This window comes from Triturus cristatus, chromosome 7 (assembly GCF_964204655.1).
Source record: "Triturus cristatus chromosome 7, aTriCri1.1, whole genome shotgun sequence".
NCBI lineage: Eukaryota > Metazoa > Chordata > Amphibia > Caudata > Salamandridae > Triturus > Triturus cristatus.
Window position 1 is genome coordinate 1,589,304,506 of NC_140590.1, and position 1,036,142 is coordinate 1,590,340,647.

Genomic DNA, 1,036,142 nt, shown 5'->3' on the forward strand with positions numbered 1-1,036,142 from the left:
ATGTTCGCCTCCCATTCTGCTGGACACTTACTGGAGTTACAGCTTGCTCTTATTTGTCCTCTGTAGAACCCTTAACTAAATCCTCCACCTCTTTGCAGAAAGAAGGTGAACCTTGTAGACTGATGGCTAAACTGTCTCTTGTAGCTACAATAGAACAGGACCTGTTTTTGATTGTGAAATGACCGGCAGAAATAGACTGTTTTTCTACCAGTCCAGGCAAAAGCATGTTGTTTGAACATTTTCCTGTAAGAAATTTGAGCCTCATCAATTGATTTAAAGGAATTTAAGTATGGGGATATTTCATTGACAAAAACTTCACCAAATAAAAGACCTTGTGCTGCAGGACCTGCATATGATGACGCTTACTCTGTGAGGTTAGGGTCTGTTTTGATGAGTAAGCTCTTATATTGCTTATGACTGACTGCAATGTTGGCATAGCTGATGAAACAGATGACTCGTTTAAGCAACTTGAAGGCTCTTCGGGATCAATTGAAATTGACTCCTGTTAAGCTTGTTGGGCAGTTCTAAAGATATCCGAAACTGGCCCCTTGACATTGAGAAATGTATTCTAACTAGAGGCCCACACTTGATCTATGCTGGTTTTTGTTCTTTTCTATATTTTGATCAATGTTCAGAGTTGACAGGATCTGATATCGGTGGTCTGGGGCATTCTCACTACAACTTGTTCCTGACTGGATACGCTAAAGAAGACCTGTTCCTTGCACTTATATATGCATTAACATGTGGCAAAGTGCTCCAGTCTGAGGACAAAGGATGAGATCATAAATCATGGTCATACAAAGATTCTCCAGCCCCACCTATGTGGCACCTCTGGCTTGGCTGACGTCACAGCAAACGAAAGTCATGAAGCCAAAGCCTTTGACAAGCAGACAGATGGGAGACAGTCTGTTGATTAGCTAGAAGAGCGAGAGATCCCTCTGATTGGAAATAACACCTGGCTGTAAGACAATTTTTGGGCCTTTCCCCATAAAGCGTAATCTTGGCTTTACCAGGGTTAGCCGACAGATGGTCCTTTCCATTGTACTTATCGAGCTGTTTCTGAGCTGAGTCTGGTTAATTATGATGGGTCATCCACGTTTTGAATGATCTGCATTTAGTTTATGTCTAGTTTTGATGGACTAGTCTGTGTGTTTGATAGTTGTGCTCCAATATCTGCTGTGTAGAAGTGGAGGTGCCATTTACACCCATTATTCAGCCCTTTCAGTAACCATCATATTGGAAATGAGCTGTCCCTGGACAAGCTTGAATTGTAACCATCTTCCTTCATAGAGTGATTGTACTGATTTTAACTGACTGGGTGCGAAGCCCCAAGCTGGCACCTTTGCCCAAAGCAGTCATCGATTCATTCCATCAAAGACAGAACTGTAGTCAACAGAACAGCCATAAAGATATCCCTGCGCTGTGGGCCACATGGTTACTTAGCAGTGACATTGCCATGGTGCTACATTGGGCTCTAGACCCTGTTTGATAGAACGGTATTTGTGCTGTGTCCCTCATCCACAACCAAAGTTAACTCAGTAATATTTTTGCATATACCATTAATTGATCATAAAAGACGGGTCACCCTTCTTGTATAGTGGATGCAATATCGATCCCTCCCATGAATCTGGGTTCAGGGTGAATTGAAAAACTGCGGAATAGACCCGCATCAAAATCCTTGCCGACTATGTAATAGTATATTTGAAAAAAGCTGTTCTGTAAAAACTTCTCCAGATGTGAGTTATGTCCTTGTAGTATAGCACTGCTTGCTGGCCTTGTAGGAAGAAATTCACTCTCTCCCCGTCTCATGTTGTTCTTGAACAACATGTTTATATATGCAGTCCTTTTGTTTTTCCAACTTTATTTGAATGACCAGTGTGTTAACCCAACCTCGATTACTAATGAACGTCCAAACGCACCTTAGGTTGCGTGTTTTGCTTATTAAGTGTACCTTCTTCCATTGTTCCTCTTTGTGATGATTCTTTGCTTTCCACACTAGTTTGCGATAAGCCTTTTTTTGTTTATAAACTTCTATCTGGGGCCAGGTCTCACATGTCAAGGGTTCTTTTCCTAATCATCTGACTTGGAGTCTCATTGCTTTACATTTGCATCTAAGGTCCCATCAATACAGGGGTGATTTTTATTATGAGTCCTGGCCTTATTGAAACGAGGAACTCTGCTACGAGATGAAGTTGGCTGTATAGATGCAACAGTCTTTTACCACTTCACTTCTGGGCAAATCCAACCCCATCCAAGGTTTTGCAGGACACGACCAGGTCGATTTGTCAACCCCATCACCATTTAAAATAACCTTCTTCGACCTCCATTTCATTTGGGCAAACCATTACAAATACCCTACAGCTATCAAGTCATCTAGTTTATTAGAAGTATGGTTGAAAAGGATTACCTGTGGGAAGTGATCACTTTACAGCTTTTTCTCAATTACAAAATCACCACTTTGCCTATATAAAGGCAACAGAATAAAATAATAATCCAAAACCGCCTGCCTGATATTAGAGATGCGCACCTATTGGCAGTGGGTTTCTGAATTGGTGCGTCCATTTAAAGACCTTATGTTATACCCTTTCAAGAGCTCCAATTGTCTTCCACCTTCACTGTCAAGGCTTTGAAATGATGGTAAGCTGTGTGGGATGTTTCATTGCAGATCAATTTTGTTCTAAGTGTCTATCCTCTATTTGAGACGCCATCAAATTCAGGTTTAAATCTCCGGTGATGGTCATGTCCAAATGACAGTTCGTCAGCAGAAGAGTCATTTATCAATAAGAATTAAACTGGACAATTATGGATGTATTCGTATAAATCAATAGCCCATCAGCAGGCTGGCCATAATTGCTGAAACTTTTGGTGGGAATTGCAAAACCTGAAACTCCATAAATAGCAGGGATTCTAGGATTTAAGTGATTATGGTGGCGAATTAACCCTGCAATGAACGTTCCATGAAAATATCTTGTGTAGTTTGCTCCCCACTTTAGCTTTTCTGCTCTCCTGGGCCCACCTCTATTATTCGGCAAAGCTTCAGCTACTCAGGCCCAATATTTTATCCTGTCTTTGTATCCAAGAGTCATTACTTGTTGCTTAGCACGAACTAAATCACTAGAAATGTCCATTCCAGAAGCCAGGCAGCTATTTTGCCTTGAGCTCTTGTGTTCTGCGTTCAGGATAGATGGATAGTTTTTTCTTCTACTCCATTCTCGTGTTCTTTGATGAAGAAGCCATGTTGAGGGTTATTTCTTCCTCCATGTTTTTTCAATGACAATTCTTCAATCTTAAAAGATTTTGCGACCATTATCTATAACATCTGCAATTTCTTCTGTGACCCACTCCACTTCTGTTTGCTATGGGATGGAGCTCTTATCTACTGGTTTAACTTCTATTGAAACAATATCCCTGCTTGATAAGTGTGCTGTTTCTCCAACTGATTATATCAGACAAATGAAATACCTCGTTTATTATATTCCCAGCCTTCTTGAGCTGTGCTCGTGCATGGAAAGTAGTTTATTCCCCTGTTGCCCCTGTGCAATGCCATCCTCTTCAAAACTGAATACTCTTCTAAGAACCATCCTTGTTCCTTGCACAGTGAGTTGTAGGTTGAACTTAATACTACTACACTCTGCATTTCTAGGGACTGTTGTATCGCATAACATTGTCTTTGTCTGCAGAGATGGATCACTTTATTTAGCATATATAGTGCACTGTCCTTGTGAAACCCCATGTCCAGGTTTGAAACCAGGGATTCATTATCCTCCAGTGCTTGCTGTTTTTGGTATCAGTTTTTGGGTTGGTATTTGAACACCAAAGGGGACATTGTAGAGTGTATAATTGGTTTTTTTTTTTTTTTTAAAGAAACCTTTATTACACAATAAAATACATACAAGGGCCTACAACCACCAAGGCCGGCCGCTACAGAGCCCGAGGGCCCGCAATGCAACGCCACATATTCAAATGAACCAGAAGCGTAGCTCCCGGTAGTTCGTGAGCACATGCAACAGGCCGTGGCCATAGGCCAAGAGCAATCGGAGAAAACAGTTTCATTTTCTATTAAATGCAAAACACACTCAAGGCAATGAGAGTCGAAATAGCAGCGTGCGCTTCCCAGGACGGGGGACAACGTACAGTATCAGAAGCAGTTCTTGACAGGAAGTGGCAGCGGGGGGCAATGGGAAGACAAAACATGGAACACACTTCACACAATCCCGCAGAATGCGTGGCTAGGGGGACAAAGCAATATCGACCTCTAACGGCAGAGGCGGGGTGCAGATATGTCCACGATATGAATTCCATGGACCCCATACCTTCGTCCTCTTCCCAGGCTTGCCTCTCGCCACATACACCGTCTTTTCCCTAAACATACACCAGTCCATATTCTCCTTCCATACCGCGATCGTGGGCGGCCTCGGGGAGCCCCACAGCTGTGCTATGTTACGCTTAGCCACCATGTACCCCAGAGTCACCCACTGCGTCTGTGCCACATTATAGTCATTCGGTTCCCAGACATTCAACAAACACCTCCTAGCCTCTGGCAACAGAGCAACGTGCGTAACCTCCTCCATTACGGCGTGGATATCGTTCCAAAATCGCACAACCTCCAAACATTCCCATATGATATGAAGAAAGGTGCCCGACAGGCCACATCCACGCTTACACATTCCATCCCTCAAGTAACCCATACCTAGCAAACCGGGCCCCGTGACATACACTCTATGGAGGATCTTCAGCTGTACAAATCGTAAGCGGGCCGGGATCGCCACCTCTTTCGGGGAGGCCACCGCCGATACCCAGTCCTCATCGTCCAGTTCCAAGCCGTCGCCCGTCCATGCCTCCCGGAGACGGATCAGCAAGTCCGCGCGATCATTAATAAGTTATTTGTAGATCAGAGAGATAGTGCTGTCAGGCACATAGCCATCCAACACTCTATCCTCCAGCGGGGAATATTCGGGGATAGCAGCAGCGTCTGGGAAGACGGAACACAGCGCATGGTAGACTTGTGCATACCGGAAGTACTCTCTATCATTTAATTTGTATTCGGTTTTAAGCATTTCAAACGTTTTGAAAGACCCCTTTGCCCAAAGATCACCCACCTTACATATACCAATCATATCCCATTTCTCAAAGCCTTTCGTTTTCCACAAACAACCCAGCCGCCCGGAGGCATACAACGGCGTCGCCCGAGTCAAGCGATCCCTCCACCCCATCGCAGCACTCGCCGCATGCCACACACGTACCGCGACCTGCGTGGGTCCTGTCAACCGCGCATCCGGGGTTACCGAATACAGCGCCCTATTATAATCCCCACCCGGGAGCAGTAATTTATCCATCTCGAAGGCCGGATTTAAGTAAGGACCGTATATCCCGTGGTTCACCGCCGCCAATTGAGACGCCCAATAGTATCTTTTAATATCGGGGAGGGCGACCCCCCCCATCGTACCAAGGGAGCGTCAACTTGGCGAGAGCGATCCGCGGCCGCCCGTCCCAAAACAGTTGGCGCTGAAGACCCTCCACCTCACGAAAATAACGGGCTGGCACGACATCTAGAGTGTTTTGCAAAGCGTACAATAAGCGAGGTAGCGACATCATTTTAAACAATGCCGCCCGTCCGAGCGGCGAGAGCGGCAGTCGTCGCCACCTTGCGACATCGGCCTTCAATCGCTGGAGGGGAGGGAGAAGGTTTCGCTCATAGCGGACCGCGGGATCCAGAGAGATAAAGATTCCCAAATATTTGAACCCCAGTGTAGCGATCTGGATAGGGCAATCCCGCGGCAGGAGGGGGGCCTCGCCCGAGAGGACGTAAACACATGACTTGGCCCAGTTGATAACCAGGCCAGAGTTGCGACCAAAGGAATTCAATACATCCACCAATACAATTAGCGACTGTCGGGGAGAGGTAAGATACAGAAGGATGTCATCCGCGTAAAGGGAGACACGGTCCTCAAACTCCGGCGTCCATCTAATACCCCGCAGCGACGGCTCCCAACGCAACCAAGCGGCGAGAGGCTCCAAAGAAAGTGCAAAAAGAAGGGGTGATAACGGACAACCCTGCCGCGTACCTCTCCCCAGTGCGAAGGGAGCCGACACCCTACCATTCACCACAACCTGAGCCAATGGGTCAGCATACAGTAATTTTACCCAACCAATAAACTCAGGGCCGAACCCGAATTTCGCCAACACGGCCCAAATATACGGCCACTCCAAAGTGTCGAACGCCATAGTAGCATCTAAAGATGCCAAGATGGCCGGCTCACGTATAAACTCCGCTCTAGCAAGCACGCCGTGCAACCGCCTCAAATTCAGGGCGGTATTCCGATGGGGTATAAAACCGGACTGATCCTGATGAATCAGGTCGCCCACGACCCGAACCAGCCGATTAGCCAATACCTTAGCCAGGATTTTGGGTTCTGCATTCAACAGCGAAATGGGCCTATAGGAGGCGCAGCGATCTCGCGGCTTCCCCTCTTTGTGTATCACAACTATGGTGGCGAGACGTTGGTCAGGGGGAAGGAAACCCGCCGCACGTGCCGCGAAAAACATGTCCCGAAGATACGGCGCTATCTTATCGGGACGCAACTTATATAGTTCAATGGGAAGACCATTAGGACCCACAGCCTTACCAGACGCGATCGAGCGAGTGGCCAAAGCGATCTCATCTGACGACAACTTCGCCTCCATCAGTATTGCATCAGCCTCCGATAGGGTTGGCAGTGCGATGTCTCTAAGCAACAGATGAGAATCCTCCTCCGAACGCACAGAAACCGGAGAGTTTACCCCGCGGAAATAATCCGCGAAGCAGTCAACAATCTCCACGGGGTCAGTCACACGCACTCCATCCATTCTCTCCACCACGGGCACCACCCTGCTCGCTCTCTCCTTATCCAACCAAGCAATCAACTTTCCGGCCTTATCCCCCACATCATACAGTCGTCCTTGCTGCTCTCTACTCATCCCTTTAGCGGCATCCGTGACTAATGATCTATAATCTGATTGTTTGAGGCTGAGAACGTGCAATTTCTCTTCAGTGACCCCCCGCGCCAAGTCCTCCTCCATTTCAGCTATTTCAGTTTCCAGGCGAACCACCTCTGCTCTCCTGCACTTCTTAACATGGGAGATAAGTGACAAGGCCTGCCCCCTGACCACCACTTTATACCCCTCCCATAGGGAGACTGCCGACGACACCGACCCCACATTATCGTTGAAGTAGTGATCGGTGGACTTGACCATCTCCTCGCGGATCTTAGGGTTACGTAAATACCAGGGGTTAATGGGCACTACTCTCCCCTCTGCCTCAGGGACAACCTTCAATTGCAACCATATAGGGGAATGGTCAGAAATACCTCGGGCCAAATGACGCACCTCCCCAATCATCCCAGCTTGGATCGCCGGCATAAGCATGTAATCGAGTCTCGAGAGACTCCCATGGGCCCCCGAGTGAAAGGTGTACTGCGCCTGTCCCGGGTGCATCAATCTCCAGCAATCTACAAGCCCCAAAGTGTCCAGAAAGCCACCCAACCAGGCCCGAGCCCTAGGGAGATCCCTGGGGGGGCGACGGTCCTCCAACCCGGATACAACAGCGTTAAAGTCACCCCCCAACACCAGAACCCCACCAGGGAGTCCCAGGACCAGACGCCCCAAATCAGCAAATGTAGCCGTCTGTAACCCCGGAGGCACATAAACAGCAACGAGCGAAACAGTCCTACCCTCCCATCTCCCCACCAGTGCCACATAACGCCCCCTATCATCGTGAAGCACCTTGTCAACCTCCAGTGGGAGAGAGGCCCTAACCAAAATGCCCACTCCCCTCGAGCCAGAAGTGAAACCAGAGTGAGCAGCAAGGCGATAGCCCCTCCTATTTAGGGCATGGAAGGAGTTCCCAATCAAATGTGTCTCCTGCAGGAAAACAATGTCGGGCGAAATCCGTTTCAAAAACTGCAACACCACCCCGCGCTTGATCCTGTCCCCCAATCCATTCACATTCCACGAAAGGATTCTCAATCCCCTACCCCCCACCCCACTCCCGTGCATGATACCCAAATCCCGGAAAGCACAACCCGGACAAGTCAGCAGAGAACTTCACATTGCCTTGCGAAACAAACAAACAAACAGTCCCCAACAACCCCCCTACCCCACAATCCCCAAACCACAACTCCCCCCTCCCTGCACCCCTGCTTGAGCCCAAACAGCCCCCCCAACTCGCAGTGTGCCTGTCGCCCTAACATATACCATGAAAAGAACCCCAGAAGGAGGAAAGGGCCCCAATAAGCTCCCCACAACCTCCAGGCATTTGAAGGGCATATTGTGTCAAACTAGTGTCCAGTTGAGCCAAGGTACAAAACGCCACCAGTCTAGTCCATCACCAGGAACCAAGTTCTAGTCCTGCTCCACCAAATCCTCTCCGCTCTCCGCCATCCGAGTGTCTCGATCCTGTCCCCGAGGCAGGGCATCCAACCAGTCTCCAACCGCCTATTAGCCGATTAGCCAATACCTTAGCCAGGATTTTGGGTTCTGCGTTCAACAGCGAAATGGGCCTATAGGAGGCGCAGCGATCTCGCGGCTTCCCCTCTTTGTGTATCACAACTATGGTGGCGAGACGTTGGTCAGGGGGAAGGAAACCCGCTGCACGTGCCGCGAAAAACATGTCCCGAAGATACGGCGCTATCTTATCGGGACGCAACTTATATAGTTCAATGGGAAGACCATTAGGACCCACAGCCTTACCAGACGCGATCGAGCGAGTGGCCAAAGCGATCTCATCTGACGACAACTTCGCCTCCATCAGTATTGCATCAGCCTCCGATAGGGTTGGCAGTGCGATGTCTCTAAGCAACAGATGAGAATCCTCCTCCGAACGCACAGAAACCGGAGAGTATACCCCGCGGAAATAATCCGCGAAGCAGTCAACAATCTCCACGGGGTCAGTCACACGCACTCCATCCATTCTCTCCACCACGGGCACCACCCTGCTCGCTCTCTCCTTCTTATCCAACCAAGCAATCAACTTTCCGGCCTTATCCCCCACATCATACAGTCGTCCTTGCTGCTCTCTACTCATCCCTTTAGCGGCATCCGTGACTAATGCTCTATAATCTGATTGTTTGAGGCTGAGAACGTGCAATTTCTCTTCAGTGACCCCCCGCGCCAAGTCCTCCTCCATTTCAGCTATTTCAGTTTCCAGGCGAACCACCTCTGCTCTCCCGCACTTCTTAACATGGGAGATAAGTGACAAGGCCTGCCCCCTGACCACCACTTTATACCCCTCCCATAGGGAGACTGCCGACGACACCGACCCCACATTATCGTTGAAGTAGTGATCGGTGGACTTGACCATCTCCTCGCGGATCTTAGGGTTACGTAAATACCAGGGGTTAATGGGCACTACTCTCCCCTCTGCCTCAGGGACAACCTTCAATTGCAACCATATAGGGGAATGGTCAGAAATACCTCGGGCCAAATGACGCACCTCCCCAATCATCCCAGCTTGGATCGCCGGCATAAGCATGTAATCGAGTCTCGAGAGACTCCCATGGGCCCCCGAGTGAAAGGTGTACTGCGCCTGTCCCGGGTGCATCAATCTCCAGCAATCTACAAGCCCCAAAGTGTCCAGAAAGCCACCCAACCAGGCCTGAGCCCTAGGGAGATCCCTGGGGGGGCGACGGTCCTCCAACCCGGATACAACAGCGTTAAAGTCACCCCCCAACACCAGAACCCCACCAGGGAGTCCCAGGACCAGACGCCCCAAATCAGCAAATGTAGCCGTCTGTAACCCCGGAGGCACATAAACAGCAACGAGCGAAACAGTCCTACCCTCCCATCTCCCCACCAGTGCCACATAACGCCCCCTATCATCGTGAAGCACCTCGTCAACCTCCAGTGGGAGAGAGGCCCTAACCAAAATGCCCACTCCCCTCGAGCCAGAAGTGAAACCAGAGTGAGCAGCAAGGCGATAGCCCCTCCTATTTAGGGCATGGAAGGAGTTCCCAATCAAATGTGTCTCCTGCAGGAAAACAATGTCGGGCGAAATCCGTTTCAAAAACTGCATCACCACCCCGCGCTTGATCCTGTCCCCCAATCCATTCACATTCCACGAAAGGATTCTCAATCCCCTACCCCCCACCCCACTCCCGTGCATGATACCCAAATCCCGGAAAGCACAACCCGGTCAAGTCAGCAGAGAACTTCACATTGCCTTGCGAAACAAACAAACAGTCCCCAACAACCCCCCTACCCCACAATCCCCAAACCACAACTCCCCCCTCCCTGCACCCCTGCTTGAGCCCAAACAGCCCCCCCAACTCGCAGTGTGCCTGTCGCCCTAACATATACCACGAAAAGAACCCCAGAAGGAGGAAAGGGCCCCAATAAGCTCCCCACAACCTCCAGGCATTTGAAGGGCATATTGTGTCAAACTAGTGTCCAGTTGAGCCAAGGTACAAAACGTCACCAGTCTAGTCCATCACCAGGAACCAAGTTCTAGTCCTGCTCCACCAAATCCTCTCCGCTCTCCGCCATCCGAGTGTCTCGATCCTGTCCCCGAGGCAGGGCATCCAACCAGTCTCCAACCGCCTCCGGCCGGTCGAAGAAGTGTGAGCGACCCCGGAACTCAACCCGCAGCCTAGCCGGGAATAACATTGCGTATTTCAGCTCCATGTCCCTCAAGCGCCGTTTGACGCCCAAAAATCCCAGCCGTTGTTTTTGGACCGCTTGCGTGAAGTCCGGGTAAAAGCTGACATTAGAGTTCTCAAACTTCAGCGGCCCGGCCACCCTCGACGCCTGAAGGATAGCATCCCTATCCCGAAAGTTAAAGAGTCGGGCGATTATAGGCCGCGGGGGAACACCCACTTTGGGCGCACCACCCGGAATCCTGTGGGCCCGCTCCACCGCAAAGAACTTGCTCAGTCCCTTGGGCGCGAGACGATTGATCACCAGATCCTCCACAAAAAGATCAGCAGCAGATTCCTCCGATCTTTCCGGCACTCCAATGATACGGACATTGTTCCGTCTAGCCCTGCTTTCGGAGTCCTCAAATCGACGATCCGTCAGGTCACTGGCTAGCCGCAATCGACGGACCTCCGTCTGCAGGGCGGCCACATCCACAGTTAGGCTCGACGCCGCTTGAGTCAAGGAGTCGATCCGCTCGTTAGTTTTGGACAGGTCTGCCCTGACCAAATTCACATCGATCAGGACCGCATCCAATTTATGAGCCAGGGTATCAAACCGCTGACCCACAGCAGCCTTATTCTCCTCAATGGCGCCCATGACGTCCTGCAAGGTCAATTCTGACGATGGGCCCGAGACCTCTTTGGACCTCTCAGGCGATTTATGCGAGCCACTAGGGGATCCCTTTGTCTGCGCATAATGATCCATGTTGTTGACCTGAGTGTAGGCACCCCTCCGGTTTGACTTAGGTTTGGACTTGTCTCCGTCTAATCTCGCCGCCATCGTCCGGAGGCCACCAAGGTTGGCACCCGCCAGCACCAGGGACAAGGACCAGGTAGCTAATTCAATGGAACACAGCAGTCGCAGACAGGAAGCCCGTGTATAGTCCGAAAGTCAGGCCAGACACTCCGCCATCCGCGCTCCTCTGAAACACCAAAGTCCCTCAGCCGGTATCAGAAAACAAACTTGAAAACGAAAGTGAAAGTGCGGGGTACGTGGCAGGTCAAGCCCATCATGCCGCTGTTGTTCACTTCGTACCCGGGCACCTCACCAACTCGAGATCGGGACCAAGGCAAGAGCAGGCCGCAAACTACGGAGCGCAACCATTCGGGTTCCTGGCGTCTGATCTGAATTTGGAAAACGGGTGGCACCTCAGCGCAAGTTCATCAGCAAAAGCCCGTCAAATTAACCAGGATTTAATCAGGATAGACGTGGGAGGTTGCGGAGGCCCTCGAGAGCCGTAAGCCTACGCGGCCATCTTGGTTGCGCGCTAGGCTCCTCCCCCGTAGAGTGTATAATTGACTCTACAGCAATGCTTCCTCCATGTGTGTGGTGATAACCTTAGTACTGTTATCACATCTCTTTGCATTAAAATGACTTTACAAGAGAAATCCATGGAGGATTTACTGTTAAAAAACTGTCGCTATTGATTTTCACTCATTGCTTGAAAGCTCAATTTTTTATCTTAAGCGGCCAGTACAATATTGTGGTTTTTATTCCTTTTAAAATCATGTTTAATTTGTCTAAATGAATTTGTATAATGTTATGTATGTGCAACGGTTTTTATAAACCATGCATAATAAACGTACTTACTGTTATCATTAAAAGGGGGAACATTTAGCAGGCCTCTTGTAATGATGTTTATCCCAATACTAAAGAATACAAGCATTTGCAATGCAATAGGTCTCGCATTTCCATGAGTTTAAGCTATTGGCATTGTAAATGACTGCCTTTTATTTATGTTTTAAAAACGAATAAAAACATGTAAGATTGTTATGTGCAATGTCAATAGCTCAAACTCGCTTAAATGCGAGACCTAGTGCATTGCAAATGCTTGTTTTAAGCAATATTCAAAGAGCAGTCAGACAGTCAAGCATTATGAAATGCAGCTAACCTCTTAAATACTAGGTCGACTTAAACCATTTATAACAGAGACTTTGCCAAACGGTGACACAGATGACAAAGACAACAAGGTGAACACAAGAGAAACAGAGCTAGAAGGGGAAATATACACATGCACAGAAAGCGAAATAATACAGCGAAACAGAGACGCACAGGTGTCAAAGAAAACAAAATGGTGAAACATGACACAGAGAGAAGGAAGAGGAAAAGCAGAGAGACAAAAGGGAAAATACAGGTAAACAGAAAACACGGGTGAAAAAGAACATGAAATATTAAAAAAGGAGAGAAAGAGTGAGAACGAAGGGGAAAGACAGGGTGGAACAAACAGGAAAAACACAGCGAAACAAAAAACGCAGGGGGCAGAGATAAAGAAGGATAAGTACGCGTTTAAAGTAAGGGAGAGGTACAAAGTGAGATAGAAATAAATAAATACACGCAGCGAAACAGAAACACACAGGTGGCAGTAATAACAACGAGAAAGAAGATAAACACGAACATGAAACACTTAACAAAAACTCACAGTGATACAGCCGGAAATACAAATATAGAAAACACACAGCAAAATCGACACACGTGACAGAAATAAGCATAAGAACGAGGATGCTATCCATTTTTATCACAAAAGTAGAGGCGGGAGAAGGAAAAGGAGAGACATCGAGCTAGATTGAGAAAGAAAAAACGCAGCAAAAAGACACAGACGTAACAGACAGCAACGAGAAGGCGGAGGAACACAAAAGGGAGGACAAAACACACTGAAAGGAGAAATACACTCAGCGAGACAGCCAAATACTAAATCGGAGAGCCGAGCAGAAACACACTGGTGATAGGTTCCCAACAAACGGAAAGGGGTGTGCAGAGAAAAAACATAGAAAGAAGACAGACAGTGCAAGTGTGTTAGCTAAACTCATCTAAACCGAAAGAATGAGGAAAAGGGAATACTGGTGCGGCAGAGACCACAGCAATACAGAGGAAAGACAGAGGAGGTGGGGAGAAAACCAGGGAAACAGACGCACAGGTGACAGACATGAACATTGGTAAATGGGGGGAGTTCGGGACAAACAAGCTTCTCGGGCTAAATAATAACAAGCAAGCAGAGAGAAAAGGAGCAGTGAAATAAGGGAAAAAGGAGGCACACTTAACTTTGGGTTTTGGCAACGCGGCCGCGACGAAAGTGAAAGTGATCGCAATCGCGATTACGATCGCATGCAACGGAGGGCGCGCGTGCACGTTCACGTGCACTGTAGCTTTAGGCCACGGCAGCACTTTGAAAAAGCCTCTTTACAAAATGTCTCAGCCAGATCAGCGCAAGCGCTGAATCAGGCGAGACCTAAAAACGGGGTGCTCTGTCTGACTCAGGCAGTTGCTTGCACTACTGCTTGTTGACCTTTGATAGCGGTGTGACGGTAGCGCCATTGGTAGTCCTTCATTCTTCCCCTTCTGCCTGGTTATTTTTGTTCATTTTAGAAATTGACTGAGTCGGCGAGTGAGTGCTCAGATGTGCTCTGGCCAGGCTTTGCCCTATCCTTGCTGGAGGGGGCGGATAGTGGCCGCTTGTGTGCTCTGAAGTAGCTGTAAGCCTCCCTCGCAGTGCCTAACTGTGTTACCCATTTGTTGGCCACTGATTATTAATTTAGGATTCTTCATAACCTTCAACATTGATGGCTGCATTATGTATAATAAAAGACACACAATTGATGGACCAGATCTCTGTACTGGGGGGGAATGTATGACATTGTTCTGCATTCTGTCCATCAGTAGTTCTTTTTGCATTATGTATAATGGGCATCGTTTCGCTACCGTGGGGGACAGGCACACATATTTGTAGTTTTTATTAAAATACATTCAGAAAATAGTTCAAACAAGCTGTCAGTGTTTGGGTCCATCATTGCAACAGAAGAGCAGGAGATTGTAATAAATACAGGGCTTTTATAGCTGAAGTTAGTGAGTTGAAAATTGGCGCGTGAGCGGCCTCGGTCTGATAGATGTTTTATTTGGATCGTAAGAGTATTAAACGTTGTCCTCCGCCCTGTGTGCTGCTATTAACCGACATTTATTCTAGTATCAAGGAGATTCAGATGTTGTGTGTCCTTTGTTTTGTCTGTAGAATCTTGCACTTCCTAATCACTGATTGAGCTCGGGGGTTTGATGCGGCAGTCAATGCCGAGGTGCAACTGCCACCTAGTGGTGGATTGATGCAACAGTTGTCATCAGAGGTGATGGTTGATTTTCTTGTTTTTTAAACAGGCATTTTGCCCTCCACACCTGTCACTCCGTTCATGGCATAGTATCCGCCCTTGTGCGTTCCTGCAGTTTGCTGTCGGCACCTGCCTGGCATGTTATTCGTGGTATTTGAGTCAATCTTGTGTACTCCTCAGTTAGTACGAACTCCTGGCCGTAAAGAGTTGAAGAATTCCGGTATTTTGGTCTTGTCTATTACTGGAGCAGATTTAAACCTAGGGAGACTTTGTCTCTTTCGCATCTGCCCTATTTATCCAGCTGTGGATTATTCTGATGCAGATTCTCGTAGAATCACAACAATTACTGGCAGCCAAGGTCCCATGTAACATAGCCACGGATCGCAGTAGCACGCGGATGAGCAGGTAGATCGAAGCAAAAGGTCTGCACATCTTTAAGATGGAGTGTCCGAGCAGGTGTCTGCTTACACTACAGGCTCGTCATTCACACACCTTAATCTCATGGCTGCTGCGTATGTTGTGTGAACAAGCTTTGCGGTCAAGCTCTCCTCAGCCAATGTCAGTCGTAGAGATAATCAGCGAAGGTTAACATCAGTGCTTGTAGTTAAAAAGAAAGATGTAGTAAGGAGGACACTCGTCGTCAGCCTCCGTCTTCCGCCTGTGCTTTCCACTTGACCAGCGTTGCTAGGTTGGCACCAGTGAAGTATTGATAATGCATGGGGAAAGCTCTAAGCAAAGTAGCTTACCTCCGTGTATTGCTTCCTTCCATCTTTTATTTATTTATTATTTATTTATTTTCGGGTTAAGTGATAGCAAACTTTTAACAAAAGGCTGGTGACGGTGCGTTTTGTAGAGAGAATGACAGAGTTATATCGAACCATATTAAATCATATTGCAGTAATAATAATATATAATGTTATTGAATTGTTGGGGCAAGCAGCACCACCTGGTGCCAGTGAGGCGGTACTGCTTAAAAATGTCCAAATCCAGGCTAGCATTTGGGAGATGGTGCATCTTTAAAGGATCCATTGTATTCCTCAAAATGAACGTTACCGAAGATGTGTGACTTCTTCATATATGCAGAGAGCTCCCTGCTTACCAACACCATCGCAGACTACATCGCGCCCCACGCCCTCACCTCTGCAGACTACGTACTGCTCGGAGACCCGAATTTCCACCTTGACAACCTCTACGACCCCTAACTCCACCGCCCTCCTAGAGAACCTTACCAACATCGGACTGCAGTAACTTATCACCACCCCCACCCGCACGGTGGGCCACACTCTCGACCCCATCTTCGCGGAGGAAACAACATTTGCTTGACTCACACCGCGCAAGCTCTCTGGATGGACCACCACTGCGTCCACTTTTCCTTCTCGAAACACACCGCACACAAGCCTTCCCCATGCCTCTCATGCAGAAACTGGAGCAAGATCACCAAAGAGCACTTCACCTCCGCCCTCAGCCGCACTCCTCCCCCACCATAGCTGACACCAACTCTGCAGCCAAAGACCTCCACCAATGGATCGCTGACTGTGCAAACACGCTTGCCCCCTCCAGAACTCCGACAAACGGCACAACACAAAAGCCACCTGTTTCACCACGAACCTCCAAGAATCCAATCGCTCATGCAGACGACTGTAGAAAGCATGGAGGAAAAGCAAAACCCTGGAAGAACGCACCGCCTACAAGGCCACCACAACGGCACACCACCAACTCATCAGATCTACGAAGAGAAACTTCATTCAGGACAGAATCCTCTCCTACTCCCACAACTCCAAAGAACTCTTCACCATCATACAATAATTAACCAGACCCTACAGCGAAACCTCTGACATCCCTCCCTCCCAGGACCTGTGCAACAAACTCAGCTCCTTCTTCCACCACAAGATCAGGACACTCTACGACAACTTCAACAACCTAGACAAAGGCACCGACCCAACACCATCTACCAGCAACGCCACCCAGCCGACCCTCCTCACCTGGACCCCTGTCACCACAGAAGACACCTTAAAGACTATGAGGAGCATCCACTCCGGAGCACCCACTGACCCCTGCCTGCCACACATTTTCTACAGGGACACCTCCGTCATCACACCAGAACTACGACGGACAATCAACTGCACCCTTGAAACAGGCACGTTCCCCGACAACTGAAAAATGCGCCAAAGTCAAACCGCTCCTCAAGAAGCCCTTCACAGACCCGACGGACCTCAAGAACTACAGGCCCATTTCTTTCCTCCCCTTCGCCGCCAAAGTCACAGAGAAAATCGTCAACACCCAACTACGCACTTCATAGAATCCAACAACATCCTCGACTCATCTCAATCTGGATTCCGCAGCAACCACAGCACCAAGATTGCCTTCCTATCTGCCATGGACGACATCCGCACCCTCCTCGATCAAGGCCACACTGCAGCCCTCATTCTACTAGACCTCTCAGCAGCCTTCGTCAACGTCTCCCACTGCACACTAGCCACCAGACTCCATGACGCTGGCATACAGGGAACTGCCTTAGACTGGATCCGCCCTTTCCTCTCCGGTAGAACACAAAGAATAAGACTCAGATGTGGAGTACCCTAAGGATCCTCCCTCAGCCCTACGCTCTTCAAGATTTACATGGCCCCCCTTGCAACCATTGTCAGAAAGCATGGACTCAGCATAGTATCCTATGCCGACGACACCCAGCTCATCCTCTCCCACTCACCAAGGAAGGACACAACACCAGGCACAGTTTCCAGGAAGGAATGAAGGACGTTACACCCTGGATGGGCAGCAGCTGCCTGAAGCTCAACTCAGAGAAAACGGAAGTCCTCATCCTCAGATCCACCCCCGCCACATGGGATGATACCTGGTGGCCCCCCGCCCTCGGCAACCCTACCTCCACGGAACACGCCCACAACCTTGGCATCATATTCAACTCCTTTTTCACCATGAACTGACAGATCAACGCTGTATTCTCCACATGCTTCAACATCCTCCACATGCTTCAACACCCTCCACATACTCCGCAAGACCTTTCCCCGCCCTCGGCAACCCTCCCACCTCCACGGAACACACCCACAACCATGGCATCATATTCAACTCCTTTCTCACCATGAACTGACAGATCAACGCTGTATTCTCCACATGCTTCAACACCCTCCACATACTCCGCAAGACCTTCAAATGGATCCTCCCAAATCCAGGAAGACCGTCACCCACACTCTCATCCCCAGCAGGCTGGACTACTGAAACGCTCTCTACACCGGAATCAACAAATCTCTACTTCACAAACTCCAGACCGTCTAGAACGCTGCAGCCAGACTCTTCCTCCACATCACACGACATAACCACATCACCCAGCACCTCAGAAACCTCCACTGACTCTCCGTCAAAAAAGAGCGACCATCAAGCTGCTCACACACGCCTACAAAGTCGTCCACAACACCGGACCCCCATACCCTTAACAAAAGAATCCCCTTCCACTCTCCGCCGACTTAGCCCTGGCCAAAATCCCCTGCATCCCCTACATCGCAGCCAAGACCTGTAACGAACCCCCCCCCCCCCAGCATCAGACAAAGCCCTACACTGCAAGACCTGGCTCTTCGGATGACCTCAGAGCTGCCCGAACCCCCTCCCCCCAGCGCCTTGAGACCCTGACGGTTGAGTACTGTGCCCTTTAAATTCTCTGATTGATTGATTGAGAGCTGAGTGTGAATGTCGGTGTGTCTCTGGTTCATTGTATTGTGTTTGCACAGTGAAATATAAATGACTTTAATCCAAAGAAAGAATACCTTAGTAACAAGTTCAAGTTTATTCAAGTGTTCAGTCTTTTAAAACCATTACACTAAAACAACATACATAGAGGACTATAGTCACTTATTTCACAATTTATTTTTTAAGTGAACATGTAAATATAGACAAAAAGTGCATTCTTTTTTAAAGTGCATAATGTCCCAGGTTTCTCTTACTCCTTCCTTATTCGAGGATCACATTTGCTTGAATAAACCATCATAATAAAATCCATTGATCAACCTGATTGCAGCTGTTCAGGTAGTCTGATCCTGTGTTGTGTAGGGCTTTGTATGTGTGTGTGAGAAGTTTGATTGACTGTGCTTTTGAATGGGAAGCCAGTGAAGCTTCTTGAGGTGCGGTGTGATGTTGGTGTGGCATGGGAGATCAAGTATGAGTCTTGCAGCGGTGTACTGGATAGTCTGGAGCTTTGTAGTAGTTGTTTGGAGATTCTGGCATAGAGAGTATTACCATAGTTCAGCCTGCTGATGATGAGTGCTTGCATGATTTTCCATCTGGTGTTCTGAGGGAACCATTTGAAGATCTTTCTCAGCATGCGTTGGATGTGGAATCAGGAGGTGCACATGTGTTGACTTGAGCCGTCATGTTGAGCTTGTCATCTAGGACGATACCTGGATTTCTTGCGTGGTCTGTGGGTGTGGGCATTGGTGCTAGCTCCAACAGCTAGCAGGTGGGGTTCCATGGGGAGATCTTGGGATATGATCCAACATATTATTGGAATTGGGCTTCAGGACGTTGGTTGGTGTGTGACTTTTGCTAAGTACATTGTGGTAGATGCTAAAGAACAGACACTAATTCCCTGAGTAGACCAGCCTCTCCCCTATGCTACACTAATGAATGCCATTAGTTTGCAGCATGCAAGTGGGCTTAAACACTAAACCATTGTGAGGCCCCCACTAAGGAAGGTGTTTACTTTGCAGTGGTTGTATACAGGCTGCAGGGAACTTGGGTTCGTGGACTCTAAGGCTAAATTATTGATGGAAATTCTCCAACCTGAACCATCTATGTCTGAGCCCTTGTTTCCATTTAATGCATTGACTGCCTTTTGCGACATGGTGCAAAACCTTGTTCTGGATCCCTAGTGAGCTGCACAATTAAAAGGCGCCATAGGCGTGCTTCTGGATGTCCCACTCACCACCTGAGTTGGGAAAGCCTCGTGGTTCAGGCTCCCACTAGCAAGGTTAATCTGAATGCCTTTGCCACCGCTGCTCTGGGCAGGGAGTCCAAATGGATTAATTCTTTGAGCATGCATGTCTTTTCATCTGTCTGTCTGACCCTCTGGTCGCTGAATGCATTGTGCCTCTTGGGTGGTTTACACTCATGCTTTTTGGGACATGGTGAATGAGATTTTACCTTCCCTTCCTGAGGATTTCAGGAATTTATTTGCAAAGATGGCGCACACCATCCAGGATGCGGCTAAATGTACTTCGGACCAGCATATAAACCACAGGTTGTGTTGTTTGCTCCCTGGGCATTATCATGGTTTTTCATAATCATGCCAGTATGTGTGCCTCAAGCTCTCTTTAAAGACAGCATGCCTACGGCACACTCTCTGGTGCTGCAGTCCTCCTATAGTCCGTTCTCCCAGAAGTTCCAGAGCTATTTTAGAGTCCTTGCCTATAGACCGATGCAGCCCCCTCAACTTGTATAGCCTTTTCGGCGCTCAAAAGGAAGAGTTGGTGGCAGAAGTAAGCCCAGCATTCCTCTTTCTTCACTTCGCCTCCTGTGGCTCCCACCAAGCCACTTTAGTTCCCCTCCAGTGTTCATTTGGGACCAGTAGAGAGCAGAAGCAGGTTTTCTGTGGCCAACTGGCATGCAGTTACTTCAAACTGGTGGGATCATTCATGTTGTTCAAGATTGTTGCTCCCTTCTTTTTATGTCTGCCCCACCTCACATCCTCTGTTTGTTACTCAAGCATCGGTGGTCCATACTGCCATACTGTCTAGGGAAGTTCTGTCTCTGCTTCCAAAGGGTGCGATTGAAAAGGTTCACAAGGGGGTAGAGTAGCACAAGATGTTACTCCCGGATGCTTCCTGGTTCCCAAGAAGGATGGGGAGTTGGACTGATCGTGGACCTCTAAATTCTGAACACATGTTCAAGGAAGGTCAAATTCAAAATGCTAATGCTGGCTCAGGTTCTGTTAGCCTTGTGTCCCGACTAATTAGTGTCATTGAGCTTGTAGAATGTACACTTTCATGTGCTTATCCTGGTAGTCCCACAGGTGTTACTTCCAGATCGTGGTGTAGATGATGCGTTACCTGTTCACTATCTGTCATGATTTGGACCTACCCCAAACTCCTCTCCACCCCACCCTACCTGGGGGTTAGTGGTCACGGCCCATCTTCCCTGATTTGGTATACATGTATTCCTACACTTTGATGACTGGTTCCTGAAAGCAACATCACCTCAGGTAATTTCAGATCATCTGCTGACAGCGGTTTCATTGCTTTCCACTACCATTAGCGAACTAACAGATTCCCTTTATTGGGGCCATCCTGGGCATTATGTCTTTGAAGGACTTCCCCCCCCCCCCCCCCACAATGAGTCTGTGACATTCAGACCATGAATCCACAAGCCTTTGGTCTGGCATGCAAGCTTATGAGGCTTTAGGTGCCCTGGTATTGTGCCTCATGTTTTGGCACATGCGGGCTATGAAGTGGAAACCTTTGGCTCCTTGAACCCAGCACCGGATTTGCCTGTTGGTCACCATCTGTGCCTCGAATGAGGTGGGTCAAGCTTTCAGTGGTAAATGATGGATGCCATTCGGATATGTGGTCTACTGTTCTTAACCAATGCATTGCTTATGGTTGTGACTGATGCATTGACACTGGGCTAGGTTGGCCACATGGATGACACAGAAATCAAAGGACACTGGTCTCCAGTGTTACAGTGACATTGATTGTCTTCTGGAGCTGCATACCAGCAAGCTGTTCCTCAAGGTCTTCCTGCCTTTCTTCAAAGGAATGTCAGTCCAGGTCCTGATGGACAACAAGATCGTACTGCAGGAAATTACGTGGTGGGGAGTCTCGCTCCCTCTGCCCGGAAGCTCTGGAGCTCTGGTGGTGACTGGTTCTGCTTGGTTCTGCTTGGAGTTTTATGGTGTAGAGTCACCAAGCTGGCTCACTCAAGATAAGAGTGAGTGCACTTAGAAGTGCTAAAGTAGCATATGACGCTGTGACATCATCACGTTAGATCATGCTGTAGATAGGAAAGAAGGCATGAGGTAGAGAAAGCAAGCTTCAGTCGACTCTAAGTGCAAACGATTATAAAAATTGATATTATGATGTAGGGCTTATAATCAGGTTAAGCACACATAAATAAGTGCAATGTACCGTAGTTTATCAGTAAAAAAAACTAGTTAGCAATTGAAGTAAATAAACATTTTAATATGGCGGCCATAGACGACAATAATAACACGTAAATGAGTATGTGGCGCTATTACGTCATTACGTGAGATCAGGTTACGAAAGAATACTTAAACCGGAAGAGATAACAGCAAGCCTTGCTAGACGGAAAAGCAGGTCGGAGGCAGGTAGAAGAAACGCCATACCCTGGGTGAGTCGCCATCAAGTAAATTAGTTTGCGGAATAGTGATTTTTGCTAACAGCTTCATGCGGCTAATCAACGTGAAATCGCTTTGTTTCAAATATAATGAGCGCATTATTTTTAACTACATCAGTTGAAGGCACCGTGTTTGAGATGTTTGAGATATGGTTTGTATTAGCAATAATATAGGTCTGCAGACATCTGATACATAACCAGTATACCATAAGCACAATTCTTCCCTGTAAGTCGATTTATGGAGCAAACAAAATGAAAGGTGTGCTCTTATATTTTGAGGGCACTTTTTAAGAATTGCATCATATGAGAGTTGTTGCACTTTAGTATAAAGATTTCGGTTGATTTTATCTGTGCGGTGAAATAGACTTATAACCCTTTACAGCTTCGTGACCATGAGTAGGTATATCTGACATGCCTTGAAATTAAGAACTATGCAGCGCTTGGCACGATATCGACCTAACAAAATGACATGTAATGTCATGTGGAGAGATAAGAAGATGCTATATAAAAGCATATAGATAAAAGTATGATTGGCTCTTATTGGTGAGCGACTCACAATTTGGGTTAATTATCCTCTTTTTTCTTATACAACTTTTGTTCACAGTGGCCTTGAAATAATAAAAAAAATAGACTTACTGGAGGTCTGAACGCTGATTAGATATCACAAACTAAGTACCCAAAGAAGAATGAAACGGCTGCACATGAAACTCTAGGTGAATGCATATTTTATTTTTATTTTATTTGTGGATATTGTAATGAAAGTAGTGCAGAGCTAGATATAAAATTAATTAGGTATGACCAAAGGTTTTTTATAAATGTTCTCTATCTGTATATATAGGATCCTATAACTTGCGCCACACAGATCGACTCATCTGGGGGACAATGAAAATAGTAATCATGTTATAGTGGAAATGTTCCTGCATAGGCTAGGTTGGTATATATGAATTAGTATAATATTTATGGATTTATTTAAATAAACCATAAAGATTAAAAATGAGAAGATTAATTATCAATTTATTAATATTTCAGAAGAGATATATACATAGATTCAACATACCTGCGACATCTAGAATTAGACAAGATATAGAAGACAATTGATGGGGGAAATAAAAAGCATCATAAAGTAAGTAATAAAGAATAATAGTGGTAGCACTTACAGTGTGGTAGCTTTACTTCCTTATATAAAGAATTTTATAGATTATATCCTATATTTTTTAGATAGAACAAACACGTAGGATTTACCCTTGTATTCCAAACAACATCGAAAATATAGAAGAAATATCTACGTCTAGATACAGGTACCCTATAACATGCGATTATATGGAAATATAGAGACTTATATCCAACAACAATATTAGATAGTACTGAAATGCTGACAATGCGTTGTTATTTCATTCACATTGGCAGCTCACAGTGCTGTTCGGTTTCAATTATCTCAGACCTCATTTCAGAATTTTTAGTTATGCACTATATGTATTTATATATTATGAGTATTTTGAATTGGCGCTAAAAAACTCTAGATGACAACTGTAATTTGTATTTAATTTTTATTTTTATTTCTAGTATTCACTGGTAAAGAAAATCCTGAAGCAGGCATTTGCCGAAACGCGTTGGTGGTATTCCTCAAATCACTACCAGTGTTTTATTTATATGAGTTTAATTTTATTGCAAATTGTGTTTTGATAAAGTATGTGAATAATATAGTATGCTGCTAAATTGTTTACCACATATCATATTGTGATCAAATTTGTGCAATACAAGTTGTAATGTAAATTTATTTATACTCTGAAAAGGATTATATTTGAATTGAATCTGTTTAACCCCTTCCATGCTGCGCAAATTCCGCCGCTGTGCTGACGGAATCTTGCGCGGGCGTGGTCATGACGGAACGGTTCCGTCATGAGCACAGCTCAACCGTGGCTCATGACGGAACCGTTCCGTCATGAGCACCGAAGGGGTTAAACATATATTTGTTTATTGATGGGAAGAGGGAAACAAAATCATAAAAAGATCAATATACATTTTTTCAAAATAAAAAAAATAATCTTCTTATATTGTGTGTCATTTTGTGTATTATGTGGTTGTATGTCTAGAGCTGCGCCATCTCTTTGTTATTGTTATTGTTAATCGGCACTGAGCCCGGTGCAACTACTTTTTCTTAATAGTCTAGTTCCCTGTTAGGGTTTATCCAATTTTTCAGGGGCACCATGTGTTTTCAAAAAGTGATTATCTCGCAGCCTGTCTGTGAGGGGTTATATAGTTATCGTGTATAGTTGTTTTTTTTAGCTTATTATATCAATTTCTGAAAGGTCTGGGATCTTGAACTTGAATAATCACTGTTTGTGTAGTCATTGTGTTTGATGGTGTATGTCCGAACACTTGGTGACGGTAAATAGGTACTATATAGTTGTAAGTTCCAGCTGTGTAAATGTATAATTCATACACATATCTCCTCAAGAAACGAACCATGTCCAATTTACCCACATTCGGGTTTACGGACGAACAATTTGCCAATATGGAGGAAAGTACTACTACTTTTGGAGGCAATCAAACATCTACTGATTCAGATAAAAATGAAGATGCCATAACGCTACTGGCATTAAAAAAGAACATGAAATGGATATAGTTACACGGACAATATATGCTTGAATACCTGAAAGCAGGAGTAATACCTCAAGGGTTGCGTGTTAGGAATATTTCTGGGCTTTTTATTCAAATTAAAGAATTGCTAGAACGATGGGCCATGATATCCAACCGTTGCTCACGTGACTACATGATGCTAATTGTCGAAACAGCTAAAGAGGTCCTAGAACAATTGGCAGCAGAGATTTAGGACCTACTAAACAAAATCAAAAGCTCAGGCATAGTGGAAGATACTAAAAAAAAGCTAGAAGAGATAGAAAAAGATCTTCATTCTTATACAGAATACCTAACTAAACGCAAAATGGAAAAGCTAAAAAAAGATGTAAGGATTTTTAGTAAAGAAGCTACCTACCCCTATTTGAAAGAACAATATTATAACCAACCTGAAGGGGGTCAATATGATCAATTTATGAATAAACAATATAACTATGGTAAAAAAGTTATTACATTCTCTGATTCCTCAGACTCCGACAATGAAGGCCAATATACAAGTAATGGATATCAGGGCTTTAGAAGCAATAGTAGACAACGTGGTACGCAGCCTTTTTTAGGGAGGCGTTTTACCAGACGGGTAAATTGGAGACCGCAGTACCAACCGAGGTTCCAAGCCAACCTGCAAATGGACTTCAACCAATTCCAGGCCAATCCACCAATGGGTTTCAATCAATATCTAGAAACACGGAACAAAAGATATTGGAGGGAGTAGAGACTATACCCATTTTCAACCTTAGTGGTTCCCAGTTATCTCCAACAATCATGACAGTCTTATCTAAAGGCCTTACCTTTGCACCCCATTCAGGTCTTAATAAATTTGAATTATTTAGAGACCTTCAAGCATTTCTAAGAAAAATCAGGTTAAAAGTGTTTTTTTCTGAGTATGAAGATCAAAGTGATAACATAAATCTATCGGGCCTTGCACCAAAATCGATTTTTATGCCTACATTGGAGCAGCTACCACCAGAGGTGGCTATATTTGAGCAAGTATTGTACAATAAATGTATCAACATTACTAAATATATACAGAAACCCCCCTTTAATTTGAACAGAGATGAATATCAAGCTTCGGAGGATCTAAAAGACAGTAGAGATAAGATCATTAAAGCATGTGATAAAGGGGGAGGAATTGTTGTATTTGATACCCCCACTTATGTAACAAAAATGGAGAACATGTTGGGCGACAAGCACTTCTATACACCAATTAAAAGAGACCCTACATTGCACACAGTCAATAAGATACGTAAACTTACTAGTCAAGCATTGAAAAATTGAGAAATTTGTGAAAAGGAATGGGCCTTTTTAAATGTAGAGAAACCTCAAATGGCCAGTATATATGGCATACCTAAGGTACACAAAAATGTAATGGATCCGCCATTAAGACCTATAGTAACCACGATAGGTTCAGCTACAGAGCCTTTAGCCAAGTATATTGATGCCATCTTATGTCCCCATGTATCTTGGACACCAGCCTTTGTGCAAGATACAAGACATATCATCAATCTTGTGGAAAACATCACGTTTTGCCCAGATACTCAATTTTTGGTGACAATGGACATAGAGGCCCTCTATAGTAATATCCCCATTGATGGAGCAATAGCAGCAGTACACTGGTTTATCCAAATTTTTAAGATCAAGTTTCCATCTTTGTTTCTTCTGGAGTGTTTAAAAATAGTGTTGGGAGATAACATCTTTGAATTTAATAATCAGTTATATAAACAAAAACAGGGTGTCAGTATGGGGGCATCATGTGCACCAACTGTAGCCAATATCTACATGTCATAATTTGAGAAGAAATATGTCTTTAATGAGATAGCTCCGTTCTATGAATCTGTGACCAAATGGTCGTGATTTATAGATGACGTCTTCTTCATTTGGAATGATACTCATAATAATTTACAACAATTCCTAGAGTGGCTAAATCTGTGTGATGCTAACATACATTTTACGAACCACATTAGCACAGAACAGGTTGAGTATCTAGATGTGCTGATAAAACATCAGGCAGGTGTTTTGGTTGTGGATTTATTCGTTAAACCTACCGCCAGAAACACTTTATTACATAATGATAGCTATCACCCAACAATACAGAAAAATAGCATTCCGTTTGTTGAATTTTTACGTCTCCGACGTAATTGTACTAACATCCAGGATTTTGATACTAAGGCTGAGACAATGAAAAGGAAGTTCCTGGCTAGGGGCTATCCTAAAATGATTATAAGAGATTCTTGCAAAAGAGCTCGTTTTTATGATTGACAGCATTTGCTGTCGACCACTAAACGGAAAAAGGATCCAACTCTAGTCTTTGTTACCAGGCATTCCATGTTAAATGAGAGAATTAGACAGGCAATATGTGCTAGTTGGCATATACTGAATGTGAATGCATCCAAAGCAGAGAAAATCCCCAAACCAATGTTTGCGTACAGGCGAAACAAATCTATAAAAGATCATGTGGTACACTCACGCATGAGGGAAATGAATGCGTGTCAACAAATGGGTATTATTGATGATAAACCAATAGTAGGGACATATAAATGTATGAGCTGTAAATCTTGTGCTACTGCTATAGAAGCATCAACATTGCATTTTAATGATCAAGTAATCTTCCCTAAAAATCTCAATAATTGCAAAACATCAAATGTAATTTATTTGATAATATGTCCTTGCAGACTGGGCTATGTAGGGGAGACAGGTAGAACGTTAAATGTGAGATTAACAGAGCATAGGTCAGCGATTAAAACTAAGAAGACTGCAGCACCAATGGTTAACCACTACATTGAAAAGAATCATGCTCCGGAAGATATGCAGTGGTATATTGTAGAAAGAATTAGTCAGAGAGAAGGGCTAAATTTAGATAAAACTAGAAAACTCAGAGAAGTCTATTGGATTTTTGTCTTGGGAACCTCTACCAAAGGTCTTAATCTTGAGATACCCTGGGATCAGGCAATCAAATAGAGATTGACCAAATAGGGGTTTCCAAAATAATCATTATCTAAATAAGGTGAAAGTCCCCTTAAAACACTGAGTATTATCCCATTGTTGGATAGAGGATGTTACCTTAGAGCACACCATTACAAACTAATTAAATGAATATGCATGATCCACCATAGTTTCACATTAAACATTAAATCTATCATATATAGAACAGAATAGTAAGATAGTTGGTAGTAGTTGTACTGTCTACAAATATTGTAGATAGGAAAGAAGGTATGAGGTAGGGAAATTAAGCTTCAGTAGATTCTAAGTGTAAACGACTGTTAGAATTGATACTATTATGTAGGGCTTATAATTAGATCAACACACATAAAAAAGCGCAATGCACCATAGTGTATTAGTAAAAAATAAGCTAGCACTTTAAGTAAATAAACATCTTAATATGGCGGTCATAGATGACAAAAATAACACGTAAAGTTGCATATGATGCTGTGACGTCATCACGTTAGATCATGCTGTAGATAGGAAAGAAGGCATGAGGTAGAGAAAGCAAGCTTCAGTCGACTCTAAGTGCAAACGGTTATTAAAAATGATATTACGATGTAGGGCTTATAATCAGGTTAAGCGCACATAAATAAGTGCAATGTACCGTAGTTTATCAGTAAAAAAACTAGTTAGCAATTGAAGTAAATAAACATTTTAATATGGCGGCCATAAACGACAATAATAACACGTAAATGAGTATGTGACGCTATTACGTCATTACGTGAGATCAGGTTACGAAAGAATACTTAAACCGGAAGAGATAACAGCAAGCCTTGCTAGATGGAAAAGCAGGTCGAAGGCAGGTAGAAGAAACGCCATACCCTAGGTGAGTCGCCATCAAGTAAATTAGTTTACGAATAGTGATTTTTGCTAACAGCTTCATGCGGCTAATCAACGTGAAAACGCTTTGTTTAAAATATAATGAGCGCATTATTTTTAACTACATCAGTTGAAAGCCACCGTGTTTGAGATGTTTGAGATATGTTTTGTATTAGCAATAATATAGGTCCGCAGACATCCAATAAATAACCAGTGTACCATAAGCACAATTCTTCCCTGTAAGTCGATTTATGGAGCAAACAAAATGAAAGGTGTGCGCTTATATTTTGAGGGCACTTTTTAAGAATTGCATCATATGAGAGTTGTTGCACTTTAGTATAAAGATTTCGGTTGATTTTATCTGTGCGGTGAAATAGACTTATAACCCTTTACAGCTACGTGACCATAAGTAGGTATATCTGACGTGCCTTGAAATTAAGAACTATGCAGCGCTTGGCACGATATCGACCAAACAAAATTACATGTAATGTCATGTGGAGAGATAAGGCGTTGCTATAAAAAAGCATATAGATAAAAGTATGGTTGGCTCTTATTGGTGAGCGACTCACAATTTGGGTTAATTTTCCTCTTTTTTCTTATACAACTTTTGTTCACAGTGGCCTTGAAATAATAAAAAAATAGACTTATGGGAGGTCTGAACGCTGATTAGATATCACAAACTAAGTACCCAAAGAAGAAAGAAACGGCTGCACATGAAACTCTAGGTGAATGCATATTTTATTTTAATTTTATTTGTGGTTATTGTAATGAAAGTAGTGCAGAGCTAGATATAAAATTAATTAGGTATGACCAAAGTTTTTTTTTATAAATGTTCTCTATCTGTATATATAGGATCCTATAACTTTCGCCACACAGATCGACTCATCTGGGGGACAATGAAAATAATAATCATGTTATAGTGGAAATGTTCCTGCAAAGGCTAGGTTGGTATATATGAATTAGTATAATATTTATGGATTTCCATAAAGATTAAAAATGAGAAGATTAATTATCAATGTATTATTATTTCAGAAGAGATATATACATAGATTCAACATACCTGCGACATCTAGAATTAGACAAGATATAGAAGACAATAGATGGGGGAAATAAAAAGCGTCATAAAGTAAGTAATAAAGAATAATAGTGGTAGCACTTACAAACAGTGTGGTAGCTTTACTTCCTTAGATAAAGAATTTTATAGATTATATCCTATATTTTTTAGATAGAACAAACACGTTGGATTTACCCTTGTATCCCAAACAACATCGAAAATATAGAAGAAATATCTACGTCTAGATACAGGTACCCTATAACATGCGAATATATGGAAATATAGAGACTTATATCCAACAACAATATTAGATAGTACTGAAATGCTGACAATACAAATAAGAAGTGTTTTGTGTTTTAGAATCAAATAGAGTTGCCAGCTTACAGTCTATAATTAGATAATTAGTTGGATAAACACCTAAAATAACATTGAGGATACTAGTGACATGAATTTAGCAAGTTATTCAATTTTTGCCTCTCTGACTGTTGTTTCATATTTGTTCCAAAAATGTTTATGACAGAATATATAACATTAGAAATCTCTTTAAGAGACAATGCGTTATTTCATTCACATTGGCAGCTCACAGTGCTGTTCGGTTTCAATTATCTCGGACCTCATTTCAGAATGTTTTGTTATGCACTATATGTATATATATATTATAAGTATTTTGAATTGGCGCTAAAAAACTCTAGATGACAACTGTTATTTGTATTTAATTTTTATTTTTATTTCTAGTACTCACTGGTAAAGAAAATCCTGAAGAAGGCATTTGCCGAAACGCGTTGGTGGTATTCCTCAAATCACTACCAGTGTTTTATTTATATGAGTTTAATTTTATTGCAAATTGTGTTTTGATAACAAAGTATGTGAATAATATAGTATGCTGCTAAATTGTTTACCACATATCATATTGTGATCAAATTTGTGCAATACAAGTTGTAATGTAAATTTATTTATACTCTGTAAAGGATTATATTCGAATTGAATCTGTTTAAACATATATTTGTTTATTGATGGGAAGAGCGAAACAAAATCATAAAAAGATCAATATACTTTTTTTTTTAAATAAAAATAAATAATCTTCTTATATTTTGTGTCATATTGTCTATTATGTGGTTGTATGTCTAGAGCTGCGCCATCTCTTTGTTATTGTTAATCGGCACTGGGCCCGGTGCAACTACTTTTTCTAAATAGTCAACTTGTGGACCATAAATGCCATCTGCCTAGGGTGGTGGCACAGGGTCACGACTGATTTGCATATGGCTGGGTTCAAACTGGAATGGCATGGTGAGCAAAAAACGATGGATTTAGGCCCAGATCTCTGTACTGGGGTGAATGTATGACATTGTTCTGCATTCTGTCCATAAATTGTTGTTTTTGTATTTGTCACCCGAGTGGGACGGGTATGCCCAGACGTGGGTCTCGTGCTCTCCATGCCACTGGAATCAAGCTATCCTGGCTGAAGAGGGGTGAAACCCCGACATCGGTTCCAGGATGCTTTTTCCCAGTCCAGGGAGAACCTGGCTTGGCAGTTCGGGCTGGACTGTTCCCATGAGGCACAGGGTCAAGACTGATTTGCATATGACTGGGTTCAAACTGGAATGGCATGGTGAGCAAAAAAAACGATGGATTTAGGCCCAGATCTCTGTACTGGGGTGAAAGTGTGACATTGTTCTGCATTCTGTCCATCAACTGTTGTTTTTGCATTAGGGTGGTGGAAGGGCGTCTGCTGGAGCAGGGTTTTCTGTTGAAAATTTATTGGGTTTTAAGCTCCAGTTTTGTCTATGAATTGTGACTAAAATCACTAATCTATAATCGATAATTATTGGTCTTGTGTGAAAACTTTGACTAACCAACGAACTAACTAGAGGAAAACTACACGTGGGAATGCATATATGTTGCTTAATAATAATGTGCAGGTTTAATTAAATGAATGTTGCTAAGTGCTGTTTGTTTAAAAGAACAAAACGCTTTTGAAATAACGTGTAATAATGCTTTACTGTGTTGCAAAAGGCTAGATAATTACATACACATAAGGGTATTAGTGGGGTTAACACTGTTTAATCACTATGCTGTGGTAACGTTGTTTTTGTCTCTTTTAATTAAGATGGTCTGTTTTGGCCTGTGATAAAATGGCTGCCGTTTAAAGCCTGTGCTCGAGTGAAAATGAGATGACGAGAGGCCTTGTTGAAAGTCACCTGACTATGGCTTCTGCTGGAGTTTTGAAAGTTTCCGTGATGACAGTGACTCCAGGCAAGCGTCCAAGTAACCTTGGAGGACAAGAGAGCCACAATGAACTTTGTGATTACAGTGGTGGTTCCGAGGAAATGTGTACGCGAAAGAAACATTTGCAAAACTCGAGCTTCCTTCTTCCGTCTTTTCATTTTTGTGATTTTTCTGAGCGGAGATTTTCCAAATGTAGCGATGCGATATCCTTTCCTGCTCGGTCTGCTCAGCGGTTCAGCGGATATTCAGAACATTTTATGTTGCTTTAATTTGTAAGATTTGCTATAAAAATTGTTAGACTAGAGAGGGTCTAAGGCCACTTCTTCCCAAACCTGCGTTGGTGAGGATCGATGCTGTGAGGACGGCGACTCGGGAGACTTCTACTGAGAGACCTGTCCTGACCCATTCATGACATTTAGCTAGAATAGGTAATTATGAGAATAATGATTTGCTTTGATTGAATTTCTTCAACTAATTTTAGATAAAGTACCATTATTTTTAAATACAGTGTTGGTGGTTATTTCTTGTCGTTTATTGAATACTTTATTGTGATTATTGTTGTTTATATCATGACTCAGGGCAGAATCAATTCGGTCGCATTGGCCTCACTGTAGATACAGGGTGTGATAGGAGTTTTCTCTCTTCACAGGTTCAGTACTGATAGAGTAATCGAGCGTATGTTAGTAAAATGGGCCCAAGTGTGTGATGGGTGTGTGTGTGTGTATCTGTGAAATTACTCTATCCGTGGAAGTAGGGAGAATTTGTATGCCCTGATCTGCAACAATTTCCTGGTAGCAGAATTTGATGGTTTTGATTATTGTCTTGATCTGATTAGATTGCTTGTACATTGGCTTTTTGATTTATTGATTATTGATTGATGTTGGTATATGTACTAATACTATATGTTGAAGTCGTCGTATTGAGTTATGTGTAGTGCTTCTGGAACTTGGGAGCTGATAACAGTTCCGTAGTAGGGCAGAGGGAAGTATATACTGCTCTCGGGAAAGACGGGATTGTTGGTCCTGTACGTATGCAGGAGAAACGTGTGACAATTGAAGTTGCACGTCACATTGTCTGAGTTCGGAATCAGTGACATCGTCGTGTGTTACTATTAGGGATATATTTCTGGTATAAAAGAAGTGTGTATGGTAGCAAAGGTTATCTGTGAAACTCTGGTCTTAAGTCCCAGGGATCCGTAAGGTTCGCCGTTAAAGCTTATCGCGGGAGAAGTAATAGGTATTCTCTGAGCTTGTTTGAAGGACTGGGCAGAGGTATACACTGCTTGGTTAACGTGTGTTATAATTCTGTAGTAGGACAGATCGTATGCTGTTCTCGGAAAAAGCAGGATTCTGTGTGTATGTACTACATTTTCTTGTATGAATGTGCGTGAATGTATGAGCATTTAGTTGATTGTAAAACTCTTTGGAGCAGTCCTAGAGGAAACAGTTAATGAATGCATGATAGAAGGGCAGAGTAGAGGGATGTGCTACTGTGTCAACGAGAGTATTAATTCCATAGTGGAACAGAAGTGAGTGCTGTTTCAGGGAAAGACGGAATTCTTGTGAAATAGATTTCCTTTACTATTCTGTGGTTAGCGAAGCAGACAATGGAGATGTTTATATGTTGTAACTAATAGATTTTGTAGAATTTGACACGAAGTCTACTGAGAAGTTTTGTAAAGGAGGGGTAGACGGGTGACAGGAGACAGGAGCAGGAGGGACTGCAGCGACTGCTGACGTCAAACAGACCGCGCTCTGATTGGATATTGAATCAGAACAGTGTTCGCGCTGGGATTGGTGCGTTGGTGTGAGCCGCGCAAGGATTGGAAGGGGTACAGGGTGACGTAGACGCTCCAGGATTGGTGCGTTGGTGTAAGTCGCGCTGTTATTGGATGAAATATCGTACTGTACAGTTGTATTACGGAAGGGATTAGAAAGTTTTGGTAAACGCAAAAATGTATTACCAAGAAGAGAAAAAAAAGAAATCCTTGTTCGGAAAAATAAAAAGATGGTTTGACAAGGATAAAGATGTTAAAACAAGAGAAGGTGAATTGTTACCTCCAACGAAAACGCCTGCATCCTTCATGGCTGCGAGATATGGGTATCATACCTGTATATGGTTGGAGAATTGGGTTAGGTATACTAAGGAAGATGGTGTCCTAGCATTCCCAGAACATGGTTCATTTAATCTGGCCGTGTTGAGAAATTTACGGGAGAAAATGATGAGTCTAGAGCCTAGACCAAGGCCAACACAGTTTGAGGCTTTGGTGGAATGGGAAGAGGAAGTACATGAGCGAGAAAAACAGAGGTCTGGAGGCAACTATAGGTACATGTTCGGGAGGAAATATGATCGTGAAACTCATCATGATCGAATGAGGAGATGGCGAGATGCTAGTATGTCAGAGGGATTATATCCTATGAGAACAGTTGACGAGAAGGAAGAAAGGAAGGGTACGGAAAGGGTTCCTGAGGCAGAAGTGAAAAGATATAGAGTTAGTGATTATGAGGATGAGGTCTTGGATGACATGATTTACAAGAGACCACCTCCATATAGACCAGAACCAGAAGAGAGCACACCAGTTGTTTCCCCGATAAGAGATACATTGCGTATCATCGAGACAGAAGTTGTGACACCTGATTTAAGAAGTGGTAATCCTTTCAGGGAAAAAGAGAGAGAGAATCGATGTGGTAACGAGAATACGAGAGAATTAGCCAGAACTACATCGGAACTGACTGAAAAGATTAGAGAGCTGACAAAGAATCTAGAAGCTGTTACGGTGCCTGTAACCATAGGTCCGGTTATGCCTATTTTTGATAAGCAGAGGACGGGTGAAAATGGTTTGGTGGTTATATATGTTGGGAATAAAATACCAAGTTTGGCTGGTCCCTCAGGAGACTCAGGAAAAAGGACAGAAAATAGTGATTTGAGACAATCCAGACATGACACATGTAGTGGAGGATTAGAGGTACAGTCTAATTCAAGATTGGATACTAGTGATACTAGTTGTCCAGGGATGCCAATTTTAGAACCACAGAGGATGCCAGAAAAAGTGGTTCCAGTGAGAAAAACTACTGAAATAACAGCTGAAGATTTGAATGATTGGATAAGAGTCCTTCAAAAGAGGGATAAAGATTCACAGGCAATTGATGTGGCCAGGTTACGCATAGAATTAGAGGAGCTTGTTGCAGGGACAATTCCTACAGACATTCTAAAAAACCATCATGATGGAGAATTATTATTTATGTGTAAAAACATTACCTGGAGAGCTAAAAATACACATGACAGGTTAAGAGCAAGGAGTTGACATTGATAAGGTGAAAGCCTTGCAGAAGTCTTACAGGATGGATTTCACGGACAAAGATATTGAGAATCTGAATGGTGCTGGTAGAACAGGACAGATTAAGGAAATGATTGCATTGTTGCGGAAATGGGGTGATGTAGAGAAGTGGAAGGATAGGTGGTACAAGAAAAGGGAAGAATCAGTGGACAGGACTTATTCAGCATTTCCTGTGAGAGAAAAAGAGAAAACAGTGGATGCTTATCCTATGAGAGAAATACCTGGAGGAGGATATGTACATGTTCCATGGACCAGACAGGATATTTTATCATTTACGAATGATTTCCCTCGACTAAGAGAAAAGCCTGTCGAGTGGTATAGGCAGGTAGACAGGTTTGTGAAATTGTCAAAAGTGCTGTGGATTGACCTGAATAGTCTGTTTGATATAATTGTTCCAGCAGACTTGTGGGCTGAGTGTAAAATAGTTGTAAGTTGGCCTACTGAGGAATATCCAAGAGATCAGAGAACAGGAGCACCAGATCCAGAGGTAATGAGGAAGTATGATCAGGTGATTGTATACCTGAAAAGTAAAGTACCTCCAAAAGAGACAGATTGGGTTAAGATAGATCGAACACATCAGGAAGCAAAAGAATCAGTTCATGCTTTTTATGAGAGGCTGATACTGGCTTTTAAACAATTCAGTGGGGATGAGCACCTGGGTGACAAGGATTTGAGTCATTTTGTATATAGATTTGTATATGGCCTGAGACCTGAGATTAGTGAGAGAATTCGAGAGCGTACAGTGGACTGGCAGAGTAAGAAAATAGATGAGATTCTGAGACATGCAAAGTACTTCAGTGATGAAATTGAAGCAAAACAGAGAAAGCTGAAAGAAAAGGCAATGTGGGCACAAGTGAAGGTTGCGGAAAGACAAGAAGCACAGTTGGTGGAACAGGCAAATAATCCAGGGAATAGGCCCAGATATGCAGGGAAAGGAAAGGGGAATCTTGAGGAAGCCAAGAAAAAGTTTCCTTGTCACAACTGTGGTCAACTGGGACATTGGAGATCCGAGTGTACCAATCCACCATTAGTGAGTAATGAAAATAAATCATTAAATCAACAGGTGCAGAACGAGGGGTGTAATCAACAGCAGCAACAGCAGAAGGGTGTTAAACAGCAGAGTCAAGAGCCAAGACCGCCCTTGCCGCAGAATAGAGGGTCCCAAAAGTACAATCAGGATTCAGGATTCTACCATGATGAGCAGGTAAACAAACCAAGGCGTTCTAACCAGGTACAACAGTATTTGTTAAAGAATGAAGGGAGTGAGTCTGAAGGTGATTATTGACGGTGCCGAGGAGAGGAGGAAGAGTGCATACTTGGTGCAACTCTAGAAATAGACCAGGCAGGACCATTTGTAGATGGGAAAATAAATGAAGAAAGTGTTACTTTTTAGTAGACACAGGTGCGACAAGATCAACTGTCAGGTCAGCAGATATTAGAAATCTTCCTCTCTCGGATGAAGCAATCCAAGTAGTTGGTGTAGCCAATACACAAATCAAGACACGTCTTACTGAACCAGTAAGGGTAAGAATAGGGAAATTTTCAGACATGCACAGATTTGTGGTCTGTGACACTAGTCCAGTGAACTTGTTAGGCAGGGACCTGCTATGCAAGATGAATTGTACAATTTTTTGTACTCCGGATGGAATAGCTTTTGAAACACAAGATGAGGATGTTTTGTACCGAATGACTCTAGATAATAGAGAAAGTGAGATGGTTGGTGCATATGCTGTGTTTAATCCGGAGGATTTGCCTCAAGAGCTGAGAGACACAGTGAAAAAGACAGTTTGGGATTTTACTGGAGAGGATGTGGGATTGATGAATAATGTAGATCCTGTGAAAATCTCAGTGAAAGAGGGAATTACTTATCCTAATATCCCTCAGTATAAAATGACACCAGAAATAATTGAAGGAATAACTCCTATAATTGAGAAAATGATTCAGCAAGGAGTTTTGAGAGAACTACTGAGTAGCCCGTGTAACTCGCCGATAATGGGGCTAAAGAAACCTAATGGGAAGTTCAGGATTGTACAAGATTTGAGAAAAGTTAACAAAATTGTGGTGGCATGTTGTCCCATTGTGCCAAATCCGTCAGTGATTTTGTATCAGATTCCACATGATGCTGAGTGGTACACAGTGATTGATTTCTGTCATGCTTTCTTCTCGATACCATTGCATTATGACAGCCAGCCAATTTTTGCATTTAGATTTGGCCAGCGTATTTTAGCATGGTGTTGAATCCCACAGGGGTACACAGAGAGTCCTTCGATATTCAATCAGTTATTGAAAAAATCATTGGAGAGTTTGATCATGCCTGAAAGCTCAGTACTAGTGCAGTATATTGATGACCTACTTGTGGCATCAAAGACACGTGAAGCTTGTGAAGTAGATACCATAGCTTTACTGAATCATCTGGCAGATGGAGGGTTAAAAGTATCTCCAGCCAAATTACAATTTTGCAAGAAAGAGGTGCATTATCTTGGACACAATATTGAAAAGGGTCTGAGGAAGGTGACTGATGACAGGATCAAAATTATAAGGGGAATGAAGGCCCCAAGGACCCAGAGGGAAGTGAGGATGTTTCTGGGGATGGTGGGTTATTGTCGTCAGTGGATTAGTAACTTCTCCCTGATAGCAAGACCACTGATTAAGCTGACAAAGAGTGAGGTAAAAGACCCATTGGAACTAGATGGAGAACAGATGGCAGCATTTGAGGAATTGAAGAGCAGAATGTGTGAAGCCCCTGCTTTGGGTATGCCAGACTATGAAAAAGAGTTTGAGTTGTACTGCAGTGAGAGAAATGGATGTGCACTTTCAGTGTTAATCCAGAAGCATGGACAACTGAGGAGGCCTATTGCGTACTTCTCATCGACACTTGACCCTGTAGCTGTAGGTTTACCAGGTTGTTTAAAATCTGTAGCTGCAACATGCAGAAGTCTGGAACAGAGTGAGGGAATCATAATGGGATATCCTGTAAGGGTATTCGTACCTCATAATGTGGCAATTCTTTTGACAAGAAGCAGAACTCAGTACATGTCACATAGTCGGCTGACTAAATATGAGAAAGTCATTCTGGGAGCATCAAATGTGACTCTTGAAAGATGTGTGAATGTGAATCCAGCAACATTATTGCCAGACACTGAAAATGTGGGTGTGAAGACAGAAGATGATCACAATTGTTTAGATGTGCTTGATTACTGTACAAAACCGAGACCAGACATAAGAGATCTTCCATTGCCTGAGAGTGATCATGTGCTGTTTGTGGATGGATCATGTCTGAGGAATGATGAGGGCGTGTTGAGTGCAGCATATGCAGTGTGCAAGGTTTCAGAAGTTATGGAAGCATCACCATTGAAAGGAGTGAAATCTGCACAAGTTGCTGAATTGATGGCATTGACGAAAGCTTGCAAAATTGGGAAAGATCTGAGAGTGACTGTGATGACTGATAGTCAGTATGGATTTGGAGTTGTGCATGATTTTGGTCAGCTTTGGCTACAGAGAGGTTTCTTGACGTCGAGTGGGACTCCAATAAAGAATGCTGAAGTGATTGGAAAATTACTTGAGGCGATACAGCTGCCTAAAGAATTAGCAGTTGTAAAATGTGCTGCTCATGGACAAGGAGATGATTTTGTAACTCTTGGAAATCGTTTCGCATACGATATAGCACAATATTGTGCGAAAAATAATCACTCGATTAATAGGGAACGAGAAGGGGAAATGTCTTTTTGTTCTGTGATGTTTACTAATGTTCTAGAGACGTGGGATGAGGTGAAACAGTTGCAGGATGAGGCAGGAAAGGAAGAAAAGAAAGACTGGATCAAGGCAGGTTGTGCCCCAAGAGAAACAGATCATGTCTGGGTCTATAGAGATGGTAGACCAGTCATGCCTAACTCTATGTTGTCAACAATGGCAAGGATGTATCATGGCCAGGGACATTTGGGAAGGGATGCGATGATCAGGTCTTTTAAACAGACTTGGTACAATGCAAAGTTCAGGACGATTGCAGAAAGCATCTGTCAAAGATGTTTGATTTGCCAGCAATTTAACACTGGGAAAAAGACAGTGGTGAGTCTGGGAACGATAGGCAGAGAAGGTGGTCCTTTTACGAGAATGCAGATTGATTTCATTGAAATGCCCCAAGTGAATAGATTGAGGTATGTTCTAGTTGTAGTCTGTTTGTTCTCGAGGTGGGTGGAGGCCTATCCGACTAGGAGAAATGATGGAATAACAGTGGCAAAGTTACTGTTAAGAGAGTTGATTCCTAGGTACGGGTTTCCAGTAACGATTGAGTCTGATAGAGGTGGACACTTCTATAATGAGCTCATGAGTTTGATTTGTGAAGCATTGAGCATACAGCAGAAGCTACATTGTGCTTACAGACCAGAGGCTTCTGGTGTTGTTGAGCAGATGAACGGCACGATCAAGAACAGGATTGGTAAGATGTGTTTAGCCACTGGAATGAAATGGCCTGATATCTTGCCTCTAGTGCTAATGACTATTAGATCTACTCCAGATAGAACTACTGGTTTAAGTCCACATGAGATTTTGATGGGACGTGCAATGCGTCATGCATTTGTGCCTGTCAATAAGTTGATGACAATAACTGATGACATGATTTTGGATTACTGTAAAGGCCTGGCTGATGCAGTTCATTCTGTGTTTCACCAGGTTGGAGGAGACGCTACCACACTTGAGAAGAAGCAAGCCCATGATCTGAGTCCAGGGGACTGGGTGAGGATTAAAGTGCACAGAAGAAGAAATTGCTTGGTCCCAAGGTGGGGAAGGCCAAGACAAGTCATTCTGACTACGACAACTGCAGTGAAGTGTGCTGGTGTGAAAAACTGGGTACATGCAAGTCATACTCTGAGAGTTCCAAACCCAAAAGATGGGACTGGTAAGGAGTATTTTGAAGAGTCAGATTCCAGTGATGATGAAGAAACAGAACCAGTGAGAAAGAATTGGAATTTTGAAAGAACAGAAGGAGAAAGAGAATCAGGTGATTCTTTCTTTCCAGGAGACACTTCAAGAGAAACATTGAGAGTTTCAGAAGGAAGATCAGATTCTGTAAGAGAGCCTGAAGTTCTGACAAGCAGTGGAGAAGAAAGAAGAGAAAAGAGCAGTTCCACAGAGACTACTCCTGAATCAGATGAAGAAGTTGAAAATCCACTTGAGATTATACCTGAAGAAGCAGGGTCAGAAGAAGATAGAGAGGGACAGATTGCGGAAGACCCCCGAGGAGGTGTAGGGAACATTCCTGATAAGTTAGGTGAAGGGACAAGTAGACAGCAAGAAGATTGCGTGTCGGAGACCCGAGGAGGGAAAGAGTTAGGGAAATCTCAAACGGTGGTTGGGAAAACTGTGGTGCTAAAGAAAACTGCTGAAGAACAAGAGGCATTTGAAACAGAATCAGATGAACGTGAGAATGAGAAATCAGAGGGTCGAGTTCTGAGAAAGAGAACTTGGATTGGAGAAAGGAATAATAAAGAAGTAAGACCAAAAAAGGTTGTGAGAGGAGATCTTTGGCCTAACAACAGAATACAGAGGCTGAGATACAGACTGATACGAGCAAATACCTCGAAAGCTGAACAAGTGAATGAGGTGTCGAGTCAGAATCCAGCAAAAGGTGAAAAAAGAAAAGAGTCGAAAGAACCAGAGGAGATCAAAAGAATAAGAAAACCTAACCAGAAGTATAGGTCGCCGGAATGGACGTACGTGGCACTGTCTGAAGGTGAAGAGGCAGAAAGTCAAAGAAATCCAGAGGAGACCGTACGAGAAGTGGTTGAGGAAGATACAGGTGAAATCCTGAAGGTTATCTTGACTGACATTGAAGAAAAGTCGGATACTGAGGATGTTGTTGAAGATCTAATACAATTTGATGTTGAAGAAAATGAAGTAAAGAGTGATGAGTATCCAAATTGAGTGAAACAGAAGAAATCACTTGGAGAAAAGTGAAAAGAAGAAAGACTGAAAATTAGTTGTTTGAAATAATCCAGAGTTCTAAGTTTTAAAAGTTCCAGTAGTGGAGTAGTAGAGGCTAAGTCAAAAGACACGGTCAAAGTAGTAAAATGGCTAACATAGAAAATAATCAAAGTAGATGTGCCTTCTTAAAAAGATGGTGTAGAATGTGCTGCTGCTGTACTGGATTGTTAATGCTATCATGGGGTGTACTAGCTTTATTAGTTACTTTTAGAGTTACCATAGGTACATTTGAGATACACACTGAGAATGTGACTAATGCAGAGAAGAATTCGCATAAGGTAGTTCCAACTAGAATTAGTAATACTTATATACATAAAGATAGGTCAATTAATGATTTTTCTAGCAATGTTTTTTCAAAGCTGTTGTACGAATACGTGAAGACAATGGAAGTAAGGGATTGCTACATATGTATGCAGTTACCTGCATCCGTTTCAGAGGGTGTTACTTATCACCATTTACCAGCTACGTATGGAATTTCTTGTAGTGTGTTAAGTAGTGTTTTTTATTTGCTAGGGAAAATAGATTACGAGATGTCTAACAAAGATAACATTTTTGGGCAATTGCCTATGAACGAAAGGCTGAATCCAGCTAAAGAAGCTAATATTTTTGGAGAGATTTTTATTGAAAAAGAAGAATTAACATTAGATTACATTTTTAAGAACAATTTAACTTGCAGTTTGAAAGAAGAGGAGAAGGCTTTCCTAAATATGGTGGAGGAAAGGAGGATGAGCATGCATGAAAAGGCAGGGAAATATGAAGTGAGTGAGACAATTTGGGACATTGAGATGGGGAAAGAATTGAGAAATGGGGCTAGTCCAACTTTAGCTCTAGATGCACCACAGAAGGGTAAGCTATGCATTACAAGAAAGAAATCCCAATATGATACATATTTTGTTGGGACTAGTGAGTGTCATGATACATACTTCATTGCAACAGGATGGGGTTTCAAGGGAGGAGAAGATCCAATTTTCCCAGGAGTATATTATGTTTGTGGGAACAAGGCTTATTACAGGTTGCCTGACCATTGGTTTGGCACGTGTTATGTGGGCCTGGTCTTTCCAAAGATCTTTCATATAGATAGAATAGAAGAGGTAGAACATATTAATTTACTAACACGTTTTAAGAGAGAAACTTGGTCAGAAATTGTAGGTGATATTTTTGGAGCTTTAATTCCAGCAGTGGGAATTTCTTTGAATGCATATGGGATTCGGAAACTGTCAACAGTGGTGGATCGCTTATCGACAAGTACCGCTGGAGGGTTTCTTTTGGTGAATATGGAGATGATTGCCGTACGTGCCATGTCTATGCAAAATCGACTTGCCCTTGATATTTTATTGGCCAAGGAGGGTGGGGTTTGTGGAATGCTGAAAGTTCAACATTGTTGCACTTACATTCCTGATGAAAGCAAAGACCTGAAGGTCTATATCAAAAATATTACTGATTTGCATGAAGAATTAGTACCACTGGAAGCTGAAAGTATCTGGACTAAATTAGCTAATAAGGTGCTAGCTGTTAAGAGTTTTATTGCAAAAATAGGTAGTACTATTATAGGTAAGATATTGTTTCCTTTGACTTGTATAATTGTTGCTTTATTGATACTGAGATTGGTGTGTTTATCTTGTAAAAACAGGGGAGGGAAAAAGAAATTAATCAAAAGAAATATTGAAAAGAGAAATAAAAGGTCAAAAAGAGATCCACAAGAAATAGAATTAGAAGAATTGAGGGAAAGTGTTTACTTGGAGACGAAGAGGGATGATGAAAGGGAGTCTGGTGTGTAGTGTTGTGAAAAGAGAAAAAAAGACATTTCCAATTTCTCCTAAAATGGGACTAAATTTTTTTTTTGGGTTGTTTATTTGGTGATGATATCACCAAAGGGGGGATTGCTAGAGCAGGGTTTTCTGTTGAAAATTTATTGGGTTTTAAGCTCCAGTTTTGTCTATGAATTGTGACTAAAATCACTAATCTATAATCGATAATTATTGGTCTTGTGTGAAAACTTTGACTAACCAACGAACTAACTAGAGGAAAACTACACGTGGGAATGCATATATGTTGCTTAATAATAATGTGCAGGTTTAATTAAATGAATGTTGCTAAGTGCTGTTTGTTTAAAAGCACAAAACGCTTTTGAAATAACGTGTAATAATGCTTTACTGTGTTGCAAAAGGCTAGATAATTACATACACATAAGGGTATTAGTGGGGTTAACACTGTTTAATCACTATGCTGTGGTAACGTTGTTTTTGTCTCTTTTAATTAAGATGGTCTGTTTTGGCCTGTGATAAAATGGCTGCCGTTTAAAGCCTGTACTCGAGTGAAAATGAGATGACGAGAGGCCTTGTTGAAAGTCACCTGACTATGGCTTCTGCTGGAGTTTTGAAAGTTTCCGTGATGACAGTGACTCCAGGCAAGCGTCCAAGTAACCTTGGAGGACAAGAGAGCCACAATGAACTTTGTGATTACAGTGGTGGTTCCGAGGAAATGTGTACGCGAAAGAAACATTTGCAAAACTCGAGCTTCCTTCTTCCGTCTTTTTATTTTTGTGATTTTTCTGAGCGGAGCTTTTCCAAATGTAGCGATGCTACATCCTTTCCTGCTCGCTCTGCTCAGCGATTCAGCGGATATTCAGAACATTTTATGTTGCTTTAATTTGTAAGATTTGCTATAAAAATTGTTAGACTAGAGAGGGTCTAAGGCCACTTCTTCCCAAACCTGCGTTGGTGAGGATCGATGCTGTGAGGACGGCGACTCGGGAGACTTCTACTGAGAGACCTGTCCTGACCCATTCATGACATTTAGCTAGAATAGGTAATTATGAGAATAATGATTTGCTTTGATTGAATTTCTTCAACTAATTTTAGATAAAGTACCATTATTTTTAAATACAGTGTTGGTGGTTATTTCTTGTCGTTTATTGAATACTTTATTGTGATTATTGTTGTTTATATCATGACTCAGGGCAGAATCAATTCGGTCGCATTGGCCTCACTGTAGATACAGGGTGTGATAGGAGTTTTCTCTCTCCACAGGTTCAGTACTGATAGAGTAATCGAGCGTATGTTAGTAAAATGGGCCCAAGTGTGTGATGGGTGTGTGTGTGTGTATCTGTGAAATTACTCTATCCGTGGAAGTCGGGAGAATTTGTATGCCCTGATCTGCAACACGTCTTCATCCATTGGGACAAGCCTCTGATAGATCTTGTTGCTTTCTCCTTGAATGTGCAATATCAAACCCTTTCACACATTGGCGTTGCCCCCTCAAGATTCCCTAGGAGACTCCTCTTGCGAGGCTCGAGCCTGCTTTATGAGTTTTCACCACTACTGCTAATCCAGCAGCACCTGAGAAAGGTCAAGAGGGAGTGAGCACTGCTCATCCTTCTAGCTCCAGAATGGGGCAAGGGAGGCGGTACTCCGATATGATGAATCTGAGCATATGTCCTCCATATTGTTTACCTCTTCAGGAGGCACCTGCACCTAAACCTCCATAATCTCTATGCGTGCAAGTTGAGTGGCACCAGTTGAGTTGTTTCCATCTACTATCGTAGGTGTTGGATTTTATCCTTGCCGTCCATCCACAACAGTCTGTTTATGATGGCCATTAGGCTAAATTTGTGGCCCTGTGTGAGGGTGGACAAATGGACCTTCTTCATGCCAATTTGTGTGATGTCCTTTTGCCCGCTTTATCTCAGGTCCTACAATGCTTTGGGCACTGTTAAATGTTCACGTATCGGCCATGTTATCCTTTCCATGTTTACCTGATTATCTCTCCTCATTCAAATTACCAGGGCTAATGTATAAGTTGTCAACAAAGTAAGGGACAAGTGGGTAAGTTTAAAGAGGTCCAGTGTACATACCCTAACGACTAGTAATACAAAAAGAGTACAAAGTTCCTCTGGCCAGAGAAAAAATATAAAGGTGGGGAAGGTTATATTATCAGTAGGATTGTCATGTGTCACGGGGGGGGGGGAAACCCTTTGTTGGAACTAGGGCTCTCACACACCCAGCAAGCTAGGTGTCATGCTTCATCATTTGAGCCTGCCCCTCGTCAGGTCGGCGCTGCAATTCCTGACGGGCTCCCAGTAATGGGGCTCTTTAGCGGGGATCTTCTGTTCCTGCCGAAGGGTGCTGTGGGGGTAAGGGGCCCTAGAATGTGTAGATGTGGTGAAAGAATTAAAATAGGTACTGTTTGTCCACGGAAAAATATTTATTAAAGTGGTAAACAGCCTAATTAAAATAAGTGAAAAATGAGGTGGGTATAGCCACTAGTAGTTATGTTGCTAGTTATGTATGCCCTACGCTCAAGAAGATCAACATGTTTCATGCCTAAATAGCCAACAAATGGTCACGGCAATTCATCAGGATCAGAAAAATAAGAACTATCTACAGCAAAGGTGTGTGGATTCTACATACCTAATAGGTGCTCAGAAGTAACCTAAGATAAAAAGAATGGAAAAAAGAAGAACACATGACAATATAGCACATAATAAATTGTACACACAAAACAAAGTAAGCTAAGATCATCAAGAGACTGGTGGGAACATACTCCCAAATGGGTAGTGAATAGTCACTTGTGAGGAGGCAAAACCAGAGACAGGACTGTGGGAAGAGAAAGGGGAAAAGGTGAAGAACTCACCTATTGTACTGACAAGGCAATCTTGCAGCAGTGACCGGCGGATAAAAGGACTCCAACGTGGGTCCTGAGGTAGAAACCGGGAAGGGGGATATTAAAAGTCATGAAACTCAAAACCCGTGCGTGACGTAGTCATCCCATGACCCCAAAGGGGTGAGTAAAGTTCCGGCAGGTAAAGGCAGCCTAATACCTCATAATGTACTCCCATGGGCGGTCTGGTGTGCAGCCATGGTGGCCCTCATGCCCAGGGGCTCAGGCGTGTCATCGCCCAAATGGTTAGAGGGCTGAATTTCCATAACATAATGGAATCCTCGTAGACATTGCGGGGACCGCCGTAGCCCCTGGTAGCGGATGGGTCAGTGCAAGGACGGTGGCGCCCATGGTGTCATAGAAGTTAGAGAGGCGCCAAAAGACCCCTCCGTAGAAGGAGACTCACCTCGGAAGGTATGCGGATGTCGGGAAAGTAAAGAACACGCTCCAATCACCTGCGTCGGTTGACGCTTGTGCTCAAAGACCTACCCCTGCCGCCGGACCTGGGATGGGTAACGGAGTAAACAAATGTGGGCCAGATAAGGACCCCGGAAGTCGCGGGTGGCGTCACGTGACCCCGGGTGCCCAACCCCATTGGCGGAGGAATTGTCCTCAGTGTGGCCATTTTGGAACAGGCAGGGAATCCAACTATCAATATCCGGGTCCAACCCGTGACCGCGGGAGCAGTTTCCCATAGGTGGAGGTTTATACGGAACGGGTAGCCATGATAGAACGGGGTAATGGAGTGAAAAGTATGCGGGAAGTGGTGAATTACAACCAACAACCCTGGTGGAATCGAGATGGAGACTGGGTTAAAAGAAGCAGTCACGGGGGCCATGATACAGTGTGAAGGTAACGTGTGACCTTAGGGGATATCACCCGTGAATGGAAGTAAGAAACCAAAACGGTAATAATCCGCTTGGAGAAACAGCCAAACAACGAAGAATAAAAGTAACAAATTAAAATAAATAAAATTCAGTTGTTACAGCAGGGGGTGCAAGTGAACATACCTATGCAATACAGGCGGATAGAAGTACCAGAAGAATCTATATAGCATCTGGTCTGCTTCTAAGAGGTGCACCAATGTCACCAAAACCAAGAAGGAGTGGTCAGGGGCAAAGGTCACATGACCTAGCTGGACGATAGTGTGGGATGTCAATCACATACAGTTATAGAGAAGGCTCAAGCAGTATCAGGGAGGATCTCATCCAATGAGTGCAGACCATGGGATATCATCATTCAAGCCAGTCAAATGTGAAGATAACATAAGGACCCATCTTTGTTCTAGTTTGAACAATGCATTCTGAGAGATCTGAGGGTGTGCTTCTAAAACTACCCAGCTGATAGCGTCAGTCTGATGTTGCATTTCTTTGAAGTGAGTGTAAAGTTTAGTAGTCACTCTCTGGCAACGTATGTTGCTCTTGTGTTCCGTTATCCTAGTCTTAACCATGCGGGTAGTCATGCCTATGTAAACCAACTCGCAGGGACATCTGATCATATAGATGCAGTTTTTAGTATTGCAATTGGTATGTCTGTTCAATGTCCAGTGGAAATCATTCTTAAAAGTGATGTCCTTACAGGTGATAGTCAATTTGCACACTACACAGGAGCCACAAGGGAAGTGGCCTCTGGCTGGGGGTAACTCCCATATTGTCCTTTGTGAACCGATGGTATTCAATCTAGGTCTAGTGTGAACCAGTAGGTCCTTGATATTCTGTGTGCGTTTGTAGGCAAATCTAGGTTTGGATATGTTGAGATTGCCCGTGTCTAGAATCCCCCAGTTACTCAAGATGATCTTCCTAATCCTAGTGGAATCAGATGTGAAGGAAGTGACACAGGTCAAGATGTCAGTTTCAGGTTTGGTGTGTGTTTCTAGGAGTGCCTCACGTGGGTTGTTCTTAGCCCTTTTCATAGAGTTGTGGACACATCTAGTGGGATAGCCCCTGGCCATCAGGTTAGTTGATAGTATCCTAGCCTCTGTGTTGTAGTCAGATACCCTAGTGCAATTGCGTCTAATGCGTAGGAATTGCCCGAAGGGCAAATTATCCCTCAATGTTTTGGGATGGTGGCTGTCGTAACGCAGTAGACTATTGCGGTCAGTGGGTTTTTTGTCCAGTGTGGTGGTGAGGGTGCCATTGAGTAGTGTGATGTTCAAGTCCAAAAACGGTATTGAGTGCTCTGATATTGTGTGAGAGAATCTGAGGAACTCATTTTGCTCATTAATCCATTGTATGAAACTCACACAATCAGTGTGTGTACCGTGCCAAAAGACGAGTATATCGTCTATAAATCGTTTCCAAAGGGAGATGTTGTCATGGAATGGATTTGAAGTATTCAAGATCACATTTTTCTCAAAATCTGCCATGTATAGACACGCTACACTGGGAGCAAAGGTACTACCCATAGATGTGCCTTGGCTTTGATGGTACAGTTGTCTGTTGAATTCAAAAAAAATTTCAGTTAAAGCCAAGGTAGCACAATCAACAATAAATGTGACTGGTGTGGGTGATGACCAATCGAGTGCCCGTAGTGTTGACTCAATAACTGCCAAGGTCGCCCTCTGGGGGATGTTCGCATAGAGGGCCTCCACGTCCAAGGTAACAAGATAGTCAATAACACCAGTGTCTGGGAAGTCATCAATGATTTTGAGGACGTCAGTGGTGTCTTTGATAAATGAAGGTGTGTCTCGTACCAAAGGTTGTAAAAAGTGATTGCAGAACTTAGACAATGGTTCGAGAAGCGAGCCAATGCCAGACACGATTGGTCGTCCTGGGACCGGGGTCGTCCCCTTGTGGATCTTCGGAAGGGTGTAGAAGAAGGGGACCCTAGGTTCACGAGTCACCAGAAACTCTGCCTCTTTATGGGTAATCCAACCATTGGCTTCAGCTTCATGAACCAGGGTGGAAATGGTGGTCTTGAGACGGGGGGTCGGATCAGACGCTATGGGAGTGTAATATCTCTCGTTGGTGAGTTGGCGTCTGCATTCAGTCTCATAATCCGTGGTAGACTGGATCACGATAGCCCCACCCTTGTCTGCCTGTTTGATGGTAATAGAAGTGTCCTCAGAGAGGTTCTTCAAAAGCAGGGTTTCGTGTTTAGTCAAGTTATGGAAAGGTGCCTCCCTGTGAGGTAAGTTCAGTTCTTTCATGACCGCTTTTTCAAAAGTGAGAATCTCCACAGGAACCATGTTATTCTGTGGAGTGAATGTGGAGGGGTTTCTCAATCCAGAATCACTTTCCTCATTATGAGGTTGGTCCTGGAAAAAGGATTTGAGACGTATTTTGCGAAACAGGTTGTGAATTTCACAATGATCCCTGAACCTGTCGACCCTTGGAGTGGGGACAAAGCCTAGACCTTTTTGTAGCAGTGATTTTTCGGGGGCTGTGAGGATCCTGTGTGAAAGATTCACTACTAGTTCCTCTTGTCCTTCGTTCTGCTCCTGGTGTCCATGCCGCTGGTCGGTGGTTCCTGCCAGTGGACCTGTTTCTGTGCGCCTCTTCTGTTGCGCCCTCTTCCTCTGCCCCAGCCTCTGCCTAAAAAAGGTTGGTTATTACCATTAAAGAACTGAGGGGGGCAATGTTGATATTGGGGAAATTGCCAGAATGGTAGTGGTGGTGGTGGGCCTTGGAACATGGGGGGGGCCATGGAAGGGAGGACCATTGTAGAACCTGTTGTTCCGTTGGTTCTTCCTAGAGTTGTTACTCCCCCAACTATTGGTGCTGGAGTTACTATCGCTAGAGTCTCTCCTATCTGAAGTATTATCAGAGGAGTAGCTCGTTTTGTCAGAGGTGTAGTCGGCTTTCAAGTATGGGTAAACCCTTTCCTTGTCGAATTTCTGTATGTCTTTCTGCAATTTAGTTATTTTCTGTTTCATTAGATAGTCTTTGTTATCGGCAATTTCGGCATTGATCTCGGCCAGTTTGGTTTTGTAAGCCGTTATCTGTATAGCTGTTTTTAGTGCCCCTTCAGCAATTTGAATTCTCACGAGGATGGCATCAGCCAATCTTCTCGCGGTATTGATAATCAAGACTAGCCAGTCCCTAGTGCATTTCCACGCAACTAGGGACCATTCCTTCTTAAAGGTGGCATCCTCTAGAAATAATCTGGGAAAGTTGTTGACAATTAGACCTGCGGGTGCGATGTTAGCCCGCAGGTATTCTGTCATGAGTGCCCCATGCAAAGTAATCTTGAGCCATTCCCTCTTCAAGTGTGTTAAAGCCGTCCAGTCATCAGACTGTAAACCCGTTGCCGCATTGCCATCAGCCCCTAGTAAAGAAGGCGTCCTGTCTAAAATATCCATTACTGCATCATCGCCAAAGCTCAAACCCTGATGGGAGTCCATCCTGGGTCAGTGTGGTATTACGAATGATACAAAGTAATAGAGGGGAGAGAAGAACCTGAATAAGGTGTGGGCCAGCGGCGATAACAAAATATTGTAATCAGCTGGTAACCTCAAAATCCCACGGGTATAAGCCCGTGCAAATATGTCAACAAAGTAAGGGACAAGTGGGTAAGTTTAAAGAGGTCCAGTGTACATACCCTAACGACTAGTAATACAAAAAGAGTACAAAGTTCCTCTGGCCAGAGAAAAAATATAAAGGTGGGGAAGGTTATATTATCAGTAGGATTGTCATGTGTCACGGGGGGGGGGAAACCCTTTGTTGGAACTAGGGCTCTCACACACCCAGCAAGCTAGGTGTCATGCTTCATCATTTGAGCCTGCCCCTCGTCAGGTCGGCGCTGCAATTCCTGACGGGCTCCCAGTAATGGGGCTCTTTAGCGGGGATCTTCTGTTCCTGCCGAAGGGTGCTGTGGGGGTAAGGGGCCCTAGAATGTGTAGATGTGGTGAAAGAATTAAAATAGGTACTGTTTGTCCACGGAAAAATATTTATTAAAGTGGTAAACAGCCTAATTAAAATAAGTGAAAAATGAGGTGGGTATAGCCACTAGTAGTTATGTTGCTAGTTATGTATGCCCTACGCTCAAGAAGATCAACATGTTTCATGCCTAAATAGCCAACAAATGGTCACGGCAATTCATCAGGATCAGAAAAATAAGAACTATCTACAGCAAAGGTGTGTGGATTCTACATACCTAATAGGTGCTCAGAAGTAACCTAAGATAAAAAGAATGGAAAAAAGAAGAACACATGACAATATAGCACATAATAAATTGTACACACAAAACAAAGTAAGCTAAGATCATCAAGAGACTGGTGGGAACATACTCCCAAATGGGTAGTGAATAGTCACTTGTGAGGAGGCAAAACCAGAGACAGGACTGTGGGAAGAGAAAGGGGAAAAGGTGAAGAACTCACCTATTGTACTGACAAGGCAATCTTGCAGCAGTGACCGGCGGATAAAAGGACTCCAACGTGGGTCCTGAGGTAGAAACCGGGAAGGGGGATATTAAAAGTCATGAAACTCAAAACCCGTGCGTGACGTAGTCATCCCATGACCCCAAAGGGGTGAGTAAAGTTCCGGCAGGTAAAGGCAGCCTAATACCTCATAATGTACTCCCATGGGCGGTCTGGTGTGCAGCCATGGTGGCCCTCATGCCCAGGGGCTCAGGCGTGTCATCGCCCAAATGGTTAGAGGGCTGAATTTCCATAACATAATGGAATCCTCGTAGACATTGCGGGGACCGCCGTAGCCCCTGGTAGCGGATGGGTCAGTGCAAGGACGGTGGCGCCCATGGTGTCATAGAAGTTAGAGAGGCGCCAAAATACCCCTCCGTAGAAGGAGACTCACCTCGGAAGGTATGTATAAGTTGCCACCTTCAACTTTTATTACATATTATCCGTTTATTGGGTATCCACCAGAAAGAGTGTTACCAAACTTGTTTTTCAGAGCAAATAGGGCTTGCTTATAGAGATCCTGAAACCATTTTGTGAATTACCATGTGAAACGTACTTTTGCAGATTTCTGCAGATTTCTTTTTTGTGTACCTATGACACAATTAGATTAACGAAAAAGTGTGTGAATCAGGCTACAATGTGTTCTTTCACATGCCCTTTAAATGTTTCCATCCTGGTTAGCTTTAGTTTGACATCTGTCATAAACCACCATGTTAGAGCGATAGAAAATCTCTCTAGGGATCTTGCTGCTATTGTGTTTACTTATCCCATTGTATACCATTGCCTTTTGTATTTATTTTTATTGTTATCATATATCTCTATTAACAGTCTATGTATCGCATGTTATTGTGCGTACTCTGTAAACCGCTCTCATACCTTCGGGTCAAGTTTGCGCAATATGAAACTCACAAATAAATAAATAGTACCTAATAATGAATCCATGTGATTTACCTTTCCTAACAACAATTCACCCGTAAAAAGTGAAAGTCCAGGACTTGCTGAGGCTCCGTTTCACACAGAATGAGTATTTAATGGTATTTACTGCTATTTAACCATTTCTGTACTGTAGCTAGCCGAAGCGTGATTTCACTACCCGTGTGCTATTTCGTGCAGCATGACACTTGCAGAACATATTTTTGTGTAAAGTCATGCAGTACAAAAATAGTTGTGCTGACAGGTTCTTCTGTAGACGAATGGTGGCTTCTATTTTTTCTGGTCATGTTGTGTTGTTTAGGGTGGTTAGAAAGCTCGCAACACTGTGAATAATGCTTGGGCTCCAAGCTTACCTTGTTTTCTCACTCCTGGTTTTAGGAAGTGCTTAAATTCGTGTGTTCTTTCCCACAATTTCATCTGGGAAAATGCTTCATGGGCCATTCTCACTTTTAGACTGTAACTTTTTGTAGTGGGGCTGAGCCCGAAGTCCCCCATCTCTAAAACTCACTTATGCCTGCTGCGTTCGTATCCTGTTCGGGTGCTTGGCAATAATGTGCATTTCTTGTTAGAGGTCGGGATTCAGTCAGGCACCATTTTGAAAGCACATCTCTGATATTTTGTCTGTTGTTTTTCATCCTTCTGGGTGGTTGGTCTTCTGTACCTGGTGTAATACTTCAGATCTTACCTCATTATTTATTTATTTGGAATGTTTAAGTAGCATGGCCCAGGTTCACCCAATTATAGCAGAGCTGTACATGAAGCAATATGAGATGCAGGGATACCAACATGGATAATTAATGTTCATGAGGAAAAATCATTAAGAATAAAGAAACATTATTTAAATCTGAAAAGTACACGCAATCATCACACTTTATACTATTTCATTATTTATCTTCGATAAGCGTATACAGAAGGAAATTATTTTTTTACTATTTTTTTTCCTCAGCATTGGCAAATTTAGGCTTTAATGTGCTAAACAGCATTTGGGCACACAACAGATACATACAATTTTTGTGTATGGCTGTGTTTACTTACATGTGTTGGCATGTTAAAGCCAGAACTATTGTCTTTGCTAGTGCTTATTTCTACTGTCTGCCTTTTAATCTACACCAATAGTTCCTCTCAGCCAGTTGTGCCTTGTTTTTTAGTCACTCTGAGTTTGCGAAATTGATGACAGCAAGCTCAATGGAGAACTGGGCTCAGGCTGGTCTTTTTGAAGTCATTTATTTCACACTTTGCAGTTACATATTCTTATAGATGCTGACAGAAAAGCTCTATTAGGAACAGAAAAACCTCCCTGGATAGTACAAAATCTTCAAATCTGAAATAAGATATTGACTACTTCCTTTTCTCACATTACATTAACTTTACCCCTATTTTCTTCTGCCGATCATTCTCCCGGATATGATCTTGCCGGATGGGTCCTCACCCTGTAGATAGCCTTCGTGGGTGAAAGGGCTCGGAAGGTTTAACTGAAGTCTCGTTGGATACCATGCATCTCCCTGCTTTCATCGGTTTCTCCGATCATCCAGCCGAAACATCATTTGGATGTGGCAAAAATAAACCGGGTTGAACTGGGACGGAAAATTGGCCCACATTAGTTAATTAGATAGTAGAAAAGTGGCTCATGTTTGCAAATTGGACCAGTTTTGAACTTGTAAAGGCACTCTATTTAAGTTTTTTGCAAGGCATTGAAGACTGTATGGATTTGAGCTACTGAAGGCAATGTTGGTTTTATTTTCAGAGAAATCAACAGTAAAGACCAGCCCTGTAGACCAGAAAGCAGGCCCACCAGCAGCCAAAAACCCGCCCCAAACATTGACCTTTCAGATCCACCTTTCGGGCTCTGCGTGATCGCCCCATAATCCAGACCGACCTTGGAAATAAATGGTATTGTGAGAGCAAACAGCCTCAGATGCCACTGCACGGTAATCTCACGGAACGGAAACAGGCTTTCTTCATGATTATTCCATTCGTTTCTCCATGTCTGAGGGATGGTTAGCAGGTTTATATTCCCAATCCACCTCCTAACATTCCAATTTCCACTGGAAAGACCTCAAGCCATTCTGACATGCTTTAAATCCTCCGCCACCAAGCCTCTTTGTAGAATACTGACTTTACCGCCCATATACTGTAAGGTTGACTTCTTTGGGCATAAGTGTTCATGTCTTTAATGGCCCCCGCAGCCTCATCAACCCTCAAACCTGAATGAAACCTTGTTTCACAAACAGAATCCTCAACTATGTTGCTTTCTGCATAGAAGTATATCCCTTAAACCTTCTATGTGATGAGCGCTGGTCACTTATAGACTGTTTGCCTTTTTACGTCATTGGTTCTATGGAATCCACACTTCTGTGGCCTTCACCTTCTATTTCGAAACCATCCTTGCTTCTTCGTATGGATCCAGGACTCTCAGATATGCCTGGACTCAATTCAATTCCAAAACTTTATTCAAACACGAATTGTATCCACAGAAGTACAACAAACAAATGATGGACGGAATGCTGACAATGCAGACATTCTCCCCCAGTCAAGAGATCTGGGTTAAATCCATCGTTCTTTTGCCCACTACGCCACCCCAGTTCAGACATGGCCATATGCAAATCAGTCTTGACCCTGTGCCTCATGGGAACAGTCCAACCCGAACTGCCAAGCCATGTCTTCCCTGGACCGGAAACAAGCATCCTAGGACCGGTTTCTGGCTATCAGCCGTCATCAGCCAGGATAGCTTGACTCCAGTGGCACAGTGAGCACCACAGAAGTACAATACAGTGCGAAAAGTACATATAATAGAAATAAAATAATTTAAAACACAGTGCATAAAAACAAACGGACACTTAAAAGCACCTGCCTGAACTCACTTTGTAGAGTAAAAAATGCAGCGCATTCCCGTGCCTAAAAGACTCGGCCTGTACGTCTCTCCCGCTGTTTCACTCGAGCAGCCCCGCGGTGAATGCAGCCTGTGAGCCGCGATGAGAGGACAGATTCACCCGCATCGGTGCCCCGGTGCACTGAAGGGGTTCTGTCCTCGTCCAACAGGGCCGCATTGTTTGCGAGATAAGAAGATTAGCAGGTTACTCAAGAGGGCATTTAAAGTTTCATTTTAGCTGCTGACGACCGGGTGCCCAATACAGAGACTTATGTCGGTACCTCTACATTTTAATTTAATTTCCATGCTTAAACAAACGTTGTTGCTGTTATGTAAAATAAAAACAAAGAAAGGAATTGTCTGTGAATGTTTGAGAACCCAAACGTTGGTCGCTTTCTGTTTTCCTCGGATCTTTGTGCCGCAGAACAGTGTACCTTTGGCCTTTGACTCTTTTACTCGAGATGCGTAGTGCATGTTAGGTGTTTTCCATTCCGCATCCCGGAGCGGAGGAATGTTAGTCTAGTGCCTGGACCGGTGGCACACATCGCCGGGCTTGTTAATTGATCTAAGTGAAATATTTTCAGACATGAAATATTTTCAGACGTTGCTGCCTAATTCTTGCCGTAGTTGCGAGACACGATGAGGAGTGACAGCTGTGTAATTGTGCATGACCGTGAAGCACAGGCGGATGTGGCCGTGGTGGTGGGGGGTGGGATGGGGGGAGAGGGTAATGCTGCGGCCCCTTGCCTGCAGCCACCTCCAGAAATGGCGCCAGTCACCCTTGGAAGACATCTGTCTGTCTGATTATGCAATGTGCATACGCGTTTTTACTTTACCCTTGTGTTTCCAACCCTGCCCACAAAACGCCAAGCTGCCGAGTCTGTGTTTTAATGGAGTCCATCTTTAATAATGTTGACAAAGCTGGCCTTCAGATGCAAGCGTATGTTTGGTAAGGTCAGGGAATGAAATCCGCTTTTTTTTTTTTTATCTTAGAAAGACTTTCTGATCCCAAAATAAATATAATGTGCGCATGTGATGCAAATTATGAAAAATTTAATGACACATAGTTGTAATCTTTCCTCCTCTTTTCCCCCACCTTCCTCCCTTCGTACGTTCCCCTTTTCCCCCCTCCCTCCTTGGATCGTTCCGCTGGAGTTTGCCTTAGAATGTTGGCACTCCTCTGGCAGTTAAGGAGAGTGAATGACAGAATAAAGACGTTTGTACTCACATCTGCCTCAGAGTACTTCTTTTCAACACACATGAAAATAGCATATCACACCGATAATCTATTTTAGCTAGGAGTAAGTCTAAGCGGACACTATTGTGACTTTTTATTGTTTTCCTGAATAAAATTGTTATTGTACTGTAGGTATGCTTATAAAGCACTATGTTCGCCTGTTGATGCTAGGCAAGTGTACAAAGTCTACAATAGGTGTAAATCCATAAGAGGGATAATCCTGTGTGTGAGTGTATATATAATACAATATTAAATTTAGATATTCAAGCTTATCATCCAGGTAACCTAACTGGTCACTGCGCTTTGAAAAGCATTATATTTCACATATCTTTATTTACTGCTTTGTGTTTATATAATGCCGCTTGGCCACTTACAAGTTTTCGTCAAAGAAGGTTCCAAGTGACAAAATAATAAAATAGCAGTGTAACTGTCAATATTCAGGATCCTCAAAAGGTTGTAAGGTACCAGAGCATTCCGAGCCATCGGTTTTCTGTATAGTTCCGTCTCTAGGCCTCTGCCCGATGGCAAGATGAGTATGTCTCGGAAGGGTAGACTAGTTTTACTGTATTCCAAAGTGAACCTGAGAATATTGTTCTGGTTATTCAGCCACTGATGAAAGATGTGTCGGCTTCTCCATGCAAGATGACTAAAATATCATCAATATATCGTTTCCACATAATTATGTGGGACCTGAAGGGATTGTTCGGTGACAGCACCTCTCCGTCTTCAAAGGAATGCGTATACAGGTTAGCCAGGCTCGGTGCAAACGTGCTAACTATCGATGTACCTGATATTTGGAGGTACAAGGTGTCCTCAAAGTGAAAAAAGTTTTCTTTCATCGCTATGCGTGCACAGTCCATTATACATTGGACTGGGGTAATGGTATTCAGGTCTCTCTCTTGCAATAGGGTCTCGATGATATTTGATTTTCGACAAATGTTGTACCATAAACAGCAGGCAGTGCGAGCCTCTGTTGGCTTGCTAATCTGGTTAAAAATGGAGATGTTTGCCAAAATTAAATTAATTTCAACTGATTGTAAAGACATACTGGGCATAGTTACTTCCACAGGTAGTTCACGTGAGTTTAGGCATATTTGCCATTATAAACCTCGATATACGCTCCCTCCCTGGTAATTCACCCTTTCTGATATTATTTGCCGACTTTTTGATATGATTGACCAGCTGCATTATAACTCTCCCAATATAATCACAGGTAATTGTATCACACGGTTGGGCTGCGGACTTTACTCTTAGCCCTGACTGATGAGGGATATGAATTCCATGGGATGTCCTCCACTGTCGCCAATTCAGGCCACAGGCAAACAAAGGTTGTTGACCGTATAATTTCACATGGGCTGAGTGGATTGAATGGTTGCATTGCTACTATTTTTTCCCCCTGTCCTACTTTTAAAAGAGGCTTGTATGCAAGGTACATCAATTACATCTTTTTTAGATATCAAACTTTGGCCTCATATGGTCAACATGGAGGTGGTCCCTAGAATGAACAGTGACCATGAAGCGCTCTGTGCTCAAATTTAAGCTGGACCCTTTATGAATACACGCTCTATGTGTAACATTCCTTCAAGCTTGGCCACTATTACGAACAACAGAAGGAATGTTAAATGGGGTTCGATCTCAGAAAATGCCCTAAACCTGGCCCAAACCTAACAATCGCTTGTATGTATGTATGTATAGATGTATGTATAGATATACTTGTATAGCGCAATGACTGTCACCCAAAGGGCATCCTGGCGCTTAGACTGATGGAGAAAGAAGCCTGCATGAAAAGAAACGATCCACTGTATAAGAAAAAATTACGCCGCTCTTGGAAAAAGGTGAGTTTTCAGGGCTTTTTTGAAGGAGGGGAAATCGCCCGTACTCCTCAGTGCAAACGGCTGAGAGTTCCACAGCCTTGCTGCTGTGAATCGAAAGGACCTGCCTCCCAAACGAGTCCTTAAGATTTTTGGAACTACAACCAGACATGCCGTGGCGGAGCGGAGAGACCTACGCGGGACATACCACGAGAACATTTTCTGTAAGGGAAAAGGGCCTTGTTCATGAAGAGCTTTAAACACCAAGCAGAGGGCTTTAAATTCAATCCGCTGAGGGACAGGTAACCAATGGAGGTCCCTGAGCGCAGTAGTGGAGGAGTCCGCGCGCTGGCGTGACAGAGCCAGTTTAGCCGCCAGATTCTGCACGCGTTGAAGTTTACCCACCAGGGTCACCGGGGCTCCCAGAAGTAGTGCGTTACAGTAGTCAAGTCTACTTAGGATGGTACTCCGCACTACCTCTGGTCTTGCCTGCGCTGGGAGAAAAGGCAAGATTTTCCTTAACGTGCGAAGCAAGGCCATGCATGTGGCCACTGTTTTATTAACAGAAACATCCAGTTGAAGGTTGGAGCCAAAATAGACTCCCAAGTTCCGCACACAATTCGTTGGTAAACTGGTGCCCTGGAAGGATGAAGGCCAGAAGTTCGATGGAAAAGGCCTCAGGGTGCTGCCAGATGGGCAGTATAGGACCTCAGTTTTAGAGCTATTAAATTGCAGAGAGTTGTGGCACAGCCAGTCTGCCGTAGAGGTCATGCAGCGATGGAAGGTCTCTTGTGACACCGCCTCCTTACCCTCAAACGAGAAGATAAGTTGGGTGTCATCCGCATAGTTAGTAACTGCAATGCCGAAAGATTTTATCAGCTTAATCAGGGGGCGAAGGTAAAGATTAAAAAGGATAGGGCTAATGGCTGACCCTTGAGGCACACCCTGACCAACGCTTCTGATGGCTGATTTGAACGGAGGAAGGGCCACTACCTGGTGTCTATTATCCAAATAAGACGTCAGCCAGTCCAGGGCCAAGCCAGTCACCCCCACTTCCTCCAGCCTCCTGAGTAAGATCACATGGCTGACCGTATCGAACGCGGCCGACATATCTAGCAGCACTAAAAAGGCTGCCCGACCTTGGTCGGCACGCGTCCTGAGGTCATCGAGCACGGTCACTAATGCTGACTCTGTCCCATGGGCTGGTCTAAATCCAAATTGAGCCACATCCAGACAGGCATTACTCTCCAGAAAGCAGGAAAGATGTTTTGTGGCCCATTTCTCCAAGATTTTGATTGGAAAAGGGAGAAGGGAAATGGGCCTATAATTGGCAGGGCAGGAAGGATCCAAGGTTTCCTTTTTGAGGAGAGGAGACACCACTGCCAACTTCCAGCAATCCGGTACTCGCGCAGACCTGAGGGATTGGCAGCAGGTCGCGAATAATGGCAAGAAGAGTTCTGTCCGGAATAGCTTCCAAAATTTATGAGGAAGTGGATCAAGGGGAGAGCCAGAAGAGACGCTGGCGGCCAGAGCACTAAATTCCTCAAAGCATGGTACCGGGAAACAATTAAGGCGTGCTGAGCCAGCATCACCCTCCCTATCCGATGTCAAGGTAGAGGTGAGCAAAGGCTGAGTGCCAGAGCTTGATGAAGTAACAAGATTGCTTAGGATGGTGGCAATCTTCTGCTCAAAAGCCTGTGCCAATGAGTCGCATAAAAATTGAGATGCAGGGACAACATTAGCGACACAGGTAGGGTGTGAGAGATCTTTAACAATTTTGAACAGCGCCTGGGATTTATTTGCTGCCGACAATAGGGAATCCTCTAGGAATTTAGCTTTGGCACGTCTGATCTGTGCTTTATAAGTTGCCAAAGTTCGCTTATAGCAAGCTCTGTCTGAATCCCGGTACTGTTTCCTCCAAGCACGCTCCGTCCTCTTGCACTGGAGTTTAGATTGGAGCAGTTCCTCTGAGAACCAAGGCATTGCACGAGTGGGTCTATCTCTGATTTTGCGAAAAGGAGCTAGTGAATCTAATGAAGCCACAATTTGCTGGCTAAGCATCTCATAGCTAGCTTCCACGTTGTCTCCTAACGAGAAGCCCGACGGCAGCAAGGCCGGCAGGGGGGACTGCTTCACAAGCTTGGACCACTGTCTACCCACCCTGGTAGTGCCTAGGCTACCTTTCTTCATGGAGTCGGCGGAAAGAGAAAGGGTAAAGTGGACCGATGCGTGATCTGTCCAGCATTGGGGTAGGATTTTCCGAAGAGCTACATTCTCTGTATCCGCAAAAATCATATCTAAGGTATGACCTTTTGAGTGAGTTGGCAGGGTAACTAGCTGTTTCAGCTGTACATTACTACAGGCCTGCTCCAAATCTTTGAAAGCAGAATCCATTGGACCATCTGGCCATAGGTTGAAGTCTCCCAATACCAAGAGTCTGTTATGGGAGTTGGATAGGTCATAGATCAGGTCGATGAGCTCTGTTACCTCTGATAAGGAGCCAGCCGGGGGTCTATAGCACAGCAATCCAGAATATAAAGCTCCTCCTGGACTGTTTAGGGAAAAACCCAGTAGTTCATGCCCCGAGATGGCCTTGACGTCAATCTGAGAGAGACATAAAGTGTCTCTAAAGATAATGCCAACTCCACCTCCCCTGGCTCCCACCCGGGGTTTGTGTTTGATTTTATATCCTGAAGGACAGGCTAGGCCCAGATCCACTGAGCTATCAGCTCTGGTCCATGTCTCAGTCATAAAGAGTATGTCAATATGTTCTGACTCAATGAGAAGCACAATTTCCTCATGGTGTTTGCACAGTGATCTGACATTTAGTAGGCCACATGACAATGTTTCTGGGCATCTACTAATGTTGTGTAGCCCAGGTGAGGGTAAAGTCGTAGCGCTGGGTTGTAAACTTAGGAGTTCCTCACGGGAATAGCTTACCACACCCATGGGCACAGGGGCAGCGGTTTCCGCGTCCGTCGCGTTCCGTGCGCGAACGGGCGCAAACGGGCTTACCTCTGGCGCACCTCCGGCGCGACGCTGCGCGCGTACGCTGCGCGCGACCATAATGGCCGTTAAGTAACGTGTGGTGGGCGGTGCTCGTATCAACTAGAGCGCAGCCCCGGAACGTCTTGGGCGTCTCAGCCCTACTCCCAAAATGGCGATCGGGATCGAGATCGCGAAGGGGAGCAAACGAAGCAAACACCCAAATGGTGAGTGGTGTAATTAATTTTTAAATGCAGGCAATGCGGTCAGTGGGGTGAGCAGGCAGAGGGATTAAATGACAATTCAAAAAAGACAGTTTAAAATACACTTTACACACATTAATTCTAGCAGCATCAGTAATTTTAAAAGCACAGCGTAGCGTTCGCGCAGCGGTCAGTCTATTGACCGCCTGCAGACCAACTGGCCCCTAAATACCGTTTGCCGGGCGGTGCTCGTATCAACTAGAGCGCAGCCCCGGAACGTCTTGGGCGTCTCAGCCCTACTCCCAAAATGGCGATCGGGATCGAGATCGCGAAGGGGAGCAAACGAAGCAAACACCCAAATGGTGAGTGGTGTAATTAATTTTTAAATGCAGGCAATGCGGTCAGTGGGGTGAGCAGGCAGAGGGATTAAATGACAATTCAAAAAAGACAGTTTAAAATACACTTTACACACATTAATTCTAGCAGCATCAGTAATTTTAAAAGCACAGCGTAGCGTTCGCGCAGCGGTCAGTCTATTGACCGCCTGCAGACCAACTGGCCCCTAAATACCGTTTGCCGGGCGGTGCTCGTATCAACTAGAGCGCAGCCCCGGAACGTCTTGGGCGTCTCAGCCCTACTCCCAAAATGGCGATCGGGATCGAGATCGCGAAGGGGAGCAAACGAAGCAAACACCCAAATGGTGAGTGGTGTAATTAATTTTTAAATGCAGGCAATGCGGTCAGTGGGGTGAGCAGGCAGAGGGATTAAATGACAATTCAAAAAAGACAGTTTAAAATACACTTTACACACACTTGTGGAAATTCTGGGCCCATACGAGCCAACTGATAAAATATTTATCAACTTTGTAAGTCTTCACTGCAAAATTATGGACCAACTAAAACATTATTTCACTAATGAAGGGCGGAGGGGTCAACTGTCAGGTTATCGCCCTGGGTGGAATATTGGCGAATGTAGATCTGGCAAAGCAGTGAATTAGTAGCGGTCAAGAAAGGAGAATGCAAGGAGATAACTGACGTGAGAAGATGATCTAGGGCAATCATGGTCAAGTGTAGAAGCAGATGGGAGGCAGCACAGTGGGATGACCTTACAGAATCTCTTCAAAATAGGAAAACTAAGGTATTCTGGAAAATAATAGCCGATGGGAGCCGTACTATAGATAATCCCCTCTTGCGGTTCTAGAGCCAGAATTATTGGTCCCTCATTTCTCAGAGCTATGCATTCAGAGGGCTACTGACCCACTTTTTTGTGATGGTGATCACACAAAAGATTATACAGAGTCTAATGATGAAATTGAGGAGAGGGGCATTGTAGAATTTGATTTGGCAGAAACGGCTTAGGCATTACACCAAATGAAGAAGGAGAAAGCGCCCGGCCTGATGGTATCCATGGAGATTTGCATCTATCTCAACCTGCAATATGGCTCCCCTACTTAAACACCTTGAATAGCACCATTATGAAAGGGGAGGACATCCCACCCTCTTGGCAAAGAGTATCCATCATCCCCATCTGTAATAAGGGGAGGCGGTATACCCCCGCCAATTATAGACCAATTAGTTTGACCAATAATAGCCAGCACATTTTCTGCATACAGGTTCTGCTTAAACGTCTGTCATGGATAACAGATCAACATACTCTCTGACTGCCAAGCAGGATTTAGGAGCAAGGTCAGCACCATGACCATGTGTTCCGCTTTAAGATGATGTGTTGGAAATTTTATATGTGGGCTTCATGGATTTGAGGGCTGCCTGTGACCTGGTCCCTAGGGAAAATCTATGGAGGGTGCTACGAAATTACGGCATTACTGGTGACATTTTACAGAATCTTGAAATCCTGCATTCGGAGACCTTTGCTCAGGTCAGGTGTAATATGGGTGGGAATTTTACAACCAGAATACCGATAAACTATAGCATAAGACAGGGATGTGTACTCGCCCATTCACTATTTAGTGTATATATTAATGGCGTAGTTGAGTGGCTGGCAAATTGCAATGATGATGTGCCAAAATCTTCAGGTATCAGTACACCTGCCCTCGTGTTGCTGCTCTCCAGAACCCTGTTAGGTCTCCAGTCTCTCCTGGACTATTTTTCCTCTTTTTGTATATCTAGGGACCTCTTGATAAATCCTGCAAAATAAAAATTTATGGCACTGAATCCCCATTGTCCCTTTAGAGACAGCATGCTGGTGGAGGGGCACCCTTGGAACAAGTGATATTTTTATTACTATCTTGGCATCAGATTAGCTGCCAGTTTGTCTTGGGCTCCCCAGATAGAAACAAAGCCATATTACACCATAGAGCAGCAGTTGTAGTCAGGAAATACAAGGCCACTTTTAGCAGAACGGTCTCCCCAGTTCTCAAAGTCAATAGGGCCACTGTTTTGTCTGGGACTACCTATAGTCTTGTTTTATTCAGATAAATATTGGTTATTTTTCTAAACTTGTGTGATGTCTTTTTGTAGTGTGTGTTTTTGTACAAATGCTTTACACATAGCCTGACTGCTCGTGCCAAGCTACCAAGGGGTCGAGCAGGGGTTACCTTAGCTGTGTAATCCCCTTACCCTAACTAGAGTAAGGGACCCTACTTGGACAGGGTGCAAACCACTGACAACTAGAGACCCCATTTATAACAACTGAGAATTGATTTGTATGTAACAATGTTTTTACTTTTATGGTTTCTATAAGGCAAATAAAGTAAATATTGATTGATTTGTTTCCCTGCCTCAGGTTGATCATCAAGCGAAATCCCACATTTTTTGACAAATGGTTGTAGCTTCTATTCCTCCAAACCCCTCCTTTTCTCTTGTTGATCTGGTGGGTTATTCGGACAGATTATTTTTCAAACGTATGACTGAATAAATGACCATAGATGTTTTTGACACACTGAGCTCTTGGGAGTTAATCTTATTATTTTAAAAATGTGATTCAGTAATTGCAAATTTCATTGGCACGCTGTCAGTTTGGGCATGTCAACCTTACGCTGCGTCTGTCCTTCTACTTTACTTCTTACACGAATATTTATTTGCACTTCACTCAAAACGTCTTTAACAAATGTGTATTTCGGGCCCTGAAAAATAGTTGAAATTGTTGCTACACAATTACATTCACACCACCAGACATTCTAAAAGATGTTCTCATTGCAATCACTTACTGCAAGACTTTGTGGTGACAACGTTTAGTGCGTGATGTGCTAGTAACCTAACTTGGTCCGACTTGTGCACAACTTGAGGAAACGACTCAGTCTCTTTTACCTGGGAACTAAAATGGAAATGTACCTGTAATCGTCAAAAGTAAAAGGGTGAGGCCGTCAGTGCTTCAGTTTGAGTCACCATGTTATCTCTTATATACATTTGAATTGCAAATGTATACCAAAAACACTTTCTCCTTTAATTTTTAATGCAATATGAATCCAATATGGTATCCAAAATGTCTGATTCATATAAATGTATTGTACACATTTAATATGAATACAATTATGGTTAAGCATTGTATATTTTGCATGTTGAGAAAGAATCCATAGTAAGGTGCTAGAAATATTTTCAAAACTCTAATACTAGTTGAAGGGTTCTAGCAGAGTAATAAAATAAAAAAGTTTTCTCGAGTCCCTAGTATGTGCAAAGTGCAATCAGGTAAGTATTTTCAATAAAGATTTCTATTGTAAATCGTATGAGGCGTTCCATTTCTCAATATATGTGACTACATACAGAATCAGTGTCAAATAAAGCCACAATCTGTTTATTTCCTGCATCAGTAAATATTTGCCAGATAATTCATATGGTACTTTTCTGCTATTCTCATTGTAACATGTGATTTAAAGTATGCAAGTGAGTAGCAGATTGTGGGCTGATGGTGTTAATTATCCTTGTATCACAAAAGCCTACCTACCAATCTCTGCCTATCTACCTACCAATCTCTGCCTATCTACCTACCAATCTCTGCCTACCTACCAATCTCTGCCTTCCTACCAATCTCTGCCTATCTACCTACCAATCCCTGCCTACCTACCATTCCCTGCCTACCTACCAATCTCTGCCTTCCTACCAATCTCTGCCTACCTACCAATCCCTGCCTACCTACCAATCCCTGCCTACCTACCAATCTCTGCCTATCTACCTACCAATCTCTGCCTACCTACCGATCTCTGCCTTCCTACCAATCTCTGCCTATCTACCTACCAATCTCTGCCTACCTACCAATCTCTGCCTATCTACCTACCAATCTCTGCCTACCTACCAATCTCTGCCTACCTACCAATCTCTGCCTACCTACCAATCTCTGCCTTCCTACCAATCTGTGCCTATCTACCTACCAATCCCTGCCTACCTACCAATCCCTGCCTACCTACCAATCTCTGCCTATCTACCTACCAATCTCTGCCTACCTACCAATCTCTGCCTTCCTACCAATCTCTGCCTATCTACCTACCAATCTCTGCCTACCTACCAATCTCTGCCTACCTACCAATCTCTGCCTACCTACCAAGCTGCTCCAGAAGAACTCTAGTACAAGCCCTGGTAGTGTGCCGACTAGATTACGGCAATGCTCTACTGGCGGCAGTAAACGAGACGCTGGTAGCTAAACTACAGGTAGTCCAAAACATGTTAGCCAGGCATGTTCTTAATCTTCCACCTGGCACTCCGTCAGCCCCTTCGCTAAAGTCTCTACATTGGTTGACAATAAGAACAAGCATTTGCAATGCAATAGGTCTCTCATTCACGCGAGTTTGAGCTATTGGCATTGTAAATGACAATGCCTTTTATTTAAGTTTTGGGTTTTAAAACATAAATGAAGGACATTGTCATTGACAAAAATAATAGCTTAAACTCTTGCAAATGCGAGACCTATTGCATTGCAATAAAGGGCCTTCTCGACCTCTTGTTAGATTGTACATATCAGAGGAAGAGACCGGCCTGCGACGTTTTCAAAGTAGTGATAAATAGTGCAGTGAAGAAGATGTGTAATGTTGTAAATTACACAGACACAAAGTGTGAATTGTGATTACACTGTCGCGGTTCAAAAGGAAGAGCATGGTGGGCTATTTCCTACCCTCTCCGTGAATTGAGTGTGCAGTGTGGCATTGCGTAATGTCATTGCTATCTTTGGCCTAATAAAAACACTTCCGCTGTAGTAGAGCCCTGGCTTCACCTCCTGGTACAGGGCGGGCTGTGCTTTATGGCAGGCATGGAGGGAGGGAGGGAGGGAGGGATGGTCTCGGCTGCAGCTACAGCCTCGTACATTGCCCCTGCTATTACTAGTGAGGGAGAGACACTGCCGTGGTGGTATTGGTATTGGTGGTGGTGGTATTGGTGGTGCTGGTATTGATGGCGCTGGTATTGGTGATGCTGGTATTGGTGGTGGTGGTATTGGTGGTGGTATTGGTGGTGGTGGTAGCATTGGTGGTATTGGTGGCGGTATTGGTATTAGTGGCGGTATTGGTGGTGGTATTCGTGGTGGTGGTATTGGTGATGGTGGTATTGATGGTATTGGTAGTGGTATTCGTCGCGGTGGTGGGGGTATTGGTGGGGGTATTGGTGGTGGTGGTATTGGAGGAGGTGGTAGTACTGGTGGTATTGGCGGTGGTTGTACTGGTATTGGTATTTGACAAATCGTTGTAGCTTCTATTCCTCCAAACCCCTCCTTTTCTCTTGTCGATCTGGTGCGTTATGTGGACAGATTATTTTTCAAACGCATGACTGAATAAATGACCATAGTTTTTTTGACACACTGAGTTCCTGGGAGTTAATCTGATTATTCTAAAATGTGATTCAGTAATTGCAAATTTCATTGGCACGCTGTCAGTTTGGGCATGTCAACCTTCCGCTGCGTCTGTTTTTCCACTTTACTTCTTACACGAATATTTATTTGCACTTCACTCAAAATGTCTTTAACAAATGTGTATTTCGGGCCCTGAAAAATAGTTGAAATTGTTGCTACACAATTACATTCACACCACTAGACATTCTAAAAGATGTTCTCAGTGCAATCACTTACTGCAAGACTTTGTGGTGACAACGTTTAGTGCGTGATGTGCTAGTAACCTAACTTGGTCCGACTTGTGCACAACTTGAGGAAACGACTCAGTCTCTTTTACCTGGGAACTAAAATGGAAATGTACCTGTAATCGTCAAAAGTAAAAGGGTGAGGCCGTCAGTGCTTCAGTTTGAGTCACCATGTTATCTCTTATATACATTTGAATTGCAAATTTATATCAAAAACACTTTCTCCTTTAATTTTGAATGCAATATGAATCCAATATGGTATCCAAAATGTCTGATTCATATAAATGTATTGTATACATTTAATATGAATACAATTATAGTTAAGCATTGTATATTTTGCATGTTGAGAAAGAATCCATAGTAAGGTGCTAGAAATATTTTCAAAACTCTAATACTAGTTGAAGGGTTCTAGCAGTGTAACAAAATAAAAAAAGTTTTCTCGAGTCCCTAGTATGCGCAAAGTGCAATCAGGTAAGTATTTTCAATAAAGATTTCTATTGTAAATCGTATGAGGCGTTCCATTTCTCAATATATGTGACTACATACAGAATCAGTGTCAAATAAAGCCACAATCTGTTTATTTCCTGCATCAGTAAATATTTGCCAGATAATTCATATGGTACTTTTCTGCTATTCTCATTGTACCATGTGATTTAAAGTATGCAAGTGAGTAGCAGACTGTGGGCTGATGGTGTTAATTATCCTTGTATCACAAAAGCCTACCTACCAATCTCTGCCTATCTACCTACCAATCTCTGCCTATCTACCTACAAATCTCTGCCTACCTACCAATCTCTGCCTACCTACCAATCTCTGCCTTCCTACCAATCTCTGCCTATCTACCTACCAATCCCTGCCTACCTACCAATCTCTGCCTACCTACCAATCTCTGCCTTCCTACCAATCTGTGCCTATCTACCTACCAATCCCTGCCTACCTACCAATCCCTGCCTACCTACCAATCTCTGCCTATCTACCTACCAATCTCTGCCTACCTACCAATCTCTGCCTTCCTACCAATCTCTGCCTATCTACCTACCAATCTCTGCCTACCTACCAATCTCTGCCTACCTACCAAGCTGCTCCAGAAGAACTCTAGTACAAGCCCTGGTAGTGTGCCGACTAGATTACGGCAATGCTCTACTGGCGGCAGTAAACGAGACGCTGGTAGCTAAACTACAGGTAGTCCAAAACATGTCAGCCAGGCATGTTCTTAATCTTCCACCTGGCACTCCGCCAGCCCCTTCGCTAAAGTCTCTACATTGGTTGACAATAAGAACAAGCATTTGCAATGCAATAGGTCTCTCATTCATGCAAGTTTGAGCTATTGGCATTGTAAATGACAATGCCTTTTATTTATGTTTTGGGTTTTAAAACATAAATGAAGAACATTGTCATTTACAATAATAATAGCTTAAACTCTTGCAAATGCGAGACCTATTGCATTGCAATAAAGGGCCTTCTCGACCTCCTGTTAGATTGTACATATCAGAGGAAGAGACCGGCCTGCGACGTTTTCAAAGTAGTGATAAATAGTGCAGTGAAGAAGATGTGTAATGTTGTAAATTACACAGACACAAAGTGTGAATTGTGATTACACTGTCGCGGTTCAAAAGGAAGAGCATGGTGGGCTATTTCCTACCCTCTCCGTGAATTGAGTGTGCAGTGTGGCATTGCGTAATGTCATTGCTATCTTTGGCCTAATAAAAACACTTCCGCTGTAGTAGAGCCCTGGCTTCACCTCCTGGTACAGGGCGGGCTGTGCTTTATGGCAGGCATGGAGGGAGGGAGGGAGGGAGGGATGGTCTCGGCTGCAGCTACAGCCTCGTACATTGCCCCTGCTATTACTAGTGAGGGAGAGACACTGCCGTGGTGGTATTGGCATTGGTGGTGCTGGTATTGGTGGTGCTGGTATTGATGGCGCTGGTATTGGTGGTGCTGGTATTGGTGGTGCTGGTATTGATGGCGCTGGTATTGGTGGTGCTGGTATTGATGGCGCTGGTATTGGTGGTGCTGGTATTGGTGGTGCTGGTATTGATGGCGCTGGTATTGGTGGTGCTGGTATTGGTGGTGGTGGTATTGGTGGTGGTGGTAGCATTGGTGGTTTTGGTGGTATTGGTGGCGATATTGGTATTAGTGGTGGTATTGGTGGCGATATTGGTGGTGGTATTTGTGGTAGTGGTATTGGTGATGGTGGTATTGATGGTATTGGTGGTGGTATTGGTAGCGGTGGTGGTATTGGTGGTGGGGGTATTGGTGGGGGTATTGGTAGTGGTGGTATTGGTGGAGGTGGTAGTATTGGTGGTATTGGTGGTGGTGGTACTGGTATTGGTGGTGGTGGTATTGGTGGTGGTAGTATTGGTGGTGGTATTGGTGGCGATGGTATTGGTGGTGGTATTGGTGGTGGTGGGATTGGTGGTGGTGGTATTCGTTGTGGTGGTATTGGTGATTGTGGTATTGATGTTATTGGTGGTGATATTGGCAGTGGTGGTATTGGTAGTGGTATTGGTATTGGTGGGGGTATTGGTGGTGATGGTATTGGTGGAAGTGGTAGTATTGGTGGTATTGGTGGTGGTATTGGTGGTGGTTGTACTGGTAGTGGTATTGGTGATGGTATTGGTGGTGGTGGTGGTATTGGTGGTGGTATTAGTGGTGGTGGTATTGGTGATGGTATTAGTGGTAGTGTTGGTGGTGGTATTGGTGGTGGTGGTATTGGCGATGGTATTGGCGGTGGTGGTGGTATTGGATTGTGGTGGTGGTATTGGTGGTGGTGGTATTTGTGTTGGTGGTGATGGTGGTGGGATTGGTGTTGGTGGTATTGGTGATGGGATATTGTGGTGGTATTGGTAAGGATGTTGGTGATGGTGGTATTGATGGTGGTGGTGGTATTGGTGGTGGTGGTATTGGTGGTGGTGGTGGTGATATTGGTGCTGGTGATATTGGTAATCGTATTGATGGTATTGGTATTGTGGTGGTGATATTACTGGATGTATTGGTGGTAGTGGTGGTATTGGTGGTTTTGGTATTGGTGGTGGTATCTGTGGTATTGGTGGTGGTGGTATTGATATTGGCTGTGGTATTGGCGTGGTATTGGATTGGTGGTGGTGGTAGTGGTATTGGTGGTGGTATTTGTGGTGGCAGTATTGGTGGTGGTGGTGGTATTGGTGGTGGTGGAGGTATTGATGGTGATGCTATTGGTGATGGAATTGGTGGTAGTATTGGTGGTGGCGGTGGTATTGGTGGTGGTGGTGTTGCTGTTGCTAATAAAACAGGCTTTTGAAAACAACCTGTCAGGTGGCTTTAGTGCAGATAACATGTAACACAGATGTGCTGTTGTCAGCTTCAGCTCGTTAGCAGTGGCACACGATTATATGCTACCTGGAATTCGCAAATCATTTCTAAATCCATTTTACTTGGGGGCGGGGGTTGAAACAGACACGAGATAATGGCAAGTTAAAGTGATTGAAAGCGGGCGCCCGTGTTACGGGGCGGCCTTCCTGCTTAAAAAAACACATGCAGTTTCAGCTGAAGCAGCGCATGTCGTGCCTGCAGTACGAGAAACTTATTAAAGTAAATAGTGCTTACAGACTAAATAACTGGTCACCGGTAACAACCGAAATAAAGTGGCCACTATCCATGGGAGGTTACAAATGAAGACAAGGCCATACTAAGGAGGGACTAACAAGCCTATTAACGAATCTGAAGGCAGCATTTACCAAAGACAATGACACAAGCCAATGAAAAATATGGGCGGAGAGTGGGCGTGGCTTCTCTCTCATACACTACCACAGTAGTCTCGCAGAGCATGTGCACTGCCGCTAGGCTCGAGCTAAAAAGGAGCATTTTTAAGATCTGCTGTCTCACTCAAAATGCCTTAAGGAGCAGAGGCCCCAGCTATCTTCAACAGAAATTCAAATCGTATGTACCCATCAGAAGCTTAAGATCCAATGATAAATGCCTGGTGTGTGTACCCCGCGTCCGTATGACTAGATGCGGGGGGGGGGAGCCTTCACTTACCTGGCCCCTTCCTTTTAGAATAAGCTGCCACTGCATATTCGCTATTGCACAAACTATTGTCAATTTAAGAAATTGTTGAAAGCTTACCTATTTTAAAGTGACCAATCTTTGTGGATACTTGCTTGCATCTGTAGACAGCGCCGAGATACCCATGGGTGATTCGTGCACTAAATGTTTAATCAAAATTATCAACAGAATCAAAAAGGTAGTGGGGGAAAATGACGAATACATTTCTGGTCCTCGCGCTGATACAGTGTCATTCATGTTAACTTATTTTCTGTAAGCGACGATGCACGCGCTTCGGTGTTCTGAGAGACACGGTGCAATCAATTATTCCACCAATTCACTGAACAAGCTGTACCCTCTATTACAAGGCAAAACCGCACCAGCAAAATATGTGAAAGACTCTGGAAATGTGGTTCAGGAGCAGTGGTCGAAGTGGGCGAGTTCGGAAGGGCACAGCGTGCCACTACTGCTTAAAATGTAGGCAATCCGTCCCCCTACTTTTCTGTTTTTAGAAATGGGTCCCAGGACGGCAGCAATAGCAAAAGCTTGCAGATAACTTTCGGCCATTCATGGCCGGGCGGGTGGGCATAGAAGGAAAAGGACTCTGTCTCTCTTCCTTCTTGTCCAGGGAAGACAAGGACAGTGTCCGCTTCCACTCTGCCGCTGGCAGCTGCCCCCATATCTCTCAGGTCTTCCCCTTATTGTCTCTCTTTCTGTGCGGCTCCTTCTCTGTTGCTGAAAAACGTGACTTTTACTCTCTCTTCCCTTTATTTCTTCCCCTGTGAAATGGATCCAAAAAAGAAAGAAGCCTGTAATGTATTGAAGACTCTGCTCATAAAAAATTTGGCAGCTCTTTATTTGTAGGCTGATGATAAACTGCGGGTACCAAGGACCCAGGAGCAGGAAGACCTGTAGAATTCAAACAGGCACAACAGAGTTCCAAACTAGAACATGAAGGGATCCAATAGCCTTACTAATACCAATTTACATAAAAATAGACCTAACAGAGAGGAAATAGTGACATAACATGCCACAATGTCTTTTTCTGACATTTTTCTATTCCAGAGGGCAGCCTCAGGGCGGAGAGAAAAAAATGGTTCAAAATACTAAAAATAACTAAATAAAGCAAGTCAGAGTGGTCGCAAAGTGGCCAGATTGGTTTTATTCACAACAAAACAGATTGGGGCCCCTTTACAGAGTTTGCCAGAGAAGCGCCACTTTTGTTTTGCCATCTTTCTTAAACAACGGGGCATATTTACAAAGAAGTGACAGAGCGCAGCGTTAGCCTTCTTGGCTTAACACCGCGCTCCGCCACTTCTGAAATGCAGGGCTGCACCGTATTTACAACAATACGGTGCAGCCCTGCGTTTCCCCCCTGCGCTGGTGATAATTTCAGCTTCCTATCACCAACGCAGTCTCCCTTGCACCATAGTGAAAGGATGCCTGCATTGCGGCGGAATGATTATGTGCAGGAAGGTGTCCCTTCCTGCACATAAAAAATCCTAAATGGCGATTTGTAACTCTATTTGTGCTGCTTTATGCAGCACAAATAGAAGTTGCTACTCGTCATTTTTTAAATGACTGTTTATGTGCAGGAAGGCACACGTTATTGTACATAAACAATCATGCCTGGGGTTTTACTGTTTTCATGTGTGCTGCACAATGCAGCACACATGAAAACAGCAAAAACAAGGAGAAATAAAGCATTTCTCCTCATTGCGTCCTGTTAAGACCACGTTGTTTCTGCTTACATTACACATGTTTTACTTAATCTTGCATTCCCTATGAGTAATTGATTTTCCCAAGATGTTATTACTTTTTTTCAGGCAGCATATTACTTGTCTAGTGCATAATTTGAATTGAGTCACATCCAGGTGTTTATAGCGAAGCAGAACTGGGTTATAGCTGAAGACAGTGCGAGTTTCTCTCAGTGTGGCGGTATGGTGTTCAGGGTGGGAGAGGATGTGGCACTATAGCCAGAGCTGCCGAATTTGGATCTGGGGAACCAAGTTCAGCCTTCATGACCACTCCACCAAACCACTCTCCAGAGGGAGCACATTCCCATGCTAGACCTTAGAAGGCACTGCTAGACTGTAGAAGCCTGGGTGTCTTAGCACCAGAAGGTGGGCCCTAGCAGTGAAAAGTATGGGTTATCCTTGAAGGCCTGTCCACCACAATCCATGCTGAAGTTCACCTCCAGCCTTGCGGGCAGGCTTACGAAGCAACACACCCCAGAGTGACAGTGACTTGGTCACTGAGGTCACAGGACCCTTGAAGTCAGACTGCCTTACCCACTGGTACCTCAATTGGCCTTGTTTCAGCAATAGTAGTGCAACTCACCAGGGATCGGCAATGCACGATTTGCACGCACACCAAACTAAGTTCGCAAACTTCACAGCCCCTCTGCTCCATGCACAAGCACTTTCAACATGTGCTGCCTGCTTTGGGGCCAGTAGAATTATGCAGCAAGAGAGAACAAAATTATGCCACAGTGTTGACTAAATTATGCAGCAAACAAAAAGTCTGCAGCATAATGCGGTATATTTTCTGATTCTTTATTATTTTTACATTTTTATACATACTAAAAGTCTCTGCAAACATTTTGCATCATTTGTACCAGTGTAACAGTCAAATGCAGCCGTGAGAAAGGTTGCGCAGCAACACAAGTCACATTTTTTTAAAACATTTGATCCATTTGAGCTACAAACAATTTATTAGTTAAAATCATCAGATTGTGCAGCAGATGGTGTATTATGTGGCAAATATGGCAGAGCCATAATTAGGTGGAAAACATTTGCAAACTGGGATATTTGGTCATTCATGTTTGAACTGCTCTTGTGGAAAAAGGGAGAAGTGCTGATGACAGAAACTACATGGCTCGGAGACAAATGGCTTGTACTTCCACTTTTAAGGATATTTGGGACATTCTGTGACTGGAAACGTATCCCACTTTGTGAATACATTTTAATGCCATTAACTCATATTCAACCTTTAATAAACATGTGTATCCCTTGGTTGAATTAAATAATGTAATAAGTTGTAAATGGTCAGTGAAATACCAAACAAATACAACAGATTGGGATGTTTTGCTCTTTCTGGCCACACCTCTGACTCCGCCCACAGACCCAGTTCATAGGTTATTCCCGCCCTCTGATTCTCCACCCACAGTTCCCCTACTGTTTTTCCCCCACTTCGACCACTGTTCAGGAGACTCGGCATCCTTGTTTTTCAATGTCTGCACTCCCTCTGTAGTTCTGCGGGGCGTGGAGTTGGTAGACTTGGATTTTTAAGATAGCACTTTCTGCATAAGCACAGCTATGACAAACTGAAGTGTGTCAAAAAGCGTTCTTGTTAAGGTGGCGAGAGGAGCTGACCCGTGTCAAGAGTGCAGAAAACGTCAGTGTGGTGTAACACGCGGGAAAAACAGATGATGTGAAAATGTTAAACAATTTGTTTATGTTTTGCAAATGGACAGTAGGAATGTGTGTCTAAAGTAACTGGAAGAATTAAAAGAAAATACATGTGCATCGCAAGGGAAAATGGGGACCAAAGAACCAGTGCCTCCAAGTTGGGAGCAGCTGTTTGTGTTTCAAGGTCACTGGGCAGATTGAAAGATGTTCCTTCATGTCTTAGCCTAGTGATTTGCTGTTTGTTTTATCCTATGCATTGATGTCTCTTGTCGTTGGTTTTGTTTGTTCATGGCGTTTATTATTGTTATATCACGTTCTAGGAGTTATGTTCTGCCTCTGCTTACAGGAGAGATATGCGTTAAATCCTAGCTTTCTTTATTCTGTACGTTTGTCCTTTCTTTTTCAGTAATGGGATGCGCACTCCAATGTTCTGGAATTTGCGTATTTAAGTTGCGGATTCAGTTAAACGACGGTTGTAGCCGAGTTGGGATTCGCCATCCTCAGGGTTCTAATAAAATTTCAAGTCTCCGCCGCAGTGGTGCATTCAATAAACTACTTATTAAAATATTGGCAGTATAAACAGTCACTAAGATGTGTACGGTGCTGGGGGGGATTGTCATCAGAGAATAAAACATGGGTAAGTGCTGATCACACGCGATCAGACTTGGTTTAAAAATATACTTCGAATTTATGAAGGTTGATTAGGGAGCGTTGAACTGGAAAAAAAAACTTAAAACAGGATACAGTTTAAGACGAGGCAAAGACATGGTTAAAATTGATAGGCTGGCTGGTCTCGACTGGGCTTTATGCGAACTTTCTGCGTATAGAACGATTATGGCATTACCCAGATATTTCAATTTAATTAGCATCCCTGCCATTTAATCTGTTTAAAAAGAAAGATTAAAAATTAATTTCTTGTTTCAGTAAAAGGGAAGGGCTGCATGTCAGAGCGCTCGGATGTCTTCTGCTTTCCAATAATTTTACACATGGCTGCACGCACGCTTCATTCATATTTGGCTCCAGGCTACAACAGATGGAGATATTAGAAATGATGGAATCCTGAGTTGAAATTGTTTGGCTTTATGGTGCTTTAGTGCCACCTTGTGGACATTTTATGAGTTGCAGGCTTTCAACTTTCCTGGATTTTTGCCCTGCCTGCTTCAATTTGCAGTCTATTGCTCCTTTTCTATCATGCCTTTGGAAGACTTTCTCTTGCATTCTAAGGACCTTAAGCTCCTACAGAGCTGCAACATTTTCATGGGTGTGACATGTTTATGTTTTCTCAGTGCTCATGTGTGAAATCTCAATGCCCCATTTCTAACACCTACAGTGACAATTTATTGTGAGAAGAACAAAGCTGTGCAATGCTATTATTTTCATTATTTCTTATTATTTCAGTGCTATTGTTTTCAGAAATTAACCCATTGTGGGCAATATAATCTCCAGTGCTTAAAAAAGCCATTACCAATTTCCCTTTTCTCACATAATCTTTGTGGAAACATTTGTAATGTTATAATAATCAATATAGAAATAAAGATAATTAATTGGCAGTACTCCAACTTTTTAAAGAGTTATGATGTAAACGAGCAAGGCTAACCGACCAGTCCAACGTGGAGTCAACATTCAACTTTCATCCCATTGAAGGATAGCAAAAACCGCAAACACCCCCTTGTCTGGACAGTGGTTCAACCCAGATTCAACATCAGTCAGTAACCAATAGTGACTGGCAGGGACAACACAAAGTTGAAGACCGCCCCAATCAAGGACTTATTTAGGCGGCGTAGTGGGTTACTGTTGCAAATGTCATCCTCATTCCAGTTTTAGAAATACGTGTAATGAAGGGAACTTGCAGTTATGTTTCGTGGAACAAAACGTGCAGTTTTGCTCAAGAAATGAGTGTGTGTGTGTGTGTGTGTGTGTGTGTGTGTGTATGTGTGTGTGTATATATATATATATATATATATATATATCTTCATCCATTGGTCTGTCAGTATGCTATTCATATTTTTGTTTTGTCCACCACAGCAACCGAGAGAAGGGACAGCCCTCTTCAATCATTGGCTTACATTTCTGGGAGTGATGGCATTTTACTCTTACACAGTGTGCATTTACACATAAAAAGAAGTCCCCTCGTATAGTTTACAAAAAACATTCAAAAATGTTGGTGGCAGACAATGGCAGGCCCTGTGGCTTTGCCAATCCTTGATATTTTGGGTTTTTTGAGAACTTACATGATAAATTGTCTTGAGCTGGGAGTATAGTACGATATAATGAAAAAACGACCTTGAGCAGAGTTGAAACGGCCTCCTAATCTATTGTATCAAGATAAAGTAGTCAGAAATAGGAATATTACAATTGTATCTTAAAGTTCGTGGGAGGGGACTTGCGCTTATGAAAACTATCTCCTTGAATTGCGCTCTCTGCCTGTTATCCCATAGAACTCTGGGGCCCTCATTATGAGTTAGGAGTAGTGGTATTTACCACATGCCATGGTAAATAGTGCATTACTTTAACAAATAAGTTGGTTATTATGAGTTATATATCACATGTGGTGTTTGACGCATGTGCTAAATACTGGATGTAGTCCACATCCACTAATTAATGCATGTACTATTTACTGCATGTGATATTTACCACATGGGTTATTTTTCAATTTTCAATTATAAGTTTCAGAGATCATTAAAAACCAGTGGAAATATCACCTTAAAATACCTAAAGTCAAAGCAGGGGGTAAATATCCTGAAAGTGTAGGTAATGAAAGCAGGCCTTGAGAAATCTAGTTGCCCACTCACTATGTCGAGTCAGATTTTATCAGAGCGAGCTATTTTTAGAGACCACTGGCCTGTTCTGACGAGCTGACAAAGAACAGGTGTTTTGTTCACTCAAAGTGAATGAGCAAGAAAGATGCTTTTAAAATTCTTTTTTATCTTGTCACATTTGCTCTGTGTTCAGGGAGAGGTCATATGTCAGCCTATGTCCTCTTACAGTCTGATGCTTATTTTATTCTGGAGGTTGGTGTTTACTTTTCATTCTTTGACTGCAAAGTTAGAGGATTCTGTAAAGTGAACTGTGCTTTACAGCCAGCCTGAAATGTAATGCTGTAGGATTTCAGGTTTTTGTTTCTAACACACAATATTTAAATAGCATGTAAATTTACTGTAATCCATTTAAAAATAAATTTCAGTGGTTAGGAAAGCACATGTTTTTGTTATTCTGTGTGATAGAAACAAAGATTGCAATAGGATGAAAACAAATCAGAACACTTTACTTGGTGATGTGCAAATGACAACAATATTTTAGCTCAAACCCAATTTCCACACCTTGTTGTTGAAATGCTATATAGTTTTATCAGTAAACTGCTTTTTAGTAGGAAGGTTTGTGGCCATTTCAATGGAATATGTGCTGTCTGTAAATTACAGTGCAGTATCACATCATGCTTTCGTAATATACTTATTAAAAGTGAGTTTGTAAATATTCCTGCCCCTGTTCTGATAACAATGCTATTAGAGAACTAAGCGACAAGTCAGGGGTCATGTGTACCGTATATCTGTGGTTTAGATTATTATTGTGCATGGAGCAAAATTTTAGTCTATTAAATCAAACAAAATAGTTTTTTGTAAAGCAGAAATGCTGAACTCAAGAATTGGAAGATACTCTTGTGTGTGATAATGAAGAAAAAGGTGACTGTAAAGTAAACTATTTGTCTTGGATCACATAATTTGAGACCAGTTTATGTGTCAAGTAGATTACTGATACACCGAGTAGATCATTAAAGTCATGAGACGTGCAGGTCCGGTAACATTTTTATAATGTTTCCATGCCTGGAAAGAAAAGCTGTAAAACTATACCAAAAAACAAGACCAATACAATAATTCGAGAAAACACAGTACATGCACTGTTTGTGCTGAACAAATAAAATCTAATGCACACCTGCACACAGGGCCAGACCTACATAAACATCCAAGGACAGGTGAAGCTCTCTCATGGTGAATGCAGCTGCTCACAGTTTCATTCTGCTTTACACCACCATGGACGCAGCATGGGCGATTTCACCCTGCGACGGTCACAAGTAAGGAGGGGGCTGGCCGCCGCTACCGTAACTCATGCCGCCTGGGGTGGAATGCCCCTCCTGCTATGCCACCGACTGCTAGGCCACTATTTCATGCTATCCAAGATCCATGTTTTGCTATAACAAACTATGCAGCATAAGGATGAAAACCATGCCACCAATCAATGACCCAAATGGTGCTGCAATGCAGAACGAGCCAGGATTGACAAGAGTAAGGCTGAAGCCCATAAACATGAGTCAGCTTGTGATCCAGAGGATACACATGCTCGATATAGACCCACCACAAAAAATATTTCCATCTTTACGAATACCCTGGAGCCCAACATAGGGATACACTGGCATCCCCCTTCCTGAAAATGCTAGCAGTGCTAGAATTCTTTGCAGCAAGTACCACACACCTCCAAAAGTAGGAACAGTGTGCAACTTTTCTCAGTCAGCCTTTAGGGAAATACGCTCCTAACTGATGGATGTTTTTTTTTTGGAGGGCTTTACTGATTTTATGGATTTTAAGGTACTGATGGATGTTTTGTAGAGAGTGAGTCCACCTTGACACTCACACAGTTAATGTCAGCTAAGCAAACATATATGCTGGAGCAGGGTCAATTGACTGCACTCATGTACACCTGGTGACCTCAAATAGACAGGATTAAGTGTCCTGAAACTGTAAATTGAAGCACACTATTTGAGAGCATGTGCTGTGTGATCTGGGTCACTGAATGCTGAACTGCTGTGTTAGGGGATTTTGACGGAACCACAATATCATGATCCCAACGAGAAGCAACATTACTGATACTGTGGTAGCACAACACCCGTAAGGAACCGGGCAGAAAAATAAACCCTTCATCATTAAGATAGCAATGCATTATGATTGTTGCAGTCCAATATCAACACATGTCAGCTGTATCATTAGAGAGTTGTTAGCCCTATGACATTACATACATTGATCAATGTGAATATGTGTGACAAATTTTATTGGTCACTCTTCGAAATGATGATGCTTCTCAGCCAAGTCAACTTTTTAACAACAACACCTACTTCCATTACAGCTCTCATGTTTCATACCTAGGATTCTTCCGACCTCGAGACCTTCTTTCAAGTCTTCCACTCCCGGCATGTTGAGGATGGTCATAACTTTTTCTTCCCACAGATTGAGGTATACTACCACCAGATGCCCTTTCTTTAGTGATTGTGATTGATAACTTGCTTAAGTACCTAGAATTTCAAGGATTGGCATGTGTTTTTTAATGCTCTCAGTATCATGCAGATATGTAGATTCAGTATTGATTTTGTCTAATATCTCCTCCCACTGTTTTCTTTTGGTGGCATTGTCAGCATGAGATGGCACATTAGACAGTCATGGTGCCTACCACCTTCCTAGCAGGACCTCCAGCTCAGGATCCATAAACTTGCTTTCCTTTCCCTTCCTGGGTCCATGATGGAAGATTCTGACATGTTACTGCTTGGGAAGACTGAGTGATATCAGGGGCAGTGGATTGTGTTAGTGTTGTTTCAAAGTGCTTTGTTCACACAAAATGAATACTTGCACACTCCTGCACAGGAAGGATTTGCTTGTGTACTTTCGGCGGCCTTTTTGTGTGTTGCCCTGGCTGCTTTTTTTCTCTAAGGATTCATTTTCTCTCCTGAGGAACTTCTAATGTCTGAAAATGGGCACTTTCGGATTTGATTTGCATGTGCTATTTGTTGGGTGTAATATTTACCACATGTGCAATATAACATACATTTGGTATTTAAATCATGCACTAATTAGCAATTCGGAGGTACATGGTAAAAATTACTAATCCGTGTTATTTAACACGTTATTTACTGACCCCGTAAAATCGGTATTTACCTTATGTGCAAGTTTGGTGGTTTCTTCCAGCAAACTCATAATTGAGGCCTGGGTGTTTCTGCCTTTTGAAGATAGCAAGCAGAGCCTATCACCAGTGGTGTAACGAAACTGGAGGGGGCCACCCTGCAAAGTACATAGAGGAGCCACCCTGTGGACTTACTCATAATCGCTCAGCCCAGGGTACTGTGCTCAGGGCCAGACTGGCCATAGCGGGCACTGGGCGTTTTCCTGGTGGGCCGCCAGGGTGGGGGCCGGTTATGGACCCCTGGGGGCAGTTTCTGGTACCGCAGGCTGGTTTTGCAGCATAGCTGCAATATCGGCCCCTGTAAAAAAAAAAAGCTGCTGCAGTGTTTTCCACGTGCGAACCTCCCTTCCCCCCCCCCCCCCCCCCCCCACCCCCCTGCAGCCGTTCAGACTCGATTGCTAGGGCTGGTTTGCGTTCCCAGTCCGGCCTTGACTGTGGTGAAGGGCCCCCCTGAAGCTCAAGGGGCTTCCCACACCACTGGGGCTGCGGGGGCCTTTGTTAGGGAACTGCCTGTCACCACCGCAGCGCTCTAAGTGGCAGATGCCACGTGCCCAATCTAATTTTTGAGGCAAGTGAAAATTCAGAACACAGCACACCTTTTCAAACCCTGTTAAAGAACAGTATGTGCTTAACGTTACTTTATAGACAAAACATTGTCTACACTTTCAAGGCAGGGTGCCATTTTCCAAGTAGTATTTTAAAAACAGCCAAACAAAACTTCCTATTTTGACATAAGATTGTGATATTTTCTTAACAGAAGCCAACCTTCAACAAGTTAAACCCTCAGAGGCTCAATTTTGCCTCAAACATTATATAACTGCCAAAGCTTCCAAAAACCTTTTGTGGGCCCCTGATACAACTGAAGGAATTATTGCTGTGTTCTTTTCTGAAAATGCAGATCGGTGCCGCACCTTACACTGTACTCAATGGTGTGATTTAACCACAATCACAAGGGTAGCAGAAGTGACATCATACACCTTTCAACTCCGATAATTTCACAGGATAAACCTCAACAGACAGTAGGTCCCAGTGCGTCGGCCATCTTGTTTATGCGCTCAAGCCTGCTGCATGATTATCACAAAGCAATGCACTTATATGGTAGCAAAGAATTTCAAAGGGAATGTCTGATTAGCATATTATTATTACTCAAAATTATGTGACAGAAATTTCTGAACACATAAGGAGGGAACGCTGTCTTGCAGCGATTGAAAATCGTATAATACAGATTACAACAGATGTCAGTGCAGAAAGTTAACTCACTGAGCCATCCTTTTAACACGAGTAGCGCTTCCTAGCAGTTAGTTTCCTAAAATAATCGAGCTGACAAGAAATGAAGGGGCATATTATCAAGGGCGGGCGATAACATTATCGCCGCTTTAGCGTCCGTTTTCGGGCGAAAAGCGGCGATAATTTTACCGCTTTATTGACAAGTTCCTATCGCCTCGCCTCGCATCGCTAATGAGATGCAAGGTAGGCATGCCCCTTACAACTACACTATAAAATATTGCTAATGGTGCTTCGCTGTATTTACAACGAAGCCCCGTCTGGTTTAGCGCTGATTTTTTTCGCGCTAACTGGGCGTTAACTCTGGAATTTAACATCTGTTAAATTCCAGACTAAGGCATACCTAACATTGGAGGTGGATTGTGTGACTAAGACCACAGGCCCTATCATCAAGGATATCGCTGTTTTCCATGGAACATCGCTGGAAAACCAGCGTTGTTCCATGGAAAACGGCGATATCCCCGCTATCGCTGGAATATTTATCGCCATAGTGCTAAGCGTTGTTAATACAGTGCTAACATGGCGAGAAGGTCCAGAGATAGCCGGCGATATGAAAATGCGTGCTAAGCGCGGTCAGTGATAATTATCGCTGCCGCTTTATAATATGCCCCGAAGTTGTCAACACAGAAAGTAAGAAGTGGGGCTATCAGTGGAGAAGCACCTGGGCCCAGAGGCTTGGGCCGACTGACTCCAAATATTACTGTAATTTGCTATTCCACCGTCAGCCATGGAGGCCGGGGTGGAGTTTCCTTTCTCAGACTGGGGCTCACAAATTGGAGGGATGCATGAACCATAATTTACAGCAGTTTTCATCTCCACTGAACCCATTCATTAAATGATTCGGTGAAAAGACCTCTCTACACATCCAAAAATGTAATTGTACAAATCTGTAAAAATAACTTCCTCTCCCCTACACTCAGGGCTTTAAGTGGGCCGGGTCTCACCGGGTCTGAGCACCGGCAGTTTTTTTAAGGGGACCTCTAAACGAGTCTCTATCGGGCTCTCTTTTGTGCCCTGGTATAGGCGGTCAGTTTTTTTCCGGACTGCAGTGACAGCAGGCACCTCGATGTGCACGTGCTCACTTCTCACAAGTGGAGAAGTTACGTCATGCCAGGTGAGCGTTGTAGGGGAAGGGAAATCCTTTAAAGAGAGTCATTTTCTCTCTGGATTCCTCTTCTCTTTTTGAAACTCAGGAGCAGCAACATTGTTGTGGTGTCACCAGGGCTTTAAGTTGAAGTTTTTTCAATATTCTATACAAGCCATAGTTGCTGCTTATTTATCTTATGCAATTAGCAACCATTGACAAAGCCAATAGTCCTGACTTGTAGGTATGATGTGACTTGTATCATATATCTGGCCGCAATGACTGGAGCAGCCAAATGCAATTCGGGCGCCACACTGTGCTAAACACAGATTTTTAGCTTCGGTGTTTTTAAGCCACGCCCTTAATTACATTGACCACGCCCCCTGAGAGACCTCCCAGTTTTTTCATCCCACTTAAAGCCCTGCCTACACTCGAACTGTATCCATTCCCGAAATGTCATCTACTTCTGTAAACTACAAATATTCCTCGAGTTTATATTGTAAAACCCTCTAACATCCCCCTGGATTATGATTTTATAATTTATGACCTCATTATACAAAAATCTAAGAAAATCTACATAGAAACGAAGAGTGATTGAAGGTAGCGCGTGCCAGGCCTACGTAGGAGGCCACGTGACACTTTTCACATGTTATTCGAGGTACGCACTATGCACCGTTTACGGAGATGCTACTTTTATTGTTTAGAGATTTCCTTTTATGAATCATTGCTTTCAGGTGTGTTGGTCCAAATTGTAAAATTTAACAGAAAGAATCCTATGATTTCCAGACTGCACTGATTGTTAACTGAAATTCCAGTAGTCATTTGGTAACTAAGCCCAGGCGAAATTTCCATTAAACTGTAGTAATCTTGTGCTGTTTTGGTAATCTGGCGTTACAATTTCTGAAATTACAATAACACGCCACACATGCACCGTTCGCAGCAAACAAATTGTACCAGCACACGGAATGATGCGCATGACCAATAGGCGAGCAGCTGCTGTTTGGGCCACTTGTGTTTTTGTGCTATATTTTCCCAAAATGGATGCAAGGACACATTTCCGGCTAAAATACAGCGCCAAATGCCGGTTTTGCATTTTACACAATTTTCCCTTAAATTTTGTGCAATTATGCAAATGCAAATTTCGCACACCCATACTACTCCCTATAGACTGCGGTTTGTGTTTTTTGCTTCTGTAGATAAGACCTTCAAAACAGGAGGACATCATTCTTCAGAAAAGGCATCACCAGTGATGAGTTCCGTAGCAAAAATACCCATCAATATTCTGGTTGCTGTAACACTCCTCATGGCCCAATCAATTCCTCTGATTCTCCAGATGGTGAGACACCTGAGGTCACTGGGCTTTAGCTCTCACCTCCCACTCTAGTCTGCTAGTGGGGATTGATGGGATCTAGCTGTCTATTTGTATCTGGCTGCATTGAAGCTTAGTCGCCAACTCTCTTTCCACCATTCCTAAGCTCTGGTGAGTCCCCTGTCGGATGGTGCAGGTGTGCTGTGTTGGAAATGGAAACCAGAGGATTTCCCTTTCATTAAGGGGGTGCACCCAAGGGAAGGTGATCTTTGGGTTTAAGATGGTGCCTTGGGGCACAGGGATAAAGGGAGCCTCAGGGATGTTCCAAAGACTTCTTAGGTCAATAGTCGGGGTGGGCCCCATCCTATCCCACTGCATTCTTCCGCCCAACCAGGTCACGTAAAATCAGGTGGCAAAAACCTCCACAGCATGATTATATGTTGAGTCTTTGTGAACCGCTGCCTGCGGCGGAGGCATGGCTCCCACCATATGTTTGGCGCTAATCCTGCCATCTGGGTGGCAGTAGCAAGGCCTCCCTTTGCCAAGTTATAAATCGAGGTTTAGTGCCTTTCTGCACAGGACCGTCTAAAATGAATTTGACTCATGCATAGGTCTGAAAAGTACCTCATCTGGATTGGTCGACCCTTCACATGGATTTATTTTTTAGTCCAAGAGGTTGTTGAGATCTTTCTAAGATATGCATCCACTATCACTAATTTATCACAGGATGTTCAATCCAGAGCAACATGTTCCGGTCAGGGATCCTTAACTACAACTTAGTTGAGAGCAATGCGAGTGACTAGCACTTGCTGAGTTTCCTGACGCCTGCCTTTTTTGCTTTACAACTAGTTGCTTATAGAAGCAAGCAACACTCTTAAACCACAAATAGTAAGGGATATCGGCAGTGCTTAATTTGAGCCGGCAGTTTCCAGTGCTCGGCACCAGAAGTTAATTGTCAACACCGGTGCTTGTGACAATCTGCCACAATGTGGCGCTGTCTGATTAATTTAAAGAAAACCACAACAACAGTAAATTATTAATTCAAGATACATATCAAAAAATACTATTACCTGCCACCCAAGCCATTCTTATAGCTTTGGGGGCCTGGAATAGTCTGTACTGTCACACTTGTAGGAGTGTGATGGTTAGTAGCTGTGTTTTTACTATCATTGGCAGCATGGCAGGGACAATGTGTGGTGCAAACTGCAGTGGCCACATGACTAGAGCCCTGGCACTTCTTTTGATACAAAACTGGATATTGGAAATCTGTGCAGGGCTCTGACCAGGGGGAGAACAGCTGTACACTTTGAATCCTCACTTCTTCTGGTACTGTGGGACATCAAGTGTAGTTACTGGGCCTGCCTTCCCTACTATACTTTGAAATGAAATTAAGTAAACATTTAGAAGCGCACGAATACCCAAAGGTGTCAAGGCACTAAAGACAGTGCTAGACCAGATGATAGGAGCAGACTCTGGTCCAATGACCTCCTAGGCCTGCATTTCATACAGTGAAGAGCCAAGTTTTCAGGACTTTCCTAAATCCATGTGGCTTCTCAGACACATACTTTGGGATTTATTTACCGAGTACCATAACATGGATAGGTGGGGCCTTCTTTTGGGGTGCACTTTTATGCTCCCTACAATATACAGATAGTCTCCAAATTGCAAGCATCTACTCACCGGGTGAACAACTATGCTTTATTTTACATCGAGTCAAATTAGAAACAGGCAACATTGGAGTCTCCAGGACAAGGGGCCATATGTATCATTCCAAATTGCGCAAACACCGAAATTCGCAGAATTTCAGCGTTTGTGATCGCAATTGGGCTCAGTGGTATGTATGAAAGAAAAACTGCCTCGCAAAATAAGGAATCGCAAAATTTGTGATTCCCTATTTTGCGATTGCATTTAAGGAATCACAAATTGCTATTCCTTAAATGCAATGTAAGAAGCACAGAAAAAAGTGCAATTTGGCCATAAGGAATCGCAAATTACCACCAACTTCAAGTTGGTGGTAATTTGCGATTTCTCTGAAAAATGCACTTTTTTGCATTTTTCAAAGTGCCATGTGGCACACATACATGCCCTTAGGGCACGTATGTGTGCCACATGTGCACACATGCACATTTCAGGGGTGCAACAGGGTGTCCTTTTGACACCCTGGCACCCTTGAAATTGCATTCTCAATTTGTGATTCTCTAATTGAGAATCGCAAATTGAGAATGTCTTCCCATTCATTCCTATGGGCCTCTAGGCCCATAGGAATGAATGGTGAGGTATTCCTTAATTGTGAATCGCAATTTGCAATTCGCTATTAAGGAATATGTAGGATTAGCAAAAATATTTGCAAATCTTACATACATAGCGTTTTGCGATTCTCAAATAGCGATTCTCAAAAAATCACAATTTGAGAATCGCAAAATCAGAGTTTGATACATATGGCCCAAGATCTTTACGCATTCCATGTGCTGCCTGAGGAGGTAGATAGGCTTTACCTCATTTTGGAGAAAATCCATAATGAGGAACACTAGTCTGACAAGCTCTGGCTGCTGAAACTCCACTTCGAAGAATTTCCAAAATGATGAGAACCCTTTCCATAAAATAAATGTGAATGATTGTGACAATATAACACCTGGCAAAGTGGACCTGAGAGACAAGAACTAACAAAGAGAAACAGGTAGGCAGGGAAATGGGCAACATTCGTGGAAGGTGGGCGTGAAAGAGATATTAGGGTATAGGTAACAGTAGACATCATACGATATACAGGTTGTAGAGATCCCAATGCACAAGTAAAAGTAACTGTGTAGGTGGCATGTTCTAGACAAGGACAAAGGTGCAAGGATGTAGGTAGGTGCACAGGTACGCTCGTACAGCCAGGGATTGCGAGGATGGAGTATAGGTAGTGGTAGATGTTCTAGGGTATGGACAGTGGCAGAGGAGTTAGTCTGTAGGTAAATTAGAAGAATGAAGGTACAAGTAGTGGATGTACAGGGTACAGGTAGTTGTTAAGGTACAGCAGTGTTGGCAAGCAGTGAGATACTGGGGTATAGTTAGTGGAGACAACTAGGATATATTTGGTTGGATGGGTATTGAAACAGAGTTTATAATAAAATGCACAATATTATTAGCACAATATGATTACTATTTAGTTGAAACAAAGACATGCTGAGGAAATTGCACTTATTCTAACATTGGTCAATGTACGCCTCGATTTAAAAAATTTTGGTGCGTCTTGCAGCTATCTTTCAACAAGTAGTCATGTTTTCCCTTTTCTCTCACCCTGTGCACAGACAATTCGTGCACTCACCTATTGAGACCACAGTCTGATTTTTCATGAGAACATTTGTTATTTATTAATTAACAGCATTCATATTTGTATCTAAAGGGCACCATGGCTGGGAGCAGCACTATGTAAATCTTTGGGATAATGTTCAGCATGTCAGCTCAGAAAAGTGTATTGTTTCCTTTTAATGTGACTAGCCAAACTGTGTGACTCTTGAACAATTGAATGAAATGTATGATGTATGAAAGTCAGATCTGCTTCTATGGTTACCCCCACTTTTTGCTTGATGTGATGCTGTTTTTGACTAGTCTGACTGGGATCCTGCTAATCAGGACCCCAGTCTATCTGCTTTCTCCTTAAACTGTTGTCTTCTGTACTTAGGTCAATCAATCAATCAGGGGTTTGTTAAAGCGCAACTACTCACCAGTAAGGGTCTCTAGGCACTGGGGGTAGGGGGATGCAGGTTCCATTCCATCAAGGAGGGGATCTGTTGAAGAGCAAGGTTTTGAGGTTTCTTGCGAAGATGGGGAGCGATGTTGTCTGTCTGAGGTGGAGCAGAAGGGCGTTTCATGCCTTGGCCGCGGGGAAGGACAAGGAGCGGCCTCCCGATCTGGTCTTTCTGCTGCGGGGGACCATGGCGTAGGAGAGCTGGGCTGATCATAGGGTCCTTTGGGGTGCGTGGAATTTGAGTCGGCTGTTCAGGTATGCTGGTCCGGTGCTGTGGTGGACCTTGTGTGCGTGGGTGAGTATCTTGAAGGTGATTCTTGCCTCAACGGGGAGTCAGTGGAGTGTGCGCAGATGCTGGGAGATGTAGCAGTGTTTTGGCAGGTTGAGGACCAGTCTTGCAGCAGCGTTCTGGATGTTCTGTAGCTTGCGGGTGAGTTTTTTGTTTATTCCGGAGTAGAGTGCGTTGGTGTAGTCGAGTCTGCTGGTGACCAGGGTGTGAGTGACGGTCTTTCTGTGTTCGAGGGATATCCATTTGAAGGTCTTACGAAGGAGGCGGAGGGTGTGGAAGTAGGAAGACGAGACAGAGTTGATCTGGCAATCCATTTTGAGCTCGGAGTCCAGGATGATTTCCAGTTTGTGTGTGTGGTCCTTGGGGGTTGGCGGGTTTCCGAGGGCGGGGGGCCACCAGGTGTCGCTCCAGGCATCGGGGTTTGGGCCCATGATGAGTACTTCTGTTTTGTTGGTGTTTAGTTGTAGACAGCTGTTTTTCATCCATTTGGCAACAGCTTCCATGCCTTCTCGAAAGTTGTGTCTGGCGGTGTTGGGTTCGTTGGATAGGGAGAGGATGAGTTGGGTGTCGTCTGCGTATGACACAATGTTGAGTCTGTAGGTTCTGACGATGGGGGCGAGTGGAGCCATGTAGACATTGAAGAGCGTCGGGCTGAGGGAGGAGCCCTAGGGGACTCCACCAGTGGTAGGTGTAGGGTCCGAGAGGAAAGGGGGGAGTCTGACCCGCTGCGTTCTGCCGAAGAGAAAGGCAGTATATAGAGAAATGGTCCCAGCATAGTTATGTTTTGAAATGCAATATCAAAAGCAAGATCAATAAACAATAAACAATTAAATAGTGCTAAAGTGTTGTTTAATCACACGAAGCACATGATAACTTTTGAATTAGACCAACAATTTTCGAACAATATTATAATAAAAAGTTGGGGTGCCCAACTGGGTGAGGGGAGGGGAGGAGGGTGATTTGAGTGAGGTAGTGAGGCAGGTGATATTTAACATTCAGCAGTATCACAATTAAATTGTTAGGCATGTTGCTCAATGCCACATAATCACAATGAAATTCTTCAATTGGTATACAGTCATTTGAAAAGCCGTGTACAATAGAACAAACACAGTGCACATTGCACTATTGGTGGTACTGGCGTGTATGGTATGTCGACGTTTTGACCCCTTAACCCATGTAGGTTGGTTTAGGTCCTTACTGACGGGGTCTTTCTCAGGACAAGGGTGAAGGTGTAGCGAGAGGGGCACCTAAAAATAAAATGAGTATTTCATCAGGTTCAAAGAAGGGGAATTTCATGGACGAGAACACATATAGGGAAAGATCACTATATTTACCGTGTTCGGCTTGAGAACCTAGTAGGTACAAACTTTGCGTCAAGGATGATAGGGCTCCAGGGCTCCAGAATGGCGTGGGTGGGAGTGATGGACACCTGTAAATATAAGGTGTCAGTAAATAGGTGGTTGAAAGTGGGGCTCACTCGGTTGCTAGATTGGAAGCTCTAGTCAAAATGAAGTAAACTTACTTAAACGGGAAGAAAATGAATTCTCACAAAGTTCCCATGGCAGTAATTAATGCTGCGTAGACAACCGTGGTCAAGCCATCGGTAGGTGTGGTGAAGTTAATCACAAACAGTTTCCTGGATAGACTCTATGTACGAAAAAGGGGTAAATGACGGAGGACAATCAGTGCGAGGGTCAAAAAGCAAATGTCTAAAATCAGTACAATAATTATAACAGACTCAATGGTAAAATGCACGCTGCATGTGGCAAGGCCTGGGGAGAAAACGGCCGACTCACTTTCAGGAGAGAGGAGTCAAAAAAGGAAAGCTCTTAGCGATCAAGAGAACTAGTGAAAAGTGATATGAATTAATAATAACATATGCATGCAAATAAATGCCGCTTACGTGCGTTATTCAAAAGGTGAAGGTGAGCCAGTTATAGAAGAACTCAGCGCTGCCCAATCAAGCTCGAAAAACCGTGTTGGATATGTCAAGATCGGCCGCGGGGTAAGGGTAAACTCACAGTGATATTTATCGTGGTAGCTTGATGTAAAAACGGAGACCGCCGAGGTCAAAATGATGCGCGGCTCCAGCCCAAGTAATGGCAGGGAGGACGGTGCCCGATTGGTGCACGCAAGACAATAAACAAAGGATCAGAATAACCGCGTTCGTGCAAAAAAGCCCAGCGCAGTGGTCATATGTGCATTCAGAGAAACGGCACAAGCTCGTGTAAGGATAGTGGAAAGGGCATAACCCCCAGTTATGTCGAGATCAAATGTACTAACTATTGTCCTGGGGTAGCTCTTACCGTTAGTTAGTCCGGCGTTCCTCTATGAAATGAGAGAGCGAGCTGCTCCAGCCTAGGTCCTCGATTTATGCCTTGCGCGAGGACGCTATTCGCCGCATGACGTCCCGCGTGTGGCAGCAGCTAGATGCTTGCCGTGTCTAAAGTATATTAGTGTATTGGAAGAAAGACCCCGGGGTAAAAAGGCAATGAAGTAATTTAGATGTTTAAATGAAAATAATCACATTAAAGGATGAGGCACGTCATGTTTGTGTAGGCAATAAAACAAATGTACAAATCAGAAAAGAGGAGAAACGGACATCTGAATAAGTCAAAACGTAATAAAGACATGGTTAGCAAAGTTAATATGACCCAGTCGGTGAGGGTGAGGGTCTCAAACCTCACCAAGTAAAGAAATACATAATTCAGATAGTGGCATAGACATCAATGTAAAATCAATGCAGGTGACATTTTTGACAAAAAAATAAAATACAAAAACTCGGCGTAGCAATATCGTCATGAGGTTGAATATCATGGTGCAACACATATGTCAGGCATGTACAAGTTACAAAGACATATAGTGGAAACTGGGTTGACATACATAATGGTGTGTATTTCTATATAAGGAGTGCAGTGTATATAGATATAATGGACCTCCCAACGGATGGTAGAGAGGTCAGAATTGTGCACTTAGAATACACCTCCTTAGGTGCTGAGACAAGCCAATTGGGCATTACTGGGGTCTTGTTCATTCAGACCGCTGTTGATAGTGTCCAAACATATCATCCATTTGGATTCTCTTATGGTAAGGATTGAAGCCATGTTTCCCCCTCTTGGGCCCAGCTCTGTTTTTTCAATCGCCAACCATTGCATTTGATCAGGGCTATGCCCCCTCTGACTGAAGTGTTCAACTAGGGGTGCTCCCGCAACAGAGCATCTGATCCTACTTTGGTGTTGCAATATCCTAGCCTTGATTTTCTGTTGTGTCTGGCCAACATATAAGAAACCACATGGGCAGATTATCCCATAGATCACGTTGGTGGAATTACAGTTGGTAAAGGAATGTAACACAATTGTATGGTGCTTGTAGATGAAACTTTTAGTTTGTATCGTAGTAAGGCATGCTTTGCAAGATCCACATTTGTAGTGTCCTTTTACAGGTGGTAAATTCCAGAGTGATTGGATGGTTGGTTCTACCGGGTTCTCCAGAAAAGAGTGTACCACATGATCCTTAACACTCATAGCCTTTTTGAAAGAGTGCATGGGTGGGTTGGGTTGGTCAATCTCGGCTGACACTAGGTTCCAATGTTTGTTTATAATCTTTTTCACAGCGTTACTCCGGGTGGAAAATGTTGTGACACAGATCATTCTTTTAGACACGGAGTCATCCTTGTCTTTAACCATTAGTAGGGTTTCCCTTGGATTAAATCAGGCCCTCTTTTGAGCTCTTTTGACCAATCGTTTGGGATAGCCTCTTGAAATCAGTCGGGTACTAAGATCTTCAGACTCTGCCATGTAGTCTACCCTCTTCGTCCAGTTTCTGCGGATTCGTAGAAATTGTCCAACCGGAAGGCCGCGTGGGTGATAGCTGCTGTACCTTAGAAGAGAGTTGCGTTCAGCAGGTTTTCTGTAAAGAGTAGTGAATAATTTGTTCTCCTCACTACAAATTTTTAAATCCAGGAAAGCTATCTCATGGGCATCCGACTGGATAGTGAACTGTATATCTTGATCGCATAGGTTCAGCCACTCGTGAAAGCGGTTGAGTTCAACTATGTCGCCATTCCAGACAAGTAATATATCGTCAATATAACGTTTCCAGGAATCCACATGCTGGTAAAAGGGGTTGTTGTTGAAAACATACAGTTTTTCAAAGTTGTCCACATAAATGATGGCTAGATCCGGGGCGAAGGCAGCCTCCATTGCTACGCCCTTTGTCTGTATATAGTAGCTTCCTTGGAAGAAAAATACATTTTTCTTCATAGCAATAGTCAGGAGGGCTATGATAAATTCCGTGGGCACCCTCATCGGAGCATGTCGTTGGTTGAGAAGGTCTCACATTACACCCAATGCTGGCTCTTGTGGGATGCTTGTGTACAATGAGACAATGTCACAGGTGACAAGTAATTGTTCTTTAGGGTTGAAGGGTTTTTGATCCACCAAGGTGATTACTTGCATAGTATCTCTCAGATATGATTCAGTTTTTTCCGCAATAGGTTTCAAAAAGAAATCTATGTATTTACATAGTGGTTCCAATAGTGAACCACAACCAGATACGATGGGGCGTCCAGGTGGTTTGAGCAAGTCTTTGTGTATCTTGGGCAAAGTATAGATGGTAGGCAGTCGTGGGTGTTTCTGGTTCAAATAGTCAAATTCTAGTTTACTTAAAAAACCTGAATCCAGCGCTTCACAAGTGATTTGATGGATTTCATCAGCCAAATCTTTGGTAGGGTCTGATCTCAGCAGGGAATAGCTGACGCTATCTTGTAGTTGCCTCATGATTTCTGATTTATATGCAATCGTGTCCTGTACCACTATAGCTCCGCCCTTGTCCGCGGACTTGATAACAATGTCCTTATTATTCTTAAGGGTAGGGAGAGCAGCTCTTTCAGGTTGGCTGGTGTTGGGTATGGTATGTTTATATGTTGATAGTAGAGTATTGACGTCATTCAGTACCATACTTTCATATGCCAGGATCCTATTGCTCATAGCATTGATGGGGGGAACGAAGGTAGAAGGGACCCTTAATCCTGTGAGAGATTTTGATGGATTGTCCTCAGAGTCCTTAAAGAAATATCTGAGGCGGATTTTTCAAAAAAATCCATGCAATTCTGTCCTAAGATTGAAGGTGTTTGGATGAGCGGTGGGTACACGACAGGCCTTTAGAGAGAACTTCTTGTTCTTCTTTGTTCAAAGTGTAGGATGAGATATTCACCACTGGATTATTGTTATGCTCTACCATCTGTATACTTTGCGTCTCGTGGAAATCTCCCTGTGGTTCTCCGGTTGGAAGCGGACCTGCTTGGGGATAGCGCCCCTGCCTCTGTCCCAGTTCGTATTGGGCGGCTGCTGCTGGCCTCTCGGTGGGCCTCTTGCCCAATTCCCACCTCGTCCTCGTGGGGGTCTCCATTGGCCTTCCCCTAAAAAAGGAAAGTAACCTTGGTGAGGGAACCAATTGTCCCGGTAGCTGTAATGAGAGCTAGGGCCTGGTGTTTCCTGGTCACTATCCAAGCTCTCCGAGGAGTCAGAGAAAGTGGTGTAGTTCCTCCTTCCCCTATAGCCACCTCTGCCTCTACCTGTGAAACGGCCCAGATTATCTTGTTTGTAATGGTCATCGTTCAAGTAGGGATAAGTGTTTTTCTTCTCATAAAACCGAGGAAGGAGCGGATCCAGTCGAGCGCCTTGTCTTGGATTCCTGTGTCATAGAGTCTGCGTATTAGGATGCGGTGAGAGACTGTTTAAACACCGCTGAGAAGTCGAGGAGGATGAGGGCTACTGTTTCTCCTTTGTCCAGTAGGGTGCGGATGTCGTCTGTTGCGGCGAGGAGGGCAGTTTCCGTACTGTGTTTTTTTCTGAAGACAGATTGGGAGGAGTCGTAGATGTTATGTTCTTCGATGAATGTGGCGAGTTGGCTCTTGATGGCTTTCTCGATGACTTTAGCTGGAAACGGGAGCAGGGAGATGGGTCTGTAGTTCTTGAGGTCGGTGGGGTCCGCTGAGGGTTTCTTCAGGAAGGGGTTCACCTCGGCGTGTTTCCAGTCGTTGGAGAACAAGGCGGTCGCCAGGGAGCAGTTGATGGTGTGGCGGAGTATGGGTGTGATGGTGTCGGCGGTTCTGTGGAAGATGTGGTGGGGGCCCCTGAGTGGATTGACTTCATTTATCTTCAGTGTGTCTTCGGTGGTGAGGGCTGTCCAGTTGTCAATCTCTGGTTTCTGGGTGTCGGGGCGGTTGGTGAGGCTTCAGTGTGTTGGTTGTCTTCGTCGAAGTTGTCGTAGATGCTCTTGATTTTGTGGTGGAAAAAGATGCTGATTTTGCCGCAGAGGTCTTGTGAGGGAGCGATGTCAGTTGACCTCGGACTAAAACAGCTCGTCACGATGCCGACCCACATCGGCGGCCACACGCTAGATGCCATCTTCTCCTCAAGCCCTCATGTCACCTTCAGCCACGCCACCGAACTCACCTGGACAGGCCACCACTGCATCCACGTCTCCTTCCGGAAACCTCTCACACACCACCGCACCCTACAGACCCCCCCGCCACTGCTGGAGCAAAGTCTCCCAAGAACAACTACAGACAAATCTCGCACTCAACCCTCCGACGAACCCCAACAACCCTGATGAAGGCGCACTCACCCTCGAACGCTGGATGAACGACTGCGCCAACACCGTTGCCCCACTGAAAAACCCCACCAGCAGAGACACCAGCAGAAGAGTCAGCTGGTTCACCCCGGAACTCCTCGACTCAAAACGCACCTGCCGGAAACTGGAAAACATATGGCACAGCGATAAGACGCCAGACAGCCGCGCTGCCCACAAAGACGCCATCCGCAACCACCACCACCTCATCAGGACCGCCAAAAGGACCTCCTTCTCAGACCGCCTTGACAACAATGCACACAACAGCAAGGAGCTCTTCAACATCGTGAAGGAACTCTCCAACCCCAGCTCCAACGCCAATGACATCCCACCCTCACAAGCCCTGTGCGACTTTCTCGCTGCCTTCTTCCACCGGAAAATCACCGACATCCATGACAGCTTCAGATCCCGGACGGCCCCTGTTGACCACACCGTACCGAACCCACCGCACCCCACCATCCACGACACCCTGACAACCTGGGCCAACGTGAGCCACGAGGACACAATCAAGACCATGGGAACTATCCACTCCGGATCCCCGTCCGACCCTCTCCCGAACCACATTCTCAACAAAGTCAGCAATTCCATCGCACCCCACCTGAACAAAATCATCAATCTCTCCTTCGAAACTGCCACCTTCCCTGAGAACTGGAAGCTCGCAGAGATCAACGCTCTACTGAAGAAACCCAAGGCGGATCCGAGCGACCTCAAGAACTTCCGGCCCATCTCCCTGCTTCCGTTCCCAGCAAAGGTCATCGAGAAGATAGTAAACACCCAGCTCACCCATCACCTCGAAAACAACAACATCCTGGACCCCTCCCAATCAGGATTCCGCAGCAACCACAGCACCGCGACCTCCCTCATCGCCGCCTTCGACGACATCAGGATCCTGCTAGACAACAGCGAGACGGCAGCCCTCATCCTCCTGGACCTCTCCACCGCCTTCGACACCGTCTGCCACCGGACTCTACGCACACGCCTCCACGACGCCGGGATCCAAGAGAAGGCCCTGGACTGGACCTCCTCCTTCCTCTCCGGCAGAACTCAGAGAGTCCGCCTCCCCCCGTTCCGATCCAGTGCCTCCAAGATCATCTACGGTGTCCTTCAAGGATCCTTCCTCAGCCCGACGCTGTTCAACGTCTACATGGCCCCACTAGCACGCAGCGCCCGACAACACGACCTCAACATAATCTCCTACGCCGATGACACTCAGCTGATCCTCTCCCTCACCAAGGACCCCTTCACCGCCAAATCCAACCTCCACCTGGGAATGAAGGCCGTCGAAGACTGGATGGAGGACAGCTGCCTCAAACTGAACACAGACAAGACGGAAATCCTCATCCTCGGGTCCAACCCCTCCGCTTGGGACGACTCCTGGTGACCCACGTCACTGGGATCCCCCCGGCACCCACCGACCACGCACGCAACCTGGGAGTCATCCCCGACTCGAAACTCTCCATGACCAAACAAGTCAACGCAGTCTCCTCCACCTGCTTCAACACCCTCCGCATGCTCCGCAAGATCTACAGATGGATCCCGACAAACACGAGGAAAACAGTCACCCAGGCCCTAGTCAGCAGCAGACTCGACTACGGAAATGTCCTCTACGCCGGAGCCTCATCCAAGCTCATCAACAGACAAAACAGAGAATCCAGAACGCCTTCGCACGCCTGATCCTCGACGTCCCGTGCCACAACCACATCACCCCCCACCTGAGGAACCTGCACTGGCTCCCAATCGACAAAAGAATCTCCTTCAAGCTCCTGATCCATGCACACAAGGCTCTCCACAAAACCGGCCCAGCCTATCTCAACAGTCGGCTCTCCTTCGCTCCGCTGACCACGCCCTGGCCACGGTCCCACGCATCCGGAGAACTACGACCGGTTGCAGATCCTTCTCCCACCAAGCCGCCAGGACCTGGAACACCCTCCCCCTCTACCTGCGACAGACCAAAGACTTGCTGACCTTCAGGAGACAACTCGAGACCTGGCTCTTCGACCAATAGCAGCAGCATCCCTCCCCCCAGCGCCTTGAAACCCTCACGGGTATATAGTGCGCTTTACAAATTATTGATTGATTGATTGACTCGCTGGTTGGTTGGACGAACTCCTTGGTGATGCTGAAGAGTTCCTTGCTGTTGTGCGCATGGGTGGAGATTCTGTCTTCAATCGCTTTTTTTCTTGTTTCTCTGATGAGTTGGTGGTGGGCATTGGTGGCGGCTTTGAAGTTGTAGTGGGCTTCTGTGGATTTGGTCTTCCTCCAGGCCTTTTTGAGGTGGCAGCAAGTGAGTCTAGACTCTCAAAGTTTGGTGGTAAATCATCTGGCTTTCTTGGCGCGGGTATTGTTGTTTTACTTGAGGGGAGCTATGGTGTTGGCACTGTCCGAGATCCATCTATGCAGGGTTCTGGCTGCGGTGTTGGGGTCGTTGTTTTCCACAATGGTTATGGTGGAATTGTTGAGTGAGGAGGTGAGCTGGTCATTGGTGATTTTGGTCCAGTTTCTACATGGGAGCAGGTGCTGGTGTCTGTGGATGGTGGGTGTTCTGAAGGTGAAGTAGATGCAATGATGGTCGGTCCATGGGAGTTTGGTGGTGTGGCTGAAGGGGATGGAGTTTCCTGTAGTGAAGAAGGGGTCAAGGGTGTGTCCTGCTGAGTGCGTGGGCTCGGTCACAATCTGGCCAATATTGTGGAGGTTGTCCAGAAGAGATGTGGTGTTGGGGTCCAGTTGGTTGTCGAGGTGTAAGTTGAGGTCTCCCAGCAGGGTGTAGTTGGTGGATGCGATGGCCTGCGTGGCGATGATGTGCGTGATGGAGTTCGTGAAGGGCCCGCGGGGTCCAGGGGGTCGGTAGATGAGGGTTCCTCGGAGGGTGGCAGTGGGGCTGGCCAGTATCTTGAAGTGAAGGTGTTCCATCAGGTCTGTGGACCTGTCGGGGAGTGTGCTCAGGAGGAGGGTGGATTTGTGGACGATGGTGATTCCTCCTCCCGGGAGGCTGGGACAGGCCTTCCCGGAGATCTTGTATCCTTAGGGGATGTCGATGTCTGGTCCCGAGGTGGTGTTGGTCCAGGTTTCGGTGAAGAACGCTACGTCCGGTGTGGTGCTGTTGAGGAGGTCCCAGACTTTGGTGGCGTGTTTGTGGAGGGATCTGACATTGAGGAGGATGCATTGCAGGGTCTTCGGTTCAGTTTTGTTCTTGTGGGCTGGTTGTGCTGGATCCGTGTTCATGGCGTTGCTGCAGGTGTGCCGGCAGCGGTGACAACACAAGGGTCCGTGGGTGTCGGCTGGTGATGCTAGGTTGCAGTTGTTGTTGCGGCCTGGGTTGAGTGTGTGGAATGCTGCTGGGTCATAGCATTGGTGGGGTGGAGGTCCAGGGTTCCTGGCGCTGGTTTCGGTCGGGTTGCGGACGGGCGCAGACGGGCTTGACTTTGGCGCGCCAGCGGTGCGCCCGCTGCACGCGGCTGCGCAGTGGCCGCCATTAAGTAGGGGTCGGGGAGGGCTGGACAGCTGGGAGGCGGTGTGGGGAGGGGAGCTGGATTAGTCGCGCTAGTCGTGCTGGGGGAGGGGCTGCGGGGGCAGCAGCGGCGGGGAAAAAATGGGCAGGAAAGGAGGAAAAGTAGGAATAAAGGGAAAAAGAGAAAACAAGCAGAAAGCAGAAAAGTACAGAGAAATAGATTAGGAAAGAGGGTGAAAACGAGTGAAAAAACGGAGCTGGAAGCGGGAGACAGAGGTCCACTGGACCACCAGGGATAAAGGGAAAAAGAGAAGGGAGCCAAGGGTGTGTCCTGCTGGGTGTGTGGGCTCGGTCACGATCTGGCGGAGTCCAATGTTGTGGAGGTTGTCCATGAGGGATGTGGTGCTGGGGTCGAGTTGGTTGTCGAGGTGGAAGTTGAGGTCTCCCAGCAGGGTGTAGTTGGTGGATGTGATGGCCTGCGGGGCGATGACGTCCGTGATGGAGTTGGTGAAGGGCCCGTGGGGTCCAGGGGGTCGGTAGATGAGGGTTCCTCAGAGAGTGGTGGTGGGGCTGGCCAGTATCTTGGAGTGAAGGTGTTCTATCAGGTCTGTGGGCTTAGGCGGACGGTGGATTTGTGGATGATGGCAAGGGAGGGTGGGGCGGTCCTTCCCGGAAATCTTGTATTCTTGGGGGATAGCGATGTCCAGTCCCGAGGTGGTGTTGGTCCAGGTTTTGGTGAAGAACTCTACGTACGGTGTGGTGCTGTTGAGCAGGTCCCAGATTTCGGTGGAGGGATCTGACGTTGAGGAGGATGCATTGCAGGGTCTTCGGTTCGGTTGTGTTCTTGTTGGCTGGTTGTGCTGGATCCGTGTTCATGGCGGTGCTGCAGGTGTGCCGGCAGCGGTGACAGCTGAACGGTCTGTGGGTGTCGGCTGGTGATGCTAGGTTGCAGTTTTTGTTGCGGCCTGGGTTGTGTGGAATGCTGCTGGGTCGTAGCGTTGGCGGGGCAGAGGTCCAGGGTTCCTTGCGCTGGTTGCGATCGGTCGCGGACGGGCACAGACGGGCTTACCTTTGGCACACCAGCGGCGCGCCCATTGCACACGGCCGCACAGCAGCCGCCATTAAGTAGGGGTCGGGAAGGGATGGACAGCTGGGAGGAGGGGGCGGGGAGGGGAGCTGAATTGGTTGCGCTGGTCGTGCTGGAGGGGAAGGGCTACGGGGGCAGCAGCAGCGGTGCAAAAAATGGTCAGGAAAGGAGGAAAAGTAGGAATAAAGGGAAAATGAGAAAAAAAGCAGAAAGCAAAAAAGTGCAGACAAATAGATTATGAAAGAGGGTGAAAACGAGTGAAAGAACAGAGCGGAAAGCAGGAGACAGAGGTCCACTGGAACACCAGGGATAAGGCACAGATGAACCTGCTGCTGGAGGAGGGTCTCAGAAACTCACACTAGAGAGTGCAGGGGCTGGGGGAGGCCTCACTCAATGGTGGAGCTGCGAGGGTGGGAGAGCAATTTCACTGAAAATAGTCAGTGGTCTTGCTCGCCTGTCCCCGCAGTAGCTGCCATTAAGTAGGGGTCGGGGAGGGCTGGACAGCTGGGAGGCGGGAGGGGAGCTGAATTGGGCACGCTGGTCGTGCTGGGGGGCCACGGGGGCAAAAACGGACGGGAAAGGAGGAAAAGTAGGAATAAAGGGAATAAGAGAAAACAAGCAGAAAAGTGCAGAAAAATTGATTAGGAAAGCGGGTGAAAACGAGGAAAAATGCGAGTGATAAAACGGAGAAGAAAGCGGGAGACAGAAGTCCAATGGACCACCAGGGATAAAGGGAAAAAGAGAAAACAAGCAGAAAGCAGAAAAATGCAGGATAATAGATTAGGAAAGATGTTAAAAACAAGTGAAAAAATTAGTGAAAACAAGTGAAAAAACGGAACGGAAAGCGGAAGACAGAGGTCCACTGGACCACCAGGGATGAGGCACAGGTGAACCTGTGGGTGGAGGAGGGCCTCAGACACTCACACTAGAGAGTGCAGGGGTTTGGGGAGGCCTCACTCAATGGTGGAGCTGCGAGGGTGGGAGAGCAATTTCACTGACAAAGAGTCAGTGGTCTTGCTCAGATTGGATACTGGTGTACCATTGTCATTACCTAGTATATGGTACCCATGTACCCAGGGCATAGGTAACCTAGAGGTCTCCCATGCGCTGAAGCATGCATTATGCCACCCATGAGAGACCATTCAAAATTGAACTACAGGCCTGCCATTGCAGCCTGTGTAAGTTGGTGCATGCACCACTTGCTAAAGATATAGGTTTACTATATCTAAGGGTCACAGCACTTAAAACCTATAAGTCACCCCTCTTGCAGGCCTTTACAATCCTGAAGGCAGGGTGATTGGTTCTAAATGAGAGAGTGCCCCTGCATGAGCAGGACACCCCTGCAGCCTACGGAGTCCATTCTCCCGGGTTGTCAGTGAAGCAGCCATATACTACATAGAGGGGCACTACGTAATTACATGATAACCATCTCGAAAACAGCTGCAACAAATCGTATCATGTTTGGTATCAAACATATTGGAATCATACCCCCCCACCATAAACGAAGTGGGAAGTATTATTCCAATCACTGGGAGAACCATCGGTTATGCTCTCAGTGTTCTCGGTACCAGCCTTCAAGACCCGGACAGCACAAAATGGTTGCTGCCGACCACAGACACATTTCTGCCCACCTTCTGCTGAGCCAAGCTCAAGCAGAGGAAGGTAGAACAATAGGCCACCTGTCACTGGGAGGTGTGACCACCTCCCAGACAGGATCTAGTGTATTAGGGCTGGGTGGGTGCGCTTGCCGCCGCCGGAAAGTCTGCATGAGGGGCACCTTTGGTGTCCCTGTGCAAAGTCCAGTTCAAACCAGTCCTGGGAGCTGTTGGCTCCCGATCTGGTGCGAAACTGGATGAAGGACATGGGGAGTAACCTCCCAACATCCATACCCTCCCCAGGGAGGGTTCCCTGAATCTTCCCAACCATTTCCCTAGGGTACTTAAGGGCTTACCTGGGTGTAGGTCCCTAGATTCATCAAAGGGATAAGAGTCAGATCAGACACCACTGCACGTCTACTGTCTGGGAACTCTAGACTTCGCTGGACTTCGTTTGGGCCTGACTTTGTCTCCCTTTCAGTATGCTGTATTGTCTGTGCCTGTTCATCAAACAGGAACCTGCCAAGGCCAGTGAAGCATCAAAGACACCTGAAGAAATCTCCCTTGGAGTGAAGGAGTCACTTTCATGCATTTGCAGGCACAACAATAGTTGACGGGTCTGTAGATCCTGAGCTCCTCCGGACTCCGTGGGCTCTGCAACACAGGTGGTAGTTTTCCACAGCTCCTTAGGCCTGCCCTGCCCTCTCACCAAGTTTGAGGTCATTATCCCTCATGGGGGTTGCAATAACTGAACCCCTGTGCACCACGTCCAACTTGCAGTTGCAGAGGCTTGTTGGCTTCCTTCCAAGAAGATCTTTGGGCTTCATGTAGCCCCAACTTTGAGCATTTTCTGTGACCAGAATCTTCAGCCACACCGCATCGTGTGCATCGTGGCCGGCATCTTTTGGTGAGCTGCTTGAGGTCCTCTCGCGACTCCGGTGCCTCTGGCCTGTAGGTCCATTTGAGGGTCACACTTGTTTTCTTTGGGCTCTCCTGATTTCTCAGGGCCTTCCCTGATTCCCCTGCTTGTGGTGAGTCCCCTGGACGTTGATGGTCCCAACCTTGCACCTTCTAGACTTCCTGCGTGGGTTGCATTCGCCAAGGCTTGTTGGTGCTCCCACCGGACCCTGACCCTTCAGCACTCAACATCCTTCATGGGACAGCTCGTATCCAGGTCCTGGTCTTCCTGTGCATCACCTGGTCCTCACAGCTGCAAAGTCAAGGTCATCATCATCTTCCCTGAATCACCCCATATTGAAAGGCATTCGTCTTCCAAAATCCAAGTCACTCCTAAGTGACATAGACTCTGTCCTCTCTGCTTTCAGGTACTTCTCTTCAAGAATCCACATTTGGATTCCCACAGACACTTTAGCATCTTCCAGCAGCGGCACTTTACTGAAGTCCTCCATTGGATTCGACGGCGGTTTCCGACACCACTTCACAAGTATGCACCCGGCTTCCCAGGTGTAGGTAATGTGGGTACTTGGGTATCCATGGGTGGGGTGGCTCTCCAACCTTTTATCTTCCAAGGGATTCCTCCAGGGTCCACTGGGAAGGGTCCTTAATCTTTAAAAATCCAACCGCGACTTGCACATAGACATTGTACGGAGCACATGGTTGTGTTCACACACTGCACACGCTCTCCGTGGGGTCCCTCTGGACTTACCTTGGGTGGTTGTGAGTCTCAAGCAATTCAGAGTCCTCTCAAAATTGTCCTGACTCGAGTCGTGGTTCTTATACCACTTTCTTAATATATGATTTGGTCCCCCCGGGGCCCTCTGAGTATTTTGTGCTATTTACTGTAATACCTGCTAAAGTATTGTGTGCATTGTGTTTATCTCCTTGTGGGAGATACTAGAAATACATATTTTTATAAATACTTGGCATGGTTCTTTTTCACTTAATCTATACTATAAGATTGCTTTCTGGTAAAACAAGCTGATTTACACTCTTCTGAACTAAGCCTGAAGGCTGCTCTCCACAACTACCTCTTAGAGAGCTTTAAACATTGTCTAAGACCTCTTAAATCACCATAAGGGTTCTCTGGACTGGTGCAAAGTGCCCACTTACATAAGTGGACATCATATACCAGGCCAGTTTCTCACATATGATTTCCATTGCTTCAATCAATCAGGATTTATAAAGCATGGCTAATCACCTGATAGGGTATCCGGGTGCTTACAGGTCCCAGAGACTTATTTGACCAGCCAGCTTTTGAGGGCCAGTTGGAATTCCAGAAGTGAGGTGATGGTCCGGAATTACTTGGACAGACTGTTCCATGTCTTTGCTGCGATGTGGGAGAAGGAGCGTCCTCCACTTCTGCTTCGGTCGATACAAGGAGAATGGGCAAGTGAGAGGGAGGCAAAGCGTAGACTTCTCGACGGTTGGTGGAAGTTCAGGCGGTGGTTCATGTAGGCAGGTCCTTGGTTGTGAGAGCCATGGGTGCGTAGATCAGCAGCTTAAATTGGCATCTCTTCTGTACATGAGCCAGTGGAGTGGGGTGTGATGCAGGCTCATCGGGGAAGGCTGAGGATGAGTCTAGCTGTGGCGTTCTGTAAGGTAGAGGGTGTTGCCGTAGTCCAGTCAGCTGGCGATGACGGCCTGTATCACGGTTCCTTTTATGTGTAGGGGTAGCCACTTGATGATCTTAGGTAGCATGCGCAGAGCGAGTAAGCAGGTAGAGGAGAGGGCATTGATCTGTGATTTTATGGTGAGCTTGTTGTCAATGATGATTCCTAAGTTTCTGGCGTAGCCGGAGGGAGTGGGTGCGAGACCTAGGTTTGATGGCCAACAGGAGTCGTTCCATGTGTTGCTGCTGTTCTTGCCAAAGATCAGTGCTTCCGTCTTATCTTTGTTCAGCTGTAGGTAGTTGTTTTTCATCCAGTTGATTATGCTTGTCATGCACATTATACAAGAAGCCCATTCTTAGAGGTGTTGGGCTTAACCTTTTTTCCCTGAGCTTAAGGAGTCCGCACAACACTAGTCTGACTTCTGATTTCTGGTTTATTCACTAGAACTAATCATAATTGAATCTGCTTTAGTATAAACCTTCATGGTTTTAATTTACTAAGTGCTACATTTTCATTGTAAAGCCTAATGTCCTTTATAGCTTGCATTATACATTTTGCTTACTAGATCCAGTTGAGGAGCAAACAAATTCTTGGAGGATTAACATCACTCCCGGTCCTTCAGACATGCTTGAATTTTACATGTAAGAAAATGCACCATCAGATGTGGAAGCAGAGGTGTGTTTGAAACTTGATCTGGACGGTTTGAGACTGGATCTAGATGGCTAGACAGTGGACAGTTTGAAACCGCATCTCAATGCAACAGCTGACTAGATCCACAGAATACATTGCATTCCAGAATTCCAATGGTCCTGTATGGATTTGGGGCAGTGTTTCAGTGTTCCTGAAGCTGGTGTTTTGAATTAATAAAAAGTGAGTATAGATGGTGTGCTGCTGGCTGTGTGTTCCATTGAGAGCCTAATATCATATGTTGAACAGTTCATTGGTGGATTTGTAGTTTGGGTTTCCAGTATCATATAAAAATGGTGCAGGTGTAAGCGCTTTGGTTTCATGGCTATGATTTGTGGAATAATGGGAGTTTTGATTATTGCAATTTTGGTGACTTTCTCTCATTTTAAGTTGAATTGTCAGTGTTTACTAACTGAGTTTTTCGCTGATTTTGTTGTCGCTATTCGTGGGTCATTTATGTTTATAAATACGCTGTTGAATTGTTGTTTTTGAATGACTTTTGTTTTAGGGTTTGGTGCTTGGATTTCATCTAAAAAATCCAAGATCTTGACGTATAACTTGAAATTTGTCTGCTTAAGTTTGGGTGTGTCTTGTGAGGTGCCACATTCACACCATAATTGTAACTTAGTAAGGTTGAGTTCTCAATGTGTATTAATCCAGGTTGGTGACTGGTTATTCTTTGGTTTACAGGAGTAAGCACACAGATGAAGAGTAGGTTACCTCTGACAGAATTTAGGTAATTTCTTTTAGAAGAGATTTGATTTCCCTTTTTTTAATTTTAGGGTAAAGCAGACAATGATTGTTCAAGTTCAAAGAATCTTTATTCGAATTGTAACAACTCATAAAAGCACATCTTATAATACATGAGAGAAGTCAAATTTCCCAATTAAAAAACATGCAGATTAAAACACATCATTATTTACATTTCCATCGTTCTGCGCGCATGGACAGCAATCTTTAAAAAACTACAAACACGTAAAATTATTTCCTCATTTCCAAGTGTTAACAGTGCCTGATAAGATTTGACCAAACTACATTTTTTAAAATAGGAAATTAAAAACCGTTTTGTGTACATTGAATAAAAATTGCAGAGAAAAAAGAAGTGCAAATCACTTTGTTTGCTTTGCCCGTTGCAGGGACAGCTCATCATAGTCGCACTTTCCTGATAGCCCAGAGGGAAATTTAACAGATACCTAATAGTTCCAGCCCTCAAACGACATAAAAGACTTCTTTCCCAATTTGTCAGTTTTAGTGTTAAATATAATGCGAGGGGGTATCTGGGTACTGCTATATCCATGTACCTCGTAACTGTAGGTTTCTCTAATTCCCTCCTGAGTCGCTTTTGGGAGTACAGTACACTTAATGCCTCTTTTAATTCGGATTTCTTAATTTTGCTGGCATGGGTGGGATTAATAAAAATATTGTCATGCCTATTTCTCGCAAATTTGTGTGTATATAAGAAATCCACGGGATCTTCAGCCCCCTATCACAGCTTAGACAATCGGTTAATATCTCTTGCGTAAGTGACGCTGATTTGTTCATCCAGACCGAGTGCCAAAATAGTACTGGTCGGGAACTGACAAAATCTGAGATAAAATTTAAGTTTAATTCATAATATGTAATAAAATTAGATGTAAAGATTGACACATTTAATAGTCTCCTACAAAACCGATTCTCTACTCATTGAATAGAGATGCTGTTCCCAATGCTCCAAACTTCTGCTCCATAAGTTGCCACTGGGACACATTGAAGTTTAAAAAACTTAGCAATCGCCTTAATGACTCCGGATCTCTTTAGTTTAGGAATACTTAAAATCGAGTTTGTGGCCTTTGAGAATTTGCTCGTGGCCTGGGCCAAATGCCCAGACCACGAGCCATTCGCAGCAAAGGTCACGCCCAGGTACGGAAAGGTATTGGTTGCGATAAGTTTTTCTCCCCCGACCTGTATGGGATTCAGTCGTTGTTTGCCGGGACCACATGCCATTATAAAGGATTTTTTGAAATTGACTCGTAAGTCCAGGTCATCCATAAATGTAGTAAAATTGAGAACCAAAGAACGGAGCGAGTTAGGCGTGCGGCCCATTAGCACCGCATCGTCTGCGTACAGAAGAGTGGGTATGGGCTTACCATTTATTACATGTGGTCCACTTGGGTCTTCCTATAGGACAGCGCCAAGTATACAATCCTCCTCCTCTCCCTGGCAATGGCATTGCGATTGGTTAGGGCCAAGTCCAGTGGGACTTTCAACAGTTACGTACAACTGTGGAAAAATATGTGGAAAAATATAATTGATAATTAAAGGGTTCTGCTGAAATCTAGGATTTTGTTGAACATTAATTGTGAGTTGTGATTTAGGAGAGGACCCATGACTGACGTTCTTCCTCCTCAGATAAAAATATCATAGACTATTCCAACTTGTCTTTTCATCAGTTTGTTATACTCTTTGTTGAGATGGTTGTAAACAGGAGGATGTGCTAGAGAACCTCCTACTCTTTCTCTGCCCTTTTGTAGTAAGTACTTGATAAATGCCGTAAAACTGTGTATCAACGTAAGAGTTTTTTTGTTGCAACAAAAAAAAATGTTTCACCTCTATTTGGCACTTGTGAAAATCACCAAGCTTTGTTTTTCTTTTAGGTAGAAGGTTCTAGAGATGAGGAATGCAACAAGCTGGGTTCTAATGTATGCTTGCAGAGTGCTACATCATCTCAGATTAATGGAAGGAAATTCAAGCTTAATCCTAGTATCAAACGTACTTTTGTGGGGCAAGGAATATATTTTAAATTATATCAATAAATGGACTTATTGAACATATGATGAAAAGCTCTGGCAGTTGTGGGAGATAATGATGGCCAAAACATGATTCCAAAGAACTCAAAACTTTCTTCTATACCAACCTCTGATTTGGGGACTCTAGGTATGGCAAATTTAGCCAACATGACTGAGAGGAGCAGAAAAACGGTTTAATCAGATATGTAAAACATTCCATATCTATATGAAATGGGAATGCTTTAGAACTGATTGCTTTATGTATAGTTCATCTAATTCTGTATCCTCCACTCTCCTTTTGTGGATCTTGAACTTCTTAATTTTCCTCTATTTAATGAGTTGTGTCTATGGGAATGGGATTTTGTTGTGAATATTCTATTGGTGACCACAACACTTGTTATTTGATAGAAATGGCCTATACAAGGCTCTTAATTTTAATATTAATTTATGTAAACAGGACTTGGTAAAATAGTTCTGGTATACTCATGAATACTATACAAATGCAAAATAAAACACAATACAATAGTATTAGAGCATGCAAAACTTTTATAATAGATTCATTGATATTGATTTTATTTTCAATTTATGGTCATTTTCTGAATTTAATAACATTGTTTATGTTGAAAAGAAAGTAACCGATTTAAATTGCAACCTCTTTAATTATTTACGTGTGGCTTGAGTCATAAGTAGAGGACAAGACATTTTTGATAATATTGTGTACACTACCTTTGTAGGAAACCTGCTAGTGTTTAAAACATGCTTTAAGAGGTGACTAATTTTCTCTTTTATATTTAGTGTTGGGTAGTATGATGAAACATGCAGGCATAAGTACAACAATTATTTGTAGGGAAACTATATGGAGGATTGGGAGAAAACCAACTTATGTTCCAGAGGACTTGGTATGTTTCAACAATAACAGACAGACATCCACTGGTTGTACATGATTTTGGAAAAATGCATTCAAGTAGCCATTCTGGAGAAACTTTCTCCACAAATCATTTCCTTGCATTTTCCAGACAGATGTTTTTCTCGTATGTTGAATCCATCCTGGTAAATGCCCTTCATGTCTATTTTTATAGGATCACTTGTTTCCATTGTACAAGAGGAATGCTTCATTCTTGGGTCATCTTCCTCTTCACAATCGCTGTGGGGGGCCTCACCAGTATGAGCGCTCTCATCAGAGTCGTCTTGGTTGGGACGGAACAAAAAGATTATAAAATAATATTGTGTATATTAAAGATTAAGGATGTGGTTAAGCATGCTAAAGTTTTGACGCAAAGCTGGTAAAAAATAAATTTCAATGTAGTCGTAATCACTTGGGAACAGAGTACAGATTACCCTTTGCAAAGAAAAATGAGACCATATTAACAAATATATATCACAGTTTAAGGTGTTCTTGACACACCAAAACTACAAAAAGAGATGAAAAAATTCTCACCCTATACAACTTATCCATGTGTCACTGATGACCAGTCTAAACAACAAGGACCAGAACAACCTATAAAAGTAAGACTCAACATACATTCACACAAAATTGGTCCTCTAGTTCAAATTACTGGAGTAGTGGAGATGAGTTCTATTTTAGAGGCCAAGATCAAAACAGGGCTCCTTTCCTTGTATTGTCTCCTTCACCACTAGGCCACTATAATATTTGGCCTAATATGTATGGTCCCCCACTACCCAGAATATCCTTCCTATACAATGCACAACCTTTTTAATTGGAAGGCAGGGGTTGCAGAAGAGAAAATAAAAAAAGAGAAACAGGATCTCAAGGTTGAATGAGAAGATACAACCCAGTGAGTAACCAGGGGTATGACAAAGGAATCACAACTGAAAATGAGAAGCACAACAGCTTAGTTGTTAATCTTAGGACTTTCTGATGCCCAATGGAGTATCTTGAAAAATGGCTTGGAAGTTGTTCCAACCACAAAAGGTTCATATGTTTTCTCTACGGTGTGATCTGGCTGAGTTCTTATGTAAAATTAGACTCAATTTTATTTTTCCGAGAAGGACATTGAGCCTTAAACCTCTCATGATTTCATGAATACAGAATTACACAATACATACTACTTTTAGCCACCTCCACAAATGATTGTTTCTTTAACATGTTGGATGCCTTGATTGAATGTATGATTAAGTTCCTATGTTTGTGTTTCTTTAGGTAATTCCCACTAATGGGAAGAACTCAACATAACTCAAATATGACTTTTACTATCCCCTTACACCTACACTAAATCATACATGAAATTATGGTAAAGTGGAGTTTATAGGGATCGCAAGTCCTAACAACCACTTGGCCTATTAGGGCTCAAATGATGGCTGAAAAATGTTGACCTGTTGGATAGAAGAATAATTAGGATTCCATACATCCTACTTTAATTTGTAACATTATCATGGGACTCATAAATAAATCCTAGAGACCCACAAGATGATTTTACAATATTTTTATTCCCATTCCAACTAAGACAAATATGATAAGATCTCTCATTTTGGTGTGTCACCTCACATCCATTGTGAGTTGTGAGGGAGTAGAGCACCCATTGGTGAAGTATGCCACGGTGGTGGATGATGGTCCTGCTTGCTCAGATAAGAGTATTCCAGACATTCCAATTTGTCTTCTCGTTTGTCATTGTTGAGAAAGTAACCATTCAATATTATTAGCAATTAATGTTAATGTTAACGGGATTTGTAAAGCGCACGAATACCTGGGGGTGTCTTGGCGCTGAGAACACAGTAAGCCCGATCAAGCGTCTAATTCTGGAATAGCCAGGTTTTTAGTCCTTTCCGGAAGATGGTGAGGGAGCTAGCGCTTCTGAGCTAACTCGGAAGAGTGTTCCAGAGTTTAGAGATGCCATAGTGAAAGCTGCGGCCACCCCAGTGAGATGTTCGGCCCCTTAAATTCAGCTTACGATTCATGTTCCTTTTTGGTCAACAGTTATAGATTATAAATACTAGAAATTGACATGTATCAGAACAAGCAATGTCTATGCCAGTTCTTTTGCAAAATGTATTAAAACTTATACTTCTAGAATCTTCATTCACCTTTTGAAGGCTGTTCGCAAGTGCTCAAATATTCTATGGTTATTCATTTGGTAAGCCATACTCCAATTACAGACCTAAAAATGAGACAAACGGCAGCGCACAGACTACTTGGTTTATAGAGATCCCATTATACTTTATCCACTCATTCAATCCTCATTTTTTCTAATAAATTTGAATCTAGCAAAGTTCAATATGCCCATTCATAGAGATGCACCAGTTGCCATTTTGGAACGGGTTTTCTCAAACAAAAAGCCATCCAGGATAGCCTCATTTAACTGTGTATGTTTCATCAGGCAAATAGTGGCCAATTTGATTTTGTTTAGCTTTTTTTTTTTTTTTTTTTTTTTTGAAACCGTTTATTACAAAACTCAAAAAAATATACAAAGATGGGCCTACAACCGTCCGGCCGGCCGCTAGCAACCAAAAGGAGCATATGATACACATTATAGAGCGCGTGTTGCGGCTGAGGAAGATGCACAGGAGTTAGCAGCGTTGATAGCCACACCATCCGGACCCCACTGTACGGTTTCATTTTAAACTGAAATAACAACCAGAAAAACAAAACCACAAGGCAATCTACAATCAGAAATAGCAGCATGTGCTCCCCTAAGAGGGGGACCCTACCAATCCATAGGAGTATCAAGAAGGGGAAGAGATCAGGACTAAGGCTGGGTAAACTCAATGCCCGGAACAGGGAAGATGGGTCGGCTAAGGGGATGGGGCAGGCGACGGATCGGGCAATAACGGCGGAGTACAGATTCCCCCGCGGTAGGCGTTCCAGGGGCCCCAGACCTTCACCCATGTCCCAGGCTTACCTCTCGCAACATACACCACCTTTTCCCGAAACATGCACCAATCCATATGTTCCTTCCAGGCCGAGACAGTCGGGGACCTCTGGGATCCCCACAGTTGAGCAATATCACGCTTGGCCACCATATATCCCAGAGTCACCCACCACGTCTGTGGCGCCGAGTAGTCGGTAGGTTCCCACACATTCAACAGGCATCTCCTTGCTTCGGGCAGCAGCACCACATGCGTAACCACACGCAGGACCTCATGCACACCACGCCAGAATCGCTCCACCTCCGGGCATTCCCACAATATATGCAGAAAGGTCCCCAAAATGCCACACCCACGCTTACACAACCCGTCCACAGCATAGCCCATACGCAGAAGCCTCGGCCCCGTCATGTAGACTCTGTGGAGTATCTTGAGCTGGACGAAGCGAAGGCGGGCCGGTATGGCCACCTCTTTCGGGGAGGCCACCGCAAGGGTCTAGTCCTCGTCGTCCAGCTCCAGTCCATCGGCAACCCAAGCCTCACGAAGGGCAGTCAGCAATCCCGAGCAGTCATTGATCAGTTTTTTGTAGATCAGTGAGATCGTGCTGTCCGGAACGTGTCCATCCAGCACTCTATCCTCCAGGGGGGAATACTCCGGGATGGATGCGACGTCCGGGAAGACGGAGCCTAGTGCATGACGGATCTGCAAATACCGAAAGTACTCCCTGCCATGCAAGTGGAATTCCGTCTGCAGCATCTCGAACGTTTTAAATCCTCCCCTCGTCCAGAGATCCCCCACTTTGCTAATGCCTATCATGTCCCACTTCTCGAAGCCCTTCGAGGTCCACAGGGAACCCAACTGCTCGGACGCGTATAGTGGTGACGCCCGGGTCAGACGATCCTTCCACCCCATCGCCACATTAGCCGCGTGCCACACTCGCACCATGACACGCGTGGGGCCAGTCAGCCGAGCGTCGGGCGTGCTGGAGTAGAGCGCTCGATTATAGTCCCCACCCGGGAGTAGCATCTTATCCATTTCGAATGCCGGGTTTAAAGCGGGCCCGTACAGGCCGTGATTAATCGCAGCCAGCTGGGAGGCCCAATAGTATCGTTTGATATCCGGGAGGGCAATCCCTCCGTCATACCATGGGAGCGTCAGCTTCGCCAGGGCGATACGCGGCCTCCCGTCCCAGAACAGGCGGCGCTGCAAACCCTCCACCTCACGGAAGTAGCGCGCTGGGACGAGGTCCATAGTATTCTGCAAAGCGTAGAGGAAGCGCGGCAGAGACATCATCTTAAACAATGCCGCCCGGCCGAGCGGCGAGAGCGGCAAGCGCCGCCAGCGCGTGACATCTTCCTTCAGGCGCTGGAGGGGGGGAAGCAAGTTCCGATCATACCGGGCCTCCGGGTCCAGAGTAATGAAGACACCCAGGTACCGAAATCCCTGTGGGGCGATCTGGATCAGACAGCCCCGCGGGAGAATAGGCGCCTCCCCAGAGAGAACATACACGCACGATTTAGCCCAGTTGATGACAAGGCCGGAGTTACGACCAAATGAATGCAAAACATCAACCAGTACTATCAGTGATTTACGTGGGGAAGCTAGGTACAAGAGGATGTCATCAGCGTATAGGGATACGCGGTCCTCATACTCGGGGGTCCAACGGAGACCACGGATGGAAGGCTCCCACCGCAGCCACTCCGCCAGGGGCTCCAAGGCAAGCGCAAAAAGGAGTGGCGATAAGGGGCAGTCCTGCCGCGTGCCCCGGCCCAGCTCGAACGGAGCCGATACTCTACCGTTCACCACCACCTGCGCCAATGGGCCCGAGTACAGCAATTTGACCCAACTGATGAACCCTGCGCCAAAGCCAAACTTCGCAAGCATCGCCCAGATGTATGGCCATTCAAGCGTATCAAACGCCATGGTGGCGTCCAAGGACGCCAAAATGGCCGGCTCCCGTATGTACTGAACACGTGCGAGCACCCAATGCAAACGCCGCAAGTTGAGAGCCGTGTTACGATGGGGAATAAAGCCGGACTGATCCCGGTGAACCAGTTCGCCCACCACGCCGACCAGCCGATTGGCCAGGACCTTGGCGAGAATTTTGGGCTCCGCGTTCAGTAGCGAAATGGGCCGATAGGATGTAACCCGGTCCCGAGGTCTCCCCTCCTTGTGGATAACCACGATTGTAGCCAGACGCTGGTCCAGCGGGAGGGAGCCCACCGAATGGGCCTCCAGGAACATCGAACGGAGATGTGGTGCCAGCGTATCCGGTCTCAATTTGTACAGCTCGATGGGGAGACCATTAGGACCCATGGCCTTGCCGGAAGCGACCGAACGTATGGCGAGGGCGATTTCGTCGGAGGTTGGAGCGGCGTCCAACGACACTCTGTCCTCCTCCGAAAGGGAAGGCAGTGCGATATCCCTGAGCAGGGTACGGGAATCCTCTTCAGAGCAGGAAGACACCGGGGAATACACCCCACGGAAATAATCCGCGAAGCAGGAGACAATTTCTTCCGGCTCAGTAACACACAGACCGTCTGTTTTCTCAATCAGCGGGACTACACGACTCTCTCTCTCCTTTTTGTCCAGCCACGCAATCAATTTACCAGCCTTATCACCCACATCATACAATCTCCCTGTTGCTCTCTACTGAGGCCCCTGGCCGCCTCCGTGACGAGGGCCCTATAGGCCGCTTGCTTGAGTTGGAGGACATGTAATACGGCATCCGTCACCCCACTTTCTAGATTACCCTCCAACTCGGCTATCTCAGCTTCCACCCGGGTCACCTCCTCCCGCTCGCGCCTCCGGGTGTGGGAAATGAGGGACAGGGCCTCTCCTCGTAGTACTGCCTTGAATGCCTCCCACAGTGAGACAGCCGAAGGCACGGACCCCACATTCTCGTCAAAGTAGCGCTGGAGGGACTTAATCAATGCAGCGTGAATGGTGGGGTCGCGCAAGTACCAGGGATTGATCGGGACCACCCTACCCTCACCCCTCGGAAAAAGGTCCAGGTGTAACAGGAGCGGGGAATGGTCCGAGATACCCCGCGCCAAATGGCGCACCTCTCCCACCCTCCCAACATAGGCCGCCGGAACCAGGACATAATCTAGTCGTGAGAGACTACCATGGGCCCCCGAATGGAAGGTATACTGTAACTGCGTGGGATGTTTTAAACGCCAGCAATCCACCAATCCCAAAGTGTCCAATAGACCAGATAGCCACGCTTGGGCCCGGGGGAGGTCCCTAGGGGGGTGACGATCCACAGTCCCGGAAACCACTGCATTGAAATCCCCCCCCCACCACCAGAATCCCCCCCGGAAGGCCAAGGAGGAGGCGCCCCAAGTCCGCAAAGGTAGTCGACTGCAGCCCCGGTGGGACGTATACTGACACAAAAACAACCACTTTGCCCTCCATCCTTCCCACCAAGACCGCGTAACGTCCCCTGTCGTCATGGAGCACCTCATCAATCTCCAGCGGAAGCGAGTTCTTAACCATGATGCCCACACCCCTTGAGCCCGACGTAAAGCCCGAATGGGCCACTAGGCGATAGCCACGCCGATTCATGGCGCAGAAGGAGTTGCCAATGAGGTGTGTCTCCTGCAGAAAAACTACATCGGGCGAGATTCGCTTCAAGAACTGCAGGACCACCCCACGTTTAATCCTGTCCCCCAGTCCATTCACGTTCCAGGACAGCAGAGTTAGTTCCCTACCCCCCATCATAGACAGAAGCCACCATTCGTCCCCCCGAGAGCACTATAGAGCTAGCACAATGATACTTTTGCCTTGTGGTAAAAACGAACAACACCCCCCCATCCCTGCCCACCCACCCCAACAAAACTCCCCCCTCCCTGCACCCCTGCATGAGCCCGAACAGCCCCCCCAACGTGCAGTGTGCCTGTCGCCCCATATATATAGTAAAAACTAGCTAAGCCCCCTAGAGGAGGAGGGAGAGCCCCCAATAGACCCCGCACAACCTCCATAGGAGGGGAAATTATACAGACAGACGCTTAATCGAGAGTGGCATCATTTTTGTCCAGAGTGAAGCCCAATATTACCCCCTCAGTCCCGATCCAGTGTGCCGTCTCCCCCCGCCGCCCCCCCCCGCCCCCCAGATCACGATCCCCAGACAGAGCGTCCAGCCAGTCTCCGGCCGCTTCGGGGCGATCAAAAAAGTGCGTGCGACCCTCTACCTCCACTCGCAGCTTGGCTGGGAAGAGCATTGCGTATTTAAGGTTCAAGTCCCGAAGACGGCGCTTGACGCCTTGGAAGCTCAGTCTCTGCTTCTGGACCGCTGGGGTGAAATCCGGGTAAAAGTTCACCTCCATGTTGTCAAGCTTAACCGGCCCCAACAGTCTGGAGGCTTGCAGGATAGCGTCTCTGTCCCGAAAATTGAAAATCCGGGCAATGAGGGGCCGCGGAGGGGCTCCGACCTTCGGCCTTCCCCCGGGAACCCTGTGGGCCCGCTCCACCGCGAAGAATTTACTCAGTCCCCGTGGCTGGAGATGGGTAGCGATCAGGTCCTCCACAAATAGGTCCGCCGCGGCTTCCTCCCGCCCCTCGGGTACTCCGATGATGCGGATGTTGTTTCTCCGGGCCCGACTCTCGGAGTCCTCCAGGCGCCGATCCATAAGCGCGCTCGCCTGACTAAGCCGGCGCACCTCCGTTTGTAGCGCCGCCACATCAGTAGTAAGGCCCGATGCGGTGTGGGCCAAAGAATCAACTCGGTCGTTGGTCTTGGAAAGATCGGCCCTCACCAGGCCAACATCCACGAGGACCGAGTCGATCTTCTGTGCCAGTGTGTCGAACCGCTGGCCTACCGAGGCCTTCATCTCGGCAATGGCGCCCATGACATCCCGCAGAGTCAGATCCGTGGGCAGGTCCGGGGCATCAGGAGGGTCCTCAGGGGATTTGTGCGGTCCGCCGGGAGATCCCTTCTGGAGGGTATAGCGGTCCATACTGTTGGCCTGATGGGTGGCGCCACGCCGGGTCGGCTTGGTCTTTGCCCGGTCTCCATCTTGTTTGGTGGCCATGGCCACTAGTCTCCGGTCGCACCAGTCACGTCGTGAAGGGCAGGCAATCAGGGCCACCCCAGATCGGCGGGGTGGGTCACAGCCGGCGGGCAGGCCGAGTCTCCCAGCGAGACCACACCAACCCAAAGAGCCCCGCGACCCAACCCGGCAAGGGGGTGCGAAAGCGAAAGCGCGGGGTAGGCGACTCGCCAGGCCCGGCCCGCCGCTGTTGTTCACTTTGTCACTGGGTCACCCCTCAGCGCAAATCCGGGGTCTGGCGAGGAGAAGGCCGCAGACTTCAATCGGTGCTCACTCCGGTGTCCGAGGTCCGATTTGACAACGGGAAACGGGTGCCACCTCAGCTCAGGCTCACCAACACATTCCCCTCATCCGAGACAGGATAAATTCAGGATAGTCGTGGGAGGTTGCGGAGGTCCTCGGGAGCCTCGCACCTACGCGGCCATCTTGGTTGCGCGCTAGCTGTTTAGCTTTTTTTAACCATGCTTTACAAACAACCACTGGCAAAGGCAATGACTCGTGGCCTAAAGATGAGACTATGAGCTTTGCCAATGCTTGTTTTTGTTTCCTCATGTCATTCAAAATGATTAGCATTCCCTTTTCTGGAGTGTTAGCTAATCTCATCCCAGATGAAAGATTATTTTTTTTAACTCACATGAAGTTACAAATGTAATTTCAATTTATAGATCAGTAGCTCATTTCTTGACGTTTATAATCTCAAGCGGTACATATTGAAAGATGAAAAATGGATCATTTACATATTGCAGCCACAGTTAAAATTGTTTGTTTTTCTGAAAATCTGAGAACCTGTATTAAAACATGTCTATTAGTAATCTATTTTATTTTACCAATACCATGCACCCACAACATGAAAATATCTAGCCTAAAATTCTTGTATTACTTTCAATATTTAATTATTTTGAGGCACTATGCTATCAAAAGGAGGCTTTTGGCCCATGATTTGGCAGTATCTTAAGTAACTTTCATATATGTTCAATAGCTGTCTCTTAGTCACTCCTTACACGACTCACGCCTTACACGGTCCTCATTTCTAAACTTCCCATCTAGGCTGACCAACCATCCGTAAATTTCACAGACTGCCCGTTATTTGGGCCCCTTGCCATTGTCCGTGAGCATTTCTTTCACGGACGCCTTTTGTCCGTAATTTTAGGGATGGCAGCCAGTTGTGCTGTTCCCCTGTGACATGTGGAGCCAGCTTGCACTTCTCTGAGGCTGCAGCAACCCCTCCCCGACCTCGCTCAGTCTTTGTACGGGCCCATTGTCACCCTGATGTGGCTGATTATCACCTAAAGAATGACAATGGGCCAAAGGTGTAGGGAAGCACCAGATGCAGCAAAGTGTTTCATGGCCCTTCCTAACTTTGATCTGTGACTGCAGAGCAGCACAGGACAGAATAACAAACAAATAAATGAAGCAAGAAAAATCACTGTGATGCAGCTGTGTGTGTGTGGGGAGGGGGGGCAGAGGGTGCTGAAGTAGCCAAAAGCAGCGACAGAAAGAAATTCTGATAATGGTAAATCAAAAAGAAGCACAAGGCAAATGTAGTGAGAAAGTGAAGGAAGAATAGAATGCAAATAATGAAAGAAAGCTGGGAAGATAGAAAAAGATTTAGATTTAACAATGGAAAGAAGGACAAGATGATGATCAAATGGAAAACAATCTACACAAATGAATGTTAATGTGGAATATGGAAAGAATAGAGAGAGAATGAGAGACGAAATGAAGGAATGCACAGACAGAAAGATGGAAAGAAAAATAAATGGAGGATGTAAAGAAGTAGAGAACAAAGGTGGATAGAAAGAAGGACATAAGTAAAGAAAGAAAATGAAAAGACAGAAAGAATAAAAGACAAACGTCAAAATAGGTAAATGCAGTTTTTGATCAAGTTTCTTTCCTGCTGGAAAAAGCATAATTGTGCATTATTTTTGCAAATTTTCATCAGGGGAGCAATTTTCACAGACTTCAAAAGGAAAGACCAGGATAGCTCACTTTGCTCCTTTATTTAGTGCCATATAAAGCGGGTGGTATTTTATTTTTCTGGCTACTCCCTTGCAATAGGCCCTTGTGGGGTGCCGTCCTCTGCATAGGCCTAGGGCACAGCATGCTGCTTTTGTGGAGAAGCCGTGCTGGAGGACTAAGCTACATTTTGAAATATCCGACAGGATGAAAGGCAAAGACTTCTGAGTTCTTTGCACGCCTGCAATTTGTGGGCCATAACAAAAATTTATATTTTAACTCTGGTGATTAATATATCTCTTGGATAATCTGAGTTTTCACTAATCCTGGTTTTGACTCAACATAACGGAGCATAGAGGCTTAATGCACCTCTTGTAAAGCACAAAGTGTAACATGCAGAGCAAAGTATTAATTTGCATAATAATTGTAAAGACAACCCCAACCACTATGTTATGTTTTATAGCCTTAGTGTGGATTTCGGGGTCACTGGAATTATGCGATTGTGCGGCGTCAGCAGTTTTCGCATGAATATAGATTTGCCGCATGTGCCACATAATCCATCATTAGTTGAATATATCTGAAGATTCTAATTTAAAAACAGTTTCTATCTCAAATGGTTGAAAAATAACTAAAAAGGCAGTGTTGCAAAGGCCCTTTGTAAAGGTTGACTGGTCACCTTCCTTATATTATATATTACTATATTTGGGTGTTATACAGGTACTATCGGGGTGCAACCAATGACCAGAAAGTGTTAAAATGTGCAAAAATGAGAAAATATTATGGTAATATTATGACAAAATGTGCAGCATTACGCTGCATAAATTCCCTTATCTTGTCAAATTATTTAGTCAACACTGCAGCATAATTTGGCCTTCCCTGCTGCATAATTACAGTGGCCCTGCATATAGTACCTACCAGTATGGATGCCATGTGACTCCTACACCTTGTAGCCCTCCTTGTCTTAAGTAACATTTCCTATATATTGATTTACTTACTTATATGAGTCATTGTCTCTGAACAATAAGTGTGTGAGCTAAAGCACTCAACACCCTACATTGGACTGAGCAGCACTGTAAAATAAATGACATACACATGAGCGAGGGACTATATAGAGATGAGGGGCACCATGGAATGTTGATAGTGAGGGAATCTGTGCAGAGGGAGGTCTTTGGTGAAGGGGTGTTATGAAGGCTGAAGGCCTCTGCATCCCCTGCAGTGCGGGTTGGACAACACTTCAAGGGAACCCCCAACTGTAAACAAAATATCATAGGAAATACCACAAAAAAACCTGCACAGTTGCTCAAAGTTGTGCACATACCAAAACGGTGAGGTGCACGATTCTCTCAATTTAATAAAATCTTATTTTGACATGTACTTATGTTGGTTGTCTATTTACTTACTTATACATTATTGTACGACCTCCTCTGATGTATCTGAAAATGTACCTATTGTCCCAAATGTCTGCCTTCAGTTTTGACCTTCTGTCCTGAATTTTGACCCTTTGTCCTGAATATTTGCACTCACTGTCCTGAATTCGCACCTATGCCAGTTGGTCACCCTATTTCCATCATGTTTTTAGCCACTGGAAGTTTTGGCTTACAAAATAATTCACTTTCCTTTGGAAGGGCATCTGTTCTGGTTCTTGGCTTTGCTGGAGGTCAGCCAGTATTGTATTGGTAGAGAAGATTTTCAAGTTTATTTCAAGTTCTTGGTCCCATGGGAGAGAGTTCAATGCCTAGGCGGCCATCCCTGTCACAGATGGATCCAGAATCACAGGTTGTTAGTTTTGTATGTAATAGGGGAGGGAATGGTGCTGTATATATAGGAATTCTGTGATTTTGGTATTTGTTTGACACAAAGTGGGCTGGGCATGGCATGGACACTGGGTGAAAGGCCCTTTAACATTAGCCAGTGCACAATATATTCTGGCTGAAGGAGAGACTTATGTAAGCCAGGCAGAGGTTATAAAGTCTGGAAAGATCACTGCGAAAGATCATTTGAAGTGGCTGCAGTTCGAGCTTTTTGATTGGCTGCTGAACATAAAGTCATAGGAGCTAAGCTACTAAGCAGTCTACTGAAAGATGGAAGCTGACTGGAGAAGAAGCCAGATATAACGTGGTGAATCCATTTGCTTTGAAGTTTATTCATTGCATACATGGAAAAGGTCCTTCGTCATGGTGCCCTATGGCTGAAGCATGTCTCCACCCTGAAGGGGAACTATATGTGGATGTGAAGTTGCAAACCATGCCCTTGCAGGCTTAGAGTCCTTAATAACTTATACAAATAGGAAATAGGAAACTTAGGGTAGCTCCCCTTTATCTAGAGTGCGTCCACAACACCTCTAACTCTAAAACCTGCTCACCTCTGTTTCTCTATCAGCATTTGTACGCATAGGATATAAGCCAGTTGCCATCCATGCCAAGCTAGAAAAGTGACATAGATGCCAAGTTGACTCTGAGGTGTCACGGTCACATTTGGGGTCCATGATTCTTCTTCCTTTTAAACAAATGCATTGTGGTTTCAAACTCCTCTGTTGCCAGATGAAAGAGGACTTTTAAAAGAGTGATGAATGAGTAGATGATGGTTTTAGAGAATCTAGGTTGAGTGCTTGAGAAGGCATGTGAATTCCAGCCATGTGGATTCCATCATGGATAGCACATGCTAGGCATGTTGTCACATGATCGGCCTCCACCTGCTATGCCACCTACTCTGCATCGCTGTCCATCCATTCTGGATACCAGTCATGTGACTGACTCCCCAACTCTACTGGCCTTTCAGAGGTAATATTCAGGGTTTTAAGTGGGCCGGGTCCCTCCAGGTCCAAGTCTTGTAGTAATTAAAACGCGACATTCAAACGTGTCCCTGTCAGGCCCTATGTTCATGCCTTTAACTTTGCAGGCAATAACACTGGTAAAAACACCTTAGCTTATGTTAAAACCCCCTAGATATTCACTGAAAAAACACAGGCTAAAGGGACGTTATACTCGGGTGTTGAAGAGAGATAAGTAATAACGTTTAAAACCCAAAAGAATTGTGAAAGTCTCCATTTATAATATAGTGAACTATCTACAACGTTCGACCTCATCATGCACTGCATATGTCCTCACACATAACATCACTCAAAACATATTAAATGACATCATTGATGACATCATCATTGATGACATCTCAAATGACTTCATCCTTGATACTGCTATTCACACTACTCCATAAGCCCTTGCATTATTTAAAAAAAAAAAGAAAGTTGTAAGTAAAGCTACTATAGTAATATACAGCAGTGTTTCCCAAACAGTGTGTCTCGACCCAGCGGTGGGTCGCCAGCCGATTTTTGATGGGTCTCAAAAGTTCAAGAAATAAATAAAGAAGCCTCTAAATTATGTATTCGTCTAGTCACATTTGTTATGCTTCTTTGCTGTTTTTCTTTTTCCCATTGCATATTTTCTTTATGATAAAATGCTCTTTTTGGACTAATATATGATAGTTATTCAATGTTTTCATATTTTTGAGAACAAACATTTTAATAAAGAAATGTGAAACAAAGACGGTCAAATGCTATGTCTTCTGCTGGCTATTTTTTAACATGAGAATTGATGTTTACAAATTCCTATCACTTTGCAGTCAGATAAAAAAAAGTACAAAGTGAACTATGTGACAATCTTGCTGGGGTACAGGAGAGTGAAAGGAACGGTTTTAAGATGTAGTTTTTCAGTAAAACACAACAACATATAAATACCTGTAAAATGTGAACTGTACATGCTCAGCAGTTAAGAAAACAAAAATTAAGCAATTTTTTGTAATTCTAAAGTGTGATGGAAAAAAAGATTTTAATAGGATCAAAACAAATCAAGATACTTTACTTGATGACCTGCAAATGATAAATCTTCACTGAAATCCGATATCAACACATTATTTACGTGCATTATAGGTTTATCATTAAAGGTGTATGTGTCTGCAAATATATATGTATGTCTGTAAGAGACAGTGAGCTACTACATGATGCTTTAGTTAAATTAAAAAATCGCCCGCCTTATGTCCATGAAAGCTAGGTGGGCCACAAATGTTAGTCATTCTAAAAATTGGGTTCTGGTTTTAAAAAGTTTGGTAAGTACTGATTTATAGCATGTGGGTCCTGTTTGTATACGAGTGGGTTCAGAGAATGGAAATAGCGTATGCCTTGGAGGCAGGAATGATTGTGCATGTTGAATCTTATATGGTGCACCCTTTACAAACCAGTAAAGTTTGGGGTGCAAGTAATACTCCATGTTAAGCAAAGTAAAGGCTGCAGGCACCGAATGCAGGTTACAAAGGCATGTTTTAAAGTATATTGTGCCTTAAAACCAGAGCCCATTGCCAAAAAGCTGTGGAAATATCCAATGGTTCTGTTGATAGTAGATTATCTGTGAGTGAATGCCTGGTCGCGTGCCTGTGTTAAATAGTTGTACTGCAGTGCTATAGACAAATCCTATGAAACAAGGACATTTCTAAGGTGTGGATGTTTATTTTCAAAACTTTGCGGCATTGCAGACAGTTAAATAATATAGAATGTAAGGGTGACCCACTGAGAGATGGTTTAAGGTTGTATACCATTGTACTGATCTCAGGAATGTGTGTAGTGTATATTGCCAAACTGCAGAGGGTTGTCCATATGGCCTGGCAGAAGGTGGTCCATCAGTGTTCTATCAGTGGCCAATGTATACCTATCAACCTTGTGACCTAAAATTGGGGTTCATGCAAAGACAAAGTAGTATGAACTCTTTTTTGGAGGGTGGTCAAGGTTTAAAATGGGGTTGACCCCATTAAAGTGTATCCAGGCATTTTGTTTGTTAGGTTGGTGAATAGCAGTAAATAAAGTGTAGCATCCACCAAATGTGGGAGATCTGACTGATGAGCCTGTGATCAAAGGTTATGTCCATTATCACTTGATTGGTGATATAAAAGTGTAGCCTGTTGACTTACTTCAAGTCCACAAACCCTATAGGAAGCTGTGAGATTGACTGCAAGATGCCATCAGTGATGTCATTGTGTAGTTTGAGATGTCATCAATGTTATATCAATTATGTAATTTAGCATATCAAGAGCGTCATAATATTTGTGTTCGTAAGCAATGCTTGATGGAGGAGCAAGTTATAGTTAGGTCACTAAACTATGGCGAATTTGAGTGGTTTTTAAACATTATTTCTTATCTCATTTCAACACCCTTAGTTTTACTGTGAATATATATGCATACACATATATAGACACACACACCGCGTCATGGCGGTGTGTGGCATTCCTATGGAATAAAGAATACTTTGCACAACAGACTGGGTCCGTCTTCGTCCTTCCTGACAAACTGGATGCATGAGGCGGAGTTCTTTGGATATAAATGTATATATATATATATATATATATAAATATATAAATAATTACTCCTTACAGATTGCGCTCCTTCTGTCTCCCCTAGCCAAGGGCAGTTAGATCGCTCGGTGCCGGCGGATCCAGCCGAACATAAATTATTCCAAAAACCTCCAATAAAGCGATCACTCGGAGGATGTTAATACCATCAGTTGGTTTATTTCAGTAAGCCAATTGATGGTGTTACAATTCTCCAAGTGATCACTTTATTGGAGGTTTTTGGAATATATATATATATATATATTATCTACTGGCGCTCGCCAGTAGATAGTTATAGTTAGGACCGAGTTTCCATAGGAAATCTGAAAATTCTATTTTGAATAACTTTGGCGCCGGTTGACGAATCCTCGCGAAATTTTCAAAACTAATGGGGCCCTCCGTTCAGCTCCTACCCTGAAAGTCTCGGGGTGATTCGTCAAGCGGGGGCCGAGAAAAAAGGGGGGTCTCAAAACGCGTTTTCCCCATGCATTTTTCCATAGGACCTTTAGTCGAAGGTGCAGCCCGAACGGCTGAACAGAATTACTTGAAATTTGGCAGAGAGGTAGTCCTCAGGTCAGGGAAGTGCCTTTTGCAGGTCTGGTGTCAATCTGTTCAGTAGTTCCTGAGAAAATAGCATTTAAAAGCATATACATATCTATAAGCACGCACCGTGCGCGCCCCGTGCGCGCACCGTGCGAGCACCCTAACGTGTACGCGAGCGTAATTCTGATTGGTGGTTACATGTTAGTCAACGTTCGAATCGATCGAAATCAGGAAGTGTCGGCCGCCATTTTGTTTGTTTTCAGTGCGAGAGTGAAAAACGAAGGTGGCGAACGTGAAAAGGGGGCAGGGTAGAGAGTTCCTGACCCCCTAGCCTTTGTCAGGGGGTCCCTGAAGGACCCCGAAGGCAGAACATTTTTTAATTTTTTTTTTTTTTAAATCGCCGGGGTGCGCGCACCGTGCGTGCATGGTGAAAAAAAAAAAAAAAAGAATAATTTTTAATACGTAGTTTATTGTAAAATAAATACATAAAAAAGTAATAATACATAAATAAATTAGCATTTAAAAAAACGTACAAATTCACTGAAAAAACCATAGGTTTCACACACGTTATAGTTAGGAATTAGCATTTAAAAAACCTTGCAAATTCACTTAAAAAGCCATAGGTTTCACACATGTTATAGTTAGGTGGATATTTCACTCGTAAAAAACCAATGAAATTCCCCCGTTATAGTTAGTTCAGATAACTATAACTCGCGCGACCGCCACTCTATCACAAGGATGATGTCATCAGTGATGTCATGAGTGATGCCACTGACCATGTCATGAGTGATGTAATATGTGACGTCATGAGCAGTGGATTGCGGGCACGCGAGTTATAGTTATCTGAACTAACTATAACGGGGGAATTTCATTGGTTTTTTACGAGTGAAATATCCACCTAACTATAACATGTGTGAAACCTATGGTTTTTAAGTGAATATATATATATATATATATATATATATATATATATATATATTTATATTTATATTCAAACACATCTGCGGTAAAACTGGCGTGCTGCCAGGTCGCTGGTGGTGCACAGGAATTAGCGCTAGTGCTCGAAATGTAGAAAAATTCTCTCAAACCTTCTTCTGATTAAGGAGCCTGCACTCATTGTTACGGGGGTTTCTCCCGTTTATTGCACCATTATTTTTACCCAATTGCAGTTTAGTAGAGTGTATCTTCTATTTTTAATTGTGTAAGGGCTTTAAGAGAAGCACCAATATGGTACATTTTAGGTCGAGAAAGGCAGTGTGACTGCTGAAACGCATCCCTCTTGTGCTCTAGCATGTGTCTGATGCAAATGATGCAATAAACGGGAGAAACCCCCATAACAACGAGTGCAGGCTCCTTAATCAGAAGAAGGTTTGGGAGAATTTTTATATATATCTATATATATATGCAAAAGACTCCGCCTGTGATTCCCAAATTAACCCTGGAAAGACGAACACGGACCCAAGAGTTTAGTGCAGGGTTCTTTACTGTATCCAAACACCACGCACCACTGCCATATATATATATATAACCTACTGGCGGTCGCCCATAGGTCGTTATAGTTAGAACCTTATTTCTATTCAAAAAGCATTTTTTCTTTTGCCAACATCTTTGGCACCGGTTGACGAAGCTTTGCAAAATTTTCAAAACTAATGGCCCACTCAGGTCATTACCTGTCTTGAAAAGTTTCGGGGTGATTCATCAAGTGGGGGCCGAGAAAAAAGGGGGTTCCGAAAACGTGTTTTCTCCATGTTAATTTCCTTAGGAAAGTTTAGACACGGCTACAACCTGAACTGCTGAACAGAATTACATTTGGCAAAAAGGTAGCTTTTGTTCCAGAATGCACGCTTTTTTTTAAATGGTGTAAATCCGTTCGGTAGTTTTTGAGATATTTAAAGATTTACGGATATCGATTTTTGAGAATTGTGAGATCTGAATGGCTGAACCCTCCTGATCCAGAGCTTGTTTCTGATTGGCTGCCAAAATTTAAAACCAGGAAGTGTTGGTAGCCATTTTAGGGACTTGGTAGAACCGAGTCACAAGCAAAAAGGTAAAAAAATAACATAAGGAGGCAGGGTAGAAACACAATGACCCCCGAGGCCTGGTTAGGGGGGTTCAACAGGGCCCCCCAGGGACAAATAAAAAAATATTTGTGAAAATATTTTCAGTGGGATTCACGAATCCCGCTGAAAAAAAACTAAAGCGCGGTGTCCCGCGCTTCGTATAATAAGTCCTCGGGTGGACCAGGTTCCGGGGGCAATGTGACATCAGTGATGTAATTTGAGATGTCATCAATTATGTCACGGACCATGTCATGAGTGATGTAATATGTGATGTCATCAGCAGTGCCTTGGGGGGCCACGAGTTATAGTTAGCTCAACTAACTATAACGGCCGAATTTCTCTCGTTTGTACGAGTGAAATGTCAAACTTACTCAAACGTCCCTGAAACCTGTGGTTTTTTCAGTGAATTTCCAAAGTTTTGTGACTGCTAATTTTTAACTATAGTGTCACTGACACCTGTGTTTTTTTCAGTGGACAAATATATATATATAGATATTCTGCTCCAAGGTTGTCCATCTGTAAGTAGCACTCGACCAGCAGCTTGATTTATGTGTAGGTAGGGACGGGGATCCGCTTGTAGGAGCCGCTCCGTAGTGGATTTGCCTGATGCGTTTCGAAGCTCCATATGCTTCTCTTCAGAGGCTTTAACGGAAACGGTGTGCACAACCGCTAACCCACTTCGCCATTTAACATATGACACACCCACCAATGGGAGGCTCAAATGAGACTGTGCATTATGGGAAGTGTGGTGCGGAAAGCACATAATCAAGTCCTGTATGGACCCTGCAAGTGGGCCCGTCCTCGATCCTATATACGGCTGCTGTTCCACTTTCGTGGCCCCCAAGGTTTCCGGGGTGGTGCATACTCCGCGGCTGGACGGCCGCGTGTTATATTCTGCTCCAAGGTTGTCCACCTGTAAGTAGCACTCGACCAGCAGCTTGATTTATGTGTAGGTAGGGACGGGGATCCGCTTGTAGGAGCCGCTCCGTAGTGGATTTGCCTGACGCGTTTCGAAACTCCATATGCTTCTCTTCAGAGGCTTTAACGGAAACGGTGTGCACAACCGCTAACCCACTTCGCCATTTAACATATGACACACCCACCAATGGGAGGCTCAAATGAGACTGTGCATTATGGGAAGTGTGGTGCGGAAAGCACATAATCAAGTCCTGTATGGACCCTGCAAGTGGGCCCGTCCTCGATCCTATATACGGCTGCTGTTCCACTTTCGTGGCCCCCAAGGTTTCCGGGGTGGTGCATACTCCGCGGCTGGACGGCCGCGTGTTATATTCTGCTCCAAGGTTGTCCACCTGTAAGTAGCACTCGACCAGCAGCTTGATTTATGTGTAGGTTGGGACGGGGATCCGCTTGTAGGAGCCGCTCTGTAGTGGATTTGCCTGACGCGTTTCGAAGCTCCATATGCTTCTCTTCAGAGGCTTTAACGGAAACGGTGTGCACAACCGCTAACCCACTTCGCCATTTAACATATGACACACCCACCAATGGGAGGCTCAAATGAGACTGTGCATTATGGGAAGTGTGGTGCGGAAAGCACATAATCAAGTCCTGTATGGACCCTGCAAGTGGGCCCGTCCTCGATCCTATATACGGCTGCTGTTCCACTTTCGTGGCCCCCAAGGTTTCCGGGGTGGTGCATACTCCGCGGCTGGACGGCCGCGTGTTATATTCTGCTCCAAGGTTGTCCACCTGTAAGTAGCACTCGACCAGCAGCTTGATTTATGTGTAGGTAGGGACGGGGATCCGCTTGTAGGAGCCGCTCCGTAGTGGATTTGCCTGACGCGTTTCGAAGCTCCATATGCTTCTCTTAAGAGGCTTTAACGGAAATGGTGTGCACAACCGCTAACCCACTTCGCCATTTAACATATGACACACCCACCAATGGGAGGCTCAAATGAGACTGTGCATTATGGGAAGTGTGGTGCGGAAAGCACATAATCAAGTCCTGTATGGACCCTGCAAGTGGGCCCGTCCTCGATCCTATATACGGCTGCTGTTCCACTTTCGTGGCCCCCAAGGTTTCCGGGGTGGTGCATACTCCGCGGCTGGACGGCCGCGTGTTATATTCTGCTCCAAGGTTGTCCACCTGTAAGTAGCACTCGACCAGCAGCTTGATTTATGTGTAGGTAGGGACGGGGATCCGCTTGTAGGAACCGCTCCGTAGTGGATTTGCCTGACGCGTTTCGAAGCTCCATATGCTTCTCTTCAGAGGCTTTAACGGAAACGGTGTGCACAACCGCTAACCCACTTCGCCATTTAACATATGACACACCCACCAATGGGAGGCTCAAATGAGACTGTGCATTATGGGAAGTGTGGTGCGGAAAGCACATAATCAAGTCCTGTATGGACCCTGCAAGTGGGCCCGTCCTCGATCCTATATACGGCTGCTGTTCCACTTTCGTGGCCCCCAAGGTTTCCGGGGTGGTGCATACTCCGCGGCTGGACGGCCGCGTGTTATATTCTGCTCCAAGGTTGTCCACCTGTAAGTAGCACTCGACCAGCAGCTTGATTTATGTGTAGGTAGGGACGGGAATCCGCTTGTAGGAGCCGCTCCGTAGTGGATTTGCCTGACGCGTTTCGAAGCTCCATATGCTTCTCTTCAGAGGCTTTAACGGAAACGGTGTGCACAACCGCTAACCCACTTCGCCATTTAACATATGACACACCCACCAATGGGAGGCTCAAATGAGACTGTGCATTATGGGAAGTGTGGTGCGGAAAGCACATAATCAAGTCCTGTATGGACCCTGCAAGTGGGCCCGTCCTCGATCCTATATACGGCTGCTGTTCCACTTTCGTGGCCCCCAAGGTTTCCGGGGTGGTGCATACTCCGCGGCTTGACGGCCGCGTGTTATATTCTGCTCCAAGGTTGTCCACCTGTAAGTAGCACTCGACCAGCAGCTTGATTTATGTGTAGGTAGGGACGGGGATCCGCTTGTAGGAGCCGCTCTGTAGTGGATTTGCCTGACGCGTTTCGAAGCTCCATATGCTTCTCTTCAGAGGCTTTAACGGAAACGGTGTGCACAACCGCTAACCCACTTCGCCATTTAACATATGACACACCCACCAATGGGAGGCTCAAATGAGACTGTGCATTATGGGAAGTGTGGTGCGGAAAGCACATAATCAAGTCCTGTATGGACCCTGCAAGTGGGCCCGTCCTCGATCCTATATACGGCTGCTGTTCCACTTTCGTGGCCCCCAAGGTTTCCGGGGTGGTGCATACTCCGCGGCTGGACGGCCGCGTGTTATATTCTGCTCCAAGGTTGTCCACCTGTAAGTAGCACTCGACCAGCAGCTTGATTTATGTGTAGGTAGGGACGGGGATCCGCTTGTAGGAGCCGCTCCGTAGTGGATTTGCCTGACGCGTTTCGAAGCTCCATATGCTTCTCTTCAGAGGCTTTAACGGAAATGGTGTGCACAACCGCTAACCCACTTCGCCATTTAACATATGACACACCCACCAATGGGAGGCTCAAATGAGACTGTGCATTATGGGAAGTGTGGTGCGGAAAGCACATAATCAAGTCCTGTATGGACCCTGCAAGTGGGCCCGTCCTCGATCCTATATACGGCTGCTGTTCCACTTTCGTGGCCCCCAAGGTTTCCGGGGTGGTGCATACTCCGCGGCTGGACGGCCGCGTGTTATATTCTGCTCCAAGGTTGTCCACCTGTAAGTAGCACTCGACCAGCAGCTTGATTTATGTGTAGGTAGGGACGGGGATCCGCTTGTAGGAGCCGCTCCGTAGTGGATTTGCCTGACGCGTTTCGAAGCTCCATATGCTTCTCTTCAGAGGCTTTAACGGAAACGGTGTGCACAACCGCTAACCCACTTCGCCATTTAACATATGACACACCCACCAATGGGAGGCTCAAATGAGACTGTGCATTATGGGAAGTGTGGTGCGGAAAGCACATAATCAAGTCCTGTATGGACCCTGCAAGTGGGCCCGTCCTCGATCCTATATACGGCTGCTGTTCCACTTTCGTGGCCCCCAAGGTTTCCGGGGTGGTGCATACTCCGCGGCTGGACGGCCGCGTGTTATATTCTGCTCCAAGGTTGTCCACCTGTAAGTAGCACTCGACCAGCAGCTTGATTTATGTGTAGGTAGGGACGGGGATCCGCTTGTAGGAGCCGCTCCGTAGTGGATTTGCCTGACGCGTTTCGAAGCTCCATATGCTTCTCTTCAGAGGCTTTAACGGAAACGGTGTGCACAACCGCTAACCCACTTCGCCATTTAACATATGACACACCCACCAATGGGAGGCTCAAATGAGACTGTGCATTATGGGAAGTGTGGTGCGGAAAGCACATAATCAAGTCCTGTATGGACCCTGCAAGTGGGCCCGTCCTCGATCCTATATACGGCTGCTGTTCCACTTTCGTGGCCCCCAAGGTTTCCGGGGTGGTGCATACTCCGCGGCTGGACGGCCGCGTGTTATATTCTGCTCCAAGGTTGTCCACCTGTAAGTAGCACTCGACCAGCAGCTTGATTTATGTGTAGGTAGGGACGGGGATCCGCTTGTACGAGCCGCTCCGTAGTGGATTTGCCTGACGCGTTTCGAAGCTCCATATGCTTCTCTTCAGAGGCTTTAACGGAAACGGTGTGCACAACCGCTAACCCACTTCGCCATTTAACATATGACACACCCACCAATGGGAGGCTCAAATGAGACTGTGCATTATGGGAAGTGTGGTGCGGAAAGCACATAATCAAGTCCTGTATGGACCCTGCAAGTGGGCCTCGTCCTCGATGCTTTCCGCACTACACTTCCCATAATGCACAGTCTCATTTGAGCCTCCCATTGGTGGGTGTGTCATATGTTAAATGGCGAAGTGGGTTAGCGGTTGTGCACACCGTTTCCGTTAAAGCCTCTGAAGAGAAGCATATGGAGCTTCGAAACGCGTCAGGCAAATCCACTACGGAGCGGCTCCTACAAGCGGATCCCCGTCCCTACCTTCACATAAATCAAGCTGCTGGTCGAGTGCTACTTACAGGTGGACAACTTTGGAGCAGAATATAACACGCGGCCGTCCAGCCGCGGAGTATGCACCACCCCGGAAGTCTTGGGGGCCACGAAAGTGGAACAGCAGCCGTACATAGGATCGAGGACGGGCCCACTTGCAGGGTCCATATAGGACTTGATTATGTGCTTTCCGCACTACACTTCCCATAATGCACAGTCTCATTTGAGCCTCCCATTGGTGGGTGTGTCGTATGTTAAATGGCGAAGTGGGTTAGCGGTTGTGCACACCGTTTCTGTTAAAGCCTCTGAAGAGAAGCATATGGAGCTTCGAAACGCGTCAGGCAAATCCACAACGGAGCGGCTCCTACAAGCGGATCCCTGTCCCTACCTACACATAAATCAAGCTGCTGGTCGAGTGCTACTTACAGGTGGACAACTTTGGAGCAGAATATAACACGCGGCCGTCCAGCCGCGGAGTATGCACCACCCCGGAAGTCTTGGGAGCCACGAAAGTGGAACAGCAGCCGTACATAGGATCGAGGACGGGCCCACTTGCAGGGTCCATATAGGACTTGATTATGTGCTTTCCGCACTACACTTCCCATAATGCACAGTCTCATTTGAGCCTCCCATTGGTGGGTGTGTCATATGTTAAATGGCGAAGTGGGTTAGCGGTTGTGCACACCGTTTCCGTTAAAGCCTCTGAAGAGAAGCATATGGAGCTTCGAAACGCGTCAGGCAAATCCACTACGGAGCGGCTCCTACAAGCGGATCCCCGTCCCTACCTACACATAAATCAAGCTGCTGGTCGAGTGCTACTTACAGGTGGACAACTTTGGAGCAGAATATAACACGCGGCCGTCCAGCCGCGGAGTATGCACCACCCCGGAAGTCTTGGGGGCCACGAAAGTGGAACAGCAGCCGTACATAGGATCGAGGACGGGCCCACTTGCAGGGTCCATATAGGACTTGATTATGTGCTTTCCGCACTACACTTCCCATAATGCACAGTCTCATTTGAGCCTACCATTGGTGGGTGTGTCATATCTTAAATGGCGAAGTGGTTTAGCGGTTGTGCACACCGTTTCCGTTAAAGCCTCTGAAGAGAAGCATATGGAGCTTCGAAACGCGTCAGGCAAATCCACTACGGAGCGGCTCCTACAAGCGGATCCCCGTCCCTACCTACACATAAATCAAGCTGCTGGTTGAGTGCTACTTACAGGTGGACAACTTTGGAGCAGAATATAACACGCGGCCGTCCAGCCGCGGAGTATGCACCACCCCGGAAGTCTTGGGGGCCACGAAAGTGGAACAGCAGCCGTACATAGGATCGAGGACGGGCCCACTTGCAGGGTCCATATAGGACTTGATTATGTGCTTTCCGCACTACACTTCCCATAATGCACAGTCTCATTTGAGCCTCCCATTGGTGGGTGTGTCATATGTTAAATGGCGAAGTGGGTTAGCGGTTGTGCACACCGTTTCCGTTAAAGCCTCTGAAGAGAAGCATATGGAGCTTCGAAACGCGTCAGGCAAATCCACTACGGAGCGGCTCCTACAAGCGGATCCCCGTCCCTACCTACACATAAATCAAGCTGCTGGTCGAGTGCTACTTACAGGTGGACAACTTTGGAGCAGAATATAACACGCGGCCGTCCAGCCGCGGAGTATGCACCACCCCGGAAACCTTGGGGGCCACGAAAGTGGAACAGCAGCCGTATATAGGATCGAGGACGGGCCCACTTGCAGGGTCCATACAGGACTTGATTATGTGCTTTCCGCACCACACTTCCCATAATGCACAGTCTCATTTGAGCCTCCCATTGGTGGGTGTGTCATATGTTAAATGGCGAAGTGGGTTAGCGGTTGTGCACACCGTTTCCGTTAAAGCCTCTGAAGAGAAGCATATGGAGCTTCGAAACGCGTCAGGCAAATCCACTACGGAGCGGCTCCTACAAGCGGATCCCCGTCCCTACCTACACATAAATCAAGCCGCTGGTCGAGTGCTACTTACAGGTGGACAACTTTGGAGCAGAATATATATATATATATATATATATATATATATATATATATATTACCTACTGGCGGTCGCCAGTAGGTAGTTATAGTTAGGACCACGTTTCCATAGGAAAACCTCAACATTCTATTTTGAATAACTTTGGCGCCGGTCGACGAATCCTCGCGAATTTCTCAAAATAGGTGGGGCGCTACGCTCCGCTCCTACCCTGAAAGTCTCGGGGGGATTCGTCAAGCGGGGGCTGAGATAAAAGGGGGGTCCCAAAACGCGTTTTTCCCATGCATTTTTCCATAGGACCTTTAGAACGAGCTACAGCCCGAACGGCTGAACAGAATTACTAGAAATTTGGCAGAGAGGTAGTCCCTAGGTCAAGGAAGTGCCTTTTGTAGGTTTGGTGTAAATCTGTTCAGTAGATTCTGAGAAAATAGCCTTTAAATCAATATATATATCTGAGCCCGCTTACGGTACGCTTACCGTACGCTTACGGTAAGCGTACGGTGGCGTGCGCGAGCGCGATTCTGATTGGCTCTTAGATCTTAGTAAACATTCGAATCGGCAGAAACCAGGAAGCGGCGTCCGCCATTTTGTCTACCGCACTGAGTGTTATGTATCAAACATGATGGCCAAAAACATGTTACGGGGATGTTTTGACAACTCCCTCTCACATAGTCATGTTGAGGGAGTCCCCAAACATCCCCCAAGAGCAAAAACGGCATTATTTTTTTTTCGGCAATTTCGCGGGGTACGCTTACCGTACGCTTACCGTAAGCGTACGGTAAAAAAATTAAAATAAAAAAAACACTTTCCACACTTTCTCCACCCCTTGTGCAAATGGTGGCCGAAGGCCACCATTTCTGCATGGCTTATCAGAGCACAGAAATTTCCCAAAAAATTTCAACAGATTACCTATCACAAGGAAGCGCATAATATGTCCTCCATGTGCGCACGGTGCGCGAAGCGCATCGTGCGTACATGGCCCATCTAGCGTAACGTGGGCACGGCACTAACTGCGTAAAGTGGGTGCGCGGTGCGCGAAGCGCACCGCGTGCTCACTGTGCGCGCACGGTGCGCGAAGCGCACCGTGCGCGCACGGAACGAACTGCGTTAAGTGGGCGCGCACGCCACGAATGGCGTAAAGTCACTTAGCATTTAAAAAACCGTACAAATTCACTGAAAAAACCATAGGTTTCACACACGTTATAGTTAGGAATTAGCATTTAAAAAACCTTGCAAATTCACTGAAAAAACCATAGGTTTCACACATGTTATAGTTAGCGGAAATTTTACTGATAAAAAACCAATGAAATTGCCCCGTTATAGTTAGTGCTGGCAACTATAACTCACGCGACCGCAATCTTCTGCTGATGACATATGTGTCTTTATGAAAAAAAAATATTTGTAATATATGTATAGCTAAAAATGTATGGAAGAAGACATGGGCAAATAAGTGTCTAAATACAGTATTAGCATCAGCAGAGGATTGCGGTCGCGTGAGTTATAGTTGCCAGCACTAACTATAACGGGGCAATTTCATTGGTTTTTTATCAGTAAAATTTCCGCTAACTATAACATGTGTGAAACCTATGGTTTTTTCAGTGAATATATATATATATATATATTTCGCCCTGTATCTACCTTTCTCCCACTTATGCCCAAAGATGCAGTTGATGTCTTCAGCGACAGAGTCATCACTGAGTTGAAATCGCTAAACAAAACTGCGTCATTTCAATCGCGACAGAAAGATTTTAGGAACAATCAATACCACTTGTTAATCACCAAACTTCAACATAATCAAGATCTTATTATCAATAAATCTGATAAAGGTGATAACACAGTTTTATGGTCACGCAAGGACTATTTATCAGAATCTGAACGTCACCTTTCTGACACTTCTTGCTATAAACATTCCACCAAATTTGAAATGAGAGCAACAGAAGATACAACTCGCAAAAAAATCCACCAATGGAAAAGAAATGAGCTATTGACTAAACAGGAAATTAATTTTCTGATTGTAGAACATCCAGTCACTCCCATATTGTATTTTTTGCCTAAAATCCACAAGAAGGTCACTCCTGTCCCAGGCTACCCGATTATTTCAGCCCAAGGAAGCATGAATGAGAACTTATCAAAGTAAGTTGATTTTTTTCTGCAGCCGCATGTGATCAGTCTGCCATCATACATCAAAGATACTACAGATTTTCTAAATGAGATCAAATATGTAAATTGGTGTTCTGATTATTTGCTGGTAGTCATGGACATTGAATCCCTTTATACGAGTATTAATCACTGCCATAGCATTAACGCCACTAAACATTTCTTGGATAACAGGAACATCAACATGAGAGATCATAATATCATGCTGTTGGAAATAAATGAGTTGTGTCCTACGACCAACTTTTTTATGTTCCACAATAACATTTACCAACAAGTGCGCGGTGTGGCAACGGGGGCATGCTTCTCCCCCAGTTACTCATGTTTACATGTGGGCTGGTGGGAGAGTCATGTCCTCAGAACCATGCACGCACATTGGTGGAATCACATTGTTCACTATTGGCGATATATAGATGATATTTGTTTGATCTGGAACGGGTCTAGGGAAGATGCTTTGAAGTTCGTAGGAGAGATCAATTCCAATGATTTAAATTTAAGATTTACTGCTTCTATCGATAGCTCCAAGGTCGAATTTCTTGATGTTTTGCTGTGTGTTGATGAAGGTATTTTACAAACTAAGTTACACAGAAAGTCAACCGCTGGTAACTCGATCCTTCACGCAGATAGTGCCCACCCTCGCCACCTCATCAATAGCATCCCCTATGGTGAATTCATCCGTATCCAGAGAATTTGTAGTTCCGATTCAGTTTCCATGGCGTGTCAAATGGCAAATGGTTAATAACTACGTTTAGTGCACAAGAACAGGTAATACGCAAGATTATTTATTCTGAATGTCCCATTATCTTGACTGATAATATCCTTGGTCCTATTCTACCCAGCTTACCAGTCATCACCTTCAGAAGGGCACCCTCTATGAGGGATGCCCTTGTTAAATCCATGCCTGAGGTGAAATCTAAAAATACTTGGCTCTTCACTACACAACAGCCTTCAGTGAGAAAGAGATAGCTATTAATGAACATCTTGCATGTCATACCGAATGTGCTATTTACAAACTGAAGTGCTCCTGTAATCTTGACTACATTGGTAGTACGAAGCTCCCGGGTCATAAACGCATTCTTCAGCATGTTAGGGCAATTGTTAATTCTGACCACAATTACCCGGTGGCCAGGCATTTCAAATCTATTCATGACAATAAAATAAAAGATTTGGAATACACAGTTTTAGGGTCAGTTCCCAACCCCGGATGGGGGGGTAATCGAGAGAAATTACTGAGACAACGAGAATCCCATTTTATTTTAGCTCTCGATACAAGAGTCCCTAATGGTCTTAACATAAATGAAGATTTGCACAATTTTTTATGAATCATTTTTCTGGTGTTTATCTATCAAGATGGTATTGTATGATGATAATCATTTGCTTTCATTGAATCTGCGTTACATCTGTCTAGTTGAACATATATTGGTTTGTTCTGTGATTTTATTATTATCCTTGCACTTTAGGACCGTTTAGACTTAAGCGATTCAGGGTTTTTCAATTGCTGCTAAGTGTTAGAGGAATTTTTTGCACTGCACTATTTTGCACTCTTTGTAATTTGTATCTTGTTGTTTACACAGACTTTTTTTTTAACCATTTGGCATTTTCTTTGTATATACATCTGCATTTTTTAGCTTGCAATTTCGATATTTATTGATTTTAATACATTCTTGTCCTTCTTTTAGTATTGGATCTCTTTAGATTTGATCAGCTACCTCTTCAATATTGCACTTGCACTTTATTGATGAATTTGCTGCTATTTATCAGACCGATATGGAATGGACTATTTTGTATTTATAGTTACTGATCGATTTGCACGATAGGTTATACAATTATATGATGCCTCTTGGTTTTTGCTTGGCTTGATTTACATCTGGTCTTTTAAATTATTTTGTATTTGAGAGAAATATAGTTGGAAACTGTGTATTCAGGGCACTTGCTGAATATTGCTTCCAAAGTATAACATCAACCTCCATTTTTAGGTTACGCATTTGCAATTACAGTATTTATTTATGCACTTTGTATTTATTTGTCTTATATTACTGTAATTTGTCCAAATATTATTATATTATATATTTCTCTCTGAATTACAATTAATTTATATCGTACTGAAATTTGAATCCTCCCAATGTTCATAGTGGAGTGTTATCGTCAGTAGTTGACCATATACTGACCACAGTCTGTTTTCTATACTGATTAACAACAACAGTTTGTTTTTATAGTCGATTGTGCACATCTTTCACCTTTTAAAAAAAAGTCACAGTGTGGAGACGCATCATGTGATCAAGCTCCCCCCGAGGAGCGAAACGCGTCATGGCAGGCACTGCACCTGTGATACTTTTTCTCTAATAAAACTGCTACTGCTTCATCCACTTATGGTTTGTGGAAGTCCGTGATTTGTCCCTGGAGTTTGGAGGTTCATGCCTGGGGTTCCGCCTATAGTGAATCAGCGCGGACAGGACGTCTTCGTATATATATCCACAAGGTTCCTGGAGTTGCTACTTGTATGTGCTCAAAAGGAAAGCCATTCTGATGTTGTGTAAACATATTAGTTAATTTTAGCTTGGCTGACACGTTTGGACCAAAAAGTCTTTCTCAAAGTCCTTCTGGTTGAAATGCGTCAGCCAAGCTAAGGTCCTATGGACAACCACCATTGAGAAAGGCCAGGCCCTGTAGCCAATCCCAGTATGCATGACCAATCACGGAGTGTGGGATAGAGGGCAGGTGGTCCTGTGAGCAACCCTCCCTGCGCATGGACGAAGGCATTGCACAGTGGAGGTTAGTTGCAGAGCCGACCAGAGGACAGGCCCTGCGGCCACTCCATTCTGAGTGCGGCAAACCAGCTGTCAAGGGTTGGGAACAGGGCAACTGTGTGCAGTGAGCATTGGCTGCCCCTGGTGGGATGCGTACATGGCAAACACAAGAAGATGATGGACGGAGCGCTGAAACCTTTCAGACACTCACCCCCCAGTCACAGATCTTTGTTGAATCCATCATCATTTTTTAGCTCACTTCGTAACCCCAGTTCAGACACAGCTATAAGCAAATCAGTCTTGACCCTGTGCCTCTTGGGAACAGTCCAGCCCGAACTGCCAAGTCATGTCTACCCTGGACTGGAAACAAGCATCCAGGGACCGGTTTCAGGCTCACAGCCCTCATCAGCCAGGCTAGCTTGAATCCAATGGCAAAGTGAGCAAGGGACCAACATCTGGGCATACCCTGCCAACTTAGGCCGAACAAAGCAAACACAAGGAGAAGGTGGACGGAGCGCTGAAACTTTTCAGACACTCTTCCCAGTCACAGATCTGGGTTGAATCCATCATCGTTCTTTAGCTCACTTCGCCACCCAAGTTCAGACACAGCTATATACAAATCAGTCTTGACCCCGTGCCTCATGGTAACAGTCCAGCCCGAACTGCCAAGCCATGTCTTCCCTGGACCAGAAACAAGCCTCATGGGACTGGTTTCGGGCTAATAGCCCTCATCAGCCAGGCTAGCTTGAATCCAGTGGCAAAGTGAGCAAGGGACCTACGTCTGGGCATACCCTTACAACTTAAGGTGAACAAAGCAAACACACGAGATGACGGCTGGAGTGCTGAATCTTTTCAGACACTCACCCCCAGTCACAGATCTGGGTTGAATCCATCATGTTTCTTTAGCTCACTTTGCCACCCCAGTTCAGACACAGCTATATGCAACTCAGTCTTGACCCTGTGCCTCATGGGAACAGTCCAGCCCGAACTGCCAAGTCATGTCTACCCTTGACTGGAAACAAGCATCCTGGGACTGGTTTTGGGCTAATAGCCCTCAACAGCCAGGCTAGCTGGAATCCAGTGGCAAAGTGAGCAAGAGACCCACGTCTGGGCATACCCTTACAACTTAAGGTGAACAAAGCAAACACACGAGAGTACGAATGGATGGCTGAAACTTTTCAGACACTCACCCCCAGTCACAGATCTGGATTGAATCCATCATGTTTCTTTAGCTCACTTTGCCACCCCAGTTCAGACAGAGCTATATGTAACTCAGTCTTGACCCTGTGCCTCACGGGCACAGTCCAGCCCGAACTGCCAAGTCATGTCTACCCTGGACTGGAAACAAGCATCCAGGGACCGGTTTCAGGCTCACAGCCCTCATCAGCCAGGCCAGCTTGAATCCAATGGCAAAGTGAGCAAGGGACCAACATCTGGGCATACCCTGCCAACTTAGGCCGAACAAAGCAAACACAAGGAGATGGTGGACGGAGCGCTGAAACTTTTCAGACACTCACCCCCAGTCACAGATCTGGGTTGAATCCATCATCGTTCTTTGGCTCACTTCGCCAACCCAGTTCAGACACAGCTATATGCATATCAGTCTTGACCCTGTGCCTCATGGGAACAATCCAGCCCGAACTGCCAAGCCATGTCTTCCCTGAATCGGAAACAAGCATCCTGGGACCGGTTTAGGGCTAACAGCCCTCATCAGCCAGGCTAGCTTGAATCCAGTCGCAAAGTGAGCAAGGGACAGACGTCTGGGCATACCCTGCCACCTTAGGGCGAACAAAGCAAACAAAAGGAGATGATGGACGGAGCGCTGAAACTTTTCAGACACCCACCCCAGTCACAGATCTGGGTTGAATCCATCATCGTTCTTTAGCTCTTTTTGCCACCCCAGTTCAGACACAGCTATATGAAAATCAGTCTTGACCCCATGCCTCATGGTAACAGTCCAGGCAGAACTGCCAAGCCATGTCTTGCCTGAACCGGAAACAAGCATCCTGTGACCGGTTTTGGGCTAACAGCCCTCATCAGCCAGGCTAGCTTGAATCCAGTCGCAAAGTGAGCAAGGGACCGACGTCTGGGCATACCCTGCCACCTTAGGGCGAACAAAACAAACACAAGGAGATGATGGAAGGAGCGCTGAAACTTTTCAGACACTCACCCCAGTCACAGCTGGGTTGAATCTATCATCGTTCTTTAGCTCTTTTCACCATCCCAGTTCAGACACAGCTAAATGCAAATCAGTCTTGACCCCGTGCCTCATGGTAACAGTCCAGCCCGACTTGCCAAGCCATGTCTTCCCTTGACCAGAAACAAGCATCTTGGGACTGGTTTCGGGCTAACAGCCCTCATCAGCCAGGCTAGCTTGAATCCAGTGGCAAAGTGAGCAAGGGACCCACCTCTGGGCATACCCTGCCAACTTAGGGCGAACAAAGCCAACACAAGGAGATGATGGACAGAGTGCTGAAACTTTTCAGACACTCAACCCCAGTCACAGATCTGGGTTGAATCCATTATCATTCTTTAGCTCACTTCGCCACCCCAGTTCAGACACAGCTATAATCAAATCAGTTTTGACCCTGTGCCTCATGGGAAGAGTCCAGCCCGCACTGCCAAGCCATGTCTTCCCTGGACCGGAAACAAGCATCCTGGGACCGGTTTTGGGCTAACAGCCCTCATCAGCCAGGCTAGCTTGAATCCAGTGGCAAATTGAGCAAGGGACCAACATCTGGGCATACCCTGCCAACTTAGGCCGAACAAAGCAAACACAAGGAGATGGTGGACGGAGCGCTGAAACTTTTCAGACACTCACCCCCAGTCACAGATCTGGGTTGAATCCATCATCGTTCTTTGGCTCACTTCGCCAACGCAGTTCAGACACAGCTATATGCATATCAGTCTTGACCCTGTGCCACATGGGAACAATCCAGCCCGAACTGCCAAGCCATGTCTTCCCTGAACCGGAAACAAGCATCCTGGGACCGGTTTCGGGCTAACAGCCCTCATCAGCCAGGCTAGCTTGAATCCAGTCGCAAAGTGAGCAAGGGACCGACGTCTAGGCATACCCTGCCACCTTAGGGCGAACAAAGCAAACACAAGGAGATGATGGACGGAGCGCTGAAACTTTTCAGACACCCACCCCAGTCACAGATCTGGGTTGAATCCATCATCGTTCTTTAGCTCTTTTTGCCACCCCAGTTCAGACACAGCTATATGAAAATAAGTCTTGACCCCATGCCTCATGGTAACAGTCCAGCCAGAACTGCCAAGCCATGTCTTCCCTGAACCGGAAACAAGCATGCTGTGACCGGTTTTGGGCTAACAGCCCTCATCAGCCAGGCTAGCTTGAATCCAGTCGCAAAGTGAGCAAGGGACCGATGTCTGGGCATACCCTGCCACCTTAGGGCGAACAAAGCAAACACAAGGAGATGATGGAAGGAGCGCTGAAACTTTTCAGACACTCACCCCCAGTCACAGATCTGGGTGAAATCCATTATCATTCTTTAGCTCACTTCACCACTCCAGTTCAGACACAGCTATATGCAAATCAGTCTTTACCCTGTGCCTCATGGGAACAGTCCAGCCTGAACTGCGAAGCCGTGTCTTCCCTGGACCGGAAACAAGCATCCTGGGACCTGTTTTGGGCTAACAGCCCTCATCAGCCAGGCTAGCTTGAATCCAGTGGCAAATTGAGCAAGGGACCCACGTCTGGGCATACCTTGCCAACTTAGGGCGAACAAAGCAAACACAAGGAGATGATGGACGGAGCGCTGAAACTTTTCAGACACTCACCCCCAGTTACAGATCTGGGTTGAATCCATCATCGTTCTTTAGCTCACTTCGCCACCCCAGTTCAGACACAGCTATATGCAAATTAATCTTGACCCTGTGCCACAAGGAAACAGTCCAGCCCGAACTGCCAAGCGATGTCTTTCCTGGACTGGAAACAAGCATCCTGGAACCAGTTTTGGGCTAACAGCCCTCATCAGCCATGCTAGCTTCAATCCATTGGCAAAGTGAGCAAGGGTCCTATGTCTGGGCATACCCTGCCAACTTAGGCGAACAAAGCAAACACAAGGAGATTATGGACGGAGCGCTGAAACTTTCAGACACTCACCCCCAGTCACAGATCTGGGTTGAATCCATCATCGTTCTTTAGCTCTTTTTGCCAGCCCAGTTCAGACACAGCTATATGAAAATCAGTCTTGACCCCGTGCCTCAAAGTAACAGTCCAGCCTGAACTGCCAAGCCATGTCTTCCCTGAACCGGAAACAAGCATCCTGAGACTGGTTTTGGGCTAACAGCCCTCATCAGCCAGGCTAGCTTGAATCCAGTCGCAAAGTGAGCAAGGGACCGAAGTATGGGCATACCCTGCCACCTTAGGGCGAACAAACCAAACACAAGGAGATGATAGACGGAGCGCTGAAACTTTTCACTCACCCCAGTCACAGATCTGGGTTGAATCCATCATCGTTCTTTAGCTCTTTTTGCCACCCCAGTTCAGACACAGCTATATGCAAATCAGTCTTGACCCCGTGCCTCATGGTAACAGTCCAGCCCAAATTGTTCAGACACAGCTATATGGATGTGTACATGGTCTGTCAGCGGTGAGGCTTGGCGTCCAACTCTTTCTGTGAACGTCTCAAGGGTGCTGCCAGGGTCTTTGCCAGGGGCAGGCAGCCCGAGGACTTGCAAAGTGGGAGTTGGCAGCAGTGGTGGTTTGGATGCAGCGCCTGACTGGAGGAGGCACTGTGCAGAGTCAAATGTCATGTGCGCTGGAGATGGCCACCTGGGGTGGGTTGAGCACAAGCCCTGGTCAATACACGCTATGCACTGCCAAAGGCTTTCTCACCCATTCTTTCCACCTCTACTTCCAAGTATATCCCTTATCTTCTTCTGCCACACTCCACATTTGAAATCAACATGTCGCCTTTATCTTCTTCTCTCACTCTTTGTATCTTTATGCCACTTTGTTTCCCTTGTCTTCTTTGCCCACTCTCCCTCTCTTTACTTCCACACATCTCCCTAAGTCCTTTGTCTTTTTCTCCCACTTTTTACATTTTTAGTTATAAACATCGCCTTTATCTTCTTCTTCGTTTCTCCCCATCCTCTCCCTGACGGACATGATAAACCCCACCAGAACCAACTTCACCAACTGTGTGACCATGGTAGCAGACTGTATAAGAACCAACTGCTCAACTCCAACAAGGTGGAAGTACTGGTCTTTGGCAACAAAACCTCCCCATGAGACTTCACCTGGTGGTTGTCAGAGCTAAGACTAACACCCACAACCACTGACCACGCTAGAAATGTTAATGTTATGTTAGTCGGGATTTATAGAGCGCACGTATGCCGATTGGCTTCATGGCGCTAAGGCTCAGAAGGTTGACAGAAAAGACAGAAGCTATCCCTGTGTGAATAACCATGTTTTCAGGGATTTCCTGAATTGGAGAAGGTCGGTGCAAGATCGAATTTCAAGTGGAAAGGAATTACATAATTTGGGGGTGACAGTAGCGAATCTGCGACCTCCTTGACGTACCCGTTTAAAGCCCGGGATAGCAAGAAGTGAAAGATGAGCAGACCTTAAATCACGTGTAGGAGAGTGCCTGAGTATCCAGCTATTAATGAACTCAGGACTGGTGCAATGCAGAGATTTAAAGATGAGGCAACCAGTCTTGAAGGCGCAGCGCTGTGATATTGGAAGCCAATGTAGTTGCCTCAACAGCGGGGTAGCAGTGTACCATTTAGGTTGACGATAAATCAGTCGTGCTGCCTGATTCTGAAGTATCTGCAGGCGCTTAAACAAGTAGTGGGGCATACCCAAGTAAACAGAATTGGAATAATCTAGATGGGATAGGACCGTAGAAATCATGGCTTGATTCAGGGCGTCATGAGTGAGGAAACGGTGGATTTTACTGATTTTGCGCATTTGGAAAAAGCACTTAGACACCACAGCTCCAACCTGAGTTTTCAAGGAGAGGTCACTGTCCACAAGTACTCCTAAAGTTTTAGCTGACGTGGTCGGGATGGGAGGAGAGCCGAGCTCTGAGGGCCAATAATGAGGGCCCCCGTGCTTATGGCTGTCACCAGTAAGGACTTTCTCTGTTTTACCAGGATTCAGTTTAAGATGGTTAAGATCCATCCAACTTTGGATATATAACATAGTATCCTGGAATTCAGTGATGGAGTTGTAGGAACTATCAACCCTAAGAAAAAGCTGAAGGTCATCAGCGTAGTTGAGGACCAGTACATTCCTGTCTTTAAGAGACTGGATCAGGGGTGCCATATAGATGTTAAATAGGTGGAGAGAAAGAGCCGAACCCTGAGGAACCCCACAGGTGGTATTATGTGGAGGTGATAGAAACTGACCCAGGCGAACAGCCTGAGAGCGATCCTCCAGGAAGGAGGTAAGCCAACGAGCCGCAGTCCCCTGAACACCAGCCCTCCTTACACGGTCGACCAATATACTATGGTCGACCGTGTCGAAGGCCGCAGAAAGATCCAGCAAGACCAGGGCCCGGGGACAGCCTCTATCAGCATTATCCCGCAGGATGTCCACAACCGTCAGAATCACAGCTTCGGTGGAATGGGCAGGTCGAAAGCCAGCCTGATGAGGGTCCAGGTATTTTGATGACTCTAGAAATCTAGGGATCATCCTGGGTGACAAGCTCAACATGACGGCTTGAGTTAACACAGTGTGCACCTCCTGCTTTCACATCCTACGCATGCTGTGAAAGATCTTCAAATGGTTGTCTCAGAACGCCAGACGGATTGTCACATAAGCACTCATCATCAGCAGGCTGGACTACAGCAACACTGTCTACACTGGAATCTCCAAACAACTCCTACCCAGACTCCAGACCATCCAGAGTACAGCCACATGACTCCTACTCAATCTCACATGCTGCACCCACATCACACTACACCTAAGGAAGCTTCACTGGCTCCCTATTCACAAGTGCAGCCAATTCAAACTCCTCGCACACATATACGAAGCCCTACACAACACAGGACCAGAATCGCTGCACACACTTTTACCAACCCACCAGAAACCTACGCTCTGCCTCACTCTCACTGGTACAAACACATCCGCAAAAGCAAAACTGGAGGTCACTCATTCTCTTACATCGCACCCAAGACATGGAACAACCTCCCTCAACACATCAGAGCCTCCTCCTCACTTATTGAGTTCCGCACGAAGCTGAAGACCTAGCTCTTCACATAAGCACCTTAGGACCACACACCTTTACACCATGCCCAAGTGCCCGGTAGCCTCTCAGGTGATTAGTGCCCTATACGTATCGAAATAACACAACATAACATCTTTACTTTCACACGCCTACCTTATTGCCTTCTTCCACTACTGGATCTTTACTTGCACACGTCTCCCTTATATTATCCCATTGTTCACATTTTTACTTCCACATATCTCCATTACCTTCTTCCCCCACTCTCCTCATCTTTGCTATCACATCTTCTTTATTTTCCTCTCCTGCTCTTTCCATCTTTACTCCCACAGATCTCCCACTCTTCAGACCTTCACTTTCACATGCCTTTCTCAATTTATTCCACTGTGCACAATTTTACTTCCACCTTTCCTTTACCTTCTTCTTTCACTCTTCCCATCTTTACTTCCACTTGTTACCCTGATTTTCTGCTCTTACTCTCCAGTTTCACTTCTACACAGCTCCTTTATCTTCTCGCAGTCTCTGCATCATTACTTCGACATGTCTCCCTTATCTTCTTCTCCTTCTCCCACTCTCACTGTACACATTTTTAGGTGCACATAAATCCGCAAATTCTTTTCCAACTCTCCCCATCTTTATTTCCTCTTGTCTCCCTTACTTCTTTGACCCTTTCTCCCCTTCTTCATTTCTACGCATTTCACATCACTTCTTGATGTCTGTATCTTTATTTCCACACATCTCCATTATGTTCGAAACACATTTTATATGCACCCTTTCAGTGCAATATTTTGAAAACCTAATTACATTTACTGAAGCAGAAAATATAAGTGCGAGTAAAGCTGAACTCATTTTGGAGAACATCAGTTATCTTTTGATATCATTAATGCAGGTAGAGGACAAAAAAAGCATGCTGTGTGAACCAGATGAGGAACTTTATTAATTAAAAAAACGACAGCCATGGTAATGAGCAATTTCCAAACCACTGCACCTGTAAATTATAATCTGTGGTATTCATCCGCCCTTGCAGTAACTGCTGAATCTTTTACTAGTGGCACATTGACTGCTTTTCAATGAAACTCATTTATGGCTTTATCATATTCCTTAATCCCATTGGAGGTTCATCCCTTAAGAATATTATTACCATCTCTCCCTTGGCATCATGGTCTTTGGTCAACATCTTCGGAATATTGGTTTTCTTGGCCAGAGGGCAGTATTATGTCTACATCGCACTGTAGGAAGACATCAACGTAGGGTCTCAACCAAGGTGGCTTTCCATTCCCTGTTAGAGTCTTAAACAAAGTCTGGTGGTAGTGAGTTCACAGTAACATTTGCAGTTTCTACTCCAGACCTGGTCCTTGCAGTTACCACTATGAGTTGCAAATGTTTTCTCAGAGCTGGTTGGGAATCGCCATTGGCAGGTGGAACAGGAAGGATTTGCTTGGAAGCGTCTTCCGACTCTTGGGCTATATTGCAGCATCGAGGATACCTACTATAGCATTCAAATGTGTCGGTGCAGTTCCTGCATGACCCATGCCGGTCAACGAAGCTGCCGGAGAGCGCTGCAGTGATCCTTACCTCCTTCGGTCTGCATGGCTCCAGTTGCACGGAAGCCGTGCAGCCTCCGCACATCATGCCGCAGACAGCCTGGAACACGGATAAGTCTTGTAATAGGACCTGTTGGAAGTTTGGCTTAAAGAGGAGGTATATCAAGGGATTGTACAGTGTAGATGACTTCGCACAAAGCGCACAGATGGCGAATGCATAAGAGGGAACTTGTTCAGCATCTCCAAGTGCTGCCCACATTGCTACAACGGCATAAGGGGTCCAGGCCAACAGGAATCCAATGCATACTGCAACGCTAAGCTGTAAGAACAGAAAAAAAGAGTCACTGTGTTAGCCATTAAAGCAAGGAGCAGCAAATAGGAAATCAAGTATGGATTATGATGCAGTCTTCTCTAGGCTTGATGCAAAGCGATAGTTTGGGCAACAGACCATTTGTCTAACACAACAAAGACCTGGGTATCAGAAGGTATTTTGAGCCATACAGGTTGGTTCCAACCTTGTGGGTCTTTGGTAACGCCCCAAGTCAGAAGATCTTTTATGGGGTAGTTGCCAACTAGTTGGCTACCTTCACTTTCTTAAAAACCAGAAAAAGATGAATGGTTTTACTCTCAGCAGTCTCTCCGATGATCGTAAAGGTGTCTAAACTTAAATGTGGTACACCTAGGGTTTCTCAATACAGTAAACTCATGAGTAAACCGTGAGAACACATAAATGTGAAAAAATGTGGAAGAGACGTGATGGCACCTCACGTGCGCAACCCCAATTGAGCTTGCTGGCTGGTACTCGTCAGCATTGCCCACTCTTCTCATCATCGGCAGCCATCACGCTCAAAAATAATAATAAAGAAGAAGTGTCCAGAAAGAAAAACAAATTGTGTGACTAAATAGTGAGAGTTAAAAAGTGAAATAGGTCCACCCACTACAGGTTCAAACTTTATTCCTCCTTAGGAGTGCACCTACTTCAATGTTTAAAAAGGTTGCTAAAAATGCATACCCTCCTTAGATGCCAACATGTTTCATCGCCTGAATTCTTTAAGGCGATTTCGTCAGGGCAACGACAGTTGCTTGGCACACGATAAGGACACTTCTTAAAATCACGTACGGAGACTGCCAAAAGTAAAAGACATACACACATAACACTTAACTATGGTGTTCAACCCTGCTTCTTAGAAACACCCGTGTTCTATCAGGTATGTCTCGTGAATGCATCATTCCCTTACCCTCGTGGAACCTTGGCCTCGCGTACCAGCTCTATGAATGAGGTATCCAATAGGCTCCCTATGTGAGTCCTCGGGGTTCTGTGTGGCATTCCCCCGTAATGCCAACCTGTTGATAGTTTTCAACAATAATACAAAGTTATTTTATATTCCATTTCAACCTATTGTGTGGTCACCCTCGCCATACTAGTATCGCACTGTCTACAGCTTTTCAGAAAGGCTTTAAAAATCAAAGGGTGCTGCTAATGTACCATCGCTGTTTCAGACATCCTCTCTTAACGGAAGGCACAAACCAATTTATCCTCGCTACAAAAGTAGTGTTATAACTAAAGCAGAGCCCAGTTTTTCATGCAATCAAGGGGTGGTTTCTAGACCTCAAAGACTGACTTCGATATAACATATACTGCAGCCCTCCCCTCTTCCATCACACCTCCTTACCACCTAAAGCCTCACGGAGCTCCTTCTCTCCGCCGGTCACGAGTGTTTTGATCCTGCGGCCCATTTATGCTAACGCCCCTTACGTATTCCGTTCGGCGCGACGCTAGGCTAGACGCCATCTTTAAATGGGGTAATGTTTCTATTGCTCCAAGTAAGCGCTTAGATAGCCCGGACCTAGGAATTAGTGTCTCTCTCCCAGTCTCTCACTACCATTAAAATCTCGCCCTGATTTCTCAATACAGGCCTAGAAGGAGTTAATGTGGTGTGAACCCACAATCACTATAAACCTCCTCGTAACGAGGTAAAAGCAAGCGCCATGATGGATTGGGGGCACTGGTGGGTAACTAACATCCGACCATGTGACAACAAATTTCTTTAATTGAGCACAGACTGCTCAGGGGTAGTGTCCTAGTGTAATCTCCAATCCCCATACACAATATTGTGACTTCGGTGAATTTAGGTGTGGGAGGGGTTGGATGGCATATCCCCTGCTCGGACCCTCCTCTTCACGATGTGAATGCAGTCGCCATCTTGGAGTGGCCGGACTCGCATGTGTTTACAGAGTTACTATGTGTATTTAATTTAGATTACACAGGGGTGGTGTCTTAGTGTTATCTCCAACCCACCACTAATGATGTTAATATAAACATCAGTGAGTTTCGACAAGGGGGGGAAAAAACACAGGTGAAAAAACACAACAGACCATTTGGCCAAACAAAATACGTCATTATGAGTTGCCTGGGTGATTGTCCTTTGACTGCAAATGCCTCACTTTGGAAACATTAAAGGTCATATGTAGGAACACATTTTCCCATAGACACAGAGTGGGTAAAACCCTTTGATACATTTGGCCCCAGGCCCGGTTTCATTGGGTGCAGATGTACACCTGGGTATCCATGGGCGGCTGCGTTGGGTACAGGCAGAGCCTAGCCCCATCGGCAACACAGGGCAGTTTACAACAGTCTCCTCATCATTGCCCTGCCTTGCCAAGCCCTTCCGTCACCCCCCACCCTCCTGCAACTGATCTGCATAATTCCCCCTGCTGCCATTTACTACCAGCACAATGCAGGTGGTAAACAGCAGTGGGAAATGGCCCTTTATCCTGGAAAGGAAATATTTCATTCAAAAAATGGCACAATAGTTTCAGATCTACAAGTTATCCCCCATTCTGGGTGGAATAACTTGGGCTGCCTCTTATTTGGTGCAGGGACCCTGGTTGGAATCAGAGATTCTGACCTCAATATCCCAGCAGCCAATAGCAGGCAGCTCGTAATGAGGTCAAAAGAGTAAGTGCCATGTGAAGTTGGGTACGAGCAGGCAATACTTCCAACGTTGCTTAACTGTTGCTAACAACACAGTGCAGATATAAAGCTTTAAACATATCAGGAAACAGAGACATACAGAAAACTAAACCTAGAGATAACCCAAAGCTCCAGAATAAAAATGAATGAACAACCCAGAGGCAGAGCCTGTGATGAAAAAGATCACCCTGCCTGCAGACCAACCTTCACCTACAATTTTGGGGAAAAAATAATTTCAGTTGATAAGCAATGTAAAAACAGGCATGAACACCAGCTAAAGCTCCCTATTTTCTGATCTGCTGCGAAAAAGACAAATATTTACAGCATTTTATAACTTCCATGCACCGGAATCTAGAATGGAATCTAGATCTAGAATCTAGAATTGGAATTCACACTCTAGAATTAGAATAATGAAGGGGTGAGGGAGGTGAAGAAGCCACGGCTTGAAGGTTCATGAGAAGAGTAGGGCTTGAATCTTCCAATGAAGCTTGCCCAGGGCTTTCACAAGGAGGGGTTAGCTGGCCTGCCTACTACAGGCCCAGCACTTTATTGGAACCAACGCTTCTATTACAACATGTATTTAAAAAATAAATTAAAAACCTGGTCTGACTTGTTCCTTCATGATGCAGCTAATGCAACAAAACCACGGTGGGGGCTAAGAATGTATTTTGACTTTATGCAGTATAAGATTTCCATATGTCGAGCTGCTCCTTAGATCAGAAACCAAAGAGAGGCCGCGCAGAAGTAGTTGGCCCTCGGACCCAGAAAAACATGACATGCCTGAGGATGTCCACCCCATTCCCTTACCCACCCAAAAGCCTAAAAACGCATAAATATTTGCCATGCAAGGGGAGTGGCTGGCTGAAGCCCGTCATGGCAGGAGCCAAGCCCAGGCCCCACTTATGCATAGCAGTGCAGGACCATATTCCACAGACTTTATACATCATATGCATCTTACCAAGGATTTAACAACACTTTGGTATACTAGAACTTTGCTCACTTGTAGAGAAGTAGTAGTAATGTCACTAAACTTTGACCAATGAAGGCTGCATCTATAGCAGACTCTCAGGGGCACCACTCGCTATGTACATGATTCCCATCTAGATTTATTATATGTCACCTAATCCTATGTAGATACTCTGCAAACATTGCAGACATTCGTCCAACATTGGGTGGCCATTGAGAAGGATTTGGCCTCAGTGATGGACATCAAGGAATACCTGCTCCTCTCATTTCACTGCCTCATACGGTGCTACAGATGCTGGAGCTCTCGTGCTGAGCATAAAGGAGATGGACCATGAAAGACGAATAACTGGAGATGATACACTGAAGAAAATCGATTCATTGGTTGACTATTTATTAAGGCCCCACTTGTCTGATCCTGCATGGACTCTCTGGACGTTCACACAGGTTTCTCCCCAACGCTAGAATAGTGCGCTCCTTCCTGTTATGGATGAGCCCATTCCTGCTCACTTGTGTTCTTTGGTGGGACTGGTGCGGTCACGGCTGCCATGGTGGTGTGCTCAAGGGGTGCATGTCTTTGTCTTTTACGTGCCAGGGGAAACTGTGGCTAAACATTTACTGGACTCTTTCAGCTAGACAAGTGGTGCCCAGCAGTCCATCCTGCTTGCCTTTGGTCTGTTCAGGTGCTCGCAGGGTCACACGAGATCTCAGGCAACTCTCAAAAGAGTTTGCAAGAATTTAGAAGCCGGCAGCCCTCTTGGACAGAGCTTCACTATAAAGGAGGCCTCTCCTAAGATCAGCTGCCAGTTATTGTGAAGACTACCTTGCGGTAGGATCTTAGAGGTGCACTCATCTTTGAAGAAGAGGACATGCTTGGAATTGGACATCTTTCCTTGGATGGCTCAGAGATTTGGTTCTTGTTCCCGCGTGCTCAGAATTCAGCGGTAAAGATTTTGATTCAGATTGGATGATTAGGTTTCGGCCCCAGCCCCTGACTTGAGTGGCCTGTTGTTATAGGTTTGAAGGGCAGAGTTTGATCTTTTCTGGCTAATCCATGGAATCTGAGTTGTCGTAAAGGTCAAACTTCCAAATCACTCAAGAAGGAAGATTGGGTGTGAGGTTTCTTTCAGCAGTTTTGACATTGTGGCGAACAGTGAGGGAACTGATTTTTGCAGGCCTCAGGAGAAAGCTTTACTGGACTTTAGTCACAATGACTAGTATAATTCCAGCATGTATAAGACTGAAGAAACACACATTTATAAGTGTACCTTGATGCTGGTATTTGTTTGATGTCTTCATAAGCTGCTTTCTGATGTGTGGTGATGTTCTCCCTTTGCAGGATCTCAGCTCAGTGCCTAACCCTCCTCCACTCGCTTGTCCGATCCCAGCACACACAGGGAGTACCACGTTACTGCCACCTTTTGGTAGGTCCTGGAACCCTAAGGCTTCGGGGAAGGAGTCGTCCACTTACCTTCACATACTAGTTAATAATCTAAAGGCAGTCGTGTCACATTATTGAGTCTAACCTCTTTTCAACACTGGTAGGATCAACTCGTCCGTGTCACCGGTTCAACTCCTCAGTGTCCCTTTCCCAACCCCCTCCCCTTTCATCTCGTCATGGTTTGCCATGGTTCAGTCATGCCTTCCACATAAAGGCAAGGGTGGCAAAGGATGCCATTCAGTCCAACGTAAGTCTGCCAGTTCCGTCAGATCCTGACAATGAAAGACCAAGGTGATAAATTCTGGCACAATCCCATTCAGCCTCCAGAGTTAGGGGCTTATTTAACATTTGGCAGGTGTCCTGCTGTCCACCAGTGTGGCAGAGTTCATGACCTCTGTCACTATAGTTAGAGATCTGTGTTCCTGGCAAAGATCTCAGTAGCTTTAGAGGTGACTCTGCCACGGTTGGTCTTCTGAAAAGACTGTAACTTTGCTGATTACCTATTAGGTTTAATGTGCCTGCCTAACAAACTTTTTTGTTTTTCAATAACAAATCTCCAACACAGGATTTTATTTTTGAAAGACAGAATGGTAATGGCCATGGCACCCTGGTAGTTTTCCTCCAGAGTGTGTGTGTCATTTAAATTTTTTTCTCTTATGGACCACCAGCCTTTTCCTGGTGGGTCTGAACATGAACAAGTATGCCAAAATATCCACCCAAAATAGGATGGATGGTCTGAGCTAGATCAACAGTCTTGGTACTTAGGCCAACAGCAAGATATCTGTAGGGATGTCAGTCAAAGGTTTCTGCTGACGAAGACAGCAGTACTCTACTAATGGAAACATGACAGGTTGCCTGACCCCAAGTAGAGCGGACAAACTGACAGTTTGGCAGACAGGGTCCTCACTCCTTCTTGTTCGAGGAGGAGCATCCTCTCTGCCAAACTTTGAAGAAGGCTGCTAGCTCCCTGTCATAAATTGATAGAGTAATATACAGCGATTGGGTTATGAAGAACCACTTCTTCAAGAAGAGAACAAAAAGCCAATCATTCAGCTTATCAGGGATATTTATATAAAAGGTGGATTTGACCTAATAAGGCATGCAGTGCTCTACTCAGTAACAGTAGTATTAGCTAAGCCAATGTATTTTCATTTGCTTGACAGCAGGGATGCCATTTTGTTCCATGTTGGCAGAACATGCGTCTCCTCTTCTGGGTTTTCATTTTATGAATGAATGTATTCTGGGATTTGTAGTCTTTGTTTACTTCAGTTGAACCTCTTGGAGTAAAGAACTGGAAACGAACAATTTATTCAAAGAAAGACCAGGACTGGAGAGTGAGATGAGACTCTTCAACCCAGAGGTCACCAGACCTGTCTTGCCTTGTGTTACGTGCATTGTGAGGGATTTCTAGTATTTTTTTGTTGTGGGGTGGTGTGGTCTTAAGGAGACCAGCTTTACAGGGTTGAAGGATTACACAAGCCCTCAAGGGTGAGAGCGAGCAATTAAAACACTGCTCTTTTCCTAGTGGAAATTTGGTGAAAATATTTGCTAAATTATAGAGATAGCTAGGTGAGCCACTAACCTGGCTAAAAACGTTGTTGTGGCCATACACCAAAATAAGGTGTTTAGACATAGACGTATTATGTTCCATTGCCACAACCCAAATGATTTCATGTTTGTGACTGGTGAAAAGGAGAAGTTTGATTCTACATAGGATTCTCACAATCGTAGAGTCAATGGTGGAAATGGGGTTTGTCTGAGACTGATGGTTGCCAAGGAACAGCTACAGACTTTCACATTCTTATGTGGTGCTGAGGAAAGTGGGTGTCCAGAAACCCATTAGTATTGGAAGACAGACAATGGAGATAGTCAAGAGGTACCAGGAGATCCGCCTCCATTCGGAGAAAAGAAACAAGATGCACAGCATCTGCTTGATGAATTCAGGGTGATAACAAACAATTGAGGAAAAATTACAATATAAGCTCCACAAACAGGGGATATGGACAAACAATAAAACTGCAAAGAAAAGGCACAAATAGGGGCAGAAGTATTGGAGATGGGAAAACAAATCGATAGCAGGGTATAGGTAGAGGTATTACATTATATACGTAATGAGGTAATAAGGTATATCCAGAAGTAAGGGTACGAGGATATCAGTAGAGGTGGAGGAAAGAAGGCTTAGTTGTACAGCTTTAGGGGTTTAGGTGGAGGTAGATGTCCTAGGCTGAAGGTAGAGCTGGGGATGCCAGGGTATATTTAGGGATAGACATTAGAGGAGGCAGGGTTTTGTGCCAGGGGGGTGAAGATGCTCTGCAAGAGATACCATAATCAGTTATGGCTGTCAAACTTTCAAGATGGAGGGTGTAAAAAAATAGTTGGACGGAAGACTAGTGAAGCCTGGGCCATAAGTATACAGTGTGAATTGCACAGCGGGTAAAGTGTGCAAGCTGTAATCCCTTTGAATTTATTTTGTAAAAATTGGGAAAATAGTGAATTTAGAGTAATTTATTTCCAACGTGGGAGCAAACTGCATTTTAAGGGGTGCCTTGATCAGTTGCAGCTGCTGAATATTCAACACTAGGGTGCAAAAGGACAAACATGAAATGTGGGGAAAGATGGCATCCGACAATGGTGAGATGTAAAGACCAAGGACAAATTGTACAGGAAGTGAGCAAAGTGAGATATAACTGTTCAAAAGCATCAAAAAAGCAAATGTTTTTGTCCTGAAATCCACACTTTTATTTTTAGCAACGTCATGCATGTCTATCACCATTATATGTAAAGAATTTCTTACAAGCTAAGTATTACCTAGCCTGCTATATGAAGGATTCACACTAACATGACATGGATGCTCTTGATATACCAACAATACCCATCACTTTGGGGCACTATAATGCCAAGTGTGAGCGTCATCTTGCCACTTGTGGGCCCCATCATGGCAGGGATCGCATTTTACCAGGTGCGGGGAACACTGTTACACATTTCAGGGACGCCCACAATATGTCCAGAGTTACAAATATTGTGCCACGGGTGGCATGATGCCGTGTGTGTTCACCATAATTCCATGGATTTTCAAATATGCCAAGAATTAAACCCATTATGGCATAGGCAGCATTATAACAGGAGTTGGTACCAAAGTGTTTTGGATGCCCACATTATGCCAAGAATTGCCACCATTATGCACAAGACTGCATTAAATCAGGGGTTGACACTTGAAGTGTCATGGATGCCAACAATGTGCCAATAATTATCACCATTATGCCAAGGCAAGCATTAGGCTCTTTAGAATCCACCATTAATACACTCCCAAGCAACAGGGAAGCGAGCCTCATCTATGTACTGGTTACTGGAATGCAGGGTAACTGCTATTTTTTTGATTGATAAAGAACAACCGAATGCAATTGCAACCTCTGAAGTCTCCTTATGTGAGTTTCTGGTTGTCGACGCACAGTAAATGTGGTGCCTTATGGTGTGAGTTGATTTGTAGGTGTTGAGGCATTCTGTGTGAGTTTATTGCTGCAGAGCATAGACAAGTGTCACCTGCATGGCCACTGGCACTGTGTTGGTTGCAGGAGAATGTGGTACTGGTGTGTCAAGGGCTCTGTTGTATTGGTTGTGTTGAGATGTTGGGCACATTACTGTTAAGTCAACTGGTTCATTACATGCCCATATAGATGTAAAAGTGATACATTACATTATGGGGTGTTAAGACATTACAGGCTAAAAGGTCAGAAGATTACAGCAGGTCTTTTCAGACAGCTCGCGCCCTTCCCAGGGTACTTTGTAAATGGAGCTTAAGTATCTGGTGACCATACCCAAAACAACCGGCCAACCTGCCGCTTTATAAAGAAACACTGACGGTATCTGTTCCACGTCAGCTTCATAGTTCTTACTGGGGCTCAGTGAAATTACTTTTCTCGTCCCGCATTATGTGGGAGTGGATCGCAGCATGGATATGTAAATCCAGTATTTGTAAAGCGCACAGCTACCCGGAGGCATCCCGGCGCTGGGGGCCGTCGGGAAGATTAAGCGAGCTATTGCCCAGAGTCACATGGTGCTGGGCTAATCTGCCGCCGGGGATCGAACCGTGCTCCCCAGATTCCGGAGTCAGTCGCCTGGCCGCGGCGCCACACCTCTTCCCTTATGTGAAATTTAGCTTGTCTGCTTCCGCTTACCATGGATGGAAAACAAGAATAAAAGGTGGTTGGAAATCAAATGTGGGAATTGTGAGCGGCCTGATTCACAGGGAGTTTGTGGAGTTTGTGCAGCCCACCATTTCTCGGTTCACCTGTGAAGCAGATATGGTCATTTTTTATATCCAAAGTCACCCTACAACAGGAATTAAAACAAGCATTTACAATGCAATAGGTCTCGCATTTTCAAAACTTTGACCTATTGGTATTGTAAATGACAATACCTTTTATTATTGCAGGTTTTTTAAACATAAATAAAAGGCATTGTCATTTACAATGCCAATAGCTCAAAATATCACAAATGCGAGACCTTATGCATTGCAAATGCTTGTTATAAGAGGTGGGGGGAAATGAGCAGCAGTAAGCCACTCTGTAATGGGCCATCCCTAGCTGTTTTGTCATTTATATCCTAGCAGCGGAAAATGTTAACACAATTTAACTGCAATGTTTAAATATGTCTTGTGTTTAAATAAGTCGAGACAAATTTAAACATAGTTAAATAGAATAATTCTGAAAAATATGAGGGGGTGATGCATTTTTATTACTTTACTGGGGGGTTTAACATATTTTGCGGGCACTTTTGTAAAAATCGCGTTTAGTACCGATTTCGCAATTTTTTTGCAAATCGCAAAATCCGGGAGGGTCTGCGATAGGTTAAACACTGAATATGGAGGTGCACCCTTTATTGAGAAGCTCGAATATATTGCGGCTTTTAATGTACACACGTTTTGAGAGAAGGTAATTCATGCCCCCTTGTGTTGATCTGCTCTTATACTCTTAAGCATTGACATCTTCAGCTTGTGTAATTATGTTCCTTACGCAATGATCCATATATATTGTAAAGCACTCTAGCACCTTCAGGTTATTTCCGCGCTATATAGAAATGGATGGATGGATGGATGGATGAATAAACACATAAATAAATCGTGTTAAAGATTTTTGGTTTGGGTAGCCCCAGGCCGACACAGAGACGAGCAGTTGACCAAACCAGTTTTCCCTCTGCCGTACTAAAGCGTGGTCTCTTTATGTGATAATTACGCTGGAAACCACGGCATAAATAAAGAAAACATAAAATCCCAGGAAGGCTCCTGCGACGAGCTACATGGGAAAGAACGAATCATAAATAAGGCTCCCTGTTTTCCGTTTTTACTGATTTTTACAGATAAATACAGACAGACAACATTCATTTTCTTGTCTGTATTTATTTTTAAATGTGGATAAATACGGAAATTGGGTTGCTTTTTGAGTAATTCTAAATAATGTCTGCCATGACTGCCAGGCCAATAAATGTGTGGCTTAATAGATAAGGGTGTTTAAAAAAAATAAAGAGGCTTTAACAGCAGTAGATATGCACAAGGTTGATACTGAAATTTGCATACTTTCATATAAGTGCACCGATTTATCTTCTGCGGGTGTTCACAGCACTGAAACCTGGCAGATATTCACGTATGGGTGCATATTTATCGGTTAAATAAATGTGTAAATATACTAATTTCAGCTTAATTTTTCCATAGAATTCAAAATAAATATGGATAAATACAGAAAAAATTAGCAAAAAATAAATATGGATAAACACAGACCGAAATGGCAAAAAAATAAATACCATAAAACCGGGAGCCCTAATCATAAAGCATCAGGTGCCCATGGCAGCTGAGAGCAGAGCTTAAACTGGGAGCGAGGTAGCCGAGCGCCACCCAGAGGCATACCCGGGAAGTGCGGCTGATGCTCAGATCGCTCTCCATCTGTAATACAGGGGGCTCTCTATCGGTTTATCGGGAAGCTTTCAAATGGTGCCACAGTGCACTCCGCTCTGTTATTTTTTCAATGGAACTCTGTGATATACTCAAGCGCTTGCGCTAATGTATAAGTGGACACACAAATACATTGACAGTCGGCAGAACACAATTTCTTGCACTTCTATCACTTTAATACATACCGCAATGATGAAATAATTTACCGCCGAGGGTAAAACATATCTATGCCTGGCATAACAAGTTATACATTCCGCAGCAGGTACAGGGCCCTGTAGAGGAAAGTGCACTTACATTATGTCTTCAGTGTTATGGAACAGAACAGGCATTTCCAACTTTTCACGCTGTTCGCATTCCGTTTTTTTGTGCTTTTTGCCTTTTTTTATAGTGCGATCTCGACGTAAGGTATTCAAGCGCTTTACATGAGCACCAGTTACATTACACAGTCATTTTTTTAAGGAACGGGGAGATTACAGGATTTACCCAGAATCACGGGGTATTGACCCAACGAATCTCTAACTCGGTTCCCCAGTTCCAAAGTGGGCAGCTCTGGCCATGGCACAATCAGTAAACATATGTCATACATGACGGCACACCTTCCGCAAATCTGATTTTATGCAGAAACATCCATGAAATGGTGGGTAAGGGTGAGGGTCTGATCATACTCCCATGACCACCTCTCGAAGTACTGCCCGGCAAACTCATCGGCAGACCCTCTCCAAAAGTGTTTCTTAAGTCTTTGTTATTCAATAGAACCACAAAAAAATTAAGTGCTTGTCTTCGAAATAGTATTCAAAAGACGGAACAAACAACAAGTATGTCAACACGGTAGGTCTAAACATCCTCAAGTTGCAGAGTGGCTTTTTACCTTGAGTAGCGGTGTTGTGCAGATACCTGGTTCCTGCTCTACTGCGTTAGGGTTGGAGTACACTGCTTGTGAGCTTATGCAAGGAGGGTTGTAGTGCGTGGTATGCTGTGCGTGTATGGAAGTATGCAAGGGAGCCTGGGGTACACTGCACACTGCGTGGGTAGGGGTATGCAAGAAGGGTTGTGGTACACGTACCTTGTGCGTCTGTGGTGGCATGCAAGGTAGGCTGGGGTACACACTGCGTATGTAGGTGTATGCAAGGAGGGTTGTGGTACACGTATCTTGTGTGTGTGGGGGGGTATGCAAAGGATGCTGGGGAAAACACTGCGTGTGTAGAGGTATGCAGGAGGGTTGTGGTGCACATACCTTGTGCGTGTGTGGGGGTATGAGAGAAGGGTTGGGGTACGCTCCATGTGTGAGGAATGCAAATGGTTGGGGTACACTGTTCGTGTGGAGGTTTACAAAGAAGGTTGAGGGAATATTGTGTGATGGGGTATGAGAGGAGGTTTTCATACACTGTGCATAAATGGGGTATTCGAGGAATGTTGGGGTACATATACACTCCATGTGTTGGGTATGCAAGATGGGTTGGGGTGCACTGCGTTTGTGGGAGTGTGCAAGGATGGTTGGGTATCAAGTGTGGGAGGTATGAGAGGAGGGTATGGGTACACTCTGTCTGGGGTATGCTAGGTGGGTTTGGGTACACTGCATGTGTGAGAGTATGAGAAGAGGTTTGGGGTGCACTCCATGTGAAGGGTATGCAAGGAGGGTTGGGGGTACAGCACGTGTGTGGGAGTGTGCAAGGATTTTTGGGTATAAAGTGCATGTGTGGGGGTACGATGAGAGAAGGGTTCTGTGCATAAGGGGGTATGCAAGAAGGTTTGGGGTATGCTAGGTGTGGGGGTGTATGCAAGGATCTTTGGGGTACACTGTGCCTGTGTTAGGGTAGTGGTGGCAACGGGGCTATACGAGAGCAGTTGAGGTAAAGCTGTGGGCTAGAGGTAAAGGTAGTGGTACTGCGTGCAGGTGGGGTGAGGTTCTGTATGCTGTGGTGGAGCGATGGGGGAGCAGCGGGTGGGTGGAGAGGGGGCTCAATCACCCATGAATAATCATCACGCAAGGAGGGCCCGGTCTTCCTGAACCATGGACATTCTCCAAGTGGGACTAGAAGACAAGTTGTAAGTGCCCTGCATTCGTTTACTCGCGGTGCTGTGTCTCTCAAGACTCCTGAGATCGGGTGTTTTATGGCAGTGCGCTTGCTGTCTGTTTTTACAGCCCCCCATATGCCGTTCCTACGGTGGATGCAGTGCCGTGTGCGGCTTCAGTGCAATGCAGGCTGGGAAGCAGCGTTGTGAAGTGCACAGGTTGTGCAGATGCGTGGCCTGCGCACGGAGCAGAATTGCAGCTGCGGAAGGGTAGTTGCAGCGTACCTCAGCACAGACAGGTTGCAAGCACTGTGCTCTTTTCAGGGCAAATATATTCCCTTCGTTCAGTCAAAACAAACGAGGCTGCATATAAATTCCTCTTCTGTTTAAACAAGGGCGCGCACCTTGCGCTGAAAGAAAAAAATAAAAGTTTGGAGAGGAGGAGGCAGCAGGGGGAGGGGAGAGAGGAGGGGGCCTGCGCCTGTTTCCCTTGCGGGAGCGAGCAGGAACCATCTGTTACTTACAAGCAGATGGTTACCAATCTCGCTCCCGCAAGGGAATCGCCAAACGTGCACGCGTTGCCATTAAAAGCAATGCAACGCATGCACACTTTTGGGCCAAAAACTGGATCGATTCCTAAAGGTCTCCTCCTAAGCAGCACATGCGTGCTGCTTAGGCGAGACCTAAAAAGGTGGAGGAGGGGATCTTACCTATTTAGCAACCTGGTAAATTTTGACACCCGTCATCAGTTTATACAACAGTCACTTGATTGATGTAAAGAAGGAAATCAACCCCCCCTGCAGAGGTTACCCTGATGCAAATGTAACATGCAAACTCTTGGTTTATTCCACAATTCATTCTTACAGAGTCTGTGTTATGTCCTTTAAACATGGATTTACATGACACAGTTAACTCCAGCTTGTTGGATTAGCATACATGGAAAGGGTCGGAGTTTCAGGATCTTGGGAGATGGTTCTGCGAGTTAAGCACACAGGCCTCATTTATGAAAACTGTTGCATCGCTGCGATAAAACATCAATGCAATAGTTTTCACTGCTCCCTCTTTGCGACACGATGGATGCACCGTATTTAATGAACGGTGCTCCATGTCACAAATAATGACAGCTACGTCAGGAGAATTTTGACGTATCTGTGGGTGCAAAAGTCACGCATTGCTTGAGTTGTTGCAAGCATAACGCAACTCCAGCAATGCATGGGGTAGGCCTATTCCCATTACACTGTGACACCCTTACATCTGGTATAAAGCAGGCGTAAGTTTTTGATGCTGTGGAGTCCTAGAAGTGTCACAGTAAATTCTCATAGATTTCACTGCAACACTTTTACAACCCTTTACGTGGGAACGCCCACCCTGCATACATTATTCCTGACGCAGGTAAGCAGGGCTTTACAAGGTGACACATCTGCCTAGATGCGTCAACTTGTAAATATGGCGGATTGTGGAGCATTGTTTATGCTGCCGCTGCGTCACAAAATGTGACGCAACAGCAGTGCAAAAGTGTTGCAAGGCCTTCATAAATAAGGCCCACAGTCATGATACCTGAGCATTGCCTGCAGGTTGAGATTTTTCAATAACAGCGTGAACAACCCAACCTTTCTGGGGTCAATGCATGAGCATCATTGAATTAGGTAGATGCGTTGATGATGTGCAGTGTAGATATATTTGTATGAATGTGGTATTTATACGGTGCGAACGTAGCCGAAAGGAAGGGAAGCATTGTACGAGGCACAGTCAGCACAGTCAATGTGTCATTGGAGGCATAAGACCACAAGTGGACTGTTACTTCATCATGATGCAGTGTCCTTTAAAAAGCTGTGTCCTCCTGGGTTGATGTAATTCCTGGGTGCAAAGACAGAGAAGGCATGTTGGCTTGTTTTTCTTTGTTGCCCTTCTTCGTTTCTTTATGCAAAGCTGTGTCATAAAAAATAAGTTATCTTTTGATTGTATAATTAGAGTTATTAGGGGATCAGCTACAAGATGTTGCAACATCAAGCATTTTACTAGGTGGATTTTGTCATTTGAATGTAGACTTTAAAACCCTTAGCTATCTTTTCATATCTCTAAAACCTCTAGACACTGCCTGGTAGCAGGGGTTTGGGATGGCGTCTATTTGAAGGGGATGTCTCATGCCAGGCATCTTTGTGCGCCTGCGTCAGCCTTCAGACAGAGCCTGTTGCTGCTGAACAGAAGGAGCCCAGCATTTTTAGGTCGAGCCTAGGCAGTGCGCATGCGCTGTCTGCAAGACCTGGAGTACTTGAAAAATAACTTGGCTCCCGCCTGCTGGTTTCCCATTGGTACACTGCACTGTTGCTCTTTAATCTGCGTCCTAGATGGCTCTGATAACGTAACGTCACTTTTGGGTTCTGGCACAGCAGCACCGCTCAACTACAGTTCTCTTCCACTTCAAATTGCTTTTCTAGAATTCCGGAGAACTCTTTTCTTTTATTACAGTGCAGGCATATTTTGTTTTGCACAAAGTGCTTTTCGCACACCTCCATTCACTTACCTGTGCGATGAATGGGATCCGCTGCATGTGTTTATCTGTTTGGCTTCTGTCAACAGATGCCAGTGTCTCGGGATGCCTGCAATTCACTGCCATGCTGGAGTTTGGCAGCAGTTGCCCAGTGTAGAGGCTCCTGTGCTCGTACCACACTATGGCCGAGGTAGGCAGAGCCAGAACAAGTCTGCCTGCAGTAGCATCGCTGGCATTCTCGTTGCTTAGCTGCCATGTTTTTGTTTACGCTGAGTGACGTGGGGAGGGGGAGGGGCAGGGTGGGGGGTAGTAAACTATGGATTACGGAGGTTTACAGGTAAGTTAACGTATAAATTAATAAAACGAATTTCGTTGCGTGCACTGCATCGCATTTGGGGATGCAGTGCACGCAACGAAATTCGTTTTATTAATTTATATGTTAACTTACCTGTAAACCTCCGTAATCCATAGTTTACTACCCCCCACCCTGCCCCTCCCCCTCCCCACATCACCGCCCTGCAGTTACTCCTACTACCGATCGCGGCCGATATGGAAGGTTAGTGTAAGAGGGTGCACTGTACAGTAAAGACACAGCCCGCATGGCTGAAGCATCCCGTTTGCATGGGTGTAGAAAAAGCCTTCTAACCTTATGGTGGAGAAAGCCATAATTTGCCAAGAGAGAAGATATTCACAATGTGCTCTGCGCAGAACTGAGTTGCAAGCCTCCCTCTGTTTGTTCCACCCCCTCTCCGGCCTCTCTCCCGCCCTGCTTACATGCCGAGCTCATCCAGAACAGTAAGTGCCTCGCAAGCGCGTCACTGCTTTTTAAAGCCCCTTGTCAAAGGAGGGGGGGAGTGGGAGTTAAGTTTGTTTTCAATGTAAGCTCTCATTATAAGCAGCGTCTATGCCTTCACCCCTGCGATGCCGTAAAAACGTACAACTAAAGCTTCATACTTAATTTACGCAAATGAGCAGAACAATCACGAGATAGGCAGCGCATAACAAAGCAGAGAACCTTATTTGTTTGCACGTTATTTCTATTTTTGAATCTGCTTCCTTTCTTTGCCCACAGTTGTTGCAGGATTAACACGTCCACAATAATTAGTACCTCATCAGAGTAGTATTTGTCAGACAGCAGCATGTTGCACCAAAACCCCCATTAACAAGACATCCATTTACCAGAAGCAGTGTGTGTTTCACCGCACCTCTTGCAGGTTTTCAAAACACCTAAATAAAAGGCATTGTCATTTACAAAGCCAATAGCTCAAACTCTCGCAAATGCGAGACCTATTGCATTGCAAATGCTTGTTTCTTTTGTTATAGCAAGAGTGAATAGTCTATTATTATTCATTCTTGGCAGAACAAAAACAAATACAAATGGGACAGAAATCGAATGGGGCACAGCCCCTTAGCCCATTGAAAGGAACCGCCACTGCAAGTCACTATAACAGGCCTCCTTGCCACGAAACCCCCAGTTCCTTAACATTCCTCATTTCAGTGTTGACTCACTGCTGTCTGTCCACATTTTCAAAGCAACTTAAATCAAAATACTTTTGACCTCTTCTGCAGACCTGCCAACTTAAAACCAACCACCTTGTGGGGAGGGAGTGGGGCTTCGTGCCGTGAACTGCCTGAAAGGTGTTTCTGCCACCCAGACTCCACCAGGTTCTCCACTTTAAAAAAACATGCTTGCTGAGGCTGACACCGGTGTCCTGAGGTATGCTCATACCGCTTAGAGGGCATGAACTGCTTCAAGCCCTCAAAGATGAGCTGGGAACCCACTCAGTGCAATTGGTACATGTCAGTGGCCGGCCTGCCTCTATGAAGAACTGACCTTTCTTTTCACCCACATCTTGTGAAGCATTTTCTACTGTGTCTTGGCGAGCAGCACCTGAGGCCAGGAGCAGGGTGCACGCGCACACACACGCACAAGCTTTGAACACGCTTTGGAGTCTCCAACATAAAAAAAATACAAAACAACCTTCTAAAATGGCAGAGGAGTCAAGCATGGGTGCACTCACCACACACTGCACACATGTTGATAAAATTGTTTTAAAAAAACCAACCTTCCTGAGGAGAAATCCCTCAGTGTGGGGAAGATTCTGCAGGTACAGAAACACACCAGGAAAGAAAATGAAGCCGGGGGTGCCCACCACCCTGGCTCCCCTATTACCTCCTCTTTTGGGGTAATAGGGGAGCCTAAGAACAAGGATGTAGGCAGGAGTGTAGATAGAGTATAAATAGAGATATTAAGGTATATGTGGGGTTAGAGTTGGAACAGTGTATGACGTGTGATGGTATTAGGGTATATGCAAGGGTAGAGGAACAAGTTAAAGATTGGAGTAGAAGTACAGGCCATAAATAGGTGCAGAGGTAGGAGCACATAGGCACGGGTAACGTTACTAGGGTAAAGGTAGGGGCACTAGTTCATAGCACAGGTATGCCAAGAGGTGCTACAGCATATGTAGGTGTGGAGATACAAGGTACAATTAGAGCTAGCGGTACAAGGTTATAGATAGGGGTAGAAGTACTAGGATGAAGGCAGGGAGAGAAATACTAGGGCATAAATACAAGTAGAAGTACTAGGGTATCAGCAGTAGTATGGATATTAGGGCATAGGTAGGGGACAGAGGGACATATTTACAAGGGGATATCACCATCAGAACGAAACTTTTAGTGATTTTCTGGTGGCGATATCCCCTTCTCCGTATTTACAAAGCTTCGTTAAGCCACTTAACATAGCTTCACGCCGCCTTGTAAATGAGGCCCCTTTTCATGCTTCACTTAGTGTGTAAGGGGCTTGCATTGGATGCTGCAGTGGGAGTTCCACTGCAACATCCATTGCTTTTTGACACTGCCCCAAACTTACAATACTGGGGAAGTGCTAAAAGCTAAGACCAGGGAACATCTGGTCTTAGCCTGGCGATACGAGGAGAATTCTGCAGCACACATAGAAAGAGCAAATCGCCTTACATGATTGTTTATGTGCAGGAAGGTGTCCCTACGCAAGTTGTTACAACGACTTGCTTTAGGGGGCGCAATGGTGGAGGGGTGTTGGAATTAAAGTCAATAACCATCCCTACTGGAGTTGGAATAATAAATTAAACTATTCCAATATCCAGCACCCCCCCAAACCAAGTCGTTAAAATGACTTGCGTGCAGAACAAATGCGTGCTAAAGATGCATTTGTTCAAATGACGGAGTTCCTAAGGCATGCGTGAAAAACACATGCGGAATTCCATCATACATTCCTTTACAACTGCTAACCAGAGGTACAGTACTTGTGCTCTCTCCCTAGAACATGGTACAATTGGCATATACCTGATTGGTATATGTTATTTACTTGTATGTCCCTAGCAAATGGTAGTACTTGTACCCAGGGCCTATAAATTAAATACTACTATACGGCCTGCAGCACTCACTGTGCTACCCACTAAAGTAGCCTTTTGTAAAACATATCTTAGGCCTGCCACTGCAGACTTTAGTGCAGTTGTATACTGCTGTTTGAACCTGGCAAAATGAAGCTTCTGCCAGGTCTAAAACCTCAGTTTTAATACATATAAATCACTCCTAAGATAGACCCTAAAGGCTCATAGGGCAGAGTGCATTTTATTTAAAAAGTAGAAATTGTCTGTTTAAGTTTTACATGTCCTAACAGTGAAAAACTCCCAAAGTTGTTTGTCACGGTTGCAAGACCAATCTCTCCTATTGACTGACACTGGGTTACCCTGTTACATTTAATAAGTGCTAACTTCGACTTGTGAGAGCAGATAGAGATATGTAGTTTATACTCAAATTAACTGTAATTTGAAGTCCTCTTTAATGGTAAAGTTGGGTTTTAGATCGCAACTTTAAAAATGCCACTTTCTTGCCACAATCATTTGTTCTTTCTGCCACTGTCCTGGGCCACATGACTGTGAATGGCTTCGCTGTTGGGGTTTGTGTATTGCTTCCAGACAGTAACACAAAGGGGGTTTACGTATGGACAGGATAAACCATCCTGACAGAATGACTGGAGAGGAGCTGTGCCTGGCCTCACTGTCAAAGAGCTTTACCTCCTACACACTAAAAGGTATCTGACACCATGCATGCCTACCCTTTGTCGCCCCTAGACAATCTGGAGCCTTGACATAGGAAAGGAAAGAATGTTCAAGAACCAGATGTGGTGGTAGGACTTGGAGTCCAAGTATAAATAGTGGCCATCCAGAGCCATTCTTCAAACAAGCATTGGCATAGCCAATAGGTCTCGCCTTTGGGACCTTATAAGTGTTTAGCCATGCAACAGTTGCATAACTAAATACTTATAAGGTCCCAAAAGCGAGACCTATTGGCTATGCGAAAGTGAAAGTAATCGCGGTGCACGCGCCCGCGCACATGCACTGTAGCTCTAGGCTGGCCTGGTAGCACTTTTTGGAGCCCTCTCAATCAGTCTCGCCAGACCAGCGCATGCGCTGGGTCAGGCGAGACCTAAAAAGCACTGCCCTGCTACCAGATGACTACTCTGCTGCTTAAGGACTGCTGTGCTGTCTGAGAAAGAAGATTGGTCCTGCTTACCTTCTTCCCAGGCTACCAAGAGTTACTTCAATGGGCCATTGACTGACCTCCTCTATGAGCTACAAAGACACAATAAGCTTCAGAGGCCTCCCTTCAACTGCCGAGATTACCTGTTGTAACTGGACTTGCAATTAGGCCTGCCTAAGCCCTGGTTGTCTCTGCTCGAGTGAGTCTCTGATCCCCAAAATATGCCTCCCCAGGTCTTGGACCCTTGGCTGGCATCAGAGTGTACTTCTCCTACAAGAAAAGGTGAAAATGCTGACGTTTTAAGCTCCTTCCAACTGCAAACAGGTTTGTTCGCACCAAGACTCGGATGCCCACGATGACCGCCAAAGCAAAGCTCCGGTGAGACCTGTTCCTAATGCGACAGCAACTGGCGGCAACAACTGGCAACACGAGAACCACATATGGTGCTACAGCAACGACAGCCCGCGGTGACTGCCAGCACGGAGCTACAGCAATGACTGTCCATGACGCCTGACCTGCTCTTCGCTCTACAGCAGCAACAGCCTGTGATGCCTGACCTGCTCTTCGCATTTCAGCAATAACCATTCGTGAAGCTCTACTTGCTCCTCGTAGCTGCTTCCACTGCGAATGGAAATTTTCACACCAGACTCAGAAGGTTACTTTTCAGCAGGAGTAATATGGTCCCTATATCCAACCTCAGCCTCATCATGGTTAACCTGAACGTGTGACTTTCCTGTTCTAGTGCGACCAGATGACTGAGAGTAGTGCTTTGTGCTTTTGGGCACTATTTTTACATAAAACCTTAAAATCTAATATCTCTGGTTCTTCTGATCGGCTTTGTGTCGGTTTGGTATCATTTTATGTGTTTAAAATAAACTCTATTTTTCTAAATTGGTTTGAGATTTTTCTTCAGTTGTCCCGTCATTTGGTTACTGTTTTTGTGCTTCATAAATGCTTTACACATTGCCTTTAAATTAAGCCGGATGGCTTTGTTCCAAGCTAGCAGAGGGTTAAAACAGGTTAATTTAGTGAATGATTGTGGTTCAACTTGACAAGGAATGTGGTTGTTGCTTTAGTGGGGCTTCCACCCCCCTCAACCGGTAACCCAATTTCTAACACTATGGGGTAAGAGTTTTCTATTCTTGGTTCATATTCTTTTATTTCTTTTCATAGAAAGTGTGACACTTTCTTCAGATATGCGTAGAAATGTTGTCTGCTCACTGTGTAAGCTGACATGTTGTATTGTTTATAGTTATGCATATGAGCTAATGCATATGCCGGCATGATGTTTTGTCTTATTGTTCCTTAGGTGTCTCCTAGACCATTATTGTTTTCAAAATATAAGATAACATCAATGATTAGATATTACATTCACCCAGGTATCCAACCTAAGCTAAAAGTGTACTTCACACGGGCGATTGAGATCCGGATGGGCATGGCTTTAGATTCCATCTTAATCAAAAAAGGCTCCCACAAAAATACTGTGAGGGTCTGGCTTCACAAATTGGTGCCAGGGCTGTGTTTGCTTTCGAACAGACATGCTGTCCTTGCCCTGGTGCACAGAATAGCAGGCATGCTATTCCAGGCAGTATTTAGACAAAATATCAGATAAAAATATTACATGGACAAAATATTGTGTCATGAGACACAAATATTGTGAAGGTAAGTTTCTATATGTGAGCAAAGATTTACTATATATAACTCCACATAAATGTACCTTGACAATATGTATAGCTTCAAGGTACGTAGATGTGGGGTTAAGAATTATAAATCTATACTTACCTATCTGCACTTACCTTCTCGATATTTTGGTCCTCGATATTTTTTACATGATTTTCTGTCCACAGGTTATTTTTGGTTCTGATATTCAGTCAGTGAGCCATTCCAGGCAACATCCCTTGTTCCCCAACCCAAATAGGTGCACCCCCTTTGAAACATGATGAATAGGCTCATTATTTACTGTTTCTGCTAGAAGTAGCATAGTGCCTAGAAATAGCACAGTGAGGGTGTGTGGGCTACAAAATGTAATGACCTTGTTACAATTGTTTCCAGTTGTTTTCAATGTTCATAAACAACTGCTTCAATTTTTAGCTTCAGGAATGTTATCATCCATATTGTATGCACTAGATTTGGAATTTTAAAATAAGTATTTTAAAATGCATATTCCATTTCTAGTGGTCCTCAAGCGTGTGATTCATAAACAAAATAGGGTTTGGAGTTCCTAAGGATCTCTGAACCGATCCCGTGGGACTGATTGTTACCAGGAAATACTTCCTACGTAGTATTGCTCAGTGGGTTGTGTCTGGGTTGCAGTCCAACTGGATTTCTTATTTTTTTTTTGTATTTTTTTTTTTGGATAATTTTATTGGCCACTTGCACAGAGAAAGAGGAAATAAAAAAATAAAAAAGAACATTCAGAGCACAGACGGGAAATATACATGTCATCATCACAGACAATAATTACAGATAGATATAAACACTTAATACAAATAATATAGTAAGTAATAAAATACAAAAGTAGATACTGCTAATCCCACTGAAGGCTGGACCAGACTCTCCCTAATTTTACCTTAGATCGCAATCCCCTTGCTTTGACGAGTGCCAGTTCCATTTCATAAACCCCCCTCAGTAACAACTGGATTTCTTATCCGTATTGATGCACTAAAGGAGAGGATGTGGCCTTACTGCTAGAGCGGTCGACCTTGACGCTGGGGATCCGAGTTCGAGTCTCGGCAGGGGCGCTCAACATCCTGTGATTCTCGGCAAATCACTTAATCTCCTTGTGCCTAACAAAAAATTAATGTGTCCGTCTGTAACGCAACTGATGCTCATGTAAAGCGCCCTGATACCTTCGGGTCAAGTTTGTGCTATATAAAACTCAGAAGAAAAAAAAAAGGCCAGATGTAGAAAATGCGATTTCTAAATTGCGATTCTTACCGAATCGCAATCTGGAAATTGCAATTCCTAATGTAAGAAAACTGACAATATGTAAGTAGCGATTCCTAGTGGGTTGCAAACCGACCTATCCCATGAACATTTATGAGGTAGGTTGTAGTTTGTGACCATTAGGAATGATAGCCATCACAGGGATGATGGCCTGATGGGGTCAGCAGAGCACCATGTCTGTGACTGCTTTCCAATAAATATATATATATTTTTTTTATGTGTCCCGTTTTCCTTAATGGAAGTTTCATTTTGTAAGAGAAGGCAGTGGTCTGTAGGACCACTGCCTCTCTTAAAAATATTTTTGTTTACATTCCCAAAGGCGTAGGGATGCCTTGCGAACTCCTTCCAAATTGTGAATGGGTTACTACCTCCTTCAGTTGTTGGTAAAGCATGAATGTTTTGCGACCATAATTCGGTTGCAAAACGTTAATACATACCACTGCGAATTGCTATTTGGAAAGGACGCCCTAAACATGTCCCTTCCAAATACCGATTTTTAAAGTCTAATTGTGATTCAGTAACAAGTTACCAAATCACAATTTGGTGCATGTAACTCTAAGTCCGTTGTAGTTTATTGTTTCCCAGAAATGCCAGGGACAGTTGGCAGGCGGCACAGAGAAGGCTTTAGAGCCTGAAATCCACAGGTCGCTACCAGAACCAGACATACAGCATACACCTCACACCACGCACTTTAAATAGAAACACCAGATCCACACGGAGAGGCGTCTGGAATCACTGGAAGCCCAGACCGTGGCATTTAGGCAGAGCAAAATATAGACATAAAAAAGTTCCTTTCCAGGCAGTGTTTCCACGTCCCAGAAAGGGGTGGTCACATGAGCACCCAGCTGCAGCTCCCACATACTTCTATGTCCAACAACGCTCAATTTTGTTGCTTCAGCTAGAGCTCATTCCAACTTCTAGATCTATGTCACACCAGTCGCGGCCGGTATGACTTGTGGGTGGGGAGGTGGCAGGCGCGCGCGAGGAGGGGTCGTGGGGCGGGGGCGGGGGAGGTTTATTTTTTTTTTAAAGTTACGTTAACTTACCTTTGCCAGCGCGGTACCGCGTGGTCGGTCCGCCTCATCCTCTCTACAACAGGAAGCAGCCGCAGGCAGCCTCCCTCTCCTCATCTAAGCCAATCACATCGCTGCAATGACAGCGTTGTGATTGACTGGGACGCCGACCACACAGGTGTCTATGGGTAGGCCATTTTTTACATGTAGGCTGCATGCAGCCTACATGGACAAAAGGGAGAGTGCGTATTACTAGTTTGGTTGGCATGGGGCTGACCAAACAGTCCGCATCCACAACAGTGGGCAAGCCACTACTCCCCTGCCCTGCAGCAGAACTGCCTACCCGCCTGACCCCAACCAAACCCTTCAGATTTCTCGCAGTGTGAGAAGAAGAAACATAAAATGATATTTATAGTACCATTTTATGTTTCTGCTTCTTGCACTGCGAGAAAGCAGTAGGGCGACGGTCCTCCGCCCACATGGAGTAGTCGCCCCTGTGTCCCACCACTTTTCTTATTTGCCCTGTCTATGCCAGAATACCCTCGCAGGTGATAGTGCGCTTTACAAATACACAAACATAACATATTGTTCCCTCTCAGTTCTACTCCTTTTGCCTGCGTCTACTGTTGTTATTATGTCTGTTTTTTTGTATTTTATCCTTCTGGGGGTATGGCTGCTATTCTGGTAAATTCCTACTTCGTTGCCTGTTGGTGGCTGGTGCGTGGTATCCTGGTCGATATCATCACATTTCAGCCACTCGCACTTAGTGGACTGGTAAGCCTACTTCCTCTTTCCTGTTTTGTTCCACACCATAAATCTTCTATCTAATCTGATGGTACCTCAAATTAATCCATTCTAATGCATTTTCAAAACTTAACTAGAAGTCCCATTTCAGTACTGCCTGTAAGACATACCTCAGTTCAGCCGGGTTGGAATTACATCCTCTTATGCTTCAAGGTGGCGCGCTTCTATTCAATTGTTAGCAGCTATTTTGAAAATTCTAAGCCTAGTTATGAACCTCTTGTGAAGACCAAATATACTTGCTAAATCAGTATTTGACCTTCAATGTTGAAAACTCTCAGTTAATCAGGTTTGTATTTCTGAATGAATTTGTTGGAAACTTTCGGGCAGGACCACAAGATGCACTGACACCTGAGTTGCTGTTAGTCAGTATGTCTGTTTTTCAGGGGTGTAGCTAGGCCAGTGAAACTGGAGGAGGTGTGAGCTTCAATTTTTTTACAATCCCAATGCCCTTATCGTGTTATTAGTTTTTGGAGAAGCAGTGCATGAGGAGGGCTTAAGTGCCAGGGGAAAGGATTGTGAGTGGTACTTAAAGAGTTTTAATGAGGAACACACAAGCATTTATCACAGCACAATCAATGCAGTGGGTATTTGAGCAGAAAGGAATGATTGCATTTTTATGCAGTGACTCTCTTTCTATGAAAGAATGCGCATTATTAGTTCATACCACACTAAAACGACCAGTCTTACCAACAATGGTTCTAGTCTGTGGAGCATGCAGTAAGAGGGCTCCCACAAAGGAAAGATGTCCAGGGCGTTCTACATACTTGATAAAGGGGTGTGACCGACAGCAATAGACTCAGACGTGCTTGCCTCTCAGGAGGACAGCCACTCTTTGGAGTTGAGGCATACTGCCGTGGTCTGAGGTGAACAGTCAAATCCTATCCATTTCATACTATTGCTGTTTTTAGGTGTCGCCTGAGCCAGCGCATGCGCTGCTCTTGCGAGACATTTAGTGAGTTGGCTTTAAAAAGCCGACCGCAGCTTTTTGGGTGGCATAGAGCGTGTGGTTATGCGTACAATGACGAGCAGAGGCGCCATCTGGCTTTCTGCTCTTTTCATGGTGCGCGTGTGATCACTTTCACTTTTGCTGCTGCACGCACCACTTGCATTTTTTTATGTCCTTTTTGCGCGCACGCACAAAACTTCCGGGCTTGTTTCCCTTGTAATCATAAAGGTTTGCATTTGTTGTGTAACATTCTCTTCTCATTTGCTTAGTCATTTAACTGTTTCTTTGATTGACTTTGTGAAGTGCCTGTTTTAAAATGTATTGTCAGTGGATTTTATGTTTAACTCGTTGTGTGACTTGTTGTTGGCTGAAGCTCTAACCATCGCAGCATGCAAATGATGCCCCACAGCAGTGTGCTGCGGATGTCAATATGTTGGGAGAGCTCTTTGCCTAATTTTATTGTTTGCTTCTGGCGCTGTGTGCCAAGCTGCAGCCTCCCCCCACCCCTCAACTGGTATTCTGGTGTTTTGCCTTTGCCAGGGCTTGCTTCTTCATCTGTTTGAGACACTCGAGACAAGGGGCGTTTGTTGTAGAGAAAAGGGAGTGGTTCTCGTTGACATAGCTTTGGAATTACACGTTAGTCCCATTCTGCGAGCGGACTGCTGTGCTTCTCGAGGCCCGTGATGGGATCTAAACATGTGATGCTCCAAGGGAGGCTTCTTGCCTGCAGGTGAAGCCGCCGTGACTCACTAGGGTTTTTAGAGCGATTATGGCATCTGCCGTTCAAATCGCAGCCTTCACACTTGCTTCAGCCTTCTGACAGAGACACATAACCACTCAGAGAGAGAGAGACCATCCTACACGTTTTTCGTCCGTGCATCTTTTTCTCAGTTTAATGAATTAGCTGCGTGTCTATGGCTGTCCATACATCTCGTCTCTAAGCACATCACATTTCACGTTCCCAGTGTGCCGTCATTTGGATGTTCATAATGCACATCACATACGTCTCCTACATGAATTCGTTGCCATTATGAATGCTTTGTTAAATTGGGCCTAACACAACCTTTTAAAGGATGCTTCTAGCATTTGAAGTAGTCCTGCTTTACAGGGACGAGCGCATGCGGAAATGAACCCATGCCAAAAATACATTTCAGAAAATACCAGAGAACACCTATAGGACAAGACCTTTACCAAATGGTGCGACATGGCCTATAGGGAAAGAGTCTGATTGCTGAAATCGGCATCACCATGGATTCTGTGTGTTCTGTAATTATATATGAGTGTATTAGTTAGGGGGGCGGTTTTTATTGGGAGTGAGTGGGATTTGGAGATTGTTGTTGGTATAGTTATTACATTGATCAACTTTAAGTTGGATCCATCTAGCGCTTGTGGAAACTAAAACATAAACTAACAGAGTTCGCAGTCAAGGTGTTTTTAGCGATTCAATGGCATGTTATGTGAGCTAACAGTATGCGTCATGTGTACAGTCGCATGTACACTAATTACGTGTGGCTGTGTAAACTTGTGCACTGTAGTTCCAGCGTGTTACTAGTTTTTAAATATTTTTGTTGACATTTTATAGCCAGTGTGTAGTTTTGTTAAGGCTAAGTTAATTCAAAATGAGAAATGATCCAAAAGTACGCACATCAAATAAATGCTTACATTTTTAACGTCTTAAACCTGGATAGCTCAATAGCTGACTGTCCCACTTCACATTATTTTCCCTTGCCATATTTAGTTTCTGAACCTTTGTACTTGCACCTGCCTTATTGTTTCAGTATAATATTGGTCACCTCCAGATGCCTGTTGCTCTCACATAACTCAAGTTCAGGGCTCAGTCAGCACCTCGCTCTCGAGTACCAATTCTGTTTTACCCCATCTAGGTATTATTCAACATGGCACATATTGTCAGTTTATTGTGAGGTCCATTCCACCACTTAGAGGCCTCCTCTAGGAAAGTGCATTATTAATGCTTTCTGCGCCTGTTGCTTACTCAGATTGTGTTTATTCTTGGCTACTCTTTCTTCTTTTCCACTGGCAGTCTACAACCCTAAGTGTTGCATGTGACCTTCATCCAGAGTGCAGCAATTTGCATGATATTTTCGACTTTTATTTTCTTTAAGCCTCTGAAATGACATAATACGTAATTTATAATATCCTGCGATCTTCAGAAATGCAAAGCTCTTCGATTGGTTTTGTGGCAGCATAGCTTCTTGCCAGATGAACACATTGGGCCCGATTCACAGAACTAACTTAAGACAAAATCCTAAACTTACTACTTTTGGTATTCACAGAAGTTAGGATTTTGTCTTAAGACAAACTTAAGACAGACTTAAGACAGACTTAAGACAGACTTAAGACAGACTTAAGTTAGGATTTTGTCTTAAGTTTTTCTTAAGTCTGTCTTAAGTCTGTCTTAAGACAAACTTAAGACAAAATCCTAACTTCTGTGAATACAAAAAGTAGTAAGTTTAGGATTTTGTCTTAAGTTAGTTCTGTGAATCTGCCCCTGCCTCCTTACACACTTTGACATAAGAAAGTGCCGGCTTGTATAGTTGGCTATGGTGTTTTCGACGGTGCTGGGTTGGGTGACACACAGGCATGATATCCGTTCGCTCCAGGACTCGCTGTTACAGCTCATTTAATTTGTACCCATAATCTGTTTTTTGCATTCTCTTTTTGATGTGTTCAAACGCAGTGTAATGTATTAGGCTGTCCTCAAATTTGCATACAATTTTACTGCGATTAGGCTTTGTATCAGCTTGTGCGTGGTCTGCGGAGCTTATCATGCACTGTGTACCACGCAGACAGTTAACGTTGACCTTATTAGCTCTTCTCGCATGCCTGTCGTTTAAATAGTTTGTCAGCCTCTCCCTCCCCTCCGTAACTTATTCCTCTATGAGACACAGAGATGTAAAATTCCCATTTAGTTACTCTTCAGGCAACCCTTAGGAGCAGAGTCACTGCCGCCCTCTTTGAAACAGTGAGCACTACTGAAAAACAAGCATTGGCATAGCCAATAGGTCCTGCCTTTGGGACCTTATAAGGTTTAGCCATGCAACAGTTGATGTTGTTGCACCAAGGATATTGTGCTGCATAACTAAATATTTATAAGGTCCCAAAAGCGAGTCCTATTGGCTATGTCAATGCTTGTTATTTGTTGCCACGTGACACCTGCACTGAGTCACCCTCACACAGACTACTCAGTTGCCTCCGCAGAACTTTCGAGAAATCCCTGCACTTGAGTGTTAAAGAAACACTGCGATGACGCACTTCCCCACAGGGGCGTAACACAGGCCCCCGCAGCCCCCGCGGTGCGGGGGGGCCCCCACGCTCCAGGGGCCCCCTCACTCTAAGGGAGGGAGACGGCTGCGCCTGCAAGCAAGCCTCTTCAGCCTCCCCAAGTCCCCATAAATTAAACTGTCCGCGCACACCACGGTGACAGCATCTAAGCCTCCGAGTCTTTCCTCTCATTCTGTCTCGCTCCTCAGTTAGTGAAAACCGAGACTTCAAGAAACGGGTATTACCCTCTCTTTCCTCCTTTCGTTTATTTGCTCCCCTGTGAAATGGATCCAAAAAAGAATAACATTTTTGCTGGAAACGTTGTCTTTTTCTGACACAAGTTCAGCCTCCAGGTGGCGAGAAATAAAACATTCCAAATGTGAAAAATAAATAACTAATTAAAGCAAGACAGAGTGGTTGTAAGGTGTCCAGATTGATTTATTTACACCTAAACACATTAGCGCCACTTTACAGTGTTTGCCAGTGAAGGGATACTTTTGTTTACACCTCTAACTTTGAACAACATTGTTTTCCCTGTGTGGGAAAGCGCACCTTGCCTGGAGGTACTGAAATACCTGCTTGATGGGTGAATAGGAAAACAACATGTGTACAGCGACTGTGTGTTTACGAATGTGGTCTTTTTATACCATACTGCCTATGTTTTGAAAGAATATAAGCAATGGGCACTGAAACGGGTCACTTCCGGGCCCTGTAGTCATGGCCTTACCTTTTCATGCAAAAGCACTCACTAATTTCTGAATAATGAGTGCAAAAGGAAAAAGGTAACCATGTTGTTCCTGCTTACATTTCATATGCTTTACTTAATCTTGCATTCCCTATGAGTGTTTGCTTTTTCTAGGATGTTAATTTTTTTTAGGCAGCATATTGCTCTTGTCTAGTGCGTAATTAGAATTGAGTCACATCCAGCTGTTTATAGCGGGTCAGTGCAGTGCAAGTTTCTGTAAGTGGGGCAGTATGGTGTTCAGTGGGGGACAGGGTGTGGCGCTATGGTCAGAGCTGCTGAAGTGGAACTGGTGAACCAGGTTCAGCCTTAATGACCAGGCTCCCAGTCCACTCTCCTGAGGGAGCACATTTCTGTGCTACACCTTAGAAGGCGCCGCAAGATCTTAAAATCCCTGGTGTCTTAGCACCAGCAGGTGGACCTTAGCGGTGGCAAGTGTAGATTAACCTTGAAGGCCTGTCCACCACTATCCATGAAGTTCACCTCCAGTCTTGGGGACAGACCTATGAAGCAGCACACAATAGAGTGGCAGTGACTCTGTCACTGAGGTCACAGGACCCTTGAGCAGGGTGGCTCTAGGGCAGTGCGACCGCACCGGGCGCTAACTTCAGGTGGGGGCGTTGTGTTTGTAAGTATATTATGGTTTTAAAAGCACTTGCTGCCTCCTTCCTGGCCTCCAACATTTTTGGGCAACAATAAAAATGTCTTGATAACTCCAGTGATTAATGTTCTTAGTAGAGAGAGATGGTGTTTTGTCTAGTGGAAGGTTTGACTCATGAAAAGGAATGGCAGAGGTGTAATGTGCATGCTGCTAAGAACATGTGCCATGCATATCACAAAGTGCACATAATGTGAATAGGTCAGTGGGTTACTGCTTTTGTCAGAGTGACCCTATTGTTACTTACAGTTAATAAGTTAAAATCCTAACATAGAACAGTGAGCTATTAACTGTCATGTAAGAGCTGCATGCAAACTCCAAGGTATAAATTAGAGCGTTATGTTTTTTTCCCCAGTCTTCGATTATCCTAATGTTGCAAAAAAGGGTTCATTTGGGTAGAAATCAATTCTGATTATTAAAGAGAACCCCTAACCATGGTATTATGTTTTTAATTCTGAGTTTGTGTTTCTGCAGACCAATCACTATTAAACTATGCTGCCTACTAGTATGGTTGTCATGTGACTCCTACACCTTATAGTCCTTTGTCTTATGTAACATTTCTTACACAGTGATTTACACACATATGAATGATTGTTTCTGTGTAATATGTGTGATGTAAACTGCTCTGATACCCTACACTGGTATTAGTGGTGCTGTACATTTTCTGATACTTTATTATTTTGAAAGTTGTACACATGCTAACAGTCTCTGCAAAGATTTTTCCTTATTAGTACTAGTGGAACATACAACTGCAGCAATGAGAAAGGTGACCAGTCAACCTTTGCAAAGGGCCTTCCACTTCACAGCAGCACCAGTCACATTTTTTAGTAACTTTTGATGTGTTTGAGCTATTAACAATTTATTAGTTAAAATCGTCAGATTATGCAGCAGATGATGTATTATGTGGCCAATATGGCAAAGCCATAGTTATGTGGAAAACATTTGCAAACTAGGATATTTTGCCATTCATGTTTGAACTCTCTCTCTAGGCATCTTGAAGCTGGAAAACTCCTGCATCCATCCCAAACTGGGTTTCGCCCCTCTCAAGGGACTGAAACAGCCTTACTGGCAGTCGCGGAAGACTCTAGAAGGATTCTTGATGTAGGTGGTTCTCTAGCCGTGATATTGTTAGATCTCAGCGCGGCATTTGATACGGTTAATCACCGTATCCTAATTCATTGACTCAAAGATCTGGGTGTGACAGGAACAGCCCTGAATTGACTGTGCTCTTTCCTCGGGGGTAGATCCTTCCAGGTCTTCGAGGGCGAGGCCATTTCAAGCCCTAGGCCCCTTTATTGTGGAGTGCCTCAGGGGTCGTGCCTGAGTCCCACTCTCTTTATGGTTTACATGGCTTCTCTCGCAGACATTGTCCTACCCTTTGGGGTGCATATAATTACATATGACGACGACACTCAATTAGTGGTGGCATTTAACTACAAAAGCAGTTCCCCTACTTGTCTTGGCCCATGCCTCAAGGAGGTGATGAGGTGGATGTGCCATTCCCATCTAAAACTGAACGGTGATAAGACCGATCTTAGCTTTTAAACCCAAGCAAGGAAAGTTGTTGCCTCCTACTTCAGTATTTTAAGACTGCTGCGTAATGTGTTGCCTTTGCTACCCCCTCAAGCAAGAAAGCTCGTGGTCCAGGCACTTGTCTTATCCTGCCTGGAATATGGCAACGCTCTTTATCTTGGTGCTCCCTGTGCGGTCTTTAAGAAACTTCAAATCATGCAAAATTGTGCCGCAAGGATTCTTGAGGGTACTCCAAGCCGCCAGTCAGCCAAAGCTGCACTTAGGTCTTTACATTGGCTTTCCATTCAGGGAAGAGTCCACTTTAAAGCCCTCTGCACCACCCATAAGATGCTAGGGGCCGGGGTGTGGGACCGGCTATCATTTCTTCCTTTGTCCAACCCTACCAAGCCAACAGGCGGTTACGTTCAAATGACCTCCACCTGGCGTCTGTTCCCAGAATCAAGAGGTCCAGAAGTGGTGGCCGGCTCTTCTCTTACAACGCCGCTAAACTCTGGAACTCCTTACCGCTTCAGCTACGTAAAGAGCCACACCACACCGTCTTCTGCAGGAGGCTCAACACCTGGCTTTTCCCTAATTGATTGCCACAGCTTAGTGCGGTTTCTGCCCTAGCGCTGGGATGCCTTTGGGTAACCATGCGCTTTATAAATGCTATTTCATTTCATTTATTTCATTTCAACTGCTCTTGTGAAAAAAGGGAGAAGTGCTGATGACAGAAACTCCATGGCTGGGAGAGAAATGGCTTGAGATACCACTTTTAAGGATATTTGGGACATTCTGTGATTGGAAATGTATCCCACTTTGTGAATGTATTTTAATGTCAATAACACATGTTTAACCTTAAATAAACATGTGTATCTATTGGTTAAATTAAATAATGTAATAAGCTGTAACCGGTTAGTGAAATGGGAAACGAATACTAAAAATTGGGATATTTTGCTCTTTTTGCCACACCTCTCACTCCGCCCACTGACCCAATCCATTGGTTATTCCCGCCCTCTGATTCTCCTCCCACCGTTCCCCTACTTTTTTTCCCCCACTTCGACCACTGCCTGGCACTAACATGCATTAGAGACAACTGTGGGCTTTTACCACTGGGTCTCTTAGAGAATGACACCTCATGTCCATACACGGGGGCTAAACACAGCATGTTTCTGGGTTCTCCGCACAACGTGTTTGCTATTTGACGACAGACTTCTGCAGCTTGTGTTGAGGAAATTAAACATCCCCTTGTGCTTGAATAAAACATAGCTGCCAAGTGGCATTGGCACCATGTTGTGTCCATTCGTAGCTTTTATCCAACAACCCTTTGCATGCTGGAATGTTTAACCCCTTACTTAGATGGTCACAGCACAACTCCCAGAATGCAAGGCACTGTTGGCTTAAAATCCAGGCCTGGCTGGCGGTGTCACATGTGACGATAGAGCCATTTGGAGGCAATGGTGAATCTGTAATTTAGCAGGCATGCCTATACTCTTAGTAAATTGTAAATACCACCAGTGTTGACACACTGAGTGTTAGAAAAGGTAGATGGACCGGGAGGGTCGGCCGGGGTCAAGAGGAGAGGTCTCCGGGGAGAGCCGTCTCCAGCGATCGTACAGACAAGTAACTTTCCCCCCCCACAGACAGATATCACACACGGATAAGGTTCAGTGTCCTTTATAAGCACTTATTTAAGGTACGGTTGAATGGTACAAGGAGGTCTGGACTCAGGGGTCCCCTCGAGTAGAGTCTCGCAAGGTAGGGAAGGGGGTAGCGGGACAGTCTAGTTACCAATCAGGTAGTTCGGATGAGATGATGATGAGCTCACAATCCTCGAGCTTGGTGGTTAGGTGGTATGGGCCGCGGCAGCGCCAGCAGGTCCCGGTGTGGATGGTTGATACAACGGGCCGCGGCAGCGCCAGCAGGTCCCCGGAAGATATACGGTCCGCGGCAGCGCCAGCAGGTCCCGGTGAGGATGGTCGTTACAACGGGCCGCGGCAGCGCCAGCAGGTCCCAGGAAGATGAAGGTTGCAGAAGGCCGCGGCAGCGCCAGCAGGCAGGACGATGGTTCACAAGAGCGGGCTACGGCAGCGCCAGTAGACCGTCAGGGTTGAGTTCACTCGGTGTCTCTCGACTCCAGGATACAACTGCCTTCCTGCTCCGGAGCTGCCTCAGTTATAGGGCTGGTGCCCTTTGATGTCCGGACCCTCGCACTTGGAGGTCGGAGGGTCCGGGATGAAGGTGTCCAGACACCCAGCAGGGGGTGGAGCCAGTGCCTGGGGGAGCTGGAGGCGATCGGCACCTGGCGGGGGAGAGCCCTTGACACTTCGTTCTCCCATTGACCTGCCAAGTGGTCCGCTCACCTCCTGGGTGGATGGTGGTGCCGGGATGTCGGGGCCGGCCAGGCCCGGGGTTAGGGTCGAGGGGAGGCCATGCGGCCGCGTGGTGCAGGGCCCAAGATGGCGGCTTGACCCGGCCGGGAAAGCCGGTGGGGCTGGACCCCGTGATGAGTAGGGGTCCGAGGGCAGAGGGTCCGTTGGGAGACAGAGTACAGGTGCTTGTTGCGGGGATATGCCAGGTGGGCCGGAGTTCGGGCCCTGTCGAGCGGGGAGGGAGCAAGCCGTCTGTGAGGCCTGTCCAACATGCGTCCCCCCCAGCTGAAGGCGGGGAGAGTCACCCATCTCCTTGGGGACTCTCTTCGTCGAGGCGGAAGAAACGGGACAGGCCATCTGCGTTGGCGTGGTCTTGGCCTGGTCGGTGCTCCACGGTGAAGTCCATTCCCTGCAGGGAAATGGACCAGCGCAAGAGTTTTGGGTTCTCCCCCCGCATCTGCATCAGCCATTGCAGGGGTCGATGGTCGGTTTGTACCCGGAAGTGGGTACCGAAGAGATAGGGTCGGAGCTTTTTGAGGGCCCACACTACTGCAAATGCCTCCCTCTCGATGGTGCTCCAACGCTGTTCTCGGGCCAGGAGACGTCGGCTGATGAAGGCCACCGGCTGGTCATGACCTTCGGGGTTCAACTGAGAGAGGACGGCCCCGATGCCGTGGTCGGAGGCGTCGGTCTGCACCACAAATTCCTGGCTGTAATCGGGGGCCTGGAGCACCGGGGCGGTGCACAGGGCGGCCTTCAGCTCCTCGAAGGCCGCTTGACAATCAGGAGTCCAGTTGACCCGCTTCGGCTGGTTCTTGGATGTGAGACCCGTGAGGGGCCCCACGATGCTGCCGTAGTCCTTCACGAACCGCCGGTAGTAGCCGGTGAGCCCCAAGAAGGCTCGGACCTCGGTCTGGGTGACGGGGGGCTGCCAGGACTGGATGGCAGCAATCTTAAGTTGTAGTGGGGCCACCAGCCCGCTCCCCACTTGGTGCCCAAGGTAGGTCACAGACCCTTGGCCAATCTGGCACTTGCCGGCCTTAATGGTGAGGCCGGCCCGCTGGAGGGCTTGTAGGACCTCTTGGAGGTGACGGAGGTGGTCGGACCAGTGGCGGCTGTATACAGCGATATCGTCCAGGTAGGCAGCGCTGAATTCTTCAAGCCCTGCCAAGACCTGGTTCACAAGGCGTTGGAACGTGGCGGGGGCATTCTTCATGCCAAAGGGCATGACCTTAAATTGATAGTGGCCATCGGGGGTAGAGAAGGCTGACCGTTCCTGAGCCCTGGGTGTGAGGCCGATCTGCCAGTAGCCCGCCGTTAGGTCGAAGATACTAAGGTAGCGGGCGGCCCCCAGCCGGTCGACCAGCTCGTCTGCTCGGGGGATGGGATGAGCGTCGGTCCGGGTGACAGCGTTCAAGCCCCGGTAGTCGACGCAGAATCTCAGTTCAGGGGCGGAGCCGGGGGCAGCGGCCTTGGGAACTAATACGACCGGACTGGCCCAGGGACTGTCCGAGGGCTCGATGACCCCGATCGTGAGCATCTTGGCCACTTCCTCCTGTATGCAGGCCCGTACCCGATCTGGTACGCGGTAGGCCCGGTGCCGGACAGGGGGACTGTCCCCGGTGTCTACGTCGTGCAAACACCAGGGGGTGACCCCGGGGGTGAGGGAGAACAGAGCAGCGAACTGCAGCAGGAGGTTCCGGCAGTCCTGGCGTTGCTCCGAAGTGAGGGCGCCAGAGAGCCGGACCCCGTCCACGGAGCCGTCCTTCTCCTGAGTCTTCAGGAGATCCGGGAGGGGCTCGGAGTCTTCTTCTGTGCCACTGTCTGTAGCCATCAAGAGGCTTAGTTCGGAGCGCACAAAGTGCGGTTTGAGCCGGTTGGTGTGGAGGACCCGAAGGGGGTTCCGGGAGGACCCCATGTCGATGAGGTAAGTGACGGGGCTTTTGCGCTCGACCACTTTGAAGGGCCCCGTCCACTTATCTTGCAGGGCACATGGTTCGGTGGGGGACATCACCCATACTTGCTGCCCAGGCTCGAATTCAACGGAGGAGGCATTGTGATCATACCACCTCTTCATGTCCTCCTGGCTGGCCTCGAGGTTCGCCTTGGCCATCTCCCTGAAGCGCCGGGTCTGGTTTCGTAAGGCCAGGATGTATTTGAAGACGTCTGGAGGGGTCGTTAGGGGGGCCATCTCCCAACCTTCCTTGACTAGGCTGAGGGGCCCTCGCACAGGGTGTCCGTATAGGAGTTCAAAGGGGCTAAAACCGAGGGACTTCTGGGGAACTTCCCGGTAGGCGAAGAGGAGGCACGGGAGCAGTACATCCCACTGGCGACGGAGAGGTTCTTCCAATCCCCCAATCATCCCTTTGAGAGTGCGGTTAAAACGCTCCACTAGTCCGTTCCCTTGGGGGTGATAGGGGGTCGTGAATCTGTAGGTGACCCCGCATTGTTGCCAGAGGGACTTCATGTATTTTGATATGAAATTCGTGCCTCGGTCGCTGACGACTTCTCGGGGGAAGCCTACCCGGGAGAAGATCCCCATCAGGGCCCGGCCAACCACTGGAGCGGTCACTGTCCGTAGGGGCACCGCCTCGGGGTAGCGGGTGGCATGGTCCACTAGTACCAAGATGAACCTGTGTCCTTGTGCCGTGCGGGGGTCCAGAGGTCCCACAATGTCTATCCCCACCCTCTCGAACGGGGTGGTGACCACCGGGAAGGGTTGTAGAGGGGCCTTCAGCTTCCGGCCACTCTTCCCGCTGGCTTGGCATGTGGGGCACGATCGGCAGTGGTTCAGGACGTCATTCCTCATTTTCGGCCAAAAAAAATGGGTCACCAGGCGACTGTACGTTTTGTCCTGGCCCAGGTGTCCAGCCAGGGGGACATCGTGGGCTAGGTTGAGCAGAAAGTCTCGGAAGCGGAGCGGTACCACCAGAACTCGACCGGCCCCCAGCTCGGCGATTCTTTGCTCGCTGTAGAGCAGGTCGTTATCCCAGTAGACCCAGTGGGTTCCGGTGGTGTCCCCGGCGGTTTGGGTGCTGGCTTGTTGGCGGAGTCCCTCGAGGGAGGGACAGGTCTTTTGTTCCTGGCGGAACTGTTCTTGGGTGGGCCCCCCTTCTTGCCGCCACTGAGCCAGATCCGGAAGGTCCTGGGGTTGCGCGTCTTTTTCGGTAGTCGGGTCCGGGAGGTCGGACTCGCCGTTGTCCTCTACGGGGGCAACCGGGGGCGGAGGTGCTGGCCATTCGGTTTCTTCGGATCGGGGGGCGGCACGGGCGGCCATGGATCGGGTGGTTATGCAGGCCCAGTCCGGGAGGCCCAGCATCCCCAAGTGCTCTCTCCTCTCGACGGTGGCCCACGGGGAACTCTCGAGGTCATTCCCCAGGAGGCAGTCCACGGGGGCATCGTCCCGGACCGTCACCTTCAGTAGGCCGGAGACCCCTCCCCATTCAAACGGGACGCAGGCCATCTTACACATGCTCTCAGAGTTATCTGCCGAGCGGACGGGGCAGAGAATGTTCGGCAGGATCTGCTCGGGCTTCACCAGGTGACAGCGGACGGCCGTCACGCTGGCGCCGGTGTCACGCAAGGCCTCGGCTCTCTGTCCATTAATGGTCACCCACTGACCGTATTTTCTGGTGTTGGCGGGTAGGGGAGCCCGCGGAACCATGTCCCTTCCCCCTAAGCAGGCCAGGACCATGGCGGCCGGTTCCCACCCTTGCTGGTCCGGCTCGTACTCCTCGGGTCCCTCCGATGATTGCTCTTCCCCCAGGGCAGCGGCAGCTACCTGGCGGGGCTTGGGTGGTTGGTTTAGCGGGCAGTTCGGATCGTTGGCGTAGTGGCCTAGTCGCTGGCACCGGTGGCACGTGACGTTGGCTCGGTACCCAGGCCGCAACGGGGGGTTGCCCCGGCCGGCCGGAGGTGGGGTGCTGGCCACGGGTGTTGCTGGTAAGGCGTCTCTCCCTCGCCCCTGGCCCCCTCCTCCTCCCCGAGGACGGTGCTGGCCTTGGTTGCTTCTGTTCTGGTCGTGTGGCCCTTTCCGGCCCACTCGGGTGCTTTCCCACCGGTCAGCTTCGGCGGCGAGCTGCCGGGGGTCAGTCAGCTTACTGTCGAGTAGGTGCTGCCTGAGCTCGACGAAACAGTTGTTTGACAGGTGCTCCCATACCATAAGGTTGAAGAGTTGTTCGTAGGTGGTGACCTGATTTCCCTTGATCCAACCCTCGAAGGCCCGGCTGAAATAGTTCACGTATTCCACCCAAGTTGTACCTGGGATCCGGGTGCAATCTCTGAACCTCTGGCGGTACATCTCGGGCGTGAGGCCGTAGCGGGTGAGGAGGGCAGCCTTCATGTGGTCGTAGGACGACATTTGGTGATCGGGGAGCTGCAGCAGGGCATCGCGACCCTCGTTGATGAATCTCCCCCAAAGTCCGGCTCCCCAATCACTCCGGTCGATCCGGTGGGAGGTCATTGCGATCTCATAGGCTTTAAACCACTGTTGTATGTCGTCTTCTCGGACATACTCGCGGACCACATCCTTGGGGATGTGAACTTTTTTCTCAATAGGCCCCGGGGTGTGTGGTCGCTCAGGCACCCCCAGTTCCTTATTCTGTTTGCGCAGTTCTATTTCCGCCAGTCGGCGCTCGTGCTCGAGCGTTATTTTTTTCTCTTCCAGCTCTCTTTGTCTCTGCTTTTCTTCTCGTTCCTCTCGAAGCCGCATATGCTCGAGGTTGATTTTCTGTTCAGCTAACTTAAGTTCCCCATCCATCTTGAGTCGTGCCATCTCTAATTCGTGTAATCTGACTCTGTCTCTTTCTCGTATCTCCTCCTGTGAGAGGCCCGTTCCCCGCTCCTCGGGAGCCGTGGCGTTCCCCTCTGGTGTGATGCTGTTTTGGTCTGGTGTGACGCTGCTTTGGTCGGAGGGTCCTGCGACCCCAGTTTCTGTCCATGACTCAAGAGCGCGCTTTAGATCATCCTTGGTACTCAGGCCGGTGGTAGCAATGCCAAGTTCTATGCAAAATTGTCTCAGTTCGCGGTGGTTGTATTCTTCTAATTTCTCCATTTGGAACTTCTCGGTGGAGCTGCTATCTTTGGTCGACATCGTGCTTTGTCGTGGGGTGAGCTACTCTCTGTACGATTACGCGTTGATTCGGATCGCGCCGCTGGCCACCAATGTTAGAAAAGGTAGATGGACCGGGAGGGTCGGCCGGGGTCAAGAGGAGAGGTCTCCGGGGAGAGCCGTCTCCAGCGATCGTACAGACAAGTAACTTTCCCCCCCCACAGACAGATATCACACACGGATAAGGTTCAGTGTCCTTTATAAGCACTTATTTAAGGTACGGTTGAATGGTACAAGGAGGTCTGGACTCAGGGGTCCCCTCGAGTAGAGTCTCGCAAGGTAGGGAAGGGGGTAGCGGGACAGTCTAGTTACCAATCAGGTAGTTCGGATGAGATGATGATGAGCTCACAATCCTCGAGCTTGGTGGTTAGGTGGTATGGGCCGCGGCAGCGCCAGCAGGTCCCGGTGTGGATGGTTGATACAACGGGCCGCGGCAGCGCCAGCAGGTCCCCGGAAGATATACGGTCCGCGGCAGCGCCAGCAGGTCCCGGTGAGGATGGTCGTTACAACGGGCCGCGGCAGCGCCAGCAGGTCCCAGGAAGATGAAGGTTGCAGAAGGCCGCGGCAGCGCCAGCAGGCAGGACGATGGTTCACAAGAGCGGGCTACGGCAGCGCCAGTAGACCGTCAGGGTTGAGTTCACTCGGTGTCTCTCGACTCCAGGATACAACTGCCTTCCTGCTCCGGAGCTGCCTCAGTTATAGGGCTGGTGCCCTTTGATGTCCGGACCCTCGCACTTGGAGGTCGGAGGGTCCGGGATGAAGGTGTCCAGACACCCAGCAGGGGGTGGAGCCAGTGCCTGGGGGAGCTGGAGGCGATCGGCACCTGGCGGGGGAGAGCCCTTGACACTTCGTTCTCCCATTGACCTGCCAAGTGGTCCGCTCACCTCCTGGGTGGATGGTGGTGCCGGGATGTCGGGGCCGGCCAGGCCCGGGGTTAGGGTCGAGGGGAGGCCATGCGGCCGCGTGGTGCAGGGCCCAAGATGGCGGCTTGACCCGGCCGGGAAAGCCGGTGGGGCTGGACCCCGTGATGAGTAGGGGTCCGAGGGCAGAGGGTCCGTTGGGAGACAGAGTACAGGTGCTTGTTGCGGGGATATGCCAGGTGGGCCGGAGTTCGGGCCCTGTCGAGCGGGGAGGGAGCAAGCCGTCTGTGAGGCCTGTCCAACACTGAGGTCTGAGGCCTCTGTTTGCTATGAACTAAGGCTCAGTCTGGTGGTTCAGATCAGTCCTTGTGAGGGTAGCTGCTGGACTTGTTTTTACCATGCCCTTTGAAAGTATTTTCACCTTGATGCAAGAAGAAAGTTGGATTGTTTTACAAAACATGCTTAATTTTTGTATATTGCTGGACTGGTGATTGCTTTATTTTGCACTTTGAAAGTATTTGCACTTTTTCTTTTGCTTTACTAACTACAGTTTGTATAGATTGTCATTAGGTACTTGCTGATATGTTTTTTTTTTATTCTACATGCAATGTTATTTATGGTGTTGCCTGTAATACGTGTACCTTAAATCTTGTATTTAGCATTGTTTACATTACAGAAATGATATATTAAAATAGACAAACATCTGCATCAATGTTCTGAAGCATCCAAACAGTTTTCTTCCTCACCCTTGTTTGCCTGCCTGTTTTGCAGTGCTTGCTAATAAAGACATTATAATTGAAATTGCTTCCTCAGTTCACGTTATTATCATGCACAACCCTTGACAGTCGCTAGTGTGTGGCATGCAGATAATTCACCAGTCTATTTCTCTTGACGTTCGCAGGATACTGAGTTTTAGCTTGTGTACTTCTCATGTATATTGTCAGTCGAGTTTTTATCGAATAGCAGGTTTGGGTTGGTCTTTCAAAGTTTCAAGGTATTGGCAATTCTATTTCAGACCCTTCATAGTTGTTCTTTGTTCTTCAGCCATAGGCAGTTCCCTAAACAATAGGACCGCTCCTTGGCATTGTTCTGATTGCTGCCTCAGTTAAATAATCTGCTTTTGACAGTATTGTTACAAATGGCATAGCTTGTATGTTAAGAGTGTTTCCCACTTTCTCATTAGAACTTAGAGAACGACAATATAGAGGCATTTCATTTAAATGTTGGAGGTTTCAAATCAAAATATGCTAGATTTCTGGGTGGTAGGGCAAAGTGGTAGATGGAGGGCCGTGCCGCCGGGAGAGGGGGGCCCCCCTCCACGTGCTTTGCAGGGGGGACCCCTCAAGTTTCGTTACGCCACTGCTTCCCCACTGTGCGTCATAACAAGCAAGTAGTCCAAAGTAATCTGCCTGGTAACATACAAGGCATGTTCTACTGAACGAAGCCTTTATTTGCAGGCTGGTATAGTTTCGTGCAGCAGTTTTATTAATATCTTGTTTCTATGCATTGCCACGTACCAAATGTCTACCATTTTTAAAGCTTTGCAAATAACAGGCTGATAGCGACCTGAGGTATTCGTACTAAAGTTATTATTGACCTTATAAGGTTGTAAGTGTAACCAGGGTGTAGTGGGATTTGAATTCCTAACCTGCTATTGCGAAGTATTTCAGCTCAAGCGTGCCTTTCACTGAGCCAGCCACCACCGGCAGGTTTACAGGGCCATTTCCTGCAGGTTTACAGGGCTATTTCCTGGGAAAACTGAGGAGGTTGTTATTTCAAAGTACCATAACAAATACGAGCAAAATCCTCTCCACAATTATTTAAATTTATTAGGCTAAACTATGTCCATGATGTACAAAATGCCATGCATCCGGCCAATGGTTTTTAAAGTTTATTTTATCCAAAGTACAAAAATATATATTAAATGATTCTTCATCTTTTAAAAAAAATATATATTTGCATCACTATCCTCACCTCACCTATTAAATACATAGGATCATTCTATTGTATGTACTATGTTATTTTTATTTTTATATGCAAATGATGATGCAAATATATTTAAAAAAAAGATGACGAGTCATTTAATATATATTTTTGTACGTTGGATAAAATAAACTTTAAAAACCATTGGTCGGGTGCATGGCATTTTGTTCATCATGGACATTGTGTAGCCTAATATATTTAAAATGTTTTAGAGAAGTTTTTGTTCATATTTGCTATTGTGATTTCCCTGCTCCCTTCTCCAAACTTTCTAGTTAAGTCAGGGACCATCTCTGTTCTTCTGAAAGTTATTTCAAAGCACCTTCATCAGTTCCCGTCTTACCTTCTTAAATCATATTGGCAGATGTCAGTCAGCCCAAATGGATACTCTAGCGTCTTCCCCAGCCCGGGTACCCACCAATGACTAGGCCACACACAGCGGTTAGTATTACACGTCTTTATTCTTCTGTGTGTAACTGTGAACTCAGCATTCTAAATCAGCTTTCATTGCATTCTGCTCTAAAACGTATGTCACTGCACTAAGGAGTCCATCAGGAGCCAAAAGGGTTTAATCATTGGTTACTCAGAAGGCACTGCCGGCCTCATTTGTGAGTCCCTACCTGCACTTTTGAGCCACCGGAACATTAACTTTTTTGACGTCTCAGTGGCGCAATGTGCCACAGCATATTTATAAGGTCACATAAATCCACTTTTCGTGGCTATTCATGGCCTTATAAATATGTGCCCCTTTCACACAGAAAACTGTGTGAAAGTGGCTTTCCATGGGTGTTGCTGTGGGTGTTCCAACACCACACCCATGGACCCTGACACATTTCCAGATTTACGAGAAATCGTAAACCTGGGAATGTGCCAGAACCTAACGCCACCCCAGGGGTGGGGTTAGGGAGGCGGGCGCAATGAAGAGAAATGTTTTAATTTCTCCTCGTGCTTTCCTTTTTCTGTGTGCTGCATTCTGAAGCTCATATAGAAAAAGGAAATCGCCTGAATTGATTGATTTTGTGCAGGAAGGTATTCCTTCCTGCACAAAATAAATCAGCCCCGCAACGCAGGCACCCTTGCCCCATGGTGCGAGGGTGACTGCGTTGGCAAACAGCAGCCCATTGTGCACTGGCACTGGGGGAAAGGATAGAAATGCGCAGTATCACATAGGAACAGTGCATTCCTGCCCTTTTGTTTTGACATAGGGCAGCACAGCAAGATTCCTTGCGGGGCTGCCCTTTGTCAAATTCTCATAAATTAAAATTAACATTTTTACAAAATATGTGTATACTATTAAATCTCTTCAATAAAAAGTTTTGTTGGTTTAATTGTTTGAACTGATCTTCTAATTGTTAACTGGGAACTGTCACGATCAATGTTCAGGATCAGCGTTGATGGTGGAGAGGCAACAGCAGTCACTAGTGCGCCAGAACCAATTTCTCCTTCGCAATGTAGATCTGATGAACTAGGAGTTAAATGCCGAAAGAGAGAAGATTCTCTGGTAATAGAGTTTCCAGGGCACTGGGCAGTCACCATTTGTCCCTTGGAAGACACCACTTGAAAATGTTCTGCATCAAATGGGGTATCACATTTTTTTGACCGCATCTGGCGTACAAGCGCTCGATCGCCTCACTTAAAATGATGGTATTTGCATATCGTCTTTTGTCAACATACTCTTTCATCTTTTGTTTATGAACCAAGTCCTTCTCTGGAATTGTATTCTTGTCTTTCTCTCTCTGGTTGGTCCACTGAGGTATCTTGGTTGTCATTGCTGTCCCGAACATCAATGTCGGAGGACTTTCACCTGTGGTCGAGTGAGGTATTGAACAATAACAACTGAGCTTATAATTTAACACAGTTTTTAGATCGAACTTCTCAAGAGTAGCACGCTGCACTGTTTTCTTTAGCATACTCAAAAAGCACTCAACAAGTCTGTTGGTCCGCGGCCACAGAGGTGTGCTCTTCTGATGCTTTATTTTCAGATGCTCTGAGAAATCTTTGAACTCTCAATTGATTAAAAGGCACGGCATGGACAGATTTCAATCTGGCTGGAACACCCCATGTCACAAAGAGGCCATCTAATCTCTCAATTACTCAGTCTTGAGTGGTAGATGAAATATCTTCATTTAATAGAAATCTTGAGTATTTATCCACATCAGGTGATGTCCATTGTCAAGTGGACTGAAAAAATCAATGGCTACTCTCTCCCAAGCATGCTTTGGGAGTCCTGACATGTTTATGGTGCGTTGAGTTACTTTTGTTGAAAGGCAATTACATAGATGACAGGCCTTTACTTCCTTTTCTACCCTCTCATATTGCCCATCTGCTACACAGCCCCAATAGGCTTGCCTCCCAGTAATCGCCATATTACGCTGAAGCCTGGCTTGACGATTGTACCTAAGCCTGTGACTGAGGGTGCAACTCAGCGCTTGTGCCATTCAGTGCCTCCAGCATGTTCATCCATATCGGCCCCAATTTTGAACTGGACATCGCCAGTGGCAATCACCTCTAATGACGGGGCATCTTCATGTCTTAAGCAGCACCAGTACCTAGGAACCATCGCAGCCGGGTCTAACATAATGACTGACGGAAGGTCAGGTGGGATAAACTTTGGGGCATCCAGTAACTCCAACCAGAGTCCTTGCTCCTACACCTGCCACCTGAGTCAACTCCACTTGTAGTGGTTTTAGCCATCGTCCCTCGACTTGCCCTGGGTGCAAAGGAAGATTTTGGCCAACTGAAGAATACCAACATTGCCATAGACCTACGTGTAGACAGTCATATCATTATGCTCCGTAGAACATCATGGGTGGGAAAAGTTAAGAAAAACTGGGCTGGGGACTGTGTTACCATCAATTTTAATAGCCACTACGTGGCAAACAGCATCTTAAGCATGGCCTCTCAATCTCACCCTAGGGGTTGTGACTCGGTCATTGTAGCGCTCCCACTGGGCTATTTCTATAGACCTTTGACCCACCCACCGTTTCTACCTGGAAGAAACCAGTGGCAGTCATTGGATGTGGGCCAGGGAAACCAGCAGGTGGCTATTTCAGGCATAGCCACATCTAACAGGTTTGCACTCCTGAGTTCATTAGAATGCATCGATTGACTGTGTGTAGTCTCTCCTAAGATATTTGCCCCTTCAATTGGAAGGGATGTGTAACACAGATCTCAAAGGGTGTAATTTTATCTCCTGGAAAACAGCAGGACTGGCGAGAAAGTTCGATGATCCAGATTGGGTGCGCTTTTTAAAAGGTTTTGATGTAATCTTCCTCCAGGAGACATGGACTATGAAAATAGATATAAACTGGAAGGTTCTAAAACCTTATTTGTGCCAGTCACTCCCTCTACTGCAGTAAGGGCCAAGGGGGGTCTGGTCAGCTATGTCTCTCTAACAGTCCTAGGTAGTGCTCTGTGTTACTCCATACCTCCCCCACTTTACAGGTGTTGTCACTATCCAGCGAAACAAGCAAGCTATTGCTTTTAAAGTTTTACAATGCAGTAGCTGCCTCGCCAGATGCATGCAATATCACATGGTTGGGCTCTTTATTGAGAAATCTGTCCCAGAGAGAGCAGACTTAGTTTAACATTCTCCTTGCTGGAGATTTTAATGTCCATATGTGTGGGGATCCCAGACTTAGGGGGATCAAAGATATGGGATGTGCACGCCTTTCTGGTTTGCATATGGAACACCCCCATTAGGGTTCCTTACTCAACACATTTAGTCTGATTTTGACCTTATGTCTGCTATGAATAAGTTGCCTCCGGACAAAACAGACGTTGCTCCACCCTTCACCGGGAGAGGGTGTGAGTCCTCTATTGATTTTATTTTTGTTTCCACTCCTTTTTTTGTATTTATTTGGGACTTCACCATTAGGGAAAGCATGTACAGCGATCACAACCCGGTGTGTGTTTTGACCGGATGGACCCAGGTAGTAAAGCCAATTAAGGACAGAGCACTGGTGCACTTTACAGCTGTGGAAGAGGGGAGGAGGCTCAGGTGGGGTCAGATTATACTGGACCGGTTCTATGAGTTCCTGTTAACTCAGTGTAACAGGGAGTTTGCCACCTGGTTAGACATTGTGGCAAAGCCGTCTGACCTCTTGGTGGCTTTTGGGAGCATCCCTGGAGTTATAGCCAATTTATTACAGGCCCCGGGTGGCCGTTCTTCTCATTTAGGCCCAAGATGGTTTGACACCGAGTACTCTTGCGCCTCCAGGAGACTGAAGGAGGTTTTGAGCGCCACACCAAGAAACACCCTTGCAGTCAAGAGATTTCATAGAAAATATATGGCCGCATTGGCAAAGCGCAGGTCGGTCTTGAAGGAGGAGGCCTGGTCAGAGCTGGTAGAGTCCAGCACCCTGGAAAATAGCTCCAAGTTTTGGATCATTATTAATAGCCCCTTCTTGGCAGGAGATTGTGGCAATTTATTGGATGCCCATATCTCTGAGGATGATGGGGTAAGCCATTTCAGTGAGACTCCATCTCGAGGAAAGCCCAGGATATTGCTGTGGCTAAATCCGAGGCCATATTCTCAGTACAGGAAGTGAGAGCAGGTATTATGGGATTGTCTAAAAACAAGGCCCCTGGCCCTGACGGAATTCTCCCAGATCTCTATATTTCAGACCTGGATATTTAGGCGCCTGTACTTACTTCAGTCATTAATACCTCAGTACAGATCGGACACCCGACTACTTGGGCTTTATCCACCATTGTCTCTGTCTTCAAAAAGGGAGACTGCTGCAGGCCCATCGCCCTCTTGGACTCTGTGGTAAAGGTGGTGGGTCATATGGTATTAGATAGGCTAGCGAGTTGGACAGATGATAACTTTCTGGCTAAGGTCCAATATGGCTTTCGCCCCGGATGCTCAATGGTGTTTGAATTTGTATATGGTTTTGAATAAGTACACCGTTGCCTGAAACAGTTCCATTCAACTAGCTTTTATGGATATGTCCTCCACATTTGATCCCCTCAACAGATCTAAGCTCTGGTAGATGATGCTTTCAATTGGCATTGCCAAAGACATTGTCTTGTTTTTAAGGGATCTCCACAGTGATACTAAAGTCGTAGTCCCTTACTCTGAAGACCTTAACGTGACACGCGAGTTCCCCATCCGGAGGGAGGTGTGTCAAGGGTGTATTTTGGCCCCTTTCTTTTTAATTTGTATATTCATAATTTGAAACAGGTCCTCCTGAACTGATTGTCCTCAGGTGAGCAAGCGCAGTTTGCCGGTTCTCTTGTTTGCTGATGACGCTGTCCTCATGGCGAGGAAGCGAAGGGCTTACAACTTCTGTTGAACTCCTCTGTACACTTTATGGAGGGTCTGTATTTGTTGGTTAATCACAGAAAATCATTTGTAATGCAGGTGGTTCCTAAAGCAGCCAAGTCCTATACCTTCATGATAGGTGCCGATCCCTAAGACTGACGTTTTTTCCTATCTGGGGATCGTGTTTGATGTGACTCTGAAGTGGCGCCCTTTGATAAGTCGAAAGAAAGGAGATTTGGCCAGCACGACTGCTGCTGTTTTTAACTTTGCTACTGGACTAGGAAGCAGACAGACTGGGGCACTCCTGCAGATCTACAGATATGGGGCTATTCCGAGCAGGGTACATTACAACTTGTAGAAAATACTTTCCTGAGACGGATACTCTGTCTACCGCAGGGCATTCCATCCTTTGTAGTGCACGAAGAACTAGGCACAAGCAATGTACAAAAGGTACCCCCCATAGATCATTTGTAGGTCTGGGAGAAGGGGGGAAAAACAACAAATAAATCTACAAGAGCACTCCCACTTGACCTATGTCTTATTCAATAGTGGCTAGAAAAGCTCTCAGGGCTGCCCCTTTGCTCAATTACCACAGTGAATACAACAATGCTTTATTCAAATATATATTCATTTACTAAATTCATTTCTTATCAAAATCTAAAAAAGATGTTTACATGCACAAATCATTACTTTGTTGTCATTCTGTACAATCATTTTCATATTACTGTACATGATAGATATTAATTAAACAAGATCCCCATACTAAAATCAACCTCATACCACACGTGCCTCACAACATATCACAACCTTGCATACCATGCTCCTTCATACATACTAACACCCATTCCATACCCAGCTGCAAAGGCATACATAATGCGAAACATGGAGAGAGCCCTTCATTTAGTGTCCATGTTAATGATGCCCAGCTGGGGGTCCAATAGATCTTAGGTCAACGTACGTTAGGGTGGGTACAAATTAATTACATCCACCTTCTTCAGGACCACTCCTTATAGGCAAATCCGCAACCGGAGGGGAATGGGGAATCCAGAAACAGATGTCCTGTATACGTGGGCACAGAATATAGGGCTAATATGTGGTTGGAAAGAGCCCTTTCCACCAAACTTGCGATTTCGTCGCCCTTTCAAAGATTAAGTGATTGTGTTAACATAACTTCTAAGTTAGAATATATTCATAGGTACGTCTGTACTTCAAGGGAACCCAGTGCTCCTGAGAGTTTAATCCACACTGCCACCTGACGGCATGGTGATATTTTCTGTTAATTTTCAACTTTCTCTTATATGTATTTTCAAGATTTATGTCTTGATTCAAATAGTCCGATATCACCGCTAGCGTCCCTGTCAGATGGTTGGCCTTTCTCTCTGATGTGTTGGCTTTTTGTCCCATTTCACTGTGGATGAAAATTTGGATCAAGAAGAAAACTGCCCTTAGTATGGAAATTTGAAGAGACTGTCTTTCCCTTGATCATACTAACAGCATCTGTCGGCTCAAGTACATCAGAGAATGTTTTATCATTCTGGGTAGGGTAGACCTATTTTAGTGCCCAGAGGACATTTGCTGTAGGGATTTGATCTGCGTGAAGGCAAATGTTTTTAAAAACCGTACGTGGGCCAGAGAAGAAGTGGCGTTGAGGAAGTGTAGTCTGCTTAGGTGCCTTTTATTGAAAACTGTGTTATCAACGGAACCTTATCTCGTTCTGTTTAAAAGTATTCGTGATTGTTTTTCATTGACAAGATTTTTATTGGACCTCTTTCACTATCTTTTCACCCATCCTGGCATTGCACATATCGGACAGTGTCTCCCACCTTGTGGTTGCGATGGAAAATCTCTACAGGACGTGATGCACTTTTTAATATCTTGTAGCATTTATGAGGCACCTAGAAAGTCTTTCATCATCCCTATTCTTGAAAAAGCAGGTTTAGGCAGGCTAGACTTACTTTTATCTTTTTACAACAGCTTTCAAGCTATTCAGTATTGCATGTTCTTAGCTTTTTAAGGGTTGCCATAAGGCTCAGATCTAGCTGTGATCAGCCTTTATGGATAATTACTTGTTACTGTGATACCATGAATTTGGTTTTAACATAATCTGTACCTTGAAGCACATGGATGGGTGCTGGCACCTTCCTTTTCTTGTGTTTCATCATCGCTACAAATTAACCTTGACTTTCTAAAGGAGTAGCTGCAGCCAATGTGAACACTTTGGCTTTCAGTGGCTTAAGTTGCGGTAATGGAGACAATTCATTATATTTCTCCTTAGGCATAATGTTAATGAAAGCACCACTGTTGATGATGAAAGGTATTAAACAATCATTTACTTTCAGTGTAATCTTCGGGCAATGTTTGAATGACTTTGGTGCTTTAGCTTGTCGATTTTTCTTTGACTAACATTTTTCTTCACTTGAGGCCAGTGCAACATGGACACGCTTTTTTGAAGTAAACACCGACATGGCAAAAAACCATCCTCACTTTCACTTCGTACTGATATAGAACTGTTTGACGATGATGAAGATGACAATTGACTTCATTCAGTGTTGATTTATCTTAACTGATGTTGTCGCTTGGCCTTGTTGGTACACATCGAGTTTTGCTTCTGGAACGTTCTGGTGGCCGTTTTGTCTTTGCACCTCTATGCACTTGCCTTTTCCTTGGCTTTGCAAACTGCCACAAAATGGTTGTCCTTCCCACCACCTTTACATATCTATCCAATAGCGGGATATTTACCTTCGTGTGGGAACAGAAATCTACATCTAAAACACAAATTCTTTTTATGTGTAGACATCACCTTGTGTCCTTCAGGCTTGGGCTCTGGCTAACTTTTCACACTCATGACTGCTTCATTCTGGGCACATCCAGTCTCCATGTCAACAGCGTGTCTATTGGCACGCTCTTCAGCTCTGGCAGCCATTAACACTTGCTCCAGACTAAGAGTTTCTCTTAGCTTTCATTGTCTGTATGAATCTGACAAGCATCCATCAATTACTCTGAAATGTATAGCTTCTTTGTCATTACATTTATTGAACTTACAATGTTTGGTGAGTGTGTTGAGTCTCTCCACAAATTCATTCATGGTTTCACCAACTTTCTGTCATTCTTGACAGTGTAAATGTATCTTTTGTATTCTACACTGGGCATTGGATTGAACTTGAGATTCAAAGTTTCTTTACTCTGAAGTTATGTGATTTCTTCATCAGTTTGCTGCCTCTTCCTTACGACCTCTTTTACACCATGACCATCAAGACTTCTGAGGTATTTGATAATCAATCTCTCCAAGGCATCAATAAAATCTTCAAATGTCTCTAGCCAAACAATCCATCTATCACCAATATTTAGCTTTTTTGCAGTATCGAAAGGTGGTGGTGGTTTCAGGAAGGCGGCAGCGTTGTAGCTATTTATGAGAGTGGCTGACATTGATAGTGGAGCTCTGTCCGTGATTGTCGGCAATCCAATAGGACCTGCGTCATCTGCATCATCTCTGAGGCCCTGCAATGGAATGGCCTCCTGACCGTCCTGGGCAGTCTGTGGTATGGGGACCTCTTTCTTAGTCTCTATCAGAGCCCTTCACTTCTGGAGACCTCTGGAGTTGTTCTGAGCCCCCACCTCGCAGTTGTGGTGGTGTGCCACTTCAGGTATTCGACAGCTCAGTAAGCAGTAAGCACAACCCTCATGCTTCTTCTTGGGTCTCCTCGCCTGGTGCTGCAGTAGTAGAGCTCCACCTATCGAGACTCTGGTAAGTACAATGGCTGTTTGCTTTCTGGTTAATTGTTTCATCAGCCTGCGCCTTATGTATTTTGCTCGTATTTCACTACTGCATTCTTTAGCACTTCTTTTCTGTATCTATGCATTCCAGCCTTTGACAGTAACGCTCCATACAATGTATGACTTTATCTTGCAGGGCAGCGTGGTAGCTTTATGTATGGCCTGACCAACAGGCTCTCGATTAACGACGTGTAGATTGTCTGCCATACTTTGGTTGTCTTCAACTGCTTCACAACGGCTGGAGTTGTATTTTGCCTCCACGTGCATTAAGAGTTGATTCGGTACTTTGATGATGACACACATGGCACCCACAAGAAGTTTTCTTGGACCGATGCAAATGCTCTGGGAGACAACTGTCGATCTTCACGTTACTTATCCCCTAGCTTGTCGCCAAGTCCAGCCTGGGTACCCGCCACTGACTACAGAATAAGTCTGTGAAACCATTTAGAGAATTCTTTCCCTTGATCATAAAACTTGAGCTGTACCATTTGGGTGGTTTTATTGCCCAGGTAATGTTTTTTGGTATAGATTCAGGGCCAACAGCAGGAATTAAGGATTTGGACACTAACACACTAGGGAAGTTCCCCTGCCCAGTAGTCTGCTTGGCATAGGGATCTACGTGGCACCGTGTGATCTAGCATCAGCTTTGGTGTGCCTCAGCGTATCTTGTACTTCAGCAACACTGGATTCATGAGACTGAGCTATCCTCTGGGAGCACTTTGCCAGTCCTGAAGGGTGGAAATTGAATATGGGCGCAAACAGCAGCACATTGCAAGAGACGGTAAAGATTTGATAGTCAAATTCACAGGACTCAATAGAAGACCCTTCAAGCACTTCTTAAGGAAGAGTTCACCACCAAACTGGCACCAGATTGCTGTTGGCATGGAAGCAATTCCAATCCATGGCTACATCATTTGGCTGCATCATCTTTAAATCTAGTGGACAAATGCCACTGTACCCTAACCATGTAAATTGTATGGCTAGTAGTTGCAGGGCATTCTTTCTAGGGTCCAAGGAATCTGAACTACAAGTATCTTAAAAACTTTAGTAAACTAACAGAAAACAATTCATAGATTCTTACAAGAACCACAGTCCCAGAGTATCTTCAGCATCCAAATAAATCCCCATTGAGAAAACTCAGCTCCCAATAAAATCTCAGTTTGAGGTAATTATTCCCAGTCTATTTATTGACAGTTTTGCATTGGACATGTTGTTTCTTAAACTCCATAAAAATCAGCAGGGCTGAGTCTTAAACTAAACACAGTTACAAAAAGAAGAGGCAAGAGTACCTCAGAGATCCTAGTGACTCACACGTGTTTGTAAATTGATGAGTTCAAGTGTTGTACAAACTTGGGAGGGCTCAATGGCACTGATACACTGATCCGCTTGTGCATGTAAGGCTGACTCGCATGAGCAAATGTCTCGATTTATGAGGGTAAGTCTCTGACAGAAGGCAACCTTATACTCATAAAATCTATTGCTACTCACCTTGAAGATATGCATCTCACCAAGCTATGTAAATGTGGAGTTGAGAATAGTGAACCATTTCTTACTTATATGTAATTACCTTCAGAAAAGTGCACTGGACATTATTTTGTGCTATGATTTGTAGCACAATTTTTAAATATAATATCCCGATAGTACCGTCTCAGCACTGGACAAACTAAAGTGTACATACAACACACCTGCAACAAGATTCATTCGTTTGTGGCCCCAAAACTTACTCCACACAGAAGCACCATCCATTTGGAATAACACATCACCTGTTTTTGCCACACCAAACATAGCCAATGGGGCACTGGAAACCAATGCACCTGACCTTTGCCGAAACAGAATGCCATAACTTTTTTTTTCTCCAAGAACACATTTTATTGGTAGTACAACACAGCCTAAAAGGCCCACATGTACAAATATAATAGACATTGCGCAATTCTGAGTAATACCAAAGTTACATAACTTAAAGAACCAGACCTAGACCGAATACCACTCCAAGAACCCCACAGCATAACAGTCCACATTGTTGGAGTGATTAAAGCTGCGGGCTACTGTTGTGTCCAGGTCTACATGACCGTACCTCCATCTCTGTGAGGAATTCGGAGGGTTGTACAGAGGGCAAGTCAATACCCCTATATTCTGCCCACCACTTCCAGATTTTGTTATGTTTCTGGGGGCATCCTCTTGCCTGGAAGACTGCCATTTCCATCCCCATACATCTGTCAGTGGCACGCTTCCACCCACCCACCGAGGTCGGGAAGACTGCTTTCCAATGTTGGGAAATATCCCGCTTAGCTAACGTCAATCCCAAAAACAAAAGGTGTTGTTTGTATCTGTTGCCAGCTATCGCTTCTGTCCTATGAAGGAGGACTAACTTGGGTTTGAGGGGGATCTGCCAGGACAGCACTTGAGCCAGACAAGAGGTCACCTTGCACCAGAAGGTCAGCTGTGCGGTACAGCTCCATATTGTGTGGATAAAGGTCTCCTCCTTCCCGCCGCAGTGGAGACATGTGGGGGAGGATATGACCCCCATCCACCATAGGTAGTTCCTTGTGTAGTATGCTCAATGCAGGTATTTAACCTGGATTAGGCGGTGACGTGATGAAATGGTGGCGCCGTGGGCACCCGCCAGGGCCTCTGTTCAATCATCTTCATTTAAGTCCTCAATGTCTCCCTCCGAGGTTGCCCGCAATGCTCTCAGGGTGGTGTGGCTATGTGTAATCAGGCTTGGTATAATTGACTAATCTTATGAGCACCTATGTCCCCCATCAACAGCCTGCCTTCTAATGGATTAAACTCCAGTAGATCTGTCAAGTCCTTAATAAATGCTGTTAGAGCGTGTCTGAGTTGTAAATACATATAGAATTAGCCATGATCAAGCTGATACTCATCTTGCAGCTGTTGGAAGCATTTGAGCACTGTCCCCTTCATAATGTCGCCCAGTGTGGACAAGCTGATAAGGTCCCATGCGTGGAACCAAGGCAGCGCCGTTACCTGCCGAATGAAGATTCCATGCTACAGTGGGGACTCCGGAATCAACCTCACCCAACAACCCAGCCGTCGGACCGTCCACTGCCATAATTGAATGACCCCTTGGCCGCTGGGGGCTGGGGGTCTATTCCCATGTGACTATAGAGGAAGTCCAACATTGATCGGCTTCCCATCGCTCATCTCTCTATGGCATATGCCGGATCTGTCTGCTCACCATACCACCATTCGTTGACGTTGAGTAGGTGGGAGGCGGAGTAATAATCATACACATCGGCAGCGGCTATTCTTCCACAATAGGTGGACTGGACACAGGTTCGGAGGAATACTCTAACTGCGCCCCCGACCCCCCCACAGGAAATTATTGAGTACTGCATTGGCTGGACAGCAAGCGCAAACAATAGGGGGATAGATGGGCACCCCTGTCTATTGCACCTAAGTATGTGGAATGGGTCTGACAGCACCCCAGCTACGCGCACAGATGCACACGGGGGCATATCAACAAGGCGGCCGAAAGCAAGGTCACGCTATCGCGTGAATCCTTGCCTTAGCGCCCTTTCCCGTAACGCCCACCTTTGCATCTCTAATGAGATGCAAAGTGGGCGTTCCAGCTCAAAATAACTGGAGAAATGTTGCTAACCGACATTTCTCCAATTATCAAAGGGCACGCTAACAAGCATAGCGATAAGAAAAGTAGCGCTAACCTTGGTTATCGCTACTTTCCTTACGCCTGCTTTTAGTGTGACTTAGCCATGATATCCAATGGAAGGTGGATATCATGGCTGAGTCTGCCCTGCCCTATCAGCAAGCTATCACCAAACGTTGTGCGATTATCGCTGTATTTCCAGCGATAATCGCACAATTGGCAGCTTGCACCTGGAATTTTATCGCTTTTGAAATAAGCGTTGCTAATAGCACGCTATCTCAGCGATAAAATTCGGCGATAGCCGGCGATAATTATCCTAGCGCTAAATGCGCTTAGCGATAATTATCGCCGGTTATTGATGATATGCCCCACAGGTTTGTGTAGAGTAGGCAGATGTAAGTCAAAAACCTTGGGCTAAAGTTAAGAGCCTGCAAGAGAATGAATGAATAGTCCCAGCTGATCAAATCGAATGCTTATCTATGCCTGCAACTACGATGGCTGCCGGTTGGCCAAGTTCTGGCGCCTTTGTTAGAGTGTTATGAACCCGCCTGATGTTGTTATGGTGCACGGATAGCTGCGGCATAAAACCTGCCTGGTCGGGATGGACGAGGTTCGAGACGTGCGGGAGGAGATGATCAGCTAGGATCTTACACAACAGTTTGGCTTTTATATTCAATAATGAAATTGGTCGGTATGAGGAGGGTTATTCAGAGGGACACCCTGGTTTGTGGAATACTACGATTTCTGCATGTCACCAGTCTGGTGGGAGGATCTGCAACTTGGAGGCCTCCTGTAGTGCCTTTAATAGAGGTGTTCCCAACTGGGGCATATGTATTTTCAGGAACTCGCTTGGGAACCCATTCGGTCCTGGGCCTTGACCAGGGTGCTGGTTTGTCAATGCTTTAGTGAGTTTCTCTTCAGTGATCGACATGTCAAGCTGCGTGCATGCGCTATCTGAGACTGATTTTGCCGGTATGTCGCTTATAAACTCTACAATCTGATCACAAGTTAGGGCCTCTCGCCTGGCATAAGAGTCCGCCTAATATTCTGCGAAGGCCTGAGCGACTTCGCGGTAATTGGAACGCAATCTGCCACCGGTGTCCCGCAGCACAGGCACTACTGCCGGTGCCTGCACCACTTGACACAGATGATGTAGCAATCTGCTCAATTTGTCGCCTTACTGATGTATCCTACACTGGGCTGCCTGCCATGCTATCTGGGCCTCATTCCTAAGTAATTGATACAGTTGTTGTTGTGACAGAAGCAAACTACGTCGGTCCCGTGCTCCCCCGCCTTCTCTAATATCGGCCTCGAGAGCCCGCTGCTGGGTTTCTAGTTCCACTGCCTGCTCATTGCGGCAGCCCTGATCCCTTGTACAGAAGCTGATGTCTACTCCCCGTAGCGTGGGCTTCAGGGCTTTCCACAAAGCTATGTCGGAGGGGGCTGTTTCGACATTGAATGCTAGGTATGCCATGATTGCTTGGTGGAGCTTGGATTTATAAGATGGATTTTGCAACTGCCAAGTCGACATTCGCCACCGAACAAGAGTTCTGGGACCCAATATGTAATGTAAGGGCCACTGGAGAGTGGGGAGATAGCCCTCGTGGCAGGATCGTTACCGCTGAAACCCTATGTACCTGGGGGTCTGGGAGGAATTGATAGTCTAACCTGGAGAAGGACCTTTGGACCGCAGAAAAGAAGGTATAACCGGGTACTTCTGGAAGGTATGCTTTCCCATATGTCTGACCACCCCAAGGAGGATGCCAGGAAGCGCAACATTGAATCACCCGTGCTATGACCAGGCCCTTTTGCGCGCCATCTGTCCTCTAGCGCCAATGTGTCATTCCAGTCTCCCCCCATCACTGATAGACCATCCGGAAATTCCCCCCAGAGGAGTAGAACCCTGTCTACGAAAGCTTGACCCAGTGGAGGGGGAGCATATAAGCTACCCAACATCAATATTTCACCACATAGTGTCCCCGTCACTAGAGTGTACCTCCGACCCAAGTCTTCCCAAATTCTGGTGGGTCTGTAGTGAACTCTGTGATGAACCAGAATTTCTGTGCCGCTTGAACCGCGGACAAACCCAGAATGGAAGATCTGATCGAACCTATATTGTGCTAAGCACGGTGCCCTCGTTCCCATCATGTGGGTTTCTTTTAATAACAATATGTCAGTCTCTAGCCTTTTGCCCTGTTTCAGGATCGCCCCTCATTTAATTTTATTGAGGATACCCCTTACAGTCAATGTCATGACTTGGATCCTTCCAAGCCGGTCTCTGGACATATAGGCGGTCATCTATATTCAAGGAGGATATTATTTGTGGTCTGGATGTTCGTAGGTGACAGTACCCCTGTGTCTGTGCAGTAAGAATATTAAAACTTTAACAACAAACTTCAACACTCCCCCCTCCCCCCACCCCTATACCTCAACAAACATGAAGTAACTATCACGACAGGGGTACCCTCTGACCCTAATGGGAGCTCAGGGAGATCCCACGCCAATGTATCCCCAATCTCCTAACTCCCTCAACCATGAGTCTTTGGAACCTTCACATGTGGCTCTATGGGGGCCTATCAGGCCTGGGACCCCCACAAGAGAGGGCCGACCGGGGTCAACATCAGGGCTCAATATGCAAGGTTTGGTCTGGCCGCCCCTGGGATGGCACCTCCGCCCAGTCATGAGTCTTCACCCTGCATCTGGGAGCGCCAGTTGGAGCGTGATCTGTGCCGTCATTTTGACGTGGATTTCTTCCAACGGTTCCACCTGTTTCCCTGGGATGAATTGGATTCCAGTGGAGGTGGTGTGTGTGGCCTGAGGTGCACCGCCTCATCAGTCCAGGTAAAAATCGCCTCTGGCCTGTCAAAGAACAGGGACAGTGACTTGTATATGACCCCCATCCGTGTGGGGTAGAGCAACTTGAAATGAATATAGAGTTTCTCGTAGTCTGCGCTTGGCCCCCACAAAAGATTAACATTGTTGTTGGACTATTTTAGTATAATCTGGGAATATTATAATGGCCTGAGAATCATGTGTGAGATTGTCTTTGTGGCCCAGGCAAATTTAAGAATATCGTCTCTGTCCAGGTAGTTCAGCAGTTTGGTGACCATGGGACGGGGCCTTGCTCCTGAGGGGGTTTCTTTGTGAGGGCCCTGTGAGCCCGCTGAAAGCAAACCCTTTGGAATGAGGGATCATGCCACCATGACAGGAAAGCTTCCACTGAGGTGCCTTCGCACCCCTCCGGGAATCCCACAAAGTGCAGGTTGTTCAAACGGGCGCAGCCCTCCGCATCCTCCACCCATGCGGCTAGTTCTTGGGTCACCTTAGTCAATTTGTTGACTTTTAGTTGGAGGGATGTCACAGTGTCTTCCAACGTTGGCATTCTGGTTTCCGCTTCTGTGATATGGTCAACCGCTTTCATGAGATCCTGTCGGAGAAGTGAGAACTCTGATTCGAATGCACAATCTTGGCATCCAGCATGTCGCGTGACGGGGCGAGTAGGGCAGCATTGTTTGGGGTAGACCCAGCACTGTCCAATATCCCCGCGGCCCCCGCATTTGCTGTAGTGTTTTGATCCAGGGTGCTTTGTTCCGTTGAAGGGGCCAGGGATTTGTCCTTCATCATGACAGATTTAGGAGACCCTGCCTAGGCTAAGCGGAAACACAGTGCAGTGTATCTCTGTGTGGGGGTGGGGTCCCATGGGTTCTTCGCACTTTTACTTCCAGGCCACCCCGTGCACTTGTCCCCCAAGTCCGGGTCTGGGCGTCACTGGCTGGGCCTCATGGAGACAGCCAGGACTTGGCTGCAAGCTGCACCTGGCCTGGCTCAGCCGCTTCTCCTGCCCCAGGGACCAACCGCAATGCGGACCCACAAATGGGATCACACGTGTCACACCACCAGCCCGCAACGTCCCACCCAAACAATATCGGGGCCTCCCCAATGCTGGAACCATTCAAGGCCTGCCTCACACGGTTTGGGCCCTAGGTGCAGTCTGTAGCCAGTATATGGCCAGTGTATGGCCCAGTGCAGTGAGGGAGCAAGCCCAGGCCCAGCGTGAATGGGGCCTGGGCTGTTCAAATTGAGGCGGTCCCGCTCCCCCAGCAGCGCATCGACGTGGTCCGGCAAAGCAGGCTTACCTTCCCAGGTCAGGTCCAGGGACTCTGGGTGTGTACGGCCTTTGGCTGCCAGGCGTTGGGCTCCACGGAGCAGCCCCGGTGCGCCACGGGTGCTGCCCTCAAAGCACTGCGGCACTCAGCTCCACCATGGTGAGCCCCCCCGCCAGGTACTCCGTCGGTGCCTCTGCCAGCCCCGCCAGCCCCCAGGGTCATGGCAAGGCCGCCAGGCCGCAGACTCTTCCGAAGTTGTGGGAGATATGGATCGTTGGAGGGCAAGACTGATGCGGAGCTCAGCCCAGCTTGAACATGTCTCAGGGCCATGTGCTCGTTTGATGTCCTACATGGCCCCCAGGCAGCCGGTGTCTTCTGCAGGCGAGCCCCCACCGGCCCCAGGCTCAGTCAGGTCCGCACTCAGGGGGAATCAATAATCGGAGACTTAGCCCAGATGGTCCGGAGCGCTCTTAGTTAGCATCCGCCATGATGGCACATCAGGCCACGCCCCCAGCATGTCATAACTTAACCATACCTTACTGAACTTATCCACATTCACTGCAGGGCTGAATCCTGCACTATAGGAGATAATTCAAGCAAAAATCCGTCATTTTGTTTCTAACCCCTCAAGTAGGCCCTTGAAATACCATCACCATTAGTCAATGACGTTCTTTTGTTTTTGTCTTCGATGTGAAACATATCTTTACCCATGGTGGAGCAACAATCCTTCCCCACCACATATTCTGTAAAGGGTTGTAATCCAGTCCTTTGCACAATAAAATCAAAGAGCATTTCCTGGGTGAGATGGGGTTGGCGGGGAGTCTCAATTCCGGGCGCTCTCTAACATTCCATTGAAATGGAAATTGAAAAGCCCTGTCGACGCCTCTAGAGAGGGTTTTACTCATGTTCTAAAGTACACCATTGTGTGATTGATATTGTGGAAGTCGTTATTCTGGCTGCATTATTTTTACAGTAAGGTATTTTTGTAGCACAATACTTTTCTACATGTTTTTCTGACAAACAACCGTTGAGTTTGGGTACATTTTACATTTCTCATAACCTTGCAGCGCGAGACCCCACAAGCAGTCCGCTAGCTCGTCTACTTCTTTCCTGAGACTGGGATCCTGTCTCAAGCTATGCAATCCCTACTTTTTTTATTTCTACCTTTAGTGTCACCTATTCTGCCTGTTGATGTCTCCTTTCTTCCTGAGGCGTCCTGTAGGCCACTTGTGTGTGTCCTCCTGGCTCTGCACCTGAACCACTCTGTCTCTGATGCCAGAAAAGGCAGCTGGCAAGAGTGAAATCATCTGGTTTGCAGCAGCGGCCCATGCAGGCAAGAGCAGTGGGGTAGTGAGGCCGGGTGGGAGGGAGTATTTCGACAGACCAGGACAAGGGAAAATTAATTATTTATTTAATTTTCCCTCCTGGTTGTCTTTAGATCTCTTCCCCCCCCCCCCCCCCAACTGGCCCCATTGCCCCACCACTCTTACCCGAAGGGGCCACTCCTGCTGGTTTGCCCTAGCAGAGCCACTGATTCTACAATGTCAAAGTATGATAGAGAGAGATGGAGAGAGACATGATTCCTGTCCCAGGGCTGCAAGTATGGGGAGAAAACATGGGACAATGCAAAAGCTTGGGTTTTATTACAATAGAGCAGTGGTGGTGTAACTCAAATTATGAGCCCACCCTGTAGAATGTGTTGAGGGCCCCTGAGACTCCCATATCTCACAGATATTCAGATTCATCAGCCCGAATGGGGCCCTCCTGAAGGGTGGGGGACCCCAATTACCTCAGGGGCTGCAGAGGTCTGTATAACGCCCAAGCTATGGAGCTTAACTGGGTAGGCCCTACTGAGGGAAGCGTATATCTGAGTTCATAGGTGCCGAAGTGCAATATATGATTTTTAAAAATGAGAATCACAGAAAATGACCTCATCTTTAAACCCTTAATTTGCACAGGTGATCTGATTCTTTAGCATGTTTTTTATTGCAGGGTGTCTATCAGATTCTGCACCCAGTAATGCCCACAAATGTTTCTTTTGGCATAAATAAAGCATTTCAAACCACTGTATGAGAACAAGCCGCCAACATCACTGCCACTCACTATATTAGAGCATGTCCGATGCATTACCAATTATTAAATAAGTGCAAGTCCAGTCCTGAACAACTCACTACATGAGCTCCTCGGAAGCTAACTTTCTTAAGCCGCTGCAAACCAATATTTGAGCAGTTCCAAGCAAATGCAACAAGAGAAAAAAAATAACCCAGGCTCTCTGCTCTGAATACCACAGACGGTACACCTACACCAAAGGCAAAAAATCTGTTAGGCCGTCGATGTAAGGTTTTACCTCCAATAAATTAATCAATCAATCAATCTGGGGTTTATATAGCGCGCGACTCACCCGTGAGGGTCTCAAGGCGCTAACCTCCAGAGCTAGGGCGGGCAAAGCCTGCAGAAACTTGATCATCTGCCTAACTAAACATAGATAGTAAACTTGGAGGAGAGCGGCACTCTGTCCACCAAACTACAAACCAGGTTCACATCAGAAAGTGGGGCTGGAGGTGCTACTTACTGTTAACTCTGGTCCCAGTGCAAGGAAACAGTACCTTGAAGCCATCCACTCTGAGTGTCTTTAAGTGAAGGAAAGTGCTGGTGCTGATTATATACTGGCTGGCTGGCCAGGCATGGATAACGCACTGCACAGGGGGGCACCAGGTGTGAATTACATTTCCCAATAAGCCACAAACTCTTACATGTTAAGAAACACGGCAGCCATCTTGAATCTTCAGGTATAACTATCCTTATGGTGCATGGTGTCGTTGTTAGGCAATCATGTTGCAATGTTGCTGCAGCCAAGGGCTTACTGCATGGATTGTGTATATATTCCACTGCCAAGTCTTGAGTGTGCTCTCAAGATATCAGGCACAACACCAAAACTCAACGTTAATAGCTTGGGTACTAGCAACAACTTTCTCCAATCCAAGCACTACAGATTAAGTGATCACTAACCTGACAACTCAAGAAAGCACTTTAGTGCCTGGACAAGAGATAGGAAAGTGCCATTGAAATTCTACAGTACAATGCACTACAAAAGGTACATTCCCAGGCGCATGGGACAAAGGAGAAAAAAAGAATTAAGGGTGCCGATTACCATGGTGGTGTAAACCGGCACCGTCCACCATGCATGCGGCGGTCCCGCACACCCGATTATGATGGGTCCGCCACCACAGCGGTCGGATTCCGCACCTTTAACATTGCGGCGGTGGCTGCTGACAGCAGCACTGCCGCGAAGTTACAAGCAACTTTGACCACTGAAGTGGTTGGGTGTATTTATTTCACCTTTTTATTTTTCATTCAATTGTTCAATCCATTGACCATTTAAGTCATATCATACAGAAAGACAATACATTTTTTGTGACATTCAACATTGTATCAAACAGTAATCACAGCACATATGTTATTCAGCACATAAATAACAAAAAGTAAACACATTACAAATACTAACAAACAACAAGATTGACCGGTCCTATACTTAAGAAAAGAATAATGGCGGCGCTGGTTATTTGTGTATTCACTGTCTAACAGCCTGCCATACACAGTTAGCTGGTACAACAAATACAGCAGGCAGATTGCCTTGTTTGTACACTGCGTTAATCAGGAGGGTGATGGAGATTGCAGCTAGCTGGGGGGGTCAACGCGTTTCGGAACCCTGCTTTATTTATTACACTGAAATATTACAAAATGAGAGACATGCATCAGCTAGAAGTCCCTGTATTCCAATGACCCTGAACCCTACGGTTGTAAAGGTGTTCTATTCTTACCATTCAGGGGTATTGATCCCGGGTGCTGTATTTGACCATGTATAATGTACGGGGTTGGTTGATGTGGAGAGATTATAAAAACTTGTATTTTTTCCTCAAAGACTTCCTAAAAGATGTCAAATCGTATCTGAGAGATACAGCAGATTTTATCAATAAAATCGAAGGCTTCCATTTTGATCCAAACAGCCAGATACTAGTCACCTTGGATGTCGTGTCTTTGTACACCCAAATCCTACAGGAAGAGGCAGTGGATGTCCTTGAGTCGTATTTGGAAAGTAGGGAACGCCCTCACCAGATTCCAACACAATTTATTGTTGGCCTTGCCGATCTAGCACTGAAGCGCAATTACTTCAAGTTTGAAAACGACTTCTTTCTCCAGGTGAAAGGTACCGCCATGGGCTGTCCCTTTGTGCCGGAGATGGCGGTCCTCTACATGGCGAGATACGAAGAACGGCACGTTTATAACAACAACCCCTATGGCGCATATGTGGCCCAATGGTACTGATACATCGACGATGTGTGATGTATCTGGACCGGAACGGAAGAACAACTCCTTAACTTCCATGTGTGGTTGAACGATCGAAATCCAGACATCCAATTCAGTTTGACTCGTAGCACAACCAGCATCACATTTCTGGATGTGGAGGTAAGACCTACTGGTGATGGATTGATCACAACCCTATATACGAAAGCCATGGATAAGAATACAGCACTACACTTTCAAAGCCATCATCCGAAAAGTCTTAAGGATAATCTGCCGTATGGCCAGTACTTGCGCGTGTGGCGCAATTGTACACGTAAAGAAGACTATGAGAGTCATTCAAAAGTTTTGACAGAGAAACTAAAGGAGAAGGGGTACCCAACAAAACTACTGAAACATTCATGCAAAAGAGCGTGGTTCACGCCACGTGAAGTACTTTATGAAAAACAACCCAAAAAACCAATGACACGCCTTGTATGCGTTTCCACGTTTGGCCTATACACCAATTCATTTAAGAAAATCATTCGCCAGAACTGGCACCTGGTAAAGGACATGGTCACAAACCTTCAAGTCCCTTTGTTCGCCCTGAAAAAGAACACGAGCATCGGACAACGAATCATACGGGCAGCGGACGAACCTCTAAAGAAATCAGGGACACTACGCCCCTTCTTGAACTTACAGCCAGTAGTTGGACACCATAAATGTGGTACATGCCAAGCATGTAACTTAACGATTGAAGGGGAGGAATTTGTGAATGGAACAGTCAGGTGGAAACATACTGAATTCTCAAATTGCAAGACCAAGAATGTGGTCTATACCATCGTGTGTCCCTGCCCGTTAATTTACATCGGGAAAACCACACTAGAGATCAGGCAGCGAATAACACAACACCGATCAAGGATTAAAAAGAATGTACCCAATGCACCTCTTGTCACTCACTTCCAAGAATTGCGGCACACGGAAAAAGATCTTAAATGGACAGTACTGATTGTGATCAAACTTAATCACAGAGATGATGACACGGAATGGACACTCCTCCAACGAGAAGCTTATCTAATCATGCGTATTAATACAGCTTGCTCAGGACTTAATGAGATGTCCAAAATGAATAGACTGTAGAAAATTACAGCCTGCAACACTTTGCTACCAGGCTTCTCAGGTATCACACTGAGAATTGCCAAAATGTTATTCTCCTGGGCACTTAACCACAAGTTCCATCATTCCTGGCATGCAAGCGCCACAGAAAAATTAAGCAGGTCACTCTGTGAGCGATATCCACCACTGAACTGTTATGCACTTGAAGCAAGAGGTCCGAACTACATAGCCGGTAATACATTCAAACACAAGCACACTGTGTGATATTATGAGAATCATCATAATAGTTTACTCTTGTGCACTATCTCACCAGTCAAACTTCAAGTACCAGCACCACTAGCGCCTTTGCGTGACACCACATGATTAAATAGGTCATCTTGGGAGCGGTTTCCACTTCCGCTTTACTGAATCGCCGCCGATAGGAGAGAGACGCTCACCGGGAGCAACGTTACAAAATTAGGCAAGTTCCTTTATTAAATGTGTGGTCCTCAACAAGCATTCTTATTGAATCCACTCGAGAATTGAGGCACTTACATGCATTTTTACTGCTTGGTTTTCTAGAACTACTTTTAAGATCGCGTCCTCAACGTGGCCATACGGAATCGAGCACAAAGAACACAGTGAGTTATTGTGTTGCCCGTCATTTATGGTTTAAATGGTTATGTCTGTGCGGCCAGCGATCTACAGACGCACTCACAGTGTTGTGTACATTTCACATTATAGGTGGAACTTGAAGAATAGATGAGGGTTCCGCCCACACCCAAATCGTTCCCAGTGAGGTATGTCCCTGCTATTATTAAAACACTGCACACAGTGGATCTCTGATTTTCACAGTTTAATCACAGCGTATGTGAATTGTTTATGTCTTATAGGCGGCCCTGAATGCGTGACTCCACACAACAATTAACATAAAATTGGTATCGGAACCGTCATTTGGCAATTCTCCAGTTATACAAAAGGTAAGTCAAACAATAATTGTGGCACTCATTGCAGCCACGAGCACTTTATCACCAGTGATGCTTTAATGCAGTGGACCTACAAAAAGGACAGTTGGTTGATAGTTTGGTTAAACGCTACAACTTTTCTCTATTTTTTAGAATCTCTCCACATCAACCGACCCCGTACATTATACATGGTCAAATACAGCACCCGGGATCAATACCCCTGAATGGTAAGAATAAAACACCTTTACAACCGTAGGGTTCTGGGTCATTGGAATACAGGGACTTCTAGCTGATGCAAATCTCTCATTTTGTACAATTTCAGTGTCCGACCTGTCCTGGTCCTGAGGAGAACCCGGAAATAAAGCAGGGTTCCGAAACGCGTCGACCGCCCAGCTAGCTGCAATCTCCATCACCCTACTGATTAACGCAGTGTACAAACAAGGCAATCTGCGTGCTGTATTTGTTGTACCAGCTATGGCAGGCTGTTAGACAGTGAATACGCAAATAACCCGCGCCACCATTATTCATTTCTTAAATATAGGACCGGTCAATCTTGTTGTTTGTTAGTATTTGTAATGTGTTTACTTTTTGTTATTTATGTGCTGAAGAACATAGGTGCTGTGATTACTGTTTGATACAATGTTGAATGTCACTAAAAATGTATTGTCGCGATGTTAAAAAGAGCATGTTGTGCATTTCACTGCACTACGTGGCAGGCACTACACTGTGCCTGCCACTTGGTGCAGTGAAATGTAGGGGGCCAGTGCACCCACACCTCCCAGCACAACGCAACAGGCACCGCCACCATTTTATAAATGCAGACAGCTCCGCCAGGCAATCGATTGCCTGTGGCGGTTCTGTGGTGGACGGGCTTTGCTTCCACCACGGTCGCTGTCTGGATCCCACCGCCATTGTAATCTAGCGGTGAGAGAATCGCGGTCCGCAGGGCTGGCGAACCTCACCGCCGGGCCGGCGGTGGCGGTCCTTCCGCTATCGTAATCAGCCCCTAAGTCTTTTGTATGAAGGCTAAAATATAATAATTTAGGCTTTTGTGCTCCAGGATATGATTCTCCCATCTGGTGTGGATGGCTTGGTGGAGAGACATGCTTTTTTGGTTTGGGGAATTTCCAAATGTAGAGCAGATTTGGTGCTTGTGATCCTTTTGCCTCCCGAAGTTTGTCTTTTAGGTAGAAGAGGGTAGTAGGATGGTCCAGAATGTATTCAGAAGACGCTTACCATGTTTTATGTTTCACGTTTAGACTGAAAATGCCATACTGTTTTTATGATGAAATGTAAAATAAAGGGTTATATTGATTTGAGGATCCTAATTTTAATGTATTTAAACAAAGGATGGGCTTATTTACATCTTTAATTTTTACTCTATGGTATGTAAAGTACAAGATAAATGCTTCAGTAACCTAATTAGATAGTACCTGAATGAGTCAATAATCATGGACAACATCTAGAGCTTGTTCTGGGTGTGTCTGTTCCTCTGGTGACAGGCTATATTAGTGTCAGCCTGAAGAATGACATAACACCATCTGGCACCTTGTGGGGCATTACCAGAAACGTATTTTTGTCCTTTAAGTAAACCCAGTTAAAGAAACTTGCGAGAAACTTATCCTTCAATATTTTCCAGGCAGCTATCTTATAAGAATATTAAATCTTTTGTGCCTTTCAGCTTAAGCATGGTGTCATTGCTCCATTTAAAACCTATTTTGCATAAAGTTATTATTGCTCTGTGAAAGCAGTTTCAATCACTTATGATCTGGGACCAGGGCCAGCATTTTTTAGTCAAAGAATTCATTTTATGGTGCAGCTTTGTATTGCCAGAAAACTGAGTCAGTTCGCCTTTAGTTCAATGTCAAGCAGGGCCTATTAAAGATATTACTTCTATACGTCATCTCTTCTTTTTCTGGGCCAGGATACATGGCATCGTCCCAGAACAAGAAGGCCCATTGAAGGACACTGCAGAGAGAAAGCCCTTGAGATGTCTTGGAATCAGCATGTTTAAACATCTTAACTTTTCTGTGGTCACATTTTCATATGCCAATTTATAAAATGTAACTTATGCTTTGGGGGATTTGTACTGAATGTATATTGAAAGATTTACATGTGAATCTTACATTTTGTTTTATTTGAGGTTGTTGGACCTGCCATCCTTGGCGTGGTATTCCTGAAACCTACCTTTTTTTGCTAAATTTGCTTTGTTTCTGTTGCCTTTAGGACTCTAGTACCAGTACAATAGTGCTTGTGCGCTCCGCTTCAAACATGGTAAAACTGGACTACACTGAATTGGTATATTTGATTTACTTGGAAGCCCCTAGTACATAGTTCTACATTAACCCAGGGCTTGTGAATATCAGGCCTGCCATTGCAGCCTGTAATGCAGTTTAAACTGCCCAAAACCATTTTCGACATGGCAATATAAACCTTATGTCAGGCCTAAACCTTCCTTTTAGTACTTATAAGGTATCCATATGTTAGGCCTTAAAGGCTCACATGGCAGGGTGCATTGTATTTAAAAAGTAGGACATGTGCACTTAAGTCTATCTCTCCCATTGACTTACACTGGGTTACCTTATTACATTTAATTAGTGCTAACTTTAGATTGGGAGAAGAAAGAGTTATGCTGTTTACACTCAAATGAATTGTAACTCAAATTCCTCTTTAATGATAAAGGTGGATTTTAAGTTGCAATTCTGAAAATTGCACTTTTAGGAAGTTGGCATTTACTTGTCCCAACCATCTCATCTGTGCATTCTACCAGTGTCTTGGGGCACATGACTGTGATTGGATTTGCTTTTGAGGTTTGTGAGTTACTTCTAAATAGTGATACAAAGACGTCTTACATGTGGATAGGATAGACCATCCTGACAGAATGACTATGGAGAGGTTGTACCTAGCCCTACTTACACTTCAAATTCCATTGCCTCTTCCACACACAAAGGAACCTGACACCAGGCCTGACCTGCATTTTGTCACCCCCAGCCAGTTTGGAGCCTTGACAGAGGAAGGGGAAACACTTTTCAGAACCAGATGTGGTGGTGGGACAGGGAGTCCCTACACTAAGGCAGGCACCAGGTAAAATATTGGACTCCCAGTGCCACTCATCAGAACTCTACTGGACCTGTGGAAGTTACAGAAGAAGGAATGCCCAGCTGCAAGAGGTCTCCCCTGCTGCTGGAGGACTGTCTTGCTGCCCGAGGAAGAGACTGGACCTGCTTGCTTTCATGCCAGGCTACCCAGAGTGACTCCGAGGGTCAGTTGGCTGGCCTCCTGTGTGAGCTACAGGGACACAACAAGCTTCAGAGGCCTCCCTGCAACTGCCCAGCTGACCTTCTGCAATTGGACTTACCTGCATCTGCCCAAGCCCTGCTAACCTCTGCTGGAGTGTGTCCTGATCCCTAAGAGGAGCCCCATAAGGTTCTGGACCATTGGCTGGCATAAGACAGGCCTTCTCTTTGACTAACTGAAGGGTCCGTCAGATCTGTTGCAACGTGATGCCCTGCCCAACAGTGCAGCTCTGAAGTGAAGGCTTCCTCAGAACCAACATTGAGCGATGCACAACCTCACAGGGCCATACCTAACCAATCCAATCTGAAAACTGCACTGGTTCCAATGCAGAATGACGCAAAGCCCTGCAAAGCCTCACTGCACAGCTGAAAGCTTCATCAGAACCGGCGCTGAGTGGTGCAAAGCCTTGTCATCCAGCTGAAAGCTTCATCAGAACTGATGGCAGTGACGCCAAGCCTCTCAAAGCCTTGATGCCCAGCTAAAAGCTTCCTCAGAACTGATGCTAAATGACACAAAGCACTGTAAAGCCTTGCCACACAGCTGAAACCTTCCTCTGACCCAATGCAGAGTGACACAAAGCCTGACAATGCCACGCAGACCTCGAATCAAAGACATATGGTACAACTTCCAGAGGACCAAGCTTGGTCCTGTGCCCGGCCTCCGCTTCATTGCAGCAGGCCTGAACTTGTGACTTTGTCCTGGTCTAGTCAGACCAGATGCCCACTGTTCGTGCTTTGTGCTAATTGGCGCTATTTTTGCTAAAAGGTTTCAAATTCAATATCTCCGGTTCTACTGACTACTAATTTTCAGATTGGTATGGAATTTTTATTGTGTTGTGGTTTCACTTTATTACTTTTTGAGCTCTGCATAAATACTTTACACTTTGCCTCTAAGTTAAGTCTGACTGCTTTTGTGCCAAGCTACCATAGGGTTAAGTACAGGTTCATTTAGTGGCTTTTGTGGTTCACCCCGACAAGGACTGTGGTTGCTGCCAGAGTGGTGCTTCCACTCCCTCAAACAATACCCAATTTCTTACAGAGGGTTTATGATGTAGGTCCTCTGTTGTGTTATGCTCAAGACTATGAGGAAGGATGTACAGTGACAGATGCAAACATGACTTTACACTTCTACACCTTGCACCAGTCTCCAGGTAGTAGGATGCTCCCGAGTGTGGCCTGCCTCTTCAATAAAGCAACTACCATACCTTGGCTTTATGGATGAGCAGGCCCTGCCTTGGCTGAATTATCTTAAGAGACTAGTAGTGTAAAGCAACTCTACGAATATCAGACAGCTTAAATGCTTGGAAAGAGCACAAAAATGAGTATCCACTACCAAAGAGCATATCATGAAAAATTAGGTTTTATTTCAGACGTGAAGCTTGTTGAGAAACTCAAAAACCTAATTTAAAAGAGCGGTTGCTGTTGGATTTGCCAAAGATAAAAAAGAAGAAAGCAATAATGTTGAGCGACAACTATAAGTGCCCTCCCTCCAAATGCTACTTTATATTAATTTTAAAGAGAAGGCAATGTATTATGGTCAGTACTAGCAACCTCGACTGATAATAATACTGTTTAATGTATGCATCTGTCTGGGAACTGTGCCCGGTTCCTACTACTCTTGGGATCTTAAAGATGGAGGATCCCATTTATAGAGTTTGGTAGGGTGGCGGTACTGTCGCCGGAGTGGCGGCTCCCATGCCGTATTTAGAGAACGGGAAACCATATGGTTTTTGCTCCTGGAGCTTAACCTAGCTGTGCCGGAAAAAACCCTTGAGCTGACAGCCCCTCATGCATCGTCCCACCAGGTCACAACGATGGTAGCCCCATACTGCTCCTCAGACCACCCTGCTATGCTTGCTGGACATGGGATATGATGTGAAAATGTCATGGTGGGCGGAGAGATATATTCCTGTGTATTAGGGACTTTATTCTATTACTTTTCAGCTGTAAACCCCTGTTTTGTATGATGCTGAAAATCAAAGAATGTTGTAGGACTAAATAAACGTGACAACCACCATGGCATTTACCAGTGATTAAAGTGCAGAGAGCAATTCTCCCCTTGTGATTGGTCAAGCACAGGATTTTAAAGAGATAACTAGTCTGTAGTCGATAATCAATTAAAGCAAATCACACTAAACTTATCCTAGTTTCAAGTATTCAATACTTGACTACTTGTATCCTAGTTCCCCCCGATTGAGTTGTGCGTGTGGTGAATTATATTACTACCATTCTTTTAAAACGTTTTTATTCATGTTTTAACCAGCCTACAGCATTGTTGCACTAACCTTTTTTTAAACGCATTCCTTGTTTTTAAAAATCTGTTTGCTGCTACACTGTGTCACTTTCGGGGGCGATAGCTTGTGGTCTGAAGTGTTTGGCGGGTCGCAGTCCTCGGTCCGTCACGGCATAATAGTGCCGATTGCTACGGAGGGACAGACGCGACTCCGCCCACTTTCCACACTACTTCCGGATCGGGTGGTATATGTTGGAGGAGACTCGCCTGCCGCGCAGCGGATGTGCGCAGCGGGTGCGCCTAAGGCAAGCACGTCTCCGCCCGTCCGCGTCCGGAGCGCGTCCAACGCCAGCTATGATGCTGGGATCGTTAGAATGACCCACTTAAGGTGGCCACGAGAGTTACTCCTAAACCTTCAGGGTGCGGTTTGTGGGAGGGCGCATCAGCTCAACTTGGCCAACTCCCCACTGCCACACTGCTGTAGAGAATGCGGGCAGGTGCTGCTTCAAAGTAAGGTGGATAGGGAGGTCCAGGCTCCCCAGGGCTCCGTGCCTGATCAGAAGTCCTTAATTAGTCTAGGCTTAGTTAATTGTAGATCGCTACCTAAACATGACGAGGAGATTTGGTCAACTCTAATTGAAGATAATTGGGATGCCCTGTTCCTCACAGAAACTTGGCTGAGTGCTGACGCAATGACCTCGATTTCATTAGCTACCCCGCCAGGATTTAAAATGTGTTTTGCTAATCGTGTAGGGGGAAAAAGAGGTGGGGGGGTGGCTATTATTTTTAGAGATTCCTGGGTGCTTACGTCCTCCGCCTCGATGCTTTTGCATGACATTGAAGGCTTACATTTTTGTTTCCAGATTAACCCCACATTTGCCTTAGCTGGCATTCTTATTTATAGACCGCCAGCCTGTGCAGCGTCTGCTTTACAGCTGTTATGTGATCTGATTGCCCAAAAGTCAGTGGTTTATTCTAATTTTTTGGTTTTGGGTGATTTTAATTTACACGTAGATGATCCAGATTGCGTACAAGCGTCGCAACTTGTGTCATCCCTAGAGGGGGTTAACCTTTTACAAGGGGTGCTCTTTCCGACACACACTGCGGGTCATACCTCAGACCTTATTTTTTCCAATATTAAAAATACTGAAATTGGGTCTCCACTTCCACTTATCTGGTCGGACCACTCCCTAGTTCACTTTTTAATTTCCCTCCCGACCGCTAAGTTATTAAAAAGCACCCAGCTGGTACCTAAAAGAGACTGGAAGAAATTGTCTGTGGAATCCCTTAGCCTCATATTGAGGGAGAGTCAGCCTCAGCTGTCTCAGGACCCCAACTTGGGCACAGTTATCCTGCACCAATGGATTGCGAATGCAGTGGAGACTGTTGCACCAATTAGATTGGGGAAACCCGCAAGATGCTCACCCTCGGCTCCATGGTTCTCCACTTCCCTGAAAGAACAAAAAAGCAAATGTAAAAAACTGGAACGTCAATGGAGATCAGCTTATTGTGATTCAGCCAAAGTGGTTTATAAAAAAGCTACAAAAAAACTTCACAAGGCTTTAAAAGCTGCCAGACGGGATTACCTTGTAGCTCGCATCCAGAATGCGGTCCATTCCGGCACAGAAGTTTTTAAAGTAGTCCAATCCTTTTTTAAACCTAAGGCTAGTGAGTTGGAGGTTACCGCCTCTGTCGGACGATGTGAAAAAATAGCTTCCTATTTTGATGATAAAATTTCTAAAGTTTATGATTCCTTTACTTCCCCCGAGGCCACTGCGAAACTGGAAACATCAGCAGTTGGTGGGGAGAGGGCAATACTCTTACATTTTATCCAGATTACGTACCAGGAGGCGTTAGCAGAAACTCTGAAATGTAGGTCTGGCGCACCAGATGATCCCTGCCCTCCAAAGTTTTGGAAAATGTTAGCTCCATCGCTGACCGAGGGCCTGCGCCATATTTGGAATACCTCTTTAGAGACAGGCATTTTTCCCGACTCCTGGAAACATGCAACTCTCCTCCCCCTGAGGAAGAAAGTGAACGGCGACCCAGGCGACCTTAGTAACCTAAGGCCCATTTCCCTGCTCCCTGCCCCGGGCAAGATGTTGGAGAAAATGGTCCAACGCCAACTGACCTCTTTTTTAGAGCGGAATCGGGCTTTACACGACACTCAATCGGGCTTTCGAGCAGGTTTCAGTACTGAGACCGCTCTTCTGGAGGTGGCAGAGTCGATAAAATGGTCATTGGATTCAGGAGCATCGGCTTTGCTGGTGCTCCTGGACCTATCCGCGGCCTTTGATACCATAGACCATGTCATCTTGGTCCGGAGATTACAAGATGCGGGTCTTGGAGGGACGGTGCTAGCTTGGGTACAATCTTATCTTAGTGGGCGCTCCCAGAAAGTGGCTCTACAATCTTATGCCTCCAGACCTAAGCAAATTAAACGGGGCGTCCCTCAGGGCTCAGCCCTTAGCCCCCTGCTGTTTAATGTCTACTTAGCTCCGCTCTTTACTCTGATCGCCAATTGGGGTGTCAAGGCGATTTCCTACGCTGATGACACCCAGCTGGTTTTTCCATTTAAGGAGAGGTCGGCAGACACTTTTAAGAACTTTAAGGGCTGCCTACAAGATATAGCGCGCTGGATATATGCTAATAAATGAAAGCTTAATGCCGAAAAAAAACGAAGTTTTGTTTTTCGGCAGCGGCTTAGCTCCAGATCCAGTATTGTGGTGGCCATCAGAGATGGGATCACCACCAATACCGGGTTCATGCGCCAGGAATCTGGGTGTGAAATGGGAAGCAAATCTCTCCTTCTCTGCTCAAATTAAGCAGGTTTCGTCTGGCTGTTTTAGCATAATGAAAAATCTACGGAGAATCCTCCATTTTCTACCTGAGGATTGCCGGAAATCCATAGTACATGCTACAGTCACGTCCAGGCTGGACTATGCCAATAGTCTATATCTTGGCCTCCCCAAATATGCTATAGGACGTCTCCAAATGATTCAGAATGCGGCTGCGAGACTGGTGCTACGAATACCTTTCAAACACCATGTCTCTCCGTATTTGAAGAAGCTCCACTGGTTGAAGGTGGAGAAGCAAATCCAATTCAAGGCCATGATTCTGGCGTATCGAGCCTTAAAAGGAAACTGTCCTAATTACCTTAAGCAAAGACTGAGCAAAATCGGGTGCTACGATCTAATTCTCAGACTCTTCTACAGGCCCCTCGCTTTGTGAGGGCCCGTTTGGGAGGGAGGACTTTCACAGTGGGTGCAGCATTACTGTGGAACACCCTTCCAGAACCCCTGCGGAAGGCAAACATTGAATCTAGTTTTAGAAAAACTTTGAAAACATGGCTTTTTTAGTTCTTTAGTTCCGTTGGTTGCAACTCAGCTGCTTTCAGCGCCAGGACACCCCTATTTGGGGTAGCCGTGCGCTCTATAAACTGTATTAATAATAATAATAATAATAACACTACCAGTAGTGTGTCTCCATTCCTGTTTAAGAAATATATTTTTCTGTATCAGCAATCCCAGAATCTTTTTTACTACAAAACTACAAAAATCCCCGAAATGTCAATTCTGATTTGCTTTATTTCCTTTCACTGTCTTTGCTTGTGTCCTCCCAAACAAGGAGTTTTTCTAATTAAGGATAAAAGAAAGTCTCCACCCCACTAGGTCTCAGCTGCTGTACATGGCTCCATTTGTCTGAAGGGGGGGGCGTGGCTTAACACGCAACGAGAGCGGACATGCCCGGGTAGAGCTCCCGCCTGAGCCTCCCTACCCCGGGTCGTTTCTCCGCTGAAAACTCCTTTCCGCGGCCCGCCACTGCCGGCGGACCTGTTCCGACACCTGCTGACTGCCCTGGCTGAATTTGGGGTGCATCGGAGGTAGAGTGCAGCACCGGCACCGACGGCGAGCCTGGAGCCGTGCTGGTGGGCCCGCACTTGGGGACGACGCTTACGCGAGCCCGCGGCTCTGGGCGACTCACCAGGCCTTGATCTGCGGCCTACGAGGAGGCCCGCGGCCGTTGCAGAGGAGCCTCCGCGAGACGGGCATCGTGACCGGGGGCACCTGGAGGCCCCCCCTCCCCCCGGGGAGCCGTCTGACGACGATGGTGGGCTGGGAACGGCCTGGAGCAGCCACACGGACGCCATCTGGGACACCCGGCACATGAGTGAGTTGGCGGACGGGGGCCCGGGGAACGGCGGGGTGGAACCAGAGAGACGACGGGACCTGACACACAACTCTTGCTTATAAGCAGCTGCCCCTAAACTACTGCGGGATTGCGATGCCATTAGGGAGGAGCAGGAATCCACGGAGGCGATAGGGATCCTTGGAACTGCGACGGGACGCAGAGGCTTCGCCTCCCCCTCCCCCCGCTCCGGCCTAGCCACTGCTGCACTACGGTCCGGCTTCTCTCCTACTGGTTTCCCACCAGCCTTTAGACTCTGAGAGTGAAATCGCCCTGGATGGGGGATGCAACACTGTTGGACTCAGCTGCACATGCCACCGCTCCTTGAGGACACAGAGAGTGCTACCGGGGCACCGGCCTGGATCCCACAGACCAGCGAAGCATACCACCTGCGGCTCTGTCCGCTGCGGCGAAGCTACGCGAACCCGGAGCGGATAGGAGCCACAAGCGCGCCCTGACCCTTTGGGGGGAGCCATCTGCCCTGCGCTGCTCGGAGCCTCTGGATCTGCGACGGCCGGGACGCGCTGCGTGCGGCCCGACGGCTTGGAGCGGCGAGACGACGCGGGACCCGCAACGGCGACCCCGGAGGCACTGGGGTGACCTACCACGAGCGACGGGCCCCTGCCCCACAACGTCGGGAGACGCTACCTTGCGCGCGCCACCAGCTCCATGCCTGGAGGGGCGCGAACGCGTACTGGATCGGGACCTGCAGCGACGAAGGGGAAGCAAACGAAAGCGGCACTCAGGATGGATACCGACCACGTGGCGGCGAAACTGGACAGTGTCTTGGCGGTCATGGAACGGATGGAAGAATCGCTACAACAGACGCACACCTCTCTGGAGACCAGAATCGATGGCATGGCGATAGATTTGACCCACCTCCGAGCTGATCACAAGAAGTTGCAAGATCGCACTAAGACCCTGGAAGATAAGGTGGCGGTGATTGAACCACTGACGGTACAGACGGACAAAAAGGTGCAAGATCTCCTAAACAGAATGGAACTCTTAGAGGGCAGGGCCGAGGATGCGGAGGGACGGGCACGGAGGAACAACATCCGCCTCGTGGGCATCCCGGAGAAATGGGAAGGAGTGGATCCCGCCCGTAAGGCTGAGGACTGGTTGCGAGACCTGCTGCCGGACGGCACGCTTTCCCCCTACTTTGTGGTGGAGAGAGCCAACCGTGTGCCCACGCGGCCGCTCCCCCCGGGCTCTAACCCCAGACCATTCCTCCTTCGAGTGCTCAACTACCGCGACCGGGACACAATACTGCGCGAAGCCAGGAACCTAGGGGAAGTCACCATAGACAACGCTGCGGTGATGTTCTTTCCGGACTACACTGCAAGAGTGCAGAGACAGAGGCATTCCTTCCTGGCTGTAAAAAGAAGGCTGCGCGAAGCGGACCTCAAGTACTCGCTACTTTTCCCTGCCAAATTACGAGTAGTGGTGCGTGACAAAACACACTTCTTCATGAGCCCTGGGGAGGCGGAGGCCTGGTTGGATGGAGGAATGCCTGACGCGCCGCGAAGGGCGCCGGGAACTACCACGATGGAGAGGTCCAGAGGTTCGGGGAGGCGACGTCGCCGAGGATCGCCCACGCCGCCGCTGCTCGGGGAGGCAGTGAGCCGCTCCCCGCCGGCGGCCCTAGTTCATCAGGAACAGCAAGATGCCTTGCGCAAGGTGGCGGCAATCAGCAATTCCCCGGCGCCGTCGCTCCACCCGGGCGCCAGCCCGGCAGCGTCTTCAACGGACGATGAGGCGATTTATGGACTCCCGGACACGCAGAGCTCTGGGGGACCCCCGGAGGTCACGCCGCAGACGGTGGATCTCTTTGGTTGACGGAGTTTGGGAGCGGACTGCTATCTACCGCATGGCATGGACCCGCCCGGGCTCCTGCCTGGCTACCCCGCCTAACCCTAGAGCTGCCCCGGGCCTACCGACGCTCACACTGTCGCTGCCCTGGGGGACTTGAGCACAGAGCTGGCCACTGTAAGTACATTTTCTACTTATCCACATGCGACTCCTGCACCTAATTTGCAGAAACACGGGTGTGCCCCGCAGCGTTTCACTGCCAGCCTGCTGCGACTTGGCCTGGTTGGGGGGGACTTGCCCCCCCCTGGCACTTTTGCCCGCCCTTGACTGAAATCTGGGCGCACAGCTGCCACGGCATGGAACAAGAGACACTAGACGTCCGCTGGCCAGCGGGGGCTTGCACACCACACCCGGGAGAGATACCGGGCACATCCAAGGCTGCACTGTTTTGATTACTATTAGAATATAAACCACAAGCACCCCCTTAGACTGTATAGTTTGCGAGCTCACTTGAGTGTTTGGACGGCGACCTGTTGTGCGGCCGACCTTTTGGTATTTTGGACTTTGTTGCCATGTTAAGGCCTTTTGTATTCCCCTTTTTCCCTATCCCACTACCCTGCTGGAGATCATGGTACTGCGTACACGACACTCACGATGGCTGCACGGCAGAAGCGGACTGCTGGGGCTGGGGGGCCCTTAGGCGGGGGGCCGCGCCTTGGGGGGGGGGGAGGCGCACACACACACATAACTGCTATGGCTAATATACAAATATGCACCTGGAACGTCAGAGGAATGCACACGCCAGCCAGACGCTATCATATATACTCATACCTAAAGTGACATAAAATCAACATAGCGCTACTCCAAGAAACCCATTTGAACGGAGCCGAGGTGCAGGCATTGCGCCGTAGATGGCGAGGGCAGCTGTATGCTACGGAGTATTCCTCCTACGCTCGCGGAACACTGATATGGGTCCGCCCTGGGACTACTTGGGAAACCACGGAGGTGGTAGTGGACCGGGAGGGTAGATATGCGGCTGCACAGGGCAGACTAGATGGCCAGCCTCTCACACTGGTATCCCTCTATTCCCCCAATGTAGACCAGGGTAGCTTCCTGGCGCGGCTCTCAACGATCATGGCACCTTGGCACGCAACATCGTGGATAATAGGGGGCGACTATAATTGCACTCTAGATACGACACTGGACCGCTCCTTCCCGCCCCCAGCTAATGCCTCTACACGGGGAGCCACAAAAGCACTACTGGAATGGGCCGCACAATGGGACCTACACGATGTTTGGCGACAGCGCAACCCAGGGACGCGGACGTATTCCTACTACTCTGGCGCTCACGACTTACATGTCCGACTGGACCGGTTCATGGCCTCCACTGACCTCCTACCCCACGTGACGGACACGCAATACAGGGGCCGCACGCACTCGGACCACAACCCACACTTCATGTCAATAGCCTGGGCACGCCCGCACCCTCCTGTACCCACTTGGCGCCTGCAGCCTGCGCTGCTACTAGACGCGGCTTTCCGGGATAACTTACTTACACGCGCCGCGCAATACTTCGAGGATAATGCTGGCACGGCGTCCACTCCACAGGTGGAGTGGGACGCCTTCAAGGTGGTGCTCCGGGGACACTGCTTACATGCGCAGGGACACATGAGGCATCAATTGGAGAGGGACTTAACTAGATTAGAGTCGGACTTACTGCTGCGGGAGGAGGGGGCTGTGGCTGGCGACGAGGGCCCGCTACACGAGGCCCGCACGGAACATGCACGCCTTTTAGAGCGACTCCGCAACGTAAATTATGCCGCGCATTCGGCGAGAACGCATCACCTTGGCGACAGACCTGGCAAGCTTTTAGCGTGGCTGATCTCTCAGGAGGCCCGCTCGACCCCGGTGGCGGCTGTGCGGACGGGGGGGGGGAACTGGTATACACGCAGCTTGGTATCCACGATGCCTTCACGGCTCATTATGACGAGCTGTATCGCTCCCGCTTGGCAGTCCCTCCTCCGGCTATAGCTGACTACCTCTCCCCCCTGCAAATGCCGCAACTGACTATTGCGCAGCAGGACGAGCTGGGAGCCCCACTGGAGCCAGACGAGCTCCGAGAAGCCATCTTTAATTTGTCAAATGGCAAAACACCGGGCCCGGATGGGCTGCCGGCGGAGCTGTACAAGGCCGGCTCGGATGTTCTCATTCCGGAGCTGCTGAGAATGTACACCGCGGCAGCGGAAGATGCCGCTTTACCCCCAACATTGAATGAGGCCATGCTAGTATCTATTCTTAAACCGGGCAAGGATAGTACACAGGTGGGCTCTTACCGCCCGTTGGCGCTACTAAACACAGTCTATAAAATCCTGGCTTCTACTTTGGCCAGAAGACTGGCCCCCATGTACCCACCCTAGTGCACCGAGACCAAAATGGGTTTGTCCCCACACGCCACACTTCCTACAACATTCGCCGCCTCTTCCGGGTACAGGAATACGCTACGCAGCAGTGGCCGAGAGCGGGATGCCTGATATTGGATCTGGAGAAAGCTTTCGATTCAGTGGAGTGGCCGTACCTGCGGGCGGTTACAGAGAAGTATCAACTGGGGGGGGATACAGGGCCATGATTGATCTGCTTTATGGCAGACCGACAGTCCGAGTCCGCACGGGCCGCCTCCTCTCAGCTACCATCCGAGTCCGCAGAGGCACCCGCCAGGGCTGCCCATTGTCGCCATTGCTGTTCTCACTGGCCATGGAGCCACTGGCCACGACTCTCAGAATGCACGGGCTGGAGTGGGGAATCCCGTTGGCGGATGGCTTGCACGCGGTGTCACTGTATGCAGACGACTTGCTGCTGTACGTCAGGGACATAACTGCCATCCCCGCCTCCCTTGCTGACATCTTCCGCAACTTTGAGGGAATGTCGGGCCTGAGAGTTAATTGGGCCAAGTCGGGGGCATACCCCTTTAGCCCGGACATACCTGAATGCGACATCCGGCTGGGAGGGGACAGACTGCAATGGCATCCCACCACTTTCCGATACCTAGGGATACGGATATATAGAACACCGGCAGATATCCTGGAAGGGAACCTCTGCCGAGCAATCGCTTCTGTCCGAGCGCAGATTGGCTTCTGGAACACCCTACCCCTTAACGTGCCCAGCCGCGTGGCACTGACCAAAATGATTGTGCTGCCTCGCCTACTCTATTATTTTGCGAATATGCCTCTGTATGTGCCCGTCAAGCTATTTCGTGACCTAGAGGTGCTGCTGCGTTCCCTCATCTGGAACAGGGGGAGGCCGCGAGTGGCGCTGGCTAAATTATATATGCCCACAGATTCGGGGGGCTTGGCGGTTCCTAACCTGGAATTGTACTATCTCGCGGCACAGATGCAATGGGTGGCGGGATGGCTGAGCGGCAAGCAGCTCGAGGACACTGCCACGCATGCGGCTACATGGACTCAAACGCAAATTAATGCGCTGTTTCACCCGATAACCCGCACACCCTGCCCTTCCCAGATCTACTTGGCAGTGGCGCGCAGATGCTTTCTGAGGAGCCTTCGTCTCACGCGTGCTACTAAGCCTTATGCCCCGAGCTTGCCGCTCTTGGGTATGCCTGGCCCGACGGGGCCGCTCACGGAGGCCCACTTGGCTGGCTGGGATCGGGCGGGGGTGGACACACTGAGCGATCTATATGCGGATGGCGAATTGCTCACGTTCGCCAACTTGGCTGAAGACACGACTCTCCCGGCGGGACAGTTCCTCCTGCACGCCTCCCTCTTGCACACACTCACTGCTTCCTGGGGCGACATAGCAGTGGAGCCTCCGGTGCATGCCTTCATGCAATACCTACATGTTATGGGCCATGGCGCGCACATCGTACACTGGCTGGCGCAGGCACTACAGGCGCACTCGCAGCCATCCACATTAACGCTGAGGGAGCGCTGGGCGACAGATAGGGGAAGAGACTGGACGGACAAAGAATAGGCACTGATACTGACCGGTCCGACGAACATCCCACGCAATCCCCGCTTTAAAATTATACAATACTACATACTACAGCGCGCATACCTCACGCCCGAAAAAATTAACAGGTACTTTGCGAGGGCAGATGCAGCCTGCCCACGGTGCTTACTACCGGGAGCGGACCTCTTACATATGCTATGGCACTGCCCAGAGGTACAGGCATACTGGGACGCCGTACTGACACTGCTCGCGCGCGGCGCTGATGGACGACTCCCGCACACATGGGAAGCATGCATACTAGGGCTCTATCGGCGCACAAAAGACAATAAAGTACAGGCACGCTTTTGGGACATGGGTCTTATAACGGCCAAACGCTTGCTCACCAAGCATTGGAAGGCAACCGCCCCCCCACACATTCGACATTGGAGAGCCTCATTTGTTAATTGGGCACAGGCAGAGAGCGCAGTGCTTCTTCGCGAGGAAACTGCAGGGCTCCGGAAGTTCCCCATCGCCCAACTTTGGGATAATCTCCTCGCGACATTCCAGAGGGCTTGCCAGGACAGGGGGATAACCTGAATCCCTGGGGTTTGTCGCTCCCCTGCTGACGGGGCAGCGGCAGCCCCGGGACTGCTAAAGGGATGGCTCTTGCCCCCCCCCTGCTTACTCCTGATGCCCCACACTGCCGCCCTGCATGGGACCGCCGCTGGGAGGTACTCGCTACGCAGCTATACCACACACACGGAGTTCGCTGCTGCCGCGACCTGTGGGGGCGCTCGTACTGTCCGGATGGGGGGTCGGACGGGGGGGGCATAACCACTCTGCCCTGCCGGGCCGCTCCCTCTCTGGCGCGGGGGAGCGCCCTACACACGGGGTGGGCGGGTGCGGCCATGGACGCCGGGGAATTCCAGCCTTCTTGACGGCCCTCTTTCTTTTTCCCCCTCCCCTGGCCCGCGGCTTCCCGCGCACGCTACGCAGTCCCGCTGTGCCCAGCTTGGCGGATGATGACCCCCCTGCTCTACCGCAGAATGATCTCCCCCTCCCTTCTTCCCCCTTCCCCTTGACCCTACTTGGGTTCACGACCCTAACCTTGACACATACTATTGCCATACATACACGGGATAGATATGGACTGCGACGCTGCATACTAGACTCGCCGGATCTATGCGCTGCCATATAGGTCGCTGTGAGCTATACTGCAACATCCTTGTTGCGCTTCAGCCCACACTCTGAGTATGATGCTGGCGCTCGGCTGCCCGGAGGCCTTTACACTTTGGGGTAACAGCGGCGTCCAATAGGTCTCCGGATCGGGGCCTGGGTGACAGCCGGCGCAGCCGTGGAGTGGGCTGCATCACAGCGCCATCCTCTGTCGCCGACAACACGCACCTGGGACACCACAAAAAATCAAAAATGCATAAACAGCACCACACACCTACTCTCTTCACAACACACGCACCTCCCTTCTGTACGCATGCTACCCTGTACAACGCCGCCGGACCCCCGGGTTGTCGGCTGAATGGCTGTGTCCTAACATCTGGAAGCGTACGCTTTGTTTAACTGCTTGTAAGATGATGCAACTGTACACAATAAAGGTTTTTAAAAAAAAAAAAAAACAAAAAAAATGGCTCCATTTGTCTGAAGAAGGGTGATCGACAGGGAAAACATGCTTTGTGGCTTCCTTTTGCAAGGGAATATGACCAGCATGTGTGATCAAAGTGTTTTATGGCAACCTTGTCTTTAATCTGGTCTTTGAAGTCATCCAGGTGACCACGGTAGCCCTCAGGGGGGATATGGTGTGAAAGTGGACAATGTGTTTTCAACCACAGTGAATTCAGTCAGAGAGCGTTCCTGACGCTATCTTACTATAGCCTTAGAGCCCTCCATAGCGGGCTCTACCGGCCATTAAAGGCCCCCTCCAGCATTAAAGAACCGAGCCGAAGGCAAGGACCTTTAATAAGGGAGCGGGTCTTTAATGGTCGGTGGAGCCTGCAATGGAGGGCTCTAAGCCTATCAGAACATTCCGTCCCTAGAGGGCAGAATTTTCTTATTTGTAAAACAAAGGCCTCACTGAGCCCGAGGGGGTTCAATTCCCCTCTGGCTCCACGAGGCCTTTGTTCACAGCAGCTGTGAACAAACATTGGAATGTTGGAGCTCCGGGCTACAGCACTCCATTGTTTTCAATGGCGCTCCCAACATCCCAATGTTCTAATAATCTGTAGATTGTTGTCTACATCAGAATTCTAGCTCCTGCTCTCCAAGTTGATACTGTGAGGAGAAAAGGGGTCAGCTACTGAAGTTCCATTTGACAGGGCGTACATGTATGTTCCTGCTCCAGTTTTCTACTTTAGGCACTCAGCATAGCTACTCTGCGCTTAGTGCCTTGCCCCCAACCAGGGCTGTTCTGGAAACCAAAAGCAGCCCAGGTGAACAGCCATGCTCACACTACCTTGCCTCCTTCCTCATTTCCCGGATATATTTCAACATTGATTGCAGTTTTCTGTAAAAATTAATAAAGAACTGACAAATCTACAAAGAAGGTCTTGCAATGCAGAAAAGCAGGGTTTGAAATAGTTAAACGTATACACTCTTGGGTTTACTCGTTTGTTTTGGTTAGATTTCTGACTTTTTTGAGTCACAAATAATCTTAGAAATCTACGACCGAGGTAGATTTGTATCAATACTCCTAAAGGGCAAAATTTACTCCTATAGATTTTCCATCATGTGCAAAAATCTTCTTTAGTGAATCAGGTGGAAATACGCATTTACACATGTAATGTATTTTTGATTGTAGAGAAACTCTTTCATTTATATCTAATGAAATATGGGAATCTTCCTCACAAATCCCCATCCAGGAAAGGCACTTGCTTCAGACTTTCACAGACATTTTTTCTCAGGGTGGGAAACTGTGTAAAAGGAAAGAGAATACTGAAGACTACCCTTGTGTTAATAATGCCTTTTACACTGCCTTAGTTGGGCAATCTACCACCTGGGTTGAATTTTCAGTCATACCTGCAATTTTCAATCAGGAGTTACACCAGTGACGCTGCCTGCACCGTACGTAGGGCGAAAATTTTGCAGGCAGCAGCTTAGCACAGCATTCCCATGACAGGCTGTATATCCCTCTTATCTGCATTAACCCCGTCAGGTCTTGGTGGGTGGGTGGAGGTGGAGTGTTTTCACCTGGGGAGGTAGGCCTTCCCCAGGGCCGGACTGGGAACAGAAACCGGCCCTGGCAAACTGCTCAGCAGACCCCCCCTGGGGTGAGGGGGAGTGCAGCCGAGCAGTTTGCCAGGGCCGGTTCTGGGCGATTTTGTTACCGGGGTCCGATATTGCTGACCCCCGGTAACAAAAACGGCCCCCAGGGAGCCAAAACCGGCCGCCACCCTAGCAGCCTACCGGGGAAACGCCCGGTGCCCACTATGGCCAGTCCGGCCCTGGCCTTTCCCCTCTCAGTGAAGTCACTTCCGCGGCAGGATCCTCCTTATGTACTTGATTGCTCCCGGGGTCGTTTTCCTTGGGCAAGTCTGCACAATGTAAACCACTTCTACTTCTTACCCTTATTGACTTGTCTGTGATTAATGCTGTAATGCAAGTGTTGTGATGTTTTATTTTCTCTTTCTCGGTATTGCAGGTGGAGTTACAGTGTAATCCAAAGGAATATGCTGTGAAAGGCCACCACAATAAAGAGCCACAGGGTCTTTATGACAATACCTCAAGAGTCCTTACCGCAGGGCCCTGGGATAAAAGCAACGGTGCCCCATTATTCCTACGGGCAGTTGTAAGTCTGAAGAACCTGTGGCCTGCCTGGGAAGTTCTTTTCCCAGTCTATGGAGTTCAGATGTGGGGTGAACCTGACAAATGACAAATCATAGTGATCACTACCGTGTTGTAAATACCCAAGTATTTCCCCGCACAACCTGCTATCCGCTACACATTGCACAATGATCCTCAACATAAATATCGCATGGGATTCTGTGACTCACGATGAGGACTCAAACAGTATCTCTGAAACAACCTTCTGTATAAACACTTTATTCCTATTAGACAACACGTACAGATATCATCACAAAGATTTGCCATTTATACTTGCTATGTAACCAGCGGCGTGTTCGAACTTACCTTGCAGACCTTACTGTATATATAAAGAATTGCCATGTTGCATGTTTCTCGTCATGTACTCTGGGTATGAAAAAACCCCCATTGTTTTTAAAATAAGAATCTCTTGAAATATTTTCACTATCATTTGTTATTCGTCCTCCTTCTTCACCATAGGTACTAAACCTTCTAATAGGAAAATATTCCGAACTCCTCACCCTTAAAGTGGACAACATCCTTCTTTAAGACAACACCCCCTTGTCCTGATGAAAGCTCACCTGACCCTCCTGGGCACGTAAAGAGCTGAAACATGTCGACCCACTCATTGGACTGACTGTACAGCGGACACATTATCTGTCCGAGCTGCACAATCTCCTCTATTTTTATTCTTTTTCCACGCACCAGACAACAATAAAGTCTAAAGTCCAGGTAGCATGAGAAAACATCCCCCTTTTTAACTTTCACTGTTTCACGACACATGAGCACCTTGTCCTTTTTTGATTTCTGATCGCTACTGTAATATCCAGTGGTTTTCCTCCAGGTGGAGGTAGCACAACACTAAACCCGATGATGATGCAATCACGTTACAAAGGCGGAGAACCAAGATATACCGCCATATAATCCACCTAAAAACGTGAATGAGGGTTTTTTAAGGAACGGTCGGATAACCACCAAACCCTGGATAACAGGTTCAAGTAATCATTCAGGCAACCAGCTTCAGTTTCACCATCACTGGCTAATCCTGGATCGCCCGTAAGTTAACTCATTACAGCACCAAATAAATCAGCATCATAGCTTTCTCCAGACTGGTGTGGTCTCAGTCATTTACTTGTGGACTTTTCCTTTGCATGCATTTGTTTGGGGAAATTTAGGGGCATATTTACAAGAAATGGTGCTCTGCTGTTCTCCAGCAGTGGGGCGTAATTTTTTACAGCTGCCTTAAGCCAAATTCTAATCCCATGCTAGCACCCTATTTACAATATGGCGCTATGTGCCATTAGGAAAAGCCAGCAGGCGAAAAAAATTATGGTAACGCAGCATCAAGTCATAACAAAACAAGCATTTGCAATGCATTAGGTCTCGCATTTACGCGAGTTTGAGTTATTGACATTGCAAATAACAATGCCTATTGGCATTGTCCTTTACAATGCCAATAGCTTTAACTCGTGTAACTGCGAGACCTCTTGAAAAGGAGCAACAAGGAGCTGGCAGAAAAGGAAGTGAAGCGGAGAGAAAGAAAAGACGCAGGGATAGGAAAGGAGATAAGTGGAAGTGGGATAAGGGAGGGGAGATCTGGCATCGAGTCCGCTTCGTGATACATGCGTGCGAACGGTTCAAAGGGTGACCCACGAGTGTGCATTAAAGTGATAACTAATGCACGATATTAAACCTAAGCATACATTGCAAATTTGCTGTGTGGCGCTGATCACAGTTCGTTAAAGCAAAAGGCAGCTCAGTGTTCCGATTATTGGAATGAGGTAATGACCTTCATTATTCTGCGTGCGGTATCAAGCTTTGATGACTAACCGGGAGGTACTGTTCAAGAGTTTGTGAGAGTGGCAAAAGTACGCCAACTCGTAAATGGTAGCGTAAACATGCATCGTTGTGATATCGCGTACAAGTGCATTTAATAGAGATGCCGTATGACAGTAGTCAGAGGAGGTTCAAGCCCCCAAGCCGGCAAAGTGAAAGTGACCGCGTACGTTTAAAAAAACAGTCGGGGTGAATGGCCGATGAGTTAAATTGATCTACTATCTATAGCTGGTTGCGGGGACAAACGCCGATCACGCTGTGAAGGAAAGGGGTGGCCGTCTTCAGCCAACGGCTGAAATGCCAGAAACCGGTCCTAGGAAGCTTGTTTCCGGTCCAGGGAAGGCATGGCTTGGCAGTTCGGGCTGGACTGTTACCATGAGGCACAGGGTCAGACTGATTTGCATATGGCCATGTCTGAACTGGGGTGGCAGAGTGGGCTAAAGAACGGTGATGGATCAAACCCAGATCTGTTGACTGGGTGTGAGTGTTTGATTGGTTCTGATGCTCCGTCCATCACCACCCCCTTTTGTACCGCTTTGTTCGCCATAAGTTGGCAGGGTATGCTCAGACGTGAGTCCCTTGCTCACTTTGCCACTGGATTCAAGCAAGCCTGGCTGAAGACGGCTTAAATGCCAGAAACCGGTCCTAGGAAGCTTGTTTCCGGTCCAGGAAAGGCATGGCTTGGCAGTTCGGGCTGGACTGTTCCCATGAGGCACAGGGTCAGACTGATTTGCATATGGCCATGTCTGAACTGGGGTGGCAGAGTGGGCTAAAGAACGGTGATGGATCAAACCCAGATCTGTTGACTGGGTGTGAGTGTTTGATTGGTTCTGAAGCTCCGTCCATCACCACCCCCTTTTGTACTGCTTTGTTCGCCATAAGTCCTTGCTCACTTTGCCACTGGATTCAAGCAAGCCTGGCTGAAGACGGCTGAAATGCCAGAAACCGGTCCTAGGAAGCTTGTTTCCGGTCCAGAGAAGGCATGGCTTGGCAGTTCGGGCTGGACTGTTCCCATGAGGCACAGGGTCAGACTGATTTGCATATGGCCATGTCTGAACTGGGGTGGCAGAGTGGGCTAAAGAACGGTGATGGGTCAAAACCAGATCTGTTGACTGGGTGTGAGTGTTTGATTGGTTCTGATGCTCCGTCCATCACCACCCCCTTTGGTACCGCTTTGTTCGCCATAAGTTGGCAGGGTATGCTCAGACGTGAGTCCCTTGCTCACTTTGCCACTGGATTCAAGCAAGCCTGGCTGAAGACGGCTGAAATGCCAGAAACCGGTCCTAGGAAGCTTGTTTCCGGTCCAGAGAAGGCATGGCTTGGCAGTTCGGGCTGGACTGTTCCCATGAGGCACAGGGTCAGACTGATTTGCATATGGCCATGTCTGAACTGGGGTGGCAGAGTGGGCTAAAGAACGGTGATGGATCAAACCCAGATCTGTTGACTGGGTGTGAGTGTTTGATTGGTTCTGGTGCTCCGTCCATCACCACCCCCTTTTTTACCGCTTTGTTCGCCATACGTTGGCAGGGTATGCTCAGACGTGAGACCCTTGCTCACTTTGCCACTGGATTCAAGCAAGCCTGGCTGAAGACGGCTGAAATGCCAGAAACCGGTCCTAGGAAGCTTGTTTCCGGTCCAGAGAAGGCATGGCTTGGCAGTTCGGGCTGGACTGTTCCCATGAGGCACAGGGTCAGACTGATTTGCATATGGCCATGTATGAACTGGGGTGGCAGAGTGAGCTAAAGAACGGTGATGGATCAAACCCAGATCTGTTGACTGGGTGTGAGTGTTTGATTGGTTCTGATGCTCCGTCCATCACCACCCCCTTTTGTACCGCTTTGTTCGCCATAAGTTGGCAGGGTATGCTCAGACGTGAGTCCCTTGCTCACTTTGCCACTGGATTCAAGCAAGCCTGGCTGAAGACGGCTGAAATGCCAGAAACCGGTCCTAGGAAGCTTGTTTCCGGTCCAGAGAAGGCATGTCTTGGCAGTTCGGGCTGGACTGTTCCCATGAGGCACAGGGTCAGACTGATTTGCATATGGCCATGTCTGAACTGGGGTGGCAGAGTGGGCTAAAGAACGGTGATGGATCAAACCCAGATCTGTTGACTGGGTGTGAGTGTTTGATTGGTTCTGATGCTCCGTCCATCACCACCCCATTTTGTACCGCTTTGTTCGCCATAAGTTGGCAGGGTATGCTCAGACGTGAGTCCCTTGCTCACTTTGCCACTGGATTCAAGCAAGCCTGGCTGAAGACGGCTGAAATGCCAGAAACCGGTCTTAGGAAGCTTGTTTCCGGTCCAGAGAAGGCATGTCTTGGCAGTTCGGGCTGAACTGCTCCCATGAGGCACAGGGTCAGACTGATTTGCATATGTCCATGTCTCAACTGGGGTGGTAGAGTGGGCTAAAGAACGGTGATGGATCAAACTCAGATCTGTTGACTGGGTGTGAGTGTTTGATTGGTTCTGATGCTCCGTCCATTACCACCCCCTTTTGGACATTTGTGGACTGCCAATGTGGCCTATCCTTACCAATCACACTGCAGTCATCCTCCTGACTGATGCATTCCATATCCTCAACATGTCCCACGACATGTTCCCCACAAAGACTCTGTCTGGACATCCACTGGCTTCTATCATCGTTTGGGGGTGTCATCCTGTGACCTGTACCTGCATGAGCAAATAACAATTGCACATGGAAATAAATGCACCATAAATCACTGGCTGTGTGCTGTCTTTCAATATGAGTCAGGACAAGGGTGACCATTCACTAATCAGTGTGGCCACTACATCAAATATTGTGAACATCGACATCATTATGTCAGCAGAGTCTGGGACAATGCTAGGCAGTGAGAGTTTGACAAATGTTGGAAGCACCTTTTGTGTGATTAGCATTGAGTGCATACTCAAGGTGGCCACAAGAATGTGCAACTGGTGGCATGCAGTCAATGTGAAAGGTAATAACAGTCAACCCACAAGTGTCATGTCCATCCATGGTTACTAGTGAAATATATGAAATTGCTGAATTCTAGGGCAACTCAAACATGGTTAATTACACGACAATAATTCATAACTGGCACATGAAAGGACAAAAAATTATTAATCAGATACAAAAATAGCTTTTATTGAGGCAAGACAATAAAAATGATTAATAAGAACATACTCTGGGAGTCTAAATGAGACCTATGCACCTTAGATCACTTTTTCAGATAGACTCACACTCACGACGTGGATAGGTGAGTGTTGATGAATGTTCAGTGACGGCACCACTTGACCTGGTAGCGCACTCCGCAATTTATATGCACCGCTTTTATCTTTTTTCACCTAAAGGATAGGTGGTATCTTTTGGGGCTTTCCTAATCTTATTTTCTTTATAATTAATTTGTGGTCCTTTTACATTAACAGATTACAGATACGAAGCAATCAAATTAATTTCTTTTTAATCTGCTACCCTAAGTGTTGGAGGGATGACCTACACCAGAGGTCTTCGAACTTTTGATGGTCGAGCCCCCCATCTAAACCTTTTTACACGTCGAGCCCCCCCCACCACCACCTGATAAAAAAGTTCCGGAAGCTGGTACTCTGCATCATTGATGGCCATTCCCTCCTGCAGAGCCCAGGTTGTATAGGGCAAATAATATTAAATAAAGTAAGAGTGTTTAGTAAACTGATGTTTTTGTAGTACATTTGCTTATTCTATAGTTCAAATAAAAAGAAAACAATGAGCACAAAAAATTTCATTGGTGCTTTATTTTTCACATAAAACACAAAATTTAGGATAGATTAGCCAAAACACTCCCAAAACTCAGGTGTGGGAGTGCATGTTTTTCTCCACAGAGACAATGTGTGGATGGATTCTTGCTTCTGCCATCCTTAGGTTGTGCTCCACTTCCAGTCTTGAGCAGTGCCTGGAAACGGGAGTGCTCACAAAATGTTGTAATATATTTTTTTCAGTTTTATAGAGCGTGAACATGACCCAAATGTATTGGAGCGCTTTGCAGGAGCATCTTTTACATTACAGAAGCACACATTCATTTTTTGTAAGCACAGGGAGATTTAGTGATTTGCCCAGAATCACAGGATGTTGAGCAGACATCAAGAATTGAACCTGGCTTCCCAGCTCCACAGTCTTCAGCTCTGGCTGTTGCGCCACATCCTTTCCCCTATACAAGATATCAGAAAAAGAAGTTCCACAAAACATGCTTTCTGACACAATTAAAAAATCCATGATTATGTGGAGTATGGTCAGGTGTTGCCATGTCAGTAGGAGGCCAGCCACAGTTTTCCAAGAAGGCCTAGGGGACATTTACATCATACACATGTGATATAAGTGATTCAAAAGGATATATACATCTTTATTCTCTAGCGGCATCAAGAGTCAATTTGTTAGCATAGTTGGCTTATAAAGATGATCGCCTTCCAAAGCTTCAGAAATAGCTGCACAAGAAAGCATTTAAATTTGGTCTATGAAAGAAGCGAGGACAGATGGTAGGCATACTTGTCAATATTTGTTATATTAGCCTTGTGGACTCCGCATAGGGATTGGAACATGTTAATCAAGCACCAGTGACTTTAATCAAGGTCAAATTCATTTTTCGTAAGTCACTGGTAAATTAAGTGATTTTGCCCAGGATCACAAGATGTTGACCCGATACCAGGACTCGAACCCAGGTCCCCAGAACCAAAGTAAGCACCTATGGCATTAATGCCAAATCCGCTCCTCCTTGAAACATCCAACGTTCCCACTAGTATTGGGACGAAGGGGAGAGGAGCAAGGCTTTAAAAAAATAATACAAAAAGCTCTTCACTCTTACCTGCCAGAGAATGGAATCTTCAGGAAGGTTCAAAAGCAGTAGCCAACTGACCTATTTACATTATGTGCACTTTGTGATCTGCATGGTACATGTTCTTTGCAGCAGGCACATTAACCCTCTGTACTACCTATCCATGAGTCAAAACTTCCACTAGACAAAACTCTGATCTCTCTCTAGGAAGAACATTAAACACCAGAGTCATCATGACATTTTTATTGTTGCCGAAAAATTGCTGGAGGCCAGGAAGGAGGCAGCAATCACTTTTAAAAGCTTAATATACTTGCAAACATAATGCCTCCACCCAAAGTCAGCGCCCGGTCACACCGGTTGCACTGCCCTAGAGCTGGCCATTCTCAAGGGTCCTGTGACCTCAGTGACAGAGTCACTGTTGTTCTTGGCTGTGCTGCTTCATAGGCCTGCCCGCAAGACTGGAGGTGAACTTCAGTATGGATTGTGGTGGACAAACCTTGAAGGTTAACCCAGACTTGCCAGTGCTAGGTTCCACCTGCTGGTGCTAAGACATCAGCGCTTCTAAGGTCTTGCGAAGCCTTCTAAGGTCTAGCATGGGATTGTGCTCTCTCAGGAGAGTGGTCTGGTGGACTGGTTATTAAGGCTGAACCTGGTTCCCCAGTTCCAAATTCAGCAGCTCTGGCCATAGTGCCACATCCTCTCCCCCACTGAACACCATACTGCACCACTGAGAAAAACTCACACTGCCTTCAACTACAACCCAATTGCTGCCAACTATAAACACCTGGATGCGGCTCAATTTAAATGACGCAATAGACAAGAGCAATATACGGCCTACAAAAAAAGTAACAACATCCTGGAAAAAGCAAACACTCATAGGGAATGCAAAATTTAGCAAGCCATGTGACATTTAAGCAGGAACAACATGGTTACCTTAACGCTTTTACAGTCACTATTCAGAAATCAGTGAGTTCTTTTGCCTCAAAAGTTAAAGACAAGACTACAGGGCCCTGAATGGACCCATTTCAAACTCCATTGCTAATATCCTTACAAAACGTAAGCAGTATGGTAAAAAGACCACATCCCTGGACACAGAGCCGCAGTACACATTTTGTTTTCCAATCCACACTTTGCAGTACCTCCAGGACTGGTGCACTAGTTGCAAGCCCAGGGAAAACAAAGACAAGAAAACAAAAATAGCGCTTCACCGGCAAACTCTAAAAGTGACGCTAATGTGCTTAGGTGTGAATAAAATCAATCTGGCCAGTTTGCTACCACTCTGTCTCACTTTATTTAGTTATTTTTCATATTTTTAACCTTTTGTTCCAGATGCTGCACTTTGGAATTAAAATACGACATTTCCAGCAAAAATGATTTTCTTTTTTGGATCCATTTCACAGGGGAGCAAATAAAAGAAAGGAGAGGAAAGAGAGTTGTTAGAACCCAATCTTGAAGTCACGTTTTCAGTAAGAGAAGAACTGCTAGACAGAAAGAGAGTGAAGAATGAAAGAGTGTGGGGGGGGGCAGCTGAAGCGACAGAGCAGAAGAGGACACTGTATTTTTCTTCTCTGAGCAAGAAGGAACAGACAGAGTCCTGTTACTTCTCTGCCACCCGTCCTCGAACGCCAGGAAAGGCTGAGCTTTATTTAAAGGTGATGGTGATTTCTTGTCCTGGGACGCATTTTCAGAATAAAAAAGTAGGCGAACAGAATCCTAGGAATTGAAGCAGGAGGGGTACACTGTGCCCTTCTGCTCCCGCCCACTTTGACCACTGGGCTTCTGACTAAGACCTGGGGATACAATTGCCTTCACATCAGGTGCGCAACGCCCATAGGACTAAAGGGCTTCAGCGCCCTCACCCCCCCTGGCCCCCAAACCCACCCGTAGTGTGTGTCAGCCCCGGCTGAGACAGCTTCCTGGGCAAACACACACAGACAGTTTTGGTGCTGCCAACCGCACCTGTACTTCACAGGTCTTTAAAAGACCATTTACTCGTTAATGAGGCTTTGTGTTTTTCACCCCTTCTTAGAGCCCCTGCATCTCCACTCTTCCTATTGCTGGAAAAATTAGCCCCCTTCCACTCCCCACCACCTCCGAAATCGTTGCGTCTCTGGCCTTTAAAGACCTGTGACTCCAGACACTCTCAGCCGAGCCCCCAGCAGCTGGAGCTGCAGCGGCCTGGGCTGAGTTACAGGACTGGCGCCTGACAGCAACAATAGAAGGTGAAGTGCGCGCCCCCCCCTGGAGGGATGCTGCGCCCCCCCAGGGGGGCGCGCCCCACAGTTTGAAGACCTATGACCTACACATATATTCTGTTTACATCCACAGGCCTTTTCATCCTGTCTTTTGTGGCTTTTTCCTGATGAAGGCACTGCTGTGCCAAAACACGCGTAGATACCACCTGGGTTGCAACCACTAACTGTTGATGGCACAGCTTGCAGATTACTCATCAGATCGAACTATGGTCTAAAATATTCGTTTCCAATCTTTATTTCGACCGTTTGGTCATAAAAGATACACATGCATAAAAATCACATTTGATAAAACATCAGTGCATAGTTTAAAAATCCACTTCAAACATTATTAACAGTGTTAAAAATAGAGCAATCTACAGACTACCCAGCATTTTTTAAAAGACGATTACGCGTATGCCATACATTTGTAAAAAATTTGGCAAGCGCAAAAACAATTGGGCCGGAAACATCACATTTTAAAATCCTGTACATAGGTATATATTCCCTGCCACCCAAGTTCTTAATCAGAGGCAGCAGCCAGTACTTTCTGGCTGCCTTATATGCTGGGCAGAAAAAGATCACATGTAAGTCATTTTCCTCTTTGTCAGCGCAAAGGGGGCAATACTTAGTGGAAGGGGCTTGCGACCAGGTGCTAGAAAAGGAGCGCAAAGGCAATGTACCGTATCTCCACTGAAGAAATAACTTTCTAGTGAGTACGGGATATATGGGATCAAAAACCTTTTCAAGTGCATAAACATCATTATTTTGCAGGAATTTAGCAGAAAGGGACCCCTCTGTCTGGGTAGCTAAAGCCCTTACCCTTTTGTGTTCATGATACAGATTCACCAAAAATCTCTTGAAGATTCTAGGTGCTGTATCTGCTGGTTTAGTCCACAATTCGGGGAGCCCCAGATCTGTGCAGGTTGACTGGATATTTTGGACCCAGGGGATACTGAGCGCCTTGGGGTGTTTTAATAGTTCGACCAGTTCCGCCCTATAGTCGGCGAGATCGTCGCTGCTCCAAAGCCTGCGCCAGAAGGCAATGGGTCTTAGACTTATCTCGTCGGCGAGAGGCCGTAGCCCTAGATCAAGCCTCAAAGGGAGAAGTGGGGTACTAGAAGGAAGTGCGGTAATTTGTCTTAAGAATCTGTTTTCCGTGGATGACAGATTCTGACATGGAGTGTAGCCCCACAGTTCAGCCCCATAGAGGATCGCCCCCCTGGCCTGTGCTTTATATATCTGAATTAGGGCCCCCAATGGGCGATAGGTCGAACCGGTCATCATCCGGGAAATACCCCCGGTAGTTTGTACTAGTTTAAGGTTAGCCCTGGTTTGATGGGTCCCCCAGGTCATATTTTCGTTGAGTGTCACGCCGAGATATTCAAACGTGGCTACTCTTTCCAGCCGTGCTGCTCCCAGCAGGGGATTCGGGCGCTGTTTGGGGCTTGTATTCAATACCATATATTTGGTTTTTGTGGCATTGATTTCCAGTCCTCTGTCCTGACAGAAGGCCACAAAGGCATCAAGTATCCTTTGGATGCCCATAGGAGTTTTGGATACCAACAGTGTGTCGTCCGCAAACATTATTGCGGGCACACTGTTGCCATTTAGTTTGGGGGCATCTGTGTAGTCGGTGGCATTCAGATGAGCGATTACCCCGTTGACAAAGAGGCAAAACAGGGTCGGCGCCAGCACACAGCCCTGTCTTACCCCTCTGCCCACGGGGAATCTGTCAGTCAGCTCCCCCGACCTCCCACACCTCACCTGGGCATAGTTGTTATGGTGCAGCCTCTGCAAGGTCAATAAGATGTCAGGTGGTACGCCCATCCCTGCCAGAATGACCCAGAGTTTTCCCCTGGGCACGAGGTCGAAGGCGGCTCTTAGGTCCACGAAAATCGTGTACAAACTGCCACCCTCGAACCTCACTGTCTTCCAATACACCAGGTTCAATCTGAAGACCTGGTCCACAGTCGATACCCCTTTCCTAAAGCCTGCCTGGTATGGACTGAGGGCGCCTGCCTCCTCGATCCATTCCTGAAGCCTGTTCAGGAGAACCCTGCCGAACAACTTCTGCGCTACATCTATCAGGCTGATCGGTCTGTAGTTGGCTGGGAGGAGGGGGGATCCCTTTTTGAAAATCGGGACCACCTCAGCCCCCAGCCAAGTACTAGGGATTTCCATCCCACCGAGGATACCATTAAAAAGAGCAGCGAGGTAGGGCGCCCAGACGGTGGGCTCCTGCTTGTACAGGTCTCCCGGTAGCCCATCCAGCCCAGGGGCCTTCCCCGAAGCCAGGCCTGAAATAGCAGCAGTGACCTCGCTCAATGTTATTTGGTCCACCTGAGAGCCCTGCCTTTCTGGTTCAATTGACACAGGAAGTTCTCCAAGCTCGGCGCTATATAAGGACTGGAAGTGGGCCTGCCACACTCCAGGAGCTATGTTAGGCTCCACTGCCGAATGTAAACTCCCTGATCCCCCGTTCACCATTCTCCAGAACAAGCGTTGATCTTGCACTGCTAGAGCCTTAGTGAGTTCTTCCCACTGGTTTTCCTCCCATTCTATTTTAGCCTGGGCGAGAAGTTTCTTATAGGCTTGCCTATATTGCTTAAGGCGTTCCCCTCCTTTACCCTCCTTTATTACGCCGAGGAGTTCTGTTTTGGCCCGCCTACAGGCCACATTGTACCATTGGGTTTTGCCTTGGCACCTCTCTCTTGACTTCCGTACCTTACATGTGAAGTGGGGTGCCGCAACTTTTATAAGTTCCTTGTGGGCATCAGACAATTTGCTCCTTATGTCTATTTTTCTTGCTACACTCCCCAACAAATTCCAGGATAGGGGTAATCTCTGCATAAAGCAGTGGGAGTTTGTCCTTTTTTGTGACCAAATGCTCCCACCTAATTCTTCTCCTACTGTTGTCTATAAGGAGCGTGGGGTGGTTCCCTTCTTCCTGGGTCACTAAGCCCTGCGGTGCTGGATGAACAAGATCTAACTCAAGGGCATTATGGTCACTATCCAACCTATCTATTACCCTAAAATCCTGTATAGTTGACCACCTCGCTAGTTGGACCAGAATGTAGTCCAAGTGTGACTCTCTTCCCCGGCGGTTGTAGGTATTTTTGCCTGGTGTGTCCGATTTAACTCTCCCATTACACGCTCTAAGACCATACCTTAAGGTAAGGGCAGTGATTTGCAACGCTAATGGGGTCCAAGCTTTCGTAGATGGAACATCAACCCCTGGTACTGCCCACCTAGCTTCTTCATCTGATAAAAACCCTTCCTGAAGACCGGGGAGTGGCTCAAAGTGAGAATTAAAATCCCCACCCACCACATAGTATGAATCAGTCGACAGTTCAGATAAAAAGTTCGAGAGCTCGTTAAAAGTCGGTGATTCTTTTGCCTTTCCCATCGGCCTGGAATAGATGTTAACCAACAAGAGGTTTACTTTGTTTGGCCATGTTAGTAAGACCACCAGAATGTCATCAGAGTTACATGGAAGCCGTGATGCCACACAGCCCAGATGGACAGCAACCCATATCACAAGGCCCCCTGAAGGGCGGCCTTTGCCTTCCCACCTAGCTGGAATAGAGAATGATGTGAAGCCTTGGTGTCCATGGTCCTCTCTAGCCCAGGTTTCCTGGAACATGCATATGTCGCCAGATTCTATATACTTTTCCCAAGTTGGCTCTTCCAATTTGTTTGATAGTCCCGCGATGTTCCAGGAGATTATCCTCAGATGTTCAGAAGTGGGAGGTGTCAAAACACAAGGGTTGGAAGAGGTAGGTCCTGGCACCTCTCGTGTTGCAAAGCCTGGAGCGTGGGCAGCATAGGTTTCATATGGCACCATGGCTCCCCTCTCCCCCTCGCCAACAGGGAGGGGATCCAAAGTTATCCCCTCGGCAGCAACTACTCCATCAGTGGCTTGGTGAAAGAATTCGTTTCTGCCATGATCTATGGTAGGTGGGTCATTCAATAGGCCAAAACTTGGGCCGGAGGACAAAGTGAAATGCTCCAAGGACCCACAAGAACCCCAAACCCCTGGCGCTGTCTTACAGGCGGTAAGTCAGTCGACCCCATCCAGACAGTTGAAGCGATTGAAATCGCAAAAAGGTGTATCTGGTGGTTGAAAATACAGGGGTTGTACAGAGCCTTTATGCTTGCGTCTATGTTCTACCCTTGTCCAGTCATCGTATATTGGGGCCTGACGCTTAAGAATCGGGGGAAAGAAGAAAGATACTGGGAGGGTCTGTATGGTGGAATCCAGGGAACGGTTCATTCCTCTGCAAATATGTCGGACCGTGCCTGGATCCTTAAAAGTTACCATGATACAGTCCCCCACTATAGTTTTCCTAGTCTTCCCTAGCCATGGGACCCTTCTCACCATGATGATTTCATTATTATACTGGGGAGGCAAAGGTCGGTTCCAATTGAGCCATTTGATTACCTTTTTCTTAAGTGACTGGTAATCCTCGTTTTCCCCTGATCTTAAGTGAGGGTCACCCGCTAGAACCACCATTAATCTGTTGGCCTCAGGTGGAAGGTCTGGCCTCCGAGGTCTGGGTGTTGGACAAACGGGCGTGAGTGGGGGAACATTGACCTGGCCTTGATGCATTCTAGAGGACTCTATTTGTGGGCTATGTGGAATTAAAGCCGCATTATAAGTAGGTCTGGGGCTTTGGTTGTTGTGCCGTGCCTGAATTTGAGTGGCCATGAGGGGTTGCAGAGGGGGAGCAGATGGCATACTTCTGGGGGGGGCTCTAGTGGCATTAATTGCGGCATCTTCTTTGGAAGGTTCCTCAGCCGGGGGAGGGATTTCCACTAATTTTGTCTGCTTACTTACTAGAGTGCTCAAGGTGGTAAGAGAAGTTTCTAGTAAAGTAAGCCTAATCTCGACCTTTTTTAAGCTGTCGGAGATGGGCTGTAGAAGGGAGCGGAGTAGGAATTCAATGTTCCCCTTAGCAGAGAGTGGATTATTTGGCTTTGACGTAGTGCCCTCTTGTTCATTGGTGGTGGCAGTAATTCCGATGTTTGAGAGCTTAGAAGGAGGCACTATCTCCGTGTGCTTCCCCGGTAGAGCAATATTTGGCCGTTTCATGCCAAAGTCCAGATGGGATATTTTGGATTTCCCCCGCCCCCCCATTGATTTCCGGGCACGTTTACCGGGTGGGGGCCTATGTAACTCCACCACTACGTTTATTTTGGGCTTACTCTTATTGGCCACTTGGATAGGTGGAATTTGGGTTACCAGGTTGACGGGGGAATGAGAGGTCTCAGGGGGGACTGGCTCTATGTTTTGTAAAAGCGCTATCCCTGGGGTGGGGGGGATTTCCCTTAATAGGACAGGGAAGTCCTCTAGTGTCGAAATGTTTAGACTGCTGGATAGCACACCTCCCTCTTGAGTGATGGGGGAGGGGCTGATGTCGATCAAGGGCCTATTTTTTATGGATTCAATGGAGCGCCTGCGGTCCGCCCTGCGTTTCTCTAGTGAACCCTCCATGTCCGCCTCACCTTTATTGGGTTTGAAGTAGTTATCCAAAGTCCCGGAGCTGGAGGCTCCTTCCCTAGAGGGGGTTTCCCGGTGTATAGGCGAGGGCATTTCCTTAGTTATTGCGTGGGACGGAATCAAGAGAGAGGGCCCAGCCCGGCCTCCTTCGGCCACTGACGGCCTAGGACGGTCCCGCCCTTGTCCCGGGCTTCGCCCGGGCTGCGATCCGCGCTGCGGATCAGTGTGTGCTGGGAAATATTGTGACGTCAAGGGGCGGGTCCGGAGGAAGAGGCAGGCAGCAGCAGCAGGAAGCGGAGGGCTGCTGGGCCTCGCAGTCCTCAGAGCGCTGTTTCCCCGTGCAGGAGGTCAGTCTTTCACCACGAGCGGCACCCGCGAAGCGGGGGCCGCGAGGTTTAAATCAATGTCCAGGTGTCCAGGTGTCCAGGGGCGGGTCCGGAGGAAGAGGCAGGCAGCAGCAGCAGGAAGCGGAGGGCTGCTGGGCCTCGCAGTCCTCAGAGCGCTGTTTCCCCGTGCAGGAGGTCAGTCTTTCACCACGAGCGGCACCCGCGAAGCGGGGGCCGCGAGGTTTAAATGAATGTCCAGGTGTCCAGGGGCGGGTCCGGAGGAAGAGGCAGGCAGCAGCAGCAGGAAGCGGAGGGCTGCTGGGCCTCGCAGTCCTCAGAGCGCTGTTTCCCCGTGCAGGAGGTCAGTCTTTCACCACGAGCGGCACCCACGAAGCGGGGGCCGCGAGGTTTAAATCAATGTCCAGGTGTCCAGGGGCGGGTCCGGAGGAAGAGGCAGGCAGCAGCAGCAGGAAGCGGAGGGCTGCTGGGCCTCGCAGTCCTCAGAGCGCTGTTTCCCCGTGCAGGAGGTCAGTCTTTCACCACGAGCGGCACCCACGAAGCGGGGGCCGCGAGGTTTAAATCAATGTCCAGGTGTCCAGGGGCGGGTCCGGAGGAAGAGGCAGGCAGCAGCAGCAGGAAGCGGAGGGCTGCTGGGCCTCGCAGTCCTCAGAGCGCTGTTTCCCCGTGCAGGAGGTCAGTCTTTCACCACGAGCGGCACCCGCGAAGCGGGGGCTGCGAGGTTTAAATCAATGTCCAGGTGTCCAGGGGCGGGTCCGGAGGAAGAGGCAGGCAGCAGCAGCAGGAAGCGGAGGGCTGCTGGGCCTCGCAGTCCTCAGAGCGCTGTTTCCCCGTGCAGGAGGTCAGTCTTTCACCACGAGCGGCAGTTTCATGTCATTCATGACAACATCATATGTTTTGGATATCGATACGACTGAATACCACTATCAATGAGAACTCAATAGGCAATTTTTCTCTGATATTATCTAGTACACAATTTTTGTTTGTCCTCATTGCACAGTGTGATGTTAGAGTGAATGTGGATTGACTGAGTTTGTCAGTGGAATGTTTTATTGTTCTTATAAATCATATTTATTGTCTTGCTAAAAACTATTTCTGTATCTGATTAATAATTTTTGTCGCGTAATTAACCATGTTGCCCTTGGATTTTGCAATTTCATTTTTTCCATGCCTAGAGGAACTCCTTATAAGTAGCAGGGGGCCCTTTCTTATTTACATTTTACTAGTGAAATATACCACATTCAGTTGACAAGAATATGTAGAAAGTGCAAGAGGCTATGAGCCAGCGATCAGTACATCAGTCCACATACCAACTATATGTGCAGAAGTCATAGGGCACAACATCCCTCCAAAACATGTTGAATTTGAAACACACATTGATCTCGTATTTGACTACAAACTGAGCACTCTGTCATCATGCATTGAGAAAAGCCACATCCCCTGGTCAACAATGTCTGCATGTCAGATCATGTGAATTAATGGGCAGCATAACAGATCATAAAACCACTCACACAAGCTAAGACTAGTGTAAGTATACAGCTTTCAGCTGAGCACAATAAATCACTGATACACAGTAAACCATTACATACACCTTTATGTTTCAAAGTAGCATATTTATTTTAAACATAAAGTAACTAGATCTATGCCTATCTAACCTATGCTAAAACATATCATAACCTATACTACACTACCTCATTCTGTCTTCACATAGCACTACCTTAACATAGCTTATCTTAACCTACACATTTAACACAGCATTTTAAACATCAAGCCCCCACCCCCTTAAGTCACTTCTTAAGACAGGACAAATCTAACTATACCTAAACATAAACTGCCTAAATATTTAACATAAGCAAATATAATTTATTTTGTATTTTTCAGAATATGATTTGTTTTTGCTATTTTTTTTACATGAAACACACGTCAAACCTCCACCCCTGAACAACCCAAGTAATCCCATATAACACCCACCCTTATGAAACCCCTATGTACACTATCTTAACACTAAACGAAACCCACTCTAACCTAACCTATCTTACCCACTACATCAATAACAAGGGTGCAGCCAAGCAGGCTGAAATAGATGGATGGGACATGGTGTGTCCTAACGTTTGTCAGGCCCCACTGATTCCTTGATTTCGTGTAGCAGGTACAGGGCCTGGGCCATCCACCACTGCTATCCGTAGTTTAATGTCTGATAATTCTTTGTGCATGTCTGGCTCAAAATGTGCCTGCCCTCCTGTGGGCGCCATTGTGTGCGAAGGTCCACTCTGAGATGTGCTGGGAGTTGGTGCCTGTGATAGTCCTGCAGTCAGTTGTGAATGGCTAGCCACACTTCCTCTGCTGGTTGTTGGTGGCCCCTGGGGAACAAAAGACCACTGCCCCTGGGCCTTTTTGGTCTGACAACGATGCTTCATGGCTCTGTACGATTTCGCAACCCAATGGATGTGCTGGTAGCACACATTTCGCTTCTGGAAATTACTCTGTTCCTCTGGGGTCATGTTGTCTGTGGAAAAAGTTTATGTCAAATACATATAACATCACAAGGAACTCTCATATTTTTTATTACAGCTAAGTCAGTTGCCCCAACAGCCACCATACACCTTGCTGCTTTGAGTGACTACACACATACCTACATCTAGCATATCTGATATAGATGGGCCTATTTGCAAAGGTAACAGATTTGATCGACTGTGCTATACCAACACCATAGGCAGAAGTAATAATGACCATCTCCACAGGGTATGTTTGGAAACATACTTGTTTGAGGACCCATGGATTTGTTACGCAATTTCACATTGACTGTGCATTGGTGTACTTAGGGCTTCCTGTTATGGTCATCATGCCATAGGCATTTGACACTTTCATCTGTGTCATGTCTTGAAAGCACATTACTTGTGCCACAATGTTTTGGAATTGATGGGACAAGTAGCCATTTCAGGACACATTTTTACCCATACAGGTGACCTTGTAAGCATGACGTGTTACAATGGATGCAGGAAATGTACACCACATCATACAATGGCATGTGAACATTTTCATATTTGACATGATGCCACTCTACGGTCGACCATGCCACCACTGAATACATGTACACATTTAATTGCCATGTGCAGAAGACATGCATACTGTAGCAATCATACCCTAATCATGATATATTGTTCTTCCATCACCACATACATTGGCATTGTCAGACACTTGGAAAATGGCACAACTCACACACAACTTTCATGTTGTCATTCCAAGATAGGCAGCTTGTGTTAATCAACACTTGTCAGATACTGATACACTTGAAACATGTTACCACATCTATCCATTACCTATTCCACCTCTTCAAAAAGTCAAATTGTCAGTAGGATGCACAATAAATCAGGCAATTCCCTACACATCTGATGTGACACTCCTCGCAACACACTTATTACACAGACGAGGGCAATCACCAGTGAAGTTTGGGTTGCTGAAGTTGGCCATCTCAGCGTCTGTGTAAAGGGGTGGTCCAGCTACAAGACATAACAAATACTGAACATTATTAAACTGTTTTACACATATATGAGAAGCAAGCTCACAACAGTAATATGCTAGACTATTGGTCCGGTGGCCTATCAGGTCGTAAGTGTTCAGATGACACAGTTGACATGCTTGGGTGAAACACATTGGTTAGGATGGCTGTCATACATCCAAGTGCAGATCGGCACCACTACCTAACTACACACATGTAGCTGACTTGGATTATGCTGTGCACCTACACAGTTCACATACATACTCAGGTAATGGCATCTGGAGGCCCTCTGTAAGCAAACACTATTAAATAGCCTACATACATCTTATACGTACTGGTCCACAAAGTAACTTGTGTAGTTTACCTGTCAGTGCTGCTGAGTGCATGTCATTGTATAATATTGTTTCCATGCATCACTAAGCCTAGTACAACAGATAACGAATAGGGATTAGCTAACAGAGTAAGACATGGCAGACATCAAAGATGCTAGCCAACTCAGAGGAGATATGCCAAGGAGCATCAAAGGCACATCACTGTGGTACACCTGCGCAGACCCAGGATACCATGGTACACTTGCACAGCCCCAGGATACCTTGACACATTGTAAGAAAGGAAATGACAGCTGTGCATGGGCCTTGTACAACCGTCCCTTTATGAACGAAATTGGTACTGTAATGCGCAATCAAAACTGGAAATGACACATGCCTTCAGCAGAAATAGCTTATTTGGAGCACATGTGCAGTACCAGCCATGTAATCACATGAAGTTTCAGGAAATGCATGGACATGCATATCAACTCCATGCTTACCAGGGACGCATTTCTCTCACCTATGGCAATAGTGACAATAGTGATGGTCACACTGCATCACAGAAACCACTGGTGCTTCTATTGTTGCTGCACTATAGGCATGGGACTTGTCCATTTTGCAAGTGTGCAAGACAATTTTGCACTAAACATCACAGCGACCCATACTTGGATGCTACATTTTACAATGGTAACATGAGACAAATGACATAGCAGAAACAATACATGTACTTACATGTTGGTCCACCAAGTGCAATGCCCACATACGGCAGCAGGTCGGCATCCCTGCCCAAAACATCTGCCCAGCGATGTTTAGGTTGGGGGGGTCTCTCATTCCACACCATGTACCCACAGCATCTGCTGCCTGATGTTCTCCCATCTCATCATGTGGGCCTTCACTGGATACCTCGTCCCCCATGTTGCAGCATATTTGGCAGGTAGTGCGCCACCAGCCAGAGAAAAGTGCCTAGATCTTGGGAGTTCTTGGGCCTACAATGCTTCTGGACCGGCATTATCCCACCCACTTATCATTATACTAATCCTAACTAAACCCCAGAAAACACAATAAAAGCCCAAGTACAAAACTACCCCAAAAGACAAACACCCAAGACTTAACAGTACAGTTGACTATTAAATACACAATATAGAAACACTAATTGACAAAAGACACAGAACAGGGACAGCAGACACAACACACAAACTCCACAAAACTCCAAAGTACACTCTCCTGCTCCAAACACACCACCATTCCCAAGCACAGATAAACTGTTACTGATTGTGAATGTGAAAGTAATTTTACAGTTCCTGGTTTCCAGCACGCAATATCTATTGCATCACTTCCCTTGCTCCATTACTTCATTCTCTGGGCAGATGCAGGACGTTTTCAGGCTATGCGTGGTATTTTTTTATGCTAGCCCACATTACCTCTATTTCACTAGATGTCATGCTATGGTTAACACAGTAGATATTGCGCGTATGCGAAAGCGCGTCATTTTTTGTGTATGTGGTGTGGAAAACGTTCCCGCTGATTGTTCTAGCATAATTATTTTAAGCGCAAGAGTAAACATTTTGTTTTTCATATGATGTGCATTTCATGTTCCAATTGACAGTGAGTGTTGTTTTTTGTGTGATGTGTGTTGCTGTTCTGTTGCCACTGTTAGCTCATGTGTTTAATGTGTGTAAATAATTCTACATGTGTAGCATCATCCATGTCATGGTTCTAAATGTGAATCATGCACAGACACGATGGTAACACATTGGCTTACTTACCCATGGGTGCTAGGTGTGGCAATTAAATTATGCCTACCAATGGTAATGTATGTGCTTCTACCCATGATGCAAGAGTCAACCTCTTCAATGGGGTCACTGTGATACATACACGACTACTTTGTGCAAGTGCAAATAGCCCTATGTAGCCCAGTGGAGCCCTCTGGTTGTAGACTTGATTTGTAAGTGTGAAACTATTGCAAGGGGGTGTATGGATTGAACTATGTGATTCATTGCATGAGTAACAAATGCATCCAAGGCCATATCCCACATGAGAGTGACACTTTTAACATTTGTGTCCACTATGACCATTTTTAATGGTGATTGTGGTATGGTTTATCACCATGGATGCCTAGGTATATATTCCAAAATTTTGATGACAGTACGTCGGTATCTACAGTATGCAACAAGACAGTGTAGCTTGTGCATTGCTGTGGGAGTACAGGTGCAACACGGTGTCACCGGCAACGTTTGATAGTTAGCATTAGTCTATGTTAATGGAGGTCAATTTCTGATTGTGACATGTAGGTATGTTTTCATTAATGGCATATGTAGACTGCAGTTGTAGGAGTGTGTTCCCATGCACATCCTATGTGGAATACTGCAATGTACTCCTATAACAAGTGGCCGCTACTGGTAACCACAAGTATGAGGCCTAACACATGGCGAGCATCATGAGAGGCACACACAGTTGGTGACCACCATCTACGTGACCACAACAAGATCATAGTGGCTACCAATGGTGACCCATCTGCATCTGGTAGTTGACATGCACAACATTTATTTTGTACCAGATGGTGTTCTAGTGTGTTTCATAGACTGTGCTAGATGACCGACATCTGCAGAGCAACTATTGTATGCCAGAAGTGTTGTGTGAATTTAGGATACAGATGCTTACAAGGTGTTAGTGTTCAGAATGTTTATTCATCGACAGAGGCACATATGTCACTGTACAACATTTTTTAAGATGATTCATGTAAAAAAATTGGTGAAGAAATGTATTGTCCTTCCACCTTGTTGATGCTACTGATGTTCCAGGTTGCATAGGCTCCTCACCTCCTTCCTCTCCATCGTCTGGCATTTACTGTCCCACATTGTCCTCTGGCAATGCCACATTGGTCCTGACACATATGTTATACAAGACACAGAAGACCAAAATGATCTTACAGACCATGGGTGGGGAGTATAGTAATCTACCCCCAGATGCATCAAGGCAGCGGAACTGTGAGTTGAAGCCTCCAAACGTCCGCTCAACAATAGACCAGGTGGGGCTAGAGCTTGGTTGTATGTCATCTGTGCTTGGTTTAGCGGAAACTTCGCCTGTATCATGACCCACGGCATCAGTGCATACCCTTGGCCAGCTGAAAAAAAGTGTTGCATTAGTCAGCACTCATAATGAGGGTGTGTACAACATGCATCTCCATTGTGGTCGGTGCCCAGATTTCTATGTTCACCTTGTACACTGTCCTGTACATGAAATGACAATGTGTCACTTACAAACAAGTTAGTATTGGTAATGGCAGACACAGAAAATTACTGACAAGTGTGATGTCCTCTGTGATGCCTCCATTAATTTACATTCAGCTCCGTGGTAATGCGTTGTAGGTGATGATTAGTCACCAATGACAATAGTTTCTTTGACATTGATTAGGCAATTGTCTGACAAGAATTTATTGTGTTAATGTATGGGTCCCATGCCAAATCCTAAACCATTATCTTTCTGATTGGGTGAAAAATGACAGTAGCTGGTAAAGTATCTTCTTTCTGGCACCCATCTTTTGTACTTTTTGATTGCATCTACATGTTTCTATGTGCCAGACATGGAAATGAAAGTGGATGTATGTGAATATGTGACATGTAAATCTATACATGACAGTGCACAGAGTACACTGTGGGGACAGTATACAGAAGTTAGCAGAGGTGTCGTGATGTTGCACAGTACAGTTGAACAAGTAGACTGCGCACACTGCAATGCAACACATTTTGGGGGCAGTGTAGGCCATGGCTTTGACATGAATCAGTATCCATTTATTGTGTGTCTGCGCAGGCAGAAGCAGTTCAGCTTTTCTCACTGACAGCCATGATATGTCCATGGAAACGTAGTTGTTGGCTGTCATGGGGGATATAGTTTGTGCATTAGGGGGCACCTTGCTGCACAGTCTTGGACCTTGGCTGACAGCTGTAGTGATTTTCACTGAACACATTCTTACATGTTGTGCATATTGGGTGTGATGTGTGTCTATGATTTGTGATGTGATGCTGCATTTTCTATGGTAACCATTGCAGCGTATATGTATGGCCATGTTTTTCAGTCTCAAAGAAGTGTGATATATCTTCTCTCCTCTTGCCCATGTGATTGACTTGTACTGTACAGACTTCACACATGGAATGCCTTGCCTCTGCAATGTTTATGTGATGTGTGCCTAAGCATAAGGATTTATTCTTTGTGAGTGTCTCTACAAAATTGGATGGGCTCATAGGTCCTTATGTGGTTTTTATGCCTGTACAACGATGAGTGTGGAAAAGGCTGAGCTATCCTGCATCCAAACCAAAGTGGTGCAATGTGCATATCCATGGTGTTCTACTTTCAACTCATGACATAATGGTGTGTAATTGCAATCCCACCCTCCACCCTTGCACCATGTTACATGTGTCAGCTTGTTGTCCAGACATGATGTAATGTTTTGAGTAACAGATTCCAAAACAATTATCATAGTATCTGTGCTGTTCCCTCTTACAATGTGTGGTGCAAATTCCTGGACAAAATAATAATGGAAATGAGAATGAGACATTTGCTTATGTATCCTCTTTTCTGTTCCCCTAGGGTGGCACACCACTTGCCCACTGTCACATGGTCCCTGTAAGTAGGATGTGTGTAAGAATGTTGTGCTCTACATTGGTTTTCGATGGGAAGGAGCACCACATTGTCCATGGTATACATTCTTGACATAAGAAGAATGAAAGATGTACTTTGTAGTGGCCTGCCATACTTCAAACCTCTTAGGCCTTGCAATGTTATGCAGACATGTTTCCCATTGCCACATTGACATGATATTTGCATGTGCTCCACCATAGCATTATAATAGATGACAGTCCCTCATCCCATTGTACTTGTTTATGTGGGCCACACTGGCTTAGTCAGTATCAACATGTGTGACCTTTTAGCTTTGTGTGCATATTTGCCATTTTATATGGGGAAAGTATATGGGGCCAGGCCACACCAACAATGTATGCACAGTGGAATTCAACACAGGATTAATTTGTCAATGTTTTCCTACATAGTCGAGTGCCTTGTGGTCTGTGGTGTAGTTGAGTTGTACTTACCAACAAGCAGGCCATTCCCATAGGTCCCATTCTGGAAATGTTGATTGATGGAAGATTGCCGTAAGATGTAGGAGTCATGAGCACTACCAGGGTACTTTGCAAGTACATTTATCAAGAGGCCTAGATGATCCACGATTGCCTGAACATTAATTGAATAAGTGTGCTTCCTGTTGAAATACATGTGTGATGATTCCACAGGAGGCACAACTCCAGCAATGCCATAACAGCCTTGCTTGTGTCATTCTGGCTGTGGTGGATTGAACATTTTCTAACGCTAGCATGTGCAGAACAGCAAGTAGCTTGGCATGTGGAGGGATGTTGGTGTAGCGCTGGGATGTGGGCTGCAGCCTTGGCACAATCTGTTGCAGGAGGCGGGCAATGGAACCCCTCTTGAGCCTGTAATGAGCTATGACCTCCTCCTCCCTGAGGTCAATGAGGGTGATCCTCTGGCGGTATGTCTGCTCACTGCTCTTGTGCAACCACTGTGGTGGTGGTCTCCTTGGTGCCTCTGGCTGCAATAGCAATAGATCCACGGCATAGTTGTGCTGGCCAAGGTGATTTAGTTCTGTTCTACTTTTATATAAGTGTGTTAGCATAATTTTTAAGACAAGCTTTTCCCTAGCTGTAAAAAACTGATGCTAATGGGACCTAGCAGCAGTTGTTTCTTTAGAGGCGTCTAGCGTCACTTTGTAAATAAGGCAATAAAAATAAAAAAATGACGCTACGGCGGCGTTAAGTCCTTGTATATATGCCCCTTAATGTGTGTGCCTGGCTATGGGATATCTGAACTATGATGATTCTGTGAATCAGTATTTGAAATTTATTACCACTGTTTTATATTGTGTGCAACTTAAGGTGCAAAAATCTTTTTTAATAGAGCTTAAAGTGGAAAATTACAGTCTGTCTAAGCAAAAATATCTCAGTGTAACGAACGTATACATTGTGCACACTCAAAGTGAAAAATGAATTTACCACATTTTAAAAATGACTGATATGTTAACATGTGGCGGGTCATGTGAAGAAATTTGACAAGCCGGCTGTGCTTCATCACACCCATAGAACCCTGATGGGTAGCATTATGCTCCCTGTTCTTGCTGCAAAAAAGGTTATTTTTCCTATGGTGATATTTCCTGGCAGGGTGGACACCCTGGTGTTGATTAAAAACTTCATTGTGTTCCAATCTTGTGAAAAAAATATCTTCACTTATACATTTTAATCAAATGAGCATCTGCACTCAAGGGTCATCAGTCATACTCAACTTCTTATTAGAAGCTTAAAGAATTTAGCATTAAGGATAGAATAAAGGAGCATTCTATTCACATTCATTTGTAGTGCAAAAATTAAATAATTGAAAGACAATTGTTGGGCCATCTAAAATCTGCAGCTGACATTTGCACCCTAAATTCTGCCTAAAACAAAACATTTTGGGCCATATGTAGGTAAGACGTGTTTTGCGAGTCTCAAATTGCTATTTTTAGGGAATCGGATTTAGAGAATCGCAAAACGCAATGTAGGTAGGATTAGCAAAATATTTTGCGATTCCCACCTAGTCCTTATTTGCGAATCGCAAATAGAGATTCGCAAATAAGGAATACCTTGCCATTCATTCCTATGGGCTACAAGGCCCATAGGAATGAATAGGAAGACATTCTCAATTTGCGATTCTCAATTAGAGAATCGCAAATTGAGAATGCAATTTCAAGGTTGCAAGGGTGTCAATAGGACACCCTTTTGCACCCCTGAAATAAACATGTGTGCACATGTGGTGCACATGCATGCGTGAAGGGCATGTATGTGCGCCACATGGCACTTTTTGAAAAATGCAAAAAAGTGCATTTTTCAAAGAAATCGCAAATTACCACCATCCTGAAGTTGATGGTAATTTGCGATTCCTTCAGCCAAAATCGCACAACTTGGGTGCTTCCTACATTGCATTTAAGGAATCGCAATTTAGGATTCCTTAAATGCATTTGCAAAATAAGGAATTGCAGATTTTGTGATTCCTTATTTTGCGTGTGGGTTTTTGTGTGCTACATAGCACACTGCCCAAATTGCGATCGCAAACGCTGAAATTCTGCGAATTTCAGCATTTGCGAGCGCAATTTGGCTTCCTACATATGGCCCTTTGTGTATATATTTGTTGTCAAGTAATTTGCGAATTAAAAACAAGGGGAAGAACAACAGGGTTCCTAGCATGGACCTAATTTAGGGGTTGCTAGGGGTCGCTGCTGTGACCACTGGCATGCCCCTCGTGACCCCTGGCTCTGCCTTTGCGACCCCTAGCATCAGCAGTGACAAAATGAGTGGAAGGAACAAAAGCAGCTCATCCTTATGGACATCGCTGGGGTCTTCACTCACCTCGTTTTTGTCAATTTGTTAATATACTGATAATGAAAAATATAACATTATTCGCTATTAGTTTAATAAAAAAATTGAGTACAAATAGCTGGAATATGACTTTCCCTGGCAGATGAGGTAAATAAAAAAATGCTTTTAAAAGTATGTATGTTGTGTGCGTGCTTGCAGTTTTGAGTGTGTTTATGTAAGAGTGTGTGTATGTGTGAATGTGTGTGCATGTGTATGCAGAGTGTTTGTGTGTGTGTGTGTGTGTGAATGCGTGTGTATGTATAAGCATATGAATGTGTGAGTGAAAGAGAAGGTCAAGGGGCATGTGAAGTTATTTCCACTACCCCAGGCATTTTGGTGAATTAGCGTCCATGGCTCATAGAACAGTTTTTTAAGCAGTGTAAAAGATACCATTGAAAAGTGGAATTGGTAAAAATAATAAAAAATATAATTTGTATTCATAAATACATTTTTTCAGTTATTTCCAGATCTACTGGAATTATGCGACAGTGGAAAACCAAATTATGTGGTAGGGTTGAAAAAATTAATGTATGACGTTACAACGCAAACATTTACAACACATGCCTTTACAACACAGTTTTTACATCGCAACATCCATTACAACGCATGATTTTACATTGCATGCCATCACAACGCATTTTTAGAAACTACATTTACAACCCATTCCATTACTACGCAGACCATTACAACATGTACCATTACAACGCATATTACTTTTAGGGCAACAGTAGGGTAAGTGTTGGATAGTGTAGGGGTAAAAATTACTATTCCCACTCCAGTGAGTGCAACAGTAGGGTAAGTGTTGAATAGTGTAGGTGTAAAAATTACTATTGCCACTCCAGTGAGTGCAACAGTAGAGTAAGTGTTGGATAGTGTAGGGATAAAAATTACTATTTCCCATTACTTATGTAATATTGCATTGTAATGGCATGCATTGTAGTGACATGTTGTAATGACATTTGTTGTAGTGACATGCGATGTAATGACTGTGTTGTAATTGCATGCAATGTAAAGGATGTTGCGTTGTAATGACTGCGTTGTAAAGGTAGTGCAATGTAATGACTGCGTTGTAAAGGTTGTTTTCCAGTAAGAATAGGCAATATGTGTCATAAAAAGCAGCACATTCTGGGGCACTACTGTTTCGCTTTTTTGTAATTTTGACATATATTAATACTACCTGGCCAAATATTGTAATTAATTTATACTGGTTTAATTCCTGAATGGGGCAATCAGCATCTGAAGGATGACAAATTAACCTTTGCAATGGGGCTGCTGCCGTGTGTCACTTTTTCATGGATCGATTTAAGCTGGAAACAGTAGTTTTGTAATTGTAATTTGTAATTGCTTTTATATAGCGCTTACTACCCCTGATGAGGCTTCGAAGCGATTTTTCAGTGAGTAGCATGCTACTCCGGAACCCACAAAGGATTAGTGGTGAATAGTGAAATATGAAATTAATTTTAGTGGTGGATATGTTAGTCAGTTATTTGGATTGAGAAGGATAGTAGAGGGGTAGAAGAGGGAAAAAAGGTTTGAATTTATACAGCGCTTGCTACCCCTAATGGGGTGTTGAAGCGCTTTTTCAGCGAGTAGCATGCTACTCCGGAACTCATAAAGGATTAGTGGTGAATGAAAGTAATATGAGTGGTGGATATGTTAGTCAGTTATTTGGATTGAGAAGAATAGTGGAGGGATAGAAGAGAGAAAAAGGTTTGCATTTATATAGCGCTTGCTATCCCTGGTAAGGTGTTGAAGTGCTTTACTGGTGAGTAGCACGCTACTCCGGAAACCATAAATGATTAGTGGTGAATTAGTATAGTCAAAATATGTAAGTAATTTGAGTGGTGGATATGTTAGTCTGTTATTTGGATTGAAATGAATAGTGGAAGGGTAGAAGAGGGAAGGATTTAGATTTTTTTTTGGAGCTCATAGCAGTAGGAGGAGGCTTGGGCTGAGTAAAAGGTAGGTGGGGAAGAGTCAGAGGGAAGGGTTTAGAAAGCTTGCTTGGGAGATCTGAATAGTAAAGAGGTATGAGATGATGCAAGGAGGGGTTGAGTAAGAAAGTGTCTAGAAAGGGTTATTTGGGGGATTATAGTAGTGGTATGGGGTGAATGAGAGATGGGAGTTAGAGGATATATTGATAGAGGTATAGGGTGAGAAATAGGGTAGTGCATAGGAAAGAGAAGTAGAATGAGGTTTGAGATGAGTCAGAGACTTGAGGTAGAGGACATAGTGAGACCGAACTGAGGTAGAGGATATAGTGAGACTGATATAGGGTGAGAAATAGGGTTGTGCATTGGATATGCTGAGTTAGAAGAAAAGTAATACATATATAGATGCATAAGTACATGGAAGGTACATATATGCACAAGGAGGGTAGTATATGTAGATTAAAGATGCATTTAATAAACTCCGGCTTTCAAGTATTGTTGTACTTTAATTTTTCTTTTTTTTGTAAGTCAATAATGAAGCAATTGTAGATAAATAGTTATGATAAAAGATGTACTTATTTATGCAGTCACTTATATACATGTTAAAAACATAGACTAATGTAACTAACAGTAATAAATTTGTTAAGCAGAACTAATGAACATCTATATTTTAAAAAACATAGTTAGTATACATGTTTATACACAGCAATAGACATACCTACATATCTATAGTGCAAATAAATGCTTATATAAAGAGGTATATGCTGTGTTTTTCTGTTTGCGTATGGTGGTTATGTGGGGAAGAGCCAATTCTTGAGTAGTTTTCTGAAAATAAGGTGGTTATCAGTGGATCTTATGTCAGGGTAAAGAGTTCCATAGTTTGGCTTCTTGAACAGAGAAGGATGTGCCACCCATGGCTATTTTCTTGTATATTGCGATTGTGTTGATAGCTGCAAATTATCTGGCAGATGGTGGATTATGTGGCATGTATGGGCAATCCATATTTGTGCAGAAAATGGTGCATCCAAAGAACTAGATAATTATTTGGCCTCTTGGAAATACTACACAGTCGTCAGTCATTTCTTTTTGTGCTTGCATCTAGATTTTTCAGGTCGGGCATTAGCCAACACCTTGTGATATTGCTAAAATAATAACTGTTTCTAAAATAATTACTGTGAGAAAGTGGATTATTAGTTGGACTAAATGGTAGTCTACAACAAATAATAATGTCACTATTTGTTTAAGGTCCAGTAAAGGACCGGAGCTATGACTTTAACATTTTTAAATAAAAATAGTGCCAAAAAGCGTAAAGCTCCAACTGTCATGCAACTGGTCACGCTAGACCGGCACAAGTGTAAGGTTTAAGATGAACGAGATGGAGTGTACTCAGCACGGCAAGGCGTTTGGCTGGATCTGAAGACAGGCTGGTTGATGGGCAAGTTCTTGGTGAGAGTGTCATTGAAGGTGGGGAAAGCTCTGCATGGGAAAGTAGTTAACGTTGATGAGATGTTGCTCAGCTTCAGGCCGAGTGAAGCTCTCCACCTTTGGACTTCTACTCATTTCTGAAAGTTAGATTTCCTCAGCGGGGCAACGTCGCAGGCAGTAGCTGAAGAGGATTTGACGGCATAAGATGACATTCAGTGTTTGGCCCGCTGAATCAGATTTGCTTCTGTGGAAAGGAACATAGCAGGAGCTGCGACAAAGTAAGGCCCATCAGAGATGGGCTCTCAGTGGACTGGCTGGCAGGTTGGTCCCACAATGGTTCGCCATGCACAAGGCTAACAAAGGTTTCTAAGTACCAGCTTTTAGGTACAGACCGGGGTAGTACACTAAGACACTAGACAAAGGTTACAGAATGTATGAATGAATTTCAGGATTTCTAGAGAGCACAACTACTCCAAGGAGTGTCCCACCGCTAAGACAGAAAGTAAGAAGCAGAGGCAGAAAGAGTTAGAGGGTGAAATGCCATGTCTTGAGTTGCTTTCTGAAAGGCCTCTTACTTTCAATTTGTCGTAGTCGAATGGGAATTCTATTTCAGGCTTGAGGACCCAGAACAGAGAAGGACTTCAAGAACAGCACTTGTGGGTTAGGATTCACTCCAACAGAAGCCACCAGCAGGGCCAAGGGCAGGTAGAGTCGAAAAGTATAAGATGGGCTTTTCCAGGGAAGTGGGCTTTGTGTAGCTTTTGTGTCCTTGGAGCTTAGCAGATGGTCAGCCAACAGACCCTTGGAGTCCTCTGTCCAAGTGGGGCAGGTCCAGCCCTTGGCATTCTTCTCACAGGTCTCAATAGCAGGTGCAAGCCATCATCTGTCTTCTACAGGTCCGGTAGCATTTTGAAGAGGGTGCCCAGGGTCCCACATTTATGCCTCGCATTAACCTGTGGGTGGGCCGGGTTCCTGCACCCCCCGATCCATTTGGGAAAAATTCCCAGAGGTAACCCTACTCACTTCTGCAGCAATTCCTGTGTGACTTACTGCACACTATCCCATAGCGCCTGTCTGCACCTAAGCCCACGATGGCAGAACCTTTATTCCTTGTGCACAGCGCCCTGAGGTGTGGCTTTGCACATTAGCAAACCCTCTCTCAGGTCACTCTAAACCATTTCTGGGGCAGCTAGCTACTTCTCCCACTGGGTTAAGAGCTAGGTTGACTAGGAATACAAAAAGGGAGGCAGGCCCAGGTGTGAGCTACATCTGCCAGTGATATGGTAGTCAGCATTTTAAAATACGCAAGGAACTAGGCACAGCCCCCAGGCCATCCTGACACAGGAAGTTTCATCTCCCCCCACACCTAAGGCCGATTGTCTCTGCTCTGGGAGCAGGTTCACACCTCCCAAGGGGTTATTCAGCTTCTGGGTTGCAGTTGGAAGCTCATTCAAGTGGGCATCTTTAGGAAGGTTAAAGAAGACTTTAAAAAATATATTTGGTACAAATCCAACTTTACCAATGAATTGTGTTTGTAATAAATATTTTAAGAATTCCCAGAAGAATCATTTAACTGGTTCTTAGACTGAGATAACTTTATTAACGTTAATAATGTATCCCAATGCTTTCCTATAGAACAGCTAACCCTGCAAAAGTGAAATAGCTTTATGACCTTATCACTATAATGGCATATTTAACATTACACGTGTACATGTCATGCTTTTAAATACCATGTGCCCTGCCTCAGGGTCATGTAAGGCCTACTTAGGGGTGACTTATTCATGTTTAAAAGGTGGGTCTAGGCCTGTCAAAGGGAGCTATTTTGACAGGTCAAATTTGTAGTTTACAACTGCAGAGCCAGGTTACTGGTGGGAGGCCTGTAATCATGTTTTTCATTGTCAGTCACTTTACTGATAGCTCAAAGTGTCCACTGGTAACATTTAACTTACGGGCCCTGGGTACACTTTGTACTATAAACTAGGGTCTTATAGGTAGATTAAAGATGGCAATTAGGACTATAGCAAATTTTGACATGTTCTAGCGGTCAGAGTACATGACCTGGGGCCTGGTTAGCAGAGTTTAGTGCACAGAGTCAAAAACAGCAACATCAGTTCAAAACAATAGTGGTGACTATGCAAAAAGAGGTGTTCTCTTAGACTTATTTATAGGGTCTTTAAGCCTACCCTCTATATCGATTGGTTTGCTTTTGTGTCATTCACGGACTTCTGCCTATTTAACTAAAATTATATATCAAACAATTACTTAATGAGACTTTACAGCTATCCTTCTTGCTCCAATGGTTTGCTGTTGAGTCATTCACATTTTTTTCTACCCACTACAGCATACAGCATGGGGAAATAGGCGAGTCCTCTTTATTCATTGACTAACTTCACTGTACATGCTCGTTCAAAAGGAGGCCATTCACAAACAAAGTAGTTACCTTCAGTGCCAGGAACCACTAGTACAAGGTGTATTTTTGTAGACAAAAATATGTTTACTTTTTTTTTCTTTTAAACAGATTGTTATTAGGTTTTTTCTTTTGTAACTGTCATAGTACATACACCAATAAGGCAAAACTTGCAGTGTCCCAAAAATATTTTTACTTTTAACCAATGTTTTCGTTTTTAGGTCTAGCCTAGCGTTGCAGCGCATGCGCTGCTCGCTTTGCGAGGCATGCAGTATTCAGAATAGCGTGGAAGCTTTGTGGAAGCTCCGCCCACTCTCCGTCCATCTTTTTGATTGGCTTGTGTCATAAATGCTGCCTTCTGATTGGTTGTTGGCTTGTTAGTCCCTCCTTGTGACAGCCATGTCGTCATTTGTGTCCTGCCATGGCTACTGGCCCCTTTACTGCAGACTACTTTTTTTTGGTAGCACCCCCCCTCCCGCAGTCCGATGCCTTCTCCCCCACTAACCCCCCTGTTCCGTGCCTTGTTGCCCGCATGCATTCCCGTTTGCATTCGCGTAAATGCAAGCCCTATTGCATTGCCAATCCTTGTTTTGACAGATAAGAAAATCCCAAAACGCTCTGTTTATGTTAAGCTCTGGTAGGAGAGGGGCCTGGTCATGGCAGAGGGAACACTGAACCCCTGGCTGTTTGCAGTGCGATGCTGTGCTGTCCGCGCCCTCTCGCTGTACATGTGGCAGCGTGCCAGGGGGTGTCCTTCAATACACGAACAGCAGAATGTTGGGCTGTGCCATGTACAGCAGCTACCCAGACTTGGGAACACCCACACTCTCCCCTCAGAACGGAGGCAGTAGTAGGGCTCGTAGTAACACTACTATCCCAGGGCGGAGACATTCGAAGGGCTCAAGTTTTAAACCGCCACCCTGATTGCTTCAGTCCCGGGACTGTGGCACGTGATCGAGTTCTCACAGTGTACTTCTATTCTGAGCTGTACCATGCATGCGCCATTATGTCGGCATAGAGAAATGTGCAGGGAATGCAATGCTTTTCCATCCGTATTTACGTTAGTGTCATGAGGAGCCCACAGGGTCTGCGGTAGCACATCTGTCCTAATTTACACCGCCCTGTGTTCTTCAAGTAAAGAAATCGCTGCCAGGATCCTGTAATGCGTCCCTGTTTTAACCGGCTGCAGGCTCTGCCGTGGGAGCATTGCAATATCAAACACAGGGCTCGTAATACCCCTTTGGCTTGGACTATACACCTTAAACCGAGAAGAGTCCTGTGAAATTGCATGCCCTGATTATCTGAACTGCCTGTACAAATTGAGCCAATTCATATAACTGAAAAATTCACTGCCTGACTCCAAATTTTGTCAAGTTTATTGGATTTTCCCCCAGCGCTACTGGGGAGCATCAAATTTGTTTGGTCCTTATTGGAATGTTTAATGAGAGCCGTCAGAACTGTCTGTAAAATATATGGCCTTTTGAACATTTTATTTTAAAATAGAGCTATCAAGTGCCCCGCTTGGCCAAGTGCTTTAACGTATTCTAAGGAGCGCTCACCCACCCCTTATTGGACACACCAGGGTGATGTCTGTCTTGGGGGTGCTGAGTTTTGAGTCGATGAGAGGCACCAGCACTTATTTTTCCGCATAAGATGTTTCTGGAGTGCAAGAGAGGGAAAAACACGCCCATCGGGAACTAGACGTCGGTAGAAGAGAAAGACGGAAAGCACATCAAAAACGAAGCAAGCAGGAACTTTTAAGAGTGAGAAAAAGAGGCAGGTAGTCCTAGTAGTGGATTAAAGAGGCCTGAGGTGGATTATAGACTACCAACCGTGCTATGCGGCGTGCCGTCTTTAAATTGCACCGCCCGCCAGCTTCTGAGCATCGCCAGGGACGGACTGGGAACCAAAACCGGCCCTGGCAAAGTACGGGGGGTTGGGATGCGGCCGAGCTGTTCGCCATGGCCAGTTTCGGCCGCTTTCGTTACAGCGGCCGATATTGCAGCTATGCTGCAAAAACGGCTCTGTAACAAAATCAGCCCAGGGGCCCAAAACCGGCCCCCAACCCTTGCGGCCCACCGGGGAAATGCCCGGTGCCCGCTGCGGGCAGTCCAGCCGTGAGCATCGCGCTTTCTCTCCCAAATTAAGCACTGGGGATATTACCCGTCAGTCACAGCTGACGTTCTAGGAGTGCATTCCAGAAGCGGTTATTTCATTGATCAATGCATTCTGTCATTAGAACTTTTAGAATGGAAGTTGTTTAAAAATTGGACAGCTTTTTGGAATGTGGGAACTATGACTGGAAAGGCATTTGAAATCAAAGTTCTCCGGAAAGAAAGTTACATATTTATGTTGGGACTGAAGATACTCTTCAGAAAATAAACACGTACTTTTATAAAATGGTAAAAGGTTTGGGACGGAAGCGAAATTGGTTTGAAAAAATACATTTCCCTTACTGTAACCTGTGTGCTGCAGGGTTCTTTTTCAATGGTCGAAGACATTCCCTAAGTTCTACAGACGTCAGCAGGTTCATGGATGTAAGTCGGACATAAAGCTTACATTAGTGTTCTCCCTTTGTCATTCTCCTGTGCATGCGAATTTCCCCAGGCGGTCCCGATTTTGGGAGAAGTGTCCCGACACTATCCCCGAAATTAAGAAAATGTCCCGATTTTTGTGAGGTGCCCGGGTGTAGCAGAAAAATGGCCTGTTTTTTTTATTTTGTGCCTGGATTTAGCATACCATTGGAGCCCTTGTTGCAGAAGGATAATTGTAGCGCGAAGGGAAATCCATTAAAGAGACACATTTTCTCTCTGGATTTCCATTCTCTTTCTACAAAGGCTAGCCACCAGTGTGACCCTGCTCTGCACTTTAAAGGGAGCGAGCCTTGAATGTGTGCGCGCATGCGTCTGTGTGTGTGTGTATATATATATATATTCACTGAAATAACCATAGGTTTCACACATGTTATAGTTAGCTGGACATTTTACTGATAAAAAACCAATGAAATTCCCCCGTTATAGTTACTGTAGGCAACTATAACTCACGCGACCGCAATCCTCTGCTGATGCTAATACTGTATTTAGACACTTATTTGCCCATGTCTTCTTCCATTAAATTTTAGCTATACATATATTACAAATATTTTTTTTTCATAAAGACACATATGTCATCAGCAGAGGATTACGGTCGCGTGAGTTATAGTTGCCTACAGTAACTATAACGGGGGAATTTCATTGGTTTTTTATCAGTAAAATGTCCAGCTAACTATAACATGTGTGAAACCTATGGTTTTTTCAGTGAATTTGCAAGGTTTTTTAAATGCTAATTCCTAACTATAACGTGTGTGAAACCTATGGTTTTTTCAGTGAATTTGTACGGTTTTTTAACTTTACGCCATTTGTGGCGTGCGCGCCCACTTAACGCAGTTCATTCTTCGCGCACCGTGCGCGCACAGTGAGCACGCGGTGCGCTTCGCGCACCGTGTGCCCACGTTACGCTACATGGGCCATGAACGCACGATGCGCTTCGCGCACCGTGCGCACATGGAGGACATATGATGAGCATCGTTGTGACAGGTAAAATATATGTTTGAGTTAGCTCTTATAAGCCATGCACAAAAGGTGCCCTGCGGGCACGTTTTGCGCACGGGGAGGGGAGAATGTGGATATTTTTTTTTTTTTTATATTTCTTACCGTACGCGTACGGTAAGCGTAATCGGCGAAATTTTCGAAAAAATTAAATTTGCCTTTTTTCACTTGGGGGATCGTTGGGGACTACCTCAACATGGCTAGGTGCTTGGGAGCTGTCTAAACAGCCCCTTTACATGTTTTTGGACTTTGTTTTTCAACCCCCTGTCAGAGTGCGAGAGAGAAAATGGTGGACACCGCTTCCTGGTTTCGACTGATTCGAATGTTTACTAAGATCTAAGGGCCAATCAGAATCGCGCTCGCGCACGTCACCGTACGCGTACGGTAAGCGCACCGTAAGCGCACGGTAAGCGCACCGTAAGCTGCCACAGATATATATATATTGATTTAAAGGCTATTTTCCCAGGATCTACTGAACAGATTTACACCAAACCTACAAAAGGCACTTCCTTGACCTGAGGACTACCTCTCTACCAAATTTCAAGTAATTCTGTTCAGCCGTTCGGGCTGTAGCTGTGTCTAAAGGTCCTATGGAAAAATGCATGGGAAAAACACGTTTTGGGACCCCCCTTTTATCTCAGCCCCCGCTTGACGAATCCCCCCGAGACTTTCAGGGTAGGAGCGGAGCGTAGCGCCCCACCTATTTTGAAAAATTCGCGAGGATTCGTCAACCGGCGCCAAAGTTATTCAAAATAGAATGTTGCGGATTTCCTATGAAAACGTGGTCCTAACTATAACTATCTACTGGCGACCGCCAGTAGATAATATATACAGACAGTTACAAGTCTACTGTATTACTGTATATAATCACATATTTACAAGGGTACGCATAAACCGGGACAGGCCAGACAGAAGTAAGACTGAAGGCTTAAGTCCTACTTTTATTTCTAGCCTGTCCCGGTTTTTGCTCTTGAAAATCTGATCACCCTAAGTTGTGGGAAAGGCTAGATAGAGGAAGAGGTGCCTTAGTATGTAACGTTTTGTGCCTCCAGTACTGATGCAGTGCTTTAAATGGGAAAAAAAAAGTGCAGGTACTCATTAAAATGAGCTAGAGGTGTAGTGAGTGGGCGGGGCTAGGGGCGGGGCTAAGGTCAAGACATGATGATACTTAACAACTTCTATAATAGTTGCAGCACACACCAAAACACATAATAAATATGTTTATATAAACAAAGCAGGTTAACTCATTACACAAAATGAAAGAGAAATGCGATAATATGTTAACATTTCCTTTTTTTGCAATAGTTGCACCTTCTTAATGCCATACCGTTAATTGCTGCTGTTTGGCACAATACTATATATTTTTGAGCATGTGAGTAGGAAGAAACTGAAAATACCCCCACTTCGAACCAAAGCTCTTATGGCACCAAGCAAATGAAGCAAATCTTCATGACCCTCCCAAGAAGATATCTCTGGTCTCCTCCATCAATCTATCCATTCATCCTTTCATCCTACCATTTACCTGCTGATGTCCACCCTTTACCATTTACATTCTGTTGTCGATTCAGTTTTTCATCCATCATTCAGTTTTTCACCATTCCGTCGATCCACCCATCATATTCAAACATATCCATCCATCCGTCCCCATTTAAACCTATCCATTCACCCTTTCACTCATCCATCTCTTTATCCTCCCTTTCACTCATCCATCAATCCTTTTGCCCATCTATCCATCAACCCTTTCACTCCTTTATACCATCCCCCTTTCATTCCATCCACCCTTTCACTCAATCCCTCCTTTCACTCACCCATCATCCACCCATCCTCCCTCCCTTTCATTCATCCATCCAATCTTTCACATATCCACCCATCATCCACCCTTTTATCCAATCATCCACCCTCTTCACCCATCCATCCATCCATTCATCCATCCATCCATTCATCCATCTATACATCCACCCTTGCTCACTCACCCACCAACCCTCCCTACTACGTTATTTATGAACCTTACAAAAAACAGGCATGCAAATGCAAGCAAACACACAAACATAAGCAGACACACAAAAGCCTGCAGTACGTTAAAAGCCATGCTATACTCTTTTTTAATTGCCACTGCCTAGGGACTGCCATGATTCCTGTGTTTGCGCAAATGCAGAGGATAGTGTGAATGTGGTTGACAGCACAGGGCCTGAATGGACCCTGCTCTGTCAAGCACGGCGTGATGGTGAGCACCCGGACAATATTCAAATGAGCCCTGCTGAATAGCTCAGCTGGGGCTAAGATCGGGGATACAGAAGCGGCGCCTTGGCTGCCAGACACGTTCCACTCCTGCTCATTAGCAGTCTCAGCCATTTAGCCTACCTTTTCATGAGTACCGGTACTCTCCTGGGCAGTAGAGAAGTGCCGGTACTCAGAGTGATACATTTAAGAAGTGCTGGTACTCAGTACCGGTGAGTACCGGCCCATTTAAAGCACTGTACTGATGGCCACGTGTGTGTCTCCTGAGACAGGTTGAGTTGAGCCTTTTTGGGTTGTAAGATCTCTTAGTTGAAAGTTTGTCTGAAGACTTGGTCCCAGTTTCACGTCCATCTCCTCTGTAGTCTGTGATCAGGCCTTGGAAAGAGGTTTAACTTTTACTGTGCCCAGATTATGCACTCTTTTTTAAATTTGTTCCACTTCCACCTTCCTTTCTTTATCCCATGCTCAAATCCTTCAGGAATCCAGACCTACCCCTCCATGTTAAATGCAGAGTGGGCCATCTGGGTAGGAATGTAAGAGCCCGGTTCCATCTAACGCAAATGGAAGATGCAGTTGGACGTCAAGATGTGTTATATGTGAAGCTCTTATCTAGAAAAATGTTGTGCATGATGGACCAGGCACACATCTTATTTTGGAACCATTTTTGCTTGACAAACCTTTATACAACTTCTGCTCATTCGCAAAATACATGATAGTTCTCTGCTATAGTTGTAGGACTGGAAAGATCGCTTAAGATGTTATCTTTTTAAAGGAAACACAGCCCCAAATGTGAAACCACACAAATGGTAGGAGGTGCAACGGAATGTTGCACGGTTTGGAACTATGTTGTAATATTGGTAGCAGAGAAGTCATAACAGCATGATTTGATAAACGTTAAGCCAGGCATAAAAAGAGTGACACGCCCTGAAGGGGCTGAATTTAAGTGCTTCTGAGTGTTGCACTGTGTCACAGGAGTCTAGTCTGTGCCATTCGGAAGTGTGAGTTCCTGCATTGGGTGTGTTTGTGCCCATTATAGAAGTGTGCTCCATTGAGCCGGGTTCTCCAAGAGCCTCGTCTGAAGTTCGGGAAGGTATAGCCGAGGCCACTTACATCCTGGTGGCTTAAGGTATGCGAAGGTCTGACCTGCGATACACTTTGTGACCCTAAGATGTCCTTTTTCAGGAGATTAAAGAAGAGACTACTGATGATGGAGGTACCTCTTTTCTATTGGCCCCCACCTCCCCGCCATAGACCCGACCTGTCTAATGGAGCTGGACCTCTGTTGGCAGCTGCACACGAGCAGATTCATTTCAAATGCAAAGCTTGTGGGCAGGTTCAGGGACAGAGCGACCTAGCAGAGGGAGCCCTGGCGGAACCATCCCACACCCAGTTTGGGTGTATCTACCGCCCCCACCTAAATCCTAGATTACCTTTTACCCACGCTCACAGCTTCACTCGCCTCTCTTCTCACGTCTTTTCTCCTACCCCGCATTCATAGAACCTGCCTGAATTTGAAGGGGCGTGCACACATCCTTGGAAATGCTTCACAATGAAGGGCCCTTTTCTGAAACCCCTTGCACTTGGAGCTGGTCATTGCTTTCATCCCCTGAGTAAAATCGGTTAGGCCACAGCAGAACCACCCTCCCTACTCATGACAACATGTCCACGTAAAGACACCGCGTAATCTAAGGAGACATAACCCTCGCTCGCAGAAAATAACTGGTTCTGTGCAGCAATTGATAGTTCAAAACGTTTAGAAAACTTCGGGCTGTGTGACAGCCTACTATGCATCTTTTAGGAGAAATCTGAAAAGCACCGTTCGATCTTATTCAATACACTCATTTTTAAGGTCCCTTGCATGCGCCCCTTTTGTCTTTAATGCTTTCAGAACTCTAAATCGTACATATCTTCAGTGGCATTTCTGAGGGTGTATGACGTGTTTCACTGCCCACGTCATTAGCTTCCTGCTGATAATCTAGATAGGAGTACACTTACTCCATGCCCTCCCCTGTGAGGAAGGCTGGCGCGAGATGCGTAATGTTGGGTAAACAGGCGCGAGCATGGATGGAAGCAGCAACACTGACAGATCGCAGTATATTTTCTCCACAGGCTGTGCGGGGGCTGGAGAAGATGAGAAGGCAGCAGGGGGCCGGTAGCACACAGTGCTTTCCTCCGTGCTCTTTCCTTCCTGGGCAGCCCTTTATTATATATTATCAGGTGCCCAGGTTTTGGAGGTTGGAGACCAGCTGTGTTTACTGAATGTGAGGTCTGTTTATGGCGGCCACCAGAGACGCCTTAAGGCATGGGCAAAGTGGGCTCTGGCCTGGGGCCCCTACCTTTCAGGGGGCCCCCTGATAGAGCCAGCTCTGTTCTGCACAGAGGCTTAACCTGACGATAGATTGTTTGAAATACCGTTTTACATTTATTTATTTTTAATGTGGGTGATGTGTGAGTGTATTATGGACATTTTGCAGGGAAATATTATTTGTCTTGTGCAACATCCATTAAAAAAGTTTCTTTTACATTAAAACAAGACCTCGCATATGAGAAATGGGAGGGTGTCATAGAGAAGATTTGCACTAACGCTAGCCTACTGCTGTTGCATTACAATATTAAAAACACATGTCACGTTCTTTGAATATTAGATGTAAACACATTTAGTATTTGGGCCAGAGTGTCTGTGGACTGTCAGTGACCTGGCCAAAGAGGGCACGAAAGAGCTCAAATTGGATCATAAATTCAAAGCTGTTTCGAACAGGGTCCCTCCAATACATTTGGCCCAGGGCCACACAAGTCCTCAAGATGTCCCCGGTTGCCAGGGTCTGCAGCTTCGAGAAATGAGTGTGCCTTTGACACCGGCAAGCATCTGTGGAGGAGGAGAGCCAAGGACTAGAGTTTCTATGGTTCTAGTATATGCATGGCTGCTGCTTCAAAGTTCTGGAGAATAGAGAAGGGCTTGGTAAATACACAGGCACTGCTGGTGTAGAGAGCCTGGGATTAGAAGACTGGGAGGTGGGTTGTTTTTGGTACAGTTAGTGAGGCAGCGGTGCAGGAGAGCCCAGACGAGGGATGCTAGAGAAGAATGTCCTAGAACTGTAGCCAAGATGAAGAGGTGAGTCATCTCTAGACCTGCTAGTCGGCTGGGGCTGCTGGAGAACTAACAGGCACATGCATCAAAGGTTTTTGCGAGTGCAAACGGTGCGATTCTCAAAAATCGACCGTTTGCGATCGCAAATTGGCCTTTAGCGATGCATGAAAGTGTTTGGCAAGCGCAAGTTAAGAATTTGCAATTTCTTGCGAGTTCCTAAATTGCGATTGCATTTAAGGTATCGCAATTTGCAATAGGAATGAATGGGAAGCCATTCCTTAATTGCGACTCGCTATTTTAATAGCGATTTCTACATGCATAGGCTTTTGAGAGTCCCTAATTGCGATTCCTTAATAATCGCAATTAAGGACTCACAAATGCAATTCTTAATGCATGTACCCCTAAGCCTAGGACAGAAGACTACAAGCGGTGTCAGTACTTCAAGTCAGGTGTGCACTGAAAGTAAAGAGCTCAAGACATGGGAACGGACAATACTGCTTTTTGTGGTACCTGTAGAGAAGCTAAATTAAAGGTGTGGGGAAGGTGCTTCGCTTTGAGTCGGGATTCATTTTAATCTGGTGCATTGCACACACCATACCTCACTATACATGCAATTAATTTTGTATTAAAGCCCTAGGCTTTTGGGGGTTTTATGAACTAAGTGGGTGGTGTTTCATGAAGTTCATAATAAACATAATTATTTTTTTGTCTAACGTCTGCTGCCAGTCTTGTGGCTTTGTGATGAAGCAATAACATAAGTTATTACTTAACTCGAGGCGGCTTATTGTACCCACCTTTGTCAGATACTAGGCAGCGTCTTGCACACACCTATTAAAGATTAGACCTTGCATGCATTCAACTAAGGGGCAGATTTACGTTTCCTGGCGCATCCCTGCAAATCAGCAGGGATGCGCCAGGAAAGATGCGTGAAGCAAGTTTACCCGTGTGCCACCAGAGATGCGCCGCATTTACAATGCGATGCATCATGGCTCAAGGATAGACAGATGCTTGTCGCATCTGCCGTGTGTAAGGTTGGCGCAGTGCTGGAGTTGTGTCGGGGGTGCGACGCAACTCCAGCACTGTTCCAACCTGGCCTATCCTCAACATGGTGCGTCACGCCTTATGCCTGCTTCAAGCAGGCGCAAGGTTTTGACGCTGCGGCGTCTGAAAAGTGACTGACTGAAATCTTGTAGATTTAACTCAGGCCCTTTTCTGAGGCGTTCCTGCGACGGAACGCTCCCCCCTGCGCCGGAACGCGCACATGAAACCTGACGCAGGTTTCATGTGGCGCAGGGCTTTACAACGTGACACATCTCCCTAGATGCATCACGTTGTAAATAGGGCACAACGTGGCGCATGGTTTACGCCGCCACTACGTCACAGAAGTGACGCAACGGCAGCGCAAATGTTGCGCACGGGGCTCGTAAATCTGCCCCCTACCACTTGAAGCAAAAACCAAAGGAAATGATGGACGGAGTGTTGAACATTGCAAGCACTCACCCCCAGTCAACTGATCTGGGTTTAATCCATCACCGTTCTTTAGCCCACTCTGCCACCCCAGTTCAGACATGGCCATGTGCAAATCAGTCTGACCCTGTGCCTAATGGGAACAGTCCAGCCTGAACTGCCAAGCCATGTCTTCCCTGGACCGGAAACAAGCTTCCTAGGACCGGTTTCTGGCATTTCAGCCGTCTTCAGCCAGGCTTGCTTGAATCCAGTGGCAAAGTATGTGAGCACGGGACCCACGTCTGGGCATACCCCATTTTGCTATATTTTGTAGACATGATTATTTAGAGTAATGTTCACGAAACAGAGTTTCTGGATACCCAACAAGGATCAGGAAACCAAGATAATGTCACATATGTATAGGAGTGTTGCTTATATGTCTGAACAATAACGGGCTCATTTGAGCCCATGCCTATAATTATATATCGGGGTCAAGGTGTGAGCACTCTCCTGTACAAGTTAGCACCAACCAGACACATGATGGGACTGCTGTCTGGAGGATAGAGGTATGCCGCTAGAGGCTTCAGATCTCTGCTTTACGTGCATTCATTTGTTGAATGATCTCACTAGCCTGACAACTCTGCATTCAAATGTATGTGCATACATGTTTGCTGCTTGTGTAGCTGTAGCTCCTCAAAAGTAAATCCTTGCTTTTTTTGAAAAAGGCAGGGTATTGTGGAGACCACGCAATAATATGGACCGTATAAGGGTCAACATATACAGTCTCTTTCTAGTGTCTGCCCATTCACTGTCTTCGTGCTGCGACCTATGTGTATCGGCTGAACACTTCTTTCAGATTTAAAGCCAGGTTCAGCACAAATCCCAATATTCATGATTTCAGCTCTGAAAATCCTACCCTTGACGTTGAACGTCCTCAAATGTCTACGGGGTCTTTGTTTCGACTGGTCTTGAGTACAGTAAGAGTGTCCAATTATTTAGCTTTATTTGGAGGTGCCTCTGTTTTTTAGGCTGTTCCTTTCCATGGAGTCCATACCCTTTTCGAGGTTGATACCCAGAGGGAGGATGCTTTATGCAATAAGGTGTAGTCTTGTCAAGCCCAGGGTGTTGTGAGTTGTCCTCTTTTCGGATCACTGAAGCCCCGGGTGTGGTCTTAGTCCGGAGTGCCAGTGTTGTTGGTTCCATGGAAATGCTACTCTCTGGAATCTGTATCTTTATGGGATGAGGAGATAGGTCTCTGCTCCTCTTGGTCCTCAATGGTACCCGCAGATTGACCCACATCATTATCGGACTCCAAGCCCTCAATGTCCTCAACACCCATGTTAGAAGGGGAGAGTGCAGAGTCCTGGCACTCTATGTCAGTGGTTTATGCCCACCTTCCATCTCGTTGGTGTCACATAGTTTTGTTGGATCAGAATGTGCACCCAGGCTAATGTTCTGCATAGCTCAATACATATAAGGTCCCAAAGGCGAAACTGATTGCATTGCAAATGCTTGTTCTATGAGGGAGTCAAACTCAGACTTATTTGCTTTACCAATGGTAATTTGTCTATAAATAACAATATTTTAGGTGGATTTCAATATTTAGCCAGCCTGCTCCTCCTATTGTAGGAACTTCAGGGTAAGCATTACGTGGTGGTTGTTTAGTGGACAAGTGAAAAATATTAAAATATTTACATATGCACATACCACTTGAAATTGTGCATTTAATTGCCAAGTATTCACTAGCACAAACACATCTTCCCTTCATACCTGCTATTCTTGCTACAACTGTGAAAATTAAAGCTCTGCTACGAGGATTTTCACTGGTCCACTAGATAAAATCTGATATTTTTCCTTTATTCTCTTTCCCTGCCCCTTTCTTCTCCCTCCTCTTCTCTTACAATGTGAGAGATGAGAGCAGGTCAGGGACAGAAAGGTAAAAAGAACAGTAAAGCTAGAGCGATGAAGTAGATGGAGAAAGAAGGTGGAAATATAGATGAGGTGTGATAGTGAGTGGCATAAGGTACAGCGAGAACTGTACCCAGGCAGAAAGAAGGATACAGAGAAGTAGAAAGAGGTACACAGTGAAAGTGATGGATGAGGAAAGGCAAGATTTTAAAGTGAAATAGATAGATCTGGAGATTGAGAAGTAAATATCGAGAGAGGAAGAGGGGTGGAGTACATAGGGGGTGAGGGAGAGAGGTGAGGTAGATAGGCTGAAGCAAGTTAAAGAGAGAGGTGAGGTCGAGAAAGGGATAAAATGATACGTGAGCTACTGAAAGGCAGGTGAGTTAAAGAGCAGTGAGGCCGAGAGAAAGGCAGACCTAGAGGCGCACAGGGTTGAAAGAGAAAGGAGGCACACACATTAGGGAGCGGGTGGTGAGGTAGAGAATGACAGGCGAGGTTGATACAGTGGTAGAGATGACAAGTTATAGAGAGAGTGATGAGATAGATCAGAGCAGAGGCAGAGTTGTGTGTACAGAGAGAAAGGTAATTTAGGGAGGGTGAGGTGAAATGTAAAGGCTGCACAGAGAGTAATGAGAGGGGAGGTGATAAAAACAGGTAGAAGTGAGGAAGGAGTCTGGCAGTGAAGGGGTGCTGTAGAGAAAAAAAGAGGCGAAGGGAGGTATCAGACAAAAAGTGAGACACATTGAGAGGATATGCAGTGTTTGTGAGAAAGAGGATCTAATGATAGAGAAATACAGGTAAAAATGTAGTGAGAAAAGAGGTCAGTGGTTACTGAAGTGTTGTAGAGGGGGTAGATGTAGAGGCAAAGTGGAGAGGTGATGTAGTAAAAACATGGTAGGATAAACTTAGAGGTTAGGTAGTGAGAGTAGATTGATGAGGTAGGGAGTGGGATGAGAGGTAGACTAAGAAATAAACAGGGAGAGGAGGGGAAGAGAGTGATGAGGTAGAGTGAGAGAGGTAGTTAGAGGTAAGATATAGAAAGATAGTGAGAGACATGAGGTAAAGAGACAAAGGTAAAGAAAGGTCAGGCAAATGGAGGCGAAATACAGGATGGTGATATGGAGTTAGCACTGAAAAGGGAGGTAGAGAGGTAAAGATTTAGAGGAAGGCACAGAATGGTAGAGAGAGAGAGAGAGAGAGAGAGAGAGAGAGAGAGAGAGAGAGAGAGAGAGAGAGAAATGAGGTTTTAATCGAGAGGGGGAGCAATGTGTGTCTTAGAAAGGTGTAAGGTTGAGAGAGTTGAGCTAGAGAGAAAGGAAAAGTTGCATTCAGATATAGAGCTAATAAGAGGGAAAGAGAGGTGACGTAGAAGAGGTGGCGGAGAATGAAGGTAGGAGACATGAGACAAAGATATGAGAAGGAGAGATGATAGATGATAGAAGTGACATGGATTTAGTCAGAGAGCAAAGTAGAGAGAGAATAGAAGTTGGTAGAAGGGTGAGATTCAGCAATTAGTAAGGTAGATAAAGGTGAGGAAAAAGAGAAGGCAGGGTTAGAGAGAGGCAATGAATACATAGGGGGTGAGGTGAATGAATCATCAGTATTTGTAAAGCGCGGCTAGTCACCTGCGAGGGTATCCAGGCGCTGTGAGGTGTAGAGTGAATAACGGGAAGGTAAACAATCGTGGTGAGCGACAGGTAGAGAGCGCGGATGTAAAGTTAGAGAAAGAGAGAGAGGTGATACAGCAAAGAGTTAAGAGGTAACCAAAGGGAGGCAGAGAGGTAACTAGTGGTGTGGTAGGTCTAGGTAGCAAGATACAGAGTTACAGGTAGACGTAGGCTCAGAGTGTGGTACAGAATGAGGTAGAGAAAGAGTTAAAGTGTAGAAAGAAAGAGAGGTGTCACTTTACCAGGGGAGTCCCTTTGAAGGTGGGGGCCCTGATCGATTGCCCATGCCTTAAAATATCTCTTGTCCTTTGCAATTCAAAGATGCTTTTCATTGCAAAACAGCAGTGATTAATGAAAGAAAATGAAGGGGGGCCCACAGCCCACTCCTTAATTGCATCAGTTGACAGTCAGTCGGTGATGCCTTTTGTCAGGTGTGTCAAGGCAGCCATCCCCTCCCACTTCCCTCCCAACTCCACAGGCCTTAGGACACTGCCAGCAACAATCCTAGAGACAATCTATTCTGAAAGCTTTACACACGCTCTATAGAATACAAAGGACTTCACACGAAAATATATCTAGTGGTATTCAAGGAACAATAGGAGGCAGCAGCAATTGACTCCTGTGAGATATGTGGCTCTGTCTTCAAAAGAAAAATTGCAAACCTATTCAACACATTCAATGTAATGTCGCATCTGTATTATACTATTACCAACCATTTATAAGGCCCACAGTAAAGCCAGCAGGATGGCTCAGTGAAGTGAGCCCCCTTGGGTGTGCGGGAAGCAAGTCTGAATCCTGACAAGGCCAACCGAGCCTTTCATCCATCCGAGTTCGCAGAACTGAGTAGCATTCAATTGGATAATCGAATCTCCTATTATTTACAGCTCTTAGACACAGCAGTGCTCCAGGATGAAGCGCTATAAAATATAACACAAAACTGAATTACTTTACTATGTAATATTAGGTGAGAATTATTATGCACCTCAAATGTACTCATTTTATCAATATCAGAACAATGAACCTTGAAGTCAGCTCTGAAAGGATTCATCTTTATGTCTCACTGGTTACAAGCAGCTGCTTACATCAGCACATCATCTGTTGTAGGATCTTAAGACCTACAGGTTATTAGGGGCGAAGCTTAGTCAGTGAGATTCAGGGGATGTGACTCTCAAATTTCCAGGTGGGAATCCTAACACAGACATAGCAGACCCGACTCAGGACCCTAAGACCCAACTACCAAGCCAAGAATACATTTATTTGGCTGGGGGGGGGGGGGTGTCACACCCCAACCCCCCCCCCCCCACCTCCCCCCCCCCCCCCGAAGCCAAGCCCCTGTAGGTTATACAAGGAGCTTGTTAAATTGTTGAAACCCAATGTGGGATTGTATTTGGATTTGAACACTACAGGTTTCTTGAGGTGCTCTCCAGCAGGCTCATACCACCCTCTGAGATATTTTGTGATGACTCTAGCAAGTGTTCACAGCCGGGGCCTCTTTGCTACTATTATACCAATACTTCCTGGTTGCACACACATCTCTACAGCGGTGACTTAAACCTCTAACTTATATCAACAGCAGATACACCTAGTAGGTCAATTGAGTTAGTAAGATACTTCTACCGTCTCTGTTCAAAATGTGGTAACCTAAAGTTCACAGGTTTGAATCTGTTTGCTGCAACCTTAGCCTTTCTTTTGTCTAGGGTGAATAAAAAAAACACCACTGATCTGGGTAAGGGTGGTTGCTTTGAAAGGCTATTGTAGAAAGTGGTATGTGGGTGGAAGTTGGAAATATACTGTATAATGTCCTCATTATGGTCTGATCTGCACCGTAGCATCATTAGTTCTGGGATGCCATTTGTTCAGGTATTTGTGCACTTTTTCAAACTACCAAATGAAAGAAAGTCTATACGGGACAAAGCTTAGAGTCCTACCAGTACTATTGCGCCGCCGGAATGTCACTTTTTTGAAGTTGTAGTGACGCAATGTGCCACTGGCACATTTATAAGGCTACATAAAGCCAAGATAAATGGCTTTTCATGGCTTCATATATTATGTACCCCTTACACGCAGAAAACTGCGTCAAGAGGGCATTCCATGGGTCTTGCTGGGGGCGTTCCCAGCAACATCCATGGCTTTTTGACACTGCCACAAATTTACGAGAAATTGGAAGTCTGAGGCTGCCCCAAAAACGTACCCTTCCCAGGAGGCACAACGAGGAGAAATATCTTTATTCCTCCTTGTTTTTCTTCTTTCTCTGTGTGCGGCATTCTTCATCGCACATAGAAAGAAGAAAAAGCCTCTTGAGATTCTTTTTATGCAGGAAGGTTTCCCATCCTGCACAAAAATAATAATCCCCGCAATGCAGGCACCCTTGCACCATGGTGCAAAGGTGCCTGCGTCGGCGCACAGCAGCCCATTGAGCGCCGGTTCAGGGGAAAAAGACAGGAATGAGCCTTATCTAATAGATACAGCGCATTCCTGCCCTTTTCTTTTGCCGCAGGGCAGCGCAGCAGGAAGGCTGCTGCGCTGACTTACGGCAAAAAAACCCATAAATGAGGCGCCAAATTCTGTTTGTAAAGGTGGCAAACCTAGCAGCAGTTAACGGAAATCTTGCCTCAATTTCTATAGCTATGTATATATTTACAAATAGTCTGGAAGTGTTCATCTACAGCAGATGATGTGCACCCTCTACTTGTCCTTCTTTGCTCGTCGACACCTATTTCCACTTCAGAGTGAATCCCATTTATGTGAGTGGAAGAAGTAACCTGGGTTTTTTCACATGAATTTCTTTACAGCATCTGTAGCTGGCAATATTGTAATTCCAGGTCATTGATCCAGATGGTACTTCCTGTGTATTCTTTACTAAACGCCAATCAATCAATCAGGATTTATATAGCGCTGCTAATCACCTTATAGCGTATCCAGGCGCAATGTCCCACCTTATTATCATCCATTCTGATTTCAAGAAAGTACACAAGGAGTCTTTGATCAGCTGCCAGCCTGTGGAAACATTGCAGGGGATTGTGTTGCTTTGCATGCAAATGTGATGGCTGTTGTGTTTTTTACATGAGGCAAACAGTCTTTTTTCCTACAATTCCCCCCCTTGCTTTACGTACAATTGTGCACTTTATATATACTCTAAAATTCCCTGAACTGAGAACTGTGTTTAGTATTACTGTTGCACATATGTTGTCTACCTTGGGGTGGTCTTAGGCCCTCATTACTAGTGGCCTGTTACAGGAGGTACCAGGCCCACTGTAATTCCTCCATTTTGTTTTCTACACAGACATTCCGGCAGCTAAAACTGCAGAAATCTGTGCATGAAAGACCAGGGAAAACATGCAGGCATAGGCGTGAAACACTGATTTCCACACATTATTCCTTAAAAACTTGAAATTCCAGGAATTATTGGCCCTGGTAACGGTAATTCCAAGACAGGGAAAAAACCCAGCAATTTTCCCAGCGTATTCATAATCGATGAGTTAATATTACTGAAGGCGTATGTCCTCATGAACAGGACAGTGTACTGTGCCTTTGGCTCCTGTCCTCTGCTGAGTCATGTTTTTGTAGAATGAAGACTAGGGGCATATTTATAAGAAAGCGACGCAGCGTAGCCCGTCACCTTGCTGCGCTGTGAGACAGGGAAAGGACAGGAATGCACCGTATTTGAAAGACTATGGCACATTCCTGTACTGGCGCCATTTTGGCTGCCTAGCACCAGCGCAGGCACCTTTGCACCATAGTGCAAGGGTCCCGCCGTTGCATGCAGAATTGTTTTTCTGCAGGAAGGGGCACCTTCCTGCACAAAACAATCCTGAAAGGCTTTTTTCTCTTTCTCTATGTGCTGCAGAATGCATTGCACATAGAAAGAGGAAGTAATGAGGAGAAATAAAGATATTTCTCCGCATTACACCTCACCCGAGAAAGTGTATATTTTTGCCACATTCCCGGGTCTACCAGCAATAGTAAATCTGGGAATGAGTTTAAATGCATGGGAGTTGGGTGGGGAACCCACACAACGCCCATGGAACGCCTTCCTATGACAGTAACGCAATGCAGCAAATTACGTTGTTTTGCGCTACTCTGGATTTATGAAACCACTCAGGGCAGTGTAAGGTGGCCTTGTGTAACTTCATAAATCACATTTTGGGCCTGCATCGTGCAAGTTCCACATTGCGTGGTGTAAGCACGATACAAGCCCCAGTCATATATATGCCCCTAAATTTATACCATGGCAGTGAAACTAAAGGTAGCCTAATAAAAAGTTAATTGGAGCAATTGTACTAAGAATAATACATTCACACATTCATAACTAAACTGCAAAGGTCAAATTAAAGTTTAGCACTACAGTACAGCAAAAATGACACGAGAAAAACCATTGTAACTGCCTCAAACATTGCTTGTACCAATAACTTTTTTACAGGTAAACAACTTTTCTAATAGCTACAAAATCTCTTTATTGTGATTGTATTCTGCTGCACAAATTTAACCCTTTGCATCCTGGTTTTGGTTAAATACATTTGTTAAAACAAATTCAAGTGAAACGTTGCCATGGCATAAAACATACAAGCAGATAAGCAGAGAATGTAGGCCTCCTCAGTTCCTATGTGTGCTCCTTCCTGTGCACGTTCTCAGCTGTTCCAAGGTCAGGAGAGTCTCCCCTCACCCCAGCTTACAATGTCCAGTGCTCTGAGGTGCTGACACTCAAGCCCTGGCCAGATCCACCTTCTCTCATCTATTCACTTGCATCCTCCATTCTATGCTCCTTTCTGAGTGCCTCAACCTTATGCACCCTCCTGGTAACCTCTACTTGTGTAATAACTCAGCCTTTTTAACAGCCTCTCCCTGATCTGCCCCACCTCATGGCGCCGCTCATCCAGGACCGCTTGCATAGTCTCGCCCCTGTTCAGAGCCAGCCTTTTACCCCCATTTACACATTTGCACTACTCTGGTTCTTCCCTACCTTCCTGCCATGTCACTATTTACTCCCATGTTAGGACAAGTATATTTGTTACATTGCAAGTCTTTTCCTGTTTCTCCTTTCCCGCTTTGCTGTTGACTCCATCTTGACCCATGCATTCCCGAACTGTGAAGGCCACCATTAATTGCACCCTCTGTTTGCCTTTTCTGTTTCCTTTTAGCCATTTTCGGCTTCTCAGTACTCTCCTTACCCTGTGGCCAACTCACCAATGTAAGCTCTAGCTCCTGATGCTTGTAGGTCTACTCTTTTGCACACTGAAATGCTCTCCTACTTAGCAGCTCCTCACTGTAAAAACACAAGTGCCAGGGCCCTCATAAGGAGGCCACTGCAGCTTGCAGTAATCATTGCTGCTGCCAGTGCTGCTAATGACAGTACCGGCATACCTACTAACCAGCATACTCTTGCAAGTGTGACAATTCAGACTATTCCAGGCCCCCACGTTTATAAGACTGGCTTGGGCAGCAGGTTTTTTCATTTTTAAGGCATAATGAATAAATAAACAACTTTTGTTGTCCCCATCTCTAAATTAGATAGGCAGTGCCACCATGTGGCAGACTTTCATAAGTGCTGGTGTTCACAATATGTGCCCATTCTGAGCACTGGAAACTACTGGCTCAAATTAAGCATTGCTACTTGGGCACTATGATACATACATTAGCCACAGCTCTGCTTCTTCTTGCATCCTGTAGTACTCACCTGTGGGCTATTACTTCCTTGACCCCCATGCTGTCTTAACCCTTCCTTCTACCATTCTTCCCTCATATTACCTGCATTGCTACCTCCTTGCACCATGCAGGCATCACTCTTGATCCCTGCTGCTAAACCTTGCACATGTGCTGCTGGCCCTTGCACTCTGCACTGCTTCTCCTTTAACCCTATGCAGTTTCCCACTTCACCATGAACTTCTGTCCATTGCACTCTGGAGCTGATTCATCTTTGCACCCTGTGCTGCATTGTGCATTGCGCCGACCCTCACCAATAGTTGTAGAGGTGTTCCCCATTGTTTCAGAAGGATTCAGGAGCAGTGCAGTTTTCCCTAACACACAAAACAGATGGTACAGGACATCAGCAGTGTTCTCTACCACACACATAACAAGCATAGGTGCAGTGCACAATTCCCTATGTGTGAGACTAAGCGCTAAGTGTCCGCAAGCCATGTGCCGCCTCTCTTGTGTATTTGTCAAGTTTGCAAACACCCTTTCAGTACACAAAAAACAGCACAATTGTCATTATACTCACATGCTTCAGAATAACAGAATATTTATTCACAGTTGAGCATCTATGTCTGGGTGCAGACTGCTGAGTAATCCCAAAAAGATTTTGGAGAGGAAATTTCTCTGCCATTTTTGATGTGATGAAATTTAGGAACTTGAGCAAATGGACACGAATGTCTCTCACACCATCAAAAGTACGGAGACCAGAGCACCAGACATGGGCCTCCGCAAGGAGGGGGCAAGGGTGGAGTGGTTTCCCCCCCACCCCCAGATTTTTCACTTACCCTTTCATGGCTATACCCCTGGCCTTTGCACTGTCAAAAAGGGGCAGAGGATGGTGACGTTAAAATTATGCCTCCCACTAAAAACCTTTCTGCGGATGTCCATGACAGCAGATAACATCCATTCTCCTCTTATTTCTTAATTCAGTTTAGGGAAACTCACTATTGGGCTGCTTTTGGGTTTATTTGGTATTAAGTGAAGGACAGACCATTTGCGAAATGCTAATGTGTCATTTAGTGCCATATGTTAGAGCGAAATGCATCCTCGTGTCAATTTTTCACGAGGACCCATTTCACAGTAAAAAAATTGCATGAAAAACACAAGTGGTGCAAGCAACGGCTGCTCAAATGTTGGCCATTCGCGTTATTCTCACGCACTCACGATAACATTTTGCCTCTAACAACACGTAATTAAGGGGCAATGGCGTAATTTTTGCATAACAAACATAACGTCAGATTCACAAAATTGCACAAATTATGCCAGTATAATTAAAAGTTTGCCCAGGCCTACTACTAGAAGTGTGAACTGAGGCTTTCAGCATGCATATGACTCATAAGTAACACATTGAGGTTGCCTGATGTACATATCACAGTATGATAGCACTGCCTTTGTTGTAATCGACTTACCTTCATGATCAGGTTGTGCACAGTGCTCGCTTTGGTCTGTGGAGAGACGTGTTGCCTCACAGCTCTCCGCGACCCCTTCACGGTCAGAAGGATGAGGGTGTAGGAGATGAGGATAAGGGTGCAGGGAATGATGTAGCAGAACACAAATAGTGCAACGGTGTAGGATATCGCCTTATGCTCCTTGTTGGACGCTTTCCAGTCTATGCAGCAGGCGGTCCCATAGGGCTCAGGCCCATAGCTACCCCAGTCTGCCAATGGAGCGGTGGCAAACACAAAGGCATATGCCCAGACACACAGTAAGAGGATTCGGGCATGTGTTGAAGAAAATTTATTTCCTAAGAGAGGATAAAAACAGAGATGTGCACCATTATGGTATGCTTTCGAAAACATGGTGATACCCTCAATCCTTCACTAAGAAGCCTGTCCTCTCGTATTTTGCACACCTTCTTCACTGCTAACAGGTAGACCATTTGTCAGACAAGGTACAAGGTTCAAGTTTATTTTATTTATGATTTTGGAACTCCAAAGAGGTCCACATAAAATCACTAAATTACATACATGTAAATAAGCCAGATATCGTATTGCAAGATAATCGAACTCCTCTTGAGGTTAGGAGAGTTGCATGGGGTAATTCTAGGTTCTCTGGATCTTAACCTTATATTTAATTTCCTGTTTACCACTGTGTATCCTCTCTTCTCACACTGGGCACACACCCTATGTGTGGTTCGTATATATGTTTGTGTGTTTGTACATGCATGTGTCTATTTCTGTACATTCATGCATATGCATGTGTTCCTATGTGTTCGTTTTTCAGAGCCATATCAACCAATAACACAACACATCCTACTTAGGGTAAGAAATGCAAAAAGGACAGATGATGAACAGAATGTTGAACCATTAAATCATTCACCCCCAGTCAGTGATCTGAGTGAAACCATTATTTTATTTGCTTGCCGTGCCATTCCAGTTTGGACCCAGCCATATGCAAATCAGTCTTGGTCCTGCTCCCCATGGAAACAGTCCAGCTTGAACTGCCAAGCCAGGTAGTCCCTGGACCAGAAACAAGCATCCTGGGACCGGTTTTGGGGTATCACCCCTCATCAGTCAGGCTAGCCTGAACCCAGTGGCATAGCGAGCATGGGACCCATGTCTGGGCATTCCCTTCCCACATCGTGTGACAAATGCAAAAACACACATGATGGATGCCCTAAGTGGGAAGGGAATGCCCAGACATGGGTTCCGTGCTCTCTGAGCCACTGGATTCAAGCTAGCCTGGCTGATGAGGGGTGATGCCCTGGAACCAGTCCCAGGATTCTTGTTTCTGGTCCAGGGAGGACCTGGTCTGGTAGTTCAGATTGGACTGTTCCCATTGGGGGCAGTTCCAAGACTGGTTTGCATATAGCTTGGTCTAAACTAGAACGGCATGGCTAGCAACAATAACGATGGATTTAACCCAGATCAGTGACTGGGATGAATGTTTGATTTTTTTCATCATTCCGTCCTTCATCTGTTCTTATTGCATTTTCCGCCCTAAGTGGGAAGTGTATGCCCAGACGTGTGTCCTGTCCGTGCTCGCTATGCCACTGGATTCAAGCTGCCCAGATGATGAGGTGTTATACCCTGTACCTTGTCCCAGGTTGCTTGTTTCTGGTCCAGGGAGGATATAGCCTGGCAGTTCAGGAGCAAGAGCAGGGTCATGCCTGATTTGCATTTGGCTGGGTCCAAACTCGAATGACATGGCAAGCAAAAACAAATTTAATCCAGATCTGTGACTGGGGGTGAATATTTGGTTTGTTCAGCATTCTGTCCATCATCTGATCTTTTTACATATTCTCAAGGCAGCCTTATACTAGCTCCTTCCTAAAATGTGGGTTGCATTCCTAAAATGAGGGCTGCAATCCATCGCTTACACTGCTTGAAATATTTTGGGCAAAAAAGGAGCAGGTGGTCATCAGTGTCATTTCCTCTACAAGTTGGGCAATGTTTGCTACCCCCAGGGGGGCCTTCCATTAGCAGTAAAGGGAGCAAGTAGAAGGGTACCCAATTGAACCTTACATAAAGAGCTTTTTACAAAAGGGGGATCAATCCTATCCATATAGGGCTTACAGGAAGGGAAAGGCTTTATCTCTATAAGTCTAGTAGTTAGAGAACATCGGCCTGATAATTGATTCTACTTCATTTCCTCATACTCCCAGAAAAGAGACTTAATCTTTTTGATGGAAGAGGACATGATAACGGTTGGATCAGTCCAGTACTCAGACACACCCAGAATGTCTAGAGCTTGCCTCATACATTTAAGCCAGGGTAGAGTCACCATAGCCTTTTGCCTGTTCAAAATATTTATACAACCCGCCTTAAAAGGTGCCAACTTAGTGGAGGATCAGATTTTCAACCAGTACATGATGGGTTTGTAACGTGCTTTGGGGATAATAGATTCAAAGGCTAAATAGACTAATGGAGTGCTTTAGGGGAGGTTTAGAGCCGCCCTCAGGAAGTTATTTTCTGCAACCCCAAGTGTGTCAATGTTACTGAAGCCCCAAAGTTCAGCCCCATGAACTGCAGCCACCACCTCCGGAGCTTTCCAAAGAAGAGACAGGGTTGGAAAAGTATATTTGCAAATCTTAGGGTTGCAGCCGCCTTGTGGTTCAACAGGAGTGTACTTTTCCTAACCTGGCTGGCCCATGTGTTGTAGCTGGGTAAACAAATACTCAAATAGTCACAGACTAGCACTCTCTCAAGCTCCACACCCTCCAGACTTATGACCCCCCTAAATATCCTATGTGGCCGGATCACCATAAATTATATTTTACTTGTATTAATGGCCAGGCCATGGTTGGATGAAAAAAGTTTAAACCTTAACAGTGGGAACTCTATTCCTTTTGGGGTCTTAGATACGAGCAAGGTATCATCTGCAAACAGCAGAGCTAGTATTTTTGTACAACCAAGTCATTGTCGCAGTCTAAAAGGAAGTTGATGCAGCCATTGATAAATAGGAGGAACAATGTTGGAGCAAGGACGCAGCCTTGCCTAACCCCCTTGTCGACTTTGATGCGGTCAGTTGTTTCCCCAGTAAATTTGCGCAAAGTTGTTACAAAGGAGGTGTAGTATGATGTCTAAGAGGATGCTGGGGAGCCCTAGTACCTAAGGGTACACCAGAGTCTTTCTCTGTGGACCAAATCAAATGTCGCTTTAAGGTGGATGAAAGCAACATAGAGGCTGCCCCTATTGATGTAAACCACTTTCCATCTAAGAAGTTGGAATCGGAAGACCTGGCCAACAGTACTTATTTCAGAATGAAATCCTATCTAAAACTGGGACAGGATCTCATTGTTATCAATCCAGTATAAGAGACGACCCAGATTTGATTTAAAAAATATTTTTGGTGGTGGAATCAATGAGGCTAATTGGGCAGTAATTCGCTGGGTCAGAGTTGAGGCTTTTCTTAAAAATAGGACTAATCTCTGTACCTTTCCAGGCTGGTGGGATTTGGGCGCCTGCCATGATGGCATTGGGGACGCTATTTAAGTAAGGCGCCAAAATGATAGGTTCTGAGATGACTAAGTCCACAAGGATTCAGTCAGGCACCAGCAGTCTTACCCACCTTCTGCGAACAGATAGCCCTTTTTGTTTCTGCCACATTAAAGAAGCCTACATCTTTAACTAATTATGGTTCCTGCAGGCTTGGACACAGAGTTGATGGGAATGAATTTCCCAACTCCTCAGGATCTGGGTTAAACGGTAAGGAAGCTGGAGAGTCACTATAAAGTGACTCAAAGTGATGAATCCAATCTTGTGGGAGGATAATGGACACAGGTCTCATTCTGCTGGTCTTGGCACCATGAGTTATCATATGCCATAAAGCTACCTGGTTCCCAAATCAAGCGGCATTGAGAATATCATTCCAGATAGCTGCATCCCAAGTGAATTTCCCTTTCTTTTGAACTGATTTATAAGTGGTTCTAGCTGACTGGATTTCTTGATAGGAGCCACCTTTAAGGGCGTTGATTAGATGGCACTTCGCTGTCCTACAGCCCCTGTTGTACCAGATTTGGTCTGTGATTGGGGGACAAGCATCTTTTAAGGGTGGGTTTAGTGAAAAACCTATTTCTCAGATCCTTGAAGCACTTGACGTGGACGTCCATAATATTATGGGATGAGGATTCTGACTCTGCTAGAGCAAGCAGGATGGAAACCAAGCCCTGATACAATTGGGCAAGGAACACCCTCATTTTTATCAATGCTTTCCCACCTTATCTTCCTCCGATTGCTAGCAATCGTGAAGTCCCACAAGGCTAAAGGTGTTGCCAGCCCATTTTATCAAGGTTGCCCCACAGTGAAAGAAACAGAGGGAAGTAGTCACTTTCGAACCATGGCAGGACTCCCATATCAAACCATATCAATAATGTTTTATGCCTTTAAACCATCTGGTGCCAAGTCTAAAAAAAAAAAAAAACAGTAGTCCCCTTATTTAACAACATTATGCCTCCATAACCCTAGTAGCCCCCTTATTTAACAAGAAGGGTAACAAACCCAAATCCTCCAGTTGTCTTTCCCTGGACAGAAGGTCTACTAAAACAAAAGTCTTATTGATATGGCTTTTATCGATATGGCTCTAGTACAAATTCCTTCTGAATTTAGGGTGCCTCTCTACATCAGACAATGTTCTCCTGTTGCTAGCTCTCAAGTGGCAGCTCAAGCAAAGGTCCAACATCTGCAGAGCAACCTTAGAAAGGGTTGGTAAACAGGGGCCTGAGAGTTGTGGAATACTCCGCAGTTGCTCTTCCTCGCTTGCTATATCCCTTAGGAGGGCTGAAGGCTCAAACCTCACATTAAAATCCCCACCCACTTTGACAGCAATCTCCCTCACAATCTTTGAGATAATATCTCTCAGTAGATGTAGAACAGGGGACTAAACAGACTTAGTGCTCCGTTTCCTCAATAAGATTGTCTACATCTTGCAGAGTGCAGTTCTTGAAGGAAGGATCAGGAGCTTTTTTGTAGGTAGGTTCACCAGAGTGTTTTTTAAATGCCCTTACTCTTTCCCATTTCAGCTAAAAAGTTTTCACGAAGCCCCCTTGTTCTTAGAGTGAAACAGGTTGACAGGATTATACCATAGCTGAAGAACAAGTCGAGTAAACCCAAACAATAAAAATCCCTGAGCAACCAACTGTTTCAATTCTGATGGGAAACGGTGAGACGCCTTACACCCTGCTGGTAAGTGGGAGGCTAGAATGTGTCATTCAAGGTTTTTAAAGGAGTCCAGTCGAAAAAGAAGACGATATTACAAATGTATGACACCACAGCCCCACCCGACCTGCGGATAAAGCAGTAATCTGTGGACCAGGGATATAACAAGCTAGAGAAACCAATAGTTAATCAGCCTTTGACCCAAAAGACTGACAATTGGATTTCGAGACACCTAGTGCGAGTTCCGAAGAAAAGAATCAACACCCCTCCCACCACGGAAGAATTGCAAAGCACCAACAAGGGAGCAGCAACAAGATCTGGGCTGAGAGCAGTCTAGGCACACATAGCGTGCCTTTCTTTCAATGCCAGTCACAGCAAACAATGGATTCAAAAAATGCAAAGCTTTGGGTTTACAGGGCAGGCAGATGTAGGAGATCTCCAGGTGGCAGCTATACAATCCTAGGGGCTTACCAGCACAAAAATAAAAAGGCAAGAAGAAAGCCAAGGGGGGTGTCCCTGCCCTGCCTCTTCCAGGTGATGACGGGAGCAGGGCGCCCCGCCATGGGGGTAAAGAGTCAGAGCTATAAGCGCGCTGACAAGCTCCTCCCCCTCCCAGCTGCTGGTGAGTACCTTCTGGCCCGTTGGTCCTTGGGACAACAAGTCTCATTATAGTAGCAGGCAAGGTGCGGGCAAAGTACTTTTAGGGAGACCTGGACCTCAGGGAGAGAGGTAGTGCTATAAGCATGGTGAAGAGTTCCTCCCCCTCACAGCTGCTGGTGAGTACCTCCTGGTGCGCTGGTCTCTGGGACAATGAGTCTTGCTGTAGGAGAAGGCAAGGTGAGGGCAAAATGCTTTGAGGGACACTCGTGCCGCGGGAAGAGAGGCAGCGCTATAAGCACAGTGAGATGCTCCTTCGTCTCACAAGTGCTGGTCAGCACCTCCTGGTGTGCAAGTCCCTGGGACACCGAGTATCGCTGTAGGAGGAGGCACAGTGTGGGCAAGCGCTTTGAGGGAGACCAGAGCCATGGGGAGAAAGGCAGCAATATAAGTTCGGTGACGAGCTGGTCCCTGGGACAATGAGTCTCGCATTAGGAGTAAGCAAGGTGTGGGAACAGTGCTGTGAGAGACACCTGTGCTGTGGGGAGAGAGGCAGCGCTATATGGATGAGATGAACTCCTCCCCCTCACAGCTGCTGGTGAGTGCCTCCTTGCGTGCTGGTCCCTGGGACAATGAATCCCGCTGTAGGAGCAGACAAGAGATATTGTCCTCTACCCCCTTGATAGATGGACTCAAATGCTAAATCAGGCCCTAACTCCTCACTATTCTTCTCCAGTATACCTTGGTTCAACATGGGCAGATGTGTGGCTCTATACCTGGCTGTGTGCAGACATTGGGGGAACTCCTAGTACCCCAGAAGCCTATATCAGCTGATTGGCATCACCCATTATGCATCACTCACATTATTAGGAGTTTGGTGGATCCATCTTCCAAATGGCACTTCTTCCTCACCAGCTGTTTCATACTCACCAGGAAAGGCATGTAGAACCTGCCCCCTAGTGCTTAGAATTAGTCTAATCATGGCCTGACCTGCTAGTGGGTCACCATGAATCTTATCTGATCTCCTGGGAGGTTTCTTTCAAGACTAAGGCATCACAAGCGGAATGAATAACCTCTTGAAGTACAAGGCCGACACCCAGTACCCCAGATTTGCCTTGCTTCGCATCTCAACATAATTTCCTCAGATTCAGTGGAAGCATTCTTTAATCCAGCATACAAAATATTCTTACACAAGGCACATAACAAATCAGCCATCTAGAGGCACTGTCACTCACACCAGACACGTGCATACTGTGGATATCCCTCTTGCCACACAAGGAGATAGTGATGACCGCTCATTGGTCCAAGTATGGTTTGTTAGACTCAGTCATCAAGGGTTACTGAAAAACATCTAGCGGGTGCTGCTATTGCTACCCAAATATCACCATAAGTTAATTTTACCATAAAAAAGTATTTGACCTTCACGAAGAAGCATCGGAGGGATGAAGGAAATCACAGCCACTATTTGAAAAACAAGCATTGGCATAGCCAATAGGTCTCGCCTTTGGGACCTTATAAGTGTTTAGCCATGCAACAGTTGCATAACTAAATACTTATAAGGTCCCAAAAGCGAGACCTATTGGCTATGCAAAGCGGCCGTGCGGCCGCGAAAGTAAAAGTGATCGCGATCGCGATCACGTTCAAACATCAAAGCGGCCGCGAAAGTAAAAGTAATTGCGGTAAAGCGCGGCGCCCGCGCACATGCACTGTAGCTCTAGGCTGGCCTGGTAGCACTTTTTGGAGCCCTCTCAATAAGTCTCGCCAGACCAGCGCATGCGGTGGGTCAGGCGGGACCTAAAAAGAAGCAATCTCCTACATTGAAGAAGTGCCTTCTCTTGATCAGAGAATATTCAAGATTATCACTCACCTCCTGCAAGCTTAAGTTTGGATTTATGGAGCTCTGTCTGGTTTACAGCACTGAACCCCGGTCCAGCAGCACCTAGGGCCCATTCATCCTCCTTTGACCCTCACAAGGCACCTTCTCTAGGCTGGAACTTTCAACTTTAGGTTTAATCTCTTAACCCACAGTTCTTATTCCGAATCCAGCTAGACTGAATTTTTGTCTGCCTCAAAGATAAAGGGTGAAGGAAAAATCTTTGACAGTTCAACTTCCCAGCTATATAAAATAGTCCCTTGCATTGTAAACAGGGCACTGTGTTTGCTGTTGTTCCATGCTTGGATATAGGGCCATAGCAAGAGCATTATAGCCCATGGTTGGTACTACTTGTAACATGATGGATGGGATATCCTCCACATTTTGATAGAGTATCTCATCTGCCAAACTCTAAAGAACTTCTAAGGCCTTTTTTCTTTGATTTAAATGAGTATTCCACTAGTACTGTTAGCATTTGACGACCTTGGCTTTTAATATGTTGATATGTACTTTCTACTTTTCTAGATTTTGTGGGTTTTAATTGGATTGAAATTTTTAATTTTCCCCTCAAAATCTGTTGTTTTTATGACATGTTATTACCTTACACACGGCTTTTGCATCTTTGTGCTCAGAAAATCTCCCAACGTTTGAGCTTATTGAAACCTTTTATGGAAACACTGGGTTACTCCTGCATTTAGCATTTTGTGTGTGATCTTAGTCACTGCCCGCATGAAGACTGTGACCATTTATGCCCCAAGCTCCCTCGGCCTTCCAGGCAGGTTTCTCACAATGGGATAGCAAAACTTAACACAAAATATTATAACATAATGCAATATAACATCACACATCATAACAGTGTATCATTGCATTACATTCAATAGCATACAATAACAATCAAAACATAACATAGCACAGCCTGACACAAAATAATTCGATGAGCATGAGGAGATCAGTGCACTCTGTGTTTTCCTAGTACCTAGAAACCTTTCTATCATTGTGATGTTTTTAACTTTAGATTTCAAACTGGTGAAAATTATAAGTCCTATTAAACAACAATATTTGTTTTGCTCTGATTATCTTTGTTGCACTAAATTAGATGTAAAATATCAGGACCTTTTGCCAATGACAATTTACTATCACCATTTGCATAAAGATAAATTCATATACAATTCATTCAGTAATGTCACTGTAATCGATACTAAACATGCCTATGAATCATTCAAACAAAAAGTTATTTATTCGGTCGAAGAACATAAAAGAAACGTATTTGAAAAAACATTGTCAAAAGTACAATATTAATTCTATCTTCCATAACATCACAATTTAAGCTTCATTGCATAATTCATGTGCAGCCAATAATACTTCTATTAACATGGTTAATATATATTTACATTAAAACCACGTGTAAGATACAATGTAAAAATAGATTAAAATATTAATGATTATAAAAGCAATATAAAAGAGCTACAAAATTTTGAAATCAATAACAATAACAACCCCCTCGGGATGGATAACTAGTGTTATATCACGCCAATAAAGTGCAATAGTATCTTTCAGTAGCTTCCTAAGCATATTCCATCTCCCTTGTTGGGCTAGTTATCAATATACCTAACAACAATCTGCTAGCCAATGATGTTCTAGGCTGAATCAGGATTAGATGCTATTTTAATCGTGGTCTTGGTTCTGATATGCCATATAGACTTAAGGTTTTTGGCAACCGAGGGACTATGCATGATCTTGTGTCAGATGTGCAGATTCTCAAGGCCGTATTATATTGACGGACTCCTTCGCATCTTAAAAAGGGCTAATTTTAATCAGCTCCACCCAGCCCTTATTTACTTACTAATACTTTCCGGAGATATTGTACTTAATGTTCTTAGCTTATTGAAAGCTGCTGTTAGGCTCAGAAACAGCCGTGATTAATAGTCTTGGACGCATAGGTCAACCCGTGTTTCTGTAATGCCTGTTTTAGAAATTTTCTTCATGATTACATTGCTGGTTTTTTTAAATAGTTTTTTTATATTTGTTTTTATCTATTCCTAAAACAACATTTATTGTAACATTTTGAAGTCGGCTTTTTAACTGATGTATATATAATTATTTATTGCACTTTTATGTTTTTTATTTCTAATGCTGGATAAAGTTTAGATTGATTGATTGATTGATTGACAGACTCCCAGGATTTGACAGAGCAGCACAATCCATCGCCTGTGTTGTCTAGTGTACACGGGCCAGAAAAGACAAGGGATGTTTCTCTGCTTCATCTGCCTCCCTGCACACAAGGCAAAGGGCATGACCCTCTGGTAAAAAACACCTCAATTTATTGTTGAAATTTGGCAGCGGTAAGGTCCCTGGCCTTAATCTTATGTAAAGGGACCTAGTAAAGGGGGGATCAATTTAATCAAGAAACATCTCAAACATCGGTGTTGGCTTGATGTCTAAGAACCGATCCATCTTTCCTGGTGTTCCCCCTTTCATTTTCCCAGAAAGTCAACTCCACCAATTCTATAGAGGAGTTGCTAATAGAGGCATGGTCTTTCCACAAGTCTGGGTGACCCAGATTAAACAGGGTCTGCTTGACATATTTCAATTCATGATAAGTATCTTTTCTTAAGAACAACTTGCATCGGTGCAAATGAAAACGCCCAGAAGATATAATAAATTCCTGTGAAGATAGGGGGACACGTGAATTAAGTGTTTTGCAGTCGCAAACCCTTTGACTCGCAAAACTGTGTGTCTTTGCAAGCACGAACATCAAGCAAGCATTGGCAAAGCATATAGATCTGGCCTTGCATGCTGCTGTATGGCTTACATTTGTTTTTATTACAACCATATGCCACTAAAGTATAAAGAATAAGAAAAACACATGCTGTCACCTGAACATGGTGGCGCTGTGCTTACAATAAAATGTTAAGTTGGAAAAATAATTAGCCACCGCATTTAATAAAACAGTAAGGGAGCTTCTTATCATGTAGGCACTTACAAAAGGTATAGAAACTCTTTTTAGTTTTAATGTAAGATAAGATGATTCTTATTAGTGTAATGAAAAAAGTGTTATTGACCTTGAATTGCTGTTACCTGAAAACACATAAGGGCGATGAAAAACACACAAAAAAGTATGCAGAATGCAAAGAAAAATTATTGCCAAAATAAAATAATGGCCAACCACCCAACACTTCTTTTAAGGTGGATGAGTGCAGGGGACCAGGAAATGTGCATCATTTACAGTGCAATAGAGCCAGTTGATGAAGTGAGCTGGTCTGTTGTAGCATGCTGGATACTGTGGTGGGTAGAAGCAAAGTGTGAATGACAGGAGAACTGAAAAATGGATGAAGAAGGTTGTCTCAAAGCTCCTGGGTCTATGTAAATATTTTCTATTTATAAACACAATGGTCGCATGCCATTGGCAGGTTACCAACCTGTCACCGCTGATGGCATTGATTCATTAAGTGGATGCTGCTGTGAATCACAGCTGTGGGCATTGTGGGAAGCAGACAATGGTGCAGAGGGCCACTGCATTCTCTCCTTGATGTCATTGGCAGCACCGGGTCTAAAATATGAAAAGGTAGGCATTCTATGAATGCAAAGCCTGGTATGGAGGTCTGCATTGCCTCACAGGCCTCCATCTTTGCACCTGTAGCACATCTCACATGCCTTTGCATTTCAACAGATTTGTACATCAGTCGCAGTGCAAAACTGGGTCAGTCGCAAAGCAGTCACTGTGCAAAAACACTGACCACTTTGCGAGCCTTTCTTTGTCCAGTGATTAAGCATTATTGCATGTTCTTGTGGTCAGAACTACTGTTAATTATCCACCCCTGCTGTTAAGGGGCCTGGGACACAGGCAAGGAGTCTTGATGAGTGGGCAAATTACAAGTCCCCGAGTGGCTTCTGTTGTTTGATGGCTCTGCAATCTGACTTCAACAGTTCCGTGTTCCCTTTCCCACTTCCACCCAATGCCATGCTACGGATGTCAAGTGAGACAGAGAAAACCCCTGGAATCTTCCAGCTGGTGGCTTAATACCATCTAGTGTTGGTTTATCTAGCTCAAGGGTCGCTGAGGATCCTGCTTTCTTCCCTAAATTTACCCTTTTCAGGCCAGGAGAACCCCACCGACATTACACCAGGCTGTCTGCGCCTCAAACCCCCTAGGTGATACAGCCTTAGGCCTAGCAGCCCTCTTTATGCCTTACCAGTCACTCACTCTCTGCCCGATTGACTGTGTCCATGTAAATGCTGGCACTTATCCCACACTCAGCCCATGCAGTGTTTGCCCTCCGGCTCCCTCAGAGAGATACTACCCACAATCAGAGAGACCTGGGCCAGATTTCTTAAAAGGTTGCACAGTAACCAATGTTGCCATGTTTTGCTGTGCCAGGGGAAAAATCTCGCAGAGCCCGATATAGAAAAATCTACTGTTGCCATCACCACTCAACAGGCTGCCTAGTGCTACACACACACTTTTTTCCCATCTGTAAAGGTGTGTACTTGACGTCTAGCATAGGTTTTGTTATGAATGTTACTCTTTCAGTAGGAAATACTATGCTTAGACTAACTTTAAAACTGTTCCCACTTTGTTTATGTGCTGTACACTGCAGCACACATGTAAGGTGGCTAAACTCTGGAGAAATTAAAAGATTTCTCAATCTTAATGTCTGCCTCGAGGAGATATTAATTGTTTGTTCTAAACCCTGTATACTCTTGTTAGTACACAGGGCTTGAGTCGACAACCACAGGGGGTATGGTGGAGGCCCATGTTATGACCATGGGACTCCGCCTCGATGCAAGGCAGCACAAAATAACGTGTTACTTTAAGGCTACTATCCAGCAGAAACACATTTTGTGTCAGAAAGTAAATACCATGCCTACAATTTGCGCCATTTTTGTCACTTTTGTTGACTTTGCACCAATGCAAACTGGTGCTAATTCTGCTCCCTTATCTCCAAATGCATGCCATTCCCACACTGGTATGGTAAAGGTTCCTAAAGAACACATTAATTTCAGAGTAAAGAGCTTAGTACCAAAGACAACCACGTACGTTTTTCAGACATGTGCAAACATACTTAAAATAAGCAAATCTTTGGATATAGATTATGATATGAATCAATGTTTATTGATCCAAACCTAATACATTCACATGGCCGTTCAATCTTTAATTGTATTTAATTTGCATGGGGTATTAGAAAGTCTCCATATTAAAAGAATAATGTTGTTTATTTATGTTTGAGGTGCAATAGGCACTGTGTTAATTTTTGCTGCATGGTTTTTAGACTGTGCACAACATTGGTCTAATCTAAACTCCTTAACACTGATTCGTACAGTAGGCTACGCAATTTAAAAAAAGTTAAGATTTTTTAGCAATAAAAATATTTTGAACAGTTGGATTGGTTGCCATTCTGTTTTTTAAACATCAGACTGTTAATTAAAGCAAGCATAGACAAAATCAATTCCTTTTTATAGGCAAAAATATTGCATTGTTAAATCATGAGTCAGGCATGAGGTTGTGTGGATGTGTGAGTGGGTGAATGTGAAGCGAGAATAAATAATTGTAAGAGTAGATGGATCAGTGAGTACGTGGCAGGAACAGTGATTGGTGGGTGAATGGCTGATTAGGTGCATTGGATGAAAGGATGAGGGAGTGCCTGGGTTCACAAATTAGTGACAGCATGGATGGATGAGCGGAACTCGTCAGGTGCGTGTATTTAACCTGGTGCCATGCTTTGATTTCAACAGAGTAAGATGCAAAAGGACTTTGTTCCTAACCCCAAAAAATATAATTCCAGCAGCTTTCCAGAGCTTCAACTAAACATAAATGGCAATATATGTGAATGAGTGCCCAACAATATGACAGGGTTTGCAACAAATACTGTTGTACCTGTTGCGAATGTAATCATGTTGTCGATGCCAATATTATGTTAATGGTTACCACCATTACACCAGGTTCAGCAATATGACATTGGTGGGCACCCCCTTGACACAGATGCTCATCATATATTGGCAATAGATAACGTCTTTCCAAACATATTTCCAATGAAGCCTGAATTGGACCCCATTATGTCAAAGATGGATCCGGTATGTTGGAAGTACGGATCACCAGCTGCCAGGAACCCTGAGCTCCACCATTCTTTGGAGCACCACCGGCCCATGCAGGTAAGAGCGGTGAGGCCAGGTTGGGGGGGATTACGAGAGATGACCACGAGGGAAAATTAAATAAATAATTAATTTTCTCTCGTGGTCATCTGTCGAAATCCACCCCCAGGCCCCACCGCTCTTACCTGCATGGGCTGTGGCTGATTTAGAGGCCGAGGTGAGCAGCAAGCTGGCGGTTCACCAAATGCCACCTGAACTGTACCTGTGTCACTGGCTATTGCTACCCCTTCTGTCACTGCCGTCCAAGCTACCTAAAGGAAACCCTTGATGGTCAAAAATATCTTTTTACATTCCTTGAAGCAAAGTTTCTATTTGCCTAATTCTATGGAACCATTTGAACGCCACAATTCAGTCCCTTGGATTACACAAAGGAGCCGATTCACAAAGCGCCTCCGTACATGTGGCGGGTGCACGCACTCGTGGCAGGGGCTCGCACTTGTGGTGGACCTCCTTAATGGGTAACTGCAGTACGGAGGTCCCACTACTGATGCAAGACCCACGACGGCGGGGCCTCCACCACGAGTGTGGAGGGCCTTTGTGAAACAGGCACTCAATCCTTTCATGACACGCTTCAGACCACCTCATACCATGGTAAACAATAGCAAGGCATCATGTCTGGGGACATTGTTGATCTGGTCACAGACCGAGTTCTGTCTGTGACTACAACGGGTACCTCAGTAATGAGCTATTTCACTGAGATTCTGGGGTTTCCACCTTTGATTGTGAGGAGTAACACACTAAAAAGCTTCTTGATAGTGGCAGAGCTTGAAATATTGTATCAAGTGGCTTTATAAGAGCAAAATATATATATTTTTTAAATCCAATGTAACTTGTGCAAAGAATGAAAACAATAATACTTGTAATGATTGCTTTTGGCAGTTATTGATCAGTGAAACAAATGTGCTACTATCAAAGTTTAATTTACAAAAGCTGCTGAATGTTTAAGAAATCATATAGTTCTTGTATCCTGTGAAATCTCACAGAAATCTCAACAATCAGTTATCTTGCTGCTAATCCTCGCAATTTGTGGTTTCAAAAATGTCACCTTTGAATTATGTATTTTCTTGATGAACGTGTCTTTAATTTTGAAGAAATGTTTATTTTAAATCCATTATATACATTTGCCTATTCATTTTAGCAATACAGATCAAAAGAACAGTCAGCACCCATTTCACGACCGAAAGTTCCTTCCTCGGGGCTGATGTGCATGTAAAAAACATTTCACTGATTATATTTGCATTCATGTAAATTGATAAATATCAACCAGTGTCCATCAAAAGAATAACTTAAACATCTCATCAATAGCTTAACTATGTACTATTTTTGACTTAGCTCTGCAACTCTACAAAAAGTTAAAGGTGCATCGTGTTTTATGGGAGAATATGGATAGAGCATAACTGATCATCAATATTGCCATGATAATTTCAACAATAGTGGGTCCACAGATATAGCCATCTTGAAAGAATGTAGAATGTTGCAATTTACTAAATTACTTGGCATTAATTCTAGTTGATGCTAATTTAGAGCAAAAATAAAACTCACTGATGGGTTAAAAGCAGTCATGATATTCATACAAATTAAAAACTACTTTAAAATCCATCCACAACAAGTTAAGAACGTGATTCAATTGCTTTTGAATGATGTTACATAGTCATTCCAAGCACTTCATTAAATGTCTGAAAGATTATAACTACAAAAATTACAATTGTATAAAAAAAACCCGCATAGTGTTATAGATGATAGGGGTCACCAATTATAGCCTAAATGCTCAACTCAGAGCCTTTCAATATGTCTAGATAACTTAGGGATTATGAGCCCGATTCACAAAGGCAACCTGAGACAAAAGTCTAACTTTACGACTTTTGGTATTCACAAAGTTCATTTACGAGTTGTATCTTTACATCAGGAGTTGGGCCGGAATCTCCAGCTTTGGCCGCACTCTCCGGCTGGAGCCGTACTCTCTGGCTCGGGCCGGATGAAGTTTTATCAATGGGCCAGAAAGCAATGTTTACAAAAAGGAACATTAGGAACATGTGATAAATGGTAGAGGAGGTCATAAAAAGTGTGTTGACTGTAGTGTTGACACTACAGTCAACAGTGAGGGGCGTACAAATTGTGGACTGCATGTTCCATGATGCAAAGGAGAAAAGTTTTCTGAGATATGAAGTAGTGTCCGGCCACACTCTTTTCCCTGCCCAAACTGATTTTCATGACCTCCTCTTCCATTTATCACATGTTCCTAATGATAATTTTGGTAAAAATTGCATTCCGCCCCACTCATTACAGTTTATCCGGCCTGAGCCGGAGAGTACAGCCCAGGCCGGAGAGTAGGGCTCAAACCAGAGAGTACGGCCCGGGTGAGCCGAGAATGGCCAAAGCCGGAGATTCCGGCCCTGCGAATGTAAAGATATGACTCGTAAATGACCTCTGTGAATACCAAAAGTCGTAAAGTTAGACTTTTGTCTTAGATTGCCTTTGTGAATCGGGCCCACCACGTTCAAATGCCACATGCCACCTCTGTATCAGCAGTAAAATGATCTCAAGCCTTCAGTCATGCGGTATTACTCGGAAGCAAAGTGCAACCATCTTTGGTGGATGTCTGCTGTGTTTAATGTACAGAATGGTGAGATCTCAAAATATTATGGGATGATGTAATGTAAAGGGTTTTTAAATGGCCATCCTTTGGAGTATGATTTATCTGGTGTATATTTGATCTCAGCAGCCTTGAGGAAGTGGCATTCAAACCCAAAACATGTGTTGTCTGCTCTTTTCGTCTTATCACTGTATGGCTAAAGGAGATATGCAAATGGATATTATGATGCAAAATGAATATTTCTTGGGAATTACCTCCTTATATAAACACTTTCATCCGTAAAATAAATAATTCAATTATTATTTAAAATGTTTTTTGAATGTAGTGCCTACTTTTCTTAAACTAAAAATGTTGTGCAATTTGCGAATTAGGGCTTGGGGAAAAGTTTTAGAGTGGTCCTCTTCAAGCACGGCCTAGTCTTTGTTTCCTTAAAACCTATGTAGGCTGGAGACCTTCAAGACAATAGTGACATATGGAAGGGCTTTTTTTTATAATAGTACATTAAACACAGTCCTTTCTATAGGTTTGTGCATTGAAAGCATTAGAGTATGTGATAAAAGCGGAGGGTACACGTTGGAACATTTCTCTTACTGCAGTCAGCCAGAATCTTTTGGCATTTTACTGATCCATAATTTTGCTATCTATGGAACTCTCCCTACTTTACCCCTGCTAACCGGAAGGTGTTGTGGAAGACCTGAGAACAGTCTAGAACACTGGACCAACTCTCCCTCTCATTCCCAGGATAAAGAAGTAGACTCCAGGGGGCATATTATCAAGAAAGGCGTTAAAATTATCGCCGCTTTAGCGGCAAGATAATGGGCTTGATAATATGCCCTTGAGAATTCCAATAGAAGCCCATGTTCTGGTGTGAACCTGGGCTTCTATTGGAATTCCTAAGGGCATATTATCAAGCCCCGACACTTTAGCAGCATTTTCATGACGCTAAAGCAGCAATAATTTTAACGCCTTTCTTGATAATATGCCCCCAAGGGTCATAAGGCTAACCTCCTGCTCAAGCTATAGGTACACAATAAGCTACAAGAGGCGTTTCATGGAACTTCCCAGCTGACCAGTGACAACTGGACTTGGACTGGACCCTCCTATTGGCCTCAGTCTGCCACCTTGTGAGTCTTTAAGTGCATCCCCAGAGTTCCTGGGAGCTTTAGAGCTTTAGAAGTGTACTCCTATTGTGGAATGGGACCTTAAGGGTAAAATATATGACTTGGACAAACCTGGTAAGTGAATCTGACCTGCGCACCATCGCAGTCAGTGTTAAATTGCGGTTAGGTCCTGATGTACCACAACCATTGAATATGATTGGCACTTTGTGCGTCTTCTTTCTACTTAAAACTTTAAAAAAACAAATCTTCGGTTCCCCTTACTGTATTTTTGTCATTTTTTTATTTACATTTTACCCTGTATTTCAAATTTTGTTTTAAGGTTTTTATTGTTTTGCATTTCGAACGTATTAATGTTTTAGTACTGCAGAAATACTTTACACATTGCCACTCAGTTAAGCCTGCCTGCAACATGCCAAAGCTACCAGGGGAGATGAGATTGAGTTAATTTAATGACTTTGGGAGGTCACCCTGACACTGATTGTGGCTATTACCTGAGGTGGGTACCTACTCCTCTGTACTACTTACCCAGTTTCTTACATTGGATCCAGGGTTTGTGTTTTGAAGTGCCACTCAGTTATTTGTGTTAAAACCAAAAATAACTATTTATAATCTGATATCAAAATCAATTTCTGAGTTTTAACCCCTTCAATGCTCATGACAGAATGGTTCCGACATGCGCATCGGTGCCCCTGTGCTCATGACGGAACCATTCCGTCATGAGGCCAGGAGCACAAAATCCCTCTGCTGCAGACAGCAGAGGGATTTCTATTTCTCCCCTGTGACCTCGGGAGCTGGGGAAGAGCTTCCCCAGCTCCTGAGGCCCCCTCCCTGGTTTTTGTGCCATGACGATCAGTGCGTACGCCGCTCTGTCGTCATTGCACAGAAACCGAAACTGAAATGACCCTTTAGGCTCATTTCAGTTTCACTTTCTATGTGCTCAGGCGGCTATCTCAGCTCCCCGGGCACGTAGAAAGACGGGAGAGGTATCATTGGAAAGGGGAGAATCTCCCCTTTCCAATCATATCCCTCCACAGTGGATCCCTGCTTGGAGATCGCCCCAGGAGGGCGATCCCCAAGCAGGAATCCACCCACTAGACACCAGGGAGGGGGGAGCGGCCCCTTGGGTAAGGGCCTTCGCTCCCCCCATAAAGAAATGGGCACAATTCAGTCTTTCTGCCCTTCCGGGGGGCAGTAGCCCCCAATCTGTGCCCCAGGGGGCAGGAAGCCTACTAAACACCAGGGATTTCTTTTGGCGCATTTTTTTTTAGGGTGAGGGCCGCCCGAAATGGGCACGCCAATGCCCCCACCCCCGTCATCATTACAGCCTTTAAGCCCCACCCGGGGGGGCAGAAAGCCCACTAAATGCCAGGGATTTTTTTCACGCAATTTTCTTTAGGGTGGGGGCTGCCCGAAACGGGCACACCAATGCCCCCGTCACCATTACAGCCTTTCTGTCTTCCCTGGGGGGCAGATGGGGACAGTAGCCCCCACTCTGCCCCCCCCCAGGGGGGGAAAAAGCCCACTATACGCCAGGGATATTTTGGGGCAAATCTGAATTAGGGTGGGGGCTGCCCAAAATGAGCATGTCAATGACCCCACCCCTGCCCCACAAAAATTACAGCCTTTCTGCCCCCCTGGCGTCTAGTGGACTTTCAACCTCCCCTGGTGGGCATATAGGGGCATTAGCCCCCCCCAGTGGATCCCTGCTTGGGCATCGCCCCAGTAGGGCGATCTCCAAGCAGGGATCCACCCACTAGACACCAGGGAGGGGAGAGCGGCTCTTGGGCAAGGGCCTTCGCTCCCCCATAAATAAATGGGCACAATTCAGTCTTTCTGCCCCCCCCCGGGCGCAGATGGGGCAGTGGTCTCCAATCTGCCCCCATGGGGGGCAGAAAGCCCACTAAACACCAGGGATTTTTTTTGGTGCATTTATTTTAGGGTGGGGTCTGCCCGAAATGGGCATGCCAATGCCCCAACTCCCCACCACCATTACAGCCTTTAAGCCCCCCAGGGAGCAGATGGTGGCGGTAGCCCCCAATCTGCCTCCCCGGGGGGGCAGAAAGCCCACTAAACGCCAGGGATTTTTTTTTGCACCATTTTTTTAGGGTGGGGGCTGACCGAAATGGGCATACCAATGCCCGCATGCCCCCGCTACCATTACAGCCTTTCTGCCCCCCCTGGGGGGTAGATGGGGCAATAGCCCCAATCTGCCCCCCCAGGGCAGAAAGCCCACTTGACGCCAGGGATTTTTTTTTGCGCAATTTGTTTTAGGGTGGAGGCGGCCCAAAATGGGCAAGTCAATGCCCCCACCCCCCGCCACCATTACAGTTTTTCTGCCCCCCTGGGGGTCAAAAAGCCCACTAGACGCCAGGTATATTTTGGGGCAAATCTGAATTAGGGTGGGGGCATTGGCATGTCCGTTTTGGGCAGCCCCCACCCTAATTAAAATTTTCCAACACAGACCTTACTGAAAAAGGTGATTTCTTCAGCTAAATTTGAGCTTTGCAGGGATTGTGGGTAGGAAAGCTTTAGGGGATCCATGCAAGCCATACCTCGCTGGACTCCCACGGGTGTCTAGTTTCCAGAAATGTGTGGGTTCGGTAGGTTTCCCTAGATGGCCGCTGAGCCCAGGGCCAAAAACTCATGGGACCCCCCCGTGCAAAACCAGGTTGGTTTGTGATAGGTAATTTTGATGTCGCCTCAATAGGTTTTGGGCGCTTGCCTGTCATGGGTCCTTGACCCACTCACGCAAGTGAGGTACCATTTTATTCAGAAGACTTTGCGGGGTAATTTCAGAACCTTTCACCACAGAAATGTGAGGAAAATGTGCTTTTTTTGACAATTTTTTAGGTTTGCAAGGGATTCTGCGTAACAGAGCCTGGTGGGAGGCAGTCAAGTAACCCCATCCTGTATTCCCCAGGGTGTCTAGTTTCAAAAAATATATAGGTTGGCTAGTTTTCCCTAGGTGCCGGCAGAGCTAAGGTTAAAAAACGACAGGTAGGCACTTTGCCAAAAAAGGGTCATTTTTCACTGTGAAATTGTGGTGTGTCCACGTTGCGTTTTGAGCTGTTTCTTGTTGCGGGTACTAGGTCTACCCACACAAGTGAGGTACCGTTTCTCTCTGAAGACTTTGGGGATCGAGGGGTGGGTGGAAATTTGTGGATCCACGTAGGTTCCAGAACTGTCCACCACAGAAATGTGAGGAAAATGTGTTTGTTTGGACAATTTGTTAGGTTTGCAAGGGATTCTGGGTAACAGAACCTGGTGAGAGGCAGTCAAGTCACCCCACCCTGTATTTCCCTGGGTGTCTAGTTTTGAAAAATGTATAGGGTTGCTAGGTTTCTCTAGGTGCCGGCAGTGCTAGGATTAAAAACCTTCAGTTAGGCACTTTGCCAAAAAATGGTAATTTTTCACTGTGAAATTGTGGTGTGTCCATGTTGCGTTTTGTGCCGTTTCCTGTTGCGGGCACTAGGCCTACCCACACAAGTGAGGTACCGTTTTTCTCGGAAGACTGTGGAGAACGTGGGGTGGGTGGAAATTTATGGATCCACGCAGATTCCAGAACTTTCCACCACAGAAATGTGAGGAAAATGTGGTTTTTGGGACAATTTTTTAGGTTTGCAAGGGATTCTGTGTAACAGAACCTGGTGAGAGGCAGTCAAGTCACCCCATCCTGGATTTCCCTGGGTGTCTAGTTTTCAAAAATGTATAGGTTTGCTAGGTTTCCCTAGGTGCCGGCAGAGCTAGTGTTCAAAAACTACAGCTAGGCACTTTGCCAAAAAAGGGTCATTTTTTACTGTGAAATTATGGTGTGTTCAAGATGCGTTTTGTGCCGTTTTCTGTCACAGGCACTAGGCCTACCCACACAAGTGAGGTACCTTTTTTTTTGGAAAACTTTGGGGAACGTGGGGTAGGCGGAAATTTGTGGATCCACGCAGATTCCAGAACTTTCCACCACAGAAATGTGAGGAAAATGTGTTTAAAATTTTTTTTTTTAGGTTTGCAAGGGATCCTGGGTAACAGAACCTGGTGAGAGGCAGTCAAGTCCCTCCATCCTGGATTCCCCTGAGTGTCCAGTTTTCAAAAATGTATAGGCTTGCTAGGCTTCCCTAGGTGCCGGCAGAGCTAGGGTTAAAAAACTACAGATAGGCACTTTGCCAAAAAAGTGTCATTTTTCACTGTGAAATTGTGGTGTGTCCACATTGTGTTTTGCGCCATTTCCTGTCGCGGGCACTAGGCCTACCCACACAAATGAGGTACCATTTTTCTTGGAAGACTTTGGGGAACGCGGGGTCGGTGGAAATTTGTAGATCCACACAGATTCCAGAACTTTCCACCGTAGAAATGTGAGGAAAATGTGTTTTTTTAAACAATTCTTTAGGTTTGCAAGGGATTCTGGGTAACAGAACCTGGTGAGCGGCAGTCAAGTCACCCCATCCTAGATTCCCCTGGGTGTCTAGTTTTCAAGAATGTATAGGCTTGCTAGGTTTCCCTAGGTGCCGGCAGAGCTAGGGTTAAAAAACTACAGCTAGGCACTTTGCCAAAAAAGGGTCATTTTTCACTGTGAAATTGTGATGTGTCCACGTTGCGTTTTCCGCCGTTTCCTGTTGCATGTACTAGGCCTACCCACACAAGTGAGGTACTGTTTTTCTCTGAAGACTTTGGGGGTCGTGGGGTGGGTGTTAATTTGTGGATCCACATAGATTCCAGAACTTTCCACCACAGAAATGTGAGGAAAATGTGGTTTTTTGGACAATTTTTTAGGTTTGCAAGGGATTCTGGGTAACAGAACCTGGTGAGAGGCAGTCAAGTCACCCCACCCTGTATTTCCCAGGGTGTCTAGTTTTGAAAAATGTATAGGTTTGCTAGGTTTCCCTAGGTGCCGGCAGTGCTAGGATTAAAAAACTACAGCTAGGCACTTTGTCAAAAAAGGGTCATTTTTCACTGTGAAATTGTGGTGTGTCCATGTTGCGTTTTGCGCCGTTTCCTGTTGCGGGCACTAGGCCTACCCACACAAGTGAGGTACAGTTTTTCTCGGAAGACTCTGGGGAACGTAGGGTGGGTGGAAATTTGTGGATACACGCAGATTCCAGAACTTTCCACCACAGAAATGTGAGGAAAATGTGTTTGTTTGGACAATTTGTTAGGTTTCCAAGGGATTCTGGGTAACAGAACCTGGTGAGAGGCAGTCAAGTCACCCCACCCTGTATTTCCCTGGGTGTCTAGTTTTGAAAAATTTATAGGTTTGCTAGGTTTCCCTAGGTGCCGGCAGAGCTAGGGTTAAAAAACTACAGCTAGGCACTTTGCCAAAAAAGGATCATTTTTCAGTGAAATTGTGGTGTGTCCACATTGTGTTTTGCGCCATTTCCTGTCGCGGGCACTAGGCCTACCCACACAAATGAGGTACCATTTTTCTTGGAAGACTTTGGGGAACGCGGGGTCAGTGGAAATTTTTGGATCCACACAGATTCCAGAACTTTCCACCGTAGAAATGTGAGGAAAATGTGTTTTTTTAAACAATTCTTTAGGTTTGCAAGGGATTCTGGGTAACAGAACCTGGTGAGCGGCAGTCAAGTCACCCCATCCTGGATTCCCCTGGGTGTCTAGTTTTCAAGAATGTATAGGCTTGCTAGGTTTCCCTAGGTGCCGGCAGAGCTAGGGTTAAAAAACCTACAGCTAGGCACTTTGCCAAAAAAGGGTCATTTTTCACTGTGAAATTGTGGTGTGTCCACGTTGCGTTTTGCGCCGTTTCCTGTTGCATGTACTAGGCCTACCCACACAAGTGAGGTACTGTTTTTCTCTGAAGACTTTGGGGATCGTGGGGTGGGTGTAAATTTGTGGATCCACATAGATTCCAGAACTTTCCACCACAGAAATGTGAGGAAAATGTGGTTTTTGGACAATTTTTTAGGTTTGCAAGGGATTCTGGGTAACAGAACCTGGTGAGAGGCAGTCAAGTCACCCCACCCTGTATTTCCCAGGGTGGCTAGTTTTGAAAAATGTATAGGTTTGCTAGGTGTCTCTAGGTGCCGGCAGTGCTAGGATTAAAAAACTACAGCTAGGCACTTTGTCAAAAAGGGTCATTTTTCACTGTGAAATTGTGGTGTGTCCATGTTGCGTTTTGCGCCGTTTCCTGTTGCGGGCACTAGGCCTACCCACACAAGTGAGGTACCGTTTTTCTCGTAAGACTCTGGGGAACGTGGCGTGGGTGGAAATTTGTGGATACACGCAGATTCCAGAACTTTCCACCACAGAAATGTGAGGAAAATGTGTTTGTTTGGACAATTTGTTAGGTTTGCAAGGGATTCTGGGTAACAGAACCTGGTGAGAGGCAGTCAAGTCACCCCACCCTGTATTTCCCTGGGTGTCTAGTTTTGAAAAATGTATAGGTTTGCTAGGTTTCCCTAGGTGCCGGCAGAGCTAGGGTTAAAAACCTACAGCTAGGCACTTTGCCAAAAAAGGGTCATTTTTCACTGTGAAATTGTGGTGTGTCCACGTTGCGTTTTGCGCCGTTTCCTGTTGCATGTACTAGGCCTACCCACACAAGTGAGGTACTGTTTTTCTCTGAAGACTTTGGGGATCGTGGGGTGGGTGTAAATTTGTGGATCCACATAGATTCCAGAACTTTCCACCACAGAAATGTGAGGAAAATTTGGTTTTTGGACAATTTATTAGCTTTGCAAGGGATTCTGGGTAACAGAACCTGGTGAGAGGCAGTCAAGTCACCCCACCCTGTATTTCCCAGGGTGGCTAGTTTTGAAAAATGTATAGGTTTGCTAGGTTTCTCTAGGTGCCGGCAGTGCTAGGATTAAAAAACTACAGCTAGGCACTTTGTCAAAAAGGGTCATTTTTCACTGTGAAATTGTGGTGTGTCCATGTTGCGTTTTGCGCCGTTTCCTGTTGCGGGCACTAGGCCTACCCACACAAGTGAGTTACCGTTTTTCTCGTAAGACTCTGGGGAACGTGGCGTGGGTGGAAATTTGTGGATGCATGCATATTCCAGAACTTTCCACCACAAAAATGTGAGGAAAAAGTGTTTTTCTTGACAATTTTTTCAGTTCGCAAGGGATTCTGTATAACAGAACCTGGTGAGAGCCAGTCAAGTCACCCCATCCTATATTCCTCTGGGTGTCTAGTTTTCAAAAATGTATAAGTTTGCTAGGTTTCCCTAGGTGCCGGCAGAGCTAGTGTTCAAAAACTACAGCTAGGCACTTTGCCAAAAAAGGGTCATTTTTCACTGTGAAATTATGGTGTGTTCACGATGCGTTTTGTGCTGTTTTCTGTCACAGGCACTAGGCCTACCCACACAAGTAAGGTACCGTTTTTTTGGAAAACTTTGGGGAACGCGGGGTGGGTGGAAATTTGTGGATCCACTCAGATTCCAGAACTTTCCACCACAGAAATGTGAGGAGAATGTGTTTTTTTAAACAATTCTTTATGTTTGCAAGGGATTCTGGGTAACAGAACCTGGTGAGCGGCAGTCAAGTCACCCCATCCTGGATTCCCCTGGGTGTCTAGTTTTCAAGAATGTATAGGTTTGCTAGGTTTCCCTAGGTGCCGGCAGAGCTAGGGTTAAAAAACTGCAGCTAGGCACTTTGCCAAAAAAGGGTCATTTTTCACTGTGAAATTGTGGTGTGTCCACGTTGCGTTTTGCGCCGTTTCCCGTTGCGGGTACTAGGCCTACCCACACAAGTGAGGTACTGTTTTTCTCTGAAGACTTTGGGGATCGTGGGGTGGGTGTACATTTGTGGATCCACATAGATTCCAGAACTTTTCACCACAGAAATGTAAGGAAAATGTGGTTTTTTGGACAATTTTTTAGGTTTGCAAGGGATTCTGGGTAACAGAACCTGGTGGGAGGCAGTCAAGTCACCCCACCCTGTATTTCCCAGGGTGTCTAGTTTTGAAAAATGTATAGGTTTGCTAGGTTTCCCTAGGTGCCGGCAGTGCTAGGATTAAAAAACTACAGCTAGGCACTTTGTCAAAAAAGGGTCATTTTTCACTATGAAATTGTGGTGTGTCCATGTTGCGTTTTGCGCCGTTTCCTGTTGCGGGCACTAGGCCTACCCACACAAGTGAGGTACCGTTTTTCTCGGAAGACTCTGGGAAACGTGGGGTGGGTGGAAATTTGTGGATCCACATAGATTCCAGAACTTTCCACCACAGAAATGTGAGGAAAATGTGGTTTTTTGGACAATTTTTTAGGTTTGCAAGGGATTCTGGGTAACAGAACCTGGTGAGAGGCAGTCAAGTCACCCCACCCTGTATTTCCCAGGGTGTCTAGTTTTGAAAAATGTATAGGTTTGCTAGGTTTCCCTAGGTGCCGGCAGTGCTAGGATTAAAAAACTACAGCTAGGCACTTTGTCAAAAAAGGGTCATTTTTCACTATGAAATTGTGGTGTGTCCATGTTGCGTTTTGCGCCGTTTCCTGTTGCATGTACTAGGCCTACCCACACAAGTGAGGTACTGTTTTTCTCTGAAGACTTTGGGGATCGTGGGGTGGGTGTAAATTTGTGGATCCACATAGATTCCAGAACTTTCCACCAAAGAAATGTGAGGAAAATGTGGTTTTTGGACAATTTTTTAGGTTTGCAAGGGATTCTGGGTAACAGAACCTGGTGAGAGGCAGTCAAGTCACCCCACCCTGTATTTCCCAGGGTGGCTAGTTTTGAAAAATGTATAGGTTTGCTAGGTTTCTCTAGGTGCCGGCAGTCCTAGGATTAAAAAACTACAGCTAGGCACTTTGTCAAAAAAGGGTCATTTTTCACTGTGAAATTGTGGTGTGTCCACGTTGCGTTTTGCGCCGTTTCCTGTTGCGGGCACTAGGCCTACCCACAAAAGTGAGGTACCGTTTTTCTCGTAAGACTCTGGGGAACGTGGCGTGGGGGGAAATTTGTGGATACACGCAGATTCCAGAACTTTCCACCACAGAAATGTGAGGAAAATGTGTTTGTTTGGACAATTTGTTAGGTTTGCAAGGGATTCTGGGTAACAGAACCTGGTGAGAGGCAGTCAAGTCACCCCACCCTGTATTTCCCTGGGTGTCTAGTTTTGAAAAATGTATAGGTTTGCTAGGTTTCCCTAGGTGCCGGCAGAGCTAGGGTTAAAAAACTACAGCTAGGCACTTTGCCAAAAAAGGGTCATTTTTCACTGTGAAATTGTGGTGTGTCCACGTTGCGTTTTGTGCCGTTTCCTGTTGCGGGCACTAGTCTTACCCACACAAGTGAGGTACCATTTTTCTTGGAAGACTTTGGGAAATGCGGGGTGGGTGGAAATTTGTGGATGCATGCATATTCCAGAACTTTCCACCACAAAAATGTGAGGAAAAAATGTTTTTCTTGACAATTTTTTCAGTTCGCAAGGGATTCTGTATAACAGAACCTGGTGAGAGCCAGTCAAGTCACCCCATCCTATATTCCTCTGGGTGTCTAGTTTTCAAAAATGTATACGTTTGCTAGGTTTCCCTAGGTGCCGGCAGAGCTAGTGTTCAAAAACTACAGCTAGGCACTTCGCCAAAAAAGGGTCATTTTGCACTGTGAAATTATGGTGTGTTCATGATGCGTTTTGTGCCGTTTTCTGTCGCAGGCACTAGGCCTACCCACACAAGTGAGGTACCGTTTTTTTGGAAAACTTTGGGGAACGCGGGGTGGGTGGAAATTTGGGGATCCACTCAGATTCCAGAACTTTCCACCACAGAAATGTGAGGAGAATGTGTTTTTTTAAACAATTCTTTAGGTTTGCAAGGGATTCTGGGTAACAGAACCTGGTGAGCGGCAGTCAAGTCACCCCATCCTGGATTCCCCTGGGTGTCTAGTTTTCAAGAATGTATAGGTTTGCTAGGTTTCCCTAGGTGCCGGCAGAGCTAGGGTTAAAAAACTGCAGCTAGGCACTTTGCCAAAAAAGGGTCATTTTTCACTGTGAAATTGTGGTGTGTCCACGTTGCGTTTTGCGCCGTTTCCTGTTGCGGGTACTAGGCCTACCCACACAAGTGAGGTACTGTTTTTCTCTGAAGACTTTGGGGATCATGGGGTGGGTGTACATTTGTGGATCCACATAGATTCCAGAACTTTCCACCACAGAAATGTGAGGAAAATGTGGTTTTTTGGACATTTTTTTAGGTTTGCAAGGGATTCTGGGTAACAGAACCTGGTGAGAGGCAGTCAAGTCACCCCACCCTGTATTTCCCAGGGTGTCTAGTTTTGAAAAATGTATAGGTTTGCTAGGTTTCCCTAGGTGCCGGCAGTGCTAGGATTAAAAAACTACAGCTAGGCACTTTGTCAAAAAAGGGTCATTTTTCACTATGAAATTGTGGTGTGTCCATGTTGCGTTTTGCGCCGTTTCCTGTTGCGGGCACTAGGCCTACCCACACAAGTGAGGTACCGTTTTTCTCGGAAGACTCTGGGAAACGTGGGGTGGGTGGAAATTTGTGGATACACGCAGATTCCAGAACTTTCCACCACAGAAATGTGAGGAAAATGTGTTTTTTGGGGAATTTCTTTTAGGTTTGCAAGGGATTCTGGGTAACAGAACCTGGTGAGAGGCAGTCAAGTCACCCCATCCTGGATTTCCCTGGGTGTCTAGTTTAGAAAAATGTATAGGTTTGCTAGATTTCTCTAGGTGCCGGCAGAGCTAGGGTTAAAAAAATACAGCTAGGCACTTTGCCAAAAACGGGTCATTTTTCACTGTGAAATTGTGGTGTGTCCACGTTGTGTTTTGCGCCATTTCCTGTCGCGGGCACTAGGCCTACCCACACAAATGAGGTACCATTTTTCTTGGAAGACTTTGGGGAACGCGGGGTCAGTGGAAATTTGTGGATCCACACAGATTCCAGAACTTTCCACCGTAGAAATGTGAGGAAAATGTGTTTTTTTAAACAATTCTTTAGGTTTGCAAGGGATTCTGGGTAACAGAACCTGGTGAGCGGCAGTCAAGTCACCCCATCCTGGATTCCCCTGGGTGTCTAGTTTTCAAGAATGTATAGGCTTGCTAGGTTTCCCTAGGTGCCGGCAGAGCTAGGGTTAAAAAACATACAGCTAGGCACTTTGCCAAAAAAGGGTCATTTTTCACTGTGAAATTGTGGTGTGTCCACGTTGCGTTTTGCGCCGTTTCCTGTTGCATGTACTAGGCCTACCCACACAAGTGAGGTACTGTTTTTCTCTGAAGACTTTGGGGATCGTGGGGTGGGTGTAAATTTGTGGATCCACATAGATTCCAGAACTTTCCACCACAGAAATGTGAGGAAAATGTGGTTTTTGGACAATTTATTAGCTTTGCAAGGGATTCTGCGTAACAGAACCTGGTGAGAGGCAGTCAAGTCACCCCACCCTGTATTTCCCAGGGTGGCTAGTTTTGAAAAATGTATAGGTTTGCTAGGTTTCTCTAGGTGCCGGCAGTGCTAGGATTAAAAAACTACAGCTAGGCACTTTGTCAAAAAGGGTCATTTTTCACTGTGAAATTGTGGTGTGTCCATGTTGCGTTTTGCGCCGTTTCCTGTTGCGGGCACTAGGCCTACCCACACAAGTGAGGTACCATTTTTCTTGGAAGACTTTGGGAAATGCGGGGTGGGTGGAAATTTGTGGATGCATGCATATTCCAGAACTTTCCCCCACAAAAATGTGAGGAAAAAGTGTTTTTCTTGACAATTTTTTCAGTTCGCAAGGGATTCTGTATAACAGAACCTGGTGAGAGCCAGTCAAGTCACCCCATCCTATATTCCTCTGGGTGTCTAGTTTTCAAAAATGTATAAGTTTGCTAGGTTTCCCTAGGTGCCGGCAGAGCTAGTGTTCAAAAACTACAGCTAGGCACTTTGCCAAAAAAGGGTCATTTTTCACTGTGAAATTATGGTGTGTTCACGATGCGTTTTGTGCCGTTTTCTGTCGCAGGCACTAGGCCTACCCACACAAGTGAGGTACCGTTTTTTTGGAAAACTTTGGGGAACGCGGGGTGGGTGGAAATTTGTGGATCCACTCAGATTCCAGAACTTTCCACCACAGAAATGTGAGGAGAATGTGTTTTTTTAAACAATTCTTTAGGTTTTCAAGGGATTCTGGGTAACAGAACCTGGTGAGCGGCAGTCAAGTCACCTCATCCTGGATTCCCCTGGGTGTCTAGTTTTCAGGAATGTATAGGTTTGCTAGGTTTCCCTAGGTGCTGGCAGAGCTAGGGTTAAAAAACTGCAGCTAGGCACTTTGCCAAAAAAGGGTCATTTTTCACTGTGAAATTGTGGTGTGTCCACGTTTCATTTTGCGCCGTTTCCTGTTGCGGGTACTAGGCCTACCCACACAAGTGAGGTACTGTTTTTCTCTGAAGACTTTGGGGATCGTGGGGTGGGTGTACATTTGTGGATCCACATAGATTCCAGAACTTTCCACCACAGAAATGTGAGGAAAATGTGTTTTTTTGGACAATTTTTTAGGTTTGCAGGGGATTCTGGGTAACAGAACCTGGTGAGAGGCAGTCAAGTCACCCCACCCTGTATTTCCCAGGGTGTCTAGTTTTGAAAAATGTATAGGTTTGCTAGGTTTCCCTAGGTGCCGGCAGTGCTAGGATTAAAAAACTACAGCTAGGTACTTTGTCAAAAAAGGGTCATTTTTCACTATGAAATTGTGGTGTGTCCATGTTGCGTTTTGCGCCGTTTCCTGTTGCATGTACTAGGCCTACCCACACAAGTGAGGTACTGTTTTTCTCTGAAGACTTTGGGGATCGTGGGGTGGGTGTAAATTTGTGGATCCACATAGATTCCAGAACTTTCCACCACAGAAATGTGAGGAAAATGTGGTTTTTGGACAATTTTTTAGGTTTGCAAGGGATTCTGGGTAACAGAACCTGGTGAGAGGCAGTCAAGTCACCCCACCCTGTATTTCCCAGGGTGGCTAGTTTTGAAAAATGTATAGGTTTGCTAGGTTTCTCTAGGTGCCGGCAGTGCTAGGATTAAAAAACTACAGCTAGGCACTTTGTCAAAAAAGGGTCATTTTTCACTGTGAAATTGTGGTGTGTCCATGTTGCGTTTTGCGCCGTTTCCTGTTGCGGGCACTAGGCCTACCCACACAAGTGAGGTACCGTTTTTCTCGTAAGACTCTGGGGAACGTGGCGTGGGTGGAAATTTGTGGATACACGCAGATTCCAGAACTTTCCACCACAGAAATGTGAGGAAAATGTGTTTGTTTGGACAATTTGTTAGGTTTGCAAGGGATTCTGGGTAACAGAACCTGGTGAGAGGCAGTCAAGTCACCCCACCCTGTATTTCCCTGGGTGTCTAGTTTTGAAAAATGTATAGGTTTGCTAGGTTTCCCTAGGTGCCGGCAGAGCTAGGGTTAAAAAACTACAGCTAGGCACTTTGCCAAAAAAAGGTCATTTTTCACTGTGAAATTGTGGTGTGTCCACGTTGCGTTTTGTGCCGTTTCCTGTTGCGGGCACTAGTCTTACCCACACAAGTGAGGTACCATTTTTCTTGGAAGACTTTGGGAAATGCGGGGTGGGTGGAAATTTGTGGATGCATGCATATTCCAGAACTTTCCACCACAAACATGTGAGGAAAAAGTGTTTTTCTTGACAATTTTTTCAGTTCGCAAGGGATTCTGTATAACAGAACCTGGTGAGAGCCAGTCAAGTCACCCCATCCTATATTCCTCTGGGTGTCTAGTTTTCAAAAATGTATAAGTTTGCTAGGTTTCCCTAGGTGCCGGCAGAGCTAGTGTTCAAAAACTACAGCTAGGCACTTTGCCAAAAAAGGGTCATTTTTCACTGTGAAATTATGGTGTGTTCACGATGCGTTTTGTGCCGTTTTCTGTCGCAGGCACTAGGCCTACCCACACAAGTGAGGTACCGTTTTTTTGGAAAACTTTGGGGAACGCGGGGTGGGTGGAAATTTGTGGATCCACTCAGATTCCAGAACTTTCCACCACAGAAACGTGAGGAGAATGTGTTTTTTTAAACAATTCTTTAGGTTTGCAAGGGATTCTGGGTAACAGAACCTGGTGAGCGGCAGTCAAGTCACCTCATCCTGGGTTCCCCTGGGTGTCTAGTTTTCAGGAATGTATAGGTTTGCTAGGTTTCCCTAGGTGCCGGCAGAGCTAGGGTTAAAAAACTGCAGCTAGGCACTTTGCCAAAAAAGGGTCATTTTTCACTGTGAAATTGTGGTGTGTCCACGTTGCGTTTTGCGCCGTTTCCTGTTGCGGGTACTAGGCCTACCCACACAAGTGAGGTACTGTTTTTCTCTGAAGACTTTGGGGATCGTGGGGTGGGTGTACATTTGTGGATCCACATAGATTCCAGAACTTTCCACCACAGAAATGTGAGGAAAATGTGGTTTTTTGGACAATTTTTTAGGTTTGCAAGGGATTCTGGGTAACAGAACCTGGTGAGAGGCAGTCAAGTCACCCCACCCTGTATTTCCCTGGGTGTCTAGTTTTGAAAAATGTATAGGTTTGCTAGGTTTCCCTAGGTGCCGGCAGTGCTAGGATTAAAAAACTACAGCTAGGCACTTTGTCAAAAAAGGGTCATTTTTCACTATGAAATTGTGGTGTGTCCATGTTGCGTTTTGCGCCGTTTCCTGTTGCGGGCACTAGGCCTACCCACACAAGTGAGGTACCGTTTTTCTCGGAAGACTCTGGGAAACGTGGGGTGGGTGGAAATTTGTGGATACACGCAGATTCCAGAACTTTCCACCACAGAAATGTGAGGAAAATGTGTTTTTTGGGGAATTTCTTTTAGGTTTGCAAGGGATTCTGGGTAACAGAACCTGGTGAGAGGCAGTCAAGTCACCCCATCCTGGATTTCCCTGGGTGTCTAGTTTAGAAAAATGTATAGGTTTGCTAGATTTCTCTAGGTGCCGGCAGAGCTAGGGTTAAAAAAATACAGCTAGGCACTTTGCCAAAAAGGGGTCATTTTTCACTGTGAAATTGTGGTGTGTCCACGTTGCGTTTTGTGCCGTTTCCTGTCGCGGGCACTAGGCCTACCCACACAAGTGCGTTACCGATTTTCTTGGAAGACTCTGGATAACGAGGGGTGTGTGGAAATTTGTGGATCCATGCAGATTCCAGAACTTTCCACCACAGAAATGTGAGTAAAATGTGTTTTTTTGGACAATTGTTTAGGTTTGCAAGGGATTCTGGGTAACAGAACCTGGTGAGAGGCAGTCAAATCACTCCATCTTGGATTCCCCTGGGTGTCTAGTTTTCCAAAATTTATAGGTTTGCTAGGTTTCCCTAGGTGTCGGCAGAGCTGGGTTAAAAAAGTACAGCTAGGCACTTTGCCAAAAAAGGGTCATTTTTCACTGTGAAATTGTGGTTTGTCCAAGTTGCGTTTTGTGCCGTTTCCTGTCGCGGGCACTAGTCCTACCCACACAAGTGAGGTACCGTTTTTCTCGGAAGACTTTGGGGAACGTGGGGTGGGTGGAAATTTGTGGATCCACGCAGATTCCAGAACTTTCCACCACAGAAATGTGAGGAAAAGGTGTTTTAAAAAAAATATTTGTAGGTTTGCAAGGGATTCTGGGTAACAGAACCTGGTGAGCGGCAGTCAAGTCACCCCATCCTGGATTCCCCTGGGAGTCTAGTTTTCAAGAATGTATAGGTTTGTTAGGTTTCCCTAGGTGCCGGCAGAGCTAGGGTTCAAAAACTACAGCTAGGCACTTTGCCAAAAAAGGGTCATTTTTCACTATGAAATTGTGGTGTGTCCACGTTGCGTTTTGTGCCGTTTCCTGTCGCGGGCACTAGTCCTACCAACACAAGTGAGGTACCGTTTTTCTCGGAAGACTTTGGGGAACGCGGGGTGGGTGGAAATTTGTGGATCCATGCAGATTCCAGAACTTTCCACCACAGAAATGTGAGGAAAAGGTGTTTTAAAAAAAATATTTTTAGGTTTGCAAGGGAATCTGGGTAACAGAACCTGGTGAGCGGCAGTCAAGTCACCCCATCCTGGATTCCCCTGGGTGTCTAGTTTTCAAGAATGTATAGGTTTGTTAGGTTTCCATAGGTGCCGGGAGAGCTAGGGTTAAAAAACTACAGCTAGGCACTTTGCCAAAAAAAGGTCATTTTTCACTGTGAAATTGTGGTGTGTCCACGTTGCATTTTGTGCCGCTTCCTGTCGCGGGCACTAGTCCTTCCCACACAAGTGAGGTACCATTTTTCTTGGAAGACTTTGGGAAATGCGGAGTGGGTGGAAATTTGTGGATGCATGCAGATTCCAGAACTTTCCACCACAAAAATGTGAGGAAAAGGTGTTTTTCTTAACAATTTTTTCAGTTCGCAAGGGATTCTGGATAACAGAACCGGGTGAGAGCCAGTCAAGTCACCCCATCCTATATTCCCCTGGGTGTCTAGTTTTTCAAAAATTTATAGGTTTGCTAGGTTTCCCTAGGTGCCGGCAGAGCTAGGGTTAAACAACTACAGCTAGGCACTTTGCAAAAATAGGGTAATTTTTAATTGTGAAATTGTGGTGTGTTCACGTTGCGTTTTGAGACGTTTCCTGTTGTGGTCACTATGCCTTCCCACACATGTGAGGTACCATTTTTATCGGGAGACTTGGGGTAACTCAGATTTAGAAAGCAACTGTTATTACCTATTGATTTTTGATGAATTTCTGCCTTCCAAATGAAAGACAATGTGTAAAAAAGAAGTCAATTTAAAAAATGACCGATAGTTTTCATGCTAGTATGAGTATTCCCAATCTCGGAAATATGCAAATATCTACTGTTTCTAAACTCTATATTTTGTTCCCATTTTTAGAAATACATAGGTGTCTTTCATACCGATTTTTCCATGTATACATTTTCCCAGAATAATTGGCATATACCTGATACATAATAAAAAAAACATTGCAAGTCACTGCTTAGTTTTTGGCTCTGGGTTCATCGGGTTCTTGGTGAACCTACAAGTCCTGTATATCCCCACAATCAGTGAGGTCGAGCGGATGTAACGGTATATTGCTTTCAAAGAACTGTCATAATTAGAAGAAGTTACAGGTGGAAACGTTGACACAAAAGGTTGTTTTTTTCAACTAATTTTCAATTTTTCCTATATTTAACTGTTAGTTTCTATAAAGAAACCTTAAAAGATCTACACAAATGACCCCTTGCTAAATTCAGAATTTTGTCTGCTTTCCAAAAATGTATAGCTTTCCAGGATCCATTATTGATTTCATACCCATTTCTACGATTAACTGGAAGGAGGTTGAAAGCACAAAAAATAGCAAAAATAGGCTATGTCCCAGAAAAATGTCAAAACTGTGTAAAAAAGCTTGGTGTTCTGACAAAAGTTTGTAATTCCCCAAAAGCTGGTAAAATGGTGATTTCAGCCCCACAAACCCTTTTTTGATACCATATGCTGGGGAAAAAACAGACGCTTTCATTTGCAGCAGTTTTTTCCCATTTTTCCTAAAAAAAACTAAATTTTGCTGTATTTTGTCTAATTTCTCGGTCACCTCCAGGGCAATCCACAAACCCTGGGTACCTTTAGAATCCCCATGATGTTGGAAGAAAATGGCGCAAATTTGGCATGGATACCTTATGTGGTCAAAAAGTTACAGGGGCCTAAGCGCAAATTCCCCCAAATAGTCAAAAAAAGGCTTAGCACAGGGGAGGAAAAGGCCTCGTAGCGAAGGGATTACATTCTACTCTTATTTTTAATTTGGACTGGGTTGCTTATTCTTAAAATATTCCTCATATTTTGCAACTGAGTTTTTTTCTGAAAAGTTTGTGTAAGTAGAGAGGACTGAAGCTGCCCAAGGGCACCAAGAGACTAAAGTAACAGCTAGCCTTCTGAGCCTGGTAGGATTCACAGGACAACACAGGAGCAAGAGACTATGGAGGATGAATTTGAGGGCAGAGACAGAGGACAAGAGACCTGCACCCAGCAACCCTCTGCATAACACAGACAGAGTGTGTCACACTTCAGGGGGACTGTGGGTCCACATTGGAAGTCCTGGACTGTACACACTTCTCCATTTGCAAGGTGCAGACCCTGAACTGAGAGGCCAGTTTCAATACCAGCCTGAGGTGGCAGAAAGTAAAAGAGGAAGGAGGATGTCTACAGCCTGAGGGTGTAGCCCTTGCTCTGGAGAACCTAGGAGGCAAGGGAGACCCCCAGGGGCAATTGGAGACTCCTTACCAGATTATAGGCTGGTGGTGAGGTGTGCCCAAGATATCAGACAGGAACCTCCAACTGGCAGTGGATGGCCTGGTTCTTGACACTGATAACTTTCAGTGGCCTCTGTTGGTTGCTGTCATTGTGGGCAGAGGGTTTTCTAGATTAGAGACTACCCTATTTTGTAGCAGGGTCGCTGGTTGAGGCTGCGTTGGGCATTTGTCCTTTCTGCAAGCACCTCAAATTTGTTTTTGTTTTTTGCTGCAAGGTATTCTTGCTTGCTATAGAAGTCTGTGCACTTTACCCCTGTTAACCAGAGTTAAAGTGCTTGTCCTTCTCCTTTCAACATGATGACATTGGCATACCTCTGATCAGCATATTCAACCTATCTATAAGTTTCTAGTATATAGTAACCACAGGATACCAAGGGGCTATAAGTTAAATGCCACTAGTGGGCTGCAGCACTTATTGGGCCACCTACCGCAGTGAGCATTCAAACATGACTGCAGGTGTGCCACCAGTAGCCTGGCTGTGCTAGTTTGAACTGAAAATTCAAACTGTCAAAATAATCCCTTTTGATAGGCCTAAATCTCTCCTTTTAAGAATATAAGTCACCCCTGAAAAAGACTTTATGCACATTAAGGCAGAGTGCATGATATTTCAAAGAAGGACGTGCAAAGGTTTCACTTGGTGTCTGTGACATGAGAAGACTAGACATGCTCTCCGACTTGTGCCCAGGACAAAGAAGTAGACTCCAAGTGTCCTACGGCTGTTCTAGTAAAGCTGCAGGAAGACAACAAGCTAGAAGAGGTCTTTTCGTGCAACTGCTGAATTGACCAGCGGCATTGGACCCTCCTACTGGACTCTGCCTGTCACCCTTTGAGTCTCCAAGTTCCTTCTCTGAGGTCTTGAGGGCTTTAGAAGTGCACGCCTGTGGTGGACTGGGACTTAAAAGACTAAAGTAAGAAGATACACTCTTTGACCAGAATGAACCTGGTCAGTGACTATATCACAGTCATCACTAAATTGTACCTGGGCCTGGTCTACCCTAACCTTTGACTATCCTTGGCACTTTGTTCTTTTTTTGGGCACTATTACTACTTAAAATATATCTTTGGTTCCTCTAATTAGATTTTTGTCATTTTCGTGTCATTTTGAGTCCGAACAAAATACTCCATTCCCCTGGCAGAGAACCCCTTCTCCAGATCTATTCATGTCCACTGGCAAAGCAGACATCTCTTAAATTGGCAGGAACCAATGTCAAGGCATTACCTATCAATGTATTAAAGGTTTGATTGACGGCTCCATCAACATGATGGCACCGTCCGTCAAACTATTAAACAGTTATTTTTTTCAAAATCAAAACATCATTTTGTTTTCGCAAATAAATACATCTAATAACTACTTCACTATGGGAGTTATCTAACAAGCTGTAGGGCCTTTTTGAAGATTTCACTGCCCCTTACTGCCAGATTTTTATCTGACAGTGAAAACAGGCCATCTGGCTCCGAGTCTTAATCAGGCAGGCGTTCAAATGACCAAACCTTTGAGGTGTATGTCAGAGACAGAGTAGTTTTCGTCGCCAACATACTGAAGTCCAGACCACCTTTAAATGAGGAGGGCGGAACTTCAGTTGGTGAAAAGGGTATCCTTGCTGCCAAACTCTAAGCCAGGGTTTTTATTTATTAAATTTTACTTTATTTTCTAAATTAATTTTGGGAATTTTATTGTTTTGCATTTTGACTTTATTACTGTTTTAGTACTGCATAAATACTTTAGACATTACCTCCAAGTTAAGCTACCAGGGGGTTGAACTCAGGATAATTAAGTGACTTTGAGGGTTCACCTTGACAAGGATTGTGGTTATTACCAGGTGTGGGTGCCTACCCTCCAAACTATTAAACCAATTTCCTACAGCCTATTAACCAGATCTGTTTGTTCCTAAAAAAAAAGCTGTTTTAAATATGCAATTACCACAATGTGTGCTTGATTGTCATGTTTATCTGAGGCTTATGTAAACAGGCAGGAGGAGGAAAATGTTGTTCTCCAGCTGCTCTTTTATAAACACAGCAAGTGAAATGTGGATAAAAAAAGATATGACCTTGCAAGGTCTTTCTTGTAGGAAGGAGGGAGTAAAGGAGATGAAAACACCTGCTTAATTCATATATTTTGAACAAGAAGAATTTCTCAATGACCTGTGTAATGAAACAAGAGCAGAGTGTGAGTTAAGCTATCCTCACTTCATAGAGCACTCTGTTTAAGAAAGGTATGTAGGATACAGGTGTTGGGCGGGACCAGTTCAGTGGCGTAACAAAACTTGAGGGGACCCCCCCTGCAAAGTAAATGGAGGGACCCCTGGAGCTCAGTCCCCCTGCACCACAGGGGCCGCCGGGGCTTATGTTACAACACTGGACCATTCACACAGTTGCTGAAAAGACTGTGGAAAAAAAGAGATTCTACTTTCAGGCCTAATGGCAGGATGAGGTATGTGTGGAAACTTTACCTGACTTGGCATTTCAGTAACCGCAGACTAATCCAAATATGCTTTAAAACAGCTAGTTATAATTTAGGGAGTATTTAGAATAATTGCTTAGGGATGTGTGATGACACATGATAGGAACTAGCTTATTTAGCCTTCGCCCTAATGTGTTTGTAATATTTACAATCATTCTAATCCACAAAATGTGTCTGTGCATACTGATTTCGCTGATCTGGTTGGGGCCATTTATGCTGCCTGGAGACAGGATTCTCTGACAGATTTTGTGTAATGCCTCATAATCTGTCTGTACGAGCATACCTCAGTAGGGAAAGAGTGAGAAACTGCTGCCAATTTTCTCCAAAAGGGCCATGGATTCCTTTTGGGATTTAAGAAATCTACCAGGTGTTGACCCAATATTTTGGGTGTAACACAATAGAATTTCAGCAATGTAAAGATGTATATCCCATGCTAGAAGCCAATAAACAGAAGTTGCAAATATACATAATCTACATTCTGAAATAGGTAAGAGCACATACAAGTTGCTTTGAGACGCAGGAACGTTTGTAAGCATGCTAGCAACAACAACACACTATATAAAGGAAATCCTACAGCAGAGAATTAATAATAACAACATTGCATTCAGGAAACAAACTAGCAAAGTTATAGCTTAATGAAACACTACAGGAGAGGAAATACTAAAACATCAACAAAAAACAAAGAAGCAGGGAAGTTGCAACAAGACCAGCTTATAATTAGGCCTGGGCAAAAATTTCGTTCCGTTCGCGGAAATTGCGATAATTTGACATTTTTGCGTTCCGCGGAGAGCGCGAAAATGTCAAAAATTCCGGTTTCCGCAGCTTGGCGATAATTTGTTTCTTGCTCGCGCTGTAAAATAATACATTCTCGCGCGCGCGCGATCGCCTTACCTGAATCCCTGCGTTCGCCGACAAGTTTTCTTGATCCGGTCGCGTTCTCCATGAGATGTTGTATTGTTTTTAGCCATTTGCGCTGTCTCGCGACAGTTCGCGCCCGCAGTGACGTCATGCGTCGCGCGATCACGTCTTTCTTCTCGCGATCATGCACCGCGAGAACAACTCAAAACAAGATGGCCGCGCCCGCAAGCAACCACATGGGTAAGTTGGCGACCCGCAACCATGCAGAAAAATCTCGCGAACATGCCGGAAAAAAACTTCCGCATCTTCGTGATATTTCTGCTTGTTTGCGATAATTTTAAACATTCTCGCGATAATTTGCGAAGGTTAATTCCGCAAATTCCGCCCACCCCTACTTATAATTAAAGGAAACACAGTAGCAAGGAAACTGCAACAAGAACAGCCAAACCCTAGGGAAACATAGTAGCAGGGAAGCTTCAACATAGCTACAGAGGATAGTCACAGCTCCATGAAAAAGAAACTTAATGATAATCAGACCAGGTATTAAAATATCTGGCCACAAAGAATAGGGACAGATAGTAAATAAAAAATTGCACGAAGATTAAATAAATGAAAGAACCGTAATTAGGTGTTATCCAATTGTGACAATAGGGCTCCATTACCACAACATTTGATGAACCATTAGAGATCATTTCAAGGTATCTTATGTATTCTCTAGAGAATTCAAATTAATTGAACTGTCAACAAATAAACTATCACAGGAATCTACCTTATAACACTGTTCCTGAGTCAGGGTCATCACTTTACAATATACCCAGGTCATTGGCAACCTGGGTATATATTCCTTATAGTCACAATACTATGTAAAACCAGGCCGTGGTCTTGGTCAAGAGATTCTGCTTTCAGAGCATGTCTCCCTACAACTCTGAAACGCTTATAATCAACATGACTGGCATCCACTACAACAAGCAATACCAGTACTAGCCTTGCTTCAACTCCAAGCATGCCTTCTTGCTTAAGTAGAAGTATAACATGAACGTATGTTCTTCTGCTATTATGCACATCATCAAACAACAGGCAGAGAAATGGCAGAAAAGCGCAACAATTACAATAGGTACAGAGGAAAGGGATTATCACAGCATTTTCACATTTTGCTATTTGCACATGCAATTATGTCCACTGGTCAATGCAGTAAGGTAGATCATTTCATTTTTACTATAAACATACAAAACTTTTTTCCCATCTGGGACCTGCCCAAGAAAATTTTAACATCTGGGCATACCCATCTCACTTAGGCCATCGTTTTTTGCTCACTATGCCATTCCAGTTTGGACCCAGCCATATGTAAATCACTCTTGACCCTGCTCCCCATGGGAACATTCTAGCCTGAACTGCCAAGCCAGGCCCTCGCTGGACCGAATTCAAGTATCCTGGTACCGGTTTTGGTGTATCACCCCTCATCAGCCAGGCTAGCTTGACTCCAGTGGCATAAAGAGCACAGGACCCATGCCTGGGCAGCGCTGTGTCACTTAGGGTGGCAAATGGTTGTGTTCATACTGCCCCTCTGGCCTAAACATGGCAGGAATAGTAGCCTGAATTGTTTTCTTTCCGGATGCTACTGATGCAGTGGACTTCTTGAGAGCAGGCGGTGGTAGGCTCAAGGTGCTTTTCAGTGGAGCAGTCACTGTCCTCAGTTGCCTTGGTGTCTCGACATGAGTCTTGTGCCATTGCGATGTTGCTGATGTGGGCGATACTACTGCACTGCTGGGCAGAGGGCTGCTTTGTGCAATGAAGATGTCTTCCTTTTCTTCACCTTACAGCGTGATGGGATCAGATTCGGATTCCCTGCTCAGACAGCTTTCACCCCCTTCACCAACAACACTTGCAGTTTTTGGCCACTAAGGTGTGCCTCCCAACGAATCGTATGGTGTTTTTTCAAATGGGTTGTTTGGCCCCCGGTACCATAGTTTGTACCAAGCTTACCCCGACTAACACTTGCTCTGCAGAGAGAGCATATGACAATGTTCGCCTCCTTCTGGCTAACCGGAAAGAAGTCCCAAACTGGGGAGCTCAACTTTTTGATGCTGGTGCCACTGCCAATGTCAGATGAAATGGCGGTAGGTGGGCGTTTCAACATTTGGCTCTCTGTAGTACCAACTTCTACTGAGGTGGTTGTGGATGTAGGTTGCTGCCGGGACTTTACAAATATGGCATCTGGCGGTGGTTGGATCTGTGATGCCACTGGCACATATCCCCCGGGAAGTTGGGATGAGGCAACATTGGCCTCCACTGGGGCTGGGATAACATCCATGATGACTGGCTTGTTGTCATCCTCCTCTTCTACAACTGCCTCCATAACTCTAAGGCTTTCTGGATCCATCGTTTTCCCTAACCTCATCTGAGTTGTCTTGTGGCGTGTCTCACTCTCAGACTGAGGCGATATCCAAGTGGCTTCTAGATCATCAGTAGAGGGCATGAAGAAGAAGATGATGCACCACTAACCCTCCTTTTCCTAGCTGGAGATCTGGAAGGCAATGGATCTTCTGGAGCAGATTGCTCTACTTCTTCAGCATGAAGCTCAATCTCTTGAACTACTCCTACTTCGGGAGGAACTACTATTGGCAGTCGTGGCTGTTGTTCTTGTTGTTGTCCACTTCTCTGAGTTTCCTGCAACGATTGGGTACTACTTTGTGGTAGAGATAAATCAATGTCAACATCACTGCTCGTCGGCGTTGCCCTGATTAGACTATCTGCCTCTATGACAGACATGAGCTTGGGCCTAGATTAGGGTGGGTCCACAGATTTGGGGATGCTGCTCCCAGCTTGCTCCCCAGAGGCCAGGGCGGCAGGTACAGTTTTTTGTTTTCTAAAAAACATCTGGTGTGACATACAAGTGGTGGTGGTGGTAAGCTCCTTCTTCTTCTCACTGGCTACTTTCTTGGAAGGAGTTTTAGCACCTTTCTTTGGAGCCATCTTGAAGCTGTCAGTTAGCAGTGGCACTTAGCTTCACAAGTTGAAGAGATGTATGTGATGTGTGGGTCCCTCACGTGTCACGCCATGTACAGAACGTCTTTCTGGCATTACTGTGGGCGATGTATTCGCTTGCTGTCTTGTCATGCACCTAAAAGAAAAGAAGCAAGAAGGACATCAGGGAAACATGGCATTGTTTCCGTTCAATTAATAGTACAAACACAATATCATTTAGTGTTGTCACTGGTTACTCCCTTAATTAACAATACAGTGTATATCTATTCCTAAAACAGAAAACCACACCAAAATAAAGTTTCATGAATGAATGTACACTCAGGAAGGATAAGAGAGAGCAAAAACAACAACAACATGCAGATGAAGCTGTTTGCTTTATGTGCGTCACGTGACGTCACTGACGTGTGATGTGGCACTCACGGAGGTACAACTGATTAATGACAATGGAAGGAATAATCCCTAGACAATGAATGCTGTTGTGCTCCTATAGCAGACATGGGGTTGATTGATGCCAGAAGTAGTGGAAAATGGTATGAAAAAAAAGAAATATATATATATATACAATTTTAAAAAGAAAAAATATCAAATATAATTTGCCAATTAATAAAAAAAAGGGAAATATTTTAAAAAACAAATAAACATAGGTGAAGTTATGCTCAAAAATATAATAAGTTATTAAACTGCTGTCTCATTGCTCAACCATCCATGCAGGCTATGGCTAAGGGCCGCATTAGGTTGGACCCACAAAATAGCTGCCAGCCAGTGCCACATTGTCATCAACAACAACACTGAGCAGGAAGGCATTCATTGGGAACAAAGAGAAGACATCCTGGCCTACAGAGAAAGCACACAGGCTGCCTAGCCTATACCGAAAATGGTCAGGCACCGACCACATGATCACAACAAGAGAACACATCCAGGTCTATGGGAAAGGACACTGGCTGGCTAGTGGTAAACACAAAATGGCCACCAGCCACATGGTCATGGTCACAACAACAAGCAAGAAGGCATGGCCACAACAAAGATGAAATTCAGGCCTATGGCAAAAGCACACTGGCTGTATACACAAAATGGGCGCCATCCACATGGTCCCAACAAGAAGCTGGAGGCCTAGAAAAAGAATGCATGCAGACCTATGGCAAAAGCACACTGGCTGGATACACAAAATGGCTGGCAGCCACATGATCACAACAAGAAGCTGGAGGCCTGGAACCAAGAATGCATGCCGGCCCATGACAAAAGCACACTAGCTGCCTACACAAAATGCTCGCCAGCCACATGGTTACTCACAAGTCACAACAAGAGGCAGGTGGCCTGTAAAATAAACAAACAAATAGCACATGCAGGCCTAGGGATCATCCACTTACTATGCAAAATGACCCCTGGCCAGTGGCCACATGGCATCTGGAACAAAGCCAAATGATGGCCTGTGGCAAACACATACATGCACACACACACACACTGGCCAGACAAAGGAGACATGGTAAAACAGAGAAAACAGCATTAATTCAGCAATGCCAAAAATGAAAATTAACAGGGCTAAACATACATCCTTCAAAGGCAGTACACCACCTAGTCCTATACACTGTTTGCATAAAAAAACCCACAAAATACCACAAAAAAACACATTTTGTATTTCAATCCAAATCCACCCATGGCCTAAATTCTGTAAACACCACAGAAACAGCTGTTTCATGCACCCATGACTAGAACTGGGCCTACTGGCTGGAAGGCCAATTGGCAGACTAGACCACTCGGTGAATTGAATCAATATTGCAAATGTATTAAAAAAAAAAAGTAGAAAATGTAGTAAACTGCGAAACATTTTTCCTTTAAAAAGGAAGAAAAATAAAATGCAAAGAAATCAGTGATCACTAGGCCCCTACTAAAAAACAACAGGCCACCCATCACAATACATTTTTAAAAGCCATTAACAGTACAAATAAACCCAGGTGCATTGTCCCAATCAAACAAACAACCAGTTTTTCAACTTACTTGTGAAATTTCAAATACAAAAATTCCTTAAATCCAATGGGATATGCTGCAGACACAAAGAGTGATCCTTCCGGCTCCAAATCCAAATGAAAAGTGACCAGGAGATGGACAAAGCACTGGAAAGAACCTGCTGGACAGGATGAGGAAGTTAGAGACTCTGGGGGACTTCCTTCCAGTTGAAAAAAAAGTTTTAAATAAAAGAAGACATCTTGCCCAAAAAGCCCATAGTTGAATATCAGTTCGGGAAGATTTTGATGCTGCTCGAGGAGAGAATCTTCCCCAGATTGCAACCGCAGTAGATCCTGCACATTCTGGATCGCGTACAGCAAAAAACATCTGCCGGAAGTCGCTGGTGCGCCTGAATGATGTGTTGATGACTGCAAAATCTCGCACGAGCATGAGGCCGGCTAGCAAATCTCATGGGGTCCACACACGTGAAAAGACATTTTAGCATGCGGACCACAGAAAAAACTCTGCTTAGCTGCAGAGTGCAACAGTAACTCCGCGAATTACGCAAACTCCGTGAACAGAGTGGAGTTTTATGCCTGAGCTTATTCAACATAAGGAAACACTGAGCCAGCCAGTCCTTAATATCTTCGGGGCAGAGCCTCAGAAGCTGGATATCTCTAATTGACAGCATGAAACATGCAGAATTGATTAGGCCTGGGCAGTGTTCGCAGAGTTCCACGTGACCAAAAAACTGTGCCGTGCTACGCATGCTCAAGTAGATGTTCTACTCAAGTGACAGCTTCCTCAACATGAACCGAAGGTTTCTCAACGTGAACATTCGCGAATACCGTGACCGCCTACATTGAGAAATCTCATTGGTAGGTGGTCAAGTGTTGGATTTTCCTCGCTCACCAACTCAACATTGGTGCGAGCAAGCAAGAAAGTGTAGCAGAGTATTTCAGGTCTGTGCATGCTCCACTGAGTGCGGAAAACTATGTGAATGGAGCGAAGTTCACTGCCCAGGCCTAGTATTGATGCACGGAGAACTCTTTTGGTTCATCAAAACCTCCGCAGTTTCAAACTCTGATTAAACAGAAGAAGCGTAGTTGTGAAAGCTGAGGTACGCCAAAAAGGTGCTTTGTCATAATATTGAATGCAGATGTATCATGCTGCAAGAACATTGTAGCACAAATATCGGCTACAAAAATATCTTGTAGATAAATTAATATATCGGAAAGTATAGATTTATTATTCATATATTATTCTTAACCCCACATTTACGTCTCTTGAAGATATATGTGTTTGCCAGTAGTTAGTTATAGTTAGGGCCAAAGTTTCCACAGGAAAAGCATTTCTTTGTTTTGTGCATAACTTTAGTGGCACTAGTCAAATCTTCAAAAAACTTCCCCTTGTTGGTTCAGCTGCTGTGTTGAAAGTTTCTGGGGGATCTGTAAAGCAGGGGCTGAGAAAAAAAGGGGTCCCAAAACACGTTTTCCCCATGTTGTGTCTATGGAGATTTTTCGATTTTTGAACACAACTACAGGCTGGACCACAGAATGGATTTACACCAAATTTGGCAGAAAGCTCGATGTTGGTCCAGAAAGCGCACTAATTGTGATTTGGCCAGTACTTTCAGAGATATTTAAGTTTGAAACATATAGATATCTGAGGACTCGAGTCCTTGCAGTGGACTCACGGACCCTACTGAAATTGTTGCTGCCAACAGTTCATCCATGAAGTGTTGCCAGCCATTTTGGGACTCAGCTTGAAGCCGAGTCCTACAAAAGAGTAAAAAAAAATGAAAAGGGGGCAGGGTAGGACTACCCGGACCCCCCAGATAAGGTAGGGGGTCCCACAGGGACACCGATGTGGGTTAAAAGCATTTTTTTAAATGTTTTCCCCAGATGGGCCAAATCCCAGGGGCAGTGATTATTTAATATGTGGGGGGTGCCCACACGGCACACATGTGCCCCGGGAACTGCCACCTCCACGGGGCTAATGTATTAACAAAGTGGGGGCCTTGAGCTTCAAATCTGAATAATACGGGGCTGCAAGGACCCCCCGCAGGACCGGGGACCACCACCACTCCGGGGCTTTAGCTAAAATAAATGCGGGGGCTGTGCGACCACCCCCTCCCCAGGGCTTTAACTTTAATTAATAATGGGGGGCTGAGCAGACACCCCCAGCCCTTGGGACCGCCCCCTTCTAGGGGCAATTACACAGAGAAATGCGGGAGGCCAGCGCAGTGACCCCCCCACAGTCCCGGGACCGCTACTTCCCCAGGGCTCAAATAATATAATGAAGGGGTCCTTTGTGGACCCTCGGCCCCAGGGACCACCTCCTCCCCTTGGCTAAATGAAACAAAGGGGGGGTCACCCCTCCTCCTGGAGCCATCAATGGCCCTGGGGACCACCACCCCTCAGGGCCAGCTCCTGCAATGTCCTGGGGTGCCCATCCCCAGGACATAGCGGTTTGCTATGTCTTGGCAGGAGCTTTACCCCTCCCGCCAAGCCATAGCAAATGGTGCTCCACTTTGAACAAGGCAGAGCATTTTGCTCTTGCTTGCTCAAAGCTGAGCACAATTGCTTTTACACACATGTTAGCAGCTCCCTATGAGTAAAAGTAATGCCGGCTCCTGCAGAAGGTGGAGTGCCGGCAGGGACCGTGGTGGCATTGAGGCTCCCCCGCAGTTCCCAACACCAGACAAATGGGTGCCCTATGTGGGACCAGGGCACCCACAACAGAGGCTGGGCCACATAGGATGGGATCCCCAGGGCCAAAATCGGCCTGGAAGTGTGGACCACAGCAGCCCCCCTCCCATTTTTTTAATTTTTTTTTAAAGAAATGGCCAGGCCTTGTGGTATGGTGTTCCTGTGGCATAATCGGCCCGGGAAGGGGAGGGGGGGGGGGGGGGAGGGAGGATGGCGTGCAGCCCCTCTTCCATTATTATTATAATATTTTTTTTCAAATAAAAAAACAGAGTCCGGGCCATGGGGGATGGGGTCCGTGGGGCAAAAATTGTCCCAGAAAGCATGCGGCTTGGCCACCATCACTTTTTTTTTTTTTAAAGGCCAGACCCTGGGCGATGTGGTCTCCGTTACCAAAATCGGCCTGGGGAGAGGGGACACGTGACCCTTCTCCCCAATTGAAAATGGGCCTGGCACCGGGACATGGGATCCCCTTGGCCAAAATTGTACCAGGGAGGGGAGGCCATGCGCTCCCACAAATAAACAGAAATGAAAAACATTTTTAAAAAGACTGGCAAGTTGCCGGAGGCCCTGACCCCTTTTTTCACCACTCTGCAAACGCACCTCCTGGCAAACTGTTGGTTGGGGGATGAAGTACCCTTGAATGCTGAGGGTCCTTGGGGGCCAACAAGACCTTCGGTTACCTCCAATAAGCCCCACACAGTGGGATTGCTAAGAGGTCTTCAGAAGTCATGCCCCCTTTCTCTATCACTCTGCAAATGTGCCTCCTGGCGCACTGTTTGTTGGGGGATGAAGTCCCCGTGCCTCCTAAGGGTCCTTGGAGGCTAGAAACCCCTTGTGTTATCTCCAGTAAGTCCCACACAGCAGGGTTGCTGAGAGGTGGTCGGAGGCTGTGCCCACTTTTTCCACCACTCTGCAAATGTGCCTTCTGGTGCACTACTAATTGAGGGATGAAGACCCTTGAATGCTAAGGGTCTTTGGGAGCAAGCAAGCCCTCCTGTTACCTCCAGTAATTCCCAAACAGCGGGATTACTGAGTGGATGTCTGAGGCCACGGCCCCCTTTCTCCACCATGCTTCAAATGCGCCTCCTTGCGCACTGCTGGTTGGGGAATGTAGTTCCTGTGGCTCCAGAGGGTTCTTGGGGGCCAACTACCTCTCCTTTTACCTCCAGTAAGTCCCACAATGCGGGATTGCTTAGAGAACTTTGGAGGCCACACCCCCTTTCTCCACCACTCTGCAAATGCACCTCCTGGCACACTGCTAGTTGGGGATGAAGTCCCCTTGGATACCAAGGGTCCTTGGGGGCCAGGAACCCCTCCTGTTACCTCCAGAAAGTCCCAGACAGTGGGATTGCATTGAGCTGGTTGGATGCCCCGCCCACTTTCTCCACCACTCTGCAAACACAGCTACTAATTAAACAAACATTGGCAAATGCACTAGGTTTCACCTATGTGATGAATGATAATTTTTTTGCTGTTGTAAGTTTTAGCCTTGTGAGCCAACGTCAGTATATTTAGGCTGATTGAGACCAAACAAAGTTTCCCAAAGGCAGTTCCAGATAGCAAAAAACTGGACCAGAAAGAATTGCAGATCTTTACAAGAGTACCAGTTAAATCACGCAAGGAAACATTCCTTTTTTTATGTTTATGGGGAAAAAAAGCTCTACAAGTACTTAATAACATGGCTTATACAAGTGAATTTATACACTCACCCACAGGGTACCGAAGTTGTCCATTGACATTCTTTGGCAGAGCACACGGCGTAGTCTTCACTGTGTAATATAACATCTTCACATGCCACCACCTGGGATTAGCAGTACAGTGCGTGCATGGTACACCTGTACCGTTGCTTCACATATATATATACTCTGAATAACCATTACTGAATGCGGTTCTGTCTTGGGGGGGGGGGGGCGTACAGGAGTCCATATGAGTGCTTTAGAGTTGCCTATTCTGTATTAGGGGTCTTTGTGTAGAAGCTCCATCATAGCAGAGTTTGTGGCCCCTTGGACAATAGAAGTGCGTTGAGCATGCCCAGACATACTATGCAGATAGAAGTGGTAAACAGCTGTCTCCACTACAGATACTGTGGTGACCAGTGACCATCGATTATTCCCTCAGTCTGAGAAAGGTTTTTATAATCATTATTGGTGAAAGGTGCCAATTTACCACAGCAAACAAAAGGTACAACACTTACTACTAATAAGGGAGGTGGGGGTTGGAGGTTTGGGCAAGAGCACAGACTTTCAGAGGTGGGAGGGAGTCAAGAAATGTAAAGTGAAATCGCAGACTATGGTAATCTTAGTTTTGTTGGATTAAAAATGAAGACTGGTTGTAAATCACCTTTGGCGCCTGTTTATAGGCACAGTTTTGCTTACAGATTAATTTGTATAGCAGCAGACATTGGAAATGAAGTTAGCTGTGTGCAAATGGTATATTGATGAAATGAGAAGCAAACAAGTTATGCCGTGCTGTGTTATGCTGCTCCTCTTTACCTGTATTTAAAAGAAATGCTATTTTCCTGGCACCCACTACCTTACCTTCAATAATATTATATTCGTATTGACAACAAAAAGGGGAAAAAAGCAAGGTGGTAATTCCCTGAGATTCAAAAAGGTATTAAAGTAGTCAAATACAAAAGGCACTGAGGGAACATATCGCTCCATTAAAGCAGGCGTGACCAAAGCAGGTCCAGGAGGGCCAGACTGACGCCAGAGTTTTAGCTATCCACCTATGACACATCCATATACCATTAATCTTAATGAAAAGCATTCAGGCAGTGGTTATCTTGAAAAAGCTAGCAGCTATCTTGCCCTCATAAACCTATGCTGAACACCTTTGCACTAAAGCCCCATGATACGAAGGGAGAACCTTTATTAATGTGGTTGACAAACGTTTATTTTTGTGTTATATTTATTGGTAATTATTTTCATATTTATTGATTTATAAAGTACTCTGTAACTCAAAGAGCATTACGTCACTAAGGAGCTGAAGGAGTGAGATAGAGAAGGAATAATGTCACCTTAAAAAGGATCAGATGAATAGAAAGGTGCGAGCTGAGTGGCAACATAACCTCCCACGACCAGCAGAGTGAGGGATAGGTCGACCGTCGTATTACAGCACGACACTGCACTTTTCAGTGTCTACACTTGCCAGTACACATTGCCATACATTGCTGACCTTAATCGGGTGATGTTGTAGATCTACAGGTACCACTTTTTAGGGTGCTGTATGGGTGGTCACTAATTTTTCACCATTTTAGACCACCACAAAAAAGTGTAGATAGATCTTACATCGGTCCTGAAGAATTGCGGTCTACCTGACCTAAGGCAAGAAACATGTTGGCCTGATTCCAAAGCGCAATACCCTGTAACCTCAGAACATGGGTGCGCGCATTATGGTTTTTAATCAGGATAGTGGCCACGTTCATTAAAATTATTCTGAGTGGACCTCTAATTCCTGTTTTAGCCTCACATTTTTCACATCTATACTCACTAGGGCCCTCATACGCACTGCACCCAACAGCTAGGAAAAAAGATCTCCGTCAACAGGCCCCATCATGGGTGCCGATCGGGTATTGCACCGCTGACCCTACCAGGGGCAGACCCAATGATGAAGCAAGACACCTAGCTAACTGTGTGTGTGAGGGTCTTTTTCCGAAAGGAGGATACTTTTCTCATGCCCTAAGTGAGCACATCATTACTCTCTAGATATACATCTACCTGTACCACTTAATAGGAACAGCCATACCATTCGGTTTTACACTGCGTTTGGGCCTGTATGCTGGAAATTAAGTTAGCTGTCTGCAATTGGTCTATTGATGGGGTCGGGCTCAGAGCTGAAAGCGAGGCTTTGAGACCAATGCGTTTCAAGCCTCATGTGACACAGAGGATTGTTTTCGCCGAGTCCTCAAACAAACTGCTAGGAACTAGCATTCTAAAACAAGCGCTGTGCAGGCAAAATATTTTAAAACGCGCTGCGCAGGCAAGATATTACAAAAAGTTACTGGGAGAAATTAAAGAATGATGGATGTCTCTATGGCAGCACCGCTGCATTCAAAACCCGGGGGAAGGGCTGAAAGGGAGGCTTGGAGAAGGATGCTTTCCAAGCCTCATGGAAGAAAAAATGAAAGTTACAGTGTGCAGTGAATCAGAAAGAAGAGAAACAAATAAAAGACACCGGATGTGACTGGACGGCGAATGAAAACTTTTAAGCCTCCTTACAGAAATGCCAGAATTTGAAAAATGTGCAGACAAAAGCTTAAAATAAAAGTCCCACTGCGCAGATGAAAACAGTACTTTGGCACCCTGGAAACTTATAATAGAAACACACCAGGAACTCATAGGAAATTGTATGCTATAGCCAATACAAATAAAACAAAACTCAGTAAGTGGCATGCACATCAACAAATGGAAAGCAAGGGTGGAATGTTGGCCCCCTTTTAAGATTCATATGAAATACAATAGATTTAACAAGCACAGTGCAAGCGCTGTGAAGACAAACCTAAAAACCATAGAAATTCACTGGAAAAGTCAAAGGTTACAAGGAGGTGATAGTTAGGAACTAGCATTTAAAAAACCTCAGAAGGTCACTGAAAAAGCAAAGGTTACAGGGAAGTTATAGTTAGAAAATGGAATTTAAAAAAACTTTAAAATTCCCTGGAAAAAACAAGGGTTATAGGAACGTTATAGTTAGTCTCAGGTTTCACTCGTACAAAACCAGTGAAATTAAGCAGTTATAGTAAGCTGAGCTAACTATAACTTGTGCCCACACAATGCACTGCTTATGACCTCACATATTACATCACTCATGACATGGTCATTGACATCACTGATGACAACACTCATGACATCATCCAGTGACTGTGAGTTCTTTTGAAAAGTTTATGAGTGTTAAATTTATATATGCCAAGGTGCATTGGTGAATAAGTGGGTGTTAGGAGTGCCTGTATGGATGATTTAGTGGGTGCCTGACTGTATACATGAGTGATTAGGTGTCTGAGTGAATGTATGGGTGAGTGACTGGTTGTGTGCATGTCTGTAATAGTCTGTCAGTTGGTGTCCAAGTGGCTGTGTGGGTGTGTGAATGGGTATGTGAGTGGTTAGATTGAACAGGTTAATCCTGAACAACTGTTTAGCTTTGGATTGGCCCTTGAAATCCCAGGGCTTAGAAATATTAAGACCTTATATATTAAGCTAGATAGGCCCTCCTTTGTTTGACAACCTGACAACTCTAGCTTGGTTGGGAAGGTCAGAGCTTAATGACTTGAGCCTTCACATGTTTGCAGAGGAAAAATTAAAATCAAAGACCATCAATCAGTATTTAAATCTATCACCTATTAAGGGTTTAGAATTCTATTTGGCTAACATACCGGACTTGCAACTGAAGTTCCTACTCTCCAGATTTTGATTAAATATGGTTCATAGACTGGTTACATTCCCTCATTGTAACAATTGTTCCTGAACTGTGGATAATTGTCTTTGTGACAATTCTTTAACCTAATGCACTTTGCATCTTATGTTTTTATGTTGTTTTTAAGATATACTTGGGATCATTCTAATTAACGAAACTTCAGTTAGAAATTGTTTTTCTGCACTTACCTTCTTGTAGAAGTTAGTCTCAGCCGAGGTGTGTGTTACAATATCTGTGTATATCCACCACATATTAGTAAAAGCTTTGGTAATGGAAGTGGAGTATCCTGTGAGGTGGTCTCGAAGCTCTGAATTTTTTATATACAATGTTTCTTTTATTCGTTTTTTTTAATTGTGTATCGATATATATTACTTTGTGCCTAGTAATATGTTGCATCTGATTTGTGTCATACTTTTATGGTTTTAAATAATATAAAAACAAGAAAAGTGTTATTGAATTGAAGCTGTGCATTCAGTTCTGATCAATGCAAAGAGAAAAACAGCAGCAAAGCACTTTGTATGAGTCGCAGGTATTTTCCCTCACTTTTGCTTCCTGTTAACAGGATGATACCAGATGCTAGAAGGATGTGCCAGTTTTTGCACAAACTGCCCTCTGTCAGCAGGGTGAGATTATGTCCAACCCTTTGCTATATGCTCTGTTGGTCACTGAACAGATAAAACTTCAGGGCCCTGATTCAGTGTTTGTTGGAAGGAAGGTGGTATTTATGATGCCCAATAAATAACAATACCCTGGAGTATGTCATTTATCCGGTGCATAGCACCAGAGTTTAGGGAATAACTTGTGGACTTTGATGCCTATTTCACCAAAATCCACTTTGTATGGTAAAATAGGGATCACTTTTCCTCTGTTAAACTCTGATATGGTTAACCTGCTTTAATGAAGGGGGAGATATTTAATGCACGTTGTAATCTTAGTAGATTGGGCTTTGTGTCAAAACCTATGGGTGCTTATTCTGATCTGCCCAAGTTACAACCAAGTAATGCCTCCTTGATTCAAGTAGGGGTGAGGTAAAAGAGCTATTTGTGCAGGGAAAAAGAAACCTTTCCTGATCAAAAATACCTTTTGCGCTGGAAAGTAAATACCCTTGCAAAAGTGTGTGCCTCTTTCAGTCACTTTGCATGACCTTACTCCGGCAAAAATCCTTAGTAAATTTCACTCTTAGAGTGCACCACAATTAGACGGCACAAACAGGTTCACCTTATATGTAACTACTCAGGGACCTTGGGAAACAGGGGGTTATGTACCCAAATTTGGAAAAAGTGGGGACACAATACTTTGAGCGGTAGAAACTAAAGTAATTATAACAAGCATTTGCAATGCAACAGGTCTCGCATTTACGTGAGTTTGAGCTATTGGCATTGTAAATGACAATGCCTTTTCTTTATTTTTTGTTTTTGAGACATAAATAAAATGCATTGTCATTTACAATGGCAATAGTTTAAACTTGCATAAATGCTTAACCTATTGCAGGGCAAATGATGACTCCGAGTTCGTCAATACTGATCCCAGTGTGGACCTGTCCTTGCCAGTGATCAATAATACAAGACCCGCTGAGGGTTGGGGGCACTAATGACGGTTTTACAGTAGCATGCATTGGCAAGTACAATAACCCCAGCTGCCAATATTGGAGAGTGCGAACACAACCCCTCACAGGGGCCGGTGTCGGGGGGTCACCCTGGCTGCGCAGCCACCCTCTAGCACTGCAAGGCAATGCTGCTGGGATCCATTCTGGAGCCGTGTCGCTGACAGTATGATTTTAAAAAAATAATTAGGAAATATCCAAGTCCTTCGACCTCTGAGATTCTGGGAGGCGCTAGCCATAGTCCCTGCTCCTGTACATGCGGTGTTCATGTGCCCCCTCTAAAAATTAAAAAATAAAAGACGAATGGTATGGAAGAGTCTGCCATGCGGGTCATATTCTGTGAGCACTGGGCTCGGTACTGTATTTGCAGAACTGGTCTGTGGTTCAAATCAGTTTCAGCGCCTCCGACGAATCTGCGTATTTATAAGTGATTTATTTTTTATTTTGTAGCACAAACAGCAATCCATAAACTGTTGGTTCAACGCCATTGACTGTTTGATCAGTTACAGGCTATTTTTTCTTCCGTCAGTGAGGGGAGATTAAACACCTTTATTTCCAGAGCTGTGTCTGCAGCGAGGCACCGAGCTAAACGCACAATAAAAGTGTACTTAATAAATGTATACCCCCCTCTCTCGTACTGCTACTTCATTCGCGGTCCTGAAACTTATAGCAGTCTATATAAGCCCCTTAATTAGGCGAAAGCGATTTCCGAAAACATTTAGGCTGCTCTGAAAGAGACGCACATTGTTCCACCACAGAAGGCGTTTAAACCTAACCCCATTTTTTGATCAAGGTAAGTGAAACTTTGTTTATAAATACAAGGAGGGGGAGACTGACACTCGCACCGCGCGCTACACTGAGCCCAGAGGAAGCAGCACACTTTGTCAAAATTAATATGACACGAGAAGAGTTCGGAGAATACATCTGTAAAACTCATGTGCGCTTTGTTTTGTTGTTGGTAAAGGATGCACGGCGCTGAACGCTTCTACCTGAAGCGTTAAATTGCATGTTTAGCTCAGAACGTCTGGGAGAGACCTTTTTTGCTTAAACGGCACACAGACATTTGAATATGCCTCAATAAAGAATTATGCACCGCGGTGGGGAGTTAGCTGTGATGAGGCTGTCTCGGTGTCGCCTGCTTATCTTTGGGGGAAGATGCACGAGGCGAGGTAAATAATTTAATAAGCCGCTGCGTGTAATTATGTTATTTACAAGGGCTGTTAACAACAACAACAAAAAACAGCCCCAACGCTATTTTTTAAACTGGCACCACTGTTCTATGCCCGCATCCATGCAAAGCACACGAGTGTGAAAGAGAAAGAGTTAGGCAGAGATTAAGAGTGAGGGGTGGACAGAGACAGAAACAAATATATGGGAAGAGGAAACGGGCGGGGGAGCGCATTCCAGGCGGGGGAGCGGAGAGCAGGGCTGCATTGTATAAACAAGCGCGCACTGAAGTTGACGAGGAGGGAGTGGGAGGGGGGAGTGGGGGCGGGCACAGTGGTGCGGGACATCAAAGGGGCCGCGAAAGTGAAAGCAAACGAGTGCTTTCAGGCCTCCAAATGGTGCGCGCGCCCGGACGGCGCACATGCACTGTATTTGGAGGCCTGAAAAGCCACTGTTTGCACTGCCAAAACTCGCTTACTATAAGTCTCGCCAGGGCAGCGCTAAAGCGCTGTCTCAGGCGAGACCTAAAAAGGACGTGCTTAGAGGCCCTGCTGTCAGGTGAACAAGTACTATGGTGGCACACTACAAAGAACCTTTTTGATTCATTAATGAATGAAAGATACACTAACATTATGGCTTTAAGTGGACCTTCTCCTGTCAGTTCTAACACCCGACAGTAATTAACAAGCATTGGCAAATCCGATAGGTCTCGCCTTTGCAAAAGTTTCTTCTACAGTAGTTGTGTGGATAGTATGTGTAGATTGTTTGTGTCAATAAAATAGTTTTTTATGTTTTGCGGATTAAGTGATGTATGTTGAATGATTTTTCTGCCTTGGTAGACCTACTGGCTTTTCAAATGTTTTTGTTGATGTTGGCCAGCTGAAGCATTAATGCACTGCACTACCTTGGTGGCGTTGGACACAATTACTGCAGATTACAAATTTCCATTTGGCATGTGTTCAGCGAGCTATAGTGCATGCTTTTGTTGAGCCATTTTAGCACAGCACACAGAGGCATGGGGCTTTCAGTAGTGGGGTCTTCTTTTAGCCTCCATTTAGTACAGAAGTTGTATGTATAAGGTATTTATGTATAAACCTAATTGAAAGGCAGTGGATCTCTGTACATTGTCAAGGCAGAGCCATCACAACGTATGATAGAAGTAGTAGCTGGCTTGTGGAGTATTGCTTATGCTGTTGGATTTAAAAGTGTGACTCAATGTCTGTAAATCAATCACCTCTTGCAACATTGTCTCTGTGCAGGCCATCAGCGAACTTGAGTCGCAGGACGTATCGCGAAGAAGATGAAGTAGAATGCTCACACAACTGCTATCCTTGCTCCTGAACGCTAATTCTTGGAACATGCGGGGTAGCTGCAAGACTGAGCACTAACAGTTCCGTTTTATAAAATACATAGTTGTAAAGTTTTGGATTTGTAGATATGGTTATTATAATAAATGTCAATGCATTGTGCCTCTGCGTATTGATTGGTGGTCTAACATGTGTGTGTAGCTCTCCATTGGAAACAATTGTAACAAGGGGCCGGGAAGCTAAAGCGGGACCCAGAGGGGAGGAGATGGAAAGAGCGGCCAACGACAGAGGGGGCAAGCAGCGATGAGGGTGGGGGTGAGTGGGCAGGACAGCCCCCCTCGGAAAACAACAAATGTGACAAGATAAGGACAAGATTTACAGGGTTGTTTACCGAAACGGCGTTAGCAGGATCAACACTACAAAGAAACAAAAGCACGCCTTCCCAAAGCATGGGCTGACAGAAACAAAAAAACATAGAGCTCATACACGAACTGAAATAGACAAAAGTGAACGGGTCTTTTTATAAAATGCATAGTCTGTAACGTTTTGGACTTGCATATATGGTTGTGTTAATTATTGTTAATGCATTGTGCGTCTATGTGATGATTGACAGTCTTAGGTATGAATGTAGCTCTCTATTCGAAGCAGTTGTAACAAGGTGGTGGGAAGCTAAAGTGAAATCCCTAAGATTATTTGCTTTTCCCAGGTGTTTTTCTATAGTTTTTCATGCAACAAATGACTCTTGTGTAGTGCATGCGTTGAACTGAGTTGCTTCTAGGTGCCATGGTAAATTCATGTTTTGATGGGTTTCCTTGATGGGACACAATGAGTTATACAGATGTGCAGACTACATTCACATCTTGTACTTGGCTTTTCTGCAGAACACACAGAGTGATTGTCACATATGTGCAAATTGTAATTGTGGGAAACGGTGGTTGAAATATGGAAAGCATCAAAGGAAATAAATGCAGTGCTCCTTAGTACCTTAGTAACTTTTAATTCAGTCTTCACATTTTACGAATCTAAACAATTTCAGTTCTAATCATTCGCAAAAAACATTGTTGTTTCAGATCCAATCAGATCAGATAACCTTTTGTCGGTTTGGCAACATTGTTGTTTCACATTTATCTCATGTTTCGACGGCAAAGCGTGTTTTAAGCATAAGTTAGTTGTTGTGTTATATGCTTGAATGCAATTACAGAAATTCATCAAGAATACTGTTCGGGTGGCATGTGCTGTACAAAGCACAGGATTTTATTTACATGTTCTAAACTACATCTTTCATTTCATAGACCACACCCCTTTTAGTGCCACCTTCACCTTTCTCAACAAACTGAAAGCACTCAGCAACATCTTTAGTGGAATCTGATGTGCTCTCCTTTCAGATGTTCTCATGGAGGTAGCTAATACTGGCCTAACCCTGCAGATAGTATTTGACTTCAAGTTTGTAAAAAAATTCCCAGATTTGTAGTTTCACAAAGGAAGGATCTAACTGTAACAAATTGTTGCATCATTTACTGCTGGTCCTTCTCCAGTGTATATGCTCCTTGATCCTGTCTCCCTGGGAGCATAATCTAGTCAGTGTGCCATATCTTGGTCTTATGTTTGTGTCGGTCACTAGTTACATCTGTCCTAGTTTCTGGGTTGAATACCTGGATGGCTTCACCTTTGAACATACGTACCTAGAGTTATGCTTGCATGTGTCTCAATGGAAGGAACAAAGAAGTCTCTACTCACAAAGGTTTACACAAGACTCTCACATCCCTACGTTTTGGTGGCTTTTCACCAATGTGCCTTTTACTTAACAAGTCTTCTCATAGAAGTAGGACCTGATGATTCATTTAAATAAATGTCATTATTTAAAAAGAAATTAAAATTACATTTGCTTTACATTGCATTACATTTATATATACTTTAATAATTACATTTATTTCAACATGATTTCCCTATGGGATTAGAATTTTCAACAGGATTCGATATTAGGTTTCTGCCTCCATTATTTTCTATGTCGGGGTGTTGCAGTACCAATGGTTGTCCATGTGTAGCACTGGACTCTGTCCCTCGCCGAGGTGGAGTACATTTACTTTTGGTTCTTCTTTGGCTGTAGTAACATTAGAAAAGCAGTTTGTTAATAGCAATGTTCATACTCTTTTGTGGGCGGATGTCTGTCCTTCCTTAAACACCTACTTATTGATCCCTAAACCATTTCCATTTAGTAGTTAGTATTCCCCATTTTCCAGCCATTCCCCTGGGCCCCACCACATTTATTTCAAAGGGCCTGATTAAGAGTATACGTGCAATTTACTTGCACCTGATAAATAACGAGTATTTATCAAGTGTGATAAATAGCACCTATTACGAGTTTCTGGGGAATACATGAGGATTTTAGTATTTAATGCACCAAAATCCTCATGTTACAGTAAATGCCGCACACATTTCCACTGTTCTATTCCGGGAGGTTTGACCTTACCAAATTTAATGAAGCTTGAGGTATTTAATGTTTTCAATAATTATTGGATAGATTAAATACTTTCCAACTCAATATTCCAAGGGTACACTGGTGTTTATTACGCCTGGGTCGCAATTAACTGACCCACTCATTATCAGGCCCTAAGTGGTAAAATTACATGTGTGAGGATCTCCCCATAGAAAAGATAGAGGTGGAGTGGGAGATTTCTACTCATAGGTTTGTGAATTGCATTTTGTAGTAAGTAGATGATGTGTACTACAAAATGCCGGTTGTGAATCACGTCATGTGTTATCAAATAGAACACTCAGATTGTGAAATGTAGAACAGGGGTGGAACATGTGCTCATAAAGGCAGGCCCGAAAGCACTATCTCATATATTAGAGGCAATACAACTCAGCAACATTTCTGATTTGGAAGGGCTTAATTATAGGTGGTTTTGGGAAGTCCAATTCCAGAACTTTTCCAAAGCTAGCGGTAGTAGAGCTTTCTCATTGTCTTAGACGTTGCCAAAATGAAAAAGAACTTGAGTATTTTTTGCATATTAATGGAATTATATGCATACATGCCAATAGGCCCAATTAAGGCAGGAGACTCCTGATTTTTTAAGCAAAAAATTGCTTTTTTTAGCTGCCTCCCCCTGAAATTGCCTCTGCTTCAAAAGAAGTTTAGGAGAGAAATTCATTCTCCTGATTTCTTTTTTAAAATCTCCCACTTTCCTGTTCTGAAATGTTGTCATGTATGCGACATGCCTAAATCAGAAAATAAATTGGTTGAGGGAAAGTGGTAAATACTGCATATTAATGGACATATATAGAAGACCAGAGGAGCTCCCAATGGAACACACCTCACTGATGAGGTAAGCAAGCCGAATTGAACAACTTAAGATCTATCAGACAATATGGAATGGAGACACTTCAAAACAGAGCCATGAATATTGAAATCAGAACAGCGCTGGAGAAGAATCTGATCATCGACATGTCCAAAGCTATTAACAGGAAAGGATCAGGGTTTCAATGCCACCGATATCCATCACCATTTTGAGATCATCTAAATTAAAATCTCTGCGAGATTCAGCGGAGTTCCGTAAGCGGCGGAATTCTGGTCCACCATACACCACGCTCATCAACACACCCCTTCACCATTCTAATACAGAACTACAATCTCAGAGAAACACCCTTGCCTTTCACAACGATGACCATAACACCCAAAAGCCCTCACCCTATAACAACACAGGGAGCTATGGAAGCCAAAAGGATGAGCACCCACTTCCTAAAACACGTTGGGGTCTTCTGTGGTCTATCCTCGACATGAGTATTATGTTTGGGGGAAGATGCAGAGGGAGGTTGGTCAAATATGGGCAGGTACACTTATCATTGCCCAGGGAGGTGCAGAGAGGAAGCGACTGTCAGAGGGAGCAGCAGAGAGGGAGCAGTATTGGGGCAGGGAGCGGCTCCGCCTGCTGCTGCTCTGGGCTGTGTGGCAGCAGGAGAAACAAAAGACAGACTTGAGCGCTGCTGCTAAGCCACCCCCCAGTAGAACCAGCAGCAATGACCAAAGCAGAAGTGCTGAACACCCTTTTGAACACCAGGATAACCACCTGGACAGGGACAGGAATTCCGGCCCTCCACACTCACCCTGGGGTGCAATCTTTTATTTTAAAGCCTCAATTCCGACTTGCCCTCATTGTGGAGACTTTACAATGTGGTACTCCCCAGAACCCACACCATCCAACAACCCCTTGAGGACAGATGCTTTCCATTCTCATGAGCTCACCCTAGACATGTCACGGGCTGGGGTGGCCTCCCTCTTCTCATCTCTGGTGAAGATTGCCTTTGTTGTGCACTGTTAGATGCTGGTGGTAGAGCTGCACATACACGTCCTTACGCTGTTCCCCAGCTGGCAGCGCCACGCTGTTGGCCAGCAGCTTGCTCTTAAGCTTGGCTTTGGTCAGCACGGACGGGTCCTACAGGAACTCGGGCATCTAGCACCAGCTCCCTGGTTCTTGCCTGGCTGGCTCTGATCAGTCTAGAAGTGGTTCCCTATTCACAGAGCTGCAGGGTGTGCAGGCGGCGGAGGCAGCGGCAGACAAGCTAAACCAGACAAATGGAGGCGGCTGAGAAGGGTGAAGCTCACCCCGCAGCAAAGCAAGCTACCACTGGACGGCGCCAGTATGAAGCGCAGCTCTTATAAGCTGCCCCCTTGAAGACATCATGACCAGGCTTGTAGCACTGTATCAGAAACCTTCAGTCACACTAGCACAACGGAATGAAAATGCCCCGTATGAATCAAGCGGAAGGGCATGGGTGGAACGGCCTGATTGCATCCTCGTCACTCCTCTCTTCATAGTGGCTTATTACTGTGCTGCGCAATAGCATTAGAGACCAGACTATGCATGTAACCATAACATGCTAACAGTTTATTATAGGGGTGGGTACTAAACTTCGCCACGCAGCGGTTGGAGCGCGCAAAACTCTGCGAGCTCTGCCGAGGGGGCACAGTTTACCGCCCACTCCTAATCAAAATCAGAAATCACAGCTACTTCATTTCACAAGCCAGACAGAAACAAATCTGTCTCTGGTCCAGTCAGGGCAGGAGCGACCGGTGCCACCGCACCGGGTGCTGGCTTCCTGGGGGCGCCGTGTTTGCAAGTTTATTTTGTTTTTAAAGCACCCGCTGCAGCGTTCCTTTCCTCGGCAATTAACAGGCCTCACAAAATTGTCAAGATAACTCTTGAGGTTAATGTTCTTCCTGGAGAGAGATCAGAGTTTTGTATAGCTGAGGTTTTGACTTACGTGAAGTTAGTGCACCAGGTTATTGTGCCGCTGCAAAGAACGTGTACCAAGTATACTACAGAGTGTGTATAATGTAAACAGATCAGCAGGTTACTGCTTTTAAAAGAGACATCCTTTTGTCACTTGCAATGTATAACAAAGTCCAAATATAGAAGAGTGAGCTATTAACTTTCGTCATAGAACTGCATATACACCAGAAAGTATACATTAGAACATTGATTAATGTTGCAAACAGGGTCAATTTGGCTATAAATCGATTCTTATTATTAAAGAAAACTGCAACTATGCTGTTTCTTTTTCGACACTGAGCACTGTTAAACTATACTGTCTATCAGTATGGATTGCATGTGACTCCAACACTTTTAGTCCCTTGGCTTATGTAACATTTCCTATACACTTACTTGCACACGTATGATTGATTGTCTCTGTGTAATGTGTGTATGATGCAAAGTGCTTTGACACCCTACACTGGTATGTAACTAATTCAATGCATCTGAGAGAGAGTAGTTATGGAGACTTGGCCACGGTTAAAGGGTGCTAGTGCAAAAATCCTTGGTGGAGGTGGTCATTGGGGGGGGGGGGGGGGGCGCCAACACACATTGTCGCACAGGGCGCCTCCACCGCTAAAGCCAGCCCTGGGTCCAGTAGCAAGGTGCCTTTCACCTAGCACTGAAATTGCCAAGTAGTGGTTCTTCTGCTGTGTTAGCAGCAAAAGGAAACTGAGAGACACGCCCGATGCCGATCCAGACAGCAGCGCACTCGCTGAAGGTCATGAAATTTACCGTATAGCCTTAATTATGCTTCCCTCGCAATTCGGCACAGCCACACTATGGATCATCTACTATAGGTATAACCTTGATTTTGGAACATACCATACACTGTTGTTGAAAATACAGAGGATAACCATACAATTGACCAGGCAGGTCGGAATTAAAACCGGTGGAGTGCCCTGAAGAAGTCGAGGGACATTTCCCTTTGCGACGAAACACGTGTTGGCTGGATGCTCTTTATGATCAATTGAATAAAAGAAAAGAAACAATTTCCTATTGGACTTTATTGACAATTATGCTCAAATCACTTGATGAACTTTCATAGGAAAATCACTAGGTGTGCATAGGATTTTGGTTCAAAAGGGAGTGAGGACATCAGAAAAAAATAATTGGCAGGTTTTGAGGGGCATACAGATGGCTTCCTAAGAGGAGGTCTGATAACTGTATACTTAAATCTGAGGTGAGACTTCTTTTATTTTGGAATAGTACACTCACCCAAAGTGTGTAGACACTGCAATACAATTTGTTTCTTTCATCGAATACTAGCAGCTGAAAAAACCCATTCAAATCTCTTTTGAACCAATCTTGGTGAAAAAGTGAGTCAGGTGAAAGGTCATTGCAAAGACACTCTTAAAACACACTTCACTTGAATTCTTAGGTATATAAATTCATACAGACGTGTGTAGCATACACTTAGTCCCAATTTAGGGCGGTTCGAGCTATTACTGATCAGATCATGGAGTTACTCCCTTGTAGTCATACACTGAAAAAACAAGCAGGAATGGGAACAAGACAGGAGCAGACAAGGAATAACCTATGGTTACATAAATGGTATCATGGCATGAATAGTGCTGGTGACAGTCCTGATAGCGTCTGTACAGAAATATACTGTCAATCACTGTGGATGAAATTTAAGGTTAATTTAAGCTAGTCAATTCTTCGCTTTTTTGTATCTACATAGATGGACCCTCAACCACATAGGGCAGATATACACATCGGTCCACACAATATAAGTAATAAAATGTATGCCAATGGAGAGGACCCTGTGGCCTTTGACAGCGTAATGTGCTTTTCTAATTGCACTAGCTGTGGCACATTATTGAGATTGCACCATGTTACACATACAACAGTGCTGCTTCTCTTCCACTGTTATACACTGTTATATTACCACCAGACAAAGTTATGTGGTGCTATTATAAAAACTGTTGTTATTGCACCTGGTATGTAGCATGATTTTACAATTAAAATAGGCATGACAGGCATGGCAGACATGGCCTGTTATTTCTATAAGTATACCACAAATGGTTTGTTATTGAAACGGGGCCAAGCAGGAGTCGTTACTGCGATTTTACCAGGTCATGTTACTTTTGTATGGCATGCTTTGCTTGCACATATACCAATATTGCATCCAGTTATTGTAATGTTCCTGTGCCTGGCATTGCATTTTATTAATTTTTGCCAGGCTTTAGGATCTTTAGAATCAACCCTTATTGTTGTAATTACATGTCTTTAGAGTAGGGGTGGGCGGCATTTGCGACATCGACTTTCTCAAACTATCGCGAAATTGTGCAAAATCTCTGCGAGAATGCAGAACTTTCGCGAAGATGCGGAGATTGCTTTTCCCTCCCATTTGCGAAGTGTTTTTGCGTGCTCGTGGGGAAATATATCTCCAACTTGCCCATGCGGTCGCTAATGGGTGTGGCCATCTTGCACGCGATGCTTGTTATTTCCTGTTCCGGGTCGAATGACGTGTTCGTGATCGCAATGACGTGTTCGCGATCGCAAACTCTCGCGGGCTAGCGCGACCGGCTACCAACAATCCAACATCTCGTGGCGCACGCGAACGGATAGGAAAACTCGTCGGCTAACGCAGGGACCCAGTAAGTCGCGACCGTGTGCGCGAGAATGCATTTTTGAAGCGCAAACAAGAAAAATACTTCCGTTTTGCGGCAGATTGCGAAAGTTTTGACATTTTTGCGCTTTCCGCGGAATGCGCAAAATATCGCAAATTCCGCGAGCGGAACAAAATTTACCGCCCAGTCCTACTTTAGAGCATGGAATATTAGTTTCATTTTACCAGGTGTGCTATGGTACAGTACTTTTGGCAGATACGATATGCGTAATTTACCAGGTAAGAGACTTCCTCCTTGCATTTATGCCACGTTTCACATGGCTTTAGCCTATCAGATATGACAAAAAATTGTATTCAGGCCATCTGCGGCACGTTGCTGTTGTATCTGATCCTGTTTTGGTAAATATTATAACTGGTATGTGGTATGTTAGTATAACTAGCCCAGAGAAAGGGAAGGGGCCAGCTGTCACCATGTATTTGTGTTATTGTCATTACATTTAATACTGCATTACCATTGTAATTGTATCAGATATATAACTTTGTTATGAAATCACGTGGTAAGCCATGTTATTATAATCATGGCGGGTACTGCGCGTCAGTGTAATAACACCGCAGTAACAATGACAAATTGTCTATCACTCTGGTAAGAAATATATTTTTTGTGCAAGAGCTCTTTTTAGATCAAATGCTTGTGCTGTGGCGCCCTGGGAGGAATGAGGCATCGGACGACATGCGAGGTGACAGGCCCATCCTTCACCCTGTAAATTGGGAAGGACTGAAGTAGCAGCCTTGAAGATAAATGAGAAAATGAAAGTTAAAAAAGTAGCCAGAACATTTTGTACATGTACAGATTACACATGGAAGCACAATAACACAACCTCAGACTATCGAAGTGAAGAAAAGAAAACTAGGGGCCAATGAATCATGTATAATATGGGTTGGAAAACTATTTCAGTTGAGTTATTGCAATCACGAAGGAAGGACTGCTCAGCTGTCCTTTCTCTATAGGGATCAGGCAAAGAATGATATTTTGATTTTTCTCTAAAATGCTACGAGCCTGATTAATAAACTTTGTGTGCACCTAAGTTCACTTAGGGGCTGATTACGATGTCATTCGGAAAGGTATTCTGCATTGTTTGCAGAATCTGATTCTGAACCCTTGTTTCTGAATCAATCGTACACATTTCTCAACAACTGATTACTATGCCTGGAAACCTTTCGGGCAATCCGAATAGGTTCCGAAAGGCATTTGGACAGCCCGAGTCTTTCGGAGCTGAAATGTACAGCTCTATGGACACGGTTTCCGAACGAGCGATTACGATGATCGATTCAGACAGCCGTTACGATTCTGTCTACCCAACACGAAACGGCGGTTGAAATCTGTCTTTGGGGGCCCGTTGCAGGCCCCCCTTCATTCAGAGGCATCCGATTGGGGCCCGTGGGGGTACCCAAGGGACCCCTCTTCTCAACCATGAACAATGTGGCAGGCACCATGGGGTGTCCGCCACAGGGTGCAATGTTTTTCCTAACCACCCCTTTTTTCAATCGGAGCATGTGTTCTCGTTCGGAACACAGGTTCCAATTGAAGGCAATGCGAGTCCGACCGAATGATATTGGGAAGCATCCTAATTGCTTGGTCAGACTTATACAACCTGATTCGTTTGGAAACGATTCTTAGACTGATTCATTTGAAACAGTTCCTGAACAACATCGTAATTGGCCCCTTAGTGTCACCGACGCGTGCAAGTGACAAGTGTCGATTTAGAGAATCAGGATCAGGGCACTGATGCCTGGAGATGGAACCTTCAACCCTGGAAAAAACATTTGTGTGGAGGACCATGCACTTTGCAATGGTATGGGAGTTCTGGAAATCAATTATTTATGGTTCACCATTTCTGCTGGGCAAACTTTCGCAACGTAATTTGTTTTTTTAAGCAGGTTAAAAACATTTACAAAGGTTCTTATTATGAGTGGTGTGATTATTCTGAATTGGGCTCAAATGGGATTTTGACCTCAAATAAACATAAAAAGATGTGTAAAATTATAGTACAACGAAAGAAGAACCACAGCTGTTCCTCATTCTGAATGGAAATGCTCGACATGGGAAAGTAAATCCCCGTCCCCCCACAGGAAAAAAACGCAATCTGCGATATTGGTATTTCTCAAGATGTTTTAAAGTACCCATTACCATTTTACTCACAAGGAGAGCTTAAGAGTTAGCAACTCCAGAAAAAGTTTGTTCTAATTATCCTATGAACAAAAATATTTTGTTGAAAATGTCTCCACTAAAACCTTTAGCCCCCAGGCAAAGATTCATAAAGAACACAACGTCCGCAACTTTGTGAAGTGATCCCTAGACTCAGTTATGTCAAAGAGGCGAATCCTATGAGTGAGCAGCCTGATGTCTATGGTCCCTCATATACCAGAGTGTGAGGTATTTACTGTGTGTTGTGAATAGCTCCCAGTATGAGTTTGCATAGGGAAAATGGGATATCACATTTGCAATCGGTATTAACTACACCAAGATTTGCAGATATAAGATTTTTCATGTCAAATTATGACAGACGTGCTGAAACCTATCAGGGGAAAACTGTAGTGGCATTGCCGTGTTTTCAGCAAAATGAGGGGTTCCAAATGGAATTTTCCCCCACACTCATAGTTGGGGCCAATGAGACTTCAGTGTTCCGGTAACAATACACGCTATTTTATATTTTGCGTGCATATGCACATTTGACCCAAGGCAGGCTACAAACTAATCAGAATCCTAGCCCTATGAGCCAATCAGAACCCAAGGCTTAAGCTTAAGCCCTAGGTCCAATATAAACCCTAGCCCTAGGAGTCAATCAGAACTCTAGCCTTATCAGCACCCAAACCCTAAACCATAGGTTCAATGAAACCCTAGCCCTGGCAGCCAATCACAACACGGATGCAACAACCAATAAAAACATTATTTTAAACGCATGTGACCATAAACGTAAGAGGCTATGCAAGGTCAAAGGGGAGGTGGCAGGCCTGCTCAGGTGGCTGTGGCCAATCACTTAAGCAGAACTGGTGTGCAGGGGGGAAGGGAAATGCTCTTCAGCTCACAATTTCCTTGGATACAGACAGGCCCAAAACACGCTCTCCAGTTCCTGTTAATCCCTGCAGGTAAGGCCCAAACGTAAAGTCACTAAGTAATGGTTTTCTCGCATTAAAAATGAGTGCTAAATATACTTCCAAGCACAATTTAAACCACAAAGCAGATTAAGCAGTGTCTAAATACACTTAGGGATGCATTTTGCCTTTTTGAATTCCATTTGGTGGGTGGGGGAGTTGGCCTCTAGTAATGTTAGTAGAATTTTAGGGAAAACAAGGAAGTAAATGTAAACTATGACACTTAGGAGAAAACTGCAGTTTTAGAGTTAAAATTGCACAGGCATGTTTTTTTCTCCTACAAATAAAAAATATGTTCCTCAGGAGGCAATATCTGACTGTGTGGAGTGTACAATCTGTTGACATCCTGAATTCTTGTAAAACTGAATGCACAGATATGGAACAACCCAACCAGCGCACAGCTTTCAATACCCAAGAAAATTAAGAGCTGACCCGAGAATAGCCTGAGTATTATATAGGAATTTCGATTCATATGTAACCATTAAGCGGTCAGCAGTCAACTATAGCTTAATATCTCAAACTCGAGACATATGCTGTGGGTCTTGTCCATCACCGAGTTCTGTACCAGCTAATATACCAGCCATCATCAACTGCACTGAAATGGAGATATTCAAAAACTCAAGAGGCAATGGGTTGGAGAAGTTTTATGCTCACCTTCATTTAATGTATATTTTTTCGCAACAATATGATTCCAAAGGCAGATGGTTACTGCTTGATCTCAATGTTAAGGATTATCAAGTTTGTGTTATTAATGTATATTAACCTAATGTGCTAAACATGTCTTTTGTGACAATTTTTTTTCTTTTTGGACATGAATTCTAAAGTTAATTGTGCCCCAAATGCGGAGCGGAAGACCTTTAAAGAACTTTTTTTGCAGAGCTCTTTAAATGAATCCTGGATGCTACTTGACCCTGATGTAAGAGAACACAAAATTCAATCTCCAGTTCATAACCCCCATTTTAGAATCCATTAATTTCTTTTTAATGCTAAAATGGGTGCTGTTCTGATCGCTGATACCGCTCTGATCATCGATGACCTCCATATCATGCCATGGAGAGCTAAGTCAGATCAATGGAGGTAAATATAACTTATTGCATAACAGGATTAAGAAGATATCCTAGAGTGTTATATGAGATTCTTTTAACGTAACAGCCAGTGGTTTTATTATTAGTTACATTTCTACAAAATAAAAGGAGTGGTTATAAACATGGTTCTTGGTATGCATTATGCATACAGAGCCCTGCATGGCGATGGACCAGCATACATCAACAAACGAATGACCTTCCACCAACCAATCAGACACCTGCAATCCTCCTGCCTTTTTCTTGCAAACAACCGCCCCCTGGATCGCTGATCAAAGGCAGAGGGCGTTCCTTCTCTCACATGGCGGCCAAAGCCTGGAACAACCTTCCCCTACACCTCAGGAACGCTGCATCACTCCAGGAATTCAGAAAACGACTCAAGATATGGTTGTTCGAATGAACAGAGCACCACGAAGCAGCTAGCATCTCCAGCACCACGAAAGCCTCATGGGTGATTTGCCACGATTTCAATATCCTGATTGCTTGATAATATTATAAAGCTGGAACATACTTTCTACACTTCCCATAATAACAAGGAGTGTCTGGAAAAGCAGATAGAAGTGAAAATGGATTTAATAAGTTATCAGCCGACAGTGCATGAGTTGTTTTTGTTGAACGTCAATGTAAGATATTATGGTGGCCAAAAGAGGTCTGGTAAACATTTGGCCAATTTCCTAAAAATTAAGAAAGAAAATTTATATATTTAACTTTGTTGTAAATTATAAAAAAGAGACAAAGATATATTGAATTGTTTTGTGAAATAATACGAGGCCTTTATACTCCTGAAAGTTCCCCTGGCAATATTGTAGTGTAGAATTATTGTTCGAAACCAAAAAGGGACAATTCCAATACCATTAATTTGATGGCAATAGAAAAAAATATTGAGTTGAAAACAATCTACCCTTCCGTTTATAGGTTTCCCAAGTACAAGGCTCCCTGGGCTGATAGTTTCACTATAGAATTCTATTTACAGTTTTCCAAATATCTGGTCCCTAAACTGTTCTCCCTTTTTAAATATTTTCTATCGGAAGATATGCGGCCAGAGACCCATCATTTTGTGAAAATTACAGACCTATTTCAATAATTAATACTGATTGTAAATTATACGCTAAAATATTAACAATTTGTATTGAAAGTTTTATATCTGATCTTGTTGGTCATGAGTAGGCCAGGGTGAAATTTAAATTACGGCAGAGTGAATCACATCATTTCGGGAATTTCATGCTAAACTTATTACACAAAATTCCTGAAATTAAGCCATTGCGCCAGTTTGTATTATTTTGTGCCATTCATGGTAAAAAGGAAATGCGAAAAGCACGGTTAGTTGTAACACTTTACCACGAACAACAGAATGTGAGCAGCAGCTTCTTTGTATGCATTGTTTAAACGCAGCCTTCCAACAAAAATTGATGCAAGGACGCATTTCACACTAAAATGTAGTGTGAAGTTATGGATTTGCATTTCACATAATTTTACATAATTTTGATGGGTTTTCGCAAAAGCAAATGATGCAAATTTTGCACACCCCAAGTTGCGAGAAGCCCTGTTTTGTTAAGGGTTAGTTTATATCTGATAAGTCTAGAACTTTACTTAATGTGATTTATGAGGCATCACATGCTAAAGACTCAGTGGATACTATTACACTGAGTGCTGCAAATGGTTTGGGCCATGTGTTTTGGAGTTTTCTGACAAATTCATTGAGGTGGAATGGTTTCTGCGCTTGTTTTGAAAAATATATAGAAATATATGATTACATTTGCATTATATACATAACCCAGAGACATCCGGACTTGCCTTATGGAAGAATTTATACAGTTTGACTTTAGCTCTAGTATCTTTGTTGTTATCCTGAGCCAGTGCTATGATCAACCGGGTGTCATCAGCATAAGATACTGTTTTGACGCCATGGCACTCAATTAGTTCAGCTAGAGGTCACATATATAGATTAAATAGGGTCAGGCTCAAGGCTGAACCCTGAGGCATTCCCTGCTGCAATGACAGCATCTTAGAAGTTTAGGGCTGCTGGATGACCTAAAAAGTAGGACCCTGCAAAAAGTCCACAATTCAGCCCAGCACTGAGCCCCACACCCTGGAGTTCCATAGCCTTTCTAATAGCAGTCCATGTAAGACTGTATTCGAAAGCTGCACTTAAGTCAAGCATGACTAATGCAGCTGTCTTGCCATCATTCGCCGCGAGACGCATTGACTCTGAGGTGAATATGAGAGCCGATCCCGTACTGAAGAGTGGCCTGAAACCAGACTGAGACTCGTGTAGGAGTGCTTTCTCTTCCACAAAATGTATCAGCTGTTGGTTGAAACATTTTTCAGCCATTTTTGCAAAGAAAAGCAACAGAGATATGGGTCTCAGATTCTCAGGTATAGAAGAACCTAATGATGGTTTCTTCAAGAGTCGAATTGCCATGGCATGTTTCCAGTCGGAGGGAACACGACCTGACCAGAATGAAAGATTTAGCAAGTTTCTGAGCAAAGGGCACTCGCTTCCTTCCCTTGATCTAATATGGCATGGTGATCCAGATTTCACTTTGGACATTAGGCAGCAAGTCTCAGCCTCCTAAATGGTTTTCAGGTTAGAAAAAGCTCCCGGAGCAATGATTGGTGATGGGTCAGGTAAGGGGAACTGGAAATTCCTAGCACTCTCGGGAAAGGATGTATAAATGGTGTTTATCTTCTCGAAGAAGTAAAGAGCAATCTGATCACAATGGGCAGTTGAGGCCGTGCGTTCAAAGGAGGTCAGTGATTTGACTATCTGAAAAAGTTGCTTCAAGGAATTTTTAGACTGCTCAATTTGCTGGGCATGAAATTAAGCACGTGTGTGCCTCAAGTCTCAATGATAATCTTTCAGTGCATCTAGTAGATTCTTTTATTGTATGCACCATAATCTTTCCACCACATGCATTCCATCCACTGGCACATTTTCTTCTTTGCTAACATTTCCTCTGTAAACCATTCCACCAAAGGTTCTTAACACATGCTAGTAATACATTTCATGGGGGCCAAAGAATCCAGAGCCTGGTTTATCAACCCTGTTGCTTGACTGTTTGCAGTATGAGGGCAAGAGTTAAGTTCTAAAGTTTCCTGATTCAAAGCAGCCGTAAAGGCTTGCGAAGTGACGAGGGACCGTTTGCGTGCTCTAGTCTTGTGAATTAGTGCTACTGGCAGAGGGATTTCAGAATTCTGGAAATGAACCGAAACGTGATCCAACCATGCCATGGGAATAGGAAGACTCACCACAACCTGTGTGGAGTTAGTAAAGATTGGGTCCAAGATTTGACTGTGCACATGACGTGTGTAGGCACTAGTACCAGCTGCTTAAGTTGGAATAGCCCAAAGTCTTCAATCAGGCGCAGAGCTACGGGCATTTATCCTTACCCTTATGTATATTAAGGTTCCCTATTATTAGGAAGTTAGGATAGCGCGCATCATAATCAAAAGTCATGTCCATTAATGAGCTGACAAAACTGAGAGTTGGGCCGAGTGGACTATGTATTAAAAAACCTGTTAGGCAGGGGCGTAACACAGGCCCCCGCAGCCCCCGCAGTGCAGGGGGCCCCCACGCTCCAGGGCCCCCTCACTCTCAGCGGAGAGAGACTGCTGTGCCTGCAAGCAAGCCTCTTCAGTCTTCGCAAATAAAATGATGCTCCTGCACGCACCGCCTCCCCAAGTCCCCATAAATTAAACTGTGCACACATGGTGAGGGCCTCTACGCCTCTCTTAATTAATTATGGTGCGGTGCACATGCCCTGCCAGTGTTCTAACTAGATGTGCTCCCCCTACCTCAGAGGGGAGCTTAAAAATACTGCTGTAACCTAACTAGATGTGCTCCCCTGTCGGTTTGTGCTCCCCCTACGTCAGAGGGGAGTTTACAAATACAGCTGTAACCTAACTAGATGTGCTCCCCCGTCGGTTTTTGCTCCCCCTACGTCAGAGGGGAGCTTACAAATACAGCTGTAACCTAACTTGATGTGCTCCCCCGTCGGTTTGTGCTCCCCCTACGTCGGTTTGTGCTCCCCATACGTCAGAGGGGAGCTTACAAATACAGTTATAACCTAACTAGATGTGCTCCCCGTCGGTTTGTGCTCTCCCTACTCAGAGGGGAGCTTACAAATACAGCTAGAACCTAACTAGATGTGCTCCCCCTACCTCAGAGGGGAGCTTACAAATACATCTATGAGCTGCATGTTCGTGATTGGACACTGGGTGAGCTCAAAAATACCTGCATTTAGGAAAAGAGCATTACTGATAAGCATGCGCACAAATGCGGGGGTAGCACAGCCAGATGGGGAGATGGAAATGACTGAACACTTGCCTGCCTGAGCCTTTTAATTAATTATGGTGCATGGGCGTGGTGGCGCGCAGTTGTTGTCTATGCGTCTGTGTGGTGCCGCAGTCTTAAGGGTGGGGGTGGGGGCGGGGCTGTTGACTAATGCCTGCCATTGTCATGCGCATTGTAATTAAAAGTGCGAGCGCGTGACTTGTATTAGTACTGACTGAGAAGGGTGCGGCCGCCGTGCTAGGATAATTTAATTATACTAGAGTACTAGCCCCTGCCTGGTGGCTAGCCTTGCCCAGTCGCCCTGTCTTCTGCTGCCCGCACGCCTTGGAACTGCAGGCCACTCCTAAAGGTGAGTGAGTATGACCGAGGAGGCAACCCGCCTTGTGTTGTACAAAAGTGGCTCTATAAAATAACCCGTGAATGGGGTGTACAAACATACAACCTGCCCTGGGGTTTGCAACAAACGTATTACTAAACCGTTCATCCTGTGTACAAACACAACATTATACAGCCTCAAAAACAAGATGTGCACAGATGGAACCTGGTGCTGCAAACAGCGCACATGCGACTACAGTACAATATTGGCATTATAAAGCAGCGAAACGCCGGAGGCAAACTCCTGGCACCAGGGGTCGAAGTGGGCAGGATCGGCAGGCCTACTTCTCTAATTTCATAGAGTCTGTTCCCCTACTTTCTTATTTCAAACATGCCTCCCGGGGGGGGGGGGGGGGCATGTGTTCCAGCCCAGCTCAGAGGTGGGGGCCCGGAGGGCACACTTGGAAGCAATAGCAACAGCCTCCGCGGTGTTGGAGAGACGCTGAAGCGGTGGCAGTCGGGACTGCGCCTGGGGGCGGCATGGCATTGCCATGGCGCTGGTCTGGAGCAGCTGATGACAGCCTGGCCCAGGCTTCACTCGGTGCCCAGAGCAGTGTGCCTGGTGAGGGTGGGACCTGGACGCCTGTGTGGGCATCTCCGGTGCCATGGCACTGGTTTAGAGCAGCTCATGTCTGCCATGGCACAGGTTTAGAGCAGCTCATGTCCGCCATGGCACAGGTTTAGAGAAGCTGATGCCATCCTGGCACAGACTTCACTCGGTGCCCAGAGCAGTGGTGCCAGGTGAGGAGTGCACCCAGATGCCTGTGTGGGCATCGGCAGTGCCATGTCACAGGTTTAGAGCAGTTTCTGTCCGCCTGACACCAGTTTAGAGCAGCTTCTGTCTGCCTGGCACAGACTAAACTCGGTGCCCAGAGCAGTGGTGCCTGGTGAGCGTTGGACCCGGACGCCTGTGTGGGCATCTCTGGTGCCATGGCACAGGTTTAGAGCAGAATGTATAATCAAGAGGTCGAACTTGAAATCCGTGTGCACTATAGCATATCATATATTACAAACGAGACCATACCATCCACCTCCTCGTGCTAGTGCTCATGATTGAGAGCTTATATTTGATCGATGCATAATTCATCAGGGTTCATTTACATTTATGGACATTCACAAAGCTGGATTCACGCTTCATAAACGGGCTTCTGTGTATACGTCACATTCTACAACAGAGTGATGAGACGGCGCAGGCCTCCGTGCCCAAGTCCCTGCTTCAAGGCGAGTCTGTGAAAGACACTGAACAGTGCACGAGGGTTGATCTGACTTTGGTCGCAGCAGGAACTGATTGTCAACATAAAGAAACCCAGCTCTGTGAATCCCAGGCCTTGCTGGTGTTGACCTTTCATGTGTGTCCCCTCAAACCTCCTGGACAGTGCAGAGATGGTGGAAGAAAGGCCCCGCCAAAGCTCACCAACCCTTTGATCTACTGGGCGAAGGAAGAGATGCGTAAGGCGTCGATCCTACATGCAAACCCGACAAGACTAGCGGTTCAGTGCAAATAATCCCAGTGCCCCCACCCCTTGACCGCCCTACAAGAGCCCCCCTTGGTCGATTAATCCTTCCCCGCAATTCAACAAGGAATCTGCAACAACGAAATCTATTTACTGTCCCTGATGCTATATACTGTCCCATACACTGTCCCCGATGCAACATACTGTTCCATGCACCGTCCCCGATGCTACATACTGTCCCATGCACCGTCCCCGATGTTATATACTGTCCCATACTCTGTCCCTGATGCTATATACTGTCTCATATTCTGTCCCCGATGCTGTATACTGTCCAATACTCTGTCCCGATGCTATATACTGTCCCATACACCGTCCCCATTGTTATATACTGTCCCATACACCGCCCCAGATGCTATATACTGTCTCATACTTCGTCCCCGATGCTATATACTGTCCATACACAGTCCCCGATGCTATATACTGTGTCATACTCTGTCCCCGATGCTATATACTGTCCATACACCGTCCCCGATGCTATATACTGGCTCCCGGATGTTAGAAATTGCCAAGGCCGATAGTTAAGCCTCGGCTTTTGTGGGCGGGCAGAATAGGCAGAGAAGGAAAATGAGACTGTCTTTTCCTTCGTGCCCAGAGAAGACAAGGACAGTGTCCAGTTCTGCTGCCGCTGGCAGCTGCCCCCCCTTTGTTCCCCCTCTTCCCTCTTTTTCTGTCTCGCTTCTCAGTTAGTGAAAACCGAGACTTCAAGAAACGGGTAATACCCTCTCTTTCCTCCTTTCATTTTTTTGCTCCCCTGTGAAATGGATCCAAAAAAGAAAAACATTTTTGCTGGAAACCTTGTCTTTTTCTGACATTTTTCAAATTCTAAGTGCAGCCTCGGGGTGGAGAGAAATAAAACATTCTAAATGTGAAAAATAAATAACTAATTAAAGCAAGACAGAGTGGTTGCAAGGTGGCCAGATTTATTTATTTACACCTAAACACATTAGCGCCACTTTACAGTGTTTGCCAGTGAAGTGATAATTTTGTTTTCTCCTCTCGCTTTGAACAACATTGTTTTCCCTGGGTGGGAAAGTGCACCTTGCCTGGAGGTACTGAAATACCTGCTTGGCGGGTAAACTGGAAAACAAAATGTGTACAGCGACTGTGTGTTTACGAATGCGGTCTTTTTAAACTATACTGCCTATGTTTTGAAAGAATATAAGCAATGGGCACTGAAACGGGTCCCTACCGAGCCCTGTAGTCATGGCCTTACCTTTTCATGCAAAAGTACTCACTAATTTCAGAATAATGAGTGTAAAAGGAAAAAGGTAACCATGTTGTTCCTGCTTACATTTCACATGATTTACTTAAACTTGCATTCCCTATGGGTGTTTGCTTTTTCTAGGATGTTAATTTTTTTTAGGCTGCATATTGCTCTTGTCTAGTGCGTAATTAGAATTGAGTCACACCAGGTAGGTCAGTGCAGTGCAAGTTTCTCTAAGTGGGGCAGTTTGGTGTTCAGTGGGGGAGAGGATGTGGAGCTATGGTCAGAGCTTCTGAAGTGGAACTGGTGAACCAGGTTCAGCCTTAATGACCAGGCTCCCAGACCACTCTCCTGAGGGAGCACATTCCTGTGCTCCACCTTAGAAGGCGCCGCAAGATCTTAAAAGCCCTAGTGTCTTAGCATCAGCAGGTGGACCCTAGCGGTGGCAAGTGTGGATTAACCTTGAAGGCCTGTCCACCACTATCCATGAAGTTCACCTCCAGTCTTGGGGACAGACCTATGAAGCAGCACACCATAGAGTGGCAGTGACTCTGTCACTGAGGTCACAGGACCCTTGAGCAGGGTGCCTCTAGGGCAGTACGACCGCACCGGGCGCTAACTTCAGGTGGGGGCGTCGTGTTTGTGAGTATATTATGGTTTTAAAAGCACTTGCTGCCTCCTTCCTGGACTCCAACATTTTTGGGCAACAATAACAATTTCTTGATAACTACAGTGATTAATGATCTTAGTAGAGAGAGATGGTGTTTTGTCTAGTGGAAGGTTTGACTCATGAAAAGGAATGGCAGAGGTGTAATGTGCATGCTGCTAAGAACATGTGCCATGCAGATCACAAAGTGCACATAATGTGAATAGGTCAGTGGGTTACTGCTTTTGTCACAGAGACCCTATTGTTACTTGTAGGTAATAAGTTAAAATCCTAACATAGAACAGTGAGCTATTAACTGTCATGTAAGAGCTGCATGCAAACTCCAAGGTATAAATTAGAGCGTTATGTTTTTTTCCCCAGTCTTCGATTATCCTAAAGTTGCAAAAAAGGGTTCATTTGGGTAGAAATCAATTCTGATTATTAAAGAGAACCCCAAACCATGGTATTATGTTTTTAATTCTGAGTTTGTGTTTCTGCAGACCAATCACTATTAAACTATGCTGCCTACTAGTATGGTTGTCATGTGACTTCTAAACCTTGTAATCCTTTGTCTTATGTAACATTTCCTACACAGTGATTTACACACATATGAATGATTGTATCTGTGTAATATGTGTGATGTAAAGTGATCGGACACCCTACACTGGTATTAGTGGTGCTGTAAATTTTCTGATATTTTATTATTTTGAAATTTTTACACATGCTAACAGCCTCTGCAAAGATTTTTCCTTATTAGTACTAGTGGAACATACAACTGCAGCAATAAGAAATCTGACCAGTCAACCTTTGCAAAGGGCCCTCCACTTAACAGCAGCACAAGTCACATTTTTTAGTAACTTTTGATGTGTTTGAGCTATAAACAATTTATTAGTTAAAATCGTCAGATTATGCAGCAGATTATGTATTATGTGGCAAATATGGCAAAGCCATAGTTATGTGGAAAACATTTGCAAACTAGGATATTTTGCCATTCATGTTTGAACTGCTCTTGTGGAAAAAGGGAGGAGAAGTGCTGATGACTGAAACTCCATGGCTGGGAGACAAATGGCTTGCGATTCCACTTTTAAGGATATTTGGGACATTCTGTGATTGGAAACGTATCCCACTTTGTGAATGTATTTTAATGTCAATAACAGATATTTAACCTTAAATAAACATGTGTATCGATTGGTTAAATTAAATAATGTAATAAGCTGTAACTGGTTAGTGAAATGGGAAACGAATACTAAAAATTGGGAAATTTTGCTCTTTTTGACACACCTCTCACTCCGCCCACTGACCCAATTCATTGGTTATTCCCGCCCTCTGATTCTCCTCCCACAGTTCCCCTACTTTTTTCCCCCCACTTCGACCACTGCCTGGCACTAACATGCATTAGAGAAAACTGTGGGCTTTTACCACTGGGTCTCTTAGAGAATGACACCTCAGGTCCATACACGGGGGCTAAACACAGCACGTTTCTGGGTTCTCCACACAACGTGTTTGCAATTTGATGCCAGACTTCTGCAGCTTGTGTTGAGGAAATTAAACATCCCCTTGTGCTTGTATAAAACATAGCTGCAGTTAATAGTTCACTGTTCTATGTTAGTATTTTAACTTATTAACTGCAAGTAACAATAGGGTCTCTCTGACAAAAGCAGTAACCCACTGACCTATTCACATTATGTGCACTTTGTGATCTGCATGGCACATGTGCTTAGCAGCATGCACATTACACCTCTGCCATTCCTTTTCATGAGTCAAACCTTCCACTAGACAAAACACCATCTCTCTCTACTAAGAACATAAATCATTGGAGTTATCAAAACATTTTTATTGTTGCCCAAAAATGTTGGAGGCCAGGAAAGAGGCATCAAGTGCTTTTAAAACCATATTATACTTACAAACATGACGCCCCCACCTGAAGTTAGCGCCCGGTGCAGTCGCACTGCCCTAGAGCCACCCTGCTCAAGGGTCCTGTGACCTCAGTGACAGAGTCACGCCCACTCTATGGTGTGCTGCTTCATTGGTCTGTCCCCAAGACTGGAGGTGAACGTCATGGATAGTGGTGGACAGGCCTTCAAGGTTAATCCACACTTGCCACCGCTAGGGTCCACCTGCTGGTGCTAAGACACCAGGGCTTTTAAGATCTTGCGGCCAAGTGGCATTGGCAGCATGTCGTGTCCATGCGTAGCTTTTATCCAACAACACTTTGCATGCTGGAATGTTTAACCCCTTACTTAGATGGTCACAGCACAACTCCCAGAATGCAAGGCGCTGTTGGCTTAAAATCCAGGCCTGGCTGGCGGTGCCACACGTGACGATAGAGCCATTTGGAGGCAATGGTGAATCTGTAATTTAGCAGAGGTCTGAGGCCTTTGTTTGTTATGAAGTAAGTCCCAGTCTGGTGGTTCAGGTCAGTCTTTGTGAGGGAAGCTGCTGGACTTGTTTTTACCATGCACTTTGAAAGTATTTTCACCTTGATGCAAGAAGAAAGTTGGATTGTTTTACAAAACATGCTTGATTTTTGTATATTGCTGGTCTGGTGATTGCTTTATTTTGCACTTTGAAAGTATTTGCACTTTTTCTTTTGCTTTACCAACTACAGTTTGTATAGATTGTAATTAGGTACTTGCTGATATGGTTTGTTTTTATTCTACATGCAGTGTTATTTATGGTGTATTGCATGCACTTGTCTGTAATACGTGTACCTTAAATCTTGTATTTAGCATTGTTTACACTACAGAAATGATCAATTGAAACAGACAAACATCTGCATCAATGTTCTGAAGCATCCAACAGTTTTCTTCCTCAGCCTAGTTTACCTGCCTGTTTTGCAGTGCTTACTAATAAAGACATTATGATTGAAATTTCTTCCTCAGTTCACGTTATTATCATGCTCAACCCTTGACAGTCGCTAGTGTGTGGCATGCAGATAATTCCCCAGTCTATTTCTCTTTAATTTCGCACTATACTGAGTTATAGCTTGTGTACTTCTCGTGTATATTGTCAGTCGAGTTTTTATGGAATTGCAGGTTTGGGTTTGTCTTTTAAAGTTTCAAGGTATTGTCAATTCTATTTCAGACCCTTCATAGTTGTTCTTTGTTCTTCAGCCAAAGGCAGTTCCTGACACAATAGGGCCACTCCTTGGCATTGTTCTGATTGCTGCCTCAGTTAAATAATCTGCTTTTGACAGTATTGTTACAAATGGTTTAGCTTGTATGTTAAGAGTGTTTCCCACTTTCTCATTAGAACTTAAAGAAAGACAATATAGAGGCATTTCATTTAAATGTTGGAGGTTTCAAATGAAAATATGCTATATTTCTGGGTGGTAGGGCAAAGTGGTAAATGGTGGGCCGGGCCGCAGGGGGGGCCCCCTCCATGTGCTTTGCAGGGGGTCCCCCTCAAGTTTCGTTATGCCACTGCTGTTAGGATGCTGAGATTCGTAAGGGATAGACTGAAAAAGGCTGCCTCTGAGTTAGTAATATCTAACTCTGCTAGATTGCACCGCAAATGATGTTTCAAAATCACTGCAAGGCCCCCGCCTTTTCTTTTGGGAGGGTCAAGTCTTAGGATAGCATAGTCAGCAGGAACCGCCTCGAGGATGTCTGGGGTGGTAAGCCAGGTTTCAACTAAAAATAGCGCGGCAGGTTGGCGCGAAGTAATTAGGTCTGCCATTCATGCTTATGCTTAGGCAGCGAGCAGCAGTTTAGCAAGAGGCACTGAATAGGATTTAAGTCAGGCCAGGCTTCCTTACCTTGAGGTGCCTTCATAGGAAGGACTTTGAAGGAGAAATTGCACCTGCAGAGCCGCTGTTAACTGGATACTACATCGAGCGAGTGGCGACAATTGAGGGGTTTAGCGCAAGAAGTTCCATTTTAGAGTAGGTTAGTGGCCTTGGGGCAGGAGGGGCAGGGGTTCTGGCCCCTGGTACCGTCCAAGCGCAGATGAGCACAGACAGCCTTGCCTTTGGCGCTTGTTCAGCGCCAGTGGCGCATTCACACAGCTGTCATGATTTTATAGCCCGCCTTCAAAAGGGCGAGGCTATTCTTCCGTAAGATGGATGGGCAACAAAAACAGGAAACTGGAGTCCCAGCTCTCCTCTCCAATCAGAAAGGTACCCCTCACAGAATGAGCAGAACTAAAATAACAAAAGAAACCAAAGCGTGACCAAAGCGTGACCAAAGTAAACTCATAAAACCATTAAAAAAGCAACCAGAGGGGACGACCTATGATGGCCGCCAACTGGGACGGGAGCCAGGCAACTCTAAGCACCTAGTGCGCTACAAGGAAAACAACTCGTGGAATAAAAGTAAATAGAACACAAGCACTCAGAGTGGGTGTTACCGTGGTTACAGTCACATTTAGAGTTGTATACAAACAAAATTAAAGTTAATGGTAATGTGATATTTTGGAAAACTTGGATGTCTTAGGTTTTCTGACTGGTTTCTCTAGTGATGTAAGATAAGGAATTAATCTGTTTTTCTGGCTTCATGCAAGAGTATGACCTCCCTAGAAACTGTAAAGGACAATATGACAGACTTGACCAGTCCCTTAGGCAAGACACAAGCATGTTTCTGTCATTGAATATTGCTCAACTCTGTATTCAAGGTTGTGAGAGATCATATAAATGGGAGTAAATCCTCTCTCATTTATCCATTTTTTACTGTGGCTGTTAGATATAAATCAAACATTGTGTTAATATAGGAAACTGATTTGTATTATGTTTGACCAATTTTGACATGGGCTAAAATATCGTCCAAGACCCACACTATTTCTCACGCTGCCAGTACTACTCAAACTCTTTTCTTTTTCTACAGCAGAATATTTTATACTCCAGAGGGTTTATATAAAATCAAGACTTTAAAGAGTGATCAGTGCTGGCCCCGTGGCTCCAAAAAGGGAATGTCATGCACATGTTGTTTATGTCCAACGTTACAAACATGAGGTATGGCAGGAAATTACTGAGATCTGTGAAATGCTTGCACCTTTTTAAATTGCCAATATTGTTTTGGGAGATGTTCATGATATGTTGCCTAAATTTTAACTGTAAGGGAAATATATTGATATTTCACTAGCAGTTCCACTGCAGGTAGTAACAACAATCTGGGAGAATTATAATAATTGTTCTTATATTGCAATGTGCAACATGGTTTTTGCACAATAATAAGGTAGATTGAATTCATATGACACCTCTGCTTTTAGCAAAATGTGGTTGCATTTGATTAAATTCTTAACCAAATCCCTTTGCCCTTGTTAAAAAATGCTAGGGTCCTGAAACACCATCTCATGAGAATTGCTTCTTTGCATCTCCACATTACCTGTATGAGATGTTATTTTCACTATTTTTAGTTTGCTAAATAAACTCACTATTAGTACATCATTCTTGGTTTATTGCCAAGCTTCACCTGAGAACAAACTTTAAAGGTCACGTTTCAGACTGCAAGAGGTACTTCTTGAAGTGGGAAGGTCACATGGCATCTGTGGCTGCCTGGGAGATGGAGGCTGGGGAAATCAGTCATGCATGCATGTATTGGTGTCTTAACCATTCCAAGTTGGTGGAGGCTCAATGTGTATGGACTACAGATCACACATATTTAGCTCTGCCTTTGTCCTATCCAAAATGGTGGCCATGTTCCTCTTCCAGGTTAAGGTACTTAGAGCAATATAATAAGGCTGCATCTAGCAGCTGTGTGTGTTGGACGGCACACACTCTTCATTCTAATTCACAGTCAGATTCCCTTCTATTTCTCGTTTGTTTTTTTCTTGTATTGCTGAGGGTAGTTCCACTTATAGAGTAATTACGTTTGCTGTTGCTACTCACCGCTTGCTTTTCTCCACTCATCTTCATTCAGCTTGGAATCCTTGATTTCACCATGTCTGGAAAGCCAGCCCAGGTGGGGAGGTGCATTCCGAATGCTGTCATTCAACCTTCTCAAGCCTAGCTAAATGATTCATACCTGTAGAATATATTTGAATCTGAATGCGTGCTGCTTTTTGATTCCAGATGCATTCTAGTGTTTTTACATTCTTGTTCTCTTCTTCTCTGTTTCCCCTGGGCCTGATTCCAAGTGCTTCTTTCGCAATGTAGGTATTTTCCTAATTTATATTTCACCTTTCCTTATTATTTCCTCTTAAATGATGTATCTCTTTTATGGGATCACAAAAACCGAAATAAAGGGTAATATGATGATGATTATTTCCTCTTTTATGTATCCTTCAACAAAATGCTGTTTTGTATTTCCTAATTGGTTACTTAATTATGTAATACTTCTTATGAGTTGTTCTTCGTCCCTATAATATAGATGCTTTTGTGGATCTTTTTTGTTTTATCAATATTATATTCCAATTAATTCTCTTGTAATTGTAACACATGGTTGTAAAATTATCATTTGACTTAATAAAGCTTTCATCTTACAGAAAATGTAGTCATATAAAAACCTGCACACATCTGTACCCTGCGTGAATGCAATTCTTATGAATATGGTGCCTGGTGTTCAAAACAGCTTTTGTCTGTCTTTGTGGGTATATCTATTAAATGAAGACTATTTTAATGAATTATAACTTGACTATTTGCAGCATCTGCAATATTATAATTACTGAAAACCTATTAAAGTGAAACAGTGAAAGACTCATCGCAGAGTCATTGACCTTTAGTGTATATAATGTGCAAGAATCATGAATTATTTAGCAACAAAAAAAGGCGATTAATCAAGGAAGAGTTGTGTTAACAGGGTGCACTGGTGAACAGCAGGGCTCAATATAAGAAGGCCTTTCTTCACAGAAATCTAAACGTGTCAAGGGTCTGGAAATCACCAGTGTCAAAATAGAGGAAGAGAAGAAAATATTGGTAACAGAGCTGCATAGGATCACACTGGGAGACTGAGGATAATAGGGATCCAATGTGTAAGCTTTACACAAAGTAGCGAAGAAAGTCAGGGCTCACAAAGAAAAGCCAGTTGAGCATTCAGAAAAACTTACACCCTGTGGGCATATTTACAAGGCCCTAACACTACCAGAGCATGTCTTTTTCTGACACTCCGGTGGCGTTTCTCTCTACCTCATAATTTCAATGTGGCATTAAGCCACTTAACGTGGCTTAACGCCACCTTGTAAATATTCCCCTTACCGCTGTAGTCCGCTGCAGCAAAGGGGCGGGCAATGTGTGCTGCTGTGGGCGTTCCACTGCAACACCCATTGTTTTTGACGCTGCCCCATATTTACAAGGATGGGGCAATGCCAAAAAACTAAGACCAGGTAAAACCTGGCCTTAGGATGGCGATACGAGGAGAATGTATTAATTTCTCCTCGTATTTTGCTCTTTCTATGTGTGCTGCATTATGCAACACACATAGAAACAGCGAATCGCCTTTAAAGATTGTTTATGTGCAGGAAGGTGTCCCTTCCAGCACATAAACAATCATCCCTGCAGCACAGGCACCATCGCATTATGGCGCAAGGGTGCCTGCACTGGCATAAGGCTGCTTTTTTAGCACCAGCGCTAGGGGAAACAAAGGGCTGCGAAGTATTTTTGTAAATACAGCGCATCCCTGCGTTTCAAAAATGTCAGTGTGGCGTTACTCATTTTGCAGTAACACCGCACACCGACACTTTATTGTAAATATCCCCCTGAATGTGTAAGACATCCAGAAAACACCATTAATAGTAAAAATGAGGTGGGGAAAAGCACTAGGGATCTCCACATAGTGAGACTGAAACTGAGTAAATTCCTCATCCATAATCCCTAATACAGATGCTGACCGCATAATAGCCAGATACAGGATAACATGCAAATGGGGGATCTGTGGAGCCGATACTCATATAGATGTTATAAAAAGTAACGTAAAAACAGTACTCACAGTGGATGAGAAACACGGCCAGCGTTGTCAGCTGTACCCTCGAATCCTTGTGTTCACACAAGAATATGCAAGGCAGTAACAGCAAGGGCCAAGAGCTTAACACACAATCATGAAAGACTCCTGGGAGTAGCCGTGCGCTCTATAAATACCCAGTAACATTAACATTAACATGAACAAGGAACTAGAAAAAAATAGTGCTGAACAGGACAGAATGGACATGCCAATACTTGGAGGAAACCAAGTAATCATATCACACTGTGGGCTGGAGTAGCAGGGATTGGAAGGCAAGAACTGAGTAAAAGCCGGGTAACTACATCAATAGAGGAAGTTCAAGAAACAAGATATGCTAAAACGTACTAGCTCAGAAAACAAGGAAGCACGGCAAAATAGTTCGGGTTCAGGAGTCAAAGAAACACTCCAAGAAAGTGCTAGATCAAGGAGCCAGGCCAAAGTGCAAAACTGTGTAGGTTCTGGAAACCAAGAATGGCTACAGCTCAGGAATCAAGAATAATTGAAACCTGAGAGTCAGCCAAACAGGGACACCACAATGACCAACTATGCACTGAAGCAAACAGATGCTTTAAAATAGCTCACTAATGGTCACATGCCTCTGGTGGGGTCAAGCTAGGACCTGCCAGCCACAGGTGTGCTGATTACTCTACCCATCCATGGCCTACAACAGTGGAGATGAAGCAGTGAGCAGGGGATTGCAAGAATATAAGTAGTTGGCAGAAAAAGAAAACAGACTTCCACAAAACAAGGTATAGATCTGAATGTGATTCAATTCCAGGACATTTTCCAGGAAGCTGTAAATCAGTATCGGTATATGCCACAAGTTCAAGACTTCTGGGAAATGTAGTATTTGGGAGGAAAACCATCATGGCTGTAATAAATCCTGGTATGGATCCAAAATGAAGGGCAAGTTTATAATATTGTACGGGAGGATTTAAGCCAATACACAGCTGTAGCCTTAGGTCAGGCAGCTGTTCAGGCCACCAGGCTCTCCTCCCAAGTGATGGGCACAAGAGAGCTGGGAGTGAATCATGGCACATAAAAAGTACAAAAATAATAGGTTCTTTTAACATGGCCATTTATAAATAAATATTACATTTCAATCTAAATAAATGAAATCTAATGTTACATAACTTATAATCAAGATTGTAACAACTTAAATAAGAAAGTAAATGATTGTGGGTCATTTCAATTGTAAAATGTTGTTAAAAATCTTAAAAAATAAATAATCTATTTGAATTTATTTTACAAATTAATATAAAATAAATGTTAGAAACTGATTTCAATAGTTACAGGTTAGTAATATTTGTTTTAAATGATTTAAATGATTTTATGTTTTTTAATTTCACTAAATTATTTTTATTTATTCGCCACAGCTCCATTGTAAGCTAGGTTTTATGATGTTGACATTTCAACCCTATGGGCATATGTCAAAGGGTCTCATCAGGACAGACAAAGCAGCTGTCTGTCGAAGTACGTAGAGATTATTGTTCATTAGGAGTAATGGCATTGTGGACATAGGCATTCTTAATAGAATAAATGAAAACCTAATGAAAATATGGCAAAACAACCCACTCCCTCTAAGGATACTTTTTAAAGAAAATGTTATATCTTGTCCTCCGCGATACCAAAGGGGATGATGGACGGAGGATTTGAGCAAATCAAACACTCACCCCCAGTCAAATGATCTGGGTTTAATCCATCATCATTCTTTAGCTCACTCCACCACCCCAGTTCAGACATGGCCATATGCAAATCAGTCTGACCCTGTGCCGCATGGGAACAGTCCAGCCCGAACTGCCAAGCCATGACTTCCCTGGACCGGAAACAAGCATCCTGGGAACGGTTTCGGGTTCATAACCCTCCTCAGCCAGGCTATCTTGAATCCAGTGGCAAAGTGAGCAAGGGACCCACGTCTGGGCATACCCTGCCAATTTAGGGCGAGCAAAGCGATACCAAAGGGGATGATGGACGGAGCGTTTGAGCAAATCAAACACTCACCCCCAGTCAAATGATCTGGGTTTAATCCATCATCATTCTTTAGCTCACTCCACCACCCCAGTTCAGACATGGTCATATGCAAATCAGTCTGACCCTGTGCCTCATGGGAACAGTCCAGCCCGAACTACCAAGCCATGTCTTCCCTGGACCGGAAACAAGCATCCCGGGACCGGTTTCAAGTTCATAACCCTCCATGCCACTGGAATCATGCTATCCTGGCTGAAGAGGGGTGAAACCCTGAAACCGGTCCTAGGATGCTTGGTTCCAGTCCAGGGAGGACCTGGCTTGGCAGTTCGGGCTCGACTGTTCCCATGAGGCACAGGGTCAAGACTGATTGCATATGGCTGGGTTCTAACTGGAATGGCATGGTGAGCAAATAAACGATGGATTTAGGACCAGATCTCTGTACTGGGGTGAATGTATTACATTGTTCTGCATTCTGTCCATCAACTGTTGTTTTTGCTTTTGTCACCCCGAGTGGGACGGGTATGCTCAGACGTGAGTCCCGTGCTCTCCATACCACTGGAATCATGCTATCCTGGCTGAAGAGGGGTGAAACCCTGAAACCGGTCCTAGGATGCTTGGTTCCAGTCCACTGTTGTTTTTGCATATCTTGTCCTCCAGCAGGGACTGGTTGTCTTGTCGTATTTCCATTGGGCCGGCATTAGAACACTGGACTGTGACATCAGAACATTATGAGTTTGAATGATCTCTCAAGATGAGTTTAAATTATTACATAAACCACTTTGTTCTTTGATGACTCTGTTTTAATTGACTATATCTCAGCAAAGCACTGCACCGTCTACACTATTTGCACTGACTTTATTTGCTGTAATTATTGTAATAGTAATACACTGTGAACTGAAGTTACAACATCAACTGGTCCTCTGTTCTCTCATTGGAGATATCTCTTATGAATTAAAATGTATGTTAGAATTGATTGAAGATGTGAGGTGTAATCTGATGATACACTCTGTTTAAATGTATCCTATGAATCATTGAGATTGACATCATGGATGTCAGTTTGAGAGAAAAGATTGAGTGCATTGGGTATTTCTCTCTCCAGCCCTCGAACTTTATCGGGTGAGACTAAGAGATCTATGGTGTCATGGTGGGCTTCCAAAATCCTGTGACTAAAATATGTGTAAAACCTTTCGGGTAGAATGGGATTGGAGAGATTCTGGTTAACACCAGATGATCTTAGATCAGTCTCTAAAGTCGGCCTGAAGAGGGTTTTCTGGGATGCAATGGCAGTGTAAAGGGCCACTGGATACACAGGCACCCTAACCAGGGACTTTTTGGATTACAAACCCCTTCCCTATTATGAGTCCACAATTGATGATATAGTGCCGTCTCTTGCATGCAAATTGTATATGCAGTTTAGGTAAAAGTCGTTACCGACAAAGGTACGTTGCAGCAAGTTGAAGGACGCAGCTGTAAAAGATGATCTATTCCAGTCGGCGTGGGAGCAGTTGAGTGGCTTACTCATCTAATCTTATTTTGCCCCTCGTATGTTTCACAAAGAGCCATATGGAGAGCTCCTATCTATATACAAGGCACTTGGAGGCTTTTAGAATTCTTAGCATGGATGCGAACAGAGTGACAATGTTTGCCTTTGCTAAATTTCTTATGTCTGCATGGATATGAGGTACCAACTGAATCCAAGATAATGACTAGTCACTATATTTTATGAGAAAGGGCGTGGTGTTGTTACACTGCTCATTTGCCTTTCCTTGCTGGATGTAATTAATGTTAGAATTGACCCATCTATTTTATATAGGATATTTTTATACTAAGCATTTGTTTTTATACAGCTTTGTCTGTTTTTTAAACTCTCATCCATATATATAAGTATGCCATGTCTTCATTTTTATGCCTACTAGAACCTGCATCTGTCTGATCTTTGTAGAAGGAATAATGCTGGGCATAAACTCTGCACTTTACAACAATTCCATCTGTATTGACTGAATCCACCAGAAACCTAAAACGTGCTTTATGTGCTTGTTCTTATCTTTAGCTTGTAGCGGTGAATTGTTGTTATTTGTTTCAATTGTAAAGGGGTGATTTTATGTTTTTCTATGATTTAAATGATTTTATTACTGTAACATTTTTTTACTAAAAGATTATTTTATGATCCTGGTGCTCGAAATAAACAAAATGGATGCCAGTTTGGGACAGCCAATGGAAACATTGTTAAACATGGCTACATTTTTGTGTCCTGCCCTTGCTCCTCCTGGTATCAGGTGTCCTGAAGGCTTCATGATGATTACTGTAGGCTCTCAGTTTAGTTCTCCACATCGGACTTATACTCCTTCCCCTAGTGCTTCAGCTGCATGTTCGAGGCTGTTGATTGTCTAAGAGTGTGAAACTTTGTGATGTAGTTCAGGGCTGAAAGTGTGCATGAATTTGCTTATGTTACACCTTGCATTTTGGTGAATCAGTGCCCATGTGCACTATTACTCAAATCATATTTTGATCAGAAACAATGCATACAACCAATGTAACAAGGAAGAAAATCTTAAAAACACTAAGATGATGTTGTGGGGTTGATGCTTAGCAGATTACTTAAAGATGACATATTGCAACTTCGCAATGGATATAATCACAAGAAAAAATAAGCAGGCTTCACAAGGTTGATGATGGGTTAGCCTTGCCATTTTCTAACTTCCTATGCGTAGCATAACCACAGTGTAGCATTCCGACTTCCCAACCTTTAAGAGTTAGGTTCAACCTCAAATCACTCAGATAACTAATGAAATCAAATTAAGTGTATACACTTACCATAGCCTGGATAGCAGACCTTTAGACAACAGACAGAACTGAGCACTGTTAGATTAGTGAGACTGCATAAGCCAAAAAGGACTCCACAAAATGCATAGTAGTTGCAGACTATTCTATCAAATAACCACCTGAAGACATAAAAGAAAATGGAAGTTGTTAATATGCATTAGAAAAAGTGCATTAATAGAACATTGATAATCTTTTCCTAATCACAAACATGATGAGTTTTTTCATATTTGTCAAGTGCAACGTTATCTTAAATCAAATACATACCTATCTTCACATTAAAGACTAAGGTAAACGTACACATGAAGATAATACATGTAGAGCTACTTCTGCACCTGTGTAGACTTACATGTCTCCAAACCCTCGAATGAAGGAGTGGAGACTCCCATGAAAGAATTTACGAGGTGGTGGAGTTCTCTGCCATCGCAGTAGTGATCACCCTAAGATAAAGTGTAGGAAATTCAATGGTGTTATAGATATATATACCTATATATGACCTTCCTTTTTTCATACTTTTGCACTATGGTGTGATAATAAATAATTTCTTAAAACATTACCTACGTTGTGGTGCTGTGACTTTCGCTGTACGAGTGGATTGTGCAGGGAACGCGAAGGAGTCTCATATATATATATATATATATATATATATATATATATATAGCGAGAGAGAGAGAGAGAGAGAGATATATAGATATATATAGATATAGATATATATAGTTTTTTCTTTTTTAATGAAATATATTTTCGTGTGAAAAATAAATGTAAAGAAACTTAAAATAATTATTATCAACCTGTATCTAATAAAATAAATGTCACACCACATTAACTCCTCAAATTAAAGGCGTATTTAAAAAGAAATTAGCTTAAATATATGAATATTATTAAATAAAGTCAATTTTTAAACGTTAATTTACAAATTAACCACTCTCACTTACGTTTTAATTTTTCTATTTTCATTAAAAGCTATATATTTGTTTAATTCAAATGCTTTTACAGTTTTTCAAAATAAGTTAAAAAGTCTATCTTATTTTTAAATATATTATTATTATTCTATCTATGTATCTATCTATCATAGTAAATTTGAAAAAATATTTCTTTACAATAATAATAAATACAATAATAAAGCAATTTATTCGTATATATTAATAGCAGTTAACTTCCAACATTATAGTCGCTGAGAATATGCAAAACCTAAAAATGTTGTCAGTTTGCCGATAAATCAACAATCCTTTGCTAAAAAATCCTTTGCTAAAAAAACTGAATTTAACGGCCTGTTTGATAGTTCACTTCTAATGTCGTTTTTTTTAATGCATCTTTACGATTTTTTTTTTTAAATAAGATTGCAGGGCATATACAGGTTAGAAGTTCCATCAAGTCATCTTTGTATCCACAAAGTTCGGAATTTTGTGAGCACTCAGCATACCAGGCACTCTTTAATTTAAAAATTGTAATATAAAAGAGATGGAAGCAGCAGACTCCATACTGTATTCCACATGCTTATATGACTGAATGAGCAAAAGATCCTATAATTACTGTTGGTCATCAGGCTCTGCTTTATTAGCTCTTTACATTTGAGATGGGGATTTGGTGGCATTTCAGCAAGAGAGGGCAAGTTATTAGATTTGATCAGATCATCGACCTGCCTGAGACTGGAATTATTTGAGGTGCGAAGTTGGTTATCACACATTCACAGACAAAATGCATCAAGGCACCTACATATGGAGCAGATAAGGACGGTAAAGAATGTTAATGTTAATTTTAATGTTGTAGACTTGTAAAGCGCACAGCTACCCCAGCAACGGGGCGTCCCGGCGCTGTAGACCGCTGGGGAACCCGTCCTGGCTATCCCTGTGAGATGGTCCCTTTCTGGGTATCTCCAAGGTGAAACCAGGCATCCCCGGTGTCTGTGGGGGGCCGTTGTAGAGATGAGGCAAGCTTAATGCCCAGAGTTGCCGAGTGTGTTCCTGGTTAGAGTAGGTACCGAGGCAAGAATTATCGAGTCCGTTTTTGACCCTGGTCCACGACCCTGCCACGTCGGGAATTGAACCCTGGTCCATGGCCGATTCTCTGCTTACAGATCTGCCGCCTCTAACCAGTGAGCCACACCTCTCCACTGAGAACTTGAAGCTTAATTTACTGTGAGATGTAGATGGTCAAAGATTTACTAAGGTTCTAATCCTCTTCATAAAAAAATCTATTCCGAGCAGTAAATGCCTTACTATTGAAGATTACAGATACAAATAAAATGGATGAAATTATTTTGATTTTATAAACATTTAAATCCAGATCAATTGCTTGGCCACCGTAGATTTTATAAAATCTTTTTATAGAATTTACAACAATATTGGCCTGCTTCCCTTTATTTATAATGTGGTCTGTCCAGCTACTTTGTGATCCACTGTTACGCCAAAGTAATCTTCATTGCTTACTTTTTCAATAGTGTTGTTATCGATTTTACATCTATAGTGACTCTTTGGGCATCATTAGGATGGCGGGCGGACTTTGTTCGCCCGCCATCCCGACGTGAAGAGCGACATAAGGGTGGGGGTCCCGTGGGGGAAATTAGGATGCGCCCACCACAGTGGCGGGTGCATCCCGCATTTTTAACATTGCGGCGGGCGGTGCTAAATATGTATGTCGCACATTCCAATGCACAACGTGACAGGCACCGCACGGTGCCTGCCACGTTGTCTATTGAAATGCAGGGGGGTATCATAGGTACCCCCCCATGTGCACCCCCACCCCCCAGAGTCCCTGGGGGCCCACAACGGGCCACCGCAAGCAATTCCCACATGCCTTTCCATGGCGGCAATGCCTCCACGGAAAGGCATGTTTCCGCGCCCATAGTAATATTGCTGGCGTTGTCTCACAGACACCGCTACCCTATTAAACTCTTTTCCGCCCGGTTGACTTGTTGACCGGGTGGAAAAGCGGCAGACGGTCTTTCCGTCCACCGCAGTCCCCCCGCCATAGTAATATGGCGGGGGGAAATGGGTGGCGGGCAGGGAGGGATCTTGGGTGGATTGCCACCGCCATGTGGGCGGTGGCGATCCGCCCGAGATCCTGTTGGGCCTCTTAGTCTTACCAAACGACATAATCTTTGCCTTTGCCAAATTTACTTTTAAATAATTGACATTGTTAATTTCTTGTTGTGTTTTTAATTAAAACTGCAAACCTACTTGGATTAAAGAGAAAATGGCAATGCCATCTGCATATGTTATGTATGAAATGGATTTCCACCAAGATTATGAGGAATTCCCATTGCATTGTCGAGGTATAAGGACAGGTTGGAAGTATAAAGCGAAAAAAGTAAGGACGCCAGAGTGCAGTCTTGCTTACGGCCAATGAAGGTTCCTATGTGTGTTGAAAGGATTCCCTCTGTAAACTTTACTCGTAACCAAGTGTTGTCATGTTATGCCACCAAAAAGTGAAGCAATGATTGATTAAGTGCCCGTTTATTAAGTTTTTCCCTGCGTTTTGACCAAGTTTAGCCAAGATGAAGAAATTTGGCATGTCTGGAGTAATGTTTAATGAATAAAGTCTGCAACTCTTGGCTCCAGAGCTCAGTGTCAGACTTAAAGATATTCATTGGAATCCTACTGGTCCCAGGCACTCTTGAAGATCTAGACTATATGATCAGTGAGCAACTATCATCCCTGGTCACCTCCAATACCCCTTGATTATACTTTGAGACCATAAATCTGTCATCTGTATGGCTTGATCATAAAGAGTTGGTATAGGTGAACCATGTTTTAAACAGCATATGGAAGTCAGGGTTATGATTAAAACATCCCATTCCTTGCCCATCTCACCTCCAAAATTATTTCATGTCCTTGGGTTGTATGACCAGGAACAGTTGGGGCCATTCTGCTTCTTGGTGCATTATCCACAGGCCTTTTATTATTCTTTTGTGACTTTTTTCCCCAGATCAATTTTTTGTGATGTGTTTGGCATGCTCTGGAGCTTTTTCAGCTGTTGGTGATAAACCCCATTTTCTGTGTTTAACAGTTTGTCTGTGGTTTGCAGATAAAGTCGAGACAGAATTGGATGAAATATAGTTAAACACTGAATTTAGAAATTGTTACCAGCCCGGCGGCTCCAATTGAATGATAGATTAGGCTTTCACTTTTCATTATTTAGTTGTGAAGTGACTAATCTTTGATGTTTTAACAGGGAGATATTTAAATTCACAGCCATGTCTTGCTTAAGTGTTTTTGATCTATCTATCTATCTATCTATCTATCTATCTATCTATCTGTCTGTCTGTCTGTCTGTCTGTCTGTCTGTCTGTCTGTCCGTCCGTCCGTCCGTCCGTCCGTCCGTCCGTCCGTCCGTCCGTCCGTCCGTCTGTCTGTCTGTCTGTCTGTCTGTCTGTCTGTCTGCCTGTCTGCCTGTCTGCCTGTCTGCCTAGAGAGACAATTTAAATGTGGTGCTAATTTAATTATTTGTGGGTGCTAGTTTAATTTGCCTCCTCCAGTATTTTTTGCAGGATTATCTTTCATTACCAGTGGTTGCCCACAGGGCCGGCTTTAGAGCAGTGCGACTTGTGGGGCTGTGACCCCAGGGGGGCGCTGCGCTTGGCAATATCTTATGATTGGAGAGGCGAGGGGCACTTTTGCAGGTGATAGTGAGAGAATCCGAGGAGGCGGTCATGGGATGTGGGTGCCCCAAAAATGATTGTTGCACCGGGCGCCACCAGTGCAAAAGCCAGCCCTAGTTGCCCATGTGTGGTGCTTGACACACTCCAAGACTTCAGAAAAATAATGTAAATGTTTTAATATATTCAAATAAATGTTATTTATCATAAATATATATTTACTAATGTTTTCAAGTTTAATAAATATTTTTTATAATTTTCCCTATACTTTACCAAAGGAAGACTCCGCAGTGAGAGGAAAAGATCTCCTTCTGGTAAAGTATAGGGAGAACTTCCTATACTTTATCACATACAATCGCTGTAATCATCGTAAATTAAAAAATCACATGAAAAGTAAAAAAATATTTGTTTTTATGAATTAATAATTAGTAAATATTAATTAAAACAAATGTAATTAAATTTTAATAAACAATAGTATTATATTTTTTCACATTCAAAAAAGGTAATGACAATATGTTAAAATAGATTACAAATAATATTTTATTCTTACATCATTTTGTGGAATATTAAATTATATTTATTTAGATTTCTAACTATTTTAAATAATCTAATTGAAGTTAGCATTATGCCCGATGGGGTTTTATTTTAAGTCCCTAACTCAATTATTTTTTATGGAATGGTGTTACTGTATCAGTGGCTGGTCATGTGTAGTGTTGGGCTTATTACAGTTCCTTTTGGCAAGAGTAACCTTACACTAATAAATTTGGCTCCTCTCCCTTTTTCAATTGATTGGTGATATATATGTGTAGACTTTGGGGCCGATTCCGATCCGGGTCGGAAGGGCACCGAACGCGATCCGGCCGGAAAAACTACGCGCCGTACGCATGTTTTCCGCCCGACTCGTACAGCTGTACGAGCAAGCACATACGATGCGAGCTACATGAAATTCACCGACCGACTCATTTCCGGGTCCGAACCGCTCCGTACGTCTCGGTCGTAAGCTAACCGTGGCGTGCAATGGTTGCGATTCACGACCGAGCCGGGTCGGAAAGCACTCCGACCGAGCCGGATCCGGAGTGTTTTCCGACCGAGCCGGAGTCCTGCAGTCCGACCGAGCGAGTACGATGCGGCTGTATGCTGTCAGACTCGGTTCAGTCGGACTCCCATAGAAGTCAATAGGAGCCAGTCGTACGAGGCGTACATGGGCTCCCATTGACTGAATGGGTATGTCGCGGACTAGTGCGCCCCCTACAGTGAGTACGCGTCGGTGCCATCCGCACCGTACATGCCTGTGTTGGGGAGACCCATGGGTCTCCCCCTGTGTCCGAGTCATAGGGCTGCGGGTGACAGGGTGTCCGACGCGGACTCCCAAAGGCAACCACCCGGACGATTTGCGAGCTGGACACTCCGGCTCGCACAGGCTGTCCAACGCGTGCATCGTAGCTCGGTCGTGAATCGCATCCATTGCACGCCACGGTTAGCTTCCGACCGAGATGTACGGCGCGGTTCGGACCCGAAAACGAGTTGGTCGGTGAATTTCATGTAGCTCGCTTCATACTTGCTCGCTCGTACAGCTGTACGAGTCAGGCGGAAAACACGTGTACGGCGCATAGTTTTTCCGGCCGGATTGCGTTCGGTGCCCTTCCGACCCGGATCGGCCCCTTAATCTTCCATAGGAAAAAGTGCTTGTGCCTCCAGCAAAAACCTCTTCACGGATTTACTCTAAACTCTGCATGAAAGTATACCTTCACTCTGAAAACCTGCTTTCGTGGGCTTGGAGTGAATCTTTCCAGTAGCATTTGAGAGATAATTTCTTTTTAAAGTTAACACTCTTGGTCACATTCTTATATATTTTTTCTGTTTAAAATTGTGATTTGAAAATCGTGAATCCTGTCAATTACATTTGAATTTTTCTCAAATGTTATTTGATGATAAACAAGATTTCTTTTTCACGCCATCTTGAAAAACGTGATTTTGGAAAGAAATGATATTTTTGCTGTGGAGAAAGGTTTTCCACAGCATGGGTGGGGTGAGGGGGCACCGTGAGAGCTGAGTCCAACCTCATGATAGTACTTGGGGGCACTAAAAGGCATGAACAAATGATGATAAAATATCAAAATATGTTGAGTTTGCAGCAGAAAGCAGAAATGTTTTTTTTTTAAATCTCAGTTCTGCAGCTGCCAGTGTGTTCCTTTTGTAGAAAATCGTGATTTTAAGAAAATCATACATTTTAACATTGAAATTAAAAATTATTTTAAACAAGTAAGAAAAATATAATTAAAAACAAAATCCGCCCAGCCCAAGGGCTTTTGCAGTGAAGGTAGGCTGCTGGGCCGTTCCCTCTTGCAAGTTATGGTACTCCAATGCAGGAACTTGTGGTGTAAAGGCTCTTGCGATGTAATGGTACTCCAATATTGTGCCTCACAACACAGCGACTGTGACATAGTTTCTCCCAATTTAGTGGCTCCTTGCTGACATACAGATCGGTCACAGTATCAGATGAGCAACATTTCAGATGGAGGGCATCTATTAGGTAGATCATTTCCATCACTGGTTCTAGTCTTTCAATGAACTCAGACCCACCAAGTAACCATTATTTTGTAAAATGCTTTTGCCTCCTTCAAACACTCTTTTACATTCACATTTATGAATTAATATAAATACTCATAATTCCATGCATACTTCTTGCTCAATTTTGCATGGTGCTTGTACTAAGTATATATGGGGCATGCCAGTTATTCATTACCTTTACCTTGGCATATTTAAATTTATAACCCCATAAAATGGGATGGCCACATTCTTTAAAGTTTTCTACACCTTAGGGGCCAATTACGACGTTGGGTGGAAAGCCTCTCCTTGACTGTCTGAACTCCTCCGACCGACTCAGTCAGTTTACAATCTGCCCGACCGATTATGTATTCTCGGTCGGAATGTAACCTGCGGGGTCATTCCAAATTGGTTCCTACTGGGTCTCGGAGAATTTGTCTCGGAACCGCATTGTACACCTCTATGGACAGCGTTTCCGACCTTGCGATTATGATGTTGGTTTCCAACAGCCTTTCTGAGTTGGCCTGTCTGACAAGAAAAGGCTGTTGGAAAGCGACTTAGCGGGCCCCTACCAGAGCCCCCTTCATCCTGCGGCCTCCTGTCGGGCACCAAGGGGGTACATAAGGGACCCCCTTGTAAAACCCTGCACAGTGTGGCAGGCACAAAGGGGTACCCGTGATAGGGTGCAGGGTTTTCTACACACACTTCCATTTCCCCATAGGAGCCTGTTTTATTGCAGCATAATTGGTCGGGCAGAACCGCCGACTTCGAGTCAGTCAGTCCCGAATCCGATACGGTGTTGGGCGGAAGGTTTCTGCTCGAGATTGTAATCGGCCCCTAAGTTTCTCTTAGATGAGAAAAATAAACCTTTGGGAGCGTGAAGTCAGATTTCTGATTTAGATAATCAGAAATGGCAAACTTTTACCCTCCAAATTAGGATTTCTAAATGTATTAACGAGGACAGTATCATGGAACTTCTGAATTTGCGAGTCCGTGTGCGGGGAAAGATTCAGTGGAAATTCCTGGGTTGGTTCAGAGGGTAAAGTTGGAGAATATCCATATGCATATGGGTTTGTGAATATTCACCAATCTTATGTTTGTGGTTTCTCACCCTGGAAAGGGACACGGATTTACTCCACTAGAGGGAAGGAGTAAACGTATTTCCAATTATGGAATGAGGAAAGATCACTCCCAAATATTGATGCAGATGTAGCAGAAAAAATTTCTGCACAAAAACTATATTTAAAAAAAGGATATGTTGAATGTGCAAATGTACATTAGCTTTCAATTTACACACATATGACTTTATGCTGAAATATTTACAATATTCAGTGCTCATTGACTGTCATAGTTTTTCTGGACTACTCCTAGAATCCTTTTAGAATTTCCCAAGACAGGAGCAAACATATTGGCGCACATTTCCACTTAGGAACTTTAATAAACTGGACTCGTTTTGCGGGCACTTCAAAAACAATAATGTGGACCATGTTTGCATGTTTTCGCCTGCAGAGTCACATATCTCAGGCGGCAGGTAGCACAGTATTAGAAGCTCTGGACAAATCAGGTTTTTGCAACTTCCTAAAAAGGAGCTAGGAAGAAACTTGCCACTGAGTTGTTGCTTGAACTTTGCGAAGGGAACATCCCAAAATAAGCTCGAAAGAACTTCACGAGTCCCTGATCCATGCGTGAGTAGGTCATCCAGGCCGGTGATCGTCTTTGAATTCAGGGGCTTGGAGTACTGATTTTGTAATGGGTTAAACACACACTACCAATCCCAGCATGCAACGAAAAGAAACTGCCCAGCATAATCTACTTCCATGTGGGCCTGGGTAAATTGAGAGTTCTGAATCGAGTTGCAAAATGCATTTTTTTCTATATTGACACAACGTGGTACCAGGTGAACAATGAAAGGGAGAATAAACTATTGCAAAGAGCTCAAGGAACACTGCACATTTACCAAACCTCAGGCACTAAAAATCACCCCTAAACCACATTATAGGACTGCGATTGTTCTAAAACGGTGACACAATGTGTTACATTAACATTATCAGCAGCACCGAGGCGTGAGAATACACAACAGAGGCTGAAAGCAGAGGACGAGAAGTTATGAATATTACTGGTAAGTAATCGGTGCATTTCCATGCTTGCGTGTGTGATATATATAGCCCTCCCCTGATTTCTTCTATTATGTCTCTGCTGCTTCCTTCTCGTAGCCCTCGATGCACAGAATTCGACAGAATGGCTCAAAGTCCCTTCCCAAATTACAGTGGTTTATGCAACATGATTTGCAAGGAATGAACTGGTGACAGATCCCTCTTTGCTAAGATCTTTTCTAGCCCTGGGTGATATAAAGAACTAAAAGATAGAGGAATGCTCTAAACGAAGGAGACAAAGAGCAGGAACAGACATATTTCACAATTTGATTCCAGTTCCGTCAACATCTCCCAGCCGCCACCGGCTGCCTTTTTCAATAGATTGAGAAAGGGATGGAACAAAGGAAGCTAGCTTCAGATTACCACAAACCAGGCGGCAACCTGCCACCTCTGGTCGTCATGGAGTGAATTAAATTATTAAATCAAATTATGCAGACAGAAACCGGAGCTGATAAAAACTGAGATAAACACGAGCGTCCTGAATGGCTACACTCTGCTCACGTTTCCTTAAGGTAGTACAAATACTAAACTGAAAATGCATGGTGAAATGTTTCATGCTCCAGGGGAGCTCAGTCAGTTGAAAAGAAGATGCAAATTTATTTTCTTTGACATTTGCGCACATTATAGCCTAGTTCCTTTAAGAATTGCTCTTACATTTTGAAAGACCATGGCCACTCTTGCATGGACTTGACAATGATAAAACGTTGTTCACCCAAATGCAACATTGGCATAGATTGACCATATTTGAAACCCAAAAACCACAAATACCACACATTTTCCACAAACATGAAAGTGGGACTACAATTTTGCATCGACTGACTTGACATTGCTCACACGCCAAGCAAACACAGACAAAGAGCAGCTAAGGGGTAACTATATGTACTTTTTACACCCAGTATCTTCTGTGTTAATTAAACTGCTTTCTGGAATGGGCTGTGTTGGACCTGGTCCTCTCTGCAGGGCCACTCTCAAACTTTTTGCCTTCACTTTTCACTACTGTGAGAACACATTGAATAAGCTGTAATAACCAATTGGGAGTAGGTGGATATGTCATGTTTGGTTTATATGAAATTTTAATGATGAGCCACCTTTAATGGTAAAGTCGGATTTTTCATAACCATTTTGAAAATGCCACTTTTAGAAAGTTACATTAAAGAAAAGGGCAAACCAGTAACCTCATGCGAGCTTGGGTATCAAATAAAACAAGGGTAAATGGCTAACAAGGGAATCCTTGAATACATGTATTTTTCATAATCTGATAAGTATGTACTCCTGATTTTTTTTATTTTATTTAAATAATATGTTTAATTCTATTTGTCACTTTGTGCTCAAGCAATTAATTTTATTTTAATTTAAGAACATTCGGGCTGATTACGATGGCGGTCAGATCGCCATCAACCTGAATATTCCCACCTCCAAATTACGATGGTGGTGGGAATGGGAATGGTACCGCGGCGGACGGAAAGACTGTCCGCCGTGGTCCCGCAAGGCGATCCTTTTCCACCGGCCTTGCGGGACGCGGTACAATGGGGCAATGTCAGCGGTGCTGCGCTGGCACCATCGTGGGCATTATCATGCTTGTCTTTTTTGGCGGAGATCCCGCCGCAAAAAGACAGGCGGAGAATGCCTTTTGGGGCCCGTTGCGGGTCCCTTGGGGTTGGGAGGGTGGGGGGCTACCCCCCTACATTTGCATGTACAAGGTGGCAGGCACCACACGGTGCCTGTCATGTTGTACATTCAAATGCACAACATGTATTTTTACATTGCGGCGGGTGCTGCTTGCAGAACCGCTCCCAACAATGTAAAAAAACGTGATGCGCCCGCCAGTGTGGCGGGCGCATCCTAATTTGTATAGCGGGACCGCCGCACCTATTGCAGGCGGTCCCTTTTGCCAATGCGATGGCGGGCGGACTTTGCCCGCCCGCCATCTTAATCGTCCCCATTGATTTTTAAAGATTCCTTTTCTCAACCATTTAGCCTTATTGAAGTTTTAGAAAGTTGGCATTTTCCTGCACTTAGCACTTTCGTGCCTGTAGCCTGTCTTGGGTCACATGACTGGGTATAACTGAAAGTTAGGCTTTGAAAATTCATCCCAGACAGTCAAACAATAGAGTAACCCTGGGCAGAGTTTGCAGAGTTGCGCTACGCGAACCTCTGCGAAGTGGTAAAAAAAACTCCGCTGCACTATGCGGATCTCCGCGAGCGGCGGAGTTTGATAGAAAAATGCTGTTTGCTGTGATTTCACAGTGTTGGATGCTTGTCCGCACTGTGTGATCATCGCAAACGGCACCATGCACAGAGCAGGCTTTCCTTTTCTGCCGCTCAAGTAGATTTTTACTCGAGCGGCAGCTTTCTCAATGCGAACGGACAGTTTCTCAACGCGAGCGGTTGCGAGCATACGCGACCACTCGCAATGAGAAACCTGACCCCCCCATGTTGACAAATCTCGCCGGGAGGTTTATTTTCCACGCTTGCCAACTTGACGTTGATGATCACGAATGAGGAAAAATCTCGCCGGGAAGTTCATATTCCTCGCTCGCGCTCGCCAACTTGTCAATGGTGAACACGAGAGAGGAAAAAAACTCTGCTCCGCTGCGCGAGCGGAGCGGAGTTCACCGCCCAGGCCTACAATAGAGGGATTAGATGTGCCCTGATGGGCCATCTGCTGACAGGATTGGGGCAGAACTGAGCACAGCCCCACTTACAACTGAACTGCTTGTGCTCTGCTTTCACACAAAGGCCCTAATAATCCCACATTGTTACGTTAGCCAGCTTGGAGTGAGGGCAGGGAAGGCAGGGAATTCCATGCACTTCAAAGCCAATGCCTAGAAGCTTCTTCCACATTCCAGAACCAGAGCAATAGGATATAAATAGGGACCTCAGACACCCACTCTTTAGTACACTTCTGGACCTGTGGACACCCTGCCAGGAAGAAGGACTGCTGTGCTGCTGAAAGGACTGTCACTCTGCTGGACTGCTGATCTGCTGCTGTCTTGATGGATTGCTGCTTTTCTGCCTTGCTGCCCTCTTGCCTCGAGATGATAGACGACTGGGCCTGCAACTTTATCTTCAACCCAGGGCCACCAGAGTGACTCCAAGGGCTAGTATGCTGGCCTCCTTATCTGACCCTGTACTGCTCGATTTTCCCGGCCCTATTGTGTTGACGGGTGATTAGGGTGACTTCAGTCTCTTACCATTCAAGCCTAAGGGTTAGAGTAGTGAATGAAGCCTATTTACTAGGCACTTCGACATGATCCTGTGTTCTTCCCCATAGATTAGGGCTTGCACACATATCCTAGGGGATAGATTCGTTAGTATTAGGGATAACCTGCCCTGTAGTGAGGGTATTTCATGGAGCCGTGCTGAATTCAGGCCTGGTAGGCCTCAAACGGGAGAGACTCCATCTTTCTTTCTGCTCCGGCAGCTTGAGATGCTTCTAGGTTAAGGGGGATGTTTTAGTTATGAGGTGTTATTCGCTTGGAGAGAACCGGTTCAGACCGGCCCTTATCGAAGGATTGTATTTTTCTTCATGCCGAAGACACTACATCAGGCCGGCCGGCTGGGAAAGTGTCCTTGGTACGGGGAGGTACAAGAATTTGGTGGGCGGTAGGTTACGGGCCGGAATTTTCCATGAGGAAATGCACCTCTATATTAGTGAAAGTCTGAGGCAGTTACGAGGCACTTACTTCAGTCCGTAGGCGGCATCTAGCCGTTAGCAGTAAAGCTACTACTTATTCCAGGGAAGACAGATGACAAACTTGAAGGCGGAGAAAAAATGAGAGACAGATACTCTTCTAGCAGAATTGCCAGAGAGGAGAGAGTAGCCGATGAGGAAGAGGTCCCAGTGGCTCGGAGAAGGGAGAAGGGAACAGATCCGTGACTGCGGAGGTGTGACTTCCAGGCGAGCCGAGGCACAGACGAGAAGGGAACCTAGATGACCATTGAGTGCAGGCTACACACGACTAAGGTGATGTCGACCCCTTTCTTATTAGAGTGTACAACCTAATCTTTCACTTTTCTTTGCAGGTTATGTGTTACACAGTAATGTTATGTGATTGCGTATATAATGAATAATAAAGTATCCAGTTTGTAGTGAATCAACATGTGCTGCGTGTTCTTGTATAAGAGGGTAGCCTATTCTTCTAGTCAGCTGTGACTTGACATGAACGGATGTTAACCCTGATCAGGTAAGTGGTAACTGAATAAGGGAGAGAGGAGCCCCTCGAACCAGAGAACAGGTTGTGCTCAAACTGGCAGTTCTTGTGTGATCTGATAAATAGTAAAACTGATTCCCTTGTTGTATGTTATGGTAATCATAGGATGAACTTGTACTGAGGCTGCCGTCTGGGTAGGAAGTCCTGGGTCCGTCTGGGACCGCGAGGCTGCCGTCTGGGTAGGAAGTCCTGGGTCCGTCTGGGACCGCGAGGCTAAGGCTGCCGTCTGGGTAGGAAGTCCTGGGTCCGTCTGGGACCGCGAGGCTGAGGCTGCCGTCTGGGTAGGAAGTCCTGGGTCCGTCTGGGACCGCGAGGCTGAGGCTGCCGTCTGGGTAGGAAGTCCTGGGTCCGTCTGGGACCGCGAGGCTGAGGCTGCCGTCTGGGTAGGAAGTCCTGGGTCCGTCTGGGACCGTGAGGCTGAGGCTGCCGTCTGGGTAGGAAGTCCTGGGTCCGTCTGGGACCGCGAGGCTGAGACTGCCGTCTGGGTAGGAAGTCCTGGGTCCGTCTGGGACCGTGAGGCTGAGGCTGCCGTCTGGGTAGGAAGTCCTGGGTCCGTCTGGGATCGCGAGGCCGCCACTTGTATTATAAGAGGTCTAGATATATATATATATATATAGTAGGAATTCCCTGTCCTTAGGTGGTATATATCGGTGGTTACTTGTTGTGAATAGGCCCTAGGGAGAGGGTAACGTTCTGGCTGGGTTAGAGAGGCTCTGATGAGCGGGTTCTATCTGATCCGAAAACCCAAGCAGAAAATTTGGCGTCACGAACCGTTTTCGAAACCTGTGTGCGTCGTGTTGTCTCGTGTTTGCTTTCGGCGTGTGCGTGGTTTTGTTTGTATATTGTTTGTGGTATACTTGTGTGTATAGTTTTTCTTCTTCTTTCTTTTCTTTTTCTTTCTTTTCTTCTTTCTTTTTCACGATGTTTTCTAGAAAGTCAAAATCTACTTTTAAGTTGCCCGTTGATATTCCCGGATGGGATTCAACGCCTTATGAAGCCTTAGCCCGTGAGTGGGCTGATTCTACTGGTTTGAGTGAGAATTGGAATTCTTCTTTGGAGCTGGCGGAGCCGGCTAATGTGATTACTTGTTTACAGAAGGCACCCATCTCGAAGGGTGAGGAGATTCCCATTTTGGGGCGCAGAGGTTGGATTGTTCTGTCTGCGTACAGGATTCTGCATGAGAGGTTGTTGAAGCTACAGATATCTCTTAAGGATGTGGAAGCGCACTTTGTTGAGATTCAGAATTCTCATACTTTGTTGCGGTGTCAAAATAAGTTGCTTGCTGACAAACTTGAGACTTACCAAACTATTGCCGAGAGGGCGGCTGTGCGAATTGCTCGTTATAAATACAAGAATCGGCGCGGTCGGGTTTCGACGCGAAAGGTGCGTCTGGTCGTGGCGAAAGCCGGACTGGATTGGAATCCTACTGAATGGGATGGTAATATCTGGAATTCGAGTGATTCTTGTTCCTCGGGTGAGGAATCTGTCAAGCGCGAGTCCTCTCGCTCCGGCCGTGCTTGTAAATCTGCTTCTTGCGCCTCTGATGGTGCACCCCGTGATTGCGCTCGTCCTTCGAGCGGGGTTGATGCTTCTTCCACTGATTGTTCCTCTACGTGTACTGGTCGAGCTCCTTGTAATGCTCATCCCGCGGTCTCGGCGCATCCAGTTTTTCGTCGGAAGTTGCAGCAGTCTCCCGCTGCTCCGCAGGGTGTTTCTTTAGACTCTTTAGAGGACTTTACTCAACAGGAAATTAGTGATATTTTGCAGCGATTTCGGCAGCGAGCTGGTGAGACCTTGCTCACATGGATGGTGCGCCTTTATGAACTGGGCGCTGCTGGCATTATGCTAGATAATGGCGATTGTTTGAAGTTTTGTTCCTTGAGTTCGGATTCTACTGTACAGGATCATTTTCGTAACTATAATGGTGGTGGTCAAATTTCTTTACTTCAATTGGCGACTGAGGGTTGTAATCAAAAGTATCCTACTGAGTCTGATTGGCCTGTGAATGACAAACCGTGGTATACTTTGCGCGACGCTGCACAACGTCTCAAAGAGGAGGTGATGAAAACGGCAATTTTTCTGGGTACTGCTGACAGGTTGCTTGATGGTTCGTTGACATCTTCTGTGCGGAATCGTATTATTCGTTCTTCCCCTGTTGCTTATAAGCAGGTCATGATGACTTTATTGATTAATCAGACTGGTAACGTGTTATCTACGGTACTGGAATCGGTACGCCAACTCGGTGAGTTGGGTGAGTGGTTTAAACCTGAACGTCAGTCCCGGCCTGACACTCGTACTCCTGGTGACAATAAACTTACTAGACGTGATATCTTTTCTGGTCTTCTGGCCGATGGTGTGCGGAGGGAGGACATTGACGGTGAGACTACTGCTCGTTTGTGGGAGTTGTTTCGCAAACGTGGCTTGGATCGGAAGGAGGGTGCCCGGCGTGTTCGGATGACTGAGTGTGATCGTGGTGGTTCGGACGGTAGCGGTGATGACGACCGCCGTGGGCGCTCTGTTCGTCATGATGATCGACGTTATGCACGTGATATGTCCCCCCGTCGTGAGAGAGACAGAGAGAGAGAAGAGGAAAGAGAGAGGGGAAAAAATGATTATGTTTACAGCAGACGTAGAGATGATAGGGATCAATCCCCTGAGTTGAGGAGGAGAGAGGATCGTCATAGTTTGGCCGATCGAAACCAGCAGTGCAATGCAGAAGACACGAATCCATTTCGTACTGGGAATGGATATGAACAGGAGGTACCGATACCTAAGAAACGTGAGAGTCTTTATCCTGATTTATCCTGGTACACAGAATGCAGTAAGCATGACTAGGAAATAGGTCAAGCTCCAGTACACAGATGGGCTCACAGAGATAATAGACCCTATGTAGATATTGAAATTTATTGGAGACATCGTAATATCCAAAGGGCCCGAGCATTGGTAGATACAGGAGCGGAGGCCACTCTTATTCATGGAAAATCAAAGAAGTTTACAGGTCAGCCTTTTACAATTACCGGATTAGGTGGAAAGGAAACTCCTGCCGTTCAAACTTTACTTGAAATGAGAATAGGTAGAATCCCTAGAAAAGAATACTCTGTACTAGTAGTGCCACTCTTGGAATTCATAATTGGAATTGATATTTTGAAAGGGATGACTTTGCATTTAGATGATGGATGTTACCAATTTGGAACTACGCATTATATATCGTCCAGGCCTATACGGGTTGGTCGTTTACGAATGCCCCCCATAAAAGTTCCTCAGGCGACAAAAGTGGTTTGTCAGAAGCAGTATCGTATTCCAGGTGGTCATGAGGAGATTAGTACCACTATTCAGGACTTGGTGGATGCAGGTGTTATAGCCCCAGTTACTTCTGCTTGGAATAATCCTGTTTGGCCTGTACGTAAGAGTGATAATTCTTGGCGTATGACTGTTGATTATCGAGAATTGAACAAACACACACCCTCTTTGACCGTTGCAGTACCGGATGTCATTACTCTAATTGAAAGAATCCAAAAACATCCAGGTACATGGTATGCGTCCATTGATATTGCTAATGCTTTCTTTTCGATTCCGATTGCCCCTGAGTGTCAGGAACAGTTCAGTTTTACGTGGAATGGGCGTCAGATGACGTTTAGAAGTCTTCCTCAGGGCTATGTGCATAGTCCTACGATATGTCACCGGCTGGTGGCAGAGCATTTGGCTGAGGTACCGGTTCATCCACAAATTCAGATGTGTCATTATATTGATGATGTTTTGATCCAAGGCGAAACACAAGAGGAAGTTCAGACCCAATTGGACAGAGTCATTGAGTGCCTGCGTGAGAAAGGTTGGGAAATCAATCCGGATAAATTACAAGGCCCGTCCCAGGCTGTAAACTTTTTGGGTATTAATTGGCATGAAGGGCACCGTGAAGTGATCCCTCAGGTTAAACAGAAAATTCTTGATTTTGCAGTTCCGAGGAATAGGAAAGAAGCCCAAAGCTTCATTGGTTTATTTGGTTTTTGGCGTCAGCATATTCCTCATTTGAGTCAAATATTGGCCCCCTTGTACCGTGTCACTCGTAAAAAGAATGCATTTGAATGGGATAAACCACAGCAAGATGCGTTCAACCTAGCAAAAGAGGCAATTCAACATGCTTTGGATTTATGGCCCGTACGTGATGGTGAGGTGGATTTGAATGTGTCTGTACAGGGCCTTTATGCGAATTGGAGTTTGTGGCAGAAGCAAGGCAGGAGTAGAGTGCCGTTGGGTTTCTGGACCAAAAAGTTACCTGATGCTGGTGAGCGTTATACACCTTTTGAGAAACAGTTACTTGCATGTTATTGGGCTCTGGTGGATACCGAGCAACTGACTTTGGGACATGATATAGTTTTGCGACCTGAAATTCCTATCATGCAGTGGGTTATGAGTTCGCCGAAAACTCACCGAATTGGACATGCTCAAGAGGCGAGTGTGATTAAATGGAAATGGTATATACAAGACAGGGCACGTGTGGGACAGAAAGGAGTTGCATCTTTACATGAGCAGGTGGCGCGAGCGCCATCGACTGAGACTGAGAGTGAATGTTCCGTACCTTTAGTACAGGAGTCTCCTGTCAAGTGGGGTAGACCTTTTGATGATTTGTCCGCAGAGGACAGAAACCATGTCTGGTTTACGGATGGTTCAGCAAGGTTCATAGGGACGAAACGGCACTGGAAAGCGGTGTCCTATAATCCGATCACACAAAAACTGCTGAGCACAACTGGTGAAGGTAAGAGCAGTCAATTTGCTGAACTTTATGCTGTTTATCAAGTTCTGAAACAAGAGTTACCTGGCACATGTCATATTTTCACCGATTCTTGGTCTACTGCCAATGGACTGGCAGTTTGGTTACCGACTTGGCATTCCCATAATTGGGAATTGCATTCAAAACAATTGTGGGGAAAAGAATTATGGCAGGAGATTTGGGAGATGCTCCCACAGAGTACTGTTACAATCTTCCATGTGGATGCTCACACCCCGATAGATTCTCTTGACAAATTTTTTCATAACATTGCAGATGAGAAATCTAAAATTGCTGAGGCAGTGGTGGACAGGCAAGATTCTGATATTGCGGGATTGGCGAAATGGGCCCACCAGAAGGCAGGACATTTTGGAGAGAAAGCCACTAGCAGGTGGGCTGCTGATCGAGGAATTTATATTCCCCTAGATTTGATCAAGAATGTTATTTTACATTGTCCCATTTGTCAGCATATCAGACAGCGCAAAGTGCCCCAAATTGTTAAAGGTCATTTACATCGCGGGAAACTGCCCGCTCAAATTTGGCAGATTGATTACATCGGTCCACTTCCCATGAGTAGGAATTGTCAATATGTTTGCACTATTGTTGATACATACAGTGGCCTGTTGGTAGCCCTTCCCTGTAAGCAAGCTACTCAATTGAATACCATTAAAACATTGGAATTGATTATGATGTATTATGGTGTGCCATTCCAAATTCAATCTGATAATGCATCCCATTTTCGTGGAAGATTGGTACAGGAATTCTGTGTGGAAAACAATATTGACTGGGTATTTCATATCCCATACTATCCGCAGGCCTCGGGTCTTGTGGAGAGATTGAATGGTCTGCTGAAGGAGCAGCTGCGTAAATTGACAGATGACAAATATAAGAATTGGCGAGACTTTTTGCCCCAAGCGCTATTAATTTTGAATAATCGTCCTTTTCTAAATGCTGAATCTCCACTTATGCGTTTGTTTCCTCCGAATGTTAATGCTCAGCCAAATGAAATCAGAGAGACTGTGATGTACTGGGAAATTACTCCCGGAGCTTTGGCTCCATGTAGAGCGACCCCAGGGTCGGCAGGTTTAGACTTGCATGCCATGGATGACACCGTTATAAAAGGTAAAAATCGGGTCATCATCGCGACCGGTGTTGGTGTTCATATACCACCCGGGAATTTTGGATTAATCACCCCTAGATCAGGGCTGGAAGTAAAAGGCATTCAGGTGCTTGGAGGGGTCATTGACAGTGATTATCAGGGAGAGATTAAGGTGCTCCTGCTGAATAGCAGTGAGGCTGACTTGCTGATCCATCGAACTGACTGAGTGGCTCAATTACTCATAATGCCTGTCTTCAGTGGTGGGATGGTAAAAGGCACTGCCCCAACTTTGCTAACTGTACGAGGCCAGAAAGGTTTTGGCTCCACAGATAACCCTGGGGCCAAGGTTTGGGTGCAGTCGCCTAAGAATCCCCCTGAACAAGCAGAGGTCATCGCCACCGGTCATGACAACACCATTTTAGTTATGAGACCAGGGAAAGATAGCTGGGAAACGGTCCCGGCTGACAAATGTTACTTACGAGAATGAATAATGCCTGTATTTGATTCTCTTTCAGATCATTCTTTGGACTGTTGCGGCAGGATGTGTCGTCGTCGGACTATTTTCGGGTTGGTTCGACGAGAGAGGAGGGATCCCGTCAACCCGGGATGAGCTACGCACCCGAGTGTCGCGTTCCCTCGCTGCGTGGGATTCGTCATCGAACTTTTGGACCTTACTGGCGAAAAGGGTGACTGATGCCCCTCACTTTTGTTTGACGCCAATGAGATCTGTACACGACATCTTGGCGACCTGTCTGGTTGCTGTCCCTGCTTCGCTGGAAACTTTGACTCATATTTTTAACATTTCAAAGGCTCGCCCCAATGTTCTTCTGGGCGATTTTGCCACCCATGCGTATTGCCCCTTATGTACTGAACTACCAGACCAGATACCCCCCGTCCAGTCCCAAATAGTTACCTATAATATCACACAAGGAGATATGTGTTTTTTTCCTTACGTGTAATCCTAGTGCAATTTCTGAATGTCTGCGTCTAAAATTGAAAGGTGCTACTTCCTTTACCCTTCATGAGCGAACTTTGTGCTTTCAAAGGACACCGAAAACATGTGCTTCGGTCCAGAACAATATGACTTGCAAGAGTTTGGTAGTTACCCCTAGTCATTATCGCACGATGTTACTACCTGCCGGATGGCTTTTCTCATGTGGTAATACTTCCTGGCCATATGTCCCCGCAAATATTTCTGGAGGCCCTTGTGCCATTACGAGACTCAGTTTACTGATGTTCTCGTCACATCCGAATGCCAATTCTCGTGTGATTCGAGATACAGCGATGTTACAGGAGGATTGTGACTCGTCTTACATTTATATTCCAAGTCTGAATACCTTAGCCTGGCTATTTCAATTATTGGTGTTCCTGCTTTGGCGGTTTATAATGCTAAATCTATTGAGAAAATGGCCTGCTGGATGGTAAAATCCATTAATCATACTTCTACAGTCCTGTCTGACATGCTGTTAGACGCCCAGGGTGAACGCAGGGCCATCTTGCAAAATCGAGCGGCCATTGATTATCTTTTGCTTAAACATGGACACGATTGTTCTGATTTTGAGGGTCTTTGTTGTTTTAACTTGTCTGATCATACACAATCCATTCGCGCTCACATTGACAAGCTACATGACTTGACGGAGGAAGTTAGAAAACACATTGACCAGGGCTGGTTTGACTGGCTCTTTAATTGGTTACCTGATTTGTATCTGTTACGTCAAATATTAGGAGGTATTCTGATTACCATCGCTGTTTTGATTTCTATCTGTTGCTTTATTCAGTGTATTCCTTCACTACTTCAATTCTGCACATTTGGTACTAGACATAGATCAGTTAGCCTTGTTTCATATTATTCTTCCACAGATGTTAGTTCTGTTTAATGAATGTATAATAGACTGAAGTCAAGGCTGAAATGTACTGCTCGATTTTCCCGGCCCTATTGTGTTGACGGGTGATTAGGGGGACTTCAGTCTCTTACCATTCAAGCCTAAGGGTTAGAGTAGTGAATGAAGCCTATTTACTAGGCACTTCGACATGATCCTGTGTTCTTCCCCATAGATTAGGGCTTGCACACATATCCTAGGGGATAGATTCGTTAGTATTAGGGATAACCTGACCTGTAGTGAGGGTATTTCATGGAGCCGTGCTGAATTCAGGCCTGGTAGGCCTCAAACGGGAGAGACTCCATCTTTCTTTCTGCTCCGGCAGCTTGAGATGCTTCTAGGTTAAGGGGGATGTTTTAGTTATGAGGTGTTATTCGCTTGGAGAGAACCGGTTTAGACCGGCCCTTATCGAAGGATTGTATTTTTCTTCATGCCGAAGACACTACATCAGGCCGGCGGGCTGGGAAAGTGTCCTTGGTACGGGGAGGTACAAGAATTTGGTGGGCGGCAGGTTACGGGCCGGAATTTTCCATGAGGAAATGCACCTCTATATTAGTGAAAGTCTGAGGCAGTTACGAGGCACTTACTTCAGTCCGTAGGCGGCATCTAGCCGTTAGCAGTAAAGCTACTACTTATTCCAGGGAAGACAGATGACAAACTTGAAGGCGGAGAAAAACCGAGAGACAGATACTCTTCTAGCAGAATTGCCAGAGAGGAGAGAGTAGCCGATGAGGAAGAGGTCCCAGTGGCTCGGAGAAGGGAGAAGGGAACAGATCCGTGACTGCGGAGGTGTGACTTCCAGGCGAGCCGAGGCACAGACGAGAATGGAACCTAGATGACCATTGAGTGCAGGCTACACACGACTAAGGTGATGTCGACCCCTTTCTTATTAGAGTGTACAACCTAATCTTTCACTTTTCTTTGCAGGTTATGTGTTACACAGTAATGTTATGTGATTGCGTATATAATGAATAATAAAGTATCCAGTTTGTAGTGAATCAACATGTGCTGCGTGTTCTTGTATAAGAGGGTAGCCTATTCTTCTAGTCAGCTGTGACTTGACATGAACGGATGTTAACCCTGATCAGGTAAGTGGTAACTGAATAAGGGAGAGAGGAGCCCCTCGAACCAGAGAACAGGTAGTTCTTGTGTGATCTGATAAATAGTAAAACTGATTCCCTTGTTGTATGTTATGGTAATCATAGGATGAACTTGTACTGAGGCTGCCGTCTGGGTAGGAAGTCCTGGGTCCGTCTGGGACCGCGAGGCTGAGGCTGCCGTCTGGGTAGGAAGTCCTGGGTCCGTCTGGGACCGCGAGGCTAAGGCTGCCGTCTGGGTAGGAAGTCCTGGGTCCGTCTGGGACCGCGAGGCTGAGGCTGCCGTCTGGGTAGGAAGTCCTGGGTCCGTCTGGGACCGCGAGGCTGAGGCTGCCGTCTGGGTAGGAAGTCCTGGGTCCGTCTGGGACCGCGAGGCTGAGACTGCCGTCTGGGTAGGAAGTCCTGGGTCCGTCTGGGACCGTGAGGCTGAGGCTGCCGTCTGGGTAGGAAGTCCTGGGTCCGTCTGGGATCGCGAGGCCGCCACTTGTATTATAAGAGGTCTAGATATATATATATATATATATAGTAGGAATTCCCTGTCCTTAGGTGGTATATATCGGTGGTTACTTGTTGTGAATAGGCCCTAGGGAGAGGGTAACGTTCTGGCTGGGTTAGAGAGGCTCTGATGAGCGGGTTCTATCTGATCCGAAAACCCAAGCAGAACAGACCCTCAGGGACATAAAAGGCTCCCCAACATCCTGCACCTGCCCTGAATCCAGTTGAAGTGAGTTCCTGACCACCAATAGGTGCCCCGCACGTCCTGGACCCTTGGTGTGGCACAGTTAGCTGAAATCAAGCTTGTGGGCTCTTCGCAACAGTGAATGGGACAGTTCGCACAGAGATCTTGCCGCTCGCACCGTCAGCCCGACTCTTCACACTACAGCATTGACCACCATGGGGAACGCCAACGCAAAGCTCCAGCAATGTCTGTCTGCAATGCCTGGCCTGCTCTTTGCGCCATGCCGGCCGCCTCCCACAACAATATCTCTGCTCCTCGTGGCACCTCCATTCGAACAAGACTCTTACCATGGACTTTTAGAAGGTAAACTTCAGTGGGCCTAACCTGGTGACTGTGGCCAACTAAACTCCATCGTGGTTGGCCTGAAAGTGTGACTTTACTTTTTTGCACTATTTTCACTACAATCATTAAAAAATCATAACTCTCGTTCCTCTGATTGGATTTTTGTCATTTTGGTATCGAATAATTTATTAAAACCAACTCCATTTTTCTAAATTGGTTTAGGATTTTTCTTGTGTTGTGTTTTCATTTTATTACTGTTTGTGTGCCACATAACTAAATTACACATTGCCTCTAAGTTAAGCCTGACTGCTTTTCGTGTCAAGCTACCCAGGGTTAAGCACAGGTTAATTTTGTGACTTTTTGTGGTTTACCCTATAAGGGATTGTAGTTGTGACTTGACAAGGGCTCACACAGCAGTTAACAAGCAACTCAATTTCAAACAAGCTGTTAATTAATGATGCATTGGAACCCATGAACCCCCAACCCATGTTAATTGACTTTCTTTGAAAACAAGGACATGTACTAAATTTACTGAAATGTCCCTAGATATGTGATGAATAACCTGGATTGTCCGGGCAATGGTAGGATTTTTGATCAACCTACATGATTAGTAGGAACTATGGCAAAACAAATCAAGTCAATTTCTGATTATTCTAAATTTGTTGTATGGGTGATCTCAGCCATTAATACGGTTAACTGATAGAATATCGATGCTAAAAACATCGATGTAAAAAATATTTTTAAAAAATATAGAACGCAATAGTATTGATTCCCTATACTTAAACAGGTAAGTACAAAAATATTGAATCAAAAATATCGAAGTAATAAATATAGACATAAAATAATATAATATATTAAATATATTACATATTAATATTATCTTTAACAAAATTAAGTAAAAATAATATTTATTGTAACTAAATATAAAAAACACACAAACATAATAATATATACATATATGTTCTTTAAAATAATTTATTAACTATTACCTTTATTGAATTTTTAAACTTTAAAATTTTATAAAAATAAAATATGTACATCGATCAATAATTTAAAATGAAAAAAGTTCCATAATTAATTAAAATAATAAACTATTAAAAAAATTAAAACATACATTTCACAATACAATAAATGCAACAGTAGGTAAAATGATAGATAGCGAAATAATAACATTTACTATACCAACTCCAGTGAGTGCAACAGTAGGGAAAGTGTTGGATAGCACAGGGGTAAAAATTACTATTCCCACTCCAAAGAGTGCAACAGTAGGGAAAGTGCTGGATAGCGGACGGGTAAAAATTACTATTTCCACTCCAGTGAGCGCAACAGTATGGAAAGTGCTGCATAGCGGAGATGTAAAAATTACTATTCCAACTCAAGTGAGTGCAACAGTAGGGAAAGTGTTGGATAGCAGAGGGCTAAAAATTACTATTCCCACTCCAAAGAGTGCAACAGTAGGGAAAGTGCTGGATAGTGGACGGGTAAAAATTACTATTCCCACTCCAGTGAGCGCAACAGTACGGAAAGTGCTGCATAGCGGAGAGGTAAAAATTATTATTCCTACTCCAGTTAGCGCAACAGTAGGGAAAGTGCTGGATAGCGGACGGGTAAAAATTACTATTCCCACTCCAGTGAGCGCAACAGTACGGAAAGTGCTGCATAGCGGAGAGGTAAAAGTTATTATTCCCACTCCAGTTATAGCAACAGTAGGGAAAGTGCTGGATAGCGGAGGGGTAAAACTTACAATTCCCAACCCAGTGAGTGCAACAGCAGGGAAAGGGTTGGATAGCAGAGAAACAAAAATTACTAATAACATTTGAACAATTGAAAAAATTAAATATTCATAAAAATAAAAAATAATATTTTAAAAATATACGATTAAGGGGCGATTCCGGCCGCAAAACTTACCGACCAACAAGGACCCGGACCGGATACCGACTGACCGAGACCAGCGCCGTACGACCCGTGCAGTACGATGCAACGCGTGTGAATTACAACCGACACGTACGGAATACAAGCCGTACGACCGAGCCATAGGGAAAATAGTGAACCGGCCGGAAAACCGACGCGATTTTCACCGACCGACACGAACCTGGAATGAACCCAACCGACCCGTACCCGCGATGTCCGATCCACGCAGTCCGATGCAATGCGTGTAAACCCAGACCGACTCGCACGGAGACCAAGCCGCACGACTGACACGCACAGAAAACCGGGCCCACAAGTAATAGAGATCTTCGCGACCGACGCGTATGAAACACAGAAGATAGGCAGTGTGAACGAGGCGGAGAAGCCTGCACGAGCCAACATCAGTGTCCGTTTCCGTCAGAAGAACGTCTCTTTCATGCCTACAAAACCCAAAGGAAAAAAGACAAAAAAAGGACCAAACAAGCAATGACAAAGCCAATAAACATCAAATAAAAAAAACCTGGGACAAAGACACACCCACAACTCCAAATATATAGAGGACTACAATCACTACCATGATCCTTTGCAAACAGAAGACACAGCCAGCAGCAAACACCATTACACAGCAACCACAGACACACTCACAACTCACCCATCACACAACTCACACACCATCGGCACTTCATCCAAAAGCACACACACATACAGCCAGCAAAACCAACACCAACCCACCCACACTTGCACCCTCACACATACATCCCTCACCACCACCACCCATCACCATGCCCCCAAAGAAGAATCCAAAGTTCACAGATAGTGAGTTAGAAGTGCTGGTAGACGAGATCATCAGAGTAGAGCCACATTTGTTTGGTACATTGGTCCAAAGGACCCCCATGTCACAGAAAACCAAGGTGAACGCTCAAGCACCAGCAAGGCGCACAAAGGACGATATCCAGAACAGGTGGTATGACGTGCGCAGGAGGGTCAAGAAACTAATCGAAAAAGATCACGCCTCCTGCCAAACCAGTCTACTTCAGGACCTGGGAGGAGAAGGTGCGGGACATCCTACCACCAGAGAGTGTCCATGGGCTAACAGACATACCAGAGCCTGGTGAGTACACAAACAACATACCCAAGATTGTGTGGCAAGGGGACAGTGAAACCATGCACCGCAAGCAAAGCTACAGTAACCAATAGATAATCATCCCAAGATGTGTATGCCAGTCAGACAAACACAATACCTGCCATCTCATAGTGACTTGGAACTGTGTCATGACATGCACCAACCTACAAACAAATAGAGCAAGCCAGTGGCACAAAGCTAAATCGACACTGCCAGACAGTTTGCCTCCACAAACACACTACCTCACAGTGCAGCTGACTGACAGGAAGGAATAGTGGGGATGCAGGTGAAGTGAGTGTATCCTAAAGTATGATGGGGTATGTAGTCACAGATAATGCTCCCCCTCCTGATTGGCCAATCAAGACCTCTCTGAAACATACCCACATCACAGGGAGTGGAAAATGACTGACAAGATGGCTGACACTGGGTCCTGCTGTGGGGAGGACAAGGCCCTGGCAGGGCATGTGCGCATATCAGAAGCAGGACACCACTGACTGACATCCTGAAAGACAACTTGCATGCCCTCCAATGGAAGCACGTGTCATGGTGGGATGTCTGGCCGGGTGGGAAGGAGGACTGACAGCTCTGACCATACTTACCAGCATGAGGAGACACCCCCTCCCTCATCACAAACTCCACACAACTCACCGGGTAGAATGCATCGACCCACACCTCTTTGAAATATCATCAAAAGATACCCCGTACTGGGTGCTGCTGTGTGAAGCACAGGGGCTCTCTTTGGCTCTCTTTGGACTTGTAGCCAAACAAACACCAGGATTTCACAGTCAGCCATCTTGCCATTGCTGTCACACTACCTCACAGGGAAGCAGAGTCAAGAGGGAGGAAGTATGGGCATGCTGGGAAGGGGGGTGTAGCCAAGAGTATGATGGGAGTCGCAGTCACAGACAATCTACACCCACCCACATGGCCCAGCAAGCATACACTGAACCATGCTCACCTCACAGGGAGTGGGAAGGGACTGACAGATGTCTGACACTGGGCTCTGTTGTGGGGAGCACAAGGCTCTGCTGGGAAATGGGCAACAACAATATCAAACTCTGTCCGCGACAAGCTGGAAAAAAGCAGTGTACAGGCAAGCATCTGTTCGTACAGTAGAAAATGTCATGTTTGTGAACCATTGATGCCTGTAGAAACATAACTCACATTGTGTGTCTCTTCCAAACACAGGTGGTGCTGGGGATCCAGCACCAAATGAAGAGGATTCCCAGAATGACGACCAACCTGGCCCCTCCGGTGTGAGTCATCATGCAGCAGCATCAGCATCTGCACCCCCTGTACCCACGCCTCCAGCATCTGGAAACAAACAGGGTACCCCCGCCAACATGGACAGACCAAGGCCACTGAACACCCACAGCACTGGGACACAGGACCCCCCGGAAGCTACAGCAAACACCACCCAAGGGGTCCCAGTGTCACCTGTGCGTCCCACCGCTGGTCCTGCCCATGTGGCTAGGGGTGCTAGGAGGGGTGGGAGGCAGAGGGGGTGCCTTGCAGAGGGGTCCGGACTGCATGATGACCCCCAACTGGCACGCATCATAGATGCGTACCAGGATAGCACCGGAGGATTTGGCCAGGTAGTGGGGATCCTCAAGGGCATGCAACAGGAGCAGGCAGCCCACCATGCCAGCATGGAGGCCAAGTGGGATGCCCTTACTGCGGTGCATCAGGACATACTCCAATGCCTCCGCCAGATCAACACAAACCTGTCCACACCTCCTTGTGTGGCCACAACATCTGTTGCAACACCATCTGTCAGCGCCACAGGGAGGGAGGAGGACTCTGGCGGAGAGTCCCCTGCACCGCAGAGGCCTGCACCTGAGGATCCGTCCCCCCCCCAGGAAGAAGAGGGGTCATCCGAAGAAGGACATGTGAGAGGCAGATGTCCCAGCACATCCCCCAGTGCCTCTAAACCTGTTCTGGACACATGTGTGATAGACATGCCTGCAAGACATACCACCAGAGCATTGATTGATTGGAAATGTTTCCTGTTCCGGTATGCCTGCTCATGTGCCTGAGGTGGTATCAGAATAACAAAACAACAATGTCTCAACCAGTAATTACAAAGGCAATTTTAGATAAATACATAAATCATAAAGAAAGGGAAACGAGAGACCAAGATAAGAAAAATAGCATTATTATTATGCAAATAGTTGTAACAGCACTATATTACAATTGAATTGAAGTAGCCAAGAAACACACCAATTGTGTACTGACCGTGCTCAGTGCAAGTGATAAGTGCAGTGACACTAGTGATATATACAGCGTGAAGCGGCGCAAAATGGAAACAAACAATAATCATAATCAAATAACATAAATACAATAAATAATTTGTTTTAAGGTTTTAATCCTAAGGTGGCCGTAAATTACACTGGAATGTCAAAGGTTGTATCAGGGCCACATGTGTCCCATCAATAGATCCGATGACGTTCGGCATCCTCCCCAGTGTATAAAAGGCATCCTTTATTTCAGGGAGTTCAGCTGGGCTAGGGAACTTGATGTACAGGTGAAGGAAATGCAACATCCCCTCCAAGACATCGCGTAGCACCCGACTAAACATAGTTTGCGACATACCACCTGCTGTAGCCACAGTGTACTGGAAGGTACCAGTAGAAAAGAAGTGCAGGGCTGCCATCACCTTCACCTCTGGGGTCGGTGCTGTAGGGTATGTCCGGCCAGGTAGCAGATGTGACGCCAACTGCTCCGCCAACTCCTCAATTAGTGGCCTGGTGAAGCGGTACCATTGGATTCAGTCGCGTTCCTGCATGGCTGTAAGGTCTGGGAACGGTCGATGGACAGCTGGTGCCCAGCAGAACAGCGATGAACAAAGGAAGATTGTCGGTTCATCCACCCATGTGGCCATGACCAGGCTCAATATCACATGATAGATCATGACATTACACAATGTACTGAGGTGTGTGCTGTTGGGCATGGACACATATGTCACCTACATGACCATCATCTCACATCTCAATTCCACATGTCCACATGAGTCCCATGTAGTGCAATGGCCAATCATCTGGCTGTGTCACCCGGCCTATGTACTGCTGTGACGTTACAAACACACAACACAGTGACAAGTGAGGCTTGATGTCTCCCAGGCATCACAGATCTTTGCCATGCAGATACCCAGGGTCCCTGTATTGCCACATCGACACTGCCATGGACATGGCGTATCACGTACACCCCACAAGGCAAGCGTGAGCCCCACAGGTAGTGGCCACTGTTGTCCCTGCAGGCCCTACATGTACGTCTCTTAGACACACACACACCATCTAGGTAGATGCATATACCACATGGATGTGGAGACTGTCTCCCATTGGGCACATTTGATCATCCACATCTGAGACACAACATGCACACAGACTGTGGGTGCACAATAGAATTGTGGCTACAGGTCTCACTGTGACATACATGCCATCACCCCCAGGACTCAGGGTGTATGTGACATGTCCTAAACATATCCAACATGAAACTGTGTCCATGACTCATTCCCATTACTGTACATTTGCACATCACAGTGGTAATGTGCACGACACACAAAGGATTCTGCCCCCAAGTACACGTGCACAGCCTCGGAGTGGCTGAACAAAAGTGCCACCCAACAAACCAAATGTGGCCCCCCCAACACACAGGGAATGCAGCCTTACATGCCATGAGACACTGTGTGGCCAATGCTGTAGTGTGGTAGGTGTGCACAGGTGTCCCTGGCAAGTAATTGTGTGTTGAATCCGTCGAATAGTCACACCAATGAGGTCCGACGCGGGTGACAATGCGTACGCATTGCACGGTTCATGACCGAGCCGTGTGTACGCTTTGCCATTGACTGCAATGAGGTCCGACGCATGTGACAATGCGTACGCATTTCACGGTTCATGACCGAGCCGTGCGTACGGTTTGCCATTGACTGCAATGAGGTCCGACGCAGGTGACAATGCGTACGCATTGCACGGTTCATGACCGAGCCGTGCGTACGCTTTGCCATTGACTGCAATGAGGTCCGACGTGGATGACAATGCATACGCATTGCACGGTTTATGACCGAGCCATCCGTACGCTTTGCCGTTGACTGCAATGAGGTCCGACGCAGGTGACAATGCGTACGCATTGCATGGTTCATGACTGAGACATGCGTACGCTTTGCCATTGACTGCAATGAGGTCCGACACGGATGACAATGCATACGCATTGCACGGTTCATGACCGAGCCGTCCGTACGCTGTGCCATTGACTGCAATGGGGTCCGACGCGGGTGACAATGGGTACGCATTGCACGGTTCATGACCGAGCCGTGCGTACGCTTTGCCATTGACTGCAATGAGGCCCGACATGGGTGACTATCATGCATACGCGTCGGGCAGGCATGGTCCGAGACAGGCGTACGCCTTGGCCATTGAATCGTATGGAGACAGGTGCATGTGTATTTTCAAAATACCCGTTGTACAGTCAGTTGACCGAGCCGGGCGCACCCATTGGATCTGCACTGTCATGGAGATGGATGCGGATTCAAAACTTGTATGCTGGAAATTCAGTTGGATGCCTACAATAATGTTGCAATTCCTAGTGTTTCATGAAGGTGAAGATTTGAACGATGCGGAAGGTGTGTACGAGTCGTACATTTCCATGGATTGGTCAGATTCATACAATGCAACCGTGTTGGACCTATCACTTGAGACACATGGCACAGATTCTGCCTCTGCAGCACAGATATAAGGCTGGCTGGCCCCCCCAGTCAAATGTGTGATGCACCCTACTCATCTGTTCCACAGGTGTGGCCCCTACAGTCTGTTGCGTGTGTCCCTATGGCACTGTGTCCCTGCAGTCAGCTATGCTTCAGCCACCGGACAGCATCTGTTCCCGTGACTCTGTTGTGTGTTTCATGGGTGGTTCAATTATTTGCCCAATGCCTGTTATCTGACATGTGATCTGTGTGTGCCCTTGATATGTGTTCCAATTGCTGGTCTGACTCGCCACATGTGGCTGGGGTATTTCAAACAAACCCATGCAGCAGGGGACTCCAATTTGTGGGCCTCAGGAGTATGTATATCAAGTATGCTTAGCCACCTGACTACTGTCCAGGGCAAAACACTGTTTCACGTAGACCTGGGCAGTCATGCCTCCTCAAGGGCATTTAGAAACACTCTGTAATCCCACTCCTGTGTATCAACTTACAGGTTGTGCTTCGTGACATGTGCCTTCAGGTGTCTGCCTCTGTGTCATTATGGTGTGGCTTCCTGTTACGTACAACTGGGTGTCCATGATTTTGAGGGTCGGCAGGACATCTGAGATGTGACTGTGAGAGACAAGACCTGTGTGACATATAGGTGTGTAATCATCTGATAGCGCACAATGGTGTATGCAACTGTGTACTTCAGGCAGCTGGGTTACATGCACGGCAGACTGTGATGTGCTAATGTACATGGAGTTGTGTTTGCAGAGACTCATATGTCTGATTTGCATGATGTGGGGTCTTCTGGGTCCTGGATATCTTGTTTGCAGGGGATGGGCAAGTGCACTTACAGCTGCAGAGTTTGCTTTTTCCCTGAGCTATGATTGTGACACAGTGCATACTGTTGTTGTCTGGATGCCCTGCCCCTGTGACAGGAGACAGTGTTGACTGACTTTCCAGGCATGCCAGTGCCATGGCATTTAATTTGCTATGAGTGATCCTGCATTGTGTTCAAGTGCAAGTGTGCACCATGCACCCCATTGTGGCATTGACTATCAGAACATGAGAACATTATAGTGTGTGTTGCTGGCATGCATCGCAAGCATGTGAAATGAGTCTCTGCCCATCCCTTCATCCGGACACCTGTACTGAGTCAGTGGCAAGAGATGTGCTGTGTGTATAGTGACATACTCCTACATGTTCACTTGCATGCCCAGCTGATGTGTGGGTGGTGCATGTCGGGACATTGGGGTATTAGCATCCAACATGCAACAGACATATGGGTGCAAGTCAAGGAGGAATATGTGTGCCATGGTTGATGTTGAGAATGACAATTGGCTTATTCTAAACAGTGTTGGCACTTTGAGCAGTGTTCAGCTGATGATGCCAGGGCTTGCCCTGTGATGTGATGTACTCACTGTGGTGTGTGCAGTCAGTGCAGGTGACTGATGTTGTTCTTTTTCTTCCTATTCCTATCCAGATACATCCACGGCCACAGGAGGGGACAGCTCCACGGACTAGGAGGAGCCACAGAGCCTGACAGGGACAGAAGGAGAGGAGTCGGGGGGACCCAGCGGAACGGAGGGCGAGTGGAGCCACACTGAGGAGCCGTAAGCACCATCCACCCCAGCTGAGGTCCACAGCAGCTCTGAGGATGACTCCCTTGTGTAGGCGGGTGTCAGCAGCCACCAAACCCCATCTAGTGAGGCTGTCCCCGCCACCGCCCCCACCACCACCATCACCACCCTCCCATCGGCTCCCATCCCAGAGGTCCGTGGAGGCTCCCATGTTTGGGAGCATGTCTCCTTTGTGCCAGGCACCGCACCCCCTGCCCTTGTGTCCCCTGCTGCCCTGAGTGAGAAGACTGTGGACTTACTTAGACAGATCCATGTAGGGCAGACATCGATGCTGAGTGTCCTCCATGCACACACCACTCTGTTGACGCAACTGGTGTCGTTCATGGAGGGCATTTCATCGGGCATGTCTGCCCTACAGAGGACCAATGAGTCCGTGGCCTCCTCCCTGAAGGCAGTAGTGTCCCTCCTCCAACAGTCCTGCACCACTCCTACCCCTGCACCACCCACAATTCCTAGCAGCCTACCTATCCCAAGCACACGCACACCTGCACATTCTCACAAAGCCACAGACACGGGCAGCACACAAACACCCAAACCAAGGTCTAGACGTGCACACAAGCAAGCGCAGGGGACTGATACGACACTCACAGGGGATGGTTTGCAGACACACACACAGTCATCCACAACCACTCTGCAGTCCTCCGAAACCTCTCCCTCCCAGCCCCCTTCCCTTGCCTCACCTGCAACCCCATCTCCACAGAAGCTCTTCCTCTGTGACCTTGGCCTCTTCCCCACCGACCCAGCAGATCCAGATTACAAGGGGAAGAGGAAGTCCCCACACACAGAGGGGAGTGCCCTTCACACCCGGACACCCTCCCCTAGGCACAGTCAGATTGAGGCCCCCACCCGCAAGTCCCCCCGGAGCTGGAAGAGCAAGACCCCACCACTGCCACGCAGCTCCAAGGCAAAGTCTCTGTCCTCCATCCCCCAGGCCACCACTCCAGAGGTTCCCCCACCACACCCTGCCCCAGGTTCCCCCACCCACAGATACACCATCACCAAATTGCTGAGGCCCTCTCCCCCTACCACTTGCTCCTTCACACCCGGTCAGACGGTTAGTGCCACTGATGTGGGGACGGTGTCCCCCCCTCTGTCCTGCCGACCTCACCTGCACCCCATTCTGCTCATATGGATTTAGACACTGCAGTGGAGTCCACGACCACCCCGTCTGACTTGGGCACTACAGTGGGGACCCAATCCACTCCATCTGACCTGCCCACTGCAGTTGTGCCGGCACCTACCCCATCTGACTTGTGTCCCACAGTTGTGACTGCACCCACCACTTCAATTAGCTCCACTGCAGTTGCAAGTGACTCTCCTGCATCCACCACCCCTTCACTGCCTCCTTCTGCTGCGCCCTGATCCTGTCCCTGCGGTGCCTGGCCTGCCCCCATGTATGCCCCTCTGAGGTGATGTCCCATGTCCTTCCAGTGCAGGCAAGCAACGTGTGACAGTTGTCACTCAAGTTCACTCCTTGTAATTTGATGATGGACTGGCCATTGGCCTTTTGTTTGAACGGACGTTTCAATTTTCATATGCTGAATAAAGCTTTTTTCTTTATTCTTGTGAACTTGATTTAGCTGTACATTAGGTTGATGATGTTTAACATGCCCTTGCACCTGTAATGCTTGGTTTCCAATGTTGAATACTGAGGTGTTGATGTGAGGTACTCAATGTGGTCCATGAGATATGTATCCTATTCTGGTCGGTATCCATGTCATTCTCTGCAGCTAACTGTGCGTGTCATGATCAACAATTTGTGGACATCTCTGTGAACATTTAATTTGCATCGTCACATCTGTGGCTTGCACTCATGCACATATGATGTGCTTCCAATTTATATATTTCCTTGACTTTGGGTGCATCTCCACTGGACCTACAGGTGTGGGCATCGTTGGTATAGGAGCAACTGGGTCCTCTGTGTAACTTGCTGTGCATATGTGTTGAGTATTTGCAGATGACTTAGGGGAGACTCACGTACCCAGGCTGTTGTGACCAGAGCCTTCATTGTGTGGTAACTGATGGCTGACTGACCAAGTGTTCTGCTGACATGAGTGGGACGTGCTGTGACTATGTTTGGCACAGCTGGACTTACATAGGAGTTGGGTCCCCTCAGGCTATGTCACAGATGTGTTGTCCCGTGACATAGCCTGGGCCCATGGTGTGTGTTGTATGAACATGTGTGTGTGTGTCCACATCCCTTTTCATATGCAGGCAGTGTTCCCTTGATATGTTCCTGTAGTTGATGCTTGCTGAGTGGTACTGTGTTCATCCCAGGCCACTACTTTTCCAATGGGCTACCAGATGTGTGGGTGCATGACACACTACTGTTAATTGGTGGTTCATCATTGGGATTTGTCTGTTCTGAGTGGTGATGATGTGGTCAGACACAGAAGGGACACAGTCAGGGTTCCCCAAGGCACTTGTTTGTTTGCAATATCATATAGTTGTCCCTAGGTGGTACCTTTCAGTGATTGAGACATGTGTATGTGTGTGCGACTGCTCCCACTTGTCGGGTTCAGGGCTGCAATGATTGCAGGTGTCAGCATGTGTGCCTTTGTGGTTCTCCTTGGGTTCTGCATTGCCCTGGGACTGTGGCAGGTATTCGGAAGGTTACGTGAGCTTTGACGTCATGGCCATGCATCGCATACTGTGCAGTATGTCTGTCATTCACCAGGGTTGTAAACTGTTCTTGTGTGATGCGTCTATGCACTTTAGTTCCTCCCAACAGTCCTGTGTTTGTCATGGATGCATGTGCAATGTCACCTGTCCATGTGGGCTTCACAGATGCACATTGTTGCAGTTCAGGGTGTGTCGTGTTGAGGGTGAACTGATGTAAATGTTTGCATGGATGGGCCCCTATCTCCCGTTTGTCCATGGATGAAGGGCCATGCTGAGTGATTTGTGTTTGTGTAGTTGTGATGTACGTTTGTGGCACAGGACACATGTCTGGGTTTCCCAGTTTGTACGACATCTACCTTTTTCATCACAGTGGAGGTGTCATGCATGCTTGTGTCACCCCAATGTCTGGTCCCTGGGGGTAGTGCTGTTGTGTGTCAGTCTCTTGCTGTGTTAGTTTGTGTTCATTCCAGCTTGTATTACATGTGTCTGTTGTGCTGCCTCTCATCTCACAATGCCTAATTGCCCACTAAGGGTGTCCCAATGATGGTTTACTTTTGTATGGCACTGTGTCCACATCTGTGTCACTGTGGTTCTGCCCCCCTCATGTGTTGTGTAGTTGTCTGGGGATACTGACACACACACACACACATGTTGTGTCAGATGTGCAGTGTGAGGTTGCCTGTTTGTGTTTGTGCATCTGCATCAGTGCATTGGTATTGCTGTTGTGAGCCATTGTCTGGATGCTGTTTCTGTGATTTTCCCTGTTGTCCCTGTGAGTCATATCACATCATTGTGCACATTCACCCTGGTTGTTAAGGCATGGAATGGGAGTTTGTGAACTGACACCTACAGTCTACACAGGTTATTTTGATTTGTGTGTCTATTTTCGAGATGTGTGTATGCTTTGTGATGGTCACTTCTGCTCTTGTGTCATTGCTCTTGTGTCATTGTCAGCCCCCATGTGTGGTTCTTGTCTGCACATGGCCGAGAGTATGTTTTGTTTTCACAGCACTGTAAGCCTCACCACATCTCTGTGGGTATGGGACACAACCACTACTTTGCCCCAAAAGTGTTTCATGTGTTGGGACCAGAAATCATACATGTTGTTTGGCATTTGCAGCTTTGACCATGATGACACTTAACTTTTGGTCACTGTGATGATGGGGGGTTTTGACCCCATCACCACAATGCTCGACATTTGCTGCAGTTTGGAACCCCACACTTAACTTTTGTTCTACACAGTGAGGGATTGTTATTTTTACATTGACACAGTGCTATAGTGATGCTTGCCTTGTGTAGGGCACACTCATTAGTTACATTGTATGTTCAAAGTCATAATCACTGTTGTGGGCATTTGTCACAGACTACACACTGCTGTCATGATGTTATGGGGGATGTATTTTGCTGACATACCTAATGTTGGATTATGAGGAATGTGTGGCGCATCACCCATCCTATGGGTGGGGGTGGCAGTAGTGATGGGCAACATGAGCCCTATGGGTGGGGGTGGCAGTAGTGCTGGGCAACATGAGTCCTATGAGTGGGGGTGGCAGGGGTGATGGGCAACAGGTCCCCTATGAGTGGGGGTGGCAGTAGTGATGGGCAACAGGTCCCCTATGAGTGGGGGTGGCAGTAGTGATGGGCAACAGGTCCCCTATGTGTGGGGGTGGCAGTAGTGATGGGCAACATGAGCCCTATGGGTGGGGGTGACAGTAGTGCTGGGCAACATAAACCCTATGAGTGGGGGTGGCAAGGGTGATGGGCAACAGGTCCCCAATGAGTGGGGGTGGCAGTAGTGCTGGGCAACAGGTCCCCTATGAGTGGGGGTGGCAGTAGTGCTAGGCAACATAAGCCCTATGAGTGGGGGTGGCAGGGGTGATGGGCAACAGGTCCCCTATGAGTGGGGTGGCAGTAGTGATGGGCAACAGGTCCCCTATGGGTGGGGGTGGCAGGGGTGATGGGCAACAGGTCCCCTATGGGTGGGGGTGGCAGTAGTGCTGGGCAACATAAGCCCTATGAGTGGGGGTGGCAGGGGTAATGGGCAACATAAGCCCTATGAGTGGGGGTGGTAGTGGTGCTGGCCATACAACCCCTATGGTGGCCTGTTGTTAGTGGCCAGGATGTGGATCCCCTGTGTGTGTGTGCCATTTTGCGGGTATATGACGTTTGTTTGTGTGGTAGGTGTCTGACCTACCGTCTGCGCCGTCGGCGTCGGTTCCTGATCCGATCATAGATGTAGAGTACTGGTATGACATGCGCGATGGTCGAACACGCTGCTTGTTGCTCCGTCTCGTACCGGTTGCAAGCTGGTCCGTCTCGTAGCCGTGGATTGAGTTGTGGTGCGAATCGTAGCTGATATGCTTGCTTTCCGGATGCTCTGACGTGCCGTACGTGGCGACCTGTCCGGCGCATAGGAAGTACGCATCGTACTTGTCAGGGCGGAAACTACTATGGATACTGCTTCCGGGCGACTCGGTTCGGCGTTCGGGGTGACGGCTCGGACGGAGAATGGAGCTTGAATCACAGCCTACGTGTCGGTCATATTTTTGGCAGTTATGCGCATCGTACTTCATCTACAGGACGGACCGGCTACGGGTACTTGTCGGTCGCACGGTAAGGCTACGGACAGCTGTCGGAGAGCTGTCCAACCCGGATCGGAATCGACCCCTAAATATACAAAATATATAAACAAGAACACATATTATAATATTAATTACATATAACAAAAAGGCCCAAATATTATATAAAATAAATTAATAAATACATTTATAAACAATATTTATTTAAAAGGAATAAATATTAACAAACAAACAAATTATTTAAAACATAAATGTATTTATTTTATTTCCCAACCTATAACACTATACCAATAAAATCAGACTTCAACATTTTTATTGAAATGTATTTCCATAATTAACATAATTAATAATGAATTTAAAAATATTATTAATAAAACAAATAATAAACATTCATTGAGTGCACATTCTTTAACACTATAAACACCACAACACACACCTAAAATTAATTACATAATTACCATATTTAATTACGAATTAATTAATTTAAATTAATTAACAACTAATTAATATTTCATCAACAGAAAATACATTACTTCCCACCCTTCCCACCATTTACACCTATAAACACCACAACACACACCTAAAATTAAGTACACAATTACCATTATTAATTGCTAATTAATTAATTAAAATTAATTAACAACTAATTATTAATGAATTAATAAGAAATTAATTTACACATTTAACACTATAACATCTCAATTAAACAAATATTAATAAATAAAAATTATTCTATAAATATATATAATTAAATTACTTCCCACCCTTTTCCCCTATAAACCACAACCCGCTACGGAACTAAAAACACACATTTTAAATAAAAATATTAAAATAACTACTAAAAAAAATTAATACATTTTATATAATCAAATTACTTCCCACCCTATTTCCCTATAAACCCAAAACCCGCTACAGAACTAAAAACACAAAACTCAAATAATTTGTTTTATTACTACTAAAATTAAAACACAATTAATAAAAATACAAACAATTCTTTTACAAAAAAACAAACATCACACACATATAAAATATATACTAAAATACATACCAGTAAAATAAAATCGATATTTTTAACAACTATATTTGTGCAAACGATAATAAACACTTTGATATTTTTTAAATCGATATTACTTAGCTAAAATCGATATTGTTGACCACGAGAATTTTTCTGTCGATATTCCTGACCCACAATATTTTTGCCACGATATTTGTGCAATTCGATTTTTTTACTCAATATTCTGTCTCTGCACCCATTAGTGCGCGTGACTAAAAGTACTCAGTATTGAGAGGCCTCTATAGGACAAACCGTTCACCTACACTGCATTACTTGAGAATGCCGCTAAATAATTTACATCCAGAATAGAGTTTTATAAGAATGTTGCATTCAAGTAACGGATCACTATGCTTAACGCAAAAAAAGTGTGAGTGAGTAGCAACGCCTATGGGGCCCAGGTAATCATGGCTTGAAGGAAATGATCATCCAGAAGGTTTGAGACTGTGACAGGAATTCTTGCAAAGCGGAAGAAGTTTAAAAATGCAGTTTTTCTGATTTGTCCTCGTTTACTGGTGGACCGAAGCACGTGGAAACTCCTGGGATTCGAAGTTACAATGACAATTATGATGATGCCGCAATGGAAGCTGCAATGTAATTGAGAAGGCAATGACACGGAGTACTGTACAACTACAAATCCTGTCTTTGGGAAATAAAAACAAACAAAGTGGTAAACAAACTAAAATCGTAATTAAGATGTCTTAAAAGCCAGCAGGAGATTTTCTGCTGAAGCGAATGACAAATACAGATTGAGGGCCATATGTAGGTAGGGACACATTTACCACTTCATAAATACCGAATTTTACCGATTCGGTATTTATGAAGTGGTAAATGATATGTAGGTAATTGGTCGGTAAATATTACCGATTCGGAATAATTCGGTAATTACCGAATCGGTATTTACCGATTCGGTAATGAGGCATACCTTCCCATTGATGGGAAGGTATGATGGGAAGGTATGCCTCATTACCGAATCAGTAAATACCGATTCGGTAATGGGGGGAACACATGCAAGGGTGGCAGGGTGTCACATTGACACCCTGTTGCTCCCCTGAAACGGCCATGTGTGCACATGTGGCACACATACATGCCCTAAGGGCATGTATGTCTGCCACATTGCACACTTCTAAGCGCTTTAAAACGCTTAAACACATCCATTCATTATTTACCACCAACTAATAGTTGGTGGTAAATACCGACTCCAAAACACACCCACACACTCCCCCTACATCTCATTTCTGTATTCGGAATTTACCGAATCGGTAAAATTACCGATTCGGTAATTTTACCGATTCGGTAAATTACCGAATGCAGAAATGAGCCCCCTACATCTCAAAAGCCAAAATACCGGTCGGTAACGGTATAATTACCGAAAATCGGCCGTTACCGACCGGTATTCGGCTACCTACATGAGGCCCTGTGTGCCTTAACTAGAGTTTGGGGATTTGTTTTTGATAAACAAACGTTTTGGTAAAGTTCAGTGAACAGCCATCAAAATCAATTGTGGCAGTCCATTAAAAACATTTTTACCTTGGCATGAACCGCCAAGATCGAGTTTTCTATCAAGGTACAGAGATCACTACTAGGCCTGCTGTGATCTCTTAATTTGGCGGACAGTAGTCTTTCAGTGTGGTGGACTCTGATGGACTACCATCTGTCAAACGTGAAACTTTATATCTGGTTCATAATCCCTTTCAGTTTCAAGGGCTTGTAGCCAATGGGTCCCATAGAAAAACACATTAAACATTTTTAAAGTTTGTTCTAATTCTGTGAGGGCCTATGTCCTAGCAGCTTGTCACTTCTACCAGGCCCTCACCGATTATTGCAGTTAATGCGATATTACTACTTCCAAATACAATAGTCCAATGTTTCACCTATAGTATCCATGTCTCTAAATATTGCAAGAGTTTATTTACTTTGATTTTAATTCCAGATCTCTTTGATAGACTTAATAAAACTTTGACGGGGCTCTGTGAACATTTTGTCAATGATGTTAATTAGAAACCGTGCCGAGGATGGCATTAAATATCTGGAACTACCACTTTGGAATATGTGTACTAAGTAATCATTCTATATCTAAAGTCTGACTAAATAACTGTTCCATTGAAAAACATGAAAAGGATTGCATTTTTGATACTCCAATATGGTGGCCATGTTGGAGTACAGGTATTGCTGTATGGGAGATGTATTGATATATGAGAGAAGCTGTGAGAAGGAATCTTTGAATTGGGAAAATAACAGAAAGGCCAACATGTCTTAAAGATGGTCTGTTCCTAAAGCGAATCTAGGCCTAAACAAAGCCACTGGACAAGACAATGTGCGGTTTCTATGATTAAACCTAGAAAATATGTCTTCCAAATACGAATGCTCACAGAGAGACAATCTATGTAAATGAGCCATCCACGTAGGTGAGTTTAAGGTTGTGGCACGGACCCATAACACCTACAATTTCTTCAAAGTGCTGTTAGTCACTGACACTTTGAAATCACCTGCCTTCAAATTTTCTAGCTCAATTTTTGTAAAGTCCTAAAGTTTACAGGTGATCAATATGCAAAGGCTTTTAGAGATAACACAATGTACTTGGGAAAGTGATTATGCTGATTGAATATTCAGAACCTTGAGTTTTATCTGTGAACAGAAATGTAATTTTACAGTAAGAAGTGCAGATGTTAAAGCTCTCCTGTATGTTCACACTATGTTCAATTGACTAGTCCACTGTATATATGCTCTTTACCTTTTTTTTTTTTTTAAAGGAACTGCATCTCTACTGAAAATATTGGTTGCTTTGGTATTGTTTAAATAACCCCAGTACTGTTCATCCCCACCTATAAGCCCATTAGTCTCTCATTTCCCAGTTCACATTTAATTTCCAGAGAAAATGCTGATAATACGGTAAGCTGAAGATGAAAAGTAGGATCTGTGATCAAATGATCTTCCATAAAAACAAGGCAATACTTTCTCGTGGCAGTGCTACATTATATATAGAGTCATTCCTGAAGCTTGTGTACAAAGGAAGTTGCTTTACAAAATGCTGACTTCATACTCATCCTTACGATTCCCACTTTGTCGGTACCTTAAGTCTGCAATAACTAGTCATGAGAAAACATTTATTACCTGTTATTTGGTTACGATCCTCAAGTTGCACCTGCCCATTCTGTAAGGTAAAAGTGAGTGTATTAACACGTGTTTTCTCCAAGGTTCAAACAACTTCCCGACGGCCATGTACCCCATGTGCCACATGTGATCTAGCCACATCAGTTGAGTCTTCGAGAGGGTATATAAACTCCGCCAAACGCTGAATCGTGGCTTAGCCTCACTCCCTGTGGAGCAAGCTTCATCCTTCCCACTCTACTGAAGAATACTGCCGGAATTGAGAAGCGCTTGAGTCTCCTTCAAGTCAATCTGAACCAGTGGTTCCCGTGGCTTGAAAACAAATTGGATGAGAGGCAATATAGTGGCACAAATAGCTCAAATACAACACAGAACAGATCAAAAAAAGAGATGTATTATATCTTCCGTCTTTTATTGTTCTTGTTGTACTTCGTACAAAACAGTCAGCCAACGCGTTTCGCCCAAACACGGGCTTCTTCAGGGCTGAAATGGCATACAATACAAAAACGTTCTTAAAAAACAGACAAAGTAATCAAAGACAGACAATCATTCTAAAAGGCCTCACTAGCACACCACTTGCAGTCTACACCTTTCATAACTGCCCTAAAAATTCAATATCCAAAACCAGATCCATGCCATTTAATATGTGTTATCATTACATCCCCAATATGGCCTGGTGACACCAAACTTCTACAGGTTATTTATATAACGCATTGGTGATGTAGCCATGCTTATTTCAGGCTACAGGCATTCATTTGTCTCATTTTTCTCTTTCTTGGTGTATCCACGTTATCTTTGGAACTGCGTGGAACAGGGGTCACTTATGTTTTAAGTATTTTCTTTTCACGGGTGTGATACTTTTGTATATAGGGTCTCTTTCTTTTTTCTTACACATACACATTTTCTTGAAATGTGTTTTGTTTCCTTAACCACGTGGCTAAGATGGTGGTTCTTTCGCTTTTTCCTCTCAGCTTATCATTTACGGACAGTTGATATTTTAGAATGATTGTCTGTCTATGATTACTTTGTCTGTTTTTTAAGAACGTTTTTGTATTGTATGCCATTTCAGCCCTGAAGAAGCCCGTGTTTGGGCGAAACGCGTTGGCTGACTGTTTTGTACGAAGTACAACAAGAACAATAAAAGACGGAAGATATAATACATCTCTTTTTTTGATCTGTTCTGTGTTGTATTTGAGCTATTTGTGCCACTATATTGCCTCTCATCCAATTTGTTTTCAAGTATTTATTCACGTTCTACAGGCAGCAGAACGTTTGAGGTGGGCAATATTCTACATTACTAGTGACTGATTCTGGTGGTGCAGTCTTCTGTGACCCGGCTGCTTCCTCTTTCTATGTATATGGTTCCCGTGGCTCCAGCTCTCTTGACGTCTTCCTCCTGGTTCATTTCGGCACAGCTACTTCAGACCCCTGTGACTGGGCTCAATAAAATATTTCTTTGTTTTTATTTAAAACATACTTAAAAATTGATATGGGTAATCTTGAATTGTTTTTTCCTGCTAATGTCCTATGGCTGCATGGATAAGTTAAAGCCTTTACTTATTTGAATCAGTAATATTTTCTTTCACCATTCTTAAAGCTCCCCCATCTGCCCATGCCTCCTGGGAGTTCTAGTATTTGTAGGCTTCCCCTTAAAACATAGAGGAGACTGCATAGAAGTAACCTGGCATATTTCAAGGATTGAATGATTTGCCATCTAGTTACAGTCCTTAAATACTGGTGGGAATGTGTATTTTTTGAAACCTTGCCATAGAGCGATAGGGGAGATTAAGCATACAACCCTGCCTATGTGTATCGCTCATATGTGACATGCATTTGCATGAGTATGGATTGCAGTGTGGCATTGACAGATCGGTAGCATCCGAAGTTAGGAAACGCTGGCACATGGGTTTTTTTTGACAATCCTGGAGCCATTGTGAACCTGTAGAAGTTTGGTGTCACCAGGCCATATTGGGGATGTAATGATAACACATATTAAATGGCATGGATCTGGTTTTGGATATTGAATTTTTAGGGCAGTTATGAAAGGTGTAGACTGCAAGTGGTGTGCTAGTGAGGCCTTTGCCAGGACAATAACTCTTGACATACTGTTGCATGAAAGCAGGATATCTATTTACTCATGCAGCATGAGTTGGAAACCTGTGATTAGGTTTCATCTGGCAGCAAAAACAGAAAATGAACATTATTAATTTGGCATAAGATAGCCCACATAAAAACTATGGAAAATAGTATCAAATTTGCTGTTGAGAAAATCGGGTGACGCTAGCTCAGAACTCCTACATTTGGGGCCAGCATAGTTTCAAATGTCTGGTCCATTCTAAGAGATTTACACTAGTTCATGCTTCTATAAGATGTAGCTCGGAGAGGGTCAAAGGGATCCAGGGAAGCTGTTTAAGATGTTCCGATGAGATGCAATGCTGGAAATCCTGCATGGACTAAATCCAGTTTTGTAGAGTAAGCTGTCCCTGTGTTGACAGGATTACTATGGGAGAATACAATTGGAATTTTTCCTCGGTCTCTGAAGCTTTGTACTAAAGGTATAGGAAAAAGGGTTAATTTCCAGGTTGCTTCCGGGTGTAGAATGTGGTGGCATCATATGGAATGTATGCCAAGACATGGAAGAAGAATTACTTTCCATGGCATTGTTGGGGGGGCTTTCTGGCTGCACATCTTGTCTTGTATCTAATATTTCCCTACCCTGTAATCAAGGTCCAATGTTATTGTTGTAAAACGATCTGCCATTTCTCACATGCAAGTAAGAACAATCCTGAAGACAATAAGGATATGGTTAGGGATACAAGTTAGGATTTTTCTCAGTTTAGGAGTAGTAAAGCTAGGAGTCCTAACTTTACTACTCCTAAACTGAGAAAACTCCTAACTTCAAGACTTTCGGTATTCACAGAAGGCATTTAGGAGTCCTAAAGTTAGTAGTCCTAACTTTACTACTCCTAAACTGAGAAAGATTCTAACTTTAAGACTTTCGGTATTCACAGAAGGCATTTAGGAGTCCTAAAGTTAGGAGTCCTAACTTTACTACTCCTAAAGTGAGAAAAATCCTAACTTTAAGACTTTCGGTATTCACAGAAGGCATTTAGGAGTCCTAAAGTTAGGACTCCCAACTTCTGTGAATACCGAAATGAGTAAGTGCCTTCTGTGAATACCAAAATGAGTAAGTGCCTTCTGTGAATACCAAAATGGTAGTAAGCTTAGGATTTTGTCTTAAGTTAGTTCTGTGAATCGGGCCCTGGGAGTCCGATATGGACTGGTGCATGCAGGCTGAGAGAGTGGTGTATGAAAGCAGAGGTAGCCCAGGTAAATGGATGAAAATACGGGCCCCCTGGAACAAGAACAGAGGCTGGCTGTGGGCTCCTTTTGCTGACACTTCTCCATTTGCTGTCGACAATGAATCATTGTAATTATGCATCGTCTGGATTATTTGCAAACATGAACCCTTCACGTGGGCTCCACTCTGATATGTCTTTTGTAATGTCCACAGTTACTTAAGCTGACCACCTTTCATTTATTTTATTTGGGGTGTTTTTAGTATGGTTTGTTTTGTGTTTGGTTGTTTTGTGTGATGTAATATTGTTTGTTTTTACAATAAACAGAATTTATAAAAATAAAAATAAAGTGATAGCTGGTGTTGACAGTGTAACGTTTTTCCAGGACTACTACTGTGGAAAAATGCAGCTTTATGGTTCTGCAGGTGAAATTCCTGAGGCATGTTGTAGGTGGTGACAGTATAAAACCCAAAATAAAATTGTTAAAAACAATGGAAGGTGCTCCACGTCCAGTGAATATAGAACAACTAAAATCTTTTCTGGGGGGTTAGCTGAATATTATAGCAAGTTTCTAGATCATTTTGTAGAAAAGACATGTCCGATGAGAGTGTTACTAAAGAAAAGAGAGAGGTGTGTAAGGTCCAAGGAGTGTGAGTTATTGTTCATGAAGAGTATAGCTGAGGCTCCCATATTGAAATCATTCATAAGACAGTAGTCATCACAGATGTTAGTGGGTATGGTTTAAGTGCTGTCCTGTTACAAGCTGAAACAAGGGCAAGAAAGGCCCATAGTCTCCAGCACTCAGAAAGGAGTTGAGTCTATTTATTCAGTGATTGAAAAAGAGACACTGACTTGTTGTGGGACATTAAGAATTTTCAGACATATCTATATGGCATAGGATTTGAACAGAGGGTAGACCACAAGCCCTTAGTGAATGTTTTTTCCATCAATGGTGCAAGTAGAATCACTTCGTGTTTGGCAAGGTAGTCGTTTGGGCTACTCCAGTACTCCTTTGACACCAGTTTGTACCAGGCCTAAAGAACGTCTGTGTTGACTACGTTTCCAGATTACTGCTGGAAAAAATGGATGAAGTTGAAGAAGATGATTGGCTAGTTGCCACTGCTGAATGATCATCTGGAGGAGCTTTACTGAGGAGGAGAGATATGGAAGGATGAGTTGTCAAAGATTTTGAATTGATGCGTATCAAAGATAATCTTTCCAAGGTTGGAAGACGGAATTTACCAGTGATGTTGTGCTCGGTACATGTAAACTAGTGTGGTCAGAGTTCTCTGTTTTGGGTGGAGTGATTTTTAGGTCAACAGGTTAGTTTACCAAAATTATAGTGAGAAAAAGTGACAATTTTAGTACAGGAGGATCATGAAGAGAAGCTTGCCAGAAACAAATCACACATGAACTTCCGGTGCCCAGGGATGGATCACAATTTGGAGAGTTGTGTTAGAAATTCTGTAAGCTGTACGCCGTGCGACAAGTCTGAGGTGGTAAGAAAATTTCCTATGGCTATACTGAAGTTTCCTGACCAGGGAAAAAGGTTAGTGTTATTTAAGGGCCATTCAGTTTTGGAAGATTAAGAGAAATGTTATTGAGGATTATTTTTCTATTTGGCCTGCAGTAAGGATGGTGGGAAGGTGAAATCTAGGGGTGGGCGGAATTTGCGAAAGCAACTTTCGCAAATTATCGCGAAAATGTTAAAAATCTCCGCAAACACGCGGAAATATCGCGAAGATGCAGAAGTTTTTTTCCCGCCCATTCGCGGTATTTTCTGCGTGGTCGCGGCTCGCCAACTTACCCATGCGGTTGCTCGCGGGCGCGGCCATCTTGTTTTCACTCTTCTCGCGGTGCATGATCGCGAGAAGAAAGACGTGATCGCGCGACGCATGACGTTACTGCAGGCGCGAACTGTCGCGAGACAGCGCAAATGGCTACCAACAATCCAACATCTCGTGGAGAACGCGACCGGATCGGGAAAACTTGTCAGCGAACGCGGGGATTCAGGTAAGGCGATCGCGCGCGCGCGAGAATGTATTATTTTACAGCGCGAGCAAGAAACAAATTATCGCTAAGCTGTGGAATGCGGAAGTTTTGAAATTTTTTGCGCTCTCCGCGGAACGTGAAAATGTCAAATTATCGCAATTTCCGCGAGCGGAATGGAAATTTAGCCCAGGCCTGGTGAAATCTGAGCTAGTCATTTGCTTTTGGAATATTTTCGCTAGAGTACGCATTCCGGAGGAGACAATAACAGATAGCCAACCACAATTTGTTTCTGCATGTATGTCAAAAGATTTTAAGTTATCTTGGCATATCACATCACAGGGCTACTGTATACCATACCAAAGAGAACAGTCTGATTGAAAGGTTCAATAAAGTGTGTGAGCAATGTTTGCAGGTGGCTGAAAAATGTAGGCTAGATTGGAAGAATGACTAAAGGAAGATACTCTGGAGTTATGGACTCACTCCACATTCTGCAGCTGGTAAATCTCCATCTGTGTTGCTCGAGGAAGAGTTCCAGCCACTGTGGCATATCCTTTATGGATGAAAAGGTGTGGAAAGAGAGAACAAGGTTTGGAAGGAGTTATAAGTAAATTGAAGGTGAAGGAAGTGATTTACAAAACTAGACAAAATTAGAGGATGTGTTTTCCCTAACACACTGTCAAGTAAGGAGATCTAATGTGTATTTGGTCAGAGTTGTTGGGGTGATGAGGAAGTGGGAATACAAAGTCTCTCAACCTGGGAGGATTATCTGTGTCTTTGGAAAGACTGTGTTTTTGGATAGTGAGGAAAATAGAACATTGGAAAATTGGTTCATTGAAGGTAGGACAATGGTATAAGTAAAATAATTATTGTTGCTGATGATGGTATTGAACCAGTAACATGTTCAGAGAGTCTGAGGAAATTTCACTGCTGGGTGCATGATTATGTAACATAAGTGCTATTCATTGTTAGGTTTTCATAGTTAGTACATTTTCAATTTTCCTCATTTTATTTTCTAATTTGTTGATGTCAGAGTTGTTTATTTCTGAGGGATGTGCAGTCATTGGTTTTGATTTTTTTAAGTCATTCTAGAAGGAAATGTTTTACATTCGAGGTTGCCTCAGAGTGTAGAATCTAAAGGCATCTTATGGAATGTTATTCTCAGACATTTAAGAACAGTTAAAAACTATTTTGTAATCCATACCAGTGAAATGTGTTCATTATTATTGAGGAAGCTCATGGTTAGTCCCATCATCAACAAGGTAACTCGAATTAAGCATCATTTTACACTTGTATACAAAATGCAATTGTAGTGGTACTCCAGAGAAACCTTTTGTTCTAGAAGAGTGAAGAGACAGGAGAGACTGATGTGAAGACCGGGGCAGAAGTTTCATACAATCCCTTGCAAGTGTTCCTCAGACAATCCATTTGCAATGCGAACAAGCAATGGCAAAACCAATAGATGTGGCTTATATATTGAGTCCTGAATAAATAATTTACAATAAAAAGCAAGCTGCCATGAAAACACAAAAGAACAAGCAGTGACAAATCCAATAAGTCTGCCAACTTTTTACCTTTGTTTTTTGTTTTTTTTTGTTTTTTTTTTTTTTTTTAGTGAATTTCAAAGGTTTTTTTTTTTTTTTTTTTTTTTTTTTATCATGCAACAGCACAATTTATTATTTGTATAAAAATGTTGCACTACTGTGAATCTTAAAATAGAGGCAAAGTATAAAAATTATATAAAAAATAATGTCAAATATTTGAGTGTCAAAAATTTACAGAACTGCAGGACCAGACAGCCTGTCAATTACATTTTGTAAGTCCTTGAAGGCTAAATTCACAGCTATTTTGGTTAGAAGTTTTGTATTGGTGTAAGGTATCACTTTTATAAACATAATCCTTATAACGAAGTATTCTTAACATTGAGAGATTACAAGCACACAAGGGGCCATATTATCAAGAACGGCGATAACATCATCGCCGGCCTAGCGGCAGGAAACCGCCGCCAAAGCGGCAACAGGGGGCCCGACAACACGCCCCAGAGAACCCCAACAGAAGACCAGGCCCCGGTGTGGAGGACATCAAACCTAGGCCTCCACCGGAACTCCCAAGGGCACACCACCAAGCCCCCCACCGCCGCCCCAGCGGCAGTCTCCCGCCGCCAAACCGGCAACACTGCCACCGCCGTTCTTTTTTTTTTTTTTTTTTTTTTTTTGAAACCGTTTATTACACGATAAAAAAAAAAATTACAGGCATGGGCCTACAACCATCCGGCCGGCCGCTAGAGTAGCAAAAGGCATATAACATACATACAGTGAGAATCTCTTGGCGGAGCAGATTGGCAAATCAGGTGATATCAATAGCGTAGGCCGCATCACTCCTAGCCCACAATACGGTTTCCTTTTGGCAAACAGAACAACACAAAAAACCACACCCGCAAGGCAACCCGCTATCCAAGTGACAGTACATGCTCCGTAATGGGGGATCCTAACCAGCAGCAAAACTCTGAAGAGGGGAATGGGAGTATAGCAGGGACTGGGGAGCCACGTGCCCACGGCTGAGGGAGGGGGCCGGCTAAGGAGATGGGGCTGGCGAGGCTGCCGGTAGGAGTGGCGGCTCACAAATACCCCCACGGTAGGCGTTCCAGGGGCCCCAGATTTTCACCCACGCCCCAGGCTTACCCCTCGCCACATACACTACTTTTTCACGAAACATACACCAATCCATATGTTCTTTCCAGGCCAACACCGCCGGGGGCCTCTGGGATCCCCACAATTGGGCAATGTCACGCTTCGCTATCATGTATCCCAGAGTCACCCACCGCGTCTGCGGGACCGAATAATCATTTGGTTCCCACACATTCAGCAAGCATCTCCTCGCTTCAGGCAGCAGTGCAACACGCGTAACCACACGCAAAACCTCATGCACACCACGCCAGAATCGCTCCACTTTCGGGCACTCCCACAGTATATGCATGAAAGTTGCCAACGCACCACAGCCACGCTTACACAATCCGTCACCAGCAAAGCCCATACGTAGAAGCCTCGGCCCCGTGACGTAAACCCGGTGAAGGATCTTAAGCTGGACGAAACGAAGGCGAGCCGGGATGGCCACCTCCTTCGGAGAGGCCACCGCGGAGATCCAATCCTCGTCGTCCAGCTCCAGCCCATCGGCAACCCAGGCCTCGCGGAGGCCAGTCAGCAGGCACGATCTGTCATTAATCAGTTTTTTATATATAAGGGAGATCGTGCTGTCTGGTACATGGCCATCCAGCACCCTGTCCTCCAGGGGGGAAGACTCCGGAATGGACGCAACATCCGGGAAGACGGAGGCCAGCGCGTGGCGGACTTGTAAGTATCGAAAGTACTCACTGCCTTGCAGCTGAAACTCCGTCTGCAGCATCTCAAAAGTCTTGAAACCCCCCCTCGTCCAGAGATCTCCCACTGTGCTGATTCCGATCGTGTCCCACTTCTCGAAGCCCTTCGATGTCCACAGGGAGCCCAACCTCTCAGACGCATATAGCGGTGACGCCCGGGTCAAACGGTCCTTCCACCCCATAGCTGCATTAGCCGCGTGCCATACACGCACCATGACACGCGTCGGTCCCGTCAGACGGGAGTCGGGCGTGCCAGAATAGAGCGCTCGATTATAATCGCCACCGGGCAGGAGCATCCTGTCCATTTCAAATGCCGGGTTCAAGGCGGGCCCGTAGAGGCCATGATTGATTGCAGCTAGCTGGGAGGCCCAGTAATACCGTTTAATGTCCGGGAGGGCAACCCCCCCATCGTACCACGGGAGCGTCAATTTGGCCAGAGCAATACGCGGCCTCCCGTCCCAGAACAGGCGCCGCTGCAGGCCCTCCACCTCGCGGAAGTAGCGCGCTGGTACCAAGTCCATAGTGTTCTGGAGGGCGTACAGAAAGCGCGGCAAGGACATCATCTTAAACAAGGCCGCTCGGCCAAGTGGCGAGAGCGGAAGACGCCGCCAACGCGCGACATCCTCTCGCAAGCGCTGGAGGGGGGGCAACAAGTTCCGCTCATAGCGGGCCTCCGGGTCTAGGGTGATATATATACCCAGATACCGGAACCCCTGGGAGGCAATCTGGATCGGGCAGTCACGCGGTAGGGCCGGAGCCTCCCCGGAAAGCACATATACGCAGGATTTCGCCCAGTTGATGACAAGGCCTGAGTTACGCCCGAAGGAGCGCAAAACATCAACCAGGACAATCAGCGATTTGCGCGGGGAGGCGAGATACAAAAGGATATCATCGGCGTAGAGGGACACGCGGTCCTCATACTCAGGGGTCCAGCGGAGACCACGGATAGAAGGGTGCCACCGTAGCCACTCCGCCAAGGGCTCCAAGGCCAGTGCAAACAGGAGCGGCGACAAGGGGCAGCCCTGGCGCGTGCCCCGCCCCAGCTCGAATGGGGCCGAGACTCGCCCATTCACCACCACCTGTGCCAGTGGGCCCGAATACAGCAATTTGACCCAGCTAATGAACCCCGGGCCAAATCCGAATTTCGCCAGCATCGCCCAGATGTATGGCCATTCAAGCGTGTAACTTTTTACCTTTGTTAATGCTCATTTTGTCATGGTTTTCGCTAATGTTTATTTTTGGGGAAGCAACCAGGCCATCATCAATCTGAAAAATGGCTAAAATCAAAATTATTTTGGGGTCTCAAAAACACACATTGTCATAGAAGTCCCAGGCAATGATGATCTACTTTGTGTTTGGATATGCTCCTTGTGAAATGGCAGAATGCTGTCACTCACAGTGAAGTTAGCCAGTGGCAGAACTGGGCTGACCCATTGCCCAATGCTGTATGCTGTAGTGGCTGAAAGAAAAATGTGAATGAAACAGTAACAGACCAATGGAGGAAGAGGACTGGCTGAAAGCTGATGTTAAGTATATTACACATATAATTTTTAATAAAAACAGAAGGTCTTGGCTTAAGCCAAAAACTCCAAAGACCTAAAAAAAGAAAAAAATACCATCAGTATCCAATTCATCTGCGAGGAACAAAATGTAGTGTGATGATTCAGTGCACATGTAAAATAGTCCCTCATGTATCGCAATGAAATCATACACCAAAGAGTCAATAGCATGAGGCAAGAAGGAAATACTACTGTGGGCGAGCTGAAGCCCACTCATTGTAAATTTTAAGGTACTGGTAGCAATAGGTATAGCTGACAGCTCTGTTGTGAAGCCAAACCTAAAAATAAGAAAGAATAGGAAATGTGCATTCTCAGTGCAAACAAGAATGTACTGTCAACATTTCTTAATGCAGGTTTCCTAGTAACAAAGCAGATGCGTTAAAGCAAGGATTGCAATAAACAGAATACGGTGTTCTCTTCCAAAAGGCACATTTACCCAAGGGTACCCTGGCACTAGATAACAAAAGAAAACAGTGATACAGGCAGGCAATTTATTGAAAGAGGAAAGTTTTCAGTTTCCTTTGAAATTCAACAAAGTTAGAGAGACAATGGAGATCTATACGAAGTGCATTTGATAGTGGGGTATAGGGGCAGGAGGCAATTAATCTGAAGGATCTTTCACCAGTCCTACCATGATGAAAATGTGGCATCTTGAGGAAGTATTGATTTTGCAGTCTGAGCATCCTCCTTGAAGGAGATGGGGTCATGTCCAGTGGAGCAAGAGTGGAAGCAGTAGCCAGACAGGGATCCATGAGTCGACATGCCTTTACCACAATGTCCCACTGACACTGTTTTCAGTGTGGCAAAATCTCTGAGCAGGACAAACCAGGTTTTCTTACCCTTCTAGGGTGTAACCTTCCCAGGCAAGCCACTGTACCATGTCTTGGTCCTCCAGAAGTGAAAGAAATGCTATTTATCCCAGTTTTCTCCAACTGCTAGAAAGAGTTCTTTTAGGTCAGTTTGACAGCCCCTTGCTCCTCGTGGCAAGTTCTAGACATCAGGTCTCTCTCCAGCTAGGTCCCCTGCAAGGTTGAGTACTCTGTGGTCAGCTCATCCCTTTTGGAGTTAGGATTCCTGCATTTTGTGTGTCTGAGCAGGCAAAGAGGAAGCCCACCAGTTGCCCTTGAACAGCTGTTCTAGCCCCCAGATGCTAGCTGGAAGTAGGAATCTTGAATGAGTCCTCTTCTTGTAGCGGGACTTAGGAGTGAGAAGTCAGGATTCATCATCCAGCAGGGCTTTCTTCATCAGGTGGAATTTTCCCATGTCCAGGTATGTTCTGATGAGATGGTAGTTGAGGTGCCAGATTTATCATGTGCACTAGCCAGAAATTAGAGAAACTCTCAACCAATCCTAACTATTTTTTTGCAGTCTCCTACAGCCTCTTTGCCTTACTGTAACACTACCCGGTAGCCCCTGTTTCAACATGGCAGAACCCTTTTACCACAGGGAAGACTTGTCGTCAGCTCCTTATCCACATCACTATTTACACAAGATCTCATTCCATCCTAACAGGGACCAAACTGTTTCTCTCCGCCACAGGGACAAGGGCTGAAGCTGTCTAGGATGGTCATGGGAATGGGTAGAAGAACCCTGTCCTCTCTCCCGTTCACCTCGCTCCCAGTGTCCCCAAGTAAAGTGATATAGTCCTAAGGCCTTTGTTTTGCCAGCTGTTCCTGTCCACTCCTAGATATCTAATACATGCTAGGCGGTCCACAGTTAATACTACTAATTCAGGCCACTGTCTCTGAGCCAGGGTAAGTAACACTTTCAGCTAAGCATGATTATTCAAACAATGGAGGAGTGATGAGTAGCAGAACATGCTTTAATGCCTAAACGTAAGGGAGAATGAGGATTATAGTGAGCCAGCATCAGCATGACCTCGCTACTTGCAAATCAAAAAAGACTGACTATCTCTTTTATGTAAAGAATAATTATTTATTTACATTTATTCCTCTGAGATTTAGTCCTTTCCAATGATTTTTTTTTTAAAGGACACAACTCCTCACTCACACTTGGTGGCATGCTTCATCGTACAGGGTGCTCCTTATTCAGCACCACAAAAGGGGGTGGTGATGGACGGAGCATCAGAACCAATCAAACACTCACACCCAGTCAACAGATCTGGGTTTGATCCCTCACCGTTCTTTAGCCCACTCTGCCACCCCAGTTCAGACATGGCCATATGCAAATCAGTCTGACCCTGTGCCTCATGGGAACAGTCCAGCCGAACTGCCAAGCCATGTCTTCCCTGGACCGGAAACAAGCTTCCTAGGACCGGTTTCTGGCATTTCAGCCGTCTTCAGCCAGGCTTGCTTGAATCCAGTGGCAAAGTGAGCAAGGGACTCACGTCTGAGCATACCCTGCCAACTTATGGCGAACAAAGCGGTACAAAAGGGGGTGGTGATGGACGGAGCATCAGAACCAATCAAACACTCACACCCAGTCAACAGATCTGGGTTTGATCCATCACCGTTCTTTAGCCCACTCTGCCACCCCAGTTCAGACATGGCCATATGCAAATCAGTCTGACCCTGTGCCTCATGGGAACAGTCCAGCCCGAACTGCCAAGCCATGTCTTCCCTGGACCGGAAACAAGCTTCCTAGGACCGGTTTCTGGCATTTCAGCCGTCTTCAGCCAGGCTTGCTTGAATCCAGTGGCAAAGTGAGCAAGGGACTCACGTCTGAGCATACCCTGCCAACTTATGGCGAACAAAGCGGTACAAAAGGGGGTGGTGATGGACGGAGCATCAGAACCAATCAAACACTCACACCCAGTCAACAGATCTGGGTTTGATCCATCACCGTTCTTTAGCCCACTCTGCCACCCCAGTTCAGACATGGCCATATGCAAATCAGTCTGACCCTGTGCCTCATGGGAACAGTCCAGCCCGAACTGCCAAGCCATGTCTTCCCTGGACCGGAAACAAGCTTCCTAGGACCGGTTTCTGGCATTTCAGCCGTCTTCAGCCAGGCTTGCTTGAATCCAGTGGCAAAGTGAGCAAGGGACTCACGTCTGAGCATACCCTGCCAACTTATGGCGAACAAAGCGGTACAAAAGGGGGTGGTGATGGACGGAGCATCAGAACCAATCAAACACTCACACCCAGTCAACAGATCTGGGTTTGATCCATCACCGTTCTTTAGCCCACTCTGCCACCCCAGTTCAGACATGGCCATATGCAAATCAGTCTGACCCTGTGCCTCATGGGAACAGTCCAGCCCGAACTGCCAAGCCATGTCTTCCCTGGACCGGAAACAAGCTTCCTAGGACCGGTTTCTGGCATTTCAGCCGTCTTCAGCCAGGCTTGCTTGAATCCAGTGGCAAAGTGAGCAAGGGACTCACGTCTGAGCATACCCTGCCAACTTATGGCGAACAAAGCGGTACAAAAGGGGGTGGTGATGGACGGAGCATCAGAACCAATCAAACACTCACACCCAGTCAACAGATCTGGGTTTGATCCATCACCGTTCTTTAGCCCACTCTGCCACCCCAGTTCAGACATGGCCATATGCAAATCAGTCTGACCCTGTGCCTCATGGGAACAGTCCAGCCCGAACTGCCAAGCCATGTCTTCCCTGGACCGGAAACAAGCTTCCTAGGACCGGTTTCTGGCATTTCAGCCGTCTTCAGCCAGGCTTGCTTGAATCCAGTGGCAAAGTGAGCAAGGGACTCACGTCTGAGCATACCCTGCCAACTTATGGCGAACAAAGCGGTACAAAAGGGGGTGGTGATGGACGGAGCATCAGAACCAATCAAACACTCACACCCAGTCAACAGATCTGGGTTTGATCCATCACCGTTCTTTAGCCCACTCTGCCACCCCAGTTCAGACATGGCCATATGCAAATCAGTCTGACCCTGTGCCTCATGGGAACAGTCCAGCCCGAACTGCCAAGCCATGTCTTCCCTGGACCGGAAACAAGCTTCCTAGGACCGGTTTCTGGCATTTCAGCCGTCTTCAGCCAGGCTTGCTTGAATCCAGTGGCAAAGTGAGCAAGGGACTCACGTCTGAGCATACCCTGCCAACTTATGGCGAACAAAGCGGTACAAAAGGGGGTGGTGATGGACGGAGCATCAGAACCAATCAAACACTCACACCCAGTCAACAGATCTGGGTTTGATCCATCACCGTTCTTTAGCCCACTCTGCCACCCCAGTTCAGACATGGCCATATGCAAATCAGTCTGACCCTGTGCCTCATGGGAACAGTCCAGCCCGAACTGCCAAGCCATGTCTTCCCTGGACCGGAAACAAGCTTCCTAGGACCGGTTTCTGGCATTTCAGCCGTCTTCAGCCAGGCTTGCTTGAATCCAGTGGCAAAGTGAGCAAGGGACTCACGTCTGAGCATACCCTGCCAACTTATGGCGAACAAAGCGGTACAAAAGGGGGTGGTGATGGACGGAGCATCAGAACCAATCAAACACTCACACCCAGTCAACAGATCTGGGTTTGATCCATCACCGTTCTTTAGCCCACTCTGCCACCCCAGTTCAGACATGGCCATATGCAAATCAGTCTGACCCTGTGCCTCATGGGAACAGTCCAGCCCGAACTGCCAAGCCATGTCTTCCCTGGACCGGAAACAAGCTTCCTAGGACCGGTTTCTGGCATTTCAGCCGTCTTCAGCCAGGCTTGTTTGAATCCAGTGGCAAAGTGAGCAAGGGACTCACGTCTGAGCATACCCTGCCAACTTATGGCGGACTGGGTGTGAGTGTTTGATTGGTTCTGATGCTCCGTCCATCACCACCCCCTTTTGTACCGCTTTGTTCGCCATAAGTTGGCAGGGTATGCTCAGACGTGAGTCCCTTGCTCACTTTGCCACTGGATTCAAGCAAGCCTGGCTGAAGACGGCTGAAATGCCAGAAACCGGTCCTAGGAAGCTTGTTTCCGGTCCAGGGAAGACATGGCTTGGCAGTTCGGGCTGGACTGTTCCCATGAGGCACAGGGTCAGACTGATTTGCATATGGCCATGTCTGAACTGGGGTGGCAGAGTGGGCTAAAGAACGGTGATGGATCAAACCCAGATCTGTTGACTGGGTGTGAGTGTTTGATTGGTTCTGATGCTCCGTCCATCACCACCCCCTTTTGTACCGCTTTGTTCGCCATAAGTTGGCAGGGTATGCTCAGACGTGAGTCCCTTGCTCACTTTGCCACTGGATTCAAACAAGCCTGGCTGAAGACGGCTGAAATGCCAGAAACCGGTCCTAGGAAGCTTGTTTCCGGTCCAGGGAAGGCATGGCTTGGCAGTTCGGGCTGGACTGTTCCCATGAGGCACAGGGTCAGACTGATTTGCATATGGCCATGTCTGAACTGGGGTGGCAGAGTGGGCTAAAGAACAGTGATGGATCAAACCCAGATCTGTTGACTGGGTGTGAGTGTTTGATTGGTTCTGATGCTCCGTCCATCCCCACCCCCTTTTGTACCGCTTTGTTCGCCATAAGTTGGCAGGGTATGCTCAGACGTGAGTCCCTTGCTCACTTTGCCACTGGATTCAAACAAGCCTGGCTGAAGACGGCTGAAATGCCAGAAACCGGTCCTAGGAAGCTTGTTTCCGGTCCAGGGAAGGCATGGCTTGGCAGTTCGGGCTGGACTGTTCCCATGAGGCACAGGGTCAGACTGATTTGCATATGGCCATGTCTGAACTGGGGTGGCAGAGTGGGCTAAAGAACGGTGATGGATCAAACCCAGATCTGTTGACTGGGTGTGAGTGTTTGATTGGTTCTGATGCTCCGTCCATCACCACCCCCTTTTGTACCGCTTTGTTCGCCATAAGTTGGCAGGGTATGCTCAGACGTGAGTCCCTTGCTCACTTTGCCACTGGATTCAAACAAGCCTGGCTGAAGACGGCTGAAATGCCAGAAACCGGTCCTAGGAAGCTTGTTTCCGGTCCAGGGAAGGCATGGCTTGGCAGTTCGGGCTGGACTGTTCCCATGAGGCACAGGGTCAGACTGATTTGCATATGGCCATGTCTGAACTGGGGTGGCAGAGTGGGCTAAAGAACGGTGATGGATCAAACCCAGATCTGTTGACTGGGTGTGAGTGTTTGATTGGTTCTGATGCTCCGTCCATCACCACCCCCTTTTGTACCGCTTTGTTCGCCATAAGTTGGCAGGGTATGCTCAGACGTGAGTCCCTTGCTCACTTTGCCACTGGATTCAAACAAGCCTGGCTGAAGACGGCTGAAATGCCAGAAACCGGTCCTAGGAAGCTTGTTTCCGGTCCAGGGAAGGCATGGCTTGGCAGTTCGGGCTGGACTGTTCCCATGAGGCACAGGGTCAGACTGATTTGCATATGGCCATGTCTGAACTGGGGTGGCAGAGTGGGCTAAAGAACGGTGATGGATCAAACCCAGATCTGTTGACTGGGTGTGAGTGTTTGATTGGTTCTGATGCTCCGTCCATCACCACCCCCTTTTGTACCGCTTTGTTCGCCATAAGTTGGCAGGGTATGCTCAGACGTGAGTCCCTTGCTCACTTTGCCACTGGATTCAAACAAGCCTGGCTGAAGACGGCTGAAATGCCAGAAACCGGTCCTAGGAAGCTTGTTTCCGGTCCAGGGAAGGCATGGCTTGGCAGTTCGGGCTGGACTGTTCCCATGAGGCACAGGGTCAGACTGATTTGCATATGGCCATGTCTGAACTGGGGTGGCAGAGTGGGCTAAAGAACGGTGATGGATCAAACCCAGATCTGTTGACTGGGTGTGAGTGTTTGATTGGTTCTGATGCTCCGTCCATCACCACCCCCTTTTGTACCGCCTTATTCAGCACCAGCTGATGACTAGGAAGCTCATCCAGAGCTCTTAAATAAAGTTAGTCTTTTTTGCGATGTATGGTGGGACATGAATGTGATCTAATATTGTATTATGAGAAGGATGCAGATTAGGACTTTATTGAAGTTAATACCTATTTCATTTAGGATTACAAGGAAATGGAGAGTGTGGTGTGTGTGTGTGTGTGTGTGTGGTATACATTAGGATACATGTCTCACATCTAGGCAAATGGTCAACATTTTATGCCCTTTCTAGTATGTGAATAAACCACTGGACTTTCATCAGGACTTGCAGGACCATTCTCTAAAGAGTACCCTACTCTACGATCATCTTCTCAGTGGTGGAAGAACAAAAATAAGGTGACCTATCAGTCAACTTAATCCTATTTCTTGATGGTTGACCTAAATGCGGGAAATTACAACCTACATGTGACTTGACGGAGGAGTAATTTGCATACAACTTCTAAAATGGTACGGGTTCAGTACACATGTGTTTTCACATAGTTGTCACCTATCATAGTCGTCTCAATCTCTGCTTGAACCAAATGCATTTAGTTTTAAGCCAGTTCTGGCTCAAGCAGCCTAAAATAAAATTTTCTAAAGTTCCCTTTTGTTGGACATGGCCCTCTCTGCAGGGTCACCCCCAAAACTTTTTCCTTCACTCTTCCTGTTTTACTGAATTTGTTTTTGTTGGCCTTAGGACTCTGTGCACTTTACCAGTGCTAAAGTGCTTGTGCTCACTCCCTAAACATGGTAACATTGGCTTACATCTGATTGGCATTTAATGTACATAAAAGTCTCTTGTAAAGTGGTACTACATGTACCCAGGTCCTGTAAATTAAATGCTACTGAGGACCTGGCCTGACAGTTCAGGCTGGACTGTTCCCATTGGGCGCAGGGTCAAGACTGATTTGCATATGGCTGGCTCCAAACTGTAATGGCATGGTGAGCCAATAAACTATGGATTTAGGCCCAGATCTCTGTACTGGGGTGAATGTATGACATTGTTCTGCATTCGGTCCATCAATTGTTCTTTTTGCATTTGTCACTCCAAGTGGGACGGGTATGCCCAGACGTGGGTCCGGTGCTCTCCATGCCACTGGAGTCAAGCTACCCTGGCTGAAGAGGGGTGAAACCCCAAAACCAGTCCTAGGATTCTTGTTTCCAGTCCAGGGAGGACCTGGCCTGGCAGTTCAGGCGGGAATGTTCCCATTGGGCGCAGGGTCAAGACTGATTTGCATATGGCTGGGTCCAAACTGGAATGGCACGGTGAGCAAAAAAATGATGGATTTAGGCCCAGATCTCTGTATTGGGGTGAATGTATGACATTGTTCTGCACTCTGTTCATCAATTGTTCTTTTTTCATTTGTCACCCCGAGTGGGACGGGTATGCCCAGACGTGGTTCCCGTGCTCTCCATGCCACTGGAGTCAAGCTATCCTGGCTGAAGAGGGGTGAAACCCCAAAAACGGTCCTAGGGTGCTTGTTTCCAGTCCAAGGAGGACCTGGCCTGGCAGTTCGGGCTGGACTGTTCCCATTGGGTGCAGGGTCAAGACTGATTTGCATATGGCTGGGTCCAAACTGGAATGGCATGGTGAGCAAATAAACGATGGATTTAGGCCAAGATCTCTGTACTGTGGTAAATGTATGACATTGTTCTGCATTCTGTCCATCAATTGTTCTTTTTACTGTTGGGCCTGCAGCACTTATTGTGCCACTCACTTAAGTAGTCCTTTAACACATGTCTCAGGCCTGCCATTTCACCTGTGTGTCAAATTTTAAACTGACATTTTAGCTGGCAAAATCAGCCTTCTGCCAAGTTTAAACCCCCTTTGTTAATGCCTGTAGGTCACCCCTAGGGTAGGCCCTAAAGAGCCCATAGGGCTGGGTGTAGTGCATTTAAAACGTTGGACATGTACTTTTAAGTTTTACATGTCCTGGTAGTGATGTACTTTGTTTTTCTCTGTTGTGAGGCCTATCTCTCCCACAGAATAACATTGGGTTACAGTACACCAGACAGGTGTGTAGGATAACTCAGGTCAATGTGCAGGCCATCTTCCTCCCTATGGCTCTGGTGTCTGTGGAATGGGGTGGGTAAGTGATCCAGAGGAAGGTCATTGTTAGTCCTCGAATGCCCATCAACTGCATTCTGGGTAATGATTTACCACCAGTGGTAGCTGAGCTGGAGCATTAGTGCCCAGGGCGCCCTGAAAGCTCAGGTGTCTGGGTGTATCACTCATACTGGTATAGTATGGAGGTCCAGATGGAAGGGCAGGAGAATGAGACAGTTCACAGTGCAAAGGACCAGTGGATCAGGGGTTGACAGCTCGGAGAACAGAGCACCCAAAGACTGACTCTCAAGTAGCCACTTCTGACCATTTGTTTCTTCCTTCACTGTCACAGAGACAGAAGGCTGGAGACCTGCCCCAGGCAGGTCCTTGCATTACATAGACAGAGTGTGTCACCATTGAGGGGTGGTGATTCTCCCCAGATGTCCTGGCTTGCCAGGCTCTTTTTAAGTCTCAGGTTACAGACCCTGGGCTGAAAGACCAGTCTCAGGATACCACCCCTGAACAAGAGTGAAAAAGAGTGTCTAACACTTGTGTCTTCTGCCCCCCCCCACCCTTTGAGAATCCTCAGCGGTCAGAGAACCCTAGATGGCCTGGGTGGCTCTTGACATTGACATGTGTTAGTGGCCTATTTTGGTTGCTGTCTATATGGGCAACATTTTCCTTGGCTAGAAGACAAACGTCTGATCCAAAGGGCGGAATGGGCCACATCACTTCATTGGCCTTCGTGGTATTGTCTGCCTACTGGGATGCATAAAATACTGGGATGTAAGCAAATTAAAGTCGGGAGTCTCATGGATGGGTAACACAGATGAGGAGAAGGGTTCCTCATGGGTCAGTTCCGTGGCTGATAACAGTGTTGACAGAGAGATACAATTAGTTTCAAGAGGGCATAGAACCGACAAGTGCGTCTGCTATAGATGGCCATTGTCTACATTCTCTCGCCTAAGCAGGGAAGCCCATCAAGTTATTATTTAGTCTACCCTGGCTTTCGGCTGGCAGGCGTCATGTTGGACCCGGTCCTCTCTGCAGCGGCACAGCCACACTGTCTGCCTTCACCCCTCCCATTTTGCTGAATTCATATTTGCTGACCTTAAAACTGCTAATCAGTGCTAAAGTGTATGTGCCCACTTCCTAAAAAATGGTAACATTGGCTTCCAACTGATTGCATATTGAATGTGCTTATAAGTCCCTAGTAAAGTGGTAATACATGTACCATTGGCCTGTACATTGAATGCTACTAGTGGGCCTGCAGCACTTATTGTACCACCCACTTAAGGAGCCCTTTAACACATGTTTTGGCCCGCCATTGCAGCCTGTGTTTGCAGATTTATAGTGCCATTTTGACCTGGCAAATTAAACCTTTTGGCATGCCTAAACCTCCCTTTTTAATACATATTACTCACCCCTAGGATAAGAATTAAACAGCCCATAGGATTAGGTGCTGTGTATTTAAAAAGTTGGACATATATTTTCAGCCATTAGGGTTCCCCTCACAGGTCTCAACAGGAGGAGTAGTTCTTCTTGTCTTTCACATGTCCAGTAGTGTTCTGAGGAAGGTACCCGGGCCGGGTGCCACATTAATGCCTGGCCCTATCATGCGGGTGGGGGTGACTTCCAGGCCCTTACTAAACAATAGGTAAAAAGTTCATCAGAGTAACCCTACCTACCTTTGCAGCATTTCCTTTGTGCCCTACTGTAAGTACGCTCCCAGTGGGATTGGGGCCTGACTGGCTAGAAAGACAAAAACGAGAAGGACCTAGGTGTGAGCTACAGCCTCCAGTGACAGGGTAGGCATTCTTTTAAGATATGCAATGGGCTGGGCACAGCCCCAGGCCATTCTGTCAAATGAAGGTCAACTTCTCCTCACATACGATGCCTTTCATCTAATTTCCCATCTCATTAAGGAGTATCCCCGAGTGACAATTGGAAGCTCAGGCAAATGGTCTTCTAGAGGCTTTAGGCAGGTTAAATGTAACTTTTTTAAAGTACCTTTTGTAAAATATTTGTTATAAGTATGACTGTACCAAAGATTTGGATTTGTAATAAATATTTGGAAAAGTTCAAAAATTAACTTTTTATCTGATTCCTTTAGGCGATTACATTATTTACTGTTAATAATGTTTGTCAGTGCTTACCGTACTAGAGTGAACATTGCCTTTAGGGCATTGTCATTTTAAGACAATTTTAATATTAAACTTTTAGATGTCTTACTTTTAACCTGTTGAGTGCGTGCGTCGGCCAACGGCGCACGAGCGTTGGCCGACGTGGCCCCGCCCACTCAATAAAACTCCCGCACCGCGGCGGAATTTGTACAGCGGTTAAGGAGTTAAATATCATGCACTGCGACTTATGAGTATTTAAGGCCTACTTAGGAGTGACTTATTATTATTTAAAAGGAGGGTTTAGATCCGTAAAAAGGGATTATTTGGATAGGTGTAATTTTCAGTGTAAATCTGCACAGCCAAGTGACTGATGGCTGGCCTGCAGCCACATTTTGCATTGCCACTCTAATTATGGTACACTGCCTGCTGTTGTCCATTAGCGCCATTTAACCTACAGGCCCTGGGTAAACGTTGTACCTTATACTAGGGACTTTTAGATAAGTTAAGTGTGCCAATCAAGGATTTAGCCAATTTACATGTTTTAGGTGTCTGAGCACACGCAGTGGGTACTGGACAGCAGTGTTACATTGTGCGGCTCCAAACATCAACAATAAAGTATAACAAAAAATGGGGATGACAACGCAAAAGGGGGCATTTTCCTACAGCCGTCCGTCGCAGCATCCTAATTTGCTGCCCTGCATTGAGTGAAGAGGAAACCACAGCGCAGCACCTTATCAACAAACATTGGCCCGCTACTAGTGGTATTTTCTGCACAGGTAGGCAAACAGGCTTGAACGACACATAGCTTCTAGCGGAAGAGAGCATACACAATCTTACATGGGATTTTTACTGGAAGGATATCCTCTCAGTACAAATTCCTATCCGTAGACAACTGCAGAAGGGTCTTGTGCTAACAGGCTTGCATGACACACGGCCTCTCACTGTAGTGCAGAAGAGAGTGCATGCATTGACTCCCGTAGGATTTTTACTGAACACATACTTTCCAGTACATTGGCTTTGGGTGGAAATGAACCCATTTCCCCTAGTTTCTCCTGCTTCCAGTAAGTGTTTTTGTTAGATGTAAAGTCCATTCAGACTATGTAATAGGGCTTAGCATCTAAATCTATGTGTTTTTCCAGATCCGCCACCAGTAACTTCTCTTTGACACACTAAGCGGCACCAAGTGGATTTGGTGCTGTGAAAACGAAACCTGTCCAGGGCAAAACACGTTTAGCACTGGAAAGTAAATCACTGCTGATGCTTTGCATCACACTAGCACTGGTGCACAACCTTAGTAAATCTGGACCACCAAGTGTAAGGTCCAGCATGACTAAACAGGAGTACAAGTGAATTTGAAGCTAATCCTAAATCTTTGCGTGTCGTAAATAACACGGGCCGAGGATTCAGATGATGCACACGTGTTCATCATAAGCAGGTAATGCCACAGAACCAGCTACCAGCCTACATCATCTGAGTCTAAGGAACATGACTGACTTGGGAAGTCTATGAAGAAGGCAGGAGATTTCAGCAGCAGCTCTGGAGCACTCATCTGCTTGGCTTCATGATGGTTTCTGGTGCCTCCTTTCTTCCTGCTTGCACAACCGCAGGATATGCACCCAAGAAAGGGTTGCGATGTGCATGCCTTAAGCAACATGCATGCTTGCCTTATGACTCTACAGCTACATTCAACTACAGAGCAGATGTGTTCTTGAGTCTATCACAAGGATAAGTCTTTCAGGGGGTCTCATATTGTGATGGAGCAAGCTGGTAGTATTTTAGAACTGGGACAGCGAGAAGGAGGATAATGTGCAGTTTCAGAATCGATCATGTGAATATCAGATAGGGTTTTTTATTAAGGTAAGCTCTTAAACATCAGACAGTTCGCCAGGGTATCAAAGTCTGCAGGAATTTCCTTTGAGCATAGGAAAGAAACAGTAGTTGCAAGTAAGTGTGTCCTCCTCTCCTCTCTGTAATGATGGATCCAACAGTGGCGGCCGGCACTGGTGAGCGCGGTGTGGCAGGGCAGGGCGCAGCAGAGGGGGAAGTCGACAGATGACGGAATTGGTATTATTTATTCAATTAAACCTATTCCACCATCTGTCGACTTCCCTTCCGCCCACCCTGCCCCTGCCTCACCCCAACGTGTTTACCTGTGCCGGCCGTGGCTGGGATCCAGTACCATTATCTAGGAGTAGGGCTGTGGAAAAAATGAGGGGACATCTTTGTGGGAGAATTTCAAGCGAGCCAGCATCGGGTCCTCTTGAGAGAACCCCAAAGGTTTGTACTGTCCCCTCCGTTCTCCACAACCACTTTTAGAGAAATACAAAAACCAGAATGTTGATAGCGGGATGCTATAAAACAGCCTGAAAGACAGAGAGATGGATAGTTAGATAAAGCAATGGATGGATGAATGGATAAACTAATACATAGACTGACAGACAGCTAGCCCTGAATAGAACAAGACAGTGCGCAACAAAGCAGAGAACAAAACAGGAGAACATAAACAATATGGAGAAGAAAGAGAAAACAAATGCAGAAGACAGCCAGAGGTAGCAAGAGGAGAGAGGCAATGGTAGAAAGTGAAGGCAGACAGATGAAGAGCGCGGATACCATAGGAAGAGAGACAGACATATGGGGGCATATAATCAAGGACAGCGATAATTATCGCAAATCGCGCTTAGTGCGATTCACACTATCGCTGTATTACATCGCCGTGTTAGTGACGTATTATCAACGTGTTGCTAACAGGCGATGTAATTCCAGCGAATAACAGGAATAGCGCGTGAAATCCAGCGAAGATTTCACAGCGCTAAGGAGAAGCTTGCTGATAGGGAAGTGTGGACCTAACATGGCAATCCACGTCCCATTATCAGTATGCCTAACTCATTTTAAAAGCAGGCGTTACATACCTGCGATACCCGCGGTTAGCATGGTTATTTCTATCGCTTCGCGGGTCTGCTGCACGGCTTGCTAATATCGCGAAGCCATGTTAGCGAGGAATTCAAAGTTGTTTAGCTAAGGAAAGCGTACTTTGCATGTCATTAGCGATATTGATCGCTGACATGCAAAGTAGCAAGGAAACACGCGTTAGCGCTTGTTAGCGTGTCCTTGCAAATAGGGTGATAAAAAGATCACCGCTTTTTCGGCGCTATGTGCCGAAAAAGCGGCGATGTTTCCCTTAATAATATGCCCCATGGAGAGTTAGCAGGCAGATAGAAAGACATATAGGGGCATATTATCAAGACAGGCGATAAAATTATTGCCGCTTTAGTGGCAGAAAACTGCCGCTAAAACGGCGATAATGGGCTTGATAATATGCTCTATGGAATTCCAATTGAAGCTCAGGTTAGATGTCCTTCACATCAAACATGGGCTTCAATTGGAATTCCATAGTAGGGCATATTATCAAGCCCATTATCGCCGTTTTAGCGGCAGTTTTCTGCCGCTAAAGCGGCGATAATTTTATCGCCTGTCTTGATAAAATGCCCCTAAGAATGGTGGGTAGGCAGACAGACAAGCAGATATTCAGGTAGGCAGACAGAAAGGTAAACAGACTGAAAAGTAGGCAGATATATACTGAAGGCAGATGGCAGGCAGATTGAAGCTAGCTAGGTACAGGGATGGAGAGGTGGATATATTGACTCATAATGTAGAGATAATCATGCTGTCTCACAGACTTGAGTTTATTGAATAAACTTGAGTTTATTCATAAAAGAAGAGCACACCCCCATAAACGTGAAACTGATGACTGAATATGACTTAAATGCAGTACTGGAAAGTAGGGGAATCCGGCAGATATTTCTAGGCGGAATCTGGAATCCAGCCGACCTAGGACAATAAACTGATTATATCCTGGTGTCACTAAGACACAATTCAGCAGCACCTTCTCATTGCCCGCATCTCGTTCAGTGCAGCAATATGCAGGCAGCGAGGAGGTTTTCTTATTTTCACTTCCAGCCATGCAGAAACAAAAGGCTGATTTAAAGGGCCATCAGCACTTCTTTTGGTCAGGTATCACCCTGACTGGGAGCTATCTGAAACCTAATGCCTAGCTGTCAATGCAAGGGAAGGAAACAAAGCATACATCTCATTACTTCACACGTACTTTAGACAATGATAATCCCCTCTTAATCGCATGGCACCGCAAACATCTCTGCAGCAGGTGTGTTAACCCAGGAAGATATTTTAAACTGTAGCCTCTTTGTGACCAATTAAGTAAGCCAGAACAGATTTGCTGCCACATTTGTCCATGTTGCTAATTTCTCTGCGAATTAAAAAAGTTTTTATATTGGTTCACTGTCAAGCTCCACCCCTTATGACCCCACCCCCTTTCCTATATCACACCTAATTTATGGGTTCCCAGATCACACTTTTTTCGATTCCTGCGCTGCTTACCTGTGTGCAAAGAGCGATGGGATAGCCAAAGGGAAGAGCGTCACCGTCATGCCCATGTCACTGACGGACAGATTAACGATGAAGAGTTCGGCGGGTTTGAGCGCGGATCGTTTGCGGTAGGCGATCAGCAAGAGTACGGAGTTCCCACACATCGAGAGGAGGCCTGAAGAAGGCGAAACAGACTGTTAATATCCACAGGCACCTACCAAACCCCACTCCCCTTTCTAAAAGCTCTTAGGCCCCCAACTACGGCAGGCCCGATTCATTGCAAAATACGCAGTAACTCTTGTCACTGGACATGTCACAGTTACGATATGTGCGGTAAGCACTGCACTCCCTGCATATTACCACAGCACATTTTGGAGGTAAAACTTGCAGAAATTTACCTTGTAAAAAAATGCCCGACAAATATTAGTAAATGTGGATTTGGGTGCTCTAAGCACCAAAATCTGAACCATAGACCCCATTTTCTCTGACAATATTCAACAATGTATGTCATTTATCGCACTTTTCATTCCCTATACCACTGGTTTGAGAGTAAAATGCAACTATAATTGGGGTGTGGTGGGTCCCTCATACTCTTCAGTCCTGGTGCTAGCACAGCCCTGTACTGCCCCTGGGGCCTAACCAGCAGAGGAGGATTCTAGTCACGCAGGGTTATTCAGTTCAAAGAGTCCTGCTCTATAGGTTGTCTCTACCTTCCCAGGCTCCTGGGCCTTCCCGCCTCCCACAGCTCCGACCCCGCAGGTGAGCGTTTCTCATCCATTTGTTCACTGAGGGGCAGATTTACAAGCCCCTTGCGCCACTTTTGCGTCACTTTTAACATGGGAATGCTGGTGTCGAGATGTGAGTGTGGACAGCATGGTCTGGTGAAGCGCAGCCTGTGGGAATGGAGGAGGCATGCTCACCTGCTGAACTGGAGCTTCCCTGCTTCTGTTCCCCTTATGGCGGGTGTCCTGCTCCCTACTCGGCATTCTCCTAGACTCCGTTATGGCTTTCAGGTTCTGGTGCCCAGGAGAAGGGTGTGGACACTCTGTGTCATCACAAGTGTTGTCCCAGTACAGGCAACCAAATGTATTCTGGATGCTGTAGTTTTGGTGTGCTTACATTGAACTAATTAGATTAATACAAAAGTTGGAAATGATTTATGGATTAAAGTCTTGTGACTGGGAACAGTATCCTGGATGGCATGGGGAGGAATGGCCACTCTAGACCTGCCTGCTTCATTTCAGTGCTGTGTGTGTGCTGTGCAGAAATCTATTGTCCTACCTCTACACACAGGGCATTTATTTAGTGATAATGCTGATAATGGTGATAATGGTACAGGTCTGGAAGTACAGTAGGCTGGAAGTACAGTAGGCCCTATGCTCTCTTGCTTGGAGTCAGCTAAATTAAAGTTTCACAGGGAGGAGATGTGGCCTAGTAGCCAGACTTTTTGACTTTGAAACATAGGAAACCAGATTTGAATCCTGCCCCTGGCTCAGCATAAACTGTGGGCAAATCACTCACGCCCCTGTGGAGCACAGACCCCTGAACAATATGTAACATGTCCTGGCTCTTTTGTCAAGTGGTCTAATGCCTATGGGCCAGGTTCACTCGATAAAAAATCTGCAAAGCACAGATGGCCCATTGTTGAAATGAAATGCCATCCCCAGTGTTCTCAGCCTGAATGTTGAAACAAGTCTCTTTAGAAAAAGAGAGAAACAACCTTGTAATTTATTCATAGAAGGTTCTTACATAGTTCTCTACTATGAGTTAGAACAGGGGTGAAAACAATACATTAGGTTTATTTTTGAAACATGATGTCTGCATGCATGTGTGCGGATAGTTTTCCAAACTGCCTGATCAACTCATGCTGGTCACTGCAGAAAGTATACTTAAGCTATAAGACTGTATATTCTTAATGTTTGATAAGCCTAGATAGCACAGATGTAAAAACTTCTGTTATAAGTCCTGGGGTCTAATATACAAGTGCTCCAGGGGTGCAACAGGCGTTTACGCCTGCTTACCACGCTCCCGGGGCACTTTGGTATTACAGAAGGGGCCGCAAATGCTTGTGCAGCTCCGTCTGAAATACCGATAGTGCTGGCGCACATAGAGCGCAAGCGCTATCTTCACAGGGCGTTCTCTCATTTGCATGAGGGCGTGTCCCAGGCAAATGAGGGAATCCCTTTGCCTCTGCACCCTCGCCATATTACAGATGCGGACATAGAGGCAAAGAAGCTCTCACGACTCGCACTGACAGTGCACCATCTAAAAGGTAGCGCATTGTCAGAGCGTCCCCTGATGGCCTCCTCTGCAGGGGATAAATGGGGTCCTATGGACACCCCAGACATCCGGTTACAGGCAGGTGTAGTCACTGCCGGATCTCTAATACCCTTCAAAAGTGCAGACGCCTGAACTGTGAAAAACAGAGCGGCTTTAAAGCAGCTGCGCCATTTCACCTGAATGTGCTGCTTCCAGGGCAGCTCGAGTTTGCAGCTGCCCTGAGGGCCGCACATTCAATCATAATACAGCTCATTAGAAAATGCGCATTTTGTGTAATGCGGTCCCAGAAGGTCATGTGCTCAAGCAGGTTCATAATTAATTTACTACTTCTCTAATCGATAAAAGAATTGTATGGAGCACTACAATTTAAGCGGAGTGTTAATGATTACTTCTTACTTCTTACAGATGTGCGGACAGACTTCGAATACCATTGTTGCAATGCAGCTGTGCCTCCTTGGCTGTTTGCACAACCACAAAGGGTCTCATTGATTTCTGAGTGTGAATCTCAATAAGTAAAAGTTGATACTTTACATTTAAAATTATTCAGCTTTAGCCCTTATTTAAGTGCCATATACATGGGCAACGGGCTGCTTGGAGTGGCCAGAGTGCACTCTTGTTTCTCTTCTAATGAATTAAGTCAAAGTCCAGTTTGAAACTTCTCCATTTTTCTCCTGGCGGAATTTGATCACCATGATCTAGTAGGTCTGTTCAATTACAAGTATAGCTATAAATGTCAATGTTTTCAGATCTTATGTTACCTTTCTCTTCTTTTGCATACCTGCAAAAAATTGTATATGTGAAAAAAAATTGAAATTCACATGGTCAGGTCATTTGTAGGCAATGTAGCTTTTCTAAACAAATAAAAAAGTTGAATTGATGGTTGACATGGAATTTGGTTTCTTTTCAGGATTGATACAAAAGTTTTTTCACAATGACAGTGCGGCGCATTAACCACCACACACGACTTGGCTCACCCTTGCATACCCATCCTTGATGCAAACATCCATCAATGACTCCTCCTCAGTGTGTTGAAATAAACACTGGAAAAGCATAATTCTGTCAGCAAAAAAGTTAAATACACTGTCACACACAAGAATTTATTTTCCCATATCCTGTCTTGTTCATCATAGTCTATAACGTCTATGTACTAAAGAAGAAAAAGATTTTTTTGAATACATGTTTTTGTTTTCTTACAATGTTGCTTTCAATTTAAAAAAATCCTTTATAAAAATAAATATTGTTGCATGGAAACACTTTTTAAATATTAGCACATTACATATTCCCTAACAAAAAGCACGTATTTTTCTATACATTGAAAGACATACCTCAAATCTCAGACAAATAATGAATGCTAAAAATGAAACTGAGGATGATGCTCAAAATGCAGGTAGAAATCTTTCCATTTGAGCTTTCTCACTACTTCTGGTGCCTTGTGTCCTTAAAGTCAATCCTCAAGGGCCTCTTGTGACCTTTTTCTGGTTGTGTTTCACTTTCAGTACTGCCTGTTGTTCTTTCCATGCTGATAAAGTGTATGATAATTCGCCCTCATGTAGGTTACTTTTGTGTGGGGGGGCTCTTTCCTCCATTCATCACAGAGCTCTTCTATTTTCTAGCCTGGTTAGTTTTACATCCTATAAAACTCTGTGTTGAACCTCAATAGGTTCAAGTTGGCTTCTGGTAGCGTGCACACTGATTTTATTCTATGTCTTCCTTTCAAGTCTATTGTTTGGGTTATATTTCCTGTGGTATTTGAGTACTATTGTCTCCTGGGCATTCACATTCCATTGTTTATACCATTCCTGGGGTAGGGGTGAAATCAGAGTGTCTCCCCTTTGGGGTGTCCTTAAATTCTGGCCTCTGAGTGATACTCTTTTTGTCTGGACCCTTGTTGGTGGACGCCGCTTGTTGTTTCCTTGGCCCTGTGGACTTGGGCTTGGTGCTGCGGACCTGGACTTGCTGCCGTTTCTACATCTCGCCGCACCCGCTTCGCGGGTGCTGCTTTGTGCAGCTGGTGGTGACGCTGCGAGGCGACTGGGTGGCTCAAACAGGGGAGGAGCATCGCACTACAGGGACTCACTCTCCCAGGAGTCCCTGCACGGCCCCTGACACCTGGCCTGCGCACTCTGTGAGCCCCGCCCCCGGACCGGCACCTTGTTAAAGGTCCCGCCTCTCCTGACACCTGTGGGATACTCTTTTTGTCTGGACCCTTGTTGGTGGACGCCGCTTGTTGTTTCCTTGGCCCTGTGGACTTGGGCTTGGTGCTGCGGACCTGGACTTGCTGCCGTTTCCACATCTCGCCGCACCCGCTTCGCGGGTGCTGCTTTGTGCAGCTGGTGGTGACGCTGCGAGGCGGCTGGGTGGCTCAAACAGGGGAGGAGCATCGCGCTGCAGGGACTCACTCTCCCAGGAGTCCCTGCACGGCCCCTGACACCTGGCCTGCGCACTCTGTGAGCCCCGCCCCCGGTCCGCCATATCCTATACTTATTTGGTTTTACTCCACGCTTCGCGGGACGCGAGCGGGTCGCGCCAGAAGAAGCCAGGGACAAGGGCAGGACCGTCTGTGGCCATCAGGGGCCGGAAGAGGCCGGGCTGGGCCATTTCTTGAAGTCGCCCTGGCAAGGAACATTGATTTGGCCCTTCCTATCCGGTGATATTTGCTTTCCCCTGTGAGACGCACTCAGGTTTCCCCTCTACCCCTCTGGGTAGTGTGCTGGTGTAAATTTGGGCCTGTTGTCCATCCTCAAATGCCGATGGCAACTCGCTCGAATAAATTGCGTAGAGGGGGGGGGGTGACTTTGTGAGCGGCACCATGGATCAATTTTTAACGCGTGCCTTTTCCATTGTAGAGAAGGAGATTGCCCTGACGGAGCGTAGACTCTCTCGGGAATCTCTTACCAACAAACGCTCATCCCTGGGCAACCTGGCACTAGCCTCATCTCCTGTCCATGTTCCTATTTCCCTGATTGATGATCCTTCACCTCATGATGACCAACGAGTTAACAGAATTGGGGCAAGCCTGAATAGGTTGTCTCTAATTGCCCAGGGTGGTGTTAATTTAATAGACCCAGATAGTCCTCTAACACTCCAGCTACCCTGTCCCGCAGTCACAAACTTTCCTGTGCCTCAGGCCTCTAATATTCTCTCCCCTCAGCCGGATTTTCAAGCACAGGTAGTGGGGGGAGCTGCTCCAGTCAAAAGGAAACGTGTTGTCAGCCCTCGTAGGGGGAATTTGTTCAAACCCCATAATAAGCTAAGGAAGAAAAATCTTCATAAGGGGGTTGCATTCGGTAAGAGCCCAGGGGTGGGGTTAGATCCCTTAAAAAATCAGCAGGCAGTAGCAGGGGTGGATAATCTCCAGCAACAGCCGATTGTAGGATTAGATCCGGCCTCACACTTTGGTGCGCCCTCGGAGAGCCTCTTGCTCCCTAAGTTTGAGTGCTTAGTGAAATCACTGATATTTCCGGTTATAGAGAGGTTAAAAAAACTGTCAGAGCGGGTGGATGCCTTTGAACAGACTGTCCTTGACAACTTTTTCTCGGTAAAATCCTTGATCAAATTGCACTCGAAAATTAGAGAGGATAGGCAATCTTCTCACTTTTCACCTGGGCCCCCTGCAAGGAGTCCGGGTCTAACATTAGTTACAGTGGAGAAGACACAGGTTGTAACCGGGGAAAGCGTGTTGTGTAATCCCACTCTGCATCCGGGGGGTGAGGGGGAGGTACTAGGGTCCCCACCTATGGTTAATAAAACACAGCCCAAAACCATTGGTAACTCGAAAAAACCCACCAAATCTGTTATGAAGACCACAGATCATTCAAAATTCGGTGCAGTAGCTTTGGCCAAGAATACCAATACTTCATGTAGCGCTCTTGTTGGTGGGTCCTGTCCAGTACCCTCAACCTCTTCTGCCATTTTAGTATCGAAAGTGCAGGAAAGAGGGAAGAAGGGGACTATAACTGCACCACATGTTAACCTTCCCCCTGGCTGTCAACCATTTGTGGTGGTCCTCACTGGGGTCCCCCCATTAAATACAGGCAGTCAAGAGTCGTATGCTGAGCTAAAAAACAAAACAGTGTTTTGGCTCAGAGAAAATAGACCTCTACCTGGTGATGTTGATGGTCGGATTATTCATGTGAGACGGGTTGGTTGGGTCGGCAACAGGCCAAAGAACCAAAAGGGAGATTGCATCCTAGTTAATTTTAGGGACCCGAGAGTAGCTAGGTTTATTTGTAGCCAGGAGTCTGACCGTGCACTTTCTGCCATTAGTACTTGTGATCTTGGCTACTTTTATCGGCCCTTACCATCGTATTGGCCTGGTAAACAGACTAACTGGGAGGGTAGGGGCTCTTGGTACCCCCGCTATGATACTCTTGACCCCAGTCTCATGTCTCGGAACGTCGGCCCTCGCCCATATTTATTGTGGCAGGATTGCTGATGGGATGATTATGGAGTGGCCAACCCGGGTCCTCCGGGAGCCGCTGGGGCTACATGCAGTGACTTAAGCGTTTCAGTATGCTTCGAGCCCCTTTGTGTTAGTGATCCTTCCTCACTTTCCTCTTTGGCCCCTTTGCATAGCTGCCAGAATGGGGATGCTCCTATTGGATCCAGCAGTGTTGCAAATGGAATTGAGTCGGCAACAATTGATGTTGGAAGCAACCTCATCTCCTCTAGGCCGACCCATGACTCCCTCCTATCTCATGTAGTGCAAGCCCCCAGCATTGCGAACCTTAAGGTTCTCAGCTGGAATGTGGCGGGCATAAGCCGTAATATAGAGCTGCCTGATTGGAACTCTTTTATTGAGTCCTTTGACATTTGTGCATTCCAGGAGACTTGGTCTGTAGAACCGCGGCACAAAGTGGGCTTTATGACCTTGTGTGTTGCCGCAAGCACATCCACCACGGGAAGGGGGCGCCCGTTGGGTGGGCTACTCATCTGGGTGAGACTTTCTTTGGGTTTGCACGTGAGGCAGCTCAAGACTAATTCCCCCGACTTAATGAGACTGTCTGTGAGGGGCTCTCGTAGTGGCAGTCCTCTGGAGATCTTTAACATCTATACCAGAAGCTTAAAAGGAGGTTTACCATCCCCGACCTTAGTGGCCTTGGAGGACGGGCTCAGGGAGTGCAACTCGAATTCATACATTCTAGTTATGGGGGATCTTAACTGCACGTACGAGCCACTTGCAGGGGACGATATCCTGGATACCCTAGGTGAGGACACCCGAAGAGGTATTCCTCCCCTCGATATAAGTCCAATCAAGAGATGGTCTCAACGTGCATTACAATTGAATGCACTCACACTGGAGTTTGGCCTAAGGGCGACCAATGGGAGATCCATCTCTGATCAGAACGGGGCACATACTTATAATAGGGTTGGACATACATCTAGGATAGATTACATCCTCTTAGATTTTCGTCTCTGGTCTCATTTGGTAGACATGGAGGTCGTTGCATCTACGGATAGCGACCACAACCCACTTTCTTTGAGCCTAACCCCCTTATGGTGTAAAAACATCAGTCGTGAAACCCCTCCTGTCATAAGGTTGACCGGAGAAGTCTGCCCCTCGAATTGCGGGAGGCGGTTAAAATGGGACAAGTTTGTCCTTGACGAGGAGAAGGTCACGGGCATAAGGGAAATCATGTCAAACATCTTACCAAGGTTATCAGCTGTTACATTAAATGCTGTTGAGGTTTCCTCCCTATTTAGTAGCACCATCAGATTAATAGGGGATCTTTTTGTTATCCCCACTCGAGTGGACGGCGATCGGAGGGCGTCTCGCCCCAAGGGTAACCCTGGCTGGTACTCCGCCCCCTGTCGGAAAGCGAAGCGGGAATTAATTTTGGCAGTGAAGAAAGGGGACGGAGGGTTAGTGGCGGCCGCGCGGAAGAAGTACAGGTCAGCACAACAGGTCGCAAAGAGAGACTGGGAGGACAAGTTCTGGAGCGACCTGAAATCCGCAAGTGCATAGAAAAATCCTAGGGGTTTTTGGAACGTAATTAGAGCCAAACACAGGCCCATAGATTCGCTCATTACTTGTAACATCTCTGAGGAGTCCTGGTTTGAGCACTTTTCTTCTCTCTACACCGTGAACATGGAGGATGAACTAGACCCTTTTGTCCCACCTATGTTTGGTTGCCATGACCCAGGGGCGGATGTCCTCTTCACAGCTAGGGAGGTTGAACACTCTATTAAATCCCTTGTCCCGTTAAAAGCTGCAGGGCCGGATGGTTTGCCTGGGGACCTGTTCCGCCTTAATTTGGGAGAGTGGGGGGTTCTCATTGCTTCCTTGCTTAATGCATCTAGGCTAGGAGCTTCATTCCCAGAGTCATGGATGGGTGCAGAGGTCGTCCCGATCTTTAAGAAAGGGTCCCGGGATGACCCAACTAACTATCGCCCCATAAGCTTGATAGACTCATCCCAAAAAGTGGCAGGGAAAGTAATTCTGAGTAGGGTTCTTCAATGGGTAGAAGAGAATAAAATATTGTCTGACTTCCAAGCAGGCTTCAGGGCTGGCACCGGGACCCTCGAACAGTCATTTCGACTGTTGATGCTTTACTGGAAGGTGGTAGTGATAGGCAAAGGCAGTCTGTATCTGGCATTTATTGACCTGCGGACTGCCTTTGACCTGGTACCCCGGGAGCGCCTGTGGCGGGTCTTGGCAAAACTAGGCATGCCCCCGTACCTACTGTGTCTAATAATAAAACTCCATGAGAACAACCTCGCGCAGGTGAGGTGGGGAACCCAGGGACAAAGGACTGCTCGTATTAAAGTTAGCAGGGGTGTGCGCCAGGGGTGCGTCCTCGCTCCCACCCTCTTCTCACTTTATATAAATGGGGTAGTGGACCATCTCCTTAAAATCCCAGCTGATACACCATCCTTGGCAGGGAGGAAGATCCCAACCCTACTATTCGCTGATGATACCCTGCTAATTTCCAAGACCCCGGCTGGCTTACAGAGTCTCTTGGATGGCTTTGATCAATTCTGCGTTCCTTGTTTTGAACCCCCCAAAAAACTTGGACGGCCTCCAGTGCTTAATATGGCTCCTTTGGAAAAGGTCAAGGAATTTGATTATTTGGGCATACGCCTCCTTGATAATATGAAGTGGGACAGTCACCTCTACAAAATGACCTTAAGCCATAAAAGGGTGGTGGGAGCTTTTCTGAAGGAGCAGAAGGCATCCTCTATGAAACCTATCGCCCCGGTGCTCGACATTTATGCTGCTAGAGGCGTTAGTGCGACGCTCTATGGAGCGGAGCTATGGGGCGCTCAGAATATGAGCCAGTTGGTGTGCTCAGAGAATAACTTTCTGAGGGGCTTGATGTCCCTTCCTAAGAGCACTCCTACTCTTCCCCTTCTGTTGGACATGGGGTGTCGTTCCATCCGGGACCAGGCCAGGCTGCGTCCTCTCTTGCTGTGGGCTCGCCTGTGGAGGGTTCCGGAACCGGCCAGTTATGCCGAGGGGCTAAAGGAGATTTTAGGCTTGTCTGGATGGGCAAAAATAAGGTGGTTAAGGGACGTGAAAAGCTTGCTGACAGATCTCGGTCTTGAGGGGGCTTGGCACTCTCGGTCTGCCCCTCCCAAAGCAGTCTTGAAGAACTTATACTGGTCTTGGGTAACAAGTAAAAGAAATACCGATCTTAACTTGTGCCATGCCTCCAGGGATTTCCTGCTTGTAAAGGATGTGGTAGTTCGGGAACCTTACTTGGACCTTATTACAATCTCCAGGGATAGAGCCCTGTTTTTCAAGTTCAGAATTGGTGTGTTGCCGGTGAGAATATTGACCGCACGGTGGAAACCTCCGGCCCAAACCAGACCCTATTGTCCTTTCTGCCCGTCGAAGACAGAGTCGATTCCCCACTTTTTGTTTGTATGCCCTGCCTACAAAGCGCCCCGCGCTAGGTGGCTAAAGCCACTGTGCAGGGAGTTGGGTACTCGACTATGCAGCGTTGCCCTGCGAATTTTGAGCTCAGATACCCAGCCGCTGTATGTTTGTGGCTTAGCCAAATACTTAAGCTGGGCATGGCTTATCAGGGCAAAAAGGCTTTTACTAATTGCTTAATAATGGTCCCTTGATTCGACCTTTTTTAGTTACTTATTGTTTATGTTTTTATAGGTTTTAATTAACTTTGTTGTGTTTTTATTGCTGTAATGCTTTTTAAGATAGTTTTTATCGAAAATAAAGCTACTTTGATTGATTGATTGATTGATTGATACAGTTTATTGGCTTTGAAAAAACACACATTCAATTGTTCCAACGTTAATTTTTGTTTCTGGTGTAATTTGTATGGCATGTGTGATTGACTTTCGCTTTGGTACATACTCATGATAGAAAGACTGGGATGAGGAGGACAGATGAGGAGGTAATGCCACAAATACTTTCTGCTAATCTTCATTACTTTGAGTCCTAGAATTCCTCGTCACAGTCCTACAGTCCTAGATAATTGTCCTCCCTGCCTGGGTGGCTTTACCCAAAGGGCCACTGAGGTGCTTATTTTTCAGGAATTATGGTAGGTGGAGTTCCTACCGCTATGCATTATTACTACTGTGAGTGTTCCTTCTAGAATAACAGATCAAAAGAAGGAAAGGACAGTTCTTTTTTTCATTATGTAAACTGCATCTGAATTTATGCAATGGTACATGGGAGCCTGTAGCTCCAGTATAAAAACCTATCCTTAATTTCCTTATAATACACAGGAATCTTCAATGCCTTTTTGAAAACCTGTTTTTAATTTCCTTATTACAATTGAGTGTGACATCTTTGGTGACCAGTAATAAGAAAATGATGTAGGTTGTCAACTGTAATTCCTTATTGCTGTTGAGTTGTGATATCATTATGCCCGCTGACAGCAGACAAGGTAAAAGGCAGACCACACAGCAACATTTCAGCTGCGGTTTAAACAACAAAAATGACAACTGGCTTTTCATTGTTTTTCTAAAATGAACAGTGATCAGCAGGCAACAATGTTTATTGAAACATGTTGATTTTGTGCATGTTATATATAATTACAGCAAACATAGAATATTCCATTCAAGTTTCTCCACCACATCCGGATCTACTGCAGTTGTTTTAAATTTGACTTACATTAAACTGATTATCCTCTCTTGGATCAAATTACTAACTGCTTTTTGGTGTGTTTAACCTCACATTACAGATTTTGCTTTTATCCTTAGGTCCTGCAACCATACTATCCATTTCGTAAGAAAAAGATTGATACCAAGGATTTAAGCTATTTGCGGCTAGAGTAATAATGTGCCCATGTAGTATAAAGATTACATTACTCTCTTCCCCGCATTAAAAAAATAAATCACCTTCCAGTTCCATGGCCTAATAAAGGAACTTGGCCTTCTCCCCATTCCTTTATAGGGTTACAGAGCTTCTCGGTGACTTGCATAATCCTTATGATGTATGGCATTCGGTACTTTATCTAAAATATAATGCAATGGACTGCAATCAGTGTTTAAAAACCTGTCTCTAACTTCCTTATTACAGTCAGGGGTCATGTTTCTAGTCATATGCAATAATGAAATGGCGAAGCTGCACGACTGTAAAACTTTGAGTTATGAAATTATTATGCCTGCTGCCAGAGCTAGCAGCCAGGAAGGAAAGCAGGTCTTAGAAAATAATCAGAGCTGCTGCTTAAACAACAAAAATTAGCACTGGGTTTTCCCTCTTCTGACTTTCTAAATGAACAGTGATGAGCATAAAGGAAATATTTATGACAACGTGTTTATTTTTGCACCCTGTGACTCATTACCAGAATAATAGAATCTTTGTTTATGCTTCTACACATCCTTAGCCGCAGAATTTTTATAATCCAATGAATATAAAACTTTTTCTAGTGTCTTTTTGCAAAAGGGTTTTTGGTGTGTTTCATTTTGCGTTAAGAATTCTACTTTTAATCTTCATGTCTGTATACCTTTGATCTCTTTCATGTGGAAGAGCTAGGCATAAGGGATTTAAGTGGGTTGTGGGAATATTTAGGATTTGACCATGTATTATAAGGAATAAAATACCCTCTGCCATACGTTAAAAGGATCTTGCAACTTACCTCGAAGTTCTATGACCTTAGAAAGGAACTCGTCCTTCAGCCTCATTTTTAGGTTGAGCGTGAGCCAGCGCGCAAGTGCTGCTCTGCAAAGAGCTGTGGTAGTTCAGTACAGAGAGAAGCTTCGCCCACTCACCCGCCCTTATTTTTCATTGGCTTGTGTGTTTGTCCTTCGTAACTGCTGTCTTCTGATTCATTATGAGGCTTCTTAATCCCTCCCTAGTACAGCCATGTTGTCATTTATATCCTCTCATGGCTACTGGCCCCTTTACTTGGTTGTTACATGGGGCGTGTACTATTTCCTTTTGGAGCAGGAGCCCGCGGCAGGAGACGGACCAGGTAAATGTGTGTTTTGGTGCCTTCCACCCCCCTACCGTTGTTGTACCTTTTTCCCCCCTCCCCCCTCCCTCCCGTTGTCCATGCCTTCTCCTCGCCTCCCCCACACCCTCAACCGCCCACCCTCCCGTTCTCTGTTATACCAAGTTGCCAACCATTTGCAATGCAATGGGTCTTGCGTAAATTTGAGACCTATTGCATTGCAAAAGCTTGTTCTATATGGACATAGAACGCATGCATGACCCACAGTATCAAGGGGGACTTTATCCCATGTAGGATGTGCCGTAACATAATGTGAGGTTATGTAACGTACCATAACATATCAATTTAACTATTCGAACACATTTTATTTAATATCATGAAATATCATTTTTTTGATTTCATATTGGTAAAACTATGTCTTATACTGAGATGCACTGAACAGACAAAATGAAGTTGGCCAAATCAAAGTTTTTTGTTTTGTTTCAGTGCGTTTACATCACCTCTGTGTCTCTTTGTTTATGAGCCAACCCCTCTCCAGGACCTGGAGTAAGACCATCAGCCATCGCTGATTTCACCTTCTCATGAGCTACTGTAAGATGTCCAGGTCATAATCTGAGATCATTCCCCTTGGACATATTTCTCTTTATATTGCTGTGGTCCCAAGGAACTTCCAGAGCAGCTTTGCCTGAGATGAACTTTGTAGTCCTCTCCAGATGAGAATGGAAAAAGTACATTTCTGCAGTTCAAAAGGGTAATCCTAAAAATGCATTATATGAAAATCCTTTCATCTGTATTTTATTAAAGAACTGTTGGTCACTTCTCCCTTTTCTTTATAGGGCTTTTGATTTTTTAGAGTTACTGGATTAACTCCAGGATTTACATTTCATTCAAGAGGGCACATGTTTTCTTTCTAAACCTGAATGTAATTATTAGGAATCATTTGTGGTAAACATTGATAGATTTACAAGTGAGTAACATTAGTTCTTTGATTGCATTTTAGGTTTCAACTATGCCTGGGCACACTTTTTTTATTCTGCCTGCAGAATGTTGGTAATTCTGCATTACTCTTGTAACACGGAATTACTGATAAATTAAAATTCCGCCGCTCTGCCAGAGGAATTAAATATTATGCAGTGGTTTGTAAAGTTTAGAAACCACTGCATACCACTCAGCGCTCTTGTATACTCAGCAGTAAATAAAACCTTTACTGTAAGGGTGCCGAGTGGTAAAAAAAGACAGTGTATTTTCTTAGGCAAAATGCATCCTCGCATACATTTTAGAGACAGAGGTGCATTTTGTGCTAAGAAAATAAAGTGAAATGTCCACTCCATCCCGTCGCAGAAATTGGCAGAATTTTAATGTAATTCCATGTGATTCCACTTAATCAAACTCAGTGAGTTCTGTCCACCCCTAGTTTCAACATGACCGTTAACAAACCCAATCCTTGGGTGAAATATTTATAGTATTTTGCCATTAATGTTTGCTTTTTGTATAGTATGTTAGGGATGTATTGCTTTGAAGGGGGTGTATTGCTAGTCCTTAAATATCAAAGTATGTGATTTGGAACAGCATTTTACTTCTACATAGGCTCACTGCTAATTTTCAGGGAGAGGATCACAAATTGCTGTTGGGGCACAGGACTAGAGAGTTTAGGCAAAGCTTTTTCTTGATTTTTATGGGCTCAAAAGAAATACGAAATAGACTTTCTACAAAGGGAAAGTATTTTTATCAAAACAAACAATTATTCTTGATAGAGTGTTTCACAAATTATTCGTTTGAGAATTACTTCAGTTCTAAATTTCACTTATGCCAGGCAGTTGGGAGGGAGGGAGGGAAGGTCATTGCATGGATGATTGAGAAGCAGAGAAAGGTCTACCCTCTCCATACAGTGCAACCCTTGTTAAAAGGTTGGCCATCGTTAACATTTGGACACAATGCCTAAGCTTGATAAAGGACACCATGACGGATGCATGATGTCCAGAAAAACGACAGCAACAACACCCATTTTTATTTGCAGTGGTCCACAGATCTGGTCGTAATACAGAAAACAAAAATAAAGATGACCAAAGGAAAGAAGACCAGAGAAAGGAAGAATAGTCTTCATCCCTTATCACGTATCACAATATGATGCAGTCTGATTTTGCAGGCCTCCCAAAAAAGTATGATTTTTAATTGTGATTTTGATAGTATATTATTAATTAAAACCATATTAGCCTTATTATCACACCTGAGCTCCTCAAGACTTGGTAAATGCACCAGAAGTTGAATTGATGAAGAGCAGTGGTTCTTAACCTTTTGACATCTGTGGACCCCACTTAATCATTACTGGAACCAGGGGACCCCCACTGAATCATTATTGGACTCCGGGGACACACTGAGCCATTACTTGAAGCATTTTTAATGATTTGAACCTCAAAACAATACACAACAAATATAGAAACAGGCATTCATTAAACAAACATACAAATAATGAAACATTTTATTTAATTCGCCAACAAATATAAAAAAATCAACATTTTAATAGGAAGGTTGGAGTTTTTCTAAATTCAATTGAGGACACTCATTGTCCATATTATATTCTGTTTGTTGCACTTGCACTAATTCCATTGTTAATATTGATGTCGATTTACGCAATGATAGAATTGTACATAAAAAATGAACCAAATTACTATTGTCTAAATCACCTGAGACAACCTCTCTATCAACCAGTCAGAAATACGTGGTCAGACAGACCCTGAAACTTAGGCCTGAGGCTACCAATTGAGAGATCACTGGTGGGGTGGCACGTAACCAGCAGAACAAAAGCACAAACAGGAAAAACTCAGATTAGTCCCACAGATAGGCAGCAACACCACAATGGTCCGGGGAGATAGGCCCCAATAAAAAATGCTCATGGCCGGAAGGGCGGTTGTTCGCAAAACATCTGAAAGGTAGATGCTACATGAAGTTAGTAACACTTAGCCAATCAGGACACAGCACACGCAGCACATGCAGTGATCTCACGCTCCCCATGCCAGACATCTGGACACGTTATGGAGGGCAGAAAGACTGTGGCTATTTTTGGGGGGAGGTGGAGTATACCTATTCTGGGCAGACCCAACCCCTATTTTGGCTAAAGAAATACTCCCTTGTGCTTAGTGAGCTATATGCCACCCCGGTAGGGCAGATTGGGGGCTATTGCCCTATCTTCCCCCAGGGGGGAGAAAGACTGTGCCTATTTGTGTGTGGTTAAGGTATTAAAATGCCCATTCAGGGCAGCCCCCTCTTCTAAAATTTCATTTAAAAAAATCTCTGGCTCCTAGTGGGCTTTCTGCCCCCCGTTGGGGGGCAGAATGACTGTGGCTATTTGTTTTGGGCGTGGGGCATTGGCATGCCTATTCTGGAAAGCCCCACCCCTAAATGTACATAAAAATGTAATCCTTGGCTCCTAGTGGGCTTTCTGGGGGGGAAGAAACTCTGTTCCATAAGTGTTTGGTGGGGTGGGGGCATTGGCATGCCCATTTTGGGCAGCCCCAACCCCTACATATTGAAATAAAAATAATCTGTGGTGCCTTGTGTGCTTTCAGCCCCCCGGTGGGGCAGAAAGACTGAAAATTTCCAATATAATTGGGGGGAGCAAAGGCCCTTGCTCAATGGGCCGCTACCCCCTCCCTAGTATCTAGTGGTGGATCCTTAAGCAGGGATTCTCCCCTTTCCAATGACAACTCTCGCATCTGCCTAGGTGCTCGGGGGCTGAGATAGCCCTGTGAGGATGTAGGCACTGAAAGCGAGATGAGCCGATCAGATCATTTTACTTTCAGTATAATGACGTCTGAGCGCCATGCGCGCCGATTGGCATTACACAGGAAAAAAAATACCTCAGGCAGCTGGGGAAGCTCCTCCCCAGCTCCAGAGGCTGAAAAAGAAATCCCTCTGCTGTTTACAGCAGAGCTCTTTCTGACTGGTGTGCCAAGGATGTATGTCCTCAGCACACCAGCACCACAGCTGAGGACGTAACCTTTACGCCCTCGGCATGGAAAGGGTTAATACCACAGGTATCTGCATGAAAGGGCTGTGTAATGGATGTTGCTGTGGGCGTTCCAGCGCAACACCCATTGCTTTTTGACACTGCCCCAGATTTACAAGGATCTGTAAATCTGAGGCAGCACCAAAAACTAACGCCAGGCAAGAGCAGGTGTTAGAATGGCGATACGAGGAGAAACACTTTTATTTCTCCTTGTTTTTGCTTTTTATATGTGTGCTGCAGTCTACAGTACACATAGAAAGAGCAAAAACTCCATGAATGATTGTTTATGTGCTGGAAGGTGTCTCTTCCTGCAAATAAACAATCTAATATTGTTATCTAACAATATTATATAATGTTATCAATGTTATCAATGTTATCTAATATCTAACAATTTAATAATGGCAATGTGTTACTTCTGTATGTGGTACAGAATGCAGCACACATAGGAGTAGCAAATCGTCATTATTGATTGTTTATGTGCAGGATGGGACACCTTCCTGAACATAAACAATCATTCCCTGCGTTGGCGCTAGGCAGCTAATGTTAGCGCCAGCCCTAGGTTAAACACAGGGATGCGTCGTATTGTTGTAAATATGGCGCATCGCTGTGTTTTGGAAATGTCGGAGCACAGCGCTGCCATATTTGGGGCAGCTCTGCGCTCCGACAGTTCCTTGTACATGTGCCCCAAAATGCTATACCATGGCGGCTCACTTTGCATGCTTTTTGTCTAAAGTGATCCTGCCCTGTCAAAGGGAGATGTTTTGTTGAAGATGCTCCACCCCACATGCAGAAGACTTTCATTACGGTGGAACAAAATGAGAGCTGTGTTTTTGTAAATTTATTTTTTTGCACTATTAATTTTCACTACTAATTCAAGTCTAAGCCAAACGTTTGCATGAAGTGACTTTCTGGCAGAAAGTCAGGAGATTGCACTAAACATTAGTTCAGGAAGCTTTTTTGCATCAGCTTTTTAAAGTGTAGATTAGCCTTGAATAAAAGGATTTTGAGAACCATGCACTGATCTATTGACTTTGGCAGTTGTTTTTAACAATGCTCTACAGCACCCCCAATGGTGCACAGCATGGCTAAAGAGGATTTAAAAAAACAATCTATGATGCAGTCGACTGCATCATTTTATAGGCACATTTACCATCCATGCATTGCCCAACAGAATTACACAGGTGTTTTCTTAATCTTATTATTTACCTGATGCGAAGTGTTTTATTAAAAGCTGGTGAGGGATGCAACACTGAGGTTATAGGTGTGTTGTGGATCTGTGTAAGCATAGGAAAGACGCGGGTGGGCGGAATCAACACGAAAGGACCGGAAGTAACATGGAGAGCGCAGGGGATTGAAGCAACATGGAGGATGTGGGAAGAGGAAGCAACACAGAGGACGCAGGAAATCTACATGACAGGACGAGGGAGCAATGTGGATCGTGTGAGGGAAGAAGAGAAGCACCCAGGTGAGAGAGAGAAATTTGGAGCTGTGGGGGAAGCATACAGTCAAGAAAGCAATGCAAAGGAGAAACACATGAGGGCGAGTGCATCATGGATGAGGGCAGGAGAGAAGCAGTTGTGCTAGAGAAAATAACACAATGTGCAGTGTAGGGGGAAGAGAAGTACACAAGAGAGACAGCTGGAAAACACATGCATTCTCACAAAGTGCTTAAACTAGAAAAGTAGTGCTTGAAAGGTAAACAGGGGAAGGCAAATACAGTAGGTGTCGCCTAATGTGCCAAGTGAGTAACAAACTATTGGCTTTACCAATTCTTGTGTGTATAAAAGTTAAAGAAAAAACGTTTAAAATACTGGATGAACAGGAAACATATATCTTAAGGTACCTTGAAACTGAACTTTGCATACAATATTTTCAGTCATAATAAACACAATAGTTTATTTTTTTCAAATATTTTTCACACAACTCTGAAAAGAATTTAAAAGGCGTTTTGCACATGATCCAGCTTATAAAGAACACAAAGGACTAGTTGCAGGCGCTTAAAAGAACATAGCAACTGTCTGAGGTTGTGTTTAAGGAACAAATTCTCAGACCAATTGGTACAGCAGCTCAGGGAGCATATCTATGAACCTTCTAGGAGAAAAGACATCTCCAACAGAGGTGAGTATAGCAGCCCGCCCCTCCCCAGGACTATAAATGCTGTCTTTGTGTGCAAAGACATGGGCTTTCATGCAACTCAGCAGATAAAAAATTCAAGAGATAATAAAACTCAGGAGACAAAAAAAATCAACCTCATAAATCCTGATATTTAATCAAACCCTTAGAAAATATATATATTTGCAGTTGTGCTTTTACAGAATATCCTGGAGTTTGGAGCTGCATGGAGTGCTCAGAAGGCAGGGATGTGAGGGGAGATGAAGCACACATGGGAGAAAGCAGAAAAAATAAACATGCACTCCCATAGAGTGCTGAAAGAAAATATTTGAAGATTTGAGCCATAGACGAATACCAGTCATGTAATAAAAAGACTGGTAAATAAGCTATGCTCCAGGAGAAGGACAAATACCAGAAGAGGCAGGAAAGCTATTGAATAATAAGCAAGCTTGATGGATAAGATTGATAGTAAAGCCAACCAATGTAAATACTAGGCTTACTGAAAGCCACTGTAAGCATTGATATAGTCCACAGTAGGTTTTTGACAAAAGACAGCCAAAAGCTATCCGTAACCCAGACCTAAAAATGGATGGAATGGTATATGGCATTCCACCCATCACCATTTTTATTTCTAATAATACAGCAGGAGCACAACTCTTCTGTTATAACAATTATGATGAACAGTGGCGGCTCCTCCGCTATGGTCACCCCCCTCGCCTGCTTCAAAACCTGAAAAAAATGATAATAAAACAGGTTTATTATCATTTTATTTTCAAGTTCTAGTATTTGGGATGGGGCCATCGTGGGGGCAGTCAGGCAAGGGAGTGGTGGGTGATGCTATCAGTGCGCATGTGAGTTTGGCCGGCTAACTCAGGACGGCCAAACAGTCATGCGTACTAAGCTATCTCCAACCCCATCTGCAATGTTGGGTTGGAGACAGCAAGCACAGGCCCCAAGTCTCTCTCAGAACGCAACTTCATGGTGCTCAGGCCAATCCTGATGCTGCTTTCAAACATGAGAACAGCAACATGATTGGCTTTAGGGGAGTCTGGCAGCCCGTCCTGCAGCAAGGACTCAGAGCAGAAGAGTGGTGGGCCTGCGTCAGGTAAGTTTTTTTCCTTTTCTTTTCTTCTGTTTTTGTCCTCCGTCTCGCCCGCCCCTCCGCCCGCACAGCAGCCGCTACTGATGATGAAACAGTATGTGACAAAAGCTGCAGGATGGTTCAGTGAATCAAATGCTCACCACTGGGCACGGTCAACTATACCTTCCATCCTTCCGAGGCTGATGAACTGCGTGCAATTAAAAACGGGTACTAATTAATATAACAACATCTTTCCAATTGCATCCTACTATTTGAAGTGGGTCACTGTACACTCAAACGTAACCTGGTGCAAACCAATTTTGGATTTTGTAATTGTTAGACCTGTCAGCCCTTTGGGTGGTCCCTCCTCATCATTATTTATTTTGTCCCACTTTTGCCTCAAACCCTGTTAGAATTTTTCCTTTTTGGGAACCACCAGACTTTTTAGTGTTGATGCAGATTCAGGGAGCCATTTTATCTACCCCTGGAACTTCTGTCTGAGGGCCTGGAGCACAAAATGGTGGCCACCTGTGACATCACCAGCACCCACTGGAACCTACTAGCACCTTCCAGAACATTCCAGAACCCTGTGACAGTTGGAGGCGGTTTAGAATGTTGGGAAGCTAAGACAGAGAGTTGGCAGTTGGAGCTGGCAGTTGGCACCTGACTGGTGAAGAGTGAGGAGCAGAAACTTGAAGGAGGAAGGAGTGAGGCAGCAGGGGTGGAAACTTGTGCCTGGAGTGGGGTCCATAAACCCACCCTTGATACTAGTCCCTACTGACTGAGCCCAGCCTGGAGCCCTGTATGGGAAGAAGCAAGAAAAACCATCTTAAGGACCTGGACAGCAGGAACAGGCCTTAGAATCCAAGAACAGCAAGATCCTGACCTGGATACTGGTTTCCCTGGAGTCCGACGTCGAGTAGTCTGGAAACCTGGAGCCCGAGGTGGAGAAGCGGCGCTGACTGGAAAAGCAGACGTCGTACCCGGAGCCGCCAGAGGTCGAGAGAGGGCGCCGACGGAGGTCGTAGAGAGTACCAGAGGTCGAGGAGGAAGTCACCCGAGGTCGAGTGAGCGGCGTCGACGGGGGAGTGAAGTCCGCCCTCCGGAGTCGCCGGAGACCGTGGTGAAGCGTGCCGGAGGTCGGGAGTGGAGATCGCACTCCGGAGTCGCCAGAACCTGAGGAGAGGAGCACCGGAGGTCGGGAGTGAGGTCGCACTCCGGAGTCGCCAGAACCTGAGGAGAGGAGCATCGGAGGTCGGGAGTGGGGATCGCACTCCGGAGCCGCCGGAAGTCGACATCGAGCCAAGGCCGGCCGACGTCATCGAACCAGAGGTCGCCATCGGACCGGAGCCGCCCGAAGTCGACATCGAGCCAAGACTGCCCGACGCCATCGAATCGGAGGTCGAGATCGAGCCGAGGCCGCCGACATCGAACCGGAACCGCCTACCGGCGTCGTCAAGAACTGACATTGTGCCGAGGCCGCCGACATCGAACCGGAACCGCCTCACGGCGTCGACACGACTCCAGCGGCGTCGGAGCTTCAGAAAAAGGGCAGTAAGTGGAATAGAGGGCGCCAAAGGCCCTGTGGAATCCTAAGAGACTACTCTAGGGGTTAGAGAGGTGCTGGAACCAGCTGGACTGTGCCAGGTGTGAGCTGAGACTAATTCAGAGGGGTTGTGTAGAGTGAGAGAGCCAGGTCTCTAGTATTCCCCCCTTGATCTACCTCAGTTTAGGCCTCAGCCTTGTCCAAGCCAGGGAGTAGACACCCTCAAGCCATCCACATAACTACAAGCTGTGCCTGGGGCCAAATCAGCCCATAGAAATTTAAATGTGATCTGATTCTATGAGTGTCACTGTCAGCTTTTAATTATTTATTGAGGGCACTGTATTTATTGTATTTAACCTATTTATTGCTTCACTGTATTTATTGTTCCACAGTATTTATGGTCGCACAATATTTATTGGTTTACAGTATTTATTGCCTCAGAATATTTAATTGCCTGTATGTATTGCACTTATATTTATGCCTTCCTTATTTGTGATCAACCCTATTTATTGAATCATTAAGACAGTATTTATTTGACCTGCACTATTTAAAAAGCCTTGTATATTGTGATTGTGTTAATATTTATCTAATCAGCAACTAAGAGAAAAAGAAGATAAACAGAGATATTTTCATAATTTTTACGGTGTAGAGTCGTTTTTGGAACGGATGCACGCATGGTTATTGTATGGGTATGACGTATGCTTAGCACGGTGCCTGATTCCTGACCACTCGAGCCAAGCTACCACTGTATGTCCTGGACAGACCCCGTTACCACCAACCCTTTCCGGTGTGGGAGTGGAGTATTTCCAACATTAGTTGGTGTTCAGTGGTGGGATAGAGCTGTGCCTACGTATACTCGACAATAACTGTGGGTACTCCATAGGCCTACACCGGGAGTTTTCTCAAAGCGGCCTTCCTAATTGTGGGTTTTTGTTTTTTTCAAATTTACTCTGGTGGTGGGAGGAGGTATTATATAAGGTACCCCCCTGCATAGTTACTGCAAATAACTGTCCTCTGACCTGAGTGGGCAAGATGGAGTTTGTACTGGAAAATTTAGAAACGTACACTGTGGCCCAACTCAGGGAGTTTTGTCAGCGGGAGGGGGTGTATTGTCCCCCAGGAGCAAAGAAGGGTGCACTCCAAACCAGCTTAAGGGCTTGGGGGGAGGCACGACGAGAAGCAAGGCTGAGGAGGAGGACAGGGACAGAGAGCCCGACAGTGAGGGAGCTGGTTTGTACCAACCTGAGGTGGGGAACCTGTCAGCGGGGCCCAGGACACTTTCCAGGAAGGGCAGCAGTGCCTCTAGCGGTGGCTTGTCTGAAGTGGAGTTAACAGACCGGAGGGAGAAAAGACAGCTCACATGGGACTTAGCAAGGCTGGAGAAAGAGAAGGAGGAACAGAGGATGGCTCATGAGATAAGGCTGAAAGAGATAGATCTTCAGATCCTGAGAATTGGGGCACACCCTGTACCTAACGGTGGCAGCGAAGAAAGAGAGTACACCAGGGAACCCAAACCCTACCTGCCAAAGGACATAGTAGCTAGTTATGGGGCGGGTGACGATATCGCCAAGTGGCTAGCGGCCTATGAGGTCTCGTTAAGGGCCCATGGGGTTCCAGAGAAGTACTGGGGAGGGGGATTGTACAAGTACATGCCTCCAGCTGGTAGGGATGCTTTATTGGCCCTCGAAGAGGATGAGCAGACCTACTACCCCACCATGAAAGTGGCGCTCATAAGAAAGTTTGGACTAACACCCGAAAAGTACAGACAGAAGTTCAGGGGTAGTCACAAACTGGGCACACAGAATTGGGTGGACTTCCTGGACTATGCAAAGAAGGCACTAGAGGGTTGGATTCAGGGCAGTGAAGTGAGGAACTACGAGGGGTTGTTTGATCTAGTACTGAAGGAACACCTGCTCGAGAAATGTTTCCCTGAACTGCGTCAACACCTGGTGGATAGCAAGCTGACCAGTCCCCGGAAGCTTGCTGAGGAGGCGGACATTTGGGCTAGTACCCGGGTGTCCACAAGGGGGACTGGAGGGGATACTCAAAAGGCCGGACAGGGCGCCCCCCAGAAGAAAGAGGGAGGGGAAAAGAAAAAGGAGTTCTCCAAAGGCCCCCAAAATAATTTCCAAGGAAAGGGAACAGGATTCACCCCTAGGGCTAACCCACCCAGAAACCCTAATCCTGGCCAGAGTCAGCAGCCAAGGGTTGTCTATTGCTACGAGTGCGGTGGCGTTGGACACTATAAAGGAGATCCGAAGTGCCTGAAACGACCACCCCCTCCCATTGGAGGAAAGACCCCCGGAGTAGCTAGTGTAGTGCTCGGGGAGGAGATGCCCTTAACTAAGGGAAGGGAGTGGGCGGGTGTCACTTTAGTGTCCCTGGGAGAACGGGAGATGGTTCCTAAGATCCAGGTGCCCGCAAATACCGTAAAGTATGGGCAGTGGGTCACCATCAACGGCCAAAGAGGGGAGGCTCTGAGAGACACAGGAGCCAGTATGACTATGGTACGTAGTCAACTGGTGTCTCCAGAGCAGGTAATTCCCGATGTACTCCACCCAGCCGCGATGGCTGACGGCAGAACAGGCCACTACCCGGTGGCCGAGGTTCCCTTTGAATGGGGGGGGTTGCAGGTTCACTTCGAGTTGCCGTAAGCCCTGCCGTGCCAGTCGATTGTCTGCTGGGGAATGACATGGAGCACAACGCTTGGAAGGAGGTGGAATACCGGACTCATGCCGAGATGCTGGGTACACCTGACTGGGCCTGTGTGAGCACAAGGTCCGCGACTACCCGGAGAGGGAGTTCGTTTCGGCTGGAGCCTGGAACAAAGGCCCAGCCAGCTGCCAGTCAAGGGAAGAACCGAGGACAGGAGGAGCCTGCCTCGGCGTCCGCACCCCGTAGGACGGATAGGCCACCGGAGGTGGTGGACCAGGAGTCTGCGGTGGGGGATGTTACCAAACTGGAGGACCTACCCATCCCGGCCGAGTGGCACGTGGAGGGAGGCCCGTCCAGGGAGGAATTCTGCCAGGGCCAGAGGGAGTGCCCTACCCTTGATGGGCTGAGGCGACAGGCCGAAGCCCAGGCAGCAGGGAACGTTGAAGGGAACTACAGTGTTTACTGGGAGGATGGCCTCCTCTACAGTGAACCCAAGGCACCCCTACATGGATCGTCACGAGCCTTGGTAGTCCCTCAACGTTATCGAGCCTTCCTTCTGGAGTTGGCTCACGAGATCCCCTTGGCAGGACACTTGGGGCAAGACAAGACCTTCGCTCGTCTTGTCCCACACTTTTATTGGCCTCAAATGAAAGTGTCGTCCGATACCTACTGCCGGACATGTGTGTCTTGCCAAGCCAGTGGGAAAACAGGGGTGAAGCTAAAAGCTCCCCTGGAACCACTTCCTGTCGTTAGCACCCCCTTTGAAAGGGTGGGCATCGACATTGTGGGTCCGTTAGATCCACCTACTACAGCTGGTCACAGGTTTATCCTGGTTCTGGTGGATCATGCCACACGGTACCCAGAGGCAATACCTCTGAGGACCATAACAGCACCTGTTGTGGCGAGGGCCCTGATGGGAATCTTTACCCGAGTGGGTTTTCCCAAGGAAGTTGTGTCCGACAGGGGGACCAACTTCATGTCAGCATACATGCGGGCGATGTGGAAGGAGTGTGGAGTGACCTACCGGTTCACCACTCCTTACCACCCCCAGACCAATGGTCTGGTGGAGAGGTTTAACAAAACCTTGAAGGGCATGATCAGAAGTCTGCCTGAAAGCCTGCGGAGGAAATGGGACGTCCTCCTACCCTGTTTACTCTTTTCTTACAGGGAAGTGCCACAGAAGGGAGTGGGCTTCAGCCCCTTCGAGCTTTTGTATGGGCACCCTGTACGTGGACCTCTCAACCTGGTGAGAGACGGATGGGAAAGAACTCCCAGAAAGCTTCCCCAGGATGTGGTGAGCTACATGCTGGCCTTCCGGAGCCAAATGGCTAAGTTGTGGAAGCAAGCTTCTGACAACTTGGAAGCCAGCCAAGCAGTGATGAAGGCGTGGTATGACCACAATGCTCACCCGGTGGAGTTGGAGCCTGGCCAGAAGGTGTGGGTGATCGAACCAGGAGAGCTTAGCGCCCTCCAGGATCGCTGGTCAGGACCCTTTGAGGTGTTGGAGAAGAAGGGTAAGGCTACCTACTTGGTGGAGCTGAAGACCCCTCGTCAGCCCCTACGGGTGCTGCACGCCAACCGCCTCAAACCCCACCACGAGAGGCCCGAAGTCATCTTGATGATGGTGACTGACGGAGCAGAGGACGCGGAAAGCGAGCCTCTCCCCAATTTGTTTGCGTCTCAAGAAAAGGATGGGTCGGTGGAGGGAGTGATTCTCTCCCCATCTCTAACTCCTGAACAGCAGGAGGACTGCCGCCAGGTCCTGGGACAGTACTCTTCGTTGTTCTCCCTTGTCCCGGGTAGGACTCACCTGTGCGTCCATGACGTGGACACAGGAGACAGCCCACCTGTGAAGTCCAAGATCTACCGGATGTCAGACAAGGTGAAGGCCAGCATTCACAGTGAAGTCACTAAGATGCTGGAGCTAGGAGTGATCGAACCTTCTAGCAGCCCCTGGTCCAGTCCGGTGGTACTAGTACCAAAAGCTGCACCACCGGGTGCCCAACCGGAACTGAGGTTCTGTGTGGACTACCGGGGACTGAATTCAGTGACCAAAACTGATGCTCATCCGATCCCTAGGGCGGATGAATTGATTGACCGGCTGGGAGCTGCCCAATATCTGAGTACCTTTGACCTTACCTCTGGGTACTGGCAGATCTCTTTGACTGATGGAGCAAGGGAAAGGTCAGCCTTCTCCACGCCCAATGGCCACTACCAGTTCTGTGTGATGCCCTTTGGGCTCAAGAACGCACCTGCCACGTTTCAGCGCCTGGTAAACCAGATCCTCACCGCAATGGAGAGTTTCTCTGCTGCTTATCTGGATGACATAGCCGTCTTCAGTAACAGCTGGGAGGATCACTTGCGTCACCTGCAAGCTGTTCTCCAGGCCCTGAGACAAGCTGGATTGACGATCAAGGCCAGCAAGTGCCAGATCGGGCAGGGGTCGGTAGTGTACCTTGGACACTTGGTGGGTAGGGGAGCGGTGCAACCCCTCCAGGCGAAGATCGAGGCCATCATGGCCTGGGAACCCCCCAAGACACAGACTGAGGTCCGAGCTTTTCTGGGCCTCACGGGATACTACCGCCGCTTCGTGAAGGGGTACGGTACCATCGTAGCCCCCCTCACGGAGCTCACGTCCAAGAAACAACCTCGACGGGTAGTCTGGACGGAGGCTTGTCAGCAGGCCTTTGTGAGACTGAAGAAAGCCATGTGCGAGGCCCCGGTCTTAAGGGCCCCAGACTTTTCCAAGGAGTTCATTGTCCAGACAGATGCATCGGAACATGGCATTGGGGCAGTGTTATCGCAACTCAATGAAGAGGGTCTGGATCAACCCGTGGTCTTCCTATCCCGGAGACTACTTCCCAGGGAACAGAAGTGGAGTGCAATAGAGCGTGAAGCCTTTGCAGTGGTATGGGCTCTGAAGAAGTTGCGGCCATACCTGTTTGGCTCGCACTTCCTAGTTCAGACCGACCACAGACCCCTTCGTTGGCTGATGCAGATGAAGGGGGAGAATCCCAAGTTGTTGAGGTGGTCTATTTCCCTACAGGGAATGGACTTTCAGGTGGAACATCGGCCTGGAGTGGACCACGCCAATGCAGACGGTCTCTCAAGGTATTTCCGCCTTAGTGATGAGAACTCCCAAGGGGTTGGGTAGCTCTCCCCACTTTCAGCTGGGGGGGACGCGTGTTAGACCTGTCAGCCCTTTGGGTGGTCCCTCCTCATCATTATTTATTTTGTCCCACTTTTGCCTCAAACCCTGTTAGAATTTTTCATTTTTGGGAACCACCAGACTTTTTAGTGTTGATGCAGATTCAGGGAGCCATTTTATCTACCCCTGGAACTTCTGTCTGAGGGCCTGGAGCACAAAATGGTGGCCACCTGTGACATCACCAGCACCCACTGGAACCTACTAGCACCTTCCAGAACATTCCAGAACCCTGTGACAGTTGGAGGCGGTTTAGAATGTTGGGAAGCTAAGACAGAGAGTTGGCAGTTGGAGCTGGCAGTTGGCACCTGACTGGTGAAGAGTGAGGAGCAGAAACTTGAAGGAGGAAGGAGTGAGGCAGCAGGGGTGGAAACTTGTGCCTGGAGTGGGGTCCATAAACCCACCCTTGATACTAGTCCCTACTGACTGAGCCCAGCCTGGAGCCCTGTGTGGGAAGAAGCAAGAAAAACCATCTTAAGGACCTGGACAGCAGGAACAGGCCTTAGAATCCAAGAACAGCAAGATCCTGACCTGGATACTGGTTTCCCTGGAGTCCGACGTCGAGTAGTCTGGAAACATGGAGCCCGAGGTGGAGAAGCGGCGCTGACTGGAAAAGCAGACGTCGTACCCGGAGCCGCCAGAGGTCGAGAGAGGGCGCCGACGGAGGTCGTAGAGAGTACCAGAGGTCGAGGAGGAAGTCACCCGAGGTCGAGTGAGCGGCGTCGACGGGGGAGTGAAGTCCGCCCTCCGGAGTCGCCGGAGACCGAGGTGAAGCGTGCCGGAGGTCGGGAGTGGAGATCGCACTCCGGAGTCGCCGGAACCTGAGGAGAGGAGCACCGGAGGTCGGGAGTGAGGTCGCACTCCGGAGTCGACGGAACCTGAGGAGAGGAGCATCGGAGGTCGGGAGTGGGGATCGCACTCCGGAGCCGCCGGAAGTCGACATCGAGCCAAGGCCGGCCGACGTCATCAAACCAGAGGTCGCCATCGGACCGGAGCCGCCCGAAGTCGACATCGAGCCAAGACTGCCCGACGCCATCGAATCGGAGGTCGAGATCGAGCCGAGGCCGCCGACATCGAACCGGAACCGCCTACCGGCGTCGTCAAGAACTGACATTGTGCCGAGGCCGCCGACATCGAACCGGAACCGCCTCACGGCGTCGACACGACTCCAGCGGCGTCGGAGCTTCAGAAAAAGGGCAGTAAGTGGAATAGAGGGCGCCAAAGGCCCTGTGGAATCCTAAGAGACTACTCTAGGGGTTAGAGAGGTGCTGGAACCAGCTGGACTGTGCCAGGGGTGAGCTGAGACTAATTCAGAGGGGTTGTGTAGAGTGAGAGAGCCAGGTCTCTAGTATTCCCCCCTTGATCTACCTCAGTTTAGGCCTCAGCCTTGTCCAAGCCAGGGAGTAGACACCCTCAAGCCATCCACATAACTACAAGCTGTGCCTGGGGCCAAATCAGCCCATAGAAATTTAAATGTGATCTGATTCTATGAGTGTCACTGTCAGCTTTTAATTATTTATTGAGGGCACTGTATTTATTGTATTTAACCTATTTATTGCTTCACTGTATTTATTGTTCCACAGTATTTATGGTCGCACAATATTTATTGGTTTACAGTATTTATTGCCTCAGAATATTTAATTGCCTGTATGTATTGCACTTATATTTATGCCTTCCTTATTTATGATCACCCCTATTTATTGAATCATTAAGACAGTATTTATTTGACCTGCACTATTTAAAAAGCCTTGTATATTGTGATTGTGTTAATATTTATCTAATCAGCAACTAAGAGAAAAAGAAGATAAACAGAGATATTTTCATAATTTTTACGGTGTAGAGTCGTTTTTGGAACGGATGCACGCATGGTTATTGTATGGGTATGACGTATGCTTAGCACGGTGCCTGATTCCTGACCACTCGAGCCAAGCTACCACTGTATGTCCTGGAGAGACCCCGTTACCACCAACCCTTTCCGGTGTGGGAGTGGAGTATTTCCAACAGTAATTAATAGCTTGAAACAAAAAAGAATATTGTTCCTGTATTTTTTAAACTATTTTCATCAGTCGCTTCCAGTACTGGGGTGAGGAGAGGAATCACAAGCGATATGATGGGTGATGGCTGTTATATTTGAATAGAAAAGGGCCTGGGAAAGTCCCTGTAAAGCTACACTGACAAATATAGAAACATGTTAAAGTAAAGCCAAACCTTTATGAACATACAGATGTCCTCCTGTTATCAGAGAGACTGTAGTCACAAACAATTACTGACAAGAGCTGCAGGGAAGTGTCAACATGATGGTGACCTTCAGTGGGGTATAAACCAAACAAACAAAACATAAAGTTTTGGGGCGTCCAACCTACTGTCCAAATGTGGAGCACCCAGCCCTACTAAACTCTAAATGGCCTGTTCAAATAAATATACTTTTAAAAGTAAAACCAATCATGGCGGTGCCAGTAGTTCTGGCTTTAAAGGAATGTTGTATGGTAATATGAAGCGTCACAAGTAAATAAAATGGCAATAGAGAGGTATTTGTGTGGAAGCAAAGAACTGTAGGATAATATTGGTGGAGGTTAAAAGGTCATATGTCAGTTGCACTGTCCCGCCAGAATTAAATATCCATGTAGGTTAATGACTGCCCTCCTCCTATCTGTGCTGCTGGCAGAGAAAAAACCCACAAATTATCTAGTCATCTAAGATGCCTCAATAGCTTTAAAAAGTCTTGAATGTGCCTAAGAAAGTTCAAGCTCAGGCAGCTGGATAAATAACAAAATGATCACAGCTGTGTGGAGGGCAAGCACGTTTTTGTGGAAGCACACAGCTTCTGCCCAATCAAAATGTATTCCTAGCTCCCAACATATGGGGGGAGGTAAAGTCCCTCTCTAGTGATACTCACATAATTGTCTGGTGACAGCTGCGCTGCCAAGCCAGACCACAGATAGCGGTAAAGTGGAAAGAGCTACAGAAGAACTCATGTGGACTGACTTCACAACCTCGCTGCTTGCCAAGGGGTTCTCCAACAAAAAGGGGAGGGCAAAATGGCAGCTCTGAAGGATGACAAAGGGGGAAAAATAATGCTTCGCACCACCGCTTCAGTTTCTATCAGTGCAGTTAAGTGGGCAAACATAAAACACACGGTAAAAGAGGCTACCGCTGAACACAGGATGCTGAAATAAAGTGAGCACAGAAGGATCAAAAATCTCTGTACAAACATCTGAAATTCTCGAGTCTGCAATAGCTGCAAAACAATTCAAAGTAATGTGAGGGGATGCCTAACAACATAAACAATTGAGCATATATTATTTATATTATTTTCAATAGCCTAAATTGTCCAATTAAGCTAAGCAGGGCATATCCAAAGTATACCAGCATCTTAATTCTTATTAAAAAACAGATTGGATTCTGATCATTTCATGGACACTGAAGCATACTTTTGAATCTGTTACACACCAGGCACTTAAACATCCTTTGAGAATGCTTTGAGAAAACCATAGAAATGTCCATTAATCTGTAAAGCTCTGACAGCACTTATGCACAGAGTCAAGCCAAAGCAGTATTGTTGTGGTATTTTACCACAGTTAAAAAAGGCCAGTGATTTGACAGCAGCTGGAGAAAGCAGGAAAACACATACCCTCGCGTTGAGTGCTTAAGTGCATAGGTGTAGGAAGTAGGCGTACGGGGTGCGGGGATGCTGCAGAACCCCCAAAATAACCATGCTGATTTTATCTTGTCTCATTTGATGTGTTTCAAAGACAGAGGTTAAATATCAGGCTATGCCTTCTGACAAATTGCTGCTTTTCCTTTTTACATGGAGCTTGGTGTTTACTTTTCTTTCTCTGGCTGCCACATGAGGGGATTTTCTAAAGTGAACTACATGGCAATCTTGCTAGTCTAGTGGGAATGAGAAAGGACAGGAAGTAGGCTATCTATTTTTTCTGATACAAACAACAAAATTGAAAGACCTTCAAATGAACTCTTTAGATATTTCAAAATTTATCAGCAATTAGGGCAACACAATTGATGCACATTTTTGTATTTCTGAAGTGTTATGGAAAAAATGATTTTAATACAAACAAATCAAGACACTTTGGTGATGCACAAATGATAATCATTCACTGAAACCCCTCACATCAATAGTTTATGTCCTACATAATTTTATCAGTAAAACTACATGTGTGTGCAAATTTAGTAGCCATTTCAATGCAAGATATGTGGTCTATAAATGAGAGTGCCATACCGCACCATGCTTTAGTAACATAGTTGCATGATAAGCATGGTTCATTTGCTATACTGGTTCTTTATGTGATGCTTGGATCTTTCACTGTCCCTATGACTTTAGAGATGTAGGGCCATATGCATCAACACATTTTCCCATAGACACAGAATGGACAAACCCTTTGATGCATCTGGCCCATAGTATTGATGGCAGCACCCCAACTCTGAAAATTGTTTCAGTGCCACTGCTTAAGCAAAACAAAAAACAGTAGCATCCTGAAAGCGAGGAGTGAATCCACAGAAAGCCAGCTAATCAGAAAAAATAATGAGGGGCTATGCTCCACATGAGGGCCAAACACAAGATGGAGAGGCTGGGGCAATGAAAGCTAATGAATAAAAACAAGCAATTGAGAGTGACAATGAAGTCAACCAATAGTAAGCATTGGGTGGGCTTTAAGTTCCTGTAAGTCCTTGGTAAGTCCACAGTAGATCATTTGCAACCAGAGAGATTGCGCTGTTTGGTAGACTTGACCTAAAAATAAACCGACCAATGGTAAGCAAGAGCAGGCTCTAAATACACTGTAAACTGAAACTAGGGGCCTGCCATGTTGTACATTGAAATGCAGGGGGTACCTGTGTGCCCCCCACCCCCCAGAATCCCTTGTGGCTCGCCACAGGCCCCCAATGTCAAAAACCGCCTGCCTTTCGCCACCACGGAAAGGCAAGAGCAGGCTCTAAACACACTGTAAACTGAAACTAGGGGCCCCATTAGTATGGCGGGCGGACCCTCGGAAAACGGGTCCGCCCACTGAGGGTGCGGTGGTCCCGCACTCCCAATTAGCATGCACCCGCCACACTGGCGGGCACATCTGCAACCTTAAGGAGGGCGGTGCTGAGAGCACCGCCCGCCGCAATGCCACAAAGGCAGCCTGTGCCTTTCAATGCACAACGTGACAGGCACCGCGCGGTGCCTGCCACGTTGTACATTGAAATGCAGGGAGGTACCATAGGTACCCCTATGTGTGCCCCCCACCCCCCAGAATCTCTGGGGGCCCGCTACGGGCCCCCAATGTCAAAAACCGCCTGCCTTTCGCTGCAACAGAAAGGCAAGAGCAGGCTCTAAACACACTGTAAACTGAAACTAGGGGTCCCATTAGTATGGCGGGCGGACCCTCGGAAAACGGGTCCGCCCGCTGAGGGTGCGGTGGTCCCGATTAGCATGCACCCGCCACACTGGCGGGCGCATGGCGCATCTGCAACCTTGCGGAGGGCGGTGCAGAGAGCACCGCCCGCCGCAATGCCACAAAGGCAGCCTGTGCCTTTCAATGCACAACGTGACAGGCACCGTGCGGTGCCTGCCACGTTGTACATTGAAATGCAGGGGGGTACCATAGGTACCCCTATGTGTGCCCCCCACCCCCCAGAATCTCTGGGGGCCCGCTACGGGCCCCCAATGTCAAAAACCGCCTGCCTTTCGCTGCAACAGAAAGGCAAGAGCAGGCTCTAAACACACTGTAAACTGAAACTAGGGGTCCCATTAGTATGGTGGGCAGACCTTGTCCGCCCGCCATACCCTCGGGAAACGGGACTTCCCGCTGAGGGTGCGGCGGTCCCACACTCCCAATTAGCATGCGCCCGCCACACTGGCAGGCGCATGGCGCATCTGCAACGTTGCGGCGGGCGGTGTAGAGAGCACCGCCTGCCACAGTGCCACAAAGGCAGCCTGTGCCTTTCAATGCACAACGTGACAGGCACCGCGCGGTGCCTGCCACGTTGTACATTGAAATGTACCCCCCATGTGCGCCCCCCACCCCCCAGAATCCCTTGGGGCCCGCTACGGGCCCCCAATGTCAAAAACCACCTGCTTTTCGCCGCCACAGAAAGGCAGGTCCCCACCTGCATAGTAATATGGATGGCGGTGTCTACCAGACACCGCCACCATGTAAACTGCTTTTCTGCCTGGTATGCAATCGGGCGGATTGCCTACTGTCGGAAAACCGGCGGATGGTCGTCCCATCTGGCGGGGTCCCCCCCGCCATGGTAATGTGGCGGGGGGAAATTGGCAGCGAGCGGAGGTTTTTAGCGGGCGGATTGCCACCGCCATACGGGCGGTGGCGATCCGCCCGCTATACTAATGGGCCTCTAGGTCTTTTCACAAAAAGGCAACTAGTGCTGTCTGGTATGCGAGACATGAAAAGGCTCTTTTTAATTTTCTTAAGTGGTCAAAGACAAATGTGGGGCTGACATTTCTTAAGAAAAATCTGGCTCTCCTCTGAATCACCCCTGCCAAAAATGAATTATGGCATTCCTTGACAGCAGTACCTCCTGAACAACGAATCTGGAATGCGGCCAACGCCTCGGAATTCCAATTATTAGAATTGATATCAGAGAGATTTCTTCTTTCAAAATAAGGCCATTGAGTAGAAATTCCATGAGAAAACATGTTTTTATAAAATTGTAATCAGCAGGTTAAATGACAACTGAATATTGACTGTGATATAAGGAAACATATTTGATAATAGTTTGGGATGTCTCTTTCTTTTCTGAAGTCAATGCTTTTTATGTTTAGCTTTTAAATAATGTCAGTTGGAGGTATTAGTCTTAACCGTGAACCAAAAACTGTGTTATTTCTATTACCTCATTTTAAGTTCCAGAATACTCCCAAAAATACCCATAACTCTCTCTCTGTAATAGTGATAATAACATTCTTTGATAAATCGTCAGAACAATTAAAAGAGATCTCATCATCCAATCAGAAGTGATGTCAAGTAAATTTGCATTTATCACATTAAGCTATTGAATAATAATTGTTCTTCTGTCTTAGTGTCCGCATTTCCTCCAAGTCGTGGAATCCCTTGGTAACCAAACATGACGGAAATTCCCACAACCTATTCAGAACACACTTGTGAATATTTGTACATCTTGCAATAGTAGACAATCTAATCCCTTGAATTTTATAGAGATCTTTCTCTTGGCTTTGCTTTTTTATTTGTTTTGTTTGATTTATTGCTCACACTTTTGCCAATCATAGAGGTATGAAACATGTACTGTATACAGTAAAAGTAAGCATTTGTAGTATACTAAAATTATACATTTTTGCACTGTAAAGGGTAAAGATTCCCAACTTCACCGGGGCCAGTATAACTTCACTTTACTTACTCCTGACTTCCGGATATCCCGCTCACCATGTATTTGACTTCAGGCTACAGGAAAATTATGTTTCTCTGCTGCCACCTGAGTGGTGTAAGCCTCACACAGTAACTGCCACTCAGCCTGGCTGCCTCTTATCCTCAATGCAGGAAGTCCCGCCCGTGGACTTCCGGCTGCAAGGAAACCAGTTGGAGCTATGCATTACTAAAATGTAAAGATTACCAACAGGGGGGCGTGGTTTAGCGCCCGCGGAAGATGGCAGTCTGTCCGTGAGCTCCGCGAACCCGGCGCCTTGTCTAACTAATATAATGGGAGCTTCGTAGTCCTTCAAGGTGAACAGCTCGGAATACGCTGTCGGAACCTCCCGGCTTCCTGATGGTCCCTTTCATCTCCTGATACGAGCGCCCGTCTTGAGGTATTTGATGGTTGTGCTGTTTCCTCAGGTGCGGCCGCCATCTTGTCATCGCGCCTGATGCCCGTTAGCTGCTGTCTCTCACTCACGCAGCTGCAATCCCATTAAGTTTTGGATTTATTATTGCTCGTTTTGTGCAATGTACCTGTTTGTAATGCTTTTTAAGCATTACTGAAGATATTGGGCCCCTCTCTTCGCTGGACCTGCTGAGTGATGTTTTCTCTGGTAACTATTCTTCTGGCTTGCTGCGGATTATGTCTGCTATTTACAGCTTCTCTCCTCTCCACAATGGCGGCCTGTGCCCTATGATGCTGCAGGTTCCTTTCTCTACAATATTGCTCTGAACGTAATTACCTGCTCTTTCTTTACTGACTTTGGCCATTTGCGGTGGGACTTCTCTGTGGCATTTCACCTTCTTCTCAGTCATCGTATTGCTATTCCCTTCGGAGCCGGTTTGCGGTGGTCTTTATGGATATGGGAGGAGATGGTTCTTTATATGACTTTCTCTTATTTTGCAAGGGATGACGTACGTACCTGTGGCACTTGACGTGCACTTCTGAAGATCCTGGGGCAGCATGTTCTACGCTAACGGAATTTGACGACATCGAAGTGTTCCCCCGGAGTTGCCGTGCTGGATTTGCACCCACAGGCTGTTTGATGAGTCATTAATCTGCCGGAAGCTTGCCGCTCTTCAGATTGGTGCGGCACCGACTCTATAAGTTATAAGCACCCTTTTGAGTAGACTTGACCTATTGTTTCGCTCACTAATTTTCAGACTTTTCATGGGGAAACTCCGAGGTCTCAAGCTGGCTACTTCTTCTCAGCTCCCGGCGGATTCGGACTCAGATTCCCCACCTCAGGATATGGTGGACGCCACAGCACCAAAATCAGATCTATTACGAGGAGCTATTCCGAAAGCACGCGTCAAAGGAAAGTTGTCGACCTCTCTTGCTTCCTCTAAACGCCTGAAGAAAGACCCGCCTTCTCCAGAGAGTAATTCCTCACTCGCCTCCATGGATCTCATTTTGGAAGAACTCCGCGCGTTCAAACCCTTTATGGAAGCTACCACGAAGAATATGCAAGCTATGCAGGAAAAATGGTCATCTCTGGAGTCACGCGTCCAGATTTTGGAAACTTCCACAGACTCTTTACAATCCTCTTGCTCTCATATTCCGTCAATGGAGGCGGAGATTCTTCTTCTTAAGCGCCAGACAGAGGATTTAGAAAATAGAAATCGTAGAAACAACCTCCGCCTGTATGGCCTTCCAGAACTTACAGAGGGGACAAATCCCACCGTTTTCTTCCAATCCTTTCTTGCCAAGATCTTGGATGCCCCGACTTTGTCTTCTGTTAATATCCAGAGAGCTCATCGCCTCGGCCCGAAGGTCACCAGCAAGCCCAGAGGTGTTATTATGTTATTCCTACAATTTACTGACCTCCTTCAGGTCCTGTCAGCCGCCAAGCTCAAAAGACAAATTATGTGGGAAGGCCATCGCCTCTATCTTTCACAAGATGTCTCCAAGGCCACTGCGGATCGACGGAAGAAGTTCTTGGACTTGAGACCTCAACTACGGGCCCTGAATGCCCGATATGGATTACTACATCCCTGTCTCTTCAAGGTCACATACAAGGACAGAACGACCACATACGACGATCCTGCAGCCTTACAGGCATTTCTTCAACGGCATCGCCCAGACGTTATGGATGTTTCAGGACCTGGTTGACGGACGTGCTCACTCTTCCTGAAATTCTGCTGTTCATGATTCTGTTCTCTCCATTTTCCCTGATGTTGTTTATTCTCTATTGTCTCACCTTTCGATAGTCGTTTTTCACTCCATCTGTTTCTCCTATGTAGTTCACCTGTATTTTGTCTCTTTCTTCAGCTTCCAGTGACACGTTTTTCCTTTCATTTGTATATATCTCTTGTTTCTACAGATATCTCCCCCCTTCCTCTTACCTGGATGTCCCGCGTTATTGTTCCTACGCTGCGTTTTATTTGGATCCGTTGTATTTGAACTTTGTTGTCTGCTCTGGATGTCGCCGTCGTGTCTTCTGGCGCTACCACCCCATCCTGGTTCTTGAGTTTTTCGTTCGTAAGTATGTTTCTCAGTCGTTCATTTCGAACGTGTACTGTCTTTTTGATGGTTTTTGTTTCTGTCCTTTTTTTTATACTCGTTCTTTTACCTCTCGCTTTTTCCTCTCTTCTCACTTTCTTTTTCCTCCCATTTCCCTTTTTTGTCCCTTCCTCTCTTTGGACTCAATACTATCTTCACAATGATACCTCCTGCTTTTTCTTTTCCTTTTCTTCCTCTTTGCTTTTTCTCCTCCTACCCTCTCTTCTTATTCAATTCATTACAATGTTCTCAGTTCTGTTTAATTATTTTGCTGTAATGACAAGCATGTTATTATTAGATGTTTCTTTTCATTGTTCCATTCCGTATTACTTCTTGGAATGTTAAAGGTCTAAATAACCCCATTAAGAGGCAAAGGGTTTTATCGCACTTAGCAAGACTTGGGTCGGATGTTGCTCTCCTCCAGGAGACCCATCTTTCTGACACGGAGGCTCTAAAGCTTAAGCGTTGTTGGGTGGGTCATGTTTTTTGCTCTCCCACAGTATCTAAGAAAAACGGTGTTGTGATATTACTGCATAAAAAGTTAAATGTTTCATCTATTACTCATGAATGTGATGTTGATGGTAGGTGGGTTATTGTTACACTGCTTATAGATAATATTCCTATCACTCTTTTTAATGTGTATGCCCCAACTGGAATTGATAGATCATTTTGGCCCTCTATTTCAACCAAATTATCCTCCCTTTCTGAAGAGTACATACTTCTCGGGGGGGATTGTAATCAAGTTGTTGATCCCTTCCTCGACCGTCATTCCACTGTTAAATTTGTCCCCTCTAAGATGCACTCTCAATTTGTCAACACCCTTCAAAATAATGCCTTGGTGGATATTTGGCGATTGTGTAACCCTGATCTTAGGGAATACAGTTTTTACTCCCCTTCACATCATTCACAATCCCGCATTGATCACCTCTTCCTTAGCAAATCCCTTTCCCAGCACGCCATACGCTCTGACATTGGTTCTATCCTAATTTCAGATCATGCTCCGATTTACGTGGACCTTGACCTACTTCCATTTTCCCCTCTTTCTGGCAGATGGCGTTTTAACAATGCCTTACTTTTGGAACCTACTTTCTGTTCTGAATTCACTGTCTTTGCCACTGAATTTTTCCTTTTTAACCATACCCCGGACTCCGCTTTTGTCACTATTTGGGATTCTTTTAAGGCAGCCTCTAGGGGTTTTATTATCAATTTTGTAGCCCGGCGAAAGAAACTTCGAGAAACCAAGTCCAAATGCATTCTAGCCAATATTAAGACATTAGAGCTTGATTACCATGCTTCCGGATCTGAGGTCTCCCTTAAAAAACTTATCGACGCGAAAATCTCTTTCAATAGGTTTACAACTGACGCTGCCTCTAATCTTTTGCTGAAATGTAATTCCAGGTACTATGGGGGTAAGAACAAAATGGGGAAGCTTTTGGCTAACTACTTGAAGATAAGGAAGGAGCGTACAAAGATTGAATCCATCAAGACTTCCACTGGAAACTCATGCTTTAAAGATAAAGACATTCTCTCTGAGTTTGTCAAATTCTACGACAATCTTTATACTCCTGAGCATATTCCGGAGACCGCGGATCTTATCTCATATTTCCACTCACTTCCCTCCCCCACGGCTTCTCACGCTGATTTCGCCGCCCTGGACCAGGACATTTCACTTTCTGAGATTTCCCGTGCTGTCTCTAAATTACGCCACGGTAAATCTCCAGGCCCTGATGGTTTCACTATTGAATTCTACAGCCATTTTTCCTCTTTACTTCTCCCTAAACTATTACTATTATTCCAATCTTTCCTTACTGCGGGCTCTTCCAGTGGCTCCTTCCAACAGGCTTTAATCTGTTTAATTCCCAAAGAGGATAAGGATCATTCTTTATGCAAAAACTACAGACCAATCTCCCTGGTTAATACGGATTACAAAATTCTGGCAAAAATTCTAGCATTACGCATGGATCCACTTCTACCCGACCTCATTGGCCCTGAACAATCAGGTTTTGTCAGGGGTCGTCTCTCATCTGACAACTCCCGTGTTTTTCTCAATATACTTAATAAAGCTTCCTCTTTGCCGCTACCTTTCGCGGCTATTTCTTTAGACGCAGAGAAGGCTTTTGACAGGATCGGGTGGGACTTTATGTTTCAAGCCCTCCGTTGGGTGGGTTTTTCTACCAAATTCATCTCCATTATTTCTTTACTTTATTCTCATCCTCAGGCTTCTATTTTTGTTAACGGGATGACCTCGGACTATTTCTCTTTGCGTAGAGGAGTCCGTCAAGGCTGCCCACTTTCTCCCCTACTTTTTGTTCTAGCCCTGGAACCCTTCCTTACTAAAATTCGTTTGGACAATAGTATTTCAGGTTTTAAATTTGGCTCACATCAGGTCAAACTCTCGGTCTATGCTGACGATATTCTTTTTTATTGCTCTGATCCTGCTTCCTCTATTCCCTCTTTTCTCAATCAGGTATCTTCCTTTTCCTCGATCTCTGGTTATCGTCTAAATGCTGACAAGTGCGAGATTTTACCCTTAAATCCTACCTGTCAAAAGCATCTTTTTTCTCAAACTGGTTTCTCATGGCAGCCGTCTAAGATTAAATATCTGGGTGTTTGGTTCGCTCCTCTCCTGTCAGATACGCTTACATTTAATTTTGATTATGTTTTCAAAAAAATGGATACGGCTATTCAACGCTGGCACCCGCTTTTTCTATCCTGGTGGGGTAGGCTCAACTCTATTAAAATGATGCTTTCCCCTCTTCTTCTCTATACCATTTCCATGCTCCCAGTACGCATTCCAGTTTCTCTTTTTAGACGGATTGACTCTTTGTTATTAAAATTCTTATGGAATGGCAAACGACCTCGGATAGCTTTAACTTCGTTGCGCAAGGATAAGGCTCAATCTGGTGTGCGTTTTCCGGATTTCAGACAGTATCATCGAGCTTTTTCTCTGAAACAATCATCTCGCTGGTTTTCTTCTGATCTCCCGCTTTACCCTCCCCTTTGGCTAAGTATGGAAGCTTTCTTTCTATCTCCCTTTACCTTTCGCGAGTTTTTATCCTTCTCGTCTCCTCTAATCCGCTTTTGTATGCCTGTTATTTCTTACTCTCGTACTCTTCTCTTCCCTTATCTTTCATCATCTTATCCCTCACTCCTTTTCATTCACGAACAACCGATATGGCACAACTCTCTCATCAAGATCCGTAATCGCACCATATTTTGGAAGTCATGGTATTCTCGAGGATTGTGTTGGATTTCTCAACTAATTTCCCAAGATACATCCCTTTCCTTCCAAGAACTTCAATCCTCTTTCTCATTGCCCTCTTCTGCTCGATCGCAGTATAATGCTCTTCTCCCAGTCTTGATCTCATGTATCCACTCTCTAGCATTATCTACCGACTTTCCTTTAGAGTACAAAGCCACCTCTTTACTTCTGGAGGCATCTCCCTCTGCCTCTGCAATTTATAACTCCTTTCGCTACTCCATCGGCAGACCAAAATCTAGAATCGAGATTGCATGGGAATTGGATTTTTCTCAAGATTGGCCAATAACTTTTTGGGACAAAATATGGGCTAAGCTCCATAAGACCTCTAGAGCTGCTAACACTACCCAAACCTTATACTTTATTTATAACAGAACCTTGTATACTCCACATGCTCTATCCCATTTTTCATCTGACTCGTCCCCTATTTGTTGGTCATGTTCCTGTCCCACTGCGGATCTCAAACACATGTTGTTTGAATGCCCTCCCATTTCCAAATTCTGGCGCTTAGTTTGGACTCACCTACAAAAGATATTTCATTTTCAAATCCCCTTCTCTCCTGTACAAATTTTTCTAGGCTCCCTATCACCGTCCCTCCCACAATCTCCTTCCCATTTTCTATTACTTGACCTCCTAATTGCTGTAGCTCTCCATACCATTACTTCTAACTGGAAGCAGGCTGCAAATGTCTCCTACAATTCGTGGTGGAATGCAGTTTGCTTCCATCATCGCTTAGATACTAATTATGTCTCTCCCATCTCCCTAGCAGTTAAGCGTGACATGCTTTGGCTCCCTCTGGTATCCTATCTCTCCTCTTTTGCTCCAATTCATACTTCCCCAGACCCTGACACAGTTGAAGTGCGTAAGCCTCCATGATAGTCTTGTTTCGCTATTGCCTCTTTGTTACGTTTCACTATAATATATTATATAGTATTTTCATTCATATAATAATTTCTGTTCATGTAGTCCGCATGCTTGTTATCTTTCTTGTTTTTAATGAGAGTTTCCATTGAATTGCTTAATCTTTGCTTATGCTTATCATGATGTTTACATCCTGTACCCCTTTCCTTTCTCCTCCCCTTCTCTTTTCTTCAATAAACTCAAACTGAAAAAAAAAAAAAGATTACCAACAGGCTGATTAGCAGAACGCCCCCAGCCTTGCACAGAAGCAGATCGTTCCTTCTACAGAGCAGGTTGATTTTTTAACCCTAGTTGTATTTTTTTTAGTGTCACCAACTTTGTGAAGTGGTAAACTTAAATTATGCACTACATCAAAGAGAGAAGGTGTATGTGTAAGGGTCATAGCAACCAATAATGCAGCAGGTGTAGTGGAACCCGAGAGGATTCCCCTAATAACGAGCCCTCTGCACTCCAATTAGTCTGAGTTTAGTATCTAACCTTTGCACGGGGCTGATTTCCTTGTTTGCAGTAGGGCCCACAGTGATATTGCTTTGCCATTTGTATCTATGATCAGTTGCCCTGAATTCTTTGAAGGACGTATACAGCTGAATGGAAGGCTGAAATTCAATTTACTCCTGAGCAGACCCTAACTTACAACAGTGGACCACCGTTTAAATGTTGGATTACGACTCTCCAATACTCTCACGGAGCTGCAGTATGTTCCTGAGCCTGCAAAGCTTTGGTGGGTCCGAAAGTTCAAGCAACAAAGATGCCATTAAAATCTGTATTTATCTTGTCACATTTGCTGCACTTCAAAGACAGAGGTCAAATGTCAGTCTATGTCTTCTGACTACTTGCAGCTTTTTTTAACATGAGGATTGGTTTTTATAAACTCTTCTAACTGTGTAGCCAGAAAAAGAAAAGTAAGGTGAATGATGTGACAATCTTGCTGTGCTACAGGGAATGTGAAAGGGAAGGTTGACTGCTTAATTTGAGCTGGTGGTTTCTGGTGCTCCGCACCACACTTTGTCTATTAGGATGGAGGGCGGTGGCACCACTGTGGTGCCTGCAGTGGCGGAGAATGCCTTTTTCCGCACGCCAGCAGCGGGCCTCACGCCCGCCATATTAGTATGGCCAAACGCAGCCAATTTCCTGTCCGCCGCGGTGAGACGCGCACCGCCATCAAAGTGCACCCGCCACCACAATCAAAGTGCACCCGCCACCACAGCGGTGGGAGCCAATGGAGACTCACCGCCGTGCGGAATGACATCCCGTCCGCTCTACAAATCAGGATGCCACAAAAAGCCAGTCGCACCGCAGCGGAGCAACCGCTCAACTAGAGACGGGGGAAGCTCGACAGCGGAGCGCGAAACCTGATTCCTGGCCAGACCGCAATGGATCCAGCTCTTCACGTCTTTGCGGTGCTGTACCTGTTACATCACCAGCAACTCATGGACCGTCGCAGACACCGCCACAGGTACGCAACAACACAATCCCGCCCACAACACACAACTCATGGCCACACCAGACACCCTGGTGGGGACAGGAAAACATCCACAAGTGTACCCACACAGTTCCTACCTTCAACCAAGTTAACCCTCTGCAGACAGCTCACACATCACTGCGATCTCCAAGTAATGTCCCGGTCACGTTACCGCAGCGGTGTAGACAAGGGAAAACATGCGCACAATGCAGAAGGCACGGCCAGCGCCAGGCATGGGCAGGGCACAAAGTTCACAGGGTGAAACCTCCAAACTCCACACACTGCCGCACCCCAGAATGGACATGCCATGTGCATCCCCCCATGCCCGACAACAAGCTAGGTGAATCCACACCCAGCACCATACAACAAACAACTAGGGAGACAGCCACAGCAGGAGTAGCTGCAGAGCACAGGCCCAGGGCAACCCACACACCACAACACCACCACATTCATGGCAAGAAAGCTGAGTACAAGCACAAAATGAACACACACACATACAATCAACAAACATCCTACTGGACACACAGCCTGCCAAGTCACACAGACATATCCCACACTGACACACAGCCACATATACACATCACATGCCACCAGCAATGGAGCACAACATATAGGAAAGCCAAAGTGAGGTGCACACAAATGGGAGGCCAAGGAGACAACCAAAAAGCATGTGTACATCACATGCAAGACAAGGAACAGAGAACAACACCCTCACCCCATCAAATCACACATGTCTGGCACAGTGAGTGAACTCAAACCACAGTCACCTCAGTGTAACAACTCAGGGAGACAGCAAGGCAACTCATGTATAGGCACAGGGATGTAAGGAAGGCCCTAAAGGCAAACTGTGAACATGCACACATATGTACACAACAACTTCACAGGAGTATGCCAGCAGCACAACACACAGGGCACATTGACACACTCCATGACTGTCAAACACAAGTAGGATTCTACACACATCCCCCCTCACACCTGCAGCTGCAGCACACAACCCCAGTGCCAGACACACAGAAGGGTGTCAATAATGTCCAGTCAATACACAGACAATCACACTCCCTGGGGGTATCCACAAACACCACACACACACAGGGATGCCAGAACCAATGTCTGCACAAAAACAACAGCCAAACACATTACTCAACAGAAACACACACAGAACCACAACAAGACCAAACATGACCTGTGCAGCCAAACTGTGGGAAGGCAATGGGAGCACAGACACTACAGGAGTGCACAACCACATCAGTCAGGAACAATGCACAACCAACATACCACAACACACACAAGAAGTGCACCATCACAGAACAACACAGCCACATCAAACACACAACGGATGCACATGACAATAATTCACATAGGAAACACAGCAGGACATCAGGAGATGCACACCAGGCCAGGACAAGGCAATATACACCCACAGCACTGCATGCACAACAAGCAGTGTGTGCACACACAACATAACAGTCCCACACAGCCATGAGTGACACACCATGAACACCCACAAAAACAAGCAAAACAGCACCCTGACAACATCACATTCAGGAAGTCAAGCAGTACCCCAGCATACACACATACACCTAACACAACACCAACAGATGAACAAGTCTGGGACACAAAAGTGGAAACAACTTGATCAGAGGACTGGCCAGCACAGACAGTTGAACTGCACATGAGCAACCATGACTGCTGAACAGTACTACAACAACACAGATAACCAATTGGGGAAATGCCATGAGTGGCACAGTGCTCCTGGACAAAGATCTGCACCACAAAGCACAGTGTCACAAATTAAGTGATGGGGAGGCCCACACACAGGCAACACAAGGGGACAGTTGACATCAAAGTGAAGTGGTGTGCACTTCAGTAGTGGACATGGCAGGAGTGCACCATACACAAATAGAGGGAGTGCTGACTCACAATGTCAAGACATATGAAGCACAGATAGGGGATTGTATGATACCGCACACCACATGCCACACTGGAGGCAACAAAGCACCATGTGACAGCAATGCATGAGCACATCACACCCACAATGTCAGTGTGGTTGAGCAGGTATGTACAGTGAGTACAAACAGTATCAAGACACACAGCTGTGCAACAAAACAAAAGCCTGACTTGCCAGTCACACACTCTGCATACTCACAATTGGCTAAAGCAACAAGTAGGAGTCAGCCAGAACTGCAAGGAAACACCAACACACTGCACAGCGCACAACATACAACTCACACATGTGCACACAATCACAGGCCTGAACAATCACAGAAACATGCACTCTACTCCTGGGTGACACATGTGTGTAGTTGACATTGCATGGGCACACACACATCAATACTCACGACAAACACACCCCTTCACACTGCTCACTTCTTGACCACCCAAGTGCACACATTGAAAGTAACCCATGTGACTAGGATGACTGACCATCACAACATGACCATACACCTACACTGCTGCGCACACAGAAAGTAAGGACACACATACATGATGATCCTGGCCAGCCTGCTTGCAATCCAGTGGAAAGAATCACACACTGTGCTGGCAGTGCCCACAAACCTGACATCTGTACAAAGAATGATAATGATAACGGTATTTCATCGTAAACCACCATCATTGCACCCACAAGCATCAGAGTCAGGAGGAAATGAAGTCCCTATCACACCTGTAAAAACTAGAAAAAGTGAGACAAGCCATTGAAAATGTTGAAGTGGCATACAGAGCATGTGGCACAGTAAACCATATACACACAGGAAAGACTTTATTCAGTAAGGACACTGACAAAACAGACAACAGGAACAACTGTCTTTATTCACAAATTGCACAGATAGGACCCATTAGAGAAGAAAAAGGCACACAATGCAAAGCTTGTCCATGAGAAGCTGCACAGGCAGGGGGCAAACAGCAGTGAATGACAAGGCCTGTGGCCAGTCCAAGGTGCAGGGTGAGTCCATGAGAAGCTGCACAGGCAAGGGGCAAACAGCAAGGCGCCAGTGGCCAGTTCAAGGTGCAGACTGAGTCCATGAGAAGCTGCACAGGCAGGGGGCACACAGCAATGAACGACAGGGCCAGTGGGCAGGACAAAGTGCAGAGCGAGTCCATGAGAAGCTGCACAGGCAGGGGGCACACAGCAAGGCCAGTGGACAGTCCAAGGTGCAGGGTGAGTCCATGAGAAGCTGCACAGGCAAGGGGAAAACAGCAGTGAATGACAAGGCCAGTGGGCAGGACTCAGTGCAGAGTGAGTCCATGAGAAGCTGCACAGGGAATGTGTGTGACTGTACCCTGTCTTGGTCACCAACACAGTCTGGGATGTCACGATGGGCAGCACAGGCCCTGCTGTGGGAGAGACAGGTGTGTGAGGTTGATCAACATTCAGACTTGGCTGTCAGTCAGACTGGGAGCTGGCTGTGGGTCGGGCACAGTTGGAGCACTTGACTGGGGAGAGAGAGGCCCAGCTAAGGTAGAGCTATCAGTGGCTTTGGAAGCCGGAGGGCTGCTTGGACCAGGTGGTGTAGTGGCACGTGGAGGTCAAGTCATGCTGACGTGAGACACAGTGTGGGTGGGAGATTGTGGAGGGGTGCCTTTCCACTTCTTGGGGATTTTAAATGGCTTGCCTGACTTTGGATCAATGGGAAGTGGTGTGGACACAACAGGCACACGCAACACCAAGGCTGCAGCAGGTGCAGACGCTGGCCCTCCCTCTGGGGACATGCTGGATCCAGTGGGACGCTTCGCCTGGCCTTGCATCTGCCCCTCCATCCCCTGTTTACCAGGTGTTCCCCCTACAGTGCCCTCCTTTCCCTGCTTCACTGGGCTTGGAATGGGAGTTGAGGTTATGGGTGATTCTGCCTTGGAGCCCTTCTTATGTGTAGCCTTGGCAGGCACCACCTTATCAGTGGGCACGGAAACTGTCTGCTTGTCTTTGTGAGACGCTTTTGGGACAGGAGAGTCCTTGGCTGGGGATGGCTTCTTCGCTCTTTGGGCCTTGGTGTCACCTGACGGGGTTTTGTCTTTGCGCTCTGGGGTGGCTTTGGTTTTCTGTGGGAATGGTGTCTGCGCCCTGGACCGCTTGAGCTGCTGCTGTGTGCTACGTGTGCTGTATCGTGACCTTGAGGTCTGTGGAGCGTGGTCACTATCGTCAGACGTGGCTACTGGCATGGGGGTGAACAAAGGGACTGGAGCTGGACTACGAGATTGTGCCAGTTGAACGGCTGCCATCACTGCGGAGGACATTGACTGGACAGTCCAGTGCAGCCCACCCACGTCTGAATGTATGCCCTCCATGAAAGCAACCACCTGTGCCAATTTTCTGTGGTGGTCTATGAATGCATTGAGGAGAGCTGTCTGGCCTACACACAGCTGACGCAAAAGGTCCACAGACTCAGCACTGATGGCAGCAGGGGGTACAGGGGCAGGGGCAGTGGTGCCTGGGGTGAAGGACACTCTTCCCCTCTTACTGGTGCGAACACGGGCAGCACAAGAGGAAGTGGCTGCTAGGGTGGGCACTGTTCGCTGTGTGGTGGAAGATGATGCAGAGTCCCCGTTCCCTGTGCCCGCCAACATGGATGCATCACCGCTGGCATCAGATGACGTAGAACTTTGCGTCTCGGGCTGTGATTCCTCCATCAGACTCCTGTCCTTCTCCGAGGCCCTGGTCACATCTTTGTCACTGGGCTCCTGTGCAGCTGTTGTGCTTGTTTCCCCACCACTGGTGTCCGTCCCCTGTCCCTCCGTGACCACGGGAGATGCTGCATGAGAGAGAGAGATGTAGGGTCTGTTCAGTGGCAGGAACAGAACAAACATATGCAAGCAAAGCAACACTGAGGATGACTAAATCTACATGTTGCACACCAACCTGTGGAATAACATTGTGCAAACACACTTTTGTTACTGGCATAAGTGAGCCATATGATGACCACACAGCACAACATCCTGCATGTGGCTCTGTTCAAATAGTAACACAAATAGCTCAGACATGAATCCCACCGCTCAGAATGCTACTGAAATGCCCAGTACTCTAATTCCCTTAGGTAGTACAGGTAGGACAAATGCATGACAGCTGCACCCAGCACAGAGGCCATTTACAAGGCCCTGCATCACACTACCAACATCACATAGCCCAGTGCTGGCACAGACTTGGTACACATGCAACCACTCACAGCCAAAGTCACCCTTCACAGAATACTCACCCCTACTTTGCTGCTGACGCTCCTTCAATCGTGCATCCAGCTCAAGCTGTGTCACGGCAAGATGCGGCACATTAGTGGTGTCATGCTGCGCCGTACCAACCTGCCACTGCAAGGGAGCAGCCGCAGTGTCATCTCCGCAACGTTCTTTGCCAGCCGTGAAATATCATCCCACCTCTTGGGGCAGTGGGTGCGCCAGTGGTTTGAGACACCCAGAGCCCGCACCTTGGTCGCAATGGCCCTCCACACGGCCTTACGCTGGTGTACTTTGAGCTGCGGCATGGGATACAAGAGGGGGAAAACATCAGTGACATAGTGTTATGTAACAAAATCTCTCAGTACAGTAGCATGATACTGACTCTTCCCAACTCCACAGATATGTCTTGCAGAGACAGGAATGCATCTCACAGGGTACATCTGCATGTGAGAAGCACACATAAATGCATGCAGGTGTGAGGGGGGACACAGTACCTGCACATCTCATATACAAGCAGGATGCTAGCACAGAAAGCCATGTGTAGTCTGCCCACATCTACTGTCCATTACCAGGTAGAGCAAGACATATGTCACGTATCAACATGTGTTTGGGGGGAGACTCACTGTGTCCAACACTGCGCAGGCCTCAACGACCTTGTCCTATGAATAGCTCACTGGGTCATGTATGTCATATTGAGGGACATGATCTCACAAACCCACACTCTTCTCACAGGGCCAGTCGTATGCAATCTTCAGGGCTGATATGGCTCATTGATGGAGAGTCCTGCAAAAAACACACATGTAACACTGTACATTCGGTGATTTGTCCTTGTCAGATTGGGCGGTGACTGTGCAGGCCAGGTGGGCTCACACTGAGGTGGACAACAGGGACCCACACAGCCATTCACACTAGCAATCACTGTCCTGACTCCTGCATTACCAACTTTCTGCGTCGCTGTATGGCTGACAAGACAATACATGTCCCTCAAATCTTGAGGTGCAGGCAGGGAAACGTGTATAGTAGGGTACACCCCCCTTCACACTAGGAAACAGCATGTTAGGCAGTGCATGACACAACCCCACACTCTCACGCACATACTGCATCAGGCCAAATACATGTGTGCCCCCCTGCACTCTCACCCCCACTGTTTAAGACTTACCACAACATTTGGGGAACCATTTAGCCTTGGGTACTGTGTGAGCACCTCGTCCACCAGGACCTCTAGCTCCTCGCTTGTGAAGGGACTGGCACGGATCTTCTCAGTCCTTGCCATCACTGTGAACATGAGACAGCAGCGGCGGCAGTGGGTCTCAGGCAGCAGTCCCTGGAGGCAGCAGCAGGTGAGGGGTCTCAGGCAGCAGTCCCAGGAGGCAGCAGCAGGTGAGGGGTCTCAGGCAGCAGTCCCTGGAGGCAGCAGCAGGTGAGGGTTCTCAGGCAGCAGTCCCTGGAGGCAGCAGCAGGTGAGGGGTCTCAGGCAGCAGTCCCTGGAGGCAGCAGCAGCAGGTGAGGGTTCCTGGAGGCAGCAGCAGGTGGGGGGTCTCAGGCAGCAGTCCCTGGAGGCAGCAGCAGGTGAGGGGTCTCAGGCAGCAGTCCCAGGAGGCAGCAGCAGGTGAGGGGTCTCAGGCAGCAGTCCCTGGAGGCAGCAGCAGGTGAGGGGTCTCAGGCAGCAGTCCCTGGAGGCAGCAGCAGCAGGTGAGGGTTCCTGGAGGCAGCAGCAGGTGAGGGGTCTCAGGCAGCAGTCCCTGGAGGCAGCAGCGGGTGAGGGGTCTCAGGCAGCAGTCCCAGGAGGCAGCAGCAGGTGAGGGGTCTCAGGCAGCAGTACCAGGAGGCAGCAGCAGGTGAGGGGACTCAGGCAGCAGTCCCTGGAGGCAGCAGCAGGTGAGGGTTCTCAGGCAGCAGTCCCTGGAGGCAGCAGCAGGTGAGGGGTCTCAGGCAGCAGTCCCTGGAGGCAGCAGCAGCAGGTGAGGGTTCCTGGAGGCAGCAGCAGGTGAGGGGTCTCAGGCAGCAGTCCCTGGAGGCAGCAGCGGGTGAGGGGTCTCAGGCAGCAGGCTCTGTGAGCAGTGGCAATGTGGGGCTCCCTCCCACGCATATATAGGCCCCTGGTGTCGTTTCTGTGGTTCTAAGCTGCTGCAATTGGTGTTCCAGGTCAGCCTTTTTCAAATGCATCCAATGACCGGCTCCACGATAGTTTGTTTGTAGTGGGACCATGGCTTTCAAATGCTTCTGGGTGGTGTGGGGTGCTACATCCTGCTCAGGGGTGGGATAGGGGGCATGGTAGGAGTTGTAGTGCAGGCCTCCCACCCCTACACAGCCTCCATGGCAAGATGGCTGCCTACCTGTTAGTTTGTTTGTAGTGGGACCATGGCGTCCAAATGCTTCTGGGTGGTGTGGGGTGCTACGTCCTGCTCAGGGGTGGGACAGGGGGCATGGTAGGAGTTATAGTGCAGGCCTCCCACCCCCACACATCCTCCGTGGCAAGATGGCTACCTACATGTTAGTTTGTTTGTGGTGGGACCATGGCGTCCAAATGCTTCTGGGTGGTGTGGGTTGCTACATCCTGCTCAAGGGTGGGACAGGGGGGCATGGTGGGAGTTGTTGTGCTGGTTGCCTGTGCAGATGCCCCCATGATGATGTTGCAAGCTATGTTTGGGGTGGATGTGAGTGAGTGAATGTTGGATCTGTGAGACATGTGTTGGGGAGTGTGTGGTGCATATGAATGTACTTGTGCCTAGGTGGTGTAGCTTTGTAGTTGTGCAAGCCAGTACATAGCAGTGTGGTGGTAATCATTTGTTTGTACTTACCAGCCTCCAGACCCCCGGCTACTCCTGTGAGACTCTCTGGATGCAGTATGGAGAGCACCTTCTCCTCCCATGCAGTGAATGGTTTTGGTGGGATGGGAGGGCCACCGCCAGTCCTGTCAGCCGGCTCACGGTTCTTGCTCCTCTTCTGTTTGACAACCCTCTTCAGGTCATGCTACTGCTTCATGATTTCTTACTTGGAGCGCAGGGTGGTCCCTACTGCATTGACCCTTTTGACTATCCTTGCCCACATTTGGGCTCTTGTGACGAATGGTGTCTGTTGGACCAGGCTACCACACAGTTGTGGTTCCACTCTGACTATCTCATCTACCATTACCTTCAACTCACTCTCTGAGAATTTTTGCATTTTATGTGTTGCCATGGTGTATGATGTGCAAAGGGGTTGTGGGTGCAGGGGTGTGAGTGGCATAATATGTATGGTGTGTGATGTGCAGGAGGGTCAGAGGTGCAGGTGTGGAAGTCGTGGTGGTGGTGATGTGTGTGTGGTGTAATGTTTTGCCTCTCCTTTCTGTTATGGTTCAAGCCCTTCTCTTCTAGAGTGTTGCAAAGGATTGTGGTCTGGGAAGGGGCTGGTTTTATACTCATCTATGTGGGTGTGTCCAGATGGGTTATTTCTGTCAGGTGTGTTGTGTGGGTTGTCCTGGGATTTGTATTTTTGTATTTGCCATGTGGTTGTGTCATTGGGGTGTGTTCTGTGTTTTGGGGGGCATGGCTGCTTTGCTGTGTGCACTTTGTGGCCTTGTTGTGGGTTTTTTCTTTCGTCCGCCATGTTTGTCACGGAGCGTCCGCAGCGGTGGGTGTGCTGCAGCTCTTCCGCCGGCTCTCCCATTCATCACTGTTAGCGACCGTGGCGGTCGGAAACTGCAGAACGCACCGCGTGGGCATCGGGGTTATCCTAATTTTCTGTGTAATGTCTCCGCTCTCCTGGCGGCGGTTTGATTGTTTTCTGCCGCGGATGCGACCGCCGCGGATGGGTTTTGGCCATCTCCGCCCGCTACGGGCGGTTTTTCTTGGCCTCGTACCGGTGTGGTCAGTATTTTTGGGTGGTTGATCCTAATTTGGACGCCTGATTTTCCACGCTGCCGGCGGGTGGTTGATTTCCGGATCCATGGCGGTTGGGGTGGTTTGCCGCCCGCCATCCTAATAGGCCCCTTAATTGCTGGCACCGGCACTTAATAACCAGAACCTGCACTTGGGACAGCTGTCACATGGTGGCGCTGTTTGATCAATTTAAAGATGAGCAGAAACACAGTTATTTGTTAATTAAATATGCATTAATGGCAACTAATACCTGCCAATCTTAAAGCTTTGGCAGCCTCGGACAGTCTTGTCACACTTGTAGCAGTGAGATGGTTAGTAGATGTGTAAGTACAGTGGCAATGTGTGGTACAAACTGTGGTGGCCTTCCGACGAGGGCCTGGCAATTATTTTTTTTACAAGTAAGCACAGTGAACAATGTCATGTTTTGTAAGACACAACAAAATATACATATCTGTAAATAAACTGTACATATTCAGCAGTTAGGAAATCAAAAATGAAGCACAATTTTTGTAATTCTGAAGTGTGATGGAAACAAAGATTTTAATCGGATGAAAACAAATCAAGATACTTGACTTAGTGATGCACAAATGTTAAATACTCACTGAAACTCGATGTCCATACATTATCATTTGTATTCAATATCGTTTTGTCAGTAAAACTGTATCTCTGTGCACACTTAGTAGCCATTTCAATTGAAAATAGGGTATCTTTAAATGACAGTGCACTACTACACAATGCTTTAGTTACATAAACAATCGCCTGCCTCATGTCCATTAAACCTAGGTGGGTTGCGAATGTTTGTCATTCTAAAAATTGGGTTGTGGTTCTGAAAAGGTTGGGAAGCATTAAGATAGAACTCCTTAGCATAACCTCAGAGCTCCAATGAAAAAGTGCTGCTATTTTTTACTTTTCTTATGATCACTTCCAAAAAATTATCCTCATATGTGACGTTGTGTATTGGTTTGTGCCTACAATATATTCAAAGGTAGTAGTGCCCTTGGTCATGTCAAAGAGACTTTGAGCCACCCTATTTTTTTGTTGTTCCCCGTAAATATCTAGATGGCAGGTACATGCTGCTTTTAATTGAACTGTCTGAACTATGTTCAGGACAGAACTAAAGCTGCAGTGAAAGATGAGAGAACCTTCATGATAACCTGTATAAATGAGAAAGCATGCTGTTGTAATGATATTTATTGATATACCAACTTGGTTTATTTATATTTTTCACGTGTGGTAGCAAGAATATTGTTATTAGTAGTGATCATAATTATCATTATTACTTTGACTATTATTATTATTATTACTACAAGTACTTCTATTATTACTGCTAACAATAATAACACCAGTAATGTTTTAGTGTGTATTACACTCATCAGTGAGGTGTATTGGTGCAATAAGACTGGTATAGGATTTGATTGGAGCCCTAGAATAGGTTGTATTATATATGGCATAACGTACCCCCTGCTGCTTATAAGGGTATTACAAGCCACCAAGATATTCCATGACATATAGAAGAAACAAGGCTGAAGGTCGAGTTCTTTACTAAGATCATGGAATTCTAAGGTGCCTTGCAATATCTTTTTAATGTACAGCTGAAGGTATTTTATTCCTTATAATGCATGATCACATCCTCACCCTTCCCTGAAACTTCATAAATCCTTGGAGGAATATATACTCATATTTCATGCAATTCAAGGCAGCATTCAAAGTTGCTGTGCTGCGTTGCGTGAAAGGGAGTCCGCAGAAATGCCCCATATCAACTAAGAAATGACACATTTCTGCTCTCTGCATGCGCTGGTGCACTGTGTGCTGCCTAGCGCCACTGTAGGCTCCCTTGTGCTAGGGTGCCTGTATTGCAGGCAGGATTGTTTTGTGCAAAAAGAGATACCTTCCTGCACAAAAGCAGTATGTAAGGCATTTTCCTCTTTCAATGGTGTGCTGCAGAATGCAGCACACATGGACAGAGGCAGTAGGTGAGGAGAAATTAACATATTTCTCCTCCTTACACCTGGTCCATGGAGGTGTAGCATTTTGGCGCGTTCCCACTTTCCCAGAGTTGTGCCTAGTTTATTGAATATGTATTAGTTAAACACGCATAAGTGAAAACGTTTCATAAATCTGACATAATTTGATTATTATCTATGTAGGAAATTGGGTTACTGGTTGAGGGGAGGAACCCTATTTAAACAGGAACCACTATCCTTGTCAGGGTGAAGTCACAACCAATTCCTAAATTAATCTGTGCTCAGCCCTCCGGTAGATGGGTACAGAGAAGTCAGGCTTAGCTCAGAGGCAATGTGCAAAGTATTTGTGTAACACTTCAAAGTAACACAGTGAAAACACACCACACAGAGGATCCCACACCAGATTAGAAAAATAGAGTACTTTTTAGTAAATCAAACAAGATCAGAATGACAAAATCAGAACAGTAGAACTGGAGAAATGCAGGTTTAAAGATTTCAGTGAAAATAGTGCCAAAAAGCATAAAGCGCCAACTGTGGATAACTGGTTGCTGTGGACCGCATGGGCAGCTGTTTCCTTTGGGCTAAGGCCTCCGCCCACCCAGTTTCCTTTTACATTAACATGCTAATGTTCTAATTAATATTATAAAATGACATCAGTAATTAGAAAACTAGCTCTGCCTTACAGGCTGTCACACTCTAACGCTTGCTAGAGTGAGGGTGAGGCAGCCAGGCACTTTTCATGGGCACATACAACCGCAAGAGATAAGGGGGTCTGCCCAGGATCACACAGTCTGGTCACATGTGGAGGTCGCCATGATTGGACTGTAGATTTACTGTATTTGTTAAATTGAATGTCATGTCCCATTCATAATCTTCAATGAAACATTTAGTAGGTTTATTTTCTACAGATGTGGCCGGTGGTCTTAGTCGCTTTAAATCTTCTCTGAAAATGTTCAGCTTTTCAAGGGAGTATATGGACTGTGGTTGTTTTATGCAAGATATGATTGGAATAGTTTGAAAGACACCATTGTCTAAAGAAACTTATTATTGAACCTGTTTCACAGAAGAATGCATGTGCCTTTGCAGCAGGGCACGATATTTAATGCAAATTACTGATATGAATCTTAGAAGGATGAAACCTAGGGTCAGCCCTCCTGAAATTTTAGCCTACATGCCCATGTATTGTTCATACACATTCGTCAGCTAATCCTGAGCTGTGGTAGTTACTTTCAGCTCGCTCTGGCTTGTTGGATGGCAACACTAATGGGAAAGTAAAACTACATCCCAGCATGTTCAGTAAAGACATCTCCTCATATTGGTGTGGTTTGGGTAATGGAGGAAAGGTAGTTGGACAGCTATGTTTTGGAACCGGAGCTTGACTCTTTCTAAGCACTCCCAAGTTTCGGCAGATAAGGGAATCATAACTTTTAAATATTGTCTTCTATGTCATGTAGATTTGATTTAAGTGTGCTTTATTTAAAGGAATATTTACTGTATTGTATTTGTTTTTATACCTTTGGAAATGGGGTACCGTAACCACATCATGGTAATTTCTAATCAAAACCGGGAGACTCAAGTGCATTTAGGGTGGAAGATGCATAGTTTATTATTCCTTAAATAAGCAGAACTGAACCAAAAAAGGGGGATGAACCTGAGGCATAGGTAATGTTAAATGGAACTTCTAGCTATGGCTGTTTTCAGGTATTGGTTGTAAGTGGTTTTACATGGATGACATTGAGGAGCCAGGGCAGGAGAAAGCATTAGAAACTAACCACCCTATTAACATGCATGCCAGCACAGGGAGAGCAATGTGTATTAAAATGCAGATCTTCCCAGAAAAGGAAGTGCGTTTTTTTATTTTACAGAGTTTTATATAGCGCGAACTTGACCCAAATCGGATATCAGAGCGCTTTACATAGCGCCAGTTGCATTACATGAGGACACGTTAATTTTTGTTAGCCACGGGGAGATTAAATGATTTGCCCAGAATCAGAGGATGTTCAGCGTCATTGCCGAGACTTGAACCCAGTTCCGCAGATTTAAGGTCGACCGCCCTAGCCGTTAGGCCAACTCCTCTGCCTGATTGCCTTGTCTTTATTCCAGTAGCTTAAAGGTATTCAGTAAGGGCCTTGTAAGGAGGAGCTCCAGATATGGAATGATGTCAACAAAGTCAACCCCAGCAGATCTCTCTGCCATTTATTCTTTTCACCCATGCTTTCTTAGGACCATTAACTTCAAACAAAATATCTCAGAATGGACAACTCAATGCAGTAACCAGCTAAGTGGACTATGAGCATAGGAAATACCATAAAGAGACCTGCAGAGCTGTTCAAAGCTGCCAGGTTACTGAAAACCTTAAACTCTGCACTCGCCTCTCACACTTCTTCTATTAAACTACTAAGTGCTGCATCTCAATACACAATAACCACACCTTGGTGGGCCTCACACATGATGCAAAAACACAAAAACAACACATTTTCAACCACACACCCGACACCAGGTGTTTTCAACCAGTTGAACATGAGATACCAGTAGCTCCCTGACACCTTCAGAGGAGCTCACAGCTTTAAGTTAGTTTTTTAAAAAGCACAGGGTCACAATTTTCTTTTAGACTTAAGGGAAGGCTGTGCTTATTTTTCATTATTTTCATCAAGCAGTGCTCAGTCAGATTTATGACCCAGGCTGGGGCACAGAGGTGAAGCAGTGAAGCACTGAGGTATTCAACTCTTAAATAAACCTGTGTCAACTCAATATTGGAGTGTGAGAACAAAATGATGTCTGTGAATGCTTTTAAATGGTTGAAAATAAAATGAAAGGTTACCTTAATAATTAAGTGAACTCTTCATATTAATTGTATCCCATTTCAAAGTGCCTTAAGAACAGCAGGCCTCCTGCTCCCAGTGGCCAGTAGACACTATACCATATTTATAACAGAAAAATACAGTCAGCTTTTTAAATGGGAGAAATTTATAGTGAAGAAAAATATTTCTATGAAACATTGTCCTAATATTTTTCTCCACTTTCAATTAAGTCAATTACCTCATAATGTTTTATTAAGCACGTTTATTCACTTTAAATTCCTCCCATTTACACACATGGCTGTATTCTTCTATTATAAATGTGGCACCTTGTCTACAGCCACTTGGAGCAAGATGCCTGGTGTTTGGTAATGTGACCCTTGGGAACTGGATTACATTTAAATGTTGAATTTCATGGAATCCATGTAAACACAAAGTTAACTCTTCAGTGTAATTTTCTTCCATTTTAAAGTGTTGCCTTTACACACAGCATGCATCCCAGTGACTGGTAGATATATTTATAAGTGAAAAATACAGCAAATTATTTTAAGTGGGAGCAATTTAAAGCGCAGAAAAATGTTCCCTATCATGAACATTTTTGCAAGACGTTTTCTGCATTTTAAATTTCTCCCATTTAAAAAATGGTTATATGTTTATATTATACATGTAACTCTGCCACATCTGACAAAAGGTATTCCAGTGCCACAAGTACACATGACATATGCTCTCAGTCACTCATACACATTTATCTCATTCATACGCATACATGTTCATACATACCCAAATACCACACTCTCTCTGACGCACTTGACAGTCCTTTCATAGTGCCCCTAGTCAAAGTATTTTGTTCAAACCATATTGTTTGGCTCTATGGACATTAGGCTTAAAGTCGATGAAGCTGGCGTGAGGGTGTCTGGTAACAATGGGCGAGTTGCTTGGCCTTCAGTAGTTCATGATGATTTTCATTGATCAGAAGTAGCTCTCACTACAGAAAGGGTTGGATACCCCAGGCTTAGACGTTATTATGCTTTATAGAAATATATATTGGTCCTATCCGTGAGAGAAGGGACTGCTTAATTTTTTTAATTAGCATTGATGTTTCAACCACAGTGGCTAACTAGACCAAGGTCGTCCTCAGGGCTGTGTCAGGGATGCTTATAAGGTAGCAACTCACTAGGTTCAAGGTTCAACCTTCAAGGTCGATAACTGTATTATGAAAAGACTGGCATAGCAATAACAAGCCTATGTCAACGTGATTCCACTGGCTTCTCAAATGAAAGCGATACAGTGAATAACGAGTTCTTAATCCCAACAGTTAACTCGTTGTGGCAATAAACAAGCCCATGAGTAGAGTTTGTAATCCTAACGATGACTCCTTGTGGAAATACATTGCAAAAATGGAGTTTGTGATCCAAAGGAGGAACTCCTTGTGCAAACAACAAAGCGCAAGTGTGGTATGAGTGCATTACGAAAATACTTCTTGATTACAATGACGTTTTTTGTTAGCTTCTCAGAATGACTGGTTACAAGGACTCTACTCACAAGTCCACATTACAGTATCATTACTGCCTAAAAAGGACAATAGGGACCACAATGAATTTACCCTCTAGGCATTCAAGATGGCTGGCTTCATTTGCAAGTCTCACAAGAGTACTGTGGCTCCATGGGACATGTAGTCCTTTTTGAGAATACTCTAGTGTTCACCGTAACACACTTGCCCCTGAGACACAAAGCTTACACAGATGGCACTGACACTCATTGCACCTCCCCAGCTTCCTGAAGACATGCATGTTCAAGAGCGTCTGAGTTGTAGATCCCACAGGTCTGTTGCATAGAAGTAAGCACTTCCCACACAACATCCTTACAATAATACCAAATTTTTTCATCAGTCAAGCAAACATTTTCAAGAACAGCACCAAAATCTCTCAGCAGGGTTGACATGCATATTTTGGACAATGCCAACACCTTCCAGCAGGGCTGCTATAAGCCAAATAGACAGGCAGAGTATTGGTACAGTTTCTTGTTTTATCAGCCCACACCCTTTGCTTCACTCCACTTCTACCTTCTTGCTCAAGCTTCCTAAGATCCTTGAGTCTAGTTGTGAGGATTAGGCATTTACCTAGTGTTCCTTAGAAATCTATAATTATGTTACTTTGAATATCCTTCTTCAACTCAACCATATAACCTATAGGGGTCTAGCTGTTTACTACAACCATTTAGGGCTTTTAACATTTTCTGCTTTCAACCAACCAGAGCCAAGATACCTTTTAACGTCACATCTTTGCTCTACAAGAAACTTGTTCATTCCCTCATACGTTATGCCTGTTGTAGGATGTCAGCCTTAGGATGGTCTTCCCCCAAACGTTTTGCCTTCATCCTCCAGTTTTTGCGGATCTTGTTTTTGCTAGCCTTTTAACTCTGCATATTTTACCGCTGCAAACCAGCACTAAAGTGCATGTGCACACTTGTTCAAATATGGTAACATCGGCGTATCCCCAATTGTCACATTTAATTTACTTATAAGTCCCTAATAAAGTGGTTCTACACGTCCCCAGGGATTGTAAACTAAATGCTACTAGTAGGCCTGCAGCAGTTGTATCAACCACTTAAGTAGCCTTGTCAAACATGTCTCAGGCTTCCATCCCAGCCTGTATGTGCAGTTATACATTTGTTATGTTATGTTATGTTAAAAAGATTTCTATAGCGCTCTGTTACCAAGAGGTGTCCTGGCGCTGTACACTACCCACCTGAGATTAACCAGTGATTATGCTGAAGGAGGAGATTATATGAATAGCCAGGTTTTTAATTCTTTCCTAAAGGAGAAAAGCTCTGTGATATTTCTAAGCTGGAAAGGCAAACCATTCCATGCCTTAGCAGCACAATGGCAAAAACTCCTACCTCCCCAGTTAGCTTTATTAAGGCGGGGGAGGGTAACTAATTTGGCCTGAGCCGAGCATAGATATCTTCCGGGGACATACCACTGAAAGGCATGCTTCAGAAAATCAGGACCAGCTCCACTGAGTGTCTTAAAGACAATACACAGGGCTTTGAACTGAATTAGTTGTTTAACGGGCAGCCAGTGGAGTGTCCTGAGACCCAACCTTACAGAGACAAATCTAGGTGTCCCTGTAATCAGCCTGGCTGCCGCATTCTGCACGATCTGGAGTCTGACCAGGTGTCTCTCCTGGATGTTAATATAGAGACTGTTACAGTAGTCCAGTTGAGACAGAATGAGTGCTGTGACTACTGTCTTCAGGCTGTCTTCAGGGAGGAGGAATTTGATTTTCCTAAGGGTTCCTAGAATGAAGAAGCAGGAGGAAACAACCCTGCTAAATTGATCACCGAAGGAAAGTTTTCAGTCAATAATTACTCCCAAATTCTTAGCCAGAGCCACAGGTGCTGGGGGTGAGCCCATTGCTGTTGGCCACCAATCTGGAGTCCAGAGGTTAACGATATTCCCAAAGACAATCACCTCTGTTTTGTCAGCATTAAGCTTTAGGCAGTTAGATGCCATCCAGGCTGAAATCTCCTGCATACAGTTATGGCAACTGGATCCAATCTCAGCCTCAGACCCCTTTTTAATAGACAACACAATTTGTGTGTCGTCCGCATATGAAGTCAACTGGAATCCAAATGATCTAATCAGGACGGCCAGTGGTGCCACATACACATTAAACAGTGTGGGGCTGAGCGACTACCCCTGCGGAACACCACAGGGAAGAGAAAAAGGTCTTGATCTATCTGCATGTTGAACTATCAAAATAAACCTTTTGCCAGTCCTACACCTTCCTTTTTAATACATATGTCACCCTGAGGCTATTTCCTGGACAGCCCAGAGGCAGTGCACAGTGGGTTTGAAAAGTAGGAAATGCAATTTTAAGTTGTATATATCCTGGTAGTAAAAAAACTCTAGTTTCCAAATGGGAACAGATAACCAGTTCATGTTTGGTGTCTTTGGAACTGTAATGAAAAAACCACTCTCATAGTGAAGTCGGATTTTAAATAATATTTTTGAAAATTCCACTATTAGAAAGTTTGCATTTTCTAGCCTTAGCCATTTAGTGGCTGTAGCTTGTCACTGGGTCACATGACTAGGTGTATTTGACAGTTGGGCTTTGTGCATTCCTCCTAGACAGCCACACACAATACTGGCAGGATGAGAGGGCAGAGCTGGGCAACATGCCTGGGGACTTCAAAGGGAACCTCTCTAGGCTCATTGTAGTGTGATAGACAGCCATTTTTTTTATTAGTATCATTATTTTGTTCTGAATTCACTGCATTATGCACTGCGCCATTCACTTTACCTTGCACTGTAGAAACTTGTTTCTTCAGAGATGTCTTCTTAACAATACATTTAATGTGCGATTCAATTAATGAGTAACAAAGGAGTGTGCAGTTCCTAGGGAAAGGAGGGGGAAAGGGAGGTATTTTTAAGAAGTGCCCTCACACACCCTGGAGGATGTCATGCTTCATCATTGGGCCTGCCCCTCGTCGGGCCAGCGCTGCAATGTCAGACGGGCACCCACGAACGGGGCTCTTTGGCGGAGATCTTTCGATAAAGCTGTTGGGTCAGTGCGGGTGTGTGGGTTGGGTAGTGCGGGGAATTAGTGAGCTAAAATAAGTCTAGGGCAGTCCAACTGATGTGTTTATTCTTTGGGAGCGCTAGCCTACTTAAAATTAATGGGCCCCTAAATGGATATTATGGTCCTATAAGGCTAAAGTGGTGCTATGGGTCGACATGTTTCCTGCCAATTGAGCCCCTAACGGGTCTGATGGCACTTCATTAGGACCAGAAGTGTAATTAAAAACTATATTGTTTTAGCACTACCGCAGTCCTGGTTCAGTTATTCGTTACTGATAGCCAGTAGCAGTAGGTTAAATCATACAGAGGTGAAAAAGACCTAAAGCAATAATGTCAAGAACTGACGGGGGAAGCAGAGCACCTAGTTGCTCTTGTTAGCCGGGAGACAGAATAACTTGCATCCGTCCTACCCTGGCTCTGGGCCCCGTGATTCAATTAATGACAATACATCTATAACCAGATGCATGCTGTTTTTTAATGTTAGTGTTCTCTGTACTTCCTGCAAATGTCAGTTAAATACCAATTATTTTATGGCATTAAATAATTTCAATTAACTCAATTACCCTACAGTGTTGCATACTTGTACTTTCTGAGGGAACCACTGTTCTTTCCACCATGAATGGTGTAGCTGCTCTCATGGGAATTATTAGTAATGCCCATTAAAAGATGGGTAGCCCCATTGAACATCATTGCAATTATTGATAAATGTATGGATGTCCTATGGAAAATTGTTGGTTCTATCAAATAGATGTATAACTGACCTGCAGAGAAGCATTGAAGCCAAAAAGGACAGTAGTACATGTGTGAGTTGTCCAATATATGTGTAGCTGCCCTATTGAGAAATGTTGGAAATGTCCAAAAGAAAGTGTGGCCGCACAGCTCAGAAGTGTTACTACTTAGTGACACTGCCATGCTGGTACTGTTGTTGAACTTTTAGCAGGACCTTTCAGAAGTATTGGTACTAATTTTATGCTAACATGATAGATACCTGAATAAAATGTTAGCTACATGTCCTATCAGCTGCTAGATAACACATTGCCCAACCCTTAGAAAGCCCTACAGTTCCGTGCCCGGTAAAATCATGGAAAGTTAGAGTATATATTTGTGATTTCAGTTACATTGCAGAAAAGGAGCAGTCCAGCCAGTTAGGACCAATCTATGTATTTGGACAAATGATGTCAGGTAGCTCCATAATGAGCACCACCCCATGGGCATTCAAAGGTGGGGATGTATTTTTTGCCTGGATCAGGGATGGTATGTCTACCCAGTGCATAGAGATAGGAATTACAGAGCAGGAGCTTGGCCCCTAACTGTGGAACTGCAGGTCACTCCAGGGTATTAAATAAAGGATCGGCATTCTGTCTGGCTATGTCCTGTGTCCGACACGGCTACTTCCTGTGACTTAAGACAGGGATGGAACCACACCACCACAGTAGGCTCACGCCTCAAGTGAGCCCACAAATGCTGGTTACCCGACTCTCTGCTCCTCGTCAGCAAAAACCAGCTGAAACACCTCAGCAGAAACCAGGTGGAACCCATGCAGCTCTGTTTGGCCATAGTTGTTAGGGGGTGCAAGCCAGGGTACCCACAAAATTCTGAGCAGGGTATGCCTATTAAACAACTGACATTTATTTTCCCAAACTTTCTTTGAGGGCGTCTGCATTTTGCTTTAGAAAACAGAAATTTCTCGGGGGATAATCACCAACCCTGTAACATTTTCTCCATTTTTTTACCATTGTGGTGGTCCATTTATGTTAAGAATCCTAGTATTCCAAGATGCAGAATGACAACAATAATTTCAAAATGCCAAAAAGGCAATTCATTTTTAAAAAGTCTCACCATCATGTTTTTTTCAAAACTGATTGAGGTAGATGAACACTGAACTCCTCCTCCAAGATATGCTTTTATATTGCTGGTATATGGGGCATGCACCATGAAAAATACACTTCCTGACACCCTGCAGTGAAAATATCCCAGAAAAAAGACTTTGATATTTTTTAGCTACATCCAAAACACTGCAAAGAATGCCTCCAGCAGCCTGTCATGAAGCTATTGCTGCAAACACTCAACAGCGAGCCCCTGTTGTGCTTAGGCAGACTCTTGGAACTCTGTGTAGCTTAACTAAGAACATCAGCTTCTATTGGACCACTGCTAAATTTGTAGCAGAATGAGTGCTGGTGCCTAACCCTCTGCAAAGAATCCTGAACATAAGGAGATGATGGACGGAGAGCTTAAACTAAGGAACAATGGTAGATTCCACCCAGATTTGTGACTGGGGGTGAGCGTCTGAAAAGTCTCAGCGCTCCATCCATCATCTCCTTGTGTTTGCCTTGTTCGCCCTAGGTTGGCAGGGTATGCCCTGATGTGGGCCCCTTGCTCACTGCACCACTGGGTTAAAGCAAGCCTGTCTTGTGAGGTGTGTTACCCCGAAAACGGTCCCAGGATGCTTGTTTCCGGTCCAGGAAAGACCTGGCTTGGCATTTCGGGCTGGACTGTTCCCATGAGGAACAGGGTCAAGACTGCTTAGCATATGGCTGGGTCTGAACTGGGGTAGAGAAGTGAGCTAAAGAACGATGGTGGACTCAACCCAGATCTGTAACTGGGGGTGAGTGTCTGAAAAGTTTCAGCGCTTTGTCCATCATCTCCCTGTGTTTGCTTTGTTCGCCCTAGGTTGGCAGGGTATGCCCAGATGTGGGTCCCTTGCTCACTTTGCCACTGGATTCAATCTGCCTGGCTTATGAGGGGTGTTATCCCGAAACCGGTCCCAGGGTGCTTCTTTCCGGTCCAGGGAAGACCTGGCTTGACAGTTCGGGCTGGACTGTTCCCATGAGGAACAGGGTCAAGACTGCTTGGCATATGGCTGGGTTTGAACTGGGGTGACGAAGTGAGCTAAAGAACGATGGTGGATTCAACCCAGATCTGTGACTGGGGGTGAGTGTCTGAAACGTTTCAGCGCTTCGTCCATCATCTCCTTGTGGTTGCTTTGTTTGCCCTAAGTTGGCAGGGCATGCCCAGACTTGGGTCCCTTGCTCACTTTGTCACTGGATTCAAGCTAGCCTGGCTGATGAGGGGTGTTACCCCAAAACCGGTCCCAGGATGCTTGTCTCCAGTCCAGGGAAGACCTGGCTTGTCAGTTTGGGTTGGACGGTTCCCATGAGGAACAGGGTCAACACTGATTTGCCTATGGCTGGGTTTGAACTGGGGTGGTGAACTGAGCTAAAGAACGATGGTGGATTCCACCCAGATCTGTGACTGGGGGTGAGTGTCTGAAAAGTTTCAGCGCTCCGTCCATCATCTCCTTATGTTTGCTCTGTATTTAGAATATGGGCGTTAAAAGCTCCACCCATTTTCAAGGACTGCCCCTGTGACTTGTGTTGTTACTCAGAGCTTGTGAGCACTATTTCTTGCTTTAACCAGGACCACTGGAGAGCAGTGGTAGCGGTTTACAGAGCTCTGTTTTAAACAGGGCTGTAAATGTTGCTCTTATCATGCCACGTTTGCTGTGCAATTCAAAGACAGAGGTCTGTCTTGGCTTCAGCTACCTCCTACTCCTTCCTGCTTTTGAAACTCACGGCCTGGTGTCACGGTCCCTGCCATCCTGTATTCTGTGCGCCTGTGTAGCTATGCACTACATTTTTGTCTGTTTTCACATCATTAGTGAACTGGTATGCTGTCCTGAAAGGCTCACCTGTCCCTGGCATACTGAAAAATCCACCATTTAGTCTTGCTCCTAAATGCTTACAAAAATCCCCTCTGTGTCTTTGATAAAATGAAGACTTTGTCTTTATTCATTTGCTTAATCTTAAATATAAACAGAAATTACTTGTAAAAATGAAAGCAAATCGGGTTTAACATTTCTTTGCTAATTTCCATATTTGCTGTTTCGAAATAGTAGTTTATTTTCTCGTCAGAAAATCAGCAAACAGTATCATTAATGTTGCAGCTACTTTCACCTCTCTGTTGCTCATCAAACCATGACTGAGGAAATTAACCCCTTGCATTTGTATTCATTTTCTGAAATGTATTAGTATGCTGTCTTGCCGTGTGCCCTCAAGAGCTAAAAAAAATAGCAAGAGCTCTCGCCTGCTTCATGCACTGTATAACCATAATAAACAAATGTTTAAATAATAAGTCAACAGATCAATAAAAAAATTAAAATATCCAGGAATTGTTTCGTAAGCACAAAAATGCAAGCATTTGCAATGCAATAGGACTCGCATTTGCGAGAGTTTGAGCTATTGGCATTGCAAATGACAATGCCTTTTATTTATGTGTTTTGAAAATCTTTGTCATTTACAATGCAAACACACACTTTGTACTTATAGTCCTTGCTTACGAGAAGCAAGGCTGGTAGTAACTGCACCTCTTTTACTGCCAGCCTTGCTTCTCATAAGCAAGGACTGGGTGTTCACGCACCGCTAGCAGGTTTTCAAAAACATAAATATAAGGCAATGTCATTTACAATGCCAACAGTTCAAACTCTCACAAATGCGAGACCAATTGCATTGCAAATGCTTGTTTGCACTTTTTTACAGAAGACATCACATGGTGGGTGGTGGGGTTGCAGTCAGGATGATTGACAGATCAGCTGTCAGCCTCCTTGGGGTGAAGTGCAGCTGTCGGGTTGGACTGGTGCCTTGCTCTTACCAGCCTGACATGCGCACTTGAACCCTTGTCTACCTACAGAATGTGGGAGCCTGGGGGATTACATCCACAGCTCCAAAATCTCCTAAGAAGCACTGGCAGCCCCTGACCGAGCCAATCCTCATGCTGCTCTCATGCTGTTTCCTGACATAAACAACAATGCAGCGTCTACATTGGCTCAGGAGTCGCAGGGGTAGGACTGAGGGCTGAGCTGGTGGTCGCAAGTTCCATGCACACCTGGGGCAAATAAATGAGTCCGACGAGTGTTCATCCGACTGCTGGGACTGGACGGTGAGTCACTCATGTGTGTTGTGGAAGGTGTGCCTCATTATGAAATAACATTGGCACATTGATCGGAAGGTGCCTGTCAAGCGCTCCTGAAGGATTCCTTGTCCGTGCACTGCGGCCTCAACAAAGATGTATGTGTTGGCTCGCTGTGTGTTGAAGTGGCCCGTGGCCAAGCGTGCATGCAGACTATGCCCCTAATTAAGACATATAGTCTGCATCAAGGAAGCCTAAATACTGCAGTTTTAGCAGCAAGTGCGTGCTTCTGCCACATATATCTCTAGCTATCGTCCCTTCTCTTCACCTTGTTTGGCTCTATTGACCGGTCCTCCAGTCTCTAATTGATCAGATCTCAATCTCTGAGACTCAGCCCCATCCCTGCTACAAGCGGATCCTCAAGAGCTCACCCTGTCACTAACACTGTTACAGATCAAAGACTCTGGAAACCGGCTTCAGTAACTCATTGCGTGCTCTGCAGCTGACCCTGCTCAATTGAGATGTATTCCTCATCCTAAATAGGATGAACATTGAAATGCTAATTGCAGTGGTGAGGGTTTAAGCTGTCTGCTTTGATGTCCATTTGGGACCTGCAGCGCTTTGAAGCCTTTAATTAAGATTTAATTCAAACAGGAAACGTTAGGAGGAATCTTAGTACATACACTTCTAAAGTGCCACAGAAGTATTTGTACCTTCCCATGTGTTTGGACGGAAGCACAGACTATTGAGAATTGGATTTGGTTGGTTTATACCCCACAATGAGCTTTTGCTGTAGCCAGGGCCTCTGGAATTAAGCAGTTATGTCACTGCAGCTTATTTTTTTTACATAATTATGGATTTGCCACATAATTCATCATCTGCTGCATAATCTGAAGATTTTAACAGAAAAAACTATTTTGTTTCTAGATCAAACGGTTACAAAGTTATTTAAAAAGCAACAACATGTGATGGAGTGCAGTGGAAGTCTCTCTGGATAGGTTGATTGATCATCTTTCTGTTGCTTATTACTGTATTTGGGTGTCAAATTGGTACCAATGAGATGCAAACTAAGACCAGAGAGTGTTAGCAAGTGTAAAAATGTCAAAATAATGAAATAAAACTGTCACAAAAAGTTACACATGATGCTGCATAATTTGTCTTTTCTTGCAACATAATTTACTCTACCCTGCTGCATAATTTCAGTGGCCCCGGCTATAGCCGAATACATGGTTAGAAAAACACGAGGTCCTATTTGCTTCTCTGGCGATGAGGGACATTGTGTGCATTTGTCAGAATTTATCATGACCAATAAGGAAATAAAGACCATCTATTTTACATTTGAAAATTTGGAAATACATAGACGCAGTGGTAGCTAGCTTGTTTGATGGCAGTGACCCGCAATCAACAGGGTGCATTTTAAAATGTATGGACTTAGGGGCACATGCATCAAGGGATTTTACGATTATAAACAGTGCAATTCACAAAATTCAGCCGTTTGCGATCGCAAAATGGCCTTTTGCGATGCATGAAAGTTTTTGGGATGCGCAATTTAGGTAATCGCAATTTCTTGTGATTTCCTAAATTGCGATTGCATTTAAGGAATCACAATTTGCGATTCCTCAAATGCAATGCTAGAAGCACTTTGAAATAGCGATTTCGCTTTTTGGGTTCGCAAATTACCGAAAAATTAAACTGGTCGGTAATTTGCAAAAACTTTTTAAAATGCACTAAAGTGCATTTTTCAAAGTATCATGTTACACACACACATTTCCTTGTGGCATTTGTGTGCACAACATGGGTGCACATTACAATTTCAGGGGTGCAACAGGGTGTCCTTTTGGCACCCTTGCACCCTTAAGATTGCATGCGCAATATCCAAGTACCTATTTGGTACTTGCAAATTGCGCATGCAATTCCCATTCATTCATATGGCCTGAAGGCCCATAGGAATGAATGGGAAGCCATTCCTTAATTACGACTCGCAATTTGTGAGTCGCAATTAAGGAATGTTTAGGAATCGCTATTTTTTTAGCGGTTCCTACATGCATAGGCTTTTGCGAGACCTTAATTGCGATTCCTTAATAATCGCAATTAAGGAATCGCAAAAGCCTACTTTGATGCATGTGCCAGCTAGTCTTAAGAAAGCTTTTAATTGCTCTCATCAAATTTTAGCCTCATTATTCAATTTTGATTTTTTTTATTGACATTTATGTTTATGTATCATTTTAATTATTGTAAGTTAATGAAGACTTGCGTATTTCGTTCCAGTTTCTATTTACTTTTCTAGTTATGATTGCAATGGTTTTAATTAATAGTGCAGTTTAGGCAGATTTGCTACTATATCTAATGGCAGCAGCGGCTCCTCTGCAATGGCGGAGAAACGTCGCCCCACTGCTTGGCTCAGAGTCAGCAAATGAAAAATAAGACGTGACGTTCTAGCATCATTTTCTTTTTCATTTGCCGGCTCTGAGCCAGCTTGTGCAGGGAGGGGCGGTACATGGGAGGAGTACTATATGCACTCCCTAAGGGCGCATATGTGTTTGGCTGGCCGTCTTAGGCCAGCCAAACACACATCTGCACTTAGGTTTCTCCAGCCCTGCTGAATCGAGCAACCACGCGGTACAAAAGGGGGTGATGATGAATGGAGCATTCGAACCAATCAAACACTCACACCCAGTCAACAGATCTGGGTTTGATCCATCACCGTTCTTTAGCCCACTCTGCCACCCCAGTTCAGACATGGCCATATGCAAATCAGTCTGACCCTGTGCCTCATGGGAACAGTCCAGCCCGAACTGCCAAGCCATGCCTTCCCTGGACCGGAAACAAGCTTCCTAGGACCGGTTTCTGGCATTTCAGCCGTCTTCAGCCAGGCTTGCTTGAATCCAGTGGCAAAGTGAGCAAGGGACTCACGTCTGAGCATACCCTGCCAACTTATGGCGAACAAAGCGGTACAAAAGGGGGTGGTGATGGACGGAGCATTCAAACCAATCAAACACTCACACCCAGTCAACAGATCTGGGTTTGATCCATCACCGTTCTTTAGCCCACTCTGCCACCCCAGTTCAGACATGGCCATATGCAAATCAGTCTGGCCCTGTGCCTCATGGGAACAGTCCAGCCCGAACTGCCAAGCCATGCCTTCCCTGGACCGGAAACAAGCTTCCTAGGACCGGTTTCTGGCATTTCAGCCGTCTTCAGCCAGGCTTGCTTGAATCCAGTGGCAAAGTGAGCAAGGGACTCACATCTGAGCATACCCTGCCAACTTATGGCGAACAAAGCGGTACAAAAGGGGGTGGTGATGGACGGAGCATTCGAACCAATCAAACACTCACACCCAGTCAACAGATCTGGGTTTGATCCATCACCGTTCTTTAGCCCACTCTGCCACCCCAGTTCAGACATGGCCATATGCAAATCAGTCTGACCCTGTGCCTCATGGGAACAGTCCAGCCCGAACTGCCAAGCCATGCCTTCCCTGGACCGGAAACAAGCTTCCTAGGACCGGTTTCTGGCATTACAGCCGTCTTCAGCCAGGCTTGCTTGAATCCAGTGGCAAAGTGAGCAAGGGACTCACGTCTGAGCATACCCTGCCAACTTATGGCGAACAAAGCGGTACAAAAGGGGGTGGTGATGGACGGAGCATTCGAACCAATCAAACACTCACACCCAGTCAACAGATCTGGGTTTGATCCATCACCGTTCTTTAGCCCACTCTGCCACCCCAGTTCAGACATGGCTATATGCAAATCAGTCTGACCCTGTGCCTCATGGGAACAGTCCAGCCCGAACTGCCAAGCCATGCCTTCCCTGGACCGGAAACAAGCTTCCTAGGACCGATGTCTGGCATTTCAGCCGTCTTCAGCCAGGCTTGCTTGAATCCAGTGGCAAAGTGAGCAAGGGACTCACGTCTGAGCATACCCTGCCAACTTATGGCGAACAAAGCGGTACAAAAGGGGGTGGTGATGGACGGAGCATTCAAACCAATCAAACACTCACACCCAGTCAACAGATCTGGGTTTGATCCATCACCGTTCTTTAGCCCACTCTGCCACCCCAGTTCAGACATGGCCATATGCAAATCAGTCTGGCCCTGTGCCTCATGGGAACAGTCCAGCCCGAACTGCCAAGCCATGCCTTCCCTGGACCGGAAACAAGCTTCCTAGGACCGGTTTCTGGCATTTCAGCCGTCTTCAGCCAGGCTTGCTTGAATCCAGTGGCAAAGTGAGCAAGGGACTCACGTCTGAGCATACCCTGCCAACTTATGGCGAACAAAGCGGTACAAAAGGGGGTGGTGATGGACGGAGCATTCGAACCAATCAAACACTCACACCCAGTCAACAGATCTGGGTTTGATCCATCACCGTTCTTTAGCCCACTCTGCCACCCCAGTTCAGACATGGCCATATGCAAATCAGTCTGACCCTGTGCCTCATGGGAACATTCCAGCCCGAACTGCCAAGCCATGCCTTCCCTGGACCGGAAACAAGCTTCCTAGGACCGGTTTCTGGCATTACAGCCGTCTTCAGCCAGGCTTGCTTGAATCCAGTGGCAAAGTGAGCAAGGGACTCACGTCTGAGCATACCCTGCCAACTTATGGCGAACAAAGCGGTACAAAAGGGGGTGGTGATGGAAGGAGCATTCGAACCAATCAAACACTCACACCCAGTCAACAGATCTGGGCTTGATCCATCACCGTTCTTTAGCCCACTCTGCCACCCCAGTTCAGACATGGCCATATGCAAATCAGTCTGACCCTGTGCCTCATGGGAACAGTCCAGCCCGAACTGCCAAGCCATGCCTTCCCTGGACCGGAAACAAGCTTCCTAGGACCGGTTTCTGGCATTACAGCCGTCTTCAGCCAGGCTTGCTTGAATCCAGTGGCAAAGTGAGCAAGGGACTCACGTCTGAGCATACCCTGCCAACTTATGGCGAACAAAGCGGTACAAAAGGGGGTGGTGATGGACGGAGCATTCGAACCAATCAAACACTCACACCCAGTCAACAGATCTGGGTTTGATCCATCACCGTTCTTTAGCCCACTCTGCCACCCCAGTTCAGACATGGCCATCTGCAAATCAGTCTGACCCTGTGCCTCATGGGAACAGTCCAGCCCGAACTGCCAAGCCATGCCTTCCCTGGACCGGAAACAAGCTTCCTAGGACCGGTTTCTGGCATTTCAGCCGTCTTCAGCCAGGCTTGCTTGAATCCAGTGGCAAAGTGAGCAAGGGACTCACGTCTGAGCATACCCTGCCAACTGGGTGTGAGTGTTTGATTGGTTCTGATGCTCCATCCATCACCACCCCCTTTTGTAATCGAGCAACCAGGCTGGAGAAACCTCACAGACTCCCTGGCCTGAGTAAAGCATCTTTTCAGCCCAGTCAGGCCAAACCCTCTGCTGCTCTCATAGCATGAGAGCAGCACAGGGTTTGCACAGGGAGTCTGTCCCAGAGGCTGCTGGGACCAGGAAGAGCACAAGAGGTGTGACTCGATGCGATGTGGGAGGCAGCGGGCACCTTCAAGTAAGTTCTTTTTTTTGTATGATTATTATTAATACCCCCGTGATCCCTCCCCCGTGCTCCCTCCAACGGATCCACCACCCTTTGTTTATGGCGGCCGCCACTGTCTACTGGTCCTAACCAGCTGGCACTGCAGCCACATCACACAACACTTGCGTGAACTCCACTGGCTACCAGTCGACAGAAGAATAACCTTCAAGCTCCTCACCCATGCATACAAGGCCCTCCACAATGCCGGAGCAGCATACCTGAACCAGCGCCTCTCATTCCACACACCCAAAAGACACCTCTGCTCAGCCCAACTGTAACTGGTCACCGTCCCACGGTTCCACAAAACCAGAACTGGAGGAGGATCCTTCTCCTACCTCACTGCCAAGGCCTGGAACACCATGCCCCCCCATCTCAGGCAATCTCCATTGCTGTCCCAGTTCAGGAAGGACCTCAAGAACTGGCTCTTCGAATGAACTCAGCGCTCAGACGGATCTGCAGGCTACCCCAGCACCTTGAGACCCTCACAGGTGAGTAGCCGCACTGTGCAAACCCCTGATTGATTGATTGATTGACTGTATCTGCCCCACAGCAGCATCGGAGCAGACCTGAACCTCGTGTAGCCCTCGGCAGAGTGCACTCATGGAAGTCCTCTTTTACACACGCCAATATACAGCGGCCTGTGCACCCTACGCATCATATATGCCACATCGCTGAAGCTGATCTTTAAATGTGCATGATGTGTGTAAGACTGTGTATACGTATACAAACATTTGCATGGCTTTCCAGGCATTTTCGAAGGCTTGAAGAAGTTACCTTGGCTATTCCAAAGACATTTACAAAACATCGTCATACTCGTCACATGTAATACTCTAGGGTCAAGGTGCCAAGCACTGAGAAGCTTTGGGGCACTTGTCCACCCCCTTCCATGCTGAGCGTCCAAACTCTCCAGGGAGTGGGACACAGAGGCTTGGGGGGTCATACTATCAGTGGACGTAGTGGACAGGATTGGGGGGACACGATGAGCCCATACTTTTTTATTGATGGAAAACAGTTCCCCTACTTTCTGTGAACAGATAACCGTCCCAGGACAGTTAATTCTGAGAAATGAATTGCTTGAGCTGAAGTGTAAGGGAGGGAGTTTCCTGTGCTGTGAAACTGAGGCATGGGCAGACAGCTAAACAAGCCTTCTTGCCAGGGTGCCTGCTTACCTGAAAGAAATGTAAATGTGTACAACGGATCAATCTGCAAATGTAAATGGAAGTACTTCGTCTATGAAAAAACTCCTACATTGTATGCATGTGCACGTGCAAGACGTACAATGTAGGGTTTTTGCATAGAAGGACGGCGAGGAGAAGGAAGGAGAGCAGCCAGGCAGAGGAAGAGGCAGCTACGCAGGTAAGTGCCTTCTTTTGTAGTTTTTAATTAATTTGGGAGGATGTAGGGGCTGGCTAACTCCGCTCAGCCATGGAGGGGAGTTTTGCCTTAACTCCGAGTTCGCATCAGAGCGCAGAGTAGGCAAAAATCCACAAACTCGGTTGGTGGAGCGGAGTTACCTGCTCGGGGGTTAATAAACTGGCAGGTAACATTATGAGCAAAGGCTGAGGACAGTGCGAAATTTCTCACAGTGCCTGTGGGTGGGTCAAAAAGGTGTTCAGAATACTTGGTCATCCAATCATTGGCCTCTCTACTGAAAAATCAGAGAAATGGTCACTTATTCCAGTTGTAATTGTGATTCTGTGCAACTGTGTTTGAAGGATATTCAGAGTTTCCAAAATATTGAGAAGGCAAAAGTAAAACAAAATACAGGGCTTACAGGTGAGTCGGTGTGTTGTATAATTGGGGGCTGTAAAGTGAAGGAGATGTGAGGAAGTGCATTTTGGGGTCAGTGAAAGGAGGCTGCTGAAGATGATAAGATATGCAGATGGATGAGATGTGGAGAGAAAAGGGTGCACGTGTCTAACGTAGAATAAGCATAACGGGCATGATTGAGACACTCTGAAGACCACTACCCCTTCCACAGGCCTCAGTAATGTTTAATTCACAGACTCACTGCATTATCTCAAAGTCTGTTACGAAGTTCTCTGGTTATACTGAATAAACAGCTGCCTAGGTCATTATGATATGAAATATCTTTATTGATGTCATAACTACACTTTAACAATTGCTTTATTAACCTTCTTGCTTTCTCAAATTTGCTTGAAAATGCACCATTTGCCCACTCTCTTTTCATAATTTTCCTGCAGAGAGAACTCCCCCTCCCCCCCTGAACCCCATCATGACGGTCAATCACGCTTGCTAAACTCGCTTGCCACAGGGCACTCATCTCGAACATTTATGCCCCACCTCTATCAAATGACACCAGCCACCATTGCACCTCATGCCTCTTTAATCCGCTACCAGACGCCCCGTTCACCTTTATCTCACTCCTGCAGGTCCCTGCTTTTTCCCTTTGTGGTGTTTTTTTTCTTTTTCTTCCTCCATCTTTCTCCTTTGTGTATTTTTCCCTCTTTTGCTTTCAGGAAATGTCTGATGAGGAAAAATAAATGCTGTTTTCCAGAAATGAGTGTTGGTGGGTCCCGCCCCAACAACCGGCTCAAATTAAGTACTTTACTGAGCCCAAATAGGCTTTACAACTGTGAATAAATGACAGGGGAAAGTCACGGTACTGACCATTCACCCTTGCATTGATAATTGTTTCCAGAAGTTACCGTAACCAGCCTGGAATTTTGCATCTTTTTCAACTTTCTTCCACGAGAGTCTTACGACCCCCAGGTTTAGCCTGTGTGCACACAAACTCCTTTAGGCCCATTAGGTACACTTATGATCTGGACTACTGCGTGGTTACCTAAGAACTAGTGCATAATACCTCCCCCAACAATGTTAATGGTTCTCCATAGAAGTCCATATTTCTTAGCACTTCTATTGATTCTGATGTAAAAGGACTACTTTTCTCAGAATACTTTTGCCTGGGCCTTAATTTTTGTATTAACTGAAAAAGATAAGCCTGTTATGCTTGTCATGCACTACCACATGTTGGGCTAAGGTGTGCGATTCTGCTTTATAACCCAAGGGCAAAACCAGCTATGGACCCCCTAATTTAAGTAAACCAGTGCCTTGCTAGGGAAAATACAGATCAAGTGAGAAAACCTGTGTGTAACCACATGTAGTAATGGCTTAACACAGTAGGCTTTGTCATGGAGAAATGTAAGTTAACCATTCGAGCAACACCAAACTAACATTAATGAAATAAACCAAAAAAAGTATAATTCCCAAACCAAATTTGTAGAGAAGATACAGCTAGTGATTTAAAAAGAAAAATGACAAACATTGGAGGAGGGAGTATCAGGAACTTAGGAGTCCAATAAAGAGAGAAGATCCTGAAGTGTGCAAATGGTGCCCATGTAATAGTTTCAGGGTAACTAAACTCCTGCAGGATTGGGAATGGAGGTTGTCGAGGATGGGTCACTGGAATGTTGGAAACCTAGGCTGCTTACCATCGTAGGGGTGGTATTCCCTGGTTGCAATCTACTTCCGGATCAATAGACTTAAGGTTACTTAACAGCATTACTCCCTAGCCTCTTCGCCAAGTAACATCTCGTAGGTGCATTGCCTGTTAGCTTCATTAGTTAATTTACCTAACCAGGCGGCTTGCACTCTTATGGTTTTTGTCTTTTCCTGGTTCCCATACATATCCGTTCCCTGCTACCCTTGTGGCTTTTTGTGTTATACTTTGTGTTAGGAGTTTGATCATCTGCTGTTACACTGTGGTTACAGATGCCTGGGTACCTTAGTGAACATCGCCTGTATCCAGGTTGATGCCTGATCTCATGTCTACTCCATCTGCCTAGGATTCAGCTTTCTGCTACAGCCAAGAGTCCCAATAGATATTGGGTAACTTTCTCCCAGACCCACTCCTGAGCTTTTGGAGTCTTCTAGGGTCCAGTCTATAGATTAGCAATGGGAGACAGGCTCAACCTGTGACTCCAGATGGAATTCCAGCATAGTTCTTAGTGCCAATTGGGCAGAAGGCTCTTGTCCCAGGATGCCCTTTTTAAACTTCTATCACCTTCAGCCTACAGGAACAGAGCTGAACTGTACATTGAGAAGCACTTTCAGAGATAAGATATAAGTGAGACCAGATCCAGACCTCATTCCTCTTCCAGGCAGCCACAGAGAGAGGTTCTTCATCTTCTGCTCTTCCTCTAGTATAGTTGTGTTCTGATGAGCTGGCTATTGGGACGCTTTTATTAATGGAGGTGGTATTGTGTGCAAAATAACTATGAACTGGGATTCAGCCCTGAACAGTGACCAGTGGCTGAGATTCATTCTAGCATTCCATCCATCACTTTTTGTGTACTTTAGTGTATTGTCCTCAGCTGCACCTGGCTGATGACCCGAACATAGGGCAAGAACGGTCCCAGGTTGCTTTTGTTCTGATTCAGGGAGGTCCTGGTCTGGCATTTCAGGCTGGACTGTTCCCATTAGAGCAGGCTCTCATCTGATTTGCACATGGCTGGGTCCAAACTGAGGTGGCACGGTGTGCAAAATAATGATGGACTAGGAGATCAATTCAAGTATTCCAGCCATCACTCTTTTGCATACTTAAGCTTTGAATATAGGGCACCCTAACCAGTGATTGGTGGCATCTTATACTCCAATACTAAGCAAATTCTCAGGCCCAACCAATTCTACCTTTGTGTTTTTTTTTCTATTGCATTCTGGTACATAATTCCAGAAAAACTTTCCTTTCATTCTTTTAAAATGGTAGAACCCTGGAGCCAGTGTGTTGAACTTAAAATTCCCAATCACAGGTGATCCTATTCAAATGAGGTGGCATTCTTTGAAAAAACGACACTGGCAGTTTTGAGGCCAGGTTCCCTCTTACTGTCCAGCAGAGATGGGTTGGGTGAGAACAGACCACTGTCAACGGCCCTTCTCACACTAAGCTCTGATTTATAATCTACCTGCCAAATATCCAGGTCTCAGCCTGGACATTTTGATACTTGCTACTGTTCCTGTACCTCCCCCCTCTTCCTCTATGCAAGATGAGGGACAGTTGTTGACCTCTAATGAACGTCTCACCACATTCTTGTCTGGACCTAAAGTTATCAATTTCTCCTAGGAATGGTTTTAGCCCGTCATCAAAGCAATCACTGTCACTGGAGAACGGAATGGTTTGTCAGAACTGTTTAACTGTCCAGGCTTTCAAGGAGCAACAGATATGTTTATATAATCATCTTTTTAGCTGCATTCATCACAGGATTTAATTTTGGTTACACTTTATAATGGTGCATGTCTGTGGCTTTTTTCAGGACTGCCTAGATAGCGTATTTGCTGGTTTTGCAAGACATATTGAGGGCTTATGAAGAACATTCAGGGGCATGAAGCTCACACATTGCTTACAATTGGTTGACTTTCCTGTCACTCTCATTTGCATGCTTCTTAGTCAATGGTTTGTCTTGCCCATCTTGTGTTTGTCCCACCTCTGGAGCATCACCTAAATACTTGGGTCTTTCCGCTTCTCACATTTAGGGATCTTGTTTTTTCTTTTGTCTTAAACACTGCATAAGAGTGCATGAGTTTTCCAGCTGTCTGTGCGTGCTTCTTCTCCTTCTTCTGCACTTCTTGCTGCTCTGTCTCGCCAATGTACTTCTGCTCTGCCCTCTAGTTCTCCTCCCCATCCCACCCTCAGTGTTGTACCCTGCTTCGCCCTCTCCTGTATCGTCCCCGCCCGACCACTGCACAGCGTGACCTGTTGGTTGATGGTCCATGTGCTTCTTTACCTGCCAGATCTATATTGCTCTCTAACCCGTTGTTTCTCCTTACCACCCCCACCTGATGTGTTGCTTCTGCCCCAGCCCTCTTTGTTGCTCGCTCTCACTCATGCTTCAATAACAAAATGCTGTGGCCATTTTGTATGCCCTCACATGTGGGGCACTTCCCTATGAAATGATAGATGTCCACGTCTTAGCTCCGTTTTTCAGTTTATTTTCTTTAGCCACACTGCAGAGCATTGGGATGCTGTACGACATGGCTAAAATTATTGGAAAAGCCAATATGTCCCAAAGGAGATACCTATTGGCTTTGACAGTGCTTGGTTTGCCATGGCTCTGCTTGCTCTAGCAGTGCACACACAGCATTTCAGAGCTGTAGTGGTAGACCTAGGTTAATGCTTTGAAAGAGCACTTCCTGTGCCATATTACTATGACCTTACTTAAATCTTAAATATGCCATTTGGCTTTAGACAATCTTTCACTATGTTTAGGGATAGGACTTCATGTACTGGGACATGATTGGCAGGATCCCAGAGTCCATATGTGTCCCTACTTTCAGTCTAAAAGTGTAGAAAAGTATTTAAAAAAAAGAGTAAGAGAAACAGTGAATTATCTACACAAGAGATGATCCTAACAGGGCATTTTTGACTACCCTCTTTACAAACGCCTAGAAGCGGATGTTGTGTGATCAGAAAACATATTAACCTGCTAGTCACTATTTTACCTCCACCCTCTTAGGTGGTTTCTCACAACTAAGAAGTTTGTAAGAAAGATAAAAAAGGTTTAATGCACTTACCGCTCTAAAGAAGTATCAAACTCAACAGAGGAGATTTTAGCATATCCCAGAAACTGTCTAACTCAGCAACACCATTTGCAAATCATAACAGCAAGATGACATCTTGAAATTATATGAATGCCAAACTATCACCTCATTCCTTCATTGATCCACTACCTGAGCAGGCATGATTTTTATCTTTAAGTATATGAAGGAAGAAGAGGAGATGAATTAAAGCATCAAAATTGACCATGGTCGGCATTATGCATGAAGCAATTTGCCCTCAACTAAAATCATATCCATGATAAACAAGGCCGGCTTTAACATGTCTGAATTGCACCTCTTTTGAAGAAGATAAAAGTGCTCGACAGATAATAGGCAATTATTTTCCTCACTGACTCAAATATAATTTTTTAACTGTTCAGGTTCTGAAAGGATGCTCTTTCCCGAACACATGCCACTGAGTGACACTTTCAAGATCCTTAGCAAAGGACAGACTGGTTTGCTCCCTGATGGTGCCCACTTAAACCCACAAAGCTGACAATAATGTTTCTGAGGGTGCAGCAAGGCTAGCCCTAAATCTGAAACAATAGTGGGGGGTGGGGGGGGTCACATGAAACCCCAGCCAATATCAACAAAGGCAATGGTAATGTTGCAGCAAAGTGAGAGCCTGCCAGAATTAACTGATATTCAGAAAGTTACTAAAGCTGAACTGTTTAAGGAAACATTTTATTAAAAACATGTCCAATGATGGCCAAACTCACCCTAAGGAGAATAGACACAGATCAAGCTGCCCCTTTAACGTCTACTGCTGACCTTGTATCCAACCTTACCACACTTTCCCCACCCCAACAGTGAAACTAGCCTTGGTTTCTAACACTGGTCCTGTCATCTTCATCCCTTCCCATAAGTCCACCTTCTAGTGTTTTGCCTCATCCATTATGAACACCTATCTGGGTTTGCAAGCAATCTATCCTAGTCCTGAGGAGACATCTGCGGTGAACTCATGAAATAAGTAGAATGGTTGCTGGTTTGGCAGAATTGGCAACATTGGCACCAGCCAGTTGAGAGATGGCAGCTAGGATGAAAGGGTGCCAGGTGCACAGGATGAGTTGGCTGGCAATTGAAAGATGGAGCTAAAAAGGTCACTTGTTGGGCCGCTGATGCACGTGGAGATCCCGGAATGCATGACATATGATAAAACAATTGAAAAGCAGAGGGTTAAGTTCCACTTCTTCCACAAATAAGACTAAAAAGTTGATTTAGGTGCCAAAAACACATAATTGCTACTGAGTCAAACCACCAAAGGACCAGGAAGGTGGACAGTTTCTTTCCCCTCACCCTTAGTACATTCCAGCACTCTCAGTCTAGTACCTTCTGGATGTCACTATTCATTGTATGTAACTTCACTGCAAGTGCAGCCAATCCACATCACCCTTCTTCCACAACTAAAAACTGCAACAGGTCAATAAATTCATGGTATACAATACATGCTTCTTCTTGGAAGACGAAAATGTATAACATGAATATGAACACATAACAAGGAAGTTAATAAGGGAATAAATAAACACATATGGGTCAGGATACCCTTAACCGCCCCTAAAACTTTGATCTAACATTCTTCTACTCCATGAGTACCACTCACACTAGACCGCCCTAGCCCAGACATGCGCAAGTCATTGTAGGTATACTCCATCACCACATTCTTCCTCTCTTCCACGGTCTTGAACAGTCCACGAACACCTAATACTAATACTCCTTCTTCAAAAAATTTTAATTTCTTCAGCTTTACTAATGATCTGTACTCAATCTTGTACCTAAAAATGTCATTAGGACTGGTATACTTATTGGCCCAGCTTTGGTGTTTAGCAGGACACTTATTCTTAGAGCATTCCAAAATTATCAGTGTCAGCATACACAAAAGACAACTTGAAAATGGTCCAAATGCACATTTATTTGTACTTCATCCAAACAATCGTTTGTGGAGGCTATTGGAGACATGGGGATAATTATATACTTTCACAATGGGTAATATAACCCAATAAACCCAATTGCAAGCACAACTGAAATATGTTCTCTAGTGGGTCCTAGTCCTTATGATAATTACACTGATCTTTTTTTAAAGAAGTTTTATTGAGTTTTACATATCTTTCCAGGTACATTCAATGATACAGAAGTGCCATAATGCATATAGTTCAATTGGTGAATTCGCTTCTACATGAAATACAAATAAAATGACTTTGCTGCAGATAGAATCTCTCCCCCCCACACGCAATCTAATAGTCATGTACAAATCAATAATCATTTGGTGTGCATCTTATTAGTACCTTTTATCTTAAGTCAATTCTACTCTCCCAGAACTACCCCCCACCCATCCCTCCCACAAGGCGTGCCACTTATAATCAGCATGTTGATCTGCAGAATCGGTTGCTTCAAGACCCACAGGAGGCGCTGTACATTGACAGCTGTGTTCCTAGTCTGAACTAATGAGAATTACATTGATAAGTGATTTCTTTTACTTGACAATATCAACAACCGGACTTATACAACTTTTCAAAGTGCATTCAATGATCATAGTGTCCACAGCCACACACACACAACCAAATCTACTTTTCAGACTATGGTTTGTCCAATCACAGCACACTGGATTACCGGAACAGGGATATAGCAGCAAATAGAGAACTGTGTTTAAAAGAGGCAAAATGTCAGAGAGGCTTTACTCTGCTCTGAGGCAAAAACAGGAAAGTGTAGTATATAGTAGACGTGTAATGTTATGAGCAAAGGGGTTGCAATCAGAGTTTTGAATGTTAAACAGCAAATCGTGATTTTTTTTTATTGCTTCTGGCATTCCTCATTTACAAAACAGTTTATGTCTTTCTGCAAGTGACTTTTAGCATAGCTGCCTTTTGCCTTCTTTCTCTTTGATTGGCAATTAGTGTTCTTAAAAGTCTTCTAAACGTCGCAATATCTAATACATGTATTTTTAATCTACTTTTTAACTAACTTTCTCAAAACTAACAAACTCAGATCACCAGATAGAAATTCAATTAAATCCTGCTAGAGACTCCTACAACAGTTGCAGTGAGAGCGTGCACATAAATATATATAAATAATGTATTCTCAGAATAATATGTGAGTGTACTGTAGCATTTAGTTTTGTTTATATTTTTCAGGTTACCAGGATTGACTCTTTTTTTTTTCTCTCAAAATACATGATTGCTGGCTGTACCTGGTAATTACCTATTGGCTCATCTGGATGCCTATACACAGTGAGATCAATTGAGGTTCCCTTGACCATGCCTCCATTGAAATTTAGACAGAAAGTCCTGTTGCTTTGAGCAGCACCAAGCTGGACTCAGACAGCATAGTTTATGTTCTCTTGTTTTAAGTCTACAGCTTTTCTATGAACTGAATCCATGACTTATAAGATTTAAATTATGCATATACATGTATTGCTTCGTCAAGGACACCTTGGAAAACTACCACCTGCTCTACAAGGATCAGACCTGTTCCTACAGCTCAATACAAGTTCACACACACATATATTGCCCCAAAATGGAACCTGACAGGGACACAGCTTTCAACAGGGCCCATGTATTAAAAGATGAAAGAGGGACCTTGTGTGGGGATTTTGATAATGCAATGTTACTATAAAGCTAGTCTCAGCATAACTGCCTTCACTCACTACCGATCTTTCCTTTTGTGTTGACTTTTGTGGCCTTTTTAACCACACTTCTCACGCATTCAAACCACCTACAGTGGATGCGCCAGATAAATGCAACAATTAGGCAGTTTCAAGGCTCTAGAAATCCTTTTGGTCATCTCTGCACAGCTCACGGTTGTTACTTACACGCCTCTCACTTGGGGGGTGGTAGGTGAGGGGGAAGGGTGTAGGGGGGTGAGGGGGCGGTAGCAAGTTTGAATCACTGCTTCTTTTACTACTGGGGGCCAATATTGCAGCACCATTGCAAAACCAGCCCCCAGTATCAAAACCAGCCCCCACCCTTCCACCCACCCGGGGAAAAGTCCGATGCCCAGCACGGCCAGTCCAGCCCTGTCTCCACCTTCTCCTTCTCTGTGGCATGCTCACATGCCCACATAGCAGAAATAGTCTTATCAACAATATTTTAGGTAACACCATACACTAGAAATACAACTATAATACAGCACAGGTCCAAATAACACGTTGGTAAAATACAGCAGTTTGGCCTTTTTTGGGGTGACTCACTCCTGATGAATGGCCTGAAGGAGAAAAAAGTGGATGTCATATGGTAAAGTAGGACAAAGGTTCTTGCGATCACTGAATGATCTTTAGCTGGAAGCAGGTCAGATTTGCCAAGCAACATGTACAGTTGAACATGCTGAATGGGGAGCTATCAGGTTTTAGACTCCATTGGTGAAGGGAGTGCAGTCACTAACAACACATTTCATTCCAAGAAGGGCCCTGTGCTCTGCTCAAAATGTTTGTGCCCACTTAGTAAGTAAAAAAAATGTAACTTTCATTTATAAGGTCATGACTTTCCATGGCCTCTTAAAATTTCACCAAAATAGAACTATTGCACCCAATATGAATTTAGAGTTGCCCCTGTGCCCACCCAGTGACATGACAATGGTTTTCTGCTTTAAATCAGTTCCTTGATCTTGATTCAATAGCTTTCCTTCCCATTCACGTGTTTGTCCGTACAAACTGGCATTTCAGTCTCATAAGGTTTAGATTGGATGAGTGGTACCCAACTACTGCTGAAGTCACTACGCTGCACTGTGGTGCATTAAGGAGTATTTTCTCTCCCTTTGCATGTCTCTCCCTGCCCCACTTATCCTCTTTTAGGGCCTAGCTCTTATAATGAACTATTAGCCACCCAGAGCCTGCTTGCCCTCCCCATCCCGTTGTGGAATTAAAACCATTTGAAGATGGCCACCTGTGTGTGCACGTGCTAAACTGGAATTATTTTTTATACAACAAAAAAACATACCTCGATTGCTGGGTGGTTCTCCTGCACTAGCCAAGCCTGCAATCCCACAGCCCCTCAAACCACACACACAACTGTACCCAGTACATCACCCCAGGACACATCTTGCAGCCAACTCTGACATGCCTTCTCAACACACGCTTTCTTGTTAACCACACCACTGAGGTCGAGGACCTACTGCACAACCTATCTACGGACCTACTCTTCCTCACTGAGACCTAGATCAGCTGATATCAACCCAGACATCACAGTACCCAACGATATAATTCCACTAAATCAGACAGGCTTCTGTAAGAAAACAGGTACAACAACGAACATGTTGACATTATCCCTGCTCATAGACGCTACAATTTCGAAGAAAATGCAGCTGTACCTTTGTTTTATCGGTTTTAGTGCCGCCTTCGACAATGTGGACAGATCAAGACTGCCGGCGAAGCAGGCAAGCTGGGGGATCCCAAATGCTCTTTTAAAAATGATAATGCTCCTCCATACCGTTACCTGGGTACAGGTCAAACTTAGCACAGGGACGCATTTAACAAGGAAAGTAAAAACAATGAAGGGCCTCAAACAGGGCTGCGTGCTGGCACCCATGTTATTCAATTTATTCATGGCAGACCTACCGCAATTACTCAACACCAGCAATTCTCACGCACCCAGGGTGGGGGTCCCTACTCTGTCCAATCTCCTTTATGCTGACGAGTAATCTTGCTCAGCCACACAGTAGTTGGCTTGCAACATCTTCTCAACAGCATGCAGGATTACGCTGAAGCAAACAAGCTGACAATCAACTTAAAGAAAACTAGAACTATGTCAATTAACAAAAAAAGGAAGGCAGTGAGAAGCTGGCAGCTGGGCGGTAGTGTGGAAATCCTTGAAGAAATTGGTGCTGGCGGACGACAAAGCAGCTTTATCTGCAAGATTGCACGCCTGGATGACTGTGAACAATTACAAAGTCCTAGCTCCTCAAAAATATTTAAATCTGGGCTACCCGGAAACACTAAAAATGTTGCCTTGGCTTGATCCCGTGTACGCAGAACCTTCCACCATGGAAGAGAGAGCCATCTCGTACACCTTGCAGTCTGTGCAAAAACAGCCAGGGCGACATTATCCATTTGTTATGCTCCTGTAAGGAGCTGATACAGGAAATAAGACAGCTGCTAAGAGTCCCCCTAAACCAAAGGAGTATTCGCTCAAGGAGACAAGCAGTTTTGGCATGCTTTGACCCAGCAACACCACAATTAGACTATAGACTAGTGAGATTCCTAGAAGCAGCCGAGAAAAAAATGCCATTGAACAACTAAATTCCACCTAGGCTAAGGGGTAGCCGGGACTACTGTGTGCACTTTTTTAACCAAGACATGAGACTGCCTCCAATAAGGTCGACTTGGGAAGCTGCCATATAAACACTTGGACTGGACTCTCAATAACGTCCCCTCCTGGTCAACAGCACTATTCAGACAGAATAATGAAGCCGGGCAGAAAGCACAATTCACATTGAGATCTATGCGAATGAAAAACAAATAATTTTTAATTCGATAGTAAATTAACTGTTTTAAGTTTTTAATGATACAGGAATTTTGGATATGTGTACTTATTATCTCATTATGATTTTATTGTCTCATCTGAAATTCGTATTGCAATGGTTTTAACTAACTATGCAAATGTAATAAATTCAATTTAAATCACAGTAGCCAACCCCTTCACCCAAAAAATCACAAGACAGGACAGAATTCGCAAAACCAGGAAGAGGGCTCGCCATGTTCTACAAAGAAAATGTCAAATACTTCATCGCATCTGCAAACTCCAGGAGCCACCTTGAGCACTTAGCTTTCAAGTGCAGCACCTCAAGCAATGCCACCCTGGAGGGAAAGCCCATCACCTTCAGATGGACTGTCCACTTTTTCATACAATTCAGACTGGGTCTCCCCAACTAACATGGAACCACACTCACCAAGAACGCCGACACAACTAAAACAAGACTCCTGAGGGAGACTGAATGACTGAAACTCAACGCCCAAGACAACCTCACAGGTCCAGGCCTAAGTTTAAACACTTGGATCACCTCCTGTGCTCGAGTCGTGTTCAGACCCAGCTCTAAATCACAGACTAAACCACAGGCAGGCTGGTACACAGACAACATGCAGCTCGCAAACCTTCATTGCAAACAGCTAGAATGCCGATAGTGACACGCAAATAACACCAATGACAGAAACACCTACAATTCAGCCCTCTGAATCTACCAGCAGTGACTCAGATCCACCAAGCACTCATCTCTCATCGAATGGATTCAAAACAGCTCCAGCAACTCAAAAGAAATGTTCATGTCCGCGACTGCCAGATCCACAATCCTCACAGGAACTCTGCAACTAGCATTCCCAATACTTCAGCAATAATATTAGTGCCATCTACAACAACTTAGCGGCTCAACCGGACCTCTACACCCGCACCATCCTCCGGTCCTGTGAGAAGAACACATCACATAACCTGCTGGCCTACCACCCCCCCATGGAAAACCGCACTCTCCATGGGCTCCATCCACTCAGATGCCCCCTTGACCCCCTGCAATCACTTCATCTTCACCAAAGGACTTAACCCCATCTTCAAGGACCTCACTCCAGTCCTCAATGGTTCTTGCATTACAGACACCTTCTCAGCCATCTGGAAACATGCCAATACTACTTCTGAAAAAGCCTTCAGTGGACCGAAGACTCTGGTCAACTACAGGCTCATTTCCCTCCTCCTCTACCTGGCAAAAGTTTTGGAAAAACTCATCAACAAGCAACGGCTGACCACTTCAACACAAACCACCACTTCCTGGACCCCTCCCAGCCTGGTTTCAGACCTCACCACAGTTACGAGTCTGTCCTCATCACCTCCACTGACAACATCTGTCTAATCAGGAACAAGGGGGGCACAGCATCACTCATCCTACTCGACCTTTCGGTCTCTTAGTCTCCCACACCACACTCCATTGAATCAGCTAGTTCTCACAGGACACACACAATCAGTTAGCCTCGCCCCGTATTCTACCTCTGCCTCCAACCTGATCTGCAATGTCCCCCAGGCTCCTCGCTCAGCTCCACGCTCTTCAATATCTACAAGGCCTCACTCCGCAACAGCGTCCTAACCCACGGACTCAGCATCATCTCATACACAGACAACACCCAGCTCATCCTCTCCCTCTCTGAAGACAACTTCACACCGAAACAAACACCTCCACTCCGCCCACCTCCTGCTCGCACCCCTTCTCCCATATTCCTAGAGCTAGATCTGGTGGCTGCACCCTTTCTTACCTGGCTCCGAATGCCTGGAACGACCTCCCCCCACACTTCAGGTCGCCCAGCTCTAAAAGAATGATTGTATAAAAGTAGGGGGCGTGCGAAACTGAAGGTTCAAATTAGCACCAAAAATGAACATGGCACTTTTAATACAGTACAAGAAGCGAGCAAAACGTCACACCTCCACAATTCCTATAATCTAGACCTTAGTGATTTTCTTACACCTTTGTAACAGGTTTGTTTTCTAATTAGTAGACAAAAATTTGAAATTTGTACTGTGAAAACACACCGAGATGCATTTTCAGTTTGCCGCAAATCTCATCATTATTTGGATCTAATTCTATTTTAAGAAGGAGTGGAAACAAGCAGACAGGTCTCTGCTCTTCTGAGCAATATTGAATGGTAGCTGTTACAAAGGTGCCTGCTTTTAATAATAATTATTTTTTATTTGAAGGAGTTTTATAAAGCGCAAACTTGACCCGAATGTTTGTATTATCACAGCACTTTACACAAGCACCATTGAGGACACATTCATCATTTTGTTAGGCACTGGGAGATTAAGTGATTTGCCTAGAATCACAGGATGTCGCACGTCCTTGCCGAGACTCGATCCCGGGTCCCCAGAATTGAAGTCGACGCCCTAGCTGTTAGGCCAATTCAACCCCTTTTGCCAGAGGGTTTTCAAATTTATATAAGAGACAACAAAATCTTAGATGCTGGGTACATATGTGTTGCCATTTGAAACCCTGCAGTGTAAAACATGACAGCTACCATCTTCAATTTTATGTTATATTGGCCCCATACATGGTTATTATTCGAACACACTATAGTTTTTGTTAAAGGTAAAAAAAAACTTGGAAAGGATAGCCTAGCTTTTTGAAAATTAAATAAGGTGCTTTTATTTGAATTATCATGAATAGCGGCCTTTTACTGTTTAAAAGGCCATCCTTTTTATAAGATTTTATTCTAGGAGTGCTTCTTTGTCGAAATGAGAACTGAAAACAAGTATACTAAACAGTTAATAGCCATGTACTTAAACTAATTACACAACGAATCAAACCAGTTCAAACAGACTATGGAAAATATTCTAACTGCTTCCTCATCGTGTTGATCAAAAATATAATAATATTAAAACATGACATGCTCAGGACTCTTCGTTGTTTGTGCCAGATCTTATGCTGAAAAATCATTTTTTTTCACTTTGCTGCGGGCCCAGGAAGACTCACTTTGCCTTAAGGAAACAGAAGCCAGCTACAGATTTCTTCCCTTGGAGGGTTTGGGCTGTCACTGCAGTATCAAACCAGCTTGGTGTAATCAGAGCAGTGAATTCGCATAATTATGGAAGGGTAAGATGTTTTTCTCTGATGGGTTTTGAGTGACATCACATAGACAACAAGAAGCAGATTTACAAGCAGCGTAAATCATGCGCCATGTTGCGCCTCATTTACAACGTGACGCATCTAGGGAGATGCGTCACGTTGTAAAGCCCTGCGCCACATTAAACGTGCGTCAGGTTTAATGTATGCAGGGTGGGCGTTCCATCGGATAAAGCCTCGGAAAAGTGACGCAGTGAAATCTACAAGATTTCACTGAGTCACTTTTCCGACGCTGCTCCGTCAAAACCCTGCGCCTGCTTGAAGCAGGCGTAAGACGTGACGCAGCATGTTAGATATGGGCAGCCCCTGAGCATTGCCGGAGTTGCGTCGCTCTAGCGACACGACTCCAGCAATGCGCCGCCCTTACGCCATCAGATGCATCACGCATCTGTTCATCCTTGCGCCACGATGCGCCGCATTGTAAATGCGGTGCATCTGTGGTGGCGCAAGGGTAAACTTGCGTGACACATCTCACCTGGCGCATCCCTGCTGATATGCAGGGATGCGCCAGTCCTTGTAAATCTGCCCCCTCGAGCCTTGCCTTTCATGTCCGTTAGCAGGTATTGATGCCACTAAAGTAAATAACAGAACATAACACAGCAACATAACACGATTAAAACATAACAGGCACAAGATATGGATGTAACACAACTGCCACGGTAAAACATTTCATATTGCAAGAATATTGTGGTAAAGCACAGCACATAAACAACAAACACCAGCACAAAAAAATATGCACAGACATTCTTGTCACTTCACAAATTAACACCCCCAGAAATCTGTTTTCATAATACAGTGGTAAAGTTTGTTTGCACTGCCTTATTTACCACCAAGGACATGACAGCATCAGCCAATAATGCTTTGCTATTTGGCCCTGCACGTTGGTTGTACTTTCTCCGAATGACTGACTACAGCTCCACAGATAAGGGCTACCTGTAAATGTGACCTCCTGTCCTGTGCTGTGAACTTTTTGGGAGCACGTGAGTTGTACTTGCTGTAACTTGCTGTATTGAAGGTTCCTGTGCCACATACCCATGCCACGGACTGTTGGTGCTCCGCTGTGATAAGAACACCCCTGGAAAGTCACTCACATATTGTTTCTTTTTTAAACTTGTTCTTTCAAGGATATTGTGGTTACCTAGAATCAGCTCACTGTCCTGCAACAACCACTAGGATCTGTGATACTGAACTGCACCTCTTAAGGTATCGGCTGAGCTGTCCCGGAGAAACACCAAAAGAAACAAGCATTGGCAAAGCCAATAGGTTTCACCTATGCAACATCTATTGGCTTTGTCAATTTTTTTAAGACAGGTAGCACAGAAGTGCTGACTGCTCTACAAAATGGCTTAGGGAGAAAAAAGAAATATGACGTGGTCAACACTATTGATGTAATAGCAATCTCTTTACATTAAGCTATGTTGCATAGCAACGTGGTTAAAAACATTGACAAAGGCAATAGATGTCGCATAGATGAAAGCTATTGGCTGTGCTTCTTCCAACTGGATGATTGGTATTGCTTTTACTATTTTGTTGAAGAATATTTCAGGAATAGCACTCGAGTACATTGCCGTCTCGTTTTTATTAACTACTTGTTTTTTCCAATTTAAAAATATGTAGCCCTCTTTTTTTCAAGTTCACAAAATTTTTGCTGGATTTCTGCAAGCAAACTTTTGTTTTTCAGTACTCATGTGCAAGTGTCCTAGAAATAAAAATTGCTTACTCATATTTCTTTCACTAATTTGCCTGATGCGATTTAAGTATTGTCTATGAAACTGTGCGCCTCTTCTCAAACATGATGTCCCTTTCTGAAATTATAGCCAGCCTAATGAGGTCTCTTTGTGGTCAAGCCCATAGTGAGCATGTGGTTAGAGCACATCATCCATGTTTGAGTGAACACCGGTGTGCATCTTGGACAGACACAGCTGTTTTTTAAAAGCAGGTTTTCACAAATGTTATGTGGACGCTCAAACTCAGTGTATGAAGTATTCATCATGTTACGAAATATATCTACCTATAATACAACTTATATATAAGTTAATATCCAATCATGGATTTTCTGCCATTAACTCCTATGAGGCATTGCTTTTTTTACACTGTATTTAGGCCTCGATATTCTAGAGCCATACAACTATTGCACCACAGCGGGAGGTCAGATATGTGCTTCTGTTGACGTGATAGTGCTTAGAATTCCAGATCTGAAGGCCAACCCCTGTATCCTCTTGTAGAGCATCCCTCTATAAGGTCCTGATGAAACTGACATAAAAACTGCCACTATATGGAAGCTATTTTCACTATAAGGCATCTGTTTGCTTCTTTAAACTGTTTAAACGTGAGTTGTCTTTTGAGTTGCGCAACTATACTGCATATCATTTTTTACAAAATGCTGCTCTTTATGAGGCAGGGGTCTTGATGATGACCAGTATTGAGGCATGCCTTTTTATTGCACTTACTGTCGAATCATAATATATTTGCAAGGAGAAAGGAAAGGTTGTGCAGAAGCATTTAGAGGCAATGTGGGTAAAGAGTTTTAGCTGATGAGAGGTTGCCGGCAGCTGCGGGCAGGCTTACTACATAAAAGTAAAACCACTTTAATGGCAGCAGCGGAGAAAGACATGACGGAGCAGGAACAGCGGATGGAGGGCAGGGGGTTTAGGAGAGAGACCGCAGAGAGATGAACTCCAAGAGTGCATGTAAAAAGATGTTTCAGATATATTGTATTAGCGCACAGACGCAAACGCACATAGACACAAACATACTCTGGTGCACATCGACAATTAGCGCCGGCGCAGTCATCTGTAATACGGCCCTGTGCTATAGCCACTCAGTAGAGGTAAAAATCCTGAGTGCTGCAGCATTTGCAAAACCTGTACTGTGTCTATAAACAATGTCCACCACTGCTACCTATTTTGTGTTTTGCCTATGTTGCATCTTTTATGTGGGGAAGAAGTGCCATATTTATACCATACTACGGGGCTGATTTAGGATTTTGGCAGATGGATAAAGTGCTGTCGCCATGGCGGGCACTATACTCACACCATGGCGATGGTACTTTATCCACCAAATTTAGAGATCGGGGAGAGGACGTGGCCTAATGGCTAGGGCAGTCGATCTCAAATCTGGGGAACTGGGTTTGAGTCTCGGCAATGATGCTCAACATCCTGTGATTCTGGGCAAATCTCTTAATCTGCCCCTGCCTAACAATAATGAATGTGCCCTTGTGTAATGCAACTGGTGCTCATGTAAAGTGCTCTGATACCTTGTGTCAAGTTTGCGCTATATAAAACTCTGGAAAAAAAAGAGATGTCTGCTGGCCCACAGGCATCTCTTGCATTTCCAAGCACCTCCATCTTGGCGGTTACTGTAAATACATTAAAAGTTTGATGGACGGCTTCGTCAACATCTGGCGCCCTGCAGCAAACCTCATTTTTTGGGAATTTTCAAAAACAAAATCCAACATGTGAGATTTTGTTTTTTCTATGTAAAAGAAAGCAATGACCCACTTGCCAATGGTCTGGGGTCATTTTTCAGTTTTCACTGCCCCTTACTGCCAGTTTTTCCCTGGTGGTGACAGGCTGTGAAAACTTGCCTTCACCCTCTCTGCCAACCTCTAAACCAGGCCCATAAATTCCAGACAACTGGACAGGAGTGAAGAAGAGTAGGTCGGATTTCACCCCCATTCAAACGTCAGTCTTTTTTGCAGAGGCCCCTCTATATTTCACTGTTAATAATGCTTGGAGTTTCTGCAACAGCCCAATCAAAATTGTCCACTTTGCTAAGAAGTGATGGGGCTGTCAAGTTACAAGAAATAGCAGCCCTGGTGACCTGCATATATACTGTCCCTTTAAACGCACTATCCCTTTAAACCCTTGAGAGCTACTGGCTCTACTGTTAGTAAGTGTACCAGCCAACCTGAGAAAGGACCACGCTTTTTCAGGACAGAATTCCTCTAAGGAAACTCTGGCATTGCCAGATTAAATGTAGAACAATAAGATTGTGCTGCAATATTGCTGACCTTTTTAAAATATGACAATCTTCCCGAATGTTGCTTCTGTCCCATTAAATGTACAGCTTAATTTGTGAAAAGAACAGATACTTTGTCGCATTTCCTTCCTGCATGCACTGTACGTGTCCAAGAGTACACAAGGAAGCTCTTTGCTGAGACTACCAACAGATGTCAGTGCCCTCTTTCAATACACAACCTCACGCAAAACCCACCTACATTCTCATTTCACTAAAGCTTTTCACTGTAAAAGGCCAGGGGCAGATTTACATGCCCCTTGCGCCACTTTTGCGTCACTTTTAACTGATTTACAAGCCCCATGCGCCACTTTTGCGTCACTTTTAACTGATTTAAAAGCCCCATGCGCCACTTTTGCGTCACTTTTAACATGGGAAAAGCGCCACTTTTGCATCACTTTTAACAGATTTACAAGCCCCTTGCGCCACTTTTGCGTCACTTGTAACATGGGAAAAGTGACGCAAAAGTGGCGCAAGGGGCTTGTAAATCTGCCCCCAGGTGTGCTGGCTTAATTACATTTTCTAAACGGAACTTTTGCCTGTGATAACCTTTAATCCGTGCATTGGTTCAAGCTGATCCTGTGCATTTGTTAAAGTTGAAATGGTGCCCACTGGTAAAGGCATGTTGACCAGAGCTAAATTTTGAGAGATGTGTTCATATCATAGTACCCGGTATGGAAACTTTCAGCCAGTTATTTATGGAAGCCTTTTGGGACTGAAGAGATACTTGTAAACAAAGAGAAAAGCCACTTGGGAGAGGTTTGCAACGGTAGGGGGCACCAAATGACATACCCCATTGAGCTCTGTTGACCTGAAGATCTGTTCTTCATGGCAATGTGCCCTTTAAACAAGCATCCAATCAGAAATGGGCATACCTTCAAGGTGCACTTTAACCCCTTCGATGCGTGTGACGGAGCGGTTCCGTCATGCGCGTCGGTCGCGCTGTGCGCATGACAGAACCGCTCCGTCACGGCCCCGCCCGCGCAACGAACCTTCAGCACGGCGCAGTAATCCGCGCCGCGCTGAAGGGGTTAAAGGAAGTGCAGTGGGTAAGCATGGTGCACATACCCTAGTGCATGTAATAATAACTTGTGTTTAATATAGCAAATGCACACTTTAGCTGTTTCTAAGCACTGTCAAATATGTCACTAATGCTCAACTTAAAGGTTCGAAATGTAGTGACATTAGAAATATGAACCTGCCTCGTCCTGATTGGGCCCTTCAGATTACTGCAGACGTCAGCTGCGAGAGTTGCATTTCTGATCTTTCTATCTAAAACACACATTCATGCCATGACCTCTATTTACCCTGTTTGTAAATCAAGCCATTGGCATGGCATAACGTGTGTTACTAGAGGGGCAGTAAAAAATATGTAAACTATTGAGGCAATGTGTTTGTTTTTTACATATATGTTAATATTTATATATAACAATGCGTTTTACATGCAGGGCCGTCAGGAAACTATCATTGCTTCAAACAGAAACTGTGACGTCAATGCAGGCTTTAAATAAAGCACCAATAGGGCAGCTACGTTCACCATTGACAGGCTGACGTAATTGACCAAAATCTTGGCATCACAGTATTAGTGGCATAATGGTTAGCCTGCCCTTAAAAAAGTAAACTGAAAAGTTTCATTTTTATTTTTAAATGCATCCCGCTTTCCTTTAAGGAAAACAGGCAGCATTTAAAAAAAAACTGCTTTTTTGAAAAAAGCAGTAACAGACATGATGATCTGCTGACCCCAGCAGGCCATCATCCCTGGGAGCGCTAGCCATTGCCAATGGGCTTGCAAATTGCAACAGCCTCATTAATTTTCATGAGGCATGCAATTTTCGACCCCATTGAGAATCGTAAACAGTGTCTGAGATACTGTTGTACATTAAGTTTAACGAGTCACAAATTGCAAGTCGCAATTTTGTGCAATTTGCGACTCGCTAAACTTAATCGGCGTACATCTGGCCCTAGCCCCAATAACTTTTATTTATGTGTTAGTTATCAAAACAAAAGGAATGCAAGACCTATTGCATTTCAAATGCTTGTTTTTGCCTGGGCAGCTTCTGGGGCCCAGTTGGCCCTGATGAGTACAGATGCCATAGTTAGCCTGTAGGGCCCATACACAGGGATTTTAAGCTAGCACCAGTGCAAAAACTGAATCAAATATTCGTTGCAGAGACCAGGCATCCAAAACCCAGAAATTGCAAATACCTGTCCTTAAAATGCCTGGTTGTGACAGCAACAACAGGATATGTGTGTTCATCTAATAAACATACAAGTCACGAGGAAAGAATTAATTTCCATTTGCTAAGCCTACAGCATGCCTTTAAAAACTGAAGAATAATTGGTTCGCTGGAACAAAAATAGAAGAATTTGAATGTTTCCAGCTGAGAGCGCATAACTAAGAAATCCTGATCTAATTTTTTCTCATTACCAGAATGTTTCAGTTGGGAAATTAAAGTCCGTGCTTTCTTACCAAACAAAGAATACACAGTTCCCAGGATAATGTCATCTTTCTTCGATATAGTTGAAATAAATTCGGTGTAATCAGAAGCATTTCCCATCTGCAAAATATAAAAGGCATGCACGAATTAACATGGCTTTTAGAGAAATTGGTTAAATAGGGAATTCACATTTTGAAAATTAAAAAACATGAAATCATTTTTCACAGTGAAGTAGTTGTGACTGGTTAGGGTGAAGAAGGGCTCGGCCATCAGCACTCAGGGAAATTAAAAACATGTGGTCCTTGTAGAATCTGAGACCACATCATGTCTGTGCTCCTCTCACGTGCCTGGGAAGTCAATGCACTTTGTTGAGGAACTCTTCCTGAATTCTCCAAATAAACTGGTTTTCTACTTACCTACCTTCCTGAAGGACACAAAGCTGCATCTACTGACAGAGTGGTCGCAAAAGAATAGCAGCAGACACATATACATAAAAGCACCAGGCACAGCAAAGTATGGGTATTTATTTTATTGGGTTATGATTCGTGCCTGCGTGAATCCTGTTCTTTCCTTTATGCATTTCCAGGTAGGGCCATTCCCCTGATTGCTGGAACAGTCTCACAAAATGTTCAATGCTTAAAGTTGTGTTTGAGTTAAAGCTGGACGGGGCTTGACTCAGATGTCGGTGGACAGGGTCCTCTGACCCCGACATGGTGGACACACATGGAGGAGTACCTTGTCTGCCTAACTGAGGGTCCACCCACTCTACTTAGAGTCGAGCAAACGGCCATGTTTCGGACAGTGGAGACCCTGCTGGCTGGTGGAAACCCTACAGTAACCGCCCAAGTGAGTTGGGGCAGAGGCATAGGCACATCAGACCATCCACCCTACCGAGAGTAGATGGTGTGCTATGCATTTTTTTTCAGTTCATGTCTGGCAGGGTCACAAACAAAAAATAAAAACAAGCATTGGCATAGCCAATAGGTCTCGCCTTTGGAACCTTTTAAGTGTTTAGCCATGCAACAGTTGCATAACTTATAAGGTCCCAGAAGCGAGACCTATTGGCTATGCCAATGCTTGTTTTAACTGCTGCAATCTATTGAAGCCTCACGGAGAACATCAAAGCAGCCGTGCGGCCACAAAAGTGATCGCGATCAAACATCAAAGCGGCCGCGAAAGTGAAAGTAATCGCGGTAAAGTGCGACGCGCGCGCCCGCGCACATGCACTGTAGCTCTAGGCTGGCCTGGTAGCACTTTTTGGAGCCCTCACAAAATGTCTCGCCAGACCAGCGCATGCGCTGGGTCAGGCGAGACCTAATGACCCACCACGCCCTGGCTGAAAACTTCCAGGGTGTTAGTTAGGACTATTAGTTTTTTGTTTTTCAAAAACAAACTCCAACTTTCGGAGTTTGTTTTTGAAAATCCAAAAAGTTTGCCGAGCGGCTGCTTGAAACATGGAGGGAACTCAGCAAACTTTCAGTACCTTCAGAAAATCCATCGAGGCAGCAACTCCTCTGAAGGCACATATCTGCACAGGGCTGGCAGAGATCTCTAAATATGGTGGGCAGAAGTCCAGCCACGGTAGTGGATGTCATTACCTCTGCCACTCGGCCAAATATTGGTCCACCAGCCATACTCTGAAAGAGGCCATATATCTCAAACAATCTATGAACAAAATGTGATAAGTGTGAAGCTGTAGGTGATGAAATGCGGTCTTTTGGCCAAACTGAAGACCTGGGGGTTTGAACATCAGTTTCACAATAGACTCGTGTACTGCTCAAGTCTGTGTGCCACGGGTACAGTGGGCCTGTGGGCAACAATACCAATAGAAATGCACCCTCCCAAACTCACATAGGTACTCCAGTGTTTGAGTCTGCGCTGGGGAGAGTGGTAGCCTCAAACTTCTTGTTTCAATGGCCACCCCTTTTTAGGTCTCGCCTGAGCCAGCGCTTTAGCGCTGCTCTCGTGAGAGCTTTTGTAAAAGGGGGATCTGGAAGTGCAAACGAGTGCTTTCAGGCCTCCAATTACAGTGCATGTGCGCCGGCCGCGCGCACCATTTGGCAGCCTGAAAGCACTAGTTTGCACTTTCAAATCCCCCGTTTACAAAAGCTCATTTCGCGGCTGCTTTGATGTTCTCAGTGAGCCGCGCGTCCACTGAGAACATCAAAGCAGCCGCGAAAGTGCTCACCATTTGCCACCCCCTCCCTTATCCCACTTCCTGCTTGTTTCACAATCAAGTCCTTGTTTAAATCGGGATGGTTTAGGCTGCTGTCTGTTCAGTCCCAAGTTTCTAACCCCTGATCTCCGCTTTTCTTCAATTTGCTCGTTTTCTTACTCTTGAGACAACACCCCCTTCCCTTTGTCACTTCGGTTTGCCTCCAGAGCGAAAGATATTTCTTGCTAAATCTTCCCTTTCACTCCCTTGCCCGTCCTTTCCGTTATCAGGACCGCCCCTCTCGATATTCTCACTGATCTGTGTTTATGTCCCGAACACCTTTGGTTAAGTTAGTTAAAAAATGATCACTGAAAGCACTTACGCCCACTTGCTCTCTTCTGGTGGGTATTTCAAGGTCGGTGTGTGATTTATTTTTAAGGCCAACCCCCTCACTTCCTCCAAGGGGCCCTCTAAAAAGTGTTCGCTGCTCAGTGTTCTGGAGGTAGCATTTGCCGGTGTCAGAATCGACCACTGGAGGCTTTAAGCATGTGAACAGGCAGCCGAATTAGTTTCGCTTTAAGGGGCCTTTAATGTCCACTGACTCATCTTGTTCAGGGGGGAATAATTTCAGCTCCAACCGAAAAGTTCCTTAGTATTAGTCAATAGTCGGACTGGTATGAGACATGGTGTTACTGCACCTTAAAATATGCACATGACAAAACCTTCCTCGGAGCATGGAGACTTCCCACGGGTATACGTCTCACCCTCCTCACACCAACTGATGAGGATGCCTCATCCTTGCTGTAAGGCTTTTCCTGTCGCCCAGTATATACTGTTCATTATTGTACCTCAGCAGAGGATTCTTGTATTGAATTAATATTCATTTTCTCTACCAAAAAACCTTTGTGTGTTTTTTTTGTTTTGTTTATTTCAAATGCAGATTGTTAAATAGTGTGTTGCAGCATTCGACAGCTTGTTTCTGTACTCCGAAAACTGATTATGGCAGCACAGTGTTTTAATTGCATCAGGCAGTTTTCCTTCCTCTTTGAAAAATATTGCATTTGCCTGTGTAACACTGGCTACTTGCCTTGCATTTTCCTGAACTTAGTGCCACAGTAGCGCCCATGGCCGTTGCTCTGCAATAGCCCTTGCAGGCGCTTATCTTTATTGGTTTGTTTTGTGTCCTGTCCTTTCTTCTGGTACCCACTTTTTGGACATCTTTTCTCGTTCCCTTTTGGAACATCTGAATACTGCTTCTTGCAAGTCTTCTGTGATGGTTTCGACAATGTTTTTATGGTCACTTTACCCAACTTTCTAAAACTGGCATGCTTCCCTGGCCACTGAAGCCTATCCTGGCTAATTCGATTAATCTCACTCTGCGTTATACCTGAAAATGTCACTTTACCTGTTGCATTATCACTTGCTTTTTATAACGACCTTTTAGTTTCATTTTTTAAACTCCCTTTATTCACTTCTCTCAAGAAATGATCACATTTGTGACCTAGAAAATGTTCTGTAGCTGATGGCGATCTATCGAGAGCAGCATATGAGTGTATGTATACCATGAAGTACATCCTGGGCCACTGAATTTATAAGGTTGTGCGGCTGCAGTGTTTTTCACAGAATTATAGATTTGCAACATAATCCATCATCTGCTATATAATCTGCAGAGTTTAACAAAAAAAATTGTTTCCAGCTCGTACAGAATAAAAGTTCCTAAAAGCCGAGTGACGCGTGTTACTGTGTAGCAGAAGGCCCTTTGCAAAGGGTGATTGGTCACCTTTCTGTGTTGCTTATTGCTATATTTTGGTATTAAACTGGTAATGGTGTGGGGTAACCCATACTCGCTGTGTTAACAAGTTTTAAAATGGCAAACTAATGAAGTAATGCTACTGCAAAATGTGCCATATTGCACTGCATAATTTGCTTTTCATGCCGCAAAAGTTTCTCAACCCTGCCACAATAATTTGGCCCTCCCCTGCATCATAATTCCAGTGGCCCTAATTACATCTTCTGTTTTATTTATTTGCAGAGTTTTATATAGTGCTGGCTAGACCCGGAGGTATCAGAGCGCTTTACATGAGGATCAGCGAGTTACAAGTTACAAAATTACATCAGTTACAGCAGCCAAGTATAACATAGGAGAAAAACAGTGCATACACAATAACATGGGTTATTAGCGCATAGTATAGCCAAGACACACGTCAAATCAGGCATGGAAGGTAATGGGGGATTGGTTAAAAGGGGTAAGGAATGCATGTTTTGCATTCCTGCGCTTGGAAGATACTGTTGTGGGAGGGTGAGTTTGGTTGAGCTTACAGAGTAGTTGGTGTCTGCTGGTGTTTGGTCAGTGTACAATGGATTTTTTTGGGGGTACGTTCCCCAGCTATGGTTTACCATTTGGAGTGAGAGGTTTTTTTGGGCTCTAAGAGCTTGTTACCGATTGCGTTTAATTAAATGTAACGACTAGGAGCTTTTGAAATAAAAACAAGTGATTGAAATGAAGGCCTCCTATCATCCCTTTCAGCTTCACTCAGCCATTGTAACCATACTTTGGTGCCCCAATGGTGATTCAGCTCTTGGAAGAACTTTTTTTTAAACCCATTTTCTTGATACTTAGATTTTTAGGTTGGTTTTCAAAAGACCTATTGTAGGCTTATCTGAGCATATAGCCTACCCATTGCTTACCACTGGTTGGCTTGGTCACTTAAATTTCTTTGCTTCCTATTTGATACCCTTTCGTGTGGCAGCTCGACAGGACACGAACATGTAATAGCGCCTTTTTTCTTTTATTTAACAGCATCGGGAAACATTGGAAAAGGCCAAAAGGGGAGACCTATTTGGCTATGCTAATACCTGTTTAGTTCTCCTTTGGGGTAGAATTGTATTTTAGTTTTTATAAAACACAGCCTCCAGTAATGTGTGCTTGGAGCACCAAACATGTTTTCCATGGGTAGAACAAAGCTCTGTGAACGTTTTTCTGAATTGTGCAGATAAAGTAACTGAGACTGTCTGCCTTTTCTAAATGGAGACCAACTACGTAGTTTGTATAAAATTTCTTTGCCATCTTGATATTAATTACACTGTTTTCGCCTGTCATTGAGGTGAAAATAAGTAATACTGGGCTAAAGGCTGCCTAGCCAGTTTATTTAGTTGTTTGCTTACTAAGTATTTGTAGCACCTTCCCACCAAGAAGGTACCAGAGTGTTTACACTGAACAGTTTAGGAATGAGATGAGAGTAGGAATGCATGAGATCGTATTAAAGGTTGATCATTGGTGAACATGTTAGAACTCACATAATGTACTAGTAGGCAACATGAAGATTGAGACTCTATTCAAGGAATCAGGAATCAGGAAGCAGTTAAATGCAACATCTGGAAAAAAAACAGGTTCTCGGGAAAGAAATATGGTAGTGTGGTTGGTAAGAGTTGAAAAACCAGTTCAGACATGTTAACGAGTGAGAGCAATTCAGCACCTGCACATCAATCAGGCTGGTTTCTAGGGTAAACAGGTTTTAACATCTGCACACTTAATGTCAATTGCATGTACGTTTCTTGAATCTTGGTGCAATAGAATAATACCTTGCCTTAATACCTAAAGCAAAAACAGCAAGGTGATGGATGAAATGCTTGAATTAATCTCAGCCGCTGGCAGTCGCTTGGGGCCACATCCTAATCCACTGTTTTTCACCCACCATTTCACCTCAGTTTGCATCCAGCCCTATACAAATCAGCATTGTCCCTGTTCCTCATGGGAACAGCCCAGCTCGAACTGCCAAGCCATATATGTCCTCCCTGAACCGAAACACCAACAACCCAGGACGAGTTTTACCCTGGTAGTGGGCTGTTCAGCAGTAGCGTAACAAAACTTGAGGGGGGTGCCCTGCAAGGTACATGGAGAGTCCTCCTTCCAGACTCAACCAGGAGCTCTCCGGCCAGGGTATTGTGCTGAAGGGGGGGCGCCTCTGGGGGATTGCCCCCCACCCCTGCACCGCGGGGGCTGCTGGAGCCTATGTTACGCCACTACTCTTCAGCCATTTCCATTGAACATCAGTGGTGTCTCTGAAAGACGCACTACTCTAAAAGGGTCATTTTAATGTTTGCAGGTATGGCACTCCTCTGAGTTAAGGGATGGTACATTGCCAACCTTCATGGAATTGTGATCTAATCATTGTGCTATCTCATCCGGATTACATAGAGCTCTTAGAAGATCTATAAAAACCAATTTCATTTACAGCAACAATCTCAAGAAGGTTGTAAGAGATGAGTACAGTTCCCCCGTTGCAAGTGCATGCCAGGAGCTCATTTTGCTTACGTGTGCAGGATTTCGTTTTGTAAAAACAGTTGATGGACAAAATGCAGAACAATGTCATACATTCACGCCAGTACAGAGATCTGGGCCTAAATCCATTGTTATTTTGCTCACCATGCTGTTCCAGTTTGAACCCAGCCATACGCAAATCAGTCTTGACCCTGTAACTCATGAGAACAGTCCAGCCCGAACTGCCAAGCCAGGTCCTCCCTGGTCTGGAAACAAGCATCCTAGGACCGGTTTCGGGGTTTCACCCCTCTTCAGCCAGGATAGCTTGATTCCAGTGGCATGGAGAGCACCGGATCCACTTCTGGGCATACCCTTCCCACTCGGGGTGACAAATGCAAAAACAACAGTTGATGGACACTGCTGCACGGCACACACTGCTGCACACTGCTGCATTACTCACTGCTGCACACTGCTGCATTACTCACTGCTGCATGCTGCACGACACTGCTGCACGCCGCACACTGCTGCACGCCGCACACTGCTGCACGCCGCTGCAGGCCACACAGTGCTGCATGCCTCACACTGCTACACGAAACACTGCTGCACGCCTCACACTGCTGCACGCCTCACACTGCTGCACGCCTCACACTGCTGCACGCCGCACACTGCTGCACGCTGCACACTGCTGCACGCCGCACACTGCTGCACTCCACACACTGCTTTTATGTGAGTTTATGCTACTGACATTGTAAATGACAATGCCTTTTATTTGTTTTAAAACCAAAACATAAATAAAAGGCATTGTAATTTTACAATGCCAATAGCTCAAACTCTTATAAATGCGAGACCTATTGCATTGCAAATGCTTGTTTCATTACTAACTGACCAAAATGGCCTTGCATGCCCTACTGCACGCACTTGAGTGAGGTGAAGGGTTCCTGGGAGGACACTTATGCACCATTCAAATGGTGCTTTCAGGAGTTGCACCAACTCTCCACCTCTTCCATGATGGTGCATTGTCCATGTGCCTCCGGCCAGCCTGTTTCAGCCAGCCGGCGCAGCAGTAATATGCGACAGATGAAAAGGCAAGAATGCCCCATTGATATCGCCCAGGTTTTAAATAGCAACTGCGGTTTGGGTTTTACAGAAGGGGATGCACAAACATCTGCAGTATGTGTCCAAGGGGCTCAGAAAGGAGGTGCGGACACCTGTTGTGGTGCTGGCGCATTTTCCCAATCTAGTCATTGATGTTCTAAAGCCAACTTTGTCTTCTGGGAAAATCACTTTGTAAACATGTGCATCGGAAGTCAGCATGAATCCCCTTCCCGGGATTCTTTCTAATTTCGTCCCAATTACATTTGACCTCACTCTCTATCCTGGTTTCTGTGTCTTGTTTCAACCAAACCTACACAATGGGCGCTCCTCCTTTTACATGAACAGGGCAGCTTTTTATTTGTTAGTGAAAAAAGTTGTTTTTGGATGGAAGTGTATTGTGTTCTATTTGTTAGAGGGTAGTGATAGTGTTTATGGATGTCTGAATGGGTTTTTTATTTGGAGTAAAAGAGTTATTGATTAATGGTAACATTACATGACTGTCGGTGGATTCAGTTGTGTGGGTGTGGGCATGGAAGTAGGTTAGTAGATGGATACGTGTGTGTGTATAGATTAATGGAAGGGTGGATATAGAAACTAAATAGGTGGATGAATAGGTGGATGAATGGAACTATGTGAGTGGCATGGGTTGTATCGGTGGTTTAACGGGTGGTTGGCTGAAGTTACGAATTAAAAGGTGAGAGTGTTTGTGCATAGAGGGTTAATGTAGTGCAGCAGTGTGCATGACATCATGCACAGACATTAACAGACACAAAAAGACAGCTACATCGCATGTTTACTCGCTCTCAATATTGACAGACCATGCATCGACATAGCAGGGATAGTCCAACTTTGCTAAAGCCTAATAATCTAACACTTTGCTAAAGCCTAATAATCTAACACTTTTGTTCCTCCACTAAGCGCCATGGAGCTGCGTTGCAGAGTGTTGTAAAAAGGGGCGTGGCCTCTGAACACCTCTCTGCAACGCAGCTACCTGGCGCATACTGGAGGTCCCCGGTGGGATAGTTGGCCGCCAGGGGACCTCAGGATTCAAGGGGACTTAAACCCCCAACTTAAAACACGCCACGGGGCGCGTTTGCACCTGGTGAAGGTAGGGGGTGGGGCCTGAGGTGATATGTGTGCAAACACGCCCTGTGGCGCGTTTTAAGTTGGGGAAATAATTCCTCTTCAATCTAGAGGTCCCCTAGGGACCAACTAGCCCACCAGGTACCTCCAGTAAGCGCCACAAAGCTGCGTTGCAGAGTGTTGTAAAAGGGGGCATGGCCTCATTACACCTCTCTTCAACGCAGCTCCCTGGCACTTACTGGAGGTACCTGGTGGGCTAGTTGGCCCCCAGGGGACTGCAGGATTGAAGAGGAATTAATTCCCCAACTTAAAACGCGCCACAGGGCGTGTTTGCATACATCACCTCAGGCCCCGCCCCCTTCCTTCACCATTGTACAAATATTCCTCTAAAATCAGCTGAACTATTAATTCCGATTTACTCACCTGTTCTCAGGAGAGAACCCAGGGCTGCATCTTTTAGCCCAGCACTGACCCTGGAAAGTAATTCTAAGCGTACTTACCAGTAACTTGTATTTCCTTCCATAGGAGTCCATTGTGTGGTTTTCACCAGAAAAGTTTCCAAGTGTCCATTTTTGAAACGTACAAATATTCCTCTAAAATCAGTCGAACTACGAATTCTGATTTACTCACCTGTTATCAGGAGAGAACCTAGTGCTGCATCTTTTAGCCCAGCACTGACCCTGGAAAGTAATTCTAAGCTTACTTACCAGTAACTTGTATTTCCTTCCATAGGAATCCATTGTGTGGTTTTCAATAGAAAAGTTTTTGTGTCCATTTTTTAAACGTACAAATATTCCTCTAAAATCAGTAGAACTACGAATTCCGATTTACTCACCTGTTATCAGGAGAGAACCTAGTGCTGCATCTTTTAGCCCAGCACTGACCCTGAAAAGTAATTCTAAGCGTACTTACCAGTAACTTGTATTTCCTTCCATAGGAATCCATTGTGTGGTTTTCAGCAGAAAAGTTTCTAAGTGTCTATTTTCACAAACAAAAAATATTCCTAAAAAATCGTCTGTATGACTTAAACACATTCTTTCAACTGTTTACAGGAGATTCACCAGTGCTGGATCCAGGATCGACCACTGAGTAAGAAAAAGTAACGATAACACTACTTACAATAATATTCCTTAAAAATCACTACTGTAACCAAAACGCTTTTACTCAACTGTTTACAGGACATGTCCAAGGACTGAATCTAGGATCCAGTCCTGTGGTTAGAAAAGTAATCCATAAAGTAACTAATTGCATTTGACTAGAAATTCACATTGAGCTCAATATTGCATTGTGTTTGAAATTGTGTTGCCCATTGCAACAACTGTAACTACTGTACGTAAAAATCTATTGCCTATTTGCAAAGTATTTAAACTAAAGTAATTCATTCTGAGAAAGTATATTTTGAATTGTAATGTATAATGTAATTATAATGTAATTTAAAAAAATCTAAAAATAAATAGTTTAAAAAATGTAGTAAATCAGTATCAAAAAAATCAGTATAACAATTAATAAATTAAAAATTGCCATTTACAAAACCTTTGAAATTCACTGAAAAAACCAACTACTACATCTGCTGATGATGTCACATATTACATCATTCATGACATGGTCAGTGACATCACTGATGACATCTCAAATGACATCACTGATGACATCATCCACGTGACAATCAGATACACCTCATCATACACTAGTATGACCTTTCATCACTCACTGTAAAATACAGAGTGCCAGATTTAAAACCATTGACACACCAATACAAGTTTCTAAACACCCACTCAGTGATTCCTAGATCTATACACATATCTAATCACTTACCGATAGATTCACTCATACATGCTGTCAATGATCAATAGAACACTATCAAATATACTTATACACCTATATCGACATTACACACCAGCACACATCCTAATCACTTATGAAGTCACCCTACTCACTTATGCAAAAAATGGATCATACTTACTTTTACTTAGCTATACACTTATAAAAACACCACTTCATCTAGCCATATAGATAATAACTCATACTTAGTGTATTATAAAAACACTATTACAAGAATACAGTTATCCATACAGTCAGTCATACAATCACTGAGTCTTATGTATACTTATTTATATACAACAACTGACACATACACTGGCTTTTATTTTTCTAGTTTGTTGGACATGTACCATTGAGATATATATTTGCTCATCGCCACACCCATAAAGATATTCACTCACCCAAACAACTGTTATAACATGTAGTTTTAACTTCAGATACCTACTTAATCAACTATTCACACATCTTTTGGCAGTCACACACCCCCCACCGAACCACACACACATTCACTCGCCCATACAAATATTCAGTTAACTAATCAATAAATAATATAGACTTTCACGTAGCTAGTAACCAACTGGTGCAGCAGTTTACACAACAACTGACAAAGTGATACAGATATTCACACAGTTTAGTCACTATCCAATATATTTAGTGAGACACTATAAATTAGTCAAGTAAACAGTCAATCACACTGCTACTAAATCCTCCATCCTGATATTTATATTTATATATCCCCTCATTCTTCAATGCAAATTGCTATATATATAATACATATTTAAATAACGAACCAAACCACATTCACTGGATGATGTCACCAGTGATGTCATTTGAGATGTCACCAGTGATGTCACTGACCATGTCATGAATGATGTAATATGTGACATCATCAGCAGTGGATTGCGGGCGCGCAAGATGTAGTTAGTACAACTAACTATATCGGAGGAATTTCAATGGTTTTGTTTTTGCAGTGAAATGTCCAGCTAACTATAACACCCCTAAAACCTATTGTTTTTTCAGTGAATTTCTAAGATTTTTTAAATGCTAATTCCTAACTATATCAGGCCTGAAACCTATGGTTTTTTAAGTGAATTTCAAAGGTTTTTTAAATGCTAATTCCTAACTATATCAGGCCTAAAACCTATGGTTTTTTCAGTGAATATATAAATAGATAGATTCATTGAAAAAACCATAGGTTTCAGGGTCGTTATAGTTAGAAATTAGCATTTAAAAAGCCTTAGCAATTCACTGAAAAAAACATAGGTTTCAGAGACGTTATAGTTAGTTGGACATTTCACTCATACAAAACCATAGAAATTCCCCCGTTATAGTTAGTTGAGCTAACTATAACTCGCGCCCCCGCAATGCACTGCTGATGACGTCACATATTACATCATTCATGACATGGTCAGTGACATCACTGATGACATCACTGATGACATCTCAAATGACATCACTGACGACATCATCCAGTGAATGTGTATTTCTGTAAAGTTTAAATATGTTTTATATATATGCCAAGGTGTATCGAAGAATAACTAGATGTATAAGTGTCTGGATGAAGGATTTAGTAGGTGCGTGACTGACTGTCTAAGTGAGTGATTAAATGTGTCTTACTGAATGCATGGGTTAGTGACTAAACTGTCTATATGTCTGTATCACTATGTCTGTTGTTGTGTAAGCTGCTGCATGTGTTGGACAGTAGCTACATGAGTGTCTTTATGGGTTATTGATTGGTTGCCTGAGTATTTGTATGGAAGACTGAGTGTGTGTGTGGGTGAGTGGGAGGTGTGTGTCTCTGTGCATAGATATGTGAGTGGTTGATTCACTGGGTGTATGAGTTTAAGAGTGCATGTGGAAACAGCTGTATGGGCAGGTGAATGTGTGTGTGGATGTGTTGGTGAAAGGTTGGATGTCTCAGTGATACATGTCCAAGTAACTACATATGTAAAAGGCAGTGTATGTGAGAGTTGGAGTATATAAATGACTATAAGTCAGTGATTGTGAGAGTGGCTGTATGGATGAGTGTATACTTGTATTAGTGATTATATAAGAGAGTAACTATGCGTTAGTATCTGTATGAATAAATGAGGTGGTGTGTGTAAAAGTGTGTAGGTGAGTAAATGGAACTATGATTCATTCTTTCCATGACTGACTACGATGAGTGCATGAGAGAGTAGGATGAATGGTGGTGTGTCAGTGTATGTATAGCTGTATGACTGCATATGATAGTGTTGTATTGATCCGTGACTACATGTATGAATGGTTGTATGGGTGAATGAGTGCATGTGTTTGTAGACGTAGGAATCAGTGAGTGCGTTTGTAGTAACTGGTTTCGGTGGCTCTATGGTTTTGAAAATGGAACTCTGTATTTTACAGGGGGTATCAAAGGTTATATTAGGGTGTGAGGAGGTGCATCAGATTGTCACATGGATGATGTCATCAGTGATGTCATTTGAGATGTCATCAGTGATGTCATCAGTGATGTCACTGACCATGTCATGAATGATGTAATATGTGATGTCATCAGCAGTGCATTGTGGGGGCGCGAGTTATAGTTAGCTCAACTAACTATAACTGGAGAATTTCTATGGTTTTGTATGAGGGAAATGTCCAACTAACTATAACGTCCCTGAAACCTATGGTTTTTTCAGTGAATTTCTAAGGTTTTTTAAATGCTAATTTCTAACTATAACGTCCCTGAAACCTATGTTTTTTTTCAGTGAATTTCAATGGTTTTTTAAATGCTAAATTCTAATTATAATGTTCATTAAACCTTTTTTCTGTGTTTTTAAATTATCATCCCATTCTCAACATGGTGAAAACTGCAAATCTCACCACTTTTCCATCGATGCCTTCCGTCAAAAAAATCGCTTCAAATGAGAGCCACAACTAACGTTAATGATATACAGAGTAGGCGTTCTTGTGCAAAAAAACCACGAAAACACCACTTCCCCATATTTTCAACGACAAGGCAAATCTGCGATGCGATCCAAAAATCAGGCGATAAGCCGAGTTAGCAGTAAGAATTTAACATCAGCCTTTAACTGGTGTAAAGGAGGACGACTATCTACAGTGTGAATTGGAGCCCAACTCAGAGCCACATGTAAAGACCAACATGTCATAGAGCTACTGATCATGCAGCTCCGACACCCAAGAATGCTGCAACACCAACCGCCACCACCCCCAGGACCTCCCCCCTAACCACACCCCCCCGACTACCACCGAGGCAGTGCAGAACAGGACAACGGACCTTCCCAAAATGTTCATACAGTGTGACATATCAACAGTTCGCACCCAGGCTCGCAGAGGAACAGCTGCGGCCCCTGGACTCGACTTGCAGAGGGAGAACTACACGCCATCCGCTCCCAAAGGAACAGCAGCGTAGTAGCTCGAAGAAGAAGAGGCACAGCAGCGGCCTAGCATGCAAAGGTAGAGAGCTGCGAGCCGACACAGTGGCTTCTAAAAGCATAGCTGCAAACTGGTCATGTTGGGCAGAGGGAGCGTGAAGGGGGTAGCTCGCAGAAAGAGACCTGCGGTATATTTCCAGTCTTGGCTTCACAGATACAACTGCAGCTCTGAGAAGTCCCACCGGAACAGCTGTGAGACCACCAGTGGTTCGCAAAGGGAGACTTGCGGGCCCAATAAGGTTGTTGGGGGTATGTTGGTGATATAGGAACAGGGTGCGTTACCTGCTGATGTGGAAAAAGCAGCGTGAAAGGGGTATCTCGCACAGACAGACCTCCGGTTTGTTTTCAGAGTTGCCTCGGACAGATGCGAGCTGACGGACTCAATCACAAAATGGCTTTTCAATGCTCATATAGTGTGACTTATCAACAGTTCGCACCCAGTCTCGCAAAGGGACACCTGCACCCCACAGCAGCGTACTAGCTTGCAAACGTAGAGAGGTAGGAGCCGACGAACAGGCTGTTAAAGCCATAGCCGCGACCTAGTGATATATGGAGAGGCAGCGTGAAAGGTATATCTCACACAGATGCCAGTGTTGCCTCACAGAGGTAAAACTGCGGACCCGATGGCTTCTACATGGAGACATGCGAGCTGACGGAGTAAACTACAAAATGGCTGCCAACACTTCCTGGTCTCAACAGTTCACAGCCAATGAGCCGCACGCTCGTGCTTGTAACCCCTCAGCCAATCACATGTCAGAATTCTGAAATATCGATATCTGTAAAATTTGATATTTCTCAAAAACTACTGAACAGATTTACACCATTTAAACAAAAGCGTACTTTCTGGACCATCACATTTCTCCCTGCCAAGTATGCCGTAATTCCGTTCAGCAGTATCACCTATAGTCTTCTGTAAAGTTTCCTATTGAAACTACATGGAGAAAGCACGTTTTGGGACCCCCTTTTTTCTCAGCCCCTCCTACACCATTCACCCCCAAACTTTCAATATAAGAGCTAATCAAAAAAAGAGAAACTTTTTGGATAATTTCATAAAGATTCCTCAAACTGCGCCAAAGTTACAAGCACATAAAAGGGTTCAGAAGGGGGGCCGCGCAACCCCCCTCCCAAAATGAGTGAAGCCCCGGGGCTGCGCGGACCCTAGCGTACCCCCCGCAACCCATGCTATTATTTTTTAAGAAATACCCCCGGAACCTAGCCCACCCAAGGGCCTCATTAAAATGAAACGCGAGAACCCACGACCCCAGCGTGAATGTTTGCCGATTTATTAATTTTTTTAATGATTTTTTGGGCCCTGGGGGTCCTTCTGGGACCCCCTGAGCAGGCCTAGGGGGTCAGGGTTTTTCTACCCTGCCCCCTTCTCTTGTTTTATACCTTTGTTTCTCAGTTTTTGAGTGACTCGCTTCTACCGAGCCACAAGATGGCTGCCAACACTTCCTGGTTTGGACTACTAGCAGCCAATCACAGTGAAGCTCGCGCACGCAACTTAGACTCCGTGCAGATATTGAAACTTTTATTTTTATAATTTCTCAGCAACTACTCAATGGATTTACACCATTTCATAAAAAGTTGCTTTCTGACACAAGCACTACCTTTCTGCCAAATTTGGAGTAATTCCGTTCAGTAGTTTCGGCTGTAGCCTTGCACAAAGTTTCCTATGGGAAATTGATTTTGTGACTCTTATTTTTTGAATTTCTCAAAAACTACTGAACGGATTTACACCATTTAAAAAAAAGGTCACTTTCTGAACCAAGCTCTACCTTTTTGCCAAATTTGGGGTAATTCCGTTCAGCAGTTCGGGCTGTAGGTCGTCGCAAAATTTCCTATGGAAATAAACATGGAGAAAACGAGTTTTGGGACCCCAGTTTTTTCTCAGTCCCCGCTTGACGAATCACCCCAAAACTTTCAGGATAGGAGATGACCTGGATAGACTTTTTTGTGGGAGAATTTCAGGAAGATTCGTCAAACGAAGCCAAAGTTATTAGCAAATCAAAAAATGCTTTTCCTATGGAAACTAGGTTCTAACTATAACTACCTACAGGCGACAGATAGATAGATAGATAGATAGATAGATAGATAGATAGATAGATAGATAGATAGATAGATAGATAGATAGATAGATAGATAGATAGATAGATAGATCCAGAGTGAATTTATCCTCATTGATTACCATCTTGGCTGAGACTAATGCCAAAAATTTTACTAATTCCTGCCTCTTAATCAGTCCCTGCTACATATGGATTGGAACCCCAGATAAATTCTACCGGAATATCGAATTTTAAATATTGTTCTAGAATTACCCTACCCAGAATATCGACCATCACAATATTGTGAAGGCAATCCTACATGGGTATAGCTGTACTATTTGTAACTGCAGGTATAAGTACATCAACATATATATCTTGAAGGTATGTAGATGTGGAATTAAGAACAGTAAATCTATACTTACATATAAGTACTTACCTCGACAATATTCTGGTTGTCTTTTTTTTGTAGAGTAATATTTTGTACTGGATATGCTATATATGGCAACACCCATTTGCCCATACCTTGGCTAGATGTCAGTTCTCAAGTAAGGACCAAATCAATAGCTACCCTTCTGTGAAGCAGCACATTTTCTGTTTTAATTGTACCTGTGTTGGTAATGACCACCATTTGCATTAAAATACTCATGTGCGCTCTGCGGACACTCCTTCAACACTCCTCCACCAAATTACATTCTGAATATGCAAATTGGTTGTTTTCAATGCTCCATCCCTCTTTGTGCATACCTTTACATACCCCGTCACAATGACATCATCTCAATTTCTCAAATTAAACATATGAGGCATGGGGAGCACAAGACTTAGAATGCCGCAGATTCTTCCCTTTAGTTCCAGTGAGAAACACAACAAAGGTTGAAATACGTCAGTGTGATTGTTTGTGCCCAAATCTATCTATCTATCTATCTATCTATCTATCTATCTATCTATCTATCTATCTATCTATCTATCTATCTATCTATCTATCTATCTATCTATCTATCTATCTATCTATCTATCTATCTATCTATCTATCTATCTATCTATCTATCTATCTATCTATCTATCTATCTATCTAGCTATCTATCTATCCCATCGGCGGCCTCACATCTCATCACTTAGTTCATCAAGGGATTGCCCCAGCCTTTTGCCTGCATTCGCCCTCGTCCTCTCGGCTTTGGTGGAGAAATGCAGAGAGGACGCCACTCTTTAAACATTACATCCTCGCGGGCGCTGGTTCCTTCCACATCACGTGGTCCACGTGCTGGCGGATTGCGTGCACGTAGAATGACGTATCAGTCCATTGTACCATGGGTATTGTAGTCACTGTGTACCTCTATGTATATCATTGCCAAACCCCGACGGAAGTGGGTGAAAAGAGTATTTATAAAAAGAACAGCTTGGTCATTTGTGAGGCCCGCATGTGAATACATGTCAGATGTCGGGTGGATGTAATCATTATAGTGTAAAATAACTGCACTCAATAACAACGGGAATTTCAAAAGCGTTATGTGCATAGAGTTTACACTGTGGTTTTCTGATATGATACTCTGTTATATTTAAACTTACTGACTTCTCATGTTAGACCAGTCAAAGTGCATTTGTAGACTAATGGCCTGCTATAAAGGGCGTGGGTAGGCCTTGCAGGTATGTCTATGGTGGCGAATGTAGGAGTGTGGTTAGCGTGTTGTTATTACCTTGTCCTCAACAGGTTGCAGGTTGTTCAGATCACACGTATTCAAAAGAAACCAGCTTAGCTTTGGGGGCCCATTTCTAGTATCCTAGCTGGGCGCACAGGATTTCATCATTCAGACCCGTCTTGTGAGTCCCTAATTTGTACACCCAGCGCTGTTCTTTTGTCAGTAGTCTTTTAGCCACTGCCCTGTTGTCCTCTTTTTTCTCTATTATGGTCCATTTGAGGTCCATATCGGTATGTCCTTTTCCCAGAAAGTGTGTGGTTAATTTGGTAGCACCTCTCTTGCACCTGATGGTGCTCCTATGTTCCTTAATCCTGATCTTTACTTTCCTCGTCTTCATTCCGATATACCGCATGTTCCACGGGCACATGATAGTGTATATAACATTGCAGCTATTGCAGTTAGTATGACCCCTTTGTTCCCAAGGGGTGGGAAGGTTGAGACCAATAAATTTACTCTGTGTCGTGAATGCACATGCTGCGCAAGATCCACAATTGAAATGTCCTTTGACACGTGGTTGGTTCCACAGGTTCACCTGTTGTTCTTTGTGAGGTTTTTCCATATAGCTATGTACCAACATGTCCCTAATACTCCTGTTCTTACGGAAGGAGAACAAGGGAGATTTGAAAGTGAGTTTGTTGGATGTAAGTATTCTCCAATTCCTTTTTATGATTTTTTTGATTGTGTTGGAATGTGTGTTATATGCCGTAACACATATGAGGGCATCTGACTCAGGTTTTGTTGCTGTTTCCAGTAATGCTGCTCGTGGGGTGTTTCGTGCCCTTTTCTATGCTTGTTCCACCACTTTGTGTGGGTATCCTTTTTCCTTTAGTTTGCTGGATAGCTTGGTCAATTCATTTGTGAGATCTCGTAGTTCAGAGCAATGTCGCTTGATTCGTAAGAATTGCCGTATTGGGAGGTTCTCTCTTAATGACCGTGGTTGGGCACTAAGTACAGAAGACTGTTCCGGTCAGTGGGCTTGGTGTAGAGAGTGCTCTTTAGTTTTCCTTCTTTTGCCAGGATGGTTACATCCAGAAAGGGAATTTTTTCTTTGTTGCTGGTCATCGTAAACCTCAGAAAGGGGTTTTGTTGGTCAAACCATTCTTTGAAGGCTTGCATGGCGTCGTTGCTCCCGTACCAAAATATCATTATATCATTGATATACCTACGCCACAGGCGAATCTCGACTTGGTATGGGTTGTTGTTCCAGATGTGTTCCTCTTCAAACCAGCTCATGTAAAGGCAGGCTATGCGGGGGGCAAAAATGCTGTCCTTGGAAGTACCATGTTGTTGTAGGTATAGTTGATCCTCAAATTTAAAGAAGTTCTCTGTGAGGCTATGTGAGCAAGTGTCATGATCCATTCATTGGGGGCATGCCAGGACCAATCTTCATCTTGCAGGAGTCTTTGAATGACACGTATTCTTGTGTACAATGCTTCTACATCTAAGCAGATTAGGGTCTCGTCTTATGGGTTATATTCCACCTCATTGAGGATATCCAGGAGGTGTTTTGTGTCCTTGATGTTGGATCTGATCTTCGTGACTAAGGGACGGAGAAACCAGTCCGTATATTGGGAGAGAGTTTCCAACAGCGATCCTACCCCAGAGACGATAGGTCTGCCTGGTGGTGGTGTGCGTCCCTTGTGGATCTTGTCCCTAAATGATAGCGACTTTAAGATTTTAGAGAAGATGGCACCTGGCCATTTAGAACCAGACTGAGCTATTAATTTATTTCAATTACGCTACACGGCAAACCACCAGGCAAATTCTCATAGACCAGAGTTGGATTCAAATCAGTGACATGGGGCGGGGCGAACGTATCCTTGAGCAAGCAGCAAATCATTTGCTGATAGAGTTAGCAGATATAGCTCAGTGAGAGGAGCCGATGTCGCACATTTCTGCAGTTGCGGACCGGGATGTCTATGTCTGTTAAAAATGCACACATGGCAGCGTGGCAAGATGGCGCCCAAAAAACCAATGTTGATGAAGCTTTTGCATGTTGGAGAGTGTATTTGATATCTTTGCAAATGGGACCGCCATTAGAACCTAACAGCTTCAAATGTTGACATTTTAAAACTGTTAACAATTAAAAATAAATGTGTTGCACAGCTTTGTTGCTTACAAAATAATTACAACAATAGCACTTTTCCAAAGCATCTGGTACTATATTTCATTTTCCACGAACTCGGTAAACGTGGAATAACAAAAACTTCACGCATTTCGAGTGGTACTTCTCAAATATCTAAGTTAAAATCTGCTCAGGAAGAGCTCTGAGCTGAATTTGAACTATATCCAATATGTATACATTATATTTATTAAGGAGTTTTTATAGTGCTGGCATTGCCTTTAAGTTACTTCACAGCACTCGCAGCTAGGAAATACATCATGATTGTTCGAATGGGAAGTTCGAGTCCAGTCATAGTGGGTTGGTATCCCAGTCCCATATTTTCCGGGCCGCCCTAATTCCTAGTCAATCCCAAAAGAAACGTATAATAAAAAGGAAGGAAAGAAGACGTCAAGGAGCACGTGTTATAGTACAACGGACTGCCAAATATTACTTCCTGTTCGATTTTGTGTCACTGTATTTTTCCAAGCTCACTTTGCTTTTTCACAATGCTCTGGCATTTATCGATTTTCTGTAAAATGGCGTTTCATAACAAACTGGCGTGTCAGCACGTTATATTGCATTGGAGTGGAATTGTTGCAGAGCAAGCATTTTTCAACGATAGTTTAGTTTTAAGAGTGCCTCGTTGCGAGTTTTACTGGAGAGCTGAATATTCAACAAAGATCACTCAGTGCGTTGATTTCTACAAAGTGCCGGGATTTGCACCACGGTCATCAGTTTGCCTGCGGCATTGTCGATTGCGTTTTTTTTATGTCCTTGATAAAAAATTGCGAATGGCAAAGTCCCAAATCATAACGGCTTGGGCATCAATTTTGCTTTTTTATTGCTTAAGCTGGAAAAAAAAGGTCATGGGGTTCAAAGAGGCGCTGCAGGATGCCGGGGTTGCTAAACAGCACGATTGTCAAGTCTCTTGATTGTGCCTCATGCCTCTCTCTTCCAATAGCCTACAATTTCTCACTTTTTATCTCTCTCTTGCAGGTACTTTTTCATCCCTAATGTCTCTCTTTGTCAATGTTTTCCTGTCTTTCTCTACCAATCCTTCCTCGTTTTGCCTTTCTCTTTCTTGCTCTGGGTCAAAGTGTTTTGATGAAGAAGAAGTCTCAGTTCAGGGCATGGCTTGGCCGCGGATCATGGTGGGTGTGACCTAGGGAGCTACAGAGTTGGCCTGGACTCTACCTGGTCTTTCTGTGGCACAGTCGTGCCAGCCACTATCAATAGCTGCTGAGAGATAAGGGAGATGGCTAGTCAAATACCTTACATTCTTGACCCACGCATATCCCGCAACTCGCCTCAGCCGCACCATCAAAATGGCAGTGGGATTCCCTGCTTGGGATGTGCCTTCACCCCACCCCCTGGCCCTGCAGACCAGTGGTGGTCCCTGAGGCCATCGGTGGGACCCAGTGGCGCCACCATAACGATTGAAGGCATCATATGCGAGCAGACATGGTGGGGGGCAGCGGCGTTGGCGACCTTGTCTGGGAGCTCTAAGTGCCACATCAAGGTTTGGAGGAGTATGGGGCGAGGATATTGGCGCCCTGCAGAGCTGGCTCAGGCCCTGCTCAGAACAGAATAGCACTTACGCCCCTTGTGGTCTTGGCTCTCTGGCCAGTATTAAAGCGAGTGGAGGGGACCCCCAGGGATGCCCGTTTTGAGGAGGAAACACCCAGTGGACCTTGGAGACGGAGGTAACTATAGCCTGCAGCAGTTTTGGTGGACCGGCCCTTTGGCGTTGTACTTCCCTGGTGCTTTTCGGTGGCTGGTGAGTGGCATTTCACCCTCAGATCGGCTGGTCCTGCTGCACCACCCCCTCTGGAGCCCCTGGAGAAAGCTCAGGTGCATGCCGGAGGCCTTGGGGAATCCATAAGGCTTTTATTCGTAGGCCAAGACATGGTCGAACGCCTGGATACGAGAGGGGCGGCAACTTTATCATTGGGATTGCACCTCCTCTCTGCCCTGTTGCAGACGCGGCTACTGACCACTGTGGTGGAATATATGACTTTACAACGCAAACAATTACAATGCATCCCTTTACAACGTGGTTTTTACATCGCAACTACCATTACAACGCATGATTTTACAACGCATTTTTAGAAACTACCATTACAACGCATACCATTACAACACATACCATTACAACGCATACCATTACAACGCATAATACTTTTGGGGCAACAGTGGGGTAAGTGTTGGCTAGTGTAGGGGTAAAACTACTATTCCCATTCCAGTCAGTGCAACAGTAGGGTAAGTGTTGGATAGTGTAGGGATAAAAATTACTATTCCCACTCCATTGAGTGCAACAGTTGGGTAAGTGTTGGATAGTGTAGGGGTAACAATACTATTCCCATGTACCCCAAAACCCATACCCACCCTAAAACAAAAAAATCCCCGTTACTTACCTTATAATGCATTGTAATGGCATGCGTTGTAATGGCATGCGTTGTAGTGGCATGCATTGTAATGGCAATGGTTGTAATGACATGCCATGTAAAGGCAGTTGCATTGTAACATTGGCGTTGTAAAGGTAGTGCATTGTATTGACTGTGTTGTAATGGTTGTTTCCCCTGTAGTGTCCAGCAACGGCCCACTCATGAGGGATGGTGCTTCATTCATCACAGCGGGTACTTGTTGTGAGGGGAGACCAGTGCTCGGGCACCCAGAAGGAGCAGTGCTGCATTTGCCATGAGGAGGGCGAGAGGTTGCTCTGGTGCCAGGTCAGGCCTGAAGATCTTGTTAGCCACCCATTTTGGGCCTCGTTCATCTCCACTACTGGCCTCCACCATCTTTGGATCCATTGTTGGGTCCGGCTGGGGCTGATCACCGTCTAGGGACCATGGGGAACACACACCAGGGCCCTCTATCTTCCACCTCTACTGAGCCAATACACAGGTGACTCAACTGATTGGATCTTGAGACTTCAGAACTGGAGAGTGCCCCTGATGGGATCTTTGCCCTGTTGAGATCAGGGTGGACTAGCTGTGAGGGGCGAAAATCAGATGCTTAATAACTACCTCTACTCATTGCTGCTTTTCTCCAGATCTTGGCTCAGGTCCCTCTTTTGGCATTAAGGAAGGTGTCCTCATTTGTGCCTTGCTGGGACACATTCCAGCTGCTCGTGCCCCCAGAAGTTGAGCAAGGTGGGCTGGATCATTCTTTCAGGATGGGGCGTTCACAAACCCCTAAAAAACCACGGGCCCCTTACAGCTCTACTTGCTCAACCCCCTCACATATTGTCACTCCCACAACTGAGCTTGAGCCAAGGGTCTGCACCCAGCCACACTGTATAAAATCCAGGTGTCCATCATGGACACTAAGCCCACACTAGAGATGAAGGTGGATAATGTGGCCTTGGACCTTGATCACCTCAGACAGGATCAGCGCAAATTATCAAGGGTGTGGAATGCGGAAACAGCACTTTAGGAACTTCACCCACAGGCTTCGGATCTCAAGAAACAGGTTCAAAAGCTCTCCTCTTGAGTTTGCTTTCTAGAAGAATGTGCGAAAGACATTGAGAAGAGAGCCAAATGAAACCGTGTTTGCATGGTTGGATTGCCTGAGAGCACGAAGGGCTACAATCCTACTCATTATATGGAGAGCTGGCTGTCCAAGACCAGTGGCCCTCATGCACTCTCCCAGAGACATATTTTTAATGAAGCTGTCCCTTTTTTGAAAATGTGGCCAAATGGTATAGGTTCATAGATGACATTCTGTTTATTTGGGAAGGGTCAGAAGAACTCCTGGGTGAATTCCTCAAATGGCTAAACCTAGGGGATCCTAACCTCAAATTCACAGCACGATATAGCAACAGAAGTGTAAACCTTTTAGATCTTTCTATTACAGATGTGCAGGGCAATCGAGAAGTGGAACTTTTCACTAAACCAACTGATAAGAATACTTTACTCCACTATACCAGCTATCATCCCAGGGCCCAGAAAGGTAACATTTCCTATGGGCAGATCCTTCGTTTTTGGAGGAATTGCTCGCCATTGGAAGATTTTTACAAACATTCAGAGAATCGTAAATTGAAACTTAAAGATAGAGGTTACCCTAAGAAATACATTAACCATTCCTTCAAACGAGCACGATTTTATGACCGAGACAGCATGTTAACAGATACTAATAGGAGGATACAAGAGAGGAATAAGACACAAAAAATTGTGTTTGTTAGTCAATTCTCCAGTATTAGTAATAAGGTCAAAATCATCATTAACTCCAATTGAAGTATTTTGAATGATGACGAACAAAATACACTAGATCGGTCATTGTTTGCATTTAAACGTAACAATAACCTGAAAAAAGAATTGGTTCATACTCATAGGGAAACTATATCAGAACAACATACCATCGTAGGGACAAAAGCAGTAGGTAATTATAAGTGTGGTAGTTGTGTCATTTGCGATAAGTGCATAGTAGAGAAAAGTCTTTTACACAATAAACGGATTCTGACAGCTAAAGACCTGACCAATTGTAGAAACAGTAATATTGTCTATTTGCTAACATGCCCGTGTGGCCTAGGGTATGTTGGTGAGACAGCTCAAGAACTGAGAGTTTACCTCCTGGAACATAAATCTGCATAAAACAGCCTTTGACACCATCTCTCACAGAATTCTGTAGGATAGACTGCGAGAGATTGGTGATACTGGGATGGCATTAGAGTGGCTACGGAGTTTCCTATCGGATAGATCTCAATGTGTACAACTGGACACCTTTGTCTCCCAGACTACATTGGTGGATAAGGGGGTTCCTCAGGGCTCCATTTTAAGCCCCACCCTGTTCAATATTTATGTGTCGTCTCTGGCTACCATTATAAAATCTTGTGGATTCCAAACCATCTCCTATGCGGACGACACGCAGGTGATAGTCCCCATGTAGAAGGACCCCACGGTGAACAGAGACAGATTTAAGAGCTGTATGATGAAAATAGCCACATGGATGAAAAACAACTACCTGCAACTTAATTCCAACAAAACTGAGATCTTATTGTTTGGTAAAGCGAAGGATTTGTGGACAGATGAGTGGTGGCCTGCGGAACTTGGAGTACCCCCTTCCCCAAAAAAATGGGTAAAAAATCTTGGCATTTTAATGGATAATAACTTATCCATGGAAGAGCATGTTAAGACTCTATCAGGCAACTGTTTTGGAATGATGCACACTTTAAAAAAGGTCTTTCCTTGGATTCCTCTCTCTGCTAGAAGGGTTTTAATTCAGGCGCTTCTAGTCAGTAGACTAGATTACGGAAATGCTCTCCTAGTGGGGATGAGGGAGGACTTGCTCTCTAGGCTACAAGTCGTTTAAAACACGACGGCACGCCTAGCTTTAAATAAACCCCAGCGTACGCCATCTTTACCTTTACTAAGAGAGTTACATTGGCTTCCCATAAGGAAAAGAGCACTATTCAAACTTCTATGCCTAATTTTTAAAGCACTTTTTGGACAGGGACCTAAATACCTTACGAAGAAATTAGAATGGTATACCTCGGCACGACAGTTAAGATCCAGTGGCCAAAAGCTCCTTCAAACGCTGAGAATTAAAAAAGTTAAGATGGGTGGCCGAGTCTTTTCCCACCTGGCTCCCAAATACTGGAATGCGTTGCCAGTAGATCTGCGATCATGTCCCATCTTGATTATTTTTAAGAAACACCTAAAAACTTGGCTATTTAACTGAAATTCTCTGCATTTAGACGCCTGCCTCCCATGCGCCGAGAGATTCCCTTGGGGAATGCGCCATATAAATAAAAATAATAATAATAATAATTAAAGAACAATAAAGAATAAGCTTCCTTAGCGAACCATTTTAGAAGAGTGGGCCATACGCCCACTGATTTTAAATGGTTCATTATTGAGAAAATGAAAGGTGATAAGAGAGGACGTAACCTCACAATTAAACGTAAAAACAGGGAACAATGGTACATCTCGATAGTGGATACGGTAAAAAAATGGTCTGAATACTAAGGAAGAATGGATGAGATTGATTAATTAAACTGTTTTCATAAGATTTTTACAAGACTTATCAGTTTTTAGGAAGCCTTAGTTTATGTAATTTGGTGATATATATATATTTTCTTTTAAAAAGGTAGATTGCATTGCAATGGAAAGTAGGATGAATACATATGTTTTTGGGATACATCACAAACTTCTGATGAATTTTTAATAAATTATTGCTCACTGACCATTGAGGGATGATGCACTTAAGGATGACGTTGGCTTGTAGTCATCATAAAATACACTAGGGGCCATAGGTATGAAGCCAAAGTGCGATCGCAATTGTGATCGCAATTTAGGCAGTGTGCAATGCAGCACACACAAACTCACTTGCAAAAAAAGGAATCGCAAAATTTGCGATTCCCTATTTTGTAAATGCATTTAAGGAATCCCAAATTGCGATTCCTTAAATGCAATGTAGGAAGCACCCAAGTTGTGCGATTTTGGCTTAAGGAATCGCAAATGACCACCAACTTCAGGCCGGTGGTAATTTGCGATTTCTTTGAAAAATTCACTTTTTTGCATTTTCAAAGTGCCATGTGGCGCACATACATGCCCTTAGGGCATGTATGTGCACCACATGTGCACATATGCTTATTTCAGGCGTGCAACAGGGTGTCCTATTGACACCCTTGCAACCTTGAAATTGCATTCTCAATTTGCGATTCTCTAATTGGGAATCGCAAATTGAGAATGTCTTCCCATTCATTCCTATGGGTCTTCTAACCCATAGGAATTAATGGGAAGGTATTCCTTATTTGCGAATCTCAATTTGCTAATCGCAAATAAGGAATATGTAGGATTCACAAAATATTTAGCAAATTCTACATACATTGCATTTTGCAATTCTCTAATTGTGATTCCCTAAAAATCGCAATTTGTGAATCGCAAAATACTTTTTTCATACATATGGCTCTAGGTTACCGTATAAGGAGTCCCTAAAATTAATTGCATGCAAGACGAGAAAGTTTAAAATTATCAAGAGTTGTCCTATTGCATAAGATTTAGATAAATAATTTACAAACTATATTATAGCTAACTCCTATACTTAATAGCACCCTGAGTTAGTCAGTTGAACTTTTTTTCTTCCTGATGGGATAGGAGTTCTTTACCGCTCTAAGATGGCGTCCGTTTACGTTTCTACACAATAGGTAAAGAGATTTGCCATCTTTCACGACGCGTGGCGTCATTCTCTGTGACATGCACTTTGTGATGACGAGGTGTAGAACACTATGTCCATGTGTTCCTTATTAAGTGAATATCTTTAAAGGGGGATACGGATAGTTTTAATTCTTTAACCGCATTGATAATGGAACGGAAGGGTACGAGCAGCCCGTAGGAGATTCTATGGGTGAGTGATAGCTAGCAATTAGGGTATTTGGTATATTTTACCTCTAAATAGTGGAGCATATCATTAGATTATAAGAATATATGTTCTTTTTTAATGGATAATGATACTTATTCCTGGTTTATAAAAAAACAGATTGTTGATAGTCTGGTCATATACAGTTTTTATTTTGTTTTAATCTTTGGAGTCCCCGAGGTGTATGTAAGCATGATACTGATGGGGCAGACATTGCTGTAAACTGTTGGAAGCGACTGGAGGGCTTTTTAGTCCCCACTACGATATTCTAAAGATATAGGTGGGTTATATCGACTAAATGACAGAGACTTTTGTCTATAGACATAAGTAAAGATTTATATAGTTTTACAAAGGGGGCATGACTCTGGCAGTTGTCTTTTAGTTTTTCTGTACCTTCTGGGGGCCAATTACAAAACGTTCCACTAAGCACTCGCATATTAATTGGAGCAGATTGCCCTAGGTGGGTGTTTGATTATGAGAAACCCATTGGATATAAGGGTGGGATTTATCATCTATGTTCCTCATACAATTATTTCCTCTGTTTTCTTTTCACACACAGTGTTATGTTGGGTGAAAATACCACATTAAGCGGAGTGGGATACAATTGATATTCCTCAAATCATCATCACCATTATGGGTTAGGAGGAAGTCTCATTGTAGAGGAGCTCTCCGTGTCCCTTATACAGTATTTTGGTGGGTGGTAATACTGAGTAAATTATAACAGAATAATATCAGTATTTTTTTAATGGAACATGATGTTTAGATTATACAGTATTATTAATATGATTGCCAGGGGAGATAGGAGGAGGAAACCCCCCCTCCCCGAGCTTGGACTAATCCCACCCTCATAGAAGGAAGGTAGTTAGGTATCACTGGATACAGAATGGATAGTTAGATCGAATGGTAGCCATTTTTGCATTATGGAGATGGGCCCTTTAAACAATTATAAATTAATTGTACAGTTCTTGCCTTATGTATAAGAATTTCTGTGGTTTATCTGATGCTCTGTTATAAATTTACTGAGGTAACCATTTTGAGATGAGGATATATACCTTTATATAAAAAACTTTATGTTTTGTATAAGATGACAGTGTGATATATGTTTTGTTTTTATGCAGACACAGTTTATATTATTTTATCCTTGAGAGGGACATTAAGAATGTGGGTCCTGAAGAAGGTAGTTTAAAAATACATTGCCCACCGAAACGCGTCAACGCTTCATTTCTGGTTATTGTTAAATTCGAGGAACGGTGAAGTCTAGACACAACAGAATTCACAGACTTTCATAAAATTGATTCAATTGAATTAACATGTTTATGATGATATATGTTTGTCACTTGGATTGTCTCTCGTTTTAATGCTTTTTGAATCATATTTTTATGAATTTGAGATCAATTTTAGGATTGTTTTTACTTTAGAAGATTATTGTGTATATGAATTGTTCATTATATGATCATAATTGTTTTTTAATGAATGTTTCTTGATATATACAACAATTTTTTATTATTGATTGATGGGTCCTGTTTCAATAGTTCATTTGAGACATTTTAAAGTCATATAAGTGATTGGCTGTGAGATATGGTATATGAGTGAAGTTATCCAAGAGAAATTGTTTTTTGATACCTCATGCACTCGCAGACTGGCTTACAGTTGAAAAGCCTCACAGCAAAGCCTGCCAGACCTTCCCCTACTGGATCCACTCCTCGCTGATGGTGGCAAGAATCCTTAACTATAGGGTCAGAGATGTAATTATTCAGCATTCTCACTGGGGAAGTCTAAGGGGTGTATGGTCTACTTTATGCTTCTGTCATAGATTAATTGGCTCCCAAGCTAGTTGAGCTTCATAACGAGGCATTTGAACGGACACTTCTCCTCCTACAACTTGGAAGCACTTTTTATGGTCCTCCTGAAACTCAGTGAACTGCCAGAGGAGTTATCATTCTATCGCCCCCTCTCAATATGAAATGTGGACTAAAAGATACTGGCTTATGCTCTCAATATATTACTCTTTGTACAACCGCACATGTAGGTAAGAGTAAATGCGGCTCAATGGGAATGTGCTGGCCTTACCACATTAAATATCCTCCTTGAGAATTGGGCATTGATCCCTTTTGAAGAGTTACTAAATAGATCTGATCTGCCTCCTGACACGTTCCTGACTCATAGAATGCTCTTGGCTCAGATGCACACTCTTTCTCATATCATGAACACAGAACCATAACTCAACAGCTACATGCAGACTCTTTTCAACATGGACATGGGTCTCAAGCTCATTACATGGTTATATAGATAGAGGGGGCGTGGCCAACCGTCGAACATGGCAGATGCACAGTGAGAATGCTCCCGGGCCGAGCCACATAATCCTGATATCTCTGAGTGAAGTAGTGAGCATCCGCATCCACTAATGGACACCCCAGATACTATGCACACCAAATAAAACTCTGATGGAGCTTTGGGATCGTATCTGCGGCAGATCTGAGACAGTGAGACAGTGCAGCCTGGCCACACGGCGAGGTGAGCAGCTGGATCGTGGGTGTTGCTGGCGGGCAGTGACGCAAATTGGAAAGACACAACAACACACTGAATGACTCAAACACATCTCCAGACCAGTGTGGCGGCAGGACTGGGGAACTGGTCCCATAATTGCTGTAAACAAGGAAACGGGCCACTAGGCGAGGTGGAGCCTCAGCACGGCGAAAAAGCCTGCCGCCAACAGGTACAAGGGACAGTGCTGGAACGGGGCGGCCTCCAGGGTACGACTATAGCCAAGAATCTGAGCCCCCACTGCAGAGATTTAATCTCTCTGAATTGTGAGAGACCATAGGGAAGTGGCAAGAGGATCGGCAGGGTCTGACTCCCCTCTCAAAGACTACGTAAGAGCCTGGGGACTGGGCCAGGTCTTTGGAAGTCTGGCGGTGGACTGAGCCTGGAGACGAGGGGCCCCACAATGCCAATAAGGAAGGTCCCAACCATGAGTGACAAGGGAGGAACCAGCACTAACTGGACATGGGCAGCATAGCAAATTACTACGGACTGTGCTGTGGGTCCCGGAGGGCCAGACCACAACAAATACCCAGTGCTTGTCATCAGCCTGTGGCTCAGAGGGCATACTAGACAACCTCTGGGCCTGCAGCCACGATCTGAGCCTTACGCTCCCTGTGGACTGGGCCCTGCCACAAGTGTAGCGAAGAGGCCTGGCAGTGGGTAAAAGTTGCAAATTGGACTACGAAGTCTCATGACGATGATGTAATGCCCCCATAATAGCAAATCGGGATCCCTGCTAGTGGCAAAAATAAAAGCAAATAGACGTCGCTTCACCCTCTGAAAATGGGTATACGAACTGAACAGAACAGGGAAGATTGATGGGCCCTTCTCCTGACCTGGCAGCAGAACTGTGACCGGTAGTGGGGGCAGGAGCCCACAGCACAAATTGAAGGATCAGACTCTGAATGGCCGGGGGACACCAGTAGGGAGGTCCCGGCTTGCCCGGTTCATTATACAAGCGCCTGTCCCGGAATTGGCATACGCTGCAGGCCAGTAATTAATAGAGTGGCTGAATACAGAGGTGTGCCTGGATACAGCAACCGGCTCTCTAAAACACAAAAAGGCCGATTATCTCAGTAGTGAGGAGGGATATATTAAAGGGCACTGGGATCATCCCCCCGCCCCGTCGCCAAAGAAATACATTGACAACGGAAAGAAAGACTAACGAGCAGTACAACCTTAAACATGGACAGCACAAGAGGGAAACCAACAGAACCGATGGACACTGGGACCTCACAACAGGGCGGGATGGAGGGCCCCTATGCTGCACTAATGGATGATTGCTTGCCACCCACAATCATGGACTCACCACCTGATAAACTTGATGTTATATTGCAGGAAATTCGAGATTTGCGGCAAGCGATTGAGCAGCAGTTGGGGGCACTAACCACAGACCTCATGCTTCTTGAGGCAACCACACCAAACTAGCGGATACAGTCAAAAATAATAAAACACGTTACGAAGAACACTCTGACCAAATTGTACAACTTCAGCGCCAGGTAGCCACACTACAAGATTGAGTGGAAGATGCAGAAGGGCGTTCAAGGCGCAATAATTTGCGCATCATTGGATTGCCTGAAAACAGTGAAGGCCCCAACGCAACACAGTTCTTTGAAAGATGGTTGCATGAAGTGGTGGCCCCAGAGGGCCTAGCAGAGGTGTTCTGTGTCGAGAGGGCGCATAGGGTCCCGACAATGAGACCGGTCCTGGGCACACCACTACACCCTGTGATTGTGCCCATTCTTAATTATAAGGACCATGACACTCTTCTCCACAGTGCTAGAGAGAAAGCTCCTCTGCTATATGAAAATAAGCAAATCTCCCTTTTCCCAGACTACTCATTACTGGTACAACACCAAAGGGCCTCCTACCAAGAGGTGAAAGCATTGCTAAGAACACTGAGGGGCTAATTTACAAGCCCCTTGCATCACTGGTGCATCACTTTTTGTGACACACTGGCGGCGCATTTTGCTGCCCCATATTTACAATGACATGAAAAGCCACCCTGCGTGGCTTCTCCTGTCCTTGTAAATACAGCCCCTTTACATGCTGCACTTTGCGTGAAAGGGCCTTGCATGGGTGTTGCTGTGGGTGTTCCCACCCAACACCCATGGAGCCTGACACATTTTCAGATTTACAAGAAATTGTTAACCTGGAAAAGCGACTGGAGGGCTTTTTAGTCCCCACTACGATATTCTAAAGCTATAGGTGGGTTATATCGACTAAATGACAGAGACTTTTGTCTATAGACATAAGTAAAGATTTATATAGTTTTACAAAGGGGGCATGACTCTGGCAGTTGTCTTTTAGTTTTTCTGTACCTTCTGGGGGCCAATTACAAAACGTTCCACTAAGCACTCGCATATTAATTGGAGCAGATTGCCCTAGGTGGGTGTTTGATTATGAGAAACCCATTGGATATAAGGGTGGGATTTATCATCTATGTTCCTCATACAATTATTTCCTCTGTTTTCTTTTCACACACAGTGTTATGTTGGGTGAAAATACCACATTAAGGCATAGGGAGGCGCAACGAGGAGTAATGCATTAATTTCTCCTTGTTTTTTACCTGTTTCTATGCGTGCTACATTCTGCAGCACACATAGAACGAGGAAATCACCTCTTACGATTGTTTATGTGCCAGAAGATGTCCCTTCCTGCGCATAAACAATCATTAAAAAATGAGGCTATACAAGTTCTATGTGTGCTAATGCAGCACACATAGAAGTTGAAAAACTTTATTTCAAATTGTTTATGTGCAGGAAGGTGTACCTTCCTGCACATAAACAATCATCCCCCGTGATACAGGCATCCTTGCACCATGGAGCAAGGGTGCCTGTGTCGGCGAATGGCAGCTAATTGTGTGCCAGCACAGGGGAGGGCAAAGGAATCCGTCATATCCTTGTAGATATGATGCATCCCGGTACTTTGAAAGTGCTGAAGTTTGACGCAGCCAAAGGGCTTGCGGTGCCGCTCTGCCAATCTCAAATACGCCCTGCTCTATCCAGCTAAACTCAAAATACTATATATGAGCAAAAAAGTCACTTCTTTGAAAGCCCGGAAGCAGTGCACACCTGGATGGAAGATGTCTTCCCAGACCGGATCCCTGAGGGGACTCACAAAGCACTCCCCAAAGTTCACAAAAGACACTAAAGGGAAACAGCGACGTAACAAGACGCTCTGAAAGCGGGTGTATAAAGCTCCCTCTCCAGAGCAAGTACTGGAAAGCCAAAGAGTGGTAATACAAACGGCTACGGCGCTCAAAGATAAGGAACCACCAGTAAGAGACTCAAACGCTAAAATGAGCTATAAGGTGCAAACTGACAACATATATATGCCCTGAGTGTGGTGTACAGATACAATATATGTGTTTTGCTCCAATGTAAATATTGATGTCCATTTTCATATCTAAAAAAAATTCTTGATAGCCATACCTCATAATGCACTAGAAAATGGCTCTTCCCATGGATCTGGGAATCACTCCCTACTATTGAAATAGCGGCAGCATGCCGTTGATTGGGCCAATCGATGAGGTGTATAACATAACCCCATTTGTGAATGCAAGTTGTTGTTTACAGCTATTATGGCTGAGTTTTTCTTTGTAAGCTTGGTCGGACACAGTTTTACTGACGGAAGTAGTATTGGGAAGTTACGGTGTAGTTAGTTTACTTAGCTCACCTGGCAGACCACTTACTATAATGAAGGACACGCGTCCTCCTTTAATTCCTTGTACACGAGATGCTACTGCAACAAAGCACATACACACATGGACTTTGAGGGAATATAGAATATAACCACCTGGAATGTCTGGGGACTGCGATCTGTACATAAGCAGCTCAGGGTTTATACACAAATACGTAAGCATAAACACATTGTACTCCTTCAAGAAACGCACCTAACCAAAACGAAGCTGTCAAACTACAGAAAAAATGGAGGGGGCAGGTTTTTAATACATCTTACTCAGCATTCGTGTGAGGAGCGGCAATATGGGTAAAAACAGGGATCCCCTTTGAAGTTTTGGAGAAATGAATTGATACTAATGGCAGGTATGTTTTATTGTGGGGTACCTTAGTCGGGATTCCTGTGGTCTTAGGCAGCATATACGCCCCAAATACTGATCAGGATAAATTCACTGAACACCTAAACTCAGCACTGGCAGACTGGACTGGGTACCCTTGGGTGTTAGGGGGATTTTACAATGCAGTATAAGATATCGAACTAGAACGCTCCCACCCCCCCAATGCAGGGTAAGGCTGCTACTCAAAAAGCCAAAGCCCTGCATGTATGGGCACAGGGTTGGGTACTTTCAGATGCATGGCATAGCAAAAATATGGGCTTACGGGCATACTCATATTACTCCCCACCACACACACTACATACCAGACTAGACCGCATATTCTGCTCCAATACCCTCTTACCCCAGGTCACACAGACAACTTATCTGGGAAAGACATTATCAGATCATAATCCATTGGAGCTCACCTTGAAATGGGGACGAATCCTTACACCAGTCCTCTCATGGAGATGAAACCCTCACTGCTTGGAAGACACAGTCATTAGGGCACATCTATTGGTGCAGTGGTAGGAGCACGCCAAACAGCCCATAATGAGCTGAAACGAGTAGAGGAGGGACCGAAAGCCCTAGATCAAGCCGCCGCAACTGACCCTGAAAAAGCAGCGGAACTACAAAAAGCGCGTATTGACTATGCGGAATTACCAGAGCATCTGCTCAATCATGCACCCAGAGGATCCATACAGAAGCAGACAAAGCAGGCACTCTACTTACACAGATACTTCGGAATGCCCCAACACCGGTCCCCATCCTTGAAATTAATACCCCAACCATGATCAATTTTACCACACAGAAAGGGATCAACTCTGCCTTTTGTTGCTACTATGAGACTCTATATGATGCCCTTCCCCCCCTCCCCAACGGTATAGCCTCGAGAATTAGATGATTTCCTGAACAGTTTCAATTGATCGCAGTTATCGGCAGAAGAATGGAAAAACCTAGCAGTCCCAGTAACTAAAACAGAGATTAGAGAGGCTATTAGAGACCTCCCACGGAATAAGGCGCCTGCCCTGGATGGTCTACCAGCAGAGTTTTATGCCACATTTTCAGCCCAACTAGTTCCCCATCTGGAAGGACTGTATCAAACACCTTTACAAATAGGCAACCTGCCCTCCACTGCAATGCAGGCATTAGTGACTTCGCTCCCAAAACCAAGGTAGAGACCCTAAAGACATTAAAGGATACATGCCACTGTCATTATTAAATACAGAAAATAAAATGCTAAGTAAAGTGCTTGCCCGCCGATTGCTCCCATTATTGCCATAACTAGTACATACAGACCAATGTGAATTTGTACCGGCTCGCAACACGTCTTTAAATATAAGACACCTACACCATGTAATGGACGCATCTCCTGATGAACTCCAAGGAGCCGGGTGCATCTCTCTTGATTTACGCCAGGTGTTTGATACCCTCCGTTGAGAATACATGTTAGCAGCCTTTAGTAAATTTGGCATCCCCCTTAAATGCTTACAATGGGTGAAACTGTTATATACATCACCTACTGCGAGAGCACGCACAGGCATACACATCTCACAGACCTATTCCGTATGCAGAGGCACAAGACAAGGAAGCCCTTTATCTCCAATACTATTTGTATTGTCGCTAGAACCCCTGGCACTGAGACTACGCCAAGAAGCACCGGAATGGGGAATCCGTATAGGTCCAATAACCCATGCATTATCTCTCTATGCGGATGATATACTATTGTATGTCAGGAACCTCCATGATAATTTGCTTCCAATAGCTAATACCTTTGCACACTTTGAACACATTTCGGGACTTACTGTAAATGCAACTAAGTCCCATGTTTTCTTTTTTGAAAGTGATCCACAGACCACGATGACTGTATTCGGGGATCTGATGCTCCATACTTAACCTACCACCTTTAAATACTTAGGGATCCAAATATATAGATCTCCCCAGGATCTACTAGAGGGTAATTTCCAAAAAGCGATATCCTCATTGCAGTCACAGGTGTCTTTGTGGACCTCTCTCTCCTTTTCTGTGTCTGGACGCATTGCAATATCAAAAAAGGTAATGTTTCTACGAGTATTATACTATTTTGCAATTTTACCTCTAGTGATCCCAGCTCACTGTTTCACAGCTCTAGTCTAAACACACTCCTGACGGAATTGATCTGGGGATCAGGCCGTAGACAGGTGGGGCTAACAAAGCTGCAGTTATCGCCTAATAATGGCGGTCTGGGTGTGCAGCATTTCCGAGCATACTGTTTAGCGAGCCAGTTGCAGTGGCTGGCATATTGGCTAGCTGGACATAATTTACATGAAATAGGCTATACGCCGAATATACTGGCCCAGGGTACATTACACACATTATTTCTCCCTCAGACAAAGACTCCACCTACAGCACCATTGTTGTTAAAAATTGCTCTTGCGTATTGGAGATCAGCTCTGAAATCTACAATGCGAGCCAGTCCCTATGCCCTGAATATTCCACTATTAGGTCTCCCCACTCCAACTGGAATACTGATGAGCCGGCGTATACGCTTATGGGAACAAGCGTGAGTGACAACAGTGGGACCATTATATGGGAATGGGATGCTACTTACCCACACAGACTCTGTCCACAAGCAGGGTCTCCCAGACTCCTTATTCCTTATACACGCAAATATCCCAAGATACGTCAGACTACAATGGTCTCCGAATGGATCGGAGCCTCCTATACATGAACTCGTCCACTTCCTATATTTGATGGGCAATGGCAGGCAGTTAATCAGATGGCTATACAGAGGCTTACGCACACATTCTGCAGTACCCCTTACACACTTAAGAGAGAAGTGGGTATGTCTTCTTGAGTCTCTGACTTCCCCTCCCTTCCCTTACTATAGACCTGTGTCTGTTGGACAAAATGGGGCTCGCTCCCCCTGATGGGAACCCCTTCTGGTGCTTACAGTACTTATCGCCTTGCTTGTGTTTGGGTTTGGGTTTGTGTTTATTTAAAACAGAACCTTCGATTCTCCTGTCAGTGGAATGTTGACGCTAGCATGTGTTGTGTTTTTAAAGCTGCCGTACCTCCGGGTTGTCGGCTGAATAGCTGTGTCACTGATCTTACAGAATAAAGGTTTTTAAAAAAAAAAAAAAAAGAGAGAGAAGTGGGGGCAGGAATTCGGCAAGGTGCTCCAAGGTACTGAGTGGAAAGCCTTATTAGCTTTCCCCAGGAAAGTATCGCCCAACACTAGATTTAAATTCATCCAATACATGATACTGCACAGAGCATATCTGACAACGCACAGACTACACAATATGTTCCGAGAAGTGTCGGCAGCATGCCCAAGCTGTGTGGCTCCATGTGCAAACTTGATGCATATGTGATGGGAATGCCTGGCTCTATCATCCTTTTGGACACACGTAACTGAAACAATAAGAAATGTGGCAGGAGGAACACACTGAGATACAGCGGAGAAGTTGTAATTTAGGCTTACATCACCGACCCAAGAATCACAAAGTGCAAGTAAAATTTGCAGATTTAGCACTAGTTATTGCAAAGCGCTTAATAACTAAGAGGTGGAAATCAGTTTCTCCACCAAGTGTACGAGTTGCCGGGAAGAGGTAATCCACTGAGGAAGGGCAGAAAGTGACGCACTATGCAGAGAGGCGTACAGGGGATAGCGGAAGATGCCAATATCAATGGAATGGGACATACTAAGGGAATCATTTAGGGCTCTAGATGCACCGATAACCTGAACGGTATTCACCCTGCCCCTAACCCAATAATGCAGACTGCGAACACCAGGTCATCACTTTTAGTTAACACTGCAATTAGACGATGCAGAAGAAGCATTGCTAAAATATTGTAGGTATTTTTCCTTGAAACGGTACCCGGACCATTCCTCATGATTACTCAAAATAAAGACACAGACCTTAGCGGACCCATTGGAAAACCATTAAACTTTTAATTAACTACTTATCTCTTGTACAGTAAATAACAGAGTAAGGGGGGAAGGGGGAAATGTTCATGAGTTCATATATAACGAATACATAAGATGTCACATTTGAATGACGTTTGGTATAACTAATGCACGTAGAAGTGACACATTTTCATGGAAATACCTCTAGTTATGTGAAATGGAATGTATATTGCCAATGATAATATGACTAACAAAAATGTTATATGATACCACTGATACCACATGTACTGAGCATATTACAAAACCAATAAAGTCGGTGAAAAAAAATACATGGTTGTATAGATCATTGCTGATTTATTCACCCCCCTTGACTCAACTCAAGCTTTGTTGGGAGAGAGATTTTGACCACCATCTTAGCAACAAAGATTGGGTTAAATTCCTTAAATATCCTAGGAAAGTGTCTTGGAATGTTGGTGCTCCAACAAATACAATATAATCAATCCCACAGGGACTACATGCCCCCCTCCCCATCTGGTCAACAGACCACAACTTGATACAACGGCATGCTGCTCCCACTGCCATGACATGGAAGCAGACTTTTATCGTATGATGGGGGTTGCCCTGTTGTAACTAAGTTCTGGCACGCTATCAAAGATGTCATAAAAACTAGTAATATTCAAGAGGCCTGCCTTTCGGATCTTGCACCTCGTCCTGAGTGAAGGAAAGCAGGCCCCAAATTTGCTGACCTGTTATTCATATTGACGAAACGTGCCATCACCCTGCAATGTAAATCCCCAAAAGACCCGAACATTAAAAAATGGGCGGCAGCACTGTTAGACCTGACATCCTTGGCGTATTATTCCCCCAAACGTTTTGCCTTCTCCCCGCCTGTTTGCTGAAATAGTTTTTGTTGGCTTTAAGAGACCGATCACTACATCATACATTTCAAGATACCCGCCCACTAAGCCCCCTCACCCGAAAAACCCAAAGCACCATCAAGACACAGGGGCAAAATATCAGAAGAGAACTGAGCCAAGACCCTACAGGAATGACTACTCACCAACACAAGAAACCTGGATTTCGAACACCAAGCTCTTCAATAAATGGCTTGTTGACAGCTCCAAACACACTGCTCCCACCGGAAACAAGGCCTACGAAATCAACAAATGACCCAGCTACTCCACGAGTGACCTCAGGGAGTCCAAGCGCCACTGCCAGGGCCGGACTGGGAACCAAAAACGGCCCTGGCAAAGTGCTCTGCAGCCCCTCCGGGGGGTACGGCCGAGCTGTTTGCCAGGACTGGTTTTGGCCGATTTTGTTACAGGAGCCGATATTGCAGCTATGCTGCAAAAACGGCCCTGTAACAAAAAGGGGCCCCCTAGGGGCCCAAAATCGGCCCTCACCAAGGCGGCACACCGGGGAAATGCCCGGTGCCCGCTACTGCCAGGCCAGCCCTGGCCACTGCAAACAACTTGTAGTTCTTTAGAAGAAAACCTATTCCCTTGCATGAACCTTTGAAATGGTTTATGTTTTTCAGAAATTTGCCTGAGGATCATGAGTACGGTATGAAGTTCAAAATCGACTGTCAGGGTGGACATACATGGACGGAGCATGTAGAAAATTGTCATGTCATGAGAGGAAAGGGACAGATGCAAATACACAGGCAAAGTTACATTAGAGAAATGAGTCAAAATCAGTAAATCTCTTACCCTGGAGAATATAGCCAATTGTGGTATGCCTTAGAGTGATCTTAAAGGGGCCTCTCTGTATATAGCAAAAAAATATTTACTAAGTCTAAATCACTAACACACACCAATGACAGGCCCTCCAGAATGTTTCTTTGTTTGCTGACGTTTACTAGGGTTTTGGGATCTATTGTGACATCATTATCCGAATTGCCCCTTTAAATGCTGCTAGAGGCGGTACTCTCTTGCGATCCAAAGGGAGAGAGTTATGAGTATGAGGGCTGAGCAGTGGCAACAAGCTAGTGCAAAAGGAATGAGGCTAATTCAGCAATTTGTGCTAAACCTATAGCTCGCACCTTCTAGTGGAATTACTGCTGGAAGTGGGTATTTATTCCTGATGTAGCAACATCTTTTAATCGTGTTCTCACCATCAGATGGGGGTGTAAACACCTAATTAAAGGTTTTGCCTTGTATAATGAATAGGTAAAATCTTAAATGTGAAAAAATCCTCAAAGTCTAGGGTTACTTTTGAAAACATGACAGTAAGAAAGCCAGCAAGAAGCAGATGTTCGGGGGTTGCATTATTGACTGGCTTGTTTTCATGGGATGTTGTCTCACACAGAGATTTAATTTCCACAAGGCCATGACTTGAGACTTCCTGCTGTCTTTTAAATTCTGTCAAGACTTCACTTGCTAGGAAATCATAAGCACGCAGCATCAATGTCAGCTTCCAGGCCTCGCTGAAATCAAATTCCACAGAGCTCAGGGGCATCCACATGCAATCCAAATAGAGATATTATTGTTCACTCTGGTGTACTGACTACTCCCTGTGCAATCAAACATTAGCAGTAATGGAGCAGATTCTTAACATTCATTGCACACTTTAGTGAAGCTGATCTGAGAAGGGGAAGGGGATTTGGGGGGAGCTATTCAGAACATACAATTGTAAATGGGTAGTTTTTCACCTTGGATACTTGTTGACAATATACAGACACAAGTTTTGCTCTCGCCGTCTGTTTGACGTCACTTGGAACCCTTCTATTGAAAACAATGATGTTATTGGCAGATACCCATCTAGAATGCCATACAAAACAGAGTGTGGGGTAGTTATGGAGATATTGTCCAGGGCTTGGTGCACTAACGACACCAGTTGCCCCCTGATGTTCTAATCCCCCATAATTGGAAGGTATATCGAGCCACCATTGAATGCTTCACAGAACTAACTTTCATAGAGAAACATTAACGCATGTCCCAGTATCTCTGTTCCAGCAGTTTGATCACATGCAATCCGTTGCATGCAGGAGTTTCAGTTCATATTGTTCAGCTTGACTCAAGGTAGAATCCAGAAGAACACTATTTAGTGTCATAAGCGTCTCCCTAGTACTTGTTACTGCTTGTGCAAGAGGTTAGCATTCACTGTTGCCTCTCATTGCTTTTATCTACAAACCTTTTTATCCTTTCCCTATCTCAATGTGTCACTGCTCTTGGTTTTTTGCATTCTATGAAAATCGCCATTTTACCACTTTTGGTCCACGTAGGGCGACATACATTTCTAAATCAATAAGTTAAACTAACACATGTGTTTCATGGACATTCAACATATCCATAAAGTGTTATACAAGTACAGCCAACACGTGTTCCACAGTTAACAAACGCTTCTGTGACTTTGGTTCAATAATATATTAGATGAATATATAGGAAATCCGATATCTTGTAGATTTACCAAGTCATTAATTCACAAGGATCTATAATCATTTTCTGAGACCTCTCAGGACTGGAAACTTTGCTGCTCAGAGAAAAAACATTCTTTCACTTTTCAACAGATAACCTTATCATAAGCTCAGTCTAGTGTGGGTGTTACCTATCCATTATTTCACTAACAATCCAAAATTGAGAATCAAAACTCATTTTATTTCATTGCTGCAAACAATATCTTTAAACTAATTATGCTTATGGCTTCATGAGTGGGACCCCTCCTTGAGTAACTGAAACTATAGAAGTCTGTCTCAGGTGTGCTACACTTACATCGCAGTAGTGACATCACAGGTAAGTTACATAATAATAATAGTCCACATTTGTAAAGCGCAAACAATCACCCGTAAGGGTCTCTAGGCGCTGGGGGCCGTCAGGAAGATTAAGCAAGCTATTGCCCAGAGTCACATGGTGCTGGGCTAATCTACCACCGGCGCCTGGGATTGAACTGTGATCCCCAGATTCCGGAGTCAGTCGCCCTGGCCGCGGCGCCACACCTCTTCCATCGCAGTCATTACATTGGAGATAAGTATAGGTTTTCACTACCTTTACATTGTTGTAGCCCCGTCATGCACTGCTTATGACCTTACATATTACATCACTCATGACATATTAAATGACATCATTGATGACATCAATGATGACATTATTAATTGACTTCATTGATACCATCAAAGTCATATAGAGTTATTGTGCACATTTTGAAATTTAAGTGCTGTACCATGCAGAACTCACTAAAGTTTCAGGTGCAAGTACTACTCCATATTGAACTAGGGGATGGCTGAGCGCACACAATGTGGATTAGGTATGTTATAAAATAGGTTCTGGCTTAGGGCCAAAGCTTATCGCCATAACTATGAGAAAGGCCAAAGCTTCTGTTGACACTAGATTATCCACCATCCGAGGATTTCTGGGCATTTGCCCATGTTAGAAAGTTGTAATAGAGGGCTTTGGAGAAGTTGTTTGTAACAAAGACGTTTATAAGGTGTGAATGTATATTTACAGAGCTTTGCTGAAGATTTTGAGGCATTGCAGATTGTTGAATAATGTAGAATGTAGGGGTGAGCCCCTTATAGGCCTGTTAACTCACACTGGTATTGTAAGCATAGCCCTAAGGTTGTATGCCATTGCGATCATCTCAGGAATGCATATCTATCAACTTTTTGATTGCAGATCATGTGAAGTTGTTGTGAGGGTGATCACCTTAAGGTGAAAAGTGTATGAACTCTTTTTTGGAGGGTGTTCAAGATTTAAAAAGGGGTGACCACATTATACGCTATGGAGGCATCTTGTTTGTCAGGTGGGTGAATACAAGTAAAAAGAGGGTTAAAGCCACCAAATATAAATGACTTGACAGATGTGCTGTGTGTCTAGCATGTTTTCAAACGTTATGTCCACTGTCACGTGATTGGTGATAGAAATATCAGCCACAGGTGCAGCGTGTTGAATTACTTCAAGTCTACAAATCCTTTAGAACCCTTTCACAATGATTGGATGATGTCACCAGGGATGTCATCAATGATGTCACTTGAGATGTCATCAGTGAAGTCATCAAGGATGTCATTGAGCATATCATGTCATTGAGCATGCTATTCGCCCAAAAAGCGCTTCAACACCCCATCAGGGGTAACAAGCACTATATAAATGCAATTTTTTACCCTCTTCCATCCTTCCCCTACCCTTCTCAATCCAAATAACTGACTAACATATCCAACACTCAAATTACTTTCATATTTCACTATTCTAATTCAACACCAATCCTTTATGGTTTACAGAGAAGCGTGCTACCAGTGACGGCCCGTGTAGGGCGTTTTACCGGGGTGGTGACGTGGCACAGAGGAGGTGCAGGGTGGGGGGTTGCAAAATGAGGCAAATGGCCGATTTCAGGTAAGTTACGAAAAAAAATTATAAAACGAATTTCGTTGCGCGCACTGCATCGCATTTGGCGAAGCAGCGCACGCAACCAAATTCGTTTCATTAATTTTTTTTCGTAACTTACCTGAACTCGGCCGTATGCCGCATTTTGCAACCCCCCACCCTGCCCCTCCTCTGCGCCACGTCACCGCCCCGGTAAAACGCCCTACACGGACCGTCACTGCGTGCTACTCACCATAAAAGCACTTCAACACCCCATCAGGGGTAGCAAGCGCTATGTAAATGCAAAACTCTTTCCCTCTCCTATCCCGCCGCTAACCTTCTCTATCCAAATAATGGAATAACATATCCACCACTCAAATTACTTTCATATTTCACTATACTAATTTTCAACACTAATCCTTTATGGGTTCCGGAGTAGCGTGCTACTCACAAAAAAAGCAGTTCAACACCCCATCAGGGGTAAGAAGCGCTATAGAAATGCAAACCTTTTTCCCTTTTCCATCCCTCCCATACCCTTCTCACTCCAAATAACTGACTAATATCCACCACTCAAATTACTTTCATATTTCACTATACTAATTCACCACTAATCCTTTATGGGTTTCCGGAGCAGCAAGCTACTCGCCAAAATAGCGCTTCAACGCCCCATCAGGGGTAACAAGCGCTATATAAATACAAACCTTTTTCCCTCTTCTATCCTTCCACTATCCTTCTGAATCCAAATAACTGACTAACCTATCCACCAGTCAAATTACGTTTATATACTAATTCAACACTAATCCTTTATGGGTTCCGGAGTAGCATGCTACTCGCAGAAGAAATCGCTTTGATGCCTCGTCAGGGGTAGTAAGCGCTATATAAATGCAATTACAACACAATACAATACAATGTAATATGGCACTGGATAAGCCCTGCACCTGAACCCACTGCAGGCGCCTAAGCTGTGCAGGGCCTTCAGCCATGGAAGCCCAATCCACATTTTCTTCTTCTTTAAAATTAATTTTTTTCTGGTACCTCGGTTAAATAAATGATTCAACTCAAAAATAAATATGTAAAATATTTTTTACTTAAATATTTATGTCAATTCATTTTATATATAATTAATTTCATATATTCACTTTAAATGTGGAATAAAACAAAAGAAATGCTACAGCACTATTACAGTCATTTTGAATTAAAACTTTAATTAATGTAACAGTATTAAATTATATTAGAGGAATTCTAAAGTTTAAAGAAGAAATACATTTCCACCTAAACTAACGTTTTTTATATGTGCATTCTTAATTATTAAAAGTAAGGTCTAGAATAATTAAAATTAAGTCAATTATTTTCTTTTACTTTGTTGCATCCTTTTTAAAAAAAATCAAAATAGGTTATTAAAATAGATAAATAATAAATGTGCATTATTCCTAACATGAAGTTATATTTATATATATTTTAACTGTTTTAATTAAATTAAATTAATTTAATTTAATATTTCTATGGTGTTTTAGTTTAAGACCCTGCCTCCATTATTTTCTATGGGAGGGTGTTGCAGTACCAATGATTGATCATGTGTAGTGCTTGACTTGGATCCATAAGAGAATATTGGAAACAGAAATATCATGTGGACTTAAAATTGTGTCAAAAATATCAATGACCAAAATATTGAGAAGATAAGTGCAAATAAGTATACATTTACTATTCTTAACTTTTTACATCTGGGTGCCTTGACGAAATATATATAAAGCGCCAAGGTACATATATGTGAAGTTATATATAGTACAACTTTGCTTAGCTATAGTAACTTACCTTCACAATATTCTTGACACAATATTTTGTCGCACGATATTTCTGCTTCCTATAATATATCTTAACACAGCTGGAATCACTACTGTTTTTATTTTAGTAGTAACTTACACTCAGAGTTTGTGAATACTGAAAAGTAGTAAAAGTACTCAAAAGTTACCTTTGTGAACCAGGCCCTTTAACTCCAATTTCGGAAATTAATTGCATTGCTTGCTATGCCCACTCCTCATCCAAAGTCTGGTGAGGATATTTAGAAGGTAACACAACACATATTGTGTGTAGGTGTAATGTTTGTAGTATTGAACCTCAAAGGAATATATAACATCAGGACACTCTAATGGAAAACTCCTTTTCAGTACCCACCCCTAGTGTTCTACCTGTACCAGATGTTCTTCATCATTGAACAATGTCTCCACCAATGACATGACTCTCACTATTTCAGGCATATATGGATCAGACTCCCAAATGCATGCTCACTGCTCTAATGGAAATCTGTTTCTTGGTGTCTCATATTCCTTAGGGCTTCCACCCACAGTTCCATCAGTCTTTTCTCCTCAGACATTCCTTTAAGTTAAATGGCCATCTACTCTTCAGTCCTTCGATGGTGCAAAGCCTTCTTTGCTTCCTTATGGCCAAGTGACATTTAAGCGCCTTCATTTTGTGTACTGGGGCAGTCTCTTCAACTTCAAATCCCATAAAGGAGTGTCCTAGAGCCCCATTTATTTTTTGTGTAAGGGATTTGAGATGTCTGGAAGCTTTGGGCCATATGCACATGGCCCATCCTTTTCCTTGAGTTCTTTTTGAGATGATGGGCTTCCCTTCTTTGAAGTTTTGAGGTGGATTCTTCTTCCACCTCAGGGCTCCTCACCCTGGAACCAAAAGAGAGACTTTAGTCCTTCTACACACCTCCTTATGAGTTCCCCATTCCCTCCGCAGGAAGATACCAGGACCAGATTTATTGATCCAGCTGGTATCTCCTCAGATTGGCGAATAACATGTGGACCCAGTAACACAATGTCCAACTGCCCATATTTTTCCAGCTTCTGAAATACCATGCCCAAATCAACAAGCATTTACCACCTGCTTGGAGTAGGTGATGAATGTTTATAGGATTTTTTTTCTCTGACCTTGGGGACTGTGGCGGTCAGCAGATGGGAGAAGTAGGAGAACAAATATGCTATCCCTTTAGCTGCAGGAAGGGGTTTCTTCTCCCCCCACGGTAAAGTACAGGGTGGTGAGGGCGGGCACCACAGCTGCCCTCAGCACTCATAGTTCAGGGCCTATAATGATTGGATACTGAGTGTCAAGCCCTGATAATTCTGGCCCTTGTGACACCAGAAAACTTACTAGGGATACTACTTCGGGAAACTCGTAATGAGGGCATATATGTACACCTGGTTTTGAAGCCTGAATATCAAGTCCAAAATATTCTTTGACCATAATATTGTGGTCATAATATCATGAATGCCAAAATATTGAGAGACATAATACCAAAGGTACGCATGTCATTTTAGTCATGCTTGTCAATAATATAGGTGTTAAACTATAGAATACTAGAATATTGTGGAATATAATCTTGTTTTAAAGTGTTTTTTAATCTGTATACTGTTTTATTCAAATCTGTTTTAAATTATTTTTTATAATGTTTTTCCTTATATTATTTCTTTGGACTGCAGTGTTTGTTGGGGGATTGGGTGGTTAGTATTTATTTTAATATATATGGATTAATATTAAATATTAAAAACATGTATTTCTATTAATAATTTGAATTATTGTATTACATTTTCATGTTACATTATTGTTTAATAATACTATAAATACTATAAATAGGTTACAGTTTTCAGGTTGTGGAGTTTATAGAGGGATTGGGTGGGTAGCATTTTATTTTACAGATACATTATCATTATTTAAAAAGGAATTATTGTTTTAATAATTATATTGGTAATTGAACAAGTTTTATCATATTTAATGAGTTAAAATAATGTTTAGAAATATTTACTAGAAATGTTTACTACAGTATTAGGGTGCTTTCATTTCATTTGTTTTGAATTTTCTAATGTAAAAAAAGGGTTTGTGTTTTTGGGGCAATTGGGTGGGTAGTTTATTATTATCTTTATGAATATGTTACAAACAAGTTGGGCAATTATAGTGATTTTGTATTTTCCTTCTATATCTTAAAGACCATTTTTTTCTAAATGGTGTTCATTGTTAAAATTAGTATATCATTTTGCAAATAGTGCTTTATTTACTAAAAAAAATAGATTGCATTACAGATTTATCTTTTATTATATATGTGTATATTTGTGGTGTTTACAAATGTAAAAAAATAAATGTATATATGAACCCTAAAAATTATTTATATAATGCATACAAAATGACTTGAAACCTTTTATTCATAAAGTATTTTAAAATTATGTTTATATAATAATATTAATGTTGAAACATTATTAATGATAAATAATGTGATCATTGTAAGAATACCGTTAGCAAAGTGCCACATTCAATATTCCTCTTTTTACTGAATTATGAGCTGTTTTCTCCCATTGAAAGTGTTCATGGCTGTGATATTTTCTGAGATTCCTGGCAAGCGAAATCCATCATTGTTGAATTTCTGGTAAGTGAAACAGCAACCTCTCGAAGCCTTGGGTCCTCCCAATTTCCATCCACTATCGACAGATCAGCCCAGTCAATAAATTCCAGCCTGGATACCAGGGGTGTAGCTATAATTAGGACATCAGATGCAGTGGTGCCAGGTCAGGGGGGTGTTTTGGGCCCAATGCACTTAAATTATAGCTGTTTTTACTATCAAATTATGAGATAGGAACCAAGTTTCCTGTACCTTCTGAATAGAGTAATATCAAAATGTAAAAAAACAACATATTTCAATACTAAAGCAAATATTATTTCTCATTTACGTGTTTCATGGCAAGCTACATGCACATTATCAGTCACTGCCACCAAATTCAGACGAGGAATGTTTAATCAATTATTTGTTTCCTTAGTGGCATTAATAGACAATCATTGCTGTTGGCTTAGGCACATTACGACACAAGAAACTCATTTCTACACAGTGGTGCTAAAAGTCCTGTATCATAGACCCATTGGCAAAATATATGTAACTTGTCAGAGATTCTACTGGCCAAATTATGAGTCCGGCGGTCTGAGGACCGCCAGGCTCATGGTGTAGCACCGGCAGTCTGATCGTCCTGTTACAAGTTGGACGGTCGGACCGGGATTGGACCACTGTAAGATGCAGGTGGTGCCGCTGTAGCACCGCCATGCATATTACAAGTTTCAGGTCAGCCAGCGTTTTCATGGAGGTCATTCCTCCATGAAAAAGGCTGGCGGTACTGAAACAAACGGGGCCCTACAGGGCCCCCTGTACCCTCTCAGCCAACATGTGCCCCCCGTGTGCATGCGCCCCAGTTCCTTGATGGCATGGACTTTACAGTCCATGCCGTGCAGGAACCTGTGTGGTGTTCCTATTGCGGTGCCTTTTTTAAAAGCAGTCCCGTGGGAACCGCCACGCCGCCACCCACGAGACCACAAAATTACTTGTAATCTGGCAGGCGGCAGCGACTCTTGGCGGTGTGTGGGGGTGGCTGTTGGGGGCCACCCACCCCCGCACCACCAAAAGTTGTAATCAGGCCCTATGTCTTCAGTTAATTTACAATACTTTAGTTATATTTTAGTCAACCATTCTTACAATAGCAGGGGCTTAACTAAGAATGAACCTAAATACTAATTCAGTACAGGATGCACGGACTGAGACTAGGCCTGGGTGGAGTTTCCGGAGTTCTGCTACGTAGAACTCCGCAAAGAGCCGGAAAACTCTGCCACGCTCCGCGGAGTTCCGCAAGCAACAGAGTAAGGTAAGCTGCACTACCCATGTTGATTTTTAGTGTCGGGCTTTTGTCCCATGCTGTAAAATCAGCACGAACGGCACCAAGTGCAAGAGGGCACTGCTTCTTTCTGCCACTCGATTAGTTGTTCTACTCGAGTGGCAGCTTCCTCAACGTGAGCGGTAGTGGCCTGTCGCGATCGTCCGCATAGAGAAATCTCGCCGGGAGGTGCCTAGTGTACAATTTTTTTTGCTCACCAACTTAACGTTGAGAGGAAAAACAATGCTCTGTGCCTCTATGCGAAATTTTTCAGAACTCCGTGCTCTAAGCGGAGAGGGGAGTGGGTAAAACTCAGCAAACTGCAGGAGTGGAGTGGAATTTTACACCCAGGCCTAACTGAGACCTCTTTAACAGGCCTCAGTCCAACAAGATGAAAATAGAAAACAAATTTTAAAGAATCATGAAAAGAAAAAAAATTCTGCTTCTTTTTTGACAAGTGAATCTTAAATTGTATTCATTATGTTTGATATAACTGTGAATGAATGGATCGGTGTATGGATGGATGGGTGGATGGATTAAGAGTGTGGTCGTCCCCACTAACTTTAGCATTATTTGTTTCACTGAAGCAAGGGCCTTCAGCTCAAGCGCCTCTCAGAAAAGGTGACAGGCAAAGCATTAATGCATTCCACCACGAGTCGGTATTTGGTAGAGACGCCCAAAACAAGTCCCTTTCACATTCTGAACTGCAAACCCATCGCAATTTGGTGTTTGTACATAGCAAAAAGCATTTTACGGGACAAATGGCCTGATTGTGTGTGATTCTCAAAAATGCTTCGTACATGTGCTCCTTACTTACTTTCAGCTAAGCCTGTATTACCTCATCACAAAGGCGAGCTGTTTGCTAGGGCCGTTTTCGGCCGATTTTGTTACAGGGGGACGATATTGTGGGCCCCCGGTAACATAAATGGCCTCTCAGGGGCCCAAAACCGGCCCCCAACCTGCGGCCTACCGGGGAAATGCCTGGTGCCCGCTACGGCCAGTCCTACCATTCTCATCACCTGTAAAACATGAGTGTTTAGGAAAACCTACCCATGATTTATAGAATTCATACACTGTGAATATATCTCGGTAACGAGATCCCTACAGCATTTATTCAACATTGCAGCTTCTGCTCATTCCCTAACCAGAAGGGGCAATTTGAAACAATGTAGTGCCTTGTCTTAACATAACATGAATTTGTGATTAGTTTTCCAGGAATCTTTCTTACTTTGGTATCTCTCTAGCCTCGCCGACGGGCTTGTCTTGAACATTTGCCAGTATTTGAAAAAACACAGAAATCTCTGTACTGGAATGGAAATATTGTTTTGTATGGAAGCATTTTTTATATATTCTATAGAGTGGAAAAATCACTTTCAAGTTACAAGATGAATGGATTGTTCCAATTACCATTTACAAAATGTTATTTTGGAATTACATTTTACTGCAGAGATTAAAGGCTTGATGCACATGATCAGATGGTTATCAGCTGGAAATTTCAAACAGAGAGCTGACTATGAAACAGAGGCAATAGTATTTCGTGAAAAGGCAGCCTATTCCCTGTAAACCTTATGCAAAATGAGAAAAGGGTGAGGGGGGGACCCACTTCTAATTTGCCGCAAGTTGTCTTTTGGCCTCATCCTTTTCTCTGCATTAGGTTTGGGCTCTTTTAATGAACTCTAGTATTTCTTGATCCACCTTGTAATACAGTCACCGGCTGATCAGGAAGTATAAGTGAGCTAAATTACCACAAGCGAGATCACCGGGTGTGAAACCTGCCAAATGTGATGAGTGACTGAGTGAATTGGGTAGAGACATAAATTCATGCAGCAATTTTCCATTTTTTTAGGGGCCGCTAAGAGTGGAAGTCATGGTATTACCGCACCTTGGATTACCAATAAAAGTGGTACCCGTAATTCCATGTACAAAAGTACTGCGTGATATTTGCTACACCAGTTAAAATGAGGATTTAGTGCTAGTGAAGAGTAACACTGGTATAGTCGTGCACCTAACTAATGTGAAAAGTTGCTTGATTTGTCAAACGGTTATGGTCGGGTGGTAATGGAAAACTGTCCATTATCAGTGAGAAGTATTTAATTCAGATGAAAATACACGTGTGGAATTTCCTTTATTAGGCAATTTCCTGGATTGTGTATGTTCCACCAGTAATGTCTCCTCCAGTTTTTGTACTTCTCCATAAAATGCCCCAATTTCCACTACCACATAATTATAAATTAGGCCCTAAAACATTTGTTGAGTTCAATTTATTAAAAAATAAATCTTCAGATTTTACAATTGGTTATTTGCATGCATGAATGGCCATTACAGTAGTTGTTACTTGTATTGTGGGCAAAATCTTTGCTATTTGGCGTGCATTACTTGTTGATGCACAGGGGTAGAACTTGTTTGAACTTCTTTTATCATATCAGTATCAATCGCCATATGTATTTGGTTTGTGGGGCTTCTCGTCTTTACGCGATCACATGATGTGGGACTTTGGAACCGTAAGGCTTAAAATAACTCCAGCCTGGGTGATTTGAACATGGCATCACGCATAATAAGCGAGACTGTATTGCGCCCGTGCCAACAATGCCTGTTGGTCATGCCTCAATTATGTACTAGGTAATTGCATTACTCTGAGCCCTACTCCCTTACTTCAAATCATGCTTCTCTCCCACCCTCCCTTTACACTTAAGACAACTGAGCCTAAGTTGGGCTGAGCTTGACTACTGCACAGGAGGAGCACTGGGCGGGAGGGACTTGTATAACATAAAGTTAAAGTGTGGGGTATCTATCGAGTCAGGACTGCCTCAATTTGTCATGAATTTAAATGCGGGAGGTATGAGGGGGTAATGGCGTTTAGTGGCATTTGGAAACAATGTCCTTTTACATCAACACATCTACCACAGAGCCGCCACCACCATCCCGCCAGAATTATGACGCACCATTGATGGAGCAAGGACTCGTATAAAAGCAAATTGCTCTGAAGCAATCCTCTCATATATCTCATAACGTCATACTAATTGTGTATTGTATAATTATTAATATGCACCACATTCCATATTTTAGCAAGACGAAGCTTGCTTATGTGTCTTATTAACAAGTAACTCGAGTATAATCTAAAATGGCTGCTAACGCGAGAAACTGTACTGTGCATGCGTCAACTGCAGCTAAACAGTATGACGGTCTATCGCTTGGAGGGAATTTTCTGCACCTGCGCAGATGCATCTAAAATGGCCGCTTGAAAGCTCACATGCTAAGCATCTGCTTTGCTGAAACTAAAAAAAGCTATTTACTAAGTGCTAATGCGGGAAGAACATTTATAAGTAAACAGGATTAGAGTAGAGATAGGTGGTATACAGTGAAATCATTTTATTTTGAAAGTAATATGTTTCTTTTTGACCTCTCTACTAGTTCGTATTTGGGCCTCTGAGAGAGAGTGAAGCCTATACCACCCGTGATCTATACGCACGCGCAATATTGACAAGCCAGAAGCCATGATGTGATACTTGAATCCCATCCAAGGACGTCTTTGCAACATGTCCTGGGAACCTGCTGAACATCCTGAATAATGAATTGAATAAATGTTATATGTATACTTTTTGGTTGATAAAGATGTGAATACGTGTTGGAAATAACGTTTTTGAATAAAAATTAAGGGGCGGGAACATAAAACAAAGAACCAAAGAAATATATTAAAACTTAGAATGGTGTGATGATCATCTCTCCCTTGCCTGTCCAATCAGAATTAGGAGTTTCATGAAATTGAAACATTAATGGGTGGTACATGAGCATAAAAAGGTATAATAGAGGTAGTTTAGTTAGTTAGTTTAGACAGAGAGACTGCTGTTACTGGTGGTGACGGAGAGATGCTGAGAGACCGGGATGCTGTCTGAGACCTGAGCGAATGCTGCAGAAGAATCGAATTGCAGGACATAGAGCCTAAAACTATAATGAAATTAGAAGATCGCGCAAGAATCTCGAGGAGGAAGAAAGTGTCAGAGAGGGGAGCGACGCAGGCATCGGTGTTAGAGAGGTGATCTATCCTGTCCTGAATCCTGTTCTGAATCCTGTCCTGAAACCTGTCCTGAAGCCTTTGTCATCGGATCTTTCCCAGGGGACCCTTCCAGGTACTTTGCCAAGGGTTTGGTTTCCACACCATTCTAGGTAATTATACTTCTGTGTAATATGTCATTGAACTGCTCTCTCTATCCTCTCCTTTCTGAGTACTGTCATTGTGAAATTTCGCTCTAATATAGATGACTGATTCATTTGATTAAAAAACTGGAATTGGTGGTGTTTGTAAGGTATAGGCGCCAAAAGGAAAATCACATATTAATATGTCCTAGTCTAAGTAAATGACGGTGCTATAAGGTGAGAAGTACCACCCTTCTTCCCAGAATCATGGGCCTAGACCCAGTCAAAACAAATAACAGTCCCTAGCACACGTACTGGTAATAAATGTTTTAGAAATATTACGTGTTTTCACAAAAAACAATTTCAAACACATTAATAAAAGAATGAGTTAGTCTTTCTTCACTCTTCTAGTTCGTTGTTTATTGGTTTCTATTCTTCACAGTAGTTCCAGTCAGCCAACACGTGTTTCGTCGCAACAAGGGAATGTAGTCCCGCGACTTTTTCAAGGCTGTGTTTACAGAAAGAATAAAAAGAACTAGCGTATGTCCTGAATATAAGCGCATCAGAGCATTTAACAATAAAACACCAACAGGTGGAACTAACCAAGGAAAAGTGAAGAGCTAGTCAATATTCAGATACACAATATACTTTAGATATTTGTTGAATACGGCCTAACAGTATAGCTAAAAAGCTAGAAGAATCAACTATGACCCTAATTGAGATGGAGAGAGTTAGAAAGTGCTATCTGTGCATAAGATCGGACCCTCAATGACTCATTTGTGTAATAACACAAAGGAGGACCCATTATAACACATAATAGAAGAAGCAAAAAATTATATATAGAGTGAGGTAACTGTGGCTGGTATATTTTGAAAAAAAACCCTGGCCCGGTGAACCCACGGAATCGTAAAGACGGTGCAAACCACGTGCTTTATAGAAAGTGTATTAAACGTGATAACGGGCGTAACAAACATAAACCATATCTACCTCTTTCCTGCTTGAATAATGTTTCTAGAAACAGTAATTGACCACAAATTAGAAATAAGCAGAGGACAAGGAACGTTAACGTTAACTGAGCTTAAAAGTATTAACTTCATAATAAAGAAATATGTGACCTACTTATAAGGCGGTGATAATTCCAAACCGCCAAATGGTGTCAGTTGTGGTGGCGTCACTTGGCAGCAAAATAAAACTGCTATCAATTCATATGTGGTTTCCCATTCAATACTGCAAATAAATTAAAGTTCCGAAATCAGGCAACTATTCATATATGCCGTGGGACATGCAAAACTAACCTAACAGTTCTAGGGCACGTAACAAGATATATGGTAACACGGAATACAAAAAGTAAAAACTAGCATGTAACCAAACCAACTATGTATCCGGAACACAACGCGGGTGTTCTAAGTCATTGGTACTGGCGTAAGATATTGGTAGGACCCATACCGTAATCAGTTGTGCCCATATTAAAATAAAGAACCTTATATGCTCGAATCTTATCAACCCTTCAAGTATTTTAACATAGTAACCCGAAATTGGCTATATTTAGGGAAACGAGTATGCTAACGTTAAACGGGCAAACGGTTTGCATAATCTATTGACAAACGTAAGTTTAGACTGGTAAGCTTCCTTGGTAACATTACGGGTCATTGAAAACTTAATCAAGACTAGCTGTAAGAGTTCCCATCATTCGTCAAAATTGTAAACTATGTCTTAATAACAAGCATTTTCGTTGATATTGAAGTAGTTATTGCTGCTCACTGTACTGAGTCTAATAGATGGAGAGAATAGTTGGCTTTTATATTATTTTGCCAAGTCTCACGGATCACAACTATAAGTATTCTTGGTAAAACCACGCAAACACTCACTTAAGACTATTCTTATTTTGGGACGTTATTCCTGTCTCAAAATGGCCGCCGGTTTAGACAAGACACTCTAGTCCTTTCTCTATTTACTCACAATGTTATGACACGTGATGTTTTTTGGAACAAACGTGAGAACGTGATCACGTCTGATCTCCTTAAAATCCGAAAAGTTTTTGCCATGCATGCACGTACTCGGGAGCTTAAGAAACTTTGAGAAGTTGGCGTCACGTTCGTCTATATTTTCAGCATAATACGGTAAGCACACTGGGATACGCAGGCTAGAAATATACAAAGGATCGGAGCACGGCTTACCCGGTCACTCACTACTCCGCTTGTTTGAGATTCAGTTTTAACGAATGATGGGAACTCTTACAGCTAGTCTTGATTAAGTTTTCAATGACCCGTAATGTTACCAAGGAAGCTTACCAGTCTAAACTTACGTTTGTCAATAGATTATGCAAACCGTTTGCCCGTTTAACGTTAGCATACTCGTTTCCCTAAATATAGCCAATTTCGGGTTACTATGTTAAAATACTTGAAGGGTTGATAAGATTCGAGCATATAAGGTTCTTTATTTTAATATGGGCACAACTGATTACGGTATGGGTCCTACCAATATCTTACGCCAGTACCAATGACTTAGAACACCCGCGTTGTGTTCCGGATACATAGTTGGTTTGGTTACATGCTAGTTTTTACTTTTTGTATTCCGTGTTACCATATATCTTGTTACGTGCCCTAGAACTGTTAGGTTAGTTTTGCATGACCCACGGCATATATGAATAGTTGCCTGATTTCGGAACTTTAATTTATTTGCAGTATTGAATGGGAAACCACATATGAATTGATAGCAGTTTTATTTTGCTGCCAAGTGACGCCACCACAACTGACACCATTTGGCGGTTTGGAATTATCACCGCCTTATAAGTAGGTCACATATTTCTTTATTATGAAGTTAATACTTTTAAGCTCAGTTAACGTTAACGTTCCTTGTCCTCTGCTTATTTCTAATTTGTGGTCAATTACTGTTTCTAGAAACATTATTCAAGCAGGAAAGAGGTAGATATGGTTTATGTTTGTTACGCCCGTTATCACGTTTAATACACTTTCTATAAAGCACGTGGTTTGCACCGTCTTTACGATTCCGTGTGTTCACCGGGCCAGGGTTTTTTTTCAAAATATACCAGCCACAGTTACCTCACTCTATATATAATTTTTTGCTTCTTCTATTATGTTTTATAATGGGTCCTCCTTTGTGTTATTACACAAATGAGTCATTGAGGGTCCGATCTTATGCACAGATAGCACTTTCTAACTCTCTCCATCTCAATTAGGGTCATAGTTGATTCTTCTAGCTTTTTAGCTATACTGTTAGGCCGTATTCAACAAATATCTAAAGTATATTGTGTATCTGAATATTGGCTAGCTCTTCACTTTTCCTTGGTTAGTTCCACCTGTTGGTGTTTTATTGTTAAATGCTCTGATGCGCTTATATTCAGGACATACGCTAGTTCTTTTTATTCTTTCTGTAAACACAGCCTTGAAAAAGTCGCGGGACTACATTCCCTTGTTGCGACGAAACACGTGTTGGCTGACTGGAACTACTGTGAAGAATAGAAACCAATAAACAACGAACTAGAAGAGTGAAGAAAGACTAACTCATTCTTTTATTAATGTGTTTGAAATTGTTTTTTGTGAAAACACGTAATATTTCTAAAACATTTATTACCAGTACGTGTGCTAGGGACTGTTATTTGATTCATTTGATTAATTTACTTTTCCTTCCTTGGAGAGACGGAGTTCGTACTGTATTTTGATTTTGGCTCACATGAATTTAACTAGATAAAACATTTAACCTTTTCCCGAGTCTGTGGTTATTTAAAATATAGAAAGGATAATTTATTCCATGTCATTTCACCAGCAACTAATTCCAACTAATAGGTCCATTGACCAGAGGAAAGAACTTTTAGATCAGTGAAAGATTAGTTAGGAATGACAGGTAACTGATCTTAGAAATAAGCATATTGCAAAATTGACCCCGAGCGGTATTTACTAGCCTATGTGAGTGTGTGTTTATGGGCCCTAGTGAGTATATGGTGTTTGAGTATCTGTGGCTGGTAACCCGCTGGATCACCATCAACGCCACCTTCAAGACCAGCACTTTCCCTGATGACTGGAAACACACAGAAGTCAGACCCCTGCTCAAGAAGTCCTCAGCAGATCCCACGGACCTCAAGAACTACTGGCCCATCTCGCTCCTCCCCTTTGCGGCAAAAGTCGCTGAGAAGACCGTCAACGCCGAACTCCATCCTTGACCCCTCTCAATCCAGATTCCACAGCAACCACAGCGCTGAGACAGCCCTACTCGCCACCACAGACGACATCCGCACCTTCCACAACCAAGGCCACCTCGCAGCCCTGATCCTGCTCAACCTGTCAGCAACTTTGGACACCTTCTCCCATTGCACACTTACCACCAGACTTCATGACGCCGGCATACAAGGAACCGTCCTCAACTGGATCCGCTTGTTCCTCACCAACAGAAGCCAAAGGAACAGACTGCCACCCTTCCTCTCCGAACCCACGGAAATCAACTGCGGAGTATCCCAGGGATCATCGCTCAGCCCAACCCTCTTCAATATCTACATGACCCCCCTTGCCGCCATAGTCAGACAGCACGGCCTCAGCATAGAATCCTACGCATACGACACCCAGCTCCTCCTCTTCCTCACAAAAAACCCCACCAACACCAGACTCAACTTCCAGGAAGGAATGCAGGACGTCGCATCCTGGATGAGCAACAGCTGCCTGAAGCTCAACTCGGAGAAGACAGAAATCCTCGTCCTCGGAACCACCCCATCAGCATGGAATAACACCTGGTGGCCCACCGCCCTCGGCAGCCCTCCGGCCCCCACAGACCACGCCAGAAACTTTGGCATTGTACTCGACTCCTCCCTCTCCATGAACCGAAAGGTCAACGCCGTCGCTTCCAGCTGCTTCAACACCCTCTGCATACTCCGTAAGACTTTTAAATGGATCCCCCCCCGAGTCAAGGAAGACAGTCACCTACATGCTCATAACCAGCAGACTTGACAACGGAAACGCCCTCTACGCCAGCATCAACAAGTCTCTACTCCACAAGCTCCAGACGATACAGAAAACTGCCACCAGACTCGTCCTCGGCATCCCTCGACACGAGCACATCAGCCAATACCTACAGAACATACACTGGCTCCCTGTCGAGAAGAGAGTCACTTTCAAGATACTCACCCACGCCTACAAATGCCTCCACAACACCGGACCCCAATACCTCATCGAGAGAATCACTTTCCACGTACCGAAAAGAAACCTCCGATCCGCCAACCTCACCCTTCCCTAAACCGCACACACCCGCAGAGCCAGAACAGGGGGAACAGCCTTCTCCTACATATTGGCCAAGACCTGGAACGAGCAGAATGCAGCACACATAGAAAAAGGAAAAACAAGGAGAAATAAAGGCATTTCTCCTTTTTGTGCCTCCCTTACGCCTCCCCCTGGAGAGGCATAGGTTTTTGGCGCTGCCTCAGGGTTCCGATTTCTTGTAAATCAGGGGCTGTGTCAAAAAGCCGTGGATGTTGCTGGGAACGCCCCCATCAACACCCACAGCACACCCCTTTAACACAGAAAAGTGTGTTAAAGGGAACAATATTTGCAAGGCAGCATTAAGCCATAAAAAATGGCTCAGTGCTGCTTGGTAAATATGGAGCAGACCCATGCGCCACTGGAGAGTCACAAAAAGTGATGCACCAGCGGCGCAAGTGGCTTATAAATAAGGCTCCCTGTTTTCAGTTTTTACTGATTTTTACAGATAGATACAGACAGAAAACCATTTATTTTCTTGTCTGTATTTATTAATAAATGTGGAGAAAAACGGAAATTGGGTGCTTTTTGAGTGATTCTAAATACACTTTGCCATGGCTGCCAGGCCAATAACTGTGTGGATTGATAAGCAAGGGGGTTAAAAAAACTTTAGTAAAGAGGCTTAAACAGCAGTAGAAAGGCACAAGGCTGATACTGAAATGTGCCTATTTTCATATAAGTGCATTAATTTATCTTCTGTGGGTATTCATATCGCTGAAACCAGGCACGCATTCAGGCATTACTGCATATTTATTGGTTAAATAAATGTGGAAATATATAACTTTCAGCTGTATTAACCATAATAAATATGGATAAATACAAGTGAAGTTGACAAAAAAAAAATATGGATAAATACAGACGGAAATGTCAAAAAAATAAATACCATAAAACCGGGATCCCTACGTTATAAATTAGCCACTCAGGAGCAGATTTACAAGCCCCGTACGCCACATTTGCACCGCCGTTGTGTCACTTTTGTGACGCAGCGGCGGCGCAAAGCCAGCGCCATGCTGCGGGGTATTTACAACGTGACGCATCTAGGAAGATGCGTCACATTGTAAAGCTCTGCGCCACATGTGGGTGTTCCGGCGCAGGGGGGGGGCCTTCCGGCGCAGGAACGCCTCCTAAAAGTGGCTGAGTGAAATCAACAAGTGTTGGAAATGGCCCTTTTTGCAGGGTTATCCCCAAACTTTTTGCTTCTTCCTCCTTTATTTTTTCTGACCCGTGGTTGTTGGCAATAGGACTCTGGGCACTTTACCACTGCTGATCAGTGCTAAAGTGCATATGCTCTCTGTATAAATTGTTATATTGATTGGTTATCCATGATTGGTATATTTGTTTCACCTGTTAGCCCCTAGTAAAGTGCACTGAGTGTGCCAGGGCTGATGATTCAAATGCTACTAGTGGGCTGCAGCACTGATTGTGCCACCCACAGGAGTAGCCCCAAAATGATGTCTTAGGCCTGCTCGCAGTGCCTATGTGCAGTCCAGGACTGCCATGTCGACCTGGCCAGTGCACCCACTGACCAGGCCTTATCCTTCCCTTTCTGTACATGTCAGTCATCCCTATGGTGGCCCTAGTACCCCCCTGGGCTAGGTGCAGTGTATCTGAAAGGTAGGGCATGTACTGAGGTGTGTAACATGCCCTGGTAGTGAATTACAGCCATTTTCGTTTTTCACTGCTGAGAGGCTATCTTGCCCATAGGACAGAATGGGGGAGGCTGTTTACATGCCTATCTTCCCATAAGGGCAAGATGGAAAATCCAAGTTTGGTATCTTTGTGTTCAGAATTTAATTATACATCTTTTTAGCAAGATGGTTTTTAAGTTCGCTGTGTGAGAATAGCACTTTTTAGAAAGTAGCTATTCTCCTGTTTAACCTTCCTGTGTGCCTGTGTGCTGGTTGGCTGACTGGTGTCATGTGATGGGCTAGGTGGCTCCAGGAGCCTGGATGAGCCAGCAGCAGGATGAATAGGGAGATCTGCTTTAGATGGGTGGGAGGAGTAGCCCCTGGGTTTGAATAGGGCTGCCTCTGCCAGCACAATGCTGGCTCCACCCCCTGCTGGCCAGGCTGAGGACTCTGCCTCTGCTGGCACCAAGACGGCTTCACCTCCTGCTGAGCGTCTAACGACCCTGCCCCTCACTCTGAAAGGAACCAGGTGCTCCAGGGCACAGCACACCCAGGAACCGGTTTGAGCAGGGGAATACCCCCACTGAAACACAGAGAGACAAAGACTTGGAGGGGTATATGAAGAGGACCACAGACACCTAAATTTTAGATCACTTTGGAACTAGGAAGGAACCTCTGCCAAGGAGAAAGCTGAAAAGAACTGAAGAGGAGAAGACTGCCTGCTTGCTGTTTTGCTTTGCTGCCAAGGAGAGGGGAAGGACTTTGCTGTGTCCCCTTCTTTTGATTCTGATCTCCAAGGGCCTGAGAAGAGCTGGCTCCCTGTTAAGAAGTCCCAGGAACAAAAGGACTTCACCACCAGCTCCCCTGGAACTCTGCTGAAGGAGTTCTGACCTGCCTTGGAGTGCTTGCCCAGTCTTGGGGCCTCAGGAGGTCGTTTTGCTGTGTTTGAGAGCTGGGAAGCAGAAGCGTGAAAAAGAGTAACTGGTACCCAACGCATCATCCGATTGCGTGTCGCAAGAACGAGAGTGCGAGGAGAATTTCATTGCGGCGTCATCGCAGCACCCGGAGTCCCCGCATCGCCGAGTGCGTCGAGCATCGTCCCGGTGCGAGAAGATTCCTTACGCTGTGAGGGTCGTCGCAGAACCAGTTTGCGGGCCGCACCACTGCCGGTGCGTGAAAGTATCCAGTCGCTGCGTGTGTCGACGCAGAGTCCCGTCCCGTGACGCATCAAGGGTTGCGGCGCCAGAAGTCAATGCCGCGCCGCGCACCGCGACGCATCGAAGGTTGCAGCGCCAGAAGTCCACGCTGCGCCGCGCATCGCACCGCACCGAAGATCGTCGCATCGTACCTGTGCGTGAAGCTTCCCCCTAAGAAACCTACGCAACGAAAGCCAAAGTCATCGCATCCTCCCCCTACAGATCGGAGCCGGCGCATCCACCTCTGCTGCGTGAAGCAGGGCTGCTGCAAAGGCTCCCCAAGATCTCAGGAGTATCGCATGGCCTTTGCCATCTTCCTTGTTATAGCTTTTGGGAACCTTATCGCAACTACAGGTACTGTTGGGCACGAGAGTGTCGCATTTTGTGCATTGAGAGTCGCATTGTGCAGGACACTGACTTTTACATCCTGGAGTACTTTCTGCAAACTCTTGAACTATCTTTAAAGTAATCTTTTTAATTGTATGTTGGTTTTTCTGTAGTATTTGGTCTTGTGAAGTTTTTAGTAAAGATACCTTATTTTTCTAAAACTGGTGTGGAGTAAATCTGTGGTGTTTTCACTGTGTTACTGTGAGTGTTGGTACAAATACTTTACACATTTCCTTTGATAGCCTAGACTGCTCAGGCCAATCTACCTAGAGGGTGAGCAGGGGTTATCTTAACAGTGTATCCCCCTTTTCCATGACTAGAAGCAAGGGTCCCTACTTGGACAGTGGTACCTATCCTGCCAACTAGAGACCCCCAGATCTAACATTGGTGGTCAGCGGTGAGGATTGAACTTGTATTTGTACTTGACCCACAGTAATTGGTGTACATCACTAGTTTAAGTGCAGACCAATACGCAACCACATACTGTATTTTTGGTTCTATTTTTGAGTAACTCTTCAAGAGCATCATGTCTCAGGTGGCAACAAGTGAGAGGGCAGAATTGGAGTTTTCCATTGAGGGTTTGTATTCGTACAAAGTTGAGGAGCTCAAGCAATTCTGCAAAGACCTTGGTTGCCCTGTGAAAAGCGGATCTAGAAAGGATGTGCTACAAAGAGTCTTGAAGGCCTGGTGGGAGGCCCAAGAGGAAGATGATGCAGATGAAGAGAATGGTTTTGTTCCCCCAGATCTGCCCGTGGTCGGACCAGTCTCAAGGGCTGGCAGCTCCCATTCCAGTAGGAGTCTCACTCCAGAGGAGTTGGAGGAGAATCAAAGGGTTAGAGATCATGAGTTAGAAGTCATGAGGCTTGAGTTGAAGCTGATGGAAATAGAAACCCAGAACAAAGTAGAAGAGAGCAAGAAGATGTATGCCTTGGAAGAATTTAAATTGGCCTTGGCACATGAACTAAGATTGAGGGAGCTTGATTTGGAGCTCGAGAGGCTTGAGGCCATGAGTGTCTCAGCTGAAGAAGAAAAATGGGTAGCTCAAGAAGTGAGCTTTGCTGAGTTGGAGGTGGAGTCCAGCTCAGATGGTGGCAGCAAGATTGTAGTTTCTAGTGCTGAGAGAAAGGTACAAACACCCAGAGATGTGGCACCTAACTTGAAGGAGGGGGTTGACATACACCAGGGGGTTCAGGTTTATGATGTAGTTCCAGTGGAGTGCAGTGTCCCTGAAGTAGATTGGGGAACTGGCACAGGGGACCATATTCCTAGTGGTGGGAGGGACACTCTACTGACCGTAGATGAGAGGTATAGGGAGAGGGGTTCCCCCATGGTAGAAACCTTGGTGTGTGAGTGTGAAGACCGCCCAGAAGGGTGTGAGTTGTGTGACAGAGACAGTCAGGTACTGTCTTGCCAATCTCAGGAGAGTGGTGTGGGGTACTTGTGTGAGGCACTGGAGGGTGAGGCAAAGGGTAGCTTGGTTAACAACTGTGGGGGGCTGTGTGATTCATTTGTTGGAGAGCATATTTTAAGTCCCTGTTTTCCAGAGCTATGCCAACACCCGGTGGAGTGTGAGTTCTCTGGTTCCAGAGAGCTTGCGTTGGAGGCAGACCTTTGGTTGGATGCCAAAAGGTCTGGAGAGGCATTGGGGAGTGATCCCAAAAGGAGTGGCCCAGATATCTTCCAGACTTGTGAGGTGGAAGAGGTTCAGTGTAGCCCGGTTAGGTCCCAGTGTAGTGGGAGGGGTGTAGGGGCTCACGTCCTGTCTCAGTGGAGAAGGGGTGAGTGTGGGACTGTGGGTCCCAAGGTGCCCGAAACCCAGTCTCAGAACCTGGTGGGTTCCTTAAGGGTACACCAGGTTGGGGGCTTAGACAGTGCTAGTAGGCCATTTGAGGAGGATCTCCTAGTGTCAGGAGAACCTGGAGCCTCTGTAAACAGAGCTCCAGTGGTTATGGTGTCTGGCGGTACCGCTCCAGTTGGGAGGGTGCAGAAGTCCAGACTGAGGGGTGAGAGGGGGATGTGTTCCCCAGTGGGAGAACCAGTGGGTCAGGGACCAGCCAGAAGGGCTGAGTCCCCTAGGAGTGACCATGGTGACACCACTTCTGTCCTGGGGGATCTTCGCGCACTGTCAGGTGGACAGGGGCCGGGAGATCTGCGCCAGGCAGACTGTCACGAGACACATGAGTCATGTGTCACCCTCGGGGAGATACTGTGTGAGTCCCCAGAAGTCCTGGCATGCCAGGCAGGTGTGCAACCACAGGGTTTAGTCCCTGGGTTGGGAGGCCAGGTTCAGGATCTGCCTGACCTGGAGGGAAGGACATCTGTAAGCTGTGTCCTGACCGGTTTGGCTTACAGGGGTACCACTCCCGTGGGGAGGGTGCAGCACTCTGGAAGGGGGTGCAGAGGGAGAGAGTCCTCGCCTCTGACCCCGGTACAACCTGAGGGTTTAGACCCTAGGTTGGGAGACCAGTTGCTGGAGAGAGGTCCTGAACTGGTGGGTGAGTTTTGTTCTGAGGGTGACTCTCCTGGGACGAGAGGGCAGGACCCCATAAGGAGAGGTAGGGGGAGGAGAGCCTCGCCCGTGACCTCTGGTCAGCCTGAGGGTACAGACCCTGGGCTGGCGGGCCAGTGTCAGGATGCCCTACCTGACCTGGCAGGAGAGAGAGTGAAGGAAAGGTGCCAGGCACCTGGGGCTACTGCCCCCCACTTTCTGACGCCATAGAGGTTAGAGGGGCCTGACAGGCATGAGGCCTGGCTCTCATCACTGACAGTTGTCAGTGGCCCCTTTGGCTGGTTGTCCTGGTGGACAGGGTTGCCCCTGGAAGGGGGGCAGGAGTCACACCCTGGGGGTGGACTGGGCCACACCGTTGTGTTGGCCAGGTGGGTGTTGTCTACCAGTGTGGACACATCTGTGAGTGAAGTCCTGGTGCGCTGGGCAAGTGTTCAACCGCAGGGGTTGGTCCCTGGGGTGGGAAGCCAGGTGCAGGTGTTTCCTGACCTGGAGGGAGGGACATCTGTAAGCAGTGTTTCTACCAGTTTGTCTTTGAGGTGGAAAGGGGTGCAGAGGGAGGGAGTCCTCGCCTCTGACCCCGGTTCACCTGGAGGGTTTAGACCCTAGGTTGGAGGGCCAGGTCCGGGGTGTCCCCCCTGACCTGGAATCCCAGTTGCAGGATAGAACCCCTGAACTGGTGGGCGAATGGTGCAGGACACCTGCCACAGGTGACCTGACTATTCTAGAAGGGGGTACCGCTCCAGGTGGGAGGGTACAGAGCCCCAAGGAAGAGGAGGACCGGGTATGGAACAGCCCACCCCAGCCTCCTGTCCAGCCACCGGATACATGCCCGGGGCTGGTCGGTCAGTGCCAGGTTGTCAGACCCGACCTGACAGGGAAGGGAGTGGACAAAGGATGCCAAGCACCTGGGGCTACTGCCCCCCACCTTCTGACACCACAGGGGTTTGAGAGCCCTGAGAGGCATAAGGCCTGGGTCTTATCCCTGACCACTGTCAGTGGTCACTGCGGCCTGCTGTCTGTCTGTTGGGACATGTCTGTGAGCAAGTTAAGGCTAGGTTCTGCACAGGTGGTGTCCACTGGTGAAGAGAAGGGTTCCACATGGGCTGGCTTGGTGGACCCTGAGAATATGGATGGAGAGACCCAACCGGGTTCAGGAAGGCGTAGAACAGGAATAGTGCCCTGCTGTTTGGGCCAGTTTCCGTGTTCTATCACCCTAAGCAGGGAATCCCATTGAGGTATCGCGTGGTCTACCCTGGCTTTAGGCTGGAAGGGGGTTGTGTTGGAAATGGCCCTTTTTGCAGGGTTATCCCCAAACGTTTTGCTTCTTCCTCCTTTATTTTTTCTGACCCGTGGTTGTTGGCAATAGGACTCTGGGCACTTTACCACTGCTCATCAGTGCTAAAGTGCATATGTTCTCTGTATAAATTGTTATATTGATTGGTTATCCATGATTGGTATATTTGTTTCACCTGTTAGCCCCTAGTAAAGTGCACTGAGTGTGCCAGGGCTGGTGATTCAAATGCTACTAGTGGGCTGCAGCACTGATTGTGCCACCCACAGGAGTAGCCCCAAAATGATGGCTTAGGCCTGCTTGCACTGCCTATGTGCAGTCCAGGACTGCCATGTCGACCTGGCCAGTGCACCCACTGACCAGGCCTTATCCTTCCCTTTCTGTACATGTCAAGCATCCCTAGGTGGCCCTAGGTACCCCCCTGGGCTGGGTGCAGTGTATCTGAAAGGTAGGGCATGTACTGAGGTGTGTAACATGCCCTGGCAGTGAATTACAGCCATTTTCTTTTTTCGCTGCTGAGAGGCTATCTTGCCCATAGGGCAGAATGGGGGAGGCTGTTTACATGCCTATCTTCCCATAAGAGCAAGATGGAAAATCCAAGTTTAGTATCTTTGTGTTCAGAATTTAATTATACATCTTTTTAGCAAGATGGTTTTTAAATTCGCTGTGTGAGAATAGCACTTTTTAGAAAGTAGCTATTCTCCTGTTTAACCTTCCTGTGTGCCTGTGTGCTGGTTGGCTGACTGGTGTCATGTGATGGGCTAGGTGGCTCCAGGAGCCTGGATGAGTCAGCAGCAGGATGAATAGGGAGATCTGCTTTAGATGGGTGGGAGGAGTAGCCCCTGGGTTTGAATAGGGCTGCCTCTGCCAGCACAATGCTGGCTCCACCCCCTGCTGGCCAGGCTGAGGACTCTGCCTCTGCTGGCACCAAGAAGGCTCCACCTCCTGCTGAGCGTCTAATGACCCTGCCCCTCACTCTGAAAGGAACCAGGTGCTCCAGGGCAGAGCACACCCAGGAACCTGTTTGAGCAGGGGAATCCCCCACTGAAACACAGAGAGACAAAGACTTGGAGGGGTATAAGAAGAGGACCCCAGACACCTAAATTTTAGATCACTTTGGAACTAGGAAGGAACCTCTGCCAAGGAGAAAGCTGAAAAGAACTGAAGAGGAGAAGACTGCCTGCTTGCTGTTTTGCTTTGCTGCCAAGGAGAGGGGAAGGACTTTGCTGTGTCCCCTTCTTTTGATTCTGATCTCCAAGGGCCTGAGGAGAGCTGGCTTCCTGTTAAGAAGTCCCAGGAACAAAAGGACTTCACCACCAGCTCCCCTGGAACTCTGCTGAAGGAGTTCTGACCTGCCTTGGAGTGCTTGCCCAGTCTTGGGGCCTCAGGAGGTCGTTTTGCTGTGTTTGGGAGCTGGGAAGCAGAAGCGTGAAAAAGAGTAACTGGTACCCAACGCATCATCCGATTGCGTGTCGCAAGAACGAGAGTGCGAGGAGAATTTCATCGCGGCGTCATCGCAGCACCCGGAGTCCCCGCATCGCCGAGTGCGTCGAGCATCGTCCCGGTGCGAGAAGATTCCTGACGCTGCGAGGGTCGTCGCAGAACCAGTTTGCGGGCCGCACCACTGCCGGTGCGTGAAAGTATCCAGTCGCTGCGTGTGTCGATGCAGAGTCCCGTCCCATGACGCATCGAGGGTTGCGGCGCCAGAAGTCAACGCCGCGCACCGCACCGCATCGCATCGAAGGTTGCAGCGCCAGAAGATCGTCGCATCGTACCTGTGCGTGAAGCTTCCCCCTAAGAAACCTACGCAACGAAAGCCAAAGTCATCGCATCCTTCCCCTACAGATCGGAGCCGGCGCATCCACCTCTGCTGCGTGAAGCAGGGCTGCTGCAAAGCCTCCCCAAGATCTCAGGAGTATCGCATGGCCTTTCCCATCTTCCTTGTTATAGCTTTTGGGAACCTTATCGCAACTACAGGTACTGTTGGGCACGAGAGTGTCGCATTTTGTGCATTGAGAGTCGCATTGTGCAGGACACTGATTTTACATCCTGGAGTACTTTCTGCAAACTCTTGAACTATCTTTAAAGTAATCTTTTTAATTGTATGTTGGTTTTTCTGTAGTATTTGGTCTTGTGAAGTTTTTAGTAAAGATACCTTATTTTTCTAAAACTGGTGTGGAGTAAATCCCGAGCCTTGTTGGAGCTGCGTCGCGCTTGCGAAGCAACTCCAGCAATGCGTCACCTTTACGGCAGCAGATGCGTCACGCATCTGTCTATTCTTGCGCCATGGTGCGCCGCATTGTATATGCGGCGCATCCATGGTGGCGCAAGAGGTGTCTGCCGTGACACAAAATAACTGGCACATCCCTGCTGATATGCAGGGATGCGTCAGTTATTGTAAATCTGCCCCTCAGAACTTAAGGTGTTAAAAGACAAGCACTGCAATGCGATGGACATTGAAGTTAGTGTGCTATCAGAGGTATGTATCTCTATGCCAATGTAACTTTTGCACCAGTCCCCTTGAAGTATGCACGTACATGTCACTGTGAAGGCACCATCATTAAAACTAGCACAGCGCTGTATATCACAGTCAGGCGCGCAACACCCATTGACTCAAAGGGCTTCAGCCCCCCCCCCCCAACCCACCCCCCGTCGTGTGTGGCAGCCCGGGATGAGACAGCTTCCCGGGCACCCACACAGCCGCACCGGAGCACTTCACAGGTCTTTAAAAGACCATTTGCATGTTATTGAGGCCTTGCTGTTGTTTCACCCCTTCTAAGAGCCCCTCCAGCTCCACTCTGCCTATTGCCCTATTGCTTAAAGATTCAGCCCACCCCCCCGAATTTTTTTCTTAGCCCCCCCCCCCCCCGAAATTTGGCTCTAGTTGCGCCTCTGATCACAGTCCTATTCATTGTGAACAGCCAAGAGTGGGCGGCAGAACAAGTATATTAGCCCCTCCCCCAGACATTCCCAGGCGTCCCCTGTACAGCCACACTCCCCACCCTTTCCCCCCTGAGTTTAGGACACTCATGTCTAGGAGATAAACGCGTCTAGCGGAGGAGCCACTGAATGAATGGGAAAGAAAGCATCTTCTGATAAAAATTCAAGATGCGACGATAGCCAAAGGTCAAGGCCACTTAAGTAATCAAGCAGTGAGCCCGACCTAGACTTCTCCAGACAGTGACCGAACGCTGATGTAGGCGCCTGATAGCTCAGATTAAATGCAAGAGACAGGTCTCGTGGCATTAGCAGCTTGGAGACAAGAAACCAGAAAGCGTCGAGCTGGCCAAACAAGGGGCCCGACAGGGATCGATACATGATTCCATGATGTGTGATCTACACACTGATCCCCTAATCCCTTGGATAGAAACATGCACGAGGAGACAACATACAAATGAGCAAGTCCTCTGTGACTGTGATTCAGGTGAGAGTGCCTGCATGCACAGCGAGTCCCAGGGGGCATGGAAAGAATATTGAAGCTGGCGTGGGTGGGGGCATGCCAGTGATGCTATGTTGACACTTAAAGGCAAACTCTAAAGATGGTTAGGAAGGCTCCTAAATTGCATGCCACTCTTTGAGGCGGACCGGATATATCAAGCCGCCGTGCTGGTGCATTACCACAGAAAGTGACACACACCGAGGCTAAGTTTCGACTTGGAATGTACTTTCCAAGAAGCCCTAAGTAACGCAAACTAGCACTTTGTTGTACTTTGCACCACTGTGCGCCAAGGGGTTGTCACATGGGTGGCTCATGGGCATTCACATGCAACCTCCCATGGCTATTGACACAAAGCCCTATCTACGAACATTTATATTACCTCCTCGAGGTAGGTAGGCGTAACGTTTGAGAACAGTTTTCTTTTCTCAAAACTTTCCTAAAGTTGCATGTGTACTGTGACGTACCGCACTCACTAACTTGGAAATCTTTTAAACCACGTGGTAGCACTAAGCATGGTATTTTGTACTGGAAGGTACAATGCACGATGGTGCACCGGTGTGCACGTGCCACAAGGCAACCTGAAAAGCACCATCCATAGGGGAGAGAGCAGCAGCGTCCCACTCTCCCCATTCCACGCAGCACAGCACAACAACTTCGGTCGCTGCACTGCATTGAGTAAATTTGCCCCAGAGTGTATATGGTCTACTGTGTAACCTCCCCAGGCCCTACACATTATTAAGGCATTTATAGTTGGTTAAAAGCCACAAGTGAGCACCAAACCACAATTAAAAATACATCAAAAATGTCCCTGGTGCTATGATGACGTGGGGCACCAAAACGCTCACCCTTTCGCAGCACCGGCGCACAATGGAGTTCTGAAGTTCGATAAAAGATTATAGTTTTATAAATGCACTGGATACTTGTTCTTATTTTTCTCTTTCCAGTCCTGTGTTTACCACCCCCTGTGGAAGATTTTTTGATACAATTATTTCATTGCACTTGGCACCAGGGGCATCGAATCGTCTACTTTTTAATTGTGGACTAGTCTTTCTTCATTTTTTTTAAACTGTGGAATATTCCATCCCTAGTGTTTTAAATTTGTACTAGTCGAGTATATTAAATTCCTGTGTTTGCATTTTTTTGTAATGCCTAATTTAGAGAGAAACTAAGCAAAATTGTGAAGTTTGTGTAAACTAAGTAAAACATATTTATTGATTGAGTATTGCACTTTTTCCTTCATTGCAGTTTTTTTCTACCTCTGCTGCCAGTGGTTGTAATACGAATTCAATGCCAATGAAAATAATGTAAGATCACTCCAGGCTCCCACGTCCACCTGCACTCCCAAAAGTGACCTCTAGATCAAACACTGGGGCAGATTTATAACGGACTTGCGCCACTTTTACGCCGCCGTTGCGTCACTTTTGTGACGCAGCGACGGCGTAAACCCTGCGCCATGTTGCGCCCCATTTACAACGTGACGCATCTAGGGAGATGCGTCACGTTGTAAAGCTTGCGCCACATGTGGGCGTACCTGCACGGGGGGGGCGTTCCGGCGCAGGAACGCCTCCAAAAGTGGCTGAGTGAAATCTACAAGATTTCACTCAGTCACTTTTCCGGCCATGCTGCGTCAAAACCCTGCGCCTGCTTAAAGCAGGCGTAAGGATTGACGCAGCATTGTAACGATAGGGCACCCCCGAGCCTTGCTGGAGCTGTGTCGCGCTTGCGACGCAACTCCAGCAATGCGCCAACCTTCCGCCATCAGATGCGTCACGCATCTGTTTATCCTTGCGCCACGATGCGCTGCATTGTAAATGCGGTGCATCCATTGTGGCGCAAGGGTAAACTTTTGTGACGCATCCTCCCTGGCGCATCCATGCTGATTTGCAGGGATGCGCCAGGGAACATAAATCTGCCCCACTGATTCTGAATGCCTCAGGCTGTGCTCTTCACACCGCAAAGCACATGCGCACAGTCACAGTTCACAACTTCTTTTTTGAATTGGACTTTTATTTTCTTTATTGTAACAATGTATATATTCTTGATGGGATGAGAGGCAGCAAGGCCTGTGAACCACATGACTCTGTTTGCCTGCCTGGCCAGGGCCGAGCCACCATGCCCTGTTTACTACTTTTACCTCCTTTAACTGTTCAGCTCCAGCCGCAGTGGCCGGCATAGGTAAACAAGGTGAGCGGGATGGGGTGGGAGGGGGGAGTCGGTAGACGTTGGAATAGGTATAATTAAATTAAAAAAATTATACCTATTCAGTTGTCTCCACCCTCCCGCCGCGCCCTGCCCCACAGCGCTTACCTGTGCTGGCAGCCACTGGCTTCAGGGGAGATTTACACAGGGTTGGACTGGGACAAAAAAAGACCCAGGCACCAAGATAAAATTGACATCCAATACTAAATTAGAAAGCTAAAAAAGTGGTCCATGTTTGCAAATGTGCACAGTTGTGTACTTATAAAGACATGCTGTAAGTGTTTTGCAAGGTATTGAAGGCTGCATATATTAAAGCTTGCTGAAGGCAATGTTTGTTTTATCGGTTTAGCATCAGGGGAATTAACAGTAAAAACCAGCGCAGCAGACCATAAAACAGGCCCACAAACAGACAAAACAAGCATTGTCATTGCCAATAGGTCTCGCCTTTGGGACCTTATACGTATTTAGCCATGGTGCACATTATTTTGGGTGCTTAAACATTTACTGTTAACCTCAATCCCATATAAACTCACATCTTGCCAACACTCACATTTATTGTTGTTGATGGTAATGGGCTTGTTAGTTGTCACAAGATGGACTAGCTACTTTAGGTATTTTGTGTGTCTGGCACAAGCTCTATAGACAAGAGGCGGCAGGATGCAATCTTACCGCTGGTACATGTAGGAGTATTTATTATTTGTGGCCAGAGCAGTATATGCCAATGCGCCCTGTTTGCAATATTACTTAACAGCGGTAGGGGGTGGGGTAAATGGTCATAGATGTGCAGCGATGCTCTCTTAGGTACGAAGTAAACACAAACTTATTATGCGCGTATTTGTATCAAAATGTTTAATAATGATGAAACAAACTGTGAAAATTATTATTTTTGGTTCTTTTTAAAGTGCCCACTATATTTGTGATTTACATTATTTTATGCCCAATTGAAAGGTTACTGCCCAGGTGACAAAGAACTGGAATTACGCCCTAATGAATCTAGATGGATTTAATGGTCGAGTCTCAAATATAATAAAATACGAAATAAAGCTATTTTTTTAAAGGATCTATTTGTATTTTTAAAATAATGGAACACTGTTGGACAGAAACTGGACATTTTAGAAATATGTTGGTTAACAATATTAAGATGATTGTTTTGGTCAATGGTCAAGAGAGGGTGCTCCTATTACAACTTTAAATTGAACTAAAAACCTGAAAGCAATCCGTACCCTATTTGTTTTTTGTAGCTGTATATAGTGCAAACTCGACTCGAAGGGATTGGAGCACTTTAAATGAGCACCAGTTACGTTACACACAAGGACACATTCATTTTTGCTAGGCACAGGGAGATTAAGGTATTTGCCCAGAATCACAGGATGCTGAACCGACGTCGAGGCCAGTGACGGCCCGTGTAGGGCGTTTTACCGGGGTGGTGACGTGGCGCAGAGGAGGGGCAGGTTGGGGTGTTGCAAAAATGCGGCATACGGCCGAGTTCAGGTAAGTTACGAAAAAAATTAATAAAACGAATTTCGTTTTGCGCGCTGCTTCGCCAAATGCGATGCAGCGCGCGCAACGAAATTCGTTTTATTAATTTTTTTCGTAACTTACCTGAAATCGGCCGTTTGCCGCATTTTGCAACCCCCCACCCTGCCCTTCCTCTGCGCCACGTCACCGCTCCGGTAAAACGCCCTACACAGGCCGTCACTGGTCGAGGCTCAAACCTGCTTCCTCAACTTCAAAGTCCACCTCTCTCCATGTTACTATGCCGTTTAATAGTGCTCTAATTTTGATGCTCGATGTGCAAATGGAGAAAGATGTTATTCCATTTAACAATTAGTCTGGACTCATTAATAATTGGACACTTTCTAAAGCATACCAACGATGACCGCTATCTAGTTCTTGTGTAAAGCAGGCCCTTTGAACTATTTAAATGACAGAGAAATGCATTTATTTACCCGTTTATCCATTTGTCGCGATCTTATGAGACCCTGATGACGGGCCAGTTGGGGTATTAAACACTAGTTGACGGCGAAAGCAATCAGCGTTTAAATAAACATTTGAAAAACACGTCCTGGAAGTGTGCACAGTATTTGTAAATGTAAAGTTAGTCACGTCTGCTATGCTGAAACATAAGCAAAAACAACAGTTGATGGACAGAATGCAGAACAATGTCATACATTCACCCCAGTACAGAGATCTGGGCCTAAATCCATCGTTTTTTTGCTCACCATGCCATTCCAGTTTGAACCCAGCCATATGCAAATCAGTCTTGACCCTGTGCCTCATGGGAACAGTCCAGCCCGAACTGCCAAGCCAGGTCCTCCCTGCACTGGAACCAAGCATCCTAGTCCTGCCCTGATGACCTTGAATAAATCTTCAACAAATTGTTTTAAAAACCCTTTTCCTTTAATTTTTTTTAAAGAACTTTATTTTCAGTTTTTATAACAGATGCAGTGTGGATGGGCACAAACAAGTTCAGCAGGTAATCATTACATAAGATATCCAAATATCGCTCACAGTGACACATAAAATTGCCCACAATTGACTGATTTCTACGACAACACTAGACTTAAGTAGTTGTTTGAGGCAAGTCTTGTAGCGCACGATTTTGGCTGTATCCCGGTCCTGCTTAGGCCACTCGGTGATGTGTGAGAGTCTATTATAGTCATTTTGCAAAGAAATATGTTGATGTTTCATGCAACAGGCATAAAAAAAATATTCTCTTAGATCTAAGTAGGATCTCAAACTTGGAAGAAATGGGGGGGGGTCACAGATATTATTTGCAATAATATTAGTGAGCGGCTGCTGCTGTGTTCCAATATTGAAAACACGTCACTGTCCCTGAATATCAGGTGGAAACACATTTAGGATTTGGACCAGTGTGCCTGTGCACTGTCAGCGCCCTGGCCAAAGAAGGCACGAAAGAGCTCAAATTGGATCACACATTCAAAGCTGTTCCGAATAGGGGCCCCCAAAATGTGTTTGGCCCTGGGCCTCAAAATCCTTCAGATGTCCCAGCCAGCGCATGGGGTTGGGAAAGCATCGGGGTCTAAGTATCACCCACCTGGAGTCAGCAGGCAGAGGTCAGTGCTGCGGCCTGCAGGGTTTCACAGCACACTGCTGAGACATGAATGTCAATTCTGGGCTCTTGTTTTCTATTTTTCATGTCATAAAAATATCAAATGCAGTCCTGGGAATCCCTGTACCCGAGCCCCCTCTAGCTCTTCACAACTGCAGAGGCACCCGTGAGAGGCCACCGCCAGTGTACCTTCTCTTTCACAATCTGGACATGAATCTGCAATCTTGTTTATTCATTTTAAACATCTGTGTTGATTTGCATAGTTTCTGCTGACCTGTGCACCAGGCCAAACAACAACATGGCAGTTTCCGCATGACAGTTTGCTGCCTGGACTAAATAAACTGGTGTACCTTCTGGAGAAATCAATGTTTTGTCTTTCATCATAAAACAGCCCAGAGGGTTATTGTGCGCTCACACGTGCCACTCGCTGCGCCCCACTGCATCACTCCCAAGGAGATGGACAATAGTCATTACTGTGGTTTAACCAAGGGCGTAGCCTTTTAATCACATAGACACCACTCATTGTGAAATGATAAGTGACAACCTTTGTCATAGTTAAGCAAACATTGTTATGAGAACACCGTTCATAAGATCAGCCAGATCATACATAATTGTTTTGAGAAGCAGGACATAGGGCAGATGAACAGCTCATAGATTGTGCAAGCCACACATCAGTATCTCGACCTTCCTTTACAAAGGAACATTTCAGAGAGGTTAATGTCAAGTGCCAGCAGGCCCCTTTAACCTATTCATCGCCCTCACCTTCAACCAAGGGCATCCCTTTATTAGTAACTTCCAGGGCACCATCGCAGTCCATCCCTGCCAGGGGATACCTACCATACCACTAGGCAAAATCCCCCAAAATGTTCAATTTCTGGCATCCCGGGGTAGGGCAGAAAGGTCCAGGACCACCAGCAGGTCAGTCCCCCCTCCTGCCTGCCCAGTGCCCACATTAATCAACCCCCTTCCAAGAGGAAAGTCCGGTAAATCAGTCCACATTTGGGGTAGCCCCCATTTCTGCTGCAAGAAATTCCGCCACAGGGCGAGTTGGTCACTGTCGAACTCGCCCTCCCCCCGCTACCACTGATGGGCCTCTTTAACACCACTACGATTGTACTGTTGCCCAAAACGGAGCTGCTGGTCCTCGTATGGCCAAAAGCGCCTCCTCCCTAAGGGGCCTCTCTCCACCCCCGCACCCCCACACTATGGGTGCTTAAAGATATGTTTCTGCCTCATATTTTAAAATGGGTACCCATTTACTACTTGGTTACGCCTTCACCTTATAAACTGGAAGCCATATCGACCTTATTGTCTGGCTACGGACCCTCCTAGCCGCGTAGTTCGCTCCATTGCGTTATTGAAAGAATTCCTCCCCCCAAGCTCAGCTTCCTCCAAACTAGGGGGCTAATACAAATCTACACCTGCTGAGCCCCTGGGGTCTATGGGTAGATATACTCTTCTGCGTCCTCATGCCATCCTCGTATCTTACCTAAGATTTCGTACCCTACAGATGAGTCCCCGCCACTGGCTGCTATGCTCAGCTTACCTGGCCCTGGAGTCCATACCTTGCCTGACGGAAACCTAGCTGCAGACACAGGTGGGCCTGTGAGTTGTGAGAAGGGTGCTTGAGTGACATCGCACTTGCGTCCGGAATCCCATGAAAAAACTGATCCAGGTGATAACACTTACTCATCAGGGGTTAATTCACCACATTTCCTTAGTGCCTCAGTAGCACCCTTTTCCTCCCCCCAGAGTCAATTGCTCCACCCCTTGGTCCTTAGTCGTCCCCCCTCCGGGCATACCAATGACCTTTGACCCCAGCAGAGCGCTGCAGGAAGGAAGTTAGTACCGCCTTTCCTTTATAGGAGGATTGTGGTGCAGCCTGCTTAGTGCTCAATAAGGACGTGAGGAACCCTACTCCTCCCTATTCCAACTCCAAGCGCCTCTGGCTTCATCCCTAGATGTCCGCAAGATGTAGACACTAAGACCAGCGCTGGGTCCCCATGATGAAACATGCCAATCCCTTACTGTAACTGAGCTCCCACGCTGCCTAAAGTGAATTGCACACCAGTGCCAGGTGAGTAAAGTAAAACCAGAGCCCCGGCCACCCTATGCTATCCTCTGTTTTAGACCCCCCTGCTCCAACTTCCCTGACCAGCGAGGGTCGACCGTAGTTAGCATCAAAACCTCACCTACTATATCTAGTAACACCACTGAATGACCTGTGTCCCTCCCTTGCAAAGAGCTGGGATGCATTAGCCGCCCATATCGTTAAAGGTCAATAAGACTCCTGTCCCACTAAAATGCTGGAAACAACCTGTTGGCTGCTGATCTAGATGTCCACCTTAAGGCCAGATTGCCCCCCTGACTGGGGCCCAGTGAGTGCCTGAGAGAGCCTGGCCCCGGGGCCATCGTAAATTATCTCCTGTGGCCCACGAAGATTTAACTTCTGTGTTGAGAACCAATGCCCTCCAATTGTGTCACCTCTCTACTCAGGAGCAGGCTTTTGCTGTGAAGAAAACAAGTCATGGGACTCTGTTTGCCCAGAAGCGCCCGCCAATATAATGAATCCGAAGTATATTTAAGATCATGGGTGCATAACCCTGCCTCCATATAAAACCCTGTTTGTGCCCATCGGTCCCCACCACTTATTCATCTCACACTGCCGCCAAGATAAATGGTGTTGGTAAGCTCCACCAGCAACCCCTGTCACCAATGAGGCACAAGCCAACTTTCTTTTTCTGAAATAGGGGTCAAATGTTGACTGTCTCCCAATGACCTTCCCTGTCTCTCTAATTACAGATAGAGTGAATTTCCTACTCTACAGGGAAGCAGATCCGAGGACAGCGACTATCCCCTGTCCTTCTCTGCTGCTCCAAATGTGAGTCCCTGACCAAGACCCCCTGCATATTCTGTTTACGTGCAGCGACCCCTAGGCATAACCACCTCACTACCGTCGTACCAGCAGCTCCCAGGAATCTTTTCCTCTTATGAAGCTGCTGGTAATACCTTTGTTGTTGTCAAGGAGCATCCCATAGCTCTTAAAGCCCGTTCATCTATACCTTCCTTTACCGCCCCTTTGGTTAAAAGGGGTGTCAATGTCGCTTAGGGAATAGGAACTGAGATGAGGAGGAAGCTATCCTCACGAGTCAATGGAAGCCCTACAGTGCCCTTTATGTGATTATATTGCGCGCCGTCAGTCCTCACTAATGACTGCAGACCTTAAAAGAAAAGAAAAGAAGGGATTCTGCCTATAAATGTTTGGTAAATTAGTCAAACTCCTTTAAACTTGACTGAATCTTAACACTTCCCCACTTTGCAACTGAATTTCGAGGGGAGGCCTACTGTGAATTTCTGTCGCAATATATCGCCAAACGTCATTTGATGGCTTAAAAATGCCATTCCTTTATTTCGGAAACAAGCTTGTGGTGGCTTACTGCATCCCTATTAAATCCCCGCATATATTGTACATAATTGAGCTCTGCCCTGTGTCGTGAAGCCTGGCCCCCAACAGCTTATGGACAGGGGGCCCCTTGTCGGATCACACAGCCTGGTAACATCCCAATAAACATGTCCGGGCCTAACCAAAACACGAGCCCAGGTTTTCCTCCACACATCACAGTAAATGAAAATCGCGTCGCCATCACTTTCCTGTAATAAGTGTATTGCTCCGATATCACCTTTTTGCGGTTGATTGGGTTACCAAAACTTTTACAAATTTAGAAAAGAGGCTCAGTAACTGTCAAACCACTTCGCCACACAGTAACGCTGTCTTTGTTGCTTGAGCTGCAAGCAAGAGTTATATCGTGGACTAAAAGATACAGCCACGAAGAACGACAGCAGGGGGATCATTGTACAAAAATGCTTGTTTTAGGAGCCCCTTCAAAGACACTTCAGGAGTTAGAATGGTAACTGGCAACCGCAGCAAGCCCCAGAAGCCCTTCCTCCCTGGCAGGCCGGAAAAAAACCTAGGAAATATGGTGTTAGTGGCATATTGTGCCTCACACAATGCAAGTTCAGAGGATTCATGGCAGCTTGAGTGAAACCAATAACTCCCGGTGTCAGTTTGAATTGTAAATAAGAAAGGCATGACTCATTAACTGTGTAAAATGACGTTAGACGTAGGCCAAGTGTGTTTAAGCACATGCTGCAGAAATCTAATGAACTTCAGAGTGCAGAGCATGCCGACTGGGTGTGCATGACTGACCAGTGTTTTCAAACGTGACACAGATTGATTACCCTGTTATCAAAAACGGGTTCTGCGGGCCAATTATAACAGCACAAAGTTACATGGCTTTCCTATTGCCTGACGATAGTCCGCTCAGCTGAGCTCAGCGCGCGGTTTAACGTAATTCATAGGCTCGGACTGCGATAAAATGCTAATACAATGCATATACTTAATACCTCTGCCTTTTTAGACGCTCAAGGTCTAGCAAGGCATGAAGAGACAGGGATACGTGAGGACACATGGATGTTCCGCAAATACCAAAAGCAGACGGCCTAATGCGCAGCATAAAATGTTGAACCTATGTGATACCACGACATTCGCTATACCCATTCCGCTAATCATTGTGACATAGGGAAGTCATTGTAACCAGTCCGCTGATACACTAAGTGCAGATTATAAAGACGATTAATAGAAGGTACAGTACAAATGGTGCCTTGAAACGTTGTTTGGAGTGAAACACACTGGTAGGTCTCGCGCTTAGTGTCTGGGAATCACAAATTTGCATTCTATGTAGATAGGTCAGTCGATCACTGTTTTTATAACAGAGATCCTTTTGATATTTGCAGTTTATACTTTACAGTCCTGTTAAAAGGGCACAGTGGGCTATTGACTGGCATCAAAAAGTCCCACGCAGCTGCATGGCATATGTTCAGGTTCTTGTTTTTTCTCAATCTTTCGTTATGTTAATGTAGCTTGAAATAGTTCCTTGGGTAATAATAAATCCTTATCAGTATAGACAACCCCTTGCTTGGCTGTGAAACTTGGGGTTTTGTGAGTATTCAAATTCTAACTTTGTTAGAGAATAAGTTTATTAGATAGCTCCTGGGACTACCAGCAAGAACCCCGATGATTCCATTAGGTCTAGATTTGGCCCTAAAATGCATCATCCACAAAGTCGAGTGCGGAATGCTTTTATATTGGCATCGATTGTGGTCGACAGCAGCATTAAACTCCATGGGGCAGATTTACAAGCCCCTTGCGCCACTTTTTGTCACTTTTAACATGGGAAAAGTGACGCAAAAGTGATGCAAGGGGCTTGTAAATCTGCCCCCTATTGGGTGATCCTGGAGGATTTTTCGTAGTGAGAGACACATTACTTCTCCTTTGGTTGAGGTGAAGTAGTGTGTCACTCAGCATCTACTCTTTCACTACTGTTGTTTAATTTTTAGATGCAGCCTTGGGTATTTGAGAGAATTCTTTTATTTGTGTACAGAGACACGCAGCTCAAGATCAGTCTGACCTCTTAGGGAAAGATAAGTTCCCTCATGAATCCTGCTCTATCCAATAATTTTAACTTTATTTTCTGGTTTACAAAACTTTAAATTTTAATTGTTATTTGTAAAGCAATGTCATTTTATCAATGAAATGTTTCCTCTTATATGTTCACTTTTATGGCATTGATTTGTCGAATAAAGTATCTTTGAATTGACTCTTTGACTTGAGTCCTGGTTTCATGGTGTCAAAGTTTAGTTGGCACAGTCCTGGTGGACAGCTCAGACCAGCCAAAATTGCTTTCCTTCGTGTGCCTACAACTGATAAACGGAGCTTGGCAAAGAGAGCTTACTTTGCGCTCTCTGCTATGCTTTGGACTCTCTCCATGCAAACATGACCCTCCTTCCTGAAATTTAGAAAGCAATTGGAAAGTAGCTTATTCACTCAGTACCTTTGAAGTCGTGCTCCAGTTGTGCAGATATTGTCTTCCTAGCGCTATTTGTTGAGTTCATCGCCTCAACAAATAAGCATTGCCATGCCATAGCATGACACCCCTGATATTGGCAATTTCATGCCAGTGAAACAGAGTCGAGTCATTACTCGTGTCTTGAAAGGGCGGAAGAAGGTGTTGTTATCCACAATGATTTTGTAAACCCAAAGACAGTCCTAAGGAGTTCTTTAGGGACATTGGGGCATATTAACAATGCGGCGATAGAAAATTATCGCCTATCGCCTTATCATCAAAGACACGCTATCGCGTGTTTTGCTGATTTTGCTCCCGTTTCCAGCACGCCTAACTTCGCATCGCTAATGAGATGCAAAGTAGGCATGTCTGTGGAAACAACATGGGTAAATATTGCGAAGGCAGCTTCGCGATATTTACAATGCGGGGAAGCGATTATTTTAATCGCGCTAAGTATGCCTTAACGCAGGAATTTAATGTCTGTTAAATTCCTGAGTAGGGCATACCTAACATGGGAGGTGGATTCAAGAGACACGACCACAGGGTCGTATCATCAAGCATATCACCGTTTTACATGGAACATCGCTGGAAAACCAGCCTGGTGAAATATTCCAGCGATAGAAAAAAAAGCGGTATACAAGGTCAGCGATAATTATCACTGCCTGTTGCAAATATGCCCCAAAGTCACTTTGTCAGCCTGTGTAATCTTGAGGCGTCCTTGTTGCAGTAAATCTAGGATTTAAGATTTAATTTATGTCTAAAGAATTGTTGGGGCTAATATGCGCATTATATGGCGCATATTAGCACATTAGGATGGGATGGCTAAGAATATTATCTATGAATATATGTGGCCTAAACGATATTAAAAAAAGACAAGCGGTCACAGTCGGACTGCAAGCCTGGGGCACCAATATAGTTTGTCTACAAGAGACACATATTGAGGGGTCACAAATGCAGATTTTAAAAACGTTGGGCTACCGGCTGATATGTGCTACTTCATTAGGATCTAGGGTTAGAGGGGTGGCAATTCTAGCTAAGGGTAATGGACTCAATTTTAGTCACTCCAAGGCAGATAAATTTGGTCGATGGGCAATTACAGAATGTCAATATGAGAGTGGACAAAAAATGACCCTATGTACTATATACGGCTGCAATGGGGATGAGCCAGCAGTATTCGATGAGATTTCTAATGAATTGACGCATTGGCCACTCCCTCTAGTGATATGTGGGGATTTTAACATTAATCTCCCTAGTACCTGGTCGCTAAAAGAAGAATGGCACTATACTGGTCGCAAACCTAAAACGTTTAAAGCACTTCGGCAAATGTATGTATGTATGTATGTATGTGTCTTGTAAAGCGCACTGCTGCCCTGAGGCGTGCTGTACTCATGGTTTAGTGGATGCTTGGCAAACATTAAAACCGGATGATTATGGCTTTACATATTTTTCTAATCCACATCTTACACATGCAAGGCTGGATTATTTCTTAATTTCCAATATAATCAAATCTAAGTGCCAATTAACAAAACTACCCTGGATTTTTTCGGACCACAATCCTCTCACCTGCAGCCTGGAAGTAGACAACCAAAATCGCATACCTAACTCATGGACTTTTGAGAAGGCGTTATTAGTAGACGAGAATTATTGTACCCACATGAGAGAATGGATCCCTAACTTTTTAAGTGACAATTTGGGAAGCGCTTCAATTGAAGTAGTATGGGACACTCTAAAAGCAGGGATACGTGGGCAGACTATACAATTCTCCCTAAAAACTAATAAACAAGCTAGAGTAAAGATGCAGGGATTACAAAATAACCTGAGAATTAAGGAGGAGGGACTAATAAGTGTTACAATGGGTATCAGTGTAGCTACAAAAGAGATGGTTGAGAAAGCGCAGCATCAAGTGCTGATTGCTAAAGCCTAGGTTCTAAATATATTTACGGTTAAAGCTGTCAATAAAGCGATGGCCCAGAAGGCGAGAGTTTATGAGGTAAACAAACAAATTGGACATCAGTTAGCGGTCCGTATGAGACAACAAGCTACCGCAAATATAATTCGCGAAATCCGGGGCCCTATGGGGGATCGGGTAGTGGATCCTATTCTTATAAAAGATGCCTTCTGGCGGTTTTACCAAGATTTATATTCCGAGACTGGGGAGGGTGATCCGGTTAGGATCGAAAACTATCTACTTAACTCTTATCTTAAAAAAATCGAAGATGAGGATATAAACAGCATAGAGGAAATGCCTAGGTTGGATGAAATTATAGGTGTAATTAAAAGCTTACCCCTTGGGAAAGCCACAGGGCTAGATGATATCCCCTCAGAATTTTATGCGCTTTTTATAGATGAAATTAAAGGAATTCTAGGAAATCTTATAACGCATATCTTTATGGGAGGCCATCCCCCAGAGTCCTGGTCAAGGGCGAAAATAATTATTTTCCCGATGAAAAACAAACCTCCTGATCAACTTGGGTCATATCGTCCCATTACACTTATTAACGCAGACTCCAAGATCTACTCGAAAGTTCTGGCTAATAGACTTGCTCCCTTACTTCATAGGGTGGTTTCTTCGAGCCAACATGGTTTCATACCGGGTAGATCAACTATTAATCATGTACATCGAGTAATTACCCTATTTGATGGTATGGAAGTGTCAGGGGACCCTATGGCACTGATTCTGCTTGATGCGGAGAAAGCTTTTGATAGGGTCTCCTGGCACTTCCTTTGGGCAGTGATGTCTAGAATTGGGGTCCCCGCAGGGTTTATTCTAGCAATGCAAAAACTATATGTGAAGCCAAAGGCCATAGTGATGGTGATTGGTACCCCAACTGAAGAATTGATTATATCACGAGGGACACGGCAGGGCTGCCCATGCTCTCCGTTGCTCTTCGCGATTTATATAGATCCGTTCATTAGGCGCCTGGAAAAAGATAGCGAAATAAAACCTATAGTTTCGCAGGGATATTTTACCAAAACATTGGCATATGCTGATGACATTGCGATCGTGACCACGGATCCTATTATGGCCATGATCGCAATAGAGGAAGAAGCTAAACAATTTGGGATAGTGGCTGGGTATGCGTTGAACCAAGGGAAAACTCAGATTGTTCTTAACAAAAAGTGTATAATGAAGGACGCCCGGATGGTGGAAAATGCTATATATTTAGGTGTCTGTATTACAGCGGATTTGGATAAATTGGTAAACTTGAACGTAAAAGCAACAACAACTGTCATGAAGAAAGATTTAAAACGTCTAGATAATTTACACCTTTCTATTATAGGTAGAGTAAATGTGATCAAAATGGTGTTCTTCCCCAAAATCCTGTATTTGTTTAGAGCAATATGCCTAGAGTTTTCTATACCACTGCTTAAATCAATAGAACGGATATTCTCCAGTTTTATTTGGGCGTACTCACAACCGGGCCGGGCTTACAAATTACTTACTCTTCCGAAAGATCGGGCGGCTTAACTCTCCCAAACCTACCGGCGTACTATTGGGCAACGGTACTTTTGTATAGTAAGGAATTGCTACAAAGTAACCAGGAAGACATAGGGGGGGAGGCTTATACACCAACTACATTTCAACTACTGCTAGGTAAAGATAGTAGAGGGTATTGGTGGAGACATTTACACGATAGCCACTACAAAAAGGTTAAATTCAAAACTGTACTTAGCGGATATAGGGTTTGGAAAACCGTTAGGAAAATGCTGGGGATAGCGAGGTTATCATTTTACACCCCCATTAAGAATAATTTAAATCTGCCTGAAATCTTTTTTTTATTTTTTTTATTAGAAACCGTTAGCACATAGTAAAAGACAGACAAGGGCCTACAACCACCAGGGCCGGCCGCTATAGAGCCCGAGGGCCCGCAGTGTAACGCCACACATTCAAATGAACCAGAAGCAAAGCGCCCGGCAGTTCCTAAGCACATATAACAGGCCGTGGCCATAGGCCAGGAGCAATTGAAAACAACAGTTTCATTTTTTATTAAATATAAAACACACTCAAGGCAATGAGAGTCCGAAATAGCAGCGTGCTCTTCCCAGGACGGGGAATAACATACAGTGTCCAGAGCAGTTCTTGTCCGGAAGCGGTAGAGGGGGGCAATGGGAAAACAAAGCATGGAACACACCTCACACCCTCCCGCTGAATGCGTGGCTAGGGGGTCAAAACAATATCGACCTCTAATGGCAGGGGCGGGGTGCAGATACGTCCTCGATATAAATTCCACAGACCCCATACCCTATTCCACTTCCCTGGCTTGCCTCTCGCCACATACACCGTCTTTTCCCTAAACATACACCAGTCCATATTCTCCCTCCATACCTCGATCGTGGGCGGCCTCGGGGAGCCCCATAGCTGTGCAATGCTACGCTTAGCCACCATGTACCCCAGAGTCACCCACTGCGTCTGTGCTGCATTATAATCATTCGGTTCCCAGACATTCAACAAACACCTCCTAGCCTCTGGCAACAGAGCGACGTGCGTGACCTCCTCCGTTACAGTGTGGATATCATTCCAGAATCGCACAAACTCCGAACACTCCCATAAGATATGAAGAAAGGTACCCGGCAGGCCACATCCACGCTTACACAGTCCATCCATCGAGTAACCCATACGCAGCAGACCGGGCCCCGTGACATACACTCTATGAAGGATCTTCAGCTGTACGAATCGTAAGCGGGCCGGGATCGCCACCTCTTTCGGGGAGGCCACCGCCGAAACCCAGTCCTCATCGTCCAGTTCCAAGCCATCGCCCGTCCATGCCTCCCGCAGACGGAGCAGCAAGTCCGCACAATCATTAATGAGTTTTTTATAAATCAGAGCAATAGTGCTGTCGGGCACGTAGCCATCCAACACTCTATCCTCCAGTGGGGAATACTCGGGGATAGCAGCAACGTCCGGAAAAGCCGAACACAGCGCATGGTAAACTTGCGCATACCGGAAGTACTCTCTATCGTTTAATTTATATTCAGTTTTAAGCATTTCAAACGTTTTGAAAGACCCCTTCGCCCAGAGATCACCCACCTTACATATACCAATCATATCCCATTTCTCAAAGCCTTTCGATCTCCACAAACAGCCCAGCCGCCCGGAGGCATACAACGGCGTCGCCCGAGTCAAGCGATCCCTCCACCCCATTGCAGCATTCGCCGCGTGCCACACACGTACCGCAACCCGCGTGGGTCCTGTCAACCGCGTGTCCGGGGTCACCGAGTACAGCGCCCTATTATAATCCCCACCCGGGAGCAGAAATTTATCCATCTCGAAGGCCGGATTCAAGGCAGGACCGTGTATCCCGTGGTTCACCGCCGCCAACTGAGACGCCCAATAGTATCGTTTAATATCGGGGAGGGCGACCCCCCCATCATACCAAGGGAGCGTCAACTTGGCGAGAGCAATCCGCGGCCGCCCGTCCCAGAACAGTTGGCGCTGAAGACCCTCCACCTCCCGGAAATAACGGGCCGGCACGACATCTAGAGTATTTTGCAAAGCATACAAGAAGCGAGGTAGCGACATCATTTTAAATAATGCCGCCCGTCCGAGCGGCGAGAGCGGAAGTCGTCGCCACCTCGCGACGTCGGCCTTTAATCGCTGGAGGGGAGGGAGAAGGTTTCGCTCATAGCGGACCGCGGGGTCCAGAGAGATAAAGATTCCCAAATATTTGAACCCCAGTGTAGCAATCTGGATGGGGCAATCCCGTGGCAGGAGGGGGGCCTCGCCCGAGAGGACGTAAACACATGACTTAGCCCAGTTGATGACCAGGCCAGAGTTGCGACCAAAGGAATTCAGTACGCCCATCAATATAATTAGCGACTGTCGGGGAAAGGTGAGATACAGAAGGATGTCATCCGCGTAAAGGGAGACACGGTCTTCAAACTCCGGCGTCCATCTAATGCCTCGCAGCGACGGCTCCCAACGCAGCCAGGCGGCGAGAGGCTCCAAAGAAAGCGCAAAGAGAAGGGGTGACAACGGACATTCCTGCCGCGTACCTCTCCCCAGTGCGAAGGGAGCCGACACCCTACCATTCACCACCACCTGAGCCAGTGGGTCAGCATATAATAATTTTACCCAACCAATAAACTCAGGGCCGAACCCAAATTTCGCCAACACGGCCCAAATATATGGCCACTCCAAAGTGTCAAACGCCATAGTGGCACCTAAAGATGCCAAGATGGCCGGCTCACGTATAAACTCCGCTCTAGCAAGCACACCGTGCAACCGCCTCAAATTCAGAGCGGTATTCCGATGGGGTATGAAACCGGACTGATCCTGATGAATCAAGTCGCCCACGACCCGAACCAGCCGATTAGCCAATACCTTAGCCAGAATTTTGGGTTCTGCGTTCAAAAGCGAAATGGGCCTATAGGAGGCGCAGCGATCTCGCGGTTTCCCCTCTTTGTGTATCACAACTATGGTGGCGAGACGTTGGTCAGGGGGGAGGAAGCCCGCCGCACGTGCCGCGAAAAACATGTCCCGAAGATACAGTGCTATCTTATCGGGACGCAACTTATATAATTCGATGGGAAGACCATTAGGACCCACAGCCTTACCCGATGCGATCGAGCGAGTGGCCAGAGCGATCTCATCTGACGACAACTTCGCCTCCATCAATACTGCATCAGCCTCCGATAGGGTTGGCAATGCAATATCTCTAAGCAACAGATGAGAATCCTCCTCCGAACGCACAGAAACCGGAGAGTATACCCCGCGGAAATAATCCGCGAAGCAGTCAACGATCTCCACCGGGTCAGTCACACGCACTCCATCCATTCTCTCCACAAAGGGCACCACCCTGCTCGCTCTCTCCTTCTTATCCAACCAAGCAATCAACTTTCCGGCCTTATCCCCCACATCATACAGTCGTCCTTGCTGCTCCTACTCATCCCTTTAGCGGCTTCCGTGACTAGCGCTCTATAATCTGATTGTTTGAGGCTGCAAACGTGCAATTTCTCATCAGTAACTCCCCGTTCCAAGTCCTCCTCCATTTCAGCTATTTCAGTTTCCAGGCGAACCACCTCTGCTTTCTCGCACCTCTTAACATGGGAGATAAGGGACAAGGCCTGCCCCCTGATCACCACTTTATAAGCCTCCCATAGGGAGACGGCCGACGACACCGACCCCACATTATCAGTGAAGTAGTGATCAGTGGACTTGACCAGCTCCGCGCGGATCTTAGGGTTATGAAGATACCAGGGGCTAATGGGTGCCACTCTCCCCTCTGCCCCAGGGACAACCCTCAGTTGCAACCATATAGGGGAATGGTCAGAAATACCTCGGGCTAAATGATGCACCTCCCCAATCATCCCAGCTTGGATCGCCGGCATAAGCATGTAGTCAAGTCTCGAGAGACTCCCATGGGCCCCCGAGTGAAAGGTATATTGTGCCTGTCCCGGGTGCATCAATCTCCAGCAATCTACAAGTCCCAAAGTGTCCAAAAAAAAACCCAACCAGGCCTGAGCCCTAGGGAGATCCCTGGGGGGGTGACAGTCCTCCAACCCAGAGACAACGGCATTAAAGTCACCACCCAACACCAGAACCCCCCCAGGGAGTCCCAGGACCAAACGCCCCAAATCAGCAAATGTAGCCGTCTGTAACCCCGGAGGCACATACACAGCCACGAGCGAAATAGTCCTGCCCTCCCATCTCCCCACCAGTGCCACATATCGCCCCCTATCATCGTGAAGCACCTCGTCCACTTCCAATGGGAGAGAGGCCCTAACCAGAATGCCCACTCCCCTAGAGCCAGAAGTGAAACCAGAGTGAGCGGCAAGGCGATAGCCCCTCCTATTTAGGGCCTGGAAGGAGTTCCCAATCAAATGTGTCTCCTGCAGGAAAACAATGTCGGGCGAGATCCGCTTCAAGAACTGCAACACCACCCCGCGCTTGATCCTGTCCCCCAGTCCATTCACATTCCACGAAAGGATTCTCAATCCCCTACCCCCATCCCACTCCCGCACATGATACCCACATCCCGGAGAGCACAACCCGGAGAAGTCGGCAGAAAACTTCACATTGCCTTGCAAAACGAAAAACCAACAATCCCCAACAACCCCCCTCCCCCACTGTCCCAGAACCACAACTCCCCCCTCCCTGCACCCCTGCTTGAGCCCAAACAGCCCCCCCAACTTGCAGTGTGCCTGTCGCCCTAACATATACCACAAAAAGAACCCCAGAAGCAGGAAAAGACCCCAATAAGCACCCCACAACCCCCAAGCATTTGAAGGGCATGGTGTGCCAGATTAAAGTGCAATTGAGCCAAGGTACAAAACATCGCCAGTCTAGTCCATCGCCAGGAACCAAGTTCTAGTCCTGCTCCACCACATCCCGTCCGCTCTCCGCCGTCCGACTGTCTCGATCCTGTCCCCGCGGCAGGGCATCCAACCAGTCTCCAACCGCTTCCGGCCGGTCAAAAAAGTGGGAACGACCCTGGAACTCAACCCGCAACCTCGCCGTTAATAACATCGCATATTTCAGCTCCATGTCCCTCAAGCGCCGTTTGACACCCAAAAATCCCAGCCGCTGTTTCTGGACCGCTTGCGTGAAATCCGGATAAAAGCTGACATTGGAGTTCTCAAACTTCAGCGGCCCGGCCACCCTCGACGCCTGAAGGATAGCATCTCTATCCCGAAAGTTAAAAAGTCGGGCGATTATAGGCCGCGGGGGAGCACCCACTTTGGGCGCACCACCCGGAATCCTGTGGGCCCGCTCCACCGCAAAGAACTTGCTCAATCCCTTGGGCGCGAGACGATTGATCACCAGATCCTCCACAAAAAGATCAGCAGCAGATTCCTCCGATCTTTACGGCACTCCGATGATACGAACATTGTTCCGTCTAGCCCTGCTTTCAGAGTCCTCAAGTCGACGATCCGCCTGGTCACTGGCAAGCCGCAACCTACGGACCTCCGTCTGCAGGGCGGCCACATCCACAGTTAGGCTCGACGCCGCTTGAGACAAGGAGTCGACCCGCTCGTTGGTTTTGGACAGGTCTGCCCTGACTAAATTCACATCGATCAGGACCGCGTCCAATTTATGTGCCAGGGTATCGAACCGCTGACCCACAGCAGCCTTCATCTCCTCAATGGCGCCCATGACGTCCTGCAGGGTCAATTCTGACGATGGGCCCGAGACCTCTTTAGACCTCTCAGGCGATTTATGCAAGCCACTGGGGGATCCCTTTAGTTGCGCATAGCGATCCATGTTGTTGGCCTGAGCATAGGATCCCCTCCGGGTTGACTTGGGTTTCGACTTGTCTCCGTCTAGTCTCGCCGCCATCGTCCGGAGGCCACCAAGGTTGGCACCCGCCAGCGCCAGGGACAGGGACCAGTTGGCTAATTCAATCGAACACTGCAATCGCAGACAGGAAGTCCGTGTATAGCCCGAAAATCAGGCCCGACACTCCGCCGTCCGCGCTCCTCTGAAACACCAAGGTCCCTCAGCCGATCTCAAAAAACAGACTTGAAAACGAAAGTGAAAGTGCGGGGTACGCGGCAAGTCAAGCCCAGCATGCCGCTGTTGTTCACTTCGTACCCGGGCACCTCACCAATTCGAGATCGGGACCTAGGCAATAGCAGGCCGCAAACTTTGGAGGGCAACCATTCGGGTTCCCGGCGTCCGATCTGAATTTGGAAAACGGGTGGCACCTCAGCGCGAATGCATCAGCAAAAGCCCGTCAAATTTACCAGGATTTAGTCAGGATAGACGTGGGAGGTTGCGGAGGCCCTCGAGAGCCGTAAGCCTATGCGGCTATCTTGGTTGCGCGCTAGGCTCCTCCCCCTGCCTGAAATCTTTAACGATAATTATATTCATAGATGGCATGAGGCAGGTATTAAACAGATAGGCCATCTCATGTCTTCTAAAGGGATTCAATCCTTTGAGGAACTTAAGAATAATTTTGATTTGCAATGGCGGGATTTTTTTAAGTATCTCCAAATGAGAGATTTCTTGCGAAATAAGTTAGGTGGGAGGGGGGGATGGTTAAAGTTGAATAGACATTTTAATATTGGACGCTAAAAATTCTATTGGGAATATCTACTCACATATTATTGAAATGTTCCCCGATGATATGGAGAAAGTTTCTCAGAAATGGCTAGCGAAAATAGAGATTTCTAAAGATGAGTTTAACTATGCTTTCGGAATGTCACAAACTATATTGATGCCAACTAAACTTCAAGCCCAATTTTTTAAAACTTGTTTTCTTTTGTATTATACTCCGGATAGAATAGCCAAATGGGGTAGTGGGGCGTGTACGTATTGTCCTAGGTGCAAGTTATATAAAGCTGATTGTATACACATTTTCTCTACCTGCGAAGGCTTAAAACTGATTAAACTAGTGATTGGGGAATTTGTATCTGCTATACTACATAACAACATAGTACTTTCTAGTGGGGTCATTCTATTAGGGGCCGCAGACTCTGGAAATCTTAGTGCAGGACATGAACTTATTTTTATTGCACTGGCTGTCTTTAGATTATGCATTGCCTCTGCTTGGAGAGATTCTGCCGCTCCCACCTTTCAACAATGGCTATCCAGATTTCTCGCTATTGCAAATATTGAAATTGCAGTTTATAAATGTAAGGGTAGTAGGAGACGTAAAATGGGTTTAAAAATATGGGCACCGTTTATAGAATGGCGCCAAACTGCCGACCTGGAATGAAGGTTAAGTGGGAATTCTCAATGTTTTTTTAGTCCCTCCTAAGTTACGATTATGGTGAAAAAAAACGTTTCTGTTTTTGGTATTTTCTTTTCTTTTGTTTTATGTTTCTTTTACTCTATTGAGTATGTAACTGTATATATTTCTGCCTGTCTGTATGGGAGGGGGATGGGGGGGGGGGAACCTGTCTTATTATTAAAATTTTTTGTCTTGAATAAAGATATTAAAAAAAAAAAAAAAAGAATTGTTGGGGAATAGGCCGTCCTCAAAGCACTTTAAGACTTGCGGGTGGCCAGATTATGAATAGCCAGTTTCCCAATCCTCCCTGAACATATTTCTGTTGATTTTATGCATCTCTACATATAGAATGTTTTGTATTTCTAAGTACTTTATACATTGTTATTGGAGAAGTCTTTGTATACCCAATGTATCTGTATACTTTCTCTGCATACGTTTTATACAGTAATAATTATGCTCTTTGCGTATATATTTTGCTCTACTAACTGACAATCTCCTTTTCCTTTCTATTTCCTTCCCTTATTTCTTTATTTCCTCCCCTCCCGTATGACAATACTCCATTTTAGTTGAATTTATTCATGCTGTTTTATTATAATTCTGTTGTGCTTAAATTTCAATAAACTTTTCTTTTGAAACTTAAAAATGAATAGCCAGTTAACTGGTGAGCTGTTTTCTTGCCTGTGTTGGACAAATTCATACAATACTGTTGTAAAGGTCAGGGGGGCATATCAGCAAGAAGGCGTTAAAAAATTATTGGTGCTTTTGCGTCTGTTTTCGGACGAAAAGCAGCGATAATTTCATCGCCTTATCTGCAAGGTCTCGCTATCGCGTGAAACCTTGACTTATCTCCATTTCCCTTAACGCCCATCTTTGCATCTCTAATGAAATGCAAAGTGGGCATTCCTCCCCAGGATAACGGGAGAAATGTCGCTAAGTGACATTTCTCCTATTATCAAGCCTCACGCAAAGCAGCATAGCGACAGGAAAAGTAGCGATAACCTCTGTTATCGCTACTTTCCTTACACCTGCTTTGAAACTGACTTAGCCATGATATCCTACGGAAGGTGGATATCATGTCTAAGTATGTGAGCCCCTATCAGCAAGCTATCGCCAAACTTCGTGGGATTATCAATGGGTTTTCAGCAATAATCACACGTTTGGCAGTTAGTGCTAGGATTTTTATCGCTTTTGAGATAAGCGTTGCTAATAGCACGCTATCTCAGCGATAAAAATCCACGCTAGCCGGCGATAGTTATCCTAGCGCTAAGTGCGGTTAGCGATAATTATCGCTGGTTGCTGCTGATATGCCCCTTAATTTGTAGGAAGGCCCTCTAGGACATGAGCTGTCAGTACAAAACTGTCAGGGACAAAAAAGCAACTTTTCCCTTTGATTCCACTTCTTAAGCGGTTTAGGAATGGATGACTTACTGGTAGGAGGATGGACGGAATCAACTTTATGGAATGGAATGTAAATGTGGTCTGTCCAAATTAGAGTATGAAAAAGGCTACTGGTAGAAAATATTGGATCCAATAAATTACTTGGGAGCAAGTGTGTTATACATACTTAAGGTTTCCATCCATCTACTTATCTTTTCATCCATTCATGCATCCATCTTCCCCCACCCCCTCTCCCTCCTTCCATTTGTATCTCTCATTGGCGATCTCATTTCAAGCTGGTCGTGCCTGTGTTATTTATTTTGAACACCTGACAAGGATCACTTCTCCATCAGCAAGAGCCCAACACTAAGCCGTGCAAGGATTGTCAACTCAACCAGTGTTTAGCAAGGGGGGGCAACAGCCTCCCCCGCTCTTACCTGCCATCTCGGGACAGCAATCGCCCCCACCTCCCCCAAGGGCCGCAAATGTAAAAATAAATCTCACCAGCATAAATATGCAAAATGACAGCAAAATTATGCAAGATTACATGGAATTGCATGAGGAGCCCAGCCCAGCATTTAGCCTATTTTATTACCCACTTCTCCTGCCCGCGCCTGTCCATATTATGTGGGAACACCATGTTGTTTGCTGGGAAATCTCAGGCTCACACTCAAGCCCTGTCCCTGCACAACTATTGTGATTTCCTCACCTTTGATTATGGTAAAACGTCATTACTTTTGTCAATGCAGATGAGTTCCTTCAATGGAAAATGTTCTCACACTTTATAGGAAGCGTTGCCCAAGAATGAAAATGTCAAACGTTGATCGCGTCTGGATATAGCACTCCTGCCAGGAAGCAAATCAATATGTACTTCCTCTTGCCGCTGGTGCCTCGCGCACATTAAAAGCAGCGCTTGATTTTTTTCTAACTGTTGGATGCTTGCCACTCATTTCTTATTTTTCATTAGCAGATTGTCATCACCCCTTATGTGCACCAAAACCATTACATTTATGAAAGAGGAGTTACATTTTTCAATCTTCCGCTGGGAGATTGAGAATCTTGGACCGTACTGTATTTTACATCTAAGAAATGCTTCTGATTTCTGGCTGGTTGGAGTGGTGGACTGTTGATCAGTCTTTGCAAAGGACAAAGTATGTGTTTTCTTAACCCCTTGAGTGCCCCGCCCTTTCCACGCCTTGTGCCGGGCGTTTCATTAGCGGGAGGGGCTCATGACGAGATAGTCTCGTCATGGGCACAGCGCAACCGCGGCCCATGACGAGACCATCTCGTCATGGGCACTCAAGAGGTTAAACAGAAATCTCGCATTTATTGTTTACAGTGCTTAATTTGTAAAATATTAAGTGCCAGGGCTCTGACCAGGAGGCCACTGCAGCTTTCACCACCCATCGCCCTTGTCATTGCTGCCAAAACAACTACTAACCATCTCTCTTGCATGCAAATGCAACAGTTCAGATTATTCCAGGTCCCCAAAGCTAAAGGAATGACTGGGGAGGCAGGTATGAGCAATTTTATTAATGTATATTGTTTACCTAAACAACTGTTATACTGCTCATCGCTAAATTACATGAGCAGCGCCACCTTGTGGCAGACTGCCCTAAGTGTGGTGTCGACAATTAGGTGCCGGTGCCGAGCACCGGAAACCAATTAGGTACCGGTGCTCCGCACCGGAAAGCACCGGCTCAAATTAAGCACTCATTGTTTATAGTTGAAGAAAGCACTTCTGGAGTCCTTTCTTGTTGCAGTATGTCATCTTGGCGAGATATTCTGTACCAAGAAATATCAAATGCGACTAGGGAAATCACAGAATGCAGCTAGGGGTTTAAGGAGTGGCGTGAGAGCAGACACTATAGGTTTGTGGAGGCAGGGCAGACAAATCATACCTCAGGGGGTGGTGGTAAAGGGGCAGTATGGGATCATCGAATACCCACAAAATGGATGGGCCTTGCCAGAGTGAAGGATAGGACTTTGAACTGAATGGCAATGTTGCAGATTGCCATCGAACATCAGCAGTCGAATATGAAACAGGAACAGTTCCGCACTGCTACAACCCGCCACTAAAGCTCTATGAACTTTAATAGATAATTTAGCAAGTTGTATATTCCTCTGACCTTTTTAAATTGATACACCCCTAATTAATAACAGTGCCGAGGACACACTCTCCAAAAAGGTCGAATCAAGGCGCGATCCCTCACGTACTGGGAATAATTATCGCCCTTTCTTTCAGCTCACACCCTTGCATTCCAGTGCCTCAAACACTACTTGCACATCATCCAGACCTTGATGTTCACCACCTACCGTAGGCTACATTGAGCTCAACCCAACCGAGAAGCCCAACTTTCACCAAATACCAATGCACTTGGATTCACCCTGGACACCAACGTCACCCTCAAGTACACATTGTTCAAAAACAAAGATGGCCCAGGCTCTCTCTGCTAAAGAAAGTCAAACTATTTATTCAAGCAAGTGACATGAGAACTTCTATTCAAGCCCTTCCACTAGTATCGTCAATTGGAGTTGAAGACTCACACCTTTAAAGAACACCATATGACAATGCGTTAACCATCCACACCCAGTGTCCTTTCCTCTTACTCACTGACTTTATGGCTGCTGTAGAGCATGTACAGCGCTCTGCTTGGACTTTATAAAAAAGATACATATTCGTACATTTGTATCACTTTCTCTCTGCCACACTTAATATTCCACTGCATCTCCACAAACATTCAAGCAGAGTTGCTGCACATAGCTCTAACATTACCCTGAACATTGGAGATCACACTCATTGTGATAGTTGGAAAGGTTTTTCGTTTTAATAAAATGAGGCAGGAATCACTCCCTTAGTCTTTGTTTAGTTTCCACTCGCTTTTTAAAAATACGAGCATTCAATTGATGAGGGCCGCACTAACCAGTGTCTAGTTCTCTGAAAGCATTAAGATGCATTCTGTGCCTTTAGAGATCACAAAAAAACAGGGGCGGCCCCTCCATTTGAAAGGGGGGTCATCGCCCCACAAACCCCAGAGCTGAAAGAGAAAATGGTAATAAAGTTTATTTATTACCATTTTATTTTTCAGCACCCCATCCTGAACTAAGTGTCAGGACGGGGTGGACCAGTGATGCCAAGTGGCGGCACCAGGGAGCTGTGCTCTTTTAAATGCGCGTGTGTCTTTGGCCGGCCGTCTTGAGATGGCCAGCAAGACATGCGCATTTTAAACGCCTCTAACCTAGCTGTCTTAGACAGCTGGGTTAGAGAAAGAACAGGCCTCCGGTGCTCTTGGGAGTGCTAAGAGAGGCTGCTCCCTCCAATCCTGGCGCTGCTCTCATGCTGTGAGAGCAGCACCAGGAGGAGGACATCGCGCTGCAAGCAGGAAAGGTGAGTCGATTTTATTTATTATTTTAATTTTTTTGCCTTACCACTTTTGATACATGCCAGCTGCCACTGCAAACAAAGCAGTCTACCTCTTTCAGAAAACTCAGTTCCAGTTGGTGATCTGTTACTATTCTTAAATGGTCTAGATAACCTGACGCACAATGATGCACAACGATGCTAGTTCGCTCTGACACCTTGTATTACAGAGATTGAACTAATGGGATATTGACATCCGCACTAGTTCGCTGGCGCAAAATTGACAATTCCACACAATGGCCAGCGTAAAAATGACGGGTTTCACGGGCCTGTCAGCCCAAATGGGTGACCGCCACTTTATGTCATTAGAGACACAGCTTCCAGTCCTCAGCTTTTGTGTCCCAACCCAATGCATTCTGGGTGTTGTAAGGGTCGCCTTGCATTCACTGAACTAACTAGGCTCATATCCCTGATGGCAACTACTTGGAGCTGAAAAGGTCAAGACTCTGAAACATTGCACACACACCAGTGAAAACCACAGAATTCCACCGAAAGCGTTTCCAGCTTGTTACTCAGTTGGCAATCTATAGGTTTCATATTAAAAATTGTGTCTATCAATACATTTGAACCGCCATGGAGACAGTATATGTGATTAGAGGTCAAACATTCTTCTAGGGCATGTTTAAGTAGTTCAACCAAAGTAATCAACTGTACTCAAAGTTTCTTCTATGATTAGCTTCGTGTCAGAAGTAATGGGGGAGCCACAAGAGAGCTTGAAACAGACGCTCAACGGATAGATATCCCGCTTGACGTAACCACTGGAGATTTTTCGCAAAGTATCTAGCTTCCCTTAAATGCTATATTTAACCCAAGATTAAAGGAAATAATGACAGGCTTGATATTCCATATTAAAGGTCTTACCTTGCATTTCCTTCAGCAGCTTCTTAATGAATCTTGAATCCTTCATTAAATGTGGAGCAGTGCTTGGCCTTTTGCTGCTGGCTCAGAGGAAGGCTTACTAGCAGACAGATTCTATCTCATGCTGTTTCCTTGCTCCTTCCCTTCCTCAACTCACATGTGCACAGAGGCATATAGAGTTCACATTTAAGGGAGATGATCCTCCACAGAATTAGCCACCTACGCTTTGGATCTTTTCCAGATAACTTGAGTTCTATCTGCATCTGTTGGCCCGGGTGAGGGTCGCCCTACAGCAGTGTGCGGCACGCACGCTCACGCGGCATTTCATTTTTATTCCTTTGTTTTTCAGATCTAACACCCATGTCTATGAAGGTAACAGGGCACTGCCAAATAATAAAAAACATGTCTTAGCCTGTACATAACATATAGAATCACAGATGAGTAACTTTGAATAACGTCAGTGTTTTTCACAGAGAGGTTCTGAGTCACATTAAATAGACAATGAAAGCAAAGCTCGAGTTATCTACAATTTCGCTCAGATCCCTGGAGTGAACATGTTCCTTTTATTCACATTCACCCATTTACAGTTTTATGCTAAGTCTGTCCCACCCTCATATTATCTCTTCCTGCTCTCATCAGCTATGCATTGACAGAAGAGTCCTGCAGTAGCAGGGCTTGACTGACCATACCGTAGATCAGGTGTTTTTCCAAGAGGCTGAAAGGATGGAGACCGTTCTTACAGTGGTGATGGCTGGGTTTGTTACTGGGGTTCGATTTTGCAGTGGTGCTGCAGTATCACCTCCAGTAACAAAAGTTGCGAGCAAGAATTTCCACCCTCGAGGGGGCCAGACAGAGGCTGGTCCAAGAAAATTGCCATGGGTGCTTTGAGTTAATTCCTTAGCACACAGAAGTTATATAGTTTCAGAGTTAACAGTGTGATCCAACAGAACAACATTATTTCATATATATAATAATGTGAACTTTAGTTTTTCTTTGGTCCAAACATTTATTCTCACGAACTGTGATTCAGTAGAAAGTCAACGCCTGATGCCAACACGTGTTTCGTCGCCTTCAAGTACTCGAGATTTCCAGCAGGAGGAGGACACTACGTCATTTGATTTACGGACCCGTTTACCACTAATATCGTGCTGAAATATCTACTATTTAAATCATCCTCGTTAGAGAAGTTTTTACCCGCGCCGGAGGACCGTGTGGGTCGGAAATAACACCGCACGATAATATACACAGATAGAAGCCTTTTCAGTCTTGAAAAAGTCGCAAGTTTAATACTTGAAGGCGACGAAACACGTGTTGGCATCAGGCGTTGGCTTTCAACTAAATCACAGTCCGTGAGAATAAATGTTTGGACCAAAGAAAAACTAAAGACTCAAGCTTCACATCATTCTATATATGAAATAATTTTGTTCTGTTGGATCACACTGTTAACTCTGAAACGATATAACTTCTGTGTGCTAAGGAAATTGTATCAATGTTTGCACTGTAGTTTTACTGCAGAAACTTCAGGAGAGTACAGTGGTTCTCTTCTCCCTTATAGCACCAGACCAATAGCAAGATTACATAATAACTTAGTGAATATTTCCAGGAGCGCCATCCCTATCATACTATACTATTCTGTCGTACTGTTGGTGCTTTGAGTTACCAGTCCAACCCTGTGCAGGAGCTATACCAAAGAAGGGCACACCTGCTTCAGCCCCTTACATTATTTTAAACCTGGTGTACTGCCATCAACTTCCACCACCCTCCTACAATGCTTCCACTCCCCCACCCATTTTAGGAAACCATTTCAGCCACCCTCCCAAACCAGCCTCAGCTTTATCCACCCCTACACAACAGTGCGGAAAAGTACCTGAGGTCCTGCCATGCACGTCAACACCCCCTGCATCATTTACATTGCCACTCCCTGCACAAATTTAAAAAACATATTGTTGTGTCGTCCCAACCACACTATCCTCTCTTTAATTAATTCCTCCCTCTGTTTGGTGCAAACAAAAAACAAAAGAATTCCTGCCCTCCCCTCAACCACATCAACCACCTTCTGTAACTTCCCTCCTTCCCACTTTCAAAATTGCACTCTCCTCTCCTTGGAGCAGAGCAGACACTGAGCTGATAGGCACTCTGAGCGGCACACTGCCCTGAACATGTGTCCAAGTGCATCTATTAGATTGGCAGGCCATAGCCAAACAAATGCCTGAGTTGTCCCCTATAAGTTGCAATGATGGAATTGGCAATATGTATGTATGTCTGTATGTATGTATCTATTTGGATTTGTATATGGAATTTCTATTGTGTGAACCTAGCCAAAAGGCAGCAGAGCACTGTGCAGGGTCAAACACAAGCATAAAGTCAACAAGTTAAGCCGGATAGCTCAGATGGGGACAGGTAATGCACTGAGAGGTAGTGATCTTTAAAGAGTTGAGTTTTCAACTTTTTCCTTAATTGGAACAATATTGGAAAGACTGATAAATACAGGGTTGTTGTTCTAGGTCCTGGGTGCATAAACAGAAAAGTCTTTTTTTACATTTATAAATGTGAAGTCTGATGGTGTTCTGGCTGTGGTTGTGATCAAAGCCACCAGAGGTTGTGAGCTTGTCTGCAGGAGAAGCAGGGTTACTGGTTGTTATGGATTTAATAATGATGAAGCTGGTTTTGATAACAGTGCGGGCCGCAAAGGGGAGCCAATGGTTCACCATTAGGAAGGGGGTGCTCACTGGCACCCAGAGACCACCCAGAGACCACCAAGGTGTCTCCCCACTGCTTTGTGTCTTCCACTAACTGCATGGCATGTTACAGCTTTAGCATTCAAAATAAATGGTCTCACAGACCGTATGTTCGCATGCAAAAGTTGTAATATCCCCTTAGCAGCAGAAGAGGGCACCACTGCTGTATTGCACATGTGTCAGGTGGGGTACTTTACAACCCAGCCTAATACAGACACACTACATATCGGACATACCGCACTAGTGCCAGGCAGTGCAGCATGCCAGATAATGGAACTTCAGAGTTTGTAATTCATATGCCCTCTTGCACAATCAGAAGTTAGAATAGAGAAAATAGTCTACTTCAGTACCTTCAACTCCATTTGAGCTTCTGATTGGATGTAAGCCAGTCAATCAATCAATCAATCAATTAATCAATTAATCAATCAATCAGAAGATTTGTAGAGCGCTGGTAGCCACCTGAGAGGGTATCCAGGTGCTGGCAGGGTCCAGATGATTAACTGAATGGACAGGTCTTCAGTGACTCAGAACTCTGGAAGAGATGGGAATGTCCGGTGATGAAATGGAAGTTCAGGTAGGAGATGGAGCGGCCTCAGCATCTGCTATGTCAGATGCCAGGGTGAGGGTTAGAGGAAGGCAAGTGGAGCAGAGGTGTCTGGTGGGCTGATGGAAGTTCAGGCAGTGGGTCAAGTTGGCAGGTCCTCAGTTGTGTAGGGCATTGTATGCATAGGTCAAGAGTTTGAACTGGCATATGTTCTGTACAGGGAGCCAGTAGAGTCCCCTGAGGTAGGGAGTAATGTGGGTTCATATAGGCAGATCCCGGACAACTCTGGCTATGGTGTTCTGTATGGTCTGAATTCGTCTGTGGTGTGCTGCGATCCCTGCATAGTGAGTGTTGCCATCGTCCAGTCGGCTGGAGATGAGGGTCTGGGTGATAGTGCATCTTGAGCTTTGGGGAAGCCATTTGAATGTCATATGAAGCATGTAGAGGATGAAGAAGCAGGAGGAGGAGACAGAGTTGACCTGAGTCATCATGGTTAGCTTGTTGTCCAGATTGATGCCTAGGTACCTAGTGTGGTCAGTAGGGGTGGGAGTCAGTTTGAGTTCCGAGCTCCACCAGGATGCATCCCATGGGGAGCTTTTGTTTCCAAAGATCAGTACCTCAGTCTTGTCTGTGTTGAGCTTTAGGCAGTTGTCCTTCATTCATTTGGCGACTTCTGTCAAGCAGTTATGGAAGTTGGTCTTGGTGGTGTCTTCAAAGAGGGAGAGGATGAGTTGTGTGTCATCTGCGTAGGATATGATGTTGAGTCCGTGGCCTTTTACGATGCTGGCCAGAGGTGTCATGTAAGTGCTGAAGAAGGTGGGGCTGAGCAAGGATCCTTGGGGTACTTCACAGATGATTTCCTTAGGTTCGGAGGTGAAGGGGGAGGCAGACTTTTCGCATTCTTCCGGTGAGGAAAGCGGCGACCCATCTGAGAACGGCTCCTTGGAGGCCTATTTTCTGTAGCCTTGTGATGAGTGTGTAGTGGGAGACTGTATCAAAGGCTGCCGAAAGGTCTAGAAGGATCAAAGCCCCAGTCTCTCCTATGTCGAGTACGGCTCGGATGTTGTGAGTAGCCCCGATGAGGGCTGTCTCTATGTTATGGTTGCTACAGAATCCGGATTGGAAGGAGTCGAGTAGAAGATTCCATTCCAGATGTGAGGAGAGTTGTTGGTTGATGGCTTTTTTAAATACTTTGGCCAGGAGCAGGGAGATTGGTCGGAAGTTGAGTTCACTTGGGTCTGCAGATGGTTTCTTTAGTAGGGCGCTGACTTCTGAGTTTTCCAGTCCTCTGGGAAGGTGGCCATGGCAATTGAGGTGTAGAACAGGGTGGTGAGTATGTGGCTGATTCTGGTTTTGCCTAGGTTGAAGATGTGGTGAGGACAAGGGTTGGTTGAGGCCCCGGAGTGGACTGAGTTCATGATGGAGGTGGGGTACTGTGGGTAGCCTGATTCCATTTGGTTAGCTGGATGTCTGTGGTGGTAGCAGGGTCGTTGTGTTGCTTGAAGAAGTCGGTGGTCTTGGGCTGGGGTTTGAAGTTCCTATAGATGTTGGGGATCTTGTCATGGAAGAAGTTTGCAAGGTTGTCACAGAGTTACTGTGAGGGGGTAATGTGCTGATGTTGAAGATTTCTTTGCTGTTATTGGAGCTTAATTAGATGCGTGAGGATATGGCTTTTTTCTTCGACTCTCTCAGGCGTCTATGGTGGAGGTTGAGGGCAGTTTTGAAGGTGGTCTTGCCGGTCGTGTCCTTGCTGGTGCTCCATCTCCTTTCCAGTTGTTTACAGTGTTGTTTAATGGTTCTGAGGTCTTTGTGTACCAGCTAGCCTGCTTGGTGGACCTTCTGGGGGTGTTGTTGTCGAAGGGAGCGAAGCTTTCAGTGCAGTTGGTGATCCAAGTGTTGATGTTTCTGGTGTTCTGGTCTAAGTTGTTGAAGGAGATGGGGTGGGTGGTATTGATGACGTTGATCCATTGCAGTCCGTGAACATGGTATTGGTATTCTGCTAGCCCAGCTGGAGTAAGGAGATGAAGGTGTCAGGAATCAAACAGTGTGCCTGCTCATGTCAAAGAGGAGCAGGAAAGTTTTTGTTTGAAAGAGTGTGTGTTTGCGTGTGTGCCCGGGAGTTTATGTGTATGTCTGTTAAAGTAAAAGTTTGTAGATTTATATAGCTAGACTTAGCACCCATGAGGGTATTCAGGAACTGTCCATGGTCATGGGGAGAGTAAGTATTTAGCCCAGAATCACAGGATGTCGCGCCAATGCCGAGATTCAAAACCATATCCCCAGCTCCTGAGTCAGCAGCTCTGGCTGCTGCGCCACATCCTCTCCCTCTGTGACTGTCTTTGTGTGCTTGAGCAAGTGTTTAAATATTTAGGTGTTTGTGTTCAATTTCAAAGCCTGTGAGGTGGGAGGTATTGGGCACGAGGTTTGGAAAGCACAGTGAATTACTTTTCGCCCCCAACTTTTTACAAGTTTAGGAGCCACCACAGGGGTTGATATTATTTTCTTTAGGCCCTCGAAAAGATGAGCTGTGGAGTGTAGGATGCCCTTAAGGGATGCCAGTGTGGATGCTGAGAGGCCATGGACCAGGGTCTTAAAACACAATGGCTTCTGAAAGAGAAGCAGAACACCCAGCTACTTACCATAAGGGCAAGTAAGCAATAGAGTCTGCAGAACAACAGTATTCACACTGTTTGGCTAAGGTAGAAAATCAGGTAATTTGCTTCTTATACACTTAATCCCTAAAAGCACTTCAAGCACTTCATGGATAAATTTACATGATTCATTTAGAACCTCTTTATGAGGCATGCTCAGTTTAATAGTGCTACTCCTTTACATCTGCTTAGATTTATTGTAGCCAGTTCTGCCCTCGGTGAACGATCCCCAAGCGGGTTATTCATTCAAATATTTAGCAATATGGTGAAACAAAGTAACTGCTTTCTTTAGCCTGTCATCAAGTGAACCCCTCTCTTCATATGCACATTGATAATACTACCTGCCAGAGCCGCTAGTGGCCTAAAACAAACAGCATACCTTTAGGTAATCAGTGTTTACCATTCTGGGCACGTGGATGGCAGTCACTCCCCTGCTGGCCCGCGGGAGCCCCAGTTCACAATCTGGCGTACTGGTTTCCTGGCCTGTCTTTGACAGTGATGCCCAGCAATGCTGCTGCACGCTGCACCTCTGTGACAGTATGGCGTTTGTCTCCTAGCTCAATGGAAAGCCCAAAGGGATGAGTCCACCAGTATCATATGCCATCATCTGGCAGTTTCTGAGTTATCAGCCAGAATGCACACGACATTGTAGAGTCAGTTGAGAGACGTCTAGGAAGACTGTGGGGCATGTGTACAAAGAAGTGGCGGACTGTGTCCTTAGCCTCCTTGGCTTAACGACACGCTCCTCCAATTCTGAAACGCAGGGCTGCACCATATTTACAAGAATATGGTGCAGCTCTGCATTTCCCCCTGCGCTGGTGCTAAGTTGAGCAGCCTAGCGCCAACACAGGCACTCTTGCATCATAGCGCAAGGGTGTCTGCATTCAGGGGAAGATTGTTTATGTACAGGAAGGTCCCCCTTCCTGCACATACACACTCTTTAAATGCCGCTTTGTAACTTCTATGTGTGCTGCTTAATGCAGCACACACAGAAGTTGCTAAACTGATTTTTTGTTAAAATGATTGTTTATGTGTAGGAAGGGGAACCTTCCTGTACATAACCAATCATTTCATTGGCCTTTTGCTTTTTTCATGTGTGCTGCACAATGCAGCAATCATGAAAACAGCAAAAATGAGAATAAAGGTAAAAAAAATTCCTCGTTGCTCCAGGGTTAGACCAGGTTTTCCCTGGTCTTAATTCTGGCGCTACCTCCTATTTACGCCTCCCTTGTAAATAGGAGGGAGCGTCAAAATCAATGTCTGTTGCAATGGAACGCCCACAGCAACACCCATTGCCCTCTCCTTTCCCGCTAAGCATAATGTGAAAGGGGGCCGTATGTACAAGGCAGCATTAAGTCACGTTAAGTGGCTTAACGCTGCCTTGTAAATAAGGCGAAGCCCCTATCACCACAGGAACGTCCTAAAAAGTGATGTTCCCGTGGCGATAGGGGCTTGTACAAATACCCCTGTGTATGAATAGTTCTGAAAGCTCACCTCCCTGCTTTTCTGGCAGATTGTCTGGCTTTTTCCTTTTAGGAGAAGTAGCAAAATCTGATGAGCACGTCTTTGGTTCGTTGCTGCTGGGACTGTCTATGGGTCCTGTCATATGTACCCTGTCAATCCGTACCTCCTGCTGGTCATCGCCCAGGAGGGAGGTGAACATTCTGACCACAAAGTGCTCCAAATTGTCATCCAGGATCTCCTCACCTAGTCCTCTGAGTCATAGGTTTTCCCTTCTGTTTTTTTAAAACTCTTTTTATTAGGTACATGACTTGTAATGGTATCGCATACAGAGATAAAAGTACATACAAAGTTTGTGCTCTACATCACAAATGCTTCCCCTGGTATCCATACATATTTGTTACATAATTACTTTTGGTTAACTGTTTAACATTTGTCACCTCTTTCTATCAACTGCTGTCTAGTGTGGGTTCGTCAGGTGGTAAGGCACAGATATTTCCTCTGAAGTTGTTCCATTTTCCCCACACCCGCTCCCACTTCTTGAGGCACCCTCTATGTACATACACTGCCTTCTCCGCCACCAAGGTTTTCCCTTCTTGATCGGATTTCCCTTCTAGATCGGTTTTCCCTTCTTGATCGGATTTCCCTTCTTGATTGGTTTTCTAGGTCTTCTAGATTTGTTGGCGGCTCCTCAGAGTCTATCCTCCAATTTTATGCATTTTTCTTCTGTGGCGGTCTGATCTGTTGTGACTTTCTCCATTAGAGACTTTGTCTCCAGTATCAATTGTCCTACTGAGACCACATCAGTTCGGAGATTCGTGATGTGTGTGAAGACATCTGATTGGAGTTCTTCAAGGCCTTCGCAAAGCTCTGTCTTGAAGGTGTGGAGGCTATCCAGCAGATCAGATTTAGTCAGTGCCATGGCTGCAACTGGTGTACAGTCTCCGGGATTGGTTGGCTAGCTCTAGTGTTCTCCAGATAGGTGAGCAGTGAGCAGCAGGTGGATTTTTTCTTTTTTGGGGGAACTAAGGGACTCTCCCACCCCCAAGCCCAATTTCCAGCGAGGGTGCGGCTGTGGCGCAAGCTGTGCAGATGCCAGGGGCAACTCGCAGGCATAGTGAGTTGTGTGGGGTGCTCAGTCCTCCTGCCCCTCTTTGGCGATTACCTTAGGGCCGCCCGTGCTGCTCCTCTTGAAATTGTGGGGGCTTCATGGTCGCATGAACGCCAGCCGTGGCCTGATGTGTTCTGGTGCTCCCGGTAGTCACTATTGGTTCTCAGGTCATGGGCAGTGGGCCCGCCACCCAGAGGGTGATGGGTGGCTCCCCTGTGCTTTATTTAGTGCTCTTCCTGTCCCCTACTGTGGACTGGGATATTTTCCTCTGTGCGTGACCCCCACAGACCCGGCTACACTGCTGTACCTGCTGTCAGAGGAATAGATAGGTCAGAATCCTCTGTGCAGTCCCACGTGGGTGGAGATAGGCCCTCAGGGCTCTTCTCAGTGAGGTCTCTCCAGTGTGCCTCAGTGGTCAGCCGCCATCCACACTGCCCAAGGCTCTCCACAGCATTAGGGGGAGCCAGGAGGCACAGTCTCCACAGGCCCCAGCCGTTCTGGTCTCGGCCATCAGGCTCACCCTCCTCTTTCAGCTGAAGCCCGGCTACTACTTTCCCAGCTGGGTCCATCAGCAACAGCTCCAGAAGGGTAAGGTGGCACCCCCATGGCTAAATTGCCCCACTGAGGCACAGCCTCATCAATGCCAAAAAAGCTGAGCCCAGTGCCTCCCAAGCGTCGCTGCTCCGGAGGCTTTCCAATTTCTTGCTCGGTCCCCAGGGCTAGCCTCCAGACCCCCGGATCTAAAATGCCTGCACGTGTGGTTCCGGCCATCAGGGTGGGCACGTTAAAGGCTGGTAGAGTAGTTGGCCCTCGTGAGCGACAGCTACGAGTGTCTCACTGCTCTGCCATCATGGCCACGCCCCCTAAATAGCATTTTCACAAAAATGTAACTCCTTTGGATATAGGTTTCCTGTTATTAACTCTAATATGGTGATATTATTGTAGACAATATTTAGCACACAGGGATGATTGTTTTGTGCAGGAAGGGATACCTTCCTGCTCAAAAACAATCATTTATGGTGTTTTCCTCCTTTTATGAATGCTGCATAAGCAGCACACATAGGAAAAGCAAAAACCGAGGTGACACAAAGGTATTTCTCTTTGTTGTACCACTTTAACGCCTCCCCTGTGGAGGCGTTAGAATCTGACACATTCCCAGGTTTATGAAACCTTGTACATCAGGAAATGCATTAGAATCCATGGGTGTTGCGTGAGAACACCCACAGCAACTTTTACACAGCCCCTTTCACGCAGAGTAATGGTGAAAAGGTGCCATATTTACAAGGCCATGAAAAGCCATGCAGGGTGGCTTTGCGTGGCCTTGTAATATGGCTCAGCATTGTGCACCACCAGAGCATAGAAAAGTGATGCTCCAGTGGCGCAGGGGCCTTGCAATTATGCCTCAAGTTTTGGGCAACAAATGATCCACAATAACAAAAGAGTTGTCCATTCATTGTATTTGTGTTACCTTTTTCCAACATTAACGACTAAGGGCCTCATTTATGAATAGTGGTGCATCGCTGGTTGAAAACAGCGATGCAACACTTTTCACTGCGCCCTCCTTGCGGCACCATGGATGTGTGATATTTAAACTATGGTGCTCTATGTCGCAAGGATTGAACAGGTACGTCAGGAACCCTGACGTATCTGTTGGCGCAGTAATGACACAGAATGTATGTCATTACATCGCATAGTAATACCACGCATGCCATTACAACGCGGGTATTACTACGCGATGTCAATGACATCGCATGCCATTACATCGCAAACTATTACCACGAATATGCCTTTACCACGCATGCCATTACAACGCAAAGGCATGCGTGGTAAAGCTATATTCGTGGTTAGTTTGCAAGGTAAGTGACTACCCCACCCCTACACAACCCTTCCCCACCCCAGTCCTCTCCCTACCATTACATTACACTACACGACCCCCCAACACTACCCTAAAACACAACACAACACATGCATACAACAGCACTACCCTAATCCCTAATGCACTTCACTACTCAAATCTACTACACTACCCTAAACCACTACACTACACAAACTCTACAACATTACCCTAAACCCTAAAACACTACTACACTACCCTAAATCCTAAAACACTACACTACGCAAACACTACTACACTACCCTAAACCCTTAAACACTACACTACCCTAAACACTACACTACACAAACACTACCCTAAACCCAAAAGCACTACACAAACACTACTACTCTACCCTAAAAAACTACACTATCCTTTACCCTTAAAATACTACACAAACACTACTACACTACCCTAAACCCTAAAACACTACACTACCCTAAACCTTACAACACCACACTACACAAACACTACACTACCCTTAACCCTAAAACACTACACTACGCAAACACTACTACTCTACCCTAAACCCTAAAAAACTAAACTAGCCTAAACCCACTACACTACACAAACACTACTACACTACTCTAAACCCTAAAACACTAAATCACTACACTACACAAACCCTACAGCACTACCCTAAATCACTACAACACTACCCTAAACCCTAATACACTACATTACACTACAAAAAACACTACAAAAACCAGCGTCACAGTGGGATCATGCTTCCTCCTTCCTGCTTGCTTCACGTCGTTGTGAGGAAACAGCCTGAGTTTCCTCACAACGATTTGGATAGCCGCCACATTACATCGCATGCGTTGTAAAAGCGCATGCGATGTAATGGTATGCGTGGCTTTACCACGCGTTGTAACATTGCATGCGTTGTAACGCATGCGATGTAATAGCAACGCGTGGTAAAACCCGCGTTGTAATGGCTGTTCCCCATGACACATCACTGGAGTGTGTTGGAAAACAGATAAAACCCCAGCAATGTGTCATTACACATGGGTCAGTCCCATGTGAAAGGCCCTGCATCAGTCCTTACACCTGCTTCAAGCAGGTGCAAGGATTTGATGCAATGAAGTCATAGAAGTGGCGCAATGAAATCTCATAGATTTTACTGTGCCAATTTGAGCCTTTTTTACGGGGGCACGCTCACCCTGCATATATTATACCTGATGCAGGTATAATGTAGTGCAGGGTTTTACAAAGTTGCACCATTGCTGTGGGCACCTTGACGGGTCGCTTCACTCGCCCGTCCACTCAATTTCATTCATTGCCTTCTATGAGGACCGCGATTGCAATTTGCGGCTCTACTCAAGCCTTGCCTCCTCAATTTGGCTTATATTCATTCCCCCTGCATACCTCAATTGCTTCAAGTAGTTTCATTGACGGAGTGCCTCCTCGCCCGCTTCCTCTTCACCGGCCAGCCTCACGTCGGCCTCATTCCTCCTGTTGTTCTACAAGGACCGCTCTGGTACCCAGCGGCCTCGTTCACTTGGCGCCTCTCCGCCCGCTCTACTCCACATCTGCCTTATTTTCCATTGCCAGCACGAGGATCGCCTCTCCTTTGACGACCTCTTTTTGAATGCTTGAGCCGATGACGGCCATGATCTCTGGACCACACGTTTAAATGACCCAGCAGTTTTTTCGCTCCTGTCTGCATTTTTTACAGTGCATTCCACGTGGACCGTAATTGGTTCTACGCTGCCACGCCATTTTGATACTCCTGCAGATATTACCTGGACAGCCTTTCCTCCCTCACCCTTTGACGTGGACCATTCACTAACTATTCAGCACTATCACAATTTAAGTAACCTGGTCCTGATGATGACCTGAACTCAGACAGGTCGAAACGCTGTCGACCACCCAGCATTACCTCTAGCATCAATGTGGTCAATCTAAATAATTTAAAGCGGAATACTTACCTTGTACATACCTTCATTTTCTCTTATTGGCCACCAATTTTGTTGTATTTTTGCGCTGTTCAAGCTGTTTATTCACCTTTTTGTGTCCCTACGCCGTTCACTGTCACAAGCACGATTAGTGCACAACCCACTTGTGGTTACTTATACATACAATGTACTGTAGTGCCGATATAACTACTTGCAAATAAGAACCTTTTTGCCTTCTTATGATTTCTTTGGGTCTCCCTTTTTTCCATCCCTCTGTTTGATTGATCCTTTTGTTTAATTGCCTTGTGAATGATTACCGGTTGAGACATTGTTTTTTGTATGCAGGGTTTTACAAAGTGGCGTATCTGCTGAGATGCGTCACTTTGTAAAAAGGGCGCAGTGTGGCACATTGATAACGCCACCACAATGTCACAAAAAAAGTGACGCAACAGCGGAGTAAGCCATTCATAAATAAGGGCCTAAATGTTAACATGAGGCCATCTTTCTCTCTCCTTGCTATTCTCAGACAAATATCAGAGTTAATTTGTTATTTTATCAGGAGAACCCATGCCAGACTTACAAACAACACAAACACACAAGGCAACAAAGTATCACGTTGTGCTTTTTCCACTTGAAATGTGTCCGTTAACCGCGCACTTTTGAAAGACGGCTCAACGGTTTCATGTCCGTTCTTATCGGTTTCAGTTTGTTGAGGCTACTTCCTCTGCGTAGAGAGTGTTTTTTTTATTGTATTGCTTACAATAACCCAAAAAAATTTCAATTAAAAAATAATCCTACAAATAAGAAAGTTAAAAGTTTATTTATCACTGAAAGAATTCAAATCTTTCTTGATTGCAGTCAGAATGGGTTATGTAGATTTTGACTTCTATCTTTTTCAGTTCACAAAGTGTACCCTTACTAACAGGACTGTTCTCATGTAATAGTTGAATTTAAGAACTAGCTTAATAATGATGCATGTAACATTCGGTAATCTTCCTCAAATTAAACCACCACCCTTACAGGGGAAAATTGGGATTTATTTATTTTTATCTTTTCTTTTTATACAGCAGGCAATACCCCTGTAAACTCATCCCAAAGCACTGGATTGAAATAGAATGGCTCATAAAAAATAGGGCTTTGCGGATCTTTTTATCTGATCGCTTTTGTTTTGTCAGAGTGCAGCCTTACAGCGGCCAGGCTCGAAAAGTATTTCCAGTTCTTATAAGCATGAACAATGATTGCATCCTCCTGGCATGCGGGATGACACCGGTGCCCAGCCATATCTCTGCTCCTCATGGTGCCATCTCCTTTCTGCTCACTCCTGCATGTGCACCCTCGTTTCAATTCAGCCTGCGTCCATGGGCTCAGACCTTTTCAATCTTGAGTATAGAGAGGGAGAATTTTATTGACGTGTCTCAGCTTGTCTCCATCGTTATTTTTCATTTCAAAATGGACTCCCAGCGCTCTGTCTGCAGACAGTACATTAAATTACCATCGCGCGTGCCACGTGTCCGCGAGGGTGTACCTCACAAAGTTCACGTAGATGACGGCCCGCTTGTAATAAGCATAAAACACATATCCTTCGGTTTGTAACACTTCTCTCAAAGTTTGAAAGTTCTGGGGAGACTAGAAGCCTTATTAGGTTCAGCAAGGTGCTTGAGGGACTTTCACCTAAATTGATTCTGGCCTATAAGTGATCAATAATACCTAATTCTGAATATGATGGATTACTGGTTTGGGTGAAAATAGAAGTTCCACCCAAACAGTTATTCTGAAATACACAAGTTTACAAGGAGACGTTGATACCCGTTCCATAGAGATGGAAGTAATAGTGTGGTAATTCCACATTCCGGAATTAATGAGCCCTGTAAAATTTGGCATGAGAATTTATCTTAGTGGAATTCCCCCTTAGGTCATTGTGAGTGCCCTACTCGTGTTAAACTGGCCTATATAAGATGAGTTTGGGCATTACAGCACTTGTATTGGCGAATTATCCACAAGCAAATGTGGAATCCAACATCAGCATTCAACACTTGCTAAAATATTTTTGTAAAGCATTTTATTTGCGAGATCTTGTTTATGGAGTGCAGATGCAGATGGGTGGGTGGGGGTCGCCCCACTGCTATTTCAGCAGTGCGAAAAATCAAAATAAAAGGATAATAACAGGACGTTATTATCATTTTATTTTTCTGTGCGGGAATTGAAGCCAGGTGGGGGCGGGCTGGGTTCTGTGACCAGAGCAGAGTGAGGAGTGGTTTGCACTCCTCTAAAGTGAGCATGGCGGTTTGGACGGCCATCTTGCACAACCCGTGGAGAACATGCCCAGGCTCCCAGACACTGCCTGAGAGGCCAAACAGGCTGCTCAGACCAATCACGACACTGCTCATGCAGCGTCATGATTAGCTGGGAGAGTACGGGAGCCTGGTTACTTCCGGTTCTTTCCAGCAGATGAAGAGGACCGAGAAGAAGCTTGTGGCAAAGGTTTCTTTTCCAAATTTTTTTTATCCCTTCGCCCCCGCCTCACCACCCCCATTCTAAAGCAGCCGCCACTGGGGGCCTTTTGTTTTTCCCGAGTTCTACAGCAGAAAATCTCGAAGTGTCTGAGACAGCACAGATCGGACAGACAACATTATCTGCCTCTATGTGGTTCTGAGCTGTGCTGTCTGCAGCTCATGCATTAATGTAAAACAGTCCTGAGTTAATGAATGGTCTGTAGACCTGGCAACTTCAGGGAAAATCGATGCCCAGTTTCCATCTGCGTCTGTGCTCCTGGCTGAACAGCATTTATCAGGATATGGCCTCTTTTTGTTGGTTTTAGGAAGCGCATGGGTATCGGAACATAACACAACAAAATAAATAAGGTATTAGGATGATGCTCTCTCCAAATGCCGTCAAGATGTGGGTGCATTGGCTAAGAAGACCCATGAAACATGGCAGCGCAACCACAGCACAGACTGGCCAACTTACAGTGTTCCACTGTGTGTCACACAATATCCACTTTCTTCACATGGTCACCTGGTGAGCAGGTGACATCACACGGTGGCTCAAAATGTGGGCTGGACACCCCTGAATACACTGGGATCCAGATTGTGTTTGGAGCTTCTGCCCAACCAATGTTCATTTAGGGGTGTGAAAACACCACAGGACATCGGCAGCAGACAGAGAAACTTTTGTTTTTGTTTGTTTTTTTGGGGAGCAGAGGGTATAAATGCCTCACAAGCAGTACTCTGCGCAAAGTTCTCCCCCTCCAAGGCATGCTTCCTTTCCTTCTCTCACACAGTGAAAATGTTTAGAAGTTGTCATGGCTGACAGTAGTACAATTATTTCACTATCTCTGGATTATAGTTGACTCTTCAAATCAGTCTGCATAATGAATAAAGCTACCACAACAAGCAAGCTAAGAACCAAATGTAAACAAATCTGGGGAAATAATAGCCTTGCTTGGAAATCCTTAGCTGAAAAACAAATCCACACTGATTCACTTCTCAGGATTGATGGCAAAGAGATGGAATAACAGATACACTGACACAAGACAAGTGGCATCCTTTCACACCCTCAAAAAGAACCTCAAAGAGCCAATGCAATAAAGTACCTTTTAAAATATAAATGCTCTTGTTTCCAGAAGACTATGGGGTCCATTAGTCTGGCCGCCACCGTAATTGTACACTGGACCGATCGCCAGAGGTGTGGCGGTCCCCCAAGGCCCATTAGGATGCGACCGCCACCCTGGCAGTCACATCCTGCATATTTTACATTGCGGCGGGTGCTGCTGTAAGCAGCACCCGCTGCAATGCAAAATATGCATGTTGTGCATTGGCATGCACAACGTGATAGGCACCGCACTGTGCCTGCCACCTTGTGTATGCCAATGAAGGGGGGTAGGTACCCCCCAAGTACCCCCCAAGTGCAGCACCCCAACCCCATCCCCCTGGGGGGCCACAACGGGCCCCCAAAGCATTTCCCGCTGGCCTTTCAGAAAGGCCTTTAAAATTGCACATTCTAATATGGTTGGCGGTGCCTGCAAGGCACCGCCACCATATTGAGGGCCTTTTCCACCCAGCCGGGAATACGACCGGTGGAAAAGCGGTGGACGGTCTTTCCATCCGCTGCGGTGCCCCTCACCATACTAATATGGCGGGGTGAAACGGGAGCATCTGGCGGGCGGATCGCCACCGCCAGGTCCGGTGGTGGCCACCGCCGTCCCGGCAGGGGCGATCTGCCCGATATGCTAATAGGCCCCTTTGTTATTACCAGCGGCTGCTCCTACGCCATGGCAGAGTAACGGCACCCCCCTCCCCGCAGCCTTAAACATGAAAGTAAAACAATAATAAACCAGGTTTATTATAGATTTTTTTTCTAGCAGATGATTTTTTGGGTGCGAGGTCGAGTGGGGGGCAGGCACGAGAGGACGCGTTTCACACTGGTATCAGTGCGCATGGCGGTTCGGGAGTGCTTAGGCCAGTCCTGACACTGCTTTCATGGTGCCACCAGCAGCATGAGAGCAGTGTCAGGATTGACTAGTGGAGCTTGTGCCTGTAGAGGAGAGGAGCTTAGAAGAGTGCGATGTGCTGATCCGGTGATGTGGCAGGTACTGGTTGTTACACCATCAGGCAAGCTACACTTGCATACTAGTCAATGAAATATAGCACAACTAAAGCTGTAAACACTCTGGGTCTGATTCATAAAAGGCCTTATCACTCGTGGCGGAGGCCCAGCAGCCGTGGGGGAGTAAGGACACTTCCCCACGACTGCGGCACCTCCGCCGCAAGTGTGCAGTCCCTTTGTAAACCAAGTTCTTAGTCTCCAGTTCCTCTTTCACCGTTCATCATGACATCCCTCAATATTTTTCCCACTTTTTATGCAGAGTATAAACATTACATTATCTATATCTTTCCACTGGCAGCATTTGCTGTCATGGCATATGCAAGCCAATGAGTCTTCTCAATCTTCAATGCATTTACAGTAGCGATCCCCGCCAGTAGCTATATGGTGTTTTACGCCAATGGATCCCCTGTACCACTGTGTCTTCTGTATCTTGATGTAAACTGCTTCACCCATGATTTAAAAACTTCTGAGGTCTCCCCGGAACAAAGGTCAGGCTCTATAACAGGAAGTATAATTAAAAATAATAAAGAGTAGAACTTGAGTATTAGTTCTGCAACGGTCTGTCCTGTTCTTGTATTTGAATATACTTAACATGGTGCAAACTCATTGTTACATTCATCCAAAAAGTCATATTAGGAACATTTAAGCATTTGGACAAAAAAGGACATGGATTTAGAGCAAGGAAAGCCTAAAGGTCAGTGTGGTGTATACCGAGAGGTTCCGGTTCACACACATTGACAGACTCCTACTTCTACAGGGTTGCAGCCAGGCGCGCAACGCCCATAGGGCTGAAAGGGCTTCAGCCCCCCCGCCCTCCCCTCCCCCCGCCGTGTGTCTCAACCCAGGCTGATGCAGCTCTAGCTGCTGTGGGCTCGGCTGGGCAGTGTCTGGAGTCTTATGTCCAGCACACCCAAAAACCACCATTTGCATATTTGCATACCTTTGTAAACTGGTTACCAAGGCTTAGTTTTTCTTCTGGTTCCAGTATCCCCTGGTCCTCCACTCTGCCTATTCCTTACATTTGTATTTAACTTTTACTGCCGTAGTGTGAGAATGCATTTCATGTAAAGGAATATAAAGTAGGGTTATCAAGAGAAAAACACCAGCCATTTGTAGTATAAAGAGCCTGCAAAGGACTCCTATTGACAACTATAGGGGTATAAACAAAATAGTATGTATGTAATGTGACTTTTCTGTCTTTGTTCCCTTTAATTATCAGTCATGGATCATTCAGGCAGCCCTAGAACACAATAGAAAATGCTTTCTATTTATATTTGCTGTTCCAAGTTTGCACAGATAAGTGCTGAAAATAGGCTTTAGGTGACTGCTTATTTTTGTATAGTCTGGGACATCAATATAATGAGCTGGCAACCCTAATCACAAGGTTGGAAGTTTGTTGCTGGATGAGCACAATATTTATTTCCTCCACCCTCGATCCCTGAACAGGGCCGGACTGGGAACGCAAACCAGCACTGCTGCAAAACTGGCCCCCTGTACCAAAAAACGCCCCCCACCGTTCCAAAACTGGCCCCCACCCTTCCGGCCCACCGAGAAAATGTCCAGTGCCCACTACGGCCAGTCCGGCCTGACCCTCAATAATGCCATAATAGCACTAGTTTAACTTATATCTGAAACCCTACACCACCCCTCAATAACATGCTGAGTTACTTCAAGTGCCTGGGAATGCACCCTGCATTCAGACAACTGACTCCTCATTCTCGCCCTTCACTTTCACACTCACCCTGCACTCACAGCGATCACAGTGCACTCACACTGATCACCATGCCCTCACACCATTCACCCTGCACTCACAATGATCACAATGCACTCACACTGATCACTATGCCCTCACACCACTCGCCCTGCACTCACAGTGATCACAATGAACTCACACTGATCACTAAGCCCTCACACCATTCACCCTGCACTCACAGTGATCACAATGCACTCACACTGATCACTATGCCCTCACACCACTCACCCTGCACTCACAGTGATCACAATGAACTCACACTGATCACTAAGCCCTCACACCATTCACCCTGCACTCACAATGATCACAATGCACTCACACTGATCACTATGCCCTCACACCATTCACCCTGCACTCACAGTGATCACAATGCACTCACACTAATCACCATGCCCTCACACCATTTACCCTGCACTCACAGTGACCACACTGCACTTATGCCACTCGCCATGAACTCACACTGTTCTCCCTCTACCTACCCTGAGGTCAAATGAGCACATCGCTCACTCTGCACTCAGTCATCATTCTGTATTCACAATGCCTTTGCGCTGTTCACCTTGTACCTCACCCTGCAGTCACACGAGCACACTACTCACCCTGCACTCAAGCGCCACTTTAGTCACCTGTTTCCCTCACTTCTCACTCTGCCATCTCACTCAAACAAGCCCATCATTACCCATACATTAATTCATCCCATTCTGCACTTACATCTGCACCCAAATCCATATGTTCACCACACTCACCCTGCAGTCACTCCTCTCACCCTACTCTCACACTGTTGCATTGCTTACCATGCACTTACATGGGCACTCCTGTCACCCACACGGTGTAGAAGGTTAATGTGCCTGCTACAAAGAACATGTGCCATGCAGATCACAGAACTAAGTGTGAGCAAATGAAATGTTTGTCAGAAAGGGGCTATAGAGAGATGAGGTGCATTGTTGGTGAGTGGTGCTGAGGGAATTCATGGGAAAAGAGGAAACGGGGGAGGGGCACCAAAAAAAGACTGTTGTACGACTAGTGCTATGGCCAGCCCTGGCTGGGAGTCTTACCCCTCCCCCGCTCGAAGTTCGGGTCTAGTTGCGCCCCCAGTGCAGAGCGGACCAATGAATATGCAGGAGTCAGGAGCCTGCCTGGCTCATGAATATTCATGATGTGGCAAGCTGCCTTGCACTACACAGAGTAATCAGCTTTGTCACACTTGGTAAATATGGTTTAGTGAACCTATCGCTATCCGTTTACAAGAAAATGTAAACGTGAGAAGCACTTTCCTTCCAAGGCACTATTTTGGCACTGCACTCACCATCAAAGACGAAATATATTTTGTTAAAGTCCTTGCAAAGCTCATTCTTTCTCAAATGAAAAATGACCTCAAGGAGTCCTCCTGATATGATGGCTCGAGTGACCCTCCCTCGCTGCGTTCACCGTCGCCGTGCTCTTCACACATTAATATCTGTCCTTGCAAAAGGGACCCACACAAACTGGAGCTGAGCCAAGGCACTGACGCGATATGATTCCCTTTCCTGCGGATCCGGTGTGACAGTCAGGGACTCGCACATGGTCAGTGGAGGGAGGCCCTGCGGGGATCCAGCATCCAGAACAAATTGACTTGATGGAGTGAGTTTTGTTTCAAAGCACCCCAAGGCTGGAAGATGAATAGTTCTTCGAATACAAAAATAGCACATGTCAGAAAAGAATGGAAGTTTACTTAGAGGATCAGTATTGTAGTCACACCTATGTAGCCCACAATGCACATCTCTGATTATCCTAGCATTTCTCAGAGTTTGTTGCAGCCGTGCCACGGACCCCCCCCCCCCCATATCCCCCTTGACTGGGGATGAAATGTAACATTTTCTTCTAATTTACTGCATAATTCATTTAGTGGAAAATTCCTTAACATTATATATAGTTTTGCACAAACGAGAATGGAATGTGGATGTTTGTGTATAGTGTATTTTGTGTGTGAGACACATGCAGTGTGTGTGTTTGTCCTATCAGAGTCATTTCAAGGGTCCCTTGGACCCCAATGCAAGCAAGGAAAGTAGATCTCTGAGTGGATAGTAAAACACAGTCATAATTGGGGTGCAGTGGACCCCTCAATCACCGATGCGTAGCATCACCTGCACTATTTACTGCACATGTGCACTGTGTGAGTGTGGGCATGTGCACTGTGTGAGTGTGTGCATGTGCACTGTGTGAGTGTGTGCCAGTCGACCAAAGCTGTCTCTGCATCGTCAACGTGTGTTAATTTCATTCACCACAATTGGAGGGGGTGGTGGACAGTGCCTAATTTAAACCTCATTTTTGGGGACCAGCACTTATTTTTCTTCATTGGACTTTGAGCAAGAGCAGTAGAGAGAAAAACACCCATGAGCGATAGAAGGAGGTAGAGAAAGAGAGTAACATGACAAAAGGAGAACGCAGGGATGAAAAAAATCTTGCAAGGGTGAGATAAAGGGGCAGCCAGAGTGGTGGGGGATTAAAGAGGCATGAGGTAGAATAAGACCATGCAGACTTGGCATTCGCCACTCTGATATTTGAGAACGCCGACCGCATGAATCTGAGCAAGTCTTTGGGCCCGACACTTATTCCTTTACAAATTAAGCAATGGTGGTGGAAGACTTATCAGATGTTGGTGAGAAAACGAGGAGAGTCTAGTTAGGGGTTGAACCTGGTAAAGACCCGCAGAGCGCTATCTGCCACTGTGCCGCATAGATATCCATTTGAAGTTAGAGACACTGGAAGGAGTGTGAAAGGAACCTGTTGTGTGAGAGATAGTGACTTTTTATATACCAATTGTTTTTTCTAATGGTAGTTCGGTCAGTTTGTAGAAGGGGCGAATGAATCTTGCCAGAAGCCCATCGTTAAGCAAATAGCTTGAATTTGTCTGTCCCTAAAACTGGAGCGGACAGTATATGGTGCCTGTACACAGAAGTGGATGTTCTATAGGACAAAAAGCTATAGGGCTTTCACACTGCAGATCTCCCCACACACAGAACTTTCCCTTTCAAGTAAACAGCAGCCTAACGTGCAACACAACATAGCTCTCCTTCCCCCACATGCCCTGAAGTGAGTGTGATAGGTCTTCGCTGCACTGCAAGATGAAATACCAGAAACAATATGACTCGTAAAGCTCACTTTAATACCATAATAATAGTATTAATACTACTACTACTGCTACTTCTACTACTACTACTACTACTAATAATAATAACAATAACAACAATAATAATAATTCATAATCATAATAGAGCCATGATAACAGGTGTTAATTATTACCCAACTCAACATTACTAATGCAATTAAATATTTGGCCAAAAGGAGTTGAGACGCAGTAAGTGTGCACTATTTTATTGTAGGAAAGTCAATGATTCACATTGAGTCTCAGTTTTTTAGGACTTCCTACGTCTAACCCACTATAGTTAGAAGTTGTTTTGAGGTCTGCGACCACACAAAAGCTCTCATTAGATTTTGGCTGGCCTCTGGTGTGTTGGTACAGGGGGGTGATGGGGGCAACATTAAAATGAGTGGCTGTTATTTACGCATCAAACAATTTTCCATTCTGAGTTTTTTTTCTCCTGAAATGAGGAATAACTGTTTGGACGCAGAGTTACTGAGCTCTATAACAGTCATTTTTTCACCATTTCGGCAAAAGGAACTTTAAAATTTTCTGGCTGCTCTGTGTAGATGGAAAGTGTAAGAACGAGTGCTGGAGGGGTGTTGGAGGGTGTGGTGGAGGAGATCATGTGTCCTGGACAGGCCCCCGCCTGCCCGGGGGCCAGGAAAGGGAGTAGAATCTATTGCCTTCCTAGACTGCCATAGTGGGTGGTGTGGCCTGGAATGATCAAGTCTGGAGTTTTTAGACTTAATAATTCCTGATGATTATGATTCACTGTGTGGAATAACCAAAGGAATTAACAAGTGACAACCATAAAACACATTGATCAAAATACAATGCCTCTCATGCCTATCTTAGTGCTTAAATTTGTAACAACCATAAAGGCAGATGTAGTATATACTTTGTTGTTCTGCTTTGTTCATTTTACCAATGCTTGTATATGTTTTTAGATGTTGTAAGTGGGGTTTTAGTCTTGGCATGTGGTGGGTTTCAAGACTGTTTATCCCTGGTATGACAGTTACAGCTGATCCCTTGGACTGTGTGAACGTCTGTGCTCACAGGTCCATCTATTGAAGATAAACAACTCCTGTTTATGGGCAGGAGCTTCCTCTCGACTCCTTGGAGATGCTGCCACAGCCGATACCCAAAGTTTTGGTTAGAATCCCTTCCCTGCTCAATGGCAGGGTGCCAAATACCAAGGCTGCCTCGTCTTGATTCCACCTCATGCCTCTTTTATCCACCACCAGCTACTCCTTGTCTCTTAAGCGAACTCATGGAGGTTCTTTTCCTTCTCTGTTTTCCTCTTTAGTCACTGTTTTACTATCTTTATCTTCCTCCATCTCCCTTTTCTGCATTTACCTGTTGCTCTAAGTTAAAGTCTTATGATGAAAAATCCATCGTGGTCTCCAAAAATTAGAGCTAATAACCACTATCTGCAACCACCAATACCAACCCCACTGACACAAATAAGCAAACACACATGAAAATGACGGAAGGGAATGTACAGAGATTGAATTGTAAAGGCCATCTTGAGTTGGGCTTCATTTTTGAAACTTGAGTTGAAAATAATACAATAACTAACAAAGTCCCTAAGCAACACTTACGGACTTTGCTGCGTAAGCACAGTGCACGCAGACACATGACCACAGACACACTGGGGCATATTCTCCAAATGCATTTTGTTGTAAGTTTAGTAGTACTACAATAATACTGTCCATGCATGACAAAATGTTATTCACTAACCTACATGATGAGGACTACATATCCATGTCTCCTATTTTTTTTGTACAGAGATTTCTCCTCCGACTGTGGAGATCTCTGCACATGTATGCCTACGCTTTAGTAGTACATTTGGGAGAGAAAGAGTTGAGTGGCTCGAAAATGGGGAATATTTACAAGTAAATGGGAAGAGATTAGGCAGGAGTTAAGGAAATATGAAGAAGAAGTTTAGCGTTTGAGGAACATGCGCCCACCCACACAAGAGTAAGCCCACTGCTGTTCACAAACTACATTTCTACAGTTACTACAGCCGAAAAGGACCCAAAAAATCATAAATAGACCCCATTTCTTGCACACCCCATGGCCAATCACTGATACTGCAATTCACTCCCATATAAAATAATGAAAGCAAGGACTTAAATAACACCCCATGAGAAATAATGCTAAAACAAACTACTACATTTCTATTTTTCAAATAAGAAATAAATTTAGAGGGGGCGTGGACTGGCAAGATGGCCTTATAGACGTGCCTCTCGGAGCTCCCGCTAGCTTCAGGGTGATTTGCCAGAATCCTGTAAGGAATACTATACATTAAACCCCTAAAAGAGAAGCCCAGATCGGGGGAATATCAGAGAAAGGCTCAAGGACGGGAAATCAGACGTTCCCAGCAATAGACAGCGAGAAAAGTGGAGACGTGCGCTGAGGCTCCAGTGGCCAACGCCTTCTTGGGAAAAGAGCTCGTGACCAGACGACCCGAGAACAGGAGACGGAGCTCTGATGCCTTGCACAGGGGCCTCCAACCTTGCCCAGTCTAGCGTGGGGACGGGGAGCCGCTTGCTGTCCGGCACCATAACTGTCGAACCTGCACCATTCCCACAAACAAAGTAAGTGCGGAGGCGAGGCCGAACTAATTAAATAAGGGAGAAAGGGGACATAGAACGGGCACTGGAGCCGGAGATTCCAACAGCCCAAGGGACACACCGGGGACCCAGAGAGCAAGCGATGACAAAATCCAGGGCCCAGTGACGCAAAAAGGTGTGGAATACACACAAGGCTTGCCTCGGCCGGCCGAGGGGGATAGCAGAGCGCCAACGGGTTGACCACCAAAAATAGGCGAAGGCGGCCCATTGAGACTCAGTTGAGCGCGGCAATTGAGCGCATAAGAAAAAACCTGGGGGCCCTACATACAGGAGGAGATAATAAAATCAAACGGTCTATCAATACCTCCCACCGGGCATACGCAGGGTGGAGCACTGTGGTGAGCATAACATCGGAGAGGCAGAAGCCCAGGGAAACGAAGCGCTGAAAGAGGAAAACGGAGGAAACATGTGGAATTTGGCAGGTGACCGACAAGAGGGAGAGCCCACACCACTGTGGTCACATCTGCACTGGAAACGTGAGCAAACCGCACGCTATACTGGTCAAGGACAAAGGTAACCATGAGTAAACCAGCAAGATATCTAACTATGTGCAATCCTGCCCCCAGACCCAGATATTCAGACTGTGAATACAGAAGAACCAGAGGGGGAGGGTGCGAATCAGGTGGCGTCGGAGCCTTCTTTGCCGTATATTATGATGGCGATCCAGTCAACCAGAAGTGACATGATCAATAAGATAGATGCACTAGCTATAGATGTCAATCTACTGAGATGTGATCTACAAAAATTGACTGACAGAGTAACAATACATGAACAAAACGTGGGGGTTCTCCAAATGGAGGTCCAGTCCTTATAATGCACAGTCATAGACCTGCAAAAAAGAGTAATTGCACTTGATGATCAAGCGGAGGATCAGGAGGAACGCTCCAGAAGGAATAACCTGAAATTTGTGGGTTTTCAGGAATGGGCAGAGGGGCCCGCAGCAGACTTATTTCTGGAAGAATGGATCTCCAGAGTTCTTTCCCCTGAAAGATTATCAACATTCTTTAATTTTGTGAGAGTGCACAGGGCACTGTTCCCTACCCCTTGGCCGGGGGCTCCACCAAGAGCCATTATAGCGCGCTTTTTTAATTATTGCAATAGAGATGCTATCCTCCAGGCCACCTCCAACAGACAAGCGATATTCCATGAAGGCCATCGTATAGCGATCTACCCCGACTACACACAAAAAGTACAAGACCAGAGGAGGACATACATGGCAGTTAAGAACAGGCTGCGAGAAGGCAAGAAAAAATACAGCCTGCTATTGCCGGCCAAGCTATGGGCCGAACACAACGTAAAAACTCTATTTTTTTTTTAGCACCGGTGGCTTCCAAATAGTTGGAATCTGTGGAAGGAAACAAGGCAAAATGAGTGGAGGATCTGGGACACGGAGACCAACAGAGACTCTGGAACATAAGACGGGACCGGGAGAGACTACCCACACAATCAACTCGGAGAAGGGTATCCAGCATGGGTAAGATCCAGGAGGGCTCGGACGGAACATTACAACTGGCAGACCCTTCCTCTGAGTCTGATGCAGCCACACAAAACAGACTACCCTTGTCCACTGCCTCATAACAAGACAATGTGCACCTGACATACCGAAAGGAGGCCAATCCGCAAAGGACTAAGTTATGGTTGGATGGGGTTGAGAGTGTGGGATAAATAGACAGAGGGACACTAGTTTGTATACATATTCCTTGTAGCTGGCGGGGCGATCATGCCCCCTCAGAGGTTGAAACTTGCTGTGAGAGCTGGAGGCTCTGATCTCGCACTCTGGCGAAGGCTTGACCACTAGCAAAGCATTTGTTACATTGAACACTGTAGTTATAACATAAAATGTTGGAAGAAAGTTAATCCAATGTTCTGGTTTGTTATAATGTTGATTATTAAAGTTTCAAAGGAACACTAGAGGGAGGGATTGGGGCGAGGGACTATATCCTAGAACTCTACCACAGGGGGAAGGGACTCGTACCACTGCCCATGAAGAGGGGGTGGGGTGGACATGTTGTGGGTTGTTGGAGTTTACTGGGGTTCGGGGAATGGGAGGGGACTCTGCATGAGAAGACTGACCTACTATTACAAAATGTATGTGTGTGTCACGTGAAATCCGGCTGCAATGGGAAGAACTCTGCAGTAGATGGTTAAAATAGCTTCCCCATGACGAAAATACTCACATGGAATGTAAGGGGAATTGCAATGTACGAACGTAGAAAAAGAGTGTTTGCTTATCTAAAACTATATAAAATATCAATAGTTTGCCGCCAGGAAACGCATATATTGGGGGACACAATATTGCGCATAAAACGTAGATGAAGGGGGCAAATCCATGCTACGTCTTATTCAGAGTTCGCCAAGGGGGCTCTTATTTGGATAGGCCCCGGTGTGCAGTTTCAACACCTTTATCATGTAGTTGACCCAGACAGACGCTACGTAATTCTACACAACAGATTGGACAGACGTGAGGTATGCCTCATTAACGTGTATGCCCCAAATTCTGATTGCCCTGACTTCTTCCCGGACGTGTTGAATGCGGCAACCCCATACCTAGGAGTGGGAGTGCTCCTGTTGGGAAACATTAACTGTGTGTTGTATGGATCCCTAGATAGGGATCCACCTAAATACAATAACAAACCAAACATGACTGGGACACTTAGAGATATGCTAACGGGACTGGACTTGTGGGGCTTATGGAGAGTGCGAAACCCAGGTAAACGTTCCATTTCCTGTCACACGCCAGTGACACACATTTAGTCGATTGGACCACTGTTTTATATCAGGTGATCTAACCCTGGATGTGTTGGACATAACTTACTTACCCAGATAACTCTCGGACCACTCAAAGGAGTTGCTTACACCTGGTGTTAGACGCCCTAGACCAGCAATACCCACAAGGAGGTTACGGGTGGAAGCATTAACAGATCCCCCATTTACGAAGACCCTCACAGAGGAGATTACTAGATTCTTTTAGGAAAATTGGGAATCAATGAACACGAGGGCAACAGAATGGGAGGCAATGAAGGCAGTGATTAGAGGGGTCTGTATAATACCACCTATGGGGTCCGTCAACAGCTTGAGAGAAATATACAGTCCCAGGAAAAGAGGTTAGAGGAGGCAGAACTACAGCTTCACACGCATCCTCAGCATGTTACGGAATGGAGCACCATCAGAACAGACCTCTTGGAGTCCCTACACCAGCTAGAGAAATTTAAATATACAACATATAGACAGCGCATACACATGGAGGGAGATAGGTCAGGGGCTCTATTAGCTAAACTGATAAAAAAACGAAACACTAACATTACCCATAGTGCAAATGGAGAAAACTGATGGGACAGTAGTTTATACTAACCCCAGGCGGAGAAGGCAAATCTCCGCACACTTGCAGTGGAGCGGAGTTGGCCAGCCCCTGACGGCACCCCCATATATTAACAATTACTTCTACATGACTTAAAATTCAATTAAAACCACTTACCTGGCATGCGGCGTCCCCGGGCTGCCCTCCTCCTCTTCCTTGCCGTCCGGGTAATTGTTTGAGAAAACTGCACATGCGCGTGCCCGCGCATGTGCATTTCTCGCACGCGCGGTGTGGCCCTTTGGCCAAATTTAACCAGAGATTCTGGTCTACAATTCTTGGCCTACTCCACCCGGCACAGATCCTGAGCCAGTTCTAATATGGTCAACCACTGGATAGCCACATCCTTGAACACTCTCATTCCATTACCTTCTGTTACTCCTATGCGTGGATTGCCTTCAGCTCCCTGGTACACAGGGGCACTCAGTGAAGCTAAATTGCTGTATAAAAAAATTAGAACAGCAATGAAGAAAGGAATAGAATCCATGTGGTTGCATAGCCAACAAAAAAAGAGTTACACTACTACAAAATCCCATTAAAAATCACTTCCAAAAACCCGACTAGAGAAGAGTTCATGTTGTACAGAAGCATGGGCTCTCCATAACCCGAAGCTTCTTACATTAAGCTTTCTCAAGAAATCTCTAACAACCTTTCAGACTTTTTTCTTGAAAAGATTGATTATCTGACAAATAACTTTGAGTATTCAAACACAACTCTTGAGATGCTCATAAATACTATTCCTCAAGTGGGCTTCGATTGTCCGTCCTAGTCTTCATATGAGTCGATGAACATTTAACAGGTTGTGAAGAAACTGGCTTTTCTGCCTTCTGCTTCGTATTTTGATTCTTGCCATGTGTGTAAACTGAAAGAAGTTATGAACAATATTACTACCACTTTGACCTCTTAGTCCAATTCCTCACTTTTTTCTGGAAGAGTACAAACTCTTTGTCAAGCAGCCTTAGTCACCCCTTTACTAAAAAAGGCAAGCTTGACCTTTCCATCTCATCAAACTATCCCCTTACTTATTTTATTATGATAATGTTTGGTTTTCTACCTGGGCAAAGTTTAATAAAGAACCATTGGTAAAACCAAGTCCAGGAACACTGTAATGTATACTGTGAAATAGCAGCAGTCCAGTTCAAAACACATTTACAACAGCATTGCAAGGAGACAGGAACTGAATAAGGTGAAATGTGCCCTGTGCTCATTTCAATACGTCCTACTATCACATCAGGCAACACTGGCACTAAAGGGAACTACCTTGTCCACCTTGTGAAACAGCAAAATGTAGTCACTCAAAGTGAAGTTAACCAGAGTCTTAAGTAAGTTAACCCATTTTCCTATGCTGTAGTAGGTGGAAGCAAAAGGGGAATGACATAACAACCAGATGGTATAGTCCAGGATTTCCTATGGTTGTTTAAATAAACATTGTATGGCAGGACCACTCCCATTGTACTTTTTCCTGTCATGGTGACAAAATCATTTTTGGTGGACTTGTGGGTTGTTGTGGAACAGTGGTGATTGTGCTGACCCAACACCTTGGTGGTCTTCCCGCAACACCGTAACTGAGACCCTGAGTACCCTAATATAAGTGTCTTGTCTTTCTCTATGTTATGTTTGTATCACTGAGTAGGGGTGGGTGGAAATTAACAGGAATTAGAACATTACTATTTTGGGACCTACATTGAAGACCATGAAGCGGCTTGGGGCAAAATAACGGCTGGTATAAGCCTTCGGCTTTATCAAACATTCCACTGTTTCTCTTTCTGTTTCTTCCTTTTTAATTTAGAGCATTATTTCCTCAATGGGTGGAATGTTATATTAGTCTTACAGCCCTTCTGCCCCAGGGTTGTTAAAGGCCCTCAAATATATGACGTTTTTTCGCATGTGTTTACAACGCATGCCATAACAACGCAGTCGTTACAACAACCGCGTTGTTATTTCGCATACCGTTACAACGCAAGTCAGAACAACGACTTGCTTTTAGGTGGAGCTGAATGTTGGAAAAGTATAATTTACTATTCCAACTCCAGTCTGTGCGGACACTAGGAAAGGTGTTGGATTTTAAATCAAGCACCTTCTGCCCCTTAACGCAAGTTGTTGTTCTGACTTGCATTGTAAAGGTATGTGAAATAACAGCGTGGTCGTTGTAACGACCACGCTGTTATGGCATGCGTTGTTTAGCATCCAAACTAAACGCTGTTTACCATAAAGAAATACTGCAAGGTGGACTGTAAGAGACTCCTTAGAAATGAGGAATTATTGGGCCATATGTGGTGCTGGGTGAGATGCCCTCAGGACTTTCTCATTTCCCCTAGACTTTCACCCGGGATTCAGCTGCTTTCAGGAGCGGATGCCTCTGGATGAAATTTACCTGTTTCTCAGTAACTCCTCAAACCCAACGATTCTGATCAGACAGGTAACAGGATTTACCGACCTATCTGGGATACTGCAAAACATGTAATACTGCCCCTAGTGTTGTGATGATTTGAAATATGGTGGAGTTTGCAACTGCACTCAAGTTTCATGTATGATGGAGCTGACATCAGGTCCTTGGTGGTTTAGAATAGGGCTGATGAAGAGCTTTTTCTAAAGGCTGTTCACCGAGGGGCCTCCGCGTCTCCTGCATCATATATCATGTAACCCACTGAAATAATTCAATTCACAGAGGACCCATACAGTCAATTCCCATGAGCACTGGTAGAATTAGCATAGCGCGTGGCTGCAGGATGGAAACAGTCACTCAAAACACATCTTGCCTAAGGACTGACTTTTTAGAGCACGTGGGTGGGGATTTGAGCGTGTTTTCACATCCCATCACACTGAAGGGAATATATCGTCCTAAAACTTGATTTTGTAGTAGTCCATGAATATAAAAATAACAAAATAAGTTGTTTTTTGTGTTTAATGATGTTGTATATGTATATTTTTCACGATTAGTATTGTCATGCGCTTTACAACAATAAAGGCTATCGATGCCTCAAATAATAGTCTGTGATACTTTTACAAAGAAGAAAGTGCATCTGTAAAATTGTTGTATTAAACCTAATAGACTCTACGGCGTGGTCTTAAATTTTAATGAAAAGTGAGAGGCTGAAGGCACTGGTGATAACATCCACAATGGCATTGTAAACTGTCCAGGTTTGTGCATCTGTGTTTCTGCTATCATCTTTGATGCCAGGTAAGAAATCCGCACAAAGTCTGGTTGCCACTTGGTCCCATCAACTAAGGTTGTTTGTCACAAGTTTTATGCAGATTGGTCAAAAGGTCAAGTAATATGGGGGTGTCCATAAGAAGAATTTCCCATTTAAAGTCCAATAGTAATTTTTGTTCTGTGCCACAGCGAAAACATCAAAGTTTGAATAAGGATGCGACAGAACCTAATCTGATGCACACATTTGAATTTATGGCTTTTAGCAGGTGGAAGACCTAGTATTTGAACTTTGTAGTCATGTTATTCAAAAAATAACAATTCGAAGCCCCCAATCACACCCTCTAAATGAATGCGCAAAAGCACAATACACTACAATAATGCAAGACAATAATATAACAACATAACAAGTAGCAACAGCTCAATAATAGCACAAAGCAAACAATTAATTTAAGAGCAGAAGGCAACACAATATTAAAACAACACAAACCAAATCCACACAACACCAAACAAGACAACACTTCAGCTGCAAAATATCAAAACAACACTACAAAAATCAAAACTGCACCAAAAGAACACAAGATCATAACCCAACCAAACAATGCAGCCCCACATTACACACAACACCACACAAACATCACAACAGCACAACAAAGCAAAACAGCAGTACAGCAGAACTACCACCAACACAACAATACGGAAATAACACAATAAAAGAAATCAACAACAAAACTATAAAACACATCTAGCACCCTCCCACATTACCTACCTATTGCCATGAATAAAGTGGACACATACTACACTAAACTTCAATGGCAGCATTTATACATGACAATATGTACCTTTTAAGGTTTCCTACAGTCCCCTAAACAATTTCACTTCAGGAAATTTCGTGGTTAGAAAATGAGGTAACCAATGGCGGCTTGCAGTGGGAGTGCTGCAAGGCGGTAGGGCGGGGCGGGGGAGGGGCAGTGTGGGGGGTAGTGAAGTCGGACATACCACAGCCTGGCCGTCAAATGTCTGACTTCACTCCCCCCCACCCTGCCCCTCCCCCGCCCCGCTCCACCCCACCGCCCCTAGCACTCCCACTGTGAGCCGCCATTGGAGGTAACAGATAACATCAAAGACATCATATCATAATTGATACCATCAATGTCATCACTGAAGTCACTATGGTAACCGAAACAGTGAACACGGTGCCTGGCAGCATCTTAGGCCTTGCAGCCAGAATTTAATAGGTATAAACAAAGGTCGATCGCAGTGGACTTTGAGGTCGCTGGTGATGAGTGCAGGACTTCTGCCCCAAGCCAAATGAGCATGCCCTACACCCAGAACCTGTTCAGTGAAGGGCAAGTCAAGCTGATCTTGAAGGTAGTGCAGAGTAGGTGGCCTAGGTGTAGGATTTGATTGAAATCTTGGTCCTAAACACAAAGTACTATAGGAATGGTGTGGCATACTTACTGTGAAGTCAAGCAATCAATTCAATCTTTATTTGGGTACAAAAGTATCCATGAAAGTTCCTACAGAAATAAATATATTTGAAAACATTTATACACTATTAAGTCATTATTCCATAATAATAAAAATCAATGATTGCAGCAACGCTCTATCATTAAAACAAAAAAGTAGTCATTATAAGACGTGCCCGCACAGACGTATGACTACATGGAAGATACATTGATCATTATTCAGTTGATGCAGTTTACTATACGCATCTCAAAAATCAATAATGCAATGCCCCTTAATTAAAGGTAATGAAATCCTCTTTGTGTACATGGGATAAAAACGACAGAATAATAAAAAGTGTAACGTAGATTGGCCTGATCTTCCATTGCACGGGCAAGGGCAAGTATCGAAGTCTGCTTGAAAACCTAGTGGGAAGCTTAGCAAATATTTAACCTTCCCTGAGGCGAAACAAGAAACTACGCTCCCATCACCTTTGTGATGCCATGTTTTCCTATATTCTGCACTTGATGTTCTTTTTTTGTATGCTAACTTGAGTGCATCTTCCAAGGGTGTTCCCAAGTTCAAAGTTCCTTCCTTGGAGGACGGTTGTCTTGGAACAGCAGAACTGGGTGGATGCTGGTCGGTGGGCCCCTTACCTTGGATCCTTCCTCTTAAATAAATGGATTGCTTCTTCAAACCTTTGGTGTGCTTCTTGGAAGGAATCCACCTCAACACATGGCCCACGGATGTACACCGTGAACATACGGAGCAGCTGAACCCACTAAGCACAGCCAATGTGGGCTATGACCGCAGCTACCTATGGACAGACCTATCAAGCATTCCTATAGAGATTACTGGATGCTTTTTGTAGACAAACATGTTTACTTTAAGATGAAACTTGAGCTCACATTCATTATAGCTTACAGTGGGCTGTGAAACACATCCCCCTGTGGGCTGCTCTCAAGAGGGCCTCTGTATCAGATGCATCCATATATCATATAACTGGTTACAGCAATGGATTCAATGAAAAAGATACATTCAATTCTTTATCAGCATTACTGGGATTAGCATAACCTGTGACTGCAGGGTGGATACTGTCACTCAGGGTTCACTTCACCACAAAATGTATTTTCTAGAGCAAGCTTATCCAGCTACCTGTGAGTAGCTCTCCTGTGTGCAGCCCAGACTAAATTGGAAGCTTTTGCTTGACTGAATTAATATATTTATACCAAAATTGAAAATGGTTTATTCGAGAGGAAAATATGTGTTTTTTCAGAACTCATAAGATGATGTTTGGAGAAAAATGGTTGAATTTCCAAAATACTTTTAAAGCTGAGTGATAAATCATGCGTGGTTCGGGAGACCTATTACTAATATTAATAACTTGATTCAATGAGCATTGCAGGTATGGTTGTTATGTATTACCTCTGTGAAAGGCTTTCAAATTGACACAGACTTTAAGTTACTGCAGGCAGCCCTGCCTGATGCACTGAGGTGATCACTGCCAGTGCTCTTACATAGTATGGCCACTAATATAATCTCATCTGATGTGGTTGCTATTACATGGCAGATTAATACTCATTGAACATACATAGCTCTTGTTACAGAAAAGGTTGGAGACCCCTGTTCTAGAGCAACATGTTTGGCATTTGAGTACAATCGTGTATGGGGTCCAGAGAGTGCATCCGTAAACATCAAGGGACATCTATCCTAAACATGCATTTTGTGACAGGCGATAAATAAGAAATATATGCACCTATATAAATATTTTTGCTTATTAATTTATTATATATAATTGTTTTTATCTAGTGTTTACACGCCATTCAAAATCAATAGGTGCACATTTTGACAATAATAGCTTGTGATTGGTGTTTACGATATAATTTATGGCCTATCCAAAATTGTCTCTTTTGGCCTAACCGCTTCTTGACACATAGGCTACATGTCCACGAAAGGAGATCGATTGAGGCATCTTGGGTCTAAGATCTTCAGTGCAAGCTATCCAGAAGCACATGCGTTACTGGGGTGAGTAAACAACACGCCCAGACAAAGTTTAAATCACACCGGTGTAATTCCTGTATTTTTGGGAATTTTTGTGCTATGTTGCTTTGCCGAATTTCCAAAATAATGCAGTTGCACCACAATGTGTATTTACACCGCTGTTGATGGCAAAATATAGTGTGGGAGTGCATGTACAACCAGAATGTGAGCTGCTGTTCTCCGCATCAATTGTATTTTTCGTGCCATTGGCACAATGATGTATTTCGTGCAAAACTATAGCTCTAAATGATGGATTTGCATTTTGTGTAATTATGAGTAGTCACATAAGTTTCCAAAAATGTTACGCAAAATTAAGTTACACAAATTTACATACCCCTTTTAAGCAGCTGTATCACCTCTACTTAGTAATAACGAGTGGTGGTTGCCACTGTGTAGTTATTGTTAGGCCAGAATATCTGTAGGGCGAATGTTTACTCTTTCACCACTTACTTTGGCACCATTTGACAAATATTCACAAAACTTTTCCATAAAAAAGTTCATCTATCTCAGCTCTTTCCTGGAAAGTTACAGAGGGAATCCCTGAAGTGGAGGCCAAGAAAAAAGTGTGTCCCAAAACATCCCTTATCCCGTATAAATTGCATGCAGGAGGTCGGGGCTTGGATGGATGCGAATTGCCGTAGGTTGAACTCTGCAAAAACCGAGGTAATCTTATTTGGGAAAAACACCTCCTTTTGGAATCCCTCCTGGTGGCCGGATGAAGTGAGTTTTACTCCCTGTTCCAGTGAAAAAGGTGAAAAACTTGGGAATCCTGATTGATGACAAACTGACTTATAAAGAACAAGTCAATAAGGTAACTTCTACAGCCTTCTTTATGCTTCATACGATCAGCAAAATAGCACCATTTCTTCCCCCAAACCTGCTGAAAACAGTGGTTCTTTGCCCTGTAAGGTCCAAGTTGGACTATTGCAATGGACTATATGCTAACTTACCCAAAGCTCCCTTGAAAAGACTGCAGATTCTACAGAATACTGCAGTGATCATGCTGATGAAAATTCCAAGGTTCCTGTCGGCCTAACAGGCCTTGGTGAGGCTTCACCGCCTCCCTATGCATCGAAGGATTCGTTTTAAAGCGCTCTGTATTACAGGTGCTTCAGGGACAAGGTCCAGCCTTCTTAAGAGAAAAACTCAGAAGGTACATTCCCAATAGGGCTGTTAGGTCCAGCACAGCCAGGAATCTGGTCATGCCACCCTACAACCTTTCCTCCTGGGGAGGTAGAAGCTTTATGCTCTGTACAACTCGAGACTGGAATCTGCTTCCCTTAGAAATAAAATCTGCTCCCTCTCTTTGGAGTTTCCGCAAGCTTCTAAACACATAGCTGTACACTAAATCCTAACTGTGTTCATCTCGTTCTTTGCTTCTTAGCGACTCAGGGTAATTGTTTGCGCTTTATAAAACCCAAATCAAATTTAATCAAATTCTGTTAGGAATTTGGGAAGCAATACAGAAAAAGCGGCGGAACAGAATTACAACAAATTTGGCAGTAAGTTAGATATTTGTTCAGAAAGTGCTTTTGTGATTTAATGTAAATCTGTTCATCTGGGGATACCGAATGAGGGCGACAACCGCAGACAGAGGACCGTTGTGTTTGTTCATCTATTCGCATTATGTCACCTTGATTGTTTGTGTAGTGCTTGGAGTATACTTGAAGGTTGCCAGTGATGTAACACAGGACTGCGCAAGCCCCGCAGTGCGGGAAGGGCCCCCCGAGCTGCAGAGGGCCCCCTTAGCACAGTACTCAGGTCTGGGAGCTCCAGATTAAATCCGGAGAGGGTGCCCCCCATGTACCTTTCAGGGGGGCCCTTCAACTTTCGTTACACCACTGATGGTAGCCTCAACGAGGACAAGGGATCCAGAGAATTGGAAATGCGGAACCCATAGAGGTGGGGCATGGAATAGCGGAATGGTTGACATGCAAACATTGGTACTGAAAATGGGACACGTCTCTTTTTTAGGTTGCTGAGTCTTATAGCTTATTTTCAAGCACTTTTTTCCCGTAGCATAGGGCTGGGCTGCTTTAATGTGATACCTGTTTAGCGTTGTTTCAACTCAGAGCCCGCACGCGATATTTTAATTCACCGGCTGTCCAGAGCGCCGCAATGGGTGCTCTGTTAATAACCTGGCTGCCATTAGCGCTGTATTGGATGTGGCCAGTCTAGGCTCTACACTTGTTATTTTAACACCCTGGTTACGCCTGAGGCTTTTCCAGCTGTGGCATTCCTTTGTACTTTAAGTACGACGACTGTGGCTGGCATTGCAACCCAGCCCTGTTTTCATACACTGGCTGCCTTCTGTGCTCCTATAATACACCAGCAGCTCTTGGCGCTGTGTTTGGCAGTTGTTATGTACACTGGTTGATCTTGGTGCAATATTGTACTCTTTTTTAAATGATGACTGTTCTTGTTGTTACAATGGCTCCTGTTTTAAAAAAAAAACTATTTTTATTAATAACAAAAAGCATCGGTACAAGGCAATGTACATTCCGCATTGGCAAGGCATAACAAACTCAAGACAGTGTTACGCAAACTTATTCATGTTCAAGGAGTCATAACTCTTTTAACCCCGGTAATCATTTTGTCTGTTATCAGTACAACATTTTTACATGATCAAGAATATGTGGAGACAGGAATTAGGTACAAGTACAGAGACGTCCTAGTAGTGGCTACTCAATGTGGGGTCTCCCCAATCTCTCCCAACCTGGTCATCAATGTTCGTCCCTCCCTCCTCAGTTCCATTGTGGGAGAGATGCAGATATCGCCCCTATATTTGTTCCACTTTCCCCATTTGTGGTCCCATTTTTTGGGGCACCCTCGTCCCTTAAACACAGTTTTTTCAGTAATCATGGCATAGTCAATATCATTAGCCCATTCCTTTACCCGTGGCAGCACGTCCGCCCCCCACTTTTGGGCAATATTGCGTTTAGCTATGAATGAATGAATGAATGAATATAACATTTATAGAGCGCTAACTTAGCCCAAGGGCGTCAAGGCGCTGTGGTCCATCCCATGGTAGCCCACAACTGTTCCGCCTGCGAAAGGTCAGTCGCCTCCCAGATATTGAGGAGGCAGAGTTTGGGGGATGATTGAATAGATTTACCACATGCCCTCGTTAGTTGCCGGGTGACATCTGTCCAATACCGTTGGATGTGAGGGCAGCCCCAGATTACGTGCATGAATGTGCCAGTCTGGTTGCATCGTCGGAGGAAGAGCGGGTCTGGCCTCCTACCCAACTTAAATAATAATTTGGCATCAAAATAAACCCTATGGAGCACCTTAAGCTGCACCAGTCAGAGTTGCATAGGAATCGCCACCTCCCTAGGGGAGGCGAGTGCCTCCCTCCAATCCTCATCCTCCATCTCCCCCAGATCACGCTCCCAGCCCGATCGTAGTTTCAACATTGGGTCTGCTCGGTTATTCACTAATTTGTTATATGTTAGGGAGATGGCTTTCCGGTGCATTGGATCAAACAATAGCCGGTCCTCCAGTGGGGATGAGTCCGGTAGGGGGTATCCCTGGGGTGGGCCGAGTCAATGGCGTGACTAATTTGTAGATACCTAAAAGCCTCTGAGGGTGCAAGGTGGTATTTAGTTTGAAGATCATTAAATGTGGCCTTTTTCCCCTTCACCCACAAATACCCCACCCTAGAGATCCTGATGAAGTCTCATTTATCAAACCCTGGACAGGCTCTAAGGCGTCCCAATATATCAGGTTCCCACAACGGAGTCGCCTTAGTAAGCCGGTTATGTCACCCTAGCTTACGCTGGACTCTGTGCCACACACACCTCCACCGTGCGAGCCGTGGGACCGGTCAACTGTAATTAACGAGGATTCAAATAAAGAACCCTGTTATAGCCCCCTTTCCCCATAAGCCAATTGTCCGTTCTGAAATTAGGATCACCGTATGGTCCAAACACCTATCTGTTAATGGCCGTCAACTGCGATGCCTGATAATAAAGACATAGATCCGGCAGCCCTATACCTCCGTAATACTACCCCATGGTGAGTTTGTTTATAGCAATCCATGGAGGCCGACCCTCCCAAAGCGACCCCGCACCACCCCCTTTGCGAAAAATAGGAATCAGGGACAGGATTAGGAGCATTTTCCAAGGCATAGAGAAAGCACGGTAGGGCAAGCATTTTAACAGGGAGGCGCGTCCCAAAAGAGTAAGGGGCAGTGACCTCCAATGCATCACATCCTATTTCAATCGCTGCAGGGCCCCCCTAAGATTCCTTTCATAAAAAAGATTAATGTCGGATGTAATAAAAATGCCCAGATATTGAAAACCTTGTGCTGCCACTGGGATGTCGTAACCTCTAGGGCTACATGGGGGTTCCCCCCAGCGTGCATACATTTCGGATTTGGACCAATTTATCTGATACCCCGAGTGTGCTCCAAAGATGTGAAAGATGTGTAAGACTTGTCGTAGCAAACGTGCTGGAGAGATCAGATATAATAAAATATTGTCAGCATAGAGCGATATTCGGTCTTCATGGTCGCAGGTCCATTTAAGGCCCCTAATACTCCGGTCCCCCCTGACCCAGACTGCCAACGTCTCCAACACTATGGCGAAAAGAAGTGGAGACAGCGGACAACTCTACCGTGTGCCCTGCTGGAGGGAAAAAGGGGCGGAACAGTGATTGTTAACCGTGACATGCACCATGGGTTGAGCATACAACAGCCTGATCCATCCAATCAATTTAGGACCAAACCCCATGCGGACCAGACAGCAAAGACATATTCCCACTCGATAGTGTTGAATGCCATGGTGGCATCCAGTGACAATAATATTGCTTCCTCCTCTATGGTATCTAACCGCCCCAGCACTCCATGCACGCATCGGAGATTTCTAGCTGTATTCCTACCGGGCATAAACCCTGACTGATCTGGATGGATTAAATTATTTAAATATGGGACCAAACGATTAGCTATGAGTTTAGCCAGAATTTCCGCTTCCACTTTTAGCAGGCAGATAGGACGGTACGATTTGCACTCCTCCGCTGGTTTACCGGGCTTAAGAACCACTACAATGGCCACATTACGGATGTCCTCTGGTAGCTGTCCCGAGTCTTAGCAATCATTGTACAAGTTTAACAAGTGAGGCGCTAGCTTCGTAGCCATTGGTTTAAGAAGCTTGATGGATATTCCGTTAGGGCCCACCGCTTTACCCGACCGAACTTCCAATATTGCATTTTGGATCTCTTTCACCGATATATCCGCTTCCATTGTCTCCCTATCTTGATGCCAGAGGCACACCACATCTATAGTGACGAGAAGATCCGTAGCCATAGAGGCTTGCGAAGACTGCGGGACCCGATACACCTCCACAAAGTAAGTCGCAAAAGTTTCAGGGATCCCCTGGGGGTCCGTGATCAGTGTGCCATTCGGGCCTGTTATTGCTCGCACCCATCTCGTGGCCCTTTCTTTACATTCCAGCCATACCAGGAGTTTACCCGAACGCTCACCCTGTTCATAAACACGGTGACCCGTGGCTAGGGAGCGCATGGTAGCTTCCTCCAGCAGTAGCTGTTTATAATCCTGCCTCTTTATGTTGAACTTTTGTTGTAAGCCAGGATTGGGATCCTGAGCGAAGGCCCCCTCCAGCTGCAGAATGTCCCTTTCTAGTTCGACCACCCTCTTGTTACGCTCAGCCCTGTGGCCCACCATGAGGGTGTAATTGCCGATGTGACCGATCCCACGCTTTCCTCGAAATAGTAATTTGTATCCTGCCGGAGGCCTTCCCTAGCGTGAGGTACCTTTAATGCCCATGGCTGTATCCTTATTGGGCCGGGGCGCCTAATGTTCTGGACGCCAAAGACTGCCATCACGGGTGAGTGGTCTGATATACCTCGCGCCAAATTCGTGGATTCAGTAAAGTCTTGTATATCGTGGGCAAGTGTGAAGAGATAGTCAATCCACGAATGACTGCCATGGACACCTGACTGATATGTATAATGTGTGTGGTTAGGGTGCGACCACCTCCATACTTTCACCACCTCAAGAGCGTCGGTGAACCCCTGGAGTTGTGAGTCATGCGTTGGGTCAGGTCAAGGCGGAAGTCAGTCACGGAGGACGTCCATAGTCAGATTAAAGTCACCCCCCAATAATAGGGCTCCCACTGGCAAGGCCAACGTCAACACCCCCACATCTTGCAATGTTAGGGGCTGAAGTCCAGGTGGGGCGTACACTGAAACCAAATTGACTACTCTACCTTCCCACATACCCGTGGCCGCAGCATATCTACCCAGTACGTAAGTCCAAGTGTTTTGCACCACGTACGGACAGCCCTTGCGCAGGAGTATCCCCGCCTCTCTGGAACCCATGGTAAATCCAGAATGCACAATCATTCGGTAACCCTTCCTATTAAGTGCCATGCATGAATTACCTATCAAGTGAGTCTCCTGTAGCAGTACTATGTCAAGTGCATGGCGATGGATGTATTGCAGGGCTATACCCCGTTTAATTTTGTCTCCCAGTCCATTTACATTCCAAGTGGACAATTTAAGTCCCTGTCCAGGCACCATCAGAACCCAGCAAGTGAGCAAGCTATAGGGTGAATCGGTCGTCCGTACATGTATCTCCACAATTGTTAATCAGATTGGAGCCAAAACGTTCAATATTCCTGAAAGTGCCACAGAACATTATACCAAAAACAACAACTCCATCTCCCCAATTAGCCCCTTCCCCCCCGCCTCCCTGCAGAACGGGCATGAAACCACCCCAAACATGCAGAGCACCTGTCGCCCACCCACAACAACTTCGGGGACGTGCACAGCCCCACTCCCTAAAGCATGAAACAGTGAAACAGGCACCCGCCCGGCCCCAACTCCCCAAGCAAAAACATCAATGCAGCCTCATTAGACTAGTCAAGTGATAAGGGGCACTACAGCCCGTGCATCAAAGTCCATGCAAACGTAATGTCAGTCACACACGATCAACAAGCATTTGCAATGCATCGGTCTCGCATTTGTGAAAGTTAAAGCTATTGGCATTATAAATGCTAATGTTTTTTACTTATCTTTTTTGTTTGCAGTGGAGTAACAGTATTTTTGAGCTTATAAACATTGCGCTCTCATCGGGCAAACCATAGACAGATTGTCGCTGTGATTGTATGTGTTCTATGTAAAGCGTCACAGCTGGGGGTTAGATGAAACACAACGAGAGATAGAGCTACTGGCACCGGCCTGAATGGCAAGATTTTTCCAGCGTTGGATGTGCGAGGCTGCCTGTTTCAATACTGGGGGCACCACACAGAGGCTGATGAGGTGAGTGTTGTGAGGCAGCGCACAGCAATGTCGGGATGCGCACATTATGCACACAGAGGTGGGGGCAGCAGACTGGGGCTGCGGGGTCTGTTAAAATCAGGTTGCCCTGCACTTACCGGCAGCTGTGGAAGACAGCAGCAGCCCAGCTCCAGTCCCTTTATGTGGGGTTTTTGTGAAACCTAACAACTACTTTGCAAATCAATGAAGATGTTGGGGTGGCATGTGGATGTCTTCCTATTGAAAGTGGTGTCTTAACAAGACATAGCCGCCCCTTTAATGCCATGAGGGGTAGGGTTACTTCGCAACACCCCTACGTGTCCTGAGCCCACCATATTGGCTGCAGGGCGTGAGAGATTTGTGAAACCGATGAAGAAAATTAACTGAAAGCATAGTTGAAATGTCAAACTCTACTTTTAATAGTTAAAAAGACTTATGGTTTTTAAAATATTGCAAGTCTCACAGAGATTGCTGCTGTGACAAGTGAGCGGCACGCATGAGACAGCAGCAAGAGAAGTGGTTGAGAATGGAGGAGTGGTGAGGAGATGAGAGGCTGAGACAGGAGGGCAAATTCGATCAACAGTGAACAGCGGGAGGGGGTAATTGGGGGATGAGAGAAGAGCAATAAATTGGTTTTCCAGTCTGAAATAAAGAAATGAAAATACACTGTAGTTGTTTGCGGAGGAAAGCTGCGCTGTGTTTAAACAATTAAAGGCATGCTTAAAGTGAAATTGGTGCCATTCATAAACAAATTAAGGCACGCTTAAAGTCAAAGCGGTGCCGTTCATAAATAAATAAAGGTGCAAAGCCATTCTATGTGGTAAAGTACGGCGCTCACCTCTGCCACACCTTACATTGTAATTGAAAATGGCTCCATGGAGAACAAGCTAACGAGGAGGGAGGGGGGAGAAGGGAGGAGGAGAAGGGAGGGGGGTAGTAAGAGCAGACAGCAAGGATGTGGAGGAGGCTTAATGAGCCATGACAGAAAGGCAGATGGCGTCTGCGGGCGTGCACGCTCATGTGCACTCTAGCTTTAGGCCATCAAAAGCCTCTGGTGGCACTTTTAAAAGCCACTTACTAAATGTCTCGAAGAGACAGCATGCGCTGTCTCAGGCGAGACCTAAAAAGTACAGTAGGCCACCCATAAAAACATAACAAGAACATAGCCCGCAAATTGAACAGCTTCCACATCATAACCTTACAGGTCAAGAAAAACTCAAACAGTATTCAGGCAAGTTCAGTCTTACACGGTCACCCCGTCAGGCCTTGAGAGCTGGCGTCGGAGAGAGGCGGAGATCTGGGTCGCTGTCGCCACTCGGTAAGTTCTCCAGTACTCCGTGTCGACTTGTGGGATTTCTTGCCCACCGTGCGCTAGCCCTCGAGCCAGTTCCAGGCATCCTCTGGACGAGTGAAAAACCACAGCTTGCCATTTGATTCAATTCTAAGTTTTGCAGGGAATAACATGGCGTATTTGATCTCCTGGTCCCTGAGAGCCCGCTTCACTTCCAAAAAGCTCCGGTGTTGATTTTGGACCCTTAGGGTGAAACCTGGGAAAAACGAAACCATACTATTCTCAACAGTCAATGGGGGCGCCACCCTTGCTGTTTGAAGGATCAAGTCTCGGTCCCGGTACTTGAACACTCGGGCAAGGAGCGGACGGGGGGGGGGGGGGGGCGGCTTAGGCTTGCCACCAGGTACTCGATGGACTCGCTCAATTGAGAAACACTTGGAGAGGCCCCTGGGCTGTAGACGCTTCAGGATAAGGTCTTCGACATAGAGGTCAGCAGTTGGCCCCTCCGCCCGCTCCGGAATTCCCAAAATTCTGATATTGATGCGGCGCATTCTGCCTTCATAGTCGTCGAGTTGAACTGTAAAGGCCTTTTGAGATGAAAGCAGCTCAGCCACTTGCTTCTTGAGGAGGGTAGTGTCGGTGACCAGCTCTGCCGTGGTGGTCTCGATGGTCAAGACACGGTCGGCCATTTTACGCATGTCCTCTCGTATGAGGGCCACCTCTGCCGCGACCGTGTAGATTCTGTGCTCCAAAGTGGTCCGCTCAGTGGTTATTGCTGCCAGGAGGTCCTTGTTTGTAGGTTCCGGATCACTATCTAGGGTCACAGCAGTGCCCTGCTTGTCCTCGTGGCTCCTCTGCCATGCAAACTTTTCCAACTTGGTCTGCACCGCATTTCGTCCACTCTGGCCCGTCGCCACGATGTCTCCGCAGTAAGAGGGCCATAAAAGGGCAGGACGCAGGAGCTACTCGCCGCCGCCTGTCGTGGGAAACCCCGCGTGGGCTGTCGGTTTTGGCACCCTACGCCCCTATCCCTCGCCGCACAGCACCGGAAGGCACCCGCTGATTTTCACAGCGGCGTAAGTCTAGCGACACAAGCAGAGCGCAGGGCAATGGAGGCCTCAGAGACGTGCACTTCCCACCGGGCTAGCAACAGACCACCCGTCCGGCCCAAAGGGAGCTGCCACAGTCCAACACGGGTAAAGCAATGATCTATTGCAAGATGGCGGCCCGCAAAGGAGCACCTTCAGTTGCTTAACTGGGCCCCGGCCTCACTGGCGATACCCGAGAGTTGCTGCCACTTCAGATTTGATCAGGGCGACTCACCAGATACCGGTGCGGGCAGCGGATCCCCCCTCAGGCCCACACTGGAAGCAGCAGTGCGTGACGTAGGGTGGCCCCGAAACAATCGAGGCTCGCGGCAATGTTGGTGCGGGTGTCTCCGAGGCGAAGGTGCGTCGTACCAGCCAGACGCCACCAGTGACGGTGCGCCCCGCGAGGAGAGCCAGTGATGGAGGCCGCAGAGACTCGGGTCCCCGCAACGTGCTGTAGAAGGAAAAGCGCTGAAGGGAGATGCAGCGCAAGTAAGAGGCAGAGTCAGCCGGTAAATCAGGTCCTTGAGCCGATGATCGTGTCCCAGCAGGTGGCCGTATAGCTAGGGCAATGCTCCAGGCATGGGGCAATTCTCCGCCGCCGCAAGGCTGCACATCCGGTTGGCACATACCTGCCTAGTGAGTCCGGCGCCTAGAACGTCTCTCGCCGCTAGCGCCCGATATGGCTGGAACTCACACCGCACCACGGGCAATGGTGCCGGAGGTCGTATAGGCACCCGGGGCGAAGATTAGGCCGGGGCAGATGAGAATGGATGGATTTTTCGGGAGTGGCGCCACGGAGCTCAGCTACCGTGTGGCCATTCCCGTCGACAGCTGGCCACGCCCCTCCGGCTCCTGTTTTAAAGTACGCTCACACGTACAATGTTCATGTTTTGCTCCAAACCAATCATAAAATTAGTGAGACAAATAGGAGTCCAGAAAGTCTGTTGGTATTCCAAGAAGGGCTTAGCTTAATTCTACTTAAAGCATCACACACAACATCATTAAAATTGCTTTTATACACTGTGTGACAAAAAAACATAACTTGATACATAGTAGTGTATTGAGAATTCAGACATGTTACCATGTACATCCCCACTTAGGGGTCGGGACAGAAAGCCAGAAAATATATGCACAGCGGAGGATTATACAATCTGAATATATGACCTCGTGATATACATGAATCTCAGTTACCAAAGCAGCAACCAGGGACTCGCATATGGCACCATCCCTGCTAGGGGCACCCTAATGCAAACTGGTCTCATTCATGAAGCCATAAAACCATGGGCAACCCAATGGCAGTCCTGGAAGGCCTGGACCACCAGCAGGTCAATACCTTCTTCTAGCCAGCCCCATACCCACCTGAAACATTAAACCGTGGGCAATCTAAGGGCAGGGTCGGAAGGCTCAGGACACCAGCAGGATAGCCCTCCCTCTAACTAATCCTATCCCCACCTGAAACAAAAAACACTGACCAATCTCAAGAGAGAGCTGGATGGTCTGGGCCAACAGCAGGTCAGCCTTCCTTCTAACCTGCCCCATACCTACCTGAAACATAAAACCATGGGCAACCCAAGGGTCGGGCTAGAAGGCCTGGGACACCAGCAGGTCAAGCCACCCTCTAACCAACCCCATACTACCCACATGAAACATAAAATCGAAGTCAATCCCGAGGCAGAGCTAGAAGGCCTGGACCACCAGCAGGTCAGCCTTCCTTCTAACCAGCCCCATACTCACATGAAACATAAAACCATGGGCAACCCAAGGGTCGGGCTAGAAGGCCTGGGACACCAGCAGGTCAAGCCACCTTCTAACCAACCCCATACTACCCACATGAAACATAAAATCGAAGGCAATCCCGAGGCAGAGCTAGAAGGCCTGGACCACCAGCAGGTCAGCCTTCCTTCTAACCAGCCCCGGACCCACCTGGAACTCTCATGAAGAGAACTGTGATACTTGGCTCTGGGTTATAGAGTTATAATGTCTGCCATTCTTTCGACTGACACCCAGCTGAAACGATAACAATTAGGGGGTCAGGGTGGGGAGGTTTTCAGCGACCTGGCCACCGCTGTCCCTGGGGGGTCATGAGACAAAGGGCAAGAACCTCAAAGGTGACCCAGGTTTGTACACACACTGCCGGTTACCTCCTGATGATCACATCCAGGGAAAACACCATGGAGCCCTACTAGGGTGTGGGGGGCGTTGTAGAGGCCGTGGCCAAGACACCAGATGGGCAACATCCATCACGATGAGCGACTAATTGGGCACCTTAGCTATTTTCTGGGTGCTTTAATCAATACAATGGCAGTTTGTAGCGCCACATTAGGTGCAGTATTAAGACAGTGGTTCCTCTTGGCGCTTCATGGAGCACTCTTTTGGCGGCTGGTGCCACATTGGGTGCTGTGAAATCCAGTGTCTGCTGTTGGTGTCGCTGTGACCTCTCTTGTTAAAGACCTGAGCTATGGAGAGAGGGAATTTTCGGCCTCACGCAGGGCCCGACCTCTTGCTCCGAAACTGATGCATCCGAAAGAGCGCATCATCCGGCTGTGACGTCAGTGTCCAGATTTTAATTGCTTGTGAACCGCGCCTCCCTCTTGCTCGCTTAGCCTTTACAGCAACGCTCTGGGAGGCAGCGCTTTGCTGCAGTGTGCTTTTCAAATAATGCATTTATATTGTATGTAAAATAGTTCATGGTTCTTAATTTGAATACTGGGATTCTTTGCATGAGGATGCATGCACATTCTGAACCTAATAGACAGATGTGTATTGAGAGTGCCCAATCCAAATGAAAGGTTTCTTAAAAATCCATATTCGATGACTCACTCAATGTTATGATTGTTTTGTTCAGAAAAAAATACTGTATACTTGGGTCAAACCCACAACTTTGTATAAAGATCGTTCAGTGTGGCCTGTTTTTAAAAAAGTTTATTTGAATTCTAAACGCGATTGTATGGATAACTGCTGATAACAAATGTTTACTCGTTTTAATGGAGTTATTTTCCAGCGTTTTTACGACCTTGGAATGGTGAAGGGGCGAAGGGGCGACCCTGCTAAGACTTAGGCGTGCGGATTTACACATGGAACCTGTCATCGTTACAGACTGATGACTAGTATACTTAGCAAGTTTGTACGTTTCACATGTATGATTATTTTTCGACATTGTTTGCACAAATACCTATCTGTACGTGGTCAGACGCCTGCACAAAGTTACTGTGACTAGGAATGTGTATTGAAATAACAGATATAGTAGAGTAGGCTGATGGGCCCAGGGTTAGCTCAGTGAGCTGAACCATCACGGTGACAAAAGCATATATATGTATTTTTACATTTGCCATAAATATACAATGGATCCATAAATCCACGGCAATTTTCTTTAAAAAAAAGTGCTGGCGCCTGTTCTACAAATAAAAAGCCCCGTGCTGCCCCCTTCCCAAGTCTCTCCAAGGCCCTGCGGTCCCCATCCCCGGTGCTGATATTTGGAAGGAGAGGGGGAAGCCCCATCCTCGACCCTTGAAAGGCCCCGTGTAAAGAAGATCGTAGTTACAGGTGAATCCAGAAGGAAAGAAGGGAAAGAACACAACCCAGTGAGGGGCGTAGTTTTTAATACATCGAGTCAAACAAGTACAGTTACGAATGACCCGTTAACCGCCACCCGCCATGTCTATATTCCCCGTGTTCATGTGAAAACAATCATCACACGTGTCGTGTCCCCACAAAAGACAAAGGACACAGGTAGGGGTTATCTCGTTTCTTTATTTCTGTCTGTCGCAGAGCTCCTTGTGCCCACGTCTGCCCACGTTCTCTCTCATCCCCTCTCTGTCCCCTCCCCACACCATTGACCGGATGTGGTGTCCGGTTGCCCTCGGGTCCCCAGTGTCCAGCTGCAGGGTCCTAGTGCCCTGTCCCCAGGTCACTACATCTCCCCCTTGTGTCACAAAGAATGACGAGAAAGTGACAATACACAGATGTGTAGGTAGGTGATGGATGCAGGTCTGTCGTGGCATAGTTCAGTATGCTCCCCATTACTACATTTCTTCTATTAGTTTCTTTGGGCGTCGGCATGTTCTTCTTGGGCCGGCCTCTGTCTGTTGCTCTTCCTCTAGTCCCTCTCTGTTTCTTTTTTCTTTCTTGCTTTGCTCCTGCTTTCCTTTTTCTGCTGTCTCTGTGTCATCCTCTTCTTTTCCTTCCTCCTGTAATCCTTTGAAGTGGGAGCTGTTTCTTGTTATCCTCTGATGCTCTGACTCCGCCGTGATCATTGGGCCCTTCACTCTTGTAACTGTTAGCGGGTCTTTGGAGAACATGCTGTCTGATTTTCTTTGCTGCCGTTGACGTACAACCACCGTGTCTCCTTCCTGTATGTTTGACGGGATGCCGTGTCGCTTTGCGTCTGCATATCTCTTCATTTTTTCTTTCGCCTCTCTGTCCCTATGTGCAATGCTGCTGCGATCGGGTGGCACTGTTGCTTCTATTTGCGGTAGCCTCGCCTTGACTCTTTCTTCCCAGTACTAGCTCTGCTGGGCACCTTCCTCTGGAGTTGTGGGGTGTGTTTCTGTAATCACGTAGTACTTGGCACAGCGCTTGACTAAGTGATATCTGAGCTAGCTTTGCCCTTTGAACTGCCTTTTTGATGGTCCCCATGAACCTCTCCACCATTCCATTTGCTTGAGGCCATAGCGGTGTTATTTTCCTGTGGTTTATCCCTAGATAGACCATGAATCGGTGGGACTCTTCTCCTGAAAATGAAGGGCCATTGTCTGTTTTTAGTGTTTCTGGTGAGCCCCATGCTGCAAAGATGTCATCCAATATTGGTAGTGTTGCTGTGGCTGATGTTGATGAGACCTGTCATACTATCGGGAACCGTGAGTATTCGTCAATGATCACAAGCAGGTAGTTGCCTGTGTCTAGGGGTCCAAAGAAATCAGCTGCTAATGTTGTCCATACCGCTCTTGGAAGATCCGACTTTTGTAGTGGCTCATGCTTAGCCGGTGGTCCTATCACTTGACAGAGGTGGCATGTCGCTATAGTTTCTTCTACCATGCGATCCAGGCCAGGGAACCACACTTTCTCTCTTAGTAGTTTCTTGGTGGCTACCACTCCTCGGTGTGACTCATGGGCCATGTTGACCAGTTGCCTCCGGAGTGAGCTTGGTATCACAATTCTCGTCACTCTCATCATTATCCCTGTGTCTGTTTCGGACAGTTCCTCATGGATCTTCTTGAGAACCAGCACTTCTTCTTTGCATCCTCCTGTTTCCCAGGTGCAGTTGTTGTTGACGTTCTTCCATCTCTGCTTTCTCGTGATGTCCATAGCTGTTTGCAGCGTGGCATCGCCCTTGCTCTCTTTTGCCAGCTCTAGTAGTGTTATCGTCACTGTTTTGTTTCAGTGCGAAGTTGAGGTACTCTTCGGCCATTGATGTTGTCTCATGGACCTGCGGCAACGGGTGTCTCGACATATAGTCTGCCGGATTGTGTTCTTTCCCTGGCTTATGCACAATCATGAAATCATAGTCCATCAGTCTTATGCCCCAGCGTTCAATCCGGGGTGCCATTTTCGCTGATGGGCTGCCGTAGATCGTCACTAGCGCCTGATGATCAGTTATTATTGTAAATGATTTTCCATAAATAAACATGTGGTAGTGTTCACATGCCCATACCACTGCTAAGCTCTCCTTCTCCGGTTGTGAGTATGCTTTTTCAACGTCTGTTATGCTTTTGCTTGCATACGCAACAATTTTCCTCTGTGAGTCTCTCCCTGGCAAATGCTGCGCTAGAATTGCTTCTAGTCCTACTGGGCTGGCATCGACAGTCAGTTCAGTGCATAGTAGTGGGTCAAAGTAAGCCAGGTGTTCCACCGACATTACTGCTTTTCTTATTTCTTCGAATGCCTTGTGACATTCCTGGGACCAGATGAACTTCTGCCCTTGTTTGGTCAGTTCTCTTAGTGGTGTGGTCACTGTGGCGAAATCCTGTATGTACCGCGCACAGTAGCTAGCGAGGCCCAGGAATGATCTTACTTCCGCAACATCTGTCGGAGGAGTTGCGTTCTTCAGTGTTTCAACCTTGCTGGGATCTGGTCTCATCCCTTGTTTGGAGAAAATGTGCCCGAAGAACACTAGTTCCCCTCTCCCCAGCTCACATTTCCCTCCATTTAATGTGAGGCCTGCTTGCTCCAGTTGTGTGCACACTTGACGCCACGCACCGTCATGCTCTTTGTCTGTTTTTCCAAATACCAAGATGTCATCACTGTAGTTGAGGCTGTTTCGCACTGGCCTTATCACTTGCCGTATTGCTTCCTGGAATAGCTCCGCTGCCGATGAGATTCCGAAGCTTAGCCTCTTATATCTGAACAGGCCCAGATGCGTGGAGAATGTTGTGATGTACCTGGACTGGTGATCTAGTTCTAGCTGATTGTATCCTTTGCACAAGTCCAGCTTCGAGAACCGGCACGCTCCAGTGAGGCAGCTTATCATGTCATTTAGGACGTTCCCTTGCGATTGCTGTATTTGGGATCCTCATGTCCACGCAGATGCGGATCTTTGAGGTGTTTTTCTTGGGAACTGCCACGATCGGAGACACCCATGGCGTTGGTCCTTCCGCTGGTTCGATTATGTTGCGCCAGTAGACTTGTTATTTCATCTTCAACTTGTGGTTGGAGATGTATTGGTACTCGTCTATGATGCTGAGCTACCGGCTTGATCGCTTCATTGATGTGCAGTGTTATTTGTTTCCCTTTCAGCTTACCAAGACCTTTCAGTATGGCTGGGTATTCTTGTAGGATGTTTTTTGTTTCTGACATGTGGTATGTCATTGCTAGTAGCCCCATCACCTGTGCCGTCACATTGCTGAGCAGGCATGGTGCTGGGATGTCTCCTTTGAGCACATGTATTTCCTCTTGGTAGAATCTGTCTTTGTATGTCAAGATTTCCATGAATTTTCCCATGTTTTCTACTCGCCTTTTGGAACACCAAGTGAACACATCCACTGTTGACGGTGATAGTTGTGGTTTCACTCTCATTTTCTGGTATTCTGACACGCACATGATGTTGCATGTCGCTCCACTGTCAAGTACAAACTTAGCTTGGTGGCTTCCTACGCCGATGTCCACCGTGGCCGTCTTCTTTATTTGTTCATTCTCCACAAGATGAATGCGTTCTGTCTCTTTTCCTTCTCTTGGTGTATCTGACATGAGATATAGTCTTGCTTCCGCCACAGGAGCTGCGGTTTCTTCTGCTTCTTCGGAGGAGCTGCGATTTGCTGTTTCCATGTGTCGTGCGTACCTGTTACTGGTCATCCTTGGCCTCATTGTTCTGCCTCTTTCACTTCTGAATTGTCTTGTCATGCACGTGCTTGAAAAATGATTGTCCCTGTTGCACTTCCTGCACTTTTGACCCATGGCAGGGCAGGCACCGACATGTGGAAATTCGAGGCTGCACCGGTAGCATGTTTGTTCGCCCTTCTTTGGTACAGTCTGCGCCTGGAATTCCTTCTTTTTGAAGTTCCCAGTGACGTGATGTGCTACCGCTACTTTCTTCTCTTTTCCTAGCTCCATCTGCTTGGCGTGCTCTGTGGCCCTTGCTTCCGTGCGAGCCATTGTCAATATTTTTTCCAGCGTCGTTGGTTCCTTCAAGACGCGTGCTCTGAACTCCACCGATTGACAGCCTTCGATGATGCGCAGTCTTATTGCTAGCTCATTGTCAAATTTTTTAAACTCGCAGTATGTGACCAATTTCCTTAGTCTCGTTGCAAAGTCATCTAGACTCTCTTCTCCTTGTTGGCATGCGCGCTTGAATGTGTATCTCTCAAAATCAACATTTCGTTGGGGGTCAAACTTCTGAGTGAGACACTTTATCACTCCTTTGTAATCCGCTGTTTGATCGGCGGGGAATGTTAACAATAGGTCCTCTATTTCATCGTCTGCAAGATTCAGAAGCAGGTGCAGCTGCTTGCTATCCGGGACATCCGTGGCGCTCATGTAGCGCTCAAATTTCCTGATCCATCTCTCCCACCGGATGCCCGCTTGTGGCTCCGATAGGCTGAACGGTAGAGGCCTGCGGAATATAGCTTGCGTTCCCGTCTTCTCCTCATTGTCGCTTATTTCCTTCTCCCTTGTTCTTTATTTATATATTTGTATTTATTTATTTGTTTCCTTTATTTGTCCTTTTGTTGCCACCGTATCCTGCTTAGTTTCGCTGTTCTTTTTTCTTCTTTTGTGCCTTTTTCCTCTCTTTTTCAGTTTTCCTATTGATAGGCTGCCTGACCTCAAAATGGCTGCCGCGCTGTTCTTCGTTCTGATTGGCCCGTTTTGCCTGACTTCAAAATGGCCGCCGTAATCTCGCGATGTTTCTATCTTCTCCCAGTATGCCTGACCTTTCAAAATGGCCGCCGCACTGTTCTTCGTTCTGATTGGCCCATTTTGCCTGACTTATAGATGGCTGCCGCTCTCGCGAGAGTTCATTCGAATCACGCGCGCTTTCTCATTCAGTCCTCTTATTGCACGCTATGGTGCTGGCGCTTCTCACTTCACGGGCGGGCGCTTGAATTATTTAAGTTACGCTTTCCTCAGCACTTCTTACCGCTTTACTTTTCCGCGGCCGGGGTGGGCTCACGCGCCGCTTTCCGCTTCACTGCTTTCCTCAGACCAGGGTGGGCTCCTGGCTCTTCTGATCGGGCAATCGGCGCGATGATCGCCGATCATCGCGATTCTTCTCCAGTCGTCCAGCGGACCAGGGTGCGCTCCTGGTTCGTCACGTCTGCTTCAGGTCGGGAGGACGACGATTCTGCTTCCTTATGTTTCCTGTCGATCCCACCTTCGATCGCCAGTTGTCGTGTCCCCACAAAAGACAAAGGACACAGGTAGGGGTTATCTTGTTCCTTTATTACTGTCTGTCGCAGAGCTCCTTGTGCCCACGTCTGTCCACGTTCTCTCGCATCCCCTTTCTGTTCCCTCCCTTGACCGGATGTGGTGTCGGGTCCCCGGTGTCCAGCTGCAGAGTCCTAGTGCCCTGTCCCCATGTCACTACAACACGCGAGGTGACATTTGAAGTAGACACGAGCGCGAGAGCACTCATGCCAACTTAAAATGACAACACACAACACACCTCCCCCCTTTTATTTAACAAAGGCAAGAGAGAGAGAGCACTCGTGCCAACTTCAAATGACAACACACAACACTCCGGGTACTCCCATCTCCCTAGAGCCGGCTCAATAGTTGTGTCCGGGGATCCCTTCCTCAGACACAGTTCCCAGCCCGCAAGAGCATGGGAAGAGAAGAAAAGTGTACCCCCACCCAATGGGAGATGCACATTGCTCCCGCTGGGTGGGAGCAGACAGTTTTTCTCTGCCCATGCTCTTGCTGGCAAGGAAACAGAGATTGCTCCAGCCCAGCAGGAGCAGATACAAAATCTTCCTCCCACTGGATTGGAGCAAAGCTGCCTCCCCGTGCACCCAGGATAAGTGCATGCAGAGGATCTGGCAGGGCTGTGGGGGTCCTAGGGCACCCCCCGTAGCCCACATCATTGTGTGTTGTGATTGCCCAGGGTGGGCACCTGGGGCACCCATATTGGGCCCAGGGGAGGGGGTCTCCGGGGACGGTATTGGCCCCGGAAGGGGGTCTGTGCACCCCCTGCCCTTAAAATCGGATACGGTGGTGGGGTTGCAGTCCCAAGGGCCTGAAAAAAGTCTTGGGGAGGAGGGCTGTGCACCCTCCTCCCCTTAAAAATGAAAGCGGCCCTGAGGATGGGGTCCCTGGGGCCAGTATTGGCTCAGTGAGGAGGGCTGCATGCACAAACCTCTTAAAAAGAATTCTGCACCCGAGGAAGGGTTACCTAGGGCCTGTAAAGATTTAGGGAGGGGCTTTATGCCCCACTACCTTTTAAATTAAATTTGGCCTTGGGAGATGGGGTCCCCCGGGGCCAGTTTTAGCTCAGGCAGGGAGTTCCCATCCCCCTCCGTAATATTTTTCTTTAACAAAATATTATTGGCCTATGCCGGCACCTGGGATGGGTGCTGGCAGGGGAACCGGATGGGCTACGGAGGCCCTGGGGCTCTCCCTTCGGTGGGACCTGAACATCGAAAATATATGCCCTCACCATGCACTGCTCATTACCTCACATATTACATCACTCATTACATGAGATGTAAAGTGACATCATTGATAACGTCACTGCAACATCTGAAATTACATCAATGATGACAACAATGTACATGGCAGGTTAGTGAGCCATAGCTACAAATATACATATACATATATATCAGGAAACACTCCAACCGTGACACGTTGATCCTCAACAAGGATAGGAGCACGAACCACCAGATAAGTGCAGCAAAAATTCTTTATTTACTCAGTTTTTGCAAATCAGCCATTACACATTTCAGCCTCGAGGGGCCTTGATCACATGACGCACTACACCGCTTTGTTTTACTTTTCCTACCATTTAAAAAAAAATGTTTCTTAAAGTGATATGTGCATATTGTAAAGTAGTCATGGACATAAACAAAATACATCGTATTGGTGCTCACATTGTTCATTTTTTCAACAAATTAAGTTAATAAAGGCCAACTTGCTTTTATGGGTACCTTAAATTTTTTGAACACAGTTTTCATTATTGTTAAGAAAGAATCAGCTTTGAAGCACACCCTTAGTACGGAATAAGTATAGGAGTCTATCCAATAAGTCTAAGGACCAATTCCTTGAGATAAATACACAGGTTGTATATGAAAAAGTCTCTGGAGGATTCACAAATAGAAATGACCAGACAGGATGCAGAAGTTGGCAAAGTTTTCCAAAATACTCCTCTTTATTAATTGAGGACCAGTATTCAGACAGACGTCCAATATCCAAGGCAGCCAACACGTGTTTCGTCTGTACTTTTATGGGTACACTGACTTTTTCAAATTAAAGGACATATAGAGAGATGGAAGACTGAGTCATCACTTGATGATAGTATATACCAATGTGTCAAAATAAAAATATAAAAATATAGTCCAGTAGAAAAAAGAGTTAAAGAAAGCTTCTCTAATTGTGTGAAGCAGAGTCACAAAAGAAAAGGACCCGATCAATGGAAACACCACCGTGACCAAGCATGAGTAAGGTTTAAGGGAAAGGAGTGAAATCAGAAAAACCACGTATACACCCAAAGCAGTCAAAGAAGTTATAGAAAATTATAAGAAGATGTAAGTTGAATAAAAATGTGTGTGAAAGGAATTGTAATGTGCTCTCAGTCATGATGTTGAAGAATCTGATCTCTTAAAGAAAAGCTATCAGCCTATTGATAACGGCTAAGACGCGTGTATTAGTTAAACAACAAATAGATAATCATATCAACAACTGCTGTGTGTTGCTTAACCCACCTCAAATTATGATCGAATAGTCCACCAATCCAGTATGTTGTTCGAAGTAAGGCATCAAATCAAATGACCAACTACGTGGTTTTATGAAAGATAATACATAACCCTGGGCGAGACACTACGCTTCGCCCACGTAGTGTACGTAGCGCTGCCTGCTTCGCAGTTTTCGAAGTAGGCGAAGCAGGCTAGCGCTACGCACACCCAGGGCGAAGCGTAGCTGCCTGCCGCTGCCACCCGCCTCCCGCCCGCTCTCCTTTTAAATCAAACCCCCGGATTTACAATAAATACTAAATTAAAGAAACTTACCTGAAACGCGGCGTCTCCGGGGCTCCCTCTTCCATTTCAAACTTCTTCTGACTAATGCGCATGCGCGGACGCCCGCGCATGCGCATTTCTCGCAAGAAATGCGCATGCGCGGGCTTCCGCGCATGCGCATTTGTCAGAAGAAGTTTGAAATGGAAGAGGGAGCCCCGGAGACGCCGCGTTTCAGGTAAGTTTCTTTAATTTAGTATTTATTGTAAATGCGGGGGTTTGATTTAAAAGGAGGGCGGGCGGGAGGCGGGTGGCGCGTAGTGGGGCTACGCGAAGCACGTAGTGTGCGTAGATTTGGGCACACTACGTGCTGCTTCACGTAGCCCCACTACGCCCACTACGCCCACCCTTAATAATACGCATGAATTCTAGTAAAAAAAACGTAGTGAAATTAGCTATACCAAAGAAATGTGATAAAATGATGTAATGTATCAGGCATGGATGCCAAGTCCAATAAGCGCCCCAAATAAAATACAATTAAAATAGAAATGAGCACTCACCAAGAAAATACTTGAGTTGGTATAAGGGTGTGTAATAACCAGTCCGAAACAATATATATAGAAAACACCGCAATAAGGTGTCAGTTGGTAGAGAAACCTAGATAAAAATAATGAGCGTCTAAGTAAAGGAAATTGGAAAAACAACAGCACAATACAAATGCAAAGAATCATTCAAGGACCTATAGTTAAAACTCCATGCTGAAGTGGGACACATAGTCATATTGAGTCAAAGTAACTCTAATAACACTCGCTGAATTTTTTCTTTTTTTTATATAGTATAGGTCGTACCGAGGGGAGAGCATACTAAGCAAAGTGCTACCTGACCCCACTCTATGTCTGTATAACCTAAAATGTAATAACGTGGATATCGATAACGTACATGCCTATAGTAATAATATCACTCACCAAGAATATACTTGAGTCGGTGTAGGAGTTAGTGGAGTCCAATCCAAAATATAAAATGTACAGCACACCGCAATAAGGTGTGAGTAAGTGGAGAAACCTAAATATAAAAATAATAAGCGTCTAAGTAAACGGACAATATCCATGGAATAAATCATACAAGGACGTGTGACATAATGAGACAAATGTGTGATAGTGAATTAAATCACTGGTTGAGAAAACTACCGATCTCATCTAACATCATAATCACGTTAATATTTTAATGTTGAAAAACACTCCTAAAACGCCAAGCGTCTGATAACGCAAAGAAGCAATCACGAATGAGACAAATGTGTGATCGTGAAATGAATCACTAGTTGAGAAAACTACCGATCTCATCTAACATCATAATAACGTTAATTTTTCAATGTTGAAAAACACTCCTAAAACCCCAAGGCGTAAGGGCACATGAACGATCGCCATGTGCACCAGATATTCTTACCGGATAATAGTAATCCGTCTAGGCACCAAGCGTCTGGTAACGCAGAGAAGCAATCACGAATAATACGCGCGGTCACCATCTTGAAATAAGGTATCAGAGTTACGGTTCCGCCCAATTGCAACGTCACACATTGGTGGTGTAACATAAAGAAAGGACTGTGTTAATGGGAGCTGCAAGCGCCATCTTTAGAGAGTTAATTGGAGCTGCAAGCGCCATCTTAGAAAAGTTAACATAATGTCTCAGAGATAGTTCAATCAAGTCTAGAGACACACTACTACCCTATGCTCAATAAGAAAAACGTATATTCACAGATAACGCGCCGAATACGTGAAGCAAGTATTAAGCCACTCATGTAGTAATTTAACCCAATATAATGGGAAATCAACATTGCGCGTTAAACAAAGTGTATATAGTTCACACACATTTTTATTCAACTTACATCTTCTTATAATTTTCTATAACTTCTTTGACTGCTTTGGGTGTATACGTGGTTTTTCTGATTTCACTCCTTTCCCTTAAACCTTACTCATGCTTGGTCACGGTGGTGTTTCCATTGATCGGGTCCTTTTCTTTTGTGACTCTGCTTCACACAATTAGAGAAGCTTTCTTTAACTCTTTTTTCTATTGGACTATATTTATATATTTTTATTTTGACACATTGGTATATACTATCATCAAGTGATGACTCAGTCTTCCATCTCTCTATATGTCCTTTAATTTGTTTCATATTGCTTACATGTATATATTCCTTGTCAACAGCCTTGAAAAAGTCAGTGTACCCATAAAAGTACAGACGAAACACGTGTTGGCTGCCTTGGATATTGGACGTCTGTCTGAATACTGGTCCTCAATTAATAAAGAGGAGTATTTTGGAAAACTTTTCCAACTTCTGCATCCTGTCCGGTCATTTCTATTTGTGAATCCTCCAGAGACTTTTTCATATACAACCTGTGTATTTATCTCAAGGAATTGGTCCTTAGACTTATTGGATAGACTCCTATACTTATTCCGTACTAAGGGTGTGCTTCAAAGCTGATTCTTTCTTAACATTTGTACGGACTAGTCGACTCGTCGACTTGCCAACAGCACTTTTGGGTAGTAAGTGCTATAGCTTTACTAGCACCCCGCCATATCAATATCATATTGCCTACACCAATATATAACTGCTTTATTGTTCTTAATAACTTTGTTCAATTGATGTGCGGTTCTTCACCCATTTTGGGGAACACTACTACCTCATTTATATTTGTATTTTACAGTTTTCATTATTGCTGCTCTGACATAGTGTCCATAATAGAAATAGTGAATTAAATAAATAACTAAAATCCATTGAAAATTCATGTATAAATACAATAGCAATATTTGCCCCCCTCCCATTTAATTAAAATATATCCCCGGGGGGGGGGTTCCCGAGGCCCCTTTTGGCTTGGGGAAGTGGGCCAAATTCCCCCCTCCCTTAATTGTAAAAGTATTTTTACCCGGGGGATGGGGTCCCCAGGGTCACTTAAGGGTCAGGTATTGGACCTTGCGCCCCCTCCCCTAAAAGTAAAATGAGGCCCCGGGGATGGGGGCCCAGGGTCTCTTAAGGATTGGGGAGGGGGCCACACATCCCCCTCCCCTATAATTAAAGTGTAGCCCCAGTGAATGGGATCCTCAGGGGCCATTTGGGTTGGGAGAGTGGGGCCAGATACCCCCTTTCCTAAGGTTAATCTATTTTGCCCTGGGAGATGGAACCCCCGCCATGTACAGTTTTCTCATCAATAATTTAATTGCACATGTTGCAGTGATATTATCAACAGTGTCAAAGAATATGTCATGAGTGAGTGATGTGATGTGTGAAGTGATTAGCAGTGCATGGCGAGGGCGCAATTTATAGTTACCTTAGAACACAATATTAATAAATACTATAATAACATAGGGGGTTCCTAGACTGCCATACCAGTACAGTTGTAAAATGTTTATTAGAGAGAAAATATCAAAATGCTTGTGGCCCTGGACCTATTTATTAAGTATGATTCCCGGCTTCAGAATGTGGTTACAGTATTCAAGATTCTCACAATACGTCCCTCAAACTGTAAACATGTGCAATGTTAATATGTATAATCAAATTTATAATATCCAGTTCAAATGACAAGCTATCCCAACATCTACAGTATGGTCCGGATGGATCCTCACCCCCTTCTCATCACGTAATGAAGCACTGTTCCGCACAACCTTGCTACAATAAAAAATGGTCTCTCAGCCCTAGCCACAAATTCTCAGCAATGTTATGTTATGTTATGAAGATTTTTATAGTGCCTAATCACATGTGAGGGTATCCTGGTGCATAGCTGGCCTTGAGGTGCCATACTCCAGGCCGTCATCTTTTTGTATTATTCAAGCAGAGATGAGGAGGTTCTAATGTGGTGTGGGAGGTCGTTCCATGCTTTAGGAGTGATGTAGAAGGCACAAGCTGATCTGCTTTTTCAAATGTGTGGGATGTGTGCTAGTGAGAGTCCAGCTGAGCAGAGGTTCCTGGTGGGTTGGTGGAACTGCATGTGCCTCCTCAGGTAGGCAGGACCTGTGTTGAATAGCACTTTGTATGTGTGGTTAAGCAGCTTAAGCACTGCACAATAATGGATTGGGAGCCAGTGTAGCTCCCGTAGGTGTGGGGTGATGTGAAACTGTCTTGGGAGGTTGAGGAACAGTCTGGCTGCTGTGTTCTGAAAAGTCTGAAGTCCTAATTAGAGTTGGTAGGAGAATCCTTTATAAAGGGTGTTCCCATAGTCCAAACTGCTTGTGATGAGGTCTTGGGTGATGGTTCTCCTGGTGTTGCTAGGTAGTCACTTGCAAATCCTTTTCAGCATCCTCAGGCTGTGGGAACAGGTGATGGAAAAGACTTTGACCTGGGTGGACATGTTCAGCTTGCTGTTGATCATGATCCATGGGTTTCTTGGTTGTGTATGTGAGTGAGGGTGGGTCTGAGGTCTGTAGGCCTCTATGTGGAGCCCCATAGCGAGGCATCTTTTTCAAAGATCACCACTTGGTCTTATCTACATTGAGTTTGAGGCAGTTGGACTTCATCCAGGTGACAAAAATCTGGAAATAGAATTGGTTAAACAAATACTGAAAACAAAAACTTGTAAGTATGTGAAGCTTGGAGTAATATTGGCTTCATTTTGGAGGTGGGAATGATATTCCCTTCCATTAAAAATTAAGATACAAAGAAAAGCCAGCTGCGCTAGTGACCACATGCATTGGGAGAAACAAAGACTGCAGCCATAGTGCTGCGGCATTCCAGTCTAGGGCTAACACTTTCCTGTTTCAGAAAACTGTATTCAGAACAATGTGATCCCACTTGTTTTTTCAAGTGTATTTTATTGGGTTTTCATTGACTAAGTATATTAACATGCTGAAATCATAATGAAATGAAGAACAACAACGTACCATCATGCACCCCCTCCCCGCCTGTACCACCAGGGAATTAGTTAGGTTGTCAGCCAACCAATTATTATTCCGGGTGGGCTAGTAAACCATAATAATCCCACCACTTGCCCCATATCCTGTGGAACTTTTAGGAGCATCCTCTGGTTGTGTATATTGCTTTGCACACCAGCCCATTCTGGATCTCCATTTGGACAATGTTGGAGGGCCGTGGGATTTCCATTTATGTGCAATGTCTCCTTTGGCCACCATCATGGCCAGGTCCACTCGTGTGCATTCCGCCATGTTCCTCCTATGTCTTCTAGAAGGCCCAGAAGGGCTATTAGGAAACAGTTAAATAGGTCTGTCTAAAATTCTGGAGAGGGTCTCTGTTATCTGCTTCCAGTAATGTACCACGCTAGGGCACTGCACATCTTGTAGAAGAAGTCAGCCTCCGGGCCTGAACATCGGGTACTACAGGGCTCGGGGAGCAGGCCTGTGTGCCTGAAACGCCGTGGATATAGATAAGTCGTGTGCAGATAGTGTATCTAGACCAGTCATAGGCATGATGAAATAGGGATCTCATGGGGGAGCCATACATGCTTCACGCCATTCAGTGCAGTGCTGGACTGGCCATAGCAGGCATTGGGCAATTTCCCGGTTTGCCAGAAGAGTGGGGGCCGGTTTTCGAGAGCTGGGAGCTTGTTTTCTTACTGAGGGTCAGTTTTGCAGCACTGCTGCAATATCGGTCCCCTGTACCAAAAGTGGCAGCAGTGTGAAAGCGGCCGGCAGCAGTGCTTCACATTAGCAACCCCCCACCACCCATCCCCGCGGGGCTAGTCCTGCTGAATTATCAGGGCTGGTTTGTGTTTCCAGTCCGGCCCTGATCCAGTGTCTTCTAAGGCACAATCCACTGATCACACTTTCCCTAAGGCGTGCGAGTGGTTCGGAGGCATTACAGATCAGGGAACGATATACCTGAGAAGTCCCCCCCATCGGTTAAGGTGGCCCATGAGTAGTTTCGCTTCAAGGAGTCTGTAGTCCGGTAGATTCGTGATCCCACTTTGTAAAGCCAAAATACAGAGAATTGTTAATGTTTGGTTGCTTACTGTTCTCTAAAAGAACACAAACTTTAAAGTGAGGAAAAGCTAATTCTGTAACCTTATCTAAAAATTAGACAACTTTGTAAGGAGGGGTTTCGTTTAGTTGCATACATTTTTGTTAGGTTAACTTGTACAAATAAACTTTGGTACAATCAGGGCCGGCTTTAGTACGGGTGGCGCCTGGTGCGACAATCATTTTTGGTGCCCCCACACCCCTACGACTGCCTTCTCGAATTCTATCACACCACCAGGCAAAAGTGCTCCTCATCTCTCCAATCATAAGTTATTCCTAAACACAGCGCCCCCCCTAAGGTCAGCGCCCCCTCCACAGGTCAGCGGCCAGTGCGGCCGCACCATCCGCACTGCCCTAAAGCCGGCCCTGGGTACAATACAGGAGCCCTAGGAGCAACCCACAGCTTTCTCCACTCCTCCCCGTCTCACACCCAACATTCTTTCTGTGTCATGTGTGGAATCCTTATTACATCATAGTATTTTAAGCTCCTATGATATGTAAATGATACCATCATTACACATCTCACCCCTGTTCAACAACAACAATAATATGCTATTTGAGTTATAATTGGCATTACTTGTCAAGAAAAAGAATACATTGACGTAAGACATGTAATCAACATTCCAGAAGCACAAGAATTACTGAAATTCCTAGAGAGCTGTAATATGATTATAATTATTCAGATATATAATCTCTTAATTTAGTTGGCTGTGTTATTGTTCTTCTAAACCTTGCTTTGCAAATAACTTGAGGAACTGGTTATCTGTGAATTAGAATTTTCCTCACTCAAGAAGGCCTCCTTGCTCAAATGTGGCTCTTTTTGTTCATCCATTCCACATCACTTTATGTTTGAGCTCTATGGCATTCAGGGAAGTTTTCTTCTCCCAACAACCAATCAATTCTATTAAGGACACGGAGGCGAGGATTATGCCATTCTTCCTTCGCTTTATTGAACAGTAGCAAGTTTAAACACAATGCAACCAACAAACTACTACTCCCATGAACACACTGGGGTCGAAGAACAATTTCAGCCAAGTCCATCAACACTGTCCACTATGCAGCTCCACTTGGCCCCTCCTTAGTGCTCCCTCTTCCTCTTTCTTCTTTGCGAACAGCCTGGATAGGATCCTCTTTGGATCCATCATGTCATGGGAGTAGTAGTTTGTTGGTTTCATTGTGTTTTAACTTGCTGCTGTTCAATAAAGCGAAGGAAGAATGGTATAATCCTTGCCTCTGTGTCCTTAATAGAATTGGAACTTACCCTGCAGTACAGCTAGACAGATTTCTATTCTACTTTTATTTTCATAATCCTTATGTGGATGCCGTCGGACTTCAATTTTCACCCTAAAAATGAGTATGCGAGTGCGCTGAAAGAAATTTGGAACTATAGTGGTATGTGGGGCTCTCCAGAGCAGCAAGCGCGGCATAAATTCATCCTTATTACTGTTAGCTGTCACTGATATGTCTTGAATGCGTTTTGATGTGGCGCCACCTACAAGCATTAGAGCCAGATGTACGAAGTTGCTGTTTTCAATTTCCCAATAGTGATTGCCTATTTGGAAGTTGCAAACTGTGATGAACAATAGTGTATTTGACACTGTTAGCGATTCGCAGTGGGTTGCAAATGGGCCTGCCTCATCAATGTTCATAAGGCAGCTCGCAAATTTGTGACCCATTGTGAATGGCTACAATCACAGGGATGGTGGCCTTCTGGGGTCAGCAGACCACAATGTCTGTGATTGCTTTTTAAATAAAGCAATATTTATTTTTGTAATGCAGCCGGATGCATTTCAAAAATAAAAATGAAAAGCTATCTTTTCATTTTTTAAGAGTAGGCAGGGGTCCGTGCGACCCCCGCCTGCTCTTAAAAAATGTTGGTGCCCACATTCAACAAATGGGTTACAGTTGGTAACTGCGAATGTTTTGCGACCACATTCCCGGTGGCAAAACATTCATACATACCAGTGCTATTCGGTATTAGGAAGGGAATGTCCAAAACACGCCCCTTCCTAATACCAAATACCAAAAGCAAAATGTGATTCGGTAACAAGTTACAGATTCGCATTTTGCCCTCTGTACATGTCAAGTACCGGTCGCAAACAGCCCACCAGTAAAATGCTCCGTACATCTGGGCCTTAATTCTTTATGATTCTACAGATACAAAACCACGTCAAAGCAATGATTGTATATGTGCAGGAAGGGATACCGTCCTGCACATAAACAATCAAAGGCGTTTTGCTGTTTGCACAACGCAGCACACATAGAAACAGCAAAACCTAGGAGAAATAAAGCATTTCTCCTAGTTTCGCAAAGGTAAAATCGGGTTTTCCCTCGTCTTAATTTAGGTGCTGCCCCATTTTGACGGCAACCTTGTAAATATGGGCCAGCGTCAAAATCCATGGGTGTTGTGATGGAACGACCACCACAACACCCACTGCCCGCCCCTTTCACGCTAAGTGTAGCATGAAAGGGTGCCGTATTCACAAGGCAGCGTTGCTGCAACCATTACAGAACTCGAGGACTTAGTCCCCTGTCTTTCCATTGTTTGAAAAAAAGATATAAGAGGGCAGGGTGGGGATACCCTGTCCCACTAACCATTGTGCAGTGGGGGTGGTATGAGAGGGACCCATCCTTGTGCCAAAATAAAATGAAAACTGTTTTTTTATGCCGTGATACTGCGGGAGTCCCACCAGATCGTAGCATTAAAAAAAGGAAAACACTAGCAGCGCCAGGTTATGGGGGTCTTCATTTTAGAATATTCGGGGAGGGCGTTGGGAGTGGGGCTCATCTGCCCAGACCTCTCTTGGACCCCATGACCCCATCCCCAGGGGCAAAATTCATATTAAACGGGAGAGGCATGGGGTCTCCCTCCCTGGGCCTCTATTGAGCCCTGGGGACCTCATCCCCGGAGCTGATTACTAAATAGCAGGGAGGGGCATGAAACCCCACTCCCTGAGCCACCATTGGGGCCTAGGGACCCCATCCCCTGGGGCCATTTTTTTTTTACAAAGTAGGATGGGGCGTGTGGCTTCTCTTCCAGAATCACTTTTTGGCCCCAGAGACCCCATCCCCCAGGGCCAAATTTCTTAAAGAACAGGAGGGAACTCCACAACCCTCACCTAAAAATAGAGGTTTGGGTGCCATGGGTGGGCACTGGGGCCCCCACTCAATACAAAATATGCCAGCTACCGCCGGCAAACATAATGTGTGTTGGCTAGAATGCCAGCTGAGGCTGCGGGGGCCCTGGGCTACCCCCATGACCCCCAACTAAAATAAAACATATGGGTGTCCTGGGTGGGCACCGGGACATCTACAAAAATATTTTGAAAATGTAAAAAAGAATAATAACTGAGTAGCAGGAGCCGCTTATTTATTATTCCCTCTCTGTGAAGGAGGGCCCCATAATGCCTTGCAAGGGCTATTTACATTTGTTTTTAGATTGGTGGTGTCTGGGGCAAAACCAAGCATTTTTTTAAATTTTGTGGGAGGCTGCAAGACGTTTATCAACCCCTAGGGACATTAAGAAAAGACTCCTGGGTCATTAAATCCATGACTCGAGGAGACCTTACCGTACCCTTCTGGTTCTTTTTATGATTGCATTGTGTGGCCTGAAACAATGTTAAAAGAAAGAGCAACATGTTGGTTTACTTAAAAAAAAAAAAACAATATGCCTCAGAGTCATGTTTCAGCCCACAAAATGCAAAATTAAAACCTGTGTTAAAAGAAAGACTCACAGACTTTTTAAATACAACTTTCACAAGCATTTTTATAATAATCACTATTATTAAACATTGCATGGTGTGAATTACTGAAAGATACATTATATTAAAAATATTGATAATTGACTGCGGACTGCAGAAGCGGCTGAGCTAGGCATGGTGCGACTTACGGCCCGGGGGTCACCTGAATCAGTGAGGACCCGCTGGCGGGGCTCCACTGCATTGAGCCCGGCTCCAACCCTGCAGTCACCTCTGGCCCGAGCCATACTCCCTGGTGACAGTGAGGGCACAAATCAAGCACCTCATCCCGTGGAAGATCAGCGCTTGCCCCCCCCCCAAGAAGTCACTATGGGCCGATACAAACCCGGTGGCCCTGGCCCCAAGCAAGGCACCCTGGACCAGTTCACCACGCCCGCCGGGGGAACCACTTGTGGTGAAGGAGGGAGTGCGGTACTGGACTGTGCTCCCTTCCTAGCAGCGATCAATGATGCCAGGGATAAACTTGATGCCAAAATCAGTGCTATGGGGACAAAGGTTTCATTCCTGCGCCAGGACCTTCGACAACCGCACGAGGCGCAATAACCTGCGCTTCGTTGGCCTGCCGGAGGGATGTGAAGGATCCCCCACGACCCGCTTTATTCGCCAGTGGCTCACAGACCTTATGCCGGCGGAATTGCTAATCACATGTTTCGTCGTCGAGCGGGCCCATCTGGCGTTAACCAAAAAACCACCCCCGGGTGAAAGCCCTTGACCAGTGATTGCAAAACTTCTGAACTGTGCTGACCGGGACGCTATCCTGCAATACGCCAGGACACATAAAGAAAAGTTCCATTATGACTCGAAGCCTATAATGATTTTCCCGGACTATACGCGCCTGGTGCAATAACAACGCCACTCCTTTGTGGCCGCAAACCGTAGGTTATAAGACCTTAACCTGCAATACATGCTTCTTTACCCTGCCAGGATGCGAGTCATATTTAATTCCAAGTCCTTCTTCTTTGAATCCCCTGAGGCAGTCTTTGCATGGACTGATAAACACTCTCATGTCACGCCACATCGCCTCCACCACGAGAATCAGACTCCTCCCAGAGCTCACATCGCAACAGGCCTCGCAGGACCAAATCGAAAAGGCGTCATAGATCCTCCAGCCCAGAATATATTACTTGAGCCGCCCAGTTGTGCCCCGGTGGCAACACTTGCTAGTCATGGACCTCTATTCATCGATATTGTCCTAATGTTAAATGTCCTCGGAATGGGCGTGGGCACCCAGTCATAGAGTGGCTGTGCCTCAGACATCCCTATCCCCATTGTTAAATGTTTTTTGGGTGGGTTGGGTATTGTTGGAGTTGGGGCCCGGGATCCCCCTGTTGGGGGCCCTGAGCACCCTACACCGCGACAGAAGCTCCTAGTTTTCGGCAGTGTTGGGTGGGGGGAGGGGGGCATCTTGGGGAATTTAGTTGTAATGTTATTGGACATACAGACTCTATATCTAGATTCAGACATTATCTCTACAGCACCATCAGAGATGCAGGATGACGGCACAGACTGATAACCCCCCTTTCGGGGACCTTACGGTGATTTCATGGAATGTCAGGGGTCTTGTTAATAAGATTAAACGTGGCGCGGTCTTACGCCAGGCCAAACAATTTGGGGCCGACATCCTTCTCCTGCATTAGACTCATCTTCTAGGTACAAAACCCCCCTGTCTGGCCAGATTTGGGTTCCACCAGTTATACCACGCCGGCTTCATCAGAGGGTCATGTGGCACGGCCATCCTCATACCTTGCAGAGTCCCCTTCCAACACACGCGCTCCTTGGTGGATGCAGGGGGCAGGTTTGTGGTTGTTACAGGCACACTCTACGGTGAGCACATCCCCTTAGGCAGTATTTAGGTCCCTCCTCTGTTGGTGGCAACCTTTGTTGACAGGGTTTCCAGACTCTGGGGGGAGCTGTCAGAGGGCTTCACCCTCCTGGGAGGAGACTTGAACAATACCATGAGTCCCGTGGACAGGCAGCATAGCACTGACCGCCCCATGCAAGGGGATCCTACTAAACCGAACACGCTGGCATCCACCCTAGTCTGAGCAGGAATACCACCCCACAGAGCTCAGGTACACATTCCTATCAGCAGCGCATGGTTTCCAGTCCCGCCTCGACCATTTCTTTACACCTCGTATATTCCTACATAGGGTCTCACAATTCACACATCTTTCCAGAGGGCTCTCCAACCATTCTCCGATCTATTACATACCTGCTCTTGTAAACCCCCCTTTAGGTGGCGGCTGTTCCCTTGGCACCTCCGAAACCCGGACTATCAAGACGCATACGGCAATAGAAGAATATCTAGACATGAATGCTACCTCTGCTCCGTCCCAGTGCATCCTCTGGGAGGCTGTGAAACCCACTTTCCGTGGCTTTGAAATTTGTTATTGCATCAAAGAGAAATGCATGCAGCATGAACAGTTGTCAGATCTCAAAGAGTGTCAGGCGTCTTTGACGACAAAACTCAACCTGGCCCCCAGCCCATCTCTCCGGTGCAATTTGATACAAACACAACAGGAAATACAACAATATCTAATGGGTGAGGCCAAAGAGATCTGGGGAGCATCACAGCACCGGATATATCAGTGGGTGATAAGTCGAGTAAAATGCTCCACAGGCTAGGCCAAGCCGACAAATACCCCGCTATAGTGCCTACCTTACGGGATGCCGACGGGGGCCTATGCTCCTCGCCAGACCAGGTGGCCTGGGAATTCGCCCGACATTTTTCCTCCCTATACGAGCACCGAGAGCAGCTGTCAGAGGGCTAAATAGCGGAATGTCTTAGAGATATACCACCACGTAGACTCGCAGACCACGTGCGAGACCAACTTGAGGCTCCTATTACGTTAGACGAACTGACCGTGGCACTGCATGCTATCCGCCCGGGGCGGGCCCCCGGACCCAATGGGTTCTCTATGGAGTTCTTACGGATGAATAATATGTATATATTAGGCCCCCACCTCCTTGCTGCCATTCACGATGCACAGGAACAGGGTATTTTACCCCGGGACTAGAGACATGCAGAAATAGTTTTATTCCGTAAACCAGGGTGCCCTCTGGAAACCCATCATCGTACTGCCCCATTTCCCTCATTAACTTCGAGCGTAAATTATTTGGGAAGGTTCTAGCGGATCACCTCCAGTCGTGTTTGACGGATTTAATTCACCCAGATCAGTCGGGCTTCATGACCCATAGGGCTACCCGTCACAACATACAGAGAGTACATAATGCCATGGCGATGGCCCCTACTTTGGGGCACCCAGCAGCCCTATTATTAGCGGACATAGCTAAAGCTTTTGATTCGCTCAGCTGGGTCTAGCTGCTCCAGGCGGTAAACTTCAGCCCTCGCTTCATAGCGTATGTCCGGCTACTCTACATTAATCTAACATCCTCTGTTTGCATAGCTGGGCATCACTCAGATCCCTTCCACATCCACAGGGCTGCCCTCTATCCCCGCTGCTGTTTGCCCTAGCGGTGGATCCCTTAGCGTCCTGGGTTTGTGGCGATCCGGTGCTCCGAGGGTTTGAATGGTCCCAATCGCACTCAGACCGCATCGCCCTCTATGCGGACTACCCGTGGTTTTCGGGACCGCGCATGCTACAAATCCTTAGAGTGTTTTGGGAAACTACTGGTCTACACACTAACCCCGCTAAATCCATAATCTTTCCAGTATGCGGCAACCAGGGACGGGGCACTTTGCGACACAGCTATCACACGCGACAGAGGGTTTCAAATCTTTATATTGCCATGCCCTAGGGTTTCATGGGCCAACAATATTAGTCCGCTGCTAGCAAGCCTCACTAATTTAACAATATGGTCCTCCCTCCCACTATCATTATATGGCCGGTTAGCCATCTTCAAGATGGTCTCGTTTCTCAGAATTCTCTATAGATTGCAAAACTTCCCTTACAAGATTCCACGATCCTGGTTTGCACAAGTGAATGCTATACTTAATACATTTTTCTGGAACAGGGGTGCAATCAGAGTGGCGCTACACACCTGCACACAGTCCAGGTACTGTGGGGGAATTGCAGCGGCAGACGTCTATGCCTATTACGTAGCCTCTCGCCTCTTGATAATTAACGAAAAATATCATGGTCAAGAATATCGATTGTTAGGTAAGTAATATCGAAGTTTAAAACATCAAAGTGTTTAATATCATTTGCAATAATATTGTTGTTTAAAATATCAAAGTGTTTAATATCATTTGTAAAAATATAGTTGTTAAAATTATCGATTTTGTATTAATGTTAAGTATTTTAGTATATATTTTATATGTATGTGATGTGTTTTTTTGTAGAAGAATTGTTTGTATTTTTATTATATGTGTAAAAATGTTAGTAGTTATTAATTTTTTTTATTTGAATTTTGCGTATTTAGTACTGTAGCGGGTTGTGGGTTTATAAGGGAATAGGGTAGGAAGTAATTTAATTATATTATATTTATTGATTATTTTTAGTAGTTAGTAATTTCTTTTTATTTGAATTTTGTGTTTTTAGTACCATAGCTGGTTGTGGGTTTATAGGGGAATAGGGTGGGAAGTAATTTAATTATATCAAGGGGTCGATTCCGATCCTGTATTTTGTTTTCCCGTACGAATCGTACAAGTCCCGTCTCACCCGTGAAGTACGATTCGTACGGGAAAAATACATATGGATCGGCCCAATCCGTACGAATTTGATCGGGAAAAGTTGTACTAGACGGACCCGGACACTTTTCCGTACGAAGCCTAAAAATACAGCCCGACCATACAAGTACGATCCGGACTGGCTTTCCGATTTAGGATTTGTACGGAAAACGTCCCGTACACAGGGAATGACTTTAAATGCTACAAAGCAAACTTTGTACGACTCGTATCCTGGGAAAAGTAGTTCCCGGGGTGCGAGTCATACAGGCCCCCCCATGCATATGTACGCACCTCACAACAACATCGTGTATGTACACACCTTACAACAACATCATCGTGTATGTACGGTGCGTACCCTAACATCGCGTATGTACGCACCCCACAACAACATCATCATGTATGTACGCACCTCACAACAACATCATCGCATATGTACGGTGCGTACCCCAACATCACGTATGTATGCACCTCACAATAACATCATCGCGTATGTACACACCGAACAACAACATCATCGCGTATGTATGGTGCGTACCCCAACATCACGTATGTACGCACCTCACAACAACATCATCGCGTATGTACACACCGAACAACAACATCATCGCGTATGTACGGTGCATACCCCAACATCACATATGTAGGCACCTCACAACAACATCGCGTATGTACGCACCCTACATAGGCAATGTAAAACAGCACAAGGAGGGTCTATTCGACTCGCACAACACCACGAAACACGTCTACAGTGCACAAAACATGGAAATGACTGACCTGGCCACATCCAAACAGGCAAACAGCGGGCCAAACTCACACCCACCCCTTATAACACACCCACCAAAAATTCAAACTGAGGCCCACCCACAAATGGACCAATAAAAAGGGCCCACACACACAAACCATGAGCCTTTGCAACAGACTCACTGCAGCTAGAGAGCACACACCAACAGCTGCACCCATCCACCTTAACATATACACCTTCACACAACCTCCTTCACACATACCCCTCTTCACATTCAGACCCACAACTTCACATTCAGACTCACACACCCACAACCATCCACACCTTCACCCCACACCATGCCCACAGACAAGAATCCAAAGTTCACAAGGGAGGAGCTGGAGATCCTTGTCAATGAAGTCATCAGAGTCGAGCCACAGCTGTTTGAAACATTGGTCAGACAGACCAGCATAGCTGAAAAATCACGCCTGTCATGGCAGCATGCTCCATGGGGGGGGCACCTACATCACCTGGGAGCCCCAGTGCCAAATCACACTACACCCACCAGCAGGCCCTGTCACACACACCCCTTACACAAGCAGACACCCCCAGGACAGGCAATGGATTTACCCACTGTCACAATGGACATGTAACACAACAACACCAATACATAGTCGAAGAAGCATCCAAGCAAAAAATGTACATGTCAAAGACTCAGGAGAACATATCAATCTGTCCCCTGCAACATACCTATCCACAAGTGAACATTGATGAGAATGCTAGGCACATACAACTACCTGGAGGAACAGTGCCAACTTGAATGTGTATGAAACATGGATTTTGCATGAAACATTGTCTGTCTCACACACAGGGCAACGTGATGAATCTACCCCCAACAATGGGGGTGAAGAATCACAGTCCTAGGCTCGGGGGGAACCTGATCCCACCGGCAGTGACACCTCTCAACACTCCGCGGATGACCCCGACCGACCTGGACCCTCTGGTGTCCAAGCCCGAACAGCAGCACCTGGTTCAGAAACATCTGTGCCAACCCCCACCCCCATTCCTGCCACATCCCAGGAGACACCGAGGAGCCCTGCCCGCAGTGAACAACTGAGCCAGTCTGACCAGGAGGGACAAGGTGCGCCGGGCACCCAGGAGGAGGCAGACAACACCGCCACTGCCATCCCTCAGGGGTCCCGTAGACCCGATGTGCCCACAACGGCAGGCCAGGCTCGTGTGGGCAGGGGTGGTGGGAGTGGAGGCAGGCGGAGGCGAGAACCTGACCAGCCAGCTGAAGGGACCGGTATGTCACACATAGACAACATCATGGACGCATACCGGTGTGACACCAGGGAGTTCAGCCAGGAAGTGGTGACCCTCACAGAGATGAAGAACCAGCAGGCCGAGCAACACGCCAGTCAACAAGAACACCAAGGACGGATGGAGGCAAGACTGCTTGAGCGCCTGGCGGTGCAAAGGGACATAAGCCATTCACTCCGTCAGATCGCCGACAACATGGGCAACCCTCCCTGTGCCACCAGGCGAAGACCACCACCAGCCACGGGGAGGGAGGAGGAGGAGGATTCATCCGACGGAGCGTCCCAAGCATCGTCAAGGCCTGCATCTGAGGGTCCCCGGAGGAAGGTGGGTCGTCCACGGAAAAGACCGTGAGAGGCAGCGGACCATCCACATCTCCCAGGTCACCTGGCCTGGCACCTGGCCTCCATGTGCGACAGCATCACCTCATTGACTGACATCATCTGCCACATGGACTTGCTGGTCAGTCTGACCAATGATGCCAAACACTGTGGCCTGGACTCTGATGGCTTCAAATGCCATGGATCCTATATCCCCCTGTGAACTTTGGATTCTACGGTCCCTGTATTGCACCTTTTCCTGTGCACAAATCACGCCACAGACCTGTAATAAAGAAATTTATAATTGTAATTTTATGTTACAGTCATTTAGCATGAGTCCACAACATACGTGTGGGGATATATCAAAGTATGCATGAGTGTGGAACTAACTTCAGCCATCCATACACTTGGATCTGAGTCCGGTTGAGGACACACATGGGTCACAATGTATCACCAAATACAGACATGGAGCACAATACTCACCCGTGATGGCCTCAAGCTGCTGAGGGGGGGCTTGCAATACTGCTCAGACAGACCAATTTGGCAGAGTATCATGAAGGTGTAGAGGTCATGGGTCATGTTGAGGTGCCCGGGGAGGGAGTCCCAGGTCTGTTTGGGGAGGTGGGAGAACTATCTCCTGCATACAGTTTTCCTGTGGATGTGATGAATGGTGGCCAGGGCAAGGTGGGCTGCACGGAGTTGGGCCAACGGGGTGTTGGATGACAGACGTCCAAGGCCGGTTTTGGGTCTGGGGTTGTGGACTGCCTCCTGAGTGTGGTTGAGAAGTCTGAAGGTGATCCTGCAGCAGACAGTGAGCCATTCTAGCTATCTCAGGTGGACGGTGATGTGGCTGGGGCGGGGGATGTTGAAGATGAGGTGTGCGGATGCACCCTGGATGTGGACAACTTCTTCTGCAGTTTTGCTGTTGTTCCTCCGTAGAGGGGGGTGCTGTAGTTGAGCCGGCTGGTGTTGTGGACCTGGGGAACGGTCTGTCTTGCCTTGGAGTGGATCTATCTGTGGATCATTTGCAGCATGCGGAGGGCGTTGCAGCATGAGGTATAGATGGTGTTGAGTTGCATGTTAATTGTGAGCGATGAGTCCATGATGAACACCAGCTTGCGTAAGTGGCCACTGGGTGCTGGTGCGGTGCCCAGGCCGGTGGGACACAAGGAGTTCACCCAGCCGTAAGGGGACAATCCTCAGATGATGTCCTCAGTCCTGTCCAAGTCCAGCCTCAGGTGGCTGATGTTCAGCCAGTCGTCAACGGATCTCATGGCTTCTTGAAGGTTGGATCTGGCAATGGCTGGGTCTTTGGTGAGGTGGAGGATCAGCTGGGTGTCAATGGCATACGAGATGATGATGAGGTCGTGTGCGCATGTGATGGTCGAGAGGGGGGTCATGGAGACATTGAAGTTCGTCACGCTGAGAGATTAGCCCTGGGGCATGGGCCACATGACCCCAGTGTCCTACATGCTGCAGGGTGGAGGCCTACTCCTTGGGTCTTGCTGGTGAGCTACTTGTTGTTTTATTCCTGGGCCCTCCTCTGGATACCAGTGTTGGAGATGTGTGAGCTGACAGTGTGGTAGCACATGGTGTACAATGCCGTTTATAGGTCGAGGGGGGTGGTCTCACCATTGTTGAGCAGGGCAAAGTTGTTGTTGGTGGTGGCAATGATGACGGTTGCAGTGGTGTGATTACTGTGGAAGATGTTCTGGTGCCGGTTGCCTGGAGCTGTTTGCGGGGGAGGAAGTATGTCAGTTGCTCGTTGAGTGTCTTCCTGATGAAATTTCCTGGGTAGGGAAGCAGGGTGATTTTCCAGGAGATCCTGCGGTACTGCCGTCCGTTGTTGAAGAAGGGCATGGGTCTCTGCATGCCTCCAGCTCCCATGGAATGTGGCAAACTCAAAGGATACATTCAGGACACACTGGATGTGGGCTTCAAGGATGGGGAATGATGTGGTTGAGATGTTGTGTGGGAAGGGGCCTGATGGAGAGCCAGAGTGGATGGTGCACATGAGCCAGGTGTTGTATTTGCTGCTGACGGGAGTCCAGAACCTGAGGGGGGTTTGTCCCGTGGATAATAGTGCTGTCTGCCTCTGTGTGTCAAGGCTGTCGTGTATGGCCATGAGCTTGCAGTGGTAGAAAGTTGCAAGGGATTTGATCTGCCTTGCAAGGGTGGGGTGTCTTTTGGATGGAGAGCTGCTGTCAGTCCACTCACAATGCTGATGAGCTCCTTTATGTCGTGTGTTCTGGTGCCTCGGCCCTATCTGAAGGATCTCCACTTGTCCTTGCTGATGATATGGTGATGGCTGTGTGTGGCGTTTTCCAGGGCTGTAAGGTAACTGATGGTTCTTTTTGTTGCAAGGTTTGCACAAGAGTCCGGCTAGATCTGTAGGATTCCAGTAGGTCTGCCTTGTCCCAGGTGGCTTAACTGTTGTTGTGCTTCACAGGAAAGTCCGTCAATGTGGCAAGATTGTTGAATCAGTTGCTGATCCAGTGTGTGAGGTTGCAGGGTGTGGCGGGGGTGTTGGTTCGAGTGTCCCACACAGCTTGTCTGTGGCGACTTACATCAAGCATCTTTGGGTGATCGGTAGCGGGGTGTGGGGCAGTGTGTTGCTTGTCGGAGACGTGGATGCAATTGTTGATGGACCAATGATGGATGGTGGTGTGGTTCTCCTCCAGCAAGAAGTTACTGGCCCCCAGCCACATGTAGCCTGTGGAGGTGAGGGCGTGCGTGCAGATGTACGTGTTGATGGCTTTGGGGATTTGTGGATGTAGGCCTGGAGATCTGTAGATGAGAGTTACTCTGAGGGTTGCCAGGGGGTTGGTGCGAAACCGGATTTGTGACTCTGAGGGTGTACTTGTGAATAAATTGCAAGTCATCCGCCGGGATTGCTGGTGCCGTCCCTGCGGGTGATCTTGTATCTGTCAGAGATGGCAATGAAGAAATTGTGTGCTGAGGATGCTTTTATCCAGGTTAATGTCATGCAGGTGATGTGTGGGGCTGTTGTGTTGAGGAGGTAACAGAGTCCAATGGCGTGCTGGTGGACGGAGCGGGTGTGGAGTAGGAGGCACATGACCTGGTTGTTCTGACAGGGTCTGGTAGGCGGGGCAGTGCTGTGTAGGCAGTTGGGGTTGCACACTCAGCATGCAAAGGTGTTGTGTGTGCGCTTAGGGGTTGCCTGATAGCAGGCGGTTGCTTGTCTGGTGGACATTGCTTGGAGGGATGGCTGCAGCATGAGCCTGTTGTGTGACGTGGGTCATGCATGGACCAGAGGGTCATGCACTGTGCACGTTGCAGGCGCAGACGGTCCTGCCTTTGGCACGGCGTTGGCGCAACAGTGGCACAGACAAGCTGCTGGCTGCATTAAGAATGGGTGGAGGGGTGAAGGGAGGAGCATTTTGGAGGCGTGTGGGTTGCAGAATCAGGGCACTCGGTGGGGCGTGGCCGCAGGTGAGGCAGCAGCAGGCAGAAGGGGTGAGAAACTAGGCAAAAAGTAGCACACAAAGACAAGAAGGTCAGAAAGACACAGTGCAACAGGTGTATGTAAAGGAAGCAGTGTCAGGTTACTCACTAGGGTCACTCCGAGAAAATGTATGAAGAATCAATAAAAATGACGGCCACAGGATCAGGCAACAAAATGCGGAGCTGCGCACAGGAGACACACCGTCAGCAGGCGTTGACGTCCCGTTGTGGGGAGCTACCTGCACAAATACATACACAACCAGGTACTTCATGCACAATAGAGATTATTAGCCATGAAGAAATGAATGCATGTAGCCAAAGTATACATACACTCATATGCTCAATCTTTGACAATTATGCCATAGATGACGCATGCAAACTGGCAAGAGATCTGCAGTGATAGAGATGAGGCACTTTGGATTGTGCAGAACACCTTTATTGCACAAACTCACACAAAGGGAAATGCATCCATACAAACAGACTCACAGGTCGCTTGACAGAACATGTGGGACATACGCTGGACCCCCCCTTCACAACACGGATGTTGTAAATCCCAATGAACTGGCACACAAGTCAAGAGGATGAGCCAAACACATCCTGCTGCACACGGAGATGCTGCAAATCACCATAGAGCCAGTTGTTGTGATGTCCCACACTATGTCCACCCGCAGCATCAGCAATGTTTCAGAGGCAAGGTTTGCGCACATTGATGCCTTCAACACACTCCACACTCCACTACAGATGACTGTCAAGAAGGGTGACTAAATGACTATCATGTCATGGGAGTGATGCTACATGTTATATGCTCCATTGGTGAGAAGACATGTATGCATGGTACCACAACATGCACAGAAGCAGTCCCCACACATTCCCAACCCGTACCACCACCAAAAAGCCCTGCTGCAATCCTTACCCAAACTGACGGTTCAACATGTGCGTGCATGGAACGCTGATTCAGGACACGCTGCAATCCTCATGAGGAATAGCAGAAGGACAAAGATGACACGAGCAGACAACAGGCGCAAAAACCTGGGAATGACAGACACACAAGAAGTCACCTAAAACAAATCTCGCCGCACACATGGTGAGTTACGAAACATGAACAATGTTGAACACATGCAAATTTCAAAGAAAGTCTCTCCGCAAAATTGTGTGGCATGACATCATCACTCGAGTGACACATCAGTACACACATCAAAGTCACTTTGCATTCAGTCAGCTGGACACACACATTGCAACACATGCCACTCAATGCTACAAGCTTGCACACTCATACCCAGTGGCTCACCATTATGAGAAGAAGTTGCATATGAGCTGACTCCGGATATCATCCTACTCCTCCTCATCACTTGCCTCGTGACCAAGCCCTGGATCCTCCATGGGTGGGTGTTGCTGCTCATCAGGATCAAGGATGAGTGGCACTGCCTTCTCAACGGCCATGTTGTGCAGCATGCAGCACACAATGAAGATTTTGCACACCTTCTCCGGTGCATATGGGAGGGACCCGCCTGTCTTGCCAAGGCAGCGGAATCGGCTCTTCAGGAGGCCAAACGTCCTCTCAATCACTCACCTGGTCTGCCCGTGTGCATTGTTGTACCTGTGATCTGCAGCTGCTCTTGGGTTGCGGAGAGTCATTAGCCATGACATGTTGGGATATCCAGAGTCCCCTACATGGAAACGTCATGTAAATAAGTGGGTCAGGAGATGCCGTAAGAGCCAAAGATACCGCAACACACAGGACCAACAGAGTATACCCACCAACAAGACATGCTCGTTGGTTGTGCAGCTGCAGCATCATTTGTGGCACCCTGCTACACCTCATGCTGTAGGCATTGTGTGCTGATCCTGGAAAACGTGCACAGACATGGGAAATCAGCATGTTAGCAAGACGCACCACAAGGGCATTTATTGAGTGGTAATGTTTACGGTTGCGATAGGCTGGCTCCTGTGCCTGTGGTGGTACCAAAACCACATGTGTCCCATCAATGGACCCAATGACATGGGGCATCCCTCCCATGGCATAGAAATCACCCTTCACATCTGTCAACTCCTCAGGAGTAGGAAATTCATCAAGGTACTCCAACATGGCTGCCAAAGCATCACACAGGACACGGCTGAACATTGTCTGTGACATCCCACCAACATCAGCTATGGTCAATTGAAACGTACCTGTGGCAAAAAAATGTAGGGCTGCCATCACCTTCATCTTTGGGGTCAGCGCAGTAGGATACCGGTGTCGCGGTTGGAAGTGTGGTGCCAGCCTGTCGGTCAAGTCCTCAATCAACTGTTGGGTGAATCTGTAACGTTGGATGCAGGCACGTTCCCTCATGACAGCCAAGTCTGGCATTGTTCTTGGGACAGGCGGTGCCCTGCAAGACATTGTTAGGAATCATGAAGATTGAGAGTCTGCCAACATCAATGTCAATGAACATAGCACATGCTAAACTGCTACTACACATCAGGTAACTATGGAGTCTGGTGTGTGCAATACATCCAGACATGATGCTGATGTATGTCTATGTGTCAGTCCCAGGATGCGACACCTACATGTTAGATGAAAAATCATCGTTTAACCATGATTCGTTTATTTTAAATATATTTTATTCTTCTCTTTTGATGTGTCAAATTGGTCATTTCGATTTTCAAGTGCATGTATTATGCTCAAAGGCCTTAATTACAGCATGTCGAAAAAATCCAATATAACAAGTAATCATGAAGTAATTTAACTCAATGCATTTCGGGCTTCTCGCCCTTCTTCAGGGGTAACTGTAAAACATGGAAAAAAACAACATATCAGAGAAGCCTCAAAGGCAAAATTCAAATCGTTTAAGTTAAAGCAGTCTAAACCATAACAATAGCAATGCAAGGTAGTTCAATCACAGAAAACACTGTAATTGTGATGTCATATCGAGAATAAAAAACATCCCATCTGTTATCGAGCAAATGCTACCCCCCTCCCCCGTGGTAAAGGTAAAAAAGAAAGAAAATAACAATAAACTCATGTTGTAACTCAATAAGCAATTTAAATAATTTGAAAAACCTGCAAGATGCTGCGCTGCAGCGTTGCCTACCTCAAACTCCTTAATCAGTCGTTTGAAGCGACTAACAAATACACACTACGTATTAGGAAGATCAGTTTCACCGACCCCGTTCAATCAAGTCAAACTCCACCCCCGTTTAAACCACGTGAAAAAACATTTAAACAAATCCATGTAATGTTAAAACCATACAAAGTAGACCAATTAATTAAACAAGTGCTTTGACAAATATCATAAGGTCCCATTTTCCGAAGATTTCTTGTGTTTCCCAGTAAATGCGTAAAATATAATAAGTTTGTGTAGTCTTTCTGAATAGTCCGTTTTGATTTTCAAGTCCGATTTTCAGCAAAGATCATTCTTTGAGGTGAGTTAGCGTTGGGTGCTGGGTGCCGATAGGGCAGAAGGGTAAATAACAACTCAGTTACTTGGCAGCCCGCCAAGTAACTGATGCACACAGACCCTACAGCCGTGGGAATCCACATGTGGCATGGTGTGCGTAGATGTGTGCCATGCCCATCTCCACACAGACCCATGTTGGATGCACCAACAGCAGATGCAGTTGACGGAACACTAACAGCAAGCTCATGGGAACACATGACACACACCTGACATAGTCACATAGGGGCACGCTGATCATTACATGTCAGTTGAGAGAGTGTCCCTGTCCCTGGCCTCAGGAGACAGGTGCGGGTGTTGATGCCTGTGCCATCCCACTGCTGCTGTGCATGACACAGTTGGACTACAGACACACATGTGGCAAGTGTCAAGGTGATGTGTGCCACATAGTGCCCCATCACACATGACATGTGTGCACAGGTCATCACACATCAATTGTGCAACTAGATGAGATGACATGTGCAATATCACTGGCTGACACACCTAGGGCCTGCACATGAAAGTATGCAATGACAAGTACTTGATGAACATCCTTGTGCGACTCGTAGCCCTCCATTCCTGGCATGTGTACGCCTGTATTACCATTGTAAGCATGTGAAACGCACCGTACACCTGCAATAATCGCGTGTGTACGCTTTGTTTCACTATTGTACTTGTGCCGTAGGGGTACGTGTGAAACGCACCGTACACCCGCAATCATCGCGTGCGTATGCTTCGTTTCACCATTGTACTTGTGCCGTAGGGGTACGTGTGAAACGCACCGTACACCCTCAATCATCGCGTGTGTACGCTTCGTTTCACCATTGTACTTGTGCCGTAGGGGTACGTGTGAAACGCACCGTACACCCGCAGTCATCGCGTGTGTACGCTTAGTTTCACTATTGTACTTGTACCGTAGGGGTACGTGTGAAACGCAACGTACACCCGCAATCATCGCGTGTGTACGCTTTGTTTCACTATTGTACTTGTGCCGTAGGGGTACGTGTGAAACGCACCATACACCCGCAATCATCGCGTGTGTACGCTTCATTTCACCATTGTACTTGTGCCGTAGGGGTACATCTGAATCGCACCGTACACCTGCAATCATCGCGTGTGTACGCTTCGTTTCACCATTGTACTTGTGCTGTAGGGGTACGTGTGAAACACACCGTACACCCGCAATCATCGCGTGTGTACGCTTCGTTTCATTATTGTACATGTGCCGTAGGGGTACGTGTGAAACGCACCTTACACCCGCAATCATCGCGTGTGTACGCTTCATTTCACCATTGTACTTGTGCCATAGGGGTATGTGCGAAACGCAGCGTACACTCGCAATCATCGCGTGTGTACGCTTCGTTTCACTATTGTACTTGTGCCGTAGGGGTACGTGTGAAACGCACCGTACATCCGCAATCATCGCGTGTGTACGCTTCGTTTCACTATTGTACTTGTGCCATAGGGGTACGTGTGAAACGCACCGTACCTGTGTGTGGATTTCAAAATTACATAGGGGACAAGTATTAGGCCCTAAATGCATGCTGGTTGTCATGGATACTGAGTTTTCAGTTGAAATGTGTCCATCAGGTGTCCTGGAACAGTCAGTTGGCCACAAAATACAATGTTTTAAAGTGGTTGTTGACTTGACATGATGTTCAAAATTTGAACGATGCGAATGCGTGTCATAGGTGTATGTTTAAAGGGATTGGAGTAAACGTACGATGCAAATGTGTCTGACCAATCACTATGTACTCCTCAAAATGAATGCCCCTCAGCAAGACAGATATACGGCAGCCAGAATCCATGAGAGGGCACTTGCCTGCACAACTTTCGAGTCGACCACACTGCTGCTGTCTCTGCTTCCTCTGGACCATGTCAGGTACTGTGGAGAGGGCCCAGCCATTCACTCTGGAGGAGAATGAGGAGTTGCTGGCCTGCCTCCTCCCACAGTACACCAAGCTGTATGGGAGACCAGGGGAGCAGGTGAGTGCTGACTCCACTACCTCCGTGGGCCCATGTATATGTACTTTCACCAACACTATTCATTTCTAACAGTGGCTTCTTAGAAAAGGTGCCAGCTTCTTCAATGACAGTGTAAATGTAGTTTTGTGTGCACTGCCTTGTGAGACATATTTCATGCAGGCACATGAGTGTTCTTTTCACGAAATGGCGAATTGGCACATTCAAAACATGTCGATTGTGTAAAGTATTGTGAGTCCAAGGTAACAACATTTTTTCGTTTTGGGTTCCAAAGTACTTACAGGTCTCTGAGTGTGGTGACACCTTGAGTATTGAGGTGTGTCAGTTTACGTTGGGTGCACCACTACTGTTTCGTTCAGGGTAAACAAGAGGTGGCATGACTTCATTGTATTGCTGTGCTTACCGCTTCACAGACACTAGCTTCTCAGTGTATTTCTCATTCAAGTAGTGGCCTGGTGTGTTCTTTTTTTCCTTGTGTCCAAGTGGCATAGTGGGTCTACCAACTGGTCAGTACAGGGCTTACATATATGCGGAGTAATCTAGCTGTTACTCATGATGCATTGCCTGATATGCACTGTGACCAATTGTTTTTGTGCTCATGTGTCAGATGTATACAGGTGACTGATTCATTTCGGTTTCTTCTCCTTGCCCACAGCATCATCATCCGCAACGGAGGGAGACACCTGCACGGACCTGGAGGAGGGACCCAACGACAGTGCCACCAGTGCTGTAGAGTCAGGAGGAGCCAGTGGCACGGAGGGCGAGGGGAGTCAGTCAGAGGATATGTCTGGACACGATACCAGCTACGACGCCGACGGGTCCGACGCTGACCTCCTGGAGGAGGCGGAGGCTGCAACACCACCTGGCAGCATCCCCACATCTGTCCCCGCCTCCTCCGTTACCATCTCTGCCCTCCCAGTTGCTCCTGTCCCTTCTGTCCGTGCAGAGGCCCACCATGTCTCCTTCGGCCCAGGCACCGCACCCCCTGCCCCTGTCACCCCTGCTGCCCTCAGTGAAGAGTCTGTGGACATACGGTGGCAGTTGCAGGTTGGGCAGGCATCGGTGCTGAATGTCCTCCATGGACACACTAAACTGCTCACACAGATTTACGAATCGTACGGAACACGGCCCGTACACGGGGAATGACTCTACCCGCTACGAAGCAAAGTTGGTACGACTCGTAGCCTGGGAAAAGTTGTTCCCAGGGTACGAGTCGTACAGGCCCCCCCACCCCCCATATGTACGCACCGTACCCCCACCCCCGTATGTACGCATCATACCCCCACCACCCGCACCATACCCCCACCCCGTATGTACGCACCGTACCCCCACCCCCCGTATGTACGCACCGTACCCCCACCCCCGTATGTATGCAGTGTACCCCCACCCCTGTATGTACGCACTGTACCCCCACCCCCCGTACGTATGCACCATACCGCCCACCCCGTATGTATGCACCGTACCCCCACCCCGTATGTACGCACCGTACCCCCAGCCCCGTATGCATGCACCGTGCCCCCACCCCGCATGTACGCACTGTACTCTCACCCCCGTATTTACACACCGTAATCCCACCCCTGTATGTATGCACCGTACCCCCACCCCCGTATGTACGCACCGTACTCCCACCCCCATATGTATGCACCATACCCCCACCCCCTGCACCGTACCCCCACCCCCGTATGTACGCACTGTACCCCCACCCCCGTATGTACGCACCGTACCCCCACCCCCGTATGTATGCACTGTAACCCCACCCCCCATATGTACGCACCGTACTCCCACCCCCGTATGTACGCACCGTACTCCCACCCCCGTATGTACGTACCATACCCCTACCCCCCGTATGTGCGCACCGAACTCCCACCCCCATATGTATGCACCATACCCCCACCCCCGCACCGTACCCCCACCCCCGTATGTACGCACCGTACCCCCACCCCCTGTATGTACGCACCATACCCCCACCCCCGTATGTACGCACCGTACCCCCACCCCCGTATGTATGCACCGTACCCCCACCCCCGTATGTACGCACCGTACTCCCACCCCCGTATGTACGCACCGTACTCCCACCCCCCGTATGTACATACCATACCCCCACCCCCGTATGTACGCACCTAGTACGGTGCGTACACACGGGGGTGGGGGTACGGTGCGTACATACGGGGGTGGGGGTACAGTGCGTACATACAGGGGGTGGGGGTACGGTCCGTACTTATGGGGGTGGGGGTACAGTACGGGGGGTGGGGGTACGGTGTGTACATACGGGGGTGGGAGTACGGTGCGTACATACGGGGGTGGGGGCACGGTGCATACATTCGGCGGGTGGGAGTACGCTGCATACATATGGGGTGGGAGTACGGTGCGTACATACGGGGGGTGGGGGTACGGTGCGTACATACGGAGGGTGGGAGTACGGTGCGTACATACGGGGGTAGGGGTACGGTGCGTATATACGGGGGTGGGAGATACGGTGCGTACATACGGGGGGTGGGGGTATGGTGCGTACATACGGGGCTGGGGGTACGGTGCGTACATACAGGTGGGTGGGGGGCCTGTACGACACATACCCCTGGGGATTCAGCTTTTATGGCTGTTTTTGCCTCCCGTAGAAAAAGAGCCATACGGAGTGCCGTAGGGACGGATCGTACTTGCTGGGCCGTAAAACGCTGCTTACATCCGTACGGACGGCGCGTACAGGCTGTTCCGGAAATGATTTGTATGTTTTTTTTACCCGTACGGTCTTTTGTACGATTCGTACGGAATTCGGCTTTCTGTACGAATCGTACTTCCTGTGTTGTACGGACAGTTTACTGGGTACGAGTCGTACGGAGAAAACGCTCCGTACTACGATTCGTAGGGCCTTTTTACCGGATCGGAATCGGCCCCTGTGTCTATTTTATATGTTTAATATATTTAAATCTATATTTCTTAAATATTGTTTATTTTTATGAGTTTAAAAAAAAAATCTATTGTTTAAATGTTATTAGTAGTTTTTGTTTCTCTTCAATCCAGGACTTTCCCTACTGTTGCACTCACTGGAGAGGGCATGGTAATTTTTACCCCTCCGCTATCCAGCACGTTCCCTACTATTGCACTCACTGGAGAGGGAATAGTAATTTTTACCCCTCCGCTATCCAGCACTTTCCCTACTGTTTCTTGTACTGGAGTGGGAATAGTAATTTTTACTTCTCCGCTCTCCAGCACTTTCCCTACTGTTGCACTCACTGGAGTAGGAATAGTCATTTTTACTCCTCCGCTATCCAGCACTTTCCCTACTGTTGCACTCACTGGAGTGGGAGTAGTAATTTTTACTCCTCCGCTATCCAGCACTTTCCCTACTGTTAAACTCATTGGAGTGGGAATAGTAATTTTTATTCCTCGGTTATCCTGCACTTTCCCTAGTGTTGCACTCACTGGAGTGGGAATAGTAATTTTAACCCCTCCACTATCCAGCACTTTCCCTACTGTTGCACTCATTGGAGTGGGAATAGTAATATTTCCTCTCCGCTATCAAACACTTTCCCTACTGTTTCTATTACTGGAGTGGGAATAGTAATTTCTACCCCTCCGCTATCCTGCACCATCCCTACTGCTGCATTCACTGGAGTGGGAATAATAATTTTTACCCCTCCGGTATGCAGCACTTTCCCAACTGTTGCACTCATCGGAGAGGGAATAGTATTTTTTTCCTCTCCGCTATCAAACACTTTCCCGACTCTTTCTTTTACTGGAGTGGGAATAGTAAGTTTTACCCCTCCGCTATCCAGCACTTTCCCTACTGTTGCACTCACTGGAGTGGGAATAGTCATTTTTACCCCTCCATTATCTATCCCTAACCCTACTGTTGTACTCACCGGAGTGATAATAGTAATTTTTACCCCTTCCCAATCCAACATTTTCCCTACTGTTGCATTTATAGTATGTTTTAATTTTTTTAAAAATAATTTAGGGGCCGATTAGGATGGCGGGTGGACTTTCGTCCGCCCGCCACCCTAGCGGTGCTGGGACCGTTGGCCAGTGGTGCGGCGGTCCCGCACCGGCAGTTAGGATGCCACCGCCACTGCATCCTCTATTCCCAGCATTGTGGCAGGTGGTGCTCACAGCACAGCTCGCCACAATGCTGGGAATGCACAGGAATGCTGGGAATGCACATCGTGATGCGGGCGGTGACTTTTGGCGGGCAGATCTCCACCGCCATACGGGCGGTGGCGATCCGCCCGCTATACTAATCACCCCCTTAATGTTTTCATTTATTATAGAATGTTTATTTTATTTTAAAATATTGATACATATATATATATAATTTTTATATAATTTTAAAGTTTACACATTAAATAAAGATAATACTTAAATATATATATATGCATAAAATATTATGTTTCTGTGTTTATATTTTTTTAATTGAAGTTTGTAATATTTAGTTACAATGTTTATTAATTTTAATTTAGTTTGTTAAAAATTATAATATTATTTAATAAACTTAATATATTTCATTTTATTGTATATATATTTTTACTTCAATATTATTTACATCTATATTTTATAGTTAGTTATTTTTTAATCAATATTTTTGTACTTACCTGTTTAATAATAGGAAGTCGATATTTTTTGCATTCTATATTTTTTCTTCGATATTTAGAACTTAGATGTTTGTTACATCGATATTCTATCAGTGAACCTTCAATTACATAAGACCCAGTTCTATAAATACCTTAAATTCTGGCATGCTTTGACCCCCCTGATCCAGACCCTAGAATCCCTACCGGAATTCCATCCTCTTGAAGGATGCCTCTTAATGGGGGGCGTGGGCCTACATAAAATCAGACAAACCTATCAAACATTGACAACTCACACTCAGACCACCCAAGACAAGACCAGACGCGCGTGGCAGGAGGACATTCCCGACCTGACGGACGATGAATGGGCAGAGGCCTTTGCCAGCCCTTGGGGGCGGCAGTTTCTTCACGAAATCGTCTTACACAATTCAAATACTTACACTGCACATATTACACCCGAACCAGACTCTGGGCAATGGGCGCTATCCAATCCCCTACAGGCTTGAGATGTGAAAGGGAAGATGGGACATTTTTTCATACAGTCTGGGGTTGTTCCGCATTGCAACCCTTCTGGCGCAGGGTATCCTCTTGCCTCTGTAATGTATTATCATGGGAACTCCCACACGATCCACGACTCTTTCTTTTGCATAGTACAGATGGGATAAGGGGCAATAAATATAAGCAGCATTTACTCTTTTTAGCCCTCACTATCGCCAAACGCGATATTGTACAGTTATGGAAAGGGACTTCTCCCCCGACTTTGGGCAAGTGGAAGGCCAGGGCTTAATTTGTGCCGGTGCTTTCCGGTGCTAAGCACCGGCACTTAATTTTCAGGGCCGGGTCTATCTGCGATATCGGCTGTTCACTAAATTCAGAGCTGATATTGGACGCAATTGTGTTTATAATAGTATAAATTGGATGCCGCCGCAGCAGCAGCCGGCCCGCTTTATGAGGCACACAACACACTGTCACACTCGGATTGAAACTGCCAGGGCCCCGCCTCGTCGTAAATTACAGGCCACTCGGTGTAATGGAATGTGGTCGGGGGGCTCCTCGGTGAGGGCCCCTCTGGCTCCGACATGCTTCCAGTGGTGCACAGAGGCAGGCGAGCGCGAGTGGCTCCCCCACCCCTGAATCACATTCTACTCTCCAAGCCTCTCCAGTCACAGCGGAGCATGTGCCGTTGTGTGTGTTTAGGGGGGAGGGGGGAGGAGGGAGATGGAGGGAGAGGGGCTGTGAGTGAATAATAGGGGACGGGGAGACGGCGGATGAAAGAGCGAGGTAGAGATGGAGAGACTACAGAGAGGTAGAATGGATGGACGAGAGGAGGGAAGGTGAGGGGGAGAGATGGGCACACGTGGGACGAGAGAGAAGGGAGAAGCTACAGGGAGCAGCAGGTGAGAGGAGTGAGGAGGCAGGAGGGGGAGTCCGGGGGTTTGAGGGGAGAGAGGAGAGCGAATGAACCCCAGCGATGGAGATGGCAAGGAGGGTGGAGAGGAAAAGCAGCGGTTAGAAGGGAAAAAGATGGGCAGGTATGAGCGAGTGAAGGTGGTAGACGAGGTAAAAAAGACGTAGCTCCAATCAAGGCTGTGGCCTGCACACACTGTTTTTGCAGGCTTGTGGTGGTTGCAGCTGGCTTCTATCAGGCTGACTGTTGTGCACTGCTGCTACAATGTATTCTGATGCCCGCCCCGTGGCGCCGCTGAGGCAGGATGTAATTCAAAGTCTGCTCGCGGCGTCGCAGGGGGGGAGGGGGGACATCACCTCCGGTCCTGTTGCCAGAGCGGGAAGTTTGCAAAGAAGGCAGCTAGCAGGCTAAAAGATGCGTTTGGGGACGGGGCGAGAAGGAGGAAAGATAGGAAGAACTGGGGGCATATTCACGAAGCACACAGCCAAAAGAAATCACATATAATGTCGGGGCAGGAAGCAGCAACTGGCAGAGCAGAGGAACACATGCTGATGCCATAAATCTGGGACAGGAGGCCTGGAGGCACCCCCCTCCACCGTCCACGAGTCTTACGGTAGGGCCATTAACTTAACTCTGGGTACTGGTTAAAGATACTCAAGCGCGCCCCGCTGGCCTCGCAGCACTGTCTGCTGCTCGCACTGGCCTGTCTGCGCTATGTCTGTAACTATGGCCTCAGTAAATTGAATTATGGCTGTGCCGAGCCTGGGAAAGTGGTAATCACGGGTGACTACTATTGGGGGGTCCGTCGGGGTTCACACCCTGGGACAGGGGAGAAGGGTTTCTAGAAGTTCGAAGTGTCAATCCCTGCAAGACGTTGTTAACAATTACCCTCCACGTTGCGTGTCCCGTGATTTGCCCAATCGAAATGCTGAGCTAGGATTATAGGTGCCAAAAGCGAGAGCGGGCGGATAGTTGTGAAGTTTGGCTGCTTGTTGTATCGCCTTCTACAGTGCCACTGCCTGCATCAGATTATGCAGCACAGCTTGACTGGGTCTAGAGCGGGGCGCCGGAGAGTTTGGTACCCATGCATGCTGCCTTTCATGATTCCTGCTGCACGAGTCTGGAAGGACCGCGGCTGCAGCGAGAGTATGGTGCCAGTGCAGCCTCATGACTCTGGTGGCAGTACCGTAGCTTGTCCCCTTGCCAACTACTCCGGGCGGTAATAGTTATGTTAATGTATTTCTTTAACTGAGCAGATGGCAATATTAAAAATGTGCATAACTGTCACTGTATTGTCCTCCAATCATTGGCTGTCAACTTCTCTCACTTGACCCACTCTGCTGCTAATGACGTAGGGCACACGTGCTGTGGTGTTTCATAGCGCACTGCCGCGTTTCAGGTGGAAATGTTTATGCCATATACACAAAAAAGGTGGTACAAAAAAAGGCATTGAGTTATTAGCACGACGGGATACTTGCCCACATATTACATCACTCATGACATGTTCTATAACATCGCTTATAGTATTACTTCAACATCTGGAATGACATAATTAATGACAAGACTGTGCATAGAGGGGGTGCGAGTCATTCATATATATAGGAGTGGGAATGGATGTATGAAAGGTTTCTGAAAGGTTCCATGAGGGTGTGAGTGGGTGCGTTAGTGATTTTGTGGATGATGTCATCAGTGATGTCTCTAACCATGTCATGAGTGATGTAATAAGTGAGATCATAAGCAGTGCATTGTGGGGGTGCGAGTAATAAATAACTGCTCAATTACTCTGGTTTTGTATGATTGAAATGTCATAAATATATATATATATATATATATATATATATATATATATATTCACTGAAAAAACCATAGGTTTCAGGGGCGTTATAGTTAGCTGGACATTTCCCTAGTACAAAACCATTGAAAATCCCCCGTTATAGTTAGTTCAGCTAACTTTAAGTCGCGCCCCCGCAATGCACTGCTGATGATGTCACATATTACATCACTCATGACATGGTCAGTGACATCACTGATGACATCACTGATGACATCTCAAATGACATCACTGATGACATCATTGTGCGATGCAGCGCGTGCAAAGGAATTTGTTTTATTTATTTAAATGTGTACTTCGTTCATCCATATTCCGGTGTTTACATTTCCCCACCCTGCCCCTCCCCGCCTCACTGCCCCACCGAACTCCCTCCACAGACCACTACTGCTTTTAAGTATTGTTAGGTTTGATATAAATCTGGGTGGAACAAAACAACTTAATCCCGGTTGAGCAAGGTCGTTTTACAGAAGGCAACTCAACAATCGATCACTGCCTTTGTTTATGGTCAATGGCAAAGAAGTCTATTGCGTTGGGGGGCAGCTATTTTTTTATTTTGTTTATTTCCGTGTTTCCTTCGACCTAGTCGACCATAAGCTGCTATTGGACATGCTGAGGTGGTTCAGCATCAACAAGGCGCTGCTCACCCTTATTCAGGAGCTGCAAAGTCAAAATTGGGCCAGAGTGATCTTAGATGCCAGAGGGACCCTATCGAAGAGAATTCAGATAAAGAACGTCCTATGACAGGGCTGTGTCCTGCCTCACCTATTATTCTCTTTATTCTTGTCTGATCTACCAAATATTTTAAAGAAAGTAAACAACCTTTGCCCTAAAATGGATTATACCCACGTCCTATGCCTACTATATGCTGATGACTTGGTGATAGTGGACATGACGGAAGTGGGACTACAAAAGAAACTGGATGACTTCCACAATTATTGCTTAAGCAAAAGACATACAGTTAAATTGGACAAGAGTAAGATAATGGTTTTGGGGAAAAGAAAAAGTGTTTTAATTGGTGCTTGGGCGGGATAGAGTTGATGTAGTCGACAAATATAAATACTTGGATATGTGGTTTGATTCCAAATTAAATTGGAGAGATCCTATTGAATTGCTAAAATCAAAAGCATTGTGCTCGGTATGGGGCCTAAAACAGTTTAGCCAGAATTATGGCGGGCCCTCTCTAGGCCCAACATTTTCTGCCTTTAATACAGGGGTCTGCCCTCAATTCCAATAAGGGGTAGTAGTACTAACCTTAGGTGGCAAGTTGGATCGGAATCCTGAAGAGGGTAAATATGTGAAGAAGCTCCTCGCTTTGCCGCTCTCATCGATGAATCAAACCATAAGGGTAGAATGCCAGCTTGCGGCCTGGAGCTAATTGGGGCACAAGCTACACTGAAAATCTGGCAGAGACTAAATGGAGAGGAAATCCCCAAAATATTGCACCTCTGCAAAGCGGAGCTAGAAAACTGAACTGGGCCTCTCAAGTGAAACATTTGTCAGGTAAGTTCTACGTCAAACTGTCACTAATGCCAGATTAGTGGAGGAAAGGGCTACAGATCCCTAAGCAGGAGCTACACAGCATTGTAACCAAAAGCACTAGAGAGGAGGTTCTGCTTTACTTGAGGGGTAAATCATCCATTCAATTTCTGGTTAAAGGCTGGAGCAATGATGCCCAATTTCCATACAGCGAGGCCCTGCCAAACTCCAAGCTTAGAAGCTCAGTGTTAAAATTCTGGGTCGGGATAAACCCATGTCATGTATATAAGAAGACGCAAATAGTAATAAGAGATTAGCAGGGCCTGTTTACATGTGTGTTGAAGGTAAAACGCAATAGGACACAGATTTCACTGGATTGTTTATGGTTTTTAAGCGAACGGAAGATATGAGATTTTAAAATGTTGGTAGATATGAGATTTTAAAATGTTGTGGGTGCAATTGGGAGATTTTTAAATGCTGTACAGGAGTTATTAAAAGGTCTGTCAGATAATTTGTAAGGGACTTGGTGGGCCAACAGACCCTCCACCAAACTGCTTTTGCTGTTTACTGCTGTATTTATATTGTTTGATACGTGTTTTTTAACCACTTCTTATCTGTGTATGATTTTAGGATGTATTTATGACAATGTTCATAGACTAAGGTCTAAATAAACAACTACTTGACTGACTGACTGACTGAGCACACAGGATTAACTTATAGGCAACCTGTAATGTGTTTCAGTAGTACTAAACTGTAATAAAGTCAATAAATATCCTAAAATGAATTACAAAATTACAGTAAAATGTAATAAACAAAATGACACCCAAATGACTAAAACCCAATAAGGGGAATTAGAGATATGATTTTTAAAAAAAGTTTTAAGTAGAAATAGCAACAAGAAGCACAAAGTGCCAATGATAGTTAATGGTCGCGGTAGAACAAGACCTAGGCACAATTTGAAGCTGACACTAACCTGGTTTTTCCTGGTCAAAGGTTTTACCTTCTGCCTTTAGTCTGTTAAATCCCAATTCATCACAGAAGCACACTTCTACAGTACCACGAGTCCCTTAGAGGATGCACTTAGAGACTCACAGGGTCAGGCAGAGGCCAAGGGAGGGTCCAGTCCAGTCCAGGTCCAGACAAAAGTCGGTCGTTTAAAGGACGCTTTAAAGGACGCTTCTACTGCATGACCCACAAAAGGCGAGATGGTTATATTTTTTTATTAAAACGATGCAGTCTATGGTGTTCAAGTGCTAGTAGCATATGTTAGAGGATTGCTAAAGTGCCTCCTGACATTAGCTTAGCCGGTGTGTCATAAACTCTAGTGCAAGGCAGGAAATGGTTCCCCTGGCTGCTGTTTGAATGATAATATACACCATATAATAGCAATATTCAGGGCTGAGTGTGCCCCTCCGGCCTCTGGGCGCCGGTGCCACTGCACCTGCTGCACCAATGAAGCTACGCCCCTGACTCCCAGTGCAAAGGTACTGGGGCATGTTAACAACGGCCAGCGATAATTATCGCTCACCGTGCTTTGCGATAAATATATTATCGCAGGCTTTCTCTGGAATTTATCGCCCTGGTAGCGCTTTATTAACAACACGTTACTCCAGGGCAGTGGTACTCACAAACTTTCTCTCGGGGGCCAAATTTACAGTGTGGTTTGTGGCCGAGGGCCGCACCGGTGGGGGTGGGGTCAGAGGGGGCGGGGCGGGGCTAAAGCAAAAAAAAATTGTGGCCATGAGGTTGAACACAGGTCCCTGCAGCAGACGCCTTCGTCCACTGAGTCACCAGACCTAGCATACACAGATCTCCCTCTCTCTCTCCCTCTCCCTCCCCCCCTCCCTCCCTTTCCCTCTCTCCCCCTCCCTCCCTCCCCCTCTCTCCCTGTCTCTCTCCCCATCTCTCTCCCACTGTCTCTCTCCCCCTGTCTCTCTCCCTGTCTCCTTCCCTCCGTCGCCCTCCCTCCGTCGCCCTCCCTCTGTCTCCCTCCTCCTTCTGTCTCCCTACTCCCTCTGTCTCCCTCCTCCCCCTCAGTCGCCCTCCCTCTGTCGCCCTCCCTCTGTCGCCCTCCTCCCTCTCCCTCCCTCTCCCTCCATCTCCCTCCCTCCGTCTCCCTGTCTCCCTCCGTCTCCCTCCCTCCCTCTGTCTCCCTCCCTCCCTCTGTCTCCCTCCGTCTCCCTCCCTCCCTCAGTCTCCCTCCCTCCCTGCGTCTCCCTCCCTCCCTCAGTCTCCCTCCCTCAGTCTCCCTCCCTGTCACCCTCCATCTCCCTCCCTCCGTCTCACTCCCTCCCTCTCCCTCTCCCTCCTTCCCTCCTTCCCTCTGTCTTCCTCCGTCTCCCTCCTCCCTCTGTCTACCTCCATCTCCCTCCCTCCCTCCCTCCGTCTCCCTCCCTGTCTCTCTCTCTCCCTCCCTCTGTCTCCCTCCCTCCGTCTCCCTCCCTCTGTCTCCCTCCGTCTCCCTCCCTCCCTCTGTCTCCCTCCCTCCGTCTCCCTCCCTCTGTCTCCCTCTCCCTCCCTCCCTCCCTCTGTCTCCCTCCGTCTCCCTCTCCCTCCCTCCATCTCCCTCCCTCCGTCTCTCTCCCTCTCCCTCCATCTCTCTCCCTCCGTCTCCCTCCCTCCGTCTCCCTCCCTCTGTCTCCCTCCGTCTCCCTCCCTCCCTCTGTCTCCCTCCCTCCGTCTCCCTCCCTCTGTCTCCCTCTCCCTCCCTCTGTCTCCCTCCGTCTCCCTCTCCCTCCCTCCATCTCCCTCCCTCTCTCTCTCTCTGTCTCCCTCCCTGTCTCTCTCCCTCCCTCCCTCTGTCTCCCTCCCTCTATCTCTCCCTGTCTCTCTCCCTCGGTCTCCCTCTCCCTCCCTCCCTCTGTCACCCTTCGTCTCCCTCCCTCTGTCACCCTCCGTCTCCCTCCCTCTATCTCCCTCCCTCTGTCTCCCTCCCTCCGTCTCCCTCTCTGCCTCTCTCTGTCTCCCTTCCTCCCCCTCCGTCTCCCTCCCTCTGTCTCCCCCAGACTACGCCTCTCTGTCTCCCTCCCTCCGTCACCCTCTGTCATCTCACCCCTTGTGTGTGTCAGCCCTCAGCCCGGGCTGAGACAGCTTCCCAGCGCGCACACACACAGCCACACTGAGACAGCTTCCCAGCGCTCACACAAAGCCCCACCCGAGTACTTCACAGGCCTTTAAAAGACCATTTACATGTTAAAGCTTTGTTGTATTTCACCTCTTAGGCCCCTGCATCTCCACTTCGACAATCACTGGAATCCCCCGGCCCCTACAGAGCAGAGTCTGGGCTGCTAACACTATTTTTTTTTAGTTTTATAAAACACATGTAGGATGTCTGCAAGGTCCGCGGGCCGCCGAGGAAGGCTTGCCGGTCCGCTGGCGGCCCGCGGGCCGTACTATGAGGAACCCTGCTCCAGGGCGATAAAATTTCCAGAGATAGCGAGGTTATCGCCATTTTGCAGGGAACACCGCTGGTTTTCCAGCGATGTTCCCTGCAAAACGGCGATAACCTTGCTGATACGACCCACAGGGTCGTATCAGCATAATCCACCCCAATGTTAGGGATAGGTAAGTTAGCATTTTAGCAGATGTTAGTTTTTGGAGAAAACGGCTGTTTTCTCCAAAAACTAATGTCTGCTAAAATGCTGGGGCAGCCTTGTAAATATCGCGATGTGAACATCAGCGATATTTACAAGGTTGTCCTGCCCAGTAATGCCCACTTTGCATCTCATTAGAGATGCAAAGGGAGGCGTTGGGTAAAAGGGTGCTAACATGCGATTCTGCATGTTAGCACCCTCTTGTAAATAGGGTGATAGTTTCATCTCTGCTTTTTTGGCTTTTTAAGCCAAAAAAAGCGGAGATAAAGCCCTTGTAAATATGCCCCTAAGTTCTCTCGCGTGGGGGCTGGAGCGACAATCTCGTTTTCTCTGCTATTTATGGAAAGCCTTTGACTAATCATAATCCAAATGAATGACAAGTCTGTCGACCAATGGACGACGCATTAAGATCTTTTCCAAAGCACAGAGAAGCTTTCAACTCAACTCTGTTCATAAAACCACAACATAAATGCACCAGAAGGCGACTTGAAATGACAAACTCATTCTTTGATTTTTTGATAAATACTTACCAGGTATTGGCAGAGAGCAACATAGCATTGCAATATAAGACACTGACAAAATTGCAATAGACTTTCAGAGCCGGATTGGCCATTTATTCTACTGTCTGTTCACCAGGGGCTGAGCCATCGGAGGCTGTTTTTTAAAGTGTTACTGTCTTCAGCTTCCCAGGTTTATGGCAGCAGTCACAGGGAGAGTGAGAAAGAAAAGAGAGGATAACAGAAAGCTGGAAGAAGGGAGGAGAGGGTAGTCAGAAAGTTTTAGCCGGGGCTAGTATGAGTTCCTCATTTCCATCACACCCTGTACACGGTTCACCTCCCTCCTCTTTGCAAGCCTCCTAACTTTGACAGTATCTGACAGGTGTAAATTGGAACATATTAAGAGCTTCTGTTTTCATTAATTTGTTTTTATCTTTTTTTTGCAGAACAGCTGTGCCTTGAGGAAAGATGGGGCAAGCTTCATTATTCCAGGAGGTAAACAAACTGATCACAGCCTGGTATACACCACATACGCAGCTTAAACAAATCTCCTATCTTAAACTTTCCCAGTGTTAAATCGCTATGATGAAGTCCTCGTTGAATTCAACCAGCTTTAGCAATGAGTAATTCTGCATTCTAAAGAAAATGACCTATATTTTGAGTGGCCTGGAAAACAGGCTTGATTTTCCTCATCCCTGGAGCCCCGGCCCGACAGGCCGTACCGGGCATCGGGCGTTTTCCCAGGCAGCTAGAAGAGTGGGGGTCGGTTTTGCAGAAGTGGGGCTTTTTTGTTAGTGGGGGGCAGTTTTACAGCATTGCTGCAATATCGGCCCCAAGTAACAACAGCAGCAGTGCTTCACACTTGCACCCCCACTTGAGGCCCTCCCCTTTCCCTTGGAGGGGGAGGGCTGGGCCTACAAAATTGTCATGGCTGCTTTAGTTCCCAGTCCGGCCTGCCGGGAGTTGATGATACAGAGGTTACCAGTGAACTTGGGGTTGAGGAACACCAGAACATTATGAGTTGTTCCCCGAAAATCCACTAAAATAGGGAATTACTACTAGGGAGCCTGTAATTCTCGGTAGAATTTCCCTGGTATTCCTCATTCTTCTTCGGACATGCTCACATAGAATGTATCTGTTTTCAGCAGCCAAACTCTCTGTGTGAAAGTAAAAAAGGTAAGCATTTTGATGGGGGCGATAAATGCTGTTGTCGGGACAATGAGGATTAAGAGGCCACTTGTTATGAGGGATTGAGAGAGACACCCTAAATACGAATCTCACCCATTTTCAATAAGTATTCCAATGAAGTATATTTTTCTGATACCCACACTATTGGAACTTGCAACATAAATTTCTGTCCAGGCTTCTGTGGGGAGCCAAGTGGAACTGCTGCTTGAGTGACAGAGAGAGCAGTCGTCATGCTTCAACAAGCGAGTTTATCCTTTGCACAGTGCATACTGCATTTGCTGCTTTCTTTGGTCTTTTGACAGAAATAAAGTTCTTTCTTTACAGACAACATACCTAAGGCTTACATAGGAATGATAGGTGTTTAGTTTGAAAGCAGCTTTTCTGTCTTCCTTGTCCTATTACAAAGATGTATTACCTGATCCCAGTTTTTGAAAGGGGTTTATAACTTGAGACCAGTTCTTTGAGGAGGATCGCTGAGGACAGCAAAATAAACCAAGAGCTTATGTGAACTGTTCGTTTATGTACTTTGTTGCAAAATGCAAAAAACATTTCATTCAGTTTCAAGCAGAAAAACACAATTGTATATTATGTGAACGAAATAGTTCTTTCTTTTTTAGGAATTGACAGATTCATGATTGCCATCTACATACAACCAGGGGTTATTTTATTCTTCGTTGTGCCTGAGGCAAACCTATTTTATTAGATGTTTGTTATGGGCCTGTATCACATTGGACAACAGATAAGAATCTCTAATTCCCATCTCGACATTCAATTTCCTGCCTGCTCATGGCATAACGCGCTGCATGCCATAACAGTGGCAGGCTGTGTGCTACATAAATGACAAGTCCAAGTAACAACAGTTACATCACATAGTCCAGTATTGACATGCGCACAACTCTATTGTCTAGGACACCTGCTTCCCTTCCAGCAAAATGCATGAAACGAACATTGAACATCTAACCCTCCCTAAATATGCGAAACACGCACTACTACGGCACCCAAAGGCACATGCTTGCACTACCTGCTTAACAAACATATATAACTTCCGGGTAATTGGAATGGATACTCAATGAGAAGACATCATGCAGGTAAACTGGAACAACTACGTCCGACGAACTCACCTAACAGAAGCACACACATTCACTCCACTGACTGCACACCTCCTCAAGCCACATGAGAAGACAGTCTTTGATGGAAAACACAGAACCATTTGGACAATCATCCTCAGACTATTGAATGTGCTGAAAGATGCAATTATTGCAAATGACATACTATATAAGAGGTAAAATACAGTAACAATAACAGTAACTACCATAGACTATATATGGTCTTGAGAACCTTACCCTAGCTTTGTCAGTACTACAGTTCTTTATACAGGCACGTTTTTAAACAATATGGTTTGAATACTGCTGGACACTTCTGGTCCACTAGATTCCTTCCTGTTCATGATTCACAGGTTCTATGTAGTCTCAAGGTTTACCTCTGTTTTTCAGGGCTAATGCTTTCATGTTTCATTATAAAAGATTGTTTTTAAATAAGTTAGCCTATTTCCTACTTTATTCCACTCCTTAAGGAAGGCAGTATATACATTCACTACCCTTTCCATGATAACAGTTACTAATCACTCTATTGTGGCTCCCCTCGGATCCCTTTGTGCAATCTAATGTTGAAATTACTAGAGCAAAAATAGTTTCTAATCATGCATGCCAAGAGTCTGGCAGAGTGAGGAATTACTCATAGAAGCACACATTTAAAGAGTGGCAGGCACCCACCTTCCTATGACGTCAGGAGAGATGTTGGCTTCTGGCCATCTAGTAAATGACTGCCTCCCACTTTTCAAAATCCATGCCTGTCTGTCGGTGATCTTAATGCATTGTGTGCATCACCAGTGCAGCAGATGCACTGAAGTTGGAGCAGAAGGACGAGGGGGTGCCATATTTGCTTCCTCCACCGGACATATATTTTTGTCTTACTGAAACAAACTCCCACAGAGGAGTGTGTTTCATTTAAGTAAACAAACACAAAATCAATGGTCCTCACATGGAGGAATATTAATGCTGTGTATCTAGGCAATTTTTATTTTTTCCCTTCCCCGGTCTGCCTGGCCTTGCAGGGCCAGTCCTCCCCAAGACAGGGCGAGTTGAGAATCACTGTGAATGGTGGCCCTTCTATGTTTTGATCACCAGGTCAAGGGTAACCACCGACAGGGCTCGCCGAAGCCCCACCTAAATTGAACATAGGGATTCTCCTGAATCTAAATGAGATGGGGGAATCTCAGGTTTGGCAGGATGGGAGAACCACCAATTTACGGTGGCGCTCCCATTCTGCCAAGCTCTAAAGGACCCTCAAGTAATGCTATCACCGCCTCGCCTCCTGTTTGTTGCCTCTTCATGATATATGGACATTCATTGTCTCACTCTTTACTGCTGCCTTCTCAGTACTATTGTGCTCCTGTTTTTTTATACAGGCCAATTTTTCTTTTAATAATTTGATTATAAGTATATCTATCCCACTCTGGTCTGCTCATTCTCCCACCCCCCTGCATGACACATGACCACTACATTGAGTTAAATGTTATAAATTTTCCCAGGTCCATTATGAAAGTATTTCTTTAATTACATTATTTTACATTTATCTACTCCTCCAGCAGGAAGGCTTTAATATACATGAACTGCATTTTGTGGAAATACATTCTTACATTATTTCTGAGCCTCCATTCTACTGGTCCATATTGTGATGTCTCATTCTATTTGTAGACCTCAAGTGATAATGTTGTGCCCCATATTGTGTCAATCACCCAGAACATCACTGTATCTATATCTCATTGCACTGCAGTCCTCTGTAATATTTCAGATCTGACGCGCATTGCTTTTTATTCCTTAGGAAATTATACGATTTGTCACTCATCACCTCCTCACTGACTAATCCTCAAGGTTTGTTCAGATTTGCCACCCATCACTTAATGATCCTCATACCATGATCCTATATATCAGGGTTCTCCAAAGTTGGTCCTGGAGGGTCGGATCCATGCCAGATTTTTCGCATATCCCCATTTAGATAAATGTAGTTATCTTAAAGATCTGTCATAAAGCCGGCCCTCCAGGACCGACTTTGGACAACCCTGTGTGGTAAATGAAGATGCAGGGTAGCCAGTAGTATAGGTGAAAACAAGTCACCTCACAGCGACATGGCTGAGCAGCAGGGGACATATAAGTAAGGAGAGAATGATTGGCAAAGACATAAAGACACCCCACCCTGCTATATACCACCATCACTTAGTAACCATCAAGGCATACTCACAGTTACCACCCATCACACAGCAATCAAGGCATTGAGAGGTTTGCTACCTATCCCTTGCTTATCCCTCTGGGTGGCAGAACAAGTCTCTTCTAAGAGCAGACTGAGGCCTCAAAACAGACAAAGTGACTGTGAGGTACCCATGTCTCTTGCCATGCCCCCTATTTTCGTTTCACACGCTGCACTCTTGTGTCCACTCCTTTCTACACCTCAAAACTGATGTTCCTGGCCCGGGGGCTAGAGATATATGCATGGAGACTGCATACATATGTTTATTTAATAATATTTTGTGTGAATTTATTTAACGTGAACACGGTGAGTGGGTGTTAGAGCACTTTACAACTGAAAAGTAAAATTACACTAGTGAAGGTATTAAGTAGCACGCTGGAAAAAGAAATTAAGGAACAACTTAAATAAGGGACGAAATTTTAAGTAAATACCCCCCAGTGAGAATTTCCAAGTTCCTGACAGAGACAGACAGACAGTTAACTGGGAGATCGCATTCTTCATGTTAAATTGATAATGTGAGCAACTTCAGGGCAGGAATGTCAGAGGCACGAGGATAAACCATAAAATGAAAAAATAGGATAGCTTAAGCAGAACAGAATTAGAGCAGTTTTCAAAGGGAGAGGTGGGGCATAATGCATAAGTTTGGGGAAAATCAACACGTCTGGATTGCATTGCTTGTGTTACACAGTAATCACTTGATGACTCCATTACTGTATGCATGAGAAATTCCAAAGCAGACAATGGCTCATTCACTTAACCAAAAACATAATGAAAATCTATGGCATAGTGTACCCATCTATGATGTCTTGGCTTCTGCATACAGATCACAGTAGCAATTGCAAACCCAGACACTAAACAAGCATCAGTAAATGCAATAGGTTTCGCCGATGTGACTAAGTGTTAGCTTGGTGAGCAGTTGGGTGTCTGGGTTAAGGATGAGCGGTGTTTGTGTGCAGTGTCAGTGGTGGATGAGTGTAGGTGGAGCATTGGGTGAGGGCAGAACTTCAAGAGTGCAAGGGATGCAGTGTGTGATTACAGAGTATGTAGAGAGTGAGGCATGGGTAACAGGAGAATAAGGGAAGGGAGCTCAGTTTGTAAGTTCAGGTTGAAAGGCAAGTGGTGTCCCTGTATTACTGCAGGATGAATGAGTATCAGGGAGAGAGGTGTACCCATCTGAATGCAGAGTGAGTGGCATGCTTTGGTGAGTGCAGGGTGTAGCACATTACATTCAGACCTATTGGCATTGCCAATGCTTGCTTTTAATGCACATCCACCACTACTGTATTCCTAGTTATATTTCAATCACTGTGAAACAAATGGGTTTGCTATGTGTTATCAGATTTTACATCAACACAGGGAGAGACTTTACTGCGCTTGCAGAGTCGTAATGTGGCTGCTGCTAAGCAACAAGCAACACACATACAGACTGCACATGTTGGCTGAGAAAGATGTAATCAAACTCGTTCCAGGTATAATCTCTGAACACCATGCAATGCCTGTTAAGTAATTTTAAAACCTGGCCTTTCACATCATCTTTCGTGGCAGCGCTACTAGATTTCTGATAAACCTCTATGTGAATCTGCAGAGTGTCGCAATGCCTGTTGCACACCACGGCTTGCGTCTTCCATAGTTGGTGCAATATTTGTGTTTGCCGCCGATATAATTCACCAATCACGCTCACTTTGCCTGATTGGAAACACAAAACAATCGCTCAGCAGAGGGAGTGAAACTACCCCATGAGGTATCTCCAGCGGCGACTGACAGGAACAGGTTGATGGGACATTTCACCACATTACTACCTGACACGGCAAGAAAAACAAAAACAAATAGGCGGACACGTTATGGGAAGGTGCACTTATGCAGTACATGCAGTGCGAACACTGCAGGTGGCATTCTTCATGCGCCTTGTTAGTGAGAGATCCTGCACCCTTAGAGGAAATCATGCCTGCATACACCCTGCATCAGGTACTCAGCAATATATTCAAGTAGGGTGCCTGCCTTTAGTGCTCCAATGCAGATTGTTTGGCTATTTCATCAAATTTTAAAACTAAAGTCTGGCATCTGCAGAAGGGGCCACCGGTGCCCTGAGGAGACACCCCGGGGCCTGCCTATTCACCAGTTAATCACACCTCTCATATCAATGTCAACTGTGGTATTACCTGGATGCTTTGGTTTGCATGTGCTATGTGCCGCTCTGTGTGGTTGCCCTGAAAGATGCCAATAAAAACAGTTGGTAAAAAAACCAATAAATAACACCTCCTAGGTTAGCGATAATTTCGAAATTGCCACGCGAACGCTTGAATCACTTCATCCAAAACTGTTCTGGACTATAACTGTGCTCAGACTCACAGTGGTAAAGGGCAAATTAGAAAAAAAAACAGACGTTTACAAAGAAGTACACGCAAATCTCTCAAAAGAGAGACTTTTTCAGTAATGCTGATGGGTATATTTATGTTTCTAACAACGCATTGTAGCCACTGTGCCATGGCCACACCACCCCACGTCCACAAATATACACACTTTCCCCGTCACTTTACAAGCGCCTCTCCAAGTCATTCCACGCGTGTACAAAGCACAAACCCACTCATGTGCAGTGAAAGCCATATACTTAATCCCACCAAAAGAAGATCGAATATGTGGGGGGCCTTACCACCCTGCGCGGTGCAAGCGCAATAGGCAACTGAAAGAAATGCTGTACAGCTGCTGCACAAAAACGTTTACATTTTGGAGAAAGTCTGCGAAAGTCATTTGCTCCAGAAGCAGGTTCCCAATGCCAATACATTTCTTGAATATCTTGAAGAGTGAAATGTTCCTTAGGCATCCAGAACCATGCCAAGCGGCTGTCAGAAGAGAGAAATCGTATAATAGGATCAGCCGTCTTTCACCCCGTCACCATGCTCATACAGGGCGGCAATCATGGAACGGTATTATGTCGCCCTTCAGCTCTCTGATACCTTTTTTTGTTGAGTTTGCACTAAAATTGCAAAAACTATTTTTAAAAACAGCTCTGTCTCCCAGTGGGAGAGGAGCTGCTGCCACAGACGGGTCCCCACCGCCAATGGGCATGCGACCCTTAACACAGCCAACAAGCACATTTGAAAAGCACGGGGAGATTAGGTAAAGGAAAGACGAGAAACACTTAAAATGGTACAGCCAGCGAGAAAGTATGTAAACAAGCACAGCGCAAGCGCTATGCAGGCAAAAGCTTAAAAAAAACAAGTCCCACAAAACAAATAAAAACAGTACTTGGGCCAGGGGAGACTGATAAGAGAAACACACAGAAGAACAACAGGAAATAGTATGCTACAGCCAGTAGAAACAGAGGAAAAGTAAGTGGGAAGCACAGGAAACAATGAAAAGCAAGGGTGGGATATAAGCCCCCTTTAAGATTTATATTGATTACAATAGATTTCACAAGCACAGCACAAGCGCTGTGCAGGCAAAAGCTAAAAAGGGGTTTCCAAGTACCACATAATAAACAAGCATTTGCAATGCAATAGGTCTCGCATTTGCGCAAGTTTGAGCTATTGACATTGCAAATAACAATGCCTCTTATTTTTGTTTAAGTTTTTAAAACATAAGTAAAAGGCATTGTCATTTACAATGTCAATAGCTTCTACTTGTGTAAATGCGAGCCCTATTGCATTGCAAATGCTTGTTTGTTGTGAGTCCAGGGCAGGTTTCAAACTGAATTTTAGTGTTAGATGTGGGAGGACACTAGTCATTTCCATAGCACACTGCTCTAATCATCCTCAGCTATCAGAGCCCAAGTGTAATGTGGCTGAAGACTTCTGCCATTTTGGAATCGCCCTGACACTACTATGGACTTGTTTGCAGTAAGCAATGAGAGATGGAGGCTGATTAGAGGGGAGCGTAACAATAGAAAAGATGAGTACGAAAAAAAGGAGGGATAAGAGAAAAGAAGGGTGAGGAAACAGGTGAATAAAAAAAAAGTAAAGAAGTGATTATTAGGGAAGTGAAGACATATATGACAGAGGGTTGATTAGTGTGGAGTAGGAGATGATGAACGCCATGAGTAGAGTAGATGAAGGAGATAGTGTGAGAGGTGGAGGAAGGAGGATTAAAAACGTCTTAGGAATTAGGATGGATGGAGCAGGGTACTGACGAGCAAAATGAGTGATGTGCATGGGGGATGGGTAAGCATGTATGGGTTGGGAGCGATAAGAGGTGAGCAGAGAGAGAGAAATAAAGGAAGGTGAAAGTGGAGGATGACGCTTGTGAAGAATGGGGAGGATGAGAAAGGAATGTGGTCACATAAGAGAGTTATGATCAAATGATACTTCGAGGGAGAGGGATCAGAGAAGGAGTGTGAAGGGCTTGAAGGATAGTAATAGAACAAGAGGGAGGAGAGATAGATGAATAGGGAGGGTGATGAGTAAAGAGAGGGTGATGGGGATGGGAGAGACTAGTGGGAGAAAGGAGAATGGAAAAGCAGGGGAAGCATGCTAGTCACTACTTAGGAGAGGCAGTTCAATTTTGAGGGATTGACATGAGCTGTACGTTTCCTTTTCGTACTCCTTATGATAACTTCTGCTCAAAAGGCCGACAACATAATAGTGCTTGAGAAACTAGCCATCAAATTACAAGTCCAGTCATCAACCTTGGAAGATGTACTCTTGGTGCAGTGGACAGATAAGGCAAGAAATAGGCCCACATTTTGGTGTCTGGTTTTGTTTTGTTGCTCAGGTTGCCACCTTTGATTGTGCTTCGAATTATTACTTCGCTTATTTAGTGAAAAGGCCCATAACCCCAGGTTCATGTAGATCTTGTGTGCTCAGGAATACGTGCTATATATAGGGCTTAGAGCTGCCACCTGTTTAGAATGTGGCGAGCTACCAGAGAAGAACAGATCCAGAGATGGAAATGCCAGGACCGATTACACACACTCATTCACCCATCCAAGCAAATGCACTCCCCTCACTCCTTTACATGTACAAAATAATTACTCATAGGCAGCAGCAGTGAAGGTGAAGCTGACTGAAGAGGATGAGGCGGAGGGTCCAGGTGAGGTGGAGAAAGAGTAGGGTGGGTGAAGAGACGAGAAGGTGAAGCAGAGAGATGGGAGGGTAATAGGGAGAAGACTGATGCAGGTGGGAGTATAATGTAAACATGCTCTCTCAAATGAGGCGGTTCTGCTGGCATTTCATGATGCGGCTCCATATGGTTTCTGTTTAGAGCATCATCGGCACCTGGAGATTTATTATTAGGGAAGGCGGTTAAGAATCTATGGGGCTTAATATATTATCAAGCACGGCGTTAAAATTATCGCCGCTTTAGCGGCATAAAACTGCCGCTAAAGTGGCGATAATGGGCTTGATAATATGCTGCAGAGAATTCCAATAGAAGCCCATGTTCTGGTGTCAACATGGGCTTCTATTGGAACTCTCTGCGTCATATTATCAAGCCCATTAAGCCGCTTTAGCGGCAGTTTTCTGCCACTAAAGCGGTGATAATTTTAACGCCGTTTCTTGATAATATGCCCCCAAGTAAGGAGCAATTGAGTAACAGAAAACAGAGGTTGATGTTAATGGACGCGGGAGCTCATATACAGGTGGGGGTCGAAAAACGGAGAATGGAAGGTACATAAAAAACCCCATGATGCGCCATTGCCTTCACCCCTCGCGTTATTCTCCAACATATCGCCTTATATTCATTACAGGTCGGTCAACACCCTCATAAAGCGCTTAAGGGGCCGTCGGCCGTCAAGCACCATCCACTCAACCTAATTCGAAAAATTACTTTTTCCGCGAGGGTCTGTAATCTCTTTAGGGGCTAGGGTGTTGAGATAATGAAACAATTAAAATCAAAAGCCAGGAAATACCGCAAAAAATCCAAAGCCAGGATGTTCCACAAACGTATTAGTAGGACTGCCATTTCCACTGACCGTGAGGCACACTAGGGCTTCATCGGCAGCGCTCAGAATGGCCGAAATGGGAAACGAAGCAAAGGCAGCCCTGGCAGAAATGCAACAAGCAGTGGCCACGCACGCGCCTCGTGCTCAAAGTTAAAAAAAAGACAAGCCCGGGTGTTGTGTGCGCGCGTATTGACTTAATAGCTATTGCCGTGTTGTAATCGGAGAAAGTTAGATCTTAATCACTGTTTATATTTACAAACGGCATCCTTTGTTATTCGAGAAAACATATTTTTAAAAAACGAAAACGAGTTCGAATAAACTGACATTTGTTCTTCCCTTGATCTTTTTAAATTCAAACAGTCAGTGTAATGGATTGTTCATCTCGCTCCCTGCTGAGGCCGAAACTCCGTCTTAAGATGGATGGTACTTTTCGAGTGATTTGTAAACACGTTACAGTAGCGACTCTTGAGCCGCCACCGAGGCTCCATAAGGCCCGGGTGATGATGGCCAAATACTGCAAGGCTGCCCATAGTTACAACTGCGCCTGACAGCTTTCTGTGGACAACCGCAAGCACAGCTTTTACAAGTGAGAGCCACCTGGAACTGAGGAGGGGGAAGCAAAGCAAAAACCACGGTTGGGGCCCTTTTGAAAGGGAGGGGGCATTTACAGCACAGTTTGTACGCTTTAAGGAAAAAAAATGGGCGTTTAAAAGACCGGTATTGGGATTTCACAGCTCGGGCAATGGGTGACTGTCATTTGTAATCGGTAGTCATTGTTGCCTGCTGCTCTCAGTAGACGAGTCTTTGCTTTGAGGGACAAATACAAACCCGCGCTGAAAGAAAAAAACAAGCGGAAGTGATCGCGTTTGCGATCAAACATCAAAGCGGCAAAAGTGAAAGTAATCGAGCAGAGCATCAAAGGGCTGGGTGAGAAGGGAGGGGGGAATGCAATGAGCAGAGGAGCAGCTGTGCACGTGCATGTGATCGTGCACTCAAGGTTTAGGCCAGCCAAAAGACTGTGGGTAGCACTTTGAAAATCCCACATATAAAATGTCTCTTCGAGCCTTTGGCTCGCGAGACCTAAAAAAGTGGGAAGACACCAAAAGATAATGTCGGATGCCTCCTGTGTAGGTTAGAGAAGATGAAGTGAGAATGGGAGGAAATAGGGCGTTGCAATCAAGTACTTGAGAATCAAGAATTCAGCAGGGAATGTGCATAAGAGTTAGGTGAACTGGGAGTTAGATCAGAAAACAAGAAATCATGCGCAACCATATTTGAAAAGTTTTTAAAACAAAGAATTGTTTCAACTGTGTTACATTATAGCAGATGAAGTGGTGAGCAGATAGAAAGGTAGTAAACTGCCGAGTCTAGTCCAAATCCCCATAAACGATTGGGTCATCATCTGCTCTTGTTTAAAGGCTGGAGTCTTAAGAAGTGCCATCCTTTCGTCTGTCTAGCTGCCCCACTGTACATCCATGTGTGCCTGCTTGTGTGCTAACAATGGATGCCATCTGTAGAACTGTATGTGTGTCCCTATGCGTCTGGGTATTAGTTGATTTGCACAGTTGAAAGCATATTGGGTGTTCTCTGTGCATAGGTGACAGAATGCCTAGTGGTCTCTTTGCATCGATGACTGTATGCTTGTGTGCAAGGCTGCCTGCATGTCGATGGTGTGCATGCAGGAGTGCCTGCATTTCTGCTTTCCTATGAGTTTGAAATGAGGATAGTAGGTTATGAGCACATTGGTGAAAGTGAATAGAAAGTACAGATAGAGTCAATAAGTCTTGTTTTTGAGACCTATCAGCTGTGCCAATGCCTTTTGGAGATGCTGTACTGCAAAGGCTTGATGCTGTGCAGAATGACCAAACTTTTTTTAAAAAAATGAGTGATGATCCGTCAATAGCAGCCGCATCATTTTCTGAGTGAACACATGCATGATGACATGTGCACACACATGCATCATTATGCATGTGCCCTTACAAAATATCACTAGAGCCATTTTTTGCTTATTTAGCAATCTGAGATGGATTGGCAAATTCAAAAATGGTAGCATGAAAGTTTTTTTAAGGTGTAATGACAGCAGAATGACAGCAGGAATTTGCTGCCTGGTTCTTCTAAAAATATATATATATATATATTTGTAAAAGACGATGGGGGTGGGAGCAACTGATGACCAGGTGGGGTGGAAGTAATGGGAAGTGGCTGGAAAAGCAGAACAGCTGCACACAAGGGACTGCAACATGGGGTCAGGGGAGAAGCACACAAGTGAGAAAGCAACATGGAGCATGCTGGAGACCAGGAGTTTGGTGGGGTAGAATCACCTGAGAGAGAGCTTGTAACACAGAGGAGACAGAAATACGGAGCACATGGAGCAGGTTATGGGCAGTGGAAAAGCGCACAAGGGAGATACCTGGAAAACACATGCCCTCTCATGTAGTACTAAAGTAAAATGAAAAAATAAATAGTTCCCTAAACGTGTGCAGTGGAAACACAGAAGCTAGCTACCAGAGAAGAGGCTATGTTTCAATGGAGGGACAAACACTAGATGGTCAAGCTGGTACAGGGCAGCCATCAAATACGAGGCAAGTAATTGAGAGTGACAATGAAGCCAGCCAATGGTGAGCAATGGGTGGGCTGTAAGCACCTGTACATTTTTGGTAAGCCTACAATAGGTCTTTTACAACCTCACAGCGTGTATTGTCTGGTAGGCTCAACCTAAATACAGTTGATTTGATAACTCAGCTGTAGCAGTCTGTGCATTGCTGGATATAGAGGGACACAGTGAACCCGGGTGCAGTTTCCATTGGTGCACAAGGGCCCAGTGGTTTGATGGGCTACTGAAACCTGAAACAGAGGCCAGGCGAAACAATTCCGTCCACTGGGTCCATGACCCACAAAGTTACGCTGCTGAATGAACGATAACACATTGTACCCCCCCGCCCATCCCTTAATTTTTGCAACAACACAGCGACCGGGACACCAACATAAGTCCACAGGGCATAAGAGACATGCGTTAAAGGCTTGTCCAACTGGTGGGCAACGGACACTGAACCATCTAAAAGTGTAAGAAGTGTGGTTAAAGGTATATACTAATACTAAAATTGGCATTCTCCCACCTTTTGGGCTTTTCTTCTGATATCCCACATGTGAACAAAGAATTTGGCAACTGCACAGCCGAACATTAAAATTCGCAGGGCTTCTATGTGATTGCGAGTTTCCAGCTGCTTGCATATGGGTTTTAGCCAAATTGCTCTAGGGAGTGCATATGCTGGGCAAACAAACATTATGTGGGCAACAGATTCAATGGGTGCTTTACAGCCAAAGCAACGTCAAGATGTTGGTAAGTTGCTGTGCCATCTGCCTGTAAAATCATTCAAGGGGAGAGTGCCAAACCTAAACTGGATATATAGTTTCCTGTTGTTTGGAATTTGTGTGATGTCTAGATAGCGCTCCAGAGAACTATCCAGTTTACGGTAAATGAATTCAGATGGTAACTTCCCCCAACACATGCTGCTTAGCTCAGCTTCTGCTACCCAATCCAAATATCGTATTTGCACTTGGCCTTTTGGGGGAAACAAAGAGGGGTCATTATTTTCCCAAATTCTCTGTAACCCAGATCAGATAAAAGTCTTCTCGCATTGCTTAACCAGATAATTTTGATAAATTCCTCCAGGCGGTTGACTTCTGCGAGGGCATGAGAATAGGGGGGCAATTGAGGAGTGGGCCTAATTCTCATCCAGAATAGCAATGGGCAGAGGTATGGCTTTGTCAGCAATTGATTGCCTTACCAGATCCAACTTTAGGGGGTCGAGTGGGGAGCTCTGGGGCAGCGACACCAGACTCCTTAAACATTTATGCTCCGATCTGGTGAGGGCGTCCGTTCTATCAAATTCCCACAATTCAGACCCATAAAGGACAGAGCTCACTGCTCTCAGATCACAGATTTGCAAAGCAGCAGCAACCGGGTTGCTAGTTGAAGTGTGATGTTCTTTCCACAAGGCCCCAACTATCTGCTTGTGTTTCCAGGTCATCTTGGACACATATTGATTCCAGGAAAATACTTTCGGATAGTTTTATGCCTAGATAGTCAAAAGTACTAATCCTCTTGAGTGGCACCCCGCCGAGAGTAGGCCTACCCCTGTAGGACTTATGGGGGTTCAATGTCATGAATTTGGTTTTGGTCGTATTTATCTCTAGGCCTCGCATATCACAAAAATCTTTAAATGGATTAAGGAGCAGCTGAAGCTCCCCCGGCGTTTTAGACACCAACAAAGTGTCATCTGCAAATAGGAAAGTCACTACTTTTTCCCCTCCTAGGGTGGGTGCGTCTGCTGAATCCTGGGATAAAAACTGCACCACGCTACTAATGTAAAGGGAAAAAAGAGTGGGTGCCAGCACACACCCTTGGCGTACTGCCCAAATGATATCGATTGGGTCTGTGAATACATTTGTAGCTTCTCGTCCTCAGAATGCTACACAGCGAGACACAGAGAGTTACATCAAGTTGTGCAAGGTGAAGCAGCGCCTCAAGCGGTTGAGCTAGGACCTAAGCTCCGACCATAAGATTCCAAACTAAAGCGATGACCCATCTGACCGTTTGTACAGTTAAGTTGTGAATTTCCTCAACGGGCTGCAGTGACTACGTGTCTCATGATGTCCAAATGAATGCCTTGAAATGCTAATCAGTAGCTCTCGGTTCCTCACTGTGCACCAGGAAGGATCTCTTCCCTGACCAAGTACTTCGGTGAATCTCGTGCACAATCAGCATTTGTGGTAGGGGTGGGCGGTATTTGCGAAATTCACTTTCGCAAATTATCGCGAAAATGTTAAAAATCTCCGCAAACATGCGGAAATATCGCGGAACGCAAAAATGTCAAATTATCGCAATTTCCGCTAGAGGAACGGAATTTTAGCCCAGGTCTACTTTGTGGTCGCTAACGTGAAAAGGTGGGTTGCCTGGTTAACATGGTACTTGCAAAGTCACATGCACAGGTATACATGTATTCATGAAGGGTGCTTATTGCAAAGGGAGCCACATCCCGTGATCTGAGGCATTCAGTAATCTGTGCCATGCTGTCCCACCGTCCACCACCGGTTCACCTGCTGTAAACATTGTTTAGGCATAGGGATTGTAGGTGCTTCCCTAGTCAGACTTTTCACCACCTCCTTATTGTTTCCCCTTGTTGCTTTTACTTTTTGGTTCCTCCCAATCTCTCGCTTTCTGTTAGGACTACGTCTGAAAAAGAAGGATGCTGGGTCTTTTGACCTCTGCCAAACAGAGGTTTCTGAGGTCTGTCTTCTTGTGGCTGGCGTTGTCCTTTGAGCACTGCGTCTTCCTTCCACACTCCCATCACCGGGCAGCATGGTTTGTGCACCACAGTGTTCTCTTTCCTACCTCACATTCCCAGGAGACTCTGGAATATTCCACTTTGTGGCTTCTTGGAGTTGTAGAGACAGGGAACCAAAACTGGCCCTGGCAAAGTGCGCGGCCGGCCCCCGGGGGCTTGGGGGTGCCGCCAAGCTCTTTGCGAGGGCCGGTTTTCGGACGATTCTGTTACAGGGCCGATTTTGCAGCTATGCTGCAAAAACGGCCTGTAACAAAAATGGCCCCGGGGCCCAAAACCGGCCCCCACCTGTGCGGCGCACCGGTGGATTGCCCGGTGCCCGCTAGGGCCAGTCCGGCCCTGTGTAGAGACCAACTAGGAAAAGACTTCCCAGCCGAGCATCAGAGAACTACCAAACTACCAATCCAGTGTCAAGCTGGTTGCACCTAACAAAGCCGGCTTTAAGGCTCATAAACAGCGGAAGAGGAATCACTTAGGGTCAGGGACAAATGGTGCAGCCCGGTTTCAAGAGCAAGACTGTTGTTAAGAGAACATGCAGGCAGGGGTTCAAGTAGAGTTCTCTTTAACATCCACCACGAAAAGAGTGCAGCCACCACAGATCAACCCTCCACTCCCATCGCCAGGTTGCCCAGCTTATTGCATCAGGAATAAAGAGATATGAGCACTAGAAAATGTAATGAATAGGGCATAACAAATTGTCAATCATTAAATAAGTACGCAGCTTATCTTTAGTCACTGCCTTATTTAGGAAGGGGCTGTTACGGCCATAATTGTGCAAAAGCCAAAAACCCGAATCAGGCTAGCACTGACACCCCTCACAAAGCAGTAGTCACTTATTACCAGAAGGGCTCTTACATCTCTCATAGACTTGAAGTCGCACATTACCGGATGCACTCTCACCCCTCACAGTCTAGCAGCAAAGCCAATAGGTCTGGTTGATAACAAAATGCCTCTTTACTAATTAGTGAGTGTGCATTGGGTATTGTGGAGGGGCTAGTGGCTGAAAGAAAGAAAAAAAATGAACGGATGGGTGAATATATGCATGAGAGCAAGAAGAAGTAAGTGCATAGATGGAAGATAGATGCACGCATCCAAGCACTGACATCTGTAAGCAAGACTCCTTGGCTTTGCCAATGCTTGTCTTGTTTTGGAGCCCAGTGCTAAAGCCGCTAGACTTCAGTCACACTTGGGGGAGGTTTGAGGAGGGAAGCTAAGTCCAGAACCATGGTTCCTCCCACTTTACTTCTGATTATCCTACAAACCTACCTGTGCCATGCTTTGCGTGTAGCATGGTGTAGCGATTCGCAAATGCCAGCGGCAAAACTGAGAATAATGTGCCCCCCCTTCAGAATGTGAAGAGGGGTAATGCACTTATTCTAATTTCTGCACATAATCATAATCCTCCAATCAGAAGTTGCATTGATGACCTCACTGCCGTCTCACCTAATGCACACATCAATTCTAAACTGCCATTTAATGAAACTCTCCTCCCTGCAAATTCTCTCCACTCTCCCAGGGAGAGGGTGTGGACTCCCAAGGTCTACTAAAAGCGTTACATTAGGTAAGCCTGATTTCAATGTTTATATTTTGTGGTGTATATTCCAGTTGAGTTTCAGCAGGGTTTTATAAACTTTTGTACCCGATCTTTTTGACAACCATAACTCACATTTTAAAGAAAAGTAGACCTCACAAATGGTGCTTTTCCAGTGTTAAAACATTTTGGCCTGATTCACAAAGGTAGACTTACACGTTTGTGAAAATGTATCCTTTTCTTTCGCATTGACAAAACTGCATTTTAAGAGTAAAGTTACGAGTGCAGGGACTCCCTACTCGGGTTGAAGAAATTTGCACATAAAAAAATAGTCCTGTCCGATCTGATGATGTGCGGAGTTCTCTGCCCTGTCTGCGGAGTCTCCGCACTTGTTAAAATGCAGTTTTGCATATACAGAAAAACCATACACTTACACAAACGTGTAAGACTACCTTTGTAAATAAAGCCCTCTAGGGCAGATTTACAAGCCCCTTGCGTCACTTTTCCCATGTTAAAAATGACGCAAACTGCCGCAAGGGCCTTGTAAATAAGCCCCTCAGTTTTTGCTGTAATGCATGTATGACATGCATATCCAATCTCCAGGCAGAACGCTGCAGGCGATACATATTTATAATCTAAAACACACAATGCCCCACCGCACAAATCTAATATATGCACTTACCTTTTTGCTGAGTCGCATGTTGTGTAATGCTCTGCCTAAAGGAGTGTCAATCAGCGGGCTAATTTTCTGAGGACTATTTTTCACAGGATTACAATGGCTCACTACTTTGCCATATTCCATTAAAGGTTAAAAAAAAGTCAATGCCTAATCCCTTCTATTATACAAAGTGCTACAGTTGTCACCAGCGCCCACAACAACGCACTTTAACGAACTTTTACATTTCCGAGCTGTACCATATTATTTCTAAAACCTGCATTTTCAAACACAAAAATACGATTGTTTTAGGTTGACCATTGTGGCCCTTCTTTACTCCTTCCGTGAAGGGAGGTAGTGCTGTTATTGTGTGAAAAATCATAATTCAAGTCTCACACATTCGCCAGTTTTGACCTCTTATCAAACATAATATTGCAGAGAAACAACAAATACCACGACCGCCGAAAAACGCGTTGCCGTTGCAACACGGGCGGAACAACGAATGCGTCTGAACCACGCATTCCATTTACAACGCAAGTCGTTACAACATGTGTTAGGTAAAGCGGTGTTGGATTTAAAGTTCAATGCTTTCCCTACTGTTCTGGGGACAGGAGTTGGAATAGTAAAATGGTAAAATATACTATTCATAAGTTCAGCACCTCCCTAAGGCAAATCGTTGTAACGACTTGCATTGTAAATGGAATGCGTGTTTCAGACGCATTTGCTGTTCTGCCCTGAGTTGTTAAGCAACGTGTGGTGGCGTAATTCAACCAACATTGCATGATGGGTCTTTAAAAACAGGTTGACTATAATTAGCTAATGAAACAGCAGGATTTACAGTCCTTTTGCATATAAATGGAAATTGAAGTGAACTTTAGCTTTAGCAATAGAGCAAGAGAGAGAGAGAGAGACAACCACGGAAGAAAGCTCTTAACAACTTTTTCCCCACAAAGAGTTATCTAAACAGAATAAATCCTCTTCCATGAATCATTGGACCTTTTGTATGCATGTCAGCAGAATATGCAGTACTGACCTGGGACCAATATAGATGTGTTTGTTGTGTTACTGTTGGAAATGACCATCTTTTGTGTGGTATACCCCCAGATTTTTTGCCTTGACTGTTTTTGCTGATTGCAGAACTTTATCCTTGCTAACCAGTGGTGAAGTGCCTGTGCTCCCCCTTTCAATCGGTAAGTTACTTCTTATTTCAAATAGTTCCTCCTGCTTAAGTGTTAATCCTTTATCCTAAGCATATTATTATTATCCGTGTGTCTTTGCATCCTAAGCGGATGCAAATACACACGTCTCGTGTCTTTTACCAAGCGCAGATTCAATCCTACTTCTTCCGTTCTGATCCTTACGGCTTGAAGCCTCAAATGCAGTGCAGGCGAATCGCTGCATCCGCTTTTAAATAAAGGATTAACACTTAGACAGGAGGAACTCTTTTAAATAACAAGTAACTTACCAGATCCACATCAAGGACACATTGACTTTTGCTCTGACAATGACTCCATCCAGGATGGGAGGAGTGTCTTTTTTTAAATCGTAACTTGGCTGCCTTCATATTTTCAGTCTATCCTGAGGAAGACCCAACGTGATGTACTTCTAATAAATACGCACATCTGGTTCGAAACGTCAACGCTTAACCAGTTCACATCCTGAGTCTCTGTGACCCTAGAAAAAATGACAAGCCTCAAAAAGGGCCACTGTTGAACTCTATTTACCAAATGAGGACAGAGATTATAATTTCTTTGTGCATTTATTATTTATGTTTTTGTAATCCTGTCTCCTGTAATTTATGTCAGTTCGTAAATGGGTACAATAGTACGTTGCACTGTATGTCACTTTACTCACTGATATTTGTCATGTTTTATTGATTCAGTTTGTGTATGACAGCCTTATTCCACAAATGAAATACCTATATGCACATATTGATTGTGCACCCCTTTTTTGGTGTGTCTAGATTCATATGTAGATTGAGTAATACTTTGTATGTGTTGTTGAATAATTATCTTTGTTTCTAAGTAATTGCTTTACCCAACAGAATGCACTGTAGGCTGTATTAATGAAGAAGCACATCAGTAACAGAAGACTGCTTTAACCAACCTAATGCATGCATTGGCCTTTACTTAATTCCACCCCACACTTTACATTTAATAGACAAGCAGTAGTATATGTGGATGTACTGTAAATCCTGGTGCGCGGTCTGTGTTGCATCGCTTTGCGAGACCTCGCTTTGTCTGGCATTGGTTCCGAGGAAGCTGTGCAGCGAGGCTTTGTGGGGCTTGGAATCACTTTGTATTGGTTCCGAGGAGCTGTGGGGCGAGGCTTGGCGTCACTTTGTGTCGGTTCTAATGAACTGTGCGGAAAGGCTTTGTGGGGCTTCATGCCAGCCAGCGTCGATTCAGATGAAACTAGTAGCTGTGGGGAGAAGCTTGAAGAGCTTCGCTTCGCTTTCCATCGGATCCGATGAAGACCACAGCTGCGATTAGTAGAAGCAGTTCAGTCCCACTTCCGAGGGCCCAGGACTGGGTTGGCACCACTTGGGAGGGCTGCTCTCACAGATCGCAGAGTCCAGGTGCTGAGATCAAGGTTGTTAGAAGCCTGTTATGTCCCTGAGGCTTGTGATCAGGAGGTAAGCCAAATAGCCCTTGGAGTCACTCTGGGTTCTGGTTCAAGAGATGCAGGTCCAGCCAGTCCTTCTCATCCAGGCAGGGAAGCAACAGGCAGCAGGTCAGCATAGCAGAGCAGCAGTCCAGCAGAGTGACAGTCCCTGTAGCAGCACAGTAGTCCTTCTTCCTGGCAGAGTAACCACAGGTCCATAAGTGTAGGGAAGAGTTGGTGTCTGAGGTGCTTCTTTTATTCACAGTTGTGACCTTGAAGCGGGGAGAAGCTTCTTGAGACGTGACTTTGAAGTGCACAGATGTCCTGATTTCCCTGCTCTGGCTCCAGAGTAACTACAGTTGTTATGCAGCCCTTTGTGTGGAGACAGGACACAGCCTATTCAAATGGAAGTGGGGCTGTGCCCAGCTACTCCCTCCCATCCTTCCAGTGATGGCCCATCTAGGCCCACCTAAGCTCCCATTGTGTGTGGCTGTCTGGGAGGAATACACACAGCCCAACTGTCACCCACGCCCAGTCATGTGACCCGGAGACAGGCTATAGGCACCAAATGCTAAGGCAAGAAAACACCAACTTTTTTTTTATTTTATTTTTTTATTCCTCATTTACTGCCATGGTTCCAGACTGCTGAGAGCCAACTGCATGGGTAACAAGAGTTGCGGGTGCACCGTTGCGCTGACACAGCCGATGCTTGAAGGGAAGTAGATGAGAGATCAAATACAAGAGCCCTACAGCTGCCACGGCACCCTAGCAGCTCAACCCCTGCTAGTCAGCTGACAGAAGTTAACCAACTTTATGGTAATACATGCCGTTGCCGATGATGAGTGCGACCTGTGCGAGAGGAAAGGAGACCATCGAAAAAGTAAAAAAAAACAGCAAGACAGTACTATGGCAGAATAATCATCGGAGCTGGGGAAAAAAAAAAAAAAACCCCAGCAAGTTCAAAAATGCCCGTCCAACAACTTCCAAAAGTTTCTCCTGTCACGGTTACCGGCCCTAGCTATGTCTAATACAGAGAACTGGAGCAGGGATCTGCGCCACTCATAAAAAGATGGTACAGTGGGTTCTTTCCAGCGTTTGCAGATTTCTCTACGAGCCACCAGCATTGCGTAGAATAATAGATTACCAGCCATAGATCGTGTAGAGTCTACCGTTCCAAAGACTCCTAGCTTCAGGTCTATTAATATCGGACGACCCAGCCTGGCCGAGAGTTTGCTACTGATTGCGTCCCAAAATGGAGTTGAGTGAGGACACTCGAGAAACATGTCTGAATCAGCAGCCTCCATAAGTCCACATCTCGGGCAAGCCACCGGACCTCCAGCCGTGAATTTCGAGAGTCTTTGTGGGGAATAGTAAGCCCTATGTAGTGTAAACAAGTGATTCCTGCGTAGCCGAGCTGGTTTCACTAATTCCCACAACAGTTTACAGGACATCAACCAGAGATCTACGACGTTGGAGGTCGGTATCAAGGAACTCCACAGCTGTTCTGGGAGAACAAAATCACCATCCATTTCATCCATTATTAGGGAGCACCATAGCGAGACCTCTTTTTTTACAGAAGGCTGATCAACTAAGAGGGTTTCCAAGTGACTTCCTCCCCCTAGAATGAACTTATTAAGTCGTGTAGGTCGTGTTGTTACTGCTTGGGCCCAACTTACTATTTGTACATATTTAAATCTTGAAAGATTGGGCCCAACTTTACGAACTAAGTCCTCCCAGGGGAGCAAAGTCCCTTCCACAAAGAGATCCCCCCAGACAGCCATCCCAGATTCCCTGAGTGGTATAGCGAGTGCATCATTTAGCCAGGTTGGCGCCTCTGGAAGGTCCCATAGGGGAGCTCTACTGGAGTAATACCCTAATTTAGTACAGGATTTTATTTTTGCCCAAGTTCTTGCCAGGCCCTGTAAGATCTTCAACTTGACCTTTTTGAAAAATTTGGGGTCTCCGAATTTAAACAAAAAACCAGACTGCCCAGCTCCTTCACACTTCAACAAGGTAGCAAACAAATTGCCAGTCCCGACGCCAGAAGGTGTTTTTAACAGCATACGTGAGTGGGAAAGCTGAAATGCCCAGGCATAAACCTGTAAGTCGGGCCCTGCCAAGCCCCCCTTCTCTCTTCGACGCCTTATCTTTTTCCAAGCTATCCTTGGGTTTTTGTTGCACCAGATAAAAGAACTTATCTCACTCTGGAGTTTAGCCAACAAAGCGGGTTCAAAGTAAAGAGGGATTGTATTAAACAAAAAAGAAACCCTAGGAAGAATAGACATTTTCACGAGGTTAACTCTACCAATTACAGTAAGGGGAAGGTGTACCCAAGCTCTCATCAGTTTGCGGCATTCTTTTGCGATCCTAGCAAAATTAGTAGAGGCGATCAGAGAGATATCTTTAATAATGTTTAACCCCAAATAACGAAGACTCTTATTTGAGCCATTACTAAAGCTGCTGCCGACATCGTTCCATACCAATGTTTCTGTTTTAGCTGTGTTTACCTCATAGCCAGAAACATTTCCAAATTCGACAGCCAACCTAATAACTGCCGGGAAGGCAGAGTCAATATCAGAAGTCATAACCATGAGGCCATCCGCGTATAACGCAACTTTCTTCTCCCATTCCCTATATACGAAGGGTATGATGCAGGGTTCTTCGCGTATTTTTTGAGCCAGAGGTTCAATGTAGAGATCGAATAGAAGAGGGGAAAGGGGACAGCCCTGGCGGGTCCCTCTAGATATAGAAAATGCTTCAGAAAGTCCGCCGTTAACAAGTACCCGAGCTGATGGACAATTATATAACAACCGTACAGCCCTTCGAAAATTTCCTCCCACGCCAAACTTGGTCAAGGCCCCCGACAGGTACAACCAGTTGACCCTGTCGAAAGCCTTGGTGGCGTCGAGCGTAAGAATGGCCAGCGGAGCTGCATTCAAGGTAGCCATATCGATGGCCCCTATTAGGTCATATGTTAGCTCGAAGAGCTGGCGGCCTCCAATAAAGTCCTTTTGGTTAGGATGTACTAATGTGGGGATGACTTGACCCAGCCTTCTTGCCAGCAGAGAGGCAAAGATTTTGTAGTCTGCATTTAATATAGATATAGGGCGGTAGGAGCCACAGTCGGTGGGGGGTTTGCCAGATTTTAATATGAGAGTAATGGAAGCTTCATTCCAAGTTGCTGGTGGTATGGCCCCTCCTACTAAGATTTGATTAAACAATATTGTAAGAAAGGGAGAAATTTCTTCTACTAAGATCTTATATAGTTCTGCCGGTAGGCCATCCGGACCAGCAGCTTTTCCCCCCTTGCTAGCTCGCACAGCCCCCTCTACCTCTTCCCTAGTTACCTCCTTTTCCAACATTTCACATTGCAGATCCGACAATCTTGGAAGAGAAATACCCCTTAACCAACTCTCAATGGCTGCTGACTCAATATTCTTGTCCTCCTGATAGATGTTCTGAAATAAATTTTTAAAAGCGGTTCTAATCTCTAAATCCGAGGAGACAGTACCAACACCAACTTTTTAAAAGTAAATTTTTCAGAATTGCAATTTAGAATCCTACTTCACCATAAGTTAAGATTTTAAATTACAATTCCAGAAACACCAATCATAAATTGGTTATCTCTTTCCATATTGAAATTACACTTGTAATAAGGTAACTCCAATGTACTCCTATGGGAGAGATAGACTGTGCAGTATTAAAATATGAATCTAAGAGGTTTTCACTATTAGGACATGTAAAACTTAAAAGTACATGTCCAACTTTTTTTTGGAATTTTTTTATTGAAAAAGAGGCATGTAAACAATCAAAGCACAACATTGCTCAGAGGATCTGTAGAGCACATTGATACAGCATTAGTAGCTCATTGCACAGTACAATGTCCTACTTTTTAAATACATTGCACCCTGTCCTCTGGGCCCTCCAGGGCCTAGCCTAGGGGTGACTTATATGTATGAAAAAAGAAAGTTGGGGCTTGGCAAAAACGTTTATTTTAACAGGTTGAAATTGCAGTTTAACTGCACACAAAGGCTCTGCAGTGGCAGGCCTGAGATATGTTTAAAGGGCTACTTAAGTGGGTGACACAATCAGTGCTGTAGGCCCACTAGTAGCATTTAAATTCAGACCCTGTGTACATGTAGTACCACTCTACTAGGGACCTATAAGTAAATTAAATATGCCAGTTGGGTATAAGCAATGTTGCCATGTTTTAGGAAAAGTATTTTTAAGTGACAACGGTCCCTTTAAAGCGAAAAATAAATACAAATGTAGCCAAATTATCACAATCAAGATTGACTCTGTTTGTGTCTTAATCGACAGTATCAAGAAATGTATTCACAAATAATGAAAAAACACAACAAAATATACGAAATGAGTGAGCTAGACGTGACAGGGTAATGGGAAATCAGTCGATTTCCTTACTTCAGGCAAGTTACTTAAAAGTGACGTTTTAGAACAAAAATGTAAATATGCAAAAGTCACAATGAACGACACATCTTGTACTCCACATATATGAACAAATAAAGTATAGAGGTAAGATGTAGGTGTTGACGACGCGATTTCAATCCCAAGAAGGATTCTGGGATCATCATCAGGACTGAATAATAAAACAAATCACCTTTTGAGTGTCTAATTGTCAGTAGTATGCCTGGAAACCTGAGACTGGTGCAGCTTTCCAAGCTTACTTCTGTCAATGTTTATGTATTCTAAAAAGTAGTAAATTTGCATCCACTCAAAGAAGACTTCTGTGGGTGAAGATGTGCAACTTTATTGGTAAAACACTCACTATACATCTTTAAGTTCCTGATCCAAAAAATGTACAAGTTCAGACCTCTTTGTGAAATCAGGATGATGAGAAAAACAACACAGACATAGCAGACCCGAATCAGGGCCCGCCACAACTATCAGGCTAAGAATGCATTTGGGAGTGTTACACCCCACATACACCACCTCAAAGTACACCTGTAATGGTTGGCAAAGATCCCACAGCCTGGAACTCTATTCTATGTCCAGGAAACATAGGGCCTCATCCTGATCCTCAATCACCTTTAAAAAAGTCTTAGTCTAAAATGAAACTTGACACTCATGTGTTCTTCTGTTCTCTAATGCTTCAGAAGTTTAAATCTATTCTCCTTTTGCTATCATTAAATAACAAAAAAACTATTTTTTGCTGCCACAATTGGGTCTAGACTTAATTATTGCAACTCCCTATATCCGGGCCTATCTACATATTTCAAATCACAGACTTCAGATAGTGCTAAATCAGGAGGCACAAGCTATTGCACAACTTCCCGCTACATCTCAGAAAAAACAATTTTGCATCAATTTCATTAGCTTCCGATAAAAAAAGGATTATTTTCAAATCTCTTGGTATGACCCACAAATGTCTATTTTGTAGCACATCTAGGAGTTCTACAATAGTTTTAATAATGGCCTATACAATGCTTTGCGGGTGTCTACCCACCTACCCTTAATGTGTGGAGATATCTGCCCCCACTGTGGAGATCTCAGACATGTTGGTGTATGGTTTAGTAGGGAGGTACAGGAATAGGAGTAAGAAGGGTCTAGGGAGGGCTAAAAAACGAGATTAGGGAAGGCATTACAACCACCTTAAACAGAGTAAGGCATTTTCTATTCATAATGTGCACTTCTGTAGTTACAATAATCATAAAGGACCTAAAACAGTGGTAAATGTACTGCAACTCAGAGCAGGAGTCCAGTACTGCTTTTAACTTTTCAAAACTATAAGTACATTTCACTTTATATATAATATGTAATACATTTTATATATATATTTATATATATTTATATATATATATATATTTATATATATATATATTTATATATATATACATGCAAACACAGTAAAAACTGCAAAGAATGTATGCTTTCCCCAGAGAGCAAGCCCTACAGAATTCTAAAACACACGACATGCAACACGGATTTTGCGGTGTATGCTTTATTTTGTCCTTGTAAAAAAGCATACATAGGAATCACCATCCATAAAGCTAAGATCAGGATTTTAGAACATTTGCGCGCCATTAAACATGGCGACAAACAGTACCCTATAGCACGCCACTTTGCAAGCCATCATAGTCAAAATAGTGATTTGCTTAGTTTTTGTGTTCTTGACTCAGTAAAAATCAATGAAAGAGGAGGCAACAGGGTCCAGGATCTTAGACGCCTAGAATCCAAACTTATAATCCAGTATAGAACTCTGGCCCCGATAGGCCACAATTGTGATGAAGAATTGGCAGCACATTTAGGTTAAATACCTTAGGCTCACCGATTATCTAACCGTCATCAGGTTTTCCCGCATTGTTGAACTTTAGGTCAGCAGCTTTTGTATGTTTTTGATTGATGTAAAAAATGGTTTTAATGAATGTATTTTCCAGTGTTGAAGATCAGGAAGTGTTATAATTAAGAGGCATCATAGGTCAGTGTTTATCAGATGTGTGTTTTTTCTTTTTTCTAGACATATAAAGCACTGGTGAATCATGAAAGAACTAAAGTATCTCTTTAGCCATGTTTGGCTAGAAAAATTGTTGTTGCTGTCATATCAAAAAGTGATTAGCATTCGGACAGTATGCCCACTTGGGTGTTAATTGCTAAAAGGTGAATTTTCTTTAAAGCCACATTTCAGAACGAATGCGCATTGTGAACTTGTAATTGGCCGTTCTTCACCCATGAACTTTAATACACACGGACATTATGCCCACTTGGGCAATATCCTAGGCATTTAGGGCCTCATGTAGGTAGCCAAATACCGGTCGGTAACGGCCGAAATTCGGTAAATATCCCGTTACCGACCGGTATTCAGACAAGTGAGATGTAGGAGTCCAAAAACCACTTTTCGGTAAATATGAGGCGGTAAATACCGATTCATAGTTACCGAATTCTAAAATACCGATTCATATTTACCGAATACATTATTAACGAATCGGTAAATATGAAGTGGTAAATATGAAGTGGTAAAAATGTAAAATGACATGTAGGAGCAGTCGGTAATTAAGAAATCCAGGAAAATCGGTAAATAAGAGTCGGTAATTAACACGGATGGAAAGCAGGTGGTAACCATCAACAATGCACATAAGCAATCCCAAAATGCAACTGCGTGGACAACATGGCCGCCATGTACGTCATTGCAAGGCGCCTACGTCTACAGGCAGCAGGACTGAGGGTGTGGCGACGGGAGGAACAAATCTACAGACAGCGCATCACACTATTCCAGCTGACTGATGCAGAGATACATGAGAGGTACAGGCTACACCCCGAAACCATCATGGACTTAATCAGGGACCTTCACCCACTCCTGGACCAGCCAATAAGAAGGGCGCACGCCATACCCCCACATGTGCAGGTGCTCTGCAGCCTACATCTGTTGGCATCCGGCAGTTATCAGGTGGTGATAGCTGCGGTGGGTGGGGTATCCCAGAGTTGCCTGTCACGTTTCTTCAGGAAGTTCCTGGATGCCATGATGCAGAGAATGCACCACTACATAAGCTTCCCAAACACACAGGCTGCACTGCAGAAAACAAAAACAGACTTTTATCACATGGCACAGTTCCCCCATGTCATCGGCTGTATTGATGGTACACACATCCCAATCTGTCCTCCAGCTGACACAGAGCACATCTACAGGAACAGGAAGTCCACCCACTCCATCAATGTGCAGGTCATCTGTGATGCAGGGAACATCATCACAGATATTGTTGCAAAGTTTCCTGGGAGCACCCACGACTCTTACATCTTCCAGAATAGTGGGATCTACACACGACTGAGAGCCGGAGAATTCGGAGAGGGATACCTGCTGGGTAAGTAACAGTGACGCCCCTTGAAACCTGCAAATCAGAGTGTATAGAGGCATGTAACTGATGGTTCCCTTCTACTCATCCAGGCGACAGTGCATATGCATGCCGTTCATTCATCCTCACTCCCTACCTACACCCAGCAACCCAGAGTGAGAGACGATACAACGTGGCCCACAAATCTACACGCAATGTGGTGGAGCGCACGTTTGGACTGCTGAAGAGCAGGTTCCGCTGCCTCCACAAGAGCGGAGGCGCACGCCAGTACAAACCCATCACCTGCTGCAAGATAATTGCCACTTGTGCAATGCTGCACAACCTTGCCACGAAAAAAGGTACAGATGTGGAACTAACATATTTTGAGGACAACGAGGATGAGTCAGGCCAGCCAGAGGGCAGCGCAGCTAGAGTGCCAACTGCAATCGATGGGAGAGAGAGACGGGCAGAGATCACATGCAACTATTTCTGAGTAAGTGAGGGGACACAGCGAGTCGTGAGAAGTCATGACGTAGTTTAATGTGGCACCACGCCATGAACACATGAACAGGCCAATCTGGCAATATGCCATCTATACAATGAGTATGTCCAGGGTTACGTCACCCAATGGCAAGTGGATAAGCAGGGCCACATCAATGTTTGCGCATACGCGCTGCAGTGGTGGATTGCACGGCCTGTGCATCCTCACTAGAGCCAACCCCAAGCCGCCTGCTGCTCCTGCGTGCTTCTGGGACGGGGGGTGTGATACTGCTGCTGGTGTCGATGCTCTCCGCAGCATCCCCTGCAGCAGTTGTCGACGCCTGACTTGTCAATAGCACCCCTAGTGCACTTGTCACCTGCACCATCCCCCGTGACAGGTCGCTGCAGCACTGTGTTAGGCCCTCCTGCATCGTCACAGAGCGCCGGCAAAGTAGGGAAGTCGCAGTTGCCAGACGGTTGAGTGCCCTGCTGGTAGTGTCCCTTCTCTGGCGTTCCCGGCGCCGTGCTTCGATGTCAGCATCTAATTTGCTGCACAACTGCTGGATTGACTGGGACATGTCCCGAATGCCCGCAGCCATGCCGCCAATGTTTGTGTCCATGTTGACTAAGCTTGTCCTCATCACCCGCATGTGCCTCTGGACTGACATTACTGCCTTTGATTGCAGGCGCTGTTGCTTCAACATTTGGCCCTCGAGCCCCAAGAAGACACCATGGCCGTCAGTGGGTGCTGGTGGACTCTGGACACGCGACCTGCGGCGCCCTCTTGCTCCCGTCTGTGCTGCCTGTGAGGTGTGGGGCACAGTGGGATGGCTCCCTTCCTGGGGCCCGGTGCGGTCTTCTGGGCCCATGCTGTCGTCTGACGAGGTGTCGAAGGCTCGTAGCCTGGCTGCTGGACGCCTCCTCATTCTCACACCTGCAAGCGGAGATGTGGCCGGTGAATCGAACATGAGTGGCGATGCTGGCTCTGGTGGTGGTGATGCTGGCTCTCGGTGAGGTGATGGTGGCTCTGTGTGCGGCGCGGCTGGCTGCGTAGGTGGTGCGGCTGAAAGTGGGCCTGCTCCCTGGTCTGAACTCGTGGTGGCTAGAGGTGATTTTTGTGGCCGGTGTGCCGTCTCCCCTGCAGCATGCCCTGTACTGCATGATGTCACATCTGTGGACAGAAAAACAACATTGGCTCAGTGTCCCCGAAGGGCTGCATTGCAAGCGTCACAATAAATCATTTCACATTCCAATCTGTCCTCTGTCTCCTTGTGCCTCGAGTGCGTGACATGCCTTGTTGCCCTGTGACATTTACGTCATGGTTAGTGTGGCCCTGACTACATCTCCCGGAATGCATTGCCTGTCTGCACTGACACGTGTGGACTGCAGTGTGATTCGCGTTTCACAATGGGGGATGTGGGATAGGGGTAGGGGCGGCTACATTGCTGTGCTTTCGTCTTACCTTGGTGTGTTGCGGCTCTGGCAGAGCTGTCGGCGTCCCCAAGACCCACGACGCTCTCTTGCTCGAGTGTGGCCGCCACCAGCTCCTCCAGTTCGGTGAGGGCAGGTGCCCTGTTGGTTCCCCCTCCGGTCTGGCTGGCCTCCTTCTGGATGTCGCCCATCTTCCTCTTGGTCACAATCCTCAGGTCATACCAGCGCTTTTTGAGGACCTCAATTTCCCTGTGGGTCACTCCCACAGCATTGACCTGCGCCTGGATGGCCAGCCATATGTTGCGCTTTTCGGCCTCAGGCACTTGCAGGGATTGCCTCCCAAACAGCTTCTGGTGCTGCTTCACCACCTCCTCCACCAGCACCTGGAGTTCCTTGGGGCTGAATTTGAGCTTCCTCCTCCTTTCCCCTCCGTCTTTCTGTGTGCTCTGGCTGGACATGCTGTTCGTTTCCCGCTCGCACATGCAACTGCTCCCTGCCTCTCCTCTGCACTCCGAGCCTCTCCAGGGTCGGCTAATTATGTACACCTGCCTGGGTGTGGCCACTTCGGCTAATTGTGTACACCTGCCTGGGTGTGGGCAGTTCCTGGTTGGGTGGGCTGTCGTTGCACAGGATTAGCTGTTTCGTCAAGTCATGTGATGTTATTTACCGAATCCGTACGTACCGATTCGGTATTTTCCGATTCGGTAGATACCACCTCGGTATTTTCCGATTCGGTAGATACCACCTCGGTATTTTCCGAATCGGTAATTATCACCTCGGTATTTACCGATTCGGTGAATTCCGATTCGTATTTACCGAATGTTACCGAATCGGTAACTGTTACCGAATTTTTACCTACATATAACTTACCGATTCTAATTTACCGATTCGGTACGGCTTGGTATTTAAGAACCGGTAAAATTTATTTACCTACATGAGGCCCTTAATGTGGTAATATTACGGCAGTAATTTACTTAACTTGTATAATTTGTGTTCTGCTACCAGCCTTGACAAACTTAGTGTCATGATAATTATGTTTGAAGTGTAAAGTTGTATTGAAAAAAACACAGCGGTATCGTGAAGTAACGCTAACTGTGAAGTATGTTTTCACTGTTTACCTTTTCTGTGATCACATGATTAGTTACAAAACACTTCCTGGTTGATCAGCGCTATACTCGTGAGCAAGGGTTTTCCCGAAACGCGTTGAGTTGGTCGTTGGTATACTGCTCCAATAAAGATAGTTTTGAAGCTTAATGGTGTCCGTAGCTGCTGTTGGTTCAAGGAGGAGGAGAAAATCACAGCGTTGTTGCCATATATATATATGTATATATATATATATATATATATATATATATATATATATATATATATATATATATATATATATATATATATATATATATATTCACTGAAAAAACCATAGGTTTCAGACATGTTATAGTTAGCGGAAATTTTACTGATAAAAAAACCAATGAAATTCCCCCGTTATAGTTAGTGCAGGCAACTATAACTCACGCGACCGCAATCCTCTGCTGATGCTAATACTGTATTTAGACACTTATTTGCCCATGTCTTCTTCCATAAATTTTTAGCTATACATATATTAGAAATATTTTTTTTTCATAAAGACACATATGTCATCAGCAGAAGATTGCGGTCGCGTGAGTTATAGTTGCCTGCACTAACTATAACGGGGGAATTTCATTGGTTTTTTATCAGTAAAATTTCCGCTAACTATAACATGTCTGAAACCTATGGTTTTTTCAGTGAATTTGCAAGGTTTTTTAAATGCTAATTCCTAACTATAACGTGTGTGAAACCTATGGTTTTTTCAGTGAATTTGTACGGTTTTTTAAATGCTAAGTTACTTTACGCCATTCGTGGCGTGCACGCCCACTTAACGCAGTTCGTTCCGTGCGCGCACGGTGCGCTTCGCGCACCGTGCGCGCACGGTGAGCACGCGCGCCCACTTTACGCAGTTAGTGCTGTACACGCAAGGTGGGCACGCAGTGCGCTACGCGCACCGCGTGCCCACGTTACGCACCGTGCGCACATGGAGGACATATTATGCGCTTCCTTGTGATAGGTAATCTGTTAAATTTAATTTGTAAGTGATGACAATAATATGCCATGCACAGAGAGTTTTTTTTTTTTATTAAAATTTTTAGCGTAAGCGCACCGTACGCGTACGGTAAGCGTGATCATCGAAATTTTCAAAAAATAAAAATGTACCGTTTTTGGCCTTTGAGGACTCAACTAACATGGCTATGTGCATGGGCACTGTCTAAACAGCCCCTTTATATGTTTTTTGCCTTTATTTACAGCCCCCCCCCTCAGAGTGCGAGAGAGAAAATGGCGGCCGCCGCTTCCTGGTTTCGACCGATTCGAATGTTTACTTAGATGTAACAGCCAATCAGAATCGCGCTCGCGCACGCCACCGTACGCGTACGGTAAGCTTACGGTAAGCGTACCGTAAGCTGGCTCAGATATATATATTGATTTAAAGGCTATTTTCTCAGAATCTACTGAACAGATTTACACCAAACCTACAAAAGGCACTTCCTTGACCTGAGGACTACCTCTCTGCCAAATTTCTAGTAATTCTGTTCAGCCGTTCGGGCTGTAGCCCTGTCTAAAGGTCCTATGGAAAAATGCATGGGAAAAACGCGTTTTGGGACCCCCCTTTTATCTCAGCCCCCGCTTGACGAATCCCCCCGAGACTTTCAGGGTAGGAGCGGAGCGTAGCGCCCCACCTATTTTGAGAAATTCGCGAGGATTCGTCGACCGGCGCCAAAGTTATTCAAAATAGAATGTTGCGGATTTCCTATGGAAAAGGGGTCCTAACTATAACTACCTACTGGCGACCGCCAGTAGGTAATATATATATATATATATATATATATATATATATATATATATATATATATATATATATATATTCAATGAAAAAACCATAGGTTTCACACACGTTATAGTTAGGAATTAGCATTTAAAAAACCTTAGAAATTCAATGAAAAAACCAAAGGTTTCACACACGTTATAGTTAGCTGGACATTTTACTCGTAAAAAACCATTGAAATTCCCCCGTTATAGTTAGTTAAGCTAACTATAACTCGCGCGCCCGCAATGCACTGCTGATGACGTCACATATTACATCACTCATGACATGGTCAGTGACATCACTCATGACATCACTGATGACATCTCAAAGGACATCACTGATGACATCACTGATGACATCATCCCGTGAATGTGTGTTTTTCTGAAAATTAAATATGTTTTATATATGTATATCTCAAGGTCGATGGAAGAATAAATGGGTATATAAGTGTCTAAATGGATGATATGTTTTTGAAAAATTGATTGTGTAACTGAATGATTAGGTGTATCATAGTGAATACATGGCTTAGTGAGTAATGTTTAAATATGTATATATCTGTATCAGTCTCTCAGTTTGTGTATAAGTGGCTGCATGGGTTGGTGAGCAGCTACATGGGTGTCTATATAGGTTATTAGTTGTTTTTTTGAGTATGAGTCTGAGTATCTGTATGGTTCGGTGGGGGGTATTACGTAGTGCATAGGTGCATGAATGAGTGACTCACTGTTTGTATGTGTTGAAGATAGTATGTATGCAGGACTGCATGGGTGGATGAGTGTGTGTATGGGTGTGTTAGTGAGTGAATGACTGTCTCTACAGTGTCTTTATGAGTAACTACATATGTTTTAAACTAGTATATGTGACTATTGGTGTATATAAGTGAGTATATGTGAGAGTGAGAGATTGAAAGAGTTCCTGTGTGAATAAGTATGTGTTTCTATAAGTGATTGTTTAAAAGACTAAGTATGTGCAAGTTTCCGTAGAAGTAAGTGTGGTGGTGTGTGTATAACTGTATATGCAAGTAAATGGATGTTTGATTCTTTAATAGCATGAGTGACTATGTGTGTGAGTAACTCTACGGATGAGTAGCATTGTGTAACAGGATGTATAGGTGTATGAGTACATATGATGAGTGAGTACATGTATGAGTGACTGTATAGGACTGTTGGTGAATGAGTGGATGTGTATGTGGATCTTAGAATTACTGAAGAGGTTCTTGTAACTGGTATTGGTATGTCCTTTGTTTTGAAAATTGTAGTCTCTATTTATAAATGTGTGTATCAAAGGTTATATTAGGGTGAGAGGAGGTCTGCCACTCTATCACAAGGATGATGTCATCAGTGATGTCATCAGTGATGTCATTTGAGATGTCATCAGTGATGTCATGAGTGATGTCACTGACCATGTCATGAGTGATGTAATATGTGACGTCATCAGCAGTGCATTGCGGGCGCGCGAGTTATAGTTAGCTTAACTAACTATAACGGGGGAATTTCAATGGTTTTTTACGAGTAAAATGTCCAGCTAACTATAACGTGTGTGAAACCTTTGGTTTTTTCATTGAATTTCTAAGGTTTTTTAAATGCTAATTCCTAACTATAACGTGTGTGAAACCTATGGTTTTTTCATTGAATTAGCAAGGTTTTTTAAATGCTAATTTTTTTTTTCTTCTATTTTTTTAAACATATTTTTAATTTAATGTTCTTACCTTTTATAAAGACTATGGTTAAATTATTAAAATTCTTTAATATGTTTTTTTAAATATATTTCATAAAATAAACATGTTATAATTTTTTGCAGTTCATTTTTTCTTTTTTTTTTAGTACGCGTACCGTAAGCTTACGGTAAGCGTACGGTTTACGCAACGTCCGTAATTTATCTACGCTGTTTGCGTATAGTTACGCAATTTGCGTAGCCGCGAGTACTCCGCGTGGGACGCGTACGCGCGTACGCTACACGCGCACGTTACGCGGAAGTGTCGGGTAGTGACTGTTATGCGCATGCGCGCAAGCGCGTGTCTTTTTTACGCGCATGCGCACTTTTGCCGTAAGCGTACCGTAAGCGTACCGTAAGCGTACGGTAGGTCATGTGATCATGAAACACAACTTTTGATTGGTTGAAACTACTTTCAGTTCTAGAACTCTCCTACACCACACCCATTCCTCTCATTTCTGCTTGTGATCCCTTAGGAGAAGGAGCTGGGTTGTCTTTGTGATACGATGGCAGACCAGCAGAGCTCTTCTGAGAGTGAGGCTAGCACTAGCAGCACTACCTTGAGGCAGAGAGCGAGTAAACAAAAGACTTCTTATGTATGGGATTATTTTACTTTTCCTGAAGGCCAGCAAAAGGTAAATGCACCCTTAGTAACTTGTAGGCTGTGTAAGCGTGTACTTTCAAGAGGTAATCCTGACAGGAAGTATTCCTTTGGGAATCATACCATGAAGAGACACCTCAAGGATGTACACAGAAGGACACATGCTCGACTTTTTGGACGTAACTCTTCAGAAAGTCAACCAAGCACATCCACAGCAGCTCAGCCTGGACCATCATCTGCAGGGCTGACTCCTTCTTCTGCAGGTCAGGTGAGCCCTTCATCTGTGGGGGGAGCATCTCCTTTTGCTGGCCCTCTGGAAATTAACCCTCGGTTTGCGAGGGTTGAAGTACGGTGCGCCCATTGTCACGATCTAATTACTTATAGGGAGACCAGTGTTTCCCTAGTGAACAGTAAAATAGATCAGCACACTTGTCGTACCGTCTAATATTCCCAATCTTTCTTTCCTCTGTCCCTGCATGAACACAATGGCTCTTTTAAGAGCCAACCTTACCTTTCATCTATTTTTTATATATGTTTTTAAAAACGTGTTTTTTTTTTTTACCGTACGCGTAATGTTTTTGTTTTTTTTTTTTAAACAGTAAAAATCAATTATCACATTACAAGGTCCTTGAGAGACTACAATTATTATTATTGACTTACCATACCCACTCAAAAAAATATTTATTCATTTGTTTTAAAAAAAAATTGCTTTAAAAATGGTTCTAGTTTTCGAAAATTTTCTATATCAATCTGAAAAAAAAGAAAAAAGTATTAATATTTTTAAAACATTTTATAATACAGTACACATATTTACATATTTTTCAAAAAATATTTTTGCCTTATTTTTGCTGTTTTCAGAATATATTGCATTTCACTATAAATTGTGAAAGCAATTGCATTCATCATTTTACAGCGGGCAAAAAAAAATAACAATCTCAAAGATTGTATTCAAAAAGCCCAGAATCTCTTTTTACTTAAACTTAACATTATAGAAATGCATAATATTCTAAAAAAATATCATCTAATACCAATACTTATTTCTTTAAAATACCATCTGATATGTTTGTTTCAGAAGTATAATCACAATATTATATCTCAAATAACTCCACAATACATCTGATTCCATTTCCTTTAGGCCAAATAGTAATTTTAAATTTTTTTTGGGATTAAATTTCCAACGGTAATCCAATAAAATTCTAAAGTTTAATTTGTCCAGATCTCACAGATTCTCTGTAACATTTTGGTTCACGAAAATTTTTTGAATAATTTATTAAGTCCACAATAGAATTGGTTACTTTTCCGCATGGCCAAATAGTAATTTTTAAAATCATTTTTGAAAAAATTTCCAATGGCACTCCAATAACATTCCAAAATTTAAATTGTGCAGATGTTACTGATTATCTCTAAATTATTGGTTTTTGAAAGTTTCATTAAAAATTAAAAAAGTCCACATTACAATTGGTTATCTTTCCATTAGGCCAAATGATAATTTAAAAAATCTTTTTTTTAGAAAATTCCAATGGTAATCCAGTAAAATGGTAAAATTATTTTGTCCAGATCTTGCCAAGTCTCTCTAAAATTTAGGTTTCAGGAAGATTAGATAGGAATTTGCTAAATCAAAAGGCAAACGTTGTTTGAAAATCAATTGAGAATCATTACACAGTGTCCAGCCTTTTTCACATTTAAGATAAACTGTGTAATGTCCAGAAGTAACAGTAGGTCCATCATGGAAAATTATTCCAACAGTTACAAAAGTTTTTCCTGAAATTGATAATTGCTGTCCTGTAAACTTCTTTATTAAAGTATCCAATTTTGAACCATCAGCTCTACATCGTTGCATCATTAAAATTACATACTGTCCGTATTCCTTTAAAATTAATGTTGAAAACATGTCAGATTTACACTCACTGCATTTCATGCTATGATTAGCATCTTTAACTAATTTTGCAAAAGTGACTGTTTTACTCTCTGGCAATGTCAAATAAATAAACCTTTCATTATCAACATTAGAGCCACATATATTATAACAGTTTTCACAACTATGTTCCCATTTATAAGAGAGACCAAATAAAATATCAATTGCAACTTCTTCTACTTCCAGTACTTGAAGAAAATACATCAAAAATTCGTGTGCATCTTGCTGTTCATTTTGAGAAAACTGTGTTGGTCCTGAACATATATCTAAAAGTTTTCTAATTTCAGTAGCACTTTCTATTTGAGTTTTATCTTTACTCAGCTTTTGAAAAAGGAGACTCAGCTCAGAACAGAATCTTTTTCCCTGATTTACTATTATCTGCTCTTGCAAACTTTCCAGATAAAATGCAACATTCAGCACTACATTTGCGTTGCAGTTGACACCAGAGCTATTTTCAAAATGACATCCTACAACCTGTTCTTCATTTTCCTTTTTCTTTTTGCTTGCAATTACATCACTCCTCTTTTTTTTCCTCTTCTCTACATCTTCATTACAGATATTCTCATTTTTTCTTTTACGAGAAACTACACGTTTCTCCAACACAGGATACTGACCTAAATGAGGAGCATAGCTTCTTCTTAATCTATTATACTCCTTTACACAGTTTGTATCAGCACTAACTTTTGAATCATCAAAGTCTATCATGAATAAACCTGATAATGTTTTCACTCGTGACAAAGCAACATATGCCATACCTTCTTTGAACACAGTTGAACCAATGTTCACAAATGCACAATCTACAGTCAATCCTTGAGACTTGTGAATAGTTACAGCATATGCTAGAGAAAACGGAAACTGCTTCCTACGTACATATAAGTCTTTCACAAGCATGAAACGAACTGTACAACGACAAATATCTTTAACTTCTTCTATCTGATCAAATTTTATTTTTAAACATTCAATTCCATCTTTTTTCTGATAATTAATAAAACCCACAACTCTTCCCATAGCTCCATTAACTAAACCTTTTTCAACATCCAAATTTCTTCTTAAAAATACTCTACAGTTCATGCAAACATATAGATTTTTTTCTAATCCAGCTGTTTTGGAGATGTTCTTCTCTAGTGAGTCCAATTTATTTTTCAGTTTGCCTGTTACTGTGACAGTAATTCTTCCATCCTCAATTTTATCCACTGCTTCCAATTTCCTGATCTCTTCCTTTTCCAATTTCAAAAGCTCCTCATTAAATATTGAGCATTCACGTAGAGTTGGCATTAAGCAGATGACACTTTTGTTTTCTGCAATGTTCTTGTATATTTTCTCTGCAACTATTTCTTCCTTTGGAAATGAATTATGTAGCAGCCGACTCTGTAATGCTTTTTTGCCAACTTCTGTGAGTAGTCCAATTCTGATATCTTTCAGAATACTTCCATATTCTTCATCGCTTGCTTGCCTCATATTAGTAGTAAGTTCCTTGTACTCAAAGAAGGACCAAATATTTGTATTTCCGATGCTTCCCAATGACTTCTTCGTGTCTTCATGTGTGACAGTATTAAACACTGGTTGTCCTTTAACTGGAGTAAGTTGCAAAAGATCTCCAAAAACTATGACGTGTTTTCCACCAAATAACATGTCATAGTCTGTCTTCAAAATTTGCTGCATTCTTAAATGCACAAAGGCAAGCATTAAGTTTGATACCATGCTCACCTCATCAATAATGAGAACTTGCATCTTCTTCAATATTCTTGAAACTTCCAAGGATGCTTCTCCAGTTAGCTTGTTGTATTGTATTTTGTTCTCATGCTCCACTGGTAACATTAGCAAACGATGTAAAGTGATTCCTTTTATGTTATATGCTGCTAACCCAGTTGGAGCAGTAACCACACAAGACAAAGTAGAATCTGTTTTTTGCTGTAGGTAGCTTCTGATGACTTTTATAAGGAAACTTTTTCCAGTTCCAGCTTGTCCGCTTACATACATCCTGATTGGATGAAATGATGTGCATGAGCACTCTTTTTTTTCATGTAGAAATCCGTGATCAATTTTGTTTCTGATCTCTTCATAAATTTGTTGCTGCTCTTGATTCAGTTGTCTTTCCAAATTTTCTAAGTCTATAAATTCTTCTTGAGCTTGATTCATAGCCGTTTCCACTTCATTCATGGCTATTGATGCTTCATTTTCAACGATTGGTTGTCCTAGGGCAGGGGTCTTCAAACTGTGGGGCGCGACCCCCAGGGGGGCCGTGGAGTGATGCAAAGGGGGTCGCGCCTTCCCATTCACACTTCTGCCCAGGCCCAAGGGCTTCAACCCCCCCCCCCTTCCCCCGTCCTGTGTCTCAGTCCGGGCTGCTGCAGTGAAACTTGAGCTGCTGGGGGCTCAGCTGGGCAGTGTCTGGATTCCTATCTCCGGCACCCCCGTGTTTTTTCACAGGTCTTTAAAGACCATTTAACATGCCTTTGTAAACTGCTTACAGAGGCTTAGGTTTTTTTGCTGGTTCCAGTACCCCCTGGGTCCCCACTGTGCCTATTCCTTACATTTGGATTTTACATACACTGCCATAGTGTGAGAATGCATTTCATGGAAAGGAATACAAAGTTGGCTTCCTGGGGGCGCCGTGTGTGAAAGTTTATTGTGCTTTTGAAGCACCTGCTGCAGCGTTTCTTTCCCCGGCAATTACCAGGCCTCACATAAATGTCAAGATAACTTGTGTGATTAATTATCTTCCTGGAGAGAGATCAGAATTTTGTATAGTTGAGGTTTTGACTTAGGTGAAGTTAGGGCAGAGGGTTAATATGCCTGCTGCAAAGAACGTGTACCAAGTAGATTACAGAGTGCGTATGATGTGAACAGATCAGCAGGTTACTGCTTTCAAAAGAGACATCCTTTTGTTACTTGCAATTTATAACTTAAAGTCCTAATAGAGAATAGTGAGCTATTAACTTTCATCCTAGAACAGCATACACACTACAAAGTATACATTATTAGACCATTGATTAATGTTGCAAAAAGGGTTAATTTGGCTAGAAATCAATTCTTATTATTAAAGGAAACTCCCAACTATGCTGTTTCTTTTTCGACTCTGCTTTTGTGCTTCTCCACACCAAGCACTCTTAACTATACTGCCTACCAGTATGGATGACATGTGACTCCTACACTTTTAGTCCTTTGGCTTATGTAACATTTCCTATACACTGATTTACACACTTATGATTGATTGTCTCTGTGTATTGTGTGTGTGATGCAAAGTGCTCGGACACCCTACACTGGTATGAGTGGCACTATATAACTAATTCAATGCATCTGAGAGTGTGGGGTTATGGAGACTTGGTCACTGTTAAAGGGTGCTAGTGAGAGAATCCGTGGTGGGGGTGGTCATTGTGGGGGGCACCAACAAACATGTTCGCACAGGGCACCACCAGCACTAAAGCTGGCCCTGGGAAGTATGCACAGATAAGCGCTGAAAATACCGCTTTAGGTGACTGTTTTTTTTTTGTACCGACTGGGCCACCAAAATAATCTGCTGGCAACCCTAACCATAGGACTGGAAGTTTGTTGCAGGATCAGCACATTATTTATTTTCTTCACCCTCGATCCCTGATTAATGCCGCAATAGTTTAACTTAGATCTTAAAGTCTACGCCCCGTCAATAACATGCTGAGTTACTTCATGGGTCTGGGAATGCACCCTGCATTCAGACAACTCATTCCTCATTCTCGCCCTTCATTGTCACGCTCACCCTGCACTCACAGTGATCACAATGCACTCACACTGATCACCATGCACTTGCACCATTCACCCGCTCACCCTGCACTCACAGTGATCACAATGCACTCACACTGATCACCATGCACTTGCACCATTCACCCGCTCACCCTGCACTCACAGTGATCACAATGCACTCACACTGATCACCATGCACTTGCACCATTCACCCGCTCACCTTGCACTCACAGCGATCACAATGCACTCACACTGATCACCATGCACTTGCACCATTCACCCGCTCACCCTGCACTCACAGTGATCACTCTGCTCTCAAAATGCACTTGTCCTGCTCACACTATACCTCAACCTGCAGTCACACGAGTACACTACTCATCCTGCACTCATGTGACACTTCACTCACCTGTCCCCCTCACTACTCAATATGCAACTCACTCAAACAAGCCCATCAGTAATCATACATTCATTCATCCCATTCTGAACTTGCATCCGCACCCAAAATGAGAGAGGACAGCAAGGGAGTGAGAGAATTTGATTGAAGAGGTCAGGGATGAGGAGAAATGTGAATTGCCGAAGAGAAGTGTGGACACGCAAGAAGTGAGTGTGATCCAAAGGTGAGGGCTTCTGTTAGAACAAAGGGGAGATGTGAAAGAGGAATGGGGGGACTGGAGAGGTGTAAGATACTAATAGACAAAAATTTGAATGAAGAGACGAGGTGAATGAGAAGTACTGAGGGGCACGGGAGGTGACAGGGCCAGAGAGGCCATGAGATAAATGTGAGAGACTGTTAGAGATGAGGGCAGTGAAAGGACAGAATGGCAAGAGGTGATTAAAGGTGAAGTGAGAGGTTGAATGGGGAGAGTTCAGAAGTTGTAAAAAGGGGTGAAAGAAAATGACCTGCAAAGTGAGAGAGGGATCCGGGGTTAGGAGAGGAGAGAGGGATGGAAGGGAGGGGGTGAGAGGAAAGCTGCATGGGTAAAAGGCTTAACTCTACACAAAACCGCCAGGGTTTTAAGGGACCCCTGCTTCTTCCGGTCAGGGCCAGGTGAGCTTCTAATGTGGCAGCACGTATTGCTGCAGAATGGAAGGCCCTTCACAAACGTTGACTTGAAATCTTTCTGATGATAATTGCTGTATTTTGGTTATAAATGGGTACTGATTGGGTGAAATCTTTCCTCAGCGTTACTGTGTGTAACAAATATCAAAATAATGAAGCAATGCTATCCCAAAATACGCGGCATCACATAACCTTATTTACATTTTCATCCCACGCAATTTAGTCAACAGGTTTAGACATTTTTGTCAAGAGGGGGTCCTTACGCCTCAAAATGTTGACAGGGGGGTCTCGGCATCCAAAAGTTTGAAGACCTCTGTCCTAGGGGATCTTGACTGAGTGTTCCTGAACTTTGGCTGTCCTGAGAACTGTCTCTAGCTATTTCTGCTGCAATTGTAGTTTCCTGTTCAATTTCTTCATTTAACATTTGCAGATAACTTGAGAATGTACTGCATTGTATGCTGTCTTTGCAAGCATTAAAAGAATCTTCATAGCTTTGAAATTCTCCCAGTAGTTCATCCTCTGTACGCCATGGTTTAAACAACTGTAAAAGAGCCAAGTAGTAAAATTCCTTCTTGTCAGTAGTGTCGCAACTCAGCTTCCTGTGATTTATCAAACTTCCTTTTGTTTGCTTCACCAAACATCCTTCCTCACCAACGACTTTATATTTTCCATTGTTGATGTCTTCTGCGGCTTTCCGTGAATAAATGTAGTTCTGCAGCACTTCATAGAGACACATGTTCTCCAGATGTTGACTTCTCTTGGGATAATATGTGTCCAACATGTTTGATTTCAAAATATCTGTACTTTCTGGGTCATTCTCGGCCAAATATTCAATTTCTCCTACAGATTTCAGTACCCGATTTCTCATTGCTGCAAGGCCTAAACTTGCCCAAATTATTCTTCTTGACTTCGAGTAGAGACTTGCAGAAGATAACCTATCTGAACATTCGTAGGATCCAATTTCTCGATGCGATAACATCTTCAAACTGAAACTGTACAGCTTCTTACTGACAGTCTTCTCGTGAGAAATCTCTTCCCACATTTCCTTCAATTCTGTTTTTTCTGATTTCGTAATGTAAGACGTTACATATCGAGCAACAGCAATGGAATTGTCAGCTACATACTGTATATCCATGTTAGCGTTCCACATGGATAAAATGACTGGGTTGTAGTCATTTATATTTTTTTATTCTTCTTTTCTTTTTAGGTTGTAGGTATTCTTAGGTGATTTTCTTGTGATAGTATGTCTCACAGCTGACATAAAACTGTTGACTCTTCCATTTGAAAGAACAGGTCTAGGAAATCCAAATCGACATTTAGTGTAGTATTTATCTTTGCTCTTGTATTTCCGTCGACAGTATTTTCCACACCGATGACTTTGGAAACGTAAAACTTGCTCCTTTAACTTTTTCTCTTCTGTGCTTTTTGGTATAGCACATGTTGCATATTCTTCAATGAAAGATAACACTGCTTCATCAGTATCTGTTCCAAACTTTGGGGCATCCTTGATCCACAACAGCATATGAATATGAGGAGCACCTCTTGCCTGGTACTCTTTTCTCCAAAAGAAATCTACTACTTCTCCAAGAGGTGGATTTTTTTTATTGCAGATGAAGGACATCATAGCCTCAAATCTATGATTGAAATATCTGCAAACATTAACCGGATCCAATGAGCACAGTTCTCCTGCTGTCTTGTATTCGATGTTTTTAATGTTTGAATTTGCCTCTCGTAGAAAATCCAGTAAATCATCCCAAGCGTACTCCGCACAGCTTAGGGTAAGGAACCATGTTGGTGTTCCTAAATTGCGTAACATGCATTTTAGTTCACCATGGCGTCGGTACCAATATTCATTTGTCCCACGCTGACAAGCCATCAGATTGATCAGTTGTGTTTCCAAATGATCATCTCGCTGCTGCACTTTCTCCATAAAATCCTTAGCAGACACATTTTGTAAATGTACTCCACTTTTTAAAATGTGATTTACTGCATAAGACAGTGCAGACAAGTCGCTTTCAAATAAAAGATGGAACAAATAAGGAATACTTTGTCGAAATCTGGGATCTTCAGCATATAGTCTTGTAGTCCGATACTCAGAAGCTGGAATCTGTTCTGGACGTTCATCGTATCGTCCTCCTTTTCCTTTAGGAAACAGCTGGGGAAAACATCGAGCTTCCAAGCTCTCCTCCCATACACTCACGGGAGTTCCTTTTGCTTTCTTCATCTGAAAGAGATCAATATTATCTCCCATAACTTCTTTTGAATGAAGAGGATGTATGCTAAAATGTTCATAAATTTCTTCTTCCTTTGACTTGTCCACTTTTTCAATTTGTCCAGTTGGTGTTTCTGTGTCTTCTTGTAAATCTTCTTCTTCTTCTTCTTCTTCTTCTATATAAATTGATTCATACCATTTGTTATTCCTTTTCAAATACAAATTTGCTCTTTGTACTTTCCGCACATCTACCAGCTCCTGCCAAATCTTCTTATTCTTTGTAGGTACACCATTAACCAGAATAACTAATGGTTCAGTTTCCAAAGTATCCGCATCAATAGTTTCCATATTTTTTTTCAAATCCAAGGGCAAATACACCACTCTTCCTTTTAAACCTCTCAGTAAATCTGAAGGAGGTAATTTACCAGTTTTGGGCTCCATACGTACTATGGTCTGGAACGGATGAACACATTGAATGAGTATAGACTCATATGTATTTAATTCAGAAAGTTCAGCAGGAATAGCATCCAATTCTAAATTATTATGTACAGCTCTGGTCGGCATTCTATTTTCCTCTAACTTGTTGTGACAGTATTTACAAATACGCTGATCTTCACCCAAATCAAAACAATTTTCTAGAAATATATATGTGGCAAAATCCTTCCACTTATAATTATCTTCATTTTCACTCTTTCTGTAGATATCAACATTCCTAGTTTGTTTTCTATAATGAGTTCTGCGGCAACAAATACAAGTAAAATTTGGTCTTTCATTAGAGACTATTGCAAATTTTGTTATGTGATCATTAAATGTGTTACTTACAGAGGGTTCTACATTCTCTTCCACTTCTTCCTCATTTACTGTGTCCTTCTCTGCACTGTTTTGTTCAGGACCAAAGTAACAAAACTGAATTTCATCAACAACCTTCTCTACATCTGATACCGTTCCTCGGAACAGAGCCCTATTCAATTCATTTAACTTTATTGCTGGACTTTTGGCAAAATACAACCGTCTCACAAACTTTCTCATTTCAGTATGATGAACAGCCAGCATCCTAAAATGATGGAAAACACTATTGCACACTTTTCTAGATAGACAAGCCAGAGAATGACCCTGCAAACCAGTATTCTCTCTCACTCTGCATGGATCCAGACTTTGAAGCACCTTAATCTTCTGTTTTATACTTTTTTTACTATATTCTCTTAGAAACTCTCGAAATTTGTCAATAGATTCCTGACGCACAGTGCAAATACTACTACAATTCCAAGTGTACACTGGGGCTTTAGGACGTCTCCCCATAGCCTCATCTGCCATCACTTGTACCTCATCTCTTGGAACCATTATCTCCTTCTCCATTATGCAACCATTTTTTACTTCGTAAGAACGACCTCTGGTGTCAACTGCATGCAGCAAACTATTACTTTGAAAATAGCTCTCTTCATTAAAAAAAGGTTCACTACTTGAACTATGCATCCACTTTCCTAAAAACACTTTACAAAAGTTTGTTCTGTTCACTACTCTTTTCCTTTTGCTATGTGATTTCAGTACATTAACCATTTTGTCTAATGTACGCATCCTATTCAAAATTAAAATGAATAGTTTCCTTTTTAATTCTAATGCCTTTGCTGCAATGGCTTCTATTTCTTTTTTTCTTTTATAAAACTTTGTCTTTTTCTTATATTTCTTCACATCCTTCATCAAATTGGACATAACTCTACTCTGAAACATTTTTCTACGTATCTCTTTAAACGCAGTTTTTCTATTTATATAAATCTTTTCAGTTGCTGAAGGTATATTTACATTAACTAAATTGTCAATTTTTTCCTCTCCTTTTTTGTTCAAAACATCCTTTCGAGTACAGACATTTTGTACATTTTTCATTCTTTTGAATATATTTTTTAGAAATTTTTTTGTCTGCTTACCAGAAGATTTTTTCTTTTTCCCAACATGAGCATCTTCTACTAACTTTGGTCCTCTAGTTGTCTTCAAATAAAGGTTTTTTTTGTGCGTTTTTTGAACTCTGGATTTTGTAGGCATCTTAAATTTTGTCCACTGCTCTTCAGCAATACCTGAAAAAAACTAAAAAAAAATTCCTTTTTTTTATTTAAATATATTACTACATTTCTTTTCACAATAGTCACAAAACGTAATTTCTTTGCCAATTTGAATGCACACTTACTGCTCTTTTTTTTGGCAAGTTAAAATCACTTTTACATACTGACACATTATGAAACCACTTTTCAGTTTTTTTAAAAAGCTCATGACCAGACTGCTTTTTCAGACCACCACCATGTGTATCCTGGGTGACTGCCTACACTCCAGCAAGGGCAACCAGCCTTAGTGATGCTGCATGTATTTGCATTACAGACTGAAATCTGAAAACCCCACTCGCTTGTAAATACTGTGCATGATTCCACATGGCAAGCAGCTGGGTGTGTGCTAAGAGTCTGCTTCTTCCCCCAAAAAATCGCTCCCCCTTTTTCCTACTAATGCAACTGTGAAATCACCAGAGCAAAACGCAATAAATCTCTGCCTGTAATTCCTATTTCCACACAGAGTCATGTTTTCACATTAGTCCCAAAACGAAATTTCTTTGCCAATTTGAATGCACACTTACTGCTCTTTTTTTTTGGCAAGTGAAAATCACTTTTACAGACTGACACATTATGAAACCACTTTTCAGTTTTTTTAAAAAGCCCATGACCAGACTGCTTTTTCAGACCACCACCATGTGTATCCTGGGTGACTGCCTACACTCCAGCAAGGGCAACCAGCCTTAGTGATGCTGAATGTATTCGCATTACAGACTGAAACCTGAAAACCCCACTCGCTTGTAAATACTGTGCATGATTATACATGGCAAGCAGCTGGGTGTGTGCTAAGAGTCTGCTTCTGCACCAAAAAATCGCTCCCCCTTTTTCCTACTAATGCAACTGTGAAATCACCAGAGCAAAACGCAATAAATCTCTGCCTGTAATTCCTATTTGCACACAGAGTCATGTTTTCACATTAGTCCCAAAACGAAATTTCTTTCCAATTTGATTGCACACTTACTGCTCTTTTTTTTTGGCAAGTGAAAATCACTTTTACAGACTGACACATTATGAAACCACTTTTCAGTTTTTTTAAAAAGCCCATGTCCAGACTGCTTTTTCAGACCACCACCATGTGTATCCTCGGTGACTACCTACACTCCAGCAAGGGCAACCAGCCTTAGTGATGCTGAATGTATTTGCATTACAGACTGAAACCTGAAAACCCCACTCGCTTCTAAATACTGTGCATGATTATACATGGAAAGGAGCTGGGTGTGTGCTAAGAGTCTGCTTCTTCCCCCAAAAAATCGCTCCCCCTTTTTCCTACTAATGCAACTGTGAAATCACCAGAGCAAAACGCAATAAATCTCTGCCTGTAATTCCTATTTCCACACAGAGTCATGTTTTCACATTAGTCCCAAAACGAAATTTCTTTGCCAATTTGAATGCACACTTACTGCTCTTTTTTTTCCGCAAGTTAAAATCACTTTTACAGACTAACACATTATGAAACCACTTTTCAGTTTTTTTAAAAAGCCCATGACCAGACTGCTTTTTCAGACCACCACCATGTGTATCCTCAGTGACTGCCTACACTCCAGCAAGGGCAACCAGCCTTAGTGATGCTGAATGTATTTGCATTACAGACTGAAACCTGAAAACCCCACTCGCTTGTAAATACTGTGCATGATTATACATGGCAAGCAGCTGGGTGTGTGCTAAGAGTCTGCTTCTGCACCAAAAAATCGCTCCCCCTTTTTCCTACTAATGCAACTGTGAAATCACCAGAGCAAAACGCAATAAATCTCTGCCTGTAATTCCTATTTGCACACAGAGTCATGTTTTCACATTAGTCCCAAAACGAAATTTCTTTGCCAATTTGGTTGCACACTTACTGCTCTTTTTTTTTGGCAAGTGAAAATCACTTTTACAGACTGACACATTATGAAACCACTTTTCAGTTTTTTTAAAAAGCCCATGTCCAGACTGCTTTTTCAGACCACCACCATGTGTATCCTCGGTGACTGCCTACACTCCAGCAAGGGCAACCAGCCTTAGTAATGCTGAATGTATTTGCATTACAGACTGAAACCTCAAAACCCCACTCGCTTCTAAATACTGTGCATGATTATACATGGAAAGGAGCTGGGTGTGTGCTAAGAGTCTGCTTCTTCCCCCAAAAAATCGCTCCCCCTTTTTCCTACTAATGCTACTGTGAAATCACCAGAGCAAAACGCAATAAATCTCTGCCTGTAATTCCTATTTGCACACAGAGTCATGTTTTCACATTAGTCCCAAAACGAAATTTCTTTGCCAATTTAAATGCACACTTACTGCTCTTTTTTTTTGGCAAGTGAAAATCACTTTTACAGACTGACACATTATGAATCCACTTTTTAGATTTTTTTAATTGCACATGTCCAGACTGCTTTTTCAGACCACCACCATGTGTATCCTGGGTGACTGCCTACACTCCAGCAAGGGCAACCAGCCTTAGTGATGCTGAATGTATTTGCATTACAGACTGAAACCTGAAAACCCCACTCGCTTCTAAATACTGTGCATGATTATATATGGCAAGCAGCTGGGTGTGTGCTAAGAGTCTGCTTCTGCACCAAAAAATCGCTCCCCCTTTTTCCTACTAATGCAACTGTGAAATCACCAGAGCAAAACACAATAAATCTCTGCCTGTAATTCCTATTTGCACACAGAGTCATGTTTTCACATTAGTCCCAAAACGAAATTTCTTTGCCAATTTAAATGCACACTTACTGCTCTTTTTTTTTGGCAAGTGAAAATCACTTTTACAGACTGACACATTATGAATCCACTTTTTAGATTTTTTTAATTGCACATGTCCAGACTGCTTTTTCAGACCACCACCATGTGTATCCTGGGTGACTGCCTACACTCCAGCAAGGGCAACCAGCCTTAGTGATGCTGAATGTATTTGCATTACAGACTGAAACCTGAAAACCCCACTCGCTTCTAAATACTGTGCATGATTATATATGGCAAGCAGCTGGGTGTGTGCTAAGAGTCTGCTTCTGCACCAAAAAATCGCTCCCCCTTTTTCCTACTAATGCAACTGTGAAATCACCAGAGCAAAACGCAATAAATCTCTGCCTGTAATTCCTATTTGCACACAGAGTCATGTTTTCACATTAGTCCCAAAACGAAATTTCTTTGCCAATTTAAATGCACACTTACTGCTCTTTTTTTTTGGCAAGTGAAAATCACTTTTACAGACTGACACATTATGAATCCACTTTTTAGATTTTTTTAATTGCACATGTCCAGACTGCTTTTTCAGACCACCACCATGTGTATCCTGGGTGACTGCCTACACTCCAGCAAGGGCAACCAGCCTTAGTGATGCTGAATGTATTTGCATTACAGACTGAAACCTGAAAACCCCACTCGCTTCTAAATACTGTGCATGATTATATATGGCAAGCAGCTGGGTGTGTGCTAAGAGTCTGCTTCTGCACCAAAAAATCGCTCCCCCTTTTTCCTACTAATGCAACTGTGAAATCACCAGAGCAAAACGCAATAAATCTCTGCCTGTAATTCCTATTTGCACACAGAGTCATGTTTTCACATTAGTCCCAAAACGAAATTTCTTTGCCAATTTAAATGCACACTTACTGCTCTTTTTTTTTGGCAAGTGAAAATCACTTTTACAGACTGGCACATTATGAATCCACTTTTTAGATTTTTTTAATTGCACATGTCCAGACTGCTTTTTCAGACCACCACCATGTGTATCCTCGGTGACTGCCTACACTCCAGCAAGGGCAACCAGCCTTAGTGATGCTGAATGTATTTGCATTACAGACTGAAACCTGAAAACCCCACTGGCTTCTAAATACTGTGCATGATTATACATGGAAAGGAGCTGGGTGTGTGCTAAGAGTCTGCTTCTTCCCCCAAAAAATCGTTCCCCCTTTTTCCTACTAATGCAACTGTGAAATCACCAGAGCAAAACGCAATAAATCTCTGCCTGTAATTCCTATTTCCACACAGAGTCATGTTTTCACATTAGTCCCAAAACGAAATTTCTTTGCCAATTTGAATGCACACTTACTGCTCTTTTTTTTGGCAAGTTAAAATCACTTTTACAGACTGACACATTATGAATCCACTTTTTAGATTTTTGTATCCTCGGTGACTGCCTACACTCCAGCAAGGGCAACCAGCCTTAGTGATGCTGAATGTATTTGCATTACTGACTGCAACCTGAAAACCCCACTCGCTTGTAAATACTGTGCATGATTATACATGGCAAGCAGCCGGGTGTGTGCTAAGAGTCTGCTTCTTCCCCCAAAAAATCGCTCCCCCTTTTTCCTACTAATGCTACTGTGAAATCACCAGAGCAAAACGCAATAAATCTCTGCCTGTAATTCCTATTTGCACACAGAGTCATGTTTTCACATTAGTCCCAAAACGAAATTTCTTTTCCAATTTAAATGCACACTTACTGCTCTTTTTTTTTGGCAAGTGAAAATCACTTTTACAGACTGACACATTATGAATCCACTTTTTTGATTTTTGTATCCTCGGTGACTGCCTACACTCCAGCAAGGGCAACCAGCCTTAGTGATGCTGAATGTATTTGCATTACTGACTGCAACCTCAAACCCTTAAAGTATTCCTTATTTTTACCAGTACACCTTAATTTATCATGAAAAAATAGTCTATATTATTTTACATGTTCCTCACATTTAAATTTCTCCCAAAACAGAAAATAATAAACACAACTTCTACAAAAGGAATTCCAATTCTATTATTCATTTCTTAATTTACCATATACATCCCCTCTCTAACTCTAAACTCACCTTTAAAATTAGTTAGTTGTGAAAGAAATGTGGCACTCAAACAGCAGATTATCAGAGCCAGGATCTCTGTTCTCTACACCTCTCTCCTCTCAGCAGAACCAGATAATGGCAAACTTTCCCTCTATTTTTCCACACATATACATGTAAGTTTCAAATCTCAGTGCTTCCCCCTTTTTTTCAAATGTAATCACACATTTCTATTGGTTGAAAACCAACCCTTTTCCAAAAGTACCCTTCCCCCAACTTGACTTCTGCCTAGTACCCTTCCCCCAACTTGACTTCTGCCTGCTACCATAGCAACAGCTCATGGAACACTGCTGTGTGGAGTTAGGTCAGAAGTTCGCCACACAATGTTTCAATTCCACAGAGCAAGAGTGCTTGACTTTTCAAACCTAACAGCAAATCCATAGTACTGTTCTTTGGTAACACATTTTTTTGTACCAATACAAAACATGCTTCTATTAATTTACACATACAGCCTAGTTTTTATTCTAGAATGGTATGAAACAGCCAATCAGTTCTTTTTGTTTGAAAAAAATATGTATGCCTCCATTTCCAAACTGTCTTTCTTTTCATATTGCCATTCTACTGAAAGACACCTCCTGAGTGCATCCAGTTCTCCTTTGAAGATGTTCACAGTGTGGATTGTAGGGCACAGCTATGTCTTCTGGAGTGAAAAGTTTGCAGAGAAAACAGGTATGGTGAGAGACCTTGCTTTGCCAAATGTAGACATTAAATGGATTGGTCAGAGAGGGTTAAAGTGGCACCAATTGATGCCATTGGTGAAATCCTTCATGCAAATCCAACACCCTGACCTCATAATAGTGCACTGTGGTGGCAATGACCTAGGCACTTTGACTGGGGTAGGTCTGGAAATGCTTATGAAGGACACCTTTGCACAACTGTTTTCACTTTTCCCTAAAACTGCCTTTGTGTTTTCCAACATATGCCAAAGGCAAAAATGGAACTGGTCCAATCATTTCTGTCCGCAAATTGACAAAGCAAGAAAGCACGTCAACAAATCTGTTTCTGCTTTCCTCCGTGACTATGGTATGGGTGCCATTTACCACAACAACTTGCGTTATGACATGCAAGACATTTATAGAGGAGATGGTGTGCACTTCAATGATGAAGGGAACAGAGTCTTCCTCTTGAACCTTAGACTCTGCATCGGTACTTACTTGTAGGTACCACTTAAAAAATGACTTCATAAACACAACGGCTCTTTTTAGAGCTCCCTAACATCTAAACTCTTAAATCTGCATTTCATTTCTTTTTTTATTTATTTTTTCTTCCGTACGCTTACCGTAAGCTTACCGTACGCGTACCCCGTGATTTTTTTTAAAATCAATAAACGTTTTCTTTGTACTTTACAGTCCTTCTTTGACCCCCTCACAAATGTAAGGGGGTCTGTAACTCTCCTCCTTGCCCCCTTTTCAAGATATCACTCTTTTTTTTCTGAGTGAAACACACGAAATGGCGGCCGCCGCTTCCTGGTTTCGGCCGATTCGAATGTTTACTAAGATCTAACAGCCAATCAGAATCGCGCTTGCGCACGCCACCGTACGGTAAGCTTTTTTTTTTTATTATTTTTTTTAACGTGCGCGTACGGTAAGCGCACGTCTTGCTTTCATAACGTTAGATTTCTACGCTGTTTGCGTTCATTTACGCAATTTGCGTAGACGTACATCACGTGCGCAGCGCGTAACGCGTACGCTGCACGCGCTTGTTACACGGAAGTGAAGGGGCGTGCCTGTTTTGCGCATGCGCGCGTGCGCGTGTCTTTTTTACGCGCATGCGTACTTTTACCGTAAGCGCTCCGTAAGCGTAACGTACGCGCACGGTGGGTCATGTGATCATGAAACACAACTTTTGATTGGTTGAAACTACTTTCAGTTCTAGAACTCTCCTACACCACACCCATTCCCCTCATTTCTGCTTGTGATCCCTTAGGAGAAGGAGCTGAGTTGTCTTTGTGATACGATGGCAGAACAGCAGAACTCTTCTGAGAGTGAGGCTAGCAGCACTACCTTGAGGCAGAGAAGGAGGAAACAAAAGAGCTCTTTCATATGGGAGTATTTTTCTTTTCCAGAGGGCAAGAAAAAGGTAAATGCACCCTTAGTGACTTGTAAGCTTTGTGGCCGTGTACTTTCAAGAGGGAATCCCAACAAGAAGTATTCCTTCGGGAATCACACCATGTTGAGACACCTTCAAGATGTACACGGTAGGACATTTGCTCGACATACTGAAGGTAACCCTTCAGTAAGTCAACCAAGCACATCCACAGCAGCTCAGCCTGGTCCATCATCTGCAGGGCCGAGTCCATCTTCGGCAGGTCAGCTGAGCCCTTCATCTGTGGGGGGAGCATCTCCTTTTTCTCGTCCTCTGGAAATCAACCATCGGTTTTCGAGGGTTTTAGTTCGGTGCGCCACTTGTCATGATCTAATTTGTCATAGGGAGACCAGTGTTGCCCTAGTGAACAATTTAATAGATCAGCACATTTGTCGTAACGACTAATATTCCCACTCTTTCTTTCCTCTGTCCCTGCATGAACACAACGGCTCTTTTAAGAGCCAACCTTACCTTTCAACTTTTTTTATATATATTTTGTTAAACTTTTTTTTATTTTTTTTTACCGTACGCGTAATTTTTTTTTTTTTTTTTTTAAAACACTAAAAATCAATTATCACATTAGAAGGTCCTTGAGAGACTACAATGAAAAACTGAAAATGTGATTGTGGAGAAGTGGAAAAAAGGGACTATGAAATTTTTGACTTACCATACCCACTCAAAAAATTATTTATTAATTTAAATTTAATTTTAATTGCTTTAAAAATGGTTCAAGTTTTCGAAAATTTTCTATCTCAATCTGAAAAAAAAGAAAAAAGTATTAATATTTAATAAAACATTTTATAATCAAGTACACATATTTACATATTTTCCCCAAAAAAATTTTGCCTTTTTTTTGCTGTTTTCAGAATATATTGCATTTCACTATAAATTGTGAAAGCAATTGCATTCATCATTTAACAGCGGGCAAAAAAAAAATAACAATCTCAAAGATTGTTTTAAAAAAGCCCAGAATCTCTTTTTGCTTAAACATAACATTATAGAAATGCATAATATTCTTAAAAAATATCATCTAATATCAATACTTATTTCTTTAAAATACCGTCTGACAATTTTGTTTCAGAAGTATAATCACAAAAATATTATGTCTCAAATAACTCCACAATACATCTGGTTCCATTTCCTTTAGGCCAAATAGTAATTTTAAAATTCTTTTTTGATTAAATTTCCAATGTTAATCCAATAAAATTCCAAAATTTAAATTGTACAGATCTCACCGATTCTCTGTAACATTTTGGTTTCCGAAAGATTATTTAATAATTAAATAAGTCCACAATACAATTGTTTACCTTTCCTCATGGCCAAATAGTAATTTTAAAAATCTTTTTTGAATAAATTTCCAATGGCAATCCAATAACATTCCAAAATTTAAATTGTGCAGATGTTACCGATTTTGTCTAAATTTTTGGTTTTCCAAAGTTTCATTAAAAATTTAAAAAGTCCACATTACAATTGGTTACCTTTCCATTAGGCCAAATGATAATTTGTAAAATCATTTTTTTTTTAAATTCCAATGGTAATCCAATAATATGGTAAAATTGTTTTGTACAGATCTTGCCAAGTCTCTCTAAAATTTTGGTTTCAGGAAGATTAGATAGGAATTTGCTAAATCAAAAGGCAAACGTTGCTTGAAAATCAATTTTGAATCATTACACAGTGTCCAGCCTTTTTCACATTTAAGATAAACTGTGTAATGTCCAGAAGTAACAGTAGGTCCTTCATGGAAAATTATTGCAACTGTTACAAAAGTTTTTCCTGAAATTGATAATTGCTGTCCTGTAAACTTCTTTATTAAAGTATCTAATTTTGAACCATCAGCTTTACATCGTTGCATCATTAAAATTATATATTGTCCGTATTCCTTTAAAATTAACGTTGAAAACATTTCAGATTTACACTCACCGCATTCCATGCTATGATTAGCATCTTTAACTAATTTAGCAAAAGTGACTGTTTTACTTTCTGGCAATGTTAAATAAATAAACCTTTCAGAATCAACATTAGAGCCACATATATTGTAACAGTTTTCACAACTATGTTCCCATTTATAAGAGAGACCAAACAAATTTTCAATGGGAACCCCTTCTTCTTCCAGTACCTGAAGAAAAAACATCAAGAATTCCTGTGCGTCTTGCTGTACATTTTGAGAAAACTGTGTTCGTCCTGAACATACATCTAAAAGTTTTCTAATTTCAGTAGCACTTTCTATTTGAGTTTTATCATTACTCAGCTTTTGAAAAAGGAGACTCAACTCAGAACAGAATCTTTTTCCCTGATTTACTATTATCTGCTCTTGCACACTTTCCAGATAAAATGCAACATTCAGCACTACATTAGCGTAGCAGTTGACACCAGAGCTATTTTCAAAATGACATCCTACAACCTCTTCTTCATTTTCCTTTTTCTTTTTGCTTGCAATTACATCACTCCTCTTTTTTTTCTCCTCTCTACATCTTCATTACAGATATTCTCATTTCTCCTTTTACGAGAAACTACACGTTTCTCCAACACAGGATACTGACCTAAATGAGGAGCATAGGTTCTTCTTAATCTATTATACTCCTTTACACAATTTGTATCAGCACTAACTTTTGAGTCATCAAAGTCTATCATGAATAAACCAGATAATGTTTTCACTCGTGACAAAGCTACATAAGCCATACCTTCTTTGAACACAGTTGAACCAATGTTCACAAAAGCACAATCTACAGTCAATCCTTGAGACTTGTGAATAGTTACAGCATATGCTAGAGAAAACGGAAACTGCTTCCTACGTACATATAAGTCTTTCACAAGCATGAAACGAACTGAACAACGACAAATATCTTTAACTTCTTCTATCTGATCAAATTTTATTTTTAAACATTCAGTTCCATCTTTTTTCTGATAATTAATAAAACCCACAACTCTTCCCATAGCTCCATTAACTAAACCTTTTTCAACATCCAAATTTCTCCTTAAAAATACTCCACAGTTCATGCAAACATATAGATTTTTTTCTAATCCAGCTGTTTTGGAAATGTTCTTCTCTAGTGAATCCAATTTATTTTTCAGTGTGCCTGCTAATGTGATAGTAATTCTTCCATCCTCAATTTTGTCCACTGCTTCCAATTTCCTGATATCTTCCTTTTCCAATTTTAAAAGCTCCTCATTGAATATTGAGCATTCACGTAGAGTTGGCATTAAGCAGATGACACTTTTCTTTTCTGCAATGTTCTTGTATATCTTCTCTGCAACTATTTCTTCCTTTGGAAATAAATTATGTAGCAGCCGACTCTGTAATGCTTTTTTGCCAACTTCTGTGAGTAGTCCAATCCTGATATCTTTCAGAATACTTCCATATTCTTCATCGTTTGCTTGCCTCATATTAGTAGTAAGTTCCTTGTACTCAAAGAAGGACCAAATATTTGCATTACCGATGCTTCCCAATGACTTCTTTGTGTCTTCATGTGTCACAGTATTAAACACTGGTTGTCCTTTAACTGGAGTAAGTTTTAGAAGATCCCCAAAAACTATGACATGTTTTCCACCAAATAACACGTCATAGTCTGTCCTTAGAATTTGCTGCATTCTTAAATGCACAAAGGCAAGCATTAAGTTTGATACCATGCTCACCTCATCAATAATGAGAACTTGCATCTTCTTCAATACTCTTGAAACTTCCAAGCATGCTTCTCCAGTTAGCTTGTTGTATTGTATTTTGTTCTCATGCTCCACTGGTAACATTAGCAAACGATGTAAGGTGATTCCTTTTATGTTATATGCTGCTAACCCAGTTGGAGCAGTAACCACACAAGACAAAGTAGAATCCGTTTTTTGCTGTAGGTAGCTTCTGATGACTTTTATTAGGAAACTTTTTCCAGTTTCAGCTTGTCCGCTTACATACATCCTGATTGGATGAAATGATGTGCATGAGCACTCTTTTTTTTCATGTAGAAATCCGTGATCAATTTTGTTTCTGATCTCTTCATAAATTTGTTGCTGCTCTTCGTTCAATTGTCTTTCCAAATTTTGTAAGTCTATAAATTCTTCTTGAGCTTGATTCATAGCCGTTTCCACTTCATTCATGGCTATTGATGCTTCATTTTCAACGATTGGTTGTCCTAGGGGATCTTGACTGAGTGTTCCTGAACTTTGGCTGTCCTGAGAACTGTCTCTAGCTACTTCTGCTGCAATTGTAGTTTCCTGTTCAATTTCTTCATTTAACATTTGCAGATAAGTTGTGAATGTACTGCATTGTATGCTGTCTTTGCAAGCATTAAATGAATCTTCATAGCTTTGAAATTCTCCCAGTAGTTCATCCTCTGAACGCCATGGTTTAAACAGCTGTAAAAGAGCCAAGTAGTAAAATTCCTTTTTGTCAGTAGTGTCGCAACTCAGCTTCCGGTGATTTATCAAACTTCCTTTTGTTTGCTTCACCAAACATCCTTCCTCACCAATGACTTCATATTTTCCATTTTTTATGTCTTCTGCGGCTGTCCGTGAATAAATGTAGTTCTGCAGCACTTCATAGAGACACATGTTCTCCAGATGTTGACTTCTCTTGGGATAATATGTGTCCAACATGTTTGATTTCAAAATATCTGTACTTTCTGGGTCATTCTCGGCCAAATATTCAATTTCTCCAACAGATTTCAGTACCCGATTTCTCATTGCTGCAAGGCCTAAACTTGCCCAAATTATTCTTCTTGATTTCGAGTAGAGACTTGCAGAAGATAACCTATCTGAACATTCGTAGGATCCAATTTCTCGATGCGATAACATCTTTAAACTGAAACTGTACAGCTTCTTACTGACAGTCTTCTCGTGAGAAATCTCTTCCCACATTTCTTTCAATTCAGTTTTTTCAGATTTAGTAATGTAAGACGTTACATATCGAGCAACAGCAATGGAATTGTCAGCTACATACTGTATATCCATGTTAGCATTCCACATGGATAAAATGACTGGGTTGTAGTCATTTATATTTTTTGATTCTTCTTTTCTTTTTAGGTTGTAGGTATTCTTAGGTGATTTTCTTGTGATAGTATGTCTCACAGATGACATAAAACTGTTTACTCTTCCATTTGAAAGAACAGGTCTAGGAAATCCAAATCGTCATTTAGTGTAGTATTTATCTTTGCTCTTGTATTTCCGTCGACAGTATTTTCCACACCGATGACTTTGGAAACGTAAAACTTGCTCCTTTAACTTTTTCTCTTCTGTGCTTTTTGGTATAGAACATGTTGCATATTCTTCAATGTAAGATAACACTGCTTTATCAGTATCTGTTCCAAACTTTGGGGCATCCTTGATCCACAACAGCATATGAATATGAGGAGCACCTCTTGCCTGGTACTCTTTTCTCCAAAAGAAATCCACTACTTCTCCTAGAGGTGGATTTTTTTTATTGCAAATGAAGGACATCATAGCCTCAAATCTATGATTGAAATATCTGCAAACATTAACCGGATCCAATGAGCACAGTTCTCCTGCTGTCTTGTATTCGATGTTTTTAATGTTTGAATTTGCCTCTCGTAGAAAATCCAGTAAATCATCCCAAGCGTACTCGGCACAGCTTAGGGTTAGAAACCATGTAGGAGTTCCTAAATTCCGTAACATGCATTTTAATTCACCATGGCGTCGGTACCAATATTCATTTGTCCCACGCTGACAAGCCATCAGATTGATCAGTTGTGTTTCCAAATCATCATCTCGGTGCTGCACTTTCTCCATAAAATCCTTAGCAGACACATTTTGTAAATGTACTCCACTTTTTAAAATGTGATTTACTGCATATGATAATGCAGACAAGTCGCTTTCAAATAAAAGATGGAACAAATAAGGAATACTTTGTCGAAATCTGGGATCTTCAGCATATAGTCTTGTAGTCCGATACTCAGAAGCTGGAATCTGTTCTGGACGTTCATCGTATCGTCCTCCTTTTCCTTTAGGAAACAGCTGGGGAAAACATCGAGCTTCCAAGCTCTCCTCCCATACACTCACGGGAGTTCCTTTTGCTTTCTTCATCTGAAACAGATCAATATTGTCTCCCATAACTTCTTTTGAATGAAGAGGATGTATGCTAAAATGTTCATAAATTTCTTCTTCCTTTGACTTGTCCACTTTTTCAATTTGTCCAGTTGGTGTTTCTGTGTCTTCTTGTAAATCTTCTTCTTCTTCTTCTATATAAATTGATTCATACCATTTGTTATTCCTTTTCAAATACAAATTTGCTCTTTGTACTTTCCGTACATCTACCAGCTCCTGCCAAATCTTCTTATTCTTTGTAGGTACACCATTAACCAGAATAACTAATGGTTCAGTTTCCAAAGTATCTGCATCAATAGTTTCCATATTTTTTTTCAAATCCAAGGGCAAATACACCACTCTACCTTTTAAACCTCTCAGTAAATCTGAAGGAGGTAATTTACCAGTTTTGGGCTCCATACGTACTATGGTCTGGAACGGATGAACACATTGAATAAGTATAGACTCATATGTATTTAATTCAGAAAGTTCAGCAGGAATAGCATCCAATTCTAAATTATTATGTACAGCTCTGGTCGGCATTCTATTTTCCTCTAACTTGTTGTAACAGTATTTACAAATACGCTGATCTTCACCCAATTCAAAACAATTTTCAAGAAATATATATGTGGCAAAATCCTTCCACTTATAATTATCTTCATTTTCACTCTTTCTGTAGAGATCAACATTCCTAGTTTGTTTTCTATAATGAGTTCTGCGGCAACAAATACAAGTAATATTTGGTCTTTCATTAGAGATTATTGCAAATTTTGTTATGTGATCATTAAATGTCTTACTTACAGAGGGTTCTACATTCTCTTCCACTTCTTCCTCATTTACTGTGTCCTTTTCTGCACTGTTTTGTTCAGGACCAAAGTAACAAAACTGAATTACATCAACAACCTTCTCTACATCTGATACCGATCCACGGAACAGAGCCCTGTTCAATTCATCTAACTTTATTGCTGGACTTTTAGCAAAATACAACCGTCTCACAAACTTTCTCATTTCAGTATGATGAACAGCCAGCATCCTAAAATGATGGAAAACACTATTACACACTTTTCTAGATAGATAAGCCAGAGAATGACCCTGCAAACCAGTATTCTCTCTCACTCTGCATGGATCTAGACTTTGAAGCACCTTAATCTTCTGTTTTACACTTTTTTTACTATATTCTCTTAGAAACTCACGAAATTTATCAATAGATTCCTGACGCACAGTGCAAATACTACTACAATTCCAAGTGTACACTGGGGCTTTAGGACGTCTCAATTGAAAAACAAAACTTCCTACACTATATCACTTGAGTTGAAGACAATATGTCCATACAATGAAATGATACCCACAGCAAACGGTATATAAAACTGAATTATTTCATTTATTAATTATTTTTATCATTTTTTTATATATATATCATTTTTTTGAACAATTTTTGTGTTATAGTATATACAATATGATTTACATCAAACTGTAGAAGCACAATTTGAAATTAATTGTACAACCATTATACAAATAGCAAGACATATATACCACATATAGACGCACAATAAAAGACAATAAATCTGCAACAATCAACAGTTAAAAATCATGGGTTGTAAATTATGACCATAGGACCAACGCCTACGCGCGTTTCGGAGCTCAAATATGATCTTAACAGGCTCCTTCTTCAGGGCATGTAACTGTGGTCTTTCAGAGAAGAAAAAAGGCTTCAAGAACTAGTTTGATGTTCAGTGCTCCTATATAACAGTTTAAACAGAAATCTTTTTTACAGCCGTAGATTTGCCAATGGCAGATTCTTATATACAGGGGAACCAATACGGGAAATCCTAAATCTTTAGCTTAGATATTTTACACTGTTCTCTTTCTTAATGAAGTATTTGCGGAAGACTAAAAATCTCCAGTGTGGTTCTGGTCGGTCATGTAATGATCCAGATACGAAAACGTCAGTCTAAAATAAAATTTATAATGGGGTAGACGGGCAGTGGGGCCGAAGCTTGTCAGAAATTACCACGTACTTGTTTAGGGTCTGGTATTCAGACTTGTTAGTTCGTCCATAAAATGACGAGAGGTCGCTAAGCGTATCCGATATTAGGGTAGAATTGCCAATGCTCAAACAATACTTAAGGATCATCCATGAATTCAGCTTAAGGTCTGTTGTCCCGCGCTCATCTTGATCTTTAGGACGTCTCCCCATAGCCTCATCCGCCATCACTTGTACCTCATCTCTTGGAACCATTATCTCCTTCTCCATTATGCAACCATTTTTCACTTCATAAGCACGACCTCTGGTGTCAACTGCATGCAGCAAACTATTACTTTGAAAATAACTCTCTTCATTAAAAAAAGGTTCACTACTTGAACTATGCATCCATTTTCCTAAAAACACTTTACAAAAGTTTGTTCTGTTCACTACTCTTTTCCTTTTGCTTTGTGATTTCAGTACATTAACCATTTTATCTAATGTACGCATCCTATTCAAAATTAAAATGAATAGTTTCCTTTTTAATTCTAATGCCTTTGCTGCAATGGCTTCAATTTCTTTTTTTCTCTTGTAATATTTTGCCTTTTTCTTATATTTCTTCACATCCTTTATCAAATTGGACATAACTCTTCTCTGAAACATTTTTCTACGTATCCCTTTAAATGCTGTTTTTCTGTTTAAGTTAATCTTTATTGTTGCAGAAGGTATATTTGCATTAACTAATTCCTGTTTTTTTCTATTGAAAACATTCTTTCCAGTACAGACATTTTGTACATTTTTCCTTTTTTTGAAGATGTTCTTTAAAAAATCTTTTGTCTGCTAACCAGAAGATTTTCTCTTTTTCCCAACATGAGCATCTCCAACTAACTTAGTTCCTCCAGTTGTCTTCAAATATAGCTTTTTTTTGTGGTCTTTCTTTAGTCTGGATTTTGTAGGCATCTTAAATTTTGTTCACTGCTCTTCAGCAATACCTGAAAAAAACTAAAAAAAAATTCCTTTATTTTATTTAAATATATTACTACATTTTTTATGATCTTTTGAAATCTTAAAATACTATAAACCCCTTTCCTATAAATGAAAATCACAATAACACCTTCACAAATTAAATATCTAAAAACAATTCCTGTGTGCACACAGAGTCATGCTTTGAAATTAGGCAGAAAACGAAATTTCTTTGCCAATTGCAAAGCATACTTTCTACTACTTTTTTGGCAAGTGATAAGTACTTTTACAGTCTGACACATTTTGAATCCACTTTTCAGATTCTGAAAACAGCACATGTCCAAACAGCTTTTTCAGACCAGCAACATGTGTAACCTGGGTGACTGACTACACTCCAGCAAGGGCAACCAGCCTTAGTGATGCTGAATGTATTTGCATTACTGATTGAAACCTCAAACCCCACTCGGTTGTGAATACTGTGCATGTTTCCACAGGATAAACAGCTGGTGTGTGCTAAGAGTTTGCTTCTGCACAAAAAAAATAGGTCCCCCTTTCCATCTAATGCAAATGTAAAATCACCAGAGCAATACGCAATAAATCTCTGCCTGTAATTCCTCTTTGCACACAGAGTCATGTTTACATATTAGTCAGAATTCGCAATTTCTTTGCCAATTTGAAAGCACACTTACTACTCTTTTTTTTGGCAAGTGATAAACACTTTTACAGTCTGACACATTATGAATCCACTTTTTAGATTCTTAAAAAAGCACATGTCCAAACAACATTTTCAGACCAGCAACATGTGTAACCTGGGTGACTGACTACACTCCAGCAAGGGCAACCAGCCTTAGTGATGCTGAATGTATTTGCATTACTGACTGCAAACTCAAACCCCACTCGGTTGTGAATACTGTGCTTGATTCCACAGGATAAGCAGCTGGTTGTGTGCTAAGAGTCTGCTTCTGCATAAAAAAATAACACCCCCTTTCCATCTAATGCAAATGTATATTTCACCAGAGCAATACCAAACAGCTTTCTCTGACCAGCAACATGTGTAACCTGGGTGACTGACTACACTCCAGCAAGGGCAACCAGCGTTAGTGATGCTGAATATATTTGCATTACTAAGTGCAACCTCAAACCCCACTCGGTTGTGAATACTGTGCATGATTCCACAGGATAAGCAGCTGGGTGTGTGCTAAGAGTCTGCTTCTGCATAAAAAAAATAGCTCCCCCTTTCCATCTATTGCAAATGTAAAATCACCAGAGCAATACCAAACACCTTTCTGAGACCAGCAACATGTGTAACCTGGGTGACTGACTACACTCCAGCAAGGGCAACCAGCCTTACTGATGCTGAATGTATTTGCATTACTGACTGAAACCTCAAACCCCACTCGGTTGTCATTACTATGCATGATTCCACAGGATAAGCAGCTGGCTGTGTGCTAAGAGTCTGCTTCTGCACAAAAAAATGGCTCCCCCTTTACATCTAATGCAAATGTAAATTCACCAGAGCAATACGCAATAAATCTCTGCCTGTAATTCCTATTTGCACACAGAGTCATGTTTTCATATTAGTCACAAAACGAAATTTCTTTGCCAATTTGAAAGCACACTTACTACTCTTTTTTTTGGCAAGTGATAAACACTTTTACAGACTGACACATTTTGAATCCACTTTTCAGATTCTTAAAAAAGCACATGTCCAAACTGCTTTTTCAGACCAGCACCATGTGTAACCTGGGTGACTGACTACACTCCAGCAAGGGCAACCAGCCTTAGTGATGCTGAATGTATTTGCATTACTGACAGAAACCTCAAACCCCACTCGGTTGTGAATACTGTGCATGATTCCACAGGATAAGCAGCTGGGTGTGTGCTAAGAGTCTGCTTCTGCACAAACAAATGGCTCCCCCTTTCCATCTAATGCAAATGTAAAATCACCAGAGCAATACGCAATAAATCTCTGCCTGTAATTCCTATTTACACACAGAGTCATGTTTTCACATTAGTCACAAAACGAAATTTCTTTGCCAATTTGAAAGCACACTTACTACTCTTTTTTTTGGCAAGTGATAAACACTTTTACAGACTGACACATTATGAATCCACTTTTCAGATTCTGATAAAAGCACATGTCCAAACTGCTTTTTCAGACCAGCGCCATGTGTATCCTGGGTGACTGACTACACTCCAGCAAGGGCAACCAGCCTTAGTGATGCTGAATGTATTTGCATTACTGACTGAAACCTCAAACCCCACTCGGTTGTGAATACTATGCATGATTCCACAGGATAAGCAGCTGGCTGTGTGCTAAGAGTCTGCTTCTGCATACAAAAAAATGGCTCCCCCTTTACATCTAATGCAAATGTAAATTCACCAGAGCAATACGCAATAAATCTCTGCCTGTAATTCCTATTTGCACACAGAGTCATGTTTTCACATTAGTCACAAAACGAAATTTCTTTGCCAATTTGAAAGCACACTTACTACTCTTTTTTTTGGCAAGTGATAAACACTTTTACAGACTGACACATTTTGAATCCACTTTTCAGATTCTGAAAACAGCACATGTCCAAACTGCTTTTTGAAACCAGCACCATGTGTAACCTGGGTGACTGACTACACTCCAGCAAGGGCAACCAGCCTTAGTGATGCTGAATGTATTTGCATTACTAACTGAAACCTCAAACCCCACTCGGTTGTGAATACTATCCATGATTCCACAGGATAAGCAGCTGGCTGTGTGCTAAGAGTCTGCTTCTGCATAAAAAAATACCTCCCCCTTTCCATCTAATGCAAATGTAAAATCACCAGAGCAATACCAAACAGCTTTCTGAGACCAGCAACATGTGTAACCTGGGTGACTGACTACACTCCAGCAAGGGCAACCAGCCTTACTGATGCTGAATGTATTTGCATTACTGAGTGCAACCTCAAACCCTTAAAGTATTCCTTATTTTTACCAGTACACCTTAATTTATCGTGAACACATAGTCCATATTATTTTACATGTTCCTCACATTTAAATTTCTCCCAAAACAGAAAATAATAAAAACAACTTCAACAAAAGGAATTCCAATTCTATTATTCATTTCTTAATTTACCATATACATCCCCTCTCAAACTCTAAACTCACCTTTAAAATTAGTTAGTTGTAAAAGAAATGTGGCACTCAAACAGCAGATTATCAGAGCCAGGATCTCTGTTCTGTACACCTCTCTCCTCTCAGCAGAACCAGATAATGGCAAACTTTCCCTCTCTTTTTCCACACATATACATGTTAATTTCAAATCTCAGTGCTTCCCCCTTTTTTTCAAATGTAATCACACATTTCTATTGGTTGAAAACCAACCCTTTTCCAAAAGTACCCTTCCCCCAACTTGACTTCTGCCTAGTACCCTTCCCCCAACTTGACTTCTGCCTGCTACCATAGCAACAGCTCATGGAACACTGCTGTGTGGAGTTAGGTCAGAAGTTCGCCACACAATGTTTCATTTCCAAAGAGCAGGAGTGCTTGACTTTTCAAACCTAACAGCAAATCCATAGTACTGTTCTTTGGTAACACATTTTTCTGTACCAATACAAAACATGCTTCTATAAATTTACACATACAGCCTAGTTTTTATTCAAGAATGGTATGAAACAGCCAATCAGTTCTTTTTTTTTATAAAAAAAATATGTATGCCTCCATTTCCAAACTGTCTTTCATTTCTTTTTACCATTCTACTGAATTACACCTCCTGAGTGCCTCCAGTTCTCCTTTGAAGATGTTCACAGTGTGGATTGTAGGGCACAGCTATGTCTTCTGGAGTGAAAAGTATGCAGAGAAAACAGATATGGTGAGAGACCTTGCTTTGCCAAATGTAGACATTAAATGGATTGGTCAGAGAGGGTTAAAGTGGCACCAATTGATGCAATTGCTGAAATCCTTCATGCAAATCCAACACCCTGACCTCATAATAGTGCACTGTGGTGGCAATGACCTAGGCACTTTGACTGGGGTAGGTCTGGAAATGCTTATGAAGGAGACCTTTGCACAACTGTTTTCCGTTTTCCCTAAAACTGCCTTTGTGTTTTCTAACATATGCCAAAGGCAAAAATGGAACTGGTCCAATCATTTTTGTCCACAGATTGACAAAGCAAGAAAGCACGTCAACAAATCTGTTTCTGCTTTCCTCCGTGACTATGGTATGGGTTCCATTTACCACAACAACTTGCGTTACGACATGCAGGACATTTATAGAGGAGATGGTGTACACTTCACTGATGAAGGGAACAGAGTCTTCCTCTTGAACCTTAGACTCTGCATCAGGACTTACTTGTAGGTACCACTAAAAAAACACTTAATAAACACAACGGCTCTTTTTAGAGCCCCCTAATATCTAAACACTTAAATCTGCATTTCATTTCTTTTTTTATTTATTTTTACCGTTAGGTAAGCTCACCGTACGCGTACCCCGCGATTTTTTTTAAAATCAATAAATGTTTTTTTTGTGCTTTTCTGTCCTTCTTTGACCCCCTTACAAATGTTAGGGGGTCTGTAACTCTCTTCCTTGCCCCCTTTTCAAGTTATCACCCTTTTTTTTCTGAGTGAAATACACAAAATGGCGGCCGCCGCTTCCTGGTTTCGACCGATTCGAATGTTTACTAAGATCTAAGAGCCAATCAGAATCGCGCTCGCGCACGTCACCGTACGCGTACGGTAAGCGCACCGTAAGCGCACCGTAAGCTGGCTCAGATATATATATTGATTTAAAGGCTATTTTCTCAGAATCTACTGAACAGATTTACACCAAACCTACAAAAGGCACTTCCTTGACCTGAGGACTACCTCTCTGCCAAATTTCAAGGAACTCTGTTCAGCCGTTCGGGCTGTAGCTGTGTCTAAAGGTCCTATGGAAAAATGCATGGGAAAAACGCGTTTTGGGACCCCCTTTTATCTCAGCCCCCACTTGACGAATCCCCCCGAGACTTTCAGGGTAGGAGCGGAGCGTAGCGCCCCACCTATTTTGAAAAATTCGCGAGGATTCGTCGACCGGCGCCAAAGTTATTCAAAATAGAATGTTGCGGATTTCCTATGGTAAGAGGGTCCTAACTATAACTACCTACTGGCGACCGCCAGTAGGTAATATATATATATATATATATATATATATATATATATATATATATATATAGATATTTTGGTCATGTGATCAAGACCCGAGTGGGGGGTCGAAACACCTAATGGCGGTCTGGCTGGGCGATTAAATAAAGCACTTTGATTGGCACCATCTTCGGGGTCCGCTCTTCGTCATTCTCTGTCCAGGTGAGGCAGCTGCAGGCGGTGATTTGCACGTATATAGATATATATATGTTAAATCAAATGTATTTGTATATGTGTATATTCACTGGAAAAACCAAAGGTTAAAGAGAGGTTCTAGTGAGGAATTGTAATAACATGTTACTTTACATTAAACAAAACCTAAGAAAGTCACTGAAAAAAATAAAGCTTAAAGGGACATAATAATTGGGTGACATGTCAGTTAAAACTTACCATTTTAAACAAACAAAAACTCTGAAATTCACCATTTATAGTTATCTGAAGTAACTATAACTCATGCCCTAAAGTAACTATAACTTGTGCCCTTTCCATGCACTGCTAATTACCTCCCATATTACATCACTCATGACATGCTCTATGACATCATTAATAACCTGATTGCAAAATCTGAAATGACATCAATGAGAACACTGTGCGGGCGCCCAGCTTTATGCTACACTCAGCCTTTGGCTGTGCAAGGCAAGGGGTTGGGCGCAAGGACTGGTCTGCGGCTAGCTCAATTACTCAACCACACATGGGCGTGCACCGCTATGTCATGTAACAATATAAACTGTGTCATTTTAATTAAGGAAGACCTACTGGCTTTGTCAATGGGTTAAAACACCAAAATATATAAAGACCAGGTGGTCTACTGGCTTTATCAAGGGGTCAACACATCAACATACATAAAGGAGAAATACTGGCATGCCTGGTTGAAATCCTCTTTTTAAATGATATTTTAGAAAATAGATGCCAACAGCTATACCAACTCTCTTGTAACCAGCAGAGATTCTTGCCCCTTGGCTTTCTGCGCCCTGCCAGCTCAACAGTGACACATCAGGTGCACTTTAAGCACAATACCTGTGCTACCTGAGCATCTGCATCACCCTCAAGAATCCGCTTCCCAGTGGTTAATCTGTTGTCTTTGAAAGAAATGCTGAATGTGCCCATAATCAATCAACAAAGGCAGTGTTTTTATATGACTAGTTCCTTGACCAGCATTGCATCCTTTGTTTGGCCCTGTTTGGAAACCGCCGAGTCCACATCCTACAATCCACAACATTGAAATGGTAACACATGAGGATTCAATAACTTTCCTGTCCTCTGTTGCTCTATGCCTACAGATGTAACATGCACCGTCTCAACAATAGTTGAAGATTACAAGTGAGGATCCCTATTTTAGATAATTTACTTCCCTGTTGTGTACTACATTCCTCAACTGTCTTATGGGTGCTCTTTGCCTACATTTGATTATATTTCACAAACATTACTTTTATTTTCTTTCAACTTTTTTCCAGTTTTTAAAAAAAAATTCTTGATGAGGTCAGGCACTCAACAACAAAAAGATTCTTTGCCAAATCGCTTGTAATTCTTAATTTACTGACCACTACCCCATCCACGGTGGCCACTCAATTGCCATCAGCAGCATTTATTAACTGGATCACATTGTCTGGTGATGTTGTGACCCTTCCACTGACTACACCATCCAACCCATCCCATTTACTAATATTAGTGTCCCAGGGCACCAGTGTGTTTTGGCCATGCAAGACCTTATTGAACCTGCTAACAATGTGGTATGCTTAAAATCATCACCCAACTATCACATAAGGTCCTCAACTTGGCAGGTAGGGTCATTAGCTTTTCTCTTACCGGCCAGGGTCTAACCAGTGGCTGATACATATATTGCAAGTGTGTGCTGGACTTCCACTTGGATCTGTAATTTACCAGATTGCTATGACACTGCCTGTACTTAAGCTGCTGGTGAATTATGCAGTGTGACAATTAAGAAAGAGTTTGCAAAAAGTGATATCAAACTGAGATGAATGATCGTCTATGAACGGGAGATTCATATTTTGGCGTTCAGCTGAAATTGCAATTGGAGAGACTGAATCGGGAATGAGGTCAGGAGATCAAGTTAGAGACTTGAGTGATTATGCCAGGAAATTAAAACGGTTTATCATTGACTTTATGCAGTCAATCATTCAGCTTTAAGTGCAAAATGTAATAAAATATAATAAGCGAAAAAAGAGGACTGCATCTGCATGAACTAGGACGCTAGTCAATAAAGTCTGGCCCAAATGCTTGAAGCGACAGAGGTTAAACACTCTCCCTCTGTGTTTGAGCGGAAGTGCGACACCTTAATAAAAGATAAAATTATATTTTGTTGCGTTTTGTTCCCTCTTTAGGCTTTGTCTTTCGACCCCATCACCAGTACACGAGACCTTGGTTTCAGCCCTTTACTATTATTCCTGGTTTGCCTGGCTGAAATCCTCTTTTTAAATGATATTTTAGAAAATAGATACCAATATCTATACCAACTCTCTTGTAACCAACAGAGGTCTTTACCCCTTGTCTTTTAGCGTCCTGACAAAGAAGTAACGACAGATTGCTAGTACTGCGAAAAACTTTTTTCTCAATCAATTGTGAGGAGGAATTTTTTAACCAAACAAAAACCCTAGACAGGAAGCTTTGTCGATTGAATCAATCAATTCTTTGGTTTATTATTCATATAGTTGACCTTCTAATATTATTTATAGATCAATCGAAAATTTAGAAAAACACACAGTGGACAATACTGTATTATCTTCACAAACCATCACATCCAGTCATTCGATTCAGTTCAACTCATTTATTCTCATTCACACATTCATCCATTCCAAAAACATACAAGGGATTCATTCATCAAATATATAAGATATTTTTGTAAAAGACCACAGAAGAAAAAGGGTAAACAATTTTGTCTAACAATTTTGGTTGGATTCAAATTCTTGTGGCCAAAAAAGCAAGGTCTACGCGTTTCGAGTCCCCATAATTACTAGGGCTCTCATCAGGACCTGTAGGCTCTAGTGGTGGAAAGATAGATCAACCGATCTATATCCCAAATAATTATGATGTTGTATGTTTGACTGTCGTCTTGTTTTAGTAAACAGAGACGAATGTGAAGTCCAAGCTGAGGGCAGTAGAGCGTGCAAATCTCTTTTTATGCTTCGAGAGCAGAGTCACGGAAACGGATCAAGTGGAATCGCTTGTTTGGGTATTTTTCTTTTTGTCGGAGCACTTGAAGAGCAGAGTCACGGAGGTGAGTCGGGCAGGCTCGCTGATTTGAAATTTTCATTAGCGGTACTCTTAGGCATCCAGTTTGCTTCGTCCTATCATTCTCGCGATTCAATCCCTGCAGGGAATTTCGCCCGCTCAGCTCCCCTGATGGAGCCCCCTAGGCATACCCGCCTGGAAAATCTGTCTGATTCAATGCAGGGCACACTGTCTGTACTATGGTGCCTAACGTTTGATGCAGGCGATGCCACGCACCGCCTAGGTCATGGGAACCGTAGGGAGCCCCGCATTTCCCCCCAAGCGTGCCTCTAAATGGGCCTGGCTCCCCCCAGCTGGAGTGCTCCTACTAGGCTGTGTAAATGCGGCCCAGGATGACCTTAAACAATCAGCTTGGTGTGCTACCACAAACCGTATTGGTCATGAGAACCTTGAGAAGCACACCGTTTTCACCTGTGAGTACCCTGCGATGGGACCGCCTCTACCCATCTGTGAGGCCCGAGAGACATATATTCCACCTATCTACTTGGTTCTTTGCAACCTGGTACCTGACTGGTTGCTGCTCTGTGGTTTTGTGAAGCGCGCGTGCCCCCGGGGCCCGCTGTCACTGACCAGCTGGTGTCTGTTACCCGCCTTGCTGTTACTTATCTATCACCAACTGCCCTTTCTTGGATTGGAGAAATGCGAGGTGCTTCCTAATGACTGTGGATTTAAAGCTCCAACCTAGTTTGACCCCCAAATCTTGGGGAAAACCAAAGTAGTAATCATGCCCTTCATGGTATATCTACCCCGGCATTGACTATCCACGTGTTAGTGATACTGGTCGCAGAAGGTGCCCCTTCCAATCTTCAGCCCATAGCAGGAAAAGCCAGGGGGCAGGCAAGTCTGTAGGAGACAGACGGGGAACCAGTGTAAATAAAGGTAATGCCAGGTCATTAATACCCTGTTGCCAATTGGCTCTAACGCAGTGTTTACTAACTTTTACACCCCGTAGCACCCTTGTTAAAGCGTGGGTGAATATGTCTTACTGAGGCGACCCAAAACCTACCCATGGTTGCAGAGGGATGCCTACCCAAGTACATGGTATTCGTCTATTTGGTGCCAGCCGATGTTTGAATAAGGCCCTCGTGCCGAATGCAGCTCAGCGTTTCGCAGCGCCTCTCTTTGGGTTGTAACTTCCAGAGTGAGAGTGGAGTTATACTTCCCCCGAAGAGCTGTGACCAGTGGCAAGGCAGGCAGACCCTGGGAATAAGAACAGAATTCGGGTGCATCCCTCACCCAGCCTACGTGTCCCATAACCACTTTTGCTACAGTATCCCATCGTGCCAAGAAGTTGGTCAATGTACTTGGATAAGAGGACGGAGTGTACATACTCAACATTTGCCCCTTCTGAAATAGAGAAGCCAACTGTACAGGTAGTTGTGGGCAGTTGGCTCTAACCACATCTTCCCAGCCTACGTGTCCCATAACCACTTTTGCTACAGTATCCCATCGTGCCAAGAAGTTTGTCAATGTACTTGGATAAGAGGACGGAGTGTACATACTCAACATTTGCCCCTTCTGAAATAGAGAAGCCAACTGTACAGGTAGTTGTGGGCAGTTGGCTCTAACCACATCTTCCCAGCCTGGCGGATGGCAGCACCCTTTCAAAAAGCTCCTGTGCTGTTGGGAACAAAACTTTCACATTTCCACTTCTGACTAATTGAATACCTTCGCCCGGTGGTATCTGGCGCTGACTAACATAAGGTGCTTTCATTACCTGCCTACGCATAACCTGCGGTCATGTGACCTGGCTGGTGGAGAGCTATCCCTGAACCTAACAGAAATTGAAAACCCTGGAGCTGCAGCCATGACAGCTTATTAACTGAAGACCAGTGGACCAGGGCAGCTCCAGGAGTTTGTACTCGCAAAGCTGAAGTCCTGAGACAATCGATGCCTTAAGGGTATCAGGGCATGTTCAAATTGGTCCCTTAATACCCTTCTTGAATGCTTTAAACCTATGATGCATGAGTCTGCTTAGACCACCCTTTGAATTATCCCCATTGAGAATGGCCCCCTAATTGTATGTAGCCACCCACTGGTTAGCCAACTCCTATGTGCTTGCAAAGGACGCAGTCCTTTATCACGTTGGTGCCAACCAAGAACTGGTTTCTGTTGAATCCTCTCAACCTGTGGCAGCAAAACTAACGTCCATGGTCTCACTAACGACCCACAGCGCTTCACTTAACAACCCCAGTATGCCTACCCGCACAGCTTCCTCACGCGCTGCTTGGGCCATGTGTTCCACACTTACCATCACTAGCATGTTTTACTGGTAAAATAGAACCTCCAATATGCTGAGTGGGAGGGTCACCTATTATTTCTGTACAAATAGAGAGCTGCTGCTGTGTAACCCTGTTGAAAACACGCCACCATCCCTGAATCTTGTATGCAAACTCATTTTAGAAATTGGAAGGGTGTGCCTGTGCACCGTCAGTACCTACCCCTAAGTGGGCATAAAAGGGGTGCTGGACTTTAGCAAACCCAAAGCTGCTCCAAACAGGGGCCCTTAATTAAGTGTCTACCAAGGGCAGCTGCTAATACTACCGCATGTGCTGTGGTACGCGAATAGGCATTCCTGACCTCAAACCTTAAAATGCCATGTAAAACGCACCAGAGCCAAAGTAGCTGCCTTTTGTCTCACTTTGCACTTTGGCGAATGGCCAGTGCAAAATTGCAGCATACATTAAGGTCCCTGACTGGAACCATAAAAACCCCTGCATTTTATCAGTAGCATGTATCCACTGTGTGCTAGCTCTGCCTTTCCTGTGGGCAGCTGGGTCACTGGATCTTGGCATGCCCTCAGGGCTGGACTACGACTATTTGTTTATTTAAATTCTTTATAGAGTTTTTATATGGCGCGAACTGCGACCCGAGACGTCGGATCACCGAGCACTTTACATGAGCACCAGTTCCGTAACCTGGGGACCCTACATATTGTAAGGCACAGGGATGTTAAGTGATTTGCCCAGGATTCCAGGCTGTTGGGCATCGTTGCAGAGACTACAAACAGTGTAGCGATGCCCTTGAGTGGGCTGGAGCGCAACGTGGCTGTCCCGCGATGGGCTCCATGCCTACATGGAAGCATGTAAACAGATTCAACATAAACCTAGAACCTCCAGCGCTGCCAAGCATCGGGGCAGCCATGGAAAGTATAAATTGGGCAATGTGCAGGTAGCCGGCAGCAGAGGAAGACAGAACCCGGGCATAAGATCCCAGTTTCCTAGAGCCGAACAATTATCCTATGCCCTATCAGGGATAGGCCCCGGAATACCTCAGGTACGCTTCAATTCTGGAATGACGGGCTGGGCAAGAACTGTACTAAGTCTTCGCCTGCCTGAGTCAACCAACCAGCCAGTTGGCCCTGACTAACCTGGTGTCATGGTGCCCGAATGCAAAGCGTGTTCCCTGTTCTGACAACTCCCGAGCTGTTCTGCGCTCACTCTTCCGTGGACATACAAGCTGCACAACTTAACTGCACACACCCAACCTACGCCCCTTTTTAAAATTAACATTTGCCCAACTAGTGCCAATCGTCATGGCTGGAGGCCCATAAGACCTGGCCGCGACTAGGAGATGGGGGCTACCTCACTGTGAGGGCCCCGCTTCCGGAGAGGTTGGACACATGGCCTGCCGCCAGGGGGGTTTCTGCGCTTAAACATCTGGCCATTGGTCCCTAAGGAATTACCCCTGAGTTCTGCCGTTATGCTGGCCCTAATTCCGACCTAGCCTAAATCTTAAACCAATTGGTCAGAGACCCCCACGCATCCTGAAGGATGCAGCGCTTTACCGTTGCCTGATATTTGCCGCATTGTTAGATGCATCCCAACATATGTTACCAAAGGAGCACTGCACCAACACAATCCCTTCTATTGGCTTTGTCAATGCTTGTAGTTGCATATAATACTGGGCAGCACTTATGGCTGTGGTGCATTGTATATAGAAAGTGCATCCATTTGGACAGGTGAAACTGGTGCACGTGCTTTAGTAACCTTTGGGACTTCACCCTACTAAACACATACAGCAGGGCGCCTATCCTAATTACCGCCTGCCCCACGTGGGCATGGGGAGGCCCCCACGATGGTGCCACAATTGTCTCCACACGGGGCAGAGCAGCAGCTTCTACACCCTCTCGTCAACCTCTCCCAGGTGGTAGGTTCCACCGAGTGGAGCACAGAAGTCTATGGGCTTCTTTTACGGTCATGCTGATTAAAGCTCTGGACCAACCTGAAAGAGGTGGAGGGAAGGGGAACTATGCTTCCCGAACAGTCAGCGCGATACAACCTAGCGCCTGGAACCAAAGGAGGATTCAACTTGTAGCGCGCAGACCCTCCTGCAGTGAGCTACGCGTGAGAGATGCAATCCTGGGCCTCCAAAATTAACTTGTAACGTCCCCTGCATGCGAAGGGCATGCCGCGCAAAGGCCTTGCTGGCGTGCAGCACCAACCCGCTCCCCAAAGTGAACAACTATCCATACTGCAATCCAGCAGAAGGTGAGCAATGCGGACCTTTGGACCTCTAGTGGAAAAATGGAGGGGGGCGGTGGGGCTGCCAAATGCCCCTGCAGAGGCTATTGGCTGGAAAAGGGTCTCACCGCGGGGGCGGCTGGAACCATACCCGCAGAGGGCAACGAGCCTCCCGGTCTGCAGCCCCTTCTGCCCCGACCAGGGAGGGGGACATGACATGCAAAGCATGGTCGACCTCGCCCTCCAGTGCCCCCACAGTGATGTGTAAGTGACCACACTGTGGGAATAGTGCTGGAGACTACCTACCAGCATGCTGGGACCGCCAAGAGCGTCCAATAAGAGGAGACTCTCTTTCTGCGCTCAACCATGTCCTACCTTTGCTCTAGCAAACAACTCAATTGGCGGTAATGAATCGTGCTTGGGCCGCCAATCGTGTGGTGTCCTTTTCCTGGACTAGGCACCTTAACTGTCCCGGCTAGAAGCACCTGGCGTGCCGGAGCTTTGACTTTCAAAGAAAGAAAGCCTCGAGACCGCAGATGCACACAAGTTGTCCAGTTGTATCCCCCACCGAGCGACTCCTAGTAGCCCCGGACGCATATTTATATAGCGCGAGCTCGAACCGAAGGTAGTGGCGCGCTTAACATGAGCACCGTGTTTGCATTCACATTCCAAAAGGGGAGATTAAGTGAACACGGAGGGATGAAATGACCCGCGCGACTCGACACAGCAAGATTTTTTTCATTGCTGCATATTTATATAGCGCAACTTGAACCGCCGGTATTGGAAATGCCTACAACACCTGGTGTTCCCAGGCGGTCTCCCATCCAAGAACTAACCAGGCCCGACCCTGCTTAGCTTCCGAGGTCGGACGAGATCGGGCGCATTCAGGATGGCATGTCCGTGCGAACCGAAGGCTCCGAAGCGAAATCAGCCAGACCGCAAATGTCCCGCACATTTACACAGCGCGGTCTCGACCCGAAGGCATTGGAGCGCCAGCATGAGCATCGTTCCTGCATTCGCAAAAGGGGGTGACCAGGAAATCGAAGGGATGAAATGAGCCCCCGCAACCTGCAACAGCAAGACTCCTTTATTGTTGCATCCTTCACAGCGCAAACTCGAACAGAAGGTCCCCGCAGCGGCAACAAACCCGACCGCAAATGCCCTGCACACTTATACAGCGCAATCTCGATCCGAAAGGACCGGAGTGCTCAACATGAGCACCGCGCCACACTCGCACTCGGGTAAACACGGAGAGGACCAAATGACCCACCCAGAATCACCGGACGTGGACGCACCAAAGTCGTCAGTCCAAGCCGACGGACCGCAACCTCTCCCTCCTTCAAGACAAACAGTCTTTGGACGTGCCAGGACTCGAACTCCCGATCAGCCCAGCCACTCCTCATTCCAGCGAGGAGCGCTTAACGCGCTGGGCCATTGCAGGTTCCTAGCACCGTACCTTAGATGGGGGAGGGGGGGTTGCAGGCCCGACGCGCAACTACGCTGGCCTGGAGCCACCACGGCACTCGGGCCTGCTCCGTGTTCGGGTGGGGGGTGGTGCGGGACAGGGGGGGCACTCCGACCGGACAGCAGCCTTCATTCCACCGAGCCCATGGCGTGCAGGCTACATCCAATTGCAGGCAAAACCCTGTAATGCCCGCACAGCGCCCGCACCACCCCGGCTTCGAACTTCGTGCCCCACGCCACGCACCTAGCCAGCTGATGCCGCACCAAGCCCGTGCTACCATGTCCTGGGCCGCCCCGGTAGGCCCCGTAATTAATTCCATAATACCCCACGTCGCTGGCGCCCACCGGGGAAACGTGCGCTCAGGGAGCATGACCGAACTCCCCCACGGCATTCCCCAACCTCAGGGTGGCCCGCAAAGCAACGCCACCTAGGGCCACGTGCAAGGCATGCACCCCCCCTCACCCGTGGCAATCCATGCCACGGGGCCCCGTACGACCTGGTAATGCCCAGGGACAGGACCGGGGTGGTGGGGGGGTAGCAAGCGGCACTCACCGTTCTTAGAGGAGACAACGACGACACAACAACGAGCGACCCTCCGAATGCGGCGTGCGAGGTGAACAAGAGGTCTCCAGCATGGTGGGGGAAGGCTATGTAGCCTCCCCCTTCGCCCAAAGGAGCCCCGGAAGTGACGCCCCTTCGTGTCACTTCTGGGCAGGAAAGAGGAGGGGGACACCGGCCGGAGTCCCTGCCCCCCAGGAAGGGGGGGCGGGGAGGGGTGACCGGTGCCCAGGCGACACTAGGGCGCCGACCGCTCTAGTGGTCCCCTGTGGGGGCCACGGTCAGCGGTAGAGTCCTCATCTCCGCGCACACACATCTTCACCACATTGCATATGCCTCCAAGAAGAGTCCTCACCTCCGTACACACCCATCTTCACTACATTACAAATGCCTCCAAGAAGAGTTCTCACCTCCGCGCACACACATCTTCACCACATTACAAATGCCTCCAAGGAGAGTCCTCACATCAACGCACACACATCTTCACTACATTGCAAATGCCTCCAGGGAGAGTCCTCACCACTGCACACACACATCTTAACCACATTATGAATGCTTCCAAGAAGAGTCCTATTCTCCGCACACACCCATCTTCATCACATTACAAATGCCTCCAAGAAGAGTCCTATCCTCCGCACACACACATCTTCACCACATTGCAAATGCCTCCAAGGTGAGTCCTTATCTCTACGCACACACATCTTCACCACATTGCAAATGCCTCCAAGGTGAGTCCTTACCTCCGCGCACACACATCTTCACCACATTGCAAATGTCTCCAAGGAGAGTCCTCACCTCCACGCACACAGATCTTCACCACATTACAAATGCCTCCAAGGAGAGTCCTCACCTCCGCGCACACACATCTTCACCACATTGCAAATGCCTCCAAGGACAGTCCTCACCTCCGTGCACACCCATCTTCACCACATTACAAATGCCTCCAAGGAGAGTCCTCACCTCCGCACACACCCATTATCACCACATTACAAATGCCTCCAAGAAGAGTCCTCACCTCCGCGCAAACATATCTTCCTCTCATTACAAATGCCTCCAAGGTGAGTCCTCATCTCTACGCACACACATCTTCACCACATTACAAATGCCTCCAAGGAGAGTCCTCACCTTCGTGCAAAAACATCTTCACCACATTGCAAATACCTCCAAGGAGAGTCCTCGCATCCGCACACACACATCTTCACCACATTGCAAATGCCTCCAAGGAGAGTCCTCACCTCCGCGCACACACATCTTCACCACATTGCAAATGCTTCCAAGGACAGTCCTCACAGCTGCGCACACACATCTTCACCACATTGCAAATGCCTCCAAGGAGAGTCATCACATCCGCGCACACACATATTCATCACGTTGCAAATGCCTTCAAGAAGAGTCCTCACCTCCGCCCACACACATCTTCACCACATTGCAAATGCCACCAAGAAGACTCCAATGCCTCCAAGGTGAGTCATTACCTCCGCACACACACATCTTCACCACATTGCAAATGCCTCCAAGGAGAGTCCTCACATCCGCGCACACACATCTTCACCACGTTGCAAATGCCTTCAAGAAGAGTCCTCACCTCCGCGCACACACATCATCACCACATTGCAAATGCCTCCAAGAAGACTCCAATGCCTCCAAGGTGAGTCATTACCTCCGCACACACACATCTTCACCACATTGCAAATGCCTCCAAGGAGAGTCCTCACCTCTGCGGACACATATCTTCACCATATTACAAATGCCTCCATGGAGAATCCTCACCTCCGCGCACACACATCTTCACCACATTGCAAATACCTCCAAGGAGAGTCCTCACATCCGCACACACACATCTTCACCACATTGCAAATGCCTCCAAGGAGAGTCCTCACCTCCGCGCACACACATCTTCACCACATTGCAAATGCCTGCAAGAAGACTGGTTGCTGACATGGCTGGAGTAGAGAGTAAGGGATAACTTGTTCAAGACAAGATAAGCAGCAGAGCAGCCGAGACTATCTTAGAGCTAGAGTAAAGAGCACACTTGCTGGCACTAAGCACCTCAAACAATAAGTTACATAGGATACCACTGTTGAACTGTTCAAAGAAGAATCATCCATGAAACAATATAAACTTAGGGTAGACTCCACAGGCATTCAGTTGGATTAACATTTCTGCAAAATATCTAGGCTTTCTTTCCAAATTCTACTGAAAGATATTGCAAACTTTTAGGGTTTACATAACGGAATCCAACCACATTTGGGGCCTCATTACGCTGGTGGTCGGAAGAGCGTCTGACTGTCAAACCCTCGAGCAGATGTCCAGCTGACTACATGTCGGCGGTCCCAGCTGCTCGATTACAATGCGACAGCCATGCAGGTGGTCAGAAAACTGCTCTTTTCCACTGCGACTTGTGCTATGGCCCTAGAAATGGGGTCGCAGCACAAGCCACAGTGGAAAAGGGCAGTTCTGAAACATCCTTGCATTCAGTGCCATGGCACCATATGGTGCCTGGATGTTTGGGAGTCACCACATGTGCTCCCCTGGGTTCGTAGCAGAGGCCCACGGGGAACGGGGGCCCTGTTGGAGACCTCCAAGTGCCATTGCGTCTGCATTTACATGGCGGTCGGACCGCCATGTAAAGGCAGAGGGAAAAGGCATATCGTAATCCCTACAGTGGTGCCTCCGCAGACACCGCCCCATTGTAGGGATTACACTCCGATCGGTGCTCTGACGGGCTCCTTGAGCCTGTCAGAGATGTCAGTCAGTCCCTCCACCCACTGCACTCTGACCGACCGCATCATTATGCAGCGGTCAGAATGCAGCCTAAGATGTCGGACGGACTGCCACTGATGGGCTGTCGGTGGCGATCTGACATCAGAATCGGGCCTTAGTGTAAAAATTGAAAGAGGCACAGCATTCTTGGTAACCTAGTCATGTGCCCAGGTAGCTGCAATATTAATGCACCATACTGGAACCCTGACTTTTAATACATCCACTGGGATTGGCAGTTCAGTGTATGAGGTATCAGCGGGGCAATGGTGACCGTTACATCAAAATATTATAAGCAAATTTTTGACTACATCATTTTTAGGCAGATATTATCCAACTGGTGGCAACCCCTTGACAGGGCAATAGCTTTATTTCATTTTTTTAAGAGCAGAAGCACATGAGTAGATGAACATATGTGTATAAATTCTCTTTTATTGTGCTGTATTCCTTCAGTGTGTTTGTCCTCTTGGTTAGCCCATAATGGGGTTTAAGATAAAACATTGATAAGGCGAAGACAAAGCCCTATCCCAAACCCTCATTCCCATCCACCCTTTGCTACTGGTGCTTGCTCTCTTCAGACCATATATATCTATTTATCACCCGGCACACACTGCCAACCTTATTATCGACATAGTACACCTCTCAGGTATTTCTAACTCACCACTCGAAACATTTTATCTTTGGCAACTGACTGAGCAAATGTTGAGTCTAAATTATCTACTCATAGGATCTGGTGATCAACAAACACCTAATAGAATTCAAGCTTTGCCTGCCCTGAATGAAACCTAGCCTGACTTTGTTTGGTATCGGGGGTAATGTAGTCGAAGCAGTGTGACACTACTCATCTCCCGCCCCACTCTCCACACTCCCCCTGGCTGACTGTTATCTGGTTCCTCAGATCACGCGTAAATTCTCCCAAGGATGTAGCTCTGCGATACAGGGATATAGTCTTTATAAATTCATATGCATTGCATAGTTCTTGTGTAGACCTCAAAGGCACACACTCTATGCATGCATAATATAGGTCTTCACCTCCACGGCAAATACTCTATCTGGATGCTGCTGTGAATGGAAGCGTGGTTCGTCTCGCGGAAATGTTCCACGACATTGAGCCATGGTCCAATGCCAAGACACATATCCAGTGCTGCCAAGGCATCTTTCAAGTAAGCTGATATCAAGATTCTATTATGTTTATCACGCTGACCTCCAACTGTTCTTTCCTTCTCAAGAACTCTACCACTAAGGGAATGTCTCCTCAACCAGAAGACAGATACAAATTCCTGTTTGTGGACTCAATGTAAAATCTCCAGGGCAGTGGCGTAGCAAGGGAGCTAATACAAGCTATGAATGTTCCTACTCCAAGGTGGGTTAGTAAAATACAACCACGATTGGGGTGCAGCAGAACCATGGACTGTGGTGCCACTGGAGTGGCTGACGCGACTGGAGTGCTGACATTACAGCCTTGCTCCAGAGTACTTTCTTTCTGATAATAAGCCAACATACTTGACCCAGTTATTGCTGCCTTTAGTCATCTATTACATGATCATAGCTGCAGATGAAAATGCCACTGTAAAACGAGTGTTCGGACGGAGGGGTAGGGGAATGAGTGAAGGAGACTAGGTTTGCTGTGTACTCTCTAACAAACTGAATCATATCTTCATTCAATGTTATGTGAAGTGAAAGCATGTTCGGTGGAATGCTCAGTATCCTACACCCTCCAATGCATTAATGAACAATGGCTCTCTGATTACCGTGGGCATAGACAAGCTAATATCACAGGTGCATTTCCTATAAAAATGTGTTCATCTCATAAGGAGAGCCAATGGAATCATGTGACTCTGCAACTGCTGTGTCTTATAGTGTTATGAATTGACTGCATTTGCTTCAATTCACCATCTGCTTCACAGATTGCAGATTGCATCAAAAAAGTCGTTCCTAGATCAAACAGGTCAAACTTTACTAAAAAGGCGCCACATGTTTAGAATGTCAAAGGCACACGTGGGTGACAGTCAGTCCTGCTGTCCTGAGCTGCTAAAGAAGGAATGAAGAATGGGGCTCCTTCTATAAAACAGTTTTGTCAGCTACAAAGCAACTTACACCAGTTGCTTCTGCTACAAAGCAACTTGCACCAGTTGCTTCTTCTGAGTGGTTATTTCCTAAATACGTTTATTTTTAAATATCAGACTAGCTGACTGATATTTTGAGTACCTGATGTTTGTTTCTTTCCAAAAAATGTATTTGTTTATTTAGTTATTCATAAGGCACAGCTTAACTTGCTGGTTTCGGAGTACTGTACCCGACCTCTCAACTCACCCTTATTTTGACTCATTGCACCAACCCATTGATGGAACAGACCCCAAAGGGATTACCCTCCCTACAAAGGCAGTTAACCTTAACAATATATTTCATCGGTGTTGATTTAAACGGACTCATCTTCCAGAACCTCACCCGCCCACCCTTCTTGGAGATCTAAAAGGTTAATAGGTATGTTGTGCAGTCACCAATCATCAAAAAAACAAGGAACCGTAGAAACCATTTCAGGAGGCAGGCCAGGTATGACTCGCCTGATTGGAAGAGAGGGAGAATTTTGGAAAGTGGTGGAAGGAGAAATCTGATCTGACGGAATATGCATGCGTCCAAGTATCCATCTTATAAGACAACATTGAGCAACAAGTGCCTGGGGCATTTATGCCAATTTCCAAAATGTAAATGTTTGGCTTGTCCTCACCACCTGCTTGAGCACAAGAAACTTGGAGTGTGGCACTAACCAGTCCTGGAGGGTGGGGGGTTCCTTTCAAAGCAGAGAAAGGAAAACGGGGGGGGGGGGATGCGTCTTCCCAAGTTAAGACTAATATTAGCTTAAGAGTACCCCTCCTGATCTCACAAACCTTAATGTGATGAGAAGAAATACCCGACACACCTAAACACCACCCACTAGGGGTGGGTAAGGAAAAATTATTTTTTTTATATGTAACCCTCGCAGACTCTATGAGTGTCATGCTTCATCATCGCTCACCCTGTCTCCTAAAGGTCAGGGTGGGCACGACTGTTTTCCAGGAAGCTCTTAGAAGTCAATAGACTAGGGGGAATAACTACAAGATAAAAATCCCTCATCCGCTCCAAGGTATCCCTTTATCCAAGGAGTGGATGGGAACAGTAAAATCTAAAATATGGAATGGAAATGTAGGATTTTATAGTCCTCTGACCCTTGCTCAACCAACATGTTTCAGCCCTACACTCACAGGCCTAAAAAGGTCCGGGGCTTTCGTCAGGGTGGAATCATATGTGTAACACTCCCCCAGTGACATGGCTAATTGTGTGATTTCTTTCTTTTGTGCGGCATTCAGTATCTCACAGCATGCCCTTGCAGTGAAATACTTGCCACTTCTGGCCCGACCTGTAATGAAAAATGTAGGTTTATTGTTTCATGGCTGTACATATAGTGCCTTGCCATTAAATGTGTCATATGTGGCTGTTCATCCCATGCCATGGAATGCACCATTATGACATGAATTGTGAGATTCCTGCAGTTTTGTGTCAATGATGAGTTTTATGAAGTTGTCACATTACATAGTGGTTAAGCGACAACATGAGAACTGTGCATGTCACACAATGAGAATTGTGCATGCCCCACTATGAGCAGCCACATAATGACTCACATTTAACAGCAAGGCACTATATGCACAGCCATTAAACAATAAACAACTTGAAGTTACAGTTTTCATTACAGGTCGGACCTGAAGTGGCAAGCATTACACTGTCAGGGCATGCTGTGAGGACACTGAATGCCTCACAAAAGAAAGAAATCATGCAATTAGCCACGTCTCTGGGGGAGTGTTACACAAATGATTCCACCCTGACAAAACAAGCTCCAGACCTTTTTAGGACTGTGAGAGTAGGGCTGAAACATGTTGGTTGAGCAAGGGTCATAGGACCATAAAATCCTACATTTCCTTTCCATATTTTAGAATTTACTGTTCCCATCCCCTCCACGAATAAAGGGAGCGGATGAGGGATTTTTGTCTTTTGGTTACGCCCCCCCCCCTAGTCTACTGACTTCTACGAGCTCCCTGGAACATGGACGATCCCACCCTGACCTTTAGGAGCCTGGGTGAACCATGATGAAGCATGACACTCATACAGTGTGTGAGAGTTAGATATAAAAAAAGGAATATTTCCTTTCCCACCTCTAGTGGGTGGTGTTTAGGTGTGGCGTGCATTTCCTCCAATCACATTCAGTGTCGTGAGATCAGGAGGGATTCTCTTTAGATAATAATTGTCCTCACCACCACCTACTTTCAGCACTTTCTATTAATTTGGTGGCTCCATTTGCTCACCAGGGGCCATACTGTAGCAGGGGAACTTTGAAATTGGGGTGAGCGCTCCTCAGTATGGGATCCCTTTTGCCCACGCTCCCATTAGCCACTGGTTGCAAGTGATGAGCACCAGCACTCATTTTTGGGGATTGGGACTTATTTTTAATCCTCAGATCTTGACCCTGACCGTGAGAAAAAAGGCTGAAGCAGGGGTATTAAGAGGAAGATAAAGATAGAAAGCAGCGATGAGCAGATGGAAGAGATAAAAAAGAACATGGGCGAGTGAGATAACAAGACATTAAGTGTAGGTTGGACAAAAGGGGTGCGAGGTGGACAAGACTGGTCAGCAGTGGTATTCAGCAACCCTGGCATTTGGCAGTGACTCATCGGAGAATTGGGGCCACTAAGCATTTTTTTTTTTTTACAAATTTAGCATGGCCATTGCAGACGTTTGCAAGCAGATGCATCTGGGACATGTGGTGAATGTCAAACATTTAACTAATCGACAGAGGGGCCTCTGGAGTCTGGACAGGAGGCATGAATATCTCAATGTTTTTTCAGCGCCTGGATACCCTTGTGGGTGCCAAGCAGCGCTCTACAAATCCACATTACATTGCATGAAGGCTCTCATTGGCCCACTGGACTTTACCCCATATGAGAGGCAATGTGTCCTTCCAAAGGGGGGCTACAAATGCATGCGCCCAGTGAATGTAGCCAGACCCAGGCTAACTGGGGGCCCTCACTCATAGGCTGCACCCCAGACATTAAGAGTGGCTTAACAACATGTGCCTGGACAGCGGAGCGGGCATCTCTTTGCAGCTGGGAATGTGATTACCAGCATGCGGTCTGCACTGGTCATGTGCCACACACCTGCATGCACCACATACCTCCATTTAAAATGCACTCCATGGGACAGTCGATTTAATCTTTTCAGTATTGCTAAGAAACAGACAAATTCACGTTATATTCTGTGCGCTGCCAGCATGAAAGGGAAAGAAGCGAAAGCAGTGGCGTCGCTATAAGGGAATTTTAAGGAGCACACATTGGGCCACAGATAAAAGCTGATGGGATATCTACATAGGTCAATTGAAACAAGTGTATGTTCGTCTTGATGGATGGATGGATGGATGGATGGATGGATGGATGGATGGATGGATGGATGGATGGATGGATGGATGGATGGATGGATGGATGGATGGAGGGAGGGAGGGAGGGAGGGAGGGAGGGAGGGAGGGATGGATGGAGGGATAGGTGGGTGGGTGAATGGACGGATGGATAGGTGGGTGGGTGAGTGGACGGATGGATGGATGGATGGATGAATGGATGGCTAGATAGATAGATTTATTTAAGCATTACCAGCAAAAAAAAAATGCTGCTTTACAGTGAAAGGTAGACGGACAAATTAATGTGTCCTGCTAGGTGCAGTTCTGGGCTGCTTCCAGGTACATTCAACAGGTGTGATGACGGGGCGCAAGGTGGGCCAGATAACCAGAGCTGGGCACGTCTCCCACCTGTCCGTCCCCTCCCCCAGCACCGGGAGATGTCAGTAAGCAGAAGATTCGCCCACAAAAGTAATTGCATTTAACGTATTTGAATAGCGGAGAATCGTGTATTTTCTCCAGATGTCATTATGCCATAAAACAACAGGTTCAAACTAGTTTGCTCCGCAGCAAATCTTTAGTTAACAGCAAATTCTACAAAATAAAGGACATAAAACTCTTTACCTTACAAGTATGCGAGTTCCTCTTGAGGGGGGGTCACTCACTTGCAGAAGTTTAATTCCCTGGGCACAGCTCTCTCTGCTCCCCAAGTCACCCGGAGTTGCATCCCAAAAATGTTACTGGACAATAATTCTCGCTTTTGACCCCAGGATGTCGTGTGTCGTGCATGACGGATCGGGCACTCCTAGTTTGCATCACTTCGGCACCCGTAGTTCAGAGGCGCAAAAGCATAGTAATTTTACCTCCGAACGCTAATTAAAGGGCCTGGAAATGTGCTGTCAGCAGGCGAGGGCGGGTAGGCGGTGTCTTGTTCTAGCGCCTGAAGGGTGACACGTAATGGCTCTCTAGGCGCTCTGCTGCTGGAACTGCCGCCTTTGAGACATTCCTCCCGGTCCCCGCGGTGTGTCCAGGATCTCAGCGCTGTATGAAGAGCAGGGAGCAGCGCGTAGAGCAGTCCAGTTCTGCTACAGTGGTCTGCACTGCACCTCACACTGCACACTGTGCCGAGGGCTGCAGCAGCACTGGCGGAGCACTCATCTCACAGCGCGCGCTTCATTCCTGTTCCCGGGAAAGGGGTGAGCTCACGCACTCTCCTCTGAGAAGTTTATGCAGTGCCGACTCGGTCTCAACCGTGTGAGCAAGGGGGGGGGGGTCGTATACAAGAGCGGCACTACAAAGTAAACACGGGCAGCACCTATACATGCGCCGAAGGACCAGTGTGGGGAGAGCGGGGGGGGAGGGGGGTGTTGGGGCGAGGGGTAGGAACCCCGGTCACACACTAAAGGCTTAATGTGCAGAGAGGAGCACCCAGGTCTCACGTGCATTAAAAGCCTAGAGTGCAAAGGGGAGGGTACATTTTGAATTCTCCCATTTTGGCTAACGTTTGACATGAGTAATACATTCTATGTAAAATGTTAGGCTGTACTAGCCTGAAGCTGGAAGAGATCGCCACCTCCCGCGGCGAGGCCAGCGCCTCTCGCCAGTCCTCTTCATCTAACTCCCCACATCTTGAGTCCAGCTATCTCTAATTGGGAAGAGGGGGTCCGGGGCATTGTTAATCAATATTTGGTAAGTTAGGGAGATAGCCCTTCGGCTCATGTAGTCTATCAAGACTCCGTCCTCCAATGAAGAGGATTCAGGGAGTACTTCGCCCCTGGGAGTTGCCGCTTGGAGAGTATGTTTAATCTGTATATACCTAAACATGTCTGTAGTGGCCAGTTCATACTCGTATTGTAGCCATAAATCTCCCACCTTAGATATTCCTATTAAGTCCCATTCATCAAATCCCTTGGTATTTCTCAGTATCCCCAGCTGATCCGTGTCCCATAGTGGGGTGGTCTGTGTAATCTTTGGTGTCCAGCCCAAGCTCCTATTTGCTGCGTGCCAGACACAGTCGCGCGGGTGTGTTATAGAGCACCCTTTCATACCTCCCTTCAGGCATGAACATTTTGTCCATTCAATATTCTGGCTCATCAAATGGACGGTATATACAATGCTTGATAGCCGTCAGCTGTGCTGCCCAATAGTATCTACGCATGTCAGGAAGTCCAATCGCCCACCGTACAATCCCCTCACTAGTTTTTGTATAGCAATTCGGAGTGGCTTCCCAACCCATAGAAGCTCCCTCTGTTTGCTTTCAATAGTTTTGAAATAGGAGGTTGGTACCGCAAATGGAGTGTTATGCAATACATAAGGAAATGTGGAAGCGCCATCATTTTAAATAACGCACTGTGCCCCAGTAAGGTTAGTGGAGGGTTTCCCAGTGCCGCACACCGCTTCTCAGGCACTGAAGTGGGGGTAGTAGATTCCGGCCGTAGAATTGCTCAGGGTCAGCAGTCATATAGATTCCCAGATATCGGAATCTTTCTGTGACAATTGCAGCCTCACAGTCTTTGGGAAGAAGGGGTTTGACTCACCTCTCAGTACAAAGACTATGGACCTGGTTCAATTAATTGTATATCCAGAGTATTTCCCAAAGTTGGTGAATATATCATATTACTCTGTGTATCAAGGATTTTGGTGAGGGGAGATATAGGAGTATATCATCCGAATAGAGAGAAATTCGGTCTTCTCAGTCTTCCATCCACCAAAGCCCCTTTATCAAGGCATCTTCTCGAATCCATGTGGCAAGAGGTTCCAACACTAGGGAAAAAAGCAAAGGCGAGAGGGGAAAAAATGAGGACAGTGTCCCATTGACCACCACCTGTGCTAGGGGTTCACTGTAGAGGAGCTTAAGCCAAGCAATAAAGTTGGGAACGAAACCCAACCTCTTCAGAACTGCAAATAAATGAGGCCATTCAATGGTGTTGAATGCCGTTTTGGCATCTAGGGACATTACTACCACATCCTCCCTGAGTGTGCTTATTCGCCCCAGAACTCCATGCAACCGACACAAATTAAGCAAAGTGCTCCTCCCTGGCATAAATCCGGATTGGTCGGAATGTACCAACCTCATAACGACCTGTAATGGACGTGTGCAAAGTACTTTGGCAAGGATTTTAGCTTCATCATTTAGTAAGGACATGGGTCTATATAAGGAACAGCTGCTTCTTTGTTTGCCCTATTTATGGGTGACCAGAATTGTGGCCAGTTGCTGGTCAATAGGAAATCTACCACAATCCCGGCTCTCCAATACATGTCTCACTGGTATGGGGCTATCATATTAGTTGCCAACTGATAGCGTTCTATGGGAAGATCATTCGGTCACGCTACCTTACCGTATGTATGTCCTCAGATTGCCTGTGCTACTTCTTCCTGTGATATGTCTCCCTCTAGTGACTCCAAGTTTTCAGTTGTTAGGGATGGGAGAGACATTTCCTTTAGTAGTTCATTTGATTCTGTTTCCGTTAAGGTATTCGTAGTTGTATAAATTTTCTCATAGTATACGGCAATCTTTGCCGAGATCCGTTGTGGAGCTTGTATTACTTCACCTCTCTCCGTTACCAATTCCGTCACCAGTCTACTTGCCTGCTCTCAGCTGTCGAGCCAGGCAAGGAGTTTTCCTGCCTTATCCCCTGCTTCATAGACTCTATTCTGTGCAGCTCTATGTGCTGTCTTTGCAGCCTCAGTCACTAAGTCTTTACGTTCTTTCTTTTTTACGCTTAGCCTGTGTTTAACACTTTCTGATTCAAGCCCGTCTAATTCACCCTCTAATTGTGTTAATTTACCCTCTAGTCTCTCCACTGCTGTCTGCTTGTCCTCCCGAACTTGGTTGTAGATGGTTTGTAATTAGATCTTCCACAAAGAGATGCGCTGAGGCCCCCTCAGCCCACTCCAAAACCTCCAAAAATCCGACGTTATTATTTTGGGATCTGCCTTCATAGTCATCCAATTTGTTTTCCATGATAAGGCTGGAGATTTGCAGTTCTTTAATTTGCTGCTGCATGGTCTTCAAGGCCGTTTGAAGAATGTACACAACCACCTCCACATTTCCATTGAGGCACGGACTCCACAAATGGCACCCATAATGTCTCTCAGAGTGGGATCTCCACCCTCTGGGCACTGTTCGGCCAATGCCTCTGCCCTGGTACCCCCTTCCACCTCAGAAGATTTTTACAGTGTGAATTTATCAAGTTTCGTTTGGTGGGTCCCCTTTTGACCTTTGACCCCAGCCATTGTTGTCCAGTGCATATTTATTTGGGTCTTCTGCTCGCTGGTAATTGGCTGCTGCCTGACCGTGGAGAGACTCACCCCACTTGGCCTGTCGGGTTTCCGCAGGAAGGCAGTGCCAGATTTTAAATGACGCTGTGGTCTTTCCTACTAACCAGCCCGCAGTGGCCACAAAGAGGTGGGGAGTAGTAAGTAGTCCCATATCCTGACTAGCTTCTCAAAATGGTACTCCGGGTCGCACAGAACCGGTCCAGCCTAAACCGAAGTCGCAGCTCCCCCAACAGCAAATCTCCACAAGCATGCCGTTTATCCCGGCCGGGGCACTAAAAAGGGGGGGAGGTGTTTAACCCCCCCAAACGCACTGCCTATATTCTTTGTTATTCGCCCTCACGCCACTTCGGTATTTGTCATCTCAACAATAGGTACAGCCACTTGCCTTTGGCTGAACTTGCCTTAGTGCGTGGGCTCACTGAAGGGCTGATCCGGCATCAAGTATCCCTCTTCGGACATCAAGCGGGAGGCCCCAAGGGTTCAGTGATCACCTCGTCACACGGCCCTCCACAACTCTTTGGGGTCCACCAATCCAGCTCTGCACTCACTCCGTCTGCCACTCCGACAGTCGTCTTGCCTTTGGCTGCACTTGTCTTAGTTCGTGGGTTCGCTGAAGGGTCGATCCGGCCTCACAAGCCCCCCTCTGGATATCAAGCGGTAGGCGCCAAGAGGCCAGTGTTCACCCGGACTCACTCTGGGAAAGCCTGCGTTGTCACCCCACTCTCCACAACTCTCCGGGGTCAGTCAGTCCGGCTCTGCAATCACTCCGTCGGCTGCAAGGCACTGCAGCGGCTGGGGAGGGGCGGGGAAAAACAGAGCAGCCGGGGCGGCCACGGCCCTGCTATGTATACCCAGCGTCACAGCCGCCTGGTCTAATTAAACCTCTTCTGGGCGACTCCCCATCCAAACTCAAGGGCGGGGATTCAGGTCGTCAGAAGGCCTTCTCCTGTCTCGCCGTCTCAGTGCTGCGACGTTGCACATTAATTCAGGGATCGAGTACCCCAGCTACGGGCAGAGTCCAATCCAGTTTTGTGGAAGTGCTCCGGATCTATGCACAGATTAATGGGCGGTGGAAGAGAGCGGGTCGCAGAGCCTCTCTAACTCGCAGCCATTTCCTATCGGCTCCAGGCCACGCCCCTGTTTTACAATGTTAATGTTTCGATGCAACTAAGCATGAGTCAAAGGTTCTCCTCAGAAAAGAATGACTCTCTGCCTAAAACCTATAGGAATGTTCAAAAATATATAAAGGGTCTGCTTACCATGATTATATATATATATATTATCTACTGGCGGTCGCCAGTAGATAGTTATAGTTAGGACCGTGTTTCCATAGGAAATCTGAAAATTCTATTTTGAATAACTTTAGCGCCGGTTGACGAATCCTCACAAAATTTTCAAAATGAATAGGGCACTCTGCTCAGCTCCTACCCTGAAAGTCTCGGGGTGATTCGTCAAGCGGGGGCTGAGAAAATAAGGGGGTCCCAAAACACGTTTTCCCCATGCATTTTCCCATAGGACCTTTAGTCGAAGGTATAGCCCGAACGGCTGAACAGAATTTCTTGAAATTTGGCAAAGAGGTAGTCCTCAGGTCAGGCATGTGCCTTTTGCATACATGGAGTCTATCTGTCCAGTATTTCCTGAGAAAATTGCAGTTAAAAGTACATAAATATCTATAGGCGCGTACCGTGCGCGCACTGTGCACGCACGGTGCGCGCACCCTAACGTGCGCAAGCGTAATTCTGATTGGTGGTTACATGTCAGTCAACGTTCGAATCGGTCGAAATCAGGAAGTGTCGTCCGCCATTTTGTTTGTTTTGGGTGCGACAGTGAAAAAGAGAGGTGGCGAACGTGAAAAGGGGGCAGGGTATAGAGAGTTCCTAACCCCCTTGCCTTTGTCAGGGGGTCCCTGAAGGACCCCGAAGGATGAAAAAACATTTTATTTTTTTTCAAAAAATCGCGGGGTGCGCGTACGGTGCGCGCACGGTGCGCGCATGGTGAAAAACCTTATAAAAAATATATAATAATACGTACATAACTTAGCATTTAAAAAACCGTACAAATTCACTTAAAAAAACCATAGGTTTCACACATGTTATAGTTAGGAATTAGCATTTAAAAAACCTTGCAAATTCACTTAAAAAACCATAGGTTTCACACATGTTATAGTTAGGTGGACATTTCACTCGTAAAAAACCAATGAAATTACCCCGTTATAGTTAGTTGAGATAACTATAACTCGCGCGACCGCCACTCTATCACAAGGATGATGTCATCAGTGATGTCATGAGTGATGCCACTGACCATGTCATGAGTGATGTAATATGTGCAGAGGATTGCGGGCGCGCGAGTTATAGTTATCTCAACTAACTATAACGGGGGAATTTCATTGGTTTTTTACAAGTGAAATGTCCACCTAACTATAACATGTGTGAAACCTATGGTTTTTTAAGTGAATTTGCAAGGTTTTTTAAATGCTAATTCCTAACTATAACGTGTGTGAAACCTATGGTTTTTTAAGTGAATATATATATATATATATATATATATATATATATATATATATATATATATATATATATTACCGACTGGCGGCCACCAGTAGGTATAGTTACGACCTAGTTTCCAAAGGAAGAGCATTTTCTGTTTTGCTAATAACTATGGCTTTGTTTGACAAATCTTCACAAATTTTCAAAATGAGTACAATGCTAAGTTCAGCTGCTGTGTTGAAAGGTTCGGGAGGATCCGTCAAGGGGGGGCAGAGAAAATGGGTGGTCCCAAAACACGTTTTCCCCATGTTAATTTTCATAGGGATTCTGAACAAAACGTGTGCTTTTTGTAATTTGGTGTAAATCCGTTCAATAGTTTTAGTGATATTAACTGAAAAATATTTTGTATATCTAGGGACACTGACCCTCCGTGGATCTACCCGTGGTGAATCTGCAGCGCCAAGCACCACAGCAAGACCCTGATTGGCTGGCCACAACCTGAGAAAAAAGTTGCGGCCGCCATTTCATATCCTCGTGAACCGATCCCTGGGGCTTAAAAGTTGCTTGCCTACTAATTGAAGGGGTCAGGTGAGAGCTTTCCTGACACCTTGTGTATATTATGAATGAGGTGAAAGCATGTTTAATGGACAGTAAAGGGCCCAAAGACGTTTTTTTGGTCACTCCCGAGATCTGTGGGGCCATTGTGGAGCTCAGCACGGCCCCTTGTGTAGACCCGCGAACCTCACAGCAAAGTTACACAGGGGGCCGTACAGAGCATCACGCTGGATCCATGGATTGTTGGAAAAAAACAACCAAATTGGTCTTCTTCACAGGAAACATGGAAAGGGTTAAAGAAATACTGACCAATTAGAAGTGGTATAGCAAAAAAGAAACATGAAAGGGAACCTGTGATTTTTTAACTAGAGCAGCATAAGTGAAAGCACATTGTATGGGTAGCCATTTTATTTGCTTTTCTACTGAGAGAGGAGGTGGTTTTCAGGCGTTCTGACTGGAAATTTCAAATGAAAACAGATGTAACCAGGGCAAAGAGCCTTTATAGGTATGTTAATTAGGTTGTAGTACATAAAAGTATATTAAAAAAAATAGTGAGTGTATGTAAGGTGAAAGAAAAGTTGTAGCTTCTAGACAGTATACTAAAAGGGAAGATAGAAGGCTGCTTAGATGAGGATATTAACTAAAAATACAGTGAGCAGGAAAGGAGAAAAAGGAATTGTTATACTGAATGTATATTAATTTTATTATGCTGCCTTATATTTGCACACACTCACACTGTAAGAGAGGCACTTACAGACCTAGTTACACTCTCACGAAAGCAGTTATGTACCTATCACTGATATAGCCAGACAGTAACTGCCACCCTCACTCACACACCCATAAGAGCATTCACGCACCCATTAACTTAAGTGTGCGTCCAAGTTTGAGTACTAGTTCACCCTTAGAGCCTGGGGGGACATTTACAGAATGCAATCTGCGCCTCCAGAAGAGTTTAAAGAGGACTACTTCAGCACTCAGTATCCAGTATTTTCATTCTGTTTAGTATGAAAATAAATAGTTTACGCTTCAGAGGAAACGCTTTATCAACCACACTCTTAATATTTTATTTTTGTTTGAGAGCTCCTCTTCTCGTCCCTCATTTTTTGTACCAAATTCTGTATTACTCTATTTTAAAACATTCTTATTTCTCTCAAAAGTTTCCGCACCTTTGTCAAATTACGTGTTTTTTAAATAACTTTTCTACTTTTAATCTGACTTATTCCTGCTCCGTTGCAAATTTGGAGAGGTAAAGTAGACAACGGCTGTGTAAGTATATGGTTGAGTTCCTACAGTAGTTATTCAAAAGTTTAAGTTTCAGTGTGTTTCTGTATTTGTAATGGTTAAATAAGCTATGTTATGTTTGTTTATTAACTTTTTGGGTTAAATTGTATTCTAATATGTTAATAAAATGTACTTGTAAAGTTATAAATATATTTATTATTAGTTTAAGGGAAGGGTCATAAGCAGTCACGGCCGGCATGACTATCGGGTAGGTGGGTCACGCAGGGAGGGGGGTAATAATAAATAAAAATGAAACTTACCTTGGCCTCCGGTCCAGTGGCGTGTTGCCTCTCTCTGCTTCTACCGGAAGCAGGCAGCCTCCCTCTCCTCCCCTAAGCCAATCACAATGCTGTATATAAAATACAATTTTGTGTTTCTGCTTCTCGCACTGCAAGAAAGCAGTGGGGCGACGCTCCTCCGCCCACATGGAGGAGCCGCCCCTGGTCATAAGCACACCCATACTGGTACTCATACATGTACTCGCACACCAATACAGTCATTCACACAGGTACTGGAACACGCACACACTGTGATACACCCACTCAAAACCGTACAGTAAATCATGTGGCATTTTGCACAGTGGGTACTCATCTCACTCAAATCTTCACATGCTGCTGGTATTATGATGACTGCAGCTGATGAACGTTCTCCCAATAGTGCTGTAGAGATGGAATATTCTTCTGCACATAGTATCTCCTGGATCATTCAGTTGTACACCCTTTCGCAAATTGTTTTTGAGTGGCTTAATTTGGAACTTATGCCATGTGAATACTTCTTGGCACTGCTTCTGGATAACTGTATGCTGCAAATATTAACCTGCCCATGTTTGGTGTAACCTTCCGGAGGTTTTTATAAAAGGCTTCCAGGCATCACTTTTTTTGGGCTTGCTGATGTAAAGATATAGCTGCATGTGTTTAAAGTGGTTGTGCACAAAACTGTAATACACAGTGTTCTTTAATTGTAATAAAATAGTGTGCAGTTTTTTATTCTACAATCTTTATGATTGTTTTTTCCCACCGTTCAATGATGATCGCTTAAAAAGTATGTTGTTTATGTTGTATGAGTAAAGAAGCTGAGACCAGTAAAAAAGGAAACATTAAATGTTTATTTATATTAATATATACCTCTACAGTATGAGATATGTCTAGTTATTTCTTAGAATTATGTATTTTTGCGTTGTTGAAATTGTAACTTACTTTTGTAATTCTATTAATTGTAAAACTAATAAATATTTCAGTTGTTTTCTTTTTATGCAGATCAACGGCACCATTTATTGGGGTAATGTACTTTACTAATTAGTTCTCGTAGTGTTGTTCCCTAAGTTTAGATTTTGAGGATTCACACCCAAGGACAGATTGTTACAGTTACTAACACACTTAGGCACACATCAGTACAGCAACTCACACACCCAGCTACACACAGATCGAGGTACTCACACCCACAGGCTCACACTTATACAGCCACTGACACACATCGACACAGTCACTGACACACTCAAATACACAAAGATAAAGTCACTGACACATCCAGCCAAACACTAATGCATTCAACAATGCACCCAGGCACACAGAGACACACTCAGGGACTTACAAATGCAGACACATACACACCCAGACATACAGCAATGCAGACACTGACACTGCCAGCCAGCCAAACACTAATGTATGCAATAACACACACAGGCACACACTGATGCACACCACGAGACACCCAGAAACTTACCAATGCAGACACTGACAAACCCAGGCATAAAGCAATACAGACACAGACACAATCAGCCAAACAGTAATCCATACAATAATACACGCAGGCACACACTGATGCATACCCTGACATATTCAGGCTCAAACTGATGCATATGCTAACACACCCAGGCACACACTGATGCATACACTTACACACCTAGAGACTTATAATGCAGACTCTGATACACCCAGGCATACAGCAATGCAGAACATTGACACACCCAGCCAAACACTTATGCATCCAATAAAGCACCCAGGCACACACTGATGTGCACACTGAAACACTCAGAGACTTACCGATTCAGATACTGGCACAGCCAGGCATACACAAAAGCAAACACTGACATATCAAGCCAAGCATTATTGCACCCAATACCACACCCAGGCACACACTGACACACCCAGGCATACACTAATGCATTCAATAACACACCCAGGCACACGCTGATGCATACACTGACACACACAGGGACATACCAATGCATTCACGGATACACCCAGGCATACAGTCATGCAGATACTGACACACCCAGCCAAACACTAATGCATCCAATAACACACCCAGGCACCACTGATACACACACTGAGACACCCATATACTTACAATTGCAGACACTGACACACCTAGGCATACAGCAATGCAGACACTGACACACCGAGCCAAATACTAATGCATCTAATAACACACCCAGGCACACGCTGATGCACACACTTGATGGAGCGGGTTACCAGCTCGGGTTACACACACATACCAAATACTCACCTGGGCCCATAACATTCATACAGATAAGCTAGTAAAAACCCGCTGTCATCAATTTTGAGATTTTACATGTAATTCGATATCCATCTTTACCAAATCTTAGTTACCAACTCGATTTTCCTGTCAATAAATTTCCTTTACCCAATGAATCAGGTTGCTGAGTTAGTTTAAGGTAGAAATGACATTTACTTTTCTTCTAAATGACCACAAATTCAAAACGTTTTAAAATCTTTATCTAATCAATAATTTTGTAAGTCATAATCAGTCAGTCAGTCAGAAAACTTTATTTCGGCTACAAGCCATAAAAGTGCATAAAATAACATAGTGTAATAACAACAGGAAAGATAAAAAAAGGGATAAGACATGATTCTGGGTGTAGATACAATCATCATTCAGCAATTCATAGAATAAAAACAGGATGGTGACAATAAATAGTACCTGTAAAATTGCCTTAGTGAGGTAGTAGTTGTCTTCTGATTAACCTCATAGAAAAGAGAAATTTGGCTATCACAATAACATATAGGGGGGAAGAATCATATTTCAGCAACCTGAAGAGATCTCTGTGGTTCGTGGCCCCTATATTCTTAGCAAGTTGAATTATCCATTTTCTACGGGGAATTTTATATGCCGGGCAGAAGGTTATAACATGAACCTCGGTTTCGTCTGTGGCACCACAACCAGGACAAGATTGTCTCGGTAGGCCAGCCCATTTATTTGTTCTCGAACAGAAGGGGATGGACCCATGCCTAAATTGTAAATATAATTTTTTAGCAATTACCGGGTGAATCAAATCTATTGTAGACTCAAATCTATAGCCGATTTTGACCTCGAGAAAAGCCGAGGTCAAATTTGTAGTATTAGCAGATCGAATGATCTGAGTCAGCTTGTGTTCCTCCAGAATTTTTGCCAATGATCTTTTTGGCAGAGAGGGGCAAGTGTCCTCAGGTGAGAGCCAAAGATCTTCTCTCCCTATATCCCTGAGTAATTTTTTAACATAGGCTAACCAAGGAATAGCACCTGCCTTTGGTAGCAATAGGATGGACTTCAATTCCTCCTGAAAGGTAGCAAGTTCAGGAGTGCTCCATAATCGTCGCCAATACATTACTGGTCTGGAGGCGACCATGTCCGCAATTGGTTGGATACCCAGGTCCATCCTGAGCGGCTGGATAGGGGTGCTCATCGGAAGTGCAAATAATTGTCTAAAAAATTGTTTTTCTGACTTAGTTAAAATCAAGGATGGGTTATGACCCCATAATTCAGCGCCATAGGCTGCCACCCCCCTTGCCTGAGTTTTATAAATCTCTACCAGTGGGCTGATTAGTTTTAAATGGCTATTTTTAAGCATCTTTAGAATCCCCCCTGATATCTGGACGAGTTTTAAGTTTACTTTTGAGATCTGGGGAGCCCAGGTCATTTTGTTATTGAGGGTCAGGCCCAGATAATCAAAAGTGTTCACCCGTTCAAGGGGCAGGCCATCCAATTTTGGTATGGGACGATTGGTGGTATCTGCGTGAAACACCATGTATTTAGTCTTATTCACGTTAATGATTAGGTTCCTTTTCCTACAAAAAGTGGCAAAGCCATCCAGGACTCTAACCATACCCATGGGCGATCTGGACAAAAGCAGAGTGTCGTCCGCAAACATGAGTGCGGGAATTTTCCTGCCTGTCAACTTGGGGGCATCTATATCGCCTAGGGCCAGGATATCTTCAACCAGTCCATTCAAGAAGAGGGCAAAGAGGGTTGGGGCTAAGACGCAGCCCTGTCTAACACCTTTTTCTACCCGAAATGGTTCTGTGAGTTCTCCATGGAGTCCGAACCTGACTCTAGCGAAAGTGTCTTTATGAAGGCGTTCTAGTAAGTCGCAGAGGTAAAGAGGTATGCCCATCCCCTTTAACAGCTCCCAGAGTTGGCTGCGGTCCACCATATCGAAGGCAGACTTTAAGTCAACAAACGTGAGGTAAAGACTGCCCCCTTCTAAAATTATACTTTTCCAGTGGATCATTTGCAGCCTGAACAATTGATCCACAGTTGACATTCTAGCTCTAAAGCCCACCTGCAGAGGGGTCAGAATGTTGGATTCCTCCATCCAGGTTTGTAGTCTCCCTAAGAGAATGCGAGCAAAAATCTTCTGGGCAACATCTATTAGGCTGATAGGCCTATAATTAGCCGGATCAAGTGGAGAGCCCTTTTTGTGTATTGGTATGATCTCGGCTCCAGCCCAAGTAGGTGGTAGCGGCATTCCTGCTAGAATTGCGTTAAAAAGTCCAAATAGATATGGGACCCAGATGTCGGGCTCACTTTTAAAAAGATCACCTGGGATTCTATCTAAGCCTGGGGCTTTATTGGGTTGGGCTTTGCTGAGGGCAACTCTAACCTCACTGAGGGTGCACATCGGGATCAAGGCCTGGATTAGGGGTGGGCAAGGACTAGGGTGGGAGAGGGAAATGAACGGTAGTGGAGTCTTAGAAGCGTAAAGTTCTTTAAAGTAAGTACGCCATATTTCTTGCCCAAGATTGGGTTGGAGTGCTTGGGTCGGACGTGGCGTTCCAGTTTTAACTAGGTTCCAGAATGATCTTTGATCCCTGTTTTTTAATGCATGGGAGATTTCCTCCCATCTTCTGATTTCCCACTCTGTTTTTGCTTCATTGGTGGTTTTCTTAAAGAGAGCCCTTGCTTCCTTTATTTTTAGCTTAGTTCCATTTTTTAGAGTTGTCAAGAGCAATAGCTTTGCTTCCCTGCACGATTTATTAAACCAAGTAGGATTCTCCCTTGTGGATGGTAGGTTACTCTTAATAGCCCGACTCAAGTGGGTCTCAAGAGTGCCACATAGTTCTATGTGTGTGGCTCCAATCAGCTCAAAATCAAGATGAGCGTCTAGTGTAGTTGGTGCTCCCATTAATTTCTCCAAAAGAGGATAAATCTCAGAGTACATTGCACCCAGATTCCTATCAGATAGGGCGATCTTCTCCCATCTAACTCTTCGGGAGCCATCAGTTGTAATCAGGGGAAGAACACTAGGTGAATCAATGGGAGGAAGATGGTGGTTTATAAAACCCTCCAAGGTGACAGCAATGGGATTGTGATCGCTTTCAGAGCATTTAATAACTTGAAAGTCCAGGATCCTTGGCCACAGTCCCATACTAAGCATAATATAATCGATGATGGAAGTTTGATCATTTCTTTCGAATGTTGGGTTACCTGGATTATCTGCAGGGAACCTTCCATTACATGCCCTTAGTGAGAATGTGAGTGCTAGTTGGGTAAGTTGAAGAACCAATGGCGTCCAGGCCTTCGTGGGATAGGAATTGGAAGGCGGTATAGCCCACACTTGGTCCTCTTCCTGAGATACAGGGGAGATCAGTCCGTTCAAAGGTTCGTAGTGGCAGTTGAAGTCCCCACCGATTACAAGAAAATCGGTGTTAATAGTGGTACTCAGAAAAACGTCCAAACTACTCAGAGTGATGGACTCCTGGCCATAACTCACAGGACGGGAATATATGTTTATGAGGGTCAGTACCTGATTTTCCCATGAGGACATAACTAAACACATAATATCCGGTGAATCTGTATTAATTCTCTTGGGTGCGCATCCCAAATGAGTCCGTACCCAAATAGACATCCCTCCAGAGGGCCTTCCCCCATTTAGCCTTACTGCAGATTCCCAGAAAGTAGCAAACCCTACACGATGGTAGGGCTTCAGTGCCCAAGTCTCCTGAAAGAGGCAGATATCGTGACCATCAATGTATTCCCCCCAATCAGGGAGTTCTAACAGACGTGATAGACCTGCCACATTCCAGGACAGAATTTTCAACCCCGAAGCCTTATAGGTGGAAAAATGGGCAGAATAGGACCTAGGGGAGGTAGATGTTATGGCCAGGGATGTAATTGAGTTGCCACTGATAGTAGTGGGTGTTAGGCGTGGCTCTGTAAGAGGGTCAAAAAGGGGAGTGTTATCAAAGGGGGTGTCAGAACTGAACAGTGTTGGCTCAGGAGATGGTGTATCCGTTGACTTCAGTTCTGTTTGATAAGTTAACCCTGTTTTGGGGCTTCCATCCCGGTACAGAGTCGAAATCAGGGCGGGTGGAATGCCCGGATCGGTACCTATTAGTAAAAGGTTTCTGTCATCTAGGGATTTTAAGCATTCAAGGGACGCTACAGACAGACTTGTAAGTATTCCCCGTGTTCTAGAATCGTTACCAACATCCAGGTGTTTCCTAATGTCTGAGCCCATGAGTGCCTGGGACTGTGATAATGGAGCCAAGCTCTCAATTGGCTCCGTCTGCAGTGTGGCTATGGGCCTGGGGTCAGAGTCTAGCTCCAGTCAATCAATGCAATCCAAGGAGCTGAACCTATTATGGCAAAGTATGTTAGAATAGGCAAGATGTAAATCAGTCTCTTGCATTCCACTGTGGCCTATGCACGGTCTCTCTGTGGTAGATTGTGCAATAAATGTATCCCTCCTATGTTTGGATGCTCCCAGCGGGTAAAAGTATGAAAGGAGGGGGGAATGGATTCCATCGGCCATATTATTCCAACCCCCCTCACCGACATATTTTACCACCCTTGGATCTTTGAAATTCACAATTATGCAATAGCCCCTGATGTTCTTCTCACCCCGACCTACCCAAGATACTCTACGAACCATCAGAATTTCCCCGTTCAAATTTGAGGGCAAAGGTCTATTAGTATTCAGCCAATGTATTGTCTTATACTTCAGAGACAAATAGGGTTCAACTCTATCTTGTGGGAGTTCGGGTACTCCTGTTAAAACCATGACATATGGACTACATTCTGGTGGTAAATCAAGTCTTGGGAGAATCTTAGTGGTAGGAGGGGGATTAGATCTGGAGTTGGTCAGGGGAGGGGGGGAGATTTGGGGTGAAGGACCCGCTAGGCTACCTATTTCACAGGGTGCACTGACCTTTCGTGGTATGGCAGAGCAAACATGCCTACAGTCCTTATTGCAGATTAGTTCCCCTCCAGTTTGGGCTGAGTTAGGAGCGGAAGAATGGGCAGCCACCTGTTAAGTAAGCGAAATACAGGGTAAGAATGTCGATTGGTGGCAGGATGGATTCAGAGCTGGATGTACTGGTGCCACTGTGTTTGGCTGTGTTTGGTTTGATAATAATGCTAGTTTCCCTTCCAGGGCAGCAAGACGCTCGACTAAGGGAGAAAGCCTTCCATCGATTAGTGCAGCCATTCTATCCCAAAAGGCACTGGGACTCAATCCCTCCAAAGCTTCCAAACATGGAGCAGTGGATGTGGGGGGTACGACAGAATATTGAGTCGGGGTATTAACTGAGTCATTTTCTATCAAGGGTGTATTATTATCTTGGTTGGGGACAGGCATCTTTTTTTGTTTCTTTTTAATAGGACATCTCGCGGGAGCCCCTTCACGTTTTTTTCCTTTTGTAGCTGGGAGGTTCACCCTGGAACATTTACTTCTGACAGACCGATCCGTCATAGATCTTGTTGTGGCACAAGTGAATATAGGAGCTGGGAAAGAGTGATCAGCCTGTTTGTGCCAAATAACAGTTGGATTAGGTTGGATAGGAACAACCATAGGGGAAGAATCATCTAGCAGAGCCTCAACTGAAGAGCCACCTAGTGTGGGAGGTACAGAGTTATCGGGGGAGGGGATGGTCATAATAGCTCCCAAAGAAGATCGCTTCCCTAGCGACGGATCTAGGGATAGTCTACGTTCTGTGGCAGCGATCTCATAGGCAAGGACATTGCTAGCCCGTGTTATGAAATTATCGAGAGTCCCTACGACATTACAACCCTTAGGAGCTAGCCTCAATAGTCCGGTAGCCATTGCTTGTTAGCTTTGACGGAGCACACTAACCGAGGGGTGTATCCAGCCCAGCCTCGTACAGTCTCGAACGGCCTCAAACGGCCCGCTCTTTGCCCGGTCTTCGCCCCGGGTGACGCCCCGCACGCTTCCCGCTAGCGTGTGAGGGGGTGTGTATTAAATTAGCAAGAGGGGCGGGGCCGGGAAGAGGAGCCAGGTGCGGGCAATAGCTGGAGCACAAAGCAGCCTGGACCTCGCAGTCCCGGGTAATCAGTTCTGGAAATGAAAGTCCCCTTGTAAGTAGAGCGTCACCCGCACCCACACTGCAATTAGCACAGCAGCGAGGGCACAACCGGTGTGGTCGAGTGTTGTCCGGGGCTCCAAGTGGCGTTTACAGCAGCAATGGTAATTCAGGCCAGGGATTCACCAGTGTCCACAGCCTACGAGCGGCTCCCGCGTAGCGGGGGCCCCGAGGCGTTGTATACTTGTTGGGGGCGGGGCCGGGAAGAGGAGCCAGGTGCGGGCGATAGCTGGAGCACAAAGCAGCCTGGACCTCGCAGTCCCGGGTAGTCAGTTCTGGAAATGAAAGTCCCCTTGTAAGTAGAGCGTCACCCGCACCCACACTGCAATTAGCACAGCAGCGAGGGCACAACCGGTGTGGTCGAGTGTTGTCCGGGGCTCCAAGTGGCGTTTACAGCAGCAATGGTAATTCAGGCCAGGGATTCACCAGTGTCCACAGCCTTCGAGCGGCTCCCGCGTAGCGGGGGCCGCGAGGCGTTGTATACTTGTTTGGGGCGGGGCCGGGAAGAGGAGCCAGGTGCGGGCGATAGCTGGAGCACAAAGCAGCCTGGACCTCGCAGTCCCGGGTAGTCAGTTCTGGAAATGAAAGTCCCCTTGTAAGTAGAGCGTCACCCGCACCCACACTGCAATTAGCACAGCAGCGAGGGCACAACCGGTGTGGTCGAGTGTTGTCCGGGGCTCCAAGTGGCGTTTACAGCAGCAATGGTAATTCAGGCCAGGGATTCACCAGTGTCCACAGCCTTCGAGCGGGGGCCGCGAGGCGTTGTATACTTGTTTGGGGCGGGGCCGGGAAGAGGAGCCAGGTGCGGGCGATAGCTGGAGCACAAAGCAGCCTGGACCTCGCAGTCCCGGGTAATCAGTTCTGGAAATGAAAGTCCCCTTGTAAGTAGAGCGTCACCCGCACCCACACTGCAATTAGCACAGCAGCGAGGGCACAACCGGTGTGGTCGAGTGTTGTCCGGGGCTCCAAGTGGCGTTTACAGCAGCAATGGTAATTCAGGCCAGGGATTCACCAGTGTCCACAGCCTACGAGCGGCTCCCACGTAGCGGGGGCCGCGAGGCGTTGTATACTGGTTGGGGGCGGGGCCGGGAAGAGGAGCCAGGTGCGGGCGATAGCTGGAGCACAAAGCAGCCTGGACCTCGCAGTCCCGGGTAGTCAGTTCTGGAAATGAAAGTCCCCTTGTAAGTAGAGCGTCACCCGCACCCACACTGCAATCAGCACAGCAGCGAGGGCACAACCGGTGTGGTCGAGTGTTGACCGGGGCTCCAAGTGGCGTTTACAGCAGCAATAGTAATTCAGGCCAGGGATTCACCAGTGTCCACAGCCTATGAGTAATCAATTCCAGTCAACACCTTCCTCCTTCAAGAAGAAATTAAAATTCAATAAAACTAGTCACAATAAAAGATCAATGATGTCAGTACCTGTAAAAGGGAGGAAAAGAGAGCAGGTACTAAGACAGGTTTCACAGAATTATATTTACCTAGGGTGATAGATGAACCCAACTCCTTGAAGATGGGCCAGATGGAGTCCACCGGGACAGGTGGCAGACTGAGGATCAGCACAGGTTCAGATGCAAATGCAGTAGATGCATGCACAATGAAGTTCCCGCGTTTTTTTGGTGGCATTTTAAGACACTCAGGTTACTTGTTTGTAATACACATAGGAAAGCTTCCCCTAGATACAGTATGTCATGTATAATGCAATATTAGTATTTACATAACATATTGGTTACGTGGTTACGTGTTATTTGAGAGGATTGCATACAAGCAAGTTTCCTTAATACGAAACCTTGGTCCATCAATCCCCTCTCTGATGGCATTTAATGCCATCACTAATTTATACTAAATCAGATGCCAACTTTAGCACATCTCGATTTCTTCTTCAACCCTTTCATTTCTTTCTTTTTCCTTTTTACATTGCAATCCTCTCATTCTTTTGTAAAAGTCTCCTTTTAATTCTTCCAACTGTATTTCTTCGAGTTTTCTGTTCTTGCCCCTTTCATTCATTTCATATCTCTTTCTCCCTTTGCAACATTTGTGCCAAAACAATATTACTAATACTAATAGTGTTATTTCCATTATGGACAGTATTATTTGACCTAGAATACCTTTTCCTATGTTAGAAAACCAACTACCTATGTTAGAAATACTATTTGTCAATTTCTTTCATACACTTTCAACTTCCAGTGGTTTTAACTCTTCTTCTAATTTCGTAATATTTTTAATATAGCTTCCAATTTCAACACTTTTATCAGGAATATAGTGCAGCAATGTTGCGTTTTCAATAATTTACAGACTCCACCCTCTTTTGCTAATAATATACAGCCCTGGGCGTAGTGGGCGTAGTGAGGCTACGTGAAGCATTACGGAGTGGGAGCAAATCTACGCCCACCCGCACACTTTGCGTAGCCCCACTACGCGCCACCCGCCTCCCTCCCGCCCTCATTTTACAATTACTTATAAACATTACATAAAGAAAATTACTTACCTGAGCTGCCGCGTCCCGGGGCTCCTTCTTGCTGCTTCCAGGATAGCTTCTTCCTCACGAATGTGCATGCACGGGCGCTCACACATGCGCATTCGTGAGGAAGAAGCTATCCAGGAAGCAGCAAGATGGAGCCCCGGGACGCGGCAGCTCAGGTAAGTAATTTTCTTTATGTAATGTTGATAAGTAATTGTAAAATGAAAGCGGGAGGTAGGCGGGCGGCGGGCAACTCAGCTCCGCCGCGGGGTGTGCGTAGTCTGCCCCTGATACGCCTACTTTGCGAAGCGCGAAGTGGGCAGTACTACGCACACTCCGCGGGCGGAGCGGAGCACTGCGCCCACCCTTAATAATATATCTAGAGCAAGTCGATTTTGCATAACCATAGATCTGACCGCCACTAATTCAGTGTTAATCATCAAGAATCCTCCAGCAGTGTCAGTAGATAACCGCTCAACTGCTGTAGACAACTGACAAATTTTCCGTGAATTTAGAAGAACTCCCACTGAAGGTATCAATGCGCCAAATATATCACCTACTATTTCAGAAAAACTAGCTCTTTTTATACGTGTTAGTCCATTATTATCTTCATTGCTTCCAGTGATTCTTTTTACATGGTATACTTTAGGGAATACTATTCCGAAATAGCAACTCCCATACTTATGGTCTGGCTGCCTAAAATAGGCTTTATTACCACACACATAATAGATTCCAGGAAATACTGGATCTGTCCCTCCTTTTAGTCCCCATCCCCCAATTACTAAGAAATTATGTTCACATTCACTGGAACCAATAAACACATTGTTATAATCAGTCTTTAACCTATGGAGACAGATTTCTCCTTTCTGTTCAAAGTCCAAGGACATAGCAGCATGAGTCTTGCCATTTGCATAATGCTCTTCCTCCTCAGCCCAGTTAGGTATTTGAGGTTTAGGTTCAGAAGCTCTTCTTTTGAAATCCTGTCTCCTTGACTCAACTAAATTCAAAAATATTTTCTCTTCTTCATGTAATTTACAGGTTAAATTGTGCTTATGTGCTTTAGCTATATCTATTGCTTTCATCGTTATGTAGGTTGTTGCATGTCATAAATCAATATCGAAAATATTCACCCATAAATTGTGAGTCTCTCGTACTAAGGACAGGGTTCATGCTCTTTCGCATAGGAACCTCGAAAAAAATCACATCTACATTAGAATAATAATATTGCAATTTCCCTGTTCTATAAAATAAGCTTGCTAAAACACTACACGAAATACTATACGTCAATGGCAAATGATTATAGGTCACTCCTTCTGCTACAGATGCGGGTAATTTCATACATACGTAACAATCACTAACCTCCATGGTCTTTACATATTGTACTAACAGGTTTGTAAAAACATTTAAGTCTGTATAATTTTTATTCACAGTGTGATGTAAATCTAACTCATCTGGTGCTTCTAGTTCAACCCTATTTCTTTTGATAGTGGCTACCTTTTCATGTGTATTAGTGATATTCTGTACATTTGTAACCATCAAATAAGGAATGGCCACTGTTAGTACTAACCATATTAGAAGTACCAAAAATATGCTACATATACATATTCTACAACACTTCTTTAAACAATTTGTGTTTCCAGCAGCTCTATTGTCAGCCATTTTTCAAATGGGATAAGAAGATTTATCTTCTTTTGCTTTAGTATTTTAACTTTGTGACAGAATATAAAAGGGAAAATTGTTTTCATGTGGGTCTCACTTCTTCATCGATTTGCTCTGCATTTAAGTTTTCATCACCTTCTCCAATTATTTCCAAATTCTCGAACTCTTCAAGAATAACGTACGTCCATTCAGGACCTTTGAATTTATTATTTATTGTTTTCAATCTTGGGCTTCTTCGTTTTGGTGTTTCAGTTGATGGGCCTGATCGACTGGATACTTCGTCTACTTGCTCTGGTTCTTTTGTGATGGTTTTAAAGTGGTATTTCAATCTCTTGATAACACCAGGCCAATTATCACCTTTTCTGATTCTTTTAGTTTGCACTGCACTTTCACTTTCTTCAAGTGATCTTTTATATTCACTAATTTGTGGCACAACTTGATTATTTTTGTTTCCCGAATCCCTCTCTACTTGACCTTGTCCAGGGCTTATTATTTTAATGTCACCTGCCTGGATGCGTTCTTCTTCCCTAATCTGACCCTGTTCAGGTTCAGTTTTGAATGGTTTTACTTCTTCTTTTACCTGAACTTGTTTAACTTTTCCTGTCTAGTCCTGCTCAGGTCTTTCTGCTTCTTGATTTTCTTCTGCATGAACGTGTTCTCTAAGACCTAACTGTCCCTCCTCAGACTCTGGGGCTGTGTCTTCGATTTCATTTGTCTGAGTAGTTTGCTCTTTCCTTATCTGGTCCTGCTCAGGTTCCCTAACAACTATGTTTTCTATTTACTGAGCGCGTTCTTCTGTACCTATCTGGTCCTCACTATTTTCCTGACTAGCTAATCTAGTTTGCTTTCTGGTTCTTACAATCACTTCAGGAATATCAACTATTGGGATCCAATCATCCTGACTGGTGCTTGGTTGTTCTTGGCCAGCTACTTCAGGATCAATTATTCCAGATCCTTCAGCTGCACAACCTTCAGCCCCTCAACTGTTTGAGTCGGTTGAGGTTCTTCCTCGTCCGGTGCTGGTACTCTTTTAGTATGGTTTGCATGAATCCAATTAGGCAAACCTGCACATTTTACTACTGTTTTTGTAACCAATATAACCTGATGTAGTTTGTCCCACCTCGGTGCTAGGCACGATTCTCGAATATGATTCTTCACTACAACCCAATCACCGGGATTCAGATCATGCGCTTAGCTTGGCTGCCTGGGGACTGCGTCTTCTCCAACCTGGTGAGATATAGAATGAACTTGGTCAGCCAACTCTTTGCAATACTCCAATACCAAATCATCAGTTATATTCAACAGCTTGTGTCCTGGTATACATGCCTGCCTCATTGCTCTTCCCATGATTATTTCATGGGGACTCAATCCGGTATTCTTGTCTGGAATACTTCTAAGTCCCATCAGAACAAGAGGTAAAGCATCAGGCCAGTCCAGTGGAGTGGATGCACACACTTTTCCCAGCATTGACTTAATTGTGCCATTCAATTGTTCTACCACTCCAGATGCCTCTGGTCGATATGCACAGTGCAGCTTTTGTTCAATTTTAAATGCTTCACAAATTACTCGAATTATTTAATTATTAAAATGAGATTGACTGTCAGTGTAAATGGTTACTCTCCAATGTTTAAAGCAAAAACCAAAGGAAATGATGGACGGAGTGTTGAACATTGCAAACACTCACCCCCAGTCAACTGATCTGGGTTTAATCCATCACTGTTCTTTAGCCCACTCTGCCACCCCAGTTCAGACATGGCCATATGCAAATCAGTCTGACCCTGTGCCTCATGGGAACAGTCCAGCCCGAACTGCCAAGCCATGTCTTCCCTGGACCGGAAACAAGCTTCCTAGGACCGGTTTCTGGCATTTCAGCCGTCTTCAGCCAGGCTTGCTTGAATCCAGTGGCAAAGTGAGCAAGGGACTCACGTCTGAGCATACCCTGCCAACTTATGGCGAACAAAGCAAAAACCAAAGGAAATGATGGACGGAGTGTTGAACATTGCAAACACTCACCCCCAGTCAACTGATCTGGGTTTAATCCATCACTGTTCTTTAGCCCACTCTGCCACCCCAGTTCAGACATGGCCATATGCAAATCAGTCTGACCCTGTGCCTCATGGGAACAGTCCAGCCCGAACTGCCAAGCCATGTCTTCCCTGGACCGGAAACAAGCTTCCTAGGACCGGTTTCTGGCATTTCAGCCGTCTTCAGCCAGGCTTGTTTGAATCCAGTGGCAAAGTGAGCAAGGGACTCACGTCTGAGCATACCCTGCCAACTTATGGCGAACAAAGCAAAAACCAAAGGAAATGATGGACGGAGTGTTGAACATTGCAAACACTCACCCCCAGTCAACTGATCTGGGTTTAATCCATCACTGTTCTTTAGCCCACTCTGCCACCCCAGTTCAGACATGGCCATATGCAAATCAGTCTGACCCTGTGCCTCATGGGAACAGTCCAGCCCGAACTGCCAAGCCATGTCTTCCCTGGACCGGAAACAAGCTTCCTAGGACCGGTTTCTGGCATTTCAGCCGTCTTCAGCCAGGCTTGCTTGAATCCAGTGGCAAAGTGAGCAAGGGACTCACGTCTGAGCATACCCTGCCAACTTATGGCGAACAAAGCAAAAACCAAAGGAAATGATGGACGGAGTGTTGAACATTGCAAACACTCACCCCCAGTCAACTGATCTGGGTTTAATCCATCACTGTTCTTTAGCCCACTCTGCCACCCCAGTTCAGACATGGCCATATGCAAATCAGTCTGACCCTGTGCCTCATGGGAACAGTCCAGCCCGAACTGCCAAGCCATGTCTTCCCTGGACCGGAAACAAGCTTCCTAGGACCGGTTTCTGGCATTTCAGCCGTCTTCAGCCAGGCTTGCTTGAATCCAGTGGCAAAGTGAGCAAGGGACTCACGTCTGAGCATACCCTGCCAACTTATGGCGAACAAAGCAAAAACCAAAGGAAATGATGGACGGAGTGTTGAACATGTTTCCCATTTTTGCAAGCTTTAATTAAAGCTATCAATTCGGCTACTTGTGCAGACTTGACTCCGGGTAAATAGGATGCTTCGACTATTCCAGCCAACGAGGTATAAGCTCCACAATTTTCAACTTTCCTTTTTACTGCCATTTGAAATTTTGCACAGTGTTGGGCAACTTGGTCAGCATATCGATTACCTGCAGCCACACGGTCATTTCCTGACTGATGTGCGGCACATTTGACCACTGCCACTTCTTTTGGTAATTGTATTGCTTCAAGCAACTCTATAATACATTTTTAATTTTTAATGGGAGACCCTGGAGAAGTGAGGAAGTCTTGCTGCATCAAAAGCTGGCCAAAGTCGTGCACAACCCCGTAACCATACTGACTGTCAGTGTAAATAGTTACTCTCCAATTTTTCCCATTTTTGCAAGCTTTAATTAAAGCTATCAATTCGGCTACTTGTGCAGACTTGACTCCGGGTAAATAGGATGCTTCGACTATTCCAGCCAATGTACACACAGCATAAGCAGCACTCAAACCTCCTTCCTCATGGCTCATACATGAGCCATCTACAAAAAGTGCATGCTCGGCATCTTTCAAAGGCTCATCCTGTATGTCTGGACGGGGTTTAGTACTGAGTTCTGTTACGTCTAGACATTCGTGTCCAGCTTCATCTTTCACTTTCTCATTGTATGGATCTGGTAACAAGGTAGCTGGGTTAAGAACAGTACATCTAATTATGGTCACATTTTCTGCTCCTAATATGATCCTTTCATATTTTGTCAACCTGCTTGGAGTGAGATACTGAGTTTGAGTTCTTGTTAAAAGAATCACAACTGCATGAGGGACGTACACCTTTACAGGGTGTCCCATCACAATTGACTTGCTTTGTTCCAAACTTACGCATGTTGCAGCGACAGCTTTTAGGCATCCTGGCAATGCAGATGCTACAGGATCTAAGGTAGCAGAAAAATATGCCACAGGACTTCGCATTAGACCATATCTCTGTGTTAAGACTGAGAGTGCACAATTATCTCTCTCACAACAGAATAATGCGAATTCTTTCGAATAGTCTGGCATACCTAGAGCAGGTGCTTCACATAAACAATTTTGTAATTTCACAAAGGATTGCATGCTCTGATCGTCCCACTCTACTGGGTCTTTTGCCATTTGTATCAAGGGTTTTGCTAGCAGAGAAAACCCTACAATCCATTGCCTGCAATATCCCACGACACCAAGGAACATTCTTATTTCCTTCTGGGACTGCGGTAGTTTCATTTGTTTTATTATTTTTATTCTCTCAGTGGTCACACTCCTTAATCCTCGTTCTATTTGGTGTCCCAAATATTTTACTTCGTTTCTGCAAAATTGTAATTTCTCAGGGGACACTTTGGGGCCGATTCCGGCTGCAAAACGAACCGACCGACACGGACCCGGACCGAATATCGACCGACACGGACCAGCGCCGTACGACCCGTGCAGTACGATGCAACGTCTGTGAATTACAACCGACACGTACGGAATACAAGCCGTACGACCGAGCCGTCGGGAAAATAGTGATCCAGCCGGAAAACCGACGTGAGTTTCACTGACCGACACGAACATGGAATGAACCGGACCGACCCGTACCCGCGATGTACGATTAGCGCAGTATGATGCAATGCATGTAAAACCAGACCGACTCGCACGGAGACCAAGCCGCACGACCGACACGCACAGACAACCCGGCACACAAGCAATAGAGACCGAGGCAAATGACGCGTACCAAACAGAGAAGACAGGCAGCGTGAACAAGGCGGAGAAGCCCGCACGAGACAACAGCAGCGTCCGTTTCCGTCACATGAACGTCTCCTTCATGCCTACAAAACACAAAGAAAAAAAAAAAAAAAGACCAAACAAGCAATGACAAAGTCAATAAATACCCAAAAAAATAAACATGGGACAAAGACACACCCACAACTCCAACTATATAAAGGACTACAATCAATACCATCATCCTTTGCAAATAGGAGACACAGCCAGCAGCAAACACCAGTACACAGCAACCACGGACACACTCACGACTCACCCATCACACAACTAACACACCATCAGCACCTCATACAAAAGCACACACACATACACACAGCAAAACCAACACCAACCCACCATCACTTGCACCCTCACACACACATCCCTCACCACCACCACCCATCACCATGCCTCCAAAGAAGAATCCAAAGTTCACAGATAGTAAGTTAGAAGTGCTGGTAGACAAGATCATCAGAGTAGAGCCACATTTGTTTGGTACATTGGTTCAAAGGACCCCCATCTCACAGAAAACCAAGATGTGGGCAAGGATTGTGGACAAGGTGAACGCACAAGCACCAACGTTGCGCACAAAGGACGATATCCAGAACAGGTGGTATGACGTGCGCAGGAGGGTCAAGAAACTCATCGAGAAAGATCACGCCTTGAGTCAGCGCACCGGCGGTAGCCCTCCTGCCAAACCAGTCTACTTCAGGACCTGGGAGGAGATGGTGCGGGACATCATACCACCAGAGAGCGTCCATGGCCTAACAGACATCCCAGAGCCTGGTGAGTACACAAACAACATACCCAAGATGGTGTGGCAAGGGGACAGTGAAACCATACACTGCAAGCAAAGCTACACTAACCAATAGATAATCAGTCCAAGATGTGTATGCCAGTCACACAAACACAATACCTGCCATCTCATAGTGACTGGGGACTGTGTCATGACATGCACCAACCTACAAACAAATAGAGCAAGCTAGTGGCACTAAGCCAAATACACCCTGCCAGACAGTTTGACACCACAAACACACCACCTCACAGTGCAGCTGACTGTCAGGAAGGACTAGTGGGGATGCAGGTGAAGTGAGTGTATCCAAAAGCATTATGGGGCCTGTAGTCACAGATAATGCTACCCCTCCTGATTGGCCCATCAAGACCTCTCTGAAACAGGCCCACATCACAGGGAGTGGAAAATGACTCACAAGATGGCTGACACTGGCTCCTGCTGTGGGGAGCACAAGGCCCTGCTAGGGCTTGTGTGCAAATCACAAGCAGGACACCACTGACTGACATCCTGAAAGACAACTTGCACACCCTACAATGGAAGCATGTTTCATGATGGGAAGGAGAACTGACAGCCCTGACCAGACTACTCAGCATGGGGAGACACCCCCCCTCAACACAAACTCCCCACAACTCACTGGGTACAATGCATTGACACACACCTCTGTGAAATATCAGTAAAAGATACCCCATAATGGGTGCTGCTGTGTGAAGCACAGGGGCTCACTTGGGACTTGTAGCCAAACAAACACCAGGACTACACAGTCAGCCATCTTGCCATTGCTGTCACACCCCCTCACAGGGAAGCAGAGTCAAGAGGGAGGAAGCATGGGCATGCTGGAAAGGGGGGTGTAGCCAAGAGTATGATGGGAGTCGCAGTCACAGACAACCTACACCCACCCACATGGCCCAGCAAGGTCAAACTGAACCATACTCGCCTCACAGGGAGTGGGAAGGGACTGACAAGATGTCTGACACTGGGCTCTGTCGTGGGGAGCACTAGGCCATGCTGGGAAATGGCCAACAACAACATCAAACTCTGTCTGTGACAAGCTGGGAAAAAGTAGTGTACAGGCAGGCATCTGTTTGAAAAGTAGAAAATGTCATGTTTGTGAACCAACGATGCATGTAGAAACATAAATCACATTGTGTGTCTCTTCCAAACACAGGTGGTGCTGGGCACCCAGCACCAAATGACGAGGATACCCAGTCCCAGACTCTGGTGGACACTGAGCTCTCTGGTCTGACTCTCTCACTGTCCTCTTCGGATGACGACAACCAACCTGGCCCCTCGGGTGTGAGCCATCATGCAGCACCAGCAGCATCAACATCCCCCCCCCCCTGTACCCATGCCTCCAGCATCTGGACACCAACAGGGCACCCCCACCAACACGGACAGACCAAGGACAATCAACACCCACAGCACAGGGACACAGCACCCCCCGGAAGCTACAGCCAACACCACCCAAGGGGTCCCAGTGTCACATGTGCGTACCGCCGCTGGTCCTGCCCCTGTGGAGAGGGGTGTTGGGAGGGGTGGGAGGCACAAGGCATGCCTTGCAGAGGGGTCTGGACTGCATGTTGACCCCCAACTGGCACGCATCTTAGATGCGTACCAGGATAGCACCGGAGAATTTGGCCAGGTAGTGGGGATCCATCAAGGACATGCAATGCGAGTAGGTCGCCCACCATGCCCGCATAGAGGCCAAGTGGGATGACATCACTGCGGTGCTTCGGGACATACTACAATGCCTCCGCCAGATCAACACAAACCCGTCCACATCCCCCTGTGTGCCCACAACATCTGCACCCCCTGCCCCTGTGTCCCCTGCTGCCCTGAGTGAGAAGTCTGTGGACTTACTTCGAAAGATCCATGTAGGTTAGACGTCGATGCTGAAGAAGATCCTCCATGCACATACAGGTCTGTTGACACAACTGGTGTCATTCATGGAGGGCATTTCCTCGGGCATGTCTGCCCTACAGAGGACCAATCAGTCCGTGGCCTCCTCCCTGATCGAAGCAGTGTCCCTCCTCCAACAGTCCCGCACCCCTACTACCCCTGCACCACCCACAAATCCTAGCACCCTACCTGTCCTAAGCACAGAAACCCCCAAACCAAGGTCTAGATGTGCACACAAGTAGGCCTGGGCGGCAAATTCCGTTCCGCTCGCGGAATTTGCGGAATTTGGGTAATTTCGCGTTCCGCGGAGAACGCGAAAATGCCCAAAATTCTGCTTTCCGCGACTTCGCGAAATTTTTTGCATGTTCGCGCTCGCAAAATGCGTGTTCGCGAGATATTTCTCCCCGAGCACGCAAACAGCGATTGTGAACATGAAAAAAGCATCGCGAACAAGCAATTCCGCGTGTTCGCGGAATTTTTGGCGTGTTCGCGGAGATTTTTTACCGTTTCGCGGAGATTTGCGTAACGCGATTACGCAAATTCCGCCCACCCCTACACACAAGCAAGGGGCTGGTTTGCTGACACACACACAGTCATCCACAACCACTCCACAGCCCTTCGAGACCTCTCCCTCCCAGCCCCCTTCCCTTGCCTCACCTGCAACACCATCCCCCCAGAAGCTCTTCCTCTGTGACCTTGGCCTCTTCCCCACCGACCCTGCAGATCCTGACTACAAGGGGAAGAGGAAGTCTCCACACACAGAAGGGAGTGCCCCTCACACCGGACACCCTCCCCCAGGCGCAGACAGACCGAGACGCCCACCCGCAAGTCCCCCGGCACAAGAAGAGCAAGACCCCCCCGCCACCACGCAGCTCCAAGGCAAAGTCTCCGTCCTCCATCCCCCAGGCCACCACTCCAGAGGTTCCCCCACCACTCCCTGCCCCGGGTTCCCCCACACACAGATACACCATCCCCAAAATGCTAAAGCCATCCCCCCTAGCACTTGCTCCTCCACACCTGGTCAGACAGTTGGTGCCACTGATGTGGGGACCGTGTTCCCCCCCGCCCTGCCGACCTCACCTGTCCCCCATTCCGCTCCCATGGATGTAGGCACTGCTTTGGAGTCCACGACCATCCCATCTGACTTGGGCACTGCAGTGGTGAGCCAATCCACTCCATCTGACCTGCCCACTGGAGTTGTGCCGGCACCCCCCCCATCTGACTTGTGCCCCACAGTTGTGACAGCACCCACCACTTCAGTCAGCTCCACTGCAGTTGCAAGTGTATCGCCTGCATCCACCACCTCTTCACTGCCTCCTTCTGCTGCGCCCTGATCCTGTCCCTGTGGTGCCTGGCCTGCCCTCATGTATGCCCCTCCGAGGGGATGACCCCGGTCCTTAGCAGTGCAGGCAAGCAAGGTGTGACAGTTGTCACTCTAGTTCACTCCTTGGCATTTGGACATGGACTGGTCATTGGCCTTTTGTTTGCACAGACGTTTAGATTTTCATATACTGAATTTGTCACTGTAGTTCACTCCTTGGCATTTGGACATGGACTGGCCATTGGCCTTTTGTTTGCACAGACATTTAGATTTTCATATACTGAATTTGTCACTCTAGTTCACTCCTTGGCATTTGGACATGGACTGGCCATTGGCCTTTTGTTAGAACAGACGTTTCACTTTTAATATGCTGAATAAAGCTTATTTCTTTATCCCTGTGAACTTGATTTAGCTGTACATTATGTTGATGTTGTTTTACATGCCCTTGCACCTGTAATGCTTGGTTTACAATGCTGAATACTGATGTGTTGATGTGAGGTACTCCCTGTGGTCCATGAGATATGTATCCTATTCTGGTGGGTATCCATGTCATCCTTTGCAGCTACCTGGGTGTGTCAGGGTCAACTATTTGTGGACATCTCTCTGTGAGCATTTAATTTGCATGGTCACATCTATGGCTTTCACCCCTGCACATATGATGTGCTTCCCATTGTCCAATTTGTCACTTCCACATTCTTTGTGCTCATCAACACTGGACCTACAGGTGTGGGCATCATTGTAATAGGAGCAACTGGGTCCTCTGTGCATCTTGCTAGACATATGTTTTGGGTATGTGCAGATGACTTAGGGGAGACTCACGTACCCAGGCTGTTGTGACCAGAGCCTTCATTGTGTGGTAACTGATGGCTGACTGACCAAGTGTTCTGCAGACATGAGTGGGACTTGCGGTGAATATGTTTGGCATAGCTGGGCTCCCACAGGAGTTGTGTCCCCTCAAGTTAGTGTGTTGTCCAGTGACATGGCCTGGGCCCATGGTGTGTGTTGTTTGAGCATGTGTGTGTGTCCCTGTTCATACACAGTGTTCCCTTGATATGTTCCTGTTGTTGATGCTTGCTGAGTGGTACTGGGTTCATCCCACTACTTTTCCAATGGGCTACTAGATGTGTGGGAGCATGACACGCTACTGTTAATTGGTGTATCATCATTGGGATTTGCCAGTTCTGAGTGGTGATGATAGTGTCAGACACAGATGGGACACAGTCAGGGTTCCTCAAGGCACTTGTTTGTTCGCAATATCATGTAGTTGTCCCTAGGTGGTAGTTTTCAGTGATTGAGACATTTGTATGTGTGTGTGACTGGTCCCACTTGTCGGGTTCACGGCTGCGATGTTGGCAGGTGTCAGCATGTGTGCCTTGTGTTTCTCCTTGGCATCTGCATTGTTCTGGGACTGTGGCAGGGATTCTGAAGGTTACATGAGCTTTGAGGTCATAGCCATGTACCGCATACTGTGCCGTATGTCTGTCATTCACCAGGGTTGTAAACTGTCCTTGTGTGATGTGTCTGTGCACCTAAGTTCCTCCCAACATTCATGTGTTTGTCATGGGTGCATGTGCAATGTCACCTGTCCATGTGGGCTTCACAGATACACATTGTTGCAGTTCAGGGTGTGTGGTGTGGAGGGTGGACTGATGTGAATGTTTGCATTGATGGTCCCCTAGCTCCCATTTGTCCATGGATGAGGGTCCATGCTGAGTGATTTGTGTTTGTGTATGTGTGATGTACGTTTGTGGCACAGGACACATGTCTGGGATTCCCAGTTTGTACGACATCTGCCTTTGTCATCACAGTGGAGGTGTCATGCATGCTTGTGTCACCAAACTGTCTGGTCCCTGGGGGAAGTGGTGTTGTGTGTCAGTCTCTTGATGTGTTAGTTGGTGTTCATTCCAGCTTGTGTCACATGTGTCTGTTGTGCTCCCTCTCATCTCCCAACGCCTGATTGCCCACTGAGGGTGTCCCAGTGATGGTTTACTTTTGTATGGCACTGTGTCCACATCTGTGTCACTGTGGTTCAGCCCCCCTCGTGTGTTGTGTAGTTGCCTGGGGATACTGTGACACACACACACACATGCTGTGTCAGATGTGCAGTGTGAGTTTGCCTGTGTGCAATGGTATTGCTGTTGTGGGTCTTTGTCTGGATGCGATTTCTGTGATTTTGCATGCTGTCCCTGTGAGTCATGTCACAACATTGTGCACATTCATCCTGGTTGTTGGGTGCCATTGCTGGCATGGAAAGTGAGTTTGTGAGCTGACACCTACAGTCTACACATGTTGCTTTGATTGGTGTGTCTATTTTCGAGATGTGTGCATGCTTGGTGATGGTCACTTCTGCTGTTGTGTCATTGTATGCTGTATGCATTGTCAGCCCCCATGTGTGGTGCTTGTCTGCACATGGCCGAGGGTGTTATGTTTTCACAGCACTGTTAGCCTCACCACATCTCTGTGTGCATGGGACACAACCACTAGTTTGCCCCAGAAGTGTTTGATGTGTTGGGAGCAGGGATATTACATGCTGTTTGTTATTTGCAGCTTTGACCATGGTGACACTTACCTTTTGGTCACTGTGATGAGGGGGGTTTGGTCCCCATCACCACAATGCTTGACATCTGCTGCATTTTGTGAGCCCCCACTTAACTTCTGTTCTACACAGTGAGGTGGTGTACTTTTTACATTGCCACAGTGCTATGGTAATGCTTGCCTTGTGTGTGTCACACTCATGTGTTGGTCACACATGTGCTGTTACTTACATTGTATGCTCGTAGCCGTAATCACTGTTGTGGGCATTTGTCACAGACTACACACTGTTGTCATGATGTTATGGGGGATGTATTTTGCGGACATACCTGATGTTGGAGTTTACTGGATGTGTTGCTCATCACCCATCCTATGGCTGGGGGTGGCAGGGGTGATGGGCAACAGGTCCCCTGTGAGTGGGGGTGGCAGTAGTGATGGGCAACATATCCACTATGGGTGGGGTGGCAGGGGTGATGGGCAACAGGTCCCCTGTGAGTGGGGGTGGCATGGGTGATGGGTAACATAAGCACTATGGGTGGGGGTGGCAGGGGTGATGGGCAGCATAAGCACTATGAGTGGGGGTGGCAGGGGTGATGGGCAACAGGTCCCCTGTAAGTGGGGGTGGCAGTAGTGATGGGCAACAGATTCACTATGGGTGGGGGTAGCAGGGGTGATGAGCAACAGGTCCCCTGTGAGTGGGGGTGGCAGGGGTGATGGGCAACAGGTCCCCTGTGAGTGGGGGTGGCAGAGGTGATGGGCAACATTAGCCCTATGGGTGGGGTGGCAGGGGTGATGGGCAACAGGTCCCCTGTGAGTGGGGGTGGCAGTAGTGATGGGCAACAGATCCACTATGGGTGGGGGTGGCAGGGGTGATGGGCAACAGGTCCCCTGTGAGTGGGCGTGGCAGTAGTGATGGGCAACAGATCCACTATGGGTGGGGGTGGCAGGGCTGATGGGCAACAGGTCCCCTGTGAGTGGGGGTGGCAGTAGTGATGGGCAACAGATCCACTATGGGTGGGGGTGGCAGGGGTGATGGGCAACATTAGCCCTATGGCTGGGGGTGGCAGGGGTGCTGGGCAGTAGGTCCCCTATGGGTGGGGGTGGCAGGGGTGATGGGCAAAAGGTCCCCTGTGAGTGGGGGTGGCAGGGGTCATGGGCAACAGGTCCCCTGTGAGTGGGAGTGGCAGGGGTGATGGGCAACATTAGCCCTATGGCTGGTGGTGGCAGGGGTGATGAGCAACATAAGCACTATGGGTGGGGGTGGCAGGGGTGATGGGCAACATAAGCACTATGGGTGGGGGTGGCAGGGGTGATGGGCAACAGGTCCCCTGTGAGTGGGGGTGGCAGTAGTGATGGGCAACAGATCCACTATGGGTGGGGGTGTTTGTGGTGCTGGCCATGGAACCCCTATGGTGGGCTGATGTTAGTGACCAGGATGTAGATCCCCTGTGTGTGTGTGCCATTTTGCGGGTACATGTCGTTTATTTGTGTGGTAGGTGTCTGACTTACCGCCTGCGCCGTCAGCGTCGGTCCCTGATCCGGTCATAGATGTAGAGTACTGGTATGACCTGCGCGATGGGATTCATGAGGTGTTTGTGTCGTACACGCTGCTTGTTGCTCCGTCTCGTACCCGCTGCAAGCTGGTCCGTCTAGTAGCCGTGTATTGATTTGTGGCGCGAATCGTAGCTGATATGCTTGTTTTCCGGATGCAGTGACGTGCCGTGCGTGACGACCCGTCCGGTGCGTAGGAAGTGCTTGTCATGCCGGAAACTGCTATGGATACTGCTTCCGGGCGACTCGGTTCATCTTTAGGAGTTACGGCTCGGACGGAGAATGGGGCTTGATTCACAGCCTACATGTCGGTCGTGTTTTTGGCAGTTATGCGCATTGTACTTACTCGACAGGACGGACCGGCTCTGGGTACGTGTCGGTCGCACGGTAAGGCTGTCCGACCGGCCATCGGAATCGGCCCCTTTATGTCCACCTTTAGCTCGATGGTTCAGTAGGGCAATGGAATCATTTACACACTCACTCCTTGTTTTAGATGCGACCAGTAGGTTGTTAATATACTGTACCAGAACTGACTCTCGGGCAGTACTAATGTCTCAAGACATTTTTTTCTAAATTTGGTTAAAAATTTAAAGACTTTCTGTGTACCAAACATAAATACGATCCTCAAATTTGAAGGAAAATAAAAACTGACTATCAGGATGCTATGGGATGGAGAAAAAGGCATGGCATAAATCCATTACGGTAAACCATCTTGCATTCCATGGTATTTGGTACACAATTACTGCAGGACATGGTACTATAGGGCAACAAGGCACAACAATCTTGTGTATCTTTCTTAAAACTTGAACTACCCTATATTTTCCGTTTGGTTTCTTAATGCCAATTATAGCTGAATTACAGGGACTACTCATGATTTCTTTTAATATACCTTGTCCAAACATTCGATCAATTTCTGCTGCAACACCAACCTTTACTTCGGGACTCATCTTGTATTGTCGAGTATTTGGATAGACTGCACCTTCTTTCACAGTCACTTTAACAGGGTCTACATCTGTCATTAACCCTACTTCTTTTCCTGTAAAATCCCTCACCTAAGGATTCACTGTCGTTTTGACCTCATCTGGTAAGTTATCTTTGGTCATCACGGAATATAATTCATCTACTCCTATTCCTTCTTTGGCTAACATGATTTTATATATTCCATCTTCGTCTGGGGTTTGAATGGCAACACCTTCCGGTGTGCAAAATATGGTGCAATTCATTTTGCACAAGTCCCTTCCTAATAAATTTACAGGACTAGAATCTCATACTACAAACGTATGCATCTCTTTAAATTTTCCGATGCACACCTCCATTGGTTTTGTAATAGGGGTCCTAATTTGTTTATTAGAAACGCCCACTACTTGGATCGCTTCTCCCGAGAGGGGTAGGTTTGGGATGTCTGCTGTTCTCACAGTAGAACGGGTAGCACCAGTGTCCAACAAAAAGGCAATGTAATTTCCTACTACCTTTCCATCAATATACGGACCTGACTGATCTACCGGTAAGGATGCGCCAAGTACGCACTCCTTTTCCTCCCCTCTCAGGCACCATCATTGATCTTGGTCTTCGAAATACGTATCCTGCAAGAGAAACTGCAATGTTACATAATTTTTCTTACCACTTCCTTCTGGGAAACCGGTGTCCACACTGTACTTGGCTTGACTCACAAAACTTGGCAAAGGGGCAGGTGTCAACTGACTCTGCAGATTTACAACCTGCTGCCGTTGACTCATTATCACTTCATTCTGCGTCTGTGGATTTAAATTTTGATTTGGGCCATTATTATGCTGTATGTTTTTACACTTGTTTTTCCAGTGCCCAAATTTCCGCACCCATGACAAGGGAACTTCTTCTTAGCCTCTTCTCTGCTCAACCGTCCTTTCGGTTTTCCCCCATTATTTTCACCCTGACCTTGCCCCCTTCCTGTATTTCCTGCCTGATTCTGTAGCTGGAGTTCTTGCTGTTCCGCTAATTTAACTTGAGCCCACATCACTTTCTCCTCTAAATTCTTTAGTCTATTATCAATTTCATCCCCACAATATTTGGCATATTTTAAGATTTCATCTATGGGCTTTGCTTGCCAGCACAAATTATGCTGCTTAATCATTTCAGATATTTCTTTTCTTAACCCTGAAACAAACCGATACACAAAATGAGTCATGTCCTTATCCCCAATACTCTCAAATCCACTATACTGTTTGCACACCTGTAGGAGGCGCTCATAATACGCATGTACAGACTCATCTTTCTCCTGGGTTGTTCTATCTATTTTTATCCAATCTGTTTCTTTTTGGGGGAATTTTCCCTTTTAAGAAAGTGTTTACCTGGTTATATTTCTTCATGACCTCTTCTGACGGGGCTCCTGTTTTCTCATTTCTCGGGTACTCATCATTAGGCCAATCGACTGTAATTTTACATTCAGTCCACAAATCAGCAGGCAACACTGTGTTAAAAAGACCATCAACACAACTTTCAAAACTTTCACAAACCTTTCAACCTGTCCATACCATTCCATTGGTTTTTCTCTCAATTTCGGGAAATCATTTGTAAATGACAAAATATCCTGTCTTGTCCACGGGACATGTACCTATCCGCCTCCTGGAACCTCTCTCATTGGCACAATCTTTCAGCCTTCTCTGTTTTTTTCATTAAATATTCAGATGTTGATCGATTTGTCTGAGCTTCTTCCCTTTTCTTTGTCCACTGAAATTTCCATCTGTCTAAATCTCCCCATTTCCGTAATATTGTCATTATTTCTTTTACCTGCAATTTTCTTCCTGACATGTTGATGTTATCCAAATCTTTATCAGAAAATTCTGTTCTATAAGGTTTTTGCAGTACTTTGAATCGCCCTATTTCTATTCTCATTTCAGAGGCTAAATTTACCAGTTTCTCATGAAATGTTTTACGGGTTATGCTTCTGCAAATGAACAGCAATTCTTCCTCACTATAGGTGTTTAACCTATCCAGTCCTACATTTCCAGCTATCATTTCTTCTAATTCAACTCTTAATTTGAAAATATCTAATAATTTCGGTGGTGGGTTTGGTTTCTCTATTTCTTGTGCCCATCTTTCTATTTCTTCTGGGGTTACTATTGTGGCACTTTTTGATCCTGTGGATGTCTCTATTCGTCCCTCATAGGAGCAACCTGGTGTGACCCTTCTGGGTGTGTCATTTATTTGCCCTCTTATCGGCAAGTCCATTAATGAAATTACAGACTCGCAGTCACTAGCTTGGTCGTCAACTATTATCTTCTCTTTTCTTGGCTCAATAATGGGTGAGGTCATCACAGGTGTTTTAGGACAGTTTGATTTATCTCCGTACAATGGAACAACAGGACCTATAGTCACTGGTATAGTTAATGCTTCAGGATGCGTGTTTAACTGAGCAATTTTCTGTATTAATTCACTTCTATTTTTATTTATCGCTTCCCTTTCTTTTTCCTGAAGTTCCCTTTCCATTGTTCTCTCATGTACTATTTGTGGTACCAAAGGTATGTCTACAATCGGAGCTTTCTGGGTAGTTCTATTAGGTCTTTCTTGATAAGGAGGAGGATTTTTCATTGAAATATCTTCTAAATAATCATCTTCTGAGTCTCCGCAACCTGTTACTGTTGAATGCTTTTTATTTTCTGAACATTTTCCTCCTGTCAGCCATCAATACAGGATATAACCCTTAAGTTAACATAGCCTGCCTCCACTGTTTCATCTGCTTATCTCGGGTTTCATGTGGAAATATTGGATAAAATCTGCTCAAATTCCAGTCACTTCTTGGTCTATCTCGCTCAAATGCCTCAGGCTCCCATTCTTCTAGTGCTTCATACTGAGTTAATCTGGGTCTTGGTTCTAATTCATTCATTCTAGTGCGTAAATTATGAAAAATTCTTCCATTAAATGTTCCGTACTCTTTTGTATATTCTATCCAATTTTCTAACCATACGCAAGTAAGATAGCCTCTTTCTAACATCATGTAGGATGCAGGAGTTTTAGGAGGAGGAATGAGAATTCCTTCTCTAGTTTTAATGGGTTTATCCTTTTTAAAATAATTCTTGATTTTCTGTATAAATGACATTTTCCTTTTTTCTCCATACATTTTGTGCGATCTTCCTCATGTACTGTTCGTGGGCAAAACCTAAATATCTTCTGTCTGGGCAAATCCCTATTAATGTCGGATCGTACATACAAAGTCCGGTATCTACTATTATTCTTGGGAACTCTGTGGTTATGACCAATCAATTATCAGCTCTTACTTTAATAATTTTCCAATACCAGTGCAGCTTCTTATTCCCTTAACCAATCGAATTTTGTTTTGCTATGCGTTTCACCAATACTAGCGCGGCTCTTAGTGACGTCAGCATCACTCCTCACTACTGATCCCTCCTTTACAATTATTTCGCGTCAGTCACACACCCGCTGTTTCAACCAATCCCAGCGCGGCTCTTTGTGACGTCAGTGCAGCACTCGCAACTGACCCCTCCTTTACAAGGTAATGCGAAAACGTATTTTCTCACAATTTTACGTGCACATTTCCATTAATCAACAACATTGAAACATTCGCTACTGTGTCTTATCCTCTAAATTCAAAGAATAGTCAAACCTTTTACTGCGAGCAAACCTTTCCGCTTACTCTTCATACACTACGAGTAAAACCTTTCCGCTTTCTCTTCATTCAAGCATCAGAGAAACTGCTATTCCTTCAGTATTACCCTTTCTAGGTGATATAAAACCAAAGTTTCACCAGCGAACTCCTTTGCTATCAATTACTCTCACTTTCATACAGAAGAAAATAATCCTTAAATCAGTGCTTCTAGTCCTGCATAACTTTCAGCACTTTCCTGATCCAGACAAGTAACCTCACCGCAGTGTGGCTTCCATTCGCCAAACGCCTATTCAATATTCCTGGGAATTTCCAGACTACATGAAACAATACACAAACGAATAACGGTTGTTAATGCATAAATCAATAATACAATCCACAATATTCTTTACCTAACTAACTAGAACCTAACCATGCCTCTGCGAGAAAGAAAAACTGTTGGAGCGGGTTACCAGCTCGGGTTACACACACATACCAAATACTCACCTGGGCCCATAACATTCACACAGATAAGATAGTAAAAAACCGCTGTCATCAATTTTGAGGTTTTACCTGTAATTTGATATCCATCTTTACCAAATCTTACCAACTGGATTCAATAAATTTCCTTTACTCAATGAATCAGGTTGCTGAGTTAGTTTAAGATAGAATTGACATATACTTTCCTTCGAAATGACCACAAACTAAAAAAGTTTTAAAATCTTTATTTAATCAATAATTTTCTAAGTCATAATCAATTACAGTCAGTTTGAGAGCTCCTTTTCTCGTCCCTCATTTTTCGTACCAAATTCTGTATTACTCTATTATGAAACATTCTTATTTCTCTCAAAAGTTTCCGCAACTTTGTCAAATTACGTGTTTTTTTAATAACTTTTTTACTTTTAATCTGACTCATTCCTGCTCCGTTACAAATTCGGAGAGGTAAAGTAGACAACGGCTGTGTAAGTATATGGGTGAGTTCCTACAGTAGTTATTCAAAAGTTTAAGTTCCAGTGTGTTTCTGTATTTGTAATAGTTAAATAAGCTATGTTATGTTTGTTTATTAACTTTTTGGGTTAAATTGTATTCTAATATGTTAATAAAATGTACTTGTAAAGTTATAAATATATTTATTATTAGTTTAAGGGAAGGGTCATAAGCAGTCTCGGCCGGGTAGGGGGGTCACGCGGGAAGGGGGGTAATAATAAAAAAAATGAAACTTACCTTGGCCTCCAGTCCCGTGGCGTGTTGCCTCCCTCTGCTTCTACAGGAAGCAGGCAGTCTCCCTTTCCTCCCCTAAGCCAATCACAATGCTGTATATAAAATACCATTTTGTGTTTCTGCTTCTCGCACTGCAAGAAAGCAGTGGGGTGACGCTCCTCCGCCCACATGGAGGAGCCGCCCCTGGTCATAAGCACACCCATACAGGTACTCATACATGTACTCGCACACCAATACAGTCATTCACACAGGTACTGAAACACGCATGCACTGTGATACACCCACTCAAACCCGTACAGTAAATCATGTGGCATTTTGTACAGTGGGTACTCATCTCACTCAAATCATCACATGCTGCTGGTATTATGATGACTGCAACTGATGAACGTTCTCCCAATAGTGCTGTAGAGATGGAATATTCTTCTGCACATAGTATCTCCTGGATCATTCAGTTGTACACCCGTTCGCAGATTGTTTTTGAGTGGCTTAATTTGGAACTTATGCCATGTGAATACTTCTTGGCACTGCTTCTGGATAACTGTATGCTGCAAATATTAAACTGCCCATGTTTGGTGTAACCTTCCGAAGGTTTTATTAAAGCTTCCAGACATCACTTTTTTTTGGGCTTGCTGATGTAAAAATATAGCTGCATGTGTTTAAAGTGGTTGTGCACAAAACTGTAATGCACAGTGTTCTTTAATTGTAATAAAATAGTGTGCAGCTTTTTATTCTACAATCTTTATGATTGTTTTTTCCCACCGTTCAATGATGATCGCTTAAAAAGTATGTTGTTTATGTTGTATGAGTAAAGAAGCTGAGAGCAGTAAAAAAAGGGAACATTAAGGTGCCGATTCCGATCCTGTAAAACCCGGGTACAAATGGTCGTACGGAGCGTTTTCTCCGTACGACTCGTACCCGGGAATTCCACCGTACAAACCAGCAAGTACGATTCGTACAGAAATACCTTTTCCGTACGAATCGTAAAAAACACCGTGCGGCTAAAAAATACATACAATTCCGATCCTGGACAGCGCGTTCGCGACGTCCGCATGGAGTCAGGCAGCGTTTTACGGACCAGCAAGTACGATTCAAACCCACAGCACTCCGCACGGCTATATTTTTACGGGAGCCAAAAAGTGCCGGAAAAGCTAAGTACGCCACGATGCACGAGGAAAAGAGGGCCCGGTACGCGCCGTACCCCCACCCCCGTATGTACGCGCCGTACCCCCAGTGCTATGCACTGGGGGTACGGCGCGTACATACGGGGGTGGGGGTACGGCACATACATACGGGGGCTGGGGGTATGGCGCGTACATACGGGGGTGGGGGTACGGTGCGTACATACGGGGGGCCGGGGGTACGGCATGTATATACGGGGGTGGGGGTACGGTGCGTACATATGGGGGGCTGGGGGTACGGTGCATACATACGGGGGTGGGGGTACGGCGCGTACATACAGGGGGCTGGGGGTACGGCTCGTACATACGGGGGGGGCTGGGGTACGGTCCTGGGGTACGGGGAGTACAGGTGCGGGGCTGGGAGACGGGCCTGGGGTGCGGCGCGTACAGGTGCAGGGCTGTGCTACGGTGTTGGGGTACGGTGTGGAGGGGGGTACGGTGCTGACACACGGGGGTACGGTGCTGACATGTGTGGGGTGAGGGGGGGCTGTACGACTCGTATCCGGGCACAAGTTTACCCGTGTACATGTGTGCTACAGCGTTCGCTCCGTACAGGGCGTTTTACATGCGGTTGTGTATTCTGACGGGCGGTACGGATCGTACTTGCGCGCTCGGACTTCTGTTTTACGATTTGCACATAAAAATGTCCGGCTCCCTATCGTGCAATTTTCCCGACGCTATTCGGACGTAAAAATTTACGGCTCCCTCTCGGGCCATTTTCACGAGGCAAACCATATGTATTTTTCACGTACGAATTGTACTTCGCAGTTTGTACGGTACTTGTACGATTCGTACGTGAAAATATACGGATACGAGTCGTACGCAATTTTTTTTACTCGGATCGGAATCGGCACCTAAATGTTTATTTATAATAATATATACCGTTACAGTATGAGATATGTCTAGTTATTTCTTAGAATTATGTATTTTTGCGTTGTTGAAATTGTAACTTACTTTTGTAATTCTATTAATTGTAAAACAAATAAATATTTCAGTTGTTTTCTTTTTATGCAGATCAACGGCACCATCTATTGGGCTAATGTACTTTACTAATTAGTTCTTGCAGTGTTCTTCCCTAAGTTTAGATTTTGAGGATTCACACCCAAGGACTGATTGCTACAGTTACTAACACACTTAGGCACACATCAGTACAGCAACTCACACACCCAGCTACACACAGATCGAGGTACTCACACCCACAGGCTCACACTTATACAGCCACTGACACACATCAACACAGTCACTGACACACTCAAATACACAAAGGTAAAGTCACTGACACATCCATCCAAACACTAATGCATTCAATAATTCACCCAGGCACACAGTGACACACCCAGGGACTTACAAATACAGACACATACACACCCAGACATACAGTAATGCAGACACCGACACTGCCAGCCAGCCAAACACTAATGTATGCAATAACACACCCAGGCTCACACTGATGCACACCACGAGACACCCAGAAACTTACCAATGCAGACACTGACAAACCCAGGCATAAAGCAATGCAGACACAGACACAGTGAGCCAAACAGTAATCCATATAATAATACACGCAGGCACACACTGATGCATACCCTGACATATTCAGGCTCAAACTGATGCATATGCTAAAACACCCAGGCACACACTGATGCATACACTTACACACCTAGAGACTTATAATGCAGAAACTGATACACCCAGGCATACAGCAATGCAGACACTGACACACCCAGCCAAACACTTATGCATCCAATAAAGCACCCAGGCACACACTGATGTGCACGCTGAAACACCCAGAGACTTACCGATTCAGATACTGGCACAGCCAGGCATACACACAAGCAAACACTGACATATCAAGCCAAGCATTATTGCACCCAATACCACACCCAGGCACATACTGACACACCCAGGCATACACTAATGCATTCAATAACACACCCAGACACACGCTGATGCATACACTGACACACCCAGGGACATACCATTGCAGACACTGACACACCTAGGCATACAGCAATGCAGACACTGACACACCCAGCCAAATACTAACGCATCTAATAACACACCCAGGCACACGCTGATGCACACACTTGATGGAGCGGGTTACCAGCTCAGGTTACACACACATACCAAATACTCACCAGGGCCATAACATTCATACCGATAAGCTAGTAAAAACCCGCTGTCATCAATTTTGAGATTTTACATGTAATTCGATATCCATCTTTACCAAATCTTAGTTACCAACTCGATTTTCCTGTCAATAAATTTCCTTTACTTAATGAATCAGGTTGCTGAGTTAGTTTAAGGTAGAAATGACGTTTACTTTCCTTCTAAATGACCACAAATTCAAAACGTTTTAAAATCTTTATCTAATCAATAATTTTGTGAGTCATAATCAATTACAGTCAACACCTTCCTCCTTCAAGAAGAAATTAAAATTCAATAAAACTAGTCACAATAAAAGATCAATGATGTCAGTACCTGTAAAAGGGAGGAAAAGAGAGCAGGTACAAAGACGGGTTTCACAGAATTATATTTACCTAGGGTGATAGATGAACCCAACTCCTTGAAGATGGGGCAGATGGAGTCCACCGGGACAGGTGGCAGACTGAGGATCAGGACAGGTTCAGATCCGGGAAGGTGACCTCTTCTAAGTGCAATGCCAGTGTCACACCCCTCTCTGGTGCTACTCTCCTCGAATTTCTCTTCCGAAATCTCCTTTCTAGATGATTGGATTATCGATTAGTATCTCGGTCTCTCGAGCAGGGTCTCTGGCATCTACAGGGTCTGAGACAGCGTCTCGGACAGAGTCTGTAGCAGCATACGTGTCGGGTCTGTGACGAGTCGGAATGACAGGTCTGACTCAAAAGCGACAGTTAACTAACTAACTTTACCTGAATTATACTATTCTGTGTTCGTGTACCACCCCCAAAAGTTTCAATATTCGTGTTTTCCCCTATTCTGATTGGACAGGGCAAGGAGGTGAGTTCATCACACCATACTAAAAGTAATATTTTCTCTTTGGACCATTGTTCTATGTTTCCGTCTCTTAATTTACTTTCCCAAAGCTTTATTTCACATTATGATTAATACAAATTATACATTTTGTTCATATTGTTGCTCTTGTCCGGGTCTATAGGTTGATTTCCCAGGCGTCTTCGTCAAGTGTGGCCTTGGCTGTGTTTCAAGTGTGCCATCATAGTTTCCGGCAAGTTTCTATGCGCAAGCGCGCTGGACAGGTGGGTAGGGATTTCAGTCACCCTCCGAGGCCCAAATATGAACTTATAATAAAGTCAGAAAAGGACACTTTAGAATGCGAAAATAAATGATTTCACTGTATACCACTTATGTCTACTCTATCCCCATTTACTTAATTTAATCTTTCGCATTAGTTTTTAGTACAACTTATAAGGTTTAGTTTAAGCAATAGCATGTGCATTATCATGTGAGGTTCAAGCGGCCATATTAAAGCTACTGCGCAGCTGCAGAGTTTCCCCCAAGCATGGAAGGTGCCATACTACGTAGATGCAGTAGACGCATGCGCTATGAAGTTCCCGCGTTCTTTTGGTGGCCATTTTAAGACACTCGGGTTACTTGCTAGTAATACACATAGGAAAGCTTCCCCTAGATACAGTATGTCATGTATAATGAAATATTAGTATTTACAAAACATATTGGGTAGGTGGTTTCATGTTATTTGAGAGAATTGCATACAAGCAAGTTTCCTTAATGCGAAACCTTGCTCCATCACACTGACACACCCAGGTATATACCAAAACAGACTTTGATATACACCAATGCAGACAATGACACATCTAACCTAATGCTAATGGATCCAATAACACATGCAGATGCATACAGTGACACACCCAGGGTGATACTCATGCATACCTGGGCATAAATTAATGCAGACACTGGCATGGCTAGGCATTCACCAAAGCAGGCACTGGCACGCCTAGCCAAACATGAATGTACAATAACACACCCAAGCAAGTAAGTCAAATGCGCCATAAATGTGAAACAGTTTAAACACGCACCGACTTTCGAAATGCAAGTGATACAATGTTGCCCCCTTCTCCGGTTGATTTATAGACACGAATCACTCCAAGAAACAAGGGAAAAGTTCACGCTGTTGCCAAAGCAAACACTGAATTGTTACCTACGGCGTTCTGCGCCTGCACATCAGTCGTGAAACTTAAACCCTATTCGGAGCCCCTAACAAGTAAGCGGTAACTGTTGAAAAGATTGAATGCTCATAAAAAGAACGGAACAGGCAAAGATCACACCTGACTAACTAAATGAAATTGATACAATGTTGCACCCTTCTGCGGTTTGTCTTTAGACGTGAATCCTTCTAAGAAGCCCACAATCTATGCACGCTGGTGCCCCAGCTCAATCGGAATTGTTACTGATGGTGTCCCGCCTCTGCCCTTCTGTTGGGAAATATTAATCACAGTCAGAGCTCCCAAACAAGTAAGCGGTCACTGTAGAAACAATTGAATGCCCGTAAATATAGAATGTCCAACAGTGGACAATAAACTAAAGCAAAACAATGTCCATTTTTGCAGATTCAAGTTCCAACCAATATGTCTGCAGGCGCAAAGAAAGCAATAAAAGCCACAGGTAAAGCAAAACTTTGGTCACTAAGGTCAATTCAAACAGAGGAAATGGGTATAATATAGTAAAGCACATTTTCTTTTTCATTACTTTTCACAGAGTACACCGTGTATCAGCCCTGATCAAAATCCCTTAAGCAATCTGGGGATTGGAAACGCGTCTGCATTTCCTCTAAATCCATGAGGGTGTTTTAATCAATTTTAGTCTCTGGAGAGGATCCAGTTAACATATATGTCCCCACAGAAACCTAGTTTTCCACCTGTGGATGTTTTCTCTCTTTAGAAACAAAGCCAAGCAAAGGACGTGTTAGAGAGAGCTCAATGTATGACTTAGACACCCAATATGTACTGGTGTAATAGTTTGTAATGTATTGTATTTATGTTTCACAACTTTCATGTGTTTTTAACATTTAAGTGTAATTTTTCATGTCACAGTTATTTTATTCAATAATGAGTTGTGAATCTTTGAATGCCTTATTGAAAATTTAAATGAGTGCAAAAAATATGTGCTAATCTTTGCTAAATGTTAAGCATGGTACAAGGACGAATAGCATTGTTACATATCCTGCTGAAATAAATAGCATCCTTGAAAACTAGTGGCCAGGTACTTCTGTTCTCTAAAACTATTTAACGTCCCATCTGGCCCCCTTAATGGACGTAAACCCCTTTAGATATCCAATAACACACCCAGGCATACACACTGACACACAGACTCTCACACCGATACAGTCACATTAAAAACACAGAGTTAGTTCTTTTTTTGAGGAGACAGTGGTTCTAACACCCACTCACCCATACGACAACTCACACACCCATTTATTCACCCACACACACACCGAGTCACACATCTATACAGCTACTCAGATAGCCACTCACACACAGATTCAGATAGTCTCACAGTTGCTCAGATGACATATGTTAGAAATAGTACCATTCAGTAGTATAGGAAGAATAGTAATTTAACTTACACAGTAGCTTAATATATATCTTTAAGTGTCAGAAACATTTATGGAACACTTCCACTCACTGGATGATATCATCAGTGATGTCATTTGAAATGTCATCAGTCATGTTATCAGTAATGTCACTGACCCTGTCATGAGTGATGGAATATGGGAGGTCATAAGCACTGGTTTGCGGGGTGTAAGTTATAGTTAGCTGAGGTAACTATAACTGTTGAATTTCTATGGTTTTGTAATAGTATTAGCCTAAGATTAACATCCCTGTAACGTTTGTTTTTTTCAGTGAATTTCTAAGGATTTTTAAAATTCTATTTCCTAACTATATGTCCCTGTAAACTTTGTTTTTTTCAGTGAAAAAAATATATATATTTATATTACTGTGTGGTGGCTGCCACTAGGTAGTTATAGTTAGGTCTGCTTTTCTATAGATGGAGTGTTTCTTTATTTGCCGATAACTCTGACCCCATTTGACAAATCTTCATAAAACATTAAAAAAAAAAAGTTATATTCACCTCACCTCCTTCCTGGAAAGTTTTGGGGTGATCCATCCAGCAGGGGCCAAGTGGAAAGGAGGGTACCAAAACCCAAAATCCCCAAGAATTTTCCATAGGCTTCTATAAGACGGCCTATATCAAAAACTGCTGCACGAAATTACACCAGATTTGGCAGGAAGTTAGATCTTATTCTGCAGATTGTGCTTTTTGTGATTTGGTGTATTTCCACTAAGTAGTTTTTCAGATATTAAGGATACAAAAATATATAGCTATTTGGAAGGTTGGGCTTGCGAGAGTCTTGCGAACATCCCATGAGAGCCCAAATTAAAAAATGAAGCTCTGTGCTTGGGTGAGAGGCCTGTTTTTCACGTGAGCTTTCACGCTTATACTCCCGCGAGTGTTGCGAGAATGAGGGCTCTGATTGCCTGGCTGTTTGAATTTTAGAAATGAAATGGCCGCCATTACTGTGAAAAATTACATGTGTGGTGGAAATAAAGTGAAAGAGCTGTATAAGGGGGCAGCAGAAAGGCATCCTACACTCCCAGAATTGGAGAAGACGTCTCTAAGGCATAACTGCTGTGATGCAAATAAATGTATATTGTTTTTGTAAAAAAATTATGATCTTGCAGTACTCTCGCAGGACTCTTGAGGGGGTTGCTAATAGTCAAAAGGAGTAGGTGAGTTTTCAATACATTCTACCAGTAGAAATGCGTATTTGGGTCCTTGTAATTGAGAGGAAGTGTGTAAGACATTAATACTGTGATGAATAGATGGTTAATTCTTCCTAAATGTTACGATATTGCGAGACTCTAGCAGGATCATGAAAAATAGAACGGAGTAGGTGATCTTTGTGTACACAGTATTATGCACACGTGTGGGGCGTGGCAGAGGACGTGTTTTTCTACTTATGTTTTGGGAATGGGGGAGATGTGCGTGACATTTAATATGTTTTCTTGCATGTCTCTTTTCGGTCTTTATGAGTTTGCAATTTAGTCATCTGGTATTCGCAGTATAGTTTTTCTTTCTTTCTGAGTTTTGCGATATAGTTATCACAATGTTGTTGTTCTTTTATTTATTGCCTTTATATGCATGGGTTTTTATGTATATGCGATATCATATCATCTTTACCCTAATATGATTCCATGGATGTCTTTTTGTTCTTCAACAGATTACTTTATTTCCATCTGTCATTTGCATTATACTTGCTTTTGTATTTATTGCATTTACATGCATGGTTCCTTATGTATATGAGATGTATTATCATCCTTACATCTAAGTTGTTTTCATGCATGTCTCTTGTCTCTCTTTATGCAATTGCTAGATATTCTTTGGGTCGTGGCAATGTGTTCCTTTGTTCTGTAAAAAGGGGAGATGTGTTATACCTGCTGCTCAGCCAGTATGAGTGTACTGTGTGGAATGTTGGTGCATGGTGATGCATTGGAATGTTGGATGCCTGTGAGTTTCAGCTGGAGTATGGGCTGAGCAGCAGGGAGGCTGCTCATGGTGGGGCTCTTCATTGAAGCTACTTAAACCATTTTATCTTAATCTACACCTCGGCTTATGGACTTCATGATATTACAAAACATTCCTAATGGTATCCTAAACCCATTTAGCACATCAGTACCATGTTACCAAATCGCTAAATGGGTTTAGTACATTTGAAAAACACATTTTCTTATTTGAGACCTGGGACTTACCAAATCTTAAGACTTGTGCCCAGAAAATATGTTCATACGTCTGGCCCTAGATTCCTCAGTACCAGCATAGGTGTTAAGGGAGCTTTGTAGGTGTCTCAGTCCTGGTATGGGAAGGTTGGATGGAGGGGCAGAGGACTTTTCAGCCAAGATCGCCTTCATGTGTTCCTTATCTCTCCATCCCAGATGTTAAGGACAAGTACCTAAGCAAACAAGATAGCTGTTATAAAACCCAGTCATCACAGTAAAATGATAAAAGCTGCACTGGTTAGTGATAGGGGAGTACACAATTTGTGTAATTTTTTTTGTGTTACATGAAGTTTTAGCAAAATCACACAAAATTCTGTGTAATTATGCAAAATGTAAATTTATCATTCGTAAATTTTGGACACAAAAGCACATTGTGTTCTTTTAAAAAGTGCAAAAAAGCACCGCTAGCAAAAGCCACTCGTGTTCTCTTGTTCCCGTGTGTTCGTAGTTAATTTTTAGCATGAATGGCTCATAATTACTCAAAGTGGCATAATGACATAATTTCAAATATTTCACATGCAAGCATAACATGAATGTCCCAAAATTACGTAAATTGTGCCAGTGTAATTTAAACTTTGCCCAGGCCTAGTTAGTGCTTTGAAAATGTCTTTGATGATAGGAATTAAGGGATGCAATAGACAGCATGACAGATATAGAATGTTTAGAACCCAGGAGCTTCTTTCATGCACTCAGCCTAAGGATGTTGAAACTACAGCTGTCCAAGTATCACCCTAGGTAGGTTCTAAGGAAAAAGAAAACCCTGACCTGGATTTTGCTACATATGTTTTGCAAAGAGAATCAATACTCTGGCCTTTTCAGGGTTCTAGTGCTTGGAAATCTTCAAGCTACCTGAAAAGATTCTGTCTTAGACTCAAATAAGCCTACTAAACTGGAACCTCCTTTAGACTGAGCTTGAAAAAGCCCTAAGAAAGTTATGGGTCCCCACGTTCCCCAAATACAAATCAGTAAAGTAGTTATGGGAAACTATTCTGCAGAAATCAATGGCTATTAAAACACACACACTGCACAGGCTGCTACATTTGAGCTGTTGAGGGACAGAACAGACTCTCTTAATGAAAAAATCGAAATGTTTACAGAAGAATGCTGCGGTGCAGAGGAACGGCTAACTATGACAAATTATTAAGATGGGATGGATAGTAGGTAACTTGCTTAGTTAAAATAGATCTGACTCCCATAACGTTGGTCTCCTATTATCTCCTATTATGGCCCTGTCATTGTAAAATATTAATTGTTTTACAAAATAGCTTTGACTTGCGACCCCATCCGTTTTGTAATATGTGGAGATTTTAATTTAACATTACAGACAGTTCCAAGAAAGCAACAGAATGGGTTGAAAAATCCAGTCAGAGTTAATCAGTAGGTTCTGGAACTGATACGAGTACCAACTGAGGGCCCGATTTCGATGCGGTTAGGAATGGCTCTGGCCCTCAGTCGGAGCCATCCTAACCCCTGCCCGTTCGGATTCCTTTCTGACCGAGCTCTTCCGAAGGGCTTGGTCGTAAAGGAATCTGACTCAGTTTTTTGGAGGGCTTCTGATGGGCTCAGAGAGCCCGTCCGCCATCCGGAAATCCTTCAGTACTCCCCCGGCCTGCTCTTTCCGGCCGAGGGAATGCGATGGCAGTTTCTCACTGCCTTTCTGTGCCGGCCTTTCCATCACAGAAAGGCAGTGGGAAACTGTCTTTGGGGGCCCCAGCAGGGCGCTATGGGGTGTGAAGCCGCCAAATGGCGGCCTAGGGGGCACAAATGGTGTGCCGCTTTTAATCCCTGCACCCGGTGGCAAGCACCTTGGGGTGCCTGCCACGGGGTGCAGGGATATATTGCACCTCCGCACTTAACGATGCGAGCATGCATTCCGTTCAGAACGCATGGTCTCATTGTTAAGTATAGAATTGCGACCAAACAGGGTTTGTTCACATCCTACTTGCAGGTCTGGAACCGACGACAGGAGGTCTTTCGGTTTCAGTTCCTGACTGATGTCGGACGGACTCCGGTCCGTCCAACATCGGAATCAGTCCCTGAGAAATGATTGGTATAAGTAGCATCTACTGAAATGACGGTATGCTTATGGAATTAAACTATACTTGACTCAGACTCGGCTTGAATGTTTTCGTATACTCCACTGATTTGGCTCTGAACACAGCAGATATTTATCCTGTGGTATTCTCCAATCACTTTCCTAATCCTTTTAACATCGCACTGCAGCCTGGCTATGATCTTTCTGCTTAGATACCTAGATGTTGGAAACTCAGTAGCTATGTACTTCAATAAATCACCCACAAAGATAAGGTGGGTTGCTCTATCTACTTAAAAAAAAAAATTAGAGTCCTCCAATTTTATAATGTATGGGATTGCTCTAAAACAGTGGTTTGGTGAATTTGTATAGCTAGGGAAGTACATTAAAAAAACATTAAAAATTAGAATTGGAGGGCCTAATGGCTAAAGTACGAAATGCAATGTATTTAGAAGAGCTTAGACGAGCGCTGGAAAAAGGACATCAAGATACTCTATGCACAAAATCAAATCCAGACTTTTTTTTTTTTAAACATTTTTTATTGTTTTCATAGCATCAACTCAATACAAGCCCCGCTACCCCCCCCTCCAAAAGGGATACTTTACATACATCGTTGCCATCCAATATCCAGGAGAATAATCATCCATCACATGCGGGCCCCCCCCTCCCTCCCCACCCCATGTCAGTGTGCCCCCCTTCGCCTTCCCCTCTCCTGATGTGCCCCTCCCCTACAAAAAATCATGCACGGGTGCTCAACCTCCTCTAGGGAACCAAGGCTTTCCCTCATGCCTAGCCACGTTCTTGCTTCCAGTGCTCGCCACTGCTCCCCTCCTACTCCCCAGTCGACGCCTCCTCCTGCCTGTCAGAGGTGTCCCCCTCTCTCCCGGCGTCAGATATCAGCCCCTGAAGTTCCACCACCAGCGCCTCCCACGCTCGGGCCGTCGCCAGCGCCTTCTCGTCATCCCTCCGAAGGGCTAATTGCAACCGGAGCGTACCCTCCGCCCCCGCCCATCGCGCAAACGCCGCCCTCCACCGCAAGAAGCTAGGCCCCGCTCGGGACTTCCAGTGCATAGTCAGTTCCCTCTTGGCCATAATCAACCCTAAGTCGTAAAACTTGCTAGTAACCTTCGTCCGGCGGGTGTGGGGAAACCAAAGTAGCAAGCAGGCCCCCAGTTCCGGGGCAATAATGCGGTCCGTCACCTGATTCAGGCAATCCATAACCTCTGCCCAATAGTCACCCAACTGGGCGCAGGACCAAAACATGTGACGAAAATCAGCACCCTCTCCCCCGCACCGCGGGCATTGAGAGTGCGCACCCCCAAAATATTGCAATATCTTAACCGGCGTCAAATACGCCCTGTGCAACGTAAAAAATTGAACCAGCTGAAACCGGGCATTGCGCGTTCCCTTCCAGGCCCGCCGCACCAGCGTGGTCCATAAATCAAATCCAGACTTGAACCAAATATCGGGAAAAAAGGTTAGCCAGAAAATAATAAGGTGGGTAAATTATTTGCATATCAAGTCAGATATTGAAAAGCCAAAAAAGAAATCTTGTCAATCATCATCCCAGAATCGGGCTCTGATATCAAAAGCACCTATAGAATCTCTATTGATTTTACTAAATGCCATCAAAGCAATATGGAGAAACTCTGCTTCTAACTGAAACCCTCCTGGAGAAATACTTTCACAATTTAGTTATTTCTACCCTAAAAGTTGATCTCATTACTATGGTAGATGTCCCAAAAACACAATATGCTCCCCCTCCACGTCAAAGTCCTCAAGAAGGCCATCAATCACCAACTCCCTAAACACCTGGAGAGAAACCCCCTGCTGGACGGTGTGCAGACTTAGGTGCTTAGGAGAGTATTCTCCGTACGACTCGTACCCGGGAAAACCACCTTAAAACCCGCAAGTACGATTCGTACAGAAATACCATTTCCATACAAGTCGTTCAAAACACCGACCGGCAAATAATACCCACAATTCCGATCCGGGACATCGCGTACGTGACGTCCGGACAGAGTCAGGCAGCGTTTTACGGACCAGCTAGTACGATCCGTGCCGACGTCAGTCCGCACCGCTCATTTTTTACGGCAGCCAAAAACTCCCGGGAAATTGAGAACGACGAGAAGAAGGAGCACCGGTACGCGACGGACAGCCATGGACCCCATCCTACGTGTCATCCCGGCCCTCCTAGCCTACGACCTGGTGCACCGAAACCGCCGCAGATGCCGCAGAAGGTCAGAACAACACCCAGGGGCAAAGGGGTGGGGGGGCGTGGGGCAGGAAACATAACCCCCCCAAGTTAAAACATATATATCCTGCACATAACTTACCCCCATGGTCTGGTCACTTCGGGGGGCGTGTCCACCAATCCCACGTACCGCCACAACGGAAGTGGACGTGGACGCGTACCCGTCACCACTACAATGGTGGTACGGGCCGTACCCACGCTCTGGGGGGCGTGGGTACGGGCCGTACCACCATTGTAGTGGTGATGGAGGTGTACGCGCCGTACCCATGCTGTGGGGGCGTGGGTACGGGCCGTACCACCATTGGGGTGGTGATGGAGGGGTACGCGCCGTACCCACGCTGTGGGGGCGTGGGTACGGCCCGTACCACCATTGTTGTGGTGATGGAGGGGTACGCGCCGTACCCACGCCCTCACAGCGTGGGTACGACGCGTACCCCTCCATCACCAATCCACTGGTGGTACGGGCTGTACCCACGCCACCACAGCGTGGGTACGGCACGTACACCTCCATCACCACAACAATGGTGGTACGGCCCGGGTACGGCACGTACCCCTCCATCACCACCCCAATGGTGGTACGGCCCATACCCATGCCCCCACAGCGTGGGTACAGCGCGTACACCTCCATCACCACTACAATGGTGGTACGGGCCGTACCCACACCCCCACAGCGTGGGTACGGCCCGTACCACCATTGGAGTGGTGATGGAGGGGTAAGCGCTGTACCCACGCTGTGAGGGCGTGGGTACGGCGCGTACCCCTCCATCACCGAAACAATGGTGGTACGGGCCGTACCCACGCCCCCACAGCGTGGGTACGGCGCGTACACCTCCATCACCACAACAATGGTGGTACGGCCCGTACCCACGCCCCCACAGCGTGGGTACGGCGCGTTCCCCTCCATCACCACCCCAATGGTGGTACTGCCCGTACCCACGCCCCCACAGCGTGGGTATGGCGCGTACACCTCCATCACCACTACAATGATGGTACGGGCCGTACCCACGCCCCCACAGCGTGGGTACGGGCCGTACCACCATTGGGGTGGTGATGGAGGGGTACGCGCCGTACCCACGCCCTCACAGCGTTGGTACGGCCCGTACACCCTATGAATGCGGTGTTAGGGTCCGTCCCACCTGTACCCCTACGGCACCAGTACAGAATGGATACAAGGCGTACACATGCCACGAATCTTGGCATAGGGCCTGTTGCAGCATATAAGCAGTATATTGGTGTGTGTGTATGCACAGGACAGCAGTGTACTGCACCAAGGGGGCAGGTGGGTGGCTGCAGAGGACTCCCTGCAGTGGACAGAGACATGGGGGAGGGTGAATATCACTCCCAGCAGTGCCCAGACATATGAGGGGTGGGTGCATATCACTCCCAGCAGTGCCCAGACATATGAGGGGTGGGTGCCTATCACTCCCAGCAGTGCCCAGACATATGAGGGGCGGGTGCAGAGGACTCCCAGCAGTGCCCAGACATATGAGGGATGTGTGCATATCACTCCCAGCAGTGCCCAGACATATGAGGGGTGTGTGCATATCACTCCCAGCAGTGCCCAGACGTATGAGGGGTGGCTGCAGAGGACTCCCAGCAGTGGACAGAGACATGGGGGAGGGTGCATATCACTCCCAGCAGTGCCCAGACATATGAGGGGTGGGTGCATATCACTCCCAGCAGTGCCCAGACATATGAGGGGTGGGTGCATATCACTCCCAGCAGTGCCCAGACATATGAGGGGTGGGTGCAGAGGACTTCCAGCAGTGCCCAGACATATGAGGGGTGGGTGCATATCACTCCCAGCAGTGCCCAGACATATGAGGGGTGGGTGCAGAGGCCTCCCAGCAGTGCCCAGACATATGAGGGGTGGCTGCAGGGGACTCCCAGCAGTGGACAGAGACATGGGGGAGGGTGCATATCACTCCCAGCAGTGCCCAGACATATGAGGGGTGGGTGCATATCACTCCCAGCAGTGCCCAGACATATGAGGGGTGGGTACAGAGGACTCCCAGCAGTGCCCAGACATATGAGGGGTGGGTGCAGAGGACTCCCAGCAGTGCCCAGACATATGAGGGGTGGGTTCATATCACTCCCAGCAGTGCCCAGACATATGAGGGGTGGGTGCAGAGGCCTGCCAGCAGTGCCCAGACATATGAGGGGTGGCTGCAGAGGACTCCCAGCAGTGGACAGAGACATGGGGGAGGGTGCATATCACTCCCAGCAGTGCCCAGACATATCAGGGGTGGGTGCATATCACTCCCAGCAGTGCCCAGACATATGAGGGGTGGGTGCCTATCACTCCCAGCAGTGCCCAGACATATGAGGGGTGGGTGCAGAGGACTCCCAGCAGTGCCCAGGACTCCCAGCAGTGCCCAGACATGTGAGGGGTGTGTGCATATCACTCCCAGCAGTGCCCAGACATATGAGGGGTGGTGCAGAGGCCTCCCAGCAGTGCCCAGACATATGAGGGGTGGCTGCAGAGGACTCCCAGCAGTGAACAGAGACATGGGGGAGGGTGCATATCACTCCCAGCAGTGCCCAGACATATGAGGGGTGGGTGCATATCACTCCCAGCAGTGCCCAGACATATGAGGGGTGGGTGCCTATCACTCCCAGCAATGCCCAGACATATGAGGGGTGGGTGCCTATCACTCCCAGCAGTGCCCAGACATATGAGGGGTGGGTGGGTGCCTATCACTCCCAGCAGTGCCCAGACATATGAGGGGTGGGTGGGTGCCTATCACTCCCAGCAGTGCCCAGACATATGAGGGGTGGGTGCATATCACTCCCAGCAGTGCCCAGACATATGAGGGGTGGGTGCATATCACTCCCAGCAGTGCCCAGACATATGAGGGGTGGGTGCATATCACTCCCAGCAGTGCCCAGACATATGAGGGGTGGGTGCAGAGGCCTCCCAGCAGTGTCCAGACATATGAGGGGTGGGTGCAGAGGACTCCCAGCAGTGCCCAGACATATGAGGGGTGGGTGCCTATCACTCCCAGCAGTGCCCAGACATATGAGGGGTGGGTGCAGAGGCCTGCCAGCAGTGCCCAGACATATGAGGGGTGGCTGCAGAGGACTCCCAGCAGTGGACAGAGACATGGGGGAGGGGGCATATCACTCCCAGCAGTGCCCAGACATATGAGGGGTGGGTGCATATCACTCCCAGCAGTGCCCAGACATATGAGGGGTGGGTGCCTATCACTCCCAGTAGTGCCCAGACATATGAGGGGTGGGTGCAGAGGACTCCCAGCAGTGCCCAGACATATGAGGGGTGGGTGCATATCACTCCCAGCAGTGCCCAGACATATGAGGGGTGGGTGCAGAGGCCTCCCAGTAGTGCCCATACATATGAGGGGTGGCTGCAAGGACTCCCAGCAGTGGACAGAGACATGGGGGAGGGTGCATATCACTCCCAGCAGTGCCCAGACATATGAGGGGTGGGTGCATATCACTCCCAGCAGTGCCCAGACATATGAGGGGTGGGTGCCTATCACTCCCAGCAGTGCCCAGACATATGAGGGGTGGGTGGGTGCATATCACTCCCAGCAGTGCCCAGACATATGAGGGGTGGGTGCCTATCACTCCCAGCAGTGCCCAGACATATGAGGGGTGGGTGCATATCACTCCCAGCAGTGCCCAGACATATGAGGGGTGGGTGCCTATCACTCCCAGCAGTGCCCAGACATATGAGGGGTGGGTGCATATCACTCCCAGCAGTGCCCAGACATATGAGGGGTGGGTGCAGAGGCCTCCCAGCAGTGCCCAGACATATGAGGGGTGGGTGCATATCACTCCCAGCAGTGCCCAGACATATGAGGGGTGGGTGCCTATCACTCCCAGCAGTGCCCAGACATATGAGGGGTGGGTGCATATCACTCCCAGCAGTGCCCAGACATATGAGGGGTGGGTGCCTATCACTCCCAGCAGTGCCCAGACATATGAGGGGTGGGTGCAGAGGACTCCCAGCAGTGCCCAGACATATGAGGGATGTGTGCATATCACTCCCAGCAGTGCCCAGACATATGAGGGGTGTGTGCATATCACTCCCAGCAGTGCCCAGACGTATGAGGGGTGGCTGCAGAGGACTCCCAGCAGTGGACAGAGACATGGGGGAGGGTGCATATCACTCCCAGCAGTGCCCAGACATATGAGGGGTGGGTGCATATCACTCCCAGCAGTGCCCAGACATATGAGGGGTGGGTGCATATCACTCCCAGCAGTGCCCAGACATATGAGGGGTGGGTGCAGAGGACTTCCAGCAGTGCCCAGACATATGAGGGGTGGGTGCATATCACTCCCAGCAGTGCCCAGACATATGAGGGGTGGGTGCAGAGGCCTCCCAGCAGTGCCCAGACATATGAGGGGTGGCTGCAGGGGACTCCCAGCAGTGGACAGAGACATGGGGGAGGGTGCATATCACTCCCAGCAGTGCCCAGACATATGAGGGGTGGGTGCATATCACTCCCAGCAGTGTCCAGACATATGAGGGGTGGGTACAGAGGACTCCCAGCAGTGCCCAGACATATGAGGGGTGGGTGCAGAGGACTCCCAGCAGTGCCCAGACATATGAGGGGTGGGTTCATATCACTCCCAGCAGTGCCCAGACATATGAGGGGTGGGTGCAGAGGCCTGCCAGCAGTGCCCAGACATATGAGGGGTGGCTGCAGAGGACTCCCAGCAGTGGACAGAGACATGGGGGAGGGTGCATATCACTCCCAGCAGTGCCCAGACATATGAGGGGTGGGTGCCTATCACTCCCAGCAGTGCCCAGACATATGAGGGGTGGGTGCAGAGGACTCCCAGCAGTGCCCAGGACTCCCAGCAGGGCCCAGACATGTGAGGGGTGTGTGCATATCACTCCCAGCAGTGCCCAGACATATGAGGGGTGGGTGCAGAGGCCTCCCAGCAGTGCCCAGACATATGAGGGGTGGCTGCAGAGGACTCCCAGCAGTGGACAGAGACATGGGGGAGGGTGCATATCACTCCCAGCAGTGCCCAGACATATGAGGGGTGGGTGCATATCACTCCCAGCAGTGCCCAGACATATGAGGGGTGGGTGCCTATCACTCCCAGCAATGCCCAGACATATGAGGGGTGGGTGCCTATCACTCCCAGCAGTGCCCAGACATATGAGGGGTGGGTGGGTGCCTATCACTCCCAGCAGTGCCCAGACATATGAGGGTTGGGTGGGTGCCTATCACTCCCAGCAGTGCCCAGACATATGAGGGGTGGGTGCATATCACTCCCAGCAGTGCCCAGACTTATGAGGGGTGGGTGCCTATCACTCCCAGCAGTGCCCAGACATATGAGGGGTGGGTGCATATCACTCCCAGCAGTGCCCAGACATATGAGGGGTGGGTGCATATCACTCCCAGCAGTGCCCAGACATATGAGGGGTGGGTGCAGAGGCCTCCCAGCAGTGTCCAGACATATGAGGGGTGGGTGCAGAGGACTCCCAGCAGTGCCCAGACATATGAGGGGTGGGTGCCTATCACTCCCAGCAGTGCCCAGACATATGAGGGGTGGGTGCAGAGGCCTGCCAGCAGTGCCCAGACATATGAGGGGTGGCTGCAGAGGACTCCCAGCAGTGGACAGAGACATGGGGGAGGGGGCATATCACTCCCAGCAGTGCCCAGACATATGAGGGGTGGGTGCATATCACTCCCAGCAGTGCCCAGACATATGAGGGGTGGGTGCCTATCACTCCCAGTAGTGCCCAGACATATGAGGGGTGGGTGCAGAGGACTCCCAGCAGTGCCCAGACATATGAGGGGTGGGTGCATATCACTCCCAGCAGTGCCCAGACATATGAGGGGTGGGTGCAGAGGCCTCCCAGTAGTGCCCATACATATGAGGGGTGGCTGCAAGGACTCCCAGCAGTGGACAGAGACATGGGGGAGGGTGCATATCACTCCCAGCAGTGCCCAGACATATGAGGGGTGGGTGCATATCACTCCCAGCAGTGCCCAGACATATGAGGGGTGGGTGCCTATCACTCCCAGCAGTGCCCAGACATATGAGGGGTGGGTGGGTGCATATCACTCCCAGCAGTGCCCAGACATATGAGGGGTGGGTGCCTATCACTCCCAGCAGTGCCCAGACATATGAGGGGTGGGTGCATATCACTCCCAGCAGTGCCCAGACATATGAGGGGTGGGTGCCTATCACTCCCAGCAGTGCCCAGACATATGAGGGGTGGGTGCATATCACTCCCAGCAGTGCCCAGACATATGAGGGGTGGGTGCAGAGGCCTCCCAGCAGTGCCCAGACATATGAGGGGTGGGTGCATATCACTCCCAGCAGTGCCCAGACATATGAGGGGTGGGTGCATATCACTCCCAGCAGTGTCCAGACATATGAGGGGTGGGTACAGAGGACTCCCAGCAGTGCCCAGACATATGAGGGGTGGGTGCAGAGGACTCCCAGCAGTGCCCAGACATATGAGGGGTGGGTTCATATCACTCCCAGCAGTGCCCAGACATATGAGGGGTGGGTGCAGAGGCCTGCCAGCAGTGCCCAGACATATGAGGGGTGGCTGCAGAGGACTCCCAGCAGTGGACAGAGACATGGGGGAGGGTGCATATCACTCCCAGCAGTGCCCAGACATATGAGGGGTGGGTGCCTATCACTCCCAGCAGTGCCCAGACATATGAGGGGTGGGTGCAGAGGACTCCCAGCAGTGCCCAGGACTCCCAGCAGGGCCCAGACATGTGAGGGGTGTGTGCATATCACTCCCAGCAGTGCCCAGACATATGAGGGGTGGGTGCAGAGGCCTCCCAGCAGTGCCCAGACATATGAGGGGTGGCTGCAGAGGACTCCCAGCAGTGGACAGAGACATGGGGGAGGGTGCATATCACTCCCAGCAGTGCCCAGACATATGAGGGGTGGGTGCATATCACTCCCAGCAGTGCCCAGACATATGAGGGGTGGGTGCCTATCACTCCCAGCAATGCCCAGACATATGAGGGGTGGGTGCCTATCACTCCCAGCAGTGCCCAGACATATGAGGGGTGGGTGGGTGCCTATCACTCCCAGCAGTGCCCAGACATATGAGGGTTGGGTGGGTGCCTATCACTCCCAGCAGTGCCCAGACATATGAGGGGTGGGTGCATATCACTCCCAGCAGTGCCCAGACTTATGAGGGGTGGGTGCCTATCACTCCCAGCAGTGCCCAGACATATGAGGGGTGGGTGCATATCACTCCCAGCAGTGCCCAGACATATGAGGGGTGGGTGCATATCACTCCCAGCAGTGCCCAGACATATGAGGGGTGGGTGCAGAGGCCTCCCAGCAGTGTCCAGACATATGAGGGGTGGGTGCAGAGGACTCCCAGCAGTGCCCAGACATATGAGGGGTGGGTGCCTATCACTCCCAGCAGTGCCCAGACATATGAGGGGTGGGTGCAGAGGCCTGCCAGCAGTGCCCAGACATATGAGGGGTGGCTGCAGAGGACTCCCAGCAGTGGACAGAGACATGGGGGAGGGGGCATATCACTCCCAGCAGTGCCCAGACATATGAGGGGGGGTGCATATCACTCCCAGCAGTGCCCAGACATATGAGGGGTGGGTGCCTATCACTCCCAGTAGTGCCCAGACATATGAGGGGTGGGTGCAGAGGACTCCCAGCAGTGCCCAGACATATGAGGGGTGGGTGCATATCACTCCCAGCAGTGCCCAGACATATGAGGGGTGGGTGCAGAGGCCTCCCAGTAGTGCCCATACATATGAGGGGTGGCTGCAAGGACTCCCAGCAGTGGACAGAGACATGGGGGAGGGTGCATATCACTCCCAGCAGTGCCCAGACATATGAGGGGTGGGTGCATATCACTCCCAGCAGTGCCCAGACATATGAGGGGTGGGTGCCTATCACTCCCAGCAGTGCCCAGACATATGAGGGGTGGGTGGGTGCATATCACTCCCAGCAGTGCCCAGACATATGAGGGGTGGGTGCCTATCACTCCCAGCAGTGCCCAGACATATGAGGGGTGGGTGCATATCACTCCCAGCAGTGCCCAGACATATGAGGGGTGGGTGCCTATCACTCCCAGCAGTGCCCAGACATATGAGGGGTGGGTGCATATCACTCCCAGCAGTGCCCAGACATATGAGGGGTGGGTGCAGAGGCCTCCCAGCAGTGCCCAGACATATGAGGGGTGGGTGCATATCACTCCCAGCAGTGCCCAGACATATGAGGGGTGGGTGCCTATCACTCCCAGCAGTGCCCAGACATATGAGGGGTGGGTGCATATCACTCCCAGCAGTGCCCAGACATATGAGGGGTGGGTGCATATCACTCCCAGCAGTGCCCAGACATATGAGGGGTGGGTGCAGAGGCCTCCCAGCAGTGCCCAGACATATGAGGGGTGGGTGCAGAGGCCTCCCAGCAGTGCCCAGACACATGAGGGGTGGGTGCATCGTCCTCAGATGACCACAACTCCATGGGTCCATGAACGCATCCCCAATGTGCGACTATGTTGAGAGTGCCATATCAACACATCACTGACAACAGTGTCCCACTCCCAAGAGGATGGATGTCATTCCCCCACTGCATGACACACCACATGTGGGTGCGATGACAAATGACACATGCATACCCACCCCTTGCGGAGGCTGCACAATACACACACTGAGATCATGTCAAAAGACTGTATAGTCATGTGAAACCCACTAAACTAAGAGAGCCAAAGGGAACACACACTGTCACGCACATTCCAGGACTGATAGGAATGTACAGGTGCTGGCACAGCCACCAAGTTATTGTCTCCCATGGAAGGAATAGGGTGGACTTCCCACAGATACAATGCCCCCAATTGTCAGTCAGGTGACCAAATACCCTGCAGAACTAGAACCATATGTGTGCTAGGCTGGGAGTACACACATGCATAGTACAGAAAAGGGACCATTTCCCCATGGAGGCATGGCAACATACTCTATACACAAGTACAGTGACTACGAAGGATGGCACAGACGATGCAGCTTGCATAGTTGAAGGGATCCATCAGCCACCAAGGGAATGTAGACACAGGTCAGCATAACAATGGTGCAACTCCCTGCAGGGAAGATGTCAGGTGCCACAGAGGAAGGAACACTCCTTGGGACAATGTCTCAAAACACAAAGAGCATACACGACCAAAGAATCATTGCAGAGACCTTGTGATGCCACGCAGATACCAGGGTCCACCCCATGAGCAGCAGACTACTACATATCCCAGATACCCAACACATGATCATCACCCCAACTCATGGAGCATCAGCACCAACATCAATACCTGAAAAGCAATGGTGTGCAAAGGAAAAACAAAATGCTTTATTCAGCATGAAAACAAAAAGTAGAAAAGGACACTATTTACAAAGGATACAAAAACAAACAGTCGTACGACTGACCACAGGCTAAGCACCTCAGAAGATAAAGTACAGGAATTTAAATATAGTCTGTGCAATCACATCCGGAGTACGTCGTACTTATACCCCACTGGAAACCAGATAGTTACAAATTTGAAGAAAAGGATGGTGCACCAGCATAGAGTCAAATCAGTCCATATGTTTTCCAATTTTAACTTCTTTAATAGTTTTTCAAATATAAAATCTTGGACATCAGCCAACGCGTTTCGTTCCTAGAGGAACTTCATCAGGGCTGAAACAAATATATAAATACAAACTCAATACAACTGCCACATTTAAAACATATAACATACGACATTTATAAACATATAAAGTATATATATATACACACATAATTATTTCATACTTAAACAAATTATTATTGACAATTAGTGAAAAAACAAAACAGTATTATCCAACAAACAATTAAGTTAAAAAATACATATATATACACATATATATACACATACATATACATATAGCAAAATGTATAAATGTTTCCTAAAAATTAGGTCATTATGTCCAATGACTTTTGAGAAAGATAAGAGCAGAGCAATATTATTTGTTCTTAGCATATTAATTCCTATATAACATCGTGAAAACAGAAAAAAAACAGATCAAAAAAGAGGGGAAGGAAACTTATTGTGACCACCACCATAAAATCACCAATATAAAAGTCTCACCGAATATATCATCGCGTCTCCAAGAGGTCGCCTAAAAAGGTCAAATTGCTTATTTGTATAAAGACAATGTTCTTCAATTTAGTATTGAATTTTAGATATTTCCTCAAGGTTCATAGTAAAAATGTAAGTATTGTAATAAAAGGCCCAAGTCATAGCCCTATTCAAAAGAGAAAAGAGAGATATAGTACTATAAGTATTACATGAAGAACATGTTGCTACAATAAGAAGCTAAAGTCGTAAAAAGCCTTACCTTAGTTTAGTAGTTGCCTAATTAATGGCCTATGAACCTATCAGCAAGAAACAGAGAAAAATATATGTATAAGGAAATATGTCCATAATATAGTAAATAATATAACCAGAGAAGGCAGAAAGCAACAACAGACAAAATCCTAAGAAAAGCCACCAAGATCGCACCATTATCGGTATATCAAATGAAAATAAGAAGGACACGAACACTGAGGCAATATTTATATGAGTCCACACAAGGACCGGCTGTGCCATAGGGAACATAAGATAAGGGGCCAGATGCTTAAACTGGATAGAAGATCCTTATAACGAAGTGCCAAAATAGAAGCGCGACGTCCGCGCGAGCACATATCAGAAGCCCTGGTCCCTCTACAGTCTAGCACAGTAATTACCGGTGACAGTCTAGAGACATGTATAAATTTATCACAACCTGTTCCGAAAAGTGCATTCAACTAAAAATAAACGTGCATGCAAACGTTTCAATAAGTTAATCACAACCAGTTCAGAAAAATACATTCAACAAAAAAATAGACGATCATACACACGCCTCAGCACACAGCGTGACTGATCATACAAAAACCGGGTATTCCGTTCTAGAAATCATCACTGAACTGAAAATCACTGAACTGAACATTATATATAATTAAAAATAAAATCCTCTACCCGACTAAACGCGCTCAACTCGAGCCAGGAAACGGCCCCAAGTATAAGTATTGGCGATAAAGCAATCACGGAAAATTGAACACTAACCTCATTTACTACCAAATACATGTAAAAAAATAGTATATATATTCGTACGGTCTTACCGTTGAGGTATCGTAGATCGCGGTCAAAGTACCAAGGTTCCGTTCCGATCGTTTGAACAGAAGCGCCATTTTTTCTTCGTTTAAATAGACAGATGCCTGTCCGTAGTCCTTCTATACTTGCCATAGCCTAAGACGTAGTAACCATCAAAACGAACGCGCCATCTTTGAAAGGTGGTTTGTAGTCTACGAACTGATTTAAAACCACAGTAATAACCCAGAAAAGAAACGAAACAAAGAGTAACTAGCGATAAGAAGCGCGAATTATTGAGCATAGTAACGAATAATGAAATTAGTCCCATGATACAAATAGTCTCATAAGAAATATTACAAAAGGTAAAAAAACAGAAAAGATGCAAGAATAATCCCGCTATATCAACCGACAGTAGATTGCCAAGGCATAATAAAAACCACCAAACGTTCACAAGATGATTGCGGCACCATTTGAATATTTTAGACAATTTTGTCATCCGGAAATATAACGGAGGTCATAAGAGTAACATATCACATCAATAATATGAAATGTTAAGCATCGATAAGATATATACAATACCAGAGTCAAAAAAAGAAGAAAAAGACCGCTGTAAATTATAATATGTTAACAGCTCGCATATGAACAATCTAACAATATAGAGAGTTGACTGGAATACCTGTTCACATTAAAAATCAGTAATTAGGTATAAGCTGTGTATACTGATTATATCCATGAATTAGCAGTCATATGATCTGCCCTCAATAAACGGAATTTAATAAGTTCTCAAGATATTGAGCATTGACCCTGATTATTAACCCACTTGGAGTAGTTGGGATATGGTCAAATCGATACTGAAATAACAAAGCAACAAATAATAACGTAATATAAAGTGATGGCGTTACATGTCAGAGTGGTGGCATTTCAGAAAAAGCCAAGATGTGTACTATATATGTAATAAGAATTACTCAAGAGCCATATAACATGACACGAGGATTTAAAAGAGAGTAAATAGTACGGTGAAGACCAAAAGATTCATATTCAGTATAAATGGTCCAATTGTAACGGCCCATATTAATTAATAAGTATATATGATAGTATTTAGAATATGTATAGAATGATACAAGGATTAAGAGGGAAAGGACAGAGAGGACGAGTGATAAATTTTCAGATAAGTAAAGGAATACTTCATATATGATGAGATAACAAATACATCATTATATAAACAAATCAGCAATCAGAATAAGACCTTTACTCATATCATCCATATATTAAAACCTAGAAATGTAAGTTTAGATCATTCAGATCTTCCACAAACTGTATCACTAGAGGAAATAATGCATTTCCCCATCCGTATTATGACCCAGTCGGGTCGCTTTAAGTCTACAGATCCATTTTGCCTCCATTTGCCTTAGTAATAGATCCCTATTACCCCCTCTGTTCGGGATAGGCACATGGTCTATTGCATGGAACCAGAAGGTTAAATTATCTGGATGTTTAAGAGAAAAATGATTTGTAATTGGATACCTATTATCCTTAGATTTTATTGCCCGACAATGTTCCTGTATTCTTATTTTTAAGCTGCGGATAGTACTGCCGACATAGATGATATCACAGTTACATCCCAATATGTACACCACATGTGTTGTATTGCAATTTAAGAAGTGGTTTATTTTGAAACTTTTTGGGGTATTGTAACTAAATGAAAAAGTCTTATTTTTACCGAAAGGACACATATTGCACATACCACAAGTAAAAAACCCCTTTGGTTTTGGTGGTAGCCATGATTGTGTTGTTTTTGGTGTCTTTACATAACTGGGACATAGAGTGTTTTTTAAAGAGACACCCCTCCTGTATGTAATGGAAGGTCTGGTTTCAATTGAGTTCTTCAGTCCCGGTATTTCCGTTAGTAGGTGCCAATGTTTGCGGAAGATATTGAAGATGGCACCACTTTGTGCTGTGTATTGTGTAATAAATCTCGCCTTGGGGTCAGTACTGACTCTACGCGGTTTATCTTTTAGTGTGTCATCCCTATTCAGATTTGAAGCCCTAGATTCTGCCTTATCAAGTATGGCCCGTGTATAGCCCCTCTTGGCAAATCTATCTTTCACATCCTTAATGTTAGTCTGAAACATTACTTCCTCGCTGCATGCTCTCCTTATTCGAGTCATTTCCCCAAATGGTATATTATTCTTAACCGAACTGGGGTGTGCACTCGTAGCATGCAGCACTGAGTTGCAAGATGTTTCCTTTCTAAATAGTGTGCTATGTATCTGGCCCTGTTTAATATAAAATTGTATATCGAGGAAATTAATGCGTTCCCTGTCAAATGTCATGGTGAATCTAACATTGTACTGATTGTCGTTAAGAAACCCGACATATTCCTCAAGATGAGCAGCAGAGCCAGACCATAAGCAAATGACATCATCGATGTACCTACCCCAATAGACAATATAATCAGTCCAAGGGGAGGCACCTCTGCCCCAGGCATGCTCCCTCTCAAACCATCCCATAAAAAGGCAGGCGTAAGAGGGAGCAAACCTGGAGCCCATCGCAGTACCGTGGATCTGTTGGTACCAGCAATCATCAAAGAGAAAAAAGTTATTGGTCAATATAATGTCAATCATGGACATGATCATCTCATTATAACCAAATAATCCTGCATCATCTTTGTCAAGGAAAGTCTGCACCGCTTTCATACCTAAGTTCTTACTTATACAGGTGTACAGACTCTCTACATCCAGAGTGACAAACAAAAGGCCATCCACCCACTCAAAGTCCTTAAATTTAGTGAGGATATCCTTACTGTCCCTAATAAAAGATGGTAAATTGGGGACATGTTTCTGGAGTCTCAAATCTACATATTGGGACAACTTTTCAGTTGGTGACCCTACCCCAGAGATGATAGGTCGTCCTGGGGGAAATGTTCCCCCCTTGTGTATTTTGGGTAGGGCATAAATACATGGGGACGATGGGCTATCTTATGGGTGGATAGTTGTCCCAATATGTAGATTTGAGACTCCAGAAACATGTCCCCAATTTACCATCTTTTATTAGGGACAGTAAGGATATCCTCACTAAATTTAAGGACTTTGAGTGGGTGGATGGCCTTTTGTTTGTCACTCTGGATGTAGAGAGTCTGTACACCTGTATAAGTAAGAACTTAGGTATGAAAGCGGTGCAGACTTTCCTTGACAAAGATGATGCAGGATTATTTGGTTATAATGAGATGATCATGTCCATGATTGACATTATATTGACCAATAACTTTTTTCTCTTTGATGATTGCTGGTACCAACAGATCCACGGTACTGCGATGGGCTCCAGGTTTGCTCCCTCTTACGCCTGCCTTTTTATGGGATGGTTTGAGAGGGAGCATGCCTGGGGCAGAGGTGCCTCCCCTTGGACTGATTATATTGTCTATTGGGGTAGGTACATCGATGATGTCATTTGCTTATGGTCTGGCTCTGCTGCTCATCTTGAGGAATATGTCGGGTTTCTTAACGACAATCAGTACAATGTTAGATTCACCATGACATTTGACAGGGAACGCATTAATTTCCTCGATATACAATTTTATATTAAACAGGGCCAGATACATAGCACACTATTTAGAAAGGAAACATCTTGCAACTCAGTGCTGCATGCTACGAGTGCACACCCCAGTTCGGTTAAGAATAATATACCATTTGGGGAAATGACTCGAATAAGGAGAGCATGCAGCGAGGAAGTAATGTTTCAGACTAACATTAAGGATGTGAAAGATAGATTTGCCAAGAGGGGCTATACACGGGCCATACTTGATAAGGCAGAATCTAGGGCTTCAAATCTGAATAGGGATGACACACTAAAAGATAAACCGCGTAGAGTCAGTACTGACCCCAAGGCGAGATTTATTACACAATACACAGCACAAAGTGGTGCCATCTTCAATATCTTCCGCAAACATTGGCACCTACTAACGGAAATACCGGGACTGAAGAACTCAATTGAAACCAGACCTTCCATTACATACAGGAGGGGTGTCTCTTTAAAAAACACTCTATGTCCCAGTTATGTAAAGACACCAAAAACAACACAATCATGGCTACCACCAAAACCAAAGGGGTTTTTTACTTGTGGTATGTGCAATATGTGTCCTTTCGGTAAAAATAAGACTTTTTCATTTAGTTACAATACCCCAAAAAGTTTCAAAATAAACCACTTCTTAAATTGCAATACAACACATGTGGTGTACATATTGGGATGTAACTGTGATATCATCTATGTCGGCAGTACTATCCGCAGCTTAAAAATAAGAATACAGGAACATTGTCGGGCAATAAAATCTAAGGATAATAGGTATCCAATTACAAATCATTTTTCTCTTAAACATCCAGATAATTTAACCTTCTGGTTCCATGCAATAGACCATGTGCCTATCCCGAACAGAGGGGGTAATAGGGATCTATTACTAAGGCAAATGGAGGCAAAATGGATCTGTAGACTTAAAGCGACCCGACTGGGTCATAATACGGATGGGGAAATGCATTATTTCCTCTAGTGATACAGTTTGTGGAAGATCTGAATGATCTAAACTTACATTTCTAGGTTTTAATATATGGATGATATGAGTAAAGGTCTTATTCTGATTGCTGATTTGTTTATATAATGATGTATTTGTTATCTCATCATATATGAAGTATTCCTTTACTTATCTGAAAATTTATCACTCGTCCTCTCTGTCCTTTCCCTCTTAATCCTTGTATCATTCTATACATATTCTAAATACTATCATATATACTTATTAATTAATATGGGCCGTTACAATTGGACCATTTATACTGAATATGAATCTTTTGGTCTTCACCGTACTATTTACTCTCTTTTAAATCCTCGTGTCATGTTATATGGCTCTTGAGTAATTCTTATTACATATATAGTACACATCTTGGCTTTTTCTGAAATGCCACCACTCTGACATGTAACGCCATCACTTTATATTACGTTATTATTTGTTGCTTTGTTATTTCAGTATCGATTTGACCATATCCCAACTACTCCAAGTGGGTTAATAATCAGGGTCAATGCTCAATATCTTGAGAACTTATTAAATTCCGTTTATTGAGGGCAGATCATATGACTGCTAATTCATGGATATAATCAGTATACACAGCTTATACCTAATTACTGATTTTTAATGTGAACAGGTATTCCAGTCAACTCTCTATATTGTTAGATTGTTCATATGCGAGCTGTTAACATATTATAATTTACAGCGGTCTTTTTCTTCTTTTTTTGACTCTGGTATTGTATATATCTTATCGATGCTTAACATTTCATATTATTGATGTGATATGTTACTCTTATGACCTCCGTTATATTTCCGGATGACAAAATTGTCTAAAATATTCAAATGGTGCCGCAATCATCTTGTGAACGTTTGGTGGTTTTTATTATGCCTTGGCAATCTACTGTCGGTTGATATAGCGGGATTATTCTTGCATCTTTTCTGTTTTTTTACCTTTTGTAATATTTCTTATGAGACTATTTGTATCATGGGACTAATTTCATTATTCGTTACTATGCTCAATAATTCGCGCTTCTTATCGCTAGTTACTCTTTGTTTCGTTTCTTTTCTGGGTTATTACTGTGGTTTTAAATCAGTTCGTAGACTACAAACCACCTTTCAAAGATGGCGCGTTCGTTTTGATGGTTACTACGTCTTAGGCTATGGCAAGTATAGAAGGACTACGGACAGGCATCTGTCTATTTAAACGAAGAAAAAATGGCGCTTCTGTTCAAACGATCGGAACGGAACCTTGGTACTTTGACCGCGATCTACGATACCTCAACGGTAAGACATACGAATATATATACTATTTTTTTACATGTATTTGGTAGTAAATGAGGTTAGTGTTCAATTTTCCGTGATTGCTTTATCGCCAATACTTATACTTGGGGCCGTTTCCTGGCTCGAGTTGAGCGCGTTTAGTCGGGTAGAGGATTTTATTTTTAATTATATATAATGTTCAGTTCAGTGATTTTCAGTTCAGTGATGATTTCTAGAACGGAATACCCGGTTTTTGTATGATCAGTCACGCTGTGTGCTGAGGCGTGTGTATGATCGTCTATTTTTTTGTTGAATGTATTTTTCTGAACTGGTTGTGATTAACTTATTGAAACGTTTGCATGCACGTTTATTTTTAGTTGAATGCACTTTTCGGAACAGGTTGTGATAAATTTATACATGTCTCTAGACTGTCACCGGTAATTACTGTGCTAGACTGTAGAGGGACCAGGGCTTCTGATATGTGCTCGCGCGGACGTCGCGCTTCTATTTTGGCACTTCGTTATAAGGATCTTCTATCCAGTTTAAGCATCTGGCCCCTTATCTTATGTTCCCTATGGCACAGCCGGTCCTTGTGTGGACTCATATAAATATTGCCTCAGTGTTCGTGTCCTTCTTATTTTCATTTGATATACCGATAATGGTGCGATCTTGGTGGCTTTTCTTAGGATTTTGTCTGTTGTTGCTTTCTGCCTTCTCTGGTTATATTATTTACTATATTATGGACATATTTCCTTATACATATATTTTTCTCTGTTTCTTGCTGATAGGTTCATAGGCCATTAATTAGGCAACTACTAAACTAAGGTAAGGCTTTTTACGACTTTAGCTTCTTATTGTAGCAACATGTTCTTCATGTAATACTTATAGTACTATATCTCTCTTTTCTCTTTTGAATAGGGCTATGACTTGGGCCTTTTATTACAATACTTACATTTTTACTATGAACCTTGAGGAAATATCTAAAATTCAATACTAAATTGAAGAACATTGTCTTTATACAAATAAGCAATTTGACCTTTTTAGGCGACCTCTTGGAGACGCGATGATATATTCGGTGAGACTTTTATATTGGTGATTTTATGGTGGTGGTCACAATAAGTTTCCTTCCCCTCTTTTTTGATCTGTTTTTTTTCTGTTTTCACGATGTTATATAGGAATTAATATGCTAAGAACAAATAATATTGCTCTGCTCTTATCTTTCTCAAAAGTCATTGGACATAATGACCTAATTTTTAGGAAACATTTATACATTTTGCTATATGTATATGTATGTGTATATATATGTGTATATATATGTATTTTTTAACTTAATTGTTTGTTGGATAATACTGTTTTGTTTTTTCACTAATTGTCAATAATAATTTGTTTAAGTATGAAATAATTATGTGTGTATATATATATACTTTATATGTTTATAAATGTCGTATGTTATATGTTTTAAATGTGGCAGTTGTATTGAGTTTGTATTTATATATTTGTTTCAGCCCTGATGAAGTTCCTCTAGGAACGAAACGCGTTGGCTGATGTCCAAGATTTTATATTTGAAAAACTATTAAAGAAGTTAAAATTGGAAAACATATGGACTGATTTGACTCTATGCTGGTGCACCATCCTTTTCCACTATTTACAAAGGCCATCGGCCAGTCCAGACACGAAGTCCTGGGGGGGGGGGACACATGGCCATGCGTCTCCCCTAGCTTGCCTGCACATTAGATACCTCTGGTTGATCAACTGGGGTGGGGGCATCATGTGGGGAAGGACCAGGCACTGCAGGGACAGTAGGGGGTAGGGCAGGTGTTGGGGGTGAAGGGACGGACGACTCCATCACAGGGGGTGGGGCAGCGCCAAAGGTGGAGGTCAGTACTGCGCTGCACACGTCCGCAAGATCTTGCAGCGTCTCCCCTGCACCCAAAGGAACCACAGGCCCCAAGGAGGGGGGGGGGGGGGGGGTCGGAGGGATGGGTTGCAGCGCTACTGGGGGAGGTGGTGGACAGGGGGGGGACTTCACTCCCCTACCCGCGGAGTGCCTTGCCCGTTTGCACACAGGTGAAATAGTGGGGCTGAGGCCCAGCACAGCCAAGTAGGTCTCCTTCTCAGACTGTGGGGCTGGGGAGCCGAGGGGAGTGACATCGGAGGGACTGGGGAGTGAGGCATGCCGACTCCTACTGTGGCTGTGTGTCTGCCTGTGTGCCCTAGACCCAGTGGGTGTGCCGTCTTCCCCCTGAGTGTGCGTGACAGGAGGTGTGCGCTTGCCCTTCCCTGTTGGTGTGCTGCCTGTGTCTGGTGTGGTGCCTGCCTGGGAAGGTGTGTGTGTGCTTGGGACAGAAATGGGAGTGGGAAGTGTGGATGGCGCAGGGGTAGGTGGGGGGACGAAGCACTGCAGGAAACTCACTGCTGCCGTCAGTGACGAGTCCATGGACCTCAGCAACATCCGTTGGTCAGACATCGCTGATGACATGCCCTCCATGTACGACACCATCTGTGTCAGCAGTCTGGTGTGGCCATGGAGGACAGTCAGGATCGATGTCTGCCCAACCTGCAACTGCCGCTGAATGTCCACAGACTCGGCAGTGAGGGCAGCAGGGGAGACAGGGGCAGGGGGTGCGGTGCCTGGCACGAAGGAGACACATTGTTGCCCTACACGGACAGAAGGGACCCGAGCAAGTGGGAGGGCAGTGATGGGAATGGAGGGGGCGGTGACAGTTGTAGTGCTGCTGCCAGCTGTTGGAACAGCAGGGAGGTCAGCCTCGGACCCGTCAGCGTCGTAGTCGGTGTTGGTACTAGACAGGTCCTCCGCTGCACTCCCCTCGCCCTCCGTGCCACTTGATGCTGCCGACTCGCTGGGAGTGGTGGCACTGGTGCTGGATCCCTCCTCCACGTCCGTGCAGGTGTCTCCCTCGGTGTCCCCCGATGATGCTGTGGGCAAGGTGAAGAGACAGGAAATAATCAGTCACCTGTGTACATCTGACACATGAGTCCAAACTAAATAGGTCACAGTGCATATCATGAATAGCATCATGAGGAACATCTAGAATACCCAGCACATATGTAAACCCTGCACTCCCCAGTTGGTTCACCCAACATGCCCCCTGAAATAATGAAAATCAGGACACCACAGCAAATAACTGGATATCCAATTATACAGAGACGCTAGTGTCTGTGAACAGTGGAGCACAGGCAGACCATGACGGCATGCCACCTCCTGGTCACTGTGAACGAAATAGCATTGGTGCACCCAATGCCAAATAACAGACGCCAATGCTGAAGGGGTCCCCACACTCATAGACCTGTGAGTACTGTAGAAAAGCAAATGTAATACTATCTGATCCATTGGGAAGCACAAAACTTTACACAATTGACATATATGAAATGTGTGAATGTCCCACCTGTGGAACAGAACACACATGTGCATGAATATCAGAAGTCACACAAGGAGGTGCACACAAAACTACATTTACACAGTCATAGTATGAGCTGCCCGCCTAATGCCAAGAAGCCAATGTTAAGAAGAAATGTGGTATCAAGAAGTACACATACATGGCACCACGGTGGTCGGGATGACTTGTCACCGGTAAGTTGCCTTCAGCAACAACCAAGGACTAACCCAAATGCTAACACACTGTGGGAACATGGATATGTATAAATCCTAAACAACTTTTGGCCTGAAATGTGACCATGTTCTAATTGTACCAGCGTGTTCCACAAAAGTGTAAAAGTGGTACTTGTGTACTCCCTTGGGAGACATCTGTCATGCATGCACATCATTGTCCTTCACAAAAATCAAAGTGAAGCATATAAACTATTGGGACATGTTGACAAGTGTAGTGAGTGCCAGGGCACATGCCTTCTTGAATAACAACTTAACACATGCTCCTGTCACATGGCCATCCGTACCATGATGACACAGTTGGCAACACATCTGACACACTACCTGTCATGTGGAGTGGCACACATGTCCAGACACAGGACAATGCATTAGCAAATGGCCCAGAAATTGTGTTGGAATAAGGAGCACCTGCACTGAGGAGACACCCTGATGTGAACGAAGAATGTCCACACAGATGTCAGCACACACAGACCAAACCACATAGCATCTGGAGCACACACCCGTGCCAATAATGGATGAGCAAGAAACATGTTTTGTAACTTGTGACACATGCTGCAAAGCACAAACATGACACCCTGCACAACATGCCTGGGTCACTGCACGTTGAGTGCCTGACCAGACAATCATCACCCACTGGTCAGAACTGGCAAGGAGACATAAGGTATGGACATGTAGTCCTTGCCCGCAAAAACAACCCATACCTCAGACAATGTGATTGAGACAGCTCAAAAAGTGACACCTCTCAATCTGGGTTTACTAAAAAGTGCATCAGGAAATCCTAAATGTACTTCACGTCACCTCGTGAGGCTGCCAACACATATTTGTGACACAAAACCTCAACAGATTGTTGTACATAGACACACAGGCACTGGCCAGTGTGAGGATGCAGAAGCAAAATGGGGTCAGCCTGTACAATGGGCACATGTAGCACACTTTAGATAAATACAAATGAGGCCAGGGAACAATGCCACAGAGGGAAAACTATGCTGAACACATTGAGAATGGGCACAGTGTTGGATGACACACATGATACCGAGGCAAGGGTGTCTTAGGGTACTGAAGTGGGCACACTGCTCCATGGGCCTGGAATTATCTGACTGTAACATGAGCTACCGTCCCGGCACTATGCATATCTCCCACTCATGCACATCATGTCTGAGGCCACAACATCGGTCACGCATGCTGCAAGTCTGTTCATTTGAACACTCACACTCCTATGTTGAGACTCAGCATCAGTGCCAACTGATATGGACCCCCAAATGACTGAACAGGATAGGGCACAGGCAAGGTAACAACACATGTCTCCGACCCCACCCCCACATGATGCAGACAGCAATGTGCACTTGGATTAACCGCCAGCCTAGATGACCATGTGCAATAGTGATTACACACAGACCAGGGAACACATGTCAAGGAGGGGAAAGGAGGAAGAACAGCAGCAGATGACTTTGGGGAACGGAAAATGCAATGCACATATTAACCCTGGCAGTGTATCCATGCGACTGGGCACTTCCCAAAGCTGGTGACACACAACAAACACACACGTACCTACCCCCTTGCTGCTGCTGCATCGCCTGTAACCGCCTATCCATGTCAGGGAAGACCACCGCCAGGACACACTTCATTTGGTGGGTCAGGCGCCGGCGCCCGCGGTTCTTGCCTTCTGGTGAGTCCCCAAGCAGGACCCGGGCGATCCTCCTGGTCCAGTACCGGATGTCCTGCCAGCGTTTCCTCACCTGTGCCAGGTGCCGACTGCGACCCTCCACAGATCTCACGGCCCTGATGGCCCGCTTCCATATCTCCCCCTTGGGGTAGGCAGTTACCTGTGAGGATGACAAAGTGAGACAACATCCCTACACCTGCTCCATGTCACAGAGACACACATTTGAACATCTTTGATATGTTGAACAGGGCATAGTTTGCTGCCAACGAATAGCACCTTTGTTATAGGGACATTAGGCTCTGTGGAAGCCCCAATGCACTACATGGCATTGAAAGTACACAGGTGGCATGAGGGGTGCGACACACTCCCTGATCATGGCACACACTGGACATCACAAGCAACACAAAGCTGATGGCCAGCACCTCCAAGCAGTCACATGCCCCAGGCCACTGACCCAACAACAGCAGACTACACAGACACACACAGGCACAGATCATTCACCTGCCAGTGGTAACAGCCGATACAAACCTCACTCTGCACATATTTGCCACTTGCCTGGGGGGTGTCACAGGCATGGGGCTAGCCCAGCAAGTCAGACACACAGCACGGATCACTTCTCACATCAGATGGGTCGAGCTGTTGCCTCCTCCATGCAGCTGTGGTGCAACACTGCACATAGACACTCACCCACATGACAAGGAACATTCACACACATCAATGTCCAGATCATTTGGACACTCTCACCACAGCTTCACTCAACTCACACACATCTGTGGGTACAGTCACCTGTCACACGGGGGGAACACTGAATCACCTCAGGACTATAGAACAAGAAGGGCCAAGAGGATTAGCTATGCTGAATGTGCCATGCAGCATGCAGTGAATGTCACAGTAAGCACAATGCAAGTGAGGAGTGCACACATGAACCACATCATGCTCTGCATGACAGACATGAGCCATTCCCCCCCCTGGGACCCACTCTAAACAACATTTCATGTCTGTCACACCTGGACACAATGCCAGAAGTGCCAGTCACAAAAAGAAGGGGCACAGTCAAAGGTAGCGGAGTCAGCACTCACCTGCACCCCTATTCTACCATACAGGCTGGGGAACTGTGGGAGGATGACGTCCAGCAACGCCTCATTCTCTTCCTGTGTGAATGGCTGGGCCCTCTCCACAGACCGCGACATGGTGCCAGAGGAATCACAAGCAGCAGCAGTGGTGTCGAATCAAAGGTTGTGCAGGCAAGTGCCCTCTCATGGGTTCTGCCTGACTTATATCTGCCTTGCTGGCCTATTTCAGTAACAGGAGTGCATAGTGATTGGTCAGACTCCTTTGCATCCTACGTTTCCTCCAATCCCTTTAAACATACACCAGTGACAGCATTAGCATTTTTTCAAATTTGAGGTATCATGTCAAGTCAACAACCACTTTGCAACAATGTATAATGTGGCCAACTGCTTTTTCCAGGCCACATGATGGAAAAATGTGATCTTCAAACTGGGTATCCATGACAGCCAGCATGCATGTAGGCCCTAATACTTGTCCCTTATGTGTCCCCATTGTAAATTTCAAATCCCCACACAGGTACGGTGCGTTTCACACGTACCCCTAGGGCACCATTACTCTAGTGCTACGGGCCATACACGCGTGTGTACGGCCCGTAGCACTATGGTAGTGTTGCCGTAGGCATACGCCACAGTGCTACGGGTCGCACACGCGTGTGTACGGCCCGTAGCACTATGGTAGTGTTGCTGTAGGTGTACGCCATAGTGCTACAGGCAGTACACGCATGTGTAGGGCCCGTAGCACTATGGTAGTGTTGCCGTAGGTGTACGCCATTGTGCTACGGGCCGTACACGTGTGTGTAGGGCCCATAGCACTATGGTAATGTTGCCATAGGCGTACGCCATAGTGCTACGGGCCCTACACACGCGTGTATGAGCCGTATCTCTACGGCGTACGCCTATGGCGACACTCCCATAGGGATAGGACCAGTGTATACGTGTGTACGGTCCGTACACACACGCGTACACCTACCCAAACCCCATATAGTGATACGACCGTACCCACGCCTTCAGAGCATGTGTACGGTGCGTTTCACAGTTTACACTGGTGATAGGAGGCGCACAGGAAAGGAATGGAGGTGTCTGACTCGCACAAGGATGGACATCAAGTCATTGTCAGTGTAGTCTTTCATGTGTAGGGCCTAGGTGTGTCAGGCAGTGAAGTGGCACATGTCTCCTCATGTTTTAAACCAATAGTTGTGTGATGACCTGTGTACACATGTCATGTGTGATGGGGCACTATGTGGCGCACTTCCCCTTCACACCTTTTACATGTGTGCATGTAGTTCAAACTTGTTAAGCACTGCATCACTGGCATGGCACAGTCACCAACACCCGCAACTGTCCCCTGATGCCAGGTACACGGATGATGACACCTGACATCTCACTACCAGCGTGCCCCGATGTGACTATGTCATGTGTGTAGGATATTGTGGGGAGTGTCAACTTCCCACTGAACAAGTGCGCACTGTATTCAATGAAACACCAAGGTTTCTTCACGTATTTCAATTTATTGATTTTGAAAGCATATTCTCCATTCATTGAATTTCATCATTTCATGAATCAACCAAATGTTGCATACATAATCATCTTCTTCTGGAGCAATTCATTCCTTGTTTTCAAAGTGAAACATCCACCCAATGCATTTCGGGTCAATCAAATCTGACCCTTCTTCAGGGGTCTAAAAAAGAAACAGGACCATATGAAATGTGTGTGTCATGTGTTCCCATGATCTTGCTGTTGGTGTTCCGTCAACGGCATCTGCTGTAGCTGCATCCAACATGTGTCTGTGTGTAGATGCCCATGTCACACTATTACGCACACCAGGACACATGTGGAATAACACGTAACATGTGTCTGTATGCATCGAACAGGGACTTGCGAGCTTAGGACATATCTGCGAAGTCTCAATGTCTGTGTGATCATTTTTGACATGTACCCCTTCATGGCAAGGTGAGTGGTCTGTCCTTTTTCCATGACATGTTACCTGTGCGTCTAGCTTGCCGGCAGCTGTCTGTATGAGATAACATCCTTCAAATGCACATATGTGGATGTATGTCACTCCTGTAATGTGTCTGGCTGTTCACTCACACTGGCCCACAGCTACTTTCATGGCATGTCATGTAGACCTTGACAATCCACGTTTGTAGCTGGCTCTTGGTAGGAGTATCACCTGGCTGGCATACGTGTGCAGGATGTATTGCACAGACCAGACTCTGTATGTAGCATATGTGTATTAGCTGTTGAACATGTGCTCAGTTCATTGACATTGGTGTAGTAATGTACTCTATCTTCGTTATTCCTTCCAAATTTCTGCAGGGCACCGCCTCTCCCCCGACCAATGCCTGACTTGGCTGCCATGAGGGAACGTGACTGCATACGCCGCTACAGATTCCCCCAACAGTTAATTGTGGACCTGACAAACAGGCTGGCACCACACCTCCAACCGCGACACAGTTATCCGACTGCGCTGACCCCCAAGATGAAGGTGATGTCAGCCCTACATTTCTTTGCCACCGGTACGTTTCAATTGACCATAGCTGATGTGGGTGGCATGTCCCAGACCATGTTCAGCCGTGTCCTGCATGATGTTTTAGAAGCCATGTTGGAGCACCTGGATGAATTCATCCATTTCCCAACTCCTAAGCAGTTGACAGGTATCAAGGGTGAGTTCTATGCACTGGGAGGGATGCCCCATGTAATTGGGTCCATTGATGGGACACATGTGGCTTTGGTACCACCACAGGCACAAGAGGTAGCCTTTCGTAACCGTAAACATTATCACTCCATTAATGCCCTTGTGGTGTGTCTTGCTAACATGGTGATTTCCCATGTCTGTGCACGTTTTCCAGGGTCAGCACACAATGCCTACATCATGAGGGGTAGCAGGGTGCCAGAAATGATGTTGCAGCTGCACAACGAACGAGCATGTCTTGTTGGTGGGTAGACTCTGTTTGTCCAGTATTCAGCGGTATCTCAGTATGTGACGGCATCTCCTGACCCACTTCTTTACATGATGTTTCCATGTAGGGGACTCTGGCTATCCCAACATGTCATGGCTGGTGACGCCTCTCCGCAACCCGAGAACAGCTGCAGATCACCGTTACAACAACGCCCATGGGCAGACCAGGCGAGTGATTGAGAGGACGTTTGGCCTCCTGAAGAGCCGATTCCGTTGCCTCCACAAGACCGGCGGGTCCCTCCCATATGCACCGGTGAAGATCTGCAAAATCTTCCTCGTGTGCTGCATGCTGCACAACATGGCAGTGGAGAAAGCTGTGCCACTCATCCTGGATCCCGATGAGCAGGAACATCCACCCATGGAGGATGACGGCCTTGGTCACGAGGCAAGTGAGGAGGAGGAGGAGGAGGAGGAGGACATCCGGAGTCAGCTCATACGCAACTTCTTCTCATAATGGTGAGTCCCTGGGTCTGGTTGTGCACGCTTGGAGCCTTGTGTGGCATGTGTTGCAATGTGTATGTCCAGCTGACTGTATGCTAAGTGACTTTGAGGTGTGTGCTGATGTGTCACTCGAGTGCTGATGTCATTCCACACATTTTAGCTGACACACTAAATTGACAACTAGCATGGTGTCAACCTTATTCATGTAGAGTACATGACCATGCATGCGGATGACTATGTTTTTCCTGACTTCTTGTGTGTCTCTCATCCCCAGGTAGTTGCGCATGCTGTCTGCTCATGGCATCGTTGTGCTCCTGCTATTCCTCATGAGTAATGCAACGTGTGCTGAATCAGCGTTACATGCACGGACATGGTGAAAAGTCTCCTTTGGGTAAGGATTGCAGCAAGGCATTTTGGGTGTGGTAGTTGTTTGTAATGTGTGGGCACTGCTCCTGTGCAGGTTTTGTTACTATGCATACATGTCGACTCACCATGGGGCACATGACATGTAGCATGACTCACATGAATTGATAGTCACACTTCGTGACAGTCATCTGTTATGGGATTGTGGTTTTTGATGAAGGCATCAATGTGTGTACAACTTCCCTCGGAAACATACGGGAGGCTACGGGTGGACATATTGCGGGACATCCCCATAAGAGGCTCAATGGGGAATTGCAGCCTCTCCGTGCGCAGCAGGGGATGTTTGGCTCACCCCCTTCATTTGTGTGCCACTCCCATGGATTTACAGCATCTGTGGTGCAAAGGGGGTGTCCAGTGTAGGTCCCACATGTTAATTCAAAAGACCTGTGTGTCTGTTAATATTGATGCATTTCCATAGGTGTGAGCCTGAATAATAAAGGTGTTCCTCAGCCTCCAAGGTGCCTCATCTCTGTCAATGCAGGCCACTGTACATGCGCCATCTCTGGCATGGTTGTCAAGGATTGTGCATATGAGTCTATGTGTAGATTGGCAACCTGCATGCTGTTCTACATGTATTTGATTCTCTATTGTGCATGAAGTCCATGGCTGTGTATGTGTTTTGGTATGTTGGTCCCCACAACGGGCCGTCAACACCTTCTGGGGTGTGTTTCCTGTGCACAGCTTGGCCTTCAGTTTCATGATCCGGTGTCAGTCATCTTTGGGGATTGTGCATCCTTTGTCTCTGGGTGTGCCATTGAAAACCGGTCACTCCTTCCTTGACATACACCTGTTGCAGTAGTCCTTTCTGACATCCTAGTCTTTGTGTGGAAATTGTGGCATAGTTCCCAGGACATGCCGCCTGCTGTTGCAGCCACTGCAGCAAGGGCACACGAAGTTTCCTGATTTGGCAACACACACACATCAAAGATGCTCCTCCCTTCCTCCATCAACCCATTCATTTGGCTGTCATCAGCTTGTCTGTGCCACAGTTGCGGCCACGCGGTGCCAAAGGCTGGACTGTCTGCACATGCAACGTGCACATTGCACGAGCCTCATGTCCTTGCATGACCCACATCACACTACAGTCTGATGTTGCAGCCACCCTCCAAGCAATGTCCATCCACACATCTGCCGCCAGCTCTCAGGCATACACTAAGCGGACACACAACACCTTTGCACGATGAGTGTGCAACTCCGACTGCCTACACAGCGCTGCCACGCCTTCCAGGCCCTGTCACACCCATCAGGTCATGTCCCTCCTACTCCCCACCGGCTCTGTACCCCGGCAAGGCCATGGGAGTGGGACTCAAGGCTTCTGCATGTAGTATGCTGTCGTTGTGAGGCACATGGCACAGGTATCATCTCTCAGCGTGTCAATCTACAATGTGTCCAGGACCCCCCTCTCCTCCATCACATGCACACACAACCTCATCATCAACTCGTATGCCATTGACAGCCAGGTGCTCCTCACCCTCACCAAGGACGCAGACATTGTCAGTTCCAATATTCTAGATTGCATGAGATCCATTGATGAATGGCCGAACAGCAGCCACCTGAGGCTGGACTTGTACAGGACTGAGGTCAACATCTGAGGATTGTCCCCTTACAGCTGGGTCAACTGCTTGTGTCCCACCCGCAGAAGCCCCGCACAAGCACCCAGTGTCCATGCACACAAGATGGTGTGCATCATGGATTGCTTGCTCACATTTGCCATGGTAATCACCAGCATCTGTGCCTCAGACTGCAACACCCTCTGCATTATGCACATGATCTCCAGATAGATCCACTCCAAGGAAAGACGGACCATCCCCCAGGTCCACGACAACATCCGTGTCAAATACTGCCCTGCCCTCTACGGGGAAGCCACATCCAAACTCCCAGGACACTTGTCCACATCCAGGCTGCATCTGCACACCTCAGCTGCAACATCCCGCGCCCCAGCCACATCACCGTCCAGCAGAGATAGCTGCAATGGATCACTGTGTGTTGCAGGATGACCTTCAAACTTCCAACCCACACTTAGGAGGCAGGCCACAACCCCGACCCAACACCAACCTTGTACCACTGTTATCCGAGAACCCGTAGTGCCATCTCCGTGCATCCAACCTTGACCTGGCCACCATTCTTCAGATCCACCATACTCCAGCATGCAGGACATAGTTCTCCCACCTGGGAACACATACCGGGGACTCCCTCCTCGGGAACCTCCAAATGAGGCATGACCTCTACGCCTTAATGATACTCTTCCAAATAGATCTGTCCGCACAGTATTGCAGGCAACCCCTCAGCAGCTTGAGGCCATCACAGGTGAGTATTGTGCTCCATGTCTCCATTGACTGATAAATTGTGACCCATGTGTGTCCTGTACCAGACTCAGATCCCAGGGTATGGATGGCTGGAGTTAGTTCAACACTCAGGCATAGTTTGACATTTACACACACATATGTTGTGGACTAATGCCAAATGACAGCAATATCTCATGAAAAAAATATTTTTTATTTTTGGTGGGGTAAGTCTTTTGGTAGATGTACTAAGGTGCTCTACCGGGTGCATAGAATCCAAAGTTCACAGGGGGAGATGGCATCGTTGTCAGTTGGAGTCATCAGAGTCCAGACCACACTGTTGGTCATCATTGGTCAGACTGTGACCAGCAAGTCCATGTGGCAGAGAATGTCATTGGATGAGGTGCTGCTTTTGCGCCAGAGTGCCAGGTGCCAGGCCAGGTGACCTGGGAGATGTGGATGGTCCGCTGACTCTCACGGTCTTTTCCGTGGACGACCCACCTTCCTGGGGGGACCCTCAGATGCAGGCCTTGATGATGCTTGTGATGCTCCGTCGGACGAATCCTCCTCCTCCTCCCTCCCTGTGGCTGGTGGTGGTCTTCGCCTGGTGGCACAGGGAGGGTTGCCCATGTTGTCGGCGATCCGACGGAGTGAACGGCTCATGTCCGTTTGCACCGCCAGGATCTCAGCCAGTCTTGCCTCCATCCGTCCTTGGTGTTGTTGTTGAGTGGCATGTTGCTCAGCCTGTAGGTTCTTCTTCTCGTCGAGGGTCACTACCTGGCTGGTGCCCCTGGTGTCACGCCGGTATGTGTCCAGGATGTGGCGTATGTGTGACATACCGGTTCCCTCAGCTGGCTGGTCAGGTTCTCGCCTCCACTCCCACCACCCCTGCCCACACGAGCCTGGCCTGCCGTTGTGGGCACATCAGGTCTACGGGACCCCTGAGGGATGGCATTTGCGGGGTTGTCTGCCTCCTTCTGGGTGCCCGGAGAACCTTGTCCCTCCTGGTCAGACTGGCTGTGTTGTTCAGTGCGGGCAGGGCTCCTGGGTGTCTCCTGGGATGTGGCAGGAATGGGGGTGGGGGTTGGCACAGATGTACCTGACGCAGGTGCTGGAGGGGCTTGGGCACCAGAGGGGCCAGGTTGGTCGGGGTCATCCACGGAGTGGTGAGAGTCGTCGCTGCCGGTGGGATCATCTTCACGCTGAGCCTGGGACTGTGATTGTCCCCCCCCATTGTTGAGGGGAGGTCGATGACGTTGCCCTGTGTGTGAGAGAGAGACAATGTTAATGTTGTTTCATGCCACATCCATGTTTCATACATATTCAAGTTGTCACAGATCCTCCAGGTAGTTGGATGTGCCTAGCATTCCTCTCAATGTCCACTTGGGGATGGGTATGTTGCGGGGGACAGATTGGTATGTTCTCCTGAGTGTATGACCAGTAGAATTTTGGCTCAGATGCTTATTTGGCGATGGATTGGTCTTGTTGTGTCACATGTCCATTGTGGTGATGTGTCTGTCCCCTCATGGTGCATGCTGGCATGACAGTGAGTTTGAGTGCCTGTGCTAGATATCTGAGCTTGTGTAGTTGGTGTTTGAGTGTACAGTGGTCACAGGAGGGCCTTGGGCTGCATGCAGCAGGGCCAAGTGTCAGCTACCTTGTCAGTACTTTGCAAGTCCCTGTGCATTGGGCATGGTGCATGGGTATGTACCTAGGCCATATGGGCTGAGGGCATTGGTGTCTGCTTCTGAGTTGCACAATGTATTGTGTGAGCCCCACCCTCCCAGCATCCCGGACATCCAGTCTTGGGTTTGTGGTTGGTGTGGCCTGGGACATGGCATTGCCTTTATTTGTGAATGGGGCATGGAGACGTTAGTGGCATGAGTGTGGTTTTTGAGTGTGGTTGTGTGCGGTGAGGGCTTGGGGGAAGTTGCGTGCATTTTGTGTATTTGTGGTGTGGATGGCATTCCCCCCATGTTACATGAGTTGTTTGTGTACTCACCAGGCTCTGTGACTCCTTCGACTCCGTGTACTCCCACCGGCGGAAGCATGGCCATCACCTTCTCCTCCCAGGGATGGTAATGTACGGGTCTGCGGGGCAGCCTGCCTCCAGTGATGTTACTCTGGGCGTATTCCTCGTTCATTTTCCTCTTGACTGCCCTGCGCAGATTGTACCACCTGGCTTGGCATTCATGCCTGGTCCTTCGGATGGGCGCAACAGCATTCACCTTATCGACGATCCTCTGCCACAGGCTTGTTTTTTGGGCTATGCTGGTCTGTCTGACCAATGTTCCAAACAGCTGTGGCTCGACTCTGATGACTTCGTTGACGAGGAGGTCCAGCTCCGCCCTTGTGAACTTTGGATTCTTGTCTGTGGGCATGGTGTGGGGTGTGGGTGTGGATGGTTGTGGGTGTGTGGGTGTGAATGTGACGGTGTGTGTGTGAATGTGAAGAGGGGGTGTTTGTGAATCAGGTTGTGTGAAGGTGTGTAAGTTAAGGTGTAGTTAAGGTGTAAGTAAGGTGCAGTTGTTTTTCTGTGGGGTCTGTCAGCAGTGGGTCTGTTGCAATGGCTCATGGGTTGTGTGTGTGGGCTCTTTTTATTGGTCCATTTGTGGGTGTGGCTGGGTTTGAATTTGTGGTGGGTGTGTTATAAGAGGTGGTTGTGATTTAGGGCCTCTGTTTGCCTGTTTGGATGTGCCAGGTCAGTCATAGAGATGTAGTTTGTCATGTTGACATGTTTTGTGGTGTTGTGCGAGTCGAATTGACCCTCCTTGTGCTGTTTTACAGTGTCCTGGTTCTGTACGAGTATTTTTCGCGTGGGTACGGTCCGTACATACGCCATGCTGGGTGAGGGTGCTGGGGTATGGTTTTGGGGTACGGTGCGTACAGGTATGGGGCTGGGAGACGGGCCTGGGGTGCGGTGCGTACAGGTGGGGGGCTGGGGTACGGTCCTGGGGTACGTGGCATACAGGTGTGGGGCTGGGAGACAGGCCTGGGGTGTGGCGCGTACATACATGTGGGGGTACGGCGCGTACATACACGGGGGTGGTGTTACGGCACGTACATACACGGGGTGGTGGTACGGCGCGTACATACACGGGGTGGGGGTACAGCACGTACATACACGGGGTGGGGGTACGGCGCGTACATACACGGGGTGGCGGTATGGCGCATACATACACGGGATGGGGGTACGGCGCGTACATACACGGGGTGGGGTTTACGGCGTGTACATACACGGGGGTGATTGTACGACGTGTACATACACGGGGTGGGGGTACAGCGCGTACATACACGGGAAGGTGGTATGGCGCGTACATGCACGGGGTGGTGGTACGGCGCGTACATACACAGGGTGGGGGTACGGCGCGTACATACACGGGGTGGTGGTACGGCGCGTACATACACGGGGTGGGGGTACGGCGCGTACATACCCGGGGTGGGGGTACGGCGCGTACATACACGGGGTGGTGGTACGGCGCGTACATACACGGGGTGGGGGTACGGCGCGTACATACACGGGGTGGGGGTATGGCGCGTACATACACGGGGTGGTGGTATGGCGCGTACATACATGGGGTGGGGGTACGGTCCTGGGGTATGTGGCGTACAGGTGCGGGGCTGGGAGACGGGCCTGGCGTGTGGCCTGTACAGGTGCGGGGCTGTGCTACGGTGTTGGGGTATGGTGCGAAGGGGGGGTACGGTGCTGACATACGGGGGTACGGTGCTGACATGTGCGGGGTGAGGGGGGGCTGTACGACTCGTATCCGGGCACAAGTGTACCCGTGTACATGTGTGCTACAGCGTTCGCTCCGTACGGGGCCTTTTACATGCGGTTGTGTATTCGGACGGGCGGTACGGATCGTACTTGCTCTCTCGGACTTCTGTTTTACGATTTGCACGTAAAAATGTCCGGCTCCCTATCGGACACTTTTCCCGACGCTATTCGGACGTAAAAATTTACGTCTCCCTCTCGGACCATTTTCGGGACGGAAATTCGTATGTATTTTTCACGTACAAATCGTACTTCGCAGTTTGTACGGTACTTGTACGATTCGTACATGAAAATATACGGATACGAGTCGTACGCAAATTTTATTACCCGGATCGGAATCGGCACCAAAATATTGAGTTTTAAATGTCGACTTACAGAATAATCGAATCATAAATATTGTGAGTGAGAAATATCGACAGCAAGAATATCGTGGTCAAGAATACCGACTTAAGGTAAGAGATATTGAATTTAAAGTGTTTAATATCATTTGCAAAAATATAAAGTTGTTTAAAATATCGATTGTTTAATTAGTGTTATGTATTTTAGTATATATTTCAAATGTATGTGATGCATTATTTTTGTATAAGAAATGTTTATATTTTTGATATATGTGTTACATTTTTAGTACTTATTAATTTATTTTTATTACATTTTGTGTTTTAGTTCCGTAGCAGGTTGTGGGTTTATAGGGGAATAGGGTGGGGAGTAATTTAATTATACTAAATAATGATTATTTATTAATATTTATTTAATTGAGATTTTATAGTGTTATTTGTGTAATTTATTATTAATAAATTAATAATTGGTGGTTAAGTCATACTAATTAATTAATTAGTAATTAATTATGGCAATTGTGTAATTAATTTTAGGATTGTGGGGTTTATAAGCGTAATTTATTTTGTATTAATTAATAATTAATTGTTCATTGATATTAATTAATTTATTGAAAATTAAGTATGGGAATTGTGTAATTAATTTTAGGTGTGGGTTGTGGGGTTTATAAGGGTAAAGGGTGGAAAGTAATTTATGTTTGAATAATTAATTGTTAATTGATAATAATTAATTTATTTAAAATTAATTATGGTAATTGTGTAATTAATTTTAGGTGCGGGTTTGGGGTTTATGGGGTAAAGGGTGGGAAGCAATTTATGTTAAAATAAATAATAATTTGATGACAATTAATAATTAATGAATTGTAAATTAAATATGGAAATTGTGTAATTACTTTTAGGTGTTTATTGTGGGGTTTATAGTGTTAAAGGTTGTGAAGTAATTTGTGTTCAATTAATTAATGATTAGTTGTTAATTAATATGAAGTAATTAATTGATATTTTTTTAGAGTATTTCTTAATTTTTTTGTGTGGTTTTTACTTTTAAAGGGGTAAAGGGTGGGTATTAAATACATTTTACTTACTTTATAATTAGTTGTTTATTAGTAATATGTTTTTTTTTTTTAAATACGTTTTAATTGTGTAATTATTTTTTTTACAGTTTAATTTTAGCTGTGTGTTGTGGGGATTATAGGGTTAAAGTCTGGGAAGTTAATACATTTGTATTACTTTTATTTATCTTTAATTAATAATATTTATTCAATTGGTAATTAAATATGTTAATTATGGACATATTGTTTTTTATTTAAATTTTAACTGTGATTTTTGTGGTGTTATAGGGTAGGAAATAAAATAAATAAATGTATGTAAAAATTTATTTTGAAGTTTATTTTATATTTTATTTCATATAATATTTGTAGGAATTTGTCATATGTAATTAACATTATATTATGTTTTTATTTTTTTATTTTTTATATTAAATATATTTGTATTTTAATTTTAACATATATATATATATATATATATACATATATATATATATATATATATATATATATATATATATATATATATATCCAAACAAACAAGAGTTACCCCTTATGGAAGAGCCACACCAGGTAGGTTCAATTCCTTCTTTATTTATTCACGAAGGCTGCACACAGATGTGAAAAGACGTCATCAAAATATTACTGCCATTCACTGCCAGACGCGTTTCAAGTCTCTTGACCCTTCTTCAATGGCAACGGCAAATTCTGTACCACAGGACCGGTCAAGTGCAGCTGCATTATATTCACTTAGACCGCCCCAGTGGGCGTGGCCACTTCTCAGGCCTTCTGGTCTTCGTAGTTGCACATAAAAATCTCAAGTGAATCTGTCCTGTGGTGCAAACAATAAAGTCACATTGGAACCACAGTGGGGTGATGTTGAATCTTTAAAAACAATCATGCTGCAGTTTCGCCCCTTCGTGAAGAAGACTACCTCCCTTTACGGTGACGTCAGGTTGGCCTCACCTCGGGAACGCTGCGCTCGCAGCGGGGCTTCTTCCGCGATCGGAGCTGGCCGCTTCAATCCAAACAAACAAGAATTACCCCTTATGGAAGAGCCACACCAGGTAGGTTCAATTCCTTCTTTATTTATTCACGAAGGCTGCACACAGATGTGAAAAGACGTCATCAAAATATTACTGCCATTCACTGCCAGACGCGTTTCAAGTCTCTTGACCCTTCTTCAATGGCAACGGCAAATTCTGTACCACAGGACCGGTCAAGTGCAGCTGCATTATATTCACTTAGACCGCCCCAGTGGGCGTGGCCACTTCTCAGGCCTTCTGGTCTTCGTAGTTGCACATAAAAATCTCAAGTGAGTCTGTCCTGTGGTGCAAACAATAAAGTCACATTGGAACCACAGTGGGGTGATGTTGAATCTTTAAAAACAATCATGCTGCAGTTTCGCCCCTTCGTGAAGAAGACTACCTCCCTTTACGGTGACGTCAGGTTGGCCTCACCTCGGGAACGCTGCGCTCGCAGCGGGGCTTCTTCCGGGACCGGAGCTGGCCGCTTCAATCCAAACAAACAAGAGTTACCCCTTATGGAAGAGCCACACCAGGTAGGTTCAATTCCTTCTTTATTTATTCACGAAGGCTGCACACAGATGTGAAAAGACGTCATCAAAATATTACTGCCATTCACTGCCAGACGCGTTTCAAGTCTCTGGACCCTTCTTCAATGGCAACGGCAAATTCTGTACCACAGGACCGGTCAAGTGCAGCTGCATTATATTCACTTAGACCGCCCCAGTGGGCGTGGCCACTTCTTAGGCCTTCTGGTCTTCGTAGTTGCACATAAAAATCTCAAGTGAGTCTGTCCTGTGGTGCAAACAATAAAGTCACATTGGAACCACAGTGGGGTGATGTTGAATCTTTAAAAACAATCATGCTGCAGTTTCGCCCCTTCGTGAAGAAGACTACCTCCCTTTACGGTGACGTCAGGTTGGCCTCACCTCGGGAACGCTGCGCTCACAGCGGGGCTTCTTCCGCGACCGGAGCAGGCCGCTTCAATCCAAACAAACAAGAGTTACCCCTTATGGAAGAGCCACACCAGGTAGGTTCAATTCCTTCTTTATTTATTCACGAAGGCAGCACACAGATGTGAAAAGACGTCATCAAAATATTACTGCCATTCACTGCCAGACGCGTTTCAAGTCTCTTGACCCTTCTTCAATGGCAACGGCAAATTCTGTACCACAGGACCGGTCAAGTGCAGCTGCATTATATTCACTTAGACCGCCCCAGTGGGCGTGGCCACTTCTCAGGCCTTCTGGTCTTCGGAGTTGCACATAAAAATCTCAAGTGAGTCGGTCCTGTGGTGCAAACAATAAAGTCACATTGGAACCACAGTGGGGTGATGTTGAATCTTTAAAAACAATCATGCTGCAGTTTCGCCCCTTCATGAAGAAGACTACCTCCCTTTACGGTGACGTCAGGTTGGCCTCACCTCGGGAACGCTGCGCTCGCAGCGGGGCTTCTTCCGCGACCGGAGCTGGCCGCTTCAATCCAAACAAACAAGAGTTACCCCTAATGGAAGAGCCACACCAGGTAGGTTCAATTCCTTCTTTATTTATTCACGAAGGCTGCGCACAGATGTGAAAAGACGTCATCAAAATATTACTGCCATTCACTGCCAGACACGTTTCAAGTCTCTTGACCCTTCTTCAATGGCAACGGCAAATTCTGTACCACAGGACCGGTCAAGTGCAGCTGCATTATATTCACTTAGACCGCCCCAGTGGGCGTGGCCACTTCTCAGGCCTTCTGGTCTTCGTAGTTGCACATAAAAATCTCAAGTGAGTCTGTCCTGTGGTGCAAACAATAAAGTCACATTGGAACCACAGTGGGGTGATGTTGAATCTTTAAAAACAATCATGCTGCAGTTTCGCCCCTTCGCGAAGAAGACTACCTCCCTTTACGGTGACGTCAGGTTGGCCTCACCTCGGGAACGCTGCGCTCGCAGCGGGGCTTCTTCCGCGACCGGAGCTGGCCGCTTCAATCCAAACAAACAAGAGTTACCCCTTATGGAAGAGCCACACCAGGTAGGTTCAATTCCTTCTTTATTTATTCACGAAGGCTGCACACAGATGTGAAAAGACGTCATCAAAATATTACTGCCATTCACTGCCAGACGCGTTTCAAGTCTCTTGACCCTTCTTCAATGGCAACGGCAAATTGTGTACCACAGGACCGGTCAAGTGCAGCTGCATTATATTCACTTAGACCGCCCCAGTGGGCGTGGCCACTTCTCAGGCCTTCTGGTCTTCGTAGTTGCACATAAAAATCTCAAGTGAGTCTGTCCTGTGGTGCAAACAATAAAGTCACATTGGAACCACAGTGGGGTGATGTTGGATCTTTAAAAACAATCATGCTGCAGTTTCGCCCCTTCGTGAAGAAGACTACCTCCCTTTACGGTGACGTCAGGTTGGCCTCACCTCGGGAACGCTGCGCTCGCAGCGGGGCTTCTTCCGCGACCGGAGCTGGCCGCTTCAATCCAAACAAACAAGAGTTACCCCTTATGGAAGAGCCACACCAGGTAGGTTCAATTCCTTCTTTATTTATTCACGAAGGCTGCACACAGATGTGAAAAGACGTCATCAAAATATTACTGCCATTCACTGCCAGACGCGTTTCAAGTCTCTTGACCCTTCTTCAATGGCAACGGCAAATTCTGTACCACAGGACCGGTCAAGTGCAGCTGCATTATATTCACTTAGACCGCCCCAGTGGGCGTGGCCACTTCTCAGGCCTTCTGGTCTTCGTAGTTGCACATAAAAATCTCAAGTGAGTCTGTCCTGTGGTGCAAACAATAAAGTCACATTGGAACCACAGTGGGGTGATGTTGAATCTTTAAAAACAATCATGCTGCAGTTTCGCCCCTTCGTGAAGAAGACTACCTCCCTTTACGGTGACGTCAGGTTGGCCTCACCTCGGGAACGCTGCGCTCGCAGCGGGGCTTCTTCCGCGACCGGAGCTGGCCGCTTCAATCCAAACAAACAAGAGTTACCCCTTATGGAAGAGCCACACCAGGTAGGTTCAATTCCTTCTTTATTTATTCACGAAGGCTGCACACAGATGTGAAAAGACGTCATCAAAATATTACTGCCATTCACTGCCAGACGCGTTTCAAGTCTCTTGACCCTTCTTCAATGGCAACGGCAAATTCTGTACCACAGGACCGGTCAAGTGCAGCTGCATTATATTCACTTAGACCGCCCCAGTGGGCGTGGCCACTTCTCAGGCCTGCTTGTCTTCGTAGTTGCACATAAAAATCTCAAGTGAGTCTGTCCTGTGGTGCAAACAATAAAGTCACATTGGAACCACAGTGGGGTGATGTTGAATCTTTAAAAACAATCATGCTGCAGTTTCGCCCCTTCGTGAAGAAGACTACCTCCCTTTATGGTGACGTCAGGTTGGCCTCACCTCGGGAACGCTGCGCTCGCAGCGGGGCTTCTTCCGCGACCGGAGCTGGCCGCTTCAATCCAAACAAACAAGAGTTACCCCTTATGGAAGAGCCACACCAGGTAGGTTCAATTCCTTCTTTATTTATTCACGAAGGCTGCACACAGATGTGAAAAGACGTCATCAAAATATTACTGCCATTCACTGCCAGACGCGTTTCAAGTCTCTTGACCCTTCTTCAATGGCAACGGCAAATTCTGTACCACAGGACCGGTCAAGTGCAGCTGCATTATATTCACTTAGACCGCCCCAGTGGGCGTGGCCACTTCTCTGTGGTACAGAATTTGCCGTTTGTTTGGATATATATATATATATATATATATATATATATATATATATATATATATATATTTTTTTTTGTAACTGTCTGGAGTGTGAATAGTAAGTGTTATCCCTCTGCTATCCAACATTTTTCCTACTGCTGCACTGACTTGAGTGGGAATAGTAATGTTTACCCCTTTGCTATCCAACATTTTCCCTACAGTTGCACTCGAAGGAGTGAAGGAGTGGAAATATACATTTTTACCCTCCTCTATCCAACACTTTCCGTACTGTTATACTAACTGGAATGGGAATCGTAATTTTTACCTCCGCTATCCAAAACTTTCTCTTCTGTTGCCCTCACTGCAGTTGGAATAGTAATGTTTACCCCTTTGCTATCTAAACACTTTCCCTACTGTTGCACTGACTGGAGCTGGATTATTGCATGTAATCCCTCCCCTATCCAACACTTAACCTACTGTTGCACTCGAAGGAGTGGGAATAGTCATTTTTCCTCTCTGCTATCCAACACTTTCCCTACTGTTGCACTTATGAAAGTGGGATTGGTAATTTTTACCCGTCCGCTATCCAGCATTTTCCATACTGTTACACACACTGGAGTGGGAATCGTAATTTTTACCCCTCCGCTATCCCAAATTTTTTCTTCTGTTGCACTCACTGTAGTGTGAATAGTAATTTTTACCCCTTCGGTATCTAAACACTTTCCCTACTGTTGCACTGACTGGAGCTGGAATATTGCATGTAATCCCTCCGCTATCCAACACTTAACCTACTGTTGCACTCGGAGTGGGAATAGTAATTTTTTCCTCTCCTCTATCCAACACTTTCCCTACTGTTGCACTCATTGGAGTGGGAATAGTAAATTGTACCCCTCCGCTATCCAACACTTTCTCTACTGTTGCACTGTCTGGAGTTGGAATAGTAAATGTAATCCCTCTGCTATCCAACACTTTTCCTAATGTTGCACTCATTGTAGTTGGAATAGTAAATTTTACCCCTCCGCTACCCAACACTTTCTCTACTGTTGCACTCACTTGATTGGGAATAGTAATTTTTACCCCTCCGCTATTCAACACTTTTCTTACTGTTGCACTGACTGGAGTAGGAATAGTAAATGTAATCCCTCCGCTATCCAACACTGTCCCTACTGTTGCACTCATTGGAGTGGGAATAATAATTTTTATTCCTCCACTATCAAACACTTTCCCTACTGTTGCATTGACTGTATTGGGAAATTTAAATTTAAATATTTTTAAATAGTTTAATGTTTTAATTTATAATAGAATGTTTTTTTTATTATATTTTATGTTATTGGTGTATATATATCTATAGTTGTTACTTTCCACAGAAGAGTGCAGACACAATCATTGTGTAAGGAAGTGCGTCCTCTATTTTTATTGTTACTAGAGCTTTAAAAGAAGCACCAATATGGCGCAAAACAAGTCGAAGAAGGCAGAGTGACTGCTGAAACGCGTCCTTGTAATGTTTGTGTGTCTAATGTAACGGAGGCAATAAAGGGAAGAAACCCCATGAACACGAGTGCTGGATCTTCAATCATTTGAAGGTTGGGGATTTTTTTAATATATATATATATATATATATATATATATATATATATATATATATATATATATATATATATATATATCAACAGGAAACCTCTGCTTCACTTAAGGAAAAGAGCACGCACATGAGGGCTTTTCAGGTAAAGGCTCTTTCATTCAATTTTAGCCTCCTCCGACCCAGCACAGAGAGACGCGTTTCGGCTGTCGCAGCAGCCTTCTTCAATCTGATTGGCGCCAATTTGGTATCGGCCTATATACTCTACTATAATCATATACATAAAAGAAGTCATGTTAACTAAAAGTCGTTCATATTTTAAAATTGGTGGACTAAATACTCGTATAATACATATATACAGCGTGAATAGTGTCTATAGTGGCAATTATTGTTGTGAACAACCACTAATGCGTCCAATCGTTTATCTCTACATGCATAATGCACAGAAGTAGCCACTGTGACATATAGAATAAAATGTACTTGAGGCACCAAAATAGTAAAATAGAATGAACAGCCTTCAAGAACATTTGAACTAAGTAATCACAGAGGCCCTAATTAAAACCATCGCGCTGGTTACACAGATAATATTTGCATGTGAAAATAAATCGAGCTGCATTAATCTTAGGCTGTAGGCGTAACACGCCACTTTACAACATTAAGGTGCCGATTCCGATCCGTTAAAAAAAATTACCGTACGACTCGCATCCGTATTTTTTTACGTACGAATCGTACAAGTCCCGTACAAACGGCGAAGTACGATTCGTACGTGAAAAATCCATACGAATGACTTCGGGAAAAGTCTACGAGACGTCCCCGGACAGTTTTACATACAAATCGTAAATCTGAAGTCCGAGCACGCAAGTACGATCCGTACCGGCCGTCCGAAAACACAAGCGCATGGAAAAGGCTCCGTACGGATCGAACGCCGTACCACTCGTATCCAGGTAAACTTGTGCCCGGGCTACGAGTCGTACAGCCCCCCCCCCCACATGTCTGCATCGTACCCCCCCATGTCCACACTGTACCCCAGCCCCGTACGTGTACGTACCGTACCCCACCACCGTACCCCAGCCCCTTACTCGTACGCACCATACCCCACCACTGTACCCCAGCCCCGTACTTGGATGCACTGTACCCCAGCGCTGTACCCCATGCCCCTACTTGAATTTGAATTTGAATTTAAAAGCATTTATTAAGCGCGCTTATACCATGCGGTTTCATGGCGCTTTGAATGATGCAGTGGCCATCGTCAGTGGGAGGCTAGGCATTGTAGGCTTGCTCGAATAAAAAGGTTTTAAGATCCTTCTGAAACTGTATATAGGAGGGAGATGTGCGAAGAACAGCAGGAAGGGAATTCCAGAAGAGCGGGGCGAGAACAGCGAACTTTGCTCCGCCAGATTTCTGTTTCTTGAAGCGAGGGATGGTCAAAAGAGCCATGTGGGTGGAGCGAAGTTCGCGGCCTGGAAGATAGGATTTTATGGCAGAGCATATAAACTCGGGGGCGGTTCCCGACCTAGCCTGGAAGGTGAGGCAGCCGAGTTTAAAAAGGGCACGCTCTCTCACCGGGAGCCAGTGCAATGCTTTGAGCAGTGGAGTGGATTGATGGTATTTGGGTAGGCCGTGAATCAGGCGAGCAGCTTGATTCTGTATGAGCTGCAAGCGATGAATCGCATAAGCAGGGGCTCCATTGTAGATAATGTTACCATAATCAATTCGTGATAGTACCATGGCCAGCACAATGATCTTTAAAGCAGAAAGGGAAAAGAAACGGGAAACTTTCCTGATTATTCTTAGTGAGAAGAAACAAGCGGAAACCACTGAGCCAACTTGTGAATGGACAGAAAGTTGTGAGTTTAGGGAAATCCCAAGAGTTTTGACTTTAGGGACAGGAAGAGGGGGAACACCAAGTGACAGGGGCCAATGAGAAGAGGCCCACGGACTGCAACCACCTCCGGTCAGGACTAACTCGGTCTTGTCCGGGTTGCGTTTAAGGTGGTTGCAGTTCATCCAATCCTGGATAAATATCATTACTGTCCGAACGTTGAGAGCAGATGAAGAGGAATTAGAAAGATTGAAGATTAGCTGGAGGTCATCGGCGTAGTTGAACACCGTGACCTCCATCTGCTGTAACGAAAAAATTAGGGGGTAGATGTATAAATTAAATAAAAGGGGGGAAAGCGATGAGCCCTGAGGAACCCCGCACTCCACCTTACGAAAGACAGCGGTGAAATCGGCCAAGTGGACAGCTTGGGCCCTCCCTGTTAGGAAGGACTCAATCCACGAGAAGGCTAAGCCTTCTATGCCCGCCGCCCTGACACGGTTAAGAAGGATGGAATGATCTACCGTATCAAAGGAGGCGGACAGGTCTAATAGGATCAGGGCTTGCGGAAGGTTGGTGTCAATACCTTCACGCAGCTCGTCCATTACCGAAATCACCACTTTCTTGGTGGAGTGCAAGGGGCGAAAGCCAGCTTGACGAGGGGAGAGGCAGTGATTGGTTTCTACATGGGTGCTTAAAGTGGTTGTGACGTGGGTTTCCAGGACTTTTGCTAAATAAGGCAGAAGGGATATGGGACGATAGTTGGAGGGGGAGGAAGGGTCAGCGTCAGGTTTTTTAATGATGGGTATAACAACCGCTGATTTGTGTGAACTGGGGACAGTTCCTTTCCTTACCGAGTCATTGAGAAGGGTCAGAGGTGGAGTAGGGCAGGTTAAGTAAATTTCCCTAAGAATATGGGCTGGGGAAAAGTCTAGGGGAGAACCAGATGTGACTCGGCGAAGTAGTGGGAGAAGTGTGTCATTGGTTAACAGTGGGATAGAATTGAGTTTGGGGGCAGTGGCCGGGGGGGAGGGATTGACAAACGTGAGGGAAGGTGGGGGAATGTTGAGTTTAATTTTGACTACTTTGTCAATAAAAAACTCGTTGAGCGAGTTGCAGAGGGACGGAGAGGGGGGAATAGTAGCCATAGTTCTACTGGATAATGCCAGTTCATGGACCGTAGAGAAAATTTCCTTCGAGCGGGACTCAGCTGCCATTATCCTGCTAGTATAGAATTCAGTTTTAGCCTCAAGGATGCCCCTTTTATAAGTTTTTAGAACAGACAAATAAATTGTCTTTAGCTCGGGACTGTAAGTTTTCCTCCAAGCTCGCTCGGCTCTCCTTGCAGCTAATTTCTTTTCTTTTCTTTTAGGTCTGAGGTGAACCATCGATTGGCTGCATGGGCCCGCTTAACTGTGAGCCGCCTCAGAGGGGCGAACTCGTCACCCGCCAGAGTCAGCCAGTTGTCGATGGCGGCCAATTGGGAGGTAGCAGCGAGGTCTGCAAGGTCAGGAGTAGTTTTGGACACACCGTACCCCAGCACCGTACCCCATGCCCCTACTTGAACGCACCGTACCCCACCACCGTACCACAGCCCCTTACTTGTATGCACCGTACCCCACCACCGTACCCCAGCCCCGTACTTGGACGCACCGTACCCCAGCACCCTACCCCAGCCTGTACCCCAGCGCCATACCCCAGCCCCTTACTTGTACGCACCGTACCCCATGCCCCTACTTGGACGCACCGTACCCCAGCGCCCTACCCCAGAGCCCTACCCCAGCACCGTACCCCAACACCATCCCCCAGCCCCTTACTTGTACGCACCGTACCCCACCACCGTACCCCAGCCCAGTACTTGGACGCACCGTACCCCACCACCGTACCCCAGCATCATGTATGTACGAACCATACAACAACATTGCATATGTGAGCGCTGTACAACAACATCGCGTATGTACACACCTTACATACGCTAAAATGACTCTTACAGAACCAGGACACTGCAAAACAGCACAGGGAGGGTCAATTTGAATCGCACAACACCACAAAACACGTCTATAGTACAAAACACATCTAAAAGACTGACCAGGCACATCCAAACAGGCAAACAGAGGCCCAAACTCACAACCACCTCTTATAACACACCCGCCAAAATTTCAAACCCAGCCACACCCACAAATGGACCAATAAAAAGGGCCCACACTCACAAACCATGAGCCTTTGCAACAGACCCACTGCTGACAGACACCACACACAAACAACTGCACCCATACACCTTAACTGACACACCATCACACAACCTCCTGCACACATACCCCCTCTACACATTCACACACACACCTACACATTCACACCCACAACCATCCACACCCAGACCCCACACCATGCCCACAGACAAGAATCAAAAGTTCACAAGGGAGGAGCTGGACATCCTTGTCAACGAAGTTATCAGAGTCGAGCCACAGCTCTTTAGAATATTGGTCAGACAGACCAGCATAGCCGAAAAATCACGCCTGTGGCAGAGGATCGTCGATCGGGTGAATGCTGGTGCGCCCATCAGAAGGACCAGGAATGAATGCCAAGCCAGGTGGTACGATCTGCGGAGGGCAGTCAAGCGCAAAATGAACGAGGACTATGCCCAGAGTAACATCACAGGAGGTGGGCTGCCCCGCAAACCGGTACATTACCATCCCTGGGAGGAGAAGGTGATGGCCCTGCTTCCGCCGGTGGGAGTACATGGAGTCGAAGGAGTTGCCGAGCCTGGTGAGTGCACAAACAACTTATGTAACATGGGGGTAATGGCATCCACACCCCAACTACAACAAATGCACTCACCTACCCCCAATCCCTCACCGGACACAACCACACTCAAAAACAACACTCATGCCACTAACATGAGTATGCTCCATTCAGAAAGCAAGGCCATGCCATGTCCCAGGCTACACAAACCACAAACCCAAGACAGGATGTCCGGGATGCTGGGAGGGTGGGGATCACTAAACATATTGTACAACTCAGAAACAGACACCATTGCCCTCAGCCCATATGGCCCAGGTACATACCCATGCACCATGCGCAATGCACAGGGACTGGCAAAGTAATGACAAGGTATCTGACACTTGGCCCTGTTGTAGGCAGCACAAGGCCCTCCTGTGACAACCGCAAAATCTAACACAAACACAACCAGCTCTGATATCTAGGACAGGAACTCACACTCACTGACATGGCAGCATGCTCCATGGGGGGACAGATACATCACCTGGGAGATCCACTGCCAAATCACACTACACACACCAGCAGGCACCGTCAATCAATCAACAATCAATGAGGGTACTTGTAAGGCGCGCTACTTACCTGTGAGGGTCTCAAGGCGCTGAGGGGGGGGGGGGTCCACTACTGCTCGAAGAGCCAGGTCTTGAGGAGTCATCTGAAGGCAAGTAGGTCTTGGGTCAGTCGTAGGTGGGTTGGGAGGGTGTTCCAGGTCTTGGCAGTGAGGTAGGAGAAGGATCTCCCGCAGGCAGTCGCACGTTGGATGCGGCGGATAGCTGGGAGGGCGAGGCTGCCGGAGCGGAGCTGGCGGGTGGGGTTGTAGAAGCTGAGTCTGATGTTCAGGTAGGCTTGTCCGGCGTTGTGGAGTGCCTTGTGTGCGTGGGTGAGGAGCTTGAAGGTGATCCTCTTGTCGATGTGGAGCCAGTGCAGGTCACTCAGGAGAGGGGTGATGTGGCTGTGGCGGGGGCGTTGACAATCAGTCATGCGGAGGCGTTTCGGAAGTGTTGTATCCGCCGTTGGTGTTTGGATGGGAGTCCTGCGTAGAGTGCATTGCCGTAGTCCAGTCAGCTGCTGACGAGGGCCTGTGTCACTGTTCTACTTGTTTTGGTCGGGATCCACCAGTAGATCCGGCGGAGCGTGCGTAGGGTGTCGTAGCAGGAGGAGGAGACGGCGTTGACCTGCTTGGACATGGAGAGGGAGGATGCGAGGATCAATCCTAGGTTGCGTGCGTGGTGGGTGGGTGTCGGTGCTGTCCCCAGAGCGATCGGCCATCAGGAGTCGTCCCAGGCTCAGGGTGTGGGTCCCAGGATGAGGGCCTCCGTCTTGTCCGAGTTCTGTTTCAGATGGCCGCTCCGCATCCAGTCGGCGATGGACCTCAGTCCTTGTGGATGTTTGTTTTGGCGGTGTGAATTGTCCTTGGTGAGGGAGAGGATGAGCTGGGTGTCGTTGGCGTAGGAGATGTTTTTGAGGTTGTGGTGGTGGGCCACTTGTGTGAGGGGGGCCATGTGGATGTTGAACAGCATCGGGCTGAGGGATGATCACTCACCCCTTACACAAGCACACACCCCCAGGGCAGCAAATGGAGTTACCCACTCTCACAATGAACATGTGACACAACAAGATCAAGCCACAGCCAAAGAAGCATCCAAGCCCAAATTCGACATGTCAAACACCCTGGAGAACATTTCAATCAGTCCCCTGCAACATACCCATCCACAAGTGAACATTGATGTGAATGCTAGGCACATACAACTACCTGGAGGAACTGTGGCAAATAGAATATGTATGAAACATGGATGTCGCATTAAACAGCATTAACATTGTCTCTCTCTCACACACAGGGCAACGTCATGGATCTCCCCCCAACAATGGGGGGGAAGAACCACAGTCCCAGGCTTGGGAGGAACCATATCCCACTGGCAGCGACACCTCACAACACTCCGCGGATGACCCCAACCCACCTGGCCCCTCTGGTGTCCAAGCCCCTGCAGCACCTGCTTCAGGTACATCTGTGCCAACCACCACCCCCATTCCTGCCACATCCCAGGAGACACCCAGGAGCCCTGCCCACACTGAACAACTGAGCCAGTCTGACCTGGAGGGACAAGGTTCGCCGGGCACCCAGGAGGAGGCAGCCAACACTGACACTGCCATCCCTCAGGGGTCCCATAGACCCGATGTGCCCACAACGGCAGGCCAGGCTCGTGTGGGCAGGGGTGGTGGGAGTGGAGACAGGCGGAGGCGAGAACCTGACCAGACAGCTGAAGGGACCGGTATGTCACACGTACACAACATCATGGAGGCATACCGGCATGACACCAGGGCCATCAGTCAGGTAGTGGCGACCCTCACAGACATTAAGAATCAGCAGGCCGAGCAACGCGCCAGTCAACAACAACACCAAGGATGGATGGAGGCAAGACTGGCTGAGATCCTGGCGGTGCAAACGGACATGAGCCGTTCACTCCGTCGGATCGCCGACAACATGGGCAACCCTCCCTGTGACACCAGGCGCAGACCAGCACCAGCCACAGGGAGGGAGGAGGAGGATTCGTCCGACGGAGCGTTCCAAACATCATCAAGGCCTGCCTCTGAGGGTCCCCGGAGGAAGGTGGGTCGTCCACGGAAAAGACCGTGAGAGGCAGCGGACCATCCACATCTCCCAGGCCACCTGGCCTTGCACCTGGCCTTCATGCGCAACAGCAGCACATCATTCACTGACATTCTCTGCCACATGGACTTGCTGGTCACAGTCTGACCAATGATGACCAACACTGTGGTCTGGACTCTGATGACTTCAAATGCCAAGGATAGCATCTCCCCCTGTGAACTTTGGATACTATGCACCCAGTAGAGCACCTTATTTTATCTACCAAAACACGCACCCCACCGAGAATAAAACTAATTTTTTTCATGAGATGTTGCAGTCATTTTGCATTAGTCCACAACATACGTGTGTGTTAATGTCAAACTATGCCTGAGTGTTTAACTAACTCCAGCCATCCATACCCTGGGATCTGAGTCCGGTACAGGACAAACATGGGTCACAATGTATCATCCGATACAGCCTGGGAGCCCAACACTAACCCGTGATGGCCTCAAGCTGCTGAGGGGGGGCTTGAAATACTGTGCGGACACACCAATCAGGAAGAGGATGATGAAGGCCTAGAGGTCATGGCTCATGTGGAGGTTCCCGGGGAGGGAGTCCCAGGTATGTTTGGCCAGGTGGGAGAACCATCTCCTTCATGCTGGAGTGTTGTGGATGTGAAGAATGGTGGCCAGGCCAAGTTCGGATGCATTGAGTTGGGCCAACGGGGTCTTGGATGACAGACGTACAAGGTTGAATTTGGGGTCTGGGGTTGTTGACTGCCTCCTGAGTGTGTGTGAGGAGTGTGAAGGTCATCCTGCAGCACACAGTGATCCCTTGCAGCTATCTCAGGTGGATGGTGATGTGGATGGGGTGCGGGATGTTGAAGCTGAGTTGTGCAGATGCACCCTGGATGTGGACAAGTTTCCTGTGAGTTTGGATGTACTTGCTCCATAGAGGGCGGGGCAGTAGTTGACACGGCTGGTGTCGTGGACCTGGGGGATGGTCTGTCTTTCCTTGGAGTGGATCTATCTGAGGATCATGTGCATCATGCAGAGGGTGTTGCAGCATGAGGTACAGATGCTGGTGATTTGCATGGCAAATGTGAGTGACAAATCCATGATGCACACCATCTTGTGTGCGTGGCCACTGGGTGCTTGTGTAGGGCCCCTGCGGGTGGGACACAAGGAGTTGAGCCAGCTGTAAGTGGACAATCCTCAGATGCTTAGCTCAGTCCTGTACAAGTCCAGCCTCAGGTGGCTGATGTTCAGCCATTCATCCACGGACCTCATGCCTTCTTGAATGTTGGCACTGGCAATGGCTGGGTCTTTGGTGAGGGTGAGGAGCACCTGGTTGTCAATGGCATACGACATGATGATGATGTTGTGTGCGCATGTGATGGTGGAGAGGGGGGTCCTGGACACATTGAAGATTGACACGCTGAGAGATGATCCCTGGACCATGTGCCAGATGACGCCACTATACCACATACTGAAGGCTTGAGTCCCACTCCCATGGCCTTGCTGGTGGACGGAGCCGGTGTGGAGCAGGAGGGACATGATCTGGTTGGCGTGACAGGGCCTGGAAGGCGAGGCAGCACTGTGTAGGCAGTTGGAGTTGCACACTCAGCATGCAAAGGTGTCATGTGTGCGCTTAGGGTATGCCTGAGAGCAGGCGGTTGAGTTTCGGATAGACATTGCTTGGAGGGTGGCTACAACATCAGACTGTAGTGTGATGTGGGTCATGCAAGGACATGAGGGTCGTGCAATGTGCACGTTGCATGTGCTGACGGTCCTGCCTTTGGCACCGCATGGACCCAACAGTGGCACAAACAAGATGATGACAGCCAAATGAATGGGTGGAGGGAGGCATGGAGGAGCATCTTTGAGGCGTGTGTGCTGCCGAATCCCGCCACTTTGTGGGCCCTTGCTGCAGGGGCCGCAGCAGCAGGCGGCATGTCCTTGAAACTATGCCAAAAGTAGCACACAAAGACAAGGATGTCAGAAAGGACAACTGCAACAGGCGAATGTAAAGGAAGGAGTGTCCGGTTACCCATGGAACACCCAGAGAAAAAGGATGCACAATCACCAAAGATGACTGACACAGGATCATGAAACAGAAGGCCGAGCCGCGCACAGGAGACACACCCTCAGCAGGCATTGACGACCCGTCGTGGGGACCAACATGCCCAAATACATACACAACCATGGAATTCAGGCACAATCGAGATTCTAACCCATGAAGACCTGCATGCATGTAGCTAAACTACACATAGACTCATATGCACAATCTTTGACAACTATGCCAGAGATGACGCATGCAAAGTGGCAAGAGACCTGCATTGACAGAGATGAGGCACCTTGGAGGGTGAGGAACCCCTTTATTACTCAGGCTCACACTAAGGGAAAAGCATCAATATGAACAGACACACAGGTCATTTGGCTGAACATGTGGGACCTAAACTGGACACCCCCTTCACAACACAGATGTAGTAAATCCAAATGGCCTGGCACACAAGTTAAGGGGATGAGCCAAACACCCCTCTCTGCACATGGAGAGGCTGCAATTCCCTATTGAGCCTGTTATGGGGATGTCCCACACCATGTCCACCCGTAGCATCCCGTATGTTTCTGAGGGAAGTTATACACACATTGATGCCTTCATATTAGAATCCACAAACCATTAGGGATGACTGTCACGAAGGTTGACTATCAATTCATGGGAGTCATGCTACATGTCATGTGCCCCATGGTGAGTCAACATGTATGCATGGTAACCCAAAATGCACAGGAGCATTCCCCACACATTCCAAACACCTAACAACCCCAAAATGCCTTGCAGCAATCCTCACCCAAAATGACTTTTCCACATGTCCGTGCATGGAACGCTGATTCAGCACAGGTTGCAATACTCATGAGGAGTAGCAGGAGGCCAACGATGACACGACCAGACAACATGCGCAAGAACCTGTGGATGACAGACACACAAGCAGTCACCTAAAAGATTGTTACCCACAAACATGGTCAATTACTCTACAGGAATAATGTTGTCACCATGCGATTAGAAAAATTAGGGTCATAGCTAAAATGAGTGGAATGACATCATCACTCGAGTGACACATCAGAACACACATCTAAGTCACTAAGCATACAGTCAGCTGGACGCACACATTGCAACACATGCCACACAAGGCTCCAAGCGTGCACACTCAGACCCAGTGACTCACCATTATGAGAAGAAGTTGCGTATGAGCTGACTCCGGATATCCTCCTCCTCCTCCTCCTCCTCCTCACTTGCCCTGTGACCAAGGCCTTCATCCTTCATGGGTGTATGTTCCTGCTCATGCTGCTCCAGGATGAGTGACACTGCCTTCTCCACTGCCATGTTGTGCAGCATGCAGCACACGAGGAAGATTTTGCAGACCTTCACCGGTGCATATGGGAGGGACCCGCCTGTCTTGTGAAGGCACCGGAATCGGCTCTTCAGGAGGCCAAACGTCCTCTCAATCACTCGCCTGGTCTGCACGTGTGCATCGTTGTAACGGTGATCTGCAGCTGATCTTGGATTGCGGAGAGGCGTCATCAGCCATGGCATGTTGGGATAGCCAGAGTCCCCTACATGGAAACATCATGTAAAAAAGTGGGTCAGGAGATCCCGTAAGATACAAAGATACCGCAAAACAAAGGACAAACAGAGTATACCCACCAACAAGACATGCTCGTTCGTTGTGCAGCCGCAGCATCATTTGTGGCACCCTGCTACGCCTCATGATGTAGGCATAGTGTGCTGACCCTAGAAAACGTGCACAGGCATGGGAAATCAGCATGTTAGCAAGACACACCACAAGGGCATTTATAGAGTGGTAATGTTTACGGTTGCGATAGGCGACCTCCTGTGCCTGTGGTTGTACAAAAGCCACATGTGTCCCATCAATGGACCCAATGACATGGGGCATCCCTCCTAGGTCATAGAAATCACCCTTGACACCTGTCAACTCCTCAGGAGTCGGAAAATGGATGAATTCATCCAGGTGCTCCAACATGGCTGCCAAAACATCATGCAGGACACGGCTGAACATCGTCTGGGACATGCCACCAACATCAGCCATGGTGGATTGAAACGTACCTGTGGCAAAAAAATGTAGGGCTGCCATCACCTTCATCTTGGGGGTCAGCGCAGTAGGATAACTGTGTCGCGGTTGGAGGTGTGGTGCCAGCCTGTTTGTCAGGTCCTCAATCAACTGTTGGGTGAATCTGTAACGGCGTATGCAGTCACGTTCCCTCATGGCACCCAAGTCTGACATTGGTCTGGGGACAGGCGGTGCCCTGTAGAAATTGGGAATGAATAACGAAGAGTGAGAACATAACAACATCAATGTCAATGAACTGAGCACATGCTCAACTGCTAATACACATCTGCTTAATACAGAGTCTGGTCTGTGCAATACATCCAGGACACGTATGCCAGCCAGGTGATACTCCTACGAAAATCCAGCTACACCCATTGATTGTCAAGTCTACATGACGTACCCTGAAACGAGCTGTGGGCCAGTGTCAGTGAATAGCCAGAGACATCACAAGAGTGACATACATCCACATCTCAGCATTTTAAGGATGTCATCTCATACAGACAGCTGACGGCAAGCTAGACGCACAGATCACATGGCATGTCAAATGTACAGATCACACACATTGCGATGAAGGGGTACACGTGAAAACAGAAAACACAGACATTGAGACGACGCAGATATGTCCTCATGTCAAAATATCAAGTTCGATGCATACAGACACACGTTACGTGGAAATCCACATGTGGCATGGTGTGCGTAGATGTGTGCCATGCCCATCTAGACACAGACACATGTTGGATGCAGCAACAGCAGATGCAGTTGACGGGACACCAACGGCAAGCTCATGGGAACACATGACACACACATGACATAGTCACATCGTTGCACGCTGCTCGTAACATGTCAATTGTTAGTGTCCCTGTCCCTGGCATCAGGGGACAGTTTCAGGTGGTGGTGACTGTGCCATACCAGTGATGCTGTGCTTGACACGTTTGTGCTACATGCACACATGTGGAAAGTGTGAAGGGGAAGTGTGCCACATAGTGCCCCATCACACATGACATGGGTACACAGGTCATCACACATCAATTGTGCAAATACATGAGGAGACATGTGCAATATCACTGCCTGACACACCTAGGCCCTGCACATGTAGGACAGCAATGACAATGACTTGATGTACATCCTTCTGCGAGTCTGAGAACTCCATTCCTTTCGTGTGCGCATCCTCTCAACAGTGTAAGCGTGTGAAACGCACCATACACATGCTCTGGGGGCGTGTGTACGGTCCGTATCACTAGAGTTGTGTGGCCATAGGAGCCTTCGTGGTACGGACCGTACACACGTACGTGTACTACCAGTGCCTACACGTATGTGTAGACACTGGTAGTACACGTACAGGTACGTGTACTACCAGTGCCTACACGTACGTGTAAGCACTGGTAGTACACGTATGTGTAGGCACTGGTAGTACACGTACGGGTACGTGTACTACCAGTGCCTACACGTATGTGTAGGCACTGGTAGTACATGTATGTGTAAGCACTGGTAGTACACGTACGGGTACGTGTACTACCATTGCGGACACGTACATGTAGGCACTGGTAGTACACGTACAAAGTGTGAAGGGGAAGTGTGCCACATAGTGCTCCATCACACATGACATGGGTACACAGGTCATCACACATCTCAACAGTGTAAGCGTGTGAAACACACCATACACACGCTCCGGGGGTGTGTGTACGGTCCATATCACTAGAATTGTGTGGCCGTAGGAGCACTCGTGGTACGGTCCGTACACATGTACGTGTACTACCAGTGCCTACACGTACGTGTAGGCACTGGTAGTACACGTACAGGTACGTGTACTACCATTGCGGACACGTACGTGTAGGCACTGGTAGTAAACTTACGTGTAGGCACTGGTAGTACACGTACGTGTAGGCACTGGTAGTACATGTACGGGTACGTGTACTACCAGTGCCTACACGTACGTGTAGGCACTGGTAGTACACGTATGTGTAGGCACTGATAGTAAACGTATGGGTACGTGTACTACCATTGCGGACACGTACGTGTAGGCACTGGTAGTACACGTACAAAGTGTGAAGGGGAAGTGTGCCACATAGTGCCCCATCACACATGACATGGGTACACAGGTCATCACACATCAATTGTGCAAATACATGAGGAGACATGTGCAATATCACTGCCGGATACACCAAGGCCCTGCACATGTAGGACAGCAATGACAATGACTTGATGTACATCCTTCTGCGAGTCTGAGAACTCCATTCCTTTCGTGTGCGCATCCTCTCAACAGTGTAAGCGTGTGAAACGCACCATACACACGCTCTGGGGGCCTGTGTACGGTCCGTATCACTAGAGTTGTATGGCCGTAGGAGCACTCGTGGTACGGACCGTACACACGTATGTGTACTACCAGTGCCTACACGTACGTGTAGGCACTGGTAGTACACGTACGGGTACGTGTACTACAATTGTGGACACGTACGTGTAGGCACTGGTAGTACACTTACGTGTAGGCACTGGTAGTACACGTACGGGTGTACTACCAGTGCCTACATGTACATGTAGGCACTGGTAGTACACGTACGTGTAGGCACTGGTAGTACATGTACGGGTACGTATACTACCAGTGCCTACACGCAGGTGTAGGCACTGGTAGTACACGTACGTGTAGGCACTGGTAGTACATGTACGTGTAGGCACTGGTAGTACACGTACCTGTACGTGTACTACCAGTGCCTACACGTACGTGTACTACCAGTGCGTACCCGTACGTGTACTACCAGTGCCTACACGTACGCGTAGGCACTGGTAGTACACGTACATGTAGGCACTGGTAGTACACGTACGGGTACGTGTACTACCATTGTGGACACGTACGTGTAGGCACTGGTAGTACACGTACGTGTAGGCACTGGTAGTACACGTACATGTAGGCACTGGTAGTACACATACCCGTACGTGTACTACCAGTGCGTACACGTATGTGTCAAAGGCACTGTGCAACTGGTGCCGTAGGGGTACATGTGAAACGCACCGTACCTGTGTGTGGATTAGAAAATTACATAGGGGACACATAAGGGACAAGTATTAGGCACCCAATGCATGCTGGTTGTCATGGATACAGAGTTTTCAGTTCAAATTTTCCATCAGGTGGCCTGGAAAAGTCAGTTGGCCACAAAATACAATGTTGCAAAGTGGTTGTTGACTTGACATGATGCTCAAATTTTGGACGATGCAAATGCTGTCACTGGTGTATGTGGAAAGGGATTGGAGTAAACGTAAGATGCGAATGAATCTGAACAATCACTATGTACTCCTCCAAATGAATGCCCCTCAGCAAGACAGATATAAGTCATCCAGAACCCATGAGAGGGTACTTGCCTGCACAACTTTCCTGTCGACACACTGCTGCTGTCTGTGCTTCCTCTGGCACCATGTCAAGGTCTGTGGAGAGGGCCCAGCCATTCACCCAGGAGGAGAATAAGGCATTGCTGGATGTCATCCTCCCACAGTACCCCAGCCTGTATGGGAAACCAGGGGAGCAGGTGAGTGCTGACTCCACTAGCTTTGACTGTGCACCTTTTTTGTGACTGTCACTTCTGGCATTGTGTCCAGGTGTGACAGACATGCAATGTTGTTTAGAGTGGGTCCCAGGGGGGGGGGGAATGGCTTATGTCTCCCATGCAGAGCATGATGTAGTTCATGTGTGCACTCCTCACTTGCATTGTGCTTACTGTGACATTCACTGCATAGCGCATGACACATTCAGCCTGGCTAATCCTTAGTGGCATTTTTTGTATATAGTGCTGAGGTGATTCAGTGGTCCCCCCGGTGTGACAGGTGACTGTACCCACAGATGTGTGTGAGTTGAGTGGAGTTGTGGTGAGAGTGTCCAAGTGATGTGTACGCCCCCTGGACATTGATGTGTGTGAATGTTCCTTGTCATGTGGGTGAGTGTCTATGTGAAGTGTTGCACCACAGCTGCATGGAGGAGGCAACAGCTCTACACATCTGATGTGAGAAGTAAGCCGTGCTGTGTGTCTGACTTGCTGAGCTAGCCCCACACCTGTGACATCCCACAGGCAAGTGGCACATGTGCAGAGTGAGGTTTGTATCCGCTGTTGCCAATGGCATGTGATTTATCTGTGCCTGTGTGTGTCTGTGTACTCTGCTGAGGTTGCATCAGTGGCCTGGGGCATGTAACTGCTTGGAGGTGCTGTCCATCAGCCTGGTGTTGCTTGTGATGCACAGTGTGTGCCATGTTCATGGAGTGTGTCGCACCTCTCATGCCACCTGTGTACTTTATATGCCATGTAGTGCATTGGGGCTTCCACAGAGGCCAATGTCCATATGACTAAGATGCTATTCCTTGGCAGCATCCTATGCCCTGTTCAACATATCAAAGATGTTCAAATGTGTGTCTCTCTGACATGGAGCAGGTGTAGTGATGTTGTCTCACTTTGTCATCCTCACAGGTAACTGCCTACGTGAAGGGGGAGATCTGAAAGCAGGCCGTCAGGGCCGTGAGATCGGTGGAGGGTCGCAGTCGGCGCCTAGCCCAAGTAAGAAAACGGTGGCAGGACATCCGGTGCTGGACCCGGAGGATCGCCCGGGTCCTGCTGAAGGACTCACCTCCACGCCCCCATGGCGGGCGCCGACGCCTGACCCACCAGATGAAGCGTTTCCTGGCGGTGGTCTTCCCTGGCATGGATAGGCGGTTACAGGAGATGCAGCAGCAGGGAGGGGGTAGGTACATGTGTGTTTGTTGTGTGTCACCAGATTTTGGAAGTGCTCAGTCTCCTGGATACACTCCCAGGTTTTATATGTGCAGTGCATATCCTTTTCCCCCAAGTCAACCGGTGCTGTTCTTCCTCTCTTCCCCTCCTTGACATGTGTTCCCTGGTCTGTGTGTAAACACTATTGCACATGGTCATCTAGGCTGCCAGTTAATCCAAGTGCACATTGCTTTCTGCATCATGTGTTGGGGTGGTCTGTGACATGTGTTGGTACCTTGCCTGTGCCCTGTCCTGTTCAGTCATTTGGGGGACCATATTTGTTGGCACTGATGCTGAGTCTCAACATAGGAGTGGGAGGTTTCAAATTAACAGACTTGCAGCATGCATGACCGATGTTGTGGCCTCAGACATGATGTGCATGAGTGGGAGATATGCATAGTGCCGGGACGGTTGCTCATGTTACAGTCAGATCATTTCAGGACCATGGAGCAGTGTGCCCAGTACAGTCCCCTGAGACACCCTTGCCTCTGAATCATGTGTGTCATCCAACACTGTGCCCATTCCCTGTGTGTTCAGCATAGGTTGGCCTCTGTGGCATTGTTCCCTGGCCTCATTTGTATTTATGTAAAGTGTGCTACATGTGTCCACTGGACAGGGTGACCCCATTTGGCTTGTGCATCTTCACACTGGGCAGTGCCTGTGTGTCTATTTACAACTATCTGTTGATGGTTGTTTGTCACAAATATGTGTTGGCAGCCTCACGAGGTGATGTGGAGTACATTAGGGAATTCTTGATGCACATTTTAGTTAACCCAGATTAAGAGGTGTAACTTCTTGATCTGTCTCAATCACATTGTCTCAGGTATGGGGGGTTTGTGCGGGCAAGGCCTACATGTCCAAACCTTATGTCTCATTGCCAGGTCTGACCTGTGTGTGATAATTGTCTGGACAGACACTCAACATGCAGTGACCCAGTCATGTTGTGCAGGGTTTAATGTTTGTGCTTTGCAGCATGTGTCAAAAGTTTAAATACATGATTCCTGCTCATCCATTTTTGGCACCAGTGTGTGGTCCAGATGCTACGTAGTTTGGTCTCTGTGTGCTTACATCTGTGTGGACATTCTTGGTTGCCATGAGTGTGTCTCCTCAGTGCAGGTGCTCCTTATTCCGACACAATTGCAGGCCCATTATCTTATGCATTGTCCTGTGTTTGGACATGTGTGCCACTCCACATGACAGGCAGTGGGTCAGATGTGTTGCCAACTGTGTCATCATGGTACGAATGGCCATGTGACAGGTGGCATGATTCAAGTTGTTAGTCAAGAAGTCTTGTACCTTGGCACTCACTACACTTGTCAACATGTCTTACTTTTTTCAATGCTTGACTTTGATGTTTTGTTGTGAAGGACAATAATGTGCCTGCATGACAGATGTCTCCCACGGAAGTGCACAAGAAACCACCTTTACACTTTCAGGGGACACGCTGGCACATTTTAAAGAAAGGCACAGTTCGAATAACACTTTTTTCAGATTATACATATACATGGTCCCACTGTGTGGTGGCATTTGTGTAAGTCCTTGGTTGTTGCTGATACCAACTTACGAGTGTCAAGTCATCCAGACCGCCATTGGGCCATGTATATGTACTTACTGAAACCCCATTTCTTTCTAACAGTGGCTTATTTGAATAAGGCTGGCAGCTCATACAATGACTGTGTAAATGTAGTTTTGTGTGCACCTCCTTCTGTGACTTCTTTTATACAGGCACATGTGTGTTCTGTTCACAAAGTGGCACATTCACACATTCTAAACATGTAGATTGTGTAAAGTGTTGTGATTCCCAAGGAATCACAATGTATTTCGTTTGGGTTTCTAAAGTACTCACAGGTCTCTGATTGTGGGGACACCTTCAGCATTGCGGTCTGTTATTTAGCCTTGGGTGCACCAATACTGTTTCGTTCACAGTAAACAAGAGGTGGCATGCCTTCATAGTATTGCTGTGCTCAACTGTTCCCAGACACTAGCTTCTCAGTACAATTCGATATCAAGTTATTTGCTGTTGTGTCTTATTTTTCCTTGTTTCCAAGTGGCATGGTGGGTCAACCAACTGGGGAGTGCAGGGCTTACAAATGTGCGGAGTAATCTAGATGTTACTCATGATGCATTTCCTGATATGCACTGTGACCTATTTTGTTTGGACTCATGTGTCAGATGTATACAGGTGACTGATTATTTTCTGTATCTTCACCTTGCCCACAGCATCATCGGAGGAAACCGAGGGAGACACCTGCACGGACCTGGAGGAGGGATCCAGCACCGGTGCCACCACTGCTGGCGAGTCTGCGGGAGCAAGTGGCACAGAGGGCGAGGGGAGTCAGGCGGAGGACCTGTCTGGTGGCGACACCGACTACGACGCTGACGGGTCTGAGGCTGAACTCCTCGAGGGGGCGGAGGCTGCTACAACACCTGGCAGCAGCACAACATCTGTCACCGCCTCCTCCATTCCCATCACCGCCCTCCCAGTTGCTCCGGTCCCTTCTGTCCGTGCAGGGCACCACCATGTCTCCTTTGTGCCAGGTACCGCACCCCCTGCCCCTGTCACCCCTGCTGCCCTCACTGCAGAGTCTGTGGACATTCAGTGGCAGTTGCAGGTTGGCCAGACATCGATGCTGAATGTCCTCCATGCCACACCACACTGCTGACATAGATGGTGTCGTTCATGGAGGGCATGTCAGCAGCGATGTCTGACCAACGGATGTTGCTTCGGTCCATGGACTCTTCACTGATGGCAGCAGTGAGTCTCCTGCAGCGCTTCGTCCCCCCCACCCCTGCACCATCTACACTTCCCACTCCCATGCCTGTCCCATGCACACCCAGACATTCCCAAGCACGCACCCCACCAGACACAGGCGGCACACAAACACAGAAGGGCAAGCACACACCTCCTGGCATGCACACTCAGGGGGATAAAGGCACACCCACTGGGTCTGGGGCACACAGGCATACACGCAGCCACAGTCTGAGTCCGCATGCCTCACTACCCAGTCCCTCCAAAGGCACTCCCCTTGGCTCTCCTGCCACACAGTCAGACAAGGAGAACTACTTGGCTGTGCTGGGCCTCAGCCCCACTGGGTCACCATCCCGCAAACAGGCAAGGCACTCCCCGGGTAGGGGAGTTGATTCCCCCCCTGTCCACCCCCTCCCCCAGTAGCGCTGCACCCCATCCCTCCAACCCCCCCCCCTTTGTGCCTGTGGTTTTTTCCGGTGCAGGGGATACTCTGGACGCCCTGGCAGAAGTGTGCAGCGCCGATCTCACCTCCACCTTTGGCGCTGCCCCACCCCCTGTGGTGGAGGCGTCCAGCCCTGCACCCACCACACCTACCCTTACACCTCCTGTGCCTGCGGTGCCTGGTCCTTCCCCACATGATGCCCCCCCCCCCAGTCGACGAAGCTGAGGGTTCTAATGTGAAGGCAAGCTAGGGGAGACACGTGCCCATGTGTTCCCCCAAGGACTTCTATTCTGGACTGGCCATTGGCCTTTGTATATAGTGTTGTTGAAAATAATGTTATCTTATGCTGATTAAAGCATTTTCTTTTGACTTTGAACACTATTGCATTTCAGGTATTGATGTTGGTGCTGATGCTCCAGGAGTTGGGGTTGTGGTAATGTGTTATGTTTCGGGCAAAGGTTCGAGTCTGATGGTCATGAGGTGGCCCATGGGATCTGCGTGCCATCACAAGGTCTCTTCAAAGGATCTTTGGTTGTGTGTGTTATTTGTTTTTTGAGTTATTGTACCAAGGATTGTCCCTTCCTCCGTGGCACCTGACATCTTCCCTGCAGAGAGTTGCACAATTGTTGTGCTGACCTGTGTATACATTCCCTTTGTTGGTGACGGATCCCTTCAACTATGGCCATGCCTGCTAAGCAATGTCTCCGGCTGCATCGTCTGTGCCATCCTTGCTAGTCACTGTACTTGTGTATTGAGTATGTTGCCATGCCTTCAGGGAGAAATTCTCCCTTTTCCGCACTATGCATGTGTGTAATCACAGCCTAGCACACATATGGTACTTGTTCTGCAGGGTATTTGGGCACCTGACTCACAATTTTGGGCATTGTATCTGTGGGAACTCCACCCTATTCCTTCCATGAGAGACAACATCTTGGTGGCTGTCCCAGCACCTGTACATTCCTATCAGTCCTGGGATGTGCGTGACAGTGTGTGCTCCCTTTGGCTCTCTTAGTTTAGTAGGCATTGACATGACTATACAGTCTTGTGGCATGATCTCTGTGTGTATATTGTGCTGCATCCGCCAGGGGTGGGTATGCATGTGTCATTTGTCCTCACACCCACATGTGGTGTGTCATGCAGTGGGGGAAAGACATCCATCCTCATGGGAGTGGGACACTGCTGTCAGTGATGTGTTGTTATGGCACTATCAACATAGTCTAAAATTAGGGATGTGTACATACACCCATGGAGTTGTGGTCATCTGATAATGATGTACACACCCCTATGTCTCTGTCCACTGCTGGGAGTGATAAGCACCCACCCCTCACATGTCTCTGTCCACTGCTGAAAGTGATAGGCACCCACCCCCATGTCTCTGTCCACTGCTGGGAGTCCTCTGCACCCACCCACATTTCTCTGTCCACTGCTGGGAGTACTCTGCACCCACCCCTCACATGTCTCTGTCCGCTGCTGGGAGTCCTCTGCACCCACCCCATGTCTCTGTCCACTGCTGGGAGTCCTCTGCACCCACACCTCACATGTCTTTGTCCACTGCTGGGAATCCTAGGCAGGCAAGCACCCACCCACCAGCACCCTTGGTGCAGTACACTGCTGTCCTGGGCATACACACCCCCCAATATACTGGTTATATGCTGCACCAGGCCCTAAGCCAACATTCATGGCGTGTGTACGCCTTGTATCACAAATGTACTGATGCCCTAGGGGTACGGGTGATGCGGTCTGTACCCACGCATTCATAGGTTGGGTACGTTCTGTACCACGCGTACCCCTACATCACCACTACAATGGTGGTACGGACCGTACCCACGCCCTCAGAGCGTGGGTATGGTCCGTACCACGCGTACCCCTACATCACCACTACAATGGTCCGTACCACCATTGTAGTGGTGATGTAGAAATGGTATTTCTGTACGAATCGTACTTGCTGGTTTGTAAGGAGGATTTCCCGGGTACGAGTCGTATGGAGAATACGCTCCGTACGACCATTCGTACCCGGGTTTTACAGGATCGGAATCGGCCCCTAATACTTTATATATATATATATATATATATATATATATATATATATATATATATATATATCATACATAATTTTACATATATATATATATATATATGGACATTTTTATATAACTATAAAATTATAAAATAAATTAAAATTAAAAGTTCAGTAATTGTTTTAAAGTAAATATATATATATATATATATATATATATATATATATATATATATATATATGTGTTTCCAAGGAATCGTTGCAAAATCACCACTCTCCCTCCTCTCGACGCCGGTGCCAGCAGCGGTCGCAACTCCGCTTTTAACATTTTCCACAAGGATAAGATCCGAGAATTCCCAGTAAATAATCAAGCGTCACACCAAAGGACAACACAATAAGAATTTTAATGTGTTACACAAACAGTTTGTTTAACACATTAAAATTCTTATTGTGTTGTCCTTTGGTGTGCCGCTGGATTATTTACTGGGAATTCTCGGATCTTATCCTTGTGGAAAACATATATATATATACCGCTGTGTCGGTCGAAACGCGTCTGAACCTATCCTTTGTTTAAAATAAATCGAGCATGAAAATCTGAACCAGCATGTGAGTGTCCGTGTCTTTTGGGAGTACCGGCTGGTGCTTCGGAAGGAGGATTCGATATATATATATATATATATATATATTATGTTTGTGTGTTTTCATTTTTCTTATTAGGTTTATTTGTTTTATTTTGTTAAAATGTATATTAAATTTGATTTATTTTGTTAAAAAATATTTTATTGTTTAATTTATTTAATATTCATTATTTTATTTTTTTATATATAAAAATCAATATTTTGTACAACTATATGTTTTACATCAATATTGTCTTGTCAATATTTTTGTACTTACCTGTTTAAGTATAGGGAGTCAATATTTTTGTAGCCCATATTTTTTCATCGATATTTTTGACATCGATATTTTTGACATCGATGTTGTGTCAGTGACCCTGCTGGACCCCTCCCAATCTGGCTTCTACACCAACCACAGCACATAGAACGCCCTGATCGCTGCAACCGATGACATCAGACCCCATCACGACTGGGGCGAATTAGCAGCCCTGATTCTCCTCTACCTCTCAGCAGCTTTCGATACCGTATCTCATCACATACTTATCAAGAGACCCCACTACATCGGGATCCATGGAGATGTCCTAAAATGGATTGGATCCATATGGAGCTGTTAAGGTCTTCTGCACAGACCACTATTTCCCATAATAAACAAAGTTCAACTTTACAGTAACCAAAGAGTCATAATTATTTCTGTGAGTTTTAGGGCCTTATTCAGTCTTTGGTAGTCTTTGGTAGATTTTTTGCTAGTCTACCAGGAGGTGGACTTTATCATGCCCTCCACCTAGGCAGAGAACCGTCCAGCCTATTAAAAGATCCCCACTTGCTGGGCCGTTATATATGTGATGTAAAGGTATATGCCTCCCCAGCAGTTCCCTTCACAACAGTGAAGATTTGGTGAGGGGCAGCAGTGTTTTAAGCGTCTACTTGAAAACAAACTACCAAATAAGGCGTTTATTTTCTCTGAACAAAAACACAAATGGCACTAGGCGCAAAGATTCTTTCCCTGGATGTGGGGGGGTTAACATTTGCCATGCCTTTGTCTGCCTTGCCTCATGTTGAGTTTATAAACAAAAACAATGGTTCTGTCAGGTGTCTGTACTATTTCTTATAGGAGGAACTATTACTTTGAGTAGTATTATGCACATTTCCTAAATACTATCAGGAAAGAAACAATGGAACACATAGCAAGCAACACAGACACTAATTACCGAGTATTCTGGTATTTTTACATGAATTAATGCATTTATATGTACTCGCTAGTTTTTAAACAAGGCTGTCAACACAAGGCGAATTCTAAAGTGATGTGTACTAAAGTGACATTTGTGCTCAGTGATTAGAAATAGTGCATATATATATATATATATATATATATATATATATATATATATATATATATATATATATATATAAAGCAAATCGCCAACTTTGTGAAAGCCTCAAGTTGCGCGAAGCTTTCAAGCAGGAAACGGACACCCATTCATTGGTGCTATTTTTGTTTATTCAGTGCAAAATGCCGCCATGACGAGTTTCGGGCTCAAACGCCCTTGATCACATGTATATATTTATATATTTTTTCTATTTTCTTTTTTTTCTCTTAGACCCTGGCTCCACCCCCCAGATTACCTCCAACTAATGTGTTTGGCAATGATAGGTAGGTCAACTTCAGCATCTAAAGCACTTTAAGCCAGTTGCACCAACCATGACCAAGCCTTGAAGGGATTTAAAAAAAATCAGTTTCCACATGAGTTAAAGTTCTTCATCTCCTGTTTCCTTTGGAAATCTGTTGTATAATTCTGCATTTTAAACCACATTGGACCACATTGAAACATATCAAGGTGGTTCATGTTTTAAAAGATTCTTTCACTTCAGTGTTTGGGATTTTTATTTTCCAGATAAATCTGAAATCTTCACATGCCTCGAAGAGGTAATGTTGATTTCCATAACCTCAGCGACAGGTAGGGACAACCTCTACGTGCCAGTCTACGCATTCCATAAACCAAACAAATATTCCTCTGTATACACATGCCAGCATCACATATGTACAACCTCTGCGTATCAAGCCTCAGTTTTGCCATCCTTTACAACCTCAGCCACATATATGCCTAGCATGTAGATGTCAGACAACATGTATGCAAAACCACACCCTGAACAACAACATCAATCAGTCAATCGATCAGGGATTTATAGAGTGCACTACTTACACGTGAGGCTCTCAAGGCGCTGGGGGGGGGGCGGGGTTGCGGGCAGCTCTGTGGTAATCCGAAGTGCCAGGTCTTGAGGTCCTTTCTGAATAGGTGCAGTGTCAGGCTTCATCTGATGCTGAGGGGGAGTTCGTTCCAGGTCTTGGCCGCGAGGTATGAGAAGGATCTGCCACCCGTTCTGGCCCTGTGGATGCAGGGGACCGTGGCTAGGGCTAGGTCTGGGGAAGTGGAGGTTTCTCTTGAGGGCGTGGAGGGAGATTCTTTCATTGAGGTACTGGGTTCCAGTGTTATGGAGGGCTTTGTAGGGGTGTGTGAGCAATTTGAAAGTTATTATTTTTTTGATGGGGAGCTAGTGGAGGTTGCAGAGGTGCTGGGTGATGTGCTCCTGTTTTGGGATGCTCAGGATGAGTCTGGCTGTGGCATTCTGGATGGTCTGGAGTTTGCGAAGGAGTGTTTTGTTGATTCCGGCGTAGAGTGTGTTTCCGTAGTCCAGTCTGCTGGTGATGAGTGCGTGGTTGATGGTCTTCCTAGAGTCGGGGGCATCCATTTGAAGGTCTTGCAGAGTATGCAGAGGGTGTTGAAGCATGTGGAGGACACTGCGTTGATCTGGCAGTTCATGGTGAGTGAGGAGTTGAGCATGAAGCCGAGGTTGCCGGCGTGGTCCGTAGGGGTGGGTGTGTTTCCAAAGGCAGAGGGCCACCAGGTGTTGTCCCAGGCGGAGGGGGTGGACACAAGGAAGAGTACTTCCATTTTCTCTGAGATGAGCTTCAGTCAGCTGTTGCTCATCCACGAGGCGACATCCTTCATTCCTTCTAGGAAACTGTGCCTGGTTATGTCGGGTTCCTTGGTGAGGAAGAGGATGTGCTGGGTATCATCGGCGCATGATACTATGTTGAGTCCATGTTTTCTGATGATGGTTGCGAGGGAGGCCATGTAGACGTTGAAGAGCGTAGGTCTGAGGGAGGATCCTTGGGGTACTCCGCATCTGATCTCTGTGGGTTCGGAGAGGAAGGACGGGTGTCTTATTCTTTGTGTTCTGCCTGAGAGAAAAGATCGAATCCAGTCTAAGGCAGTTCCTTTGATACCGGCGTCATGGAGTCTGACGGCTAGTGTCCGTGGGAGACGTTGTTGAAGGCTGCTGAGAGGTCGAGTAGTATGAGGGCTGCAGTGTGGCCTTGATCGAGGAGGGTGCGGATGTTGTCAGTGGGAGCCATGAGGGCGGTCTCAGTGCTGTGATTGCTGCGGAATACGTATTGAGAGGAGTCGAGGATGTTAGTTGTTTCTATGAAGTGCTGGGTGTTGACGACTCTCAATGACTTTGGAGGTGAAGGGGAGAAGGGAGATGCTTAGAGACCCTCCTCAAGTCCAGAAGCTTGAAGGACATTCTAAACATGGAGTGAAATAGTTAATGCCAGCGCTCACATTACCATCAAGTTAACTTTTCCAACAACATATGCAGTTAGATTCCATTAATAAGAATTCAGTGTCATCTTTATCCAGACACTCAATCCTCCTCTATCTCTGGCTCTATTTTTACTCCTCTTTGCCTTTCTTACTCTCAGTTTATTTTGCTATCAGTCTCTCTGTCTCTCTCTTTCTCACCCTCTATCTTGCGCTATCTCACTCACTGGTATCCTCTCTGTAGTCCTGTTCTCTTTCACTGTCAGTAAGTATCTCTTTGTCTTTGCCTACTTCGTATTTTTCCTATGTTTCTCTCTATCAGCGCCTTGAGACTCTCATGGGTGAGTAGCCGCGCTTTATAAACCCCTCATTGAATAATTGATCAGCCCCACTCTCAATCTCGCCCTGTCTATCCCTCTCTCTCTCATCTCTCTGCCTCTTTCAGTATTTTACTTGTGATTCCTTTCTTTCTCTGTCTCTGTTTCTCTTTCTTACTCAGTCTGTCTGTCTAACTGGCTATCTGTCTTTATCTCACTTTGACTCTCTCTTTCACACTCTCAGTTTTTCTCAGCTCTCAGCTCTCAGCCTCAAGTACTTGGTGTAAAATAGAAAACTGAAAACATTTTCGCTGCGAGCCAAAAGGGCGAGAAGCAGTTTTACTTGTCAAAGGGTTCTCTTCATCAGATCATGTAGGAGTTATTTGATCCCAACAGAGCCTTATAATTGTCTTTGTTCATCCATGCCAAATGGTGAGTGGGAGGAAGATGGAGGGGCTGATCTTAACAAGTTATTCAGAGGTCAAAAGTACAGTGAGCATTCATAAGCCCAAAGGAAACCCAACTCAGGTACTGTCAAACCTCACTCAGAACCCCATGACTCCACGAGGATCAGGAAATAGAATGAGGCACCCCAAACACCTCCCTGAAGCTTTGCCTCTGCTCTCCCTCTTAATACCTGTCTTTCTAGGCCTCTTTCTCTTGTACCCTTTGTCTATCAGTCATGTTCCTTTTCCTTTCTCCTCCATCCCATCTCCCAATCACCTGCCGCTCAGCTGGCACGTGATTGGCAGGTTCGTCTGCGGTAGGAAGAGGACAGGAAGACCTTTTTGGCATTTGTGGTCCAGCCTCTTCTCATGGTGGATGAGGGTGAGGTGCTTGGCATGTCACAGGACAAGACTACAGCTCAGGAGAGAAAGGGTCACCCAGCAGGAAAGGCCACCTCCAGGAGGCCTCAGCAGGAGGTCTTTCTGGCCCACCAGGCTGTGTGAGGAGTACCACTGGTGCAGAACAGTTTGTACTGATTGCAGGACTTGAAAATGATGCTTATCTCTTAGTGCCTGCTGATGCTTGCCCCTATGAGCATCTCCAGGCAACCTGGAGGAAACCTGGATGCCCACTGAGAGTTTGGGTGATTGGATTAATGCCCACTCACGGAAGCTAACATGATGAATCTGTCAAAATTAAGGAATTATCAATGAAATTGGGACATTAATCTGTAAAAATGTGGTGGTGTTTACCTCATTAGAGAAGAGATGTGTCATTCATTCACCTTTAGCGTCTGCAGCTCTTTTTTTTGTTTTCTTCACATTGACTTGATACCAAGACTATCTGAAACAGACCTCTCTAGCTCTAGCAACCTCTTACTGTAAAATTAAATTTCATGATTTTCAATGAGTAACTCCCTGCAACATTTATTTCAAAGGTCTCTTGCAAACTCCTCAAAACACCCAACACACAAAAATAACTTGCTTTTTTTCTAAAATATAAAAAATATCTTGTCTAATTAATGGCAACTATGTAACATGTTCCTTGTTTATGAATTCTGCGGGCAGCAGCTCTCTCCTCCCTCCCTGCTGTCCTGGGAAATCTACCTGCCCTTGTAATTAAAAAATGGATGAAAGGAATTACTTCCTGTTCCTCGAAGTGTATTCATAGCATGTGCTCACAGCGGAGCACCTCTGCATACATATTAATGCCTGATCGAGGTGTCATGTTGCAGTTCATTGGCTTGTCAACGCACTTCGAGAGGACAGGGGTCACGCATTTGCTAGAGCACTCTGCCTCACGGAATCCATGGTTACGATTAGGCCCGGGTAAAACCCCCGTTACGCTGGCGTTTCGCGTAACTTTGCTAATTGTTGCGCGAAATTACCAACATGATGCTATTTTGAAATGTCATAATAACATAAATTACATTCCGTATGCAGCAAAAATCTATTGCAAGTGCACGGGGCCAGGGCGAACAGCCAGAACGTGAGCAGGTGCTGTTTGCGGCGCAAGTGTGTTTTTGTGTGTATTTGTTTTACCTCGAAATGTGCAAGGACACATTTTTAGCTAAAACATTGCACCAAATGCTAGTTTTGCATTTCACGTTATTAAATTGAATTTTTGTGACATTTTCCCACAACTTCGTATATTTCCACAAATGTAAATTACACAAATTTCGCACACCCCTACTTACCATTAATCAATGAGGTCTTTGGTATGGTAGACATTAAAGCAGGAACCTGAAAAGTGCATGGTGTTTATACTCCACTCTTAGAAGCTCCTCTCGTCGAAAAGATTTGTTCAGGGTAATAAATTAAACTGCATGAGGAAATGGTGATATCTGTCAATAATGAGACATTGATTTTAGGGAGAGATCCTCTCCTAATATGGATTTATGTGAGATTCGATTAAACCGAATAATTCTTGTAAAGTGATCAGTAACTCAGTGCTTATGGAGCGGGCACAGGTGAAGAACCCTGCACGATTTCTGCAGGAGCTTGAATCACTCTCTGATCGCTCTGAGAACATTAAGAGAATTGAAGAGGTTTACCCAATAATTTCTAATAACATCTACTTTCGCTGGGAGAAAATATAGTTTGCTGCAGAAATCAACCATTTAGGCCTCTATAGTAGTGTTGCAGAACTCCACACAGGGATACCAGGGCAAAAGAGGGTCATAATATCCCATCCCACCAGTATCTGTGCACAAAATTCCAGCCATTTAGATTTTTCTCTATGAAATGGGGAGTAGCCACAAGGACCTGTAGTTACTGTCTCCTTTACAATAGGCCTTATCATGAGTCCGACCGTCGAAGAACCGCATCCACTTGGAGACCGCAGCGCTGGCAGCCTTCCGACTGCCGTATTACACGGTTTCCCACAGTGCTGGCGGTGTGGCTGCATCAGTCTTGCCGTGGTGGACAAACTATTTCCATACCTATCGATGCATGTGTGTACATTACGACTGCTAAGGGTGGGCGTAGTTCGCGAAGTAGCACTTCGCGAAGCTACGCAAAGTGAAGTTCGCACTACGCGAGCTACGCGTAGCACTTCGCGAACTGCGAAGTAACATGTTCGCACTGTGCAAGATGTTGTTTTCAATGATTGCACAGTGCGGACAAGCAACCGGCACTGTGCAATCATTGAAAATGGCATCTTGCACAGTGCGAGCTGTAGTTTTCTGCTGCTCGAGTAGATTTTTACTCGAGCTGCAGCTTTCTCAACGCGAACTGGTAGTTTCTCATCGCGAGCGGTCGCGAGCATACGCGACCCCTCGCAATGAGAAACCTGACCTTCTCGCGTTGGGAATCTCGCCGGGAGGTTTATTTTCCATGCTCGCGATCGCGAACAAGGAAAAAGTCTCGCCAGGATGTCATTTTGCTTGCTCGCGGTCGCCAACTTGACGTTGAGGACCGCGAGCAAGCAAAAAATGACCGCAGCACTACGCAACACTATGCTACGCGTGTTCGCACTGTGCTACGTGCAGTTCGCATAGCGCGAAGTAGCGCGAACTTCGCAAACTACGCGAGCGTAGCGTAGTGCTTCGCCCAGGCCTAACGACTGCACATGTGTCGAATGCACCCATATGCATGATACATATGGAAAAATACCACCTGTCTATTGCCGGAGTCTGACCCTTATGTGAGCAGTCCTGGTCATGGGTATATGGTACAAAAAGCACTTACCGGTGCATCCTCGCAGACAGGGTCATCTTTCTCAGGGTGAAGATACTCCTTTGTGGGGGGACCTGGAGAAAGGGATCCTGGTTCAAATCTGCTGGTAAGAATAGGAAAAGGGTAAGTATGCACCCCAAATCCTTTGTTTCTGCCGACCTTTGGGTGGCGGTCCGACTGCTGCGGTCAGTTCATGGAAAAACCAGCACGTAAAACGGACAGCCGTGTTTCTCCTCTGTACTGATCTATGGAGGCTGTCTTCCCCCAACCGAGGTCCCGGTGGTGTGCTGGCAGTCCCAGTGGTCCGGCAGCAATCTTCGCCAAACCAGTCTGCCCAACTCGTAATACAGCGGTCTGACCGTCGAGCTCACCGCGGTCGGACCACCACCGCCAGTATGGCAGTCCTATGTGCTTTTCCACGATTCTGGAACAGAAATCCATTGGTATTTTCTGCCTGTTCTAAGCAAGCAGAAAGTGTCAGTGGAAGTGTCGATGGGTGGGGGGCAAGGGTGCCTGGCAGACATGTGCCTTTTGAGGAAGTCCATTATCTGCTCCCTCCAGACTGCTGCTATATTTAAAAGAGAGTAGAGCAATGCTACTTCCCACAGCTTATGCCCCAGAAGCATTGGAAAGGCTCCAGAGTCTCTGAGCCAAGAATGATCAGACCTGAAGTTTGAAGACCAGATCATTCCACGCCCAGACACTTGGAATTGCAAGGTGTGGAAAAAGATGCAAAGTGTAAAACAAAATCGAACAAAGTAAAACTGAAAGCTTAGCAAGGTGTGGTGCTGCAACCAGTTTAGAGCCTGAATCATTGCAACAGAACAGTGAGAAGTCAGGTTCCTCTTGCCGAGGGGTAGTGGCTTTTTTATTGATTAGGTTTAAAGCGGAAGTGCCACTTGCTGTGTGCCAAGACAGTAGATATCGTCTTAAAGGGCGGTCTGTGATCAGGATAAGTGTTTAAGCGGTAATCCCAGGAGATGCAATATTTAATTTGAGCTGATGGTTTCTAGTGCGAGCCACTGCACTCCATTTTAGGATCTGTCACTTATTTTTCCCTATCATGCATTTACCGAAAGCTAGAGAGGAAAAAAGAGGCAAAGGGTAAAGAAAAATGGAAAAACCACCACAAAGGGAGAAAGCAGGAACCTGCAAGAGTGAGATTAAGGGCCCACGAGTGTCTCATAGTGGATGGAAGAGCTGTGAGGTCGATACAACACCACACAGCCCTGGTATTCGGTGTGCCAATAGAGGCTTATGAGTTTTGGGCACTGGTCAGGGCCGGACTCTGACAGGCATCAGGTGTTTCCCCAGGAGGCTGGAAGGGTGGGGGACGGTTTTGCCTTGGTGGGGAGCAGTTTTGTTACTAGGGGCCGGTTTTACAGTGATGCATTTATATCGGCCCCCAGTAACAAAAGCAGCAGTGCGCCACACTCACACTTGCAACACCCCCCACACTCCCACCCAGGAGCTAGGTCCACAAAATTGGCAGAGCTTCTTTGGGTTCCCAGTCCGGCCCGTGCAGGTAAGAGAGGTGGGGCCGGGTGGGGAGAAGTTCGACAGACGACAACAAAGTGAAATAATTATTTATTTAATTTTCCCTCAATGTCATCTGGCGAATCCCCCCTCAACCCGGCCCCACCGCCCCATCGCTCTTACCTGCACGGGCCACTCCTGGGCTCTGGTACTAATTCTTTCACAAATTAAGCACTGGATACGAGGCAAAAAAGATCGGGTAAGCGACAGAATGTGAAGTTATAGACAGTAGACTTGCTTCTGTCCCTCAGAGTTCCTGGAGCTGAACTCCATTCCTAGATCCAGCCACGAGAACAGTCACGTAGAACTGGTTCCTGCTGACTCGAATCATCAGCATTCAAGGATGGAGGTATTAAAAATATAAATAACCCAGCTGTCAGTCACAGCTTGGGACCCATGAGCATAAATTACTGACAGAAAAGGCCATTTGTTTCCATGAATAATAAACATTTTCCAACTTGCATCCATAGAATCTCACAGAATGCCTGACCTCTGCATCTGATTAAACCGTTCCACATTTACATGGGCTGCTCACTGTTTTCTAAATAAAATGCGTGATCGGTTTATTGTGGCTGAAAAACAATTTAATGCAGGTGTACAACTTACAAAAAAGGTCCAGGATAGGTACGGCAGTGCAATTGCGCACCAAGATTTCATTGAACAACCTCCACAAAATATGCATTTGCATTGCCCAACAGCAGCAAAAGTGATATGTCAACCCACTATTTCGTGAAAACTTTGCACTGACCAACAAGTGCAAACTAACTTTTGTACAAATTGACCAGCGTAAACAAGCAATTTTTTCACTTCAATTAAATGTTGTTTTCTCACTTGGTGGTCAACACCAATATCTGTCAAAACGTGCACTTCATGGTGCAAAATCTAAGGAACCTGCCATCTTGCTGAAAGCATTGAGCAAAACAAGGCATTTGTAAACCTCGGTTAGGGGATTTTTTTTACAAATATAGTGATTAAATAAAATTCCTGAATTTCACATCACATGAAATTTGCCAATTTCCTTGACATTTTCCATTATGAAATGTGCAATTTTTGGTCACAAGAGACACGTTTGCTCTGAAAATGACTCACCAAGCGACAATTTCTGCCTGAACATGTCTCCTGCCGTTATTTCGTGTGACTTTTTTAAAATGAGAAATGCATGCTAGCATGAAAAAAAGTCACGTGAGATACAGGCAAATCACATTTCACTCGGAGAGAGTAATTTTACAAAACCTTTATGGAATTTCATGTAATCTCTCAAAAATTCCCACGATTTTGTACACCCCTTAACATGAGCTAGATCGTGTTCAGAAGTCTTGTTTGTGAACAAAACACGAGATTCTTATCGCCCAGGACCTTAATAACGGTATTCAGATACAAGAAATCCTTTAGATTTAAAGGAAGCTGAGCAAAGACACAGGTTATATGAAGTATGCGTAAGAGCTGAAAACACGAGAAACATTTACAAATTGGATCACAGGGGCAGATGTGTTATAAAATGTAAACTTTACAGATATTTTCAAAATTAATAAGTGCAAAATAAAATAATTGATCAAGCTCCCTGTGTTGGCAATGTAGAAAACATGATACCGAGGGCTTTAACTTACATTTTGGCCCTCATTACGATGTTGGCAGGAAAGCCTTCTTCCGACAGTCAGAATGTTCCCGACCGTGTCAGAGCCCCTCCGATCGACTCGGTTGGTTTACATTTCGACCACCCGATTACAATGTTCGAGGTCCGAAAGTAAACCATCCGGTCATTCCGACTTGGTTCAGACAGAATTGAGAAGTATTCGTGTCGGTCGGAACCGCATCGTACACCCCTATGGACAGCATTTCCGGCGTTGGGGTTACAATGTCGATTTCCAACAGCCTCTCTGTGTCGGCCTATCTGACATGGAAAGGCTGTCGGAAAGTGACTTTGGGGGCCCCTGGCAGGGCCTCGCCCCTGTGGCCTACGGTTGATGGCTAAGGGGGTACATAAGGGACCCCCCTGTAAAACCTTGCACTGTGTGGCATGCACCATGGGGTGCCTGTGACAGGGTGCAGGGTTTTACACACACAAACCATTAACCCATAGGAGCCTGTGTTACAGCCGGTTCTCGGGCATAACATTGACACCATAGGAAACAATGGGAGCCGATCAAACAGTGTTCGGTCGCATCATAATCCGGCGGTCAGAGCTGCCAACCGCAAGAGCCCCTTAATGTGGCTATGCAAGCTCACTAACACGAAATTCTCAAGGTTCATGTAAAAGGTACAATTGTTAAATGGAGTTTTAGGTGAAATGCGAGTCTTCTACAGCTGTGTGGAGTAGCTTTTCTGGCATATCCCAGACTACATTGACACTTGACACTACAGGGCCTTTGACTCACCACGAGATACAGTTTTTGCTATGTTTTGACCCTCACCTTTTATCACCAAACAGGCTTTGAACTATCAAAACTGTCACACAAGGCACAAACACAGGATCAATCAGATACTACGGTGATTATTAGTACTTGGAGGCTTGAGCTTTTGGATTCTTTAGCCTTGAAAAAGCCCCAGGCCTGTGCTACATAAGTGGCCCAACAAGTATCGGCTGGCCAAAACATTCAGATATAAAAGCCACTGTGTTAAGAAAGTAAAGTATGAGCCTTACTGTGTTATTGAAATTTGGAGAATTTCAAAAAGTTGTAACATGTACACAATACACTGCCACCCTCTTCTCCTTTAACTGACTTTGTATCTGTGGGCCCGCATGGCGGTGGCGATCTGCCCTACATCATACCCCGCCTTCCACCCTTTTCCCCCCCGCCATATTAGTATGGCGGGGGTGACCACGGCGGATGGAAAGACCGTCTGCCAGTTTTCCGCCGGTCAACCAGTCGACCGGGCGGAAAAGGGGCTGGATATGGTGGCGGTGTCTGCTGGACACCGCCATCCATATTAGCATGGGCAGCAGTGCAGGGCTTTCCATGGTGTCTCAGCACCGCTAGGGTGGCGGGCGGACTTCCTAATTGGCCCCTAAGTGTCTTAAAGGCAGTAAAGATTAGTACATTTGAGATAAGTCTTCCAGTTAAGGGGTGGTAAGGGGGCTCGAGAGTTCTCCGCTCGACAAAACCCACATCAGTACTCCATTTACAGTATGCCAATGCGGGAAAGGTCTATAGTTGACCTGATTCATTAGTAAATACACAGTTTACATATAAAATTACCCAGTTGTAATTGGCATTAACTTCAAGCAAAATTGACGATTCGTGACTTGTTCTTTGAAAAGGGTGGGGGTGGGGTCCTAACGCATTAGATGAAGTCTCACAATTCCATAGGGACAGCTTTTAGCTGAATGTAACAGATCGTTCCAAGAACAAGATCTTCCAATGGGTGGCTGTGTGGGGCAACTTGTAACATTTTTAACAGTTTAAAATATTCTAATGAAATTGTTTAGAACTAATTTTATAATGATTTTTGTGTTCTTGTTCTATAATGGTAGATTTGTGTAATAAAAGAAATAGATTTAATGGCACCAGTGGTTGTTATTTTGGAAAATAGTTGGTTCTCTTGTGTTGGGACGAAAAAGTCCTCTGCATGGACATGTATCCGTGCTCTGAGTGCCCAACTCTACTGTTGTCTGTATCCCTAATGTTGATTGTTGGTGTCATGGCAAGCACAGATCATGCGTGTGCGCCATTACATAGACCTGTCTCACAGAGTGCAGTCTTGTTGGACCCGGTGGGTGGCTCCCAAAGCGCTACCCTCAAAGAGGTGGAAAGCTACTACCTTCACCAAGAGTTACGCATCACAAGCGCCATGGTGGCAGCATACAATGTAGTGATCAGTAGAGTGGGCAGGACCTTTTTACCTTGTGTCACTGGAGTAAGGCCTACAAGCTCACTCTCCTATTTCAAGTTCCACAGATTTCTGTATAACTCTCCCTTGCCTGGCATCATTTAGATGTAGCTTGTAGAGAAAGAGTAGTGACTGTACACTGGATGTATGTATCATTAGTGCATAGTACTGAGTGTATGTATGCCTGCAAGGATTACATTACATGAGAGATAGAGTGCTGTGCAGGGCCTGCACAATGAAAAGCATGTGCTGGATGCATGTGTGCTTGCGAGAAGTACAAAACATGAAGGTTGAATTGTTGGGCAGAACGCATATGCTGAGTGTGTGTACTGGCAAATAGCACACCCTGTTACAATACAGAAAGGCTACCATACTGAACATTGTATGCAGATTGAATGTATTGGCCAAATGTATGGGTGTGTGTAGTGGTACAATACTAGGGGTGGGCGGAACTCATGGAGTTTCAGTCCCAGGTATTCTGCAGAGTTACATGAAACCTTTGCGAGTTTCCACCGAGTTCTGCAAACTGGGGGAAATCGGCACCTCGCGCTGCTCGTGCCAACTTTTAGAACCAGTATCTAGTTCCGAACTGCAAAATCAGCGTGAATGGCACCGTGTGGTGCGTCAGAGGGTGCGGCTTCTTTGCTGCCGCTAGAGTAGATTTTGTTTACGAGCTGCAGCTTTCTCACTGCAAACGGTCGCAACCGCCCATGTTGAGAAAATCACACGGGTGTCCTCCTAGCACCCACAAATTATGCTGGGGGCGCAAATTCTTGGTCACGCTCGCCAACTGACCGTTGATAAGCAGTACATGAGAATAAACTCCACCATGCTGCAGTTGTAAGAGTTTTGCACAAACTCCATGTTACAAGCTTAATATGGAGTGAGTAAAACTCAGCAAAATCTGCTGGCGAAGCAAAATCGTTTGCCCGCCTTTACACAATACATGTAGGTAACAGTGCTGGACAGTAATTGTACTGTGTATGTACTCAGTGTGAAAGTGTGCCTGCAATGGTACCTTACATGGAGGGCTCTGGGCTCCATTTTGGAAGGCCCAGGGCTCAATGGTGAAGACATGAGGAGTAGAGGAATCGCCCCAGACAGATTTGTGAAGTACTGCATTCCTTTGAGCCAGGTGGGATACACTGGAGGAAGAAAGAAAGAGACTCCCCTCTCAGAGCCGTGTGGCCCACCGGGGGATTGCCCGGTGCCCGCTACGGCCAGTCCGGCCCTGCCCCCTTTCCACTTCAAAAGGGTGTTCTTTTATTTAGTGATAGATCACAAGGAAAAGGGACTGGACAAATCTCAGGAAGAAGATTGGGCTAATAAGGGAATCATGAAGAGTGGGGTTGGTAGCCCAGGATTAACCTTTTGATGAAAATATCACTGTGGTGACATCCAGGTGTAAACTCTGGTCACTGTCATTGCCTGTGTTGTGTGACTATCATCTTCAGAGTCTCCCGTATTGTGACAGGACAGAATACAACCATTCAAAGGAAAGAAGAGAAAAAGAGTGTTCACTTCAAAAGTAGCAGAATCCCAAATAAAACTTCAAAGACTCAGACCTTAAATCACATTTGGTGTCTGGAACTGGGAAGGGGAGGCTGAGACCCCAACATTTGTCATTTGTCATCGGCCAAGCAGCCAGATGGGCTGTGTGTGAAGGGAAGCTCTGCACGTTTCTGCCTGTGACCAGGACTGGGGGCCAGGGCCAAGGCCTGCTAGTTTGCCTACATGGTAAGGCAACATCACCCAGGGAAACCAAGACCACCTACCCTGGAGCCTATAGCACGAGAGCCTGCCTGCTTCCCTAGACCAGTGTGCCCTACGAGGAAGAAGAAAGAGTTGGAGGGAGCGAGGTCCCGTGGAGAGTCCTACTGAGAGGACTCCCTGTGCGAGGTGTGGGGATACAACCCCTTATGCCAGGCGGGACTGCCATGGTGTGGACAATTGCACCAGAGGTGTCTGCGCTTTGCCCTTAAGTGCCGCTACAACCAGCCACAGCCTGTCCAGGTAAGAGCTCTGGGGCCTTGTGGGGGGTATTTCAACGGACGATGATGAGGGAAAATTAAATAAATAATTAATTTACCCTAGTCATTGTCTGTCGAAATACCTCCAGACAGTCCCACCAACCCACTGCTCTTACCTGGGCGGGCTGCGGCTGGCTGCAACCACCTATAACAGAAGGAGCTGCCAGTACTAACTTTGCCAAGAGTTCAGGCCGTTGCCCATGAAAAGATAGTGACTGTGACCAATAAGTCAGGCCCATGCATCAAGATCTGCCCCAGACTGACCCCTGAGGACTGTGGAGGACACCAAGGAAGATGTTGCATCATTGCTGGGCTCTGTTCCGGAGCTGGAAGATCAAATCCCGTCTCCCCCATGTTGAATACTGACTTACAGCGTCTTTGCAGGCCGGGAGTATCTCTGATCATTGGAGAAAGTCGGCAGCACTGCTTGGGAGAAAATGTGCGCTTGCCAGGTGCTTCCGCGTATACCACAAGCAGCTTGACTTCTCCGAACCCGACCAGAGCTTGCTAGTGCCCGCAGTTAGGACACCCGCTGAAACGCTAAGCGTTCTGTGCTGCAGGAGCAGGTAATACTTAAATCGGGACTATTGGATCTCATCTCGGGGGACTTGCTGCTGAAGGTTCTATACCATTGACGCTTTTGACTAATTCTTAACGAGTCAAAGCGGAGCTCTTAAATATAGCCTACTCGTAAGCATTCCCAGGATACGGCTACAAGTTTATGGGGAAAAATCCCAACCACATTGCGTGTAAGAGGACGGGACAGGGAATTGCAGATAAACACTAGAGCCCTGACCTAAAGAGGATTGTGTTGTTGCTTACGAAAGTCATTATTTCTTTGAATGTCTAGAGTTAGAAATAAATAGCTTCTTTTTCATACAAAAACAAGTATTTGACTACACATTGATTTATTGACATTGATAATTGCTGAAGTTGGCCTGGTATGTGATGTTCACTAATTAAAGTGACCACCTTGTACCATGCCAAGCAACCCTTATGGTGTGCTTGTAAGTCAACCTTTTCGGACCAGCTGCCCTAGTGGTAGCGTAGGCTAAGCAGTCTTTCAGGCTAAACTCGTTTAGGCATGTAAAGCAAGCTGTTTTACCATATGTAACCCCCCTTTATACCAATGAAAGGACACCACACAGATATATATTCAAAATATATATGTATTTATTACTCAAAGTATCCCCTAGACTCTTTATGAGCACAGGAGCACAAATCGTTAAACAAGAAAGTATCACAATATACAGAAGTTGCACTTTATATGGATAGGCCCTGGTGGCCGCTCAAACCATATACTAAAATAGTGGTATAAGTACCACGAACAGGAAAGGGAGAAGGTCTAGGGCCTCTAGAATCGCTGGGCCTACAAGGAGCTAACTTCAGTTAGTGACCAGGAGGTCCACGGGTCGCGTGTGCAGTGAGGAAAGTTACACGCGGGCTCCCATAGGTTTTCAATGGGTGCGTAAAAGTTCAAAAGTTACTGCTAGAAGAGTCTTCTGGTTGGACTACGAAATCAAGACTTCAAACCTAGACATTAGAGATGTTACTCTACACTTGTGCACCGGAGTGCAAGCTTTACCTCACCCACAGGAAGCGGGTGCATAGGTCTCGAAGTGCGTCGGGTTTCGTCTATCTGTTCAATGGAGCCTGTCGACAAAGATGCTGCAGGCGGTCGGTCCAGAAGAGATGCGGTGGATCCAAGGATGGATCGGAGTTGTAGAAGACCTGTAAGCAGAGGGGACAGTGTTCACAGTCACTAGCCAGTGACCGGCGTGGCACCAGGTAGGTACCAGGCGATGTCGGGTGCAAACAGGTGAAGAGGTGTAGCTTGTCTCTGCAGCCACGTGGTCCCTGAAGGTCGACGACGTCCAGGAGTCGGTTCACGAGCTGTCCCATGCAGGCTCTCGCTGTCGGCAGTGTTGGCGACTCAGAAAAAGCAAACAAGCCTTTGCAAAAGCAGGAGTCGCAGGAATTGAAGAAAGCTGTTAGCTCTGACCAGCAAGGTCAGAGGGGCTGCTCCTTTGGAGGGAAGCAGGGGCCAGTCTGGAGCAATCAGACCAGCATCGTAGTTTTCAAAAAGGTTCGCCAAGATGGCCACTAGCCAACGGGCCAGGGACCGGGCAGGCGCGTTGAGTCGCAAAGTGCAGAGGGGCCCCACGCAGATCGTGGAGATGCTGGAGGGCTCACCTTTGGTGCAGATGCTGCTCGGATGTTGGGCTTCTCAGGACCCAAAGCACAACTCGGAGGGAGCCTCTGTTGTTGCGCTTGCAGCTTGTCGAGTGTCTTCCAAGATGGCTGGCTCCACGTGTCTCGGTGCCTCCACGGGTTTCTTCTTTGCAGGGACTGTGGATCGGGCTGCGAGAGGTCTGGAGGTCCAGTTCTTGTTGGTCTCTGGGCTCGGGCTCCGGCGGGAGGCGGCAGCAAAGCAGATGTTGATTCGCTGGTCGGTGCTTGCGTTAGCAAGATGGTCACTCCCTGACCATAGGGGAGATTTCCTTCAGTCTTCTGTGCAGCAGAACGTCGAAGTTCCCGTCTTCTTCTTAGTTTCAAGTTGATTCCAGGATGTCTGAAGTCTTAGGACACAGCTCCTACCTTTAAGCGGATTCTAGGGGCCGGACTACCTGCTAGGTCCCTCCCTAAGGGTGGGACCAGGAAGGGGGGTGGTTACACCCCCAATCCTTTGTCCAGCTCGCCCCAGGTCCGGGGCTGGTGTGCCCCAGGACCGGTCGGAACTGGCATATGCACCGAGGCTCCTTGTGAGCCTCAGGCATGTCTGATTCTATTCAAGCCCTACCTGACCAATACACAAAATCCTGTCTGGGATGGTGCTCGCACCTCCCCTGGCAGGAAACCCTTTGTCCACGTCTCCCAAGCTGGAAGGACTCCCAGCAGCAGGAGGGCAGACTTGTGTCTGTGGTGGCAGCGTCCATTTTGTGGAGCAGAGGCTATGTCTGATTTTACCCGGGTTTCAGGTTCAGTACATGTCGTGTCCCTCTAGAAGGGTGGAATGCTAACCCCATCGCCAGAATTGGCGAGGGGTTAGTATTCCAATTCGTATGACACCTTACTTGACATGTTTTGATAAAGGCAAACCAGAGATAGCATTTAACCGCGAGGTTCATAATGCACTTAAGAGTATATGGTATGGCGATATCTGGAAACGGTAGAAGGAAGTTGTTCCGACCACTGCAGACAGGCTCAGCTCATGCCAGAGCACCATCTCACATGAAACCAAGCACTCTGCCTTCAGGATTGTTAAGGCCTGCCATAGGAGTGACTTATAGGTTAACATGTTTCCCATTTAAGGTTAGGTATAGGTATACTACACCTAAGTAAGAGGTGGATACACCAACTTACCCCAGCTGAGTGATCAGCCAGTTGTGTCAAATTGCTAGGCCAGGCCAGGGGTGGCACAATACATGCTTCAGCCCCTGGTAGGCCTTAGATACACCAATGCCCTGGGTACCTAGTGTACACTGGTACAGGGGCTCACAGGGTGATCCAGTTCCAATTGGTTATGCACCTAAAGTGCATAGTGTCAATTTAGTAGAGAGAACAGCAGGCTGGGGGTCTGATTGGCAGGCCCACAGCCTCAATATGTCAAAAACCAGTGAAGCAAAAAGCAAAAATTTGGGGTGACCATAGGATAGCAGACCCTACTCTCCTACAATTGCCCTTTGAGTTATGAGTTGTGTTCACTAACCTGAATCTACTCTTCCCCTCGAGGGAGCTGTTGACTGCTCATCCACAACTACCACAGAGTGTCAAAGGAAGAAGGAGTACTTTGCCCAGTTGCTGGGGATCTATAATAGGTCAGGCTCCTGGACATCAGGAGTAAATGGCCTCAACCACCACAGCTAGGCTGAGTACTCCATGAGTGACTCATGGGCCTCTGAAAGGGGTTCTGGGATCTTGTTTCCTGGGCTTGACCTCGTTTCTTGGTTATTACGTAGAACTGTGGAAAAAATGGTTTTGGTGGAACTAAATTGTTTTTTTATTCTATAGTTTGAATTCTTGGAATTAGCTGACACGTTTCACTCAGGCTTGTTACAATCTCAACCTTTTTCAAGGATGTAACACGATAAATAGGAAAATGGGCTTTGGGAAGTCTTCAAACACAGGTATCTCTAAAAGGGAAAGAAAGCACCCAAATGATAGACGCTTCTAGCACCTTAAGGGAGTTATGGCCTGTACAATATCATGGGCTCATTTAAATAACTGCCTGTTGGCAGAAAGACAAAAGTGGCTTTGTGAGAGGGGATCCAAGAAATAGCCTTTATATGTATGTATATATGTATGCGGCGCTGGAAATACGGTTCCAAGAGGATGGAAAGTCCCCGGTTGCAGGTCATGTTATTGGCAGCATGAACAGTTTTGCCCACTTTCACAACCCACATGGGTAAGAGACTGTTTGAAATGTTAAAACACGGACGCACCCACTGGGGTGTTACTGTGGGAACTAAGAGTACCAGTAAGCAACACTGCACACGCCCACTGGGGCGGGACTTGGTAAAGTATTTAAATGAGTTCCCAAATGGCCGCTGTGATCTTTTGAACTGCCAGTGATCAAGGACGAAGTGTACGCCCGAAACGCGTTTGGCAATTTTATGAGATGAAAGAAGGGAGCTGTTTGTTCACTGCAGCCTGCAATAAAGATGGTACAAAACTTTCCATGTGTGGTGTTTTCACCCGGGCAACTTTTGTTGGATATATATATATATATATCATTAGCTTGCATATTGATAAAGCATTTTGTATTGTGTTACTGAACTTTTATAACAATACTGCGCCTGAATTGATTGACGGAATTCTGAGACGCCTGAGTGGGGACTTGCGCAATGTACAAGTTGGTTCATCTAGAGAAGTTTGTGTTATTTGGGGGGAGGATTTTAATTCCCATATATGTCAGCACGCTGATAAAGGGGTCTGCGGCATAACGTATGATAAGGGCGCCAGTATTTCACACTTTCCCCATACAAGGCGAGGAGATCTCCTAAATGATATTATGTTCGCACACGATATAGGTTTGGCAAACAATTTATGCTGCCCTATGGTCCCGTTTCTACCGACCTTTAACAGCCGAGGAACCTTTTCAACTATAGATTTTGTTTTAGTTACATGTAGATATTCTACCCACATTAAGGATTTTAGTACACACGAGATTGCACTAAGCGATCATTTTCTTATTAGTATGGAAATGAAGGTGCATAATAATTTTCAAAAGACTAGTGGTAATTCCACTCACTCTGTGGATAACATCACCCTGCACAGACAAAATGGCTATGTACTCAAATGGGTAAATGTGGATTTGGAGGCTTTAATAAGTAAAGTTGTGATAAATTGTAAAGAAAAGCTCTTAATCTGTCTAAATGAGAGGTCAACGCATCAGGAAATTGTAAAACGTTTTGGCCGAGAATGACAACGCTACCATTGAGATAGCAATAGCCAAACATGAATGGATTTCACATTACTCAAGGCTATATAAAAACCCATTGCAAAAAGAACAGGGTTCTCCAGTTATTGAGGCAGAAATCGAGCATTCTTTAATATTCAAAGATTTACCTTTACACTTTACTCTTAGTGAGGTCAACACCACCATCAACTCAAGTCAGGGGGGGAAGGCTGCAGGGCCAGATGGGATCCCAGTAGATCTTTTTAAATTTAATGTAGAATTCTGGGGCCCACTATTAACGCAGGTTTTTAATGCATGTTGCTCACAAGGCTTTTTACCGACCTGGTATGACTCTATAATTGTGCCTATTTTTTAAAAAAGGAGACAGGGCAAACCCAGCCTGTTACCGCCCAATTTCATTGTTGGACTCCACTGTTAATATTGTGGGACGAGTCCTGCTAGATAGGTTGCAGTCATGGGCGGAAGAGAAGACAATATTAAGCGATCTACATTACGGTTTTCACAAGGGTTTGGGCACAATAGAGCAGAGTTTAAACTTACATATTTTGATAAGTACACAAAGGCCAGAAGGGAAAGTTTATACATGACATTTGTTGACCTAACAGCGGCATTTGATTGTGTCATTCACGATAAGTTGTGGTCAATTTTAGAGAGTATGGGAGTAGACGATGTGATAGTTACATTTTTAAGGCAGCTGTATGCGGGAGCTAGGGCCAGGGTTCGGTATGGAAGGGGGGGGGGCGAGTGCTCTAAGCACTTCAAAGTGATGAGGGGCGTAAAACAAGGGTGCATTTTAGCCCCGTTCCTCTTCACATTATACATAAACAACTTAGAAACCGTATTGGTTCAGGACTGCAAGGATTTACCAATTGCAGCGTCCCGTCCCATTCCAGCACTCATGTGTGCGGACGATGCGGTCCTCATGGCCCGCACTCCGATCGGCCTTCAAAAGGTTGCTAATGCGTTTGTTAATTTTATGTCAAGTCTGGGTCTTACTGTTAAATGTTCCAAAACCTTCACAATGAATTGCGGGGTCAGACGAAAAAAGAAGATTAAAACCCTTTTTATACACTCTAAGGCAATAGATAGTACTAAAACCTTCTCCTATTTGGGGATCTTATTTGACCATTCAGGTACTTGGTGTCAGGCGATTAAGACTAAAAGATTATTATTTCTTAAATCACTGACGGCTCTGGTAAAGTTTAGCGGTAAATTAGGAAGCATTCCCCTGATGAAATGCTACAGATTTATAGAGCAAAAAGTGTGGCTATTGCCCCCTATGGAGCAGGAATTTCGGGTTACGCTGGGCTTAATACATTACAATCTGCTGAAAACAAGTTTTTAAGGTCTCTCCTGGCTGTTCCTGACAGCACATCAACCTATATATGCCACCAAGAACTGGGTATACCATATCTAGAGGACACAATTAAGATTCAGCCAGTCCTCCTATGGCATCGAGTCTGGACCTCAGAGGAGACAGATTTTAACCGTCACATTTTGAAAGACGCATTGGCGATTAACGGAGTAAATCAGATAAGATGACTAGAATATGTAAAAATGTTCTTGTTTAAAATAGGCCACCCGAAAACTATAAAGACCTACTAACAATGTGTAAAGTGTCCAGGAAAGACCTCAAAGTGAGCTGTATACACTATTTGGGTGAAATCAGAAACACTTCAGAATTAAAGAAACCGACGGTTTAAACATATTATATGGCCTTAGCAACTACATCTATACAACCGTATATTGTAAAACCAATTAATGATTATGATAGGTTTCTGTTAACCCGTTTTAGATTGAATATACTACACAGATCTCTGAGTTTTCCTGTACAGAATGATTGGTCAAGATTTATAAGCATTTGCCAGTGTGATGATGTTTCGACACAATCGACAATACACATATTGTTCTTTTGCAAATTATATTCAATTCCTAGAAGAAAATGGATCATCCCAGTACTAAAAAGAACTACTTTGAGACAATGCCATCCAGCATTTTTATTTTTGCAATTGCTAGATAATGAATTTACCATCGCCTCTGTCACTGCATTTTTAAAATATGATTTTAAATATCGCAAATCAATTTTGATATGATTTTCACAATACTGTTTAGATGCAAGATAATGGAGCTTTAAATCATCTTGAAACTGTGTATAGGAACTTTTATGGTTAACCTTAGCAGTTACCGGATAAAGAATTTTGATTATATATATATATATATATATATATATATATATATATATATATATATATATATATATATTTATTCACTTAAAACCATAGGTTTCACACAGGTTATAGTTAGGTGGACATTTCACTCATAAAAAAACAATGAAATTCCCCCATTATAGTTAGTTCAGATAACTATAACTCACGCGACCGCCACTCTATCACAAGGATGATGTCATCAGAGATGTCATGAGTGATGCCATTGACCATGTCATGAGTGATGTAATGTGTGACATCATGAGCAGTGGATTGTGGGCGTGCGAGTTTTAGTTATCTGAACTAACTACAACGGGGGAATTTCATTGGTTTTTTACGAGTGAAATGTCCACCTAACTATAACCTGTGTGAAACCTATGGTTTTTTAAGTGAATATATATATATATATATATATTCCACAAATTCAAAGATACGTGCGCTCTCAGGCAAACAAACGACAGATCCAGAATGTGATAGTGACCCGGTTTATTTCACTACGCGTTTCGACTGCCTCCGCAGCCTTGCTCACATGTGTCTTCTGGATCTGTCGTTTGTTGGCCTGAGAGCGCACGTATCTTTGAATTTGTGGAATTTTGATTGCCAGCTGCTCCGCTGGCGTGTACGCCACTTTCCAAGGGGCTAGCTGTCCAGAAGGAGCTGTTGTAACTTGTATATATATATATATATATTCAGTGAAAAAACCATAGGTTTCACACATGTTATAGTTAGCTGGACATTTTACTCGTAAAAAACCAATGAAATTCCCCCGTTATAGTTAGTTCAGCTAACTATAACTCGCGCGCCCGCAATGCACTGCTGATGACGTCACATATTACATCACTCATGACATGGTCAGTGACATCACTCATGACATCACTGATGACATCTCAAATGACATCACTGATGACCTCACTGATGACATCATCCAGTGAATGTGTGTTTTTCTGAAAATTAAATATGTTTTATATATGTATATCTCAAGGTCGATGGAAGAATAAATGGGTATATTACTGTCTAAATGGATGATTTCTTTTTGAAAAATTGATTGTGTAACTGACTGATTAAGTGTATCATAGTGAATACATGGCTTAGTGAGTAATGTTTAAATATATAAATATCTGTATCATTTTTTCACTTTGTGTATAAGTGGCTGCATGGGTTGGTGAGTAGCTACATGGGTGTCTATATAGGTTATTAGTTGGTTTTTTGAGTATCAGTATGAGTGTCTGCATGGTTTGGTGGGGGGTATTACGTAGTGCATAGGTGCATGAATGAGTGACTCACTGTTTGTATGTGTTGAACAGAGCATGTGTGCAGGACTGCATGGGTGGATGTGTGTGTGTATGGGTGTGTTAGTGAGTGAATGACTGTCTCAATAGTGTCTTTATGAGTAACTACATATGTTTAAAACTAGTATATGTGACTATTGGTTTATATATGTGAGTATATGTGAGAGTGAGAGATTGAAAGAGTTCCTGTATGAATAAGTATGTATTTCTATAAGTGATTGTTTAAAAGACTAAGTATGTGTAAGTTTCCGTAGAAGTAAGTGTGGTGGTGTGTGTATAACTGTATATGCAAGTAAATGTATGTTTGATTCTTTATTAGCATGAGTGACTATGTGTGTGAGTAGCTCTATGGATGAGTGGCATTGTGTAACAGGATGTATAGGTGTATGAGTACATATGATAAGTGAGTACATGTATGAGTGACTGTATTGGACTGTTGGTGAATGAGTGGATGTGTATGTGGATCTTAGAATTACTGAAGAGGTTGTTGTAACTGTTATTGGTATGTCCATTGTTTTGTAAATTTTAGTCTCTATTTTTGAATGTGTGTATCAAAGGTTATATTAGGGGAAGAGGAGGTCTGCCACTCTATCACAAGGATGATGTCATCAGTGATGTCATCAGTGATGTCATTTGAGATGTCATCAGTGATGTCATGAGTGATGTCACTGACCATGTCATGAGTGATGTAATATGTGACGTCATCAGCAGTGCATTGCGGGCGCGCGAGTTATAGTTAGCTGAACTAACTATAACGGGGGAATTTCATTGGTTTTTTACGAGTAAAATGTCCAGCTAACTATAACATGTGTGAAACCTATGGTTTTTTCACTGAATTTCTAAGGTTTTTTAAATGCTAATTCCTAACTATAACGTGTGTGAAACCTATGGTTTTTTCACTGAATTTCTAAGGTTTTTTAAATGCTAATTCCTAACTATAACGTGTGTGAAACCCATGGTTTTTTCAGTGAATTTGCAAGGTTTTTTAAATGCTAATTTTTTTTTTGTTCTATTTTTTTAAACATATTTTTATTTTAATTTTCTTACCTTTTATAAAGACTATGGTTAAATTTTTAAAATTCTTTAATATGTTTTTTTTAATATATTTTTTAAAATAAACATGTAAAATTTATTTGCAGTACATTTTTTCTATTTTTTTTATTATTTTTTTAGTACGCGTACCGTAAGCTTACGGTAAGCGTACGGTTTACGCAACGTCCGTAATTTATCTACGCTGCTTGCGTATAGTTACGCAATTTGCGTAGCCGCGCGTACTCCGCGTGGGACGCGTGCGCGCGTACGCTACACGCGCACGTTACGCGGAAGTGTCGGGTAGTGACTGTTATGCGCATGCGCGTGTCTTTTTTACGCGCATGCGCACTTTTGCCGTAAGCGTACCGTAAGCGTACCGTAAGCGTACGGTAGGTCATGTGATCATGAAACACAACTTTTGATTGGTTGAAACTACTTTCAGTTCTAGAACTCTCCTACACCACACCCATTCCTCTCATTTCTGCTTGTGATCCCTTAGGAGAAGGAGCTGGGTTGTCTTTGTGATACGATGGCAGAACAGCAGAGCTCTTCTGAGAGTGAGGCTAGCACTAGCAGCACTGTTTTGAGGCAGAGAGCGAGGAAACAAAAGCCCTCTTATGTATGGGATTATTTTACTTTTCCTGAAGGCCAGCAAAAGGTGAATGCACCCTTAGTAACTTGCAAGCTGTGTCAGCGTGTACTTTCAAGAGGTAATCCTGACAGGAAGTATTCCTTTGGGAATCATACCATGAAGAGACACCTCAAGGATGTACACAGAAGGACACATGGTCATCTTTTTGGAGGTAACTCTTCAGAAAGACAAGCAAGTACATCCACAGCAGCTCAGCCTGCACCATCATCTGCAGAGCTGACTCCTTCTTCTGCAGGTCAGGTGAGCCCTTCATCTGTGGGGGGAGCATCTCCTTTTGCTGGCCCTCTGGAAATGAACCCTCGATTTCGAAGGGTTGATATTCGATGCGCCTTTTGTCAAGATCTAATTTGCCATAGGGAGACCAGTGTTTCCCTAGTGAACAACAAAATAGATCAGCACATTTGTCGCTTTGAATAATTTTCCCATTCTTTCTTTCCTCTGTCCCTGCATGAACACAACGGTTCTTTTAAGAGCCAACCTTATCTTTCATCTTTTTTTTACATATGTTTTTAAAAACTTTTTTTTTTTTTTTTTTACTGTACGCGTACGGTGCGCGTACTTTTTAAAAAAAAAAAAAAAAAAACACTAAAAATCAATTATCACATTACAAGGTCCTTGAGAGACTACAATTATTATTATTGACTTACCATACCCACTCAAAAAAATATTTATTCATTTGTTTTTTAAAAAAATAGCTTTAAAAATGGTTCTAGTTTTCGAAATTTTTCTATATCAATCTGAAAAAAAAGAAAAAAAAAAAGTATTAATATTTTTAAAACATTTTATAATACAGTACACATATTTACATATTTTTCAAAAAATATTTTTGCCTTATTTTTGCTGTTTTCAGAATATATTGCCTTAGTGATGCTGAATGTATTTGCATTACAGACTGAAACCTGAAAACCCCACTCGCTTGTAAATACTGTGCATGATTATACATGGCAAGCAGATGGGTGTGTGCTAAGAGTCTGCTTCTTCCCCCAAAAAATCGCTCCCCCTTTTTCCTACTAATGCAACTGTGAAATCACCAGAAAAAAACGCAATAAATCTCTGCCTGTAATTCCTATTTCCACACAGAGTCATGTTTTCACATTAGTCCCAAAACGAAATTTCTTTGCCAATTTGAAAGCACACTTACTGCTCTTTTTTTTTGGCAAGTGAAAATCACTTTTACAGGCTGACACATTATGAAACCACTTTTTTGATTTTTTTTAAATGCACATGTCCAAACTGCTTTTTCAGACCACCACCATGTGTAACCTGGGTGGCTGCCTACATTCCAGCAAGGGCAACCAGCCTTAGTGATGCTGAATGTATTTGCATTACAGACTAAAACCTGAAAACCCCACTCGCTTGTAAATACTGTGCATGATTATACATGGCAAGCAGATGGGTGTGTGCTAAGAGTCTGCTTCTTCCCCCAAAAAATCGCTCCCCCTTTTTCCTACTAATGCAACTGTGAAATCACTAGAAAAAAACGCAATAAATCTCTGCCTGTAATTCCTATTTCCACACAGAGTCATGTTTTCACATTAGTCCCAAAACGAAATTTCTTTGCCAATTTGAAAGCACACTTACTGCTCTTTTTTTTTGGCAAGTGAAAATCACTTTTACAGACTGACACATTATGAAACCACTTTTTTGATTTTTTTAAATGCACATGTCCAAACTGCTTTTTCAGACCACCACCATGTGTAACCTGGGTGGCTGCCTACATTCCAGCAAGGGCAACCAGCCTTAGTGATGCTGAATGTATTTGCATTACAGACTAAAACCTGAAAACCCCACTCGCTTGTAAATACTGTGCATGATTATACATGGCAAGCAGATGGGTGTGTGCTAAGAGTCTGCTTCTTCCCCCCAAAAATCGCTCCCCCTTTTTCCTACTAATGCAACTGTGAAATCACCAGAAAAAAACGCAATAAATCTCTGCCTGTAATTCCTATTTCCACACAGTCATGTTTTCACATTAGTCCCAAAACGAAATTTCTTTGCCAATTTGAATGCACACTTACTGCTCTTTTTTTTTGGCAAGTGAAAATCACTTTTACAGACTGACACATTATGAAACCACTTTTTTGATTTTTTTAAATGCACATGTCCAAACTGCTTTTTCAGACCACCACCATGTGTAACCTGGGTGGCTGCCTACATTCCAGCAAAGGCAACCAGCCTTAGTGATGCTGAATGTATTTGCATTACTCAGTCCAACCTCAAACCCTTAAACTATTCTTTTTTTTTCCAGTACACCTTAATTTATCGTGAAAACATAGTCCATATTATTTTACATGTTCCTCACATTTAAATTTCTCGCAAAACAGAAAATGATAAACGCAACTTCAACAAAAAGAATTTCCATTTCTATTATTCATTTCTTAATTTACCATATAAATCTCCTCTCAAACTCTAACCTCACCTTTAAAATTAGTTAGTTGTGAAAGAAATGTGGCACTCAAACAGCAGATTATCAGAGCCAGGATCTCTGTTCTGTTCACCTCTCTCCTCTCAGCAGAACCAGATAATGGCAAACTTTCCCTCTATTTTTCCACACATATACATGTAAGTTTCAAATCTCAGTGCTTCCCCCTTTTTTTCAAATGTAATCACACATTTCTATTGGTTGAAAACCAACCCTTTTCCAAAAGTACCCTGCCCCCAACTTAACTTCTGCCTAGTACCCTTCCCCCAACTTGACTTCTGCCTGCTACCATAGCAACAGCTCATGGAACACTGCTGTGTGGAGTTAGGTCAGAAGTTCGCCACACAATGTTTCAATTCTACAGAGCAAGAGTGCTTGACTTTTCAAACCTAACAGCAAATCCATAGTACTGTTCTTTGGTAACACATTTTTTTGTACCAATACAAAACATGCTTCTATTAATTTACACATACAGCCTAGTTTTTATTCTAGAATGGTATGAAACAGCCAATCAGTTCTTTTTGTTTTGAAAAAAATATGTATGCCTCCATTTCCAAACTGTCTTTCTTTTCATATTGCCATTCTACTGAAAGACACCTCCTGAGTGCATCCAGTTCTCCTTTGAAGATGTTCACAGTGTGGATTGTAGGGCACAGCTATGTCTTCTGGAGTGAAAAGTTTGCAGAGAAAACAGATATGGTGAGAGACCTTGCTTTGCCAAATGTAGACATTAAATGGATTGGTCAAAGAGGGTTAAAGTGGCACCAATTGATGCCATTGGTGAAATCCTTCATGCAAATCCAACACCCTGACCTCATAATAGTGCACTGTGGTGGCAATGACCTAGGCACTTTGACTGGGGTAGGTCTGGAAATGCTTATGAAGGACACCTTTGCACAACTGTTTTCACTTTTCCCTAAAACTGCCTTTGTGTTTTCCAACATATGCCAAAGGCAAAAATGGAACTGGTCCAATCATTTCTGTCCGCAGATTGACAAAGCAAGAAAGCACGTCAACAAATCTGTTTCTGCTTTCCTCCGTGACTATGGTATGGGTGCCATTTACCACAACAACTTGCGTTATGACATGCAAGACATTTATAGAGGAGATGGTGTGCACTTCAATGATGAAGGGAACAGAGTCTTCCTCTTGAACCTTAGACTCTGCATCGGTACTTACTTGTAGGTACCACTAACAAAATGACTTCATAAACACAACAGCTCTTTTTAGAGCTCCCTAATATCTAAACTCTTAAATCTGCATTTCATTTCTTTTTTTTATTTTTTTTTTTACCGTACGCTTACCGTAAGCTTACCGTACGCGTACCCCGTGATTTTTTTTAAAATCAATAAATGTTTTCTTTGTACTTTTCTGTCCTTCTTTGACCCCCTTACAAATGTTAGGGGGTCTGTAACTCTCTCCCTTGCCCCCTTTTCAAGATATCACTCTTTTTTACCGGAGTGAAATACACAAAATGGCGGCCGCCGCTTCCTGGTTTCGGCCGATTCGAATGTTTACTAAGATCTAACAGCCAATCAGAATCGCGCTCGCGCACGCCACCGTACGCGTACGGTAAGCGTACGGTAAGCGTACCGTAAGCGGGCTCAGATATATATATTGATTTAAAGGCTATTTTCTCAGAATCTACTGAACAGATTTACACCAAACCTACAAAAGGCACTTCCTTGACATAGGGACTACCTCTCTGCCAAATTTCTAGTAATTCTGTTCAGCCGTTCGGGCTGTAGCTCGTTCTGAAGGTCCTATGGAAAAATGCATGGGAAAAACGCGTTTTGGGACCCCCCCTTTTATCTCAGCCCCCGCTTGACGAATCCCCCCGAGACTTTCAGGGTAGGAGCGGAGCGTAGCGCCCCACCTATTTTGAGAAATTCGCGAGGATTCATCGACCGGCGCCAAAGTTATTCAAAATAGAATGTTGCGGATTTCCTATGGAAAAGGGGTCCTAACTATAACTACCTACTGGCGACCGCCAGTAGGTAATATATATATATTTATATATATATATATATGTATATATATATATATGCAGATTTACAGCAATTGCTGTGGGTATATTCTCTCCATATTTTCAATAAGTACTGTGTGTATATGCTGTGGGTATATTCTCTTCATATTTACAAAAAGTACATGTTACTGTTGAATTTAGCTGTACATTAGAATGTAATTACCTGAAAGAAGAAATGGTCTGTGGCTGTGGAGCTGAGATGTGGAAGTATCTCAGTGTGTTTCTTTGTATGATTAAAGGCTTTCTTTTTAGGAGCTTGACAGTAGCTTCATCTCTTCAATGTTTGAATGGCATTCTTTAAGTTAAAACACTAATTTGTATGCATTGTAAGTTAGTTCAAGTGAAAATAATTATTTAATCACAGTGTCGCAGCATCACCTTGTTCCTGGCTGAGAATTGCCGATCATTTCATGTAATTCAAGTTTCAATTTAAGATATTAAAATTCAGACTTTGACAATTCACCAGTCATATGTCTATCTTACGTTATCTAAAGATGATATTTTGACCAATTCTTTGTTGTGAGATCTCAGAGCAAAAAACTAGGCTTTTAAGAGCAGAAAATCAAGGATTTTAATATTAACTTGTCAACAAACTGTGGCAAAAATATTGACTAAGAATATATTGTGACGGTAAGTATCAGTAGCCATGAATAGGTTTACTATACTTAACTCGACATATAGGCACTGTGACCATATCTATCTATCTATCTATCTATCTATCTGTCTATCTGTTTGCCGATCATTCTATCTATTTATTCTCTGAAAGAAACAATGGTTAAAGTGACGTTATAGTTAGGTCTTGAAATGAGAAATTAGCTAAAGTTAAAAATAAATCAATGAAACAACTCCAGGTACAGTTTAGTGACCTAATTATAGCTTGCATACCCATTATGCACTTTTGATGACCTCACATATAACATCTCTCCCTACATATTAAAGTGACATTACCTAACTATAGCATTGCTTTGTTTGTTGATTTTTCAGTGGATTTCATTTTTTTTAATAATTAAAGTTAAGGCCTTAGCATCTAATTTGAATATACCATCACTTTAACCTTTAGTTTTTCAGTGAATTTCGCCCGAGCGCATCCAATGAGAACTTATCTGTGTATCTGTGGAGAGGGGGTGGCGTGGCTACGGTCTACAAAAACATATGGGATCTCCGACTGGGGGGACACCATGGCCTGGGATGGCTGCGAGGTTCTTGACTTCAACATCCGCTTCTCAGCCCACTTTACCCTGGGAGTTTCTCTCATTTATAGGCCCCCGGGTCCGGCGGGTCTATTTCTACAGAGCTGTGGGGACGCCATTGTCTCGAGGGCGGTTACATTTTACCATTACATGGTCCTGGGAGATCTTAATATTCATTTAGATCGACCTGATTCCAAGGAGGTGATCGACCTGTTGGACATTTTACATCTAACACAACTCACCCAGTGTGTTACGTTATGTTATGTTAATTAATTTGTAAAGCGCAGCGGTTACCCTGGGGTGTCCTGGCGCTAGTTACCTATCTTTTCAGCCATCGCCAAAAGAAATCTAATTATTAAATAGCCAATAAGGAGTTCTATATATTAAACAGCCAAATTTTCAGAGCCCTTCTGAAGGACAACAGATCAGGTGCGTTTCTGAGCTGGGCCGGAATATCACTCCACGCCTTGGCAGCTTCGAAGACAAATCTTCGTCCTCCCCAGGAGACCTTTTTTATTTTCGGAACGGTCACCATTTTAGCACCTGATGAACGTAAATATCTTATGGGTATGTACCAGTTAAATTGTTTCTGCAGATATTCTGGACCAGCACCATGAAGTGCTTTAAAAGCGGTGCTCAGAGAGTTGAAGAGCACCCGCTTTTTAACCGGGAGCCAATGTAGCTTTTTAATTTCATTGGAAATGGCTGCAAATTTAGGCACCCCAGTGAGTAATCTGGCGGCTGCGTTTTGAAGCCTTTGCAGTTTATTCAAGAAACGTTCCTGAATGTTTAAATAGAGGCCATTACAGTAGTCAAGCCTTGACAACACAAGGGCAGTGACCACTGTTTTCTGGCTCCCTGCTGGCAGGAAAGGCATAATCTTTTTCACAGTTTTTAAAACAAAGGCTGTAGATGAAGAAACTGAGTTGATTTGGTCGCCCAAATTCAGCTTGTCATTGACAATTACTCCCAAGTTTTTTACTTTCTTTACCGGGGCAGGGAGTGTTCCCATAGTGGCGGGCCACCAATTTGGATTCCAGAAATTAGGAGCATTTCCGAAAATTATCACCTCTGTTTTATTAGAGTTAAGCTTCAGGCAGTTTTTTGCCATCCAGCCATTCACTGCCACCATGCATTTATGAAAACGGTTGTCCATGTCCCCCTTCAGTCCTGGCAGAAGAGAAACCGCAATTTGGGTGTCATCGGCATAGGATGTGAGATCAAAACCCAAGGTCTTAATAATAGGGGCCAGAGATGAGACATAGACATTGAACAAAGTCGGGCTCAATGAAGACCCCTGTGGAACCCCGCAGGGTAGCACAATTGGCCTTGAATGGTATTCACCCATGGAGACCACTTGGGATCTATCAGTGAGGAAATATTTTATAAGATTCAGGGCCTTGCCCCGAAGTCTGCAAGACTTTAGCCGGTCCACCAAAAGCTCATGGTGGACCGTGTCAAAGGCTGCGGACAGATCTAATAGGATCAGGGTGGCCTTTCCACCTTAATCAACAACCTTCCTGATCTCATCAGTAGTTTTTATGAGGGCTGACTCCGTGCTGTGGCCACTTCTGAAGCCATATTGGGTTGGATCCAGGGCCTGGGTTCCATGGAGGAAAGCCCCCAACTGTATATTCAATGCCTTTTCTATCATTTTCGCTGGAAGAGGTAGCCTAGATATTGGGCGAAAATTAGTGGAGTCGGCCGGGTCTCAATTGGGCATTTTTAGAAGGGGTAAAATTGAAGCCCTCTTCCAGAGCCTAGGAAAGAACCCGGTATCAATCATGGCATTAAAAACTGGTGTAAGTGTCATGCTAAAAGGTTCTACTGCTAGTTTGGTAATGGCCACTGGACAGGTGTCATATGGTGACCCTGATCTGGCAGTTTCAAGAAGACAACGTATTTAGTCTAAGGGCAAGATCTCGAATTTCTCGAGGACTATGATAGGGGCGTTGATGCGCCCCAAATCGTCCTTATCCCATTCGCTTCCTATTGCCGTTGAGTGCCGAATAGATCACTTCTACTTTATCCAGGAAAAATGTGGCAATCTGTTCGCAGAGTTCCTGACTGGGCTGTAGTGAGACTGGACGTGGGGAGGAAAGATCTAGGACAGTTTTGAATAATACTTTAGCTGAATCTTTTGCCAGCTCAATTTTATTAACAAAAATTTTTTGCTTAGTGGCAAACAAAGGTTGCTTGTAGTTAGCCAGGCCCTTTCTATAGGCTAGCTTATCTACTTCCTTGTATTCTTTCCTCCATGAACGTTCTAGGCGTTTACATTTGAGTTTTTCATTTTTCAGTTGCTCTGAAAACCAGGGGGCAGAAGTAGTCAATCTCTTAGGTACAATACTCCTGACTGGGGCTAGCTTGTTACAGGCATTCTCTACCCATTTAGTATAGGCGATCGCCCCCTCCTCTGCTCCTAAGTTTGAATGAGTAGATGTCGAACTAAGGAGCTCCTGGAAAGCTCCTTTATCCATTTTGTTCCAGGGTCGGATGTCAATCCATTTCTTAGCCCTTGCCCCCCCTGGATGATGTGCTTTAAAGGTTAGTTCAAACAGAACGGCCGAGTGATCTGTCCATGCCATGGGTAGGACTCCTGTAACCTGGAGGCCTGGATGGTTTGAAAAAATGCCGTCTAAGGTGTGCCCAGCCATATGCGTTGGACCAGTGACCTGCTGTATAAGGTCAACACTGTTCATTATATCTATAAGAGTGGCTGTGTCTGGGTTGAGAAGCGCCTCCAGGTGGTAGTTAAAATCCCCCAAGATAGTATAGGACTCCTGACAGATGCTGTCTTCCAGCAGGTTTCCAGTGGAGGTAATGAAGGGATGTTTATTACTCGGAGGTCTATATATTAAAATGCCTTTAAAGGTATGGTGAGAGGACAGATTGAAATTGAAGGGCAGAGCCTCACAACCTACATTAGGTATTGGGTGGAAGGCTGCTTTGAAAGAACTTGGGTATATCAGTGCTAGCCCTCCCCCTTTTTTTCCGCCGTCCCTGTTCAAGGTCTGGCAAACAAAACCTGGTGGAGTTGCTTTCAACAGGTCGGGCTCTGAAGATTCATCAGTCCATGACTCCGTGATAAATGTTAATTGTATGTCCTATTCCTCAATTAGTTGTGCACACTCAGTGCTGTGTTTGACCAAAGATCTAGCATTGATCAGCATACATTTACAGACCGAGGCCTTATGCCCATGATCCCTCAGCTTATAGAGTGCTAAATAAAGAATTTTAGGTAGCGGGGTTTTACAAGAAGAACAAACTGCTTGCTGGGGATTCGGCCGTGAGTTAAAGGACAGACAAATGCAATTTGGGTCTTTTTCAACCCCATTTAGCCCTAACAGTGCTATTCTTGAATATGTGATACGGGAAGGTATACCTACGTTTGGCGGTTCAGGGGTAGTGGCGCTGGGCGCGGGTCAGGCGCAGATGGGTGCAGACGGGCTGGCCTTTGGCGCGCAGCCTGCGCGCTCGCGCCATTAGATCCAAATACAGCGTGGGGAAGCCAGACACTAGATCGCTTCCCTCACTACTCCCAAAATGGCGGTCGCGCTAAGACTGCCAGAGGCTCAGCGACGTGTGCAACAGAGAAAACTCCTGTATCAGTGCCACTCAATCGAGGTAAGCCTCCTCAGTGCAGCGAGTATCAAAGGGTTAAGAAAGGTTAAAAAGGCATCTCATCTACCCAATTTAAAAACTTCCCTAAAGTGCCACAAAATAAACAGTGCAAATGAAGCAGATATCTGTGCAAATCACATGTGTCAGCCTGCCCATGCATCAGACAGGCCACATACTGGACCCAATCTGTTCCAACTTTCCTATTGTTATACAGGATCCGTGCCCTGTGTCCTGGTCGGATCACTTTATTTCATACTTCTCTTGGGATGTGTCTAATGCTGAGACAGCGGTGCTTTCTTTTCAAAAGGCAGCTTTTGGGAAAATCGATCCTCAAGAATTCAGTCAGGCTCTTGATCGGTCCAGGCCCAACCTGTCTGGGGATCTTGAGGAGTGTCTATCAGGGTTTACTGGTTGGGTGTCTCGTGCGGCTGATTCTGTGGCCTCTTCTCGGTCCTCTAAGCTGCCTAGAGACTCTCCCTCCAAACCCTGGTTTAACTCAGCCCTCAAAACGCTTAAGCACGACTGTAAGGTTCTTGAGCGGACCTGGCGCAGGTGTGGCTTCTGCCCTATAGCTAAGCAAAGGCTTAGAGCCATGCAAAAAACTTACTATGAAGCCATAGCGCGGGCTAAGGGGCAATTCTATGCTGCTCGCATCGACTCTGCTAGTAACAACTCCAAAGAGATCTTCTCCATAGTGCAGAGCTTTACATATCTGTTTGCCCAATCGAGAGTGACTTCATCTTCACTGGCCTGGTTTAACACACTTGCCTGCTCTTTTAGGAATAAGATCCAGGCTATCCAGGCAGCTTTTCCTCCTGGAGTGATCAGCAGGGCGAGTTCTACAGTGGAGCAATCGGTTGCCTATGCCTGCTCGCTGTCAGCCTTCAGAACCGTAGATCCTTTGGAATCCCTCAAAATCCTTATGGGCTCAAGTCTGGCTCGCCGTCGGATTCTTGCCCGGCCAGGCTTCTGATTGCAGTGGCAATGAGCGTGTATGCTGAGGTGAACCTTATTGTTAACAGGTCCCTCTTGATTGTTGTTCCCCTGGCCTGGAAACAGGCAAAGATCTTGCCTCTCCTCAATAATCCTTCCCTGGATCATCTTAATCCAGGGAACTACCGTTCTATCTCCCTCCTTCCTTCTGGCCATTGCCAAGGTTTGTGAGAAGGTGGTGAACAAACAACTTACAGAGTATGTGGAGAGAGATGCTCTCCTACACCCAGCTCAATCAGGGTTTCGAGCCTCCCACAGCACAGAGACTGTCTTAGTGGAGGTGCCAGAGGCCATACGGGAGTGTCTTTGCACAGGTGGGAGAGCGGCTTTAGTTTTGTTGGATCTCTCTGCGGCATTTGACACGGTCCCGCACGATCTTCTGCTGGCTCGTCTAGCACAAATTGGTGTAACGGGTGCTGTTTGGGGCTGGGTAAGGTCCTTTTTGGAGGACCGTGCTGAGCAGATCTGGCTCCCCTCGTTCTCCTCCCCCTCTCAGCTGGTCACTACTGGGGTCCCGCAGGGCTCCGTCCTTAGCCCGCTCCTCTTTAACATCTATGTCACTCCTTTGATTTATCTGGCAGAGGAGCTAGGGGCTAAGGTGACGGCCTATGCAGATGACACCCAGTTACTTTTCACTTGGGATAAGGCAAATGATTCGTTCCAAGTGGCGCAACATTGCCTTGCCGCCGTCTTTAATTGGTTAGCGGACGCACAGTTGAAATGTAATGAACATAAATCCGAGATTCTGCTATTTGGCAGATTCCCCCCCAATTGTCGAAATCCACTGTGGCCGTCGGACTTTCCTCTGCCATCCTCCACGGGCCAGCCTGCCAAAAACCTGGGGATATGGTTCGATGAGACTCTCTATTTTTCGACGCACATTAAGAAACTGACCGGCTGCTGTTTCGGCCTTTTTAAGACTCTTAGGAATTTCTTCCCGCTTCTCCCGCAAGCGGCGAAAGAAACAGTTACTTGCACTCGTTTGGACTACGCTAATGTCCTTTATGTTGGTATTCTGGCCTACCTGCTGAAAAGACTTCAGGTCATACAGAATACGGCGGCCAGACTGTTATTGGGCATTTCGGCGAGGATCAGCGTGCATCACCATCTGCGCTCCCTTCACTGGCCCTGTGGCGCACAGAGTTAAATTTAAATCTCTGGTCTTGGCTCATCGGGCTCTCCATGGGCACGGCCCTCTTTATCTTCAGAAACGCTTCTCTTTTTATGTCCCTTCGCGTACTCTTTGTTCTATGTCCCTTCAATCGGGTCCCACGCTTAAAGCTTCAGAGGCTCGGGGGCAGCTCTTTTGCTGTGAAGGCCAGTCTGGCCTGGAATGCTCTTCCCCTTGACTTACGCTCCATTCAGGACCCTGTATTGTTTAAATGGAAACTGAAGTCTTATCTGTTTGCTTAAAACTCTTTTTTCTTTCACCTTTGTGGTGTCACGCCGGGACACTCATGAGTAGCTGTGCGCGTTATAAGTGGATGTAACATAACATAACATAACATAACATATTCAAAGGACTCACACGCATAGCTTCTTCTTTGTAAAGTGCGAGCTAGAAGAAGGCAGACACGCAGAAATGCGTCCTTGCAATAACGTTTTTCAATGAACTCTGCGAGTGCAGTGTCTTCACTTAAGACAGGAGCTTTGATATTTCAAATGGATCCACCGCCATTTCTTTCCTGCACCCGGCACGAATGAGTGCAAACAGCGCCAAACTGGTGGAATTTGAGCTGGGTATACAGTACAGGCGCGATGCACCACCATACTGGAACTCTGGGTACCAGCGTCGACTTAGTCGCCAGTCATACAGACTGGTGGAGACTCGGATATTGGCCGACCCCTGCGCTGTGTCACCATGGAACAAATTGGGGAGCCGAGGAGTGTTTTGAAGAGGCTATTTGCATAGCGTGTGAAGGTGCTGTGGAACTTAATGGCAGCAGCGAAGGGGAAGAGTGTCAATAACTTTGTGTCCCCTCGGGATGGCCCATGTTGCGGTACAATATGGAAATACTTACATCATGGCATTCGGACTGTTGAATGGTTTTTGAGAAATCCCAGAGTAAACAACAAGGAGGCAAATGACTGTGAAATAAAACTGGCCAATCCCATCTTTCCTTTCGCCCGAGCGCATCCAATGAGAATTTATCTGTGTAGTCAAAGGACTCACACGCATGGCTGCTTCTTTGTAAAGTGCGAGCTAGAAGAAGGCAGACACGCCGAAACGCGTCCTCGCAATAAAGTATTTGAATGAACTCTGCAAGTGCAGTGTCTTCACTTAAGACAGGAGCTTTGATATATATATATATATATATATATATGTATATATATATATATATATATATATATATTACCTACTGGCGGTCGCCAGTAGGTAGTTATAGTTAGGACCCCTTTTCCATAGGAAAACCTCAACATTCTATTTTGAATAACTTTGGCGCCGGTCGATGAATCCTCGCGAATTTCTCAAAATAGGTGGGGCGCTACGCTCCGCTCCTACCCTGAAAGTCTCGGGGGGATTCGTCAAACGGGGGCTGAGATAAAAGGGGGGTCCCAAAACGCGTTTTTCCCATGCATTTTTCCATAGGACCTTTAGAACGAGCTACAGCCCGAACGGCTGAACAGAATTACTAGAAATTTGGCAGAGAGGTAGTCCCTAGGTCAAGGAAGTGCCTTTTGTAGGTTTGGTGTAAATCTGTTCAGTAGATTCTGAGAAAATAGCCTTTAAATCAATATATATATCTGAGCCCGCTTACGGTACGCTTACCGTACGCTTACCGTAAGCGTACGGTGGCGTGCGCGAGCGCGATTCTGATTGGCTCTTAGATCTTAGTAAACATTCGAATCGGCCGAAACCAGGAAGCGGCGTCCGCCATTTTGTCTCTCGCATTGAGAGTTATTTCTCAAACTTGATGCCCAAAAACATGTTACGGGGCATTTTTGACAACTCCCTCCCACACAGTCATGTTGAGGGAGTCCCCAAACATCCCCCAAGAGCAAAAACGGTTTTATTTTTTTTTCGGCAATTTCGCCGAGTACGCTTACCGTACGCTTACCGTAAGCGTACGGTAAAAAAAATAAAAATAAAAAAAACACTATCCACACTTACCCCACCCCCTGTGCTTTTGGTGGCCGGAGGCCACCACATGTACAGGGCTTATTAAAGTTGATAAAAACCGTGCACGGAACGCACTGCGTTAAGTGGGCGCGCACGCCTCGAATGGCGTAAAGTAACTTAGCATTTAAAAAACCGTACAAATTCACTGAAAAAACCATAGGTTTCACACACGTTATAGTTAGGAATTAGCATTTAAAAAACCTTGCAAATTCACTGAAAAAACCATAGGTTTCACACATGTTATAGTTAGCGGAAATTTTACTGATAAAAAACCAGTGAAATTCCCCCGTTATAGTTAGTGCAGGCAACTATAACTCACGCGACCGCAATCTTCTGCTGATGACATATGTGTCTTTATGAAAAAAAAATATTTGTAATATATGTATAGCTAAAAATGTATGGAAGAAGACATGGGCAAATAAGTGTCTAAATACAGTATTAGCATCAGCAGAGGATTGCGGTCGCATGAGTTATAGTTGCCTGCACTAACTATAACGGGGGAATTTCACTGGTTTTTTATCAGTAAAATTTCCGCTAACTATAACATGTGTGAAACCTATGTTTTTTTCAGTGAATATATATATATATATATATATATATATATATATATATATTATCTACTGGCGGTCGCCAGTGGATAGTTATAGTTAGGACCATGTTTCCATAGGCAATCTCAAAATTCTATTTTGAATAACTTTGGCGCCGGTTGACGAATCTTCGCAAAATTTTCAAAACTAATGGGGCTCTCCTACCCTGAAAGTCTCTGGGGGATTCGTCAAGCGGGGGCCGAGAAAAAAGGGGGGTCCCAAAACGAGTTTTCCCCATGCATTTTCCCATAGGACCTTTAGTCAAAGGTACAGCTCGAACGGCTGAACAGAATTACTTGAAATTTGGCAGAGAGGTAGTCCTCAGGTCAGGCATGTGCCTTTTGGATATATGGTGTCAATCTGTTCAGTGGTTCCTGAGAAAATTGCAGTTAAAAGCACAAACATATCTATTGCCGCGCACTGTGCGAGCGTAATTCTGATTGGTGGTTACATGTCAACATTCGAATCGGTCGAAATCAGGAAGTGTCAGCCGCCATTTTGTTTGTTTTCAGTGCAAGAGTGAAAAAGGAAGGTGGCGAACGTGAAAAGGGGGCAGGGTAGAGAGTTCCTGACCCCCTAGCCTTTGTCAGGGGGTCCCTGAAGGACCCCGAAGGCAGAAAAAACATTGTAATTTTTTTTAAAAAAATCACGGGGGTGCGCGCACGGTGAAAAACCATAAAAAAAAAAATTAATTTGTATTTTATTGTAAAATAAATATATATAAAAAAATAATACATTCATGACTTAGCATTTAAAAAACCGTACAAATTCACTGAAAAAACCATAGGTTTCACACACGTTATAGTTAGGAATTAGCATTTAAAAAACCTTGCAAATTCACTTAAAAAACCATAGGTTTCACACATGTTATAGTTAGGTGGATATTTCACTCGTAAAAAACCAATGAAATTCCTCCGTTATAGTTAGTTCAGATAACTATAACTCGCGCGACCGCCACTCTATCACAAGGATGATGTCATCAGTGATGTCATGAGTGATGCCACTGACCATGTCATGAGTGATGTAATATGTGACGTCATGAGCAGGATTGCGGGCGCGCGAGTTATAGTTATCTGAACTAACTATAACGGGGAATTTCATTGTTTTTTTACGAGTGAAATATCCACCTAACTATAACATGTGTGAAACCTATGGTTTTTTAAGTGACTATATATATATATATATATTACCTACTGGCAGTCGCCAGTAGGTAGTTATAGTTAGGACATATTTTCCATAGGAAATCCGCAACATTCTATTTGGAATAACGTTGGCGTCGATTGATGAATCTTCGCGAAAGTTTCCAAACTTTTGGCCAGCTCCGGTCCGCTCCTATCCTGAAAATTTCACGGTGATTCATCAAGCGGGGGCCGAGAAAAAAGGGGGGTCCCTAAACACGTTTTCCCCATGCATTTTCCCATAGGACCTGTTGACGCAGCTACAGCCCGAAGTGCTGAACGGAATTACACCAAATTTGGCAAAGAGGTAGTCCTCAGTTCAGACTCGTGCCTTTTGCTTAAATGGTGTAAATCTGTTCAGTAGTTCCTGAGAAAATAAAAAGTAAAATCACATATATATCTGGGTGGAGTCTAACCACACATCTCATCGTGAGATCTGATTGGCTGTCAGCACTTCATCTAAGAAGTGTGGGCAGCCACCTTGGGACCAATATACATAATAGCACCTCATTAAAAAGCATTGCAGTTAATAGAAGGTTTTAAGGCTTTAGTTACATTATAAATCATTAGTTGATGGTACCATACTTATTTTAGGAATTGTGGTGTGTTCTAAGGTGATTTTACCATGTGAAAAAGCCTTCTGCTGTGATATCATGAATCATGTTTGAGAGAAAACTATTTTCTATTGCTTTTTCCACAGAGGTTTGGAAGGTGATCTATAAGCTAAACTGAGAGCATATTTTCTGTAAATTCACATTATCTTTCTCAGTCATGTGAGAATGAAGTCTGACATTCTCAGTAAAACATGTACATCCAACAAGGGCAGAGACTGTCAGTTGATTCCTTTGTGTCCTACTGCAGCTTCCCAGAGTGTTCTAAAGAACAACTAGAGCGCTAACAGTCCTACTTATGACAAACGTATGGCACATCTGAAGCCATCTTGGTTGGAATAAAGTGGTAACACTTAAAACATTTCATTTAAAAAGCAACAAAATGAGGGGGTTCATTTTGCCATAGAAAGTATGATTAGTGCTGCAGAAAGAAAAATTAGGGCACATTTTGAGTGACTTCTCAAATCCTCTTCTATTTCATAAAAAAATTCTGACATGCAGACTGAAACATGCACTTTCAATACCAGCAGCAGACTTCCCTGGTGAGCAGTAGCTTTACTACAGTGATCTAATAAGCAACTAGAGTGCTAACATTCTGAATTTATGGCAAATGTGTGACACATCTGAATGCCTTCTTGATGGAATCAAAGTAAAAACTGAAAGTATTTCCTACTGAGGAGACTGTAGTAAATGAGGAAATTAGGTAACATCATAACAAATAAGTCTCCCAAAATGGCCACCAAAGAAAAAAGAGCCCAAATGTAGCCCAAATATCACCCAGATGTAGCCCAAGTAAGGCCCAATGACAGAATGTCCCAGAGTGTTCTAACGAACAACTAGAGCGCTAACAGTCTTACTTATGACAAAAGTATGGCACACCTGAAGCCATCTTGATTGGAATAAAGTGGTAACACTTAAAACATTTACTTTACAAAGGAACAAAATGAGGGGGTTCATTTTGCCATAGAAATTATGATTAGTGCTGCAGAAAGAAAAATTAGGGCACATTTTGACTTCTCAAATCCTCTTCTATTTCATAAAAAAATTCTGACATGCAGACTGAAACATGCACTTTGAATACCAGCAGCAGACTTCCCTGTTGAGCAGTAGCTTTACTACAGTGATCTAATGAGCAACTAGAGTGCTAACATTCAGAATTTATGGCAAATGTGTGACACATCTGAATGCCTTCTTGATGGAACCAAAGTAAAAAACTGAAAGTATTTCCTACTGAGGAGACTGCGGTAAATGAGGAAATTAGGAAACTTCATAACAAATAAATCTCCCAAGATGGCCACCAGAGACAAAAGAGCCCAAATGTAGCCCAAATATCACCCAGATGTAGCCCAAGTATAGCCCAATGACAGAATGCCCCAGAGTGTTCTAACGAACAACTAGAGCGCTAACAGTCTTACTTATGACAAAAGTATGGCACACCTGAAGCCATCTTGATTGGAATAAAGTGGTAACACTTAAAACATTTAATTTACAAAGGAACAAAATGAGGAGGTTCATTTTGCCATAGAAATTATGATTAGTTCTGCAGAAAGAAAAATTAGGGCACATTTTGACTTCTGAAATCCTCTATTTCATAAACAAATTCTGACATGCAGACTGAAACATGCACTTTGAATACCAGCAGCAGACTTCCCTATAGAGCAGTAGTTTTACTACAGTGATCTAATGAGCAACTAGAGTGCTAACATTCAGAATTTATGGCAAATGTGTAACACATCTGAATGCCTTCTTGATGGAATCAAAGTAAAAACTGAAAGTATTTCCTACTGAGGAGACTGTAGTAAATGAGGAAATTAGGTAACATCATAACAAATAAGTCTCCCAAAATGGCCACCAGAGACAAAAGAGCCCAAATGTAGCCCAAATATCACCCAGATGTAGCCCAAGTATAGCCCAATGACAGAATGTCCCAGAGAGTTCTAACGAACAACTAGAGCGCTAACAGTCTTACTTATGACATAAGTATGGCACACCTGAAGCCATTTTGATTGGAATAAAGTGGTAACACTTAAAACATTTACTTTACAAAGGAACAAAATGAGGGGGTTCATTTTGCCATAGAAATTATGATTAGTGCTGCAGAAAGAAAAATTCGGGCACATTTTGACTTCTCAAATCCTCTTCTATTTCATAAAAAAATTCTGACATGCAGACTGAAACATGCACTTTGAATACCAGCAGCAGACTTCCCTGGTGAGCAGTAGCTTTACTACAGTGATCTAATGAGCAACTAGAGTGCTAACATTCAGAATTTATGGCAAATGTGTGACACATCTGAATGTCTTCTTGATAGAACCAAAGTAAAAAACTGAAAGTATTTCCTACTGAGGAGACTGCGGTAAATGAGGAAATTAGGAAAGTTCATAACAAATAAATCTCCCAAGATGGCCACCAGAGACAAAAGAGCCCAAATGTAGCCCAAATATCACCCAGATGTAGCCCAAGTATAGCCCAATGACAGAATGTCCCAGAGTGTTCTAACGAACAACTAGAGCGCCAACAGTCTTACTTATGACAAAAGTATGGCACACCTGAAGCCATCTTGATTGGAATAAAGTGGTAACACTTAAAACCTTTAATTTACAAAGGAACAAAATGAGGGGGTTCATTTTGCCATAGAAATTATGATTAGTTCTGCAGAAAGAAAAATTAGGGCACATTTTGACTTCTGAAATCCTCTAGTTCATAAACAAATTCTGACATTCAGACTGAAACATGCACTTTGAATACCAGCAGCAGACTTCCCTGTAGAGCAGTAGTTTTACTACAGTGATCTAATGAGCAACTAGAGTGCTAACATTCAGAATTTATGGCAAATGTGTAACACATCTGAATGCCTTCTTGATGAACCAAAATAAAAAACTGAACGTATTCCCACTGAGGAGACTGCAGTAAATGAGGAAATTAGGAAACTTCATAACAAATAAATCTCCCAAGATGGCCACCAGAGACAAAAGAGCCCAAATGTAGCCCAAATATCACCCAGATGTAGCCAAAGTATACCCCAATGACAGAATGTCCCAGAGTGTTCTTAAGAACAACTAGAGCGCTTACTGTCTTACTTATGACAAAAGTCTGGCACACCTGAAGCCATCTTGATTGGAATAAACTGGTAACACTTAAAACATTTAATTTAAAAAGGAACACAATGAGGGGGTTCATTTGCCATAGAAATTATGATTAGTGCTGAAGAATGAAAAATTAGGGCACATTTTGAGTGACTTCTCAAATCCTCTTCTATTTCATGAAAAAATTCTGATATGCAGACTGAAACATGCACTTTTAATACCAGCAGCAGACTTCCGTGGTGAGCAGTAGTTTTACTACAGTGATCTAATGAGCAACTAGAGTGCTAACATTCAGAATTTATGGCAAATGTGTGACATATCTGAATACCTTCTTGATGGAAACAAAGTAAAAAACTGAAAGCATTTCCTACTGAGGAGGCTGCAGTAAGGGGCATATGTATGAAACCGAATTTTAGTCGCAAATGCTGCGATTCGCAAAACACAGCGTTTGCGATTAAAATTTCCCTATTTCATATGTATGACACACATTTCCAGTGCAAAATAAGACCAGCATCAGGAGTCAGGGCAGCTGCTGGACGCCAGAGACGGACTGAGATCACACAAAACTACTTCTAGGTGAGTAATGATGACATGAGACAAAAAATGATTCTAATGTGTGTTGTGTTTATTCACACTCCACAAGCATTAATTGTTGCTGTACCCAGCACATATTATGCACACAGTGCAGGCACGGCACAATTAAGTGTGCAATATGCATTGTTGGGTTACATCACCCATTGCTGCTAAATTGTCACTGAACAGTTCACCTCCTTCGGTGACGCATTGGTGCTGTGTGCGTTCCAGGCTGAGTGCCCTCCGTGGTGTTCCTAGGTCCTGCACCCTGTCTGGAACTGTGCCTTCTTGCCCAAGGCAATGTAGGTGTGATGCTACTCCTACTTGAGGTTTCCTCACTCTCGCCAGAGACCATGAGAGCGGTGCCACCTGAGTTGCCCTTCTGCAGTTGCTCCACTGCACTGGTGACCTGTTCTAGCCCTCTTGCTATGTCCTGACAGCAGTGCGACATTTCCACCTGCATGGTAATGCTGCGACGTGTCAGATTGCTGGTGGTGGTGCAGAGGCGGTTCATGGCCTTAGTATAATTGTGCAGTCGTGCATTGGCACGTCAGACAGCCCTGTCACTGGCGTATTGGTTGTGCCTCAGGGTGTCACAGAGGTCACGTATGGCACCTGCCATGGCCATGATGCCCTCCCCCATGTTGCGCTGGCTTTTGTTCAGACTGCATAGCTGCCTATTGATTGAGTGCAATGATTTACATTGCAGGCGCTGTACCTGCAGCATGCTGTGTTCCAGCCCTGAAAATATTGTGTTGTCCGCATCAGTGGCAGTGCTGCTCCTGGGCCTTGACCTGCGTCTTTCCTGTGGTGGAATGCTCAGCCTTGGTGTTTCCTGACTCGGCATGTGTGACACAACCTGACTCTCCTCTCTTCTGTCACTGTCCTCCCCTCTGGCCTGTATGTCATCCTCAAATGGAGGCAGTGGGGGCACATGTCTGCGCTTCCAGCGCATGATTGTTGTGTGCTCCGTATCATCACTGGAGTCGCCATCGTCATGCTGATCCTCAGGATGTTCATGCTCAGCTCCCTCTCCACTGTCATCACGTGCCCTGGATTGTGCTGGTGATGTAAAGGGGACTACATAAGTTTGTGTCCTTGTCTGCAATTTGCACTCAATAAAGTTTCTACAGTTTGTCTCGGCTAACTTCTGCAATTGTATTATTCCCTTATCCCCGACCCACATGTTGCATTATATTTCCTATGTCTCATGGACACACTGTCATACATACTACTACAAGTTCCATGATGCATTGCTGGGTGTGCTGTAAGACTAATGACATTTGTTGTGTATATTTAGCGCATTTGGGGAAGTGTGCCTGGGATGGGGATCAGTGCAGATTTATTTGGCATGCATCTTACCTTGGCTGCTGGATGCAGGGTCGGAGCTGTCAATGTCAGCCACACCACCGACGCTCTCAGGCAGGAGGGTGTACTCCACAAGATCCTCGTGGGGTGTTGGCTGTGCTCCTGTGGATGGTCCTCCCCCGGTCTTGTTTGCATCCTTTAGTCTGGCTGCCACCCTCTCCTTCGACCTTTGCCGCATATCGTACCATTGACAGTGCAATTTGTTACACCCACAGCATTCACTTTCTGTTGTATCTCCAGCCAGATCTTTTGTTTTCTTGCTTCTGGAACTCGCAGTGCCTTTTTCCCAAAGAGGAGCTCATGGCTGCAAACCATCTCCTCTATGAGGACCTCCTGCTCCTTGTCAGAGAACTTGTGCTTCCTCTTTCTCTTCTCTGCCTCCTTGCCCTCATGTTGCTTGTGGGACTCCATTGGGGTTTGTTCTCTCCTGGGATGCCTCCTCACACTCTCCAAACAGCCTCTGGGTGTGGCTTAGGGAAGCAGGTGCAGGTAATCACTCCCACTTTCTGGTTGTGATGTCATCAGGCAGCACCTGTATGGCAGATTCACCTTTTTTGCGATTTCTTAATTTGCAAATTTCGCAATTAAGGAATCGCAAATGATGTTTCTGAGACTTTTTTGCGATTATTAAGAAATCGCTCAACATTAGCGATTTTTTTTACATCCCGATTTGCGAATCTCAAACTGCAAATCGCAAAATATCGCAATTTGAGATTCGCAAAACGGGAGTTTCATACATATGCCCCTAAATGAGGAAATTAGGAAACTTCAAAACAAATAAATCTCCCAAGATGGCCACCAGAGACAAAAGAGCCCAAATGCAGCACAAATATCCCCCAGATGTAGCCCACATGTAGCCCAATGACAGAAGTGTGCAAAACACTTAGGGGCAGATTTACAAGCCCCGTACGCCACATTTGCGCCACCGTTGTGTCACTTTTGTGACGCAGTGGCGGCGCAAAGCCAGCGCCATGCTGCGGGGTATTTACAACGTGACGCATCTAGGGAGATGCGTCACGTTGTAAAGTCCTGCGCCACATGTGGGCGTTCCGGAGCAGGGGGGGTGTTCTGGCGCAGGAACACCTCCGAAAAGTGGAATTTACAAGATTTCACTCAGTCACTTTTACTGCCATGCTGCGTCAAAACCGTGCGCCTGCTTGAAGCAGGCGTAAGGCTTGACGCAGCATGTTAGGAATAGGGGCATCCCGAGCCTTGCTAGAGCTGCGTCGCGCATGCGACGAGACTCCAGCAATGCGCCGCCTTTCTGCCGGGGGATACGACACGCATCTGCCCAACCGTGCGCCACGGTGCGCCGCATTGTAAATGCGGCGCATCAGTGGTGGCGCACGGGTAGGCAGATGCATCGCAACTCTTCTGGCGCATTCCTGCTGATTAGCAGAGATGCGCCAGAAGTTGTAAATCTGCCCCTTATTTTTTGTGTATTTGCAGTTTTATATAGTGCAGACTTGTCAGGTATTGAAGTGCTTTACATGAGCATTGGTTACATCACACAAGATCAAATTCATTTTGGTTGTAGACATGGGGAGATTAAGTGATTTGACCAGAATCACAGAATGTTGAGCTGAAGCAGAAACTCCAACCTGGTTCCCCAGTTGCAAAGTCTGCAGCTCTGGAAGTTACACCACAAACTCTCCCCTAGGTGCAACATTTAATCAAGTGGTCAACTGGATAAAAAAAACATAAAGATTACAAATAATTTAAAAGTTCTTTGTCGCTATTTGAAAACTCAGAAAATATGTCCTCATTTTAGTTTTTTAGAGCACTAACCATAATTTTGATGCAAATAAGACCCTCTCATATGTGTAATTTCTAAAGGAAATACTCTAGGTATTACAGTTTTGATTAAATCAAGATGACTTCAGGCGTTCCACACTTTTGTAATAAATATAGAATGTTAGCAATCTAGTTGTTCATTGGGATACTTTTGAGAGGCAGAGGCCAGTGGCACGGACTCTGAAAATTGAAGGCAGGTAGGAGAGTGCAGAGGCAACAATGTGACCACACTGGGCAGGCAGGAAGGGCAGTGGCAGCACAACAGACTATGGAGGGCAGTGGAAAGGGGGGCCGGGGCAACAAACCAACAATACAGGACTGGCAAGAGAGGCTGTGGCAATATAATAGACCATTGTGGGCAGAGGGAAGAGGCAGTGGTAGTACAACCATACATGCCAACAGACCCGTTTCAGCCAGGAAACGTCCAATGTTTTTAAGCTCAAATGGGCTTTATTTGATCTGTCTCCTGTCTACAATCTCCTCTTTTTCAATGTAACTCAATGGGGAAAACCAATACCCCAGTTTTTTTTCAAAATCTCCCTCTTACCAAGTTCAAAATGTTCGCAAGTGTGGTACATTGGATCATGGTAGGCAGGAGGAATTGGGGTAGGGACATGGACTCGGATAACAGATGACAGAAGGGACATGGAGAGGTGCACCAAACTGACCCTACAGGGCAGGCGTCAGGGTTTGCAGCAGCACAATACACCACACAGCGTATGCGGGACGGGAGTGCAGCACAACAATCCATAGAAAGCAATAGGGAGGGGACAGGACCATGCACATGGACAACAGAGAACAGAGGGGAAAGAGGCAATGGTAGCTAGCTGACCATAATGGACAGACAGGAGAGAAAGCTGCAGCATAACAGACCATAAAGGGCAGGAGGGACGGATCAGGGGTATTACAATGGAACAGACAAGCCAGGAGGGAGGGAATAGGGGTCTGCACAGGGAAACAGAGGGCTGGGCAGGAGCAGCAAGATGACCATGGAGGTCTGGCAGGATGGGCACTAGAAACAAGACACACCATGGAGAGCAACAATGAGACTATGATGGCATACACACAGACCATGGAGGGAAGGTGGTAGGGGGTCAGGGGCAGCTAGCTGACCACACATGGAAGTTGGGAGGGGCCATGGCAGCACAGAAGACCATGCATGGCAAGCGGGAGGGTTATTGGCAGCACAATGGCTATGATGGGCAAGAAGGAGGGTGCAGGGGCATACACAAAGGACCATGGAGGATAGAAGGGAGGATCAGGACCTGGGCACAGACAAGAGAGTTCAGGGGAAGGGGCCTCACAACAGACCGCGTGGGGCAGGCAGGAGGAGCAGTTGCAGCACAACAGACCTGGGAGGGCAGAAGGGTGTGGCAGTAAAATGGACCATGGAGGACAGGAGGAAGGGGATAGGGGCATGGCATGTGGACAGGCAGGGTGGAGGTGGCAGGGACAGGTTACAGTCATCTGACAATGCTAGGCAGGTGGGAGGGGAGTGGCAGCTCAACAGCACACTCAGAGTAGATAGGAGTGGCAGGTCCATGGAACATGGTGGGCAAAAAGGATGGAGCAGGGGCATGCACAAAGACATCGGAGGGCAGGGGGAAGGAGAATAGGGGCAGCAAGCGAAGCACAGAGGCTAAGCAGGAGGTCAATGATGGGCCATAGAATTGGGCAATGGAGGGCAGGAGGAGTGGACTGGTACATCATGCTAAATGGAGGGCAGTGGCAGCACATCAGACCATGCATGGCAGGAGGGAGGAGGCTAGTCCATGGATTCAGACAACAGAGGATAGGGAGGAGGTGGATGGGGCAGCAAGCTAAGTGTTCAGAGAAGGTGGGTATTAGGAACTTTATTGTTTTTAAAATGCGTGTCTGTGCGGACTACTTAAAATATGAACAAGTATGCAGCATAATCTCACTTTTATTCAGGAAGAAGAGGACGTTTGTGACTGTGACTCCGGGCTCACTCGGCAGAAGCACCGCCTGACCCTCCACCCCCATCGCAAAATGTAATTCCCGTGAAAAGGGTAGGTGGACGCAGTGTTATATAGAACACAGTCCTGAGAGCACGATTGAAAATTAAAACTAGATATAGTATATGGTATAAACTATGCACCAAAAAGTGTGATATAAGATGAATCGGGGCGTGAAATATAATATGCAATACATTGTGCGCAATGACAGATCCATTGGAGAGCGCGAGATAGCACAGGCACTAGCGCGTGCTATGCAATATGCGCCTTGGAGTGTAATATGCACAGGGCAGTGTTGTGTAACCTAACTAGTCTCTAAAGTTGTAATATAAAATATGTGCTGGGGAGTGTAACATTGCATATGCACTGTGACAAAGATATGGATCCCAGATTGTAATATGTATGGCATAGCACTGTGCGTTATAACATAGGCATCGAGGAAGGCACGTTAGATGGGGCAATATAACCTGTGGCAAGGCAAGTGTGGTATGACATATTCATGGGGTGGTGTTACAGTGCACATGGGCTAGAGAGTGTCATAGCATACGCACTAGCTGGTGAAATACAACACAGAGGTGTGAGTCACTCGGCGGGCACTGGTGGGTGTAACACAGCATTGGGCTCAGCCAGGAGCACGCTGTGACTCACAAGTGAGGTTTGTCTCCTTTCCAGAGAGTAAAATAAAAAGTATTACACATCCGGCAGTGGATGTGTATTTTATTAACCGTGAGGGGGGTTTCTTGCATAGTTTGGTCGAATTTTTGTCGAATCCCCTTTGAATGGCTTGGTATGCATGTATATTAAATGTGCCCGTCAATAGCTACCCAAGTTTGTATAAATGAACGACAAGGGTGTCTACTTGGAGAGTACCCACCGGAGGGGGCACCGGGATTAGGCACAGTAGGGCGTCAGACACGTCAGAGCTTCACTAGCGGTGTAAATACATTCCATGTGGAATCATTCTATGTATAGTCGCCTTTTAATGAATATCACGCAAATCGTCATGGTGATAGGTACGTACGGTTTGTCCAGCATGTCCTAGGTGTTTCTATAAATATATTTTTTTTACAAAAAATAAAAAACAAAGGCCGGCTCCGGGGGATGGGGTCCCCGGGGCCATAAGTGGCCTGAGGAGGGGGGCAACGCAGCCCCCTCCTAAAGATATTGTTTTAAAATAAAGGCCATGACCCGGGGGTTGGGGTCCCCGGGGCCAATTGAGGCCTTGGGAGGGCCAAATGTATTTTTTTCAACAACAAAAAATTAGGGTGCAGGCCCTGGGGCATGGGGTCCCCAGGGCCAGTAAATTAGAAAAAGAAGGAGGGACACACAGCCCTCCTTCTTAAAAAAATAAAATAAATAAAAGACCGGCATCGCGCCGGAGGCCACGCCCCCTACCTGCAGCACTCTGCAAACGCGCCCCCTTGCCAGTTGTAAGTTGGGGAATTAATTCCCCTTCAATACTGAGGGTCCCTGAGGGCCAACTAGCCCAACAGGTATCTCCAGTATGCGCCAGGGAGCTGCGTTGCAGACAGGTGTTCTGAGGCCACGCCCCTTTTTACACCTCTATACAACGCAGCTCTGTGGCGCTTACCGGAGATACCTAGTGAGCTAGTTTGACCCTAGGGACACTTAGGATTCAAGGGGACTTAATCGCTCAACTTAGAACGGCCACAGGGCACGTTTACACAGTGGTGAAGGGAGGGGACGGGGCCTGAGGTGACGTGTGCAAACACGCCCTGTGGCGCGTTTTAAGTTGGGGAAATAATTCCCTTTCAATCCTGAGGGACTCTGGGGGCCAACTAGCCCACCAGGTGCTTCCAGTAAGCGCCACTGCTCTGCGTTGCAGAGAGGTGGTGCAGGCCGTGCCCCTTTTTACACCTCTCTGCAATGGCACTTACTGGACGTACCTAGTGGGCTATTTTGCCCCTAGGGATCCTCAGGATTCAAGGGGACTTAATCTCCCAACTTAAAAAACGGCCACAGGGCGTGTTTACAAAGTGGGGAAGGGAGGGGACGGGGCCTGAGGTGACGTGTGCAAACACGCCCTATGGCGCGTTTTAAGTTCGGGAAATAATTCCCCTTCAATCCTGAGGGCCCCTGGGGGCTAACTAGCCCACCAGGTGCTTCCAGTAAGCGCCACTGAGCTGCGTTGCAGAGAGGTGGTCCAGGCCATGCCACTTTTTACACCTCTCTGCAACGCAGCTCTGTGGCGCTTACTGGAGGTACCTAGTGGGCTAGTTGGACCCTAGGGACACTCAGGATTCAAATGAACTTAATCTCCCAACTAAAAACGGCCACAGGGCGTGTTTACACAGTGGTGAAGGGAGGGGATGGGGCCTGAGTTAACGTGTGCAAACAAGCCCTGTGGCGCGTTTTAAGTTGGGGAAATAATTCCCCTTCAATCCTGAGGGACCCTGGGGCCCAACTAGCCCAGCAGGTGCTTCCAGTAAGCGCCACTGCGCTGCGTTGCAGAGAGGTGGTCTAGGCCGTGCCCCTTTTTACATCTCTCTGCAACGCAGCTCTGTGGCGCTTACTGGAGGTACCTAGTGGTCTAGTTGGACCCTAGGGACCCTCAGGATTCAAGGCGACTTAATCTCCCAACTTAAAATGGCCACAGGGTGTGTTTACACAGTGGGGAAGTGAGGGGATGGAGCCTAAGGTGACGTGTGCAAACACACCCTGTGGCGCGTTTTAAGAGATAGTTTTAATCCCCTGCCCTATTATATGCTAGGGGCTTACAGAGGAGGTCATGCTGATCACAGGGGGACCCCAACGCATAGTGTTCCCTATTGTATGTAGGTGTTTTCACTGTATTCTGAGTGTCTTTTAACATAGCACTGGCTCTAGGACTGGTTAGTCAGACGCAGTTACCACCAGTATCCATCTGAAAAAGTTGAGGGTACAGGATGATTTTGCAACAAGGCTTCTTTCTGCTCTTCTGTTTGTTCTTTCTGCACGTTATCCTTCTTCCTGCACTTTTCTTCATCTTTGAGGACTTCTGTTGCTTCTTTCTGCATTTCTTTTTTTTCTTTCCTAGCGTTTTTTCTTCTTTCTTCACATGTACTATCTCTGTAGGCATAGTTAGAAATTAGCATTTAAAAAACCTTTGAAATTCACTGAAAAAACCATAGGTTTCAGGCATGTTATAGTTAGGAATTAGCATTTAAAAAACCTTAGAAATTCACTGAAAAAACCATAGGTTTCAGGGGCGTTATAGTTAGCTGGACTTTTCACTCGTACAAAACCATTGAAATTCCCCCGTTATAGTTAGTTCAGCTAACTATAACTCGCGCGCCCGCAATGCACTGCTGATGACGTCACATATTACATCACTCATGACATGGTCAGTGACATCACTCATGACATCACTGATGACATCTCAAATGACATCACTGATGACATCACTGATGACATCATCCAGTGAATGTGGTTTGGTTCGTTATTTAAATATGTATTATATATATAGCAATCTGCATTGAAGAATGAGTGGATATATAAATATAAATATCTGGTTGGGGGATTTAGTAGCAGTGTGATTGACTATTTACTTGACTAATTTATAGTGTTTCACTAAATATATTAGATAGTGACTAAACTGTGTGAATATCTGTATCACTTTGTCAGTTGTTGTGTAAACTGCTGCACCAGTTGATTACTAGCTATGTGAAAATCTATATTAGTTATTGATTAGTTAACTGAGTATTTGTATGAAAGAGTGAATGTGTTTGTGGTTCGGTGGAGGGTGTGTGACTGCCCAAAGATGTGTGAATAGTTGATTCAGTAGGTATATGAGGTTAAGACTACATGTTAGAACAGTTGTTTGGGTGAGTGAATATCTTTATGGGTGTGGTGATGAGCAAATATATCTCTCAATGGTACATGTCCAACAAACTAGAAAAATAAAAGGCAGTGCATGTGACAGTTGTTGTATATAAATAAGTATACATAAGGCTCAGTGATTGTATGAGTGACTGTATGGATAACTGTATACTTGTAATAATGATTTTGTAACACACTACGGGGCCGATTCCGATCCTGTATTTTTTTCCCGTACGACTCGTATCCGTATTTTTTTACGTACGAATCATACAAGTACCGTACAAACGGTGAAGTACGATTCGTACTGGAAAAATAAATACAAATCGCCTTGGGAAAAGTCTACGAGACGTCCCCGGACAGTTTTACGTACGAGTCGTAAAACTGAAGTCCGAGCACACAAGTCCGATCCGTACCGGCGTTCCAAATGCACAAGCGTATGGAAAACGTCCCGTACGGAGCGAACTGTGTACGACCCCTTCCCCAGGTACACTTGTGCCCGGGGTACGAGTCGTACGGCCCCCCCACCCCAGACCCATATGTATGCGCTGTACCCAAGCCCTGTATGTACGTGCCGTACCCCCACCCTAGCCCCGTATGTACACGCCGTACCCCCAGCCCCGTATGTACGTGCCGTACCCCCGGCCCCGTATGTATGCGCCATACCCCCAGCACATAGCGCTGGGGGTACAGCGCGTACATACGGGCTGGGGGTATGGTGCATACATACGCGGGTTGGGGGTACGCCTGGGGTACGGTGTGTACATACACGGGTGGGGGATATGCCTGGGGTACGGTGCGTACATACGCAGGTGGGGTGGGGGGTATGGTCCGTACATAGGGGAGGTGGGGGGTACAGTCCATACATATGCAATGTTGGGGTACGCACAGTACATGATGACACGTACGATGTGGGTGATGGCGTGTACGTCATGTAGCGGGCCCCCTTTTCCTCGTGCATCGTGGCGTACTTACCTCTTCTGGCACTTTTTGGCTACCGTAAAAATATAGCGATGCGGAGTGCTGTGGGTACGAATCGTACTTGCTGGTCCGTAAAACGCTGCCTGACTCCGTGCGGACGTCGCGTACGCGCTGTCCAGGATCGGAATTGTATTTATTTTTTAGCCGTACGGTGTTTTTTACGATTTGTACGGAAATGGTATTTCTGTACGAATCGTACTTGCTGGTTTGTATGGTGGAATTCCCGGGTACGAGTCGTACGGAGAAAACGCTCCGTACGGCCATTTGTACCCGGGTTTTACAGGATCGGAATCGGCACCTAAGTATGAGTTACTATCTATATGAATACATGAAGTGGTGTTTGTATAAGTGTGTAGCTGACTAAATGTAAGTATGATCCATTGTTTGCATAAGTGAGTAGGATGACTACATGAGTGAATAGGATGTGTGCTGGTGTGTAATGTTGATATGGGTGTATAAGTATATTTGATAGTGTTCTATTGATCATTGACAGCATGTATGAGTGAATCTATAGGTAAATGAGTAGATGTGTGTGTAGATCTAGCAATCACTGAGTGGGTTTTTAGAAACTTGAATTGGTGTGTCAATGGATTCAAATATGGTACTCTGTATTTTACAGTGACTGCTGAAAGGTTATACTAGTGTATGATGAGGTTCATCTGATTGTCACGTGGATGATGTCCTCAGTGACATCATTTGAGATGTCATCAGTGATATCATCAGTGATGTCACTGACCATGTCAAGAAGGATGTAATAAGTGACATCATCAGCAGTGGATTGCGGGCGCGCGAGTTATAGTTAGCAGAACTAACTATAACCGAGGAATTTCAATGGTTTTGTACGAGTGAAACGTCCAGCTAACTATAACAGCCCTGAAACCTATGGTTTTTTCATTGAATTTCTAAGGTTTTTTTAAATGCTAATTCCTAACTATAGCATGTCTGAAACCTATGGTTTTTTCAGTGAATTTCGAAGGTTTTTTAAATGATAATTTTTAACTGTAATAATAGTTATATGTATTTTTTTATACTGATTTTCTACAGTTTTTTAACTGTTTATTTTTACATATTTTATTTTTTAAATTACATTATATATTTTTAATATAAATTGAAATAAAAATGTTTTTTAAAATATTGAAACTGGAAAAAAATGTTGTTGAATGTATGAGTGCAGTACTATAAGTGTGTTGGTTAGTTAGGGGACTGCATGCATAGTGGATAGGGGTTTGAAGCAGTCCATGTGCTAAGGCCGGGCTCACTTCATGAGTACTTGGGTACTGACTAAATGATTAGAGCACTGCAAGGAGAGTGCCTGGGTGAATTTATAAGTGTTTGGGTTTTGGCGCAGTAAATGGATTAGTACATGGTACTGAATGGGTCACTAGAGGAGTGCAAGGGGAGTGACAGGGTGTTTGCTGGAGTGTAGGGATACTTACTGGGGAATTGAAGGTGTGAAAGACAAGTGTGTAGATGGTTAGAGGACTGCATGCATAGTGGATAGGTGTTTGAAGCAGTCCATGTGCTAATGCCTGGCTCGCTGCATGAATACTTGGGTACTGACTGAATGATTAGAGTACTGCAAGGAGAGTTCCTGGGTGAATTTATAAGTGGTTGGGTTTTGGCGCAGTGAATGGATTAGTGCATGGTGCTGAATGGGTCACTGGAGGAGTGCAAGGGGAGTGGCAGGGTGTTTGCTGGAGTGTATGTATACTGACTGGGGAATTGAAGGTGTGAAAGACAAGTGTGTAGGTGGTTAGAGGACTGCATGCATAGTGGATAGGGGTTTGAAGCCGTCCATGTGCTAAGGCCTGGGTCACTGCATGAGTACTTGGGTACTGACTGAATTATTAGAGTACTGCAAGGAGAGTGCCTGGGTGAATTTATAAGTATTTGGATTTTGGCGCAGTGAATGGATTAGTACATGGTGCTGAATGGGTCACTAGAGGAGTGCAAGGAGAGTGACAGGGTGTTTGCTTGAAGTGTATGGATACTGACTGGGGAGACTGGGGAATTGAAGGTGTGAAAGACAAGTGTGTAGGTGGTTAGAGGACTGCATGCACAGTGGATAGGCGTTTGAAGCAGTCCATGTGCTAAGGTCTGGCTCACTGCATGAGTACTTGGGTACTGACTGAATGATTAGAGTACTGCAAGGAGAGTGCCTGGGTGAATTTATAAGTGTTTGCGTTTTGGCGCAGTGAATGGATTAGTACATGGTGCTGAATGGGTCACTGGAGGAGTGCAAGGGGAGTGACAGTGTATTTGCTGGAGTGTATGGATACTGACTGGGGAATTGAAGGTGTGAAAGACAAGTGTGTAGGTGGTTAGAGTACTGCATGCATAGTGGATAGGGGTTTGAAGCAGTCCATGTGCTAAGGCATGACTCACTGCATGAGTACTTGGGTACTGACTAAATGATTAGAGAACTGCAAGGAGAGTGCCTGGGTGAATTTATAAGTGTTTGGGTTTTGGCGCAGTGAATGGATTAGTACATGGTACTGAATGGGTCACTAGAGGAGTGCAAGGGGAATGACAGGGTGTTTGCTGGAGTGTATGGATACTGACTGGGGAATTGAAGGTGTGAAAGACAATTGTGTAGGTGGTTAGAGGACTGCATGCACAGTGGATAGGCGTTTGAAGCAGTCCATGTGCTAAGGTCTGGCTCACTGCATGAGTACTTGGGTGCTGACTGAATGATTAGAGTACTGCAAGGAGAGTGCCTGGGTGAATTTATAAGTGTTTGGGTTTTGGCCCAGTGAATGGATTAGTACATGGTGCTAAATGGGTCACTGGAGGAGAGCAAGGGGAGTGACAGTGTATTTGCTGGAGTGTATGGATACTGACTGGGGAATTGAAGGTGTGAAAGACAAGTGTGTAGGTGGTTAGAGTACTGCATGCATAGTGGATAGGGGTTTGAAGCAGTCCATGTGCTAAGGCCTGACTCACTGCATGAGTACTTGGGTACTGACTAAATGATTAGAGAACTGCAAGGAGAGTGCCTGGGTGAATTCATAAGTGTTTGGGTTTTGGCGCAGTGAATGGATTAGTACATGGTACTGAATGGGTCACTAGAGGAGTGCAAGGGGAATGACAGGGTGTTTGCTGGGGTGTGTGGATACTGACTGGGCAATTGAAGGTGTGAAAGACAATTGTGTAGATGGTTAGAGGACTGCATGCATAGTGGATAGGGGTTTGAAGCCGTCCATGTGCTAAGGCCTGGGTCACTGCATGAGTATTTGGGTACTGACTGAATGATTAGAGTACTGCAAGGAGAGTGCCTGTGTGAATGTATATAAGTTGTTGGGTTTTGGTGCAGTGAATGGATTAGTACATGGTGCTGAATGGGTCACTGGAGGAGTGCAAGGGGAGTGACAGGGTGTTTGCTGGAAGTGTATAGATACTGACTGTGGAATTGAAGGTGTGAAAGACAAGTGTGTTGGTGGTTAGAGGACTGCATGCATAGTGGATAGGTGTTTGAAGCAGTCCCTGTGCTAAAACCTGGCTCACTGCATGAGTACTTTGGTACTGACTGAATGATTAGTGTACTGCCAGGAGAGTGCCTGGGTGAATTTATAAGTGTTTGGGTTTTGGCGCAGTGAATGGATTAGTACATGGTGCTGAGTGGGTCACTGGAGGAGTGCAAGGGGAGTGACAGGGTGTTTGCTGGAGTGTATGGATACTGACTAGGGAATTGAAGGTGTGAAAGACAAGTGTGTAGGTGGTTAGAGGACTGCATGCATAGTGGATAGGCGTTTGAAGTAGTCCATGTGCTAAGGCCTGGCTCACTGCATGAATACTTGGGTACTGACTGAATGATTATAATACTGCAAGGAGAGTGCCTGTGTGAATTTATAAGTGGTTGGGTTTTGGCGCAGTGAATGGATTAGTATATGGTGCTGAATGGGTCACTGGAGGAGTGCAAGAGGAGTGACAGCGTGTTTGCTGGAAGTGTATAGATACTGACTGGGGAATTGAAGGTGTGAAAGACAAGTGTGTAGGTGGTTAGAGGACTGCATGCCTAGTGGATAGGCGTTTGAAGTAGTCCATGTGCTAAGGCCTGGCTCACTGCATGAGTACTTGGGTACTGACTGAATGATTAGAATACTGCATGGAGAGTGCCTGGGTGAATTTATAAGTGGTTGAGTTTTGGCGCAGTGAATGGATTAGTACATGGTGCTGAATGGGTCACTAGAGGAGTGCAAGGAGAGTGACAGGGTGTTTGCTTGAAGTGTATGGATACTGACTGGGGAGACCGGGGAATTGAAGGTGTGAAAGACAAGTGTGTAGGTGGTTAGAGGACTGCATGCACAGTGGATAGGCATTTGAAGCAGTCAATGTGCTAAGGTCTGGCTCACTGCATGAGTACTTGGGTACTGACTGAATGATTAGAGTACTGCAAGGAGAGTGCCTGGGGGAATTTATAAGTGTTTGGGTTTTGGTGCAGTGAATGGATTAGTACATGGTACTGAATGGGTCACTAGAGGAGTGCAAGGGGAATGACAGGGTGTTTGCTGGAGTGTATGGATACTGACTGGGGAATTGAAGGTGTGAAAGACAATTGTGTAGATGGTTAGAGGACTGCATGCATTGTGGATAGGCATTTGAAGCAGTCCATGTGCTAAAGCCTGGCTCACTGCATGAGGACTTGGGTACTGACTGAATGATTAGTGTACTACAAGGAGAGCGCCTGGGCCCTCAGGATTGAAGGCAAATTATTTCCCATCTTAAAACGTGCCACAGGGCGTGTTTGCACACGGCACCTCAGGCCCTTTCCCCTCCCTTCACCACTGTGAAAACGCACCCTGTGGCCGTTTTAATTTGGGAGATTAAGTCCCCTTGAATCCTAAGGGTTCCTAGGGTCCAAGTAGCCCACTAGGTACCTCCAGTAAGCGCCACAGAGCTGCGTGGCAGAGAGGTGTAAAAAGGGGCAATGCCTGGGCCACCTCTCTGAAACACAGCACAGTGACCAGTGACGTTTACTGGGAGCACCTGGTGGGCTAGTTGGCCCCCTGGGGCTCTCAGGATTGAAGGGGAATTATTTCCCCAACTTAAAACGCGCCACAGGGCGTGTTTTCAGACGTCACCTCAGGACCCATCCCCTCCCTTCACCACTGTGTAAATGAGCCCCGTTTCTGTTTTAATGTGGGAGAGTAAGTCCCCTTGAGTCCTGAGTGTCCCTAGGGTCTGAGTAGCCTACTAGGCACCTCCAGTAAGCACCACAGAGCTGCGTTGCAGAGAGGTGTAAAAGGGGCATGGCCTGGGCCACCTCTCTGCAACGCAGCACAGTGGCGCTTACTGGAAGCACCTGGTGGACTAGTCGGCCCCCAGGGGCCCTCAGGATTGAAGGCAAATTATTTCCCCATCTTAAAACGCACCACAGGGCGTGTTTGCACATGTCACCTCAGGCCCTGTCCCTTCCCTTCCCCACTGTGTAAACACGCTCTGTGGCCGTTTTAAGTTGGGAGATTAAGTCTCCTTGAATCCTGAGGGTCCCTAGAGTCCAACTAGCCCACTAGGTACCTCGAGTAAGCGCCACAGAGCTGCGTTGCAGAGAAGTGTAAAAAGGGGCACGGCCTGCACCACCTCTCTGCAACGCAGCGCAGTTGCACTTACTGGAAGCACCAGGTGGGCTAGTTGGCCCCCAGGGTCCCTCAGGATTGAAGGGGAATTATTTCCCCAACTTAACACGAGCCATAGGGCGTGTTTGCACACGTCACCTCAGGACCCGTCCCCTCCCTTCCCCACTGTGTAAACACGCCCTGTGGTTGTTTTAAGTTGGGAGATTAAGTCCCCTTGAATCCTAAGGGTCCAAAGGGGCAAATTAGTCCACTAGGTACCTCCAGTAAGCACCACAGAGCTGCGTTGCAGAGAGGTGTAAAAAGGGGCATGGCCTCTGAACACCTGTCTGCAACGCAACTCCCTGGTGCATACTGGAGATACCTCTTGGGCTAGTTGGCCCTCAGGGACCCTCAGTATTGAAAGAGAACTTACAACTCGCCATGGGACGTGTTTGCACAATGGTGAAGGAAGGGGGCGTGGCCTGTTGTGACATGTCTGCAAACACGCCCTGTGGCCAGAGTGCTGAAAGGAGGGGGCGTGGCCTCCGGCACGATGCCGGTCTTTTAATTTTTTTATTTTTTAAGAAGGGGGGCTGTGTGGCCCCCCTTATTTACCTAATATTCTTGGCCCTGGGGACCCCATCCCCCAGGGCCTGCCCCCTAATTTAAAAAACAAAAAAGAATAATTTGGAAGGGGGCCGCGTGGCCCCCCTCCGGCGGCCTTAATCGCCCCCGGGGACCCCATCCTCCGGGGCATGGCCTTCTTTTGTTTTTTATTTGTTTTGGAGGGGGGCTGCATTGCCCCCTCCTCTGGCCACTTATGGCCCTGGGGACCCCATACCCCGGGGCCAGCCTTTCTTTTTTGATTTTTTTTTTTTTACATTTTGGGGAGGGGGCCGCGTGGCCCCCCTCCCTGGCCACTTGTAGCCTCAGGGACCCCATCCCCGGGGCTGGCCCTCTCCGTTGGGGGCCGTGGGTGGGTCCCCGATCCCCCCACGGTCCCGCCAGCTCCCTGCGTCTTTTGGGAGCCGGTATTGCTTTTCCACATGGAGAGCTGCTAAGATGCAGCTCCCCGTGTGGAAAACCAATTTGGCTTGCATTTTGAAAGAGAGAGCAGGTTTTCCTGCTCTCTCTTTCAAAATGCAAACCAAGTTTGCTATGGCAGGGCAGGAGCCGCGGCTCCCGCCCTGCCATAGCAAACTACAGTGTCCCGGGGTGGGCACCCCAGGACACTGTGGGAGCTGGCCCTGGGGGCTGGTGGTCCCCAGGAGCCATGACAAGGCTCCAGGAGGGGGACCGTGTGGTCCCCCTCCCACAATTTACAAAGCCCCGGGGGCTGGGGTGTCCATGACGGACCCCCCCAATTTGAATATTTAGAGCCCCGGGGAGGTGGCGGTCCCTGGGGTGTGTGGGGGGCTTGAGCCCCCCCAAACATGTTTTGGGACCCCCCTTTTTTCTCGGCCCCCGCTTGATGAATGACTGTGAAACTTTCAGGATAGGAGCGGACCGGAGCGCCCCATGAGTTTTGAAACTTTCGCAAAGATTCGTCAACCGGTGGCAAAGTTATTGGGAATAGAATGTTGCAGATTTCCTATGGAAAATAGGTCCTAACTATAACTACCTATATATATATTTACCTCCACTCACCATGCAATAGCGTCTGCTAGTTGCGAACACTCCTTCTCAAATAACGCCCAATTCAGACAACGGCTGTGAAATCGTAGTGGAATAAATCACCCCTGGCACTTTCAGAATTGGCCGTTATTTGAGAAGGAGTGTGCTCAACTTGCAGCTGCTGTTGCATGTGAGTAGAGAGGGCATGAAGGTAACCTCATACCTTAGCGTTCACCATGTCGGGTGAGTCCCGGCCATAACAAGGATTTTGGATTTGATATATAAGGAGGAAACAGGATTGCAAACAAGACTGATACTTACGTATAGTAGACAACAAAATAAATTGCATAAGATTTTCAAAAAGAACTGGCCCGTTATACGTAGTGATCCAATAATTGGCAAAGGATTACCAAAAAATCCATACATCACATTTAGAAAATCAAAATCCATGCGTGATGCATTGGTAAGTAGCAGCCCAGAGGTGACACTGACTACTAACTGGCTAACAGCACGCAAGGGGTTTGTCAAGAGCAACAACTGTCGGACCTGCAAGTATGGGATCAGTAGAACATCTTACAATTCAGGGAGGATCCCCTAAAAATCACAAAATTCTTAACCTGCCGCACAGAATATGTGGTGTAGGTATTGGAATGCTCTTGTGGGTTGCAGTATGTGGGCAGCACTAAATTGCAGGCCCTCAAGAGAATACTGCAACACATGAGAGCAATAACCAATTCTGACCAAACCTATCCGGTTGCAAGACACTATAGAGAGATGCATGAAAACAACTTAGAACACCTTAAATACTTCTTGATCAATTCCATTCCAGTATCAAGAAGAGGGGGCAACCGAGAGGCCAAACTCCGACGTCTAGAAAATGAATATATCCCGGAACTAGACACTAAGAATCCCAATAGACATAATTCTAGCGAGGATTTTTTACATGTTTGTAAATAGATAAAATCAAGTACATACATGAAAAAAGTCCCAATCTGTAAAAATGAATTCTTTCAATGACTAGCTATGTAAATATCTGATATACGCTGCATCCACAAAATAGCATTATGCTGTAATTTTCATACATATTTATTGTTTTTAACTATTTTGCACAATTTGCACTTTGTAGAACAAACCAGGTTACTAAGTTTATACTTTATGCACTTTAGAATCATTAAGCACTTTAATGGACAGGGTACGATGTAATACTGGCTCACAGGGGCCAGAAACATATCCATAAATTGTATTGAGTCCTAAAAAATTAAAAAATTAAAATAGCAAATCTGCAGAACAATGGCTATACGAATGATTCATCTAATAGAACACATTCCATGTCAAAATAAATAGGTACATGGGAATAGATATGTGGGTACCCACGATGTATTATACAGATACTATCAGATCATATGTAAAAATCGGCATATTAATGTCATGTCTCATTTTCTAATTTGATATTTTAAAATGTTTATGTATTTTACATAGAATTGTTTCTTTTAAATATTTATTGTGATGAAATGATTTTATGATTTGATTTATTAATGTATTGCTGATTTGCACTCATACAAATGGCCAAGATACAAATTTCTTCTCTGTCCATTAGCAAGTAGAAATCACGTGTGCAGCACTAAGCACTGTAAATGGTAATGTGACTCCGAGAGCGCGTCATGTGATCAAGGCCGTGGTAGGCCGAAACACGTCATGGCAGTTCTTTCTCGTGGAAGGGAAAGTCCCTTTCCCGAAGACCGCAGAGACTGAATTTTCCACTTTCACAGGAAGACTTTGACGATTAATTTACACCACCTTGAAAAAGCCCACGGCCAATGGGCCACTAGGGCGAAACACGTGTCGGCTTTTGTTTTTCCTTGATAAAAATACAAATAAAAATAACATTAATGATTTCCATTCGAGCAGTGTCGTTGATGCTGATTATCCACTGACGTGGATCAATTAAGAAGGCACTACCCTCCATCGCTTCTTAACCTTAACTTTTCAATGGCTCTTGGGTGTAGCCATTTACGAGGACTGTGCCACATATAAAATTGGGCCTTAACAATTGTAGCATCGCGAGTCCAGAACCTTCCACCCATACAGCAACCCTTACTTATAAAATATGTTTTTGTAAGTCCTGGTGCTGGAAAAATGGCCCAAGTCATTTTTCCCATTGCAAATCCCCAGTTACATAGGTTAACATGGTAGAACGTTATTGCTTAATACCTCTTGATAGGAGAGGGATAAAAAGGCCCTTCAAAGACTTCCCATAATGGTATTACCAAATCCAACAATATCATATTGTTGAATTTCTCCTAAAGTGTACATACAAGAAGTTATAAGACGTTCTTGTTTGTAAATCCAAATCCAGCCTTCCAGTGGTCTGCCCTGATTGGTCAGAGTTAAGTGGATTAGCCAGGCTGCCTTGAAGAGGTGATAAAGAGCCCCTGTAGTTAACCAGCTCTGCTGGGAGGGCAGTGTGCTGTTCCATAGGAATGCCAGGCCAGGGGGAGGAGTCGTAAACCATAGTCTTCAAAGGCAGAGGGATGGCCACAGTGTCATCTTTACACTTTTGACTCCCACCAGACCTAGGATTAGGGAAGGTATGTGCAGATGGTAGGGGGAGATTCTATGGAAATACGCCATCCTAGGGGGGGGGGGGTGTTAGCTCTTACCTCCTTGCTGGAAAATCAGCCATTATGGATCGGGAAGATTTGAGGCACTCCGGGACAAAATAATGCCACACTCTACAGGATGTGGTCATAACTTTGAGGAGTTACCCTGCTCCCATTGGTCAGAAGTTACCTCCTGCATGACCCAGAAAACCTGGAATAAGTATCTGAGAGGGGCAGAGCCCTCCAGATCTGCTGCTTGAAACTGAAGAGAATCAGAAGGGTCTGTCTGCACTGAAGATTTTGAAGTGCATTTCCAAAGGCGCCTTTTTGCACCATTGGAAACTACAGCCCTGTGGATCAAACCTGCTTCAAAAGGACTAAAGAGTGGACACCCTGCAAGCTACAGGTTAACAGAGCTCACCTGGACATCCCCACAAAGAATTCCCAGCCTGGAGTACCAGTGGATTTGTAAGGGTTTTGTTCAAGTTGATTGCGGAATTGAAGTTTCACACTTTCAAGGACCCTCTTGGAGAATCCAGAACCTTGGATTGTGTGTTGGATACTTTGGGACCCACAAGCAGAACTTCAGGAAGTAGTTCTAACTGGACCCCGTCGGCTGGAGAAGGCGGCACAACACAGTGGTGAGATTCTCCAGAACAATTTCTAGAGGTGTGTCCCTGTCAGAGAAAACAAAATGACTAAAAGGGGCACTGTTTGTTTCTAAGCACTAGAAAGTGACTAATCTTTAAAAATTCATATCTCTGGTTCCCTACAGTGGATTTTTTTTCATTTTGGTGTCATTTAAAAGATACAAATATTACCTATTTTTATAAATTGGTGTTGGATTTTTTTTTGTGTTGTGTCTTAATTATTTACTGAATTTGTGTTTTTAAATGCTTTACAAACCTGTCTTTGAAGTTAAGCCTGTCTGCTCACAGCCACGTTACCAAGGGTTGAGCATAGGAATCATTTTCTAAGACCTATGCTGAGTCCTACCATGTGTTAGTGACCTTATTGCCAGTGGCAGACCTACATTTGCCCCTGCTAATAACCCACTTTCCAACACTAACTGACTGAGAAAGTACCTTCATTGCTGTTAGAAACATAACAGTTGTCACTATATCTCTGAATCATTGGTTATCTCCTTCTGTCAGTATCAAACTACCTGTTTTACTGTATAAATGCTTTTCTTCTGAGCTATGTGTGAGTGAAACAGGGTATCACACTGAACACATAATTCCATACAGGGCCCTCTATAAACATACATTGCTGTGATACTGAGGGTGCACATGCATCAGTAAGTTTCTAAAATAGACAACAACATATTTACATTTTTCAAAGAATAAAACGTTTTGCAAATTGCATACCTACATCGTTTCTCAAATACTTCTTCTGCATTCTGCACTATTAATCCTTCTCAATTTTAAACAAATCGGGCCCGATTCACAGAACTAACTTAAGACAAAATCCTAAACTTACTACCATTTTGGTATTCACAAAAGGCACTTACTCATTTTGGTATTCACAGAAGGCACTTACTCATTTCAGTATTCACAGAAGTTAGGAGTCCTAACTTTAGGACTCCTAAATGCCTTCTGTGAATACCGAAAGTCTTAAAATTAGGATTTTTCTCAGTTTAGTAGTAGTATAGTTAGGACTCCTAACTTTAGGACTCCTAAATGCCTTCTGTGAATACCGAAAGTCTTAAAATTAGGATTTTTCTCAATTTAGTAGTAGTAAACTTAGGGCTCCTAACTTTAGGACTCCTAAATGCCTTCTGTGAATACCGAAAGCCTTAAAATTACTATTTTTCTCAGTTTAGAAGTAGTAAAGTTAGGAGTCCTAACTTTAGGACTCCTAAACTGAGAAAAATCCTAATTTTAAGACTTTCGGTATTCACAGAAGGCATTTAGGAGTCCTAAAGTTAGGACTCCTAACTTCTGTGAATACCGAAATGAGTAAGTGCATTCTGTGAATACCAAAATGAGTAAGTGCCTTCTGTGAATAAGAAAATGGTAGTAAGTTTAGGATTTTGTCTTAAGTTAGTTCTGTGAATCGGGCCCACTATGTTTACATAAAAACACTACCCTCACCATATACACAACATTTTCACCAACCTTACTGAACGTAGATCATGATATAAACATATATGCGATTTCTTAATTGATGTACACCTTTAAGCCATTTTTCCTAAAATATATACCTCTCTGTATCTTAAAGCAAGCTCAAACGTCCCACCGTATATATAGCTATGTGCAAATTCAAAAACTATGTCACCATTTCAGCATATGCAAAGTGGTCATAAAAGTTAAAAACCACATTGACAAACACTTCCCAATATATACCTAAAAAGTATCACTTATTTCTAATTCATATACATGCAGACAAGATATTCTCAACTTTTATTTCTCACTACACTATTCCTGTTAAATAATTGTACTAAGAGTAATACAACTCCCAGAATGCAAATAACAGATGTATCTATTCAGCACATGATGTTTAGACATTTCAAACATTCTTAGTTCCTCATTGCAACTTTTATTATCAAATAAAATGCACAATGTAATAAACAGGCACTAATTCATTTTTCTATTAGTTCCCAAACCATTCACCATTAACCTCTTAAACACATGCCCTCTAATAGATACAGTTCATCTCATATATTTTCCCATCACTGTGATACTCCTTTTAATCAAACTCCATATACATCTTCATTTTTAATGTACATTTATAAAATAATTACAAAGTTATATACACACCATTTAATTCAGTTTGTAGATTATATTGTTGTTTTAGTTCTTTCTGCATAGTTTTGACAATGTTAAGATTTGTAAAAACTAAGCAGTAGAATGGTACACCACTCTTACACATAGCAAGTCTAAAATGGCAACCTCTTCAACGTTCTACTCTATCATCACGAGAAAGGCAGTAAATGAAATCATGTCTTTCATTTTATACTACTACATCTCCACTTCTGAATGGTTAGCATCTGTTAACCCTTTCCCTCTTTTTCAAAACGAGGTTCCTGTTGGAGCGTTTTCACAATGTTTCCGCGATGATCACAGAGAAATTGCGGGGAAAAAACTGATATCTAGCTTCATTTTTCTGATATTTAAATACTACACAACAGTTTACTACATAGTCCTGAGTTGGAAATCAAAGCTTGATATTACTTACATTGTGTCATCACTCCTCAACTTAAAAAAAAAAGTTCTGTCTCTTTAGCACCCTTCCCCCAATATGGTCTTAGCTCAGTGTACCTAGCAACCCAGTGGAACAAGTAGGTCACAAGTTCACAGCACATTCTATAGGAACATGCTGCTTCCAAATAAGATACAGCAGGTGTGCTTTACTCCACACATTCAAAAGCATATCCATGTCTGTATTACATTTATTTTCTTAAAAAATAGCCAATAATAAGACTTCTTGCTAAGGCATTCAACACACTACCTAATTTTATTCACTTTCATACTGACAGCATCCAATGAGATATAAATATATATTTTTTAAACACCTCCATTTTAACTGTTTTTCTTTTGGAAAACTACCTCATTCAGCTCCTGCCTTCTCCTGACTACTATTGCTCCTTCACCTCAAAATGCTTAGAGTATGGTTTGTGGGCTACAGCTATATCAATTGGGCATAAGAGGCTGCAAAAAAGAGAGGTATTGACAGGGACTTGAGTTTGCAAATGTGCAGATTACTTGGTTTGCCCAGAGAGGGTTAAAGTTTCATCAGTTGCAGGCTTTGGTTAAATCCATTGAAGATTCCCAAACTCCTCATCTCATGATTGTGCACTGTGGTGGCAATGACCTAGGCACATTGACTGGGGTAGGGCTGGAAATCCTCATGATAGAAACCTTTGCAAAACTGATGTTGCTTTTCCCTCACACTGTCATGGTGTTCTCTAATATATGCCAAAGATAGAAATGGAAGTGGTCAAATCAATTCTGTCCACAGATTGACAAAGCCAGGAAACATGTTAATAAAACTGTTTGTGCATTCCTCTGAGACCATTGTATGGGCTGTATCTAAAACAACAATCTGCGTTTTGACATGCATGGAATTTATAGAAATGATGGCGTGCACTTTACAGATATAGGCAAAGGGTGTCTAAGTAACATGAAACCCTGCATCCAGTCTTTTGTGTAGTAGCCATATAGATACAACCAACACAACAGCTCTTGTCAGAACCTCCCTAGTACCTGAAATATTGTGAAGTGTTTTTCTAAAGGTTTTTTTCCTTTAGTTTTTGGGGATCTTTTGCGACAACGTCGCGATCCCTGCGGACACATCGCAAAAAGAGAAAACAAAAGCAGACATGCAATGGCCATCAACACACCCAAAAACAATATGTAAACAAATCCATTCTGAACATTGGCCTACACACAATACTATATACATACTTCTTTCAAAGCATGTTTAAATTCATATTTTTGTCCTAAGTTTCTTTAAAAATCATCTTTCAGACATATTTCCTCTTTTCATGGTTATTTGGGAAGTCAAGATGGCGTTGTTAACCGCAACAATTGCGCCTTTTCCATCAAGTCAAAACACATACATGCACACACATTACAGTATTTAACACACTAGAGGTTTATTACTATACACTTCAAACTCATGTTTTTCTAGTGTATTTCTAGAACAACCATCTCTAAAACCTATTTTCTGTTTTCAAGGTGACTCCTGAGATTGCGATGACGTTGCTCATTTCGGTCCTAGCGGTTACAGCGCAAAAGCATTATTTCAATGTCTACCAACACATTAAAAAAAGATTCTAGCTATATAATTAATTCTAACGATCACAGTAGATAACTCACTATATAAATAACTCTATTATATCATTTATCAGATCTCAATAGCTCCATAAGAATGCGCATAAATGATTCACCAATATTCGCAATGACGCCGTTAGTCACGATGTCCCCTTAATGGTACATGGTGGGGGCCGCGCTGGGGGTCGCAGTGTCATCATGAATATCACTAGCAATTTAAAAATCAATTTTGGACAGATAACTTGTATCACTAACACCTCCATTTCTCAACCATGGTTTCAGAGTAGCTCCACCCTGACCCCATATGTGGGCTTTCACAAAGATTTTCAGCCTCGAGAACCATTCCCGATGGATAAAATGGCGGCTGCAACTGTCTATTCAGCCTGTGACCAGTTAATCAGAGCATTCCCATTGGCGCATGCATTCGCGATTCATCGCGAAACCACAGAGAAATGTCCCCGGCCAGAGATATCTCTAAAATTTTAACCTTAAATTTCTAAAAAATTACCAAACGGATGTACACCATATAAGGAAAAGGCACTTCCTTGAACCAACATCTACCTCCCTGCCAAAGTTGGTGTAAGTCCATTCAGCGGCTCGAGCTGTAGAGGTGGGTAAAGTTTCCTATGGGAATTAAAATTACAAATCCAACCGTAAAAAAGTGCATTTCCCATGTTAATTTCCATAGAGTCTTTAGACACACCTGCAAGACCGCTAGACGGCATTACACCAAATTTGGCAGAAAGGTAGATTTTGTTCCAGAGATCACGCTTTCTGTTATTTGATGTACATCCTTTAATTAGTTTTAGAGATATTAAAGGAAAACCAAATTTGTATATCTGGGCAGAGCCTAAGCACAGATCTCATGGAGGAGTCTGATTGGCTGCCTACACTTCAACCAGGAAGAGTTGGCAGCCATCTTGGGATCAATATACATGATAGCTCGCCATTTTAATGCTTTGTAGTGAATGACAGGTTTTGAGGATCACAACAAGAAGATAACAGATTTTAGTTATAATGTAAATCATTTGTTGATGTTAACATACTGATTTTAGGAGTTGTGGTGTGTTCTATGGTGATCGTACTCTGTGGAAAGGCATTCTGCTGAGATTTCATGAATCATGTTTGAGAGGAAACAGTTTTCTCATGATTTCCCCAAGAGGTTATGGAAGGTGCTCCAGACACTAAAATGAGAGCATATTTTCTGTAAACTCACTCTATCTTTCTCAGCCATGTGAAAATGAAGTCTGACATTCTCAGTAAATCATGTACTTCCAACAGGAGCAGCCTGTCAATTTATTACCTTGTGTTCTACAGCAGCCTTTCAGAGTGTTCTAAAGAACAGCTAGAGCACCAACAGTGTTACTTATGAAAAAAGTATGGCACACATGAAGCCATGTTGATTGAATCAAACTGGTAAAACTTAAAACATTTAATTTAGAAATTATGGTTAGTGCTGTAGAAATTAAAATTAGGGCACATTTTCAGTGGGTTCTCAAATATCTTCCTCTTCTATTTCATTCTGACATGCAGACTGAAACATGCACTTTCAACACCAGCAGCAGACTGACTCCCTGGTGATCAACAGCTTTAATACAGTGTTCTAATGAGCAACTATAGTGGTAAAATTCTGAATTTATGCCAAAAGTGTGTTACATAGGAACATCATCTTGATTAATCGAATTAGAAAATTGAAAGCATGTTCTACTGAGGATACTGCAGTAAATGAGGAAATTAGGGAGCTACACAACAAATAAGTCTCCTAAGATGGTCACCAGTGAAAAAAGCTCCCACATATAGCACAAATATCACCAAATGTTGCTCTAGTATAGCCCAATGACAAAAGTGGGACTCCACTCTGGCTGTGGAGAGTGCACTCCTCACCCGGAGTGTACTCTCCACAGTCAAAGTGTAATCACTGCACTCAGGGCTGAGATTCGCCCCGAGTGCGGACATAAAGATGCTACTCTTAAATGCCTTTTGTGAATACCAACAGTCGTAAACTTAGATTTTTGGTCTAAGTTTACCTCTGTGAATACCTAAAAGTAATAAACTTAAACAAAAGTGTAAGTTTACCTTTGTCAATCGGGACCTTAATTTTTTTGGTTTTTTAGCAATTTTATATAGGGCAAACTTGACCTGAAGGTATAAGAGTGCTTTACATGAGCATCACTTACAATACACAAGGACGTGCTCATTTTGGTTTTAGGCATGGGGAAATTAAGTGATTTGCCCAGAATCACAGGATTTACAACTGACGCCAAAACTCCAACCTTGTTCCCCAGTTGCAAAGTCTGCAGCTCTGGCCATAATTAAATTATTTCAAAGTGCTTTAATGCTATTTGAGAACTCAGAAAATATGTCCTCATTTTAGTTGTTTAGAGTACTAACCATAATTTCTGCGAGAATAAGACCCTCTCAGGAAAGAGGGTGCAGAGGCAACAAGCTGACCACACTGTGCACGCGGGAGCAGCAGTGGCAGCACAATGGACCTTGGAGGGCAGGGGAAAGGGAGGCAAGGGCAACAAACATACCATGCAGTACAGGCAAGAGAGGTTGATGAAATATAAAAGACCATTGAGGGCAGACGGAAGAGGCAGTGGTAGTGCAACCATACATGCCAACAGACCTGATTCAGGCAGGAGACCTCGATGTTTTTAAGCGCTTCATTTTATCTATCTCCTGCCTAAAATCTCCTCTTTTTTTGTGCAAGTCAATGAGGTAAATCAATTCCTCATGTTTTTCAAAAATCTTCCTCTTACCAAGTTCAAAATTTTGGCAAGTAGGGTAAATTGGATCATGGAGGGCAGGAGGAATTGGATAGGGACATGGACTTGGATAAGAGAGGGCAGAAGGGAGATGGGCCGGGGTACCAAACTGACCTTACAGGGCAAGTAGGAGGGGCTCTGCTAGCACAGAAGACCATGAATGGCAAGCGAGAGGGCTAGTGGCAGCACAATGGCCATGGTGGGCAAGAGGGAGGGGCAAAGGGCTGGACACAGACAAAAGAGGGCAGAAGAAGGGGATTCACAACTAACTATGCAGGGCAGACAGGAGGAGCAGGTGCAGCACAACAGAACATAGAGGGCAGAAGGGAATGGCAGCAAAATGGACCATGGAGGACAGAAGAGAGGGGATAGGGGTATGGAACTTGGAAAGGCAGGTTGGAGGTGGCAGAGATAGGTGGCAGCCATCTGAACATGCTAGGCAGGTGGGGGCAGTGGCAGTTCAACAGAACATCCAGAGTAGATAAGAGGGTAGCAGGTCCATGAAATGTGGTAGGCAGAAAGAAGGGAGCAGGGACATGCACACAGGCATCAGAGGACAGTGGCAAGGAGAGTAGGGGCAGCAAGCTAAGCACAAAGGCTAAGCAGGAAATCAATGATGGGGTATAGAATTGGGCAACGGTGGGCAGGAGGAGTGGGCAGGGGTTCAAGCTAAATGGAGGGCAGTGGAAGAACATCGGACCATTCAGGGCAGGAGGAAGGTCGCTGGTGCATGGACTCGGACAACAGAGGGTAGGGAGGAGGTGGATGGGGCTGAAAGCTAACTGCTTTGGGGAAGTGGGAAGGACAGTGGCAGAATGGCCACAAACTGCTGCAATGCAAGGAGGAGAGGGTAGGAACAACAAGCTTGAGTGGGGGCTGCACAATGCCAAGCCAGGCCCTGAGTTCAAACCCCCCACTGTGCATTGTGATGGGTATCTTACTTAATGATAAAAAAAAATGGCAGAAATTCTGAGAAAAAACAAAGGTTACAAGGGCATTATAGTTAGGAAATTGAAATAAAAAATTTGGAAATTCACTGAAAAAAAACAAAGGTTACAGATACATTATAGTTAGGCTCAGTTTTCACTCATACAAAACCAGTGAAAGCAGAAGTTATAATTACGTGAGCAAACTATAACTTACGACCGCGCAATGAATTGCTTATGACCTTACATATTTCATCACTCATGACATGGTCAGTAACATCACTCATGACACCGTAAATTACATTACTGATGACATCATCCAGGGATTGTGAGTGTTTACTAAAAGTTTATTAGTGTTAAACATCTACACTAATGTGCTACAAAAGAACCACATACCCCTAGATATATAAACGTGGGTTTCCTTTACTAACTCCAAATCCACTGAATGGAATACACCAAATAACAAACAGTATGATCTATGGAACAAAATATAGTTTTCTGCTAAATTTGGCACAATTCCGTCCAGTGGTTCGGGATGCAGGCGGGTCTAAAGACTCTATGAGAATTAACAGGGGAAACACACTTTTTTTACCCCCTTGTTTTCGTGCCCCTTGCTTGATGGATTACCCTAAAACTTTCCATGCACAACTAGAATCACTGGCACACCTTTTGGGGAAAATCTAATGTGGATTTGAGAGCTGGCACCAAAAATGTAGGCAAATCAAACAAACGCTCAGAATTCCCTTGCCAAACAAAAGCACATACCCACCCTAACCCCTAAAAATTCCATTGCCTTCCAAAACCCAATACCCACCTTAAACCCTAAAAAACCGTACCACCCAAAAACCCATACCCAGCCTAAACACTAAACATTCCCCTGTCTACCAAAACCCCATATCCACCCTAAACCCTAAAAAACCGTACCACCCAAAAACCCATACCCAGCCTAAAACCTAAAAATTCCCTTGCCATCCAAAAACCCATACCTGCCCCAAACCCTAAAAATCCCTTACCATTCAGAAACCCATGCCCACCCTAAACCCTAAAAACGCCCTTACCCCAACAAATAACTAAGGCAAATATGGTGGTCATTTTGAAGTGTGGTTGGACATAACAAAACACTACATATTGTACTACTAGACACTGTTTGAGCTCTGGGAATACAAGGTGCCCCCAATCAAATTGAAACACTTTTGAACAGTTCAAACAAAATCTCATGACATTTGAACTCACAACATGATAGATAATGGAAACCCAAATCAACAGTACACATGTCAAAAGTGTCCCATCACTGATAGAGAGTGTACATGGTGTTGCCCTATGCAGCCCCAGTGGACAAAGACAATGGTAAAGAGGAAGTTGTCAATGGGAAGTGAAGAGTTACCCAAATCTGTGACTAAAATCATCCAGTAATTTAGTATAACAGGACATACAATATTTAGGAGCTAGGTGTTCATGGTGTACAACTGCAGGCCCATAATATAAATGGTATACATTTGAATGGTCTTTGCAGAATAGTAGAGGTAATCCCAATTGCACCCCAGGGCGCATAACTAGTCTGGATGGGGTAGGTGTGTGACGAGCACATCACCTGTACCCCATAAACATAAGGAGACAATAAAACGTATCAAGAGTGTAAATCTAGATTATGCTTTGCAGCAAATAAGCCACACTGTTTTACATCAAACACCAACAATTTCAAATGTATTAGACGAAAAAATTGAAAATGAAAATGGAAGAAATAACAGAAAACACTGTCTTATCTCATCGGTTTCCACAGATGCATAGAAGAAGAGAAGGAAGTGACTCGACGCTTCAGTCAGAAATTGGCAGAAATGTGCCCGGCAGTTATGCCGCATCAAAACGTAGCCCCAACCCTGGGCCAACCTAAAAACACATTAAAAAATCTGTTTAAAAACACTACCTATGAAGTGGAGCAAAATGGCATCAGTAGCTATCCCAAAAAGATTCCTATACAATTTTAGGTAAACCAAAATGGCAAAAAACTGTCATATCCCACACAGTGAAATAGTAACAGAGCAAGACATCCTAGTGGACAATGGGTTTACAGCAGAAACTGCACTGGGAGAGACAACTTAAGGGACAAAGCTGACAGGACAAGAGACTCCCACAGTGGTGTCAAGGACCAGCTGGGCCAATGATTAGTCCCCCAGATGTACAGACAATTCCTCAACAGTATTAAGGCCATTTGGAATTTTGGTGTTTCGTTTCAGAATGCATCTTAATTCCAAACGTTTCAAAATTTGTGTGCAATTGCTGCCCCTCATAGACATGGGTACCCTATCCAATGTAAGGTATCTCAGCAAAGCATTGTTGCAAAGTATCTCAGCAAAGCATTGTTGCCTTTTTTGAAAAAGAGCAAAGTGACGAACCACAGGATACTGCTTATCTAAGTTCTTAATGGCCCGCATGTGCTCCAGCTCTATCTTCTTGACGGGATGGGTGGTGCTGCCCACGTAGAGTTTGTTGCATGGGCAGATCATGTCTAAGGTAGTCTGGGGAGTTTTAGCTGCTTGTGTAGATACCAATACCTTTTCTCAGTGCCGTAGCCCGGGGGGGGAGGATATTTGAGGGCCAAGCCAGCCTAAATAACCTTTGGCCCCACCAAATGACTGAGGCAGCTGGCACAGTATAGAGGTGCGAGTCTTCGGAAGGTAATTGAGCAAAAAAAATGCCTTTGCATTTTGTTTTGATCTTGTTACATTTGCTGTATGTTCCAAGACAGGTTAACTGTCAGGCTATGTCATCTGAAAATCTCTGTCTATTCCTTTAAGTGGAGATGGTGTTTAATTTTCTTTTTTTGACTGCAAAGTGAGAGTATTATGCAAAGTGAACTAAGTGACAATATTGCTGGGGTACAGGCAGGACTAATGGAATTATTAGTGTGGTAAACTACATTTAGAGTCACTGTCTAAATTGTGTGACAAAAGACACAAATTGCGCGGCTCATTATGGCACATTTTGTGACAGTTTCACTTCAATATTTTGTCATTTTAACACATGTAAGCCCTGTCTGGACAACGGTTTCAATTCATTAGTACCAATTCCACATTCAAATACAGCTATAAGTAACTGAAAGGTAACCAGTCAGCCTTTGAGAAGGACCTCTCATTGCGCTGCAGCATGTGTTGGAACATTTTAGTCATTTTTGATCTTTCCAGCCTCCCATTCTCTGGATGAGCACAATCCACAGCGCTCAGACCAATCACAACGCACATTGCAGTAATGTGATTGACTATGGGGAGGTTGGGAGCCAGGTGCTTCCTGCCCTGCGGATGCGGGGGACCGAGAGGAGAAGGAGGTGGCTGAAGCGGCAGAGAGGTAAGTGCATTTTATTTTATTTTCACTCCATCCCCCTTCCTCTCCCCCTGACCCACCACTCCAGCGCTTGTAAATACCAGTTGCCACTGTTTACCACACAGTGTTCCTACACTTCCCTCAATAACAATAGTACCACACTTCTGTGTCCAAGCTGTGTCCCTCAAAAGACACAAGGAAACATCAAGATTTTGCCTTGCACTAGGGTAGTCTGGGGTGGTTTAGCTTGCATCGATCCCAGCACCTTTTCATACACCTAATAACTTGCAAACACCAAACTTTGGCTAAATCATGCATTTTCCTTGTATTTTTGTGCAGAAAAATTCCGAAATCTGTGAGAATCCACAATATTCCTATCACCCAGCATTCCCAAGTTTCTCCCATTAAAAATGCTACCCCAAATGTTCTCCAAATATTGTGCATTTAGTCCATGACTTTAATAGATCCTCAAAACAGCAATGCATGGGCTATGACCATAATTTAGATAGAGGGAAAGCAGAATTTCATAGGAGTGGATCCATTTCAAAAAGCAGATGCATATAACACATGTCGTAAGGTACAATATAGAAATCTCACAAAATGTTAGTCGATGTTCTGTGGTGATGTGTAGAGAGGTCAATTTTAATAGATATGCTTTCCGCCTTAAATGCAATGATTATGGTTTCCAAAATTCTCAGGGTGTTGCGCCAGGCAGAGTTCTCTCATTTTTGAAGGATAGTGTGTTACTGCGGCTCTTTATGACATGGCAGGCTGCATTGGGTCACTTCAGATCCACTCTACTGCTGGTTAAGGTATTTGCATCCCTTTGCAGCAGATACATTAACCTAGACTGTATGGTTCCTGCAAACAAAATAACAATCTCTGGAGCAGATACTTAATCTTGCCAGGTTATATTTCACAACAGTCCAGTGAAGGTTAAAGCAATGTCAGTCAAATGTAAGTCGTACCTGACTTATGAATGCCATGTTGGAATCTGAAGTTTCCTGATTGGACATTGCTCCTGAATGACTGGTAGATTTAGGTAGTGACTACCACTTATGTTTCAGGAATAGGAAATATCATGAAAGCTATTGGCTTATGAACATAATGACTCAATCGCCTGTACAGCTGTGCAATTTCTTCCTGCAGCATATTCTTGTTTGACATACCATATATGAAAGGTTAGAACAGAGTTCAACTAATGCTCTTGAATTCTTGGCCTCTCAACTATGACAGTGAAGTAGTGTTGGTACTACCTTTCATTTCAGCTCCTCATACACAACACTGTGGCATCTCACAGGGGTCCATAATATCTCCTCTATTATTCAACATCTACCTAACCCGTTACCAAACCTGATTAAATCTTCCAACCTCAGCTGTCACAACCATGAATATGACACCCAAACAATTTTTAAAAATGTATGGTCTGGAAGACGTCTACAACTTGATGACTGCCTTTGGGCCATCCACACATTGATGGTGAATAACCATCTAAAGCTAAATACCACATAACCAGAGCTTATGCCCTGTAGACAAAAGTGCCAGCCTACTGCCATATGGCCTAAGGAACTTGAGGCTCTCCAACAATATCAAAGGAAGTAAGAAACCTAATGGTAACCGTGGATTCAGACCTATATTTGATACCACATTTGTAAAACGTAAAACAAAGCGCCTTCTACATAATGAAAACACGACGTTGCATCCTCCCATACCTTGAATGCTAACAGAAACTGCAAGCCATTCTCACACTCACAATCTCCAAGTTTGAGCATGCCGACAGCTTTGGCACCCCTGCATTCATAGTTTGCAAAACACAGCTCATCAAAAATTCTGCTGCAAGTCTTCTTCTCTGCCTTCACCCAAAAGAACACATGACTCCAGTCTTGCAACCACTCCACTGGCTGTCTGTAGCAAGAAGGGCAATGTTCAAAACACTTTACTTTGTCCACAGAGCCTCCAACGAAAAGGACTCCTAGACTTAGATGCTAAATTCAAGCAATTAATACAAATCAGGAAATTGTGCTCCAGGCTTGAATCACTTATCATCACACCACCTTACGACAAAAAATCCATAGGAGGCGCTGCTTTCTCAGTTCAAATTGCCAAGCTCTGGAGCCCACTACCAGCCAGCATTCAAACTATCCAGCGGACTATACACTTCAAACGACAATTGAAAACATGGATATTTCCAAGACAAGTACACCACCCACATCCCAGCCACAGAATCTGGAAAGACAGTCACACTCTAAAGTTGTTTCTTTAGCTTACAACCCACAGGGTGGAACCCAGCATACCACTTTCAATAAGCACGTAAGTTAAAAAGGGCTCACCTATGTTTTGCCGGGGTATTAGATAGTGATGTAAATTCATACATAATATTTCTTTCCCACACTAATGCTACTGCTCTAAGATCCAGCGGTCAGCAGCCATCTGTAACTTACACCTCTTACATTCAATTAAGGCATATATGCTACGAGGATTGTCTATCACCAGTACTGTGCAGCCAGTAAACCAGGCATCACTAAATGAACATACATGGAAAAACTGAAGAGATCTGTCACATACTGCGGGTCAATCGGAGGACTTTAATCAAGTCCATGACTGAAGGTCTTAAATATCTAAACACTATGGCCACTTTCATCTCACAATGACTTTCAGAAATGACATGGTAATAACAATGCACATCCCAGCAGAGCTCTTCACTTTTCTCTTCCTCCAACAAAACCAGCTTTGGCCCGGAACTGTACACTAGGGGGTAGATTTACTAAGATTTTGCATCTAGGTTGCATCACTTTTGTGGTGCAGCCCTGACACAAAATCATTGTTGGTATTTACTACCCTATCCAAAGTCGCTTTGCAAGGTTTCGCATGGTTTAGTAAATACAAAGTAACAGAATGCAAGGCATAGTGCTGACTTGAGTTACCCTGCATTTGGAAGGAGTTCCATGGGTGGATCATGGATGTTCCCATGCATCTAACTATAAATGTTGGTGTATTCCCTGATTTACTAAAGCTAGTAAACCTGTGCATGCTTCAAAATGATACACCTTCCCCAGAGAAGCGCAAAGAGGAGAAGTATCTTTAATTCTCCTTGTTACTTCCTCTTTCTATGTGTGTTGCATTCCACAGAACACATAGAAAGTTGAATATGCCTTCAAGGAGTGTTTTTGAGCAGGAAGGTCCCACTCCCTGCACAAAAATAATTGAACCCTCAATGCAAACACCAGCACTAGGAGATAGCAGAAATGCACCCTACTGTTGTAACTATGGCAAATTTCTGTTGCATTCCTTTCACGCAATGCAATACAGAAAGTTGCCTTGCTATGTGGTGTTGTGTGAAATGTAAGTAAATCTGCATCAAAATTACTGATTGGGCAATCCAATGCAGTAACCATCTAGCAGACTACACTTATGTAATACCATGAAGGGACCTGCAGAGCTCTTTGAAGCTGCCATTGTAATAAAAAGCCATACACTGTGCCCCTCTGTCTCATCATCCACCACACTGCTACAAGCTGCGTCCCATAACATGATAACCGCATATTGGAGGCAATCACCCAAGACATGGAATCACTTCTCAAATAGGATCACCCTTCCAACCACACACCACCCTATGGGTGTATCTTGCTGCCCATGTAGGAAAACTCTTTAGTGCTACACGTAGGGGTAGAAAGCACTATACAAGTGCAATGCAATATTTAGCATTTTTGCATCACTAAGATATGTTTTGAGCCTATTAAAATATTTGTTCCCATCACACTTCAGAATTATAAAACAAAATGTGCTTCATTTGTGCTTTCAAAACTACTGGTATTTGTTTAAATATTTGCACAGTTCATTTACAGATATTTGAATGTTTTGTGAATTAGAAACAAATTGACATCCTACAGTACTTTTTCCCCAACTTTGTGTAAGTAAACCCACTGGAATTATGTGATTCTGTGGCTTTTTCCACATAATCATGAGTTTGCAGCTTTAGCCACATTATCCTTCATCTACTCTGTAATCTGCAGATTAAAACAAAAGCAAACTTTGTTTCTAACTCAAGCAGATCAAAAATGATTAAAAATGCTGCTATACGTGCTGCCATGCAAAGGAAGGTCCTTAGCAAAGTTTGACTGGTTACCTTCCAGTTTACTTATAGCTCTATTTGGATGTGGAACTGGTACTAATGAAGTGAAACGTTTGCCCAGACAGTACTTATGTTTGTAAAAACGGCAAAATATTGAAGTGAAGTTGTCACAAAATGTGCCATGAGTTGCATAATTTCAGTTTTTTCGCAACACAATTTAGTCAACGTTTTCGCACAATTTAGTCCCCCCACAATGTTATGTTATTTATGTTTAATATAGCGCACAAATCACCCAGGGCCATCTGTTATGGAAACAAGTATCAGTTTAGGGGGAAAGGATACAGAATAGGTGAGATGTGAGTAGTTTTCTGATTTTACAATAGTTCAGACAAGAGCGCACATGAAGTGGAAGCTTATTCCAGTAGTAGGGAGCGAGGTAAGAAAAGGCCTTTTCTCTGCTGCAAGTCAGGCGAATGCGAGGAACACACAGTAAGGCTTTATTGCGAGATCTTAGGCTACGGCCCGGTGTGTATGCTTTAATTTTTGGTTGCAGATATAATGGGCCTTTACCTACATAATTCCATTAGTCCCGCCCGTACCCCAGCAAGATTGCCATGTACTTCACTATACAAAATACTCTCACTTTACAGTCAAAAAAGAAAAGTAAACATCTCTACTTAAATGAATAGACAGTGACTTTTCAGAAGACACAGCCTGACATTTAGCCTGTGTTGGAACACGCAGCAAATGTAACAAGATGAAAACAAAAAGCAAAGGCATCTTTTTATTGCTCAGTTGCCTTCTGAACACCCGCACCTCTATACTGTGCCAGCTGCTTCAGTCATTTGGGTGGGAGGGGCAAACGTTAATTTGGGCTGACCCAGGCCTCAAATTCCCATCTCCGTGGCTATGGCCCTGATGTTGGGGAGATCCCAGATTAGGTCAGAGAGAGTGTCCTCAGTGGATAAGATATCTCAGTGCTTGTTAAGAATATGCCTGAGTGCCCTAGCCTTGTACTTAAATGTATTGATAAACCTCGCCTGTTTCGCATTCTGATTTTTCGGGCCAATACCAGCAGCTAGCAAGTTCTCTTTATTGACAGTTTGGGCTTTAGTGAGGGCAGACTTAAGAACTCTCGATGTCAGTAGCTTGTTTACAAGCATCAAGCACAATGACGGAATTTCTGCATGCAGATATTTTCTTCAGGCAAGATCCTTATCACTTTTCTTCCACAAGGAGATGATTTTGACCATGATACAGTTCTGCCTGGAAAATAACTTCTTCTGGTTCTAGGACTAGCTGTACAGACAGGTACAAGGTACAGCAATGGGCACCTGTTTTGCTCCCAGCTCCGCCATCCTGGGGTGGTGGGAGCAGCAGGTTTCCGGGGCTATCGATTACTTTAATACTCACGTCATTCTTTGGACATGGTACATTGAGGACCTGTTCCTAATATGGAAGGGTAGTAGAGAGAAGGCATCAGGGTTCATTGCCAGACTCAGTGAGAACTATGATAACTTGAGATTTGAGGGAGCAATAAGTGACATGGGTGTTGATGTAGACCTTTTGGACATCGAAGTGGAGGGTAATAAATTGACCTCCAAACTATTCAGGAAGAGCACTGGAACTATTACCCTCCTGCATGCACAAAGCAGTCACCCCATCTACCTCATCAACCGCATCCCCTACAGGGAATTTCTGCAAGTGTGTAGAAATTACAGTACTGAGGACGTGTTCCAAAGTGAATGTAAGTCCATGTTGGCCCGGTTCAGGGAAAGGGTCGACAAGGACAAAGTTCTTGGCACATTTTGTGACAATTGATTTTCATTACTTTGCCATTTTTACATTTGTTAACACTATCTGTGCATAGGTTGCACCTCACTGACACCAGTTTAACACCCACATTTAACAATAAATAGCAGAAAGGGGACCAGTCAAGCTTTGCAAAGGCCCCTGCAAAGCACAGCAACATATGTCGCTGTGTTTTGAGTAACATGTGAACCGTTTGAGCTAGAAATACATTTTTTTTTGTTAAAATCTGCAGATTATGCAGCAGATGATGGATTATGTGGCTAATGTGGCAAATTCATAATTATGTGAAAAACCTTGTGGCTGAACAATCACATATTTCCAGTGGCCCTTGTTATAGTTAGGTGAGAATATAAGTGACAACTTAAAGTTTTCAATGTACAAAACCACAGAAATTTACCAGTTATAGTTATCGCTGGTACCTGTAACTCGTGATCTAAGGTTACTATAACTAGCGTCTTTGCCATGCACAGTTTTCTTATCAATAATTTAATTGCAAATGTTGCAGTGATATCAGCAATGATATTATAGAAGATGTCATGAGTGATGTAAATTATGAGGTAATTAGCAGTGCATGAGGAGGGTAGGAGTCAGGCCCTGTGGCCAACCTCCATGCAGTCAACCAACCCCATGCCACGCAAGGTCTTTGACCGGGCAAAGCATGGGTTTGGACTCCCTCCGCAGGTATCTAACCCCAGGCTATGCATGGTCTTTGGCTGTGCATGACTGGGGGTTGGCTAAGGAGATTGGCTGCAGTGTCTCGTTTGGGGCCAAGCCCTATGTCCAACCCCTTCTCACAGGCATCCAATCCCCCACAGGCATCCAGCTCCCATGCCGTGCATAGAGTGGAGGGGTGTAGAATGGAGTAGAGTGTCGTAGAGTGAATTGTTATGAAGTGGAGTGGCGTAGAGTTTTGTGTCGTACAGTGTTATATCGTAGAGTGTCATGGGTTAGAGTGTCTTGGGTTAGAGTGTCATGGGTTAGAGTGTAATGACGTAGAGTGTTGTGGTGTAGAGTGAAGTGGCATAAAGTGGAGTGACGTAGAGTGGAGTGGCATACAGTGGAGTGGCATAGAGAGGAGTGGCATGCAGTAGAGTGCCATGTTGTAGAGTGTAGCAGAGTGGCGTGTAGAGTGGAGGGGCATACAGTAGAGTGGTGTACAGGGGAGTGGCATGTCAAAGAGTGTTGGGTTGTAGAATATAATGGAGTACAGTGTTGTGGTGTAGCCATCATGGCGTAGCATGGAGTGGAGTGGTGTACAGTGGAGTGTCATAGAGTGTTGTGGTGTGCAGTGAAGGGGCATTGAGTTGAATGGCATACAGTGGAGTGGAATGTTGAAGAGTATGATGACATAGAGTCGAGTACCATAGAGTGTCATAGGATGAGGTGAAGTGTCGTAGAGTGGAGTGGTGTGTCATAGAGGGGAGTGGCATCTCGTAGAGTGGAGTGATGTGTTGTACAGTGTCGTAGAGTGAAGTGGAGTGGTGTAGAGTTGTGGGGCATAGAGTGAACTAGAGTGTTGTAGAGTGGAATGGTGTGCCATAGAGTAGAGTGGAGTGATGTGGTGTACAGTGGCATAGAGTGGAGGGGCATAGAGTATATAGTGTTGCAGAGTGGAGTTGCGTAAAGTAGAGTGGCATGTTGTGGAGTAGAGTGGAATGGCTTGTCATACAGTGTTGTGTGTCTTAGAGTGGAGTAGCCTGGAGTGGCATACATTAGTGGAGTAGAGTGTGGGAGTGTTATAGAGGAGAGCGGAGGAAAGTGGCATGGAGTGGAATAGATGGAGTTCTGTAGATGATAGTAGACTAGGATGGAGTGTTGTAGGGTGGCATAGAGGGGAGTAGGGTGTCATGGAATGGAGGGGTGAAGAGTGGAGTAGAGTGTTATGGAGTGGAGTGGTCTAGAGTGTCATGTCATACAGTGCTGTGATGTAGAGTGTCGTTGAGTTTCCGGGTGTAAAGTGGCAGTGACGAAGAGTGGAGTGTTGTGTCGAAGAGTGGAGTGTCTTAGAGTGGAGTGGCACATTGTAGAATGGAGTGGCATGGGGTGGCATTGGGTGGAGCAACATAGAATTGAGTGATGTAGAGTGATGTGAGGTAGACTGTCGTGGCATAAAGTGGAGTAGAGTAGACTGTTGTGTCCTACAGTGTCGTGGCATAGACTGTCATGGTGTAGAGTGAAGTAGTATAGAGTGGAGTTGCATAGAGTGGAGCGCAGTGGAGCGGCATAGCATAGAGTGGAGCAAAGTGTCTAGAGTGCAGTGGCCTGCCATACAATTAAGTGGAGTTGTGTATCATACAGTGTCATACTGTGGAGTGGCATAGAGTGGAGGTTCATAAAGTGCAGTAGAGTGTCGCACAGTGAAGGCACGTAGAGTGCAATGGTGTGTCGTAGAGTATAGTGGATCGTAGTGGCGTATAGTGGAGTGGCGTGTCATACAATATAGTGTAGTGACGTGTCATGGAATGGCGTCTTGTTGATTGTCTTAGAGTCGAGGGACATAGAGGGGAGTGGTGTGTCATAGAGTGCCCTGTGGTAGCACATCTTAGTGTGGAGGGGCATAAAGTGGAGCAGCGTAGAGTGAAGGGGATTCTTGTACAGTGGAGAAGCAAACCATAGAGTGGAATGGAGTAGTGTGTAGCACAATGGAGTAGCATGGCATATAGTGGAGGGGCATACAGTGCAGTAGTATGTGCCACTATGTGATAGAGTGGGGTGGCGTATCATGCAGTGAAGTGGAGTGGTGTGTAGTACAGTGTCGTAGAGTGAAGTAGAGTGGCATAGAGTGATGTTCCATAGAATGGAGTAGCGTGTCGTTCAGTGGAGTGGTGTGGTGTGTAATAGAGTGGAGTGGTGTATCGTAGAATGGAGTAGAGTGTTGCAGAATGGAGTGTTGTAGAGTAGCATGGAGTGGAGGGTTGTAGACTAGAGTGGTGTCATGTAGAGTGTCATGACATGTGGTAGAATTGAATGTCGTGTTGTACTATGGAGTTCTGTAGAGTGTTGTACAGTGGAGTGGAGTGTTCTACACTGGAGTGGCGTGTCAGAGAGTAGTGGAATGTCACAGAGTGGAGTTGCGTCTCGTGGAGTAGCGTGTCATACAATGTCATAGAGTGTAGTGGAATGGCATAGATTAGGGGGATATAGAGTGGAGTAGACTGTTGTAGATTGGAGTGCCGTATAGTGTAGTGGCAAGTTATAGAGTGGGGTGTCGTACAGTGTGTTAAACTGGAGGGACGTGGAGTGGATTGGGATGTCAGAGTAGAGAGACACGTGGTAGAGTGGAAGGGCGTATGTAGAGGGTAACATTTCCAACTCCTTACAATGTCTTTGAAGACGAAATACAGCTTTATTGCTTTACAACAGTCAGCAGAGGTTCTATGGTTGTTATTCTAATTTAGTAGGATTGGCCACTTTGTGTTAATAACCAATCACAGAATGCTTTACTTCTTAATAGTAATTCTTATCTATTTTACTATTGGAATTTATTACCATGTGACCAGAAATGGGTGTTTCAAATGCCTTTCTTTTTACTCATGAAACTTCATGCTGGAGTCCACTTAATTTTCTTATCTGGTTTTGTTTTTTGGTGCGATTGTGCTACATTAGTAGCCCAAATTGTATTTAAGCCAATCATTGTCCTTCTTTCAAAATGAAGCTGTTAATATTACTGCCCTATCATCTAACTATACATATTTGGTTGTTACTGGCCAGTGATCTAATTCCGTGTATATGTTTGACTGGCTTTGTGTTTCTCATTCTTCTGTGACAGTGCATGTGCATAATGGTTTGTGTTTAGCTTGTTGGGCACAGTTTTGGACAGTTTGGGCTAGAGAGCATGGTAAGAAAGCTGATTGGGAAACTGATTTAGGTTTGAGAGTAGTAGAAATAACAAGGGTTGGTGGAAGAGGATGGAGATGGAATTAGTTACTCTCTCTACTTTCCGCTGTTAGTACATATGACCATACTCACTTTCTGGTAATCCACTGCTATTGCAATGATATAGGTCATTTAACTCAAGTTAGACTGGAAATTGAGATGAAGGAAACATTTTCTACCTTAATGTCTGTTTCTGAGCACACATTTTGTCTTCTCCAACATTTATCAGAGTCAAAATTGGAATTGCTATAGTCTAAATCCTGCTACGTTTGAAATTACTTGAAGACATGTCAACAAGACAGCCTTAGCATTCATCTGAGATCAAGGAATGTCTTCCATTTTTCTTTTGGATATCAAATATTCCAATGCAGCACTCTTTCAATGCAGGAAACTGGGTTTTTGTTGCAGTACCACCCCCCCCCCCACTTTTTACCTGGTATCTGATGCAACTTTGACTGAGAGTGTACAGGGTTCCCGCTAAGCAGGTCCCCAGTACCAGTGTTCTTTCTCTAAACTGCACCATTGTTCCACAATTGCCACTCCTTTAGGATCCCTGTAAGTCCCTATTAAGTGGTACCCCTGGTACCTAGGCCCTAGGGACTAAAGAGGGTTCCTAGAGGCTACTGCACGAATTGCGTCACCCTAAGGGGCCCCCACCAAGCTCATGCAAACTGCCATTGCAGCCTGAGTGTCTCGGTGCAGAGAAAACCCTTAGATACCACAAGTGCACCGGGAAGCCATATTGAGTACATGGGTTGATTACTTGTTATTACGAGTTTCCCAGCTACATGATGGTTCACTGTACCCCAAGGTGTTTGGTACCAAACACCTCATCTTAATAAACCCACACTGATGCCGGTGCTTGATTTATTATTGAATGCACCCAAATTTCACTGACTGGTGTTGACCAGCCAGTCACCAGAGACAAGTTTCTGACCCCCCTGAAGTGAGAGCCTTTGCTCCGGGAGGTAGGAACAAAGCCTTCTCTGGGCCTTCTCTGGGCTGTGCTGTACACACCTCCTCTAAGCATGTATTCCAGGGTGAGAAGCTTCAAAGGCCCGGCCGCCTTTGTTTTGCAACCCACGTTTCTCCAGATAGTGGAGATGCCCACCCCCTTGTCCTGACCCCACTTTTTGGCTGCAAGACAGGCGGGTAAATCAGTAAGATTAGGAGGTGTGCCCACCTTGAGCTGGCACCACCCCTAAGGTGGACCAGCTTATGTGGACTCCACTTTTCGGATCCTTCATCTTGATTTGGGCAGGATTAGTATTCTAGGGTCAGGGTTATGCCCACTCCTCACAGGAGGTCTGCATATAGAGATGTAAAAAGGGGCACGGCCTAGACCACATCTCTGCAACGCAGTGCAGTGGCGCTTACTGGAAGCACCTGGAGGGCTAGTTGGCCCCCAGGGTCCCTCAGGATTGAAGGTGAATTAATTCCCCAACTTAAAACGTGCCACAGGGCGTGTTTGCACACGTCACCTCAGGCCCCGTCCCCTCCCTTCACCACTGTGTAAACGCGCCCTGTGGCCGTTCTAAGTTGAGAGATTAAGTCCCCTTGAATCCTAAGGGTCCCTAGGGTCAAACTAGCCCACTAGGTACCTCCAGTAAGCACCACAGAGCTTGTTGTTGGGCTAGTTGGCCCTCAGGGACCCTCAGTATTGAAAGGAAATTAATTCCCCAACTTGCAACTCGCCAGGGGGCGCATTTGCAGAGTGCTGCAAGGAGGGGGCGTGGCCTCCAGCGCGATGCCGGTCTTTTATTTATTTAATTATTTTAAGATGGGGGCCGTGTGGTCCCCCTCCCAAGGCATGGCCGTTTAAAAAAACAATTCTGTAGGAGGGGGCTGCGTTGCCCCCCTCCTCAGGCCACTGATGGCTCTGGGGACCCCATCCCCCTGGACCGGCCTTTGTTTTTTATTATTTAAAAAAAATATATATTTATAGAAACACCTTGGACATGCTGGACAAACCTTACGTACCTATCACCATGACGATTTACGTGATATTCATTAAAAGGTGACTATGCATACAATAAATCCACGTGGAATGTATTTACACCGCTAGTGAAGCTTTGACGTGTCTGACGCCCTTCCGGGCCTAATCTCGGTGCCCCCGACGGTGGGTACTCTCCAAGTAGACACCCTTGTCATTTATTTATACAAACATGGGTAGCTATTGATGGGCACATTTAATACACACGCACACCAAGCCATTCAAAGGGTATTTGACAAAAATTCGACCAAAACTATGCAAGAAACCCCCCTCACGGTTAATAAAACACACATCCGCCACCGGATTTGTAATACTTTTTATTTTACTCTCTGGAAAGGAGACAAACCTCACTTGAGAGTCACAGCGTGCTCCTGGCTGAGCCCAATGCTGTGTTACACCCACCAGTGCCCGCCAAGTGCCACACACCTCTGTGTTGTATTCCACCAGCTAGTGCGTATGCTATGACATTCTCTAGCCCATGTGCACTGTAACACCACCCCGTGAATATGTCATGCCACACTTGCCTTCGCACGGGTTATATTGCCCCATCTAACTTGCCTTCCTCGATGCCTATGTTATAACGCACAGCGCTATGCCATACATATTACAATCTGGGATCCATATGTTTGTCACAGTGCATATGCAACGTTACACTCCCCAGCACATATTTTATATTACAACTTTAGAGACTAGTTAGGTTACACAACACTGCCCTGTACATATTACACTCCAAGGCGCATATCGCATAGCACGCGCTAGTGTCTGTGCTATCTCACGCTCTCCAATGAATCTGTCATTGCGCACAATGTATTGCATATTATATTTCACGCCCCGGTTCATCTTATATCACACTTTTTGGTGCATAGTTTATACCATACACTATATCTAGTTTTCATTTTCAATCGTGCTCTCAGGACTATGTTCTATACAACACTGCGTTCACCTACCCTTTTCACAGGCATTACATTTTGCGATGGGGGGTGGAGGGTAAGGGGGTGTTTCTGCCAAGTGAGCCCAGAGTCACAGTCACAAACATCCTCTTCTTCCTGAATAAAAGTGAGATTATGCTGTATACTTGTTCATATTTTAAGTAGTTCACACAGACACACATTTTAAAAACAATAAAGTTCCTAATACCCACCTTCTCTGAACACTTAGCTTGCTGCCCCATCCACCTCCTCCCTATCCTCTGTTGTCTGAATCCATGGACTAGCCTCCTCCCTCCTGCCATGCATGGTCTGATGTGCTGCCACTGCCCTCCATTTAGCATGATGTACCAGTCCACTCCTCCTGCCCTCCATTGCCCAATTCTATGGCCCATCATTGACCTCCTGCTTAGCCTCTTTGCTTCGCTTGCTGCCCCTATTCTCCTTCCCCCTGCCCTCCGATGTCTTTGTGCATGCCCCTGCTCCATCCTTTTTGCCCACCATGTTCCATGGACCTGCCACTCCTATCTACTCTGAGTGTTCTGTTGAGCTGCCACTCCCCTCCCACCTGCCTAGCATTGTCAGATGACTGTAACCTGTCCCTGCCACCTCCACCCTGCCTGTCCACATGCCATGCCCCTATCCCCTTCCTCCTGTCCTCCATGGTCCATTTTACTGCCACACTCTCCTGCCCTCCCTGGTCTGTTGTGCTGCAACTGCTCCTCCTGCCTGCCCCGCATGGTCTGTTGTGAGGCCCCTTCCCCTGAACTCTCTTGTCTGTGCCCAGGTCCTGACCCTCCCTTCTTTCCTCCATGGTCCTTTGTGCATGCCCCTGCACCCTCCTTCTTGCCCATCATAGCCATTGTGCTGCCACTAACCCTCCCACTTGCCATGCATGGTCTTCTGTGCTGCCACGGCCCCTCCCACCTTCCCTGTGTGGTCAGCTAGCTGTCACTGACCCCCTCCCACCTTCCCTCCATGGTCTGTGTGTATGCCATCATAGTCTCACTGTTGCTCCCCATGGTGTGTCTTGCATATAGTGCCCATCCTGCCTGACCTCCATGGTCATCTTGCTGCTCCTACCATGCCCCCTTGCCCCCAGCCCTCTGTTTCCATGTGCAGACCCCTATTCCCTCCCTCCTGGCTTGTCTGTTCCATTGTAATGCCCCTGACTCGTCGCTCCTGCCCTTTATGGTCTGTTATGCTGCAGCTTTCTCTCCTGTCTGTCCGTTATGGTCAGCTAGCTACCATTGCCTCTTTCCCCTCTATTCTCTGTTGTCCATGTGCATGGTCCTGTCCCCTCCCTATTGCTTTCTATGGATTGTTGTGCTGCACTCCCGTCCCACATGCCCTGTGTGGTGTATTGTGCTGCTGCAAACCCTGATGCCTCCCCTGTAGGGTCAGTTTGGTGCACCTCTCATTGTCCCTCCTGTCCTCTGTTATCCGAGTCCATGTCCCTACCCCATTTTCCTCCTGCCTTCCATGATCCAATGTACCATACTTGTGAACATTTTGAACTTGGTAAGAGGGAGATTTTGAAAAAAAACTGGGGTATTGATTTTCCCCTTTGAGTTACATTGAAAAAGAGGAGATTGTAGACAGGAGACAGATCAAATAAAGCCCATTTGAGCTTAAAAACATTGGACGTTTCCTGGCTGAATCGGGTCTGTTGGCATGTATGGTTGTACTACCACTGCCTCTTCCTTCTGCCCACAATGGTCTATTATATTGCCACAGCCTCTCTTGCCAGTCCGGTATTGTTGGTTTGTTGCCCCTGCCCCCCTTTCCACTGCCCTCTATAGTCTGTTCTGCTGCCACTGCACTTCCTGCCTTCCCAGTGTGGTCAAATTGTTGCCTCTGCATTCTCCTACCTGCCTTCAATTTTCAGAGTCCGTGCCCCTGCCTCTCAACAGAATCCTAATGAACAACTAGATTGCTGACATTCTATATTTATTACAAAAGTGTGGAACGCCTGACGTCATCTTGATGTAATCAAAACTGTAATACCTAGAGCATTTCCTTTAGAAATTACATATATGAGAGGGTCTTATTTGCATCAAAATTATGGTTAGCGCTCTAAAAAACTAAAATGAGGACATATTTTCTGAGTTTTCAAATAGCGACAAAGCACTTTTAAATTATTTGTTATCTTTATGTTATTTTTATCCAGTTGACCACTTGATTAAATGTTGCACTTAGGGGAGAGGATGTGGTGTTACTTCCAGAGCTGCAGACATTTAAGGCATTACGGATGAGGGGCAAGCAAGCAGCAGAGTCAATGCATGCTGACCTTGTTTATTGTTAAATATATTTTTTTGCAAAAGCGGCTTAATTAGAGAAAGGTTTGTAAATGATAAGGATCGCTGTTTGGCATCAGTATACAACTATCCATGTGCAAAACGAATGTTAATGTCACGTTGAAATGCTTAACTTTATTAACAAACATGCAAACACAGTATTTTTTCTATGTTCATGAATGAATTTACACACAATATTTCTTTAAATAGTTTGAAAAACGTGCACACGCCTAACCCGTGAGCAAGGAGTGGTTGGAACTCCGAAACACATTGGGTTTGTTTTCTTTGTTGTCTGTATGTGAAATAAAAACATACGCTTCACCGCAATTTGAGTGGCAGCGCTGTGCATCTTTCCTGTGTGACGGTAACTGGGATTTGCAACAGACTGTGTTGGATAAAAAGAGGTTCGCTACCTCGCTGCCCACTCTTCATTTCAAGAGGCAGGCGCTTTCGCGCCTTTTTTACTAGATTTATTAATTGCTACTGCCAGCCTCCGTGCACCGATTGAAATTCGGTGCGGTAACGAAATTTGGTGAAAGGAAAGCCTGGTTGAAGTTGCCGGAACGGATTTGGGTTTTGGGGATATTGTAAGTCAGAGGATGCCCGCAGCAGAAACCTAACACCGCAAGGTAAGCCCCTTTACAAGGGTGAACAGATCACGGGAATGTACTGTGATATACGGAGGTTGTGAGTTACAAACGCGTGCCCCTGCTGAGTGGCAGCGTGCATGCAGGTTGATTTAGCGGTTTTCTGAACAGTGTATAACATCACGGTTAGGAATTTCAAGTCTGTTTCACATTGAGAAATGGCAACAAATAGAGATATTAAAAGAAGAGAGGCAGTGGACTTACTGTTTTCTACATCAGCCTTACAAGAGGCGGTGAACATCCCATCCACCATAGACTCGAGTCAGATTAAGAGCAAGAAGCAATTATGGGATAGCTTGTGGAAAGCACTCAAAAAGGAACAGTCAAAATGGTGGGAAGCCGCTGCACTTCAAACATATATAGACTGAAATTGAGTGCCTAGAGGTCTAAGAATTTTCATAACCCCCATCTTAAACAACCTAGACCCGGATATGCTACAAGAGTGGATGGAAAACAATCATGAATGTTCCACAGTGATGCTCCGCATACTAGTAAAATACACGCAGAAAGATGGCCAAAAATTAAAGGAGGAGATTGATGCAATAACTGCGCAATTGAAAGCGTTATATGATGAAGAAGAATTTGAAGTTGAAATGAATAAAATGGAAACTCGCCTATCCAAAGTAGAGGAAGAAATAAAACTCAAAAGCAAAGGAAATTTCACAGGGACAAAATCGACTATGAAAAAGGGCAGATCCTCACTTTTGGAAAAAAGTTTGACCATCTTAGAGCGGCAGGAAATGGAATCCCAGACAATGAAATGCCCTCCACATCGGGGACAGTGAAAAATAAAGATACGGAGGTGACAGATGTGTCAGTGAACAACATTGTAACAAACAACAATCACACACCTGTTGTGAGTAATGCTGTGGTACAGAAAAGAACCTGCAGGGGTAAAAACCAATTTTTTATTGGAGTTCAATCTAATGGCTTGTGGAAGCAATACAAGCAACAGGGGAACTACGGTCAAAAGAGGTTGCGGACGAGGAGGCAGAGGAGGAAAGCAGCCGCAAATAAATCAAGAATCAACCTCAGTGGGAGTTCTGACAAGGGGAAAGATGTTGGGAAAATGATAGACCAAAAAACTGTGGTAAACCTCTCTAACCTGACATTAACTACACAACAAATGAAAGTTTTATCCCTAGGATTGTCATTTTGCCCGACTGCTAGTTATGACTATACTGAGTGTCGTATCGACTTATTTCAGTTCATACGCAAACTTAAGATCAGGAAATGGTATGCTACGATGCCTAAAAAAGATAAAAGTAGAGTACAACTTGAAAAAAGTAGCTTTCGGGATGTTAATGGCCTAGATGTACTGCAAATTATGCATGAGTTACAGGATGATTCTAATTGTAGAAATGAGCCAGCCTTCAATGCGATTGATGAAGATATCAATACCGGTATGAGTGCAATGAGTGGCTTTAAAACAAAATCCGTGTTTTTGCCGCAAATTACTAATGAAGCAATTACGGTATTTGAAAAAGGTATGAAAAAGAATTGACACGACTAAATCATAAAAAAACTTACGGTATAACAAATCTAAAAAAGGCAGAAATGCAAGCCATTAAAGAACTGCAGGAACACAAAAATATTGTCATAAAGTCTAGATGTGAATAGCTTGTACACATGCATCCCCCATAATCTGGGGATCAATGCATGTAAACACTTCTTGAAATCTAGATCAATATCATATCTTAGACACACTGAAATGATCATAGAAATGATCAATGTGTGCCTTACCAACAATTTTTTCCTATTTGATGGAACGATCTATAGACAAACCCAGGGAACAGCAATGGGAACCTGCTTCGCCCCCAGCTTTGCAGGTCTGTACCTCGGCTGGTGGGAGGAGCAGGTTCTCCACAACATCGAACTGTTTTCCCATGCCGTCCTCTGGGTACGTTACATCAACAACATTTTTTGTATTTGGAGTGGAACATCAGATGAAGCCCGTGAATTTGTATCCACTCTGAATAACAATTCAATCAATCTCCCGTTTACTAGTCATCTCAATGAAAAAACCATTGAATTTCCGGATCTCAAAGTCTCAGTAGAAGGAGGAAAACTTGTAAGTTACTTGTTTAGAAATTTAACGGCAGAGAACAGCCTCCTGAGAGCCGATAGCTGTCATCTGGGTTCGTTGATCGAAAGTATCCCTTATGGAGAACTGCTTCGTGCTAAGCGTAATTGCAGCACAGAGGAGGGATTCCTTAATGAAGTGACCACCATGACGAAAAGATTTAAAGAAAGGGGATATTGTAATTAAACTATCAATAAAGCAGTTAACAAAGTCATGGAAGCTGAGAGAAGCCAGTTACTGTGTCCCAAAATCAAGAGAACAGAGGAATCTAAAATGAGATTCATAAGTAGATTTAATAACCAATCGGGACAGCTTCATAAAAATCTGAAAAAGTATTGGCATGTCTTACAAACCGACCAAGAGTTGGCGCAAGTTATAGGTGAATATCCCGAAATCACTTTTAGAAAAGCTAGATCCTTACAAGATTTCCTGTGCCACGCCCTTATACAATCCGATAGGACATTATGTACTAGCAAAGGCTTTTACACCTGCAACTTGTGCAAGGCATGCAGATTCAGCACCAGTAGCAGAACAATTTCATTATCTGCTAGTCAGGATTCTTTTAGTATTAATAAACATCTGACATGCAATTCTGAATATGTGGTGTATGCGCTTTATTGTCCCTGTAAATTGGCCTACATAGGAAGCACCATACACAGGGCCAATAAATGTATACTAGAGCATATGCGTGCCATCGCAATAATTACAGAAATTACCCAGTGGCAAGGCACTTTAAGTCAAACCATGCACAAAACAGTAATCTGCTGAGACTTGTGGTGTTAGACAATGTACCTAAAAAAGTGAGAGGAGGCGACCGTACTAAGGAATTGAGAAGACTTGAGTCTAAGATTATAATCAAATATGATACTTTGTACCCGAATGGTATGAATATGGATGAGGAAATGGCAGTTCACTTGGGTTAAATAATGTCTGACATGTTAACACCTCTCTTTCTTTCTGTACTAGACTTGTGACTTTTTAATGACCGTGTTTTATCAAATGTTCATTTTAATTATTAATTGTGTTTGTATTTGTTATAGATGATGAAATCTAATAAGCAGAGAAGTCGGCACATCTAGAATGAGTCAGAAAGTTGTGTGGATACATTTTGATGCGGATGTAGAAATTCCTTTGAAGCATCAATCAATCAATCAATCAATCAGTCATTTGTAGAGAGCACTACATACTCGCGAGGATCTCAAGGTGCTGGCGGGGGGGTGCTACTGATTGAACAGCCAGGTCTTGAGTAGCCTCCTGAAGGTCAGCAGGTCTGTCGTAGGCTCAGTGGGAGGGTGTTCCAGGCCTTGGCGGCGAGGTGGGAGAAGGATCTCCCGCCGGTGGTCGTTCTTCGGATGCGTGGGATGGTGGCGAGTGTGAGGTCGGCGGAGCGGAGCTGGCAGTTTGGGATGTAGAAGGAGAGTCGTCTGTTGAGGTAGGCTGGGCCGGTTTTGTGGAGTGCCTTATGTGCATGGATGAGGAGCTTGAAGGATATCCTCTTGTTGACGGGGAGCCAGTGCAGGTTTCTCAGGTGTGTGGTGATGTGGCTGTGGCGTGGTACGTCGAGGATCAGTCGTGCCGAGGCGTTTTGGATGCATTGCAGTCGTTTGATGAGCTTGGTCGGGGCTCCCGCGTGTAGGGAGTTTCCGTAGTCGAGTCTGCTGCTGACGAGGGCCTGGGTGACTGTTCTTCTTGTATCTGTCGGGATCCACCTGTAGATCTTGCGGAGCATGCAGAGGGTGTTGAAGCAAGAGTAAGAGACAGCGCTGACTTGCTTGGTCATGGAGACCGTTGAGTCAAGGATGATTTCCAGGTTGCCTGTGTGGTCGGTGGGTTTCGGGGCTGCCCCCAGTGCCGTCAGCCGTCAGGAGTCGTCCCAGGCTGAAGGGTTGGAGCCGAGGATGAGGACCTCCGTTTTGTCTGTGTTCAGCTTCAGTCGGCTGATCTTCATCCAGTCGGTGACGGCCTTCATTCCTTCGTGGAGGTTGGCTTTGGCGGTGATGGGGTCCTTGGTGAGGGAGAGGATCAGTTGAGTGTCGTTGGCGTAGGAGATTATGTTGAGGCCGTGCTGTCGGGCGACGTGTGCGAGCGGGGCAATGTAAATGTTGAACAGTGTTGGGCTGAGGGAAGATCCCTGGGGTACGCCGCAGATGATCTCGGAGGCTTCGGATCAGAATGGGGGGAGGCGGACGCTGTGGGTTCTGCCGGAGAGGAAGGAGTTGGTCCATTCCAGAAGCTTGTCTCTGATCCCTACGGCGTGGAGGCGTGCGCGTAGTGTGCGGTGGTAGACGGTGTCGAAGGCGGCAGAGAGGTCCAGGAGGATGAGGGCTGCGGTCTCACTGTTGTCCAGCAGGGTCCTGATGTCATCGGTGGCAGCAATGAGGGCGGTCTCGGTGATGTGGTTCTGCGGAACACAAACTGGGAAGGGTCCAGGATTCTGTTTTCTTCGAGGTATCGGGTTAGCTGCCTGTTGACGATCTTCTCGATGACCTTGGCCGGGAACAGGAGCAGAGAGATGGGCCGGAAGTTCTTGAGGTCTCTTGGGTCTGCCTTGGGTTTTTTTAGTAGGGCGTTGATCTCGGCGTGTTTCCAGCTCTCTGGGAAGGTCACGGTCTCGAGGGAGAGATTGATGACATTGCGCAGGTGGGGTGCCTATGGAGCTGCTGGCTTTGTTGAAGATGTGGTGCGGGAATGGGTCTGACGGGGAGCCGGAGTGGATCGTGCTCATGGTCTTGATGGTGTCATCGGTGCTCACTCTGGCCCAGGCTAGCAGGGGGTCGTGGTCGATGGTGTGCGGAGAGTCTGTTGTGTTGTGTTGCTGTCAGTTGGGGCTGTCTGGGTGTTGAAGCTGTTGTGGATGTCTGCTATCTTGCGGTGGAAGAGAGTGGCGAGGGAGTTGCACAGGGCTTGCAACGGCGGGATGTCGTTGGTGTTGGAGAGTTCCTTCACAATGTTGAAGAGCTCCTTGCTGTTGTGTGCGTTGTTGTCGAGGCGGTCTTTGAAGGAGGTCCTATTAGCAGTCCTGATGAGGTGATGGTGGTTGCGGATGGTGTACTTGTGGGCTGCGTGTCTGAAGGTGATGTGGGGGCTTGAGGAGAAGACGGGGTTGAGCGTGTGGACGGCAGAGTGGGTAGGCGTTGTGATGAGTTGCCTCAGTCCGAGGTTGGTGAGGTTATCGATCAGGGTTGTGGAGTTGCTGTCGTTGTTCTCAAGGTGAAAGTTCAGGTCTCCGAGGAGGATGTAGTCGGTGGAGGTCAGGGTGTGCGTGCTGATGAAGTCGGCGATGGAGTCGCTGAACTGGGGTCAGGGTCCGGGTGGTCTGTAGACGAGGGTGCCTCTGCAGGTGGACTTGGGGTCTGTGTGGATCTGGAAATGCATGCATTCGGCGGTGCTGAGAGTGTTGTCGGTGCTGGTCGTGACCCTGATGATGTTTTTGTGGACGATGGCGATTCCTCCTCCAACTCCGTTGGTGCGGTCTCTGCAGGTGATCTTGTAGCTGTCTGGGATGGCTATGGCGATGTCGAGTGCGGAGGAGTCGTTCATCCAAGTCTCTGTCAGGAAGGCGACATCCGGGGATGATGTGTCGAGCAGGTCCCAGAGCTCGACAACGTGTTTGCGTGCGGAGCGGGTGTTCAGTAGGAAGCATCGGAGGTGGTTGAGGTCTTTCTTGGCGGGTGATTCGGAGGCTCTAAGGCTGGTGTAGCTGCAGTTCCGGCAGGTGAAGGGGCCGTGTGTGCGTTTCGGGGCGGCCTTGAAGCAGGTGTGGGCCCATCCGGAGTTGAGAGCGTGCAGTGTGATGGCATCGTACTGGTGGCAGTCGTCGTGGCGGGCGGTCCATGCGTGGACGGGCGCAGACGGGTTTGCCTTAGCTGTCCCTTCGGCGCACCAGCGGCGCGGCCGCATAGCAGCCGCCATATATGGGGAGGTGGGAGGGAGGAGCAGCTGGGCGGCGAGAGGTAGGGGCAGTGAATGGGCGGTCAGGGGGGCAGGGGGGCAGGGGACGCAGCGGCGGGAACGGGAGCAGCAAACGGAACAGAAGGCAAGGGCACAGAATCACAGGGGTAACAGAAGACAAACGGGCAGAGAATCACGGGGGTCACAGAAGGAAAACCGGGCACAGAATCACAGGGGTAACAGAAGAAAAACGGGCATAGAATCACAGGGGTCACAGAAGGAAAACGGGCACAGAATCACGGGGGTCACATAAGAAACACCGGGCACAGAATCACGGGGGTAACAGAAGAAAAACGGGCAGAGAATCACGGGGGTCACAGATGGAATAGGGCCACAGAATCACGGGGGTCACAGAAGGAAAACGGGCAGGGAATCACGGGTCGCTGATTGATTTGGCAAATAAACCGTACTTGCGTTTAACCATTATTAACATCAAGGATACTGATGATGCATTTGATTTTTATATTATTGCCCACAGGGGCATTATTGAGTTTACAGAAGGAAAACCGGGCACAGAATCACAGGGGTAACAGAAGAAAAACGGGCAGAGAATCACGGGGGTCACAGAAGGAAAACGGGTACAGAATCACGGTGGTCACAGAAGAAAAACCAGGCACAGAATCACGGGGGTAACAGAAGAAAAACGGGCAGAGAATCACAGGGTCACAGAAGGAAAACTGGAACAGAATCATGGGGGTCACAGAAGAAAATCCGGGCACATTATCACGGGGGTAACAGAAGGAAAACGGGCAGAGAATCTAGGGGGTCACAGAAGAAAGACCAGGCACAGAATCACGGGGGTCACAGAAGGAAAACGGGCACAGAATCTCAGGGGTCACAGAGGGAAAAAAGGGCAGAGAATTGCGGGGGTAGCAGGAGAAAAACCGGGCACAGAATCACGGGGGTAACAGAGGGAAATACGGGCACAGAATCACGGGGGTAACAGAAGGAAAACGGGCACAGAATCTAGGGGGTGACGATGGGAACAGAAGGAAAGAAGGGTACAGGAGAAAATACAGGCACAGGGGGAAGACAACAGCAGTCACAGACAACAAAAAACAAAACGATAAGGGCACTACAATGAATGACACCGACAATAGGACAGACCTAAGGCCTACCACTGGCCACCAGGGATGAGGCGCAGGTGGTAGCCTGCGGGTGGAGGAGGGTCTCAACATTCCTCAGCAGCAGCAGCTGGGGCAGGGACAGGACCCACAGGCAGTGCTGTGCGGAGGGGGAGCGACATACCTAACAAGGTCAAGGGTCGCTGATTGATTTGGCAAATACGCCGTACTTGCGTTTAACCATTATTAACATCAAGGATACTGATGATGCATTTGATTTTGATATTATTGCCCACAGGGGCATTATTGAGTTTACGCAGTGTAAAGAAGAATATGCTGGGTTAAATCTAGCTGCATATGCCACCTATCATTTTGGAATATAGTGCTTTAACTAGACTTTTGGATTTAGTTATGAGTATTATGCATGGGAACACTGTACTTAGGTGTTTCCTAGTGACTAATTAGCGTTTGTCACAGGCAACCATCTGGTTTAGCCCACTGGGGCAGAATTGAGCACTTTTAGTGCATGTGATGCACAGATGGCGATTAAATTACCCACTGGGGCAAGAACATTTTAACTATGCTGACATAGGCTTTTAATATTGGCACATCCAGGACATTTAAGGCATTACGGATGAGGGGCAAGCAAGCAACAGAGTCAATACACGCTAACCTTGTTTATTGTAAATATTTTTTTTTGCAAAAGCGGCTTAATTAGAGAAATGTTTATAAATTATAAGGATCGCTGTTTGGCATCAGTATACAATTATACATGTGCAAAATGAATGTTAATGCCACGTTGAAATGCTTAACTTTATTAACAAACATGCAAACACAGTATTTTTTCTATGTTCATGAATGAATTCACACACAATGTTTCTTTAAAGAAAACGTGCACACGCCTGACCTGTGAGCAAGAAGTGGTTGGAACTCCGAAACGCATTGGGTTTGTTTTCTTTGTCGCCTGTATGTGAAATAAAAACATACGCTTAACCGCAATTTGAGTGGCAGTGCTGTGCATCTTTTCCTGTGTGAGGGTAACTGGAATTTGCAACAGACTGTGTTGGATAAAAAGAGATTCGCTACCTCACTGTCCACTCCTCATTTCAAGAGGCAGGAGCTTTTGCGACTTTTTTACTGTATATATATATATATATATATATATATATATATATATATATATATATATATATATATATATATATATATATATATATATATATATATTATCTACTGGCGGTCGCCAGTAGATAGTTATAGTTACAACCTAGTTTCCATAGGAAATCTCAAAATTCAATTTTGAATAACTTTGGCGCCGGTTGACGAATCCTCACGAAATTTTCAAAACTAATGGGACGCTCCGCTCAGCTCCTACCCTGAAAGTCTCGGGGTGATTCGTCAAGCGGGGGCCGAGAAAAAAGGGGGGTCCCAAAATGTGTTTTCCCCATGCATTTTTCCATAGGACTTTAGACACAGCTACAGCCCGAACGGCTGAACAGAATTACTTGAAATTTGGCAGAGAGGTAGCCATAAGGTCAAGGAAGTGCCTTTTGCAGGTCTGGTGTAAATCTGTTCCGTATTTCCTGAGAAAATAGCATTTAAATGCATATCAATATCTATACGCGCGCACCGTGCGCGCACCCTGTCGTGCGCGAGCGCAATTCTGATTGGTTGTTAGATGTCAGTAAACATTCGAATCGGTCGAAACCAGGAAGTGTCGGCCGCCATTTTGTCTCTCGCAGTCTGAGGGGGTGAAAAAAAAGGTGGAGAACGTGAAAAGGGGGCAGTGGACAGTTCCTGACCCCCTAGCCTTGGTCAGGGGGTCACAGAATGACCCCCAAGGGAGAAAAAAAAAATTTTTTTTTTTTAAATCTCAGGGTGCGCGCACCCTGCGCGCACGGCATGCACTGCGAACCGTGGGTGCTCGGTGCGCGAAGCACCCCGAGCGCCCACAGAGCGCGCACGGTGCGCGAAGCGCACCGTGCGCGCACCTCGCGATTTAAAAAAAAATAAATAAATTCACGGTGCGTGCACGGTGAAAAACCTGAAAAAAACAAAATTAATAAATACATAACTTAGCATTTAAAAAACCGTACAAATTCACTGAAAAAACCATAGGTTTCACACACTTTATAGTTACGAATTAGCATTTAAAAAACCTTGCAAATTCACTTAAAAAACCATAGGTTTCACACATGTTATAGTTAGCTGGACATTTCACTCGTAAAAAACCAATGAAATTCCCCCGTTATAGTTACTGCAGGCAACTATAACTCACGCGACCGCAATCCTCTGCTGATGACGTCAGATATTACATCACTGATGACATATGTGTCTTTATGAAAAATAAATATTTGTAATATATGTATAGCTAAAGATTAATGGAAGAAGACATGGGTAAATAAGTGTCTAAATACAGTGATGTAATATCTGACATCATCAGCAGAGGATTGCGGTCGCGTGAGTTATAGTTGACTGCAGTAACTATAACGGGGGAATTTCATTGGTTTTTTACGAGTGAAATGTCCAGCTAACTATAACATGTGTGAAACCTATGGTTTTTTAAGTGAATATATATATATACACACAAAAGTTTTGAAAATTTCGCGAAGATTAATCAATCGGTGCCAAAGTTATTCCAAATAGAATGTTGGGGATTTCCTTTGGAAAATAGGCCCTAACTATATCTACCTACTGGCGAGATATTTACACTTCTATATGATATAATAATTTGATTTATCCATTACTCACATGGGTACCTCGCAATTGTTTATGGAATTCGACACAGGATAACTCTTTAAGTGTAGAATCTGAACCTTCTTGATTATTGCACTTTATTGTCAGGCACATGCATCAACAAAGACTTTTGCGATTCCTTAATTGCGATTTTTAAGGAATCGCAATTAAGGAATTGCAAAAGCCTATGCATGTAGGAATCGCTATAAAATAGCGATTCCTACACATTCCTTAATTGCGACTCGCAAATTGCGAGTCTCAATTAAAGAATGCCGTCCCATTCATAGGAATGAATTGGAGATTGCATGAGCAATTTGCGAGTACCAGTAGGTACTCGCAAATTGCTCATGCAATTTCAAGGGTGCAAGGGTGTCAAAATGACACCCTATTGCACCCCTGAAATTGATCTGTGTACATATGTTGCACACACACATGCTCTAAGGGCATGTGTGTGCGCAACATGAAACTTTGAAAAATGCACAAAAGTGCATTTTTCAAAGTTTTTGCAAATTACCATGAAGTTCAACTTCATGGTAATTTGCTCCCCCTATTAGCGAAATCGCTAATTTTTTTACTTTAATGCAGTGCATTTAAGGAATCTCAATTTGGGATTCCTTAAATGCAATCGCAATTTAAGTAATCGCAATTTAGAGATTCCTTAAATTGCGATTTTTGCATTTGGGATGATGTATCCCAAATGCAAAAATACCGGTCGCAAAGGGGCAGATTCTGAGAATCTGCCCGTTTGCAACCGGTTTTTCCTTTGATGCATGTGCCTGTATATCCTGCACACTTAAGGTATAACCCTCTGCCTTTAGGTCAATTCCGAACAATTTTGAATGCATACAACTTTATTGTTCATTGCGGACACTCTCGACGTAGCTGAAAAAAGTTTTTTATATCATACGTATATGAATGATTCATCATAATAATGAAATACAATTATTTGAAAAATTGTATCCCCTTAAATCTGCAAATGGATATTGCGAAAATGTACTGTATCACGCTGTTTTAAAATTATGCAACTTTATTGAAAAGTTTGGACATCATGAGATTTTGAATTAAGATGCATAATGGTCAATTCTCATTGACAGTAATTTGATATCTTGGGGAACACACACGTATGTATAATATGCAGTGGAGTCGATTTACTGATTATAAGAACTCAGTTTGACAAGTAATTTTGTTTGAATGCATATGCGATATAGGAACATATTTTTTCCCTTTCTTTAAACCATTGGGATTATTTCTAGAGGCATTGGGGAACTCGATTTTTACTCGAAAAAGGCTTTTTTGCCAAAACACATATTTTTTGTGCATGAATAAACATTTATGCTGTCTGGAGGTGTGCCACAGTATTTATTCTTGGAGTTCCAGGAATTATCTAAAAAGACATCAAATAAGACGGTTGCTGCCGCTGTCGCAGGCACTGGTACCGTGGGAGGTGGAACGACAAGGAGCAGCATACCGCTGCAAACACATATATATCTATATCTATATCTATATATATATATATATATATATATTAACACCCTGATCGTCTTTCCACAAACAGGCACCAACACCGTGAAGAATTATGGCACAGACGGCGATTTATTTCAAATTCAGGTCAGACGCGTTTCGGCGGTGAAACCGCCTTGCTCACTGCATGAAATGTTCTGTCAGTGTCAACCAAACAAATACCTCCACCATTTACCTGAGGTTGCCTAGACAACCAAAAGATGTCATAGACATAGAAGTTTTTCACCGTGACTTTGCAAAATACATTTGTACGTGAACATATGTAAATCATGCATTGATAATTAAACAATATAACTTAGCATCATAAGGCAAATCATTTCCTAAATTAAAGATTGAGTTCGAAAGTCACTCTAACAATAAAAAACACATAAATGATTAGGAATACCGCTTGAAAAGAGACGGAACATCCAGTCTCAGTGTGTCCCATGTAATGTGCTCTATACCTAAGTGGCTGTATTGGCGTGCAGAGGAGGGTATGTGGCATATGATTATCATATAACAATAATTGTAAACTGAACCGGCCTGAACAGTCTTCGCTAGTATGTACAGTCTCAGAATACGAGAACAGCAAACACATCGTAATGCAAAGTAAAGAAAGTGGGGACTGCCACTTTGAATATTTCCTTACATCCACATGAAGGGAACAGCATAGATGACAAGTTCCTCTATCTGTTAAAAATAAAAGGAAAAAGGTGGGTTATATATCACCATAATGAGCCCCTAGTAATAATCCAGGGGGGAAGGGGTACATACAAAGCTAAGTGAATCTTCCACCCAAGTGGGCAAAGAGAATAAATACGATCTATATAGGCAGGCCAGAAAAGAAAATGTATTACCTATTGCCCTCCTACTGTACTTGAACAAAGTATACACAGGAATAGAAACACATGTATAGTGGGGCGGTATTACAGGTAAATGTGAAATGTCAAAACAAAATGTCATGGTTTGGAACAGTCATGCTCCGAGGAAAGGGTTCAAACGAAGAGGCTAATCTTCTCAAATAACGAATCAGAGATGGACACTAAGCGCTTCATCGGCATTCATCCCATGTGGGATTTTGGAATTAAGGAGAATTATATATTTTGATTCCAATCTCCTTAAAGCCAATTGCCTGTTACCTCCCCTAGGATTTTTAGGGACACTATCAATCACAAAATAGGAGAGGTCCTGGGTCTTACCACCGTGGCACAGATTAATATGGCGTGCCACTGGGTATGTTTGGTCATCATTCGCAATTGCTCTCAGGTGTTGCAAAATGCGAACGTGGACTTGGTGGATCGTACTGCCAACATACAGTTTCGGGCATGTGCATTGTCAGGCACATGCATCAACAAAGACTTTTGCGATTCCTTAATTGCGATTTTTAAGGAATCGCAATTAAGGAATTGCAAAAGCCTATGCATGTAGGAATCGCTATAAAATAGCGATTCCTACACATTCCTTAATTGCGACTCGCAAATTGCGAGTCTCAATTAAGGAATGCCGTCCCATTCATAGGAATGAATTGGAGATTGCATGAGCAATTTGCGAGTACCAGTAGGTACTCGCAAATTGCTCATGCAATTTCAAGGGTGCAAGGGTGTCAAAATGACACCCTATTGCACCCCTGAAATTGATCTGTGTACATATGTTGCACACACACATGCTCTAAGGGCATGTGTGTGCGCAACATGAAACTTTGAAAAATGCACAAAAGTGCATTTTTCAAAGTTTTTGCAAATTACCATGAAGTTAAACTTCATGGTAATTTGCTCCCCCTATTAGAGAAATCGCTAATTTTTTTACTTTAATGCAGTGCATTTAAGGAATCTCAATTTGGGATTCCTTAAATGCAATCGCAATTTAAGTAATCGCAATTTAGAGATTCCTTAAATTGCGATTTTTGCATTTGGGATGATGTATCCCAAATGCAAAAATACCGGTCGCAAAGGGGCAGATTCTGAGAATCTGCCCGTTTGCGACCGGTTTTTCCTTTGATGCATGTGCCTGTATATCCTGCACACTTAAGGTATAACCCTCTGCCTTTAGGTCAATTCCGAACAATTTTGAATGCATACAACTTTATTGTTCATTGCGGACACTCTCGACGTAGCTGAAAAAAGTTTTTTATATCATACGTATATGAATGATTCATCATAATAATGAAATACAATTATTTGAAAAATTGTATCCCCTTAAATCTGCAAATGGATATTGCGAAAATGTACTGTATCACGCTGTTTTAAAATTATGCAACTTTATTGAAAAGTTTGGACATCATGAGATTTTGAATTAAGATGCATAATGATCAATTCTCATTGACAGTAATTTGATATCTTGGGGAACACACACGTATGTATAATATGCAGTGGAGTCGATTTACTGATTATAAGAACTCAGTTTGACAAGTAATTTTGTTTGAATGCATATGCGATATAGGAACATATTTTTTCCCTTTCTTTAAACCATTGGGATTATTTCTAGAGGCATTGGGGAACTTGATTTTTACTCGAAAAAGGCTTTTTTGCCAAAACACATCTTTTTTGTGCATGAATAAACATTTATGCTGTCTGGAGGTGTGCCACAGTATTTATTCTTGGAGTTCCAGGAATTATCTAAAAAGACATCAAATAAGACGGTTGCTGCCGCTGTCGCAGGCACTGGTACCGTGGGAGGTGGAACGACAAGGAGCAGCATACCGCTGCAAACACATATATATCTATATCTATATCTATATATATATATATATATATATATATATATATATATTCACTGAAAAAAACATAGGTTTCAGGGACATAATAGTTAGAAATTAGCATTCAAAAAACCTTAGAAAATTACTGAAAAAAACATATTTTTCAGGGACGTTATAGTTAGTTGGACATTTCACTCGTACAAAACCAGAGAAATTCGAACGTTATAGTTAGTAGAGCTAACTTTAACTCGTGCCCCCGCAATGCACCGCTGATGACATCACATATTACATCACTCATGACATGGTCAGTGACATCACTGATGACATCACTGATGACATTTCAAATGACATCTGATGACATCATCCAGTGAATGTGTGTTTCTGTAAAGGTAAAATATATTTTGTATATGTTAATGCCAAGGTGTATTGAAGAATGAGTTGGTGTATAAGTGTGTGGGTGGAGGATTTAATAGGTGTGTGACTGACTGTATAAGTTAGTGATTAAATGTGTCTTACTGAATGCATGGGTTAGTGACTAAACTATGTGAATGTCTGTATCAGTCTCTCAGTTGTTGTGTAAGCTGCTGCATGGGTTGATGATTAGGTACATGACTGTCTATATGGGTTACTTTTTTTGGTTGCATGAGTATCTGTATGGGTGCCTCAGTGTTTGTGTGTGTGGGTGGGTAGGCAGTGTGTGACTTTCTGCCTACATGTGTGATTGGATAATTTACTGGGTGCATGGGTTCAATAGTGCATGTGGAAATAGCTGTATAGGTGATTGAGTGTGTGTATCAGTGTGTTGGTTAGTGAATGTATGTCTCACTGGTATATGTGTGAGTAACTACATATGTGAAAGGCAATATATGTGAGTGTTGGAGTATATAAATGACTATATGTGAGAGTGAGTAATTGTGAGAGTGGCTGTATAAATGAGTGTGTGCTTGTGTCAGTGATTGTATAAGAGAGTAAGTATATGTTAGTATCTGTATGAATAGGTTAGATAGTGAATGTATAACTGTATAGCTGAGTAAATAGCAGTGTTATTGATTCTTTACATGACTAGCTAGGTGTGTCAATAACTTTATGGATGAGTGACGGCGTATGAGTGTTTGTATAAGTGTATGAGTACATATAATAGTGCTGTATTGATGAGTGACTGTATGTAGGTATGAGTAATTGTATGGGTGAATGAATGAATGTGTGTGTATAGCTAGGAATTAGTCAGTGGGTATATAGTAACTGCTATTGATTTGTCTATAGTTTCAAAAATGGTAGTCTGTATTTTAGAGTGGGTGTATCAAAGGTTATATTAGGGTGTGAGGAGGTGCATCACATTATTTTTTATGTGGATGATGTCATCAGTGATGTCATCAGTGATTTCATCAGTGATGTCACTGACCATGTCATGAGTGATGTAATATGTGACGCCATCAGCAGTGCATTGCGGGGACGCGAGTTAGAGTTAGCTCTACTAACTATAGCGTTTGAGTTTCTCTGGTTTTGTACGAGTGAAATGTCCAACTAACTATAATGTCCCTGAAACCTATGGTTTTTTCAGTGAATTTCTAAGGTTTTTTAAATGCTAATTTCTAACTATAACGTTCCTGAAACCTATGGTTTTTTCAGTGAATTTCAAAGCTGTTTTAAATGCTAATTTCTAATTATAATGTCCATTAAACCTATAGTTTTTTCAGTGATTTTAAATTATCATTTCATTCTCAACCTGGTGATAACAGTCGATATCGCCAGTTTTCCAGCAATAGCTTCCGCAAAAAAAAAATCGCAACAAATGAGAGCAACAACTAACGCTAATAATATGCAAAGTAGGCGTTCCTATGCAAAAATAACACGAAAACACTACTTCCTGATATTTTCAACGAGCAGCCAAATCTGCGGTGCGATCCAAAAACAGGCGATAAGCTGCGTTAGCAGTAGGAATGTAACATCTGCCTTTTACTGGTGTAAAGTAGGACGACTACCTACAGTGTGAAAGGGAGCCCAGCCCAGAATCACATCTGAAGACCAACACATGTCATAGAGCTACTGATCATGCACCTCCTACACCCAATAAGGCCACAAAACCTACTGCCCCCACCCTCAGGACCTCCTCCCGGACCACCCCCCGCTACCACCGAGGCAGAGCACAACAGGACAGCGAACCTTCCAAAAACAGCATGGCCCCTTAGCCACACAATAGCTGAATGTTGCGAGATGTGGCAACCAAACATGTGTGAAGGATGCAAGTGACCCACCTATAATAATGCACACAATACCAAGTGTAGCGGTGATGTGCTGGACAGACCTCACTATGCAGAGCACAAACCTCTTAATGTGTAAATATACTGCTGGTGCTTGTAGTGTTGTGGACAGTGGACGCAACCATGTTACCTCAGGCAGCGGGGAAGATCTCGGTCATGTACCTGTGTCATAGTCCCCTGTAAGAGGAAGTGCAGTGGGCTGGTCCAACGTACGCCATTCCAGCGTAGAAGTGTAAATAAATAGGCCAGGGCACTGGGTGTGGTTTACTTGTGTGAAGGCCAACGCGTCTGACAGAGTGGCGGCCCTCTCACTGCCACGTGGCTGCCGCCATGACCGCGGGCCTCCCTGACACAGGCTCCCTGCGAACACAACGGCACCGCAGAGTTATGTCTGTACACACTACTGCATTCGATCTACACTGCGGACAGCAGGGCTCACAGTTCAGATGGAGTCGCGATTGCAGATGACGGAGTCCAGTAGGCAAGACACATTGCTCCCAGTGCGGCCCGCCCGGAACACGCATCATCGGAGGCTGCGTACACGCTATGCGCCAGAGGTACCACTAACTCAGTGCACCACAAGTCAATGCCACGTGGCCTTATTAAGGCAGAATTCATTAGACAAAAGACATTGCTACCAGTGCGGCCCGCCCTGACCACGCATCATCGCAGGGTGCGCACACGCTGGTTGCTTCAGGTGCCAATAACTCACTGCACCACAAGTCATCACCACGTAGCCTTATTAAGGCAGAATTCTTTAGACCAAAGACATTGCTACCAGCGTGGCCCGCCGAACCATGCATCATCGCAGGCTCCGCACACACTGAATACTTCTGATGCCACTAACTGTGCAGCTCAACCATGTGGCTATGGGCCCTTGCTGACCACTGCCTCTGGCCTACACTGCGGTCAGCACGGCTCTCAATTAAAATTGAGTCTTGATTCATTAATTCCAGAGTCCAGTAGGCAACTAACTACAACGTCCCTGAAACCTACACAATATCCTTATAGTATCCTTGCTTCAAGAACTTTTTTGATATCAATTATAGCTTTAGTACAATGACCAAATTCATCTTCCAAGTCCAAAGGAACACTGAATGGCAGTCTACACTGCGACCAGCAGAGCTCACAGTTCAAATTCA

At 45.3% G+C, this 1,036,142-nt stretch overlaps 1 protein-coding gene, 2 long non-coding RNA genes and 1 pseudogene across 5 annotated transcripts; 2 read left to right on the forward strand and 2 right to left on the reverse strand.

Moving 5' to 3' along the window:
• Nucleotides 1-22,051: 22,051 nt before the first annotated feature.
• LOC146812444 (uncharacterized) lies at nucleotides 22,052-30,527 on the forward strand. Of its 2 annotated transcripts, none has more exons than XR_014965944.1 (9): nucleotides 22,052-22,112; nucleotides 22,723-22,831; nucleotides 22,957-23,048; nucleotides 23,148-23,241; nucleotides 23,682-23,734; nucleotides 29,171-29,278; nucleotides 29,406-29,497; nucleotides 29,586-29,679; nucleotides 30,343-30,527. It is a non-coding gene; the product is annotated as an uncharacterized LOC146812444 (long non-coding RNA). The 2 variants fall into 2 exon arrangements; XR_014965945.1 differs by lacking the exon at nucleotides 30,343-30,527 and adding an exon at nucleotides 29,779-30,062.
• A 115,369-nt stretch (nucleotides 30,528-145,896) lies between these two features.
• On the reverse strand, nucleotides 145,897-811,824 carry LOC146812445 (opsin-5-like). 2 transcript variants are annotated; one of them, XM_085614597.1, is made up of 7 exons: nucleotides 811,331-811,810; nucleotides 771,627-771,783; nucleotides 535,014-535,101; nucleotides 440,808-440,970; nucleotides 373,152-373,279; nucleotides 284,245-284,579; nucleotides 145,897-146,844 (listed from the first exon to the last, which is right to left on the reverse strand). In XM_085614597.1, exons 2-7 carry the CDS (start codon nucleotides 771,657-771,659, stop codon nucleotides 146,272-146,274), a joined length of 1,320 nt encoding a protein of 439 aa, XP_085470723.1. In that variant the 5' UTR covers nucleotides 771,660-771,783; nucleotides 811,331-811,810; the 3' UTR covers nucleotides 145,897-146,271. The 2 variants fall into 2 exon arrangements, with proteins under 2 accessions (XP_085470723.1, XP_085470724.1); XM_085614598.1 differs by lacking the exon at nucleotides 771,627-771,783 and having other exon boundaries at nucleotides 811,331-811,824.
• LOC146812446 (uncharacterized) lies at nucleotides 211,634-213,526 on the forward strand. Its single transcript, XR_014965946.1, has 6 exons — nucleotides 211,634-211,728; nucleotides 211,830-211,888; nucleotides 211,992-212,047; nucleotides 212,141-212,227; nucleotides 212,366-212,439; nucleotides 212,535-213,526. It is a non-coding gene; the product is annotated as an uncharacterized LOC146812446 (long non-coding RNA).
• On the reverse strand, nucleotides 801,295-801,413 carry LOC146812447 (5S ribosomal RNA; annotated as a pseudogene).
• Nucleotides 811,825-1,036,142: the final 224,318 nt, after the last annotated feature.

What these genes read in the sequence shown, in the direction of transcription:
- LOC146812445 (XM_085614597.1), bottom strand. Translation starts at nt 771,659, where the DNA reads ATGCTCATGTTGGGAAAAAGAAAAAATCTTCTG. An exon ending in CCATCGCTCTTTGCACACAG is followed by an intron (nt 373,280 to 440,807) that starts GTAAGCAGCGCA and finishes TTATGTCTTCAG; the next exon opens with GTGGTTATTTGATAGAATAG. An exon ending in TGCACAACCTGATCATGAAG is followed by an intron (nt 146,845 to 284,244) that starts GTAAGTCGATTA and finishes CTGTTCTTACAG; the next exon opens with CTTAGCGTTGCAGTATGCAT.